Raw genomic sequence first — 1,153,433 nt, forward strand, 5'->3', positions numbered from 1 at the left:
GGTTGTTAGGCATTGGAACGGGCTGCCCAGGGGAGTGGTTGAGTCACCATCCCTGGAGGTCTTTAAAAGATGTTTAGGTGTACACTTAGGGATGAATGAAGCTTAGGATGAATGAAGCTTAATGAAGCTTAGGGATACGGCTAGTGGAGGACTTGTTAGTGTTACGTCAGAGATTGGACTACGTGATCTTGGAGGTCCCTTCCAACCTAGGCGATTCTGTGTTGTGGTCTCCAAGCTGGGATACCTGTTAGTTCGGCATAACTGAATTTTGTGTTCCTTGCACTAGCTGGTCTAAATCCTTCACCTCCTCTTCAGAGACAAGGGCATGCATCTCTTTCATGCTCCTTCATTAGTAAACAAACCAGGATAGATTAAAGCCCCTTTCTTCATGTCAGTAAGATACCTGCCTTTGATTTCAGTGAAAATTCAGGCCCTAGCACCTGAAGTTTCTTCTGGATGGTGTTTCTTTTGTATAGGGTAATTTCATTTCCCTGTTGAAGACTTACAAGGATGTAGTAACAAAAGCAAAGGCACAAAACGGTCCAGGAGGCATAGGCTGCTTTTGAGCCTGCAGCAGACTAGAGGTATGATATTATAATTTCAGACAAATACAGTCTACGTAACGTGAATGGTTCCAGCATGCTTGCAATCTGCCAAAAGCCAGAAAATGCGACCTTCATTTTACGACCAGATGGAAAAGAAAAGCAACAACGACAAAAATTAAGAGAAGGAACTTTTCCTTCACCTAAATTTTATTATTTTGCAACTCCTTCAGGTGTCCACAAGGAATTATCAACACCCTCCTCTCCCCTCCGCCCCCCCCCCCACAAATAAATAAATAAATATGTAAATAAATAGAGGGACATTGTGGCAGAGAGGTATAATTTCAATTCACACCAGAAGACATTCTTCTCACTGACGTACAGCTAAGCCCCACAAAGCATCAAAACAAAACAAAATAAATGCCCCAAAGGGATGTATTTACAAGTTAGTTTTACATGCCAGTATTGTTTCCTTGTCTGGTCTCGCATTCAGGGCAAGATCTATCCAGGGGGGAACATGTAATGCCATGCAAGGTTGTTTGGTGGTATGACTGACAACATGACTTCAAAATTTTGAGCTGTTTGTATAGAAGCAAAGTACAGAAGAGTACACTATCCCCGAGGGCAAAGTAGAAACTACCTATTGCTTCTCAGGTTTAAAAGTTAAAAGGTGTAAGCAGCTGTTTGAGTACAATACTGACATATACATGAACATTTTCCTCTCTAATGTCCAAGTTGGAGTGCAACATTTTTCATCGTGCTCTCAGATCAGGATTCTGATTCTAACAATGGTTCCTAGTGCAAACTTCCAGAGAAGAGGGAAGCAAACCAGTCCTGACTGCTTTGAATGAGATGGAGAGAGCAAGCAAATGTAAATGAAGAAGATAAACCTGTAGGAATGTTTTCAAATAATTGCCACTGTCCAAAAGCTTTAAAGTGGTTGAATCCTTAAAGTTCATTACTGAAAACTCTGGCTGCATCACTGAATTTGAAGGAGTAAGATAGACTTGCACCATCGCAGGGCCCCAGTCACAGCTTAAATGGGCACTGCCTCTAACTTCACAAGAATGAAAGAGAAAAGGTCGTCTTTCTACCTTGTCCGCTACTGGCAGACCTAGAGAAAGAAAAAACAAGAGTTGTTAACATTAAGATGTAATGTTTTGTTTAGGACATCTCACCAAAGTTGTAATATTGAGTAGTAACCAGACAACAAATGAAAGGGAAGATGAAAGAGTAGAAGGTGCTTGCATGGCCTTAATTTACGTGGCAATTGACAACAACCACAATCCGCAATGGTTTCTGAGTACCTTACACCATTGACCCTTGAGGCACAAAAACGGGATTCCCATATTAGGTAAGGGCAGTACAATCCCTCTCAAAACACAAAAGCCTGGGGTACGCGACTGAGTACTGAAAGTCTTAAGACTAGAATGTTCACGTACCAGAAAGGAAACTCACATTTTAGCACTAAACAACTATCTTTAGAGACAGGCTGGGAACTGGTTCTTTTTAACCCTGGGTCCATTCCATCATCTTCAAAGCTGAAGAAATGGTTGACTGCTCTGTTGAATTGTGTTCCAGGCAGAAAGACTCACGTTCCTATTAACATAAAGAGCTTAACACCTTGCTTCTGTCCTAAAGATGAGTTTTGGATTCAAACGTACCCCCTCCAAGATGAACAACTACCTGAACATTGTGGGGTTTATATTCTGCATAAGAGCTTTGTAACGTCAAGCTTCACAGCTTCTCCTCTGGATGCAGGAAGGAGGTTACAGATGTATAAAAGGGCAAGACAACTTCCAAAACTAAATTGCATTGCCACAAAACTACTTTAACGTATCCCTGCAGGCAAAGAAACTCCTTTGCAAACCACCACAGATTAGACATTAGGGATAAGGAGTGTGGAAATGAATGTTTAACAACTTTATGCATACTGCCAACTTTATGAGCCAGTCAAACTGAGATGAGAGCTTGAGATGCCAACTATGGCTTGGATTTGCTGTGCACCATAGAAGTTCCTCCGCAGAAGACGTCTTGTTTTGAAATTACGAATACTTTTTAACCATAAAGGACAGAATTCTGGGACAGAATTCCGGGACAGAGTGGTTGGGACGCAGAGTGGTTGGGGCGCCCCCTCCCTGGCCGTTCAAAAGCTGCCCCTAGGGAGCGCGAGCAACCAGGATGGGCAAACAGGGCATGGCACGTCAGAAGGACATGGCGCAGCAGTTAGCGCAGGCAGGGCGAGCAGGAAGGGCAGAGTGCTCCCCCCGCCCATACGAACACCTCCTTAACAACAGCCGTTAGCTAGGTGATAATGGTCTCCACCAGGCACCGTGGGCTCTCCAGGAAGTCGGTACACACCCAGACTGACTACCCGTTAAAAAATGCAGCCGTTCAGGTCACAGCCGTTCAGGTCAGTTCAGGTCACGGGATCCAAGGAGTGTCTGAGCCTGTTCCTGCCATCAGCGGGAGGCAGAGAAACTGCGTGCATGAGGTGCGAGCAGGTGGATGATCTGGTCTGCATGGTGGCGGAGCTCAAGGAGGAGGTGGAGAGGTTGAGGGATATCAGGGAGTGTGAGCGGGAGATAGACTTGTGGAGCTACTCCCTGCAGGGCCTCAAGGAGAGGTATCGAGGTGAGACACCCCAAATGGGGGTGGACCCCCTGCCCTGTCGCCGTTGGGCAGAGGGAGGAGATCTGGGAGTTGAGGAGGAATGGAAACAGGTCCCTGCTCGACATCACAAGTGATGCCCTCCCCTTCCGGCCCCACCTTCCCAGGTGCCCTTGTGCAACAGGTTTGAGGCCCTGGAGCTCAAGAAACTGGTGGGTGAGGAAGAGGTAGCAAGTGTTCCCAGGAGGATGCCTAGGGCGAGGAGGTCGACTCCACGCCTCAGGACTACCTCCATCAAGAAAGACAGGAGGGTTATTGTTGTGGGAGACTCTCTTCTCAGGGGAACAGAGGGCCCTATTTGTCGGCCTGACCCTACCCGTAGGGAAGTCTGATGCCTCCCTGGGGCCAGGGTCAGGGACATTGCCAGGAAGCTTCCCAACCTGGTACGCCCCTCTGACTATTATCCTCTTTTGATAGTCCAGGCAGGTAGTGACGACATTGAAGAGAGAAGCCTGAAGGCTATCAAACAAGACTTTAGGGGGCTGGGATGGATAGTGGATGGAGCGGGAGTGCAGGTGGTGTTTTCGTCCATCCCTACAGTGGCAGGGAGGGGTACAGAGAGGACACGGAAAGCCCACCTGTTAAACACGTGGCTCAGGGGCTTGTGCCAACGCAGAAATCTTGTTTTTTTTGATCATGGGGCACTTTACTCAGCACCCGGCCTGATGGCCGCAGACGGGTCCCTATCTTTTAGAGGAAAAAGGATCCCGGGCCAGGAGCTGGCAGGGCTCATTGAGAGGGCTTTAAACTAGGTAAGAAGGGGGATGGGGCTGAAACAAGGATTGTTGGAGCTGTGCCAGAGGGAACAATAGCAAGGCCGGGGGATAAGGCAATGGCCCAGCTGAAGTGCATCTACACCAATGCACGCAGCATGGGTAACAAACAGGAGGAGCTGGAAGCCATCGTGCGGCAGGCAGGCTACGACTTGGTTGCCATCACGGAGACGTGGTGGGACCAGTCTCATGACTGGAGTGCTGCAATGCCTGGCTATAAGCTCTTCAGAAGGGACAGGCAGCACAGAAGGGGTGGTGGTGTGGCTCTCTATATTAGAGAGTCTTTCGATGTTGTAGATCTTGAGGCTGGGAATGACAAGATTTAGTCCCTTTGGGTTAGGATCGTCAGGGACAACAAGGCTAGCGTCCTGGTCGGGGTCTGTTATAGACCGCCAAACCAGGATGAGGAGACGGATGAAGAGTACTACAGGCAGCTGACAGAAGTTGCGAAATCTTCAGCGCTTGTTCTCGTGGGGGACTTCAACTTCCCTGACATATCCTGGAAGCACAACACAGCACAGAGAAAGCAGTCTAGGAGGTTTCTGGAGAGTGTGGAAGATAGCTTCCTGACACAGCTGGTTAGTGAGCCTACCAGGGGTGGTGCCCCGCTAGACCTTCTCTTCACAAACAGAGAAGGACTGGTGGAGGATGTGATTGTTGGGAGCTGTCTTGGGCAGAGTGACCAAGAAATGGTGGAGTTCACTATTCTTGGCGAGACCAGGAAGGGGACCAGTAAAACCGCTGTATTGGACTTCCGGAGGGCTGACTGAGCTGCTGAGGACACTAGTTGGTAGAGTCCCTTGGGAGGTGGTTCTGAAGGGCAGAGGGGTCCAGGAAGGCGCTCTTCAAGAGGGAAATCTTAATGGCGCAGGAACGGTCTGTCCCCACGTGCCCAAAGACGAGTTGGCGGGGAAGAAGACCAGCCTGGATCAACAGAGAATTGTGACTTGAGCTTAGGAGAAAAAAGAGGGTTTATAATCTTTGGAAAAGTGGGCAGGCCACTAGGGAGGACTATAAGGATTTTGCGAGGCTGTGCAGGGACAAAATTAGGAAGGCCAAAGCTCATCTGGAGCTCAATCTGGCTACTGCCTTTAAAGATAACAAAAAACGTTTCTATAAATACATCAACACAAAAAGGAGGACTAAGGAGAATCTCCATCCTTTACTGGATGAGGGGGGAAACTTAGTTACAAGAGATGAAGAAAAGGCTGAGGTGCTTAATGCCTTCTTTGCCTCAGTCTTTAGCGGCAATACCGGTTGTTCTCTGGATACCCAGTACACTGAGCTGGTGGAAGGGGATGGGGAGCAGGATGTGGCCCTCACTATCCACGAAGAACTGGTTGGTGACCTGCTACGGCACTTGGATGTGCACAAGTTGATGGCGTCGGATGGGATCCACCCAAGGGTACTGAGAGAACTGGCGGAGGAGCTGGCCAAGCCGCTTACAATCATTTATCAGCAGTCCTGGCGATCGGGGGAGGTCCCAGTTGACTGGCGTCTAGCAAACGTGACGCCCATCTACAAGAAGGGCCGGAGGGCAGACCCGGGAAACTACAAGCCTGTCAGTTTGACCTCAGTACCAGGGAAGCTCATGGAGCAGATTCTCTTGAGAGTCATCACGCAGCACTTGCAGGGCCAGCAGGCAATCAGGCCCAGTCAGCATGGGTTTATGAAAGGCAGATCCTGCTTGACGAACCTGATGTCCTTCTATGACCAAGTGACACGCTGGGTGGATGAGGAAAAGGCTGTGGATGTGGTCTACCTTGACTTCAGCAAGGCTTTTGACACCATCTCCCACAGCATTCTCCTCAAGAAACTGGCTGCTCTTGGCTTGGACTGGCGCATGCTTCATTGGGTTAGAAACTGGCTGGATATCCAGGCCCAAAGAGTCGTGGTGAATGGAGTTGAGTCCAGTTGGAGGCCAGTCACTAGTGGCGTTCCACAGGGCTCGTTCCTGGGGCTGGTCCTCTTTAATATCTTCATTGATGATCTGGATGAGGGCATTGAGTGCACCGTCAGTAAGTTTGCAGATGACACCAAGCTGGGTGCGTGTGTCGATCTGCTTGAGGGTAGGAAGGCTTTGCAGGAGGATCTGGATAGGCTGCACTGATGGGCTGAGGTCAACTGTACGAAGTTCAACAAGGCCAAGTGCCGGGTCCTGCACCTGGGGTGCAAAAACCCCAAGCAGAGCTACAGGCTGGGAGATGAGTGGTTGGAGAGCTGCCAGGCAGAGAAGGACCTGGGAGTGATGGTTGATAGTCGGCTGAATATGAGCCAGCAGTGTGCTCAGGTGGCCAAAAAGGCCAACAGCATCCTGGGTTGCATAAGAAACAGTGTGACCAGCAGGGCTAGGGAGGTGATCGTCCCCCTGTACTCGGCTCTGGTGAGGCCGCACCTCGAGTACTGTGTTCAGTTTTGGGCCCCTCGCTACAAGAAGGACATCGAGGTGCTTGAGCGGGTGCAGAGAAGGGCGATGAAGCTGGTGAGGGGTCTGGAGAACAAGTCCTACGAGGAGCAGCTGAGGGAGCTGGGCTTGTTCAGCCTGGAGAAAAGGAGGCTCAGGGGCGACCTTATCGCTCTCTATGGGTACCTCAAGGGAGGCTGTAGCGAGGTGGGGGTTGGTCTGTTCTCCCACGTGCCTGGTGACAGGACGAGGGGGAATGGGCTTAAGTTGCGCCAGGGGAGTTTTAGGTTGGATCTTAGGAAGAACTTCTTTACCGAAAGGGTTGTTAGACATTGGAACAGGCTGTCCAGGGAAGTGGTGGAGTCACCATCCCTGGAAGTCTTTAAAAGACATTTAGATGTAGAGCTTAGGGATATGGTTTAGTGGGGACTGTTAGCGTTAGGTCGGAGGTTGGACTCGATGATCTTGAGGTCTCTTCCAACCTAGAAATTCTGTGATTCTGTGATTCTGTGAATTCAGATTTGTTAGGCAGGACCTACCCCTCAGGAACCCATGTTGGCTGGGACCAACGACTGCATTGTCCCCCAGGTGCGCTTCAAGAACTTCAAGGATCATCTTCTCCATAATTTTACCAGACACTGACATTTTCTGTTCTGTTCAATTCTGTTCAGTTCTTTTCTGAAAGCTTACTCACTGGTTTATTTATGCTTATGTATTCTTTCATTTATATATAAATGAACCTGCTTCCACAAATAAGTAAATAAATTTGTTCAATAAAAAAAAAAAAAGACAAGAAATAAAATCTCCATTAAATCTAGATTTTTTTTTCTTTCTTTTTTTTCTTTTTTTTTTTTTTTCTGAATATGAAGAAATAAATGCATGGATTGAGGAATATTCGTCCTTCCCTTCTTCTTTCTAGCTTAGGGTTCTCTGTAACTAGAATGCCTGTAGGATACAAGCTTGAATTCAGGCAGTTTACAGTGATGAAGGTTTTAATGTGTTATGCAACTTCTTCCACCAGGTGCTCTAGAGACCTAAACTGTTACTGTGAAAAAAAAAAAAAATCAATAATAGAAGTAGTATGAAATGAACAGTATAATTGTATTTGATATGAAATCTGATTTGCATCTTTGATGAAAAATGAATTTGAGTGGTTTAAATTAGTCATGGATTTTGGTGTGCTTTGAAAATTTCATCAAATATCTAAGTTGACTGTAACACCTGGGGCTAAATCTAAAGAAAGAGTGTCACAGTACTTAGCAATGCAGTAAATATTTAAGCTAGATACAAAGTACTTTATAAAATGTTTGGGGTAAAGAAACTCACAGCATTGAACATTCGATACTATGAGTTTCTCTAGAATTTAATGAATAGCCCCTAACATAGACTATAAAATATGTCAAGTGGAGGACTTTGGTTCAGAGTCTGACACTCTTGTAAGTGTAAATAACTCACTCTATAGAGCAGAGAGGGAAATACCTTCCTGAAGCAAGAGGTGAAGTTCCCAGTTAAAAGGAAAATTATCACCAGCACAAGAGGTCAATGCACTAGACTTATTGCAGATGTACTGCTCAGTTACTGTGCTTGCTCATAGTAGTCTCACTTAATTACATGCTCTGAGTGCACCAGAGAGTTATGTCTTCAGATATAAAGTAGAGTTGCCCTGTGAATAACTTAAGACAGATTGAGTAGAAACAGTTGTCTCTAATCAAGATACAGAAATTTGTTTAACATAAATCAATTACTAAACTAGCCACAAAATAGGTGATTGTGATCCAGCTTACTACCAATTCAGTTACATAAAATACCATCTGAGTAACGCCTAAAATACTTGTCATATATATTTATAATTATATTTATAATTATTAACTTTTAAATAATAATAATTAAAAAAATCAGAAAAACTGTAGGCATAGGAAAACTTAAATAAGAGTGAATATTAGTTGGCTGAAGGAAGTCCTGAAACTGAGTTGAAAGTTGATGGAAGTGAAGAAAGCCTGACTCTATAAAATAGTGGGGTTTCTTCTGTATTTTATTATAGAGCTGAGAAGGCAGAAGTGAAATCAATTATTTTAATAGATATTGGATCAAGGCATAGATAATTTTAAAATAAATTATTTGAACAAATTACTCCTGAAATATTTATTTATCATTTATTCCTTTTCTGGAGTGGGTAGGAGAATTTAGTATGTATGATTTCTTTTAAGTTTTAGGATAATATATTCATGAATAATATTTCTATTATTCACATTCCTCCACCAGTACTGCTTGAAATTTATCATACTGACTGCATGAAGTACTTCTGCACAACTTGTTTGACTTCAAGAGTTAGTAAATGAAAGGCTTAGACTTTGGAAAAAAAATAATAATCCTGAAGTACACTGGATTTCTACTATGCTTCTGAAAGGAAAAAATGGAAAGGCTCTTTTCATGAATTAAAATTACAGCATATGGACAGTAAAAATTTCAGAACAATTTAATGAATATCCTAAAGAGTATTTTAAAAGGGAAAATAATACAAAGTAAGTCTTTTTCAACACGCATATCCCATCATTTTACTATAATAAAGTATATTTGTGGTAAGAAAAGGAAGAACAAGGCTGTAGCAAGGTGGGGGTTGGTCTGTTCTCCCACGTGCCTGGTGACAGGACGAGGGGGAATGGGCTTAAGTTGCGCCAGGGGAGTTTTAGGTTGGATCTTAGGAAGAACTTCTTTACCGAAAGGGTTGTTAGACATTGGAACAGGCTGCCCAGGGAAGTGGTGGAGTCACCATCCCTGGAAGTCTTTAAAAGACGTTTAGATGTAGAGCTTAGGGATATGGTTTAGTGGGGACTGTTAGCGTTAGGTCAGAGGTTGGACTCGATGATCTTGAGGTCTCTTCCAACCTAGAAATTCTGTGATTCTGTGATAACATATGAGCTATGGATCTAGATTTGCTCTGTGCAACAGAAACTGGCTCAGTGAAGGTTAGAACTGCATCAATATAAATGATTTTGAAAAATTCTGTTAGTTTTAAAAAACAAAGCTATGAAATGAACATGAGTTGATATCCCCAGAATGATTTCCTGTTTTCCTTCTCTCTCTCTATCCCTCTCCCTCTCTTAATGCTAAGCTTTTCAAACAGATCATAGAATGGGGGTATCTTATTGTAGATATTAAAATATATATATAAAAAAATCAATCAATGTTCATATTCCAGAAAATCAATGTCTGGTGTAAATCATCACATGTCTATTGCTCTCCCTAACAAAGTACTGGCAGTTTGGGGGGAATCATGTACCTTGACCACTCAAGTCTTGCCTGGTTCTTAGGAAAATCACACTTTAGATTATTTGCTCTGTATTTTCAACCTTTTTAAGGCAGTTCGTCAGTGTCTTTCATGCATCAGGCTGCTGCTTCTTGACAGAAGCACTTAGCTATGGAGTGTTTGCAGTGTTGTATCAGTAACATTGTGCATTGAATGTTCATATCACTGAGCATTCAAAATGAAATGCCTTATTCAAAGGAGAATCTAGACAGAATATTCTGGGCCAGCAGTCTAATGTGCACATAGTCTGCATATAACCTAGAATACCTAGACATTTTTTGATCCTGTGACCCCTGTATGTACACACTGCACTGAACTTCTTTCCCTTCCCTTTGGTCTTAGGTGAATGATGTGTAGAATGTCATGCACCAGTATTCTCATATTCTCAATGATCTATGCATAAATGACATTCTATTGCACTATGTTTATGCTTCTGCATGCTGCTAGAAATTAAAGAAGACATTCCTTCTATTCACTTAATTAAAGAGTGTAGTTTGTCTTACATGCACTTTTGAATGTTTTTGTCCATCTTTCTGTCTGTTCTGATTGTCTTTACTCCTGTCCTTTTTCCTCCTTGCAGGTTTGAGTTTGTAACATTATATATTGTTTTCCTAGCCAGTCACTTTCCATTTATGCTTTATCTTCTCACATGAAGACAATATGCTGTACTGAGGTGTCATGTTGTGTTTTGTTATATGTGTTTAACCAAATGTGACATAACAATGCCAAAGGGCAGCTAGAATTATTCTCATTTTCAGAGCAGGAAGCTGTTGTCACTGGATATCCATTCATGGAGGATGGTGCTGACCTGCAATAAATGCCCACTATCATGTTTATTCCTGTCTTACATAAGTTTAAAAATGCCAGAGGAAAAATGTAATCCCATAAATATTATTCTCACATTATTATTTTAGTCATTATGATTCCATATGATACTACTCTTTCTACACTTTATATTTCTATTCTATGGATTCTATAGATCTAAATATAGATTCTATTTTTTACAGAATCTTGCATAGTGATTGGAGGGTCCAGATTAGAAGGAAGTAACTATTACTGCTGTTTTCCAATTCTGAAAAGTGTGTGGTTAATAATTAATTTCAAGGAAAGAAGAACTTATCCAGAAGCTCTACCTGGACTTGAGCAAAGTATTTTACACTGTACTACATTATATCTTGTCTCTAAATTGGAGAGACATGGATCTGACCACTTGGTAGATAAGGAATTGCCTGGATGGTCACACTCAGAAAGTTTCAGTCAATGGCTCAATGTCCAGGTGGAGACCAGTGACAACTAAAAGTTCCTCAGGCGTCAGTACGGGGACTGGAGCTGTTTAACATCTCTGTCAATGACATGGGCAGTGAAATTGAGTGCACACTCAGCAAGTTTGACAATGACACAAGGCTCTGTGATGCAGTTGACATGCTGGAAGGAAGGGATGCCATTCAGAGTGACTTGAATAGGCTTGGGAGGTGGGCCGATACAAACCTCATGAGGTTCAACAAGGCCTAGTGCAAAGTCCTGTATCTGATCCAAGACAATCCCAAGCACAAATACAGCCTGGGTGGAGAATGGATTGAGAGTAGCTCTGAGGAGAAGGACTTGGGGATGTTGCTTGATGAGAAAACTCAACATGAGCTGCAATGTGCACTTGCAGACCAGAAAGCGAAACATATCCTAGGTGATTCTCCTCCTCTACTGTGCTCTTGTGAGACCCCACCTGCATTCAGCTCTGGGATCAGCAGGACAAGAAGGACATGGAAGTATTAGAATGAGTCTAGAGTAGGGCCATGAAGATGATCAAAGGGCTGGAGCACCTCTCCTATGAAAACAAGCTGAGAGACTTGCAGTTCAGCCTGGAGAAGAGAAGGCTCTGGGGAAATCTTATAGTGGTCTTCCAATACCTAAGGGGGGCCTACAGGAAAGCTGGAAGTATCCATGAGTGTAGTGATAGGACAAGGAGTAATGGCTTTAAACTAAGAAAGGGTAGATATAGATCAGATATTCACAATTAATTCTTTACTGAGAGGGTGGTGAGGCACTGGAACAGGTTGCCCAGAGAAGTTGTGGATGCCCCATCCCTGGAAATGTTCAGCACCAGGTTGGACGGGGCTTTGAGCAACCTGGTCTAGTGCGGGGTATCCCTGCCCATGGCTAGGGTGTTGGAATTAGATGATCTTTTTGGTCCCTTCCAATCCAAACCACTCTATGATTCTACGTTAATCTGGACCCAAAAGACTTCGGTTTTGATCCACTGAAGACATCCTGTGGAATTTTAAGAAAGTTACCTGGGACAGACTTAATTTTACCTAAATGATGTGTCTGTTTCAATCCCTTCTACTTTCAGAGGATAGAGGCATATACGCTTATGGTGCTTATCACATTTTCAACCTCTGGAAAAATCTCCTCCCTCTCTGCTTAGAATAGAGAAAACCTAGATGATCTGTTCAGGTTATGTTCAGATTCATTTGTTCCATTTTGTCTATTTCAAGGTGAAGAAAATAGCTTCTACGTGTATACTAATGCCTCTGTTACCCATCTTCCAAATATGTATAATAGTTATTTTTGACTCCAGAGGGTGTTATCAGAGCACAACTGTGGCATTCTCAAATTTAAAGGTAATGGGATAATTATTTGCAATAGATAAGCAATAAGAATATTAGCATTAAAAAAAAAAAAAAAAAAAAAAAAAAAAAGCACTGAGACATTTTCTAGTTGGTTTAAGAGTTGTAAGAAGACATTTTTTAGGCTGAAGAAGATATATGAAAGCATGTAGATGATTTCTCATTCTGCTGAACAATCATTAGGGGTAGGGGATTTATTACAATAATTTAAACAAGTTTATTTTTGTTTAATGAATATCAGTAGGGGCAGTTTTAATTGTGTGCACCCAGAGAGTACTCTAAGAAATGCCTGGCAAAATGAATATGCAAACAAACATGTATTACCATTCACCTAGCAGAGACATGAGAAAGACCTCTCTCTGGTCTTTTTATCTGAGCATGCATAGAGCTCTTCTTGAAACCAAAATCTCTACATAAATCTACATTATTTCATGGTATAATAGAGAGAACTCTCCCTCCTATCTTGTCAGTATATACATTTGAACTTTTTCTCCAAGTGATTAGATGGCAGGAACAGTCATCTGATGGATACTCATGATTCCAATAGGGTTTGTAGGAAAGAATTACCACAGAGAATTGTTTGCAGACATTCCTACAATTCTCACTGTATGCAGAACTGTACGAACCAGGCAGGATGAGCACTTCTTTCTAGAATAGAGCTGTAAAGCGGGTACTATTGTAATTTGTGTGCTACCTATATGTTGATAAATGGCTGTCGTGGTTCCGCTCGAGTGGGCAGCCGAGCTCCACCACAGCCGCTCTCTCACTCCCCCTCCTCAAAGAGGAATGGGGAGAAAATATGTGAAAAGGGCTCAAGGATTGAGATAAGGACGAGAAAATCACGCAATAATTATTGTAACGGGCAAAACAGACTCGGCATAAGGAGATAGTAAGATTTATTGCCTACAACTAACAAGCGAGAGAAGTGAGAAAACAAAGGAAAAAAAAACAAAAGCACCTTCCCCCCATCCACCCTCTTCCACCTCCTCCCCCCGAGCGGCGCAGGGGAACGGGGAATGGGGGTTATGGTCAGTCTACAGCACTTCTTCTCTGCCGCTCCTTCTCGGTCACTCTCGTCCCCTGTGCTGTGGGGTCCCACCCACGGGATGCAGTCCTTGATGAACTGATCCGGCGTGGGCTTCCCACAGGCAGCAGCTCTTCCAGAACTGCTCCAGATATGGGTCCGTACCACGGGGTCCATCCCTCAGGAGAAAACTGCTCCAACCTGGCTCCCCTACGGGCAGCAGCTCCTGCCAGATCACCTGCTCCTGCGTGGGCTCCTCTCCACGGGCTACAGGTCCGGCCCAGAATCTGCTCCGGCAGGGGTCTTCCACAGGCGGCAGCCTCCATCGGTGCAGGGCCACCTGCTCCACCGTGGTCTCCTCCACGGGCTGCAGCGTGGAACCCTGCTCCACCGTGGTACTCCATGGGCTGCAGGGGGACATCCTGCTTCACCATGGTCCTCACCACAGGCCGCAGGGGACTTCTGCTCCGGCGCCTGGAGCACCTCTCCCCCTCCTTCTACACTGACCTTGGCGCAAGGCTGTTCCTCACTCCTCTCACTCTCCCGGCTGCTGTGTGGCGCAGCGTTTTTTCCCTGTCTTAAATATGCTCTCACAGAGGCGAAAAACAACATCGCTTATTGGCTCGGATCTGGAAAACAATGGGGCCCTTCCCAAACATGGGGCAGCTTCTAGATCTTTCTCACAGAAACCACCCCTATGGCTCCCTGCTACCAAAACCTTGCCACGTAAACCCACTACAATGGCAAAGGAGATACTTTTATAGTGCGGTTTAGAGTGCTTAAACAAACAATATGTTCACTAAAAAAAAGTCTTTCCTGAATCACAAGCAGAGGATTAGGGTAAAGATAGCAGATGCCAAGGTTTCCAAAGAGATGGTATTATTTTGTCTTTCTGATGTAAATGCTTCTGTAAAATAGTGTCTTCCCAGTTTGTCAGCATATTTATTTGAATAATGGAATCATTAGGGTGAAGTATAGCTTATGGTCTCAGATATGCTTAAGTGCATAATGCAATTTTTGTTGTTGTTTTTAACAGATATGTGTGTATATGTGTTAAAAACAACCATATTGAGATAATTTGATGTCATCGTTTTCTATCATTCTAAGACAAAACTTTGTTAAAAATCATCTTGAACGAGATCTGTGTTTTTCTGTAACATTAGAAGGGGAAGTCACATTTACTCCTATGTGGGACAATGTCAGATTATTCCAAAAGTTCCACTTTGAAACCTCAAGACAAATAAACTCCTAACTAAAAACAAAACAAAAACAAAAACAAACAAACAAACAAACAAACAAAAACAAAAAACAAACAAACAAACAACAACAAAAAAAACACCTTGACATTACTCTAAGAGACACTTAGGGCATTCTTACAATGTTAAAGCACCTGTCAAGAAAGACATTGTCATTTGCCACCTAATCTAATTATTTCTGACAACAGATGTGAGCTAACTACAGAAATTCAACATCTTTAATACACTGATCAAGTTTTATTAACAAAGAATGAATGCTAACAAGTTTATAAAATACAGTTTAGTTTACGCTCAAATTCTCAGTGAAAGTGTGATTACATTTAATAGGTGAAAGGGCAGGTTAATTAAAGTTAAAAGTTACACTTTTGGTCATGAGTGTATTTAAAGTTTAATTACCATGAATGCATGACACTAACAGTTCATAATCCCATAGCAACTATAGGAGTAATCTTAGAAAATAAAACACCCATATCCAACTCAATTTACTTTTCTGTTTCTGCAGATGAATTTGAATTTAAATTTAGAATACAAGTAAAAAATATATTTTACTATAATTATTATAGGACATTTTTTTAAGAACATAGAATCTCAACAGACAAAAATGAAATTTTTTTCTCAACCATTCCCAACTATAATAACCGGACTGGCTGAGAGGAAGAATAAACACTCAGACAAATGCTTATTCTTTACCTATCCATAGTATGCTTAGTTCTATTTTATTCTATCAAACCTTCACTTCTCCAAGAACTAGAATACGTGACATCTCCTTCAGTTTTAAAATAAATAAATAAATAATACTCACAGAATCACAGAATCACAGAATTTCTAGGTTGGAAGAGACCTCAAGATCATCGAGTCCAACCTCCGACCTAATGCTAACAGTCCCCACTAAACCATATCCCTAAGCTCTACATCTAAACGTCTTTTAAAGACTTCCAGGGATGGTGACTCCACCACTTCCCTGGGCAGCCTGTTCCAATGTCTAACAACCCTTTCGGTAAAGAAGTTCTTCCTAAGATCTAACCTAAAACTCCCCTGGCGCAACTTAAGCCCATTCCCCCTCGTCCTGTCACCAGGCACGTGGGAGAACAGACCAACCCCCACCTCGCTACAGCCTCCCTTGAGGTACCCATAGAGAGCGATAAGGTCGCCCCTGAGCCTCCTTTTCTCCAGGCTGAACAAGCCCAGCTCCCTCAGCCGCTCCTCGTAGGACTTGTTCTCCAGACCCCTCACCAGCTTCGTTGCCCTTCTCTGCACCCGCTCAAGCACCTCGATGTCCTTCATGTGGCGAGGGGCCCAAAACTGAACACAGTACTCGAGGTGCGGCCTCACCAGAGCCGAGTACAGGGGGACGATCACCTCCCTAGCCCTGCTGGCCACACTGTTTCCTGTACAAGCCAGGATGCTGTTGGCCGTTTTGGCCACCTGAGCACACTGCTGGCTCGTATTCAGCCGACTATCAACCATCTCTCCCAGGTCCTTCTCTGCCTGGCAGCTCTCCAACCACTCATCTCCCAGCCTGTAGCTCTGCTTGGGGTTATTGCATCCCAGGTGGAGGACCCGGCACTTGGCCTTGTTGAACTTCGTACAGTTGACCTCAGCCCATCGGTGCAGCCTATCCAGATCCTCCTGCAGTGCCTTCCTACCCTCAAGCAGATCGACACACACACCTAGCTTGGTGTCATCTGCAAACTTACTGACGGTGCACTCAATGCCCTCGTCCAGATCATCAATGAAGATATTAAAGAGGACCGGCCCCAGCAACGAGCCCTGGGGAACGCCACTAGTGACTGGCCTCCAACTGGACTCAACTCCATTCACCACGACTCTTTGGGCCTGGATATCCAGCCAGTTTCTAACCCAGCGAAGCGTGCTCCAGTCCAAGCCAAGAGCAGCCAGTTTCTTGAGGAGAATGCTGTGGGAGATGGTGTCAAAAGCCTTGCTGAAGTCAAGGTAGACCACATCCACAGCCTTTCCCTCATCCACCCAGCGTGTCACTTGGTCATAGAAGGACATCAGGTTCGTCAAGCAGGATCTGCCTTTCATAAACCCATGCTGACTGGGCCTGATCGCCTGCTGGCCCTGCAAGTGCTGCGTGATGACTCTCAAGAGAATCTGCTCCATGAGCTTCCCTGGTACTGAGGTCAAACTGACAGGCTTGTAGTTTCCCGGGTCTGCCCTCCGGCCCTTCTTGTAGATGGGCGTCACGTTTGCTAGACGCCAGTCAACTGGGACCTCCCCCGATCGCCAGGACTGCTGATAAATGATTGTAAGCGGCTTGGCCAGCTCCTCTGCCAGTTCTCTCAGTACCCTTGGGTGGATCCCATCCGGTGCCATCGACCTGTGCACATCCAAGTGCCGTAGCAGGTCACCAACCAGTTCTTCGTGGATAGTGAGGGCCACATCCTGCTCCCCATCCCCTTCCACCAGCTCAGAGTACTGGGTATCCAGAGAACAACCGGTATTGCCGCTAAAGACTGAGGCAAAGAAGGCATTAAGCACCTCAGCCTTTTCTTCATCTCTTGTAACTAAGTTTCCCCCCGCATCCAGTAAAGGATGGAGATTCTCCTTAGTCCTCCTTTTTGTGTTGATGTATTTATAAAAACATTTTTTGTTATCTTTAAAGGCAGTAGCCAGATTGAGCTCCAGATGAGCTTTGGCCTTCCTAATTTTGTCCCTGCACAGCCTCGCAACATCCTTATAGTCCTCCCTAGTGAGTGGCCTGCCCACTTTTCCAAAGATTATAAACCCTCTTTTTTCTCCTAAGCTCAAGTCACAATTCTCTGTTGATCCAGGCTGGTCTTCTTCCCCGCCAACTCGTCTTTGGGCACGTGGGGACAGACCGTTCCTGCGCCATTAAGATTTCCCTCTTGAAGAGCACCTTCCTGGACCCCTCTGCCCTTCAGAACCACCTCCCAAGGGACTCTACCAACTAGTGTCCTCAGCAGCTCAGTCAGCCCTCCGGAAGTCCAATACAGCGGTTTTACTGGTCCCCTTCCTGGTCTCGCCAAGAATAGTGAACTCCACCATTTCTTGGTCACTCTGCCCAAGACAGCTCCCGACAATCACATCCTCCACCAGTCCTTCTCTGTTTGTGAAGAGAAGGTCTAGCAGAGCACCACCCCTGGTAGGCTCACTAACCAGCTGTGTCAGGAAGCTATCTTCCACACTCTCCAGAAACCTCCTAGACTGCTTTCTCTGTGCTGTGTTGTGCTTCCAGGATATGTCAGGATATAAACTCGTCTCTGTATATCTTTAAAATTGCAATACAGAGGAAATGTTTCTGCAGTACATATATTTCATATATAGTCATGGTAAAATATTTACGGACATCACCACCAACTGATAAAATCTAATATGCATTCCCAGTATAAGGCAAAATTCTATGAGAAACCTCACATTATATATATCCTTTATGCAAATATTAGTGACTTTTTTGTGTTTGTTCCAAGTAACCTACTGTAATTTAAGTAATTAAGAATGAAGTGCTTTTTAATGTTCTAAGAAATGAAACAGTATTTTAACTTGGTGATTTAAATGCTACTACTGAGTATGAAGAAATTCACTGTACATTTAAAACTGTTCTTATTATCTAAAACTCTATTTGTATCCTTTGAACTTAATTATAAGGTAGCATATACGCAAGTACAAATTTTATTTTAAACTGCATTAAAAGTTAACACCATAATAAATGTTGTAGACAATAGACCTTGTGCCAACTTTGGTGGAATTCTCAAAGTTATGCCAATAAGCTATGTCACAGAGCTGGTCTGTAACTGATTAATTTCATTACAATAGTGTGTCCACAGAAATTATGTTGACAATAGTTAAGTCTTTTTGGGAATATAGTAATGGTTTTGTGGAAACAGCTGCCTAGATAATATGCACATGGGCCAAGACCTAAAAAAAATACCTACCCTGTCATTTTTCCCATTGCCCTAAAGGAACTTCAGTACAAAACTATGGGAATCTGACAGGCCCTCTTAGAGTATATTTTCTAATCTTTTCTAATTTCTAAGATTTTCTAACCAAAGTCTTCGAGTGTATACTCAAATTGTAGGCATAAATGCTAATGAAGCAAATGGATCTGCTCAGCTGTGAATGCATAATATAATATCTGATCCCAATCATTCTTTACCAAAAGTGATGATTTCTCACATCTTCCTACTCAGTACATTGAAAGAATGCAAGATGTAGCAAATATAAAGAACATTGACAGCTGCAGAAGCTTGTACTGTACCAAGATTGCCTCTGGCAGACTTCCAGAGGAAAAAAAAATAATAAAATAAAAAAAAAAATATTGCTGTTTTGGTCAAACTAATTTAGGGAAGTATTTTTTCTTAATTCTGTGTTAATCTGTCTGCTGTATACAGTGATAATTTGTTACTGAGAAAGATCAGTTAAAAGTGATAATTTAATTCCCTTGGATTTTGTGACATTGTAGTGCATAACTAATAGATTTTCTAAATAAAGCCGTTAGGGATATGATACAAAACACTACAATATAACAACAACCAAGTGCTTTTGAAGATATCAGCTATGCAGGTCAAAACTGGAGACTAAGGGATCAGTTCTGTCCAACACCCATGGAACAAAGATTCAACATTTGGGACAAGTCTGACCTTAAGGGACTGGTGAATTCCCTGGTGACTGGATAAAGTAAAACATCATTCTCATTTTTAAAAAGGCTAGAAAGGAGGATTTGGGAAATGAGAGACCATTTGGGAAATGAGAGCCTCACCTCTGTGTTTGGAAAGATCATGGAACAGATCCTCATGAAAACAACGTAAAGGCACATGCAACACAAGGAGGTGATCCAAGACAGACAGCATGGCTTCACCAAGGTCAAATCATGCCTGACCAATCTAGTGGCCTTCTATGGAGTGATGGAGTGAGTGCATCAGTTAACAATGGAAGACCAGACCAACAGATGTCACCTACTTGGACTTCTGTAAGGCCTTTGACACAGAACCCCATGGTATTCAGATCTCCAAACTGGAGAGAGACGTATTTGAAGGGTGGCCCATTCACTGGATAAGGAATTTACTTGAAGGCTGAATCCACACAGTGGTGGTGGTGGTTCCAGTGGACCAGGACAAGATAGAAAAGTGAGCCCATGTGAACCTAAAGAGGTTCGATAAGTCTAAGTGCAGGTGGTGCACCTGGGTCAGAGCAATCCCAGTCATGAGTACAGACTGGGTGGAGAACTCATTGAGAGCAGCCCTGCAGAGAAGGACTTGGGGGTTCTAGTGGACAAAAAGCTTGAAACGAGCCAGCAGTGTGTGCCTGCAGCCCAGAAGGCCAACTGTATCCTGGGCTGCTTCAACAGAGGAATGGCCAGCAGGAGATGATTGTCCTCCTCTGCTCTGTCCTCGTGAGGCCCCACATGGAGTGCAGCATCCAGATCTGGGGCCCCCAGCACAAGAAGGATGTGGACCTGTTAGAGCAGGTCCAGAGAGGGGCCACAAATATCTGGAGCACTTCTCCTATGAAGAAAGACTGAGAACTGGGAAGGTTCAGCCTAGAGAAGCAAAGGTTCCAGGGTGACCTTATTGCAGCTTTTCAATACTTAAAAGGGGCTTATAAAAAAGATGGAGAACAACATTTTGCTCCGGCAGACAGGGCAAGGGGGAATGGTTTTAAATTAAAAGAGGTGAAATTTATATTAAAGTTTAGGATGAATTTCTTCACTCTGAGGGTGATCAGGCACTGGAACAGGCTGCCCCGAGAGGTTGTGGATGCCCCACCCCTGGATTTGTTCAAGACCAGGTTAGATGAGGCCCTGGCCAAACTGATCTAGTGGGTGGCTTCCCTGCTCATGGCAGGGGGATTAGAACTAGATGATCTTTAAGGTTCCTTCTAACTCAAGCTGTTATGTGATTCTATGATTCTTTGATTCTTAGATTCTTACCTTTGTAGGTCAAACTCGAATTCAACAGAACTTTTCATTTTACTGGTCTTATTTGTCTCGCTGATTTAATTCTTTCCAGGTTATTGTACCATTTAGTGATCAAGTACACTGGTACTAAAGAAGAAGTTTACCTTACATCTTGAATATATATTCAAGCTATTTTCCTTCGATTTATCCTTGAATGTGGAATACCAATATCAATCGGGATAATCCCAACCTTGGTCTGTCACACAGTGTTAAACTCTATCAATATCATGTCTGCCTTCAGAAAGAAAAGGTGTAAGATCTCAGTATCAAATAATAAATAGATACATAAATAAATAAACAACTATTTATTTATTTATTTATTTATTTTCACCAAGAAAATTATTTTACTCCTCCATTGGTATCCACTAACAATATTGAGCTCTTAGCTTTATTTTTAGTACTTCTGTTTTACTACAGCTGTATTTACAGATAAGATTGATTTCCTGTTTACCAGTTATGCATTTCAGGCCACACAACCATCAGATCTTTCTTTCTAATAAAATAGAGCATGCAAATCCTTTCCTGTATATGGACTGAAGGGGACTCATACTGTTTATACCACTCTTAAATATTTATTCACAGACTTGTCTCTGTCAGCTCAATTCTTACCTTTGTGTTTCTGTCCTTAGTCTTATGTTCACAGGAATACTGTCCCACCTTAACATCTCCTCTTCATTTAAAGTCCAAGAACACCTGTCTCTTTTGCAAAGCCACCTAAATTAATTTCCATGCCCCAAATTAATGAATAATAATATATTTTATCCTTGAAAAATAATCTAGTTGCTGAGGATTGAAAGGATCTACATACTAATTCTTGTAGATTTTCTGGAAGTGTCTTGTCAATAACAACATTTTTTAGTCATATTAGCTATAGCTGAGATGTGAAAGGAAGGGCATGTTTAAAACAATTTGCTCATGATGACCTTGGAAATCAGAAATTGAAGGAACCTTTTTAGTTTTCTAAACACATACCTGGTTTTGTTTTCATTTCTTTATTTCTATTTGCAATACTAAGGTAATAGTATTTTCTAAAACTGACAGAAGTTCATATGCATCATCTAAACTATATGCAGATATCATTTGAAAAGATCTTAACTCTTTTTAGTCTTTTTTTGTCAGACAGAGTCTCTGCTGACTCTCCATACAGTCTAAAATTGTCCAAATAGAGGACATACCTCCAAATAACAGCTTGCACAAAGAAGCTGACATTTTTTATTTTTTTTCCCCTCAAAAAGATGACTGATGCTGAGTCAAAAATGATTAAAAACAGACATGAAAAAGAGCTCTTTTAGAACATTCCTTGATAGTAAAAAGCAATACCTGTCTTGAAAAAATAATATCTGAATAGTGAGATCTCTCTTTCACATAGTCACACAGGAATTTATAAAATCATTTGATTTTTAATTTCTTGTTATTCCATATTCCCTCTATATCAATACAAAAATAGAACCAGATCAAAGGTCATATTGTTATACTTTATTGTTTGTTTGTTTGTTTGTTTTCCCAGTACATCAAATATCCATACATTAATGGTCATATACATCATCTGACTGAAAAAACTTGTTCTCATATCCTTGGGAGACTTGTGGTAGGTTGGTAGTTAATGACAAGTTGAGTGTGCATTCAGCCTGTTCTGCTGTACATATACATCATTAAGTTCCCCTTGTAAGATTGGCTGAAAATGCTTTGCCGTTTCCAGGTACTAGAATAGAAAGTATTCCAACTAAAAAGGATGGAATACATGTCAGATTTCTCTGTCAACTGCAGGTTCAATATATGTTAGTGGCCCTTCAAGCCAAGCAAGATCTTTGTTTCCTTAACAGCACTTTTGATCTCCTTCATTTTAGGGTTTTCTACTATTAAACACCATGTGCGACATTTTCATCTTTAGCTGACCTCATTGTTGATGTGGTCAACTACTCTATCTGTTTCTATAGGTATTCCAGAGATGTCCTGAAATTACAATGTTTGGATAACAATTAAGTGATTTTGGTTATTTGCTTTCCATTACCAGACCTCTTCATTTGAATTTTCCTGATGTAATTGATGTTATACGATGGTAAATGGTGTGGAGCTTGATTGTACCCCTTTACATTTGCATTGTTATTATTTATGATTAATAACAATTATTATTGTTGCTATTAATCATAATGTTTTCAAAATATCACAAAACTAACAACATCAATGTGCCTCATTGGAGAGCTTAGGAACAAGTCAAATGTGAAACAAAAAATTATTCCAATCATATTGCAAATAATTGTAACTAATAAATGCATCTGGTGTAAATCAATCTTTATATGAAGAGGGGAAAACGTAATGCAGAGAAGAACTGATGTTGTGAAATGGAGAACTGAGACAGATAGGACAGCAAGTCCTTCAGCTAATAAAGATAATTTTTGTGAAAAGTTTCTTGACATTCATGCTATTTTTTCCCTCTTTTGATTGCCTCCAATTTCACATAATTATATCACACTTGCAGAAACTGAATAATCTCTCTTCCAAGCATTTATTGCCTCCATGTATTGGATAGACCTTGCAAAGTGCAGCCATAAATGTTGAATTCTGGACAAATTCCTCTGCCCTGTACCAGTGAAAATCCAGGAAGTGAATGGATGCTAAGAGTTATTATATAGAACCTCATGTTGACAGAGGCTTATGGAATCTTACACCTGCTTAGTTCTCATTTGTTGGTGTGGTCTCCAAAGTTTGAGGATATTCTGTATTTAACAACTAAGTGGTATGGATTAAGCTGGCTGATTAAACCTACTAAGACTAATATTCTATCTAATATTTCTTCCCATAAATTTTGTGTTAAGGGCCATGTTTTATGTACTTTGAACACCTGTGCTCAAAGTGTTGTTTTTGCTGAGAATTTTGAGTTTGTAATAAATGCACAACCAGGTTGTAATCTGAATATATGCATAGAACAACAACAACAATAACAACAAACCTTTAGTAACGGCATAAAATATAAGTTTAATCATGCTTATGGGAAGAATATATTTACCTTGTTATGAAGAGAAAACTTCAAAACAAGTGAAACACAACAAGAACCTTCTAGGAAAAAATATTATTTGTCTAAGATTCCTTCCTTCCTTCCTTCCTTCCTTCCTTCCTTCCTTCCTTCCTTCCTTCCTTCCTTCCTTCCTTCCTTCCTTCCTTCCTTCCTTCCTTCCTTCCTTCCTTCCTTCCGTCCTTCCTTTTCTCTTTTCTTTTTTTTTTTTTTTCTTTTTATAATTGTTATTACTTTTAGCAGTTATATTTCTGTAATAAATCAAATTCTCCTTGCCTCTTATAAAAGGACAAAGGAGGGATGGTGACAGATGATTTTCTCCTCAAACCATAGTCTTTTTTCCTTAAACTTCTAAACAGCTGATTAAAACCAGATGATTAGGGTCACTTTCATAAATACATTGAGAAAACAAGTGTTTTATTTTTACATGTAAGATTTTTTCTTTAAATATAAAAATAAAATTATATTTACATTTCAGAAGCAACTATTAAAATAAGACTGTAGCAAAGTGGGATGTGTCTTTGAAAATTACATTTTTGTTGTTAACCTTAAAACATACTTCTTTTTTATTTATCAATGCAAAAACAGTGCTACAGGAAAATAATATCTTTATGCAGTACATCTATATTAAAAACTATAGTGCCGCCAACTATAGGAATTGAATTATTAATGCTGTTTTGGTGGCTGATGATGAATCTGCCTATCATCTAACAAGAAAAACCATATGGCTATATTTAACTTCTGTGTTTCCCCCTAATAAACAATGTGGGATTATTTCATAACAGCTGCAGCATTCACTTTAAAAAGTAAACAGTGACATATTTGCCATCTGGTTTAGTGACATTTTATGGTAGTTAAGAGCTGTCATTCTCTGGTAACTCCAGATTTACCACCTGAAGTTCACATTACAACTTTGATTAACTTAGCATTTGATATCTATACTGTAGAATAACCTGGCCAACGTTTTAAAGAAAGTCAGTACCTCAGCAGTTAAATTTATTTTTCTGGCCCTGGCACTACAATTCCTGCCTCTTTTTTTCTGTCCCTCATTGTAATCTATCTATGCACCACCATGTGTAATATATTCATTATTACGTGTATCATCAGAATAATATTAAGTACTGCTCAGTAGGCCCAGTAGGCCTGTGAGCTAATTTCACCTCTGATAAAAAAAAATAAAAAAAAAATAAAAAAAAAATTCCTTCATTATTGTCCAACTGGAGGACAATAAGGCTGGAGAAGAGGCCTGCACCCCTGTATTTATGGGAGTCCTGAAGTGACATTGAAAAGGCTAGTCTACTGGGCATGCCTTGCTTTATTAAATTGTGGATTTTTAAAATTAATGCAAATGCATGTCTATCTGAAATATTGTTTGCTGTTCATATTGGAGATATATACTCTGGTACTTCACAGAGTTCAATTAAATTAATATCATAGAGTCCCTATCTTTCCATTACTTAAGCATCTTTCATACTATTTGCTTTCCTCATGGTGTGCCTTACATTTTTATTTTATACAGTTACTCCATTTCCTGGTATATAGCATAGCTTCTGGGAAACCATTCATAACTAGAACACTTTAATGCCTATAATAAATATTTGTAGTATAAAATGTTTTATGTATAATCCTGTTCATTATAAAATTATTTTCTCCATGCATGTTTAGCTTTAGTGAGTTAGAAACACCACAGTATTCACGGAATACAGTACACCAAAAAAACAGTATGTTACACTGAACCATGTATTTATTATAAATATTTGGATAAATGGTTAGAAATAGAGAATTCTGTTTTACACAAGCGTGTGTGTACATGTGAATGTGTGTGTGCATCCACAGAACTTGCTACTGTTTTATTCCAGGGTAAAAATTTATCCTGAGTAAAAAATTGAATGGATTCAATTTTTTCAATGGATTCAATCTTCAGTGATTCCCAAGTCACTGGTAGACCACAAAAATTATGTTTCTAGTCCTCTAACAGTTCAAGAAAATTCCTTATATTTCCTGTAAATTCCTTTCTTCCTTTCTTAAAAGAACTTGATGAAAGATTAATTATACTCTCGCATATATATTCTCACTACCTCAAAAAGAAAAGGGGGGATGCAAATCATACGTCATACCAAATAATTCAGTATTTTCCCATGTTATTTTCAGGTTTTCCAGTTGGTAATTCAGCAAGTTTTTCTGTCCTGGTTTCATCTGGGATAGAGTTAAATTTCTTCCTAGTAGCTGGTATGGTCTTCTGTTTTAGATTTAGTGTGAGAATAATGCTGGTAACATACCAATTGTTTAGTTGTTGCAAAGCAGGGCTTACAAAGAGCCAAGGACTTTTGAGCTCCTTGTGCTGCCATGCCAGCAAGCAGGCTAGGGGTGCACAAGGAGCTGGGAGGGGACATAACCAGAACAGCTGACCCAGACTGGCCAAAGTGATATCCCATACCATGTGGTGTCGTGCTCTGCAACAAAAGCTGAGAATATTGGCTAGAGGTTGGGGGAGAGGGGCTCTGATCAGGATCTGGTTGGGCATCAATTAGGGTGGTAGCCAATTAGATTGTGCATCACTTGCTTTGTATATTATTTTATCATTATCTTTATTATTAATATTAGCAATATTTTCCCTTCCTTTTCTGTCCTCTTAAACCGCCTTTATCTCAACCCAAGGTTTTTTACCTTTTTTTTTTCTCATTCTCTCCCTCACCCCACTGAATGAGGTAACAGCTCTATGGTGCTTAGCTGCCTGCTGGGTTAAACCACATTTTCTTAACAGCATTATCTCTTGGTACACAGACTTTATGAGTATGTAGTCTAACAAGATTTCACAACAGATGAGAAAGTTACAGTTCACATCCATTTCACATCCATTTGAAAAATTATTATCTTAGTGTTTAATGGAAAAATGGTGGCAAATATTACCTAAGTGACTTTTTGGAACTGTTAAACTTTTACTGTTTGCCAAACAGAATGGCCAGGGACCTAACTTTCTGTTCTGGATTCTCTTTCAGGTCCAAGACAGTAAAATACTGTACTGTAATATTGTGTTTTAATTATAATTTTTATTTGACATAAATATTTTCTCAAATCTAAACCGTTATCTAAATAGTTCAATAAAATTACCATGTAGATACACTTTCCCTTCTCTCTTTATGGACCATATTATGATCTCCATATTCATGTTAGAAAGCATCGGTTATTTTCATGAGCAGTTTCTATGCAATTAAGTGTTTAGAGTCTGGACATAGAAGAGGGATTCAATAACTAAGGTTTCCTCAGCTTCTCATTTAGAACTCCATTTGACTGCCTTTATCCGTACAGTCTTGTGACATTTTTCTATATTGCAGACAATTTGTTCTCAAGAAACTTTAGATTTTATAGTGCTGTCTCTGATAATTCTAAAACAAATTCAATAGATTGCAGATAGTCACTCTGTACTTGAAGCAAGTATGAACAAGAAAGAATTGAAAAATTGCTTTTACTGTGTAACTGGCATGAGATAGCTGTTTCATGAGTTGTTAGAGCCACTGAGCAGAGTTCAACTCTGATTGTATGTTCAGAAGGGTCAGGTCAGGTGCACTCACCAGAGCTGACTGTGACTCTGCATGTTTTGTGTCCCCGTTCTGGAAATCCCTCTAATGTAAGTAATGTGTCTAATCAATTTTATCAATCTTTTTAATAATTCACAAAGTTTCTGCTGCATTAACTTTAAGCTGTCATCTCTTGCCCATCGACAGCACACCAGATCATTTAATTTTTTTTTTTTTTTTTTTTGTAATTTAGGTCTTAGAAGAGCAACACATAATGAATTAAGAACCAGGAGTGTCAAACCCTTGCAGTTTCTTACAATAAACTTGAGAGAAGTAACTATCACGGAACTGCAAACATCAAGATCCCCTTTCTGTCAGCCTTGCACTTTCTCAGACTGTGAGTGTTGCAGCTACTTCTGCCAATTTGGGGTTCATTTCCCTATTGTGATGGAATTGTTTTGTTTACACAAAAACTGTTCTGTGAACTTTTTATTTTTCTTGTCTTCTAATATCTTTTCCTTGCATCTTACTGAATATATAATTTATATTAGTTTATTCTGAAGAGCTCAGCAGCTTATGTGCAAATTAAACTATAATGCTATTCTTTTAGAAACCCATGCTAGAGGGAACTGTAGTCTGCTAATGAGTACTGAGGGACCATTTGTAGACTCCCAAGAAATTCAGAGCAGTTCAAACTTGTGAACATAATCTTCATAAAATGTTATGAGCTGTTGCATGTATTAGGGCAAATTAATACCTAAAATAACCATTTAAAAATCACTGGAATTAGTCTAGGGATGTATGTAGTCATGATGTAGGTGATTCCCACTTATAAATCAACAACAACAACAACAACAACAACAACAAAAACAATAATAATAATAATAATAAAGCAATTTGTTTCAATATCATTTAATTAAATATGCAAATATACATAAATATGTAAAGCAGAGTGGAACTAGGGTCTTTTTTTTTTTTTTCTCCTTAGCACATGGCTTAGTATACAGAACTCCGATAGATGTAATAACATATATAGTTCTTTACATTTTTGCATTTATATAACTTTTTTTTTTTCCAATTAAAAAGTTCTGTTCTTAAGAACCTTTTTATTATTATTTTATTTTATTTTAAATAGTTTATTTATTTTAATTTATTTTATTTTTTTCCTAAGCTCATTTTGTCAAAACTTCATTAAAAAAAATATTTTTCAGATCCAACATGTACTGTTGTTAAACAAAAATGGAAAGAGGGCACCCATCAGGAACACAAGAGAGGTAGACCAATTTTCCCTGCTGTATTATAAGACAAAATAATCTTCAATAAATGCTTACAGTGAATTGTTCTCTTTCAATCTCACTAACTGGAACTTTAATTTACAAATATCTTGAATTACTTTCAGGGAACAGAGAGACATTATAACCACATGATTAGGGCACCAAGATAAATAGAAGTTCAAGTCCCTTCTCAACCTACTACAGCACTACCATTTTGCCCTCTAAGGTCTATTCACTCAGCCTAGCCATGTGTGACAGACCTCTGAGCAATGCAATACTTTGAGCTGGAACTGCTTGAGTGGATCCTGAAAATGAGCATCCTGAACTCTACTAAAATAGCCTTCAAAGGCTATGTTCGGTTTCCTAAGTAGAGGCATCTAGTATTTGAGATTACTTGGGGATGTGAAACATCCACAGAGAGTCACAGAAAATATAAAGCAATTGTTTACTGGTTTTCACAGACAACACAGAGTTAAAATTTAGCAAGCTATTAGCCTTTTAGCAACCTATTAGACTATAAGCTGTGTGTTCATTATGCCTGCTAAGGTTTCGGAAGGGTTGATCAGATGTTAACAAGTTGACATTTTCCACCTTCTCTGTTGACAGTAATGGCAGTGTTTTACAACTGGGCTAACTCCTGTCCCCACCTCACCCCCTTTCTTTTTTTTTTTTTTTTGTTTCACCTTTAGGATTTTATACCTTCATACATTGGATATGGTTTACATTGCTTGTTTTTAAATGAATTGTATTAAGGTACAATTAGACTGGAATTTCAGCAGGCAGACATGTTGGCCATACAAGGAGTTTCTTGATAAATTTAACCACAAAAAGAGAGCATGCAAGTGGTAAAATCAAGGACAGGTAATGAGGGAGAAGCGTAAGATTATTGGTTAGGTAGTTAGGGAAAAATTTAGTACTAAATTCACCTGAAGCTATGATGATTGAAGGACAAGAATGTTAAAAAGACCATATGCTAGCTGCAAAAGGTAGTCCAGGAAATGTAGGCAATATAAAGAAAGACAGTATACTGTCAAATACTTTACACTACCTCTCCTCACCCTCTTTTTTTTTTTTTTTTTTCTTTTTTTTTGGTCTTCACATGCGAGTTATATGCTTGTCATGCAGAAGATTGAGAGCAAAGTTGCAGTTCTCCCTTAATCACCTGGCACACAGTTTCTGGGTTTTCCTTATACCCCTAGTTGATCTAACTTCCCTTTTATCCATTAACTGCCTCTGTAGACTTTGCTCCCACTTACTGTTAAGCAGGTGTCCAGACAGACACTGTAGACAGACAGGAGACTGGTGCTCCCTAACCAGCAGTGAGCAGAAGACCAACAATGAAGACCTTTTTTAAACAAGAACCTGCCTGTGACAAAAGAGTTAACAAAAACTTTTAGCTGTGGCAGACCACAGAAGCTGTAACGAGTAACTGAAAGCTCATTTTTTAACAAAAAAAAAAACAACAAAAAACAAACAAACAAACAAAAACAAAAACAAAAACAAACAAAAAAAAGAAGTAATAGACAAATAAGCAAACAAGTTCCATAGAAAGCTTGGAGCAGGGATGGATGGGGGAATGAATGGAAGAAGTATAAAAGCTGTGGACAAAATAAACAAAAGAATAATGCACGTCATAAGAAAACTTTGTCTAAATAAGTAAATACACTATCAGATGACAAATAAATATCTAAGAACCATCAGAAAAACAAACAAACAAAAACACTCATCCCCCACTACACCATCTGCTAAAAATCAGGAGGATAAAAATAAGAAAAGGCTGCTCCAAACCCAGACACAACTTTTCCTGCAACCAAAAACCTGCCAAAGTTGTGTGTTCTTTCACTATTTTGTTTAGGTTAAGGGAAAGATTGTTTGTTTTAAATACTTCAAACTTCTACTTTCTCTAGGATTGCTCCTTTAACAGATCTGTAAATACGAATCGATATAATCTCTGTTCTTTGCTTCAAAGCATATTTCTTCTGTAGGTAACATGCATGGTATCTTTGCATCGCTGGTACTACATTCTTGTGTCGAGCACCTATTTTTTCATATTTATCTGTGATAAATAATTTTTCAAGGCTAAAATGCACTTTTTGACATTGGTTAGGCTCCTTTTGTAATGATTTTGTTTTGATCTTCTGAATTCAGTATCAGTCATTCCAGACCAACTGGCTACAAGAACAGTGCTGACAATGCAAGCTGTCTTATACAGTTGGTCAACACTGAACAAAGAATCACACTGGGATTTGCACATACACAAAAACATAAGCCAAAATGTCAATAGTCAATTGTTTGAGGATAGGTCATGTAGGCAAACTATCCCTGAGGTTTCCTTATTTTCACATTTAAGGGCTGTCTAGTCTCTTCAAATAAAGTCTGTGGTGGATATAAAGTTGAACTTTGTGTCAGCCATTTCATTAAAGAGCTGCAACTTTATCTACAGAAGTTTTGGAGACAAATTTGAAATTGGAAGACCTAAAGTTTTGGCAGTCATAACTCTTGCACTCAAAACTCACCTTTTGTATATTCATATACATGTATATAAGGATGTTTATAGGTATGCATATGTAGATGCATACTTACATGCATCTACATATAAACCACATAGATATATATGTATGAGTATGTAGATGTATATAAACATACTTCTATACAGTTATATTTAAATATACAGATACACCTTCACCCTTGTCTTTCAAACATTGCAATCACAACAATATCAGGTACCGTCCAGGTAGGTGGCACTTCTTCCATGTAACATAGCATATTAACTAGACTGCTGATAAAATCGACTATGAAAAATGTTTGCATGGGAGTGGGTGTCTGATGGAAAGCTCAGTGATAATTTAATATGAAGAACAAATAACAATAGGAAATGTGAAGTGGAAAGGCTAAAATACATATTGAAGCTGAAATGTTTCCTCTGTTTCAGGGTAATTGAAGAGATCTTGCTAAGGAGAAGAATTTTCATCACTTTTATCTACTTTGAAGTTTCTTATACTCAATGAAAAATGTCAGTAAATGAGAAGTGGAAGCAAGATACTTTCAATAATTTACCATCAGTTCTGGCTAACAGGGGAGGTCCCGGTTAACTAGAGGTTGGCAGATGTGATCCCAGTCTACAAGAAGGGCAGAAAAGAGGATTCAGGAAAATACAGGCCTATCAGTCTGCCTTTGGTACCAGGGAAGTTTATGGGGGAAACCCTCTTGAATGTCATCACAAGGCACATCAAAGACAACTAGGTAATCAGATCCAGACAGCATGGGTTTAAGAAGGTCAGGTCCTGCCTAACTAACCTGATCGTCTATGATAAGATGACCTGATTAGTAGATGAGAGAAAGGTTGTGGATGTTGTCTACCTGGATTTTAATAAAGTGTTTGACGCCATTTCCCACAGTATTCTCACAGAGAACCCAGCTGCCCATGACTTGGACAGGTGTACAGATGTTCTGGGTGAAGAATGGACTAGATAGCCAGGCTCAAAGTATCATAGTGAATGGAGTTCAATCCAGCTGGTGGGTGGTCAACAGTGAGCCAGTACTTGGGCTAGATTGTTTATTTTTGTCAACACCTTTGGTGAGGGGATACAGTGCACTCTCAGTAAGTTTATGGGTAATACCAACCCAGGCAGAACTGTTAATCTGCTTGAGGGTAGGAAGGTTTTGCAGAGAGATCTGTATAGATTTGGCAAGATCAGTGGATCAAGTCCAGTTGCATGACATTCAGCAATGCTAAGTGTTACATTCTGCCCTTGGATTATAACAACCACATGCAGTGGTATAGGCTTGCTGAAGAACAGAAAGAAAGCTGCCCATCAGAAAAGGACCAGGGGGATGCTGGTCGACAGCCAGCTGGACATGAGCCAGCAGTGTGCCCAGGTAACCAAGAAGGCCAGTCTGGCCATTCTGGTCTACATTAGGAGCCACTCAGGAGGACTATAAGGATGTTGCGAGGCTGTGCAGGGACAAAATTAGGAAGGCCAAAGCTCATCTGGAGCTCAATCTGGCTACTGCCGTTAAAGATAACAAAAAATGTTTTTATAAATACATCAACACAAAAAGGAGGACTAAGGAGAATCTCCATCCTTTACTGGATGTGGGGGGAAACTTACTTACAAGAGATGAAGGAAAGGCTGAGGTGCTTAATGCCTTCCTTGCCGCTGCCATTAGCCGCAAGAGCAGTTGTTCTCTGGATACCCAGTACCCTGAGCTGGTGGAAGGGGATGGGAAACAGAATGTGGCCCTCATAACACATGATGAAATGGTTGGCGACCTGCTACAACACTTGGATGTACACAAGTCAATGAGGCTGGATGGAATCCACCCAAGGATACTGAGAGAACTGGCAGAGGAGCTGGCCAAGCTGCTTACCATCATTTATCAGCAGTCCTGGCTATCTGGGGAGGTCCCAGTTGACTGGCAGCTAGCAAACGTGATGCCCGTCTACAAGAAGGGCCGGAGGGCAGACCCGGGAAACTACAGGCCTGTTAGTTTGACCTCAGTGCCAGGGAAGCTCATGGAGCAGATTCTCTTGAGAGTCATCACGCAGCATTTGCAGGGCAACCAGATGATCAGGCCCAGTCAGCATGGGTTTATGAAAGGCAGGTCCTTCTTGACAAACCTGATCTCCTTCTATGATAAAGTGACGCGCTGGGTGGATGAGGGAAAGGCTGTGGATGTGGTCTACCTTGACTTCAGCAAGGCTTTTGACACCGTCTCCCACAGCATTCTCCTCAAGAAACTGGCTGCTCTTGGCTTGGACTGGTGCATGCTTCGTTGGGTTAGAAACTGGCTGGATAGCCGGGCCCAAAGAGTCGTGGTGAATGGAGCCAAGTCCAGTTGGAGGCCAGTCACTAGTGGCGCTCCCCAGGGCTCATTGCTGGGACCGGTCCTCTAATATCTTCATTGATGATCTGGACGAGGGCATTGAGTGCACCCTCAGTAAGTTCACAGATGACACCAAGCTAGGTGTGTGTGTCGATCTGCTTGAGGGTAGGAAGGCTCTGCAGGAGGATCTGGATAGGCCGGACCGATGGGCTGAGGTCAACTGCATGAAGTTCAACAAGGTCAAGTGCCGGGTCCTGCACCTGGGATGCAATAACCCCAAGCAGAGCTACAGGCTGGGAGATGAGTGGTTGGAGAGCTGCCAGGCAGAGAAGGACCTGGGAGTGATGGTGGATAGTCGGCTGAATATGAGCCAGCAGTGTGCTCAGGTGGCCAAGAAGGCCAATAGCATCCTGGCTTGCATAAGAAACAGTTTGACCAGCAGGGCTAGGAACGTGATTGTCCCCCTCTACTCGGTTCTGGTGAGGCCACACCTCGAGTCCTGTGTTCATATTTTTTGGGCCCCTTACTACAAGAGGGACATGGAGGTGCTCGAGAGAGTCCAGAGAAGAGCAACAAAGCTGGTGAGGGGTCTGGAGAACAAGTCTTACGAGGAGCAGCTGAGGGAGCTGGGCTTGTTCAGCCTGGAGGAGAAGAGGCTCAGGGGTGACCTTATTGCTCTCTATAGATACCTTAAAGGAAGCTGTAGCAAGGTCGGGGTTGGTCTGTTCTCCCATGTACCTGGTGACAGGACGATGGGGAATGGGCTAACGTTGCACAGGACAGTGCAGGACTAACATCAGCAGACAGTGCAGGACTAACATCAGCAGGAATATATATTGCCCTCACTGCGGAACCATGCCTCAAGTGGGAACTCTACTTTTCTTGGCATTCATTCAGGGCTGCCTCCCCATCAGCAGAGTGGCTTTGCTGCAACACCGCTTCTACTGCCTGCCTGTGATTTTGAGACTCCTGATCTCAGTGCCACAGCACACACTCGCTCTTGGTTTATTCAGTGAGGTAGATGCACAAGCAGTTGGCTTGAAAATTGAGTGGAAACTAACAAGTGGGATGGCTTTCTCCTTTTCTAAATGAGGTCATCTTATCTGAGGTCATCTTATTTATGGGTATTTGTACAGAAGAAAAGGGAAGGCAGAAGGTTAGGACAGATTTTCCCTTCAAAATAATGCCTGAGTGTATTTCACTGATTTCCTCTCTTTCCATTGTTTGGCTAAGAGTTAGGAAAATCTGAAGAGGAATTATGGTCTTATGTGTGCTGAGGAGAAAAATGTGTTTTTAATTAATTCCTTTTAGATGTACTGACCCTCATTTTATGGAAGCACAAATTGAAACTTTCGTTTCACTTGCTACAAGATGTGGGAAGAAGCCAGCTATACCAGCATCACAGCTGTTCACTTTTTTTTTTTTTTTTTTCCAACTGGCCTCACACCCAAAGCCATCTTTTTCAGTGTTAGCCAGCCAGAATAACACTGAGCAAGTGTAGGTTTGGTCAAGATTTGGTGTGGTACTGAGATAGACTGGACCTCTTATGGATTTTGAAAATTTTGCTCTGAAAAGGGAGAGAACAGGCAGTGATATACATAATGATACAACATGGTCTACATGGCTACAGCTTTTTAAACACAAAATTGTAAGCAGTTTATATATCATGAACAACTTGAATAATTGCATTTCTTTACCAGAACCTTACCGGTTCTGGTAATTAACCTCATTCTTAATTGGGGTTAGCAAAGGGTCCAGTGAAGTATTCACATGCTCTTTGCTACTTCCTTTCATTTACACCAGTTAAGAATATCACCCAAAAGTTTATGCAATTCTATCTTTCAGTGTTACACTGATCATATTCACTTTATATTCTGGATTTTTAATAAGGAGAATGAAAATGAATTGCTTTAGGAATTTTTAATTAAAATATTCTATTTAACTTTTGAAGAGTTAAATGATATAGGAAATCTTATTAAAATATTTTAACAAATATTAATTTAATATCAATTTCTTCTGAAAATAGAATTTTTAGCCCAAGGTCCAAATAAGTTCTGCAGGATACTTTTCATTGCTTCTTTCTGATTTCAGATCATCTGCCAAGCCTTACCAGATAGATCCCCAAGCTCGGAGTCTACTTATCTATCAGAGCTCACTCACTCCAGGTTGTCTGCTCCATGAGCTACACTGGAAACTGACCTGAATACTCCATTATACTGCATTGCATTTACCAGTGTTGTTGAAACAATGGCAATTATATTCAAGAAGTTTTATAGATAAAAAAAGAAAACCACTTTCATGTTGAAAATAATGTTTTATTCCTAAGAGGAAGGAATAGATATAAAACCCAGAACTGTCAAAGTCCCTCACTTTGCACAAGAATATTTTACGATATTTTTTTGAAAACAAACAAACAAACAAACAAAAAACAGTTAAACATTCTGTTAAAATAATTTAGCTCTAACTGAAAATCAGTGTTTTTAAAACTCTTTTTCATTACTAAAAAATTTAAATTACAAGGCAGATTTGGCTTTATTTTATACTGCTGCTTTCTTAATATCTTACTCTCCTCTAGGTAATTTTAAAGCTAACTTAAAAACTTCAGTATTAAAGCTGATAACAATCCAGCAAAATTCCACTGATGGACAGTATTTTTGTAACATTTGTTTTATGCTCATTGCTGCCAGCTACAGCTAAAGAGAAAATAAATAGTTCAGGGTGGCAAATTTCTGCAATCAAAGAGAGACTAGTACAGACTTCTAAAAGTATTTAGAAGATATATCTAAAGGTATATTTCAGAATAGCAAGGCGAAAATTATTTCATTTTAGCTCTGTTAAGTATAAGTAAAGCATTTTCATTTACCTATCTAAACTCAAGTGCATTCATATATTTATTAATTACAACTGGGATCCCTTACTTTTCAGTGCAAGTTTTAATTTCCATAGATTCCAAAAGAATCTTCTAGCTGTTTACGTACCCCCACAATACAACCTATATGTATCTGAAATAGAATCAGTACTCATAAGAATTGCCTTACTCAAAGATGTTTAAATAAATCGAGAGTAAAGTATTCCCCAATTATTTTAAAAATAATTTATTTCAATTTTATTTAAAGATGACTTTTTTTTTCTGTTTTCTTCTTGAAAGTATTAGACAAAATAAAAAATAATAATTTATATTTTATATAGACTTTCAAGAATTAATCTTTGTTTTTCATTAGAAGTAACATATAGTAACATATTCAATTGATTTACATTTTTTTTTTTTTTTAATTATTTTCATTTTGATGCTTGTCTTATTCTTACTACTAGTTTCCCAGGAATATATTAGTTTTGACAAGAAAACTTCCTAGGCAATAAATAAATAAATAAACAAAAGTCTGGTAATCTCTCTATAATTCTCTATTGAAAAGCATATATAAGCAGTTTATTGTGGTTCACTGGGGTCTTTTTGCCAGTTTTGCTCTTTTAAGCAGCTCAAAGGAAACTGCAGACTAAACTAATATCAACTTTTTAATTCTTGCTTGTGAGACACTTTTCTATCCCTGCAAAGACATTTTGTTCCACATAATGTAAGTAAAACTGGAAGAGTTAACTTCCACAGCATTGAGAGACTTTAATTGTATTAGCTGCTGACAGGAGGATAATATTTTTAAGTAACATAAAATCAGTTCAGCGATTGACAGAGCACACATACAATAAAGTCAATGTAAGAAAAATTCAAAGTAGAGGAAGACATTCAAGCAAGCTGAGAGGAATTATTTTTTTTTCTGAATAATCATGAAAAATATAGGCAACCAGGTGGCTAAAATGCAAATATACAGAAAAACAAACAAATAAATAAATAAATACACACACACACAAATTTTAATCTCTTTCTTCTTTGCATTTACAGTTGTGGAGTCTTAAGTCCCCATGAGAAAAGGAGTATAAATATTTAGTTGATGTCAGTTTATTTCTCTTCATCTTCATATGACATAACAGGTACTCTTATGGGCAATAATTTGTAATCTTTGTTTAAGAAGTAGATTGAGTTTCGATATGATTCTGAAATATATGCATTGTTCTTCTAGCATATCAGACCCCTAAAATATGGGGTTACCACCTCTCAAACATGCTGTGTAGAGATAACTCTGATTTTCTTATTTGCCATCTCTTTTTTGAGCCTCAAAAATTGAAATCTGGAAAGATATTTTTTTAAACTAAAACAAAACTAGAAAGTCACTGTGATCACAAATCATAAATAAAATCTGAAGTGTTGCCAGAATAATGCAAACTGTGAATTGAAAATTCTGATTTAAAGCAATAAAGGGAACAACATATTCTGTCATTTTTAATCAAGAAAAGCTGCATCCTGGAACTGGATGTTTAAGAAGGTTTCCCTGGTCATTATTGTACACTAATCCAAAGGCTATTTACAGTCTGCCTCTGCTCAATAAAATGCTGAAAGTGCATTTTCTATGCATAGCACTGAAGTTTACATTCAGGATCATCAGCTCAGCAGGCTGAGGGTGGTGTGGAATGGAACATCGTAGAAATGGAGATTAATCTATGTTTTTCCTTGGTTTATACTGCTTGCTATGTGCACTTCTGTAAACAGACCGGGGTGAATTCATACCTGTGCAGGTAATTTCCCAATGTAATATTTAAGGAGGATTTTGTTAGGCGAACACTTTCACTTACTGAGGATAATATGATTTGTGTATCTCCCTTGTATATCTTTCAGCCTCATTTACTATGTATGTATGTAACAGACTGTTATTCATTGACACGGTAAAATGGAATATGGAGATCAAACTCATAACAAGAGCTTAAGAGTTTAGTTTAGTTTAGTGCAGCTCTGTGAGAAGATACAGACTCAAGCCATCAAAGCTGGTTGGATGACTGCTGAAGTCCATACCAATTCAAAATTTAAAGCAGCTTTTCAGCTTCCAGTTTTGAATCCAGCTAAAATAAGCCCACAGTCCAGTGGAGGCAAAAGGGAAAAGAGAATAGGCTTCAAGCATGGAAGGTATTTTCAACAGGTTTAAATAACCAGCTGAATAGGAGTTAGTCTCTAGCAGTTGGTTTGTGTGACAATACAGATGATTCCTTGACTAAAGGAATGGGGAAATCTCTAACACTACTATCTGAGGGACTCTAACCCTGAGGAATTCATGAAACTTGACATTTCAAGAAACTAGTCCATTTATACACCTCCCACATGTCCTCTATCAGGTAAATTATACTTCTACCAGTTTTGTTGCATTTGGAAACAGCAAGTATGGTTAGAAACTGTAAAAAATACCTGTGCCATTCTCATAAATTAATATAAACAATTTGGTAAAGAGTAAACAACAGGTATTAGTAGTTTACCTTAAGTCACTGGAACTTTGTTAACTTCTTTTTTGTAATTTAAGCAGTTTCAGTAAAACTTTTCTTTTTTTTTTTTTTTAAATAGAGATCTTGCTTGTCTGACACTTCATGGCCATGAATGGAGAACTGGGATTAAAATGGCTTCTACACTGAGTTAACCTTAAAACAAATGGGAACATTTCAACTAATTGATTTAGGGCTGCCAATAACTCTCTGTAGTCCATTCTATTTTTGGAATTATATGTTTGTATAAGACCTTTTCCAGCACGAATTTTGTTTTGACTTTATCCTTCTTGATCCTTCCACACACTATATTGATTAACATGGCTTTTTCAGACTCTGCTTTGCACTGATGTTATTATGCATCTTGTTACCTTAGCATATACATTCAACAGTATTTTAAACTAATTCATTTCCTGAATTTTATCTTGCATCCAAAAAGTTATCATATACGCTATGATCAGTTTTGTCACACTAACTAGAAATAAATAACTGACACCTAAAAGCATTTTTATTTCTTAAGTATCTCATTTCCTTATTTATCATGTTATTTTAAGGTATTTACGGAAGTCTTGATTTTTTCAGACATTTTCTTGGTTCATAGTGCTTAGCACCTTTAAAATAATGGAAAGTTATTTGACTTCAAATAACTCCAAAATAAATAACTCCAAATAAAATTGAACAAAACTTTTTATTATATAGAAAGATAGCTACAAATGTCTTAGGAAACATTTTTTGGGTGTGTGCTATTGAAAATTGTTGCTATCTTGATTATGATTCATCATATAAAATCCTACTGTTCCTACTTTGTTGACATGTTCTTGTTGACATGTAGACAGGGCATCTAATGCCACTATATATTATCTTGATAATTTTGCTGAGGCAAAAAGATAGTGCCATGCCGACACACACAGCCAGCAGCCAAGATTTAAGTGATTTGATAGAGTCTCTGTAGAGGTGGAAGCAGTCTAGTTTTTCAGTACAGCATGTGACTGCAGTAACATGGAGGAGGAAATATTGTAGTAACAATGCAGTTATGCTTGTGCTTAAAGTAGTTGCATATATATATATGCATATATATATAGTAGAATATTCTATATATTTTGGATAGAATAAAACAAAGTATGAGTGTTAACTTAGTGTTAACTTACACTTTAGCACATGTGAAGGGACCATTTGTTTTATTCCTTGATTATTTTTTCTCATCTTAAAGAAGGTCATTACATTAATTTCACTGTATCATTTCCCATAGAATCTGTTTATAGTGTGGCTCTTGCATACATGTCTTTGGTAGGTTGCTTTCCTTCATCTTTTTTTTTTTTCCTTCCTTATTTATTATCAGAGGCTTTTTGTTGTTGTTGTAGTTGTTTTTTTTTCCTTTTTTTTTTTTGTTTGTTTGTTTGTTGTTGTTTTTTTTTTTTCTGCAATTTTATTTAATCCTGTACAATTTCTGTGAATAAACTGATAATATACTCTGTATGAAGACAATACAAGCAGTAGTGTAACTATCCAGAATCCTCATCTGTTACTCATCTTTTTTGCAACAGAACCATTCACTGCTAGGAGGAGGACCACCTTCTATGCATGTCTGGTGCCCTGGAAAAAAACTTCTACTTTTTTTAGCTTCTCTCTTACATTTTCAAATACAAATTCAAAATGATTTTTTTTTCTTTCCTATATTCATATTTTCATCACCCTGACTTGTGACACTGGACACTCTCATTCTCTTAGTACATCAGGAAAGCTGTGATTTTTTTTTGTTTTGGTTTGGTTTATTGTGTCTGTTATCCCTATTATTGTTATTATTTTAAAATTTGGATTATTTCTATGAAGAACAAGGAAGGAAAATAAATGTTTACTGTAAAAAATTTAAATTCAACTACTAGAGACTTTTCTAACAGATGTTCTGCTATAGCTGGAATTTTGATTAACTACTCTCTTTTGTTAGTTCATCTGCCTCCATATTTCAGAAAAATCATTTGCAAGGTTCTATTGACTCTCCTCACAGTGATGGTGAACACTCTGTCCATGAGAAAATTATTCTCTGCTTGATTTTCAGCTCTGTTTTTGTTTATCCCTCGGAAGCAAGCTCCAAACACTTGTTGGAGCATGTGGCAGATAGCTAATGACTCATAATGATAGACTCGTAAACAAGCTAATGTATGCTAGGGAGGGTTTTCTTCTTCTAGAATACCCTACCAGAGGCATGCCCTTCCTCATCTTTTTTTCTTTGTTGGTGTTATGTTCAAAGTGAAGGAAAGATACTTTCAGAGAGACCTGTTTTTTGAACCATGTCCCTCAATTTTAAATGAACATGATACCTGACAAATTTGATCAAGAAAACAAAACTGTGCTTGTGAGGTATGAAGCCTCCCCTCCATCTGGAGTTTTGGTTGGTGGTAGAATAAACCAGCAGGAAAAATGGATCTTAGCCCTGCACAGGCAAATCTGCGACAACCACAGACTCCCTTTGGATCTCTTTTAGAAGGAAGAGTATAGCTGCCAGAATACAACACAGCTGTTGCACAAATATATATAATAGAACAATCCACAAATATAACATCCTACTATTTCATGGACTTATAGATGCACTGAATCACCACTGTTCTGAATAGTGAATGGAAGTACTGTTGAATATGTTTACTTTCTATGTACGGACTATATTATTATATATCATGCAGGACTAATTAGATTGTGGCTCAGCACCAGACAGAAAAGATGCCTATTTGCTTTGTAGTGCTGGCTGCAATCTGGAGTCCTTGGTGATTCTTGTGAGGAAATACTGCACCTCCCTAAGGCATGCTTGCTTTGGTACAAGCTGGATGGCCGCTGGAAAGCAGAACTACAGGAAAAAGCGTGCCTGGCACAGGTAGAGTGTGATTAACTCTGTTGACTCACAGTCAACTCTGGTGATTAAGGGAGATGTGTTTCCCTTTATTTTAATCTGTCTCCACTGTAGAATTTATTGTTTTGTCTTTTGAAACTTACTTTTTTCCTTTGTTTTTGTGTTATAGTAAAATGTAAGTTTAGATACGGAGAACATGATTTTGTTAGTTGTAGTGTGCTCACTTTAATAACAAGTTGCAGGCATCTTCACCTCAAAGCTGTGGCATATTTGGAGTCCTCTCAGAGAAAATTGTATGCGTACTGAGAGCAGGGAAGTTTTTAATCAGTGATATAATAACTTTTTTTTTTTTTTTTTTTTTTTTTTTGTGATAAGGAAAAGCATTAGATACTGATAACTGGATCGATGGGTTTTCTTGGCATGTTGTTTCCTTCAGTAGTGCTAATATCAGTAGCTGTCATTCAGAGGAACAGATAAAAGTTTGCAGATGGCAAATAAAACCCTCACTAAATTAATAACATTGAGACTTAACATCAAGAAACACAAATTCATGAGATTTGAGGTGAATAAACTTCCATGATCATACAATAGTATAATGTAAGAAAAGACCTAAATGGCACAAAGCGTTAATAGAACTGTGTCCAGAGTCCCTTTTATCTCTTTGAACAAGAGACATTGGAGGTACTGTACAACACATGGCCAGCTTTCCAATTCTTTTTATGTGTAGTATACAAGGGAGAGCCAGATGCTTTATCATGTTCTTTTGCTGAGAGCCAAAGCTTTAGAGAATTAAGAATTCAATGTCATGAAAATAACCTTTGAGCTACTTTTTTTTTTTTTTTTTTTTTTCCTGAATAGATCCTGCCTAAAAAGTATCCATTCTGGCTTCCTTCATTGGTGTTCTGACTGCCAATAAAAGATGCTGAACTTCCTAGAAAAAGCCTTGAAAATCAAAATGTGCTAAGCTAGTGACAAAACAGTTTGGAGGAATAAGAAAATTGAATCAGGGTGACAGACAAGGGGAAAGAAAGGATGCAGCTTCTGGCTAAGCATGAAGGGAAATCAAGTTCATTGGAGATGAATTTGAAAGTCAGTAGAAGAAGAGGAAACTACTGTGCAAAGTGCTGTTCAACAGAGGAGAAGGAATGTGTGGGCAGGAACTAAAAGCAGCAGAAACAGGAGATGAATATCCTGAAACCTCCATACAAATTATGATCCAAACAAAGACCATAAGAAAAATAGATAGCTCAATATATAACACCTATATACATATATATAACCTATATACAATATATAACACCTAATATATAGCACCTTCAGAGGCAAGCAAAGGAAACAAAATATCTGGAGGCCACAAGCTGGGAGGGAACAAGACAGAATGTGGTTGGTGTTGGGTATGCAATGACCATTTTAGAGATATCAAGAAAGAATATGGAGAGGAAGGAGAGGGACATGGGAATAATATCCTGGGTGGTAACTGAAGTAATAAGATGTGTGCAGATGATACAATGAAGTGGGAAAGGAAGGAGCATTACAATTGTGACATGTCACTGGAAGAGTGGAAAAGATGACAAGCATGTTTTTTTGAAGTGGAAATGTGTGTGCATGGGTAGGGAAGGGAATTAAACTGGAAAAATGAGAAAACAAAGCTAGAAACAGTCCAATATGGCAGGGGAAGCAATCAAATGCAGCTGCGACAAAAGAGTAAACCTAAGGATATAATGCCGAAAAGGGTTTTGGTGAACAGCAGGTGATATGGGATGGGAAACCAAATGAAGTATGTGAAAAGTGCTTTAGTAGCACAGCCATAGTGCTTTACCAGACAAGCTTGCACTATCTCAACCCACCATGGATGGGGAAGAAGATGACAAGTTAAGTTGGAAAACAGAAACACTCAAAGGAGTACCTGACCATGCTCCTAGGGAGTGCCCTGCTGCTCTCTCCAGTTCCCACTGTCTGGATCCACACAACTCAGGAGGCCAGCAAAACCCATTCTGCCATCACTGTCACCAGTATTAGTCTCACAAGACATTTGTGAGACTAATACCTTTTAATTAGAAAAGCCAATGCAGAAGCCAATAAGTACTGTATGATTTTTTCTGCCAGTGATGGACAGATTTTTTCTTAGCGTCAGTGTGCATTTATAAAGAAATATTAAGCCTCTGTCTACTTGTTTTTATTTACTGAGAAAAATGATGTGCTTTAAAGAGACAATTTCAAACACCACACATTTGAACTCCCATCTGCGTTTTGAAGCAGGTATTTGCAACCCTCACTCTTCCACATTCCCTACCTCTGTCACTTTCTGCTCCATTATATTAACATTTTAACAATGTACTTTGATGTTTAAAAAATGCAGCTTTCATGCTGCTCTTTAATTTACACAGAGCAGACAGGGACAGGGTTTTGCACAATGTTTTGCACCATTAAGCTAAACATACAATATTAAATAAATATAAAAGCAGAGAAAAAAAAAATAGAGCTATCTAGCTATTCAAATTCTGCCTGCTATTACACTGAAAAACTTAATACCGTCTCTTAGGAAACAGCCCCACCATTTTCTATTCATGAGATAGAACTACTTTAGCAAATTAATTTCTTATTCAGGATTTGAGCCTGCTTAGGGCTTGTGCACCCAGCCAGACAGTTCTGCAGGATACTTGTAAAATCTGTTATTGCCTGCAAGCAGGACAAAGCACCTCAGCCAAGGAAATGGTACTTCATTTGATATAGGGCCCTGAAAGCACTTGCCCTCATTTTAGGAGTTTTGATATTTTTCCAAGGCCAGTTCATTGATAAGAGCTACTGGGCAGAGATGGAAAGAGCCAGAGTATCATAGCCATGTTTGGCCAAGCACTCTATGATCCAGATCCCAATGTCCCATTCCAGTCTCAGCCTATTATCATGGTTTTGGCTGGGGTGGAGTTAATTTTCTTTGTAGAGGCTCACACAATGTCGTGTTTGAATTTTGGATGAAAATAGTGGCCATAACACACCGATGTTTCACACAGTAGTTGTTACAGAGCAGGGCTTACAAAGAGCCAAGGACTTTTCAGCTTCTCGTGCTGCCCTGCCAGTGAGGAGGCTGGGGGTGCACAAGGAGCTGCAGAGGACAGAACCAGAACAGCCAACTCAGGCTGAACAAAGGGTCATCCCATACCATGTGGTGTCATGCTCAGCAATAAAAGCTGGGGTAAAGAAGGAGGAAGTGGGGGAGGACATTCGGAGTGATAGTATTTGTCTTTCCAAGAAACTATCATATGTGATGAGCGCTGCTCTCCTGGAAGTGGCTGAACACCTGCCTGACAATGGGAAGCAGCAAACGGATTCTTTGTTTGGCTTTGCTTGTGGGCACAGCTCTTGCTTTACCTAGGAAACTGTCTTTATATCAACCCATGAGTTCTTGAACTTTTATCTTTCTGATTCTCTCACCCAGCCCACCTGGGAATAGTGAGCGAGCAGCTGTGTAGGGCTGAGCTGCCTGCCAGGGTTAAGCCACAATACCCACCCCCTTCCTCACAGACATGCCTGATGCTGCAAGCTGGGGCTGCTACTGGCTGCCCCCCAGCATGCTGTGCTTCCTGGCTGGGAACAGACAGAGAAGGGTCTAATGTCAGAGGTATTTTGGATGGGTCCTGGCTAGTAAGACCCTGTTCTGCCTATCTTGTTGTCAGCCCCTACCACTCCTTGCTCCCAGTCTATGTAAATATACAGCAAAACAAAGGAGTTGCGTGAATTTGGTGCTCTTTCCCATTGATGGAAAACTATTTTTCTTCTTTTCTTCTGGAGGCAACTTCAGAAGAGAAGTTTAATTTGGGTGTAGCTCATTTTAAAAATAACTAAAGGAGAATGAAAGGAGAATGGGAAAAACGTGTTCTTCTTTAAGTCCCATAACATACTGTGCTATCCTGATGCTTTCTCTAGTTTGCTCACCGATTTGACCAGTTTCCTCACCTGAAGCTAACAATTAATAGATGTCATTAAAGTGTTTGGAAGGTTAATAAGAAGAATTTTTTTTTTTTTTTTCTAGAATGAGGAAATTTCCTTCTTTATGCTGAATTTACACAACTGTTGCATCATATCACTTTTTCGAACACTAGCATATGTATATATCTAGCAACTTAGATCCAGTCTTGCCATTATCACTTTGTGGTGGTTTTACTCAAGTGAGCAGTATGATGGAAAGGGCTCAAGGGCTAAGATAAGGACAGGGAGATCACTCAACAATTATCATGATGGGCAAAACAGACTCAGCATATGGAGATTAATGTAATTTATTACCTATTACTAACAAGCCAGAGAAGTGAAAAACAAAGAAAACAAACTAAAAACACCTTCCCCCCATCCACCCCCTTCTTTGTACCCCCTGAGCGGTGCAGAAGAAGGGGAAATGGGGGCTGCAGTCAGTCCCTAATGCTTCATCTCCACCACTCCTTCATGGTCACTCTCTGCCCCTACTCCACATGGGGTCCCTCCCACAGGATGCTGTCCTTCCCGAACTGAGCCTGCTGGGGCTGCCCACAGGCAGCAGCTCTTCAAGAACTGCTCCCACATGGCTCCATACCATGGGGTTCATCCCCCAAGAGCAAACTGCTCCAGTACGAGTCCCCCACAGGCGGCAGCCCCCCCCAGACCCTCTGCTCCTGTGTGGGCTCCTCTCCACGGGCTGCAGCTCCAGCCCGGGGCCTGCTCCTGCGGGGGCTCTCCATGGGCCGCAGCCTCCTCCAGGCCACAGCCACCTGCTCCACCGGGGGCTCCTCCACCCATGGGGGGGCTGCAGCGTGGAGATCTGCTCCATGTGGGACGCATGGGCTGCAGGGGGACAGCCTGCTCCACCAGGGGCCTCTCCACAGGCCGCAGGGGAACTGCTGCTGCATGCCTGGAGCACCTCCTGCCCTCCTGCTGCACTGACCTGGGGGGCTGCAGAACTAGTTCTTACTCCTCTCTCTCCCAGCTGCTGTTGTGCAGCAATATTTCCCCATTTCTTAAAACTATTCCCCCACATGCACAAACAACATTACTTATTGTCTTGGCTCTGGCCAGCAGCGGGTCCTTTTGGAGCCAGTTGAAAATGGCCTTTATCTAACATGGGCAGCTTCTGGATTCTTCTCACAGAGGCCACCCCTGCAGCCCCCTGCTACCAGAACCTTGTCATGTAAACCCACTACACAATTACAATGTTATTCAGCCTGAATAGTAGGGTGGAAGGAAAGGTCTATTTAGGGTACGTGACAGTATGAGTATGTGAAGTGAGGCACAGAGACTGCCTTTTCTACACTTAAGTTGTAATTCTAGCAGAGATGAAAGGAACCCACTTTCTCACACAGAATAAAAGTATTTGAAAAACATTCAGAAGAGAAGCTTCCTAGGAATGACAACCTCAGGCTTTGTAACTCTGGTTTCCTGGTGAACATGAACACGTTAATGTAGTATGCCTGTACATATGGGTGAATAACCCACATATTCAGTATTTCAGAAATGGAAATATTTGCGTTTCCTTAGTCCAATCTAATCATGTCCTAAAGAAAAATCCTAAAGAAAATCAGATGTGAATTTTAGTACAGTTACTTCATACATATCATAAATTATACTATCAATGTTATACAACCAAAGATGAAAGCAAACAAACAACAACAACAACAACAAACTTGAATAAAACCAATCCCATCAGTGGATTTAGGTTATCACCTGTGGAGTAATGGAATTAAATCTCAGGAACTTAAAGCCTTTTACTGATATACCAACTGGTGCAAAATTTCATCTAATTTGGGGATAAAAGATCTCATTGGAATACAAGGAAGTTTTCTTTTGTTTTTAATTAGCTTTGGTTTGGGTCCAAGGAATTAATTTCATTGTCCTGGGCTGTTGGTGTTCTGCTGTTCACAAGCTCCAGTTTAAAAATCCAGTTTTAAAATCCAGTTTAAAAAGCTATTCCTTAAGAAGGAATCCAGATAAAGCCAGGCATGAACCAATTCCTTTGTCTTTTCCTCTCCATACTTGTCATTGCTCATGGTGTCTTAGCTGCTACCTTTTTTTTTTTTTTTTTTTTTTTTTTTTCTCTTCTCATAGAAGAGCCTAAGCAAAACAGGAGCAGTTCATGAGACCAAAATGAGTTTTTAACATTTGTTTTCATTTTACACTGGAGCAAAAGCTGTCTGGACACTTAAAATTTTCATGAGAAAGGGGATCAAGTCTATCTCAGAGTAGTTAATAACTTTAATAGGTGGGGAATCACTTGTCTTGCTGGCTCACAGAACTGTCTAATATTGAACAGAGACCTTAAACTGCATTTTCTGTAAATGTCAGTAGATTTTGTTCTTAACCAGAATTCTCATCTTTGCCTTCAGAAGCCTGATGAAAGGATCTCTGAAGAACACCAACAGTTTTCTGGGGGAAAATAAATAAATAATTAATTATATATAGATGTATATATATATATACATATCGTGCATATATCAATGTTTATATCAGTTTCATCTAGTTGGGGGGAGAGAGAGATTTCCCATAAGAAACAATGCCAGAGGGAGGTTATGTTAGTGGTAAAATGAAATGTAAGAAATATTATATTAGATAGGTTTTGTTCACATTTTTAAAGTGCAAGATCTGACCAGTAAAATTCAAGGTTTTAATAGTACTCCACATATCATGACACTGTGACTTCTAAAGATTATTGAAATTTACTTTACATTCTTTATTTACTCTTCCAATAAAATCTGTAGTTCAGTTGTCCACCAAGACATGTCAGACAAGCTTTAAAATATATGCCTTAAACTTTTCATGTAGTTTTCTACTGATACAGCCTCAGTGTGGAGTTTCTTGTTGTCCATAGCCTCCTCTGCAATTTAGTTTTGCTTTTCTCTACTTCAGTCCTACATTTCTTTCCTACATATTTGGTTGTCCTTAAATATATCTCTATTGCTCTTAAACTGTTTTCCCCAAAGGATAAATTTCAGGTTGTGAATATATTCTCTTTGGGTATGAGCTTGTTAGATAACTCCCAGCTTTCACCTCTAAATATGTTTGTTCTCTTTCTCTCTGCTTGTCTACTTTATGATTACCTTTTAACTGTGAAAGACTGTCACTCTCTACAGTATTCCAGGGGTGTCTTAGCAGTGCAGAAAGCAGATGACTTCAAACACACCTTCTCTTACATTCAGTACTTTTCTTTAGATTACTGCTCTCCATGTCATCATTATATGATAAGTCCCAAAGGACCAAATTTGCACTAGCTGGTACAAATTGGAGATTGAAATGAATAGAGCTTTATGAATTACACTAGCTATAGCACCATCCTTGTGTCATTGACATTTTGTTGAATAGAGTTAAAAGCCCAATATTCATAACTAATGTAAAATGGTATCTAAGCTTATCGGCTCAGTTAATGCAGAGTGGTGTCATCAATAATTTTTATCTTCTGACTAACAGGAAGTGTGCAATATGGAGAATTTAGAGCCTTTACATGGTTGTTCATTTATACGTTCTTTCCTGTTACAGTTTCCAGGTGATGGAGACACATGTTGATGGGACATGTTGAGATGTTGATTAGTAACTCTGCTGCATAAGGACAGCTGAAGAAACTGCAAATCTTCACTGCTCTGAGAATCAGAAAAGGTAGCAGTCTGAATCAAAAGCCCATTCTGGTTGGTAGGAAGATGACAAAAGAAAGCAGCAAAGAATGGCTGCAGCTTTTATGCCAGAAACAGTCTACAAGTAACTGAATTTCCAGAAATGTAAAGCTGCTCCAGAATAAAATATATTTTGTGCTAAGCAAATCTTTCTCTATATTGTGACCTTTCAAAGTGCAGAAACTAAAAGGGGCAACATTTTAGAACATATATTTTTCTCATTACAACTGCAGCACTATCACAGCATATTGTGGGTGATACAGAGAAGAAATTAATAGTGTGTTTGTACAGCATGGACTTTCACACTCCTGCAGTCAGTCTCTCTCTGTCTCTTTTTCTTAAGCCTGATGAGAAAGAATTTCTTCTATGAAGCAGCTATTAAACTTCATAACCGTGCAGAAATTGACAACAAAAATATCAACAGCATTTTCTTTGGGTATTCTAAAAACAAAGGGAAAATGCTAAGAAAAACATTCCAAGCTTTCTTTGAATTCTGTGCACAGTTTAACAAAGAAAATTCAAGCCGTGCAGCCAAATGTTTGATACTGAGAAAAATAAAGTGGGAGTGAGCCTAGGTAACTGGCTGGATTTTGCACCTTATGACTGACAGCTTTCCTATAATAATAATCACTCAGCTTGTTACCTCTTCTGTTTGAATAAACCACTGGTAACGTTCAGAAAGAAATGTTCAAGTAATACCTTGCAAATGCTCCCTTCAAAAGTGTCCAAACCTTTACAACAGCAAATGTAATGGTTAGAAGTAAACTAAGGTTAGAAACTCATAAACTCCCAAAGTTGTAATTCAACGTTAGAGTCACAATAATCTGAGTTCTGTCAGTGTAGAATAAATATGCTTTTCCTTTCTGGAATAATTTTTTTTTTCTCTCTCTAGGGCTTTTTAACTACTAAAGAAATAAAAGCTTCAAAATGGAAATTTTGGAAATGTTGTTATCATTGAAAAATATGATAGGATCTAAAGATATTATTAAAAATAAAAATAAAAATAATTAAAAAAAAATCTGGAAAGCCACCCCCAGGCCACTGAAGCAATCATATTCTGTATTATTACAACTCAGTATTTTTGGAACTCTCCTGAATTCTTACAAAAAGTGGAGTATGATGGGCGGTGGATTTTAAGCTTTAGGAGTACAGCTATTAGAAATACTGCATTATGAACAAGATTTACTTTCAGGCTTCTGTAACACTACGACTTTTAGAACTTCTGAATTTCATTAACAGCAGTGCAGTGTTAGTCTTTCAATTTCGCACAGATTCTTCTGAGATGTGTATGAGTGATTAGGCATCTTAGAAAGAAAAAAGAAAATGTGCCCTTCGGAAGAATGTATGTTGCAGGATCCATGACATTATGGATCTGTGGCATGAAGGATGAAGGAATATGAGGAACAGAAATGACTGAAGTGGAACTATAAAAGAAATAATAGGCTTGCAGGATATGAATTAGTGTTGAACTCCTGTAACTCTCTGAAGAAATCACAATATTCAGAAATCTCTGTACATATATGTTTTCTGAGGAAAAAAAAAAAAAAAAAAAAAAAAGGTGGGGATATGAGTGGGACTCAGTTAAAATCACATATTTGTCCAGAAACAAGTATCTGAACATCTTCTAAACCTTAAGGTATTAGTTTCAGTATTCTTTCCCCAAAGTACGTGTATAGGCAATGCTTCACATTTGTTTTTGTAGAATAAATGAGACGGGGATTTTACAGCCTAAAACAAGTTTGCCTAACTGTAGCTATTTTTAATTTAATTTGTAGTTTTAGAACTGGCTTTCATGAAGTCAGTGAAAAGTGACTATTTTAAGAAGGTATGAAGCATGCTATATGTTTAGCTATCCATCTCTTCAACTTCAGGCAGAGCCAAAATGCTCCCTCCAGTTTGGACCAGATTTCTAACTTTGAGACAAGAAAAAGGTAAGTGACATGACTCAAATTTATAAGTGATTTACTCTTGGCAATAAAGGAATTCTGAAATTGAGCTCTGTCCTACAGGCATGAAGGTATTTCCTAAACATCTGACCATTTGTTCCCCTAACAAGCTAGGTAAGAATACACAAGAATCTGTATCTCAGACACTATCTGAAATTTGAGAGCTTAATGTGAAGTTAACATCCATGTCATCATAAATGTTGCATATGATTTTTATGTGTGTGTGAAGGGGGGGGTGGGGGAAGTGCCTTTATTTATTTATTTATTTATATATATATATATATATATATATATATATATATATATATTTAAGATAGATAAAAGAAAGACCAAATGTAAAAAGATGGAGTGGTAGAGTGGTACTCCCCAGAATCTGAAGCTTTTCTAGATTTTGCAGCTCCTTAAGGGGAAGAATCTTTAGGAAGGATCTTTTCTTTGAAGTTCCTAACAAAGTGGGATGGAAACCCTCCCAAATACTTTGTAGAATAGGCTTCCTGTTATATTTTGCACTACAAAGCTGAGAGAGACCACACACTGTATACCGTAGAATTCACTGTGATTGCCTCATGTATTTTAAGGCTCATGTAACTGTACTGTTCTTTATGCATTTGCTATACTTGTGGGAAGGAAGGAAGGAAGGAAGGAAGGAAGGAAGGAAGGAAGGAAGGAAGGAAGGAAGGAAGGAAGGAAGGAAGGAAGGAAGGAAGGAAGGAAGGAAGGAAGGAAGGAAGGAAGGAAGGAAGGAAGGAAGGAAGGAAGGAAGGAAGGAAGGAATCTTAGGCCAGTTTCCTTCATGGGAATATACTTGAGATAAAACACACTCAGGCAAGTCATTTTGTTTGTGGTGTAGTACATAAACTCTAAGGATTTGTACAAATCTCTAGTGGAAAGAAACTTTCACCATGAACTGACAACTATAACAAGGACATGTGTTCTAAATAATTAAATGGACCATCCTGTACATTTCCGAGATATGTTATCTTCCTATGTAAAAGTGATAATCAAGAAGGTTTTGTTTCTTTCACTGGCTGTTTTAAATATTTATTTTTCTACATATCAATTACATCTTTTTCTCCATTTCTGCCTAAAAGATGGAAAAAAAAAATCATTACTTTTCTGCAAGAAATTTATTGCCTGTACTACTTGCCTAAAATCAAAGAGATTGTTTTTCCTGAAAGGAAAATTGTTAAGTTTGCATTCAATTAATTAAAAACAAACAAACAAACAAAGCAACAAAACATTTTTTTCAAAGACAAGAGCTTTAATGATGAAGCTCAGAATGTGTTATAACTGCTAAATTAATTTAAAGCAGAAGGAGTTATGCTGCTTCAGGTATAACTGCTGCAGTCTCTCCTGCCATGAAACAACTGACAATTAACAAACCCATCCTGAAGTAAGGTAAAGGTATTTATTCCTGTCTTCCTCTTGAATGGGTAAGTCCAAAGATGCACAGTAATTTTTACAATTTGAGGAAAAGTATTACAATTTGATGGCTCCGTGTTTTAGTAATTAGAATATCTCTACAAGGGAAATGTTTATAAGCAGTAACATTAATTCTTCCTCTTGTCATTGAAGAGGGAAAAAGGGGGCGGACACAGAATGCAGATGGAATAGAGGCATTATGTGCAAGACAGTGGTCATGGGTTCGATACTCCCCTGGAGAGAATGGTTCTGTGCAGAGCTAGACAAGGGTCCAACTGTCTCTTTTTGCTTCTGAGTTCAGATGTACCGGAACAGATTAGTTTACCAGCAACACATCTCATTCTCATCCTATGGTAGCTGAAATTTTTAAGCGACAAAGGAGCCTTCAGCATCTTCATTTCTAGTCCAAAGACATTGTCATGAATTTTTCTCCATTCTTTGCAAACTACAGGGAAGAGGTGAGGAAATGCTAGGAGTGTTTTGAACAATCATTGATTCTGAAATGTTCAAGCATGTGTCTGTAACTCTCACTTAGCATTTGAACATATGTTTCTGAACTACATCTGTCTTAGAGGTAAACAAGAGGATTCTGAAACACAAAATGTGCTCAAAAGATCAATTTAACTCTTTTGTCTATGCTTAGAAATCCATTTTATGGTGAATGAGCCTACATTCTAATCTAATGTTCAGTGACTTTTACTGCAAAACAAATCTTTATGAAAATCTGTCATGTGATCATCCCAATAGGTTTGAGCAATAACTGGTTAAAAACCTGTGCAGCTAAATCTGTTAGCATTATGTTTATGGCTAGATTCCTCTTGTTACCAGTATTGTACCTAGTTCTCCTCTTCCTCACAGCTAAAGTAAGCGAGACACAAATGTATTAAATCAGCAAAGTATTTAAATATTATGGCACACTAATTAAAGGAAACATTTTTTTTCTTTTCTAAAGACTTTTAGCAGTTGCTTTTGCTTTTACATTATTTGTTTTACTCGCTGATTCATAAATTTTTCCTTACATCCTGCAGAATACATTGTGAATGAGTAGTGGTAGATATATTTGCTTCGAATGAGTCATCTGCCTTCTTCAACTCATGCTGGCAGAAGGGTATTTTCTCTTGACTTATACTGTATTAGGATTTACTCTTTCCCTTAATTCCTCAGTACAAGAGGATGCATGATAAAGTGAATCACACCTTATAAGACATGTCATTCTATGGACAATTGGTTATGCTGGGGTTTTATGTTGCTTCTGCCCTAGTATGTGTAACTATACAGTTTTTCATTTAGTATAGATATACCAGCAAAAAGTCTGCTAGAGTCACTGGATCTTTCTCATTTCTCTCTTCTCATGGAAAATCTGAGAGTCTAAAAAAACGCATTATGTTTTAGTTCCAGGGAAAACCAAATCTCTGTCTTATATTGACAGCATTCATTAGGAGAAAGTCATTAAATCCATTGTGCTGCAAACGACTTTTCACTGTCTCCTTTCTTAGGGATCTTGGTTGTGATCTTTTCTTTCCTCATTAAAATGATACCATCTACTCTGCTAAGTGTGACCTGTTTCAATCTTGCAAATGTTGCTGGTATTGATTTATTTATGTCCTGGAGATAATAAGGCTAAGGCTTTTGGATCTAATCCTGTGAGATTCTGAAGGCATCCTGAAAAGTCTGATCTTCAGCTGAAGTTGAGTGTGCTCTGCCTGTACAGTTGCTCTCCTGAGTGCTTCTGTCAGTTACTGCTTTTAGAGATTTTCAGTACTTTTAAGAAGTGCCTTTATTTTATTGGTACTTTATTCCTAATTATATGGCCAAGCTGTATACCTTTGCTTTTAAAGCACATATATTGGCATCCTGTCAGGCAGCATATTGATATTTATACTTGAATTGTTTGGCTTAATATATGACTTAGCCTTGGCTCTAGTTATCTAGAAGAAATATTGATTCCTTCTGAACCCCATTTTACTCTACAGTTTTCATCTACTATCTTGTTAACTGTCCCATATCTTAGATCAACAAATTTGACAGAGTTTGCCTTAGGGGGAAAAGGAGGGTGTTACAATTCCCATGTCCTGAATGTTATGCCTTTAGGGGTTACAGAAGCCTTGGTATTAAGTACTAGCTGCTTCTAAATTACTGTAAAGAGATCAGTTCACTGACTTATACTGAGCTGTACTAAGGAGAAAAAAAAAGTGCAAAACTGAATTTGAATTACTTTGGATAATTGTAGTATGTTTCCTCTCATTAATACTACTACATTAATAATTGAGGATCATACCTCTAATCTAACAAGATGGGATCAAGAACCCCAGCTTGGTCTGTCTAAATCAAAGTTATTTCAGCTTTTGTGCTCTAAACTTTTACCCTTCCAGCTTTAGTGGTTCCCCCAGCAGGATCTGCCAGGGTATGTGGGATCTGCAAATGGAAGTGGAAGGTGGGAGTGTCTGTGTCAGTAAGAATATCTGACCTTTTCAGTGCAAAGGTAAAGGAGAAATAATAAACAAAACACACAGACACATAGACCTGACAGATAAACATAATTCAGAAGAGGAAAAGAAACAAACCTCAGACACAGTAAATGATGAGCTATCAAGGAACTGTAAGCAAACTGGGACTTTGTGACCGATGATGTTGCAGACTTAAGGGTCCAGGATATTGGAACTGAAGAAGGTGTTTGGTGAGACTGATGAAGGAAGTACAGGGGTAGGGAACCAGGGAGAAACAAAGGAGGAACAGGCAGAACGAAATATAAAAAAGTCTGGTCTTGTCTAAAACATAACTGGTCAGTGCACTTGTCTGACTGAGCCCTGTGCCCAAGCACCACAATCTGTCCTGTTTTACTAAATCTCTTTTGAACTCTCTGCACATTCTCCCTCTCTATACTGTGTGTACATGTACTGAAATGACTTCAGTGGCTTTCAGTCCTGACCCACTGAACAGGAGGAAGGGGATTTGGCTGTCTGTGATTGTATCAGTCCTGTATCAGTAGGTGCTGTTGAAGGCAGCATCTTGTCTGTGGTCATTAATGTAGCTGGCCATGTTGGTGTCCCCTGTGTATGTCCATGTATGTGTCTCTGCGGTACATGCTCAGCATTGCTACAGGTTGAGCTTGCAAACAGAAAAGCAACAGCTGTATCTCTCAGCCTAGGCACAGACCTGAGGTCCCCAAGTGCTATGAGCTGGGATCCAGCATCCAGACAGGAGGAATCACCATCCCCAGAGCTGCTGGAAGTGACAACACTGATCTGATGACATCCCCTAATAGGACCTTCAGAGGAACAAGGTCCTATAAATGTGTATTTGTTTAGTAATAACTGTTCAACCATTATTAATGCTGTTGTTGTAACTGCAGAACTTTCTGAATTTGTGAACTTCTTTTGTATGTTTGAATTTAGGGCTACAAAGATGGTGAAGGGCCTATAGGGGAAGATGTACAAGGGGCGGCTGAGGTCACTTGGCCTGTTCAGTCTGGAAAAGAGGATGCTGAGGGGAGATCTCATTGGAGTCTACAGCTTTCTCACAAGAGGGAGTGGAGGGGCAGTCACTGATCTATTCTCTTTAGTGACCAGTAATAGAACCTGAGGGAAGGAAGCCAAGCTGTGACAGGGGAGGTTCAGACTGGGCATCAGAAAAAGGTTCTTCAATGAGAGGGTTGTCACACACTGGAACAGGCTCCCCAGGGAAGTAGTCACAGTACCAAGCTTGTCAGAGTTTAAGAATTGTTTGGACTATGCTCTCTGTCATGTGATCTGAATTTTTGGGTAGACCTGTGCTGTGATGGGAGTTGGACTTGATGGTCTTTGTGGGTCCCTTCCAACTCAGGATATTCTATGATTCTAATTTTCTATTTTAGTTTCATTTTAATATTATATAAAAATAGAACCTGAAATCTCAGATGATATACAAGGTTCTATAAATGTACATGCATATTTACTTGTTATAAAAAAGTCTGTGAAAATATATAATACTGTTATAAATGACATTAGTACAAGATATTCATCACTTTCTGTTTCCACTCCTGTGATTTTTGGCAGGTCCACCTGCTGACTGAAACAGATTATTGAATGTCAAAGTTGTTGAACCAGTAACACTAAAAAATTGTCAGATGCTTAGCTGTGCTTTGAAAACATGCTCTTTACATACTCATGTTCAAGGATGTATAGAGGTCATGATTTTTAACAGCATTCTTTTGAATCATCATTGTTTTAATACTTTTTTGGATGTGGCAATTTATTTTTTAGTACATTGATCCTAGAAAAGCTTGATGAGCTCTTGGTACTTGGCAGATGACTGTCATTTCAGAGAAGAAGGAAAGAGAATAATAGGCAAAATTTATCTAAAAATGCCACTTAACAAGAAGATATTGTCTTTGTATGAAAAGATGTCTGTACAGGAGAGAGTAAGCATGAAGGTGAGGGACAAGTGAAAATCCCTGGCAGTTATTTCTCTGCTGTCTATTATCTGTTTCTATTCTGTCATTTGCTTTTTGAAAGAATTAAATATCACCTATTATCTTTTAGTTTGTCTTCCTCAACTATACTTTTCTACATGTAAGCTTAATTATAAAGGTTATTAAAATGAGACGAGTGTATCAAGATCATAGCCTGGCCATCTATGCCCTGTGATGTGTGTACTATAAAGTACATTTGCAGCACAGAAGCAGTGAACAAAGGTTAACCATTTCATTGACCAGCATGAGAACACCAAAACAGTATTTTAATTATATTTATTATACCATTTGTATTTTGAAAAAAATACAAAGTCCTACGAGGAGCAGCTGAGGGAGCTGGGTTTGTTCAGCATGGAGAAAAGGAGGCTCAGGGGCCACCTTATCGCTCTTTATAAGTAAAGAGGCTGTAGCAAGGTGGGGGTTGGTCTATTCTCCCCTGTGCCTGATGACAAGATGAGGGGGAATAGGCTAAAGTTGCACCAGGGGTGTTTTAGATTGCATATTAGGAAGAACTTCTTTATTGAGAGGATTGTGAGGCATTGGAATGGGCTGCCCAGGGAAGTAGTAGAGTCACCACCCTGGAGGTCTTTAAAAGACATTCAGATGTTGAACTTAGCGATATGGTTTAGTGGAGGACTTGTTAGTGTTAGGTCAGAGGTTGGACTCGATGTTCTTGGAGGTCTCTTACAACCTAGACAATTCTGTGATTCTGTGATTCGGTGAAAATAGGTAATTGGTACTACAGGACAAACAGCTGACACTGGAGCATTCATATCAGTAGAAATGTTCATTTAGGCAAAATGGAATTTACTTGTGAATTTAAATAAATAAATAAATATATTTGTTTTAGTTTAATCTTTATACATTTGCAAAGATATATACTCAGGCTGGGGATTGTGACAGTCTAGTTTGTGCAAAATAACTACTGAAATTTCTGTATGTAGTTGATACAGAAGAACCAATATATGTTATATATACCTCTGTCTATACATACCCCTGTTATCTATGCAGGCAGTTTAGGTATCACCAAAACTGAAAAGTCAGTTAAGTGTCTACTACTTCCATTGTTATTATGGGAAATTTATAGAAAGTGCTTGATTTTTTTCTCATTTACTAAAAGAACAACCATGTTGGTCCTGTATAGAGTGTCCCATAGTGTGGTAAGGCGTACTCTAGTAAAGTGCTTCTCTGGGGTGTAGAAGATGGAAATCAAACATCTGTTAGACTGTGTCAAGAAACCTGAGATGAAAGCCCGGGGCTTTCCATCTTCTGAGCACCAGTCCTAACTGCTGCGTCATTGGACATTAAGAAAAAAAAATATTCACTGAAAGGGTTGTGAGGTATTGGTACAGGCTGCTTAGGGAAGTAGTTGAGTGACTGTCCCTGGAGGTCTTCAAAAAACTGTATATAGAGAGCTTTAATGGTGAACGTGGCAGTGCTAGGTTAAATGCTGGAATAGATAATCTTACAGGTCTTTGCCAATCTAAATGATTCTATGTTCCTATGATCACAACGAAAAATTAACACATCTAATATGGTTACAGTCCTGACCCTGGATGATTTGTCTGGTTACTAGGGCAAGATCAGACACATGAAAAGATCATGGAAAGAAGCTAGCTGCAGAAAGAAAAAACTCTTCCCCATTCTGAAAGTATACGGGAAATATCAGTTCTGACAGATACAAGACTCTCTATCTAGCAAAATTATGTATCTGCAAAGGTGAGCAATTCTGAAGAGCTGGCAGATTGTTTGATGGGATTGCCAAAGTTTCAGGTTAAGTGAGACTTAGGTTTCCTGGGTTCTGTTTTAGTTTCCATCGCTTTTTTGTTTATTTGTTTGTTTATTTGTTTGTTTTCCTCCTTTTTATTTTTTATTTTTTTAGTTGCATTTAATAGCTGGTCTTTTTCTGCATTCAAATATCACAGAATCACAGAATCACATAGGTTGGAAGAGACCTCTAAGATCACCTAGTCCAACTTCTGACCTAATACGACTAACAAGTCCTCCACTAAACCATATCACTAAGATTACAGCAGCATTACAGAATTTTGAACATATTTAAATAAAAATATACATTGGCTAAATGTCTTCAAGTGCCATGTCATTGTGATAGTAGTCTGAAAGTCTGATACATTTCTGAAAATTGGAAATTACATGTTAGAATTTGATGCAGATAAATAGTCAGAACATGACAGCAAGGTAGAAAATATATTCTGAATATTAGCTGAGAAGATTAACCAAGAAGACTGGAGAAATGAATGGGAGTGGACAAAATAGTGATTCTTCTAAATGTGAGAAAAATACTTATGGTGGTGACCTCATATGTGGGCATAAAAGAAGAATAAATTATTTTCAAAAATTATTAGAGAAACTGCTTCTGAAATACCTCTGAGGTTACAGACAAAGCTGAGAAATATCCTAGCTTTATGTTATGATGAAATAGAACATTTAAGAGAGGTAAACTAAATATTTATGCTTATATGGAATGTGTAGTTCTGGGACATGCAGTATTACTACAGTTATGTACTAAGAACATTGAGTGTATGATTGTGTAATATTACACTTCCACAACAAGATTTTCATCAATGAAGAATATGTGTAGTAGGAAGTTTTGTCATAAACACCAGAAAAGAATATTTTGTCATCAGGTTGTGCAATAACCTTGATAGCTTACTAGCTTTGTAAGTAGAAAGACAAACCTTGTAGAGAGGACTAACTTAAAAATATGTCTGTGAATAAGCCTAAGTAAATATGGTATAAGTGTGTAGTGACAAAGTTCTTTCTTCCTTTCTTTAAATGGACTGGAAAATGGAAGACTGGCGTCATGATTCTGAAAACCAGAATATGAAACAAGTTCATGATTCTATATGCTCAAGTAATGGGATCTTTCCTCAATGCACTCCACAGGTGAGTTTGTGAACTGGTAAAGAGGTATAGGCATAGAAGAGAGACTTTCCTCTGACAAGCTTTAGAAAGAAGTCAAATCAGTGAAAGCAGTGCCTTTCATAGAGCTGAAAGAATGTGTTTATCACATTTAGTTCACAAACTATTCAGTTGAGATACATGTTTAGTATTTCAGCCCATGTTCAGCCCATAGTTAGGTTAGAATAACCTAGTTAGTTGGGTTAGAATAACTTCACTATTAGTTTAGGTTGTTGTTTGCTGCTAGACAAAGTAATAATAAAAGCATTGACATTAAAAAAAAAAAAAGTCAGATCTTACTCTTATTATTATTCGTATTTATTGCTCAAAAATATATATTTTGCTTTTTGAAGGACCTTTATTGAGTAGGTAGTTTAGTTAATTGGGTACAAAAAAATATTAATACACAAAAATTGGGTACCTGTGAAAATAAGGAGGGGTGGGAGTTTTCTTCTGAATAATGATTTTCTTGTATATAAACCAGAAATGAAATATTGCTGGTTGCCCAAAAGAAAGTTTGTACTATGATAGAGATACCAGATGATGAACCTGTTAAAGTATGTGTGAAGAAGTCACCAAATTGACTTTGTCTACCACAAAAACTTGATGAAAATGTGCCATAAAAAGTTGAGGCTTAAACGTCACGTTAAAAATTTGGCTTGCAGTTTTTATCTCTCTCTTATTTTGTAGCATAATATTTGATCTTTATTATTCTAACAAACCTAATTTAAAATGATTTTGGTTGAAAAGAAATTCAGAGTACTAATTTAATTTTGAATGCATGCTTTCATAAAAGGCAAAGTGATGAGAGGTGAGACATTAGTTCTAAGGGCAAATTCTATTAGAGCAAAAGTAATAATCAAATTCCTATTGACTTCAGAGATACAGAATCAAATACAGTTGACTAAACTAATATTACATATTTTTTTTCATCTCTTTGTAGATTTAAAACTATCTTTTCTATCTGTAACTGGAAATAAGAACCTGTGACAAGCTGCATAGACTATGAGGCATTATTCCATGGAAGGAAACACTGTCAACACTATCTATGATGAAAGCAACGTTGTTTATGTCATTCTTTCCCCACTTTTCTTCCATAGAAAGATCAACTAACACTTTCTCTCTGGAAAAAAATGTTCCAGTTCCAACTCACTGTTTATATTGCATATAAGGAGGAAAATACTGAAAATTTGAGAAATTGACATTGCAAAAATGTACTAATGAGAAAGTTTGAGGGAAAAAGACAAGATCTTGTAAATACTGAAGAGATATAGTGTCCTCTATGGTTCAAAAAAGATTGGTTTCTATAGCATAAAGCAAAATGGCCTTTGGTGGAATGGGAGAACAGTTGTATCTGCAAGAATTAATCATTTTAGTAAGTTGGCAGGAGCTTGTAAATGCAGAGAATTTATAGTCTCATTCAAGTCTCTACCTTATGCAGTTAAGCCTAAATTTTAGCCAGTGGTACCTAGCTCAAGTATTTGTAAATTTTCTTCTCAGTATGCCAGGCAAAAATACTTGAAAATCTCAAACAATCTCAAAAATCTGAGTGGTATTTTGAGGTGAGAGACTACTCTATCTCAAGGCTTTGAAAACAGAGAAAAATATAAACAGTTTTGGGATACTACCAGTATAGCTATAGATTTCTGGCACTACATGCTCTAGGTTAGCTAGAAGCAGAAGATTTCAAGGCCATTTAAGTTCCTTCTGAGCCCAGGAATTTTCTGTTTACAGAGGTCTTGTAGATGTGTTGTATCACCATATAATAAGGCATATTACATTTTTGTGTGATTTAACTAAAAGGAAACCAGCACATATAATATGTCAGCATTTATCCTCTCAGATACAGAAATATCTCTTTTTTTACAACATGTTACTAACTACTCAGGTAAGGACATAAAAATTGTTAAGTTGTTCAAATACTTCAATTTAATTGACAAGGCAGATTATCAATGAGAGGAAGTATCATAAACAAATAGAAATAGAATGGGTATGTTTGTTACTTAACCATGTACAGTCACTTCTGTGTGGCACAAAAATGTTTGTAGGACACATAAGAACAATAGCATTTTGAAGTAAGGCATTTTCAAGAGTATAGAAAATACAGGCTCATAAAAAAAAAAAAAAAAAAAAAAAGAGAGAGAGAGAAAGAAGCAGCAAGTGAGAGAGACGTACTATTGAAAAAAATGACGCATTGTTTAAAATGTCAAAAGAATAGTCTGAGAAACTGACAGTAAGCAATAAACCAAGAAATATGATAAAGAGAGGAGGTAAGGTGTAGAACTGCTCTGTATTTCATGTTTGCTCATTGCTTACATGTGAATAAAAGATAAGGTGTAAATTTCACTTTTGGATTCAAGGCAATACTATTTTTCCTCAACCTACAGCTGATCTATATCACTATGTGGCTCATATGATGTCTTTCAATTACACACACACACACACACATATATATATATATTTGATTGGGTTATTCATTCTTTCCCCATAGTTTCATACCCTTGATCATTCTTTTCAGAACTGCTTTCATTAACTTCAGCGTAACCATTAAAAGAATGGTAGTGCTACTGCCTTTAGATGAGTATCTTTCATCCCAAATGACATCAAAATACTTTCCAAACTCTGTTTACAAGGTTGAAATTACAGAAAAGTTAAACCATGTGGAGTAGAGTATGAGAATTTCCTCAACAGTCTGAGTAAGCAGAAACATTTCATTTCCCTTGTAACCAGGTATGCTTTTCTACTAAACAGGAAAATGTTGAGCAGTTGCTTACAATCAGCTCACCTTTCAGCTAATAGAAAAACTGGACCTGTGCCAGTCTATGTGCAACTGATTGTAGGAAACCTTCCTGGAAGCCTTCTCTGCCATCCCAAACCCATCAGGATGAGCAGGATAACTGCTAAGGCACTTTTCTTGGCAGAAGTCCTTGAGGCATCTATCTAGTGAGCATTTTGCCCAGACTTGATGCCTGGTGCAGATGATGTCCAGGATGACTGAATGACTTGGACTCATTTACACCTTGCTAAGCTATTAGGACTTTGATATTGAAGTTAGGATGGAGGATTTAGTTTATGTTTCTGATTATATAAGACAATTCACAAGAAGGAAAAGAATAACTCTTAAAACATATTAACTACTGTGTTACAACAACACACAAAAGAAACTGCCCAAATAAGCTCTAACTCTTCCCTCCTATTTTTACAAATATAGTTAAGCTAACTGGCAAACAATACAATATGAGCAGACAATATCTGCTGATGACACTAAGACAGTAAGTGTGGCATTGTTCTGGGTCTGGCTGGGATGGAGTTAACTTTCCCAGCAGCAGCCCATACTGTGCTGTGCTCTGCACTTGTAGCTGGAATAGCATTGGAGTCACACCAGTGTTTTGTCTACTGCTGAGCAGTGCTGGCACAACATCAGGACTCCATCCAATCCCCCCAAGAGAGGTTTGCAAGAGATGGGGAGGGGACATCACTAGGGCAGTTAACCTAAACCAACCAAAGGGCTATTCCATACCATATGATGTCACACTGAGCAATAAAAGGTGGGAGAGGGGGGGCTCTTGTTATGAAAATATCTGTCCTCCCAAACTACTGCAAGCCATCTGTCACCCAAAGAGCTGCTGAATTTTACATCATAGCAAGTGAAGTTGAGTATTTTGGGGTCATATGACCATAGTATTGCATTGTTCATACTTGCTTTTCTAAGTATCTGCTATTAACAAATATTGGAATAGGTAGACCATAGATTTAACTCTCTGCGGTTCTTATTATATTCCCATGCTCTAGCTATTCCTTCTATCAACTGGATATCAAAGTCTTTCTACAGTCATGATAGTCCCTAAGGACAGGGTGACAACCTGAAATTGACATCAGAAGAAATTAAAGTAGGTTTGTCCTATTTGAGTTTACAAATATATCCAGTTCTTAATCATAAGTCTCCTACACACTGGAAAGCTGTCTCAAGAGGTCTAATTCAGTTGTAAAAGTTTTTGTACATACTCTTCCTGAATTTCTACAGTGATTAAAACATGCATAGACTGAAATAGGAAGGAAGGAAGGAAGGAAGGAAGGAAGGAAGGAAGGAAGGAGGGAAGGAAGGAAGGAAGGAAGGAAGGAAGGAAGGAAGGAAGGAAGGAAGGAAGGAAGGAAGGAAGGAAGGAAGGAAGGAAGGAAGGAAGGAAGGACCTACATCTTAAATATTAAAGTTTACATGTCAGTACCTAAAATTCTGTATCCCAAGGGCAGTTTAATGGACAGTAAGATAGGAAGACTCATTCAGAATGTTCATTTTTTGTGTGTTCCTTTGAAATGTATGACCCTGAGTTAACTGTAGCAATAAATAATAAACTACTCAACCAACTTCCATCTCTTCAGAAGAAATTTGCAGATTATATTTTTATTAGGCTCATGAAAATATTCAGTTCAAATGTGGCTAATTATGAATTTAAAATATTTATTTCTACACCATCAATACCAAAATCATTTATAAGAGAAAAAGAGAAGAAAATTGTCAACAGCTGAGGAAACATAGACAGTATCGATTATTAACTTAGTTCAAAATTTGAACATGGTATTGTATGAGTAGCAACTTCACAATTCTGTTATAACTTCTTATAACACCTAGCAACCCAAAAAGGCTGGTGATATATAGGCTTTACTAAGATTCTAGGCTGGACTAAGTCTATTGAACGTTAACCATGATCATCCAAGAGTGTCTGCTTAATTGTCACTCTTCTGTACCATTGACTTTGTGAAGACTAAAATCACGTATTAGTGTAATGTCATTAATACTTGCTTTGAATTAAATAGATGATTCAACTGACTGCAATATCTGCTTATTTGTTTTAAACAGTGGAATACATGTGGTTATTCATCATAAACAATAATTTTGTAAAGATTTTTTTAAAAAAGGGCAAAGGAAATGTTAATGAGGACATACAAATATATTTTCTTTTTATCAGGTTTCTAATAAAATTAGGGAAATATTAATATAATATTAATACAGTACCTGAGATATATTGTCATTCATTCCTAAACGTATCAAACTCTTAAAAGTACATACTTTTCACTCACCAAATGATTCTTAGTCTAGGGACCATTCATTAGCAATAATTTGGACAGTGAACATCATGTTTTATTTTCCTCTAGCCTAAGTGAATGAACAAGTTTGCTAATTTATATTTTATTTGCTGACAGCATTTTGTCACTTTCACTTTGAACATGCAGCTTCAACTGCTAGTAAAATCTGTACTTAAAATGTAGAACCAAAACTTAAACAAATGAGAATGAAAAGTGAACGAATTTTCTGGTACATCTTTATGTCACTACTTATTTCATAGGGATCTATATAGTTTGTTATAAATGTTTACATGTTAAGGTTTTAGAAGCAGATGAATATGGCCTGAAGAAAACTTCAGCCCATGGAGAGCCCATTCAGGGGGCTCTGGCAGGAACTGAAGAACTGCCTTTTATCTATCAGGAATTGAAGCCCATGGGAGACCCATGCTGGAACATGGGAAGAGTGTGAGGAGGAAGGAGCAGTAGAGGCAAACCATCATGAACTGACCACAACCCCCATACCTTGTCCTTCTTTTCTTCTTGAGGCAACAATTAGATAAAAGAATCGGGAACAAAGGAGTGAAGTTGAGCCTGGAATGAAGGGGGGAGTAGGGAAAAGGTGTTTTAGTTTTGTTTTCTCAAACAAAACTAAAATTAAAGTTTCTATTATATTCTCTCTCTCTCCCTGCTCCCCCCCCCTCCCCCCCAGTTTTAGGTTTCTCACCATCCTACTCGATTTTTAATTGGCAATAAATTAAATTAATTTTCCCCAAGTCAAGTTTGTTTTCTCCTGTAACAAAGTAGGTTTTCCGTCTTATTTTCTCCTCCTACCCAGTGGAGAAGGGTGAGTGAGAGAGCAGCTGGGTGGGCATCTTGCTGCCAAACAATACCAACCCACCAAAAAAATGTAACTATAAATTGGACAATTTACTCATTATTATCCAGGAAGAAATAATTTGCATCAGATTTATTTACTCTTGGATAAAAATTATATAGATATTGGAACAAATATAATTTGGTTTTGATTTAATTTTGTGTAGGATTATATGGAGTTTTTACAATAAGACTCTAATAAAATACATGGAACACTGGGGAGGTGTAAGAGTGAAATAGCACTCTGGAAATAAGTGAGAGAATACCAAATTTTCTTGTATTCCCATTGTTTAAGGGGCCCGAGTAATTATTATTTTTTTTTCATTTAATTTTTCTGTCATGTGAAGATAGCTTAGAAGTATGTGAGTGTGTGGGTGCACACTATATAATAACAGGCCTGATTCATCTAAAACACTCAAGTGAGAGTTATGAGTTTTTGCTCTGCAGCTTTTCAAAGAAATTTAATTAAAATGAAATATTATATGGATGCAGAGGAAGGAGCTGGACTTTGTCAACTACACAATTGTGCACAATCAGCAATTACATATAGGTATAAGGAACATCTTTATTATTGATTATGTATTCATGTGTGATTTTAACTCAGTAGTAATATAAGAAAACAATTGTCTGAAGTAGCCTGAATGTCATTAACAGTGCTACAACTAGTAGCACAACAGAAAATTAAATATTAAAATTAAATATTTATGTTTGCGTTACTAATGTATTCCACTTGCAAATATTGGTGCAAAAGCAGACAAGGCAATGCATTTTAGTTATTCAAATGTGCATTTAAAATAAATTTAGATATTACTATGAAATTTTAAGATGGATTCTTTATTATCTGATTATGTATCTGATATACACTGGATGTGAAGAATGTAGAGATCACAAAACATGTACTTTACTATGAAATTAATCCCATAGAGAGCCCATTCAGAAGCAGGTTATCTGTCAGGAAATGGAGCCCATTGAAGAACCATGCTGGAACAGGGGAAAAGTGTGAGGAGGAAGGAACAGCAGAGACAAATCATTATGAACTGACACAACCCCCTTTCTTCATCCCCATCTGCTGCTTGGGGCAGCAAGTTGTTTTAAGCACAGTGAGATGTTACTGTAATATGTCCCACTGTACCTTTTAAATTATGTTTCTCTAGTAGTTTTTGTGATGAAATAAGCCACTGGAAATAGGAAGGAAGTATATCCAACTATATCTTAATATGGTCCCTACTGACATGCAGGATGACCTCCATTTTAATTACTATTCGATTCAACAGTCATTAAATGGTTGAGTGCAAAGTAGAAGTGCTTTAAATAGTAGCAAAAACTACTAGCATTATTAGCAAACTGTAAGGATGAAGTGAAAATAATGCCAAGGAAACAACTGGTCTGGAACCTAAAAAAAAAAAAAAAAAAAAAAAGATAAATAGATAGATAGATAGATAGATAGATAGATAGATAGATAGATTTTCCAGTACTTGTATTTTAAAATCTGTTATTTTACTGAATGGAGACATTTACCTGGCTCAAAACGGTGTTTTGGCAACATTCACACCTCAGCGTTAGAATCACCAACCTTTGTTCATTATCACAAGCAAGGAATTTAAGTGACCATGAACAATGCCTTGTATACTACGCGTCCAAATTTGTGATATATTAATCTGAGAATGCTTGGACTCTGTCTCACTGTATAATACAGTGAAGGTCTGGATGTGGCATTTGGAAACACATTCCAAATTTGTTTACCTAGCAGCTGAGGACTTCTGCATCTTCGTTTAAAGCAGCTGAGGACTTCTGCATCAAAGAATTCAACAAATCAGAGAAACAGTACTGTGCGTTATTTCTCTTATTACTGGTACAAAGTGAAGCTTGCGGTGCCACATGTTCACTGCATTTACTAGTTGTGAAACTAGGTTAAAGATGTTCTAAACTACAGGAGGTATCAAACAAGCATGAAAATATTTATACAAAAAAGAAATCTAACTTGTTAAATGGTACCCTTATTTACCGGATGACCAAGAATTGCAGAACTTAACATTTTTATTTTAAAACATCAAGTTAAATCAATAAATATACCTTTAAGCAACTAATTTTTTCAGAGGAAATTAGAAGAACATATTAATGTAAAGCAGTCAGGACTAAGGCTTTTACTATGAAGGTATAAATATGCAAAATTTCTTCTCTTGAGGCAAGTGACTGTTTTTACAATATTATGACATAACTTATAAAATCCCTTTATAAATTGGTGAATCAAATCTGCAGTCTTTTTTTTAGACAGTGTAAATATTTGACGTTCACAGAAATTTTGTTTGATTATGTAATATAGGATTGGACCACATTTCATTGACTGTTTTGAGAAAGAGAAGTTAGAGATGTTGAAGACTGATGCAAGTCAAAATCACTGAAGACATGACTATGATTGACTGAAGAAATGAATCTATCGCAACTTAAATGCAGATCAGGATTTCATGGATTTAATAGTAATGTACAGCAATACACAAACAAGTTCAAAATTAGTTTGATGATCGATATGATTTATTTTCACATTTTGAATAACATCTTCCATATTATTTATTGAACTTATATATTTTTATTACAGAATGTTTAATAGAGACTTTTTCTGATCTATCACTAACAAATTAATTTATTCACGATACAGCACCCAGTTTGTCAATCTTTGCTTTGTTTCTTTGAAAGATTATTCAATTCAAGCAAATCACTGACACCATTCATGCCTGAAATCAGGGCATAAACTACACCTGGAGATCTTAAAGAACCATAATAAATCGGCATTTTATCTGTATAAATCTCCACTAATGACCAGATGTATAGAGATGGCAGGTCATTCATACAGATTAGAAATAAAAATTGAGTCCAGCTAAGGACTCATAAAATCTGTAATCATTATTTAGAGCTTCAAAATTGTTACAGATTATATTATTAAATCTGTATATATTTATATTACAGCACTGCTCTCCAGAATATAATAGTCAACATAGATTTAACTTCTTGTACAGCGAGCTCCAATCGGCATTTTTGACTCTTCATTATTTAAATTTATTATTCATTATTTCTTTTATTATAAAGAGAATGATAAATTGTTTAAAGATGTACTTGTTTGGAAGTTATTATACTACTGGAAAGGAGTGACTAAAATTGCTGAAAAGAATATATGTAAGAACTGATGAGAAAATGGAAAGCACTGTCAAGCACAAGAAATAGACAAGGAACTGAGAAGAAAATCAATGGATCAAACCTTTCTCTGATTTATGCCCTTTACAAACACACAATGCTGGATTTCAATGGTTATAAATCATTGTGTCTCCTCTGGAACCAATGGAACTACATTTAGCCAATCTGAAGCTTTGTCCAACAGCTACAAAGAGTGTCAACAACTAGTGTACAGAAAAGAATTTGGCCGTGTGGAGGCCTGGGGCATTAATGAAAGTACTACCTGAAAAAAATAGCTGTGCTTATTTTTATATCTTTTCACTTATGACCATCAGTGGATGTAAATAAAATGCCTTTTTTTCTCCTGTCACTTAATGTTATCTTATTTGAAAACTCCAGCATAATCACTTAAAGTAAAAATACAATTTAATTGCTTAATACCATTTGCTCACAGACTGTCAATTCTGCTCTGTCAGTAGTCTCTTACTCAGTAGGTACTTGTCAATAAATAATATCATCCTCCTTCTTGAAAACTGTGAGGATTAAAAACAAAAGAGGAAAAAAAAAGCTGTTACCACTGTGGAATGGCAGTTCAGAGAGCTCTTACCAACAATAAAATGCATTGTTTCTTAGGGTCATTGCTGGTTTGCATCTTTTAAGTTACGTTGAAACACAAGCGCCATAAACACTAGAAAGGTTTCTTTTTCTGTATCTCTGTGGTGATAATAGGGACAATAGAATGCTTCCAGATTCTGACTGAATAGCATTTTTTTCTTCTGGAGAATTTTGATTGAGTTACAAACTAAAGTGGGAGAGAAGGGTCCCATTCGGAGAGGCTGCTGCCTATTGGCAGTCCATCTAAAGAACGTTGATGCTTCAGCACAGTGGCACTCTAAGGGAACCTGTGATTTTTAGGGCAATTGAAAAACAAGGGTCAGAGGTTCCTCTAGGAGTTGTATCAACCAGCTGCTAGTTTTATGGCACTAAGATATTTTAGATTAGGTACAGAGGAGTATAAGAGAGAATAAGTAGAGTTCATGCCCTCAGAGAAAGATACTGAGATGATAAGAGGGTTCTGCAAAAACTTTCATCTGCAAAATTTCTTATGTCATTTAGTTTTCTCCTTGTAAAACTCAATCAAATACCAGTAGGTAGATTTTTCTTGTTGTTGTTTTTTTTTGTTTGTTTTGTGCCAGTAACACTGTATGTTCTGGTCCCAGCTTTTAGGAACAAGTTTTTTATCATTTTATCTAGGTAAGATTAAAGGCCAAATAAATGGATAACATTTATGGGCTCCTCCCAGTATTCTGACAAATGGTCCATCCTGTACTTTGGCTACACTAAGAAGGGGACAGAAAATACACATTACAAATAACAGAGTAGTAGTGATGTGTATGCAGCGGGCCAATACTGACTAATAGCTAAACTAAGATGACAGCAACATGAGAAATGGCAAAAGTGAAAAACTGTACATAAAGAGAGGTATTACCTTTCAGAAATCCTGAGCAAAGTAGAATTTACTAGGGCAACCACATCATGAATAGCAAATAAGTGTATAAAGTCAGCAAAACTGAGACCCTTGGGGAAAATGTAAATGGGACTAGCTGTTTAATTTTGGAGTCGATGAGGGTGGTAAAGATGAAGAAACTAGAAGGTGAAACCAGCTGTATAAAGGGTATTAAATCATATGATTGGGGCTGAGTAGGGTATATATGAATCAGCCTGGTGTTTGATCACTACAGTTTGGAGCAGGACACTGGAACCACTTTTTCTACTGTATCTGTGTCTGACTTACCTTCATGATCAGGAGGGACAACTTACTTTCCTCTTCCTCTCCTTAGCACACTTAGTAATGTTTCATTAAAATGATTTTATTTTCTTTCTTATGGTGCCATGGCTTAAATACTAGTGAAAGAGAATCCCACTCCCTCCAACATTCCCATCCTGCCTTTATTCTGGGAAGGGTTTACATCTTTCATGTAAGAGCAGTAACTCAAACCTTTTAAAGCAGAGAAAACTGCTGGGTTACAGGGTTTCTCTTCAAAAGCCTCTGCATACTTGAAAATGGCAGGGATCAATGAATTGAATACTTCATTTAAAGGCCTTTTTAATAATTTTAAAATCATGATAGAAGTATTTGAAATACATTGTATTTTCCTGTCTTGTCTTCTCACGTAGACTATGTTTTTATTTGTTTTCAGTAAGAGTATTCTTGATTTTCAGCACTAGGAGAGGATTAAACTCACCTTATTTGCTCTTGCACTTAAAACCTTACAGTTCAAGCAAAGGAAGAAAACAGAAAAATAAAGCAAACTTTGTTTTTGAAATGGTAGCAAAGGGAATATAAGTGTTTAGCTTGGAATATGTAAGGGCAATAGTCGAAGGCTATTTTCTAACCTGCCATTTGAAAATGGCACGTTAAAAAATATAAAAAAGTTGGGTATATTTTTATATTTTTGATTAACAGCTTGCATATTTAATTATGTCTTCTTTAGTTAGCAGTTTTGAGATTATTTTTTTCTATATTAATGAGCTTTAGCCCATCAAAAAGGTTTTCCTGATATTAGAATCATAAAATCATAGAATCATTAATATTGGAAAAGACCTCCAAGAAGTCATCCCCTTCCCTTCTCCCCCCCCCCCCGCCCCCCCCGCCCAACCCCCCCAATATTACCCACTAAACCTTGTCCTGTACCACGTTCAGCCTTTCCTTAAATACCCCCATGGGCAGTAACTCCACCACCTCCCTTCTCTGAATCTACATCATAATAGACACCAATGTCACAGCAGTCCCTAGGGGATTCTGAGATGCACATACCCTAAACTTCCTCCAACAAAGATTTACAGAATTACTGCTTAGTACTTATATTTGAGCTTTGTTCTCCATGTAATATATTCATCTCTGTACTACTCTGTATGGCTGTACATCAACTGATAGCCATCAGGGTTAGTTTTTCAGTAGAAATGGTATTAGCTCTGATTAAAAGAAATAGTACCCAACAGAAGCAATTATCATCAAAGCTGAGATTCAAATACACTTTGTATAACTATTCTTAATACCACTATGTTCATGCTTTCTTGATATAGGTCTCCATTACCTTATCAAATGATAATAAACTCAAAAACTATAAAAAAGTATGACTTCTTGTTGCTCTTCAGAAAACAACAGATTAATTTAAATTTATATTTCTAACAGTGTTAGGCATATTTTATGTCAAAAGTTACATATAACATGTTTATTCACATCAGTTGTTCTTAACATTTCTTGGTATACCCACATAAAATCAAAGACTGATTTAAGAATAAGACATTTGCTCACCAGGTTCACATATGGAGGCATGGCCAAAAATCACAAGTGTCTGATGGTAGACTAAGTATGCACAACCTTCAAGAATTACCTTGACATGCCAGAACAGTTATTGGGACATGGGATTAGGTTCATTTTATGACTTGGAGTTGAAAAGATTTCTAAGGTCCTCTAATTCAAACACCTGCCGAAGGCAGGTCTAACTTTGAAGCTAGATCAGGCTGCTCAGGGAATGTCTTTCTGAGTTTAGGAAATGTCCAGTGATGATGGGCACCTTTTTTCCAGTGCTCCTACTGTTTGTAATGATTAACATTTTTAATTTTTAATATATTGTAAAGAACTTTGTTGCTGCAGTTTGTGATTGTTCTCATCCTTTCATGCTGCACCTGTAATAGTTTCACCTTCTTTATAGAACTTCTTAGGGAGTTAAAGACAGTAGTAAAACTGTTTTCACCTTCTGTTCTCAAAATGGACAAACCCAGCTTCCTCTGCTTTTTTGTGTGTTTTGGCTTTTGAGAGACACCACTTTTAACAGGTGGCCAGTTAGACTTAGGAATATGACTTCTATTCACAGGTCAGATTTTCTGACTTTGTATACTGCTGATTCATTCTGTATTTTCCTAATTCAGCTTCAAGGATGCCACTGAATTTCAGATACTCTACCCTGACCCAAACATCCAGTCATTGTGAAAGGCTCTCATGCTGATCTGGAACAACTTTACCCTTGACACATCTGTGATGACTGTTCCCTGTCACCTTCTTGTTCTTTATGCATCTGGACATGCCTTCCAGGAGGAGTCACTTCATAAATTTCCCTGGAATGAAAGTGAGAATGACCAGCCTGCATTTCACCAGGCCTTCCTTCTTGCCCTTCCAAAGATAGCAATATTTGCCTTTTCCCAGTCATCAGTGTCGTGTTAAGAGGTGTAGCTGATTAACCGTTATGGGCCCAGTTGGATTCAGGGTACTGAACTACCACAATCACAGATTTCACCAATAACACATTAACCGTTAGGGATCTGGTTGGATTCAGAACACTGAACTATCACAGTCACGGATTCACCAATAACATATAACCACCCTTACCTAGTCACACTTAACGAGAGATATAACAATGCAATCAAGCATGATTTATTACAGCAACAGGTATGCAGGTTCTTTGGATTGCCAGCGATAGTGACTGTCTGCAAAAGCAAGCTAGCATGCATGAAATACACAGGTGTTACAGGTGTTACAGGTGTGCAGCCTAGAAATTAACGTGTTAAAAGGATCAAAGACTATTGAAAGACTTATAACCAAGTGTTCAAATCTCACCCAAATGCGTCCCAATGCGGGGGAAGAGAGGCTCAGCCCGTCGACTGGTCCCAGGAGTCAGAAGGTCCTACGGATGTTGTAGTCCCTCGGGATGGTATCTCCCCTGACAGTGGTATCTTCCCTAACATCCCCTCTCTATTAAGGCCAATTTATACTATTTTCTATCTTTTAGGTGGACCTTGAGTGACTCTAGTCAAGCATATCTTAGTTATGATTAGTGAAAAGTTCTCCCGTCTCCATGTAAAGTAATAGGCTCCAAGAAATTCAGAGCGTATGCTCAGTGAGGGGTGGTTGCACCTTGGAGGAGGGTAGCTTTTGGGATGGAGGTGTGTTTTGGTATTATAATGATATTATAATGAGAAAAAGTACACTAGGGTACAGCATTTGTCAAAACATGACAGGTCCTTGGCTCAGGGTAGCAAAAAGTGCAGCTTATCGGTCTTGGTGTGCACAAGAACAATAGAGTCCCGACCTGGTCACAGAGCCTAGCCATGGTGTCTCCACTCCACTCTACACTCTGTACTGTTCCTTAGAGATAGCACACCAGGTTTTCCCAGCACAATAGCATCTAAGGTTGGAAGCCTAGGGAACACTCAGGTAATGCAGCTATGCCCTGCCCTGAAAGCCTCTTCAATGCTGTACATTTTTTTTTAAATGTGAATGTTAGTTTTATTTTCCTAGTTACTTCAGGCAATTGCACCACAATCAGGAATGTCCTCATCAGGAGCCTTCCCCTATTACTATCACTCTTCAAAGATGATAGAGAGTGGCACTGCAATGACATCAGCTCTCCTGGCTATTAATCATCTTCTTTCCTTTTTCCTTTTTCCTCTTTCCCTTCCTTTCCTCATTACCTTTCTCCTTCCTTTCCCCTTTCTACCTCCTCTCCCCTCCCTGTAGACTCTTCTAAAACAGTCCGTCAAGAGGAGAATCAGTTTTATACTTAAAAAGATAGAAAGAAGCCACAGGAGTTGAAAAGCAAGTTGCTAAAATATAGATTTTTCTGTTATCACCAGCAAATGTTAGATAAAGTTTTCACAAATGACCTCTTAACTGAGTACAATACAGATGGAAAACTCAAAGGTCAGCTACTTCGAAGATAAAGGCATTTGTTCATTAGTAGAAGATATCTTTGCAGTTTATGCCATCATTTATTGTACCACTATTACACTAAACAGATGTTCATTTTTTGAAGAACATAGAAACTATTCTTTCAGAAACATTGACCACTGATATAATGATTCACTTCTACCCAAAAATGGGTGCACTATAATGAGTTGCAGAACCAACACATGCAGTAGACCTGTTTAATTGGATCTCATCTTAATAAGTTGGCATACAGTGCTAGTGACATGTTGTGACATAGCAGTTTCATATTGTACCAATTCTTCTGTACTTAATTGAATTTGTCAAAACATAAAATAAAATAAAATAAAATAAAATAAAATAAAATAAAATAAAATAAAATAAAATAAAATAAAATAAAATAAAATAAAATAAAATAAAATAAAATAATAAAATAAAAAGATTGTTAAATGATTCAAGGACAATAGTAATCAAGATTCAAACATAATCTGCAATGAGTTGTATGTTGTTAACCACATATGAAATATCTCAACAGATTGCAGTTTAAAATGTTTAAAAGCAGCTATTATGCGTTATGTATTCAAGTGTCTGGGCTTTTCAACTCGTCTTGTAAATTAATAAACTAATGTGAGAAAGTCAGTCCTGACTGTATTGATGTGAATGGAAAAAAATTTCTTGGCTTCATTATCCATAATTATACTTTAAATATATCCTAGTATAAGAAATCAGCTGCCCATAAGGCTGTAAAAAAATATAGAAATAAGGCAAAACACACAGAACAGAGGTTCCAAACTCCATGTTCTTAGGGTCATACTCGACATTTTCCATGAGCTGGCAAACATAGGGTTCCTTTTTGTGGGGAATATGCTTTCACCAATGAGACTATAATTCTTTCACTGAAAAACAGTGCAATTTTTGGACAATGCAGTATTTCATTTTTTTTGGAAAAAAGAAAGAAAACATTACTGTGTCCAAGAAAAAATTCACAGTTCATAGTTAAGCTCTCAAAAAATCCTCTGAATATTGCAAATTCTGAGCTTTTTCTCAATGATATGTAAATAAGTTAGAGGAAGAAATATCCTGCACAGTTTTTGTCTTTGAGAAATCTGTAAACATGAATGTTTTTGCAAAGTTAGCCTTAAGCTGAAAGTAGACAGCTTATGGCTAGATCTTCATAGATACATTGAAGAATTATGGGATTCCCAAGTGGATGTAACTGGAGGATGCATGCTTACAGACAATTTGCCTGTACTCTCTGAAGGATGACAAAGCCAGTCTATGGGAAATCATTTGCTCTGGACTGAATTTCTAGATTACAGAACAGGAAAGCCAATACTTTACTCAGAAGTGATCTGTATGACATGATGCTCTCTCCCTTTGATGACTCTCATGAGTCTGATAGAACAGGTAGCTGACAAATAAGAGTACAGGGTTGATTGTCTGGGTTGTCCCGTTTGACTGGTGGCTAGCAAATGTGACACCCATCTACAAGAACAGCAGGAAGAAGGATCCAGGAAACTACAGGCTTCTCAGTTTGACCTCGGTGACAGGGATACTCATGGAGCAGATTAGCACCATGCAGCACTTACAGGACAACCAGGTGATCAAGCCCCCCATCAGGGGTTTATCAAAGGCAGGTCCTACTTCATAAACCTGATATCCCTCTACAGCAAGGTGGTATGTCCAGTGGACATGGAAAAAGCAAAGGATGTGATCAGTAAGGCTTTTGACAACATTTCCCACAGCATTGTCCTGAAGAAGCTGGCTGCTCAAGGCTTGGATGGGTATATACTTCATTGGGTTAAATACTGGCTGGGTGGCTGAGCCCAAAGAGTCATGGTAAGTGGAGCTAAATCCATTTGGAGGCCAGTCACTAGTGCTGTCCCCCAGGGCTCAATACTGAGGCCAGTTCTCTTCAACATCTTTATCAGTGATCTGGATGAAGGGACCAACTGCACCTTCAGAAAGTGTGCAGATGACAGCAAGCTAGGAGTGAGTATTGATCTGCTCAGAGGTAGAAGGGCTCTGCAAAGGGTTCTGGATAGGCTGGACCGATGAGCTGAGACCAACTGTATGAAGTTCAACAAGGCTAAGTGCAGGGTCCTGCACTTGAGGCACAACAACCCAATGCAATACTACAGGCTGGGGAAAGAGTGGCCAGAAACCTGCCAGTTGGAAAGAGACCTGGGAGTATTGCTTGATAGTCGGCTAAATATGAGCCAGCAGTGTGCTCAGGCGTCCAAGAAAGCCAACAGCATCCTCACTTTCATCAGGAACAGTGCAGCCAACAGGACTAGGGAAGTGATTATCCCTGTGTACTCAAACCTGGTGAAGCCACACCACAAGTACTGTGGTCAGTGTTGGTACCCTCCCTACAAGAATGACATTGAGGCCCTGGAGTATGTCCAAAGAGCAACAAATATGGTGAAGGGTCTAGAAAACAAATGCTACAAGGAGCAGCTGAGGGAACTGGGGTTGTTTAGCTCAGAGAAAATAAGTCTCAGGGGAGACCTTATCGTGCTCTTCAGTTACCTTACAGGAGGCTCTATCGAGGTGGGTATCAGGCTCTTCTCCCAAGCACCAAGTAATAAGACAAGGAGAAATGGGCTCAGGTTGCATCAGGGGAGGTTTTGGTTGGATATTAGAAGAAATTTCATTACTAACAAGGTTGTGCAGCATTGTAATAGGCTGCCCAAAGTGGTTGAGTCACCATCCCTGGAGGTGACTCAAGAAAAGTGTAAATGTAGAACTCAGTAGCATAGCTTAATGATGGACTTTAGTACTAGGTTAAAGGTTGAACTAGATGATCTTAAAGGTCTTTTACAACCTGAATGATCCTATGATTCTACGATATCTGTGTGCTTACTGGCAAAGTGTAGTAAGCCCAGATTTATTTCTTTGTAATGCCTCCTGTGTTGAGTGTAACAATCACATACATGAAACTGAAAATGCAAGGGAGTTGTGTCTGCTTTAGCTATGTCAATCTGTCAACCTCTTGAATTTGTGAGAATGAATCAGGCTCTGGCTTCAGCTAGAGTTGTGTCCTCTGCAATGGAAAATCAGTGAAGTTTGACAGCTCAGGGAAACGCTGCATGTGCTAGCAGCAATATTAAAACAAGCAAGTATACGCTCAACCTTTCTGACTACTTTCTGTTAGCAAAGTGCCATCTTAGTAACCAGATACTATTCTTCTTCATAGTGTACCACTGATGTGTCATATATCACATGTATCATATATGTCATATCATATTGTATCAGGAATTATACACACTATAGCTTCATCAAATCATTACCAGAATAAGTTGGTATTTTTTTGTACACATTGATGCATTGATGACATCAATACTTGCAACATCTTGCTTTATTTGTATGAATAGACTACATTTTTTGCAAAATAGTGTCCAGTTCATTCAACAAAACTAACCAAATTATACCTGTCTCTATCTAGAAAAGCAGTAGTCAGTGTAAGACTTGGATATTACTTTACACTGAGGACAGGGAACTTAGTGGTGATGCTAATACTAATTCTTATTCTTAGGATATTTGTACGAGATAAGAAAATACAATGAATAGGATAAAAATAGAACAAAATGATGTTAGAAGCTATTGGTAGCCTTCCACTGAGTTTGGTGCATCCAGGATTTCACTGTGATGTTCTAGAACTTTTCAAAAAGTATGCAAAGTCATTTGCAGGAACTAGTCCCTCTCAAGAATGAACAGCTAATCAGTTGTCCTTTAGATTAGAACAGATATGGCTGACCCACATACATTTTAAATCCAATATTTACATCAGGAATCACACTTATTTAGAAAAGCCAGAGTTCCAATGGCACTTTATGTACTACTACTACTACTACTACTACTAAATTTCCCCCTAGGAACCTCATTGTCATCATAATTATAATCTATCTATATATATATTATATATTCTCTATTATATTTTTTATTTATTTATTTTTTTGGTGCAGGGGTGGGTCTTAGGCCAAACCCTGTTTCAGTCTCACATTTTCACTTTTAGCTTCTACTATAAAGATTTAATTTCATTTGTTTCAGGCTTTCTGGGAGTAACAGTGAGATGAACTACAGGCTTTTGTGTTTGTGGCTGTTTTATCACCACTAACACGCTTCTCATGCTTCTGTAATCTACAACAGGCTTCTCTCACCTAACTTGTCCAAAATGCTGTGAACACAGTAAGGGATAGGCTAGTGCCTCCTGTTCTGGTTGTATAGTGTTACTCAGATGATGGAAATTCTTTTCAAAATGATATCTGCTGATGTGTAGAAGATGTGAACAGGCACAAGTCTCTGGAGCCTGATGACATGCAACCCAGAGTCCTCAGGGAACTGGCTGATGTAGTTTCCAAGACTTTCCATCATATTTGAAAAGTCCAGGCAGTCAAGCGAAATGTGTAGTGACTGGAAAAGGGGAAACATCACTCTCATTTTTAAAAAGGGTAGAAAGGAGGACCTGGTGAACTACAGATTGGTGAGCCTCACCTCTGTGCCTGGGAAGATCATGGAAAAGATCCTTCTGGAAGCAATGTCAAGGCACATGCAAGACAAAGAGTTCATCTAAAACAGCCATCACAGCTTCACCAAAGGCAAATGGTGCCTGACCAATCTGGTGGCCTTAACAGTGGAAGACTGACCAATTTGACACAATCCCACACAACATCCTTATGTTCAGATTGGAGACATATGGATTTGAAGGGTGGATATAGAACCGTCTGGTTGAATACACCCAAAAAATTATGGCAAATGGCTCTATATCCAGGTGGAGGCCAGTGATAAGTGGTGTTCCTCAGGGGTCTGTCTTGAGAATGGTGTTGTTTAATATTTTATCAATGACATAAACAGTGGGATCAAGTGCACCCTCAACCAGTTTGCAGATGAAATCAAGCTCAGTGGAGCAATTGATACAACAAAAGGAAGGGATGCCATCCAAAGGGAACTGGACAAACTTGAGAGTGCAAGGTGCAAGGTGCTGCACCTTGGTCAGGATAATCTCAGATGTGAATACAGACTGGGAGAACTCATTGAGAGCAGCCCTGCAGAGAAAGACATGGGGGTTCTGGTGGATGAAAAACATGACATGAGTCAGTAGTGTACTCGCTCATGTCAGCAGTACTTGCTCCCAGAAGATCCTAGGCAGTGTCAACAGAAGCATGGCCAGCAGGTCAAGAGACTTATAAAAAAGATGGAGAGTGAATGTTTGCATGGCCACATAATTATAAGAAAAGGGGAAATGGTTTCAATCTAAAAGTGGTAAGATTTAGATTAGATGTTAGAAAGAAATTCTTCACTCAGAAGGTGGTGAGGCACTGGAACAGGTTGCTCAGAGAACCTGTGGGTGCCCCATCCCAGTTCAAGGCCAGGCTGGATGGGGCTTTGAGCAATCTGATCTAGTGAGAGATGTCTCTGCCCATGGCAGGAGGGTTGGAACTGGGTGATCTTTAAGGTCTTCCAACCCAAGCCATTTTATAATTCTATGATATTCTATAGCTGATGTAAAACTAAAGTGTAAAAATATTTTATCCCAAAGGACCAAAGGACCTAACGTTTACAAGTATCTTAAGTGTGGGAGACAAGAGGAATTCGGCCAACCTCTTTTCAGTGGTTTGTGGGGACAGGACAAGGGGCAATGGCCACAAAATGTATCACAGGAAGTTCTGCACCAATGTGCGAAAGAACTTCTTCACAGTAAGGGTGATGGAGCACTGGAACAGGCATCCCAGGGAGGTTGTGGAGTCTCCTTCTCTGGAGATATTCAAGGCCTACCTGGGTAACCTGCTCTAGGGAACCTGCTTTGGCAGGGGGGTTGGACCCAATGATCTCTTGAGGTCCCTTGAAGTCTACCTCTATGGGATAAGCATCAGAATGAAGGCTTTAGACCTCACTCCTGTATAAATTGACAACTACTCAGCAGGATTCTCTGTACAGAGTTTATCTGTAACTCTTTCGGTCTCATTCCTCTCTGATTATAAGATGAATATATTCTTACACAGCAACAATGTAAGCTTTGTCTGCTCCTTTGAGGAAGAAAATAAAGAAAGACCTCATAAAAAATAAAAAGGAATCCTTTATCTTATGGAAATTTTTAGGATAATATTATCTCCTTTAAACGACCACATACATCTCTTTCTTTCACATTTAAATGCATTTCATTTCTGTCAGATATAAAATTCTGATGTCATAAATTCAGTATAATGCTTAAAATGTAATATTTTTTCATGCATTTGAGTTTCTTGTTTTGTTTTGTTCCTAAATTCAGTTATTTATATATATATATATATTTCATTATAAAACTGAAATGAACTTTAAATTGAAGATTAGACTTAGGAACCTAAAATTAGAAACATAATAGCAGATTTCTTTGATCTGTCCAGATTTATTTACACACAAAAAATACTTTTTACTTTACTTTTTCTGAAATAGGAATAGGCATTATAAAGTCAACAGCTTTTAAGAAATTTAGAGAACTAGGATTTCAGGATATATTTTTAGACCTAATGCAAGACTTCTGAAGTATATGTGTGCATTCTATTAAATCTTTGAGTACACAGTGTTTCAGTTAAGGATTCACACTTTTCTTCATCTTTCAGTAATGGTTGCTATTTCGTTTTCTCTGGATAACTCAATAGGATAAGTTGCTTTAATTAGCTGACATTAAAATATTAAACTAAGCATTTGAGAGTTAGTGTATTTCACAGAATGAAATGAAATGCCTTTCTGTTTATTTTGGTTGTCATTGTGGATTTTTTAGCAAATGAATAATAATATCTAGTGACTCATGTCTGCAATATTAAATTATGTCTCACCTAACACTTATTTTTCTGTATTATGCGTTGTATGAACTGGATAATTAACTAGAAATGTATTTATTCTAATTTTCCATTAATTTGTGGACAAAATTATGTCTTCTAAATTTAGCAGCAGAGTTATCATCCACAAATAATGACACTGTCAATGTTTAAATCACTTGACTGTAGTACGCTTTTTATACTTCCATTGTTCCAATGTTGCTTCATACTGCCTTGAAAATTATCAAGCAAAGAATGGACAATTACACTTCCAAGTGGGTAGTAATTAAGAAGCTTGGAAACATTTTGGTATTTGCATGTATTTAAGGCATCAATGGAGAAAATGATGCCTTTTCAGGTAAGTCTCAGTCTAAAAAGATGTCCATTTTAACTAGGAGCTTATATATTGTTGGCAATATAGAATAGTCTTGTCCTGTCACAATATACCACTTCAACAATGGGCAAATCTTGGAACATAAGATCACTATTAAGTGATTGATGTGAATATCTATTGTTGACACTACAGAATGCTGTTCCTTCTTTTTTTTTGGCACCTGTTTATTTTATTTTATTTTATTTTATTTTTTCATATTTTGGTGGGTTTTAGAAATACAAAATGTATCAGTAATTTTCTTCTCAGAGGCTATGCTAAAATTATTTAAACAGTCATATCCATGATGTCTTACATCTGACATTCCATTATAAGTAGCTGAGAAACTTCTACTCCATAAACTGCAGCTCATGATATTTATTTCTATTGGTACTGAGCCATGTAAAATAATTTCTCTACTTATTCTAAGTTCCTTCTCCTTTACCAACACTACCATTACAGACACTGTCAGGGACACAATCTATACAGGATGCAATCAACCAATTAAAAACACACAAATGACATTTGGATGTAACCTTTGATCATGATCTTTTGCCTGCTTCCCATCCTGTGTTTATTGAGCTATAGTCACATATCTTTTCTAGTTTCTCATCATTATACTGTAAAAATAATATCTGAATAATGGTGTGATCATAAAAATGAACTTGCATCAAATTGTTTAAGACAGTTTAGGGCTGTTCTCAAAATATAGTTCAAAGTTGTATGTTTATTTCAGTGATGGTTAAAATATTTTCTAAGTGAAATTACAGACACATTTTATGTATCCCTATACATATATAAAGATGTGTATTGAGATACATGATATATATACATATACATTTTGCTTATAAAAACATTTTCTTGAAGTTGAATGTAAAGAACTTAGTCAAGAAAACAGCAAATGAGAAATTATGTCCTTCAGCAAAGAGAGTACAGATTCAAGTGAGAGGATTTGCAGTTTATATATTAGCCATTCCCTGTTCTTTTTTTTGACTGATCAGTTTTCATACAGAAGTCTCAGTCTATGATCTGATGAATTATGGGGAATTTAACATTGTATTAATTTCAGATCTCTTTTGCAATTCTTGTTAAATTGTAGTAATAAGCCCAGTACTGCCCAGTACAGTCCACCTTCCCTAGTTTCATCGGATTAAAAATTGCACCTGTTGCACAATATAATGAAAACCTGTAAGAACTTCAGTTGTCATTCATGTATGTATTACTGAGTCTGGATTTTTGGAGAGCTGTGATAAGATCTTTTCAGTCTGTGTTTGAAGAAGTTGATGCGATATTATTTAAAGACCGGTGCTAAAGGTGTATTTAACAAATCTTTCCAATAAAGCATATTGGTATTCATAAATGCCACGCTTTTATTGTTCACATTAATGTACCTTTCCAGCTGGAGATTAGTATCATAATTACTATATTCTACTTTCTTATCTGGATTTACTGCTTGAAATCAGATGTCTAGTACAATATCAGATTTTAACAGACAAAATCTTGACCACAAAGCTACATATGTATTTTTTATTTGAGACAGGTAATGCAGAACAGTTTTAGGACTATACAGAAAGTGTTTTGTTTTATTTTTGAATGTTATGATTAGCTTTTGTCTAAATATAATACTTTTATTATAAAATCAGTGGCATTATGAAATGAAATAATCTAAACTTGAACATTCCTGCCCTTAGTTAGAGTCTTTCACAGAGATTATAGTGTTTAATTTAGAAACCTTGGTGGAAGTTGATTTTTTTGCTCTCCCAAATTTTACAAGCTTTTTCAAATTTAACAGAAAGAATCTATTTCACTCATCTCAAACACCCAACAGGTGACACGGCAAAATCTAAAAACAATTAACAATTAAACATTGCTATTTCTTTTTATTTGCGTAACTGCTAAAAGGCATAAAATATTGTTTCCAGGTAAGTTGGCAGTATACTGGGATGTTCAGTAGGAAGGCAGGTATTGATTTTTGATTGAAAAAGAAACCAAAATAAAACAAATATTTTTTTTCTGCAGGCCATGAAGTATAAGTAGATTTTCTGAGTCACCCGTTCAGTAACAGTTTATAGTAATCTTTATTCCTCTGCCACTTCTTCCTTTAATATTTCTATCCACTTTTTTGATCATCCTGTGGGGTTTGGTAAAAACCTTATGTTGGTGTGCTCCCTTGTCACCAGGGACTGCGCATGTCCAGGTAATCTTTACTGGTATAGAATGTAGGATGACACCAGTTTCACCACAACTATGGCATTACTTCAGTCACTCAAGTTGGATTTGGTTTCTGGTTTGGCTTTTGGTTAATGACACCAAATCCCATGAGGATTTTCATGGACTATTGAAATACCGATTCTGGGAAAAATTAACTAATTAATTAATTAATTATTTTTAAAAATAAAAGAAAATAAAAGAAAAGAAAAAAAAAAGAAAAAAAATGCCGTTTCTTTGCAAATATTTTCCATTCATTTTTTGCTATACCAAAATGTTTGTAAAATTGCAGTTTCTATAGAAAGCCCATGATTAAAGGACATATCAACAGTAATTTCTTGAGAAGCTGAAACCTTTAATCTTCAAATGGCTACTTCTAGAGTCTTGCCAAGAGTCATCTGGAAAGGATAAAGCTAAAAATATAATTACAGGAAAAAGCAGTCTTAGGGCTGTTTCACTGCTAATAGACAAGACGATGTTAAGCTGTGTTACCAGACAGAAGATGTGGCAGCTTGGGGATCAGCTAGTTTAACAAATTAGGAAAATTGCTTATATGAAAGAACAAGATTAAAGAATGTTAGCATTAAGTGCAAATCCAAGTCTCAAACTAGAGTCCTGAATGGTCTATATGAATAAATAAATAAATAAATATTACCTGAGGCAACACTTATTCCACAGTCTGATGACCTACCACTTGGCAGCTGCTAGTAACATCTGAGTGGTGAGACAGTATTCTGTACCCCAAATATATAGACTCAGAAACTACTCCTAAGAAATTCTGAGGGGTTCATTGGAGTAGGTGTTGCATATTTTTTAACACAGAAATGAATAATCATGTGTGGGAATTGCATGCCCGGTGTGGAAAAAAAAAAAAAAAAAAAAAAAAGTAGAAAATAAACCCATAGTTATTGGTAAGAAAAAAATCTCATAGAACAAGATGGACTTGATATATTTATTTCATAAATAGAGCTTAGATATATCAGAGAGAAGGAAGGTAAACAAGGATGTTGATCAGAGGAAGTTTCATATGACTTCATGAAGGTACTGCCCTTGCTTCTGAGTTACTGTCCCTCATCTGACTCACAGTAACCCTCTCTATGCACATCATAGATCATAAATGTGAAGCAAAATGGACTTATTTAAAACCCAGTTGTTTCCTTCCTATGAAGGTGCAAATACAAGACCTCTTACTGTGCCTCAGCTAAGGGCAAGCTTCTTACTAGTAAAAGAGCTGTAACCTCTTAAGGACATCTTAACCCAATCAACCCTTACCTCATGACCACATCTACTTTCTCAAAAATTTGGCAATTTGAGCTTTGAAAGTTCCCTTGGGAACTGCCTCTTTTTCCTAGGAAAACTTATAACAGGGAACACTGTGAGTAAATGTCTTTCAATGACAGGAAAATGTATTCACGTAGAGGCAAGATTTAACAATATCAAGAAGCAGTGTCGAAAAGGAACGTTAACAAAATTGCTTTAAAACATTCACATCTGTAATGATTAGTGTAGTGAGACCCCTAGACGGGATCCATTTGGAAAATGGAGGACAAACTTAAAAAAAAAAAAAAAAAAAAAAAAAGTACACCTCAAGTACTGCCTTTAGCTCTGGGGCTCCCCATATAAGAAAGACTTAGACATATTAGAAAGAGTCCAGAAGAGGGCCAAGGATGTTCAAAGGACTGGAGCACCCCTCCAGCAGGCTGAGGGTTGTTCAGCCTGGAGAAGAGAAGGCTCCAGGGAGACCTTATAGTGGCTTTTTTTAAAGGGGACCTGTAGGAAAGTTGGGGAGGGACTCTTCATCAAAGAGAGTAGTGATAGAATAAGTGAAATGGTGAACTGAAAGAAGGTAGATTTAGATTAGATGTTAGAAAGAAGTTCTTTACTCAGAGGGTGGTGAGGCACTGGAACAGGTTGACTAATGAAGCTGTGGATGCCGCATCCTGAATGTGTTCAAGACCAGGTTGGTTGGGGCTTTTAACAACCTGGGAGGTGGGAGGTGTCCCTGTCCATGGCAGGGAGGTTGGAATTAGATGATCTTTAAGGTCTTTTTCAAAGCAAACTATTCTTTGTGATTCTGTGTGTGAATCTAGTATATAACTATCAATGAAACTGATAGAATGACTGTTGATGCCTGTATTTGTAAGGTATGAACATAGAAACAGAATTAGAGCACTTTTAACTTCAGGATAACCTTCCTGTAGTCTAGTAATCTGTCCTCCACTGCACCATTCCAGAGACAGATCTTCACTTCCTCCAGCTGTGACTAGCTGCCATTCCTGAACACCTGTCTTGAAGAACTGCAACACAAACAAAATTGTGACAGGAGCTGTAAGAGGAGTCTTCTTTCAAAGGCTTCAGAATCACTGAAACAGAATGCAGAGAGAATCAGAGACAGCATGTAAGACGAGCTATATTGAGTTATATCAAAGATGCCGTTGTCTGTATAAGAGGTTAAAAACTACCAAAGATAAGAGACTAAGTTCAGTATGTCCAGTAATTTTCATACATACTCAGTCTACAATCTTTTTGTGATTTGGAGGCTTTCTGAACAATATATCACTTCTGCGTATCATTGTCATTTTTATTATTGAACACATCCAGTCCAACCTTGAACTTACTTAAACTCTTGGCTTTCCAGAGTGACAAAGAATTCCAAATTATTACTGCATGTTTCAGAGGGAACAATTACTTTTTATTATTTAGTTTTAGTTCTTTCTGATACTGTCATTTGAATCCCTTACTTTATTGTACTGGAAGAGACAATGAACAGATTTTTTTTTCACTCCTCTGCAAATCCCTTAACTTTGTAGATCTGTATCCTATCTCCCTTGATTGCTTCTTTTTCATACTGAAAAATCCTAGCTAATTTACTTGTTTCTTGGATGTAAGAAGGTCCATTCTTGTGATGACTTGTAGATACCTTCTAGACTCTTACCTTTCAACCTGCCACCACATCTTTGGCACATAGAACTAGTATTTAAGTAGCAAGTGAATCATGCATTTATTCAATGACATAATCATTTGCTATGCTTTTCACTTCCTTCCTTTCCTAATAATTCTTGGCATAGGATTTATAATTTTGTTCTACTCGATTTGCTTTCTCTAAGACCACTTGAAGTAAGGTTGACAAGGATGAAGTTACCAAAAAGCTGTAGAAAAAAAATAATAATAAAAAAATAGGTCTTTGTTGTCTGACAAAGCCTTCTTTGGTTGGAAAAGTTATATATATTCACTGAAATATTTAAGCTTCCTGTCAGAAAAGAAACTGGTGGATCTGAAGATACCAGATCATAGATGAATTTCTAGATTATGGGTTGTAGCTGTGCTTCATATTGTCATAGAAATGATTAGCAACTGCAGCATGTGAATGCAGACACAAAAAGACTGCTATATCTGTCCTTACTAAGAGAGTTCTATGGATCAGTTGTGGATCAGGACCCTTAGTGTTTACTTACTATATTGCTTCAGAAACTATCCCACTCCAGTAAATTATAATGTAATCTAGACACAATATTGAAAAGTTATTACATTCTAAGGAGTTCAAGCCTATTGACAACCTAATGTCCAAACAACACCAGAACTGATTCAGTAGTAATCCACTCTGTTATAAAGGATGCTGCAGTATCGATACCAGGTGTTTTGAAAAATGTCCCAAAACATCATTACAAAGATTAAGCTTCAAACAGTCTTTACAGGTTGTTTCCTTCCCTCCCCAGTAAAAAGAGTACATTACTTTAATCTTTTAACGAGTAAATCATAAGTGGTATTTTCTTGCCCCAAAATTGTTCAGCCACCATAAGCAATATTGAAAACAGTGTCCTTGGAATGGAGTGTTTTTAACATCATTGGTCTTGGAAAAGTCATCTGTAGCTAGATGTATAGGGCTCTCTCCACTTGTGCTGTTCCTAAGATATGGTTTAGCTATCCAAAAAGATATCTGAAAAATGCATGGAAATGTGATGCATAAAACAATACTGAAACAAGAGTTTAACTGATTTAGGATACTGGTTCTGCTACTGTATCATCTGCAGTCTTGAAAACTCCATTTAAAATAATAGGTAGTGACTAATAACATAGTACTGACTGCTGAAGAACTAATGTCATTTAAGGTCTTCTTGACAGTATAACTGTAGACACACCACCAGAACTTGATTATGAGAACTGTCTGTACAAAGTTGCCTGTAGAAGTGGAAACTTAGGTGGCACCACTTAGAAACTCATTCTCTGTGTTTCTAAAGGTACTTAATACCCAATGACTGTTTGAGTCAAACTATATATGTAGTGCTTTGGAATTCCTCTAATATAATACCGTATAGCCTGAGTGCAGCAATGTGTCTTTATATATTTGCAATTTTATATTACAATAGTATATTGGTAATAAACAGTAATAAAAAATCTCTAAAGGATGTTTGCATACTTCAGAGAAGTACTAGGATATTCTGTTCTACTAAAAATTCAAAATGTCATTGTTTCTTAAATTATTGTAAACAAATATGGTTGCAGATACACTCATCAGAGCATTTTGTTATGGCTTCTGTGTAAACAGACTGGTATATATTTACTTCATGCTGCTTGTTGTTGTTGATGTTTTTGGTTTGTTTTGTTTTTTGAGGGGGTTACTAGTTTCAGAATATTCACTTGAAGTTGAATAGATCAAGAGAGTTTTTCAGTCCTAACTTAGGAGCTGTATTATGAGTATTCAAAACTCTTAGAAAGTCAGGCAGTGGGGAAGTCAGACTTGACCCTGTATATGAAAGAAGGAGCTACCTGCTATGAGGGCACCTGCTGTTGTGATTTGAGCTGATGAAAAATTAATGTGAATTAGCTACAGTAAATGGGGTTGACAGTGGCTCTTTCTATGAGCAATCTTGCTTGATTAGCTGGAATTTAAACTTGGGAGTCTTTTTTTCTTTCAGAGTCTTGTATGATAGACTAATCCCAGGTAAATCAGAAGAACCCTGGGCATGGTGGGAATCTTCAAGAAGAGTCATCTTTCTACATGTTAAATTGTTTTCTTTGAGGGATGCAATTAAAAAAAATAACTTCAATAGTAGCAGAAAATAACTTTTTAAAGCTTGATTTGGTTAATGATTTGGTTTGATTAATGGGAAGTATGGTTTATATTTTATTTAGCCTTCTGAGGTTAGAAAGCTATCCATGACCTGATACAAAAATCAAGGCTATTCTTTGGGAACATGGAGAAATAGTAATGATTTTTTCAAGTTACAACCTAGCATTTAGCTTCTGCTGTTATTTTATATCTTGTTAGACTCTTTAGGAAACTGATTTATAAGAAAATACTTTAACATTTCACATTTAAACAAACATAATCTGACGGAACTTTGAGACATCATGCATATCTCAGCCTTATTTCTTAGTCTGTCCTGTGAGAAGATATTAGAGACTCTTAATAACATAACCATGCTAAGTGGAAGACACAGTTGACACTAACATCAGATTGTGTTGCTTACTGGGACTACAGAGGGATTTTAGTATAATGGAAATTTCATGTTATAATATGGGTTATATTGCTTAAGTTTTCTTTTATATGAAATAGAATGTCCGCAGTGCTTCCTATGAATGTAGAAACAGTTGTTTATTCATGGTCTCTTGATGCATAAACTAAATGGTGCTAGTCCAAACTAAGCAATTTGTGTCTTGGCTTTCCACAAGGAGTTGTTCAGGAGTTTCATTGCCCTTCCACCTCATCTTGAGATATGGAATCAAGGTTGTGTGCATAGTTTCTAATATATATTCATTATCTGTGTCTGTATACTGAGGATTTTGAGGAAGTGTCTAGTTCTGTGGATTGATCTGTGTCAGTAATCACAGCAACATTTTTGTATAATCTTTTTTTACTAGTGTATTCACCATTATCCTCTAAATCAGCTCAGAATATCCAGAACAATAGGTCCTTTAGTGAGTAAGTGAGCTCAACATGGAATTCTCTGGGATTAAAACACCTTCCTAATTAGCTCAGCAGATTTTGAAATAGCATAACTAATCAAAAGAGCAATAACTAATCACCAAGAGCAGATTGGTGGTAGCAGTATATATAAACGGAGTCTTGATCTGAGCCTGTCAGCAGTATGAAACAAAACTTCTGCATTGCAAAAATATTAACCAACCTCACAACTCTGCTATTTGACTTAATTGGAGAAAAATAACAATATATTTAAATAGAAATTATTGCAATTATTAATATAGTACATGCAAAATGATTCCTCTAAAAACAATTCCTACAACTTAAGTTACTTTGAACTCACTTAAGAGAGAAGTTGTGTGCCATGCTTTGCATAGTTTTTATTAAATTACGTTAAGATACCGGAATCAACAGCTACTACTAGTATTTGCTGTTCAGTCCAGCACTTTTATTTTGATAGTTGCAGAAGGTTCAACAGAAGGTTAGCTCTGTAGTAAATGTGCTATTGCCATTGCTACTAACAGGCCACAACCTTGTACTAGCTTAGTTAAGCAAGGCCTAAGGACTTGGTTAGCCTTATCTAGACTTTTCTGTTCTTACTCTAGCTATTTTTTGCTGAAGCTGAAAACTGCGCAATAGTTAGGTAACAAGAGTGTAACTTCTCTTTAGCTTTATTTTAGCTTTATACCCTGAATAAATTATACCATAATTTATTGCTGAAAATTTATTTAGTGTAAAGCTCTAAAAAAGCCAAAGTTCTGAGCCTAACAGCTGTCAGAAAAGCTATCATAGCTCTCTTCTGAGCAGCTGACTTCAAGTCAACAGATATTTCTCCTGATCATAGGAATAGTTTTGGTTTACAGGACTGCTTGCTAGGAAAGGTGCAGAGCTGAAGCTGTTCTGGTGGTTGAATTATGCCAGTGCACATGTTCACCAGACACGGTTGATAATGCTTTAAACCGTGACTGTTTCTGAAGCAAAATTGTAAAACTGCACAGCTGCTGATGTGTCCTGCCAAAAATATTGAAGAGTGGGAACACTGGGTCTTATGGGCAGATCTGGCTTTTTCTGATCCAACTCCCCTTCCTTCCTCACCCCATTTTTGTGGGATTTTTTTCCTGTGTTATTGGGGCAGCTGCAAGTGGCTAAATATGGCAAAATTCCTTGTTAGTGAAGAAAGAAATCAAGGAAGATGGGGTCTCTCTACTGGGAGAAGGGCAGGTGGTAATGGGCAAAGCTAGAGTTTACACAGAATTGCAGAGCCATGATGGACAGAGTGGCAGAGAAGGAAATAATTGCCTTGTCTCTGAGCAGATAGGTTAAATAATATTGCTTTGCTCCTATGTCTTTCAGCTAGGAAAACAAAATCCTGGACAGCACGGATAGCCTTGTAGTGCCAACCCTAGCCAAAACACACACTAGGGATAGTTGCTGCACGTGCAGGAGTGCAATGTGCTCAGAGCAAAATATGTGCTTCCCCCATCTCTTTCCTGCCTTTTGCCAGGCTCACACAGCAATGAGCCTCTTTTTGTGAGATCTGAAAAAGGGAGCAGTAAAGTAGGATATCTGAAGCAGATCAAGTGGAAGACAAATTATAGGTATATTCTGACCTCTCTTCTGAAAGATTTTCAAATTTTTTTTATTTTTTTTATTATTTTTTTTAGCACAGTTATTTCAGATTTCCTGAGATTTCCCTGCTCAGCTCTCCCTGAAGCACGGTGTGCCAGCCTGTTGTTCAAGGATTGACACAGATGTGTTTGCAAGTACCCTGAGGTGGTAGACCAGTGGTTCTCATACAGGGTAGGGTTCCCCTACACTTGGGCAGCTGTCATCCACCCCAGGCAATCCAGTACCACTGCTGCAGCCTAGAAAATGAACATTTGCCTGCTTTCTGGCTGCAGAGGACTTGAGGGCAGCCAGCTGTCTCCTTTAGCTGTCATTATTTCTTGGTTCTTAAGAAATCAATAGTGAGTATAAATAAAACCATTTTTATTTCAGGCTGTCCACCAAGAAGGTGGTTTTCAGTATCTGCTGATATTCAAATATTAACATCTGACAGTTTCAAATATCTTCACCTGTAGTGGAAATTCTTCTGGGTGGAAATATCTTTCTGTAGTGGAAATTTCTTCAGAGAAAAAAAAATAAATAAATAAAAAGGAAAAAAATGTATTTAACACCTTTAATTCATTTTCTTCCTTACTGTATTAAGTATCTGATTAAGTATCATAAGTCACACCTTTTATTTGGGACATATTGTCTACATTTCTGCAGCTCAAGAATACAAAGCATTCAGACCCAGTCCTAACAGAGCTAGGGTTTTATTGATGTACATACATACAATAAGTATCTCACTAGGTTAAATCTTTGGATCTGTAGAAACTATCTCATTTCGTAGGAATTTTTCACCCATTCTTTCAAATTATATTTCTTGGCCTAATAGTGGAGAAGGCTATATTCCATGATATGTTGATGGGGGGTTGTTTTGCAAAGAAGGAAGTGCTTTCTTAATATTTTGTTTGTTTGTTTGTTTGTTTTTGTTAGTTTGTTTGTTTTGTTTTGTTTTGTTTTTTCATTTTAAGAAATGCCATTAATTAGTAATTGCTATTAATGAGTAACAGATAAGCCCTTTCCTATTTCCTTTTCTGTCTTGGCTTCTAGGGAGAAAACAAAACAAAACAAAACAAAAAACAACAACAACAACAACAACAACAAAAACTTGCAGTAAAACTTCTGTCACTGTAATACAATTGATAGTACAGGAACTCTGGCACTGAAAAAGCTGATTTCTCTAGCCTTAGAAAACAGATGATCTTCAACATACAATCCCAAAGTATGGATCATGCTTTTGAACTGTGTTATGGCTACAGGGAGAAAACCCTCTAAAACCACTGAAACTACTTTGAAAATTCATCTTGTTTACAATAGCACCTGCAACACACTTAAATACTTTTTTTTTTTTTTTTTTTTTTTTTCTGTCATAAGAAATGCATAGATGTACCCTGGATATACTTTCAGTTTGATTTCAGTAGAGAGTAACAAAGAAATCCTTTTCACCTCTGGGGTGAAAAAAAATTGTGTCTATCTGTCACAGAGCAAGTAACACAGCATTGACCTGCAATTCTGTCTTTTTTCTCTTGGCAGCTGAGTCCTTCTTTTTGTTGCTAGAGTTGTTTCTTGACTCTTTTCCCACATTATCAGTTATAACAACTTCCTGCCCTCCAACATGTTGACAAATTGCCTAATGCTTCTCTGAGCAGTTGCCCAGTAGGGATACCTTTCTTGAACATCTTTGATCCTAAAAGTTCTCTGAGTCACTCTCAATATAAAGCTAGAGCTGATAGCTGTGCTATCATCTGAAATAAAGACATTGGGACAGAGTGCAGCCTGAAATATATGTGAGTGAATGAAAGAAGATAGGGTGAAATTCTCCAGATACTCATAACACATAGGCTGTATTAGATTGCATGTATGACGTGAATTATAAAATTTACATGGGTATTGCACCTAAACTGTAATGTTCAGTCTTCATAATTTTAAGAGCTTGTTTCTGCCATGCTGACAACCAGCAAAGAGAAATTCAAAAACACTTTAATTTTATTTAGAAGTGTCATCTTCTTTTCGCTGTGTATATATATATATATAAACAAACAAACAACAAAAAAAAAACTTATTCTGATGGCCTTATCAGCCATAAGCATTATAAATTGACACATTTCCTGGTATACTCAGCATCATAATGAACTTTAACATGCTGCACATTGACATTCAACCGCTATAAAAATACATTCATTACAGGACGTTTTGTTGAGCCTTCACTAGTGTTGAAAGCTAACAAAGAACAATCTACAGTCTTAAGTTTTATTTTGAAATTTCAGTTTCTATTCATAAATCTCAGTAAAATGTATTTATCCTAATAGCATTTGGAAACAACAAAAAAATAAGCTAATCTGTGTTCCAGGAAGTGTTCCATCAATAAATGGTTACCTAAAAAAATAAACTGAATACACCATATGCTATAAGGTTATCCTTTATTTTAAGACATGCTGAGTGTACTTTTAACCCATCCTTAGTTGTTGCACTTCAAGGTTCATAAAAATTGTTAATATATATATACATATATACATACTTGTACTATTTAGGTTAATTGATATATCAAGACAGTTCATAAACCTCATAGTCCTTGTCTTCTCTCATCTAATAAAGAATTCCACTTTGTTTTTCATTCTGGTGTCCTGGTTTCAGTTAGAAAAGAATTAATTTTCTTCCTAGTAGCTGGTGGAATGCTGTGTTTTGGCTTAGGATGAGAAGAGTGCTGATAACACCCCGATGTTTTAATTGTTGCAGAGCAGTGCTTATACCAAGCCAAGGACACCTCAGACTGTTGGCAGACTTCTGCCAACAGGCAGACTGGGGGTGCAGTAAGAGCTGGGAGGGGACAGACCCAGGACAGGTGACCCGAACTAGCCAAAGGGGTATTCCATACCATCTGACGTCATGCTAAACAATATATAGGGGTGGCTAGCCAGGGGGAGGGGGCCGGACTGCTCGGGGTTAAGCTGGGCATCGGTCAGCGGGTGGTGAGCAATTGCATTGTGCATCACTTGTTTGTACATATTATTATTACTTTCCTATTATCACCATTGTAACATTATTGTTATTATTGTTATTATTATTTTATTATTATTATTTTCCTGTCTTATTAAACTGTCTTTATCTCAACTCACGGGCTTCACTTTCCATTTCTCTCCCCCGTCCCAGAGAGGGAGGGGGGAGGGTGAGCGAACGGCTGCGTGGTGTTTAGCTGCCAGCCGGGTTAAACCACGACATCTGGCAAGGTAAATTCATTTTTTTTTTTTCAAATTTTGTGATGGAAGACAAGTTTTGAAACAAAATGGAGATTTCTTATTTCAGAGAATCCCAGAATCATCTAGGTTAGAAGAGACTTCCAAGATCACTGAGTCCAACATCTGACCTAACACCAACAAGTCCTCCACTAAACCATATCACTAAGCTCTATATCTAAATATGTTTTAAAGACCTCCAGGGACGATGACTCAACCACTTCTCTGGGCAGTCCATTCCAATGTCTTACAACCCTTTAGGTTAAAGAAGTTTTTCCTCATATCCAACCTAAACCTCCACTGGTGCAACTTTAGCCCATTGCTCCTCATCCTATCACTGGGCACATGAGAGAGTAGACCAGTCCCCACCTCGCTACAGCCTCCTCTTCTCCACTCTAAACAACCACAGTTCCCTCAGACACTCCTCGTAAGACTTGTTCTCCAGACCCCTCACAAGCTTTGTTGCCCTTCTTTGGACACACTTGAGCTCCTTGATGTCCTTCTTGTAGTGAGGGGCCCAGAACTGAACACAGTACTCAAGGTGCGGCCCCACCAGAGCCGAGTACAGGGGGACAATCACTTCCCTAGACCTGCTGGGCACACTGCTTCTTATACAAGCCAGGATGCTGTTGGTCTTCTTGGCCACCTGAGCACACTGCTAGCTCATATTCAGCTGACTACCAACCAATACTCCAGGTCCTTCTCTGCCAGGCAGCTTTCTAAACACTCATCTCCCAGTCTGTAGTGTGGATTGGGGTTGTTGTACCCCAAGTACACGACCCGGCACTTGGCCTTGTTGAAATTCCTACAATTGGCCTCAGTTCATCATATTTCATTCTAAAGGACGGGTTTTATTCTACAGCCAGATATCTTGAGTTGTTTTGTTTGTTTGTTTGTTTGTTTTTTGACATCTTGAGCTGTTTAGGAAGTTTATGTGCTAACCACAAAACTTTTTGAAACTACGTGCTGGTGATCACATCTAAATTTGACAGTTGCTAAAGTAATAGCTGTTGTTAAATTGAAAGGCTTTTTATTATTTATTTATTTTATTTATTTATTTATTTATTTATTTATTTATGATTTAATCCTCTAAAACAATCTTGAAGTTTAAGGAGTAAAGAAAAGCCAAGACTAACCATTTTACATTGCTTTCTTGAGAATATTAAAAGCATCATCTGATGAGCATGATCAAATCCCCTTAAATAGAAAGTTTTGCTTTTAATAATATATATTTTAATTACTACTTACAAACAAACACTGATTTTTCAAGACATCTAGAAGAATGTCAGGAATATTAATGGTGAATTTATCGTATTATCATAATGTACAGTGAGATGATATTAGTCAGGAGAATCTCCTATGATGAATCAATGTAAAGAACCAAGCTCCTATGGAGGGAATAGGCATGAAGGTAAGAACTGGAACAGTAGTTTAGTTGGTCAGAGAGAACTGTGCTGGGAGCTGGGATGGAAACAGAGGCTCATCTTCTCTACAACTTTGTTCTTTTACTGTCAACAAACACCTATAGCTTGTTTCAAAGTACCTTCTTTTCTCCTGTTGCTGCTTCAAAGAGAGATACTAACCAGTTTCTGCTGTCACCTGTTTCTGTAATTCAAACAGCAGAAATCTTCGTAATACATCAGAATCAGGGAGAATATCTAGCTGTAAAAAGACTGCCTTGTAGGGACCTAACCCCTGCAGCATCTAAATATATAATAAAAAAAGAAGCAGAATCCCTAACTCCCAGTGGGCTGTATTCACTACAGACGTGTGCTTTTGCTTGCTGGTCTTGTCCCAGTAGGTTTGTAGATAATTCTCTCTGGGACATAGACACGGAATCAATGATAACTTAATGATGAAGGCATTCTGCTGGACTGGGAGGCATAAAGGTTTGAATGCCTCTCCAAGAAGAATGCCAGGAGATAAGGTCTCTACCTGGTTTCCAAGATCTTTCTAAATAATAAACAGTATAATTTTCTTTATCATAATTTTAACAACAAATGCTTCAGTACTGCTTTGGTCCACCCAAAACCTTCACTGTCTTCAGGAGATAATGCAGAGGAACCTCAAAAAACTGAGATCTTCTTTGCAAGAAGAAGGTTCATAAAGATCCCATATTAAGCTTTCATTCATTTATTTATTTATTTAATTCCTCTTCTGGTCATGGGAATTCTAGCATTCATTTATTATTGAAGTTATTCTCTAACCACTTGGAGGGAAGTTTGGGTTTTGAAGTTTCAGTTTAGATTCTTGTCTGAAGGACCTGTTGCATTCTTTAGATTGTGGTGTTGCAGTGCCTTAGTCAGTGCTAAACACTCTGCAGAACATCTAGATACTTCTCTTTTGAAAATTATTGGAATTAAACAGCTTTGTATGTCAAAAAGAACTACAAAAATCTACCACAATGCCTCATTTCAAAAAAAAAAACTATATAAAAGTTAACAAAATAGTTAAATGAAAGTTAGAAAGAAACCCAAGAGAGGTAATGTCTAAATTCTCTCAGGCAGTACAGATTGGAAACTGCATGTGAGACAGAATTTCTGCAGCAGACCTACCTAAAAAACTAAAAAGATCTAGTAAACAGCTGAGTATATGAGACTACTGTAAATTAAACAAAACAAAACTTTGTTTAAAAGATGAAAGTTGAGTCCAAATGAAGAAAGTAAGAGAAGAGAATATATACTGGTGAGTTAAACAGTGAAGGTTCAAAAAAGTGTTTAGGAGTAACTTGCTAATGACATTAAAACTTCTAACAGAACTTTATTTTAAGCACAGTGAAGTCAGGATGGCTGCCAAAGAATTTATGGGGTTCCAAAGATGATGCAGGTATTAAAGAAACACTTAAAGAAGAAATGACCATACTAGACAGTAAAATGTATTGCATTTGTGTTGTCCTAACACAACCACAATGGTTACTTTTGTTTGTTTGTTTGTTTGTTTTTTAATAAGGAAGTAGTCTGAGAAACTGCCTCAAATTGAGACATCAGTAAATGGCTATTGAGGTAAACCAATAAAATAATTAAGATGATTTTGTCATGAAGAGACTGTACTCAGCCAAGAACTGTAAAGGTAATCAAATACAAAATTGCTAACTACCAGATAAAATCAGAAGGATGGAAAGGTTCAAATAAGACATCAATTTTCAAAATAGTCCAGGAGAGAACTAGAAAATGAACTGGTAAATCTGATTTAACTTTGGGCAAACTGTAAAGATTGGAACTGGCAGGGGAGAGAGAGAGATGGGAAAGGAGGAAGAATCAATACAGATGCTATAGAGAATAGTCTTTCCATCCAAAATCAATACGTTACTGTAAAAAAGTCAATTGCTACTTTGGGAATGTTCCCAGGCTGTGGAACTTGATTCTATATACCAATAAATTGTTAGAATACTCTATGTCAGGCTTTTGATTCATGCCAACTATCACTGTTCTACTTATGATTTAGGAGCTAACACAATCCAGAGACCAGTCTCAACATGCAGTCATCACATTTTGGAGAATATGAAACACAGACTACATACTGCTAGTGAGTTCAAGTGCCAGAGAACAGTTAAATTAATGTTAACATTAATGCATCCTTAGAATGTGAGGATAATGAAGATCCAGTCACTGTAAAGTACATATATTTACAGGGTTTTAATAAGATCTGCTATCAAAGGTCCTTAAAGAAATGGAGTCATCTTAGGGGAATCCAAAAATGAGAAGCTGTAAGTGGAGACAGTGAAAAAGATGAGAGAAGGAAAGTGCCCCTAGCTGTACAAACATGATGACAAATTTCATTTCACTGTAAGGAAATATGTAGGGAATATTTTGAAGGCATTGGGTGTTGTTTAATGGGAGAAAAACAAAACAAAACAAACAAAAAGCCCACCTGGTCTCTGAGAGCACCGAAAAAGGCAGGCAAACTGTTTGATGTTACTGCAGATCTGACCAAGTAGAAAATAATAAATATAGGTTTATAAACCTGTATAAATTCTATGTTTTTCCAGATTCCTGGGAAACAGATACAGTTCTCATCCAAACACCTAGGACAAGATAGACTACTGTTTCCAGCCTGAGGAAAACTGGCAAGGGAAACAAAAGAGACAATAAAATGAATGGAACAGGGACCTAACCACAGAAGGGAATTACTTGTAATTTCTTAGAACACAAGAGCCTAATAATATACTAGGCAAAGTGTTTATTTTTGGAAAAGGAATTGCTTTCTTATAACTCATAGTTAAACTGTGGAATTTCACACTGAAAAAAAATAGAACAAATACATAAAACACAAAAGAAGTGAGACAAGTTAGGATCATCTGTTTGTATAAGAAAGATTTAGTCCAGATGCAACCCCAAAGCTATCCCTAAAGTGGTAGTTGTCAAAAACTAGGAAGTAAAATTGTCTTATACATGAATCTTTTCCCTATGTTTTCACTCTTGGAATGCTTGGAACTATGTATGCTATGTTTGGAAGCAAACTGCCAAAGGAGACAGAGTTTTTGTTTGGGCCAGCAGGGTCATACCTAATTGTGTGATAGTCTGGCTACAAAGAAAATAATAAACCAGCAATTAATGCAATTACTTAATTAAAATGACTATACTTAACAAATCAAGTGTGGAAAAGCTAGGAAATAACAGACAAACATATAATAGTTGATCATATATTGAAAATCACTTTCAAATTACAAATCTAGTATGGATCACATGAATTTTACACAGGCTTGTTTAATTCTAGGGAATGTTAAAGTTTTCATGCTTGACTTCACTACATGAAAGATTTTCTACTATCGTTTTTGGATTCAGTATTGTTTTTTAGCTTGGATTTTGATTTCTAGAAACTTAAAATATTTACCCATTGTTTAATATGCAATTTTACTTGTCTATTAAAATGTTTTTACTACTGCATATAATCACAAGATTTAATAGAGAACGTGAAGTTTTCTTGTACTATCACCACTCCAATTTTCATTTAATTTCATATTGCACAATTCAGTTCTACTTCAAGAATTGACATGTAATAAATACCCTTTTTTTAGTTTCCATTATTCTGAGGCTTTATTAGTAAGCATGTAACCATCTGTGCTTGAAGCTGAATTGACACTACCTCTTAATGTTTATTGAAAATGTCAGATTGAAAACAGCAAGTATTGTTTTCTTCCTTATGATCTTTTTAAGTAAAGTTTAAGATAAAGGTCCATTGGCCTAATAATATTGTTATGTGAATCACTGACTTGAGGCTTCTTTGGAAAAACATATTTCTCCTTCAGAAATGTTGAATAACTCCTCCTACAGATTAAACTCTATTATATAAAGAGAGCAAAGAAAGCCCTTAACCTACTCTGCCATTCCTGTTGAACAAAACCATTGTGTCACAGAAAATTCTGGGGGTAAACACGTAATGGAATAGTAGCCTTTTGTACCATAGGTTTAGTTTAAGCAAGATTATATAATATGGTACAAGAGGATTCTGTCCTCAAAGTCTTAAGAGGTTTCTTTCAGGAATCTTTGAAATCACTTTGCTTTTCTGTGAGCACATATAATGAGAAATAGCATATAGTGAGAAATAGCATATTAATTAACTATCCATTTGTACTAAAACTGGTTATGAGTTCTCAATATCAGTTCCAGGAACTGATATTTGTTGTCAGATATCCATGATAGCTAATAGACACTGAATCTTTTCAATTACCCTGGTCAAAACCATGGAGTAAGAATATTCTCTCAGTATTCTATGATTAGTTTGTATTAAATATATTGAAACACCAACAATTTTTAAATAAAAAACTTGGAAACTGATCATTTATTCAATATGTTCTTTACAGTGAAAGCATTTGTACTGCTCTATTGTTTTGGTAGTTGTATTTTATAAGCTACAAGAAAGTATTTTATAGATATGCCAGGATAATTCAAAGTGAAATTAATTTAGTGATGCCTTGAATATTCTTTTACCCCATGATAGCAAAAGAAGTATGTAACAAGATTAATGGGTTCTAATAATCATTTTTCTCTGATGGTATCAACAGTCAGACAAAATATGCCTAGTTTCTTTTCAAAAGTTGCAAATGTCTTGTGCTGGCTGAATTAAAATCACAAATGCTATATAATTGTTGACTCTGATCCATTTTAAAATAAAAGATCAAGTGTCCAACCCATGCAGATAGTTATATTCCATTATTTCCTTGATACATTAACCCCTTTTTGTGGAGGTATTTAGGGATATTTTAATCTCTTTTATCATTTCTGTCTTCCTTCAGTTGGTTTCTGAAGTGTCACAATTAGTCAATACTGGAGGTTAATAACCCCAGGATAGGAAAGTACTTCACTTGCAACACTTACACATGTTGTACTTTTGTTTCCTCTTTATTTGTCTCACTTTTATCAGTACAAGGGAAATTTACTTCCTTCCTTGTGTTTTCACCTTCCTGCAGTACTGACTTTCTTGCTTCATTACTACATCTTTAACTGCTTGGAGCATTTTGAGTCTCTATCCTAATTCAACAGTGTTGATCTCAGAAAGACTTTATTTAATGCCAGTAGGCCTGGCATTATTTAGTGTTATTACTTGATGAAGGCTCTCTTCTTCCAGAATATAAGTTGCCTTCATTTCATCCTCCTGGAAGCACTTTCTGACTTCTTTTATCCACCGAAATAAAGGAGGAGTTTGCTTTCTAAAAATCATGGTAGAAATGAGAAAAACAGGGACTAAATAGACTAAATTGTAATATCTGTCAGCCATGAAAGACAAGACTTGTCAAAAAGGCTTATCTCACATCATTACCCTCACCTCACCATATCCATCTGTCACATGTTCCCAGGAAATATCTTTAAGGCTTTCAGATATTAATAATTCAACTTATTATTATTATTGTTATTGTTATTGTTATTGTTATTGTTATTATTGTTATTAATGTTATTAATGTTATTAATGTTATTAATGTTATTAATATTATTATTTTAAATTAAAAGTCTTGGGAGAGTTAAAAGAGGTGATTTTTCCCCTTGTGTTTAGCATTGGTATGGCCTCACCTTGAATACTGTGCACAGCTCTGGACTCCATAGTAAAAAATAAATAAATTAAAAAAAAAAATGTTAAGTGTCCATAGGAGGGTAAAAGGGCTGGAAGGCATGTCCTATGAAGACCACTTGGGTTGTCTAGTCTGGACAACCTTCTAGTCTCTCTAGAAGGCTGAGACCTTGTTGCTCCCTGCAACTTCCTGAGGAGGGGAAGTGGAGAGGGACATACTGGTCTCTGGTCCCTGGCAACCAATATTGGAATGCAAGTTAACAACACAAAGTTCCATTAGGGAGGTTCAGTTTGGACCTGTGGAAAAATTTATTTACCATGAGGGTGGTCAAAGACTGAAACAGGCTTCCTAGAGAGGTGGTTGATGTCCTAAGCCTGTTCAAGAGGTATTTGGATAACATCCTCGGTAATATGTTGTAACTTTTGGCTAGTCCTGAAGTGGTCAGGCAGTTGGACTAGACAGTCTTTCAAGGTTCCTTTGAACTGAACTATTCTACTTGAATGGTATGCAATGAAAATGCCCCAAACTATTTCACCATATTTGGCCCATTTTAGTTTTCATCAACTGGAAATGACGACTATAATTGTATTAGAATTCAGTGAATCAAGGCATCTACAAACCACATTGTAACAACTTTTATACCGAGAATTAGAGTGTATTTTGCAGTGATAAAAAATGACACACCAATTACAGTCAGCATTAACCGTTGCAGGTAAATTAGACACAACAAATTTTATTCATTCTAAACTAATGATTGTTATCACCTTGTCCTTTTACTATCTCTTGTCTTCTAAACTAGCATTCTTCAGTTGATTAACACCTCCCAGGTTTCACAGACAACTATAATATAAAACATAAAAGCAGTGAGAGCAACTCTATTATAAATGCAAATCTAGTACTAATGTAAGATGCTGAATTCAATGTTTATACAATAATTCAGTATTAAAAAGAGGGAATCAGACTCACTCCTTAGAATACAAACTACTAGAACATCCATCGTGTAACAGAATACAATAAAAATATTTTTGTTTTTGCTGATGTAATAATAAATCAAGCCTAGAATGCATTTCATATGCCACAAAGTCAAGCCTCTGCCCAAAGTCAAACCTCTGCCAATGAAAGATTGTTCACTACTTAAATACCTGAAAGATTTCCTTAATTTCTACAGAAATGATCCAAAACATAGTGTTAGCTGAGGAAAAGAAGAACAATGAGAGCATGGCTGCCTTCTCCAGCCATTCAGTCTCAGGACTATTCCTGCCAGGCCACAGGGGACCAACCAAGTGCCCAGGCACCAAGGATCTCTGCCCATGCTGGGGGACGCAGCTGTCTCTCTCCCCTTTGTAGGTTCAGCTGGTAACAAGGTTTAACATGCATCTCAGAGACACACAGATGTACATGCAGAGACAGGACATTGGCACAACTGTTCACACTGGCTGCCCCAGCCAAGGGCTGTCTTCAACAGGACTTACATAAAACAGAAACAGATAGCTGAGACCCTTCCCCCCTCTCCAGATGGTAAAGACAGAAGTTCACTTAGTGAATGCACACCCATGGTACTCTACAGGTTCACAAGCACAAACACATTCACAGATCCTTCAAGTACCATCGCAGCCCCTCTGTCTACCCAGGACCCCTGCCTAGATGCCAGGCCCACTTACCCACTTCACTGGTTGCCTACTCATCAGCTAGTCCAGCTTGAAGTTTGCTGCAAACACACCCACACCCACACCCACACCCTTCTCCCTCACAGACACGATATTTGCAGTTTTCCCTGGTTGTACCAGCACAGACTGCCTGCCTGCCAGATACCCCATCCCAGGCTTGAGGTCCCCACTGTTCACCAGCTAGCCCAACTTGAAGTTTGATAGTGAATACACATGTACACCTCATGCACAATGGGTTGAAGAAGGTGCAGACACTTGCCCACCCCATCAGCAGCTGGCACCAGATACATAGGCTGTGACCTATGGGTCCACTCAAGCCACTGGTACAGAGCCCTGCACTTGCCTCACTCACGCCAACACCCCCAGTACCTGATTTTAGAACACAAACCACTCATCTCCCAGTGGCTGGGAGTAGAAGACCCCCACTCCAGTAGCTGACACTGCAATCCATGGAGCCTACATCCCTGGTGTGACTCCAGAAGCTGGCACCCTGTCCAGTTGCACTGGTCCCCCAACTACCCTTACACATAGATGCCAGACCAAACAGCAGGTGCTATGTGAACTGCATTCTCTAAGCAAGTGTAGTTCAAGATGCAATAAGAAAATATTAATTCTCCATTAAGGCTTTGTTTGGCCCAGTTAAAAAAGTCCATTCTTAAATACCTAAATCACAGGATCACAGAATAGTTGACATAGGGCCTCTGGACACTGTGGTGTTTACCTTCCTTGCCTAGAGGATTAATTAGGGCAGGTTGCTCAGGTCTGTTTACTGTCAGGTTTTGAATATGTTCAGAGATGCAAACACCACAGCTGCTCTGGGCAACCTGTTCAAGTGTTTGACTGGTTTCTTTTTGCGTTCTAATGGAATTTTATTTTTTCTCAAGTTGTGTCCATTGCCTCTTGTCCTGTCAGTGGACATCATTGAGTCTGGCTCACACTTCTTTCTTTCCTTCCATAGATATCTGTAAACATTGCCAAGATCTGCATCCTCCCAGCCAGTCCCCCAACCTTCTCTCCAGGCTTTGTCAGCCTTTCCTAATATGAAAGGTTCTTCAGTCCCTTAATTATCTTTGTGGTCTTACACTGGACTTTCTCCAGTACATCTCTATCTCTCTTCTGCAGGAGAGCCTAGAACTGGACAAATTCACCAGTGCTGAGAAAAGGGGAAGAATCACCCCTCTCAAGCTACTGGAAATGATCTTCAAGGTTCCTTTCAACCCAAGTCATTCTATGATATGATGATATGATTCTATGATTGTATGATATGAAATGTTTTTTCCTGCTGTGGAAAGATATTTAGGAATCTCTCTCTCTTTTTTTTTTTTTTCTTTTCTTTTTTTTTTTTTTCTTTTCTTTTTTTTTTTTTTTAAACATTTCAAGGAATATAACTTTCAAAACTTTCAGATAGGAAAAGGGGCTCTGATTTCTGATCTCTAAATGTTTTTAACTAAGATGGAGTAGAAAGAAAATGTATGAGTTCTTCAGTTACTGGGTTGTGGGATCATGCTCCCTTTTGTGATTTGTCTCTGACTAAGTGAATCCCAAATTCTTCTCTGGGGTCCCCATCCAAGAGTAAACTGTTAAGATGAGTAGGTATTGAATCAAAATACAATGTGAACCAAATTTGTTTATATGCTTGCACATAAGACTTCTTGGAAATTAAAGATATAAACTGACATCACTTCATGGTAAGGAAGGCATTAAAATGAACTCTGCCGTACCCTCTGGGTAAGCGTTGTATGTGACTAGGAATGCAGCACTAGAGCTTTCTGGAGAAAAGTGAGAGTATTTCTCTAGTTATTCAAGTGCCTGTATAGAAGTAGGTGTCTGCTTGTGTATGTAAGACTATAAAACACTCCACTTAAGAAAATAATAATTTCAAAAGTATGTAAACCTAGCCTACACCTTCATCTAATGTCCTTGTTGGAACAGAAACTCAGCTTTTGGCATAATATAGGCCACAAATACTTCTCAACTTCCCAAAGCAATATAATTTTGTTAGCACTGGCAAAGAAATGTTGAATCAAGTGAGATGAGTCCTATAATACAAGCTTGGACATGGTTCATAAAGGAATATTTGCCCCTAGAGCAAATTATCTATTGATTAACACAGGGAAACAAGCCATACTTGAAGACAAATTATCTCCAGTGTTGTAGTTTTTTACTGGCTGTCTCCTCTACTCATACAGAGCCTTTTCTTCCTCATACCTTGCAGACTATATGATGTGGTCTGTCACATTTGTAACACATCTCAACAATAAAAATGTTTGTTATTAAAACAAACCATAAACAGATGTATGAAGCCTAGGGAGACTGCACATTTTATGCTGTTACTTAGAAAACATTCTCTACAAAATGAATCAAACTGAAAAACAATTTGAATACTGTTCACGCTGTCTCTAAAACAGCATCATGAAAATGCATCACATTTTTATTTTAGTTGTAATAGCTTCAGTATAATTCTGTTAACCTTGTTGTATTTCAAGATAACTAAATCAGATGCTAATTTACATAAATAATTAATTTGTTTGTATTTGAATACTGGTCCTGTCACATTATCTATTAATGAAAGAGTAGGCTAAGGAACAATTTAAGGACTTTGCCTTCTGTATGCATTTCTTTCAGAGCTGATTATTCACCTTATTAATACCATGTGAATATTAGGGCCAGATATGTAATTTGCTTTGAAATTCAGCCCTTGTCATCTGCCAGACTTTAGGGAGACCATGTTGGAGTGGTGACTATAAACAAAGTATCAGGACAATTGCAGATATAAGTAGAGCGGCAAATACGTCTAGTTAAAATGTCTGGAATTTTTATGTGATTTTGCTTATATGATCCAAATCTCCTAGCTATATTCCCTAACAGAATATTTCTGAATTTTACTTGCATGTAGCCAATTGAAAAAATAAATTTCTGTGCTTGAATTCAACATGACTGGGATTTTAAATCTGCCATATAAACAGCCGTATAAAACATAGCCATGTGACGCCTTTTGCCCCAGAAAGTGACATGAAATTCACAGGCCATTTTCCAGTGTCTGGACTCTGATATAAACAAGACAAAAAGGTGATGAGAACAGATCCATCTAACACCAGCAGGGCAGTTACTTTGTCATTGAAGTGATGATCACAAAAAAAAAATTAAAAAAATTACACAGAAATTAAATAGAACTGGTATCTTCTTGGACCTAGCCATTGCTTGTGAAAGCAGACAGGTGTGATTACTGAGGCCATCAAATAGGCAATTAAATGAGTCAAATAGAGATTTGACTGGTCATTTGCAATTGGGACACCTTCAACCACATGATCATCTGCACCTCATGCTCCCCTCCCCTTCATTCCCCACCCAAATAAAAAACAAAACAAAACTAAATGTCATAAATTCAGAAGCCAAATTATGCAACCAGAGAAGACGAGAAGACATAAAGCAAAAGATTTGATTAAAGCCATTTGCCATAAGTATGGTGACAGAATTGGAGAATTCCCTCAGAATGAAAATGAACTGAGGCAGAGGAGACAGGAAGAACAGATGCTCACATTCCGAGCCAAGAGCTCATAAGAGTACTGGAGCTATGCTTATTTTTCTTGTCTCTTGTGGGCTGAACAATTCCTCTCAAATCTGAGTAAAAAGGATATCTTTAACAATATATATACATTTTGCCTTAAAGTTTCCAAGCTACAATATTCACTGACAAACTATGTCAGCCTGAATTATCTCCAGTACTAGGAATTTTTGTCCTATTTCAAAGGCAATTTTTCAATTATCCCATTCCAGCTACAGATATTTTTGTTTATCTCTGTAATGATGTCACAAAGAGTTTCTCTTTCCACTTCAGTTGCTGCTCCATGTTTAACCACACACAATCTTTGACCCAGTCAATTTCTTCAATGCTCTTTCTCTTAAATAGTGGAAGGATCTTATTAAGCTCTGCAGCAGAAGTCTTATTTGCAGGTCTCTGGATCTAATATCTAATATTTTTTTGAGGAGTGAATACCATAAAAGTACATAGGATTCTACAAGATGACTTATTGACACTGTTTCTGGGGCAAAATAAATCTCACTTTCATAGTATTTCTGCCAAATATTGCACTAAGATTACATAATGAGGCAATTAACTGGAATAATCCCTAAATCTTTTTTTGACTCATTCCTTTGCAAGGCAAAACATGTAGTTGAGAAAATAAAGACTCTGTTATTTGCTTCCAGGTGCAACCTAACAGGACACTTTAGCAGAAAGGGAACTAAACATTTCTTCAGAAGTTTTAAGTACATTTGTAGCTGTGTTGCACATCATTATTTGTTGAACCTTCAATCTTTTATCTATACATTTGACCATAATGATTTAAAGATCATTTTCTAGATTATTTACAAAATAATTAATTGAATATGGCAAAGGGCACTTATCTGGAAGTACTTATGAATATCTCCTTTGTAACACCTACAGTTTTAGATCTTTCAATAAATGCTTTAAATATGCTCTCCTAATTTCATATAATGCAAGTTTAAGCCAGGTGCCATTTTGTGCTAGCTCAGATTCCTTATCACAGTTGTAGCTTTTACTAACTAGACCTGTATTTCTTACAAAATGGAGAGCAAATATTTGGATGATATTTAAATCTGCCTGACCTGGCACAATGGATAATAATTTTAGTCTCTAAATAATTTTTGACAGAGTTTCAAGTTAATCATACATTGAAATTCCTTAGATTTGACTTTCTTGACTATCCAGTCTACCCCCATTCTTAAATTAATCTTGTTTCTAGTATTTTTTGAGTACTGGAAAAACTTAGTTTTCCAGTTTAGTGCCTCAGTCCTTTGAATATCTACATTTCTTAACACTCATTAAAATATAAGACTCATTAAAAAATAACTGATCTGAAGAGTTTCCAGGCTAAAGCTTTTGGGAGTATGTTTTATACTGGGATCACTATGATTTAAAATAATTGAAATATGGGTGTATTTTCTCACACTCTTTTTTTTTTGTTTTTGTTTTTTGTTTTTTGTTTTCAAGATACAGTATTTTGAGGCAGGCTTTTGTGGTCCAGGAAGGAAAAGTTCAACATTTCCTTAAATACCGTGTCTTGTTTATTTATCCTCTGTCATTTACACCTGAAACAAAACAATAAAAAATAAAAAAAAAAAAAAAAAAAAAAAAACAACACAAGCAAACAAACAAAATATGAAAAATCCAATGGGGTTGATAAACATGAACTAATGTGGAACAGTGTGGATTTCAGGTGTGATGAACTCTGAGAAAAAACTAACAAAGCAACCTGTTATGGTCTCATACCACAAACACACCACAGAATGTTCTCACTGGCAGAGATCTGTGCTCCAGAATCACCTTTGACTAAATAACAAGTTTTCTTCTTGTTCTAAATGAATGATTGTTTTGAGTTCTGGCTTTTTGGTGTTGTTTTCCAAAAGGTTCAACCTGCAGCCTATCTTTTGAAATTACGTCATTTGAATTCACAGCCCTCTTCTTCCATGATAGTTATCATGGGAAAAAAAAATAGGGAAGGGAAGAAGAAAATGACTGCAATAGTCAACTTCATGTATTTTTTCTTTTCAAATTATCTGTTGTCTTAAGCAGTGTAACAACACAGACTGCATTTCCAACTCTGTGCTTTCTTGTTTCAAAGTCATGTGCATCTCTGGCCCTGCCGACTTTCCAGAGACATTGTAATCCAGTTGGCTTTTCTCTTGTGAGAAAATATATAGAGGAGACAGGATGAAAAGTGGCTACAGGCACATCACTTCATGTTAGAGAGAGGCAAACCAAACCAAACCAAACCAAACCAAAACAAAACAAAACAAAGAAAACTGGAATACAGCTGCTGTGAATATGCTAGTTTCTCTGATAACTTTGAGTGTGAGTAAACAATGCAAACACATTACTGCATTTTAATGAATTGCATGAACTGCAGTAGTCATCCATGTATGCTTCTATTTAACTTACTTGTAAAGGAAGGTATTGTCTTGGACTAACTTCGTCGTGTTTCAATAGTTATTAAAGGTTTAAATTAACTCATGTACTATAAAACTATAGTACATATATTAATGTAAACAGGCCAAAAATACATGCCAATTTAATGGATTGTGAAGAATTCAATCTTTAGATCACATGGTCCTGCCTTTCAAAAAAAATAATGTTTTTAAAAAACAGTGAAATATTTCACTACTTCAGAAGAATCTACTCTGTGGATACCTCAAAACTGTAATTAATGTGAAGACTTTGGATTTTCTGTGAATGGGTGGTGCCCTAGGCATTTGGCATCCATTAAATCATTCGTCTGCAGCCTAAATTCAGGCTGCCAGAAATCCCTTCTGCCCTCAAGTCAGCAAACATTTAGGGTTCTCTCAGGAAGGACCTGAGGGCACCCACAAGAAATAATCTCCAGACTTTTTCTTTCCTTTTTTTTTTTTTTTTTTTCACCCTACTTGATGTCACTGAAATGGCAAATAGCTGGAGGCTGCACAAAAATGTTGGTGCTTAAAGATTGATTATATCCCAAATCCCCATTTCTATCCAAGAATACCAGCAGGACTGCCCCAGAGCTAGCCTTTGGGGTGATTCAGTAAACAAGCAAGGTAGATGGGCAGCTCTGCAGGCCTTCAGGCTACCCTTAGCGCTGCTCTACATAGTAACATAGACAAAGCATCTGGGACTCTGAATGTGATCACTGAAGCAACCTGTAGTTTCAGAGCTGATGCTTCAGGCTCTTGGCACAACACTCATTTCTTGCTAAACAGCCATTTCACACTTTCAAAGTCTTCAGAAACTGTACACTGAAAAGCCTGCTCAGCTATGAGCTACAATGGAGATGTGAACATGTTGTGTGTCAGTGGGGTAGCACTGAGGAGTGTTTCAAAGGAAAAAATAACCAATCCAGGGACAGCATATGGGAGACCATGCCACAGAGTATAAGGCTGAATGAGAAAAGTTCTGATCCTGTTGTCCTTTACTGTTGGTATGTATGCCTGGTATTGTCTTTAATTTTGATTTACATTTTTCTTGCAATCTTTTACTTCCATTACAAAACGAACCAAATTACTGTCTCAGTATTATTCTCTTGTGTCTTTAAGAAGATATGTAAGTGAAGAAAAACTGTATAGCTTTGCCCCAGTGGTAGCTTTATCACTGTTTAACTGAATCTTCTGTATTTGGTCTCATTAACATGCAATGTATGTAAAAGATATTCAGTATATAATAGATTTAATGGTTTATTTCTTAATGGAGATACTAGTTTATGGACTTATAAATATAGTATCATTTGTTGGATAGTGTGGAGAACAAGTTTATCAGCTCATTAAAATGTTGTTGATATAAACTGCAGTTACTGAAAGAGAAGACATTGTTATACACCTCATCATTCAGCTAAAGGTTTCTACCCATTTGCAGTAATTCAAAATGCCAAATTACAGGAGTTTAACTAGTTCTTGGTGTCCTAGATAAGTTCAGGCTTGGATAATATTTTGAATACTTAAAGGTCTCATTCTATTTTTCTCATCAGGAGTTTCATGGCATCAAGATGCTGTTCAAAAGCAAAAAGCAGTGATAATGTTATCAAGTGGCACGTGATTAGAGATATAGGCAGAGACAAATTAAGCCCACACACTTTGAAATTTAAAAATCACATTTGGCAAACCTCATAAGAACATTTTTTGTGAATAACATTTCCCACTAATTCATTGTGAAGAGCCTTAGAAGTATATTAGGCTAAAACAGTTCTGCATAGTGATTCTGTTTCAACAAGACTATTACTTAAAATCTTTGCCAAGTATATAATATTATAAATAGAAAACCCCTTTAAATTCCGTGTTAGGGTTTATGAATGTATGAAGTAAGGAAATTAAATTATCAGGGCTTATATGGAACCATGAGACATAAATGAAGGGATGACTATAAAGCATCAGACCACAGCTTTTAGATATCTTCCTTAATAGGAATGAAGATTACCCCTTTCCTCCCTGTGTAGTACCATATCTATACAAGACTTCAGATAGCCTCATTCCAAATAGCTACTATTAATATCTGTTTTCTTTCAGTCTAAGTGCTGGATTCTATGTGCTTGTGAATTCTAATCTTTGTTACCTGTAAAGAAAGATACGTGTACATAGGAACTTATTTAAATTTGTGCAGCCTTAAAGTCTCTTCCAATTAAGATTTATAGGACTTTCCATCAAACATTGAATCTTGTTCCTAGCTACCCTGAAGAGCTAGAAATAGTGAGTTTTGTTTTCTTTTCCCAATGTGTATCCAGTTAAAAACTTTCATTTGACTTATATTTAACCACTGAATTACCATGCTTGTTACAATGTGCACCCCTGAGAAAATGGGCAAATTTACAGGATACATATTCTGTACTCAGAATAGAAATTACGCCATGGACAAAAGACAGTTTTTTTAGCAATCTGCATACATTATCATCACATGGGCTTGGCTATGCTTTAGCATATATAAGTTGGAATTTCTGTTTTTAGAAATTGGAAATCATGATGGTCCTTTATTTTTTACCTAAAATTATGTGAATAGATTGTTGAGAGATTTTTGAAAAAGCAAAGATCCCATGGCTTGTTGCAGCTGAGCAAACCAAGCTACCAGGATGACTATGAGAAGTTCCCATGACAGTGTTCCCACATTGCCCAACTGAGGAATTTAGAAAAATATTGTTGCCAGCAGCTGGCTTCAAGGATGGGATCTAAATGACTGCTAATCACAAGGGGGTTGTTTTCTTGCAGGTGGGGTTGTTTTCTTACAGTTGTTTGTCTGAGTGCTTTTGACCAATAATCTTGTGTGAGACACTATCAGCCCCTGTTAAGTTTGCTATAAAAATCAGGCTATTCGGGTAATAAGGGAGAGCATGATCTGACCATGCTAATGTCTGTCATGTTTTCGGCCATTCTTCTTGCAACAATAGATCAAGCATATTTCCAAAAATGTTATGTATGTGAAACTAACCCATAAAATCTGATATTCCTTTCTACCACTAATATATTCTGAAAGTAAATGCATTTACTTTCAACCTGAAACGTTTCAATTCAGATTTCACTCAAATCAAGTATTCAGAGAGGGAATTCTACCAGGTTCAAATGAATTTGTTTAAGATGGGTTCTAATCTTTTGTTCAATTTTTTACAGATATTTTATCCACTGAATACACTATTAGAAGTGTCAGCTGAAACAAAAACAAATGGATTTTCTGCAAATATGTAATAAAATAAATATAAAAAAAATAAAAATAGATGGGAATTTCAAAACAGAAAATACCTGTACCATAATTTATGTTCATTGAATCAGAAAGAGACACATCAAACACAAGGTTTTGTCCAACTAAAGCAGTTTGAACTTTGGCTAGAAAACACTTTTGGTAACTTACTCATGTATAAAGGATAGATACCATTATGCTTAGGTCATTGATTTGTTTGTTAAAAGTTATAGGCTTAATGCCTTGTTTACTACACATTGTCATTTTAATCTTGGTAAAATCATCTGATTTCAATATCTTTTCTTAGCCTCAATAAGTCACCTGATTTCTCCTTCTTGTCTCACTTTACCACACCAGAAAACAGACTAATGCTTACCTTCTTATTTAACTAAAGCTGAAGTTTAAATGACTTTGAACAGAATCTTATTTTGCTGTTGTCACGGAAGAGTAATGTTTGGCTGAGAGCTCTTTAAGATTGGCTGACTTTCATTGTTTGCTTTTATAGCTTCTCGCAGTCTGGTGCCCTAAATTTGCTAGCATGGAGAAAATGGAAAAGTCAATACATTTTCTCATTTAAATTTTATGCTTATTTTGTAATAGGATGAAAACCTACACTTTTTTGGAAAACTTGATTTACCTTCGGAAACTGAAACACAATGTGACATATTAACATTGCTATACACGTGGGGCAGATTACTCCTGCTCCTCATACAGGTGATCCTGATTTCTGATGAAAGTTTCATTTCAACCAAATTGATATTTTTCCAGTAGAAGAGTCAAAGAAGAGCAGTGAGAGGGTTTTTGTTGGTTTGTTTTGTTTCTAAGAAATTATTCCTTATGGGACTATTGAAATAAAGGTTACAACAATAAAGATATGAAATTGGATTTCTCATGGTGAGTAATTTTAAATATCAAATACATTCAAATAAGATTATTATCAAGATTATTATCTTTGAGGAGATATAGAAAGAAATATACTTTCTGTTAGGTCCTATGTTTAGGTGTATTTAGCAAAACTTTCTCAATGAGGAAAAAAAAAAAATTTACTATTTCCTATAGAAAAATAAGCCAATATTTTTTTTTTCCTAAAGTATTTGATTCAATTTAAGAACAGGCTAACCTTTATTGTGCCACAACGCCTAAAAAACTCTATTGTTATCAACTACTAAGTTGACGTTGCCCAGAGTTTAAATTTTTCTAGCCTTTTTTTTGAGGAAAATGCTTGGAGTTACATGTGAGATTTTTAAGTTCATACGAAATGGATATTTGTGTTTTCTCACTGTCTGCAATAAAAATAGTATAAATTATCATCTTTCTAAAAGATGAATGCGGTTGTTGTTTGTTTGTTTGTTTGTTTGTTTTTCCAATTTCCAAAATAATATGTTTAATTTTTGAACATCTTTGACTCACGATGTCAAGATCTTACTTCAAAAGGCTGGTACCTGTCTTTTTGTAACAAAGTGAAAATCAAAATGAGAAACAGAAGGAAATGGAAAAGAAGAGGTGAAAGAGACAGTTAAATTTTGGATAAGGATCTTTAAACTATCAATGTAGTAAGTTCAGACAAAAGTGGTGAGTGGGTAGAAGAGACTTATATGGACTTCTTAGTGCACTTTGACGGGAAATTAATACCTTTATATCTGCTCATCTATCATGCATTCACCTTTATCTGATGGCATGTCCTTAGAAAACGGTGACATTTGCAAAAAGTTCAATTAAAGTTACCATGTTCTGCATAATGCTGCAAACTCTGTGTATGAAAAAAAAAAAAAATAACAAATTGCACAGCATGGGTATCTCTTCTTTTCAAGCAGCATGTAGGATCAAGGCAGTTTCATGTAATCCCCTTGGGTCTTATCACTGGTCACCAGAGAGAAAAGATCAGTACCTCCCCATTTGCTCCTCCTCATGAGGAAGCTGTAGCCTGTGATAACGTTGCCAGTCTCCTCTTCTCTAGGCTGAACAAACCAAGTGACCTCAGCTATTCCTTGTAAGTCTTTCCCTCTAGATCCTTCATTATCTTTGTTGCCATCTTTTGGATGCTTTATAATATTTCTTATATTTCAGTGCCCAAAACTACACACAGTACTTGAGATGAAGCCACACCAGTGCAGAGAAGAGTAGGACAATCACTTCCCTCAACTAGCTACCAATGCTGTGCTTGATGTACCCCAGGATACAACTGGTCCTTTTGACTGCCAGGGCACACTGGTGACTCATACTCAACTTGCCATTGACCAAAAACCCCAGATCCCTTTCCATGTGGCTGTTCTCCAGCCTCTTGTTTCTCAGTCTGTGCATATAGCTAGGATTGCCTTTTCCTAGGTGCAGAATCCAGCAGTTACTCTTGTTAAGCTACATATATTGGTCCAGCCCTCTAATTTGTCAAGATCTTCATACAGGGCCTGTCTGCCCTCAAGGTAGTCAACAGCTCCTTCTAATTTAGTGTCTCATGCAAACTTCTTTAGTATACGTTTGAGTCCCGCATCCAAGTAATTTTAAATAATTACTATATATTAAGTATAATATTAAGTATATATATTATTATATATACTTAATATTAAGTAATATTAAAGAGAACTGGCCCTAAAATGGAACCCTTCTAATGACTAATAGGTAGGTTTGCCTGCCAGTCGAAGTAGAAACCTGCTTCCGTATTCCTCTGCCTCTTAAGTCACTACCTTCACCTAGGTAGGGGATCTTTCATTTCTTGCATTTTGGCAGGCTGATGCATCTGTCTCAGGGGTGGCATAGTATGATTCCACTAATCTTCTTCTCGGATTGTCTGATGCTCCTCAGCCTGCCCACCTCCGCCCAAAGCTCTGTTACAAGGCTGAAGTAGTTTTTCTACCTGGGACCACCTCCCACAGGCGTATTCAGTGCTGCCATCAGACACTGAAAACTCAGGCAGAGGCTGCAGCTTGAGACCTGGATTGCTGCCATGTTCCTGGGCATCTGTTTCAGTTCCTGTGGATGAAGAGGTAAAAGCGAATACAAAGGACATAGTTTTCTGCTCCTTTACTGGAACCCTTGTGAGCAGGTTACAACTGCTCTTTGAAGTGGCAGAGTAGCCTGCATGCCCTTCCTGAGCAAACTGCTGTGCCTTGCCCTGATCATTTGCACCTTGTGTAGTGTGGGGTTGCTACTATTGCGCATGACCCTGCTCTGTAGCTCCTCTCATGAAAGCTGCTAGCTCCTGGTGGCTCTCTGCACTCCTCTGGAGTTTCCATGGCTCAGGTAACCACCATGTACACCATGATCCCAGCTCCCTTGTGGAATGCACCATCACCAGAGCTGATTGCTTCAACAAGTGATGAGTGATATAGGTAAAGACTTTGTTCATGTTACACTCCATCACTCCATGAACAGAAAACACAGCATAGCATTACAGTCTGACTGTTGACTGTATTAGTCTGACTAAGGGAATATAATGGAAACTAAAGCATGAGACATCGAACTAAAAATCCAAGGAGACACAGCTATAGAACTCCTAGATTGAAGTATTTTCATATTCAGTACTTTATGAAAGACTTGGAAAGCCTTCCATGAGAGGAAGAGGGAAAAAAAAAAAAAAAGGAAGGGGAAAATTTTGAACATAAAAAAAAATATTATCACTTCTTACTTTTGAACATTAAAAAAAAAAGTTTTTAAACTTTTTAAAGTTTTTAAACTTTTTAAAACTTTTTAAAGTTTTTTTAAACTTTTTTTTTGTTCAAAAGTAAGAAGTGACAATATTTCTTGACTGTACTTTAAGAGTATACGTAAAGACATGAACAGGACTTTTTTTTTTTATTTTCTTATTGTTCTTTTGTTCTTCATGGGGCACATATCCAGGTCTTTTGGTAAGAAAAAAGTCCATAGTATGTAATTGTTAGTATATTTATTACAGAATCTTTATAACTTTCTCAGATATGCTTGATTCTTGAGGAAGCTTCTGGTCAGATTGAGCACACTAAATTACAAGAGATTTTGAACTTAGTTATGCATTCCATGGGGAAACAATACGGAAAAGATGATTGAGAATCACAATCTGAAAAACCGATTTCACAAAGAAAGTTTTCAAAGTTTCTGTTTTATAGGTATCACATCTTTCTTCAATCAACCTCAGTCAATTGCAATCAACTGTTCTCCATCTATGCAGAAGATAAAAATTGTGGGTAGTTGGATATAAAATTGGTATTACAGATTGGTATATCATGCATATATTTTCAATCTTTTGGCTATCCAGTCTTTCCAAAACTTGGTATAGATGTGTTCAGTAACACTACAGACATATGAACTGTCACATATTACATGTAATACTTGAAACACTGCCTCATGACTCACACTGCCATTCACAACAAAGAATATACCTAATAAATTAATGCACTGCTACACCTTTACTCCTGCTGGTAACTTGACTGGCAGTTGGCAGTAATGGCCACCTGGCTTGTCAGAGTGGACAGCATCCACAGGGGTGGGCATCTACCAGAATATATCATCTACCAGGCCTAAAAATATCCTTCTTATTGGCAGACATTTCAATATTAGCTTTGAAATGCTCTGCCCCTGCTCATGTGACATAGTGCCATCTAAAGTAAGAAGAGGTAGAAATATGAGATATTTTCAGGTAGAATTAGAGGTGATCTCTGCGGGGTTCTACAGCAATAAGAGGTATCTCATACAGGTGCTACAGAGGTGGTTAGCAGAGGAGGATCATCTATAAGTGATCTTTTATCCTGCTCAGTTGGTGAACACAGTAAGAACCATTTATATTAAAAAGCATTTGCTGGATTGAATTCTTACTAGCCAGGAGTCAAAAGAGGAGTAAGAGCAGCTGAGCAGGTAAATGGATCAACACAGATATGACTTTAAAAGCTGTGAGCTCTAATATGAATTAAATCAATAGTGAGTAGGTGCATGCTGACTGTGCATGTCTGGAGTGGAGATTACAAGCTGGAGTGAGTACCAATCCCTGCACAGTAGTATAACATAACATTAGAAAAAATGCTCAATAGAAAGTACGTACTTTAATTGTTTCAAATAATTACTTCAATGTAGTACCTATTGCTCCATATTATAATTCATAACTTCATGCAATGTTAAAAACCCTACATCATGAATTAGAAATAATGCTTACACCAGCAATTAAAGCATACCTCTAATCCATGAAACATAAGACTTACACCTGATTGGCATGAAGAAATTAAAACTCAAACCCTGAAGAAAACTACTAATCAGACACTGAGACACAGTGAACTAGCCAAATCTCTCACAATGAGAGGGAGAGCAAGCAAGCTAACCATCAAGATCACACCTCCTTCTCTACAGAAGATAAGAACTGTCCAGTGACATGATCGAGCATCATTTCAGCAACTACAAATGAATTACATAGAAGACAATATAGATTTTTCTGCATGATTTTGTATATGACTCCAGTATGACTACTATTTAGCTGGTTTTGCCATTTGTTAAGATAAACAGTGATTTTTTTTCCCTGTATAGAATATTTCTTCTTTATTAAGTCTCTATATAGATACCTCAGATAGTTTTTCCAAGTGGACTGGTTTTGTGAAGTTATATAGGTAGTGATCAATAGGTTGTTGCCTTGGGTAACAGCCCAAAATGGAAAGAAATAGCAATTTGGGATGCCACAAAAAACACAGAAAAAGATCATAGAGTGTACATTTTTAACCTTCAACCCAGAGAAAGGTATATGGAAAATGAACTATGACAAAAGCTGTAAAAAATCTGCTCACGAGAAAATTATAATCCATGATTTTTTTATATATATAGCATAATATTAGTGTAACATTTTTCTTCTCTCACTCCTTCTCCCCATACTCAGTTCTCATAACTTGCAGTGAGTTTAAAATTAGACAATCTCCTAAAGTCAGAGAAAGTGTTATTGCATTTGATCTACAAAGCATCCAGCATGCTTCAGAGTGTTATATAAATAACATGGAGGTCTAATTCTGTGCTCATCCTCTCAAGAGGTGTCAGAAGTAGCAGGAGATGATTTTAAAGTTATTTTTATGCAGCTCAGATTTTGCTTTGACTTAGACCAGATGTCGTGTTTTAACGTTTTTGGTTTTTTTTTCTAATAAGTTGGATGTCTACTGGTTTGAAAGTTAAGTTAATCTCCTTGCTATTCTCTACATGAAGGAGTGCTATGGAAAGAACTGCGCAAGTACAGTGTAGTCTCTGCACTGGGTGAATCTTATGCTAAAACATCTGTAACCCATTGGAGTGATTTAGATGGGGAGAGCTATAAGAGGCCAGGTAGTCCTTCAAAGACCCAGACGGGCAGCTGTCCCTGTTTACCAAGACAAATAGGTGCCAGAGATAAGAAACCACATGGGGGCCTGTTTTCCAGCTGGCAGATTTAAAAGGCTTCCATGTCAGAAAAGAGAATTCATGCAGCAAGTAGCTTATTACCTAGAGGATGTTTCCTCTTCAAAGAAGGACTGAAGAGACTAGCTGCCTGATTTGAAAGTTGCTAGGAAATGTTTTATTTTTGTCTTCTCTATAGAGTGGATGGGATTGCTCTCCTAGTCTGATGGCTAATGGAAGTTATGTATGAATTCTGTAGCTAAATTGTTCAGGTACTCATACCAGGTTTTGACCTGTGAACAAATACTGCACCACAAAGGTTTAAATCAACATGTTTTAACTCAAAGAAGATTAGTCACAGAGGACAGTTTTCTTCTTGGTTTGCTACTTTTGCTGAATTTTTCTTACAGACAACAGAAATAAAGCCGGTCAGGGCTCTGAATATCGAAGTAAGGTTAGTGTAGCCAGCCACTGAAGACCTTTCTCTCTCTTACTTCTAAAGTATGTCATTAGATGACTTGTCACCTTCACCTTTTGAATACCTTTCTCTGTATAAGCTGCTCTAACAGAAGTGATGTTAAATAATATATTAATATTAAAAGCACAATGAGTTTTTACCTCGATGACCCTTCCAAACAGTAGTCTGGAAAATTCATAGAATATCTTAATTTCTGTCTAAAGAATAATAGAGTTTAGACAAATCAACATCAAAAGATTATGAATATAGGCTGGAGTAAGAAGAGGTATTTACAGTCTATTTTAATATTCCATATAGTCCACACTAGAACTGTGGCTTTTGCGTTTTATTATTTTAGGGGAAATAGTTTTGGAAACATTAGTCTTCCTGCAGTGTCACAGTGATAATAGAAAACACCAAAGCACTTACGTTTTAACAGAAATATATTTTGTTAAATGTATTGTTTCTTTATTGGTTCAATCATCTGGATGGATTGAACTATATAAGGTTGTTAAATCCGAAAATGAAAGATGAGGTGTGTTTCTTTCATCTTGCAAACATTTGTTATGGGCCTTTTTTGTAGAAAACATTTCAAAGGAGAAAATACATTATCCCCTCTTTTGTTTTATGTGGCAACTTGAATAAATCTGTTACTTTCCTTAGCAAAAAGATCCAATAAGTTTTATATTAGAAATATGGCTATTTGCCATGCTGGATTGGATTTGTAGCTCATTACTTTATTGTGTTACCTCCAACAGCAGAAAATACTTAAAGGTTACAAGAAGTACAAAGAGAGTAAAAGAACCTGACAGTCCATGGAAATCAGCAACATATTCTATATGATTTTATTCAATTTAGCATCGTTTCTTAATTTATAAGTCTTCTCATCTATGAACAATACCAAGTCATAAAGCCAGGTGCTACAATATTTGTCTCTCTCTTCACAAGCCTATAAAAGGGATGACAAGTGGAACTTCTGCTTACATTTGTGTGTTTGCACAATTGGAATTCATTGCTCTGAACAACTAAAAATGTATGGTACAGACCTCTATGCATACTCCACTCTACCAAACTTATCTATGAATATGAATATGAATATGAATATATGTATATATGTATATGAATATATAAACTTCATTCTTTTTGCCCATTTCAATAGGAATATACCATTAATTCTGATGTGAAGTTATGTCATTAGTATTGTCTTCTAGCATTTAAACCAAACTTTTGACAGAGGAAATACACTCTGAGAGCCATTTTGTTCTGACTGAACTGTTCTCTTCTCATATATCACCTGACAGACAGCAAAACCCTTCTGTTCCCCAAATTTTCTTTGGCAATATGCCTCTTGATTTTCTTCCTTCGTAGTCACACATATGTGCTGCTTCCTATTGGTGTGGATCTCAGTTATCTCACATGTCTTTCAAATTCTCTCTGTAAATGATTCTGTCTTTTGATCTTTCCTCCTTATGATCTGATTCCTTATTGTCTCCATTATCTCTTCTCTCCACCAGGGTTTTGTGATTTATTTATTTATTTATTTATTTACTTTCCTTTTAGTCCTACCAATTTAGTCCACAAAATTTGCTCTTGAACTACCTCTTCCTTTGCCATGCTTTCATGGTCAATATCTAGGTCCAAAAGCCTGTGCTCCATATATTTTCCTGCAGCCTTATATCCTGTATATCTTTAAATGTCAATGAGTTCCGCAATCATTTTTAGCTTCACCTTTATATCCTGAATCTTTATTTTGCTAAGCTTTGCTAGATGATACTAAAAATACAAGAAGCTTGCATGTTGGCTCTGAATAGGTACTTTCATATCATGCTGATTCTTTCCATCAATTTCTTTCTGTTGCCTTTTCTCCTCCTTAGGTCACTGCCAGAACTGTCTGTGGACATCATCACCTTCCCTTTCTAGCAGATATCTTTGAAGATAAAAGACGCCAATTTGAAAAACTACCCTCTGACACTCTGCTTTGAGTACTCTTTTCACCACTTCACATACCTGCATACATGTAACTGCAGTATTGTACTTAAACAGAAATTTTCTTCTTGACCAGACTTGTAGTCATTTGATGGCCCAGACTCTGAGTCCTGATTCTTTTTATCTGAAAAATTTAAACATAGTATAAAAATTTTTATACTATTCATCAAGATGACTACTAACAATAGCCATAATAACTAACCATTTAATAACAATATATTAAACTTCCCTAATGGAATTGGTCAAGGAATAAACAAGCATGCTTAGAGTGAATTTGGAAATGAACAGTGCTCAGCATTTGGTTTATCTTTGGTTTGAAATATTTATGCAATTTCAAGGTAACTTAAAAATAATAATAATAATAAATCCTGAGTACTTTGTGATTCTTCACCTAAAGAGTTTTTATCCAGTAATTTTGTTATCTAATTTAATATATAATTTTGATATATAACTTGAGATCAATGGGCACACTAACTGGAAAAGATTTCACACAACACCTTTCAGGACTGCATTCTTATTTTTTTATGTATCCTCAGTTAAAAACAAACAAACAAAAATAACAAAACTTAGATTAAACATATTAGCAAAGTTTAACTTAACTTCAGAGCTTTAACCATCATTTTTCATTTGGTTCTCCTTTAAACATGGCAGATCTCTCTTGAAATATAAAAGAGTCCATCAATCATTTGTTACGCATAATGCTAATACATAAACTGATATTGGAAAACCTGGCATTCTCCACTGTCTTACCTGAAACAGTTCTGTTACTGCAGGCAGTACTGTTTAAAGAGTAAGACTCAAATGACAGTGTTTTGTTTTAAGCCCAGAAAGCAGTTCAGCACCACTTGCTCACTTCCCCTACAGTGGGATGGGGGAGAGAATCAGAAAGGATAAAGTGCAAGAACTCATGTCTCGAGATGAAGACAGTTCCTATGTAAAGTAAAAGCCATGCAACTGAGCAAGCAAAACAAGGAATTCATTTGCTGCTTCCTATTGTCAGGCAGGTGTTCAACCACTTCCAGGAAAGCAAGGCTCATCACGTGTGATGACTTCTTGACAAACACTGTCATGCTGAACACCCCCCACCCTTCCTCCTTCTTTATCCCAGCTTTTATTTCTGAACATGATGTCATATGGTATGGAATATCTCTTTGGTCAGTCTGGGTAAGCTGTCCTGGCTGTGTTCCCGCCTAGCTTTTTGTGCAACCCCACTGGCCAGGCAGCACAAGAAACATAAAAGTCCTTGACTCTGTGTAAGCACTGCCCAGCTGCAACTAAAACTTTGTGTGTTAACACTATTTTCATCCTAAATCCAATAAAGAGCATCATATAAATCATAGAAGCTTATATGAAGAAAATTAGCACTACCGCATCCGAGACCATGACAACCAGTTTTTATACAAAGCTTCAGAAAGTAAAGTTCCATACAAGTGAAAGGATGGTATGTATATACATGTACACATCTGTTTCTCTGTGGCAGATTTTGGTTAGCTAAATTTCCTAGACTTTAAGTAATGCTAGAGATCCATTAAAATACTAATCTCCTTTATGTATAGCATAAAAGAGTGAAAAAGTAAACTCTCTGGAAACGTTACACTTACTGAAGAGATCTCTACATCAAAGTTTCTAGATTTTTATTGTCATATTTTTTGTCTTTCAAAAAAAAAAAAAATCTGTCTGGGATGTGGTCATTTTCAAACAGAAGGAATAGACTAATTAAGTGATAAAAACAGCCATGTACAAATGGCCAGATCCTGAACCTGGCAAAATCAAAGAATTTCTCTCCATTGTTCTTCCACTTCGTGAAGAGTTACCAGGCACCCACAGTGCAAAAAGACGGGATAATAAGAAGACAGAATGCTTTATTTTCTTAGCTACCTAAGTGCAACATGTAATATTTACATGTATAAAGATTTTCTGGGAAGGGGAAGATAGTAGTTAAGTTCTCAGAGTCACTTTAATTTCACCTATATCTCTCCTTCCCCTTATTTTAGTTCTATGGATATTTATGAAATCTAAGAATAATGGCATCTGTTTAGAAAAAGAAAACAGTTCTGAGTGAAGAACATTTTAAGTAGGAATAGTTATAAGGTATTATACTTTGCAACAACATTATTACACTTTGCAACATCAGGTAAATTTTGTTTTTGAAAAACTAATTTTGAAGCAAGTATCCTGTACATTACTAACACAATAAATGCAGATATAAGCATGGGGTACTATTAATTCCTTTTGTAATTTGTTTTTACCTTTTCATTTGACCGTTGCTCTAGTATATGTGTAGATCTATTCATTTCAGAGGCATTATACAAGGCTGTAATTCACCTCAGGATTTCATTCATACTTTCTCTATCCATCAATGTATGTCTTGCCTGCTAATTAGAAATAAGGTAGAAATGCTGGGAACTAAAGTCTTTTTGTCAATTACAGGAATTCATTATCAATAAATGTGCTCAGCAGAATTATTTAGCTTTCTGTAAGATGTGTAGTTGGTAATGATTCCTTCACACCAGAAGAATACATTAAATGCATAAAAGACCTTGTTTGAGACAGGTCCTTTTCAGTGACACTGAATCACATGAAAGAGCTTTCATGCCTTTTGGCATAAAAAACTGCAACAGTTTTACCTCTCCTCTGAAATGTACATTCTTATCTCCTTTGCAATTACAATTACCTTGGCATGTTTTTTTCTGTCATATAGCAGTCTCATGCTGAATAGGAAGAGGATAGATATCAAAGGAAAGATACTGATTTTGACACTAGAAAGAGAAAAAATACTCCTGACAGTATGGCAAAGATCAGTGATATTCCAATGTTAGTAGTCACTTGACTGATTAAATTGAATTGTTAAATCTTCAAACCTCCAAATTAAAAGCAAATAAATAAATAAATAAATACCGAAATTAGTTTAAGTTATGAGAAATAACTGAGCTTTGTACTAAGAGCCATAATGTTACTTTTCACAAACAATGTTTAAGGTCTTTATTTCCCTGTGCTGCCTATCTTTTCCAACACCTTCATGTCTATTGTTCTGTTAAACATTTGCTCAGGTACAAATTAAGAGCACATTCATACCAGCACAGAGCAAATGTGAGGACAAAAAAAGCATACCATATAGCCAATTTAAACGTCTTAATGTCTTGACTCTAAAACAAGGTGGTTTACTACCTGTAGTAGGATCCTGACAATAGAGCTTTTGGGCATCAAAATAGCCAATGAACTGTATTTCTACTTTTCAGGCATGATGTTAAACAAGCAAACAAACAAAAAGAAAGAAAAGAAAAAGATTTTAAAAATCCTTGTCTTTGTATCCACTTCAACTCAAAAGCCTCATCCAAATTTCATTAACTATCACAGACAAAGTCATCCCAAAAAGTCAAAGCTCCAGCTTTCTGCCTGATTATGGAGATACCCATATTTTCACATGGTATTTGCTTAACATTTGCTTAAAATGTTCTTTCTTCCACTGAGAGAGAAGGTCAGAATTGAAATGTTGAGATGGGTTTGTTAAAGCTTTCATGAAGGAAACCTTAGTCTTATGCAAGGTCAGAAACAGAATTTTCTTTGCAAAAATCCTAGAAAAAATCTAGGTAAAACCATAGGCTTTGAAGGGAGGGCTATAAAAGGTTGTATTGTTGGGTTACAACAAAACTTTAGTTCTGTCTTATTTGTACAATACAATTATTGGCCTAATATTAACTTTATAACTATCCTATATATATATACACATATACAATGTCATAATTAAGGAAATTGCAATTTAGCCCAGCCAAATTCACTATATATGCAAAGAGAGATTTATGGTCAAAGTGACAACAGATTAGTCAGAATAATGAAAACAGAATACTAAAATCTCAAACTACATCATACATGTAGGTCTATAAATACAATAGCAGAAGATGTTATGCACTTCTTTATCACAGACAGCACTATAGGACAAATCACATCTATATCTAAAACTATAACATGCCTTGAATAACACCATTTTTTAATTTATTTTTTTACTATAAGAAAATAATTACAAAGGATTAAGTGTGATTAAGAGCCATATCAGTAAATCTAGCTCAATCTTCAGTCTAATAGTATATTTAAACTGCTTACTAGGAGAAGCCCAGGAGATAAAGATAGGGAAAAGAAAAGTTTAAACTTTGAAGTAGTAATTAAAAATCTGTTCCCTATACACACAGGTATCACAAACCTGATTCTCCCAGGACATCCCAGTCATTTTAATAATTTATTTGCTGTACCATCTCACAGAAGCCATGATCTTTCTGTCAGCACCTTGTTTTTGTAACAGCATGTTGTGGTTTAACCTGACAGGCAGCTAAGCACCACACAGCCATCCACTCTGCCCCACTCAATGGGATGTGAGAGAATTGAGAAATAAAAATAAATAAATAAATAAATAAATAAATAAATAAATAAAGTAAAAGTGCATGGGTTGAGATGAAGACAGTTTAATAGGACAGAAAATGAAGAGAAAATATCAATAGCAAAAGAATATACAAAGCAAGTGACGCACACTGCAATTGCTCACCACCTGCTGACTGATGTCTAGCCCAGCCCTGAGCAGTGCCCCACCTGGCCTGCCACCCCGGTCTTACTGTTCAGCCTGAAACCTTACATTATGTAATATCACTTTGGCCAGTCCAGGTCAACTGCCCTGCTTCTGTCCCTTCCCAGCTCCTTGTGCACCACCAGCCTCCTCATAGGCAGGGCACAACAAGAAACAGGAAAGGCCTTGGCTCTGTGTAAGACCAGCTCCACAAGACTCAAACAAACATCAGTGAGACATCAGCATTCTCATCCTAAATCCAAAACCCCGCACCATACCAACTACTAGGAAGAAAACTAACTCTATCCTAGCCAAAACCAGGACACAGTGTCTGTGAAATATAATGAAGTATTGTTTTTGTGGAGAAGATTCCACACCATCAGGACGAGGGGGAATGGGCTTAAATTGCGCCAGGGGAGTTTTAGGTTGGATCTTAGGAAGAACTTTTTACCGAAAGGGTTGTTAGACATTGGAACAGGCTGCCCAGGGAAGTGGTGGAGTCACCATCCCTGGAAGTCTTTAAAAGACGTTTAGATGTAGAGCTTAGGGATATGGTTTATTGGGGACTGTTAGTGTTAGGTCAGAGGTTGGACTCGATGATCTTGAGGTCTCTTCCAACCTAGAAATTCTGTGATTCTGTGATCTAATTGTAGGCTTTTATATTGCAGAGTAAATGTGGACTAATTTCCCTAAATTCCTCTGAAAAAGCAGGAATCCCGCTGCAAAGAAGTATTCAGAGGTGATAAATTAGATTTCCCTGGGAGACGTTTTTTTTTCTGTTACGCTTATCAGATAATGAACACATTGACACATTGAACTATATAAGACAAACACTAAAACACATAGTACCTAGTGGTAGGCAATGAAAATACCTTTCCTAACAATAGGCATACATAAAAGTGGAGCTGCAGTGAGCCTCTTGGGACTGTCAATTTCAGTTCCTTCCCATCAGATGCAAACATGCCATGCCTTTAACATATTGATCAGCTCCGTTTTATAACTAATTTGTATTTTTACTCTGTTACTTATAGAAGCTTACTACAGTCATAAGAAACGTTCTTTGTGCAAGTTTGTGGTGGTGAAAATATGGAAAAAGTGACCTCATTTAAAACATCTGTGGAGAAAGTGTTTGGAATAAATTGAAATTAGAAAGCTAAATTTGTAGGGAAAGATTCTCTTTTATGTAATACACTACTGAAACAAGGTAATATTACTGAGCATTCTGAGAGTGTTCTTCTTACTGGGACAGGACTATTTCACTTAACTTTAGACATCTATTTCACTTAACTTTAACTTTTCACTTAACTTTAACTTTTCATCTATTTTACTTAACTTTAGACATCTAAAAATTTGACATTTATTCTTAGCTGGCCAGTATGCTCCTTCAGTCACTATAGAGGTTATGTAAAGCAAAAATAAGTTGCATTTTTGCCTTTTAAATGTCTCCATAGTATCAACTTATATGGAAAGTCTCTCTCTTTACAAAAGAACATATATCTCTATACAGGAAAAATATATGAAGAGCCTTGTAGGCGCTCTTAGAAACCTGACTTTCAAACAATTGAAGTTAGATAAACCGAATGCCATTATCATATACCAAGACAATAGTGTCTTGGGGCAGGGGAAGGAGAGGCAAATATAACACAACTATTAGTGGTTAAGAGAGGTTTCTCAGCACATACCACAATCTCATTCCCTACTGCAATCTTCTCTCCAATAGCTTCCCACAGACAGTGGAATTTATTCCTAGATTTTGGAGGTGAGTTAATCACTCTGGGAGACATAATTTCAATTAATCCAAACGTTGTCCTTAGACAGCAAAACCACAAAAGTTTATCAGTGGGTATTGCAACATGTAACAGTATTGGTCCTGGTATACCAGCGCAGAAATTCACCTTTTTAGGTGTATATGCTGTAGTAATGTGAGAAAAATGCTGCAGATCCTTATTAAATGTAGATTCCTTATTAAAGAATGAGGTATCAGGGCCCTGACAGCACCAAGAGGCCCCAGTGGCTGACCAGCCTCCCATAGAGAGTCCCACCTACACCCCTGTGCAGCAGGGGCTGCAGGGTACCAGCTTGCATGCCATAAGGGGCAGCCCCTGTGCCCTATCCCAGACATCCTAAAAGGTTCATTGCTCGTTTGTCATTTAGGTAAAAAACTTTAAATGCATAGGTTCTATGACAAGACTGTGTTTATTCATACGATGCTCATTTCCTTTGTCTACATTAAAATGAAACATTTCTGCAGTCATCAAGACACTGCAAGATTTAAAAACCCCATGAGTATCACTCTGCTCAGAACTTTGTTCTGCACTTGAATCCCTTGGGCAGTAGCATAACATTTCACATAAATGTTTTGTTTATTTACTTAATATAGAAGTACTTAGCAAAATAGATATAAATACCTTTGTGGTGAAAAATCACTGTCTAAAATGCCCTCTGGGTGGCTAGTAATAATTGCAGTTAAGAAGAGAAGCTGATCTGGGGCTGGTGTGGCAGGCAGCAAGGGTCTCAGGAGCTTCACCTTGCATCTAACTGCCATTTTCATTCTTCAGGAATGAGTAAGTGAGTGTATGTGCTCCAGGGAGCCATCTGTAATGAAATACTCCTCTACAGAAATTAACAGAGTATATTGAAACTAGCCACTGGAAGCTAAAATACTAGGGACTGTCTGATATTCTTGGGAGTCCACTTGCAAAAATTATCAGTTTTGGACCTCAAGGATACCCAGTAAATGGGCTTATGGAAGGATTACCTTATGTATTGCATTTTTGTGCCTAAAGGCAATCCTGTCTCAGGATCTTTGCTTTCACGTGGGTCCCTACTAACTACACCAAAGCCATATAAAGACTGTACATCATGAAACAGCATCAGACTGCATGTAAGCAGAAATGAGTAAATGCTTCAACAGGTGCCTGGACACATGACTCTTGGTTTATGATACATTAGTGATCACAAACAGACCTGAAGGCTATATCTATGCTAGTGAATAAAATATGACAATTCTTGGACACTAGAACCAATGAGCACCGCATGACCCATGTCTGTGCCGTTAAAATCTCATTACCTACAGCACAGAATAGTCATGTGCAAAATAACCTCATCAGTGGTAATTCCTGAACAGTGCTGAGGAACTGCTGGGGAACAGGTTAGTTGACCTAAAACAAAGCTGTACAAGGGAACATCCTAAGAAAATCAAAGTGGCCAACAAGCAACCTGCTGCAAGAGGGGCTCCTCACCAGGACCAAGATACAGAAATGGATCTGTCAGCTGCGTCTTTTATTTGATGTGGAAAGGGGGAATTAGCATGCAGGTGTGGATTAAAAGAAAGAGAGGTGAATTTGACAGTCTGAAATGCATATATCAATGCATCATAGTTCACAGTCATGGCCTGGAAAGAGATCTGCAGAGGTCGCCATCCAATGAACCATGAGTATGTGTTCATTTAAGTCAAACCACTGCACCAGTTCATGTGTGAATCTGTTTACTGGCATAAGTACTGGAGTATAACTGAGACTCTTGTAACAGCTGCCAAATATCAAGGAGAAACATCCACACCACTACTGTGAGCCCAGGAGGTGCTGTTATACTGAATGATGGAGACAGTTACATGGCAAAATGGCACTAGTTTCTATGTTGTGTTTTTTTTTTTTTCTTAAGTTACAAAGCAAGCTGGAAATAAAATTCCTCTCCATTTTTTTGCAGTGACCATTAAAATCCCTTTTCCATAAAGTGCAGAATATTTTAAAAACTGTTTATAAAGATGTGTTTAAAATTATGTATTTCCTGTTTCTTCCATGTACATGTAAGTTTTTGACTTCATTCAATTATTCATACTCATATTGATATTTGAATAAGTTCCTTGAATTTTATGACCTTTTAAACTCTCACTTTCTTTTTAATTAGTAGCATTAAACCGATCACTATGGGTGGAACACTTTTCACCATTCAGTCTAGTGAGTGCAAATAAAACAGCAAGTAATTAAAACTACTTTTCTAAAATACTTTGCAAATTTGGTATGGGTTATTTCTGCCCAGCAATGGAGAAGGGATAAAGTCTGTTGTTTTTATGAAGGAAGTTAAAAATCACAGAATTTATGTAAGGGAATTGCAATTACTTAGAAGAGAGAGAGAGATTAACTTTCTTATTTTTAAGAATGAGTACTTTGAACTATTTACTAGAGTTCAATCTTATACATGGCTATAAGAAACTTCCTATATATATTTTTCAGCTACTTAAGGGGATTGGAATTTTAAACAATAAATAAACTATTTACTATAAACCCATAAACCTACTATTTACTATAATAGAGTTATTTTGTCACCCACTTGACTTCCTACCTGACTTCTAGCAATATAATTCAACTGCTTCTGATTTATTATTAGCATCACTTCTGAATTGATTGTATATTGCTATAAACACATACACACACACACACACACACATAACTACACCAATAAAAGGTTTAATTGCATATAAAAGAGTAATTTGGATATAGAACTTGGATCATTTTCAACAAATGTTTTGTTGTTGTTGCCATTGAAGCAATGGTTGTCCTGCAGTAATGCATAAGAGGTATTTCAGAGGTATTTAGATTTAATAAGATGTTAATATAATTAAGGCCTAATCCCCCCTCCCCTCCCTTGCTGAAATCAGTTACAAAGTTTTCAATGAATCCTGAGGCTCATGCTTCAGTTGGATCATGACTCCTGAATCTCTCAGTTTTCCTTCAGCACGAAAAGGAGAGGCAACTTTATCTCTTCAGTAAGTTCTTTCTTCCTCCCTCTTTTCTTCCCACTCTCTCTCCCATTCTCTCTCACCTTCGTGAATATTATTTATATTCTTTCTTTGAGATCAAGTACAATCTAAAAGACCTTGAACACAGAGCTAAGGCTGGCCTGAGTCACTCTTCTGATATACTGAAAAGACTGACTATATGTAAAGCTTATTCTTCTGTATTTCATGAATGAGTAGCTTGTCCACCACCAGCCCTCAGTGTGATACTCATAGGAATGTACAACCTAAGAAATAAGAAAGTAATCTGTGTTTTGTTTGTAAACCAGACAATTGCAGTATCAATATCAATTATGTTTTCTATTCTGAAATCTCAGTAGAAATTAATTTAATATTATTAAACAACAGAAGATAGATTATGCGCAAATATCCTATGTTATTGTGCTAGGTTTGCACAGATGCAGACATAATTCAGGAACTTGAGAACTTGTTTCACTGATAGATTATTATTATTAATTATTATTCTTATTATTTTTTCTGTAATGACATAAAGCCTATTATAGGACTTTACATGGTTCTTGTATGAAACAAGTTATTCCATCAACTGGCAGTATATTTTTTGTGCAATACTAAACTGTCGTCTTTTTGTTGCTGTTTATCCTAGATAGTTTTATATGTTTTGGTCAGCAGAAATGAAAAGGCATTTTCTTTGTACAAAACAGGTTTCTCAAAACCATGCATATTCTCAGCTGTACTCTTTGGAGCTTCTGAGCACCTTAAGTGAATAAATCCAGTATGCGCACAGAATTTTGGTAATAATAAAGTGAAGTTTAGACTAGAAATTTCAAACAATACTTACCAAGTCTGAACTACATCGTTTAAAATACTGAACCTGAATAAACCAGTCTACACTTTCTCCTTGACCTGAGGAACCTGGAAACTATAGTGAAGCCTCAGGACAAGAGTAAACCAGGTTGATACAGGAAAGCCAAGAATTATTGAGTCCCAGAAGAGCAGGACCAGAGGTCACAGAAGTTGACAGCCCATGGACTTGCTTCTGCAGCCATTAGTGGCATTCTGAAATTGAAAAGGAAATCAAAAAATGTTTGGTTTGCAATCAACAACTGGAAGAAATAATTCTTTCCCATTTCAATATTATCTACAGGTTTACTTTCAAGCAATGTTGTTACCTGTATTATCATACTACCTAGAAATACAAACGAAGAATTAGTTCCCAATCTGCTGTTCTGCACAGGCACAAGACATGGATGACACAGCCTATGCTCTTCATGACTGACACACATAGTGGTCAGGACAAAACAGTAAGTCATCTTACACTCACAGTCTAATATATAATTCCATGCAGTTAAACTGAGCTTGCAGAATTTCATACAAGTCAAATACCAACATCATATGCAAGAGGCTACTAAAAGTTTCTTATACTTATTTGAGATATATCCCAACTGCACTGAATCTCTAGCTATAGATAATTACTAGCAAATATGCTTGCAAAATTCTTGTGAATCAACAGATTTTAAAAGATGAGTGTATCCACTTCATAGCTTTTGAACTTGCAAGTAGCTTCACATCAACTTCTATCAATTATTTTTTGTTATACAATGGTTACAAAAGCAGCTGCCATTCATAATGTATGATATTTGACATTTTAAGGAATATAGAATTGTTATAGAAGTGTATCTGTAAAAGCTGAGTGGGTACTTTGCATTATGTCTTTTTCTACTAGCTAATAATTCTAATAAAGAATAAAAAGCATGCCAAAGCACAGAAATCATGTACCTCCCATGAAAATTATTTTAATTGGTGGAATTTTGACATGTACTCCCTGATAGCTAACTTTATTTCTAGATTTCTGTATTTATTTTTTGAAAGGATTACTCTTTTTTATCATCTTATTCCTTACAATCTCTTTCTTATTCAGTCAAGAGTTCAAAATAGGAAAATTCAAAATAAGGTACAATTCTGCATAAAGATTAAAAGATAAATGGAAATAACTTCTTAATAGTGAAGTATATGTAATGAAGTCTTCGTGCAATCTTTCAGTTCAGTTTTATTTATATCATTGTTATTTGTGCAAAGCACGGATAGGTTGCAGGATGTCATACAGTTGTACTAGCGAGAATATTTTGCAGTCATCCATTTCCTCAAAACTACTGACTGAAATGCATGTATTGTTTCCTGTGAAAACATCAGTAAAAGCAGATTCCCAGGTAACTGATGAGACCAAGTAAAAAGAGGTAAACCATGTTTACAAGTCATCTGCTCATCATCAGCATTTTACATGCACTGTCACAGTGTTACTCAGTACAGAAGCAAGCACAGAGGTCAACTGGAAAACAGGGAAAACAAGAAGCTGCACAATAAAAACAAAAAACAAACAAACAAAAAAAAAAAAAAAACACAAAGAAAATGTGATTATTCATTTTAAGAAGTTCTTTGTGATTTTATTCTCAAGAGAAGTTGCTTTCTGTGTGTTCATGTGTGTACATGCATGTATATTTGCACATGTGTGTGAGGATGCTGCATCAGATCATCTGGCACACTGTACTCATATGTTAGGACAAAGTGGGAATGAAGCTATCACATGATCACAGCTGTTTTTCTTTGGCCTCTGTTCCAATCAGCTTTGCAAATTAAACAGTACTGGGTCACATGCCTCTGAGTGGAAAACTTTGAAGGAAAACAGTGGGGAACTTTCTGGATTGAAGGCACCGATTTCTGATCCAAGAAGATTTCTACTTGTTCTCAGTTGCCTAGCTTTTCCTTCATGCCATATTGGGAACTTAGATACCTAACATAGGCTGTGTATTCCCATCCAGTTAATGGTAACCAAAAGTTAGGTGTTAAAATTTGAAATTTTAATGAGCCCCAGTTCTGTGCTGGAGCAGGTCTCAAAAGGTCTTTGATATTTTAATATCAAACTGAGATTACCCTACAAACCTTATGCATAAAATAGGCTTCAAGATACATAGCACAATTAAAACCAAGAGATTTCATCATGTTTCTGTGATTTTTGTGAGTTTTGGCCTTCTGATAACTTAGGAAATTCTTATCAGGTGAGAATTAGGGATCCCTGTGGATGCCTAGCTATACTTTATCACACTGCTCTCTCACTCCCCACTCCTTAAAGGAACATGGGGAAAAATACGATGAAAAATGGCTCAACTGTTGAGATAAGGACAAGGAGATCATTGGAATCACCAATTACCATCATGAGCAAAACAGAATCACTTTGGGGAGATTAATTTAACTTATTACCTATCACTAACAGACTAGAGCAGTGAAAAATAAAGCAAAGAACATCTTCCCTCCATCCACCATCCTCTACCTCCTCCCCCTGAGTGGTGCAGGGGAACAGGCAATCAGGGCTGCAGTCAGTCCCTAACACTTCATCTCCACCACTCCTTCTCGGTTCCTCTCTGCCCCCGCTCCCCATGGGGTTCCTCCCATGGGATGCCATCCTTCCCGAACTGAGCCTGTGGGGGCTGTCCACAGGCAGCAGCTCTTCAAGAACTGCTCCCACATGGCTCCGTACCACGGGGTCCATCCCCCATGAGCAAACTGCTCCAGCACAGGTCCCCAAAGTGTGGCAGCTCCCCCCAGACCCCCTGCTGCTATGTGGGCTTGTCTCTACAGGCTGCAGCTCCGGCCCGGGGCCTGCTCCAGCGGGGGCTCTCCATGGGCCGCAGCCTCCTCCAGGCCACAGCCACCTGCTCCACTGGGGGCTCCTCCACCCATGGGGGGGCTGCAGCGTGGAGATCTGCTCCATGTGGGACCCATGGGCTGCAGGGGGACAGCCTGCTCCACCAGAGGCCTCTCCACAGGCTGCAGGGAACTTTTTGCTGTGTGCCTGGAGCTCCTCCTGCCCTCTGCTGCACTGACCTTGGGGGCTGGAGGGCTGGTTCTCACTCCTCTCTCTACCAGTTGCAGTTGTGCAGCAGATTTTGTTTGTTTGTTTGTTTTCCCATTTCTTAAATCTCCCAGAATCCCAACCAGCATCTCTAACTGGCTGCTCTGTCCAGCAGCAGATCCCTTTTGAAGCTGTCAAGAACTCTGTCTGATAAGACCTCGGGCTGATCCTGGGCTCTGCTCACAGAGGCCAACACTGCAGCTTCCCTGCTAGCAAAACCTTGCCAAGAAAGCCTGGTACAGTACCCAATAGTACACAGCAATTTCCAAGTGTATAGTTAGCAGATATAAGCATTTAATACGCAGCTGGCCTATGCATATTAATGCATAGTATATATTATGCATATTAATGCCTAGTATGTATAGATCTGGTTTTTCATTAGAAATATAATCTTAAATTGTTGCTGGAAGAGATTTCCTAAATTCTCCAGTAATCAAGCAAAAAACTTAAGTCAGCTTCAGAAAGAAGAAACTTTCTCATTGTTGCAATATCAAGCCTATTACAGTTGTTAACATTTTCCAATGAGTTTTCCTGTGCTTGTATGAGATTTAAAAACACACTTTAAAAACATACACATACTAATTATTTTTCTCCACATGCACTTAAAGCAACTATTTTTGCATTGTCTTTATTAATAACCAGAAATGTTTAAGTGGTTTAACTTCCAATATGCAAATGAAAATACAGATACCTAAGACAGTCATTTTGGATTTATCATTGTATATGTAAGTACATTTCAAATAACAATAAAATTAGAAAAATGTTAAGAGTTTTTAATAAAATACACCTCCTTTTAGAGAGTGTTCTACTTTCCCCTCAGGGAAAGTTTTAAAAAATCCCCTAAAATATTTTATTTGTTTCAGTGTAGTTAGACATTGCAAAATATAATTAAAATTCATTTACCTTATGTAAATGAAAGTTAAAGGAGATGGAGGGAAAAAGTCTACCTTCCTTAAGTTATTTATGCAGATATTTAAGATTTAGTCTTAAGTCTATACTTACCTTAAACACATTCTCAAATTCTGAACTAAATAAATGGTGACATTACCTTATTCCTCCACCTCCATTTCTATCAAAATTTTATTTGATTGTTACACTACTTTTGTGTACAGCTAAACCCAATGATTGTCCTAAATTGTATCTTTTCAGACTCTTTCTACTTGCCTGCCTTTGTGCTGTACAGGAGGAAGTTTTGTCTGCATCTGTCAGCTTTGTTGATAAATTATTATAGATTTTAGCTCCAAGGGGTAAAATAAGCTAAAACAGCATAGGTATCATGGTCACCATGATAAATAAATGTCCTGGAAATAGCTTGAAACATCAAAAATGTGTAATCTAGACCTTTCTTTTTCCTAATATTATAAAGAAAATGTAGTACTAAAAGTTTTCTCAACTTTTTCATTGCTGTATTTGCAATGATCTACATATAATATTCTCATTTGTTGATAAGCTTTCCGATAATTTTGGGAACTAAATTCTGTGCAGTTTATTGCTTTATTCATGATAAACCTACAAATAAATTCATTGTTCCAGTCACAGTTCTAATAGATCATTTAGGATTTATTTTTTTTCCTGCAGAATAATACAACCAGCTTGTGGAACTTAAGATTGTATTGTGGATTTTATTCTTTTTCTTGACATTTTACAGTAAAAAATAATGTTTAGTTTAATGTAAATTTAAATTCTACTGACATGAGTGATTTCTAGGTTTTCCTTTCACGATTAAAATATCTTTCCAATTTTTCCTTCTCCCTTCCTTCCTTCCTTCCTTCCTTCCTTCCTTCCTTCCTTCCTTCCTTCCTTCCTTCCTTCCTTCCTTCCTTCCCTCCTTCCTTCCTTCCTTCCTTCCTTACTTGTGCATTTATTTCAAAGTTGAACTCTCCTATCAGTTATAGAAGGATGTATTTTCTCAGTGAATGTGAAGACATCCAATTGTACCATTTCACAAACAGCCTTTTCCTTAATGCTCATTTGTGCTCAGGGAGAATCTGTTTTAAATGTATAAAATATACATTTACTTTTGCATTGTCCTGGTTTCAGTTAGGATAGAGTTACTTTTCCTTATATTAGCTGGTATAGTGCTGTGTTTTGCGGTTAGGATGAGAATAATGTTGATAACGCGCTGATGTTTGAGTTTTTGCAGAGCAGAGCTTACATTAAGTCAAAGACTTTTCAACTTCTCATGCTGCACTGCCAGCAAGGAGGCTGGGAGTGCACAAGGAGCTGGGAGGGGACAGAACCAGGACAGCTGACCCAGACTGGCAAAAGGTATGTCCCATACCATGTGGCATTGTGCTGAACAACTATATGGGGTGGCTAGACAGGGAGGGGGGATAGACCATGCAGGAATGGGCTAGGCATCAGTCAGCAGGTGGTAAGCAGTTGCATTTCACACCACTCCCTTTGCATATATTATTACTATTATTATTGTTATTATTTTGTTTCCTGATCTGTCCTATACCTGATTATGGTCCTATGGTATCCAAGCCATACTATGATTCTATGATTCTGAGATTCTGTGATTAAACTGTCTTTATCTCAATCCACCAACTTTTATTTTTCTTTCCTATTCTCTCCCCTGTCCCATTGGGGGAGGGAGGGCAGTGAGAGAACAGAAGTGTGGTGCTTAGCTGCCTGCCAGGTTAATCACAACCATATATTAAACCACAACATGTGTGTATAGTTTGTGATCTCATGTGTGTTGGTAGGAGTATAAAGATGCAGTAATATGTTTTTGAGCTACTATGTGGGAGTGTAAGTGGAAAAATTACCAGTGAAACTTTGTCTGGTTTACCCTCCCACTTAAATCCGTATTTTTGTAACACCTATAATTTCATGTTAGGAAATATATCTCTGATCCTACTAGAGTTAAAAGGGCTCTCCAAAAATGGAGAGCACTAAATGGACTCCTAAACATTCTGAATAACTGCAATTTAAAAACAAATTCTCTCCAATAACTGCTTTTCTTTCTGCTATAACAGATGGTGCACATTTCTGTTTGGACCAGAAAAATGTCTTGTTAAGGAGCATTTCCATGTTGTTGTTTTTTTTGTTTTTTTTTTTTTTTTGTTTTTATACTATTTGTAAATTAACCCCAATTGACTCGATGAGATGATTTATACTGATCAGCATTACACCCAGCACCTACCAATGGGATGGGCTAGGATGAAGACAATGTTTTGGGATTGTTATTTGTGAAGAAAGCCCATTTCATAAACACTCTAGTACCTTTCCAGCTTCCACACCCCAAGTTCAAATTCTTTTTTTTTTTTTTCCCAAACATTAGTGTCCACAAGAGTCTGATAGAGAAAATTCTTCCTAAGGAACACTTTCAAGACAAATCGAACAGTCCATCAAATGATGCATTATGTGGGTCAGCAGTAGGTAGGCTGAACTGCAGCCCAGAAACACACAGCACTATGATAATTTCTGTTCTTCAGTTGTCAGTTTGCTACACTGCAAACATCTAACTGGATGACAAAATAAGTATGCCCAAATAGACCAGAGGGAATGTCTCAAAAGCTGGCATACAATTTAAACCAAAACAACTGACTGTCCCAGTTGTTCCTAATTCACTTTTCATAATCATTTTTCTTTTAGTCTACTTAAACATTTTTTATAATGCTTGTATAGTACTACATGGGATGTACAGGTATTGTATATTAGGGAAAATTCTATTACAATATCCCTTCCATCCCTTTTATAGTGTTCCTTCTAGAAAAACTAAAAATATTTTCCCACTTTACAATTTTCTTCTCTGGAGGAAGAGTGTTATTATGTAAGTTTGATACTTAAAAAAAATAAATAAATATCTAAGTGATGAAAAACGCTCTGCTATTCCAGAGGAAGGAAATTAGTATGAAAGCATTATAATTCAGTTTTCTGTTTATCCAAGTATCAAAGGTGATGCTTTTGCCATTTATGAGCTTTATTTTGAAAGCACCATGGTATGAGTTGGTCAAATAGAAACAGATAGAGTAGCCTGACAGATAAGGGTGAAAGGTAAATTTGGGTATCCTGTGACATGAGGGGAGCTATATTGCACCCAGTTCAATGGCATGGTAATGGTAATGCAAAAACCAGTTATAAATTCCTGAGGTTATTAAGACTTTCCACCAAAACCATATGTAGGACTGTATCTAGAGAAGATAACATCTCCAGTATGCCAATAACACTTCTTACTGCAGTTATGCTCTGTGTCTTTCACATTTTATTAACATAGCTTGCTGAGTAAACACCACGCCATCCTTTCTCTAATGTCAGTCCACTAATATTCCTCTACTCATGCCCCAGCCCTGAACCCACCCTACCTACATATGAGTACTGTAGAAGTGGAGAAGGTGATTTAATTGTCTGTTTTTTAATTGTCTTCTTCCCAGTTTTTTTGAACAACTATCAATGCAATTCTCCATTACAGGAGTACAATAACATCCTGAATACCTGTTCCCCAATTTCTTGAGCATTTCTGATTCATAAAATAAGTATACAGTTGTTCAAGAAAGACATCAGTTGGAAAGTGAGGTATAGACATACTCTATGCCCACTAGAAGAACTTACGCAGACATAGATATCTGTATAACTGATTTGCTCACTTGAACGGGGAGCCTGCAATAGGATGAAACAGGCACAAATGTATCTTCTGGACTTACCATCTTGGCATAAGTACCTCATGGCCATTGGACCTATCTGAAGCAAAACAGCTTGAAGACCTCTGTCACTTGGGACTTCATTATCAGAAGGGGTAAAGGGCAGAACAATAAAGTATATTCCAAACCAAACAAGATTTCTTTTTATCCTTCCTTCCATAAGGATTAGTAGGTAGGTATACTATGTAAAGCACTCTTTTTTTTTTTTTTTTTTTTGGGGGGGGGGGGGGGAGAAGGGGAGTCTCAGAAATAAGAAAAGAATGATGGAATAAAATAATACACTCCTGGTGATTCTACTTCCAGATATTTTACTTCCAGTAAAATATGAAAGCATGTCCTTGATATTATCTCTGTTTGGAGATTTGACCTTGCTTACTATACGCTTCCTTTGAAAGAAATAAGATTTTGTTTAATCGTTCATCTGTTTTTTCCCACTTAAGGATGAATTACTAAAACAAAGTTTCAGGGGCAATGATATGAAAAAAGACGATTATTTAGAAGGAAAAAAAATGCACAGGATTCTAAAAAGAAACTATTCAAACATTTCTACATAAAGCCAGTTCAGAACATTACTGGGAAAATTCCTTATGCTGGCCAAGACTCAGTTCAGCATGACAAGTAATAAATCCTATATAATATTTGAGCTCTAACCTTCTGTTAAAGCCCCCCTCTAATTACCTAGATATGTCAGGCGGTAAGTCTTGCCACTCTGAATGAATCTGCCATCAACAGATTTCTCTTCTTAATTTTTATTTTAATAAGTAAGCCATACAGCAGCTGTGAAGTTGCTGATAATGAATGTTAGGAAATAGGATTACTCAAGTGAGTTAAATCCTTCTGTCTTTTCTTTATACGCTATATAATACTCAAAACTCTTGTCCTGAGTAGATAGAGAACAAGTAACTGGAACTTACATACTTGATCTGTAGGCCTCTAGCTGAGTCATTAAATAGTTCTCAGTTCACTTGAGAGTAGTCTGGTCTTGTTTTGACTTGATATGGGCTAGTTTTAAAATCCAGTCACCAGTTTGGTGACTCTAAATATCTACAGGCCCTGCAGAGCCCTGGAGTTTGCATGGGGCCACTTCAAACACTTTCTGAACTGCTGAGTTGGCTTCACTGTCAGTCCATTGTTGCGAGGACATTTGTTGTCGACGGAAGGAAGACACAGACGCTCAATATGAGTGATCAGTGAACTTCGATTTATTGGATAGCTCAGTTGTCTTTTATCTAATTCAATATAATTAGCTCATACATATTGCAAAAGCTAAGCTCATGATTGGTTAGTGCATTTCTCTATTTTATCAGCTAGTTTCTCACTCCCATCAACTGAAATAACACAGTTAGTACTTTCCCAAACCTCCAACGGATATCGTGTCCTTGTGCCTGATTAGCTCTCAGACGTTACGTACTTTCTCAGACTCATATGAGCTGCGTTCGATACTTTCTTAGCTCGCGACCTCCTAGTTGCTCAACATTCACATGACCTACTTCACTTAACCATTCCTCCACAGTCCATCATGCTTTCTTCTGTTGGAGATATGCTGTTGTTGGCCCTTTCTTTCCAAGGCTGCTTGATAATGGCACTGGACTGGATCTACTGATACTGTCACTTCAAGTGACAGTAGATAAAGGAATCTTACATAGATAAAGGAATTTACAGAACATCAGGCAATCTTATACAAATGAAAGCTGTGATTTCTTTTCTCTGTTATGTTATGCAGGGATAAGTTCTCTTTTTATCAGCAAAGAGATCATAGAAATATGACGTAAAGTTTGCATTCTTAACAGTAGCTAAAAGTAGAACAAGCATAAAATAAATGATATATAATTCAGTTTCACAAAAATTCCTTATTTATTATCAAGAATCAGATAGTTTGGTAAAAATCTCTCCTTTGATAAAATGATCTTTGTTTCCATATTGACCATGTCCTGTTTAAAAATGGGTATTGAATCAACATAGCAAATAATAAATAACTTACAATTCACTTATTGACTGATCATGAAGGGTATTCTTTAGTGAAAAGATTTCAGTGAATGATGCTGTTTCTATTGAGATTTCACACATAGTACATTTTTACTGTCTGTATTAGATAAGGTTATGAAACCATACTAGATATATTTAGGAGAATTGTAACTAATAAGGAGGAAAAGTGGTCAGCTGAGTTATGAGTCACTCTGAAACAAATGGTCGCCACCTACCAAAATGTATTTTAGTACAGTTTTATAAGGGTAATACTAAAGGGAACAAAGAACTAGATATATCCCTACAAAAGAGGAGACTGCCTCAGAAAGCAGAAAATTCTTTCCATTCATAAAATGACTCAAAATCATCACTAGATGTCCTTAACATGGCCTTTCAGCCTCATACTGGAGCAAAAGGGCTAATACTATCCATGAATGCATAAAATAAAACTGATATGTCTACTTCCAGTGTCCACTTCCAAATATGGAAATACTGAAGATTGTTCAATGAAGGGACATAAAAATGCTCTGGGAACCAGAAAACCAGTCTATTATTAGACATAAAGAGCTCAATCAACTAAGCATATCTGGAGAGAAGGTTAAAAGGTGATTTAATCAAAATACAGGTGTTCGTTCAAGTAAAAGAGATGTGATAGCAGGGTTGCTGTCTTGCAGACAAAGGCATAAAAAGCCCCAACACCTGGAAGCTGAACTTGGATGAATTCAGCTTTGGAAAAGAGATGAATTTTAGAGCAGTAAGAGTAATTAGTGTAAAAATAGATGTGAGAGACACACCTGCACATAGACTCTTTGAGGTGCAGTCTAAAGATTGTGCTTAAATCCATACAGCTTCTAGGAAAACCGAGAAAGAGACGGTATTTGTCCTTTCTGTGTTCCAAGTCAAAGATACTTCACTATTACTTAAGGGAAGAGTTAGATGTCTGTATTTTGAAAGAAACAGAGGGGAAAAAAATAATATTCCCAATATTGACACTTAGTCAGGGGAAAATTTTCTTGAAGACATATTCTCATTCTATTTCAGTCACAGATCTCAGGGAAGAAGAGATAGTAGTTATCCACCTTCTCCAGTGCATTTCATAGAATCATAGAATCATAGAATATCCTGAGTTGGAAGGGATCCTTAAGGATCATCAAGTCCAACTCTTGACACCGCACAGGTCTACCCAAAAGTTCAGACCATGTGACTAAGTGCACAGTCCAATCTCTTCTTAAATTCAGACAGGCTCGGTGCAGTGACCACTTCCCTGGGGAGCCTGTTCCAGTGTGCAACCACCCTCTCTGTGAAGAACCCCCTCCTGACGTCCAGCCTAAATTTCCCCTGCCTCAGCTTAACCCCGTTCCCGCGGGTCCTGTCACTAGTGTTAATGGAGAAAAGGTCTCCTGCCTCTCGACACCCCCTTACGAGGAAGTTGTAGACTGTGATGAGGTCTCCCCTCAGCCTCCTCTTCTCCAGGCTGAACAGGCCCAGTGACCTCAGCCGTTCTTCGTACCTCTTCCCCTCCAGGCCTTTCACCATCTTCGTAGCCCTCCTCTGGACACTTTCCAACAGTTTCATGTCCTTTTTATACTGTGGTGCCCAGAACTGCACACAGTACTCGAGGTGAAGCCGCACCAGCGCAGAGTAGAGCGGGACAATCACCTCCCTTGACCTACTAGCGATGCTGTGCTTGATGCACCCCAGGACACGGTTGGCCCTCCTGGCTGCCAGGGCACACTGCTGGCTCATATTCAACTTGCTGTCTACCACGACCCCCAGATCCCTCTCTTCTAGGCTGCTCTCCAGCGTCTCATCGCCCAGTCTGTACATGCAGCCAGGGTTTCCCCGTCCCAGGTGCAGGACCCGGCACTTGCTCTTATTGAACTTCATGCGGTTGGTGATCGCCCAGCTCTCCAACCTGTCCAGATCCCTCTGCAAGGCCTTTCCACCCTCATTTGAGTCCACAACTCCTCCAAGTTTGGTGTCATCAGCAAACTTGCTCAAAATACCTTCTATTCCTACATCCAGATTGTTTATAAAAATATTGAAAAGTACCGGCCCTAAAATGGAGCCTTGAGGGACCCCACTGGTGACCGCCCGCCAGCCTGACACAGCCCCATTTACCATAACCCTTTGGGCCCTGCCCGTTGGCCAATTGCTCACCCATCGTATAATGTTTTTATTTAGCTGTGTGGTGGACATTTTGTCCAGTAGGATCCTATGGGAAACTGTGTCAAAAGCCTTGCTGAAGTCCAAAAAAATCACATCAGCTGGTTTCCCTTGGTCCACCATACGGGTGATCTTATCATAAAAGGAAATCAGGTTAGTTAGGCAGGACCTACCCTTCACAAACCCATGCTGGCTGGGACCAATGACTGCTTTGTCCCCCAGGTGCGCCTCAGTAAGTTCGAGAACCAACTTCTCCATGATTTTACCAGGCACTTACGTGAGACTGACAGGCCTGTAATTGCTAGGGTCTTCTTTCTGACCCTTCTTGAAAATCGGCACAACATTTGCCAGCTTCCAGTCTACCGGGACCTCTCCAAATTCCCAGGATCGTTGAAAAATAATTGAAAGAGGTACCGCGATGACGTCCGCTAGCTCTTTCAGCACCCGGGGATGAATCCCATCCGGACCCATGGACTTGTAGGGATCCAGGTGGAGTAGCAAATCCCGCACACGTTCAGGGTCAGTTGGGAGTTTGTCATCCCCACCGTCCCGGTCCTCCAGCTCAGGGCACCCTGGGTCCCGAAGCCCATCATCGGCATTGAAGACAGAGGCAAAGAAGGCGTTAAGCGTCTCTGCTTTGCCTATGTCATTGTCTGTGAGGAGACCTTCCCTATCAAGGAGCGGCCCTATGTATTCTTTAGTTCTCCTTTTTCCATTCACATATCTAAAAAAACCCTTTTTATTTTCTCTCACAGACACAGCCAACTTCAACTCTAGCTGTGCTTTGGCCACACGAACTTTCTCCCTACAAATACGAACAGCATCCCTGTATTCTTTCCATGACACCTGGCCCTCCTTCCAGTAGCGAAACACTCTCTGTTTCCGCCTAATCTCCATTAGAACGTTCCTGGTCATCCATGCCGGCCTCCTGCCCCGCCTGCCTGACTTGCGATATTTAGGAATTGCCTGATCTTGTGCTTCTAGGAGGCATCGCTTAAAGAGTGACCAGCACTGGTGGACATCAAGGCCTTCAAGAGCAGTTTCCCAGGGGACCTTGCTGACTAGTTCCCTGAGCAGCCTGAAGTCCGCTTTCCCCGTATCTAGGGATGAGGTTTTGGTGGCACTTTTCCTTCTGTCACCATAAATTTTGAACTCAACCACTTCATGGTCACTATGACCGAGGCGGCCACCAATCACCACGTCTCCCACCAGACCCTCTCTGTTTTCTAGCAACAGGTCTAGGAGGGCTCCTTTCCTAGTTGGCTCCGTTAGCACCTGCACCAAGAAGTTATCATCTAGGTGCTTCATGAACCTCCTGGACTTGCTCGTGTCAGCCGTGTGGCACTCCCAGTTAACGTCCGGCAAGTTGAAGTCCCCCATAAGGACAAGGGGAGTTAATCTCGAGGCCTCTCTTAGTTCTGTAAAGAATAATTTATCGGCGCTATCATCCTGGCCAGGCGGTCTGTAATAGACTCCCACAACGACATCCCCTTTATTCGTTCGTCCCTTGATCCTTACCCAGAGGCTCTCAACTTTGCCATTGCCAACCTGAAGTTCCACACAGTCCAGCCCCTGCTTCACATACATCGCCACCCCACCACCTCGCCTACCCTGCCTGTCCCTCCTGAAGAGCCTGTAACCATCTATTGCAACACCCCAGTCACAGGACTCATCCCACCAGGTTTCGCTTATGCCGATGATGTCGTAGTTGCGGGACTGGGCCAGGACTTCTAGCTCATCCATTTTATTCCTCATACTGCGTGCGTTCGTGTAAAAGCACTTCAAGTGCGTCTCCTTACACTCAGCACCTTGTGGATCTGACCGAAGGACCTCACTGGCACACAGCCCCTCTGATTCTGATCTGATTTGATCAGTATTGAGAGATGTCAAGCTTACATTTAAGAATCTAGTTCACTACTTCTTTTCAACTTCATGTTCCAGCCCCGGGAACTGGGAAGGCAACAACATCTTAAGCAAGGAGTGTGAACTGACGATGCGTTTGGTCTGTTGAAAGCAACCAGGCAGCAGTAAGTGATGAAAGATTATGCTGGGGTGCTAACTTTTGAAAGCTTTTCATTGAAAGACAAGTTAAATGCCACCTCTTTTCTTCAGAGGACAGTTACATTGTTACCATGCTGGCTTTGGCTGGGATGGAGTTAATTTTCCCCGCAGTAGCCTCATACTGATGTGATTTACACTTGTAAATAGAATGGTGTTGACATCTCACCAATATTTTTGCTATTTCTGAGCTTGCACAGCATCAAGACTGTCTCTCCAAACTCCCCTGCAATGACCAGTGGGCTGGGCAAGGTGGGCAAGAGGTTGAGAGGGCACATAGCTGGGAGAGCTGACCTAGAAGATATCCCATACTATATGATGCCATGCTCAACAATAAAAGATAAATGAAGTGGCAGGAATGAAGGGGGGGTTGTTTTTTCTTCTGAAGCAACTGCTACATATTCTGAGACCCTGTTTCCAAGGAAGGAGCTGGATTTTGCCTGCTGACGGGAAGTAGAGACAAAACTTTATTTTTTCATTTTATCTCAATTCATAAGTTTATTTTTTTAATCTAATTTTCTCACCCTGTCCTGCTGAGTAGAGAGAGTGAAGAGAGCAGCTTGGTGAGCACCTGGTGGGCACCAAGGCTAACCCACTGCAGTTATGAGCAGAGTATTTTCTAGTGGAAGGAACAGACAGATAGTATTCAGTCTAGCACAATAACTGGAAATTTCCTTAAGTTTCATCTATACCACAAATCTTAGTGCTGTTTTGATTTATTTTATTTGCTATTTAATTCAGAAGGACCAATGTGAGGGTATCTACCTTTGTTTATAGACTTTTTTCACTCCAGATTTGGGTGAATATTCACAAAAAAAGCAGGGATGTAACTGAGAGAAATGCAGATTAGCAATATTTATGTAATTTGAGCATTCATCCATTTCCTATATGCATAAAACAGATTAATTTACCTGTTCTGTTTTATTTTCATTATGCTACAGTTTTTTTGTACGGGACATAAGGTTTTGTTGCATAAATCGAATATGGGGGCACGTCATTAGACTCAGCATAGATATCTACATGTTCTCTCAATAAAAAGTAATACACAGAAATTAATAATGGCAAAAACAATAGTCCTGAGACTACTGGACTTCTCTGCAATCTTTACTAGCAGGTATTTCTTATATTCCGATATGGTATTGTTGGAGAAGATGGACCAACTCTACTGTCTCCAGTTGCTCATACAGACCTCAGTGTGACAAAGATAATTGCTCCACTTCCTTGACCTCCCATCTCTACTGAATCCTGAAAGGATTTAGATATATGTTCTTCTTTATTTTGGAGAGTTTCACTCTCCAAACAGTATGAAATACCATGTACTTATCTGAATCCTGTTAAGTTTCTAATTATTACCTGATGAATTGGTACTATTGGTACTACACTGTAAAGTCCTAAAGCTGTCCAGTTGTCAGACTGGTAAAATAAGCTTCAAAACTTACTTTCTAACTATGCAGACTATCATCAGTCTCTGAAAGACCTGTTGCAGTCAAGCATATTTAGAAGCTTCGTCTTTTCTTCCTGGACAGAAACTAAGCACATCTTTCTGTGGGAAAATCTAAGCATTATTATTATTATTATTATTATTATTATTATTATTATTATTATTATTATTATTATTATTATTATTATTATTTTGTTTGTTTTAAGTTTGGGCTATAAAGCAGGGACAAGGTAACAAGCGTCAAAGATGACCATTATAGATGATGAAAGTGCCCCACTAATTCAAAGAAAGAAAGGAAACTTTAAACACAACAGCACATGATAAAACTTAAAAATACAGTAAAACTCATCTTTTGATTTCCACTGTGTCTGTGTCTTATGATTCACTGGCACAGACTGGGATCTGAGAAGATGGGAACTTTTCCCACTGCTGAAGAATTTATCCTTCATATGGATTCTGTCATGCCAAAGAGCGTATGAAATCTGCCTGTGACCTTTCAGTCAGTACTGCTGTCCTCTATCATTCCACTGAGTTTGGCTGAAATTTGCAAAAGGTCAAGAGTTATTGTTGAATGTTATGACACAGTAAAAGCGATGGCAGGAGGAAGAAGAACACAAACATATTTTCATGTTTCTAAATGACAATATTCACAGAAATCTATGACAGATATTTTTTCCCTCCCAAAACCAAAAATATCAGAAACCCTGTGCAATTTACTAGGGACTTTGATGTTGATTTAATTTGTGAAATATGAGAGTGATGGAAAGCTGTATAAAAGGCTAAAAATCATCAAATTTCTTTTTCTTCTTAAAGGCTGACATATTTCACAAGCAAACATATTTCCTTTACCAGAAATTGTTTTCCATTTCCCCCAACCACAATTACCAAAGTCTTTATTGTAATTTCTCCTTATGAGTGCTTTTCTCAAATTGAAAAATGTCAAATTTCACAGATTTGGAGATTACAATAAAATTGTTCTTGGTTTTATTGCTGTGGTGACTGTGTATTTCAGCTATTCAGTTGTTTGAATAATTATTTAAGAATTACTTACCTTATTTAGTTATGACAGACATCACTTTGTTGAGTTTCTGCAACAGAGAAGATGATGGTAAGAAAAGTAAATTTTCAGATATATACTACTTGAAACTAATGATTATTCATCTGAAAATAAGTAGCCTTTTTCAGCAACTGAAGATTATCCTGCTGTTAATATTTATTGATTCAAAATGAATCCAGTATTAGCAGTTGGACAGAAAATAAAGTTGTCTTCTCTGTGCAACAGCAAAGTTTTCACCTATTGTATGCTTAAAGAATTACAATTTTGATTTTGGAATTCTTCCAAAAGATAGTTAATTAGCATTACTTCTATTTGCATAATATTGCTCTCAGTCATATTGCTTTCTTACAGTGCTCGGATCTAAATTCAGAAGTTTACTCTAACAGAATATATTCAGTTTCTGCCTTTCAGAATGTGAGTTTTTGCCAACCATTTGCTTCAGTCATTTATTACTCATTTTTTATATGGTGTGGTAAGTCACATGACTGTTGTGATATTGTTTCTGCCTAGTAACACAGTGTTAGTAACTGCCTAGTAATTACCTAGTAACACAGAATGATTGATTGTTAGAGAAGGAATTTCATAAGAAAATCTACTATAATTTCTCAGTTAATTAATATTTTCAGAATCACCTGAATTCCAAGGAATTATATCCCAGGAATGAGATAGGACATGCCTAACAATTTCAGAAATCTAATATATAGCTAAATTGTTTTTTTTCTTCACATATACATAAATATACTATGATTAGCATATTTGTACATATTAAATCTATGAAATTCAACAACTTGTTTGTCAGTAAAAGATTACCCTGAAAAGCTTCTTAAATATAGCACTAGGGAAAATCCTTTATGCTTTGCCTAGAAACAAGATTCAGGAAGCATATAGCTGACATCCTCTTGTTTTTCTTCACAAGGGCAGGAAGGTGTTAACGACTGTATGTCATTCTTCTTTTTGTGCTGCATTTTTAGTTCATTTATTTTCTCTTAACCATGAAAAGCAATTATGTCCAAGTCTTAAAACTGTGTAGTAATCACTGTCACTGGTTCTAGGTTCTTTAGAAAGATCAGAGTGACAACATGTAATTTGCTGATTAAAAATAATTAAAAAATAATAAATTTCTGCTTCAAATGAAAATAAACATTGTGCTAGCACCAACTGTATACTGAAATAATTTTTTATAAATGGAATGTTTTTAAAACAGCTCAGGATCATGAAGAAAACCAGCATTTTTTCCTGAAAATACAGACAGTCATATACAAAGGAGTGAGAAAGAATACTTTTAACTTCATGTTTTTTTCATGTTGACATTCTGTATGCTAAAAAAAAAGATAGTGTTTTATGAAATATGGGCATGATTCTCCCCTTTAAAACATTCATTTTACTACACTGTACATTCAAAAAATCCTTGGAAATTAAAATCTGCCCAATACATCTCTAAGTCTTTCAAAAATAATTATAAAGAAAAGCTGTTTCAAAATGAATTAAGAATTTCTACTTCTGCTTTCAAAAATTTAACAGGTTGATATGAAACATTGTTTTAAGGTATTTATATATATGTACAGATTTTTCAGCAAAGATGAGTCAAGGTAACAATGTGTCTCTAATTGTAAGTATGGAATTGTGCAAAATAAGGGCAAAGTTCCTCGCCAATACTAAGATTCTGATTTGATATCATTTTGCATTGGTTTTATACAGGACCAAGAGATTATATTATAATCATATCATTGGACCCAATGTTAAATTTTGTTGGTAAACTAAGATTTTATATGTACACAAGCATTAAGTCTGTCCGTTAAAAGAACTGGATGCTGTGCATCTAAATGTAGCCTGTAGGGAAGTGGAGGAAAATAAGCTTTTTTATAGATATGCTCCTTTACAATTCAGAATATATCTTTTTAAGGTTTATCTACTTTTTATTTCACATCTATTTTTATTTTTAAATATGACGTTTGTAAATTTTAATTTTTAAGTCCAAGCAAATAAAACTTATAGAGCCATAATGTTATGTATCTGAATGTACAGATGCATTTCCGTTTGATCCCATATTTTACCCCCTTTCTGATTTTGGAATACTGTTGAACATTTACAATCAGATTTGTCAGAGGAGTGCAGCTAAAAATTATTACATTTCCATGGAAAATATGTACAGGACCATGGTCTTTGGTCTGACATACCGGTGTCTGAGAGGTGAAGTGTTTTATAAATTTACACAGAGGTCAGCCAGGCAGCCATCACTGCATAGTAACTGGTTAAATTAGTATGAGAACAATTGGCAATCCAAAAAAAGAGTACAGAAGAAAGATTAAAACAGTGTTATAGGAGAATATAGGAAACTTGACACAGGAAAATGTAACATTGCAATATGAAATTCACAACCAAATGAAGGCATGCTTCATTATTTCTTTTATTCAAAAAGTTTCTTGTTCAGTTTGTAAGGTATTTTATTTCCTGAATTACAGGCAAATTACACTTCAGAAGCTTTTCTGGCAATATCAGTAAATGTATACAGAAAAAAAAGTATCTTTCTGAATACGTACAACATTGCTTATTTCTAAAACTGCAATAACCTGTTAAAATGCTTTTTGTGAATTAATATTTGGAAAAGAAATGTTTACATGAGACTTGTTTAGCATGGAATTTTATTCATAAAAAGAGATAGAGAAGTATGAGGCAGCTAGTACATTAATTCAAAACAGAAATGATAGATACACTGTCCTGAACTGTATTTCAAATGATAACCATTAATGAATTCCTTGATTCCTACTTCCCTTTCCCTTCATGTCCTTGTCCTGATGATGGTATAGGCAGGATACCTTGCCTCTTTGTCCTTGATATATTTCCCTGTAGTCATTTTTGTCTCATTTTAGTCAGTTATTGCATATTAATTTTTAAACCAAACTCATTCTGCATAGAAACCCCATCTGCTTCTGTGGCAGAAGATATTGTATTCATATGACACCTATGACAGATGAGAGAAAATACCAGGAGCTGGAAGGACCTAGAATAGCATATCCAGTCTATGTACATGGACATGTCTGAATATCTGTCCTTTAGAATAATATGATTCTGCATCTTTGTTTACAAGTTTTTCAAATTCTACAAGTATGGATTTGAAATATGTGAATGCAAGCTGTATAGATTCTTGCCAATGCTGAAATACTTTTCAAAAATAGCTAAAGAGCCCTTCTTGGAACTAGTCAGTAGTCTAGTGAGTTAATATTTGGAAGGAATCAGATCTGAGAAGAATAATATGTTGATGTAAAAAAGTTCAATGAGAGTAGTTATGCCTTAGGGAAGATTTCATGATGATTAATCATCATAAATTGTATTTAGTGTGCTATTGTCAGAAGAATATTCTGTAGAGGTGGAAATACAACTATCTGATGAACATGTTGTTTGTAAAGTCATTTTTACAATCAAGAGATCACTTGCTCTCCTATCCTACTTGCACATGCTCAAGAGAACAGAAGATCAATACCAACAAATAAGATTAAATATTGTCCAAACAAAACAAAACAAAACAAAACAAACAAACAAACAAAAAGATGCAATTCTTTTTTTACAGTATTTTTAACATGATAAAAGCAAGACAAATTTGGGCATATTAACTACTTTCCATAGGAAAGCAGCATTGAGATATTATATTTAAGAGAAAGATCTTTTTATTTATTTATTTTTATTTTTTAAATCAACTGATGGCCTTGCGTAGTCATTCTGCTGACCTTTTCTTAGGCTGGAAGGTCAGAAAATTATGACTCCATATTCCATTTAGTCATTTAATGGATAACATGAGATATATAGATGGCCATTGGAAAGAGAAAATTTCTTTTGAGCTTGAAGATAGCCCAGATTTAATTTAATAGGAGAGCCACCCTGGGTATTGGATTTTTAAGTATGAAGAAAAAATCACTTCCAGATAAATTATTTTGAATTACAGTTTTGGCCCCAAAATGTTGTGTGGTTTTATATTATCAGTTGATAAATCTCGTGATAAAACATATCCTGGGCTTTAATAAAAAGTCCTAACCTAAATGAAATCCAGGACAAAACAACTTTGACCTCAAGAAAGAGAAATAAAATCCTACGGGTGACATGGAATTGAGTTGTTTATGTAAGGATTTTTATACATGTCAACCTCTCTTTATAACAGATAGAGACGTAGGAATTTAATTTGCCTAATCATTGCCATCTAAGGACATATTAAATGCCCTAACATATCTGAAATATTTCCACAGGACAGCCAGAAGACAGGATCTATGTCAGGACCAGGCTTTTATGGAAAGGCCTGGGCAAACATACGTGGACGCAACTGAATTGAGTCTACAACTCCATTTATTGCAAAGTGATATGGCCCTGTAGGGCAACCCAACTGCAGGTGATTTAGTCTAGGACTGAATCTTACTCTGTATGTTTGCAACAGAATAAGATGCTTGTTCTCAAAAGAGGTACCTAAGCGTTCCTGAGACAATTTAGCTTCTCTGGAGTTAAGAAACAATGGAACACGTACCAAACAGGTAAACACCAAGAAGATAACGGTAAATGACTGCAGTTTAATTGATTGTCCTGACTTCAATGTGACAAAGCCAGCACTGGATTTTCATTAAAATTTACTAAAGAATCACAAAGGTTACAAAGAGTTCAGAGCAATAATACACTCTCATTACCAAATTCTTTTTATATGTTTAACTGTATTCATTTAGCATTCAGTTAAAAAGAACAGCAGGGTTCTCTTGAACCTGTCACTTGTGATTTATTAAGTTCATTTTCTATTCATTTGTTTATAGATCAAATACGGGAAGAAAGACTCAACAGTATTGAACACATTTAACAACAACAACAACAACAACAACAAAGAACTGGATATTTAACCTCACATTGTGCTATGTTAGATGTTTTTAGGAGGAAGACAATAATTAAATTTAAGCAACTGGTTTGATCAAGGATAAATGCTCTCTGCCTCTGAAATGTCTCTGAAATCAATATGCCTATTTAGAGCAAGATAATAGCCCCTGAAAAAAACATAGCATCATCTTGCTGTTGGACCGAGGTTTCTCTTTTTTTGTGGTTTGCAATAGTGAAAAGTTGAAATCAGTGCACATGCTGAAATTATCCCTTGGCTAAAGAAGCAAAAATAAGTGTTGAGTCTCACAGCTACCACCAAAGAACTTCTGTCTCTTACCAGAATTATTTGTAACTTCAGAGCAGTAGCTGGAAAGACTGATAAACTACCATTTAAATAACAGTATAATTTATGAAAATTAATGAAAAGCTGTTCTTAATTTTTACAAGGATTTGTGTGTTAATGAAAAATACCCTTCCACAATGATTTAAAATTTTCATTACTATGAAAATATTTTGATATGGAAAAGTTTTTACACTTTGAAAAAAAAAGTCTACATTTGTATTTGAAATGTCTGAATATCTGGACATTCTATAAAGTTTTCATAAGAAAAAATATGTAAGATTTTTTTTTCTTTATTATTTCTTCATATGCTCACTTCCTCAGTGCTGCTTCTAACAGTGACTGGGTTGGAGAAGATGAACCTACAGCTACAAAGAATTAAACCCTCCAGCAGGCGAAGTTGACAGTGTAGACACACTATTACAGAAACATATCTGCAACTTTTCAGAAGGTTCAAACAGGCATTTATTGATTGGGTATTAACACACTGTATTTCTTTTGTTGTTCACTGGTAGACTTTTCTTTCTCTGGTTTGATCTTGGATATATGTTTCTTGGTTAAACTGGGACAGTAAAATAATGAGACGTCAGAGCAGGTGTTGTCATTATGAGATTATTCTGCCTGTATGAAGTATGTTTGCAATTTTCCCATGATTTCTCTGAACCATTATGGAAATGCAATCTTCTCAGCAATGACCAAACAACACTTTAAAACAAATACTTTTAGTAAGCAAAATAGTCTTAACATATCACCTTTATTATTGTCACGTCTTTATTTCCGCAGAGAACTAAATCCTGTATTCAATTAGAAAATAAGTACGTATTCTGTTATGATTATATGCTATTATATGACTAGTATAATAACAGATCATTAGAAATACCCTTCATAATAGGCTGCATTAAAACTAGAGTATGGGGGAACCTAGATTAAAAAAAAATAATAATTATATATATATGTTTTTGCAAGTTCTGGGACTGTTGCCAACTTTTAACAATAATTTGAAGTATTATCAATTTTCCATGATAGACAAAATTAACTCACATTGGATGCCACAGACAATAAAATTCACCTGAAAATAAAGCAATCAAAATATCAAACTTTTCCCTTTAAAGCTAGATTTCGTTTAGTCATAAACACAGAGATGGTTGTTGTATGTCAGCAACTCCAATATTAATTTCCACTTGACAATGGCTATGCATAGAGCATAGCTGCTATGAAGAAAAAAGGCAAGATATTAACTCAATTTATGTTCAATGTTTACATTGATGGCAATAACAACTTATGTACACGGGACTTATTGAACCTGCTTGTATTTCAGGGTTTAGCTCTGCAATTAATTTTGCTTCTGGAGCTCAGAAAGCATATTCTTTTATCAGTGACATGTTTGCTAAGCCTGTGACCTTCCATCATCTCATTGGGTTAAGACCTGACAGTGGGGCAATGCCATCACTTCCTGGCTAGCAAAAGTGGTTATTGTATTATATTATATTATATTATATTATATTATATTATATTATATTATATTATATTATATTACATTACATTACATTACATTACATTACATTACATTACATTACATTATTTAGTACACTCAGAACAAGACAGTAAGTTCATGCTATCAAAGGCAGAATATTTGAAGAAGATATTTGAGTTAACTGAAAAACAAACACATACACACAAAACAACCACCACAAAAAAAACAAACAAACAAAAAACAAACAAACAAACAAAAAAAAAAACAACCAACCAACCAAAAAAAAAAAAAAACTGCATTAAGTTTGCAGTAGATTTTGGTATATAGGTAGACTTTCTTTCCTGCACAATGTACCATAACAGAGAAAGATGGAAATTGCCTTACAGTCGGCGAACAAGGCAAATTCCAGATCACTTGTATATACACTGTTGCCTAGTGTCTCCTCATGACACTTTGGATGTTATTGCTATCCCACCAACACACATCTCTATCCTACCTCCCATTATATTTATAGTACTTTATTATATTATATTATTACAGAATATAAATATATATTCTACAGATATATATAGATATAGAGAGAGATTTATAGATATAGATAGATATAGATACATAGATAATATTATAGATTGGATTAGATTAGATTAGATTAGATTAGATTAGATTAGATTAGATTATAGGCAACAATTTTCAACAGTCCATCCTTGCGGGCATTTTAAAGAATAAACTGAGTCACAATGTTGCTAACTCAACTACTCACACTTCGAGTCACATTTAGAATTATTCAGATATGTCTTTGTCTGAATGTATATTTGTGGCTTTTATTTCTCAATTTCCATGGGATTCATAGCTCACTGTACAGTCACATGTAGTGTAATGCTTTATTAGTGTCATAAATTTTGCAGACAGGAAAAAACGCTTCAAAGAGCAAGAGCTAACTGCACAGAAGTATAAAAAAAAATATGTTATGTAGTCTTGCTGTTTGTCTCAGTTTGAATTGCACTGTGACAGAAAAGAACACTCTGTGATTAATTTAAAAAGAATTAGTCTCCTGGGGAAGTTATATTTTTACTCACCAAATTGCAAAATATACAAAACAAAGAATGTGAATGTAAATACAAATGCAAAATATACGCTCTTCAAAATACACAAAAAAGCAGCATGCAGTGCTGTGAAGACATAAAAGAATTCTGTACAAAAGTGAGAGTTCATGAAAATAAATAGTCTTCATGAAAAATGAGCAAGGGATGCATCATGTCTGAACAGTACATTCTGGTTCAGGTTCAGGTTATATGCAGTGATGAATATGCTGTTATTACAGATATTATGAAATTCATTCATTAGAAATCACATGAACAGCAATAGATTGGTTGGAGAGCTGCCTGGCAGAGAAGGACCTGGGAGTGATGGTTGATAGTCAGCTGAATATGAACCAGCAGTGTGCTCAGGTGGCCAAGAAGGCCAACGGCATCCTGGCTTGCATAAGAAACAGTGTGACCAGCAGGGTTAGGGAGGTGATCGTCCCCCTGTACTCGGCTCTGGTGAGGCCGCACTTCGAGTACTGTGTTCAGTTTTGGGCCCCTCGATACAAGAAGGACATCGAGGTGCTTGAGTGGGTGCAGAGAAGGGCGACGAAGCTGGTGAGGGGCCTGGAGAACAAGTCCTACGAGGAGCGGCTGAGGGAGCTGGGCTTGTTCAGCCTGGAGAAAAGGAGGCTCAGGGGCGACCTTATCGCTCTTTACAGATACCTTAAAGGAGGCTGTAGCGAGGTGGGGGTTGGTCTGTTCTCCCACGTGCCTGGTGACAGGACGAGGGGGAATGGGCTTAAGTTGTGCCAGGGGAGTTTTAGGTTAGATGTTAGGAAGAACTTCTTTACCAAAAGGGTTGTTAGACATTGGAACAGGCTGCCCAGGGAAGTGGTGGAGTCACCATCCCTGGAGGTCTTTAAAAGACGTTTAGATGTAGAGCTTAGGGATATGGTTTAGTGGGGACTGTTAGCGTTATGTCAGAGGTTGGACTCGATGATCTTGAGGTCTCTTCCAACCTAGAAATTCTGTGAGATTACAAACTGAAATCCAGGGGGGATAGTCACAAAATAACAGATAAGATTGAGCAAAAACATGAAATATAACAAATACGAGATTCACATTGGGTTTCTGGATGAAATGTGGAGTATGGTTAGAATGTCTCAAACTGTCGAAAGATGTATGGAACAAGAAAAGGTAAAAAATCTTTAGTTGTTTTTACAGATGCTGCTAAAGTCAGTCAATGTTGTGTCCATCAGTTTCTGATTAAGGAAGACTAAAATTTCAGGGTAACTGCACTGGTCTTTACTACTGTAGCTGATATTATGTCAGCAGCAGGATGGTCATTTTAGTATTCAGTAAGTTTTGCTACATTTCTCACAGTATTCATAGGAAAGTTCCTTTCACTTGAGGAGTTAACAGTTTTGATTAATACTTCAGCAGCTTCTGACTGTGTGGTGACACCGTAATATATAATTATCTTTGAAATATGACTCAACTCCTGTAATGATATAAGTCAGAGTGCACAGTCCCCTTTTTGTATCTGCTAAATTGTCAATGGATAGTTAGGAACATTTGGGCTTGCATTAATTTCTCTTTTTCGTTTCAATAACTAAACATTGATGTGGTAATGACAAGAGATATTTTGCCCATTATCTTCAAGACTATATTAGGTCTCAAGTAACTTGCTTAATAGAAGGAATTCTCTGTTTCCTTGACTGTGTAATTCTATATTTTTGAATGTTGTGTCCATAGTATTTAAATCATTAACTCAAAAATAGTTAAAAGAGTTAAAAATGGGAATCCAGAGCATTGCTAAGTTTCAAGCTTACATTTATCCAGTTGGATTTAGCCTAAATAGTTTAGCATTTGTTAATTATTTTTTGTTAATTATTTTGTGTTGTTTACACTCAACTTCATTGCATAGGTAGTCTAGGTCATTCACATTAAACACTGAAACATAGAATAGCTTAGTTTCTGGTCAAGTATACATGCAACAAAATATGTTATTAGGTTGTCAATAATTTTGCATTCTCAGTGCCAGTTTTTACATCATGCTGTGGTGCTTTTCATTGCCATTTTTTGTTTGAAGATGTTTAGAAGTCTGTTAGTTCCTGGGTGAATTTACCTTTGTTTTTACTTTTAAAATGTTACATTTTAGCCCATATTAAACTGTGTATGGTTAAACCATGTACCCAGCATGTTAGCCTTGTCTGAATTTTAAATAAAACTGAAAACAGATCCAAGGGCTTTAAAAATAAATAAATAAAAATGGTAGTAACAATAATGATAACAATAGTAACAATAATAAATTATTTAGGTTCTGTCCTGGCTGAAAGCTTGATTAAGCTTTGAAAAGTAATTTCTGTTCAAACTATAAACTAACTAATGGTGTCCTCAAATTTTCTAACCCAGTCTAGATTAAGTCTAAGACCTCTCTCTTTCCTCACATCTATGTATACAAACAAGGAATGAAATACAACCATTACAACCATTCTGTAAAAGCAGAAGAAAAGCATCTGATTCTTCTCACCTCCCTCCTTTCCCTTTTTTTTCTTTTTTTTTTTTTTTTAGTCTCAAGAAAGAAAATTTCATAAACTCAGCAAAGAGAAACTCAACAGTAATGCCTTCTAAATTGGAATAATCAAGATAGGACAGCATATGGACTATAGTACCTAAAAAAATTAACAGTTTTAAAATTATGTTGACTGCTTTTAACTTGATGCCAGTAATGGCCAAGCACTCTCTGTTTAATGAACACATTTATTTGGAATTCAATCCTGTAGCTTTGAAACCTTAATTCCTTTTTACAAAACATTAACCAAGATAGCAAAGACAGAAACAGTACAGAATCCCTTTAAAAAGAAATGTGGACATAGATGAGTAGGTGATTGTTACATTAAAGGTTAAAGTAATTGGGAGTGATGCCAATTAGTTGTTGTAAGTCCAATCGTGTTCAGTGTACTGAACTATCATGATAACGGATTCACAAATAATGTAATACACCTTCAGTCTAATCACGTTCCATGAACTACCATGGCCACACTTAAAGGGTTTGGTCACGTTCAGTGAGAAATACCATGTCTAGATTTAATGAATAGTGCAATTTATTAAAGCAACAGGTACACAGGTTCTTTGGATTGCCAGTGATAAATTCACTACCTACAAAGCACATACAAATACCAAAAGTATAAGTAACTCAGCCTGGCTCTAAATGCATTAAATGGTATAAAATGACTGTATAGAGGTTTCTAAGTATCCCGGGAAGGGATCTGGCATAAAGAAGTGTTCAAATCTTACCCAAAGTTATCCCAGTGCAGGGGAAGAGAGGCTCAGCCTGTCAACTGATCCCAGAAGTCAGAAGGTATCCTTCATGATGGTACCTCTTAAGCCAATTTACATTATTTTCTATCTTTTAGGTGGAGCTTGAGTGACTCTAGTCATGCATATCTTGGTCACGATCGGTGCATAATTTTCTCACTTTGGTTTAAAGGAATAGGCTCAGAGAAATTCAGAGTGTATGCTCAGTGAGGGGTGGTCACAGCTTGGAGTTGAGTAGCTTTAGGAACAGAGGTAGGTTTTGGTATTATAATGACACTATAATGACCAAAGTTCACCAAAGTAATTTTGTTAAAAATATGACAGGCAGGCATAAATATGCTATAAGACATAAATAAGGCAAAAATCAGGGTAGCAAATGTGCAATTTATCAGTTTCAGAGTGCACAAGAACAATCTAGTTCCCATCTTATCACAGAATCTAGCCTCAGTGTCACTACTCCACTCCACACTCTGTACTGTTCCTCTTAGCATCTGCACTCCAAGTTCCCCCAGTGTGATTAACATTTAAGGTTGGAGGCCTAGGGAACTTCTGTGTAATGTAGCTACACTTCCACCCTGGAGGCTTCTTCAGTGCTGTACCTTTTCTTTAAAATGTGAATATTAGTTTAATTTCCAATTCACCTTGGACAATTATTCCACAGTGATCTATTCACCTTATGTGGAATCTAATCTGATTTTCTTGTACTTGTTGAATTCCTATAGAAAAATTGGTCCAACCTGTCCTTGCTCCTCTGAATCTCAACCCTGTCCTCAAGCATCCTAATGCATCCATTGTTTAGTATCATCTGCATACCTGATAAAAGGTATAAAAGTTTGTTTGATTTGGTTTGGTTTGGTTTTAATCTTTCTTCCTTTGTATTCTGTCTGAAGATAAGTAAACAAAATAGGTCTGATGATAGATAACTCAGGAGCTTTAGCTCCTCAAGTGTACATCTCTGGATACAGCTAAGCAGCCTCAGGATACAGCTCTGTCCCTTAGAGCTGCTTTTACATGATCCTACCTGTCAGTACCTTGGGTAAACTGAAGCCTGATGCCATCCTGGAAAGTAGAGACTGCTCTCCAATTTACCCTAACCATTCTGGTGACCTGATAAATACTTTTGTCAGAAATGTGGGAGAACCTCCATACAAAGGTATTTTCAATGTTTATTTTCTTTAAAGGAGTCTTGAGTCATAAGGCATTTTAACTAGGAAGTTTATCCTTCCGGTCATCTAAGCTACTGATGGATATACAGGAAAGTGTAAGCAACTGAGACCAGTCTCCTCATGCAACAAAAGATAGTGTGGAGTTCATGACTGGCACAGCAAAATCCTCCTCCCACCTTTAGTATGAAACTCAAACTCCATTCATGGGTCATTTAATATCTGTGTGCAGAGATAAATATATTTTAAGTACCACTGAGCCAAAATTTTATGTAACAAAATTTCCTTTCCATTTCAGACAGCCTCAATCTCTTGAAACTTGCATTATGCACATTTTATTCTGCTTAATAACTGCAGCTTCAGGTCACAAACGATTAAAATAAACCTCAGTAACTTCCAGTTCATTAAGGCAATCAAAGTACCAGAAAAATATTTGACTACTTCACAAGGCTTAGAAACTTATATTTTTATGTTGCATTTACTTTGAACACAAGTTAGTGAATGTTGAACATTTCACAATGAAAAAAAAAAAAAAAAGAAAAAAAGAAAAGTTAATTGTTCATTACTGATTTTTAAATAATAAAATATCCATGTTCTGATATGTACATACTCGTATGTACATATTTATGTTATGAACATAAAATATGTTCTGATATGTACATATTCACACATGCGCATTTAGCTTGGTAGCCCTCTTTTTAATTTGAAAGCTAGTCCATTGGAAGACAGCATTCCTTGTAATCTTGAACTTGGCTCAAAGGTTAAAGTAGCTTTATATATTCTGATGTTACCTGTGCTACCATCAGGTTCCTAAACTCACAGAATATTCTATTGTAAAGGAAAGAATAAGGGAAGTAGAAATACAAACTCAGAACACAAAGTATGCCTATGTAATTACTATAGTTAGACCATACAAATAATTCAATGTTAGTTAATAACTTCTCAGAAACTGTAACTGGCTAGAATCAAGTAAGGGTTTGTAGAACCTTTGCTTTCAGAGATACTAAAACATCTTTTTTTTTTTTTTTTTCAAAAGTGTATGCAAAGGTTTGAAATAAATCTACCACGCAGGTAAGCACAGAACAATCCTTATGCCACAAAGTCATTTTTGCAAGCAGAAGGAAATTTGTTAGGTTCTTTTCTAAACACTAAGGTTAATCTTGCTATCACATGATTACAAACTTCCTCCTCTGTTACTACCAAATTCTCTGTTTAAATATCTTTTTCTCATAGGAGACAGTCACATATTGAAACATCAACCAAACATCCAAGAAAAAAGCAAAAGTAAAAACAACCAATCATAAAAATTATATCTTTAACCTCTATCTGATGAGTCATGAAAATTTCATTTGAATGTAAATCATGTCATAAAACTGTATTTTCAACATACATATTTAAATAAATAAGCACTTTATATCAATTGAGGTTATTTACCTCAGCACTTCAGAAAAACTGAAATAAGTGTGGCTGTTCTACAGCAAGATGCTTTGGCGGTCTTTGTAAACCTATATATTGGAATATGGTGGTTTATTTTTAGAAAAATGCAATGGAGTTTAACAAATGCCCAGGACAACTATAGTGTACTGTGGTAATTTGAAGTAAATCTAGTGTTTAAATGGCTAAAGGAAATGAGAAGATGTATTTTCAAATAATTATCTAATAGAAAAGAATAAGCATATAAGAAGTCATTAAATCTTAAGAAATAAGTCTCAAATTTATTTCCATATACTACATCATTTCATCTTTGCAGAAGAAGGTATCTCTGTTCATCGTTTAAGTAATCTAACAGTGGCATAGGAGAAAAAGACAATATTATGCTGTATGCTGTTTTTATGTTTATTGCCAATTAATGCTGAACAGTGTCCTTCATTAATAAGTTTGTAAATGAAAGAACATAATCTGTTCTGAAATATTCATAGTAATATCAGAATTTGCAGCACTATGAAAATTAAGGTGATAGAACAAGCAATGTTTTCTCTTTCTCATTAAAGGTGAGTTTTCAAATTTAGGAGCAATCAGTTTGCCATAAGATGTCTGTGGTATACACAAACACAAGAAATCTGCTTCTCAGCATTTGTATCATAGTGAAATATAGAATAATGATTTCAAGATAACACTTTTCACTTGTCTTTTGCAAGATCAGAAAAACCATTCAATGTGTTATTCTTTTCATTCTTATACTGAATATAAAAGATTCTTCAATTGTCTCTGAAAAAAAAGACAGGGATCTCCTGGAAAGAGTCCAGTGGAGACCCACAAAGATGATATGGGTCCTGGAGCATCTTTCCTATGACTATGAGGAAAGGCAGAGAGACCTTTGTCTGTTCAGCATTGAGAAACAAACAAACAAACAAACAAACAAACAAACTGAGAGGGGGGTTCTTATTAATGTTTACAAATATATTAAGTGTGGGAGACAGAGGAATTTGGCCAACCTCTTTTCAGTGGTTTGTGGGGACAGGACAAGGGGCAATGGCCACAAAATGAAGCACAGGAAGTTCTCCACCATGTCAAAGAACTTCACAGGGAGGGTGATGGAGCACTGGAACAGGCTTCCCAGGGAGGTTGTGGAGTCTCCTTCTCTGGAGATATTCAAGGCCTACCTGGGCAACCTGCTCTAGGGAACCTGCTTTGGCAGGGGGCTTGGACCTGATGATCTCTTGAGGTCCCTTCCAACCCCTACAATTCTGTGATTCTGTGATTGTTCTCCATTAGCGTCTTCATTGAACATGAATATGGCAGTGTGATATGGCATCCACACTATACTGAAGCCTCATTCTAAAAGCTTCTTAGTTTTTCTAATGTAGGTCTCTATGAAGAAACCAAGGGGAATACTGTTTTATTTCCCTGTTTAACTTCCTCCTTTGTATATAGATCTTACCACCTATTTTCTCACTACTTTATCATCTCAAAAATTTTTGAGAAACTTACAAGACAAGTAAGTCTCTCTCTCTCTGTGTCTCTGTCTCTCTGTCAAACTATAAAAGACTAAAAAAACAGTTATTAAACAGCATGTTTCTGTACAGCCAATTATCTCTTTCCACCAGACAGGCTGTTCAGCTTTGAGTGAATTTATTAAGTTAAATGTAATTTCGAGCTCTAGTAACATTTATCAAAACAGGCACATTTATCAAACCTGGATCTCCTAAGTAACTGGACAGCTGCACTAAGCACTTTGTCAGACCTGTATCTGGTGGTTGAGGAAAAGGCTAACGTTTTTTTTTACCCTTCCTCATGCACCACCATCTGCTGCTTCCCTGCTGTGGCACGGTGAATTCAAACATTCTCCATATAGTGTGAGGCTACTAGCCAACTTCTTAGCAATGTGTGTCATTGAAAGAGTAACAGAGAGAACATGGCACTGTGCAGCACACTCTTCATCCCGTTTGCAGCTCTGTCAGACAGTGGGATAGTTCAGCTCTTTCATTCTGCTGCATTCAGCCAGCCTTAGTAGTGAACACCTGGCAACTGGAAGAGCTAACTACCTTTTTGTCCTCTGTCTGTTTTGCCCTGTCATTAAAATGCTCATTTTTAATAATGACTTTGTGAATTTTTGGAACAGTTATTTTTACTTTCAAAACTGTTTTCCTTTTTTTACAAGAGTCCCGTTTTAACTCTAGATGAAAAATCAATTGTTCATCTTTCCTGTCTTTAACTTTTCCTTCAAGAGAAATAATAATGAATGCTAATGCCATTTGATAATAAATAAATAAAAAAAAAAAATGGTAATATTTGCATTTTAATAATAACCCAATACTTTCCTGTAACATTAAACATTTATCCAATGCATTTTCTTTAATTTTCTTAGTGGAGTGAAGTTTCACATATTCTCCTCTGTCTCTGTGGAATAATTGCTACCAGTGGAACATATTCTGCAGTTTGTGAAACCCTCTAAGTGCCCTCAGTCACCATCTGACAGAGGAGAAATAAAGCCTAATTTGATAGCAAAGGATATCATGCCTGGTAGGCTACTTAAACTTGTTTTTCCTAATTTGATAACAGGAATTCTTTTTTTTTTTTTTTTTTTTTTTTAAGTGGCTAATGCTGATTTATTTAATTGTGGAAGAAAACGTGTTTTCCTTTCTTTTCTATTAAGTTTTACTTATGTTTTACTTCCACTAAGTTTTACTTTATTCATATAGATTTCCAAATTTCTCCAATTTGATTTTTCAATCTGCCAATAAAAATAGGATAAGAAATATGAAAGTTTACTTAGCAGTGTTTTTTTTTGTGGAGTTAATGACTCATCTGACAAAAGATTCAAAGCATTTCCAAAAATAAAAAACCTAAATTTTCACAAAGGAAAAATCTCAATGTAGGAAATAGCTTTTCAGTTATGGATGTTTAATCTTGCAGTAAGAGAATGAGGTTAGACAAAATAGTAAAATTTATAAAGCACTTTGCAATGTCGTTCAAGTTCTTTCTATGCTGAAGTAAAACAGTTGCCTCTGAACTGTCATTGATCCTATGCTGCAAGTCGACTGAAGTCAACTGAAGTAAAAGAGTTTCTTATAATATCTTCCAGTAGAAACCTTGGTCCATTTGTTTTCATTTGAGCATACTGGAAATTAAATTTTCACTAAGCAATAAGCATGTGTGTCAACCATTACTATCAGTTCCTGTGTGTCTGTAAAATATTGTAAATTGTATATGTACGTATTTGTATATTACATTTGTAATTTGTATTTCCTATTTGAAATAGAGTAAAAGGTCATGATATGTTACTATACACTACATGATAATGTATTCTAGATTTAATACTCATGTTATGCTGTTCTATAACAGGCCAACACCACTGGTGAAATTTCTGACTTATTCTAACCTTAAGTTTAGATCAGATGAAAATTAAATCCAGTGAAACTACTCTACATCTATTTTACCGATTTACTTGACAGAAGAAAAAGGGATATTTACAAATAGAGTACTTCTGAAGTCAGACAATGCTTCGATAAATCAGCTAGATCATTGCAACCTTTTTTCTTACAAGTTTTCTTTCTGAGTTTTATCCAGTATTCTTTCAGATTTTCTGAAACAGTCCTGCATCCATTACTCTTTTTTCCTACCAATTGTCAGATTTGATCATTTGTTAGTGCTACTGTTTTTTATCACAGACTGCTATGTAGTGACAAGCACCAGTCTAGAGATGTGGTGGTTTTACTCGGGTGGGCAGTTGAGCTCCACCACAATCACTCTCTCACTCCTCTCCCCCTCCTCGAAGAGGAAGAGGGAGAAAATACAACACAAAGAGCTCAAGGTTTGAGATGAGAATTATTTAATTAAAGGGAAAAGGAATGGGAGAAGAAGAAACAAAAGAAACAATAAGGTTGTGGGGAAGCACAGAGAGAAAGAAAAAGAAAAAAATGTTATTCTCTACTTCCCATCTATGAGTGATGTTCGGCCACATCCTGGGAAGCAGGGCCTCAAAAGGTGTAGTGGTTGTTCAGGAGGACAGTCCCCACTCCCACAAGAGCCCCCCTTTTCATTGCTGAGCATGACATCAGGTGTTATGGAATATCCCTTTGGTTGGTTTAGGTCAGCTGCCCTGGCAATGTCCCCTCCCCATCACTTGCCCACCCTCAGCCTGCTGGCTCTTGGGGTCTTAGAGGGAGCCCTGATGCTGTGCAGCAATAGACACAACACTGGACTGATACCAGTGCTGTTCCAGCTACAAGGGCAGAGCACAGTGCTGTGTGGGCTGCTGCAGGGAAAGATGACCATCCCAGACAGACACAACACAAAAGCATGCAATTAAAAAGTTGGCTTCTGTAAGACACAGAATGAAAGTCCATATTTTTAATTTTTTTTTTAGAAACAAAATAATAGGTGAAAGAAAAGCAAGGCTGATTTTTATTTTTATTTTTTTGTCAACAAAAGTCTCTTCATGGTTTGAATTTTGTGCAGTTACCATGAACCTTAGTTTAATAAATTATTCCATCTGTTTTCTCTTTCTTATAAGATTATAAAATCTTCAATTTGGTGCTTGTGTTTTCTAATAGTTATGTAGATGCTACTGCATGCAGTTAAGAAAAACAAAAAATTTAATTTCCCCCCAAGATTGTGAAGAGACCCTAAAGTTAGCCCCTAACTTCTTCCTTAGGTATTCAGTGTCCATTTCAGTTACACTGTAACTTCTCTTAATGTGTTGTGCAATCTGAAAATATAAATATTGTCTATCAGTCTCTTACAGAAAACAATCTGGATAAACTAATTGCCTACTGCATCCTAGAAATGTAATCTACACTACTGGTGGCATTTAGGATGCTAGTTTTCATCTCACTATACTACAACTCAAAAAAAAAAAAACAAAAAACAACAATTCACAATCATCCATTACATCAAAAGAACAAAACACTTGTTCCAATGACTTAATTACATACAGATGTAAGTTAAAAATACTTGAACATAAATCTTCATCGGACCTGGAGTACTCCACAAAGAAATTGCAAGTGGGGGTAAATACAACCTCATCACATGCCTGGATGCACGCACACAGAAAATAAATAAATAAATAAATAAATAAATAAATAAATGAAGACCAGAACTACTATATTACAGTGTTCATAAAGTATTCCTAAGTAAAAGGGGAGATATTCAAGAATGAGTAAATAAATGTGGCCAAACCTTAAGAGGAAGCAAACAACTCAAAATTGAAACCCCAAACTACATTAAGAACAGGGAAGCATTTCCTAGCTTTAAATTGGGATTAATCAAAGAAGTATCAGAACACTTGCAGATCTGTTCAAAGTCCAAATCCAAATGCTGTGTCTCAGTCCCAGATAATTATATACAGTGGTTGATCAGCACAGTTTCCTGTAAATGTTATGAGCTAAAATATTGGTCAGGACTACAGTCATTGCCAAACCCATTGTATGAAAATACTGAGAGTATAAATATCTTTATGGCCTTTTATTTGAAGTCTATAAATACAAAAGAACTTTATAACAGAAATGATAATTAATTGCACAGTTACCTTTCTCCTGGGTAGGTTTCAAAAAAAAAAAAAAAGACAAAGCAACAGAAAGAAATCCTTAATGTCATTAAAAAGCTTTTCTCTCATGTTGCATATTGCCTTTCTGCGTGCCTCATAGCCTAGCAAGATTAAAAAAAAAAAAAAAAAAAGAAAGTTTTAACAAAAGATTTTCCTTCAATTCATGTGCCCAGTTGTCCCTTCTGAATCTCACTGCTGAGACTTCTTAGCCAACCTTATGTCTTATGTGACAAAACTTACTTGAAGTCTTCAGCAAACAATACTAGAAATAACGGTTTTGTCTAAAAATTTCAGTCATAAGTTTTAAAAAATTTATTAGCTGCACTTTTGTCTTTCATATTGAAAAATTCAACATGTTCTCAAAGTTTCAGTTTCTTAATCTGTCAAATAATAATAATAGTAGTAATAGTGGTAGTTCTTATTTCAGTGATGCTGTGTCAGGGAGCAGTCAGGTAAGGCTGCTTCTCACAACTCTGCTCCAAAAGCATAGGGTGAGACCTAAGGTGGCAGGGCAGTGACCCCACCAATCAGGGTGTAGTCATGCAGCATACAGCTTAGTACAGCGATCTCCTGGCAGGTCTGGGGTCACACTGGGAAGTCAAGTTCACCAGTCACATCCACCTCAGCAGGTTCATGGCCATGCACATGCATAGCTATAGCACAGGAGGACTAGGATTCAAGGCAGTTCCTGAGCAAAACTGGGGAGCTCCTGTCTCCCACAGTTCTTTCTCATAACATTGTGATCCAAGGACACACAGCTGCACCATTTGTCTATAACATAATTTTTCTTAGTCTTTCTTCTTCAGAATGTCCACCTTCTGTAAATGTACTCAACAGAAGTAGATGCCTATGCTTACTGAAGACTTACAGTACCATAAATCTTTACATATGCACTGATTCTCACAAAAATACATTTGCTTTAGGGGGAAACACTTTAGCGTACTTTTGAACCAAGAGTATTCACTGGGTTCCACACTATATCAGCCAAATTGTTTAAAGATCTAGAAAGAATATTACATTGCATATCTATTAGTTCTCACCTAACAGATTACATTTGAGACATGAACTGAATAATCTATTAATGTATTGATATTTACATGACCAATTTCACGGAAAGAACATCACACTACACTGCAATAGACTTGCCTCATGCTAAAGGAATCATATATTTTGTTTTGTTTTGTTTTTCTCAGAAATGTGCTTATTTATTTGTTCTCTGTGAGTTTGTGCAGTATTTAAAAGATGTTGCACAACATTCTTATCAAAGATTAATTCTATACAATTTCTTGCATTAACATAGTGATTGGAATTCTTGGAAACAATGTTTCCAAACAGATGTGTACCAGATCTAGTCTTAAGTTACTGTCTTAAGACTTACATTTACTGCTAATACAAACAGGGATGTATTCATTAAAGTTTTAAGTAATTATTCTTAGGCTGGATGTAGGCATCCTTCACCCAGCTGTTTCAAGAGATGAACAAGAATTTAGAGTGAGTAAAAAACGGAGTGAAAAATATATATACTCACTAATGAGTTAATATGGCATTTATATATGTGAAATATGTAAAAATCTTATATACAAAATTATATATATTTTATATATATATATGAATTTCTCCATGAATAATGTAGAAACCCCTAGGGAGATAAACTGAATTAAAAAAAAAAAAAAAAAAAAAGTATTTAAATCAATGTTATATAAGCAATGTAATATAAGCATAAGGAGAAGAAAAGACTTAATGTTCAACCCAGTCATTTAAAACAGAAGCATAAGTAAACTTGGTATGTATTAACAAAGCACTTCACATCGTAAATAACATTAATTTGCCTTATTCAGATGTCACACCATTTTAAACGCTCCAGTGCATCCTGCCTCACTTCCAGCTGTTTCTCCAGAAGGGTGCACCCATTCTGTGGATGCCAGCTCCATATCTTTAAATTTAAGTACCCTAGTATGTTCCAAATGGCAATAGATACCTGTGACTGATGTAGTAAACATAACAAAGCAATCTCAAAAAATGTATTGAAAGAAAACTGAAAATAATGAAAGAAAGCCCCCTAAACTTCCTACTTAGTATTCAGGTGAATTTAATATATAATATTAATATAAGATTGTCATTCAGACTTGTAGTCAATTTCTACTCATATAGAAGGATTTTCTAGCTTCCCCTGAAGTATCTAGCATTTGCTCATGTGATGGAACACACAGATGGACAAAGCTCAGATCATATCCAGAGCAAATACATGTATTTCCATATTCTGTTCTTGTTTTCTGTTTCTTCTCCTTGAGATGCCTTTTCTAATTCATCAGGTTATGGTTACAAAAATAAAAAATAATTTAAAAAAAAATGCCATAAGGGTGGGCAATTAGAAGTTCAGAGAAAAATTCTATGTGTGGGCTTGGACTCCGATACAGGCAGTACACCCCTATACTGAACAGTAGATAGCTGAAGAGTGACTTTAATCATCTCAATTAACCTCAGCAAAATCTCTGGGAAGTCTCTTATGGATGTTGGTAGCTAAAACAATTTTTTTCTCAGTGAGAACGAAACAATGCACAGAATGAAGAGAAACATTTTTTTCAGCTTCTTTTTCTGTTAACTTTTTTTTCTGTCACATGCTTTGAAATGATAAACCAACATAAACGTTGTTATGTCTGTTGGGAGAACACAGAGGTAGATGAAGGATATAATCAATCAACTTCTTTTCAGAAAGAGTAGTCAAGCACTGAAATGTGTTGCCCAGGGAAGTGGTGGTGTCACCATCCCTGGGGGTGTAAAGGGACGTGATTCAGTGGGTGACATGAGTAGTAGGGTGATGGTTGGACCAGAATCTTGAAGATCTTTTCCAACCTTAGTGATTCTATGATTTTAGAATACCATATTATGTTGTTCATAGAATACCCTTCATGTTGAAATGTCAATTCCAAGCACAAAAATATGAATTTGCATCATAATGATGCTCTAAGATGTTCTTTGATCCACTGCCCTTCAATGTAAATAAATTGGTTCCACTAAAACTAAATCATGAGATGCCTTAAGATATTCTTCACTATTGTTTCCATGAGGAAACGTAGGAAGTGATAATCCTAATGGACTTTGAGTAGACCTCAGAGGTGTCTTTCAATGATTTTTATGATAAACTGTGTTCAGATTCTGCTGAGTTTGTTTTCCAAGAGGAAGGATCTCAGATACCGAGTATTCATACAAAGAAATTATTTGGTTAGGAATATGGAATCTCTACAGTATCTACTGCAATGCCCTGCATATAATTAGAATGTGAGTTGTTTGTTTGTTTGTTTGTTTTTGTTTGTTTGTTTGTTTGTTTGTTTTTTAATGTGCAACTTATTACATAAATGTAATGTACACATGAACAGTGGAAAGAAACTACCATGTGCACTTTTAAAGATAACACACTTTTTATGGTTCTCAATCCTCTCCATTTTTATCCATAAATTTTAACTGTATTCTTAAGAAAGAAAAATATATTCCATATTTCAGAATCACCCATGAGAACACCCTATGCTGTATTGGAGGACAAGAAATTATCAAAACTTTGTTTTCAAAGCAAGTTTTAATAGAAAAACATAAAAAATAAAAAAAAAATATATATCAAATTATAATCAAATTATGTGGTGTCCTTTTCTTATATTGAGAGCTTGACAAACGCAGTTGCTATTTATTTCAGTTCTGTTTTACTGGTTTGGAGTGTACAATCTCTAGTGATGTTCTTGTTCTTTATCTCTCTTACCATTTATAGACGCTTTCTGTATTTCTCTTTTCCAAACAGTGATTTGTAAAATCTATCTGGACTTCACTGAAAGATAACAACAAGGTATCCTCTGTGTTTAGGGAAGTGTCTGTATAGATTTAGAAGCCTATATGTTCAAACAGTGTAAAAGCTGGTATAAAAGAGCCAATGGTGTCAAGCTAAATTATATTTAAATATTTTAAAATTTATTTCTGTGATAACATTTAGATGTGTATATAGTGCCATGAAATATGTTAGCTTTCAAGAGATTTGTAATATTTTAGATAGCATAGAGATGTTGACTTCTATCTTATACTACTATCAAACAGGAAAATTATTGTTGCAGTATTTAACTACTGTTAAAAGTAATTGTCAATAACAGAAATTGAAGTTGCCACTGAAGAGTTACTAAATAGCCTTTATACAATAGAATTTCATAGGTGGGTTTCACTGCAATATGTGCAGTACCTTAGTCTGGAGACCTTAGTCCAAACCTTAGTCTGGAGTAGCCACTGAAAGTTTCCTTTAGAAGCTGTGGAGAGAAATGAACAATTACAGGCTGCAGTGCATCTCATTAGAAAACTGAAATTTATGTCAGGTGAATTGCCAATTCCTCTTTATATTTCTTCAGAAACTATAAAGTATGAATGGCTCAATTGTAGACTACCCCAGGTAAGCATTTGGTGAGAGAAATTACAGTTGTGCTGGTTTACTGCTTTGGGCTTCTTTGGGACAGCTACAAATATTGGCATGGAAAGATTAGATTACATAAACCCAGAATCCAACCTGATTTTCCATACAATTTTAGTCAGTTGAACTTACTAGGATCACTCATATACATTAAATTAGGAAGATTTTGAAGAAGTTTTTAGCTCAGTAGAGTACAATATAGTATATGATTCTTATTTAAGGAGGAAAAACATTAACATTGTTGTGCTGGTGTGAGAAAATGAAGTTTAGTCCTAGTTAATTTCCTAGTCAGAAAAATATAAAGATCAGCTAGCTGTTTTGTTCTATAAGCCTTTTATGCACTGCATCACAGGGAGCATGAGTTACATACTGTTTTGACACAAAGTTGTGTCAAACCTATTTAAACCTCTCCCTAAACAGGTCATCCATTCTTAACTCAATGCTAATTCTGTCTTTTAAAATATCAGATAAATTACATTTTCTGTCACATAGCATTAAGCTCACAGATTTTCAAATGCACAACAGATTCTGAAATCTAAAGATATTACACATGGAGGATAAAAAATCTGTTTTCCAGAATCCTAGATAGTGATGGTGGGACTTAGTTCAAGATTATGAAACCTAAACTTTCACATCTACTTTTGGGTGTCTAGGGGTGAAGTAAATTACATCAAAGTCTAGGGGCTCCCATTATAGTCTGTGGAGTTACACTCAGTAGCATCACTGAAGTACAGAGATACTCAGTTGACTGGTCACCAGATGTTTTCTTTCAGCTGAGGTGTGTCTTCTCAGCTGACTTGATTGTATTGACTAAAGAGGCAGTTTAGTTGCCTAAGATAGTGATAGACTAGTGATATTTAAGATGTTTTGACTTGATGTGGTCTTTAGTTGCCACATCAGAAAAGCACAAGATTCCTATTAGTCCAGTCATATCTACCAACTCCATGCAAATATCTCAGGGCATCAAAAATGTCTCTAGCAGTGTATATTCATGAAATTAGGAAATGTTCTAGATCTTCACTGACCCCAATTGAAAATTAAACAATACCTCATATATTGACATCTACAACACAGTTAAGTTGCCCAGATACAAATATTTAACATTGTATTATTAGTCTTCAGATGTCTGAGATATTGAACTATTGCTGGCAGATGACAAAAAGACCTACAAAAGACCTGTACTCTTCTGTAATGGTGGACAGAGGCCAGATAGGGTGCCCTGAAAATTCTCAGGCTGTACCTGTATCTCAGCTTTGTGATATTTCACCTTTAATATCCAGTAAAATCAATCTGTCATTCAAGACTGAGATGATATAAGATGGCAAAAACTAAAAGAGCATCATTTCAGTCATGAATCACACAGGTCTGGTTAATATAGTAAGGAGAAAGAGAGAGCACATTGCCCAAACAGTTATGACCAAGGATAAGCTATTAACGGAAAACACAGCTTCAGATTTTGTAGATTAACCAAGCATAAATAAGACCAACTATATATATGGAAACTGCAGTGATAAGTTGAGAGCTTCTCCACCATTTTCATATATACTTAGCTTAACTGATATCAGCTGTCCTGCCAGTCTGAGTCCTTTATGTCAAGGACACAAGCAAATGTTACAACACTGGGTAGTAGAAAATAAGATTACATCAACAGGTATATGATTGCCATGAGTTGATATAAAAATAAAATGGTTTAATGAGGTATATAAATGGGAAAGCTAAAGCATTTAGTGATGGGGACATGGAATAAGAAGGAAAGGTAGAAGGAAAGGAAGACCACAATAATCTGACACTGTCATCATTCTTCTGCCATGGGCAACAGATGAAACTGTGAAGGTAGAAGCCAGGGCAGCTTTGTAATAATTATCTATTCACAATATTCCACTCCAGCACATGTTTACAATAAACCATACTAATCCAGAACATTGGATTTGCTATAATATTTTCCCTTGTCAAAAACAAACGAAACAAAACAAAACAATCAAACAAACAAAACAATATATATAAAAAAAAATAAAAAATAATGAGTTTTTGGAAAGTCAAGGCCATAAGAGATTCTGCAGATGTACAGAAAAATATTACATCTGAGAGTACCTCTGACATAACTCAACCCAAACCTATCACAACAAGCCAGGCTGAAGGTTTTGTTTTTACTGACTTGCAATTTAGAATTCTGAAGTGAAATAAAAAACTCCATAGCATCTTAGGTGTGTGTATATTTTGCAAGCAGGCTAATATGTAGGTGGCTGGATAGCTTACTTTACTGCATGGAGTATATTCTAGGCAAGAACTCAACTGGTAAGGTTTCCACACTAAATAGGTTTCAGTGATACCAAAAACTTCTTCACAGGAAAAATAACATTGGCTTCTCAGGGAGAAGTTACAGTACAGATTGACTACTACTCATACCCCCAGAAATTATAAAGTCAAACAAGAAATTGACACAGATGCAGAGCTAAGAGTTGGTTGAGAAACAATACGTTAGAAGACTAAAGTTAATTCTCTTTAGAAATCCAGCAGGGTAATTTGAAGGTTTTTCAGTATGCATTAGATATAGATGAACTGTTTATAAATGCTTTTAAAGCAAAGGAGATTTTAAAAATAAAATAAGATGCATATGTTGTATAAAAACCATGCCAAATATTCTTGGTTATTCTGGCAATGAAGAACTAGCCTTTATCCCTAGGGGAGAAAGTCATTGGCTCGCACAAAAATCGAAGATATTGTTCCAAAAAATCTTCAAGAATTTATAGAAGGGAGATAAGGGAATACAAACAAACAAAAGCCAGATGCCAAGCCATATGCCAGATGTATTCCCTGCAAGATCTCAATCTTATATACCCATAATATGTAAAAAATAGAACTGATCTGGAAGTGACGCTGTTAAATAAGAAGAAAAGATGGTCTCCAGTGATGCTCTGAATATCAATTAATGTTGAAAGAAAATGGTATTCATAGAAAATAATATTATTCCTAATAATATTTAATATATTATTAATATATTGGTAATTATAGTAATTATATTATTAATATATTAGTAATGATATTCCTAATTAATAGGAATTAATTTTCCCAAGTATACTCTCTACTACAGTGGTTAATCAACACATATCTTTTATTTGATTCTGACAAACAGAAATTACTGACTCTATTCTGGATTGGAACTCAAGAATACTGTCCTTTGTTCAGATGCTGCTGACAGTAAAGTTGACTTAACTGGTAACTGGTAACTTAACTGGTAACTATTACAGATTTTTTTTTTATGAACTCAACATATTTTAGGAAAAAAATAATCTTATTAGCAAGATTTTTTTTAGCTTTTCAAATTTGAATATTATTATATCTATTAAACATTTGTAACTTTATAGTAAGCAGTTCAAATTTTGTTAAGCAAAATTCTAGCTGACTTAAAATATTTAATTTGTATTTTTTGCTGTACCTCTCAGTGGAACATAACTCCTCTCATGTATAAATGCAGATCATTGCAGATCTAATCAAGGGAAGTAGCAATTTTTGTTAAATAGTTTAGGTGCACAGTTTAGAATGCAGTGCACTCACTAAAATTTTGTAGTTTGGGTCAATTGAAAATAATTTGCAAATGTGGATAAAGTTCTGCAAATATTTTAGCTAAACAAAGATAACTTCTATGGTACTTTAATAGTTTTTTTTTTTCTTTTTCCATTTCTTTTTCTTTTTCTTTTCTCATCACAGCCTACAGCGTCCTCACAAGGGGGAGTGGAGGGACAGCTGCTGATCTATTCTCTTAATGACCAGCGATAGGACCTGAGGTAATGGTGTCACGCCGCTAAGGGGAGGTTCAGGCTAGATATGAGAAAGAGGTTTTTCACTGAGAGGGTTGTCATGCACTGGAACAGGCTCCACAGGGACGTAGTCATGGCATCAAGCCTGTCGGAGTTTAAGTGTTTGGACTGTGCTGTTAGTCATATGGTCTGAATTTTTGGGCAGACCTGTGTTAGACTGAACAATCCTTATGGGTCCCTTCCAACTCAAGATATTCTACGATCCTGTGATTCTAACATAACAATCAGGCCCAGTCAACATGGATTCAAGAAAGTCCTGTCTCAGTAATTTGATCTTGTTCTATGATAAGACCTCTCACTTAGTGGATGAAGGCAGAGGATGTATTTCTTTCTTAATTTTAGCAAGGCTTTTGATACTGTCCCTCACAGTATTCTGGACAAACTGCTCATCTGTGATATAAACAGGTTCATGGTCAATGTTGCTTAATGGTAGAGCTCACATGGGTCTACATGTGGCTGACAGCTGATCGCTAGAAATGTTCTCCAGGGCTCAATTCTAGTGCCAGTCCAGTTTAACGTTTTTATCAATGATCTGGATGTATTGTCACTAAAATTACTGATAATACTGAACTGGGAGTTGCAGTTGACTACTTCAGGTACAAGAAGCTTTCCAGAGGAATCTAGATTGGATCACTGGACAATCACCAATGGCATGAAATTTAACAAGAATAAATGTCAGATTCTGCACTTCAGATAGAGTAATGCCAGATGTAAGTACAAACTGGGAGATGAGTAGCTGGAGAAAAGGACCCGAAGGTTCTGGTTGACAGCAGGCTCAACATGAGTAAGTGGTATTGCCCTGGCAGCCAAGAGGGCAAGCTGCATTTTGGGGTGTATTAAGCACAGCATATCCAGCCAGTCAAAAGAGGTGACTTCCCCACTATATGAGGCCTTGGTGTAGCCTCACCTGGAATATTGTGTGCAGTTCTAGGCTTCAAAACATAAAAAACACGTTAAGATACTTGAATAGGCGAGAAAGCTGATAAAAGGCCTGGAAGGCATGTCCTCTGAGGAGCATCTGAGGACACGGTGTTTGTTAAACTTGGAGAAAAGAAGGTTAAGAGGTGACCTCATTGTTCTCTTCAGTTCCCAGAGGATAGGGGAGTGGAGACAGAGGTGCTCACCTTTTCTTCCTGGTATATAGCGATAGGATGCATGGGAATGGTTCAACACTGCGTCAGGGGAGGTTCAGACACTAGGAAAATCTACTTTACTGAAAGGTTATTTAGGCATTAGAACAGACATCCTAGAATGATGGCTCATGTCTGTCTGTGTTTAATAGGCACTTGGATAATGCTCTTAATTATATGTTTTCAGTTTTGGTCAGCTCCAAAATAGTCTGACAGTTGGACTCAATGATCTTTGTAGGTCCCTTCCATATTCTATTCTATTCTATTCTATTCTATTCTATTCTATTCTATTCTATTCTATTCTATTCTGTTCTGTTCTGTTCTGTTCTGTTCTGTTCCGTTCCGTTCCGTTCCGTTCCGTTCCGTTCCGTTCCGTTCTACTGAGAAAATGAGAAGAGATATTGATCCTGCACCAGACATTACAGCATGAGCCACAATTATACAACATGTAAGAGATCAAAAGTTAAAACCCTTATGGGATTGGGGGATAACTAATTATCTCACTTCCCAAGAGTATTTTCTACACTCCAGTGTATGTAGAGATGGTTTTCTTTCCTATCGCAGCCGTAGGCTTTGCTTTAAAATAATTAAATATTTTCTTCAAAAGGCATGGGAGTCAAAATACGCCATTTATAACAATAGATTACAATAACTATGTGATTATGGAAAAAATATTTTTTTCTTTCCAGTCTGGAAAACATTAAGGTATCCTGAAATACTGAAATGCATAGTAGTATTTATTTAGTATTTATTTTGCAAAGCATTTTTGCAGTATTTATTTAGTAAGCAAGTGCTAATGTTTTTCAACAGCTCTGACTGGTAATTCTTGTCGCAGAACATTAGTCTTTGGTCTTATACTTCTGTGGCAAAAAAAATATATATATATATATAAATTCAATTCTATCTCTGCACTAACTGGTGAAAAATAGAGAGTCATGACCCTGAATTTTTCAATGAGCTTGCTTCAGTTCAGTTTCTGCAAGGAAAGGAGATTTGAGGAAACCAACAGGAAAATAAATAAATAAATATATAGATAAAATAAATAAAACAAATAAAATAATTATTAAAAAAAAAAAACAAAAAACAACAGTTCTCCATACCAACACACTTCAAAGCAGAAAAAAAAAAAAAGAGCGAGGCATTTACAACCTGCTGTTAATATTAATTTCTGTACAAGGTATCAGTGTCTTGCAAATATTATAGAACCTTTTACTAAACATACAACTGACAGGTGGATGTGGAAACTTCTGAAATTTTGTGATTCATCCACAGAGTTTTAATGCAACCAACCTTGTACAGTATCTTTAGACTGCAATTTCACAATGATATATTAAATATGAGGTCAAAACAAGAGCTTAAATCTTTATTTTATTTTTTTTCTTTGAAGAAGCTGCGTTCTGGAAGATATAACTTAAAACACTTTTAAAAGTCCCAGTTTTCAGTAAGTGATGAGAACTTACTTTAATAATCATCTGAGTGCCACAAAATTCAGGCCAGTTCTTAGAGTTCTTTTTATCAGTACTGAAAAGGCTAGCAAACTGTTTATAGGAGATTAAGTTTTCAGCATTTTTGAACTTACAGATGATACTATACTTGTCCAAAATATGCTACAAAGAACACAGAACTGGACAGCATCTCCCAGGCCAGCCAGTCTCTGGGTCTTGCATGGAGTTATATCTTTTTAATCCCTGAGTTACTTTATCATGATCCACTTAAAAATCAGCTAGTTTCCTCACTTCACTTTTCTGTTTGAAAGGCTGTTCCATAACTTTTTGCTATCACTGTTCTATTCTAAAGATACTTTGCCACAGATAAAGAGCTATTACTGAAAAGATTTTGTGAACAACAAGCTAGCTACCCTCATTTGGCTGCTACTTTCCTTACCAGGTATGACAATTTTCACTTTGTCTCACCTTAGCAGTTTATTTTATTATATTGGTTCGAAGACCTAGAAATATCATAGATTTCTTTTATGGACATTTGCAAGCAAAAAAAGATCACAGAATCCCAGAATCATCTAGGTTGGAAGAGACCTCCAAGATCACCGAGTCCAACCTCTGACCTAACATCTAAATGTCTTTTAAAGACCCCCAGGAATAGTGACTCAACCACTTCCCTGGGCAGCCTATTCCAATGCCTAACAAACCTTTCAGTTAAGAAGTTCTTGCTAATATCCAACCTAAACCTCCCCTGTCACAACTATATTCCATTCCCCCTCATCCTGGCACCAGGCACGTGGGAAAATACACCAATCTCCACCTTGGTACAGCCTCCTTTAAGGTATCTATAGAGTGCGATAATGTTGCCCCTGAGCCTCCTGTTTTCCAGGCTGAACATTCCCAGCTCCCTCAGCCGCTCCTCGTAAGACTTGTTCTCCAGGCCCCTCACCAGCTTCGTTGCCCTCCTCTGGACTCTCTTGAGCACCACGATGTCTTTCTTGTAGCGAGGGGCCCAAAACAACTGAACACAGTACTTGGGGTGCAGCCTCCCCAGAGCCGAGTACAGGGGAACAATCACTTCCCTAGACCTGCTGGCCACACTGTTTCTTGTACAAGCCAGGATGCCGTTGACCTTCTTGGCCACCTGAGCACACTGCTGGCTCATATTCAGCCGACTATCCACCAATACTCCCAGGTCCTTCTCTGCCAGGCAGCTAAGGAAGATAATGAAGTAATTTCATAAAACTTATCTGTGTGGGTTTTATTGTTTGTTTGTTTATTTCCTCTTTTTGATATTGTGCCTAATGTGATGCTATCTGTTTAAGAAAACAGATGACATTTTCATGCTAAGACACTGAAAAGCATTTTAAATTAAAAATCTATGCTTTCTTGATAGCAGATTGTACAGGTTATTTCCAGTTTTTACTCTTGTATGTAGATCTTTGTCCTTGACAACAAAGTTTGTTCCTCGGTGCTTAAGAAAGCAAACACAGAAAAAGCTTAGTAGAGTCTGAATCTAAAAAAATGCTGGACTGGAACAACTTCTTGAACCAAGAAACAAATCCCTTAAAGAAAGCTTTCTTGGAGTAAAAAATTGAGAACTATGAAAAGATTTTTCCTTTATACACTATGTAAATTTAAGTTCAATTTGGTTAAGCCGGTACAAACAGAAAATTAATATGACATAAAACTTTTGAGGAAGAGTTATCTTCTACTATGATAACAGTGAAAATGAGAAATTCACTAAGGCAAATGACAATATGTTCCTCTACTGTTGGCTTTATCAGGCAAAGTAACACTGTGTGCTTCTTTGAGGTGAGTTGCTTTGGCAGATGGCAGCTCACTGAGATAGGGAAGATTACACCAGGGTAGGCCACACCGCATGTTCCCAGGCCTATCATACTCAGATTTATCTGATGAACCAGAAAAGTGTGCGGAGGCAACGTAGAAGAGAGCCTATAATATTATTCCATAATTTACTACTTTTTTAAAAAAATATTTAAAAAAAAAGCACTGTTGTATTCTTATGTCATTAGGCCATTGAAGACTAGAGGTTGGGTTTGCTGTGTTATGGACTTGAGAAATTACAGAAATAAAAGGACAAAATTAAAATAGCTTCAGCTTAGTTTTCAGAACACCTGCACTATATAGCTGGTGATATAACAAAGAAATGCCTCCATCTACATATACATATGACATAATATATTTTTCTTTTGCAGTAGTGATATGTGATATTATGATAAACTCATCCTATGTTCATTAGGGCTAGAAATGAACAACATGTATTATGTTGTTAGTGCAGATGCTGCTTGAGAAGCTGTGAAGGAAAAATATGCCTTTTAATTTATATAATAGCATCATAATATTGTTAGCATTGCTTTCTATTCATTTTCCCTATAAAACCTAGGATTGTATATCTTCTTTTTGACTGACACTGTACATTAAGCAGACATTTTCATTCTGCTAACCTAAATGACACTCATTTATTTCTCCTTTGAGGTTACACTATATTTATTTCGGCATTTCTTCTATGTACAGATGGTCAGATTTTTTTTGATCAAACCGCAGAAAATGACAATACATTCAGAGAAATTTTAAGCACAAATGCTATCAGAGAAGTCCATGGGAGTTGGACTTATTAAGTAAACACTTAACATAAATAGTATTATGTGTGCCCTGCCAAAACAGGACTTCTTATGCTTTTTGTTTGTTTGTTTGATTGATTGTTTTTAATTAATTGAAAAATGTGGAGCATCATCATATTAGAAGTTCCAATTAAATACTCAGCCAAAGAAGTAATATAGTTTCCCTTAATTGTTTTCATTCTAACTAGCTGGGGTTTTTTTGTTGTTGTTGTTGTTTGGTTGGTTGGTTGGTTTGGTTTTTTGTTTTTTGTTTTTTCTGTTTGCTTGCTTTTCATACCTAGGTAGACTTCTGAGTCTTTCCAGAGTTTGTGTATGTTACACACACACAAACACACATGTGTTTATATATACATGTATATATACTATGTGTTTATATATACATGTATATATACTATATATACTATATATATACGTATGTACACAGACACAAATACATACACGTTTATGTTTATCTTTGCCTATGTCTGTGTGTGGAATAGTTGTTCTCTTCTGAGATTCATTAAATTCTATTAAATGCATTTAACACACCTCCTACTGTCTCCAAATAGGAATATCCTAATTATGCCTTTGAAAGCAGATTTATTCCTATACTTCTGTGTCATCTTATCTCTCTTTTTGTGTTGCATATAATTTATGTTCCTTTCTTTGTTTCCATAGGGTTGGGTTGTTTGTCTCCTGAACAGTGTGTTGCACTATACCCTCTACCATTCACAGACTAAAGTTGCATATGAAGAGGGAAGAATTTATTGATAATTAACATTATGACATTAATTACTTTATCTAATTAACATCTTCACAGAATCACAGAATTACTAAGCTTGGAATGAACCTCTGGAGATCATCTGGTCCAACTCCCCTATTCAAGAAGGGACACCCAGAGCAGGCTGCCCAAGAACCATGTCCAGACAGCCTTTGAAAGTCTCCAAGGAGGGAGACTCCACAACCTCTCTGGAGAATCTAATCAAAATTATGATTAGCCAATTAAATAGATGCTAATACTGATCGTCCAAATTATCCATTTGTTACAGCTAATTTATGTTAATAACACAGCTAATTATTATACACAAACACTCTGATATTCACCCTATTACCTTATTTTATTATCACCCTTCCAGTGTGTTGATAAAGCAAGATGCCAGTGTCCCAAGTCCAAAGGAGTATGATGGTAATTATGGATTTTCCTTTCTCCTTGATCTTGGGTACACCTGTGATTATTTTTGTATGCTTGTCCACATCATCAGCTTACTTGCTTTCTTGTCACTTGTGTGTAATGATTATTTATTTTTTTTTATTACATGTTGGATATTTCTTCTTTGCTCTCTTTGATATCCTAAAGCTGTTTTTGCCCAGCTGCTTATTGACAAGCAATTAAGCATTTGTGATTAGTGTTTACAGTCAAGGTTCTGGACTTATACTTTGAATGCCCCTGTGGTCACCCCATGTCTGCACTTCTTTACACTACAATCCTGTTCTAGTGTCATAGATTGATCTTTCTGCACATCATAGCTACTAGCTATTTTTAGTTATCATTTACATAAACATATGAGTACTATAGTAAGAGTAGGAATTGCCCCACACCATTGGAATGAGGTGAACTTTAATTAAACCATCTAATGATTATGTGGTCATTCTCCAGCAGACCAAGGGAAGTGCAAAGAAAGCCTGATAGGTCCTGAGGCTTTCTCTGTTCATATAAAGCCTGTGGCCTGTTTACTAATAATTTCAAGACTATATTTACTGGGTTACAAAGTTACAAATGCTTCTAGAGTTTCATGAGGCCATTACTGATATCAAAATTTTTCTTTGGAATTGAGATGCCTTATGGGAATATGCTATGGCATTTAGCTCAATTAGTAGTCTCCTGCTTATATCAATTTTGATTTTAGGATATTGTAAAATAATTTTCTCAGCTTTTTCTTCCACTTTCTAGAACCTTCATACATAGTAATTGGCCAAAGTCCCTGAGAAGCTAATGTAGTTTCGTATAAAACTCACATTTAATTTTTGTTTCTACTTGGATTTAATAGTAAACCTATTACCAGTTCTGAGGCACTTAAATATTATGCTGATCGCTGCCAATTATAGTCCTAGGGACATATTTACATAGCAGGTGGAGAGATGCCTGTGTTTATTTTGTGTACTATGGCCAAAAGCAAATTCAAGCTGATTCCTTGGGCTGTAAAAGCAATGCAAAGGTCTTATGTCCTCCTTGGACATGATTACATTGTTGAAAGTTTTAAAGATCTCTCAGATAAAAAAGAAACCTGAACTCTGCCCAAGAGATACATGGAATCAAAATAAGCCTAGTGTAATATGTAACTATAAAATGCATCGAGAAAAAGAAAGTATCATTGGAATCAAAAAGCACTGTAATTTTGAAATGTTTTTCTGAAGAAATATAATGTAAAATTGTATTTCTAAAAAGTCTGTAAGAAAGTAAATATCAATTACTGGAAAGATTAAAAATAATACAAAAAAATGTTACCAGAAATATGTCCTTTCACAAAAAATGTAAATAATGCAAGTCTTTTTTATTACAGTCTGGCACAACAGAATACTAGGTTGTCTTATTTGACATTTACTGTTGTATCTACTTACATAATTTTATATTTCAAATACACAAAAAAAATGTGACAAGAAGAGGAGAAAAGCATTGTTAAGATAGCCAAACATTACTAACAGGATCAGAAGCATGTTCACATAAGCAAGGATGAAAAGATACTTTACATTCCATTAAACAAAAAAATTGCACAGTGATATGCAGGTTTTGCCCATTGTGTGATCTTGAATTTATTGGTTTTAAATACAGTACTTAGTGGAGCCTGTTCATGTTAAATGTGATTTCTGGTTAATTTTGTTGATGCTACCAACAACATGTAATGGATAAATAAATGAGGACTGTGACAGGTATTGCACACCTTTGGCTGCACTAGACAATCAAAAAAGTATCTAATATTGGAAAAAATTTCCTTACTGGATACGATGAAGACCAATTTTTTCTCAGATAAGGAAATTTAATGCTGTCAAAAACCAAGGACAATTCAAGGACAAATGCTCCAGTAGAATAGAGGAAAAAGATAAGCATTGTAGAATCTGTTGTTAAATATCTGTTGTCTGAGTTTAAGGAAAACTCCTCAATTGCAAGTTTGAATAATCTGAAGATAGGAGGCTGCACTGTTAAGTAGAGAAATCCAGAGAGATAAGCAGAGAAAAGGCTTTGGATGCCATAAAAGACCTAATAAAACTCTATTAAATCTAAGCTAATTACTTCCAGCTTCTATCCTAACCACTTGACAAAAGCAGACACCTCTATAAAGTCAACAACATTTGACATTGTGGTGGTTTTACTCCGGTGGGCAGCTGAGCTCCACCACACCTGCTCTCTCACTCCCCCTCCTCAAAGTGAAAGGGGAAGAAAATATGATGCAAAGGGCTCAAAGGTTGAGATAAGGATGGGGAGATCACTCAACAATTATTGTGACAGGCAAAACAGATTCAGAGTAGGGAGATAGTAAGATTTATTGCCTATTACTAACAAGCTAGAGAAGTGAGAAACACTGAGAAGTGAGAAGTGAGAAACAAAGGAAAGAAACCAAAAACACCTTCCCCTCATCCACCCTACTCCACCCGAGTGGCACAGGGGAACGAGGAATGACGGTTGTGGTCAGTCCGTAGTCTCCGCCACTCCTTCTCTTCCCCTGCACTGTGGGGTCGTTCCCATGGGATGCCGTCCTTCCCGAACTGAGCCTGCAGGGGCTGCCCACAGGCAGCAGCTCTTCAAGAACTGCTCCCACATGGCTCCGTACCACAGGGTCCATCCCTCAGGAGAAAACTGCTCCAGTACAGGTCCCCCACGGGTGACAGCTCCCCCCAGGCCCCTTGCTCCTGCGTTGACTCCTCTCCATTGACTGCAGCTCCAGCCTGGGGCCTGCTTCTGTGAGAGCCCTCCACAGGCCGCAGCCTCCATCAGTGCAGGGCCACCTGCTCCACCAGGGGCTCCTCCAGGGGCTGCAGTGTGGAACCCTGCTCCACCATGGTACACCATGAGCTGCAGCGGGACAACCTGCTTGACCATGGTCCTCACCACAGGCCACAGGGACTTCTGCTGAGGTGCCTGGAGCACCTTGTCCCCTCCTTCTTCACTGACCTTGGCACCTGCAAAGCTGTTTCTCACTCCTCTCTCTCTCCCAGCTGCTGTGTGACAGCAGTTTTTTTGTTTGTTTTTCTTTTTTTCCCTTTCTTAAATATGCTCTCACAGCATGTTTATTGGCTTGGCTCTGGTCAGCAGTGGGGCCCTTATCTAACATGGGGCATCTTCTGAACTCTTCTCACAGAAACCAGCCCTATTGCCCCCTCCTACCAAAACCTTGCCACGTAAACCCACTATAGACATGCATCTCAGAAGTGAAATAGATCACATTTGTAGGTATTTCTTCCTCTCTATTTAATAGGAAGAAATTTTTATTTGCCTAAATAGATAACTTCTGTCAAAAGATTCTTCCTTCTGAAAGGCCAAATTCTAGATCTGATTTGTCTCCCATTTCAGGTTTAGTTGCACACCTTCAATGTTTATCACCAAATACAAGATGATTTTCTGGCTCAGTGTTGGTAACTAGTCTGTTTCTAGTTCCACACAAGAACGCAAAAGCATTTTTCTGATAGTCTTTAGCTGTACCAAAACTTAACATTGCTGCAGACCTTTGTATGAACTGGACACCTTGGGGAATCTCTGAGCACAGCGATACAGCTGAACAGGCTTAGCTGTTAAAACACATCAGTGACATTCAGCTTGCTTATTGAAATGAACAACAACTCCCATGTCACACCTGAAAATTGTGTGGATGGAGCATGTTGTCCCCAGACAACTGGGCCAGGAAGCTTTTTTAACAAGTCATCAAGAAGCAAGTATCTGGCCTTGTCTTTTCCTTGGACCTCAGCCATTTTAGCATTGTCTCTAGCACCTGTCTCCTGTCTGGTCCTTTGAGGGGTACCTAGACATGGTCCTGGGCTCTGGACACAGTGGCTATGACTGTGGCTATGCTGTGGCTATGACTGATGATGCACCCCATTACTGCTGCAGGGTTCAGTCCCTGTGGGACTATGCATTTTGGTGGAAGCAGTGCCAGCACAGAGGTGATCTTGGCTCTTCCATGAGTGGAGCAGCCCAGCCCTTCCTTCTGCCAGGTATTTGATATCTGTATCAACCTGACTGATGTGGAAATGGCTTAAATAGATGAAATTGGAATGATCCTGCAGTGATGAACCAGTGTTTATAAGGAGCAAGAATCTATGACTTATTACTTCTCTCCAGAGAGTAATTCTCATGTCTGCCTACACTAATTTCTATGTTCTCTTTTCCCACATGACAGGAGTATAAGTCTCAAAGCATACCAATAGATTTCGTAAGTATGTAAGCTGATCAGTTTGTAAGAATATAGAATTTTGTTCCTCCTGCTTCACGAATCACTCCTTAGATATCTAGGCTGCTTTAGAGCAAACTTAAATAACTGAGGAACTCTCATATCCTTGAAGCCTGCTTATCTTTTGCACTAAAATTGGGTCCAAAGTAAAAAATCATGCAGTTTTTCAGTCCCATACATTTTTTATGATCACACTGTTTTAGGTCAGAAGAATGTTGCTGTCAGCAGTGTCTCAAACAGAACGACAATCTAACATCCAAAGTTCTGTATATAATGCTGATGCTTACAGGGGAAGCTGTTCCAAGTGTTCAGTCTATATTCATCTTTTATGGTTAACAGCTTTCTTTTAGTCTGGCTTATCTTGTTTCAACAAGACACATATATGAAAAGAGAGCATGAATAAGATAACTTCCTCATTCCTGCAAAGAGATATCAGCCCAAAGATTGGAAGTAAAACTGTTAGATGTAAATTAAAAAAATAAACAAAGGGGGGGAGAGGGGGGAGGAAAGAAGGAAAAAGAGAAAAAAAGAAGTAAAGAAATAAGCCCTCCTCTACCTATTTCATGATGAAACTTTAACAGTTTGAGCCTCTGTTACTGCCTTTGACACTGTTACTGCCAGCAGATAGAACATTTCTAATATTATGTGAATCAAAACAGAGGGAGAAAGTGGATGCCTTTAACCTTAATCCATCAATTTGACAGCATTTAACATGTCTGTCAATCAAATTTATTCTGCAAAAGTCAGAATACAATATTCAAGGGAAAAAAATAATAGTTCAAAGAGCAACTTGACAGTCACTGAAACGGGTTGCCCAGAAAAGCTGTGGATGTCCCAGCCCTGGAAGTGTTCAAGGCCAGGTTGGACAAGGCTTTGAGCAACCTGATGTAGTGGAAAATGTCCCTGATCATGGCAGAGGGGTTGGAACAAGATGATCTTTAAGGTCTCTTTCAACCCAAATCATTCTATGATTCTGTGAATTATAGTGTATAGGAAGCCTTGGTTCACCTGAGCTATTAATATATATTTATGTTTGTTTATGCTTATGTTTTTAATAAGACAGAGATTATTAGAATGTCGTTATTTTATACATTTTGTGGTAGCTCCTTTTGTGTCATCTAAATATTTTTTTTCTAAAGAACGGTCACATGCCTACCTGAGTTATAAGACTGGATTTCCAATACTGACCATTCATATGGAATATCACCAAAAGACAAACTAATGTAACACTAAATTTTCTCTCTTCTAACAGGAGTTAAAAAGCCCATCTTTCATGGTCATTTAGGAAACATGGTAACTAGCCTTCTGATTATCACAAGGGACCAAATAGGACTTATTCTTCAAAGATCCTCCTCCACAGACAATACAGGGAAACTTCAGATGCCTCGGCTAAGAGATTACAAGTAAGTGAGAAGTACGTGGCCAAGTCTGGACAAGACATGATAGTACAAAATAACTAGTCTCACAGTTCTTTATATCCTACCAAGACCTGTGTTTTTTCCAAGATTTTGGTGGTTGTATTCTGTTCCATGCAATACCAAATGATAAGGTCAAGAGTCTATGGCAGCTATTGTTATGAGCTTTTTAGTATTATCAGATGCCCTTAGCATTGTTGATGACATTACTGGCCTTGTCTGGTTAGTGGCAATAATTTTTTTTTTTTTTCTCTGTATTCTTAAATGGTATTTTGGCTTTTCCACAGATTTCTCTGAGGTTCCACATACTTCTGTGTTTAACAGTGTGCAACAGGTAGTTTGTAAATATTTGCAAATTCAGTATCACAGTGCAAAAAATCACTCATTGCTGAACTGAAATTGAAGCTGATTGCAATTTAAACTTTGTCATTCAGAATGATTGCATAAAAGGAGACAGAAAATACCAACAGGTGTATATAACTGCCTCTTGGACTTGGGCATGTGTCTGACTTCTGCTGCCAGAGCTGGACCTCAGAATGAGTCAAACATTCCATTCATAACATTAGCCATGATGATACTGTTCAATATATTGAACTTTGAAGTTGTGACAACTTCTCTCATGTAAAAGTCTGCAAATACCAGTGTTTGTGTTAAAATGTAAGGTAAAAACATATAAAATTACTGATAACTTGCCATGTGTGAGCATCTCAGTTTAAAAAATGACATACTGAAAGTTTGCTTTTCACAAGGTTTCTTTGGCTTGCAATGCACCCACTTTAGTATTTTGTTCCAGTCAGAAAATACTGTTTCACTTTTAGGAGACATAAAAAAAACTTTTGTCCATACCCTTTGAAATGGGGTTTACTGGTCTGCACTTAGGAGAGTTGTACAATACTCCTGAATAACAAAGGCTGAATTTAAATTAATAGTTTGTTTATGATTGGTAAATTTCAGTTTAGATACTTCTTTTACTGCTATTTTAGCATTTTAAAGTTTATTTTATATGTAAGTCTGGTGCTATGGGACACATTTCTAATTTTGCCTATGCCATTATTCAAATCAGAAGAAATAAAGGAAAAATGGGATTATGATTTTGCATTATCTTGAGGGAAGGTTTTGTGAGATCATCCTTATTGTCCCTGTGAAACATGCAAGATTGCAAAAAACAGAATGCAACATTTAAAAAGCACCTCTGTTTCATGAAAGGTTTCTTACCTAAATGATTTAGTATCTCTACATAATTTGATTTAGCTATTGGATGTGTTCTGTTTTCTGGAGAAAAAAAAAAAAAAACAACAAAAAAAAAACACGAGGGCTTTTTTGTTTTCTACCGTATTTGAATGCAAACAAAGTAGACTTGAGACTAATAGCAAATTATTTTTGCACTCATACTTGAAAGACATGCTGTTATTGTGAATATAATATTATTAAGATTCATTATGAAATTACCATAACAATTAAAGTCAGCTGTGAAATACCAGTTCAGGAGTAACTCTCTCATTTTAAAATAATATCATTAGTTCTTGTCATGCAGAGAAATGTAATTAATGTAAACTTCATTTGCATATTCCCTGTTTTTCTTTTCTTTCTTTAATCTTGTAATCACTGCAAGTAATTTTTTAAAAAGGTGACCTTAATAAGTGATTAACATTTTTCTTAAATTCAACCTAACAATTGTTAGTTTATTATTATTAACTGTAAACAAACAAAAACTCTGTTCTAAACAAAAGACTCAAAAAGCAACGAACCTGAAGATAATGCTAAAATGTGCATTCTTTCATTTAGAAGGTTTAGGATAATCACAAACACATTAAAATATACCTGTGCAAATACAACCACATAGTTCACACCTACTGTAATTCTCCTTAAATGGTTCTACTTGACAATTATGATCATGCTGCCTTAGATGCTTTCACAAATAAAGCAGAAAACTCTGAATCTGGGATTAATTATTTGTGTTAGACGTATGGGCTAATTTATCTTCCTTCTTGTGTATAAATTATTCATAATCTTTTTTCTCAAGTATTGTCATTATTCAGGGACTATTTTGTGCAGATCCTGGTGAATAGCATGTTCACAAATTTGTGATTGTAATTTATTGTCATTGTATTTTATAGACAAAATCAAATTTCTGATTTGCATCGGTGTAAAACTACAGAAAAAAAAAAAAAATCTTGTACTAGGGAGTGGAAGACTGAAGCAACTGAAGCAATTCAAACACACAAGGAATTCTCTGAAACACAAAGAATTTCCAAGGCCAGATAAGCCCAGAATTGACAGTATAAATATTTAAGTTGCCAAATTCATTTTATATGAATATTCTGTGATTGCTATAGAAAATTATTCTCATTCGTACAGTTGCCTTTCAACAACTCATTTGACAAAATATTCAGGAAAAGACTAACATAAAGCAGTGAGTAAAAGTGAAAGGATTCACTGAAAAGTAAATATTCACAGGAAATTATTTGCCCAGCTGGCAGAAAAACTGTGTGGTATCTAGAAGTAATTCCTGGATGTCTGAAGCAGATGTTTTAGCCTAGACCCAAAGGCTTTTTTATATAAATGCTAATCATGGGGCTTGGGATATTTTAAATGAGTGTTTCCATGTTTCTTCAGTCATAGTTCCTGTGACATGTGGATCCATTACTAAACTAAAAGAAAAAAAATAATGTTTGGATCTAATTCTGCTCTTATATACATAAATGTTAAAGTTATTAATCTAGTAGGCTATATTCATAACTAACTACAAATACTCACATCAATACTTAATTTCACATCAATACTCAATTACTTACTGGCTACTGCCATTAAAGACAACGAAAAATCTTTTTACAAATACGTCAACGCAAAACAGAGGACTAAGGAGAATCTCCATGCTTTACTGGATGCAGGGGGAAACCCAGTTACAAAAGATGAGGAAAAGGCTGAGGTGCTTAATGCTTTCTTTGCCTGTCTTTAGCGGCAATACCGGTTGTTCTCTGGATACCCAGTACCCTGAGCTGGTGGAAGGGGATGGGGAGCAGGATGTGGCCCTCACTATCCACGAAGAACTGGTTGGTGACCTGCTACGGCACTTGGATGTGCGCAAGTCAATGGGGCCAGATGGGATCCACCCGAGGATACTGAGCAGAGGAGCTGGCCAAGCTGCTTACCATCATTTATCAGCAGTCCTGGCTATCAGGGTAGGTCCCAGTCAACTGGTGGCTACCAAATGTAATGCCCATCTACAAGAAGGGCCAGAGGGCAGACCCGGGGAACTATAGGCCTGTCAGTTTGACCTCAGTGCCAGGGAAGCTCACGGAGCAGATTATCTTGAGTGTCATCACGTAGCACTTGCAGGGCAAGCAGGCGATCAGGCCCAGTCAGCATGAGTTTATGAAAGGCAGGTCCTACATGATGAACCTGATCTCCTTCTATGACAAAGTGACATGCTGGGTGGATGAGGGAAAGGCTGTGGATGTGGTCTACCTTGACTTCAGCAAGGCCTTTGACATCGTTTCCCACAGCATTCTCCTCAAGAAACTGGCTGCTTGTGGCTTGGACTAGCATACGCTTCGTTGGGTTAGAAACTGGCTGGATAGCTGGGCCCAAAGAGTCGTGGTGAATGGAGTCAAGTCCAGTTGGAGGCCAGTCACTAGTGGCGTTCCCCAGGGCTCGGTGCTGGGGCCAGTCCTCTTTAATATCTTCATCGATGATCTGGATGAGGGCATTGAGTGCACCCTCAGTAAGTTCACAGCTGACACCAAGTTAGGTGCCTGTGTCAATCTGCTCGAGGGTAGGAAGGCTCTGCAGGAGGATCTGGATAGGCCGGACCGATGGGCTGAGGTCAACTGCATGAAGTTCAACAAGGCCAAGTGCCGGGTCCTCCACCTGGGATGCAATAACCCCAAGCAGAGCTACAGGCTGGGAGATGAGTGGTTGGAGAGCTGCCAAGCAGAGAAGGACCTGGGAGTGATGGTGGATAGTCGGCTGAATATGAGCCAGCAGTGTGCTCAGGTGGCCAAGAAGGCCAACGGCATCCTGGCCTGTATTAGAAACAGTGTGGCCAGCAGGGCTAGGGAGGTGATTGTTCCCCTGTACTCGGCTCTGGTGAGGCCGCACCTCGAGTACTGTGTTCAGTTCTGGCCCCCTCGCTACAAGAAAGACATCGAGGTGCTCGAGTGAGTCCAGAGAAGGGCAACGAAGCTGGTGAGGGGCCTGGAGAACAAGTCTTACGAGGAGTGGCTGAGAGAGCTGGGCTTGTTCAGCCTGGAGAAGAGGAGGCTCAGGGGCGACCTTATCGCTCTCTACAGGTACCTTTAAGGAGGCTGTAGCGAGGTGGGGGTTGGTCTGTTCTCACATGTGCTTGGTGATAGGATGAGGGGGAATGGGCTTAAGTTGTGCCAGGGGAGTTTTAGGTTGGATGTTAGGAAGAACTTCTTTACCGAAAGGGTTGTTAGGCATTGGAACAGGCTGCCCAGGGAAGTGGTGGAGTCACCATCCCTGGAGGTCTTTAAAAGACGTTTAGATGTAGAGCTTAGTGATATGGTTTAGTGGAGGACTTGTTAGTGTTAGGTCAGAGGTTGGACTCGATGATCTTGAGGTCTCTTCCAACCTAGAAATTCTGTGATTCTGTGAAATAATTTAAACAGGTATTGTATTTCGATGATAGTTGATCTTTGAAGTCAAATGCTGCAGTCTTAAACTGCAGTCATATTTTATATATATATATTCTGCAACAGTATTAGATTATTTCTTAATCCTATTGGACTTTTAACAAAGATCTAAGTGGAGAAAAAGCTTTTGAATGGGTTGACCGGTTATACTTGAAAAAGTAGTATATAATTGCTTCCATGTTTTAGAATGAGATTTTTTTTGTGCTTGTGTTCAATATATATGTATATATATATAATTGAAAGTGTAGTAACATAGCTTGTTTAAATTTATACTGAATTACAGAAGACTTTCCCACAGGTCCTGCTGGCTTAGTGTAACAGATGTCACTAAATTATCTCCAACAAAAATAGGTAAAGATTTATCCACTGAACAGCATAGACACAAAAACAAGGAAAGAAATCAGAGTTTGACATGCTCAAGTAATTCAGACTATTAAGAGATTATCGGTTTTTCTCTTTGCTATCATTTTTATTTTGAAGCCTTTTCTACAGAGGAATCTTAATTTTAAACCCAATGACATTGCTTAATTGTCCATTATTTCCAATGTTTACATAATGATAAAAATGTATGTCATGCACAAGGGCTTCTATATGCATTAAGAGAAATTATGTTTCTGGTAAGTCTGTTAGCAGCAAGAAATGTGTTAACCAAGGTGAATGCTAGAGAGCTGTAAACTACTGTATGCTCTCTAGCTTAATACTCTGGCTGATGAAAAGCTGATATTGTTGCCTACTATGTAAATGAAGTTTCCCTTGACATTGAAAAAGCTGCGACATGCTGTTCTCCAAAATGGATTGGGTATAAAAAGCCGAGTGTGGTGTTTCTCACTGGGTGTTGTGACAGTGTGCTCACCATACATACAACCCAACCTTTCACCTGACCCTTCGCAAGTGATAACCAGCCATGATGGATGCACCTAGTCCAGGCACAAGGTGGATTCAGGCAAGACATATAGCAACACAATAGCCAAGGGCTAACTGAGCATGCACTCACTAAATACATCCTGGTATGCGAATATGACTATAATTCAGTCATCTTACTCCATTGATAGGGGACAGCCCAGAGGCCATTAATCTCTCCTGCACAGCAGCAGGATGCATGCTAGGATCTTCGCCTTGAGCAGAGACTCCTCTCAAGGTTATTCCTTGACGTTGAGAGATCCCTTACCTGCAACAGATATTCAGTATGTGACTAACAGTACAGTTTGTAATCTTAGCTAAGTGATATAAAGGATTGATTGTACATATAATCTTTTAGACTTAAGCCATTGACCAAGGGTCTATTCTGAACCTCATGGCTCAATGGGAGGGATCTCCCTTACAGTTTTGTCTGACCTTGTCTTTTATGCAATATATAATCAAATGACCTTGCCATTTGAATACAGTTGAGTCACTGTCTCATTTATGATTAAACTTTGCTAGATCACTACATTATATCAATACATTGCTGCATAATTCTGTTCATGACACGTGAGGGGAATTTCCAGACAATTTTGAACTATGACTGTTGTGAAATTTTCCATTTCTTGGTGCGATTCCACACTGTGCAGCTGGTCTTTAACGTTCTGATGCCATATTATGAACACATTTTTGTTCCCTCCAATAATTAAATGGCCTAAATACAGAGCCTGTGACAGAGGTTCAGTCACAGCAGAAGAAGAATAGTCATAACATAATCTTCCTATCCTAAACAAATAATTATTAACATATCAGGTACTCTACTAAGCTCACCCTAGAATCCACACAAGAATTACTTCTCTCCTGTGTAACCAGCAACAAGAGCATTCTTCAGTTTCTGTGAAACACGTATGAGAAGTTACTAGGCAATCATAGTGTTTATTGAAGGGTAGGTTTCTGCCTCACTTTTTCCTTTTTTTTAATTTTTTTTTTTTAGAATTTAGAATTTTTTTAGAATTCTAGGTGCAAACAGTGAGAACTTTCCTGATAGGACTCACTATAAACTTACTGAGCAAAGGTTTTATTGACTTGAATAAGCATTGCCTCTACAGAGGATATACAATCAAGTTTTATGTTGAAAATCATGAAAAATTATTTTGCTTTCAACAAATTCAGAATAGTTATTGATTAATAGCTCTGAAAAATGTAAGCTTATAAGTGTTTTTAAGTACACCTAAACAAGTGAAACTTTTCAGAAAAAGAATCTTTAGTCTTTTAAAAGAAGTCCTTAGCATTTTCAAGCAGTGTCATTGAAAATGATTCCTTCTGCAATGATCAGGTATCTCAGGAATAGATTTGGCCATATGTTCACTAACAGACCAGTCAATTAATCACACTTTGACATGAATCTGAGAATTCTGGTGGGAAGGGAAGGGAAGGGAAGGGAAGGGAAGGGAAGGGAAGGGAAGGGAAGGGAAGGGAAGGGAAGGGAAGGGAAGGGAAGGGAAGGGAAGGGAAGGGAAGGGAAGGGAAGGGAAGGGAAGGGAAGGGAAGGGAAGGGAAGGGAAGGGAAGGGAAGGGAAGGGAAGGGAAGGGAAGGGAAAAGCAACAAAATACATTACAGATAGAATTATTTGGTTCTTGTTCATCACCTCACTGGACAATTTTCCTTGTGCAACACCAGGGGAGTTTCTGTAACCTACAGAGTCAAGTTCCCACTTTGCCTGACCACCACCTCTGTTTTGTATATCCATATTACACTAATATATACGTTAAATTGACTGTGTCTAAATATGTCCTGTTATAAATCAGTCTGAGTAAACTTATTTCCTGATAACTTTCTGCCTTTCTACCTTTTTTTTTTTTTTTTTTTTTTTTTTACTACCATGGCTTTGTTTCACTTGTCAAGGGATCTTTTATGCCTTTACCTTTCACTGTCTCACACCTATTGAAGTACAGTATCAGATCAACAGTGATCAAGCATCTGGTAAAATTTACATCTCTTAGTATGCTACTATAGAGTAAGAAAGAGAGAAGGTGCAATACATGCCTTACTCACTTAAACAAAATGCATACACAAGCATTGTTTCATCCATAGTCAGACCCAAAGAAATTATTGTTTCCCTACATCTCTAGAAAGTACGTTTACGGATACACATCAAATTATAGAATCGTAGAATATTTTGAGTTGGAAGGGACCTTAACGATTACCCTGTACCAACCCCAAGCCATGGGCAGGGACACCTCACACTAGATCAAGTTGCTCAAAGCCCCATCAAGCCTGGCCTTAAACATTTCCAGGGATGAGGCATCCACAGCTTCTCTGGGCAGCTTGTGCCAGTGTCTCACCACTCTCATAGTAAAGAATTTCTTCTTTATATCTAATCTAAACCTACCTTCTTTTATTTTAAAGCCATTTCCCCTTGACAAAGAGTCCCTCCCCAGCTTTTCTGTAGGCCCTCTTAATGTACTAGAAGGCTGCTATAAGGTCTCCTCAGAGCCTTCTCTTCTCCAGGCTGAACAACCGCAACTCCCTCAGCCTGTCTTCATAGGAAAAGTGCTCCAGCGCCTTGATCATCCTAATGACCCTCCTCTGGACTCATTCTAATACTACCATGTCCTTGTTCTTCTGGGGGCCCCAGAGCTGAACACAGTACTGCAGGTGGGGTCTAAGAAGAGGAGGAGAATCACCTCCCTTGACTTGCTGCTACAGTTCTTTTGATGCAGCCCATGATATGGTTGGCTTTCTGGGCTTCAGGTGCATATTGCCAGATCATGCTGAGTTTCTTATCCAATATCCCCAGGTCCTTCTCACCAGGGCTGCTTTCAATCCATTCTCCACCCAACCTGTATTTGTGCTTGGCATTACCCCAAACTAAGTGCAGGACCTTGCACTTGAACTTGTTGATCCTCATGAGGTTCAAACAGGCCCACATCTCAAGCCTGTCAAGGTCCCTGTAGATGGGATCTGTTTCATCCAGAGTGTCAACTGCATTGCACAACTTGGTGTCATTGGAAAACTTGCTGAGGGTACACTCAATTTCATTGTCATGTCCCCCACAAAGATGTTAAACAGTGCCAGTCCCAGTACTGAACCCTGAGGAACGCCACTTGATACTGATCTCCACCTGGATATTGAGCCTTTCACCCCAACTCTTTGAATGCAACCATCCAGCCAATTGCTTACCCATTGAGTAGTCTATCCATCAAATCCAAGTCTCTCCAATTTACAGACAAGATTATCATGGGAGACATTGACAAATGCTTTGCACAAGTCCAGGTAGATAATGTCAGTTACTCTTCCCCTATCCACCAATACTGTAAATCTCATAATCAGTTTCAAATGTTAAAAGGTAGAAGTTAGAAATTTAAGATTATTGACTGAAACTTCATGGATTCAGTCATCACTAGTTATAAGGAGATTAACAGTATTCCTTCTGCCCCTTCCTTGGAGCAAGGTTTATGGATGTAGATACAGGGAAACAATTTTGTCTCCTACACATTATGTATGCAATTACTCATCACTCCTGATGGCTCATTTTATGGAAATTTTAGTGGACTCAGTATAATATATATACATGTATATATATTTCCAAGATACTCAGATATTATGTAGAAGAACATCATATAAAAATCTAGAGAGAGATGAGTCTACAAAATCTATGTTAAGAAATTCATCTATCACTTCCCTTGTTCTTCATTTTACATCATATCTGCTCTGCTACAACTCTATTATTATTCCAGGCTGCAGCTATGTTCCTGCATTCCTAATGGTATATCAACATTTGTTTGCATTTTCAGGCAGTTATTTTGGAGTGATTAATTTGGGTGTCAGAAAACAAACTGCGGTCTTCCAGATACTATTCTGATCAGATTAACTGTGTCATTATCCACAGGTATGAGGAATTTTGATTCTAGCCCATTGCTCTGTCTAGAAAATTAAGTTGTCACTCCTTTAAGCAATTTATTACAATACAGTATGCAATTGTTTTATTATACATGAAAGCCTGTAATGGGCAGGTTCCCATCAGTGGTTTGCAACTTGATCATGTGCATGACTGTCAAAATAATAAAATAAAATACATGTCACTAGGAAAAAGAAAGGGAAGAAAAAAGTTAAAAAGCTATGGCATAGTATCACTAGGTTTTTGTTTTTGTTGTTTTTATGTTTTCAAGAATTATATCTTCAGCTAATCCATTTTACTGAGATCTGTTTATACACCTCTGAGCAGGTAATTTAATATAATTGTATATTTAACAAGTAAATTTGTATTGATTAAATAACTAATGAATAACAAAATATTCAAAAACACATCTACTTGTTTTGAGTGAGACCTCTTTCCTTCAGCTAATGATTCATGAGAGAAGAGAGACAAGAAGAAAGAAAATGTTTGCATGACAGAAACTATTATCTGAATGTACTGTGTTCAAGAATTAAAGATTCAGCAAGAATATGGGCAAAGGAAACTTTGTACTCTAGAACTAGTCCAAATGCATATTCGGTTGTGTTTGAATATCAACCTCCTCAACTTCCTTGGTCAGTGGTATTCTGGTAATCAGGTGGTGATTTAGTAATCAGGAGCTGATTTTGTAGCTGAGGATCTGGAAGGTCATTTTATAGCTGCCTATTTCAGGTTTTTTTCCTCCACAGCAAATGCATGTTGTCATTGCTACAGCTAACAATATTATCCACTATAATGCTAACCTCCTTGCTTTCTAATGTTATGTTAAAGTGGGTTGTTCTTTGATTACTTTTGTTTGTTCATTTTGTGCAAGACTGCAAGTCATTCTTTAGTTCAATAACAATTTCAAACATTTTATTATGCCTAGGAATAATCAAAAATTTTTAGTTTCATAAATAAAATCCTGTTAGAAAGAAGTATTTGTGTTTTTATTATTATTATTATATTATTTTCATACATTATCACCCACATAACGAGTGTCATTTGTTTATATCACTTTGGAGGTTGATCCCCTTTCTATGTAATAGTCTCCAGTATCCACACAGCTTTTCAATAGGAGAGAACATCAAGGATGAAGTATTTGAAATGTGTACTACTTTAATGACCTAAATTCTCCACAATGTCTACCAAAACCAGACAAGTATACAAAAAAAATATTAAAAATATACATTTGTGGACACACGGAACTGTATATATGTATATGTATGATATAGATAAACACAAATGGCATTTGTCATATAAGCGATCTTATTGTGACCTTAGGGTGACCTCCTGAGTGTCAAAGGCTTTTAAATCAGTAAGGGGTCAAAAAGTGGAAAGAAGCAAATGCATTAGAAAAGACTGAAGTTTGAAAATAAATAAATAAATAAATAAATGTCAGGAATGAAAACAAGTTAGAACTACCATGGGACCAAACAAAACAATGAAGAGATTCCTACATCCACATTAGAACTAAGAGAAAGACAAAGTTTACTGCTAGTATTTATTTGAGAGAAATATAAACAGAATGGTGTACAGAAAGCTGATGTATTCAATGCTGTCTCACTTCACTCTCCTCCAAAAGAAAAAAAAATAAATTAATTGTTACCAGACTCGAAGGAAAATTAATTTTAACATGGTGGCTGGCATAGGCAGAATTTGTAAAACATAGCTTTAAAAGTGTGCATAGATCAGATGTACTCAAATCCACAGGCTCAGATAAAACTCTCCCCAAAGTGCTTAAGGAGCTAACTAATACAATCCTGTAATCATTAGTCATTCTCTTTGAGAAACCAGTGAGCATTGAGAAAGTCCCAGGGTACTGAAGAAGGCCAAACATAGTATTTAGTCTTAAAAGGGAGGTGAAAGAAGAATCAGAAGTTAAAAATATCAATCTGGTTTCAACACATAGAAACAGTCTGTACTGTTTTTTATATCAATCATTTTGTAAGCTCCTGGCTGAAAATAAGATCTGAAACAAAGAGCCAACATAATCATGTCAATAACTGTTTCATTTCCATCTTTGTCAGAATGATAAAGATACTCTGGTGGACAATGTGAAATAGTATGTGATTTATTGTTTGACTTTTGACACTGCCTGTATAGGATATTCTCATAAGAAAATGAGGGACATGTTGTTCATATTAAAAGAAAATACTCCTTAAAAAAGCAGGGCCTTTTCTCAATTCTTCAGTAAAAAAAAAAGTTGGGGGGGGGGGGTTGGAGGCATTCAAATGAGAATTATGGGGCTGTTTCAGTGGTCTTTCATTCCATGCCACTAACTTAGGTAAGGTAATAAAAGTATGTGCACTTGAGTCACCCCAAAATAGAAGAAATAATAATATACTTCAGGTGAGGATCAGAATTCAAAATGATCGTTGCAGATTGGAGTGATAGCAAAAATCATTAGGAGACAATTCAGTCAAGAAAACTGAAAAGTACCATTTACAAGAAGGAAAAATCAAAAGTGTCATTGTAAGATAGAGACAAACTGGCTACAAACAGTCATATGGCAGGAAAAGTATCTGTAGGTCAAAGCTAGTCAGAGTCAAAGCTATGATACTGTATCATAATGATTCTCTGAGAAATGTTCTGTATAAAACTCAAGAAATTATTTCCCATAGTGCTGAGAAAGCTTCATCTGCAATACTATATCCAATTTGGGAAACTGAACTGATGCAGACAGACTGGTCAGTCTAAAGCTGAGAAAGAAATTTAGAAGATATGATCTATGTTTTGCACAGGACTTTTAATTCTAAAGTAGAAGACCGTGTGGTGAACTTGATAATTGCCTTTTGTTCTGTTCTAAGCAAGATTTTGATCAAGGGTTTTCCATTTCTCTTGTGGCAAGGACAAAAGGACAATCTCTTTGATTATAAGAAAAAAGACATTGCTGGATACCAAAAAACTTTTCTAATACTGATAAGCACTGAAATTGTCAAACTAGGGGAAATTTTAAAATTTGCCTTCCTTGGAGATTTTTAACAGTGGGTTAAAGGATTTAGGAGGTAGATCCATAGATCTAAGAATGGCTGAAAAGGGTTATTCCAGAGTTCCCGCTTTCCCAGATTCCTAAGAGGGAGGACAGCATGATCAGTGAGATGGTTTTCCTGGACTGAGTGGGGAACTGTGTTCACATGGTCCTCAAGAGGCAGTGAGTGTGAGACACTGGAAACAAGCATCTTCTGTAAAACACAGAACAAACTTCCAGTAGTTTCTAACTCATGGAATCATAAACTAGGAGCAGTTTTCTCATGTTTAATACACTTGGGTAATTTTTTCTTCTCTGGATTTTGTGTGTGAACGTCCTTATAGTTTTCAGCTTATACAATATCCAGTGTGAATACATTTCAGAGAGTTGGTTGAAGAACCTCTTAATGATCTTTTTGAGCCTGCCACCTGGCAATTCCATTTAATGTCTCTCAGTTCCTCTCCTGAAAAAGACAACTAACTGTGTTTCCCTGTTCACCATCACAGTGCCACTCTCAGCCATTTCTGACATCTTCTTTCAGTCATTCCTTTTTAGCCTGAAAAGGTCAGTCATGTTGGATAAGTGTTTGTTAGGGATAGCCTAAATTATACTGAAACCTCTCATAGGAGAGAGGATTAGAATAGATTGTTGAAGTTTTTGAAGCCGTTTTTGACATCATCATGTAATGACCTTCCAGTTGCTAGTTCTTATATGCTCTCTTTACGGCAGTCCAAACAATCATTTAACTGGAATGTAAATAAGCTCTTTACTGGGATGTGATTAAGAAAAGCAAAATGTTACACAACAGCAAACTGGTGTAAATGGCACATAAATGTCTGTATTTGAACCAGAAGTATAAAATATAACAGAAATTTAGATATTTTAGGACATTCATCCAAATTTCTCTTCTGTAGAAAACAGCCTGTTTGAGATATGATTTTATAATAAGATAGCAAAATATATATATATAATTTCAACAAGAGTTATAATTTTGATAGTTATAAAAAGCTCCCTTCTAATTTTTCCTTCAATATTAAAAAAAATATATCTTATTCTTGCAAAATTCAGAACTTCAAAAGAATTTTATATTTCATCAAAAAAAAAATTTACAAAATGTTAAGTCCTTTAAATTGTCACCTGTAAGCTGAATAGAAGCAAGGGATCAGTTTCATGTATAGTAATAACCTATTCAGCCTGCATTTCTGGCATGTGGATTTGCAATATTTGTTACATTATTTGTTAATTTGTTATGTATCTGAAGATGAATATTCTTAATTGCTTAATGAGATATATAACACAAGAATCTCTTTTTCTCCTTTTTCCATATTCTTTTACTGCTAAACTGCATCATTTACATACAGTAAACTTAATGCATTCTGACATGTGGTTATAATACCCTTTATTCAATTAAATGAATGGATTTTGAACAGATATTGGCCATAGTACAATAATCGTACTACTGTCTTTGTCTTAGAAAGAGTAAAAAATACTGGTGCATTAAAACACGAAGATGAACCAGAAAACACCTCTATTTATAGTTTGTCTTGAAAAGAATTGGTCTTAACTGACAAAATGTAGATATTGGCAATAGCATTTAGAGTTTCCCATTGGACTTAAAACACCCAACACAAAACACATTTTTCTCTTGGAAAAAAAAAAAATCAATCATGGATTGATTGTCTAGAGGGTCTTTCACATGCTCTGTAAATCTTGTCATTCTGGAAAACATAATATTGTCTTGTTATAGATCTTTGGTTGTTAGACATGGAGAGAGGTATAGAAGAGCCTGTTAGTGCTCCACAACCAAAACTGAGCTGTAGTTACTACTACTGGCTGTAGTTTTGCATATAAGCTTTGAAGTCTTAGGAGTATCTGTAGGCTAAGCTGTATTTAGAGAGAATGAAGATAAAATGGTTTGATCATCATGCAGGATATTGATGTGCTTAAGGCAGCTTTGCAGAGCAAGTTGTTCATGCTTCCACAGGGAAAAAAATAAAATAAAATAAAATAAAATAAAATAAAATAAAATAAAATAAAATAAAATAAAATAAAATAAAATAAAATAAAATAAAATAAAATAAAATAATAAAATTAAATTAAATTAAAATAAAATAATAAAATTAAATTAAATTAAAATAAAAAAGGAAATGTTCCCCAATGAACAGATTGTAAAATAGTCACAAAGTAAAGCTTTGCTTCTTACAAAGCAAAGCTTACTTTCTCTACATTAAAATAATAATAATAATGATTATTATTATTATTATTATGTTAAAATAGCCTTTAAAAAGTTTATAGTTCCGCTGTGCTCCAAGAAGTACAATATCACAACTGCTCACAGTTACTCTTGAGCAGGTCTAAACTGGTACTGTAATGAGGCTGATAAGTCACTTATTTGTTCAATTCACTACATGTTTTATTGTGCATATGTGAGAGACATCATAAAGCTTACATACAGGCATTAAACTGTTACTGATAGACTGAATCTGCGTTTACTAGGCTTATCTTTTTATACATTTTCTTGATAAGCTCTTAATAAAAAATACTCATTTAAAAAAAAACTTGAAAAATAATCATGGCTAAGCACCTCATACTCATTAGATATTTAGTTAACATACTTATCTGTTAACATATCAGATGATAATAAAAGTTATTTTACAAAAAACCTACTATAAGAATTATTTTTAAAGCTCTGTTAGGAAAATGTCTGCAACACTTTTAATTCCCCTCATTACTTTCATTATTTAAATTATACATATAAATGTTTGTTTTTATTGGAAAACTATATTCCTGTAAAATAAGAATCAAATTTTAAACACTTTCTGCATCTTCTCTCTCATTATTACTCCTTTAAGAAATTCAGCCTACTTTACATTTATGTTTTCATTTAAGAAACTTTGTTCTCATTTATTTTGTTTGAAACCTCAGCTTTGAAACAATGCAAATGAGATCAGAATGTGACCCAGTGAAAATGCTATGCCATCAAAGGATTCACATTTCATGCTGTGTTATGTAGCTTTCCAAAAGTGACATCTGGCTTCTTGGCAGGTTCCTGAGGCAGCTGTGCTGGTGGCTCAGAAACTGCTGATGGGTCTGCCATATGCAGTACCTGCAGTTTGGCTGCTTCAGGCTTGCTCCAATTCATTGCCCTACTGAATAAAATTTGCTTTGAATTATCTTCTATCTGAAGGTACTGGCATACTATTCCTCTTTTTTTTTTTTTTTTTAATCAGTGATTTGGTCAGAAAATAGGAGGGTTCCAAGTTCTGCTACATTGGCTTAGCTAGAGAAAACAACCCTTTGATCTAAGAATATCCCTACACTGCCAGGTGCTGTTAAACTGATCTCAAGAACCTGACCAACAGGACTGCACAACTCACCTACTACTGTTGACTATCCAGACTAATGTGTTTCTCTCTAATCTGATTCTATATAGCTCTGGAGAGGCCCAGAACCATCCTTTTATTTTTTTATTTTTTTAATTTTTTTTTTTCCCTAAGATAGAATTCCATGTATCTATTCTATCATTTTATGAAATTTTGAAAATAATTAAATGTCAATAACACTGAAAGTATTTATAAACATGAGTTGCATTCAGGGAATATTTGACTGCTTGGAATGTTAATAAGATGAAAAATGGGACAAAAGTTCCAAAGACTAGGAGGCATGAGATGACAGAGAGAGTTATGTGTTCCTTAACAGAATGATTTACTCAGACTGTTTTTCCACTGGGAACACACAATGGAACTAAACAGGTACAAGTCTATGGGACCCAACGACATGCTTCCCAGGGTCTGAGGGCTGATGGAGTTGCCAAGCCACTCTCCATCTCTGGAGATGAAGTCATGAAAAGTCATGGCAGTTAAGCAAAGTCACCAGTGACTGAAGATAGGGAAATATCACTAAGATGATCAGAGGGATGAAGCACCTCTCCTACAAAGATAGGCTGAGAGAGCTGGGACTGTTCAGCCTACAGAAGAGAAGGCTCCAGGGTACAACCCTGCAGACTTGGAGGTTCCATTCAACAAAAATTTCAAAATGAGCCAGCAATGTGCACAAGACAGACATCAAGAACAATGAGGCTGAAAGGACACAGCCTCAAAAGGCATATACACAGATACACACAACCTGAGAAACAACAGATATATTTATTGTCTCCAAACTGCACCATTGTTGCAGTAATTGAGCTGTGGTGGGACATCTTGCATGGCTGAACTGCTGTGATGGATTATTTAAGCTACAGATATCTGGATTTTAAAGATCTTTTAGAGCAGCCTCCTGTATTTACAACTACTGTCCATATATGTGTTTGTTTAACATATGTCCATTCTAACATGTTAAAAAAGGAAACATTCAGATTGGATGTAGGTAGAAACTCTCTCCCCATGAGGATATTCAGGCAGTGGAATAGGATGCCTGGAGAGGTTCTACAGTCTCTATCCTTTCAGATTGCAGAGACCTGACTGCATGAAACTCCAAGCAACTTGGTAACTAGCCTTGTTTTGAGCAGGTTGTTGGACGTGAGACCACCTGAGGACCCCTCCAGCCTGAATTAACTAGTGATCTTGTTATTCTATAGAGACCATCAAAATACAAGGAGCCACTCAAAACCACTGTGTAGAAAAGCAAAACTGGATCAGCAAGACTTCAGTGAATTGGATAGGAGCAATACTTCTTTATTGTTTTTGTTTGTTTGTTTGTTTGTTTGTTTTAACTTCTCTCACTTTTCAAACCTGAGTTTTCTCTTTAAAATGTTTTTATTTGTTTGTTTGGCTGGTTTTGTTTGTTTTGTTTGCTTGGTTCATTGGTTGTCTTTTTTGTTTCTTTGTTTATGTTCATGTTCCAATAAAATTTATCATTAAAGACTGAACACCCTTTTGATGGTTTCGGTGTGATCATTTCAAGAAATCACAGATAGAAACACCTAAAAGAATTTAATGTCACTGGGCTCTACCATACCCTAACAGAGGTATAATGAATTACCTATAATATTTTTCTGTCCTGTGCATTCATAAGGGTCAACTAGAGTGGGTTTGTGTCCTCCTTTCTGCTCCTGCAATTGTGCTAGGGAATTATTACCAATAAAATATTCCTTTAGAAAACAGCTAAAACGCCTAAGCCAGGAGTATAGTTAGAGGAGAGAACATACTTTTTTCCGGAAACTAAGAGAAAAGCAGTTTTCTTGTAGTGTTACTGATTCGATACACATGTCCATTACCTTACAAGTCTTGCCAGGAATTAAACTATGCATCAGAGCTTATTTTCTTTGACACACCTAAGCAGACCATTTGCCTTACCTTTTACTTTTGGTGCAAGGTCCTCTTAATATTTAAATTAACTTTTTTCTGTCTGAAGCCACATATTGTAATTTGCTTGTTTTTTTTTGTTGTTGTTGTTTATATATATATATATATATATATATATATATATATATATATAATTCAGCTTTCTTTTATCACAATACCAGAGATGAAGAGAAGTTTAATACCTGTCTCCATGGGACTATAAAACCTGCCTGATTGCTTGTGATTGCAGGGGAAATGGACTTGATGAGTCTGACAGCACCTGGCACCATTGCACTCTATGTTTGTGCTTCTTCACCTCAATGACAAATACACTGCTTGAATGCCTATAACATGGCTTTCTTCCTTAAGTCTAGGCAGCCTTATAGAGCAGGGGACAATACTCTCAGCTGGATGAGGTAATAATATATCTTATTTACCTACAAAACTCACAATTTTATTCTATGCTACTTGGAGTTAAAATACAACTTGTGGTGTAGGTAAAACATATATATTTTAAATATGTGTAGGTAAAATACACTGTGGATAAACTTTCATACGACCACCTTTCCTGTACTCCGCTCGCTCCAATGTCAGTATTCAACATCTGAATATGCTATGCTTTTATCTAACACTCTGGAAAATTATGAGACAATATATTATTTTAAATTATTTAGTAGTAATAACAGCTATAAAAATAAATAAATAAGTATATATACTCATTTTTAATATGCAGTATATGTGAATAGTTTTTCCCCTGTTTTAAACTGACTCCTGGTCAAGATAATGGATTTAGGGTTTTTTTTGGAGTTACTTTATATAAACTAAGTCATGTAACTAAGCATCTAGTCTAAGCTAGTCTAAAAGACTCAATTGACAACAACTTAATAGCAGGAGATAGAAAGAAGATGAATAGCATAGCATAGCATAGCATAGCATAGCATAGCAGAATAGAATATCCTGAGTTTGACCCACAATGATCAAGTCCAGTTCCTGGCTCCATACAAGACCACCCAAAAATATCCAGACCCTATGTCTGAGAGCACTGTATGAACACTTCCTGAACTGCAGTAGGCTTGGTGCTGTGACCACTGCCCTGGGGAGCCTGTCCCAGCGCCCGTGCAGAACCTTTCCCTAACAGCCAGCCTGACCCTCCCCTGTCCCAGCTCCATGCCGTTCCCTCGGGTCCTGTCGCTGTCCTCAGAGAGCAGAGCTCAGTGCCTTGCCCTCAGCTCCCCTCCTGAGGAAGCTGCAGGCTGCCATGAGGCCTCCCCTCAGCCTGCTTTGCTCTGGGCTGAACAAACCAAGGGACCTCAGCCACTCCTCATGTTTTGCCCTCCAGACCCTTCACCATCTTTGTAGCCCTCCTTTGGACACACACAAATAAATTTATATCCTTCTTATATCGTGGTGATTGCTAATTAATCTATTTATTTATTTATTATTCTATAATGCATAATATATACAATAAGTGACAAATATATTACGTTTTATATATTACTTACCTTACATTGTACATGATATGTTGTACTGGGTCTGGCTGGAATCTTAACTTTCCCAGCAACAGCCCATTCAGTGCCGTACTCTGTACTTGTAGCTGGAACAGCAGTGTTATCACACCAGTGTTGTGTCTACTGCTGAGCAGCAGTAGCACAGCACTGGGCCTTTCTCTAACCCTCCTAGGGGGTGGGCAAAAAGTGAGGAGAGAAACATCACTAGGGCAGCTGACCTAAACCAATCAAAGGGATATTCCATACCATGCGATGTCACACTCAGCAATAAAAGGTGGAAACAGGAAGAAGAGGGGAGGGGTGGGCTCTCATTGTGAAAACGTCGGTCCTCCTGTCAAACACAGGCTACGTGCGTTGAGGCCCTGCTTCATGGACGTGGTCAATCATCGCTCATTTGTGGGAAGTAGAGAGTAATTTCCTCTGCACTTCCATATAGCCTTCATTTATTTTGTTTGTTTGTTTTCCTCCCTTCTTTTTATTTTTCCCTTTCCCTCTCCCTTTTCCCCTTCCCCTTTTTATTTCCCTTTAGTTAAATTGTTTAGTTCATAATAATCTTTATTTAATTATTATTATTATTTCCCTTTAATTAAATTATCCTTATCTCAACCCGTGAGTTGTTCTTTGCTTTACTTCCCCTCCTCATCTAAAAGAGGGGGAGTGAGAGAGCGGTTGTGGGGTTTAGCTGCCCAGCACGGTAAAACCACCACATATGTATACGTAGTTGTATGCATACATGTCTGGTTATATGGAAATAGGGACTGGAAGAGACAGAATGACCCCTAGAACTCCCTCACAACTACCTGTCTGCAGAGGAGACGGCTTGCCTCCTTGAGGAGACTGCCTAACTGGTCATTGTCTCATTGATTGTAGAGGAAGCCTATATGTCTAACTTGTACATAACTAAAATAAGGCAAGTTGAATCCTACCATTATTTTCCACTTATTCACATAGAGCATTTGTTTCCTAGGAGGGCTGACTTAAGAGTCTAAATTCATACTTCTGATGCAAATGATTTACCCCTAACCTGGTGCCAACATAGAGGCACTATTGATTATCTCAGTGTGAAATATAACATATGATGGATATACAGACCTGTCCTTTCTTTAAATGATGTATTTCTAGTTTGCAAGGAACATCTTAGAAGCAAATATGACAGATGGCAGCAAAAGCAAGTAGCCATGCTAAACCTGAAGTCTCATTATTTTTAAACAAATCTAGCAACTCCAAACTGTGGAGTTGTTTTCAAGAAGCTCTTGCAATACAAGAGAAAAACAATTCTTTAAGACTGAAGAATAGGATTCTTTCTTAGCTAAGAACTTTGGCTTTGTTACTGAGGTTTTTTTAGTTTTCATTCTGAGGAAGCCACATCCTCAGCAAGGACAACTCTCTGCCAACATTTATGTTGATCTAAACTGTCTGATGATCTTTCTGGATGCTAGTAAGTGCAGCGTGTTTCAGGACAAGTTTTCTGTCACAGTAAACAACAAGCCTTTTGGCCCAGAAAATTATTGCCAAAATTTAAATTTTTTTTATTGACAGTTGTGACACTGCAGTTCATTTCAGCAAGTTATGACATTTCTTGCATAGAGAGTATTCTCCTCAAAGAAACTAACAGTTGGTGGGTAACAAGCATAAAGCCAAGACATGAAAGAGAAGTAGTGTGAATAGTAATCTGATAGAGTCTGATATTATACATCATAAATCACACCCAAAGCTGTTACAGTCACAGGTTATCTTAGACTTTTTGCTGTCTGGGTTTCATAATTAAGAGGTAGTGATTCTTCAAGTAAGGCTTTGTCTTCCCTAAGACTACTTTAAATGAGGAAATGAGATAGGCTCAATGTACAGGAAATAATCAAAAGCTAATGACACATTAGATCAAATGTTGTTTCATGTTTCATTTTCTGTGAATGGATATAGTGACAGGTCCACGGAGTCAGTGATACCATGAAAATGATTAATTTCTGTAGCTTCCAATAACTTCCAATAAATGAATATTCCAACGAATAGAAACATAAACATCAAAGAATTATTATTTATGTCTTCAACTGTGAAAAAAAAGACAAGCAAAAACAGTTATCTGAGTGCCAGAAATATATATATATAATAGTTACAGTGTGCATACCCACCTCCACGTTTAATACACATGTACTTTCAGATAGCAGTAAAATCTCTTTTTTTAATAAAGATGCACATAATTACATTGAGAGCTTTCAAGCTATTGTAATAACAATCTACAAGCCAAGCTCTATCTGAAATATAGTCATGACAGTTACCTGTAGCTTGATATATGGCTCTTTAATACAAGACTAGTTATAGTATCTTCAAATAATCTGAACTTTAACAAGTATTCTCACCTAAATTGCCTTGTCATTGAAAAAAAAAAAAAAAATCAAACTGCTAATTTCAACAAGGACACATAGAAGCATAGAATCATTTAGGTTAGAAAATACTTCTAAGATCATCAACTCCAACAATTAACCTAGCACTGCCAAGTCTACCACTTAAGTATATCCCTAAGCACTACATATACACAGCTGTTAAATACCTCCAGCAATGGTGGCTCAACAACTACTCTGGGCAGCCTGTTCCAACCTGCCTTGAAAAACTTTCAATTAAGAAACTTTTACTAATATGCAACCTAAACCTCCCCCGGTACAACTTGAGGCCATTTCCTCTTGCCCTATCACTTTTTGCTGTGGAGAAGAAACCAACTCCCAACCCACTGCAACCACCTTTGAGGTAGTTGTAGAGACTGATAAGGTCTCCCCTGAGCCTCTTCTCCAGTCGTTTCAGTTCCCTCAGCCACTCCTCATAAAACTTTTCTTTACACCCTTCACCAGCTTCATAGCCCTTCTTTGGACATTCTCCAGCACCTCAATGTCCTTCTTGTAATGAGGGACCAAAAACTGAACACAGTATTCCAGGTACAGACTCCAAATACAGACAGACAACCAATTCCCTAGTCCTGCTGGCCAGGCTATTTCTGATACAGGATGCTGTTGGCCTTCTTGGCCACCTGAGCACACTGCTGGCTCCTATTCAGCCAACTGTTGACCAGTACTCCTGGGTTCTTTTCCACCAGGCAGCTTTTCAGAAACTCTTCCCTCAGCCTGTAGCGTTGCTTGGGGTCATTGCGCCCCAAGTGCAGGACCCGGCACTTAGCTTGTTGAACCTCATATATTTCATCTCTGCCACTCCTTCATGATCACTCTCTGCCCCTGCTCCCCATGGGGTCCCTCCCATGGGATGCCATCCTTCCCAAACTGAAATGTGGGGGCTGCCCACAGGAAGCAGCTCTTCAAGAACTGCTCCCACATGGCTCCATACCATGGGGTCCATCCCCCATGAGCAAACTGCTCCAGCACAGGTCCCCAAAGTGTGGCAGCTCCCCCCAGACCCCTTGCTGCTGTGTGGGCTTGTCTCTACAGGCTGCAGCTCCGGCCCGGGGCCTGCTCCAGCGGGGGCTCTCCATGGGCCGCAGCCTCCTCCAGGCCACAGCCACCTACTCCACTGGGGGCTCCTCCACCCATGGGGGGGCTGCAGCGTGGAGATCTGCTCCATGTGGGACCCATGGGCTGCAGGGGGACAGCCTGCTCCACCAGAGGCCTCTCCACAGGCTGCAGGGAACTTTTTGCTGTGTGCCTGGAGCTCCTCCTGCCCTCTGCTGCACTGACCTTGGGGGCTGGAGGGCTGGTTCTCACTCCTCTCTCTACCAGTTGCAGTTGTGCAGCAGATTTTGTTTGTTTGTTTGTTTTCCCATTTCTTAAATCTCCCAGAATCCCAACCAGCATCTCTAACTGGCTGCTCTGTCCAGCAGCAGATCCCTTTTGAAGCTGTCAAGAACTCTGTCTGATAAGACCTCGGGCTGATCCTGGGCTCTGCTCACAGAGGCCAACACTGCAGCTTCCCTGCTAGCAAAACCTTGCCAAGAAAGCCTGGTACAGTACCCAATAGTACACAGCAATTTCCAAGTGTATAGTTAGCAGATATAAGCATTTAATATGCAGCTGGGCTCCTAGTATGTGTAGATCTGGTTTTTCATTAGAAATATAATCTTAAATTGTTGCTGGAAGAGATTTCCTAAATTCTCCAATAATCAAGCAAAAACTTAAGTCAGCTTCAGAAAGAAGAAACTTTCTCATTGTTGCAATATCAAGCCTATTACAGTTGTTAACATTTTCCAATGAGTTTTCCTGTGCTTGTATGAGATTTAAAAACACACTTTAAAAACATACACATACTAATTATTTTTCTCCACATGCACTTAAAGCAACTATTTTTGCATTGTCTTTATTAATAACCAGAAATGTTTAAGTGGTTTAACTTCCAATATGCAAATGAAAATACAGATACCTAAGACAGTCATTTTGGATTTATCGTTGTATATGTAAGTACATTTCAAATAACAATAAAATTAGAAAAATGTTAAGAGTTTTTAATAAAATACACCTCCTTTTAGAGAGTGTTCTACTTTCCCCTCAGGGAAAGTTTTAAAAAATCCCCTAAAATATTTTATTTGTTTCAGTGTAGTTAGACATTGCAAAATATAATTAAAATTCATTTACCTTATTATGGCATAAGCATGCTTTGGATTCATACTTTGAGGAAAGTTAAAGGAGATGGAGGGAAAAAGTCTACCTTCCTTAAGTTATTTATGCAGATATTTAAGATTTAGTCTTAAGTCTATACTTACCTTAAACACATTCTCAAATTCTGAACTAAATAAATGGTGACATTACCTTATTCCTCCACCTCCATTTCTGTCAAAAATGTGTTTGATTGTTACACGCTTTTTTGTACAGCTAAACCCAACGATTGTCCTAAATTGTATCTTGTTAGACTCTTTCTACTTGCCTGCCTTTGTGCTGTACAGGAGGATGTTTTGCTCCACCGGGGGCTCCTCCACAGGCTGCAGCATGGAGATCTGCTCCGTGTGGGACCCATGGGCGGCAGGGGGACAGCCTACTCCACCACGGGCATCTCCACAGGCCACACGGGAACTTTTGCTGCATGCCTGGAGCACCTCCTGCCCTCCTTCTTCACTCACCCTTGGGGGCTGCAGGGCTGCTTCTCACTCCTTGCTCTCCCAGCTTCTGTTGTGCAGTAGGTTTTGTTGTTGTTGTTTGTTTGTTTTTCCTTTTCTTAAATATGCTCGCAAAAGGGTGCAGACATCGCTTGTTGGCTCAGCTCTGACAAGTGGAGGGTCTATTTGGAGCCACCTGGAGCTGGCTGTGATCTGACATGGGGCAGCTGCTGGGCTCTGCTCATAGAGGCCACTCCAGCAGCATCCCTGCTACCAAAACCTTGCCATGTAAACCTAATACGGCATCCATGGACCTGGGACCACAGAGAAGCACAGAAATTAATCCCCCGTTTTTACAGCCAGAGCAATCACTATAGATGTACCCACTGAGTTAACCATGTAATTGAAGTGCTCAGTGCTTTTCTTTTTACTGTACTGTAGTGAAGTGTAAATATTAATGGTCTATTAATTTATTGTTACACTTTCAAATAAAGTTAAGTGAATAACTTAACATTATGGTCTTTGTCTTAATAATTAGCATTGACTTATTTTTAACATTTCCTTTTTCTTTCTTTCTTGGAGCAATTTGAGATCTACAAAATGAAAAAGAAATTTTTTGAATTAGTCATCAGTAGTTCACATATCACTCTTCCAGAACAGTCACTATATAATAATCGCACTAAATATGTTAACAGAGAGATTGTTTAAACATTTCAAGGTGGAAAAGAAGGGCAAAGATGTACAGCCTCACAACACTTTGCAGAGGTTCAACAAAAAAAAAATCCAGCACAGTTTTAAAAAAATATACTAAAGCACACAAATACTGTCAAAGAAAAAAAATATATATATCCTTTTCCCATTCAAATGAGAAAGTAGAAATTGCTATGCACACTAAGGCAAACAAAACACTAAAGCATGACAAAAATGCTTTGAGAAGCAACTAAAAGCAAAAGATTACCCAATACACTTTTAAAATAAAGTATGCTTTTAAAACAAAATTACTGAGGGGTAAAAGGAGATCCTGAGTAAAGGTCATTTCATATCTGCCTCATTTTTAACTGAGCATTTGTGTATACCAAACAAAATCAGAGTAGTGGACCTCTAGCCAGGCCCATTGTAGTTTTTGAATCTTAGGTTAGACCATTATGTGGTAAAGTCCTCAAAACCTCCTGAAGGGGAAAGGGAAAGATGATGATCAGGGTGAGAAACAGCCAAATCAAAAGCTCTACAACTCAGCATCAGGTTGAGCACCCAGCAAACTAAAACACCCTAACTCAGAAAAGTATCACTAGTACTATAGAATCTTAATAACTGTACTGAGAACAAAACAAATTGTGTTTATAGCACACTAGAGCCAACAAAACATTTTCTGGAATTCCTGTGTTGGGAACTAGCCTTTATCATCATACAGTCGTTAGATCGATTTCCAAGAAATCACTTCTTGCTTAAGAAATCATTTTGTGTCCATTACCATAAAAAACAATGCTTCAGTTCCTAGAATATGCTCATTTTGACTGAGTAGCTGAATGGCTCAGAGGGTTTTGAACACCTAATTGAATGAATATTTCATACAAATTCCCTGTGTTACAATAATTTCTCCTGCTAGCTACCTAGTACTCCAAAGCAAATGCTGTTTTTACAGATGTGCAGAGCTGTCAAAAAATGGTATTGACATGTTTTAAAAAATATTTAACTATGGCCTCTTTCAAGACTTCTCTTAATTATTTTTATTTATTTATTTATTTATTTTCCATATAAAATGTCTTTAAATAATCTAATTAAACATAACATTTTTTTGTTGTTGTTTTGTTTTTCTGATGAAGCACATTTTTGCGTAAGAACTCTGTTTTTTTGAACCATTACAGTTTTACACCTTTTAGAATCGTTCACAGAATCACAGAATCACAGAATTTTCTAGGTTGGAAGAGACCTCAAGGTCATCGAGTCCAACCTCCAACCTAACGCTAACAGCCCTCCACTAAACCATATCCCTAAGCTCTACATCTAAACGTCTTTTGAAGACTTCCACACAGTTGTTAAGGTAATCAATTTATTTTTTATGGAAACAGTGAGTGTAGTACAGTCTGGGCATTATATACATTAAATTGATAAAATGTCTTTATGTTGCAGAAGTAACACAAGGTCTTTTGGTCCAGTTCTCATTGGAACTGTTATCAAACTGTGTCCAACTTTGTTCCTTTAAGCATAAGTGTATTTTTCAGATTTATTTTAGCCTCTTTGTGCTCAAATATTTCAAATATTTGCATGCATGAATGTAAATATTCATTTAATCTCTGAAGCTATTACTTATTTAATCTCTAAACCTCTGAAGCTATCACTTAGCTCTTTTCTTGCCAAATACAGGCATCATATTCAGTATATAATATATATATATATACTTGACATACTGAAACACCCACTGCACTCTGATTGTTCATGTGAATAGATAAATTTTGCATTCCAATTTTGTTCCTTAATTTTATGACATAAATAAACCTAAGTAATTATGTCTTACTGGTACTGTAAATATTAATACATTCTTTATAGTAACAAATTTTACTGTCATTAGCTGTTGAATGGATTCATTTTGGCAACTAATTGGTTTAGGTTTACTTATATCACATGAAGGTATCAGTACTCAGCATAAGTTCAAAATTGTTTTTCATTTGGATGTTGTGTACCCAAAAGCTCAGATATTAGGAAAATGTAGTGGAAATTAAGTTCAGTAACTCAGATGCAAAGTAGGTGCTATTTAGTTATGTTTTTCGTATATTATTTCCAGTGAAATTAATTGGAGTTATGCAGTATTTGTAGGGACCACTCTGGTCCTTGGAGCTGATGTACATACCAAATGCTTTGATCACAAAATGTGTCTGAAGTACAGCTAGTCTAGCCAAAAGAAACTGTTGATTGCCAAACAGAATTTGATCTTAGGAGACCAAGAACAAAAGCCTTCCAGCACCAGATCTTTGACATTCTTGGCTCTTCTGTTTAAAGAAAATGAAGGCTGAATGCCAACTATTTTCTTCATCATCCTTTTCTTCTTGGAAGCTCATGTTCAACCACAGAGGAAAGTGTGTCTGGGGTTTAAACAAATTTGTATTCAGATTTTTCAGGTAAGATTTTTAGCATGTTTCTCTGTCTTTTAAAAGCTAGGAAATTATATTGCCCACTTAGGTAATAGAATATGAGGCACAGAAATTTACATTTGTATTTTCACTACATTTTTCACCATATACAAGAAATCTGAGAAAAACTGGGGAGACATGAAGTTAATGTATGCATTTGCATGTGTGTTTATCTGTATACATGTATTTTTGACTGTGTAAGCAATTTGGTTACACAAATCAGTTACCTTTTATCTCACTTGAACAGAGCCTTCATTTAAGAACATTACATCTTTTAGACTTACTAAAGTTCTTACATGCCATTAAGACACAAATGGCACCTAAATAAATAAATAAATAAATAAATGTTAGTGCATGCCATCATTTCTGTGCATAAAATTTAGCTTTAAAATGTTGATTTCATCTTAAAATTTTAAAGGAAATACAAAAATAGAATTCATATCAGAGTGGTTTACAGGTAATGCAATACACTTAAACTAAAGATGGAAGTTGAAGCAAGGTGGAAAACAACCACCTTCATCTAGGAAATTAAAGAAATTGAGAGTATATAAAATAATCATCTGAAAAAAAAAAAAAAAAAGTATCAAATTCTGCAGTCCAGCCAAAAACCGAATAAAAACCATTGTTGGCAGTATGTGGAGGGAGAAAATAGTAAGAATGCTATGGAGCTTCCCCAAATTCACATCCCAGAAGGAATGCCTGACCAGACTGGACCAAGGAGATACTTTCACGAAGCTGAATAAGACACAGTAGTGACTGAAAAGCAGAAACTAGAACTTAATGCCTAAGTGACATTAGTCATTAAATAGACATGCTTATATGGAGGATTAATTAACTCAAAAGAAAGATGGAATGAGAATCCAGCAACACCAAAGCAGGCAGTAAGAATGAAGAAAGTGAGAAAAATAGCACTGGCCAGCTTTTCAGAGGAGGGCTCTCTTTCTAAGGAAGTTTCAAGACAGTAAATAAATGTAATGTGTATGAAATACTGGTGTGCACTCTTCTTTCCCTCTCCTCATGACTGTTTCACAGAATTACACAGTGTAATATTAAGTGGCAGTAGGTATCACCACAAGCCTCTATGTGGCAGAAGCAAACAGCTGGGTGTTAGTAACAGCATATCAGCAGCTGATCTGTAATGAGAAGTTCCCTAGAGTACCCACTTCCCAGCATTGTAAATGCAGCAATTTACATGTTGCTCAATTACAATGTTATCCCTTATTTATGCATGCAGTCTTTACATGTTTTACATCCATGACTGATTATTTAGATACAACACTACAATAAACATATTAAGAATACCACATGGGTGGGTAGATTAGATTAGATTATAATTGCTGTCATCGCCATCAAAGATCAACCACATAGACTTTGATCAAACAAGAAATCTACTTCCACTTAATTAGCATATCCTCATTCTTCTGTAGTTTATTGGGAGGTCTCCTAGTGCAATTTATAGTTCTTAAGATTTAACACTATGATGAAACCCTGAGAGTGCAGGCTTCATCTGTTCTTCTTTTAATATGCTTCTCAGGACGGTCAGACAGATATCATTATGTTCTTTTTGTCTGGGTTTTGTTTGTTTGTTTGGTTGGATTTTGTTTGGTTGCTTGTGATTTTGTTTTGTTTTGTTTTGTCCAGGATAGTCTGTCTCTGAATCAAAATCTATCAAACAACTGATCTGTCTCAGTGATGGCTTCCATCAATACAAAATTCCCCTCACCCCAAAAAAGAATACTCTCCCAAAAACAACCAAACCACACACCAAACAGGAAAATAAACTCTAGCTTCATCTCAGACGCTTGCAGATGTGAAAGACTTCCCTTGGTTCATTAGAAGAAATAATTCAAAATTAATATCAAGTAGTGTCTTTTACACAGAGGTTTGCATGATTATTCTAGCTAGCATGTTAAATCTTTTGGGTCCTTTAAAGTCAGTAACCTCAGCATCTAGGTTTTTTGTTATAAAGTAACTGTCTTCTAGTGGTTCCTTGCTGGACCACTAACCATGTCAAAGAAGTGTTTGCAGAGTTGTCTATAAAAGCCTTGATGAAATTATATAATGTTTTAGCACAAGGCCATGTCATACTTCCAAATCTAAATCTTGTCAACTGTTCTAAAAGTTGGCAAAAATATACAATCATTTCTCAGGATGTGTCATATTTTTTCTTCATGAAACCTTATTTTTTAACTCTGTGGCTATGGATATAAGCTAGGCATAGAGATTTCTTTAATTGAGATTTACGTGGTTCCTCTAATGCTTTAATCTTTGCTTCCATGGTTTCCTCTCTATCACATCCTCCTGTTAGAAACCTATCAAATAGTCTCATTCATTTCATTCTCACATTCCCTATGATGTGTTATGATCCTATGTATGTTTAATAAATTGGTTGTATAGGAGTGAGATATCTCCTCAGAAGGGATGGAAGAGAGCTTTCATATCAGGCTAAAGATAATTTCTGTCTGTATCTACCGTCACAAACATATACCCTTCATTTTTAACTAATACATCTAGGTAATGTATTTGCTTCATACTAAATGATGCAGTAAATTTGCATCAAATATTCTGTGAAACTTTCCATCTTTACTCCTTCCCTTTCTGTCATAAATATTGATGCATCAACTTGTCTGAACCACAGACCTACCTTGAGCCAAAACTTTCAAGCTGCAATAGTTCATTTAACTGAAGATTTCTGCATTAAAAGATATATATATATATATATATTTTTTTTTTTTTTTTTTGCTTTGCACTGGTTCTTTTTGTGTTATAATGCATTTAATAGTGTCTACGTTTGTGTAAATATATTGGTCAGATATATTTCAGAACTATCTGCCTCCTCCTCAGACTCCTATACATGAACTGTTTTTGTGTTAGAAAACACTGAGAAGGTATGGATTTGATAATTTGAATAATGAATATATGCCAGGCTAGAAATTTAATGCTAGATCTAGTGGACTTGATCAGAGCATCAGCTGTATGCTATTGAACTGATTAAGCAGGACTTGCACGCATCTCTCTAGAAATCAATAGAGGAAAAAACATGTAGAGAAAGGCAGTACTATTATTTTCAGAGCAACGTGAAAATTAGTGAAAAGTACAGGAAACTATCAACAGAAAAAGAATCATATTTCTAATATTTTTGGAAAGGACTTTCTTTTTGTTATATCTCTAGAATATTGAAGGTGATGAAACTCTAATAAGGAAATGGGCTTTTTAGATTTTCTAGGGAAGATGTAGTACCAAAACATTTTCAACATTTACATTAGCTAAGCCAGCAAGAGAACTGTACTGTAAAACTGCTCCAAATAACTTTTGCACAATGCACACAACTCTTTCATGGGCTTAAAGAGATAGATTCATAACTACCATGTGTTAAAATTGCTACAAGTGAGAACTAATAAAATAAATACCAACATCAATAAAGAAAGGTAGGTTCCTGTTGATGTAACACAAAATGATATTTATTCTTTCTAAGTAAAGGTACTTCTTCAACAGTTCACCGTAATGAATTAATTTCCTTTGCTAAATACAGAAGCTTCCCAAGGCTGCTGACTGAAGTAATACAAAGGCCCTCACTATTGCTGAAAAGCAACACATAGAATTACCAGTTTCACCTACACACTATATTGATGCCCCTAGCCTAATCCATGTTACATGTTTATTCCCCTAAAAAATTCTGAATATCAAAAACTTGATGTAATCAATCTTATTTTACTTCCTTTGAAATCCAAATACCCAGGGGTTTAAGAGAAAGTTGAGTATGACAGATAGAAAACCCAAAGAATTAAAACCCTATTGCTCACCAATGTTTTTTCAGTCTTGGGTATCCAATCTTCTTTCTAACCATAGCAATTGGTAAATGTGATACTGCTCGTATTTTAGTTAAGTTAATATGAGAGGCTCAGGATTTTAAAATATGAATATTCATTAGAAGCTGAGATAAACACATATGATAAACTTTGAAGCCTTACTATAATTTTATTCCAGAAAACAATAAAAATTGTAGTACTACCTACCACTCGACACAATAAATTATAACTTCTAGGGGCCTCTGCTTTTCCAAATTAATGGTTTTGTTTTCATAGCATTTTTCATTCGGTTGTGCAAATTCTTCTTCTTAGATATATCTACAGTTGTTTTTTATGATAAATATGTGAATCTCCTACTGTGAAATCATTCTTTTTCTCACTCTCTCTTTTTGAAGATAGCATATTTTTTTTCTGCCCAGAAGCAGACAATAAATGGAGGAAAAACAATGCCCTAAATTCATTGTTTCTCTTTCCTCATTCCAAAATTCAATGGAATAGTATTAGGCTCTGAATTCTTTTGCCTTTATTCTATATTTCAGTTACAACTTTCCTACATATAAATTCTTTTCTCCACACCAACTATATAAACTTGTATGGAAATTTTAATAAATTGTATAAAAACCTTAATTTCAATAACAAAAATAAAGATATTGGTGATAACGCAGCAGACACTGTCCTACCACTTGCTAACTCCGCACAGATAAATGCAATAATAGATAAGAACCCAAACTCTATCCTATCCACAACAGCATACTACACAAATGCTCATTAAATAAATAAATAATCCCTTTAACAAATAAGCACAGGATGCTGACAAATACAGTGGAAGTCTGTCACTTCTCAGTGATTACAGATTGAAGCAAAGGCTTTTAGCACACACTTTAGGACAATTAACATTGTACAGCAGTAGAAATGAATACAGCTGAAACATTCAAAATATGCATTTTATGCTTTATGAGCTAATTGAAAGTCATCTATGCATGGTTCCTCAGCTCTTTTTCAGTGTTTGTGAAAAGATAAATAACTAATTAAATGTGCTGGTAAACAAGACCAGTAGCTGGCATTGTTATGTAGTGGTTAGTAAGATATGATTAAAAAATCTGGATTTCTAATTTCAGTTCTTGGCTTGGTCACTGACATTTAATGATACGTCATTTGCTTTGGTTCAGATTATCTACTTCTGAACAAGTAAAATATTTCCCAAGGCATAGTGCTTCAGAACAGATCAGGGAATTAACTTATTGACATGTATGGCGTGTTACAATCCTTATAAGTATACAGTATACTGTTAGTGTGAAATATTATTATTCTAGCGAGGGATTCCATTGACTGATGGAAGGATGCACAGCCATGGAGAGCTCTTCAAGTCAATGCCTCCCATTGGTAACTATGTGGCCACAGTGATCATTAATAACTTTTTGTTTGTTTGTTTTTAATCTCTACTTGGTGAAATAATTCTGTATTTTTCTTTTGCTTGCATTCATGATTGAGATCTTTATTATTTCTAGAGTGGATGGCCCCAGAAATCACTGTCACTGTGCACATAACAGTCAAAGCCATGGTGTAATAGGCAAAATTATCACTTAATGTTCATCACTTAAGGGAGAAGAGAATGATTATGAAAATGTTCAAGAACTGAACTACAGTCAGGAGTAATCAAATCAAGCCAAACAGCATAAAAAAAATACCAGTATAAGTCAACATTTTGGAAGTACTCCTGATTTCTCTTTGCTTGGAACAGTGGTAGTTTCCCAATGCAGTTTTATATACAGCAAATTCTGACTATTTGAAGTTTTGTGAAAGGTGGTTGTTGACACAGGCCTTTTGCCTTTTCCAAAACCACACACTGATCTTCTGGCCAATGATATCTGTAACACTCCAAACAAACAAGAACATAAGAACACTAAATAAGCCTTTAAAAAGGAAAAGAAAAAGAAAAAAAAAAAGAAAGAAAAACTAGAAGCTTTACCTTTGAAGTGTATCTAAACTGTACTGTCTACATGGTGCAACGCTGTGTAGTGTTGAAATACCACAGAGGTTTCCAAATGCTTTGACTCTGATATAAAAATAGCTCCAGACGGATTTATTTGTGGAACAGAAACTTCTTTGAAGCCAACAACCCATAAATAGCTCTTTATTACCCACAGAAGGATTCTGTTGCTTAATCTGTCTTTAATGAAGAAGTTCAGGTATCTCCAAGAGTTATGTAATTTTGACAGACTTCTAGACAAACCCAGTATTTGGGGTCTTATTTTCTGGATATATATCAGGATGTATGATCCTGATACACATGTATGTAAATATTACAACATCTATGTATTTACATATTGCGAGTATACTGTTGACTGAATTTTTACACCATGTCCCTTATTGAAATTTTAGGAAGGTAAACAATTTGTTACTTATGCAAAAGTGCTTAATATTATAATGCCTATTAATACATTCCTAATATCATCACTCAAAAGCTGCTTAGTTATAATTTTCAGCATTTTGATCTTATGCTAAATGGAGCCCTTCATAACAAAGTAGATCACAGGTGATCACAGTAGATCAAAGGTGACCTTCACCATTACTGCTCAATGTTCAGACCATAGGTTATTCTTTCCATCATTCCTGTGTTGTGTTGTTTGAAAGTGTTCAGGGTTACCAGAAGGAAGTAATGTTTTTCTAAATTATCAGGTAATGGAATCAGTTTTGCTGTCTGCACAGGTTTTCTCTTCTTTGACCAATGGGGTATGGATTACCTTCAGCCCACTAGCTAGAGTGAGAAGATAAAACAAAATCCTCATCTTGTTCAGAAAAGCCTGGTAGAAAAGGCACATCAGAAATGATGTGCAAACACACAGAAGTGCGAGTACCGGAAAGGGACTGTCTCTCCTCAGTAGGCAATTTGTGCACCAAGAGATGCAATACTTTAAAAAGAGTTATCGAGATGGTGTATGCTCGATTCCTTTGTATTACAGAAAGTGTGCAGTACCTAAGAAAATGAGATTTGGTCTTTTCAACATACAAGGATTGCAGAGAATTTTATACTTTCATAATTATTGTATTTCTAGGAGAGACAAAAAAAATAAAAATTTTCCCATTACACTTTCAGTTTACCTCTTTCAGGGATACAAATCAATGGCATACATACTTGTTATGTGTCGCGTATCATTGCTGCAGTTGCTTTACTTACAGAGTTTTACTGAAATACGAATTATTGTGCACAGAATATATCAACAGAGTTTGAGATCAGGTCCACAGACAAAGATAAGAATTTGTTGTTGTTGTTGTTGTTGTTGTTTTTTGTTTTTTTTTTCCTGAAAGAAACTACTTTCCTGTCAACAACCCTTTTAGGATTGTTTTGTACTGTGAGGAAAGGGAAAACGGAAAGTATTTTAAAATAAGAATATGGAAATACATTTATAAATAGGAAAAGGGGGAAAAATAGGAAAATGTAATCAAAAATCTATGAAGTTGTCAGGGATTTTTTCAGTGATTTCCCTGGTCATTAGTTCAAGCCCCGGACAAACAAAACAGAATTAAAAACAAACAGACAAACAAACACAACAACAAATGTAGAAAGGAATTAGTGACGTAAATGACAAGGCAAACTAATAATTCTAACAATGTAATGTGGACACTTTCTTACAGTCATATGTTTATCTGTAACAGGTAGGAAATACAAGTAAAAGAAAGCTTTGGTCTGTAAAGAAAAACATAAAAATTAGCTCACGACTTATTCAACTACTTGCTAAAAATATCAGAGAAGGGTTTTTGGACAATTCATCACTAGAAAATTGGTTGTCAGTGAATACAATAATCTCTTTCAACAAGAACAATATGCTTATTAAAAAGTGTAAATTGCTTCTACAACACACAGTTTTATCCATGTTAGTTTGAAAATACTAATCTTTCATGGGCACTTTTCTAACAATTACTAAATTAACTTTACATAATATATTCCAGACTATAAAGATTTTTAGAATTATTTTTTTTAAGTGAACAAATATATATTAACTTATAGTAGACAATATTTGCTTTAAGAAGTAAAACTCACAAAATGCATTAATCCTTCCTGTCTGTGGTTCATGCCTTCAAAATTGCAAGAACTTTATTTAATTATTCAAAATCTACATTAAAAATCAGCATGGCCTGTTTAAAATTATAAACTCTTCCAGTGTAAATAAGAGGATAACAAGACTTCCTCAAAAGGCAGCAAGAGACAAATTTTCTCTTCTATGTTTTCACCCAGCTACATGGAAAGGCAGAAGCTAGCACAGGTGAAGCCAGCATTTTAGGTGTGGGAGAGTTTCCAACAGTAGCTGAAACTAGCCAGAGCAGCAGGGACAATCCAGGCTCATTTTAGGATCCTACACTCCCTCCACAACTACCACCCACAAACAGAAACTGTAGCTTGCTGCTGGCAACTGAATCTCTGCAAATTATTTTCCCTTCACTGATCCCTTACCTTGTACCACTTCCTCCTTCACCCCCTGGATCGTCTCTTCCTTCCTTAAGATGCCCTTTGTGTTACTACCTACAGCGTGCATGATTAGTAGTTATTCACAAAGCATTATTAAGATAATTCACTTTCCCCCAAGAGATACCCTGAACTAGAGATACAGGGAGGGGATGGGAGGGGAGGGGAGAGGGGCTTTTATTTGAAGCTGTAGTAGTTAAGACTGACTGTGTTTATCACCTGGGCCTGATGCTGTCATGTGCACTGTGATTTGTAGCTGTGTATTGATTGATCTACTGAGCTGTGACCTGTAGAGTTAATATGTATATTTTTGTACTGAAACAGCACAAAGCCTCTGAACATATGTGGGACTTTAATGCAGTTCTGTGATGATAGTTCATGGCATTTCTGTTCTTCTGAGAAGTCTACTATTTCTGGTGAGTGTGTCTGGTAAAACTGTACTAGTTATAGGTCTACAAAGTATCTGTTCTTAAAACAGATCTGTGCTTCCCTGAGCAGATTAACTACTATGTATCCTTACAATTTATGCTCTTCTGGGTGAAAATCCTTGTACTCATTCACATAAGATAAGGTTCAGTCACTCTATTCATCACATTTTCTTGTCTTCCATGTTTTGGCTTCTTTCTTTATATGCTGAATTTGAAGGTTTTAGTATCTTATTTATGTGCTTATTAACCAGCACAACAGGTGGGGATTCTGAGCATTATTAGAATAAGAATGGAAGTAAAAAGGAATATCTTGCAATCCTGGACAGAAACCTTTAATTTCTTTATGATTTATATCCATTTCATGTCTGGTTCCATTAGGCACATCTGGAAATTCTTCTTTTAAAGTATTTCTGTGCTAAGAAATCAAAGGTACTTGTCCAGCAAGCAGCTAAATGCATACCATGAGCAGGCTATGGATAAGAAACTGGTAATTAAATAGTATAGGTGATACAAAATGAATATATAAAGCACTTAATGGTTCATCAGACATACAAACTAATGTGTATCATTTGCATTAAATGCCACACTTCTAATAGGTTTAGTGTTAAGTTCCAAGCTGATTTACTGGTAATACTTATTACCAAGAGATTTACTGGTAATATTCCAATGTTTGTTTTATATCAATGGGCTTGTGTCAAAAGAAAAAAAAAAGAGGCAATTTCTCAAGGCTTTACAGGCTAGTTTAGTTTTACATGGGACTAAGCAAAGGACTGTAGTCTGGTGTTAATTCCTTTGAATTGCAAACTTCCTCTTTGGAGGAAGTATTTTTCTGTATGATGGCTGACTTTTTGCAATAATTTCAATCGAAAAGATGCTTAAGCCTCTCAATGCTTGTTTGGTTACTTCCCAGCAGTGTTCATGCAGACACCATTGTATTCATATTCAAGCTCTTTGTGACTTAAATCTTAAATTTTGTGTCTAAGCTACAGAAATGTTTTCAACTAAGGAAATGTCTTATTGTTCCTTGTTTTAATTTTTTGAAGACAAACAATTTATGGAACTTAAGTTTCTGAAGACAAAATGCTGGAGCCCCTTATTTTGTAAATATTACTGGCACAGAAACCCTAGAGAACTGTATACAAAGATTAAATGAAAGAAGCTAACATTCTGTTTCAGGAAGGAAAGACTGTTATATGTTTAATTAGAGAACAGAAAGTAAAGAACAATATTGTTTCTCTTTCTCATGGTCCTGCCCAAAGATATGGAAAAGATGGAGTCATACTTTGGTTTTGTTTTAAAGCCTATGAACAGTGAGTGTCACAACTCCATGGCAAATAGAGGTTTTGCTTGTAGCACTGGTTTTCTACCAGGTTGGACTTGAATCAGGTCCAGCTACTGCAAATACCAGTAGAGAGGAGTGTTGCAGGATGAATTTTCCTTCTTCAGTTCCTTGAGCTCTATAACAGACACTGGACAGAGCCTGTAATGCCATTTTACTACTTTGCGCATCCATATAGCTTTAAAAAAATAAAAAATAATTAAAAAAAAAAAAAGTGAGAAGGGGGACTGGATTAAATACATGGAGATCAAATCTTTTGGACAATTGCCCATTTTGTCCCTCTCTAGCACTAAAACAGAGGCCTTGAAGAGATGGTATTTGGAGGTAGTCTGTTTTCTCTCTTTTAGCAATCCTTTCTGACACCTGTCATCAGCTAAGGAACATCAGCTGCCTCCAGTGAAAGCTATGTAAAATACTGGTTAACCTGAAACATAAATCCAAACTGGAAAAGACATAAAGAAGGGTTATTAAGATGATCAAGGGACAAAAAAGCCCTCTGAGAGAAGACTAAAAAATGTGTTTGTTTTGCTTAGCCAAATGTGAAGACAGAAAGTATGCTTTGCACATTACAGTGTAATCACCATGTAAATTAAACAATAGTGTGGGAAGCTGGGAACAAAATGACCATATGCAATTTAAAAGAAAGGTTCTAAAACTCAGAGGGAAGAGGTTTTCATCTGAAACAATTTGACAGCATGGGAACAAAAATATTCCTGCTGAATTTTAAAGGCGAGTTTATGACTAAGATCATAAAAATGCTTCTGTTACTAGAAGACTGGGTTTGGCAATCCAGAAGAGTCCTTCTAGTCCTCTTCTTTATGTTTCTGTGACTCAAAGGAAAAAATGTTTCACAGAAACTGAGAGACCACAATGTGAACAGCAGCTCTCACCTTTCACCATTACTGCTATGGAGAAAAAAAGTAGTAGTAGTACTGGGGGATTGTTCAGCCACCAGGTCTGGCAATGTAAGCACATTTGCTTAGATAATAACAGACACAGCTAAAGTATATCTCCCTCAAACTTTAAATCTCTGTTTGGCAGATTATAAGCTTCGTGGCATTTTTGAGAGGCAACAAGCAATTCCAGTTACTTAATATTTTATCAAATGAAGAGAGACGTTTCTTTAAGAGATATACTTTTAAAGTATTGCCTGTGTATAATTGTCCATACATCAGAGGTAGCAACTTGTTATTACAGCCAATGGCACACTAATCATTTTCTGGTAGCAAGGAAAAGCAAAAGCCCTTCAAACAGACCTTTCATGAGAAGACTTAATACAGCAATAAATACAGACAGAGGAAAATGTAGCAGATCAGACAATAACATTTAAGTGTAATCTTATGCAAACTTGAATTCTGCTCTGCACTAAAAACCTCCCAGTAAGCATACTTTCCTACTAGGTAGAAGGAAAGAGTCTTAAGCAATAAACAGGGTTATGTGAGATCCATATTCCCAGTAAAGAAGGTGATAGACTTTTGTGATTATTGCAAAGCATAAGAAAACAAATGGAAGGTTCCTTCTGCAGAATTTGTATATCTTACCCTCTTTCCATTCATTATTAGTTACTCTCAGCATTATGTCACTAGACAAGAAGGAAATGGTCCAAACCAACATAGAATATGAATTCTAATTTTAAGTTGGTAGAATTCTAATTCTACCAACATTTAATATGAATTATTAAATTAAAGGAGATATAATTAATCCATTTAAAAGGATGATGGAATATTTTTTTTTCTAAAATATATTTCCTGAAGCATTCTGGGCATTCAAAAGTGTTTTTTTTCTTTTTGCTTGTTTTTTTTTTTTTTTTTTTTTTTTGTGTTTTTACCCCTATTTTGTTGTTGTTTCTGTTTTGTTCTGAATAGAGATATTACAGGTTTTCAGTCCCAGGCAGAGGCAATTCCAGCTTCTAAATCAACATTTCCCTAGATTTCCCCCTCTGTACTCATTGTCCCCTTATTGTTCTCTGTTATATGCTGATAATTCTGTTTTTAAACTTATCTTTGTCTGCATTTAATATGCCTTCACTGCAGGGAGTACTTATCATATTTATCATACCACTGGAATCAAAGATTATAAGGGTAAATGCCTGTAAGGGACATGCTACGATTTAAACATTGGCTGTCCCGTTATTTAATGACAAGCTTAGGAGCAATGTGTGCTGTATAGCTTAGGTCCCTTAATGATCACTGCTCTAACAATGTGAAACTGCCTCCTAAATAGGCGCAAAATGTGCCCAATTGGAGGCCCTTCAATCCAAGGGGAGGCCTTCATAATCATTCAAGTCAGTGCCAAAACCTAATAGATTCAGTGGAATACAAATGGATCCTTGAAATTTTTGTGAAGACTGAAACTAAAAATAAAACATGCCTAGGGGTATGAATGAATTAAAACAGAAGAAAATATTTGCAGAAAGATAACAGAAGACTTCTCTTGTATTGGGAGCTAACAAGGACTGCTCAGCCTAGACTTTGCCTTACAGATGAGAGCTATTAACTGGCCGAGTCTGATGACTCTGACCACTCAAGGTAGAATAATTTTCAGTTAAGATTTTTCACCCTAATTCTCATGGGATCACTTACCCTACTTACATGCTTTTACTGAAATATGAAAACAAACAGATTTCTTTTTTTTTTAATGTAACCTTTTACAAAATTATTTTTTTCTGAACAGAAAAAGAGATAAATTAGATGTTTCTGAAAGCATTTTCAGACATGATACAATCAAAGCAAGCAATTTATAATAAGAGTGGGAACTGGAACTGAAGGATAGCCTATGGCAGACTGCACAAAAAATGAAACAAAACTTTTCCAAGTTTAAATTTTCTTCACAGTTCGACATAATTAAATCCTTCAAGATTTCCTAGGCTATAGTCTACTGGATGTTGCCATCTTCCACTTGCTAAAATATTTCAATAGAAGTACTTCAGGAAACCTCTTTCAGTAAGTATTTCATTAAATTGTAACATGAGGGTACCAAGAGGTATTACCAATAGGATGTTCTTTTAGCTTATTAAAAAATATAATGGGCTGCACATATAACAAACTTCAGTGATTTCTCTACATTAAGACTTTCCCATTATGCTCTCATGCTTCCAAAGTCCTTCACTGAAAATAATGTAGTCTTCTTTTAGTCTGAGACATGCAGCAGTTGCTGAAGTCTGACATTCATAGGTCAGATCACCAGAAAAACACTAAGTGTTACTGACTTTGTTTGCTAAGAACACAAAACAAACCAAAATGAAATTAAAAAAATAAATAAAAACATTACCAATCATACCACATTTTAAAAAGTACATATTTTTATGCCTCTTTAATATATTAAACAAATGAAAAAATATTTGTGTTTACTCTTATTAAACGTTATTAAACAAAAAGTGTTCACTTCTAAAATTAAAAAAAAAAAAAAAAAAAAGAAAGAAAAACACTATCTGAAGTTTCGAATACCTGAAATAACACATGAAAGAGAAATACCTTGCTGCTGACATGACATGGACAATCAGTAATTTCTTTCACATTGTGCAATGGTCTCATCGTGTTTGCTTCATTGCTGTCCTACACTGCCAGTGCATGCATTTACACCTGCTCAAGGGGGATGATAGACCATAACCTTGCACATGAAAGAATTTCTACAGACAGAATAGACACCTGGAAATACCAAGAAAATATCTTGGCCTTTCTCACATTGTGTGTGCCATTTCCATCTCCTTTTGAGTCCCAAATGATGCCAGTCTTTTGTGTTCTCTCCCATTCTCCAGCAACCAACTCCTTCCTACTTCTGATAACACTGTTGTTTTTGTCAGCAAATTGTAGCTCTTAGCAGAAATCCAGCAGATTTCTAGATATTTAAAAAATAAATAAATAAATAGGCAAATGGCCTGGAACCATATTTCTGCCAACAGTGGCAGCTAGTGTATGCATTCCCCAGATTCTCCAGACTCCCATTTCCTATGTGAATTTTTTTCCATGTGATTTTCACGTTTACTACTTCCCTGGGTCTTATGTCCCTCTCTGTCTTTATGTGGTCACCTCCCCAGACACATTAGGAATTAATGGTGTAAACTGGAGGTGTTCCCACCTTCAGTTCTTATTCTCCTTGCAGCCTGAGCATAACTCATCAAGAAGCAGAAATGCTGATGCAGCTTATGCTTGCTTGAAAAGGGAGAAAGCAGCCAAGTGTTTCAAGTCCATATTAGCTACTAAGAGGAAACAGAGCTACTCATCAGACAAAATTAGAAGGAACATCTAGCCATGAAGGAAAAAATGTGTAAACCAAAGACCCTTGGAAAAAAAGACCTATTGTCTAGCCTCATTTCCTATAGAGATGCCTGCATTTCACATGAATTAAAAAATGCAAAGTCAAACATCATGGACATTACAGGCAGAGAAGAGCACGTTACAAAATTATTTTGTGTTGTGGAGAAAAGGTGGAATTTTTCTTCTGCTTGTGAAGTTTTAAACAAAATACTGTAGATAAATATACATATATATATATATATATATATATATATACACAAATGGGGGGAGGGGGAGGTTCTGTGGAATTTATACTCTTCAGAGAATATATGGCAGCTGTGCAAAATTTTTGAAAATCACTTTATCAAATTAGATACCTAATGCAGAAGGTGGGTAAAACATAACTTTATCTCCATGCATGGATCACAACGTCACTCATTCTTTCTCTTTAGCAGGGTTGCTTTTTCCTTTCTTCCAAGGTTATTTTCCTACAGAAGACAGCTTGAAGGAAGAAACCAGTTCATGGTTCCATTCCCACCAGAGACTCCTCAGAATGACTGCTATGAGAACCAATGATGGTTGTTCTATCCTTATTTTTGATGCTTATGAAAGACACTTGTGATCCATAAATATCCTGGTTTCCTGCCAAGAAGCCATGAAATAAGGATTGTTCAGCCTGTCATGAGCAGTTAGGCTTTCTCCCACTATATGATAGGAACTTCTGCTCTAAACAGGGATTTTCTGTTCTGACAGTGGATGTAGCTCTGCAGGTCTCGGGTTGCTACGAGTGCCTGGGGCCTCCCATGATGCTTGAGCTGACAGTCATCTCTTCTGCAGAAGGTGTATTGCTGTTGATGAGATATGTCACCAAGTCAAAGAGTTATGGGAGGAAATAAGCAGGCTGTGAAGCGGTCATGAAGATGAGCGAGAGATAGATAGCATATTCCCAGAGACCTTGCAGCTTCAGGAGTCTCACACACACGTATACAACATTGTGGTGGAGATGCAGGTGGGCTCTGTGCCATGTGAATAAAAAAAAAAAAGGTCTAGTCTATAGATGATGAAGGCTGGAATGTGTCACTACTTGTACAAGGAGAAAGGCTTTTGTTCCTCTTGAAGACTTGGAGTCGATGAAGCTCGGGAAGTATGGACTGGACAAGAGATGGTGAGGTGGACTGAGAACTGGCTGAATGGCAGGTCTGAGAGGGTTGTGATCATAGAATCTAATGGGAGACTTGTGTAGTGGGTTTATGTGGCAAGGTTTTGGTAGCGGGGGGCCGATGGAGGTGGCTTCTGTGAGAAGGATCTAAAAGCTGCCCCATGTTTGGTAAGGGCCTCACTGCTGACCAGAGCTAAGCTAATAAGCGATGTTGTTTTGCACCTCTGTGAGAGCATATTTAAGACAGGGAAAAAATGCTGTGCCACACAGCAGCTGGGAGAGTGAGAGGAGTGAGGAACAGCCTCTCAGGCGTCAAGGTCATCGAAGAAGGAGGGGGAGAGGTGCTCCAGGCACCGGAGCAGAAGTCCCCTGCGGCCTGTGGTGAGGACCATGGTGAAGCAGGCTGTCCCCCTGGAGCTCATGGAGTACCACGGTGGAGCAGGGTTCCATGCTGCAGCCCGTGGAGGAGATCATGGTGGAGCAGGTGGACCTGCACTGACGGAGGCTGCTGCCTGTGGAAGACCCCTGCCTGAGCAGATCCCAGGCTGGACCTGTAGCCCGTGGAGAGGAGCCCATGCAGGAGCAGGTGACCTGGCAGGAGCTGCTGCCCATGGGGAACCCATGTTGGAGCAGTTTTCTCCTGAGGGATGGACCTTGTGGTACGGACCCATATCTAGAGCAGTTCTGGAAGAGCTGCTGCCTGTGGGAAGCCCACGCTGGATCAGTTCATCAAGGACTGTATCCCGTGGGTGGGACCCCACAGCACAAGGGACGAGAGTGACCGAGAAGGAGCGGCAGAGAAGAAGTGCTGTAGACTGACCATAACCCCCAGTCCCCCGCTCCCCTGCGCCACTCGGGGGGAGGAGATGGAAGAGGGTGGATGGAGGGGGAAGGTGCTTTTGGTTTCTTTCCTTTGTTTCTCACTTCTTTAGCTTGTTAGTAATAAGCAATAAATCTTACTGTCTCCCTATGCCGAGTCTGTTTTGCCCATTACAATAATTACTGTGTGATCTCCTTGTCCTTATCTCAACCTTTGAGCTCTTTTCATCGTATTTTCTCCCTGTTCCTCTTTGAGGAGGGGGAGTGAGAGAGCAGTTGTGGTGGAGCTCAGCTGCCCACTCGAGCAGAACCACCACAACTGGTAAATAGCAGTGACCCCCAGAGGTCAATATTAGGTCCAGTATTGTTTAACTTATTCATCAGTGACTTGGATGAAGGGATAGAGTGTCTCCTCAGCAAGTTTGATGATGATACACAACTGGAAAGAGTGTTTGATACCCCAGAGTGTTGTGCTACCATTCAGAAGAATCTCAAAAAGCTGGAGAGAGTGGACCCTCCTGAAATTCAATGAAGGCAAATGCAGGGTCCTGCACCTGGGGAGTAATAACCCCATGTACCAGAAGAGGCTGGAGGCTGACCTGCTGGAAAGTAGCTCTGCAAAGAAGGACCATGGGGTCCTGGTGGACAATGGGTTCACCATGAGCTAGCAATGTGCCCTTGTGGCCAAGAAGGGCCATGGTACCCTGGGCTGCATGAGGAAGAGTATTGCTAGCAGGTTGAAGGAGGTAATCCACCCACTCTACTTAGCCACGGTGAGGCCTCACCCAGAGTGCTGTGTCCAGTTCTGGGGTCCCCAGTACAAGAGACATAGAGCTCCTACAGCCAGTCCAGCAAAGGGTTACTAGAATGATTAAGGGACTGAAGCCTCTCTCACGTGAGGAGTGGCTGAGGGAGCTGGGTCTGTTTAGCCTGGAAAAGAGAAGGGTTGGGTGGGATCTGATCAATGTGTACAAGTATCTGAAGGGAGGGTGTCAAGTGGATGGGGACAGACTGTTCTCAGTAATGCCCAGCAATAGGATGAGAAGCAACCAGCACAAACTGCAGCACAGGAAGTTCTGTGTGAACATTAGGAAAAAAATTCTTTACTATGAGATTGACTGAGCACTTAATCAGGTTTCTCAGACAGGTTTTGGAGTCTTCTTCCCTGGAGATATTCAAAAGTTATCTGGACACAATCCTATGCTCTAGCTGACCCTGTTAGAGCAGAAAGGTTGGGTCAGATGATCTCCAGAGGTCCCTTCCAACCTCAACCATTCTGTAATTCTGTGAAACCTATATCTCTTACAAAGCATATGAAAAAATGTAATTTTCTCACTAAGTTAATGTTCTATTGAAAATACCCTAAACTGTTCCATATTAATAAATTATGTTACTGAATAAAAAAGGCTATCTGAAATGAAGATTGACACAAATAAATCTATTAATATCTACTGTGTGCAGGTAGGTGCAAGAAATAAATGTTATATCACCTCATTTGTGATTGGCAATCAAAAGTAAGATTAAATCAAAGTGTCAAAAGTTAAAATTAACCTTCCTAAAGGATTCAGTTATGCATCCTTTATACTGTCAACATCTAAGCAAGATTCACCTCTCCCATGTAAAAAGAAAAAGTACAAAACCAGAAAACCACTCATTTAACAACTACTTTTATGTAAATATATATCAGCACATGCAGTCATGCACAAGAACATACACACCCAGTGATAACAGCATCTATTCCTGTCACAAAGACAAAAATGATGTCATTATTAACCATCTGCACTTAAAGTGCATTTTCCATTCACACACAGAAGTTATTTGTACTGACAATTACAGTACAGCCCTTCTAAAAGCTTCTAATAATTTCTAAAGGTTTATAAGAAACCAGACATTCAAGGGAGTCGTGTTCTCAACATCTGATTTCTGAAAATTCTTCCCAAACTTAAGGCTACCTTGAGAACTTAAAAGAGGCAAAGATCTATTTGGCTAAAATATTATTATTTACACTGTTGTGTAAATTTTATTGGAGTATCATTTTGCATAGATCAAATAGGATTTTTTATTATTATTATTCTCTTCAGTGGTATTAGGGAGTTTAATGAAGATTCAAGAAAAGATTACCTAAATCCTACTGAATTTGATTGTAGCAACTTGTGTGACATCCTAGCACTTCTTGACATTCATCACTTTGCTTTTCTGTATTTCAAACCAACAGCTGTATCCAGACAAATATATATATATATATAAATATATATATATAAACCAAAGTCAGGAGAATTGTTATAAACATAAAAGTTACACTATATTATGTCAATTTGCATGGCAAAAGGGTGTACAAGCACTATCACAAAGTCAGGAATAGGGCTCGTTAAGTATTGCAAAATGTTATCTCTGAATATTAATTGATTTTTAAAATTAATCTACATAGTTTCATATCCTTTTCAAGCATGCTTCCTATTAATATTCTAGCAATGAAGTTTGCTGCAGGTTAGAAATTCTTTGTAGATCAATGTGTTTCCTATTCAAGGTCTGAATAAATAAATTGTACTAGGTGAAATATTCATGGGAAGACTTTTAGAATTCTATTATAAAAATCAGTTTGTTATTCTGAACACACATAGAGAAAACCTAGATTTGGATCCTTTATTGTTATGCCAATCACTCTATAGTATTCAACCTATATACATGTAGTGAACAGACAGTGCCAAACAGCAAAAGCATCACTTTCAGGAAAGTCACTCATGATGCATCCACTAATTTTTTTTTTCCCCATCTTAGGAACTGCAGCCACCACACAGGCTCTGAACAAATCCTGGTGACAGTACCCAAAAGCCTACCCACGTAGATAAAGGATACCTCACTGTATGTACCCAGATGGAACTGATTAGATTAATTAATTAGAAGCTAGATAATAAGTTAACACTTAACTCAGAAAGCAATGAAGAGCCCCTCAGAAGAAAGATGTTACTCTGATCTCTAAGACCATGTCGATGCTGTGGTCTGAGGTGAGGAATTATGATGTGTAGAAACTGTTATACATGAAGTCTCAACTCAATCTGAATTTAGTAATATTTATACTTATAAAAGGTATAAAAGCTATAAAAGCTATAAAAGGCAAGATAAACAGTGCTGGGTGTGTGGGGAGTCTACACTCCACCAACATGCACACACGAACATCAAACATTCTAAATATATAGAACATTGTTTTACATACTAAACCCGAGTATGCCTATACATACGTACAATCAGGAAAGGTAACAAACAATCCTTTAAGTTCCATGACTTAACAGTCTCCATTTTCCATTCCTTTTGAACAACATTTATCGCTTTAAGTTGTCAAGCAACTCGGTCTTCAGGCCTTATGTATCCTGTTCTTCCCGGATCAAAGTAAAAGCATATCCATCTTGTTTTCAAAGCCAATGAGGCCTGGGTCAAAAGGCACGTTCAGGTCAACAGGGGGCGTAACAGCAAAAGCTTTTGATGGCTGTAGCAGCAGAGGGGCCGATGGCGTAGCAGTTGGATCAGTAAAGGAGCCTGCAGCTCCCTCACTGTCTGGCAAACCACACGTTTCTGACTGTGGCCCCACATGGCTCTTTAAGGCCTCAGAGATTGCTCACCAGGTGCTGAACAATCCCACTGCAACCTTGTCATTTTTAGTTGCAGAGTCCCACGCCTTGACCTCAGTTTGGTCCCATATTTCAGGCTCATAAATTGTCCAATTGTTAATAAGGAGAATAAGCTGTAAGGTTACCAGGACAGTCTTTGTTCCTAAGGATGTATAATTCCCCATAATGCGCAACTGCTGACCAGCGAGAGGCAGTTGTGTGCACGGGTCCGCTTCTCTCAGCTTGAGCTTCTCTCCAGCTCCAGTGCACCTATTTCCAGCGACTTTCTGTACGAGCTTCTCTGAGCAGTTTGCTGAGTTTGGCCGAACCTATCTTCATGAGGCAATCAAAGTGCCTGTTCCCGTCCTGGTCTCCATTCTGCCAGCCTGTTCCTCTTCACTCCTTTTTCCTGCTTCTTTATTGATCATATCTTCATCACATCATGTTGCCTTCCTTTTTTATCTTGAGGGCAGGCTCCCCTCTTATACCCTTGTCTCCACTGCAGTTCTTTTCAAAACAACTTTTCATTGGTTAAACAACTTTGAATATAACAACAGCAAACACCCAGAAACTTCCATGCCTTAATGACTGGAGAACAAGAAACCCCAGACTGCATGGAGTCTCCTGAATCACCCTTCTTTGTTCCCTCTAAACTCTTTTATATTACTGATGGCCTCATTGTTAAGAGTCTAATGTTATCTCAAACCCATGGCCACACGCCCAAATCTCCCCCTTCTTTATTAATATCAACCATTTTCTCGACACGAATTACCACTCCATATATAACAAAACTGAGCTGTCAGCCACACTCAGGGTGAGCCTCTTGTTCTCAGGGGTCATCTGGACAGGCTGGTGTAAAGCGCACCAGAGTGGCTGAGCTGTGATTTTTGCCTGGTCTGTGTTTGCAGGGCAGAAGTCATCGTCCACCTGCTGTATTTGTCCTGCCAAGCAGATCAAGTTTAGATTGTGTGTCAGCAACAGCACTGATTGTGCTTGAGCAGCTGTCTGCTGTACTATCCAGAAAACTGTTTCATGACAGAAGAGCAGGTGAAACACAGATAAGGTCTGCAAAACTGGACTAAGTGTCTCAGTCCACAAAAGGCTTAAGAGAACTCTTTTGTCCCTAAGCCAACAGGGACCCAAATCCAAAATACCAGAAGAAAATCCTAGTTTATTGCTCATAGGAGGCTGTAACCAAGATTAAGGAATCAGAAGGGCCTAATCCATCACTATAATGGATTACATGTTGCTAAACTGGCAGCGTCTCCCTACATTATTGTGGAAAATGTGTAGACTCAAACTTGCCATTTAGCACAAGGACTCATGAAATCCAATCTTAAAACTTTACTCAACTGCATACTCAGCAAAGCTTTAGATGGTTCATTTGAGGTAAAAGCACAAAACAATGCAGGTATCTGAGCTCTGCCTGTCTTCCTTTGTAGGCCCACAGTTCAGACTTTGATATCCTTAAGAGACCAGCTTAACTGATGTGGACTTCATCAGACTACACGTAGGTCTTTTCAGAGTAGTTCAAATCTGAACTAGTCACTCTCAGACCTCTTTTAGTCCAGCAAAATTTGTTTTGAAAGTGTCTGTTTCTATCCAGTGACTAGCATAGGATGTCTAACTAACTAGGGCCAGTTACACTTAGTAACCTGCTAAATTACAGGAACCATCATCTCTTAATGCTTTTGCTATCTACCTTAAGCAGTTTCCTGTTCAGTATGCATCTGATGAAGGCGTTACTCTTTAGTGACAAAATAAGAACAAAGACAGGCAACAAAGATCCTTGACATCAGGAGGGGGTTCTTCACAGAGAGGGTGGTTGCACACTGGAACAGGCTCCCCAGGGAAGTGGTCACTGCACCGAGCCTGTCTGAATTTAAGAAGAGATTGGACTGTGCACTTAGGCACATGGTCTGAACTTTTGGGTAGACCTGTGCGGTGTCAAGAGTTGGACTTGATGATCCTTAAGGGTCCCTTCCAACTCAGGATATTCTATGATTCTATGATTCTAAGATGCTGAATGTAGGACTGAAACCACAAAGCAGCTTTGCATATAAAGGCAGGTGGTTAAAACACGGCTGTTAAAATGCCCCTTTGTTTCCATATTTCTCAGTTCATGATCTGTAAAACAGTCATGATGCACTTCTCTACCTTTCAGGAACCTTGCCAGTATAAATATTGTAAAGAAAGCAATGCCGTCAAGCAAGAAAAACTCAGATAGACATGGTAAGTGGAGACAGACAGTTAGTAACAAGCCATTCTCTATCAATAAGTCTGTCTGCATTTCATAAATTAAAATTAAAAGCCTTTTCAGTCTTCAGTAATTTGAACAGTCCTTAAGAGGATAACAAAAAAAAATAAAATCTTTTGTATTTTTTTTCCATTTTAGTGAGTTCAATCTAAAAAATCATTCAAGCCCAGGTCCCTAGAAGTATTTAAAGGTGTAATGCATCCTGAATCAGACAGAGCTTCCTTTGAGGAAAAAGGTCCAAGTTATTTTTTAGACATGTTCAGCAGAAAAGTAACTTAATAATTAGCAATGTGTTACTTATCTAACTGTAATGCATTGCATTGAAAAAAAAAAAAAAAGTGTTAGCCATTTTGCAGTTAGCCATTTTTCTGGGCATGATTAGATTCACTAAATGTTTATATTAAATGTTGCAATATATTCATATTTACCAAGCTGAAGGCATGCTGTCAAGGGTTGCTGCAATATCAGTTGTCTAAATGCCTTCTCTGAAGCATGTAACAGAGATGGAGAGGCTGAGTGATTTGCCAAAGGTCACAGCATGGTCAATCCATTTTGAGCTCTTACACAAACAGACTTTTTCCAAAGGCAGAACAGTGCAGTTTTCTAACAATATACATTATTTTCCCAATTTGCCAGAAATGTGTTAGAAATCAGGATCAAGTAAACAGTTTTTGCCTAGTTTCAGAAAATGGCTAAAGGATATGTAGGCAAAATGCTACACTGGAAATGAGTAACTGCATGGCAGTGTGGATACGGGAAGTGAAGACACTCCTGGGACCACAGAGGTCAGGCCAGTGGCTATTGCTGGGGTGAGAGAGACAAGAAGAATTTAGGAGAAGGGAGAGAGTGAACTCCCACCAAAGCAGGTCATATCTCTAACAACATGAGAATAAGACCTCCAACTGTGTGTGCCTAATCTTAATGTATAGAATAAAAGTATACTCCTTAAATCCTCCCAGTAAGTTTGCAGCACTCGTTTCAGTAAGAGCACTTTACACCTACAGCGTTTTGAGGTGTTGTATTCCTGCCTACTTTCAGTTGCCTCGTCCATTGTATTGTAAGTTTTCTGTCCTGTGTGTAATCTCATCTTCTGGCATTAATGCTTCCTTTTGAGAAGACACAGAATTCTGGAATATTCCCTCTCTCTGGAGCTGCCAAAAGTTGCGGAGCAGTAGACTTTAAGGAAAAAGGTAAGTGACTCTGAATTTCTCCAGAACATGATCAAACAGAGCTTGTCAGGAAAAAATCAAAATGAAAGCTCCATGAGAGAAAGAAGATAGGTAAAATAAATTCATAAAATGAGTTACATATTTTACAAAACTTCACAAATCATTCAGAAGTTTCTACAGTGAAAAGGAACTCTGATTCATCTCAACAATGTTGGCAAGTTCTTTTCTTTTCTTTTATTTTTTTTACTTTTCATTAAGATTCTGTTAATTTTACTGCTTTACATATTTCAAAAGCAAAAAGGGCTGTTTGAGGCCTTTCCCTCTTTTATAGCTCAAAGAGAATCAGGAGTACCAGAGGTTTTCTCAGAGATTTTCTTGTCTTAATTGACCTCACAGGTCAATTCCATTCACCTCTAGAGTTTAGAAACCCTGAAGACTGAAGAAAAAGAAAAACAGAACTCTTCAATCCTGTGATATCATGCAGGAATCACAGTTTCATGTTCAGACATAACTAGGTAATTTTCTTCCAAAAGAAAGCGGTTCGGCATATCATGCTTTCCAAAATAAGTCCACTGCTTTATTCGCTAGTAACTGCTCTTTTTGTTTTATCATTGGCAGTTGCAATGCCAAATGATTTCGAGAGCTACAAAGCACAGATGTGTTAGAAGAAAACATAGGATGGCCTCTTCATGTGGTCCAAATGCAAAAGGTTTGCTTTGAAATAACATTACTTATGCAACTTCTTCAACAGCAGAAATTAAAACCAGCTTGTAATGCACCCATTACACTTACCAACAATTCCTGTCCTAAATTACTCCCTTTCAATGTCAGTCAAGTCAGTTAAATTCTAACTCACAACATTAAGTCATTTATAATGCTAACCCAAGATTTTTGCTTTCAGGAGGGTAGCTGATTCTGCAAAGCATTAAAAAGCTCTACAGAAACCATGAAGATCTTTTCTGGCTGTTGTACCTACTGCAGTAAGTACCTCTTGATCTTTTTACACATACAACAGTCTACTCTCCTCCCTCTACCAGAAGGGTCCCATAAAAGAAATCGTGTCTTCATTAGTCCCTGTTAAGATATTGAAACAGATGGCAAACCTAACAGGAATTAAGTATACTTTGAAGGGCTAGGCTCCTTACTTTATTCTTACTCACATCCAAAAGTGTCAGAAAATAAAACACAAAATTTTGGTGGCAAGCACTCTATTGTAGCAGACCGAAAAATTGTCTCTTGTGTTACATTGTACTGGTTGTGATTAAGAAAAACTGAGCCCAAGCTGCAGCTGGTGTTTGACAGAGTTGCCAAAGTGCAGTGTCTGGCCCATTGAAAAATAAATATTGCTGATAGGTCCCCACACAGTAATCTGAAATTATTGCCCTGAAAATTTTGGAGATGATAATGTGAAGTGAGCAAAAAATGCTTGGCTGAAACCAAAGCACAGTGAATTTTCTCAGGAGAAGAAATCAGAAAAGGGGCCACAGCTTCATTCGTTAATCTGACTGCACCAAGCCACTTGGTACAGTCACAGCCAAACTGTCTCTTCAGCCTTTTCCTTTTCTCTCCCTTTCCCATCCAGGTAGCTTGTGAAGTTTCACACCCAGAGAAATGGATTGGAGAATGACCAATGAAATTAGTAATGTAATTTGGTGCTTATTGTCACAGAAGAGACAGCATGGTGTTGGCTTCTTCTGTGTCGACAGCAAACAAAATTCAATTACTGTTTGGGTATGATCAATTATTGCCAAACTACCTGCCAAGTCTATTTGCTCTGTTGGCACAAAAAGAGCAATTCCTCCAGAAAGGATGTCAAGTATTCCCGTGGTAAAGAGAGAAGGCAGGAAGAGGAGAAATAGAGCGTTAAGAAAAGGTACTGAGTGACAATAAGACCATTTTAGGCCATGGTTTTGCTATGTATAGCCCCTAAAGTGTGACAAGGAAGGCAGTGTCAGAACAGATCCCAGATGGAACTGAAAAGGCTATCAGCTGTGCTTCACAGGCGCTCCACAGCACCCAGATAAAAAAATGCCTTGCAGCTGGTCAGTTGAAAAATCACTGCAGTGCTCAGCATAAAAATGTCACTGATACTCTATCACTACCACTACAATTTGCATACACAACAAACTTTCTCTGAGCCTTTTCAATTAAACCAGGAAAGATAAGCCAACTGCCTGTAGAAAAAGGCATTCATGTGTACTGATGCTTTTAAGAGTCTGACTATTTCTCTATTCACTATCACAGGGCTACCAGTCTACTCTACTTACCTATGCACAGAATCACAGAATCACAGAATTTTCTAGGTTGGAAGAGACCTCAAGGTCATCGAGTCCAACCTCCAACCTAACGCTAACAGCCCTCCACTAAACCATATCCCTAAGCTCTACATCTAAACGTCTTTTGAAGACTTCCAGGGATGGTGACTCCACCACTTCCCTGGGCAGCCTGTTCCAGTGCCTCACAACCCTTTCAGTGAAGAAGTTCTTCCTAACATCTAACCTAAAACTCCCCTGGCTCAACTTAAGCCCATTCCCCCTCGTCCTGTCACCAGGCACGTGGGAGAACAGGCCAACCCCCACCTCGCTACAGCCTCCCTTGAGGTACCTAAAAAGAGCGATAAGGTCACCCCTGAGCCTCCTCTTCTCCAGGCTGAACAAGCCCAGCTCCCTCAGCCGCTCCTCGTAGGACTTGTTCTCCAGGCCCCTCACCAGCTTCGTCGCCCTTCTCTGCACCCGCTCAAGCACCTCCATGTCCTTCTTGTAGCGAGGGGCCCAAAACTGAACACAGTACTCGAGGTGCGGCCTCACCAGAGCTGAGTACAGGGGGACGATCACCTCCCTAGCCCTGCTGGTCACGCTGTTCCTGATACAAGCCAGGATGCCGTTGGCCTTCTTGGCTACCTGAGCACACTGCTGGCTCATATTCAGCCGACTATCCACCATCACTCCCAGGTCCTTCTCTGCCTGGCAGCTCTCCAACCATTCCTCTCCCAGCCTGTAGCTCTGCTTGGGGTTATTGCGCCCCAGGTGCAGGACCCGGCACTTGGCCTTGTTGAACTTCATGCAAATATCTTTAATCTTTATTTGTTAAATGACATAAAGTAGCAAACATCTAGTAGGGATATAATTATATGTGAATATATTTTAGTAATCTTGCAAGTGGCGATTGCCACGTAGATCCTGCAGATTGAGAGAGTGACTTTGTTACAGGATTGATGAATAAAGATACCAGTGAGAGTACAGACAAAGATGGGAAAATACAGGTACTTGCCTATTTCCCAATTTGAAATCAATGAAGGGTTTTGATTCTGTATTATTTTAAGGTAATAAAGCCTGTAGAACATAAGCTAATCCATACTTTCTCAGGTCATTATATGCAAATGTATTATAGTAGAAGATCCCCAATCTGAGAACTAGTTCTATTGCAGTTGATGCTCATCTGTGTTTTCTGTGTGCTTACCAAGTATGAAAAATTATGCGAAAATTGTAGGCATGTAATCATGCTATATCGTCTGATTTCAACCTGTGACATATAGACTTTAGAAAATGTCAAGGTGTATAAGTTAGAACCCAGAAAAATATTATTTATTGTACTGAAACTCTGCAGAGCATAATGCAAGAAAAAATGAGCTGAAAGCATCATTAAGCAAGTAGTAAATAAAAAGGCAATTTAGCAAGATCAATTATGTAGTAAGTGGAAGTAGACCTACTGTTCCTTTCACTTTCAGTTTCTCACCAGCCCCAAAGTTGTCCTTCCTGTGTTCTTGCTTCTGCCAGGCAATTATTGGAAAGATACTAATGCTGCGAGGCCTGGAACAGGCACGGATGCAGTGATATTAGGGTGGGTGATCTGTAAAGTCCACGTTTTCTTCCACAAGCCAATGACACCTTTCCCATCTTTCTGACTGCAGAAACAGGTTTGACACTCGTGGTGTGGCCATAACAACAGGTTTTGCTTTTCTGATGTAGACTACAGTGTTCAAATGCAAGTTGTGGTGGTTTTACTCATCTGAGCAGCTGAGCTCCACCACAATCACCCTTTCACTCCCCCTGTTCAAAGGGAAAGGGGGAGAAAAGAGCTCAAGGGTTGAGATAAGGAGATCACTCAAAAATTCACTCATGGGCAAAACAGTCTCACCACAGGAAGATTAATATAATTTATTACCTATTACTAAAAAGTTGGAGCAGTGAGAAACTAAAAACACCTTCCTCCCATCCACCCTCTACTACCTCCTCCTCCTGAGCAATGCAGGAGAAGGGGGCTGCAGGCATCCCTCCCATGTTATTCTGTCCTTCCCGAACTGATCTGCTGGGGCTGCCCACAGGCAGGGTTTGTCTCCCACAGCTCCCCAGCATACAACCTCATGGCACTACTTGTATCTTTTGTCAGGTTTTCACAGGTAATGTCATATCCATCACTTTCTTAAACTATGTCCAGTGTTTTTCTACAATCCATTCAGTTACCTTAGACATAGCACTAAAGAATTCAAACACTAGGTATGGAATTACATGTGAACATTACATTGTCTGTATTGTGTTGTATATGTATATTGTATAATGTATTTCTGTTTGCAGAGGATCTCAAACTCCTCTACTGTATGGAGCAGAGAACTCCAGTTTGTATTCCTGTTGTGTGTTTTATTTCCATTAAACTTCTAGGTCAGGCTTTATGTCAGTTAAACAAAAATACAGGATAAACTATAATATAGGAGCTACTGAGCATTTATTCAACTGTACTAAAGTATAACCTCATCCATTGATGCTATTATTATGGTACATGAGTTAATTGCATTTGCAAAAGGTAATAAAGAAAACAAGCTAATGCTTTAACAAAGCAATGACTTTTATGGAAATATGTTTCAGATAATCAGACCCCACTGTAAATCTTTTAAGAGTGAAATAATTCAATTTCCACTGTAGTGCCTTGAAAAAGAAAATGATAATATGCAACAATGTAATGCACTTACCAAAACAGCAGAACATCCATGCTGGGCCAAACAAAATATCTGTAGATATAGAAATTTTAAAATGTAGATATTTTATATAGACTTTAATAGTAGACAAATTATGGTTGCCTTTGCAAAGTAAGTATGAAAACAGCACAAACAAATGACAATTCCTCATTTTCAGCAATTTAAAGCTTAGGGATTTCCTGGATCCAACCTTGTATCTTTGTTTCTGTGTATGTTTATGTCAACAGGCATTGATTAATTTATTTTTTTTCCCATGAACTAACTCTTTAGGGGGTAGGATCAAATACTTTCACTATTGCAGCTTGTGCATAATATGATAATGTCATGTTTACAAACTTCTGCAGAGTCTAAAGGGATCCTGAATCCGGGGGAAAATAATACAGTAAGTTACTGCATATAGTAAGTCATTTTAAAAGAAAAAGGCCTCAGAGTAATACCAACAGTAAAGGGAAATTTTTCAATTGCCTTTTCAGTTCCAAAATGTTTGTTAAATTTTTAGTTGCATAACCGATAACACACAACTTAATCTAACATTTTATGCTGCTTGCACAATGTAAAATAACTATTCATTGTCTTTATTAATTCATCATATGGTGACAGAAGGAAAAAATAGTTCATTTGAAGTTATTTTTAAAACTCCTACAGTAATGGTAGTAATTTCTTCCCTCTCCCCCCCCCCAAAAAAAAAATAAAATACATATATATATATTTTATATATATTATATATGAGTGACTAAATGAAAGATCTTTATCCCAGAGATCATTTGCATTGGAAAAGGCTTCTAAGATCATCAACTCCAACAATTAACCTAGCACTGCCAAGTCTACCACTTAAGTATATCCCTAAGCACTACATATACACAGCTGTTAAATACCTCCAGCAATGATGACTCAGCAACTACTCTGGGCAGCCTGTTCCAACCTGCCTTGCATCTCTTTCAATGAAGAAACTTTTACTAATATGCAACCTAAACCTCCCCTGGTACAACTTGAGGCCATTTCCTCTTGTCCTATCACTTTTTGCTGTGGAGAAGAAACCAACCCCCAACCCACTGCAACCACCTTTGAGGTAGTTGTAGAGACTGATAAGGTCTCCCCTGAGCCTCCTTTTCTCCAGTTGTTTCAGCCACTCCTCATAAAACTTTTCTTTACACCCTTTATACCCAGCTTCATAGCCCTTCTTTGGACATTCTCCAGCACCTCAATGTCCTTCTTGTAATGAGGGACCAAAAACTGAACACAGTATTCCAGGTATGGCCTCACCAGAGCTGAGTACAGAGGGACAATCACTTCTTTAGACCTGCTGGCCATGCTATTCTGATACAAGTCTGGATGCTGTTGGCCTTCTTTGCCACCTGAGCACACTGCTGCCTCATATTCAGCCAGCTATTGACCAATAATCCCACATTCTTTTCAACTTGACAGCTTTCCAGCCACTCATCCCCCAACCTGTAGTGTTGCATAGGGTTGTTGTGCCCCATGTGCAGGACACAGCATATAGCCTTGTTGAAACTCATATGGTTGGCCTTGGCCTCCAGCCTACCTAGATCCCTCTGTAGAGCCTTTGTACCCTCAAGCAGATCAATACTCCTGCCTAATGTGGTGTTGTCTGCAAACTTACTGAGGGTATACTCAATCCCCTCATCCAGATAATTGATAAAGATATTAAAGATAAGTGGCTCCAGTACTGAACCCTGGGAGTGGCACTAATGGTGATGATCTTCCAACTGGATTTAACTCCCTTTACCACAACTTTTGGGGCTCAGTCACACAGCCATTTTTTTTACCCAGTGAAGCATACGCATGTCCAAGCAATGAGTAGCCAGTTCCTCCAGGAGAGTGATGCTGGAAACAGTGTCAAAGCTTTACTAAAGTCTAAGTAGACAACATCCACAACCTTTCCCTCATTCACTACATAGGTCACCTTGTCACAGAAGGAGATAAATACCTTAGAATAAGAAAACAAATAATCTGGGATAACATGGAAAAGAGGAACAAAATTAAGTGAAATAAACAGGAGACACTGAGCCCCTCCATGATGGCAGAGTTATAAAGTGATGGCTTGTGGGTTAAAAGTCATTACATACACCCCCTACATGCATACACACTTGAAGAAATACAGAGAAAGAGAAAGAGAGATGCTGAATATAATACAATAATATTCTTAACATTATTAAGAATACAGATGTAAACATTCAAACATGAAGATATTTACAATGTTATGGTGAGTTTTACTTATTTATACCTCTTGTTTTTTTCTAAAATAATAGAAAAATATTAGAAAGAAAAAAAAAAAAAGTGGGAGGTAAATGTTTAGTTGTAGGATCCTTTCCTGTTTATCGTAAAATAATAACTTTGCAAATAGAGGCAGAAATAATAACTTTGCAAATAGAGGCAGAAGTCTGTGGTGATAAGAAAGATGCTTTCACAATTAGGGCAGCCAAATAGTTCTTGTTAGACTTGTAATAGGTAAGTAGTAATTATCAGGTCCTCTTTACCAATGGTTTGACTTGAAAATTGGATCCGAAGTGCTCAGCTCTCACAACTCTGACAAAGTCGAAGGCAACCCTGCTTTATGTAGAGCTCTAACAAGTCAGGTCCTATCTGGTATCTGGGATGACTTGCTTAGGGAAGAGCTTGAAGTTGTCCTGTGTGCAATAACAAAGCTGGTTAATTGAGGTCCCTGACCTTCCCTCACTCCAACTGTTTGAAACCTCCCCCATAACACATTTTATTACCCACTCAGTTAAGCTTATTCAGCTGTGCGTGTGTATTCATGCTGTGAGCCATACCAATGAAATCATGGGTATTAAATAATAATAACACCTTTTTGGTGGGCATTCAGTTTTATCTCTTTGTTTCTCACCCTGCTCATTTCCATCAGCAAGCTTGCAGTGCAGCTTCACAAACTGCTGAAGGTCGGGGGCTGTGATTGACTGAGTGCGCTGGGGTGGGAGGCAAACCAGTATAATAGTTGAGCCACTGGAGAAACTGCACAGCTTAGAGACACCTCACAGCCCAGCTCTGGCAGGGATGTTATTGACACTGGAGCCAATTAGCCCTGCTGGGCTCCAAGCAGTCAGATGTGGTGCCAGGTTAGCAACTTCTCCTTCACACCCACCAGTGCTAAGGAGACAGTTCAGAACAGTTCAGAGACACCCACACCAACATCCTGCATCACTAGTGCACACAATGCAGGGTTGGCTTTCATGTTTTTCACTCTGCAAGTGAAAGGTTTTTATTTTTTTTTTTTTTATTTTTTTTTTTTTACCCTGCTAGAGCAACTGTGCTGCCAAGCCTGAGCTTGCCATGGAGTCAGTGCAGCTCGGCCATGAGGTGCTCTGCCTGCTACAGACAGAGCCTACTTGGATCCATGCTGGCTCTTACACATCTCCACACCCATGAAATGCTTAATCTGCAACCCTGATAATCCATCCATGGAGAAGTGGAAGCTGAAACTTGGTTAACTTTTTTAAAGCACAAGCACTTAGTAACACTGTAGAGATGGATGCATGGGAGCATGGGAGATTATGGTCAGCCACACTAAAAAAACTGAAATGAAGAAAGAGTTTCAAAAGCAATACAGAAAACAAAACATACCTTCATTTAAAACATGCATGAAGAACATGTTAGGGTTGGTTGTGCTGGCTGAACAGAGAACAAGGGAAACAGATATGAAAAAAAATGTCTAAGCACAAGGACAAACTGTTTAAATTGATGGACTACAGTCAGAGTGACATAAGTCATAATGACAGATAAAAAAGATATTCACCCTGGAGAACAAGTACAAGAGAATGTTTTAAGGCAGAGACATCAGGATTTGTAAATGGGTTATTTCTGATGGGGAAAAAAGTGTAGACCTGTGAGACAGTAGTAACACCCAAGGAGAACGGGACAGAACGATTGGAGATGCTGGCAGTTTCTAAACTGGTTCACTAGAAGTTAGTTAGTTAGAAGCTAGTTAGTTAGAAGCTAGTTAGTTAGTTAGTTAGAAGCTAGTGTGTCTAAATAGCCTTTAAAATTAAAACAGCCCGATTCTGAAGGTAGTGAGCAGTGGACATTCCTACAGATTCTGACTGAACTAGCCAGTATCTGGGACTTCTGCATCTGGCTAGGCCAAGATATCAGTAAGAAAATTTTGAAGCCTTTCTCAGGTTTATATATTTTTGTTCCTAAGCTTCAGTCATGTTTGCATAGAGAAAATTTTATGTGGTCTTAAGAACAGATTCTTCTATCCAATAGGCAGCCAGAACTTCTCTTTCCATTAACTCAGTACAGTATCTACATTTAAGATTTCTATGGTTATAGAAAGTTCATCAAGTATTGTGCCAGATGTTGAAAGTTATGGACTAGTATTTTGAGGAGATACATTATTCTCATGCTTAAGGATCTCTTGAACAAACAAATGAAAAATATGTGGTCAGTGGTACTAGAGGCCATCTTGCTAGTTATTAATGGGATTTTGTTTAAAGCTGTGTGTATCCATGGCCAACAGTATGCAACTCCCTTTGGTAATAATCTGAGATTATTTTTTTCTGTGATATCTGTTTTAAATGTGCTTGAATATAATTTGATATTTTGCTTTGGGGAAAAAAAAAAAAAAAGTTACTGAATGTAAGAATATGATCAAATGGTATTCTTGTCAGAAATAACGAAGTATCATACTAAATACTTCCGAAAGGCCCCATGATACATTCTGCTCCCATGTACATTCACTCTACCATCACAAGCACAAAAAGCCATTACACATGGTGAGTCACTCTATATTTCTATGATCACAGAGAAAATTTTCTACAGATATTCAAAAACCTTCCAAATTACTTATTTCACAGAAGTAGGTCAAAATAAGTAGAGATTGAAGACTAACATTTCTGCAAGTATCTAGCCATTCAGATTTTATCAAGATAATACCAAAGAGAAACATTCTGCATATTAAGAATGGGTTATCTTTTTGTAATAAAGATCTTAACATTGCTATGTGTAAAGCAAAGTCCTTTTCTCTGGTGACCTCTTTTTAAGTGTCTGCTCTTGCTGTCTTCAGTTCCTGTTAACTCATGTTGTACAAGATCAGTATAGGATCTTCTGAGTCAGTGAAAATGTTCGTCAGATCTGCATTAAGGTGAGAGGAAAACAGTGAGAGGAATGAACTTCCTCTGCATGTTGAACCCTCTGCACATTTCTTCCCTGTCTCAAAAGTACACTAATATTGTGCAGCTAGGCGATATCAAAGAGTCTAATAGTCAATCTGCCTTTGGATGGCAGATTGGTATCTATTCTTCATTTCTTGCTTCTCTTAAGAGACTTGATTTTCAGGGGTTTGCTTTTTTGATTGTTCTTTTTCATTTGGTTCATTGGTTGGTTTTTATTGTTTGCTTTTTGTTGTTGTTTGTTTGTTTGTTTGTTTCTGGTGCATGAGATCACAGGAATATATACTGCAGATTTGTGTCTACCTTTAATTTACATTACATTATTCGTTGACTGTTTCATTCCCCATTCACATTTTCTTATAGAGCTAAACCAGTCCACAGTTAGTAAAACCAGTTAATAGTAGATTTTCCTTGAATGCACTCACCTTGGAAAGATGATATTCCTTGCTTCAAATAGATATCACTGCTGGTCAGACACAATCCTCATGTCAGAACAAGAATTTGATGTCCCAGGCAGATCCAGCTGTGGCTGCATCATGTGACTCAGACACAGTACCTACAGAGGAAGATTCCAGTATGAGAGGTTTTATTTATTTATTGTTAACTCTAAGGCATTCAGATAGCTTCATGATCAGTGTTTCATAAAGTACACAGAGACATTTAGAATCAAAAAAGCCAGCAGTTTGTCTTTTGGCAGGTGTGCACTTAACAATGAAAATAAGTTTTGGTTTCAGTACAGTGATACTAAATTTAAATGGAATCACAGTTAAATTAATTACAATTTATTGCAAAAGTGATTAAAATTTTGTTTTTATGTGTTCTTGCATTTATATTTTCACAGTAGTGCTTATGGAAATTTACCTATACAACTCCTGTTACTGCACTGAAAATTTATTCCTTGGTGTATTATCCAGTGGTTTCACTAAATAAATCCTTGAGTTTTATGGGCTTTGGTATTTTTTTTTTTTTCTGCTCTGTATCCATTTTATTTTTGGCTGCTGGGAATTAATGTATAAAAGAAAAACTACATGGACAATACCTCTTTTGTCCTGTAGCATGCTTGGATGTTGAAAGTCTTTTACTGCAGATTTCATTGTTTCAGTGGGTTTAAAAAATAAATAAATAAATAAATAAATAAAATTTAGCATTCCATTGAAGGAAAATCACAAGATACAAGAGACAGAAAGACAGAAATCTGGCTCTCCTAAAAGCTTAAGCAATACACTTTGTTAAGGCCCCTGGTGCCCTCTCCCAGGTTTATTATTGATCTGATAAAGTGGTGAGGATCCATCGGATTCTTGGATGAACTGATCTGGAGCAGCATGTGTGCATGCACACAGGGAATATCGTTTACTCTATTGCTGGGTGCTGGGCAGCATCCCTACTGAGTCTGTGTGTGGCCCATATCCCACAGGCAAGCCTTCGTACATTCTGTGAGAGCTGGCTGTAAAGTTTCAGGCGCAGTCCTTGGATATTACAGCCTTGTGTGGACTGTCTGGTGTTTATTCGAAATAAATAAATAAATAAATAAAATAAAAGTGTACTCAATAAATAATAACATTATACTCAAGAACTCCATTTAATTAGATATGGAATTGAATAAAATCAACATAGCAGCCTCCACAGTATTTGTTTTGTTAATAAATTCCATTTGTTTTATTCTATTCTTCTCATTTTCAGCTTCAGTGTAGTACTGAATGCCTTTTGTTGGGTCTCACTTGTGACCTAACTCATTTAATTTCCTGAATAAGCTACCAAATGAGACACCTCAGGCAGCTCAGAGCTATTTTTACCAGCCTGTCTAGAGATGCACACACACAGAGCACTTCACCAGTTACTTTTCAGTGGCAATTTCAGAGAGTTTTTGTATCCATAAAGGCCATACATGTGATTCAATTTTAAAAAGATTTCAGAGCACTGATCTTGTTATGACCATCAAGACGCAGGCAAGCATCTGTTGTAACTACACCTTAAACTGACTCTGCTTCCTTTGTAACTCTCACCAGTTTTTTTTCTCGTGACATCTCTTTGGATCTCTGGGAAGGGACTCCTCTGCCAGGAGTAACAATGCCATGACTGACATGCTCCTGACAGTGGGGAGGATCTCCCCTGTGGTGAGGGGGCTTATAGCCACCTTTACCCTTTCACTTTTTCTTCCCTGCCTACACATCTGCCAGCAAGTTTCCCTCAGACTGCATCCCCACGCTGAACAAAGCAGGGAAGCAGCCAGGCCAGGCCTGCATTTGCTTGTGGCCTTTTCTCTCTCTTGTCTCTGCTCTGAACTCTCAGCCACCTCGATGTATTTCAACACTAGAAGTCTCATTTACATGCATGTTTCACAGCAGCTCAACATCACCCTTGCATTTCTCCAGTTTCCAGTGCTGAAACTGAATGTGTTTGCTTAAGGAGCAGAGAGCAAGCATTTCCAACAAGGTTATCGTTCTCCACACAGGTCCTGGTGCTCCTTGTTAGAGACAGGCAGACAATAACGCACTCTCTGGTTCCCCGTCTCACACAAATGCATGTCTCTTGGTACTGTCACATGCCATTTGAAGCAGTGAATTTTCTCCATGGTTCTCTTGAAAAAAAATATTTTCACTGATTTGTTTTATCTTATTTATCTTATTTTTACTTATTTGTTTTAATTAAAACTAAATTGTTTTATCTGGCACGTTTTTAGAGATTTTCTCATTTAAGGCTTACCTATATGTGGAACTCCTGTCCTGTGTTATCATTTCTGACTGTTTTATAATAAATGGACAGCATATTACCAAATTCATCCTTCAGGACAGTGTCTCCATTTTCTTTAAATCCCACTCAGTGCAGCCTGGATAATAAAATCAGCTTATATTGCTATACAGTGCATAACTATAACATTTATTAATCCCAAATATTAATTTTACTATTATAACACTAGATATCAGCATCCTAAGCAATTACACCTGAATTTTTAAACTATTATTTTTCCAGACAACATAATTATTCACAGGTTATTACATAGTACAGAGGATTTGTCTTTGTCAAATACATTTTTATTTGCTAGCTTTAACCACTGTCAGTAGATCTGATCGCTACCATGCAGAAGAATAGAAAAAAGTAGATAAGTGAATGAATTTCCTTTTCATCCTGAGCTTGAAAATTCTTCAGGCAAAGCTATTCAAAGTACAGATAAATTAAAACATAATTTGCTCTTTTCTTTCACTTCCACATTAATGCCTGTGTTCTTTGTTTAGCCCCTATTATTCATATAATGGCAAGTTCTAGGTCACTGCATATAGGCAGATGATATTCAGCAACTGATCTTAGTGGGGTTTAATTGGTTGTCTGTGAAAATTGTATGTTTCTTGAATAAAGAACAAAATACATTCCTACCAGTGAATCCTTGTTTTCCAGAAAAGCAGCTATGAGGGTGAATTTCAAAAAACACAATGATCAGTCGTGTTGTTTCTAATTTAATTTTTCTTTAGATTTAACTCAATTTTTAATAAAATTTATGGAAATAGCTGCCATGGACCTCAGGGATGAATGCATACAATCTCTATTGCTTTACTTGGAACTTGTTTGTCAGATTTTTTTTTTCAGGTGTTTAGATTCTCTACTATGATATGATCTCTTGAAAACTCCAGTCTAAAGCTGGTATAACAAAACAAAACCAAAAAGGTCTATACAAAGCACAGGGGTAATTTAATTGCAAAAAGCCAGCATAAGCATATTTATCTTTCCTGACTCCATATTCTGGAATGCCTCTGGAAGAGATAGTATCTCGATAGGATAGACTTTTTTTGATGGCAGGGCAGCACAGGAATAATAATAATAATAATAATAATAATAATAATAATAATAACAACAACAACAACAATAACAATAATAACAATAATAATAATAACAACAACAACAATAATAAAACAATATTAAACAATAATAATAAATAATAATTAATTTCCCCACATTCTTTTTTGTTTGTTTGTTTTTGATTTATGTTTAACCAAACATTAGGCATTTTAACCAACTTTATTTATAAATGTCTCATCATTATCACAGAATCACAGAATTTCTAAGTTGGAAGAGACCTCAAGATCATCGAGTCCAACCTCTGACCTAACACTAACAGTCCCCACTAAACCATATCCCTAAGCTCTACATCTAAATGTCTTTTAAAGACTTCCAGGGATGGTGACTCCACCACTTCCCTGGGCAGCCTGTTCCAATGTCTAACAACCCTTTCGGTAAAGAAGTTCTTCCTAAGATCCAACCCAAAACTACCCTGGCGCCACTTAAGCCCATTCCCCCTCGTCCTGTCACCAGGCACGTGGGAGAACAGACCAACCCCCACCTCGCTACAGCCTCCTTTAAGGCATCCGTAAAGAGCAGTAAGGTCGCCCCTGAGCCTCCTTTTCTCCAGGCTGAACAAGCCCAGCTCCCTCAGCCACTCCTTGTAGGACTTGTTCTCCAGGCCCCTCACCAGCTTCGTCGCCCTTCTCTGGACTTTTTTTTTTTTTTTTTAAATTTTGGCCCCTGGGCAGGCGCTGGGCTGCGGGGGGTTAGTGGGGACAACGTGAGCGAGGGGTCTAAATGAACTCTGAAAAGCTGCAGGCTCGATACGAAAGAAATTTAAAAGTTATAAAAAATACTGACAGTCTCAGAAAACAACTCAGGTACTTGGGAAGGAGGAGGAGGAGGAAGGCAGAGCTGGCTGGGAGGGCGGGGAGGAAGGGCCCCAGGGAGAGGTGACGAGGTTGGGGGAGAGCAGCTCTGGGGCAAAGCCATCTCGTGCCCGCCCCGAGCAGAGGCACTGCGGTGGTGCGAGGATGCTCTGGGGAGGCTCGGTGCCTCCCGGGGATGCTGAGGAGGAAGAGGGGCGGGTGGTTCAGCCAGCAGTAAGGCAACAGAGGTGAAAGGCGGCTCTGTGCAAGAGCGTTAGCAAGAGGAAGGTGCAGAGCTGTTCCTTGCAGCCCACGGCACAGGACAGGGCGAGACACCAGCCTCCCCCCCGTCCCGCCTGGAGGAAGGAGAAGAAGAAGAAAGGAGCGAGAGGGAGGGCGACAAAGGCACGAGAAGAAAAAAAAAAAATCCTGAAAGGGTTTAGAGGGCTGGACCCACCGCAGGAGGAAGCCCTCCGGCCCTCTTCAATGAGGCTTAGCAGCGGGGTCACCCCGGGCTGGTCTAGGACAGGCTCCCACTCCCGGCAGCCCCCCTAGGGGCGCGGGGAGGCGGGCTGGGCGAAGAAGCGGAGGTGCTGGTGCGGCGCCTGCTCGGGGCGGTGCTGCGCGGTGTCTGGGTTAGTCCCGGCGCGCCGGTGGTGGTGCAGGCAGGGCTGTGGGGTACCCGAGGGCAGCCCGGCGTTGCTCGAGGTGGGGGTGTCTTAAATAGGAGCCGGCGGCAGCAGTCTGTGCAGTGAGTGGCGGCAGGGCTCTGCCCGGGCGCAGAGAGGCGGGGCGCGCGGGGCTCAGTTCTGCTCCTCGTCCCGCAGCTCGGAGGGCAGGAACTTGTACTGCTGCTGCCGAATCATGGCCAGCTTCTTGCGCGCCTCCTCCAGCTCACGCTCCTTGTGCAGCATCTCCTCCTGGGCGGCGATGATCTGTGCGATCCCCCCCACCGTCTTCTCCTTCACCACCACCGTCTCGCCGTGGTCCTGGAAGGCGGCTGCCTTCTGCACTGCCTTCACCAGGTTGTCCGACACTCTCTTCACCGCGTTCCCGGCCGCCTGGAGCCTCTTCATGGCCTCCGAGTCGTGGTCAGCCTTCACCTTGCAGGCCACCAGGAGCTGCGCCGTGGAGGCAGCCACCTGCTTGGCGGACGAGATGAGCTTCTCCTCGCTGGCGTGGCCCTGCACCGCCGCGTTGGCGGCTTCGCACAGGTTGTTGGTGGCCGCAGCCAGCATGCGTGTGGCTGAAATCAGTCCCTGGGACCACTGCCCGTCATCCACCGCGTTGGCTGGGATGGCTCCCACCTTTCCTTGGGCCACCAACTCCCGCTGGGCAGCCGAGGCTGCCTTCACCAGGGCGCTGGTAGCTGCTGCGATGGATTTGGCAGCTTCCAGGATCTGCTCCTCGAGGTCCAGGCTCTCATCTGCTTGCTTGGGCTTGGCCCTCGGCTTCAGCTGCTCCAGCTTCTTGGCCGCAGCCTCGATGGCAGCTGCTGACCCCAGCAGCTCGTTCTTGGCGATGACTGTGGGATCTTCTGGGTCAACCCACTCCGTCCCTTTCATGGCCTCGGCTGCCTGGATGAGCTCGGTGACAGAGCTGGCCACCTGCTTGGAGTACCCGGCCAGCTTCTGCTTCAGCTCGTGGGTTGGCTTCTGCAGGATCACCAGCACGTGCTCCAGCAGCTCCAAGTATCCATCGGCATACTCCCTGCCGAAGCTAGGGAGTCAATTTTATAGCTAAATTGACTCCTTCATTTCAGTTGAAGTACATTTCTTGCCACCTCTTCTATTGAGAGCTGCAGGTCCTTACCCTGTATATCATCAGCAGCAGAAACCATTCTCTCATTCTATATCCAGGATTTCCTTAAGACCTGCAGCCTGAGTGACAGATCTAAGAGACAGCCTGTCCTAACCATTTACAAAGATAAAACCCTTATGTTTTGATTGGATTTTTTATTCTGTATAAGATAGTTTTCCCTACTAATAACCATAGAGATGCTGCTACAAAGATTTTCTTTCTACTCTGTCAAATATTAACCATTACACATCTCTTCATCTATTTTCTCTCTCTGTTCTCCTTTTGTACTGTGTTAAATATATCTCCCTTCATTGTCACCAGTCTGTATCCAGTCTTGCCTGTAATTTTTTCCTTCACTGGACCACAATCGCATTTACGTCACACACCTGGGCAAATTTTCAAGAGAAATCTCTGTGTTTATCTTGATGCTCCCCTTTTTTGCTTGAGAGGAGTTACATGTACAAAACCGTATTTGCCTTTGCCCTCTTTTAGTAAATCTTATTTATTTATTTATTTTTAATCCAATTGCCTGAAAAAAAAAAAAAAAAAAAAAAAAAAAAGAGAGAGAGAGAGAGAAAGAGAGAGGAAAAAAAAATAACAGCAAAAGTCAGGCAACAGATATGGTAGCAAGACTGGTAGTAGTACTGACGTGCACGGTCTTATTCGGGTGTTTGTAGCTATCTGATGTTTCATCCTTTGCATTTAGAATACTGATTCTTTGCAGAAGAGACCTTCTGATATTTTTTATTAGCTTCCAACAGTGCCATGCTAGCTTGTGAGCAGAACTGATGCTAATATAGATAATAACAATAACAGCATCAACAACTTGCTCTGGGAAATAATCGTGCACAGAATGCTCCTATGATTGAAGAACTGCAAAAATAAACTTTTTGCTCTCTTTTCCTTTACAGTTAACACTGTTCTGTCCCCAGTTTGCACTATATGTACCACAAAATTAGCTAAGGTGTTGGTCTAGCACTTACATATTGGTAACAATCACACTATGAAACTACTATGAGTTACACACATTTTTCAGGCTGTCTCATCTACATCCCATTGATCTTATGTACAGTAATGAGACATTGCAACCAGTCACGTGTGTCACACTGAATGATGAGCTGGAGAGTCTGCACTACAGGGAAGTCCAGCACAAAGAATAAATAGCTCCAGCAGATCAGTAAGCCACAAGCAATAATCAATGAGCTCTTCCAGTGTACATGTATGTTTGCAATTATTTCAAATGACTCTCCAAGGTAATGTGAAATGTGTCAATCATCACATAACAAGCTGCAAGCATTTCGGTGAAGTGCTTCTTTACAGTGCTACTACTGACTTATTTCTTTGCAATTGGTGCAACTGACTGTGAATAAAATAATAAAAATGGGAGAAATCTGTGGTCTTAGGTTGCTTTCCAGGATAGTTAAATACAAGATGGGAAGAAGGCACTAGATTCACAAGATGGACTAAAACCATAAAAACCTAAGGAAAACCTGGTAACTGTAGTACCAAGATGCCTTAAACAGACAGAGATTTAGAAATATAGATGTCACTTTTCTTTAGTAAATATAATGAGCATTTTACCACCAAAAGCAAAACAAGATAAAAAAACTTTAAATTTAAGCAAAATTCATTTTCTTTTTTAATGCTAATTTTAACCAGGAACACAGCCTTCAAGAAACTACACCTATTTTATGCTTAACCTACACCAAAGCACACAATTAACAAGATAGTCAGGATATTTAAGGGCACGATCTCACTTTCAGTGAGACTGACAACATACATTTTTTTCTATGCCCAACTTCAGTTTCTTTTTTCAGTCTAATGAGGTAAGAGAAATATAAATCAAGGTGTGGGTATTCTTCCAAAAACTCACATTCTCACAAAGTGTCTTATGTCTCCATTGCATGGTAAAAGGTTACCTCTGAGCAATTCCCTTGCATTTATTAAGGACAGTCTATCAAGAAAACTCATTACAGTATACACAGTGTGTTTTAAGTAGAATTTAGAAATCTTAATCCAAATGAGACATCTGTAAGAACACTGATTAACTTAGGAATGTGTAAGTGTCCATGAGTCCATGCAGAATTCATGATCTAGATACCTTGATATCGAAAGTGTCCATAAAGGTTTCATCATATATAGGTTGGATCTACATGCACAGTGCCAATATTTGCTGGTCAAATCTGTTTATGATCAATGACCAAGAATACAGAGGGTACAGTTCACTTAAACTGTTTTAGGCATTAACATTAGGATGAGATCTATTATGTCATAGAAGAATTCACTTCACTGACCATCCACTGTATGCTCACATACAGAGTAAAGTATGCTTACATACTTTGCTCTGACGACTCAGACTCCTATAGGTCCACATTTTTATTAGGAAACTTAATTTGATGCCTGTTGCATGTGCCCTAATTCACCTTCTTGGAGTGGTTAATCAGTTTTGAGTGTCTCACTTGTACTTTCGGTGTTTTTTAGTTCAGCATCAGACCTACATTCCTCAGGTGAGTAATCTAGTAAGCACAGTCTGAAACCATCTATGCTACCTGGACAGCAACGAGCAGACTGCTGAGGATAGAAATTTGTGTTGGGTCATGTTAATTCCAAGGTATAATTAGTGTGCATAAGTAGAGAAAACCGTTTCACATTCTGAAGTTTTCTCAAATTTAGGAAAAGAATTTTTTGATGGATTAGTACAGTGCTTCCTTACCATGATGACAGATGTGAATACCCTCTGAATCACTGCATTTGTTCTAGATAACCACATATTTCATGCTCATTTGTGACATCCATACCCAAAGCATGGCATCAAGGAATGGTAACACTGAAGCTAATACTTGTTCTGGATTTTGGTGCTGAAAACTCAGAGCTCAATATTTTGTGATGGGAGGGCTCATCTACTACAAACAACCTTAGTCATGATCAGGGTTATGGAACAGATGAAATTGTCTGAGAGAGCAGAAAAGCCCTCATGTGAAACTAACATAAGGCAGTACACTTTTTGAACCTATTAGGAACAAAAAAAATTGTGATGCCATGTGCCGATATGCTTATAAATATATGTTATATCTGTGTAGAATTATCTTTATTTTGAAAGCATTTATTCAATAAAACTGTTCTCATTACAGTGTGCCCACTTTCTCTATATAGATTGCCATAGTTGTAGTACTGTCTGGTATATTATTTTGAAACTACAGATGCTCTAATGGCAAAAATAGTTTTTTGGGACACCAGAAAGCTGATACAAAGTCAGACCTAACAGGATACATTTCATTTTTTTAAAATGATGATGTCTCCTGTGAAGATTTCAGGAATTCCAATGTTTTTGGTTTTTATTTTTTGTTCATATTGGAACAATCAAGAGATAGTGGGTCAGATACTACAACAGTAAAGTAAACAGCACATATCTTATTACTGGGAGAACAAATATTGTGTAGGATTTACATTCACACTTTCAGAGACAGCTTTTGCCTGAGGGAACTCTCAATTACTCAAGCTGTATTAGCTTCAAGGATCTAAAATGAAAGCTAGAGATGGGACTAGCATGAGAAAGTATGCACCACTTCTTCCTGTACCCAATGATGGTAGTGTGGTAATAGTAGCAAGACTGTTGAAAATAAGCACTTGCTTTGCACCACTATTTAGTTTACTATGTGATTACTAAATATGGGGGACAGATGCATTTACATTTACAACTGGCTTGCATCAGCACAAAGCACTGCCAACAGATTATTCTGACTAGGAAAATAACTCCATCTTTATCACTCACCTCCTAGAATTTAGTTTTGCATTTAGAGAAATGGGAAATAATCTGTTCATGCTCACTTTTCAAAAAATGAATCAAACATATTGGAAAATACAAAATACGTTGTTCTCAAAAGTAATACAGCATATTTCATCTGCTATTTTAGGATCAGATCATTGCCCCTAGGGAATTAGTGCTTACAGAGGGGAGTCTAAATATCATTTCCCAGGGATACTTCTGCTCTGAGAGTGATACTTTCTCCTGTGCAACTGAAATAAAAATTCCAGTGGAAAAAGGATGTCACACAGGAAGCCTCTTCATTACTCATCATAAATGTCAAAGATTCCTGTTAAGCTACAGGGGACCAGAACACTGGGAAGAAAAAAAAAAAAAAAAAAAAAAAAAAAAAAAAAAAAAGACTTGAGGGGGAGGGGGAGGCGGGCAGGGCATGGAAGGGCAGGGCAAGGCAGGGCAAAGCAAGGTGAGGCAAGGCAGGGAAAGGCAAAGAAAGGGAAATGGAAAGGACAGGCAAGGCAAGGCATGATGTAACAGGCGAGGAGAAATAAAATGAGGCTGAAGAAGTAGAATATTGACTATAAAGGTGCAATGATTTGAGAGGAAGTGAAAATTAATAACTAGCTAGATATTCCTCATTATAGCAAACTTGCAGGTGTCTTCCATCTACTATAAAATTCCTGAGAATAATGTCTAGTGATAGCATGTGCTTATTGAGTTGCCCCACCACATAAGATTATCAGACTAAAACAGACAAACTTCTGACTGGCACAGGAAACTGGCTAATAAAGGAAGAATGTCATTAATCACAAGCAAAATACTCTTCAGCAGAGTGATTTTTGAAATCATTCATTTTAGTGAAAGTACTGAAAGCTTTAGATTGAAAGCCTGTCAAAACACAGTCTTGTAAGATCTGTGAATCTCACAAAAAGGTTGTCTACAAAAAATATGGAGGGGGAAAGGTAGAGGTGAAGGGGAGTTAACTAGATTTGTGCCTTCTTTCATTGGGATTTCATTCTTTCTGTGGGATACTCAATAAATCTTCATGTTTATTAATTTCATGAGAATGGTCTGCATTAAGTAATTCGGTCTTCTCTCTTTTTATCAGAGGAGATGTTGATGCTCATGTCTCAGATCCTTGCCATTTGTTGTCACAACCAGAACATCTATTTTCTGACTGGATTTTTCACCTTTTGTTTAAATCACTTAATAATCGGATATATATTGTCTCTGGCATGGAGGTGGTCTGGGTGATCCCTGTCATTAGTTTTCAACTGAAAGAAACAAATCAAGTAGAGAGCAATGTAATAGGCTCCCTGACAGCTACAGTCTTATTTCAGCAGCTCATATCCTTTGCATTTTACTCACAAGGTCCTATTTGAATTCATTAGTGAACAGCCATGCATTCAAGTACAGTTTGTTGTCTAAGGCATATAATTTCTTTAAGTTCCTACTGAGATCATTTTCTATTTTGGTAGACCACAGAGGGTATAACCTCCAGATAGGAAGCTTGCCTTAGGAATGACATTGTGCTTATACCTACAGGAAACAAACTTTTCTCTGAATTGAATAGCAGGGTTACAGTCCCAGTTTTCATTACTAAATATTGACCATTAATGCTTAAAAAATGCTATTTTCTATGTATCTTCTCATTGTATGCAAAGATCCAGCCACAAAATAATTATGTCCTTCATTAATCATTTTCAAGAAAACTCAGCAACAACAGACAAGAAACATTTGAAAAATTTTATTTTATTAAAAAACTGAATTTAGTTCAGACCAGAAAGACCTGGGTGATATACAGATTCAGATGTTTAACATCCTGAATCCTACAGTAAATTTAACATTTTATATGTACCTGGGATATATATGAATATGAGACTCTTGGATCATTCAGTCCAGTAATATACTACTGAAGGCAATAATGTCATGACATATACTATAGTAATCTAAATACAGCATGATATTTTTGCATCCCTTAGGGATGCAGATTCCAGGGGTTATTCTACATTTGCCCATTAGGAAGTTATCCTGGAAAGATAAATTGTAGATTCTCTGTCCTCTGCTCAGAGGTCACTCAAAACTGACTCACTGATGTCCTACAGCTAACCCCTCTTCCACTATATGAAAAGCTAGCTCACTTTGTTTCGATTCTGCCAAGGGAGTGAGCCTACATGTGTTCATGGACTGTGAGTAAGTCAGTGAGTGAGTAAGTGAGTGAGTGACTCCTTGTATACATGGGATGATAAAAGCCAAGTTACCTTCTGCGGAAGGAGAGCAAGTTATCTCATGTTTACCACTGGTAAGGAGTGGGTTGTTAGCACTGTAAAGATATCCATGATATAACAGTAAAGATATCCAAGATATAACTCATTAACTGAGGATGATTCAAAGTAGCTTATCTTGAATTTATTTAAAATATTTTTACTAATCTGACCTTTTGAATTTACAGACTTGTTTCAGATTTGGGTCCTTTTCAGTTGGGTTAAGCACAATGGAATCATCAAATCGTAGAATATCATGAGTTGGAAGGGAGACAGGGAGGATGATTAAGTCCAACTTCTGACTCCGCGCAGAGCAAACTAAGAGTTAAACAATATATTTAAGAGCATTGTCCAAACACTTTTTTGAATGCTGACAGGATTGGAGCAATGACCACTTCCCTGGGAACCTTGTTCTGGTGCTTGGCCACCCTTTCAATGAAGAACTTTTTCCTAATATCCAATTTGAACTACCCCTGAAAAATTTTAAGCCATTTCTCCTTGCATCCTAGAACTAGTAAAAAGAGATCAGCACCTGTCTCTCCACTCCACATCACAAAGAAGCTGTGGACAGCGATGAGGTTAACCCCCAGTCTCCTCTAATCTGAATAAATCAAGTATCCACAGCTGTTCCTCATAAGTCATGCCCTCTAGTCCTTTCACCATCTTTGTTGCCCTGCTTTGGACATATTCAGTATTTTTATATTGTGGGTCCCAAAGCTGCACACAGAGCTCAAGATGAGAACTCAGTGCTGAGTATAGTGGGACAATCACTTATTTCAATCAGTTAGCTAAAGTGTGCTTAATGCACCCCAGGTATGGCTGGCCCTTTTGATCCCCATGGTACATCATTGACTCAGATTAAATTTAGGATCAGCGATCTGGTATCTACCTTAAAGTGGTGGATTGTGTTACTTTATAGGGATTTTTTTTTCTTTTTTTTTTTTTTTTCTTTTTTTTTCTTTTTTTCCAGAAACCAGCTCTCTGATGGTTAGACATTTGTTTTCAAATTTCCACTTAAATTTATTCATGATGAGTTATCCTTGTTTGTTCTTTGGCTAACATTTCCCTTCAGATTAAGTAATGTTTATTCCCCAGTGCATTTACAGATAGCAGTCTTGTCCTTTCACATCTTCTGTTTTACTAAACAAGATGAAACTCATTTAGTCTCCCCTTGTGTACTAGATTTCCTTCTCTGATAGAGCTAGTAGCTATTCTTTGCATCTGCATTCCAAATTCATCTGCCTTGGACATGTATACAAAGTGTATGTTATTCCTGGTGAAAGTTCAATATGGTCTTTTAAGAAGGAATTATGAGCCCTATACGTGGTAGAATATCCTTCCTAAAGCAACTTCAGATAGACTGTTTCAGAACCACACTATTAGTAGTTCATAAAATTCTTGTGACTTTTTAATATACCTAGGTGATTGTCTCCCTGTGTTGCTTCTGCTGACTGATCTCACAGCTAAATGCAAAAAGTCATAATTTTATTTTTTCTTCATGAATTTCAATTAATTTCTACTAGCTCAAGAATATCTAACTTTTCTCATACAATAATCCACTCCTTCTATATTGACAGTGTCCTTGAATTTGTGTCATTGTCAAATGTCAGTAATGCAAATCAGTTTTGACGTCAATATTTTGAGCTGAGAAATGAACTACTCACATTTCCTCACTTTATGCCCTCTTTTCATCGCAAACCACTATTTTTTTGTCTTTAACTAGTTTCATATTAATTCAGCAATTTTTCTACCAACCACCATAATCTCATATTTAACTGCTTTTCTACAACACTGCATGAACTTTTTTTTTATATATCCTACAAGAACAGGTATTGCATTAAAATAAATAATAATAATAATAATAAAAAGATAAGCTTGGCACTCCTACCCTGGAAATCTAATTCCTTTTATCCTATTTTCTGTTCATGCAGGTGCTTCAGTAAATTCATCCTTCAATTCCTCCTGTTCTGTAGTCCAGTACACTATGACATCAAACTAATGGAGCCATGATCATCACAGGCGTATCTGGTGATAATAAGATTTATTATTATTGTTATTGTTGTTGTTGTTGTTGTTGTTATTATTATTATTATTATTATTGAAGACATAATTTCTATTTTCTCCCCGTTTTATAAGTGATAAGAAACTGAATTGGGTCTTCCTTAGCTTAGCAAGAATACCATACTAAATGTCTCAAAAATGTTGAAGTTCATTTTTTACCTGAAGAGGCTCCACTGTTGACATTTTAACAAAGATTTTGTGTCAGACAAGTGTGTGTAAAGTACTAGAGCTAAATAGATGTTAACTAAACTCCAAACAGTTAAGTCAATATGACTTTTACTTTCTCAGTCATGCAAGACTCTTCTGTCTTGTAATTACCAAGATAACTCAAAAACTTACAAGATCTGAATATATAAAAAGAAGATGTCCAATTTAGTGCACCTAAATAAATAAATAAATAAATAAATAAGTTTATTTTTCATATCACCAGAAGTAATAAATTTGAATAACAAATTATGAGATAATATTACATATTAACAACAACAACAAAAAATAAATAAAATAAAATAAAAAAAATAACCTCCATCATACATGCCATGATCAGGCAACACTGAAAAATTGCATCCAAATAATACAAGATTTGTTAGATCTTTTAAACTATGAAGAGGCATTCAGGTTAACAAAGATACTTTGAGTTCATTATTTACATGAGGTTTATAATTGAAAAGAACTTTGATGGCCTGACTTTTTATCTAACAGATACCAGATTTTGCAATCAAAATCAAACTCATACAAGTCCCCGTCATCAGTGTTTTTAAGGATAAAATGAAAACACAAGTCAAGCAATCACTCCATGTAAAGAAAGATGTAGAAGAGCCTAGGGAAAAAAAAAAAAAAAAAAAAAAAAAGAGAGAGAGAGAGAGAGAAAGAGAGAATCTGAGTTTTATATTTTAACTGACTGGTCATATTAAACATGAACTTAGTGTATATGTTGAAAGGTGTAGTAAGATTACTACTAGACACAGAAGAGGTGATTTTAGAGAGTTTTGAAAGTATAGACTGAGTTTATGCTGTGCTACAATTCAAAGAAATGAAGTCACTATTTGCCTGGTATAGAAAAGCCTCTGATGGAGTAACTGCCACCAGACCATCATTTCTTTTGTCATCTGAACCACACAGACTATGTCAAGATATAATGGCCCTATCATCCTCTTCATTTAATTTGGTTTACATCAAGACAATAAAGCAAAAATTTCCAGCGCTAACTTGCTCAGCACAGTCCATTCAGCTATATGTGGAGGCTGCTTATTGCCTGTACTTTTATATTACTTTTATATTAATATCATATTATTATATTATAAATTAAAATTTATATTTTATATTTTATATTACTACTTTTATATTACTGGCATAGATAATACAAATAGGAATGAAATCATAGAATCATGGAATCATAGAATCATAGAATCATAGAACAGTTTGGGTTGGAAGGGACCTTAAAGATCATTTAATTCTAACCCCCCTGCTATGGGCAGGGACACAAAGCCCTATCCAGACTGGCCTTGAACCCTTCCAGGGATGGGACATCCACAGCTTCTCTGGGCAGCCTCACATTGCCTCACCACCCTCTGAGTGAAGAATTTCCTCCTAAGATCTCATTTAATCTCCTCTTTTTTAGTTTAAAGCCATTACCCTTTATCACTACACTCCCTGACACAGAGTCCCTCCCCAGCTTTCCTGCAGGCCTCCGTTATGTACCAGAAGGCCACTATAAGGTCTCCCCAAAGCCTTCTCCAGGCTGAACAACCCCGACTCTCTCAACCTGTCTTCATAGGAGAGGTGCTCCAGCCACAAATGTACCAGAGTGATGATGTATTCCTCAGTCATGCCCAGGAAATAGTGCAATGTTTCAGTATTAGTCCTATAAATATGCCCTATAAAGCTTGGAGCAGCCATGATCCTCCTCAATATGTATTAGTGAGTTGATGTGTTTGCTCCATCCTTGCTCCATCCAAAGATCCTTGCTCCATCTTTCCATGTGGAATCACCTGGTTCCACTTTGTGTGGTGTACCCCTTGGTTATACCATGAATATACCAGAATATTAGAATTTAATAGAATATAATTAGAATATAATAATTAGAATATTGGAATATAATAGAATATTATGGTTGTCAGCAGTATCTCAGTAAAAACCTATGTCAGTTAGATGTGTCTATTGTCAAAGTCCCTAGTACAGACAAATATATACTTTAATTTCTTGGAAGTTACATATCAGAAAATACTTTATAGATGAATAAAGTCATCATTCTCAAGGCATATAGAAGAGAAATGAGATAATTTTGTTTCCATCAAATAATAAGAGTATAAAAATGCATAGTAGTATTTATGTCCAGAAAGACATTTCAATATTAAAAAAAAAAAAAAAAACAAAAAAAAAAAAAACATTTTGGAAAATCTATAGGCGTGGAATATATGAAATGGGAGAGAATTACACTAAATTGAACATCAAATTTAACTTTCCATTAGCTTATGTTGATGATTAAATTATGCTGATGTGAGGGTTATTGTGCCCTTGAGCCAAAGTTTAACAGTCCACTTACAGTCTAGTAATAGAGATTTTAAGAAATGATGACTCCGTCATACTGCTGGTGCTATAATAGGTATATTTGGATGGCTGTTCACATACAAATGTATTTAATTTAAATGAACATCATATCAGTCATGATCTGCAACATCTCTGATTTTCCTGGCACTTTATCAGGTCAAATTATATATAAATTATAAATACCGTGAATATCAACAGTCAAAGCATTATTAGTATAACAACAGAGACAGATAGCAGAACTATTTTGTTAGTACACTGTGACCTGTAACACCATTGCATTTTGGGATATTAATGCCAGAGCTTGCCTTTCCATTTTCACTTTTTAGAAATTTTTGCATCATTCTTAAAATGCAATATAATGCAGAACCACTGATCTTTGTTGAGAGCTGACATATCATGTCCCTCAAAACATATAGTTACTGACTGCATGGTCTATAAGGTCCTGAAATAAGGTGCTCAGTGTTAGTAATTGTCATATACTAATAATTAATTTTTTTATTAGAAGGTTTTTTAATTTTTTTTTTTAACATCCTAGATCTGAGACATTTCATTCAATTCACTTGGTTTGACACCTTACATGCTTGTGTCCCACCCTAGTTATGGTTCCCTAAAAAAAACCTCCGAGGCAAAACAACAATGACTAAATTCAAAACTACATCCAGCAGCAGGTACACATCTTAAAATAAAATCTATTTTCCTACAGACATTTTCTGCTTTCTCCTGTTTCCAAAATTATATATATATATGTATATATATATATATAAAAGGTCCATCAACTCATAGTCTTTAATAACAAAACTGTAGATAAGTAACAATGATTCCTTGCCTAAGCTTTTGCAAAATTTGTCAGACAATAAATATAAGAAAAATGTTTCTGCATAAGAAAAATCACAAAGTTTTCAGAGTAAGCCAAAATGTTCCTTTTATTAAGTGCAACATTTGCTATGATCTGCCAGTACATCAGGGAAAATAGGGCTAATGTAATGTTCTAAGTGTGCTGAATAGCAAAGGATATATGTGGAAATATAGTATTTTTAGGTTTCTGATCTGCACACCTCCATTATCTGAGAATAAATAAATATATGGAAGAACAGCTGTGGATCCCAAAGTACTTCAATTAATTAAAATATCCTAAAAACATTAAAGCAACATGTTAGCTCATCTCAATATTCTCCCTCTGCCAGTGGCTAGATGAGAATTCCTGGAGTACAGGAAACACAACCTGTACAAAGTGATCATTTCTAGAAAAAAAAAGTAATTTAGTACCTTCAGCCAGAGGTTGTGGTTGAACCATGATGTTAAATGTTCTCCAGTGGAGCTCTACTTTATGAATTTCTTTTTGAACCCATTTATACTTTGACCTCCTTGAAACCTGTGGCAATGAGATCCACAGTTTAATAATGGTGAAATAGTGACAAATTGTTCCCAGTTTACCTTCTCCACACAATATATGCTCTTATAAACTTCCATTGTCTTTCCCTTCGGCTCTTTCTTTCCAATCTGAAGTCTCCTAAACTACTTTGTCTTTCTTTACTCTTAAGCTTTTACAGCACCTTGTGGCAATGAGTTCCACAGTTTTATAAATGAGAAAATAAATATTTTTTTCCCAGCTTTCTTTTCTATACAATTTAAAAATTTGTAGACCCTTTTGTTATCATGCTTTAAATTGTCTTTTCTAATCTAAAGAGTTCTGGCCCTTTCATAGCCAATTTTCCTTTTTTAATAGGAAGTTGCTTCAAATTTTTCTTAAACTTAGCTACACTTGTCTGTGCTTTTCTTAGTTCTTTTTGATAAAGAAAGACCTTTAAAAACCTGCAGAGGTTTTTAACTTAAAGGCACACCACGAGTTTTTAGTGGCATAATGATTGTTTTATTTGCCTTCCATTCTTTTTTAAATAATCCTAACCAGTCTATTTACATCTCTAACCACGGTGCTGAGCATTTCAGGGAACTAATAAGATATTTTTATTTTTATTTTTATTTTTATTTTTATTTTTATTTTTATTTTTATTTTTATTTTTATTTTTGTATTATTATTATTATTATTATTATTATTATTATTATTATTATTATTATTATTATTATTATTATTATTATTATTATTATTTATTTTTCTGAGTGGTTTTAAGTAATTTAAAGCCTGTCATTACATATACATTTTCCCCCATGTCCATTGCTTCCCACTTACCCACACTGAATTTCATTTGCTATTTTTTCACCTGATCGTTCAGTATTGTGAGACTGCCCTGTCTCTCTAGGCAACCAATTTCAGTTTCTACTGTAAGAATATTGTTTCAGAGAGAGGTAACAAGGGTCAATCATGCATACACATTGTCATATGAGAGGAGCCAGTTATTTTCTTGTTTGACATCACTCAAGAACCAATTATAAGGTGCATACATTTATGCTCTTTAGATCTTTGTACGTACCTTTATGTCAAGAGTGATATAAAATACAGCTTGATATAAACATTTATTTTTTTATTATTCATGCAATCAAATATACACAACAAGTTACCAAAACTGGGATGAAGAGCAAGGACTTACCTCCTACTGCAGCAAAGTTTATTTGGTAGCAAAGTAGATGAAATGACATCTGATTTAACAAAAACACATTAGCATTTCCAAGGCTGTGGATTAATCCACTTCTTTGGATTAAGAGATGTGACAAGCTGTCTGCCTCTTCTCGAAGGAAGAATTAAAAATGTTTTGGGGAAAGAGATTACATGTCTGGAGCCTTAGAGTATTTCAAAGGAGAGATTGGCTATAAAACCTAATATGCATCACCAAGACAGGGTATCCTCTAATAATGCAACACAAGGAGAATGATAAGCAAAACCAGAAAATCCCTAACAATTATCTTGTCTGGGCAATTCATCACAAATCACCTAAATGGGAAAAATAAAATAAAATAAAATAAAATAAAATAAAATAAAATAAAATAAAATAAAATAAAATAAAATAAAATAAAATAAAATAAAATAAAATAAAATAAAATAAAATAAAATAAAATAAAATAAAATAAAAAAAAAAAAGAGAGACAGAGAGAGAGAAAGAGAGAGAGAGAAAGTGAAAGAAAAAGAGAAGGAGAAGGAGAAGGAGAAGGAGAAGGAGAAGGAGAAGGAGAAGGAGAAGGAGAAGGAGAAGGAGAAGGAGAAGGAGAAGGAGAAGGAGAAGGAGAAGGAGAAGGAGAAGGAGATACTTGTTTCTCCCCTTAACATTAAACCAAAAAAAACAAGTAGGTTAAGCATAGTTTTTCTTTTATTTATTTTCCTCTTTCTTTTGTAAACTTAGCAGCTGTTTTGCCTCTTTTGCATGTTGTAAACAAAATCATTTGTTCTTCATTTTAGTTACCATGGTTTGAGTTTGTTTTATGGTAGTGTGAAATACATCTGGTAATTGGGTAATAAGGTATTCTGCCCATAAAAGTGCAATAAATCTATAGACTAGCTTCCTAAAAATGCTCATGGTAGGCAAATGTCTAGACCTCCAGGATATTATTCCAGGTATCCGAAACACAAAAAAGTGTGCCCATTTTCAGCCATTTAAAGCAGATAGAGGAATAGCAACTGGGGAATCAGGAGAGGGATAACTGTGTCTTGTAACTAGAGGAAACCAGGGTGGTTTCCTGTTCCTGGGATTCTAACTGTACCCTGAGAATGTTTGTTAATTTCTTCAGCTGTCCTTTATGATCATGTATGAGAAATGCTTCTTGTGGGAGAAAGCTATTTGCCATTACGTTTTCAGAACAAACTTCTGTTACGAGGGGAATAATGCAAAGTTTCTGTATAAAATAACTTTCCTGTTTCTTCCCATATAATTTCATACTTCCCCTCTCTAAAGAAGAAATTGAGTATAAATATATTCTATACGTAGTGGTTTAGAATCACAGAAACATAGAATCATAGAATATCCTGAGTTGGAAGGGACCTACAAGGATCATTGAGTCCAACACCTGGCTGCACACAGGACCACCCAAAGTCAGACCCTATATCTGAGAGTGTTGTGCAAACACTTCTTGAACTCCAACAGGCTCGATGCTGTGACCACTTCCCTGGGGAACCTATCCCCGTGCTCAACCACCTTACTGGTGAAGAGCTTTTTCCTAACACCCAGTCTGACCTTCCCCTGATACAGCTCCATGCTTGGAGCCATCCCTTGAGTCCTACCACTGGTGACCAGAGAAAAGAGCTCAGTGCTTGCCCCTCCACTCCCTGCGTGAGGAAGCTGTAGGCCACCATGAGGCCTCCCCTCTTCTCTGGGCTGAACAATCCTCATGACTTCAACCACTCCTCATATGTCTTCCCCTCTAGACCCTTTGTAGCTCTCATTCAAACACTCAAACATTTTTGTGTCCTTTTCATACTGTGATTTAGCCATTGACTCTCGTTTTATCCATCACTGCAAATCTAATTCTTCCAGCTGAAAAGCTACCCTTTTCTTGTGATCCTTGCACTTTGTTCACTTATCTCCACCTGTGCCCTCCCATGTTCCCTCAGTCTCTTACCATTACATCTACAAAGATATGGAGACTGTAGCTGAAGAGGGGATAGGAACACATTTATACTAAACGTTCAGTACAACTGGTATTTGGAAATTGACTGCAGCTTGTAGGAGAATGAGGTAGATCAAATTGGCTTGACGTTATAGAGTGATATTTTTATATTTTAATTAACTGAGACTTGCAACTAGGAAAGAATAGGAGCAGGGTGGATGAGAAAAGAAAGGAAATAAAATACCAGTTTGCAGGAAAATATGAATAAATAACATTACTTTTCAGATTCTGTATTGTAACGCAGGGGATTATAACAAGATGAATTTGAAGCTAACAGGAAACATAAACAAGACTTCAATTATAATATATTTGAAGTGACCCTTTTATTCTGGAGTCTGCAACAGAGAGTAATTTGTCAATCAACAAAGCTAATTTTAAGAGGATATTCTAAGTATTACTATTATTTAATGTACCTTGTTTAATATCCGTGTTTTTCATCAGAACTAATATATCATGGGTCAGATTCCATTTCACTGCACATGCTGAGTAATCATTCCTTACTTACTGAGTAGTCACACTAATTTCAAGGGGGCTACTTAGCAAGATGATAGCCAGTATAGCTCAGACCTGACTAAATATTTTTATCTTTCCATCTAGCTAAGATGTTAAATTTAATACAGCAAAATAGTTATGATTATGCTCAAAAATCTGCCAGTACTGTTAGGATGTTTTATACAAAGAGACACTGGCATATTTCAAGGTTAAATTGTGGAGATCACAGACCAGATTATTTCCATCCAAATTTAAGCATGTACAGGAGATGATTAAATGTAAAACCTGACAATCCACAGCTTCTATTTTAGTCACTGTGGGATGATTTAAAAAGGGGCTGATTCGGATCCAGTGTAGTTGTCTCTCTTTACATCTTTTTCAGTGAGATAGTACAAATTCCCATCTATATCAAATGACGCCTGCTAAAATCCATAGAGGCACATTCTTTCTCTTTAGCATATTTAGTTTTTTTTTTTTTAATAAAAAACATTTCTCATATATCACCATTTTCAGTATCATAAGGTAATATTAAACCTTAACCATAACATTAACAGCGAAATATTCTAATTGCTTAACTGGTTTGTTACACGAAGTTCCACTACTTTTAATTCATGTTTACAACAAATTTTCCACTTGACATTTGAAGGAAAAAATTCCTTCAAGATGTGTTCACAGTCATGACCCAAAGAAGAAGCTTAGATAACCCATTTTGTTTAAGTATCTAACCTGTATATGTTTAATTTTCTGGGTTGAATCATTGATCATCCCTCTGACCAAAGAGGTACTGAAAGTGACAACCTTGTTCTTTTATTTTTCTGGGCTTTTCCACACCTTCCTCTTCCCTAAAATTTTTTATTTCTTTCTGTGGTTTGAATCTTAAATTTAGACATTCTGATTTAATTAGAAGATGTGTTAATTATGAGTCAAGTTAAAGCAAAGTTATCATAATGTTTTCTTTGCAAACTCCACTAATTGGACTGTAAACACATTAAACTTTTCTTTGTAGTTTTATTGTGTATGCTAAGTGCAGAGACAGAAAGTAATCTTTTCTACCAATACTGAGATATTTCAGGGACTTTTATCTGAATATTTTCTGCAGAAAAAAAAAAAAAAAAAAAACCAACAACAACAAAAAAACACATTTTTATTAACAAGATTATTACTCTTTGTTTTTCAGATGATTTTGAATATTATTGTCATGAGGTGGAAGGAATGGCAAATATAAAAAGGCATAACTATTCATCATGCTTTACCTCTATATTTTCAAAGATTCCTCAAATCTAGCAAATCAACATAAGCTTGACTGCTTAAAGCAAAATGTATTTATTAAGAAGATATGGTCTTGATTCATTGACTCTGGAGTTTCCCAAAGCAGTGAAAAGTAATATTGTTTTAATGAACTTAAATAAAGACATAAAAACATGCTGTTAATATTCACAAGTATAAAAGAATTTGTGACTACAGACTAATGGTGGCAATTTTTGTTTGTTTATTTGTGTTTTCTGGAGTTTCTGGTAGATGAAAATCTTGACATGAGCCAGCCATGCTTTCTTGAAGCCCAGAAATCCAACTGCATCCTGGGCTGCATCAACAGAGAAGTGGCAAACGGGTCAAGGGGCGTAATTGTACTCTGTACTCTGCCCTTGTGTGGCCCCACCTGGAGTCCTGCATCTGAGAACCCCCAGCACAAGAAGGATGTGGACATGTTAGAGAGGGTCCAAAGGAGGGCCACAAAGACAATCAGAAGGCTTGACCACCTTTCCTATGGAGAAAGGTTGAAAGAGCTGGGGCTGTATGGCCTGAAGAAGAGAAGGTTCCAGGGTGATCTTATTGCAGCCTTTCAATACTTAAAGTGGGTTTATAAAAAAGATGGAGAGCAACTTTTTGCTGGGGCATATAATGATAGATGAAGATGGGAGAGTTTAAAATTTAGGGAGGGAAGATTTAGATTAGATGTTAGGAGGAAATCCTTCACTCTGTGGGTGATGAGACACTGGAACTGGTTGCCCCAAGAAACTGTGGATGTCCCATTCCTGGAGGTGCTCAAGACCAAGTTGGATGAGGCCCTGGGCAACTTGATCTAGCAGGTGGCATCCCTGAGCATGGCAGGGGGGATAGTACCTTTAACATCCTTTCTATGATTCAATGATGTTTTCTAAGCTCTTTTCCTTTTCCTTTTCCTTTTCCTTTTCCTTTTCCTTTTCCTTTTCCTTTTCCTTTTCCTTTTCCTTTCCCTTTCCCTTTCCCTTTCCCTTTCCCTTTCCCTTTTCCTTTTCCTTTTCTTTTTCTTTTTCTTTTTCTTTTTCTTTTTCCTTTTCCTTTTCCTTTTCCTTTTCCTTTTCCTTTTCCTTTTCCTTTTCCTTTTCCTTTTCCTTTTCCTTTCCTTTTCCTTTTCCTTTTCCTTTTCCTTTTCCTTTTTCTTTTTGTTTTTCTTTTTTCTTTTTCTTTTTCTTTTTCTTTTTCTTTTTCTTTTTCTTTTTCTTTTTCTTTTTCTTTTTCTTTTTCTTTTTCTTTTTCTTTTTCCTTTTCTTTTTCTTTTTCTCTTTTTCTTTTTCTTTTTCTTTTTCTTTTTCTTTTTCTTTTTCTTTTTCTTTTTCTTTTTCTTTTTCTTTTTTCTTTTCTTTTTCATTTTATTCCTTTTAAACATTTTCTTTTTCTCCTTTTAAACTTAAAAGTGTTGCACTCAGTCTTGCACTGTATCTGTGTGCCTGGCTAGTCCTCACATCAAGGTTTCTGTAGAAATCAGACATTGTGAAGTGCTAATGTCTTTCTGATTGACTAGACCTTTTTGTAACTTGTTTTTGAAATGATATTTGAATCCAAAGTTCTTCCATTTCTGTAAGGTAATATCTGTAATCAAGGTTTATGCCTTGATTACAGGTGTGGGATTTTCTCAATATTTCTCAGATAATTTGTAAATTCTTTGTGGCAGAATTGTTATTCTTTGTTCTGTGAATATCTTCACAAATATTCAAATTATCATAGCCATTTGTTATGCAGGGTCACCCCAATTCCTTTTCTAATTACAGCGATTGCAATTGTTTTGGACGTGGTGAAACATATTAGTTCGAGTAGCAGCAATAACAAAGGTGTTATTCTTCAATATGCTCAAATGGGGTAAGGCATAATGTTTTACTACTCTGTAGGGAGTTATAACAAGTGTTTTAAAGTAAAGCTGCAGTGAGCAGTTCAGCAACTATCTGAACTCCAGAGAACAATAAAGTGCTTGTAAACTCACTTGAATAAGTTCACAACCTAATGGAAAATAGCAGAAGTGAAAAAAAATCATTTTTTTTGCTACCAATTGCCGATTTGCTACCTCAATGTTCACAGATTTTCCTTGTGTTTAGAAAACCGGTTCACCTTATCCATGTCACCTGGTGCACCTTCTAACCCTTTCACTTTAGACTCAAATGAATGAAAACAAATGTTTGCAAACATTTGCGCAATTGAAAATGTAATTTAATACATTTTATAATCCCCTGGACAACTCAGTGATAGCAACGTCCCAGTATAGAGCATAAGCTGACTTTTTTTCCCCTTTTGATCATTGTATTTCCATCTGTGTTGACATACAGGACAGATATTGGACACATACAGGAAAAAATTAAACATTCAAACAAACAAAACAAATAAAAATGTGTGATGTAAAAACAAATGCTCACCATCAACTGACCAGTGAATTACGTCTAGCCAATCCTTGAGCAATGGAAAACCCTGGCAAGTGCACACACTCACAGCAAGTATAATTGCTGACCTTGACATTGCATGGTATGGAATATGGACACAAGCCAGCAGTGTGTGTTTGCAGCCCAGAAAGCCAACTGCATCCTGGGCTGCATCAATATAGAAACTGCCAGCAGGTCAAGGGGAGTGATTGTCTCTCTGTACTCCATCCCTCTGCATTGGAACTGGATGACCTTTAAGGTCTTTTCCAAGCAAAACCATTCTATGATTCAATGATATGATATCCCACACTGATCAATTTAGGTCAGCTGTCACACCTTCTTTCCGTCCCAGCCTGTTGTCTATCCCCAACCTACTTGTTGTGGGGAGCAGAGTGAGAAATGGCAAAAGCCTTGACTGCTTGTAAGTACTTTTCATCAGTTAAAATAAATAAATACATAAATCAGCATTTTAAAACCACTTTTGGTAACAAGTTAAGAAAGTAACAAGTACGAGTTTTGGTAACAAATCTAAAACACAGCACAGTATGGGCTGCTAGGAAGAAAGTTAACATCCACACCCAGTACACTAATTTATTTGGATCTTAGTCTATTAGCATAGACTAATTTTGCATTGAGTATCTAACCTCTTGAACAGGGTAGTTGCTCACTGTCTGGTAGCTATGGGAATCTCCATTACAAAGTTTATTGCAGGAGTATCTTCAGCTATACTGGGAGAGTTTTATAAGCAAAACTACTCTTTTGCTTATAATCTACCTGACCTTGGCCTGACATGGTTACTCCAGAACACTAGCATAGCATGGAATGGAATGGAATGGAATGGAATGGAATGGAATGGAATGGAATGGAATAGGACAGGACAGGAATGGGAATGGGAATGGGAATGGGAATAGGAATAGTGGTTTTTGCAGAAGCATAGAGTCACACGGGTTAGAAGGGACTTACAGAGACTGTCTAGTTAAATCTCCCATTCAGTGCAGGTCCACTTAGAGAAGGTTGTTTAAGGCCTTGTTCAGTATAGTTTTGAATATCTGGATGAAAAACATAAAATCTTTTTGGCTAAACAACATTTGACTTCCCTCACTATGAGTATCTTTTTTTCTAATTAGAATTTCCTGTGTTGAATCATTTGACCGTTTCCTCTTTTCATTACTACTTTGTACTTCTGGTAAGAGTCTGTCTTGTCTTCTCTGTACCTCCTACTATGTGATCAGATGTAGCAATAAGATCGCTCATTTTTTTCTTCTTAAAATGTAATAAGCCCCCCAAACTCTTTGTGGCCCTCTGTAGAACTAGGGGATAAAGTACTTCTTGTACGGAGGAGCTCAAAACCAGATGCAGTACAACAGATGCATTTGCGCAAGAGTGATAGGAATAGTCACTGACCTTCATCTGTTCATTACTTTCTTGCCCAGCACTGACTAATACAATTTGCTGTCTCTCAACACTCCACAGTGCTTTTCTACAACACTGTTTTCTATCCAGTCTATACACAGTTCCTTAAGAGGGTTATAACTTTCCAGGTGCAGGACAATTGTCTTTGATGAACTTTCCAATATGTGCCAGCCTGTTTCCCCAGCCTTTATAGCTCTCCCAGCAGACAGTAGCGCTGTCCTAACAAACAACAACAACAACAAAATATTTTATAACAATAAATAACAAAAAAATTTTGTTATTTTCCTGCAGAAAATGACAAAATAGCCTAGAAACTTGCTAACATCCCATACCATGCTCAGGCCACTAAACAAATTTATTGAATACCATCAAATCCAATATGAATTTTTGAGGGATGCCACCCATCATGACTAGACACCAGACAAACTTTGGATCCCCTAACTCAGTATTTTGATTCCAGAAATCTAGGCAGTTTTCTACCTAGTTATACAGTCAACTAAGGATGACTCTAAGGCTCTAAGGATACTATGGGGGAACAGGTAATAGAATTTGCTAAAAGAAAAGCAAACAGCATCAGCTGGTCTCCTCATGTAAACAAAGCCAACAATCTCATCAAAGAAAGATGTCCAGTTCATCAGGCATGTTCTGTCCCTTTAAAGACACAAATCCATAAATCCACAAAGACATCATCTGATTATTCCTTGGTGTTCTCCAAAATGACAGGTAAAATCTAATGAAAAGAAAACATTAATTTATTTCAGTTTCTAGTCATTTTTTTTATTTAATTGTGGTTTTATGCATAGGCTCCCACTATGATATTAGCAATTATGTCATTAAAAAGATGTAAGTAAATCATGATATGTGAACTATTTATTTAAAGTTTCTAATTGAAAAATATTATCATTATTTCTACTAATTATAAAACATGCAATTAGTCCTATAAAACTGATTAGTAATATGCCAAGAAAGATTAATGAGCTTCAATATCTTGCAGTATTGAAACAGATGTATAATGTATATTCAGTAAACTTAGTTAAATACTTGCTACCACCTTGGAAATAGTTCATACCAAACATTAAAGTGTTATCACATTCTAATGAATAAAACGACTTTTTTTTTTCTGTCTCTCCGCAATAACATTTCATCATCTTTTTTTAAGTATTTCATCAGCAGTATAAAACTAATTTTGGAAGTTTAAAATTAGGATTAAAATTCAAAAGTTTCCACTACAACCACCATTAGGAAGAATCTTGTAAATCATCTTGCTAAGATTCTGTGTTATATTGGAGAACTCAGTGACTTATAATTTACATTGCCTAGTGTAAGCAAAAATGCTTGTGTCTTGAAAAAACAAACAACCAGCCATCTAACATAGTCAGTGAACAATGATGGCTGAGCTGTATTCATAGATCTTTAAATTTTGGCTTTTGATAATTAATAAAAATAACTGTAACCGTAATATTTTCTAGTGGAAACAGATCTTTGCAGGGTAAGAGTAACTGGAGAAAACTGTTTTAGGCTAGGATAGAGAAGACTCTTTCTAATGAATGATAGTCCATAATTCTTCAGTTTAGCTAACATGCACCCAAAGGTGAATAGAAGAAAATATTCTAGGGATACTATTGGAAGGGACCTTCAAAGATTGTCTGGCCTGACCACATCAGGGCTAAACAGAAGTTAAAACATATTAATAAAGATGTACAAATGCCTCTTGAACACTGACTGGCATGGGGCATCCACTATCTCTCTAGAAAACCTGTTCCAGTGTTGTACCACCTTCATGATTAATAATTGTATTCCTTGTATCCCCTGATGCAGCTTTGTACTGTTCCCACGCATCCTGTCATTGGTTACCAGGGAGAAGGGACCAGCACCTCTCTCTCCATTTGAGAGAGTTGATTAAGAAATTTTAAAGAGGAGAATATAATGGTGATTTTGTTTATAATGAAAATGTTAAATATTATTATATGAAATAACAGACCTCTTTATTCAAGCTACTGATTTCTGCCAACATTTTGCTAATAAACATTTCATTTCCACATACATGGATACTATTTTGACACAAACTGAAATAGGTAGTTGCTGACATTTAACTGAGAATTACCTTGTCTTTAAGCAAGTGTTGGTTTTATTCGCTTAACAATAAAGATCATCTTTCCTGTCATCCATTCAACTTAAGAACGGTAGAAAATTGTAATCAACATAAAGTAGCCAATAACCTTCTGTGTTAATTTCCCATAATATGTTTAAATATCTGCAACTGTGCTGTCTATTATCAGTAATGTCACAGACCACCATAAAACTTTTCCTCATATATATATTTTATTTAAATAATAATAATAATAATAATACCAACTATTTGAAACTCTGAAAATAAATTAAAAAGCTATTAGTTTTATTTTCCATTAACATGTTTTGGCACAGGTATTTGTCCAGTTTTCCTAGTTCATAAATCACATCCAGTGTAAAAATAAGTCCATTTCTTATGAGATTTCTAAAATCATATATATATATATATATATATATATATATATATATTTTTTTTTTTTTTTTTTTTTTTTGGGGGGGTTGAAAATTTTGCCATTTTCTGAAAATTAGATTTTGGTAACAGTTCACTGTAGTGTGCAAATGTGCACAACTGTGAACTTTTACAATAGAGTTGTAGAATTTCTCTCATAGTAAGAAAATTTGCTGTTACTGTTCTTTTCCTCCTTCATGAAAGGAAAGTCATGTGCAGCCATACAGAATTCCATATCTTGACACACTTGTTCTTTGATTTAGAAGTTGATTTTCATTCTACAGCTGCTGCTACTTTTTTTTTTTTTTTTTTTTTAATCTGCTTTACTTTACAGACCACTTTAAAAATGTGATTCTAATTCATGTTACACAGTTTCAAATGAAATTACTTTTCACCAACCAGCTACATTAATTTGTAGAGAGGGCTTCCAAACGTCATAAATACACATACATAATTTTGGTGTTCAGGTTGTTTGAAACAGGCAAAAGCAATTCTTTGCTGGCCGAAAGTTGAAGAGGTTAACATACATGTTTCATTGAGGAAGCTGGTGTGCTTGCTAAAACATGATGGGACCAGGTAATGAGATTTTTTTTCTACATTTGTACCTCATGAGTTTTAGATTTCTTAGTGGAATTGAACTACAACGGCCCGAAATATATTAACAGCAGTTTCCTTTTAACCCTGCAGTGGTTATCAGTGAACACCAGAGGGGTAGGAGAGCAAAAGTAAAAGAAAGAAAATTTCTGTTCTTACATATTGGTTCAAAGTAATGTTATACATATATGTGGAATAACTGTTTATTGTTTATTAGGCATTTCTAAGCTAAAAAAAAAAAAAAAAAATCCTGACAGTTTGGAGTCTGTACTCTTCAAAAGGACTAGGTAAGGAAAAAAAAAAATCTCCATATAGAAAATCAATTCAAAAGTCTACTGGTAAATTCTCAACATGTACCTCTTTTCCCATAGGCACTGTCTAGTTGCTTCTTACTTTCCAGTAGCAGATTTTTCTAAGCTATGTCTTTAACTCTATTTTTACAGCCTTTGAGGAAATAGGATTGCTTAACAACTTTTAATTTGCCACTGAGGGGAATAGAAAAAGGGTAGATTTAGAATTAGAGATCTAAATTTAGATATCCCTGTTGGATTTCCTACAGAGACAACAGAGGTTTAAACTCCCATTATAATCAATGATGATCTAATCAATACATGTAGTAGTCTAGAGATAGATTCAGTTCCTTCTATAGTGTATACTGGAAAGAAAAAATACAGGCATGTAGTCCTATCTGAGGTGTTCTGTTCCAAGATAACTGAGGTACCCATATGATGCTGCCACTAAAGGCTCTACAGAATACCTACACCCTTCTGGCACAGCAGCTAACAGGCAGGTAGGCTGAATCACAATGAAACAAGACACCTGCATTTAGTCAGCTGAATCCAATTTCATTGTCTGATAGGATCTATCAATTTTCTAGAGCCTCTTTTCAGTGGCTTAAACTTAGGTTTTTCTGTCAGTTGAGGCACTACAGCTATACAGAATCGTAGAATATCCTGAGTTGGAAAGGACCCAAAATGATGATAAAGTCCAGCTCCTGGCACCACACAGGTCTACCCCAACATTCAGACCATATGACTAACAGCACAGTCCAAACATTTCTTAAACTCTAACAGGCTTGGTGCCGTGACTATGTCCCTGAGGAGCCTGTTCCAGTGTGTGACAACCCTCTCAGTGAAGAAACTTTTCCTAATGTCTAGACTGAACCTCCCCTGTCACAGCTTGTCACCATTCTCTTGGGTCCTATCCCTGGTCACTAAAGAGAATAGATCAGTACCTGTCCCTCCACTTCCCCTCATGAGGAAGCTGTAGACTGTGGTGAGGTCTTCCCTTGGCCTCCTCTTTTTCAGGCTGAACAGGCCCAGTGACCTCAGCTGCTCCTCATACGTCTTCCTCTCTAGGCCCTTCACCATCTTTGTCACCCTCCTCTGGACACTCTTCAACAGTTTTACATCCTTTTTGTACTGTGGTGCCCAGAACTGCACATAGTTCTGCTTGAGGTGAAGCCACACCAGTGCAGAGTCGAGCACTTCCCTTAAACGACTAGCAGTGCCATGGTTGATGAACCCCAGGATACGGTTGGCCCTCCTGGCTGCCAGGGCACACTGCTGGCTCATATTCACCTTGCTATCAACCAAAACCCCAGATCCCTCTCTGCGGGGCTGCTGTCCAGCATCTTGTTGCCCATTCTGTATGTATAGCCAGGGTTGACCCTTCCCAATTGTAGGACCCCTCCCCCCCCCAAAAAAAAAAAAAAAAAAAGTTTTCTTGTTTTCAGATGGAATTTCATGATTTTCAGTTTGTGCCATTACTTCTCACTTTCTCTGCCATTACTGAAGAATAGTCTAGCTTCTCCTTCTTTATTCCCTCCCACCCAGATATTTATGGACATTGACAAGATCCCTTCCCCCACCTTGAGGCTTCTGTTCCCCAGATGACAGATGAATATAATCTGTACAGTTGATTGAGTCACTAATTGTAGAGTCATTAAATGTACAATGTACATTCAGCTTCCTCGGCATATTCTTGGATGCTCTAGACCCTTGATAGTCTTCTTGGCATTGTACTGCATTTGCTCCTGCAAGTAGATGTTTTTTCTTATAATGGGGAAGAAATAACTGGACGCAGGGTTCTGGTTTCAGTTAGGATAGAGTTAATTTTCCTCCTAGTAGCTGGTAGGGTGGATTAGGATGAGAAGAGTGCTGATAATATGCTGATGTCTTAATTGTTGCAGAGCAGTGCTTACACTAAGCCAAGGACTTTTCAGCTTCTCACTCTGTCTTGCCAGCAAGCAGGCTAGGGGTACAGCAGGAGCTGGGAGGGGACAGACCCAGGACAGCTGACCCACACTGGCCAAAGGGGTATTCCATGCCATCTGACATCATGCAAAACAATATAAAGGGATGGCTGGCCGGGGTGTGGGGGCCAGCTGCTAGGGAATAGGCTGGGCATTGGTTAGTGGTTGTTGAGCAATTGCGTTGTGCATCACTTGTTTTGTACACATTATTAGTAGTAATGCTATTATCATTTTTTTTTTTTTTGTCTTTCCTTTTCTGTCCTAATAAACTGTCTCTATCTCAACCCATAAGCTTCGTTTTCCTGAATCTCTCCCCCATCCCATCAGAGGACAGAGGGTGAGCGAATGGCTGTCTGGTGCTTAGCTGCCGGATGGGTTGAACCACGACACACAACATGTGTGCCATATGTACACAGAGATTTGATGGTTAGAAGTGATGATCTTAAAGTTTTTTTCCAACCTAGATGATTCTGTGATTCAGAGAGGCATCATAGCATGCTGATTGCCCACAATAGGCTTGAGAACTTTCCCCATATGGTTTCCATAAGCTTTTGAGTCATTTCTGCTAACCCATGCAAATATCCTGGATACCTTACAGCATCTCAATAACCCAAAACTCTTATGCTTAAGCAACTGCAATCTCAGATCTCTGTTCACTAACAGTGGAAGTGAAACAGCTGGAGTAGAATTCAGCTCTCAAAATATGCAGACATGTTGGTTTCCATGAGACATCCTAACTGTCTTACAGTTGTAGCTTTAGAAGTACTATATGTAGCCCATAAATCTACTGTTGTACCTGCCAGCACAATGCAGGTGCTTCAGTTAACACAAGATCTGCAAAGTGTCTCTGTTTAGCCAAATTAATAGTGTCTCCCAGACTGTATGTAGACATCTTATTTCTATGGTCATTTTAGAGATGAAGTCATCTTCTCATAGGCATCTACACCCATCATATTCCTAATGAGACATTTACATGGAGTTCACAGGAGACCTGTCCTATTATGGACCAGTAGCTAAAGACCAGGTTAAATTTTCCAGAGTACCAAAAAAGGCAGTAAATTCATATCTGTGAGCAAATGAGTTTTGTCTGTGGTGATTATACTCCAGAAGATAATTCATCTCACCTAAATTAATCATCAAGCAGAGTATGGAACTTTAATGACTATATGCCCTACATTAACCATAGGGAGACCTGAAGTCTTTTAGGTGGATCTAACTAGATGATGTGGACAGTGTGAATCCATCCTTATAAAATGGAATGCATATTTTTGGCCAGCAAATATGTCACACTACAGCTCAACTACACCACATAGGTATTCAAAATAGTTTCCTTTAAAGCAAATGCAGAGTTTCTCCTACTTATGTGTGTGGAAAACATGGTCAGACGTATTTCTAGCTGTTTTGTAGGCAATCATTACCAAATGTACAGAAGTACCCTGAAGGTACTAGTCCCATGATTACCAGTGTCTGTTTCAGTGATGTGGAAAGATATACGGGTAAGTTAAAACTCTTTTTATTTACCAAAATCTTTTTCCCTCAATAATCAGAAGCAAAATATAAGCTCAGAAATTTTTAAATAGTCCATCTTTTATATTGATTAACCAAAGTTTTAGATCAGTTGTACCACTTCTCAGTCTTTCTATGACAGGGTAATAATCAGGGGTCTACTTTATACCAAATTATATATTATTTGATACCTGCAGTCATATAATAATCAATAGGCATATGTCAGCCATGGCTACTGCAAGGTTTTATTATTGGGATTTTTTGATGCTTTGCTGTAAAACACAATAATCAATAAAAATATATAAGGAAAAAATTGGAGGTTTTGCCAAAACTTAGGAAATTAAGAAGTAAAATAAGTAATATATAAGAAGGATGAATTATTTGAACTTGTCATACATATACACATACTTGTCCTGGTTTCAGTTAGAACAGAATTAATTTTCTTCCTAGTAGCTGGTGGAATGCTGTGTTTTGGCTTAGGATGAGAAGAGTGCTGATAACACCCCGATGTTTTAATTGTTGCAGAGCAGTGCTTATACCAAGCCAAGGACACCTCAGACTTTTGCTCTGTCCTGCCAACAGGCAGGCTGGGGGTGCAGTAAGAGCTGGGAGGGGACAGACCCAGGACAGGTGACCCGAACTAGCCAAAGGGGTATTCCATACCATCTGACGTCATGCTAAACAATATATAGGGGTGGCTAGCCGGGGGGAGGGGGCCGGACTGCTCGGGGTTAAGCTGGGCATCGGTCAGCGGGTGGTGAGCAATTGCATTGTGCATCACTTGTTTGTACATATTATTATTAGTAGTACTATTATCATCATTGTATTATTATTATTATTATTATTATTATTATTATTTTCCTGTCTTATTAAACTGTCTTTATCTCAACTCACGGGCTTCACTTTCCATTTCTCTCCCCCGTCCCAGAGAGGGAGGGGGGAGGGTGAGCGAACGGCTGCGTGGTGTTTAGCTGCCAGCCGGGTTAAACCACGACACATACTGAAGTTCTGTACATGAAAGATAACACTGAAAATAAAAATGAAGTTACCCTAGAAATACTCTAAGGTATCATAAGAGTTATTTGAGCAAGAGGTCATAAAAATATCTATTGCTTTTCTAAGCATATCATGGTAATACAATCTGTTTTATAATAAGTTTCAATGCTTTGGAGGGATCAAAGATGCATGAAGAAATGCAACGTCATTGAAAGAGAACCTCAGCGGGGTTAGAACACTGATCACTGAGGACTTAAGTCATCATCTATGCAATAGTTTGAGTCACTAATTGTAGAACAATCAAATGTATGATGTGCTCCTAGAAGTATTAAACATCTCCTCATACTGGCTGTTGAAGGGACTTAAAGTCCATTGGTCGCTCTTAGCAATGTAATCTAAACATAAAGTGGTGGAAAAAAGAAGATGGAGCCCAGTATACTACTAGGTAAGTGTACTAGCAGCACATTTGTGAGTTTTGTGGTGCTCCTGAGAAGTAGGCTAAAAATGTGTCTAAGGAATATATTAAGTACATAGAAAAAATCTTAAACAAACATTATTTAACTTCTATTTATGGTAATTCAAAGTATTCAAACCATTTCAAAGACCTCTTTGAACCTAGACCCTTAATTGTGCTATAAGCACTTGCTTCAAAGTTAAAGGAAAACATTTATGTTCTAATGAAGTAAGAATGCTGTGTGATCCACATGAAAAAGCACTCTTAAAAATAAATTCTGAATTGTCCTATGTAACACTCATAAAGCTGCACAGTCCGTCATTAGGCATTAGATGTGAAAGACAGTGGCTGAAGATATTAAAATTTAAATGGCACATTTAGGAAGAATTTCTTCACTGAAAGGGTTGTTAGACATTGGAACAGGCTGCCCAGGGAAGTGGTGGAGTCACCATCCCTGGAAGTCTTCAAAAGACGTTTAGATGTAGAGCTTAGGGATATGGTTTAGTGGAGGGCTGTCAGCGTTAGGTTGGAGGTTGGACTCGATGATCTTGAGGTCTCTTCCAACCTAGAAATTCTGTGATTCTGTGATTCTGTGATTTGCAGAGAATATGTAACGAGTTCAGGAAAGATGATTGCAGTTAACTATTGTACAGAACATGTGTAATGAAAAAATCAGAACATATTTCAAGAAGAGACAGAAAAGAGTATATTAATACTCATGAAATCTACATGTCAGAAAGCAGCACAGAAATCAATGAGATTAAGCAAAAGTCAAAAGGCAGATGTAAGGGATTTCAAATGCAGATACAACGGTATAAATGAAATAATGAACAGACTTTTAAAGCAAAAGGAGCCAATGAATCAAAAAGGTGGAAATAGTTGCCAGCTGTAAGTTTGTAAGCAAAGTGAAAACAGAATAAATTATTGTTCTTTCTACACATAAATTAAATAGATGAATTAAATAGATAAATCCTAGATAGATTAACTTTGGGATAAGAGGTAGGGATGAAATTGAAGTAATTAAGAAAAAGACATTTAAATGGGGAAAAAAAATATTAGATACCTTTCTAAAGTAAAGGAAAAAAAAATCTTCTGTGGACCTGGTGTATTAAAGTAGACCTTCAATAGTCCATATTGTTCTATTACCTACTTTGGACCTAGGTCCTGACAGAGAAAATAGTCTGATTGGAGAAATTAAAAAATAAATAAATAAATAAAATCTTTCCCCTGCTCTATCATTTTTCCTATACATCATTCACTAAGTGATGCACAATGCTTTCCATCCTGGTGTTAAAAGTGTAAAATGACAGTTCATTTTGCCTCTTTTTAGTCCTTATCTGTAAGGATATATATTTTAAGTCCAAGGATCTGTTCAAAAAAAAAAAAGCTGTATGCATCCTGAAAATAACAGGATAGCATTAAAAAGAAGATCCTTTCCTTTGCATATGCAAAGCAACTGGGGGCAGAACTTAAACATAAATAAATAAATATATATATAAATAATGATCAGAATGGTGATGTCAGGAAAACTGAATTCTTTTCTGTCCACAATTGACAAGAACTGACTAGATTAAATGTCTTTACTAATATTTAGGATAGAGAAACTCAACATTTTTTCCCAAAGATCTAAGTTATGACATGAAAGAATTTTAGAGGACTGATATGAGTATATGTAAATATAATCTTACTAAAATAATCATTTATTAAAATAAATTAATAAAAAGAATAAAGAAATGTTACAAATAAGTTTCAGTTAATCTTACTGGTTTTGACCAGCAAAATATCCCAAAGAATCTGCCTAGTCAAAAACATTTCAGCTATTTTCACTGTAGTATTATATTTGATATGGCAGAACAAGTGCATTGGCTGCATGCTGCTCAACTGTAACAACACAGGTAATGCATAATAGTCATCCAGAGGACTTCCCAGACCATATATTCAAGGAAAGATTTTAAATAGAAGACAGACAACTTGGGCTTTCGATTTTACTAAGGGTATTTGTGCAAGTGATAGAGTGGGTCAGACCCTGCTCCAAATGAAATCAAACAAGAAAAGTCCCTACTCTTTAAGAGACATGAGATCAGGTCTACAGAAAGCATGCTGTAACAGTGTCATGTCAATGTGACAGCTGAAGCAGAAGCTTTTTCATCCAATTTTGAATGAGTTCTCCAGTCTTCTGGAAAAAAGGTTGATAGATTAAAAATAAATAAATATATAAAAAATACAGAATGATAAATATCTTATGGTTATACTCAGAAAAGTAGTGAAAAAGCTGTAGTGCAGCCTGAACAGAAGAGGAAAATTCATTTAGTTTCTTTTAAATACACAGAAATTTCTAATGCAGCTAGGAAGCATGCAGAGGGTTTATACACAGGTGAAACTTTTCACCTTACTTGTGGAGATCAATCAGACTTGTTAGTGTCACTGATAAGCACCAGCCTTAGTTAAAAGGGAGTTGAGCTCTTTCTTGTCTCTTGTACAAACTTTGTGGACAGAAGTCCACAGGCTTGGTAAGAAAGGTTGATGAAGGAGGGAGCCTTGTTGGCAAGACAGCCCAGTTTTGGTGGTAGAACAGAATCTTGAGAGCTACGGTGCCCAGACTGAAACCTTTTGCTACATTATTTGTAGAAATGAATATTAAAGTTAATACCCTGAATAAAATAATGAGCTTAATGAAGTGCATGCTAAACATATATGACTATAGTACTCAACTCTTCACCCAAATCACTTTAAATGTCACCCCAGGGAGGGAACAGATAAGGTTAGAATAAAAAGAGTGTTAGGAGTTAGTGTAAAATAGTTAGTGTTAGGAAAAAAAAAAAAAAAAAAAAAGTCAAAGTGAGGAAGAAAGGAGAGCAGGAAGCAGTTGACAAGCTGTGCTCCTTTTCCTCTCCTCCACCCAGACAGAGATGCCTCCTTGGTAAGCTTTGTGCCTTCACCTTTTGGTGAGGAATACCCAGGATAGAATTTTGCTAGTAACGTTATTATTTATTAGTGTTATTGCAGTAAGTGTATTTATCAACAGCAATTCTGAATCTGTTATATTTGTCAATTAATTAAATATGTTCAACTTTGTCAAACTGTCTCAGTAAAAGTTCTTAGCAGGACTCTGAAAAATGCAAACATTTGAGTCTGGTAAATTCCCTTTAACAGGACATTACTGAGCTGATTTTAATTTTTTCTCCCTTCTGCACTGTCAGAAGACTGGCATCAGCATGTAAGTCTTTTACATAAAAAAACATTGATAGGCAGGTGTTGTGTCCTGCATTGCTAAAAAAATGTTATACAAAATTCTCAAGTTCACAGCTTCACCACCAAAGATTGTTCTATGTCTATATTATATTGTAGATAATTGCAATTGTAGCATTTTAATTTGAACATACTCTGAATTTTTTGTTTCAGTGGGGTCTGAGCTCGCTAATTTAGGAAACTGAGCTCTCGGAAAACAAGCTGAACCCATGGCAAGTCTTGGTTTGAATGAAATACAATTCATCTAGCTATTTTTAAAGAATAAATGGCTTATTTCTAAAATCCTGGCCCACAGAGGTAATCTTTATCAGAATAAAAATCTATTAGTTCTGAAATGAATGCTCACATTAGTAACAGCCTTTCATCAGCCTGTTCTCAGGGATTAAAATCAGTGTAAAAATTCAGGCTTTGGTGGGAAACCTATTTTAAAGGTTGCAGATTTTCTCCACCTTTTGTTTGTTTGTTAATGAATTTAATTTGTAGTATAATTTGGAAGACAAATTCACTGTTATGTTTTGGTTCCTCCATGCTTCAGCAGTGACACAAAGCAACTTTGAAACCACCTTCTTTGACAAAACAGCCATACATTTAGCTTATGTGACAAGTTGTGGAAGGTTTGCAGTTGCTTTTTGTGTTGCTGAAGTCTAGTAATAAACCTAATTCTGTGTTTCCAGTCATTCCAACAGTTCCAGGAACTGTGTAACAACAGCTGAAGAGATCAGATGAGATCTGATGACTTTCTGTTTCTTCAGAAAAATATAAGCTAAGCGGTACAAAAATATCTGCCATCAAACTGGCAATTGAACCAGTTCTTATCTTGATATCTTTCATGGCAAAACTTACTGAGAATCTTAGAAAAGTTTTATATGAATCATTGCTATTTTGTCAGTAAATGAAGAAGGCGCTATCCAATAAGCAATTTTTAAAGTACCTTTTTCATGATGAGCTCTTAAACTAAGATAACATTTATAAGTATTGCATTAATAACAATTCCTAGAAGTCAGCTTCTGAATAAATGATCTCTATTATTACATGTTATAGAGAAAATGATTCTGAAATACTCAATAAATGATTTAGTGGCAACCTTTAATGATGTAATTGAAGGAATGACTTTTAAAGAGTTCTTAATCAAGAAAATTTATCTGGAAACTCCAACTTTTCTATTAGTCTACCTCCTTCTTCTCTTACCACAGAACCAGTGCCATTCAAAAGTCTAGGGCAGGCACTTGAGTTTTTTCCAGGCCTTCAGGAAACCTGAAGGGAACCTCTGGTTCTTGACACCACATAAAGCATGGGACATGATGATTATTGGGTGATTATTTTCCTTGTCTGAGATACCTATCACCATCAAATGAACCCCTGGAGATATAATTGACTCCTGAAAATTATATTCTGCCCTTGTGGACCACTATGGACTTCTGCATGCCTCTTTTAAAACCATGTTCTAGTTTGATAATATTTGCCTCATCAGTGAACAAACTTATACAGCAAAGTGTTGTTCAAAATAAATAATGACTGTGACCAAATCTGTATTTGAATTCTATGCTTTAGGAACTTTTTTTTTTTTTTTTTTTTTTTTTTGGTGTGTGTGTGTGTGTGTGCCTGTGTTGTCCTTTGAAAGATTTTCTGAAAACATTTTTTGAAAGATTCAGCGTATGTGTATAGGTTTACGATGTATACCATGGATGTACACAGCTAACATCTGCACACACTCAAAGCTGGTAAAAAAGCAATGTGTCCAGGATAGCATGGCACCATGCCTGCAACAGCTGAGACCAGATGCAGTACCATACTATTATTGTATGGACAATATTTTAAACTCCAAGTGCTATCAGGTTGAAATAATATGTGTCTGCTATATAGAGCAAAAATATGCTTTTTGTTACACAGAAATCATACTAGATATGCTACTACATATCCCTACTGCATTTTTTTCCATTTGTAATAATACCTATTAGTTAGATTATGACTTAAAATTAATTTAAAACTTGGGGCCTTTTAAGAATTTTAACATCTGTGCCAGTCTTTATTTTGTCCCAAATGATCATAGGAATTGAATAAAACAGATGTTTAGACTTTCTGTCATTATCATGCATTGAAATTTTGTGCATAAGCTATATTTGAGGAAATTAAGTTGTAATTTAGTTTCCCTCTGATTGCTATGATTACATAAACTATAGACAGGTCAGGCTAACAGCACATGTAACTCATCGGTGTGACTACTGTGACAACAGACGTAGTAGCTAGTCACCCCTATCCTCTTTTAAAACAAATTTGCATGCAGTAATTCAATTTGCTTTAATGACTGAGAGCTATTAATGTGACAAGAATTCTGATTTGTAGGTTTTTCATTCAACTGTTGCTGCTTTTTAAAGGTTTGTGGCCAATTGCTTTTTGGGCACTTGGGCATGAATAACATTTTGCAGCCCTGTTGCCTTGTCAATACTGTTTAAATTAGTCAGCATCAGAGAAGAGACTGAAACAGGAGCACAGGGGAAATCTTTGAATGCAAGAAATGATAATAATGAGATATATTACAACTGTCTTTGCAGTCCTTATAAGCCACAGATTACACTACAAGCCTGGTGAGATAATATGGGGACAATGAAAACACAAAATCAGATTAGGCCCACTTTGAACTACAAACACTGAAATAAACTGGTGGCCTTTTTGTTGCCAGTATCATAGGAATTATTTAAGTGAGCACTTCCATAAAAAGTTTGTTTTTCTTTAAAGTTCATTAGGTTGGCATAATCACAACAGCTCCCCCATTGAATTAGCAATGTTCATTTCCATTCTAAATCAAATTTTCATCAAATTTTGCTTCGCAAATGACATAGAATAACTCAGTTCATTTGGATTCTTCATGTTACATGATACATTGCTATGTGGGCTTTTCAATATATGCTTATTTTGTATATGCATTTATTATACATTATGTGTAGCCATTTATATTACACATATGTGACTCCGTATTCAATATTTATACATTAGGTGAATTCAATCTGTGGACGAAACAATTAAGACTTTATTTTTATTCATTGTATATATTTTCTCTGAGGGAAATGTTACATTTAATTACATTCTGAGAATTTAGACTCAATGAAGTAGTTATCTGGGAGACTCAAGTGAAAAGGCTGATGCTTATATAGTTGCTACTGTTTGATAGTCCAGATGATACTATTCATTATTATTAATCATCTATATAGTACCATGAACATAAGTTCCACTGTATGAAAGACTAGTTTTCTGTGCTGTGGAGATCATAATAACAAGCTACATAAACAAAACAAAGACAAAACAGGATGTGCATGGAAAGCTGTGGAGAGAATAGTAATAAGAAAAATACAGGAAGGATTGCCTACAAAATGAGTACTCTGAAAGGGTTTGAAGGAAGAAAGGTATATGGTCTATTCACAGGGCTGCCAGAGACCTCTTTGGTCACTTCCCTGCAGACAAATCAAACGTAAAATCACTTTCATATACTCTCCAAGTTCTATCTTTAAAGCATTTGGGGGTGAATTGTCCTCAGTACCTGTGACTGGCTGACCCAGAACTGTGCCCTGAGATTTAGAACCTGTCTTCTCATTCCAACTTCAGCTTCCTCCCAGCCAGCTTATAGCCACTTGTTCCCATGCCAGGCTGATCCTTTATGTTAAAAAAATAGTTCACTCTTACATGTTTGCCCCCACTCATATACAGTAACAATATCTTCCCTTAGGTTTCATTTTGCTGGATTAATCTCTGAAAGTCTTTTTTTTTTTTTCTGAGAGATATGCTCTTCGTTCCTCTGCAAGACCCTACAACCCTTCTCTGCAGCTGTTATGATTTCAATTCATCTTTAGTTAATATGTTGACCAAAATGGAACGTGATATTAGAGATGAAATCTCACTGGGGCCTTTAAAATGACGGAGAGGTTTCACTGTGTCAGTTTAGCTCCTGAGAGCACCTCTCCTGATACATCATAGAACCACCATAGAATTTTCACAGTCATTCCTCTGTGATAGGAGATAGCCGCTCTGCAATCCTGTCATTAGCTACTATAACCACTCATTTCCTAGTGGCAATATCTCCTAGAGGAAATTCTTATTGTTACACTGTGTATCGGGACACCAACAAGTGGATAAAATCAGCCTATAAGAATGCTGTCATCTGTCTGTGATGCTATAGCCCCCCACAAAGCACTCAGATCGGACTGATGGCTCTACATACTGCACACATCTACTGCATGAAGATGGAAGAGTGTTACTTTGTCTAAAAGCATCATCATCAACGGACGGAAGGAGCTCAGAGTTAAACAAAAGAATAATTGAATGCAAATTTCTGTTATCATGACACTGATCTATTTTTTCCTGACTTTTTAGTAATGAGTTTTCATTGCTTGCTGGAGTCCAAGCATTTCTTCCACCAACATGAATCCTTCCTTTTTATTACAGGTTTGGGTATTTCTTTGTTTCATTCTTAAGGAAGCATTTATTTCCTCCATTGGGTCTCCATCTCTTCTTTACAATTTTCTTCCTATAGCTAGGGATATATATTTGAGAAAACTGTTTCTTAAAGAAATAGGCTCTTAGGCGCTTCCTTTCAATAATAAATTCCCTCAGTGTATCTAGTCATCTTTGAATCTTAGTTACTGATATGCTGCTCTGAGTCTTTCATTTGATTTGCACTCAAATCCAAATTTTAGAGTGGGTACTTTTAGCAGTCAGTGCTTTATCACATTAAAATTTCTATTAGATTTTTACACTAGTTCCTTCCACTGTTGGTTTTCTTAGATTTTAAGCCTACTATTTCAACTAGCTCTGCTGCCTCATTTAAGGATATTTTGCTCCTATACTCCCTCACACACTTAAATGCAACACTTCTCTGCTCTTCACAGCACAGGATCCCTAACAGTCTTTGTAAGCTATGAACTACAGCTACACTGTCCTTACTATAATGCAACCAAGTCTTTGAGTCTTACCTTTGCTACAGAAGAAACAGGAAGAGACCAAGGAGAGCAAAGGAATATAAAATGTTCAGCATGGTTACAAGTCCGTACATCAAGCTGATGTCAATGCTGTCACTTACAAGAAATAAAGAGATGAAACAAGATTGAGAGGGAAATTTTGTAAGGCTGAACATCTAAGAAAACTTCTAGAGACAAAAAATTGAAAACAACTTGAGTATTCCATGCGAATGTGGTTCTTCCACATGAAAGTAATAATTCAAACTGTCATAAGTAAAATGATATGTAGCAAGACTGTTTATGTCTGCCAGTGATCATTACTTCAGCAGCTTGTTTAGAACGTCCTTATATACACGTCTAAGCATTGCTTACATGTGCAAATACGGAATCTGTCCATAAACAGATCATTAACCCTCTAATGAGATTTAGGCAGAACATTGTAGGAAGTCATCCCAACCAGCCTTGCAGTGATAGGCCACATCTACACTTCTAGTTATCCAGCTGCATTTCTGCTGTATCAGAGCATTTTTTAAACGTTAATGAACTTACTTTCTGTTACTTCACTGTAAAGCCTCTCAAGTACCAGTCCAGTGCATTAACCACAGTCTTCTATACATCAGGTTAGATTTTGAAGAGCTCTTTCAAGTCTTTGCTTATAATTAAAATGGGTAATTTAAAAGACATAAAAATATCAGTTAATTTAAATATTTGATTATTTGCTATCTTGCTTCAGTTAATGTCAAAAATAGAATCAACAAATTCCTGAAAGAACTATTATAATTTTATTCATCATTTGATCAAAAAGGTTCCTGACATGCTATGTTTACAGTGTTCAGCACTGTTGTTAGATGCACACACTGATTTTAAGGGTCAGCCTTTGCTATTAGGTTTATCTGTCTGTGCCTTCCACTTTGCCACCCAAGGCTTGTATCTTTCAGAGATTTCTAAAAAGCTGTCTTTGATACCTGTGTAGTAGTATGTGTTAAATTTCTGTGTTGCACACAGAACAGTATTAAATACTGCCTCCAAAAAAAGGCTTATTTATTTATTTATTTATTTTTTTGTACAACTGTGAAATATATGGAAGAGCATTTATTTTCCTTATCAAAAATATACATATGTATCTATATATGTCATGGTTTTAGCTATTATAGAGTTAATTTTATTTGTAGAGGTTTGTATGATGCTTAGTTTGGGATTTTTGATGTTAGCACACCAAAGTTTTTAATTGTTGCAGAGCAGGGCTTACACAGAGTCAAGGACTTTTCTGTTTCTCATGCTGCCCTGACAGCAAGGAGGCTGGGGTTGCAAAAGAAGCTTGCAGGGGACACAGCCAGGACAGGTGACCCAGGCTGACCAAATGGATATCCCAAACCATATCATGGCATGCTCAGCAATAAAAGCTGGGATAAATAAGGAGTTAGTGGGGGACATTCATAGTGATGGTATTTGTCTTCCCAAGAAATCATTATGAGCCCTGCTTTCCTGGAAGTGGCTGAACACCTTCCTGCAAATGGAAGCAAGAAGTAGCCAATGAATTCCTTATTTTGCTTTGCTTGTACACATGGCTTTGCTTTACATAATAAACTGTCTTTATCTCAACCCATGAGTTCTTGCACACCTTTCTGATTATCACCCCCATCCATGTGGGGAGACTGAACAAGTGGCTATGTGGTGTTTAGCTGCCTGCTGGGATTAAATCACAGCACTATATGCACTTACTTTCATATCTAGATCGTGCTGCCACAACTCCAAATAGTGAAGAAATTCAATTAGGCCTTCCTCTAAGGATTATCCAAGGGATACTACTAGGGAACATGCTCCATGCAGAATGCATTAGTTTATCAATTCTTGATTCTCTTTAAGGGAAGAGATTTCTTTTAGGGGATTTGGAAAGACAAACTCAGTGTTTAGGCCAATGTATATGGATATTTGGGCTTCTTTTAATCTGTTTTTTGTTTTTTGTTTTTTGTTTTTTTTTTTTTTTTTTTTACCTTGTCATGGATATGTCTTTAGAAAGTAGCTTGTGTTTGATCCTTACTAAGAAAAGCAGTGGATAAAATATAGCCTAAATATAGCCTAAATATAGCCTAAACTTCCCTAAACATTATGAACTTTCCATTTCCACTATCTCTTGTAAACCAAAGCAGCTTGCAATACAATTAGAGAGATGAAGGCCATTATAGAAGATATCAAGCTGTATACATGTATCAGCTTGACACTATTTCTACTTATTTTCTTTACAACAGTCCTGCACCTGTTCATAGATAGCATGATGCAAAAATGACTGTTTTCTTGAATGTTTTTCCCTAAAGAGATCCATAATGCTCAGACCTCATTTTTGTTTGAAGCAGTTACCATCGAATCAATTCCATCTCCATTGTTACTGATTTTCTTGTTGCATCTTCAGATCCAATTAAACCAATCATGCCTTTTCAATTAAGTACAATTACCTTAATTAGATGAGAATAACAACAAAGAAAAAAAAAAAAAAGAAAAAAATCTTCCAAAGTTAATCAAGTTAGCATCTCCTTATTTACAGACCTCTACATGTTTCAGTCCAGCACAACTTCAGCACAAACTGACCTCTTAAGAACTTTAAGAGAACAGTCAGCCCAGTTTGGAGAAAGAAATCATGTAGCTTCTATAACACTTAAAATTGAAACAGTATCTGACAGGTAAATGTAAAGCAGGAAACTTTTCCAGACAAGTACCAACTCCAGAGCTGAGTTCTAGTCTCTGGAATCTGCTATTTATCCCTCTGTCATATTCAGGAAGATACTTTGTACCATTTTAGGTTCAGGTTAAAGTTATTGAATCATTTACAAATATGAAAATAAAGCTTATTTCAAATGAAAGGAAAAAAAAAATAAAAATCTCAATAGCAGACTGAGAGTCTGTAAGTAGTACAGACAAAGTACTGTAGTCCTAGATTCACCTTAAGTTTCTATTCTAGTTAGACTCAAACCCTTCCAGCTCTTCGACATTTTGTCCATGATAATAGCTTACTTCACACATTTTTTCTGTCAGCCCCACTCTGTGAACTGCCACTTCCTTACCACTTTTTATTTTTCCTTCTAGAGCATGCATGGCTTTATCCCATGCATGCTGTAGAAGGAACTTTATATCCCAGCATTCTTTGCTGTAAACTACTGCAATCTTTTCAGCTGTTTTGTTGTTGTTGTTGTTGTTGTTTTGTTTGTTTGTTTTGTTTTGTTTTGTTTTTTCTTTCTAAGTATTCAAAGCACAATTTTGGCTAATTTTGACAGCCACTTCCCATGGAATATATATTTTTTCTTCTACTGAGTTGCCTGGAAAAATGACTTCCAAAACCTCTTCCAACGTTCTTCCACCTCTTCCATCCACTGTGGATAACAACTGTGTTTTCATAGTTAGCAGTAGCAGTAGCAGTAGTAGTACAAACAGACTAAAAATTATATTTATTGGAGAAAATGAATCCATTGTGCAAAATATAATTTTTCTTCCCAATATAAGATTTCATTCTCATCAGATCAAAATAATAACAAGGCATTTTAAGCAAATAAAAGAATAATAACATTAAAACACATATCACAAGTACACACACACACACAAATGACTTTTTAATAAGATGTTTTCCCAAAAAAAAAAAAAAAAAAGAAAAGAAAAAAAAAAGTATTTATGTGTATATACTATGTATAGAGAGAAAAATGAGCCATGCCCTTGTTTTCCAAAAGAAATTACCAGCTATGACCAATGATAACTACAAAATATACTATGATCCTTAAGGGTCCCTTCCAACTCAGGATATTCTATGATTCTATGATTCTACTATGGTCATAAAGACAGTGCAAGAATTTACACCAGAGAAAAAATAAATATAAAATTAGATTTTAGATTTTCTAGTCCCTCTCTTAGTAGATCTGTATTGAAACTGAGGTGAAGATAAAATTCTTTATATAAAATTTTACGATTGAGCAGACACTTCTCTTCAGTTTCAGATGGCAGTTAGATGAGTAAATTTATATGAAAAAGAAAACTTCTTTGATGATGATGAAAATGACTTAGAAGAAAGAAACTGAGAAGAAAGAAACCAAGATAATAGAAACAGATGAGTACAGCTAATAAAAAGGGAAAGATTCACTGTCTTCCTTTAAAAGATATGCAGTCTATTTTAAATGAGAAAACTGGATTATCAGAGCAAGTCAAACAACTCTAATACTGAAGCTAGCATGCTGGAAAAAATAAGAAAAAATAATATGTCTGGGTGTTCATTTCTGTTTTGGAGCACTAGTGCTGCTTGGGAATAAAGTCTCTATTCACCAGCTATGAATTGATCCATTTTGTAGGACAGTACTGGAGTATATGAACATTTTCAGTGGATATTAAACTGGAAATTCTGCTTCAGGAGTACCTCAAATTCTTTCAAACATTTTATGGAAACATGTATCCAAAATAACAGTTGGTTGCCTACACACTGTACACACAGTGGGGATGTTCAGTTCATGACACTAATCCAAACCTAAAATGAAGTACAACCCCAAAGTAAAATATGGAGTAGACGGGTCACAGCACCAACCAATTCAATATATGGATCAAGTCAGATGAAGTAGATCACTATCTAGCAGAAACATAGCTCAAGTTCTGGAGTATTTGGAATGATTAATTGGATATGAGATTGTCTCTCCCACTATAAACTGAATTAAAAAATAAATTTAAAAAAATGGGAGTAACATGAAATGTCATCCAAGGTGAAACTAATACATTATACCTGTAACATATATTTATGTGGAAACAGTAGTGCATACTGACATTTGTGCATATCCATAGCCTTGTAGACTATGTAATTCTTATGCATGGCTTTTGTCTCCTTTTTTTCCTAGAGAGCAGAGAATTCTGTTGCTGGCACTGAAGTTGTCTGAAGTCAGACCAACAATATTTGCCAACATCTTTTCACACAGGATCATGTCCTTACAGCATGTCCCATGGCCAAAATTGGGCAAATTGACAAAATATAGCACAGTTTATAGCATAATAAATCTGCAGAATTTTCAAAAGATTATTTTATTATAACATCTCAACTAATGTGTTATGTGTATAATTTCCCTCAGTCAAATATCATTCTTGACAAAAAAGTGGATGCAAGATTGACAACATATGGATGGCCTTATGAACACTAAAAAGTAGAGAGAAAGCCTGTAAAAAATGCATTCTGCATTGCTGAGATATTTCCTTCTTTCATGTTTGTCGAGAAGTTTTATATGCCTTAAACTCCTTTCATTTTCAGCATTCATAGCTCACTACTAATTTATAGCAATTTACACCAAGTATTATTTTTTTTATAACTCAAATTAAATACAGTTATATTCAGGAATTTCTTCCATATTAGTGTATGCTTTACTTGTAGGATGGCAGGAAGAAGATAACAATAAGTCCCTAACCCAATTTTAAACAATTTGATGCAATTTCAAGAAGTCTAATCTTCGTAACTTTCTCAGGACCAGCTTATTGGTATTACTTTTGTGCACTTATAATTCAGTGCAGGAAGAAACAATTAACTTTCAGCCAGTTTTTCACTTTTCTGTGTATCTAGAACTCTATACATGCATGGCTACAAACTGAAGTGGTAACTTATTATTCCCACAGAGTAAATACGCATCAAAAGAATATATGAAAAAGAGAAGAGAAGAGAAGAGAAGAGAGGAGAAGAGAAGAGAAGAGAAGAGAAGAGAAGAGAAGAGAAGAGAAGAGAAGAGAAGAGAAGAGAAGAGAAGAGAAGAGAAGAGAAGAGAAGAGAAGAGAAGAGAAGAGAAGAGAAGAGAAGAGAAGAGAAGAGAAGAGAAGAGAAGAGAAGAGAAGAGAAGAGAAGAGAAGAAGAGAAGAGAAGAGAAGAGAAGAGAAGAAAAAAAGAACATTCATTTGCACATCTTTAGTAAAGGAAAGGATTTCTAGATACTTTCTAACCTACAAGAACAGATGCTAACAACAATTTCTTTTGCAAATGTTAATTTTCTTTAGCTTTTCCTCAGCTCAGGATATTCTGTTAACCATTACAATGAAGAATAAATAGTACTGGTTAAAGTTGCTGTAAAATCATTGTGGTTTAACACTGATAGGAAACTAAGTACCACACCCACCTCTTCCCCCACCTCTAGACACCAGGATAGGGGAAGCAGAGGGTAGGAGGGTGGGAAATGAGATGGAGGAGGAAAAAGGGAAAAAAAATAAAAATCAGAGTAGTTTATTGACAGGAAAAGCAAAGGTTGTATGAAGTAGAAAGAGAAAATAATTACTCTCTACTTCCTATCAGCAAGTGATGTTTAGCTACTTCTTGGGAAGCAGGGCCTCAGTATGTGTAGCAGATGCTCCAAAATACAAATGCTTTCATAATGAGAGTCCTTCTGACTCCTTCTCCCCAAACTCACCTCCCCACCCCCACCAAATTTTTGTTTATATTGGATGAAAGGCCATTGGAAACTAAGCTGAGACTTCCACATGTATTTCAACAGCAACCAAACTTCATTTTCATTGTTTCATCAGAGTAATGGTGCACTGCAAGTGTTCAATCTATAACATTTCCCTTTGTGTCTTATAAGATATAGCTCCTGATGGTGATATGTGGAAGTGTAAAATATATCTTACACCACCAAAAGCTGACTAAAGAAATTTGATCTATGACATACCTCAAACCTCTGTGCTTATCTGAGAGCATCATGGAGCTGTAGAAGTGAACTTGCTTTTTCAAGTTTCTTTACAGCCTCTGAAAAAAAAGGCAAGTACCAAGTCTGTTTACTTGTTTGTTTGTTTGTTTTTGTTCATTTGTTTGTTTCCAAATACATTGCTTCCACAGCACTATTTTGGGATACTGCATGCCTTGTGTTACATTAATTGAACCTAGTTAAAATCTACTGAAGGAGTTCGGAATCAGACTTTTTCTTCTAATACTCAGTAAGCAACAGTATAAAATCCCCTGACCTACAAATGCCACTTTCATAGCATCTATCTAAATTCCTAGACTAGCAGGCACTATAGAACAAGTGTTTACTCCCCAGGTGCTCAATCACCCAGAGCTCATTCTGAGTGTAGAGGTCTCAAACCTTAATCTATTTTGTGTGTGTGTGCATGTGTGTCTATCGAAAGTGAGGAGCCCAAATGGTGATGCAAGCATTCAGAAAAAAGTAAAAAATAAAGATAAAAATAAAAATTATTAATTATTATTATTATTAATTTATTATAATAATAATTATTTATTAATTATAATATAAATTATATATTATATTATTAAATATTATCATATAATTTAATAATAATAATAATAATAATAATAATAATAATAATAATAATAATAATAATAGAAACCCAAGGCAATGAAAAAAACTTACCTACAAGATAGTACTACACAAAGACGAGTGAAATCAAGAAAGCCAAGATCCAAATAATGCAGGAATACATCTAAAATGTTTGGTGTAAAATAATTAGGTTGCCTATACAATCCAAGGTGAAATTTTACATAGCCACTTAAGCTAACAGGAACAGAAAGCTCAATGAAGAGGCTGGCACTATGATTTCAAACCAGAACATAGACATATATATGCAAACACACATTACCTCAAAGCTATTTAGCAGCATGGCTTCTCATCAGCAACACAGAAATCACAATAGTACTTCTCAAACTCTTGTATGTGCTTTCATAGGCATCAAAGGTACATATTTCTGTCAAGACAGAATCAGTAACTGAGATCTAGGAGAATTAGTTCCTCAAACACATAAAACAATGAGGTAATTCTGATTGGTCAAAATTAATACCCACCTTTCCACTCCGTCTTAGCTATATCTGAAACTAATAGACAAACAAAATGAAACTAACAAACAAACCAAAGAGTAGCAACTAACTCAATGAAAGAAAATGGCCAATGAGATCAGTAATTCTAGTTTTCAGCTCAAACATTGGTCTCTGAAACTGCCCCTGACTAAGTAGGTTTAATAATTCTAACATCCACTGTTTCTTTTCCTTTCCCCGTGTAGATGGAACACATGTACTGTTTTCCTCCAAGGACATACATATCATAGTTTCCATGGCACAGTTTGTTTAAAGTATAAAATGCATTTGGCAACACTTCAAACAGCATGTCATGCATTTCATCTTTCAGCCATTCTGAAAAATGAAGTGCATGAGGTCGGGTAATGATGAGGATGTTTTTGTATATCATTCATTTAGGTGAAAACTGAAGAGGTGAAATCAAATATATAGAGATTAGGGAATGCTGCAGTGGTTAGAAAGACAATCAGAAAGACAAAATGTCACACCTCAGACCCATTTTTGGGTCATTTAGAGATCAAAACATGGCCCACTGGAAGATAAAATAGATAATAAACCAAAGCATTTTGACTAGTTTTGACTGGTTTGCAATTGCTACAGATTCAAAATAAAATTTTCATTGTATTCACTTTCCTTTTGATTCCACATTTTTTTTCTTAGTGTCTGCTGTTTAATGCAGGCTGTGTGCCAAAATCATCTTAGAAAGTCTGCTATGCCAGATGTCACCCTTTTGCCCTTTTGCTCCGTCTGCAGATTTTCTTTTAACAGCATTAGAAGCTAAGTTAGTGAGCACATATTTTCCAGTAAAAGAGGCATTATGAATAACACCTTTTGTGTTTCTGAATAACACCCACAAAGTGCAGAACACATTACATATCAGCTACATCAACTATGTCTTCAAAAAAATATATTCTTAACCCTTAGCTACATGGATATCATATGCTTTCATTCTTTTAAATATATTTAGCAGCTACAAGGGAAACTAATAGGAAGGGTTAATAAAACCCTACAAAGATGGATTTTGCAACATTAATTTGTCCTGTATAGGGTAAAGATGAACTATTTCATTTTAAATGCTTCTTGTAAATTTGAGCTACTAGTATGTGAGAGATCTACTCTTATTTCTAAAAGAGAAAACTCTTCCTGTCTGAATTCTTCGTGTAGGAATAGAATTTATTTTCTACAGTCTGATTTCTTAAGCTATGAATTTCTAGAAATCAGAAGTGCTCCTTGCATTTCAAATTATAAGCATGAATAAATATATAGTATTTTTCTTAAATAAAAATAAAGCACATATAAACTAATTTTGTCAGGACTCTCTCCTTCTCCAAGTGCTTCTCCAAGGCAATAATCAAATGTTTAATATTTTTAAATAGTTTCTTTCTCTGTTTGTAAAAGATAAAATTTCAAAAGTGTGTTTTAAATTAAAATAAATGAATAAATAAAATCTTTATATGTTACTGTACATCTGGCTCCAGCATAGACCCAAATTCACATGGTTTGGCCACTGCACATGACTATTATGTGTTGTTAAGAGGAAACTTTTGGGGCTTCTGTTGCTTTTTTTTTTTTTTTTTTAATCAATTTGGGGAGATATTGACTGCCATGTTTCACTTTTTCTTTAGGATAAATCATGCAAAAAAACAACATGAAATGGAACAAAACCAAACCAAACCACCAACAACAAAAATAAAAAATAACACCTAATACAAAAATTGGCTCACTAGGATGTAGGGAGTGTAATTTGAATAAAATATTGAAAACATCAGAAAAATTAAACTGACCAGTAACTCTGCTATTGTTCCTACCACGTCATGGATTCAGTGGTCTGAGCTGTGTCCAGACTCCCTTTTTACTCAGTGGGGAGAAATGGGCACTTTAAAGGTATGTATTATCTTAGCTTAAAGTCTCACTACAGAGCAAAACAATTATCCATATAGATGCTTATGTGTATTGACTAAAATGAAACCTACACTGGCTAGCACATATGTAGACATCTACATGGCAATATCCAGAGCTAAATGTGAAAATGTTTATTCCTGCCCTGGGACTCCCATAAACAAAGGAAAACAAATCAGCACCCACGGTGATGCATTCACCAATATAAAAATTGAGGTGCCAAGGAAAATGTACTGCTGGGTAAATTAGGACACCACAGGGTTAAGAATGGTTCAGCTCATGTAAATTTAAGTGCTGCTCATGTAAATGCTGAAAACAACAAATCAGCATCTCTTCCTCTTTATGGAAACAAAATCTATTACCCTTCATTGACATAAAAAGATGACTACACTGACTAATTTCAGATTGAAACATCTATAGTGCAGGTGTCTATAGGTACAATGAATGTTGTTCAAGTTGATGTTCAAGTTAAACACAATGAACTACCACAGAAAATCTTTCCATATTGACAACAGCAGGAGCCTGAACAACTAGTGTAGACAAGGGGAATAAAGAAAAGTGCAAGGATTCCCTCTCTGCATTTCCCAGAAGCTAGCCTACTTGTGTTTTTTTCACAACATTCTTCTTGAGAAACGGAATGCTAAAATAGGTCACCTAATATTATCTAGAGCCAGTATTTATAACTTTAATAGCAAAAGTTGTGTTTAACGTTCTATGGCATTTTCCATAGATACTTACATATCAACACTCAGTGATCAAATTCATTTAAAATCAAGTATAAGATGTGTCAAAAAGATTCATCATTTATACAATAACGGTAACATAATTCTTACTGAATAATAAAATGTGTGTTTTTCACCTCTTTAATGAAATGAGACACAATGTAGGATGGACCCAGTACAGAACACAAGACCATCCAGAATGTACCTGAAAGGTTTCCACATAGGCATGTAAAACTCTCATTTTGTTATTTCTGTTATTTTGATTTGATTTGATTTTTTAATATTACATTTGGACAGATATAAGAAAACAATGACATATAGAGTAGATATGTAAAAATACGTAATTTACATGATGTTTGAAAACTGGGCCTTCTTCGTGGAAGTAAAGCTAAATTTAAGTTCTAAATAAATAGAATGTTGATGTATTTACATAAAACAAACGGGTATATTATTGATGAAATTATTTTCAAAATAATCTCTTTTCTACATCTATCTATGACAAAAATTATCCAGACATAAATGTGTAGAAGAGCTAACATAAATTCAAATTTTTATAAATATATAATTAGCACTCTTTTTCATGGTTATATGTACCTTTCCTTATTTTTATATTGTTCAAAAATGTGAAAAGTTTTTGAAGGTTTTCAGTGAACTCTGCTTTGAAAGTAGATGTGATAATTAGCTCTTGGGATTCTTGTTTTGAAACATGAAAAACAATTTAATAGAGCAACAAGTAGTTGAAAATATTTTTTGAAAGGTCAAATCACTTTTGTGCCCACTTTGTCTTTCTTTTTGTAAGTATATCCTAGAAAATGAAATACAGTAGAACACTACCTTGCTAAGAATAAATGTCAAAGTCATATCTAAAAGAAGAACACCAAACTTTTCACTGAAGGCCAGCTGCCAAAATGCAAATGACCAGCTACAAGGAAATATTAGACAATTCCTTTTAAAAGTAACAAGACAAATATGATCGTAAAGGTCAATGCCACATGGAATGCTCATTGATTTAAACTGATGTATGTTATATGGTAGGGTACAAAATCTTGATTTTAATCTTCATGAATAGGAAAATTTTCTCTTTTTCCACTTCTAGTATTATTTATTTCTTATAATACTTGCTAGGCTTTGCTAGTGCTTTGTTTTCTGTAAACCTATCATATTAGATGTCACAGATATATAATGCTGGTCAGCTGCCAGAATGTAAATTCACATCTACAAAGAAATATCGGACAAATTCTTCTTCCCTTGTAATTTTGCAATATCACTATTGAACAATGTTGAATATTTGTCTGTCCGTTAAATCTCAGGTCATTATTCTACAGAAAGGTTGTTTTCTATATTGTCCTTTGCACATCATCTTCTCCTTCGGGACTTTTTCTATATCAGTTGTAAGTAAAAACATATTCTTAAATCAGGTAAAGGATTAAGACTTTAAAACTTAACTGAGACATATTCACATGAAGTCATGCAGCCAATTATTCCACGTTTCTGTAATGTGCCTGAAAACTTATTCAATAATTATTTTTTAGGAACATTTAAATGTCTTTAATTTTTTTTTTTTATTATTTTAAATCTCTTTGTCTTACTGTAAGTAAATCTAGCACAGGTGTTTTTATTTTGTCTTGTTTTTAAAAGCATCTGTGATAAGAAATTCCTACTAATACAGATGACCACACTAAACTTCCAAATACAGAGTAGCATCCTTATGAGGCCTATTTTATATCATTTCAAGTTACTGTTGGTGTCTGTCAAACATCTTCAATTTAACAGTCAGTTAGAAGTTCTTACTACTGTCCTGTTCATACAAAAGAAAAAGTCTGAATATTTGCATCATTCTACTGTTTAGGAATTGATGTTATATTTTTTTAATTTGCTGTTTTAGTTACTAAAAATAAACTTCTGAAATTCTACTAAAATTCTGAATTCCTCTTTTAGTCACCTGAGGTGTAGGTGTATTTCAAAGGAGGCTCATCTAAGAGCTTATTTAAGGTGGAATATGGCTCATCTAAGAGTTTATTTCAAGAACATACTCTTATTGTGCCTACTAAATAATGGCATATTCTTTATTCATTTTTTACTTATTATTATTATGCTATCAACTTTGTTTACTGTATTAGTAATTTTCCGTCAAAAATATTGTTCCAATTTTGTCAAACCATTTCTGAAATTTAATTAGACTTTTGCCTCTCTAATAGAAAAGCACAAATAGAAAATAAAATTAGAATTAATAATATTTTATTGTGTATTAAAATTATCATTAATAAAATCTGCAGCAGTTGTGCAGAGAAAAAGAACTGGGTGCCTTGGGAGATTTGAAGAAAAAATATATATACATATATACACACATATTAGAATATTTCACTAGTTGGCATCTTGTTTAATATACAGCTCTAGTACATTCAATTTACAGTATAAAGTTTCACATTACGATATGTTCAGTTATATACAAAATTTTAAAATAATCTCTAAATTGACTCAAGGCAATAGAAATAATTAGAAGAGAGAAAACAGCATGCAATATGTATCTAACATTGTTTTACCAGGGAAACAGAATGGTGTTACTCAGACATTGCACATATACACAAACATGTATTTAGACGCACACAGCTGAAAGATACCACAAATATTTCTCCAAATAAAATAACAGCAGAAATTAAGGACTTGTCATCATGTTGTTCTAGGTTTATTTATTTTGTTGTTTGTTTGTTTGTTAGTTTTTGGTGGTGGTGGTAGGTTTGGGCTTTTTTGTTTGTTTATTTGCTGCTTGTTTCTTGTTTTGCCAAAGCTACAGGTGCAACATTTAGGCTGATGTTTGTCAGAGATCCAACATCACTATATGAGTTTTTTGAGCTTAAACTGTATGAGATGTCAGACAGTGTCACAGAAGCAATTAGAACACAAGCCATCAGGGCACTGGCTGATTGTCAGTCTAAAAATATGATAATCTCACTCCATAAGGAAAAGTTCTAAAGCTTCAATAATGTTAGTAAAAACTCATAACTGTCAAACAGAGTGAAAAGCCAAATGTGTTTCTTTTGCATTCAAAGACACGATTTGTTTTCTACATTATTTTATTTTCCTTTTGTTTTCCTTTTTGCTATTGTTTTTTCTGTCCTTTATAGCAATATATTGGTGAAATGTGTGGTGTCTAATGGGAAAGTAAATACAAATAGAAGATACCTCTCCTAAAGTGAATATGAACTAAAAAATTGTACTTAGATTTAACTCCTTTTCCTAAAATTCTCTCAGGAAGGATGATTAGCAGAATGCTAAAAATTAGGTTTAACATCTCAAAAGGAAATATTCACTAATCAAGTTTAGGACATCTACCAAAGTCTCAATTTCCAGTCCATTCTCCCATAATATATACATTCATTTGTCTAAAACAATGCAAAGAAACAAATAGTACCTCAATTCTACAAATAGAAATATTCTTGCAAACAAATAATAATCCTGAATTTGTTTCTTTAATCTTGTATTTAATTACTTTAATCTTGTATTCCGTTAATTTTGGGATTTCAGAATGTATTAAATACTGAAGAATTGTCACTCTGACATGTATTATATTTATGTTGTTACTGAAGAAATCACATTATGGAAAGATATAATCATATCACTGACTTTTGACATCAGGGGCATCCTCAAACTCCCTGCCTAATTTTGATGATACCTACATATTTGTTTAAAAATTCCCAAAGAAGTTTTTATGTCCTGCAACTGAACTCTACTGACCTGCTCAGTCTTAGTCTTCTGCCTAACTGTGGATGGGATAGAAAAAGGTTTTCATTTATTCATGTCACTGCCTCTCCCAGCTTCTCCCATCAGAAAACTTAGCTGGAAAAGGCAGCCTTGGCAGTAGTGCTTATTTCACTCCATCCCTACTTAATCCATGAGTTTAGAGGCTATGACACATCAGGAATATTGGCAAATCAGTCCTGTCAAAAGGAATTTGAAACCTCATGCCAGGGAATGACCTCATAAGCAACTGTGTGACCTGCATTGAAGGACTCTCCATATGTCTTTCCTGTTGTGACTGTCCCATTTTGCAAGAATGATACAAATATTTATTCATTAAAATACAATGAGAAATCATGAAATAATTATTTCATAGCTTGGTGGTGACTCAAAAGAGAAACTATTTCAAGTGGGGCCCTGAATAACAACAGGCCTTTGAAAAGATCAAACAAGAAATGTGCAGTAGCCTTTTAAGTCACAGGAGATATTAACAGAAATTTCAAGAGCTACTTTCAATATAGGACCATTTAAAATAACATGGCTCCATCTTCATTGGATCCTCCCTTCAGTTATTTATACATATCAATAAGATCTCCCTTGAGCCTTCTCTTCTCCAAGCAGAACAGGCCCAGAAGGCAAGGGCCTAAGAATCCTCTGAAAAAGGTTACAGCTGGCTTTCCTGCCTTTCACTTTGCCATTTGATTAAATGAGATTTACAGAAGTAGATAACTCTGACTCAAAGCAAACAATGCCATCTTCAAATGCAGATATCATGGCAGAGATTCTTTCTCCTCTTCCCTGGCATCACCAGTGAATTCATCTCCAAACCAACACTGCAGGTTTGCCAAAATGTAATGGTGTGCAGCTGGATTAATTTACCACTGAACGTGGTCTGAAAACAATTTTTGAGCTATGTTATAGCTAAAGGATGAAAAAGCAACAGTATCTATCATGACTGCAGATGTAGAGGTTTTCAGAGAAGTGAATGTCAAGAGTGAGTTAAGAAAATCCAAGATTCCTCACGAGATGCATTGCAGCTATTCAGCTATAACTGTAATATTAGATCAAAGGCAAATTGGAGTCTATCTGCAATGTATTTCAACTACACACTAAAAACAAACAAGGAAGTCAGACCAAGTTTCCTCAGAGCAGATGTATTAACAACTTCATATGCCAAGAATGTGTTCTGGTAGAATCAGATATATTTATGGCCAAAAATGGGTTGTTGCAGCCAGACAATAAGGATCTCACAAAAACCAAAACTTTGGATGACATTTTTGTTGTAATAGAAATAGGGGTCAAGGATGAAGCAGTCCAGAACCACAACAAACTGAAATAACTACTAAGCATTTCCCAGTAACTGTCTGTGTGCTGACAAGCTGAAACAGAGAAGACCTGGTATGGTTATATTGGCACTTAGAGTAACTGAAAGCAGAGACATCAGAATAAATAAATGAAATTCAATAACTTATGGAAATGTTAAATTATTTTTCTACAGTCTACCCATCTGTCATATTAAAAATCATCCAGAAAAAAATCACTATTGAATTCTCTGACTTGCCCTACAGTGAGAAGGCAAGTCAAAGAAAAGTGCTGTGAGCAGACAGTACTTTACAGACCAAAACACATATGCGTTCCAGACAGCAGTTTTTTAGCACAGGAAACAAACTTTATCCATGTGGTACAGTGCTCTGCATCTTTCTGGAAGACCCCAAGCAATCCAAACAGACTTTTCTGTGAAAGTTCTCCATCCATTAAAATAATGCATACTCTAAAATTTGGAATCCAGTACTAAAGGCAGTTGTCACCTACTGCTAGCTTGTTTTTGGATGAGCTGTGAATGCAAGATGGTCCTAAACAGTGACATATGAGCTGACACTGATACAAGCAAACATTCCATACATGCATAAAACAATATACAAGAAGCAAGCCAAAAATCATTCTTCAAGGCCATGAATTCAGTGAACATGTATACTGTGCATGAAGTACAAAGCTATTAGAAACTCTTCATTAGAAAACTCTCCAACCTCATTAAATCACTATCTGGCACTAAAATGACATAATCTTTAAAGAAAAGAATAGCATTCTTGTTGGCAAACACTCTCATTTCTGAAAGGTGGGAACTGATTGAGAAACTTCAGACACATTTTTCAGATGTTTGGCATATACAAAAACAGAAAAACAAAAACAACAACAACAACAAATCTGTAGCCACTATGTATGCATCAAGATTCATCCTGGATGTTTAATATAACTAGAACTCAGGGCAGAAGAAATGAAATCAAGTAGACCTGCAAAGCGAAGGCAGGCCAAAAGGCAGAGCAAAGCCACTGGTGGTAATTCAAACAGTAAGTTTTAGGAAATAACAGCAAGTTGTTTAAGAAATGCTAAGAACTGGTGATCATGCCAGAATGGTCTGCTGATAAAGGCCATGTCCATATGATACCATATTTACTAATATCTTGTACCATCATGTCAGGCAATACTAACACAAGTTACTAAGTAACTACAGATATTGCTAAAATAAGGAAAGATAGCTAAATGAATGCAACTTGGAGGAAGGAGTCCAGGATGGAAGACAGCACAAAGAAATCAGTCTTGTATGCACATAGCCTGAGTGCTAGCTGCAACTTTTACCTCTCTGTAGAAGTTTATTTTATAAATAACATATCCAATTCTAAAACTGTAGTATAAAACATGGGGCAGGACAGAGGTTAACACTGGCTGTCTACTAAGAAAAATAAAGAAAAAATAAAAGGAAAAAAAAAAAAAAGAAAAAAATGAAGAAATTCTGAATGTATTACTATGGATGATATGAACATAAATACAAACTGAAGAATGCTTAACACAGTCTGTTGTTAAGCTAATATTGCAGCATAATAATTATTGCCATTTATTACTATACCACAAAGATACTTATTGTTTCCTGTGGGAATCAGAGAAAGGAACACTGTCATTCCCAGAATGTTGAAATTTTAGAATGTAGGAGGGAAAACAAAACAAAACAAAACAAAAAAAAAAAAAAAAAAACAAACAAAAAAACTACCCCACTTTTATCTTTCTATATTAGCAACACTCATAAGGGAGAATTACATCATCTGTGACCAAAACTCTTACTGTAATCAATGAATGTTCACATATTCCCTGGCATCTGTGCTGTGCAAGTCTCAAGACACTCCCATTTGTTTAAGATAATATGTGTGAAATTACAGTGAGCAGATAGTCATGCTTAAATTTTCCTTTTTAAGCAAGGTTCATTAAGATCGGGAAGAAGAATGCAAAAGTATAAACTTGTGGGTGTTAGACAATAAAAATCATTTGCAGTCTCTCAGAAGCAGCTTGGAAATAACAATTTCTGCAGTACCAATTTATGTCAAATAATCTACCATCCATAAAAGACACAGCACTGAATGCAAACTAATGAGGAATGCTGAATCTGGGGACAATTAAGCCTGTCAACTAAACCTCACACTGCAGACTTGAAAGGTACAATGCTCCCCAAACCAAAGCAAATGCTCTGTGGCCTTTAATGTACTCCCTCCAGATGGATTTGGTCAATTAAGTAGAAGAAATGTTCAAAAGTTTTCACAAATCTTGTTGGTTCCTAGACTGCAGCTTGCCCTGTGAAAGGTTCAAATAGTGACTGCTTGCTACGTGTTCATCAGCTAACGAAGTTCTTTAAAAGAACTCCGAGGCCACTGTAGATAAAACATACTTAAAGCTGTCAGCAATGCCTGAGTATAAAGAACGGAAATGAAGAAAAAGCCATTTCTGAGTATTTTTGAGAAGCCATGATCCAGGATGATGAAATGCTGACCATTAAAGAACCAAGAAAGGCTCGCAAGCTTTGGTTAAAACTTCATGTGATATCTTGATGAATCTTCTATGGATTTTCGTTAGTATACAATTAAGAAACTGTTCTTTTTGAGGAAGCTGTTATTTTCACTAGGTTGCCAGGCTAAGCAGAACACTTACCAGCTCTGTTGTTTTTTTTTGTTTGTTTGTTTGTTTTTGTGACTACTATGTCACAAAATGCTACGTAGTGACTACTATGTTTTTGACTACTAAAAATGTTTAGGAAATTGGAAACAACAAAGTTTCCACTATGAAGATTGTTTCTGAAGTTGTGTACTTGAGATTTTTGAAAATACTGTCATATGTTAGTTTATAATTGCAGAAGTCTAGAAATGACAATCCAGAGGAAATATCTCAAGCCTAAAGTCTGATTCCTTGTTTTCCCTGACCCTTCACAATGTTTCCCATGGGAACGAATGTGATTCGAGTGTGTGGAGCTAAGAGCAGGGAAAGTATTGATTCTCTCTGGCTTTATCTCTTTACAAGAGATCATTCCTTAAGAAGCATTGTATGAAGGAGCATCAAATCATGCCACGCATTTTCAGAAGAAGCCATGGCACATTTTAAAATGAAATCTATAAAGTGGAAAAACAAAGGCAGTCTAACCTACCTTGAGGCTGTTTCCCTCCCAAAAAATTCTATGAGCACTAAAACGGAAAATTTTTGGAACATTGTCATCTGTTCCTTCTTTCTCTTGGCAAGAGTAATAATAAGATGAATAATCAAAGTCTGTCCTTGTCTAAGCCTATGAGTGTCATCGTAGATGGGTACAACTTGAACCTTTCTAACCGTATTAGGCAGAGGAGCAACCTGAGGCAAGCAGATCTGGCTATCCCAGCATGTGCTGAGGGGAAGTTGCAACACTGAAGAAACCAGTTATAATTGCAGAAAGATATGACCTTTCTGGCATGCTGTTTGGGTAACTGACAATGTTAAGTTTGTTCAAACACATTTTCATTTACAGTGTTTTAACCACTTTGCATAATAAAGGAAAAAAAAAATAAAATTGCCTAGTTTCTGGATTGAACCAAGCCTTCCTTCTCTGAGGCATTCTACGGAATCTAAAAATGTCATTCTCATACACAAGATAATATACAAACTGATTTTTACATAGCCTTTTCATTTCTGGGAGTGTAGAATAGCATTTGAAAGCACTTTGAGAAATGCTGTGTGTAAGGTCTTTGGGTTTGATCTTATCAAAGAACACAAATATTCAGAAATAGGCAAAACCACATCACTACTGAGTTTTTCAGTTTATTTTTGTACATTACCGTTAGATTTAAATTATCATGTTCTATAATATAGAAGATACAAAACTCAATGAAAAAAGCATGAAAGGGATTAACTGGCTTGAATCTCGCAGGCTTACATTGTGAAAATTTCTGCCTACTGAGCTCCCAAGCTGAGGAACAGAGTGAGCTGTCTGATGCCCTCAAGCAGGCTTGGCAACAATGGATCCAACATTAGGCTACATAATGTAGATGAGTGGCAGATTCCAAAGCAATGTCTGTGTGCTTGTACTCAAAATAGCATGAAATTACTTCTAAGTATTTCTACCTAATTAAAATTAAATACTTAGAATGCTTAAGTCACTAATATTTGGAGGTCCCTTTAGGAAAGGCATTAGGTGTAGAAAATATGTTATTCTTTATGAGAAAGCTCAAAAAAATATATATATTCTTTCACTGACAGCATTTGCAATTTGTACTTTCACACTGATCTGATACGAAGCTTGATAGCACTGTATTTAGGTGATCTTTGAAATTTTCTTTCCATCTAAAGAATAGAAACAAAAGGATAAGAATTGATATAGGGAAATATTAATACAAGGAAATAGTAAATCTTCGGGAGGTAATAGTATTGACATTCTCCCAACTCTTCACCTTAATCAACCTGAAATGTTTCTTTGAAGTTAACACTATGCAAGCATCCTTCATGTTAAGGTCTAGTCAAATTTATGGAAGTTGAGCTTTCTTAATTCCACAAGAATAAAGTGCCTTTTCTCAAAATTTTAGATACAGCATTACTGTGCAAGCTAGAAAACTTGTTTTTTATTTAGAACCTTGCTAGCATTATTTATGGCATGAAAAATACCATTTGTGGTAAACTAAAAGGTATTAAATAGATTACAAATGTGTTAGTGAAGATGAAACAAAATAACAGAGCTTAGCAAAATGAACATATTCATAATACACATCTTCCACAACAGTTTCCAGAAGGCAGAGAAAATAAATATACTCTAGGGGTCTTACTAAAGACTGATAATAAATAGGTAAATAAAATACGTAAGAATACATTTTCTAGAAGCAATTTCTTCTTGTACTCAGAGGGGGCACTGCATAGTATGATGAAGTGAAGAAAGAGAAATATGACAGCTAGGGAAATAAGCCTCAAGAACATCACATTATTAACATTTATGGCTAGGAAAAACATTTCTAAAAGACAGCTTTACTTAATCAGCTACCAGTGTATCTTTGCTGCACACAACGTTTCCAACAGAATGATGCTTCAGTACAAGTCAGGAAAACATCCTGAGAGTCCTCACAAATAACATTTGCTGACTAGCTCTAATCTTTTTGGTTCCATTCAGAATGAGCTCTCAGAAGCCTTAGGACCAGTGTAAGCACTATTGGGGGTAAAATGGAAAGAGGCAATATGCAAGGGATCTGTTTTAACTGTGTCAAAACTGTTATAGTCTAATCAGGAATATCAGGAATAATTTTATTTTGAGCGCTTCTCTTATTTGCATCTGTCTGATGAAGTGCCCTCTGTTGGTGTTGTTTTAACTCTTCCCCTTTCATACATGCATACATTTACTTTTTACAAAGTATCTGTGACTCTTGTGAAGGGGGTAACCATGCACAGTGATCTTATTAATGTTTAGTTTTATGTTTAATTTTCACTTTCTACTCCTCAAACAACCTCTAACAGCCCTTCATTTTTAACTGACACCTAAGTCAAAGCTAGAATGAGTCTCATTTTGGCCAATTCTAATTGCTATTTTTTAATCCAAATTTCCCATTCATTAGCCGTTTTTAATCCATAGCTATATTTGCAATCTCTAAGTATAAGAGATCTGAGATAAGACTTAAAATGGAAGAAATTTTTTAAAACACAGTAACAGACTCATTTTATTAATTTAGAAGCAAATATAAATGATTTATTTTATTAAATTCAAAAATGTATTTTCTTTATTTTATGGGAGGTGCCTCTCTTTGCATTAGTGTTTCACCACTCAGTAACAGTATTAGGATACCATTGTGTAGTGCTGAATAACTTCAGAAAAACTGCATAAATATGGTATTTCATAAATGTAACAGAAGTAACAGGAGCTTTTTGAGGACTTCTATTAGGATCAGAATTTAACCCATTATCTTCTTAGATACCATGACAATAAATGTTAATTAATACCGTTGTTTTCACCATCCACTTTTAAATGTATACATACATCCATTTAGGAAAAACAACAACAACAAAAAAATTCATTGTTCTTCATCCAAGATTTCCTGCCTGGCCTTCAAGAAAATTAAAGTAGTTTTTTTTTTTTATGATATGTACAATTGGGTAAAATGCGTGTCATGGCTTTCCAAATGTTTTCATCTGTTACCAATAAAAAGGGTATTTTTATAGTTTTTTCACCTATATATAGGTGACTATACACATATATATATGATAATTTAATGAATAATTGTAATAAATTTAAGAGGAATAAGCTCAACAAAGACAATAAAATAAATTTTGTCGGACACCTGTTATAGATGTCTATAAGGCTACACTATAAAATCAACTGTAGAGGAGATCAGCTTCACTCTAAATAGGTGCTCTGTTGTAGGATTTATAAGTAACAGAGACTAATGAAACACTACACTTTTTCTCCAAAGCAGATGCAAAAGCACCTTATAAAAGATAACAATATCTTATGACTGGTTGCTATTTAGATTGCATTTTTTATAATCCTGATTAATTATTTCAATACATATATATTAACCACACTACAGTAGATTGAGTTCAGGTATAATTTTCAAAACCAAAAGAGAACTCATTAGACATTGGAGAAAATGAACTGAAAAGGACATTTTGACAAGAACTTTGGGAGTCATTGACTTTGGAAAAGAATAAAAGAACTTTCTGGGGATATTAACATTGGAATTGACAGCATTGTTCAGCAATATGGAAGTTATTAAGTGGTCTTTGAAAGGTTGTGGGGGTTTTTTGTTTGTTTGTTTGTTTTCCACCACTGGAAGATGCATGAAAATCCACAAACTAAGCTTAGCAAAGAGAAAGCATAGAATAAAATGAAATTTGAATGCACAGATATCAAGGAAAGCTGAAAAAAATCAGCAACGATTAGAAAACTGTTAACACTAAATATCAGTGTCACCTTGACTTTCAAAAGAAATGGTATAAACAACTTTGGGGTAGGTGAATATTATTTCCAATATATTTTCTTTATCTCTTTGTGCTTTTAGAACTTCCATAATACTGAATATTTTAGGAAGGGGTAAAATAGAAGTGAAATATAAGAAAAAACAATTCTACATTTGCTACAGCCTGTTTGTATTCCTATCCCACTGGTTCTTGCTTGCAGTGTTTCAGTAGGTATAACTTTGATGATACAATTGGCTGCATACTCACAAACAAGATATTGAGTTAAACCAAAAAGTTAGCTTTATTGCAAATAATTCAAAGGCAAAATTGGAAAAGTAGAGAGTAGAGCTACAAATAGGGATGAAACTACATGAAGAGGACACCTTGAACAATTATTTAACACCATTTCTTCACTATCCTAAACAGCAACAACAGCCTCAGACAATGTGTTTTAACAGGCAGACACAGCCCCCATGAAATGTCACAAATTTCAAAGGTTAGCCAGAAAGAAGTTAAGATAAAGAGTGAAGCAATTTAATGAACAATAAATTTTAGAGATTATAGCAAACGATTTTCTCTTTGTTCTTCACTTATCAGATGCCAGCTGAGCACCAAGTCAGATTACATACATGCATATAGAATACTAAGATGAGGATTAGAAACTTTCTTCTTCAAATGAAGTGCCTCCTGCAAAAACAGGACAACATGCATCTTATGATATCATATTCAGTAATATCTACGAACTGAGAAAGGACTGCAAAAGCAGTATTTTCTTAATAAATAATTATATTATGAAAACTCCGAACTGTTAGTGAAGAAAAACACCTGAAATTCTAAGAGAAGTTTACCTGGACTCTAAGGATCTCAGGATCAAGTCTCAAAATTTTAAACCAAAAAAGATGGAACTTGAAGAACAATAAGTGTTCTGTTTGAACAGATGTTTGGAGAGCTAAGGACAGATCCTCTGATATATATTTAATACTCATGTGTGAAGTAGAACTGCAACAGATAAGATCCCTATGAATATGGTCTGGCTTCACAATACTTACTAGGCACAAGGCAAAGCTGGAGTCTAACTGTTGTTATAAATGAAACCAAGCAAAGAGTTGCACTAGAAAAGAGTTGAGTAGACGTGCTGGAGAGCAGAATGTATCAAAAGGCAGCCGTGACCTCCCTATTACCTGTCTGCTTTTGAAGTCTGATAGTCTTTTCATGTAATAGGGAAAAAATGTTAGCAAAGTATTATCGGTGTCTATATACAATTTTATTTTCTTTCTTGATCTCAATCAGTCACATACACACATGAGAGTATGTAAAAACATATAGAGAGTTTGTCTTTCTTTGTTCAACTTTGGTTATGACAGTTCTCAGCTGAAATTCTCCATAAGTTTTTTTCCAGTTAAAGTTTTTTTGTTTGTTTGTTTGCTTGCTTGTTTGTTTTCCATGAGGTATTTCATTTCTACAGTTTGGAAAGTGGCAGAAAATGTTGTCAATTGACATCCACAGAATTTCACAATCCTATATTTTTCATTTTCAAAGTATTATTGTGAAACCAGCTAAAGGGCTTTGAAACAGAAACGGTCTTTACAGTTCTTCACTTCTTTTTTTCTACTCATTGGCATTTTCTACTTAGAAATTAAAGTTTAAATTTATTTTCTACTTGAAAATAAAGTTTTCATTAAGAAGAAATAGATTTTTTTTAGCTGACTAGAATCTTTCAGACAGTAATTTTAATGTACACCTTTATTCTAAGAAGTGACTTTCTTAAATAACATCTGTTTGCTCTCTGAAAGCATGCTAACAGTCTCATACAACACACTCCATTAGCATGGAAATGGATTTTTTTTGTGTGTGTAATTTACTTTTCTGCCACTATATTACATTATAGTTGCAGTTATCAGAAAGAGACAGGAAAACTCTTGTTGTACTTTAAACTGTGTAAGATTCCAGCTGTTTTTTTGTTGTACTTCTAATGTGTGTTCTGACTAGCAACATGTCTTGTAATAAATATAAGAGTATACATATGTCAACACAAATATATTTCAAATTTTCACATTTTAGAAATATTTTAAGAAATCAAAAGTCAAATAGAACTATTTCGCAAGAAGCATGTGAATATATGAGCATATCTGACAGACCCATTAGCATATACTTAGAAGTTTAACATTAATATTCCAGGAACGATTATGGAAAAAAAAACAAGAGTAGGTAGGCATCAAAGTATTGTAGTATTTACCTGGAACTATTTATTGCTAGTATAAGAGTCTTTAATATGTATATATCATGGGGCTAAAAGGTAGTAAATATGTAGCTATATAACTAAAGATTTTTTTTTATTCCATAATATTGCTAAAAATTATATTTAATGTAAATATAAGTTCATATAACCTAATATTCTAACCATATGCTTCTAACCATAGTAAAGAATTACTCTATTTTGGAAAAAAAAGAAAAATGTTTTGAGGAAAATGTACTGAGAAATTGGTCTTTTCTATCACTGATCCTTGCTACAGTAATACAAATCCTGGGACCTAAAGTTGTCTCAGAGGCAGTTTTGGACATCCTAGAGTTTTCAGAATAGTACAGTATGTCAACTCAGTCATTTTTTGTGGCTATTTTTCTGCCACATGTATCAGATTAGCCTTCCTAGGCTTCATGTCAACAAAGGAATTCCTACTCACCAACCTATAGCACTCAGGCTAATGCAATCAGCACTGGTGGGAACATATTGAGGACCAGAAGTCATGGAGATAAGCTGGATGTGTTCAGGAAGCCACCCAGATCACAAGTTTGTATGCAGATCATTCACTATACCACTAAACAAAATAAAACATGTTGTTCTATTGCTTCCTTTTCTTCTTTTTTTTTTTCTTTTTTTTTTTTTTTTCTTCTTTATTTCTTATCAATAACTTCCCCCCCCCAAGTGCAGGTTGAATCAGCTTTTTACATGAATTAGACCAATTGCACTGGGCCCTTAACAGAGGAAACGTCTGACCATAACAGGGTTCATGAGCAAGAAGCACCTGGGTGCTCAGCCCTTCCATGATGGCAGTATCTGCTGGCGCTGCAAATTGCAAATGCTCCTTCACTTGGTTCCTGGTCTATATTGCAAGGTGGTGGGGGCTTTCTGCTCCAGGTACAAAATTGTTCCATATTTCTGCATGCTAGCTTTCCTACAGATACCGTTGGCACTGTCCTCACATCATCCAAACTGCCACTCCCTGTCTCAGTGACTCCCTCTAATTTATTATCACCAACAAATTTGTTTATGTCACGTTCTATCATCACCCTAGTTATCAATGAAAATGTTGAACAGTGTGAGGCCTGGTACTCACTGGTACAATGTTCATTCACAGTTCTCATGTGGCCTGGCACTCATATGTACAATGCTCATCAAGGCCTGGTATTTATGTGTACAATGCTCATTCACATCTATCAGATAGATGTAAAGATATTGGATCCTCTGATCCCTTTTGAGCCCAAGTACAGTCAATTTTCAAGCTACTTAATTGTCTATTCTTCCAGTTCAGTATATTATTTCAGCCTAGCTATTCCAGTTCAGTATTCATCCCATCCTTATATATCCTTATATTGTTTTCTTAGATTTGGGCATCTAAATGCCACATTAAGTATGTAAGCATTATCTTAGATTTCACTTCCTGAGTCAATTTGCTCTTTATGTGTTTCAAATTCCTATTTCACTTCTTTCTGACTCATAGACGTTTTTGATTTTTAAATTTCTAAAGAAAAATCATCCCTATTCCAAGAGATTACCCTCACTGATGAACTATGGGTATAAACAGTTCAATGCTTTAACCTGCCTTGTACTGAGGGGGGCATACATATCACACTGTATGCAGCAATTATGATAAATAATATCTTTTCTGAATTTTTCCATTAGCTAGGACATGAATTAGATACATTAGGTCACATAGATTAAAGTTTATGAGGTACAGCTACTATCTGCAGATGTGTGAAATAAATAAATATCTAAAAAAGAAGGGATTTCCAAATACCTGGTCTAAATGTAGAAAAACATTCCAGTGTTGGGGTTTCTCGCAGTAAAGAAGGCTTCAAGAACTTCTCCACTCTTCACCTTTAAAGAGAACAAGCTACATAATGTCTGCTGAGAGCTTTGCATTGGATTTAATAAAAGTAGAGTCAGGCTCTGTTGAAATGTTCAGCAGCTGGCAGGAAAAAATGTTCCAGAATTGTCTGCCTTTGTTGACATTCTTGATATTTCTATTTCTGATACATATAAAGTTGCTGTGTATACATCATGTTCATGCCACAAGCACTCTTAGGAGATGGAGCCAGAAGCACTCTCTCAAGCTTCATATGCCAAGATGAGAAAAATCAACTCAATTCCCAACACCTTGTAAAGCTGCCAAGGTCAGGAAAACCTCAAGTTATATGCTGCTTTTAGTGACAGTTGCATACATTAAAGATGTTTGTTACGGAAATACATGTTTTTCATTTTCTGTTCATGGGGAACAAGTTGTTGATATAAACAGAAAATGAAAAAAAAAAAAAAAAAAGTTAGGTTAGCCTTCCTAAAGATCAATGTGTTTCTTTTCTCTTTGTGTACCTTTAAAATTTAATTACCTTTGAACTTGTTGAGCTTGTTCGCTTTCAATCATATGGAAACTAATAAGAGACAGAGGAAAAAGTAACTTTTTTATTTTTATTTATTTATTTATTTATTTTTTCCCTCTAACCAGTGCAGAGTGCTGTAAAAGCCATGGCACCCACCTTTTCAGGTCAATTCTCTATGCAGCTTCAGACTCCTGAGATCAGACAGTTCAGTGTAGTGTATTTTGAGATAGAATAAATACTAGTTTCAGTGAAGCATTCCCTTTAGCAAAAAAAAAATGTGTTACAAGGGAGAAAGTGAGATTTCTGGTAGTTCCTCTAACACAAACATGGAGCAGGAACATTATCAGAGGTAAAGTCAGAACTGGGGATTTGAGTGGGATGGAGACATCTTTATCAAACAGGTCTGAAAAGACTGAGAATGTCTCAAAGCTCTGTCTTGTCCATATTTCCTCTCCTCCCAGCTCTAAGATGGCCACCTCTTCCACGGTGTCCCTACCACAGTCAATACAGCTTGGAAAACCTCAGTGGCTTGGGTTCAGCTTTTCATATGTGCTGTTGTTTCTCACCACATAACCCATTGGGAGCACCAGCTACTTGTCTGCAGAGATACCTACAGATACCACACCAGCACAGCCCCAGAGCAGACACATACTTGTGCCCACACCTAGGAGCGGAAGCTCTACCAGAGCTCTGGGAAGAGCCCTGCCTTGTTCATCCCTTGTTTCCGGAGGTCAGATATTGGAGTGAAGCGCAACTGAAAGAGAAATTAAAAACCCTTGAATCTACTTAGCCTTTTGGCATACTCTTCGCACCATGTGACACAGTCCCAAATATGGAGCTTTACAGCCTATTTATAAAAGGGCTGCAAGCAGCCCCATAAAGTTGAAGTATTATGCAACCCAGCCAAAAGACACTTGAATATAACCTTACAGACTAACAAGACACTTGAATATAACCTTACAGACTAACACTACCATAGGCAATCTATAGTGATTTTTTAAATCACTTTAATCAAGACCTTATTTATTCAGTGCAGTCTACTGGAGTAGTCTGCAAAGTCCAGTGTGGTTTCAAAGGCTTTTTTCACAATGCACTCCATTGACTGTAAGTCTTGTGCTACTCCTGACAAAGGAAAATGGCCTCACTTGGCAGTTCAGACCAGGTCTGGTTTTGTGTTTACATCACTGTCTTGCCCAGGGACTGAGCAGCCAGGCAGTGTCAATCTGCCAGTTTCAAGCTGCCTTCTGGCAATGGTGGAAAGAGTGTACAGAAAGCACTGGAAGAAGATTCCAGCCTGGAAGTCAGTGACCTTAGCAGTGTTGTAGTGGTGACAGTCAGAGAGGGTGAGAGGGAGGCTAACACTTTTGAAGTGCTACTGTAGAAAGGTATGTAATGAAAAGAGAAAAACTAACTTGTAATATAAGGGCTTCACAAGTAGATGAAAACAGTATCAGCAAAAAGAGCATATTCATTTGTGAAAGGCTTGAGGGCCAGATCTCTCACTTCTTTAAATCAGGATGTCTACACAAATTTCAATAGAACTACACTGATTTACCCCTGTTGGATATCTAGTTATTTCTACAGTAGAAGAAAGGCTTAATAAATATTATGGACTGTATTTTCACCCTGTATAAATTGTTGCTGTTCCCTTGGTATCAGTGGAGCTATGCTGAATTGCATCAGATGAAGGTCAGATTCAGCTATACCAAAGAGCATTCACTGAGTGCTTAGTGAGCTGTTGTTCAGTTTCCCTATATAGGCACTCTCACTGGGCAAAGATCTGAACTCACTGTGTGAAAAGGGATGAAGGTAGTCTGCTAAAGGTATTTTAGTATTTTTATGGAACTTTGGTGCCGAATAGATATCATTTATTTATGCAAGTGTAGGCCTGTTCTATACAGAACAGTCTGATGACTGAAAAAGATATTACTTCTATTTAGATCATTGTGTCTGACATAGAATTATAAGGAAAAGAAGGAGGAGGAGGAGAAGGAGAAAGAAGAGAAGTAGGAGAAGAATGCTAACAGCCAGTTCATCAAAGAAAAATTTGTTTATAGCTGTCAAAGTTTAAAAGCCACATCAGCTACTCAGTTTGAAAAAGCAGCAAAAGGCTATTTGCAGATGTGCTTGGGCACAAATGTTCATCCCTTGTGACCTTATGTGATCCTCAGATGTACTGACAAAACCACATTTCTCTGTCTCACTTCACAGATATATTGGAAGGAGTTAGGATCATTTCTGTAAACTTATGAAAACTCTGTGTTCTATCTTGAGATATTAGTTGAAGAAGTCACTGATATATTGATTCCTGATGTTGCCGGTGTGAGCAAGATAGGACTTTTAATCCATCTGCTGAATGTTACCATGCCAAAGATTAAGCAGCTTTTATGCCTCCCCCCCAAATAAATAAGTAAATGAAATAGGAGAAAAAAAAAATAAATAAAATAAAATAAAATAAAATAAAATAAAATAAAAGAAGAAAAATAAAGAAAAATAGTGTGTTGATGGATTAAGGAAGGTCCGTTTTTGAAAAGCAAAAAGCAACAAGACATGCTGTTTTGTGTGTGTGTGTGTGTATGTGTTAGTGCCAGCTTCTGAAGCTTTAAAGACCACTTATCTCACAAAGAACAGAATGGAAAAAGACAAATGTGGGGCATCACTACCTATACAACTAGCATAGCTTCACTTAAACCAAAAAAGGGCTTTATTCATTCTACCCAGAGGAGCAAGCTGTTAGCTTGCATCCTCTGTTCTGAAAAGAAGAATATTGTCATGCATTTGAGAGTCCAGTTTGCTCTAACTAATACCTAAGAAAATCCAATACACTGTCGGATATCAATGAGGTCAGGTCAGACTGAAACTAGTATAAGTCAGCATAGATTTGCTTGTTGTTTCAAAAGGCACTGAAGAAACAAATGTATTTTACAAAGGAAAGTGGAATCTCGGGAAACAGAAAGAAAAGAGAAATGTGCTAGTGAGAAGGGTAAGAAAACATCCTCAGCAAGGAAAGAAAGGAAGTATCCAAGGTAGGGAACAATGATAAGAAGGAATCAGGAAAAAATAAATGTCAGTGGCCAAAAATGAGAGCTCAGAGATTTTGTCATACTTGTTAGTTTCCCTATTGATTATGGACTGGAAAGTAACATAATCAGATTATTCTAATGTAGTAAGCAACTGAAATGACCATGCAAGATGAATTTGCTCTACCTGATATTAATATAATACATATATAATACAGTAATCTACCTGATATTTATTTAGTACATATATAATACAGTAATGTGTTTTATGCATACATATTTCTGCTTTGCTGACACTACTTAGATTGAAGTGAAATAAAAACATTGCATGATTGGTAAAATGAGAATTATACATAATAAAACAAAAATAAACAAAATAAACAAAACAAAAATAAAGCATTGCAATATATCTGGAGTTTCAAATCTGTTCTGTAAACATTAAATACCTCTGTCCCCCATTGTCACAAATACTTGTGACTATTGATATTTAGAGATATAAACTCTGCTATCTAGACACATATAATTGGTATCATTTGTAGTACAAATGTACATGCACACATACTCATGCATACATACATTCAATAAGCACACTCACAAATCATGGCACTAAAATAAAAATAAAACAAAACAAAACCAAAAACACCCACCCCCCCCCCCAAAAAAAAAAAATCTCACTCCTGAAAATATTGCCTATGGGCAAATGGCCAAACGGAAATAGGTGAATGCCAAACAAGCTGATGAGGCAAATGTACATATTCAATCTGTAGAATACTTCCCATTGACTCTAGTGACATCAAAGGTGTGGGATGGATGCATAGGGTATGTGAATGAGAAACCTAGCAAAGTCTTCCAAAATTTAAAATTCTATGTTACTGCAGCCTTTTCCTGGTTTTGATTTTGACTTGTTAGGGATTCCTTTTTAATTGTATTCATGTGAAGACACAGTATTTTTGAAAGAAATTGATCTTTTCTTGTTATCAAAATCTGAACTATGCAGAAATACTGATTTCAACAGAGGTGCTACTGTGGATCCTGACAAAGGACCAGCATTTCTCTCTGCTATTTTTGAGAACCTCTCAGCTACTAATGAGTTTTGCCCCTTATATTTCACCCTGGAGCAGTGATAAAATATTTCACAGTGATACTGAAGCAGCAAACCAAGCAGATTTTTCATAAAAAGTCTGTCTGGATGAAGAAAATGCAAGCGTACCGATCCTCATTCACGTGTCTAGTGCATTAACTGCGTGTTACATCCTAGATTTTAGAACTACATTTGGCATCTGAATACTCACCAAAACTTAAAGTTCAGAGTGAGATGCAGCTTTGATTGATTTTTAAAACTGCAGTCCAAGATATAGCACCTTTAACTTCCAGAATCAGTCACTGAAAAATAGAAAAGAAATACATTTATTACATGTATGATCCTTTTTCTACAAATTATTCTGGGTTTAAGAGAACTAGCAGTTGATAGGATATATAGCTTTGGGATAACTATGATAATGCATTAGAAATATCATATGCAAAGTCATTGCATTAATAGTATCACTTTACCCAAACATGTTTCATTCTCCTATTTTAATTTAATGTAGATTTAACATATCCAGCTTTTTCAACTACCTCTGAGGTCCGAGAGAAGATTTCTTATGGTTTCTCCAATCTTCTGTAGATTAGAGAAACTCCTATGACCTCTTTAAGTCATAAGATAAATTTTGTCATATGATTATGCTTTAATAATATTATCTGTTTTAACATGAGTAGGTTTAATAATTTCATTGATAGGGCACTGAAACCAGAGTGTAGCTTTTGTAATTTAAACTAAAATTATAATTTCTTTAATATAAAGTGAGATAGAAATCCAAGGAAAGGTGAAATCTTAAATCCTTTTGATTTTTTTTTTTTCCTGTTGGTTTAAGCCTAGGGGAACACTTCAGAGTGTAATTATTTTGTAGGGTACTTGAACATTTCTATTGCTTGAAAAGACAGCAACTTATCTTTCCTAACTCTATAAAGTGATGCTGCAGTTTGCATTAATTGAAGTCTTCAGTAGTTACGCTTTTTATAATTAGTCCTATTATGGTTCATAGAGTTTAAATTTCCAGCTTTTGTTCTGCATCCAAACACAAAGAGCTCCCAAATAACACAATGCTGCAGTAAAATCCATTTGGATAGTAGCACCCACTTGCTAAAGTTCACTAATATGAATTCTACTTCAGGACTAAGTATGGCCTTTCCAACATTCATATTCAAAGGGAGAAGACAATAAAAAGTCAACAGACCATGAACCCTTTGGAGCAGTCAAGAGTGATCCAAGAAAGACTAGTGTGCAACATACTATTTCATACTATTACAGGGGAAAAAAACTTTCCCTAGTGATAAATATATGAAAATCCACACCAGATCGTTCCAAAGTTCAAACAAAAACTCTAGGATAAGAGCAAGTCGTTGGAAGACACATTACCCTGTGGACATGTCACACACAAAACGTGGGACATCCTGAAGTCATTTCTTAATTTTGTGCTTTCTGATTTTTCTTTTATCATGTCCTCGTTTTATTTTCTGGCTCCACAGTAAAGATTTTTTCAGCTCAGTGTATGAACAGCAGTATGTATGTCCCTTTATGTCATTAGAATTACAAAGTTGTTCCCATCGATGTTTGTCTTAAGATGTTTACTTTGCATGCTTTAAGATTAGCCTCACGATCATCTTCCTAACATTTCAACCACCCAGCTCTGCACTTTCATTTTTCTATATAAAAAAAAAAATAATAATAATAAAAAAATGAAGTGTTTATATAGCAATCTGTCCAAATCTTGCAGCCATAAAACTATGACAACAGCAGCATAATATTCCCATTCAAAAACTAACTTTGAGGTCAGTCAGTGGCTGACACCATAATTTACCAAAGAATTGTTAGCCGTGCTGATATACTTTGTGATATCATCAGCAACCACTGCATTTCATTATTAAGATAACAAAACTTGTTGACAGCCTTAGTCGCATGTTATCGCTGGACAGTAAAAGGATCATTACAAAGACATGCTGTCTTAATAGAAGCAAAACTTCTGGGCTTCAGGGTTTTCTGATGGATTATGAGATCACTAATTTTGTAGCAAAGTAATCAGTGGTCAATGGAATATCTGTAGAATATGAGCTTTTCTTAAATTTATTTTGTATTTGAATTTGCATTTGCAGTTTTCAAGATCATGCAGTAACATATGCCGATAGCTGTCCTTAAATTTGTCTGTTAACACTACACCAAACACACTGCTGGGACCAATACGAAGACTATTTAACTTATTTGAAAAAGAAAACAAACTATTTCATAAAATGTCTTTGCTTAATAAGATGAAACCTTCTTTTTCATCTGAAGGAACTAGATACTGCTGATCTACAAATTAGGATAGCCAAATGGACTGTTCATAAATTAGAATAATTAATTGTGTCAGCATTTTAGGAGGATTGTGAAAGATCATTTAAAAGCTTTGCTTTTCCTAAAGATGCTTCATTTGAAAAAGCCATGTAGCATAAAAATAAATAAATAAATAAAAATAAAATACAAAAAATCTGTCATAGCAAAGTTAGAATAGAATGTTGCTGGATTCCATAGGTCTTTGGACTTCTCTTCAAACTCGCTAGGTAAACAATTTAACAGAATTGGCAGGCATCATACCAGGATCTGCTGAATTCTACCACTCATTTGAGACTGATACTCTCTCTTTCATAAGCCAACTAGTTGGATAGGTGCTATTTAGGAAAAGGTTAAAGAAGGGACAGAGTGGACATCTGATTATTCATTCTAAACTAGTACAGTTTAATGTCTGTCAAAACCTTGACTTTATTTTGTTACCAGTGCTCCAAAACTTGTCACAAGATGGTGTGTATACAGTGCCTTAAACCTTGTAGTGCTTACTCAACCTGTAGTGTGAGTTGCCATTAGTCTATCATGGTTCCACATGGCATAAAACATAAATACAGATATAGATGACAGCTCAGTACAGAAAGAAGTCAGGTCACCCATTGCTATTGCCACCTACCAGCTTTCTGAGCTAGGAGTTGTACTGTTGAAATATTAAGCAGTGAGGGTGTCTCAAACACCTATACAATTTATGCATGATGGTTTTGTGTTTGTTAGTTTTGTTATGTTGTTGTTTGTTAGTTTTGTTATGTTGTTGTTGCTGTTGTTTTGTTTCTTCTGGTTTTGATTTTATTTGATTTTTTTTTTTTTTTTTGGGGGGGGGGGGGAATTTCCCCTTGAATTTAGTTTCCTAAGTTACATCTAAATGTTATCTCCAAGATCTCTGATATTTTCTTGAATAAGTCTCCTGATCTCCATGTTTATATAAATACCACCAAGCATCTTGAACAAATTAAGATAGTCAAGCTTATGGTGACAGTATTTGTTTAGAAATGGTATGGGTACCTTAAAATTAAAGGTTGAATGATCTACTCATTGGAAGATCAAGGCTTACCTAACAAGTCTTCGCAGCCTTATTTGAAAATTGTAAATTCAATGATATTCACTTCTTAAGCTCAGTATGAAAAATAAACCTGACACTTCAGCTTTATCCTCTAGTATTCAAGCACTAGAACTAATGGAGTGATTTCCTATTCTGCTGAAATAGGATAAGCTAATGTTCAGAGAGAGATCACTGTGCCTTTATCAGTTTCTGAGTATGTTTTTTATCCATGTGGATGAATGGTGGTGCAGGCTTATATTTTCTTGTGTTTCAAGTGTTATTCTGTTACATAATTATGTAACATCCAATATACAATAAAGTATGGAGATGGTTTTACAAAGAGTTACTTCATTAAATATATATATTTCACTTTAAAATAAATATGTCACTAATAACCTTTTTTGCCTTCTTATCTCATAGGCAAAAAAACATTAATGCAGTTAGTATAAAAATATTGGAAGTTACAGGATCACAGTTCTATTTCTAAAAGCAAGACCATAGGCAGTGACATTTCAGTTTAAGGAGACAGTTATAGTGACATACCATACGATGAAACAAAACCTCAAGCACATTTATTTGATAGGCCACATTTATTTGTATTTATCATTTAATTTTTGTCTGACTGATGATAAGCAAAGTACTATAGGGAAAGAAAGGGTTAGTAGACTAAAACAATAATAGGAAAATTCTTTACATATTTTTCTTATAAACCCTACATTTTATTTTCAATTGTATCTGTCTATTCTTATATGAACTCACCATCCAACTCTGTAAATCCCAGATAAACGGTAGTAGCAGATGTTCAACATCTTGCAGGTCACATTCCCTACAGAGGAAGAAATATTGACAGCGTTTCAGTATTTTTCATGTGTAACCCCCTTATACAAGCCCTAGAAAAAACCATCGCTCAAGTAATCCTCTTTCACAAATGAAAACAAAACACTTATAGCTAACTTGGCCTCTGTGGATAAATTATGACTTTGGAACAGAATCATAACTAGTAATCAAAGCACAGTGGAAACTCTTATACTGATCCTGATTTCTTATTAATCAGGAATTTGTATAATGCTAACAATAAAACTGCTTGTCTATAAAGAGTGAACAATGCTTAAACACCTACCACTACCAACTTGGACACCATCTTATAATATCTAACAAAACACATATATTAATACTAGTTCCTAAGTATGAATAGGGTGAAGTGAAATTTCTTGAAAAATTAAATATGCATACACATTCTGAATATATCGGTTACTTGCTTTTGAGTTGTAATACAAGTTTCCTGACAAAATTTGAATACGGTCATTTAGTTGGTAATAGCAAAATCAGCTCTGGAATAAAAGAATTCACAGATGTTTACAAATAGTTTGGTTATTTTGCCTAATTGGTCTTTTTCTAAGCTATTAGACTTTGTATGGTCTAAATGAAATATATGTATGTATCCTAAAGCATTGAAAAAAAAAAAATAGAAAGAAAGAAAGAAAGAAAGAAAGAAAGAAAGAAAGAAAGAAAGAAAGAAAGAAAGAAAGAAAGAAAGAAAGAAAGAAAGAAGGACAAAAACAAGCACAATATATATACCAGATAAAATTACGTATGAGAAGTTCCTTTACTAATTACTAATAAAATAATAATTTATGCATATACTGTTTAATAGGGACTGACAATGAGAAAATATATATTGTTAAAATTTTATTTCCACATGATGATAATCAAGAGGTACATCCAGTTGTTTGTACAGATATGTTGCCTTATCATTAACCTCCAACTTCACTTCCTTGAACTTTAGCTTACAAAGTCTCCAAGTCTATATATAGAAATCATTCTTGACGTTGCATTTCTGAGAAGTTCACATATAGAGTGGCCTCTTGGGCATAGCTCTGCTTATGTGCTGTTTGCCTGTGAACACTTGTACATCCCTAAATTATCTAGGCCTTTTTTTTTTTCCCCTATGGATACTTATTTCATGGACAAAATTGTGAGTAATAAAAAAGTGCTGGTTTTTTTTTGTGTGTGTGGGGGGGGGGGGGTTTGTTTCTTTTTTTTTTTTTTTTTTTTAATTTCAGTAATTATTTTCCAATAGAATTCTTAACCCATAAAATAGCTACTTCACATATGAAATGTGCCTGTATTATTGCTTTCTTTAAATGCACTAATACATACAGGAATGTTATTGTTTTACCTACAAGATATAGTTTCTCCATAGAGAGATTTTTAAATGAAATACATAGTTTTACAGTCATTCTTTATGACAATCCAGTGACATTTCCATGACAGGAAAGTTAACTTCATGAATATTTTTGTATGCCTGGCAATATTGTCCGCTATTTGTAATAGAGCACTAAAACATTGATCTTGAGCACTTGTAGCCCAGGGATACATATTTTTCAAAGAAACTCTTCGGTCATGTTGAATAATTTCCATTCCACCTGCAGTATCTGATTTACTTTAGAGACACTTATAGCTGTGTCAGTAAAACTGAGATTGATTAGGAACACAGCATACATAAGGCATGAAACCATGTAGTACACTGTCTTAACCCTTTTATCCTTTAGATTGTTTTCTTTCACTTAATTTGTTTTCATCTAGATAAAAATCAAACCAATCCATACAAGACTTCTTAACCCTAGTCTCAATCTGCCCTCCAATTAATTCCTTCTTCAACAATTTATCCATCTCCCTCTTCAGTTAATTTAAACTTCTTCTTAGAGAGAGTTCAAACATATTCCGTATTGTGGAATGTGGTTATAGACTTCCCTACAGGTCAATGGCTTATTTAACTACATCCTATGACCTTTTGGTTCTGGCCTAGTCACTGATTCAAACTCTGTTTTTCTGATCAGTCTGTTCTCCTACTCTCAGAATTTGAAACACTTCCAATTAGTCACTGTTTAATTGCTACCAGTAAAGGCAAAATTTGTCAAATGAGAGAATGTGACTTCAAACAAAGAAACAAAAAAGTCACATTTTTGAAAAAGAAACTTTCTGCTTTCTTAAGCAGAAAAATACACTTAAAGACAGTTTACTTTGTCTATTAAGGTATTCATCAATAGACTTTTTCCCCCACTGTGTTCCAGCTGTGCTTTAAATCTCAATTATGTTTTCTTAGTCATAAGAATTAAATTTATAACTAGTAAATTCCAAAGGTAACAACATTATAATAGAAAAAAAAAAAAAAAGTTGGTTGGTTGGTTGGTTTTGTAATGCCTTATTATTCGTTATTTCCAAAAAGTTGATTTGCATGATAGCATGATAACATTCTTGGAAATTCCAAACAATATAACAATATTTTGGAGATCATGAAACAAAACAACACCCATGGAAAAGAAAATAACTGGGTGAGTAAAAAAACAACAGAGGGTAAACTAGGAATGAAAAGCAGGAATAGGGAGAATAAAATTAGGAAAAAAAAAAAAAAAAAAGGATTTTTTTTTTAAAAAGGACCATAACTAATGAACAAACTAGCAGAAAGACTGTCTGAGACACAGAAGTTTAAAATAAGATAAAATAAGCTAAATAGAAGCTAAACATGTATGTAAGGAGCTCAAAAGCTTTAAACTGCTGAAAGGCTGAATGAATTGCCATATTGTTTTGTTGAAAGGTGGTTAGATTCTTTAAATTATGCATTCCAAATAATCTTAGATGAACTAGCCATAACAAAAGTCACTCTCACAACACTCCTATTTCTTGGTACAATCCCACAAACTCCTTTGTTACCAGTTTTCACAATATGAACATCGTCCATCTGAATAAAAAGAATTGAGAATCACTTTCAACCCTAACTGCTGCCTCAGCCTTATTTCCCTTAGCTTAGTGAAGGTGCCAGGTACTATTACCAGTTTAAATTTCTTTTGTGCAGTGTCAGCCTTGTTTGTTTGCATGTTGGGTTTCCATTCTACAGGGAGCCACAGCTCTGTAATAATCTCTTCTTAGTCAAGCGTGCTGCCAGTTGAGCAAGCGTAGCTGAAGTCCAGCATGGTTGAAGAGTAACCTTTTGACTGAGCCTAAAGGCAAAAAAAAAGAACTATACTCAATATAGAAGTAGGATTTGGCTATCCAGAAAAATATAAATGCTTCTCCTTCTTCTTTTATGACTTCAGGCTTTTTGATTCTCATACTTATTTCATCTATCAGTATTTATTAACTCTGTTCTTCAGAGATTTCCCCATTCCTTAATAGGGCGTTGGCATGGTGCTCATGAAAGTGCCCTTTTCCTTTGGCTGGATAATCTCACATACAAGTATTCAACTATGGTCTTCTAGTCTTTAAAAAAACATTTTACAGACCTGCCTTGTAGTCCAGATCTGACTGCTTCTGTCCATATTCAATTTATGTCCTCTTCCTTCAGTTTTCTTTAGTGGCAGGTTTTTTAAAACATGGCATGGTTAAAATACAAAGTTTAGCTGTTTTCCCTCAAATATAATCCTTTGATCTACCTGCAGTATGGAAGGTAGCAGCAGCATCCTTTGTCTATATCACCAAGTTGAGGCTATAAAAGTCTTAGGGAGTTTTGTTTTGTTTTGTTTTGTTTTAATGTCAAACCCTCTCTACTGGGCCCTAAACTAGTCCTATGCTCTTTACCAGTCTCTTTTAAATTAAATTTTGTTAAATGCAGATGGGACATATACCCATTTATACAGTACATAGATAAATGTATAAGACCATAAGTTAGCAAAAAGTATTTTCTTGTTAATTATCGCAGAATCACAGAATCACAGAATTTCTAGGTTGGAAGAGACCTCAAGATCATCGAGTCCAACCTCTGACCTAACGCTAACAGTCCCCACTAAACCATATCCCTAAGCTCTACATCTAAACGTCTTTTAAAGACCTCCAGGGATGGTGACTCCACCACTTCCCTAGGCAGCCTGTTCCAATGTCTAACAACCCTTTCAGTAAAGAAGTTCTTCCTAACATCCAATCTAAAACTCCCCTGGCGCAACTTAAGCCCATTCCCCCTCGTCCTGTCACCAGGCACGTGGGAGAACAGACCAACCCCCACCTCGCTACAGCCTCCTTTAAGGTATCTGTAGAGAGCAATAAGGTCACCCCTGAGCCTCCTTTTCTCCAGGCTGAACAAGCCCAGCTCCCTCATCCACTCCTCGTAAGACTTGTTCTCCAGGCCCCTCACCAGCTTCATCGCCCTTCTCTGGACTCGCTCGAGCACCTCCATGATAATCTCTGGAAAACCAGGAAGACACTAAAAATCTTCCATCAAAACTAATACACTTACCTAATTAAAAAAATTGTTATCCATTTATGCAGTTTTCTTTTCCAAATATCAGTACTTTAAAATCTCTGTTTCCTCTCCCTTAAAAATTTTGTGTCTGAAGTCTTTGATGAAAAAGTAACATGAGAATGATTTTTCTATCAACTTTTCTTGTAGTATGTGGGTTTGTTTTACTTGAGCTGTACTCTGCTCTGAAAGCTTGGGCATTATCTTGTTCTTACTAATTTCATTCTCAAGAAAATCTATATCAGAGTGAAAGCTGAATCCAATATTTTATTAATTTAATATTAATTAAATTTTAAATTTATTTAAATATTTTAAAATTAAATTAATTAAATTTGCTCTGTACTGTGAAGTGCTCTAGTATTACAAAAATTCATGCTAGTGATAAAGCTTGTTCATGATGTTTATGTAAATACATTTCTCTCAGATTCTATTTGTCTCCAGAATTTGTTTTTCCTTTACAAGAGAATCCTCTTGAGATGTCACATACCATAAAGTAAAACACAGCTTAAAACTAATCAAGATAAAATGAATATAAAGAAAATAATCTTAAAAAGAGCATCACATGGTCCAACATCCTCAGTAAAGATCAATACTGCAATACTGTGCCTGCTAGTAGCAGGCAGGCAATAATTAAAATACTTCAGCTTTATGTAATTCACTCACTGTTCTGCTTTTTTTTTTTTTCTTTCTTTCTTTTTTTTTTTTTTTTCTTTTTTAAAGCTATTAGCATGGCAAAATTCCAGAAAGTCCATTTCTTCTTCCAGATGCTTCATGTCACTATCTGTTCATACTTGATTTACATTTACAGTCCCTTCATCTGCTGTACAGGTTTCTCTGTGTCTATCATAAGTTACCGCACTTACTTCTATTCTTCTACTTCTTTCTGTTGCAACAGAGTTACCAAGACAGGCTTTTATGTGAAATAAAGTTTCCTCTACAGCATTCCTTGGCAATTTTCTTCCATCTCATCCACTTCCTAAAACTGTAAGTGTACACATAATATTGTTTCTCCTTCAAGTTAATCTGTCCAACTTAATCTGACATTTACCTTTGTCAAAACAACAAAGTTTTCTCAAATCCATTGAAACATTCAATCCCGAACAGTTACACAATAAGCTGAAATATAAAGGAGATAAGAAATCTGGATATATCTCCAGTCCTTTTTTTTTTTTTTTTCCCTGCTGATTTCTTACTTACCTCTGTTTCACAGTGGTGGGTTTTAAAATTGCTTTTCTTTCTATACATGAGACATGCTTCTGTCTTGAAGAGTGATGGCCACAGTAGGAATATGAAAAACATGACAAATGAAGTTTAGGACAAGGAACCTAACATCAAACAACATATTTGATTTGTATCTACAATGGTCCATTACATAGTAAAGACAGAGACAGTATACTAGAAAGTTAATGAGCTAACAAGTACGTCTTGTATTGACATTTCAAACAAAAGCATTAGTCTGAATCATTTTTTCTTCCTTCTAAGGTTTTAAGCAAATACATTTTAAATGCAGTTTTCAGTAAAAACATTAATTCTTCTCAAGAGCTATCCCCCCATTCCTCCCTACCCACCTCCACGGTGAAGTAAAAGCTGTGCTAGAGCCACTGAAATGTTAAGATAATTTATGAAAAGAGAGTTTTACAAGTAATTAAAACCAATACTTACATCTTATTTCTCAAGTGTATGTCAATGGGATATCATTAGATATAATACATGGAACAGGATAGAAGAAAATAATGTATATGAGGATACATTCATTAGCCAGAGACTTAACTGAATGTGAAAACCTGCTGACTTCAATGCCTGCAAGTGGTGAAAACTGAGAGTACACACCCAGTCTAAAAATGCAAGAAATAGCTCAATTGAAAAATATGTTATGAAAAAAAAAAAAACAGAAACAACAGCCATCAAATGTTGATTGAATGCTACAGACTCGGACATTAGTGTATTGTAGGTTTCTGAGCTACTCTTTTGAACTAGGCATCCTTCAGATCTGATTAAAGATGATCTCTATATTTCTGTTTTGTAAACTTTTGTCTTCATTTTTTTTAATTGGCATAAAACACCACAGCCTTTTGCCAAAGAGTAAATTTCAAGTATTTATATTATTGTGTTTATAAATATGCAGTTCTATACACCTCAGCACAAATTGCTTGGGAAAATTTAATTGCATTTAGAATGTGAAAATCTGAATCAATTTAGTAATAAACTAGAATAAACTAAATAGATAAACTTTTTATAAGAAATTCATGCCTATAGTTTTCAGAAAATTTGTATTTAAGATGTTCTGTACCTAGTAATATCCCATTGCCATCTTGAGCAAGGGAACTTTATATATATAAACCTTGTTATGTTACACTAGTGAACTATGTGACTGTCAGCATGTTTACATAATTGATCATGCAAGCTGCACTTCAGTTCACAGTGACTGCCTGTTATGTCAGTTCCTTCAACACTATGATGTGAAGAGAGTTAAAAATGACAGCAGACAACACAGTTGCTTTAGGGTGAAAGATTTGAAAAGGATCAGAATAAATGTTTCTTGAAGCTAGGGGTGAGTGTACAGAAGGCTATATTTCCTTACATTAAAATTGTACTACATAGTTTTCATATCACTGATGACTTATATAGAAACAATAATAATATGTCAATAGAATTTAAATGCTTAGATTTGAGTTTGGAAAATGGCTTATATATATATTATATATATATATATTTAAAGACTCCATTATAATGGTAAAGCTACAGTTCAAGGTGTTTATCAGAATCATTTCAAATCATCAGACTGGGTTAACATTATTTGCTTAACCCTTGATGTTTCTTCACCTGGAATGATGAGAGCAGAACAGTGGGAAATATGTCCAGCCAATCTCACAACTCGTTCCATTTTTCTTGTATTGGGACATCTGGGACTCTGGCCACCAATACTGACTGCAATATCCCAATTGAAAATTATACCTAATGCACATTGTTAGGTTGTATTTGCAAATGTGAAAGTGTATTCAACCAGCGTGGGACTAGAATAGCTATGCAAATTGCCCTCTCAGCCACACAGTGACATGGCAAGGTTTAAATGGAGGTTCAGCATGGACTTTAGGCTTTCCGTGGTCATTGTATCTCTGTAAAAACACAGGTTTGTCAGAGAAGACAGTGGCAAACACATATTTTCTAAAATAACTGTTTACCATGAAAAATGGATAGCTGGAGAGAGCACATGCAGAAACCATAAAATATTAACACTTCGTGACTACTTTGGATGTAAGGTATAGCTAATTATTGATGTTGCTAAATATTACACACTGGTAAGATTACAGAACACATACAGTACACAGAAGAGGAAAAATAAGAAGTTGTACATGGATAATGACAAGCCTGTGGTAAGCCAAAGCAAGATGAAGCAGCGAAACAGCACTCCTTCTACACACAGCTTTCAACTACAATAGGAGACAAACCATTCTGCTTCCTTCCTGTTATTACTTTTGCCAACAAATAAAATGAACTTTCTGTGATGTAAGCCCTCCCAGGTGCCATATATTGCCAGGGCTGGACAGCAGGGGGCTGCTGGGTGAAAGAGGGGCTAGGGGCCATTAGGTGGTAGGGCACACCCTTGCCCTCACAGACACTGAAAAAGCAGTGGGCAGCTGGGCCTGGTATGTGGCCAGATGAAACCAGAGTCATGGGCCTGGTGTGGTTGGTAGCTACAAGACAGATCAGAGGCCTCACAGGGAAGCCCAAGCAGGAACGTAACCTGCAAGGCCCAAGGCTGAGCACAGGCCTGGCTGCAGCAAGCCCCTGGCAGGCGTCAGGGGCGAGAGACAGGGCCTTGATGAGGCTACAGGGTGAAGGAGGGGAGCTACAGGTAGAAGCAGTGAGGAGTTTTTATTTGTTTATGTTTTTTTTATTATTATTATTTTTATTTTTTTATTAGCAGCCACAAGTACACTTATGATTACAGGAAGTTTGAAATCGTTTTACACTTTTTGAAGTATTTCTGTTGGATGAGATTCAATTCCCACAAGCCCATTCCTCCAACATTGCCATTATTCTTCCTCATAACACTGTAACATAAAAGGGCAGGGCAGTTGTCATGTTCAGTAAATAAGAAGAGAGCATTCCGATTATTTACCTAAATATTACTGTATTTATAGAACCATTATTTTTTGATAATATTAAACAAGAGCTAAATATATGAAGTTTCTATTGTGTAGCTCCCTCAGGGATATACACATAGGAGTTTCTAGGTGAAACTCAGAAAACTGCCTTAATTCTTTTATATTTTACAGCTATGGAGAAATAACTTATTGTATATGAATAACAGAAATGCTAACAATTCTGTTACACTGCAAAAGTCCTAAAACTAAATACTGAAAGTAAGTCAAAAGACATGTTAGCAGCTTCTTACAAATATCTATAGTTTCTTCATGTCAGGAGTAGAAAGCGACAGCTTCTCTCTCTCTCTCTCTTTTTTTTTTTTTTTTTTCTATTTATTTTTAAATATATAATTGAAGCTCTTTCTCTCTAAATAGAATGGTAACTGTCTGCATTAATAAAGGGAATTATCCTATTCCTGTTTTGCTGTTCAAGCATTGACAACTCGTAATATGCTAAACCTTCGATGAGGCCCATCAGTTTTGATTGCAGTATAACAGTGTAGTCTTTCCCTTAGTAACTAATTAGTTTTATTCATATAGACACATTTCCACCATGCAGGTAGAATAGAGTAAAATGTGTATTTGATCCCATTTGTAGTCTTAAGAGCATATTATTGTAAATAACACCGTTCATCAGTTCAGTTTCTTCTATTTACTTGATTGGCTGATGTTTGAAGACCTGGAGTAGCATTAGTGCCGAACATATGCTTTCTTAATTAATTATCTATAATTTTAAACTTTCTACTCCATATTTCAGAGTTTGAATCTATATACTAATTTAAACTACATATATTCTTATATTTCTATTCTTAAAGGATGTGTTTATACTTCAGACATAAAATAGGCAACATACCATAAGTTTTTAAAAATACTTTATAATTAATTTGAAATTCCAGGAAACTGCTAGGCTTCTCATTGCATTCCCTTCAGGGAGATGCCTGGCAGTCATGGCCAGCCCTCTACTACATAGCATTGAAGGGGGAAAGAACATCAACAATGGAATTTACCAATCCATAAATGTACTGGGTCTGGCTGGGATGAAGGTAATTTTCCCTGCAGCAGCCCATACAATGCTGTAGCCAGAACACCATTGGTATCATACCAATGATTTTTCTATTGCTGAGCAATGCTGGCACAGCACCAGTACTCCCTCCAAACCCCCCTAGAGCCAGTAAGCTGGAGGTAGGCAAGATACTGGGAGGGGACATCACCAGGGAAGCTGACCAAAACCAACCAAAGAGATATTCTATAACTTGTGGTGTCACATTCAGCTACAAAAGGTAGGAAAGGGGAAGGAGATGGAGAGCTCTCCTTATGAAGATGTCTGTCGTCCCACACAATCGCTACACTTATTGAGGCCCTGCTTCCCAGGCTCATTGATGAGAAGTATAGACTTTTTTTCTCTCTCTCTGTGCTTCTGCACAGCCCTTGCTTTTTGTTTGTTTGTTTGTTTGTTTTCCTCTTTTTTTCCCTTTTGGTTAAATTATCTTTGTCTCAACCTGTGAGCCTTTTTTTTTTTCCTTTCCAGCATAATTCCTTCTCCTCCTCTTCCTCTGAGTAGGGGGAGAGAGAGAGCAGTTGTGGTGGTGTATCTATCCAGCAAGGTAAAGTGACCACAATGAGCCAAACAGATATCAAGTTTATGTTTCACCTGGAACCTCAGTAAAAATGCAGAATTGTTCCCTTGGCTAAGGTTCTCTTCTCTTCCATCTCTGCCTTCTATCAGTACATGATGAGATAAATAGTGTATCTTCTCCAATATATTGACTGATTTTTTAATACTGCTAAGGCCTCCAAGCCATTCCAGATCTTCAAGGCTGTGGCTAGCAATGCTGATGAGAAAAGCTGCACTTGACTTTTGTGAGAACGGGCAGCAGAGCTTGGAGGACCTGAGGCATCAATATGCAGAAGCTGCCTTGTATAAAAAACACCAAATTTCTGCAGACATATCCAGGCTAGAATTAACTAATTTATTTATTTATTTATTTAACTCTTCTTCCCCAAGGAAGAGAAAAGAGAAAAATAGCCCCAAAGGATGGAGGGTAAGATGCTCATAGCAGGTGGGCACAACCTGGGAGTGTGTACATCAGACAGCAGAAAAGGCTATGTCTTTGTAAATGTGAGGAAAGACTTTTTGAAAGAAAGCTGTGAAGGAAAAGTGAGGACAATGTCATTGAAACTCTGGGAAATACTCATGGGAAAATATTCTGTGTCAATTTATAAAAGTGTAGAGATTAGAAAAGTCTCAGGAAAAAAATGGTTTTGCAAATGATATCGCAGAGGGAAAAGGCGTTGAAAGAACAAAAATGTTTGGTAAGAAGACAGGATCAAATGCTCCAAAATCCATTAATAAAAAAGTTTCTGCTAAAATGCAAAAAGATAAAGATGTTTATTGGACCATACAGATTCACATCCTTCCTGTGGAGTAGTTACTGGCTTTTCTGCAACCATGACAAGTAATCTAACAAAGGAAAATGGGAGTATGATTACCAAGCATGGAAAATAGCTTCACTGAGTAACTAGTTCCATTAGATGGTGTACACCCCAGAAGAGCAATGGCTACCATGTCCCTTATGTTATATCAATGTAGGTAAATGAAGTGTGTCTAGGACCATTCATTATCTGGTATTGATACCAATGGCCCACATTCACACTATTAAATTAGCTATTATTCTCCAAAAGACAGTCACTCTGTTCAAATTGTCTATAAGAATAGTCACAGACCCAGGTAGACTTTTGAACTCCAGGAGTTGCTTGAACAAGTGTTAATTATCCTGAGACAAAACTGTGACAGAGATGCTTTGCAGGCATTTTAATTTACTAGTATTGATGCAGTCTTAGAGACTAACTTTCTTGGTTTTGGACGGTTTGTACATTTCCTTGTTCAGTGCAATTTAGAAATCTCATTAATCCATACATAGTTCTTTTTTATTTTATATGGAACATGGATTGAAGATGTTAACTCACAAAAGAAGTAGTGCAACACCCAAAAGCTTTTGTGAATGCAGCTTTTAATACTTTAGATAACTATAGGATAACTATAGGATTAAGTTAAATCTCTGTCTGTGTATGTGAAAAAAAAATATGCAAGACAGAATAGACTCATTGTACCTGAGTCTGTGATAGAGTAAAGCAGTTGTGCTGACTGCTAGATGTCTAATTTGCTCTTTGGATTTATCCCAAAATGATTTAAGATAGAAAATTCCATTACTTTTCAAACAAACTTGTTCATTTAAGTCATTCAAGTATTTTAGAAAATCAAATCAGAAGTTTTCAGTGATTTTTAAAACTTTCAGCTGCCTACTTCTGAGAAGGGTCTGTTCCAAATACAAATTATTAAAAAAGATAAGATAGGGGAAATTTCTCTCTCTCTTTATTTCTTTATGTTTTTATATATTTTTTTTTAATCCAGTTAGCAAAAAAGCATAAATATTCAGACTTAGCTTCACACCCCTGCAATGATTTTCAGTACTGGCTACTGATTCAGCAGACTAAGGATATCATTTACAGTGCCTTAAAAGTAGAAAGATCTGCTTTTAAAAGTATTGAAAAATCAACCCCTGAGCAGCAGGTCCATTCATGCTTGGCACTCAGTTATTGAGGACTCAGTGTCAGTTTGGATTTGGAATTGTGCCATAAGGCAATCCAAATAAATTTAACCAACTGTAAAGAGAGAACAGAAAGTCTTAGTTTGTTGAACTTGCTACTACTGTATTTAGCATGGCTAAAAAATAAGACTTCACTTACTTATATAATTAATCTTGAACTTATTTACTAAGAGCTAAAACAAATCTTTTGAAAACTTGTGTGAACATTTAAGAAGAGAGAAAAGTACATATTCTTCCATTTGTTCACATAAAACTCCTTCTAATTTCTAGAGTATGTGACACGAATGGGATTTCTAGGTGATAATGTGGCAATAATCCACAGAGGACCTAAAACAAAGCAGAAGTTGTCTGGACTGTGAACATTTTAGCTTACTTGTAGTCTTTGCTCAGATGTTTTCTTTCTGTAAGGAGATGTAATCACCAAAAAGCCCTGACGGATATATGTATGTTAAAACAAAATGTCTAAGACTTTTCAACCTTTTCTGTAGAAAAATAATAGGCATTAGGTTTGGTAGAAATTATTTTAAAAATCTTTAAATCATCTTCAAGACTGCCTGAGTGCTCTCCAACTGTGAATCAAAAAAAGAAATCAGCACTTGGAGAAACCTGCAACTACATAATTTTGTGTGATCCAAGGGAAGGTCAAGATTAATTTGAGCAATAAAATTCAAGCAGAATTAGGAGACAATTCGGCCTTGATTTTGATTTGTTTAAGTTTTCTGATGGTAATCTGCTGTGCAAAGTATTAAATCATATACAAATTAAGGCTCGGTTCCATGGAATTTAACTGAGACCATCAAAGTCTCTTTTCAACTCACTGAAGAGAAACTGGAACTTCAGGGGGCAGCTCAACATGCATAAATCCTGTGGATGCTCTGAAAGGGTCTGTGTACAAAAATCAATTAAGTAGGGCCTTGACTATGCATACAGCCACAGTCAAATGGCTGATTCATTTGGTAAATGAATCTTGGCTTGGAAGTTCTGCAGAGAATTTAGTATCCCTTGTTCACAAATAACCCTAAAAATCCATTTAGATTCTGGATTCTACTGTGACTTCTGAGGTCTTCTCTGTTTGTAGGGCAGCATCTCCTAAGGACAATTAATATCTTTCAGGAAAAAAGCAAACAAACAAAAAAACTACAGTCAAAAATGTTAGTCTGATGTTTGCTCATAGTGCATCATTTAACACTGGATGTGGATGAAAAAGCAAAGAAAAATAAGTAAGAGATGAAAAATTAATTTTATCCCAACTGTTCTTCAAAATGCAGGCACAGAAAAACTCTCTCCCATTTTTATTTTTAAATTGTAGATGTATCAGAAAATAATTCCCTTAGTACATAGTGTTTTCATGTAGAACTATTTGAAAGATCGTGGCATGGCTTTTCCATTTACCCTGCATCACTGTAGACGGCTGGCAGGAAGAAAATAAATTAATCTTAATCATTTATGAAAAAAAGTCTAAGGCATTTTGTATAAAGCCTAAAAGTGGACATTTCCATCTTAGTCATAATTTTTGGTGGTGTTTGTGAGCTTCTCTATTTCAAGTTTGCGCCTTGTTTCGATTTTTAGATATAATTGCTCTTTCCCTTTGCAGACTTAACAGCCTTCTTTTCACTGAAAATAAAACCTTAAAAATCAGCTGACCTCACTACTAGGTGTTAGGTAGTGCTATTATAGATTCTTTTAGGAATTTACATAAAATTTGTTTCCTGTTGTGGATATTTTTTTAAAAAAAGATATATATCTTATCTCAGTCACCAGTTAAAACATTCTGTTGTTGAGAGCTCTGTGGCAAAAGGTATTTCAGCTTTCCTCTAGCACTTTGTACCTCACCTTGCTTTATATATTTCCCTGAATATTATTTCTCTGTACCATATCCATTCTATTTCTATGTGCAATATCTGTGAGGCCCCTCATTTCAATGTAGCAGCTAACCTGTTTGATGCAAGCTCTTCAGGCTGAGGAAAACCTTGAACTTGAACCTTGCTATTTTGCAGGTGAATATGCTAGCCATTTAGCTATCATGTAGAAAATAGTCATTTTTAAGCACCTTTCTGTCAAAATATGTACTAAAATAAAATCTCCAGGGTATGGTCCCAGATGATATATTCCCCCATGGAGCCATTGTAGCCCCACAGAAGGTTGCAGGTCTGTTTTTAATCTTGCCCCCATCACCTTAAATACAATAATTAAATACTGCCCTTCTCAGCCTGCCCTGAGTCTTCCCATACACCCTTCTGGTTAGCATAGATGCCAGAGTCTATTTTATGGACCAACCCTCTTAAACACTAGTGCCTAATTTATGTTGACCGTAGTGACTTACTTGGCACACACATAGAAATATGCCTGCTGAATCATTGTAATCTTTAATGGTGAAACTCTAAAAGTGTAAGATGTCATGAAAATAATCATTAACACTGACATCAGTCTTAATAGGTATTTTTCAAAATGCTTTATGGGGGTAATGTTTTTCCTCCATAGAGGAAGACAACTAAAAGAAAAACATTTCCATTTACCAGATTTTTGAGACATATACTGGGGGCCAAGCATCCCACAGGCAGAAGCAGCCAAGAAAGAAATAATTGCTCTCAACTTTACATAGGGAGCAGCACAGGTAAAAAGAACTTACAGCTAAACATTTCAGTCTTTACTCCACTGCTCACTCTTTGAAAGCTATTTAGGAACTGAGACTTTTCAGAAGTTGCTGTTGAAGCAAGCATTAAGCATTTGTATAGATAATGAGAACATTCAGTTACATTAGAAAGAGCGTAAGATAAGTAAGGAATATAAACTTTCATGGCTCAGGGTACAACACTAACTGCCTGGGGTTGGCAACTAATTTTCCTTATGGCAGGTTATTTCAAACTCTTAATTATAGGAAATATAACTTACTGACCCCTGTCAGGAAGGGGTTACTGGACAAATAGACCACCCATCTGAACCCTTATGATACTTCACAACAGCTTCAGGAACCATCCATTTCAGTCATGGAAGAATGCAGGAGAAAAAAAAAAAAAAAAAAAAAAAGGAAATACATTTCTTTAATTACAGGCTCATCTAAAGAAGGTTAAGAAGTTAAGTAGTATAGCCTGATCTTAGATCTTGAGACATCACAATTCTACAGAAAACTCAGGACTATTTGTGTGATTAACCCTTGTGATCAAATATATAAAATGATAGAGATTGCTAAAAAAATCTCTCAATTACTTCATTTATTAATTGAGAAGTGTTTAATAAAAATAAAAAATAAAAATAAAAAATGAGGGTGGTACATTTTAGTCCCTAAAGAATATAAAATTAAATTTTGACATTAAACAGAAGGATATGAGAAAGGGTTAGATGTCAAATAAATGCTGCGTGAATGTGAGTTAAATAAAAATTCTGAGTGTGATGTGGAAGATAGTGCATGATGTGGTAGGTTAATATAGTTCAAACAAGTTATCAAAAATTAAACTTTTTTTTTTTTTTTTAAAGTAGGGGTTCTGTCACTGTATGATGAGTACAACCTGATATTCAGATACAGCTGCTGCATTTAAAAATGTTCAATACCTTCAGCTTTTTATTTGCTAATTAGATCAAAGATAAGCCTCTCGTCCAATAACATTTTAAATAAATTCCAGTCAAGAAGATATTCAGATGGTGATATAGCTTGAGTATTGGTAATATTTTCTATGTAACCTTCTTACTAAAAGTCTCTTGAGGTGTGGATACATAAACCAGCTTCTGGCTTATCTTTTATTTCACAAATTGAAACAAATAAACAAACAAACAACAACAAATCAACCCACAGCATTCAGTGGCGTGACAGATAATGCCACCACATGGCGCACACCACCACATCCACATATCCACCACATCCACCACAGGGCACACACATTTTTTATTTTTTTTAATTTGAAAACACTTAATAACACTAGATGATGCTAAGTTTGAAGTTGTGGTACTAGATGTGGTAGTTGTGGTACGATGAAGTTGTGGTACCACGAAGAAATGGTTGGTGACCTAATACAACACTTGGATGTGCACAAGTCGATGGGGTCGGATGGGATCCACCCAAGGGTACTGAGAGAACTGGCAGAGGAGCTGGCCAAACCGCTTACCATCATTATTCAACAGTCCTGGCTATCAGGGGAGGTCCCAGTTGACTGGCGGCTAGCAAACATAACGCCCATCTACAAGAAGGGCCATAGGGCAGACCAGGGGAACTATAGGCCTGTCAGTTTGACCTCAGTGCCAGGGAAGCTCATGGAGCAGATTATCTTGAGAGTCATCACGTAGCACTTGCAGGGCCAGCAGGCGATCAGGCCCAGTCAGCATGGGTTTATGAAAGGCAGATCCTGCTTGACGAACCTGATCTCCTTCTATGACCAAGTGATGCGTTTGGTGAATGGGGGAAAGGCTGTGGATGTGGTCTACCTTGACTTCAGCAAGGCTTTTGACACCATCTCCCACAGCATTCTCCTCAAGAAACTGGCTGCTCTTGGCTTGGACTGGCGCACGCTTCGTTGGGTTAGAAACTGGCTGGATAGCCGGGCCCAAAGAGTCGTGGTAAATGGAGTCAAATCCAGTTGGAGGCCGGTTACTAGTGGTATTCCCCAGGGCTCGGTACTCGGTCCTCTTTAATATCTTCAATGATGATCTGGATGAGGACATTGCGTGCACCCTCAGTAAGTTTGCAGATGACACCAATTTAGGTGCGTGTGTTGATCTGCTCGAGGGTAGGAAGGCTCTGCAGGAGGATCTGGATAGGCTGCACTGATGGGCTGAGGTCAACTGTATGAAGTTCAACAAGGCCAAGTGCCGGGTCCTGCACCTGGGGCGCAATAACCCCAAGCAGAGCTACAGGCTGGGAGATGAGTGGTTGGAAAGCTGCCTGGCAGAGAAGGACCTGGGAGTGATGGTTGATAGTCGGCTGAATATGAACCAGCAGTGTGCTCAGGTGGCCAAGAAGGTCAACAGCATCCTGGCTTGCACAAGAAACAGTGTGACCAGCAGGGCTAGGGAGGTGATCGTTCCCCTGTACTCGGCTCTGGTGAGGCCGCACCTCGAGTACTGTGTTCAGTTTTGGGCCCCTCGCTACAAGAAGGACATGGAGGTGCTCGAGCGAGTCCAGAGAAGGGCGATGAAGCTGGTGAGGGGCCTGGAGAACAAGTCCTACAAGGAGCGGCTGAGGGAGCTGGGCTTGTTCAGCCTGGAGAAAAGGAGGCTCAGGGGCGACCTTATTGCTCTCTACAGATACCTTAAAGGAGGCTGTAGCGAGGTGGGGGTTGGTCTGTTCTCCCACGTGCCTGGTGACAGGACGAGGGGGAATGGGCTTAAGTTGCGCCAGGGGAGTTTTAGATTGGATGTTAGGAAGAACTTCTTTACCGAAAGGGTTGTTAGACATTGGAACAGGCTGCCCAGGGAAGTGGTGGAGTCACCATCCCTGGAAGTCTTTAAAAGACGTTTAGATGTAGAGCTTAGGGATATGGTTTAGTGGGGACTGTTAGTGTTAGGTCAGAGGTTGGACTCGATGATCTTGAGGTCTCTTCCAACCTAGAAATTCTGTGATTCTGTGATTTAATAATCTGCACATGGACTTCACGTAAAGGAATTACTGAAGAGGAGTATAGATGTAGGGATGAGGATGTGGGTCCTGCTACCTCGGGGGTTCCTGGTCTATCCCCTGAAAAACAGCCATGTCATTTCTTTGCAGCCTTTGTCCTCCACTTTTCTTCAAAAGCTGTGATTAATTTCTGCACAATAGCACAGGTCTCATCATACTATGATCGAGGGTTAAACCGTCTACTTGGAATTTTTTTTCCTTATTTCTTTTTTCTTTCTTTCATTTAGATTTGTATTCTATATCACAAATGGTGCATTTGTACATTAATTGTGCAAGACATTGAATGTAGTGAATGATGGGCAATCTTGCCATTAGGAAGGCAGATTGTGGTCGAAGAAATCCTGGTTCTTTTCCAAACTGGTTGTGATTATCTTACATGACCTTGGACAAGATGCTTAATAGACCATGATAAGACATATCGGTATGGGGAGGAAGAGAATAGTAATTTCCTTGATCATAATAGTAATGATAGTAAAACATTCAAAAGAGAGAGGATTATTCCATTGTATAGCACAAAACCAAAGGATCGCCAAAGTCACAAGAGTATGCAGGTTCATCAGCAGTTCATCAGATTTCTGAGCAGGATGCCTATAAAATTATGCCTCTGCTATCTATTTTACTTGTAATATGCTGAAAGAGAAAGTGTTCAGAACTCTGATTATAATGTGGAAAACAAATCTAAGTCAATTAAAAGATCTGTGAAAAGCAAAATTCTGCATAGCAGCAGCTGATGTCTGTCATCACTTGACTTCACTACGTTACTTGTCTGAGAGTGTTGTCCAAAAACTTCTTGAACTCCAAAAGGCTTGCTGTCATGACCACTTCTCTGGGGAGCTTGTTCCAGTGCTCAGCCATCCTTTCAGTGAAGAACCTTTTCTCAATATGCAATCTGAAATTCCACTGATGCATCTGCATACCATTCCCTCAGGTCCTATCACTGGTCTGGTGAATAGAGAAGAGATTAGTGCTTGCCTCTCCACTCATGGATGCGGTCTTCTCTCAGTCTCCACTGAACAAACCAAGTGATGTCAGCCACTCCTCATACGTCTTCCCCTCTAGACCATTCACCATCTTAGTAGTCCTCCTGTGGATGCTCTCTGCAGAGGTGAGTTCAGAGCAGAGCCAGATAATCAATTCCCTCAGCAAGCTGGCAATGCTATGCTTAATGCATCCCAAGATACAATTGGATCTTCTGGCTTCCAGGGTACACTGCTGACTCAGATTCAACTTGCCAAAACTCCCAGATCCCTTTCTGTGGGGCTGCTCTTCAGCCTTTTGGCCCCTAATTTGTACATATATCCAGTATTGCCACTTCCCAAGTGAAGAATCTGTCACTTCTCTTGTTAAACTTCGTATTATTGGTGATTGTCCTGCCCTCTAATTTGTCAAGATCTCTCTGCAAGGCCTCTCTACCATCGAGGGAGTCAGCAGCTCCCACCAATTTAGTGTCACTGACAAACTTGCTTTGTATACCTTCGAGTCCTGCATCCAAGTCAGTTATGAAAACATTAAAGAGAACTGGCCCTATAATGGAGCCCTGTGGAACAAAGCAAGTGACTGGCTGCCAGCCTGATATAACCCCATTTCCTATAACCCTTTGAGCCCAACTGAGCAGCCAATTGTTCACTCATCATGTTATGTATTTATCTAGCTGTATGATGTACATTTTGTCCAGAAGGATACTGTGAGAAACAGAATTGAAAGCTTTGCTGAAATCCAAAAATATTACGTGAACTGTCTTCCCTTGGTCAGGGAGGTGGGTAACATGGTCATACAAGGCAATTAAATCCATTAAACAAGACTTCCCCCTTGTAAACCCATGTTGTCTGTGACCAATGACTGCATTGTCTTTCAGGTGCTTTTCAATAACTTCCAGAATAATCTTCATAATTTTACCAGGCACTGTAGTGAGACTGATGGGCCTTTAATTACCAGGGTCTTCTTTCTTGCCCTTCTTGAAAATTGCAACAATGTTCCAGATGAGCTTCCAGTCAACTGGGACCTCCTCAGATTCCCAGGCCCATTGAAAAATAATTGAGAGAGATCTCATGATGACATCAGCCATCTCTCCGAGTATCTTGGGATGAATTCCATTGGGCCTCATAGACTTATATGCATCCATCTGGAGCAGCAAACCCCGCACAACTTTGGGGTTGGCTGGGAATTTATCATTCCTGCAGTCATGGTCCTCCAACACAGGGCTCCAGGGATCTCAGAGCCCATCATCGGCATTAAATTTCTGTGCTTTGTCTATGTCCCTATTTGTGAGGTGACCATTCTCATTAAGTAATGGCACAATATTCTCTCTGGTCCTCCTTTTGCTCTTAACCTACATTTAAAAAAAAAAAAAAAGCCATTTTTAATGTCTCCCACAGTACTGGCCTATGTCAACTCTAACTGAGCTTGGTCCACACAAATTTTCTCCCTACAATGGCAAACAGCATCTCTGTAATCCTCGCATGTCATCCAATCTTGCTTCCAGTGTCACTTTCTCTTTCTGCTTTGTCTCTAGAGGAGGATCCCTGCTCAGCCAACCTGGTCTTCTGCTCCACCTGCTTGCTTTCCAACATTTTGGAATTGCTACTCCTAAGAGATGGTAGTTAAAAAGTGACTAGCACTGATGGACCTGAAAACCTCTAAAAGCAGTTTCCCAGGGGACCTTGCTAGCTAATTCCCTGCGCAGCCTGATGTTACAGTAAACTGCTTGTTTATTAAAGCACTGTCTGGTGTCTTGGCTTTGCTTTTTCTTTTTCCTTGGATAGTTCTGCACTAAACTCTCCCTTTTGTGAAGGCTTCACTGTGCAACCCATGACAGCTTGCTAGTCTTCATGGTGCATCATCTAGGTAAGTCATATTAAAAGAATGGGTGGAAGACAGGGAAATCACCCCATCTTCTGCTATGGTGACTGTTTCTTTGTCACAGGGCGTTCTGTATTCATACTTACGAATCCCAATGTGCATTAGGTTAATTATTCATTCATTGCACCAGCTTTCCACTTCCTCAGTTGTTTTATGGTTTTCTGTTTGTTTGTTCATTGGCTTTCTTCATGAGGCTTTGATGCTTACACATTGCTGACGTGTATAGTTTTGCCCTGTTACTCCCTCAGATGCAGTTGCTTGTGTCTGCTAAGACTAATGATGTCTCATCAGCTTGCTCTACAAGTGCAGTCTGGAAGTTAGAAGGCAGATGCAATTCCATATATTCATTCATAAAGGAGGCATTTATGTGGCATCTCATATAGGGAGAAAAAAAAAAAGATTTAAAATGTCAAATCAACTTATCACTTTTTAATGTCCTACATTTCCCTTGTGCTCTTTCGTATATACCTCCTATGAAGCCATTTCCCTATTGTGTTGCAGATATGAGCCAGCAACAAAATGTCAGAAAGCTGGGGTTGAAGAGGAAGGATGGTGACTTAGAAGCATCGTTCATAGCTTGAGTCCATGCGACTTTTGCCCCAGATTTAATTATTGCCAGAACAAGCATGTGTTTCACATCAGGAAGTTGAAAATCATATATCAGTAATACCTTTTAAGATGTGATTGTGTTATTGCTGCTGCTGGGTCCCTTCTGCTTTTAGCAATACGGTCTGTTCTTCATGCTCTGGATAATGAATGATCTGTTACATATCTTACTCAAATCAGTAGCATGTTCAGCTTATGATTTCACTGAGCTATTTCCATTCAGCTAGTTATGAGATGATGTAAAATATCATGCACAGTAATTTGATATCAATGTGTAATAAAATGGTTTCTTTTACAGGAATCAGGTATCTTCTTAGATACTTATTACAAGTGGTACATGAGGCTACTGTAATAGTTAGGATTGCATATACTGAATCTATAAATATAAAGGATACTAATGCAGCTGCCTTCCTGCCCATCATTAAAGAAAACACCAAGTTTACTAATCTTGGTAAACAGAATACCTTCAGAATCACAGAATATACAGAATAACTGTCATGGATCTCAAGGTCTAGTTTAACCTGTTCTCTTGTCTCAAATTACAGACAGTCCAGATAAATATTTGTCTAAGCAATTTTTAAAACCTTGCAATGAAAAACAAGCTAATCCAATGTTTTATTATTATTAAAATTCATATGTTTCCTTCCCCATGTCTAGCCCGAAAGTCATATTGTTGCATTTTAAGCCCAATGCTTTCTCTCCTGTACATGATGGAATTAGAAAATCAATAATTCTCTTCCATTTGACAGCAACCTTTTATGATTTTGAAGACTTTCTGCCCCGGGCTGTCCAGACTAGATAAACACAAGTCCTTCCAACATTTCTTATAGGTCATATTTTTCTGATTTCTTTTTTGTTGCTTCCCTCTAAAGACTCCTGTTGTCCCTCATTTTTCTTGAATCTGGTGCCTAGAAGCAGACTGCAGATGAATGAAAGCAAAATACTGTTTTCTGCATTTATGGACTATACTGTTTTTCACAAAGTGTGTATTTTCCTTACTCATAACAGCACATTGTTGATGCATGCTCAACTACAGTTCACTGTAATCTCCAAATTTTGTTTAAATCTAATCCAGCATGTGCATTCGTAATTATTCAATCAGACTCTCTGCTCATCATTACTGAGTTCAGATTACTGTGGTATAATATCATTCTCCAAAATGATTGCAGATACTTCTACCATTGTAACATCTTCAAACTTAACAGACATAGTCTTTAGTTCATCATCTACATATATGCGTGTAGATATATGTATATCCTATATATATAAATCTTATATTTATATATATCCATATAAATTCATACATATTTATAAATATATACATGCAAATATAAATTTACAAATATGCCTTGAGGCATATCACAGTTGAATTCTTGGGACAATTAAAATTTCATAACTTGTATAAGGTAATTTGTGTGACTACAGATGGCTTTGTTGGCACGTGGATGTATAAGCCCCCCAACGCTGCAGTCCATATCAGTTGCTGATACAGACAACCCAACCTCCAATCATGGATCCCTTCAGTAACTAGGCTCAGACACCCCATCCATCCAGCAGCTGAGCCTGGATCCTCACTTTCCCCAGTTGCCTCATGTGTGTAGGAATATGTCTACAAACCTAAAGAACTTCACTGAATTTGTTTGTAAATGTAGCAGATGTAGACAGATTTGGCTGTTTCTTTACACAACATGAACGGAAAAAGAAAATCAAGAAAAGCCAGAGGAACAAAAGCCCTTATTATTAACATCTCTCTGACACTGGTTTTGCAGAATATACACCCATAAATAAGAAGGGCCAGCAGAATTTTCTAGCTTAAATTTTCCAGTCAATATATGCAAGAATATCACCCCAGCTCAAGAAGAGGAGGATGGAGGGGCTGAGCTAATGGAAAGGAAGGAAATAAACCCTAACAACCGAGAAAAATAAAGCTCATCTAATCTGCTCTTGTTCTGCTTCTTTCTGCTTTTATAGATACATGTTAGTATGTTTGTCACCAAAATTAATTATGACAGTTATTTCTTGGAAATTTCTTGTACCTTTTTTCAGTTTTCTTAATTAGTTTGGGGAAAAAAAAAAAATAAAAAAAAAATAAAAAGCCAATCAAAGTAATTGTGAATTTACTGCAATTAAGGTCCAAACAAACTGCACTAGTTTTAACTAAGATGGGTTCAAAGACCAATGAAACAGCTTTATGAAACAAAGATGACAAGACACAGACAGTGAAGAGTTCAGAGAGTCTACAGGGCTGGAGCATTTAAGAAGGTTAGACTACTGCCTAGAGAATAGAGAATTTTCAGTCATTGAACCTATCATCTCACTGATACACAGATGTGTCTTCAAAGAGCTATAGGTTATTTTCATCTTGTCTGAAGTTCTGATAATTGCATGATTGTAGCTGAAATGTTTAAAGACCTTTTGTGTAATCTGTTAAATTTTTTAAGTACTATCCTATCTGAAGTAAAATTCAATAAATATGAAAACAAGCTGGCTCATTAATCTGCAACTGAAAAGGTGTCATTTTTCTAGTTCTCCTAATTTCTAACATGTAAAAGCTTTACTAGACATTCAGAGTATACTTACACTATATATTTATAGTATTAATTGTATAGTATTTATATATTAATTACGTAATTTCAAATAAATATGGCAATCAATAGTAACATTTTACTATACTTGAGAAATGAATGAAGCATTATATTCAGATACTGCAATGTAATTGATACACATTTTCATTGAATATTTACTTCAGCAAGATATACAAGGAATGTTTATATAGCAGTCCCAAAAGAGATATTAAAAATACGTAAAATGTACTTGGTTTAATAATAAACACAAGCACATTAAAAGAAAAAAAAAAGAAAAAAAAATATATATCATATACGATTAACTTTTCAGCTACAGAAGTACTGATTCTTCAGTATTAAAAATAATAAGACAATACAAAATATTATGTGTAAACGTATGTTTTTTTTCCATACACAATCAACAATAATAATGAAGGATCTCTTTGGTTACTGATGAAACAAGCTGAATATAAAAGATTAAAATATTTTATTGAAGTTTTTAACAATTTCTTATCCAGAGAAACACAGGTAGAAACATAACAACTCAGTCATTTTACTGCTCCCAGAAAAACAGATCGTTGAAACCTACAACCAATGTGTAATTATTTCCAAACTAAATACTGCACAATGTACTGCTGTTTGAGATTATAACAAAGAACCAAAAAACCAATTTACTCTTAAGATGACATTTTAACATGAAAATATTGCATGTATTTGCTGATATGGTGACTGATGTTAAAGCACCCTTGGCTAAGCTTTTACAAGTGAACGTATAACAGCTGCAGCTCTCGCTGGCTGAACTTGACTTCAGTGTTCTTCCATCGGAACATTTAGGTCACTCTTGCTCTTTCTGGAGTGGTTTGCGCTCTGGAGGTAGCATTGGCTGTAGCTTCTGCCAGCGCTTTGGAGGCCAGAGAATATGAGTAGCACGGGCATGTAGAAGTCCAAGAGAAACCTGTACCCAAAATATAAACCAGAGAGAATATTAACTATTGCAAATTAAGTGAAATCTGGGAGATATAAAGCATATGATGATTTGTTACAGTAATGAGAGAATACAAAGCAGAGTACTTTGTATGCATAAAGAATGTCCCATGCACGTAAGGACAGAAAAACTGCTTCAGTGACAATTTATTATTTTATTGATAAAACATTTTGTGGAACCCAATACAACTTGCTGAAATTTATTGTTTATAACAAGAATGAACTAGGAATGTTTCTTCAGGTTCAAGAAGCAGCAGCCAGTCAAAACAGTTAAGGTATTTTATAATCCACCAAAAGCTTGTGGTGATTAATTATTTTGGGTATGGCAGATAAAGGTTCAACTATCAGTTCTGGATAAGTTCAACAAAACCTGTGTTTCAGCTTTGAGCTACATACATTAACCATAACAGGATGTTAGCTTTTCTCAAGCATGTCGTACGTTCCACATGTCTCTGTCTTTCAAGATTCAGTTTTGTCTACAACCAAAAATAGAAATCACTGTGAATTGTAAATATTTCCCTAGGATGAAAATGTATTTCTGGCAGAATTATTTGAAATATATTTATAAATCAAAGATTTTTGAAGTTCTAGGGCTACTTACACTTTATTCACATATTTTGCAAATGTTTTACATCATATTATTTATTAACGTGTTACTTCAATAATTTTCCTTTACTTCAGTTTTAATTCAGTAAACTGAAATAAAAGTCTATATTGGAGATGCTTACAAATAAATCCTTTATAAGTGACATGGTTCAGAAAACTGAATGGCTTAGAAGACCTTAAGAAAAATATAAACACGGCTCTTTTCAATTACAGTATGAAATGCTTAGACTAAAACATTTTGAAGATTCTTGAAGAAATGCTTAGATTAAGAAATTTTGAGAATAGAAGCATCACATTTTCAGATTGGGATTTTACAGGCTTTGCTGGTCCATACTAATATGGAGTTAATCTCACTCAATTTGAAATACCTGAAGGATAGATTTCAACATCTTAAACTTTAGACTCCTTCTGAAAACCACAATGAGTAATAAGCTTCCCACTGTAAAGTAGACAACAACAATTTTATAAGTGGCATCTGGAAATAATGTATAGGCCTATTTGCCTGTTTTGTTATCATTTCTCATAAGAATAAGGAAACATTGGATAACAGTTTCTTAAACAAATTTTAAAGCCAAGAAAAAGGAAATGCTTCTTCAGTGTGCACAATTACATCATGTTTGACTATATTATACGGGATACAGAAGAGAACATACCAGAATAACAAACTGGTTCAGAAAATAATAGTAGAGGCAGATTCCATCACAGATAACTGAACAGTGTGGTCTCTATGATCCAGAATAGGAAACACTGAGAGAAAAAATATGTACTTCCTTTGTCCTTATATACTAATGATCTGATATTAGCTGTTATAGGAGTCAGAAGTTAAAAATACTTCTGGTTTGAACCTGTACAATCTTGCTAAAACTCACCACACCAAAAAAAAAAAAAAAAATCAGTAAGCAGGTAATTCAGCATTTTATGCAAATGGACACCAAATAGGCCCCTAGGAATATCTTCAACTAATTTTCTTGATTTAATTTCATAGGATTAATGTACATGTATATTCACCGGTCTCTCTCTACTACATAATCAAATCAGTGAAGCTGAAGTGGTCTATATCTAATTCCATATTCTGTAGCTTGATGAACCAGGTGCTGAATTACTTGAATATAATTTGGTTAGTTAATAACCCACAATATCTAAAAGAATCTGAAGAAACTGAAATCACAGTCCAGCATCGTATTTTACTTGCTTGATCTCTTGCAAGGATCACTTATTTCCCTGATCCATTGCTTCTTTATCCTACACTTAAGCAAAGGACAATATATATCCAGACTGCAAAGTGACAACTCCTTTTTGATAGGATTTAGCTACACTTATTTATATAATTTATTTTATTTATATATTTTATTTATTTATTATTATGTTTTTATCATATATATATTATATTATATTATATTATATTATATTATATTATATTATATATATATATTATATTTTATTTATATTTTTTATGTTTATAGAATTCACAATATCCTTTATCTTAATTATTCCATAAAGTGTTCTGCAAATGTATCACCTAGTGGATTCGTTCTCTGTATACAGCGTGATGGCACACATTACAGGTTGGTGTCAAAATAAAAAACTACAGCAAACCCCACTACTGCATATAAAATATGACAGCATTTGTACTGAGAGAAATATTAAAATACTCTTCTCAAACACAAATACCCTCTAATTTTCAAAGCTCTGTGTTTTTCTCAGAGCATTGCTTGTTACTGATATCAGTAGGAGGTCTGTACACAGACTGAGAATATAATAAATGAATCAAAACTTGTTTGAAGCTCAGACTGGGAATAATTTTGCCCAGAGGATTACTTCTACTGACCATCATCTGACTCGAAACTAATAAAGAAATATCCTTCTCATAAACCTGATTTACAGGACAACATGACAAGTGTTAAAAAGTAAAAAATGGGTATTGTAGGGTTATAGAAGTCTTTACTAAATAACAAATGACACAGATGCTATAGGGCTTATTTTATAATAACTTAAAGGCTCACTTTAAAAGCACCTTGCGGTCTGACTTCTGCAAAGAACCTTAATAACTTTTGCCATTGCCTATTATTATTCTGTAGTAACCACAGCAGCCATGAATTTCACAGAGGAAGGACAGAATTGTTTGCAGTGAATAACCTGTCCTTGTTAATGGGTTTACCCTCATCAAGGTTAGATGTGGATAAAGGGTGAACAGAAAGGACACACTTTCTGTTGAAACAGTGAAATACTGAAATAATCTATTAAAATAAAGATTGATCAGTTCTCTTACAGACATTACTTATTCTTTTTACTTAAGAAAATAAGTTTACCCCCTTTCCACATGAAAACTCTTTGCTAATATCTCTTGGTCATGTTTGTAAATGAAATACATTCCTCAATCTAAATAGTTGATCCTTATTTGTACATTATGAGCTATTAATTATTCTTGCTGTAGCAACAACAGATGTTATGTTGAACTTAATCAATATTATTCTTCCCAACCTGAGCTGTTAAGGCATTAACTTATATATATTTATATATTTAATATTTGAATATATAATTGACTGAGAAGTCTTTTTTTTTTTTTTTTTGATAGAAATTAAGATAGAAATTTTATCACAAAACAAGTTTTGAATGAATAATACTGTTTTGACACTGTTACTGTGACAAAAGCATATTTCCTCAAAGCCTGCTTGTTGTTACTATGTTAGTTGCATGGAGACTGATTAGTTTTGGCACTGCATTAGAGAAGATAAGCCTAAGCTTGGTTGTGTTACCAGCAGTGATATTTACATCTTTCTTTCTCATTCTGTCATAACAGGTTAGGATAAGAGCACCTCTGTTGGTATACAGTATGTAGTTGGTATACAGGCAAGTATATATTACTTGCCTTGATTCCAAAATACATCATTTTAAAATTCTCAATGATTGTACAGACTGTACTCTCCCCCTTTTCTCGTCTGTTTGCTATTTGAAATCTTCACTGTCCCTTAGCATGATGCCTTTTCTAATCTCCAATCACAATGGGACAAGCAGCACTGAGACTGAGAATCCTGTGAAGTAGCATACAGTGGTGCTCACCAAACCTTCTGTGAAATCCAGGTCCTCAGTCCAGATTTCAAGAAAGGGAAAAGTCTGGATAAGAATGTGACCTTAACAATGGTATTTTCAGCTTTCTCAGGATATGTAAAGTCTACTCAGGCTGTGATAATCACTTTAGGTTAGGAGCATTCTGCACTGTTATCTGTTTGCTTCTTTTCCCCTTGAACCTTTGGTGACTTGGATCTAAATTAAACAGGCAGGATTTTAACAACACTAAACCAGGAAAGTACAGTAGTACTGAATATAATCTGAGAAAGAAATACAGAACCAAAAGAATTGGTATCTACAACCTCTTCTAAATCTAGGCTCCTAAGTAGTCATTTTGCTAATTAGAAGTAATAATAAGACAAAAAGACAAAAAGCAGTACAAGAACATTTTGTTCTGCTGTTATTGTAACCCTGTAAGCCAGTATTGCCATTGCTAGTAACAAGCTGCAGATCTTGTACCAGCTCTGCAAGAACTTCTTGCTCAGGCTTTGTTAGAACTATCCTTGCCTGCTTAGAGTTTTATTTAGTTTGCTTATCTGCAACATTTTTTTCCAATGATCTGCTGTTATATTTTGTTATAGTTTTGCTTATATTTGCTTATATTGCTTATATTTGCTTGTATTTCCTTATATTTGCATGATCTTTCAGTATAATAGTTTTTTGCTTGTTTGTTTGTATATAGCAAAAAGTAGAAAGAAATATATTTCTATGTAGAAAGAAATATTTATTATCTTCATGCAATAATGTGGATTACATGACTGTAGGCATAGGATAATAAGAAATGGGCACAGGATGACACTGAAGACTGCAAGCTTAAATACAACTCAGTAATGATCACTTGAAAAGCACCTGAGGAGGTGGACAAAAAGGTTTTAAGGCTATCAAGGAGTTCAGAAGAACAAGGAGTGTAATAAACATACAACGTCTAATAAATACAGATAAAAATTATTTGCCAAGAAGTGAAGAAACAAGGCAAAATACATGTCAGGAAATGTATTAAATTTGCACCAAGAAAGTGAGGAAGAAGCAACCATCAACATCACATTCCTCCTGATGAAGAATTCAGGATGCCCACATATCCAGAATTTTTCCCTCTTTTTGAGGAGGACAAGTGCTTCAAAAAATATAAAATAACAGAAGAGATCTTGGAGTATCTAGATGTGACACAGGAAGATAAGCAAAGAGAATGGGAAGATAATAAAAAAAAAACACAGTAGCAATCCTTAACGTTGGATCAACAGAAGAAATCTTACATTAAGAAATTAACATTAAGAAAACATTAAGAAATCTTTTCTTAAGGTCCACTTGAATAAGTACTAATAAATATGAATATACTTCCTCTTAAGAAAGAAATACTACTTAAAAATACTATCTTAAAATGATCTTGTTTTATCATGTTTAAGCCTAGAAAAAAAAAATAATTTGTGTTTTGTCTCCTGGTCCCATTAATAAACGTTTAAATGGTGCAAATCCTTTAAATCTCACTGGAAGAGAACAATAATAGCTACCTATCTAGAAACAGAACTAAATTAAAAGTGCCACATATTATAACCTGTCTACTTGAGAAATTTCTTTAACTACTGGAAAATCAGAATTTTTAACACATACGTTATTAGCCTTTGGTTTTGAGGAGTCACATTTGCTTTAGTCTCAGACGTTGTATAGCAGTATTGCACAGGCCTTCCAAAACCCAAGGACAATGACAAACATGCAAACACAAAAATTAAAGTTCTCTCAAGCCCAAAAGAGAAAATAGTACCAATCACAATTAGTGTTTCGGATTATGCTTTCTGTTTCCTGAAGTACTATATTCTCACTGTGTTTTGTTGTTGTTGTTGTTATTGTTCTTCATATGTACATTAATAAAGAATCTTTATATACAGCCTTTCACATGCTCAGCATTATGGAACATCAGCTTACTTAAAACAATTTCCTCAGATTTTCTGTTGCATAACACAACATCATTTAGGATGGGGAAAATTCTTTAGCAGTATTGTTCTATGCAGACTGCATTTTGATGACTGGATACTTGCTTCTCCCCATACTGGTTCTGAAAGGTGCCCATGCACAGTAGGTGAAAAATCCCCTAATGTGGAGATAGCCAGGGAGATTTAGAGATGACCAGCAAACATACGGATTCTGGAAGACTGGAAATGTCAAATTTTTAAGGAGGTTGAAAACCATCTCCAAAAGGATGAGGTTAATGAGAAAGGAGAGAAAAAAAAGTTCTGGACTACTTCAGCCCCCAAATCTCAAAGAAAACCTCAGGATAGAAATACCTAGGCAACTATGCCGTGTTTCAGCTAAAATACTAACAAAAATATATAGTATGGGATAGGTATCTGTGTCAAATTAGATTGCTTGTCTTTAAGAAAGGTTGTTACACTGGGCTTTGATATTAGATTGTAGGTGTAAAATGGTCTCACAGAGAATTCTCCCAGTAAATTAGGCTCTTCAGAAAATCCATACTTTAATAGAAAGTAAACATGATTGCTATTACACTTCATTTTCTGTACATGGCTGAACTTTGAAACAGCTACTATCGAGTGCAGAAGCAGGAAAAAAAGGCTCAATAAAAATAAAATCTTGTGGATTACAGTAAAATCCCAGAGAAACCACTTCCTCTAGTAGAAGTACTTGGGATAATGAACAATGGCAGAAGAAACAAATATCCTTGACCTCCTTCTTTTTATGTATGTAAGAATCACAGACAGATGAAAATCAATAAATTAATGTGTAAATAAAACCATACCAAAACAGATTTTCTTTAATTTACATCAGCTTCCTGAAGGTTAGCAAAACAAGATGCTAACTAGCTCATGAATATTAAAAAAAAAATACAGTAATCGATTCCGTTCAGCAAAATACTAGCATCTTCATCATTCTTTCCTCTTGTCCCTGAACAAATCAGACCTAATGGAGCCATACAGATCTAGTGACAAAGAAAAGAATGCAGCCCATTAATTTTGCTAGTAAGTGTTCCATTACGGTTCCATTAGTTTGATAGCTGAAGCAGCAGCTCCAGCTATAGATAAAACATTCCATATGCATTTTTTTTTCACAGAGCTACTGTATAATCAGTAAAGGTCGTTATCAAAGTTACCAAATTCAGAAGTATTTATACCGATAGCAAATATATTATAAAAGTACGTGAAAATATATAAATCACATTGTGACAACAATTTCATTTTGAGAAAGTTTTAAATAGTGAAAATTGTGACACAAATATAACACTCAGAAGTAATGCACATGCACTACATGTGCATACAAGCACAGACATAATTGCAAAATAAGATATGAAAGAGAGTAATGTGTTTCAAATGCAATGGATGATTCCCAGAATTAATAAAATTTGCTTGTTAGCACAAAGTATTTGTCTGAAATTCATCTACCAATTGTGACTGCTCTGATCCAACATGATTTTGCAATTTAAGCTGTTCATATCATAAGAAGTAAGTGCATTGTAATAAAAACTCATCAAAAAAAAATTACTAAATATCAAAATAACTGGGTTATATTCTCTTTTGTTCAATCATATCTGCACATCTACTTTAAGCCTTAAGTTGCAAAAGAGATCAAGGAAGGAAATGATCACTGAAAATACAATATTTTTCACATATTAGATCTTTCTGCAGTTATTCATGCAGATAGAGACTGGTTTACCTTGAACTTGGATTAACATTTATAAAAGTAGTGGAGGTTTAAAGGAATTCATTATCAAGTAGTGTATTTTTAATCAATTTGTATAGGAATTAGCTGTCAATACCTAATACTACTAAATTAAATATAGTAGTGGGCTGGGTACAAATATTGTGTGAGCTAAGTTCTGTCTCAGTGCATTATCTTGGAATAGTCAAGGATATATGATTGAAAGGGCACCAGAGCTAATTAATTTCTTTGTTCTTTCCTATTTTTTTCTTCAGTGTTTTCTAAAGTATTTTAAAAAGAGGTTAACATATGAGTGCTACTAGTCTTTTATCTTCAGTAAATATAGCATTCTTAGAAATTATTCTTTCTTGCTTATGATTAACAGAACCATTATGCTAAATAGGTCCACAAAAAGATTTACAAACCAATCTATTATTTATTTTAGATTTCTAGTTACGAAAGTGGTGAAAGAATTTGCTTAGCGCACATTATGATGTGCTTTGCATGCTGCTTATACATAAATATAATTTAATAGTTAAAAGCTTTTTAACATTTCACTGGGTGAAGCACAAAATTCAGAGACTAAATAGGAAGTCATGTAACTCAACAGAAGAATAACATGTACTAATAGCATTCATAAAAGAGCCCCACATTAAAAAGCAGTAATATAATTGCAATTCAATATTTTAAAGAATTGATAAATTAAGTGGCAGGAAACAATTTTCACAACACATTTATCATCTTCACATAGAAAACATTAGCTATATCCCAAATCTGTTTGTATTAATTATTCAGGAATATATAAAAGTCTTCAATGTAAATTCCTATTCAGCAAGGCATTGTGTCAGTGCCAGCAGAGTTAGAAGAATGTCAGGCTTAGTGACATTATTCAGCTTAGTACACTGATATTGATTATGTGTACTGTCTTTCTTGACTGAATACTTAGGACACTATGCAGAAATGCTGTATGTTACAAATTAAGTTGATTTCCGTTTTTGTTCTGTTGTGTGTTATTAATTCAGAGTTTCATTCTAAAGCTTTGGCAAACACAACTCTATGGGATTACAATGGCAGGTGTCACAGATCAGCTCTCAGAGCTCACAAACTACCCAGAGATTGCATTCGCATCTCACTATGCCACTTCACTGCAGACCCAATTCGTCTCTATGGGTTGGCTCTTGAGCAGGTGAAACCATGCTCTCCACTTCCATTGTCTGTGGTGTGCGCTCTCCATGTCACCACTCTGGCCACAAGATGGACTGTGATGCTCTTAAGTCCTGCTACAAGATTATTTCACTCATGCTCTGCTTTCAGCACACACTCATGGAGGTGTCCCGCAACACCTGCCTCTTAGAAAGCAGGACCTTGTAATGAGTGACTAGCATTGCAAAGCTGAGCAAACAAGCTAAGATGAAAGATCAAATTCCACCAAAGTTCTGAAAGTGTGGCCCACACAAAATTAATCTTTTTTTTTTTTTCTTTTTTTCCTGTCAGAACACAATAATAGGCTTCAGTTTCTAGATGCACTCAAATTCTTCTTCAAGACATGGAAGACATTCTTCTTCAAGAATGGAAGAAAAAAATCCTGGACATTAGTTAGCTCTTGCTAACTAATTTGTATTCTACATACTCTTCTCAGAAGCTCAGGAAAGCACCCTGTCTCACTGGTCAGAAATCAGGGCTATTTATAAACCCAGAGAAGTGTCAACACCAAGGGATGCTATGGAAAACATCCCATCCCACTGCTGCCCCAGCTCTGTAAGGGGTAGTGCCAGCCTGGCACCCAGACAGGGTGGCATTGGCAGCACCAGACCCCAGGTGTCTGGGAAATGGTCATTACCTTAAATTTTACTTGGCAGATACCTGGCAAACAGGGAAGATCATGCTACTATAATTATCAAATGCTGAGGTAAGGAAAAAAAAAAAAAAAAGTAAAGAAGGTCAGCAGTAGCAAGAAAAGCTAGTTCAGGGAAGTAGGTAAGAAAATATCTATGAATTAAAAAATAAATAAATAATGGTGCAGCATGTTACAACATTACAACTGTTATTGGAGAAATGTTCAGAAGTTTTCAGTAATAGCTTGTATGATCAGCAAATAGATCTGCCAACATACTCAAAGCTTCTCCATTTTTATCACACATTTCCACAGTTTTAATCTGATACAAATGAAGTTACAGAATCACAGAATCACAGAATTTCTAGGTTGGAAGAGACCTCAAGATCCTCAAGTAAGTTGTTGCAATACTGTTAATAAAATCATTTTGACTTTCTCTTACCTTAAAAGACCAATGTTCAATAGAGTATTTCACTTAATTAAATATTTCAAGAAAGATCCTACTGTGAGGCTTGCTTATATTTTCCTCTAAAATGGCATGGAGAAGCAGTTTGACTTACACAAAACATGCTGTTGGCAATATAAGCTATGAAAAGCAATGGGGAGTAAATATTCAATGAGCAGCTAGGATATCAAAATGTCATTAAATAGCTTCATGATATGTTATTAAAATTATAAAATACTTTTTAATAGAGGTCTTTGTGTGAGGATGGCTAGAGCTCATCTAAAATGGTAAATTTCATCAAGATAATTGTGCATACGTAATCTCCCTGGGCTGATTTAGAAGAAAAAAATAACACAGAAATACTTTATATATACACAAAGATTTTTCTCCCCCTTATAGCTATAATAAAAGCTATGAATTTAAGAATGTTTAAATACTTCCTCTCTTGTCTTTATCTGATTTATTCTGTATTTTCCTTGAACCTACATAGAAGAGATTACATGTACTAAAACCAACTTTTACTTTACTTGGAAAAAGCTGTCCCCAAAACATTAATTTTTCCCGTAATCAATCTTCATATTACTTAGAATTCCGTGTTTTTATGATACTGTGACATCTGTCAAATTCTTGGTATAATTCAGATCATATATCTATCCTTTCACTTTGTAACAGAAGTGATTAAATAATCAACCCTATTAATTACGAATATAATTTCCTCATTCTACATAACTAATCCTTTTCATATTCACTTTTTTTTTTTTTTTTTTATTTAGTTCATTCCTGATCAGCTTAAGATAATGGCATAACAGGTTCTGCTGAGGAAAAAAGCTTCACACTAAAAAAGTAATCTGAAGTATATTAACATTCATATCCTTATTCAGATGCTGTCGCAGTTCTGTGCAAGCTTGAGTCTACAAAGCTAGATTTCACATCAGATGATTGTTTAATTCTCCACAGAAAATTCCCTCAGTGAGGAAACAGGTTTCATGTGTGGTTATGGAGAAGGAAATTTTATAGAGAAGTGACTGTATTGGATCAAACCACCAGGCCTGGCCCATGTACTGGGGCACGCAGGTAGAGCTGACTGATCCTAAGGAGACGCAGGAGACCAGCAGCTGGGGTGATGCAGCTCCCTATCATTATGCAGATGTCAGAAGAACAAAGAAGACCATGTTTGGGCTTCCTGACCATTACATTAGAGGTCCAGTTCACTGGCCTAAACAATGAGGTCCGTTCTGCCATTTGAGATGTCCCAGGAAACTTCTAATGGCCACGGTGTCTCCACATTGAGGAGGATACAGGATTCCTGCAAGTCCCGTGCTGCTGCTTCTTACTGCACATGAATGTCTCAGATTCACTAGGGCATAGGAAAAATACTTTTCTATGGAATGTATTTTTTTCCCCTTCTATTTTCCCCTTGCTCTCTAGTTTTCTTTAACACATCATTAAGTAACAAGACAGAATACCATAAACCAAATAACCGAGGCACAGACTGCGTTCTTTCAAAATGAAAAGTTACCTTCCTCTTTAGCCAAACACAGTAACCAGATTTAATCCACTACTTCGCCATCAAGAGCTATATTTACCTCAAGAAGACATTAAGACTTGTTCTTAAGCTATACAGCATGAGCAAGAAAGTAATGGAAGACTAATGAATTCAGTTTCCTGCATATTTAATAAAATATTCTCTCATAGTCGTAATCAAGCCATAGTTCAGAAAAGCATGTGCTGAACTTTAAATATTCAAGTAAAACACTTGAGCACATTATTAAAATTAAGTAAAATAAAATAAAATGAATATAATTTCCAGAGAGCTGATGATCCAGATTTATTAACTCTTTAAATTACTCCATTTTTCAGACTATATGCAGCTATTAGGCTTCTTTAACAAAATATAACCACACAGGACTGCCAGGTCATCAGTAAATGAAAAGGATTAACACAGTTAGGAGCTGAAAGATCTAAATGTTAAAACAACACCATAAAAATAATCCATTATATGGAGCTCTTCCACTTCCAGAATAAAAATCAACCAAATTAAAATTCCTTTTAAGTGCTTACCTTTGTTACACAATCTTACTCAAGATATACTGCAAATCCAACATTTATTTTGTACCTTTATGTTTTAGAGGACAGAAATCACATTTTAGGTCAGCAGCAGACCACATATCCATCACCATTGCTATAATGCCTGGAGATCCAAATACTGTCTCTGACATTAGCTGAGGAGACAGCAGTAGTGACATGCAGACAGCACAATCTGACACATTTTCATCAGTCTACTCTGGAAAAATATAGTCTGTATGTTTACTGAGTTGTTTTTTTCTGCTTCAGGATCTTAACATGCAAAGTAGATTAAATAAAAAAAAAAAAGTGATCCATATTTTAAAATAAATATGATTCTGAGGCCATTATGCATAGTTCATCTTCTAGCTTGCTTTACAGTACTGAATTACTGTCAGCTACAGGTAAAGGCTATGGAATGATGGCAGTTGCCATTGCTTTGCAAGGGAGATCTGGCAACCTGTCTGAAGAGTCTTTGTTCCCTTACTACTGAACAACTTAAGCAACCCAATCTGAACTTGATGACTATGCATTCTTGTTTCCCAAACAATATTTTGTGTATTTCCTTGTTCAATGAGTCCAATGCTTATTTTAATTGAACAGAAAACAAAACAAAAAGAACTCACACCAAAACATGCAGAGACATGCTTCCATGCTATATTGTAAATTTCCTGCAGTAATCCAAGTCCCCATGCTGTCTGGAGTCATACACAGACAGAGGAGAATCTGAAGCTGCCTTGTCCATCTGGTGGTATGCACCATTAACCCATTTGAAGAGTGAATCAATCTCAAACTGGAAGCTGCCACACCGTATGTTTGTTGCCATGAGGATGGGATTTTAACCATGAGTCAAATACATATTATATATATATGTATTTGTATATAATATAATATACATATCATGATACTCTAAACACATAAAGTAAGAAGATGGAAGTTAGTATCTAATGATAGGGAATAGTGATATAGGGATAATGATAGGTTCTTGTGAAAAGCAAGCAAATGCAGGGCCAGAATCTCAAGAAATTTCAGAAAAAAAATAAAAAGGATGTTGTAGGTAGAAAAACAACTTTGGATAGGTGTTAAGAGTTGTTTGAACAACTCATGCCCTCAAATTAGATTTCCTTTCCAGGCCTCAGTAACAACACAAACTCAGTGAACATTACCTAAAACTGGAAGACATTTCCATTTAGTACTACTGCATTAAGAGGTTGAGAGCTTCAAACTCTGCAAGAAAAATCTTTAACCTCCATTGTAATGGCAGTCTCACACAGCATCTTCTATGTTCTACAGCAAAGCAGCTCTTTCTGCAATCTCAGAATACTTTTACATCACCTTTCTTCATACTCTTTTCCAGATCTCTGCAGAAAATAATTTAGAACCACTGCCTGGCTCTCTAGTACATGTTTGTGCAGGGAAGCACTGATCATATCTGGACAGGATCCTGATGCTTTCCTATGTGTTAAATCTAGCTACAACTCTGCAGAGTTTCTAGATTCACAAAAAGCCATCTCAGCTGTCTGATTGCAATGAAAGCAAATTGTTATGGTCATCTTTTGAATCTCAAAGAATATGAGTTTCTAAGGAGAGCTCCTCAAAAAGGAGATGAAACAAATATAAAACCAGTAGAATATATACTGTATATGCTACTATAGCAACTATCCAGATAAGAAAATAATAAAAGTGATTTATTCTTGTATTCTTGGCTGGCCTCAGTTAATTTAAAAAAAAAAAAAAAAAAAAAAAAAAAAAGCTTAAAAAAGCTTAAATGCTTCTCTAGTTTCAGTTGCTGAGTTTACAATTCAATCAATTTTTTGTTGTGAAGTAAAACTTAGCCATGCCCAGCCCTTATGACTTTGCATTAATTTAAATGCAACTGCAAAAAATAATAATAATAATAATTCTACTAGCCTGTACTATGGCATTACCATGAACACTGCTTAGTCACTAATATTCATTTCTGAAAACACTAAACAAAACCGTTAACCTGATAAAAATGCTAGCAGGGTATATGAAAAATATATAGAGAGAAATTGAGACTCTCTCTTAAAAGTCAACATTTTCTCAAAGCTGTGACAACCAAAAAATAAAAAAAAAAGTTAAATTACCATTTACTGTCCTTTAGTACATTATATACATATTCATTAACTTTGGTACAAAATACACACAAAATTTTCCTTTAGTTGACTGTCATAGATTGAAGCTACTAGAAGATATCAAAAACTCTATTATGGCAAAGCACATCTTCTACTAAATTTATCTCTGCTACAATAACAAGGTTGAGCCTATTTGATGATTATCATTTGAGATTTATTACTGAGAACCATGCCAAAATTAATCTCTATTTAATGAGTTTTTCTGAAAGGGGTTTAAAATATCAAAATTTTGAAACATGTTCATTAGAACTATTTGTAAGTAATTTAAAATGATAGGTTATAAATAAGTTGTGATTGGATCCTAAAGCCGTGTCAGAAATAGTGTTCAGATGACAGACTGTCAGATAATTTCGTGCTTGACACATGGGTCCAGTTGATCACTAAATAGTGACATTTTTATTGTCATCTTGAAAAAATAAAATTAAATTTTCTCCCCTTGCAAATTTTTTTCCTTCCCTTTCCCTCCTAGATCATGGCACATCAACACCATCCAACTGGAAACTAGAAAATTGTGAATTACTCAATTTGTGTTCTGGATAGTTTTGTCTCCTCTAGGAAACACCAATGTCAGTAAATAGTCTCTTAAATACCCTTAAAATTATAATCACAACCAAAAAGTTGTGATTATAACTTCTACGTTACCAAACACCACTGTTACAATATGAGAGCCATAAATTGAACAGAAAAGGTAACAAAGATGCTCATGAGGCCTTAATTTTTCTCAATTTGACAGAGACACTAACATGATGAGTTATGGCATTTCTGTGATAAATCCTTTTTGGATTTGGAGTGTGTCAAATTTTATCAGTCAGGAGTCAACAAGTTTCTCATGACATCTTGCCCATGGGGAAAGCATTGGGTGCAAGTTTTTGTTTTACTTTGCTGTTTTAAGCATATTGTAAGAATTGCTGTAAAGGTTCTGAAAACTCCTCAGCCTTCAAAGTATAGTATAAAACCTGCATTAAAAGTAAAAAAGTATAAAACATATAAAAGAAATATTCAGAAATAAAAAGGGCCCTTTATTTTTCATAAATAATCTACTTGAGCTGAGGAGTGTTTAAAATTATAGTCGCTAACAAAAGTACCAGAATTATTTTTGTTAATAATATGTATTTGTTCATCCACAGAAAGTTAATTAGATGACAATAAAACAAATGGATATTGAATGGCAAAATGAACACCGGAGTATCTTTTTCACCAGTGATATGACAGTGATAGAATAAAAATAAAAATAAAAATAAAAATAAAAATAAAATAAAAATAAAAATAAAAATAAAAATAAAAACCTGTATAGTCATTTTTTTCATAACTTTTTGGTTGTGATTATAATTTTAAGGGTATTTAAGAGACTATTTACTGACATTGGTGTTTCCTAGAGGAGACAAAACTATCCAGAACCAATAATGTATTGTTCTGTTCTTTCTAAATAATGATACATGACGTATATAAAAAGCCATCCTGAGCTGTGAATTTCTTAATGTCTTAGTTTCAGATGTTATTTGAATTTTGGCTGGAGTCTGGAACTCTTCCTCAAACTGATTAGTAACTTATTTGAAAGATAGTTGCAGTAAATCTGAGAGGACTGTTCCTGTAAGCCAGTGCTGTTCCTCATGTATAAGGACACCTGAATCTGACCCTAAGATTTATTTTTCTTTGTAAAATGGAAGATTAAGACAAACAAAACAAAACACACACACACAAAATGAAATGAAATGAAATGAAATGAAATGAAATGAAATAAAATAAAATAAAATAAAATAAAATAAAATAAAATAAAATAAAATAAAATAAAATAAAATAAAATAAAATAAAATATGGAAGATTGTAAAATATGCACCTGTTAAACTTCACCTCTTGTATCTTACTGGTTTCAACTGTTAATGTATAGAACAGTGCAAACAGCAAAGCTTAATGGTATTATTACTCTGACATAAGTAGATGTCAGTCTAGTATTGTGCTGCATTTTCCTTTTGATGAGGACTATTATTTCTAATAGGCATAACATGTAACAATACCACAGCTTGTCATAACTTATCTGGGAAACACAAGAGTTTGCAGCAAATTCATGAGATTTATTAATGTCACTAGTATACAGACACTGTTTTTTTATGGCACTTACTGAAGTGCTAAAGAAACATACTCTGAGTCACAGGAAAAAAATAAATATATGTATATATATATATATCAGTGGAATACTAGGTTTTCCAAACCAAAAAAAAAAAAAAGAAAAAAAGAAAAAAGAAAAAAGAAATACAGCTCAGATATTTTGAGTTCCACAGCAGAAATGTGAATGCTACTAAAGATTCTTTCCAGCATTAAAAAGTGTTGATGACCTGAGGGACTTGTTTAGAGAACTTGTTTGTCTACCAGAACAAAGCCGTACTCAAACAAGGAGGAACACTCATTCCCTCCAAAATGTATAAAACTCCTGTACATTTATGTGAGTAGTGAGCAGCCAATTGCCTCACAGACATTAGACTCAGACAGCTATTAGAATAAAGTGCAGACTACTGTAAAATTTACAATAAGACTGACACAAAGCTTATTAGATTTAAAGGATGTAATTTCATTTGTTTCAATGGACACTGGTTTTAACCCTATTGGTATGATCCAGTGTCTACTGAAGCACATGGAAACATAACCACAAAAGAAATCATATGCAGGCCCTATTCCAAGCTCCTTAGATGGATGAAGACAGAAATCCAGAGAAGACTTTTATTACTATTGTCCTTGGCTTATCCTGTTGTATTTTTTCATATTTCAAGTGTACATGCTTTTACATAGAAAAAGTTCATTAGAAATAATCAGAGAACAATTCCAAAAGATTCCTGTGTATACTTGCTACAGTCTTGCCTTCTGTAGAGCAACTGGCTACATAAATGTCTTTTTGACCTAAAAATTCGTGTTTGCACGCTGGAGGAAATACTGAATGCATAAAGGAAATACTTTAGGTGTTTTAATAGCCCCAAGCTAACATAATTTGAGTCGTGAAGACATAAGAAACAGACTGATTTAAGTTGTCATTTAAATACTCTTTGTTGAAGTTCTCTGATGTCTAAAACAAAAGTGTGAGAGAGCAGTAATCTCTGATAAAAATATCAAGGTTGTTTAGAGAAGTTTAAAATACATATTAAATTCAGGAAATCAAAGCTGGAAAACTGAGTTCAAGAAAATATTTAGGGATCAGACTTAAGGTCAATGAAGACTGAATTGCTTGTTTACTAGATCTTCTCTCAGTATACTCTTGAAATACTGTGAGAAAATCAGCAAGTTTGGATTCTCCCACTTAACACAATAGCCTAAATTTAAAAACACATTAAACTTTGTAGACAACCAGTGGAAGGAGAGGACCTCAACAGAGTGATATAAACTCACTGTAAACAAATAAGTCTTTCCCATTTCTCTCCATGGATTATAGATGGAGGCTAGGCAACTGTGCTATTAATTTGGGTGTCTCTGTTCAAGGCTTACAATTAGATTAAAAGAATCTGGGCTTTTATATTGCCTTAAAGATTATGTAATGTTCTCCATTAAAATCCATCTGTTCAAAAGGCATTCTCAAAATAAATGGAAAATATTTGACATTAAATTAACTTCCTAAATGACTTAATTCTAAATTTAGAGAGGACAACAGCAAAGCTCCCTTTGGACTTCACCAGCCCAAGACCACTATACAGTACTTGATACTGCTTTTCCTCCCCACTTCATGAATAAATACGGGGGAGGGGAAAAGGATCGGGAGAGAAATGTTGTTTGTCTGTTTTCCTCAGAAAACTATGGCAGAAATCCTTCTTTTTATACTAAAGGAGAGCAGTAAGAATTGCAAGCGGATTACTGTACATAGGTTACAGTGTTTGAAATCTTAGTGACCTTGAGTAGAATCAGTTCCGAAGTGCAATTTGTTAAATACCATTATATTAAATGACAGCTATGGGAGTGAGGGACTATGAGAATAGTAAAGCCAAAGTCCCTTGGGGTAGTCAGATAAAATGTAGCAGAATCTGTCTAAATAGCACATTTGTTATATCTAGTTTTGTTGCTTTAAAATCTTTCATAAAATCTTTCACTCAGGAAGCTGCTGTGCTCAGTGGCAGAAATTACTCAGGAAGCTGCTGTGCTCAGTGGCAGAAACCACCTCATCTCAGCTATCACAGAGACATTGTTGTATACTGCCTCTGTTCTAACCATGACTATATATTGTCCCCCCCCCCAAAAAAAAAAAAATCACTGATGCAAAGCTGGGTTAAAATAGTCATTTTAGAAGTAAAGCATAAATTAAAAACAAAGACTTCTTGGCTACTATGAAATTACTCAAAACTGTCTTTTTATAAAATAAATAAATAAATAAATAAAAAGTTTATTTAAGCTCAAGTCCTAGGTTTTCTTTTTTAGATTCCACTTTCTGTGAAGTAGATATGACATGTTTTCTCTATGGTACCACATCTGAAATGAGTTAGTCACTTTATACTACCCACAGTCAAAAGAACTTCATCTAAAAGTACTTTAAGATTGGATCTTTTGTGTGAAGCCTGAGCAATCCGCAGCCAGTGAAGAATAAAAATATATTGAGGATTCACTGCAAGACATGCAACCATGAGATGCAGAAATAATTGCTGGAAAATATCAGAAGCTGGTGTGCTATGGAAAGTTTAGGCTTCATCTAGTTTTAGACAGTTCTATGTGTCCTGCTAATTTTATGTGTCAGGTTATGTATATAGTATTATACTATCATAAACAAACAAACAAAAAAAGCTTTTTTTTTTTTTTTTTTTTTAATCAAAGGCATGTTTGTCAGTTTCCTGGTCCCTTACTTTCAATACAATTATTTCTCCAACGGTGCCTAGTTTAACTAACAGTTAACTAACACATAATACTTTTAGTCATTTATGATTATAACTTTTGTATATGGTTACATTAAACTAACATGACTCTAAGTTTCATTTTTCACAGTATTTGTTAAGCTTAAGTGAACTATATGGTTCTGGTTTCAGTTTGAAATAGGAAAGAAAAGGAAAAACTGATAGAAATGAAGTGGTTATATTTAAAGATTTATGCTGGAACTCTGTTTCTGCAGGTAGTGCATGAATATTTTCTCTGAAATGAAGTGTCCTTGATATACTCTTCTTGTGCTTTATACTGTTCCATGAATTATAGAAGAATCCACACTGGCTGTGTATGTTATTTTGGAAGAGTCACCACCCTCCTTAGACTGGAGTAAGGAAAACTGAGTCATCCAATCAGCAGTCTTGGTAGCACCACAGACTTGCCCAAAGGAAAAACTAGAGTTCAACTAGAAAATTGTCTCCAGAAATAAGCCTTGAGAAAGAAATACTAAGTCAGGTTAAAAGCACATGGGCACTGTTTCTGGGAGGAAACAACGATTAAGCACACTGTTAACTGTGTATGGCTAATTGGAATAAGAAGCCATGATGCAGTTCCTAGAACAGTGTAGCCTTTCCATCTGCAGATGAAAGAAAAGTGTGCATAGCATGTACTAAAAGTAGATGCAGATTTATTATTTTTTTTATTAAGTCATGAACATACCCTAAAATTCACACAAAATTCATCTGTCAGGTCACAAACCTTGATATCCACAGAATTTGTAGCATTTTTAGAAGAGCAGTAAGAGCCAAGACATTAAAGACTGTAGAAAGGCTGGCACTATGCAGCAGGTCCATTGCAGATCCTGAGAGTTTTTCAGCTGGGGAAGCCTCAGCTTTTTCAAATATTACACTGCAGAGCAAGACAGCTATCACATTTTATGCATCAGGGAGTTCTCTGTCTAAAAGTGCTACCTATCTTGTCAAGAAGGCACTAATTTTAGAATAATTTGGAAATGCTGTTATATCTGAAAATTAGATTGCCCGTCATATTTCACAAATACCAACAAACAAGTAGAAGTCACTGAGAACACTGAACACTGTTTCTCTTCCTGCTTAGCATTACTTTTGCTGCAGGAAGCATGCAATCCACAGTTGTTTGTTGTCCTGGACCTTGTTTTTTGTTTGTTTGTTTGTTTTTTGTTTTCTTTTTTTTTTTTTTGTCTTTTTTCTTTTTTAAATACACTGTAATAATAAATCCATAAAGACTGACTTCTTAGAGTTAACCTGGGTGGCATCTCTAGACTTAACAGACCTCACCCAAACAAATCCCAAATTCTGTCATTTCCTGTCAGACCTTTCCTCCATGTCACCTACTTTCATCTTGTCCCTCTTGGTATGTTCATTGGGAACACAGCTTTGATCTTATACAGAGTAAAAGGTAAAACAAATTCAGTAATGCATGAATCATTGCATCCATCACAAAACAGAACTGGATATTTTCTGCTGTTCAGGAAAAAACGCGATTAAATACATTTAGTCATCATTTCTCTAAGTACAATCTTGGAAATTTTTGTGTCTCTAGATTAAGCAAACATTCAGTTTCACCAGACTTCTGAATGTCCCCAGAGACCTTAATAAAATCATCATTTCTACTAAACAAAATACAAAGTTTGAGCAACCCAATTTCTTAAGGATTAAAATAAATAAATAGATAGATAGTTTCTCTTTTTATCTGATTTATTGGTTTTATCTAAAAAACAACTCTACATTTTAAAATAAAGCACTGTTTTAGTGCCAGATTCAGAATCAATACTTTTACAGTAAGGTGATGAAAAGGTCTATGAAGGTAAAAGAGATTCAATAACAAATGTTTTCTTACAAGCATGTAGAATATTATATCTCACCTGAATATACCTACAAGTAAGAAATAGTAGCTATTACATCAGATAAGTCACAAAGTACTTATTTTCTTTTTAAATTACCATTCAAAGTTAAAAGCTGTTTGTGGTGGATGAAAAACTCGACATGAGCCAGCACTGTGCTTGCAGCCCAGAAGGCCAGCTGCATCCTGGGCTGCATCAACAGGCCAGCAAGTCAAGGGGGGTGATTGTCCCTCTGTACTCTGCCCTCGTGAGGCCTCACTTGGAGTACTGTGTCTAGGCCTGGGGCGCCCACGACTCAAAGGATGTGGAGCTGTTAGACAAGGTCCAGAGGAGGGCTACAAAGATGATTGAAGAAGAGGCTGGAGCACTGTGAAGAAAGGCTGAGAGAGCTGGGGATGTTCAGCTTACAGAAGAGAAAGCTCCAGGGTGACCTCAGTACTTATAGGGGACTTATAAAAGATGGAGAGTAACTCTGCTCAATTAGATCATGACAGGACAAGGGGGAATGATTTAAACTAAAAGAGGGGAGACTTAGATGAGAGGTAAGGAGGAAACTTTTCACTCAAAATGTGGTGAGGCACTGGAACAGGTTGCCCAGAGAAGCTGGGGATACTCCATCCCTGGAACAAGGGATGATCTTGAACATCCCTGTTCAAGCCTAGGTTGGATGAGGCCCTGGGAAACCTGATCTAGTGGGTGGCATCACTGTCCATGGCAGGAGGGTTGAAACTAGATGATCTCGGAGGTCCATTCCAACCCGAGACATTCTGTGATTCTACAATTCTTTTTTCCTAAACTACAAGAGAGAATCCTCTTGCCTAAGCAAAGCTACTTTACATAACAATGTAATCATGAAATCATGACACCAGAATTGCTAGTTTATACATTGACTGCTGTATGAGTCATCATCTGACTACTGATGAGTCCGAATGCCATAAACTTAATATGGTCTGATCAAAGTTTAATACATGTTTCTAAATTATTTTTATAGAACCTGCATAAAAAGTATTCAAGATAAATTTCCAGAATATCTGCAAATACTAATAAAATGCTATAGCAAACCAACCAACCAAACAAACAAATGTAAAACAACCTTTAAAGCCATATGCTAGGTCCAGCACATCCAGCAGTCCCTATTTTCACATTTAGATGTGAGAGGTCCAATTAAACCTGGTGGTCAGGGAGTGAATTTTGCAACCATGTGGCCAGGATGGAATCATATGGCTAACAAGTAACAGCAGCTAATTGTCAATGCAGGATTTAATTAGCTATCTTGGGATATTTTACAGACAGGAACAATTCAGTAGAAATCAATCAGATAATCGAAAACAGGAAAACGATGAGAAATTGATACTGTCCCCTTGTAGTGGCCTGTGGTCTTAAAGTTTCTAGTCTTTAGTGCAGAGAACATCTTTTTCCTTGCCTGAAATACTGAAAATGACAAAAAAGAGCTAGGGAAAAGAAAAAAAGAAAAAAAAAAAAAAAAAGAAAAAAAAAAGAGAGAGAGAGAGAGCACAATATAAAGAGAATACAGCAATATATGAAAGACGATTATTCTCAAGTAACAGTATACAATCGTGTGCCTTTGACAACTCAAATAATTTTGAACAATGTGTAATTTACAGCCATGACAGGGCAAGCACTTTCCTTCCTTCATTTATTTGTTTCATTCCCTGCAGGATGAAGTGAATAAATAAAATTACTTCTAAAAAGCCATTTTCTGTTGTTATCATTTATGCCTCAAGGAAAAGAATGTTAAAATCCATCTGCTTATAAGCAAACCCACTTTCCTGTTCAATTTGGAAATAAATTCTGTATATTCTGAAAAGCAGGATCAATTCAAAAGCATAAAACAAAATAAAAATTAAAAGTTATACAAAAGTGTAAACAATTAACAAGATGTATACAATTAAGATTATATAAAGTCAATCAGCAGAATCCAAATGTAGAACTATTTCCATTGTGACTCATATTAATTACCCAAGTTGAATATTTGGTATTTTACTCTAGCATCATCACAACAAAGCATAAGGAGTGTGAACTGGCACAACAATCTAAATCCAATTAAACATTCAGGAATATAATTTCATATTTTGACAAAAATAAATACAGGAGAGAATATGTGTGTTGGAACTAACTCTAGGCACTAATTAGTTTGTCTTGACTGCCTTTACTCTTAATGGAGGCAGAGCACTCAGACCCTAAATCACTGTCTACAGAATCCCTTTATCAGTCTCTTTTTCCACTGATTATAGATGCATCCTAAAGACATTATCCTAAAGTTAGCCTTTGGATCAATGACTTTTTTAGCCAGTTTTCCAGACACTTGATTATAGTGAGAGGTCCAGGCATTCCTATACGTTTCTATTCCTATATTCCTGATGTTTTCTATATTCTTATATGTTTCTATTCCTATACGTACAGAAAAGATAACACTGTATAGTATTGAAAAACAAAACAAAATAAAACGAAACAAAACATATTATTCCTAAACATTAGCTGGCTGTGGTCATATGGGACTAGATATCCAGTAAAATTGGACCTGCTGGCTTGGGGATAAATAATATTACTGCTTGATGAATGCAGGTATTCAGGAAATCAATTGTTGATCTCCATCTACGTATGCTTACATTCCCACAGACCCTCTGTGCAAGTTCTGTTAGCTTCAGTAGCCCTTCTCTGTCATGTGTCTGTGTCATCAAAAGTAGGTATTCTTCACCTACTTTCCTATATCGAGCGATTAAAATTTACTGTGTGCAGGCCAATTGTTGAAAATCATTCAGAAGATAAGTGTGCAGAAACTATACATGATCCTCATACATAGCAGTAGATGAATCTGAAGTATTTGTTATTTTCCTTCTGTGTTCTTCTTGGGATCCTGTTTATTTATCAGTGTAGTTAAAAGTGCTGGTAAATTCATAAACCCAAAATGATTTGGGGATGCAGTAATTTTAGCTGCCGCCTCTCCCTACACTTCTCACAACTGTTGCAATTCATTGATGATTCTGCCATCTGTCTCAAAAGCTGAAATGCTTGGTTTAAATATATAAAAGCTAGTCAGGCAACTCCATTATTAAATGCAAAGATACTGCTAGCACTGTAAACATGGGCTTAAAACTTCCCACCACCTTTGCAGTTCTACCTAACGTAACAATTTTGGCACTCAGCACAAGAATGGTTTAATCTAATCTGCACTGCATGGCAGAGCAGTTACTGCAAAACACCTCCTGGATTATGCTAAGGTTCCTTCCGAAAGAACTGCCCTATGGATTGGTACATCCAATTGTGACATTTTGAAGGAAAGATTGGAATTAAATGATCAATTGCTATACATATCATTGCTGATTAATCTGTGTCTGACATAAAAAATATTCTGTATGTGCAAACCCCTTTGCTGCTGTTTTGTTAACAGAGTCCTGTAAATCTACAGCTTAAATGAACCCTTAACATTACGTTCTTATTCTTATATGGTGCAGACAAGATTTAGTCAGTGGAAAAATTGACAGCCAACCTATATACTGAATTTCTTTACTTTTGGATACTTGGAATAAAGTCCATTTATTCATCTTTTTTTTTTTTTTTTTTCCTTTTTGATGGCTTAAGACACTATTTCGTCCTGCTATAATGTTTTTATTTCCTAAAATTTGTTTCCAATTTCTTTTATTCAGTTAATCATAGATATTAGGGAATAATCATATTTGTATTTGGTTATATTAGTGCATTTTACTGCATTATGGGCTCTGTGTTATGTGATGTATAAAGTTCTTCTCTATTACCTAAAACATGATCATCCCGCTTTAAGTCAGGTAAGTATAATCAGAAAGAAATAAAAGGACCCTTCTAAACTGCAAGACCCTTGAAGTGTTATTTCTCTTAACAACTCTGTTTTGTAAGAATTTTCAGTGTAACAATGGGTATTAAAGCATGCATTATTTTTATATATCATATTACTTAATGATGGGCAGCTGTGATATAGTGTGTCAAAAAAGGGGGCATAATACTGTGTGGAAAATATCTGTAGCATTTTTAGTGATCTTGTTCTAGCAGCACAGAAATGCAATCTAAACTTCTACATCAAAACTTGACAAAAATACATTCAATTCAATTTTAGAGTAAATTGTTTCTGGAATAAGATTATCTGTCACATAGATGTTCAGCTCAGAAACATTTCTTGATATCCAAATTTCATTTTTTAACAAACAGTCATTCTGAGTAAGTGCGGCAGGCTTTTAATTACAGAATATATGCCTCTAAAATAAAAGTTTTCAGTATTTAAACTTTGCAGGGACCACTTCATTTAAGACTCTGAGGGTGATATCAAATCTGAAATGACAGTTATGATTTTCAGGCATATTTCCCTCTATAACACATACATTCTTCACACTTCAAAAAAATGAAGGCACAGTTACAGCTGCTGCCTACTGATCTGTGTGCATTGAGCAGCACATCAACATATTCAGCTTATCAGAACCGTTTGCAAGAGCATGTTTGTCAAGCAAAACTATCTCAGAGCATTAGGGAACTGACGTCTCAGTTGGATTACTTCACTAACTCTTCTATAATAGTGTAGAAGAGTTATTTTAAGTGAGACTAAGCAAACAAAACCAAAAAATTCTCACAGACTGTTAAGCAACTCAGAAACCTCAACACTGAAACCTGAAATCATTTCAGGCTTGAGGTTCAACATGCAAATAAAATCTAGAGCTAGTCAGAACACAGACAGCAGAAAGAAAATTATAAGTTTTGATCCTGACCTGTTTCCAAAATACAGGTCATATCTTAAACTAAAAATTGGTATTTTAATGCAGACTAAATACTATAAATTACAATATATTTCTATAGTTTTTTTTCAGTGATTCATTATGAACTTCATTAGACAATATTATGCTTTACTTTGTAGGAGTAGAAATTGGCATAATGGGGCTCTCCTGAGCTTTAAGCCAATATGTTTAATAATCAGCTGATTGTCACACAGAGACCAGATCTGATCATTTGTCACACTACCTTGGCTCCAGACAAAATTCTCTACCTCACATATGACTTTCAGCTTGAGAGCAGCTGGAGAACAAACACAGTATAGCAATGATCCTTTGATAGGTCAATATTTTAGACCTCTCATGCCTGAACTTAAAATCCAGTACTCTAAAGGCTCTGCTTGTCTAAGAAAAAGGCAGCTGTGGAGGTCATCTGGTCCAACCCACCTGCCTTAGCAGGGACACCTCAAGCAGGTTACCTAGGACCATGTCCAGATGTCTTTTGAAGACCAAAAGAAGGAGACTCCACAACCTCACTTGGCGACCTGTGTCAGTGCTCCTTCACCTGCACAGTAAAGAAGTGCTTCCTCATGTTGAGAGGGAACCTCCCATGTTCCAGTTTGTGCCCATTGCCGCTTGTCCTGACACTATGCACCACTGAAAATAGTATGGCTCCCTCTTCGTAGCATCCTTCCTTCAGTTATTTATACACACTGATAAGATCAGGGGAAACCCTGATCTGAACAGTCCCAATTGCTTGGAAATGTCATATAAATATATAAGCATGGGCAAAACCTAATAAATGGTAATTTCACTTCTTACTCTGCAACAAAAAAGAACATATGCCATTCTCATGGTCTACACACAAAGAGAATGTGATATATCTGTGAGATTTTTTAAATAAGGCTCATCTATCTCTTCCTTACTAAGCTCTTGCTAACAGTCCTCTTCAAATTCAATACTCAAGCAAGATTAAGAGACCTTGAAGAAACAAGACGAAACAGCCAGGGAAAAAAAAAAAAAAAAAAAAAAAAAAAGATTACTGGAACTAGAGAATCTAATATTTAAGATTATATGATAATAAAATCAGTAGTACACTGAGAAAACATTCATAACATTAAAATGCATTATAAATATATATATGCTTTTATATAAATATGTATAACTACTATATAGTCAAATCCTTTGTCATAGAGCAAACCAGTAACAGAAACCTCAGACTACTTTATTAAAAGCACAAAAATGTGAATCCTATTTCCAACAGTGTCTGTGGAAAGAACTGAGCAATTTCCTTGAGGCCAAAGTTTTGCCAAGGTTCAAAGGAGGCAATCATTTTGACTGGACTGTGACCAAATAAAAAAGTCTTACTAACTTCTATGACACCAGCCAATTTTACAAGGGGTAAACCAATTGACATTATTCATTTAAGGAATATAAAACATGAGGACAAGGACCCATACGAGTTTGCCTTTTTCCATGACTGCCAAGTTATTCTGATCAAAAAAGCATCGCAGCAAAAGCTTCTGCACTTTCTTAAGTATTTGAAGCCCCTCAGCTGTGGCTCTGGTTGGCCTTTACTTAGCACAAATTACTCCAACTGTTGTACTGCCATGTAAAAAAGATTGGCTCCAAATTAATCTCTTCTGATATGAGAAACCAGTAAAATCAATTGCTCAGTGCTTTCATAACGACCTCTCACTCCCTGTATCTTTAAAATTCCAAAACCACCATGAATACCTGAAGGGTTTTGGCATACATAAGGAATGCATTCAACCATCCCATTGCACACATACATAATTCACATTTGAATTTGGTGATTGTACCATGCATGTTACTAAGAAAATATTTTCATTTGCCAACAGCAAATGCTAAGCCCAGGAACTCTTGTTCCCCTGTGGTGTTTACAGGCTTAAGTTTTTTGTGAGCATCTCAGACATATCATAAATAAAGAGATGTGGAGGGTGAAGCTCATCTTTTTAAAGACAGTGCATGTCTTGTATATAGCCACAGTACGTGATGAGAGAACTGGCCAGGGAAGAGGAGGTCTTTGTGCGTTCAAAGGAGATTTGAGTTTGCCCAAACAGCTCTGGAGGCATTGCTTTTCCAATGGGCTACAATTGCACTGTGCTAACTCACTGAATCTGAGTGCAAGTGTAGATAGATATGATTCCCATGGCCACAGGAAGAAGGTCCTGTGAACCTGCCTTTGAAGAAGAGATGTTAAACTAGGGATCAGCTACACGAAGAAGAAATATGGCAGAAAGCAGGGATCAGCAGCCAGGATGACCTAGCACAACTTTGGGAGCCCTGAAATGATAGGGTTTGTGCAGGCATGCAGATGGGAGCACTCACAGACAGCTGTCATTTAAGTGGAGTCTGATTCTATGGGACATGACTACCAGGTCATATTCTTCTTTTATGTTCCGGATCCCAAGAAAAGCTGAGCTGGATGATGGCACTGAACTTCCTAAAGCAGAATGCTTCTATAGAGCACTGCAGGAAATAAGGGTGTTTTGGGGTCAGGAAGGGTGACCCCTTGAAAGCATAAATACTTATAGCATTAGGTAGGCCCTAATCAGTTTCCTTAACTAAAATTAGATGCCTCAAGGTCATTTAATTTCTACCTTAGTCATCCATTTTTTGATCTGTACCACAGTGTGTAAAATATTTTCTGCTTGTTATGAATCTGATAAACAGTAATTCCATATTCTCAATAAACTACCAGCTGGGGGAAACAAACAAACAAATGAAATAACCACTGTATTATTTTTAACTAATATCAGGAGACAACAGTATGATGTGTGCAGATCCCCACCAATGTCAGCAGGGCTTCCCATAGTAGCAGTTATTCTCCTGGTTAGAGTAAACCACAGGGCCAGGACCTAACTGTCAAAACAGCTTCACTGATTACCCACAGATTGCAAGCATAAGCACAAACTAAATAGTAGAAGAAAACAAGCTACCTATTTTTTTCCTGCTACTCTTAAGCACAGACTAAGCATAGCATTTTCAGGGAAAGATTTAATTTCCAGACCATAGTGAGCTACTAATGAAGTTTCCATAATGATTTTAGGCAGCCTTTCTCCAATACACATCATATCATAATGTGGACAATAAATGCTTTTATTAACAAGCAGATGAGTCTGTCATTCCCATGCCAAGTAAGGATTCTCTCATAATTAGAAATTGCACACTCCCTAGAAGCAAAATTCTTACTGAGCACACAGCTGCAGGGAGCCTCTGTGGCGGCTGCACCCTGCTTCCCTCAGAAGAGGTTCCTGTGGTGTGGAAATTATTTCCAGCAGTGTTATAGAAATAAATGCAGTTGATTTAAAATATATTTCTACCTTTTTGAAACAATTTACATACCAAGATTGCAGTTACAAATGGATTCCACCCTATTCCTTTGTCTTTGGCCCTCAGTTTGTCAGCAGTATGGAACATTGAAAAAAAAAAAAAAAAGTGATTCATGAAAAAAACTACACACCTTAAAGCAATGAAAACACATTTGAATTAAAGCAGATGCAAAGCACTTTCAAGAATAAAGATAAGTTCTGTACTGCATATAGCAATAGCATTATGACAAATGGAAGGACTTCAGGCAAAAGCATCCCTACCTTCAAGAGGGTTCACCTGAATATAGGAAAACACTGCTTATTTTCCAAAATATCTTAAACAACTTCCCTCATATTTATCTGATCTAAAAAGAGCTACAATAGGTTTTGTTCGTTTGTTTTAATTCTCCCAAAGTGGTATGTGAAGGGGGCTTAATAACCCACAATAGCAACAACTTTTGGGGCAAGTGGTCCACTCAAACTCATAACAGCCTTCAGGTCAGATGGTCCTCCCTGGCTTTTAGCTAGAGGTTTCTGCTTTTTTTTTTTTTTTTTTTTTTTTTTTTTTTTTTTTTTTTGTGCAGAACTACACTTGTTTGTAGTTCTCCAACACCTTACTCAACTCCCACTCAGCGAAGTGGCAACAAAATGCTCAATGTTGAGAAAATCTGGAGATTTTCCCTTGCTTGTCACAAAGTTTGTTGAATTTTAAAGTGTAATCGCTTCTTTTCAAACACTTGGGAAACTCATCTGATTTGCTGCCCACTAGGGTCTACCTCATTATATATAATCTTCTATTTCTAGAATCAAATGTGAGCACATTTGCAAGGTAACTTGTGAATCGCACAGAAACCACAGCTATATTTCTCTATTCACAATGCTGTCAACTTGAACTTTATATCAAGGAAGCATGCTGTGAATACCATCAAGAGAATCATCAGAGGGCTGCTCTAACATTTATTTTAAGGCTACCAGAATCTGGGGTAGTTTGCAAAGAAAAAGATAAAGATAGACAGACAATTAAATTAGCTTAAGGCTAATAATTTATTTACCTAAATAGTTAGCTCCCAAATGTTTTTTTTTTTCAGTGTGCATGTGATGAATTCACATTCACATTAAAGATAATTTAGTCTTCTATAGTACCTTTTCCAGAACATGTCACTCTTAAGAGTAAAGTAATACCTTTATTATCAGTAGACCAGGATAGGCAAATGAAAAATTCTAAACCTTCATGTAATGAATATCACCTTAAAATTTGCTAATTTTTTTAGACAATTCTTTTTTTTAATTATTATTTTTAAACGAGTAGTGATGGGCCATATACCATCTGCCTTCTGAATCTCTCATGGAAACATCCATTTCTACCTGAACAGTGACTGTGAAAGAAAGTTGCTCACTCAAATCTTCACACGTTCTCCTTTAGAGTTCAATTAGATAACTAGAATCTTCTGAAAATGCTGTGATGCAACCCTCATTTTTTTTTTTCTATCATAGATAATCAGTGAACACAAATATCTGGGTGAAATATGAATATGTTTTGCACAATAATATTGAAGGTAGAGGCATAATTCTAAGCACTAATAATATCCCTGTTATTTATTGAATGTCATAGTGAATGCCTATGATCAAATTACAGCTACAAAGGTAGTTTATGAATATTATTTGTATTGAGCAGCTTAAGATACGTAACATTTATAATTTTATTCAAATAAATTATACAGACCTTTTGCTATAAAACCATATACTAGAAACTAAACAAAACAAACAAAAAATCACTTTTGATGGCTCTGGTGGTGGAAAAGTTAATTTTTTTTTGATGCAGCATGCTACATATTATAGAATAAGAATTACAAACTTAAGAAATATCTGAAAATTAAAACCTATCTATTTCACTAGCATCAGAACACAAACTACCATCAAGGATGGAAATTTGATTTATAGATAGAACACGATGAAACACATGGCTGCTGTAGGTTTTTACAGTATCCAAACAAAAGGCTGAAAAGCTATCCACAACATAATTAATGGAGCTCAGAAGCCAGTGAGAATTCTGGCCTCCCTTTTGTGTTTATCAGTATTCTTGTCGGCAAGGTTAGTTAGATATATAGAGTTTTGTTGTGTGATATGATGGAGGTTTGGACTGTATATATTGCTCCCAGTGGTTGTGGGCTCAGTTTGCAGAACATATGCCTTCACAAACTGGGTTTCTTATAAGGAATAAATGAAGGGCATCCAGTATACACTATTGCCATAATGTGATTACTTTTCCTGTAGTCCTAGTTACCATTACTGTGAACACCTAAAGCAGAAGATGAAGAATTCCTGGTAAAAGACATTAAGACATACTTTTTTTTTTTTTTTTTTTTTTTTTTTCAGGACATATGAAGGATCTGGGAAAATAGGATTCCATTACAGATTCAATTGTAAGGACCCCATACATATTCATCATCATTCTAGCAAGTCTATATTTAATTTAATTTTTTATCACATTACAATGTAAATACACTGCAATGGCAAGTATGTCCATTGCATCATTTGACAAATGATGTTATATTACTATGTTACAACTATCATATAACAAGGCCAAAAGCATTTTACTTTTATTTAGTTTTTGTTCTAAACCCATGAAAACCAAGATGTTCAGAGATCAGGTATAAACCTTATGAAATCCTGAATTTGCCACATTGCCAATATTAATTACAATGTGTATACTTTTAATGTTATTATATCTCTCTTTTGCTTTCCATCAAGGACAGCCATGTGCCATTCTCTCAGTGACAGTTCTGAACTTTCTGACCTGCTGCAGCATGGGCGTGGAACATTTTACCCGTTTTGCATTATTTTTGTGGGCTCACAACAGCTGATTCACACTCCTGAGAAGTCTAGGGCATACCCATCTTACTTGAAAAATGAAAAGAACTCTAAGAAACTACTGGAAATATTAAAAAGCATTTAATCTTGATTTATGTAGCAAGTTCAACTCAGACCTTTCAAGACTCTTTGTTTATCTTGGCTGTCTTTCACTGAGAGACAGTCAAAGCAAGGAATATTTTATGGCTTGATTCAACAAGATGTTTAAGAGTATAAATCGCCACACTTGCATGACATTTTTTTTCATGGTTTAATACTTTCTGGAGCACGGTATATTTATGTGTCTTCTGCAGTGCTGGGAAGGCCATTGGAGTTTTCTGAAATAATAATAATGATTCAAAATGATAAAAGATCAGACCTATACTACCAAACATTGATTTGTAACATATTGTCCTTGCAGTATACAACTAAGACTACTATGTAGTGCTAAAAAAAAAATAAATACATACTGTCAAAATTAATTTTCAGTTAAGCTGAATGAAGCATTCTGAAAACTGTGTGGAAAAAAAATGCAAAAACACATTTCAGATTTCATAAGTAAAATAAATATGTAAAATATATAAATACATAAAATAAATATGTAGATTTTTCTCTCCTCAAATATGAAGCAAAAAACTTTGAGTCTGATGTGTTACAGGTCCATTGGCTATGGTTTTATACAATGGTAAAAGAAACATACTCTTAAATATACCACTTTTGTAGTCAGACTGATATCGGTCCAAATTGGATCACTGTTTATTTAGCTACTCAGTTAAGACTGTTTCATTGTACATCGAAGTGAAAAGAATGTCTTGCCTATGATAAAGAACTCAAAAGAAGGAATCTAAACCAGAAAATCTGCATTATTGTGTGATCAAGGATTTCTTTTTTTTTTTTTTAAATAATTAAATTGTTTTTTTTTTTAATAATTAAATTGTATCATTTGATTTTATTTTTCCTTTTCAGTTATTGGCTACAATCTTTTGCAACCATTTTAATCAATGCTCTTAGCTTACTTGATTATATGCAATGGAGCAGCCATCCTGTGTGTATGGTAATATCTCCATGGTAACAGATTATAAAACATAAGCACAGGATTGTGATCACTGTTTATAAAAGAAGGTGTTTAAACATCAGGAAATTACACTCCCAATCCATTTCATTTCCTTGGGATTTCAAGCAACATTTAAGGACTGGCACGTACTGTCAATCCTCAAGTTTAATTTTAAAAATTATTAATTAGGCAAATTACATATATGATATAAAATAAAAAATGTCTCATTTTATCATATTTGTTATGATAAATAATCAGTCTTTAAGGTAAGAACAACCTTAATTATGGTTCACTATAAGCAAAATCATGCAAATAATTTATTATGCCCAACTGAGGTCAACTTGTCTATGGAACCATTTAAGGTAAGCACCTGTGAAATACTACAGAATTTTCTTTAAAGTGTGTGGCATATTATATTTTTGATCTAAAACACAGTCACACAAAAGAAAACAGTGGAGATACCTGAATCCATATAGCTCTTGGAGAACACATGAGCAAGGAAAAGGTTCTGATAAGACATTCTGCTAGTTACATGTGTTATTAGTAGGAGAAGACCAGGCACAATATGACCTCAGCTGACTTTTAGGAAAATTGCTTCAGAGCATATTTAAGCATGAAGAAAGAAAGGTGTCAAATCTTTCTCTTCAATTCATCGTCTCTCATCTTCTTCTGTGAGAATCTGACCTACCATCTATTTCTAACCAGGCAATAAAAAATTCCTTATGTTTTGATCCATGATATCTTGATCCAGATTACAAGATTTACAAAAGGAATTATTTAGACAAGTCTGCAGGAGGAACTTATGCATTATGATAGGTCAGTAGACTTTTAGGAAAAATGTACTTAGACATATTATTTACCCTAAGTGAAATAGCTCAAGCTGAGTTTAGACTAAATACCTAACTTCTAGATGCATAAAGCCAAATAAGAGACTTTGTTGTCAGAAGTCAATTCATCCCAGGATGAATCCAAGGCAAGGAGGACAATTTAACTTCAGGAGTGACTCTTCCTCTCCACTGGCTAATGCAACTGGCTGACATTACAAAGCTTTGGAAGAAATATATGGCAGAAATACCAGCCCCAATCGCATTTGATTTATTTACAAATGAAAGGGACAAGCTAGCTGAAGATGTAGTCCTCTCTTGGCAATATGTGACTGAATGACTTTGTGTCTAAATATCTGCTATTTTGCTATTTTGCTCCTGCTCTGTTTCCCCACAGACCCAGCAGTATAGCATTGTTGAAGAAACAGCAGACAGCCTACCTACATTACATTTTTCTTGCTGTAGCCTGCTTGAATTAGAAGCAGTTTGAAGATGCACAGTTTCAAACAGTAGTTTGTTTGCATTACTTATGAAAGTCCTCCAACTAAATTTCAACACAGTACACTGCTTATGTCCATGCAAGTGTGTCTGTGGAGCTTTTAAGATTATTGAGACGAATAGTGAAAGTAACGGACAGTGAGAGCTTCTTGTACTGATAACTAGATTTCCATTTCAGCTTATTCTGAGCTCCCTGGGTGACTGATCCTTTTAGCTATTTTCATATCATCCTAAACTCTGTACATGATAGATTGAAGGGCATCACAGCACTGATTTAAAATCTCTAGTTACCGAAAATATATAATCTTTTAATTAAATTTCTTTTAAAATTATATGTATCAGTTTTAATCTTACACTGAGGAATGCTTTGGGATCAACAAAGAGAAGAAGCATTTCCACAGACTGAATTGTGTATGTCATATTTCCCATATTTTGAAATAACCTTTCTTCTCTTTAAAAAGCATTTCTGACTTAGGAAATAAATAGCCTGAGGGGAAAAAAAAAAAAAAAAAAAAGAGATCCTTGGGCAAAATTCAATGGATTTCACTGTTCTAAATGATCCGATGATCCCTTCTAGCCTCCATGCCTTCATAAAACTTACAGGAATTGCCTTAATGAGTAGAATTACATGTATCTAATACTCCTTAATAGATTTACAGATTTTAAAAATCATTATGATCATCTGATATGACTTTCTACAATAACCACTTATCAAAAATTAACTTAAGGAACTATAGAAACTCCTTAGTAAAACACAATATAGATTTTAAGACTGCAAGTGATAAAAATCTAATGCCATAAGGCAAGCTGTTCTGGAGGTTATTGCCCTTTGCCATTTAAGTTTTCTTTATTTTTTTGTTTGAATTGGCCCAACTTCAGCTTCCAATCACTTGGTCATCTTAAGCAATGTTTTTTAAACCCTCCCTTCTATCAAATATCCCTAAATAAAAATATTTTTTAAAATAAAAATATAGTGTATCCATACTGTTCAATGTAATTGTGAACTAATATTTTGTTATTGGACAGTAATCTCCCACTTTAAAAGAAACACAGGCCTCAAATCATGCCTATACCTTTTCTGAGAAATCCTATGTTAAAATTATTCTTCTTTAAAACCAAGTTACAAATTCAACTCACTCTTCACCAGGTATTTCTATCATGGTTTTACTTACGACAGTGCATTCATAAGTGGGTTTTCTTTTACTTTAGTCTATACAATGTGAACATATGTACACACATATAGACATGCATTTGTAGATATTCTGCTTGCAGTGTCTAAAGTTGCATCTTTCTAAAGATGTGCAAACAAATCAACCCAAAAGGAAGCCTAACAATTTCTTTTAGATCAAACTAAACTGGAAGTATCTAATGTGATCCAGATGCAAATGGCTTGTGGGATTGGACTAGAAATAGTTCAAAATTAAAAAACACAGAAATGTGGCCATTCGTGTGAGTTAACAAATAAATCACCAGGGCTTTCTGTTTCATTGCTCAGATCAGCTCCTGCTGGTCCACATTATTTTCTAAAGCAGACATAGTCACTAATTCCACTAGAGTTGGCATTGATCATAAACATCTCAAATATACCAGAAAATCCTTCAACTTCCAAAACGATAATATTTTTGTTTTCAGACATACTTCAGAGGTTTATTATGTTCAGTTGATTGGCCATCTTAAACTCTTACATCCCCTACAAAGGAAAATTATTTTTGAACTTGTATTGCTATACTATCCAATGGATCTAGCCTATTTTTTTAATATATATATATTTTTTTTTGCAAGATCCATTAATTCCATTCATATCCATTCATATTGGTCAATTAGCCCATTTTGCAACTTAATCTACTCTTTTCATCCCTTCCCTCCACCATAACACTTTCAAAGGTGAAGTGAAGGATGATGGAACAGAAAGACTCCATCATCTCAGCATAGTTCTTGTACTATGCAAGATATGGAATATGTAGCAAAAAGTTCTTTCAGGTTTTGCACAACTGAGTACATAAAAGTATATTTTTTTCCTGGAGGCTGTTGTTTGTTTTAAATATTTCAAAGGCCTTTAATTTTTTATTTGCAACAGAAAACTATCCTACTTTTTGACAGTTCATAACAATTAGGACCTAAAGGTGAGTTATAGCTCAAATTTGGGAGTGAGCAGTACAAATGTGGAACTAGAAAGGTCACCACATCACTGATCAGGACAAAACAAACAAACAAACAAACAAAAACAAACAAAACCAAAAAACCTGTTCTTTCTCTAGTTGGCTTTTGAGATCGGAAGTAATGGCAAACTAAATTCAGTCTTACCTGTATGGAAGCTTTATTTCAGTTTTCTTCTTTATTTCTCATTCTCTGTCTAACTATTTCCCTCCTTTATATTATTAACAAACTACATATTTAAGGGAACTCACTGTCTGTTTAACTTCAAATTCATACATCCATCTGAACTAAACAATGTACTGTAAAAAGAATCTGCCATTGCTTCCTTACTTTTTTTTTTTCGTTGTTTTGATATAAAAATGTTGTTAGAATAAAAGATTTCAAAGTTGGGTGACACACTTTTAAAGTAAAAGTTTATGCTTTGCTTTTGAAGCAAAAGCTATGCAGATGCCTAACTTCCTGAGTTATGCAGACTGTTAAGTGCAGAGGATCACATCACTAAAAAGTCTTATTGTGCTGTCACCATCTGCAGCCATACAAAAAATAGGCAATGCATCCAGATTGGCAAAAAGAGACAAACAAGAAAAAGAGACCAATAATGAAGAGAAAAGATATGTTGATAAAATATGGGCTTTTTACCATCAGGAAAGTGGGAATCCTTCTTAGCTGTAATCATTTTCGAAGATGGTATGTGTAAGTGCAGAATAAAGCTTCTTGCCACTGCTAAATAGCATACAGAAGTAAAAAAATGCAATATGCATTTTTAAATACAGGAACATTAAAATTGCCATGATAAGTCAGTCTTGAGGTCTGTTTATGTTCAACTGTCTGTGAGGGTTAGATACTTCAAAGAATGAGGATGATTACTGTGTACTGATCGGAAGCGGTACTGACTGTAGGCCTCTGAGACCAGCTATGGATGAAAAAAGTCTGTAACAAATATCTTTGTGTAGGCAGCTGCAATACGGGGAATCAAAACCTTTACTATGTGGCTTCATTTCCTAGCAGAAGCATTGGACAGACTACTTTTCCAGTATGCAGCAATCAGCATGAGTTATACCTGGTAAGCGTGGCTGCTAGCATATAAACCTTTGAACTTTCACCAGATTTTAGTTTCACTAACAACAGAAAGTTTTAGAAAATGTTTTGTGTCAGACAAAATATGATCAATTTCCAGTCCCACAAAATGGCATGCACCTTGAATAGTTATTGTGTGCTCAAGTACATAGATCGTCAACTATGCCAACAATCTGTCAACAATCAAGAAGTGCAAAAGTGCTGAAGAAACGTCTGGACTGTGAGCACCACCAGCAGTGACAGCAAATCAGAAAACAGCACAATTTGAACAGATTAATCACCACCAAGTCATTCTCTAAGTCCTATAACTCAGGACACCTAGCTGGGGAACACTGGGGTTAGTGAAGTTTCTGGGAAGACTCCCAGAACGAAAGTTTGGTTACCCTGGGACCACCAGGCAGCAGGGAAGAGCCCAGAGGACCCCACAACCAGGCCCCAGAACCCTACTGGCACTAGTTACCCACTTGACTTTTTGCAGGACTGTAGCACCTCTCTAGTAGAACTGACAAGTCATGTACAAAACCACTACACAAACCTGCCCAACTTCGCTCTCTCACAGAAGTATTTCTCTCATTGCACAACCCATAAACTGTACAACCCATAAAATAACATGTATCTGTGACTAAAATGCTATGGTATCTAAACTTATTTAGCCTCCATATTTCATTTGATCTTCAACCACAACACTAAGATTACAGATCAAAATATTTTCCTCCTAAACTGCCCAAACTTTTGTTTTTCATAATTCTAATAATATCACATAATTCATGTATATAACATAATTCATAATAATATAATAGGTGCATGTTGGCTTGACTTTCAAGGGAATGTGTGCTCCTATAACATACAAATCGAAAGGCCTTGTTAACACACACACACACACACATATATATACATATTGACGAGATCCAGAGTTTTCTTTTCTGATTTCCCTGATACTTCAAGGGAGAGCACCTGCATTTATGCAAAATCATTACAGCATGAATGCATTTCTCCAAGTGCAAAAGGAGGCATTACTTATTACTACATATGCAAATACTCCCATGAATGTTAATGTTATTGAGATAATTAGGGATTTTTTCTGTAATTGGAAAACAACAATAAAATATTTAACAGGTGAATTTTTATTTTTTCTTTCAAAAACAATCTTGTGCTATCATAATACTGTGCTGTTTACACAATAGACAGAATCAAAATTCCAAGTGAAAGACTGCATTAAAAAGGGGGAAGAAAACTTCCTACCTGGTCTTGTCTAAAAACTGACAATTACTATAATTTTATTCTAGATAGGTGGACAAAGTTTCTCAATTTGCAAAACCTTCTGAAAAAAAAAAATAAAATTAAATCAGTTGTATCCATCTTGATCAACCTTTTTCTTCAATTAAAAAAAAAAAAAAAGCATAATATTGAATAAACCAAATTCTCTCTATTTCAGATATATAGGTAAACATCTTTATATACAGCTACCCATGTAGAATGAGCTTGATTTCCAGGAAGTGAAGTTCATGGTGTCTTGAAACAATCAATTCATTTTTAAGTAGGATGATTTAGGCTATGTCTGTTACTGGACCCAGAGATGTACATGTATCCCAATTTCATTTCAGGTCCAGACATACTTCTATTCATCTCCCAACTCCTCTGTAATGTAAGATCTGGCTTAAGATCTGGCTTAAACTGACCATCAATTTTCCCATAGCCCAGGGAGACCTTAACAAAGAAATTTTGGTGGAGCAGGAAATGGTTTTGAAACTTTCTGATTCTACATGTGTATAATTTAGGCTATACTCAGTTCCAAATTCAGCATCCTACATAACTATAATTTTTCAACAGTGGTGTGCGTCTGTTTTGTTTTGATTTGGTTTGCTTTACTGTGCTTTGCTCTGGAGGAGAGAGGGGGAGGGTCCTTTTTTTTTTTTCCTGAGAATCCTTCATTGATCAATCAGAATAGAAAAGAACAAGGTCACTCACTGCTGGAGGGCAACATAACAGTGATTCAGAAGACCTCACTGACCTTGGTCTAGAAAAAGTTGTTCAGGGTAATAGGATGGTACAGGGTATTCTGAACATGGGGAGCCAACCTGCAGCACTGCAACACTTCATTAAAATATCTGCTTGGGGGCCTTCCTCTCTATACCCTAAATTAAAAGCTTAGTATCGTATTCAATTAAATGTTTTATGGTTTTCTAAAGTACATGTTTCAGTATTTTTAGAATAATAAAAACAAATATCAAAAATTAAATCAGATTGGTTCCTATTACCTATGTAATTTTTCAGCTCATCAGCTGAACTAAAAATCAATTATTCATACAGTCCTACTTGCAAGTTCATTAAAAATATTGGATTCTATAAAATACATTATATTTTCTATAATCCCCAACTGATCGGCATGACCTTAGGCAGTCTACCTTAAACCTTAATTTATCAAGCTTTGTATCAACTATTGCATTATTTTGACTGGGATCAAAGTTAGGCTGATGGAACTATGGCTAATGGCAGTAGTAAGGTATAATTTCTGTATTTGTTTTTCTAATTGAGAGTATTTTTTTACTTCATTTGTTACTAAATTACATAAAAATACACGAACACAATAATTTTCAGTGGAACCAATGACAAAATCATAGAGAATGATGAGCATTTGGAATGAAAAGGACAACATCACTATGCAAGATTTGGTAGCTATTGTGAATTTGTTAAAACTGTTAGCAAATCTGAGGATTTTATGTAGGAATAAACTGCCTAGGAAGCTTAGGGTTTCATGCTTAATGCTTGATTCATCCAACCTACTTTTAAGTGTGTAAAAGTTGCACGTAAAATACTTAGACACATATACCTGGCTTCCTTTCTAGCAATTCAACACAACTAAAAGAAAACAAGTTTTCAAACAAGAGGGTGGTTGCACACGGGAAGAGGCTCCACAGGGACGTAGTCATGGTACCAAGACTGTTGGAGTTTAAGAAGCATTTGAACTGTGCTCTCAGTTATATGGTCTGACTTTTGGGAAGACCTGTGTGGAGCCAGGAGCTGGACTCAATGTGTGTCCCTTCCAACTCAGGATATTCTATGATTCTAGGATTCTAAGTTATTTCACCCTGAGATACATCATTTCATTTCCAAGATTAATTGTTATATGGGATGCCTCTTCTTCCTCACTGATTGTGCAGACTTGGGCCAAAAACTCAGACTGACAGACAGGCTACAGTAGTTACACATGATGATGGTGTCTAAAATTATATCAATTTACATATAATGCTATCTGTGCAGTAATGTTTTTGAAAATACAGAATTCAAATACAATCTTCTAGTTATTGTTGGCAGTTTTACATCTCTTTATGGACCACTGCAAACAATTTTATGTAAATGTATCATCTGTGACATTAACAAGAAGAAACCAGAAAGGCTCTGACTTTTTCCACAAAAACGTATTTCATCTTATATTCCCTAAGCCATTCAAGGAATAAATTTATTAAATTGACAGGTAAAGAAAAATATATCTTTTTTTTCTAACGCATCCATTTTTCTAACAGAACATCTATATTTATTTGGACTATCAACGTGGGTGAAAATTCTTTGCATACTCTCATATGTATTTTTCAATTACTAAGTATTATTAAATTGTATAAGTAAAGTATGTTCCTTATCAGGTCTTCAAAATACTATACAAGCTTATTAAATGTGTGCATTTTGTTTCATCAAACTACCAATTCTGAACATATTCATATTGATTTTTACCTTTGAGATATTTGAAAATAATGAAAAGAAGTGAAAAACAAATTCAGCGAGGATAGGTAAAGGTAGTTATATGTAATACTGATCTTCCAAAGGGAATGTCTTACAAACATCCCACTTCTCCATATTTATTTAAAGACAACCCTGGCCTTTTTAAAGAAAAAGTTGGTAGAACAGACTGATTTGCTATATCGGAAATCAGGGTTCAAAACTGATTTGACTGTATATGACTGTTGTTTTTTTGTTTTTTGTTTTTTGTTTTTTCTTAATAACCTATACTTACAATAAAGTCCAAAAGACAAGATTTGTGACTTTTACTTCAAGAGCTATACCGTGGAATGTGCTATGCAATCAAATCATGGGAGGAGGGGGGAGTAATAGTCTACACCACTCATTGTGCTTTGTTTACAGGAGATAGGTGTGTGTAATTAGTATCACTGGAAGCATTTATATCCTTTAAATATCCATTAAATATCCTTTTCACATTAAAGACAGGCAATAACAGGAAGTTCATAACTGTGTAACTACAATCTCACAACAATGACCTGTGAATGCTACCAGTAAACATGAATCTGTGGGGCTGGTAAAAACTGGTCAATACTGTGTACTTATAATCCAGTTTCAACACAAATAATTCTTTTACATTTAATTCAAAAGATGCTTTCACTTCTTCCATGCCATAGCTTTTTCTTTCTTTGCTTCTTTTTTTCCTCCTGGCATTTTTTCCCTAAAATTATTCTGTTTCTATATTCCAACTTCCTTTCATCTCACCTCTTTTTCTTTATGTCTCAAATAAATACAACACAGAAAGATCAAAGAAATCAATAAAATTATTAGTTAAACTGGAAAGAGCAATATATAAGAAAGAGGTTCAGTTTAAATAGCATACAGCTAGGAGGATGAGGAGATAACAGCTAACAGTCTATGAATTTTTAAACAGGAAACTGTAAGGAATTAAGGAATAAGACTCAGATGGCGAATGGATACGTGAAGCATGACTACAGCACAGAGTTTAGGAAGACAATCTTTTCAGAAGGAAAAAAAATAAAAAAAAAGGAGGATCTTCAAATTTGATGCCTGATGCATATGAAGCATGTTGGATTCAGACTTGTGAATTAGAAGCAAGCATATGTTGGTGTTTTAGGTATCCGTATGTGTTCTTGTAGATTGTAGAACTGAGTAATATTTCTGAATCCACAGCTGGATTAGAACAAAAGCAAATTATACAATGCTGTGGTATTTAGGGGGTAAATTTAATACTTTAAATTATTACACTTAATAGCTCACCAAGTGCTTTTTATTTTCTACACCTCTGACATTTTTCTTAGGTGCTGAATACAGTTACTGAGCTTTTCAATGATTTTTCTTTTAATGTCTTTATCATGCTCTTTCTTCTAGCCTAGCCATATTCAGCTCTTAATTGCACTTCATGATTCTATTCAGGCCAGACTGTGGGAACCATACTTCCATGTTTTTATAGGTTTACTGTCTGTGGACAGCAGTAATCTTCTCTCTGCAATCCTTTCCCCCCTAAGGCTGACTTTTTACCACTCAGAGTTATGGACGGAGTAGCTCTGAGCAAAATTCAGGAAAACTTTGGCATCACTGTCTTCTTGGGTGGCATGCAAAAAGGATGGCACATACAAGGGAAAATTTGGGCATGATAATGAAAAATTCTTGATGACAGTGAAAGGGTTTGACTTGAAAAGGTTTCAAAAATAGATGATAGGTGATTTTGAATTAAATTATTTAACAGGTTTCTTACTTGAAAAGAAATGTGTCAAATCATTTTCAAAGGATATAGCTTGAGGATCAATGAAATGATGGTGGAAGTCAGCCTACATTCATAAACATGACAATGATTTAGGTGCTTCAGTTATGAAGTGTGCAACAATATACCATAAAGGGAACTGTATTCAAGTAAACACTAAACATCCAGCCATTGAGCTACAATTCCTTTATGTTCTTCAGATGGGGTTTAAAAACAAATATATCAAAACTGAATTACTTCCTGGAGTGCAGTCTAAAGTTTATGTAACTTTGAAAATATAAGATCTAAAGTCCCATAGGACCATGAGCTTTTCTTGTAAAACTTTATTACATCATTACTATTATAAGTTAGTATAAATCTACTGAAAATGTAAATAAATAAACTTTAAATAAAGAAAACATGCAATCAATTTTTCTTAAACTTTGGTAAGTTGCTTAGTGTATTTAAGTACAAAGCTGATGAGTTCTAATGAAACCATGGGGCTGCTTTTAGTTCAACATTAATTTCCTGGTATGTATCTTGTAAGTTAAATTAGATCTTAATATTGGCTGATAATGAAAAAATGGATCACAATAATAACAACATGAAAGTCATTAAGATAACACTAATTATTATAATTATCATGTCTGTCAGTATTAGTATCACACAATGGTATTGAAGTGCTACCACATTAAGGTCAGCTTTACTATCTTCCAGAAGCCTTTACACCATAAAATTTAGAGGCAGAAAGGAAATAACAGTAAAAGACCATGTCTCACACACATAAAATATTTTTCAGGTAGGAAGTAGCAGAACATGAAAATGTGACTGAAAAAATAACTCCTGAATATTTTAATACCAAGTTAATTATTTTATAAAATAAAAAGTTAACAGAAAAACTCTTCTGAGCTGCAGTTGTCCTGTCCAGAGTTTGCAAACTGCTAAGATTAATTTGTCTCATTATGCAACATGTTTGCTTAGAAAAAAATAAGAGCACTAAGGTGCTCTTTAATTACTTTTACAGAACACAGAAATCTCAGAGATATAATGAAGTTTGATGAAGTACCTCAGACTGAAACAGCAACAGAGGAAAAAGATTGTAGTTACAAGAAATGCAGCTGTGCAATAACTGGTTAAAATGGTAGATATGATCTAAGCTACTACAAATGGAAAATCTCCAGTGCTTCCTGAGTGTTTAGAACAGGACAAACAGAGGTGAGCAGACTCTCAGTAAGGCTTTTGAATTAACCTTCCTTCTACCTTCTGTTGATACTTATTTCTTTTCTTAAACAGGTCTCCAATCTGTCAGTCTTACGTCACGCTGTATTGTGCTTATATGCAAGGTTTTGGTAGCAGGGGGGCTGCAGGGGTGGCCTCTCTGAGCAGAGCCCAGCAGCTGCTCCATGTCAGATCAGAGCCAGCTCCAGCCAGCTCCAAAAGGGACCCACTGGCTGCCCAAAGCTGAGCCAGTGAGCGACACTGATTGGGTCAGAGCAGACTGAAGAAAGGCAAAAAATAAAAATAATAATAAAAAAAAAATGCTGCAACACAACAGCTGGGAGAGAGGAGTGAGAAATTGTGAGAGAACCAGCCCAGAAAACTGGGTCAGTGCAGCAGGAGGTGCTCCAGGCATGCAGCAGCAGTTCCCCTGCAGCCAGCCTGTGGAGAGGCCTCTGGTGGAGCAGGCTGTCCCCCTGCAGCCCATGGGTCCCACATGGAGCAGATCTCCACGCTGCAGCCCCCCCATGGGTGGAGGAGCCCCCGGTGGAGCAGGTGGATGTGGCCTGGAGGAGGCTGAGGCCCATGGAGAGCCCCCGCAGGAGCAGGCCCTGGGCTAGAGCTGCCATCCATGGAGAAGATCCCACACAGGAGCAGTCGGCTCCTGATAGACCCTATGGTATCGACCCATTTTAATTTCTCACTACTCTAGTCTGTTAGTAGTCGATGTTAAACCCCCTGTGCTGAGTCTGTTTTGTCCATGACAGGAATTGGTGAGGGATCTCCCTGTCCTTATCTCAATCTATGAGCCCTTTTTCATCATATTTTCTCTCCTGGCTCTTTTGAGGAGGGGGCTAAGGGAGCAGCAAGATGGAGCTTAGCTGCCCATCAGTTGGAAACCATCATGCACTGAAGTCGTGAGAAAACACAAAAAAACAGTGAGAGCCCTACCTGGAAACAAATTTTCCCATTTCTTGTACTGAATGCTAAGTGCTGTCTCTGAGTCAGTATCAGAAGAGTTTCCATTCTGGGCCCTATATTTTGTAGGCAATTACATTTAAGCATTCCTCAAGTTTATCAGATCCACAGATGACAGATATAACATTGATATGATTTTTTTTTTCCCCTTTGATATTTACCAGTGGAGCTGATGGGGTGCAAAAGAGCAAACTATGTCCTTTTTGGGGCTCCTCAAATAGAACTGCAAAGCAGAGCTCCACCAGTAAGGCCCTTGATGAGTATGTTTTGAGTAAAATTGTGATTTATTGTTTGAAAGATTTTTTTTTCTAAGCATTTTTTATTTGCCATAAGACCATCCAGCAACCATTAAGCATGAACAGCGCAAAACTGAATTCAAATTTTGGCATGTAAATGTAGCATAACTGCTGTTTATGAAATATTATAAAAATAGCGACATAGCATATGAATAAGGTGTATACATTTTCAAGTTTCATGTAAGATTAACAGTATAATAAAAGCCAACTGGTTGTAAAATACTAAAAATTCACAAGTTATGAAGATCTCCTTTAAATCTCAAAGAAATAGAAAATATTTCTTTATTTCAGAAAAAAAAAAAAAAAAAAGGATGCAGAGAACTCTTAAAAGTACTCTGAGTATTATTGTAAGATCTTTTGTTCTGAAATGATTCAGGCCCTTTATTGCTTTTCATTAAACTCAGTGTTAAGTACAATTTAAATATATGATGTTCCATTGTACTTGCATTACAGTATGCAACTATAAATAAAATTACCACAAATTGGTGAACAATTAATGAGATTCGTTTCAGGAACATTTCATCACTAAATGCTGTTTTCCTGCCAACCTAGACATGAAGTACTTAATTCTAAATGACACCACCTGCTCCTACCTATAAGTGAAATGAAAAAGCTGCCAAGGAGCATGTTGGGAATTAACTTGCAGTCTTCCTTTTAATCAGGCATTCCTCCATAACATCACAAGCCAGCAATCTCATGGAATGAAAAATACCATTGTACTATATGTCTGCATTTAAATGTTGAGCCATCACTGTGATGACTGATTTGAGTCCAAAACATTTTTTCTTTACTATTTTTCTTTAGCTGACATTTGGGTCACCAACTACTTGAAGCTAAGACATACTAGATAAATGCCCACATCCCACTCTGAAAAGGACAGTACAATTGACCAAACATTTATAAAGGTTTTAGTAGCTGTTTTTACACCTGTTTTTAATTTGGGGGCATATACTTAAACTTTCACTTTCAAAAACACCACACTGCAAGGAAATCAGTGAATGAGAAAATATTCTTGAATAGTTTAAAAAATACCGTTCATGAACACACATAAACTTGCTCACACAAATTACTTTTGCTTTTTACAGTAAATATACCTTTGGGCAACAAACTATAAGGCTGACTTGGGGAGACATTTTTGTTATCCATGTGCTTGGATATTACCTTTTCCCCTAACAATCTGCTAGTAAAAAGGTAACTCTAGCAAACTGTCTTATCCAAGATAATAACTGAGGGTCATTAATAATAGTACATTCTATTCCATGTCCTTAATGTCACATTTGATACGTAGTCAAACAAATTTGATCACATATAGCACTGCCTTAGCAAGAAAAAATGTCATCATGCAAGCTTTTTGTATGATAGAAAACAGCAAGATAACAAACCTTTCGCCTCATGATTACTGGCAGGAAAAGGCAGAGTGAGGTTTTGCAACAAGCTTTTCAAAGCCTCTTTATACCTGGCTCTCCTTGCTGAAGTGGCTATGACTACTTTAACAGATAGAACAAAGTAATTTGCACTGCTAAAGTTCTTCATTTAAACAACCTCAACAAGTTTAGCAGGTGTGCTGCATGTTTTAACAGCACGTGTCCCAGGTTGTATGCCCAGTATTTGTTCATGTGCACAGTATGTGTTTCTGAAAAACTCATAGCCCTTTGTGTCATAAACATCACACATTCTGGCACTGAAATGAAAGGGAAGAAGGGGAAAAAGTATCACCCACTGAGGAATTAGAAGAACAGGAACACAGGCATCCCTTGCTCCTAAAACAAAATACTGTCTCCTCTGAGCAGGTTGGGTTCACTCCCTGCACATGCTGTGTTATCGAATTCCTGCCATTAAAAGTGTGAGCTACAAGCTCAGCACAGACTTATAATAAAATATTTGCTGAAGTCAATGGCTGTTTTACCCAAGAGCATTAGGACTGGACAGATTCAAAGAGACTAAAACTTGATCATTCAGATGCAATAGAACCTCAACTAACATGAAAATTTCCATACCTAGAGAGACCGCTCAGTCAGCTATACAGCAACGATCCTTTCTCTTGTTCCTGTGTAACTGAAAACTAAAGACCAAGTTCTGGATTTCTTCATGTCTTTGAGAAAGACATGAAGCTTATTGAGAAAATGTTATTCATAGCAGTGTAATAACAAAGTGGGACAAGCAACTCCACTTGAAAAATGTAAGATATTTTTATTAGGTATCTGCAGACATTCAGTGATATGACTTAATTACAATACACGTGGCTCTCTCTGCAGAATTCACAGTACTAACTCACTCATATGAAGTCCCTCCAAAACATATAGAAGAGATCTGGGTTCCTAGAATGTGGTTTCCAAAAGCCCACACACTGAGCCCAGAAAGTCTGAATTATGAACAGGAAAAGGAAAAAAAAGACATGGTAGAAATTGTGCCTCCTGTATGGAAGAGGGCATCAATTCCATGACAACACATCTTAGACTCTACTCATTAATTCCTGCATTCTAAAGATAAATTTTAACCCATTTACCATACTTTAATGCCAATTGTTACTTTTCTGGCTGCACAGAGGCCCATCTTTCCTAGGAGGGCTGATCAGAGCGTGTCTTTGCCAAGAACAGCTCATAGCTCAGCAATTGAGGCACTCTAGTGGTAAGAAAGCAATGTATTCAAATATACTCAGGCTTCTGCACTAAAAATGCTCTGAACACTTAGAAAATCAGAAAACCAGAAATTCTTAAAGCCCTGGACCAAGGGAGTTTCTTTTTTAATTCCACATGATGGGCATGAGACAGATGCCAAAATAGACATCTCATCGAAGACAGATAAACTATTGAATATATGAAACAGCATAGCTCCGTGTATCCAAGGAAGTACCACTAGTGTCTTAGGCATCTTCTTCTCTCTCTTAAGGTATCTTAAGAGAGAGGCTACTCTTAGGGCATCTAAACACTGACTACCTGGTGGTGTTTGAAAAATACCTCCAGGAAAAGCTTCCTGTTTACTATGGTGTCACACAAACTATAAATGATTTTAGCATTCAGCTTGTCAATTGGACAGATGCTGCCATAAACAAGCAAGCACTGACATGCTACCAGACCAACTTGTAGAACATTTGGGATAAGCAATAATTCAGAAATTTGTACCAGTAAAGATATGTAATCATTAAGCAGGAGTTGCATGGTCTCCTGAGGTGGTACATATGCACTGATTATCTCTCCCCCTTAACAACATCTGACACAGCATTCTAGTGCTGGTGTGAAACATACAGTTCATCTACAGCATTAACACGCAAGACAGCTCGGGGAAGTAAGGTACTGAAATCAAGGAAGAATGGTATTAGTTTTGAAGAGGTGGGGGAGTTGAAACTCTTAGCTCATAATTCAGGGTCAGGCACTTCTTATTTTTAACCTACGGGCTGAAATTCTACTTTGTGTCATGGAAAAGATGAATAGTTCCTTCAGGGGGTACCTAAAATTGTTTACTGTTCTCATCACTTTGCCACAGTTAATACTCACAGCACATAATATATTACCTAGCAGTCTAGAATTATTGCTTTGCAGCAATTTTGTAGTGCTTACTTCAAAAGAAAACATGATACATGTCACATAAAGGATGAATGATGACAACGACATATAAAAGATATATTAGTGGTGTTTTGAATTATGAAAAGTTGCAGTCTACTTTCTTTTGTCCTGCACTTGTCAACAGTATACTAATGTCTCTTTAGTAATTGCTATTTCTAACTATTTAAAATATTTAAATAGACCCCTCATTTGAAAAGGACTTCAAAAATATACTCAAACTTTTGAAAAATATGATCATATAGACACATTAACTGACCTTCCAAGGTCAAATAGAACATATGTAACAGACCATAATACAGTGCAGCTTTTCCAACTGTTATGTTGGAGTCTTCTTTCATCTACTTTTACTGTTTGATATGTCTCATTTTCCCAGTTCTTATCATTCAACGTAGAATTTACCGTTCTCTGAAAGCAATTATTAAAATATGCAATTAAATGAAATGCAATCAGCCTCACAACTTAGAAATGAAAATACTGAAATTGTTCTCCCAATGAATTTCTTACATGTGTTTCATATATTAAGAGATATTTCCAATATTTAAGATGAAAACTCTTTTTAGAAGAGCTTAATTTTAACTTTAACTCACCAAACTCTTTTATTTAAAAGAGCAATCAAAAAGCAACCAAAAATCAATGCCGTATCTAATTTGAATCTTCGTCAACATCATATGGCATGCTTTGTGCAAAATAACACTTCATGGAAAGAATATCATATTGATATTAAGAAAAGAAAAGCAATTAATCATCTCCTGTGTTAAATGTTCTGCAGTCACTGTCATATGCAATTTTATCAGCTGTACTGAAGCCAAAGAACATTCTGAATTTCACACATCAGGGCAGGAAATGAAGAACCAGTGCAGCTGTCTAGATTACAATGAGCTATTTTCTGATCCTTTGCATTTCAGTAAAGGTTTTAAAAGTAATACATTCTTGTAAACCAATCAAACCTGATTATCAGTTTCATAGTTTACTGCAGCTGCAAATGTATGTGTGTTGATAAAGGGCTGGAGAATTTTCAGATGTTAGATACAGTCAGTTTTCCTACCTCTGTGATACCTGTGCCTTAGAGGCTCTCTTTCTTTTGGAATACTATGTAGAAATAGAAAATAAGTAGGATAGGCTATTTTCAGACTTGACAGCAAAATCTACTTAATGGCAGATAAACCGCAGGCTATGTTAAGCAATATCTCCGATCACTACTGTTTACATATCTTCCTTGTATGTGTTATATAAGAATAAGCTTAAATAATGTTTGAACAAGTACAAAACACACAGGCAAATGTAGCTAAAAGACATGTTCAAATGTTGAGTCATTTTTTTTCATTTTTTCTGAGAACAAGAATAGGTCACTGTATTACTTTTTTTTTTTTTCCTTTTTTCCTTTAAGACATATACAGACCTACAAACAGAAATCCCCAGCTTTTTGAGGTATTTTTCTTTTTCATGATCTTACATTAAACGTGCATCTAATGTAAGTGCATTGCCATTGCTGTTCATTAACTGATTCACAGCTAGTAAATTCTAGTAGAAATCTCTGCTTGAAAATTGAGGTTCTAGAGTTAACAGGGAAATTGTTGATTTTTTAGGAGCTAAAGGCTTCATTCAGGGGTATTGGATGCAGCCAATTGAGTCAAACCTTATTTTGGTTCATGTAATTTAAACCAACTAAAAGTCCTAAAGTACAGCTGTCTGTCCTAAAACAGTATTGAAGGTTACTTTGCAGCCATGAAAAGAAGGAAATATACCCCTGATAAAGAGGTCTGAGAGTGAGAGGACGTAATGGTCTGACAGCACCGAAAGATTTTAACTAGAGCTACAATCAAACAGGCAGGCAGGAGAGACACCACAACTGGGACAGGTCTCCCAGGACTGCAATCACAAGGACCTCAGAGTAACTTGGGACTGGGGAATATGAAATGGATTAAACCTTGTCATTTCTGAAAGCCTGGTATTTTGTGTTGTACGTTCTAGTTGTGCAGTACAAATTTCTACCTGCTTGCTTCATGCAGGCAATTATACTGCATATGAGGAAAGAAATTTTCTCTCCAGAGATGCACAATCCATATGCATGTATTTCAGAGAGGCAACTTTAACCAGACATCTGATTAGAAACTAAAGCTCTTTTTAAAGTATGCTGGAAAATATGCATATCTAGACTGAATTCTTAGTGAGTTTTTTTTTCCCAAAAAATATTGTTGGTCCATGTTCAAAACTTTGCTGCTGCTTATTTAGCAGACACAATGCAACTGCTGTGTCCTTACATAACATTAAATTTAAACATCACAAGTGTGGGTACTCTGAACACTTTGAAGTCCCAGCTTTTAGAATGGCAAAACAGATCAGGAAACCAGCCTTGGAGAAGACCATGACATCATTCTAGTCCATTTGCCAAACTTCTTGTCAACAGAAGCACAAAGTAGGAGGGCTGAAGGTGACGTACATGCAGGGCATTCGTGACTGGGCATGCACCCAAACCTATGATGTGGAAACTGCTGGCATCCCATATTTATTAGGTGACTGCCAGCATTCAGCCCTTCTGTTTTCTAAACCTGTACCGATTCTATCTGTCTCACACAGTGCCTAAAATGCCAGTGGTATCACCAGTTGTATCATCAGGTGCTAATTCCAGTGAACTGCTTCAGAAATATGGGCGATAGAAAACTGTTAATGACTAGACAAAATAATTATAAAATTTCAGGGAAATCTAATAATGGTAGGTGAGCAAGAGGCAAGATGGCAGAAAAAAAAATAATTTTTGACACAGGCACAATATTGACAGGAACAATGTAAACTACTTGTATATAGTGCCTAACTGCAGTTACTCAAAGAAAACACAATATGACTGCATTGTAATAGAAGAGAAAAAATGGCCTGCTGAACACTAAATACTGACAAAGACATAGAAGAAAACAAACATATGTGTCCTTAAAGGATAGTTCAAGTCACTGCACTTAGACTGTATTTAATGTACTAGTTGAATGTACTTGATTTCAAAATCACCATACAGCAACAAGTACAAAAAGACAGTTTTACAGATCTGTATCTACACCACAACAAAATCTGTCCTTTGAACAAGTATTAGCAACTCAATGTCAAGATGTTGCTGACCTGGGGTGTAAAAATTATTGTATTATGAAAGGACGGTTTCTGCCTTATTTAGGATTGTGCCATCACCTATCTGATCTTCTTACCAAATGGCCACTATTGCCATTTAAGTTATGTTATGAAAGCTTTGGAAATGGCCTATTGATTTCCAACAGTAGAATAGTGATAGTTAGTAATAGTCTACCAGAAGAACTGTGATTTTATTTCGTAATTCAAGTAAAACTGAAGATATATGTATAGTGGCATACCAGCTGAGAATGAAAAATTTCTCACAGTATTAACAAAATCATCAAACAATTGGGGAAAAAAAAAAAAAAGCAAGCAAACAAAAACCAGGAAAACAGTAACATATTATTTTCACAATGCCTTCAAAATCTATTTCCTTTTCTTCACAGATTCTTTTCACAACATTAAAAAAAAAAAAAAAAAATCTCAGAATATTCTAAACAGAAATTCTGAATATACATCACCTTTCTTGGACACACTTTTTTCAAAACTTATCTACACAGCTTTTCTTCCTATGGGCTAGTTCTGAAATAAAGAAATATGAAAGGAACTTTTTCTCATATTGAAGTATTCTGAATTCAGTTTTTTGTTGTTGTTGTTGTTGTTTTCTAATGGAGTAAAAAATATTGAAAAGGTCCACAGCGCATAGCCCAAATCCAACTTCCTAAAATCCCAAATCCTCAGTGAAATTATGTTTTCTATGGATTGTGCAGCAAGGCGTGTATTTTGGGTTAAAAATGAAAGCTTGTCAAATGTGCAATCATAAAATTTGAAGATCTGTGCAGAGTTTCTGTGCACTGCCATAGAATACCTACAAAGTTCACTTTTTTTTCTTGCTTAATCACACTTCTAGACTTGTGATGTTCCATGTGCTTTTTTTTTAAACAAACAAACAAACAGACAAACAAACTTTATGTTCCCGTAAAACGTTTTAATTGGGAAAATATTTGATTATTTCAAGCTCTTCTATATTCATCTATATTCATCTATATACTAATACTCTTCTATAACTAGTACTCATCCAGGTAAATATTCCCCTACATATTTCTCACAAGCTATTATAATAACTTAAATAGCATGTCTCCACAATCATTATTGAAACATAGACTTTATTTTCAATTACCTATAAGCTAGAGTGCACTCACACAAGATAACAATGGCAATAACAACCACTAAGCTTTATTTACTTAAACAAAACTCAAGACTTGCTATTGCAGGAGTATCTGTCTAGCATTCTCCTGTAGCTGTATAAATAGAAGCAAAGAATCCTCAGTTGTGCCTGAGCAATGTAACTATGGCAAAAAAATCTACTCCAATGTGTTTAGCAGTGTGTATTATAAGAAAAATTTTGTCTTTCTAGTAGGCTGTAGTAGCTTACTGGTGTTGCTACAATTAGAGATAAGCAAATTTCCAATTTTGAGACTTGAATTGTCTCAGATGTGTATATATGTTCAGAGCTTCTCTGAAACTTAACTAAATAAGTGAGTCTCTGGAATCTAATTCTGGAGTGGAAATCTCACAAGCATACATAGCTTTACGAGATTGAGTTGGCTTCTTCCAGTACAGCCATAAAAGCTGTGAGAAAAAGTCTTTCAGACAGAACTTTTTAGATCTTCTGGTACTAGTTATAACTAAACACCACAAATTCAAAAAAGTAAAAAGTAACATGAATAAGTCTGAACCTTTCTGGAGTACACAAAAGATTTCTTGCAATTGTATTTTGCATATGGGAAAATTTTGAAACAGGCCCTGTTCTCACCATAGGGGTATGTACTTATAGAACTAAATTTCAGGTTTTGAATAAATTCTGACAAACAATCTCAGTTTGTAGATCTACTGTACATTAGTAGTAGCAGTGCTTAACACAGTTTTTTCATTTATTCAATAGTCTAAACATAAAATTTCTTTCTATCTTCACGATTTCCAACTCTAACTTAATGCAAAAATGCCCTTGACACTACAGCAAGCACAGCCTGAGTATGACAGTATTGCCAACATTATGCCTCAAACTCAGGATTCAGATACTGAAAATCAGTTATTAGTTTTTATACAGCATAGTGCTTTGTATTTGCCTTCTGGGTTTTGAAACTTATTTCCAACTCCTTTGCTGTAATTACGAGTGCTATAGTTTTCCTCTTGATAAATTTTATTGCAGTCCTGTGAATTCACTCTTATTTGTCAATCTCTTTCTCGTAATATATAGTCTGAACTAAAAAAAAAAATGTACTGAAGTAATGTAGACTCGGTTCTACGATGTTGCATATAGTACATGTAGCCTCAAAATGAAAATTAGCCTGTGGTCATAATTTGCATACCATATCCAACAAAAACATCATACCTATTTTGTTTATCAGCTTTGCTTCTAAATCTTTTCCTAAAACTTTTATTTCACATCTCTCTCTCTCACAATCTATTCAATGACTGCATGTCTTCTTCTGCTTCCATTTTAAAGCTGCTTTTTTTTTTATTATTATTATTTTTTTTTTTTTTTTCATTTTCTGGCTATTCTTTATCTTACCTGTGACTGTCTTTTTGGTGATGCAGCTTTGAGGAAACAAATATCTTCTGTAGCATAATCAATACTGTCTATAATTTCTCTCTCGTTCAATTAATTAAGGTGCCCCATAAATCTAGTTCTAAAGCCACTTTCCACAGTAGCCTAAAAGAAAATAGAACAGCCTGTTGGTTTACATTATCCCATGTGCCTTGTGACAGGACAAAGGGGAATGGGTTAAAGTTGCACCAGGGGAGGTTTAGGTTGGATATTAGGAAAAAATTCTTTACTGAAAGGGTTATTAGGCATTGGAGTAGGCTGCCCAGGGAAGTGGTTCAGTCACCATCCCTGGAAGTCTTTAAAAGATGTTTAGATTTAGAGCTTAGTGGAAGACTTGTTAGTGTTAGGTCAGAGGTTGGACTGAGTGATCTTGGAGGTCTCTTCCAACCTAGATGATTCTGTGATCTACCCTTTGTTTCTGATCCTCCAGTCAGTTCTCAGGTAAGACAGTATTCTTACTGAAGACAACCTGTTAGCTATTTTATTAAGACTTAGAAGAACATTGCTTCAAATACTTTAAAAACTGTAAATACATTATATTTCTATTTACTAAATTTGTAATTTAAACATAAATCAAGTTTGTCTGTTTTATAATACGCTGCTCATTTGTCTTGCTATTGTTAAGAAATATATTAAAGAAATACATGACAGCATCAATACAATTTTTAAAACGAAAACTTTGACAAAATTATGTATTTGGTACTTTTGAGATATATAGAATATATGCTAATTCTTTCCTTCTTGGGTGAATCTGAATGTGAACCAACATCAGTCATTACCAAGATTAACTGAAATATTTCTGCACGGTGAAAATTAACACTTAATGTACAGGAAGATAACAGAAGTAACACACTCATGATCTAGACCTTATATTATCTTTCTATATATAACCATATTTGAATTATTTGCAAATGAAATCTAGTTCACGGAAGCTTAGTTTTCACTTTCAATTTCTGTTTCATCCTTTACTATTCACTTAGTAGTTTTATGTGAATTCTGCACAGTGCAGTGGTATCAGTGCGAGACCACTTCAGTGAATCTTCCTAAATATCCTGAACTATTCCGGCTTTAAATTCCAATACATTCTCAGGATGTTACTGTTCTCAGGAGGTTACTGTTATTACTCTCAAGTAGAGGTCTCTTTAACTACCACTTCAAAGGTCCGTTCTTATACCCATGAAAACAAACTAAATTAAAATGTTAAAATTAACTAACATGTATTAATTTTAATTTTTAAGCCTACTGTTAAAAATCAGAATTGTTACATTGCCCATTCTTTTTGATAGTTATTATCTGTGAATCATATTTCCTTGTTGAATTTCCCTTTTTTCATTTGCTGATATAATTCACTATTTTCTGTCATCTACTACTTTGAGGTAGCTATCAAAATTTGAGGTAGCTATCAAAACTGATGGGAATAAAAAAAAACCTGGAACATAAAAAGTTGTGTCACAGTGGGATTCATTGACTCAAAAATGAAACTTGTAGAAATGAGAGCACAGTATTATTATTAGGTTTTCTACATTTCTGCAATTCACTCTTCCTAGATACATGCCTGCCCACATTTATAATATATGAATGATCCATATGTTGATTCAGACTCTCATTTGAACAATTAAATTCAGGACCACAGCTAGTTGGATAATAAAGCTCATCTCAAAGGTATGGATAGTAGGAAGGTTGTAGATTTTGCTCCGAAATCTGAAGTATTTCTATTTATTGCAAAAGTGGGTTAAAGAAATTGAAATAGAATAGAAATAGAATAGAATCTTCTGTGCCCAGCAGATCAAATTGTGACATTTGTGTGACTGACATTATCCCTCTATCTTAGCCTGCTAATGTTATTCATATGCTTTAACATACAAGTACTCTGAATAGCTGGCTTGCATATAGACAAAAGAAAGAAGAATGACACAGAAGCAGGTAGCATCCTAGAAGGTGGAAAAATGATATGCAGAAAATGACTCATTAAAGGACATCTGAACCAACCTATTTTTACATGCACAGGGAATAACAATAGTCATTTCTTGGTCTGTGCTAGAGGTGGAAAGGTGGCAACTTCCTACATCACGGTTACAAAAATAATCTCTGACTGCACCAGAAATAACTCTGGTGGTTATATTACCTCAGAACCATTAGCAAATGCTTGTATCAAAATTACAATTAGCACAGTATACACTGATTAGCCACTAAAAAGAAGTGACACAATTTTTGTTTAAAAATTTCCACCTTTTTTGCTGAGAATATCTTGGACAACTTGCATCTTGGGAAACTTTATTGGAACTTTAAATTTAAAAAGCATGCACCTCTTTCTCTTTTGGACATAAACAAAACTATTAGTGCCAAGCTAAAATATCTATCACTGGGATTGGATGCAGAAGAGTTTTATTGAACTGGACTGTTGAAGACAAATTTTTAATTTCCTAATCTGACCTCAGAATAAGTATAGATATTTTCTTCTAAAATTCTTTTAAATTTGGTAGATTAATGCCAATGACAAAATGAAAGCAAAACAATGACGAAAGAAAAAGCTTAAGAATATAAAGGGTAACTATGTACTTTATGCTATCATCCCCTAGAAGGACATAAGAAGGTGGCTACATATTTTTAAGCCCACAGTTATGAGAGAAAGAAAAGCAGGAACAAAGAGGGGGCATAATCCAGGCTCCATCATGTGAAAGAATTACAGTTAGCCTGGATTATTTTAATATTCTATCTTTAATAAATGTACTGATGTCATTCCCCAGTGGATGACTAAGAACATCTAGGATGTTAAAGAAAATGCTTCTTGGATCACGGGGCAAAAGAGAGAAATCATTGCAAGACATGATGGAACAGATGTAGACAATGACCCCAAATCCTCTTTAGAATACAAAATTCAAGCCTTCAATATTTTCTTTTGTGGTAAGTGAGTTTTATCATTTAACATCACAGACTGCTGGCTCTGTATGAATTTTATTTGTCAATAACAAGTAACAGATTGTTGTTAACATTCAAATAGAAATATCCTAGGCTTCTAAATACTCCTCAGTAAGACAGAATGAAAAGTATAAAACATCTTTAATATGCTATATTAGCTGTCTTGACGAGTCTCTACCTAGAGGGAGTAGACGACTGATTGCTCCTTTGCAAGCTTGAGAAATATTTGCAATGCAGAGTTCTGCAAAAGCACTAGGAGTACAACATAAGTTGTACTCTGACACCTGATGCTTTCGAGATCTATATTTGTGGCTGTGCAACACACTGAATTAGCATTTGCAACTAACTCAAACATTTGTGGCTTGCTTTAGAAGTCTTTATAAAAAAACATCTTTACTGATGTGGTATTTGAGAAGATAGACTCTTTCAATATCCTCACTGGGATCAGGACCAAGTTTTCACACAGATCACATGCTATATGAAACACACAGATTTCAAACACATTTGTTTGAGTCTCAGAAAAAGCCAGTTACCCCAGAAACATTTACTCTAGTGGCATCTGATCTTAGATCACTTGCCACCAACTGCAGGGAAGATGTTTTTCAGAGGGCATGCTCCTGCCATTTGCCATGCTGGGGGGAGAATTTTATGTGATTCATGTATGTCCTTGTTATTGTCACTGAGATAAAACAAAAAAATACAGTATAAGGCTACCTCAGTATTCTTTCAAGACCTACATCTAATTCGGGTAGATGTGGATTCCTTTATTCATTGGAAGTTGTGACAAAACGGCCATGCCACTGTCCACATGTATCCATTAGCTGATAATTTCTGTAAATTGGCTGATTATATTCAGGTAAGAATGCAAGTCCTGCAAAACAGGAGCAATAAAACTTTTGAAAAGATTGTTGACAGATGCAGCAATGAAAAAAAAATCACCATCATTTTTAATCTGAAATGGATCTTTGTTAAGGCTCTTTCATGGCAACCTTTTTTCTTAAGAATAAAGAAACCTCTTCTCCTGGACTTTATTAAAATCTCTTCTATCAAACCTAAAGAAACAACAAAATTCACATCTCTAAAAGATTTTCATGAAAACAAACATAATGGCAGATGTTGTGAGATAAAAAGTAAAATTAGGTTGCTACCATGCATAATTTTGGCTATTCCACCTGATTGAAATGTTTGGCTGTTTGGTCTTTCTTTGGGTCAGGAACCTTACTTAGAGGACCAGGTTCACCCTGGGAATGTTCTCAGTCTTTACAAAACCAGTCACTCCACTACAGTTCTTGCTCATCTCAAGAGCAATAAATGAATATGTTTTTATACTAGTAAAGTTGTACTGTAGTAAATGATGTCTTTCAAAACTGTTGGGTTAATCTGGCTTTTAACTTAAAATGGTTATGGTTAAAAATGGTTGAAAGAGGTTATGCTCACCTCTTTCTTGATATTTTTCATATGAATAGTTCCACACATTCAGCATAGGATAGCTGATATCCCAATAAACAAAGGTGGTGACCTTTCTCTACTTGTAAACATAAGGCAAATTCTATCAAATATTCAACAAATTCTTACAATAGCACCTGTGTTCTAATCCCAAGAGGGAATTTGAGAGCAAGCAGATGGATGAGGTACTCATATCAAAATACAGTCCCAAGAAAGAGATCAGTGCAGAAATGCCAACTGAGATTTTATTTACTGTTCACTCAGTGAGATGCACAGAGAATAGGAAATTGAAAATACAGATGTGATGGGAATTATAGATGAAAATACCCAGTAAAATGCAATATGCAATGTACTCCATTCCACTTCTGTGTATGCTTATAATATGCTGATGTATCAGCAACCTCAGCTATCTTGATACTCTGCCTATCCAGGATAGCTTGTACATTGGCTTCATCATCAGAACTCCTCTTTGAAGGCAAATGACCCACTTTATTCTGTCCCCTTTTCTCTCTCCATTAAAATAAGGTAGAACTGATATGGTATTTTCATTTGTTTTTGGCCTCTTGTCATTCTAAACCCTGCTAAACTGAGAGAAAATAAGAAATTTCCTCTAAGGCTTCTTCTGAATTTCTTGAATTTCACTGGGGACCTTCTGAACTAAAATAGACATATTTGCTTTTGGGAAGGATATTTATTGCCCTTTGTGATGACTAGAATTATTAGGGAAAAGCAACCTTTTAAAGCACATTGTTTTATTGGAAAACCTCCTCTTTCTTTACATTTCAATTTTTCCTCTAGATAGTTCTCATGCAGTATTTTCCTGGTGGATGTCTCAGGCATTTTTCAGACAACTGCAGAACACTTTGAATCCGGCAGCCACTATTGCTACAACCAGCCTCATAAAAATCAGTATCAATGAGTTTATACATGCAAATACTAACATTCAGGCTGTACTTTACGCTAAGGAAATAAAATATATAAAACTTTCCATCTAAGAATTATACTTCAGTCAATGTCTGCCAATCAATGTCTTTTCATAGAATGAGGGCAGACAAAAAAGATTTTATGTGAAACCTCATCTAAAACAAATAAATTTGCAAACATCAATTTGATGTCATTAGAATGGCAACTTCAATTTGTTTCAATTTCTGTATAGGAATTTAAAACTATCATTTCATTTTCTTCTGAAGCATTATGTGCAGGCTCATTTTTAGAACTTTAAACTCATGTGTTTCAGACTACATCATGTGTTCCTGGCCTAACTCCAGTGATTTTGATGAAACTTGCAACAGGGAAAAAAAAATAAAAAATTTTGCTTTTATTTTTTTCTAGATACTCCTTAGAAAATATTTTGATGAATGAGAATGCTTCTCCCATCTGAACATAATCTAGAGGTTGAAACCTTGTGGGAAAAATTTCCTAATAATCTATATACAGTCTAAAAAAAATAAATAAATCTTAAAACAGAATCAGGAAGGTCATTCAGTGTTCTATTTTGTTAACTGAATATTATGAAGAGCCTCTCTGAATTGGTAATTCTTAATCAGCAGCTCATTTCTGAAGATATTTTCCACTTCGTGAGAGAATACTCACTAAGGTGATAACACCTGAGACAATTTCAGTACTTGTACTGCAAGTTAGTATTTGTGAAGAAAAAAGAAAAAAAAAAGTGCTCTCAGTTAAAACTTCTCTTATAACTCTTGCCGATAATACTCCATTGGCATTAACATAGCATAAAATGAAGTATGTGGTATTTGGAACTGATAAGCATTCTCTAGTACTTTCATAAAGTGTAACTGATCTTTCAATTATTAGCAGAGATACACTTGAGAAAGCAGAATATTAAGAGGAGATTACAGCACAGCATTTAAATTCCTGAGCTGTTTCACTTAAATAAAGTGCAAATTTTATACTTTCCACTTTTCCTAGCACTCCTCAAACCCTAAACTATTTAAGGACAAAATAAAATAGATAAATACATGGATACATTTGATTTTCTGATGAAGAGCGAAAATAAAGGCAGTGTCATTGCAGCTGCAGTACAGATGTTTTTTCTTACACTATTTCACTGAATATTAAACAGATACTCAACATGTTTGAAAGCATAATAAACAAACTGAGTCTGAAAGCCCTCTACATTTATCAAATAGGCACATTCAGAATATCTGGATGGCTACCAGCTTTTAAAAGAAAAAGAAAAAAAAAAAAAAAAAGAGAGAGAGAAAAAAAAAAAGAAAACACTGAAAATAGTGATTTCTAAATTACACATAATTACATATTTACATTCTTCCTACGTTTAATAAAAAGGCAATAGTCTGATAGAAATCAATTGGAGATGAAAATGGAAAGACCACAATCACATGCGTCCATTAGTTAAAGGATTTCCTAGACCATGCAGAACTAAATGAAACAACCTTTAAAAAAGTTGCAAGACTTGTATTTAGTGATAGGTCTGAAAGAAAAGAACTGCCATTGAAATTCACACTAGGATGAACAGATTTAACTTTTATGAATAGTAATGGTGGGCTAAGATTTTGCTGTGCTTCTAAAACAGAAGTGGAAAGTTTGCAAGTGACCTGTCTTTTGGCAAACACATAGGCATCACATTAAACTTACTCAATTACAGACATTTAACGTGGTATGACTTTGTAATACAAAGTTAGCACATGAAGGCATCCAAAGGTGCAATGAAGTGTCATATATACTTTGGACTTCTCATTACCCTTTAAAGCTTTAAGTACAGCAACATACACTAATAGCAAAATAAATAGGCGTACACTAATAGCAAAAGCCTGATCCAAAGTCCACTCTGCCTACTGTTGCTGTCAGAACAAATGAAATGTGGAACCAGAGGTTACTCAACATTGCTCATTTAAACTCATCACGTATGACACAACAGAAACTCATCAACAAAGTGTATATGAACAAATGTGGTTCTATGCTTCTGGCATACAAGCATCTATAACACTACACTTGGTAGCCCAGGCATGACCATTAGTTATCTTGCAATGAATCTCTGCATGTTATATTTAACTCTTTCTTGACTTTTACTTTTCAGTGTTTGGCAGCAATAAAATCACATAGTATTTTACGAAGTATAAATCAAGTATATGATTTAGTGTTGAAGGAAAAAATATTCTTCCTCTTACTAAGCTAGTACGTCATTAGCTATTGTTGAAAAAAAAAAAAAAAGTTTGCTTGCTTTTTTTTTTTTAATGCTACTTTGATATAATTTCTTCAAGTAATACTTGTAATTACTATATTTTTGAACAATCTTCTGATGTATTCTTTCTTCTTTCAAATTTAAATGTATTTTCTTCTAGGTATTTTATGTATTAACTTTAAGAATTTGCCAGAGAAATTATGCATTTTATGCACATGAATTAAAGTATTTAGAGGTCTTTAAACTACTGAGGTAAGGCAGCTTAAATTTCTTCTAGGATTCTAACTCTCACAAGGAGTCACAACTCCAGGTTGAATGGAGATAGTTTCTTGCCAGCGGAAATAATGACCATCCCATTCACGCAACAGTGCTGGCTTTTTGATGGTGGTATGAAGAGAGATTGTTTTTGCTTTGTGCTGCTCTTCTTAAAAGCTCTGCACTACTAATAGCCTTTCACTTGCAGCTACGGTTTGGGGCAAATGAAAGTCTGAAGATTATTATCACATCCCAGTTACATATTAGGTAAATGACAGCTTGAAAACTCACAGCATCTTGGATGTCTTCTTAAAAATATGGCCTTCAGCCTGCAGAACGGGGCAGAAGCTTTTTCCATGGGCATAAATTTACAAGCAAAAGAAAAAAATGTAATTTTTCGTTAAACTTGTACATCATTTTCCATTCTGAAAAAAACATTTAAGTCATATTCTTAAACTACTGACCAATCTAATGGCAGAGTCAGCTTGAGTAGAAATATAAAGCCCTGAGAAAAAGGTAGTGCACAGCCACTCAGTCCCTTTGCAGATTAGGAATCAAACATTACAAAGGGAAACCCTTTAACACTCATCTGCCCCAGCATCAAGGCAGACTTAACCTACCTCCACTCTATACTAAACAGAATTTATTTCCCTTTCTATTCTATCTTGGTTATATTCATGGTTGCCCTAAACAAGGCTAAACCAGCTTGACACATACTCTACACAATATTACCAATACCAGAGAGACACCTGAACCCACCAAAGACTTTGAATGAAGGATCTGTACATCAAAGTTGAAAGGACCTAATCAATGCTGACTTCTCTGCACAGGCAGAAAATGGTCATCAAAAGTACCAAGGTCATGGGTAATGTTGCGGAGGCCTTGCAGTCTGAAACAAAAGCTTCCCAAAAGCAGCGCTCTGGCAGATATCAGATGTGCCCATGATGTATGTTCCCTCTGATAGTAACACATGTAGCCCTTTGACTCCTATTAACTTTCATTCATTCTGTATAAATAATGAGAAAATATGCTCTAGGAAATAATTTTGTAATTAAAAAAAAAAATACTATCTGCAATTGTTCTTTTTCCCATTTCTAAATTATCTTAAATTATCAAAGCCTTTACATTCTATCTACACATTTCACTTTTCTGTTCAAACAATACTTTTCATTTATTGAACATGGAAGATCCTTATATACCATTAATTACTAGGAACAGGGAAAAATGAGCTTCACAGCATGACATAATAACTAAAATTACTCTCTTCAGATATGTGAATTGCCCAGTCTTTCTAAAATAATAGAAATTCTTTCCGGAATTTCTGCAAGTGTAGAAAGGCTGTATACATACCAGTTGTCATTTTCCAAGTATTGGCATGTCTAATAGCTGATAAAAAAAAAAGTATCACAGAAAAGAATAGAACTTGAATCTACAGGGTTTTATGGCAAAGTGTTATTTTTGTGGTAAATAAGGTAGAGGGTAATGTGTTCATAAATCAGCAAAGAGGTGACAAATTATTAGAAACATTTTGCAATTTCCATAGAATCCTGCCATGAATAGGAGATTTTGATCAAACCGAGTTTTTACTCTTTACTACTACTACACTTGTATTTGTTTACTCTTATATAACTATGATGTATGTATGTATGTATGTAGTTTTCTATTCTGGTAATTTTACTTGCTTTTACTACTTTTAAAAATCTACAAGAATAAAATTGTATATAAGTCAATTCTACTTTATTTTATAAGCATGCATCAGTTTTGTATGTAGATTAAAAACTAAATTAAAATAGAATTATAAAAGTTGAGGTAACCAAAATATTTATGTAACTGCAAGGCACTACTACATGCTTCATTCTCTCTTCTACCCACACCACATTAACTCACACTCTCACATGCAAAATCAGTGTCAGCTGTCCATTTCTAAGTGTCCAATGATTCTATCTAATGCTATATAAATGCAAACAATTAAAAAGATAGCATTTATGCCTTGAAAACTTCACAGTGAGGAACAGATAAGAACAGAAATGTAAGCCAGATGAGCAGGAAGAGAAGGAAAAACAAGCATTAAACACTCAGGGAAAACATAAGATAGATTTCAGTGGCAGCTGAAAAGTACTGATAGTACTTTGAAATAAAAACAAGTGGAGGAGTAAACAAGACAGAACTGGAAGTCTGCACTGGAAAAGAGAGAGAAGGGAGTGGATTTTGCAGGAAGAGATTGAGAATGTTCTAAATGCTTTATGAGTATGGACTATGAAGTTTAAAGAAGATTTTCTACAACATAACTCCCAGCTGGGCCAATTTTATAAACCCATGAAGGACATTCATGTCAGCTTGACTGTGTTAGTCTCGATGAAAGCTTTCTTCATCAAAGCCTCCCCTACTTTATTGCCCCCCCTCCCCTTAACAGAAACCACAACCACCAAAACAGGGCTATGAATATTTCAAAGAACTAAATGGGATAGATGGATTAATATTTTAATTCAAGTTATGCTTGCCTTTTATCGAGATGTAACTTTGAACATAATAAATTCTGTTTAAAGGACCAAAGGCTTTCATATTCTATATTTTGCATCCTTTTTAATTATTTATTTTAAGCTCTCTCTAAACAGTGTAATGTTTATAGACATAGACAATGGTATGCCAAAAGCAGAGAAAAAAACTAAGATTGTATCAAGTCTACTCTTCTAATAAATTTTCAATAAAAAACACAGAAGTAATATGTTTTACATTGCCTACTGTAAACATTTGTGCTGTGACTTTCTTTACGTCGATTGACAGATCCATAAAAAGGGCGCTGTATAGTATTTACCAGAAAAAATGTGAAGAAATATTTTCTGAGACTGGCTGCAGGCAACAGCTGAATTATAGCAGTCTAGCCAATGAATGCTACTGGGAGTGTTCAAAAGAGTAGAATTCAACAGGACTGAGTGATTCACTCATCGCCTTTTGGGATAAAATCATATTTATTTCAAGGAATTCATTGATATTAAAGTATAGGCATGTTATCATATATACACAAAACAAATTGAAAAAGGCTACTGGCCAACAAAGACCATGTTTCGGATCAATTTGGACACATAGGTAAAATCTCCTCAACTTAACAAAGATAAAATGGAACTATGGGGTATGAATTTTGCATTTTTACCACAGAAAGCTCATATTTCTGATAATAACATTTAGTGAATTTCTCAGTATTTTTGTCACTTAGTAACTCAGCTTTTATTGGGTTCACTTTATTACTTCTTTATCATTAGTACCAAACTTATCCAACTTAACAAAAAATCAGATGGTATTTACTACTTTCCCATATATCCATTTGATATTCGCCCATATCAAATGTCCTCTCATAAGCAACGTCCATGAGATACCTTTTACAAGCAACTGAGCACTTGCATTCAACAGCTAACAAAGGTTAGTGTTCAAGCAAGCTTCATCTTTTTTCAACTTCATCTTTTGTTTCTTCAATTAAAAAAATCTTCCATTTACTTTTCTTATCCTCAATCTATGAGCTCTTCAAGAGGTTTTATGTATTTGACCAAACATTAGCATTATGACAACTTAACGTAATTTAGACACTGCTATGTCAGAGTTTACATTAAGAAATAGTCCAGAATACACTCAAGAAAAGCTACCAGAAGTCATGTTGTTTTGTTTTGTTTTGTTTGTTTGTTAAACTATGTTATGCCAGCAATATGAAATACATTGTCTCATATTAATAAGAGAATGAGATTTATGGCAAAATTGAGGCCTCACTGCTTAGAACTTGGAAAATAAAGCAAAGTGAATTGGTTCAGCTTACAATAGAATATATTCCAAACTATTGGTCTTTGAAAAAGAAAGAAAGATAGTTTATAATAAAACAGCAACATTCTTTAAATATTCAGGATTGCTTTTGAAGCAAAAGCTCCAGTACACATTGCATCTCTTCCAGCTATTGATGGTCCAAAGATTTTCCCTTTGAAGATAACCTCATGCTCCCTTTACAAGAACAACACTAAAGCTAGTAAATTCTAAGACTTAGTTTTGCCTTGTATACTTTCTTCCTTTTCTTAAGATGCAAGTGTGTTTTTTTGTTGTTGTTGCTTTTTAAATAAAAACACCTTTTTTTTTTTTTTTCTTTCAAGCCAGATTCATTCTTCAGGTAGAGGCAATGACGGAAGATAAATGTGAAGTAGCACAGGGACATGGAGATTTGTCAGCAAAGAAGCTTCTGAGTGTACTTTTGAGACCAAGAATTACTTCATTTCCTCCTCAACCTTTTTTACCTTTGAAGTCCATGCCTACTTTTGTTTTTATAATATATTTTTCAAGCTAATTTGGTACATAAAATCTCCTATTTAAAGACCATACAGCACTGAATTCTTGCTTGGAACAGTAAATAATGGATACTCCTTCAGCAAAAAATATCTGATTAAAAAAAGAATTAAAAAGGAACAAAATAAGAGAAGGAAGGAAGGAAGGAAGGAAGGAAGGAAGGAAGGAAGGAAGGAAGGAAGGAAGGAAGGAAGGAAGGAAGGAAGGAAGGAAGGAAGGAAGGAAGGAAGGAAGGAAGGAAGGAAGATAACCTATTTTATCTTAAATGGTAGATTTCCAAACATATGTGCCTATACACACTGAGAAACTTGAAGTCTAATTGATTCTTGAATCCTTTGTCTCTTCATATTTCTTTGCAAAGCATCAGGAACTCACAGATATTCTGTTTCCTTATTGTTGCTGCTCTGTTCCACAACGTATAAATAATTCCATTTTGGATGCCACTGAGATTTGGCAGTGTGAAAAACTGGGTTTTGGAGCATGCCTGTGTGTAGTAACATGGGCCACAGTTTAGTACAGTTTCTTCAGACTTGTTATTTATTTATTTATTATTTATTTTCCCTCAAGCTCCCTAAGTTATCACGCTCCTGGAATAAGATATCTTGCATAAATGGGCGTGCAATGGACATTTCTGCACATCAGCATGTGCTGCTATATGCCCCAGGTATGTCAACCTGTGTCACAAAAGAGGGCTTATGGGATTTGAGACTGTCAGGCAATGTGCTATCGTAACACATAATCCCCAGCTTTCGTGCACAGTTGCTGATTTCTTTCTACTCTGGCATGGCACTCTGGTAGTGTCATGAAAAAGTAGAAAAACTACAGGCAGGTCCTTCAGTGTGAGAATAAGTAGGCATCTCATACTACAGAAATTCAGTTGGCTTTAGAAATCATCAAGACCTTAAGATCCTCATTTTGTTTTGCTGGAATTTGTAATTTTGAAGTAGAAGTAGTACATTCTCCCTTTATTCAAGCTGATTGTAAATTCCAGTGCCACCCTTTTAAATACAACGTTGAAATATAACCATTACATCTTCTGTTTGTGTGGAATATCTTGCAACTGGATTGCTCAGGGAGGACAGAACTGACTCCTCTCTTATTAGACCTTTTAATCATAAACTACTGTCTGAAGGTCAGACTACAAAAAATACAGTTATGTTCTCATGGATCCCATTTCTGTGATAGGCCTTCCTGCACTAATCACATATTTACTTAGTTGCTGAATACTGAAAGGTCATTTAAAATTAGCAATGTACTTTGAATTAGTTCCTCAGCTGTTTCAGCTTATGCTGAATTGGGCATGATCTCAGGCAGTCACTGCTAGACTCCTGCCAGTCCTGTTTTCTCTCCCATCAAGAGCCCACTGCAAAGGACCCTTCCATGCCCTTTGCTAAGGAATTATTATGTGAGCATCGTTTAGAACCCTAAGGAGGCAAAGTAGAAGGCCTGGCTTAAATATCAGTTGGTCACAACTGTTATCCGTTTATTTCAAACAATCTTAATTAAATAACTAATATTGTTTATTACTTCTATACTAATCTTTCTCACCATATTTAAGGCAATTACGGGATACGTTAACTTCTGCCACAATCATTTGAAAATGGGTTAGTAATAACTGCATAGTGCTCTGATAGTGGAGGCAAGTTTGAGATATATGAGGTTTAACACTAGGTTATCAGGTTTATCTTCAAGTAACCATTAGGCTGAGTTTAAAAAACTGATAAAAATGTACAGAACATTTCAGTATATCTTGTGTTTTGTTAATTTAGAATAAATGAATGGAAACAATAATAAAGCCCATGAAAATATCAGGTAGACTGGGAAAGCCCCGTATTCTCATGGCCATTCCAAGTATTTCCTCCACATTCATCAGAAATCGTTCCTGCATATTCTGAACAAAAATGTTAGACAAGTCTTTAGTGTCAATGGGATATATACATTAAAGTTGATTATGCAAGAGAAAATCATTAAAATCCACAGAAAAGTGTCTGAGGGTGGCACTCAGTTACAAGGTAACACTGTAACACTTGCAAAACTGTAAATCTCATTCTCGTCTGTTTTAAAAATGGAATTGTGTGTGAAACACAAAAGTTGTATTTTTTCTTCTGAACAGCACTCATGGCCTCTCCTGGAAAAGTATGTACTGATACACGTGACACTTCCCAACACATCAGTTGGGAAGGCAGTATAGAGTAGAGGACCACAAATGATAAATACTTCAGGACTTACTTACAACAAGTTTTAAAGGAAATGATGGTTTTTAATCTTAAAAAAAAATAAATAAATCCAAGGGATTTTTGTTTGCTTACTAAGTAAAATTTATATTAAAAGGCAGTGATCCTTTTTAAAAAGGCCTTCCATCTCCACCAGGGGAAGGACTAGAAAAATCAGATGAATATAACAAAGAAGATCTAGGTTTGTGAAGAAAAAGCCAAGCCTAAAAATACTGAAGGACTTGTAAAAAAAGTAATAATAAAATATCTTTCACATAACAGGTTAGAGAGGCATTCAAAAATGTCTGGGTATACTTGGTCCTGTCTCCATGGGGGCAGTAATCTAGTTTGTCACTGAGGTTTCAAGCAGCCCTACATTTCTGTGCTTCTTTGCTTTTTCACAAAATTGAAACAGAAGTATGTATCTACATTTTAATTTTTAATACAACTACATACTAGTTGGGAAAAAAAAAAAAAAAAAAGGAACTTAATCAGAAACAAAATAGTATAAATGCCAATACAAACGGTAACTTCAGCTCAAAGAAGTAGTAAACGTTGACCCACAAATTTAAGTTCTATTTGGTATTAGACAATTTTATTTGTGGAGTTTTCTAAAAGAACAAATTATCCTTGTGTAGTTAAGTTTGTAAAGAAAGACGAATAAAAATTTATAGAGCAAATAAGCATTTGTGTGGAGTATTTACAAAAATAGCAAATGAACTGTTTTGCCTGAGAAACTCACTATGAAACCTCACAGCCCAAACTGAAACACCACCACTACAGAACTATGCTAAAGCACTTGCCGTGAAATCCTCTGTAAACGAACCATACCCAAGATATTATGAGTGCTTGCCCATCACTTACTCCAAAAAGACTGTAATTCAGGACATACAGAGAAATCGGTTATGCTGAATGTGCTAAATAGCTTTTTCAATGCTTTTCAAACCACTCTTTACGCACATTGTTCTATATCTTTGAATCAGTTGAATAGGGACTTGCTCGAGAAAACATTTCCACAATTAATTTCTTGTTTGTTTGGCTATAATAGCATGTCATGAAACACTCGCTGAACATAATTAGCTCCTTTACATTTCTAATCCAAACCTTTTTGGATGAAAATACTGGCTTGCCAGATGGTGAGAAACAGCACGATATCTCACCAACTGGGAAATGTGAGTTCAGGTTCACAGGCCAGGGGACAGCAGTGGCTGTGTACGATGGAAAGGATACAGGAAACCCCCACAGGTAGGGAGTGAAGACTGCCAATTAGATGGCTTTAGCTAAACAAGACACACAGTTCTTGCCTCTTTTACAGGGAACGTGAGGACTGCAGTGAGGTAAGAGACAAAATCAAAGGCATTCAGTAAAAGGAGAGTCACGTGAGATTGTACTAAGCTCATGGAGCTGGTTGGAAGGGAACTGTCACCAGTTGCTTATTCTTCTCTTTTCCCTGCTTTTTCTTCTCCTTCTCTACTCCCCTCTCTGTCCTCTTCCCAGTCTACCTCTCTGGTGCAAGTATGGACAACCAAGAGAAGAATCACTACATGCAGAACTGTTCACCAAGATGTATCCAACAATAATGGAAAGGCACAAAAAAATCTGCTAGAGAAAATTGGCAGAGATCAATAGAAGAGAATATACTGCATTGCAAATTTGTTCATTTTGCATTATGCTTTTTAAACAAAGGAAAAACAAAACAAAACTCTTTTGTGTGTTATTTGGTTGCCCTGTAGTGGTTTAACTCAGCAGGCAGCTAGGCACCACACAGCCGTTCACTCACTCTCCCCCAGTGGGATGGGGGAGAGAATCAGAAACAAGGTAAAACTGATGGTTTGAGATAAAGACAGTTTGATAAGACATGAAGGAAGGGAAAATAATAATAAAAAATATAAAATGATAAAAGAATACACAAAACAAGTGATACTCAATGCAATTGCTCACCACCTGCTAACCAAGGTCCAGCTAGTCCCCAGGCAATGACAGTTCCTGTGCCACTCACCCCAAGTTTTATTGTTTAACATGACACCACATGGTATGGGATATCCCTTCTCTCAGTCTGGGTAAGCTGTCCTGGTTCTGTCCCCTCCCCACTCCTGCTGCACCCCCAGCCTTCTCACTGGCAGAGCACTATGAGATTCTGAAAAATCCTTGGCTCAGTGTAAGTCCTGCAACAACTAAGCATTGGTGTGTTATCAGCACTATTCTCATCCTAAATCCAAAACACAGCACATACCAGCTACTAGGAAGAAAATTAACTCTGTCCCACTTGAAACCAGGACATGCTGCCACCTTGTAACTGAGGTTCTGGGCAGTGCTCAAGGGAAGGCAGCTTTAATGGATGGGGGGAAAAATGCTTTAACTGAAAATCATTGTTTGTCCTGCAAACCTAAACTCCTAGCCAAAATAGAACACTGAGCTTAAGATGTCTGAACCAAATTCTGAAGCCAGAAGTTAGAAAAACTAAATCAGTAGGTTTGAGTTAGATTGAAGTTTTCTCTGAAAATCCCACAACTGTAGAGATTTATGTAAGTAGAGATTGGACTGTGCACTTGGTCACATGGTCTGAACTTTTGGGTAGACCTGTGCGGTGTCAAGAGTTGGACTTGATGATCCTTAAGGGTCCCTTCCAACTCAGGATATTCTATGATTCTATGATTTCCTGTTATTTTTTTAAGACAGGTAGGAATAAAAATGCATCTTTAAGAAAAGTAAGACATAGTTGTCAGGAAGCAGCAAGGGCTGGCTCCTTCCAAAGGGCAAGTGAGCTGGAAACCAAGGAAACCAGCACCATCGTTCTGGTGAGGCTGCTCAGAGCCAGCAAGAGCACACAGGGACCTGGCAAATTCAGAACTATAAAAGCCAGCATAAGACCTACATATGCTGCAACATTTAGACATAACTTTGATCACAGATGGAAAACAGCAAACATATTGTTCCAAGCCATTGTGAATCCTTCAAGACAACTAGAAAAAGAGATCTCAGAAGGGCTTCTTTTTAACAATATCATTAAAAAAATAAGTACAGAAAAACATGCAGTGCAATGAGCTGCCAAAATTCTGAAAAGGAAGTCAGTGTGGCTGCTGGCCCCAGCCTAGACTTGGTGTCCCCTACCAACTGTCAGCAGCACATGCTACACAGAGGCACCTTTGCATCCTTGTCTGGAGGTTTGCTGCCTGGCAAGACTCACAACATAAGTCTTGACCAAATCATGGCCTTAGTACATGAAGGACCTATTGCACCTGTGGTACTATAATCAGAATAATAATAATAATAATTATTATTATTATATGTATTTGGACAAGGCCAATAGGCCAATCTTTTTTTTTTTTTTGGCCACAAAACTCCACAACTCTTGCTAGAGCATTACATTTTGCTAGTAGACAGCAGTATTTCATTTATTTTCTAAACAGTGGCACCATTTAACTCATTTCCACATTTCATCCTTCATCTTTTTTCTAGTATTTTGTATTCTGTCACTGAAAATGGTTTCTCTCCAGCAAACCTGTGGTGAAGAAGAATGTAAATTCTGCAGCATCACTAGCTGCAAGTAAATTAAAACATGGAGAGTTTTATGAATTAAATATGAAACTGGCTAATGCAATCAGTTCTGTGCTATGTACATTATTTATTTTATTAAATTAATTTGACTCCAGCTCAGTTTCCAGGGTGCTAAGGTTTTCATATCAAAGACACGGCAGGGCACTGTAATAGAAGTCAAAGAGAAGTAGGATGTCTTTGGAGCTGAGCAGAGTGCATTTTGGAATATGGTAAAGGACACTGCTTGGGATTTGGGGATATATACATTTTGGCTACTGTGATAAGCAAAATGATAGCTTACAGAGTTGACATATATTCCATGAGCATTGGGCTACAAAACTGTCACCTTAGAGAAGAGGAGGAACAGTTCACTCTTTCTTATGTCATGATTCCAGTCTTTCTGTGAACCAAGACATCACTGTAATGGCTACAGATCATTCCCATTCTGAAATCACCTTTTGATGTATTATCCCCAAGGGACACTGTAGCAGATGGCTATTGAACAAACATGCAGTCTTACAACCCATATGCCTTTATCCCCAGCTACACTTCACGAAACCAGTAAGGGAAAGTGTAAAAAAAGTAAAGTAAAGGTAAAAAGTTTCAGTCCTAAACCTGAAAGAGCTGTAAAATTCTGCACCTAAAATAAGAAAAAACACCTCCAAATTATTTTTAAAGTATTCTTTTCCGTATATATTAAATGTTTGCTCAAGATTATTTTGTGACTGATACTTTTCTGTTCTTTGCAAAGTGGCTATGTCTAAAAAAGTTCTTCATACATTTAACCTGCTGTCTATCCCACTTACTCAAACATAAATTATTAAAATGCACTATCTAGAAAACAAACAAACAAACAAACAAAAAACTCACATTTCCTGTTAAATAATTGTTGTTATGATATGCTGTTCATATTACTAATGAGAGCTAATGGGGCTATCACAGCATTCTTCCTTCCAGGATGGTTAGCTTCTTCAAGCAATTTTCAAGGAATTGTAATCAGGATAAAAGGTTTCCCAGCAGGAAACAGGCTGGCACAGAAATATGAGGGGGAAAAAAGTCCACTGTAAGAAACAGATGCTAAAGGATAGATCACTACATTAGTACATTTCTAACATTCTAATTTCTAATTTTCTGTCACCATTGCATGTAGAGAATTTAAACAATCTTCAGAGGAATGCAGAAATAAGTTTTCTGAAATTCTAGATAACTATAACTTATGGGGGGTTGGATAGATTGATCCCAATATATGATAAAAAGTTTATGATCAGTTAAAAGGAAAGTTATTGAAGAAGACAACATTTTTCTTTATATCTTTATAGCACATAGTACAGTAATGACATAAATGTATATCACTCAGTCTAACAGAATTAAAGGTGGGTGGGTAACAAAAATTAGCTAGCATAAAGCCCTACAACAGCATCACACTAAAGCTCATTTAGACTTGAAAACATGGCTTGAAAGCTGGCTGAAAAATAATCAAACTGTGTTATTGGGTGGCAGCACATCCTGGTATGGGAGGGCAGTGATGGAACCAGGAAAGGCTGCTGAGGGATGGTGCTCTGGCATGTGCTGATGGCAACTTGGATGAAATTCATCTGGAGATCTGAGGATTTCTGCCTTGTATGAATACTGAGTGTCATTCTGTTTACATTTACAATTCTTCATTTGTAATAATGTCATCTATAATATTTTATTGGTGTATCATTTATGTACTATCTCTTATGAACATTCATTAATAAATAAAAATAGTATTAGCTAGAATAAATCATGTCCCTAAGTAGAGCATCCCTCCAGAAAAAAAAAAGAAAAAAAATAATAAAATAAAAACAAAGTAACTAAAGAGGAGGGCCTCTGCTGAATGCAGAGAATGTGGAATATTACCACACCTAAGATCAAAAGACATCTGATCTTTTAAAAGGTCTGCCCTTCATAGAGAAAAGGGGAAGCTGTCGACTGCAAGAGGTAGACACAGGCTGAGCAAAGCATCTGCAACTAGTAGAAAAATGGGGAGTACTCAGAAGTCACTGAGAAATCCTAAACAGGGTTGTATCAGGATTCATGCATGTCTGTATTTTGACTATTGTAGCATAATAGTAAAAACTGACAAATTGTTACCAATAAATCCTAGTTAGTTAAAAAGAAGCTGCTTCCATGTGTCCCTATACTGCTGTCAATCCCATGCCAAATGACAGGGCTGAACTCAAGGGAGTGACAGATAGTTTTGAGTCAATGTCTCACCTATGAGATCTCAACACAATTTCCAACCCACTCTTTTAAGATAGGTCTCAGATACTCAAAAGCCCATTCTTATGACCACAGGTGTACAGACCTAACTGCAACTTTTCCCACACCAGCTGATTAGAAGACAGGGAGAACTGGGATGCACTATATTCCACATGTAGTTGCATGTCACAACATGTTTAAGAGGCCAATGAGTCATGATTAAAAATCAGCTGTCAAGCCACTTTGTGTTTTATTATTAGAAAGAATTTCGAAGCGTGGTCACTGCTCATAAAAGATGGCAGAACCCTTAAACCAGGGTTTTGTGATCCAAACTACACACATTGGTTATTAGAATTCATGCCTAAACTGTTCATGCCTTCATCAATTCATGCCTCATCAGAAATTTTAGAAAGCATAAGAGATGTGCAGAAGATGCTGTCATCTTCCCTTTTTGTTTTCTGTTATTCTTTTCTAGTAAAAAAATAAAATGATGTTTTTATAAGGCTGTCCATAAAATAATGTGTTTTGATGAGGAGTCTGAATGAAAAAGGCAAAGACCACCAAAGTTAAAAGAGATCCCAAGGCAGAAAAAAAGGCATAGCAGTACTGGGGGAGGAACAAAATCAGAAAACTGGAGCCACACAACTTTGAAGAGCAGAGATAGCCAAAGCTCAGAAGCATGAAGCAAGAGCAGAAATGATATAGAAATTTTTGCACTGAAAGATGAGGAACTCTGACTTAACAAAGGGAAAACAAACAAACAAACAAACAAACAAAAAACACAGATAAATGTGTGCAAACCAAAAGTATTCCTTCCATATGGTGTAGGCTTCCATTATTATTTTGCAGTGTTTGTTAAACCACAGCAGTATATTCTTTACCAGACCCAGGATAAGGTATTTGTTCCTATCCTTAGATGCTTACAATTGTAGAAAAGGTTAATGATGAGTGAGACTGCAAGCATTATTAGCTGAATGAGTTCACTTAAGTTTGGCAAGTGCAAACAGATAGTTCAGAGCCCTGCATAATCTAGGAAAATGGGACAAATACTAGAAAATGTAAATCTAGCCTTAAAATTACATCACATTTCCTTTGAAAGACTGAAATAGACACTTCCTGAGAATAATCAGGAAAGGAGAAATATAGAAAGGAATCTAGAAATTACTTCTGTTAGCATATTATATTGAATTTGCTTAAAATGCAACAATGCCCACATATTTTTGCAATTTTGTGGTTACATAAAAATCCATCCTTGCAACACTTAAAAGGAGGGGTCTTCCCTACTTATCTTTAGTATATGAACCGCTACAAAACTGGCTGTGGGTGTAAGCAGCTTACTAGTGGAAAGGCTGGCAGTGCCATAGAGATGGGATTCCTCTCAGCTGACAGGAGCTGTCTAACCTGTATTAGTCACTGAGTCTTCTGTATTTTTCATGGCACTTCTGGAGGATGATTCATTCATCCATCTAAAATCCTTGTTATTGGATTGGATGAATCACCTTCTAGAGGTGTTATAGGTGAAAACAAGTTCCTAGATGTCTATTTAAATTTGGTGCTCAATGCGTAAACAGCCAAAGAAATTTAATGTAGCCAAAGCAGAAGCCTGTGAAACCTATAAGTTCTAAACAATTTATAAAAGAAATCAGAATACAATTAATATCCTTTGCTTTCAACCCAAAGGTAATCACATGAAAGTACTGTAACCAGCAACAGTGTATAAGTATTTCAGGACTCTGAAAATGCATAACCAGACGTGATGGACAAGACTTTTACATAAGTATGTAAGCAATATGGCTACCAAAGCAGCAAACAAAGCCATATGTAGTTGGCCGTAGGGCATACCCAGGTTATTAAGACATCACCAGACAGAGCAAGATAAGAACAAAGGACTGCAAACAGGCATCCTGCTGAATATACAAGAAGGATGAATGGCAAAATCAAAAATAAGACAAGCATGATGCAATCCCTCTTTTGGGAGCATGACAAATAGCATAAAAATTTTAAAACACAAGGAAAGAAGATGGAGAAGAAAGAAAATAAGCCCTCTAAGTATAAATACTAAGTTTTGTATACGTAGTGCTGATGATTAATAATGTATAAAAATGAACTATTAGCATGGTGCTAATGGTTAATGAATGAATTGGTTAATGAATGAATTTAGTAAAGTTTTGCTTTGAAGTTTAAAACTGGCCTGATGTCCTAAAAATACTGACACTGCAGCAATCTCTAATTCCCTGAAAAAACATAGACATATATATCTATATTTGAATCTGGAAACATTCAGTTGCATTGTGATAGATGACTAGCAAAATCTAATATTCAAATACTAAACAGAAAAAGTTGTATAGGTTTACCTTAATGAAGGACTTGACATTTTGTTCCATATCACTATATTATAAGTATTCAAAACACTTCCAAACTCACAGTCTAAGATATCCCACCTCCTTGAATTTTTTATACAGTAGGAGTGATATCCATTAGATTAGATCTGTATATAAAATTTCACTCTACCACTCTACACCAAAAGTATGCCAAAAAACCCCTTGGTGTGAATTTCCAAATATAAAAAAATGCTGTTTGAAAAAACAAGACCAAAAATTATTCCTAAATGTAGATAATTTTTCTTCCAAAACTACCACTCATACACATTTTTTCCAACACATGCTATTAAATCTTTTTACCTTTGTAAGAGGAGGAATGTTTGGAAGCTTGATGAACAGAATGGAAAAAAGAATTACAAGGTATACATCTCCTTGGAAACCTCATCTCACTCAAAGGTATAAGCAAATCTGGATAAAGCAGGTTATCTGCAAATATCTGCTGACTTAATTGAGTTTGGAAAAAATCTCAGAAAAATCTCAGGAGGGATTCATACAGTCCTAGGTAAACGGTCTTTTCTGTCAGAATCTATTTATACTGATATTTACAGCAAAAATATATGTAAATTAAAAATACTGCAATAAAACTTTATTTCTTTTAAAATTCTTAGAATACACAAAGCAAAAATTGGAATCTTAACTTTTGATATTTTATTAAAATATTACTACTGCATATCTTCACATGACAGAATTTTTGCAAAGCTTCTTAATGATTATATTAAGCAACATTTGTCCTGTGTTTTCATTCTGCTAGGAAACATACTTTTTATTTCTGAACTGAATTTAAATAGGAAACATCTTCAAATATATGCAAATCCAGCATTATCACACTATGCATTGTTAAATAATGTTTCAGTAGATCATGTAAAACTGCAGCAATGGCAGCATAAACATCTTCTATACAACTGAGATAAATAAATCTCTGGAGAAGGTAGAATAGTCTTTTCTATTGCTGTAAATACAGAAGTGCATTAAACTTCTGAACTGAGATTTGGTTTAGGAAAATGCTAAATGCCTACTTTCACTATCAGCTAAGATAAAGGTTTAGTATGAATCATGTGCACTTTAAACAGTACTGACAAGAACAATGTATTATTAAGCATTGAACTCTGCCATGGCAAATAATATTTATCTGACAAAATATAACTACTGACTGACATTTTCTATATTAATGTCATGTTTCATCATTTTGGAAAATGTATTTTCTTAATTCCTACAGAGTGCCAAGGTGCATGAGGCTCTAGCAGATGCGTGAACTCTCTGTTCTCAATATCTCACAGACTAATTCACATCTCAGAATACAACATTCAGAAAGCCAATGTAAGTGATGGAAAAAGGGGAAATTAAACAGTAGTATAATGTCTGTAGTGTAAAGTCATGATGTAAAGACAAAGATGTGACAGAATTTCTCTTTACAGACAGTTTAGTGCAACAAAATGAGAACCATAGGCAGTATCTGAAAGTTAGCTCACAAGCTCTCTGAACCTCTAACAGACTAAACTGAATTCCTAACCTCAACAACTGCTACTTCCAATTGGAAGAATGAAGTGTTTTTCAAGAGGCAGTTAGACACCAAATAGTTCCCTTTCTTCCTGTGGTTCAAGATATCATCTGACTGTCCACTGGCTGAGCTTCTACTGCAGAGATTCAAAGAATGAGAAAAAACAAACAAACAAACAAAAAAGACTGGTTGATTCAGAAACCTGTTTTCTAATGAAAAATTGAGCTAACATAATTCATATGATTTATCAAAGACCCTGAGACTGATCTCAGTCATAGGACAAGAAATAAATGAAGATCATTGTAAAAAAAAAATATATATATATATAATAATAATTCAAAAAAATAATAATTTCTCTTGTTTCTAGGAAAAAGAAAAAGAAAAGAAAAAAAAAAAAACAGAAGGGAAAGAGAATCATAGAAAAAAGTGGATTAGTTTTGTTTTGTTTTAATAAATTGGAGGTTTAAAAGTCGGTCGTAGGTTCAGATTTCACAGGACCAATTTATTTTTTTAAAAAAAGTCCCAATTTATTTTGGAGGATTCATCAATAGAATCATGTATGCATCATTACTGAAAACTTCTTACTGAGTGCTTGTTACAAATACTGTTATACACCATACCCTAATTACCCTAATTTTATTTTATCAAGATTTCCATCCCTCCTACAAAAACAGTATACGTGCATTTCAGATACACCACTGACCACAGTGCTTGCCTTGGGACAGTCTAGTACTTTCAAATTAGCTTGTACTTTCAAATGAATTATAGGAATCTGTCAAACCTGTCAAAACAAACAAACAACCTAACAAAGAAACAAACAAACAAACAACAACAAAAAAAAAAAACAGAAGTGAAGGAGTGAAATCACTAACTATATCAGTATCTATATATTGAATACAATATTAATGTGGATGAAAAGTGCCAATTTGACAGTTCTCAAGATTCAGCTCCACAAAAGGGTAGAGAACATGCATTAACAATACCAAATCTATACGGGTTTGTACTCTGTACAGTACAGAGATATTGCCCCATTCAGTAATGGAAAATAATTCAATATCAAAGTACAGCACTGCTGTACATTGTTTTCTCTGCTGAGATGACAAAGAGCACAACATGATGGTTGTTTTTTGTTTTTTAAATATTATTATTATTGGTGATCTTGTAAGTTTTATACAAACGAAGTTGAGAAAGCAGAGGTTATTTAAACAAGAAAATACCGTCAACATGAAAAAACTTACATTTGCATAATCTTCAACATCTTTCATACATGAGGAAAATGTTTTAAAACATGCTATGCCTCTCAGATAGGTTTTGATGGTTTTGTCTCTTTGCTTGTTTTCCCACAGTGAAATCCTTTACACACATTTTCACAATCCTTTCAACATACCTTCTATCATTATTCTAGCTGAAATGCCCATCTTTGTGCTGTTACTAAATATGCAGTGCTGAAGGACTGCTGCAACTGCCTCCTCATTATACATTGCACTAGCATTGAACTCAGTTGGGATGTTTTTTCAAGTGCTTTGAAATATCTTTGAAATAGAGAAGGTATTATAAAAAAGCAAATTCTTTTCTATTTCATCCATGTAAACAGAAATCTATAGTGTCTTTGCTGTGAACTAACAAAGACTACTGGTTGTGACAGATGAAATGCCTTTCAGGAGACCCATCATGAAAGTGAACCTTTTCAAATGGTATCTAGGATTGCTCAGATGCTCAGAAAAAAAAAAAAAAAAAGTTGCCATGAGTATGAGTATTCACACGGCTTATTTCAAAAAAAAAAAAAAAAAAAAAAAAGAAGAAACAAGTTAGACATCAAACAAAATGAGATTGAACATGACCTGAAAGACACCTTTGTACTTAATATCAAACAATATTGTAATTCTTACCTCAGTCTGTAAGTAACAGTAAAAGAGTATATACTGATAGAATTGAATTAAGACTGAAAAAATAACAAAGACAAAATCAAGCTGAAATAATATATACTGGATTATTAATTTTTTTAATATTGACAGAAAAACTTTTAAAAAATGAACAAACAAACAAAAACCTTTATCCTATTTTTGTAAGTATCCTAATAAAAGTGATTATTAGCAAATATTTTTCCCCTTCTGTAACTGGATTAGCAATGCCACACTAAATGTCTTTCTGGTTAATTACCCGGACCCCTAAGGGAATTTCAGTTTACTGTTTCATGCTTGATATTGTACCTATAATCAACTATAACAACTGCAAATATATTTGTGTGTTTGCAATTTGCCAGCTGTTTCCATTTTTAGCTTGAGATGCACAGAGGCTATGAATTATAATGAACAGTCCAGAAATTATGAGCACTTCTGATATATACAACTAAGAGGATGCTAGGAAATGTATTCCACTTGCTGTATGTAATCCATTTTCATTTGATAAAACACGCATGATCATTTACGAATTTTAGAATTAGTATGGGAGATGATCCTCACTTGCAACATCTGGCTCTGACTATGGTCACTTGAAGGACAGGTTCTTACTATACAAAGAGGAAGATTAGATCATTTATTTATTTAGCATTTATGTGTCACAAATCACTATCAGAATACCAGAGCAGACATTCAAATATCAAACAAGAACATGATTCTAGTGGTGCATTATTGCATGATAAAGCCCCTTCTCTGCCAGCCCTGGGCAGATGGAACATGGCAGGGACTGGAGAAAGGCATGGCATGGGGAGCTCTGTGCCATCCTTTGCTGGGGAGACTCTGTGGTGCTAGAAGCCTGCAGCATAGCGTCAGCAGGAAAAACCTGCTGGGGGGATGCAATCCTAACCTCACTGAACTTTCTGGCAACACTCCCAGTTACTCCCATAGAGACAAGATTTTCCCCAGTTTTTACTGCTTTAGCATACTGTACAAACCGGACAAAAGATCAACGCTTCTGGCCTGCAGAGTTTTTTGTTTGTTTGTTTTCTTCTTTCTTCCTAAAGCTACTGTAAATGTCCCAGACTTCAATGTATCTTTATATCCATATAGCTTAGAAAAATGCAATGCAAAATTCCCTAAGAACTTGCTCAATGTGTAAGTGACTGAAAGTCCACTTAATGCTAGAGCTTAATATGCACTTATGCTGAAATTTCAAGATGATGAGAATACTGTGAAAAAAGGTATCTTTTGTCCGGTCCCAAATTTTATGGAAAGCAAATCCTGAGTTTTTCTTTGGATGCAGATAAAATGTGAAATCTAAAGCTACCAATTATTTATGCTATGTAACAGTTATTCTATGAAAAGTTTAAATTATTCTCCAGAAAGCTGGCACCATTCCATTTTAAAGACATATTTTTTTATTTTCTTTTTTTTTTTTTAATTTCAAAACCTTTTAAATACATGCATTTTTAAATACATGCATTTAAATGCAGATTGGGACTTCCTCTAGAGAGCTAGGAAGAAACACTTTAAAGTGGAATTTTGGCAGAAGAATGAACTTAATTTTTTTATTACGAAGATAAGTCAATCTTTTCCAGATATCACTGGTATCTGCTACTTTGTCTTCCTGATAGAAAATATTATTTCTCCATAGATCATATAATTCTCTTTTCTGAAAAAGCACTTAACTATTCTGACATTAGAAGTCTCTAAAGAATATCAAAACCTGTTTTCATCGAAAGGGTCAGTGCTTTGTTCCACCCAAAGTGTCATACCAATTGTTGTATCACTGGCATGTGTCTCTATCAAAGGCACAAGATCATACTGACCAATAACAAAACCAGCAGGTAATACAGAATGTAGCATATTATTAAGTACCCTCACAAAATTAATGTCATTGAGTTACATACAGATTTAACCTATAACATTCATGTTCCCAAAGTCTATTTTATTAAGATATTTGGAGAAAATTTATTTTGTTTTGTTTTTGTTTTTTTTCAGATGGTGAGCTTTATTAGTTCTTTTACTTACATAACAAGTTGACCTAAGTCAACTCAGATTTTCAACACATCAAACATCCACTTAAAATATTGGAATCTGTTAAAATACTGTCTACTATGATCTCACTTATTTTTGTCAAGAAAGGAATAAATTCAGATTTGGGAAGCTAGAAGAGACTATGAGAGTACAAAATGAGAGTACTTCTCTCATTTTGCCCTAGTGAATAAGAAATACTATATAACTGGGCCTATATGCAGGAACTCAAGGAACACTTGCTATTTGTTTAGCAATTGTTTTAAAATTTATCATCTGTCTAGCTTATTTCAACTTTCAACTCTCCCATTTCTGGAGAACCTATCACAAAATAAAAATAAATAAATAAATAAATAAATAAATAAATAAATAGGCCAAAATTCCAATTACTTTCTAATGTTTTTCTAATATTTTAAGGTGATTTTTTTTTTCAAATCTTTTTTCAAAAACTCATTGCATAAGGTAAGTGGTTGTGCTCTTTTCCTCTGTAACCTTAGGTATATTATATATCTTCAGAGTACCAAGAAGTTATCCTCTTAAGAAGCACGGATTTACGGTGGTAGGATAAAAGCTAGCTATAGAGGTTAAGTTCGGTTTCACAGGATTTGTCTCTCAGGTTAGAATTTCAACGGCCCGATATGCTGTTAGGGCCAGAGCTCTTTTTGATGGATAAAACCCTAATAACTTGAGACATAGCAACAAGGGTAAAGCTAAGGTTATTGCACTGTTCTAGTTCAGGTAGTGTGAGATTCACTAAAAAATCTGCAAGTCAGGGAGAATGTGAAGGCTCAGCTGGCAGTTGATAATTTCTTTTTTTTTTTTTTTTCTCTCTGTCAAGTCTACAGCTTTTCTTCTATATATAAGCAATCTATTGCAATGTGATAAAGAACTAAGATTTCACACACTTAAACACAACAAGTGATAAATTGAAATGACATGGTTGTACTGCTAGTTTACTGCTGAAGTAATCCAAATACCTTTTTAGTTTTTGTTACTGTCATATTAATTTGTGTAAAATGTGCCAGGAGACAACTCTAAAAGCAAACCAGAGAAGATAGATTTTTTTTTTCTTTTTCTGTGGGTGACTTCATGCTGCTGCATTTCCTAAGATTTCAAACTAAAACACAAATTTAAAATAAGGAGTTCTATGCTGTCTGTAAATTCAAATACAAATGATTAAGACAGTATCTTCTATTATTTTATTTTCTAAAGATTTTAAAAAATTAAATGAATATTACAATAAAAATGCAAGGTTAATTTAAACTGTTTTGTGAGCAGTACCTTATTCTCCTTGGCAAATTTATCCAAAAAAATAATTTTTGATTTGCCATGAAGAATAATTTTATAATCTTCCTTAAATTGGTGTTTAGCCAGACACAGCAATCCTTTTGTATGAACATACTGGAGAAGAAGAAAAATCTATTTTTGTGCAATCAGGAAAGTAATTATAATTCCTTCTGTATTTATGGGCATATGAGACCTTCAGTTGAACAGTTCATTACCATCCTGGATGGCTACTTTGTCTTAACTCAAATAGAAGAAAATTGGGAATGACACTGTGATAAAGATAATGAGAACAATCCAGGAGAGTGAACATAACACCAAATACTCAGTAAAGATGCCTGGGATACCAAAGGAACATTTTGCAGGTGCTACTTTTCAAAAGAAAAAAGCAACATTAGATGTCATAAGGACCACACAGAGTTTAAGACACTCCTTAGAGGAGGATGTATGAAAATACACTGATAGGCTAACGGCAGCTGCATCTCTGAAACAGAACAGTTGCCTAAGAGCATACTGATACAGCACAGTCCGCTTTTGCCTATACACAGTGGAAACTAGACAAAATTTGCTTTTACATAAAATTTTCACGGACAGACTAAGTCTGAAATATGGAAATCAACTTTATAGTGCAAAATTTTATGTCAGGTTCCTACAGCCCCACCAAATATGTGAATAATGTTTTGTTTTGAAGACATTGTTTTTCAAACATTTGAATGAGTTTAATTAGAGTCCTTTAACACTGTCAGTCTGCTAGATAGCATATGCTAAAAAGAGTATCTGCAGTCCAGAGATCCCATCCAAGAGAATTTAGGTCACCAGGCTTTTGAATGGGATATATCAAGTTCCTCATAATTGACACAGAAGTGTCATGAATAAGTAGTAGTATTCAGAAACATGTGCATGCACAATAAAAGGATGAAGATGGTACACCTCAGTACCTGGCAACCAAGATTTTTAAGAACACGTAAACACATACACACACACACAAGCCTTTATTTTAAAGCTAGGCTTGGTTCTGACTAGAAGATTACAGAACTCTGTTTCTAATATATATTAAAATCCATTTCCTGGACAAGAAGGTCCCACTGGGACTAATATTGTTGCTGACTTCAGCAACACCAATAATTCCTAACACTCAGCAGTATAAGGAAAGAGTGAAATGCAGATTTAAAATAAACACATTTATCACTTCTGCTACTTGAAACTGAGATAGTCTGACACCAGAGAAATATTTATGAAATATTTACAGCAAAATTCTCTCTAAGAGTAGCCATCAGTAGAAGGCACATAGAAGGATGTGAGACAGTCATGAGTGGGATCTAAAGTGAATAATTATATAATGGTTTGGGTAGGAAGGGACCTCAAAAATCATCTAATTCCAAGCCCCCTGCCATGGGAAGGGACATCTTCCACAGGCAAGGACACCTCCCACAAGACTTTCCTCCCCTGCCTGTCCTTTCTAAGAGTCTGCATCCTTCCATCCTAACACTCCAGTCATGGGAGCCATCCCACTATGTCTCCATAATGCCAATGAAGTCATAACCCTGCAGGTGTGCATATATCAAACTCCTCCTGTTTATTCCCCGTGCTACATGCATTAGCATAGAGGCTAACTTCCATCATTCAATATAAGCATGATGAGTGTATTCTTCTTTAGCATTTTTTTTTCTTGTTTAATCTAACTACTGATGTCATTTAACAGCTAATTGCTTTGTTGTGCTACCAAACACTTGGCATCAATTCAAAATACAATGCTTTGAAATACTTTCAAAGTTGATGTGAATAAAAATTCGTTCTGATACTACAAATATTTTAATAGCTATCAATAACTTTAGGAATAGTAGACTTACTCTCTATGTGACTCCATTCACTAAATATAAGCATATTTTACGTTAATCAAGGAATACTTTGAGCTGTGACCTTATGCCTTCATTTACACAACTAAAATTATGAGGGCCTCCAAATGTGAGGGGCAGGTTCTGGAATGTGTCTGTCTAATCAAGAAAACTGTAAAAAAATAAAATTAAAAATCACATCCTCTGGCATGTTCTTCCTTCCTGCCTAAGTCTGTGAAATTTGAAGGTAGCTATTATAGTAGGTGGAGCCATAACCTGCCAAAGAGCAGTCATGGAGAATTTTGTAGGCAGTTACTTCTTCTGATCCCTTTACTTTTTCAGTGTATTGCACTTTGTTTCGGTCACAGGCTTCCCCTGGCTTTTATTAGTTATAGTGTGTATATGGTCAAAATTCAATGTTGGATATCAGTTTCACATCTGTTATGGAATAGTTCAAGAGTCTATTATTTTGGCATCTAAATTATACAAAACCTGTTTTTAATAAGTTGCAAATTAAACCTCAATTTTAATGTGTATAATAGGGAAATATGCTAATAAGATCAGGCATAATAAAGAATTAAAAATATTAAATTGCAGCAAGTTAGGTTTTTTTGACTTTGTTATATTTTTTGTGTGTATTTTTAGTGGGAGGAACCTGAGTCTTTGGCTTTAAAACTTCTGACTTACTTAACCCCAAAGAAACCTGATTCCCCCTAAAGTGATCTAAATTAAAATTGGGAAGGCTTGTAGGTCTTAAGTTTCCTCTCTTGGCTGTGTACCAAATCAAAGCTATATTCTACAAACAATAACTCTGCAACATCAACTAAAGTGTTTAATAAGCTCTTACAATGTGCAATATTGCATAAGTACCACTTAACATACATTAATCCAATGGCTGTAAAGCAGTGATTGCAGGGACCATTTACTCTGCTCTTAAATACAATGGAGTGACTCTGTGAGAAAATAGCTGGTAACTCATTTTGCCATCACAAAATACTATAAAAGATTTTTTCCCCCTTTTTTTTTTTGACTGATACTGTACAGATTTTCATTATTAAAATTGCATGACTCCCACCAGCTAATACAAAATAACAACAGTAGATTTTTTTTTCCATTCTTCTTCCTTCTTTCTGAGTATTGATCAATTATTGAACCAGGATCCAAACTTTTAAAGTGCAAATTATTCATCATCTTCAAATTTCAAGCTTTGATAGCAAAGAAATATCAGACCTCACTATCACTTCACATTACCAGCTATCTTGGTTTCCTTCCACCCTTAATTCAACAACAGATACCTCACAACTATTATGCTTACAAATTCCTGTTTTCTAAAACTTCTAATCTGATCTTCCAGTTTCAAGAAGATGTATTGTAAGGAAGAAGAAACACCACTAAAATCACACTGGAATAGATGCCCCCAAGGAAAAAAGTAATTTTGCTGGCATTGCTATGCATCATTGGTGTTCAAAGGTCTGTACAAAACTTGCCCTCGTGACCACAGAGTGCTGTTGGTCACCTAATACTCCATTTCTATTCTGCATCAAATGCAGTTAAATATATATTTTAATAACTATGTGAAAACAATAGTTACATAAGCTATAAGGAAGCAACACATATTAATTAACTACATGGGAAGTATCATGGAGATATTATTACTATTTAATGCTGTTACCACTGCCAGTTTTCGTATTACATGCAACTGTTTCTAGATCTCAAGGTTTAGAAGAGAAGAGTTAAAATTATTGTACTGGTTACTGGATCTGATATTGAGTTGTAGTATCTCTAAATGAAACCAACATAAAGTTTCAAACCCTAATAAAAGCTAATCTTAGTGCTCAAATCCTCAGAACAAGTAAATAAAAATAATTATACCTATCTATAATTAACTGATACTGTCTCCAACTGTACTGTAAACATACATGTAATTATTCTGTTATTTGGCATTACTTCTCTCAGTAAATCTAAGATTCTGTGGGGTTTACGTTTCAAGAATTATTTTCTGTATTTGTCTCTCCTGCAGTGAAAGGGAGAACGAATAAATTCAAAATTCTACTATGAAACTGAAAGCTTCTCTAGACAACACCATGATTATGTTCATCAGAAAACTAAATTTATATTTTTATAGTTTTAATTCATTAAAAATCATAAAGAAATCTTTTCATTCTGTGTTATCATTACTTATCAAAAACACAATTTGGAAAACCCTTTGATGGCTAACAATCGGGAATACAGTTATTTCCACAAAAGAAAAGTTACAACTGTTAAAAAATTAAAAATGTTACTGAAATAGCTGTCATCCTAATGAGCCACTAAGATCACTAAAATTCAGTTTCAGTTTAAACTGGGGATACTCATTAAGGTGTTGTTGTTGTTGTTGTTTTTAAAGATAGAGATTTAAAGATAAAGAGAGAAAAAAGAAACACAGTAAACAGAAAGGAGCAATTTGAATCATGCAGTCCCATGACATCACTAAGAACTACTTGTCAACATAGAACTATGTATAAGTAGACATTTGCAAGTTCAGGATTCTAGGTCTAATTAAATATTTCTATTTGTTCCAAAATACACCTCCAAATCTGAAGTGCTTCTTCAAAAATGTGTATGCTGTTAAAGGATCATGAAATTCCTTAAGCTTACTCACATTGTGAAAACCATTTCCAAACCTGCATTGGCTTTCTTGATTATTTTCTTATCAAATCATTATTGTTTTTAATACCAAAATGTCATGTGATCTGTTCTAAACAAATTTTTAAATGCTTTGACTTGATGAAATTTTAAACTGCATTTGGTCAGGCCTTTGTCATGGAAAAGAAGAATCTAATTTAGTTCTCCTTGGCACTTGCACCCTAAATTACAGAACAACACAGCAGAAGAGTAGTCCCCTTAGCTTTCTTTAACAAACATAATCAGATCTAAAATTAAATCCTGAGACTGTCCTCACACTTTCTGGGAGACCAAGGAAAAGAGAGCTTCACCTTCACCTAATTTCTTGGTGTGCTGCCCAAAATATCATGGGTTCACTTAATTCAATATCAAAAGTGCAGTAAGTGTTTTCTTTTAGATACCTCTCGTGTGGCCATACACGCTCAAACTGCAAGACAAGATATCCTTTTGAGCCATAATCTTTTTATTATATTACTTATGTGTATTTATGTCATATCTTCTCTGCCTAGGCTGAATGTTAATCATGGCCAAATTAGGAACACTCATGACACCTTTGTTTCATATCACCTCTGTTCTTTTAAACTTTTCCTTTTAGAACCAAAGGAACACAGATAAATGTTTGCAAACAAGCAAGTAAGCAAGCAAGCAAACAAAAGGAACTTGTACAATCTGAAATGTAATTTAATGTAGTTTATAATCCTTTAAGACAATGTAAAAACAACAAAGCCCTAATACAGTAAATAATTTGACCATTTTTCGTCTCTTGATAAATAAGATTTATGTCCCTAATACAGTAAATAATTTGACCATTTTTCATCTCTTGATAAATAAGGTTTATGTGTTAACACATAAGGCAGTAAATGTGTTTACTGTGTTTAAATCCAGACTATAGACAAAATAAAATTGCTTTACAAGGATGCACAGAAAGGGTAGAAAGGGCCATTCAGAGGTCATCTGACCCAACTTCCTACTCAGAACAAGGCCAGCTCGGGTTGCTCAGGGACTTGTCCAGTAACATTTCATTTCATATTAAACTTTCTCACAGAACTGAGATTTCAGAAACTTTCTGGGTAATCAATGCACAACTTGCATATTGAAAACAAAAACAAAACAAAACAACACACACACAAAAAAAAAAAAAAAAAAAAAAAAAAAAAAAAAAAAAAAAGCTTTTACCCTGATACCTATTCAGAATTTCCTGTGCTGGGACTTGTGTTGTCTCTTGCCCTACTGTTATGTGCCTCTGAGAAGTGTCTGGCTCTCCTGTATGCTGAGGACAACCATGAGCTCACCCTATCACCTTCTCTGCTCATGGCTGAACAAGCTGCTTTCTTGAAGGCTCTCCTTTACACAGCTCCTCTGCAAGAGCCCTTCACAGGAATCATTTCCCTGTGTCACTGTAACTCTTGAGTAGGGAAGTCCCAGACCAGACATAGTACTCCCGGCCACCAGGCACCAACTAGATAGAAACAATTACTTCCCTTTAATAATTTACAGAAGTATTGGTAGTTCTGATAATATTACTCATCATATTTAATAATTTTTTGCTCCCAAAATAAACAAACATACATTTGTAAATAAATAAGCATGTATTAGTTTGCAAATTCACTCCCATATTAATACAGGTCTAACATATTGATATGACATGCAGTAGTACAGATGCTAAGGCCAAATAGTCTTACTTTAGCATCAGGAATCTTAATGACAATAGTAGTGATAACACTACTGTTTTCCTGTTAAAATAATGGAATCAGATAATTTCCTGTAACTCTGCAAAATGAATATGAGCCAGCAGTGTGCCCTGGCAGCCAGCAGGGCCAACCATATGCTGAGGTGTATCAGGCATGGCGTTGCTAGTCAGTCAAGGGGAGCGATTGTCCCACTCTACTCTGCACAGGTGTGGCCTCACTTCAAGTACTGTGTGCAGTTCTGAGCACCACAGTACAAAAAGGATGTAAAACTGTTGGAGAGTGTCCAGAGGAGGGTGACAAAGATGGTGAAGGGCCTTGTCCTGGTTTCAGGCCCCCCCGGCCTTGAGGGGAAGATGTATGAGGAGCAGCTGAGGTCACTTGGTCTGTTGAGCTGAGGGGCTCAAAGAGCAGGCTGAGGGGAGACCTCATAGCAGTCTACAGCTTCCTTGCAAGGTGGAGTGGAGGGGCAGGCACTGACCTATTCTCCTTAATCACTTACCAGTGATAGGACCGACAGGAATGGTGTCAAGCTGAGGCAGGGGAGGTTTAGGCTAGACATCAGAAAGAGGTTCTTCACCCAGAGGGTGGTTGCACACTGGAACAGGCTCCCCAAGGGAGTAGACACTGCACCAAGCCTGTCTGAATTTAAGAATTGTTTGGACTGTGCACTTGGTCACATGGTCTAAAATTTGGGGTAGACCTGTGCAGTGCCAGGAGTTGGACTCATTGATCCTTATGGGTCCCTTCCGACTCAGGATATTCTATGATTCTATGAAAATAAAATTTGGAACATTATTTTAGTAATCATTGACTGAACTTTGACAATGTTCCACATTCAAAGAAGCAAAAATAGAAAGAAACAAAAACATTCAGTGGATTTTTAAATGAAGCCCTTGGAACTCTTAACATGAATTTAGGAATTAAAATTCCCTATCAAAAATTCCCTATTCCCTGCAGAGTGTTTATCAGGAAAAAGAAAAAAAAAAAAAAAAAAAAGGCATTTCAGGCTGTAACTTTAGTGAAATAGAATTGTGAGGAAACCGATGAAGAGGTATACAATACGTTCAGAGTTCAGCAAATTATATATTTGAATGTAGAGCTGTTCAAATTAGTTAATTACAAATGATGGAAATGATGGTAGGAATCTGACAGCTCTCTGATCTCTTTTAATATTTTATTAAATCAATCTAAAATTGTTTCAACTTTTTTTTTTCCTGGTTTATGTCAACATAAATTATGTCAAAAACAGGTGCATGCTGTTCAGGCTACCATCCTTTTCACTGTGCTTGGAAAATCATTTAAATGTCCTTGTATTCATAAATATTTGCCAAATATTTGGATTAATAATTCATTGTGCTTGGGGTTATTACATAAAACCTGTTCCATAAGCATGATGACCTGTTCCATAAGCATGAAGCTTTTTGCATAGTAGAATGGTAAATAACAGGAACAGTTCCAAGTACCATAGTAAAGAAAATTAGCTGGCAAGCATAAAATATATAGGATTTGACATAACTGAGATAAAAACTGCAACTTTCAGCTACTTTACAAGTCCTCATGAGTGTTCCATTATCAAGAAATAGTGTAGACTTAATTGAGAGCTTTTAGTCACAAGCGTTCAAAAAATTATCTATTCTGGATGTGCTTAAAGGATATACCAAATTTAGTATCCTATTTACAGTAATTGAGTAACAAAAAGGAAAAGCTTTCTGAGCATATAGTCAGGAATGTTATATAAGGTTCAGAGAGAACCCTGTCTGGATTGATGATAGCCAGGCAGCTTGAAAGATTAACTTTTATGCATTGATTTAGACTACAATAAGGCTAAATATTTTACTTTCAAAAAGAATTAGGACAGCCATAGAGAACCTTTTTTCCTCTATTCTGCAAATTTAGTTAGTCAGGATAATTTAACGGACAGTGAGGCCACACAATTTTATTACCAAAGCAGCTCCTAGAGTGAATTGTCATTCTCAACAGGCAAGCCACCATCCCGATTTGAATCTGATATTCTCTCAAAAGGGACAAGCATATTTACCCTTCAAATTTTATTTATCATCAGTCATAACATATAATGTCCTATCCATTTTATTCATCATAGATTTTTACAAGTTCAAGCTGTGTGTGCATGCTATTTACTACTGGCAACTTCATGCTCCACAGGAAAAGTCTTTTTTTTTTTTTCTGATTGTAAACAGGTTTATTTATTTCATTTTTGCCAGCGGCCAGAGATAAATATAACAGGATGTCATTGATTGCGTATCTGCATTACACATCCTGTTTTAACACAGCTTCTTTTCATCTTTAATATCCAACAGATAAAATAGAAATGTCACAAATCCCATAAGAGTCGTCAGTCGTCCCATAAGAGCAAGCAGTGGTCAGTAGCAAAATGACAGAAGAAGCTGTAACACCAGCTAGCAAACTGATGTATCTAAGTCCCTGAAGTCATTTCCAGTATTCACTCACTACTATGCCATCAATATTATACTCAACCTACATTAGCTTTATCAGTGTAAGCATAGATAGTTAGTTTTTTGTCGTTGTTTGCAAAAAATCACATTTCATTTCACAAGGCTGTACCATCTCTTGACTTTGGTCTAAACAAAGAAAAATAGGGATTGGGATAAAGGTTATCACACTGACTTTATTTGTTTTAAGAGACTTGAGATGGTTGGTTGGAATATGGGAACACAAATGGCATCACAAAGTATTTTGAGAGCTGGCAGAATTCCCTATGGGAAGTGTGTGCCCTGCCTACATACCTTACTTTGCAATTTTAACAAAGTGCTCTTCAGCACATTGCTGTGAGCTGTTAAACTTTTCCCACCTTTTGCCTTAGCAGCTGCTGCATTTCAGGGGGATTCTTGCACTGGTTTGTAGCTCATCTTCAACAGATGGCAAAATCATCACCAAGATGATTTGCACTTTTAGGGTATGTAGCACTCTGTGTTTACTATTATGCAAGTAATCCTGTACAGTGGAAAGATATCTGCTTCTTCCTCCAACTGTCCTCTGATCCTGCCTTAGAAGGAGAGCATGTGAAAAAGTTACTCTCATGGGCTACAGATCTCTTGGTTCAAATATTCCTTTATCAGAAGTTGCGAACTGAACGTCACTAAGAGAGTCTTATTTTAGATCACCTTACTGCTTTCAGGCTTTCTGATTTTGACTACTTATACTCACTAACAGTAGTTACAAAGAGAAATATCGGATCAGTTTAAGATTATGATTATAATTATAATAGGCCACACTGTTACTAACTGTTACTGTTATTGAGGGTTAACAGGCAAACCATTTTTGTCTTATATCCAAAAGAGATTATGATATATCTCTTTGAAAAGCAAATTAAAATCATTCCTTTCTAGTCACAGGTTTGTGCTGCTGAAAGAAGAAATAATAGGTAAACAGACAAGAGTGTTTTTCAGTTAGTTTATTGCATGAACTTAGAGTACAGAATTGCTTATATAGAGAATCATAAATAAAGCCATTACAGTAATGCTGACTAAAAGCAATTTACGCATTCAAAGCTTATGAACATAAAATTTCTGTTAAAGAAAAAGCCAGACTCAATTTCAACAGGATTTAGTTTTGAGAGTAAACACGTTAAAATATGTAATTTTAATAAGAAGGGCTAGCATAGCCCTTTTGCCTGACTGAGGCAAAAACATATTTTATGACAAGGTACTTAACCTACCTGTGTCTCGGGTTTCCCAGGAAGATAAGGAGGATAATAGTCTTTTTGCCCTTACACTGGATTGTGAAGCTTAACTCATAAAGAGTCTTATCCAAAGCCATTAAAGCCAATAGAAATCTCTCATTGACTTTAATGAGCTTTTGTTCAGGTCCTTTACAAGTCAGTTGCAAGACTGCCACTAACTTTAAACCCTAATTTTATAAAGCTCTTTCATATGCTCAGTTTGGAGGCATCTGGAGAGACAGAAATGTAGCAAAAACAACTCTCCATGGGATATAATTGAATGGTTTTATATATTTGATATTCACTGCATATGTATACATCCAAGAATACATATAAATCAGGTATTGTATGCATTTACTAATAACTTCTCGGGTTATTGTATGCGTTTACTAATAACGGTTCTCGGGTACCGTTACTTATTGGTAGCATAATCACCCCTGGATGTCACTGCTGGCTGCCAACTCTATGCATCTGATCTGTATGTGTATACAGTTTATGACTCATCCTTTGAGTTAGCCACAATGTCAGATTCAAATTGTAAACTGTCAATTGGTTTGTTTGTTGCTTACACAGCCAGTGTAATGCCAGACAATAGCTGACCTGGTACAAACCTCACCATCATACCTGATTCTTTAAGAAGTCTGAAGTAGCAGAGGAGTTTAATAGCAGATCAATAGTTTATATGAAGTGGCTTCTACATTTCTGAGCAAAGAAAAAATGTTTCCTGTACTGTTGAACTACAGCTTCATGGTAGGAAGGCCCAAAATCACAACATTACCAGAACTGAAAAGAAAAAGGTGGGGAGTATCATAATTATATAAGCAAGGAGTCATTATTAGACTCCCGTAGCATTTAAACAATGCTAAGCAAATATCATAAATGCTCATTTTCATTCTATAAGAATTTGAAAACAGTAAGAGTGAATTGTGTAGAAATCACTATTCTAGTCTATATAATTGAAATAAATTTCCAGAAAAAGGTTGTGTTTTTTTTTTTATTCCCTTAAATAATAGTAAAAAGATCCAAGTTCTCTGAATATTTATTGGCTGCTATTCAAAGCCACTATGCTCAGCATTATGAATGGCTGACGTGACATATTTCTAAACCTGAAATACAGCAGCATCAAAGCAGTAGTATTATGTAAGATCTGCCAATCCGTATTGCACTAAGCAACAGTTTTTCAAAGACAATGTACAATAATCACACTATTTAAAATTACTATTTAATTTAGTCAACTACTCTGGAAAGGCAATTAATATTTAAGTTTGGAATATATAGAGTTAACAACATGTCTAATTCAGCACTAATCATACTTTATTTTTGTTATTTGTCCTGTTATTTTTGTAACATCAGTTGAGGTATTAAATTTATTCAAACCAACAACTAAGCAGAAAGGAAATGTAAAACCTTTCCAAATCTTAGTTAAAATATTTTCATTTTATTTAACACCTCATGAAAACGTGTATCTATATCTTAACTTTCCAATTTTAATCCTTTTAGAAGCATGCAATAACAATAAATAATATAATTTATTTTATAACACTTTTATGAGCTAAGTAAAGATAATTTAATTTGTCAAGTTTTTACATTTTAGAAATCCATATCTCTCTAAAGGTGTATCTAATTTAGATCTTGAATGATCTCAGGGTTGTTGCTTTATCAACCTAACCCATTAGGCCATTACACATGTTGTTATTCTCCAAGAGAAAAATTGATTCTAACATCTGTTCTCAATCTGTTTTTCCATAATTTCCTTTTATGCCCCATGTAACTCATTAAACTCATCTACAAAATATTACTGTCAGACTATCTACACTAAATGTGCTTTCCTATTGTAAGATTGCAAGAAATTTGGGAAGTGGTAGACCTACAACGTAACCCATCTTAAAAGTATACTATTTTTACTGAGTCTTGTGATCCAAGAAAATACCTTTGTTTTTGCAAATGAGAACCATGATGCACATAACATAATTTAATCTAATTTCTAAAGTGACCTATAATATTTCAACAGAATGAGAATAAGGGGTTCATGTCTCATCATTGCATAGTCTTTTCCTTATGAATATTTTGGTCTTATGAGAGCAAAGGTGTTTGAATTAAGAGCATACCTTCTGATTGGTTTGAAGAGCCATTTTAATGCTTTAGAACAGAACAGAAACATTAAGGTTGGAAAAGACCTTCAAGATCACCCTACCACCAATGTCACCCACTAAGCCATGTCCCTAAGCACCACATCCAACCTTTCCTCGAACACTCCCAGGGATGGTGACTCCACCACTTCCCTGGTAAACCCATTCCAATGCCTGACCACTCTTTCTGAGAAGAAACGTCTCTTCATTTCCAATCCGAACCTCCCCTGGCGTAATTTGAGGCCAGTCCCTCTAATCCTATCACTATCTGTGAGAAGAGGCTGACCCTCAGCTCCCCACACCTTCCTTTCAGGTAGTTGTAGAGTTGCAGGTCTCCCCTGAGCCTTATCTTCAAGAGATACACAGAGATAGATCCTCTTCAAGAGTAAGGTATCTTACTCTTACTAATACACATTTCTACTTCCTACAAGAAAACAAGCAAATTGTTTTGCATAACTAGGAACTCTGTCTTACTTTCAGACTTAGAAAATGCTGCTAACTATTTTTAGGCTTTTCATCCAATAACCTTACTCGCGCTTGTGTAAGAGATCTCAAGACTGCAGCACACAGAGTAGCCACAAAAACAAACCACAGAAAGCACCCCAGTAACCTAAAATCTAATCTGTGTATTACGTTAAGAACCAGCCATTTAGCATGCTCTTCTAAATATACTCTTCTTTTTCTTCTGCAGCTGAAATTTCTCAAAATTTTATTCTTCTCAAGCCAGTTTCCAGCCCTGTCATCTCTTCTGCCCCCTTTCGTCTGTATTCAACAATTGCTGCTCTAATTAAATGTCACAGAAAGATACCTATTTGCAGTTGACCTGTCCATAATGTATTCATGTAAAAATCTGAGGGTATTCAGATTTACCTCAACATGTATGAAAATCATAAGTAGACTACCTTGAAGATTTTACAATGTATAAATTTCTGTTTAAGATGGTGTAAATGTAAAACCAATACCCGACTGTTAAAAATTCCTTACACTCTAAGTCTACAGTGGCAAATATTTCTAAGTGGAAAAACAAAAACAAAAACAAAAACTGGTTTTATGACTATGATTTACCTTGGAAACAGAGAACGAAATAGAAAAGGAATAGCCCAGAAAGAAAGCAAAGAGTCTGTTCCTCCACAAGACAGACTGACTGAAATCCTGCAGGAGAGAACCTCTAAAACAAGATGTCAGAAATCTTAAGGTAGTAACAGAAAAAATAATAATGAAAAATAGCAAGCGCAACACAAACACAAATAATAACAACAATAAAGAGAAGAATGAAAAGAGAGTAATAGCATCATTAGACTACTCGGAACCAGACAGTAGGCTTTTTTCCATCTTTTTCTAGACAACAAGTATAAGCAATCGGTCTCATCTTCTAGAAGTCAGACAAATTCATAAGGTCCTTGCTGTCATTAATTCAACTAATGCCAGTGGATGACTTCTGTATAAAATAGGTACGAAAGATGAAACAAATCTAGCCTTGAAAACTTACCTGTGAAAAGCACTGGCTTTTTATAATATTAGAAGAGAATTCTCCCTTAAACATGTCAAAAATGCATTTGGAATAGCGCAAAAAGGATTTATAGGATTTGTATTTACACAGCAGAATGCACAGATTACATGACTGTTATCTTCTGAATGCCAGGTTAAGTTAAAACAAGAACATGATTTCACACAAAGAGTAACAAAACCAAAACCTAACTAAAACTGGAGTGCAGAAAAACAATATTTACTGTCTCCCTGATGAACAGACATGCATTTTTACCTGTCAAGAAAAAGATCTTTTGGGTTACATTTTGAAATAATTCAATATGAAAATGGACCCATATTAAGAAAACTTAAATATTTACTTTGGGGAAAGATTTGAAATATCCCTACTAATATCCATAGACCAGTTAACAGTTAACAATTCCTAAATGCACTTACAATTTCCTAATTCTTTATCCCAGTATTGGCACTAGAGCAAGACAAGCTCCCTGGAGGGAGCCGCTCCAAATTGCATCAGCTGGCAACATCCTCAGGGAGCATCTGTCAGCTACAGGGAGCTGGCTCGCCCTCTGCCTACTCCTCCGGTACATCCCTACAAATTTAAAAGCTCTACTCCTTCTTCTTCCACCCGGGGAATTCAAAGGAGTCTTTGTTCCTTTTATAATAGTTAAAAGCAAACTCAATCGCAATCCACCAAAATATTTTATGAAATCTAATAATTCCCACAAAAAATAATAAGAGCACAATCATGTGGAATTCACACATGCTGTGTCGCACAAATTACCCAAGAGATATGCACTGCTTTTCAGTTGCAAGCTTAAATGATACACAGCTAATTGACTTACCGGGCCAAATGCATTGCTGTCAAAGCTGTGCCCATGGTGATCACCTTCCACCCAAATATGTCCATGGGGAACTTTCACATACTTCTTTTTGTATCCAATGGTTCTAAAAAGAATTGCAAAAAAAGGCTAATCATTTTTTATTTATTTATTTTTTTTTTTAAAAAAAGCAAAGCATTTTCTTATGAAAATTCACATATTTGTTATTTTGGAATTTGACCTTGCACACCATGAACACTTGCTTAAAAAGAACAAAAAAATACACACTAAAGTCCTTTAGATTTCAATAATGCTACTCAAGTGAAAATGAATAACAATTTTGTATGAGCTAGTTGCACTATCAGGGCCTGTTTACTAAATTGCTCTGGCAAAAATCAAATCACAACAGGGAGTAAAAGACTTTTCAGTTAAATATAATTAAGGAACTCTTATTTCCATATCTGTTGTAACAATTCTTTGAACCATCAGATTTTATCTCAGGTAAATGCCAGTGGACATATGTCATAATCACATAAAGATACTGTATTGAGCATGCTTTCCTTTCAGGGTAGCATTAGGTACTTCTCGAAACTAATCTGGTATATGTGACTTGGCCTTAGATTCAGAGTTTGGATTACAGTAATGCCTGTATCGTGGGGATAGGATTTCTTCACCTGTAACAAGCTAAACAGGATAAACTTAAAGGAAACATCTAGAAGAAGGCCAACTGAAAGGGAAAAAAAAAAAAAAAAAAAAAAAAAGATATTGATGATTCAAGCCATTCTCTACAGAAAGTCATACTGAAACAGTGTCTCAGCATGCAATGATATTACAAAAATGACAAGCTACAGAGGAGTCCTAAAAGCTGAGGTTTGCAGTATGCAAAATTCCTGTATTTAGTTCCCGAGTAGCTGTCATTCTCACAACTGTAGTCTGCCTTCTATTATACACTTTTGTTTTCTTTCAGACAGGATCTGTTATTCTGCAAACATTCATGCAGGGAGGTAATTCTATCGGGGACACTGAATTATTACCATGATGAAGCATTTACAGACAGGACTATGGATAGCGATACCTCTTATCTTGTATTGGGTAACCACATCTGACCAGAGAGAAACAGTCTTTTGATCTAGCTTGCTGCTTCCAGCTGCTCACCTCGTTTCACCACCTGCCCTCAATGCAGAAGGCAAAACAGGAGCATGCTCAAAAACTGAAGAATGTCAGCTGAAGACAGAAAATCACTTTCACCAGCAGATTCAGCTGAACAAAGCTCATTGGGGATGGTCACAAATCAAAATGAGAAAACTGCTTTTTTGAAGAGGGGTGGAGAGAGAGAGAGTGAATGTTATGAGGACAAGCTAATCAATAGCCAGATGACTATGAAATATTAAATAAACACGGAATCTCAAACGTGCATTAATAAAGTCAAATAAAAATAATAATCTACTTTGTAAGTCACAAAATCTAAACAGTGCTTTTTCAAACAGCTTCAGAGGCAGCTGAAAGGACGAGTCTACCAAAATTAAATTCTAATGGAAGTTCTACCTGAGTTTTTATTAGAAGCCAAAAAAATGATAGCCTATTTGTGGAAAAGGACACTCAACATTTCATCTTTCTTTAGAAAAAAATCATATTACATAATATTTAAGGCTGAGTCACTATATCATTTATATAAAAATGCATAACTATCCAAAGTTGGCAAACATATGATTTCTAAAATGCAGAGTCTGTAAAAATTTAATTATCCTAAAATAGCTATTTATGACATTTCAACTACTTATTTTTCTTTTTTTCCTTTAAAAATAGTCTAGACAATAAAAAAGTTTATGTTTTGAGATTCCATAATGCTTCGTCTCACTAATAATTTATTTTATTAAGTACCAAATAAGAACATATTTTACTAGAAGCATGTGTTTTAAGATATAGTTCAGAGACGTTGGCCACTAATTCTGTTCTGTCTGATTAGACACTCTGAAAATTACTAAATTAATACATTCCATCAGTGATAAAGGCAAACAACAGCTCAAAAAATACTTAATTTTCTATTCTATTCATCTTCATAAATATAGAACACTAGATTGTGATAAAGTTTTGTACCTTCACAGACTTTATGTACAAAACTGAATTTCATTGATGGGTGAAAGGGATTTGAAAGTTAATTCTGTTGACATGTTCGCCTCATAAATGCCAAGAAAATAATCTGGCAAATGTCAGCCAGTGATTCCTTCTCTGATCACACACAGTCTCCAACCCCCAAATAATCTCGTCCTTTATTACAATTATGAAATTAACAGGAATGGAAAAAAAAAGCTTTTGCAGTAAGTATTTGGAAACAAAAATGGAGAGAATTTAGGCTGCATGGATAGACCTGTATTTGCAGAGAGCCTGTGAAAATACAAAGGCTTAACCATGTGTGTATAGTGTATTCTTTAGGTTATAAAGCAAAAAATAAATCAATTATAGAATTCAGTAATTATTATTGGCTTTTTATTATTTCTACAATATAGGATTTTTTTTTTTCTTTTCTACTTTTGAAGAAGCCATTGTAAAGCAGAAAATTTTGTTTCAGTTATGCAAAATCCCTGTCTCTTTCAGTGATTAAAGAGAAATTATGTAAAAATTTTCAGATTGAAAAAAATAACACAAATTGCACGCAAAAAGATTTAACTTAGAAGATATAGAGTTAAAACTGATAAGGTTGGTAAATGTACTAAGGGAATATGAAAGAGAAATGGAAAAGGAACAGAAGCAGTAGTTTATCTGTTTTAGTAGATAGGACCGATACTAAATGGATAAATTCCTCTGTAAGCTCTGCAGATAAATTTAAAATCTTCTGCCATTTAATGTATGGAGTATAAAAATCATCATTTTTTTCCCATCTGTAGCTGCAATAGTAAAATTTTCAGTAAAATATCACAAACAAAAAGTACCTGTATACATCTGAAAAAAAGGCAAGAAAATTTATTTTTCTAAGAGAATTCATTCAAAATGTTAGTGTAGGTATTTGCACAGGGCAGTTGCCTGGGGACTTTGTGTCCACTGTAGCAATACTCCTGCAAACACTGTCCTTTGGAGGGCAAACTGAAATTTAGAAACAAAGTTTTATTTGAGCCTTTCACTGCATGAATTAGTACCAAACTACAACAATAAGCTCATGTTACAGTAAATTGGATCATCCATTACTTAATACTGTTTTTAATTTTCAAGATAATTTCATTGTTGAATTACTCCACAGAAGATCGATAAATCATTCATGCAAGCCAACCAGGCTTCAGAAAACCATATTCAGTTAATGACAGTAGGTTATTTTTAATTACTGCTGCAAACACTACGTTGACTGTTTCTAAGAACAAAAAAGTTATCGTTTTCTCTCCTTTGAAGGTAGTCCAAATTGTTTCATGGTCAAAATTAGTTAGTTATTAACACTGCCTCTCTCTCACATGAATTTTACAGAAATTACGCACTTTAATCTCAGTTCTAAATTACACAGAGGAGACCATGTGTGTGCGCGCCACATTGGCAATATGGCTTTTCCTCTTAATACATCAACTGCCATTCATTTATTTCATTATTTAAACATTTTAGGCAGACATGCTGAACGGAAACATCACCCATTTTTTTATGCAGTCCTACAAGGCCAAATTCTAACACAAATAGTGCAACATTGTTTCTGATAGGAAATAATGAGAGGAAAGAGAAATGTTGATTGAAGTCTCTCTCTTAAGGATAAGAGAATACTATAACTTGCAGGCAACTGCCATCCACTTTTCATATTCAAGACCATGTAAATAATTAAAAATTACAAGTATAATGATTACTAGCTCCGTGAAAAAAAAAAAAAATATAATAATAAAAGTGAAAAATCACTCGGGAATGTTTCTAGCAGTCTTCAACAATAACAATACCTAAAATCCTCAAGCCAAATATCAAATAAAAGCACCAGAAGCCAGCACTAGTTCACCAGGAATTTTATATCAACTCATTCTGAGAGGCCTTTGCTACAAAAGCAATGCAATAAATTGTGTATTTTGAAAGTAGTACAGAAAAAACTATTATTTTTCCTTCTACATTAAGAGAACACTTCAACTCATTTTTCTGCATTTGCTTGTAATCTTGACCTCCGTTAGCTCTCACACATTAAGTATTTAATTAAATTCAGAAGATTTCTGAGTGAATTCTTAAGAGAACAATTTGTGCAAGTGATAATTAACTTAGTATTTGTTAATTCCATATCCAGTTCATTAGCACAAGTTATAATTACTGAATAATCTTTTACATTTCAGAAAGCCTCTCCTGATAAAGGGCAGTCTTTCACTTTCTGAAACATAACATCTTTAAAAAACCAATCTGTTCAGCACTTTATTTTTTTTTTTTTTTTTATTTTTTTGTTTCAGCTCATTTGACCATTTTAAAAATCCACTTTCAGGATAGTATAGGTAAAGACATTAAAATACCCAGATTTTCATACAAAGTAGTCAAGCACTTGTAAAAACCTGTATTGATGTGTGTAAATATATATTTCAGCTTTTGCCTAGGTATTTGAGAGGTTAGCAATGATCACCTGTGCTACAGTTGCTCAAACCCCAGTTTTGACTACTCACTGTAGAGTCTAGGAGAGTTCCATTAATTTTACTGATGAGAATGTAATAGAATTACTTTTATCCTTATAGTCACAGAAATTTGTCTGAAATTTCATTTTTTCTTACATTTCAAATACATTTTGAACCCAATGCAAAGGTGGTATTTTTGTTGGTTTTGTTTGTTTGGCTTTTTCTTTTTTTTTACTCCATGTTTTAATAGTTAACAGATGTACTATCCTTGGCTGAGAAATAATTTCAATCTTGACAGTCAAAAATGAGCTCTTTATGGCATTCTAACCACCTGTCCACTAGCAAGAAAAATCTGCTTTTTTAGGATGTGGTACCAGTGCCAAAGCAAGCAACTTGGCTCTGCTAAGTTGGATGAGGAATGACTGCCTTCCACTTGATTTGACCTTGAGAAATCAGAAGGTCCCTGCAATCTCCATACCTTTGGGTGCCATCAGGGAACAGACACTGTAGACAATTTCTTCTGTTTACATAGGAGATAGTAAACATACACAAACACTTTTGGGAAAAAAAAAATAAAAAAATAAAGGTAACCTATATCATGCTAAGAACAACTTTTTCCAAAAAACATAAATTGATGCACATGGAAATCAAATCACATGTCTCCATCTTCATCAACTTCACAGAATGAAAGCTAGTAAGATATTCAATTTCAGATGATACCCAGATCCCAAGGTACAAACCTTATTGTAATGTATCATGTAAATTATATTAGTATCATCACAGGGCATTTTTCACATGACACTAATCACCTCCCAGCCCCTAAGAAATCTCTGTTTTCCCTTCCAACAGACACACTCAGCCATCTGTGTCTTTTTACTTTAACCCTTCCCTTACAAGTTCTATATGCTTTTGACCACAAGCTGTTACTTAATCAGCTGCCTTTAGAAGACAAGTTTTATGTGTGTGAACCAAGTAAATATTTTGTTTTAAGGCCAGGTTACCAGACTATGCATGAGAGTATGTCAGCAAGTTTGGGAATATGCTTTGGTTTTCTGCAGCTATTAACATTTGCCTCAGAGCTGAAACATGTTTTCCTTAAAAATCAATCAATCAATTATTGAAATAAATCTGAGTTGAAAATATGCTCTGGAGAAGTGCTGGAGGAGATCCACGCTTGGGCTGGACCTCTAAAAGCAGGTAGGCTGAAATGAAAGAAACAAGAGACTCCAGACTGGGGAGATTAGGAGCAGTTAAGGAGACAAATGATTCCTTCACCCATACTTGGGCAAATTTTCAACCATCTAAACAATGTAGATTTCACCTTTTGCTACAAAAGAGATATTTTAAAGATTTATGAAAAATTAAGACTAATTGACTAGTTTTCTCATTCAGAACAGGACAATAAAAACACAAGTTTTTATAATAAGCAAAGCAAGAATGATGCTGAACTTCAGATGGTGTCTCTTTTTTTCCCAGCTAAAGCCTTCTTACCGAAGTGATGCCACAGCCAGTTTTGTTGCATCATTGCAGATTTATAAGTTTCAGAGACGGTAACAGTAAATATCTTTAGAAATCTAACCTAGAAGTCATGGCAGATATTTGTAGCTCTCTTTTATTAATTAGATATTTTCTCAGAAAGTATGTTATTCTAAGCAAAATAATTATTTAGTTCATTACTTGCTTCACCAGCTTCTTCAAAATTGCAGTTAATCACTTTTAAAACATACAGTATTCAGAAAAAAAAAATAAATGCTGGATTTTAACTTGAATTAAAAACCAGTCTAACCAAATACTGATATTTACAGTTTTTGTGAATTATCTGCTGTGTGAAAACATATAAGACTAAGTCAAATGTTCTAACAATGTTGTCACCCAAAAAGTACTCTTTTTTTTTTTTTTTTTTAAAACGGAAATGAAGGTAATTTTGATGCATATATCTCAGTGAAGATATGACTTTCAGTGCCATATTCCAAATAGGTACAGAAGCTACTCTTCAAAATGTAGCACGGATCTTTGCCAAGATAAATTTATCTTCCCCCTCAGAAGTCAGGAGAATATGAAAATATGTACTGTACATCTACTTTTATATTAATAACTTTTTTTTTTTTTTTTTTTTTTTTTTTTACATATGACCTGACAGATTCCTTAATCTCTGCTAGCTTTATTTCGACCTACCTATTTTTTTACCTGTCTATTTTGTAGAGAGATTTAAATTGATGAATGGAAATACACATAACCCGAAACACACATACAATGAAATAAAGCCAGGTTTCTAAGATATATCACTTTAATTTCTGATGCCTGACCTTACGTATTCTTTCTTAATAAACTCCTCTGCTACTTTTAACACCTGCTTGACTATTATCAACATTTGAATGGTAGTTTCAATTTTTCTTAAAGTACATTTTCTTCATTTTTCTTTTCTGAATTTTCAAAATATTTTCAAAACACTTCTAAGCTTTTTAATGAGTAAGCAGTTACGGAGCTGCTGTTGCTTTATATGCTTGGTATATGTGATGCAATGCACATTTATCCCAATCTGCTTCTCCTTCATATATCTCTTTCTGGAGAAGGTTTTCCATGACTTCACCCATTCACTATTTTTCCCAAAACTATAGTTTGACTTAAACTTTGAGGATAAATATATAAGATGATAACATTTCTAGGTTGTATTTTATTTTCTTTGCATATTCTCCTCTTCACTTTAAAGATATTTATCTAGGGCCTATGTTTTGCCACTCTTCCAATATTTTTACCTACAAATATATATGCATACATATATATTTATATACTGCATACACAGTGGACTGTTACACAGGTGCTGGGCAACCAATCTGTTAAATTAAAATAAAAAAAAAAAAAAAAAAAAAAAGCTACAGCTAACAGAAATTATTTTCTAAATTTTGTGAACAGTAGAGCTGTAGCAGCAGTACCAACCATACCAACCAGCAATGCCAGAGGATCTAGACTTTAAAGAAGTGCTTTTTCTTCAACTACAGCTTTTTGTGTTTACTTGCAATCAGTTTTTGTGATTCCCCTTTTCAGCCTCACGTTGCCTTTCTGTAATCTTTTCAATTCATCCTACTTTCCTTTAGAAATCACTTAAAAGAGCACTGTAGATCACATAGCACTTAGTGGTATGGGAATTCCTCTGTTCCTGAGAGTTTTGCTTACAGAGTCAGGAGGCGTGTGGCTACCTCAAGCATTTAATATCACTTATTCATGCACAGCAGAACTCATTTTGCTCCCACTGCTAAGAACCATCAACTAACAGTAGTTGCCTTCCCCCTGATGACTTTATCCCTTTTTCCTGTATCATGTGTGGTTTCATTCACTGGTCTTCTACACCATTCCCTTCATATTTTGTGCTACTTTCTTTTCACTGTATGTCTTTCATCTGCTCTAGTGCTAACAGCAGTCACATTTTATGATTCCACAGTAACTCTCCTCAAATTTCTTAAGAAAAATGTAATTTTGATGAAATTTTTATTAATTTATGGATGATTTCTGCTGATCTGCAATGACACATATAAAGGCAGAGTCTTTTTTTTTTTTCTCCAAAGTGATCAAATGTGCAGCAAAAGACTGTTGAGGTGATACTGTGGACTCCTTGTTCAAGGAACATATTCCTTTCAGTGTTCATAAGTAACTTGCATTACAGCCCCCAACTGTGTTGAGAGCATTTGAATTCAAAACAAGTATCAGAAAATTCTAAATTTGATATCAATACACATTTTACAATTTGTTCAATGTTAGATACTACCTAAAAATAACTGCACATGGTATATGTATTTGAAAATAAATATTTGTACACACTTTTACATGAGTCTGTCTTTCCTATTTGGGATACTGAAACTCCATTCTTTTGTTCAGTGCATTCCCTTAACCAGAAGAACCGTAATTATTTTCAGGATAAATTAAAACTAAAGCAGAACAGCAATTTTTAGGTGGGAAAAAAAAAAAAAAAAAAAAAAAGTGCAACATTTTATCTGTTAACATGTTACATTTGCTTCATTTAAATGACTAACCAGCTTACTGATCAAAAAGAAAACATACTGTATCTCATTTTTCTCTATTGCCTTTCACTTGTGAATCTCATTCCAATTGCCAATACTGTGCCCTTTCAAGTTTAAATTATAAAAATTACTGTTTGCTTTTTTGATAAAGTCCCATTAACCATATGAATGTATTCATCATTATCTACTCACATTTCTCTACCAAGTTATATTAAAAATTAACATGACAGTTTTTTGTTAATATCATTACAATCTATTAGCAATATAATATCTTATATTAGATAGATGGGATATTAGATGGGAGTCATTTAAATGCATTATCATTAGCTTCATAGTTTTACCAAGGTAAAAACTTACTAGTTATTATAGATCATTTAAGTAAAATTACCAAACCCTATTATCGTTTTATCGTTGTCAATTTGGAAATTTTATACCTGCAAGAACAGGATAAATGAAGGCCAAAGAAGGTCTGCTATCAAAAAGATTAGTTCTTGCACCCAGTTATCTTTTTATTAATAATGAATTAATTGGGAAAATTGATGAGAAAAATTTTAGCTTTAGACTGCTCTGAAAGAGCCTAAGACTGTTGTTTACAGTACTGCAGATTTTATTTTTTTCTTGCAAAATAAGATCAAGATTTGTTTGGACTTAATGACCTACTGCAGAAGTATAATGACTTTTCCCTCTTAAGGTCATAGATGGGTAGGTTTTCCTCTCAGTAAGCCTAGGCCAACCTAAGAGAAGAGAATATCTAACTTTTTTTGAGATTAAAATTTATGGAACTCAAAAGCCAACTCAACAGTTAACCTCCAGCCTGTAGAATCTGCAATGGTTAAATAAAGTTCTCTACAAAACTTTTTTTTTTTTTGCTTAAACTCACTCTTTTTCTCCTCAGCCTCTAGTCCTCTAACCTAGCAGTTCATCTGCCATTTCTTCTGCCACCAAAACTGTCAAGAGAGAGGCTGTAACCTACCCTTCAGTTACCCTGTGTGTTTCTCAGCCTCGGGTTGGGCACCACTGGCCACGTAAGCCTCCCAACAAATGTGCATCTTACACTCGCTCCTGCAATAGGGAGGAGGGAAGGACAGGAAAAAAAAAAAAAAAAAAAAAAAAAAAAAAAAGTTTGAAAATTCTTTGTATCCTAGGGGCAAAATTATGGCTTCTATCACCACAGAGAATCCTGTTGGCCTACTCATCTTCTGAAGAAACACTGAATGGAGACAAGCTCACTTTATTTTATTTATTTTTTCAGAAAGAGCTCATAGAGGTAGTCATAGCAGCACTGCCATTTTATCACTGATAGATGTTAATGGGTTACAGGTTAAACCTCTTACATCCTGATTTCTGTATCCTCCTAACCTTAAGGCAAGTTGAACCCCAAATATTAGGTAGAAAGGAGAGGATGAAGAGAAATATTAAACTGAACTTTTGAGGCCACATCATCATGCAGCCATGGAAAATTATGCAGTCAAGAAGAAAAAGACTTTTTGTACCAACCTAGCATTCCAGACTCTTGATGTAAGCAACAAGGGTATCTTGATTCTCTAACACAGTATCTGCATTGAGACAATCAAACCCTCTCGGGTGATCACAGGTCTTTCATCTCTCTCTCTCTCTCTTTTTTTTTTTTTTTTTTTCCTGCTCTGTTGCTTTCAATTAAACTTCAACTACCTCTTTCAATCCTCAACTCAGCTCATGAAGGAAGGGCACAGAGTCACCATGAACATGCTTGCAGCTTGGTGATTACAGCATTCTGTAGCAATAAGAAGGGGGGTTAAACTCCTCTTGGACTTTATAAGATTTTAGTTGTGCTTTTGACCACATCTATTTTGGTGTCTAGGTACCTGGCACTTCTGTCCATTAATATATATATTAATGGACAGAATGGACACATATATATATTAATATATATATTATATATATATATATATATATATATATATAATATATATATATTATATATATATGTGCCCTCTTTATGGGGCAGGAGTGGCAGCAAGAAGTCTGCAGTTAGCTGAGATTCAGATGATCCAGTTTTACTTGTCCCACAGAGCGTGAAGTAGGTAGCCGTGCTAAACAAAGTACTGTTGGAGCACCATATATATTCAGCGCAGTCTAACCAGTTCTGCCAAGAATGAAAACATACTTTGCTTGGTGGTAAAAAGGGGCCATTTAAAACATATTTTTTAATACTGTCTTCTCTGCAACGACTAAAATAACTTACTCAAGACTGAGAAAAAGATCTATGACTGCGTACAGTTTAGTTAGTAAAGACATTGTGCAGAGTTGTATGTGTCAGAATGACATTTTCAAGTGCAAAAAGAAGTTTTAACATGTCACTTAGAACAATACTCCATTTGCTGGGTGTTTTTTTTTTTTTTTTTAACCTTATAAAATCAACTGTTGAATTCTAACTGTCTCAGAATCAGAGTCGTGTAGACCTGTGACTGCTAAAAGAATTGGGCAATATCTCTGCCTAGCTCCAAACGTACAAAATAATTCCCCACCCACACATCTCTCATACAGAAGCTAATTGTTCTACCTTCATTATTGCTTAACACTAACTAAAGGTATTAAAATTTCCTAATCTGCTTTAGGCAGCACATACAAAATGTGGAAACTTAATAAGTGCTTTCAAGATGCATTTTTATTATTTATGGAAACTGGAAAGATGTTATTCTCTGTACAATGAAAGCCTGAAACTTTACATACTTCCTTCTGTTAAGGTTAGGTAAAAGTAAGAAAAGATGCCCTTTATTACTTTTCCTTTAAAAGTACATTTTCATTTTTAAAGGAGACTCCTATCAAACAGATAATTAAGAAGCTGGCAAGTAAAGCCATAAAAAAAAATAATAATAAAAATAAAGCAAACAACAAAAATATCTGTAATAGTGATATTTAATTAATGTGGTTTTCAATTATAAAAGTTATGGATTCAAATTCCCAACCATTACCATTATTTTATCTCAAATATTTAGGAAAAATATTTAATAGTAATAATAAATAGTAATAAAGATGTAATAGTAATAAAGAAATCAGACTGATCAGATTGATATTTCATGTGGAGAAAAATCAGGAATAATTGATGTAAGCTCAAGGAAATAGAGTTATGCCATCAGAATGGCCTTTTTAAATGCAATATGACACTTACCAGAATTTGGGAGATGTAATGCAGAACCGAGAACAATTTAAATTGCAAATACCATTCATTACAAGCTTTCTTAAAATAATTAATAATAATAATAATAGCTAAATAAGAGAAGGAATTGGTTGGTTTTGTTTATTGCATATAAAGCATGGTTTGCTTTCCCATGCGACAATAGGTATAGTCATAAAAAGGTTGGATGTGCCTGTACTTAATCTCAAAAGCTTCCTCCTAAAACAACAACAACAAAAAAAAACAATATGTTTCATATGGCTTCTGTTAAGAGATATGAACAAATAGAGCAATCAGACTGAAGAAAACAGCTACTTTTGAACTGGCGATTCGATTTCAGACTGAATTTTGAAATCACAGTTTTGAAAGACTTCATTCTTTGAGGTTTGCCCATCTCTTACATACAATGAAATTCAACCTTGGATTTCTTGTATTATTGAAATAATGGAAACATTATTTCAAATCATGTTTAAATTTAAAATGACCTATAATATGATCCTCAACTGCCTACAAATATTTTTAAAAGAAACTTCCAGGTGTGATTTTTTTCCAGCATTATTAGTGTACACCATAGTATGAATTACTACTCTTGAAATGTCTTGACAAATGGTGAAAGTAGTACACATCATTATGCAAATGAAAAACAAATATAATAAAGCAGTTGTAATACAGACTTTCCTGAAGGAGCATTTAAATAATTCCAACAACAAACTTTCAAAAGATACAGAATGTCACTTTCAGCAGCCTTTATCATAGAGCACTTCTCAAAATTGGCATTTTGGTTTGTAAAATATTTCAGTTATTTTTTTCTGTTTAGCATTATATATTCATGTGATTGTAGAGAGGTTTGTTTTGTTTTGTTTTGTTTTTTCTTTTTTTCTTTTTATTGGGAAATGTCCAGTGAATTATATAGATTTATTTTATAAAACATTAACTGTTTAATGTCTTCTCCATCACAGCTACATTAACTGAATTAAAAAAATATATCCTGATAGTCAGAAATGGGTTCCTGCCTGTCACTAACAAACATGAGCTAATAATATACTGTTGTTGCTGAACTAAATATTACAAAACAATGCACTTAATTCTCATTCACTGGCTACACCTATCTTGTCGTCAGCTCACCACGCTGGATCCACATACCCCTACTGACACCTGACGGTACCTAGAGTTCTCGACAATGCCCATGGAGCATATGGCTGAATAACTTTCCTTGCCTGCACGTCTTACCTGTCCTTGGGTAGGGAGCCTCCAGATCTCCCAAAAAGGATCCCACTGTCATTCGTCAATAATCCAAAGTCAGATAATAACAGTTATCTGGATCCTGGTACACACACCTTGTTCACCATGCACACAGGTGTTTACCTGGGTCTACCGAGGGAACAGTGAGGCATCATATTTTCTCTCTCTGTCCTGAAACCTCACTGCAGTGTCACATCCCAGGTAATTTTGGTCTAGAATAAAATCTTATGGCCTTCCACAGATGGAAGTCTTGAAGGGTATTCAAGATTCATCCAAACTGAATTCAAACTGTGTCTATTTGAGACAGTTTATTAACAAGTTCAAGCAAGGAAAGTTGGATAAAAGAGGAGTTTTGCTTGAAATGAAAGTCTACCAATATATTTACATCTGATACACACGTTACTCCAAAGAGACCCCTAAAATAATTTCAAGTAGTAGACACATAAATTACTGAATAAAAGGACTGAAAAAATGCCATTAATTTTTCTTTTCAATTTTTTAAAAAGTATCTCTATTTTATTTTTTTATATATATAACTAAAGTCACAGGTGCCTAATTCCATTATTTCTTCACAATTCTAATTAAACTCATTAATTAGATGATGTTGGTGCCTTCATGCCTGACAGTTAGTACAAACAAAAAATGTAGAGATCACAGCACACAACAGCTGGTTTTAATTTCTAGCCAACTGTCTAAACATTAACTTAGGATTCAGGTTCTTCCTCCTCTTTCCAATCTTACCCAAAACAGAAAAAGACTAGAGAAGAAAAATATCACCTCTTCATATTACAAAGCATTTTAACTTAAGTACAGGTGTGTGCACAAACATGTGAACGTATACATGTTTATTCAGTTTATTCAGAGGGCTAACATCCACCGTGAGTTGCCTATATGAGAAAATTCTTCTCTTGCCCTGCAGTCCTATAAAGCACTCACTAAATGAGCAATCAGCTGAAGTGAATTGTGATTTTTTTTTTTCCCTACAGCAGCTGTATGATTATTTCAAGGAAAAGGAGGAAGAGGAAGAGGAAGAGGAAAAATTAAACAAATATTCAAGGTGGGTCTTTTTCGCTTTTTGTTTTCAAAGGCAACAATTTCTAGGAGGTTTCTGCAAACAATTATTACTACTGAGCTAAACAATTACAATATGAAGTAAATATTACGCACTCTTTTCCTGATACTAGATTAGCATTTAAACATAGCTATTACCAGTTCTTGGTGTTAAGTATAAGACTACATTACAGCATCTCCAAAAAACATAATAATCTTTAATCTTATATTTAGAGTATAAGAAATATTCTAGGTCTAAGCAGCAGTCCATCTAGCCCTATATTCTGTCTCCAAAGAACTGCAAAAGTAGATGATGACCAGGACAAGCATGTAAGCCTGGCCACTGCCTCCAAGCTGCTTTTCCAGCATCAATATTTACTGTATTGGAGATGTTTGATCATATGTCATTATCAACTTCTTTTAGTAGGAATTAATTGATCCATAATCCATGAATTTGTCTAACCCCTTTTTGAACCTGTTAATACTCTCTGCCTGCACAATTTCGTGGGACAACAAATTTCAGAAGTTCACTAAGTATTTTCTCTGATTTGCTATAGACCAGTCTCCTAGCAATCTTGTGTAGTGCCCCAAATTATGTATGTGGGATCTGGTGAACAATTCAGCTCATGCACTGCTTTCCCAATTTTGTAAATCTTCAGTTTACAAACCTTTGTATTTCGCTCCTCACCCTCTGCAAACTGAAGATTCAGTTGTCCATATCAGGCAACTGCTCCATCAGCATCATTTTAATTGTTTTTCTCTTTAATCTCTCTCTGTCTTTAAAATCATGTCTCAAGAAGTAAGAATTAACAGTGTTCTTTAGGGGCTTTACATTCTTGGCCTGTTAAGGCAGATCTATGCTGGTTATGTTATGTTATGTTATGTTATGTTATGTTATGTTATGTTATGTTATGTTATGTTATATGTTATTGATGTTCAGGTTTAGTATTGCAATTTACATCACCAATGAAAACTTAATAAACAGAAATGCTTAACTTAGGAATAGTCTAATACTTTTCAGAGCAGCCTACTACTTGCCATGAGTCCACCTTTAAACATTTTTTCTGAAAGAGCTCAATTACTTGCAGTCTAATATTGGACTATAGTAAAGTGGTGCTTCATGGAGCCTAAAAAGCTTTAGAAAGATGATCTTTGCTCTTAGGAATAGACAATAATGATAGTTGCCTTTTTTTTTTTCTCACAATGCTGGAATTCCATCTTGCCTTGTTAACAGCAAAACACTGCAAAGCAGTAGAAATTTCAGACCAAAGATCTTCAAAGAAATAATCTGAATCACTTAGAAAAGGAAAGGACATTGCCCTCATTAATACTTCCACTGCATTCAGTAACCTCACAGCACTGAGTCAATTGATGTCTCATTAAACCGGCATATTGCCCCTATTCTCCTTCTCCCCAGGTATGTTTTTCCACTTAAAGTTACTAAGCCAAGGAAATGTTCATTCAATATCAGTCCTTGAAAAAGCCTTTAGAATTATTCTTTGATCATTTTTCATATCAGTTGAGAATCTAAGCCTGTGTTTGGCCAATGCAGCAACTTGCATGTCACTGACTTGTATGTTAGCAGAAACACAAGTATGCCGAACACTTTATTGAGTCTTGTATCATTAGGAAATACTTGGCAACTAGGAGTACTTTTATATTTCTTTTTTGAGCTGCAAAGTGCTACACAGGAAGTATTTCTGATTTTGGTTTACATAATCTTGCCGTGTGAGATCAGGAAAAAAAAAGAGAGATTTTGGTATTAACAATGGAGAATCCCAGCATGTTGGCATTTCTGGAAAGAGAAGTACTATCTGCATGATCAGATGGTTCTAAAGAAGTGAGAATACAGTGACAGGAAGCCATAGAAAAGGCTTCTAACCATAATAGCCTGAGACAGACACAAATATACAAATTCTTATTTCAAAATCACAGAAAAGTTGCTCTATTTTCTGTCGATATATACTGAAAAGTTTGAAAATTTATTGGCATGCTGCAAAGCAAAAGGAGAATGAATAAGACTCAGTCTTATAATTTGTGGAATTAATCTATTTAAACTTTATAACTCTCAATTTTAGATTATTAACATCAGATTCCATAGGTTGGTGACTCAACCCAGTGGAAATTATTTTCATGTCCCTAGAGAAAGTCTGCTCTTTCAATTACCTTCCCTTTCTTCATAAGGATGAAACAGATACCATTCACCACACCGAGAGGAGACAGCCAGGACAAGTGTTGCATCCTACAGACTGTCCCAGGCCATCTCCAATACTCCACATGGTGATCCAGGTCTGCTTAATTCAGATTTGGACCAAAGCCTGCTGCTGAGTCCCTAGGATAGGTCTTTCTAGTTTTGGTGAGAATTTTCATCCTCAGAATGAATAACACCCATAACTAAACATTTACCAATATCAATTGGTATGTTTAACAGCAAATCACACAAATTCTGCATTTCCAAATTAAAAAAAAAAAAAAAGATGAAAATATCTTGAGAATATCTGGAGTACCCCCAGTAATGTCAGAGGATAAAAAATGGAGACCCATTCAGTTTGAAAAGGCTGAAGTTCAAGTGGAACTTTTGCTGGGGCGGCGGGTGGGAAGTTTGAGAACCTCTGAGAAGTTTACAGTATCTTTCTAGGGGGAGACACTGAATTTATTTTTGGGCTAGCACTTTGCCAGTCTACCACAAATGAGTAGAAAAAAAGTGACATTAGAAAGAGGAGTCAGATTATCTGAACCAGTTCTTGGATTCAGTGGAAATGTCCATCGGACACAAAGACCTACTGGATTAAGGTGATGGACAAGAATAAACATAGCTATACAGGGATGGTTAAAACTAGTACTGATAAAGCTGTGAATAAAATAAGTTGCAGCTGGCAATCATACTATGGCATGCATTTTCAGTCAGCTCTCTTGGAAACTTTTTGAAAGGCTTTGGTGTGAAATGGGAAAATCACTTCCAAGTTTGGGTTACACATTTCTTTTGTACTACATGTAGTAACAAAAATAACGTGTTCACTTTGCATAATACAGAATCACAGAATCATAGAATATCTCAAGTTGGAAGGCCCCCCTTAATGATCATCAAGTCCAACACCTGGCTCCACACAGAACTACCCCCCAAAAAAAATAAACTAAATGTTTAAGAGTGCTTCTTGAACTCTGGGAGGCTCAGTGCAGTGACCACCTCTCTGAGGATCCTGCTGCAGTGCCTGACCACCATCTTAGTAAAGACTCTATTCCTAATATCCAGTCTGACCCTTCCCTGTCCCAGCTCCATGCCATTCCCTCAGGTCTTTTCACTGTCATAAGAGAGAATAGATCAGTGTCTACCCTTCTGTTCCCCTCATGAGGAATCTATAGGCTACTATGAGACCTCACCTCAGGCTTTTTCTCTAGGCTGAACAATCCCAGTGACTTCAGCCACTCCACATACGTCTTCCCCTTTAGATATTTCACCATCTTTGTATTCCTTCTTTGGATGCTCTCAAACAGTTTTATGTCCTTCCTATATTGTGGTGCCCAAAACTGCACACAGCGCTTAAGGTAAGGCAGAGGTGAGTGCAGAGCAGAGTCAGATAATCACTTCCCTCGACCAGCTAGCAATGCCATGCTTGATGCATCCCAGGGTACAACTGGACCTTTTGGCTTCCAGGCCACACTGATGACTCGGATTCAGCTTGCTATTGACCAAATGGTCAATGTTGCTGTAGGGCAGGGATGGGATGGGGAGGTTCCCATCCCACTTGCCATTTAAAAAGCACATATCTGTACTGCCTAACAGTGGGAAGGGAGCCAAAGGAGCCAACCTTTCCTGCTTTTCTTTCAGATGAGCTGCTCCAGCACAACTCCCCATCAGTCATAATCTGTCACTTCCCTGGAGCATTAAGACTGTAATTAATTCCTCATGCCTAGCTACACAAGGAAGTGGCACTACATAATCCCCCGTGAGTAGCTCTCCCTGTCATAATGCAGCATCTTTACAAGAGAAAGAGAACTAATCTGACAGACACGTGACAGTTCAAAATAAACTGTAAATATTTGCTTCAAATCAGAAAGATGCACACATTAATTTCTTTAGAGGACAGCTTTAAAGTTCAATTCTTCTGTATAGGCCTCTGAAAGAAAGAAAATAGGGTTGTATAGGAAAGTGAAACAGAGTTGCAGTCAGATGACTGCCAACTCTTTGTCCCATTCAATGAATCAGTTTGAGCTTGCTTTACTAGAGGGACATTCAGATTTTATCTCCTCTGGGAAAATGACTAAGAGCATATCATGTACTTCTCTCCTGTAGGGCAAATCCTATTCATTCCTCAGCATTTCACCTGATAAACTGCAACCAGCACCTCACTGTGGCACTGGTCAGTACACCTAGTATTTCTGAGATAAACTTCAGAGCTTCAAGTTACCTACCATATTGCTGTGGAAATACTACAGAACTTGACATAACGAGAAACAAGCAAATAACTAGCAACCCTGCAATTATCTAATGGGGGAGTTACTGAGAGGGAGGAGGAAGGAAGCAGGTTTTCTGCTCTAGCCTTTCATACTATAACTGCAAAGGGACTTCCCAGTTGTACCAATAGCTTAAAAACAGCTACTGGGAAATGTGGAAATAAAGTAGAGGAATTCCACAGCAGTCAAAACAGCCATTTCAATTTCAGATTTCTGTTGTTTTTTATAAATGTTTTAGTTATTTTATCATCTATTATTATTATTGTTGTTATTGTTATTATCATAATCATCATCATCACCATTTCTTTCTCTATAGGCCATTATATCTTCCTTTCACATACTTCTCCCTTTCTTCTATGTTTCCTCAAGGGAAAAGCTAATAAATGTTACATCTGTTCTACAATGGCTTTTAGGTTTCTCAGCAACCCTAAGGAATACTTCTCGAGACAGCATGCACTTCACAAGAGTTCAGTGGAATCAGTCCAATAAATTCTTAGTGCTTGTTGAGATAGAACAAGCAAAACCTTGAGCACTGTTACGCTTTGATACAGCCCTTCTATAGAGTCATACTCTTAAGCTCCATGGCATCTCTTCTCTCTTCATAGGATGTCATTTACTAACTACAGCCTGCAAAAGATTCCCTCCATGCTTCAGAGCTGCAGCTGTTCACATGAGGCTGCGAAGATTTGCTTTGTGAAAAGCACATTAAAGTATGTTCTTTATCTGCAAGTTCTTCTGTCAACACAGATCTCTGCTTCTGTGCATACCTGCTTCTCCAAAATGACAACCTTGCTGATAAGAAATATAGTGACTAAGAGGACACCAGTAGAGGCACTAGCTAAAAGGCAGGTTGTAAGCCATTAAATTGGTAAGAGCATTGGATTTTTCAGGCTGAAGATATTAGGAAGATTTTTTATTTTTATTTTTTTCAGACAAGACAGCACACCTTCTAACTTCCTTGATATTTCTGTAGCCATAGAATATCAGAAAACAATACATACACAGTGCATACATGATACACAGGCCATAGAGTGTGAAGAAATGGATGGCAGCTTTTGAGCACAGTGAAAAAAAAAAAAAAGAAAAAAAAAAAAACACTATTAAAAGTCAGAAATAGGTACTTCTACCTTAACCTGTCACTAATGGAACATTTCATGGGTCTATAACATTACTTTTATCATTAAGCATTCATTAACAAAACTATATTGCATAAAAAAGGAAAGTACAAGAATATAAGATAAACAGAGCAGGAAAAAAAATGAATACATTAGAGTGAAATTTCTAACTCTATATTAATTATAAAAGACTATATTATAAAATTATATTTTATAGCCTTGTCAGTAATAGGAATGGACAAATATATAATGTTCTGACATATAGACATTTGTATTCAGTTGATACTTAGATGATACACAAGGCATAATTACAATTCCTAGTTTTCTGTGGCTTTCCATGAGACTGAGTTTTCTTAACATAACAAATCACGTCGGTCTCATATTTAATTTAAGGCATTTATGGCACTTATGAAACTCAACACTCAGTCTGTGAGTCTGACTGTGGTAGGTTTGGAAGATGGATGACATAAAAGTCGTCAATCCCTACTGAGGAAATAAAACCCCAAAGAAACAGAACTATTTAACTTCATTCCTTACAAGAAAGCAAGAAAACTAATGAAGAACTAGGTTTTGTTACATACTATTGCTACAAATAGCAGTCTCAGTAAAAATGTTCCTATGTACAAAGGTTTACTGTGGCCATCTTAAATCTGGGGTTCAAGAATACTGAATTGAGTGAGAAGTTTTCCTCTCTTACTGAATGTCTAGTAAATGTTTCCTGCATACTTTTGGGGAGTCCATAAAAAGATTTCTTCAGGGTTTCATTGACTAGAAGCAGGAGTGGCAGAGCTAATGTAGAATTTCTCATTAGCCCTTGTGTGTTTTCTGCACAGACAACACTTCACTAAGAAACCATCAGGTAAATATTTGACTAGTCTGATTATTAATAGCTAATACAACTTCAATGAGAAAACCTCAATAAAGGTCTGATTTTCATATTTCATCACCTCCCATTTGAGTCTTGATTTATGCCTGTTCGATGCATATTTTCAATCAAATGGTTATAAGAGAAAAATGGCAGTAAAAGATAAAAAGATAAATTGAAGAAATGTCAGGAGTATAAACAGGTCATTCACCTGTTCAGTTATAGCATATTTATTTTCAGTACTGCCATTTCATGGACATCAGTGTGCAAACATGAAGTCAATGTCTTTACCGCAAATGGCTTAAATCTTGTACAGGAATATAATTTACTTGCAAAGCTGGATGGCTCAGAAGAGAGAACCTTCCCATTTCTGAATTACAGGTTCATATTGCTTCTGATCTTACAGATTGCTCCCTCCCTGGAAGTATTCAAGCTTTGAGCAAACTGAGCTACTGGAAGGTGTCCCTGCTCATGACAACGGGGTTGGAAGTAGATGACCTTTAAAGTCCTTTCCAACCCAAACCATTCTATGATTCTATGATTTAAATTGGGTCTACTATCTGGTCAGAGATGGATAGTTAGAAAATATTATTGGATATATTGTTCCCAGACAAGTCACCACCATGAAATGTCTCTTATCAAAAGTCTCATCAGCTACCAAAACCTGACAAAGCATAAAACTTAAAATAGTATTCAGATTATAGCATTATCTTCAGGGCACCCATGGTTATGGAATATGGCATATAAAATGTAAACAAGATACTGATTACTCAACCTGAAGAAAAATGTTTGAAGAATTCTTAAGGATTTAAAAGGAGAAAGAAATTCAAAGTTATAGACCCTATAATGCTTTCCTCTTCTACATTATATATTGAATACTGTTTTGTTACATTATATGCTTTATAAAACCTGTCACCTTATCAGAAATGTGCACAGTGGCATTGTTATTGTTGCTATGGGAACTAAAATATTAAACTTTCTGATTTATGTACATACGTTATCAGACATAATGCTTCTTTCATGTAATATTTTGTAACAAATTTTCTCTTTCTCCACCAGTCTTCTGTGAGTCTTCCTCACAAGAGGTATACTGCGCTCCCTGGGTGAACTTCAGCCTTTTTTGAAATCAATGGGAGTTCTACTGTCAGCTTCAGTGGGGGTCATCATTTCATCCCAGATCTCTGCATCAAATACTGTTGCTTAGGAATATGCCCTGAAGATCTGATTCTGATCTCACTTATTCTGAACAGAAAAGGTGAGAGAGACAGAGGCAGGGAGAGACAGAGAGAGAGTGAGTGCAAGAAAGCAATAGAAATCTAGAGAAGGTAAGAACAAGCAAGTCCTCTCTTCCATTTCAGCTTAATATGCTAATATTTTCTTTGGCAATTTTCCCATCATTCAGTTTAACAATATAAATCCAAACGTAATATAATCTGGACAGTTTTATGTCTCAGGAACTACCTAGCCTGGTTTTTGTCAATGACCCCATCTGTTCTTTTTCAAAATGAAGTCAGACATTTATTAAGGCTCTAAATATAAGTTCAGATGTGATTTGATAGCTGGGCATGTCTAGAGGAAGTAGTGTCCAAAGAGAGAGCATTAATGGCAAACATTTTGACATCAAAATTTATGGGCCTGTCTGCTTTACTTTGCCATTTACAGATTCAGACATGGAATTTCTCTGCTTCAGCTGAGCATTTTAAAGGGCTTAGTCACCTTCCAATTATCTGTGAGTGCTGCACAAATGGATTTTCATGAAGGCCTGTTGAGGTCTGATAGGAATACTGTATGCGTTTGTGTGTGAGCATGTACATATGTTCATGTACATGTGTGCTTATACTCCTGTATGATGTACAAGAACTAGGCATACCTGACTATTCCAGTCCCAAATAATCCAAATAATCCCAACTAACACATAGTTCTCTACAGAGTAAAGAGACAGAGGTATCAGAAATTGGCATGATTTAAAAAAAAAAAAAAAGTTTTTTTTTTTTTTTTTTTTTTAGCATGAATGAATAAGAGTATTTGATCTGTAAATTTCTGTGAGGGAGTCTCAGAAGATATGACTATGCACACTTCACAATCAGCGAGAGCTCTAGATGTTCCTCACTGTTGAAAATTGAAGGCTATGTCAATCTCCAAATGTCAGGCTTCTTTTTCATTTGTTTCTTTTTTATCTCCTATATCTATTAAGAGGAGGAAGACGACTGTTGGGGTCAAAGTAAAGGACAAATGTGAATGATAAAACTCCTACTCTCTCAGCCTTATCTGACATACAGAAGAAATAGCCCTCCTGGACAACTGATGTGTCTGCCAACCACAGAGGCAGAGGACCTTAAGTGGTAAACTCTTCAGTGAATTCATATATTGGGGCAAAAGATGTTTTTTATACTGTTGGAATAATCAACGAATTGCATACAGCAAAGAAGTTAGAATAAAACTAGAATGATTTTAAGTCTAAAAATGAAATTTTATTCTTCCACAGTTTCAATACATAAACCTTAGAAAAGACAATGGAGATTAGAAGTACTGAAAAGCTAATAAGCACTGTAATGAAATCCAATGTGTATTTTTTAACCGTGTACCATCTGAAAAATATACAAATCTTTCAACCTTCAGATATCTAATTCTCTTACATATAACTCACTAATATTTAACCTGCTTGAAAAGAACAGACAAATACATCTAAGGTTCAAAAAGCTGACAAGACTACTAATGTATGTCATACTTACTGCTATTTTGAAAACTCAGTGTCTGTACTTTTCTATTGTACACTCAATAAACCAGTCAATCCCATCTCTTAGCATAATTCCAGCAGATTCTTTTGATAGATCATGTTGCTTTTCCTTCTAGATAAATGCAGATATTCTTTAAAACTTACTTAAAAAAATATGATTTTAACTGTTTTTCTTTTTTTAAACCCAGTTTATGAGCCATTAGATTGCAACCCACAGTACATTTTTCAACAGAAATATATTCATGCATAATTTGTGTCTGAATTTAAAAAAAAAAAAAAAAAAGTTTTTACATTTAGAAAATCAATATTTAACTAACACTGTTTTGTAATTTATATATAATCATTAGAAATTCTGCAGGTATCCAGACTACTACACTGTACATACTACTAAAGTTTGCTGTATGAAAATGCACTGGTGATATCTGTCTCCCTTCAAGGTTTTTCAGAATAATGACCTCCTCTGAATTTATATTTTGTCTTAGAAAACCAGAAGATAAGTGGTTCTGCCTGGCTGCAGATGTATGTCTCTGCAGATACAATTTATTGTATTACAGTCCAACTCATCTTGTCACATTGCACAAATATCTCTGATTTTGCAGTACACACCAGGCTTTTTCTCATACAGTATCACACTTTGCGTGCCAGAAAATTTTGTAATAACTGACTGAAAGGTGGATAGTATATATTTGGCATATATGAAATATATGTTAACACATTTACTTGTCATTACACTATGGTGTTTGGTATGCATTTTATTTAATAAAAATCCACAATCATTAATATTTTGTAATTTATTTAGTATTTTGACAGGATTATGTCCTTCATTATTTTACTAGCATTAGGATCATCAGTTACTAACTGGCAGATCAAATACTGGCCAAATACTTTCCCATTTCTGTGTATTTGATAGATATTATAGTCTTATAACACATTTTTCAATTTTATTTTTTTTTTAAGTCTTATGGAAATATCCTCCCCCCAAAACCTTTACTATTGCAAAGATTATTGTTAGGTAACAATTTACAGGAAGGGTCATCACCCCGACAATGATTAGATTCCACTGTGATTAGTTTAACCTTATTGTACTAAAAAATTAAATAAGGCTATATTTTAAATAGTTCTATGAAAGTGGAATTTTCCTTCTAAAATTATAAATGGTGATATCTTTTACCAATTATCTGCTCAGACCCACAGTCAATGACCCTCAATACCAAGATTTTCTATCCACTGTATGTTAAAATACAATTTATGTTTTTTACCGTTCTTCTCCTCTAAGACTGTAAAAGTTGCAATCAAGATTGGAGTCCCATTTTTAGATACTGTATATACCCATTAACTGGGAATTCTCTTAGTTAAGTTTAAAGGTTACAAACCTATTCTAAACTCATTACTATCAAAGAAGACACATTCAGATGAATTATCATTCACTGTACTGTAACAGCCTATTTTATTCAATATAATCACACATATAAAAAGTGGGAAATAATGGGTGAGTTTTAGAGGCAACTCCCAATAGGAAGGGTAATCGCAATGGGGAATTTTAACTCCTCAATAAATGTTTGTAACAGAAACGGGATATCACACAGTTTCTCTGAAAGTCTCATATTCTTAAACTGCTGAAATTAGGAAGGTGGCACAACAGTATCCATTTTTTTCTGCCTTGTAAGTTACTTGTTACTTACTAAATTTTACTTGTAAAATTGAAAATGTAACATATCTCTGTGAAAGCAATCATAAAACTACAGAACATGATTTAAAGATGGGGAGAAAGCATTGCTTTTTTATAGAAAATGGAAACAAAGATGTAGGAAGAAAAGAATAGTTACAAATGAATAGCACAAATTTGTAGGCATAACATTGGTAACATAAAGAACAAAATGAGTTGAAAGAAAAAAGAAGTCTAAAAGGCAAAAGCAAACAGTTTAATTAAAGAAATGTGAAAACAAAGCAAAGGAAAATGCGTTTCAGTTTCAAATGCATTTACTTAATAGAATGAGAGAAAAAAAAAAAAGCTATAATATGGTCATAATACTTAAATAGAATTAAAATCTGTGTTTTTCTGTCATACAGCTGAGAGAAGGCTGAAGGAGGTAAATACTCTGCTTGCATTGGCCTTCACAGAAAAGTTTAAGTCATGGCCAAACACTTAATTAAAGGAATTTTGATGATGGCAAACCAGAACACAGAAAGAATAAATTATATAAGATATACACAGAATCACAGAATCACAGAATTTCTAGGTTGGAAGAGACCTCAAGATCATCGAGTCCAACCTCTGACCTAACGCTAGCAGTCCCCACTAAACCATATCCCTAAGCTCTACATCTAAACGTCTTTTGAAGACTTCCAGGGATGGTGACTCCACCACTTCCCTGGGCAGCCTGTTCCAATGCCTAACAACCCTTTCAGTAAAGAAGTTCTTCCTAACATCTAACCTAAAACTCCCCTGGCTCAACTTAAGCCCATTCCCCCTCGTCCTGTCACCAGGCACGTGGGAGAACAGACCAACCCCCACCTCGCTACAGCCTCCCTTGAGGTACCTATAGAGAGCGATAAGGTTGCCCCTGAGCCTCCTCTTCTCCAGGCTGAACAAGCGCAGCTCCCTCAGCCGCTCCTCATAGGACTTGTTCTCCAGACCCCTCACCAGCTTTGTCGCCCTTCTCTGCACCCGCTCAAGCACCTCCATGTCCTTCTTGTAGCAAGGGGCCCAAAACTGAACACAGTACTCGAGGTGCGGCCTCACCAGAGCCGAGTACAGGGGGACGATCACCTCCCTAGCCCTGCTGGCCACACTGTTTCTGATACAAGCCAGGATGCCGTTGGCCTTCTTGGCCACCTGAGCACACTGCTGGCTCATATTCAGCTGACTATCAACCATCACTCCCAGGTCCTTCTCTGCCAGGCAGCTCTCCAACCATTCCTCTCCCAGACTGTAGCTCTGCTTGGGGTTATTGCGCCGCAGGTTCAGGACCCGGCACTTGGCCTTGTTGAACTTCATGCAGTTGACCTCAGCCCATCGGTGCAGCCTATCCAGATCCTCCTGCAGAGCCTTCCTACCCTCAAGCAGATCGACACAGGCACCTAACTTGGTGTCATCTGTGAACTTACTGAGGGTGCACTCGATGCCCTCGTCCAGATCATCGATGAAGATATTAAAGAGGACTGGCCCCAGCACCGAGCCCTGGGGGATGCCACTAGTGACTGGCCTCCAACTGGACTTGGCTCCATTCACCACGACTCTTTGGGCCCGGCTATCCATACATTCTGGATGAACTCAGGAAGGTAATGTAGAATGCAATTCCCTTAGCCAAGACAGTCTCTGAACCAATGATTATCTTCAAGAATTCATGCAGGACACAAGGTATCTCTGAAACCTAACAAAAGTAAGCATAGTGTCTATGTTCATATCAGATGAAATGAGGATCCAGAGATTCCTGAGCAGTTGGTCTCTTTTCAACAGCCAAAAAATGCTAGAGGATATTATGATAAATTCAATATGAAACATACATACAATGATGAAGTGAAATCACCCAGTTTGGATTTTAAAAAGTAAGTTCTGTTAAATCAATCCATTTTTTTTTTATTATTTTTAACATAACTCCTGGCCTATCACATGTAGGAAAAGCAACAGAAGTGTTCTATCTTCTTTTTAAGGAGCCTTTTGGTGCCCTACCAGAAACATTCTCAAACAAGTGTTTTATATTTTTTGGGGTGTTTTTTTTTTTGCAGTCATGGGAATACATCTTCCACATCCATGTGTAACCGTAATGCAGCAGTGCATATTGTAAAGCACCCAACAGAAAAGGGGAGGGAGAGATCACTGTTTATTGCAGCATGCCACACTATTATGACGTCTTCTAGATTCTGTGAGGGGCAAGAAAAAATTAGGATGCGCTAAACTTCCCAAAGCATCAAAGAGCACAGCATATATATATTCTGCAGTGTGGCTCCACAGGAGAAGCCTAGTGCCAGCTGTACCATCACTACACTGCAGACCTGGAGTTGCAGTGCAGTTGATTAAGGCTCCCTAAATGCATTCTATAGTACCTGGACTACCTGTTTTATGGTATCTATAATTAAGCCTATTTGATAGAGTATTTGTTAGAATTATGCTCATCTCACAGTAAAACTAGATGGGTGAAAGATGGGTGCTTAGATCTTCTCGGCATTTTTACTATGGAAGTAGGAGATGAAATAGAGCTTTAATGAAACAAAATGAAAATAAAAAAAAAATGAAATAGAGCTCTACTGAAACAAAATTGTGATGGGTTTTAAACACTTTGAAAAGAAATACCAGAATTTTAAATGATTCCATTACATTTTAATGATGGCCCAAAACACACCACCGTGAGACTGACTAAAGATCAACAAAATACTGTCTGTAGGAAGGAACAACTGAAAACATTAATTTTATTTCCACAAGTATTTTTCAGAAAAGGATTTGGTCACTATACCTGCTAATAAACAAAATACGAGATAATGTTGATGAAAAAAAAAAAAAAAAAAAAAAAAGGAAAAAAGAGTGTTTGAGAGATGTAATACAGAGATTTGTTAACAGATTTGTTGCATATAAAACATGAGGGAAATGGACAATTTATTTCTTCTATGAATTGCTTAGGTCCAAGCTAGTTCCAAATCAAACTTAAGTAAAAGAAAAAAACTACTGGAGAGAATCCAGGAAAGAGCAAACAAGTCATGCTAGATTTAAAACATAGATTTAGGTCTCATTGTAGGTAAAGCAATAATTATGGGATAATTTTATACACACAAGGATAGGCTTACTTACCCCACAGTAAATTGTAATTGAGAAAATTATTGAAAATTTGATCACAGGTCAGCTCAATGATTATTAGCAGTCAAGTCCAGTGTTAGTCATAATAAGAAACAGAGGAAAAAAAACAACTAACCAACCAACAGCAACAACAAAAACACAGTAATTGTCCTTCTGTTAATACATAAAACCATGGTGTATCTCCTCTTGAGTACTGTCTGCAGTTTTAATATAGATGCCTGATATGATAGATCTTGATAAAAATTGAAAATGATAGAGTAAAACTGACAAAGTTTCAGAGAAGGGCAATACACGTTAAAAATACTTGGATTCTTCAGCTTGGGAAAGACTTAACTGTGCAGAAGAGAATCATGAAGATCAAAAAAATTTACAAACAGTAAAGGTACAAACCTGTACCTTATGAAGGTTAATAGGGAACTACTTTTCCAATAGGCAAAGTAGGGAACATCAAACAAAAAGCAGTAAATTCAAAACTAAGTGCTTCTTCCGACAGTGCACAGAGAAGTTTCAGAACTGCTTGAATGAGGTGTTGTGGATCCTATGAGTTTTAAGGGTTCGAAAAGTGATCAGGTCTGCTGAAAAAGTTTTTTTAAAGGCATCAACAGCCCTGGAAATTCTTCAAGACACTGCTCAAAGCTAGGAGAATATTCTCAGAATGAGTAATCAGGCATTGGAACGGGTTGCCTAGGGAAGTGGTGCAGTCATCATCCCTGGGGATGTTTAAGGAAAGGTTGGACGGGGTGCTTAGGGATATGGTTTAGTGGGTGACGTTGGTAGTAGGGTGATGATTGAACCAGATGATTTTGGAGGTCTTTTCCAACCCTAATGATTCTATGATTCTGTGAGAAGTGTCTCTATGCACTTGCCTTCTCTTCAGACTCTTCTCTGACCTGGATGGTTTGTAACAAATAAGATTCATCAGGAAAAACAGAAGCTTGGCTTCTTTACTCTAAAAAAGTAGACTAAGGGAAAGAAGAAGCACGCAGAACTGTAGTGCCCTATGATGTTCTTCAGAAGAAATGATGATCAATTTTTCCAATAACTTTAGCAGCAGCAGGAGAAAATTGCTTAATTTTCACTAAGACAATTTACTTTTATCAATTACTGTGAAAAATATTCTGGCTACTCAGAAAACTGTAGAATAGCTTTCTGCAAGGTTTAGAAGAAAACAGCCAAACATTTGTCAGAATATGGTTATCTTCATTCTTTGCAAGAAAACTGATTAATCCATTCTCCCCATTTCATTTCTATTTTATGGCTACAGTTGCTACCAGAAGAAAATTAAAGATGTTTTCCAATAAAAGGTGCTTCTTTAACTAAAAACACCTTAAACCTAATGAAATTATTAAGTAAAGGTTTAAAACTGAATATGTGGGTCGTCATTCTTTCAAAAGACTACTCTATGATGGACAAAACTGAAAGTTTTATAAAAAACTAGTGTTCTGGCACTTTTTATCATTTAAAATCTTTTAGGTAGGAAGAGAAAGTAAGCTTGAGTGATGGAAAATTAACTATGAGCATAGAATTGAGCCTCAGTGCATGAGTATTAACAGAAGGTCACCTCTCAAATAAGAAGAGAATAAGCCCATATATGAACTTCTGTTATCTCGTACAGAGTCGGTTTTTGGATAAATATTGCACACTTAAAACTCCAAGATTTTCCAATTATTTTCAGTTGAAAAGAACTCCAAACAAAACCAAAATTAATAATAAATGTGAAAGCATTTTTCAGTATTAAACAAATATTGAATAAGATAAAACAAAACAAACAAACAAAAAAAAAGATACCACCATCAAGATGCAAAGTTCAAAACCTTCTTGTTTGTTTAGAATAAAGCTTCAAAAGGTGAGGCAATGTGAGGTCTCTCCAGAGGAAGTATTGTTCTCTTTTCAGGGTGGGAATAGATGTGCTTCTAGCAACTTTCTTCTATCATCTGATCATTACCACAGAGTCTGTCCATTATCTGAACCCCTCTTTATCTTCCCTCTTTATCTCACATTGTCCTCTCTGTATGGGGGATGTATGTCCTCTCTGGATGAGGAAGATCTGACTTCCTATGGTAACTGCTGCTGTACCAGACTAGTGAAGCACGATGCCAGGGCTTGTTAAATCATTACTTTTACCCAGTTTATAATTGGATAACTGTTTTCTAAAAGGATGCAGTGCAAAGGAAAAAAAAAATATAAATAAAGTACATCATTAACTTTTACAAATAATAATTCTCTTACCATTTCTGGGTTAGTCTTAAGAGTTTCCTATTCACTAACTCAAAAGTAGAAATTGGTGAGAGTTAAAATGCATACAGACACAAAAAGATAACGGAATAGATTAACCTGTGCACCAACAAAATCTAGGTCAGGCTTAATAACCTTCAAATTGCAGCTGACATAATGAATATTAAACTAGTCAACCACGAAAGATGCCTTCATGAAGCCAAACCAATTTAGTTTTTTTTAGAAAAAATATCATTACAATATGCTGATGTTTATGTGATTTTTCCCTGTACAAAGGAGTTTTAGTATTTCTAGCAAACTTGTCACACACAATTAATGGTGGATCTCTATCAGCAATATTTTAAGGTGAAAATACTGCAATAATCTATGAAGAGGGCCTAAGCTCAGTATTTTTTCCAGCACAGATTTTTACTAATATATGTGAGAAAAAGGGGGATGAAAAGAAGAAAGGTAATTGCTTCTTAAGTGTGAAAATCCCTCTAAAATACAAGTGGAAGAAGACATTTTAACTGAGAGTTAAAGATAATTACTTTCTGAAAGTGCTATAGAGTAAAATTTCCCACAGAAAAGAGTAATCACAAAATAAAATATTAAAAGTTCTTGGTTGGCCATTTTCTAAATTCAACACATGACAATCAGTTTTTCTTTATCCTGTTAAGGCAATATATTTATTTTCTGGAATATACATATATATACACATAAATATATATGTGTATATATATATATATATATACACACACATACACTATAGCCCTGGAAAAAAAGTAAATTGGAGCACCAAGCAGCACTAAACTTGTTCTGGCAGGAAAACGGATTCACCAATCTGAGGTTTAAACAGTTAAATTGTAACCGTGTCATGAAAATTGTCAGGAAAAACACAGAAAGATGAAGAGTAGTCTTTTCTACACTGGCATCTTGTGCAATATCACAGAGTCTGCATCAGATCTGCCCAATGTCTAATATTCCAGCACTGTCTGAGAACTCATAAAGAGAATGCTGGCCCTCTAAATATTTGTATGTGGTGGTGGTGTTTTTGTCTGCTTGGTTTTTTGTTTTCATTTTTTTATATAGAAGGTGTTATTATGTCATTCATAGAACAACTTTAAAATCAATGTACTGTCCTCAGTCTCTCCTAAATGTAATGCTAAAATAGATACGAATGCTAAATTAGTATTTGACTTCATTTTAAAACAATGAGACTATCATCTACTGTACAAGGAATTAATACTGCATTTGAAAATAAATAATTCAGATATATGTGCATATATAGTATATTAAAGTCATATACATTGACTTGAACACCTCAAGTCAAGTATCTTCTGTTAATGTGAACATATATAAGCAGACAGTATTATCTTTTGGAAGACTGATAAAAGAACTGGCTATCCAAACGGTTATTTGCTATTTAGAATCCAATTTATCAAGCCGTTAATATACAAAAATTCTGCATAAAATACCCTTCAAACTAGCTTTGATGGTGATTGTTCTGACAATTCTAATATTTGTTATCAGAATTATGGTTCTCATGTATTATTAGTCAAAAATTAAATACACGAAAATAATAATGGCATTGAAACTGGTGAAATGATTTATCTCCTACTCTGCAGCTAGCCTGGATCTACACTATTTCTGAGAGACAATTGTCTATCTTCTTTCTTAACTCTGACTGTTCATCTTATGGGGACGTTAAATCTCCTCTAAAACAATCTCCTCTAAAACCTTGAAAAAATGATGAGGTTAGAACCAGGTATAAACAAGTAGCTAAAAGTGTAACTATAAAGAAATGAGCTAGGTAGTTGCTAGACATTAAACAAGGGGTCAGAATTTGAATTCTGTACTTTATAGAAAGGAAAGCTTTTTGTTAAGAAATGCTGCAATAATAAATAGGTCTTATGTACAGTGTTTGACAGACATTTGTGGGAAGTAGAAGACTGCACCTTAAATTAATACAAAGATTTTATATTTTCCATACGTAAATGTCACAATTATATCTCTAATTAGGCATGCAACCATGCTTTTAAACTAGAGCAGGTGATACCTGGCAGCAAGAGAATAGTTGCATATTTAAGTAATGGCCTAGAGAGAACTAGATCAGCCAGAGGCATGAACATCTATTTAAATATGCTATGCCATTTTCAACATAATTAGTTATCTAATTGCAAACCCAAACTTAGACAATGCTTTTGCACATGTAATTAATTCCAGTTTGTTTAAAAGCACTTCATTTGTGGTGCTTTATTCTTTGTCTCCTACAAATCACATTACCAAAGGATTTTGATTTTCAAAAACAACAGAGAAAAATGCAGAAAATGAAGAAAGATATATATACAAAGTAAAAGGGTAATACACAATTAATGCTACCTAGCACTTCAAAAACACATCTTTTCCTTCTTTTCCTTTTCTTTTCCCTTTCCCTTTTCCAACAGGAATCTATTTTAAATATTTCAAGCTGCTGTATAACGTATAACTAATTTCTACCTATTATATACGTAAAAGACTCTTTAAGCTTTCTATAGAAACAGCATCCATTACATAGGTCAAATTCATGTAAACTTCATGCAAGCAGATAGCTAAGAGCACATAAAGTATTTATTTATGGGAATTTATTATTTGCATTATACTAGCATCTAGGATCTCTACCAACAGACTACTGTCATTACTCTGACAACTTTTTTTTATCATGTCCCAAAAGGTCTGCAATCAAAGTATAAGTTGCACTGGATACAAATCAGCATACAGTATACAAAAAAACAAGGATAGCACTACACAGATAAATACAAAACACATCTGCAGTGTTTTGAAGTTGGAGCTACAGTAATAAAGTCTAAAGATACTCAGCCCTTACTGGACTTTTACTACCCCATTTTATAGCTATGAAATATTCTTCGTGATGTGAGCTTCGAACATAACTGTAGCCTGATATGAGCTATGTAGCCTGATATGAGGACTGAGAAAATCATGCAGTACATTTTGGCACATGGACCCAAATGAGATGAAATATAACATAGACAGTATGACATGCAAGGACTGAAAAAGAAAACTGTGAGACCAGCCAGGATGACCAGCAAACGAGAGCACTGCAATACATCAAGTGGGTTACTGATTACACATCTACAAGGTGGTATCAGGGAGGCAGAGCAAGATTTTGCTTGATTTTAAGGGGGCAAATCAAACTGAAAAGTGTCTATAACAGAAGAGTAGGCCAGAAACCTGAGACACTGACCATAATAGATAAATAAATAGTGAGCACTCAGTTATTTCATAGATTAAGAAGAAGAAGAAGAAGAAGATACATGCTAAAAAGACAATTGGCATCAAGGACAAGTTTCTTTAAGACAGACTTGAACAATGAGCCTTTACAGACTGAGGGGAAAGAGACAGATAAACAAGATTAAAAATCAAAAGATAAAATAAAAGAGGATAGAGACTAAAAAATCATCACAGAAACAGAGAAGAAAAAAAATCAAAGGACAGAGAAATACGGTTGACAAAAAAGCTGTTGCATCTGTAACTGGAAAGAGTAGAACAGGAGGTAATGAGAGAAACAGAAGGAAACAGGAATCACCTTTATCTCACACAAATCACTGTATTTGTATTAAAAAAAAATGGAGTAGAGAGAAGAATCATATGCATGTACAGTATTTATGGAAATGTCCATATTTTATTTGATGAAATCTCAAGTGACAGGAAAAAAAATCCTGAAATGCGTTTGTCTTCTGGTGGTTTATCATGGTCTCTTTCAAAAGTGGTGGGGAGACTGGGGGGAGTATAGAGCTAAGAGATACTAACAGCACAGAAGAAGGACTATTGGAGAGACATGATGCAATTGCATGCTCAATTAGGTTTTCTGTTCAAAGCACAGAGTGCCCTTTCCCATTAATACTATTACATATTAAAATGAGTATTGTCCAGAAGGAATTTTCCCTGAGCTCCTCCTCCAACAGCATCTAGGACAAAGGATGAAAATGGGCAGTGCTTGAGGACAGAACTGGCATGCAAAATCTCTAAGGAGACAGAGAGAATGCAAAAGATAACCAGGTTCAGAAAATGTTCAAATAGCTTAAATCTTTCTTTTTTCTCTCTTGCCTGGAGAAGTCCATTTTATATATGCATTTAAGCACACTATATTTTAATATGCATTAAAATGTACTCTTCTAAATATCTGTGCTCCCACCTCCAGGTGGGAGCTACATTCCAAGTAGGAAGAGAAGCTACAATTCTTAGACTTTAATTCTGTTATATCTCATCGTATTGACTGTGGTAACTGCTGTGACTTTATGTTCCAAGGAGATGGGACTCCTTTTGAACTCTCCTTAAAATGGCAGAATAGCAGTAGGGAACCCTCTTCTTCAAGGCATGGTACACTAGGAAACTCTGACAGCAATTTTGTGTATATACATATACATACACATACATATAGTTATAAACATATAACATCATTTCTAATAATACATTATATATATTTTATACATACACACTGAATACACATCTGTGTGTGTATACATCAAATATTATACAACAAAATCTCCACATGTTTTGAGGACAAATAAAATAAAAAATAAAGGGAATTGAAGTTAGTGACTTTCTTGCCAGGATTATGTCTTCAAGTAGCTATCTCTGCATTACCAACTGTAGTCACTAAAAAGTGATGAAAATTACTTAAAACCCATGATGTTTTGAAAGGCTGTGATTGTGGAAAGAAATTACCTTATACTTGTGCCTTTTCTTACTATGGGGGTTATAGATGATGCAGCTCTGTATTCCTAACTTTCAGTTTGCTCTGCGGTACATAAGTATTTTAAGTTCTGGACTTCTGAACTACACCATTAGCTTACTAAAGTTATAATATCCAGGGTATTGCCAACCTGCAGATCTCAGGACCACAACCTGGCTCCCAGATTACCCCTCGTCTATCCTAGACTCATATTAGTACAAGACCCGAAAGTACATTGTATCCTCTCCTTCTTTACTTCCCTTGGAAAGAAAAATCAAGTATACAAAGGCCAGTATACAAAGTTTGTATACAAAGTATACAAAAGCACAGCATGTGTTATGCAGGAGTGAAAACAATGGGTGCATTATGTTATTCTATGTAGATTAGAAACCATTTCCTTTCAACTCTACATTCATTTACAGAGCTCTGAGTATTTTAATGGAATCATGAGTGATCTCTTTGAGAAGAATTTTTAGGTCCAGCCATCTTGCAAATATGGTCACAAGAAACACATCCACATTCTTATTTTTTACCCAGAAATGGCATAGGATGGACCTAAGGTTTCCATATTAAATATCTATAAATATCTATAAATATCTATATACATGTATCATTCATACTTAATCTAATAAACAAAAGTCTGATAAAAAATAGTCATCTCTACAAAAGTTGGTTCAAGCTGTTATTACAATCTCCTAGTGGCAGATGTACCACAAATTCCTAGCATAAAATAATGCGTAATATATAACAATCCTTTAGTTATCAAATTATTCCTAATATTTAATGCATAACTCTTAACTTAATCCAATCACTTCTTCTAATCTCATATTCCTTTCATCCTCAAAAACTATGGTGAATAGTTAATCACATTATTCATGTAGCAAACTTTTACTTATTGAAAATTATCAGACCTCCTCGATCAAGAGCTATTTTCTAAATTAAACAAACTCAATTCTTTCAGCCTTTTTTCATCTATACAGATCATGTGCATCTTTTAGGTGCACTCAGAAATCAACCTGCCATTCTTGCTGAGGTTTCTCCAGTAGTGAACAGTTATCTATTATATCCTCAGATGATGTTTCTGTTAAATATAGTTTCTGTAAAACTATTGCATTCCTGCTCACTATTCACAATTTGTTACATATATTCCCCCTACTCCAATCTTTTTTCTTTTACAATAAATCCTAGCCTTGCAATTTTTATGACAAATGAGATGACAAGAAGGATGCCTCTCAGTGAACTAAAAAGCACATTACAAACTACCTTATCAGCTCTGACAGACTACCTATATCAATGCATCACTACAGTGAGAAGACATTGTCTACTCCAAACTTTTGTTTATCTTTTGTTTAAGGAAACCTGGATTCTTTGGATGGATTTATTTGTTCATTTATTTTAATGGACGTTCATTTCAGAAAAGATCTGCCTTATTGCATGCTATGGACAGGGAAAACAAACAAACAAACAAACAAACATATATATATATATATTCCTGCTTTTTATATTGTTAGATACTATCTACCATACTTAGCTTTGTTTTGAATTTGTGATTATATTGTATTTAGCATCTCCAGTTCCCAAAGGATTACTAATAACACATATGCACTGCAAGGAAAAAAGAAAGCCTTTGCTTATACATCTGTTAGTACCATACATTCATCAGCTTATCAACAAGATGCATCCTTGTTTGGGGATCAAATCTACTTTCTAGTTCCAGTGCAAAAGCTTGCATCTGTATCTTCCATTTAGACAAGCAATGTGTGAAATCACATATGGATTGGTAGTTCCAATCCATAGTTGGTAGTATTGAGCATCTGGGAAGACTGATTTATATTGATTATGCCGCCAAACGAATGGAATATATCATAATCATAGAAAATAATAGATCGTCTAGTTCTTAACAGAATACAGGAGATTAACAGGTATGTGGAATGAAAAAGTTCTCCAGTAAGTTTAATCAAATATGTTCTTAACTATCACAGGGTAAGGTATATTAAGCCTTAGTAACTACATTAGTTCACTCTTAGGAACCTGTAGATGCTGATGGAGCAGCAATCTCAAACAGATATTACTGTTAGCCTCTTAGATGTACAATTTATCTCCCAGTACAATATATTATGAATCTCAGAACAAAACATAGCTCTAAATGAGGTGAAATAAACATAAATTATCTACTTAGCATATATTTCCCCCAGGTTAGAAACTCTAGAACTCCCCAGACTCATTTATTTTTGTGCAGTTCCACTGTAATAAAATCAGCAAGATGTGAAAAAAATTGAAAACTACAACTTAACTTTAATATAACATCAGTGAAGAGTCACTGATGTATTTGCAGATTTGCTACAGGGGTTTTCAAGATTACTGCTCAACATTTTTTTAAATTAATGACCACTGAACATAAAAGGTGTTAGAAGGCCAGATATGAATTATTTACAGCTGTATATTTAACTGTATATTATACTGTATATTATACAATCATATATTCAGTAGCATTTCAAAATCCTGAAGTTACTGTATCATATAAACTAAATATATACACCAAAGTTTGTTGTCAAGAATCAACAGAAATTTATATTTGTCATTGCTTCTGCTACTGGCTTTGTCTAAAAGATGTAATATTGTGGTTGTAGAGATGCTCCATACTGTGACAAACCTCCAGAGCCTCTTCCAAAGAACAGCAGAAAAATGACATCTGCACCTGTGGTGTAAATGCCTGAAGTAACTAGGAAAATAAAACTAACATTCACATTTTTAAGGAAAAGGTACAGCATTGAAGAGGCTTTCAGGGTAGGGCATAACTGCTTTATCTGAGCGTTCCCTAGACTCCCAGCCTTAGATGCTATCGTGCTGGGGAAACTTGGTGTGCTAGCTCTAAGGAACAGCACGGAGCATAGAGTGGAGTGGAGACACCACGGCTAGGCTCTGTAATCAGATGGGACCTCGATTGTTCTTGTGCACAAAGCTGCACTTTTTGCCACCCTAAGCCAAAGACCTGTCATGTTTTGACAAATGCTGTACCCTAGTGTACTTTTTGCTCATTATAATATCATTATAATACCAAAACACACCTCCATCCCAAAAGCTACCCGCCTCCAAGGTGCGACCACCCCTCACTGAGCATGCGCTCTGAATTCCTCGGAGCCTATTACTTTAAACGGAGACGGGAAAACTTTACACCAATCATAACTAAGATATGCTTGACTAGAGCCACTCAAGCTCCACCTAAAAGATAGAAAATAATATAAATTGGCCCAAGAGAAAGGGAATGTTAGGGAAGATACCACCGTCAGGGGAGATACCATCCCGAGGATCATATCCTTAGGACCTCCTGACTCCTGGGATCAGTCGACGGGCTGAGCCTCTCTTCCCCCCCCCATTGGGACGCCTTTGGGTGAGATCTAAATGCTTGCTTATAAATCTCTATAGAGTCTTTGATCCTTTTAACGCGTTTATTTCTAGGCTGCGCACCTGTAACATCTATAACACCTGCAACATCTGTAACATCTATAACACCTGTAACATCTATAACACCTGTAACATCTGTAACACCTGCAACATCTATAACATCTATAACATCTGTAACACCCATAACACCTATAACACCTGTGTATTTTATGCATACTAGCTTGCTTTGCAGACAGTCACTATCGCCGGCAATCCAAAAGAACCTGATTATCTGTTGCTGTAATAAACCATACTTGATTGCATTGTGATAACTCTCATTGAGTGCAACGAGGGTGAGGGTGGTTATCCGTGATAGTTCAGTGTTCTGAATCTAACCAGACCCCCAGGCGGTTAATGCATTTTTGGTGAATGTCCGAACGGACCCCCAGATGGTTAATGCGTTTTTGGTGAATGTCTGACTGGACCCCCAGACGGTTAATGTGTTTTTGGTGAATGTCCGACTGGTTCAGTGTCCTGAATCTGACCGGGCCCGTAACGGTTAATCAGCTACACCCCTTAACGCGACAGCACCTATTATTTTGAGTGAGATGTGGTAACGTGTCTCACGTTTTTCAGCCTCTTATGCTGTCATTGTTGTTGAGCTTTTCCATTTTCACAAGTAGAAAATTACAAGTGGTGTTCCTGGGAGCAGAGAAGGAATAGTGTTTGCAGCAGGACTGAGGCAACTGCACAGTTTTTTAAGTTTGATTTTACAGACTGGATGTAGTACTCTGTAAATTTTTGTTTGTCTCAGAATAGCCTTTTGTCAGTATAACTTGTATGCCATCAGTTCTAAGCTAACTGGGACATAATTTCTAAAAGCCAAAAGTAAGATTTTTTCAAACCTGTACTGAGATGTCTCCATCAAATAACCTGTGAAAGCTTGGCAAATAACAACTCATATTCAGACACCTATTCAGCAAGTGCCATTCAGAATTTCCAGTTTCCAGTTTTCATAATACAGAGATCTGATCCACAATTCCCTCAACACAATTGAAATTTCTATTGATATGAGTGAGTTCAAATGAGGTTTTGTTAATATTTGTATTATCAAGTGCTGAAAGGTAGCCTTAAAGACTCGTTACAGTCCTTGGCCTTGCTTAATCTCCTGTGTACATGTATAAACAGATCCGTACTTTTCAGGAGATTCTTTTCAAAGAAGATACTGATGGCAATGAAACTGAAGAGCTTGAAAAAATTTTGTTAGGTATTTTGTTTTCTAAAACTGACAGATAAAGGGAAGAGTTAATTATTTATTTGCCAAAATAAGGAGAGTCCTCTGCAAAACTAGACAGCTTGTTTGTTTTTATAACTTTGTGGGTCAGAATACTTGTTACTGCAGAAAACAAATGATCAGGGGATCAGAAATCCACTGAATGTTTTAAAATAATATATTCATAAACATCATGTGTACATTGCATATCAATGTGATTGTTACTGTTAAAAAAAGCTTGGAGATATTTACAAAACACTAGATTATTAGTTTGACTAATAAGTTTTCTAATAACTTCCTAAGCTTCTACCAGCTTCTGTTCTCAGGGATTCTCAATATCTGTAACATACATTAAATATTGCAACTTAACAATTATTTCCCACACATTTATATCTATATATATTTGTTTTCTTTTACTTTTTGGTGATAAGTCCCCTTCTATTTGACAGTCTAAATATCTGGGCACAGCCAGCTTCATGATCTCTAATTCACAGCTGGATTTTGTGCGTCAGAAATCTGCTGGTTTACACTTACATATGGCCTTGCTCTTCAGTAGCCAATATTGCAAGACTATTGGGACAGATATTATGCTGATACAACTGCTATTGGGTGACTCATGTCAGAAATTAAGATTCATTTTATTTTTCAATATCCACCCAGAACATGGATGAGATGGAATGAAGATATATCTTTGTGAAGCTGGAACTCCATTCTCTTTCACAAACATGATTTCTTTTGTGGTGCCCCAATTTAAACTACATTTTATTTTGGAATTCAAGATTCATGTTGCATTACATCTTCCAGTGGGGACTACAGTCTCCATTTGGCAATGAGAGTTTCATACCTAGCTTAATTAAAGTATCTGAAAATCTGTCAGGGAATAAACATGACTAATGATTCTGATTATCTTTCAACTACTGACCCATCTAACAACAATCTCTACACAGAAGCTTGAAGGGTGACCACAGTTGCCATTGTTTAAGTGTTTGACATTAGAAATAATTTCTTTAGCAAATCACACTTATTGCTGTTCAATACTTCACAATTGAGGCCAGAACTGAAAACAAAATGATTATGTTAAATTTAATCTGAATTTCAGGTGCAATTTCTGGAAATTTTCTCATTATCAGATCTTTCTGCAGATCTACAGGGATGCAAATACAGTCTTCAAAGATGCAATACTGACAATACCATTGTGGTATAGCATACCAATCAAGGCTCCAAAAGAGTGAAAGCAAAACTATTTATGTTTTTCAACTTCATTTGTTTTCAATTTCACATTTATTGCCAGTTGCTGTGAGTGTATGATGGAAAGTTTCAGGTATGTCAGAACACCAGTTTAGCAATCTTTCCTTGTTATAAGAGACATGAAGCTTATTCCTCCAATCTGGTTCTGTTTAATCTAAGCAAAATATCACAATTTGTCTCCAGTGAGTAATGGATGTTTTGAATTTATTGTAATTAAAGTCACTCTGCTTAAGCATATATTGTACACTTAATTTATATTTCCATTGAAAGCTTGAGTTCCCTGTAAAGTGACAACACAGAATCTAGGTGTTGAATAGCTGAATCATGATTCATTTCAGTCTATTTTTCAGTTCTGTTCCTTGAAGACCAATCTCATACCTCTTGATTCTTAACAAATTCAGCAGTTTTTTTTCTTATTCATGTATACTTCATATGTATGCATTTCTATGAGTACACATATGCATATATATCTGTATTCTATAAACAAATTGAAAATCTGTCCACTATATAAAATATTTAGAAAGGCTTATAAATTTAGCAGAAATAGAGCCTTGTCACTTTCTATCCTTACTGTACGCTATCACAGACTGTGCTCTACACAAACTTCTTCACCAGAACAAAGCAGCTATCCCATCAATCATATGCTAAATAATGTCCGGAAGACAACTGCATTGGAAGCAGGTCACATATCTTAATATCAGTTCTGTTCTATTGTTGACTATTCTTCAAAATTCAACTACTGAAAACACTCGGGAAACAAATGATAATTCAAATAAACAACTTTTCACATGTTGTTGTTAAAGGTGTACTCCTTACATTCCAAAGATAAACACTGTCCTTAAGCTAACTTGACATACATATAAGAAAATTTCAAGAACTTCTATAGAGTAAAATGACTCAAAGTTTTAAACCCCAAAATGCTGCTGGATGTTTGCCAAAACTTCAGCATGATGTTTTAAATTGCTTCTCATGAACCATCTAATTTGTTATGAAGAATGACCTGTGTGCCTATACATAAGTGGCTGCTGCTATTTTAGGTACTCTACTGAGGCATCCTCATTGACAGGGCAGCTATAACACAATGTTCAAGAGACTTTCTGAAACTGCAGCTCATAAGACCAGACATGATAACTAGGACATCTAAAATGTCTCTAGACAGGTATATTTAAGCAAATGAATAACACCTATAAAACCTGTAAAATCTACTCTTTTCATTCAAAAATTAAAATTGTGCAGGAAGAGATTTTTGTTTAGTCACTTAGCCCTCAGTTGTTTATTATAAAAGACCTTGGATTAAAAAAAAATCAACTTTGAATTACATGGTTTTCTTTCAGCACTGAATATATATGGAAAGTGCTCATAACAGGAAACATTTTATTTCAAGCCCTAAAGTAGCCACCAATAAGAGAAGAAAACAAAACAAAACAACAACAACAACAAAAATCCTTCAGCAACATATGCTGACCTCTTGTCCTTGTCTTGGCAATAAGTCAGCATCTAACAGTTGAATACAGCAGAAAAGGATTAAACAACTAAAAGATGAAACTTGCCAGAAACCTCTTAAACTCTGGTAAATTTAAAGTGTGGTCTAAAGAACAGACATCCAACTTATCATGGCATGTTCAAAATGATCATCACATGCTTGTGTGTGAAGGGCAGTTTACACTAATCTATAAAAATTTCTAAAATACTCCTCAAAATCTGTTACAGATGTCAGAGGAGCAGGACATAATTACCTATGCTGGGTTTTACAGGCTGTTTTTAACACCAGTACAAAGATGTATAGAGGATACTTGGGGGTGGGGAAATGGGGTAGGTATCAAAACATAATTTCCTAAAATGTTCATTAAAATTAAAAGAGAGGTTATGGGATGAGTTGTACCTCATTACACAACAATACATGATTAACTGTTGATGCAGGTATTTGTACTGTAAATGGTTAGTTCTGTTCATGCAGAATTTTAGTCTTCATATAAAATACTGTCTCAAATTTCCTATGAAATGATCCTGGATTTTCTTTCTCACCATCATTATCACAAAAATTCACATTATCATTCACAGAGAAAATTCACATTGTTATTATTATTCACATTATATTCACAGAGAAGTGAAGGGTACAGATGTTGCCATGTATTTTAAGGTTTGCAAAATTAGAGTCTTTCCATTTACAGCTCTGTAGCTTTTTACTTGTTGCACCTTTGACTTTGTAAGTCATTCACTGACATACCCCATGGCTGCTGGGGCAATATTTTTACCTTGTACACCCAAAGGCTTTTGTCCTCGTGGCCTTGTACCTTCAAATTTCAAGACATTGATATGTCTCTGATGTTGGTTTTCTTAAGGGTATGCATTGTGAATGATGTTTAAGTTACCCTTTCTTCTCCTTTCCCTTTTTCACCTCTTACTTTGTAGCTTTTGGATTACAAATTTAAACTCAGGAATACATAGAGCTCAGTAGATAACACTTGTAGATAATTATTATTTAAATGGCTCAGAAATACCTTCTCAGCCCTCATGCAACAAAGACAATAATATGGACTTTAAGAATTATATATATATACTATATATGTTACTTTTGCCCAGGTTTGAATAATGTCAAGCATGAATGACTGAGAAAAGATTAAGGGTGTTACTAATTATAACAATAAAACAACTTAAGTCTAAGTGGATGAGACAGAAGGAAAATAATTATTAAAAATTCAATAGCAACTATTCTGTAGAGAAAAAAAAAAAAAAAAAAGAGTATTTGAGGTTACAGAGGGAAACGGTTCAAAAGTCCTTAGGCATTTGATATTACTTCAAAAATTGACCCAAATTCTCAGATTCTATTTAATAGAGATCCCAAAAGAACATATCTGAAGCTAATCTATCTGAACCTTTTCAAACATCATCAATATTTCCCACCCAAAGAAGAAAAGAATAAGGGATCCTTTGGGGATCCCTTGGTAATCTGTCATGAAATGAAGGCTTTCTTTAAAGAAATACAGCAACTCAGCCAAAGAAACAGTAGCCCAGAAGGTTTATCACCTCTCTCAAATACTCGCACTTCAAAATGTTTAATTTTTTTTTACAAGTAGTTTAAGGAAACACAGAAGCACAAACAAACACCGTATCCAAACACTAGATAGTACTATCAACTTAACTATCCAAATCTCACAATGTAAAAACATGTACTGGAATATTGTCTCAATATAGAAGAAAATGCAGCAGTTATTAATTGTCTTCCATAATTATTACATAACTTAGCCCTCTTCTATCCTAAGTGAGAGAGCTCTTAACAGAGACAATCATGTCCTCCGTATTAATCTCTGTCTCTTTGAAAAGAAATTACAATTAACATTAGGCAAATCCAATTTACAGGAAAGAAAAATATCCTGGTACCTAAAAATTCCATATGTCATTTTTGCTGTTTTGTTTTCATAAATAGGGCTCAAAGAGCCCGACTTGTACTGAAATAAACATTAGCGTAATGCCTAAGGATACAATTTTTATACCTGACTATGGAGTGTTGGCAGCATAAATGCTGAACTTAAACTGTAGAATAACTCATTAGGAAATATTTACTACAAATATGCTTGAAGTGTTTTTAAAAATTAATATTATGCTGCTATGCTTGGCTTAATTAGCTTTCTTTTTCATTTACAAAGCATATCTGTCTGGTTTATGAACTTAGTCTCTATTTCCCATTCTTGCAAACCTGTTTAATTAAAGTTTTAACTACTGCATAAGCTTTAGAAACAGTAGAATGACTTTTATTACTAGAAATCTAAATCCTTCTTTTAAATATGATCATATCTACATATACTACATTGGAAATATGACAAGACATACTACAGAATATTTCTGAATCACACATGATACTACTACTTTTAATTAGATACCATCCATTTCCATTATGTTGCATGTAGACAATTTTGGTCTTTTTGCACAGAAAGTTGCACTAGTAGTAGAACTATGATTAATTTAGCCAGTCAGCAAATGAGTCCCCTGAAATCCATTAAAGGTCACCTTTCTTTTTTAGGTATGTACCAGTTTCTAATCTGTTTGTTGATTTCCTCATCCATTATTCTGTTCTATCTCTTTTGGAGGTCCATCACTTATTAGACTCCAACCTCTACTAGTATGGCACTATGCTTTGGTTTTCAATTATAGCAACCTGTATCACAATCTTTTTCAGTATGTATCACTTGCTCCCCTTCATGCTATAATAAAATATTAAATGGTAATTTATTTTTGCTATATGTACAAAAATGAAACCTATTCATTAGAAATATGACTTGAGATACACCTGAAGCTATGGAAATACATGACATATCATAATGGCTGAATATTAAAAAGCTTGTGGCATAATGGTCAGTGAGCAGAAATCATTTGTTCAATCACTGCCAACTAACAACAATAAAGCAGAAAATATTTTTGTCTCCCCTAATCGCAGATGCTGGAGACCCTGCTTAATGACTTGCTACCCATTATACCCAAAATACTCTACAGTTTTATCACACGATTTACTTCACAGAAGTAGAATGTCAACAATAGTGAGTTCTATAATCATGAAAAAAGATAATAGTCATTTTCCCTCCTATTCTCATTTGAATCTCGTAACCACTGGGGTGATCAAATCCAAAACCTTATTAGTTCTGCTATTGTAACCTAGTCAGACCCTCATTTCAAGATCAGTTCGCAGCACAACACTACGGTGGCAATCTTTTCAAATGAACAATTTACAATTAATATTTCTGCCAATATATATTTGTAAGCTTTACATAATGACAGCCACAATAATTTCAAAATTTTCAAATTACAAGGGCAATCATTGTTCATGGCTGACAAACAGTACTGTAAAACACAAATTGGCACTAAAGAACATTGTCAGGCTCTAAATGAGGAAAAGAAGCAAACAAATGTGAAACTTTACACTAAACTTTACTCTAAATTTGAAAGATAGAGAAAGAAAATATCATCAGCTCATATTTTGTATAATTTTGTGATTAATTCACTCAATTGAAAAATATGAAGCGTATCAAACAAGTATAAATCTTTGAAGAGGTGACTTCTTTGAACTCTTTATATATGTTCTCATCCCAGGAAAGACCATGTAAGATAAGAAAAATACTGCATAAAATACATTTTAACCAGATTTTAATTTAGACTAAATTGGTCTGTTTCTTAACATTAAGAGAGCGAGGATGGTTCACACCAACTGAGATTGATCCTATGAGAGTATGCTCATATGGTCACAACTGGGGGTGTCAGTGCTTTTAAAGAAGTTACTGTGCTTCAGCTAGCATTGGTAGGCAGACATGTCATCCCTGTTAGCTCATTACAATGTCAAGTATACTTTTTTCACTTGAGTTGCCTACAACAGTTCCAAAAGGGAGCCCAAGTGAAAACAAGGGAAACATGGATGCTTAGGAAGAATTCTTTGGGGGTGAACTATTGCTATATAATATGTGTATATATATATATGCATATATATATATATATATACACACGATCAAAAGTGTTACAACTGCTGGTGTTTCCTTACACTAGGAAAAATTGAAATTAATCTTCTTCATTAAACTGGAGTAGTATCATGCATTTGGTCAGTTCATATGAACCACTTCAGGATGCAGTATCTCCAGCTGTGTGGAAGTGAAGAAGGCAGGGAAGTGTGTGTGCATTTAGAAATGGGAGACAAGAAAAGTAATACCTTTTAAAACCACCAAAGCAGTCACTTGCAGTTACCTGACCATTAATTGATTTGAAAAGAAGAGAAAGTCTGCTTAATTTCTACTCCAAAGGCAGCAACGGAATTTCGTCAAGAAAGAAAAAAAGTCATTAACCATACAGGTAATGAAACAACCCCATATCTAGTCTACTTCACAGGACAGTGTTCTACCCATTATTGGTAAATGGATACAACTCTTTTACCATGTCACTGGCTGAGTTTACCACCCTAAATATATTTACATAAGATAGAAAGAAGGCTTTTGCGTTGCTGTAAAATGAAATAATAAACAGTAAGATTTATTTGTTATTCAGAGTAGACATTTTTGTTTCAGCATATTTTCCTTCAATTTGCAAACACAACACTATCCTTGATATTAACATTGCTCCAGGAACTACTAAGCAAACATCTATAAGTTGAGAAGATGAAGTCCTAAATTGCTTGGGATAAAAACTATTTTTCTTAAATACTGTTTATTCTGATGCCCAAGTATGGATTCCAGTGCCAGATTTCAGACGACCAATGGCATTTGTATCCATAGTTTAGAAAGAAAGAAAATAATTTGCTGGAATTAAAATATGTGAAAGCATTTTATTAACTATGAAATGTTTTAAAATGTTACTGCATTTTAATCACTTGCTGCTCAGTTTTTTTAAAATCTTCATAAAGACAACCTATTGAGCTTCCCATTAAGATGATTACACTTGTGTTTTCTAACCATCTGATATCTTGGCAGCACATCAACTTTCAGTGAAACAGAAATCAAATGTATTTCTTTAAAGGAAAAAAAAACCTACAAAATACATCCTCTCTTAAATAAGAGAACATATAACAAATATATTGTTCCTCTCAATGTGACATAAGACATTTAAAAATTAGTATTGGATGTCATAAAATCGTAGGATAGTTCGTATTGGAAGGGCCCTGAGAAGGTCTCTAGTCTGATGTCCCACCCAAACTAGGGTTGGCTATAAGGTCAGACCAGATGGTTCAGAGCAGGGCTTTATCCAGTTGGATCTTAAACATCAGTGATGGAGACCACAAATTCTCTGGCAACTGCCCCACTGCCTGGCCACCTTCATGGGGAAAAAGTTTCTTCTGTCTGGTCTGAATCTCTCTTTATTTCAAGTTATGCCTGCAGTCTAGTCCTCCTGTCACTATGAAGAGCCTGATTCCATTTTCTTGCAAATCTCCCCATAAATACTGGGGTGTTGATGTTATGTGACCCCAAAGCCTCCTTGCCTCCATGATGTCTTGCTGTCTCATCTTCTCTTAGCAAGTGCTGCAGCCCCTAGACAGCTTGGGTTCCTTCTGCTGAACTCACTCCAGGTTATTGATGTATTTCCTGTCCCAAACTGGACATTGGAAGGCTATGTACTATGTGTCTATTGTCTATTGTCTGTCTATGATACAATGGTACTTTTCTTAAAATAGTATTTGTGCTCCTGTCACAGCCCTATTCAGAATGCTTGCATTTAAAACCCATCAAAATGCCTCAGCATTCTAAAAGATAATTTCCTAGAAAATAAAGACCTGCCTAACAGTATTTAGTACTGCCTAACAGTACCCTTTCTTACACTGGTTTCTGCTCAGTGTCCAGCAAATGGAAGCCTGATAGGAGAAGTAAATTGGTGACCATAACTCTGCTGAATATTTACACTGCAGAGAACTTCACAACTGACCAGTGGTGGAATGAACCAGCTGAAGCTGCATGTTCTCAGGCGCTGATGCAAGCACTTTCCAGATAGACTTAGCTATTTAAAAGGCACTTTTTTCCAGCTCTTCTCCAATATTTCTGTTCTCCATCCTTGTAGTTTTCAATGATAAAGACATAAAGTGCTTGATTGTCTCTTTTCTCTTATTAATATACATGTAATATATATTAGTGCAAGATAGAATGGTACTTCACACAGCTACAGCTAATGCTGGCAATAAGCGTCTGAAGAAACATTTCATGCATATGCTGGAGTATACTTCACAATAACCATAGGCTGCATAACTACAGGGATTTACTGAAAGCAAAGACAAGTGTTACTCCAAGTTGTCTACAGAGCATTTAAAAAACTTTCCCACTGTTTATTACTATGGCAGATTAAAATAGTCTTTGAACACTACTGAGACTCGTTACACGTGGTGTTCACAACTATGCCATCTTAAAAGAGATGCTGATTTTTGCATTTTAGAGTGCTTCTTCCCTAATTAAACTCCCCCCAAAAAGGAGGGGGGGAGCAGAGGGAGAAGAAACCATTAAAAAAAACTCTCCCTCCTGTAGATTCAGCTGTCATTTGTGTCTTGCTTCAGATGCACACTAACAGAGAGTCGCTGACTACTTATTTCATCACAATTGCACATTTTATTTACATTTTATTATATCTTATTTACTTTATTATATTTTATTACAACTTTTTAGTACTTTTGATTTTAGTCTGAATAGTAGCTGTGAAAACTAGTGTTGATGGTATTTCTTTTATTGTCTCAGTGTTGCCCAAATCAAATGGCCTCACTTCAGAGGTAATAGGATATGTTGTTTCTGTTTTGTTTTGTTTTCTATAAGCCAATCCTTCAAATTCTGTACAGTCTTGGAGAATCATATTATACTGCCTCCTTCCCTTGAATGTAAGAGTTCCAGAGGTCACAAAGCAGCTACATGGAAACTCCCTTGCCTTCACTCAGTTTAAACAAATACAACCAACAGAAATATGAAAGAAATGGCACTGATGATAAACACAACCTTTTAGCAATCTTACTGCTTCCGTCTGTACTCTGAAGAGGAAAATATGTTTAAAATGTTACAGATATTATTTTATAGATAGAATCATAGAATCATTAAGGTTGGAAAAGACCTCCAAGATCATCCAGTCCAATCTTCTCCCTACCACCATTATTATCAACTAAACCATGTCCCTAAGTATCACATCCTACCTTTCCTTAAACACCCCCAGGGAAGGTGACTCCACCACCTTGATTATAAATATTATGGATATAATTTAAGGAATGAAGACCTAAGTACATGGAACAATGAGTAAATATTAATATAATATTAATAATCACCTTTATACCACGGCTGTGGGGGGGAGACAAAGGGTTAACAGACAGTCCAGAAAACTGCAAATTATTATTTTTGGCATTTTATTTTTTCTTTTTTTTTCTCTTTATTTAATGCATTTTTGAAAAAATGTATAACTCTTTTCTCTGAAGACAAAAGACAGTGTATTTATATATTTCTTCCTGAAATTCAACTTTATGTTCTTAACCTTTTTTCTCTTCATGGATCTTCCCTAAATATTAGACAAACAAAAATCTAATGCAAAGCAAAAACGTCTCTCCCTATTTTGTAGTGGTTCTGAATAATGCCAAATTTTAGAAATGTAGCTTTGCTGAACTTCATTATTGGGGCTAAAGATCTACAGAACCTCAGAAATTCAATATGGATATAGGAAATTTTCATTCCAGTTTTGTTGTATTGCCTTTATAACTTGAAGTCACTATAACAATATTCATTCTCATCAATTGCATTTAAAGAAATGAGGTCCAGTCATGCAAGGACTTTGCATATGGAAACAGAATCAAAATCAATGGAAACTCTATTTAAGAGATTTGCAAGGATACAGTCAATGCTGAAGAGTCATGACAGAGCAGTATCGCTGGAAAATAACAAGAGCTTTCATTGACTTAAAAGAGTCCCATCAGTATCTAACTATAAGTAGTGCAAAATAAACTGCATAGATATCACGAGATATGCATTCCGTGCATACAGACACATAATAAAAACATTTTGGATGTCTAAGAGCTTTTCATCTAAGGAGAAGCTTGACTGTTACTACTTCCTTTAGATACATGAACTGCAAAGACAGAACAATATGAAGACTACAATTACTCACTCCAAAGGAAAGATGTTCCAAAATTTGTAGTCTCCAAGGACAGTGCTGTGAACCTGTTGTAGTGGGTTTACGTGGCAAGGTTTTGGTAGCAGGGAGCCATAGGGGTGGTTTCTGTGAGAAAGATCTAGAAGCTGCCCCATGTTTGGGAAGGGCCCCATTGTTTTCCAGATCCGAGCCAATAAGCGATGTTGTTTTGCGCCTCTGTGAGAGCATATTTAAGACAGGGAAAAAAACGCTGCGCCACACAGCAGCCGGGAGAGTCAGTGGAGCGAGAGAACAGCCTTGCACCAAGGTCAGTGTAGAAGGAGGGGGAGAGGTGCTCCAGGCGCCGGAGCAGAAGTCCCCTGTGGCCTGTGGTGAGGACCATGGTGAAGCAGGATGTCCCCCTGCAGCCCATGGAGTACCACGGTGGAGCAGGGTTCCACGCTGCAGCCCGTGGAGGAGGCCACAGTGGAGCAGGTGGCCCTGCACCGACGGAGGCTGCCGCCTGTGGAAGACCCCTGCTGGAGCAGATTCTGGGCCAGACCTGTAGCCCGTGGAGAGGAGCCCACGCAGGAGCAGGTGATCTGGCAGGAGCTGCTGCCCGTAGGGGAGCCAGGTTGGAGCAGTTTTCTCCTGAGGGATGGACCCCGTGGTACGGACCCATATCTGGAGCAGTTCTGGAAGAGCTGCTGCCTGTGGGAAGCCCACGCCGGATCAGTTCATTAAGGACTGCATCCCGTGGGTGGGACCCCACAGCACAGGGGACGAGAGTGACCGAGAAGGAGCGGCAGAGAAGAAGTGCTGTAGACTGACCATAACCCCCATTCCCCGTTCCCCTGCGCCGCTCGGGGGGAGGAGGTGGAAGAGGGTGGATGGGGGGGGAAGGTGCTTTTGGTTTTTTTTTTCTCTTTGTTTTCTCACTTCTCTCGCTTGTTAGTTGTAGGCAATAAATCTTACTATCTCCTTATGCCGAGTCTGTTTTGCCCGTTACAATAATTATTGCGTGATTTTCTCGTCCTTATCTCAATCCTTGAGCCCTTTTCACATATTTTCTCCCCATTCCTCTTTGAGGAGGGGGAGTGAGAGAGCGGCTGTGGTGGAGCTCGGCTGCCCACTCGAGCGGAACCACGACACCTGTTGAGTTGACTACTCTCATTTCTGTTGATACCATCAGCACCCTTGTCAATGTGGATCCCCACATTCTGTGCTGACAAGCCCAACAGAGACAATGGACTTTGAGGAGGAAGGGAATAGCCATAAATAAAGCCTATATATCATTATCAGCTGTGATTGCTAGTCTATTAAAGGTGACAGTCAACATGGCCTCAATAAGGGCAAATTGCGTCTGACAAATTTGGTGGCCTTCTGTGGCCTTACAGCAGTGGTTGATAAGGGAAGAAGAACTGACATCAGCTACCTGGACTTCTGCAAAGCATTTGACACTTTTCTGCATGACATCCTTCCCTCTAAATTGGAGAGACATGGATTTGACAGATGAACTACTTGGTGGGTAAGAAATTGGCTGGATGGTCACACTCAAAAGAGCTGTGGTCTATGTCCAAGTGGAGACCTTCGACAAGTGGTATTCCTCAGTGGTCTGTATTGGGACTGGTCCTGTTTAACATCTTTATCAGTGACATGGACAGTGGTACTGAGTGCACCCTCAGCAAGTTTGCCAATAACACCAAGCTGTGTGGTGCAGTCAACACACTGGAGGGAAGGGATGCCATCAAGAGGGACCTGGAGAGGCTCAAGAGATGGACCTCATGAAGTTCAGCGAAACCAGGTTGCAAGGTCCTGCATCTCGGTTGGGGCAAAACCAAGCACAAATTCAGGATGGATGGAGAATGGATTGAGAGCAACTCTGAGGAGAAGGACCTGGGCTGTTTGTTGATGAGAAACTCAACGTGAATTGGCGAAGCATGCTTGCAACCCAGAAAGCCAACCATATCCTGGGCTGCATCAAAAGAAGTGTGGCCAGAAGGTCAAGGGAGGTGATTCTCCCCCTCTACTCTGCTCTCTTACACCTGCAGTAATGAATTCAGTTCTGGGGCCCACAACATAAGAAGTCCAGTGGAGGGCCACAAAGATGATCACAGAGCTGGAGCGCCTCTTCTATGAAGACAGGCTGAGGGAGTTTGAATTGTTCAGTCTTGAGAAGAGAATACTTGGGACAGATCTTACAGCAGCCTTCCAGTACCTTAAAGGGACCTACAAGAAAGCTGGAGAAGGATTTTTTACAACAGCATGTAGTGATAGGGCAAGGGGTTTGCTTGAATCTGAAAGGGTACTCCAACAAGTGGACAGAATAACCAGGTTTTGGTCATATCCTAATGCAGTATGGGATTTTGCCTGGAAGAAATATAACATTCTGCATGACAACAGGAGTACATGAATTTATACTGTGATCACTGCATTTAATAGCTGTAGATGGGCTTTATTCCTATGAAATTTCTACTCCTATTTCAAACTTATTTATATATTTTTTTTCTTTCCCAATATTCTGTGGCAATGGTTTCTGCAATTTAATGATGCACCTCATAGTAAAATTTGAAAAGTTACTGATGCTTGTTTTAGAACTACAGAACAGGAATACAATGATATATTTCTGCACTGTCATAATGTGAGAAAAAGGAAGTAAATATCTCCTTATTCACTTCTTCAGAGCAGTTTTGCAAGATGCCACACTTAAACGCAACATTGTTTTGCTGAACCATTCAGTACTAAAACATTGTCTCCTCATAGCTTAACAATATCCTTGGACAAAAGTTTTTAAAATTGCATTTTCTACTGGCTCACCAGTAATTCCTAAATCAGCTATGGTGTTAAGAAACAAACAATGACACGTAAGAATGAGAATTAGCACAGCAAGCTCTTGCAGACCTGGGCAACTGTGATAGACAGAAGAAAAATTAGTTCAGCAAGTTGCTGAATGGACTTAATTTTACATGTTACTCGTTTAATCCAAATTTTAATATTGTTTTACTTCTTGTAAACCTTCATTTATTTGTGTTACTGAAACACACCATGACTCAGCCATCTGTGATAGATTACTATTTTTGAATTTGCATTAGTGCATATAAGATAAATGACTTTTAATATGTTTAATTTCAAAATATATAAAGTGTTTTATAATACCAACATTTATTTTTAACAAATTAAATTATATTGACTTTTAAAAGAAGTCCTACCTTGGAAGAATTATAATTTAATAGTTTTCAGGAATCATTGTAATGATTTCCTACTTAAAGCTAATTCTCTTGTGAATCCAAGGAAGACAAAACAAAACCTGATTTATGGGATCTACACTGTATATTATCTATATACAAGCTGACATCTCGAGGGCTAAATGGTGATTTTCTATTCTTTAAATTCCTTTCAGGAGGAAGTTACATTATCCAAATTAAATTATGAGTTATACATTTGTGAAGTGTATTACAATCTTCTAGGGATTTACATGACACAACTCATTTCATCTGGACTTTCAGCTAGATTAGAAACAATATCAGAGAACTGAAATTCCAGGATTTTTATTCAGCAAGTTTGTACCATTTTTCCACTCATCAAAGCATATTTCAAAAAGTGAAGTAGTATGTTGTTCATAATTTCTGACTACCTGAATAATGCAAAATGAAAGGTCAAAATGGACCCACTATAGATGTCTCATCTATATATATTTTCAAAAACTAGAATGTAGCCATTTTTATTTTCAAAAGGTAGCTATTTTTTTTTCCTCTTATTTAATCCTTTTAGAAATGAAGGACTGAAAAGGATTTTTCTACTGTGGACTTAAAACTCCTGAACACAAGTACAAAGTACATGGAACCTGCCCTTTGATAATAATGGCTCTATCTATAGGGTCTCTCATTACTTTCAGTTACTAACAGATAGTAAATGAAAACTAACTTATTTTAATTAATAAGACAACACAATATTCTTGTAACAAATTATCCCATACCAGGCACCAAAGAGATTAAATACATAGATTCATTCATCTATGATAGCATAACTACAGACCCACAGACCATATCATCCATCTATCACCCATCTAGTGGAGCACTACATGAAAATACCTTTCAACTCACAATTATTTGCATAGCTTTCTTCACAATGAAGAAAGTGTCTCACCACTGAAAGCATGCATTTATTAAATCTGTCAGTTGACATCAATCAAAATTTGCAGAGGAACAGACAGACTTCATACATTTCACTGACCTTCCACATAAGATGTCCAACATGGCACAATTCTTTATATAACCACCACCTCTCTGCAAAACTGCTATACCTGCAAGTAGCTTCATAAGTACATGAACCCCACTATATGTGATTCATGATTCTCACTTTTCTGTACGTGGGAAATGAAATAACCCCTCTGCAGTGGGAGAGGATGTTTTCTTGGCAAGAAGAAATTCTGATTGATCACTGGAGCAGCAAGAGGCCTAACTACATGTTGATTTGTGTTGTTTGTTTGTTTGTTTGTTGTTTGTTTGTTTAGTGTATAGGCATATATATTCCACCTCAGACATTAAGAGCAAGGATTTTCAAATGTTCCTCTAGCAGCATATATCAGTTCCGCATCACTTTTCACCCATACTAAAAAGGAGTCAGAACAATAGATAAGAGTCTTATTTTAATACTTTCAGGTCTACTTTGCACACTTCTCTGCACACATTCAGAAACTCTCAATTTTATTAAGAGAATCATTTTTATGTTGATCTGGATTAATTTAATATATATAATATAGAGACATAAAATCTTCATCATCAACAGCAACACTTTTGGGTTTGTATTAAAGACTGTCTTCAGATATATCAAATAGGAATCAAAATCCTATCAAAATCCTATCAAAATCCTAGTCAAAAAGTTTGTTTCTTAGCATAACCAGTCATCTGTTTTAGTAAGAAATATCCTAGTCAGATGCCTGCTTGTGGTTTCACTACAAAAATAATATTTATTTTAGAAAAATTTTGCCAGTTTGTTGTTTTATTATCTAAGCTTTTGCTTTACCTAGTCCTACAAAAAGTATTATTTACATTGTCTACACATACACTCAATTAAGGGACAATGGCATGAAAAATAAACTTAGAAGTTGTAATGGCCCAGTAACGTATGCTTTGTCTAAAAACAAGTTTCTACAGATTAAGCAAAAGACTCTAAGACAATTTCCATGTGATCAAATAGAAAAAGAAAAAAAAAGAAAAAAAAAAGTACATTTGAATTACTGGCATTAATGTTTCTAACAATAAATTAACCTAACCTATTTTTACAAAGGCAAATGAGAATCATCAGTCAGTCTTCTATACCCACATGTGATATACTAACCTACAGGCTTGTCAGTATTCTTCACACACTCTCACAGCTATTATGCTCCAACACCTTTGTCCACTTGGCCAAGAACACCCACAGAAGTTAACAAATAGTTCAAAGTTTTAAGGCATTTGAATGTACAGCATAATTAATGTCCTATAATTTGAACATTTAATGTTATTAAACATCTTTCATATTATCAAAAATTCCATTGCATTTCAAAAATACAGATAAATAATGTTCATAATATAGAATATTGAAAAGTAACACTTGAAATTATTTTCTATTGCAGTCTTTTTCTGACATTGCTACAGAATTTAATGAGGAATACTGAATTATGAATATCAGTCTTACCATTCAGCAGTAATATCAACGATATCAAGGAATGAGTACTTTATTTAGGATATAGGTTTACTCAGATATAGGTTTTGACTTGGTAACATATGCTATTACTACATTTTCTTTAAAGTGATAGCTATTCTTAGCTTAAGATAACCATAGTTTTTGAACATTAAAATCTTTTCTTAGCATTTATTATTTCAGCCTTTTGCTTCGACAGAAATATCAGAATTTCTTTCTCAAACTGAGATGTTTGGGAATTTATTTGTAAAACAAAAGTGATATGGACTGCAAAAGGAAAAAAAAGAAAAAAAAAAAAAAAAGCACAGACATACCCCACAGTGGTAAATAGCCCGTCAGTGCTGCCATTAACTAGGGCTCATTGAGACCACACTCAAATTCTTGATTTGAATTGCAGCTGCCAAGTACTTCTTAAATATTCACTACACCAGAATCATTATCCAAATGAATTGAGTCTCAGTCCCATATTGTCTAAGAGCTCCCAGGGTCATTCATATCTTAGTGTGGGAAACTAGGGATTTACCATCCCAGCTCTATGCCTATTCTGTTCTATACCTGGGAAAAAGAAACCCTTTCAAATAAGTGTTTTCATCAAAATGATACTGTTTCCACAAAAACTTTTGTTTTACATCTACTAGTAATTTATTTCCAATCTGCCCCAGCAGGAAGGGCTATCTGTCAGAGTAAACTAAGTCCTGGGGTACTCAAGAGTCTACTCTTTCTACAATTCTTTTTCTGATAGAATAATTTACTCCAAACCAGTCCCACCATATTCCCCACAGATTCCTACAGACTGCAGGAAAAGCAGTCATCTGTGAGGGTTCTTTTTCTCAAAAATAAAGGAAGAAAAAGAAAAAAAGGACCCACCTCTACCCAAAAAAACAAACAAACAAAAAAAAAAAAACCACTCAGAATATCTGATCTTAATTTGCCAGTCATAGTATGAAACAGCAGCTGGACTCTCTAACTAAAAAATCAGAGCCCTATAATCTTATTTAAAAAAAAAAAAAAGATGTATGATTACCTGCCTGTGTATGTGATATTCTAAGAAACAAGCATTATTTGCACACATGTACCTTTCATGAGAGAGTGAGTAGCTTTGTGTAGCATTTCTCCTCTCATTAAAAAGGAGACAGGTACAACACTGACACCCTGTTAAGGACAGATAGAAAGAAAATACTAGAAAGTTCTCGTTGTCTAGGATACTGATTTAAAATCCACTGAAAAGCTGCACTATTCCTATAAAGACTCAGAGACTAAGGCTTAAAATACTTACTTGATAATGTCTCCTTCAAGAGCAATCACTCGTTTAATGATCTTCTGTTCAGGGTTTCTAGGAGACCTGAGACAGGGGATAAGGTTATACAATCAGTAATGTTCCCGTTGTTTTAAGAAAATGAAAAGAAATTCCACAAAGAAATAGACACTATTAAAGTCATTAGGAGATTCCAAGTTCTCCTTGATATAGCATCAATCATGATGTTCCATCCTGAAGTGAAGCTACTGTAATCATTCTCATTGCAAACCATCATTGAAGAGCAGATGCTGAAAAATGACCTGCATACGAACACTACAATAATCAACATACCTTTTATCATGAAAAATATACTTAACGGCATTAGAAATAAAATGTCCCACTATTGATAAAGAGGATACCTTTGCAAACAGATTCATATGTTAAAACCCTAATTCTCTGTGGAACTGTAGCATCATATTGTGTTTAAACATAAATGTTATTCATTCACTTTGGGGAAAAAAAAATCCCTATGTTATATTGATATTTATCACTAATTTAGTTAAACCTTGCTTAGGGAATTGTGGAGGGTTTAAAAAGACAAGTAAAATTTTCTCCAATTATAAAGGATTCTTAACATAATACCAAGCTTTCACTTCAAGTTATGAAGTGAAAAGTCCATATTGAGTGGATCATGCATTATATAGTATTACAAAAAACGAAGTTGAAGTTGCATGCCCAGTCTGAATAGTCCAGCTTTCTGAATGTATATTAAGAGATTGGACTACTAAAAGTGTTATTCTATTTCAGTTTAATGATAGACTAACGTAGACCCATGTGCACCAAGGACTTTCTTTCCTACATACTTTACCTCATTTTCTTTCATTTTTAACTTTTAATTATTTAACTATGTAAACTTAGTAGAGCGTTTTTATGTTTTTTTTTAAAAAAAAATATATATATATATATATATTTTTTTTTTTGCTGCTTGTATATTGAAAAGGCAGTGAATTTTTTGATTTTCTGCAGATGCTTGGGTTCTTTGTATTAGACTCCAAGTACAGCCTGCTAGCAATGCAAAAACAAACCTGTACGTTACAGGTTTTGTGCCTGAGAACATTGGCCATGCCATCTTCACAACGTAAATTTCAGCTCACCTCTGTTCAAGAGGTAGTAGACTAAGACTACATTTTCTTAAAAAGCAAAGTCGAGTTTAAAAAACTTGCTTGTAGTGACTTCAAGACTACAGGTATTTGCAGTTCACTTTCACTTCCAAAAGCTGAAAAGAAAAATTGTTTGAGTGAATTAAAAAGATTTATTTTTTTTTCAATTTGAATTCAAAAAGTATTCCAAATGTTTCAAAAGTTTTACTTTTGTGTCAATGTATTTTCAATATACTTATATTTCAATGTAATGAAATCAAATTAAAGGAGCATAATTTTGAATTTCAAAAGATCTGATACTTTTACTTTACAGTTTAGCAAACCTGAAAACTCTATTTTCACAAAGCAGTGTGGAACAGTGAATATGAATAAGGACCATACTTTGATTCCCTAGTCAGCACTGGAACTTTCAAGTAATTTTTGTGAAAAATTTACAGTAAGATTTTATTTAGTATGAATTTTACCGAAAGAGCTCTATATTCCAGTTTACTCTTCTCTTTCATCTCAGGCTGAGAATACACATTTTTGTAATATTTTTACGTTTTAGTTTGGGGCAGAATTAATCAGGTTTTAGATGTTTATATGATTCAAATATCTGGAGGATCCACACCACTTTCTCATGCTGTTTCCTAGTGGGTTTCAGTGCACACTCAGGCATTGGCCTTCTCTCATTCTAAATTAGAGGGCAGCCTAAATAAGAATGTTTTATTATGACATGCTATTCTACATTTAAAATACTTGCAAAAAATATTTCTTTGCTAATTATCATTTATACACTTAGAATCAGATTTAGCATTTTCCTGTAAAAATTTAACTAATGGAAATAATACACAGTGTTTGTGACGAATTGTGCATTTGATAAAGACTGAATGAAAACAAATTTAAGGTTCACTCTTTCAAAATTCTGTCCTGTTATAACACTTTACTTTCAAAGGTTCTTTGAAATGTCCCATATTAGCATTTACACTTAATTAGTGTATACATTACAGTATTTACACTACAATATATACACTTAGTTAGTGTATATATTGTATATACACTATATACAATATATATTGAAAGTACTAACATCTCCCTTATTTTGCCTTCATTCTGAAACAAACAAACAAACAAAAAAACACCAAAACACACCCCACACCTTTGAGGAACATCTCTCTGAGTATTTGTTCTAAAGTATGGGTACTTTTCTGCTACTGATGACATACTTAGCCAAAACACATAATTTATCAAAAAAACTTCAAGGAATTCCTTGTAGATAGTTATTGTAACTCATGAATATTTTTAATATTTGAAGCCAGAATTTAACATAAACTTTATATTAACATTTTGATTCAAAGTAATGAAAATGGCAAAGAAATGGTGGCAGGCTCACAACAGGCTCACAATCAAGGATTTTCAACAGGAGATCAGAATGCTTTGTTCAGGAGCCACATTAAATAAACAGGAGGTGACAGAGATTAGTTCTGAAATGATGGATATTGATGCCTTCCTGAAAGGTGCTTAGTTTAACAGTGGGATTTCATTGATTATGGAAATCACAATAACATGCAGACAATGGCAATATCTGTCTTTGAAATTTCACCATATTCAGCTATAGATAAAAGTAAACAAAAAAGTGGGGAAAGAAAGAAACAACCAGTAATTGTTTAGTACTCCTCTCTCACTAATATCTGCATGAGATAAGAAAAAATAATCTTTGAAAATTAGGTTTGTTCAAAACAGAAGGAAATAGATGAAAAAATGAAAGAAACTGTTGATCTACTTCTTTGTACTGCTCCTAAATTACACTGTTTTTTCATTCTCCTTACATAAAAGGTCACATTCAGGCAAGTTCATTTCAGACAACATTGTGTGGGAACAGATGAGATTTCTAACACACAATTAACATTTTTCTTCTGAAGATGGCATTCAGAAGTTATAAATATCATTAATATGAATTAATAACAACCATCCCTACACTTAACAGCCAGATCCAAATCTTATATTTCACAGAGGAGTCAGTTTGGGCATGTCTTGACCATTTTCTAAATCATTCTCTAAAAAAGTTAAGTCCGTATTTTCCCTAGTAAATATACTTTCTCGTTTACATAAAACCATGTGTGAATTAGGGACAATAGAGCAAATAGAAACAGTCAGGATGATTATGAAAATCTCAAGTACATTACATACTAATGCTTAAGTAGCAGGTAGCAACACATTGGGAATGCACTAGGAAAAACATCTCTGAAAAATAAATCCACTTGCTAAATACATATTGAATTCTACTCCACTTATAATCACTTTTCCTTTTTTTTTTTTTTTTGTGAAGAAAAGTAGAACAGGCAAGTCTAGCACTGTGTCTCTCAAGTTTGATGATAATTCATTGTTAACAACTTCTATTTAAGCTGAACTATTTTTTTTTTTCAAGCACCTCAGGAGAACAAACACTGTAATACAAAAAGAAAGCAATTATTTCCGTAGCATCCAAGACAGATAAATATTTTAAATTTTTATCTGTCAAAACAATTCTTTAAACTTCACCTACAGATCACCTGATGGCTGGCTACAAATAATGGAACAAAGGAACATCTTCTCTGTCTGAAGCACCATTTGTTGATGGGACATTTCACTCTGCCTTAGCAACAATTTCTAATTTGTTCCTAAAAGTAAGTTTATGCACAGTGCAATGCAGAAATCCCAGCCTCATTCACAAAGTCATGAATCATGACATCAAAATCCAGATTCAGAGCTTTAAGGTAAAAAATAAATACCAAGGGAACATTAGACATGTGGTATCTATTTGTATTCGGTTCTTCAGATGCAGCCTTAGCAATTCAGTATAGGCAACCTGACGTAATTAATCTCTAGTAGTAGTCTTAACCTTCTCCTAAATTTAGGATATAGATGTATATCCTAAACCTGTATGTTTTCCTTACTCTTTCAGCTGTAGAGCCATCATCTACACACAGCTTTCATTAAAAATTAATGAGCAATTCTAGTACAGTAAAAGAAGAAAAACAAATGCCTTTGCCATCAGGACATCATTAACTTTGGATTAAAGCCTGTCATGTTGGGCAACTTTTTTGAAAAGGAAATAAGCGAGTTAGGTTAAGTAGAAAAGAAGGTGGATCACCCCAGCAATTAGGGCAGATTCAAATTTCTTATACATCATCAGCAAGTACTTTAAGATACAATATTCTAATCTCCAGCCTACACAGTATTCTGGCACTTTTATCTCTCCAACTGACACTGATGAAAAAAAAAAAAAAAAAAAAAAGAATACAGAGAATACATAGGAACCTTCTCCTGCTTACACACACATTAGATTCAAAAGTTAAAAATATGCTTTAGAAGTAGAGCTATAAAGAGCTCAATTTCCTTATTACTGAATAAATAAATAAATAAATAAAATAATTTCAGAGCTAAAGATACTGCATATCATCATGGAAAGAAAATATTGAGAAAAGGAAGACTGGTGAGACAGCTACAGCTAGGTTTTTAAAGTGGTACATCCCCAAAATCACAGTCTGAAATAAACTGATAATTGACAAGTTTATAAGAAGAGGTAGTTTATTGAGGAGGGGTATAACAGTTGCTTCTCTGTTAGAAAGTAAGGCCTTGCACTATTTCAGGAAAGTACTGACAAACTTTTAGAGTTATTACCTCTACCCCACTAAAACTGAAACATTGATTATGTTTTTATTTAAACATACACTCCTATAAAAAAAAATTAAATATATACATACACATGAACAAGTACACATACATCAGTTTATACAAGCATGCATTCTTCTATGTTCATTCTTGTCCTGGGGAACATACAGCAGAGGACAGCAGTACTACAGAACACATTTACCTGGAAAAGCAACTGGAGGAAGGCTGATGACTCTCTGAAGGCTTGCTTTCCTGATTGACTATCTGAGTGCTTCAGTCACAGTATTACTTCAGAACTTTTCTCCTTCCATCATTTGGATTATTTACTTACTCTAATGGATATTGCTTAGTACAATTTTATATAACTGCTCCGTTAGCTAATTAAAATTTGATCTATAATTAAATTAACATAGCAATTCCACTTTTTCTATGTGTTACTTAACCCTTTGATTTGTCTAACTATATTGTCTAACTATATTCTTCTCAAAAGTGCCCACAGTAAGTCATGTTAAAGAGCTTAGAACTGAAGTTTCTACAGGCTTTTCTAGAGGAAGCACTCTTTGGGCTATACCCTAAGATCCCAGAAAAATAAGTGAAGGAAAACAGTTAATTTATTTCTACTCCCCACAGGGATATATTAACATGTGTACCCAAATACTATATGATATAATTCCCTGCCAAGCATGCTGTCTCTGTAATACATAAAAATGGAATCCACTGATTCCAAATAATGTTCAAACACAACATTTGATGCTCAGACACACAGCAGACACGCCAAAAGCAATTATACTTTTCAACACATATTAGCACAATAGCTATAATCAGAAGACAAAAATTTGACTTGAATAGCTACAAAATTTAACTAAATAAATACTACTTCATTACTTTCTTCCTTGAGTGAGCACTCAAAGTTTCTAGGTGCATGTCCTAGGAAAAGATGCTATACCGTGAACTTATCGTGAAAAAGCAGCTAATATGTTTTAAACAGCTTGAATTAAATACTTTGATGATCTAGAAGTTTAATTTTACCTATCCATTATCTTACTCCACCTGTTCAGTTTTTGTGCTCACTTTTGAAAATTCTCCGAATTTTGATACTGTGAGCATTTTACAAAACAGGTCATTGAAAGGTATTTATTAAAAAGTTGAAGTGAAAGGTGCCTGAAGTTTGTGTTGTGCTTAAATGAATCTATTTACATGCATATATATACATAGCACTGATAGCACGTGGTTTTATTTTTCTATGAGATCAAAGGAAGATGTTTAGGCAGCAGATAGAAGTTTGCCTTCAGATTATTCAGTTTACTTCAAATTGAGATTTATGTGATTTGATTACCATTTATATGGAAGTGACTGAAACAATGAACACTGTTTTGTTATAGCATGAAAAGACTAAAATAATGGAGGCCATCTCCTTCACAAACATCATTTCCGCTTTGATTTACGTCATTAATGCTAGGTAATAAGGTTTCAATTCCAGAAAATGGGATGAAGGGGGAGCATTTGAGATCTTAATCTAAAGCTGTGATTCAAAGCCATCCATTCAATGACCTCTTCATTTCCCAAAATTCATTCCTGTCTGATTTGAAAATTCCAATACGGTTACAGTTTACACTTCTGGGCATTTCCAAAAGTGCTGCAGGATGAAAAATTAGTTGTTTATCTCCTTCTTGAGCCTTCTGGGGACCCGGAAAATAGCCAGAGCAGTAAATAAAATGTAGTTGGAGCCCAAAATAAATGGCACTAATATACCTACAGAATTGGGTACAATTCAAAGTACAATTTTGGTGGATTTATTTTTAAACCATGCTTGGAGGAAGAGGAAAAACAGAGGTAGTAGCTATCTCATCTTTATTTGCTAGCTTTGCTTAATAAGACAAACAGGGTGTTCTACTTGGCTGAATCATACACTAGATAAAGTTGTTTGTCATCAAAACAAGATCTGTGCCCTTGGTCAGTGAAGGAGCTTCCCATTGTCAACATAGTAGCTGACGCTTAAGCTCCTGAGAAATATGTAGCAATATCCATTCTTACATCACTCCTAGTACTATAGCTAGGATAAAACAGAACCAGCAGATCTATTTATAAAAGTTGTATAAGAATACAAATTTACCTAATATATGCACATATTTTCTAAGTCAAAACATTTTTAATACATTCAATTCACTTTTTCCCAATCCATAAATTTTGTTTTAATTCCATAATTCTTTATGCAGAGAAAGATCACAGTTAATACTTTGACTTAAACTTCTTATTTTTTTTTTTACCTCTTCTGTTAATATTTTATATCTTTCTAGTTCCAGCAGATACAGAATATAACAAGAAACATAATATTTAACTAATAATATCACAGATTCTGAGACAATTTTTACACTGTGGAAAATAGCACAATATACTAACGGGGGAAAAAAAATGACCGCACTTATTTCTTTTTTTTTTGCTGTCATTTCTGCTGCCATATTCTATTACGTACAATTGCTGCATTAGATGCTTCCAGTAATCAGGGACAGTATCTGTGCTCCGTATGGACCCACCAGAGCAGATACTTACAAACTGGATATAGTGAAGGGCCACCAAAAAAATGATAAAAGAAGAGTAATGTAACAGCAGTGGCTTATGGAACTGAGTTTGTGCAGATGAGAGATGAAGAAAAAGGTTTAATTGCTGCTCTCAACTATCTGATTGGTGATTAGAAAGAAAAGAGTCAGACTTTTCTGAGAAGTGCACAGCAGAAAGAGGAAAGGAAACAGCATGAGTTGCAGCAAGGGAAAATCCAGATGGACACCAGAAAAAATAAAAATAAATAATAATAAAAAAAAATCACACTGCATGTGGTTAAGCAGCAGTACAGGCTTCACAGATAGGCTGAGAAACTCAAAGATGCTCAGAGCTTGACTGGACAAGGCTCTGAGAAGTCTGACCTAACTTCATAGCAGACCTTGCTTTGAGTGGTTGGTAGGCCTAAATGATCAACTGTGGTGCCTTCCAACATATGCTATTTTGTACTTGTAACTATGCAGAGCCTTTGGTTCCATTAAATATATGAAGAATCATTATTTTGATACCTTGAAAAACAACAATATGCAGGTTCTGCATGCCAAAAGAGATCATACTGATCATCTTAATTAATGCCTATGGATCCCTTTTTGCTTGTCTTCTTGAACAGTACCTAATTCTACCATAAAGCATTATATAGAAGGTTATAGTATCATCTCAAACATTCTGAATGACAATGAGTCTATCATCCAGATAAATTACTTCAAAGTTTAATTATCCTTGCTATTAGGAAATCGCATCTGCATTCAAAATAGAATTTATCCAACTTCAATTTCAATTTCATGCCTTCTCCTCTGAGGCAGAAAAACCCTCAATGTTTTGTTTCATCTTCATGCAGAAAGATTTAGGCACAACAATTTTCTTAGATTTCTCTTGGATACATCAGCTCCTTAAACTCCTTAGCATACAGTTAGTTTTCGAATTCCAGTATCATTTTCATGACCAGACTTCAAACTGTCTCCAACTTTTACAATTTCTTCATGGCACATAAACATGAGAAGATTCAGCTGGGTTTACTACTAAATAATGAATTTAGGAGAGTAATCTAGCATTATCATGTTGGCTTAATGCAAAAACTCTTTTTATTTTATTTTCCATTAATTTCATATATTCAGGCAATAAGCTCATGTTTTTCATAGTAGGAGCTGATGTTGAAAGGATACAAAAAGTAACATCTAAGCTCTTCTCTGAGTAAACTGCTTGCTAAAATAGTCAACCAGTAAGTTTTGATTACTACTTGTACTTCACATTCTGTAAAGCTAATTCTATTCTATTCTAACAGAATTCTGTATCTATTGGGATAGTAACCAGGTGATTCAGGACATGCTATAACAACTGGGAAGCTTTATTTACTGCCCTGTCTATCCCTATGTTCTTTGCAGGCTTAACCAATGATTATGAAGATAACTGACAAAAAAAAATGGTACTTGACTTTGGATCACAAAGCCATCTGATAGAAAGGCATCTTCACAGTTGAACTAAACCAATTTACAATGTCTACTATGGCCTACATTTATTACATAACAGGCAAGCTTCTACATCAGGATATTATGCGGTAGTAAAAAATATTCTTAATGAAAACATGTATTCTATATTATTGCTATCACCAAAATTGCCTTTACCTAATCATTTTGTAATTTTATTGGTAAGAGCATCCAGGTTTGCTTGACAAATCCTATTTCTGAATTGACTAACCTTAACCATATTTTAGTTTCTACTGATAGAGTAAGAATAAGCCTTGTGATCATTTTGTTCAGATAAGACTTTCTTAAGGCCCTTCTTTGTTTGCTTTAAATACTGAAAATGTATTGCAAATTTTGAAATTATTTGCATTTCCCCTTTGTCTTTCTTTCCCTTCAGCTGCTGAAGAGGCATTTTCCAAATAGTATTCCACACTATAAAAAACATGCTTGAGTCCATGCTTGCCTGCCAGCAATGTTTGCACCTTTTGACCTTAAAGAGTAACTTTAAAGGAACCTACACAGTTTAGGATTTTTTTCAAACTGAAATAGGGTTAGCTTAGGGATATGGTTTAGTGGGGACTGTTAGCGTTAGGTCAGAGGTTGGACTCGATGACCTTGAGGTCTCTTCCAACCTAGAAATTCTGTGATTCTGTGAAATATTATACAGAAATCAAGCACAAGTTTCACAATGTTAACAGGTAATGACATCAATGGAAAACATTCTTCAATTGTTCTTGAATTCCCTCTACTGTGAGCCATTTTGTACATTTACCATTTTTCATCCATAATTTACAAAATAAGTACTTCAAGACAGCAGTTGCAGCAACTGGTTAAGCATAAGTTCTTGTGATGCTTGATTTGCTCAGCAGCTCCACTGGAAAATATGTACAATGATATAATTAAAAATACAAGGAAAATTATATTTCTAATAATGTCCTGTAATTCTTAATTTAACTCCACATTGTATTAGCATTTATTAGTCAAACCTCTGTTAAAAAGCACTCACTGCCAAAAAATATTATATTTTATTTTTTTTTTACACAAAGTAGTGTTTTGTAACAATTTTAGATTGCAAGCATGTACTGTTGGAAAATTTACTTTTATTAATTTTTAAACTTCACAGCATCAAAAGCAAAACATCCATGAAACTTCATGGGGAATTTTAAGGACACTCTACAGAGAAATAACAATGTGAATATCATAAAACTTAAAGCCCCAGTGAAGCACTCATACACTTTGCCATATAGCCATGGAATACGTAGGACACATAAACAACTGCCTCAAGATCTGCAGTTCTTGGATGTTCACACTTCTCTTCCCTTCTCACTGTCCCCCATGCCACAGAGAGCTTTAGTTCCTCTCTACATTTTGATTTAGTCTTGAGTCTTCCAACAGAGCAGGAAAGTATCTCTCCAAAGATAATACATTCAGGAAAAAAAGTAGATTTCATGGTAAATATCCATCCATAATGCATTTCCTGGTACCAGATGCTATTTAGCAGAGATCTCTAAGATAAATTAGGAGTCAGGAGGAAAAGAATAAGAATCAGAAATAGCGTAGTCAGAAGGACTAGGGAAGTGATTATACCCTGTTTTTTGGCTCTGGTAAGGCCACACCTTGAATACTGTGTTGGGCCCCTGAGTACAAGAAGGATATCAAGGTGCTGGAACATGTCCAAAGGGCAACAAAACTGGCGAAAGGTCTAGAGAGCAAATCTTATGAAGAGTGGCTGAGGGAGCTGGGGTTGTTTAGGTTGGAGAAGAAAAGGCTCATTGGAGACCTTATTGTACTTTACAATTACGTTTAAGGAAGTTGTAATGAGGTGGGAATTGGGCTCTTCTCCCAAACACCAAGTGATAAAATGAGGGAAAATGGCCTCAAGTTGCACCAGGTTGTTTTAGTTGGATTATTAGGACAAACTTCTTTACTGAAAGGGTTGTTCATCATTGGAATCAGCTGCCCAGGGAAGTGGTTGAGTCACCACCCCTGGAGGTCTTCAGTAAATTTGTAGATATGGTGCTTAGCAGCATGGTTTAATGGTGGAATTGTCAGTACTAAGTTAAAAGTTGGACTAGATGACCGTAGAGGTCTTTTCCAGCCTGAATGATTCTACAATTCTATGATCTGCACACTTTCAGTAAAATTGAGTTTTCCCTGGCCTATCTACAGCATGCTGTATAGCTGCAGCCTCATTTTCAAATGAGACATCAGTAGCAGAAGGTTTTCTTCATTTCAACAACAATGTTGAAAAGTTATCACAAATAAGCTGGTTCTTAGTGGATAACTTTGGACTTTTCCCCTGTGGAAACTAGATCTACAGTTGCCATGTGACAAAATTAAGCAGGTCTTTTTGAATCCAGCAATCAAAACTACGTATCTGAAAAACTTTCAGAACCGCTTACAGGACAAAGTCAAGACAAAAGAGAGAAATAAAAAATCAAACGTGTCTCCGTAAAACAGTAAATTAACTTTTAAAGATTTCAGTGTTAGCTAAAGTGAGGCAAGAAAAACAAAAAATAAAGCAAATGAAAACCTGGAAAATAATTAAAATGTTGCATTAGAGTAAAAATAATCGGTAGACTGCAAAAGTGTATGACAATTCACCCTGAAAATTTTAATAGATAGTAACTCACAAGTATAGCTAGTATTTTGAAGTAAAATCGCACTTAAGACTTCCAGTCTAACCACGTTGAGATTAAATGACTTAACCACTTGTAATGCAGACTGTGTAATCACAACAGTTATGTGCACTTGACCTTCTTCCTGTTAACAGAGAGACTCAATTAATTACTTGCTGTTTTAACTGGCCATTTCACCTTATCTTCACCTTTTCCAAAGGGTTGAAAAACTCTATACTTTAACATTTGCTTTTGAAAGCATACACACCAATTTCTGTCTATCAAATAGGAAGGCATTACAATCTATGAGAATATCTGGTCTTTTACGCTTAAGTCAACAACAGTAAAATGTTCAGTTTTGTTAACCATTATGCTGTAGTGCAGGAAACAAATTTAAACAAATTTCATCGTTATCATAGCTGCTCACATACTCTGATTAGAAATAAAACATGACATTTCGGCTGAAAAAGACAACAGAGAAAGACATAAAAAACTACAAAATGTAATAAAATGTTTGAAAATCATTCTCAGATTGCCATATGGGTAACTAGATAGACATAATTTATTTAATTTAGAGAGGAAACTATCTTGTGATTCTGAAGAATCCTAAGTTTTTGTCTACTTTTTTCAATCACCTAAAAATGAGAAGAAGCACATTGCTTTTTACATTTTCCTAAATGCCACTTCAAGCACCTGCTGAGAAAATCTCGTTCTTGATATTTCTGAACAGCTTGATACTTTCTTGCATTTAACCTCTACTATGGTCAAGAGGCCAAGCCTTCCAGAGGAGTTAAATCTGTTATTGTCAGGGCACAGAAGATAACAGACAATTAAAGTGGAATGAATCACCTTTTGGAGGAGAATCTTTCTCCTCATTGACTACAATGGAAGCCAAACTTCACCTTACTCTAACTATCTCAATATGAAATGATTAAAGATAAAATTCTTTAAAATATTGTTTCATCTACTTTATAAGAATCTAGAATAGATTAAGAAAAAAAAAAACAAACACAGGACAGCGAATAAAATATTAGCAGTGAGATAAAGGGAAGACCAATAACAACAAAATGTATACTCTTAAAATCATATACTTGTAACACACATCTTTAGTAAAAGAAACATCAAATGTCTTGTGGATTAAGAAATAAGAGATCAAGCTGATCTTTGCTAAGATCAGCAGCAAAATAATTTCTGGAAGCTAAATGAACTTCTACTGCTACTTTTAACAACAGATAGAAAAGACAAACTGTTTATAGCTTTGAATTCTTACATTCTAATTTAGCTTGTTCTGTTGAGAAATCAAAAAAAAAAAAAAAGAATAGAGAATCAGTTCAACATAAATTCAAAGAAAAATAAAAACAATTTAGAAGATATCTACAGAGGCCAATATAAGTCTTGAATTTGGAATTATTTTTAACTACTTTTGTAAAATATTGCCACATACTATATAAATGTTTTTTCCATTATTGTCAAGGCACAGAAGGTAATAATTAAAGTGGGATGAATTAGCTGATTGGCTCTTGAAGAAGAATGTTTTAACATAATTTGCTAAAAAAAAAAAAAAAAGGCAGCACTAGAACAACTGGACATGGCTTTTTTTTTTTTTCCTTCACAACTTCTGCTTTTTGCTTAGATAGTCTTTCAGGAAAAATGCCCACAATTAACTGCAGGAGTCCACTCTGCAGATGAAGTCAGGCTGAATTAACCATAGCTTGGCTACTGTGAGAGAAATCCTTGTAATAATGGGACTTGTGACCTGCTTATGAGGATTTGGCAAAGAGCAGCAATGAGAAATTTAATAGGGAGTATATTTCCACATGATACTCTTTGTCAAAAGCTGATCTACTATGTCAGCAGGTCATCAAGCATCGTGCTCCATTTGATACTAATTGCATTATCCTCTACTTGTGTGCTTTCACAGATAGAAGAAGGGACCCTGAACAGTAACTGAGGATATTGCTTTAAGAGACTTTGATCAGCTGAGCAGACATGAAAGAACTCTGAAAAGTTTGCCACGAATAAAATGGTGTCCTAGGCTGGTTTTTGCCACAAGATTTTCAGAATCCTGGCCTGCCAAGACACTTCCTCTCTTGTATGATGATAAACATACTTATTATTTACTTAAAAAAAATAAAAGGAAAGATGAGAGAAACCAGACATGTCTACAACAGTGAACAGCATGAATTAGTAAAATATCTGTACTTACAGATGATTTTCCCTTCACACAAAGCAGTTTACAAGCTTCTTAGATAGTGTTCCCCTGCTCTGTGAAGGCCAATGTGTACACACAGCCTGAGGGTCTGGTCTGCACACTTGCTCCCCAGCTCCCCAGCAATGCTTCTCTTCCTACACTACCGTCCCTACTGGTTATTCCACCCAAAATGTATTCTTCCCTCTCAGGCAGCAGAAAAAACAGCCCTTGCCCACCCAGCCTGTCAAACCCAATCCTGTGTGACAGTTCCCTGCAGAAGGTCGCTGTCACCTTTTTCTCCAAGTAAATGATACACTGCTCAGAATATTGCTAGAAAAGGGAGAGACTGGCAGCAGAAGCAAGAAGGGAGGGGAAAAGGATGAATTAAACTTTCCATACACTTGTCACACACTCTGAAGATGCCTTCCTCGCTATCCTCCATGAGGCAAAAGTTCAAATAAGTTATCAATTTCATATCTTTATTTTTTTTTCAGATTGAATCCATGTTAGAACTAGGTGAATTCTACAGTTTTGATAAGTGTCAACATGTTTATACCAGCTTAATGTTTCTCTAGTCTGTCGATCCACATATTGTTTTTAAAAAAGCTTTATTTTTCTGAACATTTCTTTGAAAAAAGGATGAAATTCCCCTCCAAGAAAACAGTCAGGAGGTTAGCAAATAAAATTCATGCTAGGAGTATTGATGATATAGGCTTGCATAAGAAACTAAAACGGAAGAAAACATACTTTCTTTACTTTTCAGTGGTTGGAAATGTAATCAGTGCTAGCAGCATGAAAACCTGGGAGGAATAAATGCAGGATATGCAGCAGCATTAACAAAACTTTTAAGAATTTCTACTGGATCTTGGACTGAATCTCATAAATATGTGGTTCACATATTATTCTGTATATTTTGGACAGTACTGACAGATTTTGAAATGTGTTGATACTGCATGTCTTGTTGACACAGAACATCTGTAAGAAGCATAGAAAGATTAACTCAGTTAACTCAATTAATTCAAACTTAGCATTGTTACCTTGGCCTTTAAAACTTAAGACTTCATATTTCCATGACAAGTGCATCTCCAAGACAGGTTTGAAACACGAACTGCCATTTGAGAGAAGCACTTCCAGCCCCTTACCTTAAGAAAGCAAGAACAGCGCCACACATTACTGGGGTTATGAAGAGACAAATATCAAGGGAAAATTGTGGAAAACTGTGGAAACAATACAGATCTTTACAACAGTGGTGCCTACTGCAACACAAATTTGTTTAGAACAGTCTAACCATTTGATGTAGATTCTCTCAGTAATAGTCTACTATCTATTCCTAATAGGCATTTGTTGCAGACAAAAACCATAAATATATGTACTGAAATGTATTAGAGTTGTATGGTGTAGTGTTCTGAGATAATTCTGTCTCAAAATCCAAATATAGGTTTTGTATATATGTTCCAAATGATGCATCACTGCAGAACAGTTACTCACACAGTTCCTTAAAACTCAAGATGGCAACATTTAGAACATGATACAACAGCAGGGCTGTTGGATGACATGATGATGCAAGTAAAGGTTGGACTTGATGCCTAGGGACATGGTTTAGTGGGTGACATTTGTGGTAGGGTGATGGTTGGACTAGATGATCTTGGAGGTCTTTTCCAACTTTAATGATTCTGTGATTCTAAGAATAAGCTTTACTTGTTTGAAAGAAACTGTAAGAGAGTATAGAAAGGTGTCTACATATTTTGGTTAAAGGATTTTTTTAATGCATACATTTCAGGATTAGACCATGTCTCTTTTTAACTGAGAGGTAACAATGCTAACACTTAGCATTAAGTAACTCTGTACATTCAAAGCCCTAATTGACAATACTACTAACATTTGTGATTTATAACGTTTGATCAAAAGCTACCAGTAAACACATCTCTGATGTTCAAGTTTGCTATGCAGACAGTATGCATTGGGACTAGTCTTCAAAAATAAATAATCGGAACATAAACAAAACATTATTAAAAATACATATATAGTTGTCACATTTGAAAGAGAAGACATTTCCTAGCTTTAAGCCGCAATCAGTTCAAGTTGGCAAGATGAGTCACCAACTGCAAAACAACTAGTGACAGCAAGGACTGCTCAGCAGGCAACGATGTTTGTGACTTAAACATGTATAGGAACAAACAGGAACTCCCGCAAGTTCCCACCTGTTTATCAGCTCCTCAGAGGGAAAAAAGAAAGCTATTCTTCCTTTAGACTTTCACAATCTTTGCTAGGATTAGGCACTATTATCTCTCTGAATGAAATGAATAGACCCATAGTAGACCCTAACCTGTAACCCCACATAGGCATCACAGGACTACTACACTGCTGGTACATGCACAGTTGTTTCTCCACTTGCCTTCTCTCAACATCTGCTACATCTACTGGATCTGCTGGATTAGGCCAGCCAACACAATGACTATCTGGAAAAATAAATATTTTGGTTTGTTTTTATATTTTTACTTAATAAATAGGCCATGGGAAATATACATAAAAGGAATAGTTGAAATACCTCACCAAAGTACATTGTATTTTGTCTTCCACTGAGAGAGGAAAGTACATAACATAATATTATATACAGACTTCTTATCCCATCGATAATTAGTTTATACAATGTGACTGTAACTGGTTGAAAAATTGTTGTGAATGGCGTGGCTAATTCATGCTCTTTTTCAGTTCCTATGATTAATAAAGATAACTGCATAACTTCAACACTCATTTTCTTCATGGTGTCACTACCATGCAAAAAATACAGCCTGTATACCCATAATGAAAGCAGAAATCTAAAGCACATTCAAGGCTAGACATCTCAAAGAAACATGGCATTGTGTTGACTGAACTTCTGTAATGCAAGCAAGTTATTAGTGGTGTAACTTCTGTAGTATGTAATTATATGATTATTATGTACATGTATATGTCATTGTTGTGGCACAATTGTGAGAAAATTTCAAGTGGTTTCTCAGGTTATTCCTCAGAGTTTTTCAATTGTTTGTTTTTTATAGTTCGGTGTCCATAAGAAAAGGAAATAATATGGAGTTTGTTTTCTGACATATGCCAGAATATATACATATTGCTAGTATGTATATATATACATATATATATATATATACATACTAGCATATACATATATATACATACTAGCATATACATATATATTCATACTAGCATATATATACATACTAGCAATGCTACCATCAGTTCTACTGCTTACATTTATGCATGACAAATGCTAGGTATAAGAACAGAAGATCTTCCCCCTTTTCAACACATGGCTGACAAACACTTATGTTTATTTTACATCCTATAAGTCATTATTTAATCCAAAGACAGATGCAAGACCCTTTTTTTCTTTTACATAATTACAATCAGCAGTATCATGACCACTTTTTGAATAATTTAATGCTATGTGTGAAAAATAAAAAATAAATTGGGTAAAAAATCTTGCATTGCCCTCATGTTTTTCTCCATTTCTTTAAACTTTCCACTCCCCTCTTCTGCTCTACTAACTTACATTTGCAGCCCTAAACCTTGGGTGACCTGGAAGAAGTGGCTGTTTTAGCCAGAGGAAAAACTGACTTTAAAAAATGGCAAAAATACATAAAGAAAAAAAAATGTAAAAAATATACCACAGTGTAACCTAAAGAAAAGGTGTGGCCATTGTTTAAGTGAGAGTGTGAAATAAGGAAATTAATAACAGATTTTATCTCTTATTCTCTCTCTCTCTCTTTTTTTTTTTTTTTGGTGCATTGTAAATGTTAACATACATTTTTGACATTGGAGTCTAAGTAGAAAATTTTAAAAAGAAGATCAGACAGGCTAGGTCCAACCAGCTGAGTGCTGGATGAGTAAATAAATTTCTACAACAACCTTGGCTGATAGATCTCAGGTCACATTTGCTCTAATAAATATATTCTCAACCTTGAGAAGATGGCATGTCATCTGGTCTTTGCAAAAGGCAATAGAACTATTCTCCTAAAAGTACAAGATGATATTTCACAGCTTATGGAAAATCCCAAATTACTTGCATGAAAGGGTAAATGTAAATAATTAAAAACCGCATAGATTACATTTAGCAGTACATACAACCCTGTTCATTCAAGAACAATTTTGTAAGCTACTATGGCAGCATATCATTATTATATAATATTATATTATATATATTATATGTATATTAATATTATTATATAATATTAATTATATTATATTATTATATATAACAACAGCTTATTACAAAAACAAATTTATTTTTTCTTTTCTTTAAATATTAATGACATCAAGAGGTAGCTTTTGGAGATAACACAGAAAGAGAGAAAAAATGTATAAACTAAATTTTTTTACTGCCAAGTTCATTTGTGAATAAATGAGTTTTCGATTGCTGGCAGCAGTTCAGTGGGAAATCACGTATCTTCCAGAAAAAAATTTAGAATGTAAGCATCTTAATGAGATGCAGTCTTCTCCATAACTGTTGAATCACAATGTCTTCATTCATGTACTGAAGCAGAAAATGTAAGAATGAAATTGAAAAGGCCTTCCTCACTTTAATACAACAAACCCTAAAAAGCATAATAAATGTTGGCAAGAAAATTAGCTATATAAACACTAGTGCATCCTGTGTATTTAATGTTTTTTATTATGAGTGGAATTATATCCCTGTACTCAACTGATCAGTTTCTAATCATATTTTAGAAAGCTAATATAGTTCAAATGAAATTTTGTAAAATGAGCAGTGGTACTGGATACCCAACATAAGACACGTGAGGGCCTCATTATTTTCTTGGTTAAGAGCTTCTTTTTCGCTTAGTTCAAAGTGGGTACAAAAGTCATTAGGTGTATAAAAAAAAAAAAAAAAAAAAAAAGAGCTTGTCAACCAATATCTATTTGAAGGACCCTTAACTGCGTAACTGTGCACTACACACAAGCTGCAGGTGCTTATATCACTTGATCTTGCATTTCTGAATTGACACGGACTGTGAAAGTGTGCATTCAACAGCAAAGACAAGGCTGAGATAATCAATACATCTCTCATTATCCAGAGATAGTCTTTGTCATGAGGAAATACTATAGTACCTTTTTTTGGAGTGCTTTACAGACAGCTGCTTTTTTTTTTTTCCCTTCCTACCAGGTAGACTGACGGTCCTACCCTCAAATTTAACCTGCCAGCTTGACCCTGTACCTGCCCCATACAAGGAGATGTGTCTGGCAAGCCGGACTCTGGGCTGCTCTGACCACCTACCTTGGCTGGCAGCCAGCTGCTTGTCCAGGGGCTACGCCCGGGGGGTGAGGGACTGCCCTGTCACCCTGCTGCTCCCAGCTCCCCGTGTCCCTTCTTCTCTCCTGTTGCTCTCTGAGAGTTTTCTGTTGCAACTCTTTAAGCAGTCTTGCCACCCAGGAAGCCAGAATGCCTTTGTCTTAATTCATACAGCACTAAAGCACTACAAAGACCTGATTAGCATTGACAAAGTGGCTTCAAAGTAGCTAAAGTAAATTTTAATTAATTTAATTAAACAAATTCAAATTCCCAAATGTAGTTGAGCTTAAACCAGTTTAACAAAGCTCTAGGTCATTTAAATGCTAGTTCTTGATTCAGCGTAGCAGAAACAGCTATTTCTTGAGGATGGCAAATGTAAGCTTCTGGGTGTTGAGTAAAACAATTGTATCTGCCAGCTGGTGAGACCATTCCAAAAGCTAGATAAGCAGCTCAGGGCAAGAAAGAAAATTCCCACTTTGAGGGGAAAAGAGGAAATCTCACAGGTTTCCTACACTGGACAAAAAGGAAACCACATGCCTAAAGCTGCACAATGTAGCTTGTCAGTGGGACAGAGACTAGGTATCTCATTAACTGTGGGATGGAACCAACAGACGGACAGAAATTGTTTTATTTTGAAGTTACCAGAAAGTTATTTTATGACTAGACAATTATAATTGGGATGGTTTAAGAAAACATTGGGAGAATTTACCAATCTGGTTGAAGTCAGTGATTAACAGTATTCATGAAACTAGTCAAGCAATGTGAAATAAAATATTAGACTTTTTAATTATTATTATTATTACGTTGAGACCAGAAACGTTTGTAGAGGGATAGTAACTATTTATATTGCTTTAACTCAATTCCGTGTAACTGCCTGATTGCACTCAGACAAACACAGTCCTTGCTTAAATCAGTTTAAGTAAATTCAAGGTTTGGTCTGCTCCAGTTGGTGAGCAAAGTTAAAACAGAACAACTTTACTAAAAACAGCCTGTTATCCACCACGTATCGTTTCCTATTTGGCTGTCATGGGGCATAATAATTACGGTAACAGCAGGGGAAGGAATGGGTCCTGATAGCCTCCTGCATCAATGCCTCTGTGTTCATCATCATTTGTGTACAGCTTAACAACACTCTCTCAGATCACCAACCCACTCACTCACCCAGCTACGTTCCTGCTATTTTCAAGTACTCTGCTTCATTAAACCTTAAAAAGACTCTGATTGCAGGCCACAATTGGGAAGTTGTTATGCACTTATTCCTTCTCTGTAATTAATAAAAGTAAGTCTTTAGAGTCTTACCCTCACCCTTACAAAGTAGTTCGTTTCAGTTTACTTCTTTTCTGTGAGGGAGGGCAATGCTTGTTTTCTCCATCTTGGGAGAGATCTGGACTGAAAGTTTTCTCAGTCCAATGTGGGTGTGGAATTTTTACACTATTTACTGTAACAATAAATGGCCACAGTGGCCACAAGTGATTTAGCAGATTACACGAGGCAATGAGACAGCTCTAAATAGATTTTCTCACTTTGAATAATAGTTGCTGCAGTTAAGTCTTGTAGGAATAAACAGATTTGATAGATAATGTATACACAGTATCATACTGCACAAACCCATTATTTACATGCATAAATGCATATTGGATTTTCTGAGTTGAAAAATCACATAAAGGGATTAACTATCACATAAAGATATTTACTGTTTTCAAGGTTTTGTAAAATAAGAGAATATCAAGCTATATTTAAATACCTAACAGAATAAAGTAATCACACATCATTAAAATTTAGAAATTAAATTATTTAGTAAAAGTGAGGGTTACCATAATAATAGGTTTCATTGAAATGGAAATATCAGAGGCCTCTGCAATTAACCACTGTTTATATGTAAGGTTACTTGTCAAAGTGATTCTCCAGCTTCTACAAACTGGTACATTTTTCACTGTGCAGTAAGTGCTAATAACTCTGGCTCTGTAAAGTAAAGTGCTCAAGATACAATCACACAGATAGTCCACAGACACCCAGGTCTGAGGAATGAGCTCAGTATTTAAGAACAAATTCTCTCTGCCCTGCCCCATTCTCCTTGCACAAAAGGCAGCAGAAATGATGTGGTGCTGCCAGCCTTCTTTCCAGAAATTTCCTCTGTGACCCCCAAAGCAAGCTTCAAGCTAGAGTACCAACACACCTACCACTCCTCCCCTGGAGCAAGGCACAGAGCTTGAATGCAGCATGTTCTGATTCTGCTCAGGAGGAAGACACTTTCTAGAGGTTTCCGATCAGTTACAACACATGGACCATCTTCAAAGAGGATCAAAAATGAGAATGTTAGTAGGAGTTATATCTTCTCTGCATTAAGTAGAAGCTCATGCACATAGAATATGACCAAGTATTTTATATTTTTGTAAAATATATATATATATATATATTCCTGACAAAATATATTACTTAAAGCCTATCTACTTATCTACCCATAGAGTTTCCTGACCATAATATCTGCTAAATAAAGTCTCCCAACAAAATCAATTGTGATTTCTGCAATAAGCTTCTGAAAATCTGCTGCTTTCCACATCATCATCTTCGGGACTCAAAGCTATTTGCTAACATTTGATATCAAGCTTTTTAGCAAAAGCTCCACACAAAAAAAAATAAAATGTATTGCAACTGAAAATGAGCATGCGGTTTCTAAATAAAATTCTTGTTAAACAAATAACAGCTTGACTGTATTTAGTAAAGGGATTGAGCATGTGAAAATACTGAATTCTAACCAAATAAGTCATTAAAGCAAGATGGTGAAATGATCTCTCAGAATTCATACTACCTAACCTTACTTGAACCATTTAAGGTTTCTCATGGAGGTTTGTTACAAAGCTTCTCATTAAAATACCTTATTTTGCCATGTAATTTTTCTTTTTTTTTTTTTTTTTTTTTTTTGGGGGGGGGGGGGGGAGGGAGGGGGTTCACTGTGAAAACTGTCTTTTCTCCATATACCAGCAACTGCCTGTACTTTTCTCTCTTCCGAAGATGAGAACTTGCCTCCAAATCAGCCTGTTTCTATTACAAGTTACAACAGGATTCTAGCAGGGAGAATGTGAAACAAAGGACGTACTAGAAACCAACACACATGAAAATTTTGATTTTGGAATACTGAAAATATTTCAATATTGAAAAGAAATTTGCAATATTAAAAGATTTATAACAGAATGTAAGATCAACATAATGCACGGAAAAACATAATTAGCAATGATACAGAGAAAAATATAGAAGTGTTCTGTTTTGGTAAAGAAAAAGGGATTGACATAGACTGAAAACAGGAGTCTCTATCCCTGAGAAATTAGCTGTTCTTTAAGAAATAAAAATCAAACAACATGAAATTACATGTGTACATTACCCATGTGCACTTTGGCTCTTCACCTCCAAATAAGCAGGTTTCTACTCTAAGAGCTAAAAGCCAAGGTCAATTTGCTTGACTCTAGAAGAAGGTATCATTTTCAAGTATATATCAATCTAATGCAAACAAAGTTACTGTACTCAGTTTAGCTCCCATAGAAATAAATCACAGAAAAGCTTCCCTTGATCAAGCTGGGCAAAGACCAAGCCTGTAATTCTTTATGGTATAGTGTCTGTTTCCAATGATTTGTTTAACTTTCCATTCAGAAACTGGAAGATGATTTTCAAGACAAACTGACTAAAATGAATAGTAAGAGTCCTGAAGCAGTCTTCTTTGAAAGGAAATACATGATTTTAATTGCTGCCTTGAAGAGAGTTTTAGACCTTCTGGGGGGTCTACCTGAACAATCCAGATACAAGCAAAAGATGCTTGATTAATTTTGGCAACAGAATGGGAATACAGCAATATGCTACGGCATTTGAAACCACAGACTTTCTAGTTAGTAATAAGCAGGGGAATTATACCTTCACTATCATTTTAAGTATGACACAGATGTTTTATTGTTATCCAACAAAATATCACAGTAAAGCATTTTTAAGGCAACCAGCCACCACCAGGTACTTTAAGAATGAAGTTTGAATAAAACAAATATATTATTTTTCTGTGAAAATAACTTCTGCCATTGCACCTTTCTTTTAGTTAATTGAACTTCTAAATGTCTTGGCAAGAATTTCATAGTATACAGCAGATTCATTAGACAGCTTTAATAAAACCATTTGAGCATTTGTTCACAGGAAAAGTTCATCCAAATGCATCAAAATTCTAAGCCAATATCAAAATACTTATGATTAAGGATACAGTCAGGCATACTACTACTTTTTACATTTTTTTCAGAGTGCCAACTTCACAGTGAATATATTAGTGTTGTCCTTGTATGTCACTTGCATTCAGTCCCTGGAGTTAAAGTAATTTGGCTAACATCCAGCTACAAATCACTTAGTTAAAATTATCATTCCCTTGGTGAATATTCATTGGATCAGAAAGGAAATATAAAATGAAAGATAATTACAGGCAACTTGTAGCTACTTGAGCTTTAACCTAACCTTGTTGTTATCCATGAATGACTGGTTATTTTCCATTCATGGGCAAGAATCTCTGCACTATAACTAATTAATATATAATCAAAACATTCTACATAAACTAAAGGACTACTGAATGATACTTTGCAGGCCACACCCACTAACAGATGTGAGTGGATTTTCAAAATTAATTCAGTGAAAAATCATTGAATTCATTGAATGAATTTTCAAAACAATTCAAAAAATAGTAGAAAACACTGTGACTAGCAAGAAGAAACTGAGGAGAAAGTAATAACCTCTCAAGGAAAACAACAACAAATTAGCAAATACTTTGCCATTAAATGTGTTATGTATGAAATAGCAACTGAAGAAAATAGTTAGCTCTGCTAGCCTACTCTGTCCAAATTATTGAATTGTCTTCATTCCTGAACTTATCAAATCACATCTATTTTCTCAAAAAGGGCAAATATGTTTTCTTATTGACACTCGGGCAGGGCAGTATAAGAAATCTAGTTTCATGTTTGCCCTTTGGATGCTCCTGAGAATGGGTACATTGCAGAGGCAACATGCTAGAACTATGAATGCAACAATGTCAAACATACTGTATATTTCAGACAAAATTTCATGAACGGATAGGTTGGAGTTCCACTACTACTGGTAAGACATTTGAAGATATTAATATGAAGCTTCTTCAGATGCAGGCCTAAAAACACCTCTTAGAAAATATATCCCAATGAAGGAGACTGTTACCATTTTTAAAATATAATTTTAGCCTTTTCTATATGCAGCACTATTCTGGTGAAAGGTATTTAAAAACTGTTATGAATAACAGCAATAACAAAGAAACAGTGCCAGTGTACTTCTCACCCATTTTGAGAGATCATCTTAAGCATACAAAAACTACAGTTTTATTCCTTTATTGGTTATAGTTACTATTCATGGTTGGTTTTTTTTTGTTTTGTTTTGTTTACTTGTTTTTATTTGTTTTGCGTGTGTGTGTGTGCGTGTTTTTAATCTAATTGTTGAGGTATTTAAGGTAGGCCTCTGGCCTGATCATACAGGTTATTTTGGATTAAAGAATTAAGTGTAACAAATAAGTTTTGTAGTCAGTGTTTGTTTTTGTATTTTGTCTTTCACAACAGGTATATTTCTGAATAAGTTTTCCATGTCTTGCATTTAATATAGTGAAAATTACTGAAAAAAAAAAAAAAAAAAAAAAACTTTACAGCTGTTGCAGAATTTGGTTAAAACACAGATTAAATTTTACAGTTGAACTTTTCTGCCTTCTTTGCAAGACGTTATTGAGTCCAGATATTCTGCAAGGGACATTAAAATTCTCATTTCAATACACTGACATCTTCATTCGAAAATCAGACAGCCCATCATTGTAATATTGTGATGTTCAAGGGAACAAAGATATTCTGTTGTTCAAACATGTTCTGTCATAAGCATCTGTAAAATCTACTGGGGTGAAATTCAGCATATATCATTATTATAGTTATGTAAAGAAAGAATTATTGTGACTCTTTTCATTTTGCTTTCTTCACTGTACTATTTTTTATTCCATTTATGATTACTGTGTGATTTTTGTCATTAATATAATCCCTCCGTATTAGCTATTACAATTTCATTTATAACCTAAGCTGCTCACCACAATAAGCAGTAACTGCATCATTTCACAATGGTTTAACTTATCTACTCCAATTCTGATATAGGATTATCTTTTAATACTATGCATTTCATAAGATAGAACTGTCAAATCACAGGGCACTCAGAAGTGTAAAACAGAATTTACAAACTGATTCTGGCAGTAGGTTGTGGCCTTCATAAAAAGAGTCCAGATGTAGTAAAATATGACTATATATTTAATTTTTAACTTTTGCTAAGTATAACCCCAACTGTCATTTAGAGATGATTACAGGTTTAAGTATATTTTTGTTAATTTCTCTTGTGGTTAATTAAAGAAATTGAGTTGGTCACATCCCATTTGGGTGCAATCACTGTGGCTTCACATTACTGAGTTTTCATTCTAGTCATTTACATGGAAATTGTATTTTATTCCAGTGTCTAAAATCTTCATGTCCAAACTTTACATTATAACTTTTCATGAGAATGAAGAAGTATCGCATGGATACAGACAACTCTCTCTGCCATGCCACGTGAACATCTAGGAGTTAGTCTGAATGCTAATTTGAATCTTGGTCAGAGATGGGCCAGAAGTCTGATTCATAACATAAAAAATAAGTTTTGTTTACATAATTCAATGTAAGTCCCACATTCTACTTAAATGTCTACTTTTCTATTTATCAGAACTGAATTATTCAGCTTGCACTGCTAACAAAGACTGTGATGGAGGAGAACCTTCCAGCTTGTTCTCCACCATATGCTGATTGCTACATAGGAGCCAGGAGAGAGAAAGTCCTGGAGAGCTGGATGGGGTCCTTTTTGCAGCAGGTCTCACCTCCACATAAACCTCAGATATAAAATATATAAACCTCAGATATAAAACAGTGGAAACTTTTTAAAGATACAGAGGGGACATTCAAGTCATTTGTTAAACCCCAGGGCTTAAGTGGTGCAGGAACAGAAGTAGGGGAACAGATGGGGAGAGGAAGAGATGTGCTGTAGACTACTGTAAAGTGTCTGTGTGAGGTGATGCAGGCCTATTTTCAATGGATTTTGTATTATCAATAGAAGCACCATTCCAGGGTCTACACTTCCATCAGAAAATTGTAAAATGCTTTTCAATTTTTTAAAATGTATAAAATCACTGATCTAAGCAATAGTAAGATAAAAGTTATGGGCTCCTGTCTCAGGCAGTCCCAGTGGTCTGGTTGCAGTTATTTAAGAGCCTAACAGGGTCCCAAAGACTGTTAGAAGGTAAATACCATTGCCCAATGAAAGTTGAGCAAACACTGTGAACAGCAAAAATAACCTAAGGAAATCTATTTTATATACATACAGGGCTCTCATTGCCAATCAAAAATTCTGTGGTTTGAGGGCAATGCAACAGGCTTTGAAGAGAAATTAAAAATCGGTCCTGAAATTCATTCGTGCACTGTGTCAATGTTTGAACACTCATATTTTTAAAATATATTCTTTCACTGGCATAAGAATTAAGAAATAAAATCTCTATATTACCATATCCATTATTAAACCAAACTTGCCGTAGGCTGACATGCAATTTAGCTCTAATTGGACAGTTAATGGTTTTAATCATATCATTGTGTCTGTAGCTTCTATAGATGAGTATTAAGACATTTTCCATGTCATGGTATCAGGAACTATACATATTTTTTGATGAAGGCTAGATCCAACACAGCAAAAAATACCTCAATTTATAGAAAAACAAAAGCCTATAAAAAACATATAATCATATAATTTCCCTATTTTATTCTTAACAGACCTTTTCACCAAAACCAAAAACGTTACAGGTGTGCTCTTAAGGATTTTTCAGTAGAACAATAACTAATATTAAAAGTTCATGCTGTCAATAAAGATCCCCTTCATAGTATTACACAAGTTATAGAAATAGCTGTTTAAAAAAAAAAAAAATCAAAACACAGCAAAGAACTAAAATTTTGCTTTCATACCTATGGAGAATAAACGTATGTTCCCAACACACAAAAGAGCAGAAGAATAAAATGTGGCATAACCGTCAGTCAAGGTGACTACAAGGCACCATTGTGATGCAGCTGTGAAAAAGAAGCCTGTAGCCTATTTGCAATAAAGGCTGGAAAGTATCACTGCAGCACCGTATACAAATCCGGCCATCCATTTTGAAGCAATTCAGAACACATGACAAGGAGAGGCAATTGCAAGACCAAAAGTCACACACTATTTCACAAAAGCGACTAATAGCATTTGGTTTGCCTGACAAAGCAAAGACACAAGACTGCATGATACTTTTCTATATAAACTAGGGGGATGGCACATGGAGTGAAAGGTGAAAAGAGGCATTAATTAATCTCTTTAAATATTGTGAGGATATAAGATGTTGACACTGGACTGATGACCATAAAAATATCACAAATAAACTTAGTCTGAGATTAGACAAATGCTATAATCATTCTCCTGGGAGCCTCCAAATATGATTATTAAGCACAAAACAAACAAACAAACAAAACTCTAACCGTTTATAGCATAAAACTTAAGAATATTTTAAGAGTACAATGTTGGTGCAGGGGACAGTGGGAGACAGATTTTCATAAAGCAGAAGCTACATTCTAGCACCCTTTTCCCAAACATAGGGGGAGACAACTTTGTACTATTGCCCTGGTAATGCCAGTACATTACTGAGCAACACACTTTGTGATAGTACCAAATTACATTCATTCCCATCACTTCCTAGGAAATGCAGATACCATGTTACTTGATGAGCACAATTTCAGCTTGCCTAAATGCTCTATTCAGACAGGAACTTAAAGAAGAATATCCAGTTATTTTATCAAATAGTAGCTCATTTGCTGGATTCTCAGATAAGTGAAAATCAGCTGAAATATTCTCCATTCTAAGAAGTGGGAGCAAGTTTTATACAGCTGGCATCTCACGTAGCAAACATACAAATAATGAACTACATCCAACTGTCACTCCTGAGTCACCACTGTACATTTCCCTGGTATTTTTAGACATCAGTGATTTTCGATACAGCAGACTAACATAGTGCAGGCTACAGAGGTAGCTGTAGTATCTTACTGTAATCTAATCACATTGGCAAACTGCAAAACCTTTATCAACGTTGATGAGCAATTATACTTGTCTGCTCAGTGCAATCAATGTCCCCAGAGAATAAACACTCACCTGTAGCATAAGCACTATACAGCTGAATGTAGTGCTGCAACTGCAGTACTGATCTCTTATTTGTTTTGGGGCAAACAGTAATATAATGTAACCCTGTAATCACTTTCATCAGACTTTTCATGTGTGTGTTTTTTTTTTTCCTGTTTTTTATTTTTTTTAATTAAGTGAAGAAAAATGAAAAACATATGGTGTGTGAAAACAGTAGTGCTCTTTTGATCCAGAGTTGGAAGTTCAATTTGGAAAAAAATAAAATAAAAATAGAATGCAGTAATATATACTGTGAAAACAAATTGTTAACCCACTACTTCCATTATTGAATATTTCATCTCCCAGGCAGTCATTTTTAAATATGTGAGAGCATCCCTGGGAGTTTACCATATTTTGGTTTTTGTTTGTGTGTGGTTTTTTTTTTTTTTCATATAGATAGGAAATTATTACTATTTGTTACCTTGCAAGTAAGTATTTATGGTTGGCATGACCCTGGCTAAAGGAAACCAATAAACTGTTTTAAATAATGTTTTTTAGGATTCTAACAGATATAATTTCTACACAAAAATGACTTTGATGATAACAGTTCATTTTTACTGTTACTACCTGCAGCATAACGTGACTAGATATTGAAGTTGTTATTTTTCAATATTTATGCTGAAACTTCCATATTTCATCATCTGACATTTCAGTTTTCAATCTGAAGGAAATGGACATGAATTATACAAATGCAATATATGCAGACATCAATCTTGCAACATAGATTGTTTACTTTAATCAATGTCACCTAGTGATATGCCAATGCTTGTCAGAGTGGCTTTTTCAGCCCTACTCCAGCCACCTTCTCTTGATTACATCCTTGCTCTTTTCTGGCACTGTATGCCCCGATTAACACTTTTTTTTTTTTTTTTTCCTTTTTTTTTTTTCCAGGATGAGAAATATGTAGCGCATGTTATACAGGGATATACGTAAAAAAGAACTGATACTATAATGGGTCAGCTATTTTAATTTAGCTTATCAGAATGAGTACAATATGCAAGACTGACAGCAATTTTATTCCCTGGCTGCAGTCATACAGAGGTTACAAAAGCTTAAATCCCACAATGACAGTGGGACAACACATGAACAAAAGGACTGCTGTTATGGTAACTCTGTCAAGTAATTCCTAGCTGCAAGTTTACTGATAGCATAAGAGAGTAAAGTTGGTATTTACACATACAGTTCCTCTATAACAAGTCCACATAACAAAGAAGTATTTGGTGCTCTTTGTTCTATTATCAGAAAGGCTACTAATAAAGTACTTGAAAAAATTAAACTGCACCTAGGCACGAGCCCAACTGAACAAAGCCAACATACATGCAATCCTGTATTACTGACCCTGTAAATAGACAAATACAGCCTCTAGTGATTACATACACACAGAAATGATGAAAAAAACCCCTGCATGTATAGGTAAAGTGCACAATCTGAGTCATCCCTTTCAACTAGACTACCATAACCAATTGAAAGGCTAGCCAACCTCATCATACCGAAGTAGCTACAATTATTACAAGACTACTTTGCATTAGAGCATAAAACAATAGAGAACCTTTTCAACTTAGAGAATTTATTTATTTTCACGCCTGTCAGATCCAAGTTTGATTAAAATTGCTGCAAACAAGACTAGTACATCCACGGTCCATTGGACAGTTATTGAAATGTCAATTCATTTCACTTGCTTAGTTCTATTAATTATATTCACAATACTAATGAAGAACACTAAGCTCTCTTCTTCAAACAACTCTATATATTTCTAAGGGAATTTCTATGTAAGTTAAAAATAAAATCACTTAATTTAAACTTAAGTAAATATTCCCAGATTTTAAATAAAGTTGTTAAACTCTAAATCATGTTAAAAAACATGATACCTCCACAGGTAAACTACTCTTCCCAAAGCCTTAGGAAATCTGGATTAAGCATGTTATTACTCCATAGCATCATTATAGCACTACAATTAATTCTAGTAGCCTGAATTATTAAGGTAAAAAACAACATACTCCAGTGATGACAGGATTTGAATTCTTTCCAGAATGACACTATTTATGGACATGTCTTGTAGAGGACTTGTAGGACTTTTTCTCTGATGTGACAAACTCAACACCTAACAATGCTTGCTTAAATCAATGACTCTCTATCACGTTTCTGCTTTCTCTAAACACTCAGGAAGTTGTAGAATCAACTAGCACTCTCAAATATAAGAGATCAGCCTATCTGCTTTTATAACCTACGGAGATTTCTAAATGGGTCTTTGGAAGCCAATTAGCAAAAAATTAACAAATGTTATCTCTGGTCAACTCTTAACACAGTTTCTTTGCTAAGAGAAAGGGAGAAATTATACAGGTCTCATCTCACTGGAAGATATCTCTGGCCTAGGTAAATACTCACCTGCTCTCTTTGGGCTGCTTTTCAGCTGCACTGTGCAAAAACAGAGTGATCTGAGAGACACAACCCACTATTACTAATAATGTTCAGCAAACATGCGCACCCTGCATTAATCTGTTTAATATGTAGATGCAGAAATAATGACTATTGAACTTCAGTTTCTGTGTGATTTTATTGTGAAATAGCAAACCAGTATATGAACCTAAGTTGCTCGAGTTTATGTAAAACTTCTGTTAAATCTTGAAGAAGTCTAAACCAAATAGCTTAAATTTAAAAGAAAATATGTAATACTCTAAGTTTAAAGATGCTTTGAGAGTGTCAGATAAGAAGAGAAAAAAGAAAAACGAAAGGGAAAGGAAATTACAAATTTGCTTCATACATACAAACGGACTACCAGCTGAAAAGCTGATGAATCATGAAGACCAACTCATACAAGTGTTGAGCCAAACAAGAGATGACAACTAATTTCAAATCTAACAAGGTCAAAATTGGTGGGCTTTTTTCCTCTCATCTTAGTTACAGATAAGAGTTGGTTTAAAATCTTAATAATAACTTATAATAAGAGCATCATAGATGGTGACTGAATGTTTTGCTTGACTTTAATTGCAGTGTTCCCAAGACATATCAAAGACTTCATAGGACTAAAATAGCAGAAATCTTATTCATCAGAGAGCTTGAAAATAAATTATTAAGGTTTGATTTCTATTACTTCTGTGGTTTATTATTCTCGTATCTTTAAACTACTTATATATCCTTACCTTTATAGTATTATTCTAAAGAGATAATCATTTGACTTTCTATACTCTGACACAACCTTTCTAATTCTCAGTCCTCCCAATGAACTAATTTTCTATTTGAATGACATACACCCAATTAGTCATTCCTGTCTTGTCTATGTAAAACAACATTACCCCCACAATCCATTTGTTTTGTATAATGTGAAGCTAGTCCTTATTTGCAAATTTTGTCAGTAGTCTAGAAACCATTCAACACACAAAATAAAGGTTTTTCCTTGCTTGAAGCACTTGTAATCTCAGATGTAACAAGGATGATTTGACTATAAAGGCTATGAAAAGAAAACTGAACAGTGATTAATACCACTACCACCCCAACACAAACACAGAGACACATGCACATACATTCTTTGTGGACATTGCAAAAACAAATATTTTAGTACCACTGAAGCAAGAAAAGGACAGACTGCCTTTTATTTAAAGATACCATTGGGAGAATGCTTTCTGCTTCAGGCAAAGTAGCTATGCCTGCTCCAATATAGGATTCCAGACAATGCTGGAAGAAACTGAGTGCATCTTTGAGCATATAAATCAGTCTTCTGTTTTCTCAGATCAGGCAATCTTCCCAGCCTGCACTACAGATGTAGATACCTATGTATACTTATTCCCTGCAGTATTTGGACCCCTGTTTATTTTAAGACATAGAGACAGGTATATTTGGGGTGCTCATTATGCCCTCTGGTATTCTAATCGATCGATCCTGACCACAAGGTCTAGAGCAAGAGAGGTGCCCTCTGCAATGGTCTTAAGTTCTGGTGTCCTGATCATCTACAACAGGTGACACACAAATGTCCTTTCTGGAACTGGCACCCACGTCTACTTTCCAGGGAAATTAGGACATGTCTGTATTGAAATAGAATGAGGATGTGGCTGGGATCTGCACCTGTGTCCCCATGACTCTAAGAACATGACTGGACTAAGCAGCACATTGCACTGAGTAGAGCAGGTTGTAACTATGCACATGGTAGGCTGTTGAATCTTCAGCACGAAAACAGTGTTGAAGGATGATTTTGGCCCTATGAAAAATCATGCTTATTAGCATTAAGACAGACGTAGGACATAAACTGTGGCAAATGATAGGGCAGCAATATTTCACTAGGAAGAAGAAGAAATTATTTCCATGCAGTGAAGGTTTCTAAAGATAGTTTGGGTTTGCTTGCATTGTAACCTTCAAGGCACTGAATGCATTTATTTTAAGGCAGTGATGAAAACATTTATTTCACCACACTGAAAGAGCAATCTCATACTATCACAACACTGTAGTAAAGTTTAATCCATACCATCCTCAGCAGTGGCAGTTCTGATAATAAATAGAAGTATGTTATCAATGCCTGGAAAACAGTAGGGAAGCAGTGAGTCAAAATAAAGCAGGTCAGTTCTTCACTTTACATGCAAATATGTTTGAATTTCTTTCCCTATGTTATTATAACTGCTCAGCTACAGCAATTGGTCGAGTCATATACTGACAACATGGGCAAGAAAAGTGAAAAGAAAATTAAATAAAAGGAGCATAAACATCCTTCTCCCTGTGACTAAAAGATGATATTTAATCAATAGCTGTGTGGCTTGAATTTGAGTCAAACTACCTCAAAAGGCCCTTGAACAAAGACAGTTATAGTCCGTGAGTGGCAGTTACTTTATGTAGTTTAGAATTTTCTACTTTGAGTCACTATTTACTATTTGTCCAGACTCCAATAATTCTGTATTAAAATAAAGTGCTAATCATGGAATGCTAAGCACACTGGCTTAAGGCCAAAGAATTTCAAGAATAAGAATAAGAAATGTTCTTGCTTCCTGTTTACCTGGCACTTAAGTTGAAAGCTCTTCATTGTGCATGCTATTCAGCTCAGATAACGTGTCACAGCTGCACAGTAACTAAGTTCTGTTCTGAGTTTCAAATTAAATTTCTTTACTATTAAAATTCTCTACTGTGAAGGGGTTCAGAATTCACCCATGAAAATATACTCCTGGGAGACACTGGGTTTCAGCCCAAGAATGGATATTTAGATTTTTTTTCCACGAAGTATCTGAGGAGAAATTAAAACATAAATAAGTAACTGGGAACATGCAGAGCAAACCAAGCATCAGTGTGAAGAAGGTTAGTTCAACAAAGGAGCCTTCAGTAGGGCAGAGAACCCTGACTCACTCCAAGCACTAACTGGGAGATGGCTGGAGTCTCTTACAGCAGTAGCAGCCTTGGCTCCTGCCCAGTGCAGTCACAGAGCCCCAATGACACTCCTGCATGGCAGTACAGACGGATCCCCTCCAAGCATATGTCCCTAACGCAAAAGGCTGCATCCCTTTTACGCTCTAACATAAGCTTTCCACATCCTGTTCCGTTGCACAAAAAGGAACCAGATTTATTTTGCTTCCTGCTGCCATATGTGCTTCTGTAGAGAAAAGAGGATTTGTCCTAGTAAATGAGTACATCATCCAAAATGAAAAATATTAGTCTCATCTCTTTTTCTCTCTCTCTCAGATTTGACAGAGAAAAAAAAATCATGAAAAATCAAGTGCTTAATGAGGAATCCTACTTTTGATAACATTTTTTTCATTCATGATTAAGCTTTCCAAGCATGTAATATGATTAATATTATTTTATAACATATTTAGTCCATTTTCTATCCATTTTAGAAAACGAAGTGAAGGAAAAGCAAAACATTTCTGTTCCAAAGATATGTTCTTGCAGCATTTTCTCCAAGGTACCATTTGAAGGCGTACTGTCATTTCTCTTTAAGGTTTATCAAGCATTGCAAGTCTCCCTTTGGAGCCTAAACATTGTTGGATAATTACAGAAAATAGCTCCAATTGCTAGAAAGCTGTTATAATGAACAAAATTTTCCTAGTTGGAATAATGTTTTCAGGTATATATTGGTAAGCAGTTCCATGTAAACTGCTGCTATAGTGAACCATCTTGGAGACAAGTGATTTTCATAGATTCTTGTAACAACCCCACCTTATCTGCAGGTATTCACATGCTTTCTTCTGGGAAGAGTAGGTAACAATGTGTGGAAACTGAAATGCACATTAGCTTTGCATTCCCTTCATCTGCCCAGGCTTGAAGGCATCTTTACTTTACAGTACATTATAAGAATATCCAAAATCAAAATTGGTGCCAAAGAACACTAAAGATTACCTACTAGTCTTCATGGCACTACTTTCTCATTAAATCAAAAACAGTGACAACCTAACAGGTTGTCTTTATACCATGGGAAAACCACTTTTTGACCTGAAAGAAGCATGTTCAAACTGATTAAACTAGCTTTAAGGCCAGACTGTACAGGTGTTTGGCACAAAACTGCTACTCCACAGGATCTAGCTAAGAAGACATCTGTGGGAGAAAGAAGACTTCTGTGGGAGAAAGAAGGTAGTTACCAGATTGATGACAGAATAGAAAAATGTCTCCCATGGAAAAGGTCTAATGAAATTTTGGCCATGCACTATTCAGAGTGTGGATGTTGCTGTGTTTGAAACATCAAGCAACTTATCCAGCTTCCAGAACTATCTTTTGTGCAGTCTCTCTGCCTGTCGAATCTGACACAATTTGTTTCACAAGTACAGGAGCTGGAATGTGAAACACAAATTACCAGAACAGGAAGAACCCCTTGGGAGTAGTTATTAAATATGAATGTATATTCATGAATACTTCACAATTCTTCACTGACCACACTACATGAACATTCACTAAAATATGTAAGAGTTCATGAAAACTGCATGAATGACAATGAACATAAATGAGACATTTTGTACCACTTTTTGATAAGTGACATCTAGACCTTCAGGGATACTATCTCATTGTCAGGCTCCTCAATATCTAGCTTAGATGCTCTGAATTACCCTCTGCAGGAATTTGCACTGTGCCTTAACAGACTACGTTGAGAATACATAACACCTAAATTACAAGCCTGTAATAGCTTAACATACACATGCATGAGTCTATATATACTAATTTGCAAACAACATTCAAGCAATACTTCCCATTCTCTTCCATGCTTTTCATAAAAGAATACTCATAATATGCTCTGGGCAAAACTAAAAACTGAACTTTCCTACTATACCTAATGTAAGTAATGCTCTGCTATGAATAATAACATATTTCCAACCTTTTGTAGCACATACATGAAGTATTTCTGAATAAGTCACACTCTTCCTTGCTGCTGCCTTTGCAAACAGTGCTCTTAAAGTTCTTGTGCCAACCCAGGACTCTCTCCTCTCAGACCACGGAAATGTGCCAAATCCACTAAAAGTTCTAAAATTGGGTTCTTTGAGATACTCAGTGCAAGGACTCAAAACCACTCAGCAAAATGTCTCTTTGCATGATGCCACCTGGAAATACAGGTCTCCTTGACAAAACTACTTTTAAGTCTATTCTGAGATCTGGGATTGTTTTCTTGTTACACTGATCTTTCCTCCATCTACTCTCAAAACTATTTTTGAGGTTTTCCACACCCAATGTTATTCCTAGAGAAATATGACTTACTTGCCCATAACTTCCCAACTGTATATACACAATCATATAAATTAATCAGGCAACTGACCATATTGTAAAACTCCCTTGATATAGATCAGTTGCTGTAGATTCAAATGAGTACACTGAAGAATTTGTGCTGATGTAACTAAATGGATTTAAATATCAATGTCATTAAGATCAGTGTCACTTCTTTTTGAGGGATGGTCTTAAGCAGCTATTTCTTTCCCTTTAACATGGACATTCTCTGGATGTAACATATGACTGTCCTGTTCATAGCAGCACAGCAATCTTTTACATAGGTTTGATTTAACTTCATCAGAGTGTGTGAAAGCTCTCCATTGACTCCAAAGCGCTTTGAATTAGCTCTGTGGTGGAACATATGCCTTTATGAGCGAAATACCAAAATTTTATATTCCAAACTTATTTGCTTGATGTAATGTTCAATGTACTGTTCTGGATCTCCCATCTCCTGTAAATCCCAATTATCTCTCTTTTCTCTTTCTATGCCTGTTTTAAGGAAACAATTTAAATCCTTTCTTCTTTTCATTTAAAAGCTCCCTACTCAGTTGTGCCATGTCTAACACTGTATGTTACTAACAAAAAAAATGAAAATAAAAAAATTTGTATTCAATCCTGAAAACAAAGTTTATTTTTTTCTGTTATTACACAGGAAAGTAATGTTGACAGATGGATCAAACTGTTTGCCCTCAAATGCCATTATGAATGGATAATGAAGAAAAAAAAAAAAAAAGCAACTTAGATTAGATTACTGGGCTGAAAGCAGACTCTTCCAGTAGCAATTACAGAAAGTTTGGTTATTTACATATAAATAGCCAAGAAATTTCAACCCAAGATGTACCTTAAGATATAGAATAAGAAGTTCAGTAACACAAGGCTTAGGTCCATCTCAGTGCTTGGTGAGGTAATTATAACAACCATGCATCCAACAACAACAACAACAAAAAGATGGAAATCCATTATACAGTCTTTATTGGAAGAGAAAGCTGTAGAATTTTTAAAGCACTCCCATACCAATCAGAGCTCCAGTATCATGAATTCCTGCCATTCAAAAGGTTCAGTTCTAGTATCAGCCAATCATGCCTGCATAAAAGCTCCACAGAGCAGAAAGTGAGTAAAAAGAACAACATTGAGAATATAGTTTGAACACACCATATTTCTATTTCTGCCTAGGAATACATAACTTACAGCCCAGAGCTTAGTCAATGGGATAGCTGTAAGTTAAGTCAGTGACCCCCAACATTTTGTAGGCTTTCTTGAGAAAGATGGAGATATTCTGACTCTCACTAAGCTCAGCTCAGTATTTGCTCTGTCTTAAGACTGCTGCTGCCTCCTCAGTTGCTGCCCACCCAGTCCAAGGTGGTGTGGTACAATAGCCACAGTAGATCTGGCAATATTTGTACATGTGAATTCCACCCTATTTTACTTACTTATCCCGTGCCATTAAGAAAGCCTCACCAATTACAAACTACAGAACTAAGGGGAATGAATTGCATGTGAAAACTAAAGAGATTTAACAAGGCTGTTGTGGATGTATGTCCACAGGTGGGACAACTCTTATTGGAAATACTATTTTCAGTGATATCTTCCTGGAACAGGAAACAAGTCCTATTGGCAATAATGAATAATATCATCAAAAGCACTATCATTTAGCAGCAAAGGGTTTAGCAACAGTGTTGTCTCTACTAAACTATTGCCTTGTTCACTGACCACTCGGTTGGCAAAGACAGAGGAGGGGTTTGCAGATAACCCGGACTGTGGCCATGACCAGATGCCCACTCATAACTGTCATTTAATTGATTTGAACAAGTGTCTCTAAAGGGTGCTGAATTTCATCATCAGGAATAAGGTGACATGGCTTAGGAAGATATATATATACTCTAAGGGTGACTTGATACAGTAACATGAAAATGAATTTTTAACAACAGAAAAGGTCACAAATGTAAAAGAGTGGAGTATAAAGAAGAAAAAAGAAAGCCTGAGTCCTCAGAAAGGAAAGATTTCTGCAAATAAACTACTAAAATGAAAGTCAGTGGGAAAAAAAAAGAATAAGAATCTCTATAAATGTAAGGCATTTTTATTCACTGTAACTAAACTCAGGGGAGATCTATCTAGATGAGTTTTGCAGAATGTCAGGCTAGATACACTATGCAAAACATTTCTTCTAATCTTGAGCTGCTCCTGTGCTGTTAATAAATCCTGTTTTTAATTAGACCACTTGAGCCTCCGACTCTTGTAAGGAAATTTTCATACAGGTTGTCCCACAGAGATGAAACTTTCAATCACTAAAGGCTGGTGGAAGAAAAGTGGCTGACAGTATCTTTCTCCAGGGATTCCCAGTCAAAGAGGACAATTTTGCACTTATTTTAGAGGTGTATTACTATTGCAGGCCTAAGGTCATAGGCATTCTTCTTCCACTGACCAAGAACAAGAAGCAAATTCAAAAGAAACATAGAAGACCAGAACATTTATCTCTTTCTCTCTCTCTCTCTCTTTTTTTTTTTTTTTTTCCCTTTCTTTTTCAAACTTTAAAAACCCAGAAAGATAAAAGGAATAGTAAGTACTTGCACCACTACCAAATGACAAAATCTCAAATATGAGATTCAATTCCAGAGACTAGAATTGCAATGATTTTCAAATGCAAACTGGGGTTTTATCAGTCTCTTTTTATTATTATTATTGTTGTTGTTATTAATGTCCCAACAGGAAATGAATTAAAGGAATTCTTATTGAGATTACATTAAGATTAGCTGTGTCAGTTCAAATAAAAAACCTGCAACAAACAGGAAAAGCAGAGTTCTGCAGTCAATACAATGGTTAAAAGTATCTGCTTTAATAGTTAATGAAATTTAAAACAGAAAAAAAAAATGGAATGGAGGAATTTAAAAGCTTTGACAAAATGATAAAACTATTCTGTACAACCACTCTTTAATCTCCTATAATCTTCTTTCCTGCACAGTTGTACAAACACAATCCCAAAGGAAAAAAAAAAAAATGTTTAATATTGTTTGATAATAAATCACTGAATGCAACTCCTGAAATACACCTTGTAAACATGAAAAATTATCAGCTATAATACGAGTGTTATTTCTATTATTATAATAGTTGTTTTCTAACCACTTCCTACTTTGCATATATTTCTGAAATAACAAACGCTAGCAGCAAGTGGTATTACAGCAAAGAGTCACAATACTTTCAGGATATATTTTGTGTTTAAATTGTACAAACTAGCTGTTGCAATCAGGGTAGAGGCATTGCAGATGCAGATTGCAGACCTTTGAAGCTGCTTAATAATTATCCTCTAAAGAATATACACATAAACCAGCACCAGTAATTAATGACAAAATCCTAATGCAAAGAGAGCATTTCAAAATGCACCTACAGTATTCTGCAAACATTCCTATACCTACTATTTGATTAAAGGCTCTTCCAAAAGGAAACAACAAAAAAATATTATATACCTATCTAAAATTTTCTCACATGCATCTCATTTATATAGTAAAAACCCACTCAGTTTCTTTCTTTGTAAAGGTTGTGTATATCAATAATATAATTTTCTTTTTCTCAATTTTTTTTTTTTTTTGCTTTATATTTGTACTGCAACTGTTATTTGAGGTGCTCCTGTGGCAAAAACTGTGTAGAGAAATGTCATAAAAGGCATGCCCAACATAAAAGATGAGTAATCCAAAATGGGAAGTCAATGACAATAGTTTGACTCGGTAAAAAGATAGCTTGGGGTTGAGGAGGGGAAGGATGGAGGAAAAAGCTCTTCATGTATTTTCCTCTCACTCTGAGAAAGAACAGCTAGGATGCTTTAAGAATCTTATTATAGCTAATGAAGACCTTCATGGAGACTCTCAAGTTCAACTGAAATAGCAATCTACTTGGAAAAGGATCACTTTATCCCCCTTATTGGGCATTCTATACACGCTCTGTGGATCTGAAGACTTCTTCTAAACCTGTTTAGCCAGTAAAGAACTGTATGTAAAGTGTATTTAGAAAGTGATAATTCAGAAACTTTAAAAAAAATAAAAATAAAAGTAGTCTATGATGTTACAGATATAATATTTTACAGCTTTAGATAAGGATATGAACTGGAAATAGTTGACACACTCAAAGCATTTTGGCAGATTTCAACATTTCAAAAGGAAATATGGAGGAAAGTTTAAATTATTTTACTGGAGAGGTTCAGGACCTAGCCCAACTTTTTTTTTTTTTTTTTTTTAATTCAGTATCATACATGAGAGATAGTCGATGGTCGATGTACAATGAATACATTGGTTGAAAAAACACTGACTTGTGTTTCTATACAGAAATACAGTACATGTCAATATACAAATAATAATGCCTCTACCTGCTCTGGCAACACATTTCTAAAACAGTAATGTTAATAGTACTGTAAATTAAACTTTATTCATGTGTAAGGCTTCTAGTTTGTCATTATAATTTTGCACCCATAGAAACATTATTTATCATAGACATAAATCAGTGTCTCTATTTGCACATTTCAACAGCTATAGTGGGTATTTTTGTTTTTATATATATTTATCATGTCTTGAGCTTTTCTTTTTTTTTTTTTTTTTTCTGATACCATGGGACTTACCACACAGTGTGATCCCACTAAAGACTTGCACTGTATTAAATCAGCTACTTCATTACTTTTAGAGACCAAAACCACTTTATTTTCCTATTTGTACTGCAACATCAATCATTTAAAGTGTACTTTCAACTGTGTTTATATTATGAGACATACAAAGCACACAAGGAAATACATTGTAAATAAATTATTATTACATTACTAGATACCAATAAAGGTTGAAAGCAAGGAAGAAAAAAACACAAAGCACATTACTTTCTCATGGTGAGACTGCAGCAAACAGCAAACTGCTTAATCTATAGAGACAAGACAAATGTCAAAGTAAATTCTTTAGCAGGACTATATAGCTCCAGGGACAGATAATGGCATACTGCGCTCCTCAGCTTCTAGGTCACAGCCTGGAACCTGACTCAGATCATTCCTGTTTTATGCAATGATCCACTGCTTGTATATGCAGACATCAGGATTGTTAGCTGCATGCACACGAAGAATGCTGGTGATAAAACTCACCCCTTTCACTTCTTGTAGAATTGTCGGTAACTCACAGTGAAAGCCAAATGGTTTCAATTGTGTTGGAAAACCACCCACTAGCTAATGGGATAGGGATAAACTATAAATGTTTGAGCAGGTATGAAACTGCTATTGAAAAGAGGAATGCAGATGCACCCAGGACATCTGATGGCTGCCTAGTGGCCCATGAGAAATGAGCACTTGACACACTTTTTTCCTAGTTCCCAGTGGACACATAAGGAGAAGTAATACCGATGGAAACCACTAATGCTGGCAACAAAGCCAAAAAGAATGCAATATCCTGTCATTCTCATAGGACCGAAGAGTTGAGACATTACTAGAATACAGAACAGCAACATCACCAAAGACATGTGATACCCAACTCCGCTGTTAATCATTGGATGGGCTTATATATATATATACACTTCCACATTCAAGTTAGAGGGAGGAAGCAGATCGTTTTCACTACTTCTACAATACAGCTCTGTACCGACAGTTTTCACAGAAGTGTCTACTGATTTCAACGCTGGAGTATGCTCCTGAGAGGCACTAGAGAGAAGTGTTTATCTGCTAGTGAGACCTCTATAAAATATGTTGTATATAGCCAAATAAAATAACTTTTCAACAACTATCAAAAATGTTGTAAGAGTATTTCTGGCAGTTTCTAAGCTCAGTTATAATGGTCAGAGTTTCAAAAAATAGGATTCATGATCCAGCACAGACCTGACAGCTGTTGTTAACCACCACTGCTGCTCATGCTTTTAACTACTGTCATTTTCAATGGCAGTAAATTCCTAATTAGGATAACCCTTGAAAGGAAACTGTATGAGCCTGCTTTCAGGACACAGCAATACACTCTGAACAAATCATGATAATAAAAATTAAAAACAAACAAATAAACAAAACAAAACAAAACAAAACAAAAACAAACAAACAAAAAAACAACAAAACAACAACAACAACAACAAAAAAAACATAAGCAGTGTCATTGAGAAGTGGATGAAGATTTTTGCCAGAAGATACATAAATCAAAAAAAGCACAAGGCATGGTGCAAAAGCCACTTGTTAACTAACAGGGAAGATGGTGCAAAAGGAATACAGGGACAGGATAATGACCAGCAAGTTCTTGAAAATCACTGATGGCTTTTAAAAATAATATAATTTTTCTTAAGATCATACAATATTACACACATTTGGTATCCATCTAGAAAAAGAAGCTGGAAGAGGGGCTCCTCTAGACTGGATATTGACTCGAAGGAACAAGCTGGCTGAGAACCTGACAGTGGGATAAATGCCGCTTGGGTGAGACTGATGATGAACTTACAGAATTCACATTCCTTTGAGAGAAGAAAAGCAGCAAAATAAAACAAAGAATTTCAGGAGGCAAACAAATTTGGATGAATCAGTGGAAATAAAAACAACAAAAGGAAGTTAAGAAGATAGGATCAAAGAGTAATTTTTTCCAATGGGATAAAAGGATGGAATTCCACTAAAGCAGAGCTTTCATCGATCTTAAACAAAAATAAAATAGGACAAGTACAAAAGAACATACAGTGACAAAATAAGAAAGGCCAACACACATTATGGAATAAAAATAAAAAACATCAAGACTACCATGAAAAAAAACCTGTAAATACACTAGCAGTGAGAGAAAGCTAAAGAAAATATTGACCTGCCATTCAATAGAGAGGAAAGGCTATTGACAGAGAGAGTGCTGAGAAAGAGCCAAAGTATTTAATAACCTTTTCCACAAGTTGCCGCTAAAACAGTCAATTGCAAGCAAATGGACAACTCAGTTTCTACCAATGACAAAAGAGAGCTCAGCTCTTAGCATCGGTCAAGTTTATCTGAAGGTGTGGGATAGAATCACGATGATCTTGACAATCTGAATTGGTTTGGCCTCCTAAGAAAGGAAGATGTCGAAGCAAAGGCCATTTTTAAATTTTCAAGTGAGAATTGAGTGACAAATGCAGCTGAGAATTGAGCATTTGGGAGGATTTGTTTTTTTGCTTTATGCAGTATGCTACAAACTATCTTAATTAATAACAGACCAGTGTCCAGTCAGAAAACAATGAATAAGAGACAAGCCACTCTAAAACTTCAGTGATGAACATCTGTTCACAAGAAACACCCCTGCTGTCAACTGAACTGAATCAGATGAACTAACCCACAAAATAGATTTTGAAAAGGCCATCATTGGTAATTCAGTTACATTTCTTCTCATCAGAACCCAGTATATGTTATAATGAAAGAAAAAAAAAAAAAAAAAAAAAAAAAAAAAAACAACACACACAACACTATTTATCTCACTCAAATTTACAGTGTAAGCAATAAAAATCCTTTATGGAACAAACATTCAGATTCACTATTCAATTTTTAACAGCATTTCTGTTCCTTCCTGTTTTTTATTGCAGTTGTATATACACAAATTAGTGGTGATAGCATGGCTGAAATAGTCAAGGGCTTATAAACAGTCAATAGTCAAGGGCTTACGGAAAGTAAATTTTTGCTCAGGAAGATAATGATAGGACAAGATAGAATGGTTTCAAACTAAAAGAGAGGAGATTTAGTTTAGATGTTAGGAGGAAATTCCTTACTCAGAGGGTGGTGAGGCACTGAAGCAGGCTGCCCAGAGAAGCTGTGGGTGCCTCATCCCTGCGGGTGCTCAAGGCCAGGCTGAGTGGGGCTTTGGGCAACCTGGTCTTGTGAGAGGTGTCCTTGCCCATGGCAGGGGGGTTGGAACTGGGTGGGCTTTAAGGTCCCTTCCAACCCAAACCATTCTATGATTCTATGATTTAAAATCAGAAGAAACAGAACTTTTTTATATATATATAAATTTATATTTTGATATTTATATAAATGTATAAATGTAATAAAGATAAAAAGGAAACGCATGCCTTATTTTTTACTTATATAAACAGTCTGTATTACTTATTCAGAATACATTATTTATATCACCCTCCAATAAAAAATGTGGGTTTTGCAGTTAGAAAGGAAAACAGGTCTCTGAATTTGACTTTGGTGAGTGATACAATACTTTGCAGCAGAGTAAGTATGGATGTAGACTAAGTAAGGGTCTTACAGTTAATGAGTACTTACAGGTGGAAAGCAGATATTTAGCTCTCAGCTAATAAACTTGTTGTCTAGGGTCACTCAGACTGATTTTTTTTTATATTTTTTTTAATGTGTAAAAATTTAGTTAATATTTTGTAGTCATTACGCTGTAGGTTGATTTCCTTGATCAAGCTGTTAGTTGCTTTAAAAGGCTAAGATGTCCTTAACTACTTTGCACAGAACAGAACATTAATCACATTCCTGACATTTTCAAATTTGGGCGGGTCTGTTTTGTTTTGTGCTGTATCAGATGCATGTGCTTCAGATAGACTTGGAATATCACTAGAAGTCTACTGAAAAATCAAAGAAGAAAGAAAAGGAAAACCATATGAAATTGGATAATCATAAGATGTAATTGAGGCCAAAAGCAGAAACCATTAATTTCACAAGAGAGCCTTGGATGGTATAAAAATCCACTTCAGATGCATTAGTTGGATATCATTTTCCGTTTCAGTAGGAATAAGATCAAATCAAGGCAGTCTCATAGTAAAAGAATCCTACAGTCACACTCAGCAAAGAGGGGTCATTTTAATTTCAGGGTCTTTTATTACACAGCAAGATAACTGATTGAACTGTGAAATAACATTTACAGCATAAATAAATTCTGATGTCCTCTCTTTAATGCATTTAGAAACTACAGAATTATTTTTGTTTTTCTTTGCAAGAATTATTATGATTCTTCAATTACTTCTGCATAACTTCAAAATATTTATATGAGAACTGTACTATTGCTAAATCTTCTGCCACTGCTAAATTTCACAGTAATTATCAAATTAATTTTTTGGAGGGCTGTGATGATTTAATAGTTTCAGGGGTTCAAAAGCACTTGACCAAGAATAACTTGATTTCTATAAACCTATTAGATTTCCTTACCTTTGGAAGCCCTTATCTAGAACAAAATATTTTTGAAATTAAAAGCAAGAAATTAAAAAACGACAGGCATTTATATTATAAAAAGCAAGAAAGTAAAAAAATATTGGGTATATATATTATAATAAACGTTACTTAGAAAAGGAAAGTATTATTCTTAAAATGCCTCACAGGATCAGCTGTCCACAGAAAGACAGCCTGATTCCTACAGCAGAGTGCCTGTTTCCAAAAACCAGGTAAGAAGCCTCCAATTAGCATGCAACTCACCCTAACACATTTTCAAAGGTGGTTTCAGAAAGCATGGGCATTTTAGTGTTTATAATACGCAACGATTCTGAAGACATCAAAGATACTAAACTGATCTGGTTTTTGAAGGCATATTCTTTAACAGAAGACGCTACTGCTTTGGTTTAATGTTCAAAGTGTTTTTTTTTTTTTGTTTGTTTGTTTGTTGTTGTTTTGTTTTTTCCCCAATGACATTAAATTAAACTAAAAGATTGTAAAGACTTCAAAGTCAACAAGTATTTTTTTACGATTTCCACTATAAACATACAAAAATGCATTTTTTTTTTAAATCACAATGCAAGAACCTGCTTAAACTCATGAAGAAAGACCATACTGGCAGGAAACTTCCAGGCTTTAAATGAAAAATTGTCAGTAGCATGTATGCTTGCTTGCTCCTGCTTACAAGCTGGTTGAAATGCTATTCCCCTCACTTATAGACCCATCATGTCAGATTAACCAAGTCCTAATGTGTTGTTTTGTTTTGTTTTCAATATTACCTTCAAATAGATACCTTTAAAAATATAGTGATAAATCGTCCAGTGTAAATTGCGAGCATCTGTGATGTAGCTGAATTGTAAGGTCTGTGATAACGATCAGCGATCACTGGAGATCTATCTTAAATAGTATGTTTTTTCTAGAATAGTTATATTTTCCACATTTTATATTTTTTTCTAAAACACTCTAATTTTGGTGGCTATATAAGGTTATTAAAGAGGTGTGCTAATTTGTATAATAACACACATTTGTAAATTAATTAAACTGTAAATTAACACACACTTTCAGTTCAACTAAATAAGCCTTCATTCCGAGGAAATCCGAAGTGTGTGTTGATGATACTCTCATTCTAGCTAAATTGTGTATTGTGACCAGGCCTTTTAATGAAATTTTTGGGAAGATGGTTCTGCATAGGCAAGTGGTATTCATGCTCAAGGAAAACAAAACTGGATCACTGTTATCCCAAGACTCATGATTTCTTGCCTGTAAATTAATAACTCACCTGAAAACCATGCACAGGGTGTTTTTTGAATGCAAAAATTCCCTGATTGGATGATGATAATTAGAGAAATTTGTGTGTACTGCAGTGGCTTAGCATCAGTGAGGCTTCATTCTTCTCCAACTACACCCCACAAGTCTGTGTTAAAACAGTGATCACAGATATTTTTGTACTACACTTAAGTACTACACTTCTTAGAAACTTTGCTAAAAACCTCAGTGCATAAAATATACTCTGCTGTTTTTATTTTAAGGTCTTGGCCAAGTATGTGGAACACCTCTCACAAAAGATTATCTATTAATGCATGAATATGTGCTGAGACACCACGCTGTATGCCAGCAGCTTAACAACAGTTCTGAATTTACTTAGCAAGAAACATCTTGACACTTTTATTTACATGCTACCAAAAATACCTTCAGGAAAATACATAAACATTAAATGAAATGCAAATTTGGCATCTGTCAGTTCCAACTTACCCACTGCAACTTTGAGTCACACAAGTTGGCTGAACTGATGATTCTGACTCCCAAGTAACCTCATCTTTAGTCACAGACTTATTCACACCTCACTCAGTGCCAAACTACTACTGACTAAGGGACAGATTTGTCTATCAGAAGAATATCAGGTTGTAGGAATGAGATTAAATATGTTTTGCTGTTACCATACGTACTTACTACTAAAAGTCAAGGTATGCATTTATTTTGTAATTGAGAAGGAACATCTCTGGACTACAGCACTGAATTACCATCCAGGTGAGAGCAGTAAAAGTAAAATACTGTGAACACAAGAGTAAACAGATTATTTTATGTTTAGTTTGGCAAAGAAGACAAAAGAGGTATTTTTGAAACTTCCAACTAAAACGTAACGTATGTAGATGTTGTGTTTTCACTGAAGACATAATGTATGTGGATCAGTTATTGTGTTTCAATCACGAGACTAGCAATGATGGTAAGTATGTTCAGATATTAATTAAACTTCCCATCATCAACTTGAGCACATATCACTAACAGTATTTAAAGTCACATATTTATACATCTTCATCACTCTTCCTTTAAGCCATAAAGAACTATGCAGTACTCTTTCCCCAAGGCAAGAACTTTCTGTCTTAAAAGCAACTCTGATTACATATTTAATTATCATCTTCATTTTGAGATTACTGTGGCTACTCTGGATCAAATTATTAGCATACGGTACCTCTGAAATCTTCATTTTCTTTAAGCATATTACCAAAATTTGCAATAAGAATTCCTGTTTCCCACTTTAACTTTCATACAACTTCTTTTCTCCATGTATCTGTAGCAATTGTTGCATGTCTTCATTGTGAAATATTCTATTTTAACCCTGAAGACTCTTTAATCTTTTAAGCTCATATAATGATTAACTACTTCACTGGGTTATAACACTTTTCCAGTGTTTTCATGTAGATTTTTAAGTGAAAATTCTACTCTAGTCTAAAGTTACACACATTACTCCTTCAAAGGCATGAAAATAACAGAAAGAATGGCTTATATTTTTAAATTATATTTTAATTATATTATATTTTAATGCATTTATTATCTTTAAAAAAATCTTACGTATTAGGACTATTACATTCTTCTTTTAATACTTTGATCTGAGGATCACCCAACTATGCATGCCAATCAATTAATTTTGATATATGCTCTAGAATTTTCAAAGTCATGTCATCTGGTTTTAGGAAAACAACAATTCACAGCAAAGTTTTCCCTAGTCCCTCTGGTGCAATCCAAAGGCAGCACTAGCAAGAACAGCCACATGTCCTAATACAAAATTACTTCTAGTCAAATACATTTTTGAATTGCATTTGCAATTCTTAACATTCAGATGTGTTGTCTACTTGTTAAATCACTTATGCTTAAGAGAAACATAATAAAGTACAAACTCAGGGGGAAAAAAAAAATAAAAAGAAAGGAAAAAAAAAAAAAAGAGAGAAAAGAATCTCCTTTGCTATTCTAGTTGTACAGAATAAGAAAGGATTAAACCCAGTGGTGACCCCTTTGTCACCAAAAAAGATAAATCCTTAAACTTAGCAATTCAGGTTTAATTCAGCCTTTGTGATTTCCCAGTGAAGATTAGAAGTTTGCCCAGTTAAGACCACCTGTCAAAACAAACCCAATTTCTAGGAAATGTTAATTCTAGATGAAACTGCAGTTGACATGCAGTCATCTCTGTTGACAAGCTTAGACCAAATTTGGAAGCTGAATGTAGCACAGTTAATCATGGAATTCTATTAGGAATGAAAGACATCTAAAATTTCCAAATGTGATTCTTCTTCCCTTTTCCAGGCAGGTACCCACTAATCAGCTATTCTAAAATGCATCATGAAGCCAGTCACTATAGAGATTGAATTATTTGATCAAACGACTAAAGCAAAATATGTGGCAAATATAATTGGACTAAATTTTTGTTGAAACTCTGACTCCAGGCTTCATTTCTCCCTCACATCTATAATGTAACAGATAACACAGTTGGATACTTAAGATCTGAAAAGAAAAACAAAAGTAAAGGGTTGAATTGATTTGTCAACATAAATGGAACAAAGAGGAATACTACTACTACTGCAAATAACTAGTCAGTTTTCTTAATATACAGGCTACTGAAATGGAAAAAGGGATGCCTGCTGCAAACACATTTTTGCATGTTTCCCGAATACAAAGGAGGTACTAGTGCTGTAGTATGCTGTTAGGCAAACATCTTAAAATTATCTTCCAGCAACCCCAACAATAGCTAGCATGCCCCAATATACACAAATACTTGCCTTACATCACCAACATATTGACCTACTGAAGTCAATTAAAATTCTCATGTGCTTAAGGGTAGATGAATCAGTTTAATTTGTTATTGAATCACAACTTTAATTAAGATATTCTTCATACAATCCTTCTCATGTCTTTTTTCATGTGCAGTCCCAGTGACTTTCACTAACTCATATTGAAATATCAGTATAATAGCCACATGAAAATTCTTCCTCAAGATCTATCTCATTTACAATAAAGCAATAATAATAAACCACTTTTCTTATTCCCCATGTTATAATCTTTGCCTGTGTGTAGGGAGGCAGCAGTGTTTTTCAGGATATACGTTTTGTTAATGCACATGAAATGAATGCTGCCCTTTTTCTGCATGTCTTCCCTTTTCCCAGTATACCCTTTTAGAATAGTATCTATAGAATAGGCCGTTTTAAAAAGAGATGCTTAAAATCTGAATAGAAAAACAGAATCGTATGCATTAAAAATTAAAAATGCATAGTTGGCCAACTATTCTGTCTCTGCACTACACAAAGATTGTTCTCTGTGGTACGTTATCTAGTATATCATGGTACATATCTAGTATTTCACCAGTGAAGTTTCTAATGCCCTAAAAATAGGATTTCTACCATTCATCTTGGGAGATAGTTTCCATTTAATAACTAAAGAGTTTTTTTCCAAGACTCAACCTAATTTTTTGTTTTAATAATATCCATAATATCCTATGGACCTACCTAGTTACTCTTTACTACATTTGATTTTCATATATACAAAATATTTCAAACTTCATCTTCCTTACCTATCCCTTAATTTATAGCTAAAATATAAACAGTTACTTTAGTAAAAATATATGCAGAGATCTTATGTAAATATAACACAAACATACATATAAATTGAGCATATACATAATTTGAATGTAAATACATACATACAGATGCACACAGATGTAAATAGATGTATGTATAAGATAAACAAGCACTTAATGTTTCCCTCTTAAATCTAAACAGCCATAATCCTCACTTTTGTTCATCATCCTCAACAACCTAATGTACCACTGTCAGTATCTCTTGCAATATTGATTTATCTTTGGATGCTCTTGCATCCAGAATCCAATAAGACATATCTTGATTTTTACCTTACAACAGTGAAAATTTTTATCTAATAGGTCCATATAACAATCCAGCATCTAAAAAATAATACATTGTAAACTATCCTCATTATACAGTACTCTAGAATCATAACAAATTTTGCCACATAAGACAACTTTTTCCTTTTCATTTTATTATCATTATGGAATGAGTGTAAACTCATTCTTGAATGTTAATAGTGACCATTAGACAAAAAAAAACAAACAACAAAAAAAAGATGATTCTGCAACTTAATGAATTTAGACCGTTGGTACTGACTCCTGTGCTATCACATAAGTGAAATTCAGGAAATACAGTCTAGTTTAAACCACTCAGTCACTGAAAGCTATTAAGAGGGGGTTAGGCTGAAAACTGTCAGATATAATTTAGATAAAGCTGACTCTACATTGCCAAGAGGTAGCTACATTAGAAGCAACCTCAGGAGGTCAGGTAGTCCTGTTTCCTATAGTTCCTTTAATGAACTGATAACAACTGTAGTTGTTCATCCTAAATCATTAAAAAGTTGATGACTTAGTCTCATATGTATCAGCAAGTATATATGTGAATCTAAAGATGTGAATCAAAAATACTAGACATACAAACATTGAAATCAAGATCTACATTTCCCACACCAAAACCATGAATACATATGAATTCATACAAAATAAGTAGATAACAATTCTTACAGACATCTAATAATTTCACTGATTTTATTCATCTTCAAGAAGCAGTTACTATTGATGGTTACATCAGATCACATTAGGGTATTCTTTTTTCTTCCTTAAAAATGCTCTATCATCTTAAGATTTTTTGTCAGTCAAACTGTTAAAATTGCCATTTCACAGCAATAGCTCAATCCTGCTAGGAGTTACTGTCAGATGCATCTCTAACCCTGTACAGAACTCTACAGATCTGTCGTATCACCTAGTAGTAAGAAAATGCACAACAGCAATTAGCCATGGAACAGATCTTACACAATATTAGCTTGGTAGTGGATAAATTGCAAATTACCTGCCATACAGCCAGACCCAAACAACAGTCTTTAAAAGACACAAAATACTGGATTTACTCATATATGAAAATTATCATATATTATTCCACTTTATGACTATTCCACTGTGGGTAGGTAAAATACTTCTGGATTTCAGACAAGAAAAGTGAATAGTTACATTATCAAAATCCACAGAGGCTTACAATACTTAAATTCTACTTGATAATGTCACATTTGGTATCAAAACCTTAAAGTCTTTACAGCTTCTGATGTAAAGTGATCTAATGGCATTTCAATTTTAGAATGAAATGAAATGTCATCTATAGATCTTTAGTATCAGCAAGAATCAATGAAGTGGTAATTTGGAGTAATAGGCAAAACCTAAATATGGCACACCTGGGAAAGGAGCAGCTCTGAAGACTGCAGCACACCCAGCCCAACTGCCTTTATTCCAACCAAAGCTACATTAAGTCAAGCTCTCTCACTCTGTTAAAGCTTTAACATGTAATAAAATTAACGTTCCTCTACATATTGATTTTTCACTTCATAAAAATGTAACACTCTGCAAAAGAAAAATTCTTCTCATTGCAGGTTTTTGTGGTTTTTTCTTTCCTTCTTTGGCCTAATTTCAACTGGCAGACAAAGTGCCCCAGTCTCAAAGCTGTCCCAATGACACTTGATCCCTTTGTTCAGATAAAATAACACATTGTAACTGTCATGTTATTGGCACATGCAAAACCCACCGGCAAAACTCCTACTTTTAGTGGAATGAAGTCAGTATGAATGCACGTTTAACAAAGGATAGGATAGCTTCATTAGCATACAGTAAAACAGCTCAAAGCTGGGGATTCCCCATCCCCGTTCTACACTGATGAAACATTGTCCACTGAAAAGCAATAAACAATAATTTAACCACAGAGACCTAATTCATGTCAGTTTTCTGCCTTTTGAAACATACCAAATTATTGTCTGCATTCTGGATAATTTTGGAATGTCAAAGTCTGTCAGAATATTAAACTTGAAGTATCAACAAAGGGACCAAATACCTACAATAAATTCAGAAATGCTGCCTTGAGATGAAAGACATCCCAACATTAAACATACGCAGTAAGATCATTCATAGAAAGATTTCTTCAAGGGAGGGTACATCTAGGAACAAAACAGAACATATTGACCTCTGCCTCTACTGTAAGAGACATAGAGGATTATTCTCTCCACTTTGGCATCTTCAAATGCAAACTGATGTAATTGCTGCTTTGTAATGAAACTCATGAACTATAAAAATAAATAAATAAATAAAATAAAAAGAGATGTTTTGAATTTTATCATCTTTGCTCAAGTCATTTACCAAATTTGAAGCAAAGGAAGTGTTAGAACTGATTTTCTGTCTCCATTAGTTTTTTTATTCTATCTGTATATCATTATTTTTTATAGTATGAATATTCTTTCTTAAGAAATGCCTAAAATCATATCTATTACCATCTTTGCAAAACTTCTTTTCTTTGAGGGCTGGCTTAACTTAGTTGCTACAGAGTTTCTGCACCTCATTTTTTCTATTTGAATCTCAGTGTCAGGTGAACCTTAGAACTAAATTGTTTACTTTTCATATTTTCTTTCCTCTACATAATTATAATTGTTTATGACAATTAACTCAGCATTGACTTTAACAAAAGCTAGACTAGTAATAATATAACTGGGAATGCTTAAATTATTAGGATTAGGACACCTGATCAACATTTGAAGTCTGCTGAGCATGGTAGCAATAATGACGGTGGTCACTGAAGTCTTATTCCCTGTGGCTGTGCCTCTGTTACTGCCACTGAGGGAATTCAGTTTTGGAACAAGAGGACAAGACCTTTAAACAAGTAAACAAGGCTTTTCACCACTTCCATAAAGCAAAGTATGATTCGCAGTGGTACATCCATATTTGCTGGTGTTATCAACCTTAAAAATGTTTTCAGTTACTGCAGAACAGATTTTATTATTTTATGGTCACGGTAATGTTGCACTGTGTTTCGCAATTCAATTACTTATCACCATCTGAACTGAAATCTTTCTTTCTTCATTTAGTATAAAATTATTTAGTCAGAAGCTTCTTCTCATCAGCCTGTTGTTTAATTGCTTTTGTCTTTAGCAACCAGAGCATTCACAGTTTTTTAATTATTTGTTTGGGTAGGTCCTAAATCACTGCAACAGACACGGACAGGACAACCATCATTTCCTTCCGTGGTAAAGCAGAACTGACTGTGGTAAACACTGTAATCTGTAGAATTTACATAAACACATTAATTAGCCTTCCTTTGTTTCTTTCCAAAACCATATTAAAATACCAGACACAGCTGCCTCTATGAGAGATTAAATTCATGTCCTTTCTAATTCATGATGTCACCCGAGTCACAAGCAATTTCCACTAGTTTTACTTTTAAAAGAAAGACAACTAATGAAAACATCGCTATAAAAATTTACATCTGTACGTTGTGCAGTCATTCTACAAAAAATTTAGTATTCACTTGAGACTCCTTTCTCACTCTGCTGGGTAAAGATATATAGGCCAGCATTCCTGAAGTTAAATCAAACTTCACTTCCAATAAAATAGGCAGCTATTATGGAACAAGCTAAGAGCTTCAGCTTTTATTTATTTTAGAATATTGCCTTTTCTCAAACATGGGGCAAACTTATTTAACAGAGTGTTCTGTTTAAGGATGAGCCAAATAATTTGGCGTTCTTGGCCTCTTGATAGGGGTGATCAGTATCAGCAGAACACTTCATATGAATGGAAAGTAGCATTATGAATGCATGATAAATAATGAAATAAAGAGAATGGGTCAATGTGATGGCCAAAGGGACTTCTCATTCTCTGTATCCTGTAAAACACCAGAAAAGCCCTCAATCTGAAGAGGAGTAGTAAGAGAACAGTAAAAATGAGTAAAATTACAAGACCATATGATAGGAAAAATTGTTACAAGGAGGAAGGCTGACGTCTGCAGGGGAAAAAAAAAAAAAAAAAAGCATGGAAAACTTTGTGAGTGAAAGCAAAATCAAACCAGGAATGAGGAAAAGTAGTAAGCAGCTCTGCCATGTAACACACACATCAATGGCTCCTACATGAGTCTCACTTTTTAACTCTGAAACATGTGCATTGGGTTTGCAGTCCATTTCTGACAAAGAGAGACAAAAATCGATAATTTTATTGATACTGTTATGATTTCTGGCACATTGCAGTCAAGAAGCTTATACCTGTAAGGCTTCAACACGTGAGGGCTGAATTAAAAGGAGAGAGATCTCACAGAAAGTCCATCATCATGATACAGAACCCACATGTCCTAGTCAAGTCATATCTATTAGGTTATCTTGAAATGAAAATATCGTTATTCTTTACCTATGAATGAGAACATTGCAGTCAGAATTATATGCCACTTACTTATAGCACTCTTGGCCACGGTAAAAAAATTAAGAGGTAAGAAAGCTGTGAAAAGCCCACTTTTTCATCTATTCCAACATAATAGTATTTTTAAGAGAAATGTGCAAGAGGATGTTCACAACTGAAAAAGAAAATTTAAATATATATATATTACTGAAATGCTAATTAGTCTGAGTTACATAGCTTTAGCATTTTATCTAATGATCACAAATCTCTTTAACAATCAGTAGTGACAGGCCTGCCAGTACTAACAACATTTACAAAACAAAGGATGAGCACTAATTCAAAGAGTACGGGGAGCAAATTTTTCTCAAGACCAGGCCCTAAGTCTCTGTCCACAGAGAGTTATATTTGCAATTCTCTGCTCATAAACAAATGTTTAAAATGCATATGACGGATTTATTATACCATACACAAACATTATAGCCATTATTATCTTCCATTCCCACTCTGGAACTGAGAGTCAGTCCTCACTTTGGAATGGACTCACCTCACTCCAGGGGCACAATATTGGCCAGCATTGATGTTTAATTAAACAATTAGCTCAAAGGTTCTGAATGTTAATCATAAACTAATGCTCATGATAAACCAACTTTACTGTGCTGCCAAAATACATATTAAATGCAGAAAGACAGCTCTAATAAAATATTAATTTTACAAATTTAAATGCACAGTAGCAAGGAAAAAAAATCGTCAACATCTTTGGTCACTCTGCCACACTAAACCTACAAACTTTATAGATTCCTTAATTACTAGCTAGATGGCTATTGCTACGTAACTGTAGTACCAAAGGTCTAAAATGGGCCTGGGGCCCCCAAATGAAGAAAACAGTCATGCTCTTCATGCTCTACACAGCTTATGAGTTAAAGAAGCTGCTTTGTAAGACTTCTAACTGCATGCTAGATTTGTAGCAGTAACTACATTAAGCAAGCTATTAACCACAATGAAGGTGGACGAATGTAAGTAAGAATGTCTATTGCTCATGACATGAAATGTTGGCAATCTGCTTTAAATGGCCACACTTCAGGAAAGCATTTAACCATGTACTGAAGGGCTCTCTTGGCTGGGACTACTTGAATTGAGCCTAAGTGCTTTGTGGAGTTAGGGCCAGATAAAAACATGCACAAAAATGTACAAATGTGCTTAGAGAACTGATGCATTCAGCTTCTCTATCATTTAAGAGAAAAAAAAAAAAAAAAAAAAAAAAAAGAACAGAATGTACTCAGCAACTATTTAGTGATTTACATATATATTGACAGCCACACCTGAAGTTAACAATGAACCTACATAGTACAGACTGTTCTCTGCAAGGCAAGAGTGAGGAAGATACAGTGATGTATGTTGGGATGACTGTATATTTATAAGAAATGAATGTGAGAAGCATATTATTGTTCTACATAAAATCTTAGAGTTTAATGGAAACTTTGAAACACAGACAACCATGCAAAGGCATCTAAATATCCAGAATCCTTAGGCTGAAAATCTCAAATTATTAAGGAAGCTTTTAGAGAAGTTTATGTATTTCATATGTATGTTTGTTATGCTGTCACTTCTCTGAAAGCAATAGTACATGTGATTGTCTTAAGGAAGAAGCAGAATTCTTCATATTCTGAGTATAACATCACAATGAAGAACAAACCTAAACCAAAAATCTTTACCAAAGCCTCTTCATAAAATCCAGGAGGTGTCTTTCAGTTTGTTGTTCTATTTTATTTAATTTTATTTGCACTTATTTTTAAGATATCAATGGCACACTCTTTGGAGCAAACACCACTATAAAATCTGGAAAGTTATCAAATAAAAGAGTTTTTAGTCTTCTATTATTATTATTATTTTATTTCTCTCTCCTCCAACAGAAACACACCATACTTGAGCGTATAAAATCCTCAGGAAAGCAATATTCAGAATTTATACCCGAAAGGAAAAGTTTCAGAAAACACAATCAAAACTAAAATTTTAAATGGAAATATAAAGTCAAATCTCTGAATTGGTCAAAGCAGCAAGAGATAATATTAGTCTAAAATTAGTCTATTTCTGTTCTATTTGTCTATTTCTATTTGTATTAGTCTATTTCTGTCTTATTTGTAATTTTAGCTCCTCATTTTCTATTTTCAATATACCTTACTAGATTATCATAGTACCACACCTTACTGCAATACCACTATGTAGTTACTACAGATGCAGGCAGACTTCCTATATACAGCCTAAATGTGTAATTATGTTAAAAGACTGATCTGAAAAAGCAATGACATTCAGTTGTCATTATCTCATCTTCTGTCAATTGAAAAATGGCCAATGTTGCTAGCAACAATGCAAAAATATTCTGTAATTAACCACTTATTTTTGTTTCTAGAGGTGTTATCAATTCAAAAAAGCAAAAGATATCAAAGGGAACACGCATTTCCCTCTAATATCTTTTGTGTAGCTGCTAACTACAAGTAGATAAATAGATATATCACGAATAGATATATAATTTCCTGATCTATGTTACTGGTTTTATACATACTGTCAGCTAATGAACAAGTTTAATCTTTTCATTTATTTTCAGCCCTTAAATAAGACTAAATTTGTCACCATATATATCCTCATATAGCCTGAATTTTTTTGTTCTTTGGAGGCCTAAGTCTTCAAAGGCTTCAGGAGAGGAAGTATTGCAATATTCAAATTTCAATTAAAAACCACTCTTTCATGTCATAGAAAATAAACCTCAGCCTCACTAAATACCATAATTAAAAGTGTAACCAATTGTTTTCCTCTAATGAAAGAGGTATGTGCCTGGTTAGTCCCACTTTACCTCTGTCCTCCAGCATTTCTGGTGCAAAGGAAAAAAATAAGTTTTTAATTCGGAAAGAATATTTTGATTTCAAGGTCTAGTTTCCAGCTTTTACAATTGCCTATTTTATGTATTCCATGTGACGAAGTGGTCAAGTTGCATCCTAGCACTAGGACGAAGAACCAAAACTGCACATTTTCTGACTAATCCAGAATCTCACTCCCAGATGGTTGTTGTCTCTCATTTCTACAAAATAAGTCATCACTGCTAGCGTATACACATTTGCTCCTCTGCTGACATAGTTCTACAGCTTAAAACAGGCATTCTCTCTCTTGCAGTACATTACCTGTTGAAGAGAAAGAAAAGACGGTACAAATTCTTTATTCTGTAAGGCTAGATAATCAGATCTATTTATAATACCTGCATAAGACAGACTCTGTATTTCCTCACCTTTAGGTAGGTACCCATCTTGCATCTCTTCCTTTTAGAAGTCGTGTTTTGATCATAAGTGACCAACAGCACAAACAGATGAGATTCCGCTAGTATCATGTTCACTGCCTTTAATATTTTATTTTCTCTCCGAAAAACACTGTAATACAACCTGGTGTATATTTACACTTGCCTTTTTTCATTGCTGTGTCACATTGTGGCTTTAGTCAGCCTGAGAGTAATAAAGCCAGATCTCTCTTCCTCTGACACTTCCAATTATAACTCCCAGCTTATAACAGGAAAATCTTATTAGTTCCTAATTAGACTTTGTACTACACAGTTTTGTTTCATTCACCCTTGCTTCTCTGACTTGCCTGATTTGGCTTTCCCATCTTCTTCTATCTGCCAGTTTCCTGGCCTTTATTTTTATACTCAGAGAAATATTTCCTATTGCCTCCAAGTTAAACCACAGTTCAATAAAAATGTCTTTCAGCAGTAGCACTGATCTGAATTACACTAATCCAAGAGGGGGGAAAAATGCTATTTTTTCTGCCAGCTCGGCCTCCCTATCCAGTTTATCATACGAGTTCTTGTGCCAACAGCCAGCATCAGGGTGAAAACAAGCCTGGGAAAGGAGGATGTGCTTTTTTCAACAGCGATGTAATCTGCAGACACTTCAGAAGCATTACCCTGCAGTTCTTCACTAGCCTCAGCCCGTCTAACAGCTGATTGCCACGATCTTCTCTTAGCCATTAGCCTTTATCTCTTCCTGGCTGCAGCACTTGGTGGATCCATCACTCACTGCATTCTTCCAGGATGTTAGGGAAGTAGAGCTCTGCCTGCTCGTTGCCAGTACCAAACATCAGCATGCAGATAGGGCTGAGAGGGGGTCAGAAGAGTAGGAGAGCCCATGGAGGCAGTGGGAACAAGCAGTTGTGGATGGGGGAAGGCTGGAACAACTGCAGCAGGTCATCTTATGGCCCAGTACCAGGGCTTCTGAGGTACACAAAGAGCTTGCTGCTGTCAGGACAGATCTTTTCCTCCTTGTCCCTTTCCTTGCTGTTACTGCTTCTCTCCCCTGTTCCCTGCCATACACTCCTCTGGGCATTGCTCAACCCCTGTAGGAACTGTTTGCACCCTCCTCGGAGCAAACAGCTACCCCAAATACAATGACTGACAGTATGCACATAAGCTGGGTGACAGGAACACTCAGCAAGGAACAGAAAAGGATGAGAGATATGTGAAGGCACCCTGGGAAGCCTTCAGATGCTGAGGAAGCTCAGTTTTGAAACCACAGCCTCAATTTTTGCTGAGACATGCCCAAGCAGACCAGTGCAACCAAGGACAATGGTTTCTATCGTGTCTATTTTCCCAAAAAAAAAAAAAAAAAAAAAAATATATATATATATATATATATATATAATTTTCTCCTCATTCAGCCCGAATGCTAGCAGCTAACATGTCTCTTCACCTTAACAGGCTGTACATCAAAGACACATATCCTAGCAGCCACCAATATCTTCCTGTCTATTGACAGTTTTTTCATCTAAGTCACTGGTATATCTAAAGATAATTAGCCAAATCAAATTGATAATATTTTGGTATTTTAAATTAAAGGTTTGTTTTTATTTTCAATATATTTTTGTTAAAGTAGCAAGCAAATTATAACTAGCAGAAGCATCTTTACTCTTAAAAGCTTCACTAACAGGAATACTGCTTTTCCCCCCCCAAACTGTGTAGCTCTATTTTGCATCTCTCCCTCTTCAGAGATGCTTTATTTAGGAGCTTGTAATGCAAATGAAGAATTAGTAATACTAATAACTAATAACTAATCAATGTATTTGAGATACTGACTATAAACAAAAAGGAGTGCCAGTCAGTGTTAAAAATATTATTGTAGATGTCAATTTAAATGTTTAAAAGTCAGGAAGGTTTAAATAATTAACTCAGCCACATTCCACAATGTGATCTTATGGCAGTGTCAGTTGCCTAATGGATCAATTAGAAAAGATACTACATTTCTTCAGAAAAAGCCCAGAAGGAGAAAAAAATAATATATATTTATATACTCGAATAACACCCTGTAGCACTGAAATAGACATTCACCATCTCATAGTGTTATAGCACAGGCATACTTGCAGACAAAGAAATACATCATTAAATGATGCATCTTGTCCAAATATTTATGACTTAATTACTTATTTGTATAAAGATAAACTTCTCCTTTAAAAATCATGAAACTTTAATGAGGACAGGAGGCAGCAGAGTGAGCAGACTTGTGAAAAGAGCTCTATGTTTAACTCCAGGGCAGCAGCTGAGAAAACTTCCCTTAGTTATTACGTGACTTGGGAAAAGAGGAAAAGAGAACAGGTTCTGACACAATTAACCTTTTGGCCATATAGAAAAGTTCTCCAAAAATAAGTGCTGTTTTCTTCAAAGCCAGAATTTGTACACCTTGCAAACTCCACTCAAACCAGCAACCCTTCAAAACTGATAAGCCCACAAAGAAGAGTAGTTATTAGTTATTTTTATTTTTTTTCAAAATAAATATTAGAAATGCCAAAACATATTCCTAACCTGCATATAAATTTTATTTATTTGGAAGAAATGATGAGAACAGGTATTATGTACCAAAACTGATAGAGAAGCAGAAGACATAGATAAAAGAGCAAAAAGGGGGTAGGTATGGGACAGAACTTCTGGAAGTGAAAAGGTTAGTTTACGCAATGTGGCAGATGCTTTTGTTTTTTGTGTGTGTGTGTGTGTGTGTGTGTGCACTTAACTGAGTCTTGTGGATCATGCAAAACAGTATCGAGAATGTGTGAAATGGATTCCAGGATTAAGACTTAACAAATTTATCTCCTCCTGAGCCACCTAGCATCCTTACGAAAAGATGTATTTTTCTTTCTGTTTTAACTGCAACATTCTACATTTGTGTAGCAAACGGACTACATTTGTTGCTGCAGGTAATTGTGCAAAAAGCTATCCAGGGAGATTTTCTGTGTGCCCCAGCACACTTTTCATTTTATAAATTCCCTGTCTGATTACTGGCCCTACTTACTCTCAGCAGTATTATCCATCCTTCATCTTAGCTGTGAACTCCAAATAGGATCAGAAAGAAAAGATTTGTTACCTTTTTTTTTGTCTATTGTTGTAGGAAAATAAGCCCAAGACTGTTCTCCAATACAATAACACACTTTAAGTGTTCTGTTCTGTAAATTCCAATCTTTTGTCTACACTGTATGTGTTCCTGGTTTAGAAATCAAATTTTCATTTATATATATTTTGGCATTACTTATATAACTTTGCATTACTTATATATATTTTGCATTCTTATCTCATACTGCATCTCCATCTTTTCTTAAAACAAAGAAACAAAGATTTGTAAGTTGGGCAATAAGAATTCTGGAATAAACTCTGGCATCGATTATATAGTGCCTATCTGGATACCTTTTCCATCTTGCCATTTTTGACTTGCTTCTGCACGTTTTTCTAAATAATTCAGACATTAGATTGAACCCTTTGAATACTTATTGAACTTTGAACACCACAACCTATTATTTAAATGTATATTAAACCTTTCTACAAGGTCAATTTTTAAGGCATCAAAACTAAAAACAGTGCAGCTGGTCACAAGTTGCCATGTTAGCCTAATGACACTTCTGAGATTAGAAACAGAAATTAGAATATTGTGAATTAAATATCTGATATGAAAGGACTATGACACCATTATAAAATATTGCAAGACTGATTCTGCTAAAAGTTTCTGTGTAATATCCACCAGTGTACAATCTACCATCATGACTATGATAAGCCTTCTAGTCCTATCTTTTGCCTCTCACTTTAAACTGCGTTAGTTTCAAGACAGTCATCAGACAGTAATTTCCCAACTCTGCATATAGCATATACTTTTAGAACACAACATATAGAACAACAGAGAGGGCTAGGGAGGTAAGTTATATTAGTATCTTTAAAACAAAGCAATGTGAGCTGTAAGAAATCTCCACAATATTACTGGAAAATAACATTTCCTACGTTAAGTGTGTAAGTATGGATTTAATCATTTGGGCAAAATTTCGAAATGAATATGAAAATATATGGCTATGTTTCAAATAGATGACAAAAACAGAAATGACACAAGAAGGCTACTCATATAAACCACCCACATGAAAAAAACAGAAAACTTGAGAGGCAGGTGTTGTATGACATAGCCTCAAGTTTCACATGAAGAAATGAACTGCAATAAGAAACATGAATGAAATGAGGACAGTTTCAACACTGTTTACATTAGTTGATGGTACATTTTTCCCCTGCAGTAAAAATTACAGAAAGGCTTAACTGGCTAGACTAGCAAATAATGTTACCCAAATCATCCTTTTTAAATACATCCTTTAACTTGAAGAACAGCCTAGTCAGCAGACTGAATACAACACCTCTTAATTCTGACAGTAAGTCTAGAAATGGAATGACAGATAGAACATGCCCAAACAAAAATTAATTTTGTATTTTGAAAGAAAAAGAATTACCTAAAAGAAAAGGCTATAATTGCTTGAAGAGATACAGTGTGGTGAAGGCTATATGAAATAACATGCAAGGAAGTAAACTAACATGGATTTTAAATACATACATGTAAGTGGGTTGATGCTAATGTTCATAAGCCTGATATTTTAGCTGTTTGGTCTTGTGCAAAGTTGCTATGTTTGGGTTCTACTCATGATATAGTCTTCTGTACATGTATTTAAAATATATTTAAAAACAAACCTGAAAACATCATTATTATCCAACAATGTAAGCAGCACTACAGATGGACTACAGTCCTAAAAGTTAATCAGCCTATTTTAAATAACAAGATTTAGAATCAAGAGAAATAATCATCTGTCATGCCAAACAATATAATTTTCTTTCCTTTGTACATTATACCAATGTCTCTTTTCATAAGCTGATAAAAGAACAGAAAAATGAAAGCTATAAAATTTGTCAGTTTTTATTACTAGGAAAAAGAAGTTCATATCACAGTGGAGCTCAATTTGAGAGTACCTTGTATAATATGGAGAGCCAGGATTGAAACTCAGAGTCATACTGCTAGATCAGGATGGCCCTCCTTTCAAGATAATTAGAATTAGCCTAATTAAGTGTTTTCAAAACCCTCTTGAACATGTTTACACATTCGCATGATGTTGTATGCATTTGCCACTGTTTGGAACCACCTTAGAGACCTGTTTTCTGCAGAATTAAGAACATATACCATATGTTTTATTTGCATTCATTTATATATATATTATTTAAACAAAATGTACTTATATACATATACATACACCTGGGAGGATGAATAACACTGTGGAAGCAGAAATGGAGGATGAATTCCACACTGTGGAAGCAGAAAATTGCAGAATATCACAGCCACAAGGAACTAACTTGTATATGTGGACTAAATGTAGATGACAAAAGAATGTGAAACTAGAATCAGGCCAAAAGTTCTTCTAATTAAGGTCTTTTGTCCAACACAGAGTAACACTAGATGGAAAATGGGATCATCCCACCTGCAGATACATTTGTGTTCCCTAAAATCAAATTCATTAGAAATGCATATGCACACACACACTCGTGCACACATACACACCTAAACAGGACGGGAAAGCGTTTCAGCAAATGTTATCCAGGAGCATATACATTACATTAACTGTTAACTGTTGAAGCTGCATATCTAAAAATATAACCTCTTTCTTCTCTTCTTCTTAATGGACTTGTTTTGCATTAATATTGCTAAAACCAAGACATAAAATTCTGAGCACACTGAAATCAGTAATTCACAAAACTCTCTTCAAGAAAACTGACATTTTACCCAGGTTTTAATTTATATATACTGCTCACTAGTATTTATTTTAGCTTATGGGTAATTTGGAGAGTTTACAATAGGCCTTAGAAAAGTGACCATAGCATATGCAGTGATTGTTACGATGAAAGCCACCATTTCACAATTTTCATGGCTTCAAGAAAATCAGTCGTAAATTTGTCTTTATAAAACTTTAATTTTGAAACCCATAATGTAAAATGTTTTATTACACCATCTATCTCATCCCCTACAAATACATCGTGGAATGATTTGTCAATGAAAGTGAGAATGATTCTATGCTTCCTTGAGATGTTATCAATAAATTATTGCAAATTAGCTACCAAATATGCCCCATGTTGTTGTTGCAAAATGTTTCATTTCCACGGGCTCTTTAAAGAGCCAGAGCATTATCCCACTGAACTACTGAAATACTGAATTATGCAGTAATAAGGTAAGGTACGTGTTTATAGAACCTACTGAATGCTTTCAAAAATAAAGACCTACAGCCTTTCATTGTTTAAAAGCAGTTTCTCTCTCTCTTTAAATCCTTTATAAAGCTTATGAAAGATTTTAATATTCCCAGGATTTAGACACAGGTAAAATAATAGAAGTATGGTTCTCAGAACAAAAAGATTTGCCATGTATTATAGAGCTCTCTAACACCGGAGCTCTTCTGAAAGGGTTGATTAATCGTACTATTTAAAGGTTGTGACACATTTATGCTCAAACTAATACAGGCAGAGTTAGTAATTCACAGTTACTAACCTATGCAAAAGATACCTCGCATGTCGGGACACTTGTTTTTAAATTCTGAACCTTTTTGAACCCTATTCGTTGCTTTCAGTTGGAGCCAGTTAATAAGCATACCTTAATTCTTTAGTGATTTGTGTGTTAAGAAAAAAAAAAAAAAAGAAAAAAAAAAAAAGCTTAATTTGTTGTTGTTTGCATTTGCATTGAAATTTGTCATTTAGGTTGACTCAGAAGAACCATAAAAACTGTATAGAATAAGGATAATAATTCATATTGTACCTCTCCTTAGCCAAGATCATAAAACTTTAGACTCCCTTTAAAAAAAGCAATCTGCAGAACATTTTTTTTTAAACACAGGAATAATGGTTGACCATAAATATACTGAAGGTGTCAGCCTAATTTATAAATAAATATTTAAATGCGCTTTAGTAAATTCTCAACATAGACCTTCAAGCTTTATAGAGAGAAAATTTATTCAATGCACAGAGTAGTATGAAAATTTGCACAGAGAAATGCTGGATGTTTGGTGCCACAAATACCCTAGAGCCCTTGGAGTACAATTGTGCTGAAAGTGGGCAAGGAGAAGGTCATACTGGCACATGCCACATGGAAGCTTTTCTCACCAGTTTATCATAGCCACAACATTGACTTTTCAATCCATTTGCCTTGCAAGCTTTCCAAGCATTTACCCATGAATTACATGCCTTGCTACATCTCTTTCTGCCCTTCCATCCCACCAAAAAGAAGAAAATGTGACTGCACTCTTGATTTCGCCTTCCCACAATTTAAACAGAAACAGGGTTTCACCATCTGACTCCAGAAGCATTGCAGTAAGGGGGGAAAGTGTTGATCACACAGCACGTGTCCATACAGGCCTCCCCGGCTGCCCCACACACAGTCTGTATGGAAAGAAGGGAACCCTACCAGCAGATATGGAACCCATCCTTGGGCTGACAGCTGTGTCCCAGGGTCAGAGTGGCCATGTGTTCAGCACTGTTAAAGCAGACCCCTTCAGAGGGGTCTTTTAACCAAAAGCAACGGAAGAAATGGATGCCACACAACCAAGAAGGCCCAGCTTTTCCTCTGACATCTCTGAAAGTGGCTTGTGCTAAAGATGCCTTCACTAAACTTGAGCAAGAAGCAGAGGATTGATATATTCATCCCTCAAGACAGAAGCTAGCAAAGACAAAGAAACTAGCCCAGACAAAGACATGAGCTGTCAGCGTCAGTCAAAACTTCTATCACCTCTTCATGACGGGGAGTGGAGGGGCAGGTGCTGAGCTCTGCTCTCTGGGGACAGCGACAGGGCCCAAGGGAATGGCATGGAGCTGGGACAGGGGAGGGTCGGGCTGGGTGTTAGGAAAAGGTTCTGCACCTAGCAGTAGGTAGTCAGGTACTGGGACAGGCTACCCATAGCACCAAGCCTCCTGGAGTTCAAGAAATGTTTGGACAACGCTCTTGGACATATGGTCTGGTTGGACTACTGTTGTGGCTGGACTACAATGATTGTTGTAGGCCCCTTCCAACTAGAGATATTCTGTTCTGTTCTGTTCTTCAAACAAAAGTAGGGTCGACTACTTTCTTTCAAAATGAGGAGGAAAGTTGGGAGAAAACAACTGAATGTTCTTTGCGTTTGAATCAGTGGAAAGTGAGACTCAAAGTCTAAGGTAATTTATGATTAGCCAAGTTAGGAATATTCAATTAAAGGTTTTGAAGTACAGTGTAGACAGCAATGAAGGTTTTGGCTTGTTTCCAAAAGCAGTTGCACTCACACCAAAGACTAAGAGAGAGTCTCAGGAGGGGGTAGTGGAATTAACGGAATTACTAGAATCTCCTCTCCTGGTCAAAAGTTAGTGCTCCTGCCTGACATACCAAATTATCCACCATTTAGGTCACTCTTGAGGCACATTTGTAAATGACAATATAAAAGTCTCCTTTATATTAAGTTCAATATTCTTCATTTGAAATAACAGTAACCATGATAAAAATATGTGGCCTGAGAGTACATTTAGGAAAATCTGACACTGAATCAGTGGTTTGAGTTCTCCCTCTTCGACCCAGGCAATTTAACTTGTTGGGTTTTCAGTTTGAATGTTATTACTGTTTCACTAAGGCCAAAACTATTTGTGTTCCGGTTCCTGAAAGCCCATTTGGCACAACATTTGAATTAGCAGTAATGAGAAAACAACGCTCTTCCATCATCAAGTCTGTTACCATGATGAATCTCTCTCTGTAGGAAAACCTGAAATGAGTTAATGCACTTGCCTATTAAAGCCACTTTAAAAGATGGCTGAATACATAGGTGGCCTATTCGCTAGAGAAATTCAACCTAACGCCCAATGAAAAAATATAGAACTATCTAAAAAGTGGATTTATTACTATTTCTTGCAGCTACTCATAGAAAAAATAGATGTCACCAAAACGAAATTGCTAAAATTGCTAAATGATTGTACCAAAAAAAAAAAAAAAAAAAAAAAAGTAATTTTGTGGTAGTTTTTGCCTTTAAGATAATGAGGTTTATATGTTCTTTTTGTGCAGTGCATACAAGAATTTTTGTGACTTCCACATAGCTGAACCTGGAAACCCTAATTATCTGTCACAGCAACTAAAAACAAACAAACAAAAACACTTGAGGTTACTGAAAACATTACCTGAACAACAGGTATCGGGTGATCAAACTGGTGGACAGGAACAAAAGGTATGGTAAAATCTAAGGCCTTTGGATAAGAATTAGTTTCAGAGAATATTATCAAGGTCTTTACTGTTTTCAGAAATATGAAGAGAACTGGAAATCAAAGGGTATAATGCAGGATGTTAATTTCATTTTTTCTTCTGATTTTTTTGCACTGCCACTCAGCTAGTACTAAGTAGAGATAGGCAAACCACTATTATATAATGGTAAGTAAATGTAAATTACTGAACTAGTATTTTCTTTACTTATTCTTGCTGGGGTAAATATTGAGAGAAGGTGTTTTACAACTGAAACAACAGTGCTCTCTCCAGACTGAGAGTTAGAAAATCCCATCCTTCCAAATATTCCAGATTATCAAAGACAGTTTAATAGAATTTAGAATATAATAGATAGGGATGGGATTTATACTGAAATCTGCTAAGTAAGGTTTTTAAAGGACTGAAAAGACCTTCCTAAAATGGTAAGTCTAGCCCCTTCTTCTATAAGTGTGAAGTTAGTTATTTGTCAACATACCTCTTTTACAAATATAACTGTATCTTCAAAGGCTGGATATTTTTTTTTATTTTTTATTTTTTTATTTTGTTGTTGTTGTTTTGTTTTGTTTTGTTTTTGTTTTTTGGTTCGTTGGTTTCATCTGGTTTGTGACTATTTGGGTTTCTTCTTGACTGTTTTTTCTATCCAAACTATTTTCACTGGAAATTTGTCCCAGGATGTAATGACTCAAACTTGAAGACTTAAACAAACAAACAAACAAAAGCAAGCAAACAGAAAAACACCTCTCCTAATTTCCAGACTTAAATTTAATCACAGTCACTTACACGTTTGTTCTTTGGCTAGCTTTACCTCTCATTGTGTATCAGCAGAATGTATTTATCAGCAGGAATCTTATTTTCTCTCTGATTCTCCTACACTAAACAAGGCAAGGTTTTATAAACTGCTCTGTAATGTGGGCTTTGCCATCATCTAAATAGTATTTAATTGCATGTGTTCCAGCTTGAGTTCACCTTTTTTTCAAGCATAAAAACACAACTGAATGAATTACTCCAAATGAGGTGTCCAAAGTAATACTAATTCCCTACTGCTACTGGAATAAGTCTCCCAGTGCATACTATGATCATATTTGCCTTTTTCACAGCTGTGCCACTTTGTCAGCTCATACTTCTTGATTGGCCAGTAATACAGAGATATGTTCTCCTCCTCAGTTATTTCTAAGTAATATGCCCACAACTTACAGCAGAATTGCATGTTATTGGCTCCAAATGACCTTTCATCGTAGACTACTTGGAGTGTAATCCCATTTCTATTACTGAAGTTCAAACAGTCTTTCTGAATGATATCCCTATGTTCCTCTGAGATGCTTATCACAGGAAAAATTCCTTTCTCCTCTACTACCTCCTCCCCACAGTGATGTCATCATAAAAGTTACTTGGGAATGAAGAATTTTTTACCGTATCTATTGCTTTTTGTATTTTTAGCCAAATATTTAATTTCAGTTAAAAAAAAAATAAAGGTAATAAAGATTACAAATTTAATTATTAACTCTTATGTGTCCTCCAGTATCAAAGGCATTTACAGCTCTCACCAGGTAAACTCATACTCTTGTACCAAAACAAATCCTCACTTTTTCTGAGAGTTCCTATCCCAGTTATTTTATAAAAAATATTGATTTAATCTCTTTTGTGATAATACTGATGAGAGTTGGAGGCTGAATGCACTCTTTTGGAAACAAACCAGTTACATCATAAAAGAAATTGTCAGTATTACCAAACACTGAAGACCTTATTTCTTGCTGCAAACATAAATTTAAGGATAATGAATAGCAATGCTTTTAGTTTACCTTGAGACACGTTATGAATCCTTGCAGTAAAGCAGCAGAAAGCAAACATAACCAGCACTGAAAAAATACAAATACTAGGGAATATTAAAAATTGATACTTCTTAGCTGAGACAACTGAGGCCTGATATCTCTATGTAATGTAAAGACATTTATTTTCTTTCACCAACTAGGTCAAGCCAAGGAAATGTAAGCTTTACCCCAGATGTCATTCTCTCCCTTATAAAATAGTCAAGGAGTTAATGAGGAAAATCTGTATGGGACTGCCTGTGCACAGAAATGCACAAATAAATCCCTTTAAAGCATGTTAGCTTTAAAAGTAATTTCTTGTCAACTACAATGGCATATGAACTACGCAATGTATATTACGAATAATTACACATCAGATAAACCCCAAACTGCTGACAACTTAAGGTTCTTCATTTCAAAATATATCAAAGTGGAGCTAACACTTTCAAAGTATAGAATATATTTCTGTTTTTACAGAAAATAAACTTTCTGTAGCACTGTTTTTGCTGTCACATCATCCTACAAAGTCATGGGATTTGTATGCCTGAAAAATGGGAATTTCTGTCTTTGTCTTCTGTCCCACTTGACAGAAAAACAAACTTATAAACAAATTCAACTATTGGAAATGCTGAATAAGAACATTTATTGACCACAGACTTAATTTTCCTACAGCTCCCTGTCGATCTGTTAGATTACTACAACTCTCTGACACTTGCAGCTTATTTGTGAACAATTCCAATATTTAAGGAATAGTTTGGACTCAGTTCCAAATAATTGAAATACTTACACTTTATATACATATCCCCTCAAACCAGACTGTTCTGGTGGTACTAAAGCAACCTTTTACTTCTGAGTACATCAATCAAGAACATGCAATTTATAATAGGGAGATTTTGCATTCACTTATTAAGACAAGTGTTTAGTCAGTTCTTGACCAAAATACAGGTGCTATTCATATGGGGAAAATGTGCTGATTCTAATATAATGTAAACACATTTGCGAGTTTGCAATCATGTCTTCAAACAGGAATTTTGCCAACACAGGCTCACTTTCTAAAGAAATCTGGTCAACTGGTTGAATCCATGGCCACCCTCACAGAACTGTTTTAGCCATTGTTATTGGATAGGCACCACTTTCTATTTCAAATTAACAACACATTTCATTTTAGAACTCATATCTGATACTACCAAAATGGTACAACAGATTTCTCAAGTGTCCTTATAATAGAGGCATGCAAAGTGCCTTGTTTTACTGATTAATACCTTCATTCTGTTGTGTTTTTTTTTGTTTGTTTGTTTTTTTAAGTAGGAACAAAACAATTAAAATGCATACATATGCACTCCTGAAATATAAACAGATGTGTACACTTTCATAACCATGTAATGCAATAGTCTTCAACTGTACTCCTTAAAGAAGTGATGTTTCTAAGCCTCTTTTGTCTCCTTTGCCTCTTTCTCAGTGCTATAATGCAATTCTCAGCGTTTGAGCACCAGACTTCAAATGAGAGATCTATTCAAAACATGCACAGACAAAATAAGTGGTTTCCTTAGTAATGGGAACTATGTGAAAGCCTCTGAAACAGCTCCTCCTCCAGTAAGTCATTATGTACACGATCCTATCTACTTCCAACTTATTAATGTAAAGATAACTTTTGAAGTATACCACAAAATATATTTAATGTGCACCCACAGTTTTTGGCAGTCAAATTACAGAGGAGAAGAAAAACATTTACTGCATTTGTAATTAAATTGTTTGTTTGTTTGTTTGTTTCTAACCAGTAAGGATGTTGTATGTCCCTATGACCTTTTAATTAATATTCTAGATCTGCAAGTTGTAAAAAAGGAAAGTGCGTAAGTAAAGTACTAAGAACTTCACCTTGGTACCCAATACACTCTAATAGTTTAGTGTATTTCATTATCATTACCTAACCATATTCTGAACACACACTGCCCATATCCATGCTGTTTCTTGTCACTGCCAAAATAACTTCATAACAATATAACAATTATCCATGACCACAGTTTGAGAATGCTATTGATAGCATGAGAAAATTACATTTCTCTTAGTCTCATAGAAAAAGGAAAAAAAAAAAAAAAGTTAAAGGAAAACAACATTCTAGTTCTAATATTTAGCTTAGTGACTGTGTTTCTACAGATTTCTAAATCAGCAATGTAACTCATGCAAATAGTTATGAAAAGCAAATAATCTAGAATTAAATTAGTATTATTGTCCATCCATTTTTAATATTAAACCATGATAAACTATAACAAAAAGTGTCTGTTCATTTTCACCCAAGTTTGAAGTTCTGCCCTCGATGAACACACTAAGGCTTGCCATATATACTTAAAAAAATAAATGTGACTTTACTGGAGGAAGTAGCTAAAAACCATTAAAAAAAGATTTGAGGGGGAATGAGGTTCCCTCTCACTGATCATCTATTATGTTCCACACCACAAAGTGTTAACAGAAAAAGGGTCAATATGTTTTGCATAAAAAATCAGTTAATTCTCCATAGAAAGGAAAACAGATTTGAGCAAAGAAATTAAGAAAATCCTCTTGATTAGGCCACAAAATTCACAACTTATCACCACCTGTAAGAACTATAACAGGTCACAATCATTATGGAAGTTCTAGACCCTACATTCAAATCTTTACTGCCACCATTTTCTTTATCAGCTGCAGACACTGATTAACTCAGACAACCATGGCACTTTAAGGTATATCCCATGCATGCACTGGGTCCCATGAATGACAGGCAGATTCTTATAAAATCAGCAAGAACACCTCAGTTTTCAAGAGCTACCATTGAGAAGATACCAATAAATTATATCCAACTATTACAGCTTACAAAAAATGAGGTATGACCACAAGCAAGACATTAACATACAGAGATGCAATCAGTTCTAAAGTAGAATACATACACTGAGCTTGAGAACTTCTTTACAGGTCTCATATTTCATCTACCTAATCCAGCTGCACGTAAGAATTCTCTGGCTGCTTTTCACTACTTCATCTTCATTAAGATTCCCACGCGGCATAGCAAGGTTGTGGTTGCTACGTGTGACTCATTCCCAGCCTTCAGTGGATGCTGCTATGCCAGAAAGTCTTGCCTATTAAAATAGAGCCAGGAATGAAAACCAGAAGAACTCAGATATCCCTCTGAGTCGGACCTGATAGGTACCAGTATAAATAAAACACATTAAGACTTTTTGGATCTCAGACTATTCTTGAGGAAGTCTAACTAGAGCACTTGGGCCTATAATGGGGAATTAGACTATAGTTCTTGCCTGGGATCTTGTCCTTTCTGTTTCGTCGAGCACAGTTGCTACATGAATAGGTAAATTTGCTGGAATATGCAAAATACCCTTGATCACCAAGATAAGCGTCAGCTCATCACCACTGCTTTCATTCATCCACATCACACATGACTGAATTTGCCCGTACTATTCAGTTCCCTTTACTACACAGTTCCAGATTTTGCCAAGTCATACAGCACCTTCTACTTGCATAGCTTTTAATGAAGTATCTAGTGCTTTGTGGAGATGTGAACTTTTCCTTATATGAAATTCTTTACAGGTTCATGGCCTAGATTTGTTTCCATCTGCTTTATCTCTATCCTATCAACACTAACTCTGAGATCTGATAAAACAGAGTCAGCAGCAGGTTAAGTAAGGCAAGTACAACACTTTCCATTATGTGGTACAACTGCATTTAGAAACTTGAACTCATTGTTGGCAACAAGCCTTTCATCTTCAAAAAAGACAAAGAACTAGAGCTAGAAACGTTGCTTTTACTTGTGCACTGAAAAAACGGTTCAATCGCAGAGGGAGACACATTAATAAAAGTTACTACTTGTCTGTATGGAAGCATAGCCCTTAGGAAAATGTCAACAGTTAGTTGCCGTAATATCTAAAAGTGCCCAACAGTGTCAGGTTAACGACACCGCATAAGCAGCACTGAAAATGCTGCTAGAACAGGGTTACAGGAAGCGATGGCACTTTTTCCTCTTCCAGGCAAATCATGCCTGACAAGTGCCTATAATTAATAAGTCAATTAATAAGTTAATTGATGAAGTCACAAGATAGATTTTCTTGAATCCAAGCAATTCTGACCTTCATTCAGAACAGAACACCGCCCCTCACCTGACATGGAAGATACATGAGGGGAATGCATTGCAGAACTGGTGAGCTTTCCCCTCGAACATCAGCTCCTTCCTCTTCTGCACTAAAGGCTACAGGAAGGGAGAGTGAAGTGCAAAGAGTCACCACTCACCCCGCTTGCCTGCCACTGTGATGCCTCAGAAAGCAAGAAAGTGGCACACATATCCATAATTGATAAAGCTACTCAAATTGTGTCTGCTTTTTTACATGTGAACATAATCTGTATGGATAAGCACTTGAGAAGAATTTTTTAATTGCTAATTGTAGTATAAAGTGTTTCACCCTGGAATTTAAGTTAAATATTTGTAATGGTTGGGATTTTTTTTTTTCAATTTAACTGCATAGTATTTATTTCACATTTTAACTGCAGTTGCTGCATTCTAAACACAGCTGTGTACTCAGAGCCTAAGAATACCAGAAATGGTCTCTGCTAATTGCCTGACCCACAGTAAGCCTACAGGATATTAAAGCCCAGAGATGCTCCACCCTTCACCTTAATGACAAAAGTTCTGAAATCCCCTTTCAATTTTACAAAGAATGCAGGCACAGAATCACTGTATTTTAATAACTAAGGTTTTTATTCATCATACTAAATGTTTAAATAAATACCTAGTTTATTTTCATGTGGACCCAGTAATCAGATGCAAAATAATTACCTGGAGCTAGCACACTTTACTTTCATCGTATCTCTATCAGTTTGAGATTTTTTTTTTCTATCCTGTAGCCAAATAAGCTATATATATAATTCTGGTGAAATAGATTACACTGCTATTTTAAAACCACCATGCATCACAGTGAAATCAACAGGAAAATAACTTAATGAACCTTAATCATCATGACTGTATTGTTATAAAAGGTATTTTTCACCTGCAGACAGTTCAAAAAAATTATTCCTTAGCATTAGCTAATTAAAAAAATCAATTATTTCATTTTTTATGAAACAGAGCTCTATTATGATATAATAACATTTTAACTAATATGAAAATGTACGCCAATCAAGGAGGTATTTTAATTGCATGTATAGTCTATCATAAAAACTCACTTTCTTTATGCAAGTATATTTTAAGCTGATTTAATTATTTAGCCTTCTAATTACACAGTCCATACCAATCAACCAAAATGAAACACTTATATAATCTTAAATTCACATGTCAAATCACTGAATATGTTTCTACATGAGTCTCATGTTAACTAGAACGCCAGATTTTTACATGAACGACAGTGAGTATGTGAGGTTGGGGCAAAACCCAAGAGACCTTTACATTGAACAACAGCAGTCCCTACCTACTCCTTTTTCTCCAGATCTTTATTTCTCTACTGGATGAGATCACAGAAGTAGCAGTACTTTGTTGACTTTAACCTTTTCCTATTTTCCATTTGGATGAGTCTTTTTGAAATTCTCTTATTTTTTTCTTTTAACTTCTCTCCCTCTCACCCCCAGGGCCACTGAATAGCTAGAGCAAGGGTTTATATCTTTCCTGGGCCAGGTGCAACTACCCACGTGGCTAGGATCAGGCAGAACTTCCATTTTCCTATGGGGGCTACCTTGGCAAGAATTCTTATTTTTCTGACTTTTGGTTGTGCTTTCTTAACACATCCTGAGTGCTGTCCCATCGGAAACAGGCAGCAGGGAAGGCTGATAGGTTCACTTTGGGAAGTTTACCATAGTTCACATTTGCATCTCACAGTGGTGAACATCAAAATACTATCAGAGGTGCTTTGAACCACCTTCTGGGACACAGGAGAGACCAGGTTTCACTGGTGAACCCTGAGCTCATGAAAAAGTGACATAAAATCTTTACAGCCTGAGGTGTTCCCTCCTTCCCAGTCCCAGGCAAGAAATAAAAGGCAGACAAAGATGGGTTGGCCCCAAGTGTGTTTGTTATATTACTTTAAGTCACACTAGGAAAAAAAAAAAAAGGCTATAATAAGGGAAAGGGAAAAAATGGAAGGGCCACACAGCCTTCCTCCCACCCAGGTGTATTGCATGTATTTTCAGCCTCTCACTTAAATTCCATTATTTCATATATGCTCAGTTGCATGGATGAAACCTGAACTGCACACATCTTTAAAGAATTTTAAAAGTTACTCTCTGTACTTATTCTAATTGCACTACTCAAAAATTTGATGGAGACCTGAAAAAAGCCACTTTATTACAGCCACAACAATGCAAGTAGAGATGAATCAGTCAAGATCGGTTTTGCAAAATTTCCCCTAACCAATTAAAACTGACAGAAATTTATTGAAGAAGTTGGCAGTACCTTAATTCACTTTTCATAATAAGTGATTTTGTGAAGTTTAAAATCATTTTCTTGCAGAATAAAAACAAAACTAATGCAGTCTGCGATCCCAGAGTCCACGTGAATCAAAGTGATACACAGCATTCACAAAACAGTAACCATTTTATAGGAGAAATCTGGTCCTACTGCTGTTGCAAAAAATACATGAATTTACATTGTTCGCTAATCTTCAGAAATTTTTCATATTGTTATTAGAGAGGACCACAAGGCTTTCTTTCTTCAAACACAGCACACGTGAAATGAGAACCACATTTCACTGTGCTCCACTAGAGGGTGGCCTGTCCCACTCAGGGCTGGAGTGCTGAATGCATGCAAGGCAGCCAACACTTAGTTCTGACCTGTTGATAACCAACTCTCTGTATTTCCCTTTTGTTCATCGTCCATTACAAAGTAATTTCCTTCACATAAAACACTATGCACACTGAAAAAGCTTCTCCTAACAGCATCCAGCATCTATATTGTTTTGCATATCTAGAAGGGATAATAAACTTCAGTGCAGACTTCCCTTAAACACAATTAAAAAAAAAAAAAAAAAAAAAGTGAATTACTTTACAGTGTTTGAAAAATCCGTAGTTTGTGTGCCCTTGGTTCACACAGGGGGGAAAAAAAAAAAAAAAAAAAAAGGAAAAAATCTTCACCAAAGAATATGACACAAAGAAGAGAGAAAGGAAAAGGAAGGAAAGAAGAAAGGGAGGAAGGAGGAAAGATAAAATCTGTGTAGCCCTTTGTTTATATAATTGGATGGCCAAGAAGAAGACAGAGATTAAAAGAAAGTGATTTTATTTCGGTGACCCTTTCCCTGGTTTATTCTCAATTTTTATTTCTCAGAAAGATGTATCATTGCTCTTACTTCCTGTTGATAAACATATGCAATAAAATTTAATATTTCATTAAATTTGGGAAAGGGGGAGTAGGAAAAATCCTTTGCTTTCTTAAAAAAAATAAAAAAAAAGGCAGAAAAATGATAGGGCGGATGGGGGCATTTTTCCTGAATGGTTCAGCAGAGAGCATCCCCTGAACTGCAGTAACCTCTGCAGAACTTCAGCGATCTCTGATCAGTTGTGCCGAACGCAGATAACATCCTCATATGCTTACATACCCTTAAAAAAAATAACTAATAAGGAATGTAAGCCTCCCGAGCCGTTCTGCGAAAACACAAAGCGTGCCCTGCAACTCCCACGAATCGGAAGAGATCTCTGGAAGCGTGCGAAGGCGAGCTTCGTGCATCCGTACCCGGGGAGCCGTGTCACGTAACAGACAGCTTCCCGTGGCCAACCAGCCTGGCGCAGCCGCGCGTCCTACGCCGCAGCCGGGCACGCCAAGGCATTGGCTCCTCTCTGGGGAGTGGAAGGGGCTCAGTTATTAATGACTGCTGAGCAGGCAGCACCATGTCAGTGTGACAGCCGGGAGGGTGGACGACGCACCGCTAACCACCATGGAAACAAGGAGAAATAAGAGCTAGCGAGCAGCTCTTCCCTCTCCCTCTCTCCCCCCGCTGGATTGCGAGCCTCAGCCAGCCAGGCAGCAACAGCGCCCTGGCAAACGTAAGGGATCTCAGCTGGCAGCACCGAGAGGCTCTCATGCTGTAGGATATCGATAGATACATCTTTGTATTATATACCATTAGACGCACACCCACACATATGCACGTCTGCTCAGACTCTGGCTTTAATACAAGTATGTGGTTGCCTGAACTAAGGAATCAAAATTACCGAGATGCAAGAACTCCTCCAGCTCTGAAACTACTCTTATTGTAGGGTAAGTTCCTCTGTATTTTCATTTTTCTCCTTTTATTTTAATGTGTAAACTCTTTCTCCTTTCTGCAAAGTTATTTTATTAGCGCATTTTCACGTTTTACTTTCAGAACGGAAATGCAAATGCAATTTGCTTTTTGTGCCAGAGATAATCTAAATGTGCTTGTGAGAGTATCAGATTTGTGCATTTGTTAGCTTGAAAGAACATCAAAGGGAAGAAAATTATAAAGGGAGAACGTTCCCCCTGATGCTTCGGATGCAAAATCAAATTACACAGTTGCTCTGTGTTTTGAAACCAATAAAACAAGACACAGGACAGCCTCCTTTCTTCTCGCCAGTGCAAGGATTAAGGGAAATGCTGTTTATGTCAGGACCTAAAACCCACTGAGCAGCAGGGCTGAATGAGCATATCACAAACAGTTATTGAATTTCTGCCAGGCTACATCTTAAGGATTGTGGCAAATGACTTCGCTTAAAAATATCCCCTTTCCAGTCAGAAGGGACAGTGTGAACGTCTGATTACTGATGCAGCTGGAACAGACGCGTTAGGTAAAAGGATCGCATTAAGCAGAAGAGTTCTCATCTTCTTTGGTAATTAACAGGATCACAGCAGGGTGTCTCCAAAGTGTATTTTCATATAAAGGAGACTGCTTGTTCAAATCCATCACTATAAAAGCTTCATCTCTTTTAGTATAGGAAGGCTCAAAAGTGTTTGTCCTTGCTTTCCATGCCTTTGTTTTCACATGTCTAGTTTGAGTTTTTGCCCAGCACTGCTGTTCAGGAAGACAAGAGCCCAACACAAGGAGACCAGGGGGGCAGTAAATGCTGGGGGGAGGGGGCTAGAAAAAAGACAGTAATTATTCACTATTTAAATAAACATAAAATTCCACGCTAGCAATACTGTTGCCTCATGTGTATGTCATTTCTTTCATGCAGTATAACAGTATCCTAGTATCCCTTCACATGAAAACATATTCAGTAAAGTCCATCAGCATGGATGTGTGATTCACGCACCAGTGAAAGCCAGAGAGAGGTTTTAGTTTATGCTGTGGAAAAGACAGTTTAGCTATCTGCTGTGTGCTTCAAAGTGAAAAATTACAACCTAAATATTCCTACATGTTCCTGTTTGCTTTTTAGAATACTGTGTCTGCATTAAAAACAGCTCAGTATTTAGATTATTTCTTGTACTTCTCCCCACCACCCCCACCCCCCTCTCTGTACACCTTGGAGAGCATCATAAAGAATCTGTTCCTTTGCAGCAATGCAATTATTTACTTGCAATTTTAGAGTTACTGTGTTTTGAGTAACAAACGTCGTGAAACATCAACAGATAGCCAATGGCTGTAAGCCTGCCACCTTTCCATAAATGTCAGGAAACGGGTAGCTTAACAATATGTATGGTAAGAAGTCAATTAATTCAGGTGACCTTTGTAAATGGTGACAATAAAGCAGCTCTGACAATATGCCACAGCATTCGATTTTCCCTCTGGAAAATGAATGAGCTTAAGAAGAGGTTTCCTTTTCAGAGTACAGAATGAAAGGTATTGAAGCATTAGCTCCTGCTATTGGCAAGCTTGCTTCCTCTATTTCAGAGGTTGTATGAAATCTGTTTAAAGCAAGCTGGTTTATTTTATTATGTGAACCACAGTCTCTGGTTCAATTCATTAAATATCCCTTTTCCACCCACATTACATGTGCATTTTAGTTGTTAAAACAAGAATTTCAAGCTACTGGGTTGTGTTTTTACAGAACATGGCATGCAAAAAGGAGAGAAAGCCTGATTCTGATCTCTTCTTGCTGTATGCAAAGGACTACTCAGATGAAACTTTTTCTATTATATATCATGGTACATGCTCGGCTTTTCTGATTTAAGTCTCACTGGTTTTTAATGTAAAAATTAAGTAACTGTGGGTAACTTTACACTAATGTGCACTGATTTTTGCCACTCTAATGCTCTGCTTTAAGATATTATATAGATGAGCCAAAGTGTTTCAGAAAAATTTGGCCATCCCAACCATGCACATACAGAGAAAACACGCTGCACATGCACCGTCTGAGCACACAGCACATGCATTCTTAACTAGCACACCAGCCCAAATGTTTGGTGACTATTTTGGTTAATACTCCCTAAAAGCTCCTGCGATAACGTTGTAGTGTCAGACAATGACTGGCTGATGTTGTTATGGCAACTCCACCGTACTGCCTTTCAGGGCGGTGTGCTCCAGCATGACATCACAGCACGTCTGGAGTACCACAGGTAGGGGAGCAGTCCCCTTTTGCACCAGGGTTAGAGCGGATCAGCTAGGCAACATTACTACCTAAAATGCAGATCATAAATATCAAGTCTAATCTTTGTCAACTGATGAAGAAAAGCGGCTTATGAAAATAAATCCTGCAAGTCACTTGTGATCACTCATCCCTTGACACTAGAGGACAAAATTAAGTGTTTGCAAGTGAGAGCAAACCATTTAGCAGTGTTGTAGCCACTTTCTGTGACTCTTACCCCCTAATCTTTATTCTACTAATACTTACTCTAAAAAAAAAAAAAAAGCTTTGCTCTTTGCTGCTTGGTGAGAACAATTATATCTTTAAATGGTTGGTGTTTAATAGACAGATTTTTAGGCAGCTGACACAGTAGAAGAACATGAGCTATAGAAAACAGGTTTTTAAGGCAAACTCTGTATTAAGCGTTTTTTGAACTGTAGAAATACGTATTCTGTAAGTTATGGTACATTAATGTTTCAGTTTATTCATATATCCTTCCTTCACATGGTACCATTAAAAGCTGGAGGAAAAGAAGTAAAAGTCTTGAGAGAGAAAAGGCCAGAAAATATCTTAGCAAACCCTTCCACTTTAAATTCGACAAACTCTACATAACAACAACAAGCAAAATCTGACAGTGAAAAACTTGTTTGACACATAGCACTCAAGCAACTGTTTCCCAAAGTAGATTTGTCCAAAAATGTGTAACTTCTAAAACATGAATTTCTTCTTTTTTTTTTTTTTAACATCCCCCTCCATGTTTTTAAGCCCCCATATTACCTCAAAAAGAACAGTAATTCTCATTCTAAAAATACAATAAACAATTAAAACCCTTTCCTTTCCTTTTTTTTTTTTTTTTTTTTGGAGGGAAAATGTCAGTAGAATTTGAGAAGAAACAGTAGTGACAGATGTCATTAAAAAGGTCATTAAGCACATTAGTATTAATAGAAAATCAATACTTCTCATTAAAACTGTAATGTAACTGTAAAACAAAATTACCCTACCTTATTACTTATTCAACTGACCAATCCACAAACTGTTAAATGCCATTGTTGTGAACACTGTTCACAAGAACATTTCTTAATGCTCTTGGTGCCAAAAATTTTATTGAAACAAACAACATGAACCTCAGTGTTATACACATCTAAAAACGATGCTGTTGATGTCACCACAACAAATCTATATATGATGTCATCAGCGTCACCACAAGAAATTCCTATCCTCAGCTGACCTGAACTGATGAACTATCATTCGCACAGCCCATGAAGCTGTACTCATCTGCACCAGAGGACTGCATATTGACAATATGGATGTCAATAAAGTCATTCCACACTGGGCTCTTTTAGTTGAGTGTGCCACCTGCTGAGAAAGAGCACTTCCATGAGGGCAAAACACAGACTACTTTCACAATTTTACTTGATGTGACTACCCTACTCTGACAGGATTTCTTATTCTTTATACATGGAAGATGATACTATATAATAAATCTACCATAATAAACTGAATAGTAAAGGAATAAACAGAGTCAACATGTGCACATTTTCTTCTCTCAATAAAGACATGCTGTAGTCATACATGGAAAATGATATATGATTTGATAAATAGGATTATATTTCTCATGCTCATTTACTTCTATTTTATGATTTCTTAGCTTTAATTTACAAAGTGTTTGGAAGTACAAGCTACAGATGGGCTCTCACCCCTAGCATTCCCAAACCTGCTTAGTGGTTTGTTGCAAAGCACAAACAACTGCATGGACAATAAAATGAATGAAAAGCTTAATTTCACAAACACATATTTATACATTGCATTCTTGAAATGATTATCATTCATTTGGAAATATTTCTTCTTCACCAAAGATTTGTCTGTATAAAACTTTCAGTCAGCCTATTTGCTGTAACTGCTTGGCCACAAGCAGTAATGCTATAATTCAAAGGAAATAAGACTCTGTACTCCCATTATTTCTATTCATCTGCTGTATTTATGGAATTCATTAAAATATCTGCCCCAAATTTAATGGTAGCTTAACTCTACTGACCTGTGATTTAGAACAGAAAAGATTTTTTGCCTCTTTTCTGCTCTCAACTCCCACAATTCCAGTCAAACTGGGAAATGCTTTTTGACAACACTGGCACAAAAGAAATCATTTAGCAGTTCCCTTTCCTGTACTTAGAGGCAAATACTGCAAAGCTGAGTGAAATGCTATAGGGATTTTTTTTTTTTTTCCAAAGTATCTACTGATTATTAGAATTACCCCAAGAATCTTTTACAAGAAGGTTCTTGTCATGCAAATAACACCATGTGGTAGAAGAAAGGTAAAAATACCTGTCTTAAGTTTAACTGTACATTTCCCTGGCTATTTAGTTACCAGTATTGAAAAAAAAAAATGAGATTGTTTATACAATTCTCTGCCTAGGGATCAGACAATTTAGAAATTGCCTGTTGAATAAATTACAGAAAAATGATCCAGAATTATCACCAGGTAATAGAACACACAAGGAAGAGCAAAGGTGTGCACCAACACATTTTTTAAATCATCACAACATAGCCATCATCCTGGGGAAAAGAAGAGTCCCCAAATAGTCTTTACAAAGGTAGTGTAATGGCAACACAAAGGTCAGAAATTGCCAGGGTTCTTCTAGAGTGGTGTTGAGATGTTCAAGGAAACCCCAGCTGACAATCGGGTTGGCTTTGTCATCCTAGTGCTAAAACGCAAAGTCATCCATAAAGACAGACAAAGAAATATATCCCTGACTTGGGAGGCACTTAAATAACTGCAAATGTTTAACTTGTTCCCTGAATAAGGATAAACACAAATGTCTCCTCGTTCTGCTGCATAATACCACATCTCTGCTGAAAAGATATATATTCGTGTCACTATTTATATCATATTTATGTGATTTATTCTGTACCTGAAGTCCTAATAAAATTGTTCATCCTGAGAGGGATAATTTTTATGCGTAAACAGAGACTTTTCTCAAACATTTTAGTCAGTGTCACAGTAGCTGTAAATCTACTAGAGACATTTATTCATTTTCTTCACCCTAAGCTCATTCCTGTGGCCACATTCTTTCAAGCCCCTGAACTTCCTCTCCCCTCTGGAAAGCAGCTATCTCTGGAGGTCATGTCAAGCATCAGCAACTGCAGATGCCACTTAACAGCAAGCTAATTCCCCATGTTTCTACCAAAGTGCAGAATTACCTGCTGAGTTTTCTACCCCAGCTAGTTCCATGTTGCTGGCCAGACAAGCAGAAAGACAGGAGAGCCCACTCCAGCCAAGACTCATACAGGGCTAAGCATCACAGAAAAACCTTTTCTCCACACGACAACCCCTCCAAACCCACCACACCACATGAAGCTGACATATTACATGTGTCCCATACAGAGATGAGCCAGTCTTCCAAAAATCCCTCCTCCCTCCCCAGTGCAAAAGTGTTTCAGAAACAGTACAGTGGTTTAATATTGTTTCCCCTTAGCAAGTTCTAAACCAATAGAAGAAGTCTTTCAGTATGAAAAATAGAATTACAGCCAAGTAATTTCATTACCCAAATGTAGCTTGAGGGACGTTATCTGCATAACTCCCATTTAATACCAGTTTATAACAAAGTGCAGCTATTTATTTAGGTTACTCTTGAAGCATAAAACTGTAAGTTTATCCTAGATACATTCTGTGTACTACACCTTTTCACATTTTATTTATTTATTTATTTATTTTTTACAGTGGATGCACCATGTTAACTTTGGAAAAAAAAAAGACAGATGAGGCTGTACAGTAGCTGTTTTATGACACTCTCCTGGAATGCAGTAATTTCACTATTCACTCCATTTTAATTTTTTTTGGCCAGTTACTTACCGGTAAGCACAAACACAAGGCTAAAACACTACAGCACCTGAGAGAAAGGAAAAGATTAATGCCTATTATGCCAGTTTACAGAAATATCATTACGAGGTGAGAGAAGACAAAATGAGGTAATTGCAAATATAATCATCTGTAAAGCTAGAAATGGTTGTCTGAACAGCAATTTCACCCAGCACGTATAATTCAGGTAACATACCCTCTTGAATGTTGCTTTGCTATGTAGTCATCAACACTCTGTCAGACACATTTTCAGTCATTCAATTTTTATTGTGCAATACAGGACAAAAAGGATATTCAGCGTATTATTCTAGGGTCAGACTCTGAACTCCCAAAACACATATGGAAAAGTATACTGCTCTTCAAGAACAGCAGGTAAGCTGCTGGGCTGTATCTTGGTCAGAAAGAACAGCCCATGAATCTGAGGTACTGCACAGCACTGGTCCTACATTTTTCACTTCCACAGGCCCCAACATAATGCGCATGTTTGGACTACACCATACAAACCTGATACACATTCAGATAAGAAGCAATCTGCTTAGACTAACAGTGCATAGACTAATTTTAATAGGATGCACTTTCCTGAATATATGAAGTGTTGTTATTGGTAAAATAAAACCTAAACTTGCTTTCAAGAATCTAGGGTTCAGAACAAAGCCTACCATAGCCTCACCACTGCTTCATTTCAGCAGCAGTCAGGAGAGCTAGTGTGTTTGTATCCATGCTGGTATAGACACTTCCATGCCTTTAGAGCATGGTAAAACAAATTTAAGATATAAGCCAAAGAAAATTGGGTTAAAAACTCACGTTAGCTATAATTTTGTGCCATTACCCAAAGATACTAAAACATAAATTGCCCTCTTATGTACCTCTAAAGCTGGTGATACTGTATATTGCTGCTGATTTCTGTTCCATACAAATACCTCAGTAAAAGCAGGCTGGATCAAAACCATCATGGGAGTCTCAACTGAAATTGTTATCTTTTATTTTCTTGACTTTTTGCTAATTGTGTTTGTTTCTACTTTCCCATTAACATTGTTTTAACAGAGTTCTGTGTAAAAGTAATTATAAGAGAACTATCTGCTAAAAACACACAAATGAAACTGTTACCATTAAAATTTCCATACTAGATAGAACAATCCAGAAACCTTTCACAGATGGTCCTCAGAATTGCTATCTTTGAGTGTAATTTTACTTCCATTTGTGGTAAATGGCAAAATTCCCATTGATGTCAACAGATGCAGAAGGGATTTGTAAAAGCTTTTTCTCTTTGCTTTTTGGTGCTTCCATCATGTTTCTATCCAGAAACATGAAATTCATCATGTCGGTTCACTTCTGCTAATGCTACAAAGTAAAAGATCCTTGAGACCTTTTCTTCTTTTTTAGAATAATCCCTATTATTATACATATTATGGCACAGCATCTACATCTAAAACATCTAGATGGAGATCCAAAACTTCCTGAAAAACAGGATTTAAGATGAAAAGGAATCTACTTAGCCAGCTCCAAAAACAAAACAAAACAAAACAAAACCAGCTTTGGAATCAGTCCGTATCCCCTAGAAAAGTTGGCTAGGTGGTTTTTCGAGCACCACATTGAGAGACCCTGGAAACAAACTGAATTCTTGACTTTGGGTCAAATGGAGTTTAATTAAGCAGAATTAGAGCAAACATTTTGCAACTATTGTACATTTTGTTTTGCCTGTGTGATGATACACGAATACTCAGAAACAACAAATGGCGTATTATCAGTCTTCATAAGGAGAAGCAGGCCTTTTCAATATTTAAGATAAACCTTACTTTGAAATGTAACTCATGGAAAGTAAATTGATGTTCCAAAATGGAAACATATGGTCCCTCTATTTCATATCTCACTTGACTGTAGTTAGGCATTTTTCCATGAAGAACGTCAGTGCTTAAATTGTCAGCTTATTACCTGGGAGTAAGCAAAATAAGATTAGGCAGTTTTTAGAACTGCCATAATCAATTTACCTGGGGGGGACGGGGAGCATAGCAAGCGTATGATGAAAGTACAAAGTTTTGTCCAAGCAGCATGGACATCAAAGAAGTATTCTTACTGCTATTAATAACAGCAGTATGAGTTCAACTTAACTCTCCGAATCATTCAGAGGAGGGACTTCCAATAAAGCTTTTGCTCTTTATTGTTTTGTGTTAACAGATAACTTGCAACTAAGATTTTTTTTTTTCCTAACTGTTCATGATTTGTGTCTTATCTTCTCCAGTTCCATTCTAGCCTCACGTACCTCCCTCTTGTCCATTAATGACTTTTATCTCTCAAAAAATAAATGTTCATATTAAGATATTCAGATCCTCAGATCTTTGCATGTTAGCTGCATAAATCCATCCTCTCCAACCTATCAAAAAGATGTCTAACACAGACATTAATGTTTGCTGATTACTTATAGAATGCTCCACTCACCTATAGTTAGCACATCTCCATAATTCTGTTATTCTATCCATGATCCTTATTGTCACACTGGGCAGTAAAATCTCAAAGCAAATGAAAATAACAGAATTGTTTCTTTTTACATATTTTGACCTGTGCTCTCAAGCTGCTTACCCAGATGTCACTGACATTATGGAGAAAAGACAGTATTTTTTTTTTTTTTAACCATTTTTTGAAGTATTTTAAAGAAATAGGCCCATTTCAATGTCTACATTTCCAGAATTAATTACAATAGTGCATTTTAAGGATAGAAACTATAATACTTATAGCTTCTATACCATATAGCTATATAGCTTCTATGATTAGGCTTCATTTCCCCCTTCTACATCCATTACTTACCCTGTTCAACAGTTAGATTTAGAAGCTGCTCTAAAAGGGTTGTATTATTTATATAGTACAGTAGGCCAATAAAAAATGTGTGATTTCATTGGAAAAATATTGATTCAAATAGAATAGAATGATTTTTCTTATAACTGTGTATTTGCCTTGAGGGTTTTGAAAGTAAGTTAGAGAAAGAGTTTTTTTTTTTTTTTTTTTTTTTTTAAATTTATATTTAGGTACTTACATAAAAGAACTTCCTCTAATAAAGGTGGATTTATTGTTGTTTTAATTTTGATTGTCAGTGCTGCAACTGCCTTCAGAGGCTTCCCATTGCAATCCAGATCCTGTTGCCTTTTTAAAGCACTTAAATATTACCTTCTCCAGGTATCATGTAATAATAAAACCATAAATAGAATAATGAGGTAAAATTATATGCAATTTCAAAGATGTAATTGCTGAAAGATTAAATTCCCCATACATTGCCCAAATTCTCAAGTGTGTTTAAGGTCTTTGGTCATCCTCTCAGTTGAAGTAGAGATTCAACAGTGGAGCTACACCAACACAGGTATTTAAGTTTACAACAGAAAAACAGGACAAGTGTTAACAAAATTCTTAAACTTTCTCTTTTTCAAGTGTTACTTTTCATCACTGCTTTGACAGTTTCTGATGCTTACCAAAAGTTCACAAAAAGCATGAGAAATCTTTCCATTTACTTAGGGTTGATGTGGATTAAACTTTTGTAGTCCTTGTTTTCAATGTTTTACAGATCAGTTATCCCAACAATGTCTTGGGTTGGTATGTTATTATATCAATGCTAGCAATAGCACAAAGACAGAGAAAACACTACAAAAAAATAAAAAGAAGACCTCCCTATGTCAGAGGGGGTGGAACTAGATGATCTATAAGGTCCCTTTCAGCCCAAGCCATTCTACAATGCTATTAGAAACTGATAAAAGTTTTATACAAAACACAAACAAAACAAAGCAACTTTACCTTCCATGAGCTGATCTGACATAATAGCAGACCCTGCTTTGAGCAGGAAGTTGTACTAGAAATTTGCTGAGGTCCCTTCCAACCTGAAGCATCCTATGGTGTTATGATCTTTTCAGTAGAGGGGCTTGCTACTTTGCTGACCTAGGTGACAATTTACAGTATCACTGTCTTCATCGGAGTCTGCTTAGATGGCTCAGTATGACTGCATTGGATGAGAGTAATTAAGATGCTACCAGAGGTGGAAGGAACGTTGCTAATCTCTACACGCTTTGAGTTTGGTATCTGACCCAGTGGTATGGAACTGAAAATTTTGAGAAGGTAGACTGTCTGATAGATGGCTCACAGCTACAAAGAAAATAAAACTGTTTAAACATGAGGCAATATTTGCTTTGTTGTTAACCATCAAGACAAAGGTAACTTGACCACATCCCAACACGTAAAAAAAAATATTCTTTAAGTGCCCTCCTATTTTGTTTTCAATTGTTAAAATAACACAATGTTTATTCACGTAACAGAAAATATCCATTTTCTAGTAGGGGAGAACAATTCCCTGGAGCTTTACCACCTTAGTCTGTAACCTGTGTATTTCTGCTCAGCCAGGTGTTCAGTGTATTCCACAAATATGATGCTGAATATACTACAGATTTATACAGTCTTGAAAATACAGCATTAACAATTGTGAACAAGAATTAACATAATAACCACTTCATGTTAAGCTCTAAACTCCAGCTTTCAGTTCCTAGAGTGGTATTTTATTTCATGTAGTGAATATATTTAACCTGTTTCACTCTTTACATGGTATAAACCTGCAACAAGTTTCATGAGAAGGGATTCTGCTGAGAAATCTTGCCTGTTTAGAGTTATTATTTTTGCTGATTTTCTCAGGGTTATCTCCACTATCAAGATCCACCCAGTAATTACTTCTGCCAGAGTAATTTAAGAAACATGAACTGGTCAATTAGAGTCACTAAAAATTTAGAGAACTCTCATACAGATGGTTAAATGAACACCATTTTTAGTCCTAAGCTTTGAAAAAAAGACAGGAATGTACAAATGAAGACAAACCAGAACAATGCTATTATACTACATGTAAAATGGCAGAAATTAGCTGCAGCACCAAATTCCAGATTTTGCTCTGGTGTTATCCACTGTGTAAGACAGCTTTTTTAGTTTGAAGGTCTGAACATATATAAAATCATTGTAATGTGATTTATTTGGTACTAGGTTTAGAGGGAGGGTCGGGAAGCCCTTAAAGTATTTTTCTTATAGGAGAATACATAATCTATGCAGATAATTTGCAACTCTGTTCTTTACAATGAGTAAAAGCTACACTTTGATAATGTTTTTTTTACAGAAAGTACTGCTGCAAAAATTAAATTATATTGCTTTATTAATCACTGGTATTATATCAAGTTACTAAATCAATATCCCAACAAGAGTATATTCTAAATTCAAAAGTGTAAAATGCAGTGAAGTTTTAGAAACATCAAGTGTTTCACCAAAATAATACCAACATAGTGCCATTAACTATTTCTTAGCTATGGTCTTTACAAAGATGCCTGACAAAGCCTGCTTGTTGCCATTAATGGAGTTAAGTATTTGCATGTAGTTCAAATCTAAATGTTAATGATACAATTATTTCCTCTTACAACGATGCTTTTCTCATTATGCAACAACTCACAGAATTCATTACCAAACACGTTTCAAAACAAGCACAAAAAAGTTTCTCTTAATAAGAACTTCTGTTCAGGCCCTAAACTAGGCTCCTTTGTGAGCAGCAAAATCTCAGCTTTCTAAATGCCTTCTGGCTCTTCACTGATACTCATATTCAAGATAGATGCTTAATGGAATTTGACCGATTACAACTCACATTTAAGTGAATGAAACAAGTTTTAAAATTAGATTTCATTTCTGCTTACGTTACCCAATAATCACACCCAGAGAATATCATCATCACTTACACTACTCCCAGCTATATCTTATTGACAGTAAGTATAGATAGTTTGACAGGGCAAAAAACAGTTTAAGCTGAATGCTTAAATTACTTCCTAAGCCAGGCAAAATACAGGAGTACAGAGAGATTCAAGGTAAAAGCTGACACAAATCTAATTTATTGTTATGTAAATACTATGGAGGAAAACCATAAAAAGCAAATTGAGTATATGAGACTGGATATGACACTGTTTTCCACACTGCAATTCTACACGTGTTTTATTCCTGGACTTTTTTCTGCATAATGAAAAAAAAATTGTTACCCTGGCAACTGCCACATGTTACTCAGTTTATTTCTGAGATACAGAGCAGTCTATAAAAGAATAATACTGTTCACTTTAATCAGGATGTCTCAATGCCACTGAGAACTGGGAACTAAGCGTCACAACACGTACATGGTTTTCCACAAAGTTTCAAGAAGGCATATCAAAGAAAGAAAAGCTATATTTTTTACATTTATCTTTTTTGCAGTCTCATTTTCTTTATTGCTTTATGTGTAAATGGGAAGCAAAGATTAAGCATTGTGAGGAAGGATTCATATTCTGCCCAATCTTACAGCTGTTTTCCACATTCTCTTTTTATTACAGCTTTAGTGTATTTCTATGCCACATACCAAATGAGTAAAACTTTCAAAACTTATTTAATGATGTAGTAGATGCCATCTTCCAAAGCATAATAAGAAGGTAGATCTCCAACTCCCATCACCTGTCAGGGGTTAAGGTTTAGTTCAAAGGAAGAATTAAAACATTTCACAGGTAATCTTTAATTATCTGCCCTACCCTCCTAAATGAAGTGAACTCTGTTACATGCCTAGGTGCTATATAATTTATGAAGAAAGGCCTCAGAATAATAATACCAAACTACCAGCATGATAAAAAGGAAGCCATCTGAAGCCATCCATTAATGAGCACACATTAAGGAGAATTCTGACATTCTTCTGCATTTTGAAGGCTGGAAAGAGGCCACCTGAGGTCTACAGCCCAGGTCCTGGACACAGACCTTTTTCTGTGCAGTCAATATAAACTATCAGTCCTGCCTCAGTTCCATATTCCATAAATCAAGCCAGTAATTTTAAGCTTTCCCCCTCTACCCCCACCCCCACCCCCCCAGCTCCTGGTTCATTTTCTTTTTCTAGATGGGACTTTGGGATAAAATTCAGGAAAAGGCTTGCTTAAATCCTTACTCATCATCCAAAATGCATGACTGTGCCAATTCAGATAATAAAAATATTTCTAAACTTGCACTTGAAACAGAATAATCAAAATTTAAAAAGTTTTGATTTAAACAAGCATTTATATGTTTGAATATTCTTCCTGATGGCTATTTTCACAAGTTGTAACAAGCAAATGCTGCTCTGCCTATTTTACTTGTCTCTTCTGATTTCTTCTATATCGCTATGTACCTTAGAAGCTGAGGAACAAAGAGAAGTATAAAGAAGCCCACTTATATTTTCCCAGAAGATTTTTTAAAACATAGGAAGGACGGCATTGGCTAAAACTGAATTTTGGTATTAGATTGACAAGAAAAACAACAGTGTTGCAACAGTCATGAACAGGTCAGAAGTTCTGAACAGGTTGAGCAGTACAGTCTCAATCAATCTCTTTGATTGAGAAGGTAAACTGACAGAGGCTAAATATGTATTTATGCTTTGTCAAGAATGCAAGCTACAGGTATTCCAGATATTAATGAAAGCTTACATTGGTGAACTGGACAAAGACCAACACATTTGTTTCATATAGACCACATATACCTACATATATCGGGCAGTCCAAATGCTGGAAACACATGCCTCCCTTTGGATACATGTGCTTTAAAAATATATCACAGATAAATAAACAATAAATTCAGGTTACGTTATCCTAGTCCAGAATATACACACATAGAAGTGATTAGATTCTAACAATTAAAATAATTTACCTTTAGTAATGCATAAATAATTTATTCCTTTGATGCTTAGTGTAATCAAACTACAGAAACAGAATAGTAGGGAACATAGAAACAGACTTTTTTTTTTCCATTCCCTTGGGGCACAATATAGAGCAATCAATTGTAAATTAATTGGGGAAAATTTGTGTTTTGCATAGCATAAAGAGGCAAAACATTAATTCACATTCATTTGCTTAATGGCATTTCTAATATGTTATGCGTGTATGCAGCCTAGTTCTTTATATTGAGAAGCAAAACAATTACCAAGGATGTAAATACCAATAAACCATAATCTACATCTCTATTAAACAAGTAAAACTAAAGTGAAACTACTAGAAAATTTCTACACTTCTATTTGAGTGTATCAAATCCTCCATCAATTAATGAGAATTTATAAAGATTTTATTACATTTTGACACACTTGGTATAGTTATGTAAAGGCATCCATGACAGCACAGAGGTTGTATGTTGTGCGTTCTATCTGCATGAACGCTTTCAAGTCAGTTCTAGCTCTTCATGCGTTATTTACTTTATTTCTTATATAAACTTAATATCTGATCAAAGTACTCTTTCAGTAGAAACTAATACTCTTTTTAGTGGTATCAATATATACATCTAGAAATTGTTCTTGTTATTTTTAAATAAAATCCTGCCTGTGTTTTTTCTTGTATTTGTACAGATAAATAGATAAAATAAATATATAAAAAACAGGGGAACACCACTTTATAGGTAAAGTTTCCAAACATGTTTTCAAGGGAAAACAAAAGCACATGAAGTAATAAAAGAAAAATAACAAGCATTTTGCATTTTACTGGCCTTAAAAAAATAATTTTAATCGGTGACTTATTGAATGAGATTCAATAGATACCATTCTTGCTATGATTAAATGTCAAGGCTATAGACATGCTATTAAAAAGCAAGTGAGCAGTAATTTGGTGTGTATAATGACCGTTCCAAAGGATTTATCTGTGCAATACTTTTCTGTTCTTATCAATGAAACATCCTGTTCTGGTATCTTAAACTGTAGCTTCTTTATGATGGTATGTTTTGGTTTAATAATATTTCATTTCTATTTATAACAATGGAAGCAAACTGACACTAACTTAACCTCACTGTGACTAAGCACTCTGTCAGTCAAAACCTTACTGCTTATACAAAAAACAGTGCCTTGTGATTATTGCGTCTAGTATCAGGGAAAGAAAGATTTGAGAACTCCAAATTTCAGTTCCTGTCCTGAGATAGGGAATTTGAACCACCATTTCTACAGCATTGACAAACCATTGCAAAAAAGATAGAAAAAGTTGTTTACAACTCTGTGCAAGACTAACCTCCGGTGGTATTCTAGGCCGATGTGGTTATCTCAGAAAAGTTTTGCGTGACTCTGTACAAGTCTAATCTCCAGAGACACTCTAGGTCCATGTGGTTATCTTAGAAAATGCAGCTCATCACCACTTTATTCTGTAATCTATGCCTAACCAGACACAATTGAGCCCTTAGGAAATAATAGACTTTTCTGAGAGGCATGGAAAGCACCTCTCAGTAGAAAAAAGCAGTGTGCACTGGACCACTCTGCAAGCTCCTTGTATGTAAAAAAAATCAGGAGACAGTTTACAAGTATTTGTAGCATTTTTAGAACCTATGTCTATAACATAGGAAGTTAAACATAAGAGGAAATAATGCAAGGTGACTGAGACTTTCTGCATCATATCTTACAACAATATTCACATATGTTTTCATACATATAAATATTTATAATAAATATAAATTTATAATAAATATATTTATTCACAAATACATTCACTTTTTTTTTCTTCTCAAACTTGTTTCTATGAATAAAACCATACTCACACAACAAGCTGTTCAAAATAAAGTTGGGATCTATTATTGCAATTCTTCAGGTGTGAAGGAAATTGTGGTTTGGATTCAACACAGTTTATAAGAAATAATTTTTAGAAAAGTGAGTCATTCATTTACAGAGTAACTCCAACAGAAAGCGTTACACAGATTAAACAGTAAACTTAGAGTATCAAACAACAAATCTGAATTAATATATTAATTCAAATTCCTTATATGCAAAAAGTATTGCAAAAAATTATTTAGAAGTCATAACCTGTTTTCATGTCATTTTTGAATGGAGTGGTCAAATTTATCAATTAATCATTTGCAATTAATCATTATCCAGAACTGGTAAGTGAACATAAATGTCAGCACACTGCAGAAAGTAGGAAACACTGATAACCCAAAGAAACATAGAGCTTAGACTACAATTTGAGATCTTTCAAATTATGTGTGGTGAAAGCTGAGGTCTGGTACGAGGCTGATGGCATGATAATTGCTGTTTTCACTTGCCTCTTTTGGGCATAAAAGGGATTGAGAAGTCTAATCTTGCCACATGGGTCTCCAAACATCCATTACACAGATAGCTTCAGCCAGAGCAAAACATGCCCTCAGATTGAGGAAAAAAAAACAGAGTCCTCAAAGGATATATAAAAATAAATGTATTTTTTTCAGTGAAGTGCTGCTATACATCTAGTAGAGTAGAAGTAGAATTAAGTCAAAATCTATTCATTTTTACTTCCAACTCAGTTAACTTCCAAAGATGGTGAGCAAGAGAAAGACAAAACCAGGAAGAAAAAAAGAGATTCTCTTTCCCCCTCATCTTACTCTCCTCTCTGCCTCTAGCAGAGAAAAGCTGAGTTATGACTGTTTGCACCTACAGTTTTCATAACAAAACAAAGCTTTATTTTGGTACAATATTACCAGTTGAAATTGTGCTTTTGAGCTCAGAATCATAGGTATTAAGAAGGAAATTAACAAATTCCTTATAATTCCAAAGCTAAGCAGCATCTAAGATGACCAAACTGAAACAAAACAACAAAACAGTCATATCCATGATGAAGAGTTCGATAACTCTTCTTACCAAATACTGTTCTTTTAAACTCTGAAACTGACTGACAGGAAGACTGAATGCTACATATCAGCATCTCCCAAATCAATATCTGCAAGTCTGGGAGATATGGATGGAGCTACCTTAAATCGATTTTTCATCAATAACTATTCTGAATGTTTTCCAGTTACAAAATTAAATGAGACCACAATTAACCTTACCTGGATTCTAACATGTCCTAACTGCTGAATACTCTATATGGATCTTCCTTTCCTATGGCCAATCTCTTCAACTTTATCTGACGTCTATTTTATGAAGAAATGCATGTGGTATTTCAGGTATTGTGAGTGCTCCCATTAGTATTGTCACATCAGACAGAAAATCTGATTATAATAATTTTGAACATAACAAAGGATATTTAATAAAGATTGTGCTACAACAACTGTTACAGTGGAAGGATGTTTCATGGTAATTACCTACATTTCTATTACCTATCTATACCATCCATCTAACTCTGCAACATTCTTTCTATAACATGCAGAAGAAGAAGACAAACTTTACAATATCAAACTAGTATGTGCAGCCTCTGGAATTAAGGATTTTTCTCAGTGAGACAAATTTGCAGTTTCATGCTTCCTAACTTTATTTAAAAAAAAAAAAAAAAAAAAAAAAAAAAAAAAAAAAAAGCAATTAAAATTGTGGTGAAAAATTCTTCGAGAGTGAACTTTTGTAACAAAATATGATTGACTCAGTAGCAGGAATGAGCCTGTTCCAAAACAATCTGCTTAAGCTAATTACCAAACTAATGAAGGCTAATCATGTCAAACCTTCGAAACTGCTTGAAATATATGGTATTTCACAATTGAGCAAATTAAGCAGAAATATTTTTCATTAGAATATACAGGTTTATCTTTCAAGGATCACATTGGAACATAATCTACTATTTTATCTACAAAGGAAAGCAAAATAAATCAAAACAAACCTTTCAATTCAGAAACAAGTTAGTGGGTTGCTGTAGGACTGTGTGTTCTGTAAAATACTTCAGAGAAGAGACATGTTGCTTTCCTTAACAGCTCTAGAAATTGATTCCACATATAGGGAAGAAGTATTTGGGAACATTATCAGGAGCCTTTTTGCTTGAACAGAATGTAATTCTTTCTTTTCTGACATACAGTCACAAAGTCTTATAGCAGTGCCTGAAATTAATAAAAACCAGAAGGAAGCAAGGAAAACCAGGAAGAGGAACAAATGAAAGTCATCAAGACTTCTTCAACTAATCACTTCCTAGGTTATCGTTTTGGCAAGTACATAGCATTATAATAGTATTATTCATCCTAAGGAGAAAAAAAAAAAAAAAAAAAAAAAAAAAGAGTGCTTATTAGCTGAGCTTAGGTACTAGTTAATATTTTGATCTGCAAATATCAAGTGGGAATGGTTTATATCCAAAATATCCTTGATACTCTCTTATTTATTATATCTATGATAAAGCACACACAATCCTGCTGGAAATAATTCAAAAATATTCAAAACAGGGATTCTCTTGACCAAAAAAAAATATAAATAAATAAAAAATAAAAAATAATAATGATAACAGACCAAGCTACTGTTAACACAACCTGCTCAACCTGTTGTGAAGTCTTTTTGGCTGGGCACAGATCCCTACCTGACAATAACCAAACAGCAAGCTTCACTTTACCTTTGTTAATATGAAACTGCAGTCTTCCAGTTTTCTTTCAAGGTAATAATAGATTTTTGCAACTGAGTGTCTATGTCCCTACCTAAAGTAGATTCTGCAACTTTCATTAAAAGTTTAGGCTTGTGAAAATCAGTTTTCTGTATCCATATGGCTGTATAAACCACAAGGACATTAAAAGGAATTAGACATCCCGACCGTAAAGAGAGCTCATCTCAATAATTTTTCATTGTTTTGTTCTAAGACAGACCTTTATTAACCAATGAAACTGAAACCCAGTTTTCAAGCCAAACATTTTTATGGCCTTCAGAGTATTTTCCTTACTGCTTGTAATGCAAGTCTTGATCAACCCTAAAAGCCTGTTCCTGAAGGACTGCCAAACAAAGCTATTTCACCTCATATTTGCTATAACTTTCTACTTATTACTTCTGTAACTTTCAAACGTTTCCTGGATTCCTTCTTTAGCTTACATTATCTCTTCTGTCTCATGGATGACAGGAGACAGAAAAGAACATTCTGTCACTTTCAGGGAAATGCTTTCAGGACTTTTCAAGTTCTCAGCCATTCAGATGTGTTGCTTTACCCATTCATTTGATTCCAGAATAATCTCAACCTTTAACCAGTTGAAAGTTACCAGATGGCACTGGAGATTCAGAACTGGAATTTCAAGAATACATGATGATTATTCTTGATAACCAGTAGTGGAAATTGAGCCAGAGATAGGGTCTGAAAATAAAGAAGTTAGAATGCTCACACTGCTCTGTACTCTCTATTCCAAATTATAGAAATCAAATCTAGACTTATTTTCAAAATCAGCATTGCCCACATAAAAATAGGATATCATAGTAAGGACAATTTAACGCATATTAAGGCAAACTTCACAACTGCTGTGGATTTTGAACTTCAAATTACTTCCATGCTTTGTTTCCTTAGGATTGAGAACATTAAAGCAATTTAAGGTGACATTTCCATGCTCATTAACAGAGGACACAGAGTCATTTGCAAGGAGAAAGACAGGTGGTTTATATCTTCCATCATTATAATACTAAATAAGGTGACACCTGTTGCCTGAAGGAAAGATAATTATCCTGCAAGAGAACTTATACTGCATATTCAGTTTACATTTATAAGAACTGGCAGGAAAAGCCACACAGCAAAGCTAAATTATTCTTGTTTATCAGTTTAAGCTATGGTTAAACAACTTAATCCCCAATGCACGTTTATTGGTATTAGTACTGCATCAAGCAATGCAAGCAAGTAGGTCTGCTATTGGCCTTCACAAATACCTGCATTACCTATTATTACACACTAATGAAGAAAGCACTTGTGTCACAATTTCAGAGTATCACCTGCACCTCTTCTTTTTGAGATAGTGGATTAACTACTTCTGAGATACTTTCTGTCTGGTTTCAACGGCCAAGGAAGGATGAAGTAAGAGATAAATCAACCCTTCCAAATGTCATAGAGAATTGATAACGTGTTCTTTGCTTTAAGTTTTTCCATGGTGTATGTGTACTTCTCTGAAGCACAGCAACATGTGTGGTTTTAAATATTGCAGATTACATGGATGACTTTAAAAAACTCAGGTATACAAAAAAAAATCCTTTAAAATAATGGGAAAAAATAGAAGGACTGGGGAAAAATAAGATGGGAAGGGTGCCTCTGAGTCTACATGTGCTGGAGAGGTACGATGGAATCAATAAGTTTGCAAATTAGGACATAAATTATCTTAACAACATGAAAGGAAGAAAAATATTGAAAGAAGATAGTGTTTCTAGAAGTATATGATTATTGAGCTATAGTGCTACACATGCAGGAAGGGACACTAAGCTTAAATGCTTCGATTTATTTATCTTGTATTTATCCTTTTTATTCTGGTCCTATTTTGAAAAACAAATCATAAAAAGAAAATAATATCTGCATTTAAATGTATTCATTTCTGGGGAAATAAGAAATGAACCATGATAATCTTATAGTGTGGTTTAGAGCTGACGAATGGGTCATACATACAAAAAAGCAATAATTTCAGGTCTGAAAATAATATTAGTTTTGTAAATCATGTAAAAAAAAAAAAAAACTTACATGAAATATTAGCAATGAGATGCTCAACCAAGCAAAAACCGTAATTAAAACTAAACACAAATCAAAATACTTTCTGCAATCAGAAATGAGTATCTCTGTGAGGTAATTTATGAGTATGCATAAATCACTCCATAAAACACAGCAGAAAAAAGGATTGCAAGGATTATTTCCTAAACATTACAAAGAATATTCTGTTTTACACCTTGTCAGTTTTTGCATCCTGAAATTGCTTTTTTCATCAGTCCATATGTCTACACTGCCTGAATAATATTTGAATTATATATATATATGCACACACATATATCCACTTCTGTTGAACAATACATTGTGAATCTGATTCCACAGGTGGCTCAGGATATAATTAATCACCCCATATATTCACAAGTAAAAAGTTAAAGCAATTTGGCCTAAATTGCTGGGAAGATTCAAAATATAGAATAGATTATCACACCCACTACTGGTACTTCAAACATACATACATACATACATACATACATACATATATATATATATATATATATATTTTTTTTTTTACTCAGGATTTTCCACTAATTCCAATGACAAGCAATAATTTTTTCCCCTTCGTGGATCTTAAACTACATTCCATGCAGTATACATCAAATACAGGCTGAGACTGTATCAGGATGCTCCTGATACAATTGTATTCACTAGGCCTTTTTATATCTTTAGATTATTGTAGTTTAAAATCATATCCAATGTGCACTGTGTTTGCTTGTTTGGTTGTTTGGTTTGTTGTTGGGTGTTTATTTTTTTTAGGTATAGGGACATTTACCTTGACATGATGATATCTCAAAACAAATTATGAATATAGCAATAACTAAAAGGTGAAAACACTAAACATTTGGAGTCTGCCATTAAAGATTGATGGTTTAAATTAATTCAGGTCTCTCAAACCTAAATCTTTGTTATTGAAAAATTATACAACAGAAATTACAGCTCCTAAAATTATCTTCCTTACTATTATGCTAATTTTATTACAGTGACCTTTTTTCCCATGATAAATTAAAAAAAAAAAATCATAATAAATTCACAAGGAAAACATTATGTGTTAAGTTCTGCCACTATCTTTCTTTGCCTATATTACAACTACCTGAGCACACCTGCTTCTATGTTGTAGGCATGTTTAACATTTACATTGTAAGAACCACAAAATAAAAATACAAAATGCAGACTTTGCCAACAGCTCTGCTTGATTTTGGCTAGGATTCTTTACTAGTCATATGTATTATAGGCCCCCAGAACTGGTGTGGTAGCTTTCTAGAAAATCCAGCCAAAACTGGTCTAACTCATCTTTAGTTCTGGCCATCTGCTTGGAGCATCTGGTAACTGGGTACATTCACCCACATCCAGAACGTGATCGTTCTCTTGCCAACTATGTGCCTAGGTAACTGCCAAAATGTGCTTTGCCGCTACTAACATGACAACTGTCAAAAAGAAGTTGAACGTGTATGGATGAATCTAAATTAAACTAACACATTACTTTACCAACTTACAGCAATAATTTTTTAACATAATTGCCTGGTAATGACAACAATAGATAACGCACTTACATAGAGAAACAGTTCTGAGGGTAGGAACTATAACAAGGATACAAAAGATTTAAGTACTTTGAAAAGTTATTTTCAATCTTCTTGCTATTTTCTCTGACAACTAGAAAATAGATTTGTAGCTTTATTTTAGAAATCAAAACAATTAAGTAATTGTAGCAATGAAAAAATAGAAAAAAATCAGAATTATACATTCAGTATCTGATTTTTGAAAAAGAAATAAAAAAATCTGATTACTTTGAGGCTTATTTTACAATTAATCCAAGTCCAATCCAAGTTATTAGATGTAGTCTAACTGACAAGCATTGAAATTATTACAAGAGGATTTGGAATGCTATACAAGGAATCAGAATACAGATGACAGATTATAACAAAAATGGAAAAGAAGTGTGCAACTTCAATTGAAATTCATCATCTTGTCATGTAAATATAATTTTCTAATATCTCTGCTCACACAGAAAGAAATACCTACATATTATTTTATGTATTTCATCTTAGGAGTAGTAGTTAAGAAAAAAAAAAAAAAAAAGAAAGAAACTAATTGATGAAACTATTATTTCCTTTACCCAGTATCATTGCACAAACTTTTCATCCTCTTCTGCCATTCCACTTGTGAAACGGTGGCATGATTTAATGATTTAATAAGTCAAAATAAGTCAAAAGCACATGAAAGAGAAAGTGTCAGTTTTACGGACTGAAAATTTAAAAGAAAAGCCTGGAAAACTTATCCAAGATCATGACAGTAAATTATTATGTCATGGCTAAAGGAAAAAAATAAAACCTGGTATGTTCTGAGATTGTCATGGTGACTTCTCTTTCTTTCTTGCCCTGTCATCTGTCGTCATTTTTCCTGTATTTGAATTGAAAGCTCCATGGAATAAAGATCGCAATTCTGTTCTTCAGCAAGTTAATGCACAGGACAGTGGTCCTCATCCACCACTATGGTTCCAATGCACAATGCTGCTGCCTCAACCGCTGCCAAATTTAGAATAGTAACAAAATTATATATTATTTCTATTAAGCACTGTGATTATGATTGACAAATGCCTTGCTTCACATGCAGGTGGTCCCACAGTTATCTGCCATTCCATGGTCAATCATGCTAAGCCAGTTTAAAATACATAGGAAACAAGTGCAATATCTTTTCCATTCTCAAATTTTTAAAAGGTTTTACCAACTGTTCCTTCAAGTCCTTTTAAAAGTTTTTCTAAGATATAATGTGTATTAAATTCTCACATATCATATATTAATATGCCTTTGGCTTCCGTTTTACTTTCTTGTACATTCAACATATCTATTTTAAATCTATTTTCAAGGCTTTGTGCTTTATAATATAACAAAGTTTGTTTAATGAAATTTTTAACTGATACAAGAGATACAACTACAGTAAGTTCTTAATGAATTGCATATGATGGTAATTCCTCTGATAGCTGTGAAATTGTTTCAACATACAGTAAACAAGAGCACAAGGATAGCAGACCAGACTCTGAATGAAGGAGAAGGGGTGGATCATGTGGATCTATCTGATCATAATGTTTTTATGAAATTATTTTTACATTAAAGTAGACTCAAAGCACATAATGCCCATGGATGCTAAGAATTTTTAATGACACACAAAATCATGCCATTCTTATCTTGTAGTGTCTATGGTGTGAGAACTTGTTGTTTTACAGACATATTAAACATCTTATACTTTTGCCTTTCCCTCAGGGAAGTTTATTCCAAAAATGGAAAAAAAAAAAAAAAAAAAGAAGTGTAACCAGTTCACAAAATAAATATACACACATGCACTGAAATAAATATATAAATATTCAGACACTGCAAATTGCTTCTAGGGTTAAATACAAGTAGCTTTGCCATTTCCTTTGCATCTTGCACTTACTGCTATACAGGGCAAGCCTGAAGTTCTAAAAATCCATTATTAGAAGAAAGTAAAGTAGATTTTCATAATTAAAAAAACATCCCAACAGTAGCCCTAGTCAAATTTTTCAAACGTGTCCATGAGTTTTAGATAGTCACTTTTTAGTTTTTCAACCCAACGTTCTAAAAATCCAACTATCATCTGATACTGTCAGCCACCCAAGTTGAACACCTCAAAACTAAGATTCTCAGTAACACCCATTCACATTTGCATTTCAATGTGAAACTGTATCTGAGCCATATATAACAACATAAAACAGTAAGAGTGTATTACAGTTAACTGTTAATTTGCACTTGTTAATTTGTAAAGAGAAACAGGATTCTGTATGAAACTCCTTGCTCTGGAGAGTGGAATGAAAGTAAGACTCCATATTCCTTCCAGCAGAAATTCCTTCCATTTTTACGAAGCCTATATAATTTCCAGCAATTGTATCAGACCATCTAATAGAGCATATTTCCAGAAATATCTTATTTCAGGACAGGTTCTCTTATGAAAATCTACCGTATTATCTTTTTGTGCTTTAAAACCAAACTTAGATTCATTGCTCAGTCACAGACTCCACACGTATTAAAAAAAAAGTAATAATAAAATAGTTATATATGGAAAAAAAAAAAAGCACCATTTATTTGAAGTAGTTCAAGAATTAAGTTGTTGCACTTTTTTTTTTTTTTTTTTTTAATCAATAGTACTGTAATAAAAATGCCCCAAGAAAAAACATCTTTTCTATTTTAATCATTCAACAAGCAAGGAAGAAGAACATCACAAAAAGTGTTAGAAAAATACTAAATTTTCAAATGTAGTCTGTATAACTCCTTGTCTCTGACTTAAAAAAAATAATAATAAATAATAATAAAAAACAAACAAACAAAAACTAAGTGCTGTAACCACAGTCAAGTGAGGAATGAAATCTCATCCCCAGTTTTTGGTTAGTTGACATTTCCAGGATTTCTGTCCACAGAAACGCTCAAAGTGGTTATAATGACAAGAACCGAGAAGTGGCTCTTTCAGTTGATGTTTTTGAAAGGTAGCTTTGTACGAACAGCTGTGTTTTCAAAATGCTTGCCACCTCTAAATTGGTCCTTGTGAAGTGAACTGTTTGCCTTATTGCCAGCAGGGCACATTGCAGTGTAGCTGCTGCATTTTTAGTTTTTATCACTGTCTCTCTAACTGCTGAAGTGGAAAAGAAAGATTGCCAAAACCTGACGTGTTTCTTTTCCTTTCTGCCCACTCTGACTTGGTTTTTAGCTGTCTGTTGCTCCAGTGACGAGAAACATTGCTCAGTTTATTCATTCACTGAATGTCTTTTCCAGCTCAAATAATGGTGATACCCTCTTGTAAACCAAGGCTCCAGCTGTCAATAGCAGTAAACGAAACAAACCTAATTAAGACATACCAATCATTGTCTACACAAGAGATAATTAGGTTGCAAGAAGTCACGCTTACCAAAGAATCCAAGGTGTGTCTTCCTAAAAGCAAGAGGTAATACCTTACAAGCAAGAGACATGCTGCATTTAATAAGACCATAACTATGGATTGAATGTAACAGGGATGAACTTCCAGAAGAAATTAAAGAGTCTCTCGACAAAAATTTAAATACTTTATGATAGAACTTATAACACAGAAAAAACAATAATAAAATATTGAATAATTATTATTGCTAATAAGCAATAGTAATATTTTAGATGCAGAAGCTATTTAGGCTTTTCAACTTCAGACATTATGAAGCAAACCACAACATTTTATCCAAATGAGGAAATACATGTACTTCATGTATTTCCTCAGACTGCTAATCAGACTGCTAATAACAATTTTCCAGTGCACTCAAGTAAAGACTTTTACATCAAAGACCCTAAAACTACCATGCATAGCTCCTGCTGCTGCTTGTGTGAAAACACTAATCCCACAGCTCAGCTAGCAGGTGGTAGTTTGCTGCTGAGCCTCATCTCTACAGGTTTGTCTGTTCTGCATCATAGTCAGCACAAGTTTTAAGAATCAATTGCATCACATCAAATACATCAAATCACCATCAAAACCCACTAAAAAGAGCTATAGTAAAAATAGTGTTTTTATGTAACAGATTATGGTTACATAACTGCAGTATTTCAATTATTTTATTTGTCTGTTTAGAAAAAAAAAATCTACTTTTGCACAGAAAGCCTCCATATGTAAATCTCAGATACCTTAAATACTATTCTAAGGAACAGGACAAATGACCTTCAGGTTCTCTTTGTCCTCCTTACTGGTACCTTTAAAATTGGATATTTGAAATGCAAAATTTTCACATACAGCTCCAGATGGTACAAAGCACTTAGCTTTAAAGCACTGGAAGGCATTAATAAAAATTCTGAAAGTCACAGTTAGTAAGAGTTTTTCAATTTAATCTTTATTTACTGTTATCAGTATATTAATGAAGAAAGGGAATCAACATGTTCCCAGAGTTCAAAGTATCACAAAGTTAAATGCTTATTTCCAATATAAACATTTATCTCTGTGAGGCTACATTCTTCAAGGAAATTGAACTTCAATTACAATTTATAGTCTCGAGTGCAAGATAGCAGTTTACATGAGGTTTATTTTATTACAGTAAACTGCAGCTCACTTCTCAGTTCAAAATGGTTTGTATATATCTCAAGGTTAGAAATTAATTACATACACACAGGAACACAGACTCACACAATCAATACAACAAGTTGACATAAGCAAAGTCATACTGCCTAACTTCATTTTGGGTTTTGATCTCTTCAAATGGGACCAGAAAACTTAACATCAGTAATCCATGCTTTCTTAACATTTTTGTCAACATCGTATATTGAAGATTGACACAATAATACTATTAGAAACAAAAAGACCAAAACAAATGTTTTGCCACCCAAACCATCCTACACATTTTTTCCTGTGCCTCTCAATGCTTCTCTTTTTTTTTCTTTTTTTTTTTTTTTTTTTTTTTTGTATAGTGTCCCACAAGGCACCATGGATGCCAACACTACTCTAGAAATATTCTTTTATTCCATACCTTGAATGAAGTCAATAGCAAATCATTTTCATATAAAAGAATACACAAATATAACACTATTTAACCAAAAATCTTTCTGAAGTGAAACAACGTATTTTGGGATGATGACTTTGTAGGCTTGGAGAAAGTGAAAATTATTCTACAATCTGTTATTCAAGGCACTCAACCCCAGTGAATATTTTATACAAGGCAGAAGCATTTCAACTGGAGAAATAAGGAAGATTAATGCTAGAACACTACATGAGCTTGAGCTGGTCTCTTATTAGCTGAAGCATTCACCAGAAACAGAAAAGACATCAAACTAAATCATAAAGAAGAATTTCAACCTGGATCTCTCATATCTTTTTGACTCCTTTTGGAGAAAGCCCAGTCTAATTAATATATGATGTGAAAATGTCCACTAATGCCCTTGTTTCAGGCTCAAGTATCACATAGAAGCTGAAGTACAACTCATGTTGGTTTTATGTACACAAAAATGTAGTAATTTACATACTTTTCTGTGTACAGCATCTCAGGTACCTAGTACTTTACACATGAAAAGTCCATCTCTGTCTACATCCTATCATTCACAGTGACCAACAGCAAATGTCCAGGGTGCAGCACAAAAGCAGGCCAACTATTTAGTCATGCTCCACCAAAATACTTTCCCAGTACCTCTAACGAGCAGTAGTCCTAAGCATCATAATAGAATTTAAATGCTGAGCTTAGATATCTGCAGGAGTAATTTATTGAACCTCAATATCTATATTACTCAGGTAAGAGTTCCAATGACATTTCAATTACTAGAAGCTTGCATTTTGTATTTGCCATACAAATATATTTGTAATATACATTCCAATTAAAATTCCAGAAGTCAATGGAACATGTGCCTAAGTGCATCAGGAACAGGATTCAAAAAGTGCTCTCCCATCTCCTCCAAATCCTCTCCTCTGCCTATATAGTAAATTACATCTGTGCATTTGGCATTGAATGATTTCTACTGAGAGACCTTTAGTAAATGGGACAGTATTCCATATAGGCACATCACCTTGCCTTCTGATGACTAAATTAAGAGCAAGTTATAAGCATTTGCTGTCCAATGCAAATCTCTATTTTTCTGCAAGCCCCAAGTTCATATCATTTCCCAGAATAAAGGAACAGATTATATTTTTACTATTTCTATCGACATAGCTTTGCATTTCAGTATAAACTGGGCCATTTCCACAAAAAACATATTATTAATCCTCAAAACAGCAGAATGTTTCTGTATGTTTACCTCACACATTGTCTGTTCACTTTTTTGATATACTTACGTGTTAAAATAAAATATTAAATGTCTTAAAATGTACATAACACAGAAGCCACAAACATTTGCCAAATGTTCTTCAATACTCAACATTGTCCAACACCTTTCTTCTGAGCTGATACGAAATGCCTATTTGATCAACATGTCCAATCCTCCTGAGCCTGCAAAGGAAATCTAAAGTCCAAATCCTTGACACTTGACTTTTGTAATTCTGTCTATCGATACCAACAACATCTCAGAAGTTATTTATCAATGTCAATGAAGCATTGATCTCATCTTACAGTTTGTAAACAATGTCACTGTGAATTTCAATACAAAAGCCAAAGGGGAAAAGGGCATAAATGTGTATCATACAGCAGCCTTCTGAGACAAAGTCTGGTAACAGTTAGTGTATAGTCCATATTCTGAAGTAAACACAGCAGCTAATATATACTACTTAATATATAGAAACGCAGAAGCTTTTGAATTATATCACTTGGAATACAATGTACACTAGTAGTAGGATATTTTTCCCTAGGAAAAGTAAGTAGATACCAAAAATCTGAAGAGAGGACACATTTGACATTTCAGAATGCTACAACTCCAGTCTTTGTTATCATTTGGGATATGAAGACAGTCTGCAACTTAATAGCAAATTTCAGATTCTTGCAGAGCTACAGATGAAAAAGCAACTGCTAGCGTTGGCTGTTTTTCGTATATTCTTATCACTCTAAAGACGATTTTCTGTTTTTTATTCTTCCCTGCAATTGAAGCTATTGAAGCCAAAATAAGCAAGCCAGTAATTAGACTAAATTTGCCAAAATGACAAGCTATTTAATATAAGGTATATATTCCTTTCTAATTGCTTTAAAGAAAGAGAGAATAAAAAGTTTTCTTCCTAAACATCAGCTACAAAAAGAATTAAAAAATGATAAATTTAGTGGATTATCAATTTTGTAAATTGATAGTATCTCAAAGTATCTCAAAGGCTTGCCTAAGAATGTCATCATTAGGAATGTGTATTAATCCAACCATTCAATTTTCCTCTGATTACACGTAAATTAAGTTCTTTATATTTATAAATTTTATGTTCAGAAGTTAAATATTCATGCTCTGTAGGATTTTGCTCAGTGTTTACATTTTCAAAGCCAACAGAACTCAGTCTGCTTCTACTGATAACTGTAAAAAAAAATATATATATATTGTAAAGGGGCATAAAATATGTAGAAAAATCTCACTGATATATTTTGCTTTATACTTTATGGATCTTCATCTTTCTTCAGAGCAATGCTCCACTGGATGCATGACAAGCTACAAGTCTGAAGATATATTACTATATTAACTTCATTTATGCTATCCGGATACCACTACAATACTCTAGGCACCACAGTCATTTTCTTTTCTTACTTGCAATAATTAACACTAGATAGCAAGAGATGGCTAAATTAATTTATAACTTTATAGTTTCTTATACTAATTATTTCCTCTTCTTATATTTTAGGTCATCCTGTCATTCCTGCAAACACTAATCAATCATGGGATTTGAAGTTAATACTACTAAATAAATGAATTGCTTAATCTCCTATGACCATCTATACATGCTTCATCTTCACAAAGCTTATCAATTTTATGTCATCAAGGACAGAGTGACCTTCATTTCCACAAAATGTCTCTTACTACTGGACAAGTTGGTTGCAAATTTATCACTTATCCTCAGGAAGAAAGTCCTTCGCAATCAGCATTTGACAAATGCAAGTGTGTGTTTTATCAATTGACCGGGTCATACTGAATTGCAAAACCATAACCGTGGAATACTTACGGGGTCTGTTACTTTTCTGAACATTTGAGCTAAGATGAAGGACATGCAACTCAAAATTAATTTTCTACTTGGCCTAGTTATCACTGCAGTAGTACAAGCTGTAGAAAAAAAAACAGACTGCCCAGAGTCATGTATATGTGAGATCAGACCTTGGTTCACTCCCAAGTCTGTGTATATGGAGGCTCCAACAGTGGACTGTAATGATTTAGGCCTTTTTAATTTTCCAGCCAGACTGCCTGCCGACACACAGGTTTTACTTCTACAGACTAACAATATTGCAAAAATTGAACACTCAGTAGACTTTCCAGTGAATTTGACTGGTCTAGATTTATCTCAGAACAATTTATCCTCAGTGGCCAGTATTAATCTTACAAAGATACCACAGTTGCTTTCTGTGTACCTTGAAGAAAACAAACTTACTGAACTCCCTGAAGAATGTCTCTCTGGACTCCACAATTTGCAAGAGCTTTATATTAATCATAACCTGCTTTCTGTGATTGCACCTGGAGCTTTCATAGGCCTCAATAATCTTCTCAGACTTCATCTCAATTCAAACGGTCTGCAAATGATCAACAGTAAGTGGTTTGAAGCTATTCCTAATCTGGAGATTCTCATGATTGGAGAAAATCCAATAATCAGAATCGAAGATATGAACTTCAAGGCCCTTACCAATCTGCGCAGCCTAGTTTTAGCTGGAATAAATCTCACTGAAATACCAGATAATGCCTTGGCTGGCCTTGACAATTTAGAAAGCATTTCCTTTTATGACAATAGATTTGCTAGAGTGCCCCACATTGCTCTTCAAAAGGTTACAAATCTTAAATTTCTGGACCTAAATAAGAATCCCATTAACAGAATACGAAGAGGAGATTTTAGCAATATGCTTCACCTAAAAGAGTTAGGAATTAATAACATGCCTGAACTGATTTCCATAGATAGCCTTGCTGTTGACAATTTGCCAGATTTAAGAAAAATAGAAGCTACCAACAACCCCAGATTATCATACATTCATCCAAATGCATTCTACAGACTTCCCAAGCTGGAATCTCTCATGCTCAATAGCAACGCGCTGAGTGCCCTGTACCGCAGCACAATTGAATCATTGCCCAACCTGAAGGAAGTCAGTATACACAGCAATCCCATTAGATGTGATTGTGTCATCCGCTGGATTAACATGAATAAAACAAATATTCGGTTCATGGAGCCGGAGTCTCTGTTTTGTGTAGACCCTCCCGAATTCCAAGGCCAGAACGTGAGACAGATACACTTCCGAGAAATGATGGAAATCTGTCTCCCTCTGATAGCTCCTGAAAGCTTTCCATCTACTCTGGATTTGAAAACTGGTAGCCATATTTCCTTACACTGCAGAGCAACAGCAGAACCGGAACCTGAAATCTACTGGATAACGCCATCAGGACACAAACTTTTGCCTAATACTATTTCTAATAAGTACTACATTCATTCTGAAGGAACATTAGACATAAGTGATGTAACACAAAAAGAAAGTGGCTTATACACGTGCATAGCAACAAATTTAGTTGGGGCAGACCTAAAGTCAGTCATGATTAAAGTGGATGGCTCTTTTCCTCAGGACAGCAATGGACCTTTGAACATTAAAATAAAAGATATAAAATCTAATTCTGTTTTGGTTTCATGGAAAGCAAGTTCTAAAATTCTGAAGTCCAGTGTTAGATGGACTGCTTTTCTGAAAGCAGAAAACTCTCAGGCTGCACAGAGCGCTCGAGTACCATCTGATATACAGGTATACAACCTAACACATCTAAATCCATCAACTGAATACAAAATTTGTATAGATATTCCCACTATTTATCCACAAAATAAGAAACAATGTGTCAATGTAACCACAAAAGGACTGGACTTGGCAGTGAAAGGCTATGAAAAGAACAACGTAATAGGATTCCTTGTCTGCCTTGGTACTCTTCTGGGAATCATCTCTGTGGTATATCTCTACAGCTGCATCTCACGAGAGACGAACTATGACATCAGACACAGCTATCTAAAGAATTACCTGAAGAAGCAATCCTTTTCACTCAACGAGATTTATCCTCCTTTAATCAGTCTTTGGGACATGGGCAAAGAAAAAAGCACAGCAATGGAAGTAAAAGCAACTGTAATAGGTGTACCAACCAATATGTCATAAGTATCAATCAATCTCTGAAATAAAAAGCACATGACTGCATTTGTGCTGAATAAAAAGGGAACAAGAAAAAGTACTTCATTTAGAAATTAGATGCCTGGACTTTGCTGCTGCTGACAAATGGAAATATGCCTCAGCATAAGAGAAGAATTTTAAATATGGCTTCTAAGGGTATTCTACCAACCAAATACGATTAACTTCATTTTCTAGAACTTTCATGAGACTTAAGTCTGGAATACAGTGAAAGTAGCCACATTTTCTGTATTTTTTTTTTAAATTATTATTACATAAAAGTAGTGGAACTGAGCAATACCTCCTCCTGTGCTGTATTACACACACTAGCCACGAGTTTTTGCAGTGAACAGATATACTAGGATTGACACATGGTGTAATGAAATGGACAAATTCTGTAGAGTAGACACAGTGAGTATGTAAAATTTTTTTATGATGAAAATACATTTTTGATTAAAATCAAAACAGTTTTTGTCTTGTTTGTTTCCAAAACATATTCCGGGAGCTCTTGTCTAACAATAAACAAATTCATTATAAAGTCTTATAAAATATTTCCTTACATATTCTCACATTTAAATGCCAATCTGAGCACGTAGGTTATTTTTGCTGTCCTTAGGCTGTACAACTGCAATGAACTACACAATAAACACTTTCACAAAGTACTTACCCATACTGGTAAGTAGCAATGTTGTATTTTACATGTTGATTACTGTGGGAGGAGGAAGAGAGAAGTGCAGAAAGGAGGCATAAGACTGACAGAGCAACAGGCTACTGTTTAAAGCACATTTTGAATTGCTTTGATACCCCCCCAGAAACCTGAAAACTAAATGCAATTTTTATACTCTGAAAATGTAAATTCAATATTTTGTCTTCAGTCAAAGGGGGAATTCAGTTATTAGTAATGTCTAAACTTTAGGCTGGTGATAGAGTGAACTTGGCTAGTTTGAACAGTTTAGATGATATTAAGGATTTCTTTCTGGACCTGCACACTTCTGTTCAGCAATAACAACAACTGACTAGTTTATAAACCTCCCCAGCTTTCACAGTGTAACAAGCAATAAATGACTGACAGAAACATTATTAGTAGAAATGAAATGAAACGAGACGAAAAGAGAACAATGAATACCTGACTCTACTCATATTGAGGTTAAAGTTCTCATGGGAGTAGGACTGGGTCCATAAGCAGCAAATGTGCACAAAAAACTGTTGATCAGAAGGTTGATTACAAGCTAAAACCAATTCTGTTAGGATAAAAAAAGTGACTATTCCTAAATCCAGTACAGAAAAAATATCTGACTGTTAAGATAGCTGATGAAAAAATATGGTGACTACAAACAAAGAAATTGGTAGCAGAATTTTTTATGTTATTTCAGTTGATAGTTATATATAGAAATAGAGAGAATAAAAAAAAAAAAAGTTATCATTGTAAATTGTACTTAGGGAATTAAATATTATTGGATGAATAGGTACTTTGCATTACACAGTGAGAATAGGAGTGATGAATATTTCTTGTAAGTCATTAGTAAACTATACTTTTTAAACTATATAATAACTTACATTTTTTTATAGACTTGGCTGAAGTAAACATTTGTGTGGACTCACAGACAAGATTTTTGGAGGTAGAAGCAGACGAGCTACTTCTTGTGCATCGATGTTACTTTTTCCACGTATTTATACGTTTTTACATACTTTCAAAGTATTATTGGTCTTTAAACATCTATAACATGGAAAAATCATTTCCTTTTACCTACTGCTAATGAATAACATACTTTCATGTTAAAGACGTCCTTTTTCTAATTAAATCCCAGGATTTTAAAATCACATAAAGGTTGTTTTCAAAGTTGTCAAAGGCAGAAAGAACAACTTGATGTTAATTATAAACTATCAAACAATAGTATATTCATAGATTGTATATGCTTCACTGAAGAAAAAAAAAAAAAGAAAAAGAAAAAAAAAAATACTTGATGAAGCAGCACACACAGGCACATTGAAATGTATCAGATAAAGATGCTGAAAGGGTATGTCAGATTTTAGCACCATGGAGAGAACTTCCAGAGGGGAGTTTATGAAAAACAGGTACCCAACACCACAGCCATCACTGTGCACATAATGTACATGGTAACAAGAACTTTGTGGATATACCTTGCACACCTACCTCTAGAATCAAGTTACATTTAGAACTTACAATTATTAGAGCTTAGAAACAAGAATCTCACTTCTTTCATGCAAAAACAGCTCCACAGAGTGTTATAAAACAGCACATGAATACAACTCTAATGGGGAGCTCTGATATGAAAATTTCACACTTCCTGCCGTACTGAATAAATACAGATTATACTTGCTTTATTTAAATATTTCACCAATTTTTTTCTTGATAGACCAAATGCATTGGTATATAGAATTTTCATACTAACCTGCTGAGTAACTAATTATTTGAATAATTCCATACTTTATACAGATATCAAATGAAAATATACCTAACATTTTAAGAAGAAATGGATTATTCTATTTCCAACTGCTCAGATGCATATGATTTCACCTGTCGCTCAAAAAGAAAAATACAACTACATTTTGTTAAAGTACCTTTGTAATTCTCCTCTCCCATGACCTTGAAGAATACATTTTACAACTTTACACTTTCCTTTCTCTATCTCTTAAAGAAGAAACTAAGCTTTTGTTTTCAGTAGGAAAAAACAAAAACACTTTGGTAACCTAACAACCGTAAAGATGCATCTCTAGTAATTAATCATAATTAAACTGAGTAGTATTGTTTATTTGTTTATTTATGCCTTCACTTAAAAATGCCACTTGAAGAAATACTAGGAAAATGTCCATAAGAACAAGGTCAACAGTTTCTCTAAAATAGGTTACAAGATCACAGGAGTTTAAGTAGTTCATCCACTAAAACATTTGAGATTTCTTTAGGGGTGCTTATCTAATTGGTACAGAGCAGGAATACAACTACAATAATCAGAACAGTGATATTCCTTCCAAGAGTTCTCACTCTTACCAAAAAATCTGCAGAATGAAACGCATGCAAAATTAGATTAAAACTTTTAGAAGACGTACTTACTAATGTGTTCAAGGTAATATCAACATCCATTTATTCATGAACATATACATCAACAGCATTGCAATTCTTCAGTATTCTATTGACACTTTGAATTTAAATTGAAAATTTACGTTTCTAACAGGCAAGTAGAAACATTTTGAAATTATTCTATTTACAGTAAGAATGTCAAAGGCTAAAAGCATGGTGGTGGTGAAGCCATCAAAACTCACTTAAAACAGATTTAAGTATGTATACTGATTAATGAATGGTTGTTTTATCCTTCTATTATACACAAACCATTTTTAACCCTTTTATTATATACATACCTTCTGTGTGTGTGCGTGAAGTACCTGTGTTCCATTAGCAATGTAAGACAGCCTGCAGACCTTTATTTCATTATATCTATTTCATATTATTTTATGCATGTGTATAACACATGGCCTTGCTCAGAACTGGCACTGCTGTGAGCCACCTCCCATCCATATAAAGATAACATCTTTAATATCTACATAGAAACTCTCCACGATACTAGCCTCACAAATCTCTGAAAAGGTTCATTATTTCTCCATGACCAAATACATTCTTCACATTAAAATGAAACTTTTCCCCAATGAAACTCTCAGGCAAGCAGTGGGATTGCGTAGTAATAAGTAAAAATGGATAGCTGTTCCTTCTGCAGGTATATTACTCCATAAACATATGAATTTATAAATCATCTTTTCAGCTGCAATATTTTAGTATGTACTTAATTTACATTACTTTACAGACGTGTAAAAAAACAAAAACATCCTAAACAGATTTTTCCCAGCCAAGCAGCCCCTGTAAAACAAACAAACAAAATTATTGGAAAAACTTCCTAATGGTGGTATAGTAAACTTTTAAATAATCTCTTCATTTACAGGGAGGTTGTTTTTTGGTTTTGTTTGTTTGTTTTCCACACAAGGCAAAGGCCTATTTTTTTTTCTGTTTTTTTTTTTTTTTTTTATTAACTTCAGTTCATTTGTATCCCATTTTAAGTTAATCAGAAGTTTTATTCTGACATTACCATTTTATATCATACTAACACAGAGATAGGTCTTCATTTGGTATAAATCACCAAACTTCCACTTACTGCTATAAAAAAAATAAACTATTTTAAACTATTTAAGTTATAAAGTCTAATCTTCAATGTTATACATTACAGCATGATGAAGTAAATACAGTAAACTAAGAACAAAGCACTCTGCTGGTAGGCCTTTACATTTCAGACTTTCATTTTCCTTCTAAATTCTAGGAAACTCCTCTAATTCTGATAAAGAGAGTTTAAAAAAGAGAGAATTACTTCATGAAAACCACATTCAATCTATCTCAGCTTCATGCCAATTCCCCCTCTGTTTGCAAATCACAAGAAAGCAGAAATCAAACTTAAAATATGAATTTATGACCTTTTTGTGCAGGTTTATATTTTCCTATCATTAATGCTTTAATACTTTAATGCATTAATACTTACACACACATTCTGTATAAAACACTTGTGGTTCTAAATGATTGCTCTGAGTTTTGTAGGTGACCTTGCTGAATTTTTTGGTGCACAGTGAGTAACTCACTGTAGTTACTTGGGAACATATGGCATTCCTCTTGACCATGTTTAAAAAAAATGACAGCAAGTATTGAGTATACATCATTTTAGAACAAAATCAGAACAATTAAAACAATTCAGAACAAATTATCCGTTCTTCAGGAAATTTTGTTACATGACTAGCCACTACAAAATTTATCACAAACTTAAGACTTTTGCAGAAGTTTCAGAAGACTTACCTATATTTTAGGTTCGTATTGTTTCAAGTCTCTATATTCAACTCATTTACTTCCTAATTAGCTGGGTTGTTTACACTCTTTAATAGAAGCAGGAACTAACAACTAGCTACATTTAAATTCTTCAGAAAATTAATTTCTTCAGAGAAAAGTATTGTTACACAGCTGTGTTTCCTTCTTATTTAATAGTTTTCTCTAAAGACTCCAACACATTAAAAGCACTACTTACTGATTATTCACACCAGAAAACAGTAGCTCAGAATAGGATTAATTTTATCTTGGCATTTGACAGCAAAAATCATTCCGAAACGTTACTAACAAAAGAAAGGAGAAGGCAAGATCAGTGTTTGAAAAGTCTGGCTAGGCAATATCCAAAACATAATACATTAATTCAGTGTTTGAATTCAGTTACCTTACCTCTTTCTGTCAGCTACCAGACTGAAAATTACCATGTTCTATTCATGGAAAGATTAAGCATTTACTACTTGGTAAAACATTTACGAATATCAATTCCAAAATTCCATCAGCTAACACAGCCAAAATGCTAACACACATATGTACATTTAAACTTCTATTCTAGCAACAATGATGTGAAACAGTAACTGCAAATAGTAGCTTAAAAATAATAATAAATAAAAGATTGCAGAACAAATGTTGATTTCCATTCTAAAAGGAAATTTCCATTTCCAAAATTCACTAATAAAAAGATTTCTTCCTCAATCTTGTGTTGCCCAGTCAGAGAAAAGACACAATGATCAAGAGTTACCAAGTAGTCTTTTGTATTATGAAGCCAGAGGAAACATTTAGGGAAAGTGCCTATATAGCCTAGAAAATAAGTTCCCATAATAAACAATTCCTGAAGAATCAAGGAGAAAAATTTGGAAAGAATCACTCCATCAAAATTAAAGGAGAAAAATAATTCCTGTTAATGAACTGAATAGGGTAAAAACAGACTCTTGATAAGAAACTCTTAATCAGTACTCAATCAAACTCAATCAGTATGAAAAGTGAAGAAGACATTTCTAAGGATATAGTTAAACAGGAGAGAGAGAACAGACATTGAAGACAAGACTAACAATTCATCTTATGCTAAAGATGAGAAAGCCTGCATGGCATGCAATTAACAACTGCATACTGTTTTTGTAGAGGTTATAAACAAGACAACTAGAAACATACACTGAGTTAAGAAATACTGGTCTTGTTTACTTTGGATCATGTTACTTCATCACAACACAGCTTACAGAATCTTAAATAAATTTGGAGGGGTAGCAATAGATACCATTAAGCAAATGATCTTTTTAAAATACCTGTGAGTAACAGTGTTGCCATAAAATGCTAGGCAGGAAACAAACAAAAAAAAATTTTTATATATATATATATATTTACCTCCCTAACCAATTGTTTTCACAGGTCAGTTGGTTGCCCTGCCATATAGCTTACAGTTGTACACCGTTTGAAACAACCTGGACCAATCTTCCAAGCTAAAGAAATAACTGGGGAATAAATACTATGCTACAAGAACAACAAAATGAGAAGTATTATCAGAAAAGGAGGAAGGTTGCCTAAACATTCTGTGACTATAAAATCTAGACACTGAGAGACAAAATGAACCCAAGATGCCAAAGGTCATGTGAATAAAATGAAAAAAATACTTAAATTATTCACATGATAGTTTTAGAAGTTGGATTTTTAAGAAAATAATTGTATTTAGACAGGTATATAGACATGTAGATAAATTCAAGATGAGTGAAACCTGGTTACTGACCTCTAGTGAGATCTGCATTATTGGAATATTAAAGTACATGACCATAACCTATCTCATGAGAACTGTGCTGTCAAACTGAGAACTGACCTATTCATTGCAAATTCAATAGGAGTTCTGAAGGAGTTGAATCCTCTTACATGTTTAAACCACAGGTCAGTGAAAAAGTAATATATTGTATCAGACTAAATTCTGTCCATGATTCAGTATTCTGAGGCAAAAGTTACAGACATTATTTGTAAATAGCATAAGCATACAGTAGAAGTAGTAACGAATAATGAAAACTGACCCTATAAAAAGAGACTAACTATACTGTATACACACATTGAAACACTTCATCTTATTGTTGTGTTTATATTAAGTAGTATTTAATTTCTGTAGTGAGAGTAGCAGTGCACAGACATGCATTGGCTTGCCTACCTGCTTAGCTATGATATTCTTAGAAAGATATAAAGCTGCAGTTACATTGAATTCTTCACAATTTCAAATTAAATATATATATATATGAAGTAGACTGATCTTCAAAAAACTGTAAAAGAAATACTGCAAGTAACCATTAACCTCAACTGTTCCCCCTCCCAACCACTCACCCCAAAACAAACAAACAAACAAAAAAATTACTTTTGTCCTTGTCTGCTTAAGAAATTACGATCAATTGTCAGAGCTACCAAATATGAACAAAACATAAACTACAACTGTTTAACTTCCATTTCTAGAATTACAACCACAAAAATTGAATACAAAGTAGTTTATATATTTAATTAATGCCAAGAAAAGAATATCGAAGTCTATCTTTACAGATAGATAAACAATTTATTATTTGTTTACAACTATTTGGATAACCTGTGAACTCCTGTACCTGCTAACCCTAATTAATGACATTAGGTTTAACACTGAGGACAAAGGTATAACAAAACACAAATATCCTGTTTCATTTTGAAAGCTTTTGGATGCATCCCTTCTGACACTCAGTTGCTGTTCCAAAGAACACCTATCTTCCTATCTTTCATAGGTCTTGTCAACCTTGTATGTACTAGGATCTATAGTATCCCAGAGCACCAAAACAAGCAAAGAAACAAACAAACCAAACAAACAAACAAACAACCAACCAAACAAAACAGCTCTAGTTTGTAACATAACTACATAACTATGAATGAACAATGAATGAACACTCAGAACAATCACGTACACAAAGAAAATTTTATCTAAATTGTGATTTTACAGTCAGTGGAGCTCATTTCTATTCACCATAAATGAAACTCTTACTTTCAGCACCCAATTGGGATAGCAATTTAGTTCCCTAAATTACGTTTCCTTGACTCAGATAGGAATGTATTTCAATTTTTATTTTTTTTTTTCCTCCCCAAATAAAATGTCCACTGTACTTGGAACATTAAAATGTATATTAGGATTTCTTTAGAAATTTAGAAAGAAAGCGTTCCATTCTCATTTGCCAAATTATTGTAACAGATCAAAGGTGGGTATTTACATAACATGGGTTAATAAAAAACATGAAAAGAAATGCAGATATGAAGTGTTGACATTCTTGCAGAACAATTGATATTCTTTGAACCAACAGTTTCAGATTTTAAAAAGTTCCATTGGAAAATGTTTAATTCTTTCTATTGCTCAACCCACAAAGACATTCAAGTCTGTAAATCAATAGTCTTCAAAGCAACTGAATCATTTTTCCCTTCAGAGACAGATGAAAACTACAAATAAAATTCCTCTGGCTGCTAAGAAAACGTTTTTTACTTATCTCGTTCACTTGTTCAAGTGTGTTTTTTGTGTTTTTTTTTTTTTGTTTTGTTTTTTTGTTTTTTTTTTGTTTTGTTTTGGTTTTTTTTTTTTTTTCCTCTCAGCTTCAATTATTTTTACACCCTTTTGGCCCAAAGTTCTTTTCTTGGCCTTGCTGCCTCCTCTGCCTTTCATGATCCCTGTTAGTCCTTTGCTTATTTCCTGCTACTATTGTTGCCAGGCTGTCACATCATTTCCAAGACTGCCAGTAAGGACAGATGTTGTCTGACTTAATAATGCTTAATATCAAGCAAACATCATATTAGGAAGCAAAACACTTGAATAGCAAAATACAAATATTAAAGAAAGACCTGGAATTCTTAAAAGAAAACCCTGGTGTAAAACAAATCAGCTAATGACATGAAGTATCTTTCAGGGAAATACAGCATAAAAATGTAATGACATTCAGATGAAAATAATGACAGTAATGTGGGAGTAAGGTAAAGCTGAAAGGGCAGGCAATTTGGGCAGATGGCCTATTCCTGATCCTAAAATAGATGATGTTCTTTTTAACATTACAGTTTAGAAGAGTGGAAAACTACTCCATCTGCCTTATCCTTATGTAGCTATTGTTCCTTATTCATGTTGATGACAATTTCATGCTGTGCTCCAAATAGCCATGATGCTTTTGGGAATCACAAAGCTATATGCTGGATGTATTCAGGTGCGAAGAGAAATTTAGAATAAATGGTCAAAAGAACAAGATATAATAATCGTAGTTTTTTGATCCAAGATCATTTACATCCACATCTACAAAATATACCTTCTAATGATAGATGGGAATTTGGAAATTTGGAACTTCTCCCCCCTTAAATTGAATTCAGTGATTTTCTCCCACCCACTCAAAGTATATAGTATATAGTCACATAACACCTCAATCATCTAACAGGATTTCCTGAAGCGGAAATTCTCCACTAAAACAGAAATGAATGAAAGTACATGGAAAGATACGTCCATACAGAAACACCTTCTTAGAACAGCTATCACAAATAATCACATTTTTCCTTCCCATTAAATTACCAGTTTAAACACACTACCAAGATCTACAGATTATTGAGTTCTAAGCACTACTCTGAATTCACGACTCATTGTGCTTCCTGGCTAGAACTCAAGGGAAAACAGAAATGCTGAGGACAGCTGTACCTACAGGAGATGGTCTTCCGTAGCTCAGTGCTGAATTAAGGGTGAAAGAAGGCAATAACTCTTGCCCTAGATACTACTTACTGCTTCAAAATGTCCACACACGACACAAAGCTACTTTCCAAGTCATTATCATAAAATACACTGGTTGACTCCTTTTGACAGTTCAACCCAACATTTTTTTTTTAATCTCCATATACCATGCAGATTTACACTTAGATTTCCCAAGACCAATGCAACAATAGGCTTCTCCATGACATTTGGCATATCGCCTTGCCAGTCCTTGAACAGACTGGATTTAATCAGACAAAAATTGTTGGAAGCCGAAGAGACAGCTCTCAGGTTCACACAGAGAAGGAAACAAATTTAAGCAGTCCCACATTAATAACAAGGTATTAATGGCTGATCTTATTAATTTTAATTTAACGTATTAATGCCCGTTGTTACAGATGAAAAAGCAAGAACTGAACTCCTCCAGAAGCATGTACATATTTCACTCTCCATCATATGGGATGACCTGAGAGCTAGCTGCCAGAACGAGGACAAGTAGGGCAGTACGAGTCTCTTCTATCAATAGGAAAGCAAAAGACAAGGAAGAAATCAAGACACAAAAGTGAGTCTCTCTACATATTATTTCTCAAGGACTAAACTCACTAAATGCAGTTTCTAGTGGCATCACAACTATGCAAAAATTACCTTATTCATCTTTTTAAGGCTAGCAACTACATCATCTGCATCAGTACATCTTGAAAGAGAAACAAATGAGGTTATCTCTGTAACAGGAAAACGAAAAAAAGAAAAAAAGAAAAAAAGAGGATTAAAGCATGCCCAAAATGAGGTGTGCATCAACAGTATGCTGCTTTTCAAGCTAACCAAATAAACCAAATAACTAGGAAACAAAACAAAATAAATAAATAAATAAATAAATCTTAACAGCTTTCCTTAGTTGTGCTTCAGAACCTTATCAGAGAAAAGGGAATATGCTCATTTTAAAATAAGTAGAATAGCAATGGATTTTTCACTCTGATGACTGCTGAGTATATCTAAAAGACATAAAGATGGGATGATTTTATGGGACATTCAATAATTTGAGGAAATTCATTTATTCTATATGTTTTATATTTACAATATTCTAACATTTAAACTGAAGCTATAAGAAAAGGCCTACAGAGTTAGAATTATCACTTTTAAATTAAGTGCAAAGTGTCTAATAATTACACAAAATAAAAAATAACTTCAAAGTTCATTTCACTATGATAAAGCAACCATTATCATTAAACTACAGGCAATCAGATATGTCTTTCTTTACATACTAGGTAATAAAAGGATTAAATGAAATCAAACATTATCAATTCAATTTCCTCAGGTTAATGTAATCTTACCTTAACATTTACTATAAAATTGTATAGGTAAATATATATTATTTGGGTAGCTGTCTTAAAAAATGCATTTTTGCTTAGTTAGACTATTGTGTAAACAGTAATACTATGACAGCTTCTGAGGAAAAAAAAAAAGTTCTATGAATCCATTTATATGACTTTGAATCATCATGCTAAAACACAGTCATATGCATTTTACCAACTCGGTAGTGTTTCTGTGCTTTGCAAAAAATTGAAGTGTTTACTGACCTTAAGTGTTAGCCTTATGCAACTTAGTTCATAAATGCTCTGCAGTTATTTATGAGAAGTATATGCCCATTTTTAGCCCAGTGCTACACTGAATATTCATGTGCCACATAATATATTCCCAAATGTGATACCATGTTTTCTTCTCCTAAAATACATGCTTGCACAACTTTACCTAAAGTAATATAACACATGAACACAACCACATCAATTCCATTTCTTCTAAAGCCACATGAAGATTCAATCCTCCAGCTAGTATGAATTGTATCTCCATGACTTCCAGACTGTTAGTTTGAGCTTCAGAATAGCAGTGTCCATCCTCACAACACTTACAAATGTGTATTCATGTTATGAATTTGGACATTTCTGACATATGTGAGCGTACGTCCAAATCACCGTTGACTTTCAGCATGTTAGAGATCCAATTCAAAACTACTTTCTTTTCCACCCTTCTTGAAATTCCAATCTCTCTCTCACTTTCCATATTTCTTACATTCACTTAGCATTAATCTAAACTTTTTGTCCTTATACAAAATCACAGCAGCATGAGCATGCTCCTTTCTAACTACATTCTACTTCATTAACATCTTTTTCTCATGCTCCTATGAAACGTTTCCCATGTATACTTCTCTAAGCTATTTGTTATTATTTCTGCATGATTATATGAAAAAAAAAAAAAAAAAAAGCTGAATTGTTCTGTGGATTTAAGTGCAAATTTCAAGTGTAGCCAGAGGAAAATTGCTTCTATCAATAAACAAGACATATGAACCACAATCACAGCAATGTTCACAGCCTGCCAGAGAACAGTGGAGAGTTTGGTTAAATTTTAAGATTTGTAATGCTGGAATTTTTGCTGTTCTGTTCCCCTACCTTCTTGAACAGTTAACCCTTCTTAACCCTTAACATTATGTTAACTAAAGTTCAGTCTCTCCCTTAGTCTTCAAAAACCTGATTAAAATGGAGGATGTCTGCTAGTGCTAGAGGAATTTTAAGTTTTTTCTAGCTCGTATGCTGTCTGGCTTATTAGAAAGAAAAAAAAAAAAAAAAAAAAAAACACAAAGAAAACAATCTTATTATTCATCCAGACTTTCAAAAGCATATTACAATTTATGAGCATATAAAAATAAAGACATTATGCCAAAGTATGGCTCTACTGAAGACAGTATGAAAGCAACGTACATCATTCATTTAATTGAAAACATTACAATAGCTTTTTAATTATGACAAAATGGGAAAAGAATGATATTACTTATTTAAAATACTTTGAATAGAATATTTTGTGGAGAGCATCTGTTTCAGGATTAAATAATTAAATATATACTGAAGAAATAATAGATAGTCTAGTATTGTGTGTACCAGCAAAGGAATGTTCTTTGTATTCAGATATTACCTAATTACAAACAAAATTCATGTGCCATACAATATTTTAAATTATACTCTAACGATCCCATTGTAAGATTAGAATCCACGTTTCCTCAAATTCTTACTTTTCCTGACCAAAAAGTTTGCAAGAGCCCGCTCCTACTATTCATCTCTAACAATCAATTATCTTCCTACAGGATTTCTTAGGCTTTGTCTTCCTCCTCCTTTTGTCTCCTTCATCTGAAAATTAAATTTTGCTCCAATTATCTTACACATGAAAGTTCCCTGTCATACAACATCACTCTCCCACTGTCACCATCTCCTCTTTTGCTAAATGTTCTGGCACTGAACTCTATTTTTCCCTTTCCAAAACTAATATTCCACTGCACTTGATGTACTTTCCAGTGAGTGGGGTTTACTTTTATCAAGAGTGTGGAAACTACCTCATAACAATTCAGAAAATGAAAGTCTAAGGGAAAAAAAAAAAAGTTTAAAAAACTAAAAATAGACTACAAACCTCATCATAACAAATCAAGTGCAACAAATAAAAAACAAATCAAGTGCAACAAACAACAACAAAACAGAAGGGGCTAACAAATCAAGTGCAAATACTATAAATGAAGATGACAAAAAAAATGAGAAGCTGTAGATACTCGAATGTATGTAAGTCAGTAGTAAAAAAATAAATAAATAAATGGTAACAGGATGATAGAAATATTTTAGAACAAATTAGGAAGGAGATGGAAAAGTGTGGCCAAAAAGGACAAAACTGATAAAAGATCAAGTTGGCAATAGCACAAGATCAATAAATACTAGAAAAATGAATGAATGAGTTTTCACAAGTAGTTTTAATGATGTTAAAGAAGAAACCTAGGGTAGAGATATGGCAAAGACTGTTGAAGAGGAAGGAGCTATGACACAGGTCTAACAGCCCATTCTGGAATCAAATTTAATTTAGAAAGAATTAGATTTAGGCAAGAGATGAATCAGTAGCTGGAAGCAAATTTTGGACAAGAAGAAGTGATGGGATTATCAAAACCAGAGAAAGACTAATGATAAAGAGACAAAGGAGCAGCTAAATGAAACAAGTGACCTTGAAGATACTATTTAATATATAAATACAGAAGTTTGTAATGAAGAAGAATGAACAAGAATGGGGAAGAAATACAAGACAACAGGAGTATGCTTTGGTTGGGACAAAATATTTAGTAAAGAAGAAAGTCACAAGATTCTTCTGAAATGTTGGGAAATAAACATGTTTAGGAGATAAATTATAATTTCTGTACCTCATTAGTAAAAATAAGCCAAGTGCCAACATAAAAAAAAAATACAGTACTAATTGTAAAATAATCAATACATAATATTATTTGAAATACTTAATATTTATTAGAATGTAAAAAGGAATTTTACAGGCTTAAATAATGAAGAAAAAGGCTTAAACAATGAAGAAAAGCATGTTTGGAAATTATACCTAGAATGAGGAAAGCAGCTACAACAGGTAGTGTCATCTGGGATATTTCATCCAGGAGACAATTGAAAGCTGATAACCCTGTGTTAGGCAAAATATTTTCATAAAGAAATCTCAAAGGGAAGGAAACATTACTGCCTCTAATTAAGAGCTCAAGGTCCAGAAACCGCTTAACAATATCAATTTTAATGCCACTATTAACAAATTAAGGTTTGTGATTTCCTAAACATTACCGGAGCCACAGCTATTCTTATTGTTGCTTTTATGAAGCCTCAAAACTCTTTAAAAATAATTAATTCTAAAGGATTAACTCAACAAATCAGTTTAAAGGCAATAACAAAAGACATTGGAATGTATTCAAGTTTTTTCTAAGTTATATCCAAAGCAAAGGTATTCCACAAAAAAAAAAAAAAAAAAAAAAAAAAAAAGCCAATCATTGTCACACAGACTAAAAGCTTCAAGAGAAAATAGTGGGAAGAGGAGGAGGAGAGGGGAGAACAAAGAAAACAAAAATCCCTTAAAATTAAGAAGAGGAAAGATGGAAGGCAATCACAACTAAATATTAAGTTACATAAGTTAAGCTAATATATTTAAGTTATATATGAAAATACTCACTGAAGCAAGAGGTAGACAGAATTCAACATGAAAAACTTCAAAGATTACAAAAAAAAAAAAAAAGTAATTCTTAAAATCCATTTTTAAAAAGGATTAAAAGTCTGGAATAAACTAACTGAAAACTCCATGAAAACTTGAAAGTAGGACTCAATAAGCTAACTAGGTGACTAGGTGTCCATATGTAAACCCAGAGCTGAACCTTTCAGTCTTTGAGGACATATATCTACAATTAAAGATGCTCTGCAGATGCAGTTTGGAGAGATCTAAATGAGTAAGTCCACAAAGTGCGGTGCAGCACTTTCAAGGCTTTCACCAGCTTGAGTCCAAGTACATTTGAATATAATCAGTCTGACTTACCCTGCATAGCAGCTTTATCAACAACCTGGATGAGGAGACAAAATCATTATCAAGTGTCACAACACTGAAGTGAAGAATGCAGTCAATATGTCTGGGGACAGAGCTGCCATTTAGAGGGACCAAGATAGGATGGACAATTAGGACAACAAGAGCTCATGAAATCCAGCAAGGACACATATCAAGTCCTGCACCTCGAACAGATTAACTCCTGAAGTAAAACCCTGGGACTGGCTCAATGTGGAGCAGCTCTGCTGAAACAGACCCAGGGGTCCTAAATACAGTTGGCTAAATATCCCTGGTAGTGACATAAGCTAACAGTATACCGGATCGTATTAACATGAATGTAGCTAGTAGACGAAGAAAATGATTATTCTTCTTTACTGACCACTTGCTAAACCATGTCTGTAACGTTGCATTCAATTCTGGGTTCCCACACACAGTAAAGACATTGCTCAAGTGGAACAAGTCCAGCAAGAGACTACCAAGCTGTTGGGGCCTGGAGCACTTGCCCTGAGAGGGAAGGCTGAGGGAGCTGGGATTGTTCAGCCCAGAAGAAAAAAGGACTGGGTGGAGTAAGTAGCATCCTTCCTGTATGTAAGAGGTACTAAGAAGACAGAGCCAGGCACATTACTGAGGTGCACAGCAGGAGAATGAGTGACAACATCCATGAAGTGAAAGGAGGGGAGAGGGAAGTCTCATCCAGATATAGGAAAAAGAATTAATTATGAGGAAAATAATCTTGGGAACAAGTTGCCCAGCAATGTTATTAAATTTCTGGTTTTGGAGGTTTTTAGGACCCAACTGGGAAAAATCACAAGCAATGTGATCTGATTCACAGTTGACCCTGTTTTGACCTGGAGTTTGAACTAGATGACCTCTCTTCAATCTGAATAATTTTGAAGAGGAACTATATCCCCAGAGATTATATACAAGATGTAAACTGTTTAGAGAAGCAGAAATATTTTAGCTGAAATGACTCCAAAGTTTTGATCAGGAATATGGTCTTACTCCTTTTAAAGTTATCATTTAAAAAGGTTTCAGAATAGCTGCAGTCTCACAAAGGAGCTCTAGTTTGGGTAGATCATTAGGTCTTTTGAATCCCTAAATTTTAAAACTGCATTCATAATGCAGAAAGACATTTCCATACCAATTCAATATGTGATCATACTTTAAAATAAAGATACTTAATCTACTTATTTTGGGAACAAATTCTTAGGAATTTCTTACATGTGTAATCTACTATTTTCACGATGATGTTACTTCTAAATGTCCAAATGGCATGATTTTGCATAAATGTAGAGCAACAGACTGTGCAACTAAATTTAAGAATGCTTCCAGCTTCTTTTTTTTTTTTCTAACCCAGACATGAGTAACTAGCTATAACTAGCATCCATTTTTCTGGAATATAAAAAAAAATAAAATAAATTCATCAACATGAAAAAAAAAGATTAAAATTAACTTTTTCAAAAAAAAAAAAAAAAAAAAAAAAAAGAAGAATTAAAACGAAATAGAAAATTAAAAAATGGAGACATCTATCCCTTCAGGAAGATTATTAGAAATACACATGGAAAATGCAGCAGAAATCAAGACATTCAGTCACAAAGGAAAAAAACAATAATAAGCAGAGCTCAAATATGGATGTGAGACAATATCACTGGCTAGTGGGAATACTTCAGAAAAAAAATAATCTGGTAATCTAAACTAAACATGCATTATGTTCTTATTATTAAGCAACCAACTAACATTCTGGTATATACACAGGAATACAATTTAAATCACAAGTTTGCTTTGCTTGGTATCCCATCTCCGACAATGTTCAACAGAAAATGCCTAATGAAGAGCATAGGAACAGGATGATTTTCCACAGTACCTTACCATCTCTTTGCATTCCCGGACCTTGGAAACTTCCTTGCACAGGGGAACCTTCATGCATCCTCACGTTTAAAAGCCTTTCACGGACTCTTCCCTCATGAATTCATCTGAGCAGTTTTTGCATTTCTGGATTTAGTACTCAAAACTTCCTTCCAATGTGCCAGTGAGTTCTAATAATGTTTAACAACATGCTAAAGAGATGTGTGATATTTTTAAAGCCTTATGCATCTATAGAGACTTTTTTTTTTCATATATATAGAGGATTCACAAACATTTTTCATTTTTAACTTAAGGGTCAACTTTCTCAAATGTTTGGTGAATTTTTTGTTAGAATTTTAATGGGGCCAACATCCTAAAACGGGTGCTACACTATGTTACATTACCTGAGTAAAGCCTTAGCAAATTAAACACAAAGAACAGTTGGGGATCAGAGGAATAATGATAAGTGGAAGAACCCTAATGTGAACCCTGGTGTGAAAGCCACCAAGGTGACCCAGTGGAAGAAACTGTCCCCAAATACTATGTAATCTAAAGGGGATTACTGCCCAAAAAGGAGTTAAAATTTGATCTGGGAGACAGAGGAAAAAGAATTTGGGGATTGTGTAATTGCATAGGAAGTTTTAAGTAGTAAAAGGAAAAGCAGGAAGAAAGAATCAAGGTTTATTTGGTGGGAATCAGTAAGGAAAACCTAGGGGAAAAAAAGGCACAAAAGGGGCCACTCATCCGTAAGCCAGTGTCTGGTCAGTACACTTTGTCAGGCCAAGTGTTGTACCTGATCACTGCCATCCATCCTGTCTCATTAAACTCTAGCCCTAACTGTTTTCTGTGCAAGTATGCTTTCCAGTCCAGGTGTGTGCATGTCCTAGAGAACATCCAGCTGTTCTGGAACCTCTGTGGGACAAGAGGTCCCAGTGCCGATTGCTCAAGGGGGTCTGCAGGTCTCGGGGGGCTCATAGGGCTGGGTGGCAATAACTCTAAGAAACTGGCGCCTGGGCCACAACTTTGGGGTAGATTGAATGAATGTCTGAAACCAGCTATTCAGAGAACCGTGATGTGTTGTGCATGGTTTTGGATGGGAGCACTAGGAAACTTCATTCCTTAATCAGTTAGACAAGGGGGAACAGGACCAGATGATTCACGCTGTTCATGTTTATATGTTTAGCTTGCCGATGGTAAAGATGCTGTTTCATGTCTGTGATGATCTGTGTGGCTGGCCACGTGTGTACTGCACAGCATGTCCATCTGCCTATGGGGAATGCGTGTTCAGCCTCCTCACTGGCTGAACCTCGGGACACAGAACTGCAGCAAACTCACATTTATTGCCACAGGACATGAGGCATCTCCAGGTCTTACAACACACCAAAGATGGCTCCAGCAGACCACAAAGAACCTTGAGTCTTTAAGTTCATAGGATCCGATGCCTCTAACACAGTTTGTAAGATTGCCCTATCTATATTTATCGTAAGCAATAATGTCAGATGATTGACTGCATTAATCTCACAGTTTATATATATGTGCTTTTCTAGTTTAAAAACAACAGTTTCTAGTTTAAAATATTTCACTGTAAAACTTGTCCAAACGGTTTCACATTTTCTTTCACCTTTACAACACAAAGTAAGCTCTCACTGCAACATCATCACCACAGGCTATCAGAATTGATCAGGGGTAGGATTATTGGTTCTGATGTATGCTGACAAACACTCTGCCTGCTTTTCTCTCAAACTTCAAACACACTATACCATTGAAACCATTTGCTTTTTTGTCCACAGGCAAAAGAACTGCTTGCTACTAAAGAGAGCAACCTTTGCTTCTACCTTTGAGATCCTAACAACTAACCATTCAAACTGACAGCACCAGCCAGGGTCAAAATCTTCTTGTGTCCTGAGGAACGTACCTAGAAGAGCTGCACCCTCATTAGTTATTCCACCTTTGGTGAGATAACATTCAGAAACAGCAACTGCTTTCATTTTACCTTTGATATTAATGTGCCCTTTCATTTCAAGCAATAATTAAAGACATCAACTTGAGTTCAGTGCACTTTTCTCACAAATAATTGATTTAGTTTGTTTGCCTAGTTGTTCTTACTCCTGTGTTCTGACTGATGCCTGTGATCTTGGCATTCTCTCCTAAGTACTTGCCAAACTTTAACACAGTTACAAACACTCTTTACCTTTATCCCTGTCCCCAGTATTTCCTTTTCACTTCCCTCAGAAGCTCCCAGCCAATGGAAAATATTAGAAGCAGGGAATCAAGTTTATTTAAAACACCCGTTTCTTAAAGTCTTGAGTCATACAGACCTCTATTAATCCTTGTTCTTCACATTAATAAGTCAATCATGTTGCAGCAGCACCAATAATTCCTCTCTTTTGTCAAGCTAATAACAGTGGAATCGCTTTTATATTTAAGTTCATGTTTGTTTAAAATTTTCTACTTGTGTAGTCCTGTCTAAAATATACTTTGTAATGTCAAACTAAAGTATCAGGTATGTACACAACAGGGAAATTCTTTTTGCAGCTTCAACTTCTTCCTGCTACATGCTAGTCAGACCAGCAAATGCACCTTATTTAATGTAACTTCACACTAATCATACATTTAACTACCTCATTACCTTAACATCTTTCCTTGTTTCCAATTTCACCTCAATGGCAAAGCCACCACTGCTCCATTTTTTTTCCTTTTTACTACTTTGAAAGTTTGAGACTTTGAAATTATCTCCAAAATATTATCTATAAAAAAGAGTGTCTCTTTTCATTACTCAAAGTTCTTAAAAGTTTTCCATACTTCTCAATAAGTTATTCAATTGTGGTGTAGCAACATATTTAGTGATTTCTAATATTTTGTTTTCTTCACTTAATAAAGATTTCAGACTTAATTGATTTGTAAATGCTGATAAAACATCCTCTTCTGCAGCTAAGATAGGCAAGTTTCAATTTTAAATTATTTTCCTACTAAAACAGCCACTTTAATGTGAACTTTATATATAAATTTTAGTAGCATATAGTGCAATGAATGCACAAGTCTCCAACCCAGTCTAGGATACTGCAAAATCAATTGTTCTCTGAATGACTGTTCATATCCACTCAGTATAAATGATTGCCACATAAAGTGCATGGATATTTTTCCCTTGTGCACAACACAATTTACTGTATCTAGTTAAAAGAAGGACAAAAAGATTCACATTTTCTACTGCTTATTCAAATTTTGTGTACTTCAAATCTCATTTTGTAATTGTCTCAAGATGTTACAGTGAATGATTCTCCACAAAAAATTTTATGAGCCACTTGAATGCTCATACACCCTTGCTTTCTTCCTTTTATTTAGAAAAGAGAGAGTTCCCAGTAATTTCACAGTCATAGAATGAGTCATTCATAATCTCAAGCCTACATATTACATTAAAAAAATAAATTATAAATGCATATGTCCTCTTGAAAACATTGTTATTACTTACAATAGCCAGCAACTACTACAAATGGCAGAAATTACAAGGTTAATTACCACCTTAAAAAACAACAAAAAACAGCATTGAGATTACCATTATATCATTAATATTCATATAAGGACATGTTCATAATTTTCTAGTCTTGCAATCATTGACTTTAAGGCTAGATTCAAGCATAAAATTTAGCACATACTTAAGAACATAAGTGCCTATAGACTCGGTCTCAGAGTGCAGTGGTCATCAGATCATTTGCCCTATCACCTTCTGTTCAGAGTAGACCACCACTATATTCAGTATGAGATACCCAAGTGTTCAAAAGAATCGGAGTCTGTTCAAACTGTCTTTCCAGCACTAGTCCCAAAACATCGCTAATAACTTCATGATTTCTGGCATTTCACTATTTTACCATGTAAGCAAGTGCATTTTACAACACTGTAATACAGAAGTACAATTAAATGTTCCATCTCTAATTTTGATAAGAAATTCAGAAAACAGGACTGTGATCAGTGGATACACAACCTTGAACACCAGGAAATTAAATTATTTTCTAAAGTAAAGTAAAAAAAAAAATATATCAAAAATGAAAGTGCCAGCTCCCTCATCCTGCACAAAAAAATGCACAAATTTATGTCTATCAAGGTAAAAGCTTACTGAACACCTTTTTCATTCCTAAACAAAATAACAAGAACTACTGTATTTCATACACACACAAAACCTGATTTGCTTTAGATGAAAGCTTATAAACTACATGCAACTTGGAAAAACATCTAGCTAATATGCAATTACTTATTTCACATGTATTGTTAGATTCAACACGAACATTGCAGCAAAAATAGCTCTTATATTTACAGTCAGTTAGGCTGCCATGAAACATCTTTCTTTTTTTTTTTTCCTAGATATCAATATCACATGATGACATAAAATTTCCGTATAAGTAAAGGACAAAAAGCAGAAAAGAAAGAATGTCAGTATTAGAAAAGAATCAACTATAATTACATTAGAGGATGGAGATTATTTTTTTTTTCAAGATCAGAGAGTTTGAAAAGGCAATGGCTAACAACATGGCTAACAACAACTGCCTGAATTACTAATCTAAAATGGAATGCTCCACACAACTCTTACCTTCTCTAGCACTGAAAAGGATGCTACAAACATTGAACTAGTCTTTGGAAATTATTTCAGTAAAATTAACTTCAAAAAGGTATGAATACAGTGATGTAAGTTTAGCTATCAATATAAAACTAAATAACAGACACATTAAAAAATGAAATCCACAGAAGAAGCAATTTCGTGAAACTTTTTCAGGCTTGGAATCAAAATTAACTTAAGCCAGAAGCAGACATTATCCTGGAGAGAGAGAAGTTCAAGGCCAACAAAATGTTATAAATCTCCCTAAATCTTTTTTTTTTTTTTTTTTTTTTTTTTTGTGTGTGTGTGTGTGTGTGTGTGTGTGTGTATGTTCTGATTTAGTGACATGCAATGGCAGCATAATACAACAGAGTACAACAGAGGTTCAGGAGAACAGTATTGGAAAAAAAAACAACAGTATGTATTACCATCAAGATGACACAAACAGATGAGAATGTTTGTTTGTTGCTGAGGATGGGCCTCAACCAGCCCTTTGAATTTTTTTAGTATTTATTTTATTTATATTCAGAACATGACTATGCTGTTGCTTAATCACCATACACGCTATTCTTACCACGAAACCAGTACAATCTTTTGTATAACAAGGGAAATTAATGTGAATTTCCTGCTAAGAAGAACGTACCTTTTAGTTTAAATGACTCAGTTAAAGAAAACCATTCAAACAGTTTCTAAATATATATAGCAGATTCTAATTCATAGCACATGCATTACATAGCCAATGCACTGGGGAAACACACCCATATTTACCAAACAATATACATCTAATTTATTCTCGCTTTCGTCTGATGATTACCATTTATACCCCATCAAATATATTTTTATTAGTTCTCTGTGTATGCGCAAGTACTTATGGAGTCAGATGCAGCTTGCAGCTTCAACCTGACCAGGGAGCTTCACAGGTGTAATGTATCTGTTAAAGGCCCCTTACTTTATCACTGCCAAGATATCTGCACTTACTGCAATTCAACCTGGAAAAGAAGGCAGGAACCACAAGCGAGGAGATGTTATTTTATATCTGAATAATTCTCCTCATTACAATGATGCCTTTTGTTCTGTATCCACATGCCCACATGACAGGAAAGGAAAAATTAAACCCTAATGTGTTTATAATTTTGTGGCTTTTGAATTCCTTAAAGGTATCTTTATTCTTGTGATTCCAGAAACAGTAATACGCACGATTCAATTGCTTTCCTTGTATTTTTCATTTTTACACTTCTCCGGAGAACATTTATTCATCGGTCGACCAAATGACATAGTTGTAGTTTTTAAACCCTCTCTTCTCAATAAAATCTCTCCATGTATTCATCATTCCATCTTTCTGTAGTCATAGTAAGTTTAATTTGGTTAGGAATTGTTAGGGCATCCCAGCTTACTACTTCTGTTCATCTGTTACTGATGAGCTTTATATCCTATTAGACTACCTGTTCACCTTGGCTTTTTTCTGGAGTTCTTCAGTCTTCCATCATATTAACTCATTTGAATCATTCAATATTACACGTGAAATTCATCTCCTCTTCAATAGCACCATTCCTAAACAGCCCAAATCTTAGAACAATATATTAATTTACTATATTGTCATAGTAAAAAGGACCCTTCATTCTTACTCTTTCATTAATCTCATCTCTCCAGTCTTACCTTTGAATTACTACCATGGTATCTGAATACCATATGCACAAAATCAATAGCAATCAGGCAATTTTAATGGAGTCTGTCACATTTACTGAGGAATACTTAAGGTGTCACTTCGCCTTACAAGGGGATATGGTCTGTTATTTTTCTCAAATAATGTCATAACTTAGATCTACTCTGTCTCTTCTAGAAGAGACAGAGATTATAATCTGCATAACTCCATTTTTTGTGATTTGTAATGATCTCATAATACTCAATTTTTCATAATGTTTTATTATTTGAAATGTGCATACTCATACAATTCCTGCTGGCCTGCCAGCTACATCTGGCAAAAAGACAAATCTTTGTTTATCTGCTCTGGCTACAACTACAGATATTCAAATAACTGTTTTTTTTTTTCCTAATGAAGAAAAGGGACTTGGAGCATCAAAGGAAACGTTTTTGACTAAGAAACAAGGAATTATGACTGAAACTATTCTGCAGCAGTAAGTAACACCAAATCAGTACTCTGATCATAAACTAAGCCCATCACTATTGTTCAATTCTGCCACAGCAATTTATAATACAAAATAAGATACAGTATGTCATATACCAGTGTCATGATTAGAACAATAAATTTTAGAACTGCAAATGATGTATACCTCTCTTTTATTTTATAGAACAGCTAAATGAGAAAAAGCATTTGAAGAAGGAAATAAATCATGTGTGAAATTCTTGTGAGAAAACAATCTACTTGCTTTCACAACGTATGTTATTGTTAAACTGCCTAATCAATTACAGGAAGCAAAAAGGTGACCCCGGTTTACAGCTGTCACATTTTGATTAAGCCAAAATATGAGATAAATCCTTCCTAGATGCTTATTAAATTTCACCTGTGTTAGATGTTTGCTTAGCTTCATTTCCTGAAAACTTTTTGTGAATCGCATGCTTTTATTATAGGCTTTTACACGGTTAAATTAAGTGCACTATAAATATTTTAATTATATCACTAAAACAAATGTTACCAAGTAAAAAAAAAATAATAATAAAAAAAAAAGGAAAAAAAGAAAAAAGAAAAGAAACATTCGTTCCTTTTACCTAAATTTACTGTCAATGAATCATAGAATGATTTTCAGTGCTAAGGCCCTGTGGAGATCATCCTGCTCAAACCATTGTTAACTTCGTAGTTTGATAAGGCAATTCAGGGCCTTCCCTAGACAAACTCTGAAAAATTTATGCATTTCTTGTATCACATCTTCTTTGAATTGTCCTTCATTATCATTTTTTAATTTTTCAGGCTATCTTGGACCATTGATTACAGGATTTTTCCTACACTTTTCCTACAGAAAGAAAAAAGAACTCTTCTCCTTGATAGAGAGAATATAAAAATATTATAGGACACAGTCTAGTTTTATAAAAACAGCTGATTAATTATTTATTTATTTAGGTTATCAAGTGGTGAAAACTAAATAGCAATATGGCTATTTTTACAATCACAGATCTCACAGTATTTCAGGGAAAGTTACCCTTCAGATCAATTCTCCAAAAAGCCACTTTAGCCAAATAGATTCAGCTCCAGTAGAGATGTTTCTGTTACTGAATTAGGTAACCCAGCTCAGATCACAGTAGCAATTAAAACACTAAATCCAACAGAATGTTCATGTGCTCTATTAGCACTTCATGAGTGAAGGCAAGTGAGTAGTAACAGAGATTGAAATATTCAGGGGGGAAATAAAGATAGATGAACCTACAACATAACATCCATGTTTAAAATGCCCAGGATCCAAAAAAGTGGAATACATTTGGGACTTACTCTTAAGAGACTAGACCTTCTCAAGCATATTCATTTCTCTGCTTTTATTTCCATTGGGAAAAGCAAATATCCTGGATACTCAATAACCTAATCCACATAATTTGCTGACATTGCCCAACTACTTGTCTGGGCTTCCTCAGAAGGAAATCTAAGCATTCAAGAGGACAGTGGACACAAGCTGCACCAAGGACCCAACAAAGGTACACATCAGTGGATCATAACTGTAGGATATACAACAGGTACAGATGTTTTCCTGCCTTTTGACTCCATGCCAAATGAAAGTAGACCATTTTCAGACCTGAGGGGAAGTTTGAAGTGGTATGGACATGTTTTGCATTTTTGCATTGCAATGTTATAAGATAACATTGCCTTATAGACCTGAGCTATTTCTGCATGGAAATGGGTGATAGTCTTACAACAGTACTAATGCATTTTCAAAATGACATGACATTACTAACATAATCTAGTCTAACCTCCTGCAAATCACACCACTTCACTTCCTGAGGCAATGTATTGTTGATCTAGAGCATACACATTATTTGATAAAATTAAAATATGCAGGACCTGCTTTTGCAATGTTATAATGCGGGGTCAAAATAACACAATACAATAAGGGTTGAAATTTTAGTTTAACTGATTGATGCAATGTTATGAAGAAAGAACTAACTTAATGACCTCCAAACAGTGTCTGGCATTATTTGTTACTTGAAGCACAGCAAAACCTTTCACTGAATAAATTTGGGGAAAGAAAAAAAAAAAAAAAAAAGCGTATCTGTTGAAGAAAACAAATTAAGATTTGTATCTAGAAGGGTGACTTAGAAAAAAAATAACCAAAACTTAATTTCGACTTCTACTGTTTGAAAGTATTACCTTTGTATATTACCCATATACAAAGAATTGATTTGTGTTTTGTCTAAGACATCACTTAGACACCACAGAAAACGTTGAAAGACATTTTCCCTTTGCAGGGACTATTTAATTTAGTGGGCAAGCTCATAGAAAACCTTTATTAGATAGCAGTTTGTTTGAAAGACTGACAAACAGAATCAAGGACATCCGTTATCAGCAGAAAATTCCCTTGCTTATTTCTGTCAGGCTTTTTATTTATTTATTTATTTATTTTTGGTCTCCTCACAATTCACTCATTTTACTTTCAAACTCTTTTTTCATCCAATACAACTTCATTAAATGAAAACATGTGCTGGGAAGTAAAAAACATTTATGCTATAAGATAATAAAATCAACTAAAGTTTACTTTTTTGTCTTTGTAGTAGGAACTTTGAAGGTTTATATATATGTAAAGGTTTATATATATATAAAGCAAGTGAAAGGAAAACTAGGAAGGAGCTGTTTCTGTGAAAAAAAAAAAAACAGTTTCAGGCTTCTGTCAGAGAAGATGCTTTCTTCTACTCGTTGTTTCCTCTACCTGAACTGTTGGTCTTCCTCTTCAGCATTCTACACTCATCTAGCTGTAAGTCTAAATTCCCTACGGGTCCATTAAGGATGTTGCTAGGCAAACAGTCCGGCAGCAACTGTAAAACAGGAGGCTTGGATGGGAGCCAGTTCTGTAGGTCACTACACTGTAAACCTTCACATCATTAGAGAAGACACTAGTCTTGCTAACTGCATCTATTACTGCTATTGTTTCATTTCTCTGAAAAGCTGAAGTTACTCATACTACGCTAAGTTTCCACGAACAGGTATTTCTAAAGCAAAGGCATTCTAGGAGAGTATAATTCTCTACTTTTCACATGTTTTAATACTATCTATCAAGTGTTTAAAAATAATACAGTCATAAACAGGTTAAACATGTGCAATTGCCATGCAATGAACTTCTAACTTATTATCTTGAAAGGCACATACAACTTAACGGAGCACTTACCCCTGAGTGAACAGTGTGTATTGTACTTTCTTTCTTTTCTTTATTTTAATGACGGTAAATCAAAGCAGACCTATTCACAGAAAATTAGCCAGCTACCACATTATCTGATCCAGAGACGTGCTATCTCTTAGACTGAAGTAATGTTTCTATGCTGCAATCTATCATTACCCTGAAATTGAGCATATAAACTCTTCAGAGCAATCTTTGTATTAATTCAAACAGAACACTATTTAAGCATAGCAAACTGCAGAATCCTGCTGCTGTGAATACACTGCACTACCATGTGGAAGAATCACTGCCCCAGTTAGTATGTTCAGAAATAAACAAATATGGTCTCAGAAACTAGAAAACTTCAGTGTCAGATCCATGAGGAAAAAGTATTGCTAGGACATATATGTTAAGGTTTCTTCTTAAGTTACTAGTTTGACATTGAATCAATTCTGAGCTGAAGAAACAATGTGAAACAGAGCAAAATAAAAAATTTTCCTCTGTGAAGTTTATATCTTTAGTGGAAAAAAATAGTGTGTTAAAGTGTATGTTAGTGGAACTCTGTCCTGACAGAAAAAAAAAAATTCATCCAGAAAACAAAGCACTCATGATACCAGCTAGTTCTATGTCCTTGTTTGTTCATTATCAGCAACATTTTTAACTTTTACGGTAACAGAAGTACATCAATAATCTCCAACCTTTATGTTTTCAGATACAAGAAAAAGAAAAATGGTTTTGGATATAGGAATTGGAAATGCATAACCTGAAAGATCACCCCGTCAAAGGTACAGAGATTTAAGCAATGACACTAATGCCAGGCATTTCTCATCACTACCAAGTGCAAGGAAAATAGCAGCAACATCTTTTACAGTTAAGCCCTAGATAATCCTCCACACCCCCTAATTTGTTGGTCCTCATTTGATTTTCAATCTTTAACAAAATACTGTGTATATATTTACTTCTCCAGAAGTGGGAAAAAAAATCAAGCAGGGAAATGGATTTTTATAACATTCCTATCATCTTTAAAGAGGGTTTAGAATTTGTCTACTTATCCTGTCAACTCTTGAGGAAAAACATCCCCAAAGTGATCAGCATTATTTAAGATCTCTGATACATATGTTTGGGCTTGAACAGGCAAGACAGTAACTTCTAGTTTTACCAACAACTTCCTTGTGTTATTCAGGCTTCTTTTGACTGGAGCTGAGGATTAGGTTAGATTCAAGGAAGTTCTTGAATCCACCTACCCTATGTATATAAACAGAGGTGCCAGAAGGGCTCATTAAAGAACCCCTTTTTACAAAACACTGTGTGCTTTAAAAAGCCTGCTGATACTGACATTGTGTTTTTCAACAGTTCTTAAAAGCTTGTCATTACAAATTGCATTCAAAAGACAAAGATAAGGTAGCAGGTACTAGTAAAAGCTATGTTAGTAAAAGCCTCAGAACCATTAGCAGATTCTTAAAACTGAACATGCTCATTAGTTTAATAGTAATTCCGTTAAAAAATATATATATATATATATATATATATGATTTACATGTTGTGAGAAAAAAGTAACATAGCATATCTCTTAATGTGCACTTAACAGACACAACCACCAAACTGAGTGGTGCACTGTTGGTTTTGTTTCTTTTGCAGACAAATGCCTGAACCCTCAAGGCACCCAGCAGCTTAATGTCCCCACCTGCCCCACCATCCCTGCCCATGGTCCCATTTCACCTCAGTCTGCAGCCATCATTCCCCACAACAGTGATGCTGTAGGCAGATGATCCCAGCTTCGCCACCTGAAAGGACTTTGGACCCATGGTGTAGCCTTGTCTCCAGCTCTTTCTCTGGTCCCATCACTTTTTGCTGCTGATGAGACTCCTGGGATGGCCCCTGGGCCTGGACCTTAGCTGTGCATGGGGCTACCAAAGGACTCCCATACCAGCCCTGAGCTCTGCCCCCATGTTTGCGCCCTTTCAGTGGTTTACACCCTACCTTATCTTCCCCACGGAGCCAACCTGCTCTTGTTGCTCTCCAACAGTAGATGGAGGAACATGTTTGCATTCATTCATTCACAATTTTACACAAATGCTGAAGGCTTTGCTCTGCAGGCCTGGACATGGGGTAGATCTTCCCTGGCTACACTGGTAGTTTCGAAAGTTCATATGCAATCAGCTAAATGTAGGTGTCCATCTGGAACTGAACCAGGCACTATTTTCTTATTTGTGCACTTGGGCACTGAAATACCTTGTTAAACCTAGCCAACAATTATTGGCTAATTCACATTTTTTAATTGACTAAATAATACAAAATACTCCAAGTTCCCTGATATTTTTCCTTAATTCACAGAGCTACTTGCTTCATTAATATTCTTGTCTCCACTGTTACAGCATCACAAAAAACACCTCATAAACATGAATTCATGAACAGAAGTTAGGAGATAAAACATGGCAGTCCGTGTTGTCAGAACCTGAATATACTGAGCAACCTGTGGAGCACGTCTTCCCTGAAAATACTAGTAACTAAGGAATTAAATAATCCATTTTTGCAGACATGCAGTCTACATTTTTTGGTACACATTTAACACGCATAGACAAAACCCGTATCACGAATTCTTTGAAAGTCATTTTCTGCTTGCATGTGCATCACAGGGGTGCCTAAGGTTGTTCTAAATGGGTTGGCTCAGTTGCTGAGATAGCATAGCCATGCTAGCATAAACCCTGCATAAGGTATTCCAACCATTAGTTGTAACACATTTTTTAAGATAACAGTATATTTAGAAATTATTTTCGAAATGCCATATGAACCTAAAGAATCTCAGCTTCCTTAAAAAGACAATCTCATCTTGGACCACAACAAGGGCAGGAAGGAACATGATTTGGACTTGTGTAAAGAAATGGCCATATCTTCTCTAGCCAAAAAAAAAAAGAAAAAAAAAAAAAAGGATAATAAATAAAGCATACTCTAAAAGAGCATAATAGATGAGAGCCTTTGGATGCTAAAACAGTAAATGAAGTATACTGCTGTTGTCTAGTGGTTAGGTATGCTGCCTAAAAAATTACAGGAAAAATAGCTTTCAAACAACAAACAGCTAAATGCACTCATCTAATCAGTGACATGTACAATGACTTTTATCATGCACCTCCTATTTCTAAAACAATCTTTATGAGAGTTTAGAATAGTTATACATTTTACATGAAACCAAAACCTAGTATTTTCAAAATATAACAGATCATAGATGCATTAAAACAAGAATAAAGTATTTAAAAATGTTTAAACCAAACACAAGTGTATCCTATAAAATGTCATAAATGGCCCCATCCTTTAAAAAAAAAAAAAATCCTCTAAATATACTACAAAGCAATTCCATGGAAATTGAAAGAAAAACAACCCTATACCACACACACTTGTCTTGAAATTTACAAACTACATCATGTTCTAAAGAATAGTCTCTATTCTTTAACTGCATTTTTGAACAAATATCTAAATACTTCCCCCATCATTCACAATCAAATCAAGAATAAACACAAATTTGTTTACTCTGTCTGCCCACCAAAGGAGCAGCAAACACGTACTATTCATTGCTGATTGCACAGCAAAATTGTATCTTGCTCCTGTTCATAACAGGACAAATTCAAATCTTCATTTCACAAAGGTGAATTGAGGCAATAAGCCCATCAATAAATGCTTTTACTTATAGATGTAGCTCTGAAAATCACAGAAATTAACATGAGTTAAAGTAGGAGAACTGTAACGATGTTTTATAAATTTCAAATCTCACCATAAATGAGCTAAAATTAAATTCTGATTGCTATATGAAATGATAAAATTGGCGTACCCAATAGAAGTTCTTTTTTAATCTGTGTTTGTTTTTATTTGGGGGAGTATTCAGTGTTTTCTTTTTTAAACAACAATTTTTATGCTTACAAATTTCCATATTTAGTATAATGAAAATGTAGCAAACATATTTATTTGTAAAGCCTTGAGGTCATCCTGACTTTGCCAGCTGCAAGAGAAACTTTATCCAAGCAAAAACTGAAGTGCTTTTAAATGTAAAATGTGTTCGCTTTCACATGAACAATCAGCCCGCAGGTAAAAAATGTCTGCCATGGACTCAAACAATAGTGGTGGGATTTCTAGCTCTCTTTTCTGAATATTTGTAACTAACATTGTTGATGAGAAGTCCACTGAGTATCACAATGAACTATACTATGTGACAATAGGATGCCATTTGGCTTTTTTCTGTCCCTCCCCTGTCCCCCCCCCTCTTTTTTTAATACTTTAAGCCAGAGGCATTTCCTCTCGCAGCTGATATGAAGACGACTAATTTATATTCCCTGTAAGAGAAGAAGGCGGTGAGGATGGGAAGGGGACATGAAGAATAATGGTATCACATTGCCTAAAGATGGTTTTTGGCCTGAAAACATTAAGATATTTTACAATAGTTGCCACCATCACCATGAACATTGCTGCCTTGGACTGAGTATTTCTGAAACTGAAAACGGAGTGGCACCATCAGTGAGGAGAGAGTGTAGATAAAAGGTTACAAATTTTCTAACTTTACTGGCAATATCCAAAAGTGCAGTCTTTCTGGAAAAAGAGAACAGTTGGAGGCAGAAGGAGAATATATAGCCATTATGTACTGACACGTTTTCCTTGTTTTCTGTGCTCAAAACCTGAACATCACAGGATATTACATTTCCAGTTTTGTGTCACTGTAATACTTCAATCTGTAATGATGTAAGTATAATTTTTATATCATTTAAAACCCTGTTAACCTGCCAGCATAGCACAGAAATTTTTGGTGTACTTGTTAGGCTTCACAGATTTAGACCGTCTAGAGGGCTTGGGAAGTTTTTTTGAACTCCAACAAAAATATAATCTAAGGTGTTCTTAAGCATTTGTTAATCTTAAACTTAGGACTTCTTCACTTGTTAATCCATATTTTACCATCTATCTAGTTGGTTGAATAAATTCTTTAAATTAATTATTTCAGCCATAGGTATTTGCCTTCTGTTATTTATGATATTAAAAAAAAATAAGAAACACTAATGACTGACTCAAAAATTTACTCAGATGATTACTGAATCCAGGAATTTTTACAGTTCCTTTAAAACTAAGATAAAAAATGAATATACACTATTAAAATGTAGTGTGTAAGTAAACTGCTAAAAAATACTTAAGAATGTTTTTAAATGAATGAAAAGTTTAAAATATATGCCTTCATCTCTGGATACCAGCCTTCCTTTAACTCGTTTGTTCCACCTAGTCAAACCTAATGTTGGGAAACAGATCACTGAGAACTGATTCGCCCAGGCAGAAACACACTACATGGATGAGTGTGTGTTTCACCAGAGTAAATTCAGGGCTATTTATGTAATACCAAGGTACGAATTCCACAAAAGATGAATATTTTCTCACCATTGATGAGACTGAGGATAGCATGTAATTTTATTCTGGATCTCCTTTATGCACTTCTATTATTCAAGCAAGTATTAAATATTCAAGTATATTTAATTTCTGCATAGCTGAGAAAGTCACACACAGATGGAAACTAAGGAACTGGAAAGAAACAATAAAATATCAAAGATACACTCAGGTTAGATCACAATATTCTATGGAAGATCTTTGTATTCTATACAATATGTAAGAAAAAAATCTCTTTCTACTAGGTCAACATTTTCATTGACTTCAGTGAGATAGCATTTCATCCTGAAAAACTACTGTTAAAAGAATATACAGTCCCATGTCTAAGTAGCCCAAGTTCTACCCACAGATCAATTTCCCCTTCAATACCATTCCCTATTAGTCATGCCTCCTATCCTAGCCATCAGTAAAAGTGTCAGAAACATTTCAGTTAATCTGCCAAAGTAATTCAAAATTGGATGCCTCCTACCAAACCCATCCAATTCTTCATGCTCTCCAGCCACATGCTTTGCAGCCCAAACAGGCCTTGGCTTCCCAGTCCAGCCACTCCACAACACACAGATCTACATTTGCACTTAAAAAGCTGATTTCACACACAGCTTACACCATATGAAAAATGAACTGTTTAACCTTTTGGTAGAAGGTATTGGCAGCTCTGTAAGAAAGTGTATTCTGCTTGAACTATGAGTATTACAACTTTACCAGAAATCAATTTGCAAGCAAGACTTCAAAAAACTGCTGCTACACAGGAATGCATAAGGGAAAATGCCATCATTTGGCTAGTGTACTCTTATTCTGTTCACTCACTAAGATTTTTTCAGTGGTTACACTGAACCCAACTGCTTTTTAATAAATAACTCGAGTATTCAGAAACTTCATTTGAAGATGAGTTCAGTTACAAAGTTTTGTTTAAAAAAAAAAAAAAAAAAGGTTAAATATACTTAGTATTTCTGCATTACAAATCTGACTTTAGTCTACATTTAGCTATAGAAGAAGTAAAATAGAAGTATAGCAGAATACATACAGGAATAGTCAATAGCTGGCTGAGTAATAGCTAGCAGTGTGCTCAGGTGGCCAAGGCCAACAGCATCCTGGCTTGCATCAGGAATAGCATGACGAGCAGGACTAGGGAAGTGGTTGTCTCTCTGTAGTCTGGTGAGGCCGCACCAGACTACGTATTGTGTTCAGTTTTGGGCCCCTCACTACAAGAAGGACATCAAGGCTCTGGAGTGAGTCCAGAGGAGGGCTACAAAGCTGTTGAAGGGACTAGAAAATATGTCTTATGAGGAGTGGTTGAGGAAAATGGGGTTATTTAGCCTGGAGAAAAGGAAGGCTCAGGGGAGACCTTATTACTCTCTACAAGTACCCCAAAGGAGGTTGTAGCAGGGTGGGGATTGGTCTCTTCTACCAAGCAACAAGTGATAAGACAAGAGCAAATGGCCTCAACTTCCACCAGGGGAGGTCTAGGTTGGATTTTAGGAAAAATTTCTTCACTGAAGTCGCTGTGAGGCATTGGGTCAGTCTGCCCAGGGAAGTGGTTGAGTCACCATAGCTGAAGGTATTTAAAAGATGTGCAGATGTGCTTAGGGACATGGTTTAGCAATAGACTTGGCAGTGTTAGGTTAACAGTTGGACTTGATGATCTTAGAGGTCTTTTCCAACAAAAAAGATTCTATGATCTAGTCAGACTGCCGTTTATCTGACTTAAGGTACCAGAAAATTACTCCTGTAGCCACGAACATCCCTATCCTGGAAATCTCAAAACTGTTTTTTGTAATTCATTCTAGATACTCTGCAGATAAGGATCTACAGTTGCTATGCTTTTAACAAATTCCATGAGAATCAGAGTTTCAAATTAAACATTTTCCCAGTGTTTTGGGTTTGCAACCCAATCACCAGTGTTAAATTAATACATGCCAAGGAGAAAGTACTGTGAAATTAAAGTTTCATAGCAAGGAAAAAGAAACTCCAGTATTCTATTTTCATTTCCCAATCTGAAATAAATATAAATATGAAAAAAAAAAAAAAAAAAAACACAACACAAAATAATTAACATATAGCATAACAAAATATATGTTTGGCTTTTAAAGCTATTTCCTCACTGATACTTTATTTTTATTCTTAAAACTGGAAAACAACAATATTATTTTGATATTATTTAGTGATATACTATGTACTGTATCAAGTACTACAATACTCTTGCTGACAGAGACAAGACTCCAGGGGTCACCAATAAAGAAAATTTGCAGTATGTTCTATCTATAAAAGTAAAATCAAAGAGAATATTTTATATGCTCAGAAATAACTTCTTAACACTTTGCACAAAAGCAAAACAGTCTAAGTGTATATTTTTTAAGCTTATAATGATTTTTGGCCAGTGTAGGTAGTTTTCTGAGAACATCTTAAAACTAATATATTAAGTCACTTTATTAGAAGTGGGTAAGACTACAATCAGAGTAACAGTTAAGGGTAGTAAATTATGCATATTTTTATTAGGTTACTACTTCTGACATTATATGGGGCACTGTATTTAAATAAATTATTATATATATGCATTTTTAGGGTGCTACAACATTAAAGTAAAACAGGAAACTAAAATAGGAAACCCTGAATTAAATTCTCACGACACCTCTCTACCACTGTCATTCAAAATTCCCTTCTTGTGACAGAGAATTTGTAATTTTTTTTAATACATAATCCATGAGATATACATACCTGCTATAAAGTATTTTCTCTCTTTTCTATACAGTGCTCCAATATGATTCTCATTATTCTATTTGACTGAAGACAAATATTTTAAAAAACTTTAAACCTGAAAAATGCATACTTTTGTATTTGAGATGCAACATACTTGTTAAAGCTGACTACTCAACAATTGCAACAGTAAAGAGCTGTTCTCCTTTTAAAGCCTTCTCTTTCTTTTAAATGAGGCCTTTTAGTTTGAAGTAACCTCAAGAACAAAAGACACGAGTGAAGATCCCTAGAATAAACCACTTTCTCCAAATCGTTTCAAGTTCTCTCATGATTTCTATCCTGGCTCACTTATCATGTTATTAATATTAAAATGTGTTTCAGCTTCCAAGAAGAGTTGCTTCTTTGAAGCAACTTAATAAATCAGGACAGTTTGGGGAAAGTATATGCTATCAAGCTCACAAGAGCAGTAAACAGTTGTGAGGTAGTTCTGTATGTTAAGACAAAATTTCAAATCATCTTATATGGTGGATAAGAAGATAAAGCTAAAGTCCTTTCTGACATTAATCAAGAGTTTTAGTTTTGCAATTAATATCAAGTAAAATTAGTTAAGTCGGGTAGCAGAAGATGAGGAACCCGATATTCCTTTACTGTGTTTCAAATATACCTTGGGAATTACATGTATATTCGCCATTCCTTTTTTTAACTGGCAACACTAACTGAAGGTCAGATGATAATATTCCTATATGGATAACATTAATTTTAGTGAACCGTTCTATGGTTTCATGATTCCGCAATTCAATGGTTGTCTCTGATTTTTTTTTTCTTTTTTTCCATCAACTGATATTCTCTGGGAAAAAGCAAATCAAAATATCAGAACACTGTGAGTCAAACATGCTAAATAAAGTGAAGTTACATCATCCTCATAAATAACTTCTTGGTTTTCAAAGATCTTCCTGGAAAAAATGTCAAAGAAAAATATTAAAACAGTTAAAATCGAGTTACTGGAGAAAGGTTTTTTCCAGCCACAAGTAGCAAGTTTTAAATACATCTTGCACTGATGCAGAATACTGAATTCTATTAAATAAACTTAAACAAATCAAATAAACATTTCAAGGTTCCAGTCTACTTCAGCTACCATACCTATGTCTTCCTTTACAATTAAGAGTACATCTTGCTTTAGAAAAAATAATGGTTTTACTCATAACTCAGCAGAAAGGAGTCTTGCTTCAAGGCTAGGTATTAGGCATCAGAACAATATTAATAACAATACAAATATGATAGGCATATCCATCAGCCTTCTAATAGTTGGTGGGCTGGAGAAAGAAAATCAAGGAAACACAGGCACTTTACTGATCAGCTAATATATAAACTAGGCAATTGTATGTTCATTTACTGCATTAATAATTCAAATTATTTTATCTGAAAAGACATCACATTCATTTTATGTTGTACAATCTAGTTGTTAGAAGACAAACTAAACAAGAATCTCAGATTTAATTAAAAAAATTAATCCTCATTACAAAAAAAAAAAAAAAAAAACCTATAGTTTTTTTAAAATGCCTCCTGTATCCTTCACTGTATCCTGAAAAATAAACATCAGAAAGAAAGCAAACAACCAAATTTGGGGGCATTTTATCACATGGTTTCCAAATTAAATTCAGCGTTCTTGCAATTGAATGGTTGAATGGCTCTGGTATACAGTTTTCTCTCAGTGAGCAGAAAGGAACAACAGATTCTAATTCATGCCTTGTTATTACTGCTTTTATGGACTGACTCTAACAAATATCAAACCAAATAATCATCTGTGTAAACACTTAAGCCAAACAGATGTTTAATCTCCATATGTTACAGAGCTGCAAAAGACAAAACACAGTTCAATAATCCAAAGCATAAAAAATCCCTAGAATACTTTTTTAAAGGACAATTAATGATTTCTTATCACTACTTATTGATAATTCTCTTTTAATTAAATTATCACCTGGAGAACTTTTAGCTGGATTGTATCTGCCGCTTGACTTAACACCCAGACTTGCTACATCAAGATTGCTGAAGAAAGTACAACACTTTAAAGGTCAAAGTATAGTCATAGTGTTCTGTGGGAGGGAGGAGAGAAGACTATGAAGTCTCATATTTTCTTGAGATGTAGAAGGAGATGTGACTTAGAGTGGAAACAGCATGGAGCAACTTCTCCCCTTCTCTGTGCTCTAGTTAAGTCTGCCCTGCAAATTCAACTGTTTTAAGAAATACAAAGTGGACATTTACATAGATAAGCACATTTTGGATGTAATGATACAATGAAATAACTTCCATATTGTCCTTGTAAGGAAGCTAGGATAAATGTTTAGAAGACTAATATTAAAAAAATAAACAAAAATAATCAAACAAACAAACAAACAAAAAAAGCATGTTAACAAGGATAAACCACCTTTTAAAAAGCAAAGCTAAAGAAAGGTTATTTCCCTGTCTTTACCTCCAAAATAATGCTCTGCTCTCTTCCATGCATTAGGACTTAAATACACCTGCAACCTAACCTATCGCTAGGTAAATCCAGGAAAAAAAGAACATAAGAATCGATTTAAAAAATGAATTGACAAGGTTGGGGGAAAAAAAAAAAAAAAAGAAAAAAAAAAGGTACAGAAAAGACTGCAAGCTATTATAAAGATTTCATGCTGACATTAATATCTGAATGCCTACCTGAACACCGAGCAGCAATTTGCTCAACCTTTTCAGTTCTGGCTCCCTATACTACCAGTACAAAATGACAGATAATCATGCAGCAACATATAAGCACACACCTCTTTACAACGCATACTAGCAATCTAGCTGTACAGCGATTTTTTTCCCCGCTTATTTAAATTTATTTCTAAAACATCCTCCTAATACTTGAACTGGATGCTTGAAGTGCTATATTTTCACACGTCTGACCAGAGTTATGTTCAGCCATCATCAAAGAAGGCCATTACTCAGGCTGTCAGGCAGCAAAGTAAAGGCAACAAAATATGGCAGGAGGAAAGCAGATCTGCAGCATCACGCTCCCCAAGGAGCACACAGTGCCAGCGGTCATTAAGCTAGCTGGCTGGTAATGGGGCACACGCTCGTGTGGCTGCTCTCAGCTCCTCCTTCCATAGCCTGATGGTCACAGGGGCAGACTGAAGCAGCTCACACCTCCCCTTCTAATCAGTGTCCCTGTATGGCTCATGGGGACATTTGTGGAGGCTAGGACACGGGCAAGCAAACTGGCTGACTGCTGGGGCAGGGAGTTCATTTAAAAGAGGCCATCATGCCAAGGGGCAAGGGAGAGAGGACAGAAAAAAAGCAGCTGTTCTGCTTCATCAAAAATTTACAATTCATTAGATGAAGGCAAAATAAAGCATTTTATCTCTGCTCTCGAGGGGGCAAAATTCAATTTTTCCAACACTGCTGAGTAGCACTAAAATGTGACACACCTAAACTAATGAAGTCAAGAAAACTGTTGCATTTTTAAAACACACATTATCTACACTTGGCTAACATCCTCTTCAGTGATACTTTGTATCACTTTATAATTACAGACCTATAAAATCTCCATTAAATTCACACCAGTAAACATTTCTTTGAACTGCGTGAAATAAAGCATTGTGATGTATGCTGTTCTCAGCATTTATTATAGGTATTAGAAATACATTCAGTAGACCAGATTACAAAAAAAAAAAAAAGTCGTAATTCCACAAAAATCAAAGTAACAGCGCCCTTAATTGCCTCAGACCAATAAAGGAAAAATGGTAACAAATTCAATTAAAAATATATTAAACAAATGTATTTTAGATGGCAACTCCCCACCTTTATTTTAGTGCATATTTCCTTGAGTTTCATGAACTTGTTAATTTTACATCAGAAGCTGTGGGATATAAGTACAATCATTGCCTGTGGATTTCAATATAAGCTAAAAGGGAAACCTAGCAAAAAAAGAAGGAAAGGGAAGAAAAATGTGATAATTTTTGGAGGGTATTAGATGCTTTCTTATGCATTACTTTTCACAAAAGTCCTATTTAAAAATAATAAAAAAAAAAATTGTCCTCTGTAGATGAGAAGCACATAAATGGCTGATGCTTAAAACACTGAATATTTAAAACATTCCTGGAAAGTCCTGATAAATGATAGGGATCATCTGTGAGTGTCACATCTTTCTCTCTCTCTCTTCTACTTTAGAGACCTTGGAGCCTGATCTTTTAATCTCTGTATGCCACCATAGGGCCCCATGACAAGCATGGCAATCCATCCAGACAGCAGCTAGCTGTAAATTAATAAGAACAAAGACAAGCAGAGGACTTGAGAAACTTGTTTGAATCTTTTTGTGACTGGGGCAAAGAAAACCTTTCTTTTTGTACTTTTCTTGAACAGACACAGACAGATGTTCTAATTTCCCAGAGAATGTCAAGTCCATCTTTATTGTACCATACTCACAAGCTACAAAATTTCAAAAGTTCTAGCAGATCTTTCTCTGATATGCTCTGTCCATTAAAATATTCAAAACATACAAGTTGGAATAACAAGACTTTGTGTAGAGGGAATGCCTGGAATCAAAAATGCCTGTGGACTCCTCACATGTGGACTCCTCTTCATGCTATTATCAATGGCAGACAACAACTTCTAACTTCCAAATTCACTTTAAAATTAAGGAATTACTTCCCTTTTTTTAAAACCACGCTAAATTGTATTTTAAAATCAGAGCAAAAGCCACATATGAGAATACTATGTGCAAAGGTAAAAACATATATGATTATTTAGAGAAACACACATTCAACCAGTGAAGGACCTGTAACTACCCAGTAACAATATTTTTGCAAAATCATAATTTAGTAGCACAGTACAAATATTGAACATAGTATATTCAACCTTCAAGAGGAAATATTCACAAACAATTTGGTTATATTGTTTTAGAAAATACATGTAGGGAAAATAATCAGTTAAACAATTGGTATATTTCACAATCAAGAAAAGAAACTGTATTTGAAAGAGACAAGTTTTCATGAATTTCCTGAAAAAACTATCCTAAAAGTCCAAATATATTCTGTAAGTAATCTTACCTTTTAAAAAGATTTATCTCTGAAATCAGTGGATATTATTCTGCACAGGTTTTCAACAGCCTATGTATAAAATGTTTTGGCTAGCATGGTGGCATGACAGGCTTGGCTGCAAGCTTCAGTTTCTTAGTTCATGAACAAGTACCTTGGATATAGGTCACAGAAGACTGATGCGTTCAAGGTAACACATATCTAAGTACTGCTGTACTGCTGTTGGCTATTTTATGGAGCAACCATGGCATCAGTTCCAGTACAGGAGGGCCATTTTGCTCTTCCATCTAAACCAATGCAACCAACCAACCAATGCAATTGAAGACAGAAAGGGTCAGACACTATAGCGTTGTTAGCAACCCAAAGCATTATGGCATGTAACACAGAATCATAGAATTATTAAGGTTGGAAAAGACCTTCAAGATCCAAGAGCTGCCCAGCCACCAATATCACCCACTAAACCATGTCCAAGTACCACGTCCAACCTTTCCTTAAACACCCCCAGGGATGGGGACTCCACCACCTCCCTGGGCAACACTTTCCAAGGCCTAACCACTTTCTGAGAAGAAATGTCTCCTCATTTCCAACCTGAACCTCCCCAGCAAAACTTGAGGCCATTCCCTCTAGTGCTATCACTAGTTACCTATGAGAAGAGGCTGACCCCCAGCTCCCCACAGCTTCCTTCCAGGTAGTTGTAGAGAGCAATAAGTTCTCCCCTGAGCCTCCGCTTCCCCAGACTGAACAATCCCAGTTCCCTCAGAGAATACAGTCTCCTTGCCCTTGACAGTATGCATATTGAACCACTGAATCACAGGGTATCTTCTTACTGGTAGGAGAAGAAAGGAACTCCTTTTATGAGTATAAAAAATATTTCCTTTCCTTTTTTTTTAAGGATAATTTTTAATTAAATTAAAATGCTTCCAATTTATGTAATTACCCTAAAATACCAACAAGTAGTGGTAGTATTTGATTTGGATGAATACCTTCATAAGGACATATATAATTCATGCTATAGCTGAAAAAATAACTCCACTATAAAATATATATATTCAATGTACATATATAATTCAGTTTTCCAAGTGTAAATATTGAACAAGACATTTTAACACTGATTGCTGCTCTAATAATGTACCAAACACCAGCTTGGAAATCAAACATTTACAAGAACACAATTAAAATGAAAGTCCCACTCCCAAAATAAAAAATGTGCGATAAATAAATGAATTTATAAAGTATTCCTGCTGCCTTTGTCCAGTTCTTTTTTCCCCATATGGTATATTATTTGTCATATGGAAGCTGCAAAAATACCCTTTTACAGAATAAATTAGAAAAATGAAGCATAAACAATAAAGCCTGCTCAGCAGTCATGTTTTCCAGAGCTCTGTAGGGTAGCTGCAGGAATTTTCCATGCTGTGAGTGTTAATGAGACCCTCCATAGGCACCATTAATACATAAAAGCAATCACCTATAACTCACCTTTTCAAATCTGTACTTCTTGATTTTAGTAACTGGAGGCAAAATAGAAAACAACATGCAAATACTATCCTCATTTACTGATATGCAGCCATTAGCCAAATGGGGTTGACAACAAATAAGTTAGTGTAGTACATAAATGCTTCGAGAATCAAGCAGATTCCAGAAGCACTTGGAGAATATGCAGGATTTTGAAGCCTACAAAACTGTCTCTAAACATATGGTTTTCCGGATGGAAGAAAACATACTTATAGAAATTACTAATTAGCTAAAAGTGGCTTGATTGAGGATGCTTACATACTTGGAATGGAATGGCTAGCTGACCAAACTCAGTAATGACAGTATTCTGGCATGAAGAAATTTTATAGTTTATCTCCAAGTCATGGTTAATCTTTTATAATATTTAGTTAAATGAAAGGAAAAAAAAATCCACAGGGATGCTGTGGAAGTACTGGATAACAGTTGCCAACATGAGGCCATTGTCACGAACCAGCAGCTCCCACAAGCAAGTTTCCAAATCAGGCACTGGACTTCAGCCAAAGAGAGCTCCAGCAGCTTGTGGAGGACCTCAGGCTCCTGTTAGCAGGTACACCACTTCTGAGCTGCCAACCTCTGGGCAAAGGCATGTCTGGGGTCTGTCAGTCCCTTATATTTAACAAATTCTCAAGTCAGTTCATTCTACCTAAAATAAGGAGCTTAGGATATTACTTGCTACAGTTAGTGACAAAAATGTGAAACTATAAGATGCCTGAGAGCTATCCTTCACTCTGGTCTGGGTTCAAACTGATTCTTTTATTCTAGTTACTGGCAAGTTTCTATACAATTTGGACATATACCTAGAAACGAGACACTTTTTAAAAAAATAAAAAAATAAAAAAAAATGAGACCCACCCCTTCCACAAAATGGACTCTGACTTTCAAAGCGGTGAAAGGTTGGCTCAGGTCTCCCTTTCTCAGCTGCATTTCTGTCTCTGCTGAAGTAAATTAACCCTTGGGTTTCCACAGTTCTCACTACCAACAGCTGGTTCAGGTAGGACATCCTGTACCAATCTAGCGCTTTTTGGTAAAGTGATATATACTGTCTTGTAAAACTATTTTTTTCAACAGCATGATTTGCTGCATAAGCCCAAGCACACAACCTGGGCTGCAGTTCTAAGCTGAACATGAAAAAACATATCAAAGCTTTCCCTCAAAGGCAGTTTTGCTGGATGTTAGGTCTGCCCCTTGCCTTTACTTTTGCTAGGTGATACCCATCAGGCCCTTCACTGAGTAATTTCAGCATGCTAAATTGGAAAAAGGATTTTTTTTAGGTGTCCAGGTTAGCTTACTGATGCCTGGTATGCTCCAACAGCTCAGTCAGCATCTTACGAGACCTGAAGCCCTTCTTTTTTTTTTTTTTTTTAAGGAAAAAAAAAAAAAAAAAAAAAAGAACAAGTGGACTTGGTAAGTGGCAGAGTGAAGGAAGACAGCATCAGGGAGTTAAACAGGCTTGGTTGCTAGCACACTTGTTTAGACAATAAAATGCATGTCCTGAGTGTATTTCACTTTCAGAGACATGAAAAATCGGTGTGGCTGTACATGAGGTTTTCATCCTTAAATAAAATGTGACTTCAGAAATACTCATTGTACAAACACACAACTAGGAAAATAAGAAATACATCTTACTAATAGCTCCTCAAAGAACCAGAACATGATGATGGACAAACCTGAGAATGATAATTTATTAGAGATAAATGATCTATAAATGTGACTTGCTAGAACAGGGAGTACCATAAGAATAGCCATTTTCATCTAAGAATAAAATTTCTTTTGCTTCTAATTTTAGACTGGACTATCACCAGCAAGCAGTCACATACCGCTATTTGGTAGCTGAGTTAGTGGTTCACACAACTGAAATATCATTTTCTCTCATCTGGATTCCATCAAATAACTCAGGAAAAAAAGTAAATTCCATCACTGTTCATGTTCCCAGACAGCACCGGCTGAACTGCAGTTTTCAAAGGCAGAAAGCTTTCTACACTATCCCAGTGGCATGCTAAACCACTATGTCAATTACTATTGTAATCTACATCATCTACTACAACATCTCTCTCTCTTTCTTTCTTTTATTTATTTATTTTTATTCCTGTCTCTCTATTTTTTAATGAAAAAGTGAAATACTGCCATTGCCTGCCAGACAGGAAATTATCTCAACATTAGGGACAAGCAAAATTGCAGTAACACTCACTAAAAAGAGCATAGCTATTTTCTGATTTTTTTCTTATTGCTTATAGACATTTGCTGTATAGACATTAGACTGAACCAATAAATAAGCAAAGTTCAAAATGATCCAGAGCACAGAAAAGTTAAGGCAAAATGCTTTAACGTATTTAAAATTAAATGTCTGCCACAAACTCCCATTTCAAAACAACTTTGAATTACCGTCAACATCAGTTGTACAACTGTTATTGCAATGAGAAGCTCATTGCCGCAGCGTGCTTTAACATCCAGAAGTCTGAAGAGTTACAAAAGGGGTCACTGGGATTAATGGAGGGTGGATATTAAATTAGATCGAGGTATTAAACAAAACAAAACAAATGCAGCCTGTGGCTCAGTCACTGGGATCTTATCTCTTTGAAGCCCAGTGCACCAGGAGAAGAAACACATGCTTCTCCCTCCATATGTTATATCTTGGGCTGACTATGAGAGTTTGTTCTGTTTTTAAATACTGTTTATGTCATCATTCTGTCAAGAAAACTCCTTATTTCTTAAAACCCACTTACCCCAGGGAAAAAATAAAAGAGACACTGACAAAAATAAATATGTGAAGTTCATAAAGTGCCACATTCAGGATATTTTCCTTTTTAGTTATGTTGGGTTTTCATTGATTGTTGTGATACGGCACAAATAAATGGATGTCCTGCAAGTAGTAGACTTTTTTTCTTCCCTGTAACAGACCCAGCAAATAATGTTCCACATATTATGACACCAAATGTGCTGGTGCTCTTCAACTGTTCTAACACTGTTTCAAAGAATTAGACATCAAAGGTTGTTTTTCTCAAACCAAATTTTGCACAGATATAAACTGCTACGGTAGATTAACCTCAACATGCCAAGCTATATACATGAATCATTAGATTTTATTTAATGGCCGTTTCTAAACATCAGCTTTCAGTGAGGACTATGCTGATAACTCTTTTCCTCTAATCACCCACTGAATTTATTTGAACTCATTTTCTGGTAATATGTCAAAATAAAGAATGACACCAGAATTTAGCAACTTTATGCTAAATTATACACCTGTTTCATACCTAAGAATGCACACCTGTTCAATACCTAAGAATGCTGACCATGGGACTATATTACTTATGTTCCAAGAAAGCATTTTAGGATGAACATCTCAGGACTTTGAGCCTAAAATTGCCACTGATAGCAATATATGTTTACTCTCCTTCCACTCACAGCCACATAATATAAATTTTAAAGATCAGAAAGTTTATCAGAAAGAAATTTTAAAGATCTTCACTTAAATTACAGCTTCTGTGATGGACATGACCTGCTTCATTATGTGTTCTTAATTGCCTATTTTGTCTCTTCAAGCAGAGCGAGTCAGGTAAAACCATCTGGAATGAAGAGGAAATTGTGCCTTCATAGTGACCAACCAAGCTCCAAAGAAAAGAAGTCCCCAAATGGAGCAAGGGATGGCAGAGCAGTGCCAGGGGGGGCAGGGCTTATCCAACCAGGAGGAGAGCTTTCTAGTTCTCTGTATCCCAGAAAACCATGTGCTGGTTAAAACCAAGCATGGGATGAAGAATGTGCTAGCAAGGACTCATTGTGCAGGAAAAGAGCAATGTAAACCTTGTTTATTCTGTTCTGGCCAACCTAGCCACATGTGGTGTTGCTATTATTTTTTGTTTATTTGTTTTTCTATCTTAAAAATAATTATCTTGCATAAACTGTTTTTCTGAGTTTAAAAACCTTATGGTCTTTTACAGGAGCTCCCCATACAGAGAAGTTCAAATGAGATTCTCTTCAAAGCTCTGGCCTTCTCCGGGAACCATGACAGCTTGCTACAATTCCACAATGAAAGCTTATTTCATTAACATTTCGATATTATACTTTTATAAATTTTGTAGATTTACAATTTATAGAAATACAATTTATGGAGATGTGCTTTATATAAAGATTTATAACATCTATAAAGAGAACTTTATAGATCTATAAAATTTACAGGCATATCTTTTAATGTTAAATCAGGAAAGACTCCATTTATTTACCCAAAACCTAATGCTTATGTCAGCTGCACTTAACAGGGAGAATGAATTTCTGCTAATATTAAATTTTTTTTGCCCAGTTGGAATTATGTCTGTATCTGACTTAAAGCATCAATCCTGAATCATAAAAAAAAGAAGACAGTCATCCAAGTTCCTATTATATTCAAATGAGATATTATATAGAAGTTATCATTATGGTAAGTTATAAGGTCATGATTACTCTCTCTAGACAAGATATCACGGAGATGGAGAAGAACCAACATGAATGCCACCAGAAAGTTAAACATAGGGGCAACAATATTCTGCACGTACCACTCAAATATACACATCAAACATAGCTTCTAAAAATGACAAATATAAGAGGGAGTGAATAAATCTGTTGTTCATTGAGTAACTGGAACAAAGTGTGAGTGCAGGTCAACTTTCTAGCTCTAGAGGAAGAGTTTAGATATTCAAGGAATCTTCAAAGTGAATCTGAATCTACAAGGGCATAATGTGGGAAAATAGGTTAAGAACAGGCAGTGTTACTATTTTTAGGCACAAAGGAAATCTAAGAATATGCGTACATGTGAATCCCAACAGAGAGAGAGAGCAATGTCAAAAAAATAAAATAAAGAGACCGAACAAGCAGATAGAATTTGCCAATATGTGAAGGACTCTGAAAACTACAATGACAAAAAAGGTCTCTAAAAATACTCTTGTAAAAGAAAATAAATATCCTGAAACTTAAAAGGATGACATAACCTATTTTTTTCTGTAATTTCTATTAATGACATATATAACTAAAATGGGAATAATTTACCTATTGCACTGCAGTATTCACGTGTTCACAAAGTGCGCTGAAGTCAGAAACAGCTGCTCAGACACTCAAGCTGTTATTAAAATGCTTCTAACAGACTGAAATAACAGCATAGTTTTGAAGGAACTGAAGCCAGATGATCAGAACTAGTTTTGGGGCAAGTCTCAGAGCCCACTCATATATTTCTTTATTTTTGGTACTGGTTTACGTATAATTTACTTATCCTGTTCTTTTTCCATCCTTGTGTTTTTTCCTTGTATTTCTCTAATAGTTCTCTAATTCTGCTGATTTGGGGCACTGCTTTAACAGAGTAAGTTACAGATACCTGCATACTTCTCCTGTATATCAGTCTCCTCTGCACTTTGTTACAAAAAGAAATCTCTGAAATCAGTCTCATTGTAATTGAATTTAAGAAAGCGAGGTCAGTCCACATAAACTAGCCTCCTATCTGACAATGACCAAAAAAGGATGTTTAGGGAAAAGTATAAGAATAGGACAGGTGTGTATTCAAACTACCCTAGAAAAAAATTGAGCAGTGTTCAGTGTAGAGAATCCCGAGCCATCCAGGCTATCTTTACAGCTTAGATTTTTCTTCGTGAAGTAAAAACCAAACCAACACTGATGGGATTGCATTACCTATCTCCACAGATCCACCTCTTTGAAAATTTAATTTTAATTTGTTGAGCGATTTGCACCCAATTTAGCACAGGATTACAACGCTCAATGTGTTAAGTTCCAGTGTTAAGTTTTTTGCAAATTTAATGAAAATCAGCAGCTGAGGAAGGAGACACTTAAATTAATGACCCTCATGGAAAAAGGCTATAAGAGTGAACAAAATGTTATCTGTTCCATATGCTCTGCACCATGGCCAGCCTAGCCATGGCATATTTCCACCCCTTCCACAGCCCTCGGTGGGAATTCACAATGCAATAGTGGGTACTATACAATGCGTTGGATGGAAACTAGACAAAGCAATGGCAACCTGGGGAAGGGATGGAGTTAGTGCTCTGGGAGACAGTAAAGGAAAGAACGGAGTGTACCACAGTGGGATGGATAATGTGGGGGAATGAGGTGGAATTTAGAGAGAGATCTGTGCAGGAAATCTGTCCTCCTTAGCTCTTTGTAACAGCTCAGTGCAATAAAGACAAAGTGAACCTCTTTCAAGAGTAAAAAGAGTAGAAGAAAATAGTGTTGAAAGGAGATGGGAAGGAAAGCAAAATAAAAGGTAGTTGTGGCGTAATGGAGAAGGTAAGCAGTCTTTAGAGTAAGACAGTTCCAGAGACACATTTCTGTACTATCTGAGGAAAAAAAAAAAAAAAAAAAAAAAAAAAAAGCCTGCAAATTTAAGTGGATGGAAAAGTGCTTAAAAGACAAACTCTTCCTGATAGAATTTTCTCAGCTGCAAAGCTTTTGCACTACTTTGTGACAATTTTGGGGATAGCAGAAACTAAAATACCAACTAAAATAACAACCCTCCCTCACATTTTCTTGCTCAGTAGCTGTCAGTACAAATGGCTTCAGTAGTGTGAAACATAACTACATATCCATCTATCAGATGATGATATAAGCTAAAATATCTCTCAGGATCAACTTCCAAATTACTATCTTCTACAGTGTCCTGGTTTCAGATAAGATAGAGTTAATTTTCCTCCTAGTAACTGGTATAGTGCTGTTTGGGATTTCAGATGAGAATAATGTTGATGACACACTGATGTTTTAGTAGTTGCAGAGCAGTGCTTACACTCAGCCAAGGACTTTCCAGTTTCTTGCTCTGCCCTGCCAGCAAGGAGGCTGGGGTGCAGCAGGAGCTGGGAGGGGACAGACCCAGGACAGCTGACCCAAACTCGTCAAAGGGGTATTCCATACCATTATGGCATCATGCTGAGCAATTAATATGGGGTGTTAGCCAGGAGGAGGGATGGGGGACAGGTGGGAGATGGACAGACACCGCAGCTCAGGAATGGGCTGGGCATCAACGAGTGAGTGTTGAGCATTGTGCATTGCTTGCTTTGTACATCTGATTATCATTATTATTATTATTATTATTTCTCTTTCTTTTCTGTCCCATTAAACTGTCCTTACCTCAACCCATGGGTTTTCTTTTTTTTTTCTCTCTCAATTCTCTCCCCCATCCCATGGCACAGGTTGGGGGAGCAAACAGCTGTGTAGTGCTTAGCTTCCTGCTGGGTTAAACCACAACATACACTAATAGAAATTATTAGACAAATGATTTTGTACTGAAAAGACAACTTTAACATTTCAGAAATTGCTTTCATTCAAACAGGGACAATTAGAAATTCTCACAGAGAAACAATTACAAAAATATTCCAGTTAGAAATACGAAAACTTAATAATTTTGAATTATTCTGGTATTAAAAACAATAAATAAAATTAGCCTAGAATAAGATAGGGACACATGTTGATTCATCTGCAAGGCCCTCCGTAACAGCAAGATGGGTCTACTTTGGCTACCATTTTCCTGTACCTTCTCATATATGTCAGATAAACAAGTAACCGCAGCCTGGTTTGTTGAGGAATATAAAAAACATAAAAATGGATGAGATGAGAAGAAGGCCCAGTTAAAAAAATGCATTAAATGTACATGACAAATCTTTCCATAACTAGTGAAGACTTAAATTGTGGCACAAAAGTAGCGAACTAGAGAAGAGGGGCTATAATAATCAACTAGAACTCGGATTTTGTAATGGACTGCAAAACAATTCAATGTAAACTAATTAAAAGTCCAGGCTTCCAAGTTCTGTGTAATTGCTGCACATTTGTGGCACTCTGTATTTGTTGGAATTTGTTCCTATATTGGAGAAGTGCTTAAAGCTTTAGTCATAAATATCAAAAACAAAGACTAAGGTCCTGATGCACCAAAGCTGGTGATGCAGTTCTACTCATTGGAAAAAACAACCCTTTCTGCTTTTCATGCTAACGTGTTAAACAAGCAAGTCAAAATTAATTTTGAAAATCTTCCTAAATAATATTTTTCTTTAGTTCTTTTATATATACCAAAATATTTTAAAATGTACACCTTGCAATGACATTATTTGAATGCCTTAAAGACATCCGATTACTTAAGCAGTAGGTGTCCGATCACTGACATGGATATGATTTCGGTAAAAGTATGCTTGGAAACTACAATTTTTATTAATATTAAAATCCCTTAAACAAATACATTTAGTTTAAACTTGAACTAGCCTTTGTGATAATTTTTGAAAGTTATTATAAACAAGAAAATATCTATCATGGACTGGTAAGCAACAAGGATATCAAATATGAATTGCATTACATGTGGCTCCAAAACTTAGTGCTAGTGTCTAGTACTACTTCCAAAAAGCTAGTGCTCTATCATTCATTAATCATGAGACAAAATAATTTTTTGCTAATATAAACAAAGGCAGAATGGTCAGTATAAAAAGAGGCAGAACGATGTTATGAAAAGAAGGTGCTCATGTTAAACTGGGAGTTGCAATCTTACAACATAAAAATTCGTCCCTTAGGATTCACATTAAAACTACCAATCTAATTTCAGGAGACCTCACCTTCAATGTAAACCTCATTGCAAGACATAAAATGTCACTGGTTTATCCTCTAAGTAATCCAGACCCATCAGGAAACTGGATAGTAGTTTTAATAAAATAGGACTCATAAGTTTTTATTACTTTTATAATGAATGCTCTTTGGTTTTATTGGCTCTTAGAAGGAGTAATTTAGCGTCTCTATTTAAACATGACTTTTTATCCTTCACAACTTGCAGGTTTCAATTTTATGTTTGTAACGTTATAAATAAAAATGCAGATACTGAGGTTTTAATAAAGATAAGAAGTTCTTCTCAGCGCAATATAAGGCTTTGAAAATCAAAGGAAAAGAAAAAAAAAAAAAAGATTTAATCTTTTTTCTAGTCTGATACATATAGCACCATTTTTGAGAATATAAGCTGTACAAAGTGGTTATCAGTGGTCACACAGTTAGGTAATATATGCTGTTATGCATCAATTTTTTTCTTCTCTTCAAATATTCATGGAAAAAAAAATCTAATATATTTTCAACATATTAATATCATGCCTGAGAGTAAAATTCCTTTAAACATACAAACCATACCTGTTTGTTTAAACTACATAATTGAGTATGGACATCTCTAAATTTTTAATCAGTGCTGAAATATTCAATGTATAAAAACATGTGACATGCATATCTTTATATCAGTACATCTGCAGTTCTATTTATAGAAAGCTAATTTCTTAACAAAATTTTCATTGCTGTTAATGCATAGTCTGCACTATTACAGCTATTGTCAGTGTTTTTCCTTTTGACAAATACATGGTCTACTTAAAATTATATCTACAGACCCTATTAGTCTAAACAGTAACTTTGTAAATTACTGATTTTATTTGTTACAGAGGAAATTGGAAGAGAACAATGTGCTTTTGAGGTCTGTTTTTAAAATAGCAAAGAAACTTTAATCAGCAGTGGAATTCAACATCACCAGACACACCCTAGCAAACAACAGACTGGAGTACACTCACTACCTGAAATTAATTTACAGAAGGCAAAGCTGTCAGGTATAGTCTTCTGGTGTAACAATCAGGAAATTTTACTTTTTCCCCTCACTCTTTCCTGTATAACTGAATGGAATGATGTCAGTAAAGTGTTCACAGTGAGCTGAAGAAATGTTTACAAATGGCTTAGTGTCTAGTTGTAAAAAGTAAATAAAAGATAAACTTTGTTGTAACTAAAGGAGACATGACACACTAAAACAGCAGTTTTAAAAAACTGCGTAAATCCCACTAGTTTTGCAATGCTGAGGTTGCAGTAGACTGGCTAGTTAAAGACAAATTAGAGGCTTTCAAAGCTACACAAGCTGTAAGGGGAGCTGGCAATAGACGCTGATGCATTCATGCCTGCCACCTCGAAAAGCAGTTAGTAGCATGTGCAACCTCCATACAACACATAAGGATAATGCTTTCACGTTCACATCACACACATCACACAAGAGCAGAGGGTCATTTATAAAGCACTCATTAGCTGATTATGAAATGTCCAAGATTATAGGAGAAAAAAAAAAAAAAAAAAAAAAAAAGGAAGAAGAAACATAGAAAACTATTAAAATTAAAATTTAGTAAAACTTCTGTCTATCGGTCTTCACGAGTAAATCTTGAATTTCATGTTTTTCCTTTTTTTTTTTTTTAATCATAGCTGGCTATAGTAACTCAAATTTAGAGGTTGCTAATATGTTATCATTACTCAAATAATTAAGCTTGGGAGCAATAGATTTTTTTTAATTGGCTATCTCAACGCAAGTAACATTATAATCATCTAATTATCCTTTGAGGCAGCTTTATGCATAAATGCTTTAAACATTCATTGCCTTACTACTGGGGGCCATGCCTCAATTTATATAGTCTAGAAGAAAATAAAATTAGTGTTATGCACCGATGAACATGTGTTAACAGAAAATATCAAAATGCCGAATGCTGCAATTTTAAAAGTCTAAGCCTTTTTTCAAGAATTTCTAAGGTTTAAAGAGATATATCAAGCTCTCCACTGAAATTAAATATTAAAATATACATTAGTTCTGTTCTTCTGATTGATTTATGTCATTTATACTGTCTACACCTGTTACCTCTCCATATACCTGGAATAATAACACTTATAAAATGACTGAGCAGTGCAACTATTAATGAATAGGCTTTAAGATTTTCATATACATTTTACATTTAATAAACTAGCCTGTCATCAAAACTGTTTTTGACAAAGCCTTTTAGCAATTTTTAAGAATTAGTGGTGTATCTTCTCAGCAAAAGGAACATTGAGATGGGTAGCACAACCCATGGGTAGCAGCATGGGTAAGCAAAACCTAGCTAGAGGGTTTATCAACAGCAATGAAAATGCAGAAGCATACATTAGCAGCAAGCCTGCTGCAGATGCAGCAGAGGTTGGGGATACTTGGTAATAACAAAGCATGTGCCAACATGTTTTTATTTATAACAGCATTTATTGCTACTGTTACTTTCAGTAAGTACAGGAAAATCTAAAGAATCTATTCATTGGTTCGGCAATAGGACATTCATATTGCTTTATACATTTCCTAAAAGGGCAAGTTTTACTTGGTTTCATTTCACTTGATGAACACTTAACATCCTAGGTACATAACATGGTGCCTGTTTCAAATTAATAACATACCTTAAGCCAACTAAGTATCTGTGCACCATAATTGTATTTTTAAGGACTACATCCAATAATATCTGTATGAACCTGTAATTTCACATAGCATGACCATTTCTCTATCTTAAATACTAATTAGATAGATAATAAATTTGCAATGCTATCAATCTTTGTAATTCCTTCATACATTTAAAAACTCCTGGAACTGTGATACTAGTAAACAAAAAATTAGAATCATTTAAGTATTCTGCTTTTAAGATTAATCATTGAACCCATTATCACTGTTTTTGATTAAAATGTCATCTAAATAGCAGAATTAGCTTTGGTGTACTTCCAAACTTCCAATCAAGTCAAGTCTTCCTAAACAAGAGATACATTAAGCTGTATATTTTCTTCTTCTCAGATCACCCTCATTAAATTAGACTTCAGCTTTGCTCACAAAGTATTTGTATTTTTTCCTTTTTCTTTACTTTTCACTGAGATCCTTCTAATGAATATTCCTTCCTCACTCCTTGAATTTTGACAGAACTAATTCCTACTTCTGAAATCCACATTCTTATGCAACCAAAATGCCTCAACTACATTTTCTATAAATATGACTCTTTTGTCATAATGCTAAAGCATTTCTTTTAAAATGATATAGGGACTAGACTCCCAGTCTGGTAATCAAACCTAGGCACCTACTTTTCTTACTGTCTGCTCTATCTATTAAAAGATAGAACGGGAAAAGTCTGGTCCAAAAGATAAGTTCCGAAAATGTCAGCACTATGAGGCCATGAAGACTATAAGCAAAAAATAATGTCTAATAATTTCCTACCTGATATTCTCCTGAAATTTAACTCTGAGAATAGAAAAATAATCCTAGATTTATTAATTTCCATGTAACAACTCTAGAAACAAAAAAAGAATTATTTGTGAACTACACCTGACAAAAAAAAAAAAATCCATTAAAATATGTTTTTACTATAAATGTCTGTTCTGACTAATACCAGTTCAATTTAATATATTCTACATTAAGGAAGGTGATCACTTCTCTGGAATCAAAGAACACCTCAAATAATATAAGCTTATCAAAAAAAGTTACTCAGAGAAGAGGTAATTCAGCTTCGAAATGCTTAGTTTCAACATCTGATATTCAACCATTTAAATATGAAATTTGAAACTACATATGGAGTCCATCAAGTAATGCATGGTTTTCTATTTTTTTGAGAGAAAAATATATAGTTTACATAATGGAGACCGATTTCTTCCCTTGTTATTTATATAAATTCTTTATAATATCAATAAACAGGTCTACAGAAATTGCATTGACAGGCAACTAAAGCAAGTGAAAATTCCAAAACTACCTATTAAAAGTTATTCTTGTATGATAATTATGTTATTATTGTATTAGTTTAGAGCAAGAAAATGGTGCACAGAATTTCAAAGTATTAAACTGATAAAAACATTTCCTCACAAATTTAGCATAGCACCAGAAAAAAAATGATCTGCATCTATTCCATCAACAAACAAGTCTGGTCTTGATTCTATCTGATGATATTTTTTAAAAAAAAGAAACACAACATAGTTTGGATATAGCAGAAACATGTTGTTGACACTTTCTGTCCCTGGATGTTCAAATAGAATAATGAAGTAAAATCAATAATAAACTGTTCTTTGTTCAAGAGCCCAAGCTGTAGAAAATATGGCTAGAAAAAGGAGAGGACAAAAGGAAGTCATACCACTGTTCAATTTAATTTTAAAGGATTTGTTAAAAACAAAATAATGATCCAAATAATCTACCAGCATCTGAAGTTTGATTTATTTTTCTTAAAGCAAACAAACAAACAGAAAAACCTTTATTCAGGTGATACTTACTTCAGATATGTAAGCAAACCAGATACTCTTAAAGTTTATGTCTCTATAGTTTCTCCTCCTCATGAAATAAATAAATGTCCAAAAGCACAATTTGTTCAGTGTTCTATCATGTCTCTAGTTTAATAAAGATTTTTTTTTAAATACTTCAGTTACCCAGCAGAAAGCATTTATGCACATCCTTTTACATTCAATACATCTAATAGTCAAAGTTATTCATGAAAATAAATGTATTGTTCATAAGAGAAACGCAGATCTACTAAGGATGTATCTGTAGGGTGTATTTTCTAAATGCTGAGAAACACTAGAAGTGAGACTATTGTGAAAATAAAACAGAAATGTTTTTCTTCAACAATTTTACAAAACAATGTATCTATATACGCAGCTACTATTTTTTAAATCTTACTTAAAAAAAAAAAAAAAAAAAAACAAACGCATTTAAAAGATGTACAAATAAGAAAAAAAAAATAAAAAAATTCCTGAATTATGTTTTTAAGTTGTTTTCACAATGCCTGCACAATGCATGCTGAAGAGATTAGTTTGCTGCTAAAGGTCAAATACAGGTAACTGAAAGAGCTATGAATGCCAAAATTTATCATGGGTTTCCCTGGACTGAAGAGCAGCTACTGATTGTAAACTAGCTCTTTTTACAGTAAGCTTGTTGTTTTTCTTGCTTACCTAAACTGGGAAAGATAGTACACTGGAAGTTGTTTAAAACCTCCTGTCTCAGATATCTATTCCAGGACGGGATAAATTGCTGTTTGGGTGAATCCTTTCCCCTTATAAAGCAAACCTGGATGATTTTCTGAGATTATTTCCGCTACTAATATATATTCAACTGGGTAAGATTAGGTATGTCTGAATTATTTGGCTACTAACTAAAAACACTGACAAGCTGCTGGTATATGAATGGTACTTTTGTTACAATGCAAAAACAAGCACCAGGGTCCCAAGCAGACCCAGAGGCCCTGCTACCTCATTCTCTCTACGGGGGTTTGGCTGCCCTTGCCCACAGCCAGCTCTGAGATGGTGCAGCCATGTCACCATGGGTCCTGCAGATGGGGGAAGCCTTGAGGGGTGCCCACTCACCCTCACAGGGACCCTGTGCAGCTGGGCCTGGGCCTGGCCTTGTGCCTCAGAGGACTGTCCCTGCCTGGGCTTCCCCCCAGGGCCTCAGACCCGCCTCACAGCTACTGACCACCCCCAGGCCCTTTGGACTGCACAAGTGGCCAAGTAGTCTCCTGTGACTGTCAACACAATACTAATTGTTATTAATGGGATTCCTCACATGCTTACATTTATGCATATGTTAAGGATTTTACTGGATAAGCACCCTCTGAGCAAGGTTCAAGCAAGATTTGAGGCCAGAGCACAACCTACAACTCATTAAGCTGCAAATCACAGGATTGATTTTGTTCTTTTATAAGTTTATCTGTTTTCCTCCTTTAATCATTTTCACTGTTCAGAATTTTATGTAAACCTGCCATTGTACTTCAGTGATTTGTTCTGTCTCCATTAAATCCATATGAATCACCCAATTACCCAACTTCCTACTATTCGTCAAAGCTGTCCCAACTAATTTACAGCTTTTGTGCAAGCAGTATGTGCCTCTGGAAGCTTTACATTTCAAGAGGCAAAGGTTGTCCTTATCAGCCTCCCCAAGATTATCTACCAACTGAGGGCTATTTGTGTCACCAGCACACCACAGGTTAACATCGACAACCACCACTAACACTCTCCCGATGAATCGTCCTGATGGATCATTTGGGACCTCCTTGAGAGAGCCAAGGGCAAGCTGACAGATAAAAATCTGCAGCAATTGATTTCCAGCAGAATCCTGAAAATCAGAGACATACATCTCACTTGTCTCTTCAGATACCCAGACTACGTTTGTCCTAGAGTGCACTGCAAAAGAAAATATCCATGAAGGACTGGTGGATTCACTCAAAACTTAAAGAACCATGAACAGCTATATTTTATCTTTGAAAGCAGTGACACGTAACCAGCTGTTTCAACCCACCAGTATGAACCCGAACTACTGTAATTGAAGGTTGCAACATATTAGAGGTTTGACCTTTGGAAACTGAGTATTTCAAGTTAGTAAGGGATTATTCATGCCACCTACTTTACATACTTCACTTGCATATGTATCCCAGGCTTCCTAGATGGCCATTAGAGCACAGCTGCTTCTGTTTTGAAGTAGCACAATCACATTTATTATCAAGACATATCTATTGGACCCTTATACAGGTGTGGAGGCAGAACAGCAAAAGCTACAAACTTGCAGCATTAGCTCCATACAAGCAGCACGGTGAGGTAGAAGACATATGCTTCATTAAGGGGTACTCAGCAAAAATTAGGTTTTAGAAATTGCAATGCTAGAGAATGTTCCCAATAAGACGTTGCCTTGTACTAAATTACTACCATGTGCCTCAATAGCATAATTTAGACATTAAAAATGAGACTGGTGATTCTATCAAAAACAGAAGCACTGCAGGTAGAAAAAAAAAAAAAAAAAAAAAAAAAAAAAAAAAGTTAAGCCTGCCTATGTACTTGCAATTTCCTAAGTAACCCAGGCCATTTTTCAGCTTGTTTCATAGCAACTGTAGTAGTCTAACAAGCAATCACTGTCCTGTGGATTTAAAACATCTTCTCTAGTAACTGTTGAGGCTGTTAAAAATACTAATAACACCCACTCAGTAGACAAATCTCGACCTACTTGTAAAGCCCAGAAAGGAATTCTCACACCTTCTTCAAAACTGAGAGTGATAATAGCATAGACAAGAAAGAAGGTTCTTCTCTGCCTTGAAATGTATGAAATGTATACCCTAACTTCACGTTAAGTTTCCTAAGATGCAAAAAGAAAACTACTAATAAAAATAAATTCAGAAATCCATGTAAGTGCATACACAAACATAAAATGTATTTTCACTTGATATTCTGTATTTAACAGTCACTTTATCAATGTCCTCAGCAGACATGAATTTTAGTAACTGCACATGCATGACATTCACATGGTACAAGAATTTCTGTTAGAAACAGAATACCTTATGTCATTAATTCTAATAGATCTAGATGAAAAAAAAGATAATAATAAAAATAAAAATAAAGATAAATTGTTCCCCCATGTAGGGTAGAAATAAGCACAGTAAATCATCAAGCCTTTCAAGATGAGGAGCTCTATGTGGAGGTTCAGCCAGCAAGGTGAATAAAGAGGTTCCTAACATAGATCATTGGTGTAATCTCTAAGTTTGGTAATTATGGGATTCAGAAGATTAGTTATGTATACAGTACCATTGGATTTGGTGGAGATAAGAGATGAACATGCTTTTGAGAAGTCTCAGAGCTCAATTTCTACTATGCTTGTAGCAGAAGTCTAATAATTATACCCCACAGAAAGTTTCCTGATATTTAAGGGAACTAAGCAACAGGCTCTTAATAAGACTGAGCACATCTGTGTAATGTAACCAGGTTAGGTGCCTAATTCAGAAACAGCAATAAAAGGCTTGTTGTGACAAAAAAAGATTGTCGTGACAGGTCTGTCACATGCCAAGGTAGCCTCCAAAGGCCTGACACACAGATGAAGTCTGTGTGAGCCAGTGAGCAATGCTCAGTGCATTAGGAAGGTTGGTTAGTGGTTAGTTGGTTGGTTAGTTGGTTAGATTACTACAACAGTGAGAAGCCTTCACAACGTTGATTTCTCAGTGGGAAGTGTCCAAGGACTGACTGCTTTGTTACCATGTTTAGGAAATTAGATGTATTATGAGGTTGCCATTATTGTGGCCCCAGCATGGATATTAAGTAATTTCAAAAATCTAAGCTTAGATTTGTACCATAGTGAACAATGTAGATCACCATATAAAGAGCACGGTTTATACAACATAAACATGTCTAAAATGTAACATAATACACTACATTACAATAGAAGAATGTATTTATGGCAGCAAATAAATATGTGAATGCTATTAATGTCAACATAAGCCTATTCACTAACAGATATTCAGTGTGAGATACCAACAAAATTATTGCTACTATTGCCATAATTCTTAAGTCAGCTGCATTGAAAAGAAAAATTCTTCCATTAAAATAACATTATTGTTTAAGGGATCACAGGTCTCCACCTTTCATATTCTTAAAAATTTATTAGAATACTGATTCTCCATAATAAAATATATCAACACAATATGAAGCTTTCATCTATCAAGTTACTATTTCTCAACTCCCTGTAGGAACCTGGGAAAAAAATAAGAGAACTGAAATGATGGGAAAAGCACAGAGGATTTTGAAAAGATGTTTACACCTAACTAGTATAAAATGGCCAGAGAACTATATAGCAGAAAGCAAGGTTGACCAATCAGCATGCAAGTAAAGCTCAACAACATATGGAAAGTATAGTTCTAAAGAAATCACTCAAAAATCTTCATAATTAAGCCGTGCATTTATTGAGTTTGCTTTTTATTTGTACTCTACATTTTACTTGTACCGTTAAAAGTGTACATTTGTAGAATATTTCAGTAAACCCTAGTTTCATAGCCAAAAAAAAAAAAAAAGAGAGAGAGAGAGAAAGAGAGAAACACTCAACCAGACATATATCTCCTTGCAATGTGTTGTTTTGGGGGTAACTGGCAATTAATCTTTTAAAGAAATTTGTGTTTAAGGAGTTTATGGCAACAAGTGAAATTGAAGATACCACTTTTTATTGAGGAACAGGGTCTGATACTGTATATTTAGTATAGTCTGCACATACATTCTCTAAAGCATGGGAGGAGATAGAAGTATGAATTGTATTCTAGAACAGTGATGGGAGAAGATGAACAGATATGCAGAAACACAAACATAAAGACATTAGATAGGAGAGTACTGGTTCTTCACAAGACAATATTTACATTATATTAATTTCATGTGACAGAGGTTAAAAAAAAAAACAAACCACTGGCAGAATAATCTTGTTCTATTATGGAAGAAGAAATGTTAGAGCAAATGAAGCATAATTGCTTAAGTTACTTGATCTGCTCAAAAGAGGTTTCACACTTGGAGCAAATTCTTGCAAGACATCCAGGTAATTTGAGGGGAAAATATCGTAGTCTCACAGTAAAGGTAGGATAAGCATCAATTGAAGAATTTTAGGAGTTTTGCTGAGAATACATTAAAACATTTTATGTTTTTTTATAAAGCAATCTCCTTTCCTCACTCATTAAGTAGGTAAATCTGAGAAGAAGTGATTGCAGTTATTCATTCTTTTCTGATAATAAGGCATTTAGCTGTTTCAAGGCACTTTCCAAGAGAGACATGTGATAGCAGAGAGCAATAATCACAAGAGAACCCCATATCACATTAGGAAAATGAACAAGCTACTGTGCTTTTTTTAACCTTATGAAATTTAAATAAAATATAGTAACGTGAACCTATCTGAGAAAAGATGGCAAGCTTTTCAGATCAATTGACTCAAATGCTTATTAAAATTAAGTTAGTCTTAGTCAGCTGTCACTATCCATATTGTACAGATGAAGAAACTGAAGCAAAATATGAGTTGTCTCTACAGCTTCATAATGACATTATGGGAGAAAGGAAACCCAACACTCAGAACTTCCTGGCCTCCAGCCCTACTCCTCCAGAGCCATCCACTCATCCCTTCTAACCCCATAGAAGAGTCAAAAACCTTTACTCTATATTCAAATATATTCAAAAATATATTCAATATATATACAATAATATTCAATATATATTCAAAAATATATTCAATATATATTCAAAAATATATTCAATATATTCAATATATTCAAAAAATATCTACCTAGGAAAAAAAGTCTGACAACATATGTGTATTTATTACCCACAATATCCAGTGCAAGGTAAGTAACTTTCATTGCCTTCAGTGAGCAATGGATTACAAGGAGAAAATAGGAGCATATAGTGTTCACTACAATTTCTGATTTCTTTTTAAAATACAGAAATAGTCATAACTACACACAAAAATCTAGCAAGGCAGAAGCAATAATAAAATTAAAAGAATGTTTCTAATGTATAATTGAAACACACACTTAAAAAAAAAAAAAACACCCACACCTTTTGTACCACAGGTATATAACACAGCAATCCTTTTTAAAAAGTTCAGTTGATTTTTTTAAACTATCCTGCATCCTTTTTCATAATAATAGAAAGATTTTCTCTTTATGTAACGTATTTACCTAATTAATAATGTGTACTGCAGAGCATTTTATGAGCCTATGAACAATCCACTACACAGTTCCTGTGAAAGGCTCTACCTTGGATTCTCTATTTTCCATTCAAGTCTAACATCACACTGAGAGCAAAATGGACGGCTGCTTGCCAATTACACTAAAGCACCCTGACTGGAACCCATCATTACTTGAAGTCCACTTTTCACAGAGGAATAATTCAATCATATTTCGCAGAGCTATGAATCAATTCAAATATGCAATAAGAACAGTTTTAAAATGCATTTTCCTTCAATTAGGAAGAAAGAAACTTTATTTACAACCTTCCTTACATTACCACTGAAGTAATAGACCTGTACGAACTCAGTTGGATAAAAAAAATATTCCCACTAGTTTCCTTTCATGCTTCAAACAAGAAGATACAACCTTTAGTAAGAGAGCCATAAATACAGAAAAGTTATTGGTATTCTGTTCCAAAAAATATTTTTTTCTTCTGATATAATGATGATAAAGCAGAGCTTGGGCCTCAACCCCTGCTCTTCTCACTCTGCAGTGACTGTGAACACTTTCTTCCACTCATATAGCTTATAAAGCTATCTACCGATGACTCAAAAAAGCACCTGTCACAATAACTTATCTCCTATGCCTGGCTAATCTCTCTTTTTAGGCCTGCCTCTGCCACCTTAAACAGATGGTTCTCCCATCTTCACTTTCAAATCCTTTCTGCTCCTTTTTCTATCACTATTACTACTATTAGTCTCCTAATCTTTGAGGACCATGAGCTATATTTTTGCCTTTTCTTTCTTCTCTGTTACCCCACCATCAGTTATCCAAAATCTCTCCCTAGTATCTATCATTTCATCTCCATGTCTCAGCAAACATTGCCTTTCTGCAGCTCATCATTTCTCTTCTGTTATTAGGGTCTTGCTCTGGTCCTGAGCTCTTCTCCTGCCAATCCTTTCTGTCTCGGTGGCAATTTTTGTGCAATGTTGTTGTTAAACCACATGGTTTATGAATCCCTCTGGTGAATCCTTCTCTGCTACCACTTCAAAACTTGAATTTATTGCTACCCTAAAATTTTCTAAAACACCATGTTCAGCCTATTTTGCTGTGCCCAGTCCCCACCCCATACCTCCAATCCACCACACATTAGCCACACAACCTTCAAACCCCTTTTATTAAGCTTCTCCATCAGAGGCCCGTTCCTTTTTGCCTTCAAGTTGCTCTGTTGTTAATATCTCCCTTCAGCCTACATACCAAACAGCCAGCTGATTCATTCTGACAAGTATATGAACGTACGCCCAAGTCTACTTATTCATAGCCATGTGCAACCTGACACAGCTGTGAGCTGGCTTATATCAGAAATGCAACCTGAGCTATACAAAGTGCAATACGGCAGAAGAAAGAAAAATTATATATACTGCTTTTTAGCTCATTTGCAGTATGTTCACAGGGTTTGTAATGATGAGAGTATTTGCCCATTCTTACACCCATGTTCACATATTTTCACCCATGTTCACAAGATTGCTGTATTGTGGGAATTGTTCAGTTTTAGTTGTGGTAGTTACATAAACCAATGTAAGCAAAGTATAATTCCAACTGTTCAGCAGAATTGGCTGTGTGCAGAAATGGTAGATCAGAACTATCAAATTTCAGCAGATGTTGCTCGACCCATTACACAACCTGCAGAAAGTAGCCCGGGTAAAGGCAGAGATTACATTATCACGCTGCCTGCACCACCGACTTCCCAGCTACAGAGTTAAGGAGTTTTATTTTGCTTTTGAGAAAGAAAGGGAAAAGGGTACACTGAAGTGGAAAGCAAACTTACAACAAAGCCAAATAAATAAGTGTAAAAATTATAAGTGAAATTTTAAAGACATTTCCTGCAGCTAATAAAGACATGCTGCTAAATTTCAAAGTGGTCTACTGCTAAATGTGAAATATGAGTATGAGATGACCTGACCATGGAAAATGCCCTTAACCAATCTATGAAATGGCTTTTCTCTCCAGATCATGAGGAAATATGTGCCAAAAGAGCAGTGTATCATGGAGGTGAATAAGAAAAGATTGGGACAAAGAGTGGAAAAAAAAAAAAAAAAAAAAAAAAAAAACAACTAGAAAATGGACTAGTACTTTCTCTTACCATAAACCTTGCTGAATATGCTTTAGGGAAATAAACACAGCTACAACACAAGAGAACAAGGACAGGTACCTGCTGTTCAGTGATCATTCAGCTGAGCAATAACTCAGTGCCTTTAAGAAGCTATGAGTTTAACGTACGGCTGAAGTACATCAGCAAGGAGAGAAATCCAATCTCCTCAGAGATTATTTATGACAGAGTGCACCTGACTGAGGCCCAATTTGTTTGTGGAATTGCAGTCATTCTATTTCAACTAAACAACAAATGAATCTGCCTTTCATAGGATTGGTTCAGGGCATAAAAGAAAACAAGGGAGAGAGCAGATACAACACTTCATTTACACACCAATCTACAGGCTCACTTACAGAAATGATTGATAAAGCAGCTGCTTAGAAGCTGAGAACTATGTGAAGTGGTGAAACAGAAGGGCTCTGAATCACATCTAAAAGTTCCATTTGTAGAACGAGCATTTCTTATTATGGATTATTAATATACACTCATTGGCGTAAAGATCATATTTCATCTCATTATTTTACTGTTTCACAATTTATTTTACACAGTTAAATTGCAAGTTTCATCAAACTAAGAAAACTAACATCAGTCTTGTTTTATATACAAGGAAAACACACTCCAGGATTAAATTTTAAGAAGGGAAAAAAAGCCAGGGTGCTGTGTGGGCTGGCAGCTCCCCACAGGCAGCTGTGCCAGGAACTCCCCAGAGGTTCTCAGGGCAGAGCCATACAACCAGGGCTCATCCCACCACCCCCAGCTGGGAGCAGGGCAGTTGGAGGAACAGCTGGGGGCAGCCCCTGCCCCTGGCACCAGGCACCTCCACAGGGTGTTCTTCTAATTAATTTGATTTAAGTTTTATTATATATGCTATCTGAAGGCACTCCACTTGTCCACTTGTAAAAAAAAAAAAAAAAAACAAAAAACAAAAAACAACAACAACAAAAAAAAACACTTCACTTTTCATATTGGATTTGCTGTAAAAACACTTAAATCATATAACATCAGCTAAGAAGAATATACAAATACTTTAGCACATAGTGTGATTATACTGAAAATTACCTCTAAATATATTCACTGAAATTTAATAATGGAAAACGAATGTTGGTTGGCAATAACAATATTAGGTTAATTTCCGTTCCTTTTCATATCATCCTTATGATCTACGCGAAAGCTTTTCATGCTTTTCATTTTTCCATGCCAAAGATCATGTGAGCATTTCTCCAGTCACTAAAAATGACTCCAAATCAAAAAGTGAGTCAAAATGTTCAGAGATAATCTGTACAACACTGGCAGAAGAGTAGTGCTCCAGTCTTGAAACTAGGGTTAGGAAAACCTGAAAGTTTTCAGAAACTAATGGGTCCATGAAGACCCCAGAGTTCTACAGAAAAAAGGGTAGAAAAATAGTCAGTGTTCACCAATTAAAGGCAAAGCTATAATCCTCCATGTACTTAAAACGAATTCTCAAATCCCAGGTCATACAAATTATCAAAAAAATGGAAAAGAAGCAATACACACGAGATCTGCTGCTCAAAAGTATTGAAAAATACTTCTTTAAAAAAAAAAAAAAAAAAAAAGATACTAAAAATACAATTCAATATATATTTCCAAGAAGAAGAGGCAGTTATGGCAAGCATTCAAATAGAAGAGAAGCAAAAGGTCAAAAACAGAGTACTAGACAATTTAGAGATCTGTATTTGAAATTGGATAAATTAGCACCTACTGAAGAACAGAATGATTTACAAAAAATATATACAAAATGCCCAGTAATCAGGCTCTGCTTGTCCAAATGCTGGACATGAAAATTGAGCATAACAAAAAAAAAAAAAAAAATCTCAAATATGCTATATAATAGAAGAGGTGTGAGAGGTGTGTTTATATTTTTTTATTATTATTATTTTTTTAAAGAACCTCCTAACTTTAAAAGACATAAAATGATAACTGAACCTTGGAAAAAAAGAAGGGAGTCTTCTGTGCTAATGATACAACAATCAAAGTGGAAAGCTGTATGGAAAGATCTCACAGAGTTAAATGAAGCCAAAATATAGAGAGAACTCCCAGGACTGACCTGAAGATGAGAAATGTCTATCTGTATCCTCATTCTTACTATTGTGATACTTATCAAACTCCCTGCTTTCTAAGAAATGCAAATAAGATCACAGCCTCTTAGAATATTCCCAGTTGGAAGGGATCCACGATAACCGAGTCCAACTGCTGGCTCCACACAGGACCCCCCAGAAATCAGACCTTATGGCTGAGAGTTTTACCCAAACCCTCCCTGAACTCCAGCAGGCTGGGTAACATGACCACTTCCCAGGAACCTATCCCAGTGCCTGACCACTCCCCTCTCAGTGAATAACCTTTTCCTAATATCCAGCCTCAACCTCCCCCCAAGGTTCCCTCAGGTCTTGTCTTGTTCTCCAACAGGTGAGTACCTGCACTTCTCTCTCCTCAAAACTATACATGGCCCGTACGGGGATCGAACCCGCGACCTTGGCGTTATTAGCACCACGCTCTAACCAACTGAGCTAACCGGCCCTGCTGCCTGCTGCCTCCTCTTCCTCTGCTACTCGTGTATATCTTCCATTGACATTTTAAGTATCACAAGTGTTTGGGCTGCTTGGGAGAAACTACTGAATGCTCTACTTGGGGTATAATGTACTGCATAGAGAAGCATCTGTCTTTTATATAGCTGTCAGACATCACATGGTCCTTTGTATTACAGTATCAAAAAACATTCAGGAAATTATGCAAATATTCACTGGAAGTATATATAAGATTTGAAGATGCAAAACATTTTAAAAGACTCTTTTAAGGGCGAGAGACAGGTCAAACATTTCTAGATCTGAATACAAATGAACTTCAGAGGTATTTGATAAACATATCCCTACCTAGATCAAAAGTTTCCAGGGACACAACTTCTATTAAGACAGAAAAAATCCTGTTTCTAGTCACATTGTTTCTATTTCAAACAATCAAAAGTTGTATTTCTATCCAAAGTTTCTATCCAAAGATCAATATTACTGACACTGGCTATACATACAGACTATGTTCTTTGGCTAGACATACAGACTGGGGGCCAAGAGGCTGGAAAGCAGCCCCACAGAAAGGGACCTGGGGGTTCTGGTTGACAGCAAGCTGAATATGAGCCAGCAGCGTGCTTCAGGAGCCAAAAGGGCCAACTGTACCCCGGGGTGCATCAAGCACAGCACTGCTAGATGGTTGAGGGAAGTGTTTGTACCACTCTGCTCTGCACTGGTGAGGCCTCACCACAAGTACTGTGTGCAGTTTTGGACACCACAGTATAAAAAAAGACATAAAGCTACTAGCAGGTTTCCAAAGGAGGACTACAAAGATGGTGCAGGGTCTAGAGGGGAAGATGTATGAGGAGCAGCTGAGGTCCCTTGGTTTGTTCAGCCCAGAGCAAAGGAGGCTGAGGGGAAGCCTCATGGCGGCCTGCAGCTCCCTCATGAGGGGAGCGGAGGGGCAGGCACTGAGCTCTGTTCTCTGGGGACAGCACTGAGCCTGCTGGAGTTCAGGAAGTGTTCTGACAATGTTCTCAGACATAGAGTTTGATTTTGGAGTGGTCCTGTGCTGACCCAGAGGTTAGATTTGATGGTCCTTGTGAGTCCCTTCCAATCTAGGATATTCTGTGATTCTGTGATTCTGTGACACCACAAAACTTAAAACAGTGCAAGTAACAACAGAGCAACTGATGTCAGAAAAGATGTGGAAGAACCCAACCATCAATTTAAGTAACACTATGAAAGATGGTTTGACTTAATACTTCCTTGTTTCTCCAATAATGCAAAATCCTTTGACTGTGTGATTATGAAATACTGTGAGAAGTGATGTGTGAAATGGGATTTCCTAGACATATCGTAGACTGATACGCAATATATGTTAGCTGTAGGGAAAATATCAATAGATGTGACAGGACAGTTTAAACTGAGCAATGTATTTGCTGAAGATGTGTACAGTTGCCTTTGGTTTAAATATATATGTCTACTTAATAATATGAGACTCACTGGAGGACTTTTGGTCAAGGAATGAAAATCAGTTGTCATATAACCAAATTATAGAATATAATTGACATGAGCACAGGAGAAATGAAACTTTACTAAATAAGAACTAACAATAAAATAAAAACATTAGCAATTAATGATGACCATTGCCCCAGTATAATGCATTTACTGAACCACCAAAGGAACATGAAAAAGAGTTGATAAATTCAAAATATTTTGGATACATCATAAATACCAAGGAAAGATGTAAGTTTGAATGCTGCACGCTGTTCCAAGCAGGAGGTTGGATGATACTATATATATTCTTTAAATGTTTCTGTATAAAGGTTTGCAAAGCTCACTAGCTGTGAGCTCACGTTGGGAAACTATTAGCTTGCTTTGAAGCTGACTGTTCTTCTGAGTAACTTCTAATTTTGAAGATGGGTTTTAAAAGCTCATTGATAGGGTGGAAGCTTTCAGAATCAAGATCCCTGTAGATATCTCAGCACATAAGGAGAATGGTTATTTCTGAATATTATTGTAATCTTACCTTACAAAATATACTCTAAAAAAGAACTCAATCTTAAGAAAAATTGAGGAAAATGGGAGTGCTCAGAGGTTATCTTCTTTGGCCTCAGGAAAGGTAAATAAGGTAAGGTATTTTGAGACTGTATTTGCTTGTATATGTGACATCTACCTCAACGGTAGAAAATCAAGAGCCATTCTGAGTGGCATTAGCTGTCATTTTGTAGGTGTATGATTCAAAAAGTCACATGCAAATTTCATGATCTCCAATAAGCAGGAATATACTCATTTAGTAGCGTGGAAGATTCAGCCAAGAAAATAATTTGTACTATCATAAAAACAGAAATATTGCCTGAATAATGTACAGAAAATAGTAAGACCCTTGATGAAGCAGTTGACATAGCATTTTACCTCCAGTAATGCAAGATAATCACTTTACCTGTGTTGCGGTTTAACCCAGTTGGCAGCTCAGCACCACACAGCCATTTGCTCACCCTCCGCCCCAGTGGGATAGGGGAGGGAATGGGAAAAAGAGTGAAAGTTTGTAGATTGAAGTAAAAACAGTTTAAGAGGACAGGAAAATAAATAAATAAATAAATAAATAAATAATGATAATAGTACTAATACTGACAATGTGTAAAAAACAAGTGATGCACAATGCAAATGCTCACCACCTGCTGACCAGCTCATCCCTGAGTAGTCCACCCTGCACCCTGGCCAGCCACCCCATATTAATTGCTCAGTATGATGCCATAATGGTATGGGATACCCCTTTGGCCAGTTTGGGTCAGATGTTCTGGGTCTGTCCCCTCTCAGCTTCTGCTGCACCCCCAGCCTGCCCACTGGCAGGACAGAGTGAGAAGCTGAAAAGTCCTTGGCTTAGTGTAAGAACTGCTCTACAATGATTAAAACATCATCATGTTATCAACATTATTCTCATCCTAAATCCAAAACACAGCACCCTACCAGCTACTAGGAAGAAAATTAACTCTATCCTAGCTGAAACAAGGACAACCTGATAGTGTATTTTTGTGCTGCTATCTCCCCACCTATACTCTAACCAAACACATTAACTTTCAACTTCATCAAGAAAATATTACACATTTGAATTTTTTTTAACTTACTATGTATTAGTGCATGAATTTCAAAGGGATCAGTACTTCTGTCTCTCTTGGTGAACACTAAAAATGTAGATGCTCAAGAGACTCCTATCAGGAATGACAGTTCTTTGAAGATCTGCTACAAACAGCCTTTCTACATGTCCTCTTATACTCCTTTTCTTCTTCCTTCCCCCTCCCAAGACTTCCTTTCATCTTACATTGCCTCTAAATTAGGGATGATCTTTATTTATTTATTTAATATACTAAGCATCACAATTAGGTTGTTTATGAAACCAACTTCCATGGGAAAATATAAGACCCATAAGTGTTTTTCTGTCACTAACTTGCCCATATTCTTTATCAGACACCATAAATTTCCCCAGTAGTCATGTTCTTGAAAGCGTGAGAGCAGTGAAGGCTTCTTGACAGCCATTTTAGGATCAAACTATAAAGCAATACACCTAAACATGATAGGAAGCAAGAGGCAACAAATGTACTCACTTTAGTGGTTAGTGTATGGTTTATCTACTCCACATGTACACCAAAAAAAGGGGCTTACCCACTTTTAGTTTTGTGTATGGTTCAACTGTCATGGGCAACTCTTTGCAGTACTGTTCTGTTGAGAGTTACTTCAGTTTTAGTTTTATCGGCTAAACTATGGCAATTACTTATGCATGTCTCATCTTTCCTGAGTTGCAGAGTAGAAAAAAAATTGGATGCAGTCTGGGTTATTTTTGCCAAATAGATCAAAACCTAACAGATTCTTAAAATAAAATTAGCTGGTAACTTCTTTGTGAAGCTGTAAATTTGGCATCTTTGGAAAAGTACAGCAAATACTGCTAAGGGTAAGCTGGTAAGCATATGCAGGGTTGCTTTGCATTTCTCCGGCCATAATATTATTGATGCCACATAGTTAAAGTACAAAGTCATCACAATTCAAGTTTGCAGTAGCAAGTATCTTCAAAATGTAACTCCAACAAGCAATCTATTGCCTCTCCATTACACTCACAAGTAATTCCAAATGCACCCACTAAAACACAGTTGTAAATCTAGTTATGACCTGAGATTTCTAAAATATTTTAATTTCAGTGCTAGTGCATATAGTACATAGTGATAGTTTATTGTATTTCAATCATTACTGTTGGATTACAACAAGAAAATGATATCTGAGGAAGTGGTGCTGACATCCCTACATATTCCTAGTGTACTCGCACCTCTTCAGGAACAACATTAAAACAACTCCATTAAAGGTCTAAAAACTGATAATGAGGGAAAAGCAGGTAGGATCATGCATACATCAACAACAGAAAGTGAATTTAACGATAAACATATTGTATTCTTAAAAATACAGTTTTGTACAGTATTGCATTACCAAGGCATGTTTACAGTCACATGCACAGAAATCAAGGACTTATAAGGTTTATCTTGAAACAAAGAATAACAAAGTTGCACACCATTTTGCTGTTACTTAATGCAGTTTTATCTATATCAGGACACTGTTTCAAAAAAAAATAATCTATTTTGTAGCACGTAGGAACTTAATGTATATTGTTTGGAAATTTTCTACTATACACATTGATTTTCACACATACTATCACCAAGGTCCTCTCAATGTTTCAGCCTTAGATGTCTTCTTCTTAAAGTTTGCAGGATTTGAACTCCCTGGTGCTTGATTTTGAGAAAGTCTTATAGAGTGTGACTGACTTAGTATGTTTTCCTTCAGTTACCATGAAGTTATATACTATTTGCTTCCCACAACATCAATCAAATCTATGTTTTGAAGTCAACAAAGACAATTTTCACTTCTGCTGCTAACTTGTCCTTTTGCCTGAGATCTACGTCAGAAGCATAAAAGGGTTTCCAAAATGCCCTTTTGTCAGAGCTCTGGATGTATTCTCCCCAGGAGTGTACATTTCCTCCCATTATTTCCTTCCTCTGGAGTCCTTCTGTTTCGCTTTTCATCTGTGTTTATCTAGCTCAAAACAGCCTTTCACTCCACTTGTCACTTATTCTTGACCAGGAGTCTTTGCTCTTTGGCTGCATTTATGACACACCTAATTCCTTATCCTTTGCACTTGTTTTTTTCTTGGCATCTCAAATGTCTCAAGAGACTCTGTTTCAAGCCATAAGCTATGCAGACTGTAGTCAGTCCTTAGACCACTAATCCCAATATTCTTTTTTGTTTGGTAGCCCTCATATTTATACAGCTGACACAACATGATAGAAAAGTTAAAAGAATATTCACAGATAAAATTTCAGTTAAATACAAATTTACAGTATACGGTATCTTTCAGAGACCCTAACTTAACAAACCAGAGCTTTAACAAACAAGCAGAAAAAAATCACCCTTAGCCCAGTAAAGATTTTAGCAGTATTTCTTGATATTCAAAGCACAGCAAAAATAAACAGATCTGGAGTAATTTACTCTGATAGGACTGAATATGGTTGCTTGTCAGATTTTTATCTCCTGTCTCTTTTTAGTTATCTTAAACTATAAAGCTATCTTTTCTTGTGAGATTATTACCTCAGATCAGTAAAGAGTATTTTTAACTTGAAATGATATTTAACAAAGATTTTTTTTCCTACAAGTTAATTCTAAATCTTTCATCCTTGGTTAATACTTAGAACGAACTGCATATACAGATGAAATGTATTGCAAGACAGTATTAAGCAGGATGCTGTTGAATAAGTACATTGCTGAACTTCGTGATAGACTGCTTTAATGTCTTTTCAGGTTACAGCACTTAAAAGGCTTATAATACTCAACTACAGGATATGAAATATTCCTTTTGGAAAGCACAACTTAAAAGACTTTTAATCATTTGATTTTCTTCTTGATACATATTCTTTTTTAACTACTCTTACTAATTGTCTCTCCTATGCAGTTTGAGGATGGCAAAATATAGCAAAAACTACATGAAAAAGCTATTTCACAGATGACAAAATTCTTTGAAGCAACTGCTACAGAAGCAGCTTATTGTTGTATGCAAAGTAAAACAAATCTGTCTTCATGGAGGACTGTCAGAATACACAATAACTTACTGATTAGATAGCTGACGACTCTAACATATTGACATCTTGTAGCAACCATATAAATCACATTGTGCTCATCTAAAAATTGGCTAGTTCTGTATCAATGAAGACTTTTCATCTCATCTGGTGTTTTATAAATTGGTTGTGGATTCTTCAAATCAGAAGATACATCTTCCATTCAAAGAAAAGTAAAAATAATCTGAGGTATTTTTTCAGTAGTTTTGTAAAAGACATATGCTCTAATTATTACAAATACGTGAAAGTTTAAAATCATTTAATGCATCTACCTCTCTTAAAACCACCTCTTTCTTACACAATTCTTCCCTGTACAGCTCCTCTTGAGCTCAAGAACTGACAAAGGTAGTTTTGGTGTAACAAAATGGCTTCACTATGGCCACGACTGTAGCTGCACATTGGAAACCCTTCTGCACCGAGAGCCCAGGAGCCAGAAGGCATCAGGTAATACGGAGAGTGCTGAATACTAAAACATCCCTATGGCTCTGATAACAGCTCCTCTGAGAAACTTGTGAATTACCTCAAATACATTCACTTCAGCACTCCTGGCCCAAGACGACACATAGTACTGCTGCTCCTCTGATGACCACAACACTATTAGCACACACTGCTTAAGCCAAGAGGAGGTGAAGTTCTCTAGAATGGAAAGGAAACGGAGCAGACATGCTCCAGACACTCTTCATTAAGCCAGCCTCTAGTTAGGAGTATGCTTGACACCTCTTGGATAAATGTAGGAAATACTCTCTGGCAAGCATATTCCAATGCATCTCTGAGAGGATGCTGTGCTACCACCTAAAAGTGAAAGTTAGTCACTTCCTTTACAGCTTCGAGGGGAAAATATGCATAATGCACTTGATTTAGCTTTCTTCTCGATCCCCTGAATCATCAGCATTTGGTACTTAAATAGTAATTAATGAAACAAATGCTAACAATAACACTAAGCTTCATCCTTCCAGCAAAGCTGTGAGAGAGATTTTTCTTTTTAATTTTCTTACAAGACATTAAGATAGCCTATTAGTAGACAAACACACAGAGCTTATTCTAAAGGGTAAAATAAGTGTGTAATGATGAGAAGGAAAAGAGAAGAATGCACAGATGATAAAGACAAAATTGATTGGAAAATATATTTTAAAAATAAGTTATTGAAATATATAGTGCTCTGCATTTTCTTGGAACTCGTTTGCAATTAGCTAATGTACCCCCAAAATAAAAATCAAAGACAAAACCAATTTAGGATGGGAAATTGCCTAAGACATTGATCGAGAGTCCTTCAAGTGGAAAAAAATACTAGAAGATTGGCAAATAAGTAGTATTCCTCCAAGAATTTCAATGTCCAAATCTTCAATGAGAAAAAAAAAATCATCCTTCAATGATAAAACACTTGCACTTTGAACTTCCAGTAAAATTCTGTTTTCATATGCCAAAATTGGGGCAACAATTCATTTTTTGTTCATTCAAGAAGAAGACTGCATGTAAATATAAAACATTGTCCATTTTAAAGAATTCCAAACATATATTTTAAAATTCTGAGTCCAAATACAAGGAGAAATGCATTGGTTCAGAATGTTTTCTTCTACTCAGCATCTGATGAAAATAATGAAAGGCCTGCACCATAAATGGGATATAGAGTTCACAGACTGCTGAAGGGTATCAAGGATAAGAACAAAGATAATGTAATACACTGAAACCTGTGAGCAGATCTAGTGGAGATCTGCGTTCAGAAAGGCCTAAGAAAATGCAAACTGCCAGTCACAAACCTTAAGTGTTCAATAAAAGGAACTAAATAAAGAGCAAAAAGCGATAGAGTACACTAGAAAATTGTGCCATGAATCAAGAATATGGCTGAACATGTCAAACATAGCACTAAATCTGTATAGATGAGCAAAGAAAGGAAAGGCTGGACCATGTCAAAAAAAGAGCTTCACATTTACAGAGACAAAACAGTGATTATGAAAGTTTTTGGGATACAGTGATTATCCGTTACACTCTTGTTCTTTAATTCCAAAGTAATTCTTTCTGGTTGGCAAGTCCCTAGAACAGCATTCTTTAGCCCAACTGAACAGAATGATTTATTGACTAACATCACATGTTTATCTACATTTCTGCCTATGTTTTAAGTAGTCTTTCATTTGTACTAAATCTTTGCTCTTAATGGTTATATATATTTTTTTTCAGGTAATAGATGCAGAAGCTAACTTAGTGGAGACCTAAGCCCATTAACTCTAAAGCCACTAGAGACATTTGCAGGGACTAAATAATGGCTTAAAAACCCTGCTCCTGATTTCATGAACATGATCTAACACGTCAAACCAATACCCACTGAGATGTGTTGTTTTTTTCAGTGAACAAAGTAAAAGGAATTTGTTTGCTGTAATAGCTATTAAATTATTTTTAAGTAAAAATTAATGAAAAAGGCATGTCGTTCTGCAAAACAGACTGATTTAGGTCACGTATAAATTACACGTTGCCACTTTCACAGCATCTCACAAAACACGATAATGCGAATTTAAATAACCCAGTGCATTTATTTGCACAGTCACCCATTTTGTTATTGTTTATAGCAACCTGATTTGACTCACAGTAATTCAAGCAGCACAGATTTCAAATTACACAGAAATATTCGGTTTTAATACACTCACATTCTTTTGCCCAGCAAAAGCTTGCTCTTTGGGGATTTTACTGAAGCAATTCTGAAGTTATTCTACAAGGCAAATTCTTTAAAGTTTGTTATCTCCTTTTCACCCCACTGATCTACTTCTTCCTGAATTAAAAACACATTATGTCTTTGTTTATACCAGTTCATGCATTTCCATAAAATGCTAAATGAGTACAGTGAGAACAAAATGCACATGTACTCATTTTTTTCCAGATTATTTTCCTGCTCATCAAACCACACTTAACCCCCATTTTTCTAACTAACACTTTAAAAATGCTCTGCATTTTTAAAAGAATGCAGATAAATGGATTGCTTCAGTGGTAAAATGCATCAAATCCAAACAAACCGAACAGATAGCCTCATTTAAAAATCAGAAAACAGAAGCTACTATTCAGCTGGTTTACTCTGCACTTTGGAGGCAGGATTACATAGAGTTTTACTGAAAAAAAAAAAAAAAAAAAAAAAAAAGGAAAAGGAAATCACTACATCACTAAAACTACTTTCTTAAAAATCCTTTAATTGCTAAAATGACGCTTCATAAGCCTAAATATAAATAAATAAGAAATAAATAAATAAAATAAAATAAAGAAAGAAGGACAGGAAAATAAATTCAATTATTCTTCCAGTGAATCTGCATGATGGTTGTTTCCTTGTTGTTTCTTCTGCCAGTTTAAAAGCTTTGAAATCTGTGTGGCCTACTTTCATTGCCACTTCAGGCAGGATTCATGTCATGTACTTTGGCCATGTCCGTATCTCAGCTAGTCCCTTTGTGCTTTCTTTATACTGAACAAAGAGAAAACGGTCACTTTTAGGACCTAAATAGTGTAAATTATTTTAGATTCCAGTTTCATCTGGGAGTGCCCATTCCTTTCCACTGACTGTAACAGAAGTCAAAACAACAAGCTTCACTTTAGACACCTCAATTTGGCCAAACAAATCCCAGGCATCCAGTCCTTCCAGATGCCCATCTATTTTATTCTTGTGTAACAAAACCCCGTCTACTGACAGAGTTGCACGGAGCTGGTCAGTGCAGTAACACGCTTCCAAACGCTGTACAGGATGGAAACAGTCCAACAGTGGCATGGTTTGCTTTGTCCTGCCTCTAGGTTGTGGTTTCTGCTGTTACATCATACAGACTGACTTCCAACAAAATTCAGATAGACCCAGGGCTAGCGCTTTCATCTCCTTATTCTGTTTCCAGAATTTGATTAAAAGCTGGTGTGTTATTGATTTGATGCCTTTTTGACACCCTCTTTAAAAGGCAACCTGTTTTATTTCCCTTTTGATTTGTTCTACCCTCTGAGCTATCCTGCACTTAGGTTAGAGAATCCACAAAAGCAGCAACGTCACCCAGAGCCACATCCTCTTCTGTGCATGTTAGCTTTTCTTACAGCCCCACAGTTCAAAAACTTTCTTGCAATCTTATTGATTTTAAGTCACAACAGCTTGGTGTCTGTGTGATTTAAATGAGGTCCCCCTTTCTCTTACATATGTGCCCTTTTTTTGGGACAGTCCTTCACAAAATGTTTCCTTCAAAAAATGTTAAAAACCTTGGGTTTATGAGTTTAAACACTGGGTTCATGAGTAGAGTTAACAGCCAAAACCAATATATTTATATTTCTTTCCTAATCTCTAGCCCCCCCCCCCCCCCCCCCTTTTTTTTTTTTCTTTTTTGGATGGGCTGCTTTTGGACTCATTTACAATAAAATAATTATTTAATTCCCAAGGCAGCATTTTCTAATCCCTTCTCAGGACATAGAAGGTTATGTACTACCCCTCAGAGGCTGTAAGACTGTTACTAACAAGCATTTCAAATTAAAATTGCTGTTATTTTGCAATTAATAAACTGAAATAAATTACCAATACAGCTAATTCCCAGAAACCAGAGATGAGGATGTTCGAGCACACTGCAACACTTGTTTTCTGAACATTTCTTTGGTAACACTGGATTCAAAGACCAGCTTTAAAACAAACAAATATTTCTTCCAAGAGCCAGGAACAAAAATAGAATAGCTATTTTTTTTTTTTTTTTTTGCCTAATTCCCAATAGAGACAGTACAGCTATAATTGTTTTAAGTATTAATGCTTCACAGAGATTAAAGACACCACCTTCTCTCCATCAGTATGTAAAGCACTTGCACACTATCATTTGCAGCTTTGTCTGCTTGACATCTCCTAGTTTCAGACACCAAAAACACAAAACCAAGGGACAAAATCTTTGTTTGCACTGATATTCTAAGCTTGAGGTGCATCAGAAATAAACCTGGCATTCTTCCAGTTTATTTCAATCTGATTACACTAGGGAAAATGTGCTTGGTTTTTAGCATCCTAATAATTCTCAGAAGAATTAAAAAAAAAAAAATCTCTCTCTAAATGAATTTCTGGTAATAAAAGTCACTATGCAAGGTCAAAAAATATTGCTGACCGCATATGGAAACACTGTAAGAAGGTTCACAAAGACAGTGACCTTGATGATATTTTTCATTTTCCTGCTTTAAGAAATCCCTTTGGAGGATCAGACCATAAGTATTTAGAATAGTTCTACCTGCACACTAAAATATATGTAATGCATTGACTCCAGCCAAGCTGTGCAGAGCAAGCGATCTGTTACTTTCTTTCTACAAGTACACCATTGCATTTCTAACCTAACTTATATACTTCAAGTCCAGTGTTAGACCTTTTCTAAGTATAAAGTGTCAATAAGCAACAGGGGGTGGACTGTATTATTTTCTTCCTAAGTTGTTTCTGGAGAGAAACTATAGATTTCCTGGAAAGAAAGCTCAGCTTCACTGTAGGAAGACCCAACACTACAAACCTGGAACATACATAAGCTTTGCAACCAGAAGTGAGCCTAAGAGAATGACTGTGATGACCTATTCACGATAGCATGGTTTAGGCAGCTTTAACCATCTTTATTACCCATCTCTAATCCTTTTATTTATACATTGTCCATTGGCTGTCATGGAAAGAAGTGTGTATCCAGGGCTTCCTATGCTCACCTCAGAGGCTGTGATCCCTTCTTGAGAAGCTAATGCATGTTACACCTGATTTTTTCTCTGGAACCAGCAGAGATCCTTCAGAAACCTGTGGTACATCCAAAAGCTTTCAAGAATCATCATACTGTTTCTTTTTCTCCAAAGAACAGAGACTGGTCCATGGCCACACAGTCCTAGTAAATACTTTCTAGAAAGGAAGCCTTTGGTCCCTTAACTCTGCACTGCTGAGAGGGCAGTATTTTGAGAAAGCAGCAAAATGCATTTTATGCAAGAAATGTGACCATTCAGTGAGCAAAATACGCAAAAGGCTGTTGCTTGAGAACAATCTCTCTTCTCATTTAACACTAAAAAGGCCTTCTGGAGAATCTAAATGCAATGTCTTCTGTTATATTTACTGATGCCCTTTGATCTTAACAATACTTTGTGACCTGTTATGATGGCTGATTACTTAAGTCATGCATTTCTGGTTAATCTTTATTCGGTTTAGTTCCTATGAGCTAATACATGATGTTCTTTTCTCTAGTTCCATTTCTTTACACCCCTTCATAATTTAGTTGCTTCATATGCTGTGGAAAATTCAACAGGCTGGAAAAAACATCATGAATATTTCTAGGCTACAGAGCAATATGCCTAATGAGAAACTTAAATTGCAGTTTCTCAAAAACTAACATATGTAGAACTAAAAGTCCCTGTCAGTGTGTAGCTATAATTGTACTCTGCTCACTTATAGAGCTGCCTAATTAGTCATTAATCACATTGGCAGAATGCATTCCCTATCTCTCAGAATCAAATATGACACAGCAAAATATTTTAGGTTTGTGTTGCTAACTATACATTTTTGACATATTGAATATTCCAGGAATACAGCCATCAGAGACCAAGAAATTCTGGTCTAATTTGAAATCTTCTGGCAAGATGGAAAACTTCAGAATGAATCTTTTTCTTGTCTCCCATCCATATTAACTGATAAAAATCTCCAGCAAAGTTGAGCTCAGACTGTTCACAATTAGAAACAAGATTTCGACATGCTATTTCTTTTCTTTGGGTACTAAATAGCATAATGAAGAAATCAGTGTGAATGCTTATGTCTGGTATCTAGCAGGGCTAAGTAATTTGGGGAGCACGGGGAAGTGGAGACTGGCTGATGGGTTTAATTTGGACTTGTTTTTACGCTAATTTAAAGTAAATTTAGCTAAATTGTTTTGACACAAATCTAAATGTTTTATTTTCAAAATGCTTATTTTTTTTTTTTTCAGAACCTCTTGCTGTTTTGGTATAAACTGTTACACAAATAAAGATTCACACATCATATCAATTTCTTGAAAGATGCAATTCTAATGAATAAAATCCTTGTCCAGTAGTTCTTCATTTTGAAGAGGTATGATTTATAGACTAAGACTGTGAAGTTCTGAATAATTTAGATATGTGACAGAACCCAGGCTTCCAGTAAATGGTGGCCAAGAAGCTCTTTGCTGTGAGATATAAATCATAATACCTTATTTACAACACTGTTTCCAGTACTGCCAAATCTCCTGTACTTTCACGAGGAGCGGCTGAGGGAGCTGGGCTTGTTCAGCCTGGAGAAGAGGAGGCTCAGGGGTGACCTTATCGCTCTTTTTAGGTACCTCAAGGGAGGCTGTAGCGAGGTGGGGGTTGGCCTGTTCTCCCACGTGCCTGGTGACAGGACGAGGGGGAATGGGCTTAAGTTGAGCCAGGGGAGTTTTAGGTTAGATGTTAGGAAGAACTTCTTCACTGAAAGGGTTGTTAGACATTGGAACAGGCTGCCCAGGGAAGTGGTGGAGTCACCATCCCTGGAAGTCTTCAAAAGACGTTTAGATGTAGAGCTTAGGGATATGGTTTAGTGGAGGGCTGTTAGCGTTAGGTTGGAGGTTGGACTCGATGACCTTGAGGTCTCTTCCAACCTAGAAATTCTGTGATTCTGTGATTCAGGGTCCCACGTACACTCAGGATTTTTCATACATCTGTACTAGGCACATGAGAGGTAATAATACTTGAAAAATACATAGTCCCTGTAGATTTTTTAGACAGTAAAAGGGATCCTACTCCTTGCTTTCCTTTGGCTTCCCACAGACCAGTGGTATGCATTTACCACATGCAAATGTCCTGCACTTCCTTAAAGGCCACCTAATTGGTACGGTTTGCCAACAGTCTAAGCCTGAAGTCTCACTCCTTCACACAGCTTGAATAGCATTAAAAGAGCAGAACAAGGATGACAGTCTTCTGCAGACATACTTTTACTTGCATGAAACATTTAAAAGACTTGTCAGGCTAGAATTCTAGTTATTTCTGATGATTTTTGAATACATTTGTGGGAAAATATTTTTACAGACTTTTAAAAAAGCCAGATAATACCTCTTACTGCAGATATGCATATACAAATTATTACATACAAGAAAAATCATGAGTTACAGCAGAATCAGCGCTTATATGAGCAGCATATATTATATGATGTGATGTGTGTTTGTGCTAACAGCTAGCTGATATGGACAAGTCAAAAGGCCTCTCAGATGTTATCTTACAGACCTATGAAAGGTCCATAAAGTTATCAAGAATCATAAAGGTTGGAAAAGCCCTCCAAGATCATCTGGTCCCAACCATCCCCCTACTACCAATATCACCCATTATACCATGTCCCTTAAGAACCATGTCCAACCTTTCCTTAAACACCCCCAGGGACAGAGACTCCACCACCTCCCTGTAACATTGAAAGGCTAAATAAGGACCAACTATTCCCTCTCTTTTTTAGAGTAAAAAATGAGAAGGTTTCAAATGAACCTGAGACAAAGTCAAATTCAAAAGAGACAAATCAGAAGTGTTTCTTCCTGTCAGGTCTACAACTCCTTGTCTTAAGATAACTCAGCGGTACATATTTACATTTTTTAAATGGGAAGTGGACAAGGTAATGGAAAATAACCTACTGAGGAGCCCAGACAGGAACCACATGCAGCTCAGGAAACACCTAAACTGCAATTAATTGGAGGGCAAATACTGGCAGAGAGTATCACCAAAGAACAGCGAAAAATCCGTGCTGAGTCAGACCAACAGGATCTAACCCATCATGCTCTCTCCAGGATTTATTTTCCCCAGATGCTTATGGAAAACTGTAAGAAAGGAGGAAACAGAGCATTTCACAATATGTTTTTGCCCACTGGCCTACCTCAAAATTAGCATTTTTACATATTTGACTATATCCTTATGAAGTACAGTAAATAAAAGCATAGGCAGACATCAACATGCAGAAAAAACATGGATTTTCACAATCTTACAAGGATGTTCTCTGTCTGATTCTCTATTCTTTTGCTGACAATTCATAACACTTGCTTTGCCTTTATGACTGCTGTTGAGCATCACATTTTCAAAGAATTATATGTCATAATCCCAAAGTTTCACTGCTGTGTGATAATCATCAGCTCAAACCCCATCATTTTATATGTGGAGCTAAGATTTGTTTTTTTCCCCAAGTATATCATTTTATATTTACCAGTAATGTTCTTCATTTGCTGTTTTATTTGCCAGATATTCAATTCAATAAAGTACTCTGGCAAATTCTCACTGTCGGTGCCATCTTAGTCACCTTAATTTATTTATTAGTAAGTCAACAGCAAATTGCTCACTTTTTTTCCCCCATATGATTTGTGAATATTTTGAAAAATCTACATTGAACAAAGGTCTTACAAACTTCATCATGCATGCTTTTTAATCAAGTATTTATGGATATTTCTTTCACAACAGCCACGCTTGCTTTTTCAAAAGCATCTTGCACTTATCTATTCATTCATTGATTCTATTATCCATTCAGTTTTCACTAATTTGGCCATGTAAGTACTTTTCCTGGTCATCTCTGAAACCATGTTTGCTTTCTTTTTCAAATTGCAGCCACATTTGCTACTTGCAGTCCTCAAATGGTAAAGTAGTTTCAAGAAAGACTAATCCTCACTGAAGACCATCAGAAAAATGAGTACTGCGCATAACCCTAACTTCAAAAAAAGCATTCATATGGTAAGAGTTTTTGTTTTGCAATCATTGATTAAATAAAATGAAGGAGGCTATTGAATGTTTTCCTCAGAATTACAGAAACAGGACAGATAGATCCAAAAAGTGACTTATTTTCATACTCAATTTCCTCAGTCTGTATTTCTGCCCAAAGATTATGTCAGACATTTGTAACAACTGCATAAAAGCTGTGCATTAATGAACAGTCTTTTCAGTCATTTATAGGACAGCTAATATTTTAGCCTATGAAATCATTATGTAAATTAAACTAATTTCCACTGCAGCCATTCGACTTCAAACAGCTGCACAGAACAGGATTTTCCCTTTTATAAAGAAATCTGCATGCCATTGCACTTTGTATCACAGTTTTACAGCACCAGCATTGTCCTTTACCGGAACAACACAGACCTTCAAGCCATGGTCCATATTTTAGGTGCTGCTGTGATGCTCACCTTACCATCTGTTCACATTAATCTCATGAACAAATCTGCTCAAAAGCATGCCAAGTACAGACAGTTTTACAGTAAAAACATATTCATAATTAGGGGCAGAAAGAAGCACCTGATCAACAGAAATCGTGCAGTTCTGTATACATATAGAGCCAGTCACCTTTAAGCTTGTAACTGAGTCCTTCTTCTTTTGAAAATATCTGCTCAACAAAGTGGCCAAGATAATCACTTTGCTCCATTAGCACAGCGAGTATTCTGCAGAGGCAGAGCCAGGCTCAGTCTCTCTGTTTCCTTCTCCTCCCCAACATCTACATGCTAAATGAGCAGAACAAGCTACATTTTTGGAAGGAATATTAAAATACTAATATTTAATGGATACAATGGAAATAAACATAAGGAAGCAGGAGGATTCTCCACACCAAAACGATGGAGAAGGACCAAGGGATTTGAGCTGCACAGAAGAGAGGGAATGGTGAAAAAGAGGGCTCCTGTCCTCCCAGCCCTCTAGAAGCCACAGCCCTTCTTGCCCCACAACATCCTTAAAATGTACCCTTCCTAGATTTTCTATTCTCCTACCCCGGATCCACTTAGCAAATGTTATAAAAGTGATTTTTATCTATGTCTCAAGTCTTGAATCTCTTCTAACTATACATATTCTGTGGCTACAAAAATTGTCTTTTTAGATGAAAAATTGGGAGAAATAGGTAATTTTATGAATATACTGAAGTTGAAGGATAAGCAGGAACCAAAAAGCTCAGTGAAAGATGACTCATTTTTCATGTAACAAAATTATTAGTCTATTAACTAAAAAAAAAAAAAAAGAGGTCGTTTTAAATTGAAGGCAGGACATATGGTAGAAAAATATGACTAAGCAGACACCCATATATGGGCATAAGCATGTGTTAAATATTGGTTATATTTGGCAGAAGCAGAGATTTCAGCACCTCACACTCAGCCAGATGGATGAACACAAACAGGTGCAAGTCAGAAAGCAGGGCAATATAATGCCCAAGCCACATCCAGAGATCATACAAATAGACACAATGGAGATTCTCTATCTTCAGATGAAAACCCACCTCTCAGCGTTTATTACTGAATGTTATGCTTTGTATTAATTCTGATGGATTCTCGAAGCTTTGTAGCACCTTAATTTTTTAATTACAGAACAACAGAATGACAAGCATATTTGACAGGAAAATGACTCCTTAAAACACAAAGTGCACATATACATACAAAGGGGCTAAATCTCCATATAAATCATGATGAGAAATAATGCTGAATTTTTACTACGTGTGCAGATTACATTGTTCTTTAGAACAGTAATTTAGCTGACCTTCAGTATGAACAGTGTGACCAGCTTGTAGTTTCTGAAAGTATGCAATAGTAACCAAATGCAGACACTCAGGAAACTTGTCTGTTCTCTCACACAGACAAAAATGACCTCTTCTCTCTCTTATAGTTGGTCTCAAAAAGGAGGAAAAAATAAAATAAAATAAAATCAGTACTAGCAGCTGGTATTTTCTGGGATTTTTATAAAGACTTTTTGGAGAAACATCCTAATTTTCTGCGTATCCACTGGAGAAAAACAGCTCTTCAAACTCAAAGGCATGCAAAAACATCTTCAGAAAAAGTAGGTAAAAAAATGGCTCCTCCACAGCCTCCAAGCACATACTACAAAAAAAAAAAAAAAAAAAAAAAAAAAAAAAAAAAAAAACACAACATAGTAAAATATAAAGGACAAAGACTCGCTTATTCCATTAGGTTCCATTAAGAAACAAATCATTCAAAAGCAATAAATGGCATTTAGGAAATACAGCTATTAAAAGGGATCTAATAATCAGAAACTAGATTATTACCCTAAATTAAAGTATTAAGAGGATGTAAATAATGTTAACAGAATTACTTTTCTTAAAATGTTAATCCACTATTTCATTCATGAGATCAGATATTGGTGTTCCATATTAAAATGCCTTTAATGGAGACAAAAGGACTGAAGCATTTTTTTTAGAGTGGAAAATAGCTCCAAAACATATCACAACACTTGTTTTCCAACCCAGATGTTAAATTTGCACCTATGATGGTGCAACAGATTGCTAAATAATAGTTCACTATGCATCTCACCAAGCAAATACAGAGATGATGATGACTGGCAAGCACACGCTTCAGGCTGCTGCCTCCTAGGTTCATTTTGCATAGCAGGGAAAATCATTTAGTTTTGGAAAAGACAATATTACAACACTATTCATTAAGACACTTCAACGGAGAAAAAGAAGCCTCTAGTTCAGTAAGTTACTTGTGGACTATGACAAGATATGTTGCACGGGTAAGACAAATGAAGAAGACTTATCAGCACAATGAATCAAGCAAAGTCCTCATAGTAAGAAGACCATTGTAGTTGGTACATGGCATTGCTTTTCTTGAGATCTTGTGTAAAGAGAAGTCTTTCACTCAACTCTGATCGTTGCTTGGTAAGCAACAAGTGCCCTTCGCCTGTATGATCTGTTTTGGTTTTGGAAAGAAACAAAGGAGTCAAACCTAGTAAAAAGGAAAGAGTTTCTTATCCAACAATTTTTGACAGCAAACTACACATCTGCCACTATGAAAAGAGACAATATTAAGACAGAAATCACCCTGATGCTTACCAATTGGGAAAGGGTAAAAGGCAGTGTGATTTTAAAATATTGTACTTGGATTTGAAAGTTAGTTTAAATCGCATCAGTACCAGTGGAAAGAAAAAAAAAGCAACACAAGCGCTGAGATTATGTTCATCTATTTTTCTTTCTCAGGGAACAGTACTAGCCTGTACTCACAATCAACAATTTTGAAACTTTTCAGAAATAAGAAAAACTTAGATTTCATAGCATGGCTGTACAGCCATGCCAAGAAAGATGGCATATTTGCTGTGGGTTTTAAGGCACCCTACTGTCCTGAAAAATGCTCTTTAATTCATGTTCTTGAAATGAATGCTGCCTAACTTATTTCTAAAATGGGCCTATGCTCATTGTGGATCTCAAATAGGTCAACAGACAAGGCCACATTAAAACTACTTCCACATCATCTATCTATATCCATTTGGCCAGCAAACTCAATCACAGTTCAGAGGGATGATGACTCAAAATATTTCATTTAGAAACAGCACTCACTCCAAATCATTTTAGAAAGTAATCTATACAATAAAAATAAAGGTCAAATGCCAATTACTATTACATGCGATTTATAATGTTGTATTTTAAAAGAAGGGATTAAAATAGACTCGATTTATTTGTGATAGCTTTTCTCAACATGCATGAATAGAAGGATAATTATAATCAGCAGCACCAGGCCCCAAAAGGGCCACTGTGAAAAGCCCTGTACAACAGCAGGAACATTTCTGTCCAGAGAGTTTATAACTCAAATGCTGTTTTTCTTTGTGAATGAAATATAGAGAAAGGAGAAAAAAGAGGGGAAAAAAAAAAAAAAAAAAAAAGATTTAGATTGCTATGATCACTCTTGGCTAAAGATGCTTTAAATATCCCTGGTAGTTTCCAGAAACAGCAAGCTCAAATTGATTCAATCTAGCACCTGTCAGTGAAGGTATTTCACTCCTAAGTGAGTCCATACAACAGGCTACAATGATTCAAGTATTTGTTTGATCTGTGTCCAAAACTATGGCCACATGTATGTGTGGTTGACAGCGTTTTACTCTTCAAGCCCAGCAAGCAGCATACAAGTGATTAACTGAAGTTATTAATCTAGATTTGTCACTGTCTCTTTTAAATGTCCTGCTCCACACCGATGTGAGAAGTTATCTGAAGCTCTACCACACTCCCGTTCGCTGCTGCAAAGGGACTATAATTAGCTTGTAAATTGTTTTAATTTGTTTGATTAGCCTCAACAAAAAGCAGGTCATCTGAAATATTTCTTCTCTGTTTGATACCTAAATTACTTTCTCCTTAGGATCATTAGAGGCAGCATGTACAGTGACACCTATTGCCTAATTGTAAAATCCAGCCTTTATAACCATTCAGGCTAGAATTTTCCACCTTGGCTGTCCATTAAATGCTGATTTTTTCTTCTTAAGTTTCCACTTACAATTGCTCAACTAACGCTGAAAACAAAGTAGTAGAATATATTATTCTGCCAATACTGCAAAGCTCTTACAACTATTTCATTGAGAGGTTTTAATGACACTTTGTTTTGAACCAGAATCTTCGAGTTTGTCAGGAGATTAAATTTCTATGAAGTGATAGTTCCTTCTGAGCCAACAAAAGCCTGTTTAAATTCTGGAAAGGGATAAACCTTTGAAGACTGCTTTTTGTTTGTAGGCTGTTGAGGTCACCTACATTTTCTATGACAAGCTGGTTTATACTGAGCAGATTCAATCCTCCCATAGAGCTAGCAAATTTCATCTGCCCCCAAAGAAAAACTGGGAATGTTTACCAGCTTGTCTCATCTCCTAATTAAACCAACCATGCCAGAAACTGACTAGAAGTTTCAATATTTTCTGTGAATCCTACACTGAATGCAGTGTGTCGCATGCTAGGCAATTGGTATCATGCTCTGTTTCAGAGCTATCAAGCATGCAAGCTTCTTCTTGCAATCGCTCCCCATGCCTGGTATTATGCAGATGATGATGCAGACGTTCGTTATAAGAACTTCAATTGAGCAGACTGCCTCTCCTGTACTTTCAATAGCTCTACCGAAGGCATTTAGGGAAGTCAGAGAAAATAGAAGTAGCTGGTCTTGCTGGGAGCTGAAAACAAAAGCAGACTAAGTAATAATCTAGGGCAACGGAGGGGAGATAACAGAAAAACAGGATGAGATGGACACAGAAAATTGTCTTTGCAACTCTGCGTATTGCTTTTTGGAACAGAACTTGTGTTTGAAGACTATAAAAACTAGTCTTATGTCACAATTTCCAGTGCAAGCTGCTAGAAAAGTTGATGTCTCATCCCTCTGTACTGTTGGTTATATAGAGCCTAATGCATTACTAAATAGCTCGGTGTTCCTCAAAAATGAGAAAAAACAGTAACTAAAACATCAGCTTGTATTTACATGTACTTTCCATTACCCCTATTATTCCATAATCCTTTAATACACAGTAACATTGCAACAGTTGTTTTGCTCTCCTCATTATTTATCTGTGCTCCAGAAAATAAACAGAATACATAACAAATATCAAAGAGGCACATCACCGTGTCTCCCTATTATTTCAAACAATAATGTCAATTTGCTTAACTGATTAGCACATTTGTCATTTGTTTAGACAATTGGGGTAGTAAAATAGCTCGTTATAAAGAATGTGTTTTTCATTTAAATAATGAAAGCATTGTAATTCTGAGTCTCTTTCTTAATCACATCCAGCTTCTTTTAGTCTTCGATGCTACCTGATTTTGCTGAAATGTCTGTTTCCCAAATAGACTTCGTCTTTATTTCTTTCCCAGACCAATCTGAAGCTTATGTCTTTTTAAACTATCCTGCATCTTTGCATCACTTCAGAGGCTTCTGCTTCCTGAAAAATGCAATGCCCCAGTAATTTCACTCTAAGTTTTGAGGGACTATTCCCACATCTCCAGCCATTCCCGTTATCGTTCTAAGGCTGTTTTGCAGACTTACATTTTCAGGATGTATCTGTACAGGATGATGATATGTCAAGATTAATCCAGAGCTGTAATACTAAGTACACACACTATCTGTAAAGGATTTTGTTATCTTTTGAAAAGATCACACTTTCTTGCTTGCAGGTCTGATTGATGGGAGGTTTGTTTCCTTTTACAGGGAAAATAATAATCAGATCTTGGACTAGGAACAACCACTGCTCGTATCAGAGGCACTTCATTGGCCTATGTTCCAGAAAAGTGAGATGAAAGTTAATTTATGTCAAGGGAATACTGAGATGGTGTGACCAAATCAAAGTTTTTTTCAGCTTTCACTGTTCCAAGAAGAAATTATTGAAATACACTTACTTTGTACTGATACCATATCGTATTGAAATTGTCAAAAAGAAAAATAGAACAGATTGTTTCTGGAGCTTAGAGGGACTTTGTCACAGGGACTTTTTTGAGAACAAGGTAAATCAGTGCTGACTGTGCTAATTCTACTTTGACAAACACCTGAGGGACTCAGGGATGAGATGTTATCTCTGTAGCCAGTAATTCTGGGCACCCAGAATTACATGCTTCTACAACATGGAGTACCATCAGTGTGTGTGTGCTCAATCTATGTGCACAACAAAAGTCCAGAAATATCCAGAGAACAGGGATTTTTGCCACTCATGCTTATCAAACTGGACACAAAGCTGCTGCCTGCTCATCCTTCCTTCTGCACACAGGACTCTTGCACTGAGTCCTGTGCAAGTCCCAGTGGCCCAATTTCACAGGTTAGATGAAGGATTCTCCCCAGAGCAGTGGTTAGAGCACTGGGATGAGTTACACAAAGCCACTTTAGTCAAATAAAGCAGAGTTTGCCTCCTGGGCAACTCTACTAACAAATAAGCTACTACGCTGAAGCAGTTAAAACCTCCTGTTCCAGCTACATACTACCACTGAAGATTTCAGGTTCTTTGCAATCACCCAGTTACAGTGATCTCCACACGAAGCAAACATGCTCAACATTTCCAATAATTGATGAGTCTTCCATGATTTTATACCATCCTCACTCTGAAATCGCAGCCTTTCTTAGAATGTTAATGACTTTGAATCACCTACCTTTCATGCTACGGCTTTTTTTTTTTTTTTTTTTGGTAACAAGAATGAGAGACCCTTATTGAAGAAAACTGAACTCAATCAGTACCATGGTCCCAATTTTTCTTTCTTTTAGTATTCCTCATTGTCTATCAGCAGTAGTTTCCCTAAGAGCATTATGCTTTTTATTTTTTTTTCTTTTTATTTCTTTAAAAAGAAAGGAGACTGGCTCACAGAAGCATTCAAGAAAAAACTGCAATAAGATGAATTCAGCTAGTAGTGCAGTTACATAGTTAGCCAGTGTTATGTGTTACTACCAGTTTCTGATGCTAGTCTGATTGCTCCTGTGATTCAACTATATTTTGTTTGAATGATTGTAATTTCAGGACTGATAGACATTTCTAATAACTATTGAGGATGTCTTGCCTTGCAGCTATCTAAATGAATTTCTATTGCAATCATGCTGCTGTAAGTCAGCCTTGCCAGAGCACCTCCCGGCCTTCCAAATCTAAGTAGCAGAAATGACATTGTGTCTTCTGCAAATTTGCTATCTCTCTGCACATCTTCCATTTTCTAGCTAATAATAGCACATTAACCAATGTGAGTCTTAGCAAAGAACTGAAGTACACTGCACAACTAATATAAAACTTGAACATATATTCCTGCTGCCTGCTTTCCTTCTGTCAGAGACTGACCAGTTGAGAAACCTTGCTTCTTCCCTAAGATCTTTGCTTCTATCTGGCCTTTTCTATAGAAAAGCTGGAAAAAATAGTAAAATAAAGTAACAGACATCCTTCGTGCAAATTTCCTCATCTCCTTTCCAATTCATTTTGGAACTGATTAAATGTTTTCTTTCTGACATTTCTTTCCAGCTATTATAGCAGTAAACACGAGAAACACTACTGACAGCTTAATTATTATTGAACAGCTTGATTTTCTCGGAATAGCTGTTAAGATAAGCCTTTCTCCTTATCATAGCTCTTCTCACCACTCAAGCCTGCTTACAGCAAAAAAAAACTCCTAGACTGTTCCCATAAAGCTAAGATAAAGTGTACAAGTTTAAAAATATGAAGAAAATAAGTTCTGAAGTTTCAGAATCCTCCTGGAGTCACAGAATTTAGGATACAGTGAGTATTTTTAACAATGTTTTTTAAACTATAGAAATGTAAATTTAACTCTCCCCAGGACAACGACTGTAATCTTACCAGGGATCTTACATAAGTAATATCATTCACTGTTAATATGTTTTTTATTATTTAGTACTCTTGGGTAAAGTTTTAAATTCTCACAACTGGAAACAGAATCTGATAAATATAATAATGGGTATCTCTGACTTTAGAGTTTACTCTCTGTGCCAGACTAATATCAGTAAAGTCAAAAATAAAACTGTGCTTATAGCTGTGAGGATTTAAGGATGTAACAAGTCAGAGTTAGGAGGAAGAAGTACTATCTTTTTTAAAACAAGATCATATAGCTGTACTGCTTGCATTTAAGACCTGGGTTTGTGTACCCAAAAGACTGCTTTTTTTTTCTTTTTTTTTTTTCTAGCTGACAAAACTTATTACCACTCTTTATAAAGCTCGCCTTCCTGATAGGGAAAAAAGAGAGAGAGAGAGAGAGGGAGAGAGCAAGACTTGGAACATAGTTCAGAAGAGTTTAGGTTCAGAAAACTTCACAAACTACTAACACCCTTCTGAATGTATCTGCTCCTGTTCCTTGTTAAATGAGCAGTGAAATTCAGGAAACAGAAGTTCCTTATATCCCTTTCTTACAAATCATGGTGGAAGTAGAAAATCTTTCAACACTTAAAATATAAAATTATGAAATAATTATCTTTTAAAAATATTATTGGTATACCAGAGGTTTTACAGGCTGAAAAGTATGTCAAGACCAGTACGAGATAGTATCCAGAGTGGAAGAAAGAAGATTAAAATGTTGTGTTAACTCAGACGTGTAAATGGACTTAAAATTTATACCCACAGGTGACAATTTTGTAAATTATTCATATGCATCAGAAAATTTACAGTAGGGATCTGGAGGTACGGAACAAAACTGCTTTGCAGATAGACTGAAAAACATACATAAAAGGGAGTAGGAAAGAAGATACGGAACATTAGGACTAATAAATACTAACCTTGAAAATGGATGTCTAGGAAATGACGGCACTCAGGAGCTTGTAGAGAGGGTTGCTTGCCTTCACAAAAAGATAAGCAACAAGACAAGATGGAGAACAGAGTAACGGAAATAAAGAAACTGGTAAGAAATACTTTTTTAGATGAAGAAGAAAAAAGAATAAAATCGGATAAAAATTGGCTGAGTCAATGTGTTTTTCAGACACAATATACCCATGGCACTTTATCACTCAGTATAATTTACTGTTGCAAAAATTACTTTCTTGAAGTAACTATTTTGTAATTTCATATCTTTTGAATCTCTGTGGGTTTTCTTATTTATTACAGGAAAGAGTATACTTAACTGTAAAAAAAAAATAACATTATTATGGGTGTTTAGCTGTAGTGCCTTACAAATAGATGAGCAAAATCTGACAAAATTTGTTCTACAGATTTGGTTTCCACGGTATTGTAAGCAGTCATATCCCTTTATAGCATGTCGAGCAGGAATGGGCTCCAGTGACTTACAATAGAAACTCTTATTTTGATTACACTGGTATTAATTATACAACACTATAGCTCCTCTGAGATCAATAGAATTATTCTAGCTTGGTAAAATATTTGACTATGTCTCACTGCTGAGAAGCACTGCAGAAGTGTAATAATTAAATTAACAAATTGGAAGGACTGCCAAGTACTTAGCATGATCTATGTTTATGGATAAGACTGAATGAAATGATAAGATTAAAAAGTAATTTCCCTTTTTAATCTGAGACCTTCTGTCATACATGGAAACAAGAACATGTTTGAAAATTCAATCCCAGTCTGAGCAAGTCACAGCGTTGCAGTTTTTGCTGGTTGTTGTAAACACAAGGTAATTTCCACCCACCATCCTTCCCGATTTCATTACTGTCCGGGTATTATTGTGAACACACTTTGCCTCTTATTGCTGTCAAATCTAAATCACTTCTTCGTAACTAAAATTCATGTTAGGAAAGGGAAAAAGAAATGATCCTAAAATACTGTGCCTTAAAGTTGCTGAAAATAAACTTGTTCTTAAAAAAACTTTGACTGCAACGCTTCTAGCTTTTTTTTTTTTTTCATTTTGCAGTTACACATTTGTTTTGACTATATATATGTTTTGATCTTCTTTTTTTCTTCTCATGTTTTCATAAATGATTAAAATGCAGTAGCGGTGAACCGTGACCAATGTTGTAAGAATTCAGTTAATTGGGAAGTTTAAAATGACACAGTGCAAAATGCTAACGGTGGGCTTTTGTTTTTTGTTTGTCTTCAGTAGGGAATCAAAACAAAGACAACACCTACAGACTCAAAAATACGCCTTTTGGCAACTTGGCATACAATCTCTCCTACCTCCTCTGCCGAGCTTTCTGGGACACATTTTCATCTGCGGTCTTTGAAAGCAGAGCAAGCAGAGCAGCAGCACTCACACCTAGCAAGTAATGCCTTGCTTAGGTAAGGCTGTGCAACATCTTAATTGGAAACAAAAAGTATGTGCAGCATGAGGAACATGCACTGGAAACACCTCAAGAAGCAAAAGCAAAATCTATTCACTAGTGAATGGAGGGACTTGTCATGATCGGGACTCTGAGAAAAATTTGTTAGCCTGGGATCCAAAGAAGGTCACTTACATGTAAGAGTGTGCATGAGAAAAGTTGAGGAAAGTAGAGTAATTTGATGAAGATGCAACATATTTACTGTTACCTTACAGAAGTAAAAAAAAAACACTGACATTTTTGGGACATAATGATGGAGTTTTGGAAAATAGATCCAGTGTTCTCTTTTTTCCTGTTTCTCAGTTGAACAATTTGTTTCCATCCTTCCCTTCTTTTTGGTGGGTGAGCTACAGTGCACTGCTGCAACTGGAGCTGCTACAAAGTTGTGACTTTCAGAATCTTGACAACTGACAGCAGCACTTCTCTCATTTCTTTCCCATTTAATACAACATAAGCATTCTTGTATTTTGTGCCTGTTTTTGTCCTCAAAGATCTTCTCCTAACCTTTCATATACAGGGCATGAATAATTTCAAGGGCCAGGGGATAGCTTATGACCTTACCATCGAAAAGCAAACTGTAAGCATGTAGTGGTTTTTCTCCCTCACAGCTATAATGAGAACACAAAGACCTCTGATTCCAATGAGTTACTCTTGGGTCCAGTCCTGCAGCCTTCTCCTAGCACCTCTACCTTGCTTTGGACAAATACAAGCTTCCTATCTGTTCTGAAGATGAAATAGAATAGAAATAAAATGTTTTCTTCTTCTCTTTCCCATATTTTTCAGGATAGAATATTGTGGCTTTTGCAACAGCAATGATGGAAAAATTTATTACTCAAAAGATAATCCCTTGCTTCCATTTCTGATACTCTTTCCTGGTGAGCAGATCCAGTGTATGTTATCCTTGTTGTATTTCTATTTGGTGACAGAGATTTAACTCCCATTTAATTTCATCCATTTCCAAAGATCTTTACAGAGACAAAACTGTGACATCACCTGTTATATCACTGTCCATTTAGTAGATACTCTCTGCCAGAATAAAGAAATTACTACATCAGTAAGTGCTACTTAAGTAACACTTGTTGAACAGGCACTTCTGTTCAACAGGGAGCAAATAACCATGCTTCTCAATTTTTAATTACAAGTAAAGGAATTCAACTTTCAGCTGTGTATCTAATACACTGTGTAATTATGATGTTAAACACCTCAAAAACGACTCTCTTTCAAGTAAAATTGAATTATGGCAATTGATTATTCCAGGAAGAAGAAAGAAAGCTGCAAAACTAGAATTGCTTTCTGCGGATCATCCTAGAAAATTCCATATTGGCTCCTGACTTTAAGTGGTGGTATTACACTTCACAAATGAAAAGAATTACAAAGCAAATAAGGTCTTTATCTTTTTAGAGTGTCGATCACAGAAATCCATCAAGAATGACCACAGCTATTCCACTGAATCATGTTTTACATTAAAGAGAAAAAGCTCAGTGAAAGCATAGGTTATTTTTCTATCTCAAAACGCTTCCCTGTTTTATGAGTAAGCAGCATTATAGAGTACCAATTACAAAGGTGTCAATAGGAGTAGTAAACAAGAAGTCATCCAGTCCTGGTTTCCAATAATCCTGAAATATTTATTGACCTAATAGAAAAGGGTGAAGTTAAATCTGTATTAAGTGTTTGATGCTTTGAAACATGAAAGATAAATTGTCCTGTTATCTCCACAAAGAGATGAAGGATGCAAACACAGAGGCTATTCCAGTTTGCTGCTCATTATAATACTTGAAATAACAAAGTCATATTACAACCAGAACAGATTAAAGAAAAGGGTTGTCCGTGACCCTGGAGGCATTTTCATACCTGTATTGATCTTTTCTACCAATTTCAATGACTTTGGGCAGCAGTTGCTGCAAATTATATCCTTCTTATCCAGACCACCACAAAGGTAGCTTAAGGTATTTCCCCTTGTACAAGGGCGTTTCCTCCTTTGATATCTACCTGATTAGCATGACCACTTCTGTATTTCACTAAATACGTGAAACACACTGAATATAAAAATTATTTGGAATATTTCGAAACAACAGTCTCTGAAGTATTTTATGAACAAATTTCAGATGATGAGTATAATATCTCAATATAATAAAAGTATTAGAAATGGAGACTAAAACTAATCAACGTTTCACAGGAGAAAAACCCAACAATAAATTATTGAATGATTAACACATGTCATTCCCCAATCTTCTTCAGCCTCCCAAAAAAGAAGTGTCCCACAGTTCATATGACAGTGCAGCTGGATAAATACAGATTTAGCTTCCACATAGAAATCTGGATATGACTGAGCTCAAAACAAGAAATGGAAAGTAAGCTTTCCATCACAGTTGAATCGCTTTATGAAATCAAAAGGTGTTTATATGTGTGCATACATTTCATTTTCTCCCTACCATTTTTTAAAGTAATATGAACAAAGTCAGGCTCTTCTTTGTGAAAAAGACAGCTTTGTTAATAGTTTCTACAGACTTTGAGATTGACATTAAGACCATTGGACTGATGCTCCTATAATGCTAACAACTGCTCACTGATTTAAGACATCTACAATATTTAGAGAAACAAAAGTGCAGCACTTACATGTCAGTTCTAAAAACTTTGATTCACATGAAATGAAGACTGAGAAGGCTATCACTGTACTTTAAAATATATTAGGCAGGAAGATAGTAAGAAGAACTATTTCAGCTGAAAGACAGTAGTAACAGCAGAATAAATAAATAATACACAGCCTCTGTGTATGTATGCATGAAAGTCAACTGATCATTGATAAAATTAGGCTAAAATTACAGATTCTTATACTGGAAGAGATGAGATTCTGCAACAGCCTTCCCGTTAAACTACTGGATAAAGTTATAAAAAACACTGTCTTGTGTGACAGTTTGTAATGGGAGGGTACTGGATGAAGTGATGCAGGAATTATTGATTTCTTCTTTCCTCTCTTAATAGTCATACTGCTTACTGCAGAAAATGAAGAGAAAACCCTTTAATTCTAGATTTCATCAGCATTTTAAAGAAAAGCGTATTTTGAATTATTCAACAACAACAACAAAAAAAGATTAGTGGTACTTTCCAATAAAGCCAACTTTCAGGTAAAAGAATCTTCAAAAAATGCACTGGAAACATTGACTATGAATTCAATATTTTCTAAATTAATGGAATACCTAAGAAAATTCCAAATGAAATCAGAGTCTCAGCTTCACTAGAGGGAGAGTATCTTTCCTGGAGTAAAAAGGGTGTCAGAAGAAAAAGGAAAAAATATACTTTATAGAAGGAATACATGTAGAAATAAGGTGTGCTTATTGAGGAAGTGCACATTTGTTCTTAAATTGATTCCAAACTAATGAGATCCAACATGTAAAATGCTTTAAAATGTTAGAATTCCTCCAGCTTAAAACATTCATGACATGAAATGTGATTCTGAAAGCTTCTATTGTACTCTATTTTTCTTCAATATAGATTTTTTTCAAATTTTAATTAAAAGTACTATGTAATAACAAAAATCAGTTCCAAGATCCTATTGCTGGACAACACCTATTCTGACTACTCACTGCAAGACTAGTTTTTAGATGATCAGAGCATCTTAATCAGTAACTGGTATAAGGCAGAATGCAGTCTTCAAATCTAAGTTTACAGTCTAAATATTACCACATAATTTTTTTTCTATGAAACGACTTCCCAAGGGAAGAACAATTTACTCAAACACAAAGCACTTAGTATGATGTTTTATACTAGATAATGTGACACTGCTGCCATTCCAAAACCACATAAACGATCTCCAAAACATACCCCATAGGACAGTCAATGTCCTCTCAGGAGACAGAAACATGACTAGGTTCTAAAATCTTGACTGCTTTTTTACATTCTACAGAAGATTTTCCCAAATCTAGTCAAAAAGGACTATATGCAAATGGACTATAGGGCAAAATTTCTGTATATTTAATTCATTTCAGTTTCCAGTTATCAATTTTTCTATATTTAAGCTCTCTTTCTATTTGAAGATATATTTTTTCTCCAATCTCATTATGTTTTTGGCAGGAACATTGCCTAGAGCATTCTGGAGTTCTGCAGATTCTTAACACCACAACTCCCTGCAAAATCTCTACATAGCAGATACAATTCTAGCAGAAAAAAAAAGTGCAAAAGAAAAATCAGTTAAAAAAAGAAAAATCTCCTCTTGACTTTTCCAAAACCAATGTTCTTTGAGCTTACTTTGTCCCATTTGGCCAAAAGTGGAAGGTTGTAATGGGGCTCAAAGGTACACTTTTCACTGGAAAAAAAAATGTGGAGTTTCAGCAGCCAATTGCTTCAGTTACTTTTTCATGTAACAAACAAGATCCTTTGAGGAAAAAATAAATTAAAAAAAAAAAAAAAGAAACACAGAAAAAGTCATTTAAAAGTTAGAGAATTTATGTACATGGGTGATGAAACAGTAAGAGACGGAAACTTTAGTTATAACCCTCCTTTTCCCCAAACTCAACTCCAACGCATGGGAAACTAACAAGCATTATAGAAAATTAAACACCAGAGGCAGGAAATAGGAAAGTTTATGTTAAACTGCAAAGAATTGCAAAGGATTTGTTAAAGAACATATGAAAAGAATTTGAAATATTCTCTCTCTTGATATCACTTCCAGTGTGCGAAAGAAAATGGTATTATGAATCACCAGCATGGAGAATGAGTGAATGAATGAACTACTTCTGATTTCTCTCAACTAATCTTCTTATAATATCATTCTACAAAAAGAAAATTACTTAGTATTCATGAGAAAAGAACATCATAAACACTGTACATTATATTATAACTTCATAAAAGAACTTCACAAAGCCAAAATAAGTTCTTCAATAGTAATAAAAGTTTTCTTAAAAAAAATATATTCTTCATTTCTGCAAATTGTTTTGCAGAGACAACAGAACATCATTCCAGAGAAAGCCTTATTTGGAGACAGCATTGGAGAGAATAAGGGACTTCAAGAGGTCTACAAATTAATACTTATGCTCCAAAACATGTGCAACTTTACCTATAGTGTTCTTGATAAATGCATTCTTATACATCCCCAAAGACAGAGGATCTTTAATGTCCTTAGTCAATATAAACCAGTGTTTTACTTTACTGTAAAAAATGTTATTCTAGTTTTAATGTTTTTCTCCCTAATATCCACCCTTAAAATCCCTCACTCTTATCTAAATATAGTTTGAAAAGCAACCACAGCTGAGATAATTATGCTTGAGTTGACTGATTATAAATGAGTGCATTGTTAATTAAATTAAGAATTAAAAAAAAAACAAAACACAAAACAGTTAATAGATGATTCTCACAATTTCATCTGCAAATTATCCTAGATAGTAACGTCTCATTTCTTTGTGAGATTTTCTTAAATTTAGCACCAAAGCATTACAAGAAAACATCATAAATTATTTCCTAGTTATAAAACACTGCATGTATATACATTACCTCTAAGAAACCATTACATACAGGAATTGCAGAATTCACACCTTCTTTAAAAAGAATAATTATTAACATCCAAATAAAGTATAGTTAACAGAAAGAATAGGTAAACTCTTGAAAGAAAAAAAAAATATTCTGAATATCATATTATATATTTTGTGGACCAAGAACAAATAACAAAATACTTTTAAAAATTGTGGTGAATATAAAGTAATTTAACTCATTTACCACAGAGAAAGTTATTTTGGATGCAAAGGAAGAGATTCATATGATGTAACAATTCCTAGAAACATCATGGCCATTTGAGGTACCAGTACAGAATTCAGTCCGTTCAATCTGTGAAGGTCACAGAAGCTCCTAAACAAGAATATAATTTGATCCCTGACAATGGCAAAGAATGGGCTGAAAAGACCTACATTTCTGTGATGCGAAGAAATTGAGCAAAGCTGAGATCCTGCGAAAGACACTCAATGAAAAGAGAGAGGTCTGGATGTGAGAACAAGGACTACTACATTGGCTGCTATTAACCTATTGTTATATTCAAAGAATAATGGCTTGGATTACAGAATTTGCAAATAAACATGATGGCATACGAAATATGCAGAACTAATTTGATCAGTTCCTTCACTTTCTGGAAAGAAGCCAAAAAGGCTCTGAATATCATCTCATGTCTGCAGGAGAACAATACATTGAAATCACTTAAAACCTTGAAAAAATACAAGGTTTGTTGTTGATGATATTGTTTTGTTTTGTTTTTCTTCTAGAAAGCTTTTCAATAAGCTTTAAATACCACAAAATACTTTTTAATGAATGGCCCTTCCTGCTGGATTCAGTTGGATGAGCATTTATTGAAGCACTAATTGTCACCACTATTTTCAGATTTCCATCAGTTCTCATAAATGTCCATATGTTCTCTGGTTAAAACCCACAGCTTAATGACAAAGGAAAGTGCAAGCCAATTTATCATCCTTCCTTAACCTTTTGAAAAATAAATTAGTTTTTATGAGAAACAATCGCTGTAAATAAAGTAAAAAGCGCTTCAACTCTATCATCATACGGCATCACTTTCCATTAAATCTTAATGCAATCACTTCACTTTAAAATGATTTAAATTGATGATTATTTTATTTTTTGGCCTGACCTAAGTGTTGAGTACCTACAGAAGAGCAGAGATACAGACCAACTTCACAAATATCTGTATATGTTTAAGATGTAACTACCCGCCAGGCGTTTATACATGCCCCTCAGCTGAGCCATAGTTGTACAGTACAACCTCTACTTTCAACATATTAATACTAGTAAAAAAATCCATTATGCTACAGAGATTCATCTTCCTTTTAAATACCTACTTTGATGTAAAGGATCCTAACCAGTATAACTGAATCCACACTAGAGGGTGCTACTATTTTAATTGTAAAAGGTTTTTACAGTTAACATTGCAGCTTCAAAGCAGTACGTCTTATATACATAACGTTTCAGCAACGCTTTGTCGCTATCTAGAACAACATATTGCTACCAAATGGGAATTAAAAGTACAATCGCAGACTTGGTTTTGTACAGAAGTTTAGTCATGTTGTCCTAGCCAACTGTACATAAAAGAATAAGCTAACAACCCCGCACAGTACCTGTAATTAATTTGACAATTAAAATATCCTATATTCAAAGGAACAAAGCTAGAGAGCTCATAATAAACACTAGAAAGCCTCTTTTTCCCCACTCACTTAGGCCACCAGGTGCATCAGTAGTACACATCAACTTCCATTCCAAATCTATAAATAAGTTGTTTATTTTTTGCTAGCTTCATTGCACATCAGCACTTGTATTATACATTTGACTAACCTCATTAAAAAGATGAGGCACCAGAAAACCAGTTTATAAAATGAATACTGATAGACTTGAAACTATCCCAAACTGTACCAGCTTTTCTGAAACAAGATCTACTTTTTGCTGAGTGCATTTTTCCCAAAAGGGGAATAAATAGCTTCTACTAAATACATAAAGAAACGTTTCAATCCTCAACAGCCTTTGAGTAAAAGTAATCAATATCTTAAACACATCTATCTACTCCTTTAAAAACAGCTAAGTGTTACGAAGTGTCAAATATGGTGCCACTCACTATAAATACCTAATGAAAATCATTTGAACCTATGAAAAAGTTCTTTTCTCGAAAAACTTTTGCACTTTGCAGTTTCATTTGCTATGTGATGGTCACTGCTGTTCAAATAAAAGTGTTCGGTACTTTCTCACAGGTTTCCTTCGCTTTCGAAAGTTTTGTTTTGTTTAGTACTTAGTTATTGAAGCACAAAGAAATGAAAAAGAAAGAACAAAGCAATGCAGGGGAAAAAAAAAAAAGATTAAAAAGGAAAGGCAACTTTACAAAATATATACAACTTGAAAGCTTCAAACAGAATTTTGCCTCAGGCTGCAGAATAGCTTCAGCAGGAGCTGGCTTCCATACCAATAATTCTCCATCTTCCTTGACCCACATGAAGCTACATTAAGTAATGTGCTGCCTCATATCCGATCTCCCTACTAACATTTTGAACTTTCTGTGAATGTGGAAGGCCTTAAGTGTGTTATGTCAGGGCCCATTTGTCCTGGTAAGGCAAAGACAAAGATTTGGGGCTATTACATGGCAAAAAACTGTCTGACAAGCATCATGCCACTGAAAGATCCTGTGAGCAAATGCTCTGCTAGCTTGGGGTGATCTGAGCTGGACTGAAAGAAAAGTGGGATTTTACTCTAGTGCTAGTTCTTCAGGGGAAAAAAAAAAAAAGAAATAGGAGAGTGCACAGGTGAAAAACATCTCAGCTGAATGAAATGCACAAATAAATAAACCTCTGAAAATTATGATGAATATATACACAGTGATTAAGGGAAACTGTACAGTACAAACTAAAAAATTGTACAGCTTAAAAAAAAAAACAAAAAAAAAACAGTGAAGTTTTATAAATTTGAAGCATCTCAGTGCCTACTTGATTTCTCTTCTCTCCCCTTCCTGCCCTTCTCCCTCCCCTTTCTTTTTCTCTCCCATTTCTACCCTTCTCCCCTCTTCCACCACCCCTGCCTCCTACTCCCTCTCTCTTACTAGGAAAAATCAGACAAGAAAAGTGTTTCAAGCCATTGGAAGGATATAAGCACTATTTGAAATTCAGCTTAGTTCATTCATCCAAGGAAGAAGCCATTAGGTAAAACTTACAAGTAACAAATAGCAAATATTCATATCAGAATAGTGAAGAAATCATTTACACTAGAAACCACTCCTTTCAATAATGCATTGAGAATTCAAAAATACACATTTGTATAAAATTAATGTGCTTTGTTCACTGATAATTCTCTAACAGCATAATACAGTCTTTTTGTGACTATCCATTGTGAGTTGTTTGAACCACTGCAGGGACATCTGTAATGATTCAAACTTTTTCTCTAATCTTTTTTGAGGATATTTTACAAAGACAACATTTTCATATGAGATATAAAGACCATCTCAAAAACAAGGTAGCCTCAAAGAAGTGCTTTCCTTTAACACTATGCTGTCTCCCATGGAGTTGATGGTAAGTTTGTTTTTTTTTTTTCTACATACAAATTTAAACCCCGATTTTTAAGAAAATCTATCATTGAATAAAGTTTGTTATGTAACTATTCACAAGCAAAGATGTTTTACCATTACATGGCAATTCAAATGACATTTCTACAAAAGGTTTTTGAAACCATAGGTACTTCAGCAGTTCTCTCTGCCACTTAACCAGAAGACCTATAATAATACTGTAAAATGTTTATTAATATTAATTAATGTGCATAATATTGCTAATGTACAATCTGTACCACCCAAGGCATTCTCTCTCTCCTGCAAGAGTAATGCTACAGATCATAAAAAGAGCTGCATAAAATGTATTAGCATGCAGAAATGAACAATTCCATGATTGAGGTGACAACAGCCTTATAAATAGCTCATTTCTTCACTGACATCTTTTCCTCTGAATCTGTTTTTAATGCGATAGGAAGAACAACGGAACAACGTCCTTCAAAACCTGCTCTGTTTATTTATGACCAAACACATTTCTAACTGCTACTTCTAACCTGTTGTTCTGAAATTTGCCCTTCACTTTTACCCTAATACTTGAAACTTCTACCTGCACAACCTTGATCAAGTTAGCTTAACGCAGACAGTTTTCTGTGACCCAGCAGTCCTGTTCATTTCATGTGATCCATTTGCACAGTTTCATATACACAGATCGAGGTGAATGATAAGGCTGGGAAAAGAAGGAGAAGTTTCCAAACTGCTGATTAAAAAAAAATGGTGTAGGTATGACACCCAATTCCCGAACAGCTGTAAATACAGGTTTTGGTACAGTACGTGTCTCAACATTGAGGTATACAATGCCATTTTTATACAAGAAAGATACTCCCTGTCCACAGTAATGGAAAGAAGACAACACAAAGTTGGATAACACTTGTAGCATAAGAAGGATAATGCTTCTGGGGAGGGGATGCTGAGCTAAGCAGGCTTTGCCGTTAGCCAGCACAGGGAAAAAAGTCAGGTCCATGCACACACAAAAAATACAGTAAGGATAAATAAAGACTGCCTCAGAAGAAAAGCTTAAATGTGCAAGACATGCACATACATATAGAAGTACATACTTTTAAGTATGAAGCCTGAATTTTATTTTCCTTTCCCTAGTCATGATAGCCATTTCCAATATATTTCCAAAGAATTCTGTGTGTACTATTTCTTAAGCCACAAATTTTGACCAAGGATGTAATAATTCAAATACTATTATCTGATAACAGCCACATTAAGGCCACTTGCCCCTCACCACATGGAAAACTACCTTGCCTGGAAAAGGGACACTCAAGCCATCTATGGGGGTGCTGCCACAAGGTTTCACTTTCTGTGCACGTTGCCACTGCCCTTAGCAGCAAATCACTCCAAGCATTCAGGAGAAACTTCTGAAAGCAGTCCACCCCGGTAAAAATATGTTGAAATGCAGTAATATTTCTTTAGATTTAGTGAGCCTCTGTTTCTTCATTCCCGAAGCTGAGACCCGCAGTGATGCTGCCTCGGTGCTGGCCCTGGCCACAAACAGCTAAACCCTGGCAGAGTGGTGGGTGGCAGGGCTTGCCCAGGCTCCCTCAGATATTTTTGACAATGGTGACTGCAAAAATGTAAGTTGGCTGAATGAAGCTAGAAGCTATTATTCACGTGATGTCAAAGAGAGCAGAAACATTAAAAAAAATATATGTCTTTTTTTTTTTCATTCTACCCATGCACAACGGAAAGAAAAAAAATAAAGAAATCTAACTTTAGGTAACACCTTGTTACCTAGAATTTGTTTAATTTACATCTATATGCATGTTGCACTGACTTGAGATTTTGTTTAGCTTGGAAATTGTATTTTACTGCCTAAAAATATTGAGAAGTGTAGGCAGTTAGAGCTAGTGAAAGATGCAGCCATCAGCTCCTAACCATCCCACTCAAACACATGCAGGTTGGCACTGTAAACAGCTACGTGAAACTGCGATCGTGCCTTCTGGGGAGCCAGGAACACGCAATATGCGTAAACCCTCAGCACAGGCAGGAGCTGGAGGAGTCAGGAGATACTCTTTGTTTCCCAAACACACCCTGGTGCATTACATTTAGCAACTTCTTTAAAGCCCTTTTGTTTGCATCAGTTTAACAGCATTATTAAATATTCATACTGAAAGTTGTCTAATACGCTCTCTTTGCCTACATTTTTTCAAAAACATTTACCTTCTTGTTTATTTTTATTTCAGCCCAGCTATGAAAAATTACCCAGTGTTTCTTTTTTTTGAAGAAGTTCTAAAAGTCAAAGTCAATAAGAAGATACAGCACAGAGCATACAAATGATGTGCAGTAAAAAGAAATGAGAACTGAAGTCTTCTGAGATTCCAGGGGGAGAAGTTTATTGCCAGAATTAAAAAGAAAAAAAAAAAAAAAAGATATTTTGCATACAAAATAATATACAGACACAGACATTGTAGCTTCTTCTTCCTTGCAAACATTACTGCTAAGCACATTCTCACATTACCCCTACTCACGCTGTCAATAGTGGACATTTTCTGCAATGTTTCTCCCACAAAGGCTCACAACTACAGACGAGCAGGATATTTCTTTTCCAAGGTCTAGGATTACATGTCAGCAAGTATTTGACTAGTCGTGTAATGCTAATACTCTCATTAAGACAACATATTGATTTCAAAGTTACTAGTGTGCATTAGTGGGTTTTTTAATTATTATTTTTTATCATCTTGGAAGTTTTTGAGATTTTCTGGAGAATTTATATGCAGCTTTACCACTTAGTTAGTGCAGCACTAGAGCTTCTAAAACAGCATTTTCTCCAGACATACTCTGTCTTCTGTTCTATATCGACCCTCCAGCAGAGGAGCATCTAAGAAAGTGAATTCTTGTCATATGAGACCTGGGTTCAGAAGGGGGCTGTTACAGCTGAGCTGAAGGAAAGCAGCTAGCACATGATGCCATGGCATGTTCTCTGCCTGTGTTTGTAGGTGCCATCAAATAGAAACAGAAACTTTCAATATCAAAGTAGGTGCTATAGTATAGGATGAAAGCATATAAAATCCAGTGAAAATTTTCATCTCTGCAACCTAAAATAAGTACATCTTGTATGCACAGAAATGCATGTTTCGTATTAGTGTCCAACTCTACACAACTAGCTTTACTTTCTATTTATTGGTATTGTCATAATATGAAAAATAAATACCATTTGTTATGAAAGCAGCCGTTGCACAAAATTAGCAGACATATTCTGCTTCAGGGCATGCATACAAGAAAATTGTCAGACATTAATAATGTAGACAAAGCATTTTCCTGGGAAAATGAGGATCCATTGGAACAACAGATAAATCATACCCAACTGCTCACTGTTTGTTGTGTCACAATCTGTTGTATTTTATCGAATATGACTAGTACAAGTCTGTTACAGCCATAAAAAAACATTAGTGGAAATTAATATGTAAATTACTGTAGTGCTTGTGTGGGATGCCATTTCATTAATTTGAATTCACTGACATGACTGTGTAATCTAAATTTATGAGTTTTTCAACTGCCACTCCATGGAGAATACAGCATTTATTGAATTTTGCTTTAGAAGTATTTTATGCATTAAATAACATTTGCATGGCAGAAATGTACACGAAGGGCTTGGAATTTAATATATATTATATATACCAGGCATTTTGACTAGGAGAAGATATATGGCCTACAGTGTTATAAATGATATCTAGGTGTTTCCTTTTTAAACATTTCTAGACAGCAATGAAAACAAATCATTGGAAGAGGGAACAAAATCAGTTTTTCAAGTTCTCAGTGATGTAGATATTGCTCATAATTATTTTGTTGAAACAAAAGCAATTCTTCTTCTTTTTAATAAAATAGGTTTATGATGCATACAACATCTTGTGTCACCCTCCAGAGTTTAAGAAGAAAAAAAGCGCAGTCAAAAAAGTACCCAAATTTGAAAAAGAAGCCTTATGAATATAAAGGCTGGCTTGAAGCTTTTCACTTCAATACCAAGATTTGGAAAAGGCCAGCAAGAAAAGAAATGATAAAATTTGTTACTATTCAACACTTTTCCTTAACTAACACCTGGACACAAACGTATCAGATAGGTTGCATAGTATTGGCTGTCCTAGTTTTAATATCCTCCAGTTTCCTATGTGTAAAATGGGGTACCCAAAAGAACATATTACTACCAAAAGGTTTCTGAAGTAAACACTTGCAAAGGTAATGTTCACTTCCTGGAAACACTTGCAAATGTAATGTTCACTTCCTGAAGAAAACAGCCAATACTACAGACAGGAATTAAAACTTACTAAACATACAACAAAACACTTGGTCAATTATGAAACTCTATTTTTAGAAGTGGGAAAACTTCAGGGTTAAAGAATATTTCTATGATTAAAAATGTTTATTTTTACTTGTTAGCTACAAGGTAATGTGCTTCCCTTCTCCCTCCCCTCCCCATTCCAGCCCATGACTCTAAATGTTTTGGCATCACCTATTTGCTGGTAGGGCATGCTGTTGAGCTGACTATTTCATTTATCCATAATTCTATTAAGAAATACAAATGAAAGTATCTATCTCATAATGTTCATGGTGCAGTTTTACCCCTAGACACAGTCTTGTTCACATCAAGGATCGTATACACAATCAAAATTGTTCGTTGTTTTTTTTTTTTAGGTATCACCTAGCCTTTAAATGTAGACGCCCACTTTGAAACAAGACTTTTGGGGGGTGAAGAAAGGGAGAATTTGCTAGTAGATTTGTTGTACCATGACACAATGAGGAATATATTCCCAGCCAGTAGCGAATGTTTCGCACTTGTCAAATCCTCCTGTCAGCAACCCCTACAGCTCTGCTGACTACGAGGAACACCTGCCTGCTCCAAGGTCACGCTGACTCAATGTCACCTTGCAGGAAACATGCTCAGACACAATCAGGATTTCGGTATTATATTGCAGTGAATTCCGATCTCTCTGTCATTTTCCCTGCTAGTGATGAGTAGGTAATTACACTTTGCAAATTTGTGAATTTTATAGATTAAGACCTTGAATTAGTTTGCCAGGCTGACAAAGGAGGCATGCACAGACATGACAAAAAACACAAACATGTACAGACACAAGTATCTGTTAGATGAAATGGCTACCATTCATTTGTTTATATTGACTGTGTGGAGACAACATATTCATGTTTCATTCCACTGGTTTCTTACTGAAGAAATATTTTTTTCCAACTGATGTAGAGGCATACTTTATAGTGAAAATGCCACCTATTTTTTGCCTCATAAAACATTTCCACCTACGTACTATTTAGGAAGCTACCTATTTAAAGAAAAATACCAGTCTTAAAAAATTATGCAATTTTTCCTAATACTTGAATACACATACAAATTAATCAGCCATCATATGCCCACAGACCTGTATTCTTTCATTATAAAAGCATGAAAGAGCTACAACAAAAGGCTTTGTTCTGACTTGACCTTGGCATTAAAATGTGGATAATATGTAGCTTTGTTCTGTTCCCCCGAGGAACTGTAACTTTTATTAGAATCCTATCCTCCGGTTTTTCTAAGATTGAGACCTCCTCTTCATGTCTGTAACTATCATTTTCTCCCTCATAAGTTTTGCAATACATAGCAAGCAATTGTCAGGAGATGCACATTCCTCAGCAGCACTCAACCTACTTACCAGCCACCTCTTCCCACACTGAAGTCTTCCTCATAAACATTTCCTTTCTGCTATCTCATTTTAAACTCTTCTTTTCTCCTAACCAAAAAATGGAATAACAGATTTCATAGGTCAGAAAAGCAAAGGGGAATGCTTCAACTCTTCAAACGACCAGAGGAATATCAATGCTATTGCTGTCCCTCAAGGAAAAAAAAAAAAAAAAAAAAAAAAAAAAAAAGGAAACATTTGTCACTGCAGAAATCAGTGCAGAATTTTTAAAGAACCACACATCATGGATCTTGTCAAACTTCTCCCAGTTTCTCTTAGCATTGTCTGTACATACATATGTAAAGACAAGTATGTTTCTACTGAAAAATGTCAAGGTTTTCTGTTGGAAAAGGAATAAACACATGCATAGTATTTTCAGCCAAAACACAGCTAAAATGATAACTCAAGCACAAAAATCTGCTAAACTTTTCCCATGCGTTATCTGGACTTTTGCCTGCTTTCATAGCACTGGTTAGATGTTTGTTAACTCCAGGCTGTTTAGCTACTGATAGTCAATAGCAGTGAGGGTTAATAAGAGTCCAGACACCAAAAGTCATCAAAGACCAGTTGTGGCAGGTATTGGCTGCCGCGACTCTGATGCCTTCCAGGTAGTCCTTTGGAAAGGGACATTTGATGTCTTGCTGCCAGGGCTGGCTGCCTTAGGTCCACAGCTTTGACCTAAAAGGGATACCTAGTTACAGGCTCCACTGAGTGGAGTTATTTCAGTTTACAATTTGTCAAGTAGATGGGTATACAATGTCAAGTCTTTCTCAAGTACCCTTAATTGTCATTCTGTAGTCACCACCCAGTTTTGCTCTTGGCAATCTGTCTATACTTTTCATTTAAAGTATCATAGCTTGTTAAATTTTCCACTGTATAGTCTGAAACATATGTCAAAAGTTATTCTTGTTCCCTGGATGTAAATGGATGAGAAAAGAAAAGAAAAGCAATCCCAGGAATTACTTATTTTGCACATGTCTCACAGTTTCTTTCCCTTCCAGTTGGAATCATAAATGTGAAGAAGCCGAACAGTTCATCTTTCAGGTACACAAGTGCATCTTCATATTTGATCTCTCCCCTCCTCAGCTTCTCTTTGGTCTATTGATTTCATGACCACAGCCAAGGACTTTATAGATTTTCTTCAGAAGGAGGAAAGTTGTGGTGATGGCACTTTTTGCTCGTGACTTCAACACTGATTCTCCTACTGAAGTCAATAGAAATATGTGATCTTGTAATTATAAACTGCAGCAACCACTGATTGACCCCACCTACTTTAAAAAGACTGCATCCTGCTTCACATTATTTGACAATGATATCAAATCCCATCCTTACCAGCTCCCGGAAAATCTAAAAAAAGAAAATAAATAAATAAAATGGAAAAAAAAAAAAAAGGAGAAAAAAAAATCTCAACTGACACTCACAGAGCCATTGCATTTTAAAACCATAAAGAAGGAAACCCTAACACTTTTGTGTTACATACAAGATAATGCTTACTGAAGAATCAGGAGAATTCACGGAAACCATCACCAAACCTCCAACTGCTCAACAGGTTAATTCTCTGGGAAGCACAGTAGATTTTTTACACATACACGCACAAAGAAAGCACCACAACCTTGGCCAATTCCACAACAGCAAATCATTGTTTACCTTCAGTAAGAACACCACCAATACCCAGATTTCCTGCCTAACCATAACTTGATTCCATTCTCACCCACAACTATGTTACCTGCCAATACTAACTGATCCCCAGTTTTCCAAGTTACAAATCAGACACTAAATGTAGCACCATTTTGTTTTGCACACAAAATAGAGAAGATTCTGGACAATTATCTCCTGGACTCCCTCAAATTTCTATGACAAGATTTAATAACCATCAAACTGAATCTCAAATACATTGACAGCCCTATCAATTTCTTGCCCACTGTACTCAACCAAAAAAAGAAAACCTAAAACTACTACACATAAAAAAGTGCAAAATATCATATCCACCATCATAAAACTAGGTGTTCCCCCCCAAAAAATAATAAAAATACAGTAAGCCCTCAGTCACCATTAACATTCCCTGGGTATCACACTCTGCTGATGCCCAGCTCAGCAATGCAAGACCTTTAACTGAACAAACGCACCGCTCTAGCATCTATCTGTCTATCTATGCTTTCACAGAATCTTCTAAACTTCCCAGTTTTTACTCTGATGGGGATTCACAAAGTCCAGATCATTCTTGGAGCTGGAACAAAAACTCCAAAGAACACTAAAAAAGACAGAGAGCATATGAGGTTCTGGTGCATTATAACTATCCCTCATATCTAACCTCATGCTTCATATTCCTATCTCCCTGCCTGAAAGCTCTTAATGACTGTATTGTTGTTTCTGTGGATAATATCCTTTCTCCTTCCTCCACCTCTGTTCTACAGATGTTATCTGTATCTACTATGTTATCTTTCAGATGGTGCAGCACAGTAAACAAGTTAAACTCGTAACAATTACAGTTGCCCTGCAAGAGCCCACTATGTAAGACCTGAAGAAGCTCACATGCTCAAAAGGAGGTCTATTTTCTGTTATTTCAATTAGTCTACCTCCTCCTAAAAAAAAATAATAAAAAAAAAAAAAGTGCAATGCTTTTATCCTTATAAAACCGTAGTTACAAAGCTGTGAGTGCATTAAAGCATTTGTTGTTAGCATAAAGGCTTTTTAGTGCTAATGTGTATGGAGACAAATAAAACAAAACCATGTAGGGTTTCAAGAAGCCTGATTACAATGTTCTTTTGTCTAGAGCTGAAAAAGTATTTCTACACTGCACATAAAATTCAGATAATTATCTAGTAGTTTAATTTAAGGAAGAGCATACATGCTTCTTACTGCAGTAACAAGAGCAATTACTTTTGGGGTAAGTTAAATATTAGATTTGAAATGTTTTCAAACCAAATATAATAATGTTTTAGCAGCAGTTTACCCAAAAAAAAAAAAAGGCAGTGTCCTCATATATCTGCAAATTTCATTTCTACTGTGCTAAAACATATCAGGCACTGCTCTGTAGATGTTAAGCAGCAGTTAAGAGGTGCACTAAGTATAGAAAGAGTTATATTAGCATCTAGACCATAATGAGGTATAATTTACATATGTACATAGATTAATTGGTGGTGAGGTATGAAAGCTATCTATATAGCGAAACAATGAGAGTGAGAATGGCTTTTTTGAAATCTGGTCTCTTACTGGCTTCTATACTCATTTTCATTAAGCCAAAGTTACTACAAGTGTGGTAACCAACTATTGAGATTAGCTCATTAGATTTTTGTAGTTTTGAGTAAGATTTCATTTATCTTATTATGCAAGCAGTCTTTTTCATAGTTTAATAATTTTCACTTGATTATTTACAATGTCAGAACCAATTAAATAACAAGCCTACTGAGCTGTCCCGTTTTTTATGTAAGAGATCTCAACCTTAATCACTTAGCTTAGTGATATGGTTTAGTGGAGGACTTGTTAGTGTTAGGTCAGAGGTTGGCTCAATGATCTTGAGGTCTCTTCCAACCTAGAAATTCTGTGATTCTGTGATTCTTATGAACAATTCCAAAGTATGCAAACAATCCTGCTTGAATGGAATACGACCATGAGACATCTGACCTACATGCCAGCCACGTCACTTGAAATACTGCTTTTTTCCCCAAAAATAGAACAAGCAACATTAATTCAGTAACATAACAAAAGCTGTCTCTGTATGAGTTTCTGCAACAGTTGCTACCAAGATTTAATTTGAACATACAAAACCTTCACCAAGTTACAAATGTAGCTTTATTCATATTATAATAAACAATAAAAAATATTTCATGTTACCTTTCCCCACAGCAGCCCACACAGTGCTGTGCTCTGCACTTGTAGCTAGAACAGCGGTGGTATCGCACCTGTGCTGTGTGTATTGCTGAGCAGTGCTAGCACGGCATCAGGACTCCATCCAACCCCCCAGAGCCAGCAGGATGTGGGTGGGCAAGAGGTGGGGAGGGGACATCACTGGGACTGCTGACCTAACCCAACCAGAGGGATATTCCATGCCATGTGGTGTCACACTCAATGAAATGTGGGAAGGAAGAAGGAGAAGGGAGGGCTCTCTTTATGAAGATGACTGACCTCTCAGACAACCACTATGTGTGTTGAGGCCCTGCTTCCTTCCCGGGATGTGGCCGAACATGGCTCATGGAGAATAATTGCTTTCTCTCTTTACTTCCATGTGGCTTTTGCATTTTTTTTCCCTCTTCCTTTTCTCTTTAATTAAATTCATCTCAGCCCACGAGCCTTTTCCTTTCCCATCATACCTTCTGCCCACCCTCTCCCTTTCCAGCCAGCAGGGTGGAACCACCACAAGGCTGATGCCCGCACACTCTTCAAAACCCTTCTCTTGGAGGGGTACAGCAAACTGAAGTTTGAGGGGGAGGAATCAGCTTGGGTTTTATGCTCATTTACTTTAAAAACAACAACAACAGAAAAACTTAAGTTACTGTTTTCAAAGTCCTTGTTATGCCTTCTAGAATTCTCCACAGACCATTAAGTCCTTAACGTGGATTATTGCCCTTGGGTATTAAAAACAAACCATTAAAAAATGTCATTTTATTTATTAGGGTGGAACCCACACTGTTTTCTTCACTGCAGATTTCACAAGATTTCCGGTATGTCATTTTACTATTTCTTAAGCGCTAGATTATCCAGATAAACCTAAAAGCCCAGAGCCAGCCATCACACTCCAGTACCTCGATAATTATCCATGAAACAAAACACACTGATTCAATGGAATATAACTCATTACAATCTGCTAAATTCAGCAGGGGATAAATCCACACACACTGACAAATATAGCATAAACGCTCTAAAAAGAAAGATAATGTGGATAAACAGATTTTCAAATGAAAAGCACAAAGAGATTATCTGGAACTGAAGCTACTCTCTCAAATAAGGCTTTCCTAACTGTCCAAAGTAAACAAGTTCATTTGTTAAAATACTTGGGAAAACTACTGGTGTTAGTTGGAAAATCTAATTGTTCTTACACATTCAGATGTACTGTTGGATCTTGTGGGATATTCTACCCAAAACTGGCCAATATTTTAACAGTATGGGACTGCAAGTATCCAACACTGCGCACCTATATCACAGAGCCTGGGGTAGGTAACTTGTGTTACAAATTATTAAACCATAACTCATAGCCAGTATTTTATTCTGTGAAAATTAAAGGCTTTTCATTAAGTATATTGATTTTGGGGGGGAGAGGGATAAGTTTGTTTGGTTGGTTTTACTATCATAAATTCACTGAATAGGTGCAAGGTAATTTCTGAAGGTAACAGCTGGACCGTATCTAGGACTATCTTAGACTGTCTATCTTAAACTAAGTCTATCTTAGACTGTATCTAAGCCCACCAAAGTTGTTATAGCAGAGGTATACACTATAAGTTGTAGCTTCTGGAAGCAGCACATCATCTTGTACTGCAACAGAGACTCACAGCAGCAGAGGGCTGCAGTTGAGGCTCTGTCACTCTCCAGCAATTCTCTATTCGCTCTGTTCAAGTTCCAAACTGACTCTATCCCGAATCATACCTCACACAGCCTTCCTGCGGCACTATTCTTCTCTGTAAATAGGTAGCACCTGCTGCATACAGCAAGAGTTTCTTGGCAGAGATTACAATATCTGTGGTAACAAGGATCCTGAAATTCCTGTGGTTTCACAGGGTATAAAGTTGTTTATCTGAAATTCATCCTTTAATCCATTAGATTTATGCTGAATATTTAAATTCAGCAATTTAGTTCTTAGTCATAATATATTCACCAAGTAAAAAACCAATTTGCTCTTCTATGAAAAATGTTCTTCCAGCATTATGACTTTTAAATTGCAAGAAAGAAGCTGATTTCTGTGATAATTTTTATCCTTATTTTACACATTACTCAATACCATTGAATCTCATATAGCCATATACATTTTAGGTAGTTAACAAACAAAAAAAGATATAACCATACACCTCTAATGCATTTTTAAGGTGGTCTACAAATAAAAGAACAATACCAGTGAATTTTACTGAATAGGTAAGGCATTACTGTATTACAAGATATTAGGAGTTTTCAAAGATTTACAAGAGTGCCCTAAGTATGTGGATAATACACAGTTTTTCTCAGTAAAATAAAATAAAGTCAAAGAAGACTTCTACAAAATTTCATGTTATTCTCCCAACAGTGACAGACATAGAACAATATATTGTTCTGAAATGTACTTCCTCCATAATTTGAAAATATGAAGCAACTGAACTGATGTTTTCAAGTACTGATCAATACTTCAAAGATGCAAACTGCTCTGTTCCTCATTTCTCAGTCATTTCCTTTACCTACTTCAACACGAGCATATATAAAACAAGCTACACCTAAAATAAAGTCCCTTGCTATTTTAAAATATTTATATTTAAAATATCTTAGAATATTTTAAAACCTTTTCCTCCACGTATTACTTTCATTAAGAAAATATTTATAATAGAAGAAGATAAAATTGAACAGTTTAGAACAAATTACAGGACAATTTCTTTAGATTTAGATTAGAAACATTGAAATAAAAGCTTTTCCACAGTATTGACCGTGATCACCCCTTTCAAGTAGTTCCTGGTTAAAGTGAGAGATGGAAAAAGAAGAAAGGACAATTTGACAGGCTCTTTGGATAATACTTGGTGCTGCTGAACCAAGAGGACAAAAAGATCTTTTTCACTATAACAAGAAGCAGTACAACACCCTTTAGCTAGTGAGGATCTCAACAATACATGTATAGAGCTTAAGATATTTTACCTGTGACTTCCTGACTGTAAATGTGCTATAAAGAGACCACTCAGCAAATTAAAAAGGAAAGTCATCTTCAGGAACATAGTTCAAAGAGCACTAACTACTGCATCAGCAATCTGAACAACAGAAAGTGAGCCTTTTTGCACACAGTTAACATCATCCTCAAAATACCTGGAAGCAATAAGCCAAATCTACAGCTTGTATAAATCAGCAGTGCTCCATTAATTTCAGTGATAACAGGCCAATTTGCATGAACTGAGAATGCGGTGTAAATCTGTTACAGTTTTTCAAGCTACAGTATTTGACAGATAACCAGCTCTCACAGGAGATGACATATTTGAGTTGACTCAAATAAAATATTCATAAAGGAACATGTCCATTAAAAGTCCACAAACTTGAAAATTGTTTTAAATTAAGGTTCCATAATCAACAGCTTAAAGATTGTACAGTAAACAGTTACAAAACACAGAACCATCAAAATTCACAGGTGTTTCCTGTGACAGGAAAAAAAAAAAATGGAGAAAAAAATATTTGTATTTTTTAAAAATAACAGAAATTTGTATGTAATTTCATACGTAACTTCATATTTTCCTTGTGTATTTACATGAAGGGAAATTTAAATTAGAGGTATAGAAAGCATGGCATCTCACCAGTTTTAAGTCCAATATTTAAGATTTTTGATGTTCACAAACACTGCAGGCACCTCAGTGCGTATGATTAAGCTCCTAAAGCTTGCAGAAGAAAAGATAACTTTATCCTCAAGTACCCTATGGCACTGTGGGCACAGCATACTGGGTGTGCAATCTCATCCCTCAGAAGTGTGAGCCACAGCCACCTGCATGGAGCCATTTATGATGGGGGAAAGCTGTCCTATATCCCTCTCTCTTCTTCCATTTTTGAAATATAGACCTTTCTTTAAAAAAATGAAAGATATAAAGCCAGATTTTACCATCTTGAGAAGACACAGACGTAACATTGCTATTTAGCCAAGATGCCCAAATTCCTAGGAGTTCAAGGCTTATGCCATTATTGTTTAAATACAAAATTCTGGCACAGGAAGCAGTATCTCAGTCCTGGCCTTTCTTTACATACACTGTATATAAAAATTGGATATGTAATTTCATGTTTCAGGTACCTAAAGAATCTAATTTAAATGTTCACTGTAACACTTCAATTTTTGTCTGAATCTCAATAAGTCTTGCAAAGATCTGAATATAGAGTTGAACGTTCTGGAAAATCTTATTTTTCTAATTGACATGCTCCCCTGGACTTTTTAGAAAAAACTGTATTTAGAATTCCCTATTGAAATGGAATTTAATGACAATGCACACTTCTATGCCTTACACTGGTGATGAGATTATTAACCTAAAATATTATTCAGAAAGCAGTATCTCATAGTTCTTTTGACATGTCAGAGCCTCAGATTGAGCCTCCTATCTCAAGCAGGAATTGAAAAATTGCTGAAGCATTTACATGTCTCAAAAGCAATTCAAAACTCAGGGATGAGGCAAAGCCTTCCTGACACCCTGTCCTACCCCTTTAAACACCAAACAAGCAAAAAGCCTGAAGAAAACTACAAGCAACGCTGCATGTAACTATGAAGAGGTGTCTTGAATCAATATGTATTAATTAGAAGTATAATGCTTCTTGGATTATAGAACAGTTGGATTTTGGAGAGGATTAATGTGTGAATCTGTGGGTAGATTCTACATATTATTGAAAGGCCAAAACAAGATGTAGAGCTTGGGAAGTGATGTGCATAACTGTTTGCCATTAAACACTGGAGAAGCTACTTCATCCTATTCCAAAACAGCAGTTCCATATGTGACTTTAACGCGCCCTTCAACTTGCTTTACTTATACATTCACCCAAGGTGAAATCTCCAAAATGGAAAAAACAAATGGTGCACAGAAACCTGTCCACTGATTCTTCCTGACAGATTCAGCGGTGTCACAAGTGGTAGTGCATGTTATACCTCAAGCAGAGAACAGAATGAAGTTTAGAAATCACCCACGTACCTGGATTTATGAATTTAACAAACAGAAAGAAATCAGAGATCGGTATCAAAGGCACTTAAAGATTTCCTTAATTTCCTGTGGCACTACAGCAAATTATATTTTTAGTGTCTGTTTTAATCAAGAGAAACATAAATATTTTCTAGTAATTTGATGTGCATAATTTGTTTTATGTCTTGATTATGAGGCAGCACAAATCTAGTCAAAACTATAACCAAATTGTCACTTTAAACAGAATTAGAAGGATTCAGTATATTGGTCAGAAATAGAACTCCAAAGCATATTGCTTCACATCCAGTCTCTAGTAAATGTTTAGCTATGACTCACTTCGTTTTCTGTGATTTTCATTTCATTATACTCACAAGATAACGAAGAGAGAGCATTTATAAAAGGACTAATGTAACGGTTCTATTCGAAATCTTTTATTCTTGCATCTTTTGGGGTGTACGATAAGCTGTTAAAAAAATCAGTCGTCGTTATCACTCCTTGCTGGTAAGCAAAGCAGAAGATAAAAGATATTATCCTGCCAGAAGCAACAGTAAACAAGTTTCACCTCCTCAGAAGCCCTCTTGAGTCCAAGTTCCTATTTCTTTACTTCTTCAATATGTGTAAGAAGTTCTCAGTGATGAGCAAGGATTGGATACAAAATTATCCTGTGACTTTTCTTTTTTTTTTTTTTAATGAACACACTTGCTGTTTTAATTGTTAGAAGCATTCTTGAAAAACAGCTTATTTAGGACCCATCATCGTTTCTTGTTCACTGCAATGAATTTCACTAGCTAATGTGAATTTAAAACTGGAGATGATAATGGTATTTAGTTGAGTGAACTTTCTGAACAAATCCGTACACAGATCTCGCATGATCAGAATACTCCCTAAATATATAGAGAAGACGTTATTGCCCTAAACTGGGACATATAACATTGAATATTTTACAGAAGTTTACATTTTAGTGCTGTCAGTAAACAAAAATATTCAGGAAATTTATTTGCATGTGACATTGTTATATACACATAAATCATAATCCATCTTCAAATAAGTGAATATAAATTTGATCTCAATAGAGAGGTTTATTCTTTATCTAATCTGGCTTCATGCATGGTTTGTAAACAACAACTTCTAAACCATGCAGGGATTTACCTCATATGACCTTACGCATCTGAAATCAGCAAACAGTTTAAGCTAGAGATCTAAATCCCCTCTTTAGTCAGTGAAGAGAAAGAGATATACTTTAAACAGATTCATGCAGCTTTACTTGGCAATCTTACAGGTTAATGAACTAACCCCTGAAGGTGGTATTTCCTCTCTGTCGATGACTGCTTAGACATGTAGAGCTACTTAAGATGGATCCCACCTTTAATGATATGAATGTCATTGCCTCTAATGTATCAGGTAAGAAAAGCTTCTAAATATTTGAATACTGATTGCCACGGGCAACGTTTGCTCTGAAAGGGCTCAGCAAATTAAATAATGTAGAATGATTTATCTGGTGCTCCAATAATGCCTGGAAACACACAACTTATACTGTAAGAAATATGTTTATGAGTTTGTTTCTTTCAAATCATACTTTCAGGATCTCTGATATCTATAGTCACTTCTTCAGTATAGTATTGTGGAAATGTTAAAGTATAAATTCTGTTTATATTCTCTTTTTTTTAGATTCTCTTTTTTTAGAGTGAGTAGATAGTAGTATCAGAGATTAGAAATGTTCTCTTCCATTTAAGTAGAAATGCTATTTCTCTCTGCAATGGGAAAAAAACAAAGAACTTGGGCCGAAGAGTTTTACAAACCATGTAAGTCAACCATGTCATCTTTTTTTAAAAGAGAAATATGATCTCTGAACAGGGATATTTTATATTTTGGGACATACTGCGGAAAAAACAACAAAATTCTAGGCTCTAATTGCTCAGAGAGTTGACAGACATCATAAATAAAAGGGTAAACCATGTGAAACCATAGTGATAATCAAAGAAAGAACTGAAGAAAACTCCAGAATGTACCACACGGGAACACATTCATTACGTATCATGTCAAACTTGTTAGAAGCAAGGTGCCTTCCCTGTTTAAATTCAGCAAAGTAGCATATTACTAGCAATTATCATTCCTATCAGTAGTAAAGCCTGAGTATGACCATCAATTATCCATCTTCCCAGTGGGAACAGACATTTTCCTTTAAGATTACATATAATGCATGAGCAATTTTGCTGCTGTTTTCAGTATTACTAAGTACTTGGGTGAAATACCATGTCCTACTTTGGACAGTATAATTCTAGAGAAGCATGGACATGGACTAACTGCAGAGAATCCAGAAGTCCAGAAGCGTGTACTAAGCACAAACACAAGTCTATAAAATTATCTAAAAAAATACGGAAAGTTTAGTTTGTTTAATATAACAAAATGATTGAAGTAAAGACTGAAAGTCTTCAAATAAACATGAAGGTACTGTAAAGAGAAGGGTAAGAAAGAGTTCTACATTTCCATTATGGATGGGACAAAAAGCAACGGCCCTAAATGACAGCAGTGGACAGTAAGATAGAAAACTGAGGGAAAAAATATATCTACAATGACAAGAAAATCAAAGTAATTTAAAACAGTAATTTACAAACCAGAATAAGCACTGTCCAAGTCAAATCACTTTATGTCATTCCATCGCCTCATATCATTCTGTATCCCTTCCTGCTGCTTCCTGAAACTTCCTATCAGTTTCACTGATGAGGTGACCTCTCTTTCCATAGTCACCTTGTTGCTGGAAGTTGAAGAAAACAGATTTTCCTCAGCTTATCTACTGAACTTTATATTCAAACCTTCCATACAAATTCTGAAAGCATCTGTAATATGTCATATAAAATTGCAGGCCTCTTCAGGCCATCAGTATAAAAGTCTGTTTAGATTTTCAAGACTTTTACTAACTGCCAGAGCTTCCTACATTTGGGTTAATTAAATTAATTCTTTCATATTAAGATCGAAAAACTTTCACAGCCATTCTTTATCTTCATTATATGCTTGTCTTCATTTATGCAGATCCTTAATTGTGAACAAATGATTACATTATTATATGAAGCAAATATCTAATTCTAGAAACATCCAAGTAGTCATATTTATAGTTTACTTTATCTTGAGACTGCTCATTTAGGGAATTTCATTACCCAACTGCTTACAGACGATTCATTCCAAATCACGCACAATGCCACTACCAGTAGTTCAGATAAGAACCAGACTCAGAGTTTTAGTAAGACATTCTTCTAAGTATTGCTAGAAACACACAAAATGCTTAACTGTGGGGAAAAAAATAGAAAAAAAAATTATTTGAAGAATATAGACCTAAGGAAGTGACCAATTGTTAGAATTAAGCTCTTTGTTTTTTCCAGCAGGGAACAGAAGCTCTACCCATGAGGTAAAGCAGGCAGAAGCCTCCTTTTAGTCTTGGCTATGGTCTCAAGCAAAGGGACACAATTTCTGAAAGAAATACACCTAAGATGTTGGCTTAAACACCATCAAGCTAAGGGGTACCTATGACTCCCAAACCGAGAAGATCATCAACTTTCAAGCTATTATACAGAAGACCATCTCTGCTTATATTGTAGATCCCCAAACAATTTCCAAGTTTATTTAGTAAATTTTTAATGGAAAATTTTAACTGCAAGAAATACATACAATTGCTATACATTAATGATTTCAAGATACACAAAAATCTAAGCACTTTTTTGAGTTGGTTTAGCACTAAAATATAAAAACACTGCTATGAATTTGTGAGATTAATATAAGGTATCATGTAGTTTACAAGTTGAAGGACATCTTCTTGGCTTGGTCAACTAAAATCTTACAAAACTGCTAGGAGGATTTGCCTTATCCATTATTACAACATGATGATGATGATAAAACAGACAATCTTACTAATCTGTCATAAATATGAAAATGTTTCTTTCCTGAAAACTGAACTACTGTATGTTCTATATTCACAATATTGCCTACTTATTGCAAAATGAATTTTACTTAATGTTACCCTATACTTTGCATGGCTCATATATGAAAGAAAATACAATTCCTGCTTCAAAGAATTGATACAGATGTTCTATGACTGCATCTAATTTCTGTACAGTACTAGAATATTGAGTAACTAATTCATTTTCTTGTTGATTTTTTGAAGTTACGAAGTGGTAACAGTTCATTCAGTTGTCAGTCCTCAAATTCAAACTTCCTGCATGCAGACCCACAAATTCAAGAGCTTCTTGTATCTTTAAACACCTGTACTTTGCTCCAGTTGGTAAAATTGTATGAGTCCCCTGCACCCCCACAACCACGTTCAAGGTGATCAATTTAAATTGTGTTAAGCACTTACAAGTAGCTTAGCAAACAGAATCCAAGAGCTGATGATGGGCAACTGCAGATCAGTGGCTAAGCTACAAACAGAGATTTAAAACAAACAAGAAATGTTGTTCTTTGTGGACACAGTTCAACTTAGTGGATTGGAAAAGCGGAAAAAATAAATCACAAGATGTCATCCCCCTGCTGAAGCCAAGTCACAGAAGACTGCACTTCATTTATTGTGGACATTTCATCCAGCAGTATGTTCATTCTAGTAGGAAACACAAACGTAACTTTTTTCAACTTCTTGTCTCTTTCTATTTGAAATAAAGAAACACAAAGAGACACATGTGATACTGTTAATATTAAAATAAACACATTACAGCACAGAAGTTCAATACTTTCCCCAGTGAAGAGTTTATGGTGTCTTTTATAATGAAGAGAATTGAAAGACTGATACACTTATTTAAAGTGAATTATCAGTGGTTGCTGTTGCTACTTGAAACCACTTTAATTTCTTGTAAAAGATGAAAGTTTAACTGAAAAGGCTTCCCCCCGCCTTTCACATCCACAACATCTGCCAGGTTGAAAAAGTTCTGCACAAATTAAGTATATGCCTGAGTTAGTACACTAAACCAGAAAAGCCCGGGCCTGTATCTCCTAGTACAGAGCTGCTGTATTGCCCTCTGTACTAGCCTGTTTCTGTGTTCAATCAACACCGTCAGCTACAGAAGACCACGAGACAGTGCTTCGAAGCACAGCTCTTCCTGCCAGGTGCCATTCAGAGAGACAGGGATGTGCTTCTGAGATTTATCCATGCCTCAGGACTCCCTGGATGTACCTGCAGACTCCAGGGGCCGTAACAACCAAACCGATCTTGTTTTCCAACAGCTTTACTGGCCCTGGTGGGCTAGTTCCATACATCACCAGAAGCAGGCAAAAAAAAAAAAAAAAAAGTCAAAGATTAATTATATCTTTTCATCCCAATGGAGACTGAAAATATTATCATAGATTAAAAAGAAGTTCATTAAGTTCATTACAGTTACAAGATTAAACAGTATTAGTAATATTCTTGATGTGCTACTATATTATACACTTTTTTTTGGGGGGGAGGGGAGAGTTGAATCTTTTTCAAGGGGATGGGGAGTTTGAAGGTAGGAATATTTTTCTATTATTTTTTTCTCATCATTTCACTGATTTTACAGGTACCAGTGATCCAAAATACTGGCCTTGGATAAAATAATACATGTATTGACCCAGTATGGCAGCATTTCACATTTACCACTAGCTGCAAAGGCATTCTCTAAGTTTGAATATCCTGGCTGTTTTACAACCACAGAGGTACAAAAAGGCCGAAGTACATAGTAAGAAATCTGTAGAGATTTGTAAACAAAATGTTAATACTAATATGAAAGGAGAGTTAAAAGGAATGCAGGGGAGTAGAAGGAAATAACAAAGAGAATGACAGAAGCATGAATGCACGTATTGATGAAAACCGTATGTCTTAAAGACTGCAGCACCTCCATCAACAGCTTCAGAAATCAGAAAAACAAAGAACAGCCTAATACAAGGGACAGTCTACTGTGGACTTAAGGACCTACAGACTCAAACAACTTAAGCATGATGGTGGAAAGTAAAGAACAGGGTTTCAGTCACCCATGTAAGGAGAGGCAAGACAGTGATTACACCTCCAAGAGGTGGCATAGGACAGAGAATCAAAAGATCTTAATCACTGTCAGCTCCTAAAGAGTACAAAATGCAAATCCAAAATCAGTAGATGGGCACCAAGCTAAGAAGCAGCAGCAGCAAACATGGTAAGAACTCAGTAGTTACTTCCAGTGTTGCTATAAATATGACTACAGCACAGGTCTACCATAGCTAAATGGAAAGGCATTAAAGAAAAACCAAACAGTATTTATAGTTTAAAACATTTGTTCACTTCTCCTGTCAGTCAGTGACTAACGTCTTAGGAATCCACATTCACCAAATATTCATCTTTATTTTCTTACTGTCTCTCTCTATATGACCTTTTAAAACAGCATGCAGTGTATACTTCTTTCAAAGAGGTACACAGACGTTTTATGCTGGTGTTACAGACTGCATATAAATCATTTAACTTGAAACAAAACCTTTCAGGTTGAATTTCCTAGTCCTGAACTCTTTTTATGTTACTAATAAAAGCATCATACTAATAAAAACAACTTTTAAAATACCTGCAGCATATCTCTGGCCAAACCTCTTATTCATTTTAAACCTGTAACGCTAAAGAATGTTTATAGCAAGAGATACCTGCTTTTATATTATATTTCGTTTCGAATTCGAGTCTGAAAGTTGGTAGATGGATGGGTGGAAGAAGAGAAAGGAACATAGTGCCCAGTCAGTCCTGGGCCCAGTCAGTCCTTCTGTGTTTATACTTGGGACAACTCCAAAGCAAGACACACCTGTAATCCTCCATTCAGTCTTCCCATGAAAACCATTTTGTTCCATTCCTCCTGAAAGAAAGGCTGAATCCCCAGGTGGAAACACCCTTGTTCACTCAGTGAACTCTTAGTAGATCCAATCACCCTAGAACCAAACCTGCTAGAGGTTTCCATTGCGACACACATCAATGCTGTCAAATGGTTATGGTAGACAACAGGTTTGGGATTAAGAAAAAACACTTCTGCATTTTCTAACACAAGGAAGAGATAAAAGATTCAGATTCCAGAAGATATTTAACCGTAACTTTTGCATTTCTTTGCAAATTCTGGCTTAGTGTGCCATACAGTTCTGGAGAAAACAAACTGCACTTCACCTGTTCCTAACATACATTACCAGTTTACAAAACATTCTTCCAAAAATACTTTGTGGTGTTACACCTGCACTTCATAAAGCTGTTTGATTCCTATCTCCAGGAATGTCAGAGCTAGAATTTCCTCAGTACATTTACATTTCAAATCAGGAAGTAAACAAAAGCATTTTCTGACCCTTTTCATCTACATTTCCTCTGACAGGAATTACCCATCAGAACAAGGGCATCCCATTGAACCAACTGTTCATGCTTGAACAAATGAGAGAAACAAAACATTGAATTGCAGCAACAACACAGATTTCTTTCAATACGTGATTAGAACTATAAATTCCACAGACAAGATATGCAGCAAGGATACATTGCCTACACACAAAATAAGAAATTTTCATACCTAGAACACAACTGTGTATCGGCTGTCTAGCATGTTTAAAAGACACAAAAGTAAAAAAAAAACACCCAACCAAACAAAAAAACTATTTTGCAACTAAGTAAAACCAAGAATGTACAACTCCTCATACAACCATTTTACATCATTTTTCTCTTAAATAATTCAAAACATAAGAGCTGCCAGACTGAACCTGATCAAAGATCTCATCTAGCCTGATATTCCATTTCTGACAGCACGTAGAAAAAGATCTGCATCCAAAAGTCTGTGACAGGGAACAAGTATATCATACTTCCCCCCCCCTTGATGCCATATTCTCCCAGCATCCAACTATTTTCATCTCAGTGAATTTCAGAGCCAGGTTTGATTTTCCTAAAACTCCATTCAATCTGTAAAACATTAAAATAGCTTCTTCACGTTATGTTGTCATACTGATTTCATCCTTGATCTCAGAAGATGGAACGCTTTCACTGTCTAAAACCAAATAACCAGGAAAAAAAAAAAAAGTTATTTAATGTTTTTATTGTTTATTTTTTTTATAATTCATAACAGCAATTTTCATCTAGTGAGATAGGCTGTTAGTTGTCAGAATTAATGGCTTTACTTAGCATTAACCTGACAGAAAATTACCAGTTTCTATCTGAAAATAAAAACTGAAGCAGTTCTATTTTTCAATAGGTGATCACAGTAAATAAACAAAGGAAGGATGACTCAGGATTTAATTGTTTCCTTTGAATAACTAGCAGTAATCATAGCCTTAAAATAAATAATTTATTTATACAGGTATATTATAAAATCACTGCTGAGATCCATAATCGCAGTGAAGTATTTTGGTTGCATTTCATTCAGACTAGACTGAAGCACCTTTCAGCCTGCACGGGATCATTTTATACATGGACATCAGAAGCATATTCTGTCAATAACTGCTCTGCAATAAAGAGGAATTTTAATACACCCAAATGCTATAGATAACATTAAACTTGTCATCTGGGATTTACAGGACATTGGTTCCTAATGAGCAAATTTAGTACTGTGGCAAAATACAGAATGTGTGAGATAGTACACATTGAAAATAATGTAAAAGACTATGATTATCCATGCATCTCTAACAATACTTAACGTTTCTTTTGGACTAAAACTATACCAAGAAGCATGTATTATCACTAAGTGTTACTCAATATTATGAATTATATAATGTATACGTTAGGCGCTCATTATGTAGAAAGGAGAAAATAGAGCATGTTGGCTACTCTAAAGTACGTATTTTCTTAGATAAAAAAACTTTTAAAATCTTGTATGAAATTCACTTTATGGTCATAAAGTTAAAATTAAATATAGGTAAGACGATCAGGAAAGAGAAAATTAAGCTTTTTAGATGAGTACAGGGTCCCGTAATACTGTAATACTTTGTAGAGTATGAAAATACCCGAACCTCTGAGCTTGGAGTGACGTTCACAGACACCTGGGCCACACGGAAGAAATGGCACAGGTTCATTTGGCCTACCCCAAAATCCTGTCATGCAGTCCCTTAGACTTTTTCCAGCATGCAGCACCAGGGATACATCCAGAAGTGATTTTATGTGTTTTAGCATGCATCTCACAATGTTATTCAGAGGGCTTTATGGGTTTTCTGCAATAGTGTGAATGCCAGTTTTAGTTTTTGTTATCCGAAGCAGAACTGGAACAGGAATTTAATGTTATTAAGATTTATAAACAAATGTTTTCAAGGCCACACCGCTAAATAAATGACTTAAGAGGCCTTTTTTAATATTATTCTGGACTGCAACCAACAGGTATGACAGAGACTAATATACAAATGCAGACTGCAGCACAGATCCAGAACACATAACCAGCATCCATTATCATAAAAATAACTTTTTCAACTGTGGACATAAAACATCTTTTACAAAACCTATAAATTCTTATTTGTTAAATGGGTTCATGAAATTCAAATAGGAAAGTGAGTGACTTCTATATCAACAGAATAAAAGCATATTGAAGTCTAATATGGAGTTATGTCAACAGTATCTTAGCTGATTCATTCAATATTTAATTAATTTTTTTGCTATATAGTCTAATCGAGTAAAGAATGACAACTCTATCTCATATTTGTCAGAAATGTATCATACATCCATTATACACCATTTCATACTTTGGAGGTTTATGTCTTTCAAGAAAGCTGCTACACAGCTTCTCAGTATATCCCATTTGATTTATTAATATAAAGCAGAATGTGATTAGACTACCACATCTCGATGAAATAATGTTCAGGTACATTAACACTAGTTTCATTTCAATAAAATGGATGTTGACATGACAGCTTTCCTTCTGTCATGTCAGAAAAAAAATGTCTTTTATATCTGCACATATTACTGTTCTGTGCTTTCACCTACTACATCTGTAAAGCACTCTCTGTATCACTTTCCTGCATGGATCCAAGCCTTTGAAAGTGTGATTAATGTGAATGCAGCATGCAAGACTGGCTACAGTCATTTGTGTGCCAGTATCACTGCCAGGATAGAGCAACTCTGTATTCTAGACATCCAAGGGTACTGTGATTAGATTTGAGTTCAGAAAATCTGTTGTTAAAAATCTGAATTCATCTAGCCTTTTTTCACCTAGATAATACTAAGAAACTTCACAATCTTCTAAACAGTGAGGACTACTGTTACATAAATATCCCACGGTAGGAGTTCAGCAAAGAATGTCATTGCATTGGTATAATTAAGTTGTAAACTAGTGCACAGGGCTACAATAGGGAACTAAAACTGAAAATGAGGATACATCTACTTATTTCTCTTTATCTAAAATTCTAAATTCACATCAAGCCCCCGCCATACTCTGGTGAGAAAATAATATCCTGATATTCAGCCTATTCAGTAAAGTCCCAGTAACTCTCCAAAGGGAAATGAGCTCTTTTTCCTTCAGATTTGCTATTACAGACTACAGTCAATTAGATTCAGAGTCCAGGCAGGAGCTCAAGACATTACACTTAGTTGGGAAATACCTGCAGTGCATCACCAAATGAATATTCATTGCTACCTGATTTCAGACCTCACTGTTCTAAACTCATGACCACAATTTAACGGTATGTGAAAGTAAGAAGAAATATTCAGAGGAAACAAGAGGAGATATCAAGGAGATATCACTAAAACAGACTGGATTGTGGACTAAGAATCACTACAGAGTATTTTAAATCATATAGGAGAAACAGCATTTTTAAAGCAGGGTTGTATCCTTTAAATGCATTGGACTGAAAACATTTAAAATATATATAAGGAAGACTGCAGCAAACAGATGAGGGATGATTTATAACAATTGGGCTGAAGCTGGTGAGAAGCATTCTTTTTGTAGGCATATTCACTGTGTCTGTAGATAACAATACTCTTTGTTTCTGTTGGATCTTCTGATTCACATAATTTTATGATGCAGTTCAGTAGCCTTTTTTTTTGCCTCCTGAAATGGAGCTCTCAATGAGAGATTAGCCCCGCAAAAGAGCAAAGAGATATTTATATACTTGCAAAAGTAATTAGATAAAGCAGCAGTTCTAAGAGCCGTATGCTGATGCTTGTTATTCCTGTAAACAATGCAGGTGTCTTTCTGTATCCAAGATACCTTCTGGCTCTCTGGAAAGCATTGCAGACAAAACTGTTTTAATTACTTCCATGGAAAAAGGCAACTGAAAATCAGATATGGACCATTAAGCACGCGTGCGCACGCACACAATATCTTTGTCACTTCAAGGTTAGGCTGCCTGTTTTTTAAAGCCATGAAGAATTTGCCACTAACTTGCAAACAGACCACAGAACACATTAAATGCTGTTAATTGATTTCCCGACTAATTACTTTCCTGATAAAATATTGCTTTAAACTGTGTTGTTCTGAGCTGCTTTTAGCTAACCCTACAGGTCTTTCGTGAGACTTTTGTCCAACCGCAGCCATCTGTTGCAATCGCCTCATAGACCAGGACTTTGAAACCTCTAGAAAGCCTAATCATGGGAAGCTTCTGACTAATTACTAATTTTGTGGAGTATACAAAAGGATACTTACAGTTCAAGATACTTAAACAAAATCACAGGAGAGGGGAAAATATTTAAGGAAAAAGTATTTGCAAGTGCCATATTGGTACGTAACATTACAATATTTTTACATTACTCAAATGGTTATGCAGAAAATACCTTGGATCAAACACTATGCTTCTGTTTGAGAAGACTGACTATCCCTTTTTGTCTTTCCAAGGGCACATATTAAATTGTCCTTAGGTTATCAAAAAATTGCACAATTGAAATGTGAATTGATGATTTATTCCTATTGAACTAGTGTCAAGGCTTGCTGTTTGTGTGATTGTTTTTAACAAGTGCTACCTACCTTCCTCCTGATCCATCAAGTCCTCAGATCACGTCACTTCCCATCTAGTTCATGGCTTCCTTAGCATAGCACAGTGTAGCCTAGCCTTGCCTAGAATTAGTGACTAGAAATTAATTGCCCTAATCTGGTACTTCACCCAGGACATGAACCCACTATGTATTTCCCATAGAAAAATGGTAACTGAATCATTAGGAATAACTATAATCAAGTTCAAACTCTGCACACATTTTCATGCTACAGGTATCACAGTAGAAATATTAGTAGAAATATTAATTTAACGACAGTTTCATACACATTTATATTTTCATTGTCCCCTTGCAATCTTCTGAGACATAAAATTTAAGATTTTTAGAATCATAAAATGATACTGGTTGGAAAGGGCCTCAGGAGGTCTCTGCTCACAGCAGGCTCAGCCAGAAAGGTCAGATCAGTCAGGGTTTTTCCATGGACCTCTCTGGGTAACCTGCTCCAATGCTCAGCTTTCCTACTGATGAAAAATGTTTCTTGTTAGTGCATTGTCAGGTCACCATAGCCCTTGTTACACTTCTCTCAATAAAAGTTACTTGTCTTAATTCTAATGAATCTCAGACACCCTTAATAAATCCTCAGCTCCTGGAGCTCTCACTCATTCATGTGTATAAATTAATCTCCCAAATTTGCAGCAGTTGATTATCTTGGCAGAGCCTCCTACTAAGCCTATCCTGAGGTAGAACATAACACAGCGTCTGTGCCCTCTGAGGTTTACCTAAGGCTCCTACCAGCAACTTGCATTTGCTATTGATTTATTTTGCAGACGCCCCATGTAGCTTTCTGAGAAAGAAGCAATTAATATCACAACAGCATTAAGTAAGAAATAAATAAATAAATAAATTTAAAAACACACAGAAAAAACACCTCAATTTACCCTACTAGAAAATTCTCAGGATGGTAAACGTGACTAGTGCAGAAAGACTTTTGTTCTTAGGCACTTAAAGAAAGATCTATCCTCACATAGTATATTCTATAAGTTTTGATGCCTTTCTTCAACTGAATTATGACAAGTATAAAAGAGGACTGGAAGCAGAATGCTTTTAGTGAAGTGTTTTCACTTCACTAAAACTGAACTGCTACTGCAAACTTGGGTGAGGTGAAAGGTTAAGCACTCTACAGATGTTTTTGTACAGATTTTTAAACAAGGAGGCTTAACTGAATTATGTATAGGACCTAAAGATAATATGATATGCACTTGATTAAACCTATTTTCAATTTTTATTCATCTCAGTAAGGGATGCCTACCTAGCAAATAATAGAAATGGAAAAACATCCTAAAAATAGCACACCATGTGTTTATTAAAATAATGTGAGAAGACACTAGAAAATGCCTAAATTCCAAGGTTAGCACACAGTACCTTGACAGAACACTGAAAATGACTAACAACATTTGAAATTTGTGCAAAACAATGATTTATGACAAATAATTCTACATACTTGCGGCACTTTCTTTGAAGAAGTAGTCATCTGTTCACAGAGTTTATAGTGAGTTCTTCCATTTATTTCAGCAAAAATTGACTCAGCATGAAGTATAATTTTATAGTAACCAACAACAAAGAAGAGCTATCTATCCATAATTGACAGCAAAATTCAGTCATCCATATCAACTTGTGATGACCACAAGTGCTATTAAAAACTTGCTAATTCATGCAGCTTCCAGCCATGTTTAATTGCAACATCAGAATAGCAAAATACATTCAGTTTGAACAGCAGAACATGGAAAAAATGTTGCTTGTTTTACCCCATTTTCTCAAAAGATGTTTTTCAACTCTACTTTATCTGTGATAGAGCTAAACTCTTTGGTACCAGAGGCTGATTTCTATACTTACAAAATTTAAATCAATTAGCATAATCAAGTCCTTCCAAGTGTTTTCTACCAAGATGAATTATATCTTTTTTTTTTTCTTTTTGCTTACCCTTGAGCTATTGTAATGAATAAACTAATCTCAGTAGTGATAGATAAAATTCTAAGTTCTGATGAAGAACCTTAACAATTGCACTGAATTAGGAATGATCATAAATGCAACTTATAAAACAGTCATACTTCTGCATGAGATACTTGGCCTTCTTGAGTACCCTGATTACATAAAAAATCTCTTATTTTTTCACCAGATAACATTATTTTCAACTCTTATTTTCCAGATGTCTTTAAATTTCAAAGCAAGATAAGCAGTTCACTTTCTGTTTTCCTACTACATTGACACACAGAGTAACGTTTATAACGAAAATGAGCAGTACCCACTGCAGTATGTAAAGAATGTGCAAAACATCTTCCCTTTCCCAAAGAAAATAACATGGCCACTTAAAAATTGTGTTGATTGTTATGCTGTTGCTGACAGTGCCAAAAAATAAAAATCAATGGAGTTCTTATGACAAGGGAACTTTCAAAAACTAAATGCAACTTGATACTAAAGTGGAAATTAAATTCAGTAAGTCTGAAATAAAATCTATACTGCAAGTAGAAAGTTTGATATTTCAATGGGAGAAGTATATATTACAAAGATTAAATTGCACTTATAAATTGAAGATGAAGCAGCATATTAAATATATCAGCTGGAAGAAATCCATGAGACATGGAGTGAAGTTGAAAATATCAAAAATAGAGTTCCAACTTTTCCCAAAATAAATAGTTAACACAATGCATTAAGTAGTCTGTATGAATTTTGTTTGTGTGCCTTTCATTTCTATTTTAATATTAGGAAAAAAAAAGAAATACTTTCATAGCTCATTTTATCATTATTTTTTCTAATACTCTGCTGATCATAAAAGCTCAAAAAGGCAGCAGTTTCCTGTCGAGAAATACAGTAATGTGGTGTTTCTAACAGAGAAAAACTTTCAAAAACTTTAATGGAAATACAAATCACAGTGTAAGTTTTTAGCTACTGATTTACATTAACCATGTCTAGACTGCAGAACGTATTCTCTAGAAGAAAGATTAAATACTAAGCCAAGTTAATTTGATATGGAAAAAAAGACTGAGCAACATTTTCTGGAAGATAATCCAGTGCATTTGTTGTAACCAATATCAAAAAATCTTGAGCAAGAAATCCAGTATCAACTATACCTAACACCTAATGTGAGTAGATTTATGGGTAACCAGTACTTAGCTGAGCTCTGGCTTAAAAATCAAGTCTACAGGAACACATTAAGCCGAAGACTTTACTTCAAAATTAAAATATTTTCTCACTTGGAGAAGCCTATACAGAAATGCATGAGCTTGTATCACATAGCATATGCACAGCAAACTCCATGTTCTCAGCAAGTACTGCACACCTACACACAGATACATACACACTTGCCATTTGAAATGCAGCAGGCTTGTCCTGTGATTTTAAGGACAGTCTAAACAAACGTCACCAAGTACTGCATCGAATGAAGGAATTATTCTCCTCACCCTCCAGCTCCTGGCCTTCACCTTCCACTCCCTCAATGCCCCACCCCAACCACGACAGATCATTTGTGAAGCTACCAAACACCTGAATCGTTGAATTGGTTTACAACTTTTCCAGAAAAAAAAAAAAATCAATACACAAACCAACAGAACAAGACTTTCCAAATGCCTACTAGTTGTCTCATTCATCCACATGATTTACTGGGCCGTTTCGTGTACAGCAAGGTAAGCAAGGAGGATGCCCCTTCAGCAGCAACACCAATGGTTCAGGAAAGTGTGGTGTTGTAGGTAAGCACCGCATACACAACATAGCTGACACATCTAGAAAGTACTGATATATTATTACACAGGTAAGACACAACTATGTATCACACGCTGGCTGTCCATACTTTACTCACCAACTCCTACATTAGCACAGAAAGTGCTTAAAAGTCCAATCTGCAAACTATTGCACATGTGTATGGGAAAACCAGATTTACAGAAGACTGCATGCCGACTAAAACAGAAAGAAAAACTGATTCTGATTAGAAATGTTGGAAACTCAGTGTGCAAATTTGACATAATTTAAATGAAAAAAATGATTTAGATAGTTTGGGAAAAAACATTGCATCCATGTTTTAGAGGAAAACACCAGCAATAATGCAAATTAAGGAAGACTATTTTAATTATACTCTGAAGTATATATATGACTTTCGAAGATGGTATGAGGTTTACATGGCAAGGTTTTGGTAGCAGGGGACTGGCTGCAGGGGTGGCTTCTGTGAGAAGAGTCCAGCAGCTGTCCCATGTAAGATAAGGGATAGTTGCAGCCAGCTCCGAAGGGACCCACTGCTGCCCAGAACCAAGAACAACCAAAGTTGTTTATGCCTCTGTGAGAGCAGATTTAAGGGAAAAAATAAAATAAAAATAATAAAATAATAAATTAATAAAATAAAAAAATTTAAAAATTAAAAATAAAAAATGCTGTGCAACAGAAGCTGGGAGAGTGAGGAGTGAGAGCAGCCCTGCAGCCCCCCAGGTCAGTGCAGCAGGAGGGCAGGAGGTGCTCCAGGCACGCAGCAGCAGTTCCCCTGCAGCCTGTGGAGAGGCCCCTGGTGGAGCAGGCTGTCCCCCTGCAGCCCATGGGTCCCACACGGAGCAGATCTCCACGCTGCAGCCCCCCCATGGGTGGAGGAGCCCTGAGTGAAGCAGGTGGCTGTGGCCTGGAGGAGGCTGCGGCCCATGGAGAGCCCCCGCAGGAGCAGGCCCCGGGCCGGAGCTGCAGCCCGTGGAGAGGAGCCCACGCAGGAGCAGGGGGTCTGGGGGGAGCTGCCACCCACCCGTGGGGGACCCGTGCTGGAGCAGTTTGCTCCTGGGGGAGGGACCCCATGGTACGGAGTCATGTGGGAGCAGTGCTTGAAGAGCTGCTGCCTGTGGGCAGCCCCTGCAGGCTCAGTTTGAGAAGGACGGCATCCTGTGGGAGGGACCCCACAGGGAGCAGGGGCAGAGAGGGACCGTGAAGGAACACGGTGAAAACACCACAGTCCCTTGCAGGGCAAGTGAAAAAAAAATGAAAGCTGTATAGAATGATTATCTTCACTCTCAACCTACCAAAGCAAGAAGAAAAAAACAGGACACTTACCCAGACAAATTAAAATCCTTGTTAAATCTGAAGCACTGTTTTGGACATAAAGACTCAGTCAAATTACAAAGTTTTAGAAGCTTTAGAAGAGAGAGCCACTCTCTTCTTCTGTTAAATCAAAAATGTGTTCACTATACTCCAACACGTTACAGCATCCATTGCAATAATTCAACAATGCTTCTGTTTGATATAATCCCCATTCCTGTGCACTTCACATTCTGAAGCAATATTCCTTTCATTGATGTGCTGAACAGAGACAAATGAAAATTGTTTGACTAATTAACCACAGATGTTCTCTTTGCAACTTGTTGACTTGTCACTTTGGCTTAAAGTGCCTAACAGAAGATGTTACAGGAAACCCAAACAATTACTCTTGAAACAGAGCCATCAAAATACATTTTTTTAAAGCTAGCTAATTATAAAACACCCCAATAAGAGCAGAAGGTTCAGTATCCTCTCTCAAATACTAATTCAAGTACATAACTTTTCAACAAGAGAATAAAGATGTTTGGTGAAGGTTGTTTTGTTTTGTTAACAGAAAGACTAAGACACTTCAGTTCCAAGTTCACAAACCTGAATTTAGGTGCCTATGTGTAAGCACCCATCTGCTTTCTAGACTTTACAGATGGTATTGACTAGATCTCCACTGTGTATCACAGGACTTTAAACACCTAATGTCCTGGATACCCACATGTAGATATTTGCATTTAAGCACTGGTCTCCCAACAGAATTCCAACTTTTAACTACTAAGCAAAACCGGGTTTTCATTAAGTTCTAATCGATTGCCAGCAAAGAACAATCTTTCTTTTTTTTTATTTAAGATAAAAAACATACAGTAACAGAAGCTGTATTTACTATTATTTCATAGCACAAGTGACAACGTTCAGATAAAACTATGCTGTTCCAGAATCTTTTACAATGAAGATACTTGAGGATTTCTTTGAAGTTGCCCTAGGAATTTCTTAAGATGTAAAAGCAGACTACCACCAGAGAAGTCTGATTTGTCTAACCATATTTATTAGTTCTCTTGACTCTCATTGTCACTGCTACAGCACAGCAGTCACTTCAGTGAGTTCATCTGAATGATTAGATCAACACAGCATGGAAATTAAAAAGGCCCAGAGACTAGTTCCTGAAGCAACATGCATAACAATTTTATTTTAGTAGCTGTTACAATAATCAATATTGCAAGACCAAGCATCCAGAATATAAAGAAACAAACCCATGCAATTACAGAAAACTGACATTTGTCTCAGTGATGCAGATGATGATGTTAAAAATTAATTAATTAAATTGATGAAGGCTTTATATGAAGAAGCTAGTTCACTTCTAAATATTTTTGTATCCTACTTTACCCAAATAGACTTGCAATTAGCCTTCTGAAAAAGCATCTGCATTTCTTCCCTACATCCCTGTGTCTTGATCTTCCTTAATTCAATTATCACCTTAAATTTGTGTCACTTTAAAAGGATGTTGCCACTTAAATTATAAATGCATTGCAATATATATTGTGGTATCCCTTTGCCGTATACCTAGCTCAGAAAACACATGCATCACTTTTCTACAGTCCATGCTTTATTTCACATGAAGAATTTATGTTCTAAATATATATTGCAAGATAGAATAAAATAGAATCATTAAGGCTGGAAAAGACCTTCAAGATCATCTGGTCCAACCATCCCCCTACCACCAATGTCACCCACTAAACCATGTCCCTAAGTACCACGTCCAACCTTTCCTTAAACACTCCCAGGGAGGCACCACCTCCCTGGGCAACCCGTCCCAATGCCTGACCTCTCTTTCTAAGAAGAAATGTCTCCTAATTTCCAACCTGACCCCACCCCCCCGGGCACAACTTGAGGCCATTCCCTCTAGTCCTATCACTGGTTATCATCTGAGAAGAGTTTGACCCCCCAGCTCCCCACAGCTTCCTTTCAGGTAGTTGTAGAGAGCAATAATGTCTCCCCTGAGCTTCCCCTTCAAGAGAGAGACAGAAATAGATCCTCTTCAAGAGTAAGATATCTTACTCTTACTGATACATGTTTCTACTTCCTACAAGAAAAAAAGCAAATTGTTCTGCATAACTAGGAACTCTGTCTTACTTTCAGACTTAGAAAATGCTGTTAACTATTTTTAGGTTTTTCATCCAGTAATCTTACTTGCACATATGAAAAAGCCTTATATTGGCAATATCCAATGTTCTGGGTCAGCTCCCAAGATGGCTGTAAGAAGTTTCTCTTATTACCATTAGAAGACTATATGAAGTTTAAACATCTGAGAGATCTGGTCAAAAACCTGAAAATCTCTGAAGGTCACTAATTATAGTGATTTAAATTCCACAGAAATAGAGGGTATTGTCTAAGAAACAAAAGGTCATATTATGAAAAAATAGTCAACAACCTTCCTCACACTTGGACTGGCACAGTTGCTGACTACTTCATAAGGTTTCATTTACAGGTTCCATTTTGCAACCTGTAAATGATGACAAAAGTCTACTAGGCTTTCCATTCATTTTCTGAAACAAGGACATAGTCCCTGATGAGCCCTTTTCCTCACAGAAGACAAGCATCACCTTTGAAAATATCTATATGTTTGGAAGCTGTAATCTGAAAATAATACACTGCTTGAATTAAGAAACAACAACATATGGTGCCATGTCAGCAGAACAGTCCATCAGCCCAAGATGGACAGGTTGTTGGTTAGAACAACAGATAATTAGAGTTTGGTAATCAAACTCTTTCTTATCCTACTTAGGACTGCAGCAGCAGATCACAGTCTCCCTCCTAAAGGGGACTTACTTCCCTTCCACCTCTCCCGTTCCCTGACAGCTGAACAGAGCTATTAGCTGAGATACTCCTCTCTGAAGCCACCACTATCATAAATCAACCTCAATACAGGGCAAGAGCAAATCAGCTGCTGGAGGGGGATTCTGATAACAATGATTTAATGTTATCAGTGTGAAACTCCACAGAAAGGAGTACTCCGGATGAAACAAGCTGGTTCCAAAATCTCTGTTTTAACTGACAAGACCTTGTACAATTGAATATGCAGCTAACCCACGCTGTTTTAACAATAAAAAAAGGTTCAAAAAGTAACAGGAGTTCTGACACCACACAAACAAAACACTAATATATACCTTAAGATAGGGGTGTGAGGGCAAGGACACAGACACACAACAGAATTTTAGACTATGGTAGCTTTAAAAAAAATATATCCAGATTTAACAGAAGTTTACTGTTTTAGCAAACCAAGCTAAAATTACAGTCTTGCAAGTGAACACTAAATTAGTAGCTCTTTAAGTAAAAGGAAGTATGTATTCATTTCTTAATAATAATCAATCCTTTAATCAGTAAGATCTATTTAAGATTATAACTTGTTCTTTTTTAATAAAATAAAGTTTTAAATTAAATTTGGTATGAAATTAATGGCCTGCATGTCTATCAGTCATTTATACTGTGGCAATTTACTCAGATGTAGGGAAAGCGATTGTTAACAAAATTCTCCAGATTCTCAAACAATGATATGAGTTTCATGAAATACTTCATCTACAGGAAAGTTTTCAATGCTTCTCAATTTCAGCAGTCCTACAATGTTGTTTTATTCTGTACTCTTTGAAGGTTATCACCTACCTTTCCCATAAAGTTACTCATTTCACACTACACAACAGATACCACTGGATTTCATGGACCTTAACAGGCAATCCTAATAAAAATAACAGAAGGACATGGACAAAATTGAAGGGAGATAGGCAATACAGAACTGACACCTCATGTTCTAAACTGTGCCTTAGAAGTCCAAATGTAGACTTGTGGCCATCCCTACCTAAAGAATATGAATACATACATCAATAAGCAAAAATAATAAAGCACCACTCAATTTGAAATGTGATTCATAACAAACAATTTAAGGCTTTAATGGTCATTTGTCCAATACGATTCAGATTCTTCATCTACACCTAAGTGATTCTGACAAATTCCATAAGGATGGTGTGAAAAGTAGAAGAAAATTGTATTTTGTCTTTTTAAAAATAATACCATTACATTTTCAACAAAACTTAAAATCTAGATGCAGCTAAGTACGTAAACATCTAAGAATTTGATTGACAATCACATTGTAGATATCTAGGCAGTCAGGGAATATATTTAAAACAGATTTCTCTCACTATATTCTCTTCTTAAAAAAAAACAAGTGTGCCTCATTTATACCAGTAAGCCGTTGAATATATGCATATATTTTCATTAAAGACCAATAGTTTTTCATACGCAATCCAAGGGAAAGTTGTTCAAGGCTAAAAGTGTATTATACCAAAACACAGAATTTAGTGGAAATACTTTTCACGTTGACATTATTATTCTCTAAAGTTTCTCATGTATTTTTTTTTCCTCCTGGAAAATTGATTTCAGAAGAATAATTGTACACATCTAACCTTTAATGCAAATTTTACTCTATCCACACTAATCACTGACACATTTGCTGATCCCAAAAACTACTTATACCCTGTCTATTTGTACTCCTGAGGTTAGATATAAGCCCACTGGAACTTCTGTTCTATCCGAGAGATTACTGTAACCTACTGAAAACTATTCTGTGGCATCTTAGGTTTTCCAGTATTGAAAAGCCACTGCTTCTCATAAATTGAAACTATATTTTAGTTTCATCTTTGATCATCCTGTAATTGAGAAAAGAACAGGTATGCTGCCTTTGAGCCTGCATCTGCAATGACTACATGTAAAGCAGAAAGGAAGCATGACAATGTAGCTCATCATTCATTCACTTTATTCTCCAATTCAAGGCACAGTCAACGCCTCATATCTAAAGAGAAAGTCCAAAGCAGGTAGGGCGGCTTCCATATTCCCTTCTTTCTTTGGTACAGAGAGCTTTGCTGTAATCACTACACCAGGATATTCACTGTTCTGGATATTATGTAACTCCACAGTCGAAACAAAGCACTAATGAAAGTACTAAGTATTCAAAACCAGGGAAATAATGAATTACAAATCTCAACTATGACCCAGCAGACTTTCATCTGTAGATAACACAATGTTTAAAGACATGAGTTTCACCCAGTAGAATCTCACATATCAAAAAGGGCTTTACGTACTCTTATCTTTCAAAAGTGCATAAAATGAGGTGTAGGAATGTCGATACATGATTGCAGTGGCACTCAACTGCTTGAATACTTTTGCAAATCCAAGCAATTTGCCTCAAGTTCCTAATTCCTGTACTCAAAAATAATGGAAAATAAATAAAAAGAACTTGAACAGAAATATATGTTCAAAAGATGAGTTAAAGACACCTATTCTAACTGCGAGGTATGAGGATTTTAAGAGGTGGGAGGGAACAGCAAACTGGGCTAGTATCAGGATTAAAAGGAACATTGTCAACGGACATAAATCTCACTTGAAACATATAATTGAAAGAATTATTGATAAAAATGCAGAATAAACTGAGACATGCAACACTTATGTTCCTTTCCAGAACAGCTACTGATGCATAATTGGCTAGGAGCAGGAAACAGCGAAAGCATGCAGGATTTCTGACCCAAAATCACACAACGGTTAAGGAGATGTTACTGAAACACTTAAGACAACAATACACTAAGCAAAAGACAATGACGGCAATGATAGGCTTCTTCACTCAAATTCTAGGCCCTGGAAAAACATGTTACTGAAAAATCATTGTTACACATTTTCCAAGTGTGGGACACTGCAGACAAAAATTATTTAAAATCCTATGAAATAATCTGAGGTGTTGTATACCTGATGAGAGAAAAAAACTAAACCAACAATTTCTGGGAATATAAATTTTTATTAGGCCACTTCACCATTCCTCATTAGATGAACTTTTTTTTCTTTTAAAGTATATGCGTTCAAAAAATCCAGACAAGAAAATGTTTACTTTCCTCCCACCTGTTTAATCCCCTTTTGTACAAAGTCAAGGTAAAGCCTGACATACTAATTACCAAGCCTTCTCTATGTATACCTTCTCTATGTATACCTTAGACGTAGATAGGGTAGGTAATGAAAGCCTTAACAGAAACTCTGCATTTGGCTTACTCACAACGTATTGTCAAAACAACAATCCATATAATAGAATAACTGTAGTTATTACAGAATCACAGAATCACAGAATTTTCTAGGTTGGAAGAGACCTCAAGGTCATCGAGTCCAACCTCTGACCTAACGCTAACAGTCCCCACTAAACCATTTCCCTAAGCTCTACATCTAAACGTCTTTTGAAGACTTCCAGGGATGGTGACTCCACCACTTCCCTGGGCAGCCTGTTCCAGTGTCTAACAACCCTTTCAGTGAAGAAGTTCTTCCTAACATCTAACCTAAAACTCCCCTGGCTCAACTTAAGCCCATTCCCCCTCGTCCTGTCACCAGGCACGTGGGAGAACAGGCCAACCCCCACCTCGCTACAGCCTCCCTTGAGGTACCTATAAAGAGCGATAAGGTCACCCCTGAGCCTCCTCTTCTCCAGGCTGAACAAGCCCAGCTCCCTCAGCCGCTCCTCGTCGGACTTGTTCTCCAGGCCCCTCACCAGCTTCGTCGCCCTTCTCTGCACCCGCTCGAGCACCTCGATGTCCTTCTTGTAGCGAGGGGCCCAAAACTGAACACAGTACTCGAGGTGCGGCCTCACCAGAGCTGAGTACAGGGGGACGATCACCTCCCTAGCCCTGCTGGTCACACTGTTCCTGATACAAGCCAGGATGCCGTTGGCCTTCTTGGCCACCTGAGCACACTGCTGGCTCATATTCAGCCGACTATCCACCATCACTCCCAGGTCCTTCTCTGCCTGGCAGCTATTGCCTTCTCCCATTAAAATAATTTTCATTCACATACAGCTCTACTACCCTTCTGCCCCCTTCCCCTTTGTATTTTCTTTCTCTTCTCACCTTCTAGTTTTGTTTTCTATCTGCTTTATCCTTTAAGTAAGTACCTCCCCCCTTACTCTTTAGTAGTAGGGCAGCATTGTACCTTCTTACAGGCCACTATGAAGAAAGGAAGCCATTCCAGCACACAAAAGCAATCAAGACTGTGGTATAAGGAGAATACAGAACAAAACACAAAGATTACTGAATACAGAAATATCGATAAAATTCTGCTATCAACACAATGAAACTCTTACAGCCTTGTTTCACTTTGTCCTTCGTTATTGTTACATTATTTGGATTTATTGGGAACATAAGGTCTACAGATACCAACAGATTGACTATTAATGCAGCAAAATTACTGATGGATCATTTTTTATGGAAATGAATGATTTTTTTTCACTTCTTGGCCTATTTGATACTTCTAGAAGTATTTGGCCTACAAGTCCTATTTGATCTAGAAGTATCAAATACCTCATTTGATATCAGTTTATCACAAAATTCCATCCCAGCAGGAACTACTCGGTGTCTTGCAACGGAAGATTTTAAACACATGTGCTTCAAAAATTAACAGGTAAAGATTACCAGTTGTCTTAAAAGAGCTACGCAGCAACTTTTCTGAACTATTAATGTGAACTTGATTCAGACATGCTGAGAACAGAAAGGAGTTAATGTTGTGCCAATATTTTAAAAGCCTAATTAAATAATGTCTGTACTAATACTCCAGACAGGTTGACAAAATAATAGTACTGCTCATATGTGGCTGAATAATTAAATCTATAAAATTAATCCAGATAAATATAATGAAACTTTATATTTTTAAGGAATCTATAACAGTAATTTTGTAGATATACTACAATTAAACCTCTGTAAGATGAGTTTGATTAAAATACTCGTGGAATGCAAAATCAGCATAGTACAAGGACATGGATCTCAGCATTCATCTCAAGCTTATTATTCAAGAACATATGAGTATGTGCCACTCCACTTTCTTAATAGTTCTATATAACAGAATGATACTCTTAATAAATCTAGCTACACACTAAGCTATTTGTGTGTATTTTTTTAGTTTGAATCAGTTCATTTTATAAACCAAAATCACTGAAGATCTAATAGATGTGTTTTGCATCTAATTTTGCACTTACTCTGCAATGCACTCCCAACACTATATTACGCGTGTATAGGTGAATGAATAAAATAGTTAATTCCAAAGACAAACAAAATTCACTTTTAAATGGCAATTATTAGAAATTTGGGAATACTTAGCTGAAAAAAATCAGCTTTCTACTAGAGTAAATTGCAAATGGATAGTCAACTGTTTAAAATCAACTATTTAATTAAAATATTGAGAGAGATCTGCATAATGAAGCTAGCAGGGAAAATGCAATATTACTTATTTGCCTATACACTGTATTTCCTGTTTTGCTATAGAATTCCTTCCATAATCCTCTACAACTGTGCAAAGTTCAGCAGTATGTTTTGACTCATACATGTAGGAACACAAAGCCACCCATACAACACTTTTGAGACAAACTTCTCAGGAAGAAACTTCTCTCTTCTATTCATGACCAGTATTCACAATGATCAGTTAATAATTTAATGCAGACCAACTTTGTACATGATTCGTTTGATTATAACAAAGATCTTCTAAATGGAAACTGAGCTATTGTGAAAAACTAATCATAATGAACTTAAACATTTCTATTTTTTATAAAAACTGCTTTTATTGCTCACCACATTTGTTCATATGCATCAGTTTCTATGAGGTCATGTTGCTTGTTTCACCAATGATAAATCTATAAAATAAGGAAGCCAGCCAATTTTGCTTTTCCTAAAAATTTGGAAGAGTATTTTGTCATATTCTGTAACTGAGAAAACACAAACATTAAATAAAATCATCATAAGCTGTCAGGAGGTCACCTGTTTTCTTTAAAATTCTCATCCCTGTTCTTAAAAATTAGATGTAGGCTTAAAACCCTTCCAGTTCTATTGGCCTTCTAATTTTTCCTCATTAGCTTTAATTTTAACAATTCTACTTCGTAACATTACCCCTATAGTTATCCTAGCCAGTCAAACCTAATTAAAGTTACATTTGTAGAAATAACCTATGGAAACTGATACTGCTGTCTATTTTCTCAGTATGTGAAAAAGTATTTTCTTTTATCAATTCTTAGTTACTTGCCTTAGCAATTTCATTAAATGCTCCTATACACTTGGGTTGTAAGTCAGTGGAAACAAAAGATTCCAGTGTAGTACTCCACCGACATTTATTAATTCATGTTAGCATTGTTTTCCACAGTAGAATCTACTCCTTTTCCAGGCTGAAAGGATTTTGCTTTTTATCCCCTTGCTCTTTTAAAATCTACTCAATGTAAAGCAACAGCACAAGATAGATGCTCATTTTCCTTTACCAGACCCCACCAATTCAAATGTTCCTCCCTTATGGGTATTTTTATGTATTAGGAATCATCAAGGCCTTTCAAGTTAATGTTATTCTCATGTCTTGGTGAAATCTTCTGAAATTTCTAATTTATTTTACGTGATTGTCTTTATGGTTTCTGCATGCAACTACCTACATACAGCTCTCTCCTACTTTCAGACTGTTGAGAGGTTATGATTTTATTAACAAAAACTTACATCCTTTAGACTAAATGGGTGGTTCACTGCAAGTTCGCAGAACCTCATAGTACCCTGTGTGTCAAATTCATCACACTTTACTTCAGCTACCTAAAAGATAGATTTGTCTAAGTTACTCACCCAGAACCTCCATCCAATTTATTGGGAAAGGCGAGCACCAAAGGAAGGCAATTCATCCCAAATATATCTGATGTATTTTAAAATAGGACAAACTGCTCTCTGGAGGTGTCTGCTTGCCCTGTCAATTACAAAGGAGGTCTAGATGACTAAGTTTTATCAGAAATCTCGTTTTTAAAGAGAGAGATTTAAAGAAGATATAATACAGATGTTATACGGCATCAGAAGGAATAGTTTTGACAGTAGAGATACCTCACCTCCTCAGAATGACACAGACCAAGCAGGTAAAAGATATTGCCTGTCTGCTGACCCAAATTCAGACAGTTTTCTCTTAGCTAGTTTGCTGTTTTTCTGCCATGACACAGCACACCATGCTGGCAAAACTCCATACAATAGGCTTGGCCTGGAATGCAACTATAACAAAGATGAGTCAATAAATTAATAAACATATTAGTTGAATATTATAAAAAGTTCCCAGGCACCTAGATACAGAAGAATCCTGCTGGATATTATTACTCTCAGGTCTAGGTAGTGTGGAAGAATGGTAGCAAAAAAATAGCAAAACTAAATTTTCTTGTGAATTCGAACTTGTTTCATAAAGCCAGACCTTTAGTTCTGAAGTGAAAGCAAAGAAAACAGATTTTAATGGCAGCTTAACTACTTGTTTGTGACTTGACATTAGACATTTTGGCCTTACCAAATGTAAATCCAATCTGTAATACGTACATTATCATAGCAGGTATATTCATGCCTGTTTTAAAGAAACTCATCAGTTTAACCAAAATAGCAAGAACGATAAAAGATACATTTGAAGCTGATTCTTACCAGACAACCATGCATGTGGAGAAAAAAAAAAAAAAACACAACCACAAATAAACTTATGCCCTGTTCTGCCTACTGGACTCATAAATACTGCTTTTTCTTGCTTCTTCTCAAGTGTGTGATCAAAAGGCAGAACACTCTTGGCAATAATACATTTAAGATTAAAGTAAAAAAGAAGCAGCAGCTTGGAACAGAATTGTTGCTGTGTAGTCAGTATCATTTTTATTAAAATTTTTCTTTCTAAGGAATGTATGTTCCTAACTGGAAAATAAAAGTTCAAAAGAAAGTAAAATATTTTATTCTAATTCTCAGGTACAAGGAAAGGAATTTGAAATGAAACTACAGCTATAAATCTTATATGCAACTCTCAAGCCTTGTTAGTGCCATACAGTACTAAGTCTTCAAAAAGAGGAAAAGTCTCTCTTCATGTTTTGCTCACCTCACATTCAGATGAAAGACTAGAGTGTTTGAGCGTTTATCTTATGCTTCTTCTAATCATGGTGGTTTTTTTTTGTGTGTCTGTGTGTTTTTGGGGGGTCAGTGGTTGTGCTGTTGCTTTTTTTTTTTTTTTTTACAGAAGTATTTTTGATGTGTTTTTGAATTTTCCCTGCTATTTATATAGCTTGTGTTATAAATATATAAATATATATACATATAATTTTATATAAATATAAAATTTAGTTATAAATAGCTTGAGTTGGAGGATTCAGAAACATCTCCAACATGCATGAAATTTCCAGAAAGATGGTACAAACACCCAGTTCATGCCATTGGTTCATACATGATGGTTTGATTTTTTGTTGGTGTTGTTTGTATTGTTTTTATACCTAGAGCTCTAGCTTGTATCTCATATAAAATAGGCACAGCTTTAAAAATACCATATAGAGAATGGATTTATAAACGTTGTTTTGTTAACTTTCATTCATAGCACAGGCCTGGAAAAGCACATGCCACCAAGAACGTAATTAATCTGAAAATTCAGATTTTTCTCAGTAAAAAGTGAGAATTTAATAGCTTGTTCTTTGTGTGGCCAAGGCATTTATGCAATTCCTGCTTTGGTACCATTAAGAGTTATATACAAGCTTCAAATATTAATGAACATGAAAAACATCCTTTCTTTTTCTGTCAGCTACATTAATAATCTTAGATTTACAAATAATGTAAGATAAAGTGAATAAAATATTAAAAGAGTTTTCTCATAACCGTGACGAAGGCTGTAGTCTGAGCTCAGAGTAAGATGCATCAGGACATGTAAAACATTTGAACAAGGATTGGTATGAAGATACAACTGTGCTCTTCACATCCGATTTGAAACACTTTAAGTCTAGTAAGTGGCAGACACCTGGCTAGTATATGTAGCTGATTTTTAAATTCGTACACTATTTATGTGAATTGCTGTATACTTCCACAGCTAGACAGTTGAACATGAACAGCTTTGCACATTTGCAGTCACCATACAGACTAAACATTTTGGGTTTTACTTCATTTTATTACACTGCTCCAGGCAAGCAAATCTGCATGAAGCAACAAAGAATACGTTTAAGCATTATTTCTAAAAGCAAAAGATGCAAGAGGACATCTGCCTTGGTAATATTGGAAAATAATTTTAACCACAAAATCTAAAAATGCAGATTTAACCTGCTACTTATGTTGATGTGTTGGGCTTACGTGGAAAGGTTTTGGTAGTGGGGGGCTGCAGGGCTGGCCTCTGAGAAGAATCCAGCAGCTGCCCCATGTCAGATAAAGGACAGTTTCAGTCAGCTCCAAAAGGCCCCGATGCTGGCCAGAGCCGAGCTATAAGCAATGCTGCTTGGGTCTCCGAAGAGCAGACTGAAGAAAGTGGGAAAAAACTGCTGTGCAACAGAAGCTGGGAGACAAGGATGAGAAAATGTGAGAGAAGCAGCCCTGCAGCCCCCCAGGTCAGTGCAGCAGGAGGGCAGGAGGTGCTCCAGGCATGCAGCAGCAGTTCCCCTGCAGCCTGTGGAGAGGCCCCTGGTGGAGCAGGCTGTCCCCCTGCAGCCCATGGGTCCCACACGGAGCAGATCTCCACGCTGCAGCCCCCCCATGGGTGGAGGAGCCCCCGGTGGAGCAGGTGGCTGTGGCCTGGAGGAGGCTGCGGCCCATGGAGAGCCCCCACAGGAGCAGGCCCCGGGCCGGAGCTGCAGCCCGTGGAGAGGAGCCCACACAGGAGCAGGGGGTCTGGGGGATGCTGATGCCCGTGGGGGACCCATGCTGGAGCAGTTTGCTCCTGGGGGATGGACCCCGTGGTATGGAGCCGTGTGGGAGCAGTTCTTCCTGTTCACCTTTAATCTCTCCAGTCTACAAATGTTATACAGCATGAGTTTTCCACATTCTCAGTATTACATGTGCAAGGAGGATTAAGAAAAAAAAAAAGTAAATCAATCCTCCATTATCTGCATACATTTGAATAAACTTACATAGTGATATGAGGCCATTTGGTTTCTTTTAAATTTTCAGTATTGTCTACGATTTTCATACTTATGTTAACAACAGCTCTCCACACTCTTATGCACCAAGATGCCATTAATTTTCTAAGTATTTTTCTTCCAGTTCTTCTTCATGGCATACCAGTTCAATAGAGCCCAGATTCTACAGTGACTTCTTCTCTGTAATAACGGAAAAAGAATTCTGACCTAAACCTTAAGGAAAATAAGAACACTATCTGGAAGATAAAAATGGTTCAGCTGTCAGCAAATTGGATAGGTATAAGAAGACAGAGCATACAGAGCCTCTGCATTTTACAAACCATCTCAGAGAAATGAGATGCAGTTTCTTTTATACAAGAAACTACCTCATGGTTTTTCATTAACCTTTTTGGTAAAGGGAATATACATTTAACAACAACAAGAAAAACTGAAAATCAATTTTAAAAAATATTTAATATTCTTATTCTCCTCCACCACTACACAGACACAGACTAGATATAAATGCACATTATAAATAGCAAGCAAGCTTTAACATACAGTACTAGCACTCATTCTATCTTTCCCAGTGCAAGTTATAATAACGTATACCAAATACACATGACATATAGCTGACAGTACTGCATATGGGAAAAGGTAAAAACACATCTGAGACACACAAAATTAGCAAAAAGCATCAATAATTTAGATTAGATTTAATTAAGAAGATTTCACAACTGAAGTGGCAGTGTTTAGCTTGTTTCTGAATAAGATTACCATTATATAACATAAAAGTTTTTTCAAGGAGAACATACAATCCAGAATGATTTTCTCCATTACTTCACTTGCTTTTGTATTCACTTGTTTTTTCGTTTTCATGGAAATAGTAAATCAATTGTTATAAAAATCAGCATGATAACACCCTAAATCTGATTTTGCCACTTGCGATGTGCAGAACTACAGAATTGATCTCTTCACTGCTACAGCAAGGAAGAATTCAATATATTCAGACTGGCTAGCTATGGATCTCAAAAATAACAATACCACAACAGTGTGGACTTGAATCTGTATTTTGGGAGTTTTGCTACCAACAGCAAAATGTCCACCTCCCAGTGTATATGATGACATTACCACAGTAGTGTGGTAAGATTATGGCTCAATTCTACTTTAATTTAAACAATTGCTTAAGAAGTGGATAACAGTTTTCGATGTCGCGACTAAACTAATGCAATATACTTTATATGATGATGGACAGTAAAAACATCACCGGGGGGAGAGTGTGGCAACCTGATACAACATTAATTTATTCGAGTTTCTACAGCAAGCTTGTCAGGACATAAACTCTCTAGTCAGTTCAGAAAACAGACCACAGTGGCCACAAAAGGCAGCTTTAGATTTTGAAGGAATTTCTTGAACTATGCCCTAACATTTGACAATACAAGGGCCAAGAATCATCATCACCTGCCTGTTTGATACAATTTATGCCTACTTTCTGATAAAATATTGGTAAGTTTCTTTTATGGCATTTGTTACCTCATTGTCAAATGTATGATTGTTTTAATAGTCACCGAGGCTCACATTTTATTGTTTTTTTCACTGAGTACTGTAGCTCTGCAACACATGAAAAAAACAGGATTTATACACTCACAGACATCTACAGTATTTCAAAAGAAAATGCACTCATGATGCTAATACTTCCATTTAAATCAGGGATTGGGGTACGAAAGAAAGCTGTTTGACAAAAACCTATAAAAGCCAAAATTAAACTGTGGATGCTGGTAGAATTTAACAGGAACACACAAAAAAAATCCATAAAGAAGTGGGAGAGACAGCTAGAATGCTACAAAAAAACACATGGTTTTTCTCCTTGTCTGCAGGGTGTTACACTTTTTTTTTTTTTTAAATAAATGCTCTTACACTTGACATAGAAAATTAAAATACTTAGAATATTTACTAATCATATTGCAAGAGAAATGGCAGTGACTCACTTCATCAAACAAAATTCAGTACCTCCTTCTATAACTGAGGCAGTAACTGGCTTTAAATAGTCATTTTGTTGATAGAGGAACATAAGGTTAGGAGATGTGATGTTTTATAATTCCACCAACAGCCTTCTATTTGTTAAATATTATTCTTAATAAATATGTAATAAAGAAGATAACTATGAGCGACCTAATCTTGAGGGCATGGTAGCTTCCTGCTTTCTGATGTATATTTGCAGCTAAGGAATGACCAAATGTCAGGCTGCAAACAAGACATTTTTGTGTTCCTGCTGAATGACAGTATTAGCCTCAATAAAAACAGCTAAAAGTGAACCATGGTTCAAAATAAGGTTCCCCCCACACACACCTTTTTGTTTGTTTGTTTGTTTTTAATTTGAGATTACGGAAATGTAGCTTCTTTAACCACTATTCAGCTAGAGAGGTTAAGTATTAACAGAAGACTTGACATCACAACCATTGCAAACAGGCACTTTATGCCTCTTTTAAACATAAGTATGGAAACCCAATAAATAGGAAATAATCCTGCAGATATTCAGCAGCAATATAATGACTACCTTTAAGGTCCCTCAGTCAGATAACAAAATCCGAAACACAAAGTCAGCGCTATAGTCAGGCATAGAAATTCCTTTCACGTTCATAAATAAAACTTTTTTTCCCCACAAAGGCAATCCAAAAGTCTACATTTCTTACTGTTCCAATGACAAAGCAAAAATGGAAAATACCCAATTAATTGGATAATTAAGTGATGTCCTGGAACAATTTATGTTCTGTACCTACTGGATATTTTAACAACTTATATATCAGCGTTCATGAGTATAAGAGAGAATGGTTATGGCTTTAACATACAGAAGGACAGAAAGCAAACTTAAATTGAGAAGTCAATTAAGAGCCTTCAATTTTTTAAAAATATCATTTACATATGTAAATTTTTTTTTAGTTTCCTAATTTAGACAGAATAAGCTGTACACACGTGAAGGCATTTCTGAGGTTCCAAACAAAATGAAAGAAGTTGCAGTGTTATTGAAATTTCTATGTTTGCAAATATTATTAAGTTTCATCGTTTGTAATGATTTCTGTCTCAAAATTCCATTTGTACCTAAATGTTCCAAGCATCTTGCCTGTTGTGAGGCAAACTTCAAAAAAGGAAGGAAGGAAAACATCAAGAAAATAAACTTATTGACCTTTCAGTTCCAAGGTGCTATGCAAAAGCAGTGCTTGAAAAGGAGAAATCATCAGATATTCAGTAATTTCATGCACAGATATTTCATAAATGGATATTCAGTTATTGCATGCACATGTAACATAGCCACTGAACAGATTCTGATTGTGTATTTGTTTTTAAAATTTCAGTGGAAGCTACAAACAAATCAAGTTTACAGAACAGACATACCAGTATCTGGAATAATGACTACTAGATCAGATCAGACCTGCAACTATCTTTATCATCTTGAAATGGAAATATTATCGCCTTGATTAATTTCTATTTTATAGACGGGCAGAGACCTCAGATTTCAAGATATTTCATGCATTATTAATACAGAAAGAAAGTCACTCTTGTGAATAAACAACATAATTTTGAAGAAAAGGGATAAAGGTGTATTTTGCAGTATGGTAAACTAGGCTTTCAGGAAAATGCCATTAAGACTGAAAACAACCAAGCATTGAAAAAGTGTTAGAGCTCATACACTAACTCTGAATCCAATTTGCCAGGTATAGCATTTGTTAAAAAGGCCAAAAACTTTGTACAGATGGAACCACTTGGTCACAACACACTTCAGGAATTAGACCAGATACTATTAGAATCAATGTTATCTGTCAACAGCTTTCAAAATGAATGACAGCAAGTGAAAACTATATGCACATTTTGAAGCAAGTCACAGCTGATGGTTTAAAATGTGTCACCTCGGTATTAAACCAAAGATATGACCCCCACAAAACTATGAACTCTGTAAGTAAAAATATGCACACTATCACCCTATTTTCCAATACTTATTGCTATCACTCCCCAGACTCTCAGCAACTGCCTATCTTGAGAACTCAGGGTGCTATGCAATAGTGTAAGAGCTACCTGACACATTGCTGCCTTAAAGTAGCAGTCTTTTTTCAGTCACATTGGCAAATAAATGATTTTATTTTTTTTAATGATACAGGAGGTAACATATAAAATCTACAGTCTACACCAAGTAGAATGAGATTTTCTTGCTAGGTTTTGCTGATCGTGCTTACATCTTAAATTGTCAACCTGCAAATTTCACAAGATTATACAAAATGAATTCTACACCTTCTCCTAATGTAGTCCTCAGCATTATCTCCAAAGGGGACAGAACCAATCAAGCCAAGAAATTGTGCTACCTTCCACAGCAGCTCTGTCTGAAGGAAAAAAACAAACAAACAAACAAACAAAAACAAACAAACAAACAAAAAAAAAAACAACCACACCTTCACACACTCATATAAATGCGAACCTTAATGTAATCATTGAATGGTTTTGGTTGGAAGAAACCTCAAAGACCACCCAGTTCCAGCCCCCTGCTGTGGGCAGGGATGCCACCTACTAGACCAGGTTGCTCAAAGCTCCATCCAGCCTGGCCTTGAACATGTCCCGGGCACCCACAGCTCCCCCAGGCAACCTGTGCCTCACCACCCTCACAGTAAAGAATTTCCTCCCAATAGCAAATTTAAACTACCCCTTTTTGGTTTAAAATTAGTACCCCATGTCCTATCACTACGCTCCCTGATAAAGAATCTTTCCACGTCTTTCTTGTAGTTCCCATTTAAGAACTGAAAGGCCTCTCTCTATAAGGTCTCCTCAGAGCCTACACTTCTCTCAGCTGAACATCCCCAGCTCTCAGCCTTTCTTCACAGGGCCTGCTCCAGCCCTCTGATCATCTTTGTGGCCTTCATCTGGACCCTCCTCACGTACCCTAAGTCACTGCAAGTGAAGCTTGCATCTAAGAGGAATCATCTCCTTCAAGCTACGTAATTTGAATCAAGGAAGGTTCAGGAAGAATATAAGGTGAGATTTTTTCCCCCAGTAAGGACACACAGCCTGCCAGACAGAACCACTTTTGGTGGTTTTCAAGACCCAACTGGATAAAGTCAAGAGGAAGCTGGTCTGACATCACAGTTGACCCTACTTCAAGTAAAGGGCTGGACCTCCTAAGGTCCCTTCCAACCTGAGTTATCCTATGATTCATGACGTGATGCAACGACCACAGATCTTCAGGTTTAGTGAAGACATAGATACTTGTCTTAACAAAATGGCCAACTTTTTTTAGATTGCTGATATGTCAGAAATACTCAAAATTTGGAGTGGTTTGAGTTATTTCCATTAACTACAGTAAAATGGATGGTCAAAGAAGTGGCTGTTCTTCCCATTGCTTTGCCTCAACCTCAACCCTAGCATAAGTAAAAACTGTCTGCAAAATTGCTCTATTTTCAGCAGCTGGACAGGCTGTCTGAAATACATTGCAAATAAGACTCAAGGCATCATTCTCTAGACATAAAAGGCAGATCCATCCTTTTAGTCTGTATCTCAAAAGAAGAAAGATAAAGAAGCCAGTTCAAAAAATTTGCATCTGTGGGGAATTCTTTCATAGTAGGCATATCACCAAGAATGCTGATAAAATTCTCATGTAAATTCACTGTGCAGTCTGAACAATATAAAGAAACCATTTCCCTCCTTCCCTCTTCTTCCTTCAACTGATGTTATGCTTTTAACCCATTTTAACCATGTAACCCAAAAAACACATGTAAAACAGCGTTTAAAGTTTAGCACAGTTTGTGGTATCCTTGGCATGCCATTAAAAGCTTCATTTGCAGTGACAAGCTACGAAATCAAACAAAAATCGTTGAATTAAGTCTGAAGAAAAAGAAGAAAAATTAAAATGAAATATGCATTATTAATATGGCCTCTCACTGGAGAATGCCACAAAGAATTCTGCTTATTCAAGGATATAATCATTCCAATCAGAGATGGGAATTGGAAAATAAACCCAATATATTACAAATATATTATCTTTATTCCTGTTGCCAGAATTATTTATGCTATATCACATTATCTAGTGTTTTATCCTATCTAATTAAAAATAAATTAACTGTTTTGCTTAGTCTATTTCCTGTAACTAAGGTGTGGATTCTCAAGTCAAGAGTTAAGACTAACAAACATCACAGACAAGTTTTAGAGGGTCACAATCACTCCACACTGATTATATTAAATAGAAACAGTCCTACTATAAAGAAGCCTACCTACAGGGGGAAAAAAAAAAAAAAAGGGCTATTGAAAAGATTAGGACAATATGAATGCATACAATTGTGCTTCAAGAAACTCAGTATTTTCACAGTAAGTAATATATCAATTCTGGAAACTTCTGTATTTGTCCTAAAGAAGTTGTAACAGTCATGTAGACAAGATGATGTTGGAGGGTTTCTATAGCGGAGAATGGGCCAAAGACAGCAACCTTGCTTCGCACAACTGTAGAGAATAAACATTACCATTTTTATTAACTTCAGCAGATGAGGAATCAAAAACACTAACAACCCATTAAGTGCCACACTCCTTGGTATGGTTATAATTAAGAGAAAAACACATTTTATTGGATAATGATCAACTTTCATATACAGTGTTCTGTTTTTGAGTATTTGACAAAAGCGAAATGCATGCCATATGTCAGCAAGATATAAAAAACACCAGTAACATCCACAGACCTTTCCAATCAAAAAATCATTCACACAAATAGCCCTCGATAGCTGGTTTTTGTCTATTACTCTTCATGCATTTTGCATCCCATATCTGTGCTGAACTAAGCAGTTGTGTCCATTATTGCTACTCTAATTTCCATTTTGGGTTATGCAAAACACAAGAATCAACAGCAGTTGTGAAGTTTGCTGCCAGAAGTATGGAAACAAAACCCAGTTTTCTCTTGAGTTTTAAACATGTAATGAGAGTGAAGATCTCTGGAAAGCCTGCTCTTTCCATCTATTAAGATTTAAATGCTCGAAAGGCATCACCTGATCCATGTTAAGTTGTTTCTGTACTGCAAATGAGTTCCCTTCTAAAACACTGAATTTCCACATTTGTGCTAGAACATAATATGAGGCTGCAACTTACAACTCCCTAAGGGAATGATGTCAATTGGCATTTTAAAAATGAATTCAATGACCTACAATAATACGAGTTTCATATGCACAATATTTCTCAGTAGGCAACATGGGAAGTTCAGAACTCGTTTAGAGAGCCCAAGCTTTATAAAGGCAAGCAAAAATATTCTTGAACCATTTCCCTTAGCTTAATAGGTGTCTTATGGTGAATGACTGACTGTGACATCAAAAGAAGGAAAAACTGACGATATGAAAGGGATCTGCAAGCAGTAGGGTTAATATTTAAAACAGGATGGAAAGAGGAAAAAAATCCAGGCAGCATATGCCCATTTGGCTCCATTATTGACCTGGTAAGACATTCAAAGCTTGTGGAAATTTTGCAGATCTTCAAATTGTAGAATGGTAGGTCTCACATGTACTTGCACAGCTCGTTTTTAGTCACTACAAAGAAAATCTGCAACCATAACAAGGTCTTTGGGGACAGAAGGCCCCATCTAAAAAGGTTTAATAGCCGGGTTTGCTCGCGCTCCCTCCTTCTGGTGTTACATCCCACTGAAATGTCAGAGGCAGCACTTCACTGAATGCCCTATGTAAATGAACCAAGCAGAAAGGGTTGCTTATTGTCCCCCCCCCTTTTTTTTTTTTGCTGTAATAAGTACAAGGTGTCTTTAGAAACAGACTTTTGAAGTGATTCCTGCTGTTTCACGAAGGATTTTACACTATGCCCATGACTTTTGTTTATCAATAAGACATGGTTAGAGTGGAAGGAAGTTAAGATTTAACTATAAATATACAAAACTGAATACTTTCTAAGCAAGGACAACATACTGATATAATAATACTGATACAATTACAATGCATCTAAATACTGGCATATTCAATATTCTCAACATTTACGATGAAACCAAAACACGATAATCCTATGAAGACAGAAGCAGAGTAGCCACTACTAAAAGCTTAAAATGGTTTGATTTTGAACTCTGAAACCCTGCTTATGAAGCTACTCTTAAGCATTTGAATCATGCAGACAAAGACCAATGCTTTTTATTATAAAAACATAATAACTATATCTGAACAGACTATCTATGTTAAATGAAGTACCTACAGAAGCAACCTGAAAGTAGTGATTAGTTCCATGAAAGGAGAATACAATACATGTTGTCAACTTTCATGTTTTATCAGAGAGCCTGAGGTAGCGAACAGTTCAGAAAGTACTTCACACGTCCTTCAAAACATATGTCCTTCAAAAAGAATCAACAGTAACAAAAATATTTTAAATGGTAGACAGGAATTATTTTTAATTCCTATGCATCATTTATTAACTATGCATACTTATCGCTGGGCAAATATAACACTTTCTTCCTCAAGGAGATAAGTACAAAGCTTCCCCACACTAACAGCATCCTCCACCTTTTTTCCTACTATTCATATAGTTTTAAACTAAAGAGCCTTTGCCATTCCACACCATATCTCTGCATGACACCAGTTTTCATTTTGTCAAATATATAACACTTGATTAATATTTTAAAGAAATTAACATTCACAGTAGCATTAAAATATTTAAATTGAATACATTACTTCAAATGCAGTAAAAAGTACAGCAAAATGGCCGCTATAATAGAACAAAGAGATTAAACCAAAAAAATAATAATACAGCAAGTCAGGAAAAAATACAAAAGAATTCATTTCCTAGATGAGAATAGCACTTTTTTTTATTATTATTTTTTTTTTATAATATGTTCTTTACTTAACAGTCCAGTTCTGGCTATACAGACTATTTCACTCAGGAAGAGTAGTACTGTACCAGCCATAACATTTGTTTCAGCAGAGTTACCGTCACTTTCTGTTTTATAGGCAGTAACACTATCATAAGCATTTTCAGAAATATGAACCGATCCTTTCTGAGCAGCTAGCAGGGAAAATTAAACTAGGATATAGTCATGTGCAGCATCTCACTACATCACAGACTCCCTGGCAGTAGGCTTGGACTTTTGTAACATTTGCTATTTTAACATGGTCCCAATTTTCAAGAAGGGGAAGAAAGAAGTTACTGGCAACAACAAGCCTGTCAGTCTCAATGTCAGTGCCTTCGTTATGAAGATTATCCTGGGAGTTATTGAACCTAAAAGACAATGGAGACATTGGTCAGAGCCAACATAGGTTCACTAGGGAAGGTCATATCTAACAAACTTAGTTTCCTTTTATGACAAGATCACCCACCTAGTTGTCCAAAGAAAGTTTTGAAAGACTGCAGATGAAACTGCAAAAAGTGAAAGAATTACTTGAAGAATCTTTTATTCATTTTAAACTAATAAGTCAGGCTTATAATTAAGGCACTTGGCAGATTTCATTATAACAGATCAGATATTAATTCAGTGCGGATATCCAAAGCTGCAGGGTGGAAGGCGAGGGGCAAGGAACTAAGGAAAGATCCGATTTCACGCTTGGAAAAGAGTGGTATGTAACATGGCAGGGCTGCAGAAATCAGTCAGGACAAAAAGAAAATGCCCAGAAGAAAGAACAATACGCAGATACTTGGTTTGGCAACAGACAAAAAGCAAAAATGTAAGAATACAAAGTAAAAACTTAGAAGAACCCTCACAAAGGAAATACTGCCAGAAACAGCATAAAACAAGAACCGTATAAGATGTAGGGCCATGCATTGCATTTGCAAAACAATGTACAACTGCAGGTGATGCAGCCGAGAGCTGCCAACTCAGAGCAGCAGAAGAAAATAACATCTAGCAAGCATACATATGTACAGTGCATCAAAAAAGCACCAGATATAACAACACCGCAAATCCGCTCAGAGGAAATGCCTGCAAGATCTAACCTGAAAACAGACACTTCTTAGAAATAAAAGAAAGCTCTTGTGAATTTAGAGTGGGATTCAGACAATCTCTGATAAATGTTATTTCTGAAACCACTTTAAAACCATACCTAGAAAAAAAAACAACAACACTTATATCAAAGCATTGATATAAAAGAAGCTAAAATTTAGAGCTTAGAATAAAGAACTAGTGTTAAGGCTTATGACTCCAAATTAAGATGGCTAAAACAGAACTAGATAAGTGTTGCTTTTCCAGTGTCATGATGAACAAAGAGATAATATATGTAATTAAAAAAAAAATAAAAATAAAAATAAAAATAAAAATAAAAATAAAAATAAAAATAAAAATAAAAATAAAGCTTTTAATGTTTGTGAGTTAATACCAGTAGAGAGGAATACAAAAGTAAGAACTTGCATTGATACAGAATCAAAGAATGGTTCGAGCTGAAAGAGATCATAAAGCCCACCCCGTTCGTACGCCCCTGCCATGGGCAGGGACACCTCCCACCAGACCAGGTTGCCCAAACCCCATCCAGCCTGGCCTTGAACACCTCCAGGGATGGGGCACCCACAGCTTCTCTGGGCAGCCTGTGCCAGTGCCTCACCACTCTCCAATTGAAAAATTCCTTCCTAATGTCTAATACGTCAAGTTTGTATCAACCCTTTATTTTAAAACACTTTTCCAAAAAAAATAGTGTGATACTTTCTACCACTTCCACCTCTAGAAGAGAAGGATAAATTGGGATGAAATGCATCAATATGAGTTAAAGGGTATGAGAACCTCCAGAAAAACTCCATCTTTTTTTTTTTTTTTTCCTGGAGAGTAGCGTAGTATCTCAGTACTTATAGCATGCAAGTAAGACTAAAAACTGCAACCTGTTCTTCCACTGGCCATCTCATTGAACCTAGGCTTGGTTGTCTTGACACGACCTCACTTAAGGAAATGGAGAGCTGAGAAAGAACTAAAATTTAGGAACTCCTTGACAGTTTTGAAAGGTAGTTTGCCTAAAAGTAGGAAAACAGTAGCATCACCTTACTTCTTGGTAACCAGGATGCCCTCTTCCAACAGAGTTAATTCTTCGGTTCTGTTTTGTTTCTCTATTTTTAATTCGATTAGTTGATCATCATCAGTATTTTTTCCCTACAGAAATGAAGGATTGTGCATGTGTGAGGTTACTGTATATGACATTTGGTACTAGGAACTTCTATACCTGCAATTGTTTCCCAATATGAAATATGTCCCTTCCAGGTATAAAAAACCTTCCTACGTAGTCATCCGAGCAGAAGGATGAAAGCTGAATCTTCCTTCCTTCTCAATGCTCAAATTCTTGGGGACATCCTAAATCCTGGGTCACAGAATAATACCAGACATCTGAGTCAAAGTGTCACATTTCATTTCATTGTCATCATCTTTGTGTGTCGCATCAGTGTCACATGATCAAAGAGCTAATGGGACCACATTCACAAGTACGGTTCTTTTGACTGTTGCTTAGAAGTATATTTGAGCAACAGCATAATAATGTCTGTCCTGCCTTATAAATACTCCTGTCAACCACTGGTTCGTGAACCTGAGCTAACAGATCCATCATACATAGCAACACAGATGGTGTGGCAAGAAAAATGCACAGGAAAGTCAGGAAAGTATGGATAGGACCAGAAGAGCATGTGCATGGACCCAGGTTTCAGGTTTGTGTTACCTGAATACCTGAAGTATGCAACATATGCTTCTATCACCCAAACCGAATTCTTTGGTGAATTTGATGAGTTTCCTGGGGCACGTACCTCATCTTCCCAATTTCTGTAAAACACTACAATTTCTACAGTAAAATGTAAAAAAAGCACCATTTTTCAGAAGAAAAAAAGGTTATTTCTTCAGGAGTTACTACTTCAGAAAATTCATGATATATATACAAAGATATGTACATGTATTTCCAACAACATCCTAGAACATCCTCAACAACAACAAAATCCTCATCCTTTAGTTGAGTTCTGCAACCACAGGTATGCTGAATAATTCTGAAAGCTACCAAGGAGGAGACTGTTGGGCACACAGCTTTAACCCAGAAGCTACATCATTATAAGTTGTCAACAGCTTCCTTTGTTTTAGAAATTGCTAATTGCTACACAATTTCAGTTACATATGTACATAGTAGCAGAGCAATTAAATGAAAATTTCACATGTACAACAAAAACTAGATGGTGTTCCTTCCAGACAGCAACACAGCTTTGATGCTAAATGAGACTACACTTGAAAAATAATATTTACAGAAAAAATATTTCCTTTATAGACGAAAAGGATACACATTACTTCACATGTCAACTGAAAAAAGTTTATAGTAAATGGTTCTAAAGGAAAAAATAGGACCTGAAATCCTCCAGGATAAAACTCTCTTAGATGAGGAATTATCCTAGTTCATTAAACTTTACACAGCACATTCTTCAGTGCAGAAGTAACACATAGAAAGAAGAGAGGAAAAAAATAAGAATGCATGGGGAAAAGAGGGAAAAGAGAGAGAGAGGCAAAGGGGAGAGAGTACATTTTAAAATTCTGAACCAGGTTGTAACTCCAAATATAAATTAAGTTGAAAACACACTGCGAAGTTTTCCTTATTCTGTCAGCACAGATTGCTTCTTTCCTCCTTTACTTGTTGTACAAGTATCATGAAAATGCTACAACAGCAGCTGGTTTTCGCAGTGAAATTAAGCAGACTTGCTTGGCTGCTTACCTGCTGATTAGGAGAAACTGCTTTAGTTTGTAGAAGACGTTGCTCTGAGTCTTAGTGAACCAGCCTCCTTCCAAATTTCATAAAGACCCTTTGTGGCACATAGCTGATAAACAACCACTGCTTGATTTGCTTTTCCATAAAGGTGTGTTGTGGGTTTTTTTTTTGTTTGTTTTTTAATCTTTTATGATACTTATGAGCACAGGAGTCTGCTAACTCATGCAATATTCACTTTAGTCTTAACACAAGCTAAAACCACCAAAGTATACCTTGATAGTATGTTATATTACCAGAACAGAGATATAGCCAAGGCAGTCAAAAATATTGTAGATACATTCCTGACAACTGAACTCCAACTAGCAGAAAGGATTAAAGATACTTTTTTTTCCATTCAGAAAGGTATCTTTCCATATCTATATGCAAATCTGTAACTAAAAAAACACATTTTGTATATCAACATTTACAATATATCCGTTTGCATATAGAGATTCCAGTTTCCATTTATTAGACTTTAAACTGAAATGTGTCTTATTTAGCAGGAAATCAATTCTTGCCTTTAATTCTATCAAAGTATGAGTTGTCTGCCTAGAAAGCAATACATCAACCGTAAATTTATGGCTCAATATGGATACCAGCCCACAGCTAAAAATTTGCAGATCTATATAACCAAGCACATTAAACAGTCCTCCTGGGTAACGTATAATCAGAAGTAACTCTCATAATTCAGCACACACTATGGGAAGAGCTATTACGACCACGTCTGTTCACCTTTTTTGGTCCAATCCATTTTCGAAAGAAGCTGTGCATATTGTCAACATAATGAATGAAATCACAAGACTCCTCATAAATTTTAAATGGCCTAAGGGGTTTCTTCACCTTCATGTGAAATCTGAGTACTGTATGCTTAAACTGAAGTGTTTTATTTTTAAAATTAAATTACACATTTTGATGAATGTGCCCTTTTATTGGCTACATCAGCATTCTGCAGAATGCCTCAAAGTGAAAAGATTCAGCAATATTATAGCTGCGTTTTCTTAGATTAGTCCTCTTTTACTGTATAATCTGTTCAAACTGCACTGCTTTTCTTTAGAGTAGAAACTCTTCCCATATATCTTCCATCATGCCTTAGAGATTTTGTATTTATTTTAGTATGAAGAACACTATAAAAAGAAAATATATTTTTAAATGTACCATGAAATTCCTTAAGGAAGGGTTTTTGAGACCATTCTAAAAAAATAATATCTGAATTCTAGTAACATAGAAAGAGCATCACTTCATTGTAAATACAGGATAAGAATACTGCACATCGTCTGTTCTGTCAAATATAGTAACACAGAATATATTTTATTCTTGGTAAAGCAAATGTTCCCTAGAATAATCCTTTAACAGAAAGAAGCTCTGCTGGGCTATTTTTATAACTGAACTAGAAAGCAACCAAGCGAGTATGTTAGTGTTGGTCAGTTTGGTATATTTAGTAAAACAAAATCTTTGTTCCTATTATACAACAGTATTCATTATTGTGATGACATCCATTCAGCAGTAAGAGTAGTGAAAATACTTGAAAGCTTGTGTATTTCTAAGGCTAAACCAGTAACTGTGAAGAAGGAGCAAGCTGTATGACAAGCAGTACAAAACCAGATTTACTTAAGTTTAAAGACTACCATTTTCTTCAATACACCTTGCTGCTCTCCCTAAACCATTACTGTTTACACTAACTTTAATGCACAGCAGCAAAATCTCTGTCAAGTAGCTTTAAGCTGAATACAACACCAACCCCTTACAACCCTTTACTATATTTAATGGAACAAAAGCCTTACGCAAATCCATGAGGCGTCTCTATAAATCTTCATAAATACATATCAGTAATTTCATGAAGGTTTTTCATGTTTCTTGCCTCAATTAACCTTCAATTTATCATTTCTTATGCTTTCATGTCTAAAAGCTTTTGCTTAGAAGACCAGAGACCAGCATTGCCTGTTATTTTCAATAAAGCTTATGAAATAGAAAAAGGTATAAAACAATGCTTAGCGGTTTTACAACCAGGTTGCTTATTAACAGAGACAGGTAGCCTAAAGGAAAGACAGGCATAGGAAAGAAACACCAAGAAATTAAAAGGTATTATCTGCTCCAACAGATTCAGAGTTAATTGATTATCCTAATAACCCCACTCACTTCTGTAATTGGTTCCATAAAGCACATTAAATGTGGGTATCAATAAAGGAACTAAGGGTCTGAAGTTCCCATTACAGTCAATCCCATCAATGGAGCCTGAATTTTGACATGCAACTGCTAATGTGTCTATTTAAGTAGAGCTGAATCTCTGCCATACTAACACACCCAGTGTTAATGCAGTACACTATTATTTAAGGATGGAGTTTGTGCCTGCCCTGTGGCCAAATATCTGTGGAAAAGTTCAAAAGCCTAAACACTAAGTATATATATATTTAAATGAAAATATTTATTTTAATTCATCATCCCTGTGACAACTTCAGCATTCTCCTTTAAACCGTTGTCATAAAACACTGCTTGAAAATCCTCTTAGATCAATGCGGTGAGAATCTAATTAAATCAAGTTACTGAACTGTATCAATAAACAGTGGTTTTAATTCTGTCAACTTAGTATCACTAATGCCATCCATAAATTTTGTCATGTTTACAAAGAAACCATGAAAAAGTCACAGTTTAGCTACATAATAAGTTATGCTCTCTTGTGTGACTTTAATGGGCTCTGCTAGGATAACAGCAGCCAGCCAATTTAAAATTTTCAGGCTTCATTTTGTCAGCATCTGTGATCCAAGGGGTCATCCATTAAATTATGACTTTTTTTTCCCTTCTGTGTGGTTTAACTGCCAGTGAGAATGGAAGAAAAAAAATATTGATGCAAATACAAGAAAAATAAGGAAGACCCCCAATACCAGTTAATTAGCAGCAAGTGTAACTCATAGGATTAAAATTTACTGCAACATTTAAGACCCTTGTTGGTGTACTCAGCTACTATTATAAGCTCAAAAAGAGGCTCCAAGTTCTATACAGTGTTCCATACAATTGTTTGGTGGAAAAAAAAAAAAATCAAGTAATTTCAATACTATTAGGGCATCTAGCTTAGGAACAGCAGTGGAAAATCCATATAGAACAATGTTTTTACTCTAAATTAAAATCCATTACATTTATTTGGCCCATTATTTAATGTAAAATGTCTAAGGATAATTAATAAAACCTAATTTTTGGAAGTACTCATTTTTCTCCATTGACTACAGAGAAATTCTGGTGAGTCTTGATTTACAGTATCTATGAAAACAATAAAGATGATTGAAGGAAGTCTAATGCAGAACCCCTGTCCTTGAGGCAACAAACAAATCTGTGTGGAGCTTCTTGAACAATGAAACTCTTGTCCAAAAGCAGCATCCTTAGGCATGACAAAATATAAAGAAGAATAAAATAATAGCCTAGAGGCTTCATCCTTAATGCTTAATTAGAGATTTATAAAATGAAAAAAAGAAAAAAAAAGTAAAAATATGCCACAAAGAAAAGAGACAGATTTGTTTATGAACCAAACTAACAGATGAACTAGTCTGTTGCAAGCACTGAATTAAAGTATCAATGTAACTTATTTATTTAAGGAGGTCTGCATAGACAAAAAAATAAAATAAAAAAAATAAAGAAAATCAGAAGCAAAATGAAGATGTCACAATTCCTTCTCTAGAATCTCAATTCACTAGAGCTTCTTCATCAAAATTCCACTGGGAACAACAGAAACAGAAGCATCTCACAGGGTGTCAATCATGTACCTTTGTTCTCCACCACAGGTCTGTTCCCATCTTCCTTGTTTTCTCTCTCAGGTTTCTGGATTTGTTATTAGGACAGGTTGAAAGTAGTGTGACTGACATCCCAAGGTTTATCCGCTCAAATGGAGTGGAGAGTTGAAAATCGTCCCATAGCACAACAACTGTGGCTTGGGCAGGACCTTAGACCCAGACACAATCCGATCATCAGAAACCATGACCTACAGACAAAACCTTAAATATATGCTTCTAGAGCACCCTTCTATATGATCTCATAATCACGTTTGTTGCTGTGCTGCAGGTTTGCTTCAGCTTATTAGTATCCTCCTGAATATAACAATCCTAAGATAGACAGAAAGCTTTAAATAGAAATCTCATTTGCCTGTAAATACATGTCAGAATTAATTTTGTTTTAAATGGACCCTAAATTGAAACATCCCTCATCTATATTTCCTGCTCGTTACTAAGAAACCGAGTAATTCCATATCTGACCAGCAGTTTGCCATTCTGGGTGGAAGCCCTTTAGGGCTGCATGCACCTTCAATACAACAGAAAACCAGGGATGTTATTTTCTAATAAAACACTGTCATTCTAGGATCTAAAAATTGTATATCAAATATAGAACAAAAAGTGTAAATACCCATCTTATGTTTCAAATTTTTTATAAACTGTAAAATAAATGAATTTAACATATTCCGTTTTACTGGAAGTTTGATTTTCTGAACTGCTTTAAAATATAGTAAATTTTGACCCTAAGGATAAAAAGTTGAGGAGTAATCTTCTGGGCTGTAAATTGGAAGAGCAAGGAGGGGATTACAGTCTCTCTTCTCCCAGGCAACACGAGCTTCATACACTCAAGGAATTATGACAACAGGGATTCCAAATCCTTTCACAGTCTGGATTCTCAACAGCACCAAACATCAGTTCTGTTTCAAGTCACACAAGGGAAAGAGAAAATTACCAACTTTCAAAAACAATATACACTTTTACTAACTTCCATTGTGGACGTGAGCGATGTCTTTCATTCATCCTGCTACTGAATGCCAGCTGTTCCAAAGTATGACCTCTGTTTGCCCATAATGAATATTTCACAAATAGATTACACAATATGAAAATAGACTACAACTATTACATACATATAATGTGCACTATTAAATCAGTATGCAAGCCTCTTATTTGTCAGCAAGAGTATGACTAATACTTTTATTTTTTAAGCAAATCTCACTAATTAACACCCATTAATATTTTTGCTGTTACAGTTCACAAATTCCTCGTTTACTTCCAAAGTTAAAGGTCACTGAATATCAGTTATTCATACATTTGTTGATCTTTGTTCTTGGATTAAACTTACACAGCAATTTCCAAACTCACCTTATTCTTAGAAAGCACATGGGAGAACTATCAGGAATTTATAAATATAGGAATCATAAAATTGTCATTGTGTTCAAGGTTCATGTGTGTGTGTGTTGTTTTTTTTTTTTAATGAAATCTCATGACATGAACCTTATGAAAAGAACAGTATTGATCTGGTTTATTTGTTCACTTTGTCGACTGCAAATATGAGAGAGAGAGAAAAATATTAGTACCTTTTCTGAGCCCATTCCAGTATCAGTGACATTAGTGTTAACATATCATAAAGTAAGAGTATAACTGGTAGATTAGATACCAAAATGGATTATTTCTAGCCTGGAGTAATGCTTTGTGCTAATAAGACTAAATGCTCTGCACATGTCTGAACACCAGGGGCTGACACGTTTGCTAGCCCTGACACTACCACGTAGAGAACATACTTGTTGCTGCAATATAATACTTCATGAGCTTTAGGAAACAGTATATAGCAGCTGAAACAAGCCTCACGGTACAGCTAAACATAGGTGCTAGCAGAAATTTCTGGAACAGCACAGGAGAGCTTTTACAAATCAGGACATGAAGTGTCCCTTGAAATTTAAATTTCCCTTGGTGGTTAACTGCTGCTGCATTAGCAAATCCTGTGAACTGAAATACCCTGCTGAGTTGCCTTGCATATAGTTATAACATCACAGAAATCCTAAATACAACTGTTAAAGGAGTCTTTAAGAGATCTAAGTGTTTTCAAATATATCAACTCATTCACATATGGACTAGCGAGAGATGCTATGTTATACCTGATCAATAAGTACACATAAAAGCTGATTAAAACATGCATAAAAACAAATAAAAATGCTAAGTGTTATAAAGGAGAAAATTGGAAAACGTATTTGGAATGAGACAGCTGGAACAATAAGCGCAGACTTCAGAAAAGTAGGCAACTTAGAGCAGACCACAGTCATCCAGGCAACACAACACAGCACCAACTACCGCACTAAGTACTTACATAAACCTCAACTTACTTTATGCAAATTCTTCAACATCAGTTGTCAATTTCTAATCATGGGATTAGAAAATGACAACCATCCAGAAGATTAAATCTGGAAGACCAGTTACTCAAAATTCTCACAAAGATGACCACTGAGACAATGTCTCAAAAAGGAAGCATGAAAAGAAAGACAAAGAGGAATAAAGATTCTGTATGAAAGTGCTTAGCTGTTTTAATTATCAGAAGTAAGAAGCATGAAGACAGAGTTTCAGATATTGATAGATGTGTTTTTTTCTGCTAAATTCATGCTTGGACATTCAGAGGTCATTTGTTTTGCTAAATCAGGTTTAATTTAATGTTACTTATAATTTTCAAAGATTTCTCCCAGTAAAGACTCCTCCTAACACCATACCTTCTCATCATCAGTTTTAAAACATATGGAATGCAGTGCCCTCTTCCTCAGTTAAGCTGCAGTTAGCACCAGAGTCCTGCTGATGCACAAGAAGCAGTGTCTCACAACACGCAAGCATAAGGCTTCATGCAGTAAGGGTGACAAACATTAAGTCAATTTATTTAAAAATCTAGCTAGTGCTCAATATTACAGTCCAGATATCATGGGAAAATGTAAAGGTCAAGCATTATCTTAGAAGGCCACAAGAGGCCCATGAAAGATTATTGTTCCTACAAATTCTGGCTTTGCAAGGTATTTTAAATATGTTTCAGTAAATACACACCAATATCCCCCTTCAACTCCTAAAGGTATGTATGCTGTTCCTGTGAAGCAATGGTCATACCGACCTAGAACAATCCGGTTTTCACTGAACTTAGAGAGAAATTTCAGCTTACAGCAAAGAAAATGTAGTTTCAACCACATCAGCAATTCACATTCTATGGACACTCTACCTATATTAATCAGGGATCTGAAACCATCCCTTCCTAAACCGTCCAGAACAATGAAACTGAGTCTGCCTCATGCAGTCAGCTAAGTTATTATTTGATTAAGGATATGGAATATAATTTGTAATTAAGGTTTCCCTTTTAATGTTAAACAGATAAGCCTTTGAACTCCAGGAAATTGCAAACTAATACAAATCTGCTGTAGAAAAATTACTACTATCGGTGTCCTATAGGACTGAAGAACACACTGTGCATGATCACGCATTTCAATATCTTCCAACAGTATCTCCTTCCTAAGGTCAAACTCAGCACTAGTTTAAAAATAGACTGTTCTGAGGGCAAAGGGGATCTTACGCAGACACAAACATCATAGCAGGCCTTCTGGGTGTACAGGATGCTATTATCTTTTGCTTGCTTGACAATATACTTCCTTTTATATGGCAAGACCACACTTCTCTCATTATAGTTGCCCTAGTTATTGAAACATCAAAGTTATTGTTCTAAGAATGCCACTAATTCATCCCTTAAAGCAGACATATGAAACAACACATAACACGAGGAGTATGTTCAATAGGTACCTCTTTTTTAGTGATCTGTATTTGAAGGTATATGAGAAAGGTGTTCACTGGAAACCTTAATCATCTCCTGGGTTTGTTATTTGTTTGTTTTTAGACAGGCTTGGGGAAATCAACTTACTATTCAATATTTTTGAATATTGAATATTTTTGAATATCCATATTTTTCCCCATCTAATCCATATTATGGATACAGAAAAAAATTAAAAAAGAGCTTTCATATGTTATGTTTTTACATTTTATAAAGGTAGCTATAAAAGAAGATATCTACAGTACCAGGGAGAATATAAGTGGAATGGCTAAAATGTAGCAGACTATATCTATTCTGCTGCATATTGGCAGAGGAGATAGGTCAAGTTCAAATCAATTCAAGTTCTATTTATGAGATAAGTGAAAAAGATTCTTGTAGATTCTTCCTGCATCAAGTCATTAAATTACAGCCATGATCCTAAATTTTTCAAGTAACCCCTCTTTGCAACTGAACTGCTTTCATTTTTCTATCATATTAAATTGTTTGCCTTCATTTTAGGTGTCTTTTATATTTTATTCCTGACATATTTCTCCCCGATTTACAGTCAAAATGTTGACCCTGCCTCTTACGAATGAATCCAGTCAGACTTAATTGAAAATTTAACAAGTGAGCAAACAATTACTTGTGTACTTTTCCAGGCTCCTCTTCTCACTTGGGAACTGCTCTCCACACACATTTGCAGAGGAGTTTCCTTTACTATAGTATGTTAAACATGACCCAACATTTAGCTGTCTGCATGCAGATTGCCGCCCACCACACTGATTGTTTCATTATATGCATCTGCCTGCTCATTGTTTCTTTATTAAATTTACAGTCTAGTTATCAAACCAAATGAAATCTTACCATTTTCTGTGCCTTCACCTATTAACACAATGGGCTTCCTATGCACGACTGGGTCTTCTAGATGCTACTGTAAGACAAATATCACAGCCACAGCTACAGAAGAGGTTTTTAGAAACTGCACTTCTGCATTATAAAACCAATTAAAACCAACATAATGAATAATCTAAACACTAACTGGTACTGCTGACTTCTAACTTTGAAGGGTTCAGTAATTGTCTCATATCTTAAAAGTTCAATTGCTGAAATTCCATTTGATGTAGAGAAACGGAATAATTCAGGTTCAAAGCAACCTCTGGGAGTCATCCACTTCAACCACCTGGCCCAAACAGACTCAACTTCAAAGGTAGGTCAGGTTGCTGAGGTTGAGGCTCATCAAGTTTTGATTGTCTCCAAGGAGAGAGATTTCACAGTCTCTCTGGAGAATGACTTAGCCATTATAATTGTGCAATATTTGTCTTATATCTGGTCAGATTTTCCTTGTTAAAACTGTAGCCATTTTCTCAGAGGTGCACAGAAACGTGATGAGAGATGAGTTTGACTCCATTTCGCTGCAACTAATCAACAACACAGCTGACAACTGCAATAAGGTCCCCTCTTAACACAACAAATATATATGTATGTATTTAAGGCTAAATTTTGTTCAACTGCACTTTCCAGGAGCAGCTGATTGCACATAAAAGACTAATGTTACATTCATGAATGCAGCCTAATATAATTTCCCTAGAAAATACAGTGATGATAAGGTTAATTATCATTTTAAAGCTGATAATTTGCCATTCCCTTGTTTTTGCCTTTGCTAACAGGCTGTTAAAAAAAAAAAAAAAAAAAAAAGAGAGAGAGAGAGAGAGAGGGAGAAAGAAAGAAAACAGAAAACAAGGCCAAGACTCTGATTATTATATGCAAAAATATTCATGTCCACAATATACTCAGCACAGGTCAAGACCCATGGTTTTTCTTCCAACTTCACCAATTAGATTGGAAATAAATATTTTTGATGGGTATGCAGAACCCACTTTGTCAGCATATGTACAGTGCGTTGAAAGATTCCTAGAAGTAGCGTTCTGCACTTAATATTTATGGTTGCTCATAACGCAACTGGCTTAGGGGAAGTTATTACTAAAAGATATGAAGACAGCTGTGGCAGTATTTAAACTATAATTTGTCCAAGAACAAATACTATGAAATATCCTGTATAATAAAATATCAGTTCAGTAATTCCCAGATTGTACACAAAAGAAAAGCTGCCCTAACTGCATGAAGGGGTAAAATATATTTAGATTTCTTTTTGTACACTCAAAAAGCTATAGAAACAATTTAATTAATTTAGTAGTTTATATAGAGGACATCAGTCCCTCTATTTTCTCAAAAAAAAAATCAAGTTTCATTGCTGAAGAGAACTTACTGCATTCTAGGCTTCAAGCGTTGCTGAATCACATTATAATGTCTTATGTACACATCTTTGTTAATGCTTTCACACTACTGCAGGCAACAATTTAGCAACAGAGTATTAAAGTCCTGATGTTAAGGAACTGGACACCTTTGAAACAGAATGGTTTCATATGGAAAAGAAAGGAAAAGCTGATCTTTGGAGTTGTTCTACAGAAAGATTTTTTCATTTCTTCCCCTCCAAGAATAGAATTTGTTCATAACAGAAGTTGATACAACATCTTTAAGACCTAAAATTTGTATTACTTTTGAATCCTTCCAAATTCAAGTTAAGCTGTACAAAAGCTAAGATTTAATCCAACCAGAAGGTTCTTTTAAGTTGAGTCTGGTGTTTCATCAATTTAGCCCTCAGCATTTCATTAGTTCAGTGGAACCTAAGTTTAAGTATTTGATACACATCTTTAGGAATCATGGTTGGTCCATTACCTTCCCCACAAGACCTTTACTTTCAAGGGAAGGAAATTACTTTCCTAAACTACCAGTTTATTTACAGTTTACCAGTCCTCTGAATTTTTAAGCCAGTACTCATCAAGTTGATCCTTGTGGGTCCCTTCCAACTCAGGATATTCTGTAATTCTATACTGAGAACACATTTGAATATTACAATCCATCCACACATAACATCATCAACAATACACTTCATATTTTTGTGCAAGGATAACCATACAGATACCCACGACATTTTTTATCGTACACCACCAAAGACATTCAGTCTGAATTTACTTAAGTCTCTAAATGAACAGCCTATACAAGGACGTGCACTGGAATGCTCAGTTGCTGAAATAATTGTATTTCCTGCTACTTCCAACAATGAGTATTCAGATTATTTTAATGCTTTTTTTAGCTCTAGGTTCCTACAAGCAATGCCAATCATAGATAACCAGCAATTACTTCTCAGCAATTGGAAATGCACTGTAAAAAAATGTATCAAATACTCTCCTCTCATAGTTGTCAAAGTTTCTAAGGTTAAAAAAAAAAAAAAAAAAAAAGTTTAGGAAAAATATATAGTTACCTTTCTGTACCTGTAACACAGAAGGCATTTATATCATCAGATTCTGCTGAAACCAAAGCAAGTTCCTAGCATCTAAATTATAAATATTTCAAAAGGAAAAAGTGACATTTTTCTAAAACACGGCAGCTTTCAAGCTCATTTTGCTCAACATGACCTTCATAGGGCAGTCAGGCATCACGCTGTAAGTCAGGCAGTTACGGGACCAGACAGCATTCCAGCCAATCACATGGTGGCTGTAATTTCTGCAGTATTTCACGCAGCTATCCACTTATACCCAGTATCTCCAAAATACTGCAACTGCCCATGATCAAGAACAGTAGAAAAGCCTATTCTATACTGCTTCCTCTTCTATTGAACAGAGGCAAGTAAAAGTAGCACCTCTCTCATTTGTTAGAGAGGTGTTTTGGTTTTTGCTTTTGCTTTTTCCTTTTCTCCTGAACACTAGCCTGATTACTAAAAAGCAAAGTAAAAATAAAGCAACCAATTAATCAAATGAGCAAATAAATTAATTAATTCTGTTTTGAGATTGCAAATTACTGTTAACAGTTCTCCTTCAGCACAACATATGTCCCCCTTATCTACTAATTAGCTGCTAACAACTTATCTGATCATACAATTTAAAGATCACAACACAACCAGTTTTCTTCCCACCTCTCTTGCCTTCCAAAGATTTAGAAACATATATATTTGGTTGAAACTTCAAATGCACCTTGTTTTTACTACTCTCATCCTAATCTGATTGAGGTGCTACACAGCCATAACTTTCAGAAATTCCAGTGTGAACAGAGATGGGCCAAGGAGCAAAATACCTGGAACAAGGAATGTAGATACACAGGTGATGCTGTATAGAACAGCTTTAATGCTGAGGCTATGGAATCGGTACTGTGGTTGCTAAGATCATAACTACCCTTCATTTCACAAGAGTATACCTTTGTGGAAGCTTATGTTACTTTTCTCAACAGTAAATTCAAGCAAACATCACAGTCAGTATATCTGGGTTTAATTTCTTTGTCAAATCCCTCAATGTTGCATTTGAAATGAAAAGCAAATACAATATGCAGCAAATTAAAATGATCAAGCCAACAGCAAAAGGCACAGTAATAGTGATTTATTTCTTCAACTCAGCCTCTATATAGCAATACCTCAGATAAAAACTGATGGAACTATCTCATTAGCAGTCATTAAGATTAAACTATTTTCCACCTAATGGGAATTCACATTTTAAACAGAATTTATGACAACCACACTGATGTCCATAAATTTACTCAAAGGCAAAATAACTAGAACAAAAAAATGATCCAGGTAACTGATCCTGTTATTATATCTTGACATTTGCTTTTAGAGTAGGATTTACTGATGTTACGGCAAGGTTCTAGATCCACTATTATCCTATAAAATACCTTATGTATACTTAATACTACCTGATATATTCCTGTGATAGAATGATGATTTCATGTTTTATCATTAACAGTTTTGTTTTGTCCCGTTAGATTAACCCACTAATCAATGTAGTGGCTTTAGTAAACTTGCAGTGTAGGATTCTGATGGATACAGTAAGCAATATTCTCAAAAAGCAACAATTTTTTTCTTCATTCAATAGCAAGGTACTATCATTAGGCTGACAAAACCAAAATCAACCAGAATGAAGTTCTCGCTGACACCATTTATAAGAATACAAGACTCTTCCCTATCAACTAACACCTCTTTCACAAATAGACCCAACCATTTAATTGAGTTCCACATCATTAGCTTTTTAGAAAACAGAAGATATTTCTTTTTAATTATCATAGTTGCAAATTGGCCACTAAGGAATTATGAAGTCGTAAAATCATATCTGTTACTTTTTGGCCCAAATAATCTAGCTACACTCTCTACAGTAATGATTGTTGCAACCTTCCTACTTGTATCAATACACTTTAAATTCAATAACTATAGCTGTAACTATAACAACTCCACAACTGCTCAGTTTCCACAGTACTACAATAACTGCCTACTTAAACTCATCCTAAGCACTTCATTAAAAATCCTGGGATTACATATAGTACCTAAAAACATTCTTTAAAAAATGCATTTTAGTTACTTTATAAATAAAAAACAACTCCTGCTTTCAACAACAGTATTAACACACTCATATATAGTATGATATCTAGACTGTAACACAGATAATAATAGCAGAACTACATATTTGATTTTTATCGGGAAAAGACAAGACTTTTTTTTTTTTTTCATCCAGCCAAAGGGACAGAATAGGAAAAGATTTCCTGAGGTCACTGAGGCCCAGAAAGTAAAGTGATTATTTAGCTTCTATGTCAGCACAACCTCTTTTGCAGTGTCCTGCCTGCCAGAAGATAGATGACTTGGTATAGGGACCTAAGTACAAACAAAAATAGAATAGAAATTGGAAGACTTAAGAAGGTCAAGCGGAGGTATTCTTTAAAGGCAGTTCAATATTTTTGCTAGAAAAAAGCTTTTGTAAAATTTATGCGAGAACCAGTAAATATTCAGTCATGCTACATCTATCAGAATTTTGTACTAAGTCTTTTTCTAATTACAGCTACTGATTCAAATTCAAGGCAGTTCCTTCAATAAGTACATTCTTACTGATTTTTATTTTACTAGGCTAGTCTCATTAATGAAATTCCAATTAGCAATGTTTTATGAAGAGTATGTATTGATTTTACACCATTTGAGAATTCTTTTGTTTCCATCATATGAACAGGACCACAATCCTTCAAAATGTGTATTATTTGGATTTGTGTGAATAGACTGAAATTTGTTGAACTATCGAATAAAATCATCATGGCAACTAATTTTTCCAATTTCCATTTCCGAACAGCTAACAGTGAGGGATACCACAGCAGAGACAATCTTGCATGTAGTACTTTGATTTTTCCTCCAGAATGTTGACCTGCACTGGATTTGTCAAAGTTCAAATACACATAAACTCACATAAAAACATGTAGCAGTTATTTAAAGGTAGTTTACCAAAAGGCCTGAAAACAATCTTAGAGTCAAAGGAAGCTGTTACAGAAGCTACTTAATATTCATCATCAGAACAGGAGATAGGATGTAAGTTGTTTTTCTTTAAACATCAAGAAATCTCTCATGTAGAACATTGGTTTTGTATTAAAGCAATTATGCTTTTATTTGAGAACTCATGAGAAGCTGACAAAAATGTACATTTTTTTCCTTAGTATTATTGCTGTCCTTTAAAAATACATTTTTAAATACACTGCCTGTTTTCATTTAGCTATTATAGTTCAAAACTTTATCACTCAGAACACACAGAACAAACTGCATTGGTCCTCAACATTTCCCAGATTACATTAGCATAGATATTTCTATTTAACTCATAAAAACACATTCTAAATTAGAAATGGAGGGACAGCTGGCAACCTACAAAGTTCCTGTTCCTGGTCACACCTTGCAGAAGGTACTTTCTCTATTACAGATACCCCTATAACACAGTATCTGTGTTTTACAAGCACAGCTTCCAAAAGCTAAAATTAGTACCTGTGAATAGTTAACAGCCTTGAAATTTCATCATTCAAAACCTAACAATGCTTTTTATACTACAATCATTGAACCTACTCCTTTGTTAAAAAATCTACTAACCAAGCAAAGAATTCGACAACATCCAAACTTTTACTTATCTGAAAAAATGTTTTAAACCTGAGTTAATACTGTTGTCTTCATTTCAAAAGCTTATTTAGAACTTGTCATTTCCATTTAAAAAACATAATCCCACATATACATACTAATTTTGCAGTTTTATACATGTTGCAACACCTTTTTGGTACATTAAGATAGGAATTTTGGAATAAAAAGAGGAGAAGAGTTACTGTACTGAAAACCTTGTATACTCAGTATACAAGATTAGTGGCGAGTAGGATATAAGGGATTTTTCGGTAGAGAAAAGAATTCTAGAACTATAAAACATTCTTTAGCAACGTCTTTTTACCACAGCCTGCATTTGTACACTGTAGAAACCAAGTTACATGTAGGTAAGTCGGCAAAAATGTCCATTAATACACAATAGAAGAGTACAATCTCCATTAGCACTATGCAGTGCAGTTGCAGCGTATATGCCCAGAGACCTGCTTGAGCTGTACAGCCCACACTGTGATGGAGACTGCTACAACTACAATGCAGTTGACACTCAAACCTGGAGAAAAACCAGCTAGGATCCTATAACCCACTCTGCAATATCTGATAAAGTTCATCATAACTGTTGGCATTGACCTCAGCACAGCTGTTGCAAAATAAATGCCTATTTCACCACAAAAAGTACCAAAAGATCAAGGTCTGTCTGCTATGAATTGTCATTCATTTATCTTTTAAAGATAAACCCATGTGCCACATGATGTTCTTCAAGCAAAATGTGAAGATAAGTAAACATTGTCAAAACAAAGAAAATAACACACTTTCTTTGCATCTCTTTAAGAGATGGAAAGGCAGTATTATGGAACACATAACAATGGAAATTATTTAATTTACTGGAATAATAATCCTGGTTTAATTTTTGATTTAAGTCCCAGTAATACAGTAATGTCAAAATTAAGCACTGAAGCAAGTGATCAAATTAAGGACGATGACATTCATTTCCAAATAAATTTAAAATTGCGAGTTCAAAAGTTGTAACATATAACATTGAGCTCTCTTAATTCTGGTATCAATAAGTATGATTCAAGCTATTCAAGCATAAAAATTTTAACTTAGAACAGCTTCTTAAAAGCTGGGATAAGATTTAGCTATTTCTAAAACATTGAACTGAAAGTAAAGAAATCATCCTCTGCCATCAACTTATTCTCTCCATTTGTTTTATCTGACTCTAATTTTATAATTTTAAGGATTCATGCCATTCTAAATATTATGCCTAAAATCACATATGCACGTGTGTATGCACAGTGACTAACTGCACAGCCGTGGTTGTAATGCACAGTTACAGCTACATCAGGTCAGCTCAGACGCAAAGTCAGGGATGACAGACATGACATGTTTCCATAAAGATGGTCTTCATTTAATTCTTAAACCCAACATAAATTCCACCAAATGCTTGGGGGACAGGGTGCTCATTTGTAATTCAAGTCAGCAAATAACAAAAATACAAACTTTTGGATCTGCAAGCAATATTGCAAGCATAATCACAGGCTGACTGTTGCTCTCTTGGGGCATCCAAAGCCAACAAGATTAATTCATCTCTTTGCTCCAAGGTTTGGCTCTTGGCCATCTATTTACACGGGACTTTGCCAGTCAGGATCTAAATAATCCCTTTTAAGATCTGTGGTAAAAACAGCACCCATCCAGAATGACACATTTCTGATGGTATGAAGAAGGCAAAGAATTTGGACAGCTCTGGTCAAGCTGTCACATGGAATATTCAACCTCAGTTCTTATCCTGCAAAAGACCACCCTCCCACAACCTCTTTGCTAGTTTGTACTATGACTTGGCAATGATAAAACAAATCCTAAATGTTAAGCAGCCAAGTAGGATATGAAAGAAAGTTTACATCTCCATCTGCCTGCTTCCATCACACCATCACCTTCTCATTTGAATTTCTCACAGAAGCAGGAAAAGCAGCAGCAAATTACTGGGAAACTGGCCTTCCCTGTTCATGTCTCACCCAAGTCTCCCAAATGTACTATATGAAGACCACTTCGTAAAGTTCTTGAATATTCATAGCATATCTATTCACTACTGAGTTAGAGAAATTATAGGTAAACAATCAAAATGAAAAGGATAAAAATATTCACTTAATATATTTAAAACTTGTTAATAAAAGCCTCATGTACAAAAGGTTAAGTTTCAAACAACCCACACAGGTACCTAACCACATCCAGATACTGCATCCTCCAAGTCACAGAATTATAGAATGGTTTGAGTTGGAAGGGACCTCACAGATCACCTAATTCCAACCCCCTGCCATGGGCAGGGACACCTCCCACTAGATCAGGTTGCTCAAAGCCCCATCTAATCTGGCCTTGAACACCTCCAGGGATGGAGCATCCACAACCTCTCTGGGCAACCTGTTCCAGGGCCTCACCACCCACAGAGTAAACTTCTTCCTTATATCTAACCTAAATCCACTCTCATTTAGTTTAAAGACCCTTGTCCTATCACCACACTCCCTGACAGTCCCTCTCCAGCTTTCTTGTAGGCTCCCTTCACTGGAAGAAGTCTTTGCAATGCAGTGAGAACTTCCACATTACAGTAAGCTTTTAAACCCAACTAGCAGGCCAAAGATGCTTCTAACAAATCTGCATCGTGAAGCTAAAAGCTGTTACTGATACATAAAATATACCTCACTTTTTAGCAAAAATTACTCAATATATTAATTTTGCATCGTTTGTTTGTATTGTTCTTAAAGTGTATTATGAATTCCGTAGCCTAGTTACTCAGGGTACTTCCCAAATGTTTAAGAAAAACTTTAGTACAGCACTCAAATACAATGTGACTTCTTCCACATGGATGTACATAAACTCCAACAACAAGTGAACTTTTCAAAACATACAAAAGAAAGAATAAAACCGCCCACAATATCTAAAATATTAGTCATCATGTCTGAACGTAGAGCAAAGTGAAAGCAATCAAGGCAGATGGTTCAGATGGTACCACAAATCTTGAAGAAGTATAAGAATGAAACTATTCCTTCTGATTTCTGATTGGAAAACAAGCTGATCGTCTGTTAAGTCAATTAATTATTAACCGGGTACATCCACTATTTTAAACCGTTCTTAGAGCCTGACTTGGGCAGAGGGACACATACATACGTAAAATCAAATTCTGCAAGTAGTTATTATGTGACTTCAAATTGGAGTCTTTCTGTAATATATGGTGTTGCAAACATGAATAAATTTGTATTTATAGATAGACCATTTACAGATGATCTTACATGCCAGACAACAAGAAAAAACATACTTTTTAGGTTTCTAACAACAACAACAACAACAAAAAAAAACACTATGTGAGGGTAAAAGTTTGCTCTAAGAGCTGGTAGTAAAAACTGTTATATGAATTACAATGAAGAAGTAGAATGTACAATGAAGAGGTAGAATAAAATGAGACAATTAGAAGAGATGGCTGACAAAAAGGAAGCCAGAAAATATAGCTTCAAAGACAATTCTTCTGCTGTAATCTACATATTGTGCATTTCACACTTACAAAACTAGATACCCTAAGCTTCAACTATCCGAGCATGTACTACAAGTATTATATCATTGTGTCAGTTATGCACATTTTGACATTCCATTTCTATCTTACATTAAAGCTGAAATGGAGTTTCTGTCTCGTTAGTCTTGAGTATTTTCAACAGCGAAATACTGCCACCTTTTGGCTTGATGCACAGACCTCCCCCTCGAAAATGTAAAACTTTTTTTTGGGGGGGAGTACTTTTGTCCTTTATGAAGAAGGTTGAACTGCTGTAACATTAAAATTTGATTCAGTAGGAAGATTTCTCCAGGAAAAAAAAAAAAAAAAAAAAAAAGTTAATCTGTAAGAAAATACTATTTTTCTCATAAATATGAATGCATAACCAAACAAATTAGAAAGTGTACTCCATTTAGCCATATGTTTTTTTACTATTTTTTCTCTTTATATCACAGCTCTTTTTTCTTGGCAATTTTTGTACACAGATACTACTGAATCACATAGTATTTTACACTGCACTCCTTTCAAGTAAAAAAATGATAATACATACTTTGACCTTCTCCTGACTTTTGTAAACTCATTATAGGACTAACAATAATGCATTACTAGCAAATGATGTTCCTTGTTCATACATATACCTGCAGTATGCCAGAGACAAAATACAAAATACTCAATAAATTAATATTAAATAGCTCGACATTTATATGAACATATATTGAAATATATGCAAGATTACTTACACCAATGACACAATGTCCCCACGTTGCACATCATAATTTCGAATGCTCCAGTGGTTTAAGAGCACTACATCAGATTCTTGTCTTCCCCCAGGATTCAAAGAAGGCTTAGGGAGAGGAAAAAAACAGATTTAAGTCTACACTGCCTCTGTGTATCCTCCAACTAACTCTCATACTATCAATGGGTCAAATCCTGAAGCCGTTAGAAACAGCAAACCATACACAATTCCTTTAAAAGGACCAAGCATCTGTTTTATTCTAGTAAAAATATTTCTTTACTAACTGCAATGTTAAATGTCATAAAGTTATGATAAAAAGCAGTTCACATCTTTCAATGCACTACTATATGCAAATTAAATTACATAGGATACATATTTATGACGAGCTTCATGAAAAATTTTGTTTGCCTTTGCTGCCTATCATTTAAGATTACAAACGAAGGAGAATCAAGCATGCCAATTCCCAGAAATTACAGACCTTCTGCAGGCATTTTACTGTTTATACAAGGATAATGCACCAAAAATGAAATACATACTTGCAACAATACTAATCTCAATGCTCTTTGCACAGGAAAGAAAACAAAAACAAAACAAAAACCCTACATCTACAGCATATACCACTAAACATGGGCCTTCCATAACAGGATCCAAAGAAGCATGAACTTTCATAGGAATATACATTGAAATGAGTCTATTGACTAACCTCAACAGTCAAAAACAATTGAACAAGTAGTTAGCAAAGAGTATGAGGAGATATTCAGAACCATACATAATTATTTTGTGTTTTGCAGTACAAAACTATGGTACCTGATTAACCCTGGTTCTGAGTTAACCCACCAGAAACAGCAGAGAAAAGAAGCAACAAATATTAGTACTGTCTTCATTGATGTTTTAGGGATTACTACAATACATGTAACTCTTTTGCTACACGGAAAGTATCTAACAGTAATACAGACTAAAGTTTGTTGGCAGCATATTTTTCAATATGCTTTTTAAGACTCTGCAAATAGAATTATGTTGTGTTCACACTGGCCAGCAATGGTCTCTAATTTAGACTCTAGAGCTATTTGAAATATTTAATAAAGCAAATTACTGGAACAGGCTCCCCAGGGACGTAATCACAGCACCAAGCCTGTCAGAGTTTAAGAAGCATTTGGACTGTGCTCTCAGTCATATGGTCTGAATTTTTGGGCAGACCTGTATGGAGCTAGGAGTTGGACTTGGTGATCCTTGTGGGTCCCTTCCAACTCGGGATATTCTACGATTCTATGATGATAGCCCCATGCAGCACCAAATCTGACAAAGTATTGAGTCTACACAGCTCCTCATTTATTGACATGACAGTGGCAATATTTGCTGAAATTTGATATTTTTATAGAAGAGGTTTTCAGTGTTTGCCGTACAGCATAGGGACATTACTGTAAGTACATTAACATAAATTAATGTTAATGTCCTTACTGTCCTTACATTCATCATTATTTTATTTAGTGGAGTCTATTCATTGCAAGAGCCAGAAAAATGAAAACCAGATGCAGATATGGGGTTATTATTATTTTAATAAGGATTTTCCAAAATGATTTTCCAATTTTGCAGCAAGCATCTTCAACAATGTAATAGTATTTTTACATAAAAATTCACAAACAATTCATAATAGTACTTATGTAACCAAAGTAAGGCATTCTTTAGTCCAAAAGCTAACAACTGTATTAAACATTAGACAAAAAGGCTAATCCAAAAGACTGAGAATCATGCATATGGTATACTCCCACAAAATAAACTGCGGGATACTCAAAGTATTTACCTTAAAAGGCAGAAAGAGAAGGTCAAGACAAATGGTAATTTTAAACACATTGTTCCAAAAGCTAATGTATTTCACAGCTAATACATGGCAAAGATTTGCACAAACGTTCATAAACTTGTCCTTGCAATGAAAATTGTATCAACTTCACCTTACAGAGGACACACCATGTAGTTATAGTATTGCCCTAGTCAACTCCTACTGTATTCTGTATTTAAACAAAGGAAATGTTTCACAGGTTAAATACAGTTAGGTATTTCATAATCCTAACTCAACGGACTCTAAATGTAATGCCATATCGCTTTCCATTTTAAAACAATACATCGCTCATAGTTTTGACTTACAGAATGGATATCCAATGCCTGACTTACTAGATTGGGTTTTCAGAGAAATATGAGAATGTGGAATTTTTTTTTTTCTTTCTCACAAAGTAACACTAACATATTCAAAATGTAGTCATACAAATACAAAAATATTTTGGTAAAAGAAGGTATGAAAGAAAAACTAGGCAACAACTTTCACTGTATATCAGCAATACAATCTTCTGTAAAAAATCATCCAAATAATTCAGTAAATGTTTCTAAGGCAAAGAATATAAAGATTAAGAGACAACTTGTTCTCTTCAACATTTTTACTGCTAGTAGAATCTCAAATCTAGCAAAACAAAAATACAATTTCTGAAAAAGCAGTCAACAGATAGGCTCACAAGAGCTCTTTACTTCTATAAGAAATAAAATAATAGTGGGGCTTCTTTCTTTCTGGAGCTTGAAGCATTACAACTTGTTTACCCAAGTTCTTGGCATAACAGCCTGCTACAAATGAGACGCATAGGTCTTAATTTAGAACTATGGTGCAGAAGTCACAAAACATTCGCTCTTTCCAATTACCAGCTAATCTAAAGCTAAAAGCATGCAAATTGAGATCCCCAGCCATATGATGAAGCCTCACAGGACATGAGGTTCTGTAAGTAACAGGGTAAAAGCATGCCCTCTTACTATAAATAATGATTAACTTGATAGTTGTTATGCTACTAGTGAATACCAGAAGGTCGCAACTTACTTGCTTTTAGCTTGGGGAATAGAAAGAATATTCACATAAGCTTCCAGGCTTAGGTACAGTAATCCTAATAACGTTAGGAGAAACTGCAACAGAATAATTACAACTGCCATTATGCATAATGGCACAGAACATTCAATAATATTTGCTGCTGAAACAACCGGGCGTTGTCAGAGATCCCTGGTCAGGCAACTTGCTCTAATTCTTGGTATTGGTATTGAACTGTTTGTGACAGAAACATCCATATAGAGCTGCACATAAACTGGCATCTTTCATCTCACTTGCAAACAGTCCATTTGATTTGATGAATTTAAGAATTTATATATCCATAAGGGTTTCCTTTTTCTACATCATTATATATGAAGAGTTCATAATACCAGACAAGCAATGTAACACAAGACAAAACACGTTGAAGTACACATCCAGCATTACAAGAGTAGTCCCAAAAAATCCACAACATTGAATTAAGAAATCATAATACCCATTACTTGTGTCACTTACGTTCAATGCTGTAATTCACTTGAAACCCACTATTAAAGCAATGTTAGATGAGAACATCAATCTGTAAAATTCTAAGCAACTGAGAACAACTCACGTGAGGATTAAAGCAGTAATTTTGGAAAGAAAAAAGAAGGCAATGAAGCAATGCTGAAATTATAAGCTTTGATACTTTAGTATTTTTCCCTGTACTTCAAAGTTAATACTCATATACACTGTAGTAGCACAAGTGAAAGAATTATGCTGTAGAAACACTGCACCAGCTTGAAAAAAATGAAATGCATGGCTATCTTAATTGATTGGGAATAAATGATAAAATATGTACTTTAATTAGAACCTCAATGCAGTGTGCTTGCCAGAATGTGAAAAAGTACTACCAACTACCAGTATCAATAACTGTGAAGCAGCAGCATGGCTGGTCCAAACAAAAACTGAAGGGGGACAAAGCAGGAGAGAGTGAGAGATTTATTCCCTGCTTCTTGTCAGAACTTTTAATTTCAGACTCAGCAGGAGCAACAACAACGGGAACACAAAGTCAGCTAGACATTTTAGAGGACTGTTACAAATCAAATTGTTGGAAATCATATCACGATATCTTCACATTGAGACAATACGGTATCATTGGAAGCATGCAGTTGATGGATATACGACTACATGCTGACTGGGCTTCACCCTCCCTCGTACCCGTAAGTTTTCAGATCCATTCAATATAGATCACTCTTCAGGGAACACTGTCAACAGATAGAATTCCAAAGCAATGACCTGCACTCCTTCAAGCTATTCTGCAAAAGAAGGATATGTTCCTTATAATTATGTTCCTGCCAGACTTACTTAGGTGTCTAATAAATCTTGGCAAGGAAATTAGTATCTTATTAAAAGCACCAGGAAGATTTTTTGTAGTCTGAAGAACATCCATGCACACAGAAGCATGTTAGTTTAAAACGAACTTCTACTTCACTACAGTCCAGAATAAAACCAGAGAGGAATTTTACAGACACCGAAATGTCATTAAAATTAGTAATGTCCCATATTACCCATACTTCAATCAACAGACGGAATGTTTAGTCAACAGATACATCATGGGAAGAGTTTAGATTTTAATCACACACTGACTATGTATCACTTTCCCTTGCCACTATGAAGAGTGCATATCCTTTTCTGTTAGGTTGGACAAATGTGAGAGTATAACTGTAGTGTTTTTCACATTTTCCAAAGATAAATGACAGTTAACTATATGCCCTTTCACACGAGCACAGAAACAACACTCGAGAACAATACCAGAGCGTTCCCTAACACTTGAGACTTTGACTTCAAATTTAAACACAGAAGTGAGGTCTTGACCACAGGCATTCAAAAGACTTGTGGACTAGGGAAATTTAGAGCATTTCTTTCCAGCTACTGAGTTAAAACTACCCCCACAAGAATGGTTGGGAAATAGAATATTATGCCAGAGACAGAAAGAAAAACAATGAAAGGCAATTAAAAAAATGAAATTAAATTAAATGAACAAAGAATGAAACTGTTTTTCCTGTTTTCCCATTCCTCTACTCATTTCTAGAGCAAATTTCTGGCTCTGCAGCTGTAAGCCCTCCTGAGATTTTCATATATTTGATTGGTCATCAATGATACTCGGAATAACATGTATGGAAAGGGAAAAAGTAATGTGTGTTACACATAACTTCTGTTCTTGGATTATAGAATTACTGGAGTATGATTATTCTACTTATGTCCCCGTTCTTGAGGGGAGAGCTGCCGTCCAGAGTAGCTGAGGTTTCTTGACAGGTTGAACACCAGGGTATAGGCTACTGCAAAAGGCACTGTGCCACCCTCCAATCCACCCCAGGCTTTTCTGTGGCATTAAGCACAAATCAGCCAAGCCCAGGCTCTAAACCAAGTTTTGCCTGAGTGAATGTTGTACACTTCATACTCCAGCAGTTGGTCTTGATTATTATAAACCCTGTCTTCAAGGTTCTGAACTTACTCTGATAATCAGAAATGAGAGCTCAGCATCCATGAATCAAATCTTTAGTCTCTGCTAATTGGAATGTTACGATATTAAAACAAAATACATTATAATTATCAGTAGTGATGCACTGCAGTATGCAGGGCATATGATTTAGAAAGCAAGGTAACAATATAAAAATTGGCTAACTACATTACAACATATATTTTTCAAGTCCTAATAACAGGAAGCAAAGTAGCTGTTCATTATCAAGAGTGTTTATCTTTCAAACATTACAAACATATTTGTATTGATATGCTTAAACCAACACATAAGCATCCTATATAAGCAAAGTAAAAAAAGTTAACTGATATTTATTCCCTAATAAGCATAGGTATTAATATTAGGTTCATGCCATTTGCAGCATTCTTCACTGAAATAGTGCCATATTTGTTCAATAGGAAGAGCAACTATGGCCAGAAGTGGTTTTACCTTGTCCCTTGCAATTATTGTAACACAGCAACTAAAACAAACAAACAAAAAAAGCTTCTTTGTGAGTCATCAAAGTAGTGCATCAAGGTAATGCTAAAAAAAAAATCTTGATTTATAAATGATTAGGAGGATAAAAAACAACACTTTTACCACTACTTATCTATAATATTTTGCTTTTACATAGAATTTTGGGAAGTTTTGTTCTCAAAAGCTTTTATTTTCATATCACAAAATTATTTGTGTAACAAACTAAAAATTCAACTATTCCATGCTGTAATTGTGATCACTTGGTAACAATTGAGAAAAAAGATTTTATTCCATCTTGCTGTTGTCAGTGAATAGACAGTTTATAATTTCCAGACACACAAAAGATATTTTCAACCGTACCTGCATGGATGCTCCTTCCACTCTTGCTACACAGGCAACTCTATCAAGGAAAGTCACTGTCACTGGAACAGCAACAAAGAAACCTTTAAAGAAGGCTTTAATGTATCTTCTCCCAAAACCTTGAGCCTGTGCCATAATCTGAAAAATATTTAAAAAACAGGGAAAAAAAAAAGTCATTATGAAGCAATTTTTAAGTAATAATATTGTCTATATCATTGGAGTGAAGAGGAGTTAAGAATAGATTTCTTATCTGTTATACTGTTATCTCAATATCCACAGTGAAAAAATGAATGTACACATAAGAACGAAAAAGAACAGAAATATTCATCAAAATTTAAGTCAATTGTACAGAAGAAGATGTGATACTTGACGTTTACCCTTTCCATAATTTGACCATTTCTGGTGATTCTCTGCTAGCAGCAGTACTTGACAAAAATGCCTGGATAACAATTCAGCTAAACAAGAAGCAAACTGCTATAACCACACAAAATTCACTATATATTTCTGAAAAAACATATAGATGGATGTATCAACTATATGGAAATAACCTATTTCAGAACATTCAATTGGAGTTCAAAAATAAAATGCTGCAAGTCATTTTCTCCCCATAAAGTGGTAGTTATAAATTCATGAGCCCGGAAATATAGATTGTGTTACGTAAAGGAAAAGCTGACAATTTACAATACATTAGCAGTTCTCTATTCAATAGTTTCACACACAAAAGAGTCAGTGTGTCATTTCTACCCTTGTGATAACTGCGAACATCAGTTTGCAGCAGGCCCTCCTGACATGTTGCTCATGACCTGGGTGGGCTTGGAAGGAAATGATCTAATGATCTAAAAAGGTGAGATCCTGCAGCGTAATTTACAAAGCTGTCAAACTTCTGGACTTTTTTTTTTTTTTTTTTTTTTCTTAAGATTTCACTCGTTGATGTGATGTTAAATAATCTCTCCATTCAAGATAGGGTGTGACAGACTGTGTTAGGCTGTGGAAGCCATGTGGGAGACAATGGCTGAACAGCACTGCATAGAGAAGTGCTTGAGCAGCCCCTGAAGCAGCCCCAGTTCAATAAACTTCTTTTAGCAGAAAGACAAGATTCAAAAGTAGTGTATTATAAGAAATACAGTTCTTTGCCTATCGGCAAATCCAATTTAAACCTTTGTTTCTGTCTAATGAGTACCTGGTGGAGCCTGTACAAGATCAGTTTGTGAAGTCCCTGCTCCTTCTATCACATCATCACTCTGGCAGACAGGAATAGAAGAAAACAGGCCCTGAACTTTCGAGTCCTTCAGCATGTTTATATTCAAGGACAAAGAATTATTTTTTCAACAGATATACACAGTTTGTTTCAATGTCCTTAACAGTATACTCAGACTTCCATAATATATTTTTTTTTTGTTGCACTTTCAGAAATATGGAAGTGATGAACTATTTTTATGCAAAGCACAAACTCAAATCACTCTGATGAAATAATACTGAAAGCCGTATTTCTGTCACAGATATGGCTACTTAATTCTATAATGCATTACAATTACAAGAGGAAACCCAGTTCTACAAAATATACTGTCAGCAGATTCTTCACTTGAATTCTTTATGGATATTAATAGCTTTGCAATGACAAGATCTATCTTCAAAAAGACTGAAACATCTTTACCATCAATTCTGGCATTCACCTTCACAAGGTTTTAAATCCTTTTTACTTTTTTTTTTTTTTCTTAAATGCGGAAATATTTCACCATCACCTATAACTTTTGCACACAACTGAAGCTTAGCTAGTAAAAAGAGTAAATATAGTTAATGTTTGTAATACAATTATATTTTCTTCCTGTACATTTCATTAACAAAAAAATCTTATTTGCATCAACAGCTTTTACAGAGAATCTGGAAGAGGTTGTGAAGCAGAACAAAAAACTCACCAATTCAAAACAAATGTTAAAATGCTTTATTTCCATCTTCCTGTGTAAGAACTCATTAGTGAAACCTATCAATCAAAAGATACTTTTGCCTCAATCAGCACCGATTTACCTTTAGAAGTATTCTGCATAAAAATAGAACCCCTAGGAATCAGTTTTTTGTCTACTGTTAAACAACCTATAGCATCTCATACACCTTAACACCCTTCCCTCGGTCCCGAGTCTGAATCTCATTTCTCCAGTTTTCTGGCTGGAACATACTCCTCAACTGTGAGGTCTGGCAAATCTCAGACCTCTTACAGCAATGGCAGCCTCAAAATGCAATTTTTAGACATCCTCAACTGTCTCCTCCGCTTTCTATGTATAGTTGCTCTTTGACTTGAAAAACTGTCTGACAAATTGTCCTGGTTTCAGTTAGCACAGAATTAATTTTCTTCCTAGTAGCTGGTGGAATGCTGTGTTTTGGCTTAGAATGAGAAGAGTGCTGATAACACCCCGATGCTTTAATTGTTGCAGAGCAGTGCTTATACTAAGCCAAGGACATCTCAGCCTTTGCTCTGTCCTGCCAACGGGCAGGCTGGGGGGTGCAGTAAGAGCTGGGAGGGGACAGACCCAGGACAGGTGACCCAAACTAGCCAAAGGGGTATTCCATACCATCTGACGTCATGCTAAACAATATATAGGGGTGGCTAGCCGGGGGGAGGGGGGCAGACTGCTCGGGGTTAGGCTGGGCATCGGTCAGCGGGTGGTGAGCAATTGCATTGTGCATCACTTGTTTGTACATACTATTATTACTTTCGTATTATCCCCATTGTATCATCATTATTATTATTGTTATTATTTTTTTTTTTTTTTTTTTTTTTTTTTTTTTTCCTGTCTTATTAAACTGTCTTTATCTCAACTCACGGGCTTCACTTTCCATTTCTCTCCCCCGTCCCAGAGAGGGAGGGGGGAGGGTGAGCGAACGGCTGCGTGGTGTTTAGCTGCCGGTCGGGTTAAACCACGACAGTCTTTTTGGCGCCCAACGTGGGGCCCGAAAGGTTGAGATAACGGCAGATCTGATCAGAGTGTGTTAAACTAAAATTGGTGTAAGGATTAGACCTGCTTAATAGTCACTTGTCATGATGCTGATTGCTTTAATCACAACTCTGCTGCGCCTGTTTTCCAAATTGAGTATTATAGTACATTATTTTCCGTATTTGCTCTCTGTAGTGTTGTTTCTCCTCTCCGGGCCCTGGTTTCAGACCATTATGGTACTAAGTGTTATAGCAATGGCTTATGAGACGATAAGATATCTGGTCATGACTCTAACTTGGTATTTATACTCAGTAACATCGTGGACTCTGTACTTTGGAAACAGCATCTTGGGAACTATTAGCAATTATACCTATTGTTTTTCTCCATTAGAGAGTCAATCTGTGGAGGGGAAAGGGGAGGATATTTTTCCTTACTTGCTTACTCTCCCTTTCTCCTTCACCACCCCTGTATCCTCCTGGGTCACTCTGCCTTCCTCCTTCACCACCCTCTTATCCCCTGAGCTTGTCACAATAGCTCTCCAAGATATTGAATATTTCTGGAATACTCAGAATACCATAGTCTTGTTGTTCTGCCTCATGAATGCACTTCAGATTCTGCTTAAAGTTAAACAACTACTTATGAAGCTCATCCGGAGATCTGCCCGGAGGCAGTATAGTTGTGGGTGGCAGGGAGTATGGGTGGATATGGGCAGGCATCTAGAGCAGTTGGCACCCCCGGTGTGTTGGAAATTCACCCCTGAACAATGGCAAAATCCTCAAAAACTGGCAGAATGCTTGAAAAAAAGGTGTAACGATTCTGGCAGTTCCAAAGTAACACAAATCATTGTAACGTGCTGGGGCCTGGCTCATGCCTATCGAGCTGCCATTGATACTGCTGTCAACTTAGTGACAGACCCTGCGGCCACTCCAAACCCTGTGACAGATCCAACGGCCACTGTGACCCCTACGGTGGATTCTGCAGCCGCTCCAGTCCCAGCTCCTGCAGCCGCTCCAGTCCCAGCTCCTGCAGCCGCTCCAGTCCCAGCTCCTGCAGCTGCTCCAGTCCCAGTTCCTGCAGTCGCTCCAGTTCCAGCTCCGGCCGCTACTCCAGTCCCAGTTCCTGCAACTGCTCCAGCTCCAGCTCCTGAAGCCGCTCCAGCTCCAGCTCCTGCAGCTGCTCCAGTCCCAGTTCCTGCAGTCGCTCCAGTTCCAGCTCCGGCCGCTACTCCAGTCCCAGTTCCTGCAACTGCTCCAGTCCCAGCTTCTGAAGCCGCTCCAGCTCCAGCTCCTGAAGCCGCTCCAGCTCCAGCTCCTGAAGCCGCTCCAGCTCCAGCTCCTACTGCTGCTCCAGTCCCAGCTCCTGCAACTGCTCCAGCTCCAGCTCCAGCTCCTGTAGCCGCTACAGCTCCGGTTCCTGCAACTGCTCCAGCTCCTGTAGCCGCTCCAGCTCCTGTGGCCGTGTCAGAGAAACGAGCTGTAGCAGTGCAAGTTGACCCTGCAGAGGGCATTCCAACCCCTGTGGCAGACCCTGTAACAAAGTCAGAGAAACGAGCAGTAGCAGTGCAAGCTGCCCCTGTAGAGAAGGTGAAAATATGGTACAGAAATTCAAGTCGTTTAGAACGCAGAGAGTCTTCTGCCAATCCAGGTAAGGCTTCTGCCAAAACTAAGTATAGAGATGACGAAGATGATGACGACGCTGGGCCGTCAAGGATTCAGGAGGAGGAAGATGAGGATGCCGAAAGAGCAACAGTAACTACCCGAAGCCTAAACGAGCGCGAGCTACGAGATGTGCGAAAAGATTTTGGTCGCTGTATAGGTGAGCAGCTTGTCACCTGGCTGCTCCGGTGCTGGGACTCTGGAGCCAATTGTGTGGAATTAGACGGCAGGGAAGCCAAGCGGCTGGGATCCCTTGCTCGAGACGCCGGCATTGACAAAGCAATTGCAGATGGAGCACGACCCACCAGCCTCTGGAGGCGTCTCCTCTCAGCTGTGAGGGAAAGGTATCCCTTCAAGGAAGATATTTTATGTCTACCAGGAAAGTGGACCACTATGGAGAAGGGAATCCAGTACCTGAGGGAATTAGCCGTACGGGAAGTGATTTATGAGGATCCAGACCTCAATCAAACATCCACAGATCCAGATGAAGTCAAGTGTACACGACCCATGTGGCGGAAGTTTGTACGGAGTGCACCATCATCATATGCCAGCTCATTGGCAATAATGGCCTGGAAAGAGGATGAGGAACCCACAGTGGGTGAAGCGGCTAAACAACTCCGGCAGTACGAAGAAAGTCTCTCCTCTTCCTTACAGGCCTGCGTCTCAGCTGTGGAGAAACTTTCTGAAAAGGTTCACCAACTTGAAGAGAATCTATTGTCCTCCCCACCTGAACCAACCAGTGCCCACCGACCAAAGGAGAACACTTGGGAGAAACTTTCTGAAAAGGTTCACCAACTTGAAGAGAGATTATTCTCCTTCGCACCTGTACAAAGCAGTGTCTCAGCTGTCAGGGGTAGGCGTTCACCCACACAAGGAAGACGATATGGTGGGTACTCACCCCGTGCCACCCTGTGGTTTTACTTACGAGACCATGGAGAGGACATGAGAAAGTGGGATGGAAAATCTACCGCGACCCTAGAGGCACGGGTACGTGAGTTGCAAAAGAAAACAATCAGGAAAAAGGGATTCTCCGAAAAGTTTGCTGCTCCAACTTCCAGCAGACAGTCCTTCAAACACAGAAACGAGGAAGATTCTGACCAGGATTAGGGGGGCCCTGCCTCCAGCCAGGGGGAGGAAAGGGACAATCGAGTTTATTGGACTGTGTGGATTCGATGGCCTGGCACATCACGCGCACAGAAGTATAAGGCTTTAGTAGACACCGGTGCACAATGTACTATAATGCCATCGAGCTATAAAGGACCAGAGCCCATCTATATTTGTGGAGTGACAGGGGGATCTCAGCAGTTGACTGTATTGGAGGCTGAAGTGAGTCTGACTGGGAATGAGTGGGAAAAGCACCGCATTGTGACTGGTCCGGATGCTCCATGTATCCTTGGCATAGACTATCTTAGAAGAGGATACTGCAAGGACCCAAAAGGGTTCCGGTGGGCTTTTGGTATTGCTGCCTTAGAGACAGAGGGCATTAAACAATTATCTACCTTGCCTGGTCTCTCAGAGGACCCCTCTGTTGTGGGGTTGCTGAGGGTCGAAGAACAGCAAGTACCAATTGCTACCACAACTGTGCACCGGCGGCAATATCGCACCAACCGAGACTCCCTGATTCCCATCCATAAGCTAATTCGTCAATTGGAGAGCCAAGGAGTGATCAGCAAGACTCATTCACCTTTCAATAGTCCCATATGGCCAGTGCGAAAGTCTAATGGCGAGTGGAGACTAACAGTGGACTATCGCGGCTTGAACGAAGTCACGCCACCACTGAGTGCTGCAGTGCCGGACATGCTGGAACTTCAGTATGAACTTGAATCGAAGGCAGCCAAGTGGTACGCCACAATTGATATCGCTAATGCATTTTTCTCCATCCCTCTAGCAGCAGAGTGCAGGCCACAATTTGCCTTCACTTGGAGGGGAGTCCAATATACTTGGAATAGGCTGCCCCAGGGGTGGAAACACAGCCCTACCATTTGCCATGGGCTGATCCAGTCTGCACTAGAGCAGGGGGAAGCTCCTGAACACCTGCAGTACATCGATGACATTATTGTGTGGGGTGACACAGCAGAGGAAGTTTTCGAGAAAGGGAAGAAAATAGTCCAAATCCTTCTGAAAGCCGGTTTTGCCATAAAACAAAATAAAGTCAAAGGACCTGCACGGGAGATCCAGTTTTTAGGAATAAAATGGCAAGATGGACGTCGTCAAATCCCAATGGATGTGATCAACAAAATAACAGCTATGTCTCCACCAACTAACAAAAAAGAAACACAGACTTTCCTAGGTGTTGTGGGGTTTTGGAGAATGCACATCCCAAATTACAGTCTGATTGTAAACCCACTCTACCAAGTAACTCGCAAGAAGAATGAGTTTGAATGGGGCCCTGAACAACGACAAGCCTTTGAACAAATCAAGCAGGAAATAGTCCATGCAGTAGCCCTTGGGCCAGTTCGAACAGGACCAGATGTAAAGAATGTGCTCTACACTGCAGCCGGGGAGAACGGCCCCACCTGGAGCCTCTGGCAGAAAGAACCTGGGGAAACTCGAGGTCGGCCTCTGGGGTTTTGGAGTCGGGGATACAGAGGATCTGAGGCCCGCTATACTCCAACTGAAAAGGAGATATTGGCAGCATATGAAGGAGTTCGATCTGCTTCGGAGGTGGTCGGTACTGAAGCGCAGCTCCTCCTAGCACCCCGATTACCGGTACTAGGCTGGATGTTCAAGGGAAGGGTCCCCTCTACGCATCATGCAACTGATGCTACATGGAGCAAGTGGGTTGCACTGATTACTCAGCGGGCTCGAATAGGAAACCCCAGTCGCCCAGGAATATTGGAAGTGATCATGGACTGGCCAGAAGGCAAATACTTTGGGATATCATCAGAGGAGGAGGTGGGTCGTGCTGAAGAAGCCCCACTGTACAACCAGTTGCCAGAGAATGAAAAGAAATATGCCCTGTTCACTGATGGGTCCTGTCGTATTGTGGGGAAGCATCGGAGATGGAAGGCTGCTGTATGGAGTCCTACGCGACGAGTTGCAGAAGCTGCTGAGGGAGAAGGTGAATCGAGTCAGTTTGCAGAAGTGAAAGCCATTCAGCTGGCTTTAGACATTGCTGAACGAGAAAAATGGCCAGTTCTCTATCTCTACACCGATTCATGGATGGTAGCAAATGCCCTGTGGGGATGGTTACAGCAATGGAAGCAAAACAACTGGCAGCGTAGGGGCAAACCTATCTGGGCTGCTGCATTGTGGCAAGATATTGCTGCTCGGGTAGAGAACCTGGCTGTGAAAGTACGCCACGTAGATGCTCATGTGCCCAAGAATCGGGCTACTGAAGAACATCAAAACAACCAGCAGGTGGATCAGGCTGCTAAGATTAAAGTAGCTCAGGTGGACCTGGATTGGCAGCATAAAGGTGAATTATTTATAGCCCGATGGGCCCATGACACCTCAGGCCATCAAGGTAGAGATGCAACATACAGATGGGCTCGTGATCGAGGGGTGGACTTGACCATGGACGCTATAGCACAGGTTATTCATGACTGTGAAACATGTGCTGCAATCAAGCAAGCCAAACGGTCAAAGCCTCTTTGGTATGGAGGACGATGGCTGAAATATAAATATGGAGAGGCCTGGCAGATTGATTACATCACACTCCCTCAAACTCGCAATGGCAAGCGCCACGTACTTACAATGGTGGAAGCAACCACCGGATGGCTGGAAACATATCCTGTGCCTCATGCTACCGCCCGGAACACCATCCTGGGCCTTGAAAAGCAAGTCCTATGGCGACATGGTACCCCAGAAAGAATAGAATCAGATAATGGGACTCACTTCCGAAACAACCTTATAGACACTTGGGCCAAAGAACATGGTATTGAATGGGTGTATCACATCCCCTATCATGCACCAGCCTCCGGGAAAGTTGAACGATACAATGGCCTGTTAAAGACTACCTTGAAAGCAATGGGCGCTGGGACGTTCAAAAACTGGGATACGCATTTGGCAAAGGCCACCTGGTTAGTCAATACTAGGGGATCTACCAACCGAGCTGGACCTGCCCAATCAAACCTGTTACGTACTGTAGATGGGGATAAAGTTCCTGTAGTGCATGTAAAAAATATGCTGGGTAAAACAGTCTGGGCTACTCCTGCCTCAGGAAAAGGCAAACCTATTCGTGGAATTGTTTTCGCTCAGGGACCTGGATATACTTGGTGGGTGATGCAAAAGAACGGAGAGGTCCGGTGTGTACCTCAAGGAGATTTAATACTGGGTGAGAATAGCCCATGAACTGAATTGCACCATGTTAAATAGTATATTATACTGTATGTTATCACTACCATGATTACTATAGGTGACTAATTAGAATGTATGGAAGAGAGTGTAACCTGAGCATGACATAAATGGTATGGAATAAGGGGTGGATAGATGTCCTGGTTTCAGTTAGCACAGAATTAATTTTCTTCCTAGTAGCTGGTGGAATGCTGTGTTTTGGCTTAGAATGAGAAGAGTGCTGATAACACCCCGATGCTTTAATTGTTGCAGAGCAGTGCTTATACTAAGCCAAGGACATCTCAGCCTTTGCTCTGTCCTGCCAACGGGCAGGCTGGGGGGTGCAGTAAGAGCTGGGAGGGGACAGACCCAGGACAGGTGACCCAAACTAGCCAAAGGGGTATTCCATACCATCTGACGTCATGCTAAACAATATATAGGGGTGGCTAGCCGGGGGGAGGGGGGCAGACTGCTCGGGGTTAGGCTGGGCATCGGTCAGCGGGTGGTGAGCAATTGCATTGTGCATCACTTGTTTGTACATACTATTATTACTTTCGTATTATCCCCATTGTATCATCATTATTATTATTGTTATTATTTTTTTTTTTTTTTTTTTTTTTTTTTTTTTTTTTCCTGTCTTATTAAACTGTCTTTATCTCAACTCACGGGCTTCACTTTCCATTTCTCTCCCCCGTCCCAGAGAGGGAGGGGGGAGGGTGAGCGAACGGCTGCGTGGTGTTTAGCTGCCGGTCGGGTTAAACCACGACACAAATGTAACAGAATATGACTCATTTCAGATTATTTTTTTTGAAAACTTTAAGAAATTAGACAAATTTACTCATTAAATTCCTCACGGTCCAACCTATTTTCATTAATAGTGAAGTATAAATGTTGACTCCATCCCCTTTACCAAAACCATCCACAGATCTTGTTGTAATTTTCTTGCAAAAGACCCATGCTGGTATCTACAGAAAATTCCGACATCTGAAGAAAAGTAATTGGCCAGGCAATCCACAGGAGACCGACCATATGCTCTTGGAGCTACAAGCCAATTAACAGTGACACACAATCTAGCAACCAGGTTAAAAAAAGGTATGATAAAATGCTGTGTTCTCAGTACATCACTTGGCCATGGAAATAATGGGAGTATTAGGCAGCAGTGGGCAAAGCTGGGAGTTTAGGTCCTACTTTTGTGGGTTTGGACATACACAGCATTACAAGGCACAGCAAAACACCAACAGCACCCCTACAGCAACCGATTTTCAGAGCCACAAAAGCCAGCAAGAGCTGAATATTCCTGTTTTCCTTCCTTCCTCTCTATACTACACAACTGAGCAAACCACCAGTTTTCTCTTTTATAAGCACACAGATAAATCTGTCATTTCTACTCATGCACCACGTTCTAGAAGTCTCCTGGCTCCCCATAGGAAAGGACAGCTTTTTCCTGGACACAAACTGAGCAAACCTGTAGGTTACTCTACTCTACTGTACAAGTCCCTCTTCCAAAGCATAATAAATATATGCATGCACATTTCAATAGATCGAGAAGAATTACTTATAAAGAAATCTGTCTTTAACCTTAGGTCCTTCTATATAATAAAAAGTTCTTACCAGAAGGGTAAGAAATATCTCTGTGAACTACCATTATTTAATGATATTGAGTGAACTCTCTGCTATGCAAAATTTAAAAGATTTCTAAACTAACCGTAGATTTTATGAGCATCATAGTTCCAGAGTGAAATTCTGAAATCCAGTGCCATGTCTGTTTTATAATGACAGCTAAATACTTATCAGGTTTAAATGTATGCCAATGGAGCAAGCAAAAGACACTTTGCTTAAAAATAAATAAATAAATAACTGAAGGACTCTCAATAAGTTCATCAACACATATTTCTGGATCTCTGCCCAGTCAGCGACACCCTGAATAAAATTAACGAATCTAGTGCTTAAAAGATGGTGTAAAAGAAACAAACAAGCAAAACACGGAAAAATATTTTACAGATGAATACACTTTACACCGTTTATAAATTACACTTATTTTAGGAAAAATAACTAACTGAGTAATTCAATAGAACTGGCAAACTTCAAAGTATCAACCTTGAAAACTTGTTTGAAATGGCAACACGGACAAGAAAATTTCAAGATCAAAAATGCCAGCATACAGCAGGTCAAAGCATTAAGAATTTCACATTGTGCAGCTCAGAGATTAAGGCAGATGGAGCACAGCATTATCTGGACTGAAGTATTTGGTGCACAAAAGGTCCAGGGATTATAATGAGCCTCTTGTGAGTACTACAACATATGGAGCTGAGATGCTATTTAGATAGCTCTCTATGTATAAAATGTTTATTTTTCTTATACTTGCCTGCACATTAGAAGACACTGTTTATCAAACAGCCTGCAGAAAGTCATCAAGTAATACTCAGAATGCCCCAGGTTACAATATATTTGCAAATCTAAGTACTTAAAAATTACCCACAGAAGTATGATAGAAAAAATAGCTGTAAAAACAAGGCATTAGCAGTCATCCACAAAGGAAAGAAACTGGCCCCTGAAGTGTTTCTACAAGAAAGCATGTGAGAAACAGGAAGGAGTGAATTACAACCTGTATGCAAAACAACTACACCGCCAAGACTATGTTAGTATGAAATGACCTATTTAATCTCGTTCAGGAACGAGTAACTATACAATACATACTACTGTAAGTCCTGGTTCCACTGAAATTACCAACTTTCCTGCCTTGGCATGTATTTTTCTACAAACCAATGACATCATATGTTCAGGTACGTATGGTTTGAAAACAAGGCAGACTTCCGTAACAACATACCAACACACGAGCCAAATTCCGCTCCATCCTATGAAACACAAAATTCATCAAGGAACAAAAGCTCTTCTTTTAAACAAGACTGGTACAACTTGATGACAAGGCTATACCTGGTTTAACAACCATAATGAATAGGAGGCTGCTCAGTATGAGAATTTGTGTGACCTTTTTCACATGTGCCTTTTCTGCAGTCTTTCCTGAAACAAGGCCAGCGTAATAGTGCCATGCAGCCTGACACTCATTTCCCATTTGTCACACATTTCGGTAACTTTTACACTACAGTAATTTTTGTAAGGGGGGGGGGGGGGGGGGTATGCATGCTTTATAGTAAGTTAATTTAATTCATATAAAGTTATCCACATACAGGCTGATGCACACAGACAAAATGGTGATGACTGCTACAGAAGAATCAAAATAGATTAGTTTATGTAAAGTTTTCATTTAAAAATAACGTCTCATTCCAGAAGGAGCTCTCATTTATCCTTTATTAAAGAGAACTCCATCCTGGTATCATTCCACCATAATGGTGACATTTTTAATCTATTAATGTACTCACACTCTCCTTACAGGTTTTCAGCAGCATACCTCTGCCGTATTAATAACCTCCCTGTGTTCCCTTGGCACACAGGCATGACAGTCATTAAAGAACACTGCTCTGTTACAAGGTGGGAAATGCAACGCCTCAGGGAAGTGACTGCTCCATTACTGTTTGGTAGGGATGCAGCCACAGAAAATGTGATAAGCTTATAACCAGGTATGATTGGGTGACCGTAGTATCCAAAAGAGAACTTTGACAATAACCAAATCTAGGCAGCCAGAAGAAAATGAAGTTCAGAATAATCAAATTCAAGTTACCTTCCTGCTCGGCAGAAACCAGGCACTTAAAAGGTTCTTCCCTGAAAGTTATGTAGGAAACGAAACCCAAATATCCACTGAACTGAGGAGTCAGCTCATAACTGCGGACTGACACCCAATGCAATGCAGGGATTGGACAGAAACGCACTTAATCTCTGTTTAAGGCCTTTAATTTAAGCTGTCTGAAGCACTGACAGAGGTCCTGTGGTCTTCTATCACACCAACATAGTTCAACTAAATTCACCAGCCAACTTGGTTCTAGATTTTTCTTTCAACTGCAAATAAAGTTCCCCTCATCTTCAGGTTACATGACCATAACAGCCCCAGCAGAAACAAATCAAGGCACAACTGGAAACAAGAGCAAAACTTGTGCACAGGCTAAGTTAAGCAGCCTGAGAAACATGCAACTTTCAGCACGTCAGTAAAAGGGTCCAGAAATGTGACCTCAGGCAGCACTACTGCTCTACTTTAGTGACCATTCTGCCCTGCAAGTGTTCTGTTTGCATTCTGAAGTGGCAGACCCTAACCTAATCAGCATTTTTAATAGCTATCGATGTATGCTCTATAATGCATTGCTGTTCTGTTTCTCCTAAATTAACCATTTTGTCCTGATCTATCTGTTTTAACTGTTGCAAAATGTAACAGCAGCGTTTGTTAGCTTTAACTCCACTATATACCATTTGTTTATGCCCTGGTTTTAATTAAAGCTTAATTTAAGAATATTCATGGGAGAGTTCCCATCACTATGAATTATGAAGAACTTTTTCCATTATACCACAGTGCAGAAAAGCAACAGTAAAAATCAGGTTTAGTATTCTTGGAGATAGTAACATCCCATAGAAGTTCCTGAAGCAGACAAAGACAAACCAACACAATGACCTTTCAGCTTATAGACCACATCAAAACAAAAATGCTTAAAACACAAGAATCAACAACCTGACCTGTCACAGAATTATTAGTGGGGGAAAAAACAGTTTACCGTGGTTCTTCCTTCAAGCTAGTATTACTACCATATCCCTTCACTGGGGTCTATCTCATGTGCAGAGGCTCAATCCACGTGTTGCTTATGACTGGAAATAAATAGCTTATTCTTACTAATGAGTTATATGCGTCAAGGACATTAATTTTACCTTTATGAACAACTGTGTATTTCCAATGAAAACATTTTATTCTTGAAATACAACGCAAAAGTGGAAGAAAATGTAACTGTAGATGACAATTACAGCAATTAAAGTAGTAATTAGTTCAGAATGGGGAGTAATCAGTCACCTCTCACACCTGACAAGCTATTCGGGATTTGGTTTTGCACATGTAAGCAACCAAGAAAAAGAACAGTAACGCGATCACTCTTCTATTGTCATTGTGATACTAAAACATGCTCAGTGATTTTTATAAATCAGAACTTCTCAAAGCATTTGAACTTCAGATGGAATGCAAAGTCTTCAAGAACTGTCCCACAGGTGACTGGCAGCGTACCAGCCGGTCTAACCTGAAAAATACAGTTACTGGTTTTATTCCTGTTTCTGTCTCTTCAAAGAAACCAATAATCATTCATAGATATCCCACGTAGAGGGAAGTACTGAATTGCTTCAGTTTTGGAACACATTTAAGTGATAAACATAAAAGACACTTATCTTCTTGCACCTGAAAGTTCCGTGTTGCTGTTCAGCTTAAAGATTCAATGCATGCAAAACAAGTTAATTTTATAAATTGATTTGAAGCACCCTTTGCAAACGACTACCAGCTGCTGCTATGTTTTGGCCTCATGCAGACTGCATAAATGAGGTGCTGCTTCTGAACAGAGTAAACTTCTAAATTATATTTACTGTAAATAATAACATAATCTTTGATTTTTAATTCATTTGCACATTTATCTATGTATTCTTTCAAGTACCACGAAGCTGCCACAGTAGTTAGTTGTGGTTTTTCTGAATCAAACTCTAGGCAAAATAAAGAAGTAAATAGTAAACAAGTTTTTCTATTTGGATTAAGAACAAGTAAGCTTAGTACACAAAACAAGGAAGTTTCTTCTAGCTGAATGCAGAATCAAGAGAGTAATATAAGAAACAAGCTTCTAAGCTACGAATCTTTAAACTACACAAGTATGTATTGGTTATATAAGGACAAAATGTCATTGGGTATGATAATGACAACAATGCACAATATACTATGAGTAAATAATACCAAAAGAAAGAATAGAGAAAGCTTGTTTAGTATTTGAATGGTATTTTCCATTTTCAGTGTACTTTACAAAAATAAATAGTTCTCCCACAACTGCTGCAAGGAAAGCCTTACGTTTAATTGCTCAAAACAGGCAGGAATTAGAACTGACTCCAAAATCTACTATTTCCATGAAACCTAGCAACCACTACCTACTGCCTGTGGCACGTTAATAAACTAAATGTACAAACTAACATGCAAAATTATGCCTTTGAAAAATAACTTCAACAACTTGGGTTTTATCCTTGAACATTAGAGGTCACTGTGGGGCTTTCTAAGAGGGTATTTTGTGTGCTCTGTAGTAACCTTACACCACCATATTGATTCTGAGCCTGGGATTTATGACAAGTTCAGCTCCCAGCTAACTTTCTCAGCTCTGTAAAACTAAGAGCACAACTGAAGACAAATAGTTTGAGGAAGGCATGATTAATCATTTTACTGAAAAATGAACAGAAGCATCCTACAGCCTAGCTACAGTAGAAAAAACAAAAATTTCTTTAAGTTTTGCAGATTAATTTATTTCTAGCATAAATTGGTAACTTTTGCAAAGCTAGAGGAAGGTTATCCAATGGGTCATTCCCCCTTGCATGTAGGACTCTAAATAATAGTTCAGTAAAATACCAGTTTAAAAAAAAAAAATACTAAATCCCTTCCATAGAAAGAGTAGCATATTATTTCTACAACACAGTATATGTTTTATTCCAGCATTTCAGAACTTGTAGGGTACATCCCAGGCAATGGCAATTGATATTTTTCTCTTAATACAAGAAATGGAATCATAGTTCTCATATTTAAAGACTAAAAATTTAGCTGGAAAAAAAAAAAAAAAAAGAAAGAAACAGAAGATTGCCACACCTGTGTAAAACTAAGAGTGTTCGTTCCACACTGACAGATACTGGTTTTGGGTTTATAAAAGGAATTCTGGGGCTTCAGCTTGTCCAATCTTTGTAATACAATACGAACTCTAAAATTTACATTTTTCAACTTGGATTTAGATTTTAACTCTTTTTCAAGTGTTAAAATACAGTTATTTGCAACAGGAAGAACTCTAACACATAGGAACTAAGATTTGGTTCTTGCAAAGATTTCAATAAGGATAAAAAAACTCTGAAAATTGTATACATATCAATTAATAGAAAAATGTAGGCTTGGGTCACTAATAGGAAGCTGAACTAAAAGCAAAGCATAAGATCCAGGTATTTCAGAAAGAGTTGGTATCTGTGGCAAAATGGTCAAATTATAGGTACCTCAACATAAAATTTAAGCTGTGATTGTGAAACCTATTTAAATCTTAAAAACTATTGTTCAGCACAATCAAATACCATTCTCTAGGATCTGGTTACCACCCACTATTACACAAAGTGCATAGCTCCATCCCAGCAATTTGGGGAGCAAATTTCTTTTGGTAACCTTTTGAAAGTTACACAGAAGAATCTGTAATTTTAAAAGTAAAAGAAATTAACAACTCATAGAAATCTCCCAGTCATGGTGGTTAAAACTGTTATATTTCTGGAAAATGCATGTGGATTTGTGGATTCAGTTATAAACTGCACGCTGCACTGGAAGGTTAAAAAAAAAAAAAAAAAAAAAAAAAAAAAGTTTAATTCTAAACTCTGAGAAATAATTTAAGTTAAAACAATATTTATTTTAAATCCCTGAGAGATATTTCCTTCGACTTATCTTCTGTTGACAATTAATGGCTTTTTTCTTTCCTAACTCTAGTGTTGAGTTGCGGGTAACAACTGAACAAGCATGAACTTCAATGTACATGCACATGTACTGGAGAGAGAAGGGGGGAAAAAAAAAATGGTACAAAAAAGGTAGATGAAGAAAGGTGAAGCAGCTTTCCTAGTTCACCAGCTTCATTTTTCTTTCAGTATCTCAATGTACTGAATTAATTCCAGTTCAATGGAAGAGAAAGATAAGGACAAAAAATATCACAATGAAATATTGGCTAATTAAATAGATATTATGAGGTTAGAGTCTTACTTGGTGTTCTGCTGTTTTTCTATCTAAGCTTTCCATACACTTCCAAAAAAAATTAATTTTCCTTAAAAAGGAGTAAGAACACCATGGAGACATTTCTAGTGAGCGGCTCAGTCTCCTTAGCTACAAGAAGGAATTCTTTACTGAGAGGGTTGTGAGGCATTGGAATGGGCTGCCCAGGGAAGTGGTGGAGTCACCATCCCTGGAGGTCTTTAAAAGACGTTTAGATGTAGAGCTTAGTGACATGGTTTAGTGGGGACTGGTTAGTGTTAGGTCAGGGGTTGGACTCGGTGATCTTGGAGGTCTCTTCCAACCTAGGTGATTCTGTGAAGAAGCTCTGTGCTCCCCATACAGGGAACCATTTGCACCCACCCACTGCAGCCGCAAAGAAAACCCAAACCCCTTAAACCCCCTCAGGGACCCGCCCCGCCCCGCACCGCCCCGCACCGCCCAACGGCCGCTTAGCGCCGCCGCAACGGCCGCTTAGCGGCCGTTGGGCGGCGCGGGGCGGGGCGGGGCGGAGTCGAGAGCTTGGCGCGAGCCACGCGCGTGCTCGCCGCGGTCGCGCGCCCGCCGCGGCCCCCGCCTCCCTCGCCCCCCCTCTCCCCGCTCCCCCCATCCCTCCCCGGCTCCCCCCTCCCTCCGCCGTTCCCCCGCTGCCCCCCCCCGCCCCCGCCGCCCCCCGAGCCCTTCCCGCTTACGTCGCGCCGCTCCGCCTCCCGCCCGCCGCGGTCACGTGGTCACGGCGGCGGCGCCGGGTGGTGCGGGAGGTGGGCGGGGGGTGGAGGGGGAGCCACAAAATGGCGGCGGGGCTGTGGCTGAGGCGTGTCAGGCGTACGGCACGGTGTAAAGTCGAAGAATCACAGAATCATTAAGGCTGGAACAGACCACCACGATCATCTAGTCCTACCATCCCCCTACCACCAATGTCATCCACTAAACCATGTCTTTAAGCACCACGTCCAACCTTTCCTTGAACACCCCCAGGGATGAGGACTCCACCACCTCCCTGGGCAACCCGTCCCAGTGCCTGACTGCCCTTTCTGAAAAGAAATGTCTCCTCATTTCCAGCCTAAGACATTCCCTCTAGTCCTATCAGTAGCTACCTGTGAAAAGAGGCCAACCCTCTGCCTGACTACTCATTTCTGAGAAGAAAATATCACAGAATGTGGTCCAGTGTTCATTTTTAAGTATTTGCAGTTCGCCTATGAGTGCAGGAAGACTTCAGGCCACTGTTAACAGCAGTCGTGAATCCCTTCGGTGGAGATTCAAATACTTAATAGTTGTGGCTGATTTTTGCCAATCAGATAAAATAAACTGATTTGAATATTAACATGTAGCACTAGAGTTTTTAAATATCATTTAGTTATAAACCAGGTGTGAACATAGCACGTGTTGCAATCCACACAGAAAAAATAAGGCTTTTTGTTCAGTTGGTGTTTCTCCTGGTGCATACTAGATTTCACGTTGACTGATGACAACCACACATTCTATGCATTAGCATTCACTAAATGGCTACATTGTCCAGTGTTCAAAAAAAGTTGGTTTTTTTTTTTCCCTAACGCCAATACTGGGGTTTGTGATTTCACTCAGAAACATAGAATGTGAGGGTGTTTCTTATCACCTACCAAAAAACTGCAGGTGCCACTATGGTCTAGGATAGGACAGTTCACTTACCTTCAAGAGCAGATAGGCAAATTTGTGGTAGAGAAAATCCACTAAGGCTTAATATTAAACACAAAAACTGCCCCTGGCTCAGGGAATCCATAGCATGGATGCTAGGAGATGCTACTACTGTCAGGCTGTTCTTAGAAGTAATGTAACATTACACCTTTGTCTAAATGTGCAGTCTTACTTGTAATTTATTATTACAATCGTGTTGTTGTTTTAATTCAAGTATAAAATTGTTTGTATTTACGGTCAAAATTACCTTGACTTTGGAGGTCAGTTGTGAAAGTATGAATGCATAGTTATCTGTAGTCAGACCGTGTCTTTTTGCACATGTGAAATAGTCTTTCCACGTGTTTTGAGACAGGAATCAACCCAAAATTATCACAGAAGACAACACCGTAGATTACTTGTTCATGAACCAAAGCTGAGGATGTGGTAGGTCAAGTTTATGGTTGGACTTGACAATCTTGAAGGTCTTTTGCAACGTAGATGATTCTATGACTCTATGACAATTTTTAAATACTGATTAAAGATTTGTTTGCTGTACACCTCTTGATCAAATGATGACTTACTGACAGCTTTCTTCATTTTGATACACACGTACTAAACCAGGAGCAGAAAATATCCATTCTTATTTAACAGTTGTTTGCAGATAAAATGATATCTCTGAAAGCTGATAGTAAAGTTACCGTCTGAAAATGATGCATTACAAATATTCACACCATGTATTTATTTATTTATTAACAGATATTCTTTTTTATAGATATTCGTACCTTGTCTCCTTTGTTTTGTTTAGTTCAGGACTACACTACTGCAGTTACATCACTACCTGCAAGTAAAGAATAGTTTATTTTGCTTTCAAGTGTAACACATAACTCCTGAAAATGTTTTGATACTTCCATGCTTTGATGCATCAGTGGCTGAAAAAAAATATAAAGAATGCCCTTCTCAATCAACTCTTCTATTGCTTTTCAGTTGAGAGTAGCATTAAATCATTCTTGGCAATTCATGAAACTTTTGTACCACAGCATACATTTAAAAGGAGACTGCAGCAAGACTGGCTTTATGCTAGAAACACATATAGTGAATTCTGTTTCTCTTAGTTTATTTCATTTTGCATTTTAAGAGCATGGAAAGTCAGTAAGAGGTATGTAAACCCTCTGAATTATAACAAGTACTGTACATTTGAAAATACATCTGTCAGTCGGGTATTTAAGGCCTGTTAATCTTCCTCCATATAGTAAAATAATGAATCTTTGAATAGGACTGAGTATGCTGTTCTGAAGAGGTTTGTGTTGGAGGACACACTGGGCTGGATAAACACACAGATAAACACACGGAGCCTGTGATGTGGCTCTGGTCATTCCCGTATGCTAATACAGCTGCTTTGGGGGACTATGCTGCAAACTAAATCACTGAAATTAAGTGGGCTGAAGTGTGTGAGTGTTTCTTATCTCATTTCCTGATCTGGGTTACAGGGTGATCCCCTGACCCTGATACAAGATCATTGGAGGCACAAGATCAAGATGCCTGATACTTAAATGCCTATTGCTGATAAAGGCTTTCTGACATCCACCTAGAGTTTGAAAGACCTGTGGCCCATGGGCAAGTATGCTGTGGCACAAAAGAGGACAATAAAACCTTAAACCAAATGTACTGGGAACAAAATAAAAATAAAAAATAATTTTAAAAAAGTGGCCATAAACCTTTAAGTATTATTTTATTATTAAACATTTTCATTTTATTACATTACTAGGCACGTAATGCTTGCTCATCACTGGATTCCAACAACAGCTTGTGATAAGGACTTACATACTGCTTTTATTTTATTTTTTCCTCCCCAAAACACTTCCTTGCTGCAAGTTTTTACTCCATGGGAGTTACCTACCCACATGTATATAACAGAGCTATAGGACATAGGATCCCTCTAGAACAGAATTAATGTCATTGAGGTGTGGATGTTGCAAATAAATCAGGTAAAACACATTTTAGAAGCCCCTCAGCATCTTCTGAACACATCTTGATGACTCGCTCAGGTGTAGAGGCATGCAGGTTGTCTGCCATGGGAGGGGAAGCACAACCCCACTTGTGTCAGGTTTCCAGACCTAGTTGAGGGCTGTTTTTACCAAATACCAGCAGGAGCACAGGCCAAAACTTCCTGACTGATGTTAATACCTATGCATACACCTGGGTTGTCTTCAAACCTGATTATTAGACTGTATGAAAGCTCTTGTATAGAGACTTCTGGACAGATAAAATTAGCTTCCTGCTCCTTAGTGTTGATACTCTTTCGACTGTCGCACATTGTTTCTGTTATGCCTCATGCATACTGAAAAAAAAACACAATCAGAATAAAGTAGATGTTGCTTCCAATTGGTCAGGCAGGCAGCAGAGCATAAAACCTGCAGTGATCTTGCCACTGGGGAAAAAGAGAGGAGTTAAAATACAGGAAAATTATTCCTGAAATCTTTATTGTGGCCAGTGAAACAGATATAATCTCTGAAGGGCATAAAATAGATAAATAATTTACCACAGTCAGCTTCAGTGTGTTGACTTTTCCAAACGAACAGTTGTTGCCCTCAGATTCTAGTCATGGGAAAAAAGGAAGCAAACCTGATTTGCAAACTCAAGAGTTTATCATCAGTGTATGTAAAACCTTGACAGGCTAATCAAATAATTATCAGTCCAGATCTAATATCTACAAGAAGAAGAAGAAGAAAAAAAAAAAGTCCTATTACAGGAATAAAAACCAAAAAAAATACAGTTTAAATTATTATACAAACGTCCTAACATCCACCTCGCTCTGGTCACAGTGCTATGTTCACCCTTCTGTTGCTTCTGTGGGTGCTTAGGTCATTTGCTTGATTTTTCTGGGTGTCTTTGCATTCTCTGCCACCCCTAGAGCTGGCTCTCCCCAGCTGCCAGGTCAGGGTATTTTTAACTGTCTGCTGATGTTTATAGCCCTGGAGTTTCCAGTGTCATGTTGTGCCTCCCCCCACTCCTGTCGTACTATGACTGTCATACCATTCCTCTGCATTGCCTTATTGCGTTAGGGTCATAAATATTTCAGTCTAACAAGGAACTGCTTGTTACCACTGTCCATACAAAAATTATGGCTGTACGACACACATACAAATTTTCACAAAATTAAAATATATTAGACAATAACCTCCTGATCATTAGAAAATTGTTCTAAAAAGCAAACTAAAACAGACTTGCAGGCATGATAAAGCAAGCTCAGCAAAGCCCAACAATTTCTGAGGTTTTGTGGAGTCCGTATGAAGCTCATGTCCTACTAGTAGCCATAGCAAAACTGGATGTACTGAGCTACAACGCTCCTGGATTAAAGGCTGCATGAGTCCTGTATATTCAGGAATGTGAAATTAACTCAACCTCATATTAATTAGCATTTTGCAGTCTTCAATATCAGTATTCAGTTCTTATGTGCAATGTGTAAATCCTTATCTTCTTTTTAACTGCAGAGAAGAGATTACACAACATCCTTAGTAGCAATACACTAATGAAGGAGAAATCACTGTAAATTAGTGGTTATTATATGGCATTTGTAAACCATCTAATCCGTACTGTACAGTCATTTGGCATCGCCATATTAAAGGGGTTAAAATTCCCTTAGTGGAATCAGTATTTCTGTACTGTCCTTTCTCATTATAGTAGTTTATTTCTGAATCATTTCTCCTGTACATGGCTTTTAAAGGTGTGTAATTAACTGGTTGCAAGTTGTTAGGCAGTTGATGAAGTGTGAACTGGGCACTGATTTGTTTTCTTTATTTACATGTTTCCCATAATACTCTGATGAGAGCAGGATGCTGAGGCTTTTTACCCTTTGTATTATTCCTTGCCTGTTTCATCAGATTAGGAGGAGATCTGTGAAGCCATTCGCAATTCCTCAAATTTCATTAACAATTAGTATCCAGGGAAGCCTTAATCAAAACTTAATAAGTGTTAAAATATGAGCACAAAACAGCAGTCCTTTCACTAACTCACATAACCAGTTAAGGAATTAGCTGCATTTACATGAAATGTAATAGTACATCTGAGTTCTCTCTGATAGTTTGAAAATATACTGCTTTTGAAGTCCAAGACAATTTAAGAACTTTCTGTTGTTCAATGCTCAGTCCTCCTCCACATACTCCTTTTTCACCAGAGAGAAAAATAATTGTGTTCAATACCTTCAACCAAGAGGTAGGGAGAGAGACAGCTTCATCCCCCGGGAAGTGGTGGTCTCACGTTTTGAAACAGTGCTACGCGTGGAGGTGTCTGCCCGTGAGAGTTTGCTGCTGGCTTTATTTTAGCATTGTCTCTGGCAAGCGTTATAAGTAGCTTGCAACATAAAAAGACCATATTCTTACATGTGTACATTTCTTGCCTTTGCTGGTCCTGGTTCACCTACTGAGAGTTGTTCTGTGTGGCTTAGTAGAGCAGCATGGTTTGCAACACTTCACACCCAGATTACCTGCAGGTCTTCCCACACATTATGTCAGTCATAAAATGAGTTCAGGCGGTATTTCTTCTGAGTCTAGTTACTGAATCCCACAGGCCAGTTGACCTAATAGAAAAATAGGAGGCTATCCTACACCTGCAGTGCTGGTGCCTCCCATCAGAAAGTATTATATTTTACACTTAAGTCTGTATTGTTTTTACTTTCATAATTTCCTCATGTTAAATTTCTAATTTAAATTTTTCAAATGTTAAATTTCCACTGTACAATGAAAAAAAAAAAAACACACACACACACACATACACGCAACCCTTCCTGTCATCTGTTTTCTGTGTTGTACCTTAGAAAACTGTCAGTGTGTCTGTTTGCACTGATTTTATCTGCCCTGGCATTACAGATTGAGGAGGAGTGAGACAGCGGCTTGTGGGCGTCTGGCAGCCCTGCTGAGGGGACTGCAGGATGCAGCGCTTTGACGGTGTTCATGTGGCGGGCTCCTGGAGCACCACCCAGCTGCCCACATCCACACTACATCAAGGACACAGTGTCCTCAGGCATAGAACTGAGACTCTGTGCCCTTCAATAACCCAAAACCACGTTCCCCTGTATCCCGTTTCATACCCCACTGCCCTCTTTACATTCAGAGCCAAGATCCTGCTTGCGGCCCTTCACAGGGCCTACATCCCTCAAGCATATGCCGAGGGACTACTTCAGCGCGATGAGATGGACTCATCCTCTGAGACTGGGCAAGGCAAGAGAAGGACTGTGAGGAGCTTCAACAGCCAGATGGGATTCAGACACCGGGCTCATTTCAGGAGCTTTCCTTCCCCTGCTAGACTATCCACAGACCTGTGCAGGCCACAGCGATACAGGCAGATTCTGGCAGGCTGGGTGAGGTTAACTAAACAAGCATGTGCCATCTGAATCTCAGCAGTTTGGCACACATACCAGCAATATCTGTGTCAGCCTTCAGGTGAGAGAGAGCCCTCCAGTAAGCTGATGGCTGATGGCAAAAGCTGGCACTGGCACTGGTGAGGGAAAGGTGTAGGTACAGGCCTGCCGGCTGGACAGTGGCCATTCCAGATTTATATAGACGTGCAGCACAGCTACTTAATTCAGCGCGTTCAGCAGTTTTGGTAACAATCATGTAAGAACATGCACTAGCTAATTTAGGACAAAAAGCGACACCGTGGTCAAGACTGCACAGCATGCCCAGCTACCTTTGAGGTGCAAGCAGAGCTCCTGTTGTTTTCTGTGTTTACTGAGGGGATAGTAATGATCATTACAAGCAGCACTCTGGGTCTTAGTGATCACGAGGGGTGATCCATGCCAGCTGAGAGGTCGCTCTAACCATACGAGAGCCAGCCATGGTATCAAAGTACTCGTTTGCCTTCTTTCAGCCTGCTGACGTTCACCTTGTGGGATATACAGGTGCTTTGTTTTCCCTGCATGGTATGGACAGGGCCAGAGTGAGGACTGCCGCTCTGTTAGCCCTGTGCTGCAGGAACATGTCTCAGAGAAAGAGATGGATGCGACACAGTATGCATGTACATAAACTTGCCTTCTCCACTCTCTCTCTTAGATCAGTGGCTGCTGCCGCATCTCTCCTGAAATCAGATCCTTTTCTTTCTCTTTCCCACCTGTCTTCAGTCGTTGCGACAAATTTCTTGACCCTTTCCCATTGCAGCAGACATCTCCCCCTGTTGCCCTAACAACAAGAGCAGCTCAGCTGCACAAGGCAGTCAGGGCTGGAGTTTTTCATTTCTTCTCTCACTGAAAACAGCCTCTCACTTCTTTCCACCTGTATTCTTTATCATCAACCTAAAATGCTGATGGTAAAATGCATCAGTCTGTACCAGCTGCTGTGCCCTGTATACCCGGGCTGTGCTCAGAGAAGTGATGTACCCTGTAGCACCTCGCTAACATGCACACTGCCATCTCTGCCCAGTCTTTATTTCAGTACTCAAACCACAGTGGTGGTGATGAAAAAAAGGACAGAAAGAGAGCTGATACTATCTTTATTACCTATTACAAAGGAAATATAAAAGCTGCCCATGGACTAAGTCTCTAAAGTTGCTTACTGGCTACTAGGTATATATATTTTCCAGCTTTCCTTCCCATCCATCTCTCCTGACTTCAAAGCTAGATTTTACTGCATGCCCTGAATTCTTTCATCTTTTCTAAGAATGTGAGTTGAAGATGCGGTTTATCTTATGGAAGTTACCATCTTGCTACAAGTTGAACAGATGTCACTTGCCCAAGTCTTCATTTTGAGGGATGTCACTCAAGTAGGCAGTACTTGAACCTCTCAGGGAAAAAGCAGGAGTAGGAACCTGCTTGAAGACAACAATGTCTAGAGAAAATATATATATTACATTGTATAAAAAATATTTATGTCACTGACAGATTGAAAAAAAAAAAATCCCTGTTATGAAATGCCAGAAAGTTGTGTTAGGTTCACGTAAAGTGCTGCTGGGAAGCAGCAAGCCCCAGAATAGTCCATATTGAACAGTTACCCAGTTATGCTTGCACCAAGGCAACAGACACGATAATAAGTAAGAATACCAAGGATGGAAGGGGCAAGCTAAAGTCTTCAGAGCTCCTAGCTAAAAATATTTTTAGATAGGCACCTCCTGTTCACTGGTGCAGACACGAGTTAAGAATAAGCAACTCATTCCTGACACATAGACACTTTCACTTAAGCATGAACATTTGCAGTCCCACAAAGTCTATTCAGAAAGGGTGTATCTAAAACTCCTCCATGGAATATGGACAGCTGCAAAATACTTGGAGGAAAATGAGGGCCACAATCTGGGCTGGCATTATGAGATATTATGAGATATGACCATAAAAATACACATGATGAGGAATTGCTGGGTCCAATCACCTTCTAATTCTAGGCCTGGGATTTAGACTTGAGCTGTTGACCTCTGAACTCAGTAAAATGCCTTATCAAATGGAAAAAAAGACTTTTCTCTGTAAAATGTTAGCTTTGAAGAAAAATAATAAACCAAAAAGGAAGCCCTGTCTACTTTCCTCTTGCAGAATCTTGCTTAGATAGAGGGTCATGGCTGGCAGTTGCTGGGTGCACGTAGTGTGTTTGGAAAGTCCAGTCCCAGTGTCTGAGCTGCTACAGAGCTGAAGACCACATTGTTTTGATTCTGTTCTAGTTAGCCCATTAAGGTTGGCAAGCCTATTTTAACATAAAATTGGGATCATGGAATGTGCTCAATTGCCATTTGTAACAAATGCATCAAAGCCATATATATTATGCCATCTGGAAATAGATCAGAAAGACCTTCTCAGCCTCCACTCAAACTGAGAAGATACAAAACCAGGCGTGCCAGCTCTCTGCATCTGCTAGCTATGATAGCGCCAGCACCCAGACCCAGAGTAGATCTCCTGGGAAGTCCAAATCCATCAGCCAGAGAATTTGGGGGCACAGCTGCTCTGGGGAAAAGGCAGTCCAGTGTTTGATGGAGAGGCAGGCCAGTGATAGTGATAAGCTTGGGCTGAGAGACAGTCCACAAATGTGCAGCCATGCCAGTAGTTTCAGAGCCTGATGATATCCTCAAGGCCCAACACTTGAATGTCCTTTTCCTGTCTCTTTACTTCTCCTGGGAAATGAAGGGAGCTTTTAATCACACTCCATCACCATCACAAGCAAACATTAACGTGACAAATTCATATTGGGTCACTTAATTAGCAAGAACTTATTGGAAAACCTGCTCCACAAAGCAGAAGTGCCTCTACCACCATTACAGGTAGATAGCACAGGCATCCTTAATTCCCTTCCTTTTAATGTAGAACAAGTTGCCAGTCTCTCTGTGAACACCTGGGCCATCCAAGTGGTGATTTCCTCACAAAGCTGCCAGACTCAGTGATGTTGGATGCTTCATATATGACAATCATACCTGACAGGACTGGGAAGCCCTGGGTTGCATTCCTTATGGCTGTTATAGTGGAAGGAATGTAGGATCTCCACATGGTTAAATACAAGGCTCCAGGCACGTTGTTTGTGCCTTAGCTCAGGAAGATTGATGCCACGTGTGATAACCGAAGGATGACAAAAAGCATGTGGTAGGACAGGTCAACTTGCAGAGCTATGCAGGAGCTGTGTAAGCAAATTCCAGCAGATCCAGGGGACCCTGAAGGTCAATCCAGCCAGCTGCATGGTAAGGAGGTGCCCTACAGAGCGAAGTACTTCCAGGCTGCCGCTCTCGTCCTTGCAGCTGACAGTCAGGATGCCACAGGAGGTGCTCCAGGAGCTAACCAGTGTCAGAAGGCCAGGAAATTTAGGCTCAAAGATGTGACAGAACTGATGAAGCAATAAAAATAAATAAAAACATAATTAAAAAACAGTAATTTTATTATTTACATTGTTTGTATACAAATGGTTATGAAATACAGTTTTTAAAGTAACTATAAAGAGCAAGCCAAATCTTTCCCTCAGTGCTAGTCTTCTGTCTCTGCTTCCTTTTTTTTTTTTTTTTTTTTTTTTATTAACAGCTAAATTCATAGGTGATACTGGCCTCAGGATGGTCCTCAAGCAAACACAAAAAAGGTCTGTACCAATAAAAAGGAAAAAAACAAAAACAAGTGACTGGACATCATTTGCCTTACCCTCAGGACCTCATAGTCTGTTCATAAAATTCAATATCATCCTGTCAACTTTTCCATTCTGTTCTATGAAAAGTGACATATTTTTCCCTCTGAAAAGCCCTACCCTTAATTATACTGCATTAAGTAAAATCAGCGTGAACGGTTTTAAATGAGAGAGTGGGAGCTGTAATGGAAGTAGGGGAGCGGGCTGAGAGCTACCGAGACAGCAACGCGGAACAGCGGAGGCATGAGGAAATTAAAATGGGGCGTGAAGGGCTGAGTGCATCAAAATGGCAAATAGGAAGCTGGGGGAATTGGCAGGGGACAAGCAAGCAGAAATACAATAGAGAGTGTGGGTGAGTATGAGAGACAAATGGCAGAAACAAAGAGCCGTGCATAACAGGCAGGAGGAACTGAGCTGTGTAATCACAGAAGCCTGCTGCGACTGAATGGACGCGGACCCCGAGTGCAGCGCTTTCAAGAGGATGGCAGCAGTTTCCCTCCCCTGTGTTTCAAACTCGACCCCAGTGCCCCAGCCAACCCCGGCCTATGGGAGATCATTGATTCGTGCCCAAGTGGGACGGCAGCCTGCCACACACAGCCCCGACACCACGCTGCCCGTGAGCCAAGATGCTCCTGCAAGCGGGCACGAGGCTGGAGGGCAGCTGGCACGAGTTCCCAGGCAGCAGCCTGGCGCTGGCAGGGGCTGTACTGAATCATTCTTAAAAGGCTTTCTTTGCTAATGCCACCTGAAGCATTTGTTTTTCCATGTATTGTGATTTGGGAAGCATAATACCTTCGCTCCTGATACACGCAGAACAAGTACCTGCACAGTGTGAGAGGAAAGCAGCGGGTGTCGCCGTTAGGAGCACTTGGCACCTCCGCGTGCCTCTGCTCAGTGCTTATTCTGGGCACCTTATTACAGGTTGTCAGGTCACCGTGCTCTGAGCACATCCTGTTTGCTGAATCAATTTTTACTTCTAATTGTATAGAATGGGCTGCGTTAAAATGTTCTTTAAATTAGATCAGTACCTTCTGTATCCAAAATCCCTGTAGAACAGCTAGCTGCACTTTTAGAGCTCCATTTCTAAGCCTCCCACGGGAAAAATCCCTTCCAGACACATGAAGTTAGAGCCAATAAAGGACGAAGGCATCAGATGCAGAATTGAGACACTTAAACCCAGAGTTATGGTCCAAATCCTACTGCTCAGCTGTTGTATAACCTTGTCGATAACTCCTCATTTCACCTGCAAGTTCTCTGTGAAAGCCTGCTTCCCTGCAAGCATGAAATTATGGCTGCAAGTATCTAAACCAAGGCCCTGAGCAGAGCTGTCAAATTTTAGGACCCCACCAAATCTGATACGAATTATCAGAGAATTATCAGAGCATGACTTGCACCCTCCCCGCCCCCCCCCCCCCCCCAAAAAAAAAAAAAAGGATGAGGGTTCTCACAATATACAAATATTTCTATGTGTTTTAGAGCAGCAGCATTTAGTATGCAGGCACTGTGGAGTTAGAGAAGCCAGGAAGCAGAAGAGCTTGATCCCAGTTTCCATTTGGTTTCAGCCTCTGGAACCCATGAGTTCCCAGGGCTGATCCACACATCCCAGACTGAATGTGCTGTCTGGCCCCATATACAAGAGCAAACATCGACTGCTGTTGCTGAGTGGCAAAATACAATGATGACTTGCTCCTGAATTTGTACGGCTCCTGCTTCAGGAGCTCAGTGCATGTTCTAAAATTGCCTGCTAGAACAAGCCCCTAAGGGCCTGAAGACAAAGCGAACACTTTCCAGGACCTAATCAGGTTGGCGTGTACCCGAACCACCCACTGCTGTAAAACTCATCCTGTGGTACTTTGCAGGAGGCAATTCGCAGCTTTATAGCCTAAGCTCACCCCCCTGAGGCACATCGTATACTCTTTGGAATGAAATTTTGAGCCCTTGGGGACCAGTTTTGTAAAACACTCGTTTTGAAAGTTAGTGAGTTTAGATGGGGATGCCTGCCATAAAGATGGTTATATGGCTAATGGAATGGGGTTTGGCCTTTTCTTGTTGTCTGCTCCCTCACCACCTTTACACACATATATATGTATGTACATACATGTACACACACACATTATAGTTACATTTCTGGATGTAAATTACATCCAGAGTCCTTCTGACTACTTGTGTCCTCTTAGCACACCTCGGTCCACCCATTCCACATGGCCCGAGTACTCTGAACAGGTAAGCCAGCAACCCTGACCTTCCTGAGGGCAGTAACAGGCAAAAAAAAAGACACAATGCAGTTGGGAATTTGGCTCACTTTTCACTTTCTGGCTGCTTCTCACATCTGCATACTAAACTGCAGTCTTTGACAGGCTCACCAGTAATCCGTGCAGTTTCTGAGGGCACATAAACCTGTCAAGCCTGGTGCAGCCATCTATTGCTACACCAAACTTCTGCTCCCATCACTCAACTTTAAAGCCATTTAAAACATGACACAAGGTTTTTCTTTCAGTACTGTGGAAAGGTCTCTGTTTCTCATTGCGCATGACCATTTTTAAACGCTTTCTAGAATAACTCATTTTCAGTTCCTCATCTTTATGTTTCAGCATGAGCCACTGATGGTGAGTGTCACAACAAGCTTGTTAGGAGCTAAGAATAGTAGTAGAAGTTAGTGGTAGAAGTTAGGGAAATGAGTAGAGATGATCCTAGAGATTTTCCCAGACTCACACATATGCGTATTCCCTCTTGCCTGGACAAATGAAGGCATTATAGTATCAGTTTTCAGATCTTTCATTAAAATGAGCTGTGATGACAGCATTCATAGGTCATGTTTTTAATTTGCTGGTATTTGTGTTCACAGGTATGCTTACAGGGCTCATTTTCTCCCTCAAAATGGTTGCCCCGGGAGCCAAATGGCCGTGAGGGCTGCTCTCTGGCTCTGTGTCAGCAGATGACTATGAAAGCAAAAACGAAATTAGCTGAGCAGACCAGAGAAAGGTACATAACCACAGCTTCCTGCTCCCCAGAGAAATGCGTGAATGGAGACATGCTGTGTTCGACACTACGGTAAATTGCTGATTTTGTCACCCAAACTGGGAGAGCTGTGCCAGGAGAGCTCTGCCCTGGGTGGGTAGCCTGTTAGGGAGAGCGTTTTTGTGTGCTGGGAAGCTGGAGGTGACAGAAGTGGCAGATAACATACAATGCATGCACAGCAACTAACTGCTGGGGCAGAACAAGACACTAGATGAGAAAGAACAAATGCATCACTCTATTCTGGTGTTTCTGATATTCACCAGGATTTAACTTGGGAATCTGGGTCCCTAATATTTAACTAATACTTAATATAAGTAAAACATATTGCATATAAAATTAATACATGCATACTGATATCAGCATAACTAATTTTACATACTATTAACATTAAATTTGGGAAGCACCTACCGGTACACGCTGCATGTTTGCAGCAACCTGTGGCATGATCTCCACAAAAGCAACCACATTACAGTGGTCTCCACAGTGGTCAAAGAGTAACCACGAAACAAATGGGTCAGCCACATTCTGTCTGAGAGCATCGGCCACTGGACTATGGGGTGAAGGAGGAGCTGCTGCCTCTTTTGGTCATATTCTGACAGAGTCTCTCTCTTCCTAGGATGAAGGCCAGGAGAATTCCTGTGAGGCTGAGCACTGCATACTTGCACATGAGCTAAATGCTTGGCGTGCCTCTAGCTGGAGCGTTTGCCTAGAGAGGCATTCATCCTAGAGAATGGTGAAGCAAAGATTCATGTTCATAAAGACTTTTAACAAGCAATAAAGAACAGGGTGTGAGGTCAAGCCTTGACCTTTTGGCTCTCATATTTGAAGACTTTAGGTAACTGCACACCTCAGGTGTCAGCTGGATACCTTTGAGTGCATTGTATTCAATGTATTGTACAAATTCAGTTAAATTCAATACATTCACAGATTGGACTTGACTCCATACTGTTACATTGCTGTAAAACCAAAGTAACTTCACTGAATTTACTTAAGTTACACTTATTTTTATATCAGATCTGAGTAACTGACTACAGCATTGTAACTAAGCCATAGCACAACCTGTCTCTTGTAAAAAGAAAGAGATAATTTGCATTAAGAATTCATATTTTTTTTATTTTTTTTTTCCAGGTGCCTGAAACCTTAACAGTAGGAATTAAGAACAGAGGGAAAAACAACCATAGAATCACAGAATAACCTGAGTTGTTAGGGACCCATAAGGATCATCGAGTCCAACTCCTGGCACCGCACAGGTCTACCCAAAAATTCAGACCATGTGACTAAGTGCACAGTCCAATTGCTTCTTAAACTTTGACAGGCTTGGTGCAGTGACTACTTCCCTGGGGAGCCTGTTCCAGTGTGCAACAACCCTCTCAGTGAAGAACCTCTTCCTGTTGTCTAGCCTGAAGCTCTGAAACAGTAGTTATGAACCTGGAAGCTTTTAACATATGGTAAAATGAATAACAAAGAATAGTGCATCTAGTGTGATACCTTTACAAACACCAAGCATGTTAAAATCTTGGAAGAAAAATAAATAAATAAATTATAAAACTGAACTAGTATTTGTGAAAGAAGTTATTTTTAAAGTGTCATGAATACTTTGTGCAGTTAGTATAATGATAGGAAACCTTCATTAAATGCCTTGTTTGAAAAGTGAGGCAAGAACGTCCACTTGTTTTATATCAGCTATAAAAAACCCTTTAATATAATGCACAGAGTTTATAGCAGGAGCTAAAATCAAATGTCAGATTAAAATTCCTGTATTTTCTGGGGAACACTGCAAATCATATGCATGAAGCCCAGTACAGTTTTAGTGAGAGGACTTATTCAGACACAAACCATCAGGTCTACCAGGATAAATTCACCCTAAAAGTATGTCTGCATGTGTACAAACAAAATATAAATTAAAAGTAATAATTGTAAAAATCTTCTCTCATTGTTTAGAGATCAGATTATACAGGTTTGAAGTGAAATTTTTGCTTTATTTGTTTTGTTTTATTTGGGGTGGACTTTATCATTCCTTCATATGTGTTTTGGCATGAGTTCAGCATGGGAAGGGAAACTGTTCTCTGAATTTAGGACAGAAGAAGTAAAGGGAAAACTGTTTTCAGTAGTTGTTTGGCTCCTGCAAATTGTGAAAAAGTAGTCAGCAATCTGTGGAACAGCATCTGAATGACATTGTAATCTTGTATCAACTTCTGTTTCCAAGAAGTTTCTCTGATAATCATTTGGTTGTTTAAAAGATGTTTTCCCAGTAATGTTGTGTGTTATAGTTCATTGGTAATTGTTGAATCTCGAAGATTTAGTACACTAGCTCTGCTTTTAGACTTCTCAATGTACTTCAAGTTTTACATTTGAGAATTCGTGTTCAGAGGGGGGAGGGGGGAAGGGTGAAAAAAGGCAGCCATGTTGCTATCAGTTCTTTCTGGCAGCTTAGAAAGAGTTTGGATTGTTTTATTTTGTTTTTCTATTAATTGCATGCTGTATATCAAAACGGGTTTTTGACGTTCTAATGTGTAGCATCACGATTTCAAAACACATTACAGAAATCAAACACAACTGCATAGTAATTGCAGTTTTATTGCTTCAATTCTCCACCACATTGAGAGCATTTCAAGACTAATCTATTCAAGATGATTGCCTCTGAACTATTTGATTGTAAATGGTTTAAAGAGCTTCCACTTTCACCCTGAGCATGCACCAGATTATATATACATTTTTCATACTCTTATTAGATGCAATGATCTTACAGGAAGGAACTTAAAGAAAATGATGCAGGTTGCAATCTGCATAGAGCAAAAATATTTTAGAGAACCAATCTTGAAGTTTAAATACTTTTGTTTCAATTGCATAAACAATTCCAATTATGCAAAGAAATGAGTATTATTCCCAGTTGCATAATGCATAAACAAGAATAAAATACTAAATGTAAAACATTCTTTAGTCTTAAGAGACAAACCAACAGCGAAAGCGAGAATACAAGCGCTGGGAAATTGTTTTTGCTTAAATAATGCTATGAGGTCATTAAAATAGTAATAAACCATTCTTTGTCATTTTATTCTTTTTATCCTTCTAACACCTTCATTCTCCACCACCAGTTTCTGCTATTTATTCCAAACACATTTAGAAAAATCAGAAAATAGTCCTGCAAGCCCCATCACAGCACATTTATGCAAAAACATAGCCCTTTTGAACTCAAAATCCTGGAACAACTCAAAATCTGTATATTACCTATAACATTTTTCTCTAGGTGCTGATTACTCATACTGCAAGGTGTGAAACAGAATGACCTGATCACCCAGGACCAGTCGTCCCGTGGAGTCATTTTCCCAGTTGTTCTGATTTGTTCTTGTTTGTCTGCTACTTTCTGGCCCTGCTGTGCCATGATTTCCCACTGGAAAGCAGGCGCAGGGATGGGAGCCTGCCCTTTGGCTTGCACCAAGCTATTCTCACCATGCTATGCAGAAGCATCATTTAATGGGCACTTACTCAAATTCAGGCAATGGCAGTAAGGCAAGCCACTTGTTCTTCCCTCACCTGCTCCTTGTCGAGGCACCACTCCCAGACTGGCTGCACTGATCTAGCCTGCAGAGGACTCAAGGAGGAAGCACAGCGATCTGTCAGCTCCAGATAAAAGTCCAGCTGCAGCAATGCCCTTTGCAAAGTGCTGCTTTCATTGGGTTTACCAGGGAGATTTAAAAATGTTCCGTGTTATTAATGAATTTATGTGTAGCGCTGCTAAATGTGTTGCACAACAACAGCATGGCACAACAGTGCCTTGCCTGCAGGCCCCTGCCTCGGTGCTAGCGCTCGCCCCCATTTCAGTGCTCCCCTTTTACACCAACCCCTCACAATCTGGATGGGGAGAGGGGCAAAGCAGGCTTGTCAGGGAGCATATTGGTCCCTGATGAGGGTAGTCCATGCACAGTTGATTTATTGTTTTAATTTTGTCAATATTCTGTCAACAATAGACTCATAATATGCTTTAAAACAAGCCTCTTTTATTTTGGGATGCTGTCTATTGCCTTTTCTGTTGGAGACCAAGGTAGCAATCAGTGATAAAATTGTGGTTTACAGAGCAAATTCAGATTAATCTAGCTGCGGTACTTATTCATTATGTATAATAAACATTTCTAAGAAAATAAATCATTACAGCCCTGTATTCCACAATACACAAATCATCAGAGAAAGAACAAACCAGCAAACTCGCCCAGTGTTTAGCCAGCGCAGTAAACCTCCTCACAACAGCTTTCCCTTCTGTCAATAGCGACCATGGCATTGGCTCCTTCACTCACCCGACCACAGCAACTCATTTCAGCAGTCAGCATTTGCTAATTAGCCTGAGTTATATGGTCATGGCTGAGATTTTGGCAGCCTGCTCTGGCACAGGTTTATTAACGATGATCAATTACAACCAGGTGGAATTTCTAACAGATGATTTTTTTTTTTTTTATTGTCACCTGACTATATATTGGAAGTCTTCAATTAGATAAATGTGGCTGACAATCTGACCCTGCCATCTGTGTCGTTACTGCTCCCTCATTTTAGTGCCTGCTTGGAGCATCCCAGGTCAGTCGCTTTCTTCACACGCAGTGTGGGACACAAACCTCACTAATGAGCCAGAGCGGGGCTGAAGCACCGGCCTTCCAGCTGTGCCTGCTTTCAGCTAGCACAACTGCTGACACCTTCCCTTGCCAGGCGAGCTGGTGATGCTTTCAGTAAAATAGCACCTCGCCAGAAACGGCTCAATAAGAGAATTTGCAACATCTCCCACGTTTCTCAGTCCTCAAGCTAAATAAGCGTAGGGTTATTATTTTCCAGATTAAAGGAGCAATAACACCAAAGGAGCACAAAAAATAGCTAGCTTGATTTAGAATGTGGTATTTTAGCCAGTTCTGTGTCCTTTATGGTGCTGCAGCTCCCTGCAGTGTATCATTCGTGTGCCGCAGCAGGAGCCCATGGCCCACAGCGATGTGGTGCTCACCGTGTTTTTGGCCTTGGGCACGGGAGTGTGAGTGAGGGGCTGGTGGTGGGACTCCCCCAGACCAGGCAGGCTTTGGCCACGGGCCACGAGCCAGCTGTGGAAGCTCTGCTGTCCCCCCCCGATGGCTCCATCTGCTCTGCCTTAGACTATGCTGGCCACCAGCTGAGGAACAGCCAGACTGGGTAGGCCACAGGATTCACTCTGAGAGAAAATATTTCTGTGGTGGTACTTTTCTGGCTTGGGATTACCCGACACTTTGAGCAGAATTTATTCTTGTGCTTTCAGGCAGGAATGTTTGGATGTTGGGGGCAGAGAGCAGAGGAGCAGAAAGTAAATACGCCTCTTGAGGAACAAAGTGTGAACCTCTGGCCTGCCCGTGGCTGTCCTTTCCTCTCCAGGTACTTTTGGGGGCGGTCACAGCATGTGGAGATGCTGCACAACCACAACCCTTCCTCTGGAGTGCTGCTGGCTTTCTTGCAAGATTGGGAAGCTATTTTTTTATCTTACAGTCAAACAAGTAACAAATTCACAATTTAGAACTGATCTTTATTTGCCCTTTGAAGGTTTGCGATCACGGGCCAGCCAGAGAACACAACCACCTCTGAGCTACGAGATCACGTAGCACTGACCGCTACTGTTTTCTGTCCTCTTTTCTTCTGTCCTTCCCTTTCTCTGCACTGAACTGAGGAAAACAAACAATCAAATGAAAAATTATCTTCTGCAGATACATCAAACCTACATGGAGAAAACAACACCCCCAGCATTATATCACACAGAGGGGAAAAAACATTAAAACATATGGTAAAAGCCCAGCACTTCTCAGAAAGCAGCAAATATTCCAGAAGTGAAAAGACCTTCACGACCTGAAAAACTCTCTTCTCTTTCTCTTTTTCTTCCTGCTTGCTCCCCGATAGACCCTGCCTGCGTGTTCAAAGTTGCAGGTTACGGCTTGCTTTGTTTATTATCACTTATCATCATGCAGCTCAGGTTTTACAGCTATAAAAACTCCACTGAGCTATACCTTTAGGGGTATTGGCAGGATGTGCTTCAATTCCGAGACACAACGTGGAGGGGGACTGCAGAAGCACGAAAACTCTCCTCGGCAACATAAAAAGTCTCTGTCCAGTGTGCACAAACTTCCTTTGCTACCCTTAATGGCCTGAGAAGAGCGAAGCATAGCAATATTTGTTGCTTCAACCCCTAGTGCACTAGCCAAAAAAAAAAACAACCAACCAACCAAACAAACAAAAAAAAAACAACAGTTGAGATTATTGTAAAGTGTCTTGCGGTCAGTGTTAGGCTTTGGTTTTCTTCAGGTGTAACTGTTCATTACATACCAGCTGCTTTCACCCAACTCCTCCTGGACACAAGCCAATTTCTAACCGTGTTGATATGAATCTTTGCATTCATTTTAAGGAGCATTGTATCACATTGCTGGACTTACTGCAGCAGTGCCTTTATAAAGGTCACCTGAATGTCTCAGAAGGGAGTACGGTGGTCAGGCCACAGCAGACTGCTCCGGAGAACACACCTGCTGCAAGCTGCTTCTTGCAACAGATGGCAAAAATGAGGCTGGCACAGGAGTTCAAAGAGTTTGAGGGGCTGGCTCTGCTGAGACCTTAACTTTGGTGGCACCGGAGCGTATTCGGAGGATAAGGACAAATCACCCAGCAGTGTACGTCCCTTGAACAGCTGCCAGCCCAAAGGCCTGGAGCAATGGTCTCAAGTCAAGCAAAGTCTAAAGTGTAGACAGAGCATTTCCCTGAACAAGAGTGATTTGTCTCCCCTTATCTCATGCTCTTTCAAAACATTGTGCATCTACCTGGCATTTTTTTTTTTCTGTGAATAGAAGAGGAACTGCAAATGAGGCAAAGAATTTCCATTTACAGGGAGGGCATCCTGGGGCTGAGCTTCATACTTGGGTGAGGCTTAGTCCCTGCAGGACATTACCTACAGCACTTCTCCTGGTTGTGGAAAGTTCGTTTAGGCTTTGTCCTTGATCTATCACTGCGTTGGTGACCACAGAGCCCGGCAGGCAACCTGCCCCACCAAGCTTTTATTCTGAAGGCCCCAGGGATCCTCCCCCAGGAGCAGACGTGCCTGCACTGTATCCCCTTGTGCTTCTGAAGCATTGCTCGCAGCGAAGGCTGAAGCAGCTCCTTATTGATGGCCTTTCTTTTGAAAAGCAAGAGGAAGCACTTCAAGGGAAGTCAGTGAGGTCAAGGAAAAACAGCAGCGACAGCAGCCGCTCACAAATAAACAAGAATGTAATGCGGAGAATCCCTCTGCAAAATAATTACTAAAAAATGGAACAAATTGAAATACACAAGAGGAACTAGTGCCACTAGTAAATCAGTGGTGTAAAGCAGGTAAATATATTACAGAAATTCCAGCAGCTTATGAGCTATCAGAGCAGCAATTTCCAATGAAATTTGGACACGGATTTGCTCCCAGAAATACTCTGCTCATTGCGAAACACACTGCTATCAGCTATGCACAATGGGGTAAGAAAACAACTGTCTAGCAAAAATAACTTTATAAAATAAAATAAACCAGGGCTTTAAAAAATCTTTTTCCTTGCAACTTTTCTGTCCTCTGGCTTCTCTCCTCTGTTAAACCAACGTATAAGGGGAAAAAACAAAAACCAACAACCCACAACCCAAAGGCTAATAAAAACCTATTTTGTCAGGACTCCCGGCATCCCTATTGCTCCCTACAGCTCTACCAGCAGTTAAGCCGGTATAAAATCATACTACAGCAGCTGAAGGAAATAGATTTGATACTTCAACTCCAGCTAATATTTCTACTTCTCCCATTTTTCCTGGGTGAGTGAAGATATGCTTGCATTAATTACCTAGCTATCATGGGCTTTCCCTAGCTTTCATTTGCCTTTTTTTTTTCTTTTTTTTCCTTTCAACTGTTTACTCCTCTCTTTGTCTACCACACCTGAAATAAACAGAAACCCAGGATCAGTGAATTAGGGAGGTGCTATGGACTGTGTCCTTAGCACAAGTCATAACCTGGGTGCATTTGCCCAGTCATGCCTGGGGGGCTGGTGTCGTAGGCCGTGTCCAATGCAGTCTTCAAAGCCATCAGTCTGGTATCCCAGGCACACCGAGCTCGTTACTGAAGAATCCAATTGAAACCCAAACGAAATAAAACAACCCAGTTCAAAACAAAATAAAACCAGCAAAATAAAACCTTTGACCTCCCAGGAAGAGTCAAGCATCCTGACGCTTGGTGCACAGGTGAGGTAGGCAGCTCAAAACATTTCATGTTTCTGAGGCTCACAAATCTTTGCCATCTCATGGGGAGAGGTTTTGGTAATGTTATTCAAAGTAACTAATCGCAGACATCTGTATGAGACGCGTGTCAAAAGCTGAATTAGAACTACAGGGAGGAGAAAAAGACGGGTTACATACACAAAGGGCTTTCTCTTACAGAATCCGATGGGGAATGGTTCAAGCTCAGGATCCCACGGGCTCCAGTGGCAAGCCCCCTTTCACCCTGCTCTGCCCCTCAGCAGGTACCTGTAAGGCCCTGCCCGGCCCACCAAGGTGTTGGGCTAAAACCCAGCTACCAGCAGGGCCCCGGAGCAACCAGCAGCATCTGCCAGCCCCTTGGGTTACTGGCACAAGGCTGCTGCAATCCTCACTGCACCCAGCTACGCTCAGACACACTGCTTTTTGCCATTTACACCTCAGCCATTGACCTGTCCTGCCAATAGGTATCTTTTAGCTGGCTCATGGGGCTGTTTGCAGACTCCTTTGGACAATTTGCAGGTAAGAAAGGACTGCCAGGGCAGGACAGCCAGGTGCAGTCTTCACACGGAGATCCACATGTAACTGCTCTGCTCCAGGTGAACTCGGCCATATCCATACCACCCTAAAAACTTTATTAGCAAGAGCCAACTTTAGCTTTGTGCTCTGCTCAGGACACAGGCCGTGATTTTCCTTGGGACTTCAGGGCAAGTAGCTCGCTCCCACTTACAAGCAGGAGCCCATCGGGAGGACGGGGCTGAATGGCACCGTTTACAAGCCAGCTGACTGAGCCTGCAGCCGCTTCTGTGGCATCCCAGAGACAGCAGCAGCTCAAAGGCAATGTTTGAATACATGATCACCCCAACCATCGCATCTATGTTAGCTAACGCTCCAGCTACTGAGAAGAATCAGCAACCTGTTCCTGTGGGTCTGCTTTTATGAGCTGCTGAATTGCTCGCCACCATCCCCAAAGTGACCAAATTGCATTTAGGAGCGATGCATAAAATTCAAACGAGACCTTTATTTACATTAGGGTTTCAAGCTCTGGATATTGCAACATACATAACAAAATTTCATACTACATTTTTATAGGAAATCAGGTTGAAAAGCTGATCTACAGAATCAATTTGTCAAAACCGGCTAAGCAGAAAATTTGTCAGCTCAGTTTTAGAGTACTCTGTCAATTTTATACCATCTGCTATCATTCAGAGTATTCCTGATGTCATGGTTGTAAAAACAGAGCGCTCATGCAGGTTAATTTACAGTGAACTCTCACAGTGAATTTCACGTTCCTCACTTGTTCAGAAGAGCAGGTCAGTGCTCTCCACCTTGTCTCACAAAGCAATTAAGGATCCAAGTAGGGAGAAAACTAGATCCATCGGGAGATATTTAATACAAATGAATGTGGATTTAGCAAGACAAGGAGTCAGAACTTAAATTCCATGATAAACTGAATTATAATCTCTCATTCCGTAGAAAACAAGTTGTACTGTAAAGATTAATCAAGTCATTCTATTCCAATATTACCATTATGCAGCAGCCAAGACGAGTGCCTAGGTAAACAGAAACTCGTGAAATGTTTTGCTGCAAAGCTGACTTCAGTAACACACACAAATGATAAATTCAACAACTCTGCTCACTGCCAGAAATAAAAAAATGGCTTCAGGAGCAAATAACACTGATTCATACTGTGCTCAAGCACTAGCCAACAAAATCTATTAAACTACACAGGGGGAAAGAAAAACAAAACAAAACAAAAAAAAAACAAACAAAAACAAAAACAAAGCAGCTTTGTTATCTTACGTGTGACACCTTATTTAAATCTCAGGCATTACCTCTTTATATCAGCATAAATATGTAGCCTTCTACACCTTTTATGATGTGGTTACAGACACAAAAATGTTATAGTTGGAAGCAAGAGCTAGCTCAAGGAATTTCAGACTTTGAAATCAGCAAGATACAAAGCTAAAATTCATTTGTTCCTTTTCAAGTTATGAATACTTTCACTAAAACATAAATATTTTAACATATATTAATTTTTTCTGACATTCAAAACTGTAAAGTCAATATGGCAGAATTATTGTTAAAAGCACATATTTACAAATATTCTTTTTTCCATACATAAAGTATTTGGCATAATTATAACAATCTTACTGCATACACAACTGTTCGCTTCTTTTTCACATAATGGTACACTCCTTATTAAAATTTACCAATTATGTACAAAAATACTTGAACATTTATTATAGAAAACCTCTATAACCACCATCAGCAGCTTGTAACTGCTGAAGGCTTAATCGAGAGAATATAAAAAGTGGTCACTTTCTTCCAGTTAAACTATCAACAAATCAGACACAGCTAAAATCGACATGAGCTTCCCAACAAAAGAGGGAGAATATTTTTAACAGCATGATTTAAAATGCAGTTCATACATCTGCTCCCAAGCATATGTTAAATAGTCAGTAAAAGAAAGAGGATACAAAAAATACATACAGAAGGTGCTTTTTTTTTTTTCTTTTTTTTTTTTTTTTTCTTTTTTTCCTCTCCACATTCCTACAACTTGGCATTGGCTTTCTAGATGCCGGTCACCAAAACACAACGTAAGGCCAAGCGCCATCCTCCTGCAATAGGCGATGGTGTCGAACTCCAGCTAAAAAGCGAACCCCAAACCTGACTCCACCTGGTACATGCACACCCCAGGAGCTGTTCAGAATCTTGGTAGGTTGTTATCAAATTGTTAACGACCTTTGAACTCGCTTTTGAAATTTGTTGACAGATACCCATTAATTTGTGTTTTCTCAATTTAGTTCATTTAGTGGATTGCCCTGGTGCTAGCCAGCGCCAATTCTTGTACATGAATAAAATGAACATGTTTGTTTGTACCCAAGTAACACATAGACCACATTTTGGGATGAACTCTTAAAAAACAGCAGAGAACCTTCACTGGCAAACTGCTAGTTTTTAAAAACAAATCAAAACAAACCCAGTAACTGGAACAATAAAGGTAAATTGCATCTCAAAAAGAAAAGGATGCACTGGGTACAGCAATACAATCATGGCACAGAAATCTTATCAAGATTCACCATTAAGGTGCTCTCCACTGAACGAAATGCAGGTATTTCCCAATCTCAAAAATAACATGAACCAAGTATTTGCTTCAAAAATTCCAAACCATGTTCCTGCTCAGTTCTCTGCAGTATAACTTGCATCATATCTCAGTTTTTCCACAGACATTTGAAATGACCAACCTGCTCAACAGATAAGAGAAACAACTTCCAGCCTACTTGCGGAAACATCCTAGTCTACAGACTACACTTGGTTAGAAAGCGTGCATTTATTTCTAGTAGTAAAGGTCCAGTCAGTATATTCTGTGTTTTGTAAGAAGCATTCAGCTAGCTCAGATGAGAATTGTAGGGTTTTAGATTCAATTTTTTAAATAAAAACAAAGTACAAATAAAAGCATTTATCAGTATTCACCACCATGAAAGTAAAAAAAAAAAAAAAAAAAAAGCCTCTCATTCATGCTTCCTGCAATATCTGGCAACCTAAGTTAGTAATTTCATTTAAAAATGTGCAACATAATATTAACAAGCATTTAAAAATTATTGAAAAGAAAAAGTAGGCAAAACATTAAAGTGCCTAACTAAACGCATTTTACCATTTTTTAAAAAATACCATTTCCTAAACGGTCACGGATTGGTTGAGATTAAATACAAAAAAAGTGGCTTCTCATAACTGAGACACTTTTCGCGGCAGAGGCCTGGGCCGGGGAACCTGCTCAGTCCTCCTGCTGCTGTTCTCCAGGTTGTTCGGCCGCACCAGCTGTGGCTTGGGCGGCAGCGCCGGCGGGTCTGTGGCGGGCGGGATGGAGAGGCTGTGAGGTAGAGGAACGGGGCGTTTCAAAGTCCGCTCGTACACGCTGTAAGGTGGCGGGGTTTTGCTTTCTTTTCTCACAGGCTCCTCCGAAACGTTGTAGCTCGGGACAGTCACTGCTTGTTCGCTGCCTTGGCTTTCGAAGCCCGACGTCTCCGACGTGCTACATCGGCTGAGCGAAGAGATGCCGCTGCTGTAGCTCCCCGACAGCACCGGGGAATTGGATATGAGCCCCGAGGAGTGATACTCCACTGGAGACGGCGTGAATGACTGCACGGACCCCTGCTCAAACGAAAGGGCATAAGAAGAATTTACCCGCGGTAAAGCAGGGAGAGATTTCAGCCCCCAGACTGAAAACAAAGAGGCATTTGCACAGGTTCCGTGGTTTGATAGATGTAAAGCGCTGCATCTCGGTTTTAATTAGGAACCAGTGAGAAACCAATAATGAGCTAGTTTCAGAAGTGCCCAAGTACACCCTAAGCAGTGCTCATGCCAGTAATTAATTTAAGTAGAAGCAAAACTGTATTTAAATGTTATCTGATTATCATCACACTCTGGAAAAATCTGGAAGCCTTTAAAACGAACTCTCGAGTTTCTCAGCTCTTTAAGCGCAATACATACCCACACATCGTGTCTGCCTAGTGGTGTCCTGCCCCCTAACGCCAAAACACAGGACTTGCATCGCATTCAGAGCCGATGCTTCGATCTCTTCTTCAACATCCATTTTCCAAAGCTGTTCTCACAACTTTTATTTAAGTCATGCAACGAAAAGCACATTTAGGCCGTGGCGTTTGCACTGCAGTTCCTCCGTCCCCTCTCCCAGGTGTTCTTCAGACGCACCGTGCTGCTCTGCATGACCCCAAACACCACCACAGCCCTGGGGACAAGGGTCCGGGGGAGGGCAAAGGTTGCAGGCGCTACACCAGCAGCCCTGCGGGTCTGTGGGGAAAGTGAGGGCCCAACGACAGCACTGACAAGGAGCAGAGGCAGGGGCAGGAAAGCCCTATCTGACCCTGTGGAGTCCTCTCCTAGCAAAGCAAGTTCAGCTAACGCTGTCAGATGCTAGAGCACACGTCACAAGTTGAAAAGGCTTTGCGACATGTCTGATTTTGACAAGAGCAGCCTGAGACAACCTAGATTTAATGGTCTCTAGCACAGACTAACAAAGAACTGGAGAAATCATGTCAAAGACACATTTCTGACCCCGGTTCTTATTAGACTGCCTGGCACCCAGCTGCTCAGCTTTAGGTGAGAGAAGTGTGAGCCATGCAACAGGGGTGAGGAGGGGAGGGAGTGAAAAGGGGCAGAAAGGTACGAGCTGGCTGCACTGACTTTATTCTGTTGAGATAATCTCAGTTATTAGGACTGGATCCGCAGAGCCCTGAAAGCAATGGAAAAATATTCATTTGCATCAGTGGGTTTTGGACTAAGACAGCCTTCTCTGGCAGAACATAATAACTGGAACAAAAGCTAAAGATTGAGCCATTCGAGCTACAGAAAAACAGAGCAAGTTTTCTTATAACCTCAGTACATGTTGAAAACATTTCACATGTTGTGGGGATGCTGCTTATTAAATACTTGCTTCAGATTCTGTCCCCCTGTGTGTAAGGAAGCTGCAGCTGCACTCCTATCCACACAAATATCCAGGGTCAAAGTTTTCAAATAAGTGATGCAATAGGTTCATGTTCCAAGAGCACTTGACACTTGGATTAAGTGACTATAGATAAGATTTAGAAGCTTTGCTTTTGTCACTCAGAACGGGAGCAAATATGCGTAAATCCTGCCTGCTTCAATTCAGGAGCTGAGCAGGGGTAAGCACTTAGCTCCTGACAGCGCTGCAAACTGCTCCTGTCGGCAGTGAGTAACAGTCTAGACACCCAAAGTGTCTGGAAACTCATGGATGCCTGAAGCGAGATCCAGCAACTCTCACAAGTATTCTGGGCCAACATTCCTCTCCTCCCAGGTGGCATTCATTCCAGAGTTTGGCTGTAAAATGCTTAAATTCTGCCTGGGCCTTTAAAGAAAAGGTTAGGATGAGCTTGAGATACCCCTAAGAACCAGATGTACTGAGTCAATTGAAGAATGCAGGTCGCCACTCGCCTTTTGTACAACACCCTAATGCTCTGACACGCTTCCTCGTAAGCAGCTAGTGCAAAACCTGGCATCAGCACTCGCTTCAGCAGAAGTGTACCATGGCAATGGGACTATGGGCACTTGACGTCAAGCAAAATCACTCTGTGTTGAACCTGGTCCACTTTGCAGCAACACAAGTGAAGAAGCAGCAGGCTCATGGGACAGTAGGCAGAAAAATGACTGCAGACTTGTGGTTAGGGACCTCGAGGGAAAGGAGGCGTTTTTGGGGTGCCACTTCCCTTGCCCCCAGGAGATGCGCACCCTCTGATTTGCTCTCCTTCTAGGTTGCTGACCCCCGTAATTCCAACTGCACAATTATCCCAGCTTCAATGGGTTGGCAGAGTTTATCCCTGAGACTAGTGTTGTGCAGTCTGTCAGCAGCGGGGTTTTCATGGAGTGTGCACAGGCTGTGTGTTCATGTCCTCCGGTGCCATGGGAGACAGATTTCCTGGTCAGGCTTTCTAACCAATAAGATGTTGCACAACAAACGGGTACCACTATCTTCAAATATCTTGAAACAGAAATGAAACCTGCTCAGTTTAGCCCCTGTTGCTATGGACGCCCAGCTTCCACAGAAGAACCAATGCTTATTCACAGGCTGTGCCTAGTGTTTCCTACCGACAAGCTTCAAACTCCTTCCAACTTCTCACACAGCCTCCCTGGACAGCTCTGCAGAGGCACTGGGTGTTAAAATTGCTGGATCAGAGATTAACACCCTTTAATGCAACAGCTCTGGATGCTGGAGGAGTAAGAGGAATGGGCTGCACAACAGTGTCTCCTTAACTGGCATCTCCTTTTGCCACTGTTGGAGACAGCATTCTGGACTAGCTGGCACTTCTTACATTTATTTCTCACACTCCATTTTGTCCACTGACTCAGGTGAGCTTGATTGCACATGTTAGTGAGAAGTCTGATACTGACACACTACAGAGCCCGAAGGTTATATTTCTTACCTGCAGTTTTGAAAATCTTCAGACCTGCTATGATTGTTATGACTACTTACTTTTTGGATTTTGAATAGGCATATGATAATGAACTAAATATATATAATTCAGTATAATGAATTAAAGATGTAATCCCAAATAACATATTTAATGTATATGATCTACCTCACAACACCTACAGTCAGTCCCACAAAGGAAATTCACTTGCAAAAAGACAGTACCTTCATTGGTGATCTGCCAGCAGGAGAAGGGGAAACAGTGGCTATGTGTCTTGCTGGTGATGCTGTAAAGTCAGAAAGATTTCACTGCAGTCTTAGCATTACAGCTTTACAATTTTCATTAAGAAATCTTTTTAAATAGATAGAGATCATTCTACATACAAACATTATCTCTGGTTCCCTCTATGTATATGCTCAATAGTTGCAAATAGTCTTAGAGATACTGTTTATATTTTTTTTTCAGGATTATTTTGCCATATAATCAATAAAATACAAGAAATTTCTGCATCCATCTTTTATTTTATACCACTTTAAATTGGTTTACATCCTACCAAATAATACAGGACTCAAATTAAGTCAGTATTTTCTTCTCCCCTTTTCCCATCCTCCTTTTTTTTTTTCTTAAGAACTATGTTCTGTATTTTTAAGTAAGAAAAAATATAATACAAAATGTACTTACTTTGAGGCATAAGGCTAAAACTCCAAAAAGTTTCCACCCCCTTGAGAGCAATTATATTTCTAATACCACTTAAGAAGTCTTTTCTTTAAATGGAAATTAGTCTTTTGAAGGGCAAATTGGTTATAGGAACAGAACTCACGTACTTTCATGATTGCTGTGCATGCGGTAAGATTCTTTTTCTTTAATGATCATTTCCGATTGCTAACCTCTAATTATCATAAGATCAAAAGATTAAATTTGATCATCCTCCCTAGTTACCAGAATGAACTGTCTGAAACTACACAGTCATTAAATGAAGAGGCAGAGTACTGGAAACAGAATGCTACAAAGAAGCCTAATGAGATGAAAATACTTGAAGTTCTACAGCCTTCTATGTAAGTAATCAAATAATAAACTAACGTGCCCAAGAAGCTAAATGTTAGTCAGAGCGGAAAGAATCTAAGCACTCAAGTAAATCATTTTTTAACTGGAGCTTAGCCTGAGATGTCCATTAACTCACCAGTCTGTGCAGGTCTCGGTGGTACAGGAGGAGATATAAGCTTTCCACTCTCTGATGTGTTTCTGGCTTCTTTCCCACTGTCCAGGCTCCAGCTGCTGGGAGTGGTGTTTACAGCTGGAAGAGAATGCAAAAGCTGACACAGGCAGCTCCACTTTTAGCTGTCACATTCAAGCTCTCTTACTTGCCTTTCTCTGCGAGGGTACAAATATGCAGAGTGAAAGTGTTAAACAACTGTAACAGGATGCCTGAAAAGCTCTCGTGGTTGCATCATCATTTGAAAGGCTCTTAAGCAAAGCCTGTCAGTCTCCTGGTTTGCCTGACATACGCATCTGGCCCTTGGGTCAGTTTGAGATTGTATAGCAGTTTGGACCACCAATGACAGCAGCAGCTGATATAGCACTCTGGTGTACTGCAAATCTCCCACAAAGGGAGATAAGCTTGAAGCCTGTTAATATCATCAATTTATCTTTGCACCAGACTCCTATTTAAAGGTTTCTAGGTGTAAGAGAACAGCCTATTCACAAACTGTTTCCATTAACTCATTTTATATGCAGAAGGGACTAGAGAAAGGAACTCACCAAGTTCCAATCAAGATCCCTCAGAAAGCTTTCAGTGCTAACAGTCTTTTGTTGCCTGCATAGGCTATGAACTCAGAAGTGAAAGAAGATGTAAAGAAGGGCGCAAAACGGAGGGAGTGAAGAGGGGAAGAAATGTAAAAGTGTTTGAACAAAATCAAATTAAAATATTATGGATTAACACAATTTATACACACTGTCTGTATCTGTGGTCCAGGAGCCTGCAAATTGACTATCACCTGGACATGTATAAAACTGGCTGTTGTATTATCTGTGTTACTTCTACCAAATTCCATGTCTCTAACTGAATGATCCCCATAAAGTTTGGAACAGAATTCACAGAATCACAGAATTTTCTAGGTTGGAAGAGACCTCAAGATCATCGAGTCCAACCTCTGACCTAACGCTAACAGTCCCCACTAAACCATATCCCTAAGCTCTACATCTAAACGTCTTTTAAAGACTTCCAGGAATGGTGACTCCACCACTTCCCTGGGCAGCCTGTTCCAATGCCTAACAACCCTTTCGGTAAAGAATTTCTTCCTGAGATCCAACCTAAAACTCCCCTGGCGCAACTTAAGCCCATTCCCCCTCGTCCTGTCACCAGGCACGTGGGAGAACAGACCAACCCCCACCTCTCTACAGCCTCCTTTAAGGTATCTGTAGAGAGCGATAAGGTCGCCCCTGAGCCTCCTCTTCTCCAGGCTGAACAACCCCAGCTCCCTCAGCCGCTCCTCGTAGGACTTGTGCTCCAGGCCCCTCACCAGCTTCGTCGCCCTTCTCTGGACTCGCTCGAGCACCTCCATGTCTTTCTTGTAGCGAGGGGCCCAAAACTGAACACAGTACTCAAGGTGCGGCCTCACCAGAGCCAAGTACAGGGGCACGATCACCTCCCTAGCCCTGCTGGTCACAATGTTTCTTATGCAAGCCAGGATGCTGTTGGCCTTCTTGGCCACCTGAGCACACTGGATAACTCTTGTTATCATAGAGCCACTGCTATTGGACGGAATAAGACAGACACAAAGGGCATTTAACATGCACAGGACACAAATGAACGAAAAATTTGCAATTTTTCTTACACATCCTGTAAACGGTGAACAAGCTGCTTCCAAAGAAAACAAACAAACAAAAAATGAGACAAACAAACTAACAGAGGCGAAGAATACCTGAGAGCTTTAAAACCTCAAACCTCTTCCACCAAGTTAAAGGTTTTTCAGGAAGTAACATGAGCTTATGCCTTGCATGACAGTTTCCTTCTTGTCTGCTAGTGTCACACTTGTGAGGAACCACGTGGAAGAACTTCATGCTCATTTACTAAGATGGTGTGGAAAGCAAAGTGCTGCTGCTGAATGCTAATTCATGTTAGCAATTATTGCTATTGTAGAAGCAACAAGGGCTTTCAGACAGACTGGAATCATGCTATACTGGCCTATACCAGACTTAACACAAAAAACATTTTATATATATATATATATATATATATTATTTGTACTGTATCTGTAACAATATTGTTACAGCATAATTGCACATCAGTTGACCCTGAGAATAGCGCACAGAATAATCTGTCTGTTTTCTAGAGGATCATTTTGCCTTTTTATTGCCAGAGTATGCAATTCACTGTTTGCTTTTTATGGTAGGCTGTCACCTAGCAGCATGGTTTTGCCCTCATCCTAAAAATGACTTGGCACCAGGCCTGGGTACTTCAAATGCCTGAATCTCTTGAGAAGCCAATTTTTTTCCTTTTAAGTTACCCTAGTAGTCAATTCTTTGGACTGCTAAAAAGTCTCCTGGAGAGAATACTTTATTTTAGCAATTTTGTAATGTACTTGGCTGCATAGACCAATGGAAAAGTTTTGACATTTTCATGTTATTTCATATCTTTCACTCCTATGAATAATTCCACTCTTCATTTTACACCAAAACTTGGACACACAAATATTTATAAAAATCAACTCTTACTGATGAAAATCTGATTCTTCGTCAGTTCTTATTTACAGTATGCTCTTGAAATGTTAGCTTTTAATACATCTATTTTATTGTAGCCTTTATTCAGGGTGAAACAAAGGGTAGCACAATGAAATTATGGAGCACAAAATGCATAAAAGAGCACATAACAAAATCTTGGCAAAACAAATGTGCCAATAATATTGAATTTCCCCATGTGAAAAATTATAGAAGGCAATATTGTTATTGAAATTCATAGGTTTCTTTCTTATTTATTCTGATTAGGAAAAAACAAACAAACAAACAAACAGAAATTGATCTTTTCCCTTCCAAAGTGTAACCAGAATCACAGAGACATGTTTGATAAAGGGAACTTGCAGGTACCAGACTTCATGATCCTGCCCATGGAACTTCAGCTTCCCTTTGCCCGAGTCTCCAGAAGTCCATATTCAACAGGGTTCAACTCCCTACACTACTCTAACAAAGCAGGTGAAAGGACAGATCTCACACAATCTGCACCACCCTTTCCTTTAAACTCATGGGCCCTTCTGAGTTCACTCAGTTCGAACAGGCACCATTTACTCCTCTTTTCGGCAGTGCTTTGAAACTTGACAACATTAGCGTGCTTTAGTGCTTTGAGGCTTGGAGATGACATTATGTGCTCAAGAGTTGGCATTCTACAAGAACATGACATGAATTTTCATAGATTCCAAGAGTGGTAGGGTGATATTTGTGGTAGAGGGATGGTCAGGCCAGATGATCTTAGAGGATTTTTCCAACCTTAACGATTCTATGATTTCCACTCACCTTTGTCAGGGCCAGGCAGATTGGAATCACTTCGTGGCAAAGCACCATCTCCAACATGATTAAACAGCATTCTCTGTAAATTGAGAACAGCACAGTTTATGTATAACTGCAAATGTATTTGAGTAGCCTTTGAGAAAACAAATATTTTTGTTGTTATCCCTACCACACAAGTCTACTTGGAGGTAGAGTGATAAACACCACCTACGAACATAAATAGCTTAATAAAAACACATGTATACGAACAGACTAGTTGTCTGAAAATTGTACACACTCAGTGGGAAGATTATCATATACTGAACTCTGTCAGTTTCCTGCTCCCTCCAAGATGAAACGAGGCTCATTCCTCAAGTGATATCCGAGTGAGTTAACTTGATGAAGTGCTAAACATGTGCACGGATAGATTTGCAATAACTTCATTGCAGAATCAGCATCTGGCCAAGGTGTAGTGTTTGAAGATATTTAAATTATGGCTGTTACCTTTGAAGATCATAATGTATTATTTCCTACCCTAACTTTTTAGTAGTATCATTCTTGCTTCTCTTGTGGGTAAGACCTGATCCACAAGGTATGTTTTTCCTTTCTTTTTCTGAATATTAACTTAAAAGTGTCACAGAACATTTACAAAATTACTTTAAAATTCCACTAATTATTTCTTTTGGCAACATTCAATCAGTGGGTTACTAGTTTATCCTGACAACAGGAGTAAATAATATACAGTTAATTCCAATTTTACTTTTTTTTTTTCTTTTTTAATTTTATTGAGGGAAGATCAGTGAAATCCAAACCTATCAAGCCCTATTCTCACACCTCCTCCCAGTGTTCATGAAGGCCCCGTGCCAAGCTGCTGAGTCACTACACTGTGGTTCCACACAATGGCAAACCCATCTCCAGAGCAATCATCGTAGATCTTTTGCAGCACCATGTTTCAGAGTGAAGAATAAATACAGAATCACAGAATCCATGCCCTATTTGACTTGATTTAAAGCATCTTGTAAGTGAATGTATTGGTAGACTTTGACATAGACTAGGTTTGCCCATCTGTGCTGTGCTCTTCACACAGGATCAGGCATTTTCTTTTTTCCTGGAGTTACCATTACACTGAGGAGGTGTAACTATTTGTGTATTCTAATGTGATAGAAAATGCGATCAGATGTTCCTGCCTAGTGTGGATCAAATGTTCACTATGTAGCAAGTTTGCAGTATTTTAGGATTTGGTGGGCAAGTGTAGCGCTACTGCTGAGGTCTGTCTTCTGTTGTGAAGGTAAAGAGCAGAAGCTGAAAAAGCAACTGAAATTGGGGGAGCTAAAAGTGGCAAAAGCTGCATGAATTACAGAGAAATGAAGACATGCTGAAACAATGGAATATAAAACCATATGGAAGAACATAATGAGATGCAAAAGAACCAAAAATGTGAAAGCCAAAAAGCTCTAGTTGGAAGAAGAATAGCACAAAAACTAAGGAACCAGTCAATGACAATAGACAATCACCCTCAGAGCATGGAAGAAGCTGGAGAGACATCATACAATTGCTCAGTCAGAGATCACAAAGCAATCAGAAACAGATGCTGACAGAATGTAGCTATACGTAGAGAACCTTGAGCAGCAGTTTCAATGAAGGATCAGATGCAGTACTGCTGTGGTCCAGTTCTACTCAATCCATCAAACTTCCTTAAAAGAGGGTGCTACAGCCTGAAAGGACTAGATTTGGACTTGAAGAGCAGGAATTTGCCTGTACATCTCATGCTTCCAGGTTGAAAAAATATTGTGAAAATTACATTTGTTAAGCCATAACAAAGATATTCAAAAAGGGTGGTCCTTTCCTCATTAATATAGTGTGAAGCTCCAACCCAAACTGTAAAAGTTAATTTGTGTTAGAATAAAAATAGAAAGTACAAGGAAAAACGTGAGCGTCTAAATTCTAATGAGAGTTGTGGTTGTCTCCAAGATATCTCCTTACAGTTGTCCTGAGGATTTCTTCATAATGTAGAGAACCAGAATTTTCCTTCTGATCACTACTCAGGAAATACAGCACTGGAGGAAGAAACTGCACCTTTCCCCAGAAAGATATATCTTCATTTATAGTTAAAAGCGCAAAAAGAAACTGTCAGGCCTTCTCATCTTTGAAACATGCTTCACTGTACAAGCAAGTTAGTTTTCTACTTACCCTCTCTTGGGACACTGAGGGTAGAGACAGATTGGGAGATTTTGCTGCCAGGCGAGTTTCTGGGTGAGTGGGGACTGGGCCTACGAGCTCCTCAGCCTCCCTTATCGAATCTCGGGTAGAGTGGGGAACAGAAGTCACATTCCACTTGGCAAAGCAAGAGTTTGCAGTCTGGGAGCAAAAACGGGATAATTTTTCTTTGCGGCAAGCTGTAAAACCGCGTTATTTAAAGAACATCTCCTGGTCTTTCCTGCACACTGGTTTGGCTCCACTACCAGTGAGAAAGTGCCCAATAGATATATCAGTAAGTACTCACTGAGGACTGTTAAGTCTGGCTAAGCTTCAATACTAGTTCTCAAGCCCTTAGGTAGTAGCATGAGGGCTTAAACTAGAAGATGAAAAACTTCAGACAAATCAGTAACTCAAGGAGCAAGAGACAAGAATGCAACAACTAAAGAGAAACCAATAAACCATGTCTAAAATAAAGGATCCTGAGCTACCACATCGTATTTTATCAGACGCAAAACTTCTGGTGGAAATGAGAATTACTGTTGAAAAGAGGGACTTCCACTATAGACTTCTCCTCTTTCTCATCTTCAGCAAGATGTGCATAGTGTAATGGTGTGGACTGAAATAGTGACTATATTAAAGGAAATTGCTTTAGAAAAGCAGGTCCAATCAGAAGAAAAGATGAAATAAGGATTCCAAATTGCCTAGCTCACCAAGCCCATTTTGCATTTCAGATAATTCAAAAGATACGGATTGTATACAGACCTACGTAGCAATAATTTTAAGGTAAGAACTCAACTCATTCTTTCCTCTGGAGTGACATAACATATTTTCTGAAACTCCACTGAAAATACGAATTGCCACATGGACCGGGTTATTATCTCACAGTGGCTTAGCACTGTGATGGATTAGCTATTTCAAAGAGATTAAGGGGAGGTCAACATGGATAACTGCTAGGATAACTGCTAGTTTTTCCATTTTAGATCTTCTCTAGATTGAACAAATATTGTTGTTTTAGACAAGCATGTTACATGATCTGGTAAGTCTTTCCACCTCTCACTCCAGTGAATAAATATCAAAACCAGATCTAAACCCATAAAAGGAAGCAGAAACTTGATCAAGTACAGTGCATTCTTTTCACCCCTCTTTCATGTGTGCTAAGCTGTTATTTATTAAAATATATATGTACCATAGCAGTGAGCGGACAAAATCTGCTCAAAGTTCAAGTGCCTTTAATGTCATCTTCACTTTTGGGGGCCTCCCAGAAAGTTTCCTACCTGTGTGGTTTCTGAAGGAGTAGGGTAGATGGCACTGCAGGGCCTCTCTCTCGGGGACAGGCAAGAGTTATCTCGGGAATGCTTATGTTTGTCAGACAACAGAGGAGAGGCTACAATATAAACGTGTCATGGGATTAAATACATACACTGATATTCAGGCATTTCAGTTCTCTAAGGCTATATATGACAAAGAAATCCTCTGCTACCAATAATTCTCATTCCTCAAAAAAAAAAAGGCCAAATTCAATGTCTGGTGACATTGTGCAAAAAGTTATTTAAGGATTCAGCTGTGCAACATATCAAGAATCATTTAATTCAGTTTACCACAGGCGATGAGCACTGACCTCTGGCACTGGATGGAGCAGAACTGGTCACATTAGGTGAAGCAGAATGAGTAGAACTCAGGCTTGAGGTAGATGGACTAGGCTGTGCACAGAAGAGATGGTGTTATCACTGCATACTTACTACTTTGGAAAGCAAAAGTTTATAATACATTTCACTAAAACTTTTTTCCAAAAATAAAGAACTAGTAACTTGCTATAGAAGCTTTTCAACAAAACAGTATAAAGAACATTAACGTAACTACACAAAATGATTAAGTACAATATTGAATAAATAGAAATACAATTAATATGTTAAAATAATTATGTCACTGTGACTACTGGACAGAAATGTCTAAATAAGGTCAGATAATTTTGCAAAGTGAATTGATTCTTACTAATGTGGTCAAAAATTCATACTCCAAGTTTGGAAGAAACATTTACATAAAAATTGTCCTTTGTAATTTAACGAGGTTAACAGCCCGTTTAAATATTTGTTTTAAAAATGTATCAGCAGTGACTTTTAGATTTCTGAATGGAATAATAGAAACACTAATTTAATAAGTAACTTCACAAGAAAAAAATGGTTTGAAGAATGACAATAATTTGTACCTGCATGTTAAAAACTTCATCGGAGCTTTCTGATTGCCCAGTGATATTGCTGACTTCAGCAGAAGCTTGGGATGACAGTGATGAGGATGAATACCGATTGACAGCTGGGTAACTCAAGGGACTATTATGAAAATAATGAAATACAAAATGGTTAACTGCAGTTGCCAATCATCATTTTTCATGTGAAAACAGCACATGACATTAACCTCTACAATTTAATTTGAATTTATTGGTGAGGGAGAAGGGGGAAGAGAGAAAGTGAGAAGCCTGAAGATTCATGCCTGAAGATACTTCGGGCTGACCTTAGAGGAAGGAAGTGTGCACACAAAACATTCTAGGGGTCATCTTCCATGTGTGCACACACTTCCAAGTGTGCACACAAAATACGCTATGGGTCATCTTCCATGAGGAACAACATTAACAGCTTTTATTAATTTAACTTGCCTGCGTCGTGGTATTACCCGGGCACCATCTGGACTCATAGAAACAGGTATTGAATTTCGGCATACACGAGGGCTTCCATTTGGGAAATGGATAGGGCTAGCTTGCACACATGCAGAAAATTCCTGCAAGGTGTGAAAAGACTGGTTACAATGAACATAACATCACTAAGTATTTTGTGACACACAGATATTCATTTGAATAGTTACAGCTGTGTTTTAGATCAGCCTCATCATTAGCAAAAAAACCAACAACAACAAAAAAAAACATTTTAACTTTTTGTTGATGATACTTTCCCTTTAGTAAAACATGAATATTTTTCTCTGCACTGCATTGAAAGTTTATGAACTTTACCTCTGCTTTGTCATACTGTAATACTACAAGATGTAATGTGCACAAACAACCAAAAGATGTCACTATATGTTGCTTAGAAAAATTAAAAACCATTAACGCAACTAGACTGTCTCCTGGTTCATCTGTGCACCTGCTCATGTACCTGTATTCCCAAACTGGACTTCATCACAAAGAACTGATCCACCAGCTTTTTGTGCAAAGGCCTCATGTCCTGGGGCACGAACTTCTCATGCACTGCTAAGCCAAACTCCAAAATCTGTGCCTGCAGAAGAGACAGCAGGAAAGAGGGGAAAATATATATTTTTTTTATCTGTTTTCCTTACACTTTCATTACTTTTTTATTAGTAGTAGTATCATAAATGTTGGTCGTTCAAAAGATGAAATACATATTGTATTAAAATAATTTATTTACAACCCTGAGAAAACTGTTATCAAACCATGCCTAAGACAAAAAAAAGGGACACACAAGAGGATTTATGCCTCTTCATATTTTACTACTTGATTTTCCAAAAGATTTGGCTTATGTGAATTCAGTTCTAATCTAAAAACTACTACAGATAATGTAGTGAAAAATCTGGCTAAATGTACAAAGTAGCAGTCCTAAGCCCTAAATGAAATGAGAACAGATATCATAAAAAACATGAAAGAGAACAGCAATAACCACGTCCACCTGAGACCTTGGAGTGTATTTTCTGTGAAATCCTTTGTTCTCTGCTCTATCTCATTTCCACAGAGACTTCAGTAAGCAGTGGCTTTATGTATATCCCCAGTGTAAGGCACAACAGGCTTCAGAATAACCTTGCTAAAACTCCCATCTTGCTCGAATTTAGTCACAGGAATATAAAATATTGAATCAGTTAAATGGTGAGTCAGATAAATCTTAATATCAAAACAAAATAGTTATACTGTGCTGTAATATCTTTGGATGAGAGCTACTGCCGATGTTTTGAGTTGGCCTCTCGGGGGCAATGCAGCTGCACAGCATCACTGACCCCAGTTTATAATCCCAGTTGATGCATCCACACACCAAGCCAGCCTGGCCTTTCTGAATACTTTGTGTTTTCTGTTACATCACCTGTGTGTACCAGACAGGTTTTAACTGAAATTGCTGGGAGTCCACATTTTGTCATAGGAATTTACTAACTCTTATTTTTAAATTCTAAGGGTTAGTACAGAGGAATATTCATGATATAAGGACCACGGTAAATAGGAAAAATGAGGTAATAATACAAAGAACATATAATGAATAGAGCATTCCACTGTGTGGAATTTCTCCCTTTTTGCTCTTATGATAAACTTTGTTGTAAAAATAATGTCTATTCTGTACTAGTGGTAAACTGCAATGTACAAATATTTGGCTAAGCCATCAAACCTTTTAGTGAGAATGTCTGTTCTGTAGTAGTGGTAAAATACGTTGTGCAAATATTTGCACATGATCATCAGAAGACAAAAAATTGGCTCTTGTTCAACTTCTAACTTAGAATAGCTTGAATAGATTAAGATGATGATGAAAGGGACTAGGGAGAATATATTAACGTGACCTGCTTATATAGGAAGTTGCTGTCTATTTGGAATCTAATTCAGAAAAATACTGAAGACCGCTAAGCAGTTACTAATCTCTGAAATTTAATATTTTATTTGAGGACATATCACGTTAGCTAGAACAGCTGAACAGGCAACCTAGCCATTTTTTTCCACACTTTACCTGCTCGAGCATCAGCTCTCTCAAGCGCGTAATCTTCTCTCCATCCTCTGGATGGTTCAAAACATATTCTTTGATAAAGAATGCCTAAAGGAGAATAAAATCACAAGGTCATGTAAAAAGAGTAGAAACAAAAGACTTCTTTTTTTTAAACAACACTTTCTTCATGGTATTTTTGAAACAAAAGTTCCTTTTCCAATACAATTGAAGATGCTAAATAGTGCTAAATAATTAATTATTCATTTTGGCATTGCTGGAGTATGAACAAATAAAATGAATCCATTCTTTATGTGTAATTCAATCAGTTGTTCAGTATCCTGGACAGATCATGAATCAAATTTGGAAACCTGATTTGGAAATCATTGTTGAAACTAAACATCTCTTCCTCATTTACTGTGATCTAGAAGTTTTAAATAACTGCAAAGATTTAGGCAGGAAGTCTTCATACTAGGAGGTTCACAATCCATTAAATATAAAGCTACCTTAAGAACAACACATAATTGTATGCTGTTACATGTATTGGAGCTGTGACACAATCTTTTTCATTCTTAATATGATTAAGGTTTGAAAGAACTCAGTGATTTCAAAATGAAATTTTCAAAATTTCAAAAAGCCACACTTTTTTCCACTACAGGAACATCTGATAAACATCAAGGCATGTTAATGAGCTTACATGACTTTCCATGCCATCTTCAATGCTTAAATAGCACCAGCCATAATACCCTGAAGTCATTTTACCTACCAGCAGTAGCCTGGACATAGTTCATGCAACATGTTCACGGTTGCATCTTCCTTACCATGGCACCTATCCTACACTGCAAAGGGATTACACTGAATTCACAGCACTGCTCGGCTCTGTTCTATAAAGAAAATCCCCAGATGCTCCTTTGAGAGATTTACAGACCTTCTCAGAAGTGCATCTGTCACAAAAGGTCTCCGTTCGCATACTTACATACACACAGTTTGCTTTCCACAGAGCTAAGAGGACGGTAGTTGTTACTCTGTGCTCTGATTTCCACTTGTGTTAGTGATTCTCTCACTTAAATCCACCCTCCATCCAACTTCAGCTGTTAATATCTCTGCTATGCATGATCATTTGTAAACATAGGGAAAGGTGGAGCTGGAGATTGATATACCCCTTCCTCTGACAGTTCCGAAGTCTCATGCTGTGGCAACTCATAATAAGGAAGTGCTGAGGCCTATCTAGAAAATGCTGATACTGTAGTGAAGAACATTTATTTCACATGGCCCTCTCACTGCAGATAAGTCAACATGAAGTCTTGTAAGTCTAAACTGTAGAAAGGAGACCTCTGATACTTGCTAAAATCCCAAACCCCAAACCTCTGCCAGCTGAATTTTTTTCCCTTATCTAAAATCTTAATATTTTTTCAATATCAAGCAGGTGGTGTCTCAGTAGTTTTGAGCTGAGAGAAAACTGCAAGAGCTGTAATATGAGTCAGAGATGTAATAATCTAACTTTAAGCAAAATCTCCAGTATTTTAGGAGAAAAAAGCAAAACCACCAGAATTTGACTAAATCCAGTAACAGCCTTGGAACTGGTGGTTTCCAATAATTAAGCATGAAAGTGCCTCTACTCTATTTATAGCATATGCAAAGGAGATTAAAGGAACATATGTTATAGCATAAAGTGCAATCTGAGAGGTGTTAATGGGCACAAAACACACTTGATGCTTTTTAGCATACAGAAAGGTTTTGCATAACTATCACTTCTCTGGATTTTCTTGGGATCTGCTCTGTACCAAAACCAGTGAAAGAAATGGTACTTCTAACAGATGCAATATCAAGTGCACAGTAATTAGAGATGAATCTTTTTTATCCCATCAGGAGAGAAGAAGAAGGAAAAAAAAAAAAAAAAAAAGAGGGACGAATCAAGAAGGCAGTAGCTGGCCAAAATCCATTATTTGCTGGGTCTTCTATGTTTTAAAGCTGGGAAGTTGCCAAAAGGGAAATAAAGTATCTGTAAAGACACAGTTAAACTTACCTTAAAGACCACATGCTCCAAGACTGACTGAGTTTTGTACAGGGGAAAAGGCTAACGCAAGCAAACCATATGGACAGAGAAAAGCACTTACAGAGGCCAGGAAAGAAGGAAGAAAGAAAAGAGGTGAGAAATGGCGAAACAGCAGGAAAACATAAAGACTAAAAAGGGAATATGAAAAGGGTGAAGAAAAAAACACACAAATCTCACAGCCAGTACAATCAGTTTGGGCATTTAAAACACAAACTGGTGAAACACAAATGTGTAATATCCTATTTTAGATAGAGAAAGAGAGAGAAATGGGTAAAGGACAGAAGGGAATCAAAAACTAAAAGTGAAGACTACCTAGGAGATCAAGAATTGAAGCTAAGAACAGTAAAAAGAATGGAACAAGCTAAAACCTTTAATACACTCCTGAAGAATGGGAAGAGCCATGCAGAGACACCCAGCTAGCTCTGACCAAACTCAGATACTACTAATTCAAACCAGACATAGCTCTGACATGATTCTATTGCTCCAGGGACAACATTCATGGTGTTTTGCTATGCTAAACAGCTTTGTTGTCCTTTTTGTTTAAAGGCAGCTGTGAAACATCAAACATGGTATTGCTTTGCGTTAGCCCCGCAGCTTTCATAATGCTGCAGTATTAATGACAGGTTCTAATACTATAGCAGACTCAAATCTCTCGTTTAATTTAGGTGCAGTTTTATCAAATTTACCACTATTGACTGAACACCAAATCTTGTAGCCTTTGACACAAGTGGATAACTACTCAACTTGACATTTTAAATGGAAAAGGAACAAGCAGTCAATTCAAGTATTTCATAAGACTAGTAAGAGAAACAGAGAGATCAAGCCGAGATGAAAAAAAATAGTCCTTCCTTCTTTTTATTGCAGTTTCAGTCCCACATAGCTTCATGAAAATATAGCATCCCAAAAATGTAAGCTTTTTTTTGAGGTGATTTAGAGATCATAATAATCAGGAACAACTTTTGGAGACAAATCTAGTATTGAAGTAAAAGTTTGGATATTTTTGAATAATACATTTTACAACTCACTAGATTTTTCCAGAAAACAAAAACTTGAGAGGAGCAGAAGAAGGATATAATAAATAAATAAATAAATACAATTCTATGAAATTAATTAATTTGTTGTCAAGAACTATGTCCTGTAAATCAGAACATGAGAATAGAAAATGAAATCTGCTGGTTGGCCAGAACTACCTCCGGACATGGGCTCAGAGTGTACATATTATAGCAATACAGTTAGAACTGACTGTTTCTAAAGCAAAATAATGATAAAGGGAAGCATTAACCACTAAAGAATGCAAGTGATTGTGAATCTGCTCATCAGTGGAGTGTGTTTATAGAGCTATCTGCACAAAAACAGTTGTTCCAATAAAGTTACATATATTTAACATCAGCTAAACATAAAATAACTGTAATTAAAAGTATTATTGATGTAACAGTTTCTGTCCTCAGTTCATACAGAGAAGCTGTATATGTATAGACAAGGAATCAGAAAGAAATTATCATATAACAGATTTTTAATAAATACAAAATAAATTGCTTACCTCTTGGTATCTAGCAACACCACCATTAACTGCTGCATCAATGACCCCATTTAGACACATTGTGAGAGGGTTAATGTTTTGCATCTGTCGAGTTTGACACTGACTGATCAATGTTCTCAGCTGTAGGTTCTTATTTTCTAAAACTTCAATGGCATTCTCAAGGGGACTCATTTCCACCTGAAAAAGAAGTGAGGAAAAATTGCAAACACGCTTAATCTTCAGTTAAAAGATTAAATAAATTAAAGGTAACTTTTGTTGATTTCTAAACCTGAAAACAACATTATTCTATGTTCTAGTGTGTTGGGGCTGAAAAAGTTCTTTCTCATCTGGCCAACACTATAAAACATACGAACAGGGAGAACTAATTTTATCAAGTAATCAAGGACTAAAGCAAACAATGCTCTCTAGTAGATTTATTGTCTGACACTGGGAGAATGCTCAGCACCTGCTACAAAATGCATACACATCAACATCTAGTGAAACTGCTGGGACTTGGGGCTATTTTTGGACTGTCCTTGTTAACTTTACCTAATCTGGGGTGAGATCAGTGCACTGGGTTTAAGTGGCAAGGTTTTGGTAGTGGGGGACTGGCTGCAGGGCTGGCCTCTGTGAGCAGAGCCCAGCAGCTGCCCCATGTTAGACAAGGGCCAGTTTCAGCCAGCTCCAAAGGGATCCACCACTATCCAGAGCTGAGCCAATAAGCAATGTTATTTGCTTCTCTGTGAGAGCAGATTAAAGAAAGGGAAAAAACTGCTGCACAACAGCAGCTGGGAGAATGAGGAGTAAGAACCAGCCCTGCAGCCCCCAAGGCCAGTGCAGCAGGAGGGCAGGAGGTGCTCCAGGCACACAGCAGCAGTTCCCCTGCAGCCTGTGGAGAGGCCCCTGGTGGAGCAGGCTGTCCCCCTGCAGCCCATGGGTCCCACATGGAGCAGATCTCCACACTGCAGCCCCCCCATGGGTGGAGGAGCCCCCGGTGGAGCAGGTGGATGTGGCCTGGAGGAGGCTGCGGCCCATGGAGAGCCCCCGCAGGAGCAGGCCCCGGGCCGGAGCTGCAGCCCGTGGAGAGGAGCCCACGCAGGAGCAGGGGGTCTGGGGGATGCTGATGCCCATGGGAGACCCGTGCTGGAGCAGTTTGTGCCTGGGGGATGGACCCCGTGGTACGGAGCCATGTGGGAGCAGATCTTGAAGAGCTGCTGCCTGTGGGCAGCCCCCACAGGCTCAGTTTGGGAAGGACGGCATCCCGTGGGAGGGACCCCACAGGGAGCAGGGGCAGAGAGGGATCGGGAAGGAGCAGCAAAGATGAAGCGTCAGGGACTGACCACAGCCCCCATTCCCTGTTCCCCTGTGCCACATGGGGAGAGGACATAGAGGAGGGTGGACAGGGGGAAAGGTTGTGGCTTTTTATTTATTTATTTATTTATTTATTTATTTTTGTTTGTTTCTCACTGTTCTAGTTTGTTAGTAATGGGTAATAAATTTTATTAATCTCCCTATGCTGACTCTGTTTTGCCTGTGATGATTATTGTTGAGCAATCTGCCTGTCCTATCTTAACCCTTGAGCCCTTTTCATTTTATTTTCTCCCCGTTTCCCTTTGAGGAGGGGGAGTGAGAGAACAGCTGTGGTAGAGCTCAGCTGCCCACCCCATTAAAACCACTACAGTCAGAGTGCTTCACCTTGCTTAGGGGCACAGACCGGAGTTTAAGTTTGGGTGAGCTAGTTCGCACACCCAATGGAAAGCCAATAGCTAGACATTATGGCTGAGGAGTGTGAATGCAGGCTTTGAGATAAGATGATAATCAAGTTACAGTCAAAGGCAGTCACTGAACAGAATGTGCCTGTCCTCTCAAGAGCACGAGGAAGCTTTACTCTTGGCATGAACTGCAGGAAAAGCAAAAAGCAGAGGGATGGGAAGAATAAAGGCCTGCAGTTGCTGTAATTTACCAAAAAATACAAACACAGATCTAAATCACAGTCCACTACACGCCTAGTAAAAATTATTAGAGTTAACTGTAGGAAATGGTGATTATAATGGTAACACAGTAACTAACTGAGGTGGTTCTTCTATTTTTCATTTTCTATGTAGTAATCAGATTGGGGTCTTATTAACCTAGGAAGGACTTAGTAGGAATCAACTAACAAAATTTCTCGCGTCACACACTGTTTTTTGATTTTTACTAATTTCCATTTTTGGTTTTCTACAGAAGAGTATCAGGACAGTGAACAAATAATGTTTTGTTGCTATTATAAAAGAAAAACACAATAGATTTTTAGAGAAAATCTGTTGTAAAACAGTGTTCCTATATTTAATGGAATTATTGTAGAACTGGCTTTGACGGGAAGGAAAGCAGTTGCAGATGTTATATTCCCTGGTTCGATAACTGACCAATTATTTAGAGATCTTTTTATTAGGAGCACTCCTCAGAATTCATATGAGAAGTATTTAAGGATTTTCTAAGAAATAAAACAAGGAATTAAAAGAAATTACAGTGTGTCAGTAACAGATTGCTACTTTAGAACCTATTCCTGCAAGTCCTGCGTAGGCATGCTTCTGTGCCCATGCTGAGCACTGGTAACTTCCACAGAGCTGCAGGCAGACACAGAGATATACCCACATGGAATTTATTACAGTACAGGAACTTGGAAAATGCTTGCTTTTCAAGAATACTGGAAGATATGTTAAGCTACAGATATTCTAAGTCGTAAATGTTATGTCATGCTGAGTTTTAAGAAAGAAATTTGCTAACATTAAATGTTGCCTTTTGTCTGTGTTCTGACTCCCCATTACTGTTCACAACTCCTTATTTCCTCGACTGTTTAAAATGAATCCTGAGGGTGGTTCTTATTAGTACATTAAAGGGCAAGAGAAACTGGACAATGCAAATTATTTAATACTTTGTAAATAATTTTGTTGTAGCTAGCTTGAAAACTTCCAAAAGAAGTTAAATATGGGTAATTAATCTTACAGTACTTTTCAAATAACATATAGATAAGGAAGTAAACCAACACAACACATACTGCTGTCAGTCTCATACTCACTACTTCACGTTTTTCCACTTCAAACCAACGGGAGATTCCAGGTAAACTCTGCACCAAGATCAGTGTGGTTCTCTCCACCCATAGGCTCTACAATATGAAAAATCAATTTATGCCCCTAATTTGTCTCTAGAATTTTCTTAATTATTCACACTTTTATTCATGAATATCTCCATCTAAGAAACAGTATACATAAAAATAAAAAAGTATTAGCTTCCAAGTATATACTGACATGTCCATCCTAGAAGCCTGACTTTCACTTTTCTCCTTACTTTCTAGGATTTGCTACTATGCAGTAATTTCTGCTGGTTCTGCACTCTTAAACAAGGTACTATTTTACATTATATATTGTTCCCTCACCTCCAAAAGTCACTCACAACTAAATTAGCATTTTGATATTTCCTTTCTGAGATAACAAGCGAGAACAGGGAGAGTTCAGAAGCAGAACAGCTTACACCAGCTTTCCTCTGTGAAGTCTATTTTGAGATTCCAAAATGCATGGCCAATGTGGTACTCAAATACTATTAAACACTTAGAGCAAGAGGTTTTTAAAATGACAAATTGCCTGAAGTCAGAGTAATGGTTAACTCACAGTATAGCTCTTACACAAAATATATACAAGCCGTAAAATTAAATTAAAACCCTAAGCTTTAATTAGAGGACAACACAGATTTAATTTAGCTAATTTATTACCCTTGAAGTTCTTTTCTCTAACTTTCTAAGAGCATTATTATGGGATAATTCTCTTTGTTTGAATATCAGAATATGTTCCCATGTGGGGATGTAAGCATTTCTAGTGGATCAAAAGTGAAATTACACCAAAAATTGCAAGATGAATTTCCAGTTGATATGTTACTTAGGAGGAACAGAAGTCATTTACATATCAGGGAAGGAACTATTGCGCTTCCCTGAGACAAGCTGTAAGTTCAGATGCAGTTTTTAGTTTTGATGTCACAGGAACAGAACATTATGCTTTAGCTTAGTCAAAACTGTCTTTCCCTTGCTCTGGGGAGAGATAATTTTTGGTAATTCACAGATAACCATTCTTAGTGACAGTTTCCCATCTGCCTTATCAACTTCTCTGGAGGCTTCTCCGCTCTCTCCAGTTGCGCTTTCACTATATCACTGATGCAAAAACAAACATGTATTTTTTGCTCTCTCATTGTCATATTGAAAAAAAAGACATTTAATCTCCCATATACTTATCACATTATTTTAATTAAAATGAGTAGTGAAACAGTCATACTTGACCTGCCGTATCCTCTAGAGAATTTGTTAGAACACACTCAGTTCAATAACAAAACTGTAGTTGATATTACAAATAAATCATTAGGTTTAGTAGTTCACGACGGTGCATCGTACTTTACCTTGAATTCATTCTCTTTGTCCTTGGTCCCTTTGTGAAACGGCCTGTCATATCGGAATCGCCAGATGTGATTTACTTTGTAAAAGCTCTTGATGTTATCTGGAATGCCATCTCTCTGCAGGACTTCCTGGTTTTCTGGGATTGGTGTCACAGCGTAGATCTGCAAGTCTGTACATAAAGAGTTAAGGCTATCCCGCTTCATTGAAATTAGCAAAGCACAATGACTCCTGAAGCAAGACAGAATAAAAAACTCTTTTGAAAGTCTGTATCATTAAATGCTTCTAGACTATTGATAGTTTGGGAGAGGAACTTGAGAGATTTTTGATGACCTGTGGTTTCTTTTTTTTTTTTTTTTAAAAAAAAAATAGTGTTACATACATGTTTTACATGCACAGGGAATAAAGGGATTTAATTAAATATATTCAGTACACAATGTTGTGCTAACATTATGGTGTATTGTAAGAACATAAACTACTGTACCTTGAAATCTGAGAGTGTTATACTAGTATTTTTGGTTAAAGTAGGAATCTTAATTATCTACCAATGAATTTTTAATGAAAACCAACAATTACACAAAAATAAATCCAAACATAATAGAGCCTTTGGGACAAATTGCACGGGAATTCTCACCTACCATTTCCTTCGGTGTGACACATTGTGACTGAAATTGGCTATAGGTGTACCTACATTTTTTGAAAGCATGAAAGACAACTGCAGAGTATGGGTTTGTGATTATGCGGATACACTGTGCTTCTGCCTGAAAGATGGTCTCATCTGGCTGATTAGCATGTTGCATAGCAATGGCATGTGGGAACTCATTCAGCATTCGCTGCTGGAAGGCCTCCAGCCTTTCATAGTCATGTCCTCGGCAAACAAATTCCTTATTCTAAGCAGAATAAGAAAAAAAAAAAAGAAAAAAAAAAAAAGAAAAAAAGAGCAAATTATGCAAAAATAAATGGGTATCATTAGATAGATCCAAACACAATTTTAAATACAGTCTAAGGGCAATTCTTACATCATTTTAAGAAGGAAAAAATAAGAAAGAAGGCAAGGATGAAAATAAGAAATCTGAAAAGAGCAGGGCAGTTAAAAGAAGAAGGAAATTCTACCATGTAAAGAATGTTTTATTCAGAAGTCTGGAAAAATGAAATGATTATACTTAAATCTTCAATAAAAAGTTGAAGGGATAAATTGTTCTTATTGGATTAAAGTGTGTAGCTAACCTAAAATATCAAATGGTATAAAATATGTAACAAAAATACAATGCAACAGACAGTTAAGACAATGAAATAAGCTGAAAGTCATTTTCATGAGGAACTAGGGAACCCCATTTCTGGATGCTCACCATGAAGCTGCACCATTATTTTCTTGAGACTGTACAACATGAATATAGATATAATGTGAGTCCCACATTAAACAAGAGATGTCTGGATATGAAGTACCCACCGGAACTAGTTCCCAACTGGGTTGGTGATGAGGGCTTGCTGTCTCTGGACAAATCTTTTTTGGTTTGATTTTGCTCGTAGACGTGTTTGAAATAAGGAAATATCTTAACTATTTTTTTAAAGAACACTGTTAAGTGAACTTCATTTTAAAATCTATGTTAGAAAATTTTAAAAAGTAATTACTAAAGTTTACTTGAAGCAGATTTAGATAGAAACAGTGTTTGTCCTTATTGTGCCTTTACAAGAGAGAGGAAGCATTGAATTCTGAGATACTAGACTTTAATGGGAACGCTATACAAAGCCAAATGCAATAGTGTTAATGTGCACCTACAAATTAAAATTTGAGAGCTTTATTCTGAAGCTTTGTTCTTTATTCCTTCTATAGAAAAAAATAGCCAGACTAATTAAAAGAGTTATAAATTACTTTCCCACAAAAACATTAAATCAAATTTAGTTAAGTTTTGAGTGTTCCTCATTGGTACGGCAAGCATAAATCTGTTCTTTAGGAGTGCGATGTACGTATGGATTGGAAAACACATAAATACTTAATGTGCAGATGCATTAACATTGGAGGCCTTACAGGTCTGAAAATACTGCATCCTTGTGCAGACTTTTTCCAGTACTTTCACTTTATTGGTCGACACATTTTTAGGAACACAAGCATTCTATCGTTTCTAATTAACATTTTCAAATTGGTTTATCCATAAGATATACACAGATGACTGTCAGACAATAAAAAAAATTACGTGCCCATCAGACTAGTTTTGAGCATTGCTTTTAATGGGGGCTTTCATGCTATATTTACAATTTGGAATTTGTGACTTTCCCTGCCACCAAGGCAAAGAAAAAATAGGCTTTTAGGCCTCCGCCACACAGAGGAGGTTCCTTCATTGCTTATTCGAATTACCATAGGAAGAGGAGCTTGGATTACGACTGCAGCGGCTCCATGAATAAGATGGATTCTGTTCTCTTCCCAAGGTGACAGTCAACACAGCTAAACCACTGCAGACTGTGGAAGAGGGGAACAGAATAACAGGAATAGTATTTCCAAGGGCACTTCAGTAACTTCAGAATCTAAGATTAATGTTCGAGAGTAACTTTATGTATCTTGTCAGCTTTACTACACTCCTAATCAATGAAACTCAGCATGTTGAATTTTTAACTCATTAAAAAAAAATTGAGATTGGGAATGTAATTACTTAGATGCTAAATTACTGATTGTCCATCTGTCAAGAGATATCTCTCTTTTGATAGCCACCTTCTGAGCAGTCATCAGAATAAAACGAACAGAACAGTGGGAACAAGCTACAATGAAAGGAAGATGGTGGTCTGTGGAATAATACAGGTGGATGGATTGCAATACAAACAAGAATCTTAAGCCTATGTGGGACTCTGAAAGCCTAGCATTTGTCTTTCTGTTAGACAGGATCATTTCTCAACCCTGGAAACATGAGGATTTTCATTAACTAACTCAGAAAATTCCCTATTTCTCATGGTAAAACAACTCATATATGCTATAATCAAATTATCAGGTAGGGAAAGTGATTATGAATGACAGCATAAATCCCAGAATTACTCCATTCTGTTTATTTTCTATTCACTTACTCTCAAGAAGAATGGAAACTTTTTCCCATAAAATCCAACTCTGAAAAATTCTGGCTCCAAACGCTGTTGATCCATAATTTTATCATACAAAGATGCTTCCATCATCTGGGTGAGATTGAGAAGAAATGCAATTAGTGTTCTTTGAAAACATATCTTTTCCTTAAGCTGTCAAAAATACAAGGTGTTTTAGCACATTGCTCTGAATCACTGGAATTGCATTGCATCTCTAGCAACAGCAAGAAGAACTACAAGTCTCTGAATGTATTAGATTGAATATTTATATTTCCTAGAGACCTGAAAGCTTCCAAGAACTAAACCCCTGCTTTTAACTGTGAAGTACCTATATTAAAAGAGTAAAAGATTAATAACAAAATGTATAGCTCTTTAATGAAAAGCTGAAGTAATAGAAACACGAAATACAATTTGAAACATGGCCTAGCAATCTGCTAATTATTCAAACACGTGGCAGTAATGTGGTCAGTTTGGAGAGCAAAGCGTGATTTCTGTGGAACCATATTCCACATGACTGCATTCAAATCATACCAGATTCCAATGATTTAAGTGTCTGATGTGAGTTCCTTGATGAATCTCACAATAGCAATTACATTTTTAATTTTATTTTTACTTGAATTTTATACTGTTTTAATTTTACTCAAAACACTGGCAAAAAGTGATCTTTATGTCAAAGTCCCTTTTTTTCTAATGATTTTCTCCTGTTTTCAGCAAAACATTCTCAGTTCATAATCTTTTTTATACTGTGAAAAAAACAGTATTATCCCAATTTTAGGTAATGTAGATACATATTTGATGTGTATATGATACCAGCAGCTGCTAAGATTACATTGGTATGAGAAATCCCTACCCCTCCTTTTTGGGTTAACGCATAGGTGGCAGATATAGTAAAGGATATTAACAAAATCAAAAACAGAACACATTACGTGCAGTTAAGCATCTATAAATATTTTATTCACATGATGATAGTCTGTTTTTGCTTACAGGATTCTGCCATTGGGATATTTAAGTATGGAGTAAGCAGATCACAAGCAATATTGCTACATAGCCCTGTGTTGAGATTTTTGTATCATGTCATTAAGCAGCTCTGGATTAAAGTCAGTCCCAGCAGCAAGCATACCACATGTACACAAAGTTTTAAAAGGAAACTAATATATAAAATTGAATCCATCAAAAACAGACATGAAAAGGGAAGACCAGATTATCTTCAAAATACCACAGCAGAAAGAATGAGCATACAAAGCTCTAAAAATGACAGAGAAAGAAGGAAGACTGTCAGAAAAGATTTCTTTTGGCTTTATGATATTAAGCAGATCACATTTTTATACAATAAACCTATTTGTAAAGTTGCGTGTTGCTTGCTGCAAACTGTTTCCAATTACAACTCCAAAGACGTGTCACTGCTCCTAGCAAAGGACTGCATAAAGAGAACATTCCCTGGATAAACCTTACGAAATAAGTGAAACTGAATTAGTAGATACAGTATTTTTGCATAGACATACACACAAAGGGGGTGCTGTAGAGGTACAAACATTGCAAGACCTCTTATTTTTCCATTTTTCTTCAAAAAGCTTACACTCCTTGTTATTATCTTTGTTAGAGAAAACAAATACAAGCTAAAAAAAAAAAGAAAAGATATTTTCACAACTAACTGAAGGGCCACTCAGTGGCAAACTTAGGTTTTTAAGTAATATTTTATATCCGTAATTAAAAAAGCTTTTTGATCTGTGACTGTTGAAAAGTTCTCAGGTACATTACCCTCATCTTGCTGAGGTTTCTGTAGTCATAGTAGCTCTCATACTGTTCAGCAATTTTTCTGCATAAGATAATGCCATTTTCCCAACACTGCAAGCAAGTACAAGACATTCAGTAATTTCACAGCAACTGTTTGATTCATGAGTTATTAGCAAAGCCCGTTCTTTCTACACTAAGTCAGACTTCAAGTAACTGAATATAATTTAACATAGTGTTCATTAGACATACACATAGCTGCTGAGTAATAGTGAGGAATTCTTTGAAGGATCTATTTAGAGACTTACTTAATTTATGAGTCTTAGGGAGCAATCGCTGCACAAGATATAGGTCACTGTAAGAGTGATCCCTGTCTCTTTTGAGATATGATGCAACAGAGTAAGATTTTCACATTTTAAAAGTGTGTTTTTCTGAACATACCCTAATTAATTTTTGTAGTCTGGAAAATAATTCATTGTAGCTTATAATTTAAACTACAAACTGATTACTGAATTTTCTGAAAAAAAATCTAATTAGCATAGGTTTGATTACATTTACAATGTTTACCTGGATATTATACTAGCTATGCCAAATTGCAATGAATTGCCTGTTTATCACTGAGACAAATCATCACACAAAGGATATATAAAATATTAGATTACAGGATAATCATTCTTGCTTAATTCATAAGATTTCTCAGAGATAACAATGAACTGTGACTCCCCTACTCCCAAATTCCCTTTTAGAGATTCTGCAATTGCTATTCTATAAAATATAACATGATTTAATAGGTGCAAGCATAGTCCTTATAATCCAGATCCCTGAATGTTATTCCTCACTTGGTCACTGAGTGAATTGCATAAGCTTCCTTCATTATATGGCTTGTTTTCATCACCTTCAAAATGGGGAGAAATTATACCATCTTTTATAAAGTGCTTTGACACAAAGAGAACTGCTACACAAGTGCAAATTATGCTCACATTTAAGTGTGGGAGATTTCTAGGATACAAACACAGGATTAGAAGGAACCTACTGTGTCGCTAAGTAACTGCTTAATCAGGCAATAACAAACACTTCCCCTGTATATGAGAAAAGGCAGCAGCACTGGAAGTAATGCCATAAAGTGAATTAACTATCTTTTCCAGATCCATTAAGTACAATAGGTCTATTTTACCTTTCCCCTATCAAAGTTTTGTATGATGGTCAGATGAAGACACTCTTTACGTTGCCACTCTGTTTGCATGGGGTAGTTGAGAAATTCTCTCAGTGGCCGATCAGACCACTCCAACAGCTCATCGTACAGCAAGAGCGTGTAGGCAGCCTCTGGAAGACAAATTACACCACAGGACATGTGAGCACCAGACAAATAAAACAGACAGAGAAAGTAAACAGAAATGTGAATATTCTTACTGAGATGCATCTTTTTAATGGATAACCATTTTATTTCAAGTAATAAACCAATTGTAGTGGTAGTTTTGGATGGCTACTATCCACAGCTGTAAAAATTTCATCTGACAATTTTCAAACACTAAGTAAAGTGGAGTCTCTGGGACAGTTTTACTGAAATTGACGATATAAAGGAAACAGGGAAATTAAGAAACAATTTCCTGCTTAGCCTTAGACTTTCCTTCTGCTAAGGAGAAGCTCTCAATGGTTCTGCTGTCTGAACAAGAGAACTCAGGCTGGAGGATGAGGAACATCAAGAAAGAGGAAAGAAGATAGATAGGGCTATGGATACAGTCCAAAAGAGATCAGGGTTGAGAGGGAAATGGAGAAAGAAGTTTTCTTAGTAGTCTTCCCTCTTTCTATAATTGAAATAAATTCCTCAGAGCTGAGCCTTAACACTCTGCCATAGGAAAAAAAGAAATGCACACAAAATTTCCCCCCCCCCTTTTTTTTTTTCAGTTTTGTATGAATCAAACTTATCATTGCTCTCCAGTATCAGAGAACTGTGAAATAATCTTTAGATCATGTTTAGTAGATCATGTTATCAGGTAAAAACATTATTTCTTTTTTTTTTTTTTTTTTTTTTAACCTTGCTTTAAGGAATTCCTCAGAAACAGTACAATGAAACAAACACTAAGAGAAACTCCCCAGTGCAGTCATACTTTGGCCAAGTACAAAATGCCAGAATTAATACTGGTTATGACAATTCAATTTGGCTAACTATGTATATGCATTATTGTTTTCTGAATTAGCATTCAATCTACTTTCCAGCCAGAGGACTATTTTGCATTATTCTGTACAAAGATGGGCCATGTTCTGAAGACATTCTGTGCTGCAGGAAAAAGTTGTTGACAGGCTTTTTTTTTTATTGCAGGTTTTATATGTTGGGTAGGCAAACTTGCCCCAGACAATTATATTCTGCTTCTGACTCTGCCATGTAAGTTCCTGAAAAATTTCAACCAAACTATACAGAGATTGTTTTCTAACAGTAGTGTTCCTCTTAGATGTCCAACTTAAAAAACCCTGGATGAAAAAACATCACTGCAGCAGATGTTATGGCTTTGAATCCAAATGTTGTAAAATGCTAAGTATGGTGCAAAATGATGCTGTATTGCATACACAGGGGGGACCAGCTGAACTTGCACAGACAGTCTCGATTTTGGTATCACACTGCTTTCAGATTGCTCGACCAGTAATGTACTTTTATCCTAGTTGTTTCAAGCTACAATTTGGTAGTCAAAATATGCTGCATGTTTACATAACAATTAAAAAAAATCCATAAAGTTGATAATAAAGTATTCAAAATTCAAAGAAAGCAAAATAGCAGATCGCAAACAGAAGTCAGTATATCTCACTATGATCCTTTCTTTCTAACTTGTCATGTAAGTCCTTAGATTTTAGATTTTTCTCAGCCATACCAGTATTTTCTGTTGTTTGTTTGTATGAAGTTATCATAAATGTATATAGAAGGTATCTAAAATAGGAATGACTATACTGGACAAAAGGTCTGAAGGGTCCCTCTAGCCAGCATCCTATCTGTGGCAGAGGCCAGTATAACAAATTGGTACTGATTCGGTGCAGAAGAAGTCTGTAACTATTGGCTGTGCCCCAAAACAGTAAGAAGAGAGAAACAGGGTTGATATGCATTGTGGGAAATTCAATTTATACAAGAAAGATTCAAAAAAACTAAACATTTCTAAGATGGATGTTAACAAAGACCATCTCATTACACTTGTCAGGTGACTGAAGGGACACACATGGATCCAGCTCATTTATGTGCTTCAGCCTCGACAGAGTTAAATTTATAGCTGTAACTGAGTGCTTGGTAAAGAGAGATTTACAGGGAGATCTTTTATTATTAGGAAAAAAAAAATGGGCTTTTTTCACAGAGAATTATTAGAAACAGTCCCATAAATTATACTGCAAAAGAAGAGAAGAATTATTTTAAGGGCAAGCTGGCTTCATCCCTAGATGAAGAAATGGTGAGAAAACTATGCAGTACCAAACTAATGGTACCTGTAGTAATGCTGTCAAACTGGAATAATTCTTTTCCTATTCCCATGTACTTGAATTCAGACAATTTACAAAATGTTTGTGTGTTGTTGCAGATTGATAAGGCAAGGATAAGGCAATGGATTACATAAATCTGTTTTCTAGCGGAAAGACTGTCCCTTCCCCTATGCCATGGGTGTGAGCCAATCCTTCCTTAAGTTTCCCTCAGAAGAAAAATCTTAGTCATGGAATCTACTATGGCAAAGAATGCTAAAATCACACGTGTTAATAATAGATACACAGGAAATATAACAAAGTCCCGGAGTTACACTGTGAGCAATTTCAGATAGGAATGGATGGCAAAACAATAATAAAATAAATGCTGAAGGCAAACTGGACACAGGTTAGCAGCCAATGTGCAAAGGGAATTCAGCATTGCTTGAAGTGTTACTAACATCTGTTATGTAAAATCAGGAAATTAATAGTTTGTCGGAAAAGCCAGTTTGGACAAAGACACTGCTTGATAAACAAAATTCTTACTGCCAGGTCACATGAGGAAATGAAAATCCTCTCGTTAATACACCCTGCTATTTAGTTTAGATTTTAAACCCACGAACTGCAAAGGGATGGTAGAAATTCCAAGCTGATGATCTTTCCTGTGGATTTTAGAAAAGCATAAGGAAATCCACGGTGGCAGTAGGTACCTGTAGCCTGTTTACTAGTGCCCCCACCAGCCAACTAATCTACTTTTAAGAATGAAAAAAAAAAATCTGCAGAGATTCTGAACAAACGCTGTTGCAATTGCAATCACTGGGGAATGGATAGAGGTACTATAAGGTCAGTTGAACATTTTGGCAAAGACTATTTAGTTTAAAGAGACACTGATTTTATCCACTCCAGCTATCCTTGATAGCATGCAGTCACCCAAATGAAGTACCCCTTTTGCAGTATAAACAACAACCGTGCACATTATCTTTTTATTTCTTCATTTAAATGGTAATGGCCTGCCCTGCTGCTAAATTGGCACTGAGAAATACTGGACAACAGTACTGCAAATGTGGTATGCAAAGATTCAAAAAGACATCACTGTTTCACCACAAGGAAGTTATATGGCTCTTCCTTTTTCTTTTTTTAACCTAAAAGTTTAGATTCCAAAACAAAGTTGTGTACAAACACACTGCACCAAAGAGCTAACCAGCAACATTTGGGGGAGAGAGTTGGGGTAGGAAAGGGGCTCAGATACTACCAAGCCACTTCACAAAAGCTTCCTCTAAACTTCACCCCTCTTGGGTAAAGAATGATCCATCATAACATTTATTGATAGTGTGTATCAGGAGTAGTTATTTCAATACCGCTCAGCAAGTAGCAGAGTTGCAGAGCTGAAAAGAAGCCTTTTTGGGGGGGAGAGAGAGAGAAATTGAGCAAGAAAATTGAGAAAAGAAAAAAAAAGAAATTGAGCAGGAACAGCTGAACCCAGCTGTTGCCTGGGCCTGTATGATCTGCACTGCAGATACAGTTTGTAGGTTTACAAAAGGCTGCAAATCACAGTCTAGTCCTAAATACCTTTTCCAGTTTGTACTCTGTTACCTGTGAAGTTTTGTGCTTTCAGATGTAGGTCATAGAGCTTATGAATGTAGCGAATATACATCTCTTCTTTGTTCAGTTCTGTCTTGTAAAAATTCTGCAATAAAATTAATTTAGTAATGAAATCCAGCAGGTAATAAATACATTAATTACAAACAAAAGATACTGAACATAATGCTATAGAAGTCCATCTTATATTTAAAAGTTTCACATGTACAAAGGCATTACACAGAACTTCAGCAATACAATGGACATTTCCATTAAATTATCAATAGACCAGTCAACATGCTCTTGATTTTTTTAAATTATCTTAGAACCTGACAAAACTGAAAGCTGGTGTTTCTTAAGCTGTAACATTTAACCATTTAGCATCTTGCTGAAAGCTCTTTGTTGATTTTAAAATGCTGACAGCACTCTTAACTTTAGTATTCATATTTTAACAAAATATCTACTGCTTGATATTTCTACTCTTCATTCTGTCATAGCAAAATACCAGGAGGACTTTGGTAACACTACAAAGAACTGTTCAATACTGGAAACAGCATAATCCCAAATGAAAAACGTGATTTCTTCAGCCCTGACGCGTAAATATTGTACTACATGATTGAAATATAAAAAGTTGCACTCTAAAGTAATATTCAGGACAAAATTTCTACCAGACTTCTGGCTAGAGATTTCTGGATGTATAACTGCTATTTGTTGTTGGATAAAATATGGGAAGCAACATAATGTTAGAGGGAGAGGAGCACAACTCTACAGCACTGTCCACAAGTGTTGCCATACTCACTAAGGGGCATGCAGCTACAGTTTCTCTGGTAGCTACACTTACGGTTCAGGATAACCTGCTTTGGTTAACAAAAATTTATAGGATACGAGAATCTTGCACTGGTTCTCCTTAGCAATTGACAATTTGTGTTCTATTATTCAAGTCTCCTACTATTTGAATTCTAAGCAAGTAGCCAAAATGCTTCCCTTATTGGCAAGTATTCTTACTGTGTGACATTTTCTCAGTTTGAGATATTATCAAAGAGAAAAGTAGGAGGATCATTATGAGAGTATCATAACAAAAATACTATAAAGTATTTTTTAACTGGCTTGAGAAAATGGCTAGTCATCACTAGCTCTGTAATGATATGCCCCCTTTTAGGCTACCATATGACTTTATAATCCAAAGACTTCTCTTTTCCTTCCACAGTGTGTAGACCAGGAACAGATGCTTTTCTTAGAAGAGAAAATGAAAAATATCTACGTAAATGTTCATGCTTACCTGTCTGAAAAAAGCAGAGTCAGTAACACACAAGAGCATGCAATAAGGTCTAAAGAAAAAATACGGCACTGAACTACAGTACTGAACCTGCTGGCTCTTACCCCTGTGCACTAAGGGCTCCAGTACTTGTCACAAGTCTAAACTATACATATCAACTGGTTTTCTGAAGCTCAGCCCTGACATAGTCCTATTGGTCTGTAAAGCAGACAACAGCAAGACAACCCAGTCACAGCTCAGGAGATGTGTCATGCCAATATAGTGACAAAGGTGGTTTTTATTTTTATTTTTTACCAACAAACTATTTCAAGACAGAAGACATAATAGATAAGGTTTTTGAAAATGGACATGAAGTAAAAAGTAGACTTCCTTAATTATGACAGACTTTTTTTTTTCCTAAGAAAAAACATCTTGAAAACAGCATTCAAACAGGCAGCATGAACATGTTCTACTTAAATGACATCATGTCATAGGCCAGTGTAGAGCATCACAGGAAAAATCTCCCCTTTCTAATAATATTTAATTCTAAATGAATAGGATCTGAAATATGAATTTAATGTTAAACAACAATGAAGACCAAGGATGCCTGAGAAAATTCAGAATGCTACCAAAAGTTACTCTATATTCTTTCAGTGCTTTTGTATGGTTCTGTGCTGAATTCTTTCATCAGAAGTTCAATTTTCAAATGTGAAATTAGGTGATTTTTACATATAACCAACTCCACTAGACCCCTCTTACACCAGCTATTCTGAACAGACATTACTAATGTGAAACCCAACCCTGATGATCTAGAGTGAGGAGAACAGGAAAAAAAAATCCTACCTTTTCCTTTCATCTAAGTTACTGATACTTATACAGAACCCTTCAGCATATTTCATGGTGCAGCATAATTCCAGTGAGTTTGATAACTTGGTTGACTTGGACAATTCTATTTCCCAGAAGAAGAGCACATACCTCTACAGCAAAACAACATAAATATTCTCTTTTCATGCCAACCAGTCCTCTTATCTTTGGAAGTCTGAATACCTTCAAAGTGCTGATGAAAAACGAAGTGTTACTTCCTCCTCTAGCCTTTTATTTTATACATCCATCTAATTACACTTTGCATGAAACGTCTTTTGGAGATGACAAGCAGTTCATCCATCATATGGACAACTAAATGTCTTAAGTGGTGTGCTGCTTTTGTAATGAAAGTTCCCTTTTCAAAATTTAACATTAGTTATTCTCTGATAGGCAAATAGTAACAACATTTGTCTGAATTTTATTAGGGTAGAAAATCTGCCTTAGCCTATACAAGTCATGGAAAATCACATTAAAAAGCTTTATGATGTTTTGAGGTTCTTAAATGCTTCGATTTTCTTTTTGTGAAAATCTTGAATGAATGATTTACTAATAATAATTTAAAAACTCCTTAGTGATAGAACAAAAATAATCCAGGTGCTTTAAAGAATTCAAATCATGCCAGAGATTCTGACAGAAAGACAGCTGCTCTATGGCTGTGTAGTAAACATCGTCCCTATTCGGAGAGCACTATATCCATGCTGAAGAAATCCTTTATTCTCTTATGTATAACTGCTACTTAGGAGTGATACCAAATTGTTTCACTGACGTCAAAAATGCAGAATTACAAGTCAGCTTATTCTTTTTTTTTTTTTTTTTCCTCCCCATGGCTAAAAATAAAGCTTTCCAAAACAATCACCATGAGAATGGAAACTTTCCAAGGTTAACAGAAATCAACAAACTTGTCAGTAGAAATTAGCCTAGAAGCAAAACATATCCTCTACACATAAATTAAATATTTTTCATACTATGGATTTGCATTGATGGTTGATGACACGAGAAGCTCTGGAGCAGCATTTCTGACTCTTCTATCTTCCATAGACCTGCAGTCTTCAGAAGATATCCCTTACATAAGATATAAGGGATATCTCTTATAAGGGCTATATCCACTAGAAACAACCTGAACAGGCTGTTGAGGAGGAAAGGAAACTAGAGAAATCATGTCAGTTCTGTTGGGTTTTGGGAAGGAGGAAAGGTTTGTTTGTTTCTATGAACTTGGGAGACCAATTATATTTGCAAAATACTCTTGTGAAATTTATCTGGCAGGGAGAGACTGAATCTATCTAGTAGGGAGAGAATTGAATAAAGCAGTACAAGGAATCCCTCAGAACTCAACTATATAACGCCAGAGAAAACTACTGTATCAATTTCATTCTGAAAAAAATATTAGCAATACTAAACACAGTATTTCTGTCAACTAAAAATGAATTGAGAAGCAGGCCATCTCCCATTCAAATATGTGGATATATACCAGAAAATGCTCAATTAGAATCAAAAAGGATGAGATAAAGTATTATACAAACCAAAAGGCTAACAGTGCAGCCAATCTTTTTGCCATCCACTTCTCCCATTTTCATGCAGTCTCTGAAACAGAAAGCAATAAAATTCAAAAGGAATGAAGTTTTTTCTCCTCTTAACGTGAAGCACATCTGTCATTCGCCACATGACTACTGTAGATTCATTTGATTTCTTCACACCTTGTGCTCAAACTGTGGCAGCAGAAGCCAGCAAGACAATGCTGTTCACCTCTGGCTCTCAGGCACTCGTTCCCAGTCCTGCACTATGGCCTATAGAAGCCTCATGAAGCAAAACTGGCAGCATCTTTTGCTGTGTTACTTTTAGCCCATCTCAGTCAGATCACCACAGTGCAGCACAAACACTTGTGTTGGCACGAGGAAGAGGGTGATGTGAGTGAGGAGATGAGTCTGCTTTCTTCAGAGACAGTGTAAACCTAAAGTGGTCATAGACTTCTGACATTAGTTGCTTTGTGAAAAAGCAGAATGACATTGAACTCTGTAAATGCTATGAGATCCACCAAATTTTCCTCGGTAGCACTCTATAATCAGCATCATTTATGTGTTGGTGAAGCAATGGATCTGATTCCCAAGTCAAAAAAAAGTTGGAACCAAAAGGGAACCATTTTAAGAGATTTTGATTAGCCAACAGGGAAACATAGTGTTAGTACAACCACACTGGTGCAAAAAATAACAGGCAGGCATGACCATGCAGTCACTAAAAGAAATTTTACATAAATTTAAAACGTTCTTGTACACATGAGCTACACAATTGTCTCAAATGCTCTTATAACCACTAGCATGCACATTTGTTCTGAAAGATGTTGGATTAACAGCCCTGGAGGTTGTAATCCAACTGATCCCTGAGGAGGAATAGCAAGCATTTCAAGATAAAAAGAGCTCATTTTTTTGTTGACAGAGTAGCTTTCTCTTCAAACTATCAGTGAGGATAGCAAATGGAGTTGCAGGTCTCAACAGTGGTTCCCTGTGGAACTGGGGAAAATACAAACTCTTAAGCTCTAGAAAGTGCTACAATTGATGTCAATGAAGAGGATTAAACTGAATCTTAAGTTTTTACAAAGACTTCACAAATGACTGAGAAAATCACTTGTAGTCTGCCACATCTACAAAGGAGGATATGTCTCTTCCTTCCCTATCCTTTTTTTGTGCAGTACATTCAGATGCAAGCTCCTCAATCAGAGATCATATCTTTGTGTACATACTTACTGTGCCAGCTGACACTACAACTAGGCATGATTGACATTGTGATAATAATTTTACATATTTTGTAAGACAGCTGTCAAGTGATTAATAAGCTTGGTGACTTCAGGTAGACTTGAGTCACTAACCTACTGCTGAAAGTTTCTATATTCTGGATAGGAAACTGGTGCAAGTCACTGCATTTTCATCCCACTGGAGGGATAGGTACTTGGGTTGGTTTTCAGCCAGCTTGTGTCATTTGTGGATTGACTAAGCAGCTGCTGCCAGAGATCCTGAGCGTGTACAGATGATGCATCCATGTGCAGTCACCATTTGTGCAAGATGACCAAGTTTTTCGCCTAATATTTTGAAGATGACAACCCTACTGATAAATTGTGATAATCACCCACCTGTAATCCAGTAACCTTTCCATGAGGCGAGTCACTGTAGCGATTAACGAAACACCACTTTCTCTCCATGTTTCCCGCTCGATTTTCTTCAGCAGACTGAAAAAAAAAGAAGCCAGAACAATTTCGCTTATTTTTAACTGTCACTATGACAACCATTCTGCTTTTACCAGTACCTTAATACCTTAGCAACATCTTTGATAGTTAGATTTTTCCTTTACAAACACCCTCCCAAGAAGCACAATTTGCAAACAATGTCTTACCTAGGATAAGGACCAAAAAGTGGAATTCTAGTCCAGGAAGCATTGACAAAACAAACGATTTTTATATTAGCTGCATCAGGTTAAAATATATAAAATACCTAATTTTCAGAATATATTAATATCCCAAAGACTTAACAAAGCTTTTACATAAAATTTATATATTAATTTCATGCTGATACTTCATAAAATGGGGAGTTTGAAGACATATCTACAAAATAATATTTACCAACTCCGTGAACTTTCTGAATGGGACCTCAGCTTTTTTAACAAAGATTTTTCCCCTTCAGTTCTCAAACATTTTGGCACACATTAAATTTAAGAATGGGGAAGGGATGCTAATAAGACAATTCCTCTCCACTTCACTTAATATTTCCTTTGGAGAACATACTATCATGTACATGTAAAATTCCATTAACTTAAATTGCTGTAAGATTCTTTATTAAGAACTGTGTTGTGCTGAATTTTTATGTAAATACAAATTACAGATTGAAGCAAAAAGATTTTAAAATTGTGTTATAAGTGGAGCTGTCAGTAAAATTATACTTAATATCTTTCTGTTACAGGCCTCCAATTTTCACTACTTACGTTTATCAAATATAATAATTTGAGTATGAATTTCCAACATTTCCTCTCTGTCTGAAAATGAACATGGAAATATTTATCTACAGAGTTCTGTTACTTGTATGCTTTGGTGCAGAACCTCAGATGGATGACACGCCCAAGGACACATCTTGGCAGTCTCCCTGAAAATGCACTCGGGTATGGTTTTCTTAGAAGTCTGAAAATTGCCACATCTATACACTCGAAGGTTTTTAGAGAGCTGCTAATAGCATCTCCGAACCTTCTGTCTGCAGTGGGCAAGCTGTCAGCTCCACTGACCTTCATCTATACTGAGCATGTTCAGTCCCATAAAACTCCTACGTTCAAATTTCACCGAACACATACCAGCGCCCAGCAACTCCTACATGCCAACTGCACTAGCTGTGCACTCCAGCTCTGTTCAGCTCCTTACATACAGGGACGTTGCCGATGTAATTCTCCAAGCTAATCTGACCTAAATGAAGCTCTACAGTGCTGGAAGCAAGGAGGAAACATTGATCTTCATTCTGCACCCTTATATCGATCTTAGACTCACCACTTGTTTTTAGGAGGCAATCAGATGTCTTTCACATTCAAAGACTGGCTCCCAGTCGCTGCTGGGAGAGACGGATGACAAAGCCGTCCCCTACAGAAGAGGCTGAAGCACTAATCCAGCGTCTCTGCTTTCCGTAGAGAATGCATCAGCTAACTTAATTTGCTTTTAAACCCCTGATGTTTCCTTTCAATACAAATTTTTGTGTCTAGCAAGAAGTAAGAGTAGAGCCTTTTACATTATTAAGCACTGATTACTGCACTGATTTTTCCTTTCTATTGCCTTTCAACCTTTTGTTAAACAGGAACATTTCAACCTAAATTCAACAAAGTAGTTACCTACAGTTCCTGCAGAAAAACTGCAGAAGTCTGAGTTCTCTTTTAAAACAGATGGGTTTAATCTGTATTAACTTACACATGTTCTTTATAACTCTATTGGCATATTTGTTATAAATATATAATTTCTACAAATGGGTGGTGTAGATGCATTCAAAGTACTTTTTCAAACTGATATCAGTGTTGTCAGCAAATAATTTTATGCCTTGCCTTCTGATGCATGCCTCCCCCTCTCCACCTCACCATCTTTCACCACTCTGCCCAGAACTACCATTCAGAACAACACAGCTACTCAGACAGAACCCTTGGCTTTCTCATGGCAATACCTAGATAGAAATAGAAATAAATGACTGGCTTAAGCTTTTTTCCCCCACCAACACACTGTGTTTGAAAATACGTTCACACTTTAATACCTCTCTTCTGTTTTATCCCTTTGTTGGATCTATTTATTTCCCAAATGCAACCTCTTCCCCACATACACCAATAAACATGGATAAATTCTTCCTTAACCTGTGTTGTGCCTATTTCCCTCATACAATTTCTGGTACGTATAGGTCCCAAAGCATAGCCAAGAGGCTATGTAATAAGGGAAACAATGAAAATGTTTCTGCCTACTGATGCTACTATTGTTTAACATCTGGGCTCCCTTGAACATTTTTTTTTTTTCTTGGGTTCCTAAGAATAAGGGTGTGGAGTGGGGACCTGGAGGATCAGAGCTCTCCAGGAAAAACACCAGGCTTGTAAACATGTTCAGGTTAGCTCAACCATGTAGTTAAGTCCCAACTGAAGTGGATTTTATATGCCTAAGCTACAGAGTTATTCTCAACTGACTCAAAACTGACTCAGAAGCACCTAATCATAGCAGTGCTTTAAATTGTCTAGATCTCCACTTTGGAGTACAAAATCTTCCAGGTATCTCACTATAACCAGAGGTTCCCTCATTTAGTCAGACAGGTCAAAGTCAAATTTTGCTGCAGTTCAGAGATGAGAGAGGAGCTTCCCAAACCTCACAAAATGTTCAAGGCACACCAAAACACTTAGTCCAAATGGGGTCTAATGGACCAGGCAGTGCTAAATTTAGTCATGCAGCTGGGGGAAGAAATTCAGAAGACTGAGAAAGACTGACGGCACGGGAGAGAGAGCAGTCGTCACTTTTCATACAACAGCCTTATGGCTAGTGAAATCACCCAGGAACTGACAGAGTTGGGTATTAAGTGCCTGCTTAGCTTGAATGCTAGCTGCAGTTTCTTCAAACATCAGTGGAGCCTGCCAGCCCAGGCTTTGTGCTTCAGTAATGTGGCCACCTACTCTCCACACCTGAAATGACCAAACTGCGTTAGGCCAAACTGGAGTGCAACTACACATGTAACAAACTGTCAGCATCCATGAGATTCAGAACAAAAGAGCTACTCAAGTATACCCCTTAGCTTCCAAAGAAATTTTCTAACCAGCAACTGTTTAATAAAACGGAAGCAGGCACCCCGTGCTAATTAGATCAGGGGTTCCTTTTCAGGCTTACAATGCAAATGTAGATCAGGACACCTTTTATATCACAATTAGACTGGGTAGCAATTACAACATCTAGTTCCTCATGACAGCAAAAAGTTCACCACTGCAATGTTCTGCAGCTCTTCAAATGACATCATGAGCTAATTGCTGTGTGGTCACGTTCAAGTCCCTGGAAAGACACTGATCCAAAACAAATATCAGCCGTCTCCCCGCTACTTTCACTGTGTTTTCATTTGATAAAGATAATTCCATTATAAGCAGTAAATTCTAAGCACAGTGTATTTTAGAGACATCCAGAGATGCTTTTAATTTGTCCCTGAAAACAGAAGATATTCAAAGGAAAGATGTAGTGATTATCTCTGGGAAAAAAAAAACAAAAACACCAGCAGTTAACGTGGGAGTCGAGAGATTTAAATTCATTTTCTGATTCAGACAAAATAAACAAAAAGCATGACAAAAACGGAATGTGTCACACCCACTGCAGTTACTACTGTGTATCCAGAGGAGGTGTGTGCATCTCTGTGGCTCCCAGTTGTACCTATCAAATCCAACCATGCCAAATCTTCAGACTAGGCAGGTAACATTGCAGCATTTGCTTTGGTTAAAGACTGTGTAATCACTGCTGGTCTCAGACCTACATTAGTTTCACATTCCTTGGGTAAATACCACATCCCTGTAACTTCAGACTAAACAAGTCTGCTTTCCTGCACTGTGTGAAGACAGTTTAATTTTGCAGAAAATCTCAGGGTAGCTCACTCCCTAAGTTGTCTGCTTTTAAATGATTTTTCTCCACATACCCTGGAAAACTATCATCCTCCATTTTAGATTAGCATCTTCTCCAAGCTTTCCTGATGAGAGGTGGTAATGTATAGACTATAATCAAATTGAGACAAAAACAAAAAACAAAACAAAACAATAACAAACAAACAAAAAACTAATGGTAAATAGTTTTCTTGAGCTGGAAGTGAACTTGAGCTGTTACTCTGAAATTTGCCAAAAAGTCTAGTTATAATTCAGTTATACCAGAATAGAAACAACAAGTATACTGATGCTGTGAGACATTTTACAATTTAGATTACTACATGTCTTCAGCATTTAGACTTAAAAAAAGCTATCACCATTTTTCAACATATTTTAACCTCCCCCAGTTTAAACCCAACTCAAAAACTTAAAAGAAATTAAGAACTATATTTCAAACTAATATGTCTTACAGAATTTTAAGCTTTTTCAGTGACAAACATCCTAATGTATTTTGCAAGAAAGTCCAATGACAATTTTATAGAGATTCTTCCTAAATGACTTTATTTTGAAGTTAGAATACTCTTACTAAAATATTGAAACATTCTTACCTTTTATTCTCTTTACTCAAGACTATGAAAAAAATCATGAATAATTGCAAGAAAGTTCTGCTTCAGCATGTGGTACTGCTGTTTACCTTTATTCATCCATTCCTATATTACTTCGCCTAATCTCTCTACCCAATTTTGTTTTTGAAAAGGATAAATATTTAGGAGTTCTATCTTTTTCAACTCAATACAATTGCACATTATTATGTTTGCTATTCAGAGACATTATATGCAGGAGACTTTAAAGCAAACCTATGTTTGCTTTTCTGAATGTTGTTATTTAAGCAAAGACAACAGAGGTAAAAATTATATTTAAAGAAGAAGGAATGGTTAGGAAGCTACTTAAACAGAAAAAGATTGTGTGGTTAACAGCATTAAGGAACAGGCAGCTTGGATTCTTGAAGAGGAACAATACATCTCCTACTAAACACATCAGAAATGAGAGAAATCTTCCACTTAGGTGGAATTGAGTTCTAAGGAACAGCAAAGGAGACAGAGTTCAGTTAGTTATTTTGTACTTGTACTCTGTGACAAACATTCACTTCAATCAATGGGATAACTTATGGGCAACCTTAGACCTTAGCATTTTTACTAGCTTTTGCTATTAGAATTCGGTGGTACTTCACTTATTAAAATATAGTAAATGTTTACCAAGTAATTTATAGAAGAAAATAATAAGAAATCATCCTATCAGAATAAAAGAAAATTGTATACACCAATCAAGAAATCAACAAGTGACATTACACAGATAAGTATACATTTCTGGCAATAGAAAATTACTTATTAAACAGCTTTTTGTTGAATCCTCATGCCTGTTTTTCAAAATGCCTCATTTGTGCACTACCTGCACTCTATGCAATTATGAAGCATTTCTTGCTTTTCTGAATTTAAATCTAGGCAGAGAATGTTCTGTGATATAACAGATTTAGCCTTTCCCAATTATAGCTATGTAAAGAAGTAGAGCCAGACTTTACAGATGCCATACAATACTATAAAATGTTTTTATTCCTAGGATTTTCAGGAAAAAAAAAAAAAAAGATTCACAACTGCTGTAAGCATTACTTCTCTACACTGACATTAGCATCTAATACAAGTAACCGAATTGAATGAACTGGTGTAAGACAAACACATTACTCACATACTGTTGAAGAGCTCTCGGTATGTTTCGTCACCTTTACCTTCCGACATTAGGCTGTCCAGTTTGTCAATCAATTTTGCTTCCACCTGCAACATATAAGTGTGGTGTAAACAGCTTCTTTTCCCTTTACTTAGATTACATAAAAATGAAGGTGGACTTATTTTTTTTAATGTATGGGACTTAGCTAAATTAGAATTACTGGTCATTCATGTAAATCTGATAAGTCATTTCATCTCTTTGAAGCTGTTATCATTCCCAGGGTTTGTGGGGTTTTCTTTCTTTGGTGTTTTTTTTTTTTTTTTCCTCCTTTTTTTTTTTTTTTTTTTTTCCTGGAGGGAGGGAGCTAATTTAAATTGAGCAACGTGACTTTAAAACTACAGGCTGAGTAGCATTTGCTGCTGCTAAGGCAGCTATCTATTTATGGAGTCAGACAAAAAGCACACAGCCCAAATAAATTGCCTGAATTCTCACTGCAGGGTCTTAAGCACAAGCCATTTTCTTAGACTTCAATAAAAATCTCATCTTTTCTAACCTGTACCCCAGTCTTTATAGATTACATTTTTAAAAAATGTCTCTACTGTTCAACATTTGGAGGCTTAGACTTACATTCCCAGCCTTGCTTACTTTCTAGTGTGTTTGGCTAGAAATTCAATTTGCTGGATTTACGTATTAGTTATCAAAAAAAAAAAAAAAACATACTTGGTGGCTAATGACTTCAATGAATATTTTTAAGTGTTTTAATTATAACAAAAAAAGAGAGAGATGAGGCTACACTGTGTGCTAATTTTTCAAAGCTCCTTTTTAGCAGTAATATATTAGCAACCACAAATCTAGGGGAGAAACCAAGATGTTGTCAAGATATTTTATTACAAAATAAATCTGTTAGAACTTACATTCAAACCCAAGCAGAAAAAAAAACAGAGAAGCAGAACAAGCAGATTTTTGCCTTCTCATTCTTAAGACTTCTTAGCATCTGAATGGTTATTTTAACAATAAGCTTATATACTGATAGTGAAAAGCTACCTGCTTACATCACAGGTACTCCTCCATTCTTAATAGTTTGTTTTGTGTTTGTGATACAGCTCCCACCCTAAGCATTATGATTGCTTGGTATCAATTCAAATACTTCTGATTTCCTTCATTTGACAAAGCATGAAGGACGGCACTGAGAAATAGTTTGAGGCAGCCTTAAAGAAGTGAGTGGGAGCTGTGGGAGCAGATGGCACGCTTGGTCGTTCCTTCCTAGCCCGTTAAGAAGGTGTTTGAGCTGCAAGAATACTTGGATCCTTACAGAAGAACATTCCTCAAGGACCATCTGATCTTTTTTTCATACTAACCCAAAGGGAAGCTAGTTGAATTTTATCTACTGCTGTAAAGTAGAAATGAAAAACCCCACAACAAAATCAGCCTTGTTAAAGACAACTGAAGTTTTGTTCTTCCCTTCAGCAGGCCATAGATTTTAACCTTCATGTTACATCGCTAACATGAAAGCAGAATTTCATTCCTTGCAGAATCTTACTACCCCTACACACAGTCAAAAGGGAAAACCCTGGTAATCCCTCTCCTATGGGTATAATGATACTGTGGGCACCTTCTCCACCCTCAACTGCTAATGAATTGGACTGGCACTCTCTGAAGTGCTTGAATTTCAGCCCTCTTTTATTAACGGCTTCACATACAGTACCTGCTTAAAGTTGCCACTTCGCCTTTGCTCCCAGTCCATCATGTCATGGAAAATGGGAATCATTACATTCCTCAGGTCTGGCTGAGGGATCAAGGTCACTTCCAGGAAAGGGCCAATCAATGCTGGAATAAAGTGAAGCTTGTGTTCCCCTAAAATGAAAGTGAACATGAACTTAAATGTGAATTGGGAGTTATCAAGCAATCCAAATACTATCTGAAGAATTAAAAAATAGAACTCTAAATGTCTATAGACATTTACCTAGCCTCCATCAGAGCATGGGATATTTTGTAAACACAAAAAGTGAAGAGAAAAGCTGCATACAACAGGAGAATACATGGCCAGACTAATTCAGATCATATCAGATTTGGTTATGCAATACTGAGTTCAAATGTGACAGTTGGTTACCCATATCCCAAGTTAGTCTTCCAGGATGAGAACAAAGACAAAAAGCACTCTGGGCATTTCACTTTTTTTTTTTTCTTTTCCAATAATGGTTTGTGTTCTGTGCTCTACATTCTTGAGTTTACAAAATGCCTAACTATCTGATATTACATGCTCATCAGAGTTAAGTACTTTGATTTTTACCTATCTTTAGTTTTGTGAGTACAGAAATGGAAGTACATGTTTTGACTGCAGCTAAGGAAGATGTGACTCAGCTGTTCTCAAAACAACTCCTTTTCTAAATCAGTGCTAAAACACCTTCCCCATTAGCTTATCACATTCTACTCAGCAGAAACTACAAAACTAAGGTCTTGTCAGGAAAGGTAGGAATGGTATATAGCAAAAACTGACCATTGAGTTTCTCCAGGCTTAAGACTTCTGAGATCTTCAGAATAGGAGGATTATAACCACAGTATGCTGACTGTCCAAGCTAGGAATCCATTTCCATCCCAGCCTATCTTCCAGTGGCCAGTCACACCAGACTGACACTCTGTTTGGTATTTGGACAAAGGAAAGCCTCAATCCTCTCTGCTGGAAACCTTCTGGGATACATACCCATATGAACGCAAGGTGACCATACAAGGACCAAAGCTTATGATGAATTGTACTGCCAATACAACTTTGTAATGCTGACTAGCATAACAGCAATTACATGAAATACCCTGCCTGCAGGATTTATTTGGACACGTTATCAGATGAACTTCATGGTGTACACAACAGTCCTTGACCCTATTAAATGGTATCATGATTCCCTCCTTGCCTGCATAGCAGGCTTCTGTTCAGCAGAAAACAATGTGAGGAGGGAAATGATGCATACAGGAAGGAGATGGGACCTAGGAGTGGATCCCTGATACACCAGTTTAGAAACATCCATCGTGTACCCAAATAAGTTAGAGTACGGATACCTTAGTGTCACCAATCAATACTGAGTACTGTAAATAAGTAAAATATGCTACACAACAAATATTAAATACATTAATAAGCAAATATTTCTAACTTTGGATATTTAACTTTCTAGTACAGGCTGATCAGAAAGTCCAGTTTTATAACTACTACATATCTTGCCACGGAGAGGTGATAGATCTCAGTAACCACTGATGACCTTCACATCTTTAATTAGCCCTTTAATGTGTTAAACTAATGAATAATTGAAATATAGAGATGACAAACTTGGTATCCCAAGCTCATAATCGGTTTTGATTCTCTTCCCAAACAACATCTAATTTCCCCAAGGCTTATATTTTTAAACAGTTTGTACGGTTATTACTTATAAATATAAAAATGTTCCTCAGTTTATAACCAAGCATTATATTTTCCTTTTGTTGTCCAACGTGTCATTAATGCTGATTTGTTTATGCCTTTATATTTTAGTGCAGCTAGGACTTAAGGGAAGATTTGATGCAAATCCAGCATCTCAGGAGAGCTTCAGAATTGAGATATATGCCTGTTCCATAAACTGTTTGCCAACAGAACTAAAATTGTGAACTTAAGTATATTTTCAGGCATAATAACTCTGTCCAAAATGAGCAGTACTTTCTCTTCTAATTTTCTTTGACAGGTTTCTTTTAGTTCTCTCTGAAGAAATAGGGAGAGGTCCAACACAATAGAAGTATCAGTGCTTAGAAAGCTGGGTTTAGCTATAAAGAAGGGAATTACTAGGGTTTTCTTATACTTGAATCAAGGCTTCATGTGGACTTAATTATCATCAACTCCTCTGTTACTGGTAATTGTATTTAATAGTTGAAGTAACAATATGTGCTTTTCAGTTTTTGAGCTTCTGACAATGTGTTTAACTCCTTACCTAAATTTTGCCACATGCTGAAGATTTCACATCCCATCGTTACCCGCATGTCACCATATCTAAAATACATTAAAAATAAAGCAAAACAGTAAAAAATCATTTAAGAAAATCAACTTCATACATCATTGTGTGACACTGTTAAATTAAATGTCTAATATGTTGTTCATAAAAAAAATACTTTAAAGAGACGCTTTCTTCCAACTTTTTCCTGTTCCCATTATACTCAGCTAAAACTGGATTTCTGCATTCAGGTGGATTTGCAATATTGTCAAAAGTATTGGTTCTTTCTAAATGCTATACATCAGCAATATAGCTGTGAAGCAGCAGCTGTTTTTGTAGTTCCCTGAGAACAAATAGTTTTGCTCTAGCTTAAAGAAATACAATTAATTCATACAGACAACAGTGCAGTGCCTGGCAGAAATACCTGAATGAGTCTGAATTAACTAACACATGAACTAGAAATTAGTGTTGGCATTGCTACAACACATCTATTTTGCTCCCAGTATCTGAACTAATTTGGGCACATCTACGAAGGCTGATATCAGCTCAGGTGACCCATACAAAGGAACAGAACCAACTCTCATTCAAGCCAGTGGAAATATTGTTACTGCGCTCTTTTGGTAGGCCTTTCTACAACCTCCCACTTCTTGCATTTTGGGATGTGTTTGATCTATTACAGTTTTCTAGAAGCTGACAGCAATACTTACTTTTCTAAAACCTTTTTTTTCTTGGAAGGTGTGAACATCTCCAGTTGAAGACATAACTGGTTTATAAAAATGACAGCAAGAAAAAAGTAGGAATCCCATATCTACAATAAGCATATGGCATTTGGTTATTTCATTTTCTCAGTACTACCATTTTATGACCACTCAACATGCAAATTTGCAAATCACATCACTTGTTTCAGTCTCAGGTAATAAATTACTCAAACTGTTTTTGACCAGATTTCTTTGCATCCGAGTGTACTTTCAACAGCCCCAAAATGTTCAGCAGAAATAATCTATTTTACATATTCTACATCTTTTAAATGTAAAACTTTCAGAATTGGAGACATATATATGTGTTTTGTTTTTTTTTTTTACAACCCTGAACCAGAAAACCAGAAAATCTTACCTTCTAAATTTGGAAACATGTTTTTGGTATATTTAAATAAGGACTACAAAAAATTCCGCATCTAAGTTCTGCCTTTAAACCAAAAGCTTTCTGACACCTAAAAAGCTATTACATAAGATAATGATCATTTTCTGGCCTGTTCTACTTTCTAACTTTATTTGCAAGTCTCTCTGGACAAAAGTTACAGGCTTCCCTGGACAACACCGAACCCAGGTTTTGTTATAAAATTGTAAATACACAGATGTCTGTGTATATGTTTTTAGAACCAGGTGTTGAAATTTCTACAAAGAAGATTAAAAGATAAATTTAGCGTCAATTAAAATATGATTTCTTATTACTCAATTATAGATGCTCCATGGCAGGAGGAATGAAGAAGTGTAAGGGTAGCCCTATTGCAGACTGCAGTTCTGCAGGATAGTAACAGTGCTAAGGAGGTTTAGGAAACATAGATGCCTGGTCTGCAGGTAGTTCTTTCATCAGGTTTAGGCCCTGTTGCAGAACTTTGTAAAGGACAGGCTTCCTCCTTTTCAGTTACGCCCAGTAGATAAATATGCATTCCTTCCAATCTCTCCTACAGGAGTCTGGATTTTCAGAGATGCATCCACAACTCTGCCTGAAGTCAACAGGAGCTCTCTGTCTTCTCAAAGAAGAAAAATTCTGCAGTTTTTATGATGAAGCAATTAGGCTAATGCCTCTGGGTTGGACAGAATATTCATTCCGGTTTCCATGGGAATGGGTCATTTTGGACTCACTCCAAGTCTTGTCATCTGAATCCTAAAAACATAATTCTGTAATTCATGGTTTATCATAGGTATTATACCTCGCTGTATGAGGTACTCACTAACAGGCATGCATCTTTAACTATATTTGTTATGGTGTCAAAATTTTTAAATTTTAAGTATGCAGCAAGCTAATCGGTCCTGAGAGAAATTAGAGAAACACAAAGCCATATTTTTGATAGATTTACATTGAGTCAAAAATTTGATTAATCTTCCTTTCTGAGGTAACTGGGAAATAACAGAGAAATAAAGAAAAATAGGTTCTGTAATAAAAAAAAAAAAAGCTATACAAAAAATGAGTAAGTCTACCATAGAGTCTGAAAAACAAACAAACAAAAAAAAAAGCACAGAAAATAAAACAAAATAAAACACAGCATTCTTGATTAAAAACAAACAAACAAAAATAAAAACACAACACAACAAAACAACAACTTAATCTCTGAGCACTTAGAATTACTGGTGTCGTATATGTTGTAGGTGATTAGATGCTGGAGCTAAATATAATAACAAACAACCAAGCCACAAGATGATGTAGTAGTTATTGCATCTATCTTACATTAGATAAGTTTACTCTACCTTGTAATCAAAGTTTTCATTCAAGAAGTTTTTACGAAGGGCATCCGAAAGGTACAAGACTGTTGTAATGATCACACTGGTAGGAAAATAAAAAAGAGAGTAGTTTTCATTAGGTGGAAATTCATAGGTAATAGTCAGAGCCAGACAATTTTTCAATGAAAGAATAGATACGCAACGTTGGGTAATATTAAATACTGCATTGTAAACATACACAAATGCTTGACTATTAACAGCACCTATTGACAAAGAGCTTGCACATCAAGAAAAAGAATGAATGTGCTGAAAATAGATTATCTCTATAGAACAACAGAACTGTTAAAAAAGACAAATGGTAAACTTTGTTATGCAAATAATGCTGGTATCACATTTAATAGTAATATTACAATTGGGCAATTTACTTTTAACTTTCTGGGTCCCACAGTATGTGCATATATATTATAAATGCAAAATATCTAGTAGTTACCATATATCCAATACTGACAGCCCTATGGGCAAAATGCCTTTTTAATGACAACAGTAAAACTGCTTGTACTCTGTGAGAAATATTGGCATCTAAAGATCTCTGCTCTGATTGTTGCCAATGGTCATACATCCAGCATCTCCTGGCGAAGCTGGCAGCCCATGGCTTGGACAGGTAAACCCTTTGCTGTGTTAAAAACTGGCTGGATGGCCAGGCCCGGAGAGTGGTGGTGAACGGAGTGAAATCTAGCTCATGACCAGAGCTGGGGGTCAGCCTCTTCTCACAGGTAACTAGTGATAGGACCAGAGGGAATGGACTCAAGTTGTGCCGGGGATGTTTAGGTTGGAAATGAGGAGACATTTCTTCTCAGAAAGAGCAGTCAGGCACTGGGACGGGTTGCCCAGGGAGGTGGTGGCGTCACAGTCACTGAGGGTGTTCAGGGAAAGGTTCGATGTGGTGCTTAGGGACACGGTCTAGCAGGTGACATTGGTGGTAGGGGGGGATGGTTGGACCAGATGATCTTGGAGGTCATTTCGAACCTTAATGATTCTGTGATTCTATAATTTTCATACACAGACACTTGGCTGAATTATATTATTCTTAGATAGATATAGACAACCAAAACCTCTTCACAGTGATCATCACCAGGTGTCAATAACAATCTTCATCACTGCAGTAAGCAAACAACACTTGGCAAATTGGAAGTTTGATTATCTACAGAAACAGAACATCCTCAAAGATTATTTAAATATATACCATTTCACTATGTCAGCCCTTAAGCCGACTTCTGCTGCACTTGTGCCTACCAACATATTTGGTCAAATTAAAAATCCATATAAACCATTACATTCTTTTTGAAAGTAGTCAGTAGTGAATGCTTATGGAGTAAGAAAAAAAGATAAACACAGAATGATCTTTTTGCCGTTACGCTCATGTATTTCACAACAATCAGATGTTTAAAGACCCTCTGCAAATAAGGTTACATCTCTACATTTTGTGCAATTGCCACCTATCTGCTGTTAATACATCTAGATCTTCTTTGTACGTGGTTCTTGACCTGTACTGTATTACAGTGCTAAGATTTGTTTCCTTTTCTACAGTTTGTACTTCATTTTTCACTTTTTGCAATGAATTTAAGATAAAATGTTTTATTAAGTATAATAACAAATATATAATAGTATATATTTTTTATATTATATTTTTCACCTTCACAGCAGTGAGGAATTATACATTAACCAACCTACCTAGGAGATAAATAATATTTTTCTTCTGGCACTTTTGACAAGATTTCAAGCTTATACATACAAAATGGCTATATATCATTTAGCTTCTCACCAGCTGAAATGCTTACTTTCATTTACCAACTTTTTAAAATTACTGCCTCTGTCAAGCTTTACCTTCTGGTTCAATGCATCTTAACACCTGCAACAGTTAAGTCTGAGACTGTTTTTAGACCATTGCTTGATTCTAAGGTTTCCTTATTTCTAGTTCAACTGCCCAAAGGTAACTTTCATATGTATTATTTTTTCAGCAACTATATTGTATCTTAGCTTTTTTATCCAAGTAGTGTTCCACGTTTAGCACTCATTTGTGCAGTTCACCCTACTCTTCCACCAAACCAACAGGGAGGTACAGTGTTTGCACAGCACTCCCTACTGTAGCATGGAAAACAAAGTGAAATGTTAACAAAATGTAAATAAACAAAGCTAAGAATCAATGCAGGAATAATAAGAAGAATCCTCTCGTTCTTGTATTTGTGTGTGATTTAATTTACAGTCCATCTGTTTCACAAAATTTGCACTTTTCAGGAAGATGTTCTGATAGAAAAGGTCAGTTCATGAGAATCATTGCTATGCAAAATTTCAACCTAAGTCCAAAGTAATAAATCTCTGAAAAACTGAATGCTAGAGAAAATAGTTTTCTTCCCAAATCCCCCAAACATCCCCAAAGCTGCAGCCATAATGCCAAGTTTACATTACATAAATCTATTTATATCTGAAAGAATTCCTTTCTCGCCACATTCAGATGTCAGGTGAAACTGAAGAGAATGATCTGCTTAAATCCATATGAGAAAATAATTAGAGTAGAATTTTAACTGCAATTTTTATTAGACTTTTTCAGAATTTTCCTGAGATAGCAAAATAACTGCAGAGCAAATAGTTGTTGCTATAGGCAACATAGCTCCACTTTGATTTATTTAGTAAGCCAAATATATGATATGGTTTAGTTGATAAAATGTGGGTCTGTAGAGTGAGATTGTGTATGTAGTAGATTAAACAAACAAATAAACAAACAGACTGAGCATAGAAAGATGATGCCATTGTTTCTGACCTACAAACTGCATCCTCAAGAACTAAAATCAGGTAGGACAGAAAACATTGCTAAGTGTAGGGGTTCTCTCCTCTCCTCCTACAAATAATGTAGGTTCTATAAAAGAAAAAAGCAAAAACGTGCAAAGCAGAGAAAGCAGCCAGAGGACAGATGGACAGCTGAATGATCCAGTTCAATTACCCACATTCCTTGTTGCTTCCCAGCCAACAATTTCAAAACAACAAACATTTATTTAAAATCTATTTGAGTATTAAACTAGAAAACATTGAGCTTGTGACAAAACTTTATTTTCTTCCTCTTACCACCTGCTGCAAGTTTGTTCAGAAACCCCGACCTTAAAAGAAGAAAATCTCTGCTTTTAGCTACTCAATTATTCTGGGCTCCTATACAAAATGCTAACCTGAGGTCTGGTTAGGGCACTTCTGACAGAGTGGCATCTCCATCAAATTTTCACAGTAAACCTTTCTGCAATAAGCTGTTTGAAAAGTTCATGGCAGCCCCCAAAAGTTCAACAACGTTTTTACTGCCTGGAAAGTGCTTCGACAAATCTTCAAAAGCACTAACGTGTTTGAACAGAAAAAGTTTCTTTCATATTTCATAAATGAACAATATTCACATAAATGTGTATATACATACTATTGCACATATAACTTATTCATACATGCATATCTCTATATACATTTGCTCTGTGACAGATAATGGCGCAGAACCATTTTTACAGGTTCAGTTGTAAGCAACATTTTGTATTACATAAAACCAAGGAGGTTGTTAGCAACACTTTGTATTACATAAAAGCAAGAATTTTTGTTCATTGTAGGAGTCTCAGACTCCCACACCATGGGAACTAACAGGATTCTTCAAAGCAGCCATAATGATGAAACCAATGCTAATTTGATGTCTTCCTTTATTGCGTATTCTGTTTGAATTAATGTTTTTAAATGATAATAATAATGTCTTCCAGTCGTCATTGAATTAGATAACCAAAAGGATCTTCTGTTAAAAGTCAGTATGCCCAACTGTCAGCAGATACATTTGTAAATGTGTTATAAACAACACATTATAGTAAATCTTACTCTATAGATCACTGATTTTACTATAAATAATCATATTCATAAATCCATTTTGTAGGCTTGTAGAATTCCAATTGAGAATTGGATGATCTGGCATCTCTACCATTCAACAAAATGCTCAAAGGATGAGATCTTTAAAATGAAAGCTTCTTGCACAGCAAGTGCAGTGGAAAATGAATTCATTGTTACATAATATGTGGGCACTGTACGGTAAAAATATCAAACCTTTGCTCAGCAAGTAATAGGAACCTCACTTTACTTTCTGACAGACTTCTCAATTGTTAATGAAACATGGCACACCTGGAGTTCAGCTGAGCCTGTTAAAGGCTTTCAAAAGATGTCAGTCATTTAAAGCACTGGGTAAGTGATCCTTTTCCTAACCTCAGGGTAAATTGAGTGACCATTACACTGTTATTTCCGGTTGAGAGAGACATTATGAAGGTGTTATGCAAAAGCTTCAGATTTAGTCTGGCATATCTTACTGCTTAGTTTACGTACAAAGTGGGTCTGCCCTATAATGAAAGAAAGAAAGAAAGAAAGAAAGAAAGATGATTTCCATAAAATATGTAAAAGAAATGTAAGTTGTCACTCTATTAAAATCCCTGATAGAAATATTAGATAACCATAGGTAATGACTTTGCTTTGCTGAATGCATCCCGATTAGCTCAATGCAGATGTTACATGGTTATGTAGTTTAAACAGAGTTACTTTGTCTCATTGCCAGAAGCTAATAAACATTAAAAATTTTTTGCATGTACTTTTCCTTCCGTCACACAACTAAAAAATTTCTCTGTTTTAGTACTATGTATGCCTTCTTAAATGTTACTTTATGTCTTGAATTTTAGCAATCACTTGATGATTATGTAATGCTAGTCATTAATTCTTTCTCATGACCGATATTCAGACATTCAGAAGTATAGACCATGAGTGTATCATAAGTGTAAAGTATCTTAGTTTTTGGCTAGTTCCAGATTTGTGTTCTTGAGCTTGCAGTACCTTCTCTTCTGTTTTATCCCAAACAGCATCCAAGTATCAGATACTACTTAATTACTGAAAATACTGCAACAAGAAAAAATTCTAGAAGCCAGGGGGCAGCAATATTTTTATATATAATTAATACATATTGAAAGACTCTTATGGCATTTTAGACCTAAAAATCTTTCAGGTAATTGAAGTTCTGCATGTATAAATATGAGAAGAAATGATTTTTTTTTCCCCCTTAGGAAAAGCTTATTACCTGATTATACCCTTGCTAGGACTCATTTCTTCCCTAGGCTCAGACAGTCTAAATCTCTCTTCCTGTAAATACCAGACAGTTTGAATTTTTATATCACTCTGGGGAGAGTGGAGAGAAAAGACAGTGCTGCTGGTGATGTGACTGCAGCGATGGTGAAGCTCCCAAGACACACGCTGCCTTCAGATTAGCTGCAGCTTCTCGGGCTGAAGCCCAGACAGCTGAAAAGGGGTTGTCTGACTCAGGAAACATGACAGTGATTTTATTCCTGGGAAGAAGGAGTTAGAAAAAAAAAATCATTTTTTTAAATGATTTGATTATGCTCTTAAAAGGATGGGCTACACCTTGCAGTTTTTCCTTGTAGACATGAACAGGGCTAGAGTTGAAGAAGTTTTGCATTCAGTTACAAAGGGGCTCACATTACTGGAAGCACTCAGCAAGTGGAGGGAAGAAAGAACAGCTCACAGGCACTTCTGTCTGGTGTCGGCAGTGCTCTAACCTCTCATCCTGCCTTTGGGATCTTCCCTTTCCATTCAAAGATTGTGGGTTGGGAAAATTCTAGGCAAGCTACTGCTTTGTGTCTCTTTGCCACTTCCTCAGGGAAGTTGACGGAAGGCAGCCTCTGAAATGGCAGTGGGGGAAACGAGTGAAAGGATGGCATTCCCATTTAGCAAAACTAGTACAGAAAAACAATTGTCCTGTGGCTGAGGAGAGAATTGAAGTGCAATTTCCTTTCTGCTGCCTCAAAAAGAAATAGGAACAAAACATCAATATGTAACATGGGAACGATGACTCTTCAGTTCGCACCACACTTAGCCAAAACAACTGACCAACCCCCATTACACACAGCAAAGCAGAATCTCCTCCACAAAGGCACAGATACCTAGCAAAGTAAATTATTAAATGCTGAATTGGTAAAGGTGTGCTAACATGCCATTTGCTGACGGTAATGCTCATGTAATTGCTTGTCAGTTAGTTCAGTTCACCAACTTCTGCCTGTCTTCTGTGACTGACAGGACTGGACACAGAGTCACAGTTTCACCAGAGATGGCTAAAAGCAACATGACACCGAGTAATAAAAGATGTTTGATGCTCACTAAAATACTAATGCAAGCAAATACTCTTTTTGCAGAACTTGCTAACAACATCTTTAGCATATCTGAACACCACCACTCCAAGAAACACATGCCAAGGTCGTTCCTAAATCTTAGTTTTGTACATGTCAGCTGTTGCAAAGCCATCTGCCAAGCCAGCTGTTTCAGGAATATGTAGCGATTTCTAAGATTAAATATGAGGCTGAGTTCCTATGTTTTCCCCTCTTTCCTGTGTTTCTCAATTTATTTCTTTAGCATGATTACCAGATGCATCATATCGATTCTTTGATTATTAACATTTTTTTTTGCTGGAATTCAAACATGGAAGGATTAGCACTACTAAATCATGTAATAAAAATGAGCAAAAAATGTTATTTTCTCAAGCCGTGATAGAGCTTGAACAAACACTATGTCATGCACACACATAACACCTATCACATATACAAATTTTGCCAAATTTAATTGTAACCAGAAGATCAGTACAAGTTGTCAGTGCAGCACTATGAATTCATATTCTTTTTGGAGCTGGTAGGCACAATGCAGACTAAAAAACAATTCATCAGGCATTGCAGTTTAAGTAAATCCTAAATTCTGGATTCCTAGGTCTGCCTAATACAACCCCCCTCTTCTGCTGACACTGATTTTTAGATAATTGTGTTGACTGTTCAGCTGGCTTATCTGATCCAAAACTAAGCCTACATAAAAGGATAGCTGGTGACACAGGTGAGATAAAATTAAATAGTTTTAGACTGACCGTAATGACTTCTCAGAAATGCTGGGAACCTGTTTCTGTAAAAATAAGGCCAGAGCAAAGAAAGAATGGCTCAAAGGCAGGTTATATCCCAAAGTATCCTGCTTAGAGCCCCACGCTACAGTTGCCTGTGCTGTGCCTCACTTCCTGATTTGTGATTTTTTTCTAACAAGCACTAAATTAACAAACATGCAAAAACGTTGTTAATAATATTATAGCAGATAATTTCTTCTTGAGAGCAAACAGATCTCTACCAACTCAGCATTTCAACAAACAGATTTGAAATGAAGTTCTGTTGAGATCTGTCATTTGCTGCTTGGAAAACAAAGCTGTTGATGCTTAGCATCTTCAATCTGTAGAAGTGTTTCTGAGTTACCAGTTCTATGTTCTTACTGAAATTTAGAAGATAAACAGGAACAGATTATACTATGAATTTGTTGTGTAAAATAAGTGCAGGGATTTTAAAACTTAAACCCAATCTTAAATTCAAAAATGAAAAACTGCAACCAGCATTATAGAGTATATTTTGCATTTTTATTATATACAACTTATAACTGTGTTTACTTATACCATGAACTTCACATACACCCCTTATTTTTTTGTTATCATTAAAAATGTCTTACTTGTTTGCAACCAAACGCATCACTGTCCAGTCTTTGGGAAACATCTCTGGTCGTATCAGTATCCGAAATACAGTGAAAATCTGCAGCAGGAAATCCTGTGGAAGGAAAAGAAGCAATCTTATACCTCTGGTGCTTTAAAAAAGAGCAATGAGCTTTTAAACTAATCAGAGGCAGAAAAAAATCATTATAGAAATAGCAAATTGCACATTTATTTTCAATGTATATACCTTTTAATATTTTTTTCATTGTTGATTCCCTAAGAAAGTTTCCAATAGCAATTTAATTCATTTTTTTCTTAAGAAGAGAAAAATAATTTAATCTGCCATTTGATTGACAGCAATACATAAGATAAATGTCAAAGATGCATTTGGTTTCCACCCATACACTTCCACAAATGTGATCCTGAGAACAATTTGCAAATCAAAAAAGCACTTTACAAACACCACAGAGTTCTGAATACCTCCTTAATCATGCCAGGTTTTCATCACATTCAAGATTTATTCTAAAAGTAGCATTATTTGGTGGGAAAGAGAGAGAGTGCAACGACAATTTTATCATTGGGTTTGCAAAGACCAGTGAAGTCAACAGCAATGTCCAGACCTCTGAGCTGCTAACACAGGTGTCTGTCTGTGTGCAGGTCACTTAACCCTTCAGCTTTACTTGCTGAATATATACAAATAGTAAATGTACGTGTGCTACTTTGAATGTAGAAAGCACTGCTTAGGAACTTAGCATTATCATCTCCTATGTCATTTAATTCACTAACAACTAAATTAATCTATTCCTGATGTTCCTCTCAGCACAAGTTTTTCCAAATATTCTTTAATAATGTTTAAACAAAGGTAGTAATGGTCAATCTCCATTGTGTATAACAGTGCTTTTATTTTTTTAGTAAGCAAAATGGAGCTTTTCAATGTCATGAGGAACAGGAGGCAAATGATATAATCCAACTAACAGAACTAGTGTTTTACCTGTCCTTTAAATGTTTCAAATATTGATTCTGCCCATGTCATTTATAGAGACTGAGTACAAAACAAGGATGAGATGAAGATACAACTAGAGGTACCAACTAATTTTGAACACCAAAATGTATTCTCAAGTGCATTTACCGAAGCGTAGATGATGGGCATTGCACAACAGATGTCTTTCATTAGAGAATCACTGTAAAGGGGGACGAATGCAGGCGCTGGAAAAGGCAGCTGAGATCCCAGCACCCACCCACCAGAGAAGATTACATAAAAGAGACAACCTGTTTTCTGAGTAAGAGGCCAAAAAATCCTCAGTATTAAAGAGTGTAAATGAGACTCAGTGCAGATAATACAGCATGTGAATTCAGGTGACCAGCTTTACAGATAAACAAGTACCTCCACGAGCAATATATTTATTCCAGACTGCCTACTTATAGTTTTTCACCCTGTAGTTCAATTTCAACACTTCTGCCTCTTCCTTTTTTTCTTTAGGGGTTACCTCCATTCCCTGTGCAGTACTCTCTGCAGCCCTGTGCTGTAATCCCCAAAACATGGCAATGCCCCAAAAGCTGTATGACACTTCACAGTATTGACCCACCATTCTCCCATATCCCATTTCTATCCTCTCCACTGTCTTGACACAATACATGTTGCTGCTGTTACAAAGCTGCTGAATGGGTGCTGACCTGAAGAGACCAAATGCCTGCTGTTGGGAAGCCAAAATGTGGTTTAAGGACCACTTAAACCTCCAGGGTTGCATGGGGTATAAGATTTAGTGCCTTTGAGACCCAACAGGTCACTGCCAAGCCTGCTGAAATTCATTGGCTAGTTCATAAGTTGCCAAGGAAAGAATGACAGACAGAAAGGAAGACCACATATGCTTCATTTCTTTAGGCAACTAGGCTAAGAACAGAATGAAACTTTTATTCCAAGCAAACTTGAAAACAAAGAAAATGTAGACACATTACATTTTGAATCAACAACAACAGGGTAATTATTTTTAATTTTAACAGAAAAAATAGAAAAATGTGTAATCAATTCAGTAAAGTGATTTATTAGATATAAAATATGAATTTGAAAAGCCCAAGATTGAGGTTTGTCTGTATTGTAGTAGCTGTTACATACAAACAAAAATGCAGCATAATTCAAAGATAAAAATGTAACTTGAGGAGAAACAGAAAATTCATTAAAAAAATTTAGAAAAAAAAGTCATGTTTTGCAAGATTTGCAAGATACAGATACTAAGCTTCTATTTACAGAGTTAAGCTGTGCCTAACTTATTTTTCACCAATGAATTTTTGTTTATTTGATAATTCATTTCCCTAGGAATCCATAAGCATGAAAATGACCAAAGAGTAAAATGCCAGCTGACTAGCCTGATACTTTGACATTAATGCACAAGTAGCCTTCACGTCTCAGGTCTGCTCCTCAGTATTCAGTGCCAGGTCTCTGATACCCAAGGACCTCCCCTCCAACAGTTCCATCCAGCAATTCCACAAAGCATTTTGATCAGCATTACAGTGACTGGGATTTTGCATGATGTGATTTCTCATTTTTCTTTTGTGGCCCAAACATTCCCAAACCATCACAGGACATAACTATGAAGCACCATTCATGGTATATTGACCTTGTAACTATAGCTTAAACTGTTTTCTGTGCAATAAGCTATTATCTTTCATAGTTGTATCTGCTCTGCTAAACACTTCAGAATGACTTAGTAACAGATTTTAATATTTAAAAAGTGTTTTTGCCGGCACTGTAAGTGAACTAACATTTGGTTGGTTGAATACAGCTATAATTGATGTCTCATATGCCTTTTAACTTAAGTGACAGTAATGGAGTAATTTTGTCCTTTTACATACTCCATGCAACTAAATATCATCTCTTAATACTCCTACCTAGTGTATATAAGCTCTAGTACTATCTTACAACACTCAAATAATATCACTGTTAAGTTTCATTCAGCTGCAAAGCTGCTTGATAAAAATAAGAAACTGCAATTCAGTGAGAAGCATGGCCTTCTGAAAGACTGAAAACCATTTATTCATTTAATAAACAAGCATCTTCGAATTTCTTTTGCATCTTCCTGTATGCATGTAAAATCCTCTGTAATGCCGGGCAGACTATACAGGATTTCTCAGTGTAAATCTATTAGCATTTTACTTTGGGACAACAGTCCACTTTTAAGCTAATTGCTTGATCCCCAGTGCCTTGGTTCATACTGCAGAGTTATCAAGCTACTTGTTATCAAGTCTTTGTACAGTGTCCCAGAGATGTTTTGCAGAGTGCCTGGGTGCCTACAAGAAAGATGGTTGAGTTGTCTCTGAAAATGAGTTGTTTACACCAGGACAACACATCCAACCCATGGCCAAACCCTTTCCCAGATCCTCTTTCCTTCACTGCGTCTTCAGTCTACATCAGAAGCCACCTAAATTGCCAACAAACCCTAAGAAGTCTTTGTCCAAGCAGTCATTAGATAAGAGAGCTGTGGAATGAATTGCACTTGCTGGTAGGGTTTAGCACCCACCTTACCCTGCTCAGGCTCCCTTAGCTGGAAGAGAGGGATCAGAGAACCAGTGAAGTTCACTCCCAGCCCCGTGAAACACTTTTCCTACAACAGATCTCTCCTGTGTATCTATGTTGCCTCATTATCTAGCATAAACCAGCAGTGGATAAAGACTAGGCCTTCTGACAGGTGCTTTTATTTTGCTTTCTTTTAACCTATTAATTAAAACCCCACCCATATCAATCAAAACCATTTTGCTGTGGTCAAAGCTGCATTATGCTAACATATACTGTTTTTCTCATTCAGTTTCCCACTTCTCTACCCCTATTTATAATTTCCACTGTAATCTTTTGTCATAAATTAGATCTGAGCTTTTTTGTGGCAGCAAATATCCGCCTACAAGGGAGCCTCTGTTATGTAAATTGCTACAAAATATATTTACCAGAATAAGATGGTATTTCATGGTAAACAAAATAAGCATATCTAAAAAATAATACCAAAACATAAATTAAAGGAAGCACTGAAAATAATTGTCTTATTAAATCAAACGTTTCAAAAAGTGAGTGAAATAGAATATCTGGCACTACCACTCAGACATGAATCCCCTGACATTTCTTTCTTACTTCATTTGCACATTTTCAAATATAAAATGCTTCTTCCATCTTCTGCTGTCTGTGGAAAAAAAATGACTCTTGAAGAAACAACTAAAATAAAAATAGTCAACTTGTCAATTACTTACACTAAATATATTTAAAAATAGAGGAAATATTTCTATGAACAAGCACTTGTTTAAATCATCACTCAGATGTGTGTCATATAAGATATGCAGATATGTCTGTCATTTTTAAATTGATGTTATTCCTTCAAACTCCATTTTGCTATACCTTGACGAACAAGCTGGAAACAGCCTTTAATAATTTTGGTATAGATTGTTATCAGAAAGAATAACTTGACTTATGTTTTGATGACAAATGACAATCTTCATTTCCTTTTTTTACAAGTACTTACATGAGTGAATTTTTGTTTTGAAAAGTGGTTTGATGGGGATAGTTTTTGAATAGGAGAATAAATGCTGAGCAAACATGCATTCCTACAAACACTTGACATAGTCTTTTTGAGAATTAGTCAAAGAAGGAAGAAATGCTTTGTAATATCAGTATGCAATCATTCAGAATAAAAAGATACCTATAAACAGGGGTAGTCAAAAAAAAAAGAGGCACAGCAGACAGCAATTCAAAAGCTTGGGTTACACTCAGATAAGTCACTTGCAAACCCTCTATTATATCTGTAGTTTGTAATGTGGCTTACAGAAGACCCAATCCAATCTGACATCACTGACCATGGTGCAGAAAGAGGATTCAAAAATAGAGCAAGTTGATGATATTTACCATTGCTTAAATCCCAAAATACATACTAGCCACCAGAATAATAACTATGGTTACTATTTCAGTCTCTAAAAATACCTCAAATAAGAATATCTTATCACAGATATTTACACCTTCTGAATCCCGATTTACTCATACTGACGTCAGTTCCTAAGGAACATTTCTTAATGCAGTATAAAATATGAAAGAAGTTCCATGCTTGGCAAACAAAGCATAGCACAGAGATAAGCGGCAAGATCACAGAAGCACAGAATCATAGAACTGTTTGGGCTGCAAGAAACCTTAAAGACCACCCAGTTCCAACCCCCTGCCATGGGCAGGGACACCTCCCACCACACCGGGTTGCCCAGCCTGGCCTTGAACACCTCCAGGGATGGGGCATACACAGCTTCTCAGGGCAGCCTGTGCCAGGACCTCACCACCCTCTGAGTGAAGATGGTTCAAGACACACGCAGTCACCTCATGATTAATAGCAGTGTCAGACTAACACATTAGCTCTCATCTTTCCCTCTTCCTGTCAGTCACACATTGCAGTGATATTTGATATTTCTAAGTGAGAGGAAAAAACAATTTCTTATAATATTTAAGATTCAGAAGAGAAGCAGTGCTGCATTAATTATCATCGAACCTACTGCCACTTAATCACTGGTGGAGTTGATGCTGATTTGGTGAGATCAGAATGAGAAAAATAAACTCTGGACTTGAGTTCTTACGACCTCTATTTTGATAGCTGATGGCACGAGCTACAGCTGCTTTCCATATGTCTTTGTGTAATAGTAGGGTATGCGTGTGCGGGGAATATAAATGTGTCTCAAATCAAACACCATTCAAGCAATAACTCTAGAGATGTTCATGTTCTAGAAGAACAAAAGTATGAATAAACTCAACACTGTACTCACAGATACATCAAACACAGAAATCAAGTGTGAAACCTCCAGCAAATCTAAAAATATAAACCTAAGAACACATATCTGATCAGAATTCAAACAAAAGGGAAAATACTTTCAGAAAAAAATGCCAACAACATATATTAAAAATTGTCTAAGAATACTAACTATTCCAGGTGAAAACAGATGGTCTAGTACTAGTCTAAAAATCCTCCCATCTATATAACTTCTAGGTAGTACTCTTGACTCATGATAGAGATAACCTCTCAGTACTATTTCCTTCCTACCTTTCAAACTTAATATCATCACCCCACTACAAAGAAAAGGCACTCGTGAATGGTATGCTTTCTTCAGAACATCTCTAAACAGCTATCAGGAATTTAAGAAAATTTGGAATTGCACCATGACTACGCTCTCCATTTCAGGGCAATAATTAAGTTTATAAAATCGTAATTTAAAAGTAACATCTAAAAATATACTATTACACCAGGATGTCATGACTCTCCTATCTAGCATCATTGGCTGAATAATGGGCATAAGTGATCACTCAAGATTTCTTATGTGGATCACATGCAGACCTATACTTGTTTCTCAGGGTCTAGCAGAGTTGAAGCCTTGGTGTTATGTCCTTATGCAGAAAACCTTAACTACTGTTTTGTGTTGTTGTTAATCCATCCCTCTCCTCCAAAAAGGAATTAAAAATGCTGCAACTCCATGAGGCTGGTAAGTCCATAAATAAAATTGGTAAAAGCTGCCCTGAAAAAGTTCTGCAGCTATTCTCTTCTATGAAGAAACAGGGCAGACAAACATTACAAGTCTGACAGGTCCTCCTGCCAAGGGACCTTGGAAAAACAGATGGTTATTTGAATATACATTTCTCAAGCTGTGTGTTTTCCATTGCCATATATAGCTTAATAAACAAGTAAATAGATAAAAGAAGACAAACAGCTGACAGGAAGAATCAAGCAGACCTGTGTAACCTTAGACTGGCATCATCTTTAGGCTATTATATACTGCTTAAAAGCAATTATATAATCCTCCCATCTCTACTCTATCAATTGTCACTGTAGAAGCCACAGAATCCTAGTCCCATCACAAGAGTTGCCCCGAGTGCACATGAAAATCTCTGTAAAAGCTAGCTAATCCAAAAAACATATTGCATTTAAACACTGTTGTATTTCATCAAAGCACAGGAATATCTGAAAGAGGGAGGAAGAGAAAAGAGACCTGAACAAGTAAAATTACAGTTCTGTTACTTACCCTCAGGTCTTCCTTTGTACTGAAGCTATCAAGGAGCTGTTGATAATGTCTATCAGTCATTTGTCGCAAGAGTGACAGCAAACAAGAGACAAACTCCCCCTGTTCAGATAAAGCCATGAATAAACATATGAGAGATTAAGCTCAAATACAGAAGACACTATAAATTGTCATATGACAAGCATTTAAAGTAATTAACAAATGCAAGGGAAATTAATGACAATTAGAAAACATTATTCCATACTTAATGAAAATACATTAATTTAGCTATAAATTTCCTTCCCATTTAAAGAATTAATTTTTACTCAAAACAGTTTGCTTGCACAGCATAATCTAGATCCAGAAGAGCTAATGCAGTAAAAGTTTGTTTTGTCATTTATTTCCTTTGTATTTGTTTTTAAACAGATTATTTAGATTGCTAAAATTGCAACCTCTTTGTCAACTCAGTTTTGAAACAAAAAATAAGTATTTTGCAACAATTCTGGGAAAAACAGTAATGTTTTCCTTAAGGGAAGAAATAGCTGGGAATTTTTCATAACATTTCTAATTGAAATACCATATTTCTCAAAAAAGAAAAGTCATTTATACAACTGGACAAAATTTGAAAATGTTTTGATAAAAAGTTTTCTTGGACCTACAGTGGAAGTTCTCATTAAACATACATATATATATATATACACACATACATATATAAATGGAACTTAATCATAGGGTCTGGATTGCATCCCAGTGCTGTAGAAGAAAAATTCTAGTATCTTGCAAACTTGTTCAAAAACGGGAAATAAACTCTGGCCCTTAACTACCAGAAATGGGAACAAGACTTGGAAAACAGACGGGTATGGAAACACTCCTTTAAAATGCTGTCTTTCACTAGTTTTTCAAGTGAAATTTTGGGAGTATTTTCCTCCTTCTTTCCTTAAAAACAGAAAGCAAGATAAAATAAAGGAACACGTCTTCACAGAAATGGTTGTTTTGGATTTTACATTGGAAGGGCTAATACACTTGTGATTATACCTTATATACTTGGTGGTATGCCAGGTGCAGGCAACATAGTGGTAAACTAACAAGTATGCCTTGCCCATAATAATACTCTACACTGAAGTAATGATCCCAAATTAATGACCTTCCTGCAAAACCATTGCTGCTCACAATGGGCACAGCTTTCTCAAAACAACATCCTAAGTTTATAAAGTATGTTAACCTTCATGGTCTGGGCCTAATCAGCAAGTTTACAGCTGTTATCTTGTAAATACTCATAAGGTAGCTGAAAAAAAAAATATTTCCAATCATAACAGGTTCTTTTCAGAGAGCAAAAAGACTTGGGTCTTTTATCATTATTTTTTAAGAGTTGCAGTTTCATTCTATCGAGTCTCAATATGATTTTATCATGCTATTTAACATAATGTAGGCTTATCTAAATAAGCGAATTTTGGAGACTTTTATTCCAGTTATAAAATCTGAGACCACTCAGATTTGTCTAATTAGCCAAAATACAAAAAGTAAGTAAAGGTCTAAGTTTACCTGATTGTCAGCTTGAGTGACAAAAGTTGTGTATGAATCTTTTGAACACTTCCCTTCCTGCTTTAGCATTTGAAGCAGTCCTTTCTAGTCACCTTTTCTAGTTACCTTCTATGATTCCACACTTACTTTGACATAGAGGAGTATACTAAAAATCACAGTCTATTATAGAAAGCTGTACTATTATAGCTGACAGACAGATTAGCTTTAAAATGGTACCAACTTTAGCTAATTGTTAACTTACTTCTAAATTTGAGCTTTTGATTTAAATTTAGGTAGCTATACAGGCAGCTAGTTTTTAGAAAACAATGAATATTCAGCTGCATTTGTTGAACTCAATATGAAAATATATTTTGTTAAGATTTCAACCAGTGCTAGCCACAGAGGGGATATGTCGGTCATGCACAGAAGCAAACTCTGAAAACAAAATTGCCTTGATAAAGAACATGAGGACCAGATCCTACTTCCCTAAATCAAGTCAAGCCGTAAACCCAAATTCATTTAGGTAGAATCCTGAGGTAGTTTTCTGTGTCTTATGTATTAAACTACATGAAGCTGACAATTAAATTGCAATTCATTTAAACTCTCAAGGACTAAACTTCCAAGATTTCAAATAAATAAAGATTTGCTCTAATTGGTTTGCTCTCCGCTACTACATTTTTGTTAAGAAAACCTACAGATCCAAATCCTTGATATCCTAAAGCAATTAAAGTATAATTTTCACTTTCACTATTCCACTGAATTCAATGTTAATTAGTGCAACACTGCCCCTTCCTCCTCTCCCCTCCCCCCCCTCCCCCCGTAGCCATGTTTTTTATTTTCTTTATGAACTACAGAAAAACAGTGACCTGTGGACCTATAAGATCACACTGCAACGAGTTTGGGACTATGTCCAAAAGTAAGATTATATCTGGTAAAAACGGTATGATAGAATTTTATCCAGTGTACTGCCATGATACATCTCACAAAGAATATTTTATGATGGGTGCAGCTTGAAATACTGGTAACACACTGGAACAGACTCTACGGCTGTACTTGCATTGGGTACTTCATCATACTTGCTCTACAAATAGTTCCAAGAATTTGGCTCTATGCATTGCCATAAGCCCATGCTGCATGATGTTTCTACATAAATGTATATAATTGCCTTATGCTGTGCTGTGAGTCACTTCCACATTAAGTATTCTTTCAGATGCCTGTGGTGACAATGACATGGCTTTTCTTATGCATAAAAAGAAAATTTTGCAACTTGAAAGTATTTTCAGTCTAATTTTTGATAGCGTGAAAGAATTAGGCTGTCATGGTGCTTTACTAAAACTTAATCTGAAAGCGAGTGGATATATCAGAAGAAACCAATAAGCTCAGAGCTTTGCTGCACTAGGAGTCTAATACTACAACCCCTGCTTCAGCTGAGCTTTCTTGTAATGGTCTGATATGCCACACAGAGTAATTTGTAATTTTATAATTTACAGATAAAAAACCCAAACTCTTAGATGTATAGTCCTACTGAACCACAGTGATTAAAGCTTGGTGTTATCCTATTACAGAACTTGGTCAGCTTCAAAAATGCTTCAAATAATGTTTGCTCTTTGTGGGATAAAATAAACAAACAAAAAAGGCAACAATGCATTTCTTTCACAGGTATTAAATGCTTTTTCAAATGTTTCATCTCAGAGGAAATTCTGGTTTGGAAAGCAGCCATCTATTCATTAATAAAAATGTTACAATGTAAAAATAAGGCAACTAATTAAGTGTATAATGAGATGGTAAATCACAATGCATAGTATGTTCTCTTCACAAAAAGTTACCCCCTTACTTCATACTGGGGTCATATCCCCTGCAATATTAGAAGAGATTTGTCCTTCAAATGCAAACTGGGAACCTTGCTGGAAACAAAGCAAAGTAATTCTTCATTTTATTTCATCAATGGCTCAATTTCAACACTCTAATTTGCATGAGTTGTTGTATCACATTGACCAAAATATCATTCGTTAATCTTCTAAATCTATCCTCTATGCCCTACCTCAAGTGACAGAAATGAAATTCAAATGCTCAGTCCAGAGAACAATAGAATGACTTGTGATTAATAAATTTGGATTGATACAGGCTACCATCACAGATTCTGAAGGCATTTTTAGAGCTGTTTCATCATGTAAAAATGTATGTGTCTTAGGAAGTAAATTGTTATTAGCTGATACTCTTTCAGGAGTATCCACTCTCAGCAATTCAAACTTAGCGAGAGATTCAGAAAGCTACTGAAAATCTCAACAAAATAAACAGTGAAAAAGTTACTCACCTGAAATAACCTCAAGAGTTACTTTTTTTTTTTTTAATTTAAGGTCACAAAATATAAATAATATAATGAAAAAATATTATAATTTGAAAATGAATAAAGTGCAATAAGTTCTCTCTGTTCCGCTCATTCTCTGTTTAATACACAAAATCTTACCATTGAATAACAATACAAAGGCAGAATTCTCATGAATCTAATAGTGACAGTTGTGAGGTATTTCATTATAAGAAACTTACAGTCACATCTTGAAACTGGAGGCGCATAGCAGAGCCTGATGGCTGCGGTCGGCTGGTGATCTCTAGTATTGTCCTTAACAGAATATCTAGTAAGCTGTTTACAATCACATCAATTTCTTCCAGGACAGATTTTTCCTTAAATAATCAATAAAACATTTAAGTTATAAAAACAGAAAGATGACCACAGGCATATTTCTTTTGATGCGACTTTAGAAGCAAACAGAAGCTTTGCAATATAAGCTTTGTTACAAATGTTTTACTTGAAAAACAAAGACTATTATCAAGTTGAGATATTATTTAATTCTACTGATGTTACCTTACAGTTCTTAATTAATTACGTTGTATTGAATTGCAGAGGACAGTTACAGGGACTTTGAATAAATAAGCATTCATCAAATTAGCACAACTATTTTCAATTAATGTTTAGAATAATATAGACGGGTTTTTCAGTCTGGATAATTATACATAATGCCCATATATTTCCTGGGGAAATTGCCAAGAGAGGCTTAAAGTCCAAAAAGTAGAATTCTGTTTTCACACTTTGAAACTATCACTAGAAACAAACAGATGGTGCTCAACCTTCAAGACCTGCTTCAGCAGTAAGGACCAGATACATTGCTTTCCATCAACTGAGTAGCACAAACAAATTAGTCATTTATGTAAGCCTACAACTTGTACACACACAACAACAATACAAAGAAACCAGTGTTCACCACCAAGAGAGACCATGAATACCTTAATTAGACACAAGAAAAGACTTGATGAAGTCAAGTTGTATTTTTCCCTTTTAAATGAGATGAAAATATGTTTTCCCTGTTTCAGCAATGTTTTCTGTCTCCATGGCAGCAGACAACACCATCTTAATCTGAGCCATTTTATCCACAATTTAAGATGACATTTCTTTGCAGAAAGAAACACTTCATAATCAAATGCACACAACCAAGCTAAAATTCAGCTGACAAACAGAATCATTCAACTTTGTCGGCATTGAGGTGTAGGAGTGAGATTTTTTTTCCCTTCCTACACACCCTAAGCATATGATTTGTAACAAAACTCAAAACTCTTGTTTGGACTCAAGATGAGTCTAGTGTCATGGCCGTGTTCTCTGTCACTTCATCTAGTGTCAATCAACTGTTAACTTTGCTACTTATGAAGTCAGACAATATTCAGTGTACTGAGGAACTGCTGTCTCAAGATGTACAAAACTCATGTACAAACTACTGTTAGAATGGCCAACAGAAAAAGAAAAAAAAAATCACTTTTCAAAGAGATGTCTCTTAAATTCACTTGTTTCATCAACCTCTGAATTATCTGGATCACCACAGAAGGAATAATATTGTGAACTGATCCACAAAAATCAAGTGGCATTCAGAAAGTTTTTAATACTCTGTCACTCAAAGACTACTGAAAATAACATTTGTGTATCCTGCCCACTGGAGAGAGTTTTATGTAGACATCAATTTATATTACATACTTCTCTAGAGTTCATGATCAGAGCAATTTGGTGAATCCAAATGAAAGATCTCCTGAAGTTAAGACCAGGCTTTGTCCTAGTCCAAAACCACAGCTATGCTAATCATCCACCCCTTTCTCTTGTGAAGGGGTACTAACACTAATCCAGGAGCAGCTGCAATAAGAACATTGCAGTGCCAAAGCTGCAGGTCACATCTGCACCAAATCAGTGACCGTGAAACTTTAATTTCTAACAGTAGTATGAAATGAAGAAACATACAACAGTTCTCGCCAATACATTACAGTGTAAGGTGTGCCGGCCTTGGTTTGTATGTACTGCACTGAATACAAGCTATGTTTATTTCTTGTTGTCTTACATCCCTTTGCCTGTCAGAACTTCACCATCATCTTCATGCCTGCAACAGACCTACCTCATCTAGCTCTCATACGCATTTTTCTCAAATGAATTTGCAAACACAAACATTAGATACAGGCCACAAAATTTACCAACTAATCCCTAAGTACAATTCCTGCAATACTCATACTAATCCCTTCCCTATATCATCTTTGTGTCCCCTATGACTAAACAGCTCATGATAAATAGCCCATGCCTCTACAAAGAAGTGGAGGTTTCTTTCTGTCCAACACAACACTCAAAAAGAGAAAAAGCTTGGCAAAAAATAACATGCCACAATTGAAGTATTCTTTCGTGGAAAGAAAAGGTGCCTGAGAAATCAAATTTATGTTTGACACAGAGAATTCTTTAAAATGCTCTTGGTCAAGGTCCAGCTTCTGTCATTACTGGGTGCCATATAAAGAAGTTCAGTACCTCGTGGATGTGACATGCTGTTTACTTACTGAGCTGTTCTTCTTGATGAGACAAAATATGTTGCTAAGGATACGTGCACACATTATAAGATCCTTCTGTTCTTGTAGATGCATGTGGAGATGATGTAAAACTACTGGAAGAAGAATATATCGAGAATCTGAAATAAACAAAAACTTTTATGAGTAGGAGCTTCTAGCAGAATCATTTAGTTTTAATACAGATGTACAAATAAGTCTTCTGTTCAGAGCTCTAGTTCTGATAAGCAAAAGTTTACTTGCTTAAACCAACAGTTTTGATAGGTGGAAGCCTTTACATCATAATATCATAACAAACAAAAGCAACTATTTGAAGAATGAACAACGTGTGGAAAGGCTGTATGTTGTACCATGGACAGAGACAAACACCACTGTGTGCAATGTAATGGAAATTATATATTTATGGAATTACCATGCAGAAAGAAACATAGCACAGTAATACTCAAATTCAAAACGATGTGGAATTATGCTCTAGCCTTTCCTGCTATGTGACAGGATCCCTTTGCATGTTAAGGTCACAACAGACTTTATCTTGAAGTTTTGTTATTCTGCAAATGAGTCCTAATTTATGGACCAGCAGTACTTTCAGACTTCTTTCAGGATTTGTGCTTTTCCAGATTCCTCACTCCTACTGAGTATGAGCAATTTAGACTACTGGTGTCTACATTGAATAATCTGCCTTTCCTCTAACCATTTCCTTTTCTAAACACAGCTTTTTGGTGCTATTTTTAGTCCTGAATTCTCTCAAAATGATGCAAGAACTTCATTAACATGCTACTTCTTCTTGCTTCTTTTTCTTATAAGTGAAGACAGTGTTAAATGGGGAAAGTCCTAACTCTTAAACTTGTTATAAAGGTGTTATTCAACACCTATTTACAACTTGATAAATGGAATGGGTGTTATCTGTTCTCATTTTTTTGTTTGTTTGTTTCTAGATCTTTTCCTTAATTGAGAAAAGATGCTTTCATAGAAGTATACTTGAATTATTTCCTCTATTAAAACTTTAAAGATGATTATATTACATTATCTAAATATATACACATCCACTCAGTTCCTTTTGTAATGTAATTATTTCCTAAAAATTAAATTTATCTAGCAGAAAAATTTCTCCTTTAGAATAATTTTCCAACCAGGAAAAACTCCAGGTTTCGTCTTTGTATAAATACATTTTCTCCCTTCAAATATTACACCTCTATCATTTTCCAGGAAGGAGAAAAATTAGGTTTATTCTGGAATTTTATTTATTGAGTGTTTCCTTCATTTGCTGAAATATAGCACTTATCTTGTTTTTCTCTATTATTCCCTTGTTTTCACTGTCTAATTATGCATATAACACAAGTAAAATCATAGGGACAAGTTGATTTGTACAAACTATTTAAATATATTCTTGTTTTCAAAAAAAAGCTTGTCTGCTGTTTTCGAATGGGTATTTCATGCTTAGCATTTGTTCAGATGTTTCTGAATAAATGTTTTCTTCCTGAAGAAAAAAATATAAACAAATACATTTCACAATAGGTGAAAGGCCATAAATGAATCTGGAACCAGTAGTACTAAAACTCCAAATCAGAGAACAATCAGCCTGTATCCAATTGCTGCTAGTTTCTGCAGGTATCTCGTAGGTTTTCATCAGATTTGGTCAGATTAAGAGTCCTTATCTGCCTGTGGTAGAGCTGATGCATCTCAACCAAGCCAAGAAGGCATTTTCTTTTAGTCTGCCTAAAAGACAGAAGCATAGTAAGGTGTTGCCCCAGGTAGTCTGAGACATGAAACATGCACAGCTGCCACCGACCCAACCACTGCAAGACCTATTGGGTGAAAATGAGAGTGGGCAGGAAGATGGGCTAATCAGCAGAGCTCTCGTTAGGAAGTACCACCTTCTGAACCCCACTGCCAACGCTGTTCATTGCTTACTGATGGGTGAAATGGACAGAACTAATGCCTGCAGCTGAGGCAAAAAACAGGACTCTCCATTCCTATAAAAATGACCTAACATTTAGGCTACATAGCCAACTCCTTTTTCCCTGCTTTGCCAAACGTATTCAATTCTTAACCACATGGTAATCCATCTTCAAGAGCAGAGATGAAGGGATCACTCTGTAAACCAGCCCTTGGGTCTGCGGTCAGGGTACTCTCCTGGGAGATAAGTGATGTGAAGCTGACTCCAGGCTGACAAAGCACTGGGCCTGGTCTGCCATTCCCAGGCCAATTCTTGAATCACCACTCAGCTACACAACTGTCACAGAGCAGTTATGGTAGCTCCTTCACACACCGCTGCTGTGAGCCTTACCCTGCAGGCCATGGATCCTCTGAGGACAGCAGGTCCTCAGGTCCTTCTGCTGCTACAACTCCAATCCCTTAGCCCAAAAGGCAAGGAGAAAATTGTAGCAGCCTGTACCAAAGCGTTTCATCCTGATTAATTCCAGGCAGCATCCTGATGAGCACCTGCAGGATTTGGTGCCTCATTTTCTGAGGTGTCCCCTCCTCTGTGCACTGCACAGAATGCTTCCATACAAGCCTGGCATTATGAACTCCATTTAGAAGACCAAAGAAACTATGTGTGGCAACACCTGACTTGTAAATAATCAACTTCCATATTGTATAGCCTGAAGTGTCTCAGGTATAGCTGAGCATCCTCAGTCAACAGTTTGGACTGTCCCATTTTTCCAAAAGCTCCATAAAATGATCAGAAAATGTGGTTTATCAAGTGGATTAGCAAAAAACATGTTACGACTTGCAACTATATACTGGAGATAACAGTACCTCTTACTGAACTGACAACCACATATAACACAGCTTTGGACATACTCCCTGTAAGACCATAACCTATACACCTTGCTGTCTTGACCTCTTTAGAGGAGAGACCTCTTAGACGAGAGATGTAGTGATAACACAGAAGAGGACAGCTAACATCTTCACCTCTGATCAGGCTCTGCCAAGGACTATGCAGGTAAGTTTTGAGAATGTTGCATACACCACTTGTCTCAGGTTATTTTTTTCCTTAAAAATTGCCAGCTGCAATGTCAGCCACGGTGTATAATAAAATTAATGAGTGCAGGGAATGGTGCAATAATCAGAACTCCTAGCCATCAGTCACTGTCCTAATTTCTCTTCTGTTCAGAAAGCCAAATTAGCTGACTGTTTAAAATGTTAATACTTGTCCTTTGCAAATATTATACAGAAAGAGAGAAAAAAATATGACATTGAGCTTTTCAAGTTCGTGCTTGGCATGACTGGAAAGAGAGACCACTCTGGGCAATCCTTGTGCCTTTCCTGTGAAAGCTAGGTTAACATTAAACATTTAACCCACAGCACAACTTTCCCCCTTGCTTTTCAGTTAATGGTAAAGCACCTGCACAGGCATACAAAATTTTCTGCACTCCAGTGTATTTTAAAGCTTAGAAAGATGATATTCATTTCAATGAGTACATCTGAACAGATGGTCAAAACTTCAGCCTACTTGGAACAAGAACTAGTCTAATTGGACATCTTTAAATAAACAGTGAGAAGCTCTTGAACAGTGAAAAGTGAGGAAGTTGCTCTTATTTTTGATAGTTTTATTTGCACCTATTCAATTTATGCTTGCCTGCTTGGAAGAACCACTGTACTTAGGGGACGTAGGAGAAGAAAATGCTTAAGCCAAACGAAGTCATCGCTTCAATTCCAAACCAAACATATATGCCTCTTCTGCAACTGCACTGACATGTCACTGCTCTCAGTCATTTTTCAAACCTTTATGAAGAACTGCTTTCAAAATTGCCTGTAGTGTTGCAGAAAAACCATGGGTATGGCTGAGAAACTCCTCAGTGCCACAGATGCAAAGAATTACTTGCATGGCTTTTACAAAATAATTTCTGGTCTTTGCTAATGAAAGCTGATTTTTTTTATGCATACACACACCCCTTCCCCAGGAGGCTGGGGTGTATAAGCACACATACACAGACTACTCCAAGGAATAATAAATTGCTATGGAAGACAAATTAAGAAATAATAATTAATCTGAAAAAGATCCTGGAGTACTAGAAAAAAAGAAAAATCTACGGATCAACGTATAAAGTCTTTATATTTTGAAAAATTTGAGTCAGTTTTCTGAAGTGTGTGTTAATGGTAGCTTGCAATGAGCACTAAAATATGTTACAACTGTTATTAAAAAGAAGTTGTGAGCCTTTTGAAAAAACTGTGGAATCAGAGGGATAATATAATACTGAGCTCCCAACCTGAACCTCCTTATCAGTTAATAGTATCTTTCCCTGATCTTGCTAGCATTTTTTTTTCCATTTCAATAGTAAGTGTAACACGTAACAGCATCCACTCTGTGAGCTATTTCAAAGATATTAAATTATTCTTACTGATTGCATCTAGATATTCACCTCTGAATGGCTACAGAAACATAGTTTCCAACATGTACACTCTCCTGTGATACACAGGATGCAATTCTCATATAAACTCATTCAACGGGACAGACTAAGGGAAGCAGTCAGTCTCAGAAAGAAAACAAATAGAGATTTGTCACATTTCTAATCTATTGATAGTAGATTTCAGTGACAAATAAGGAAAATAATAAAAAAGCAGGTATGAAATACATTCTATATTAAACAGAAATTTTCATATGAACAGAATTAAATAAACACATGAAGATGTCCTTAAAACAACAACTCAGCATTTTTCCTAGGTTTCTAATTTTTGGTATATATGATAATTATAGTGTAAATGGTCAGAGAATTGAATTCCTCCTTTATTTATCTTGAACAGTTTGCCTCACTAATAGAGAAAGTCTTACCCAGCTACTCTTGAATAGAGGTCCAAATCCTCATATTCTGAGAAGACATATTTCTGATATGTAAGAACACCTACCATGAGATAAAGAGCTGCAATCCACACTATAACTGGTCTATGATACAGACTTAATCATTATGATGTTTTCCTTTTCTAGTTGTTTACCCTACAAATGTAATCTCTCTTCTGGGAACTGATCCACAGTGATTCCAATAAAATTCTTTCTCTTTGGAGGAAGAGACCTAGATGTCCCACTTACACATTTCATGTTTTCTTAGCTATTAAATTCACAAGCTCCAATCAGTACCTTTAGAAACAAACAAAATTATTGGTCTGCTATTTGCTATTTAACCACGTCAAGAAGGATATGGTTCAAGATGCATTTCTCTCTTATTGGCCTTAACTCTTCCCTAAAGCAAGCTATAATGATACCTAATGTATAAAAGACAACGAACAAGAATACTAAACTACTGACATATCAGAAATGACAAAGGTAGAAAATTTTCTGGGTACAGGCATATATGTAGGTCACCAATTTGGCCACTCCGCAAGTGACAACAGGGACGCATCCAAAGGGATACACCCAAAATACCAGCAAACTGGAAGACTGACCAAGAGACAAAAATTAAACCGCTGGTTTTTATCAGCAGGAAAACCAACACCTGTTACTTTTTAGACACCAAATGTAGCTTACTACACAGTAGTATATATGGAAAAATGTACAAAGAAGTACAGTGCTACCTGATAATTTTTCATAGGAGCCTGGCACATAACTGCTGTTAACATCTTTTAACATCCCTGTAGTTGTTACTAGAAGAGCTGTAGTCTAAACTGTAAAATTGCTAAAAATAGTTTCCATTGTATTTTAGAGGCTCAAGCCAGAGCCTCAATAACAGAGACACTTCAGACTCCTATCCACACATTTTCAGTAAGTACAATATATAACCAATGGGACACCTGCATTCTCTAAAGAGAAGTAGGCAGAGACCAGGTGCACTGAAATTGCACTTAACGTCTGTGCTTGGGCATCTTAAATCAACCTTGGCATGTCTGACATATGTTTTCAATAATATGCCCAATATATCTCCAGATTTCAGCAAAAGTACAAATGCGGTGTCAGTTGATTTCCGCAGCAGTAGGAGCTAATGTGTTAGTTGTTCAAGCCTTAGCAGCACAAAATGCATACCATTCCCATGCTCACGTATTCTCACTTGCTTCTCAGCAAGCTCCACAAAATAGAAAATGTTATCGAAGAAGTGCCCTCCTCATTTTTAGGAGTTTGAACAAATAGTTATTTTCTGCATTCCATATCTAGTCCCAATGTGTCAGCTAGTACTGCAGTTTGAAGTGTTCATTATCTTCATCTGTGAGGCAGAAATCAATTATTTTCACAGCAGCAAGCCTCAACTTCATGTTAGGACGTATGGTTTACTTTACACTTTAACATGGCTTAGTGCAGTATTTATTTTCTCAATAGGATTTTCAAAATACTTCCCTCTAGGGATTGACTAAGGAAGGTCTATTTATATTTTTATATATTTAAAGAGAGAAAACATTACCAGGAAAGAGACCAAGACCCTGATCTCCACAAGACCCTTCAACTCAAGGATGACTGAAATTACACTGTACAAGTATTTGCCTAAGATTTCCGTCATGGACACTGGGAGCTTACATTACTGCCCAATGTCTTTCACATCAGTTGCCCTGTGATTTAAGGAATTTATATTCAATTTGTGTATAACCTGCACTCCATGTAAATTTTAACATGCAACTTTCATTGCTTCTATAGCTGAAACCAATTCTGATGACTTCTTAGTAGTGAAACTGCATTTCAATGAGAAGCACTTTTACAAAAGTAGGCTACCAAAAAAATTTCTCATACATCTGAATCTAGATTTACAGTTCTAAGAAAGTCACCAGGAGTCTCTTATGTGCCAATAACTAACTTTCTTTAATTACATTCATTCACTTAGATCCTCTGATGAGGCTGACCTCAAGATAATGGGAAGAAAATGGAAATGAATGCTACCTACCACAAGGGCATTTGGAAAATGCAAAATATAAGTTAGAGTGTCCTTAAGATTGCTTCATGGATATGTCAGTGATCTAACGTATTGAAGGCCTGATCAATCAGCTGTAAGGAGACCTCACTGTTGTGGAGGAGACTGCTGTGGAGACTCACAATGGAAAGAATAACTTGCTTTTGCAACCAGAAAGAAGCAAAGTAGCTAGGATCCCACTTCTTTGAACTCAAACTTTTAAACTACAATCATTAAAGGCATTTTTTAAAATGTCCTTAGATGTTAAATGTTTTAAATGATCTAAGTAAAAGTTAATGTTTCTATTGAACTCCATCAGCCCACAACTCTCAAGAGCACTTTCAGTAAGCAAATAAACACTTTTTATTACAAAATTAAATCCTCTCAAAATTAATATTTTATCATTTCTATGTGTTTTACTTGGGACTGAAAAAAATAGAACATTGATGACACCAGCACACAGCATTTTTTTCTTCCATGTAGCACATATTGTTATATACAATAAACACCCAAGTATCACTTGCATCTGTGTAGGCTTTTTATGCTACATTAAGAAAACAGAGGATCAAAAGTGCTGAACTAGCAAGATTTACACAAATAAAACTTAATGGGTAAGTGAGAATCTGTTTGCTGAACTGCCCCCCAAAGGAGGGGAAAAAAATCAAATTAGTAGAGCTTTTTCCTTTATAATTACTTTTAACGTATAATGAAAATTCCTTTCACGGACATATAGCCAGCATAAGATCAAAACAAAACTGTACTTTACGAGTACTTGTCTCTAAAAATGTAACCCCTAAATTTAACTATCTGTATTCTTGTTATCAAGCAGCTTGTACAGAACAGAGATTAAAGAACTGTTACTTGGGAAGCACTATTATGAGGGGCATGATTCCCCTCAATACCTGCTGACTTGTACTGCAGGCAGCCCAGAGCAACCTTACCTGGGTTGGTGTACAGGTGACTCTCTACAGTTTTCCCAATACTTTGAAGTTTAACAGCTTGAAGGGATTCATCCCCATGCATGACTGTCGGCAAGCTGCCCAGAGCATCGTGAACCAAATTTGCCACTTCTCTGACATCAAAGAGCTTCAAAAGTTCAGAGTACACAGATGGGAATGAGCTGAGAAACACAGCCTAGAGGAAAAGGAAAAAATTGGTATGTCAGATATTGCAGTACAGGTTTGATATTTATAGAATTTAAATAACTATAGACAAGTAAGTACCTGTAGAAAAATGTCAATTTTTACATTTCAAGGGCAGTCGGTAGCTTTAAAATTGGTCAGATTTTTCAGAGGAAATATCCTCACAGTCATTAATGGGCTTACACTTGTGACTATTTCCCTTAAGCATTATCAAATGACTGTTCATTTATTTCATTACAAAGCGAAAGTAAAAAGCTCAACTTAATACAAAAATTATTTACAGGTTCCTCGTGATCTGTGCATGAGAGGATTTTTTTTCAAATGATACCAGAAGCCTGCTGATGATACCAGAACAAAAAGATTTGAGGAGGAGTTGTTTGGCTTCAAGATAAGGAATATAACAGTCTCTATATCTTTCATCTTTCCAGTAATGACAATTTTTATTTTGGAGTGAGACAGCAGTGGCAGTCTTGGTTCACTTCGACAATCCTAAAATAGGGTTAGGAATTTATTGGTGAATATAATCAATGTGGAAACACTGAAAAAGAAAAGAGGACAATGCCAGAGAAAGGAAGCTAGAGCTAACATTCCCTTCTTCCTCTCCAAATCCTGTAATTGAGAAAAGCTACTCCTACCTCTTCCTTCTTCACTCTGGTGTCAGCTCAGATGACATATAAGGTTAAAGATACCCAGGAAGAATTCCAAACACATTTGTTCATATAATTTTGTTGTAAACATTTCACTCCAGCTGCTTATGTGATAAGAGATGGAAGAACCATCTCTCCACTCCTTTCTCTCTGATTTGCTGTCTTCTTGGAAGAATAATTTTCTACAGAGCTTAAGAAATGAGTAATTCTCAACAGATCTTAAGTGCCCATGGTTACAGAAGCAGGGGAAGAAGACTAGGAAGTACATCTACATTGCTAAATCTACCACACTTAATGTAGAGATCTGTCTCCTGTGTATTTTGCCTCTTCCCTGTAGCACTAGTCAATTTTAGTAGTCAGCTGAAATAAATATATACCAGCTGAGTACTAAAAGATACAATTTAGCAAAATTTAAAGTCTTCTGCAGAGAACGAAAACTCAGAGAGCCTTTGGTTGGGTTCAAATTCTTCAGGTCCAATGTGGTTAAAACAAGCTATAAAGTGCTTAAACCGGAAAAATCCCTTTATTTGTACCCAGCAATTCTGAGTCACTTGAACCACTGGCATTGCCGAAAACATAACATGAACTGTTCGTAAATTAAAATTAATATCGGGTTTACTTTATTTATTAGATTCAGGATTTTCTTTGCCAAGCATATTCAAAAGCTGGTGATATGAAAATTTCACAGTACAGGACAAAGGTATGAGCATGAGCTGAAAATGTCATTTTGCTCTAACAAAAGCACGTTTTCTTTCCTGAAAATGTAGGTAAGGAACATCGATTTTTTTATATTGCATGTGCATTGCATTTATATTGCATTATCAAGGCACACTCACAAACTTACTTGTAGTTGGGATAAAGCATTAGCTCCTTTGCTCTCCTGGGACAGGAAGAAGCGTACTGACATAAGTAGTTCTTGAATACAGCAGCGAAATTCTTCCTCGTTTTGTCCACCGGTGGCAATAGAGAATAATCTTCGAGACTGAACTATATATTTAAATATATATTCCTGTGCCTACAAATGTCAAAATCAGAGATAACTCATAAAAATAAACTCATGTAAAAAAACAACAAATGCTATGATTATATAATTTATATAATGACAAGGGTCTGAAATGGGAGACTGCTATTTAATTTCGTCACTTTAAAAAAATATTTCAAACGAAACACTAACATTACGAAAGCACTCAGAAACACTCTTCCCTTGCCTTTTAAAACCTCTACAAACCAGGGAACATTTGCTTATTTAACAAACGTAAAACTGCAAAATCTCAGCACTTTCCCTCATAATGCATCCTTGCATGTCTGTGGCTACCAAAAGATGCAGAACATAAACATGAAAGGCCAACATAAGAAACAGACTCTAACTTTTGAGCTGTTCTGGTATTTCCTCTGCCTGCTAAATGTTAAAAATGTTTTCCTGTGAATTGTTAACAAGATAATGCCAAAATATAAGCTTAGTTTAAGTTGCAAAATTTAAGTTGTTGTTAAGAATGCAACAAATATACAGCCTTTTGTTATTACTGAGACACCTAAGTTAACAGCAGCTTAGAAAAGCACAGAGTACCACACTGATATCTTATTTCCAGACCACAGCTCCTGTTTCAAATGGGATTACCATGTTGTACAACTCAGACTGTCTCCACACTGTGCTCTGTTGATGTACAAAACAGGATGAGAGCTACCAGATCACCATTTTTAGCAAATTCCCTCTTGTCAGGATTGAACCAGAAAGTCAGCGTTTTTGTCTGCCATTTAGATTCTGTTATTATGACAGATATTAATACTACCAATGCAATCTATCTTTGATTTCTTAGATCCAATTCCTACTCATGCATATCCTCCTTCAGTAAGGAACATAGACTTCCAGAGTCTAGTGGTAGCAAGCTCCATTGACCACCTTATTGACAAAAGAGAAAAAAGAATAAACTGACAGCACTCAAAAAGCCTGCAATTCCCTGGAATTAATACTGCATTTCCATCATTAACACATACTGTGCTCCTTTTCCTCAGTTAAACCTGCTGGTGCCTTTGAAGATTTCTGTTACCTTTAGTACTTCCTGTATGTGCTCATGCAGCTCCACTTCGGTGACTCGATCAATATGCCACTTCAGTACTTTTATAAGATCTCTAGAATAACACATTAAAAAGTATTACGACACAGAAGTGGAAGAAGAGTTAACTTAAACTTAGAATGCAAAATAATCTTTCATATAAGAAACACTGAAAAAAAAACACAACACAAAGTTTTGCTAATCACTACAAGCCCTATATTACAGCTAGTTTCCAGCCTGCCGATAGACCTAACAGACCTCTAATGAACAGGAAATAATTGTCATCATCACATATGCAGTAGAATTATTTCAACAGGGATACATAGGCTCATTATGATACAAGAGTCTCTGCCAGCATAGACTACCCCTGCTATTCCATGAATTGGTTTGCAGTCTCATTAAATTGCATTCACGTTAATGAAAGTTTAGCTAGAAAATAAATACAAAGTACAGCATAGTAAGTGATGCTTATTAGTGTACTGATCTACACAGCGAACACAGTTGTAACTGAATGATGTTAAGGCTCCAATGCTGGTCAAAGTCATTTAAATAAAGAAAGCCAATGAAGAAAAACAGGCAAAATTAAGCCAAGATGAGGCCTTTCACAAGTAACCTTTATGGTAACTCAAAATTATTTTACTCCTTTTTTAATGGCCTAAATCTGGGCATTCATATAAGGATTAAATTTTATTCCTATTGCTACAGTTTAATTTAATCTGATGATTGATTCTGCTTAGCACACCAGTAACTTTCAGTATTCAAATCAGTTAGAAAAAGTACAGACTTCACCTGTATGCAAGTGCTCCTGCAAAGTGACTTTCAATGTAAGTGTCCATTACTGGCTTAAAATGGTGAAATTTGCTGTCCTGCAGCAGATTTATTATGTGAACCTAAATGTGAGGGAAAAAGAATAAAAGCTTTTGCTTTTTTTTTTTTTTTTTTTAACTTCGTTCTTAAGTAGTGTTAAGCATTCTCACAAAACAAAACTTACCAAACAATCGAATACTTTTGATCCATATTTTTGAGAGTTTTCATCTAAAATTCCAAATAAAGTGTCTAGTGTATCTTGGAGAAACTGATTGAAGAATAAGAGGCAGTTTGTTATTAAATATGTACTTTTGTGACACACAAATATGTATACTTGTGACAGACAATTATTTCCCTCATATTATTTGAAAACAAAATAAAGGAAGAAATGAAAGAATGGTATATACCTTCACTATTTCAGAACCATCAATTTCTTTTAATTTTGATAGGCAACCTGCAATTTTGTCTGGGTGGGTTCTCCATTTCAGAAGGTCAAGCATATCTCCTGCCAAGACAAGATGCAAGATTAAAGCTGGAAGCAAAGTGGCATTTCAGATTTTAAATTCTACTGTTACAGTCCACTCAGCAAAACTGGGCTTCATTAAAACAAAAGAAAACATCTCAAGATTTGCTATAATATGATCTGCCCAACAATAACAATTCTTCATTCCGCCCTATAATTGCTTCACCAACAGGAAATAAAAACATGGTATTGGGTCACTAGAATCAATCTCTTGTGGCAACTACATTATGCAGTCTTGCTTAGAAATTTGTCAGCTGCCACCTTAAGAAAAGTAATTATCTTGCTGTCTCTCATCCCATTGAAGGACACCTTCCAGAGCTGTCTTCTGACAGCTAAAAACAGTCTCTTGATAATTAGGTATGAATTGTTTGTGTGTATTTTAAAATACTCATATCCCTATGTGTTTTAGAGTACAAACATTATGCCTCTGCTTTATTAATAAGCAAGACAATCTCTACTGGAAAATAAACTCTTCTGAGCTAAACCACTCTTAAGTGTCTTCATGCTTGCTCCAGTTTTAATCCACTCTCCTTTAGCATTTTTGATCAACATGGTACACAGCATTACAGATGAGACCTCATCACTGTTTTCTGTATCATTAGCAGGCTCGTATGTCTGCTGCAAACACCTGGCATGTATGTTGTAGAATTTTCTTTTTTTGAGATACATTTGGTGACACAAACAACGCTTTCTTCTTTTTAATGCTGTTTGGCTCCCTGGCAATAGCAGAATCCCCAGTAGTCTCCATTAGGGCATGATCCTGCCTTTTGTACCATTAGATTTCATCTAATTTCTACTCTAACTGATTATTTAAATCAAAGTTGCCTTGGTTTGTCTGTATCATATTTTCATTTGGTTCCCTCAATTGATGAGCCTTTTCCACTGCCTATTAGCAGCAAACTTCATTAACAGGCTTTTTATAGTCTCAGGTTTTAGCAAAGCAACTCCTCCTCCTCTCAAGCCTTTCCAGCCCCCAGGCCCACTCCACCAAGTGAGACTATCTGTACCAGGCAAAATTCTTCAGATCCTGTAGTATTTTCCTTCCATTCAGGAAGGAAATTCCATCCATTACAGTGCAACCTGCTTTTTCCCTTTTAGCCTGTTATTTACCATTTTTTAAAATACTTATTCTAATCTGTATCTCCTCTAATTTCCCATGTGGTGTGTCACTGAAGTCCAGATGGTTTAGATCTGCTGTGTTTCCTCTGAATAACAACAACAACAACAAAAAACTTAGAAAAGAAAGATTAAGAAGTTTATTCTGGCATGAAATGCCTTTGATAAACCCATCCTGGGTTTTATGGCATATTCCATTTAGCTACGTGTCTATTTTTTCATCTATGATTTGTTGTAAACAATTGCACAAAATTCATCAGAGGGTGATGGCCCAGTTAACATACTCTTCCAGCTATCTTAAAAATGGGTACTATATTTATTATTCACGTGATATGTTTATTACTTGTGGACTCATAGGTACTCATTTATTACTAAGTCATGTGTTACTGCTCTCAGCTTCAGAGAGATACTAAAAGAAATTCCAGCTTGCTACGAGATGGGGAATTTCACAGAATCACAGTCCAATAAATACCATTCAGTATCTGAAAACAGAGTTTTGTGAACTTTGCTTGGCTTTTTAACAGTTTTCACTTCATCCTGACCCCTGCTGAACCCTGACACACTGCTGTTATTTCTCTCCCTTTTGGTGCAGGTTCAGTGCTTACTCCTCACATTTTTTTGCCCACGACTCACTCAGTTCAGGCTGCAGCACTCCTTCCAAGTTGCATTCAGTGCACAGAAGTTCCACACGTTTTCAAACTCTTGAATCAAATAAATCCCAAAGTTCCTTTACCTTCAAGTTTACTATTTGCACATTTCACTAACCAGCTTTTCAGAATCTCACGAAGCGTGGCTGCTCGAAACAGAAAACCTTAACCACTGTCCAACCCTTCAATCAGCTTAAGCTGAAACTCTTTCTACTTGATCACAGTCCAGTATTGTTTTAGAAGGATCCAGTTCTTCTGAAACGCCCTCACTACTTATCAAGCGAAGTACATAACTGCAAGTTTTCCTCTTGGTTCAGCAGCTATTTGGGTTCCTTCTACCACTGACAGTTTTCACACTCAAATAACGTTTGATCCACACATGTTTTGTGTCACTTCTTTCCCAGCTTGCTCCAGAAGAGTTCCTCTCTCCCATAACAAGGAGTGAAATAGCATTTCTGCCCTTAATAACATTAAATTAACCTCCACCTGTACCGAAATCTTGCCAGAACTGTTAACAGCAAACCCTCTACATTATCCCAATAATATTTTGCTGCTTTTGGTGGGCACTAATTCTTTTCATGCATTTATACATTTCTTTTTTGTTTGTTTTGCTTCACGATATGCTAGTGTGGAAGGGTTTGGATTAAGAGAGGTCTTCGAGTTCCGCTAGGAGTGAGGAAAGGTCCCAGGTGTGTCAGAGACACCTTCCAAACATCAGGGACAAATGATAGGTCTTATTATTCCTCCTGTCAGGAGTTTTCAAGTAACAAACATTACAAAACCATATCGAACTGCATTTGTCTTCTGGATAATTAATTGAACTCCTACCCTCTATTCTGTTTAAGCCTTTACTTAAGTTGAGGAACAGTGAAACTAGCTAAGGTTGTCAGTTCATAGTAGGAAAATACTTCTTTACAGGTCTGCTGGAGGAACTTTGTGGGTAGATAGTTGACACTCAATATTAGGGATTTGTTGGAGGATTAAAAAATAGAAGGAGAAAGCCAATGTAAGACACTCACTTCAAAGCACTTATTTCAAGGAAATTTCAAGGAGGAAAGACACTGCTGAGATGGCATTAGCGAATAGCCCAAGCATAAATGACATGAATAGAAAATCTGACGTGAATCACAAGGGAAAGGGACAGTAATGCATCATGTAGTAAAAGAAACGAGAACAAAAATGTCCCCAAAAGTAAGTCCACTAGGAAAACATCGTTTTGGAAAAGGGAAAAAGTCAATGGTGCTGATAAACTTTGTTGAAAATGAAAAAAAAAAATTAATGCTTTCTCTATACCATGCTCTGATTTGTACATAAAAAAATAGCCTGCACCTGAGCTACCACTCTTGCCAAACAAAACAATTCCCTTCTCAAAGTCAGTAGTTTACATCCAAAGTGCCAGGTGTAACAAACGGTTTAGAATTAGGTGTATAAGGAACAGGTTTGGGATGATCTTTCCATCTCTGTCCTATAAATCCCAAGACATCAGCAGTTGGCCTAGTGCAGCACTCTTGCACTTCAAAATGAGAAAGCCAAATTTTTAACCAGCAATCTGTATTCCTCTTCCAGCAGGCTGCTTCTGGGGCTGCCAACACTCCCCACCAAGAGGGGGTTGCTCTGAAAAGTTACCCTGTTACTTTTGTTTTATTAATCACGAGTTTTGCCTTTTTTTTTTTAATCTTTCCCCTCTTCATCCCGATAGATGGATTACACCCCTGCCTTGCAAGAGACACGCTGTATGGCATGTTGTTCTGCTGATGAACAGCTGCTTACTGGGGATGTGCTGATCAGTGCTGAGAAATCAGTGGATGCCAGCTTGCTGAAATACTCCAACTTGCTGGATGGATCCTGACTCTCTGGCAGGCAGAGATCCCTCCTAAATGTCAAAACCTACATGGGACTGTTTTGATAACTACTCAGTAGAAAAATACTATATTCAATCTTCTTTGCTTTTTAGGAAAATAAAACTGGAATACAACTCAAATTCAGGTAAGAAACAGGCATGTTTTCGGTTTTGGTTTTTTGTTTTGCTACCATCAACTGATTAACTATCTAGGATTAAAGGTCACACTAAGGAAAAGACAACTGACAGAGAGATTACATAAGGATGGGTTCTCACAAGAGCTGTTGATGAATGCACAGGCTCCCCTGTTAGAAGCTCTCTGAAAACTGCTTGGAAATAATCCTCAAGTCCCCCTCCAAAGCACCTAGGGTAAGGAAGTTAAGGATTCCACCAACTGGAAGCCAGCCTCCTTCCCCCAGTCCCCATAATTTTAATATGCATGAGGGCTGATGGCATGTGGGAACAGTCAATGAGAGAATGACAGCTAAGTAAAATTTCCCAGCAAATTAGGAAAGCTGTGGCCTAATTCAGTCACAAGTCTGGGTTTGGGGTCTTCCCCCAAACCACAGCCAGACCAACAGCATAATTTCCAATTCATTTCCAGGACACTGGTGTTTGCAGACACATGCAAATCCCCAAAAACTTCAGAAAAATCTCCACATTGACAAACAGATTAAAAAAATCATCAGTTTTCAAAAATACTGATACAAATATCTACTACAAAAGTAAACAAAAGTAAATACAATACACAGAGCTTTTAAATCCTGTATTTTATTTTATTTTTTAATAAGTATGCTACATTCTCTCAGGGGTAACTGAAGTAATGCTCACATGATCAAGCATCCACATGCTTTGCTCTATGTTCATTTTCTGAGCATGCAATAAATTTTGGCAAATTTTTTTTAAAAGAATGGGGATTTGGAAACTCACCAAGATGAACTTCCCAAAGAAGATCCTTGGAGAAAATATGAGCCTGTCTATTGAAAATATTTCCACCCTCTGAAGTACTGCTGAAATAATTGTTAACTCTTTCAGAGCTGAAAAGGGGATCAATATTATTCAGATATTCTACACCCTCTTACTCTGTATATGGTAAAATAAAATAAATGGAAATTTCATGCCCTATGTCACACATCTATTTACTTCAACTATAAAATAACCCCTGTACTGTGAACATAAATTAGTGAAATTCCTATAACCCCAGTCAACAGCAAAACTATTCATCAGTGAGACATTAAGTCCCAAGCAGCACTTTCAGGCATGTCTAAGCACCAGCAGATTCATGCATTTTCCTAAATCAAGGCCTTTAACTGGAACAAATTTAGCTTATGATTGCCTATTATCATCTTTGGGGAAAATCTTTTATTGACTAACTTTTATTACTTTGAAGCTAACTGTTATGAGAATACAGAATGGATGTGCACAGTGAAACAGACCATTTACTCTTTGCGCATAGTTCTGTTTTGGAAACTTGCTACTAAATGGTGAAAATTAAGATGACTGTTTCCACTTAAAAAGCTGCTCTAGTTTTTGTTATATACCTATAATCAATTTGCAAGCAATTAGTAATTTTATCATTATACATGTGAGAAGGGTAAAGATACAATCATTTCACACAAGAGGTAGCTAAGCAAGATTTTTCAAATGAAATAAATACCTAAGGAAAATGTAAAACTGAGGTTATCAAAGAATAGTCAGAAGCATTATCAAGGAAATACACAATATTTACAAGCCTGTGGAAAATTTGGCAAAAATATAAGCCTGTTTGAGTAACAGCTCTATATTGTAATTAGTATGGCAAATAAACAAGAATTTTAAGAGTTTTATGCACAGCAATGGTAAGGAGCGTATCACACATGTATTTCTATCTCCTCATAATATCCAGTGTGTAAGGTTGCTTTAAGCAGTAGTAAATGTTTGTTGGCATAAAGGAAGAGACGTGATAAAACAGGAAAGCAATATGTACCTAATAAAATCCAAACTGCCACATCCTAAAGCCTACAAAATAAGTATTTCATAAAAACTCCAAAGCAAACAGATTAAAAGGGTTTGTAAAGCAGCTGGGTTTTGATAGTTGATTCCAAGAGTGCTGCATTTGATTCCAATATCATGTTAAATTAAAAAGCATTCTTGAACTACTTAAAATCAGTGGTTTATCATGCTGCATTGGTTTCCATCTGGGTATCAAAAATTGTGAAGAAATCCAGTTTGTAAAACTGATAGAACATAAGCTATTTCTGAGTATATCCATCCTTGCTTGGCATGGAAAAGACTAGTTATCACACTCATTTGAATTTATGATGTTTCAAATAATCAACACATCCTACCATTTTGTGTGAGCTTAGTGGAGCAGAGAAAGGACGTAATCCAGAAGGACTCTTTAGTGGTTTTCACTGCTTGGCTGTTATTTCCTAGGAAAATTCCCTTTGAAAAGGGGAGTTTGAGGTAGCGACTAGAATCCTGAAGGTTTGTGTTTTCTTCACACTGTGAAAACAAACCAGTTAAAATCAATGTACTGCATGCAACTCCCTAGATTATTGTTTCTCTGACAGAAATTAAAGAATTTTTAAAGGTCTCATACAACTGAATTTGAACAGGTCAAGTCCATTGAACATTGTTTCTACAATGAGTCAGAAAAAAATACAATGCAAAGTTATGTGTTTAATATTTTAAATAAATACCATTACCTTTAGTCAAGTAGAATTTAAACTATGAAAAAAATACTTTACAATACATTCAATATCTATGTTTAAAGATACTTTAAAATAGCATAAATATTTAAAGACTGATGTCCTAGAACTAATATTCAAACATTTTTATAACTCAGAAAAAAACTTCATCAAGCCATCCTAAACATGCATTATCTATTTGTGTGCATATATATATGTATCTGTACACATGCATAGACATTATCAATATAAAGCCTAAGATACCAAAAATAAGTTATTACATGTCCTTGGTATTATTATTATTTTTTTCTCTCTTCAGGAGCTATCTAATCCATATATACAATGGTTAATTTATATAGACAAAATGAGTCAGCACATTCTTTAATGCAAATATACTCATTTCAGATCAGAAAATTAGGTTAAGTGGTCACACATATATATAACATAAGCACATTTTCCAGCTCACCGCTTTCATGGATAATTCTCCGTAAGGGAAAATGCCTGTTGCAACTATTTTTGAATCGTAACTTCATATTGGACATTGAGATAATAACAAAGCAAAAACTTTGAACAGGTTATATCAAATAAATAGCTGCAATTTTTTGTGTTCAAATTTAAAATCTATCTGGAAGCATATCAAACCCTCTGCACAAAAAGGTAACTATAAAATGGGGAAACAAATAAAAAATCACTCAGGATAGAAATATCTTTAAAAAAAGATAGCATTGAGTACATCTGCATAATAGATTGCTTCATTTTCCATTTTTAGCAATTCAGGAAGTGGTTATCATTATTCTATTTTAATTGAACTTACTTTTATGAAATTAATTATAATGTAACATAGTGAGACTCCACAGTACATCCGGTGCACTGAAATGTACACCTAGATTCTATTGCCATTTGTAACAAGGAGCAATTAAACAATCAGCAATGGGTATTTTAATGGAGACAAGATTATCACTCATTTGGTAATGAATACAGACTTTCTCAACCTAATGTTTCTGGGCATTCGTAGTATGTTCCAGAGGAATCATTACAGCTAATGATTTCTAATTCAAATTACCTTGTGTACAATGAGTTCATGGGTGCCATCTGGCAGTGTCCTCCCATTTTCCTGCATCAGGGGCACGAAAGAAAAGCCAAACAACTTCTTCTCACCCTTTTCTTTTGCTGAAAAACATATGTAAATAGATAAAATTAATGTTTCATATTTTAGACAAAATAAAAGGGTATAATACAGCATAAGGAAGTATTCTGGAACTATTTGCATCTAGTAAGACTAAGAAGATCTTACATTTCTTTGCAGATTTGTATGTTATCTCCCCTACTGGTTTCTGTTATCTCACTATAAATCAGAAAGCAGTATTCTGGACTGACTTGGTTTTTATTAATGTCAAATAGTGGAAATCAACAAATACGAAACCTTTGCAATATACAGAATGCCAGGAGACCTAAATGAATGTGATCTAGCTATTCCAATGTGAAGAGAAGGGGGATTGTTTTAAATTTTGTTTTGTGTTTTACTGTATGTGTGTGTATGTTATTTATCCACTATAGTAGCTTCTACCTACTGATCTTCATTTTAGGTCATCCTTAGGCTAACCTGCACTACAGTTTTCAAATAAAGTATCTACCTCTATATATATCACTGAAGATGTCACTGTTTCTTATAAATACAAAAATACAAAAAATACAAAAGTGCTGTTAATTGACCACACTGTATCTGTATATTTTTTCAAGGGGTTGGATTGCTAAACATCGACTAAGGAGCAGGTATCATTTTGGATCATTTTGGGTAATTCACCAGATAAATTCTAAATTTGCATTTTGAAATTATGCTTGCATTTGCACCTGCAGTGCTGCCTATTACTATTTAATAAAACTAGACTGGTTTCTCCGAGTATTTAGGCTTTACCAAAGCACCAAGTTCCATGAAGCAGAGCTACAGGCCTGAAAAGCTGTGTCATAAAAGCATTAGAGAGAAAGTTTACGCATCTATCTTTTTCCTGAGGTGTTAGGGAAACTCATGTGCTGACTGCCGCTGTAACAGAGAGGACGAGGAGAAGTTGTGATCAGCGCTTACTGGAACAGTGCCGGAATTCACAGCGGATGTGGGCTCCTCTGAATTTATCCACAGGAATAGGAAGTTTCAGCAGCTCAGCCCATCTGGGACCATTGTTATGATAAAGCACAAAGGAATGGTACTCGCTGGCTGGTGGCTCTCCAGAGCCAAATGAGATAAAATCCTAATGAAGAAAAAATATTGATTAAATATTTAAAGATAGATTAGATCACTCCTAAGATGTCATCAAGAACTGTTCTTACAAAGAACACTGTTTAATATCCATATTATTATCATAAATGCCACATGTGGGATAGTACTCAATATTGTAAAACCCACAAAAATAGTAGCAATTTGTTAACATTTGCTAATTAGAAAAAATCATGGCAAGAATCATCCACACAAATAAGAATTAAAGCATTTTATAGGGGAAACTGGGTGATCAGGAAGGCTTAAGCAACATATGTTAAATGGAAACCCATGATACAGGGTGTTCCATCCAGTATTTATGCTCAAGCACTAAATGAGAATTTATGCAAGATGAGAACAGCCCAGACTCCAGGATCTTTAGTCATCCGAAATAAACCCATAACTCTGCTCTTGTCAGTGACACATCCCAGCATGAAACAGTAAAGAAATCTGGATCCCTTGACCAGGAACAAACACGGTATTGTGTTGTTTTTGCAAAACTCATTATGGTTTCTCCATAGCAAAGTAAGCAAATGGGTTTGTCTAAGTTCCATCTTGGGGATACCTGTCAATTCTCTGCAGGAAAAATAAGCTACTGCTGTAGCTTTTCTCCTCAGCAATAATAAAGGATTGCCTTTGCATCTTAATATCCCTTATACATATATATATTATATATATATATATATTCTTCACAGAGAGGGTGGTTGCACACTGGAACAGGCTCCCCAGGGAAGTGGTCACTGCACCGAGCCTGTCTGAATTTAAGAAGAGATTGGACTGTGCACTTAGTCACATTGTCTGAACTTTTGGGTAGACCTGTGCGGTGTCAAGAGTTGGACTCGATGATCCTTAAGGGTCCCTTCCAACTCAGGATATTCTATGATTCTATGATTCCATATCACAGAATCACAGAATTGAAGGAGTTAGAAGGGACCTCGAAAGATCATTGGGTCCAACCCCCCTGCCAAAGCAGGTTCTTTACATATATGCACATATGAAAGAAGTTTCATATATAATATGCATTTGCTTCACTCCATGCATTTACACACACAACCTCACTTCACAGATATTCACACACACACACAATTTGGTTCAGACTATCTCTGTCAGGCTTTCTACATTTTGTCAGCCCTTAGCCCTCAACATCATGCAGAACCTACGAAAAAGTACCTTCAAATAAAAAGAAAAGAAAAGAAAAAGATGCTAAATATGTATGGAAAAGGTTGCAGGTGAACAGAAATCCTTTGGTACAGAAAAATCTGAGAAACAGTCAGCTATTAATAATGGAAATCTAAAAGGACTAGTGCCTATAAGGTATCACCAGCAGCATGCAACCAAACCTCAAGAAAGGAAGGAACAGTAATTTATTCTTTCATTAAAACCCACACAGGGGTCATTTGCATCAGCAATCTCTCATTTATTTCAATTAGACAATAAAAATGACGATGCAAAATGATTGAAACATGTTCTGCATTAACATAAGAAAATGTGTAACTACTAAAAGTTATCAAATCAAAAATTCTCCAGAACTTAATCTTGCTTCAACATTTTAGAGCACCTTAATGGAATCACTGGTTATTTGGGTGGCAGTTTTAGGTGCTTATCTGGATCATGTAATTGATCACATAAATAAAACACACATGCACTTTGATAGAGGTTTTAAGCAAAGTGGAAATGCTTTGAATATCTAAACACAGCGAAAGATACATATGACCTTTCCAAAGCAATTTTGTATTCATCAAACAAAGCCACGAAAGAGTATTTACATGTGAAAATATGTATCAAAATTAACTGCAGCAAGGAAAAATACACAACAGAGGTACCTTTAAAATCTGACCACTGCTGTCCACAACATGCATCGTCACTTCCACATTTCTGGCCACACTTTTCCCTCCCTTCTCAAATTCTCCTCTCTCTACAGTGATGTATAAATCATTCCTCATTTCACCTATAAAAAAAAAAAAAAGTGAGCAAAAGTCAGTTAAAATTGATTACTTTTCACTTTTACTACTTCAATAGACTTTCATCTTTTCTTTCAAAGAACAGTGTCACACAATTTATCAGTATTTTCAGATTTTCATCCCTCAGGAAGCCTGAGAGATCATCTGCCATGCTGAACAATTCCAGCAACTTTTATTCATATTAGCTGGTTTTGGTATGTACCACGGCATCTCCAGTTAGACTGAAGCTGATTTCTGGCTTCACTTCCCTTCATTCCTCTTTTAGTCTAAGGAAATATCAACACATTGTCCTTCATAGTAATCTCTACGTTTCTCTGTTTAATGGCTCCTCATTAGAACTTTTTTACACATAATCTCTTTCACACTTGAAGAAGGTGTATTACTTTCCTAATTACTCTTTGAAAAAGTAAAAAGCCAAGCTAGCATTCAAATCTTTCTCATCTAAAAGACCTCACCATATTTTACATTAACTGTCAATTCCAAAGTTTAGTAATGAGTTTAGTAAAGTACTCTTATTTTACACTTGCTGGCAAGGATTCTGAGACCAAAGTCTTCATCAACACGTCAAATTACAAATCCAGTGCAAGCACTGCCTAAGTGTTACATAATATAGGTGAGTTATTAAATACTGCTAGCATGTTTTACTGGAAATTCCTTGCACATTTATCCATTAACAAATTATGCAATCCATCAGGACTTAACCAGAACTTCCGATCTATGCTACTTTTATTTTAGTTTCACCTGACACACAACGTGAACTTTATAGATGATGAATGGAAAAATTGTTTGCCATTTGTTGAAGACAGAGGGAAGAAGCATTAACCGTGGTGACTGGAGTGAGGTGGTAGGGAAGCCCCTGTTCCCTAAGCAGATGCTAGATCTTTTTTCTAAGAAGTCAAAACTAACCTGCCTCTGTGGTGGGAGTGATGGGAGTTTGTAGAAAAACAGCATTATCAGTAGGAGCATCTTCTAAAGTTCTAATTTCTAGACTTGTCAGGAAGAAAAAAGATCAAGAATATATGCCTTCATAGAGTGAAATGCAAATGCAGAATTAAAACAGATTTTCACTGAGCACTGATGAAAAACTGAAGTATGAGGTTTGTGTATTCACAGGCATACTACTTGGAAATCAAACGGGAGATGGATGCTTGTACTGTGGGTAAAATTAATTAACAGATATGTAACTGATAAATGATCAGTGCATCTTCGATTTTCAGCTTCATTTGAATATGCAGGCTGAATTTGACTCGCTTGAACATTCCAGGATACTCTTGTGTTTGTTTTACTGCATGCAATTCTCCAGCAATTTCCAAGTACCAGAAGCTTTAATATTGCAACAGTTTTCTAATATTTTTATAACTAACATTATTCCATCACTGTATGCAAAATAGTTAATTAAACAATTCCTTCAAAGCACAATCTGAACCACTGCCAAATGCAAAAAAAAAAAAAAAAAAAAAAAGGCAAAAGAGGAAACTGATAATATTATCAAACTCTCAAGAATCATGCCCATAAAAAGTGGTGGAAATCTGCCACTGTATTACCTTATTAATTGTCTTTTGAAACGAGGATGCTAGATGTTAGAGTACAGATATACAGCATGAATAGAAATAAATACCAGGACCAGATGGTATTCACTTAAGAGCTTTATGTGAAGTCAAGGATGAAAAAGCCAAATTACTAATAACAGTGTGTAATCATTGAATCTGTCTCTGATTCCCAATGGAAACCAAGTTTAAAATGAGCAAAAGGTGGCGGCTATTCTTGTGATAGACAGCAGACTTGTAAAAAACAAGCAGAAAAACCCTTTCAAACGGATGTTGTGAATGTCAGAAATTTGTAAGGGTTCATGGGGAGAACAGAGAAGTCTTGGAAGGCAGATCCACTGAAGGATATGAAACAGACGGTCACAAGCAGCTCCGGAAATCCCTTGGGCTGAAAATAGCTGGAGGCAGGGGGAGCATCAGGGGGTCATTACCATACATGCATATATGCATGTCTCTTCCTTAGGGGGCTGTTTACAATAGCTGGCTAGATAGGCCCTTCGAGTGAATCCGTAAAGATGTTATCGGGATTCAAGTCACAAAATTACCCTTAAAACTACTAGTTTCTGATTATTTCTATATTTCAGTAGTATTCGATTATAGAAGTTTTAGAGGGCAGTACAGTCTGGATAGCAAAGAACACGCAACGTGCTGGGTCTTGCTTGGCAGATGCTAATTCTAGGACTGCTTCTAGTCAGTGCTGGCACTTGGTCACTTTCAGGAGTTTTACATTCAGAAAAAATGACATCCACACATAAATCAAGAAGAGAAGCTTTGTAATATAACTGGTTTTATCAAACAAGTTGTAGTTGCAGCAGAATCTCTTTAAAGATTAACCTGAATTCTGCGTGCATTTGGGCTACATTTTGTCATGATTTTTATTTGTCAGGAAGAAATTCTTTCCATTTTCCAAGGAGTCTTCACAGAAACACAACCAAAAACAAAAAACACCTTTTCACCACAAATTCCGCGATCTAGCCCAAATAAATCTCAGTGAAAACCGAGTTTTCACTTTTTTTTTTTTTTTTTTTTTTCGCTTTCCTTTTTAAGCTGAGCAAACTGTACAGGATTTAAATGAAAAATAAGAGAGCATTGCTAAAAATGTAATGACAGCTTTACAGAAGTTAAGCAGGCTTTTAAAAATGGTGTCTACATTTTGAGGTTTTTTAAAAAGTTCTAAATGCATTGAATTTCACCATTGTAAATGTCAGAAGAAGTCAAATCACTGGGACTAAGGACACAGGTGGATGAACCTTCATAATTCCTGTCCTGTTCTCCTCTTACAGAACCCTCTGCAGGGTGCGCAATCAGTGCCATGAGAGGATAGTTCAGACATTTTTGTCCAGATCTACATCCGGTCAGGACTCTCTATTCTGTTTTCAATGTCTCAGAGCAAACCAAAGCACGTGGGTCACCTTATTGTAAAAAAAAAAAAAAAGTCATATTTTCTCCATTATCATGCAAGGCAAATTAAATCCAAGAGGAAACTAAGCCTCTCACACTATAAGAGAAACAATGACGTACATGACATATGATGATTTACACGGAAACAGATGGATAGAAAAGCAGAAGGGAAACAACTAAAATACACTGGAAAATTAAACAAAAAAGAATGTAAGCTCCAGGCTATATATCACGGGTACTGTCTGCATCAGGCAGATGAAACACCAACTTCCTTCCCTCAATGTATGTGGCATATCTGACATCTTGTGATCCTTACAAAAATGTTTCTGGTTTAGATTTGGCTTTCTGTGTCTGGATTTATACTCACACGTATTTCACTTTTGCTTTAAAGGAGATCACTCCTTGCAACCAAAATGTACGAAAACCAGCTACGCTGAATTTGTACAGTTCAGATAAGCATACTGGAAGGTTAAGAATTTAAAACCAAGCTCCTGACAAATCTGTAGCACAATATTTATGTGAACATATTATGAGCGAAAGCTCATAAGATTAAAAAGTCAAAGGGGTTGTAAAAATCAAGCACAAAGCCTTATCAGAAAATAGAATTGCTGACTGAAAAAAAAGAAAAGGCATTTGGGAAGTGAACGTCAATCTGGAAAGGAAAAAGGAAAGAAAACTGTGATAAAAACATACAAAAATATATTTGGAACTATTTTTTAAAATGTATTTAGCTCTCAGTATATTGTTCTGGAGATATCTTAACCTCTTTTACTTCCCAAATGTAGAAATGCCGTTGCTTCAAGCTTCCTTGACAAATATTCTCTGTCCAAAAAGTGAATTTTTATGTGTAAAACTAACCTGGGGCATTCCTTTGTGGACCCCCTTCAAGTAAAAACAATTCCAACTTGATCTATAAAGTATTGAAACATCAGCAAATGTCTGATTTTTTTAATCTATATTCCTTTCACGGATCTTTTTTATTTCTGAAAACTATAATTACACATTTGATTACAAGAATATGCATCCTTTTTCTATAGTATTTCTTCCTTGACAAGTATACCAGATGGATAATTCTCACATTATATCATCTTGTTTTCACCAAGAGAGACAATTGCGGCCACAGGGAGCACTGAAAGGCAAAATTCTGCTGAATACCTAAGTTCTGAGGTAGACTTTGGTGAGTACAGATGGTACCTTCTGCTAAAGTATCTGCATGACTCAAATGAATCTCCCCTAGGTGGGTGTGTACTGAGATTTTTTCTACTGTCTTACATTTGACCAAAAGTGCAGAATTTACACAGAAACAAGCAAGGGACATCTCGGACATTAGAGTCAATCAGTTTTTAATTACTGGCTGAAGAAATGCCTATAAAATTGAATCTCAATCACACATGATGAGCTTTTAAACATGGTGAAAAAAGCAGCAGGCTTACTCCAGCTAAATATTCAGAAGTACCAATGTCACCTTTTCTAAATATGCTTCAGTGAAAACATGCAACGGCTATTTTCAGCATAGAGTTTGGTACAGGAAGAAGTGACTGAAAACAACATGGAAAATGTTGCTCAACTTTAACGTGACAAGCCTACCGCTACCTATAATGAAGTTGTGTGGAAGATCTAGACCTTTTGAGCGGTTTTCTTTTGAAACATAGGGCAGCTCATCTTCACCTGTTCTTACAGAGCATCTCCATCACCTCAATCCTGAGTGACCAGAAGCAGTTTTCTTTAAGCTTTCTGAATTCACCAGGGCTTGTGGGCTGGGCAAGGAACATGTAGATGTGGACATCCAGTTAATAACAGAGGTAAACAGTGTGAAGTTGAAACATCCCAGATAAGTCAGCCTTTTCTAGGACTGACATACAGTTTTCTGAGAAAGAAAAAGCTGTAGGAAGCTGAACCACACACACTAGGACTCATTAAACATGTTTTGTGAAGCTAAACCACCTAGGGCTCCTGGGAAGCAAAGGGCACTTGTAGACATGTGCGTTAGGGACTGAGTCAACAGAAGATGAAGAAAAGAAAACTAAAGAAGTTATGCATTGCATTTCTGTGTTCTCTGAATAATGTTGCTGCATAAAAATACTGCCTATCTTAGCACAGCCACCTTCTACCAACTATCCCAATAAAAAACGAAGTTAATGAGATACAACCAACCACAGGTAAGACAAGGTTGTTGTAGATTAGATGTAAGATGACAAATAACAAAGCAGAAAAAAGAATATTGGCATTAGTCCCTGTTGGAGTAAGAATAAGCTGTCTCTTGGAAAAATGGAAGAACTGTGAGGATCGTAGAGTGTATCTAGGGAAGCTGTTTGCTATTGCTCTTACTTCAGGCAACAACACAATGTGTTGAAAAATGGTATCAGTAGCTTCTGTCCTAATTATAGAAGCAACCCATTAGACCTTGACACTACTAAGTTAGCAGTCCATCGTTTCATCTGTTTAGCTAATCAAAACTACTTTTTTAAATATTAGAAGCTATAGACTGAAGCATTCCTACAAGAACTTCTTGTACCGGGGAGGGCTAGAGAAATATAGAAATCTCAGTTCCATGGAATTTAACAAAAAAAATGTAAAGCTGTAGCAATGTGAATGATTATACTGCCTTCACTTTCCAATGCAGCACAAGTATTTAGTGTACACACTGAAGGGACATTTGGTCTGGTAAGTGAATTTAATTGTATGTGAAAGGTGAGGAACTGAAATGCCTGGGTTGCTAAATCAAAATGTGTACAGCACAGCGTTGGCAGTAACTGCCTCTTCATATGGTCCTGCCAAAACATTTCAGCTTGGACCTGGCAAAAACATCTTGAAAGCACTATTTATAGGCTAAGAGGAAAAACTCCAAACCATGACTGCCCCAGATGTAGGTGCGAACCAGGCACATTACAGCTCAAGGTTTCTGACCTGAGAAGAAACAGAAGAAGCTTCATTCATGACCTCAATCCAACTAGCAATGAGGTATCACGGGCTAAACCGCAGTGGAGGATGGAGACCTGATCAGTACCAGTTACATGACAGAGGCAAATACAAGAAGCAAAAGAAAGGCCAATTAAAGCCCCAAAACAAACTCGAGAAACACTGACGGAGGACATGCTTAAGTAATGAAGGTTGGCCTTGCTGAACCGGCCAACAATAAAACACAAGTTTTAAGTAAACAGAAAAGAGAAATTAGGCAGGAATAATTAGCAGGCTGACAATGCACACTCAGGGGTCCTATTATCTTCACCCCGCAGTTTCATTATGGGATGGTTCTGCAGACTACCTTTCCTTCATAGATAGGAAGTTGAATTATCACTGTTCAGGACCCTGCTTACAAGCACTGTCCGCTGCTCCTGCTGCTCACAGGACGTACCCCCAGATACAGGACCTGCATGTGAGCTGCCCCTGGCCCAAAGAAGCTTCAGTGCTTGCATCTCTGGTGATGAGAGCAACATAGGTAATAACTAGGGAGAAGAAGGTCAGGTCAGGACAAGCACCACAAGAACATTTGTATGAACGTATTGTTTGTTCTCTTATTTTTCTAGATATACTCGTACCTTATCTATGTGTCAAAGTAACGATCCCTCATTGCAAAAGTGTTTTCAAAGTTCCACTGAGGGAGCTGTGAGCTGTAATTGCAACACAGATTTTGTAACAGCAAGACTTTCTTCATATTCCAACCATATTCAGAACTGTAAAATTTCTTGTAGCATATTAATATGGAACAAGCTTTTCAAGCTGAAGATAGCTGTCAAAGATCAAAGGTAGCTGTCTTTGTTAGAAAGGAAAGAGTGTTTAGTTTGCCAGTCATCCTCAAGAAAGCTTTCTAGTGAAATATTCCAATTCAATTATTTACTGCTGTAACAAAACACAGTGTGATTGTATTTGACTGAGATAGCATCTCTGATAGTTACAGCTTACAGTGTGCAAATCTAAACTGTCCTGACAGCAGCTGCTAATTTGAAAATAATTACACAGAACTCACTGGGAGCTTTTGTTAGTAACTGCCTTTTTGAAAGCTTTGTTCAGAATTATAGGTCCTTTAGAGCCATGAATTGAGCAGGAGCATAAAACAGTATTTGGTTTACAGAAAGTTCTTGTTAATTTACATCTCTGTAAAGTGCAAGCTAATGAGTTGCTGTGCTTTATACTTTAAACGTGACTTGAACAGCTCTTAAAACAATTTCAGTTTGAGGGAGTGAAACTCTCTGGACATGGCACAGACAAAATGGTACTATGTGGGATGTAAATCTTATGGAGGCAAAACGCATTAGAGTAAAGCTCTTGAAAAGACTTTGTAGAATAGGGCGAGAACTGTGTAGCCATAATCAGTAAGGAGATCTCAAACAAACAAACAAACAAACAAAAAAACTCGAACACATTTAAGGTGATTTTAACTTGAGGATAGGACCAGAGACATTGTGTCCAGCCCTTTGATTCAACACATTCAGTATCTCTTAGCAGCAATGAAGTTATCCATGCTGATATTCTGACAGCAACAAGCAAAACAAAATTAAAAACAAAACACGGGAAATCTTCCACTCCTTTTTTAGCCCAGTAAACGTGTGTAGTGGGTTTACGTGGCAAGGTTTTGGTAGCAGGGAGCCATAGGGGTGGTTTCTGTGAGAAAGATCTAGAAGCTGCCCCATGTTTGGGAAGGGCCCCATTGTTTTCCAGAGCTGAGCCAATAAGCGATGTTGTTTTGCGCCTCTGTGAGAGCATATTTAAGACAGGGAAAAAAACGCTGCGCCACACAGCAGCCGGGAGAGTCAAGGGAGTGAGAGAACAGCCTTGCAGGTGCCAAGGTCAGTGTAGGAGGGGGAGAGGTGCTCCAGGTGCTGGAACAGAAGTCCCCTGAGGCCTGTGGTGAGGACCATGGTGAAGCAGGATGTCCCCCTGCAGCCCATGGAGTACCACGGTGGAGCAGGGTTCCACGCTGCAGCCCGTGGAGGAGACCACGGTGGAGCAGGTGGCCCTGCACCGACGGAGGCTGCCGCCTGTGGAAGACCCCTGCCAGAGCAGATCCCAGGCTGGACCTGTAGCCCATGGAGAGGAGCCCATGCAAGAGCAGGTGACCTGGCAGGAGCTGCTGCCCATGGGGAACCCAGGTTGGAGCAGTTTTCTCCTGAGGGATGGACCTTGTGGTACGGACCCATATCTAGAGCAGTTCTGGAAGAGCTGCTGCCTGTGGGAAGCCCACACCGGATCAGTTCATCAAGGACTGCATCCCGTGGGTGGCACCCCACAGCACAGGGGACGAGAGTGACCGAGAAGGAGCGGCAGAGAAGAAGCGCTGTAGACTGACCATAACCCCCATTCCCCCGTTCCCCTGCGCCGCTCGGGGGGAGGAGGTGGAAGAGGGTGGATGGGGGGAAGGTGCTTTTGGTTTGCTTTTTCCTTTGTTTTCTCACTTCTCTAGCTTGTTAGTAATAGGCAATAAATCTTACTATCTCCTTATGCCGAGTCTGTTTTGCCCGTTACAATAATTATTGCGTGATTTTCTCGTCCTTATCTCAATCCTTGAGCCCTTTTCACATATTTTCTCCCCATTCCTCTTTGAGGAGGGGGAGTGAGAGAGCGGCTGTGGTGGAGCTCGGCTGCCCACTCGAGTGGAACCACGACAATGTGCAAACTGACATGGGTACAGGTATGGTAGGTGGCAGTTTACAGAAACACTGGGAACAAGACAGAAGAGGTGTCTTGCAGCAGTGCAACAATGCAAAAGAAGGTGGCCCTCTAGCTGGGTGATGCAACACTGACTACAGATAACAAAACAGCATATAGCTCAGATTTCACTGCAAGCTGCTGGTATTGTACTGCAAGCTGGTGGTATGTATTTGCAGTAGTCTCAACCTGGAGGTTGTAAATATTTTAACAATCAAAATATATGTATTTATTAATATACCAGTTTAGAGAAAAAAATAAATATGTCCTGGAACACTATAGCACTACTAAACACTCGCTAATGCCCTTCTGTCAATTGAACTTTGATGATTTGTCCTCCTCTAGCATATTAAAATTTCACGTCAAGCTTCGCAGCTGCATTTAATTAAAAAGGTCAATTTAAAAATAACGTCAAGTTAAGCAATTTGGCACTATTCATGAAAATCACAGTGCAAAATGATGTTATCTGAGTGAAGGACATTCTTAGAAAGATCAAGTCAGGAACATATAGGCACACTGCATTTCACAAGGAATTTAATCACTGTAGTAAGTAAAATCCCCTTCCTGAAACAATTGCTTTTCACAACTGCTTTTCTGTTTAGCATTGTAGAAAGTACTGAAAAAGTGGCTGGCTGTATATCAGTGAATGTATTCTTAAAAAAAAAAAAAAAAAAAAAAAAAAAAAAAAAAAGCAGTTCTGAAGGGTGAAATACTATCAATACTTTTAGAAACAGGGCAAATCTCATTGACATGACTGAAGCTGCCAGTGAACATGTGTGTCAGGTTTAAGGGCTGTGACAACCACCAGTCAGATGTCTGTTCAGTGCTTTCTCTCCGTTTAGCAATATCTTGACTTCTTGCTTACTGCTGCAAAGAACAACTTTGCTACTTGCAAGAAGCACAGACCCACAATAATTACTGTTTGTCAGTAATATTCACATATGGCTCAGGAATGAGAGAAAACTGGGATCTTTTTGGTGACAGTTGACAAAAACTTATTTGGTGTGTGTGTGTGAATGTGCAGCTGCATTTCAGTACATGACAGGGACTGGGCAGAAAGAAATAAGACAATTTCTGTTATTTTTGTACTACTAGCAAGTTTTTATTTAACAAGACTCAGTAATATTATAAGAGAAGAATTAGAACAATGTGTAAGAATTTCAGGAGCATTGGTGACTTTGGTAACAGTTTTACTGTTTTACTATTAGATTTAGTAAGCTTTGGCATTTAAACTGAAGGCCAAGAGGAAAAAACAGACTCCTTTTCTCAGTTAGCCTACTGTCCTTTCTCAAGAGAACATAATTTACATTTCAGCTTTATTGCACAAACTCTCAACAAGCCTTAAAAAAAACTCATCAGAAAGCAGCTGACAAAGCAAATGAAATGCCCTTTACAAATGGGATTCTCAAACTGCAAAACTTTCAGATTTCAAACAAAATGTAGATCTACCAAGTTCTCTGTGACTTCTCTTTGCTTTTCCTTCTAACAGTGAGATGTAAAACAAATTGATTTGAACAGTGGGGAGTAAAAGATTTACAATCTTGTTTAACAGAAAACAGACCTGTTGACTTTCTAAGGAATTTAACAGGATTTTGAGACTATTTTTTAGAGTTAATGCATTCACTTGTTAGTGTCCTAATGCTATTTACCTGTTTTAGTGAAGAAAGGCTTCCAAGACGTAACTGCCTTGCATATACTTCCAACATATCACTGCTACTTATTCTATGCTCAGAAGAAAGTCAGCTTACTCTTCCAAATACACTATCTGCAGAAGGCCCTTTTCCTCATTTTTCACTTCACAGAAACATAGAATATCACAAGTTGGAAGGGACCCACAAGGATCATTGAGTCCAACTTCTGGCTCCACACAGGACCACCCAAAAATCAGACCTTATGTCTGAGAGTGTTATCCAAACCCTCCTTGAACTCTAGCAGGCTGGGTGCCATGACCATTGCCTTGGGCAGCCTGTCCCAGTGCCCAACCACCCTCTGGGTGCAGAACCTTTCCCTAACCCCCAGCCTGACCCTCCCCTGTCCCAGCTCCATGCCATTCCCTCGAGTCCTGTCGCTGTCCCCAGAGAGCAGAGCTCAGCGCCTGCCCCTCCGCTCCCCTCGTGAGGGAGCTGCAGGCCGCCATGAGGCCTCCCCTCAGCCTGCTCTGCTCAGGGCTCAACAGACCAAGGGACCTCAGCTGCTCCTCAAATGTCTTGCCTTCTAGACCATTCACCATCTTTGTAGTCCTCCTTTGGAGGCACTCTAATAGTTTATGTCCTTCTGACACTGTGGTGCCCTAAACTGCCCGCAGTAGTCAAGGTGAGGCACCCCAAGATACGGCTGGCCCTTTTGGCTGCCAGGGCACACTGCTGACTTCCCATCAGTTTGAACCACCAGATCGCTTTCTGCAGGGCTGTTCTCTAGCCTCTTGCCCCCACTGTACATATCTCCATCCCAGGTGCAGAATCCAACACCTGTTTTTGTTAGATTTCATTTGGAACCTTTAAGTCGAGGGAAGTTCATTTAAATTCTAGCTTTTCTTCCATTTCCATATTCTTTTTCTATTTTTCCTTCAGTTCCTAATGAACCAAAAAAATAAGACAGACGCCATGGGAAGGAGAGGGAAAGCAATATAAAAGTTCTTTGCACTTGCCTAACCAACTATGGAGTCACATATTAGCATCTTTGTTTTCTCCAGTGATTTTCCTTTGGTAGAAAGGATCAAAGTCCTATTTTAAATAGTATTAAAATAGGATTTGAAAGCAGAGGATATTCCCCATGGAGCGCTTCAGTTTTGTGAAAGGTCAAAATTCAAGGTGTCTTTACTTGACAATATTACTCAAACATTTTGTGCAACTAATATATCCAAGGCAATATTACTTTCAGTAATTAAAAATACATATTTCTGGATTCTTGGAAATCAGAACAGCAAACAGTGGCAGGTGGAAATTTAGGCTGTTTGTACTCCATACGGGCTGATCAAGATTGGAAAAAATTCATACCACTCCTTGTGGGAGAAAAATGTTTAAGTGTGTCAGACATAAATTTCTCTTCCTAGAATCAACAGCTCTTTACTAAGTCCAAGCTCACTGACAGCTACATAGACACATACACTTACCATGATGACGAGAAAAGATTCCATAGCTTTCTTTACATTTTTGCTCTCCAGACTCTTATTCTAAGCTTTGAAAGGGGGAATATGCTTCTAGTCAAAATCACATCGTTGAAAAATGCATGTTATCACATGGATAGCATTTTGTGAGATCATTTGTATAAAAAGACAAATATTTTAGTTCTAGTTTCAATTTAAAAGCTTCTGAAAAGGGAAAGAAAGAAAGATTGGAAAGAGTGTACATCCACATGAAAAGAGCAAAAGACCTTTTAATAATCTAGATGAAGGAGTAGTAAGTATATTCAGAAGCTTTCACAGACAATTCTGGTGAGATATTATAACTGGTGAGCTAAAGGACACCTCATGGATTTAAAAGTTGACAAATGTAAAGCAACGCAGTTGTGATGGTAAAAAAAAAAAAAAAGTTACTGTTTCTAAATTAAGCATGCAAAAGCTTGTATGTAATATCAAAGTACTGAAACATCCTAGGCAGCTCGTTGTATATGCTATATGCTCGTTGTATATGCTGAAATAGTTATAAAAGACAACACGGAGAAACAAAACACGACTTCTGTTGTTTGTCAGACATAAGAGAAGTCTAGAAGCACTAAAATTCTATTACAGAAATTAATGCTGCAGCTTCATGTAGAGTCTTTAGCTATGCTATTTGTGAAGGGAAATCACAGGATTAGAAGAGGACCAAAAAATTCAGAGAGAAGTATTACAAAGAATATTCCAGTCAGGACTAACTAGCACAGATACTGATAGCAGCATTGTAGACCACTTACAGTTACATACAGGGAAAACAATGGTCAATGTAATACCATTGTGCTGACTTGTCAATTCTTTAACCTCTTCTAGTTTCAAAACAGTTTAATAATTTGGATGGACAGAAAGAAATATAAACGTTGATCCAAACTCAGAGGAAGTGGTGGTCAGATCTTAGCAGTGGTAATGCCACCAGCTGAAATCCTAAACCCAAAAAGGGTGCCTATAGGTAAATGGTATCTGTCTATGAAAATCTGTTGAGATGTCAGTCAATAGGACAATTGTTTATACTCTGCAGTACATTTTATGGACTAAGGCATTTGGAGGTGAAATGCTATAAAATATATATACTATTTCAAACGTACATCTCTAGCTGTTTAAATTCAGAATTCTCTGTTATAATATATAGAAAGCTACATAGAATAAATTTCTAGGTAGAGTTTCAGGAAATAATGGTTGGGCTTAAGTGTATTTCTTAGTGAAAAAATAATTCTTACAGAAATCCACAAGATTTGTTTGCTTTATGCGCTAGTGTCTCACACTGAATGTATTTTGGCTGTACCACGTAGTAAGACAAATACTAACAACAGTAGCACTATTAATAACACTCTAGCTTAAATAAAGTAAACCAGATGCAGTTCTAGTTTGACAAGCACAACAAAGTAAGATGTGCAACTATATAGATGATTACCACATGATAGCTTACAGTCTGTTTACAACTGGCAGCCCTGGCAGAGAGCTCTGGCTCCTCCAGTAAATCTTCATTCAGACAAACACCTGTCCTAGGGTTTATTCTGATTCTAAAATATTCACACAACACATGCTAATGATCAGGCTTCTTTAAGGAATTAGGTATCTTCCACACAGATGCACACAAGTGTATGCATATGTGCCAGAACATGTGAGCATAATACACAGTATTGATGACAGACAGTGATGCAGATGTTCTAAGTTAAATTTGAAACCAAATTCCATGAGTACAGAATATAAAAGCAGAAAAAGCGGGTACAGTTATGTATAGAAATATACAAAAGGGCTCTCACATTCTACCAACTACTATGTACATTAATTTAAAGTATTTCTCAAAAAGTTTAGCATGTTCATAGACATCTGATGTACATAAGTAAGTAACTATGAGGCTATCTGCCCTTTCAGGAGACATTGAACTATTAAAATAGAAATTCAGAGTGTAAGCACAGTTGTCCTTTGATGCAGTACAAAGCTTTCCAAGAATATCGGCTTGCACATCTGCCGACTGCCACACAAGGATGATGGAAAGGGGAGTACTAGTGGTTGCACGTAGCCTGCCCTTATATCCTTGTTAAACCTAGAAAATGTATATCAATTACGCTCATAAGAGGAGATTTTTACTTCCTTTCCTTATTCTGCCATCTAGAATAGAGTGAGTTACCTATTTCACAGCCTTTTTTGAATCATGTATGCCTTTTTTTACTTATCTACTTCATGTTCTAAAACACTTGAAGTTCTTCATTAAAAAATTCCATTGGTCCTGAAAAGAAGCTTCACCCTGTCAGTCTCCACTGACATAAAAAGTATTGCGCCGTGAAAAATATGCATTATTATTGTCATCAAGACTCTGGTATGGCACCTATGCTGATCCCAGTTACTTTTAGAAGCAAAACCTCTAAAAAGAAAAGGACTGATATAATGTAAAACAAAGGTCAGTTAGAGTTTAAATATGCCAAAATAGGAGATGGACTTAAAATCTTGCACTTCATACAACAGATACTTCAGTTTAGCAGCATGTAATATTTCTTACTAAGTAATTCAAGTCTCATTCAGAACCCTAACCTAAGTGCTAATTAGCCGGAGCAACACATTCAATTTCAACAAAAAACAACAAAAAAGACCTAATTAGTGACCATTTCCAGTGGCAAAAGATGAAGTTCTCTCATTCATCTCTGAAAAGAGACACTAGAGAGAAACAAAATGAAAGGGGAGCTTTAAAAGAAAAAATCATTTCAAAGGCTAGGCTCCTGCAGGCATTTCACTGCCTAGAGCACACTGCTCTGGTTAGCCCTTGGAACTTGTCGTTAGAAGAATGAGATGATTATTTCTTTTTAGGAGAAATCTCCTCTATGCCAGCAAACACAGACTAAAAGTTGTACTTTTTCTAAACTGAGGTATGCATACATTTTGACCAAAAAAGCAGTACACCAAAATCCATCTATTATTTTTTCAATAAAAAAGGACAAAATGAGCATGTGCATTTCTTTGAATTTGGCTTGGAAAACTCCTCGAGCAGCTCACTACACAGTTCTCTGCTATAAGATGCTTTTAGCAGTTTAGTACATCGAGTTATTTCACAAATGGAAAATGAGAACTAAGAAAAGATCTGAGAAAATTTGATAACACAGAGAAGAAGGCCATTAAATCATAGATAAATAATGAGTAAATGGAGAAAGGTTTCTTAATGGGAATTATACTGTGCTTTTTGTAGCTTTGTAAACCTGCTTCCATTGTTATCAGATGTATTATCTACAATACACATTTGAGTCATAAGACAAATTCAACAGTCACACACACACAAAGAAAAAGCTTAAAAGCCTTAAGACTTTGATTGAAGACTTCCATTAAACATGAGTATATAATCTACCTCTAAATTAAATGGCACCAGACTCATGCGTTTTACTGTTCTAAATATCATGGTGACATCAGCAGAATATTTTCATAATAACAATAAACCTGTTTTATTAACTTGTGCTCTGTGAAAATTTTAAGTGATTAGTAGTACTGATGAGGGATGCAGAAGGACAGATGTTTAATTGGCAGTAAGAACACAAGAGTGAATTCTCAATTGTCAAGTTTCAGGCAGAAATTCAAGAGAAGTACATGCCCATAGCTAAAGCCGAGTCTCATTACTGAGTTTTAAATGCCTATTATGACTTCCTTGATTAGTGAAGCATTGAAGCTTACATATTCTTGCCTCAAACCTCAGTTTTCTTCTGATTTATGTATAAAGGAATGCAAAGCATGTATTTGTAAAGAAGAAATAGTCCCTATTAAAAAACTCCAAGTCCTGAGGATGACTTACATCTGAGAGAGTCAAAGCACTGCATGTGGACTCAGAGCTGAAACAAAGATGTGAGCTCCTCCCTCCAACATTTCTCAGTAATACAAAAATCTTGCCTAACTCATCTGCTTGTAAGAGTGCTTCTCCTTTAAAAAGATACTGTCTGTATAACTTCCTGCAACCCATTAAACTTAAAAAAAATAATAATTTATTGGAAGGAACTATAGATATTACCTTTGTCTTCTTCCTATATTTGCTTCTTCATGTACATATTGACACATTCTTTCAACCTTTCTTCCTTCAAGCACTTAAACAGGTTGAAGTATATTCACAATCTGAAGTATATTCTACAATCTGCTCAAAATAAAGTCTCCACATCCCCACATCCCTACAATGACCTATTTCCAGTATCTCTGTCTCATCAGTTGAGGCACAAACCTGGTGGAACCAGAAGCTGTACAGTGTCAGTAAAAGTCTGTGAATCTTTATTTAGGAAGTAACCAGCTCTGAAGAACATAATGTTCTGCCGGTTATTGCCTTCTCTGTGCAGAGCTCAGCAGTCTTGGATTCAGTCATCTCCACTTCCATAAAGTAGGGTTTCATCTCTCAAAAAGAGACTGCTATAACTGTATGCCCTTTTGAAATTGATGTAGTAATTATCTAATGTGATGGGGCCTCTGGGATACAGCTTTCTTTTGTTTATATCAGGAAAAAAAAAAAGTTTATGGAAAAGTTTAAGGATTTTTAGAATGATATACTTGTTTCGAAAGCAACTGAAAGATCAGTAACTTCTCATTAGTTCTTCCTCCTGCTGCTTATGGATTTTTTTTTTTTAAACTTACCAGGCATGATAATATTGGAAAAACCTAGCTTCCTTGTTATGGATACTCCATGGGTAAACATGGATGTATACTCTCTCCGAATCTGTTCTATGTCTCCATGAAGCAGCTGAAGAGAAACTGCCAGACCTGAAAGCGAAGAATAAAACAAGGGAAAATAAGACATTCAAACAGACTGTGATCATTATTACTTCTTCAAAACTTTGTATGTTTGCAAGTATATATGCATTCCTGACAGGTAAGACAACTGAGAGGAAGTTCAGTTATATCAAGCTATTATATTATTACTCTATGTTATATTATTACTATATTATTGTATTATTACAAGCTATTATATCATGTTATTATATTTAGTAATATCAATACTATTAATGTATTTAGGAATGGTGTCAACACCCAGAAATCCAGAAGGCTGAGAAAACAACTACCCATGAAAAAGAATTAGCAAATTATTACTGATGTAATGTAACTACAATGACACGTCAGATCAAAATTGTCTCAATAGAGATGGACAGAGACCTTAACTGGAAAAAAAAGTTAGAGAAGCGTCAATTAGGAGAAATGTCAATTGGTAATACTTGCTACAACTTAATTTTTTCATTTACTTCAACACAACACTGCCTTCATTGGTATGTAAAAAAAGGTACAACCATGGTTCTTCCTATCCATCAGAAAAACAGGGACATCTCATTACAAAGCATCATTTCACCTTATACAAAGTAATACAATTATTCAACCAAATTTTGAAGAAACAAACTCCAATAAACAAATCAAGCATAATCAATATTTGTTACATAGGCAAAGTAATGCCATAATGACTGAAATTACTTCTTTTTTTTTCAATGTTCATCAGATTTAATCAATCGTGCTCTTTTCTATGTTTGCTAATAGACATGCAAAATGCAAGGGGGATAATATAATAATTTCCCAACATTTATTGCTTTACAATTTAGGAAGCATAACTTCACCTATTATATCTGCAGTATACAAAACAAATTGCAAACACAATACTTCATCACTGCTGAAATTGTCAAAAACAACAGGCATACTTTTTGGTTATTTCAAATATAATCACCAAGACGAGTGTCAGGATGATAGAGTTTGCAGAGATTAATCTGCCTTGACCTTCAGCATTACTACAGCATATTATGTATCAAAAGATCAAGGGGAAGATAAGAGGAAACTTTTCATATACACTGAACAACTGGAGATACAAAGACAACTCTGATTAACTTCAGATTAAGTTTAAGTAAATAACAAACTGAACAACAAGGTCAATGGTCCTTTGGGCTTTGGAAGAAATTTCCCCTATGAGCATGTAACTGTTTAATTGAATGAATTTACTTGAAGTCTGATGATTCTTAAATCATAACCTGAAAGATCTGTCCTAAGTACTACTAGTTCAGCCTACTTCCTGGAAGACATCAGAGGTTTAATTAGCATAACACCTTTTATGTTCTTCCTCTTATCTACTCTTATATTTTATAATTTTGGCAACTCCAGAGAATATGATGCTCTAACCAGACTTCAATTCTCGTAACATGAAATAGAGCTCACCTACACATCTCCAAATCAGTGCATAAGCAAATATTACAAGGAAAAATGTTAAGTCTATTCTAGTTTAAGGACTAAATTTAATAATGGACATTAATTATCTTGGTAATGGTAATTTGTTCTGTGATTAACCACTTAAAAACTTCTAGGGAGTAGGGACAATTGCCATCAGTGTAGACCAGAAAACAAACCCTTGGTGGCCTGCTTATGTCTGTGGTGGTTTTACCTTGCCGGGCAGGTGAGCTCTACCACAACCACTCTCTCACACCCCCTCCTCAAAGAAAAAGAGGGAGAAAATAGAGTGAAAAGGACTCAAGGTTGAGATAAGGACAGGGAGATCACTCAGCAATTATCGTCATAGGCAAAACAGACTCAGCAAAGGGAGATTAATGAAATTTATTACCTATTACTAACAAACTAGAGCAGTGTTCCAATTCAGTCTGTGGGATTACATATAGCCAATTCTACATACAGTAGCTACATCTTGTAACTATCTATTAGATACAAAGCACAAAGCATTCTTATCAATGTGTGTTGCACTGTAAAACTAAACAAAGCTAAGTAAGAGCTAAAATAAAGTAGATGTAATTTATTGTTTTGTCATTAGATAAATGCTGTTACAAGTCAAAACAAATCTGCAGGCAGGCCAAGACAAGTCCAGCCAGCCAAAGCCAGAGAGGTCCTGAGGACTGTGCTGATAGCTAAACACAAAACCTGTAGCCAGCTATATGCAATATCAATTCCATATTTATGGTCTACAAAAATACCACTTGACAAAGAAACTAGACCCTCACCGTGACCGAGGAAGCATTTATCTGAAATACAAGTCATGAGGAAGAGGTATTTGCAAAGACAGAATAATTCACATTTTACGAGGGACACTTTACAAGTTTGTATCCTTATTATAAATCAAATTACGAGGCTATCAAATTGAATTAACTAAGATCATTTAAATTAGGCAGACACACCACAGAGCCATTCAGATTTTTATAACACTGCCTGCACATTCAATTGAAGTGAAGAGGAACTCGCTCAGACACACTGCAAAACAAAGTGCAATGAGGAGGCACCGACTAGTTGAAAGAAATCACCTTCATCACTAAAAATATAAGCAGAATTTTGTGTATCTCTGTAATGGCTAGAAAGCCACTGAACTCAATTTGCAAGATATTATAGCCATCTCTAGGGAGAAGGAGGGAAGGGGGGAGATAAGATTGCTGCTCTGAGAAAGGAAGGTTTCATCACCAGACAGTAATGAGACAGAGTCAAGGTGGAACAGGCTTCCAATTTGGTCTGTAGCCAATCTGAGGGAGATGGAGAAGATACTCAAAGAAAAGGAATGCAATGAAAATAATAGATATACTCTTTTTGTATAAGGAAATAGAAAGATAATTCATTAATTTTTCTTTTAAGAAAACATGAACGCTTTTTCTGTCATATGACAAAATTAGTATCCTTTAGTTTCAATTAATACCACTCTGATGATGAAACTCAATACCAGTTTTTTCTCATGTAAGTTCCTTCATTAGACTAGAAAATTATCAGCCAACTCTAATGAGTTCAGCTTCAAAAAAATATAAATATATAAATAAAAATTGAGCTGGAACAGCTGTACATGTACAAAGCAAAATATAAAACTGTAAAATGCCACCACAGGTGGCATCTGACAGTGGCTGATACAATCATTGAAGCACTTATGAGACCTAGAATCTCTCCAAAACCTCATTACTATACGTTTTCTATTTCTAGAACATTTGAAGCTAAAATATGAAAATAAAAATGATGATCCAGTCTCTAAATGACTGGCATACTTTCCTTAATTAGGTACACGGTCTAGTTTTGTCCCCTTCAAAAAAAATCCAATTACTTACCTCATGTTTAAAGTACCTCCCTCATAATTAAAACCTATTGTGTTAATTATCATTCTTCATTTACTCCAGTTTTGAAAATATTACTACAAAACTCCATGTGCTACTGGAAACAAATCTTCTTTTACTTCTTTTGCAAACACTAGAGATTGCTCACAGCTAACTTGTACTATATTTCATCATGGATGATTTTTATCATTCAGATGATAGAGAATACAGAAAATTGACAAGCTGCTGAATAAGCATCCTGCATTTCTGTTAGATACGTGATTTTTAGCTTAAGGCAGCTTTTATACTGCATTATTGATTTCTGCAATTAGTTATAACAAAAGGCAACTGTTCATTATACTTCCACATCACTTATTTGCATTTGAGCTTCTGGAGGAGGGGAAAGCATTTACATTCAGCTTCTATCTACTGGCAACAGAGCATCCTAGATCATATTAAGAAGAAAATGCCTAGCAGCTGCTCAGGAAGCTGACAGAAAACAAAAAAACAAACAACCCCCATCCCTCCCCTCAAATCAAACCAAAACAGACAGAATATTATTCAGAAATGTTTGTATTTTAAGAAAGGTAATAAAATAAGGCATCTGTCCAAATAAAGCTGCCTAATGGTGTTAATATTCTGGAAGCATACAGGTGTTCACATTTCTCATAGTATTTAAAATGCCCAAATTCCAACTCTAAAGATAAAACCAGTAGATTTTTGTATTACAATTGGTGAAAAAATCTTTTATTGGTTCATTGTGATATGGGAAAAATAATTGTATAAATCTTGTGAAATTTGGTTACAGCAAAAACTGTGCAGTAAATCCCACAAATTACAGTCTGGGAACAGAGAGAAATAGAGAGGTAAATTCAATCCCTGCAGGCCTCGTTAAAGGTTTGATTGTGATTATTCTGAATGAGCAAACTCCAAACTCTTAATCTTTCCCTCAACTTTACATTTATTATTTTTTTTTTGGCTCAGTAAAAAAGAATGAAAGAAAAAAAGTCTGTGCAAGATTTTCACAACTTTCTTGAGGCTCACAAATTAAATGAACTCTTGTGCCTAAGAATTTTGCCAGAAATGCTACCAAGAGAGAAGGTTTTTAGTTCCCTCACACTTTTTTTTTTTTTTTTAAATTCACATGGAAAATAAATGCATAAATGCAAATAGAATTATATTATCACAGGAAAACTGGCTTGGAATTTCTTTATAGGGAATAGCACAGCACCTCAAGTATTGCTTGCCAGAATCACCATGAGATGAAGGCTGCAGGACCAGAAGGCTAAGTGACTGTTATAGTCTAATCTCCTTATACAGGCAACTGGGTAATGACTATTGTAGTCTAATCTCCTTATACAGGCAACAAAGATCTCAGCAATATTTTCTCCAGTTCTTACCTGGGTAAGCCCATTAATGCCCTTTTTCTATTAACAATGCACATAGCATGCCAATTCCCATTGCCACATTATATTGTTATATTGCAAAAGCAAATCATCTTGTTCAAAAAAATTAAAATTACACTTTTACACAGCTTTGTTAGAATAGGCAGTGCACAAAACAATTTGACATTTTTCAGTGTATTATATTGCTTTCATTGCAAATAATATACAAAAGGTTCTAGGAAAACACCCGTTTTTTTCCTTCACAAAGTGCAGCTCTGTCACACAAACAACTTTCATGCAACTGCATGAGAAATTTCGGTACATGGCATGTTTCAAATTAAGTAACAGACAACATTTGACTGAGACCTCCAGAAAGTGTTAAAAACTTTTAAAACCATAAAATCCCAGGTAATGTTAGCAATGAATTTGTAACTATAACCCTTGGAGGAGATAAAATCTTGCATGAGCGTTCATTAAATTTATCATCTGAAGCTGTCTTTAGACATATTATTCTTTCAGTAGATAAAGTTAAGAAAGTCAATAATGTTATATAATAGTAATTAGCAGAGTAATTTTTTGGAAACAGCTTAGGAAAAACTCACTAATAAGACATAACCCAGTGCAAAGATGGAAATACAAGCCAGCTACACCCGCTATGTAGACTTATCTGGGAATTTCAGGGTGCCAGATCAATCACATGCATAACTGCAGTATTGAGATGAACAGCAAGTTATTTTTTTTTGTGTGTCACCGCATTGCAGAATAGCACGTTTTTCATTCTTCTCTAATAACTAAGTCTTTTTGCAACATCTGAGAATACGGTTTGAATTTAACTTTATTAGATTATTCATTTCCAGCACAGCATACAAATCATGCTACTCATGACACTTATGGATGACTACCCCCAAAAAACTATCTTGAACTTGACTTTTGAAGTCCTTTTGGTAAAACAAGAACCTTCACAGACAACAACACAAACTTGGACTGCCATGTAAATATAGAAAATTATTTCTGAGTGGTTTGTGAGTCTGCCATTTTTATGGATTAATATCCCAAAACTACCATAGTTAATACTACATACTGCATGCTACATTAGGTTACAAACATTAAATATATTTCCTTATATTAAGGAAAGTTCTACAAATGCCCGTCTAAAAACCTGCTCTAAAACTAGCTTGTCTCTCATGGACAAATGATCTTCAGCAACAACTTATGTGCAAATTCTGTGTATATTTAATCGTTCCGGTTTAGCATTTGTTGAGAGCAAAAAAGAATGCTTTAATTCGTTGTGTACTTACAGTGAAGCACATACAGCTGCTGCTCTTATTTTAAATGTATTTCAAATAGCAGCCTTCAGTGACAACTAATTCTTAAACACATCAAAATAGAATACGCATAATCTCCTTGTCACAAAATTTAACAAAAGATTAAAACTGGCAGATTAATAAATTGTCACAGAAATAAAGTAATTAAACAAATGCACTTGCTGTTTAAATGCTAGTGATGTGTAGCTACAGAAAACATTTCAGAGCACTGCTGACACATCCGTGCACTCTGCAGAGAACAGACAAATGCCAGAGAGCTGCTGTTCTCAGCTGTGCACAGATGCAGGGCACAGTTTGACGTGATGAATCATATGCTCAGGAGTTACCTAGAAGTTATGTACTTTGTTCTGTTCCTTCTTCTCTGTCAGGTTCATGCTACCAGTCCTGCCCTCGTTCCTCCTCATTTTCCACTAGCCGTTACTCTACTAATCTCTCCACCATGAGCCTACACCTTCTCGTTGTGGCCAGCAGCTGCCCCCAGCAGGGAATGAACGCGTTGTTTCCCATCTGATATTACTTGCATCAACTCACAGGAAGAAGGTTTCCTTGCAATAGCTCCAAGGGGGCTAAGGTTGTACTCCTACTGCTGGGGTAGTGTCTTGTAAACAGAGCTGCACTACTTCTTGTATGCAGAAAATACTGTGTGTATGTTACTACAGCTCTGTTCACAGAAATATTAATTCTATAAATTATTATGCTGAGCTACCAATTCCCTGCTACACTTGATCTCTTGCAGCTTTTCATCATACGAAGTGTGAAAAAATGATGTTCCTGATGGAGCCTCTGCAGTTTCACCACTGGAAGGTATATACTAACTCTAAAAGGCTTCCCCTCTGAATCGAGTAATTTATAAGCCAAAGCTTACCTCTGATGAAATATGAAACAGCCAAAGTATATTGTTTTCCACCTGCTTTTTTTTAAATCTCTAGGTATTTGATGGTAACCATGGAGAAAAGATATTATTAGACTGTCAAGAAGTTGATGAATGCAGAGAGAGGTGAAGGAAGACTTAATGCCCCAGAGCACATACTTCTGTTTCTACCCAAATGCCTCCACTGCCATATTTGTCTCAGAGCTTGCATCTTGTCGTATGGGCTCATGCCCTGGGCTGGTCTGCCTTGTGGCTTGCCTTCTCCAACCAAGTCTTAGATGACCACTGAGCTACCCTGAGTTTCAGTACCAACTGATGTTATACTTGGGGACAATAGTTCCCCCAAATAATAAATTGTTGCTTTATGAAGCTTACTTTGGTCTTGTTGAATTAAAATAGTAACAATGTAGTGGGATTTGCCTTTGAATGAGCAACCTTCCTGCTCTTCCAAACAGCTAGTTCCCACAAAAACAGAAGCTGTTCTTCCTTCGAGCTGGAGTCAGACCACATGACCCCCCGAGGTCCCTCCCAACCCAACTTACTGTATGATTTGATGAGTAACTTTCCCCTCAGATGACAGCTTATCCTTCCTTACGATGGAATTCTTGGCTAACATCTGGTAACAACATGGGCTTCAAGTCCTCGTCTGGGCATTAGGCAGTTGACAACTTACCAAGCATCTTTCTTTTGTTAAGCAGCATCACTTCAGATGACCCTATGCCTGCAGATTTTTATGCAGCTATCATGGGAACATGTTTGCATTTATTATTGACAGTGAAACATCAATTTGAAGAACCTACCTGTGCATCTTCCTCTTTTAAAGAAAGACATTTAGTTTTGTGGCTGACAGGCTTAGGAACATGTTTTACAAATCAGTCCACAACCCAGATTTGCCTGAAGAACAACCTCCCAACTCAGACCTTGTCTCTGCTATATCTAAAATAAATTATTGTTCCTGCCTACTACTGGGTACAATAAAGTAATTTCTGATTTTATTCTTTTTATGATCCAAACTGTATATAAGAGGGCATACACGATTGATGTAGATTTTCCAAGACCTGTATTCCGACTGTATTTCAACTCCTATGCAACAGATGAAAAATTAATACTGCTACCATGTTAAAAATCAAAAAATTGGAAAGAATCATGCTCAAGCCAGAAGTGGTAAGAGAAATCCCACCATTTTCAGTGTGTCTCCTCTACAGTTTAAGGCCCTCCCATCAATTAAAGCTAATGTGTAATTACTGGTGTTTTCAGTGGAGTCACAGAGCAGTTTTGGCATTACTACCACCATGCTGCATTCGGTAAACATGCAATTAGGTTACCTCACCCTTGTCTAATTCATCATGGACCTCCAAAATAATGGCACAGGAAAAGACCTTCCCATTACATTTGTTATTTTTGTGGAGTCCACGCAAGAGTCCAAGGCTACAAAGCAGCTAGATAAGCTCGTGATTTCTTATACCAGTAACTTAATCGCTGCAGGATTTGAAAGGATTTTCACCTCCTTTGCTGTAGCAAGTGAAAAGCACGTGTGTCCTTGTCTTATCTCTCCAAAACTACTGCATCAAGCACACGTGGCTTTTTAAGACTTGTTATAAGGGAATCTAAATTGGCATTTACACAGGAGCTTGCACTTGGAAATGTCAGGAACCTAAAGTAAAAACTGGAGCCAAAAGGAATGTCTTGGATCCTCTTAGAGGAAAACAGAGGAATCCAGTCTTTCTTTTCAAAGGAGGGGTAAGAAAGAAGAACTTGCAAGTACATTTAAAATAATTTTTAACATGCCTTTTATAAGATAATTCATTAGGGAGAATATTCACATATAACACAAGACCGAGGTTTAAATCTCTCGTCTATAGGATTTGCTAAGATGACACGAGTACAGATCTCACTTATGAAAATCATGCACTATTCAGCAGGTTTTAGAGCCATTTTCACTCTCCCCACGGTATAATGAATATTTTCTGATTGTATACAAAGCTGAAGAGTTGCTGCAGGGAAGTCTGAGAAGCCAAGTGATTAGCATTCTCACCTGGGACATGTGAGATAGACTGAAAATCCTTTTCCAAATCAGAGTCTAAACCAAGACATTTTCTTTCCTTTTTTGAAGAATGTTTCAATCACTGGAGTAAAAAACTTTTATGGTAAACCCAGTGAATATTTATATATTCCTTGAAACAGCACAAGCACAAGACCCACAGCAATCAGCTGCAGCTTTTTTTTTAAGCCTAATGCTCAGGCAGCTGAATCCAGACCACCCGTATCCTGAGGGAGCAAGTGCCCTGGTTGCACCCAGCCACCCACCCATTCTCAACTTCAAGCAGTAGCAGAAATCAAAGACACCTTTAGGTATCCACAGGAAGATCTTGCACTTGAGGAGGTTCTTTTAAAATGCTGAGCATTTAAGGAGGGATTACAGCAAGGACCGTTACTGTTTAGCAGTGTAACTTGCTCACAGTTGCAAGTAGGTGATTTTTGCAGACAAAACTCTCCACCTTCAAGCCTCAAAAGACTACTCTAGTCAGTAGACATTCTTTCCACCACGGTGTGCTGTATTTAATAAGTAGTGTTTCAGCTTTTGAAAGTATAAAGAACTAAGGGAAAAAAAAAAAAAAGTAGCACCGTAGGCATGAATACAAAGTTATGCATGATAGAAGAATCAGAAGAAAGAAATCCACAACTCTGTATGTGTGTGTACAATCAGAGATGCACTCACTATTATTTCTGTATAAAACCATACTGAGTGACAAACAGATTTGGCCTTGTTCTTTTGCCCCTTGTCCTAAAATGCACTTCAAAGCATTTTAAAAATCAACAGGCAGATTCACTCACGCACAGCAATTCTGTGGGCAAATGAAGCAGCGATTATGTGATCAATAACAGTTTACAAGGCACTTTGTGCATTAGTGTCTGCTTTATTAAAGAGAAAAGCAGTCCACATCCAATACTATTCATTTACTGAAGTCCCAAGAAAGGTCCAGAGTATAGCTGCAGACACACAGTCAAAGAATTACGTCTGCAACCATGACCCACACTGCAAACCCTTCAGAAAAAAATTGCATTTGACAGAAGCCCAAGCTTTGATGTGAGAGCAAGAACATTGTCTAGGCTTCACTGTCTAAAATACACCATTACTTATGACTGTGCCATCATAGGCAATATTTTATTTCTCTGAAATTACATATTCCTTTTTGAAACTTTTCCATCAGAAAAAAACATAAGGTTAAACCTGCTTTATTTTTCCAGTTTACTCCAGTTTTTGCATTTTAAAATTCAGACAGCTACAATAAGAAGACAACAACCACACAGAAGTTCTGTTTGCTTATTTATTGCAGCCTCAGCATAGCAGCTGTATAAACTGGAATTGCCCGAATCTGAATGAACTGCTTAATGAAGGTAACAGCGAAATGCCAGCCTCCGACAGCATGAAAAGAAGGGGATAAAGGACAATTTGATACGGCGCTTTGAGATAAGCCATGAACGGTTTTCTGTATCTGCAGTATACATTTCACTGATTTTTAGCCCTACAGATACAGAAATATAAATGTGTTTTTTTCCTTGCAAGATTGGTGTAACTGGGTGTGATCTTTATGTAGGATTACTCATTTTCCACAGACTGTTTTTTGCAATAAAAAAACAGAATAGCTAGTCTTTAATTCTAATGAAATATATTATAGTAAAAATGGTTTTTAGTCAGCTCCACTTTAGAGATTACTGAAACTTGGTTTGTTTAATAATTAAGAAATCATCTAGATCGAGCAGTATTTACTCTATACATAATACACCCCGAAGATAAGAAATAGCAATGCTTTTAATGCAGCAAAGGCTGTATTACTTGGCCTTTACGTTCATGGTTTAATCTCTTATATGAGGCAACCAGCTGTTTTCCAGTAAGCTGATTCCTGACACCAGCAAGAAAATACCAGAGGTGACTGGAAATTTGATCCACTACCTGCTACAGTGTTTGTTTTGCCTGAATTTCCAGCAGAAAACACATTCCAGTTCCCACTCTAGCAAATGATGCCAGCTTATCCATGGGACTGAGTCCTACCAATCCTGCATCCACTGTGAAGAGGAAAAGGAATGAACATTTGTCCCCTGATCTTTTTTGGGCTTTCTGCACTGTCATTTGCCTTTATTCGATCCTCTGTTTTAGATGCAAGCAGAGAATAAGATAGAGGAGGATTCTGCAGAAGTAAGAATTGTCATGTGTTAAAGTAAAAAAAGCACATTTTGGGGGGCATGGGCTTGAATGTTAAATACAAAAGCTATAGCGTGACAATTTGCACTTTACATGCAAGACACAAAATGTTTGGCGGTCAGTTTCAGTTTTCCCCAGAAAATTGGAAGATGTTTTTTTTTTTGCTGAAGAATAATGTCAATTCACTGATAAAACTATTTCAGCAGCGGGAGATACCCAACTGAGGAAACTAAAAGTATGTGTGAAAACCTGCTGAGCTGGAAGAAACTGTACAGGACAGAATGTTAAGAGGGAACAAGGCCAGAACAGAAACAATAGTCTGATGAATTTCTGCTGTTGTGTGTTGATTGTGTTTCATTTCTTAAGTGTTTATAACATAATTTGAAATGGACAAGTGGGATATAAACCAAAAATTCAAGTTTTCCTATGTTTGGTTCATACCTACAATGTTCCTAAGAGAAAAAAAAAAAAAAGACCTGTTTCCTGTAATGCAAGATTTTCCCTTTCTTCACATTTTTTGAGAGCTACAAAATGGCAAATGAGGCTAGTGGGTCATCAGAACAGCCATTCAATACTATAACAGACAAAGACAGCAGAGAAAAAATACAAACCAGTGTAACAACAATATTTTCCATGAGGTGTCAGCAGAAGTATCTGAACATATTGCTGAAGCTGTGCAGTGCTTTTTCAGGCAGCTAAGCAGTCGCAGAGGAACAAATTTCATGTATGCAATGTAAATAATCTTTCATGGTTTAATTTTTAGTTCCTCAGTACTCAAAGTGACACTGCGGCTCACATCCTCTTTCCCTCTCCAGCCTTTACATGAGCTACTCCCTTTGTCTCCTTCCCCGACAGCATTTTTTCAAAATGTAAGTGGTATTGCGTTTCCCAGCTTTAGTTTCCAGCACCTGTAACCTGGAAAAAGTTCACGTCCCACATGTATTTCATGCTGATAGGTGTATAATTAAGAGTATTCAAATTTATCAAATGTCACCTAGGACAAGCGGGTATTTAGTGGTGAATTCTTTATTCATGAGAACGAAATAAGATAAGGGATTATATCACAGTGTAAGCAGGTATTGCTGTACAAATGGGCATAAATGTTTTTAAAAAGATGATTTTTAATCTCAACACACTCCAGATTTCTCCCTTGCCAGAGTATTTCAGATCCTGCTGTTAAAACAGTGAAATTACCACTCCCCTACCATGTTTAAGGGTCAGAAGGCACACGATCAGCAGCAAATGATATACCAGTCTGATTTTAAACATGGAAAGAAAAAGGGCACCTCTCCAACACAGAGGTTATTTCTCTGATGAATTTCAAGTTTTCTTTCAGGCCTGTGTTTTAATCTAAAAATCCCCCTTTTTCTAGTCTCAAATAATTTTTATTTCAAGAAAAAATGAGATAAACAGACAGCATGAAAACATAGCCTGAACTTAAGTTTGGTAATTTTATAAACTACTGAAAGGAGTTAAAAATTGAAAGCACAAGACACTTAGGGCTAACCATCAGCCTGGCCTACGTTACCAATGCAATCTTAAATGGGAAAATGACATAGCTAAAATGTTACAGAGAAATGGCAAAGACAGGTCTAGTCTGCTCCCCAAAGCATTACATTTTTCCTGATTTATGATCATTCAAATACTTAAGGGAAACTAATAATATTTAAATAAATACTTTAAATGAAATAGAAATGTTAGCAAAAAAAAATAAAAAATAGCACTGCCCCATAGCTCTTGTCAATGTATTTTCAGGAACACTTGGATGAGTGTAAAATGTCACTTATTTGGATAATATAAAATTTGTATTTTAGATTTCTAATATAAACTGAAGATTTACTACTCACCATTCATTGACATTAGAATTGTGTCAACCAGTTCTGGCAAAAGACTGAATTTGGGTACTGTCTTTATTGCTAACGGCTTACATGCACAGACCTACATGTACTTGTATATTCTTCAAGACAGAAAGACTTGTACACAGCAGTTTCTACAAGTTACTGCAGCTGTCTGGTGGTTAACATTGCCGTGCCACCAGCCTTATGGCTTCAATCGTCCCACTGCACACAAGAATCAGCTGGAAGCACACAGCATGCCACATGAGACTACTTTTCCTGCCTATTCAGAAATTACCGACTGTTTCTTTTTTTATTTTTCAAGTGAGGACATAAATGGACAAGTTAAATGTTTCATAGCAACATTTACACAGAAAACCTTGTTTATAAATACACAGGCACCTTTTGCAAACTGTGAGATTTGCATTAATGCCAAAAGCAACATACCTATTTAGAAATTGAAATGCATTTATTCTTTAACATACATATTGAATCTTCATTTGATATTCAGAGAAAGAATTTGAACAAGTCCTGAATTATGTATTTTCAAACTGTTTCATAGCTTTGCAAATGTGACACAAAAGGTATGCCATCATGCAAACAATGTGATTTTTCTGTGATTCCATGTATGCTTCATTTTAGGCCAAATAAGTATAACTGAAATAGTCATTTTTAAAGTAGCTCAGTGTACACCGTAGGAAACAAAAAAGTTGCATGAGAAACAGAAGAGCCTACAAAAACAACCCTGAAAACATCAAACACCATAGCATAACTTTAAAATAACTTGAAATAAAAGGAAACACTACATAGTGGAATTTATATACATCTGGTAATAATTTTCCCGGATTATTCTTTTATAGCCGCATATATATTCATTTATTACAGCTATTATTTATAATAAAAATGTGATCCATATATAATTACTACCTTTTAAATAGTTCAGGTCACCTTTTTCTCTAGACTGATTGTGAAAAAAAAGACTAAATTCAACATTATCATTTTAAACAATAAATAAAGCTATTGGTTTCTACGTCAACAAACACTGAGCCTACTCTTTCAGCAGAAACTAAGTCAAAATGTAAACTCTTGATCATATTCACATTAAGGAAGTTGAAATTAAAAGCATTTATTTTTGAATTCATTACTAAAGACTTGCTATATAAGCTCCAGCATAGAAAGAGGTGTTGAATAATTACATAATATTAAACTAATGAACTACCAGAATGACAAAACCAAATAAATATGGTTATTATACTTAAGAACACAAAACTTAGTAATGTGCTCTTGTATTTTCACTATATTAATTGCATATTAATTGTCCAATGAGATACACTACATTCTAAACTTTAAATATATGTGTGTATGTAGACTTTGTATTATAACATTATAAGATCAGAATGGTTACATACATATAGACAATCTCAGCCCTGATAATACCATGAGGTTTTCTATGTGCTTCTCAGTCATCCACTAAAGATTGTTGAATACACATTTTCAAAATAAGCTCCAACATCTCCTTTGGGTTAAGACACCATCTCACAATAACGAAGGTCAGTCATCTCCCATTTCCTATGTCTCCCAACTGCATTTATTTTGATGACACTTTGTGACACACAGTTGACTACGGAGGACTACTGTTAAGTTCTTAAATATCAACTTTGCATCTTGCTCAGTTAGCCAGTAGGAACGCAGAGAGCACTGGCAGGTCTGTAGGTCCCAGTTAATTTTTTATGAAGTTTAATATGTCATTTCAACAATGATAAAAATGTAGATCAGAAGCAGAAATCATCAAGCAATGCAGATTCATAGTTTTATCAGCCTTACACATGAACAGGGCCATTTGATTTGAAAAACACTAAGAATGAAAGAAGGAAAAAAAAGAAAAGAAAAGTTGAAATTTACTCACCTGCATTAGAGCCTGTCAAGTTGTAACGTGCATTCAGCTTTTTAATGATGTTTTCATGGATCTGATACCAGTCACTCTCTGTGTTGCACCTATAAAAATGAAATGGGACCACAAGTTTTTCAGACCAGCTTCACCACATATCTACACACAAATCCTCTTCTGTTCACAGAATTATCTCAGTAGGAGCAAATAAAGCCCCATGAAACTGCGTGTCTCAATGAAAAGGGTGAGAGCACTCTTACCGTTTGAGAAAGGCCTCATGGAAATACCTGCTTTGTGTGGCAAAGTGTGGGAGAAAGATAGGAGCTGTTAAGCTCAGGAACTCAACCATGACCAAGTTCATTATCTATATAGATCCATCCTTCACCTCCAAAACACACAGATATCTGTCTTGTGACACTCAGGGAGAGACACAGAACTCAGGGCTGTTCTGTACCTGTGCTGTACACTTTGAAGTTATTTAAAATGAAACACGATCTTCAGGAGGTAGTCAGTGAAAGGCCAAATTACATTTCAGTATGTATTTAGAAAGTAGCTGCTTTTCCACAAGGAAAAATCTGCCACTATTCATGGTTTAGACTGGAATTAGTCTTTGCACAAAATCTGCTGCTGAGACATGTTTCTTAAACTTTTTTATTTATTTATTAATTTTTAAGAACAATCAGGTGAAAATTAGAAAATAGAATATAATAAGTGAACTTAAAAATTCAACAATTTGTTATCCAACAGCAAACACTTATTTGACTTTAACGTCCTGGACGTCTAAACAAGAACCAGCACACGTTTTCACTGCTGTACTGGATAGCTTTTCTGCAGCACCAACTTCAGCAGCTCTAATTCAGCACAGTGGGGGAACAGAGGAGAAGAGAAAGGCTGCCTGAAAGCCCACCATGCCTTCAGGACTTGAGTGCTAACCCTGGGAGAGGCAGAACTTCCTCTTGTGCATGATGTGTCCCAAGTCTGTGTACTTAGAATAGACCACTCCACAAAACGGTTCTTACTATAATACCCAAGATCAGCAGGAGATTACATGCACTGTGTTGCTACAAATAGAAAATTTAACTTTATTCCAAATATTATCTGTCAAAATCCACTATTTAATGAACCATTCATTTCAAAATCTATTTTTGATTTTTATTCTCCAGCATTAACTGCCTTTCACACTTTTGCTATTCGCATCCCATAATAGCTTACCCTGTCGGCTTTTTTCTCTAGTTATAAAGTACTTTCACTAGCTGCCTAAGCAGCACAAGGTGTTTAAACAAGTCTTAAAAGCACTTCATGTTGCCATAAAAAGAGAGCTCCAGAAGCACTTACAAGGATGTGATAAATGCTGAAACATACTCAAAGATCTAAAAGGATGCAACCTTTGTTTTTCATTCTATAAGCACATAGAACTAGCCAAACTTTCTAAAATGTGACAAAGAAAAAAAAAAAAAAAAAAAAAAAAGAAATTAGCTACTACTCTCTTTTGGAACAAAAAAGAGCCACAGCTATTTATTCACATTTGCACTTAAAACCACTGTTTTTGACGTAAACCTACCCTAATATACTTCTAAGAAAAAAACACACATTCCTTACATGTATACTTTTAAGACGAGGTCATCCTTTGAATCTCCTGCCAGCAAATCTGCAATACTGAGGACCGCGCAGCCAAAGGGCCGTCTGTATTGTACGTTGCAGGCATTTTTCTTTTCTCCAGCTCCCATTCGTCCTGCCAAAAAAAATCACATTCGATGCATAATCCCTGGAACTGTCTCCCTTAAAACCACAGAAGGGAGGCAGAGAGCAATCCGGCTTGGTATGGTGACAGGTCACAGCAGACGATGCCAAGTGTACTCTCTGCGAATCTGGTCCATCTTTCTCCATGGTACAGTAGGATAACAAATGGTCTGGGAAGCCCATTAAAGATGTGGTGATCTTGTAAGGGCTCAGACCAGAGGCACTGCTCAACTCTTTCTGATGCCCAGTGACAGTACTACTCGAGACACCACCAAATTGAATTTAGAGCTCAGACATGACAGAGTGTTCAACATTTGCTGTCCAATAACAATTATTTTACCGTGGTTGCTGTTATTTGTGATTTATATGAGAGGTCTTGTGACTGAGCCACTGCAGTTTAGAAATTAAATGCTGACTCCAAACAGGCAACAAGCTAGCAAGGGGATAACTGACCAGCTGCAGAAATCAAGAATGAAACTCTTGAAGGAAAGATGACAAAGAGCAGGAGAACAAATTATGATATGGAAAGAAGGCAGCCAAGGAAAAGAGAATTGAAACAAAATATTTTTCTATTTGATTTAAATTCAATTCATCAATCTTCTCGCTGTGTTTCTAGTATACAAAACTGCCCTCTTTCAAAACGTTTTATTCAATTGTGTCCTGACAGCTATGTATCTTTTGCATATCGTATGTATCTTTTTCGCATATAAAGTTATCTTAACTTTTGACAAGAAAAGCCTCTGGTTGCAGTTGCTGCAGGGCAATGACTCCTCTGAACACTCCTATGCATAAAAGCAGTTAGAAGACTAATTCATGTATACACCATGAAGCATATATGTCTTATTTTAGCTTTTTAGTCTTTTGTTTCATTTACAAACTTGGCATATATTTGAAAATTATACAGTAGGGAAAAATCTACTCGTTACTGTTCTTTCAAGCATTCACTCTTATCAAACGTACTTGTGTTACATCAGTTTACCACACTTTTCCCCAGTCCTTACCAATAAAAATACAGTATTTTGATATTCTGATGAAAGACTAGAACAGCATGAAAACACAAAGGAAAGTTATTCATCATAGTTGTAAAATAATGCTTACTTTGTAACAAGTTGTTTCTGAACTCAGCACATGTTAGAGAGACTACATTTCAAAGCAAAATACCTTGCAAAAATAGGGAGATGTATCACCACATCTAAGAAGTCAGAAGCAGACCCAAAGACTCTTGCTTCAAATCAGTACAACCCAGAGGATAACTTCTTAAAATACATATGTAACACATGCTTTTCATCTCTTCAGCTTTGTTTTGGAGGACATTATATCTGCCTATATCATTGTAAGACTTCCTCTACTGCCTTCCCTCTCCTCCTTTTTAAAGAGATCAGAGAAAAAAACAAAATTTATCTGAACAATTTCAGGTATACATCAGATATTATACACTAAGTAGGTACATTATGTTTCCAGGCAAGTTCTCCTGTGAACAAAATATGTTTGAAATTGCTCTCTTTGGGACAAGAGTGGACTCCCAGCAACAACTCCATCATCTTAAGACAGTTCGTATGACACTTTCTTTTTGTTTTGCAATAGTAACAAAACATCTTGCACCTAAACTCAGCAGTACACTTGAAATACAACACAAAAGAATACTGAGAAATCCAAGGCAATTTTCTCATCAGAAGAGAGGCATTTTCTTTACCAAATTTATTCAAAGGCCTAGTTAATGTAACGGAACCAAAAGCTGACCTCAAGCAGTTTTATTCACTGCTGTATATCTACCAAATGTCAGATGACTACTCACAGACAATTATACCTACCTATTCGGATAATGTGCACAGTGATATAGATGTCCTTCCTGAGTTCACTGCTACCCAAATCCTGCAAGAGAGCAGAACCTCATTATTTCTGACTCTGATTAAAATGTGACATTTTAAAAGATCTTTACACATTGCTTTTGCTGCCAGCGAAAGTGATAAATGAACAGTGAGTTCATTTATACGGAATTAACAAATTATCCATTTAACACTCTAAATTGGTGGTCATGCACTTAAAATGACTGTCCTACAATATCATGGGCTAGAATACGCTGTAAAGCAGCATAATTGGACAGTGGGAGGACAGAAAAGACTTGCTGTGTGTCTTGAACAGCAATGATGCCTTTGTGCAGTTCCTTATGTCCTGAAAGTACAAAGAGCACTACACAAACCATCTTTTGGCTGTAAAATGCAAAAGCAGAAAAACTGATTAGTTCTTGTTGCAGGGAGAAAGACTGCTATATATGGAAGTATATATATATACTTCCATATATATATATATATATATATATATATTTATTTATTTATTTATTTATATATATATATATATAAAAAACATATGGAAGTTTAGATAGGAGTGACCACATATTGCCAGAAAACATTCAGCTTGGGATTTCAGTAATACCCTTTAACCAGGCTTTAGAATTGATATTCATAACAATGTAAAAGCGTAGGGAGCACCACTGAGTCAACCACAGAATAATTTAATCCAACTACTATTTTCAATACACAGCACAAAAAAGATTGAGAATAGGAATAGCTCACCACAAAAAGAGAACAGTGTCTTTCAGGCTTTTCTGGACATTTTGGCAAACCATTCCTATTCAGTCTTAAAAAGAATCTTTCACTGTAAGAAAACAAATATGACAAATATGTTGAACAACATTACAGCAAACTAGATCTCATATTGATCTTACATCTAGAAGATGTAATCTTCCACAAGATATAAAAGAATGAAATTATTTCCTTTTAAAAGCCTCAGATGTGACAAGAAATAAAGGAAGACACTAGATAAGGGCTATGATTTACTTAATGATCTAACAAAATTACTGAAAACTCGATACAAACTAGAAGACTGATTTAGTTTGGAAGAATGACATTGTATATCCTGGTGCATACAAAAGCGTAAGCAATAAAATCCTTTCATCCTAGAACTGAAATTAGATGTTTATTATGGTGGCATTGATTCTTGCTAAATAAATGTCAACATTGCCACATTTGTATTCAAACAAAATTCTTTTCAAAGATAAGAAGATGATCCCAGGTGACGTTTTTCCTACCTAGCCCTATGAAAATTTCTTTCTAGACTGCACCGATTTTAGCAGTCTTATAAGTTCCAGCAAGGCAAACTTCATTTTCAGAATTCTGTTTTGCAATCTACTGAGGGGTGCTAAGTGGTGTAGCTGATACAAAAACTAATACTGATAGTAGTGAGATACAGAGAATTCTTATTTTAGAGTAGAAGAGGGCAAAAGAACCCACTGAAACAGAAATTACTCCTTGAAAAATTCCTATTTGATAATAGGTTCTTTATGGACAATCTCTTTCCAGTTCATGCATGGGAATAGCAATAATATTTCTGCAGTGAGAGACAGGGAAAGTAGAAGCAAAGATGTCAGAAATGGTAAGCTGTGCAGAAGTGTTACATGTGTTACTTTCACCCCTTTCGCCCCCATCCCTAGCTGGCCAGACAGCTGAGTCTGGATGCCCTGTAATGCTCAAAGTAAAAAAGTAAATAAAATAAATCTAGACTGAGTTTATTGCAACTAGTTTTTTGCACCTCTTCTGCATATTCCAAAGGCCAAACATGGTATACCAGTGCTCTCTACCATCCACAGCTTTTCAACGTGCAGCTGGAAAATCACTAGGAATATGTTGGATTAGATCCAACTCAATAGAGACTAATTAAATCTTTATTGCACCAGCGTTTGCTGTGTACAAAATCCGTATCGATCATTGACAGAATCAGAGCCATTCACATTGCAAAGGACCTCAGAAGGCCTCTGAGTCCAACCTCCTGCTCAAAGCTGTGTCAGCTGTAAGGTCAGATCGGTTTGCGCAGAGCAGCATCCCGCTGGGTCTTGAAAACCTCCAGTGATGGAGGCTGCACAACCTCTCTGGACAACATGTTCTGTGCCTGACTGTTCTCAATTTTTCTTAAAATCTGACAGAGCCTCTGTACTCTGCTCTGGTGAGGCTGCACCTCAAGAGCTGTGTTCAGCTTTGGGCCCCTCAGTACAAGAAGGACATCAAAGCCCTGGAGTATGTCCAGAGAAGGGCTACGAAGCTGGTGAAGGGCCTGGAGCACAAGTCCTGTGAGGAGCGGCTGAGGCAATTGGGGGTGTTTAGTCTGGAGAAGAGGAGGCTGAGGGGAGACCTCATTGCTCTCTGCAACTACCTGAAAAGGGCTGTGGGGAGCTGGGGATCAGCCTCTTCTCACAGGTAACTAGTGATAGGACCAGAGTGAATGGCCTCAAGTTGTGCCAAGGAATGTTTAGGTTGGAAATGAGGAGACATTTCTTCTCAGAAAGAGCAGTCAGGCATTGGGATAGGTTGCCCAGGTGGCATCACCGTCACTGAGGGTGTTCAAGGGAAGGTTGGATGTGGTGCTTAGGGACATGGTTTAGTGGGTGACATTAGTGATAGGGGGATGTTGGACCAGATGATCTTGGAGGTGTCTCCCAACCTTAACAATTCCATGATTCTATGACTCTACAAATGCTTAGATTTTTTATTGTGAACATTTAAAAACATTTGTGCCATCCTCAGCTACACAGCTTTTTTTAATCAGACAGCAAAAAAGGCAGAAACTAAGAATAGTAGAGTTGAACTCAAATACCTCAAAGCACATGAAATGTATTTTCTCAGAAACACTCATGTTTTATGATACAGCCACTTTCTGCAGCTTACGTCTCCATGGAAACTTTAAAACTGAGTTTTAAAGAATGTTTACATGGATATATTTTTAAAGAGAAACAAATTAGTATTTTGCTGTTGATTTTAAAATGTTATTAAAATAATTCTGTCATTTCATTTACATTTAGTCCCTTTGTGATAGCAGAAAATACAGTAAAAAAAGTACATGTACAATGTTTGGCTTACAGATCTCACACAAAGATACTGCTCACTGAACGAGAATTATTATTTCTATTATCAATCAGTTAAAGCTTTAGGACCCATTATTTTGGGTACTATGCAAAACTGAATAAAAAGAAAAAAGACTCTGCTCCAACAGTAACAATACAGCTTCTGTGCACTGAAACCCACAGTGCATTTGTATGCATCAATCTAAATTAGGCCAATTCAAGGTTATTCTCTATCTCATCACCTTACCTTCGGTCTGTAGAACTATTTACAAGTAATGCCCATATATACATATTTCATTGCATTTTTTTGCCTTAAAGAAACCACGAGAAATGTTAGTTAAAAGAAAAATACTATTCAATAAGAAACTACCTCGCTGCGGATAAGCTAACTTTACAGTTTACCTATGAACCTGCAATTCATAGGTATTCATAATGCTGAATTTAACCGGCAGTGTTCTCTTTCTTTATTGAAGCTTACATTCTGCAGAAATCAAAGGCACATTTTTTGAAAGCTTCCTACTCACTATCAGCTTGGATATGGAATTTTCAAGCTCTGCTTACACTCACAGACCATGAGATTATGATTTACAACACAATTAAAAGCCAAGGCCTTTTGTCATGCCACAAAGAAATGCACTGATTGCAATAGACATCTAATGGCTATGCAGATCTAATTTCCTCATTTGAATTTGAAATTTTCTTTGACTGAAGCACAGGACCTAGAGGCAATGAAAAAGCCAAACTGAAAAAAAAAAAATCCAAAGAAATCTTAATCCTTGTTTAGCGCTTCAATATGTTTCAAGCAAAAAATATAGCACCAGTTCCAGCTCAGATAAAAACAGTTATCTTTGAACATTACCAGGGAGCAAATGCAAGCAGTTAAGACTTGTAAGTCCCATAGTTGTAAGACTATGGAAACAGAATGACATTCTGATAAAGTACAGAGAGCATTTATGTGTATAAACAATTCAAAGCGTTTCTATAGAGAAAAACAGGTTAGAAAATGGTTGAGGAAAGTAAATAGCCTTCCTAAAACAAAATAAAGACTGAGAATTCCCAAGATCTGAAAGCCTGCCTTCAAACAGCAGCAAAAGCTCCAGAGGGTGAAATCTAGGACTAGGATCTTATTTCACAGCAGCTTTCTCAGCAGTCAGTTCCACATACATACATACAGCAGATACACACAGCAGCATCCCAAAGCAGAAATACCTTTCCTTTGTATGAAGATAGGTTGATTTTAGTTTAAATTCCAATGCATTTTTTATGAGTACCAGTCTCACCACTTAAATATGCTGCACAGATTTAAACTCTGCTGTCTTCCCACTGAAAATAAGGAAATAACTAATGCTGGAGAGATTAATTTAAGAAGGTCAGCAAGGGATTTCTGTACTGTAACTTCCCGTGTATTAGTAAAGCAACAATGTGTTCCAAATCTGCAGGCTTAACACATGAATTTAAAAGAAACATAGCCACAAACTGTTCTATTTTCATACGTGACCCCTATTTCCTTGGTATTAGCAGGAAAATGTTACCAGTCACATGTTAGCAGTCTAGACAGATTGCTTGTTCTATGATTTATAAACACACTAGAAAAAAAATAAATAAAAAATCAGCCACGTGGCATATTCTTGCACTAAAGCTGCATCATCCAATAGTCCCAGCTCTTAGTATAACAACTTCACTTTCCGACATCTTTGTAAGTGTTCTCTACCTAAATATGGGTTATAGCGATTTCTAAAGCAAAGGATGAGAGATAACATGAGAATATTGCCACATACGTCACCAGCTCGGGTCTATCACATTCCAGATCACCGTTAGGGAATGTTCATTACGAACTTGAATCCAGATAGACTGCATTTAGACTCATTGACTTCATAAAACCACTATCAGACACAAAACATTATCCTTTTAGTTAATGGTGAAATGCAGAGGAATGCGAGACAACATGTCATAAACTACTGAAATAAATAGATAAAAAAGCCTTAAAAGTATTTTCTTAATCGCAGACTAACTGGATGGTACACGTGCCAACATGACTTCGCAGTACAAGCTGTTCCACAGTAAGTCAGCCCCTGCAGTTTAACTCCATTATGCACTTCTGCTAAAACCATACCCAAAGTTCTGACTGTAAAATAAGTAGCAAAGGGGAAAAGGAAGAATGAGTACTATAAAAAGAAGATTTCAGCCAATTTCAGATAAATATCAAAGCACCAACAAAAAGAAAACAAAACAATATTGTGATGCTATATTGAAGCTCATCATCATGTCTCCTGGATGTGCTGACAACATGTGGGACGAAGAAAAAAAATGTTTGAATGCTAGCTTTATGCTGAGGAGCCAAATTTTCCATAGAAGTAGAGTTAATGAGGACAGCAGGAAAAAAGAAAGGGGTATGGGAGGGGAGACTGGTAGAAAAGAAAACCAGACATACATAGCTAAATCAAGCTGTTGCTCCCATCTTCTGTCTCTCTCTCTACTAACAGAAGACAGACTTGAGAAGTTAGCTTTTGTGAACACACTCTACTTTATTTTAGATATTCACAACTGTACTTTAACTGAAAGGTGGTATGACACATTTCCTGAAAAGATTAGCAAGTTGCATAGGAAAACAACAATTTTAAATTACTTTTGTGAGGTACCAGGAGCCAGAGGAAGATGATGTGGCAGAAAGCGCACTGGAATTTCTCTGCAGGTATTTACAACTACGGAAACAATGTACACCAGAAGCTGGAGCTCTCAGTAATTGTGAGCTTAGTCTGCTACCACGGATAAACATTTTGCAGAACAGCATTATCAGTGCACAGACCTACAGATCCCTTAAGCTGAATTACAGTCTTCATCATTATCCTAGTAGCTGGCTGAAATAACAGCATGGATCCAAGCAGATTTGCTCTATCTTTCCCCTGAGATGGAAATTCAACTTGAAGAGAGCAGGAGGAAGTGGCAAAGGTGAATGGAAGCAATGGCATGTAGAAGAATTCCCCTCCCTCCAACAGCTCAAGTGCACCTGTGTATTCTTCTCCATTTGGGGGTTTATAAGTGGCAGCTCTGTATTTTTTTGTGCTGACTCTGACATGCTTTTTGTCAGTACCCAGCTGTACCATGTTCTTGGTACGATCACCTACAAACCCACTGGAATAGCTCTATTTTTCAGTATATCTCACCATTACCTAAACCTGTCACAAATACAGAGCGGCTGGTGCACAGACTCTCACTCTAAAACTTCACTCACTTCTGAATGTAATCTCTCATTTATGCTCCAAATGGTAAAACACCAGCTATAGGAAAAGTCACCCTTTGCAGTGTTTTTGTCACGGCAATTTAGAAGAATGACTCCTTCTGTTGCTCTTCAATTTTTAGCATAAAAACAGTAAGGGAGTTATTTGTTAATGCTCAAGGGAGACCTAATCCAGACCACAGGTTTGTCTTGTTTAGGTTGGTTATCTGCTTTAAAGAACTGTGTGTCTACACAAACCTCTGCATAAGCTAGCATCATTACTCCAACCACAGCAAGCAGAAGGTATTTGAGACAGAATCTTTAAAACACAGATAGGTGGGTACATTTGTTTCACTGTGAACGGGCTTTCATGAGAGGAACCGAGCTACGTGATGAAACATAATTAGTTTCTAATAGACATCAACTGGGAATAATCCATGTGTACTTGTTGACTTGTTGACCAGGCTATGTCTCCCCATAAAATACAAAACCTATAAAGAAACAAAGAAACAAATAAAAGCATTTCCAAAACATTTTCTTGTTAGATTATACTCATGTCTGTCTTTGGCGGCTCATTCCTATCATATTCTACCTCATTTATTACCCACAAATGTAGTTATTTTGCTGGAAATCTCCTTGCAGTAGCTCCCTTACAACTGTTAAATAGGAAAGTCTGGGCAGTCAGGCCAATGCGAATGGGCCTGCTGAAATGCCAGCTCCTCAAAAACCACTTGGAACTCTACCCTGAAGATGCTGTTCTCTTGAAGGTCAGGAACAGTCAGTATTAAAAAGAAATTTATCAAAACTACTGTTAAAGACAGCAAATTACACAGTATCACATGAAGTCAGATTAGAGGACTGAGCTATAAAAATAAGTATTATTAAAACATATAGAACCTCTTAAAGCCAGGACAAAATGTTTTGATCACCTGGCAATGAAGGGTGATGCAGATCTGTAGAAAAGACATTTTTTTTCACAGAGACTACCACAAGGTCAAAACATTTGGAAGCTGCAGCTGCGCCAAACATTCCTTTCATACACGTTCTGCCTGCAACATAAATCACATCTGCTTATGCTATTGCTGTTGACAAGTAAATAAAACTGGGCTACCAAAAATGACCTACTTGAGAAGGATTAATAAAATATATTTTTGCTGCTGGTATCTGAGTGCCGCACACACGTACACAAGATGCTAATGGAAACTTATTTTGCATAAGAGACATTATTATGATTTTGAACTTAGCTGCAATACCACCTGTGGGGAGTGGCCACCATAAATGGCAAAAATATCCAGTCCTTTTATCTTCCTTCAAACATACTGTTAGAAGGAAAGAAGGACAAAAAAATATTAATTGGCACAAGGGAGAAACAGGTCAGATATATAGAAATCTTTGTAAGATATCCACCCACCAATTTTGAAATTTCTCATTGGTCAGGGTATGTTCCTGCAAAGTTTCTAAATACAGAATAGATTTTTTCAGATCAAAAGTAGACTCAGAGAAAAGAAAAAAAAAAAAAGAAAAAAAAAGAAGAAGAAATCCTGTTCACACTGAGAGAACAAATTGCTTGAATGTGGTACCTGACAGGCTCAGGTTCCAATGTATTTATTAGTGACTTTAAATGTCAGGTGAGTACGGTGCTTTTGGAGCTGTTTTGCTTTGTAAAACAAATGAAAATGTAGCTAATCGGGCAAACTAACTGACTAGGCCAGCACTTTGGCACTTTTCCTTCTGATGTGGAAGAACACCACAGCAGGGAGTTTAATTCAGTATTCTCAAACAATGAGCATTATTCACTCGAGGCACATCCTCTGCATTTCCTGCCTGGAGTAATCCACCTGACAGCAACCAAAAAACATCTTTGTTAATCTCTAGTCACCACAGAGTCATCAGAGATCATCAAAGAGTATAGAAATTCTCTCCAGAACTTCTCCTTGTTCTAGGATCAAGTCGAGATGCTCCATGACTTCTACTACTTCACTGTGCTTTCCAAGAAACGCTTGGATGTCCTGAATATATTCCTGCACATAGGAGTCTTTCACATGTTAAAACATGGGATTCTAAGAGGAAAAGGTACCTGTAAAGATAAAACAAAGTCCAGTCTGAACTGTGCCTCTCTAATCAGAGTTCACCCCTTCCAGAAATTCTGTGCTACAAGAGGAGGCAACGTAGTCTGAGATATAGTTAAAACGTAACCTTAAATAAAAAAGACACAATTTCTGTTCTTTCCCCTGAATATTAATTTTGTAGATAACATTGGAAGCAAATACCTCTTTCTATTAACAAATCCTCTGAATTTCCATGACATTCAGAAACACAGAACTTAAATATCAAACAATCAGATAAGCACCAGAGCAGAAAATCTGAATTCCAACTAATGTGTTTGCATGTATGCACATATACAAAAATAAATGTGTGCACACTCTCTCTCCAGCTTTTGTATTAAAAATACATTGCACCATCTAAACTGCTTTCCATATCAGGTTTTAAAGTGTCCTCCTCACTGTTCGCCCAATCCTCTCAGTAGTTACAAATAAGAAAATAAAGAGTTGTGTTTGGAAAGAACCTGAAAAGAACAGTAGATGCACATATTATAAATGACAAGAAGTGTCCAAAATAACATTTCTAACATTTCATTATCATTTTCATGATGATAGTGCTATGAAAAGAACCAAAAAGAAGTTGAAATTCAGCAGTAGGTGGTTCTGAATCGGAACCTCTGTGAATATCACATAAAGGCAGCACGGATGATAGGCAGCTGCATTATTTGTTTCTTTATGGCATTATAGTTCTTTATACATTCCTCTCCACTTTCCACCTCTGCTAGATAATAGCTGCTGTGCTACAACACTTTACCAATTGTCTTTCTTTTCCCTGAAGTTCCAAATGACTACAACTAATGAACTGCTCCCCACAACTATTGGTGACAATTTTTTCATAGCTATATGGCTATCCATGCAGGATACTGCTGGACTCTTTTAATAACTTCTATAGCATTGCACTGAGTACACACCCTACCATTTCACAAATCTTCTTTCCACCTCTTTTATGGCTGAGCATTCCACATTACTGAGAAGCAAAAAGGAGCTGAGCTATTTGCATCTCCTGATGTCTGGAGCACAGATCCTAAGTAAACTGGATATTGAAACTCAGGTGTAACCCCATTGACTTACATGCTCAAAGTAATATTGACTCTGTGAGCTGTAGCTCAAGAGAGGTCACAAGGACATCTTAGCCTGTAAAGAAGAAAGACGTCATGGGTTCAAAACAGTGAGCCTGCTGGGTAAGGACGGGTATCATCAGCTAGATTCAAGAGGAGTCCAAGCCCTTCCTTGCTGTTCTGACTTTTAACAATTAACACTAGCCAGTTCTGTAAGGTTCTAGTTACAGGGAGGTTAGAGATTGGTTTCTTTCAGCTGCCATAGAACAGAGCAAATCTCATGTTTGGGGACTTGGAGGGAAGTTACAAAAAATGACCTTAAACATTTTTTTTTGTATACCAAAATACTTAAAGATTTCCCTTAATTAAAGGGGAGGAGAGCATTTGTTTCTTAAAGGGGGAAAAAATGGCTTTTTTATGAAAAAAAAAATATCAAAAGAATAAATTAGAACACAAATATTTTGAGTATCAAAATGTGGATTTCAGCTTTCCACTGAAAGTGAATTAGTGATTTAAGTCATTTAAAGTAATAACACAACTGAGAGAAGAAAGGCGTGAACTGGTTAATGTGTATGAATGTCACTAAAAAGTTTAAAGTACAGCAAATGAAGGGTAATCTGCTTATTCTTTGATATGGTATAGAGCCTACACAGTCCTTAAGCATATAGAAACTGCACTTTGCCTTTATGGCCTTGGTTAAACTGCCTGCTCCTCTTTGTGCTGCCGAAGAATCTGCGCCCGTTTGAGGGCAATACGATAGTTACAAACAAGGTTGTTCAAGGTGATGGGAAAAGGAGGATTAGCATGCCAACTTATCTCTGCTTTTCACACAGATGGGGCCAGAGGCATCAATCATTTGTGATAAGACATTCCTATCATATTGACACAGACACAAAGTGTACAGCAGTGAAAGAAACTCTTAACACACTCCATCTTTCTGAAGAGCTGCCTTAAAATTGTTCTATTAATAGCATTGCTATTTGGAGAAAATGATAACATTAAGGAAATGGCTTAGCAAAGACACTGCTACACAAGAACCGTGTGCTCCACTGCAGATTTGAGGAAAAAAAATGTGTTCTACTGCAGCATGTTGTCATAACACACAGAAGCACAAACACTACGCAAATGTAAAGGTCAGCAGAGCAGCTGGGACTTTGGGCAGAAGATGATGCAGCATCCTCATGCATACTCATCAGTAACAAGAGCAGAGACCACTGTGTTAACTGGACAAATGTAGGTAGACAGATTAATACCCTCTGTTCCCTTTTTCACAGTGCACCCCCAAGATGACAGTTGCCTGTGTTTCTAAGTTTCTTTACAGAAACAGACAGGATCTCCAGATAGCAATGTACTGCAAATACAAATATGGCCTTAAAGTAGCTATAGAGAAAAGGAGGCATCTCAGAGGACATTGTGATATTTGAGTTTGGAAAGTAGTCATCTGGTACACATTTTTTTTTTTTTTCAGTAACAGCAGAATATTATTGTGGGAAGAAATAAAGTTAGACTCTCTGTGAACAATGTGCATTGTCTGGAAAACAGCTAAGCTGTTATGTTGTCCCTTGCAACTTGTTAAAACAATTCTATTAAAAGCTGGTAAGTGAGATTTTTCCAGGATCTGATTAAAAAAAAAAAAAATCAATATATTTTTGATTAAAGGATTGGTCGTAGAGCTCCAGCACAAATGGTCTTTCTGGCTCCGCTAAGGTCATCGCTGCTGCAACAAACGGCGGTAATTGGCAAATGATATGAGCACTTAAAGGTGAAAAGAACTTACCATCATCAAACGTCCTTTATATCTCAAAAAATCTTACATTGTAAACTGGGATCTGTGTAATCAGTTAAAATACATACTACAGACTTTGTACATGTGATCCAACTGCTGGAAAAGGGTTCAGTTCATTTAGTTAACTTTTGGGCTGGTAAGTGAATAAGACACCCCAAGGCACACAATCATTGTCACATTCTTTGGTATTCTCAATGTTGGGAATCTAAGCACCTTCATACTCCAACTTTACAGAAGAGAAGCTCATGATAATTTCTTAAGAATAGAAAAATCTCAAAAACTTCAGAAATCTCATAGGTATTCACAAATTACAATATATTTATAAAACAGCTAATGAAGAACACAAGGTCGTTGCACTCTTCTGAAATGCTGACAACACACATTTCCAGCCTTCCTTTGGAGTTCCACAATATCGTATCTTTTGTCATTAGTTTAAAATTAGTTATTTTCCTATAAGTGCATCTCACTCTAAAATCAACTGAAATCTATAATCCCATTTAAATCTGAAAATGTTTTTGCAACGTCATTGCAATGTCTAACACCCAGAGTAAAAACTGACAGAATTACAGCTGAGTTGCTCTGTTTTACAGGAATTTTCCCCATTCAAACTATAATCCTGTAACACTCATTTTATATACACTATTATATATATATACATACTATTTTATGATCTACCTGATCTGCTTAATTTGTATCAGGAGTCTGCTTTTGAAGAAAATCTCCCAATTGCCTTCACAAGTCATGTTTTGATTCACAATACAAAACAGTCTAAATTATTGAACTGGATTTCTCCTGGATTAAACTGGCAGATATGCTCTTGCCATTCCTGAGCAATCAGTCCACACAACCACATCAATTTGTCCTTAGTTTAGTCCTCCAAACATTCACACATGTTAACACTGAGCTCTTAGCATCAACTGATGCTCTACAACTCTACTCCCGCTGGCTAGCACTGCTTGTACATAGCAGTCTTATAAGAAAATGAGACAGTATTAAAACAAACCGTTAAAGCTCGGTACTAAATCGATAAACCCTTTGGATTTTGCTTTTCTCAAACATTTGTTGAGCGTGCCAGATACAAGGAACAGATTTTATAAAAGCATTTCTGAACAACACTAATTAACCACCGTCTGGACTCTCAATAGATCGAGGCAGAGTATGTTTGAGACAACATACTTCAGAAACAGACAAAGATGCTGTACAACTCCGAGTACCCAGTAAAAGCTCAGCAGTAGCCAAGCCCACAGGATTGAACTGAAAGACAAAAAAACCTCAAGAGAAAAACTGAAGATACGATCACGGACTTCTTACATTTTCCAGATACAAAGCCAATACTACTCTACAACTATGTACATGGAAAATTTTGCTTGTCTATTATGATTTTTACAATGTAATTAGTGTTACAAAGTAAAGCTTCATCAGGGCAAATTTTTGCTTAAAAAAAAAGGCAAACTTTTACTTAAAAAAAAATAAAAAAATGAAAAATTCACAAACAGGTTTGTGACCTGGACAGAAATAAAAGAGGAAGAAGAATGTAAGGTTAGTAGAAGACACAACCAAAAAATTTTACTGGGACAAGTCATATGGCTGTACCATGTTAAAGGAGAGCCATTCACAAATTTGCCATGTACCATGAAGTGACTGTTACTGTCCTAAGAAAGAAAACTGCAAAGCAGAAAGCAGGAAGCAAATGGAACAATATAAATGAACACAACAGTGAAAACTATGGGACTCATCAGGGGCTGACTTCATCTGTTTATTATTAATGTAAAGGCAAAAAAAACAAAAACAAAACAAAACAAAACCTCCTAGAAACTCCTAGTAGTTAGTCTAGCTGAAAAGTATGTATAAATACGTATGCATACACACAGAGTCAAGAGAAACTAGTATGTACCAATTGGTCAGAAAGTTATTTGCAACAGTAGTCTTAATGCACCAAGTACATAAGTACATCATCTCTCAGATTTCAATACTTGACTATCAAGAGCAAACTTCTGCAGTTTTCTTGCTTCAAAAAGAAGTAGATGTGCATATCCAAACAGCTTTTTGAAGCGTGAAGGTACACATAAAAATTAGTAAAATTATATCAATACAGAAATACTCTGCAAAGTAATTACTCATAACTGTTTATTAACTATAATAGTCATAAATAAGCCTGCATTTTACTATTGCATAATTAATACTCAACAGAATTGATGCTTCTGCAGACACCAACATAATTAAAAAATTAATTTTTAATAGAAATTTCCAGCAACAAAAAAAATGGAGAAAAGTACAGTCCCCAACAAAAGCTAAGGTTCCTATCAAGAGCAAGACAGTGATCACAAAAGAACATTTATCTCTATCTTACGAAATTTGACAGAAAAAAATTCTGTTGCCTAAAGTGTGTGTAAACTGGGTGCAAGTGATACATCACAGCTGCTCCCAATCTAGAGAAGTCTTTAGACAGGAAGTCTGAAGGTCAGACACTGCCTTCCCTCCCCCAGCATCATGCTGAATCTCTGTCACTATCTGATTTCTTCTCTAGGCAAGTCACTAATTCGTTTCTACATCACAATTCTCTCACATCTCACCTGAAAAGCTATTACTGTCTAATTCTTCTACATATTGGGAAGATTGTTAGCATTTATCCATGCTGTTAAAATGAAAAATTATTTGAAAATAATGTATTTATAATTTTAATTAATTTTCTTTTCCTTCATTTTCCTTTCATTTGACACCTAAAAATACTAAGATACATTATCAAAACCAGAGTAATGATATTATGGTTTTAATCTTTTACTTAACAGGTGCTAGTCTAGAAATGCATTGTAGGTCACACGCAACCAGAAAACCAATTTCTCTGTTACACTGGAACATGTACACTGCCTACCACAATGTAACAGAAGAGTCACACAGTCAACGCTTTCTTTCTTAACAAAAGAATTTCAATATATACCTAAGCAACAGTTATAAATGTGTGCATAAATTCATCATGTGGTTTTGATCTCCCTACTTTTTGCAAATTCTTTGCAAATATTTTAAGAACAAATTCAGGGTACTTTTGTTTTTGGTTCCACTCTGAGAGGCTAATCTCAAGCAGTCAGCTAATTAATATTAATATTAATATCGTTTATGATTTCAACAACAACTCTTTTCGAGTACTGTGTTCAGTTTTGGGCCCCTCGCTACAAGAAGGACATCGAGGTGCTTGAGCGGGTGCAGAGAAGGGCGACGAAGCTGGTGAGGGGCCTGGAGAACAAGTCCTACGAGGAGCGGCTGAGGGAGCTGGGCTTGTTCAGCCTGGAGAAGAGGAGGCTCAGGGGTGACCTTATCGCTCTTTTTAGGTACCTCAAGGGAGGCTGTAGCGAGGTGGGGGTTGGCCTGTTCTCCCACGTGCCTGGTGACAGGACGAGGGGGAATGGGCTTAAGTTGAGCCAGGGGAGTTTTAGGTTAGATGTTAGGAAGAACTTCTTCACTGAAAGGGTTGTGAGGCACTGGAACAGGCTGCCCAGGGAAGTGGTGGAGTCACCATCCCTGGAAGTCTTCAAAAGACGTTTAGATGTAGAGCTTAGGGATATGGTTTAGTGGGGACTGTTAGCGTTAGGTTGGAGGTTGGACTCGATGACCTTGAGGTCTCTTCCAACCTAGAAAATTCTGTGATTCTGTGATTCTTTTGAAACTTTACTGAGATCTGAAGTAGCTGCATAGAAAACAAAAAAGAAATTGGATGGATTCAAGTCAAAATTACTTCACAGTACGCTGGGCAGCTCTTTAATAAATACAGCTGATGGATTCTAAAGAATGCCCTAAAGTAGACACAGACGTATTATCAGCTGACTCACTTTCTCATCTTCACCGATTAAAACTCAACTAAAACAGTCCGTATGCTTAGCAGAAGCCTAGGTATGTGATTCACACAAAGACATTAAGTTTAGATGTCACTGGAGCTGTATTCCAACCCTAAAGTCCATTTATTCACCATTAAGCCTTCTAAAACAAAAAAAGAAAAGCTAAGCATTGGCATAAATCTTAATCTTGGTATTTCACTCATGAATACAGAAAGACACCTCCACCAACACATATTCCAGAGAGTAAAGGTATCCCTCCCTCTTCTTTTCTAATGAACCACCACCAATTAGAGAAAGAAAAAGTGATGAAGAAGCGTATACTAAATTTACAGATATAGTGTGCTGTGACCACTTCGGGCTTTTTTTTTTTTTTTTTTTTAAAGAGAAACAAGGTTGTGGTGTAGCTGAAGAATGGAATTATATCAACAGGTTGGACTTTTCTTTAAGAAGACAAAGACCCATGCTCAGTTTCTTGCTCTGTCTTCAAATATTCAGCCTTACATTTTCTAGCTCCCAGGGAATCTCGACTGTTTCTTAAGCTAGAGCAACCATCCTTAAAATATTCTGTAAAGGGAATTACAATCTTTAGTATTCTCCTTTTCCTCCTCTGGTTGTTTTTACAAAGACAAACAGTGTCTAGCACTGAAGTGTTAGAATCCAGCCCTGCCAAGAACACACATACAACTTACCTCCTATGTAAAACATAGGGATCATGAGAACTAGATAAAAGTTGTGTGCTGATATTCACGATCATAGTTTTCAATTTAATCAATTTAATATCTAAATTTCATTCTACTTTATACACCTATATTCTTTCAATCTGGTCTTTTCATGTCATTATGCTGTATTCTCTTATTAGGAATAATTCTAGCCCTGCTAAATCAAATGCAAGATCTGTTAACACATTGTGCTTGCTGCTTGTACCTTGGTTTGACACAGTTGCTATGGCACGCTTTTTTTCAGAAAGAACCTATAACTATAGCAACAACAACAATAAAAAATGTTTCATTACCTTTCATTGTTCAATGACAATATAAGTCTGGGCAGTTGTTAATATTGCCTGAGAAAACTACAACTTTACAATGGCCTAAAGGCAACCTTATTCTTGCACTTTAATATAAGGTTCAGCTATTAAACCATACCTTCCCTATGTTATCATTTGCATTCCTTTTTCTTTTGGTTTTCATATCGTAACATGTTATCCACATTATTAATAAATTCAAATATTTTTAAATTAAAGGAAGAGGAAAATGAAACCCTTTCAAAGCATACTGCACTACAGTTGATCAGAAAAATCAATAGTTGCAAACACTACAAAGTGACTATCACAAGATCAGATTGTTTTATCCATGTAAGTAAATGACATCCTCTTATCAGTCATGTTTAAACACTCCAAATGTAATGAAAATATTCTGTATAAATTCTCCAGTGATATCCAGACAGATTTGTATTAATAAACCATAAAATAATCCATATCACAATAAAATATCTTTATATGCTTTGGTTCCCTGCAGGCCAATAAGATGAAGAAGTCAGGTGATCTGTGAGATGAAACATGATATATTCCTTTTTGAATATAGCTACCTGCACTAGATCAGAGCATCCTACTCACAGTCTTTTGCTTGCACGAGCCTGGAGCTGGACTAGGAAAAGTGCTGCTACTCAAGCTTCCTAAAGCCTTACTATTCCCTTTTGTATGTACTTGCTTCACCTCAGTATCTACAATTGCTTTTTTTTTTTTTTAAACCATGATGCTTGAACAAACATTTCTGCTCAAACAGCTTCATAGAATGTACAAAACTGAGAATGTAATATATTATATTTTCCACAGTCTCAAAAAAGGTGCACAATCTATTTAAAAACAAACAAACAGATAATATTGCTTCTATTACCCCAACAGTCTTTTAAAGCTGTTATTTCAACTGTATAAACCTGAGGTTATAAATAATGAAACAAGTATATAGAGATCTTATGTTTGCAGGTTGATCTGATAAGAATATGAGTTAGTCTTAATAAGGAAATATATCTGAACAGAAATTCCATCATTAAATCTCAATTCTGCTTTTTTTACTCTCTCCAAATGAACTCTTTCTCTAAGAGGCAACAAAGATCACCTGTTTTATGTCAATTTACATCAGGCAGACAATGAAAACCAGATTAGAATCTACAAGCAGCCACTATTTTTGGAGCAATTGTACCTCTAAGCTTGTACTTAACATTAAGCATTCCAACTGCCTCATTAAAACAAGCAGCATTACCCACTTAAGGAAAGCTTGGTATACATATAGTGCTTGAAAAACTGAAATCTGAGGTAAAAAGCAAAAAAGCCCAAAGAAACAAAACCCCCAAATTCTAATACCATAACCGACAAATTCAAGAAATACATAATAAGTTACATATATTCATATACTTATATTTTTAATCAAGTATCTTTCTATTTCAGGACATAAATTACCATGTACAGTTCCTTAAGTTCATAGGTGCAAGAACTTCATCTAGTATTTTCATTGCTTTTTTCTAGTGGGCTATAAAGCAATGACTTGGGAAATCAACAGGCAAATCACCCAGCAAGGTTGTGACAGACACTAAGGTGTTGCTAAACACACCTTTTTGACCTGCTAATTTCTTCCAGAATTAGCATGTACATCCAGGCTCCACACTTTGCAGCTCACAACTCTGTTATTGCCAGTAGGCTTCGGCTTCATGGCAGAGTTGAGCTGAGGAGTAACTGAGGAGTGCACACAGTCTCTTCTTACACATCATCTCCTCCTGAGGGAGGCTGTTTATTGCATGCGTGTATCAGCTGTAGCCAGGGCATAAAGACCTCTGAAATATCTTGCCAATTTGTACTGAAAGAAAAATGTAACTCATACTGTATTGCTGTGTGTGCAATACATACGCAAGACTTCAGACTTATTTATGTGCTCTACAAATAGCCAACTGTCTGAAATACAGAGTAGGGCTGGGAACTGTGGCCATGCATGTATTGAGCATGAGCACAAAAGCCTCTTAAGTCTGAGACATCATGGTGATGTCGCTTGCAGATCCAGTCCACAAAGATCACCTGTCTCCACCTTGGATACATCTGCATTCCAGTTTGTTCTACAATACAGATATACCTTATATTTTAATTTGTTCTCATGAAGACCCTCTCAGGTTCATTTTTTTTCAATGCATTGAGGGGATTCTTGTTTCCTGGCAGGGATTTTTGTTATTTTTTGTGGTAGAGGGGTGTGTGTGTGTTTGTTTTACAGGTGGTAGCAAACCACTTTCACAAATATCACCTTGTCATTCCTCCCATGCTCTAGAAGGCAGTTTGGATTCATGACAACACATTCCTTCAAGGTTTGTCGGTAATGGGATGAGGAAGTTTACACATAATAAAGCAGCTGCAAACAGACACTGGAGTCAGAAATCAATAACTAAAGGTCAGATCACAGCAAGCATGTGACAAACAGCTCGAAAATTTGTGCTTTCATGTGAACGTGAAATCCAATCCATTTGCTTTCATACAACCACTACTGCCATAACCTTGTTTTCAGCAATCTATAACTCCCAAATTGTTTCTGTCAAGGTCTGAAGCTCTCTCCTAAATCCATCACCTGCTATGCCATTCACTGGAATGGACACAAAAGATGTGCCCTGATGCACATTTAATTCTCAGAAATGACAGTAAACTGTCTTTCAGTGACTAATGTCCAACGTGCAGGCCAGAATGAAGTGTCAGTACTTAGCAGCTAATATCCCAGCAATAGTTACACTATTTCATTAACAATAAAAATCAATTTACTCAGTATGATCTTCCTTAGAAGTAGGTAGCTATCTTGCACAATTTCAAAGCAAACATCATTTTGTTAAATTCAGCCCAATTTCCTCATGCACCTCAACCAAATTCATATTGCCATATATACAAAAAGACAAGTAGTACACAATCATGACTTTGTATGCATTTAGAAGAACACTTTTTACCCTATTAACAAGCTTAGCTTTTCTTTCTGTTGGTGTATGTGTGTGCTCTCTTATCTGAAGTATATTTTGTTTTGAATTCTAGTCTTTCATTTCTTCAGTGGCCAGCCTTAAAGCAGATACTTGCTGCCTCCAGTACACGTTCTTACTACAGGTAGGAGAACTGAGAAGAATACACTAACAACCAGCAGCAAATGATGAGTGGGAGCCTTCTGACCGGTCTCGCATCACCACAACACAAGCATTTGTATGGCATTGCTTATTCAGTCTTCCTGCAATATTCCAGAAGGTTCTTCACACAGAAGGTTCTTCCACTAACTGTGCTCTCCCCCTGTGCTCGTATTTACAAAGTGCATCATGGTTTCTGCTCCTGTCCTCTCTCTTGGCCAGAAACATGCTGGGAATAGAAACAGCTACTGATCATTTTAAAATTAAAAGTGTTGTCAGGGCTTGCACAGAATTTCAGCTCTAGGACAAACAGAAGATGAATGGTTCCAGGATCAGCTCCCAGATGAAAAAAACGAAAGCCAAACAAACGCTAAATAAATGTGAGACCAGTTTTGACTGTTTCATTTAAGAGCACGCACCTCAGGCTCCTATTATAAGGAGATTTATAATTCACTAAGCTCTCCAGTCTGAAGTATCTAGGAGAATTCATTTTATAAATATTACAGAGCAAGCAACAGTTCTAAGTGCTGAATGTGTGCTGATTAGGAGAAAGGAAAATAAAGATACTGAAAAAAGACCTTTGGGTCACAGAATTAATATTCACTCTGTATGCATCTATGTTCCCACTCAAGCAAAACAAACTGGAAACCGAAATAAGTAAACAACATGGAGAAAAATAAATTATTTACGTCTAGAATGATACTGCCAAATATTAACTATAGGAACTAAATTACAAAAGGAAGCAAAAAATAATAATAATCCTGAATCAAGACTAGATTTTGCTTGTTTCTAAATGTGAAATTTGTTACCAGGATTGAAAGAGACACACTGACAACATTTACGTAAAATCAGTATCCCAGCGAAAAATCATGTTCTACCTGATGGGCCGATTTTCTTTACTATCAAAGAGTGAGAAGATCACTTCCAGTTCCTCTCCCAGGTTGGAGCACATCAGACTCTTCATCTGAACAAAAAGATGGTGGCTGCTAGCCGGTACTGGTGTGTCTTTTTTTCGATGACGATGCTCCATCTAAAAATAGAACAAAAAACACAGTAGTAAATTTGAACTGTAAAAATGTCAAAATAAAAAGAGGTAGAAAACATAATACTGGACTATTTTCTTATTCCAAATATTTAAACTTTTAATTCAATATTAGTTTGCAGTAGGGTTTTGTTCTTTACATGTTTTTTCCCTGTCTGAGAAGAAAGGCAAGAGATTTTCCAGTGTTACACTGCATCATAATTATCACTGGGATACAACACTAACCTCTACAAGATTACCTTTTTTGTGCTCTGAGAATTTCAAGCCATTTTAAACCTCTGTTGTAAACCTACAGGGTTGTATTTCATAGCTAGCTTAAATAGTTAATGATCTGATATTCTCGTATTCAAATACACACAAAAATGCTTTTGCAAAAGACTTAGCAGAAGTATTTTAAAATGGAAAAAATCACTTCATTATTTTCTAATCTTTGACAGACTTGCGTAGAGGCTACTAAGCTCTCTTGGTTTGACTTTCCAGTTTATACCTTCACCATTTTAACCATCAATTAAGGGTATACTATTTCTCTCTTATGCTGTACCAAAACCAATTTTAAAACAGTGATCTGTTACTTAGCCTTCAAACTGAGGTTATTCTGGGCCTTTTTCTTTCTCTTTAGTGCACTCCATGAGTTTCATCATTACTTTTCTGCATTATTCTTCCTCTGTATGTTTCTTCTTCTGATTAATTAATACAGTTTCTCACTGTATTTCATCTAGTGCTTCAACAAGATTCTGTAAGGTTACATATGGCTGAACCTGCCCAAAGGTATACTGATTCTAGTGTGAATACATTGTTATTAGACTTGACAGTACAAGTCATCAAAATAAGTCATAAAAAATATTAAACGTATAATTTCAGCTCCACGGCAAATTACCACAATTAGTTTTTTTTTTTTTTTTTTTTTTTATTCCACATTCTATATTAAATACATGGGTTACCATAAATAAAATTTAGTTTAAATAAATGGTTAGTTGTAAGCAAATAGTTACTTGTAAGCAAATAGGGCTCAGGATTCTATTACTACAGCTGTAGCACCATGAGCCAAAGCCCACAGAAAGGAATTGGCATGTTTTCTTACACCTCACTGGAGATTAAATCAGAATAAGAAGTATCAGTACAATTTCAGTAGGCCAAGATGGGCTTTCATGCCCAAAGGAGAGCATTATTATGCAGTTCAACTGCTATTCACATTAATATATTAGAAGAGATCAACAGGCCAGTAAGATTATTCATGACAATACTTGTACCACAGGTATATTATTGTATTTCCATTAATCTTATCTAACGGGACTCATGGGCCAGTTAAAGAGTCTCATAAGCATTTATCAATGATTAAATTCATGTTAGAACCCATAATTTTAATGATATATTAGAATACAAAACCTTCAACAAATAACATGTAGTATGTACATGTGTGCACTCAAACTTGATATCAAATCAAAGCATATCATACAGAGGTACAGATGAAATAACTATTAAAAAGAAATCTTTCCTCATAGCAAACACAATTGTATTATCAAATTCCAGTGTATTTGAGAAAAAAAATACTTTTGATTAAATACAAGAAAGTTGCCATGAAAACCTCAGCATGTAATTTGACAGCTCAAGGACCATTATGTTCACGTACCAGCCTGTAGAGCTCTGTAATGCTGATCTCTTCAGGATCCACCATAGCATATTCTTTTCTCGGAACTAAGTCAAGTCCCAGTTGTCTGCATGAGGAAAAGAGAAACAATGAGATACTAAAAGGCACTAGAATAACAGCAAGTAATTAGCCTCTACATACGAAGAGAAAATAAATCAATAAATTTAACTCTTTTCTTCTATTTCACATAAAGATTCCATCTAGCAAAGCAGATGTTAGTGGTACTCTACAGTTGTTGTTGGGGGGAAGGAGTTGTTGTTGGTTTTTGTTTTTTGTTTGTTTGTTTTTGAGTATTTTGGCTGTATCCACTGTTCATGAATGATGCCTCCCTTTTCTTCACTTTTTTTTTTACATTAGCAGAATACATATTTCCACAATTTTAAGCTCATTTTCACATCGTGAACACTATACAATGGGTACTGTCTTTATACTACTGTGGGCAGCATACAATGGGAATTGCACTAGTATTGTCATATTGAATGACAACAGTAGAAAAGAATATAAAAAGAAAACCCATAAACGTCAAAATATCAGTTTATTTTTAATTTGGACTGGAAGGCATCAAAGCTGCTTGGCAGCATACCCTGAATGAAATAATGAAATACACTTCAGTCAACAGGAATAAAACTTATTTTCAGCACAGCAGCAAGCAATAAGGATTAAGAACACATATGGGGGAGTAGGTAGTCATGATGAATTTAGAAAAACTTGAAAGATTAGAAAGTTGAAAAAAATACGTTTTTGAAGAGTGGGAACTGATGACTTCAGTATTCATCACAATTCTGAGCAGACAGTTCTTCCACTGTGTTAGGTATTTAGGCTTTCAGACAGCAGTACTTTCAGGACCCCCTAAAATTCAGTTAATTCTACTACTGAATATTTCTGCATTTAATCAGTTTAACTGAAAAAATACAAGCCAAAGAAAAGATTTTGGAAACAGCACCCGAATGCCAAAATGTATTCTAACCTTATCAGATAGGCTACTAGCCATTGCCTACTTGAAATATTGTAATATTCAGGAGTTGATGCAAAATTTTCAAAAATTGTTATAGAATGAATTTATGGTGCTGGTCTCATAGAAATGGAATAGTACAGAATGCAAACAGGGATGGATCTAACGTGATCCATCTTGTCTCCTTTGGGCTGAAAAGTTGCAAAAAAATTAGAAAAAGTTAGTACAAAAAAAAAGAAGTTTGCAACTTCTTAGTTGCAAAGAAATTAACACCTTTTAGAAAGAAGTATGTCAGGAGAACCATACTCATTTATGTAAAATAAGCTTTAATTGTGTACAGTGGCTGCACTCAGACAATTTTTTCTGTTTTTAAGACCTGCACTTCAGATGTTAAATACTTTATCACAGTGCAGAAAGCTTTCAATAAGCACATATAAATTGTATCACTTTCACTCATGCTGACAGAAAGTAAACACGACATCATTAGGCAAATCTATAGACTTTGAGCTTATTAAGTGATTTTTTCTATTATTTTTTTTTAAGATTTACACAAGCCAAAATTGCATTTTGGACAGTCTTTTGTGGCACTCCTGCTGTGCTTTTAATAGTTTCTCTCAAGCATTTTGAATAACAACTTTATCTGGTATTTAGAAGAAAACAATAATGTCCTGTTCATCAACTTAAATGCTGTGGAAATTGTAATAAGTGAAGAAAATAGAAAATAAATTAAAAAATCAAAACATCCTTTATTTTATAAAGGATATCTTCAGACTAAAATAACTGTAAGGCTGTTTCATGAATAGTTAAGGAAAAAAAATTGCTGCATTAGAAAGTTAAAGCACATCAAAAATGCCTTAGGAGATGACCAATAAAATGTGATGTCCGGTAAAACCAGCTGTAGCACTCTTTCTGCTGTTTACTAAAATAAATACAAAGAACATGCTTGATTAAAAGAAAACAACATAATGAGAAGTATCCATGGCAGCTTGCATAATGGATAAAACTCTGACACCAACACAAATATGTGCAAAGAGTTTACATTACCAATACACAAAATTATGGGCTCAAACACATTTGATAGGCAACACATCTGGATTCAGAGAACTTGTTCAGCAAGTATCGCAGTAGTCTTCCCACTTGCAAACTTAGAAAGCTCAGCAAAGACCAAGTCTCACTATCTCATCCCATCTGAGGCAGAGAGTTTTGAAAGCAATTGCAGCCATTTATGTTTTTGCCTCAAATTTGCATCCACTTTTAGCTTTCAAGCACATTTTGAGTCTCCAACATTACTATGAATTCCTCTGCTGGAAGAAGCTTAATTTTGCTCTATGTGGTCCCCCAAAACAATCTCGTTACTTTCCGAACAGAATAATGGATGGTGATGACACCATCTTTCCCTAGAGACTGAGGAGGGAAAAGAAAGCAAACTGGGATCCTTTTAAAACTCAGGCATCCTGGCTGACTCCACAGCCCAGGTTTCATAGCTGGGTTAAGGCTTCAGAGGACAGATGCTCACATCATAAAATCCACCTCTGCAACCCCTTCTCTAGCCACTGCAGTAAACACTTGCAAAAATCAGAATTAAAGGTACTGGACAGACCAGAGCAAATAAACTGAAGTCTAAAGCTGTGCTAATTAGCAGCTTATGATGTTTGTTGTAGCATAATTTGGAGAATATTTGTTGTTCAAATGTACAAATGATAAGGAGAGAGAAAGGTAAAGGAGAGAAAGGAAAAAAAAAAAAAAAAGCCTCGTTGGTAAGTTAATGGTTCCATACATGTAGAGTGGGGGAGGAAAATATTACAGATGAGATCCAAATCATAGCCATTCCTACTGAGAGCATTTATTTCCACTTTGAAACTTAGAGTGACTGAAGTGTATTCCAGTCACAAGCTTCACAGAATATGCTTATTTTTTCAAAGGCTGATTTGGATTTCCCAAGTTCTCTATTATCGTATGTATAGTCAGACAGTTTGCAAAAAAGTTTCCTAAAGAACAAAGTACAGAGGACTGGTCTAAGAAGAGTATCAGCAAGTATGACGTTATCAGCCTGTTTTGGTACATTAGGTACAATTTCAGTAGCATAGGATTTTAATCTACGAGATTAGTTTACTTGTACGTTTTAGTTTAACTAGTTTTCCAAAGTCACATTTATTTTCTCAGAAGATGATCAAAGAAATCTTTTTTTTTTTTTTATTTTCTTGGACACACAGAATGCCATTCTTACTGTTGTTACTGCCTCAGTATAGTGCAGTGTGAGGGAAAAGGAAGGCTCCTGTGACTCCTGGTCTAAGCACTGATCTTACCCTTGCCCTTCCTTTCACAGAGACCTAGCAAAGCAGGTAGAAATGCCTCAGTGAGTGGAGAGTTGAAGTACATGTAAGCAACGGGCCTTACAGACTTCCAAAAATTCAAGCTGCACACTCTTACTAGACAGGAGGCACTACAAAACAAGTTTTATACAACAGAACCAAAATTTTCTTTTCTTGGAGTCTCATCTGGTCTCAGATTTCCAAGCTCAAAGCAAAATCAGCAGCAAAAGCGAGGCACGCATGCCAACGTCACCAATATAAGCACATTTCATCTTTGCATTTTCCATACTACTCAGCTGCTAAACGGTGCCCAAGCCAGCCTAAGCTGGCACTTCTTTAAGAAAGAACCGCAAGAGCCTGGTGCCTCTCTGTTACAAGAGCAGAGGCTCAAGCTAGTTTTGACTCTTATTGCAAATGCCAATGCAGCATTAATCTGTGGCACTGTTTTCACCAGTAATACTGGATTCAAGAGTAACCCGTTGTGCTTATTTTCCCCATGGGTGATGTACCAGGAATAGAGATGAGCTTATTGGCCTTTCAAACTACACCAGATAATAGTAAGGTCATTGAAAGCTACACTCAGAAAATGATTTAGAAATCACTTTCAACATCACGCATTATGATAGCAATTCTCTATCCCTACTACTCTTTATGCTGTTAGGCATTTGGTAATACTGAAGAGACATTATTTGAAGTAGCAGGGGTTTAAGACAAATACATGAAAATTTCTTGCTTTGAAAAATAAGAGAATATAACTTGAGTTAGCTCTTTTTATTAGTTATTCAGATAAAAGAAAGAGGCACAGCACAGTATCAAGACGAATGTTAGAGATGATTAAGTAGACACTGAATCATATGAACAAATCAAATAAAAAAGAAAGCAGCATCAGCCAATACAATTTCAGTTAACATAACACAGCTATGCTAAACTGTCCCACATAAGAATCTGGTCAGGTGTGTTTTTAAAAGACTTGAAGGGAAGCTGCAGACATTTCAGTGCAATTTTCTTGTAGACAGTACCACTGCTACATAAAACAAACCGAAGCAAGTATACTCCTTTAGTGAAAGAAAAAAAGCAAAGGTGCAAGTCATTTTTCACTGTTAAAACACAGCAGACAGTAAAAAAAATGGAGAAAAACCGTTAAAAAAGGTGACATCTGTCAGAAATTTGTTCCTTATTTCAAAATCCTATAATGAGCCTAAAACTGGTATTACAACTAGATTACACCATTTTCTTCTGTTACTGTATTTACTCACTCATTGCCCCAGTCCAGACGAGCAGTGATGTGTCGCTTCACGTCCTTCATTCGATCATGGGTGAGGTGGCCAACAAGGACCTGCCTTCGCAGGTCCAGGATTTCATTCATTATGTGCCACAATCGGTGAAAGAGATCCCCCTCATTTCTCTGTGAGATAAAGAAAGAATTGCATCTACATCATCTGCATAAACTTACAATCCTAACAAATCCAGTTGTGGTGTGGAACTCAAAGAAATTCCTTCCTTATTTACCTAGCTAGTCATGATCCTTCATCTCCCCATTATAGTGTGACCTCTTTACCTGTATCTATGTGTGCGTATGTGCATAAAATCATTTTAGAGCTTACCACAGACTGTATCTTTCCACCAAATTCACTCCAAAATTTCACTCCAACTTCTTACACCTGATATGTTACGCAGTCTAATTTACATGAGAGATGCAACAAAGATTCAACAAAAGTTGCTGCATGTTACAGCACTGTTTTATTCCAGGAGCATATTCATTCTGTTTTGTTGTCTCATCAAAACTGAACATGTAATCTGTGACTATTTGAACTCACACACGTATTGGGATCAAAGCTTCTTGCATTCAAACTCTGAACTACACAGCATTAATGTTCTTTTAACTTTTTCTTGCAGGGACATACAAGCACATGCCATGGTCTTTATGCAAATAAATAGTATCCTGTAGACAGAAATCTCTTCCAGACAGTTCTGCTTCATCTAACTGTGAAACAGACAAAATTATGTGAATATGAATAAACCACATCCTCCTACTCTAATTATATTCCAGTTAAGGACATAAGACATTTCCCATAATGGTTTCCTTCCACGCAGCAGAAGTTTGTTTAACCCTTCCTTCATTGACCATAGGTAGTTTTAATTAATATAATTTTCTAAGAAAATTCAGTTTGAGGAAACTATTGCAACCTCTGTTAAACGGCACATCACACAGACTGAAAAAAAAGTCTAGCAGACTTGTTATGCTTACTCTTGCCAAAAAGAAAACAAAACACAAACAAAAGCCCTCATTTCCCTTTTACTTCTTCCTATGAAAAGAATGACGTAAAAATGAAATTCAACTAATTTTGCTGCATAATTGACATGAAAAGCTAAAATTCACTTAGAAGCCGCATTACTCTCTGTCAATAAATGTTATATTCCAAGGGCTGTGACAAACTCTGCTGTTTGACAAATTTGGTCTTTTTATTTCATATTCATTCACTTCATTCATCAGCTCACTAAAGTGGGCATTGATTTATTATTTCCTTTGGTTGTCTGGAAAAAAACAAAATCAGTGTATTTTGAATACACAATAGTAACACCAGTGAAGAAAAAAGGAATTGGCTTCAGTAAGAAAAATAGGGATATGTGACCTTTATAAGTAAAACAAAACAAAACAAACAAACAAACAAACAAAAAAAAAAAGACAAAAAAAAAAGACAAGACTTTATGGGAATGTTACAGTGAACTAGGCTGACAGCATGTGCTCATGATTTTCCACCAGATAAAGATTTAATTTTTCAGTAAAAAAAATAAACAAATCCAATAAATACTAATTCAGGTGCATCTTTGTTTTCAGTATCTGATGGCAAGCTCTACTGAAGTAAATTATTCAGCTGAATACAAAAGACATGGTAGTATTTAAGAACACCATTAAGCTCAAAATAGCATTTTCAAGAAAGCATCTTTTTTTTCCAAAGATTTAGAATTTGTCTAAGTTGTTTGCATCTCAAGGTGCTGAGTGGCTCTGCAAGCAAATGCACGTGCCTTACAGATATAGTTATCTACAGAAGCAGATCATGGATTTGCTCCTTTTGCACTAATGTACTTGCTACATAAAGCACATAAAGCAAATACTTGCTACATAAAGTACATAAAGCAATCACACTTGGATGTGCTTCAGACATTTGGGAAAACTACTTCCCATTGTAATCTATAGAACTTTCAATCATGCTTTGAAGCTCATCTCAAGGAACAGTTCACACTGCTTAATTACAATTTCACTGACAAGTCTAAATTGACACCGTGTAACTTAGAATCCAGCAGAAACAAATATGAGATTTTGTAGATTCATGTACAAAAACTTTCACTAAACAAATCAGCAACTGTACCCACTGTAGGTTTCAGAAAGGTCACCTGGTTCTGAATATCCTCTCTGAACACATTCCCTACAATCATCTCTAAAAAACTGGTTACTGGAGCAAACTGGTTACTTTTAGACCATCCTGAATTATATGAGCCACACTTTTTGCTTCTTTTGAGTAGCTGAAGCAGCTGCTTTACGAGCAGAAATGCAGATAACAGATAAGCTTCTCACAATTTAAGTCATAGTTATCAACTAAGCAATGAGTTAAGACCAGGAGTTAGAGGTTTTAACCATGGGGAAATGCAAGCAGACCATGGGAATGCAAGGACACACATTTTGATTACATTTGATGTATGCATATTGTGTCAAGTCCAAACCATGGTTTGGTTCTAATGTAGCAGATTAGAAGGTCAAATGTTAAGAACAGAAGACAATCACAATGCAAATCACAGTGTAAAACAAGTTTTAATGGGGGCAACACTTTGAATATTTTAGTTAAACCTTTAAAGATAATTTCAATGTCAAGGGAAAGTTTTAAAAAAAAAAAAGAAAAAGCTGTGAACAGATGAAATAGACGTAGGTATGGAAAAAGGAAACATACTAATTATTATGAGTTAGATCATATGTATGAAAAAAAAAAAAAAAAAAGAAAAAAAAGAAAGAGAAGATGCCGAATGATCAGAGAAGGCAAATTTCAGTCAGAATAGAGAGATTAAGTGGATTTCTTTCTGTGTGTTGTAAGTATACCGATAATTTCTACCCATGTTGGCAGACAATTAAGAGATGCAAATGATAGAATTTTTCACAATGAAAAAGATGAAAAAGTCCGTTTATAGTGGGACATCCTGTAGGGAGTTGTATTGAAAGTACACAGTATGAATCAAATATGTATACATTAAAATGTATACATAACAAGAAATGAAAGAACAAGGGAAAGTATACATTAATTGCCACCTTAAGTGTGATTTAACTCAAGCAAGGAGAAGAAACAAACTGGTCTGAAGAAGTCAGGAAGAGGGAGAAAGGATCAGATCCACAAAACACCCATTCAAGGAAAACAAGAGAAGTGTGAGAAGTGGGACTTTTGCTTAAGGCTTATGAAGTGTGAGACAAAGTCATAAGACAGAATCCATTTCTAAAGTGTGTAGCAGGTAAGTTCAAAATCAGTTTGTCACTGTTAATCAAGAACAGCTCCCTGCCTCCCTCATCAGTGAGGACTCAACAACTGGAATCCTCCGATCTCTGTGTCATATACAAGAGATTCTTGCCAAATAACATGGACATGTCTTGGTGCTTCTGAATGTGTGGATGTGAGAGAGGTCTTAAACACAAGAGAGAAATCTATGAAAAAGTGAGTACGAATCACAAATCTTAGATCTTAGGCTTAGAGATTTTCTGTAACTCACAATTTAATGTCACTTGAACAACAGCTTGTCCAAAAATGCATTTTTTTAAATATGTTTCTTAATAAAGTTTTCTAAATCTTTTCTTCTTCTCCTTCTGTATGCGTATATATATTCTGATCACTCGCCTGTGAAAAACATCCATCTACCTTCTATCAATACATTGGATCTGATAGTATAATCTATATATACAACATATATTGTACATTTACAATTGTATATACACAATGTCAAGAATTCTTCCATCTCATTTCTGAATTTTATCATTTTTGAAGTTATATTCAAACAAGAGGGAAAGCCTTTTTGACTTACTTACTGACTGGGACTAGATGAGCAGAAAACCATTAATGCCAAGTTTAAATAAAAACATTGAAAAAATGAACAATTAAATAAATCCAAAGGGAAAAGAAAATCCCAAATTGTCCGCTACCTTTAAACTTACTTTTCCCTTTCTTCCTCCAGTAAGAATATTTATATTTTATCAATGTGTCTGGTCTTTTGAGTTAGTATTCAATCAAAGTAACATTATTCAGGGTACTTGCCACATAGAGTTGTTTCCACATCGTTCCCCAGTCTCTTAAGGTTGATGTCATTTCTGTAATAACCGAATCTTCAGTTGGAATAACCATTTCAAATTGTCTGTAATATGCAGAAGAACACATGATATTACAAAAGCATTACAAATCACATTACAATTACTAACGTAAAGACTACCTCCTGCCAAGAGTAATGTCTGTTAAACTAAATGGGAATTCCTTCAACCCTGAAGACTTTTTACTTATACATTTTGTTTAATCCCCATGGAAAGTCTTGGTTCTGAAGAAGTCAAGGAAAGCATTTTACTATGAGATAAGCACATCAAACAGTACTTTTATGTCAAAGTAATTCCCATTGTTTTCAAAGGGATTTTGCTTACACTGCATATCAGTGACTGTTGCCACTCTTTTCTAATACATATGTTTATAGAAATAAGAAAAAAAAATGTCACTCCTTCAGCTGAAAGAGGATATAAAAATCAAAATAAAATTTAGTACAGTGTGAGGGAGTTCTTTACTATTTGATGCTAGCCAAGAAAAACACAGGTTGACTTGGTCCATACCAAAGTCTTAAGTCCACCATCACTTTACACACTACTTTGTTCTCACACACAGTACATTTCAAAGGTCTGCACTCATGCCTGGAGTACCTTTCTCATGATATAATTTCTCTTTTTTTGAATTAACATAATAACATGAGAGCCCCCAGCCCTGATACACTGTACAGTACAGAGAATGAATGAGAAACACCAATTACAGAAGAGAATAGAAGCAACAAAGACTGAACTCCCTGAAAGCATTGTCATGTTATCTCTTAACAAAAATTATTCCATCCTTAAGGTTTGTCATATTGTGACAGTTTACAGCAACCTTATTTCACTGAACCTACAGTTTTATCTACAAGTGCTTTCAAAGCAAATATGATCCTAGGGCATAACAAACCATGGGTGGATTGAAATCCATAGCAAATAAAACGGAAATCTCCAGAATGTGACTCCTATTTACACCTATGTGAATGAGTCTTTTTAATATTTATTTAAATAGATGTAACAGTCTTTATGATTATTTTTTGCCAGTCATGAAACCTTCATCTTTTACATACTCACTCATTCAAGCCCCCAAATCAAGGTCACCTACATTTGATGATTCATTCTCCATCTAATTTGATAAGAACTGTCTTAATTTAAAGAAGTCTCAAATTGTCATGTATCAATTCCCTATTAATATATCTAAGTAAATGACACAATGTGAACATTCTCAAAGTATGTAAACCTGGAAAGAGTTGTACTGAATTAGCATCACTGACAAATATACAAGTGATACTTTCAAGGTAAGTATTAGTTCTCAAAAAAAAACAAAAAACAACACTGTTTCTTTAACCAATTGTTCCAATTTTATTAGCTCTTCTAAAAATGAAGTGAGATCAGTCATTGTCAAGAATAAATAGTGGCTCTTCATCATATGAAGGAAAGAATAAAGGGAAAAGACATCTTTTTTTTTTTTTTTTTTTTTTTTTTTTTTTTACAATGTTAATGAAATCTTCTGCTTTTGTATTGATACATTATTTTAACAGATTTTTGTAAAATGCCAGCTGTCTGCCATGGTGCAGCTGATGTCCTTAAAGAAAAGAACTACTAATCTTAAACAGCAGGTTAATAGCAAGCTAGAATAACTTTTATTCTAATTAAGGCAATAACTTTTTTTTCAAGGCAAATTCAATAATGGGAAGCAGAAATGTGATCATTTTCTCTTTATTCTGATATTCCCAGTTGCACTGCATGTCTTCAGAGAATATACCACTCCAATTTTATCACTGTGCAGGAGTATCAGGTTAGCTAAAGATAACCATTTCAAATCCTGAGGCAGTAAGCTTGAGCTATTACAATATAATCAAATAATATCTTCTTTATCATATATGCAAAAGATCTTTGGTATAAGTAACTGACCATGTTTAAATATTTGAATCCAGAACATTTCACCTACCCTTTGTTCTTAACACATGCATTTTTCAAGTGAATGTAGTTGGATGGAAATATACCCTGAAAAACAAAATAGGTTATATAGTTAAATAGTTAAAATAGTTTAAAAAAAAAAAAATCCCCCTAAATGAGTTTGGAGAGTAATCTTAAAGTACCATTTAATATGAAAACACATGCTGAATTAAAAGTCCTCTAAATAATTACCAAGAAGCATACACAGAAAAAGAATGCAATCTATACCCAGTACAGATCTAAAGGAAATGAAAATGCCTTCAGCAAGTTTTAATCCTTCAATATTTACAAAAATTAGAAGATAAACTTGTAGAACATGAAGAAGATTGCTTGACAGCTCACTTATCCTAGATGATTTATTAATCATTCCAACACATACTAAAACTGACCAATTTTGTGAGGTAACTTCTTATCAACAGGATCTCAAAAACAGTATCTTTAATACAGATTTGCAAAATAAATAGAGATAATGAAGCTCACTAAAAATAAATACAGTTAAATTCATAAATGAAGTTAACACAGTCAAAATAAAGTTTTATTTGAGAGCTATTGTGCCATGCAGTACACCTGAAAGGTGTGATAGATGCCTACCAAAGAGCCTCAGTGTTGAGACAAGAGTGGTCCTTTTTAGTTATTTAAGGGCTCTCCACTGTTCTTGTGCATGAAAAGCATTGCCACAACACTCGTAGTGCTCTTATATTGCACTAACCTTCATAAATCATAGTGGTAAGCAAAATGAAGCAATTAACCTTCCAACTTCTGACTCAGAAAATAATACACTACAGCTAGCTACACAATGCAGTGAAGGAAAATGTATATATGTGCTCCTTTATAGCATGCACAGCTATATACAGCTTTCCTTTGTGATCGTGCCCTGTTTTCTTACCACAGACTCCAACTTTGGACCTTTGACAAAAAGGTTATCTACTAAGTATGTCAAGTGCCCTTGCGAATGCTCCTTCTCAGCAATGTGATGTAGCTCCGGAGAGATCTCCCAAGGACAGCAAGATGTGCAGCCTTGGCATTTGTAACGATGTGCCAGAAAACAGGATATGCACCTGCAGCTACAGTAGACCAGCTGCCACAAATAATTTCTCTGAGTGTCCAAGCTGGCAGAATAACAAGGGAAGAATCTTGACGGTGCAATACCAACAATAAGCTGACTTACAGGGTGCTCTTACTTTACTTTTGGAGAGACTCCCTTCAAAACTCCAATTCGGAAAACTGCATTCATTTCCACTATGAAAGTACAAAATACATTTCTCGGTTCTTCACACATCATATCATGTTTAGAAAACCTATTCATAACTTGTATCAACACATTTGACAGACCACAAAGCAACATTGACAGCAAGCATGTGGTGAGAATTGCAACAAAAGACGAAGAAGATGCGATAACAAATCTCAACTGCTCATGTCTTATAAATCAAATATATCAAATATGTAATATATATCAATGAGATCAAAGTAGTAAACATCGGATTAGACACTGTTGCTCAATTTATTGCTCACATTGACCTTCCACATAAAGCAAAGCAAATTTATGTGAACAGACTGCAGGCCTAGGGACAAAAGGCCTTGTATGATTGGAGCCCCTAGAAACTTTTGATATTAATACATTATATATTCTACTTTGCAGCTAAAGGGGCTTGGAAATAGAGAGGGAAAAAAATAATAAGCTTACAATGTGAGTTAAAGGAACAACAGCTGATTTTTCTTCAATGACATGACTAAAACTAAAAATTCTAGTACTGTGTGAATGGGGAAAAAAAATAGTTTCCTGTATGAAAAGCAAAGTCTTTACAGTGATAGAGGCAGGTTGACAGGGAAGATTAGGAAAACAGACAATCAAGATAGGAAAAGCTTAAACACAGTCAAGATGAACAAATGCTGAAGAAAATAAACGTATGAATTTAATAATATTTCATGTCTGAATGCAACAAAAAACAGTGGAATCTGGTTTAGAGTACTATCAACTATAATCCTATGGAAACTGAAGACTACACACCAAAGAAGAATAAAATGAATCACATATTTTAGATGGAAATAGATTTATTTTATTCAATTGATATGCTGCATATGGCTCCTATATACTATCTGTCTCCACTGGCTGTTCTAAATTAATACATAACATCAAGAAAATAGGCACAGTGTAATTAACTTTTCTAGCGTTATTTATAATTCATATCCTCAATAGTCATTTCCCATTAACTTAGCCTCTAAAAAACAGAAATGAAAGGAAATTTGCCAGAACCTCAGGTTTATAAAGTGCATCATCCAAATACACAGGAGCATTTCAGAAGTGTAATCCATGTCCAAATCTAATTCATGCAATATCAATAAAATACTTAACTGTAAGCTCCAGTTTTCTTTTAAAAGTAAATATCATATACTTACATGGAGACTGTAAACTTTTATAAAGTAAATACACATTTTTGCCAAAGAACGCAAAACTGAAATTGATCTTTACCTTAATGTTCGGGTTTTTTAAGGCAAATCCTCTGTACCATCCTGCAGAGAAAGAACATTTTGTTTCTTAAAGTATGCAAATCATTTCCATATGTAAAACAGATTAATTTTTCCCTTTTGGACAGATATAACTATTCACAGTGCTGGCAGACTGCACTCATTTAGAGGACTTTCTACACAATGAAAGGTATTTTGTTTATACCAGCTCATATTCAGGTGACTTAATTCACACATATTTTCAGGAATGACTCTCTAAACCTGTATCAACAAAAGGTACTGTGCAAAAGGGGTAATGGTTTCATATTCATTGTAAACATTTACAGATAATCTTTGGACTTCACAATCCGAATCTATGAACCACATTACTATATAAGATTTATAATATACCCAATTCAAAATGATGTACTTACACCTTTTGTAAGAAAATTTCTTACGGCAAGATTAACAGTATCTAATCCCAACATGAAACCACAAAAATGCCTACATAATATTAAATGAACAAAAAGTCATATTAACAGATAAACTTCAGGTGATGAAATAAGGGAACAGATTATGAAAAAATTGCATCTTTATTTCTTTTATAGCAGTAACGGTCATTCTCTAAAACCGTTTAGTATTCTGTAATTTAGAACAGAGGCAGATGAGAATTTTTACATTGCTGCTTTTAAACTTCTGACTTCAAATGAATATGAAAGGGTCCTGATAGCAGTCAGACTTCCCCAGGAAATACCCAGAAAGCAGAGGAATCACAATGAGAACTCCTTGCTCTTTTAACTGTTATCTTCTGTGAAGTTTTATTAAACAAGGAGATTAAATAAAAAAAGATGAATGACATAAATTATGACAGGAATTAGAGCTCATTAGAACTGTGGAAAAAAATGGAGACTAGAATTTGTTGTATTGTTGACTTTAAAAAAGATGTGTTCATTTAAGAAAATAAATGAATAGTAATTGGGTTCAAATCAACAGTATAGGAGCCTTCTTTACCACTGGAAGTCCAGCCTGTGAACTCACCATCACATTTCTCTAATATCTGAACGGTGTCTCCAATCTCCAGTGATAGGCCATGGGGGACTGTCCCTCGAAAACCAGCTATTACTGAAAGAGACAGGACGTTTAAATTAGTAAGATATAACTTGGGGTTGTTCTTTAATAAAAACAGTATACTAACAGGGGTAGTTAAGTGTTAATACTGAAACCATGAGCTGTACAAAGAACCAGAGGTTAAGCCACTGTTATGAGCAGAATATTTAAAACATTGAATTTGAAAAAAAAAAAAAAAAAGAAACACTTGCAGACCTACTATGCATGAATGGAAAGCTTGTACTGGAGAAGGCTGCCAGCTAGTCTACTACCCATAACTACCCTCAAGGACAGAAACTGTTTTATTCCAAATGTTCCCACTAACACATAGCTGCCCTCAGATGTCTGCATGCAGAAAGCACCAATATTTTTGTTGCCATCTGTACCAGCGACTTGTCACAAAAGGGAAGACTTATTTCTCAGAAGTTTAATGGATGCTGTAGACCCAACACTTTATATAATCCCAGCTGAGGAAATGCTTAGGGGGTGGGGAATAGTAAGGCACGCTACAAAGCAGGCTGTTTGTTGAAATCCTTTGGCATGCATTGCTCCCCCCAGCCTTGCTGGCCAGGGAAGTTGGGCAGAAGCTGGGGCAGGAGCTGCACGCGTGGACCTCCCGTACTGGACACACCAAGGGCCGCGGAAACAAAGCACCCACCGGGTCACACAGTGACTTTTCCATATACTTAAAACAGTCATGAGTTAAGTCTTACATTGTTAGTGCTAAAAAAAAAAAAAAAGCCAGCTGATATTTTGTTGTTTTTGTTCAGAACCAACACGTAATACCCAAAAGCTGCTCAAAAAGCTCACTCCTACATATGCTAAGAATCCATCAATGTGCTGGATAATTACTGAGCTTCTCAACCCCCTGCTTGTTGTACCTGAAATTCTGAATTAAAATGCTGCCTAATTCAGGCCATGACACCAAGCAATAGTGATTTTGATTCTCTGAATTGCAACATTATATTGAAGCTTATTTTTCAAGTTGAAGAGGAACATGGCTTTCTACCAATATCAGCAGGACGTGATACAGAAAATCACTCAATGACCAAACAGATGTCTTGCTGCTATCAAACACCTATCAATCTAGGTAGGAGAACACAAATCTTACAGCAAAGTAAAACAAAACAAACAAAAAAAGCAAACAAACAAACAAAAATCAAAACCAACTCAGGGGCATGCGAATAAATCTTCATATATAAAAGCAAAAAGGAACCCCCCTGGGTACAGCTGTGCATATCAAGTACCTACTCTTCCACCAAGGGAAATGCAACATCTGGAATGACAAAAATCCATGTTAGCAGCCCGTCGACTGTCTGGAGTCTGGCCCGCCACGGGCAGTGACTGCACTTGCTCAAAAGGCAATGTCAGCCACCCTCCTGCTCTTGTCACGATGCTCCTCAGAGGCAGCGGCAGACATCAGCTGTCAGCAGCCACGGAAATTTAAAATTCCTTTGTGAATCTTTGCCAGAAAATTCCAGATTTTAGGTGTGAAACAACAGGTTATGTTTTGTACTGTAGGCCGATGCACCCCACGATGTGATGCACCCCACGATGTCTGGGGAAAACGCCTGATTTTGATGTTATGCCCATTTGGAAATGCAGTGTGAAATTTGTTTCATCACTAAGTGTAAATAATGCCAACTGTGCAAATCTCCCATCGTGAATGTATGTAGCTTAGGCATTTGTGGAAACAAAAGCTACTAAAAAAAATTATCTCCCTTCAAGCTGTTTGAGGCACTATTTTTTAAAAATATCATCACAGGAATAAATTACACAGCTGTAAAATCAGCAGCAATTTCTAAGGAATTCTTCTTCACATGCTGAGATACATGTATTTAAAAGCACAAACCAAATCTTGTCCTTGGATGTACATACAACTTCTATGTGCCTTTTGTGACAGTGGATACATGCTTCTTCCACGCTTCTGCTATTTGGCAAGTTGTTTGGCTAAACTTTGTGCTCCTTGGAAATTCTCTAAACAAAACATTACCTCCTTTTCTAAAAGGCAAAGAAGTACATTTTTGCCAAGTCTTTCTTCAGAATTTGTCAGTCATTGCAGAATCACCACTGTTTGTAATCCATGGTCCTTACTTAACCCTTTGAAAACAGCCTGCCAGACTGTGTCTGAATCATCCCAAAAAGTTTGAAGTGACCACAACTTGCACTAAATTTATTTCTGTTTTTTTTTTCCAAGGCACATGTACTGAATAATCTACATTCAGTTTAATGCTGCTCCTACTCTACAGGTATTTATATGGAAACAAAATACCCTAAGACTGAAATAAAAAGAGCTGCTCCAGTTCTCCCATCGCGATCAAGTACACCATTTTTAGAGGGTTAGTCACTAGAAAGCATTTTTACATCAAAAAAGTTTGTCTAAGAATTGAATAATAAGAATTTTTCAATTAATTCTTACACAAATACCTAAAAGTGAAAACAGCTTACTATGAGCAGATATATATAAAAGAGTCAATAAAATGTGTATCTGAATCCCTCTGTGGCACAGGAATGACAAGTGTCATCTGGTCAGCTTTCCAGTCTGCTAGAGGTAAAAGTGAATTATGAAGTCTGCCAGAATAGCTCCTACAGAAGTACAGCAATTGAAATAAAATTAAAGAATTTGCAGAACTAGCATGCAAACAAAATCCTTGTGTCTTATTATACTTCTGAGATGTCTTATTTTTAAATTCCACGCAGTAAAAAGAATGACTATTTTTTTCCTTAAGAGCCAGCATATCCTGTCACATTGTTATGATCTAACTTTGCTGTGACATTCGGGTTTTATTACTTAGTTACTAGATCTGTTAAAGATATATTTTTTTCTCTTTTTTTCTGAAGAGAAGTTTCAAAAAAAAAAAAAAAAAACCACTTTTAAGACAGAAAAAGATTGAAATCTGACACAGTAAAAAATAGCCAGAATTCATTTTAGAGCTTGTATGGAAGACAAAATTGTATCTTGAAATATCCTCTAGAAAGATAACCTGCAGAGTATCAGAAAAAGAAAAGGAAGAAAGAAAAAAATGAGGGCATCACCTGCACCACGAAGGCAGCGCCGTCACCCCATCCACTTGCAGATTTCTGGCAGGAGTCTAACAGAGGTCTCGCAGCCAGGTCAGGCTCAAAACAGGCAGACCGGCATCTTTAGCAATGCCACTCAAAACAAATGAAAAGGGCACTGCAGAGCAGCAGAGAATGTAAGGCAAGGCAGAGGAATCCACAGATGAATTGCTCTGTGTAGAGCAAGCAACTCATCACAGAAATGGTTCCTTGGCTAACTAATCATGTTCAGACCTGGGACCAAGACAGGAGGTGGCTATTCGTGTCTTTTGAGTTTATCTGTGGTGTACATACATATGCAGAACAGAGGAAGAATAATGAAGTCCTGGAAGGAGGTAGCCTCAGTTCTACTGGAGGAGATCCTGGGGTTCAGCAATTCGGCTGGGGCACAGGATTATTATCACAGCCCAGCTGTGATACAGGTTTGATGGACCAAGCCTCTTGCCCTTTCCTCCAGTGGCCACATTGTTCTGCAACACTTTTCAGGTGTTTTTTAATTTTTTCTTGTAGTAGTATGTATATAATTAACCACGGTGCAGTGATGTGGTTGAAGGTGTTCCTAACCTAGCTCCAGAGAGCAGTGTGCATTCACCATCCTCACAGAACTGGACACAGCATTCACCGAAGCACGTGCACCAAATCCACACCATTTTCATTGTCACAATGACAACATCTGGTGTGGTTATTGCCTCCTCTCGCCCCCCTTGCAACTGGAGAGCAGAGACCTTACACAAGGAGGGTGGGCAGGAGATAGATAGGAAATCCCCTCTGCATACAGCTCCCCTCCCAGTCCCTGTAGGAGTGCTGTCCGCACGCACAGGCACAGGAGGCTGTGCATCACAAGCACTTACACCTACATTCATTTTGTCATTGTAGTACCTGAAGGTCCTTCACATTTCCTGTTTGTGTTTCAGGCCCAGGCGCGGTGATTGATGCCCTCTTTGATCACCCCTCAGCCACAGGAGAAAGAGGAAATGTGAAACTCCAGAATAAAGGTTTGCAGGAGGATATATTCCCAGAAGGAGGTTTGAAACTGAGTTCAAATACAACAGCTAACTTGGAACTATTAAGTATTTTCTTGCTGCCAAAGGGTACTCAGAGGATAAGTCAGCAAAGCAACCTAGGACACAAAATCCCAGTCCACACAGAAGGTGAAACCATACAGTGAGATCTACAGTGATATGAAACATTAAAGAAGCTCTGGGATTAAGGCAAAGATCAGAGTATCTGTGGTATTACAGGTGCAATGCATCCTGTTTTGAAACAACCCATTTGCTTGAGAGCTGTGGAGAGAGAACTGGCCATCTCGCACAGGGTCTTTTCTTTTGGGTTAAGTTTCTTATCTGTGATATACTGCTAAAAACCATCCAAAATGTCATCCTTAATATTTTTCTTCCGCAAAGGTCAATAAAACAGAGTGAGTTCAATCAGGAGCATGATAAGAAATATTACAGAACATCTTGATGAGTTTCTCACAACTTTTTCACTGTGAACTACTGGAATGAAATTTCAAGTCTTAACCTTCACATCAGACCATTGTCCCAATTAGGAAAACGAGGAGAGAGAAGGACTAATCTGATGGAGCTTATGTTTAGCTTCTCAAAAGAAACTTTCCCTTTCATCTCTTTCATTATCTAAGTCACTGCCTGCCTGTGCTCCCTGTTGGGCAGCTGTGAGATACAGGCCCCTGGCCTATAAACAGATCAATCCAAGCCCAAGGTCTTAATTAAAGCCTAAATGAAGTTCTTTGGTGCAAGACCCTTCTGCTCTTTTACAGAACAGAATTGCTGTTCTGAAAAATACAACAAGATTTATTTTTTTTTTCCAGTGACAACTACTGCACTGAAATCCTACAGGTGAGTTAGCATTACACAGAAGCACTTGAGGCTCACCGAGACCATGTTGTACATCATGCCTGGCTCAGGTTTTTTATTTATAAAATGAAAATGTTCCCCCCCAAAGGGTGCAATGCAATGTAGTGCTCAAGATGTCCCCTGTCCCAAGCTAACATTAAGCAGGGCTTACATCTCCACCTGCAAAGGCACCGGGAGCAGGGGAGGCGACATCTGCAGCAGTGACCGATACCTCAAAGCTGGGCATCTGTGCCACGACAGCAGGCTTAGGTTCAGGTAATAAAAGACAGTCCTTCATCTGAAGAAAGAGGGGTGGGGGGTAGAAAAATGTAAGTTGCTTTAATCATCACTTTAAAATTACTTGGCCATGTTGTGCACGCTCAGTGGTGGAATCAAAAGCAGACTCCAGTTCAATGCCCCAAGCCATGATGTCCCAGCTAAAAGAGAGAGCACAGGAACCACACAGAAATATAAAACACACGGAAATAACTGATTTGGAGGGTGGAAACTGTGTGTCACAGGGGCTGGTTTTGACAGGGAACAAGAAGCTGTGATAGAAAAGGAATTGATCTGCTGGTAGCAGGGGTGGGTGGCCCATTTCCAAGTTTTGCTCGGGGTTACATTCTTAAAATTTTTATGCCTGAAATAACTGGAGACCTGCACATAAGCACTAATGAGGCAGGCACTGTTGTTCCTTTCCTCCTAACAGATGACCAGAAGCTATTATTGATTTCAGATATTATCTGCTATAATTGAAATCAGGTCCTCTCTGTGGCAAAAGCCATTTTTCAAGTTTGTGTTCGGGACTTGAAGTGCTGTTCTTTCGAGAGATTGAGCGTTTCAGGTACAACCACTTCAAGAGGTTTATTTTCAATTCAACACTTGAAAACATATCAGAAAAGCTGTAATAAATAAAACTAGGGAGCTTCCAATATTAAAAAGACAGCACAGAGTTCAGCTGGTAAATCCTTTACTGTTCAGTATTTCATTTACGACAAAAAATGGAGCTTGTTTTTATGCAGCCCTTTAAGTGATGAGTAATGACAGATATGTACATATGGAGAGCAAACACAATACAAATCTGGCAATGTAAGCAGCTGCAGAAAATGCAACATTAAAGAGAGCACATCATCAAAGCAGGCATTAAATGAAATCAAGAAGTCAGACCAACATCTCTGCTCAGGATTCTGTCTGCAAAGTCATCCAGATGCTGCTGACCAGTGGCAAGCACCACAGGCAGCCAGCGGCACAGCTCTCAGCATCTCGTGTCTCCTGAGCCAGCCGTGATTGTTCTGTGTTCGACAGCTATCAATGAATCTGTGTAACTAGGCTATGAATGCCTTGTAATGTTGGTGCCCACAAACTGCCCTGGAAGTGAACTTTCCACTTCAAATAAGGCTCAGGAAAAAAAGAAATCTTCCTTTTATTTCACACCTGCCACTTACAATTTCGTTTCACGTCCCCTTGTTCTTAGGGGAAAGTTTGAGCAAGCCTTCTCTTGTCACCTTCTCTGCTCTTTTCTCCAAACCATTCCTTAGCTGTGTCTTTTCCAGGATGTAGTTTTTTTCTCCCCAAAAGAAGCCGAGGTACCTTTTCAGATTTCTAAATAGGCAGAATTGTTGCAAGCATAAGCACACTCAGGCGTACAACGTTGTTAATGCTCAATGGCTAAAGCTTACCGTCCCAAGCCACCGCATGCACTCAGCTTTGCCTGCATACGGATTGATCTGGACGGAGTGCTGGTAGCACAGCTCCACGCTCACGCTTCTATTACACGGGTTAATTCAGGCATCTGTTCAGTAATGCACTGTGCTGCCTCCAGATACCCTAGGAGGCTTGCTGCTAACCAGAAACAAGCTAATGAAGGCAATGGCAGAAAAGCAGAGAGGGGGAAAAAAGAAATCAATCTAACCTCTCCTCGATAGAGACAATACCCATGTTAGTCTCAATAACAGAAGTGATCCTCAAATCTCCTGCAGGTCACTGAGGACAAGAACCCTTAAATTTATATTGACGTGAAAGAGTGTGAGCTCTCTCTCCTGTATGCCCACCACAATTAAAAGGATCAAACACACAGCTCAGATGCTGACAGCCCGAGGCTCCTGAGCCATGCGTGGCTCCTGAATATCTCAAGTGCTGCTCAAGTGCAGCGTTCACCTGTTCTTCAGAGATGAGTGCTTGTGTGGCATATTCCTAATAGGAATACTTATCGAACAACTATTTATGAAAATACCTCGTGGAACTTCAAAAATCATTAAAAAGTTTCTAGCAATGTCCAAGCTATGAAAATACTACGTAAGTAGAACCACGAACCTTTCCATACGCCCGTTCTTCACTTGTCTGAAAAACAAAGCCAGCATCCAACATTCCTGCTGCTGCTGGCACTACACTAGCTATTTGCACAGACAAGGCAAATACCAAGGCTGAAGTACACAAAGAGCTGTAGCAGAGCGCACCCAACCTGTTCTGGTCTCAACATTTAAATTCAGCAAGGTAATCACTTTCAAATCCCTGATTACAATGCTGCCAAAACCCATAGGACTATTCTAATATAGATAATCAGTTTAGTGTGCCTGTCTGAGCGTTTGTCAAGCCCTGCTCATCCTGCATCTCAGCTTCAGGGAGGAACTTCATCACCTGGTTCAATAGCAGCTCCCCCAACATCTGCAAAAACTTTTGCTAACTCTTTCCTTTAGGTACCTTAGATATTAAGCACTGTATCTTAGGAAAAAGCACTAAAAATAACAAGTGGTGGCTTCCTGGGGCACCTACCTGCTGTTGAGGATGGCTGCCTGCCTAGAATACCCAGAGTAATTGAGTGCACACCACCAGAGTACCTATCCTTGCAGGTATGAGATTTCACTAATTGTTTTCCTTCTTCAATCAAATATGAGTTAAGCATTTCTTGAGCTCCTACCGCCTCTTACTATGTCTACATTTTGACTCTGCTAAGAGCACTTTCTTGTTATGCATTAGTTCTGGAAATGGAAATTTAACAGTAAAAAGAAAATAAAATTAGCAGGTCTGTACACATCTATAAAACCTAGTGCACTTTGGAGTCTATGAGTAGATGATACTGCTCCTCACTATCAGACTTCCTTTAAGACTTTCCTTCTTTGAAGAGAAGAAATGTCAATGTAAAACCTGTCTCAGGTATCGCAGTAGAAAGTGAGGTAAACTCAGTACCATAAGGTGTAGATGTCATGCATTCAATCGTATTACAGGACTGAACACAACACAGGAGCTATGCTACGTGCAGTGAGACCATCTGGTCTCACAGCTCTCTAATACTGTCCCTAGAGCCACAGATGCAGTATCGATGCTCTTAGACTGACATCATGAGCAGTAAGTATGGACAAAGTGTCAGCAACAACTTAAAAATCCAGCTGAAAGAACAAAGCAGAACATGGAAAAAAAAGTAGATTATGTTAAAGATGACATTGTCTATGAGGACAACCTTCTTCAGATAAAAATAACTGTTACTATGACTTTCATTATGACTAAGTATTTCCAAAGTATTAAGTCTTTCCAAGTAACTTCTTTTTTTTTAAGGTTGTTAAGTAATTGCCTTAATTTTCAATATCATCGTCAAAGAAGAGTTATTGCTATGTAACTTTAACTTGAAAAAGTCTTCGGATTTTGTTTACAGCTTTTGGGGAACCAAAATTTCCAATTAAAATCAAATAAACCACCTGTTTCTTCTCTCTCGCTTTTTTTTTTCTTTTTTCTTTTTTTCATTTGGGAACTTTCTGTAGGTGTCAGATAGAGAAAAAATGTTAATGTGTGGACGGGAGAAGCACAAGAGCATCTGAGGTCCAACAAAGTCAACAAAGCCCTGGAAGCACAGTAACCAGGTCTCATCATGACTCTTCAGTGTATTTTGGGCCTCATTAAAGCATGATGTGGTGCTCACTAAAACCTCCAGAAAGTTAAATTTAAAAGACTCAAAGTTGCACGTGATTTCAAATCCAGATCCATGGTGATATTCTTGCATATGCCAGAAGGTTTGCTGGCTACCTCTCACATCCCCACACAGACAGCACAAAATGAAGGGTGTTTCACGTAATTATAGGCTCAGGAGACACTTCCAAGAAAGCATGTAACTTTTTTCAAAATAACCCTAAGGTGTTTATTTTAAAGCAGGCCTTGAATAGCTGAGTGCATCCTTACAATTTTGTGCTGATTTAATCCAAGTACACTGGGTCTGGTCCAAAGCCTAATGACCAGCATTTCCCTATTCTCCTCTTCTGTCCCCAAAAGCATTATAGCCTGGCATTCTGCCCTGAATTTAGTGTCCATAATTTCACATATTTTAAGAAGCTTCATATACCGCCATACAAATCCAAGTTCAAAAGAGCTGTAGTCTTGTGAACTGTAAAGAAAACCAGTCTGCGGTGCTAGCTGCACCATCATTCTTCAGCAGCTATCAGAGACTTCCAAGGAGAACACAGTCAGACAACAGTACAGTAGCTGAAAAACTCCATGTGTTTGGTATAAAAGATTTTGGCAAACTAGACCACTTTCCCCTTAAAATTTCAATGTTTACTCCTATTCAAGTAATAAGTGACTTTCAAGGAGGCCAACAAAAGCAGAGCATAAGGTTTCTTCACTAATAAAATAGAGACAGGCCATCTATCTTCTGCAGTAAATTTTTTATAACAGACAGGTCCATCAAATGCCATTATAGATAAAACACTGTCCAATTTTCTTTTATTTCCTTCGTAAGAACAGTGCTTAACTCCATACTTGACCTGCCATCAGCAAGACAACAACAATAAAATCAACACCCTACGCAGTTTTAGTGCCAATGTTTTTCAGTGTGTCTCATATCATTATACTGCAGACAAGCGTCAGTCTCTTGGTAATCTGTATTTCTCTGACATTCAGTCATTTCATTATAAATTTATTTTAAACACCGTAATTTTATCACTAAGAGTTCTGTTAATTTTGAGTTTTATAACTCAAATTATTCTGCTTTGGTAAGGTGTAGCCTTAACCACATTGTTACTTATGATGCACATTTATTAAATGCCAGTCTTTTGCTTTACATCAAAAATTATCAGAATATGGTTCTAATTTTTAGTAGTCATTTCCTCAGTAATAAAACAAAACCCCTAAAAACTTATGCAATAAGCACATTGTGTAATTTAGTTAGCAGTAAAAATAAACAAAACCCAAAGATTTTTGTGCAATTGTGAGCTGCTGTTGACTGCCATACAGATCAGCCAGTTATATGTAGATGTGAACTTAATAGCAGAAAATCTCTTGAAAAGTTGGTCTGTTTGCAAGGTGTGGAAGTGCATCTAGGTAAGTGCATCTAAGGAAGACGATGATTACAAATCACTTACAAGTACTCTGGTACATTTTTTTTATTTATTTATTTTTATTCTTAGATGAAGTAGAACTTTCTTGATCTATTGTATTTGAGAGGCATTTCAAATATACTGGAAATTCATGACTGGTGAAGCAAAACTACTTTCTCCTCCTAAAATCTTCAGAAACTGCTGAACTAAAGAAGTTTAAACACCCCACTCTGGTTTTAAGCTGGTTTAATGGTTGGAAATAACCATTTCACTTTTCAGCCTGACTTCAATCGTTGAGCCAGCAGAACTCAGTGTAGTTAGCCCTGACAAGTTTCATCACTAATCTCCATAAAGTTAAAACTACATGGATATTTAATATAATCCAACGGGTATCTTAAAATGTACACCCAAAGAGGAAACAACAAATGAATAAACTTACTGTTTTTCTAGTCAAAGTTCCGGAAAAAAAAAAAAAAATCTATCTGGATATATGCTTTTCACAGTGTCTCTGCAGGCTTCTGATATACTTTCAGAAGAATTATCTCGAAAAATCAGATCCTTCCTGTACTACTTATGTTTGCTTACAAATTACACTTATTACTCCAAAATCATGGGTGATGAGGATTTAGGTTCAGTTGGCTGTTTAGAAAAGTGCACAAGAGTATCCAAAAATGTGTCTGAAAAGAATATGCTGCCAGTTATAGGATAATGAAGATTGTTGCCCAGGGACTGATAGTCTTGTTTGGTGGGAAGGAAGTTATCAGCGGAAATATATGAGCAAACAGCCCTCTTCAAATGTTTATATTACTATTCATTGCTGCATCTGAGCATTATCTTTTTATGTATGAGTACATCAAGATAATTCTTTTGTTTTCAACACTGTTTAACATATTGGTAGAGTCACTAAAAATAACAACCACTACCACAGCTCTCTCCTTCACTCTTCCTCTACAGGTGGCCTAGGGGTATGTTTGGGATACCACGGGTCCAGAAAAACACAGAAAACAGAGAAGTATTTCTAAGAAATCAGTACTGGGAGACTCGTCAAGGTCTTGACAGGTCTCTCTTTGGTCCCAGGCAAACCAGACACAGGTACTCAAGGTGAGGCTGCACCAGCGCAGAGTATAGTGGGATGACCATTTCCCTTGGCCAGCTCATAATGCTGTCCTTGGTGCTTGTTTTTTTCTTTTATTATTAAGGAGTTTTCCCATCCCTCTCCAGATGAACAAATCTGCATGACTGTTTTCTGAAACTCTTTAAAAGCAACACAAGCAGCAAAAACTTTACTTCATAAATAAGAAAAATGAACAGAAACGGGTAAAAACACTTTTTGTCAGCCCAGCATCTGCCAGCAGGTTGGTAGCAAAGCTGAAATGAGCTCAGATCAGATCTACAATCTATTGACCATTGTCCATGCCAGTAAGACACATCATGCACTTCCTTTGCACTGAACTTAAGTACAAAACTCAAAGACTTGAAGGAAAAGCAGCTGCCAAGCTCCATGTGAAAGGGGCATGGGTGAGGCAGGGAATGAGGAGAAATGAAAGCCAAGCAAAACCAGCAGCAAAGCCTTCCTGCAAGGCTGCTGCCCTGGAAGGGACCACTCCCAGTGAGGGGCAGCGAGCACAGGAACTCCCAGCCACATATTTTGTCAAGGGAGCCAGCTTACCAGCACAGACAGATGATATAATTATTAAGCTAATTTAAAATCATTCATTTGTTGAAAGGCTGTTTTTCCTTCCTACAATTAATAGCCTCCTGGGCATCCAGATATAGTATAACAGAGGCCCCATAGGATTTATCCAGCATCTGAAGTAAGGAGAGAAAAAAGCTGTGTTTTCCTCCAATGCTTCAGAAAAACTTCTGAAATGAGAACAAGAAAGTCAAGCAGAAGACCTCTTACAAAAAGAGATTCTAGAAATAAGGAGGAAAAATATCACCATCAATACGAAGTTTAACAAGAGCAAGTGCTGGATTCTGTGCCTGGGATGGGCCAACTGTGGAGATATATGTACAGGCTGAGAGATGAGAGCCTGGAGAGCAGCCCTGCAGAAAGGGATCTGGGAGCTCTGGTTGACAGCAAGCTGAACACGAGCCAGCAGTGTGCCCTGGCAGCCAGAAGGGCCAAACATACCCTGCGGTACATTAAGCACAGTGCTGCCAGCTGGCTCAGGGAAGGGATTGTCCTGCTCTGTTCTGTGCTGCTGTGGCCTCACCTGGAGTACTGTGGGCAGTTCTGGGCAGCACAGTATAAGAAGGACATAAAATTATTACAGACATCTGAAGTAGAGCTACAAAGATAGTGAAGGCTCTAGAGGGCAAAACGTACAAGGAGCAGCTGAAGCTACTTGGTTTGTTCAGCCCAGAGCAGATCAGGCTGAGGGGAGGCCTAATGGCAGCCTGCAGCTCCCTCACAAGGGGAGCGGAGGGGCAGGCGCTGAGCTCTGCTCTCTGGGGACAGCGACAGGACCCGAGGGAACGGCATGGAGCTGGGACAGGGGAGGGTCAGGCTGGGGGTTAGGGAAAGGTTCTGCACCCAGAGGGTGGTTGGGCACTGGGACAGGCTCCCCAGGGCAGTGGGCATGGCACCCAGACTGCTAGAGTTCAAGGAGGGTTTGGATAACGCTATCAGACACAGGGTTTGATTTTTGGGTGGTCCTGTGTGGAGTCAGCACAGTCAGAGTGATTCTTGCAGGTCCATTTCAACGCAGGACATTCTATAATTTTTAATGCAAATTAGCATTTTCTAAGTGATAAACTATGGTGATCATACCTTTGATTGTAATGCATGTGGTTAAACAAATTAGTTGGTCAGGAAATGGTGTGGGAACTGATCTTTTCCACTGCACAGCCATCAAGAAAATCATAACATCTGCCTTCAAAAATTGGTTCCCAATTTATTGGGCTTTTTGCTCTGTTGTTTGATTACCCTTAGACCGAGCATATTAATTCAGAAACTAATTGGCAGGAATAAATCACCCAGATGTCACCACTGTCGATGATAAAAACCAAAACAGTAATTACATACATGACTGTACCATAAAGTATCTCGTCAGTGTCCTGTAGTTAATACACAAAATTGCATCATCCACGGAAAAACTAAGGACTGACCATTACAAATTATACACGGTATTCTTCACATAATATTTTCTGCTTTGCTATAGACAGTTCAACATCTCAGAAAACAGATTTATTCCTTAAATAAATGCTGAAAAAATAATTTACCACAACCAAATATCCAGTTTTTCTAGCCTTTGTCTAGAGGATCCTGTACGAGGCATGTCCAACATACCCATGACCCATAATCCATAATCGCAGCTTATTAGGAGATATATGCCCCCAGAAGCATCCACACTGCGTCTGAGTAATGTGCATTTCCACATCACTGTCTGCACATCATTTCCTAGCACCTCATAGCAAGATGGATTCTTATAATCATAGACTGAGTTGCAGCTGCACAGTGCCACAGGAAAAAAGCAGTTTTTTCCCAAAGGCAATGACGGTGCTCAGAAATCCACTAGGAAGAAAAGAGAAAAAAAGAAAAAGAAAAAAAAAAAAAGTGAAAAAAACAGGGTTCCTGCCAATCTAATCTAACAAAATAATTCTTCCTGAGTCTGGTGATAAAGTGTACCACAGAGGCCGGAGCAAGACACATAGACACATCGGGCAGTCAACTCGGGCATTTTTCCTGTATCAAGAGGACTGCCTCCATCCCATCTCCACCCACTCTATCTCAAAGGTCAATTCCTCAAAGGCTGTAGCTGCCACACCATGGGGAAAAAAAACAAAAAAACAAAAAAAAAACAAAACAAAAAACCACAACACCTTCAATTAAGATACAAGCAAAACTCTGCTTAATCCATCAGCTTGCAGCACGTAGTGAATGAAAATCTGTGTAACATGTTTAAAGCTTACAAAGCTGCAAAGTGTACATAAAAGTAATTGCTGCAGTACCCAGAAGTTCTGCCACTACCTAAGTCCATAAAGAAATCCTCCCTTTGCAAAGTTCTGGTCCCCATTTTTGGAATAAACAGAAAAAACAGAACAGATTCTGGTCAAAGAAAGACAGAAAGGTCATCCAAGGCACGCATCATCTTACTGAACTGACCTTGGAAAAGAAATGTAACTGACAACATAATATAGAGGAATACAAACCACTAAAATAAAGGGAAAACAAACATGTAATTCCTACTCCTCACAGCATAATACCTTAAAGGAATGAATGGCTCAGCAGCAGGTTTAAACTGAACCAAATAATATTTTCACAGAGGCACAATCAAGTTACAGAACATCACTGTCACAGAATGCTGTCAAGGTCGACAATAAAAGGAATTTTAAAAGGGATTACGGATATAGGATGACTTCAGTACAACGGTCCTAATGCAATCTGAGTCTTTGGAAAGGCTCTAACAAGCATGGTTAAATTTATATTTCCATTATTTCTTATGCTTCTTCCCAGTAAAAAAAATAAATAAATAATAAAATCCCTTAAAAAAATGAACGAGTGTATGTGGCTTGACCCAGCTTGACAACTGTTCAGTTCCTATGCTACACAGCAGTAGTAGCAGTTTCTGATGCCAAGTACAGATTAAGTAGCAATGTATGGATGTTGAAAATAAGTAAATTAGATGATTAGTAGACTGCTAAGATGTTTTGAAATTGAGTGAAATAAGCAAAAGAACTGATGAGATGAATCAGGTGGCATTTCTACGACATGGACTTTTTTTTAAACAGAAGATTTTCAGAAGCACTGAAAAGAATCAGCTGCTGAGTTCCAAGCCAAATGCTGAATCTGAAGATGAATAAGCACAAGCATACTTTAAAAACAACATTATTTTTCCTTAGACATATCTGGCTTTAAAATAACTCTATTTAGTACTGCATTATTCCCTTCTGCTCTCTCAAAAAATCACATGCCTAAGACCTCTGAATTTAGGTAGCTGGGATATCAAATCAAAAACAGAATCACTGGAAACACCGTGCATGAGTAACCACTGGTTTAGACTTGGATAAGCAGAAGCTTTTGATCCATATCATAATCCTACCCACTAATTAAAACTACTACAGGCACATAAATCATCAGTACCACACCTAACTTGTAACAGGTGTATTCTTCCTAACAAGGAATTGAAGAGAACAAGGCAAGGAAAATGACTTTTTATGGAGTAAGAAAGTATTTGCAACCCAATACAGAGTTAAACTTGTGGAGCAATAGGAAAGTAAGAGGCACACCAAGGCTTGCAACATTGCTTCTAAATTTCTTCAGCAGTTTAAATATAGCATGTTCAATGCATTTATCAAAAATACGCTCTTTATTAACTCTAAAATTACCATCCCAATTAAAAGGGTTTGCTTTTCCACTTTACTAAGATTATCTGAAAGGTCAGCCAACAATTGCTACTCAGCTTGCACTGAAATTCATTAGTTTCAACCAGTAGCAGTGTTAACGGATATGCTAATTACACTCATTTGTGGTTTGGTTACTTGTAGTGCCAGAAGGAGATACCATTATTTGACCAACCTAATCCTATCTAATCCATGAAGGCCTGCATTTAAACCACTGAAGTGTCACAGAAAGGAAATTACACACGAGCAAAATCAGGGAAGTAAAGTCTTACGAATTTTCATACTTGTTTTCTAAAATGTATGGAAATTAGATAATTTTATGCTCTCAGTCTCCAAAAGAATTGAAGGTGTCAAGCATGCCAAAACAGACTATTGTCATTCAAGTACATCTGGTGACATTTGAAGCCTCTATATTTCCGCTAGACACAGGAAGAGACAAACTGCAGGTTTTATTAGAAAATACTTCTACTAGCACTTCACCTTTTCTGAATAAAATGTTAGCTTAAAGATTCTGAAATTGGCTGTGTTTATTTTCATCTGCCCTAATGTTTCTACTTTACCATTTCAATTCTTTCCCCTCCCTTCTTCTAAGGATTGAGAAGATCACCAACCCTGGCACGTAACAAGCAACAACCAGTACAATGAAAGCTCAAACAGCAAAGAGGCGGATGCATTAGAATTAAAACTTAAACTGAAGAGATCTTAAGCTTGTGCCTTTGTGAATGCCCTGTAGTAGTCCCCAGGACACAGAAAGGGCCTGACAGGGTAAGTGTGAAGATTGGTCTCCATTACGCTGTAATACTAAACTGATTAATGGACTTACTATAATGTAGGCCAAGTACATGCAGAAATGAGACTAAAATATCATCTTAATGATTCCACCTTGCAACTTGATTTGCCCAGGTAGGTTTTTGAGCTACGATCATACTCCATCAGGACTAGGGATTTACATAAAATATTCAGGGTTGACCTGGTTTCATGAACATTAGTCGTATTTAACATTTGTACACCTGGGATGGGGAAGCAGAATTAGGTGACAGGACAACAATATTCTGGCTTTTATGTTTTAGGGTAGTTTTTTTTTTTTCCTTTAAAAAACAGTTGCCTAGGGACAGGAACCTCAATCCATCCAATTCCCAGAACTTTGATGCCAGTGCCAGCAATAGATGCCCATAGCCCATAGGAGAAGGATCACAGGTCAGCAGGAGAGCCCTTGAAGAGCAGCAGGAAGGAATTGCGGCCATGCCAGCCAGTAAGTCAGCTTCATCAGGGGCCCAACCTAAATGCCTCTGTGACACAAAAATTTTGGCCCAACAAAAACGTTTCCAGTTGGGTTCACCCTGCAATTTCCAAAGTCAAGGTGACTGCCAGAACAGCCAGGGTGAACCTGCAGCTGCCATATTTTGCCCGAAACAATTTAGAAATCCAAAACACACCAAAACAAAACAAACAAAAAATAAAAACCCTAAGAAAAACTAGACTCTGCAGAGGAAAATGAATCAAAGACTTAGCCAAAGGCTTATGATGATGAGAAACTCTGCACTACTTCCACTAAGACAAAAGTGGTGTGGTAAATATAAGTGCTAAAACTAGTGTAGCCTGCAACACTGAATTCACTGCAATTCTTAATCTCATCATAAGACTCTTAAGTAGGTCACAGCAAGCTTAACAAAATTTGATAGAAAGCAAAGTAATAGTATGCAAATCACTTTCCTTGCAAAACTTGATACTTCTATTTTTTTCCTTGTGAGTTTGACCAAGACTCAACTATAAAAGGATCCATTCTCTCTGGAAACAAAGGAATATTTAAAACACTTTAAAACCAAGTATTTAATGATGAACTGTGTGCTTTTAGACCACTTCTAACTGATCTAGAATTCCTTCAGTGTTTGTCTCAAGTAGTGATTTACAGCTGCTCAGTATTATCTTAAATGCTATGATTAGAAGGTATTAGAGACTGAATACATTAGATATAAATCCTACTTCAAAACATACATATATTTATAAGGGGTTTTCTTTTTTCTTTTTTTAAGTTACTCTCAGAACTCACTTTTTGGAGAAATTCCAACTTTCACATAGAAATATTTTAGACACATTTTCAATTAAATGATGTACTTCTGCAAGATAAAGAGAGGGAAAAACAGTTATTTCTTTATGAACAACATTTGTAACTAAAATTTATGTCATCCTGTTCATCTGTTTTAATCTTCGTCACATCCTGAAATCTATGCTTACAGGTAAAATAAAGAAAAAAACAAGGCAAGAATGAAAAAAGTTAGCCAAATGTCTGGCTTCTTTACACTACGAACTGCAAGGATTATCCATGTAAAAATTAATGTTGCAGTGACTTTCAGTATTTAATAAGCCTAATGCTTAACATTTATTAGATTGAATAATTAATTGAAAATTGTATCTTAAATTCAGTGAGTTAACTTGGACATTTAGGATACTAGAAATTCAAATTTTATTTTATTTTTTTTAACTATGGAGTGCCAACACCTGTGGATAAAATTCTTCATCAAAAGTAAAACTTGTCTATTGAGCTACCAGATCAACTCTTAAATCCAAAATGTATGTTCTGACAGATAGCGATTGTATCTAGGAGTTTTGCTGCCAGATAGAAGCTTTAGTTTTCACCCTGGGAATGTAGTCTTGCAGTCATGATATCATAATGTAAAAGTGAGATACTACTGCATCAACACTGCATTTCAACACGGCACATTAATCTTATTCTAGATTACTATTTCCTAGGAAATACTCTAGCTAATTCCTGCCAAGCAGCATTTAGCATTTTTTCTTAAAAAACAAACAAATAAACAAGAACCCTAAAATAGATTTTGTTTCTTTTACATCTTTACACCCTTCTAAAAAGTAGCACCTTCAGACTTGAGTACTGTACCCTTAATGGACTTTTACAGAAAAAATGCAAAACTAAAATGGCTACAGAAGGGAAAATTATACTGGATATAGTGACTAGGTGAAGCCATATATCCTAAAATTGATGTTTTGCTCTCTGCATTATAAAAGCCACTGGGCTCACCTCTCCTGGTGAGTTTTCAGATAGTGATGTTTCAGGTGTTTGCTTTGGGATTGAAGTGGATGTATGTAAGGGTAGGCTTACTTCTTCCAAACCCAAGTGTTGCACCGTAGATATTTAAAGTAAGGTGTCAGAACAGAAGTTCTTAACACTGCCTAATGAGGTTTTAAATATTCAGTGAGTTAAGTGCAGTAGCTTAGAGAATCTGTCAAGCTATGCCCACGATATTAATACCAGCTCCAGTTGTACCACGAGTGCTTTCTCCCTTGCTAACAGGTTGGTGACATGTGCTAACCAACTGGCACTTGTGTGGGGAATGTGAATCAAGCATCATTAAACCTTAACGACATCTATCAGTGCAAACAAGACCAAATTTGTTGTAAAGGGAAAGAACTCCTAGACAGAACTGTTTTTGTTAATTATTAATGCAGACTCCTGAAAATCTTGGTCTCAGGTGGGTGGAGATGGAGAGATTTGGAAGAAGCAGCAAAACAAAGTAGAAGAATTGGGGAATTTGAGGAAGTCACAGCCAGGTTATGCAGCAGAGCAGGAGGCTGGAAGGAGTGTCAACAATTCAGAGCTGATACCATGTGAGGTAGGGGGAAATATGAAAATCAGCCCTGCGGAGACTTTGATGTAAGCAAATGAAAGCAAGCATCAGAAAAGTAAGGAAACCAAAATGCAGAAATTTTTGTCTACTGAAGAACAGAACAATTACATGACGAAATCTTTAGGAAACATACACATATTTCTAGATATTTTTAATATCCTTTCAATGTAACATTTCCCTGGACAGGAAACTAAACTCTCAGTGCCAGCAAGGTCAAAACTGCCTCTCTTCATGACAGAGTCCTTCTGAGATGGCAAGCGGTCCCATCAAACCACAGATGACTCCAGGATCCGGCTTTCACTCAAGGACAGCTCATGGACAACCCTCATTAGACACATGCAGCTGAAACACAAGATGAGTCTAAGAAACCATACCATAACCTAAGAAACTGAAAAGCACACAGTCATACTGAGGTGATACCCAGCAATGCTAATGCAAGCCTAGCAGCTTTTACCCAGCCGAGTTTTGTTATTTATCCAAAGAGAAGGTTAATTGCTGGCATAAAGGAAACTACAATGTACATGAAATCATACAATTCAGCAGTGCTGAACTGGGGGATGCTGAAAAATGCATTTGTTTGCTGGCTTCTCAAATTTCTTTCTTCACAGAACACCAGAAAGTGTTAATGTCTTTTTATGATATGGACACTTGTCCGCAAAGCACAGGACCGAGATATGAATAGTGATTCCGTGTAAGCCCTTAAACAGCTACCAGAGTGTTATGATTTCTGGATTACATTCAGCATTTCAGAGGTGAATGCCCTTTCTGACTATCCATCAGCATCCTTTCCTATTTTAGAATAATATTTATGCCTTGTTTAGGCCAAGACCAATAAAAGACAGTCAGCATGTCATATTTGATAGTAAAGGACATCACTATGAAGTGACTTGATACTAGCTACTGTACATGAAAGCCTCCGCGTTGTGATTTATCACAACAAAAGCACTGCAATAAATTGGTGAGAGAGGAACAGCACAGCTGCTTGCAACTTCTGGTAGCAATTGAACTGGCTAGTTTACAATTGTATTGCATAGGAAACAACCCAATAGGCTACACCATCTGTATTTGCATAGGTAAATGAGTTCAGAAGACTAATTAACATTCTGATGTGTCAGAGGAAGTAAAATGTCAGGAGAAGTGCAGGGTACAAAAAAAAAAAAAAGGTAACAACTAACGCTTCTAGAAAAAAACTAATTAGCAGCCAATCTATCATATTGCAACTACCAACTGATTTAACATCTGGAGGGTGCTTCAGACAAGCTAAGAGGGGAAAATGAAAAAAATCCTCAGAAACAGATGTGGGGCAGTATTCTGGGTCAGCATGCCGAGAAGGGTGCTGCTGAGGGCTGGGCAGCCGTGGCACTGCAGTCTCACAGCTGCCCATGGGTGTTGCTGTGGGTGCAAATCCCGCTGAGAAGGTGAGGCTGGAGTTGGGGCTCTCAGCAGCAGAGTAACGCGTCCCGTGCTCCACGACTCGCCCAAGCTGACCACGAAGGCACTACATCTCACACAGGCTCATTTTCCCAACCACAGCTGTAATTCGGCTGCTATTTTTGGATAGAAACTTACATAATCGCAGCGATACTGTGATAAACACGGACTTCTATTCTCTAGCATGAGCCCACCACGATGAACCTTCTGCTTGCATCCTCTGCCCTACTCCTGGCTAATGCTGGCAGCACGACACGACTATCTCACCTCAGAATAGCCCCTTACAAAAACCAAGTATTCCAGAAAGAGAGCCAAGTTAACTGTAGTGTAACTGGCTGTTGCATACTTTGAGGATACAGAGAGGGAAAAAAATAAAACCAACTAACAACCACCACCAACACAACCACTCCCCCCCACTCACAAGATCTGCACTCGTGTCTCAGTCCCAAAGGATGACAGTGTGTTTCTTCAATTACCTCCCCCATACCCTTTTCTAAGCATGTGTTAAATAAGTTTGTCACATGTTACACTGTATTTTAAACTCAAGATGACTGAAGCAATTATGCTGCCATAAATATAACTCTCAAAGTGAGCTAGGCAATCCCAAAACGTTTTTTTTTCCAAACTAAAAAGTTGCAATTTACCCTAGGGATCTGCCTCGACATGCCACAACAAATTACAAATATCTGTAACCCAGAACAAGCATCCCAGCAATGCCCAAACCAGCAATTACAAAATAATTAACTACTTCATTTTAAGGGACAACCATCAAAAGGTAAGATATTTATCACTGCAACAAGCCTTCAGGTAAGACAAGCCCAAATAAATGTTCCAAAATCTGGAAGAGACTAGTCAGTAACACAAGATGGATAGCATGGGAGTCTAAAAGGTGTTTGATTTTGTTTTTTAAATATCTGAAGAATTTTAAAAGTTCAGGAAGGAAAAAGAGGAATTGGAGTCACTCTTGGGAGTAGCTGGTCATCCACTTAAATGGAGCTCAACGTATTTGCGTATGTAGAGACATAAAGTGAACCTACACAAATTAAAGAGAAGGTTGAAACTTATTTTAACATGTTATTTGACAAAAACGGAGTGGATTATGTGTTTAATATTTCACAGCATATAAACAGTAGACATTGAAGTAAGAATGCAGATACAGATCTCCTCACCCTTATGCTCTAAGATGGGAACGTGGATGTATCACAAGGCTGTTGCCTCTAAAAGGTTCAACTATGTTACGGCACTGGCTCTCTACACCTGTGGCACTGCAGGCACTGGTTCTCACCTGTTAGAGGAGTAAAGCTACCACTGAATGCAAGCTTCTTTGAATTCTCATTTGCTAAATTGACCGAGTTATTCAGGGCAAGTTCCTTCTTCAAACACGTTACACACACCCTATAGTTACTGGTAAACTAAGGTAAAAAACCATGTAATGCCCTTGTGAACCAGGCTTAGCTGGATGAGCAGAAAAAAGGGGAACTCCTCACTACCTTATTCATGAAACACAAAGTTCCTCCACTGCATAACAAATGACCAAGAAATTAAAAATGGACAAAACCCTGAACCTTTTCTTGTCAGGTCTCAAAAAACCCCAGCTTCCCTGAGATAGCAGACAGAAATTTGAGGTCTGGAAGAGAAGAACACCATCAACAACCACTAAGAAGCATCATGACTGCTTAAAAATAGGCAACTATGATGTACCCTGCAAACCACATGCTTCATTATAGTAGGTATAAACAACTACCAAACAGACCTTCAGCAACAGACAACAGATAAAAAATGGGAAGTACAGAAAGAGTTCTACAGGCAGAAGATTGGTCTGTGCAATTAGCAATAATAATTAACAAGGAAACAAATGCAGACGCTGCCTGTTCAAAACCCCAAAATACAAGGAAGTAAAAGGGACTTTCTTCACTTCTTAAAATTTAGGAAAGGCTTCTCCAAAACAACGAGGGTAAGCATGTTAACTCAAGCCTCAGAAATATCTGCCCATGCAGAACAATCTGTTACAAAACTAGAGATACAGAACAGCAAATGTTTATCTGCAGCGTGAACACAGAGTATCGACCTAGAACAAGATTTCTCTTTTAAACAGATTGACGACAGCTCTATGACCTGCTATTGAATCCAGTGTGATGTGAGCTGATAAGTCCAGGGTTGCGTGTGTGTTTTGGCTTTCTGCTGGCAATTTTTCCCCATTCCAGACCTTTTACCTTTACCTTTTACTTCTCAAGTCTGCTGGACCTTATTCCCTTCTGTCTGCACTTTCAACCCAGTAACTTTATCTCCAAAGTGTTTTGAACACAACTTTTGGTGTGAAAACTGTAAGAAAAGGACAGGTAAATGCTTCACATGCTAGGCATCAGTGAAGCTGAAAATACAGGGATCTGCCTCATATTTCAAAGCTTCTCAACTCAGGTGACTGGTGAAATTCTACACAGTTGGAGTGGGATATACGAGCCTTCCTTCATCACTGCATCACACAGCCACGCAGACAGACAGAAAGCATCATCTCCAGCATGGGAAAGAAAAAAACAAGTATAGAGTCAGTCTTGAAGGCACATAGTTTCTGAGCTCACAGAGTAAATATTTAAACAAATATTCAATAAGAGCAGAAGAGCCCATTTTTGTTATCTCAGAGCCACTAGTGTGTGAGGGTATAGAAAATAAAAGGAACGAAAGGCCTAGAGGGGTGCAGCTAGGTGTTTGCTTTGGTTTGGTTTCCAAGCTGTTACCAAAATTGTCTCTGTATCACAGAAAACTTTTACATTTTTGTTTTGCCTCCAGCTGATGTGTAAGACATCCAAATGCAATGAGACTACATGTTCTTAAGGAATGGTAGCATTTCTGCAGTTTCCTATTAAGAATAGGGGCATTTCTATAAACAGTGAGGTACCACATTGTACGTTCCTTTGACGGAAAAAAGCAGCTTTCCCTCCACACCGAGAAACATCAAAATTACACTCATGACAAGTTCCTAGCAAAGCTAGGACATCATGGTCAAAGTGAAACATTATTCAAACAGTGGCTGCACAGCCTTCATGATCAGGCACAGTCCAAGAAGCTTCACAAACAGAATTTGATGGTAACCATTTGAATTTGAAAAGGAAACCATCTTCCCTACTACTGGGATACAAATTCCCATTCTGTTCTTCAATAAAAAAATTTCCTCGACCATCCTCTGGTTTCCAGCAACCCGTTAATGGTTGATTTGCGTTTTTGCCAAAGGTACATGCACAGCATTTTTGATGTGGAACTTTCTTGTTCCTTTTTCCTCAGCTAGAAAATTTAAGTTTCGATTCCAATTTTGATGACTTATATAACAAAATTTTAGCTGCCACAGTGCATTTTATTTGCATATGCCACATGACAAGAAAAAATTATGGTTACTCCAATTTTAATAAAGTTACATGTCCACTAAAAGAAAGATTTTCATTTCCATTAGATGCTATTACCCCAAATAAAGCCTGCAGCTCTCATCCACTTTCTGTAGGTCACAGTAGCATCTTAACAAGAAAAGCGTGTTGATCCCTAGAAATGACCTTTTCTCAGGAAAAAAATCTTGAAAGCAGCTATTCTTTATGCTCATAGGTTTGTAGGAAAGTAAAAAGAAAGATTTCTACTCATATAGCAAGCTTATTCATAATTTACTACACCATGAGGACTTACTGCATTTGCACCACAGGTGACTTCCTGCATTTGTCTTTTACAAAACCAGCTACGATGATTCCTCAGTCTATTAACCTGTATTAAATCACCCGTGAGCTGACTTATTAAGAAAGACTTTTAAAATCTTTGAATTTATCCAACCATTTGATACAAGAAATTAAAGTTATTTCTGGAGGTAAATGAGATCGTATAAACAGGCTTCCAATTTCATTTTTTTATTTATTAGATTTTTGGATAATCTCTGGATTTTTCTTATGAGACAACATCAGCAAGCATTTTATCTAAAGCACCATCTACACATTTGGGAAACTAAGCTAGTGTTCAATTCCCAATTAGTTCTTGGCTTCCCTGCCATTGCATCTCGTACCACTAATAAATCTGTAAATAACCATTTCAGCTTGATTTCTGACCCAGAACAGATCAGATTCGCTAATCTAAGCTGCTTCATTTTCAGCTGCAACAACAGAATTGAACACTACTCTGGCTGAAGGCAAATCACCATTTTGATGGATATATTTTTCACCTTTCTACCATCTGTTTTTGAAACAGCTAAAGAACCCTGTTTGCTTTAAATTCCTCTTTCAGATAGGATACACTGTCACTCAACTGCCAAAATCTGCTAATATCATCCTCTCAACCTCTAAATGAGGAATTTGTAAGTCAGAAAAGTGTGGTTTTCATAAGCTGTATATTTATTAATATAACTGGAGGAGTGCAAGATAATTCATGTGTTTTCTTCCAGGCTCTACTGGCCTGAGACTTGGATGGTTTTGTCACTGTGAGCAGCAGCAAGCCACCAATGTGCTGGGCCACATTGCCTTACTTGCATTGTACGGCCTCCTACTGAATCATTGATGAAAGCTCGCAGTGACACTGATTGCAGCACTGTTCCCTTGGGACACCAACGTATCGACTTTGCGTCCAGAGGAACTCCATCTTTGTACTACACAGTCAGTTTATAAATTCATTAGGCTTTAGGCAAAAAATCCATGGTCTCATTTTTCAGGTCTTTGAAGGCAAATCTTAACCTTTTAATATTCAGGCAACACACTGAACTCCGTGCAATCACCTTTTAAAAACAACTTCTGCATACTTTGGTATCTTTCATGCCATATGGGATTTGTGATTTTACAACTGTTGTTCTAACAAAAACCAGTGTATTTGATATTACTTTCAGGGAATATCCCTTAGTGCAGAACTGACATTCAGCTCTTGGATATTTCAAGAAAAAAAAAACATGATTTAGCCAAAAATTAACTTATCAAAATTCTACTGAACTTAGTAAAACTTAAACTTACCAAAATAGCCCCAAAAATGAGAATAGAACTGTATGCATGTTGTTACAGTTTTCCTACTGACATAGTTTGTAGAATGCCATATTCTAGCCTTCCTGAAATAAATGTTAAACACATTGTAGCTGTTAACCCATATTATGCTTGCCTTAAACAGGTAAGAAAAACTGCAGTGAACCATTAGCATATCCTTTTGCTTACCATGTGGACCAGGCTTTGAGCATCAAGGATGCAATACTTTGTTTAAATTTAATGCTACCAGTAAGCATTCTTTGCCTTAGTTTCCTTTTGCAGCTATATTTGTCTTCATCTTTACAAGCATTTAAAGTGCTTGTGGGACATTCAAACGAGATGTACACATCTACTAAGTGACAGTAGGGAGTTGTAGTAGAGCTGAGGTTACAACAGGGACTAAAGAGTAAGAGGGAAAAGGTTACAAAGGAGAAGAACGGAGATAGAAAACTTACATCAGGCTCCTCCCATCTCCTTTTGAAGTCCTAGACTTTTTATATCTGGCTTTTGAGTGGATATAAGGAAAAACGGTGCCAGCACGAGGCTGTCCAGCAGCACAAAAGGTTGCTCAGGAAGGTCACACAGCCTCCACAAGCAGAACCTTCTGAGGCCACCAGCTGACAGAGCACCGAGTAGCCTGGTCTCACCTTGCTGCTGACCCTGACCGGAGCTGGAGGTTGCACTAGAGGCCTTCTCTCCCCAAAAACTCTGACGAGATTTATTCTGAGTTCCCAAGCTGAGTTTGTGACTGAAATTCTGAGCCATGCGGGGAAAGAAAAGGTTAAAAAAAAACAACAACAAAACATCAAGTAAACTGCGAAGAGCTCTTTTACTATGTTTACTGTCTTCCTGCCTGTTGCCATGTTCAGAAGCAATGTTAAAGATAATCTGTTTGATCTTCAAAAGGAAGAAGAAAAATTGTTATTCAGTATTCCCATGAAATTCTAATTCCTCGAAAAGCAATGTAATTGCACATTTTGTACCCAGTTCAGATGAGACTACAGTGAACACAACCTTTATTTAAATGAAGACAGACTTGTCTAAATAAAGCCTGGAGCTCTCGTGTTATTCAGAAGCCTGTGCCCTGCTCCTACTGAGAGCAAGAGGGAGTTTAGATGAACCATGAGGATCAACAGCACTGCTGGGTCTTGCTCAAGCACATCTACCTGGCTTGTAGACCCTATTGTTGGTGGCCGTATTGGTATCCATGGGATAGGGAAGGATGTAGCCACACCAATCGATGAAGGCTATCTAGGAAATCATAAAAACATGCTCATGGCAGATTCCCCCCAAAATAAAAGCAAAATATAAGGGACAGAAAGGTATTCCATGGAGAAAAAAAAAAAAAAAAAGTTTGAAATAAAATATAAGCGCTTTGGATCTGCACGTTCCTGTACTTAGCGCAAAGAAGCCCAGACATACATTACGCATATCAAAGTAAGAAACTAAGTAAGTAAAAGCAGTGTAATTGTAATGACAGAACAAATGATGACAACTTCATTTGTCACCTACAACACCGCAGAATAAGACTGCAGATAAAAAGCACATAACGATCAGCTCCAGGAAATCTTCAAGTTGCATTTAAAGGTAAAAGTTTCTAGACAGCGTGGACATGCTCTGCATTAGCCCAAACCAAGCATGAGCATAGCTTTATTGGGGAATAAAATAACCCCAGAAACTGAGCAGGTGGATAAAGGCATTGCTGCGTTAACAGGAGAAGGCAGAGTGACCGGCTCAGACAAGCAGCATACAAAAGAGCTAAAACAGAGATCTGGAAACAAGATTTCCAGCTTTGCATGATAATCAAACAGGAACATCTTTCAACTCATCATATTACAGTACATTTTAAGCATCTCTTATGAAAGACTGAAAATTGAAATAGAAGTAACACAAGAAAAGACTGCACCTATTACCTAAGGCGGGGGGGGGGGAAGGGAGAGAAATCACAGAAAAGAAAATCTATGCCTTAAAACCATTAACAACATCAAATGTGTACTGCGAGTGGAAGGCAGAATGCTCTTCATCTCTTTATTTTTGCTTTTATCAAACACATGTGAATGTTTGTGTCATTTCAGCAAGCGGCTGAGCTGGAGAAGTTGAAAAATTCAGGCAAAAAGCCCATTCACTAGAAGACTGATACAAATTTGGACCACTGAATACTAAACATAATTCAAGTTTAACTTGCTTTTCCAAACCAAACCAATCGGCCCAACAAACAAAAAGATACAACCACCATTCCACCAACTGTATCTACAGAAAGGTATGAAGAAAAAAATCACAAAACGTTTCCCATTGAGATGAACACTGATGAGCTGAACCTTTTTGTCACCGTACAAATGGCTGTACGTTTAAAAATCCCTCCTGATGCAGCTCCACAAAGACCGAGTTGTTGCACAGTCGAGCAGTCACAGTCAAGTCTGAAAAAAATGTAAGGCAAGTCTTGCTTTCTATTCTACCCAAATTAGTCCTCTGTGAAAAATTAAAATTCTAGGTCTGCTTTTTAAGTGAGAGACAGTTAGAAACAAAAGCTTATCTATTAGGTCATTAGTGAGTTCCTCCACCAATGTAAAATTACATCTTACAGTATGCAACAGTGGTTTATTCAGTTGAGTTAAAATAGCAGTCAATAGCACTTTCCAGGGATGATTGATCACATAGATCCCACTTCAATGAGTTGTACAGTTCAGTCCACACATTCTTCATTTAATTTCTCCCCATCAGTGGCAGGGACAAGCCCTCATCGGAGAGCCCTGCTCCTTGCAGCACCTCAGCTGCAGGTTTTTGCTTCATGCTGCCAACCATCTTCCCGTGATCGCCGCAACCCTTCAGTTCCAGGTGAAATTCCTTCTCCCCATTTATTGTCTCTCACACAATGTTATCTCGAGGCAGGGCTGCTAAGAGATGTGCAGCTCATGTGGCACTTTCCACTACAGATCCAACCAGTACCAATTCAGTACAGGCCGTGCAAACCAAGATGCGATTCTGGAGGCCACCATCCACACGACTCAGGTGTTCTGGAGAGGCTGGTGATGCTGGTTTTAAGCAACTACAAGGAGGTAAAGGGGTGAGAAACTGAAGTAACAAAGAGCTCAGCAGCCCTCAGAAACAGGCAATAGCCAAAGTGATAAAGTAGGATTTACAAGCAGCAAGCATGACAAATCTTGAGAAGGCTCATGTAGAGTAAGCATAGCTGAGCTAAACCCTACCCAAACCTTCTCCATACCTTCACCTCAAAGCTTTCCGTGCATTAAAACTTATATGGCTGGGCTTTCACCAGGCTGTTCTGCCCCACAAACCCACCAGCTGTCGGTCCTGCAGCAGACTGCCTCTGTGACCAGAGGGGAGGTGAAGCTCACTTTTAACTTGCATTTCTAGCACCACAAAGTCACATCTTTCACTGCGTGTTTACTGCAGACCCACGCACATCAGCAGACCATGAGCAATGGTGCCTAATGCAGCCGGTGCTTGGTGGCACCTCCCGAGCAAGTGGATGTCAGGGGCGAGTGCTGCAGCACGAACCTCCTACAGCGTTCAGCACTTAGCAGAACCACAAAAAATAAGCCAGACAAAGGACACCCCAGCTAAATTGTCCGCTTGCTCAAGAAGAAGCACGCCCTTGGGATCAAGGATCCTAAGCAGGGTAATAGAGACTTGCCCCGTTCCTACCTCATGTGCTTGAAACAATAGACCTCATTTACCTTCGGAACAAAAGCACGCAATTTAAACCAGATCTGCAAACTACCTGGGAATATGCAAATTGAGCCATTATGAATTTGCATAAACTCTGAAGGAGAGAAGCTATGAAACATTTGGCACTTATGCTTTAATCCCTGTGCTGTCTCCCCTGCCAGGCAGAGAGGAGGCCGCCTCCAAATCATCCCAAAGCTCAGCATTATAGGCGGCCACCAGCCTCAGAGACATTTCCATGGAGAGGGTTTCCATTGCTAGCGTTAATATCTACACAGCAAATCATTTTTATTTCATTTTTCTGGTGCAATAAACCCCAATGTCTCAATTAGGATTACTTCACAATATTGCAAGCCTTACATTCCCAGACATTATCTCATAGAAAAGAAATAAAAGAGGAAAGACAAGAGAGTGTAAGGGAGGAAAGAGATTACTTACTGCAGTCACATATTTCTGTGTGCTGTTACAGCATTTAGCTGCATGGAATCTGTATCATGAACTTCTAATGCAGCACTAATAGTAATAACTGCTCTCGTTCCCCTCGGTCCTCTCTAAACAATGGCCACAAATAACATATGTTTCTAATAGGAGAGAAATTTACTTTTGGACTACCCAGTCTACCTCACCCAAAATTAAAAAAAAATAAAAGTTTTCTTACCTCTAACTTAACTTTTACCGTTGGGAGACACCTGATGGAAAAAGATTTCCCTGAGTAGGAACATGAAGTCTACCCCTGAAAATCTCTGAAACAGTAAGCCAAGCAAAAATAAATCACTATTTCTCTGAACAGATTACATTTCCATCCCCATAACATTAAAACTTGAGTAACAGTGCTTTCTTCAGTTTCTACGGCAATCTCTAAGTGTTCCTAAGAAGTTCTGCCTTTTCGGCCATTCAGCAGATACGGTTGAAATAAGAGCTTTGTGTTCTCAGGGAGCCATCCCATAGGAAAACAGCACATTGATGTACTTTGTTTTTTTAATACATTGATTAGTAAGATCAAAATATGAAAAACTTTGGTTCATACGAAAATATTAAATAGAAGCATTCAATGGAAAGATCAGAGGAAACAATTAAAAACCTGTGAACCACATTGTTGAACACCTACGCTTCTAATTTCGAAATTAATGAAGACCAAATAGTATTTTTGGTATTAAATATTGGGTTATTTCCTGCAGTTGAAGGATGGAAATCAAAATAAGCCATGTGAAATACATCACTGAAGTGAAGGGCTTCATTTCTCAAAGTACTGAACTGATCTTTGGGACCTGCGATTTGATAAATGGGCTTGGCCACTGCACACCCAGCCAGCATATAACGCTTGATTTTAGCAAATGTGAAGAGAAGGCGAATGCAGCCAGAAACTCAAAGCAAGAAGTGCTCTGCACAACTGAACTGCGTCCCACTTTCCAGCTGAATTAGGCTCAGCTGTCAGCCAAACCACCCAGCCCTTTCCCTCAGACTGCCTGGCACACACAGTGGTCCTCACCTGTCTTCAGCATGTAACAGCCAGGTCAGAATTCCATAAATTAATTACTTATATGAAAATATAGGGGGGGAAAAAAAAAAAAAAAAAAAAAAAAGACTGTGGCTGGTACTACTACTATTTTATGAGAACACTTGAAAAGCCTTTTAAAGCATTCTCCTAACCAAGAGCAGTACTGTGTAACGCCAGTGGAACACAGTTGTGCAAAACATGATTATTATTTACTAACCTATTTAAACAGATTTCAGATACAAATAGAGAAAATATTTGCTTTGAAATCTATAAATCTGCTGTTATTAGCAAACTTTCTTACAACAGTACAAAGTAGTAGTAGCCTCCCTGATGAAGTCCTGTGCCCCTGGAGGTACTGGCAGAGCCACGCAGGCACTGCACTCCCTGCAAGTTGTGGCAGCATCACTGCACCACCTGCAATAATCAAAATCTCACTGCACCGTCTTCAATCGACAAAATCTCACCACACCTGAAATGCATTTTTGCCATTCTGCTCACAGACAAAGCAATCTGCATCTGTTTATATCAATCTCTGAAGGCATGAGTAAGACGTGAAGTACTTCATGTTGCACAACATTGAGTCCTTCTAAGAAGAGAAATCAGTTTACTAATCCTTAGAAAATGGAAATAGCTGCAGGAGAGACAGCACGTCTCTGATGTTTTCTACTGCACAGGAGAGCCCTGTGGAATATTTAGTCCATACAGTGCTGATTCAGACCCTGAAGAGCTGCAAAAAAGTCACCAGCGTTAAGTGTAACTACTCAGTTCAAATCCTGCCCTTCAAAGCAGAAAGACACGGGTTTAGAAATAACTACCCAGTGCTACAGTGGGTTTGACAGGCTTTAGGCATTCACTCCTCTGACAACACAAACAATGACATATACCTGCTTTTCAACACGGTATAGCATAGGAAAGCATAAGGCTGGCATACCCAACTCAGTCAGAAAACTGAATTTGCATGTTCACTGCACCACTTACTGAAAACAGATGCTAAACAGCCTAAGTCTCACTATTTGCAATTATCTGTTCCACAAGACCACCAGAGCTTTGGCTAAGCCCAGTGTATAGCATTCCTAAAGTATTTTCCAAGTGAAGGACATTACAAAAGCAGCAAGGGTTGCTCGTGCATAATATCACAGTTTACAGCGTATTGAATAATTTAAAGGATTTGATACATCAAGAGTAAAACTAGCAGAGTAGTTTATTGTCAAGCAAGAAATTACCAGAAATAACGGATGACAGCTTATACGCAAGGCTTGTGGAGCACTGTGGGCTCACAAACACACGTTAACCACTTTTCAGGTTCATACCAGTCACTCACAAACTGGTCTGCATACCACTGATGGAACAGAAGACCACGAATAGTGGTGTGCTCAAACAGAACTGCCACAATAAAGGTTTTTATTAACTAATAAGAAGCTTTGATGGCTGATTGTAGTTTATTGGTCAAAAAACCTTTGATAACAGTTGCTGTTACTTGCTGTTCCACCCACTTATTCACTTATTTAAATATCTTTCCTTACATTATACATAAAGATTTTCAACAAAGAATGGAGCACTTAACTCGAACTCTGATTTTCACTAAGTGCTGATGTGGCAGGCTTTAATACTTACGCCTTCCCTTAAAAGTTTCAAGGCAGCACTCAAAATTCTTTTATCTCTCTTAAAAATCTTGAATATTATTTAAAGTGTACCCATTACAATTTATAATTACTGCAGAGTCACCAAACAGAGGATAAATATGCATACAGCAGACTAAGAATTTTACAGTGGAAACTGTTAAAATAGTAAAGTTTTGCATTATTAGATGTTTATACAGCAGTAAGTTGAGTGAATTATTACTGACGCCTTTAAAAGCAGGCATCATGTACACATCAGTGCATTGACCGCCTCCCTTCATAGGGACTCATTTACAAACACTTCCTTTTGTGATATCCCAGTGCCTAAGCTGCCAAGAAAGGTGATGCACTGCCTCCCACCAGCAGACAATAAACATAACATGGAGCCCACCAGTACAAGCTGGGGGCTAACTGGTTGGAAAGTAGCTTTGTGTAAGAGGACCTGGAGGGTCCTGGCAGTCCTTGCATTAACCTGAGGCAGCAGGGTGCCCTTATGGCCAAGACCAGCTGTGTCTTGGGCTGCATTAGGAAGAGCATTTCCAGTAGGCTGAATGAGGAGATCCTCCCCTCTCCTCATCACATCTGGAGTGCCATGCCTGGTGCTGGGCTTCTCCAGAGAAGATGGGTTCCTACTGCAGTGAGTCGGGCAAAGGGCCATGAACATTAGGGGCTTGCAGCACCTGGTGTACACAGAGAGACTGAGAGAGCTGGGACTGCTTAACACAGAGAAAGGAATATTTTGGGGGGGAATCTTATCAGTGTATTTAAATACCCAATTTTGGGGTAGTGGATAAAGACAATGGAGCCAGACTCTTCTCAGTGGCACCCAGGAACAGGATGGGAGGCAATGGGCACACATTGAAATACATAAAAACAAAACAAAACAAAACAAAAAAAACAACAACAACAAAAAAAAAAAACCACTTCACTGTGAGGTTAGCTAAACATCAGAACAGACTGCATAGAGAGGTTGTGTAGTTTCCACCCTTGAAAGTGCTCAAAATCTACCTGGCCATGGCCCTGAGCAACACGTTCTAGCTGAGCTCCTTTGGGCATTGGGATTGGACTTAATGGTCTGCAGGAGTACCTTGTAGCCTCTGCCTTCCTGTAATTCCATGATCTTTGGGAAAAGCACAACTAGAAGCTAGAATGTTATAGATTTCTGTACAGATGGGCTCCTTTTACCAAATTGTATACCCCTTTTAAAAACAGGCAGAATATCAGTTAAACGCAACTGACTTTGCTGTAAGAGGAATGGACAATACAGATTGAAAATAAATGGCTGGCCACCGTTCTATTTAATTGAGGCATAAGCATCCAGGTCAAAGCTACAGCACTGCCAGCATAGCATCTACTGAGAAGAATACCATTTTTTTGATCAAGCTGGGAGACCCAACTAGCTTGGGAAAGATAATATCTGTTGACACAAGGTCTATACCAGCCTTGCATACTAACCCTGTGAGAACCCTACAGCTATCACAGGTACAAAATGGGAATAAATCAGGAATCAAGCTTTTAATAAAGGATACTGTGGGACAAACAAAACAGCTGTCCAGCCTCAGTTTTGGTTTTGGAAGATTTCTTGACTTAGTGAATCACACAAGCAACTAACCCACAGAATAAGCATGCATTCAGCTACACTGTAGCAAAAGAAGTAAAATGGTCCTGCAGGATTTCTTTTTTTGCCCCACGGCAGTGTGATATCTGAAGCACAAACGGTACAGACGCTTTTCAAGGGATGGCCACTGACCTACCAGGCATGCTAATCACTGCTACTTGTTCTTTTAGTGCAGCACAGGCTTCTGGTGGGGACACCAACAGCTTCTGGTGCTGCACCATTCTCCCCTTTCTCTGCAGTTTTTGTACAGTGACACTCAGCATTGCTGCTCCTCTACTAACTGCTTCAAAGGGACAGAAAGCCAACTCTAAAACACTGAAGGAATGTTCCTAGTGACCATGGACAGGATATCATGGAGACTTTCCCAAACCTACCACACTTTAAGCACCTAATGCAATGTTTTGAGAAGCTTTTCACAGGAAGCTGTTTTCTCTTTTACTACATTAAGACAAAAAGGCAAAGAACAAAAGCAAGTAAGCTGAGTAAGTAATGAGAAGCTGCCATTAATCACTTTGTATTCAAGTTAACTTCAAACCCATTTCTTAAACGCATCCATTACTGCAGTTTGATGCACCCGCATTTTGAAATGGTCTTTTCAGCACCAGCCTCTGCTGCCTGCTAATGGGAGTGATAGCCATCCTTATTCAGTGAAAGGCAACAGATGCTCACTGTCCAGCTGATGACATTCATATCATTTCCAGAATTCTTGAAGATTTTCCTAATAAAAGGGTTGTTTTGTCTTCCATTAACCTTTGTCTTACATCAGCCTCTTGATGAGTGGCTATAAGTGGCTAATGTAATCCAATCTCATTTGGCAATCAGTGAAATATTTGTTTGAAGAAAGTATATGTATGCTTTCAGACAGTGTTAAAGAACACTACCTTGCTGAAAACAAGTACATGGTAAGAGTTCTCTATCCTTCGTGTACTCGTTTGACAAATACTAAGACAGCATTAGATCTACAAGTGTTTCTATACATTATGAGTGTTCGTGAAATACAAGAGCAAAACGTTTCAGTCTTGGCCTAAATACTATGCATTCCTTCTGCCTTCTGGAGCTGGTAACCATTTGAATTCCTTCAATGTTTAAGTTATCTGCAAAAAGAAACCCAAAATTTATGAAAAAATGCTCCATTCTAACACAGGTTCAAACAATATTGTGTTCTCCTACCTTCCTTTTTCTAAATAGCCACTGACAGTTGGAAAAGGGTAAGGTCTGTATGTAAAGATGCCACCGCCTGTAAGGGAGTTTTCATCTCTTGAGGAGCCTACACCTTACTGCTTCTTCATCTATAACAAAAGGCATCTGGCACGCTGAGCTGCTGCCTCTGGCCAGACAGGTGCATAGGAACCATGAGATACAAGCAAATGGAAGCAGCAGCTACAGCTCTCTTGGTAGCAGTCCTGAAATCCTGTGCGTAAGCATCTCAGACTGTTTGCATTCTTACTGCTGAAGGTTCACTGAAGAACGACCGACATTTAAGATTGTTACAGGCCTCAAAGTAGACCTGTCAACTGAATGCACAAATGGCTGAGCTACAGTTTGAACAGAAGGATTTCCCAGCTCATTTCTTGCCATTTGGGATTCTGAGTCACGGGAAGATAGCAAAACAGATCTTTTCCACATAGGACAAATGAGGTCAGAGGAGTTGGTCAGAGGAGATGGAGTACTTTTAATAAAAAAAAATCAGCAAACTGCATTTAATTTTTGTTATCCCCTAGAAAATCAGGGACAATTTCACAAAAATCTGCATGAATGCCATTGATACAATGATCATAACTTAATGAAATATATGAAAACAGAAGGGTACAAAAGCTAAATAGACTTTACATATTTTACAGTGCCATCCTCCCATTCATTTTTTTCCATATCAATCAATTGCTCTCCTTTTTCAACAGCACACTAAGCCCGTTCAAACGTCCCATTCACTTTCTACTCAACAGAAATAACACACTCTGTAGTTCAGTAACATTGATCTGTTGTAGATTAAATTAACAGTGATCATGCAATTAATGGAAAAACTGATATATCAACACTACAGGAGAGAGCAGAGACTGCTTCCAGTTGGATCTTTGATGTAATCCAGCTGTTCTAGGAAGCAGAGCAATTTGTTGTAGAATTACTGTGCCTTTGCTAGCCTTGGGAGCTAGTAATATAGATTTGTATGAGACACTTAAGCAGCAAAGGGAGCTTTTTTTACATTACCAATTTACTGTACAATATTACAATATATAATGCTTTCAAACCATGTTTGAAACAAACAAAAAAACCCCACATCTGAGCTTGTCACTCCAAGAACTAAGGCTTTTCTGCGTAGTTGTGCTGAGTTCTCATTTCGATTCATCTGTTCCATGCAGAGATATGTAAATCAGGGTATGCACTTCTTATCCTCAGTCTTCTTTCTCCACGCTGTTAATTACTCCCATGTGATGGTGGTGAGAGTGGCTGCAGGAATTAAATGATCATGATGACAATGGTAGCAGTCGTGGTCATGGCAGTAACCTTATTTTCTCATTTGTCTCATCACCTTCCAGGAGGGAGCCAGGGACAGGAGGGAAAAGCCCTTCAGTCCCATCTCAAACAGGAATCCGCTGAGATCCTTTTCTTTCTGCTGTTTGTCCCCAGGGGATCCCACAGCAGGGACAGATCCAGACCCCATCCTATAAAATCAAAAGCTCTGGGGGGAAGGCAACATGGGACAAAATCCACAAAACCTGAGAGTAAATGAGGAAATAGAGGAGGTAGTGAATACATGAAAACAAATGGAGGAAGGGGATGGAACAGGGAATGCAATGGAGTCAGGATTTTGGATGGTTTTATTTCTTTTTGTTGTTCTTAAAAAACACACACACACCAACACACAAACACAACATAAAGGGAAACTGAGTATGCCTGACAGCATCCACCAGCTTCTGAAGCAATCCTGTGAGCTACTGCAGATTTTCAAGGCATATCCTAACCCAGAGACCTCCTTAATATTAGAAACCAGCCACAGGCAGCATTGTTATCATGAGTCTCCTCTTCAAGTTCTCTCCTCCACCTGTGAAAGTCAGGTGAATAGTTGATAAAAGTTCTGCAATATTTTGGAGCCTCAAAAATGATTCAAATGCAAAGGTGCCACTGAGTCCTGGTAGAAAAAGTGGTCTCACCTGAGAAGGGGGCTGTGCATTTAAAAGGACAAGGAAGGAGGACAAGGTGCCCAGAGTACCTAACTTTGTAGCCATGGGTATGAACTGGAGTCCCCAGGGACAACACAGGATCCCCCTTCCCCATCGACCAAGATCAGACTGGTTGGGGAACAAAGGTGTCCTGGGGACCTCCTTTATCTTTCATCCCACAAATCCAGGAGCCTTTCAACCCATAATCCACCTCTCATCCACAAACATTACTATTACCTATAATAACTCAAATGACAAATATCAAATTCTTAAACACTTACCCCTCAGGCAAAGCAGTGATGTAGATCATTTTATAGAAAGCCATTCTAAAAATAGGAGACGATAGGGCCATTAGAAAGTATGTCTATTATGCTCAATTACAATCAATGGGTGATTTCTACAAACTAAATTTATGACAAGTATCGAAGCATTACATGGCTGATTACTGCACTGCAGATGTAACTTCAATTTCTTTAAAGCAATAAATTACTTCAGGTTGTTTTCATGTTGTTTTTTTATTCTTCTCCCCAGTTTAGCTGCAGAAGATTATCCAGTCTCCACAGCAGCTATACATTCCTGGATGCGTACTCTAAACCCCCCAAACATAACACACTTTCTGCCACAGAAGGAATTACATAAGAGGAAAAAACACGGCGGTCCTTAAGTCTGAATGGAGATCAGGAGGACCTGTGAGAGCTCAGCTGACTTCAGTTTAACTGAAGTGAATTTCTTGTTGAAATGATTCCCAGATAACAGGACAGCATCAATTCTGCTCTCACTTCTGATCTCTATCTCAATTGCTTAGAGACAAAAGACTAAAAAATTAATGGGAGTAGGGTTTTTTATTTTGATTTCTTAGAGGTTTTCTGGGTTGTTCAGCCTACTACTAAACAAATCCCTTACCTACATTGCTCCACAAATCCGTATTGACTGAAAAGCCTCAAAGCGCTCAGGGCTCTCTAGCAGCTATAGTACAGACAGGAATGCTGAGCATTGCTGCTTAATAATGTAGCAGGAAGGGCAGCAAGAACACCCTCTACCATATTTCCATTTTCTCTAATTGGATATGTTACAGGCATGTTTTTAAATCTCTTGCAAAATACAGTCATTAGGTGACAGTGATGGATATTTTCCATACAGAACTTGCAGGGCTATACTACATCTCTCATTTTTCTTTTTTTTTCTTTAAAAAAAATAAAAAATAAAAAAAATCACTGTGTGAGCTAAGAATGTAAAGCAAGTTTTGCTTTCCATCTGAAAGTAGATCAAGGAAATGAAACAATCACACCCAGTCTGAGGACAACTTTATACAAATATAAATATACCCGAAGAACAACGTGGAATCAAACCAGAAGGAAAATCATGAATACAAAGATAGCAGCTTCTATATATTACAACATACTGACATGTGTGTACCAAATCTTAGTGGTTAACTACCGTTACTAGAGTATTACTTTAGAAGCGATAATTCCCTAACCACTCTAGTTAGAAGGTGAAATAAATTTCAAGGATTTTCTTCTACACCTCTAGGCTCATGACCAATAAAAAGTGGCAAAGCATCTCATGTTAATAGGTTCTTAATTAGGCTGGGATGCACAAATGAAACATAATGTAGGAGTAACTTCTAAACTTAAAACACCAGAGAGCTTCTCAAATACAGCAGCACCAATGTCTGTTCCAGTACCACAGTAAATATGAAGGCTGGAGATTGTAGTTAAACCTTTCAGAGTTCTCTTTTTTTCCTGAAGAAAAGGAAAACTATCCTCACAAAGCAGAGCACAGGCCCCATTTTACAAGCCAAATGTAAAACAAAAGCAGTTATTTTGCAAACATTTGCACCAAATTAAGTGATATGAAATTGATTTTATACACCTATGTACTGATGCTAAAAAACAGAAAGATGAAGTGAAAGCTTACATTTATCCAGAAAAAGGGCCCACACACTCTAAATGGGGAACAAAATTTCCCACTGATGTCCCAAAAGCCAGCCAAATACAGACACCAAGTGTCTGAACAGGACTGCAGGCACATGCTGCAGAGCAAACCTGCCCAGAGCCACTTCTTGTGGCAGCAGAGCAGAGGCAGGAGCATTGCCACAAGCAGTTTCAGCCTGGGGGCAATGGGAGAGCTTTCTCATACCTCTTCATTGGATGACTTATGGCCATCTGAACATGCTCTGACTTAAGATTGGACAGAAATTTAGGATACCCTACAAGTATATCCACAACATTTTCATTTGTAGAAACGTCACACAAAAACCAAGACTGCAAACCACTGCACGGCTCCCGGAGCCAAGGAGGAAGCACTGCAGTCGTGCTGGTCAACCTTATCACACGTGTGCCGCTCAGGGCTGCACCTCCCTGTGTGACCACAGATGACGAAATACAGTAACTGTGAGTTTCAGATTAGACTGGGAACCTACAGAAGCAAGCAAAATTCATATGAATGCCTTCAAAGATAGCAGGGGGGTTTATTTATCAGAAGTGTTTTTTTTAGGCTAGTTCAAATGATGCAAGAGCACTATTTTGACTATTGTATTTTGCATGCCACGCAATACTCCTTTTCCATATATGCAGTTTTTTTCTTTGTACCTAAACACCAAAACCAAAGATTTAGCATGTTTGTGTCTAAGGCAATCTTTTCCACAAAGATGTCCAATCAAGGTTCAACCAAAGTCTTTATCTAGTATTTAAAGATTCTTCAGTAGATCCTCAGGATAGCTCAGTCTCTATAATCCCAGGTGAATTCAGTCTACTTATTGATGGCAACCAAGGAACTTTTCCTAAAGGAGCTTTTACCTGGGCTGCTCATTGTATCCAACAAAGCTGACCTGAAGCCAGCCACCTAAACTACATCTCTAGAACAGTAACGCAGCCATCGGCAAGTTCAAAGACAAGGCTCCACGTCTTAATTGTAATTTTACCAAGTTCGGTTTTTAATAAAATTGGAAGCGCACAACTCGGTTTACAAATCTGAAGGTGCTACATCAAGCACTACCAGAACTGCCAAGGGCAGGGGCTGAGAGGAAGAGATGGAGAAGAAAAAGTAGATTCTGAATACTTCATGAGAATTTAACTTGAGAGATTAACGGGCTTTAAAATAAAGGGACAACTCAGAAGATGAAAAGTGTATAAATCCAGAGAGACTGAGCAGACAAAGTGACAGAGAGACTGGTGAGCATAAACAACACCTGTTAAAAAGCACTTTGAACTAAAAATTATGACAAAATGCTAACTCTGATGTTATTTAAGGAGAACTGATCGTTTTTCCTCAGACTGATATAACTGAAGTCTAAATTACTAGAGAGGAAACAATAGTCTCAATTGGCATTAATGCGAGCAGGCACTGAACAGCTGAAGAGCTGCGGAGAGTAACACTGAAAATTGCAGATGCAATTCTAAAGATAATTTCAAGCAAAGGTGTGGGCAGGTATTAAAAGCACTCTGAGATAAAACTAACTGCTGAAATGAAAAAAGGGATTTAAAGGGACAATTTCACTGAAACCTTTCTGCTAACAGCTTCAGAATGCTGTCATCTGCTATAAGGAACAGCCCTATCCCAGAGAGGACAACCACTGGTTTCACTTCAGAGCAGCTGAAGTAACATATGGACATCAGCATTTGTCATATAACACGTGCAAGTCCCAGTTATGCTGTTTAATCACCACTCACGTGATAAAACATGCAACAGCAAGGAGCAAGCAGCACTACACCAATCCACCTAAGCAGCACTCCAACAAACCTTTTTCCTAGGAGCTCTCACAGGAGCTCAGATTTGGAAACTGAAGTTATTACACGTTTTCAAAGAGACAGCTCTAAGCAGATTTGTCAGATTTAAAACTATCATGGCCACATCTCAAAACAAGAGATTGTGACGGTGGCTGACAAGTCTTAAGCACACAGGAAACATAAGGGACAGAAGCACAGCTTTATAGCAGACATTGAAACTGTCTTTGTTCAAAAACATTCTTGTTAACTCTATTAAAGCTGCCCAAGACTAAGATAAAGCAGCAAAATTAAAACAGAAACATACAACTCCAGGAAAAGTTACGATGTCAAAACAGATCTCTGCACTGATTAGCACTAATTACAGAAGCCATCTAGTCACGGATGCAAAATAGAACAATTTATTTCTTCCTTCTACAACCCCTCTAACCTGGATCCTTCAACTAGGTTTGTGCTGTCAGACCTGCTAGAATTTGGCATAGATTTAACAGCCTGGAAGTGCTCAAACACTGTTCAGGTGCTGAGACTGAAACACCTACCTGTCACTGAAACTTGCCAACCTTCAAAGAGTTCCAAGCTTCATCAAGTACCAAATCAGATATAAAAAAAAAAAAGGCCTTAGAAAAGTGGCCTAAACAAATCTTCAATTCCTATTTATCAAGGGAAACAGTGAAGTTATTTAACATACATTTCACAAACACGAAGCACACCCCAAACTCATCAGCTAACGCAGATAATTTCACCTTTCCTCTTTGTACAGATGCAACAAGTCACTACAGGAAGCCTCCTAATTGTAACTCATACCAAAGTGGCCAGGATTTTTGCATCAGCAGCATGTGAAAGATGGTTAAAACACACAATCATGATGTTTTTAATGTTCCTCCTGGACAACATTCCCTTTACTGTTTTGCTTCCTATTCATCCCCACAGTCGTGGGGTTCACCATAGTGACCGCAGACTAGAACAATAATCCCACAAGTGAATGAGATCCAGATGTCTCCCTCAAAACGTTTCGTAGTGGTTTATAAGATGCTGCAAGATCTGTTTTCATCTGCATCATCACATGCTGGGGGGGAGGGGACAGCTACAGCTGTGATCATGGAAAACAAGGCCAATTCTTAAAATGAATTAACATACTTTGCATTGCATTTTTGTACTCCTTTCCAGAGTATATAAATAATGGCAATGCATTCATATATTCTACTGCCAACTAGACAGTAGCTTAAGTGTTATCATAAAAATGTTGGAATTGCACCCATGATATGAAACCATCTGCTTATTCATTTCTGATAAAGAACTGATGTGGCAGGGGCTGGACCTCCAGCTCTCACATAACTGGGAAAGGGAAATTGATATGTATTGATGAGACTGTAGGGCTGTAGTTTGTCTTAGAAGGAACTGAAAAGCCTGTTTCCTTAGAGATCGAGAGCAGTAGCTGAAGACCTGATAGTTTTCAAAAAGGCAACTGTACTGAAGGAATTGGCTTTACGGAGGTTGATTGCACTTAAGAAGCTTCTTATATATCTAAAAGGAGAATTTTTCAGTACCTGAAGTCTACCTTCAAAAGAAGAAGTAGCTGGTAAGTTGAAAAGTGTGACCACATCTGGTACACCTCTGTCATGCATACTTGCACCTATGCAACAGCCATCTCTGACAAGAAAGGCATGAACATAAAACAGAAGCCCGGAACCAGCAGTCCCATTTCATCCATCTATGTTTTGAAGGCAGGAACCACTGCTTTCTCCCCCACTCCAATTTGCTTGCATTTGTGGCTTGTACTCCAGGACAAAATTTAGCAAAGCCCCTAAGTGTACACAAGCAGTATTTAGATATTGTGCTGAATCATATCCCAGACCTCTAAAAGCTGCAATTAGAGATGAAAGGAGAGGGGTACAATCCACAACTTGCATAACCAACCATAAAACCCAGGCATCCTTAGATGTTGAGAACTGAGGGAATACAATTAAGCTTGCAGGGAAGCAGAGTTCGGTCTCAAAACAAGTGCTTTTGGTAGCCGACAGAATGAAATACTTTGTGAAGCAAGCAACGGCTGGGATGGGACAATGTGGAGAGGAAAGGCATGGAAAAGAAAAAAAATGGTGAACAGTGAAGAGTGAATGGCAAGGGAAGCAAAGAAAGAATGACAGCACGTCTGGCTGAACACTTCCAGTACCAGCATGGAACCAAAAAAGTCTCTTGTTACTTCAGCTATAAAGCTCAGCTAGTTTTATGTAGAAGCAGTTCAGGTGTATTTAACATCGTAATCCTTATATCATGACCGCTGGGGACTACGTGCTGCAGCATCCCCCCCGGCCTCAACTTTTATTTGAGTACAGCCAAGTCTTGCAAACCCCAAGGCACTGAGTTTAAATAGGGCTTTGTGCTGCCCCCCAGCCAGTTCTCTGCATTCGGGGAGGTTTATCTGCTGGGGCACCATGCCAGGCTCCTGTTGGCCCTATACATTCACTGCACCCATGCAGAACCCAAGCACTGCAGGGACACTTGTCGGGTTTTAGAGTCATTTCAGGTCCTGCGTGGCTAGTGCTTAGCTGGGGGCAGTAAATCCTGCTAAAACCAAAGCGACTGCTGCAGGGTCACTGAAGTGCTCCTGTACTACAAGCCTAGCGTTACCCAGGCTTTTCCCTTCTTCCAGGTGTACAGTTCCCACATAATGAACTTTTGACTATGGTCTGATTGGATGGTGTAAATTCAGATAGAAAGGCCGCACAACTGCACAGCAATTAATTTTCTCTAATGAACTCATCCCGCAGAAAGAAAGGCTTTTCACTATCAATTTACCTGAAATAACTCAAGCTGCCTACAGCACGGCAGCCACTGCAGGTGACAGGAATGCATTCATTTTACTGACTGCATTTTAAATAAACAGAGCAATATTTTCACTACAGGCTTTTCTGAAGGGAGAACACTACTATTTCGATACAAAACACAGGCTTAGCCTACTGGAGGAGTCATCGTACAGCTGAAGTCACAACTAATTAGCCCAAGCCCTTTTACAGCCTGTCCAATAATTACCTTTCATCAACTTCCTTGTTCTTAAAAACTGCACAGCAGAAATCTTCACATGGCTACAGGCTACAACACTCTACCTGACTGAAAAGCCATCTGAAGTAGAAAGTTTCAGGAGCAGACTTTAAAGTATCAACAAACTTGGTGTATTTCTATTATTCATAAATCCTTCCCACAACTTCCTATGACACTGAGAAAACTCGTCTTCATTAAAACCTGTCTGAGATTTACAGAAGTTTCAGCTAGAAAAAGAGACTTCACATAGTTTGCTTTTTCAAATCCACTATAAGAAGTTCCTCTTTTAAGCTTTCCTTACCACCCGTAGACATGAATACATAATGAAGGAATTAGTGTCCAAAGGGCCTAGGCACAATCAGGTTCCACTAGCCTGTATCCACATAAGCACATCATAACATCAGCTCACAGATTTATACAATAGCAAAGCAAATTGTTATCTCATTTTGCAAATAATGAGAAGGTAAATAATGCACAATCAGGCAACTAGAAGGAAATATTTCTCCAATAATTCGCTCTTCCATTAAACAGGCCACTTGAGGAATGTACTGCCAGGTAACAACAAAACACCACAAGGCTTAAGTAGTATTGATTGTAACATAGCACGTGTATAAGTACGCAGCAGTTAACCACAAAGAACTGACAGACTGAATTCCTCGGTGTCAAGAGAATCAGCTTCAAGAAAAAGGTTGTTTTTCCATCATACATTTGTTTCTTCCATAATTCAATATATACATATATATATATATATATATATACATATATATATATATATATATATATATATATATATATGAAGAAGTATAAATAGCAAACATTTTTGAGATATGCTCCAACTTATACAAAGCATTCCGGAATACGTAAAACTACCACTTTCACAAAATACCACACAAGTATTTTAAAGAAGGGGAAGGAGCACTGTGTATCCAGATTGCTGGCTAGTTATTTCAGACAGAAATTAAGATAGTTGCAGTCACACGATCATCTTTGCAGTGCTCCACATTTTTAAGTATATGCTGTGAATATGTTTTACTTGGCAAATAAAAAAATAAATCTTATTCTTTTGTATGCTTGCTCAGTGTCATCAAATCAGACAGAGCTCGGTATAAGAATTCAGGCAGTGAATGCACGTGATGAACATGAGGACGAGTCCCCAGCTGCATCCAGGTATCCACCTGAGGATTCAAGAACTTGCTCCTTACAGTGCCTCAAGGAAACCAGCTCACACCATCTTACCCCATCAGGCTTGTCCTATTCAGGCTGTTTCAAAAACCCCTTCTATTTTTGATCAGCCATTTAGCATTCTAACATGAGTTTTAGGGTGTCTTGCTTAGATGTCACTGTAACCACAGACATGCATTTAGGCTCCTAAACACAACAATGTGATCTACAAAAGCCCGTAACAGTTCTTGCCAAAATTATTTCTCTAGGTTCCCACAGTTTATAGCTGTATAAACCTCAAACTGCTGAAAACTATACACATTTCCACCCCTACACCTGACTAGCATTCAGGGATAAGGCAGAAGAGCAGGTCTCCCCTCCAAAGGGTTTGACCCAGCAAGCAATCTCCAACAAGCTAGACATTGACTGAAGAGACTGAATAAAAGCATGCATGAGGCACATACGGCTTTCTGGCTCCGCTAGACTTGCTTGAGAAAGGATCTTCCAATTTAATTCCCCCAAAATGACTAATGCAAAACCCAAAAAGACTTGGCATGCAGACCAAAACCCGGGACTTCCCTCAGCTGCTGCTCTGCAAAAGATCTGCTATGCAAGCAGCAAGAGGCCAAATTAATGACCCTCCTCAACAAGCTCCCAAGTCCAAAATTTTACTTATGTTGAAGAGAGGAGAGTAGATAAATTTGTGTGTTTTTGTTTTTAATTTGGGGATACAACTGTTCTTTTGCATGTTGCTTGAAGACATGCATATATTTCACTAGGAGACATTTGTTCAACTGCAGTTTATTTGGAAAGGCAGGGTAAGAGATTAGAGTTGTTTATATCTGTGTGAGATTGAGTACACAACCACAAGTACTTCATGCTTGTTCAAGCTCTCTGAACTTCTTACTTTTTCAATCACACAAAGCAAGTTTTTCATGAAAGTTGAAGAAAAACAGAATGAGGAATGCTAAACACACTGAATTTTAAAACCACACACGTACTTAGAGGCTCACCACTGGGATTTCACAAGCCTTACTTCAGAGCTGCCCGCTCCGCCCAGCAAGGGGACCTGAAAAGCCCTAGAGGGGAGCCAAGCACATGGGATCCACCAGCTACTGCTTTAACATACCAAAGACAGCCACTTTGCTTCTTCTCAGGGAATTTCACAGCAGCTTTTCCGAAAGAGCTGGCAAATCCAAGTGTATTGGTGTCCTCCTGGTGTCCGTGCCCAGGTGCTGGCAGCAGGGCTGCTCTGTGAGGGAATTTTGGATTTTGAATTCTAACGGACATCTAGCTTTTAAATACTGTAGCCTGTAACCCCGAACAATGCTTTCCATCACATTTTTACCTCATGCAAATGTCGTGAAGTAAATTTAACTTTTCAGGGAATTTATGTATGCCTAGAGAGCCACTATACGCATACATATATACAACTGTATACACTGTGTACAAATTTGTATGTATACCTAATAAGAGCCACTTCAAATCTTTTTATCTTTTCTTGAACTCCTTCTCCACTGTGTAAATTATGTTCAGCTATCAGTTTAGACAAGCTAGCCATGCCCAAATATTCATCTAACACATTTTAGCTCTGACTGATACAGAACCCGATGACAACCACCAATGTTTTATACTCCTCCCTCCCCAAGTCTAGTCAGAGACCTGTTTCATCTCTGTAATTACCAGTTTTAATGTCTCAGTAATCATTTACTCCAGCTGCTTTCTGGCTTTTACCCTGCAGTAGTCCAGCCAGCATTTTCCTCTGAGCACCCACAGTGCCTGCAGCTTGCACAAAACAACCACATTCCCACTCAAAAATGGAGAAAGGGAGAGGACATTCTAGTCAGCTTCTAGGTGCACGTGCACACACAAGTCCAGCCACAGAAAATGCCTGTGCAGAATGTTTTTGTAGTTAGGAAAGCCAAACTACAGAAGGGAAATAAATTTAAGCCTATGTAGCACATGGAATTTGCAAGAGAAAAAGGTGTGTGCCCACGATATTTCCATCATTTATCAAATCTCTGCTCTGAAGCCAAGTTTCCTTCCAATCTGTTCCTAATATTTTATTCCTTAATCCACTTACAAGAGTAAGGACAGCAGGAACAGAAATATCTTTTTGAGCTTCAATTTAACAAATGCATTTAATCGGAAAAAAGTTTCTAAGAGGTATACAATGTTTTCATAATGTCAGTAAACATGACAAAGAAAATGGAGGAAATACTTTAGGACAGCAGGGATCAAGCTTGCAAAAACACTATAACTGAGTAGGAGTTTTCTACCTATGTCTGTTTGCCTTTGCAAAACTAGTTCAGGTATAGGTGCTTCCAGTGAGGATCTAAATAAATTTCTCATTGAATAAACAAGAAACATTCAGAAGTGTTCAGAACAACAACGTATTAAAGTGATTCCTTAACAACCTTTTAGAAGCAGCTGTGCATATGTACGTGTTACCTACACAGACACATAACCCCTAAGCTGGCAAAGAATGATGCAAAGATTAGCACGAGATCCTGCAGTCTGTTCTGAATCAGGATTCTAGAAGGGTAGTGAAAACCCCTGAAAAGAGTCAACTGCAATAAACATTCAGCATGAGCTTGTTGTTGTATGGTTCTTTTTTTTTTTTTTTTTCTTTCTTCCTCCTTTTCAGTCAGTCCAGTTTCAGTTCAGAGTATCTTTCCATTAAAAATATGGTTACATCATCAAGCAGACAGTAGTGCGCTACCAGTATCTTCATTCCCTTTACAAATGAAACCTTATGTCAAGTAAAGCCTTTCTGGTGTTTTTTTCAGTTGTATACGGTCTTCTCTTAATTGCTAAAACAAACCCAGCAGCTATTGACATTTCTTTGGAAAAAAAATGCCAACTCTCCTTGTAGGTCTCATTCAACACTTCAGTGGCTGTAAATAAGTTAACAACAATCATTTGTGAAATTTTTCTCTTTCCAAAACCTTTATTCAGTTTTCTTCCCACATTGGATGAAGTGTCCTTCCTTTGCGTTTTGACTTAGCTGAGGTGTTGTAAGAAACACTCAACTTCAAGCTAAAGTTCTGTCTACTTCTTATTAATCCTTTGTATCAAATGTGTAAATTCTTCTCAAGAGCATTTTTTATTGCTGTGCTCATCTTCAACTCTCAAGTTACCCACAAAAAGAGATTTTAACTCAATTAACATTTGACAATAATTAGTTTGGCCTTTTCTCATTTCTCATTTTCTCTTTTCTTCATTGTTAGATTTGCAGAAAGCATGTCTGGTCCAAAAGGACAGTAACTTCTAAAATACTTGAGATGTAATTACTGCCCAAGAAGGAAAAACAAAATTTGGGCTCAGAAGAAATCAAATATGCCAGAGAACAAACCAGATTTTACAGATTGTGTCACTGTTTCCCCTTGCACAATGTTGAGAGCTGCTTTGAACTGCACATATTTTTGACTACTCAGCAACTGGCGTATCACCCAAAGCCACCAGCACTGAAATACACAGCTCATCACCAAGGATGATGAAAGCACAGGAAAAAAAGAATTTCATGAACGAGACAGGTATGTTGCATGCAGACAATCAGTATGAGCACAGGTGTTCTGTGTTCTGGATCTCACTCTATCACTTGTTTGGTGAGTACTGGGCCCCTTTTGATGACAGTAACTCCATATTAAATTAGAGGAGGAACACTGAAGGGAGAGAAAGGATAAGCAGGATGAATACGAACAACCTTATCTCCTGTGCTTCTAGGCTGACTCTGTAGACACTAACATGCTCAGGTGTAACAGGGTAGACAGGGCAGACCTTCCCTGGACCCTTGGGAAGAGCCCAGTGTGCTTCTGAGGGGTTGTGCAAGGAGCACGTCACTGCATTTCTCACATTAGGCTGCGAGCTTTTCTCAGACTAACCACTGACTCAAGATGCTGACTGACTCAAAGCAAGTTAGAGTGGTTTTGTGCTTATGTATACGTTCTTCACCTCTTGCCTTGTTTGTTTGTTTTTTATTGCTTTGCTGCTGTTTTTTTCCACACACACACAATTATGAATTTGTATGTTTATGGAAACCTCACTGTGAAATGCTACCCCTGGAGGTGGCAGAATGAAATCTGTCCCAACAGCTTCAGCTTTTCCAGATTTCAGAGGTCCCATCTTCTGCAGGAGACAAAACGAATATAGCAGCAAAAACAACAAAATAGCCACTTGCGTTCTACTTCCCCCCCCCTTTTAAAATTATTTTCCACGGCTCTGTAAAAACAAAGGAGTCCAGTGCTTATAAATACAGTTACAGGTTCCAGAAGGGATAGGCCGCATTCACAAAGAATGCGAGAGAAAATTGGTTTCTAAAAATATTTCTCTGGTTTCAAAATATGTCATGATGGAAAAAGAGGAACCAGCATTGACAGTATCACTCTCTGTACAGGAGTAGGAAGACAGAAGAAATATTTCACAACTATTAGAGAAACTCATTACAGCTGGGGGATGAGCTGTACTTCTGACTTTTCCTCTTCTCTCTTTTGTGGAACTGTATTGAAATAACCCTCTAGTTGCATTCCCTACAGCACAAAATGCACACTGCACCTGATTTCAGGGGAAATTTCTGCAGTACAACAACACATTTCTCATCAGACTGTCACGATTACAGGGCAGACAATGCCTCATACTGCCTTGCAGTCTCTCGTACCATGATGGGTTTCCTCTGTGCCTGTCCCTCCTCCCCAGCTGAGCTGCTCAGCTTTGTCATCCAGCAAGGCCCAGGACAGCCAAACCATTAGTGAACGTATTAACACACAGGCCCATGTCTGAATTGGTGCAAGGCACATGTCAACTACTCAGAGGCCACTAACAGTTTGTTTGTTGGATGTCCTTCTTCCAGGGCTTGCAAGCATCGTGTTCCTAAAATGACCCCAAAACAGCTGCCTCCAGGTGAATTTTCCACCCATTCACGCGAGCATAGCGCCAGCAGGAAGGAAGGGTCAACACAAGACCTGTGCGTGTATGGTTGATTTTCCTTCACAGAGCCTAGAAACACCTATTTCATGGTTTATCTGCCTTTTTCCACAGCTGCAGCTGTTCTATAGGCTGGAGGAGCCCAAGCGGGAGCGTACGTGGACTCGCAGACAGCAGGCATCCTGCAGAGTCCCTGCTGCACACCGCAGCCTCACGCGCTGCCAACTCCTGAGCAGCATGAGCCTGCGCTTCCTTTACTTACACTCATGTCGCTATCTCAAAATACCTCTTCCAGGCAGCAACTTTAAAGAGCTTATCATTCTTCTTGATGCCAGGCTTTGGCTTTAGGAAAATAGAAGTACACGAAGACTGCCTAGAAGTCATTTCCCTCTGATTAGCTTACCCGTAGTTTCCTGGAAGGCACGCTAGATGGATGGCAGTTTTGAAATACTTGACTGTTTTCTTGAGCATCTCTTCTCATTTCATTTCACAAATGCAGTCAGCCAGAATACAATTAAGGTGTTAAACTAAGGTAGGTACCTCCCTCCCTCTCTTCTCTAAACATTTTCTGAATGTGGAAGTAATATCCTTTTCTACCTTGCTTATGGATTGCCTTTTAGAAAACAAGCAGCTTCTTTGCTTTTGTACATAAGTCTACTTTTAACCCTTTGACCAGATTTAAGATCTGTATCCTTTCACACCAGCTCAGAGGTTTGAGACAGGAGACTGCCAGATCCAATCCATGATGAAGTAAAGACTATCAACATGATTATCTTCAGGTTTCCTAATAATGCATGCAGAAACTTGCAGCAAAGTCCCTGTTCCTAACTCTATACATGCCTAATCCTAAAAACCTAAGTACATTTTGTCCCAAACAGTGAACTTATGCAAGAGGCAAAAGAAAATATACTTCCAAGAGCTCTTTTCCCCCAGTGAAGCATTATTCCCCACAATTGGCCCCCTGGAAGTTGTACATGGCAAAGCACAACTATTGTCCCTAACAGAGAGGTGACAGAATGCAACTAAGTCATGAGATTTGAGATACCTACACCAAGCATCCACTGAGAAAGTGCAGCAAGTAGCTACCCTGAATGAGCCAAATTCAACATTAGCTGTTGCCTAGGTCTGATCCAAATGCCCCTTTCCTAGAAGCTGTTTGAAGAAAGAGCAAAAAGTTCATGTTTCCTTAACCCTTCTGCAGTAAAATCCATGAAATAAGGAAAAAAGTTGAAGCCAGTGTATGCTGTGATTTTTAGGTATGACCGATCTTACCTTGAGCACAGAAGAACAACTGCACACGTGTACTTTTGTATCTAAATATAGGACAGCTCACTCCTCTATCCTCCTGGAAAGATCTTCATCTTGCCAGAGGGTGAGAGGAGCAGTGGTAAGGAACCTGGAAGTGAGGGAACCCACTGACAGCAAGATACTCCGTCTCATAACGGAGACGTCTTTTGTCAGTGAGGTATGAAAAAGGAAGAAGAGAAAATTTCCCTGGGGAAAATAACTCTTTGCAAGAGCTTTCTTACAAACTTCAGAAAAGGAAAGCGGTTTTCTCTTTGGGGACTGGCAATATGGAGACCAAAGCTTCTTAATTTTGCCACAGCAAGATGTAGATAAGAGCAGCAGAAACATATCTGCATGAAGAGATATCAGGAGTGGCTCCCCCTGAAAAATCAAGTCCCCAAAGGGGCAACGTGGTAAAGATATGCAGAGTAATGAAGAGCACAGAAAGTAGGTCAGGAACATCTATTCAACCTTTCCCATGACATTCCAGCAGACAATGCAACTGAAAGGCTAGCAAATTAGAACTGATAACAGGAAAAAACTTTTCATACAGAAATTCCTGTTTACAGTAATTACTGCATCTAATTGCAGCAAGAAACGGAAGGCAAGCGCTTAGCAGAACTGCCAGAAGAACTGGGTATTTGTTAGGGTACCCGTCACCATCCGAAGTAACAGCTAAAATATGAACTGCTCTGAAAGGGCACAAACCCGCAAGCTGTATGTGACGAGCCACTGCCCCGACACCATGAGGAGCCCTTCCCTGCTGCAAGGGCTGCGGCTCCCAAGCAGCTCTTCTCACACCTCCCACTGAAGCACCGGCCCTGGCCTCTTGGAAATGAATCACACCTCCAATTAAAAGTGTCCTTTCCATATTTTCACTAGAAAGGCCACACGACCTGTCTGTAAGAGATAATTTTCCATTTCACAATTTAATTATGTGGGGAAAAAAAAAAAAAAAAGCAGCTCACATTTTCAAGCAGGGCTGAAACACCCGTTTATTTGCTAAGAGTTACTGACAGTATTGCCAGTAATGCAGAACTGTGTCACATGCGTGTATTTTACCTCAACTTCTCAATTCTTTCTTATCAGCACACGTAGGTAGCAAAGAAAAAATGGAATTGAAGTTGTGGCTATTGTGAAAGAGAAAATAAATGTCTAGGAATTATTTAACTGTAGATTATTGGATGGGGAGGACAGTAGGGGTAGGTATCAGAATCATAACCAACAACTGGCCGTAAATTAAAGCAAGCTAAAATTCTGGCCTCTCAGCTAGGTGAACTCTCATTTATCTTCATTTAATAGCAAATGTACATTAATCAAATGCATGTGTTATGGCGATCTAACTTGCTGTATGTAGCTCCCTTGGTAGTCTTTTGAAATTTCAGGGAAGCTAACAAACAGACTAAGCATGGTGTTTAATAAGCATTCAGAGCTTTCTACATGTTTACACTCACATATGAAGCAGTCCACACATAAAACACTGAGGGATGATTAATTCCCTGAACGCCTGCTAAATCCTGCTTGATTTTTCTCCATTTTGGTCGATTTAAAGTGATTTACTGCTGTTCTAATACCCAACCCCTTAGTCCATGAATAGTACAGAGAGGAGTTATACCCAACACTTCAAAACTGAATAGAGACAGGGTTTTACCTGCAGGAAAGAAATACGAAGGGATTGTTGCAAATGAATAGTCAAGCTAAGCACCTTTTATCAAACAGAATAAACAAGATTGAAAGACTGTAATGAGCAGCAGAAGTGTTACAAAAAGAAGATAAATTACTTTTGGAGAGTTGAATGCTAAGATGCATTCATTATATGTTATGCTACATTTTATTTTCATAAAACTCAGAACTACACGTTTCAAATGAAACAACTCAAACTGGTGAAATTTGAAATAAAACCCCACAGAACTACCTCTTCAATGATCTGTATTAGCCACTGTTGTCATGGTTATCAGTGCCATCGGAATTCATAAGCCAGTTTCTCATTTCCTATCTCCCCACACACCATGAATAATACCAGCTCTCTGTTCCGAACTGTTCATACCTTACGTTTTTATTGCCTGGCTTGGTCACCTTCTTAGTGCTTCCATATGTTTGTTTTTAATACATGAGACATGCCCGATGTCATGAGAAATAACATGCAATAGAAGAGCTGCGCTTGAGAAAAACTACAAAGGGAATAAGAAAATTCTGCTTCTCACTCAATGGTCTGATCCTTGTAGACAGTGGTTCCATAATTTCAGCAGCATAAACAGTATAAATAGCCCCATAGTTCCCAGGTATCCTAGTCATCTGGGAGTCAGCTATCTTGCGGGATGGCATCAAGAATGGCTCTCATGACGGAGGAATCCAGAGTCTGAATGTGCTCAGCTGGGCATGGGGATTCCGTGCAGCTGGGAGAGAACTGGGAGTTTAAGGCCCGTAAGATAACCAGCCACTGGTGCTTTGGGGGATCTGAAACTCCAGCTTGTTGCAGGAGGGAGGTGGTAGATGGTTTTGGTTTGTTGGTCTTTTTTTTGGTGGTGTTTTTGAGAATATTTAGATAGCTGCTTAGAGACCTTGAAATTAAGTCTCTCTTAACAGGACAACAGAATCCCTAAATCACATGAAAAGCACCACTGAAAGTTGTCCTTCAAAACACACGTAACTGCCCACCAACCTCACATCGACCTTTTCCACTCCATCCTACACACATGGATGCACAGCACTGAAGCAGCAGGGATTTGCTACCATTAGAACTCCACGCAAAGAAAGGCCCAGCAAAACGCCACTTTTATTACTGTAGACTGGATTTCAGCATTTTCTACTTTCCCTAGATTGTACAGAAGGGAGCCTATCTTAGCACCCGTAAGTCACAGATTTCCTTTCTAACCAGCAAAAACAAACACGCCCTCCATAAAGTGGTCTGCTTAATCTGCAAATAAATATCCCAATGCCCTACCTGCGCTAGTCTGGAGAAACATGTTTCTGGAGGTAATGTGTTCGTGTCCCAAGGCCATTAGATTATTATTTCCTCAAGATGTACATTAAATCAGAACTCGAGTGGCTACACACTTCCTATGAAGCCTGGTCACTGCTTGGACGAGAGACAAACCAGCTCGGCTCCTCCAGGGAACCGAAAGCAGCAGCCATAACAACTGCGCAGGTTGGTCAATCAGCTGCCCAACTTCTACGGATTGTTGCCAGCACTGAAAGCCTTTTAGAAATTCCCTTTCTACTGTAAAATTTACTACTTGGAAGTGCGGATATTTGGGGAGGTAAATGGGAAAAAAAGGATATACATGTCTGTTTGAGAACCAGTTAAGCATGATATCAACAAGCTTCAATAATCCATCCCAGCCTCTGTTACTGTTCAGTCTTGGATTTTATTTTATTTATGTGCGGTGTGTGAATGCAATTCCTTTACTTCAACTTAGGTTTACTTTTAGTAATTTATGAAGTACCCTAAGCAATTGCTGCAGCATGGAGGATACACTTGAAAAAATGTTGAGCTTCAGTACAAATTTAGTGAATGGGAAGGAAACAGTGAAGTTTCACCCAGTAAAAGTTGTACAGACAAAAGCTAAAAAAGCAGCGGATGAGCCGAAGTGTTACTTTGAACGAGCTCTACTCTGCTAAGGTCACTTTAACTTCTTAACATTAGGAACTTGTGAGGAACATATCCCCATTCACATATTTGGAATGAAATCAGGTATTTGAGTGTTTCCTTTTAGTATTTCCTTCCGCTCTTGATACCGTGTTTCTTTGGATTATGAGGTGGCAAAAGATTCATTATCTTCTCAACATGTACTCAATGTCTCAGAAACCGCTCTGTGGCAAAAGCTGAAAATATCTTCCTCCCATGAGATCTGCCATAACAATTCCTCAAAAATCACCACTAATATTTCTTTTCATATACACGCTCAACTCATTGTAGCATTAAACAATGTCCAGTGGCAATCAGAATATTAGATCGCTAAGACCATACCATAAAAATAATAAAAAACTATTTCTAGAAGTTTTAATATTCTACAGCAATTTAGTATGTTTTAAACCCAAGAGACAGTATTACAAGTAAGTGCTTATCTATAAGTTAAGGTCAGCATTCAAAGCCAAATCTTTTGGAGCAAGACATTTCTTATTTGAAAATTCGGGAAAAAAAAAAAAAAAAACAGACCTAAATGGTTGGGTATGATACCTTCTATTTGCAAAGAAACTGCACATGAAAAGTCTTTGAAGCACAAGGTACAAGAAAATAATGCAATATGCCATTTTTCTCCTTCTAATCTCATTGAGACTTTAAGTACAGTAGCTATAGTAGGAATTCTACTGAACCTAAGAAACAAATTGAAAAAAAATGAAATTCTGTTGAATATCAGACACTTCTAAAAAAAAAAAAAAGGAAATGGCTCTCAACACAGCTAAAAGCTTAATTACACAGCTATTGCCACATTTCATTGTTGCTCTTCATTTCAGACATCAATTGTCAAAGTATCAGTCCATCTGAAAAAAAAGTCAAAAGTTTTGACAAAATATAAAGTGTTACGAAAACATGATTCAAAAACTCTCATTCAAGAACTGAAAACAGGCACATTAAAAACACAGAAAGTCAGGCAGTGTATTTAACTTCAGGTGATGATATTTAGTCATTAAATAATCTCTCATACTGTCCTTTATTTCATTCCACTTTTCGTAGCAGAAGAAAGGTTAGAGAGTGGGGATACACATTCAGAACTTGCAATATGTTGCCTTTTACATCATCTACTGATTTATTTATTTATTCAAACTCAATAGTACAACATACAACAACAAAATGTTTCTTTCCTTCCTTGCTTTCTTCAGTCCTAGGAAATACCTGACTTCATAGTTAAAAGCAACTGATTCTACAGTCTGCATAAAACGTGTTTGTTTGAACATGAATTAACATTCAGACACATCTCAAACAGACATAGCCAACAAATCAAAGGCAAGACTCTCTTATCAAAGAGAGTCTTGCCTACAGGGGAGCCAAGGGAAGGGACTGTTGCCCAACCTTCCTACACCATACGAGATCTACAGCTCTCACAGCCAAGTCAAAGACTACATGTATTGGGGTCAAATCCAGAGATGTGTGTTCACCACAACACGTAACTGGCACACATTTGTTGTTGAGGGAACTCAGGAAAGACATAGAAAAGGAAGTTATCAGTGCTTCTGATAACTTCTGATTCTTCCTCACATTTAAGGGTAACACCAAAAATAGGGGTTGGAAGTGGACTCAGCACTTCGCACCAAGACCAGCCTGTATTCAGATAAGGAACTTCAATTTAACCATTTTTATCACAGGTAAAACACATTAAGACATTTTCCTCCTGTTCATCAGCAGATGAACAGCCTCAAATAAAAGGATCCCCAGTTCTTTGTGAAGAAGCATCAATGTCTGCGCTCAATCCTTGCAAAGACTAGAAAGCATTAAAGCCATAAATTTTTATTAGAAGAGGATAAATTCACTGCAGGAGAAGCTCAAGTTAATGGAACTGTGCCCATATATACCAGCCAACAGCTTGACCCCAATTAACTCTGCGACTTCTAAATATGTCTTCGAAAAAACAATTACCATGTAAATACAATGACTTCTTGTTATCAACATACAGCTGGGGTCTACTCACAGCAATCATTGCAATATTATAGACTCCCTAGGTAAACATTAATAAGGTATATTTTATGCAGTGATCTGCACTCTCTGTAAGTACTTCTGACATATGACTGCTCCTCCCTGCGAGCCAGGCTCCATGGCATTAAGATAAATCTCCTCCTGTTGTTCTGACCAAATAATTCAGATTTTTCTCTCAGCGAAAGTGAAATTAAAACCTTACAATGGAGTGACTGAAGTATACTTAAAGCAGGTTTACACTGAAGCGTATTTGTTCCAGTTTTGACTCCTATAATGCCTGTGTTTCTTTCTTTATACCCAAAAATTAATGAAAAACAGAGAAAGCCTTCAACTTAGCAGTTTACCTCCTGGACTTCCCAAAAAATATAGCTGATCTTAGGCATACAACATATTTTACCAAAATTAATTTGCTTATTATTTTTTATACTTCTTTCAGACGTTAACAAGTTATCACATTTCAATTTTTCTTGGACACAATTTTTCGAGCTGTTCTAAAAGCAACCAGAGCAGTCCATGGATCCAAGCACATATAGTTAAACAGTTAAACAAACTGCACAATACCACCAGAAATGCATTATTAGACTTCTGCATTGTCACAATGGAAAAGAAGAACAGAGCAGACAGGTACCAGAGACTGGTCTGACTGATTAGCAAGCACAGCTACTTTCACACAAGATCACATTTTAAAACTTCATAATGAAATCCTTTTATACATTATTTATACTTCATCTCAACTATGACATCTGGTGATTTGGAAAATCCCTTTTACACAACAACATAAACTAAGAGAACTTTAATATATTACTTTCCTCTAATAATAGAAATGCACTTGTATTGAAGATATTCAAGTATTATAAAACGAAAAAAATACACCGTACATCAATTAATTGTCTGAAGTATCCTCAAGTATTTTTTACAAATATAAGAACATAATTTTCTTCCTAGGCTTAACAAATGATCATTGAAAAAGGTTCAGTAAATTGCTGCATGTCATAAAGCAAAACAGAGGAAGAGCTAAAAATAGAGTACAATCTTCCTTATTTCCAGCCCAGGCCCTGCACGTTATTCCATGTTTTTTATTGCTAAAACTATACTGCAAGAAATTTGTGGCTGACAGCACCTGGAAGGTAATTAAAGGAAATAAGCAAACAATACAAATCCCACAGTGAAGGGCTTCAAATACTTCTTTTAATCCCTAAAGATTTTTTTTTTATTTTTTTTTTGCTAAAATTAAGAAGGCATCTAGGGTTTTTTTGCCTCTATAATGCTGAAACAAGAAGCCTGTGATAAGGACTTTAAGGTTTAAATATTAATCATACATTATCTGATTCTTTACTGCTCTACAGTTATTACGAGCTCCAGAGCAACTCTAAGTATCTCTCCCAAACCTGTGCTGTACATTTTTTTTTTGTCAACAGGAAAGATTTCAAGCCATTCCAACACCTCTGGGTTAAAAATTATACATACACACAGACACATCAGCCCCCATCTTCCCTGGCCCTTTGTTTCAGCTACAATGGCTGACAAGATCTTGTCCAAGTCTTTTCATCAGACCTGTCTATTCCCAGAGCTCCACTAGGACTCTCAGTCAGTCATGCTCTTCTTAGCCCATCATCCAGCACAGAGTTAAGGACTCCGGAAGCTGCAATTTGGTTTCATAGCTACGGAAAATGCTTGCTCCCTTTTGTACCTGATGCCCCAAAGGAGAGCTTCTTTACGGCACTGATGTTATTTGCGGAGTGCGCCATCAGAAAAAAGTGCACTGTAATTTCACAATGACTGACAAAGAATGCGGTCCTTATTTCATTTTATGTAATCAGGAATATGAGATGTGCAGTGACACATGTCCCCTTCCAAGGCCACACACAAGACTAGGCAGTGAGAGGCCAGCTTGGTGCCCGTGTGACTGATGAGCACATCTTATGACCAAGCTCAGACAAATGCAACTTCAAAGAGGCTTTGTATCTCTACCACGGAAGATGTCACCTACTGCCACAAACCAGTATTTATGTTTGGCAAACTCAGCTACAACTGCATTAACTTAATTTTCAGATAATGTACAATATTCCACAACTACTTGAATTTTTCAGTTGTCCCTCACAAGACCTCCCGCTTAGTTATCAATGTGGTAGTTTCATTACTGTGGCAAAATTAAGATACCTGACCTGGAACGTTTCAAACTAAAGGTTCCTGGTTTGGCAACTGCTGCTTATTTTTATTCCTACAAATCCAGGTAAAAGACACGCACGTACACCCCTCAAATAAACAAGCAAGCCTATAACATGAGACAACTCAAGGAAACGCACTGAATGCTCCACTAAACACAATACAGCCTTATCCAAAAGGGCTAGAACTTCTCTTTTGCTGTCGATTTCTGTAGCTTCATGAAAAACGTGTAGCCAGAGTCACCAAAGCAGAAGCCCTTGTTCAATTTGACAAGTAAAACAGAAATGCAATGTAAAACATTGCTATCTATCACCATAAGGACCTACACAAAAGTGCTTAAGCAGACAAAAGGTTTAAGGTTACCTCACATAATTTATTTACCATTACTTTTGCCGAAGTTGAACCAGTTGAAGTGTGTACATAACACACATCCACTCCAGAGAGAACAAAATGGAAGGCTGGTATCCACGGCAACCTGGCAACTGTGGGACACTTTGGGGGGTTTCTTTGTTCTTAACAGATGGGAAAATATCACAATGCTGTCCTCACGCTTCAGTTTCACTCCAGAGTTACTTATGTTAAACCTTAAGGCAGAGAAGTACGATAAAACTTTTTGTAATGTTATCTTTGAAAAGCGTAATACTCATTACTATCAGATAAACTTGATCACAGAAGGTTAGACCAAGCAGGGGACTACTGATACAGCTCTCCTGCAGGTCATTCCTTAGTCACTTTCAGTAAAAGGTCTTTAAAAAATTTAAAACCAGAAATTAAGAAGCTTTAAATTCAGCTTGAAATATTAAGTCATTCTGCAATTAATGAATTTTTTTTTTCAATTAGCATAGCATCAGTCATTTACCTCAAGCAGAAGTCATTTACCTCATAACTTCAGGTGTGAGGTTCTAGGCAGGGACCCATGATTTCAGTAGCACAGAGTCTGAAGCAAATCTGGTCAGGGCAACAATTCTGAAGTTACGAGTTAAATACCCATCTGTACAAACACATGCTAACAGAACAGCCTTCCGTACTGAAAAGAGGACTTGGGCAGCAAGGGGAAAGCTGTGGGTAACGTCTACCTAGACTTTAGGGAGGCCTCTGACACTGACTGCCTTAAGGTCCTCGAGGAGATGCTAATGAGGTACAGACTGGATGGGCAGACTGTGAGGTGTACTGAAAGCTGGCTGAATAACCGGGCCCAGAGGGTGGTGATCAGTGGCACAAGCCAGCAGCAGTTAGGCCAATAACAATTAGCCACACACCACATACTGTCCTGCTCAACATTTTAATTAACAGTCTGGATGATAGGCAGAGTTCATCCTCAGGAGTCTGCAGATAATATAAAACTGTGAGGAGAAACTGACACACCTGAGGGTCACGTCACCATCCACAGGGACCTGGACAGACTGGATAAATGGTCTGACAAGAACCTCAGGCTGTTCAACAAGGGGAAGTGCAAAGTCCTGCACCTGGGGAAGAACAACCCCATTTGACAAGGTTGGCAGGGGGACACCCAGCTGGAAAGCAGCTTTGCAGAAAACAACCCAGGAGTCCTGGTGGACACTTAAGTTGACAAGAAGCCAGCAACGTGCCTTAACCACAGAGAAAGCTAATGGTATCCTGGGCTGCAGGATCCTTTCCCCTCTACTCAACACAGGTGAAACCACACCTGGAGTAATGCATCCAGTTGTGGACTCCCCACTACAAGAGAGACATGTGCATGCTGGTGAAAGTCTGGTAAAGGGTCCCAGAGATAATTAAGGGCCAGGATCATCTCCCCCTACAAAGAAAGATGGAACAAGCTAGGACTCTTCAGCCTCAAGAAGAGAGGGCTTGAGAGGCAGAAATCTCAGTGTGTATAAATAATCCAAAGGGAAGGTGCATAGAAGACTAAACCAGGTTGTCTTCAGTGGTGCCCAGAGTCAGGACAAGATGCTGTGGGCACAACCAGGAACGCAGGAGTTTCCCTCTGAGCATCAGCAAACACTTTTGCACACTGAGGGTGTCAGAGCACTATCACAGGTTGCCCAGAGAGGTTGTGGAGGTTCCCTCCTTGGAAATACTCAAAAGGTACCTAGACATATTCCTGGGCCGTCTGCTGTAGGTAGCCCTGCTTCACCAGGGAGGTTGGGCAAGAGGATCTCCAGGAGTCCCTCAACCATTCTCTAACTCTGACTGCTCTCTCATGCCACCCACTTTAGGCTTTGCCCAAAATGATACACTTCTGTAACTATACTGCTTGTTTGACTCTAAAAGCAAGAATCTTCCTCACTAGAAACAAATATTTGTCAGTGGTTTTCCTGAAGTTTGAACATAATGAAGTTCTATGAAGTTACTGTGGTGCTTTTTCCTGTCATCTCAAACCACCTAATATGGAATTGCATCTCCAAGAATGGCATGCATGCAGTTTGCAATGAAGAGCTAAAGAAAACTTGGCAAGTATGATGGGGTAGGTGAATATTTTAACAGACTTGCATAATCAAATGCTTGACAACAGTCACTGAGCATAAAGTTTTATGACATGTAGTAAAGGAAAGAAAATAAAAAGTCCATTTAAGTCTAACCTATGCTTACACTTCTATACAGAAAGTGGCAGGGAAAAATTAAGACTAGAGGATGAATAATGTTTCTTAAAGGATATCCCAAATATTTGCTGGAGTAAGTGGTTAACTTTAAATGTTAATGTTCAAGGGCAGTCCTGAAAAGGATAAGAAATCATACATAACACTTCTGGGGTGGCTTAAAAATTTAGGACAGCTTCCATGTTTCATGAATAAAAGTTATAGATCACTAGCTGGAACACTCTACTGTAACAGTAGGATTATTCCGTGCAAAGAATTTTTTAAAAACAGAGACTGGCATTTATTCCTCCATAAGATAAAGGCTCTCTCATATCTTACAGAAATATTGGCACAGATTAAATAAACTCGGGCAGAGCAAGTCTAACAGGGCTCATCTCTATCAGAGTTCCTGTTTCTACAATACAAAGAATCTACTTCATTCTTTGTCAATCATTTGAATCATCATGGACACAAACAAGTCCAGTACAAGACAAATGACAGTACTAGATGTACATTGACATGGCAAGAAATGTCAGACCCACTGAAAAAAAAAAAAGTTTGCTCTAACTGTTTCTGGAAACTGGAAAAAAGCAGTTTATTCCTTGCATGGAGAGAAATGCAGGCATACATGTAGTTTATTTTTAAAATAAATCTGAAGGCTCATTCTACAGAAGTTTTAGAAGTATGTTGAATAGTCATTGAAATTAATTGAAAATCCATTGCATTTTTCCCAAGTCTTTGTAGCTCTCACTAATTATTTCTTTTTACTAGCCTGTTTTTATGAGTTAAAGTGCTTTTGATTATTACATTCATTAATATAAAAAATTGACTGCTAATTACCAGAGAAGCTGCCAATCATGAATCATAATACTTCACCAAAATTAGTTGTCAAAACAATACAGATACATGAACGAACTCTAAGAAACTGAATATCTGGAATGAGTTTATATCATCCATTTCTATGAGCTATTAAAAATAAATATCAATGTTTTAATTAAAATTATATGTTTGTTGTTTTTTGGTTATTTAGTTTTTGTCTGTGAATTTTGTTATCTTTTCATTTTTATTTTCCTCAGTAAAAGGACAAGTTCTCCTCTTTTTCTCTGTTTTAGGCATGTTCAAGTCTTTCCACTACTTCAGATTCACAAATTGGTCATGAGAACAAAATTCACTCCATTAGGTCCACTTCTAAGTTCATTTAAACCAGCTGAAAATGGGGCTTTGCATAATGAGAAACATGGAAAGGTAACCACTTCTGACCACAGTGAGATGGCCCGTGGGTGAGTCTTCATACTCACATGCCAGGCTTGACCTCAAACCTACTGAATTCCCGCCTGCCCACATTCAGCAGTCTTCCAACATTTACATTGCATGATATACATAAATCTCAGTCCATACGTACATTTTACTAGTTTGTATAGTCACATATATAGTGGAGGTTAATTTAGAATTAAATTCATGTTGCTAATTTGCATGCTTTGAGAGAATATACAAAGCATTTTCAACTTCAGGTCTCAAGTTCTCCTTGATTCATATTGTTTCTTTTTCTGAGCTTTTTCTCAGTGATTACCTGGTGTGGCCTCAGGTCAGACTGTCCACATTGACACCCGCTGATGGACAGAACCGAGGTAGCTCTCAAGGTATGCTTTATACCAACCTACTCATGCTGTGATGACATGTACAAGGAACTTGTCCATTAGATGTGCCACCAGTTGAAGGCACACTCATTGGGTGTGGATGAGGGTGGAGACCACAATGGAGATTATCATTTCCATTACAACAGAAGCTAAAGTCCCCAGCACTCCAGCATGCCAGGCATTAGATGTATTTAATGATAGCTTTTAAACCCCTGCTATCAGTGTCCTCCAAGAACTTTATGAACTATCATATGAAAACAACATGCTATAATTGAGTCAATTTGAGGCCTTCCCCATACTTTCTGAAAAGTATTGTGAATGCATTTCTTGGCACAGGCAGATACTAGGCAGAACGGCCAGCTCTGCTTGCCCCTGAGAGAAAGCAGGCACACTCACACCTTGGGTGCTCCCCAGGCAGGACGGGGGCCCTCAGGTCCACATCAGACCTGAGCTTTTACATGCACAAGAGAGTACAGAGAGCATGTGAACAACAACAAAGTTAGCACAGGGAGCCCTGGATTGGCATCTGCCTGTTAATCATCTGTCTGTTTTCACTTCCCCTCCCGCAGCTCCTGCCTGAGATAACTTCCACTTTCACAGCTCCAAGTTTTGACTTCCTCAAATCAGTCCCGCTGCCAGCTTCTTGTCACTAACTCTGTCCGCAGTGATCTGCTGCAAGCCATGCAAGAAGAACTTGAAGAGGAGAGCTGGAAATGAGGACATCAGTTGAGCATTAGCTGAAGAAGAGAGGTTAAAAAGGGCTGAGCACCCCTGCTCGGTTCAGGCTGCAAAGGACAGTGGCAGCCCAGAACATCAGCAGCACATGAAGTGTCTGCAGAGACCAAACCAGAGCACCCACATCCTCAGCTGGTCAGTACCAGATGGGCAGACTGTGTTACTTCTCTGTGAAAAGGAGGAAAATAACATCTCCATGATCAAGTGCTTCGACATAGCTAATAAAGAGGCTGCTGCAAAGCCACAGACAACAGGTGATGCTTCAGACTCATTCTTCTGCCCGTATCTGTGGGCAGAATTACAGAAACCGGCAATGGGCTTGGTTTTGTTTAGGTTCTGTGGATCCGTCTGTTTGTCTGCTTTTGACAAGATGTCTTTCCTGATTCCAGACCTTGAAGACATTTAAATACAGGCAAAATACATTGATTTGGCCCCACCATTTCCTTCGTTTGCAACGGTGTTGGAATCCACCTCCCCACCAGTCCCCAACCTCCTCCCAATAAATTGTTGCTCACTCATGCTGAATACAATTTGTCACAGTGAACTAATGTAATGATGTTTTATTCATAGGCTTAAGACTCTACTGGGCATGACAGCTTGAGAACTAAGACCACTCCCTCCAGACTAGACAAGAAAATATCGATAGCTCATGTGTGGCGTGTACACATCATGTTTAATGTAGCATAACAAAGTCAACTGTCAAACCTTTAAGCCAGAGTTAAGTCTAAGTCTTTCTCCAGTGACAAAATCTGGAGAATAACAAAGAGAATATTGATCTTCCTGCTTCTTTTGGTAACCTAACAAGATAAGGCAAACTAATGGTCAGAGCTCAGCCCAACTGTTGTTACACTCAACTGCTTTTGACATTGATAGCATCTTTTGTCCAAACGCCTAAAGATAAAAACAAAATAATGCAAAACAATGAAATACATCACAAAATTTCCAGTTCTCCACATTTATTTCAAAAAACAAGGTTGTAAATTTCAGCCACAGAAAGCATAACTGGCTTATGCTGATTACTTACAAAATACGTTCCCTCATCTACTTTTTAAGCTCTTCCTAACAGACACTTCTCAAAATCTATCCAAACTGAAGCCCAGATATCCTTAGCATGCAGCTAGTTAATCAAGTATCTGGAGAGCTTGGATGCTCTAACAGCTGCTTAGGATAAATCAAGAAAAACTGTTTGCTTGTCATCTTAATCGAGATCCTTCTACTCCTAACTTGCAGTGGCAAATTGCTGCCATATAACAATCCACTATGTAATGGCACAGCCACATCAGTGATAAAAATAAATCTCCATACTGGACACTAAAAGAGCTGGCAGTATGTGATTTGCACAAGAGGTTAACAGTAAGAGGTTAACAGAGATAATGCCTTCCCTGACTGATCTTTATAATATACAATTATTATACAATACTTTGCCACCCAGGAAGTAGAAACCTAAACAGGACAGCACCAGAAATACAGAAATCCTGCTCTGCATGATGACACCAAGCCAGACTTCTCCCCACCTAACTCTGAATGTTCAGGAGTAATGAGTTAAAACAATGAGTTAAAAAAAAAAAAACACACAAGCACACTTCATTTATTTCTTTCCATGCAATTGCTCAACTTCATTGTCCTTCTATCTTGAAAGCAGGCTACAAGACTAATTAGTTCAAGTTGGACTGTTTGGTATTTTGTTTTTGATTTGGAGGGGCTGGGTTTCTTTGTGGCTTTTTTTTTTATTATTGATTTATCATCTTGTGTTGTGAGCTTGCTGTATGGTATTTTATGAAGGAGGAGATGAGAAGTGAAATGTGAGAATGAAGGAAAGTCATTTTGGCGGTTAAGCACATCCTTGGTGCCCACTATACGAAAAATGAAAAGACAACGTAAATATTTACCATAGGAAGTTTAAGAGTGGCAGCTCAGTGTTCTATTTTTATCACAGAATTTAATTTTCAAAACTAGTAAGCTAGTATTAAAGAATTCTGACTGTTTCCATTGAAGCTTGTATAGAGGAGGCACAGAAAAAGCTATCTTTTTTCCTCAACTTTTTAACTGGAGATACCTCACAGTGGAGACTGCATAATCAGGCCCTAATGCCAGCTCCCATCATCCTAACACAATGGATATGTTTTTAAATGCTGGAACATGTAGGCAGTCAACCCTCCTAATAGACTCTGTGCCTCACAGGCCAAAGTTCCCATTTCAGCACTGCCAAGTCGCTGTAATCTGTCCAACAAGCAATAGAGCCAGCTAACAACATTGCACTCCTCCAGCCAGTATTTGCAAGTATGTGCACAGCTGACTCATATCTAGATCAAATCCAAAGCCAGTGCCTACTCAGCACACTTTCTTCTCCTGCCAAACAACCAGCAGAAGACAATCCAGGTGGTCAAGCCACCTTTTGCAAGATGCCAGTTCTAGCATGTATTACAGACACCAATGGAAGAGAACACAGAAATAAAGTGAGGTTCTGCAGTACCTTCTCCTGTTCCATCCCATCCAGTAGCACAACCACCAGTATGACCCTTTTCTTCCTCTTCTCCATTGAAATCCAGTGCCAGTACATCATGCAGCTGCATAGCACAGAGAGCCCCATGAATCACATGAGGACTTATCTGTGGCCAAAACATGGACCATCTCCTCCTATGAGCATGCACCAGAACCATTCAAAAGATGTAGATGGCACAGCAACTCCTTGGGTACGAACCACAGCATACAGCCTGGAAAGCAGACCTTCCTCCACCACGAGGCAATGGTGACGCTCAGCAGCACTGATGTCTGCGGCAGTACCAGTTCCACATGCACTCTGAGCAGCACGCTACAATAGGGCACTTGTAGAGATGCAAAGTGGCCTCATGCAACCGAGGCCATGAGCCCTGACTGCGACGTGGGCGCTGTCAGGGTGGGCTGGAAGCGTGCCATGGGCTTGGGGACTCCAAGAGCGTTTCAATTAGATATGGCTTCGCCAGGGCAATCTCCAGAAGCAACAGACAAAAGCAGCACAGACACTTCTTTGTCCACATGACTAATGCATTTTAAAAGGTCCAAGATAAAAATAACAACCTATTGGCATTTGCATGGATACCAGAAATTATTTTTGAGATTTTTCCTATTTTTAATTATAGTTCCTTTACATTTATGTGCACTTAGATCACTGCATCTTGGTTATATCAGATGACAAAAATGGGACGGAGATTTTAGAAGCTGATAGCATTGTTTAAAAACAGGGAGAAGTTACAGAACAGCCAACCCTTTTTTCTTTACTTTTCCTCAGCTAACCACAGCAGCAATTCACGAAGTATCTCAGCTATGTCAGAGGATACAAGCACACAAGCTCCCAGCCAGCAGCAAGAGCCAGCCTTTCAGTGTCTGCCTTACAAGCCAGGCACTGGGGTCGCATAACTCGCACGCAGCCAATGGGCAGGTCGGTGGCAGACGTGGGAACCTCAGTCATTACTGCCGACTCCCCATCCAGTTCTTAATAGCCGCTATGGGCTGTTACAAGATTCATACTCAGAAAGGCACTCACCATCATGACTTCAAGTCAGATTTCTGATTTGTATTTCCTTCTTCATCCCTTCAGTTTTCATGTCAGAGAGGTATGAGCAGAGACAACTCTAGCCGCATGTTTTAACAGCTTAAAGAACACAGTCACACCCCAGGCATACGTGTATATCAGTGCTACCTGGACATGTCCCACATGAACACCCACCACGTTTCCTGCAGAGCAGGAAAGCTGCCGTGTGACTGTGCAGAACTGCACAGCTGCCTTTATGCCCTACACGATGAACTGCACGAGCCTGGTTGGGCAGTGTAGACATGGAGGTGCAAAAGCTGCCATCCTCTGTTCTTTCCCTGCAAAGCCAGGCTTGAACTGCCAGTGGAAATTCAAATAGCTGCAAGAACTGCAAAAAAAACCCTCAAGCACTCTGGAGCGTAGACCTTACCCACGTGGTTTAATTTCTTTTTACAAAAGGCAAAGTTGAGATGCCAGAAAATGAACAAAACCTACATTTGCAAAGGGAATGAAAAAACAGAAGCAGGTGGTCAAGTAGCTAAGCTGGCAGAGAATTTGGACAGTAGCCGAATGGCCTGAATTCGGTCTTTAGTAAGGTCACCAGCGTGTCTCCCACAACACACAGCTGCATTACTTGAAAACTGAAATCATATTTGTGAGAATAAACTAGAAAGCATAAATATTTAAGATGACAGACATGAACTATGCAATAAAATAGGAATTTGAAACCTTTCAAAATTATCTATTGTGATTCATCTGTAAAAAGGCTATTTCACAAACATTACAGGCATTCATTGTGCTTCAGCAGTACACAGTTCATGATAATAGAGGTTCAACTCCTATCACTCTCTGCAAAGGCCCTTTGTGGTGGCATTTGTGCACTATGGGTACACGTGCACTCACACACTCACTCTGTTTTCTAAATAAAACGCTTGCCAGCAGCTCCAGGACACTCTCTAAGCAGCAGCCTCCAGCAGGCATGACCTCAAAAAAAGCAGCCCTCTGATGTGCAGTCAACCTTAGCTCAACAAAATCACACTCATTCATCACTTTCTACACTTCTGAACAAATACATACTCTTCTTTTTTATTTAATAAATGGTATTTTTGGTACATGAACACCAGGGACTGCTAATCCCTGCATTTCACTGGCTCTAAGTGAGGTGGTACAAATAATACCAGGAATGCTGACGCTCTGCGGAGTGAACTCAGCACTCTGTTAAAGCCAACTGAACGTGTCATTTAATCAAGATTGGTTTGGTCACCTCAAAGTTCCCCTACAAATGAAATTCAGACTTGATTCCCACAAGCAACACGGTATTGACAGAATCCACCACCCCAGTAAAACAGAATTAAAAATAACATCTTCTCCTGCCACCGGCTGTATCTTTCAGCATCAGCCATCGTCTTGGTCATCTGTAGGTCACCTAAGCAACTGAATCCTCAATATGTAGGTGAGCACTGCCTACCCTTTGTTCATGCACTAGCATCACGTAATGCAGGAAACAGCATTATGCTCTCCTAGTTCAAGCACTCTTCTTCGGTCACAATCAAGCCTTCAGCCAAAAGTTTCCAAGCAGTTTTCTGCAAGTGAGAATTCTGTATGTTCAGAAACAGCTCCTTCAGAGAGCAGAAAGCCCTGACTTGGCACTACAGGAGAAGGACTTTTGATTAGCTGAAATCTCATTAGCAGCATTCAAGTGTCTCTTGGAGTCGTTATCTAGTGAACTAAAACCTGCATGACCTACAAACTGAGATAAATACAACTGATTACAGAAAGTTCAAATCTGAGGTCCTCACCTAAAACACACAGCCAAAGTACCATGAAAATGCAAGGTGAATGAAGCACTTCAGTACCCCAAAATGGTCTTGTCTCTGAAGTGTGCTTTAATAATATCCGAATAGCACCACAAGTAACATTACATATCCCTTAAAAAAGGAAACCCTGACAGCACATCCGCCAGAAATGGCTGGGCAGAAGGTCTGCTCCCACCACTGCCTAAGCTCTACAAGTTTTGCAGCAAGCCTTAATTACAACTTCCATCCTACACATGCAGGCAGCAGATGCCCCAAAAAGGCTATCAGTGGGGCAGAGAAAGCTTCCCACACTTCCATACAGTTGTGACTCTTCCTGTGCTTTCCCCTCTGCCAGTCTCCTAGTAAGCCCTTTGCAAATCCCACTTCATGACGTGATAAAAGCATGCTGCAGTTCTGACCTCTGCCCCTACTTATCACTTAGCTTAGGCTCCAAAATCCCTCAATCCAGCCTCTACTTCCCAAGTCCAGTACTCACTATCCCCTACTGTGTTTGCCAAGTCTAGCTCTGCAGGCCCACCTCTGTCCAAGTCTCCCAACTGAAACTGCTGCAACAACCTTCAAGCTTCCGTATTTTCAAGAAAAACAATAAGAACATAATTAGCATAAATAGTTTTAGTTCACTTACACTGCTTCGTGATCTATAGCAGTTCACCTTTGCTGAAACAAATATTTTCCAAGTAAAAACAACTTGCAGCTAAACACAAAATAACCTGCCCAAGATCTTTGCATACATCTCCACATGACTGTAAAAAAATAGTCCTTTTTTTTCCCCTAAGTTCTTCTTATTATCAGAAATATAAACCAATAAGCCTGAAACTAGCTTCATACGGAAAGGATCATGTTATGAGAGATGTGCACATGTACAATGCAAATGATACAAAACCCTGTTGCACTTCTAAGCTTGTAGAATTCAGAGTATTTAAATCAGGTTTACAGCTCGTGAACAGTGCAGCATCATTTTACACTAGCAGTATCAGTATCTCAACATGACATCTGAGGCCACAGCATTCCTTTCACCTCCGTGGGCTGGTGTGACATACCACAGGCTGCAGGAATGCCTTCCACAATTGCTAGATCCGTGTCCATGCAGAACACAGTTATTCCAAACTAGCTAAGAGAAACTTCCATGAGTACTAGAGCAAAATCAAAAACAATTTTAAGACTGAACTACAGACTGATGAATTTCTGGAAACAAAATCTGCTTCAGAGAATAGAAAATTGCTATACAATGGATTTCTTTATCTAGCCTTTGGGACTAAAGAGAAGCAAAGCCAGACCTGGCTAGCTTGTCTATTAAATGTGCATCTGATGAGACTAACCTATTCCTTTTTAAAATCGCTTAATTAACTTGTCTTAATATCTACCCTTCTGTAGGAGACATCACCCACAAAACAATTCCTTTTGAAAACTGATATTGCCACTTGTTTTCTTGTGCAAATTACATGTATACAGATGTGAACACTGAGGGTTATTAAGCTATCTGTAAAAAATAAGGGTAGGGAACTGAAGCCTGATAGCAACTACATTCCCCTTTACTTTTAAAGGTCTTTAAATGATTCAAGACTTCAAGGGAAAAAAAAAATAATAAACTCTTTAGACAAGTTATATTTAAAAATTGTGCTTTGGAACTCTCAAAAAAAAAAAAAAAACAACAAAACAATCCTGATGTGAGCCAGCCCAATGATTATCAGACACATGGTAGCTCTTTTTCCTCCCCTTCACTCTCAGTTCACTGTGGTAGGGCTGAACAGCAGGGAGACGCGACAAATTGGAAATCCAGTATGAAAACAGGTTGAAAACACACTTAGCAATTGGAACTGTCACAGACAAGGTGACTGCCAGCTTGAAAGAGCTTTGAGAGAAATACATACACAGGTCATGCATCACATTCTAGTCCCTACTCTCATACACTGTTGCACAGCAAGCATACCTACCACACACCCTCCTAGGGATACCTCTAACAAATAAAGCCCTGAACATATTAAGTCAGTTCACAGCTCCTCTAACTGAGAGGAGGATGTGGGGGAAGACACAAATTGCCTCCAATACGATAAACATTATGTGTGATCCCCTAGCTTTATAGCTACCATAGCAGTTAAGGATGGTGCTTCAATGTCTTAGATGTGAAAAGCCTAGTATCCCCATAAAACACAGGCAAATAATTTCTCCTGTCCTAAAATGTTCTTGTAATGTACCTCAAACCAAATTTGGTACAGAACATAAAAGTCACATAATTAAGAACAGGCTTTCTTTCCTTGAGCTTGAGTACCAGTTTTGGGGCATAAATAACAAATATGCTGCTGAATGACAGGACTGAGACATCATTTCTAGGAAGTGTTTCATTAATCCAAGGGTATTCTGTCTTCTTCTATCAACCACATGAATATGTTATCATTATGAAGTATGTATTTTGCTTATGCTAGGCAGAAATATTTATTTTCCTTTCCCATACTATATTGAAAGGACTCCAGTTTTGTCCACTTCAGTTCAGCGTGCAACAATGAGACACAGACCCCTTGAAGGGATGTCACAAGTGTCACCTTTGTGCTCATTTTGATTTACTTAGTTGCTTATGTTTCACTGAACTCTCACAGTACACTTACTAGTTCTTGGTTCTGTCCTTGTTTTTTTTTTTCCAAAAATTTTGCTCCCTGGAAAAATTAGACAGTCTTGTATCAACAGAACTGAAGCTGCAACTTCAGAGTTCAGTTTCCTGCCTTGTGACACTCACACTGCATTTTAGTAGCCTGCTCAGAGTTGACAAGAGTCGATCGCAACTTAGTTTCCAAGACACATGCTTAGACAGCTCTGCTTGCTGCATGTGGAGACAGTTTGAGAGCAAGGATAGCTTAATGAGCAGCCATTGAATAGAAAAGAGCTGGGCAAACTGCTCAAATTAAAGCCGCCTGAATAGCACTAACAAGTAGGAACAGCCTAAAATTTGCAGTTCTTGAAGCAGCAGAAGGTTCAGAAAACAGCACACTCATGAATCCAGACCACTACCGCAGGATGAGAAGACAAAAACTAACCAACCTACTTTGACTCATTATTTGTCCCTGCCCCACAAAAACACCAATATAGTCTTGACAGGCTAACTAAACTTCTCACTAGGCTGTAGCTCACTGTCAAGTCTACCTCACCCGATGCAGCCAGGTCCAGCACCACCATGCAGAAAAGACCTGGCAGCTGCCCACGGATGTCAGCAGCAGCCCAGCACCATGCTGAGGCCCAAGGCATTTCCAGCAAGGCAAGGGAAGAACCCCACGGTCTGGCCTGCCATGGGGGGCATCCCCAGCCCAGCTAGAGGTGCTGATCTCTGGTTTGGCATGCAGGAATCCCTCCCTGCCAAAAGAGCAGGTTGTTGTCAGCCAGATAAGCTGCTCCCAACTGTTCATCACAAAAACAAGGCTGGGGGAGCACAAGGCTGGAGCCAGGACGGCCCCAGAGCTGGCCCAGCCTGGCCATGCCTGCACTGACCCCCACGCAATGACACTCAGCTCACCTAAGCTCTTTCCTTGTATTCAAGACAATGTTATTGCAAGTTTCCTGAATTGTTCTAACATATGGTACAGTAACTGTGCACAGCCTACACAAAACCCGGTATTTGTAGTCTGCAGTGCTTTTGAACTTCTGTATAAGGTCCATAAAACACCTCTTATGCTTTTATGTCAGCCATTAAAAAGCCAAACCTACGACAGTTCCGCAAACAGTAACTCAATTTCAGAGATTAACAAAAAAAGTAGCTTGCTAGTTTAAAACAGTCTATTCAACACCTAGCGGTTAAATAACTCGACTCTACCTTTGCTTCTCTAACACCAAGCCCTTCCACAGCAGCCTCTATTTGGCCATGGTTCTGCTGAGCAAACCGCACTCAGAGGTGGAACAGCGACATGGTGCTAAGAGCTCCATCAGCATCACAACCACACTGAGGACTCAATAAAAATGCAGTTCCTGGCTACTCATAAAAAAAAAAAAAAAAAGAGCTAGAAGCATTGTTTATACATATAAATCCAAAGAGATCTTTATGGGAGAAATTGCGTTGGTTTTCATGGCAATTCTATTGTTACAGTTGCATTTCCTTTGCTTACCAAGTTGCTTTTTTCTAATGATTTAGGGGAAAAAAGAAACCACACAATTTGTACCTATTTAATGTAACAACTAACCTCTGTACTTTATCTCAACCACCTTCAGAACTGGTGTTATTTTTTAATACATCTATTAAATACACATTTTTAGATGCATTGCTTTTCCAGCCCCAGCCTATTCAGCAGAACACTCTTTGCAGAACTGAAACAAAACACTTTCCTTTGCATGTAAATACATCAAAACCCAACAAATTTACAGTCTCACAGTCTTCCCAGTGAAATTTCTGAACGTAAGCAGGCGTGACCACGTTTAAACGTGAAAAAGCTAAAGCCGGGGCTGTGGTCTAACGCTGAACAACAGACAGGGAGCAGCAGCAGAACTGACCCCACACATCCTTCCCGCTGCTAGGAAGCCAATGCTCTTCACCAAGGGAACAAGCTTTAAATACTGCTTCTTAGAGCAGATTATAATTGCATAGCTTGAGAAAAAGCTACCACTTATTTAAGCAGGGGAAGAAAAAAACACAAAACAGAACCACAGTGTTTTCCAGAAGAAACCACAGAGGGCAACCTAAAAAAAACGTTAACTCTGCAGGTGACTGTGGAAGGAGGGATTTCCATACTACCCTAAATCAGAACTTGGGGAGCCTGTTATCTCATTCCTCTGAATATTGTTTAACACAGCACATCTCAAAATACAACCTTCAAAGAGGATTAAACTCTAAACTAACGGTTACCTCAGACATGCAAGAATACCACACACTTCCTTGAAAAGGTCTGTAATATTCTAAAATATTATCTGTTTTTGGCATCTTTTACTACTCTTTTGTAATTAATTGGTGGTAAGAAATCTTTCAAAAGGCCTTGGATAGTTGAATTATTACAAAACGCCTAACTTGCATGCAGAAAGGACTATATGTAAGTATTTTGTCTTCCAATCTGATTTGCAAAAAAAAAAAAAAAGTACAAAATTTAACTTTCTTCTTATGTAAGTAACTGGAAAATGTGTAACTTGGGGTGCATACCACTATCATTAGCACATCTTCCTAAGATTAATATAATGGCAAAGTATGTGCAGGCAGTTATCTCTACCCTTACTTTACCTCTTTAACCTGGCAAGAGACAGCAATAAGCCTGTTTGTTTGACACAGCTGAGCACTCAGAGCTACAGCTGGCCCAGCGAGAAAGGAGATTTAGCTTTTGGGTCCTTTGTTATCCCAAGCAGAAGAAAGGATATCAGGAAGTCCCAGCATTTTGGCCTCAGTTATAATTAGCTATTCAATTTCATTCCAGTATGGGCGGGTGGAGGAAGAGAAGCAAGTATAGCTGAAGGAGTGACCTCTCTACAGCACTGACATGTGCTCTTACACTGAAATAGAAGAGCAGTGATCTTCCGTTGTTTTCCACCTTAGGATTTCCTCTTTTTTTTTTTTTTTTCTTTAAGTCTGAAGCTTTACAGACCAAAAAAGGAAGGAAGCTGGGGAAGGGGGGGAAGGTGAAGGAATAGGGAAGAGACAGATAAGTGACGAATGTTCAAGAAGTTTCCACTATTAACCGTGAATAACACTGCAGCTCTGCAAGCACTTAGCCAGTAAATTGTTTCAAAAATACATATTCAGATTTCTTCTTCCTTTGCCATAATTAGAGAGGATAACATTAACACCAGAAAGGAGCAATTCTGAATCCATGCAAAGGCAGAAGCTACATGTCAAGCTCCTTATCCTCACATAGCCAACAGATGTGAGAAAAGCAGCTTGGCACATGCTTTTAAGTGACAAAATATTAGCCAACTTTATTCTTTATGAAAGCTACCAATATCACTTACCAGAACTAAGCACTTACAACCTAAAAACGATTTCTCTATCGTTTCATTTCTGGGAGTGTCTCTCCACTGTGCCCATGGAATCAGAGGTACCTTTATCAGCCACTGATGACATTTCAGTTTCCTCAAGGCTACTTTTTTCTTTCTCAAAAAAAATGAAAAGACATTACACTTAAAAAAAAAAAAAAATCAAATAACCACCTTTACAGAGAACTTTTCCTTAGAAATGTATATGATTTCACCAAGAACATTACCTAGAAAAACAGTAATTCTACCTTATAGAAAAATAATGGTTTCATAATTATATAGCCTTCCACATTATTAGGAATCAATGCCCAATTGCTGTTTGTATGATTGTTAAGTAATGCAATTTTTGCAGCTAACTTGCATTTAATGTATAGAAGAAAACAAAGCAGCAGAAATACAGCTTTCTCCATGAGGCATCTTGTGCATCCTTCACTCATTAGTTTGTTCTGTAGGAAAGTTGAAACAAGGCTTTGGGGAGTAATCAATTACTTTTTACACTATAAGCTCATGACATGAAACATTATCCCATTAAATAGTTAATGCTTTTTGATAGTAAAATAATGCTTTGATAAAAAAAATAAACAGTAACTTATCACAGAAGGCCCCTATTCTGCAGTTGGTGCCTACCAGTTATCCCCAGCATCTATAGACTCACTTACATTCAATGCAAATTATTGAAGAGGTGTCAGTATACACATGATCTTTATGATTATGAATCATTTTCATTTCTAAATCAATCTCAAAAGTTTTAAGTTCAGTGCAAGTACTACTAAAAACCAGAGAAATAGCAAGCAGTGACTGAGGAAGGGCACCCTGTTCCTCCTCTGCTGCCAGAAAAGCAGCACAAGCTCAGCATTTACCTCCTGACTGCATGAGATCAGCCACCGCCCGCTCCCAGAGCCTTGCAAGGCCAAAAGCAGACAAAATCCAGTAATGCAAACAACACTGAAATAAAATTAAGTCATCCTTCAAATGCCTTATTCTGAGTTCAGCAAACTAATGACCCAAACCGGGGGTTTATTCCTTTTTTCTGCTGTTGTGTTTTTCCACATGCAAACTACCAAGACAACAAAACGCAAAGTACTGGAGACCCCAGTAAGACTTCCTTACTTTCAGTTATGATAATTCCAGCTGTTAGTATTAAAGAAATAGATAAATATCACATGTGAATCTGAAAAAAATCAACTTGGTTCCTTAAATGGGGAAAGGCAAAACATGCAATCTGTATCAGCAGGGTTTTCTTTGTATTAACATGCCTTCAAGAGCACATCTTCTTGCCTCATCCCTTACCAGAGCTGCTTTTTTTTTTTTTTTTAAATCCCTACAAAACTCTTATTAGATTCTACCCTATTTTCTTACTCAAGAAAGCAGAAACCAGCAAGCACAATGTGTTACAAAGTGCAAAATCCAAGCTTCTTTCTTTGTCCCCATCACAGGTGACTTTCAGAGCTGCACTGTTTGCAGCTCCTGCATCCACCCCAGAGCATCTGGAAATTAGATCAGCATTATTTTCAAAAGAAACATTTCAGGTGCCTAAGAAAGCACAGTTGACAACTTCTCACATCCTATTTAAACTACATAAAATGTAACACACGTTCGGAACAACGAGAAACATGCATTAAGAAGATAGACACAAAGTAGCTATCACCTCAGTCTTTTGTTTTTGCAAAGATCTGAAGAAAACATTCCATTTAAACATACAAAGATCCAAAACTAATGGCAAATCCTGGTGGCATCCAAGTATCTTTCAGTTGCTCATCAAGCACTGCTTCAGTTAGCAAGCACGGTTCCTAAACTGCGTCTCTCACAACAAAGCTGTCAGACAAGGTGCTTCCAACAGGCTTATGTGAGAAGGGAAACTTGGGAGGCAGCACGGCTGAAAACCAGGAGAAATAGTATGGAAAAAATAAGGCGCAGTTCACTGGGGACAAATGCAACGTGTCACACATGAGCAGAAGTAATCAGCTGACAAATACGGGATGGGGAATGACTGTCTAGACAGCCATACCCCAGAAAAGGATCTGGAGGACTGCTCTGTGGTTCCCAGCTGAACGTGAGTCAGCGTGGTGCTGCTGCAAGAGGCACAGATAGCACAGTGGGAGCGACGGGCAGGCACAGTGCCTGGAGAGCACACAGAAAGGTTCTCCTGCTCTGCCTGACCCAGCTTCTCCGTCCAGTTTTGGACACAGCTTAAGGCCAAGGATAAGACCAACATGGCCTACAAGGCAAGGCTGAAGTAACTGGAGCTATTTCGCTCACAGATTAAACAGTCTCAGCAAATTTTCATATACTCATAATGATATACACCAGAGGAAAACCGTACTCCAGTGCTGAAAACTTTCTAGCAGTAGGATTGCTAAGCACTGACTACAGAAGTCACAAATGCTCCGTTACCAGCATGTTGAAGACCACGCTGCCAAACATCCTTCAGAAGAGACTGAGTTGACTAGGCCCTGAGAAAGTAGCACAGACTAAGCCTCTCAAAAGACATATTAGACATATATGTCTAATTAGACATATATGTCCCTGTGTTTCTATTGATTGTCCCTCAAAACTACTAAACCTGGGTATTACATTAGCACTAGACCCTTCCTACAACCAATGCAAACCAGAAAACAAAAACAGTATCTCCCTCTGGGAGAACATCTGGCTTCCAACTGGAAATCAGACAGTGGTCACCTCAGAAAGCATTTTTTCCCAATTCCTCACAAAAGGACATGCAAAAACATACAATAACAAACAAAATTCCAGACTGAGAGTGAAGCAAGACGTTTGCATTTCTACCCTTCTTTGCAAAACCACCAAGACAGGCTCAAGAGGACTTTGAGGGGTCATATCTAGGTTTCCCTGTACCTTCACAGAATCAACTACCAATCCTGCAGCGATAAAACAAACCCCACACATACACCACTCACATGTGCTCAACCTAAAGAAATGAAGCAGCACTTCTCCCAGGGGGTGAGAAGTTTTTGCTGAAAGCTCCATCAGTGCCTGCATCCATTCAAGTACCCCAAATGATCCAAGATCTCAAAGTGCTCTCTTCAGGATATTCCTTCATCCCAAGACTCAAATTACAGAGAATTTATAGACCAAAACCTGCACAGTGAATTACACTCAAATGAGCTGGAAACTATGGAAAGTGGTAAATAACATGTTCACCTTGAACTAGTCTGTAAACGTGAAATCCTGTTTTATATTGGGGTTTTGTTTCCTGGCTGCAGGTTAGGGAAGCAAGAAGGTGTCTCAAAAGGCAGTTCTGGGAAACAACCTCACAGCAGTGCAAGAGGTTTCCACTATCTGCATGATAACAGTAAAATAACAGATCATAGCCTCCTTGACAGAGAAGTTAGTGACTGCATCACGTGCTGTCTGAGCTCCCAGAAGCAGTTACAGACTCCAGCCTTCACTCCTTGCATTATTTAATTCACCACTGCTCCCTTATCTTTTAGCTAAATCTTGCCCAGCTAGTAGCCACACAAGTCCAACACTGAAAAAGGTGAATGCTGACAAAAAGCTCAATACAGTTGAACAGGAAGAAAAAGACTGTCATCAGTATACAGCTGCCAGCACTGTAACATCAGTCTTAAATTTTCCCCTCCCTAGTAGCTCCATATACACAGTGAACAGGAAAGACGAAAACTCTGATGGGAGCTACATAAGATGGTGTTAAGGAACCAACCAGCTCTGCATTGTCCTCAGGAGATGGTAAGGACATTCAGATTACACCCATACCAAAGACTCTAGATGTTTGGAAGCAACTATTAAAAGCCATTGAAAAAAAATAAATCTTGTGTTAGTCTTATTTTAATGCAATTTCACTGATTTCACAATCATCACACAAGTTAAGTTAGGGCCAGTCTTATGACCTTGCTTTTAAAACCTTATCCTTTAGGTTCTGCTCTCCAACAGAAAGCAGTTACTTCTAGTCCAAAAGCTGTACGCTGAGATCACTTATTTCTGGAAGATACTGATAGTTATTGCTTATGTAGAAGACCAGTAAAACGTTATTTTTATTTGACTGTTATCCTAAATGGGTACGAAACCCTTTGTGACAATGTAAGGCCCACAAGTCTTGTATCTCGAAGAGCTACAATTCAAGGAGTATTTCATGAAATGGAAATGGGCTCCCACTGCCCGGGGGTGTGGAGGGAACACGGATGTCCTGCCAGGTTCAGCCTCCATGCCCCATACCACCCCACATTCACCTCCCTGCAGCCCCAAACAGTCCGTGCTGTAACAGGACAAAGATCACCCCACCTGCTCCCTAGCCAGATGGGGTTCATGAGCCCCAACAAGCACCGGGCTCACCTCTCAATAGAGATTTAGGCAGCTTGCTGCAGGTTCACTATTAGAAGTCATATTAGTACAAGGCAAAAATGCAAACTGAATTCCACATAAAACAGTGAGGCAAGATCAACATAAGAGAAGGGAAATAAGAGCATTGTTTGTACTGCTTGGGGAGGGATGGAAGAGAAGTTGATGAAGCACTCGTTAAACAAACCACATTATATTAGATGCCTAGCATGCTTGTGACAGATACATCATGACAGTGGCCACATCACAGTCTTGCTCTTCTTTGTTGGTTTGTTTAGCTCAACAACAAGCTCATTTACAGTAACGTTACCTCAAAGTCAAAAAAAAAAAAGTGACTGCAGCATGAGGACAAAGATATCTCAGCAGCTTTCAACACGATTGCCAGCGAGACTTGTCCAACTGCAACTCAGAAGAATGGGGCACAAGCCAACTGATTTGGCTTTTGCTGTGTGCCAATCAATACAGCTCCTGTGATCAACTAATACACTCCTGGCTTATGCCTCCCATAAACCTCAGCTTATAGCACAAAGTCATTTAATCCTTCCGTTTCCCTCTATATAATGGGAGATAGCCACACTTCAGACCCCTTTGGGAAGCCAGATTTATAGCTTAACCACACTAAAATACCAAGCACTATTTAAACTTCTGAGCTAAATTGGTAGATTATGCTACATGGAATGACTTCAGGACCAGGAACAACGTGCCACCTATAAATTAGGCGAGGCATTCAGCAGCTGCTTAATTATTCTCTGATCTTTCCATTAGAATCTAAAAAATGCCTTCCCAACAAATTTTGGCAAGTGATGTGCTTACCAGACAAAGGTAAGCCACCTACATTCCAGAGAGCATAAATGCATCCCACAAGGTGCAGGTAAATCAAAGAGCAGAGACAATACAGCAGTATGCAGACCTGGTGAGGTAAAAAGAAAAACCGATCCTTTACATTCAGACTGCCTAACCACAGACAGCATCTACCAAAAAATCCATTTACTCTTGTGATTTCTCTTTTTTTTTTTTTTTTTTTTTAATTTATTACAGCTAGAAGTTTCTGGTTTGCACCAGGCAGCAAGAATCAACTTTGAAAGCTGCACTTGCTGGTTTGCTGTCTGCAGAGGATCCACAGCTACAGTCTTAAATGACTCATTTTAACAAAGGGTTTGGTTATTGTTCTAAACAATATTGTGCTGTTATGTTCCAAGTCCGTGTAGAACAGCATGCAATGTATTTGAGCCAACTCCACTTGACATCTACCAGTTTTAGCTACCGTTAACAGCAATCCAAGAAACCCACAAAAGCTCACCTCTCCTGCCCCTATATCAGGGCACATCGTGCTGCATGCCCCATGTAACTGGCTGGTGGATGCTTTGTGTGATGCTGTCACTAGTTTGACACAACAGCTGAGGGGATAATTCAATGCAAATGAAACATCAAAGTGAAATACAGAAGTTTAGCCTTCTGTTTGGCAAATAAAGATATCAAAACCCAGACAAAGCAAACTTTCTCAGAAGCACTTCTATTCCAATGCTTACTTCAATTGCTGAAGGGCTCGGGTTGGCAGGCACCTTGAAGATCACCTGCCTCCAACCCCCCTGCCATGGGCAGGGATGCCCCATCCCCACTGGGTCAGGTTGCCCAGGGCCTCATCCAACCTGACCTTGAACCACATCAGGGATGGGACATCCACAGCTTCTCTGGGCAAGCTGCTCCAGTGCCTCACATTTAGCATCCTTGGGGATAATCAAGAGCTGACAAAATCTACTGCCTTAGAAATGAAACCCACAAAATTGCAGTACAAAGAACATCACATCGAAGTGCAATGGTCATCACGGCAGTATGCTACCAATAAATGAACTCAGAGTACAGCAGCCTTCTCAGAAAAAGCAATTATATATCATCAGTAGCTAGCAGGCAAAAGTTTAAAATAAAATAATGAAGAGATGGCTACTTGCATTGACTGCTCCTCAAAGGGGGGATCAGTCAGGCTGTGCAAGCGAGCAACAGCCACCTGGCTACCAGCAACCCTTCAGTGCAGCCAGGTGGCTGTTGCCTGGTTATTCATCCATTTTGGCATGTCACAGTAGAAATGTGCAGCACACAGCATGTGCTGCAAAATTCAGATTGAAAATGCAGATGAGGTCTGATGTTAATGCAAGCCCTGAGCTCTTCATACAAAGGATACATATGCTTGGTACAACTAATCAGGATTCTCCAAGGGTTTTATAATGCACCCGTTTTTACCAGGGCAGATAGACACACAGTTATTTAAAAACTGCTTGGAAACACAGCAATGGCACGACTTTAAAAAGGAATATACAAAAGTAGATCTTTGGTACAAAACACAGGATTGTGTAAAGTGGCTTTCATAAATCAAAGTTTAAAGAATTACACAGCAAGAGACAACTCTTCCTCCAGCCTCCCCTACCGCTGCCAGGCAGCACAATAGCTGACACCGTAGTTGGGTGTGAAGATTTTGCAGATAGCACTCATCGTGCAGGTGAGCGAGCATGCAGCGTAAAACACAGCCCCTGAGCCAAAATAACCACTTCAGACCCGTTTTTCATCATTTCGCGGTGGCGGTGCGAACCACGCTGCCGCCCCGTCCCAGGGGCACAGCGGACCCGAAGGGAACAGTGGCTTTTTGTTACCATCTTGAATAGCCTCTGGAAGGCGAATGGCAGAAAACCACGCAATGAATTTAAACAGGAATAAGCACCGACTCGTGACTATACGATATCTGCACAGACGAGGAGGATTCTTTCAGTTTTATGTTTTCTGGCCGATCCGAAGCAAGCTTGCTGCTGAGAAGCTGCGAGCGCACCTCTTTAGCGGGCTGAGATCGCTCGGCACAAGCTGAGCCCGAGTGAGGAGGGGAGAGGAAAGGAGGGGAGAGCAGGACAAAGCTCCACGGCGCTCACCCACCGAAAGGCTCAGCCAAACGGGGGAGATGCTGGGGGAGATGCTGGCAGCCGGGCAGACAAGGGGCAGGCTGCTGGGTGCCCGTCCGTGGCGTTACAAGGGATGCTCGGCGGTCGCGCTTCCCTCACAAAGCGGGAAAAAAGCGCTGCAATTGGGACATAGCGCGCTACTCTCGGAAATAAAAAAAATAAGAAAAAGCAAAACAAAAGAAAGAGGCGCACGCAGACAAAACCTAACAACAAACACACCGAGGAGGGGGCTGCAGCTCGCGATGTTCGGCTGCTAACCCCCTGCCAGCCGCCCCGGGGGGGTCCCAGCGAGGTTTTTAGGGCTCGGCTCGCCCCGGGCAGGGGGCGTCCCGCAGCCCAGCCCCACCTGGGCGAGCCGGCGGGGCTGCTGCTGGCCGAGCAGCTCGCCCAAGTTGCCGCACAGCCCGGCTCGGCGAAGCGGGGCCATTGTGCGGGACGAGGCGGCGCGGCGGTGCCAAAAAAGGGGAGAAAAAATATATACAAAAAAAAGCGGCGCGCACCGCCACAAAGCGACCCGGCGGGCTCCGCAGCCCTGCCCCGGGGCAAAGTTGCGGCCGGGCTCGGCACGGAGCGAACAATGCGGGGCGGGGAGCGGGGGGAGCCCTCCCGGCGGCTCGCAGCGGTGCCCGGGGGGCGAGCAGGTGTCGCGGCGGGGCCGGCAGCGCTCCCGTTCCCCCGGCCCCTCACTCACCCACGCCGTACTTCTCGTGCTCCGTGGGTATCCACATGCCGGCGGCAGCGCTCCCCGCTCGGAGCGGCGGCCGGCTCCGCCTGGCGGGCTGCTGCTCAGCCGCGGCTGCCCGGCTCCGCCGGCTGGGGCATTGTTCCTGCGGACCCACCGACAGACGGACAGACCGACAGACAGACAGACAGCCGGGCAGGCGGCCGGACAGACCGACCGGAGGCGCCGCTCGGCCGCCAGCCACTTATAGCCGCCGGCCCGCTGCACGCCGGGCAACGTAGTGCCTCGCCGCGGCCGCGCCCCTCGCCTCCGGCGGCACGGAGCGGACTACGAGCCCCGGCCGGCCCCGCGGCCGCCGGGGGAGGGAGGGAGGCAGGGAGGGAGGCGGAGCGTGGAGGGAGGGAGGGAGCGGCGAAATGGCGGCGCCCCGCGGGGCCGGCGGGCGGGCGGAGCGGGGAGGTGAGTGCGGGGGGAGCGCCGGGGTCTGGGGGTGAAGGGGGCGAAGGGGGCACCCGCCTGGGTTTGGGGGTGCCGGGGTGGTCCCGGCGGGGTTTGGCTCCGTGTCGGAGTGGGTGATGCGGAGCGAGCCCCCCGGCTCCGGTGGGGGCTGCGGGAGGCGCCTGGGCGCTGCGAGGGGGGTGCGGGAGTGGGGTTTGCGTGGGGTGGTCCCTGGAGGAAAATAGGGGAAAATGGGGGAAAAAAGGGGGGTGCAGTGTGCAGCTGCGGGCCGCACCGGGTACACAACACCTCTGACACGAGTAATTCATCTGTCTTTAAAACAAAAACACCGCCCTTCAGTCAAATCGTTGCTTTGAACTGGGATGTTGCGGTTTCAGCTGAACAAAAAACTCGGTTTTAATGTTTTCACAACTCAGAGAGGAAAGCAGTACAAGTTGTTCTAGTTCAGGTTCTCTTTTAGCCTTTATTTTCATATTAAGTTGGATTTCTAAGTCACCCGTAGTGTGAAAGACACATTGGAAGAAGTCATCCAAGCAGGCAGCTTCAAACCTAGGTCTGGAGCGCGCCTGTTTGGTTCCTCTTTTAGTTGTCAAACTCAGGTAAAGAGTAATTTAAGCGACTTCTGTGGTGTTTCTCTAGTATGTCCCCTGCTTCTGTTCACAAAACTCATTTTCATTGTGCTGCTAGTTAAAGCAGTGCTTACTTTATTTGTGTGGCATTGTGTTGGCATAAGCTTCACCTCCATGAAAAGCCCATCACTTCTAGAGGACTACACTAGTGTAACTGCACACAGAGGCAGAGCTGTGTTGGTTTAACTGGTTAAAAGGTCGAACACTTTTGTCTGTGCAAAATCTGTGTGACACTGCACGTAGGGCTGTGGGGTACTAGGGACAGTGAGGTGAGTTTCAGGTTTTTCCAGGTAACTCGTGTAAAGACATTGGGGCTAGTAAGAAGAAAGTTTATTCCACTGGAGTTTAGAGATCTGGCCTGTGGTGTTTTCCTGTAAGTGAATTCAAAAACTCATTGAAAAAGATTAGTGACCATTCAGTGACTTTGCTCAGGATTCCCAAACTCTCTTTACATCCTGTTGCAGATCCTTTGGAGTCCCTACATGACAATATGCGTAAAAGTCAGGATTGAAAATCAAAATAGTAGGTGCCAGGCTGAATTAACTTCTGTCCCAGCCTATAGATTTCCATGTACGTCCGAGCAATCTTCCTCTCCATGAGAGAGGGCTGCCAGCATGTTGGCTGGGAGTCATGAAATTCTGCCACAGCCTTTTAATTGCTGTCTGTCATGTTAGCCATGACTGTCTTCAGCATGTTTTTATTAGGCTCGGAGCATGTCTTTCTTCTTGCCTTGAACAAAGACAAAACTAGCCAATAGCTGAAACATCCTTTTCAAAATTATTCATTTATGGTCCAGTCACTTAGAATAAACAGATCTTGTAGTATAAAGCCCTGCCTGTAGGCAAAGAAAATACTTGACATTAATACTATCATTTCCCTGGCTCTGAGCAAAATTCCTCTTCCACAAGTTTCATTTCCACACAGCTGTTCATCATCTGGCATCATGGTGTGCTTCCATGTGCACCTGAGAAGGTGTCACTTCTTTGGAGACAGAATACAGGAAAATAAAATACTTTTTCCTGTCCTGCCATATCCTGTTTATAGGAAAGCCTGTGCTTGTATAAATGCAGGACTGCGTTACTTTCTAGTTAATTTACTCCAGCAGCTGTCACTGAGTGGCTTATAAAAACATATCACTGTCCACAGTACAAGTTATTCAGTCTACATTAATTAAGCTACATATCAACATTTCTTACAGCATCTGGCAATGGATTTTCTTTATTTTTGTTTTTTTCAGAAGTGTGTCTTTCATAGATTCATAGGCAGTCTGAAAGTTACAGTTTCTTACTTAGGGTTTTAATGTGTTCAAAGGCTTTTCAGTACCATGTTCCCAGAGCAAACCACGTCAGAGCACATCTTACTATCCCACATCTATCTCTTGTGTCCTGTTTTAAAGGAATTTGGCTTACTGTGAAAAACTGAAGTTTGACTGGTCGTGTACATGTCTACTCATTTTCATTGTTACCTAGAGGATACTTCAGTGAAAGTTGTTTTGTTTCTTATACTATAAGTATCATTTCTTCAGCTCTATTTTAAGTTCTGTTTGTTAAGAGCTGCTCAATCCAATGGACTCTGGGATCCAAGGATTCCTCTTTCCTGGTTGCTGAAAGCCAGTCCTGTGTATTTACAGACCTGAGAGATTTTTCTCTCTCGTGGCTCATGGATGTGGCTGCTGCTGTTCCTCTCTGCAGGTCTGGCCAGTAGCAAGGCTGAGCATGCATTCAAGAGGGGCATGCAGGAACAGGAAAATTAAATGGCTGGCCATACAGGCAACCACAGAGCAATGCCTTGATCATATCCTCATAAACACCTCTACCACTCACATAAACAACAATACGGATAGCCCAGTCTTGTTCTTCCTTTCTGGTTCATCAGGACTGACATTCACTAGAGAAAATACACAATTCCTCTCTAGATTTTCAGGCACCCTCATGTTTAAAGACCTCTTATATATCAGCATGGGCTCTAAGTCTGTTTAACATCCATTCCTGAACCAGGGGCCAGTTACACAGCGTCTCAGACTCAGTGTTTCTAAATGATGGTCTCCTTCTACTCACTTCTGTCGCTTCTCATGATGCTGTTGAAATGTGCATACACCCTGGTCCCTCAAGTTGCTGATGTTTGGACCTCTCACATGTACAGTCCAGCCTCTCCAGTTGTTGACATTTAGACCTGCAAGTACTGTGGTTGTGGTCTTCCCAGTTGCTGCCATTTAGACTCTTGCATTTCAGGCTCTCCAGCTGCTGGCATCTAGACCTGCAGGCCCAGTAACCTGAAGTTTGTTTTCCAAGTTGCTTACACTTAGACCTTGCAGCACCCTCATCTGTGTGATGGAGTAAGATTACACAAAAGTTAAGAATATAATTTAGAAGAAGATACACTGCAGTGATCAAGAAAGTACTTACATACAACTGACTCTTTTTATGCCCACCTTCTCCATTCTCCTGTGCTTGTTCTTCTCTGTCATTATCCCTCCATTTCTCCACCCTTCTCACCTGCCAGATAAATCTTCCCTTTATTATTTCTTCCCCATTGGTCCCAGTTGTGTTATATCCATAAGCAAATTTGGTATTTCTGATGCTCTTACCTGGGTCATTTCAGCCTCTTACGGCATCACTGATACAGTAAGCTCAGCCCTGCAGGTCTTCCAAGATTTCACTCCCCAAAAGGTCCCAGTATCCTCCCCCACAGTTCTTTGTGAAGCCTGGCCATTTCTCACACAACTCCCCTCTTAATTATCTGAAATCCAGCCATTCTCCACAGTTTTCTTTGTAGCTCTCCTGCCTACTGAGCTTAATAGTGCACTTAGTTTCTGGGAGTGGGGGAAGTGAAGCACTTCTTGGCTCCCATGTGCAAAATTAAAGATGGGATTTGGCCTCCACGTTGCTGCTTCCCTTCTGTTCTGGAAGCTGGAAAGTGAGCAGGGGAGTGGACGAGTGTTTCTCTTTTCCCACTGTTTAAGTTGCCTCCCTGGGTTACTGCTAGCTCTGACAATAGCTCTGTAAGGACAGCTTCCTCCACGGTTGCTGCCCCAAGCTGTGTGGGAAGGTATGGTCCTGTGGAGCACCTGAGATGAAGCTCATGCGTGCATTGTAATGCTGGAGGAGCAATAAAAGGGACTCCTTGGCAGTAGCCCCAGGCCACTTTGGGCTCTTCAAAAAAAGGAGACTGCCTCTCTGACCTCCGCTCTGATCCTCTTACCCTGGGAGAGCCAGGCGGAGAGGGCAGTGTTAGTAGCAGCAGCGTCTGTGGCAGCACTCTGCCCTAAAGCCCATCCTTAAGACATGAAAGGTTAAGGGCTGGGGTACGCCTGTGTTCCATTTGGGGTGACAAATTGGATCGGGGTTGAAGTCCACCAGCGAAAGCACACATCCCGGCTGTCACTTTCAGAAGCATACCCACATCCATGGGTCCTTTGAACATTGCCCTGACCTCTAACCCTGTCTGATGATCTGTGCTCCGACCTTCTTACCAGCATGCAGATCTCCTCCTCACCAGCTAATCCATCTTGGTGCTTGCTGCCAGAACAGAGGCATGCACCCACATTTGTCTCACAAGTACCCCACGGTCAGAGATCCCTCAAATATGAGCTCAGCCTCAATGTCTTGACTCCCTTACAGGCCTCAGCTCTGACTGTGCCTGGACCTTGAGCCCCTTGCCAGCCACTGACTCAGGCCCTGTCTTCCCACGTACAGGTCTGCTTATACTCACAGGTTGCTTGCTGGCTAGGTCAGACTGAACTTTGCTAGCAAATGACTCAAAAACCCATGATATTTACAGGTATACATTTACTAGGAAGATAAAAATATGCCATGATCTCTCTAGTTGCTGGTGTTTGGACCATTGGGCCCTGCAACCTGCAGCCTGTTGTGCAGTTGTGGGCACTTGGACTTCAGGGCAGTATTGCACATAGGATAAAGGGTGAATTACACAAAAAATAGTTAAGAAAACAATTTAATAAGAAGAAAGGCTAGATAGTGGTGATCAAGTTCAGGGATTCATCAGAGAAGTGTATCCACCAGCAGCCTTTTTAAGCTCAATTTCCCTTTTCATTCCCCTCGCCCTGCATTTCCCTGTGGTTGTTCCTCTCGGATCCTTCCCATTTTGTGCTGCTTGCCCCTCCTCTATGTTTCCATAATCCCAAATGTTTGCATAATCCCACAAGTCCCTTCTGTTTCACACCATTCTGCAAGCACCCTCAAATATTCCATAGTATGTACAACGATCATGTTTCTCCTTTCTTATCAGTGACAAAGTACAGGTTGAATCTCTTCAAAGCTAGGTCTGAGTAGTGCCATTAATGGCTTTAGTTCCTGTAGTGGCCAAAGACTTCTGGTATTCGTTACTGTCTCTGTCATCACCTGCTCATTAATGTTTGTGTGCCTGCGTGTAATCCATCTCTTTCCCTGTTATTTGTTATTTTATACTGAGTTAACCAAACATGTTAATGAACCAGATGACCTCCCAGTCCACATATCCTTATACTACCCATGCTACCCAAACAACCCCTGAGTGACTGAGTTACCTCCTTCGTTTTCAAACATCTGCCGTGTGGTTTTGTGAGCAGGAAGCTGATGGCTGCTTTCTGTCGAGGGCGCAAACCCCAACAAGGTGGTAGAGCAGCCATTAATTACCCCAAGCGTGTAGCTGTCACTTCTTGCCTATTCATTCATCTGAGTTCCTCAGACATTAGGTTGGTAGGAGGTAGGTCACCCAGCCCAGCCACATCTGTCTACATCTGCTTGATGGTTTTAGAGTTTGGTATCCTTCTTGGTGCCCTTCTTAAAACCCAGCCAGTCTGTTTTTTAAGTTAAACCTATGCATTCAGTTCAGAATTTCAAAACCTGGTGTTTCCACTGTGCCACACATTTTGAAGAGAAGAAGAGAGTCCTTTTGCCAGTAGGCACTAGCTATAAGCTCCTTAAAGGATTTTGATTTGATGCAGGTTAATCATTGTGAATAGAACAACTAGTAATTATACCTGGAGGATAGGTTCGTTAATTAATGTTGTGAGTGCAGCACAGTTTATTGTAATGTGATTACAAGAACGAATCTCCTAAAACAGTATTATCTAAAAATGTTTTAAGAGCATATTTGTTATGATTTTTAATTAAAAATGCAATCTCATAGTAATTTGAAATGATTCCCTCATAAGCACATAGGTCACATTGAGGATTGGAAATTACAAAGTTACAACTGGTAAAATAATCTTTTATGTGCTTCTGTGTTTGAATAGTAAAAAGGGAAAACCTTCCACACAGCTGTTACAATAAGATTGTAGCAGTTATTTAGCCTTCCACAGGACATTTCTTACAACTCTGGAACTGATGACAGGTGAATATCCAAGTGAAACTAAGTATTTTCTTAAATGCGTAATTATGGCTTAATAAAATAATTAAAGGATTGCATTGCTTGGTAATACTATCTGAGCTGCCTGTTAACCTGACATAATTTTACAAATGTGTTACAAATGTGTTACAAATGTGCAGTTTTATCCGAAGACAAGGGGTGTCTTCACACCTTGCCATGAATACGTAACTCCCATTAGCACAAGGCATAGACTATGTTGTATTCTCCAAAAATACCCAGTAAAGGCTTGCAACTTGTTTTTCTCTGAATTCAGAAAATTTTCATAGCTTCAATGAAGAAGAAAATGGATGTCCCTTATCTTCGTTAGGTATAATTTCTTTAACTGCTTACTAGTGGAGGTACAGCTGTGTTTAAATCCAGTAATCCAAGCCAATTCTTACCTGCTCAGAGGTCAGGTAAGGCTTTGACTCAGGAGCACACTGCCAAGTATCAGCCACCCTGTGCAGAGACAAGCTCTGAGAAATAAGCTGCTTCAGGCTATCTAAGCGTGTGCCCGTGGACCACAGCACAGCTTAAACATGATCATTGTTTGTATGCTAAGCCTTTACCTTGTCTGAAATCTCTGCCCAGACCTTCCATTACCTGCGGTAAAGAAGGGCTGCGAAGTTGGTGAAGGGCCTGCAGCATGAGTCCTGTGAGGAGTGGCTGAGGGAGCTGGGGTTGTTTAGTCTGGAGAAGAGGAGGCCCAGGGGAGACCTCATTGCTCTCTGCAACTGCCTGAAAGGAGCTGTGGAGAGCTGGGGGTCAGCGTCTTCTCACAGGTAACTAGTGATAGGACTAGAGGGAATGGCCTCAAGTTGTGCCAGGGGAGGTTCAGGTTGGAAATGAGGAGACATTTCTTCTCAGAAAGAGCAGTCAGGCACTGGGACGGGTTGCCCAGGGAGGTGGTGGCGTCACCGTCCCTGGGGGTGTTTAAGGAAAAGTTGGACCTGGTGCTTAGGGACATGGTCTAGCGGGTGACATTGGTGGTACAGGGATGGTTGGACCAGATGATCTTGGAGGGCTTTTCCAACCTTAATGATTCTGTGATTCTATGACAGCGAGTGGTGGTTCCTCAGTCTGCAGACTGATTAAGTTGTTTAAACTGCCTCAATATTACCTGAAAAGAGTTTCTCATTACTTGAACAAATAATAGATGTGGAAATGCTTTATGTAGATGTGGAGGTGTGGGTCAGAGAGGTATAAGTTTTTCTGAATGTTCTGAGTGTAGCACAGATGCCAGGAGAGTTTGCTGCGCCCCTTGAAACACCCTGTTCACAATTACCTTACTGTGTTTTGCTTTGCTGAGTTCTCTGGAAGAGCACCAAACCTGTAAATCATATCCTCTGATGTCTGCAGTAAAATGAGCCTGTCATATAGCCAGATGACAGAGTTCTCCATCTGAGACTTCAGGCAGCTTTTGTGAAGAGGGATGTAGTGCTTACACTTGGATGCTGTTGTAAGAGGTGTGGATGGTAAGAAAGGAGGACAAGGACTTAAAAAATATATATTTTTTTTTTACTTCAGTGCAGGTGAAATTCTTGATTTGTGTGTCCAAGCAGCCTTCATAAGCTTTCTCAGCCTTGTGCGCTTCCTTCCATGGTATCCTGTGTTGCAGTCCTTTACCTGTGTGTTCTCACTGCCAAAATTTCAGTGCTCCCAGATTGTCTCTGAGGCTTCTCCTTCACGTTCTCTTCATGAACACCCAGCTGGCTGAAGGCAGGAAAAAAGCCTGAAAGCATCTGAATGGCCTTCTATGGACCTTCTAAAATAGCTTTGAATGTTGCATTAGGATATGCATAAAAGAATCGCACAGTGTGGGAAGAACCATGGTAATGAAGACTTGCTAATTGTTGAACTAAATAATGTGTTATCGGTACTATTAAAACTACCTAACCAGACTGCAGCTGTATTGCCTAATGTGCAAATTCTTGAAAGATGCTAAACTGCTAAGAAGCTGGTTTGAGGGATGTGCAATTTTCCTCAATAAGAATATGCCAAATAGTGCATAAGAATACAAACCTAATGCCTGTGGCTATTTAAGCAATACTGTTTCATGTTAGGGAACTTCTCTGCCCCGCTTGGTGGGGCAGTAGATTTATACCCTGAAATACAAACAGTAGCACTTTTTTTACTATACAAGTGTGAAGTGCTCAAAACTCGTTGTAAATAAATAGTTACCCATATTTGATATTTTGATTATGGTAGGGAGCCCGGAGTGCTGAACCAAAATCTTTATTAATTTTACAAAATGTGCTGCATGTTATGGTGGTCGAATTGTAATTATGAAGTAAATGAAAACAACATTGTGTTTTGCTTGAGTTTTTTTCTCTAATTAGAAAGGATAATAGATAATCAGTGTACAGCAGTAGCTAACAACTTCTAATGTTTCTGAACATGGTGTTGTTGCAAGTCTGGTGTCTGGTCACTGATATCAAGGCGGGGTTTCCCAGCAAGTAATTCCATGGTTCGGTCTTCACTGCTTGTGTGCCACTAGTGTTTCGATACAGTAGAAGTGTAAATGAGAATTTGTCGTAAATCTTTTGTCAGTGGCTTCATTAATCCAAAATTCACTTTTGCCATCTGTTCTTAGTGACATATTTCAGCTGGCTTTATTAAACTTTCTGTTTGATTTTTTAGCCTCATGTTTTCACTGGACCATCTCTTCTGAACGGGTATTTTTTCCACTTCCTTTTATATTTCTCTGATTTTTGTGAAAGACAGTGACCACTGTGAAATGGCCCAGCTGCTTCTGGTTGATGCTGGCTCATTTAGATGTCATTCTCCCATTTATCATCAGTGGTTTGGTCCCTGAGGAGCAGCTGTTCGTCTTTCTTGCCCTCTGTAGTAGCCGCGGGTTAAAAGCCTTCTCTTTATCTGCCTGGTGTAGGAGCTTTATAACTAGATATGCCATCTGTTTCAACCTCACAAGCAGGTACGGTGTGGTTCTTCTGCATTAACAAATAGTTTGGCGCAATAGGAATGGCACGGTGGATAAAAGCAATTGGTGCTGCAGATCCTACAGCTGTATTCTGTGGTTTGGCATTTTTACTTGGGATTACATGCAGTCAGCCTTCCCACACCAAACAGCCTCAGCGTGCCCGTGATGCAGAGCTGTCTGAAATGGTGCCCCTTGTTGGAGACCTGTGCCAGGACTTGGAGCGCGTTTTGCACGTACCTGGACCCCAAACAAATCTAGTTAGCATGCCCCAAAACTGCCCTCTGAACCGAACCCATGTGCAGAGCAGCTGGAGGCCTTTCAGGGATGTCAGGACTCCTGTGTGGGTTGGATCTGCTCCGAGAGGCGCGGGAAGAGGGAAGGGGCTGGTCAGGAGCAGAGGGAAGAATGGCACAGCGCTCTGCCAAAGGTCTGCGTGCACGCTGCATCAGCCCAGAGCAGAACACAACTCATGGCATGGAAACAGCAGTGCTTATGGAGCAAATGCTTGCAGTAATAAGTGATGCTGCTGTCACTGGAGCATCTTGCTAGCATTTGTCTTGACCAGTGTGCCAGCACAGAATTTTATTATGACTCAGTAATGCACGAATAAATGAGATAGAGCTTTTTTTTCTGAAGGATGGCATGTAACAGAAAACATCCTGCTTGAGGTTTTAATTTGATTTTGTCTTCTATGGAATGAAAATACGCAGCCTGTGTTATTACTGTGCTAATTTAATGTTCAGGAGTCTGCATGTATTTACACAGTTAGCAAAATGTTGCCTGAAAAACCTAAACAACTTGCATCACTAATTCTAACGTTCTAATTCTTTTTCTTGAGGAAATTAACTTCAATTATTTTACCATCCATGTCTAAAAGCTACATTAGCAGAAACAGTCAGTAAGTGTACACCATACTTAAGATCTGCGTCCTGTATTTAATAAATGCCCGAAGGTCAAGAGAAATAAGCACAGCATCACAAAGTGCTCATTTCAAACTCTGGGATAAAGTCAGAGTATGCTCACAGAAATCTGATGTGGTCTGCTGTGAGATGTCACCGAGATCTACAAAACGTTAATATTTGAGCTCTGACTTTAAAATACTTTCTTCTGAAAATAGTCTTCAAAAAATATTTATAAGATGTGTAAGTAGTGGATTATTTGAAATACAGTCAGGGCTTTGTTTTCCTTAGCTAAGGTATCAATTAGGCTGAACCATATTGATCCACATCACTGCACATTATAATGAGCTGTCCTTTTCAGCCATTGTTTTTTCCAGTTTGAATGCCAACTTATGGAGGTTTGATTCTAAAAGTAGAAACAACTTCTTTTGCTACACTCCATCTGGAAAAGCTCCAGGTTGCTGAGAAAGCAGCACCAGCCCGCAGTGCTTCGGATACCACAGTGCCTCTTCGCTGTACTCATTCACCTTAAATACAAAATTTGGTAAACAAGTTGGCCTTGGAGGTCTTCTGAATATCAAGAAGCTCTATCAGAATACCTGATTGAGATTTCCACCTGTCCTGCCATTATGAAACCTACAGATGCCAGAAGTGGGGTTTCTCGGGATGTGCTTTAAGTTTAGGACTAATTTCTGTTAGCCTTACAAAAATTAAAGTGACAGTTTAAATGAAAATTTCACATTTTTTAAAACTTGTTTTTCAAGGAACATATACCACTGGAAAAGAGTTAGAAGCCCTGTAATACAGTTGAGTCAGGAGCATGGTAAAATTCCCATTATAATTGCGTGAGGGTGTCTCGTAGGAACCTCAAAAGGAGGCTTTAGATTTTTAAAGGAAAATCACACAGCCTTACTTTTATCTACAGAAAGCAAAGCAATGATTTAAAAAGACCACTAGGAAGCCCTTTTAACATCAAGAGGAAAAATTTTGAATCTGTGTAAATATGTTCTTGGGAATTGAATCCTTTTAGAGGAATAGGAAAAGTAACAAGAGGAAAGATGAGGAAAATTCTTGTAATAAAGGATTATTGATCTCTGCTAAATAATGATAACAAGAAATGCAGAGTTAAACTAGTTAATACCTTATAGAAGAAGTGTTATTCTCTTTATTACACATGGTGTTAAGACCCCTTGGTTTTGTAAGAGCTAAGGTCACAATTTCAGTAAATGGAAACTAAGACAGACTCCTACATACTGAATTTGTCTGCTGACAATAGGCCTTTTTTAACAAGCACTTGCACATCACTTTGAAACACAGAAAATCAGTATTCTATGTTAGACTGTCTAATGTGCCCTGTGGTGGAGGAGGGCACTGGTATTTTTGTGATTCAAAAGCTTATGAAAACATCTTCCGAGACACAGGCTGAAGGAAGTTCAGGTTCCTACAGGTTACCTATAGATTGTATGGCTTACAGAAGCCTGAAAGAGCCTTTATGTAAGTATGCTTTTTTCACCAAGAGGGTGGTCAAGCATTGGAAGAGGCCACCCAGGGAATTGGTGGAGTCCCCATCCCTGGAGGTATTTAAGAGATGCGTGGACAGGGCACTAAGGGACGTGGTTTAGTGAGGGGACTCTGTAGGCCGCTTGACAGTTGGACTTGGTGATCTTGAAGGCCTTTTCCAACCCAAATGACTCTGATTCTATGGTAACTTCAAGCTTGTGAATATTTTCAGGAAAGTCCATGGAGCAACGGCAGTGGTGAAATACACAAGCACTGAATTCACACACAGATCTTCACTTCTGACACCCTCCACGGGATATTTTTAAAGGTCTGAAATCAATCTTGATCAGCATGGCAGCAGTTTTCACTTGAAAATCGCTGAAATTTAGTCTTTAAACCTCTGCCTTAAAACCGCATTGTTTAATATTTTAATATGATGCCTTTGATATGCTAATGTATAAAATAGCAAATTAACCAGAAAAAAAAAGGTAATTTGAATTAGTTAGATTTAAACCCTAAGTACAAAACAAGAACCAAGACAACCACTCTTGTCCTGTTTCAAATTCTTGTGTTGGATATTTTCCTCCTCTCCCTGGGAACTAAGCGTTTGGAGTTTCAGGCCACATAATTACCTTGGTAATCTTTGAAGATAGTAGGGCAAGTTTTAATCATTGCTTCTTAATCCCTGATTTTAATATCTTAACACAGAACTGAACTCCATGTCTACCATGTCATGTGATCACACTAAACAATAAAAGATCGATATTATTTGCTTCAAAAATAACGTCTTTGCTGAAGTGTGCTACTATTCTGACTACCCCCTGAAATCAGTATAATAATTCATACAAACCTAAGTGATTCATAAATACCAATTTTTAACATTAAGCATTTAAGTACAGAGGAGATGTCAGGGAAGACCGCTGATTGTGGAGTACCACCTCAGAATCATCTTGATTTGCTTTATTGCTTTTCTAATAATAAAGGAAAAAAGTATAAACTGATACAGTTCTTTAGTTATTATTAAGACAGTCTCTCTGTATTTATGCTTACAGTTTTCATCTTGCCAATGCACCGAAGTGAGTAAGTGTAATAGCCTGCTGAATGAGGTTGTTTGCATGAGTGCAACGCTTGCACAAATAAATATTTGTAGAACTAACCACAAAGTTTGCACAGCAGACTGCACCCAAAGCCAAGATTCGGGAAAGGAAATGTTTTGGAGAGGATCATATGACAAAGATAAATAAGTGTTCTTGGAAGGACGGAGCTGGAGGATGGAGGGGGGCTGATTTAACTCATACGTGTGCCACATTTGTGGTTTTGGGTAGTGGGCAGGGAACAGGGTAGAGTAGAAACAACTGAGAATTAGGGTTTATGGAAAATTGCGTGAAGTAATTAAACTGAACTTGGTTTCCCAATTTGTGTCACACCCCTGAATAGATTTGTCTGCTGAAGGTGTTAGAGCGGTGGAGGAGGAAGACTGTGGAAAGGGTATCCAGGAGGAGTGTGCAGGGTGGGGTTAGAAAAGAAGGTGTAGTGATAGGTGTGGAAGACAGGCGAGCTGAAGGTGTTTTGGCCATGGGAGTAATGAAAACGAGCGCTCCCTTCACAGCACGTAAGAAATAGCCAGGATCTGTCTTGCGAACCTAGAGCAGCACCCACAGGCAAGGCTAAATCCTCAAGCACTTCCAGAGGAATTGGTTCTTATGTATTGACTGGAAGAAGGAGTGGATGCACTACAACTTGGGAAATACTCTGAAGATGTTACTGAAACCGATGAAGTACCTGCTGTAGGAAGAGTCCAAGGTAACAGCCTTCAGTGGTTAATGAAACGGTTCTGCTATTAATCATCACATAGGTTGTCACTTGTGGGAATTACTGTAGATTTTTTAATTCCAACTTCTGGACAGGGAAGATGGAAAAAAATGAGGTAAACATATGTTCTGTTGGTAATTTTTTTTTTTGCAAAATATTTTGCAAAGGGTAGGACTTGACCTTGTATTTTGAGTATAGCACAAGTTATAGCACAAGGTTTTTGTGCCATGGGTACACAGGCAATGCTACCATTTCATCCTCCAGGTGTTCTGCAAACAGAAACGCACTACCTTTAAGTGGTAAGAAATCAGAGTAGCGCTAAAGGATGTAATAAAAATATTTCATTCTGAATTGAAGATAAATATTGTTTCATGTTTATGACAAAGACATCAAACCCTGCTACGCTAATGTTACTCCATGCTACTTACCTAGAAATGAGGTATTATGTGGCTCTGAGCTTGCACAGAACTTGCCTGTAGTGTGTTAAATATTTATAAATGGCATATTAGCATCAGCACTTAAATATTGTTATGACTGCTTATTAGGGGCATTTTCACCTGTGTGCGTGTGTCCCTCTCGATGGGAGCACGGTGCTTTTGCCATGGTGTTTCTTGTTATTCACGCAGGGTTTTGTCTTCCTGGGCTTAAGCAGAAAGATGGCAAGCAGTGGCATATACCTATTGGTGAGCTAGGCAGTCATGTAGTCTGTTATTTAAACATGATCTCGTTGGCAAGCGGATTGGTTTTGTTTTATTAAAATTCCAACACTTCACATTTTTATTAATCACTTTCCCACTCCTTCTATTCACTTGTGCTCTGATGCCTCTACTCTGGTACCCATAGCAACACTTGTTAATGCTAATGAAACTGCAACATCCTAAGCTCCCCGACAGAGCAGCCCTGTTAAATATGGCTATTTAGCACAGTTGTATTTCTGTTAGCTCCAGCTCCCAGCAGACACCTGCTCTGTAGAAACTCAGTCCTGTGATACTAGGATTTGGTAACCCACAGCTTTTCTCAGATCTGTCATTTTACAGGAGTAAAATTCACGTATTCCCGGACAGTGGATGCTACAGAATATGTACGTTTTCTGCAAAACTGGCAAGGTTTAGCTGTAGGATTAAGTATGCTTTTGAAGTGCTCATTTGCATTCAATGAAAAACCGCACACGACTGAGCCTGACTGATCTTAGGGGAAGCTACGGGATGAGTCCTCTCCTAGAGCACATGGACATTTTAACTAAATATCATCAATAGCGTGTTAACAAGCAGAAGTAATAGCTAAATAATTCCTCATGAACTCAGGCTGAATAATAATTCAACTTAATAGGAGTACTTGAGTGCTTTAATACATAGAGTGAGGAAATTGTTACGTGTATTGATTCTCCTTTCCCTAAGGAGCATTTTTGCGTGTGCTGTTGGTGAGGATGATGACAGGGTGGTTTATTTCCTTTATTCTGAGTTTTGGTTTTGAATACTGTTTATTTGGCAAGTCATTAGTCATCCATCTTTCATACTCCAGAAAACAAAGGGAAAAATCCTGTAATCAGTATAAAATCTCTTCCAAGAATGCGAGCACAAATGAGGGAGTGCAGCAGTGCCAGCAGATAGGTTCTGTAGCGCCAAGGCTGCCAAAGAAGGAAGCTGTCATGTGTGTCTTTCGAGAGGCACGCCAGTACTTCTTGGTACTCGTTTTTATTACAGCTCAGGAAAACTCAAATGCTAGGAAAAGCTTTAAACCTACTCTTTCCAGCAGAGTTTTAAATGTGGTGCTGCTTTGTGCAGAGTTGACTGTAGGGATACAGCCTAGCTCTCTAATGTGGGGGGCTGGTTATTCTGAGGACTACACATTTTTGCCAAGTAAGCGGTGTGAGCTTGGGGGAGGGTGCTCAGCCTTTCTGTTCTCCAGTAGGCATCTGTTATGCTGTTGTTGCAGAGTGCCAGGTTTGCTGTGTGCCTTTTGTTTTCCCATCATTTGTTCTCCCCTTTGTTCTTTACGTGTCTAAAACGCTCAGTCTTCTCCTCATTGTTTGGTCTCATTTATATGGCCGTGTATCTGTGGGGCGTTCATTTTTGTTGTAGGATCGTTTCAAGTTCTGCTAATCTCCTCATAATATTAACCAGCTGTATTAATGAGATAATAAACCAGACTTGTTGGTAATGAATTGATTCATTCAGCTACTGGATTTAATTAGAAAGACACTTAACATTCCAGCAGATGTTCTTATTTTGTTTCATTGTCCTTGTGTTACCAACAGTGGGCTTATAAATACATACTGTACATGGTCGTATTTACATAATATGCTCTTCAACTTGAAGCCTTGTTGTTGTGCCATACACTGCAAAAAAAATGACACGAAACCTCTAAATTCCTGTCTTAAGTCAACTGGCATGAATTCCTCTGTCATCATTTAATTTCTTCGACTACTCACAGGCTTGAATTTTCAGAGCATTCTCTGGAAATATTCTTCAGTGTTCTTCATCTGATAAGAAAATGCTTAATTTTCCTAAAAGGAAGTAGAGTTCTTCTTTCATAGTTAAAAAAACATGGTACTGGGCTTATGTTATCTCCTTTCCAGTCCCGTGACGTTCATTCTTGGTTTTGCAGAGGCAAAACTTCAAAAGGAAGGGCATGCAAAGGAAGGGCCCCTCTGTTCAGTGTTCCCTGTGGACTACTTAGGGAGTTCCTCTGGTAGTTCAGAGAGGGAGGATGAGGTGGAGAAGGATGGATAACAAGGCTTCCCTCCGCTCGGTGGTGGCAGCAAGCTGTGAACTGTCCCCTAGAACTTTGCCTTTCACAAGTGGCCTTTAAATGCACAAATCTCTCCTTGCTTTTCTTTCTGCTGCTCAGATCTGCTGTATTGGCCATAAAATTACACGGCGTGTTGCTTTGTGGTAATTGCATGTGTGGTTGTGCAGGCAGAGTACATTGCCTGTATTGCTGTAGTCTTTATTGTGCCTGTGTGGGTATAGCGCTTACTTAATGTGCAAACTAACATTAGTTTTGAGTTGGGAACAACGGTATTTAAAACTAAAAATGTTCCAGTAAGGAAAATGAATCCATTTTGAGCCTGTTGCTTCATTAGTTGTGAAGGTTAACCAGTCTATATTTAACAACAGTTAAACTAAAGCCATATAATTTCTTTAATGGAGAGCCTTTTTTCTTTTGTTGCTGCTAAGGTGCAACACAGAGCGTGTGGTGTGCAGGAGTCAGGATTCCATTGTACTAGTTCCGTATGCGTACCTCTAACAAAAAGTAATGCCTGTTCCAGTTTTCAAAGTAATTTGCATAATCCACATCATTTTCTATACCATCTCATTATCAAATGTCTTTAAAGTATTCATTTTATTTTCCCCTGAAGAATTGGGTATAGCTTCTAGTCTTTGTTTTCGAAGAATATATTCCTCTCATCTCTTCTTTCTAGCAATTTACATTTTTAGCTCTGTATTAGCTGTAAAAGACTACAATTTTATCTGTCATGTTAAAGGTTGAACAACATAGTGTCAGCTGTCAGCTGTCAATTGGGTGAATGACAGAGGGGTTTTCTGGGCTCCTGAGTAGGGTGGACTCCCTCTGAAGTCTTTGGGGTATCTACTTGGATAAAAGTCATGTTGATTTTCCTTTGGGTAGAGGAGGAAAACTCAGTGGTGAAAGGAGACTTGGGCAGAAACTTTACGGAGGGATTTCTTAAGGAACTGGATCCTGTACTGTTCACCACAGCCACAAATAGGAAGGGTGTTAGGTGATAAATTTTGCTATTAGTGAACTTTTTTTTTTTTTCCCAAGTAGTAAGCATTAGGGCCAACTGAAGCATTGCAGAAGAATCTCATGTTATTTGAATGAACTGGGCAATAAAAATGCTATTCAGTGTTAACAAATGCAGAGCAATGCACTTGGGAGTGAACACAACGAACATGTCCGCTGTCATGTGTGCTAATACCTGATTTACTTTTCTGAAACTTTGGAAGCACTGAAGATAATTGAATGGTTATGAATGATCCTAAAAGCAAGCAAAATGCTAGGAGTAGAAAAGGAACAGAGAAAAGACTGAGGAAAAACTGCAGTGATTTAGAGATCCATTTTCTTTTGTTCTTGTTTTCACCCCACTCCCTCCTCCAACTAAAAGGGGTGAGTAGGACAGGCAAAGGGTTGGACGAGGGCAGCAAGGAATGAATAACTGTGAGGAGAATGTGAAATGCTGCTGCAGGTTTTGGTAGGTGTTAAAAGACGGACAATTTCAAAAAAGTGCCGAAACAAATCCATGAAAGAAAAATCCATAAAATGCTGCTAAACTGAGGCACAGATAGAGCCTGTGTCTTAAACTCTCCACCCTCAGATTTGTGGCAGACTGCTATTTGTGTGATCGCTGGTGGTTTGCCCTGTTTTCCCAAGGTATTTGCTTCTTGCCACTGTCAGACAGGGTGCTTGTGCTAGCTGGATGTTTAATCTGACCCTGTGAAGTCATTCTTGTGGCAGGAGGTTTTAAGAGGAAAGCTTGCAGCTTTCCACTCATTTTCACGCGACTGCAAGTGGGAGGCTGCTGGAGCCTGAGAACCCCATGCAAGTGTTTTACCTCCTTGGTAGCCCGTAACAGTGCTTTAGAGTTCAACAGCATTTCTTCATTACTTGTGGCCATTCTGCTTCAAACATAGCATCAAAATTAGCTGCTTTTTCAGGGATTTCAGTAACATGCGTAGCTTTATTTGGACTATTTTGATGTTTGTGTTATGTACTAATCCATTAAGTACTATGCTAAAGGCTGTACATCTTTGTTCTCTGCTGTGCATTTGCTTTCTTGTTCAGTGTTTTCTTGCAGCAGATGAGTACAAAGATTTTTTTTATTTTTTTTCCCTCGCCTCCTCCTTTAAGTGCCTTTGAAATAAATTGCGTAAGCTTCTTCAGTCACCACACTGGTCCAGCAGATGATATTTAAGTCATCCTCATACGGTATTAGCTACTCTCTTTGGGCATCAAAAATATTTCACCTCCATTTATTCCTCCTGCAACTCACCCCTACACTGAAAGATGAACAGGTCTGTTCTCCAAGTCCAAATAATTATTTTTCCCTGGTACTTGTGCTAAGGGACTATCAGCCCCTTGTCTACATTGAATAGCAAGTCTTGCCATGCATACCCATCTTGAGAAAGTTAGTTTGTTGAGGCAGATAGGCTTTTGTTTATTTGGACTTCCAAATGTTTAAATAGGTCACTGCAAGAGACCTACACCAAAACTGAACAAAAAGCAGGCTAGCAGCTTACTGGGCACAGCTGAACTGGCTGACAGAGTATCCTCTTAGTTCTTTTGGTGTCAGTGAGAGTCAGCAATTGCAGAGGAAATTAAGTTGCTCTACTTTTCTCTGTAAACACATTTTAATGATTCTCCAGGCTATAAACCCATGCCGACTGTAAGAATGCACAAACCTAGAATCTTGCAGCTAAAACGTTCTGCTTGGAAGTGCTGACCCTTCTGCCGGCATTGCTATATCATTTTGTGTAGCAGTAGCTGTTCTTAAAATAGGAAAAAATGGAACAATTTATACAATCCCAATTTAATAAAGACATATCTAGGGGAAGGGAATAGGCTGATGTGCAGGTAAAACTAGGAGAAAAGAAATGTTAGACTGCCAATTGCAGTTGTATTGCTCCAGGTAATGGTGTGCTCCGTGCACTACCATTGCTCTGTGCTGTGTAGTTTGACGAGATAAACTGAATTCAGTGTAACGTGGCCATCAGTCTTCTGCCAAGGCACTGCCTTGCCGGGAAGTTTTATTTTTCAAATTGCTTAGGTAGAGGCTTTAGCAGTTGTGCAGGGCAGCTTTTTAGTTCCACGAGCAGCATGGACCTCAAGAAGCCTTACAACCTATGGTGCTGTCCTGCAGCAGCAATCAGTGCACGCTGTGGCTGCTTCGGAGCACTACGTGTGCAAACCAGCTGGCCAGCTGCTGCTGAACAGCACGTGTGATGGGTGAGGAGACCTGCACTCCCCTCTCTGTGCCTCTTCCTTTACCTGACCGAAAATTTGTCACAGGATTTTTAGGAGTTCCCAGCTCCATCTCTGTCTGAGGATGGTGGGGGGAGTTGCAGAAGAACTTTTCTCCTAGGAACAAAAAGCTAAATGGATATGATTCCTAAAATTATTTTTCATTTTTTTTCATGTGGACAAGTTATCAGATTTATCAGGTACCAGATTTAGTGTGCTTGGCAATATAATACATCCGTGTGAATTTTGTAGGGTGAAAATTGTCCTACATTTATTCTTCTATCTGATAAATAGTGTTAATTAAACTTCCATTAACCTTACATATTTTAAAATTCTGTGACAAAATAATAGGCTTGGGAGAAGGCAGGTCCTTATCTTTTCTTAATTCTGTGGATACCTTCAGAAACTGAAACACGGGAGTTTCTCTCTGAACACCAGCAAACACTTTTTCACTGTGCAGGCGACTGAGCACTGGCACAGGCTGCCCAGAGAGGCTGTGGAGCCTCCCTGCTTGGAGATCCTCAAAAGCCACCTGGACGTGGTCCTGGTCAACCTGTTTTGGGTGTCCTTGCTTGAGCAAGGGCTTGGACCAGATGGCCTCCAAAGGTCCCATCCAACCTTAGCCGTTCTGTGAACCTGTGAAATTTCTTTCCAGAGGTGTTCATAGCATTGCAGGAATCCAAAGATGTGGAGTTTTCAAGTTGATTTCATATCACAAGAGTCAAGGAGACCCAGGATGTTTTCTTTTTTCATTCTCGATGCAGGCACTATTGGAGAGCTTTTTCTGTTTGCTTTTATTCACCTTGTGCTATCTGAAATTGAAGATATGTAAGGATAATTAGGAGAAATCAGCATACAAACCAGTCTGTGCTATACCATTTAATGCCTTCCTGATAGTATGAGAAATGAGGAAAAGAGACAAGCCTCATTCACATCAGCAGGTAACCTGTGTAGTGAGAGAAAAGTAGGTTTCTCATCATAAAATTTCATTTAGTAATAAGCAGTGCACTTGTGCTGTCTAATAAACTTCGATTTGCTGTCAGCTAGAGTTTCATTTGGAGTATATATTTGAGAAGTGTCCTGTGCTAACCTCACGCTACCCATCTTGGAGATAACTGTGATGGTTTTACGCAGGTGGGCAGCTGAGCTCCACCACAGCCGCTCTCTCACTCCCCCTCCTCAAAGAGAAAGGGGGAGAAAATAAAATGGAAAGGGCTCGGGTTGAGATAAGGACAGGGAGATCACTCAACAGTTCCTGTCATGGGCAAAACAAATTCACCATAGGGAAATTAATAACATTTATTACTAAAAATCTAAAGCAGTGAGAAGCTAAAAGCAAGCTAAAACCACCATCCCACTGTCCACCCCCTTCTCTGTCCTCCCCCCAAGCAGCACAGGGGAACGGGGAGTGTTGCCTGCGGTCAGTCCCTGATGCTTCATCTCCGCTGTGGTTTAGTGGAGGACTGGTTAGTGTTAGGTCAGAGGTTGGACTAGGTGATCTTGGAGGTCTCCAACCTAGATGGTTCTGTGATCCTGCTGCATGCCTGGAGCACCTCCTGCCCTCCTTCTGCACTGTCTGTAGGGCTGCTTCTCTCTCATTTCTCACTCCTCTCTCCCAGCTGCTGTTGCACAGCAGTTTGTTTGTTCGTTTTCCCTTTCTCAAATCTGCTCACACAGAGGTGCAAACAACATCACTTACTGGCTCAGCTCTGGCCAGCAGCGGGTCCCTTTGGAGCCATCTGAAATTAGCTCTTACCTAACGTGGGGAAGTTCCTGGAGTCTTCTCACAGAGGTCACCCCTGCAGCCCCCCACTACTAAAACCTTGCTACATAAACCCAACAGTATAATGCAATCAAGTGGCTTCCATACACCTTGTTGCTGAAGTAATACATGCAAGAAAACTGGGACCCAACAAAACAGGTTTTTACATATATTACCTAAAAGTACTCCGAGTGATCAAGATTTATTCACTTAGCCAAAATTACTGTAATTATTCTTTTCATTTACCTTAGATACTGAGTGTATTTTGGAGCCTCTGACTCTGCCAGAAAGTCCAGCGAGTCCAGGAGGTGTTGCTGCTGTAGAGGATTCTCTACATGTGCCTTGCATTTTCTGCAACGAATGCTATCTCCTACCTGAACAAAGCCAGCTCCTGAAGCACATGATAATTGAACACAAGCTCGTCATCGCTGATATGAAACTGGTTGCAGATTTTAGAAGGTAAAGATTGTGTTGTTAAAAATGGGTATGTATGTGTACAGTTACTATATAAAGCTTCAGAAAACTAGAGATTGTATTTCTAAAATACTTGTTTTACACTGGGGTGTTGTGTAGTTACAGCACAGGGCAATTCCTCTGTTAGAAATTCTTTGTCACTTCTCAGATCCTGTTACTAACCAGCAAGCTGTGTACAAGCTAGAAAGCTGTTTATTTCATAAAGGACGTTCTAGACAATCAACTCTTCCAATTTTTGTGTTTATTCACATGAGAAGACTATTTATTGTAAGACACTGTATGATGTCCTAAAGATGTATTGTACACAGAAGCTGTTCAGTACGTGAACTTACACATTCTGGGTTGAAATTAATTTACCCTATCTTAAGGATGCCAGTATTTTCCCACAGAAATCATATTTAATCCTTAACTGTACTTCACAGGTCTGTGATCTGCATGTAACAGTGACTTGTACAGCGGTGTCACTGATCTTCTGGGGTCACGTTTGGCTTTCTCTCTTTTAACTTCCTCCAGTAGCTGGCAAAGGCCCAGCTGGCTTGTGATTTCAGAGGCTTGGCACGTGCTCGGCATTTTGCTTTCACAAACAAGGATGTATGGTCCTGTCAGAAGGCTAGATGGCACCTACTGATTTTGTAACTAGTTGTGTTGCATTGCTTAAGTGTTAGCTGGGTGATTTCTCAAATAGAAGGATTTTTGTGGTAGGCCTTCCGTGATCAGTTACTCTGCCAAAGCCAGTAACTTGTGTCTAACCATCAGAGTGCAAAAACCTAAACATTAGTATGAAATTTGGGAAGATGAATGTAAGCCATATAAATCCTTAGTCAGACACAGGAGCTTAAAACTGCATAAAATTGAAAATTGATACTTGTTTTTGTTTGGTTTTGTGCAGAAGGCAGGCAGAACAAGAATGCAATGTTCTTTGGAGATAATGCTAGTTTCCTCAGATAAATAAAGGGATCAGAACTGCTCAGTAATGGAATGCCAGTTTAAGTGCACTTGGGGGATTATTCTGGGTTACTAAAAATTTATTTTTAACTCACCTTTTCAAGAAAATGTCCATTTAGATTCTTTTGGCTTCTAATGCAATTGGAAGGTAGCCAAATGTTAGAGAAAACAGCCCCAGGATGTGATGTGGTGGAGCTGTTACTCTGAAGTGTTTCTTCTCTTATTTGCTGTATTGAATACCAGCAAATGAGTCTAATACTGTGAAGAACAACAAAAAAAAAAAAAAGACAAATATAATCTGAGGTGTTACAATGAAGTGTGGAAAATAAAGTGAAATAACTATAAATACATTATATTATATTTATACTCAACAATGAGGTAGAACCAGTCTTAGGTATGTGTTTCTTGACAGAACAACAAGCATTGGAGAGTCCAAAGAAAATCAGTGCTAATGGAAAGCATATTTTTTTTCATAAACTTGGAAAAGTAAAGATAAGTTGGCAGTAGGGGAAGGAATAGAGATGAGATGAACACTTCCAATACTTGCATGACTGATACATAGAGGACACTGATCATTTATTCTCTCTCCCTGGAAGCATGGCAAGGCATTGGCTTTATTTGAGCATTGATTATTTGGGTTAAGCAGTATCATATAAAATCCCTTAACAGTAAGCTTCATGGCACAGGTTATGGTTTGGTGAGTTTGTCTAAATGGTGTTCGCTTATTTCAGTTCAGGGGACAGACTGAACAGCATCTTGAAATAATTTCATTTGCACATTTATGTCCTAAAAACTCCATTCTTGAAGACCTGCTGTTCTTTGTAGCTGCAAGACTAATTTCACCATGCATTATAAAAGTAGGGGGCAGAGGCACAACAAAATGCTCACCTGTCACTTACAGACATCTAATGATGCTTCAGCTGTGCTTGCAGGCTTTGCTGTGCTTAGCTGTTGTTGTACCAGAGGTTAATCCTCTCCATGTCAAGAGCACCTACAAATACTCAGAAATGTCCTCATAATACTGTCGGAATTTTTATTATCCTTTCCCAATTTGATGGCATGTCAATAGGAAACATTCACTGAATAGCTAGCCTTTACCTGATCAACTCTTACATGAGTAATATCATGCAGTAGGCATAAATGTAAGCCTACACTTAAGCATTAGCAGATTTATTTATCTTTTTTTAAAATAAGATTCTGAATAATTAGCACAGGGACTGCTTTATTCTCTTCATCATTGAACTGAGGGTGGTGATTTTTTGGATTAGACAGTAGCTTCTATTTCAGTGGGAACCTAATCTCTGTTGTGGTCTGTTAATGCTGCTATGGCAAACAATAATAGTACAGGAACATTTTTAAACAACTGTAGTTGATGGGTTAAACTTTCAAGCCGTATTTAGGGCTTTTCTTATTCTGCCTGTTACCCCACCCCCAGGTGTTTGGGGATTTCATTTTTCTGTCTTCCTAGTTGTCTGCCAAGCTACAGCTTTCACTGTAACTCCACAGGAGACCTGCCAAAACCTCACTTTTGACAAGTTGGTGTTTTTACTGGGTTTCAGATCCTTGCCTGCATCTTGAAGAACACCGAGTGCAATATTTTGGGAATTTGAGAGTACTCTGTAGTGTATCTTTTCAGTAAAGATGCATCTGAATGGCAAATCTGTCTGAAAATGTGAATAAGTTATAGTGTTTATGTAAAGCCAAATGCAAATCTTTCTTATTTAGATCTACATTTTGACAGGGTAATTGAACCCAGGTTTAATGAAGCTGAGTGAATTTAATGAATGAGAAAGCCAGGTTAAAGGAAGAAAAAAATTAGAGAAGAATTAAAAAAAAAAAAACACTTAAGACCTATAAGAATTTAAAGGATGCAAAAAATGAGAGCAGATCAACTGTTTATTAAATGGTTTGGGGATTTCCTTCTTCACTAATCTTCTCTCTCTTAATTTTAAAGATATATCTTATATTGGAAGAAGAGGTTTGCAGAACAACCCATCACAGACTTTTGTAGTGTGATAAGAACAAATTCGGAAGCTCCATTAGGTAAGTACATGTATGCTGCTTATTTTCTCTGTTGGCCAGATCACGTGATAATTTCTGGCATATACTGGTGCTTTGATCCAGTCAAATGTGAAGTAATCTGGCACTAGGTCAGCAAAGCACAGAAATAATGTTTAATTCAGCTGCATATTTAAGCATAACTTCCTGAAGGGTGCCAACATGTGCTTCAATAAGGTTCTGAGCAAGGATGAGCTTCAAAACTGCCAAATTGGGGCCGGCTGCCAGACAAGGCCTAGAAGCAGTGCTGCTCCACATCATAGCTAGGGAAGCTTTGGTAACCACTGCATAAATAATTGCTGGCAGTCCTTCCAAAAATGTGGAGAAACATTCCCAGGAAACTGCCTTCCCAAATTCACCCTGTCCCCTACCCCCAGCTCATGATGTTAGCTCTTCCTGGGCAGCAGGGCCGCAATCATGTTTCCCTTCTCCTCTCCCTGTGCTTATTGCCCCAAAAATGTTACAAGAAGATATCTCCACATAAAGGGTACAAAGACTGCAATTTTCTGCACTCCAACACAAGACCAAGGGCTGTACCTCACAGCTCTGGCCCAATTGGATGCTCTATCGTAAGGACAGAGTCTGACAGTGCAAAAGAAGTGTTTTTTCTCAGAAGTAGACACAAAATTGTTAAACAGATTTCCACAAAAATGAGTTTCCTGTTATGAACTTCACCACCTTCTGTTCCAAGGAGAAGCTGATATATTTCTTTGGCTTCCCCTTTCCTAACAAAAATATATAATTTACGTAAAAAAGCAGATAAGAGAACATTAGGGCTTTCCTACATCTTTAATCATCTATGCAGAGCTTTTAAGACAGTAAAAATGCATTCAGACAGTGTCAGAGATAGGTGGAAGTAAACTGTTCTAATTCAAATTAATTTTAAGTAAAATAGTCCTGGAAAATGTGAAAATGACTCCAAAGACTTACATTTCTCTTACATATGTTGTTGGTTTTTTTTTTGCTGCTGAAATTTTAACACCTACTACTCATTTTGAAAATTGCAAATCAAGCACCTGAAGGCTAGAGCCTACCAAAATTGTAATCCAACAGTAGCCATTCCAGAGGATAGTGAGAATATTTTGTTAATATTAGTGATGAGCTCCTTCAAATTGGATAGCTCAGAAATCAGGAGGTTTATGTTACTTAGGAGGTTCTGTGTGAAGAATTAGGAAAGGCTGAAATGGGAAAGTTTAAAATGGTGAAAGACTTAGTAATGGTCAGTTCAGCTCACCATCCACATAACCCTTTAATTAGTAAATGAGTAGGTTTCAAATGCAAACTATTTTCTTAAATGTTTTTATATATTTTTATCTGCTGAGTAATTTTAAGGTAATTAATTTGGATGAGATTTGTTTCATTATTAAACTGGATATGAACATAAACATTAAAAAGTGCAGTAAACATAAAATGTACATAAAACAATTAAAATGTCAATTAGGCAAGCCGCAGTGTGTGTTATTAAACAGCTATGATACACACTTGCAGATGGACGAGATCTGACAGTAAAAGGTGATGTTGTTAGTGAAGGGTATGCCAAATGATAACTACTGAAAATGAATAATTATTTAGAGAAGTAACTGAAAAATCCCACATGCAAGATAGAACTAAAAGTCACTTCATGATTCTTTTATGCTGTGACTAATATCAATGATTAAAGGTTTCTCTGTCTCCAGAAGAACCAACATAAAAGAGAACAAGGGTGGTAGTAAGGAAAACCTGTGCAAGACTTTGGTCTTTGTACTGCAATATAAATGTTTAAGATCATATGTATGTATATAATTGCTGATAAAGCCTTATGAGTAAGTGTATACAAATGTTTAAGCATGTTTCATTAAATTATGCAATTAAAATAGCTGCCTTTAATAGATTTAGGAAGTCGTCTCGTACTCCTAATCCATCCAGAGGACTAGCAGATTATATGCCACAAATATTCAAAACAGCACCAGCCTCCCATCCCTTACCCACACTTCCTAATCTCTTAACAGAAGAACAGGATAACTATTTTCTTCTCTGTGACGTCTTACCAGAAGACAGATTACTTAGAGAACAACTTCAGCAAAAGAGACTGGTAAGAAATCATTTTTGTTTCCTTTTTTTAGGGTAAGCAGTTCATTAGTATAATATATGGAAATTTAGTGAACATTTTAAATATAAAGCATATTTTACTAAACTGCAAAAAGCTTTTATTTTAGTTCATTTTCCTATATACTACAGAAGAATATAAAAAGTCCTTGTCTATAGATTTTTCACTGGAATAAATTTACAGGTTGTATGCCAGTGTTTCACAGGGGTGAAAAATACACCCAGAGCACAAAAAAAAGGCTGAGCATGTTGAATGCTTTTCTTCCTCAAACAACCTGCAGTTCACTGACAGAGTATCTTTTGTGTAGTAATTTACATGTGGGGACATTAGCAAAATAAAACTCAGTGTATGTTACTGTGAAACAGGAAGTGATACTTAAAATGTCTTCAAGCAAACTGCTTTTGTGCACTATTACACTTTCACTCAGATGGTTTTAATTCACACTTACATACTCATATGCACCAAGATGCATGAGTGGAGGAAGTCTGTCCAGGATCATCTCTGTGACAGCTGTTGAGTCTTCAAGAAACCCTCTGGCTTTCTTCTTGCTTGGTGATAACACCTTTGTCCTTTGGACAAATCTCTTGTATCTTAGGAGTTGTGAGTTCTGCCTGGGTGTCATTTGTATTAGGCTCTTGCTGACTTCAACTTCCATGAGTCTTAGCCCAGGTTGCAGACCCCTGTTTTGTGTTGTTTCCTTGTTTGAAATACACATCTGTAATCTGTTTTTCCTCTTAGGCTAATTAAAAATGAATGCTGTTTGATGCATTACAGTCTTGTTGCCAAGCTCCTAGTGTTAGGATGCAGGGTCTTCTGCTAAGTTATCTGTGCTGTGAGGTCTTAGAGTGCAGGCCTTTCATCTTGACATAGGCAAGTTCCTCAGTTTACTGCTGGGAGCTCTGTTCTTTGATTTATCAATACAGGTCTTTTAACTCTTTGTTTTGTAATTTCTTCTGGTACCTTACCTGGATGGCAAGGTACTGAACTTATGTTTCTTTTACAAGTCTACATACACAACATGCAACTGCAAACCAACTTAAAACATAAGCATTCAGAATGAAGGGGATGCTTACAAAAATCAAATTCTATTGCTCAGGAAAATTGGGACTGGCGGGCAAAAGCTGCTACCCTGGGAATGCTGTATCCGTTTTTTGGCTAGAGTCACATTCTGAATCTTGCTGCACACAATTAGTGAATCCCCAGAATCTGTGGAATATGTACAGGTCTTACACAGCTCTCCGTGATGTCCCAGCTCTTGCAAAGGAGAACTGTAATAGTTCTGGCACTGAGGATTTCCCACAGAGTTGGAGGTGCTTCAGCTGAAATCTTCATTACTGTGTAGGTCCATTGGGTTGGCATGGACTGAGAAAAAAGCGGCTGCTGCACTCTTGCTTAGCATGCTTCTTTACCAGTTCATCATAAGGCCCACCCTGGATCAGCATAAAAGGTTTGTCTAGGTCAGTATCTTACCTTTGCCAGCAGCCAAGTGTCTGGTACATTTTTGCCTTGCTCCGATCCAGTGGTGATTCTTTCTTAAAATATTCTCCTAGTCTCCAGCAACTGACAGCTCAGGAATTTCCAAATTCAACAACACTATCTATATTTAACACAGTAGATTTTTATTTCATGAACCTCCAACTCTGAGCCCCCTACAAGCTTCTGATATCCACAAGTTCCTGCAGCAGAGTTGCACAGCTTAACTACACCATGAGAGAACTGTCTGTTAGTTTCTTCCCAATCTCTCCCCTCCCACTTGGATGGTTTTCACACTAGAAAAGGCAGTGAACAATTCGTCCTTAATCTTACCCAAACCATTTGTGATTTGTCTCCTGGTTTTCCTACCTGACATCATGTCTTCCATTAGTTCTGTGCTTCAGGGAGCCCTCACAGCAGAGAGCAGAATCCAGGACTGCATTAAGAAGAGCTTTGACAGCAGGTTAAGGGAGATGATCCTACCTCCTCTGCTCAGCACTGGTGGGGCCACACCTCAAGTTCTGTGTCAGTTCTGGGCTTCCCACTACTGGAAAGACACAGACTTGAGCAAACCGATTGCAGGGTCCCAAAGATGATTGAGGGACTGGAGCATCCTTCACACAAGGAGAGGCTGAGAGAGTAGGCATAGTTGAGCCTGCAAAAGAGAAGGCTCAGGGGGAATCTTATCAATGTGTTTAAGTATGTGGTAGAAAGAAATGAAGATCAAACCAGACTTCTCTCACTGCTGCTCTGTCTTAGCTTTACATGACAAGGGCTTGGTAGCAAGGGGGCTTCAGGGGTGGCCTCTGAGCCAAAAGAGACTGTCCCCAAAAGGAGACGTGGGTCCCATGGTGGAGCAGATCTCCACACTGCAGCCTGTGGAGGAGACCCCACAGGGATTAGGGGCAGAGAGCAGCCGTGAAGGAGCAGCAGAGACGAAGCGTCAGGGACTGACTGCAGTCCCCATTCCCCTGTGCTGCTCAGGGGATGGAGGTTGAAGAGGGTGAATGGGGGAGGTGGTTTTACTTTGCTTTTAGTTCTCACTGCTATAGTCTGCTAATGATAAGCAGTAAATTAATCTTCCTATGCTGAGTCTGTTTTACCCGTGATGACAATTATTGAGTGATCTCCCTGTCCTTGTTGCAATCCTTGAGTCCTTTCCATCATATTTTCTTCCCCTTTTCCTTTGAGAAAGGAGAGTGAGAGAGCAGCTGTGGTGTTCAGCTGTGTGGCAAGGTAAAACCACCACATGCCCCCCCAACAGAACAAGAGGCAACAGACATGAATTATAAATCCGGAAATTCCATCCGAAAAGAAGAAAACACATTTTTACTGTAAGGATGGTCATACACTGGAACAGGTTGCCCAGAAAGGCTGTAAGGTCTCCATCAGTGGAGACAGTAAAAACACAACTGGACACAATCCTAGACAATGAGCTGTAGGTGACCCAGTTTGAGCAAACATTGGAGTAGATGATCTCAAGAGGTCCTTTCAAACTTCCATGATGCGGTAATTCTAGGTTGAAGTTGCTGTTTATGTCATGGTTCTTCCCTGTACGTCACTGTTGCACTTCTCTGTACCTTTTCCAGTTTCCCACATACCCTTTGAGGTTATGTAAGACATCTTGTATATGGCATGCAGGCATGCACTGTCACAGTGGTGTTCATTTCCCAAACACATTCATGGTGTTTGAGGAAGGGAAGAGGATCATTATTGAGCAGGCAACTATTGTTTTCATATAACTGTCTGCTGTAGTAATAAGTCCTGGCTGCTAAACCTTGAACTGTACTTTTTCTTTTTTAAAAGGCCATTTGTTTCTGAGTTTTCCGTGTTTTGTGCTATACAACCCTATCCCAGCTAGGCCTTCTCTCCACCACTGGTGTCAAGGGAGGGCAGAGTCTTCTGGCAGGTAAACCATCTCATCTCCTCTGCAAGTAGTTGTTTCCTCAAAGTCAGAAGAGTGAAGGTTTTAGCCCAAAGCAAGTGCTGCTTTTGTTTACAGCATAATTAAGTTTGAAAGAAAGAGTTAATCATTATGGTGTAAAATAGCCTTTGATATTAACAGTCCTTTAAATATCAGAATCATATCTTCACTTTTTACTGAAGCTTTTTCTGAAATCAAGCTGCTGCTGTAGTTGAGGCTAATGGAATCACAGCTCTCGTTAAAGCAATAAAGTCTGTTTACTTTGTTATTTCCTTTTGCTGCAATCTGAGTGTTGACTTGCAAGTTAAATAGTTATTTTGCTTTGCAAAGTCTTGTACCTCCAGACAAGTCTAGCAATTAAGAGTGAGCTGGCAAGTGGGCTTGTGTGAGTTGCTCAGAATAAAGACCAGAACTGTAAAACTTGTGGTGATTTTTCTGCAGCCTTTGAATCCTAACTGCTGTCTCCAACAGCAAGCCCAAACAAGGAAACAAGGACAAATGCTATCTTTAAAATGTGCTAGCTGAAGCACTTCATTTAGCAGTTTTGAAACTCCAGTTTAGGAATATTTCAGGCTGTATTGCAGCAGGGGAGCTGGCCAAGGTGGGTGTCATGCCGAGACATTATGGTGACTGTGATGTATTAAGAGAGGCCAAGGAATGAGCCTGAACTAGGTTAGAGTGCAGCTTGCTGAAATAGCTGACAGGGCTATGTAATGTAAAACAGATACGGTCTTTTGGAAAAAAACAGTCTTCACAAAGAATCAGTGGTTGTGAAGATCACTAGTGGACCAGGCTAGGAAGTCCTGGAGGCAAAACTCAACGACATTAGGAGAGTCAGTGTCAGTATAAGCCACTCAGGCTTATCTTTAAGATTGTTATAAAAGTAAAAACCCCAAATCTGTTTTTTGAAAATTTACCCACATGTTTAGCACAACATTGACCTTGTGTTGCTATCATGTTTGCAGCCATTCTCCTATCATGTGGCTAATAGTTTCGGGTGAAGAGGCTACAGTTCCTCCCAGTAAATCCAGCCTGAGGAGCAGTCTTCACAAGAAATGGAATAGGGACAAAGGCACCTTTAAAGTACAGAGCTATACCAGTTAAAGGACAGAGCTATACCAGCTTCCTAAGTTGAGTTGTATTTATCATCCCCAGTTTGTCACAAGCTTAAGCTGAGACAAGCCTCAAGAAGCTGAAGCTATGCGCCAGAAAGGATCAAGATGCTAGTCTTATGCTAATGATAATGTTAGCCTGTCAGTACCTACATGGATGAAATTCTATAGGTCCTTTTTTTTCACCGTTTTAAGATCTGTATTTAATGGCTCTTCTCTGGCACTCTGGAATTTTGTCCATCCTCCATGGGCTTTGGAGGAGTTGTTGCACTAACCGCCAGGAATTGTTTTATCTACTTCCATAATGACATGTGAGTATATTCCAGAAGATTTCTATATATGTAACTTCCAGCATTTAGCCTTTTTTTTGTCTTGTTTCTTTGTTTCTTTTGTTTTAAATGCATTTTGTTAATAGTCTTGACATAAATAACCTTTCCTGCAAAGACTGAAGCCCTGAATACTGGAGGCATTCCTCTTTTGTCTATATTTGGTATCCTACTACTTTAAGTAATGAATTCCTGCTCTTTGTTGTTTATTTCTAGTGAATGTTCTAGTGAATTCAGTGTCAGAGTCAACTGGAGAAGAAGAGAGAGATGGAAGAGAGGAAACAGCTGAGAACAAGTGGAGCAGACAGCTAGGGAAACAGTCCTTTACAGCTGTCCCTATTGCTCTGCCCCCCAGGTTACTTAGAACCTGAGCTCTGCCAACAAGGCTGGTATCTAGGATAGGGTATGGAAAAACATTTTCCCTGTTTCTGTGAGGCAACTTGCCATACAAAACAAACCAAGAGAATATGCTTCAGGGGTTTCACAATAAATTTGTGATATCCATATTACAGTCCTGAGACTTTTGCTAGTTATAATGCCAGTTAAGTTATAGTTCAGTCTTTGAACTCTTTTTTTTTTTCAGTTTGCCTAGGATCTAGGTTTCAACAGATTATCCAACTTTATCCCCACCACAACCAACATTTTCTTCCCAACTTCCTGTTTTTCCAGTAGATCATGACTCTAATTTCTCTCTGAGTTTTTGATGCTGTCCTTTCAAACCTTGTCTAAAAGTCTTCACACTTAGCTGGCAAGCTGGTGTCCTCTGCCTTGAATTCACCCGGAAAAGAAACAGGAAGATACTACTTACCTCGTTCATTTTCATTCACAGAGTTTTGTGGTAACACTGTTGTCTGAGTATGTAGTAAATCAGAACTGCTCACTTAGGTGATCAGCCTGTACCAGATAAACCACAGTATTCGCAGTTTCATCACCAGATGGGCAGCCTCTCTTGGATGACTGTAGGTCACGGTTCCGTTGTTTTCTTCCATTTCCCAAAAGAGGGTCTCTAATGCCATCATCCTTCATTTCTTAGCCTTTCGCAGTAGTTCTGTCTGTCAAATGAGTAGAGCTCTGTTTATGAAGCTCCAGAATTATGTATGAATTTTAAAATTCATTAGAAGGAATTAGAAGATTAGAAGGAAAAGTGTGCAGAATAGTCAGCAAATACATATATATTGGATGGTATGACAGATGAGTTCAAATACATTGAGCATTCTCTGGACTGGAGGACCTATCTTGACAAATTTGTTTTACTTCCATGCATGTTAAGCTTTTACCTGAAGGACTTTTCCTGCAGGCATCTCTGATAATATTAAAGAAAAGGCACTCTTCATGAGATAACCTTGAAGACTTCATGATGATTACAAATTGGAAGATTTTTTTTTCATAAAATCACAGAATGATTTGGGTTAGCAGGTACCTTAAAGCCAACCCAGTTCCAAACCCCTGCCATGGGCAGGGACACCTCCCACCAGACCAGGTTGCCCAAAGCCCCATCCAGCCTGGCCTTGAATGCTTCCAGGGATGGGGCATCCACAGCTTCTCCTCACCACCCTCTGAGTGAAGAATTTCTTCCTTATATCTAATTTAAACCTACCCTCTTTTAGTTTAAAGCAATTTTTCTGCACTCAGGAGACAAGGGAGTAATGTTTGAAGTGGCAGAACTGAACACAGTGATCAGTAAGGAGGGAAGCTAAGTATAGAAGTTAGGACATAGGCTGTTGACACACAGATACGATTGCAGGTCTTTACAGAGGTATGAAGTTTCCAATACCATAATTCTTTATAAATATTTTTCCTGTCTAGCAGCCACAAGCACAATCTGAAGCTCATCTGCCAATCTTTGAGGAAACTGTACACATAAAAGCAAATTTAATTCTCTTACTCTAAAAGTAGTTTATCCTAAAGGTGTATAAAATCATCAAATAATATGCTTGGCAAGTGTTTAGAGTGCATCACAGGTCTCACCAGCCCTAGTCTTTGTTGCAGTGTGCTCTACTGGTTTGTTTCATTGGCAGTAAAGCGTATAAGCAGCTTCTTGTGATCTGTCAGCATGATTTTTTATTTTTTTTTAAACAGAATCTGTTTCGCTTGGTTCCTTTGCCTACAGCAATAGCTAGTTTCTGTGAGCACTCAGCGGGGAAATGTAGCTCTTATTTAAATTGGAAGAAGCTAGAACTAAAGATACACGCTGTGTGTTTGAGAGATCACCTAGGAGGGCTTGGTAAAATATGTATTCTTATTGTCTCTATCTGGTATCATTCAGATCCAAATTCACACCCACCTTGCTGCCTCTGGTTACTTGTTTCCCAGACAAGACAGTCTGATTTCAGGAGTATTAATGAGTCAGTTACCCGAACAGCAGAAAGCGTGCCTTGTAATTGTGCATTCTTCGGAGCAGTGAGGATGACAGCGTGCTCTGTGGCAGGACTCTGCTGATTCAGATGTTTGAGTGCTTCACACTCTAACAGTTGAGAGGTTTCCTCTTCAAAGAAACATCTTTAGGCAAACTGCCTTCCCGGGGGATATGGCACTGTTTATAAAAAGCTTTAATTGGAACTTCTCTCAAACGATCGCTTGTATAATGTACTGTCTTTCTAGTCTCTTGCCTGGAGAGGTTAAGAGCAAAGGACCAGACCTGGCATAACAGATGCCAACAAGAATCCTCAAATTCCAAAATGCCCTTGCCCACGTCCAGCCCAGTACTGCTTAAACACCTGCTTAAAGCTGAGACTACTTGTAGGCTTAAATCTTTGGACTGGAGACTTTGGACTATGTCTTGTCACGGTTTATGGCAGCAATTTTTTTTTTGTCCTCAACGTCTTAAAAATGAAGACCCATTCTGCTGCTAGCTCCATTTTAGAGACTGAACTACAGAATCCAGTTCTCCACTTCGCAAATAGGTTCTTGGGCTGAGGAATAAATTCAGGTCTCATTGCAGTCACAAATTCACTGCATGATCATGTCCCAAACTACTTAGTGTAATCTGCCTCTATCTTACAGCTAGAGAAGTACTTTCTGCCTTAATTTCTTCTTTCTCAGAAGTGACGTGATTATAAAAGAGACAGGATTTTAGAGAAAGAAGTAATGTGGGTTTTTTTGTCAGACCAATTGATGTAGTGTGAAGAAACTTTTGACCACTAGTTCTTTCTTGAGGTTGGAAGCAAAAGCAGCAAAACCTGTGCCAAGTACTGGTTGTGAATGCTTCTATGTGATGTCCTATGTGATGGTTCAATGAATTGACCAGAGCCATATATTTAAATAGCTAAGTAAACTATTTGTTAGTAAAGAAGTGTATGATGAAAGAAGAAACCAATAAAGACGATTTAATACCTGGGTTAGAGTGTGTTTTGGAAGAAGGGGTAGCAGGAGTTAGAATACTGGGAAAGTCTAATGTGCCATGAAACCAACAGTCCTGAGTGCATGTCTTCTGACATCCAGTGGAGTTGGTTGTCTTACCTTTTCAAGGTATTTTGTATGTCATGAATGCATTTGAACTACAGACCTGAAATGAAGTAATTGGTTAGGGAAGAGTGTCTACTTAAGTAAACACTTTCAGTATGCGTTATTCATCTTTTACTCATTATCAGTGTGAATTCTTGCTGATGCAAAGTGGTTAAGTGTTTCTGGGGGAAAAAATGGTAATTTCTTCCAGAATACTGCTTCCAAAGAGAGAGACAGGCACATTTTTTTCAGGAACATTTTAAATTGCTGCCTACTGGGAGCAAGTCTGAACTCTTCACAACCTCAAACTGAGCATCATGAATGTCTGTGGCATTTTTCTAGACTCCAAGTTACAAATTGGCATGCAATTGAATTTATTTTGTATTACTAGTTTAGTGTGGTATATTTAAAGGTGATTATCCTGGTATAAATGCTTGCATATTTTTACCATGTTTTTTTTTTTTTTTGCTTGCTTAGTTAGTTAAAACACAGCACAGATATGATCTTATAATTTGGTTGGATTTTTTTTTCTTTTAAATCAGCCATATTCTAAAAAATGTATAGCTAAGAGCTGTAGAAGATTGTTTTTCCAGACAGAAGAAAGGGAAATTGAATGAATGGCTGTTTCATAACTAGTTTGACAGTCTTCAGTAAAGTAATGCATCTTTTTAGTGTATCAAACAATATGGTAGAAAGATTGAAAGACAAATAGCTAACAGAACTCCTGACAAAAGAGATGGGGGTCAGGAATTATTCATCAAACAGCATCAATGTTGTACAGTAATTGCCTGGAATTAAACTCTAGCATTTGAGCCACTTACTGTTGTAATATTTTGGGTTATTGTTTCTGTCTGTACTCAGCTCTTGTATTCATTGTGAGAAGAGAAAACTGATACACGTTTACTCTGTCCTGATTGCTTTTTCCTCGAGTAACTTTGCCCTCTCATTCTCTGGTGCTTTGATATGACACTATATCCTAAAAAGTTTTGGGAAATTCTCATGTCTGAAATGTTTTTGTGTTTGTTTGTTTGTTTGTTTGTTTTTTCTAAATATCAACCACAAATTAGTACTAATGGTCCCCACAGTTGGAACAGTTTGGAAACTGGTGCAGGTATTAAATTGTTCGTTTCCTGCCTCACGACTTGAGTTTAAACTTAGCTTAAATTCTGGAGCTGAAAATCTCCACTCAGAAAAATCCCCAGAGTTTTATGCAGGTTACTGTTATTGCTGTTGTTCCATCAAGTCCCAGCAATGGCGTGGAGGTAGGAGGGTGTCTGGGAATGTCAGCAGGGCAGAGCTCTCTCTCACTTTTACTGTCCTGGACTTGAACCAGTGCTTTTAATTCCTCACCTGTGCAAGTACTGGGTTTGCTTTCTGACTTGGGAAGTAGCATTTAGCAATGAACGATGCAAACAAATGATAAAAGGAGTCTCTACATTGGAAAATATTTTTTAAACTCTACTGGGAAAATTCGTAAAGCAACGATGCTGTGTTAAGACAAGGCCTCTCAGCTGCTGAGTGTGCTGGTGCAGGGGGAAACCAGAAGGGTGAGAGAGCAGAGTATCAGGAGCAGTGTCTGAGGGATACAGCGTGCTTCTCATTCCCCCTCAGGCATAACTGGGAATAGCAGCTCACCAGGGCTCCAGTAAGCAGTTTGTGGGAAGTGGGAAGCGTTAGGCAGCCAAGCGTCAAACATTGTAGAACACTTCTTTCCTCACAGTAGCGTACAATTAGGAAGCTATGTTGGGATGTCACTAATAGGAGGGTGAGGTGCTTAACCTCTTGCTATCTTAATATTTAATTTGTACATGGCATCTTTTGTCTTCCTTGTAGATTCTGTCTGGTGTATTTTACAAATTCTATAAACTTCGTGCAGATACCTTCAAATTCAAGGTTGGCAAAACAGCATGAGATGTGCTGCTGAGCAGAAAGAGGTGACAGCCAAGAGCACCAGTAAAAGTCCAGTTCTCACTGGCATGCTATGGGATGCTTTCTGCCTGTGTGGAGCACGGATATTCTTACTTAATTGATCTCTGATGAAGGGCTCTCAGAAAACATTATGCTCCATTTATCTTTTCCCAGGAGTCAGCCCTGAAAAATATACCAATTTATATTTGTTAGTTGACATTTTGCATAACACAGCAAGATGTCAGAGGATATGGTCTGGAATTTGGGTAGGTAGTGCGGAACATGACTACAATAAAAAGGTGTACTTTGTAGTATAAAAATGAACAAAAAAGGTACAAAATTTGTGTTTTGAGGGTGACAGAATCCTAGCTGATGTGAAGTAGCTAAAATTCCCAAATTGTTTGGCTTAAACTGCCTTAACACAGGCCTTAAAACTGTCTAAAGCATGGTGCACTCTTCCCCACAGCAGCCATGGGCCTGAGGCCCAGTATAACTCAGGTGTGACACATTACTTAGTTTTTCAGCAGGTGTCCTTTTATTCCCACAGTCCTCTGCTCAATACAGCATTTTGCTGTTGCAGAAAATAAGCCAATACCACATTTATTTGCCCTAACGTTAGCCATACCCTTTGTGGTATGGTAGACTGACTTGCATAGCCAGGCCACTTCCAACCCATCCATGCTGCAGGACACATTTGAGCCTGCAATGGCAGTGCCTCAAGCCTTCCTCCTCTCCTTCCCCTTCCCTTTTTTCATTTTCCTCCTATGGAGCTCGCCTATCAAGCATAGCTGAATGTGAATTTACACACAGACTGTAGGCTACTTTGGGCTTTAATCCACACAAAAAGGTACTGAAGAGGTAGGTCAGAAGCACAAAGCGCCACTGTTGCCGGCTTTAAGGAGATAAAGAGATTGAGAAAATCCCCTAAAAAATTCAGTCATGATCTCACATGTCAGAGAGCAGACAGTAACATCTCTGCATAACACAGAAAATAAATGCTTTAGCAGTTATCCGTTCTTAAAACACAAGCACAAGGCAGTGTACTGCTGAGCTAAAGATGTGCTAAGTTTTAATCCAAATGCTGACTCCCCCATATCCCAGCTGATCCAGGCCTTTCCATGTGAAGTGTAGAGTAACTCCATAGCATAACCACACACTGCTGTTGCAGCACCAGAGCACATCACCTGCTGTATGATTTTATCGATGTTAGGAAAATTCTGGTCAAGAGTTGTAAAGCATCTAAATTGCTCTCATTTGCTCTAAATTAAATAAAACTGGTGGTACAGGCAATCATCAGCTTCTCCTTTCCTGTGAATTTATTGCATGCCATAGCTCCTTGCAGAAACCACCAGGGTTTTTGTCATCCGTCTGTATCACAAAGAAGTATTCTGGATTGCCTGTGATGAGACAAGTAGAATTTACTTTATCGTTCCACTGTGGTTTATGTGGTTACCCATAAGCTTGCTCGCTGATAGTGGGGATAAATCTGTACCTAAGTAGAGACAATAAACTGATCTGTTATATAAAGAATCATTTAAATAGCTGTGTGAAATTTCTCTGCGGTTTGTATTTCTTTCCATGCATCTTTCCCATTGAACTTGTGAATGCCCCATCTCTGGAATTATTCAAGGCCAGGTTAGGTGGGGCCCTGAGCAACCTGATCTAGTGGGAGGTGTCCCTGCCCATGGCTTTGGGGTTGGAACTAGATGATCTTTAAGGTCTATTCCAACCCAAATCATTCTGTGATTCTATGAGCTTGTGTAATAGTAAGGGAATTTTGCTGGAAGTTGACTGGAGCACACGCTGCCTTTGAAAAAAAAATGCTGTAATTTTTGTGAGCTACTCCCTCCTCTTCCAATACTAACTTCTGGTTTCTGTCAGCACATTTGGTCATTGTTACCAGTAAGGATAAAGAGGTAAAATGCTTATGTGATGAAATGATTGTTATTTTTAATCTGAATAATTTTATCTGTTTCTTTTCATAGAGGGAAATTCTAGAACAGCAACAGAGAGAGAGAGATGACACAAGTTTTCATAGTATGTGCATGTTCTGTGATCAAGAATTCACAGGAAATAGGTTTGTTTTATTTTTTTCACCTCTGTTCAGCTTCTTTGTTTATGGTTTTAACATCATCGAGCCAATTAATATCTAATACTAGGACTCAGAAGCTAGAAATCTTTTTGGGATGTAGCTTAGGTATTTCTTTCAACTGCAATGACATTTCAGATAGGCTTCTCCCACTTCTCAGTCCTATAATTATTCCAGTGCAACTTTGTAGAATTATGTGGTGAGCTGGATTTGAGAACGAAACCATTTTAAAGAGTTTTATGTCAGCTGTTTTGGTGTCAAGGAGAGCTGTTTAAGCCAGTATGGCTGTTAAAAACTGTATCTATCCAGTTACACATTTTCCCATTTAAATTCACACTGGTTTGGCGAGATTTAAAGATAGAATGAAAAAGGGAGGAAAATTAGAGTGAGAATGGAGTGCTTTGCAGCATCAGTCAAGTGCAAGCAGGAGCAGCGTTCAAGTGTCTGCTCGACTGAAAATTTATTTATACACAATAAAACAGTTTCAGCTGGAGAGATTGAGTATTATCCCTGAATGTGCCTGATTGCACAGGTAGCTCTGATACTCTGGAAAGGTAGAAGAACCTGTGGTCATGTCCCTGCTGGTCTTCACAATTTTGGCTGAGTGTCATTTTCGCCTTACTGCATGGTTTACCACACTTCACATCATTCAGCCCCCAAGAACTTTATCTACTGCGTACTCGGGTCTGACAGACAGAATTTGAAAATCGCACTTGGACTGTGGTGAGAGGAAGGCTCAGCAATGTTTACACTTGAAGATTTCTTTAGTCCCCAAAAAGCAGAAGCTGAGGAATATAGAGATGTTAGACACTTCAGTAATTAACCATTACATCTCTATTAGAAAAACAACTTGTTTGAATATCATGTTTGTTCCTGAACGAAGTTTAGTGCTCATTGTCGTGCTAGTACTGCAAGAAGCAATACTGATATAAAAGAATTTGTTTTGTTAACCAGCACTGAGAAAACTAACAAATGGCTCCTTTGAATGACTGTTGTTTGAAACATATTATTTGCTTATTCAAGTTAATAAATGAGATTTGCTAAGAGAGGATCAAAATAAAACTAAATTGTAATTTTCATTAAAAATATTATATTGTATGCATGCAGATTAATCAGATGAATTGTCACTGAACATACAGTAGAACTGAAACTGGAAAATTCCCAATACAATAAGTTGCATTCTTTTTTTTTTTTTTCTAGCAGTGGCAGGAACACTATTATTGTTTATTTAATGTTAACTTTTATGCATTTTTAGAGCAGTTGGCATATTTTGAGTCAAAAGCTGCATAATTCTCATATGTATTCAGGAATACATAATGTTCTTTTTGAATGTCTTTTGTAGATCTGTCCTTCTCAATCATATGGCAAGAGAGCATGCTTTTAACATTGGGCTGCCAGATAACATTGTGAATTGCTCTGAGTTCTTGGCTGTATTACAGGAGAAGCTTGACAAGTAAGTAGGTTTCTTGTTTTGTTGTTTTTAAATGGACTTGAGTCATATTCTTTTAACCTTGGAAAGAAATTGGGTTAAAATACTTCAGCACTCACGGTTAGTTAAGAAGAAACCAAGAGAGAATGTAACTTTTGCGTGGGTGATCTTAGAAGGTTTTTCTTTTAATTTATTGAAAACTAATTCATAACGCTTTGTAGTATGTGTTTCCTGGAATAATAGAGTCACATGTGGTGCTTTAGTTTAGTTGCACAGTTTTCGTTGACGTCAATAGTAGCATGCCCCTTTTTTCTCATAACTGCTGGAGTCAATGACTTATTTCTTGTTGTAACCATCTTTTTGCTAGACATCTCTTTAGTCACATAATACAGAGTTCTTGTGCCAATCATCTTTTGTCTCTCTATATATCATTAATATGTGAGATTTTGGGGCCCACCCTTACGTCCCATAGCAGAATGGGAATGATAATGTATATGCTGCCTGAGAAGCATGTAAATCTGAGATGACTGAAAAAGTTAAAAAGGCAATTTGGGAGAAGAACTTAGGTAGCAAAGAATAAAGAATTCTTCGCTTTGAGTTTCTTTTGCAAGTGTATAAGTGCCCTTTATGAATTTCACAAATGGGACGAGTATGTAACAAATATCATTTGGGCTCTAGATAATGCTAGGACAAGGGGGAATGGTTTTAAACTAAAAGAGGGAAGATTTAGATTAGAGGTTAGAAGGAAATTTTTCACTCAGAGGGTGGTGAGGCACTGGAACAGGTTGCCCAGAGAAGCTGTGGATGCCCCATCCCTGGAGGTGTTCAAGGCCAGGTTAGGTGAGGTCCTGAGCAACCTGGTCTGGTGGGTGGCATCCCTGCCCATGGTGGGGGGTTGGAACTAGAAGATCTTTGAGGTGGCTTCCAACCCAGGCCATTCTAGGATTCTAGCAGAAAGAGTGAAAACTGTACCTTAGAGAGTAAACCTTAAGAGTGAAACTGTAGCTTTTAAGAAGCTTAGTAGATTTTAATACAATCTGTAACCAAAGACTCTAGGAGAAATATCTGTAAATCTTAAGCTTTGTAATTAAAAGCCTCAAAATGCAGGAATTTGTGAAAACTGGGGTATAGAAATTAAATTAAGTATCCTTCCAGACAAATTTAGAATCCATTGGCTTGCATATCTGCAAAAAAGAAAGAGATTCAAAGGACTGAAAAGGCAATGGTGGTCTCTAATTTACAATCTCTGGCCTATCGAAGAACACGCAGTCATGATAGATACAGGTAAATTTCCTCCAGAAATGAAGATATTTTAAGAATGCCTTCTGTGTTATAATTAGTGTTGCAACTGATAAATTGCAGCTGCACTGATTATCAGGAGGACCTCAGGGTGTCATTTAGATGGAGGTTTTTCAAAGCCAATTAAGCCTGTAGTTAATGCACACACTGAAGTTGCTTCCAAAGCAATGAAAGGCCACTCCTCTCCTCCTGCTGAGAGCAGACTTAATAGCTGTGCTAGATAGTGCCTGAAAATATTTTTGAGAGCAGAAAAGTCTAATTTTAGATAGATGTGACTACATTGTGTATGCTGAGGAAATGCATTACATGTCTTTCCTGGGAATGCCTCATGCAATTAGAGCATACACTTTATTGTAAGCAGGTAGAGTAAAGCAGATTTTTAAGCATGTATTCTGCCACTGGACCTACAATCCACAAGCTAGGCAGTTTTCAGATTTTTAGGCTGCAAGCACAAACAGAACTCAACACTTCTTTTTAAAAGTAAGCCTAAACTTTACAGTTCTTGTAAGGCAGAAGGATACTGAGAATCCTGAATTGATGCTCCACACAGAAGAGCTGAGTGGAATCTAGCTGCACCTTTGCTGAAGCAGTATGAGGGCTTTCTGGGTGCAGGAACAGACCTGCTAGACACAGTATTTTTTTGCATGGGCAAACACTTGAGTGTGAAAATAACTTTCTTCTTCAACATGTTTATCTAAATCCACAGAAAAATTACAGAAAGGTCTGACCCAAACACTGTTAAAACTCCTCTTGATTGTATGATCAAGCACACTTTCATTTGTTAGTAAAGAAAAAATAAAAAAATTGGGTGATCACTTTCGTTCATAGCCACCGTATTTTTTAATGTCCATGTCTTTTGAGTCTTGAAGTGTTGTTGACTCACCCTTCAATCAAACCGTTCTTCCTGCTAGCCAGTAGCACCAATACAAAGATACAATTCCACAGTTACAGAGCTTTTAATTGAACAGAATTGATTTTGATTTTTCTAAGGATTTTCCCTACCTCTCTGCAGAGATGGCCAAAAGAAACTGTGTTCATCCTGGTAAGATATGTAAGCCACCTCTTATGAGAACAGTGTTTTAACACATTAACTAGTGTCACAGGAGATATCCAACACTTACATGGCTTAATGACATTGCAGCAATTTAATTTATTACAGTAAGTAGTAGATTGATATAATTAATTTGTTATAATGACAGGAGTCACATTGATTAGTCTACTGCATATTTAAGTTGCTAAATCTTAACATAAATCAGGTACCTTTAAAAATTCAAGTTCCACTCATCAACAAGAGTAGTTAGTAAGGATTCCTCTGCCTTCAGGAGTAACTCTGAGAGATGTCCCAGCCCAAGGTGAGATCACTGCTGTGCAGCCCACTGCTTCAGCAATGAGAGCTCAAATTAGTCTTTTTCTGACTGCTGTATTTATAAGATTAAGAGATTGGATCCTAGTCAAACTTAGAATCTTAACACGTTGCTTTCAACCTCTCAGCGTTAAAAGATATGTAGCACGTTCAGGATATGTTTTTTTTTTCTCTTTCTAAATGACAACAGAACAGTTATTCATTTATTAGATTCCTGTATAAGTGCGTGCTGAGTTAAGAATTCAGTTGCTTACCAGTCAGTGTCCCTCCAATGTCCTGATAGGACAATTTTGGTAAAGCAAACTTTTCTTCCATTTTACTTCCATTTTATTATCTGTATTTTCATTGTATGTAGTTTTTGCTAGGAGTCTGGTTATCTAAGTGTTTGATTGACTGTACTGTGATCTAAGGTGTTTTTTTTTCAAATAAATTGATTTTCCTTTTCATTTGGTTTGCTCTCATGTACTTAGAATTAATCTTACTTTATATATCTCCAGCTTATTTAAGTATATTATCTTACACTATTTTTGTTTTAACATATTGACCTGTTTACCTTTTTATCTTAGTTTGCAGTGTTTGTACTGTGAAAAAATCTTCAGAGACAAAAACACACTTAAAGATCATATGAGAAAGAAGCAGCATCGCAGGATCAATGCCAAAAACAAAGAATATGACAGATTTTATATCATTAATTACTTGGTAAGAGGTTCTATGAATAAATTGTAAATCAACTAGAGTGATGCAGACAATATCTTGTTAAAAGCGAGTAATTCCAAACCAGCAATTAGTGCAAAGGTCAAAAATCAAGTGAAGGACTCTTAAGAAATATGCTCATTTATGGTGTGATATTCCGGATAATTATTGAACTAAGGAATAGTAAACATTTGTTGAGATTTGATTTTGAGAGATGCAAGAATGCAGCTTGAAGAGATGCTAATCATCATGTCATTAGTGCTCAGTCTCTGCTTTAATAACCAGAAGGGAAAATGAGATAGAGTAATGAAATAAATGGAGATCTAACTTGAATGCTATTGGCTTTGAGCTTGTTTTCTACAAACCTTAGGCTGGAAGTGCTCTTCAAGTATAAATTAAATGCAAAGAGGAGGAAAATGAAAGATATATAGATGAAAGAAAAAGTAAGTGTTTGCTTTTAGCCTCCAGGTAGGTGTATGTAGTTAGGTATTAATATTTTTTATCTCAGATCTTTGAGAGTGTCTATGATGTGTGTGTAACAAATTTTCACTTGCTGTCTTCAACTCTTGAGTGTAAGAGCTGCTTTAAAAGCTTCTACACTCTCTCCCAGAAATAACTGTATTTCACCTGAACTAGTCTCTGTGCCTGTTGCATTTGTTAGTATCCAGGTTATAAACAATTTTTTCAGGCACTTTTCGATGTTTTACCAACTCTTTGCATTTAATCTCTTTCCCTGGTTTTACCCCAATCTTCAGAGCAAAAAGCTGGACGTTTAAGGCTCTGCAAAGTCCCTTCTACCCTGGGTGGAGTGAATTCCCTCTGTGATCCTGTATGCCTTCCTTCCAAAGATCAGTGATCTGAGACCTTTATTTTCTTTTGTAGATACTTAAATACCACTGCTTTAAAACTGATCTATACTTGCTGCATTGTAAGAAAAAAGTTGTGAAGTTTTGTATGTTGGTTATTCTCAGCTTCCCAACAGAAGTTAGCATTCACGTCTTCTGTGCAAGTTAGCAGATTTGAATTTAATGTTGTAATTCTTGTAAGTGATTTTAATGGTTTGTTGGTTTTTTTTCTTCTCTATTAGTCTTGTAGGTAATCTTACATTTTTATTCAGAACTTGGCATCCTGTTTAAATTCCCTTCCATCTTGAATTTCCATTTGATGTTCAGCTTTGCATTTGTCCCAGCTTTGGTGAGGAAATTGAGCCAGATGACTGCTCAAAGACATTTTAAAAAGCATTGTCTAAGTAGGGCTGATGGCATGGCCATGGAGCATGCAAACTATTAAGCGGCATGGGCAATCACAGGACACTGCTCATGTCAGTGCCCTAGAACTCCATAGTTATCACTGGTATGCTGGGCAAGACTTTGCAGAGTGACTTCTTATGCCAGCCTGAACCGATTCAGGTCACTCGTTAGCATCACTTAGAGATGTATTTTTTATGTCCTTGGTATTACAGACAGAGGATGGTAAATGTAATTCAAATAAAAAATATCAAACCACCAAAATGCGTAAGACCAGCAGGGAACTGTATGTACAAGGTTAGTGACAGTGTGTTTCTAGTGCTCCTTCTTGGACGTACTTTGAAAGATCACAGTTTTTTGTCTGTCTCTATGCTCTGCTATAGCCATGTTTTCTTTTCACACATTCTCATTTGTCTTTCACAGTGTCATACAAAGCGGACTGTTTCTATTCACTGTTTCTGATCCTTCAAAGTGTAGCCAAATCAGCACTTAAGACATTTCTTCTTTTAAGTAAAGCTTTTTTTTTTTTAATAAACAGACGAAAAACTTAAGCACTTACAGAATAGTTCACTATACAATGTATATTTACACACTCATGTTATGTGGGATTAAACTTTTCATTAACATGAAAATCTTAGAGTACTTCCTGTGTAGCAGAAAGTATGTATATGCTCTCAAAATAGCTTTTGGTAAACTCTTTAAATATTCACAAAGGAGGAAAAGAGATTACAGGGAAGAACTTTAATTTGTTCACTGGGGGTTCTGTAGGATAGCCTTTATATATAAGGAGAAATAACATTATTCTCTACTGCACATATGTAGTCTACAGTCAGTTATGTTCATGTCGTAAGACTTTTTTCAAACTGAATTTATATTCAGTGAATTCTAGATGTTATGCGAGGTACACCCACTGTAATGACTTGAAGTAGTGGTTTTTACTTCCTCTCCCTCAGCCCTTCGCAGTTTACTAGAGGATTTTCTTTGGTAGTGTCAAGCTTTACTGACTTTTCAAGGAGTCTTAAAGATCTGTTCTTTCTATTGCTCTAAATTTCCAGGGGAATTATACAATTTCACAGCTACAGACATGAGTTGAATGTTTTATTTGAATTGACAGATACACTGTTTTGATATATATTAGTCAATTGATCTTGACCTAAAGATGTAGACTCAGAATTTATCTATTTTTCATGTTTTCACAGAAAAGTTTGAATTTGAGAATGTGAAAAAGATATTTCCATATTCAAAGTTTGTTCAAGTTTGTTTTTATCAAAAAGAGACTTTCAGGCTAAGTAGGTTTCTAATGATAAACATCAGTATCATCACAGTATTACCCTCTTTACTTTTAGGATGTGCATCATAACACTTTTCTATCAGCAGCTGGATCTTTAGCTGTTTAAATGGATAGTTTTTTAGTACAGCAATCTTACAGACACCTTCTTTAAAGCCAAGTTGTATTTATGTTCATGTCCTTTTTTTCCTGTTACATGTTATCTTCACCAAGCCCTGTGTAAAATAGACTTACTAAGCTGGAGCTGACAGTTTCCTTTATTTTGTGGCTTTTTTACTGAGAGGTCTAAAAGGCTTTTTGTTCAGATGTCCAGCGAATGCCTGCTGAATTGCCTTATGATCTTCTGGCCAGTTCTTACTTGTGTTTTTAAGTTGATGGCAAAGTTCCCATCGACTTCATTTAGAGCAGTAGGCCTTCCTTCCTTCTTCCTTTCCCTCCATTCTGCTTTTGGCTTCACTTGTATTTTTACTGCAGTTGTAAGAATCTGCTTTCATAACCTAAGTTACATTTTCTGTTTGTGTGTTGATAATTCCCTAAGTTTTCAGTTTGGCTTCTCAATGAATAATAGTGCAAATTGTTTTGTAAATGTTTTGGTGTTCTAGGACTTTCCACAACTTGTGTCACAACCCACAAGCTGCTTTGATTAGTCTACCCCCATATTATTCACGTGTTCTGTTGCTCACAGGTCAGTGTTAAGATACAGCATTACGCATGATCTTTAGGAGGAATGGAAGCTCTTTTTGTCACGTGCACGTATAACAGATTTCTTTCATAAGCAACTCTCAAAAGTTTATTACTAGGTAGTTACACAGAATTTGAATGGGAGTTTTGCAGTTATGCAAATGACTCGAAAGGCACTTTCGGGTCACTTCCACTGTGGATTTGGAGGTTTTCTGTCAGTACTGTATAAGTATGGAAGATGATACCAATCCTATTCCCAAACTGTTTTTAAGTACAAATTGAGAAAGACCAACAGATAGAGGACGAAGAACTGAGCAGCAGTGCATCCAAGATATATATGTAGGTTACCTTACTTTTCTCAAAAAAAAAAAAGAAGAACCTTCCAACCTAATTTTCTTGTTTCTGTGCCTTTGTAAGCCTGTGTCCCCATGAGTCATCTTGCACCAAGGGTCAAGTAAAGATGGAGAGGGAAGAACTTTGTAGTCTGTGAAACCTACTGGAGGTCATAAAAGAACAGAAAGCAGTCATAAAACTCTCTTGTTCCCAGTCCAGGGAACTGAGGTAGACCCAGCATGAGAGGGCCTGCCTTTGTTCGCAAAATGGTTACCAGCTGCACTTTAAGTATGGAGTATCCATTGTAGGAAGTGATGATGTTCATTTTCAAGTTGACTGATGTCACGTATCTGTAGTAATGTAACATCACAGTAATGAATGTGCTTATGACTAAGACAGACAACTAAAAATGCTACCTATCACTTATTAGAAAATTTTACTTGTCCTGAAAGATGAAAAGCTGTTTTCTTCTTATTGCCAAGCTCTAAATCATCATTATTAGCTGTTGCTGGGGAGGGAAGGGAATTTATAGGGGTTACTCTTTATATTTAGCCTGCTCTGACTTAAGTAGTGCATATTTTTTAAAATAGTCAAGGGAAACACTCCTTCAGTTGGTAGCAGTTCAAGTCTTAATAAAATTGGTATGTTCATTTCTCTTCAAGGAGAGATGCAGGCTCCAAGTGGGGAAACACCTCATTTTACAATTAATCCATTGTCTGTTAATTCACGTTGGGGTAAGAGCATGTCTTCTTCATGACAAAGCATTGCTAAGGTCTGCAGCAATATAAAACAAATCAGATGATCATAGTAAGGCAGGTGAGAAGAAGGGCAAGGGGAAATTTGCAGGGAAATCAGCAGCTGTTTGGAGTTTCTGAGCTCCACAGGCCAGGAATACTATTTGCATGTAGTTCAGTAATTGCTCTTTTGGGAAAAACACTTGAGACAGCAGCTGCCTGTGTCTAGTTTCTCCCATCTCACCACCTCTTCTCGTGTTGGGGTATGTTGCCCCAGCAAAGCATGCAGGCCTTTTACCCACAAAGCCTTTAAAGCAGTGCTCAAATTGAGGAGATAAATTGTTGGTGAGGCAATTCATCTCTGTGTATTTTAAAAATAGTTGTTTTTTCTTGGGTTTATATCAAGTCCTGCAGTTCCTTTAATCGTGTATTTTCTACTGTGTGAACTATTAACAATGTCAAGTCTGTTTTTTTCTCTGATTTTGTTAAGGATTTCTTAGGAATCTCTGGAGATGTTTGCTGGGAGTTCTTACATCCCAGATGAAAGAGCAAAGGAACTTGAATATATAACAAAGCCACCCTTGGTCCTAGATGCTTATCAAGCTGTAAAGTTTTTTGCTTTTTTTCCTGTTTTTGACAAAATTGAAAGAGTTTCAAAAAACTTTCGAAGGACTCTATCCCACCCAATTGCTCAGCTTCAGTCTTTTGACACTTTCATGATCATGTCCCCAGTTATCCAGTTACCTTGGATTTTTCCAGTGGTACAAGAACCGATTAGCTCTTGTTTCTTTTTCTCTCCTCGGAATACATATAGATGAGGGCAGAAAACTTCTTGCAAGATCCTTCACTGCGTTCTTTGCAGAAATACCATAAAGAAACAGCAGCAATAACAAAGCTTGTGCATAGCTGTTATCTATCCCTTTTCCCCTTCAATTAAAAGTTGAAGCTCAATACTGGCTGCTGTTTTGAACAAGCACTTTTGTGAACATACACTCCACGCTGCTAAGGGAAAAACCTGTTAGCATCCGTCTTCATTTTGCAGTGGTTGTGAGCTCGTATCCTCTCATTAAGGTTTTAACAGTAGAGCTAGAAGAAACTTGCGTGCAGCTGTGAGAACATGTGGTGAGACGTGTTAATGGCTTCATGTTATCTCACAGTAATGGTGACATTAATGAGTCTCCCTTGTAACTCGGAGAGTTTGCACACTACCATGTCGCATCCCTGAATTAATTACTGAATTTTCATTCCGTAATCTTTAATGGCATTATGTTTAGAGCTGTCTAGAGATATTTGTGTATCATTTACCTGATAGACAGTAACAGCTTTGAAAGTTCTCATTAAATTGTTAAATGATGTGTATCTTTAAATTCTTTTTCCAAACAGCTGTAAAGACAATAACAACACTTGTTACTAAGGATGTTATTAAATATATTTATTAGAGGAAGTACTTGAACGAAATAAATGAAAGAATGACCTTTTTGTTCATTGCATTTTTTCAGTGGGGACAAGATCATCAACTATGATCTTTGTGAATGCTTCGCAGCCATCAAAAGCATGAGTTCAAAACTACTATTTCAATTACTGGTTAGTTGGCCCTGGTTTATTTTTAAAGACAGGAAGAACCTGTCAAAGGAAAGAAAAACACTAGCTAAAGATCACTGCTGGAATTTTAGTAGAGTGCTTCAGCTTTTTATTGTCTGTTATTTATATCACAGTCATGCCGAGAGTGCCTGCCATTGTGCCGAACACTGCACAAAAGTATTGTGAAAGGCTTTGTGCTGAAGGTCTTTAAGGTATAAATAAACAATACAGAGGGTAAAAGGAAGAACAGAACATCATGAATAGGTGTGCTTACATTCAGCTCTGGGAAGAGGGTGGAAGAGAAACTATATTCTAATCTGTGCCTCAGCTCATGCTGTTTCTCTGTAGTATTCTGTGGCTACGTTTGTGCTACACCTTTTTACCAGCATAACCTTGTGTGAGATACAAGTACTGGCTAGTGTAGCTATGTCAACTAAAGTCTCAGAAGCAATAGCTGCATTGTTTCATCAGCTTCTTCTTCATGTTGCATGAAGAAGAAGATGGGCAGATTGGATTGAGCAAGTGTGCTGGCAAACACAAACCAGTGATCAAACATCCCCACCTTGGGCAATTCTTGGTAGGGTTGCAACACTGGTGTTACACAGAACTTGAATGCTCTTCCTGGGAGCTCTGTGCCAATCATTTTCTTCACAGATCTATTGTGAGGAGCCCATTAAAAGATAAAAGTATTGTTATTTTTAAAAGTTATTACTAAGGCAGTGCTGTGTGACTGCCTTTAACTCAGAAATACCAGAGTGATCCAAAATAAACTGTTGATTATGACTTCCCAAATATTCATTCATTTGATACATAAAATGTGATGTGAATCAGAAAATGTTTTTCTTTTTTCTTTTTCACCAGGAATTTGGAAAGTCGTGGGAGGAAGTGCAGTCCGAGGATGATCGGGAATTAATAGATAACCTGGAAGAGTAAGTAAGAGTTAAGTATGTACACATAATAAAGATTTGAAAGGACATTATTGTTGAAAGTAGTTACAGGGAAAATGCTGTGCATAGTTCATACAGTTAAAATTCATTTAAGCCAGTCAAATCGACTTCAAGTTGTTCTCATCAAAGACACATCTCCACAATGAGAACTATAAATTTCATATTTCAACCACAAGCCTACATTTGTTTTGTGGTGTTTGTTTTGTTTTTTGTTTTTTTTTTTTCATATAGTTCAAACAACAGTCTTTATGGTTTATAAATGATGTGGGCAAAACTTTTTTTTTTTTTTTTTTACTTCCGTATTTAAAAATGATTGAACTGCATTTGCTCACATTTCAAATCTAGAGTAAGCATCCAAAATGTCAGCATAAAAAAGAAGGTCTATGAAAAAGTCTGATAAAAAGGTAACAGCTAGAGATTAAGGAACAATTTTGAAGGAACCTTCAGTGGTGCTGTTTGAGGGCAACATGTGCCTCTGTCTGTTATTCTTGGCTCCAGGCCTTCAGGTCACTACTGAACCTCCACTACCCATCTGTATCTGCCTGTAACTTGAGTTTAACTTTACTTGATTAAAAACTGGGTGCAATAATACCACTATTTTGAAGCAGTGTTGTGGATCTAAATGAATAAATGTTGGTATTTATTCTCTATGCGTGCATCTAAATGAGTGTCTCTTTCTAGAATACTATTTTATAAGTTACACTTCAAGTGAACTGTGTGTGATGTTTATGTCTGTGGCTGGTATATTGCAAGATTAGAAAAACTTGAAAGATCTTACAAAAATAAATACTGAAAGCAATTTTTTTATAACTTATCAAACTGGATAGAAACTGAAGTTAAGATCCTGTTAGCAGTGCATGCAAATTCAGGTACAATTTACTGCCTACCTGCACAGGAATTACTCAGCAATAACTGCTCAGTTATTCTTGAATTTCTAATTTTTTTAGACAGTAAAGCAGTTTCTAACCATATATTCAGCTTTAAATCCACATTCTTTTCCACCCCTTTAAAGTATTCAGTTTCTCTGAATTTATTTCCGATGCTATAAGAGCAGAAGCTGAAGTGCTCTTTTCGCAAAATCTCTCTCCTCTTTTCCACAACTAAATGAATATTTTTGACTCTTACTCATAAGAGACTGGTCTGACTGGGAAGAGCATCCTGTGTGTGCAGTTTGCCTGTTCTGTGAACAACAAGCAGACACCACTGGAAAACTCTATCTTCACATGCAGGTAAGACTGGTGGTTGTGGTTTTACGCTGATGGGTAGCTTAGCTCCACCACGCTGCTCTTTCACTCCTGTCCTCAAAGAAAAAAAAAAAAAAAAGGAGGGGGAGAAAATATGATGAAAAAAAAAAAAAGAGTTAAGATAAGGACAGGCAGATTGCTCAACAATAATCATCACAGGCAAAACAGAGTCAGCATAGGGAGATGAATGTAACTTAATGCCAACTAATAACAGAGTAGGGCAGTGAGAACTAAAAGCAATTTAAAAGCACCTCCCCCTCCCAATCTGCCATCTTCCACCTCCTCCCCCTGAGCAGAACAGGAGAATGGGGACTGGGGGCTGTGGTCAGTCTCTGATGCTTCATTTCCACCGATCCTTCACGGTTCCTCTCTGCCCCTGCTCCTACGGGGGCTCTCCATGGGCCGCAGCCTCCTCCAGGCCACAGCCACCTGCTCCACCGGGGGCTCCTCCACCCGTGGGGGGGCTGCAGCGTGGAGATCTGCTCCGTGTGGGACCCATGGGCTGCAGGGGGACAGCCTGCTCCACCAGAGGCCTCTCCACAGGCCGCAGGGGAACTGCTGCTGCATGCCCGGAGAACCTTCTGCCCTCCTGCTGCAAGGCTGCTTCTTTCACATTTTCTTGCCCCTCTCTCCCAGCTGATGTGTAACAGCAGTTTTTTCCCCCTTTCTTAAATCTGCTCTCCCAGAGGCCCAACCAGTGTCGGCTCTGGCCAGCAGCAGGTCCCTTTTGGATCTGTCTGGAGCTGGCTGTGATCTGACATGGGGCAGGTCCTCGTCTCCTTTCACAGCAGCCATCACCGCTGCAGCTCCCTCCCCACTACCAAAACCTTGCTATGTAAGCCAGATATACTTGTTTGAAGTATCAGCTCTTTCAGTGCTTTGGAAGTCAAAAGTAGGATTGTGGCATCTTTCTTAAGATCAAACCAGCTGCTGAACTGGAATGCCTTCTTTTAGTGCACAACGAAGGCACTGCATCTCTAGCATCTGCCCTCTACAATATTCAGTAGAATCAAGTTTTACATTGACAGTATGAATAGCTATTACTTTTGAGTGTACAGACTGGTACAAAGCATTAAAAAAGTAGCATTTTTAATAATAAAGTTGCTTGATGATTTAACACATTCGATGGTTAGCATCTGTGTTTCAGTTTTAATAAACTATTTAATAGCAGAGTTGCAGTTTAACTGAATATGAAAGTTTCTGATGAAATAACTTTTGGGCGTTATTCCATACATTAGTGTTTGCATGTCTGTATGTCTGTGAGTCTGAAAAACTGAGCTGTCTTCAGCCTGGACTAATACAAGTATTGGGAGTGAGAATTTTTCCTTTCCTTTTTTTTTTTTTTTTTCTCTCTAGAAATCACATGGATTTGACTTCCTTAAAATAAAGTCAGAACATGGTGAGTAAAAGATGCTCAATTGTCAGCATTTGCTGCTAGTGTGGTGAAAACCACATTATAAGAATACTGGAAAACAACTGTATCAATTTGATTTTTGTTTGGACATCTACCTTCTCCATTACGGAAACTCTTTCTGCCAGCTTATAAAAGACAGCCAAGAACACTTTATTTTTCTGGGACTCTCATACCTGTATCAGCTCCTTGCTCTCTGCATGCTCCTCAAGATTTTAATTCATTACAAAAATGAAGTCAGATTTGAAAAGAAACACAGACCAGAAGCTTTTGTTAACTGAATTTTCCCTGCTTCTTTCCTCAGCAGAGTTGTTAGTGCCGAGGATGTGTGCTATTTTCTTTAGAACCATTAGATTCTTTCACAGAGTGGCCTCTGCAAATAGCTGCTCTATGAGTCCCACATCCGGCTGGTGGAGCCCTGGAATAAGTATTACTATTATTATTAGGATTATTATTATTATGCCTGTTAAGACTTGCTTGCAATTTAGAAGGCTGTGGTCTAAGCTGCGTTTGCCCAATGTTTCCTTTCTTCTCTAGACTGAGGGGAAGCAAAATGTTTGTAATTTTTACTGTAAAAGAAGGACCAGTTCCCCTGCAGCTGGGAAGAAACATTTGCTCAGTTAGTTTGCTGAGTTATAGCATTCAGCCAGTCCTGCCTTCAGTAACCTTTATGAACCTTTATGCTTAACCCAGTAAAGCATTTGTAAATTATGTTTTATATTCCTCAAGTGCTTGTTTGCTACTGTCTCTCCTAGGTCTGAACTTTTATCAGCAAGTAAAGCTAGTGAACTTCATAAGGAGGGAAATCCATCATTGTCGTTGTTACAATTGCCAGGAAAAATTCCAGTCTAAAGGAGAATTGATAAATCATATGGAAGAAACAAAACACATCACATTCCTGCCATCCAGGTCTACATGGGACCAACCACAGTAAGGACAAACTATTTCTTCCAGCATTTATACTGCTGTCTGTTAATGTCTGTAAAGCAAAAAGTTGAAAGTTGTTTTTTTGCCAGTGCTGCAGTGCCCAGAGCTCCCCAGCTCTACTAACACGGATAAAATAATAAGTGGTCTCAAAACTACTCAGAATTAGAAATCCCTGTACTATCTGAAGCTAAAATGAGCATGGGATACTGCTCTTCTAGCTGCATCCTGGATGCAGTGTCACCATAAGCTGTGTCTGCACTGTCAAGTTAGTGGGCTAGAGGTCTTATGGCAAAGTTGTCTTTGGCATGTATTTGCAGTCATGCAGTGCACAGTGAAAAGCACAAGTGTTGAGCTCTGAGCACTTTCTCCTGGTGGAACAAAGGTTGACTCTGTGCACTAAGGCAGCATCTCAAATGCTCCACCACAAGGTCTTTGAGCCATTAGCTCTCTACAGAGATGCGATTCCTGCCTGGGATGGGCATCTGGCACACGTTTCATTACTGGGAAGGGTAGTGAACATGTGGTTCTGGAAATAAATCAAACCCCTTCTTTTGCACATCTAATGTAGATATATGTATAATAACTACCTAAATTTAGGCATCAGAACAAGATAGCTTTTTATCCATGTTTTTTCCCAGAACAAATGGAGAGAGTGTAACATAGCATTGATTCAGATTGCAAGTAGGTTCTGTAGGTCTAGGGGATGATGGCGTAGATGGTAGAGCACAGGGAGTGTTCTCACTTAAAAAAATCTGTTGAGCATTTGTTATGGGACAAATCTGGATCTGTGGCCTCAGTTGTGAGAATGGGCAGGGGAAGAAATGGCGGAAGGCTTGTCTGTTGCTGCCTCTTCTGTGTGACTCTTCCAAGGTGTACGTGTCAATAGATTTTTTGAGCATGCTGATTACTCATTGCAGAAAACTGAACTTTCTCATTTTTCTGTTTTATGAATCTAATCTCATAAAATAAGCATAGCCTTTTTAAAACAAAATATGTTACTATCTAGTAATATTCTATTCTGTTAAACCTTGTTCCTTCCAGGTATTATTTTCCTACCTATGAAAATGATACGCTGCTATGTACACTCTCGGACAGTGAAGATCTGGTAACTGAGGATCAAAGTGAAGATGTCCCCGTTGTAAGTGAAGATATATCCAATCTAAAAGCTCTCAAACAGAGCAGTGTTTTAAACCAGCTACTGCGTGAAGAGAACAACAGTCAGGAGAAAAATTGACCTTGAATTACAGTTGCTGACCTTTGAGTGTTTCTCCTGGAAGACCAAAAACACATTCTTCCCCTCATATTGGACTACAGTTCACCTCGTTAACGTTCTCACTGGGCAAATATTACATGAATGGGAATGCTAAATAAAATTTATGTGCAAAGTTTTTTTGTTTATCTTCCTTTAAGCTATAGCTTTATTTTAAGACTAAGTGCTGGATTTTCTGCTTGGTTCTTAGAATACTGTTGGTGTTATTCAAAAATAGGATTTTTTTCTTTTTTTTTCTTCTGAATATACCAAAATCAGAGTTCTACTTTAAGACCATCTCATAAAAAGCATGAAAAATTGAGACAGTGTGTCTTTATATATGAGCCAATGAGTAAAACTGCTACGCATTACTGCTCTTAGAGAGCATATGGAAAAGAACCTGAATTTCACTTTCGGTCTGTTACATAAAGCAAATTTTGCTACTTTTAGAATTCTTCAAAGTGAATATGGGTCTGTATATTTCTATTATTCATTATCAAAATACCAGATACGGAGTGCCTGTTCTGAAAACTGGTTCAGAAACATTGGTAAAGCTCTGCAGGACTGCATGGAATGCTGTCAATATGAAGCCTCAAAATGTATAGGACAACTGCAGTCTTGGTTGCATCAAAAATCCACAGAATTTAAAATAGCCTTATTGTATGGTCATGAACTGAGATACAAAAGAAATTACTTCACAGAATCACAGTACTTAGGGGATTGCAGGCACGTAAGTCCAAATTAAATCCTCAAAATCTCTACTCAGCTGTCCATTGAAATTACCATATTTACTATAATATGGAACTTCCCCACGTAATAGTTCCCCACTTGGGTGTGAAGTCTCTAAAATGTCTCTTTGCTATTGTCATGTCTCAGTTCCATCACTGCCTCTGAATTCTGGTTAGATTGCTACTGCTGGTCTCTCACATGGTGATAGGGCTTCACCATGTCCAGAAACACCATGGTGTTGATAGGGCAAAGCAGCTCATACCGTAAGTCCTGATAGGATTGACACTAGGTATTCTTGCTTCTGTTTCTCCTCTGAAAATTTATTTATGGTATTTATGGCATTTATTTATTCAGTTTTGGCTTTGTGTAATAGCTTTCAAAAGGTAACCTGTTCCTTTTTATTCTTTAGCTCAGTGTTAAAGCACTTGCCCAAAGTATGAGAGACTTAGCTCAGTGCCCTTCCCTGCCTGAAAAGATTCAAAGCCGTAGCTTTCTCTTTGCACAAGTCCCTTTACGTTAAATAGATTGCTGTCAATAAGAGTTACGTTTGTCATTAGGTGATGATTAAGAATTAGATACCAGTCCCTAAGAGCAGGAGCTAAAGCTCAAATCTTTACACATGTTCTGCTAAGCTTCTATATCCAGCCTAATTCACCATGCAGTGTATTTGCATCAGTTTCTTTTGATTTGTAGTGAACTTGGTTTCTCCTGGCACTACCCATCACCCAGTAGCACCTCTCTTTGCTTCCCCTTTCCTTTTTGCTTTGGGGCCCAGGTGCTCTAGAGATAGGTTACAACAACAGGATGCTGAAAATGTACTGAGAAAGGCAGAGCAGCCCCCTAACTGCACAGTGAAACAGACACAGAAGCAATTTCTCTCTCTGTCAGGAGGAAATGGAATAGAAGTGGTTCAGCAGGTGCTGAGAATACAGACAAAGGAAGGGGGCAGATGTAGTCATATATCTGCATTGGCTTTGAATAAGCTGCTTCAGAAAGTTATTTTTTCTTTTCTTTGAACTGGAACATATGACCATCTTAAAGAAACTGTAGTTTGTACTTCTTGCATGTGAAATGTATTTAATTTCATGCAGTAATTGGATGTTGCTATTGATTTTTTTTTTTTTCATTTTGTGTAGTTTTCTTCCCAGGCATCTACTTTTCTTCCTAAATTAGAAATTGATCCCAGTCTTTGCTTTTCCATAAGATTCTTCAGCTGAGGTGGGAGTAAGAGTTAGAAGGGTTTACATTAATAATAAGTGTGCTGTTGAGCAGTGGAAGAAATCAGCAAGGGAACTGTGGGTAAATCAGCAGCACACAGATGTGTTTTATGGCAAGCCAATCTCCGAAGGGCACATTAAGGGAAAAGATAAAATTTTATTGTTATATCATAAAGTGAAATAGCCAAATGTTTCCTAATCAAGAGGAATGTCATGCTGAGTCACTCAAAACCCTACAAAATGAAATCAAGAATGTTAATATCAGCAATATGAGATGGCTGTTGTTCCTGGTTCTAACAGGAATCTGAAACTGCAGTTTTTCAGTGCAGAATTAAGAGAGCATTGTAAGAGGAATTTTAAAAACAACATGGTCTGCTTGACTTTTTTGAGTAGAGAAGAAGATGTACTTAGGAAAAAATGTATCAACAGTGTACCAATTCACTGAAAATAAAGGGAACACGAGGAGTCAGATTAAGAGTTAACCTTGTTGCTTCAAGTATTCACAGCAGGTAATGAGGGAGGTTTAAAGTCTGAACTTACGGGTTCAGAGAGAAAGTTGGGGTACAATTTCTAGAGTAAAAATTGAGCGTCTTCATTTAAGCACAATGATGCTTCTAGAGATTTTGCTTGAACATACTGTCTTTGTATAATAGCCATGGTTTTCCCAGGGAATAGTTGTCCTCTGTCTAAATCACAGCTAATAATCTGTGTCTGTTTTAAAACTGAAGTATTTTTTCTGCCACTGGATAGGAGACACAGTTATGACTGCAGGCAATGTATAGGCTCAGCTCTTATATGAGCAAATACATACTTCTAACATGAGCAGTTTTGGAAGAATTACAAAACAGTTTTTTTGTAAGCCATGGAATGGACAGAGTTGGGGTTGGCAACTCTGCTTGACAGAGTGAAATTAGGAGAATGAGTGGTGCTAATTGTTACGAAAAAAGCTGCGCTGGTACGAAAAAAGCTGCTCTGGTTTAAGTCTAGCGCACATTTCTTACCATAACATTTCCTCTAAGCTTAGATATTCACTCCATGTACGTACTCCCTTCACTTCATCTAAAACTGTCCCCTTGTCTAGAATAGTAAAAGGAGCAAAAAGGCTTGTGTCCTGGTGACCAGCAATTTCTCCTGCCTGCTTTAAAAATACCTTAATTATATCTCTGATACTCTTCCACACACAATTTATTCTGACAATTCTGTGCAGACTTGATCTTTCTTAATGAGTTAATGGTTACTGACTTTCATGTAAGACGCTTACAGTTTTCAGTTTCTGTATTACATTTGTCTGGCATGCTTTGCAAGAACTGTCAGTGGCTGCTCTCAGCTGGCTAAATGGTAAGCCATGTGTGAAACACCCAAGTGAGTCTCTAAAATGTCTCGTTGCTATTGTCATCTCTCAGTTCCATCACTGCCTCCAAATTCTGGTCAGATCACTACTGGTGATCTCTCATTTTCTCTCTCTTATAGTTCACAGAGCAATTTGTTCGATGTAAGTCTGATACAAGGCACTGTGTACAGTGCAGTTACTTTCTTCCCAGTCTCCATGGGCAAAGTCAAATCCAGAGTGGACATTGGACGTGGTCCTTGGAAAGGTCTGCCATTGAACAGCAGCAAATATCACAGCTTTGCTTACGACTTGTTGCTGTATGAAATGTCCTCACATTATTGCATTTTATTTACATACAGAGGCAAAGGAAAATCAAAGGTCCCTGTGGAAAATCTGTTTTTATCAGTGGCAATGATTTTGTTTTCCCCCGGGAAGCTTTGTTAAATCTGTCTTTGATGTGTCGTTTTTTTTGGTTGTTTTATTGCTAAGATGCTTTCTTGGCTTTCATTACACTAGAAAGACAGAAGTGAGTATGGTCAAATTACACCCCCATCTATCTCTGCCAGGTCCATAAACCTTGGTTAGGTAACAACTGTTGCGTAGGCCAGGTATTTGTAACCTCGCAGTGAGTTACTGCAATTACACCTCACCGTCATTAGGATCAGCTCTGCTGAAATGCTGCAGGCAGCCCAGGCTGAACAAAAAGCCCAGCTAATGTAAAACTCATTCCTTTTCTCCACAACTACTGAATGTGCCATTCTGCCCAAAGCTGTTGGTTTTTGTGTGTTTGTTTGTTTTCCCCTCTATTGGAAGTTTTCTGCTACTGAGGCTCACTTCATTTGACTTCGTCTACCAGTGAAAATTTCAGCTGCCTCGAGTTTGATTTTAGAGCTTCCTTCCCCAAACTCTCTCATGAAGATCCAGATCAGGTTAGAAATTGCCATGTGACCTATTACCTGAAATTACATTTGGTATTTTACATTCCTGATAAATTCACTCTCTGTGCTTGAAGAGCAGGGAAATTCAGGATACGTACAATCAAAAATACATCAGTCTTGTTTGCACTAGCTTAGATAGAAGTAAAAGCATTTTCTTGCTAGAAATGTTCCTTGTAACACAGTTCTCTGTCTGGTTTACCATCCTGGGACCAAGGATCTGCCTCTGTGTAGAATACGTACAAACTTAATGTCTGAGCTTCCATTATAGACAGTCAGTGTAGCCCGTGGATCCTAGAGAGTCCTTCAGCTCACTCCACAGTAAACACCTAAAAGTTTATTCAGTTCTTCACAGGCAGGCATCAGTGTCCTCTGAGATGTTTGGAAATAACCTGGTCTCTGTCAGCTGCTCCTAAAGGATGCTGAGCTCTCAAAGGTCTCATGTCGGTTCTGTCAACTGTACACAGGCAAATGCCATGGAGCATCTCAGATGGTCCTGAGACATGCCAAAGTCTGAGCAGCTAAATCCAGCACCTTTGGCTGGTGGCTAAATATCTCTTTTAGGCTGTGTGGACTATAATGGAAACTGGCACCTAGGTCACATCTGTTCACCTACATCTAGCCTCCTAAATTTGATTACATTAATTCGGATCAGAATCCTACCCTACTGTTACACAATTAATTTAATCTGAAGATGGAGGTCTACATGGATCAGGTGATTTGCCTTCTGGAAAAAAAAAAAAAATAGCCTTGACAGCTGTATTGGAAATATCTGAAGCCAGTCATTTAATCTCTGTCCCTGTTCTCACAGCAGCTTTGGGGGCAGGAGGACAATTGATTACCATTAGGCATGTGTGGTCATGGGTTGAATTGTAATCATGGATATAAATGTACAAATCACTAAAAACAGCAAAAGCATCACAATATATGATTACATAAGAGTTTCCTTGATCCAGAGAATCTCAGTTAAAGTTAGCTACTGAGGAGATGCCTGCTGAACAGGAGTAGTCAAGAAGCTGGCCAAGTTCCACAGGCAGTTTGTAACAGCTCTGTTCTTCCTTCCCATGAACTACTGTGTCTTGGAAGTCCCTCCTGAGTCTGAATACAGGTGAAGAAGATGGTGATAGAAGTTCAGGGATTGCATTGAGGAATATGGCTAAAACTACTAGACTGTTCTACTCCTGCCTTTCTAAGCACATCCCAGGTGTTTCACATCCCTGTTACAATGCAAAGTGACGATACTGTGTTGACATTCCAAAACAAAAGGGTTATGGCTTATGGCGATTAATTTAACCTGGCTCTTGACATGAATTACAGCAGTCTTTGTACCAACTCAACACAGAAGATGGCTTTAGGTAACACTCTATCCCCTCTGTATCCCCTCTGGGTGCCTTTGCAAGGAGTTGTAGCTCTGCACAAAGCTGGTACTGAAAAGCCCCCAGTGAAACTTGGCCCCGTGGCTGGCAGCCCCTACCTTTCAGTATCGACATCAAACAGGAAGCCAGGACACTACAAGGACCCAGGTGTGAATTCAGACTGCAGGAGCTGCAGCTAGGTGTGAAACCCAGGTCAGATATTAGTCATTACTGACTCTTATTTTAAAATTTGTGGGCTGATAGTTGTTTTTGCAAGTGTTAAAAAAAAAAAAAAAAAAAAAAGTACAAAGAAAGTACCAAGGACATGAGGATCCTTATCAGATCACAGGATGTAAAGATATATTGTTCTTTATCTGCATTTAATGCTCCATTGTGCCCACTCACTGACTCTGAGCCCACTCACTGCCTCTGAGCACTCCTGGAAGGTCTCGCTGCGGGCACCACACCATTATCAGTAAGCAGATCAGAGACCTTCCAGAAACCCTTGCTCTTTGTTTTGGCACCTTGAGGAGCCCAGAAAGCACCAGGGGCAGCTCTCTGCTATTACTGCTGAGAACCTGGACACCAGTGAAGTGCAGATGTGTTTCTTTGGGATAAACGTGTCAAAATGTTGGGTTCGGAGGCAGCTGTGCGATGCGTTTGTGTCGCGTCAGGTCAGGATGTGGTGAGATCCAACAGAACAATTACAGGCAGGCTCCTGGCAGTGCCTCAAGCCACAGCACCACTAAGTGTTAGGAGGCTTATTTTTCATTTCCTTGCTCTCTGGAAATATCAGAACATTGAAATAAATAATGCAGAAATGACCGATTCCTCTCATTAGAGAGGCTGTCTTTGCAAACCGCCTGCCACAGAGCTGAGTGCTGTTTTAACCTTGAGGTGGGTTTTTCCAGTTGGCTTGTGGTTGGTGTGTTACTTTCTGATGCACATCTGCCTTGATACCATTTACAGAAACACTGCTGTGAGTCTTCACTGATACCGGACCCGTTCTAATAAACTGCCTGTGCTGCATGATGGTTCTGTTTGAGTCTGGGTGAAATAAAGAACAAATAATTATGGACAGGGCTCAGCTTTAGAGAAGAAAGCTCTTGAACATGTGACAGTGTTGGCCTCCTGAATTCCTACAGATGAATTACATCCTTTGAGAAATGTTTCTTCTTCCCTTGGTTGCCTCAGTTTCCTAACCAGCAAGATGGTGATTGTGCAAGAACAGCTTCCAGATAAAAATACCACTTATCAGACAGGCTTCCAACACAGGCAGCTTATCTGTATCGGTCACGTTATCATATTTTAAATATTTTGCTAAAAAGGTGACTAGATCACCATCAAAATAGTTATTAATTCAGTAAGAAACAAGTGCTCAGTTGCACACAAAGACCAATTCTCTGTAAGGAAAAAAGCCGTCACAGGACGTAGAATGGCAATGTTCTACACAGGGCTAGAGAAGGTGCTCACATTAGCCTCCTGTAAGTCTTAAAAGCTATAACTCCATGAGTTTGCTGAGATTAAAAGAAAGATGTTCAAAGTATTGTTAATCCTTTAATTCGCTTAATTGTTGCTTTGCTTTGTGTACAGTCTCCATTTGAAATCCTGTTTTTCTGGAGCTGTCCCAGCATGGATTTAATACTTTCCTTACAAAGTACATACCTGTGGGGTATATAAGAAAGATTTCTCAGGATTCTCTTAAGTTTGTGGTATTGTATGTACCTTACCTTTGCTTCAGGATAGGAAAGTTTCTAAATTAAGAGGGGACTTTTTCTCTCCATTATAGCAGATATTTGGATAAATTCCCCTCGCAAATTTACCGCAATAGTACCTTTAATAATGTTCTTTTCTTCTTCAGAGGCATGAGCTTTCTGACTTGCATTGAGCCAGTCAAACAGGCCACATTTCAGGTAAGCAATCTGGGAAATTACAGATTACTTGGTAACGCTGATGCTGTTCCTGTAGACATAAAGCATGAAAAATATCTTAATGCCAGATGCTTAATTTCTTTCTCTTTCTCTCTCTCTCTCTCTTTTTTCTTTTTTTTTTTTTTTTCTTTTTTTTTTTCCCCATAGAAACCAATGGGAATCCAGCAAAGGATCTTTAATAAAAAGACTCTCAATATCCTTGGTGCACTGGGGCTGGAAAAAATCTGAAGATTTTAGCCAAGTGGGTGCTTACACCCAAGGCAGCCCCAGAGCACTCTCTGCTACCCACTCCCCGTAAGCATGGTTTGGGGGTGCAGGGGTAGCCGCCAGCCACCCCTTGGCTCTCAGCAGGAGGCTGGGGGCTGTGCTGTAATCTATCAGCATGGATCATTGTCCCCTGGGTGCCAGACCATCCCCAGTGACCAGCAACCTTTAAATACCAAAGCGAGCGCTTCTGCTGCTTCCTGGTGCCACTGGGAAAATGTTTAAATGCTCCTAATGACTGGTTTAAAATCAGTTAGATAGGATTCCAGTCAATATCTAAAATGAATTTCAACACCATGCCATGCAAGAATTTGTAGAAATAAATAAATAAATAAATAGATAGATAGATAAAATGCTATTTAGGGTTGTTTTATTTTTTTTCAGTTTGAAAAAATAATTCCTTCACGTTTGACGAAGCATATCCATTAAATTTCTTTTCAGCTTTGTGCTGATTACAAATGTTACAGTTGAGACTCTACCCTCTTTGTTCCCAGTGTTTTATGCCCCTGCCACCATACTTCCCATGTCCCCTGGCCACCTCCTGCTCCTCACCCAGGCCCACCTGGCAGGCCCAGAGGAGCGCATCTGCAGTGTGAGCTCTGACTGACCCTCCTCCCGTGGGACAGCAGAGCTCAATAAGACAGTAGCAGCAGCTGAAAGCTGACCTGAGAAGAAAGAAAGGGCTGTAGTGCTAAGAGAAAGGAACCTGTAAAAATTATGCCCCAGGTGCTATGTTAAAAATAAGACTAAAATGAAAAAGTAAATTGGATCATAAGCGGTGGAGAAATCACAGGAGGGACCGTGGACTGCCTTGGAACACAAAAAGGAAACTTGCGCTGACTTCCAGAGTGATGGCAGTGGCTGGAAGGAAAAGAAATTAAGGAAGATGACAAGACTACTACCAAACATTTTCTGTTAGAATAAAAATATTAAGCTAAAAATACCAGGGCAACCCTGGCCAAAAATAGAGCTGAGAAAGCCAGAGCATCAACCCGTCATCTCAGTGGAAACAGCAGTTGCCGATGAAGCCACGTAACTGCCTGAGGTATCAGTGTGCCAGCTGAAAGCCAGACTAAACACTATTTCAGGTAGCTAAGGGTGTAAAAGAGCTTAGCACATGTGCGGGGTGTCTCCTGTGCAGATTTACAGCCCTGCAAAGGCAGTGGAAGCTAGTGAGTACGTCCTGTTACGTGTTGTCTGTGTGCTGGCCATGAAGGAAAAGGCAAAAACAGACTTTCTGCATGTATGTTGGATGATCCAAGTGAATTTGGTAGTTATGGGGTCTTGCAAAATGGCTTTTGTAAATC

General features: G+C 36.9%; 5 protein-coding genes and 1 long non-coding RNA gene across 11 annotated transcripts; 3 read left to right on the top strand and 3 right to left on the bottom strand.

Moving 5' to 3' along the window:
- Window positions 1-245,509: 245,509 nt before the first annotated feature.
- Window positions 245,510-254,515, bottom strand: LOC311222155 (talin-1-like). Its single transcript, XM_084306291.1, has 3 exons — window positions 253,259-254,515; window positions 248,584-248,714; window positions 245,510-245,659 (listed from the first exon to the last, which is right to left on the bottom strand). Exon 1 carries the CDS (start codon window positions 254,364-254,366, stop codon window positions 253,605-253,607), a length of 762 nt encoding a protein of 253 aa, XP_084162417.1. The 5' UTR covers window positions 254,367-254,515; the 3' UTR covers window positions 245,510-245,659; window positions 248,584-248,714; window positions 253,259-253,604.
- A 73,672-nt stretch (window positions 254,516-328,187) lies between these two features.
- Window positions 328,188-351,343, top strand: LOC311214455. Of its 4 annotated transcripts, none has more exons than XR_014618839.1 (4): window positions 328,188-328,311; window positions 345,859-346,035; window positions 347,443-347,774; window positions 348,291-351,343. It is a non-coding gene; the product is annotated as an uncharacterized lncRNA (long non-coding RNA). The 4 variants fall into 4 exon arrangements; XR_014618842.1 differs by lacking the exon at window positions 347,443-347,774 and adding an exon at window positions 332,465-332,553 and having other exon boundaries at window positions 328,201-328,311; XR_014618840.1 differs by lacking the exon at window positions 347,443-347,774.
- Window positions 351,344-351,429: 86 nt separating this feature from the next.
- IMMP2L (inner mitochondrial membrane peptidase subunit 2) lies at window positions 351,430-816,592 on the bottom strand. Its single transcript, XM_084295020.1, has 6 exons — window positions 816,558-816,592; window positions 799,112-799,249; window positions 792,943-793,046; window positions 507,062-507,127; window positions 449,737-449,839; window positions 351,430-351,914 (listed from the first exon to the last, which is right to left on the bottom strand). The coding sequence occupies exons 2-6, from the start codon at window positions 799,244-799,246 to the stop codon at window positions 351,795-351,797; spliced, it is 528 nt and encodes a 175-aa protein (XP_084151146.1). The 5' UTR covers window positions 799,247-799,249; window positions 816,558-816,592; the 3' UTR covers window positions 351,430-351,794.
- On the top strand, window positions 614,183-616,309 carry LRRN3 (leucine rich repeat neuronal 3; the record flags this gene model as incomplete). The annotated part of the gene is made up of 1 exon (XM_084281357.1): window positions 614,183-616,309. The coding sequence occupies one exon, from the start codon at window positions 614,183-614,185 to the stop codon at window positions 616,307-616,309; it is 2,127 nt and encodes a 708-aa protein (XP_084137483.1).
- Window positions 816,593-841,513: 24,921 nt separating the features above from the next.
- On the bottom strand, window positions 841,514-1,088,816 carry DOCK4 (dedicator of cytokinesis 4; the record flags this gene model as incomplete). Of its 2 annotated transcripts, XM_084306307.1 has the most annotated exons (53): window positions 841,514-842,003; window positions 845,020-845,081; window positions 845,976-846,089; window positions 849,302-849,374; window positions 852,748-852,857; window positions 853,092-853,173; window positions 853,680-853,800; window positions 854,124-854,245; window positions 854,617-854,736; window positions 856,180-856,263; window positions 859,749-859,925; window positions 862,786-862,872; window positions 864,150-864,316; window positions 864,893-865,034; window positions 867,199-867,303; window positions 868,969-869,055; window positions 870,116-870,264; window positions 873,967-874,060; window positions 877,591-877,651; window positions 879,192-879,287; window positions 879,452-879,478; window positions 884,912-884,997; window positions 886,596-886,744; window positions 888,838-888,896; window positions 889,545-889,645; window positions 891,306-891,381; window positions 898,869-898,963; window positions 905,875-905,973; window positions 909,919-910,053; window positions 912,229-912,356; window positions 919,988-920,180; window positions 921,680-921,850; window positions 922,884-922,965; window positions 923,679-923,779; window positions 923,881-923,964; window positions 924,104-924,201; window positions 930,150-930,306; window positions 931,555-931,661; window positions 932,575-932,737; window positions 934,566-934,690; window positions 951,048-951,173; window positions 965,981-966,069; window positions 967,562-967,694; window positions 969,514-969,574; window positions 970,276-970,357; window positions 989,602-989,753; window positions 991,396-991,480; window positions 995,934-996,082; window positions 999,969-1,000,065; window positions 1,001,946-1,002,001; window positions 1,004,424-1,004,464; window positions 1,005,437-1,005,520; window positions 1,088,780-1,088,816. In XM_084306307.1, the coding sequence occupies 53 exons, from the start codon at window positions 1,088,814-1,088,816 to the stop codon at window positions 841,578-841,580; spliced, it is 5,907 nt and encodes a 1,968-aa protein (XP_084162433.1). In that variant the 3' UTR covers window positions 841,514-841,577. The 2 variants fall into 2 exon arrangements, with proteins under 2 accessions (XP_084162433.1, XP_084162434.1); XM_084306308.1 differs by lacking the exon at window positions 879,452-879,478.
- Window positions 1,088,817-1,089,186: 370 nt separating this feature from the next.
- Window positions 1,089,187-1,144,474, top strand: ZNF277 (zinc finger protein 277; the record flags this gene model as incomplete). 2 transcript variants are annotated; one of them, XM_084306398.1, is made up of 13 exons in its annotated part: window positions 1,100,778-1,100,875; window positions 1,101,600-1,101,623; window positions 1,110,352-1,110,559; window positions 1,113,474-1,113,562; window positions 1,115,566-1,115,648; window positions 1,127,836-1,127,927; window positions 1,129,282-1,129,392; window positions 1,132,597-1,132,729; window positions 1,139,449-1,139,516; window positions 1,140,667-1,140,763; window positions 1,142,135-1,142,177; window positions 1,142,945-1,143,119; window positions 1,144,158-1,144,474. In XM_084306398.1, 12 exons carry the CDS (start codon window positions 1,101,614-1,101,616, stop codon window positions 1,144,348-1,144,350), a joined length of 1,302 nt encoding a protein of 433 aa, XP_084162524.1. In that variant the 3' UTR covers window positions 1,144,351-1,144,474. The 2 variants fall into 2 exon arrangements, with proteins under 2 accessions (XP_084162523.1, XP_084162524.1); XM_084306397.1 differs by lacking the exons at window positions 1,100,778-1,100,875; window positions 1,101,600-1,101,623 and adding an exon at window positions 1,089,187-1,089,229.
- Window positions 1,144,475-1,153,433: the final 8,959 nt, after the last annotated feature.

The sequence above is a fragment of the Netta rufina genome (assembly GCF_964035555.1).
Source record: "Netta rufina genome assembly, chromosome: 1".
In the NCBI taxonomy this organism is placed as follows: Eukaryota; Metazoa; Chordata; class Aves; order Anseriformes; family Anatidae; genus Netta; species Netta rufina.

Bases quoted from the DNA above. Each gene is read 5' to 3' on its own strand.
- LOC311222155 (XM_084306291.1), bottom strand. From the start codon at position 254,366: ATGAAAGGGACGGAGTGGGTTGACCCAGAAGATCCCACAGTCATCGCC.
- IMMP2L (XM_084295020.1), bottom strand. From the start codon at position 799,246: ATGGCACAGGCTCAAGGTTTTGGGAGAAGATACATTAAAGCCTTCTTT. The intron at 793,047-799,111 runs GTACGGTTGAAA...CCTCTCCCTAAG, and splicing joins TGGAAGGAGCATCCATGCAG to CCTTCTTTGAATCCTGGGGG. The intron at 507,128-792,942 runs GTAAGTAATCTT...CCCCTGTCTCAG, and splicing joins GGGGACATTGTGTCATTGGT to GTCTCCTAGAAACCCTGAAC.